Source organism: Uranotaenia lowii, chromosome 3, assembly GCF_029784155.1.
Source record: "Uranotaenia lowii strain MFRU-FL chromosome 3, ASM2978415v1, whole genome shotgun sequence".
NCBI lineage: Eukaryota > Metazoa > Arthropoda > Insecta > Diptera > Culicidae > Uranotaenia > Uranotaenia lowii.
Genome location: NC_073693.1, coordinates 37,648,158 through 38,540,887, shown reverse-complemented (window position 1 = coordinate 38,540,887; position 892,730 = coordinate 37,648,158). Strand labels below are relative to the sequence as shown.

The window sequence follows — 892,730 nt, the reverse complement described above, 5'->3', positions numbered from 1 at the left end:
GATACATAAAGTATGGATGGTTTTTTTTTTGAAGCCAATGAAGATGAAAAGTTTTGCATGTTGCCCCAGTTAACGATAAGTTTTCTTCAAATTGTTAACATCACTTGTGGGATGTAGCTGAGGCAAGCTTGATACTACATGGTGAAGTTTTATTAAAATTATTTTTTTTAAATTAAGTAGAAAAAATTTGACCCTCTAAATTTGAAACACGCTTCGTTTGACTATTTTGGCCTTAAATTAAGGAAAAGTTTTATCCTCTAATCATTGCTTAAATATATCATGATCATTATGATAAAAAGTTTCAATAACATAATCTGAGCGATTAATCACTTGACATAGCTTTGTAAATTCTAAAATAAATAAACCTTCATTTTAAATACAAGTAAAAAAAAAACATTTTTACCTGAAATGCGGAAATGTTGTATAAACTCACCGTTTGGATACCGTTTACTATTCGACGAAATTTACTACGCCCTCACTTCAAGTCCGTAACTCCGTACGCAACAGCACCAATAAAGCCATATTGGCTGCCAGGTGTAATCCTCAAGTTCAAAGGGAAAGAAAAACCCTCCCGCCCTAAATAAGCCCGAACAACCATGACCCAACAAGCCTAATAACAGTCAACTTAATGAGACCATTCGTATGACCACTCAATTCTGCCGGGATCCTCTTGACCTGGCCAATTCAATCCTACCCCCCATCCCATCAATCCGAAAACAAGACAACAGGACAAGAAAGGGCACCGGAGTTCAAGTTTTGGCGCGTTTGTTTTTATTTCCGGCAATATCTCTCGAAAATATTTCACGCCTACAGCATCCAGATATTCTGTTCCACGAGGAAGGCGACAACAACAGCTAGCAGCTTCCGACTGTCCCGGAACAGGGAGATCTCCGGGGGTTGCGCCACGGAGTAAGTTTTTATTGCCCTCATAAACAAGGCTGATGTATGAACCACAATATAATGTCACAGAGTGCCTCTCTGATGCTTCTCTGTCGTTTCTGATGCTGTCCTGTTTGTAGCATTCTAGTGCAAAAAACAGGAGCTTGATTTTTCTCACAACGACAGTAGAGTTTTTGGCCCACGTGGAGCTTGTGTTTGGTTAAAATGGTTTTTTCAAGTTTTCAAAACTGTCCAAATTTTCAAAATTGTCAAAATTGTTAAAATTGTCAAAATTGTCAAAATTGTCAAAATTGTCAAAATTGTCAAAATTGTCAAAATTGTCAAAATTGTCAAAATTGTCAAAATTGTCAAAATTGTCAAAATTGTCAAAATTGTCAAAATTGTCAAAATTGTCAAAATTGTCAAAATTGTCAAAATTGTCAAAATTGTCAAAATTGTCAAAATTGTCAAAATTGTCAAAATTGTCAAAATTGTCAAAATTGTCAAAATTGTCAAAATTGTCAAAATTGTCAAAATTGTCAAAATTGTCAAAATTGTCAAAATTGTCAAAATTGTCAAAATTGTCAAAATTGTCAAAATTGTCAAAATTGTCAAAATTGTCAAAATTGTCAAAATTGTCAAAATTGTCAAAATTGTCAAAATTGTCAAAATTGTCGAAATTGTCAAAATTGTCAAAATTGTCAAAATTGTCAAAATTGTCAAAATTGTCAAAATTGTCAAAATTGTCAAAATTGTCAAAATTGTCAAAATTGTCAAAATTGTCAAAATTGTCAAAATTGTCAAAATTGTCAAAATTGTCAAAATTGTCAAAATTGTCAAAATTGTCAAAATTGTCAAAATTGTCAAAATTGTCAAAATTGTCAAAATTGTCAAAATTGTCAAAATTGTCAAAATTGTCAAAATTGTCAAAATTGTCAAAATTGTCAAAATTGTCAAAATTGTCAAAATTGTCAAAATTGTCAAAATTGTCAAAATTGTCAAAATTGTCAAAATTGTCAAAATTGTCAAAATTGTCAAAATTGTCAAAATTGTCAAAATTGTCAAAATTGTCAAAATTGTCAAAATTGTCAAAATTGTCAAAATTGTCAAAATTGTCAAAATTGTCAAAATTGTCAAAATTGTCAAAATTGTCAAAATTGTCAAAATTGTCAAAATTTTCAAAATTTTCAAAATTGTCAAAATTGTCAAAATTGTCAAAATTGTCAAAATTGTCAAAATTGTCAAAATTGTCAAAATTGTCAAAATTGTCAAAATTGTCAAAATTGTCAAAATTGTCAAAATTGTCAAAATTGTCGAAATTGTCAAAATTGTCAAAATTGTCAAAATTGTCAAAATTGTCAAAATTGTCAAAATTGTCAAAATTGTCAAAATTGTCAAAATTGTCAAAATTGTCAAAATTGTCAAAATTGTCAAAATTGTCAAAATTGTCAAAATTGTCAAAATTGTCAAAATTGTCAAAATTGTCAAAATTGTCAAAATTGTCAAAATTGTCAAAATTGTCAAAATTGTCAAAATTGTCAAAATTGTCAAAATTGTCAAAATTGTCGAAATTGTCAAAATTGTCAAAATTGTCAAAATTGTCAAAATTGTCAAAATTGTCAAAATTGTCAAAATTGTCAAAATTGTCAAAATTGTCAAAATTGTCAAAATTGTCAAAATTGTCAAAATTGTCAAAATTGTCAAAATTGTCAAAATTGTCAAAATTGTCAAAATTGTCAAAATTGTCAAAATTGTCAAAATTGTCAAAATTGTCAAAATTGTCAAAATTGTCAAAATTGTCAAAATTGTCAAAATTGTCAAAATTGTCAAAATTGTCAAAATTGTCAAAATTGTCAAAATTGTCAAAATTGTCAAAATTGTCAAAATTGTCAAAATTGTCAAAATTGTCAAAATTGTCAAAATTGTCAAAATTGTCAAAATTGTCAAAATTGTCAAAATTGTCAAAATTGTCAAAATTGTCAAAATTGTCAAAATTGTCAAAATTGTCAAAATTGTCAAAATTGTCAAAATGGTCAAAATTGTCAAAATTGTCAAAATTGTCAAAATTGTCAAAATTGTCAAAATTGTCAAAATTGTCAAAATTGTCAAAATTGTCAAAATTGTCAAAATTGTCAAAATTGTCAAAATTGTCAAAATTGTCAAAATTGTCAAAATTGTCAAAATTGTCAAAATTGTCAAAATTGTCAAAATTGTCAAAATTGTCAAAATTGTCAAAATTGTCAAAATTGTCAAAATTGTCAAAATTGTCAAAATTGTCAAAATTGTCAAAATTGTCAAAATTGTCAAAATTGTCAAAATTGTCAAAATTGTCAAAATTGTCAAAATTGTCAAAATTGTCCAAATTGTCAAAATTGTCAAAATTGTCAAAATTGACAAAATTGTCAAAATTGTCAAAACTGTCCAAATTGTCCAAATTGTCAAAATTGTCAAAATTGTCAAAATTGTCAAAATTGTCAAAATTGTCAAAATTGTCAAAATTGTCAAAATTGTCAAAATTGTCAAAATTGTCAAAATTGCCAAAATTGTCAAAATTTTCAAAATTATCAAAATTGTCAAAATTGTCAAAATTGTCAATATTTTCAAATTTATCAAAATTTTCAAATTGTTCAAATTGTCAAAATTGTCAAAATGGTCAAATTTGTCAAAATTGTCAAAATTGTCAAAATTGTCAAAATTTGCCAAAATTGCCAAAATTGTCAAAATTTTCAAAATTATCAAAATTGTCAAAATTGTCAAAATTGTCAATATTTTCAAATTTATCAAAATTTTCAAATTGTCAAAACTGCCAAATTTATCTAATTTTTATGCTTGTCAAAATTGTCAAAATGTCAGTTTTTTTCAAACTTTACTGAAAATTTCGATTTTTGATGATTTCCGTGATTAAGACTCGGAACAATGCTTAGCAAGTTGAGGAATGTTCTATTGCACGGCTGATATTAACATAAGATCACAAACTCCCACCCACTATAACTCCTATACATACAAACATAAACCCATATGAGCCCGTTTAGTCGTTTTGGGACATGACCTGACCAAACTTTTTGGTTTTTGGGGTAAAATTCTGGTTGCAGGAAGTAGTTCCTGGTAGTTTTCTGCTGCTGCTGCTGCTTGATATTCACTAGGTAAGTCCTCGGCAAGTTCAAAGTTGTTGCAGTTGCTGATGTTGTTGTGGTTGTTGTTGTTAACAAGAAAGCGGAAAATGTTTCGGAAAAAGGGACGACATGCTCCCAAACAGACACACAGCCGCACGTATGTCTTTAAGCTCCCACGCTTCCTGGTGACAGATTTGTTCATATCTACACACATATAAAGAGAAAAGTGCTGGGAAGGGTTTTTATTTATATTTGCAATAGTATTTGCTGCTTGTTGGTGCCATCAACTTTTTTACGGTGCTTAATTTATGTAAACCCAGGTTTATGTTTCATTTCGGATACCTACCTAACTTGGGTATTTTTTAAATTTTCTATGAATTAAGGTCCATAATCGATACAAAAGATTGAGTTGTAAAATTTTACTTCTCTGTGGAAAAGTTTTAACAAAAATATTAAGACAATATAGCTATGCGACAGATTACAGTGTGAAAAAACTCCAACCGGAAAAGTAGGGGAGAGTGGGGTAACGTGGGCCACTCTAAATATCTCAGCTGTGTGTGGAGCTAAAAATCTAACTGTCATCGTCGTCGCGTTGCGTAAGCATGTTTTTCTTTTTGATGTTGACTTATGTACGCATCATATGCTTCTTTCATTTAACTAGCCTAGAAAAATGTACTTACATAATTAAAAAAGCACCCGCAAAATTGCATCCGTGAGAGACCTAAACTACAAAACAAAAATATGTTCACTCGCTTGTGGTTTTAGTTTTGTCATGTTTTTTCACGTGGAAAAGGAATTTGTGATGAAACATCATACACACAAACGCAACCAATTTGCAAATCATAGCTTGTGAGGAATCGTGGGCCACATTTGATGGGGTATCTTGGGCCACCTATATTTTGGTGTTTTTATTCACATTCAGAACTTAAGAAACGTTATTTCTATCTGTAAAGTTTTCTTCTGCCAAATGAAGAGTTATGAAAAATGTTTTGTCCATCTTTTCTTATGCGATAGAGACGAACATAAATCCGGTATAAAGAATTTTGCCGAAACGTTAGCGAGCCAGGTTTTAGGAACTATTCGATCACACATCGATTTCCTCATCTCAAATTGCTTAAAAATTACTAAATGAATTATAAAATTTGAATTTGGGACAATTCTAGCGCAACATTTAAAAAGGGCGAAACTAGCAGTTAGCTCGGAACGAGAAAAACGTGTTTGAAAATTCGGAACACCTATTCAAATCCTATTTATAAAATCGACCACTTTTTGTTCAACAAAATCAAGAAATGTGCATTAAATTCTCTTTTTTCACGTAATTTCAGAGATTTTCGAGTTTCGCCCTATTATTGTTTTCGATTTCAGTTACGCCTGCAAGTTTCGCCCAATTGATCGGCCGTTTTTGTTTTGGTTTTGAAGTTACGCCCATTCATCCTGCACGCAAAAACTAGTTAGGCCGTTTTGTCACACACGGTCTACTCAGTTACGCCTTTTGGCTCTACACGAAAAGAAAAATTCACTCCATTTTGAATAGGCGTAACTTCACGTTCCAACGAAAATGCATCAACAGGAAGTTTCGCCCAATTGAATTTTATCAATTTTTTGAAAGTTTTAAGTAATTTTAAGATGAAACCGCGATTGATAGGTAAAGTGCAACCGCGTGCATCCGGAATGACCGTTAACACGATTTGTTTACATTTGGCAGTTTCGCCCTTTTGAAATGTTACGCTAGAATTCATAAACTTTTCACGTTATCTTGTCAATTTGGATTAGGTGGCCCACGTTTCCCCACAGTTTTTCAAAATCCAAAAAAAAATACTTTTTTTTTAAACAGTCAGAACTGGAGTAATTAATGTAATTGAAAAATAATAAATACCTTATGATATCTTAAAAATGTAGAAAACCTTTTCATTTATTTTTTTCTTTTTATCTATAATAATAAAGAAGTTATGGAGCAAAGAAAATAAGTGGCCCATGATACCCTACTTTCCCTACTAAAAGTAAAGCCCGTCCGGTTTATCAGATAAAAAAAATGTTTAAAAAATATGTCTCAATTTTTTTTTTCGTTAGACAAAAGTCGTGTTTTATCATAAAACTTTGCTTCTGTGATTTTTCAGCGAAAAAAAATGATGTTTCAGTTGGTTAATTTTCTCTGTTAGAAATGAGGAAAACAGAAAAAGGAGATCAGTTATTCAAATCTCTCTCACAGTTTCGCCTTGACTACTCTCCAAACCAGATGTGAATATGATTCGCAACCAAATTTTTGATGAAATCTAAAGATTTTGCAATCTATCGCAACAAAAATGGCTGAAATCGGTCATTACTTGACGAAATAGCATGCATTTCTAATTGAGTATTCCCGTCGGGGAGGTCGAACATGTTTACGCCTCATTGACAAAGATGAATACCATGCTTAAAAATGTTATCCCATTTTTGAAGCTTGATACCATTTTTATCTAAATTCAGTCTTTGACATTTGCCATAGTTTAAACTTCAATAAAAACCAAAATCAAAAGAAATTGGTCCAAATGGACCAAAGTTATTGATGAAAAACTGGTTTTCCATGTTTCTCCAAAACAAAATGTCTCAAAATTACATACAAACTTAAGGCTTGATGAGCGACCGATCTGGCCCAAATTTTCATATTCTTACTAATCAACTTTTTTTCTTGACTTTTGATGACTAATTTCTTGATTTTGACTAAATTTGCCCGGATATTGCCAAGATTTTGATCGATAATCTTGAATTCAATTGCTCGGATTTTACCAGATTTTTAGATAAAATAGCCTGGATTAGTCCGGCCCGGATAGGTGCTGAAAAAATTCTGGCAACCTTGGTTTAGAGCATTTGGATCTTTTATTTTTCATTTTCTTCTATTCCACACCAGAAAAAAAATTCAAAATCTTCTTCAGTTTTTTTAAGGTCGCAATTTAAAGAAAATACTTTTTGACTCGGCCGTTTTCGATTATACCAGGCCCTTTTCATAGTTTTTCAAAAACTGATTTTTCTTGAAAAATTAAAAAATAACAAAAAAAAACTTGACTCCCTGTAAGCTAAACGAGTGACTCCTTTTTTTTGTTTGTGTTTCTTAGTCCGAACCGGACAATACTATTTCGTTCGAAGCTAGACAACATTCTTAGGATTTCATCGTTTGGGTTATTCTTGAAGAAATTCGGAAGGGCCCCGGATATGTGGTAGCAAGCGAGTGACCACTTGAACAAGGTCCAGATTATGCGATACCGGCCAAAAGTCCACTACACAAGTAATCACAAAATGTCTAATTTGTTTAACAAAACAAATTGCACTCCAGGGAGGCCTATAGTAGCAATTGGGGTGGCTCCAAGTGTGTGTGGGTGTGTGTTTGTATGTACATACACATATTAAGTATGTGTGCTATGCATGTTTGTATGGTGGGTCCTTTCTGGGATGTACAAGTTTTGGAAATGTTTCTTTTGCAACTTTGTTCTGAAAGAAAGGAAGGAAACTCATAAAGAGAGGGTGGGGTTCCGAGAAAGGGAGGTGGCCGGAATCGTATACGTATGTGCACTTGACATCATGTATATTCCGGCTTTCGGAACCATTTCGTTTGCCTTTAGTTGTCTCAGGAGAGATTTGGGGTTTTCTTTTTGACGAGAGTTTTTACTGCTTTCATTTAGATTGAATCTGAGGTTGCCGATAGTCAGTGGGTGGAAGGGTGTTTGCGAGTGGACGAGTTTAGTTCGGTAATGAAACAATGACAATTTCTTCAAGATGACATGTTCAAAGTGTTCCGCACTTGACTTTTCGTTCCAATGAATTGGTTTTTAATGTTGTCATTTGAAAAAAGAAAAACAGCGTCCTGGAGAAATGAATTCCGTTTTATTTCTTCCAAAATAGATACGAAAGACGACTCATTCGAGATATGAAAAGTAGAAATGAAAATTATAAAAAGTACGTTTTGACAATTTTGATAATTTTGACAATTTTGAAAAATTTGATAATTTTGACAATTTTAACAGTTTTGACAAATTTGACAATTTTGACAATTTTGACAATTTTGACAATTTTGACAGCTTTGACAATTTTGACAATTTTGCAAATTTTGACAATTTTAACAATTTTGACGATTTTAACAATTTTGACAATTTTGACAATTTTGACAATTTTGACAATTTTGACAATTTTGACAATTTTGACAATTTTGACAATTTTGACAATTTTGACAATTTTGACAATTTTGACAATTTTGACAATTTTGACAATTTTGACAATTTTGACAATTTTGACAATTTTGACAATTTTGACAATTTTGACAATTTTGACAATTTTGACAATTTTGACAATTTTGACAATTTTGACAATTTTGACAATTTTGACAATTTTGACAATTTTGACAATTTTGACAATTTTGACAATTTTGACAATTTTGACAATTTTGACAATTTTGACAATTTTGACAATTTTGACAATTTTGACAATTTTGACAATTTTGACAATTTTGACAATTTTGACAATTTGGACAATTTGGACAATTTTGACAATTTTGACAATTTTGACAATTTTGACAATTTTGACAATTTTGACAATTTTGACAATTTTGACAATTTTGACAATTTTGACAATTTTGACAATTTTGACAATTTTGACAATTTTGACAATTTTGACAATTTTGACAATTTTGACAATTTTGACAATTTTGACAATTTTGACAATTTTGACAATTTTGACAATTTTGACAATTTTGACAATTTTGACAATTTTGACAATTTTGACAATTTTGACAATTTTGACAATTTTGACAATTTTGACAATTTTGACAATTTTGACAATTTTGACAATTTTGACAATTTTGACAATTTTGACAATTTTGACAATTTTGACAATTTTGACAATTTTGACAATTTTGACAATTTTGACAATTTTGACAATTTTGACAATTTTGACAATTTTGACAATTTTGACAATTTTGATAATTTTGATAATTTTGACAATTTTGACAATTTTGACAATTTTGAGAATTTTGACAATTTTGACAATTTTGACAATTTTGACAATTTTGACAATTTTGACAATTTTGACAATTTTGACAATTTTGACAATTTTTACAGCTTTGACAACTTTGACAATTTTGACAATTTTGACAATTTTGACAATTTTGACAATTTTGACAATTTTGACAATTTTGACAATTTTGACAACTTTGACAATTTTGACAATTTTGACAATTTTGACAATTTTGACAATTTTGACAATTTTGACAATTTTGACAATTTTGACAATTTTGACAATTTTGACAATTTTGACAATTTTGACAATTTTGACAATTTTGACAATTTTGACAATTTTGACAATTTTGACAATTTTGACAATTTTGACAATTTTGACAATTTTGACAATTTTGACAATTTTGACAATTTTGACAATTTTGACAATTTTGACAATTTAGACAATTTTGACAATTTTGACAATTTTGACAATTTTGACAATTTTGACAATTTTGACAATTTTGACAATTTTGACAATTTTGACAATTTTGAAAATTTTGACAATTTTAACAATTTTGACGATTTTAACAATTTTGACAATTTTGACAATTTTGACAATTTTGACAATTTTGACAATTTTGACAATTTTGACAATTTTGACAATTTTGACAATTTTGACAATTTTGACAATTTTGACAATTTTGACAATTTTGACAATTTTGACAATTTTGACAATTTTGACAATTTTGACAATTTTGACAATTTTGACAATTTTGACAATTTTGACAATTTTGACAATTTTGACAATTTTGACAATTTTGACAATTTTGACAATTTTGACAATTTTGACAATTTTGACAATTTTGACAATTTTGACAATTTTGACAATTTTGACAATTTTGACAATTTTGACAATTTGGACAATTTGGACAATTTTGACAATTTTGACAATTTTGACAATTTTGACAATTTTGACAATTTTGACTATCTTAATTATTTGACAATTTTGACAATTTTGACAATTTTGACAATTTTGATAATTTTGACAAATTTGACAATTTTGACAATTTTGACAATTTTGACAATTTTGACAATTTTGACAATTCTGACAATTTTGACTATTTTGACAATTTTGACCATTTTGATTTCTGACTTTCTTCCTTTCTGACTTTCTTACTTTCTTACTTTCTGATCTTATTTCTTTCTGACTTTCTGACTTGGTGACTTCTTGACTTTCTTTCTTTCTGACTTTCTGACTTTTTGACTTTTTGACTTTCTGACTATTTGACTTTTTTTCTTTCTGATTCCTGACTTTCTGACTTTTTGACTTTCTGATTTTCTTACTTCCTGACTTTCTGACTTCCTGACATTCTGATTTTCTGCCTTTCTGACTTTCTGACATACTGACTTTCTGACTTTCTGACTCTCTGACTTCTTAACTTTTTTTTCTGATTTCCTGATTTTCTGACTCTTTGACCTTCTTTCATTTTGACTTCCTGACTTTCTGACTAGCTGACTTGCTGACTTTCTGACTTTTTGACTTGTTGACTCTTTGATTTCTGACTTTCTGACTTTCTGACTTTTTGACTTTCTGACTTTCTGACTTTCTGACTTTCTGAATTTCTGATTTTCTGCTTTTCTGATTTTCTGACCTGTGAAGTTCTGTCTTTCTGTTGTTTTGAATGATCAACTTCTTAATTTTTTATAATTTCTTGTCGTTTTTATATAAAAATTTTCAATTGATCCCAAATTTTCTTTTTTCTATTTTCTGTCTTTCTAATTTACGGACTTTTTTTAAATTTCCAAGCCTGGATATACCAATTCTATGATTTTCTTACTTTTCGCTGTTGACCTTACACTTTCTATGCTTGATTTTCTACTCTATTCAATTTTCTGGTTTTCCTACTTTTAATTGGTGTAAATTATTGGTTTGATTGTGTTAATCACGTGGAATTTAACGGTTAGAGCAATTATAAAAGCCATAAACTTCAACTCTTAGCAATATAGTTTAGCTCCTGTTAGCTTTGAAAATCATTAAAAAAAACTCTCGGTCCTGAAATTCAGCCGGAAAGCCAGAAAGCAACAAACGGGCCCGGTTTTAAAGCGTGATAATTACCAACGCAAATGTGGCCAGAGCCCGTTGTTACTGAACCGAAAATGGCTTCGGGGGGTAGCGCAGTAAAATGTTTCCATTCACAGAAGCCACACCAGGCGGCCACAAAGCCAACGTCCTGTGAATACAGAGCGCAGTGGCAAATTTTAGCCTCCGGCTGCCATTAAAATAGCTCTTTCCATCGGAACCGAATGGGTCGCGGAAATTTCCCTCCCGGAGTCACCCAGAATCGGGAACAACTATCAACCAAACCGGTGACCTATTTCGAGGGAGCAGCATTTTGTCCTGTTTTCATATTGCGCAAAGCGATACGCGTGAAATGTTGTATTATTTTCGACCAGACCTGGAGCAAAACTTGCCCAAGGATAATGTTCCAGCTTTGGACAGCTTTTTCGTGAAAGGGCTGACACAAATTGCCCAGTTATTAATCAATTGAACCCCAAGTTTTTGGAGTCTGGATATGTTCCTCCAAGGCCTTGCAAGGGAGAATGTTTTGATGAATAAAGGACAGAAACATTGATTTGTTTTTGGATCGGAAAGATTTACTACAGAAAATTGAAAATTCAAAAATTCAACGCCTAAATTTATGCAATTCTCAAAGACCTAATAAATTTACAATAATTTAACCCTTCGTATCATGATTTTTTATGTTTCCTTAAAAATCATTTTTAACAGTTGGGAATGATGAGTACATCAAGAAAAAAAATTAAATTAAAATACGATTTTTCACTTTTTCCATACATTAATTGTTGCAAATTTGTTACTTTATGAAACGAAGGGTTGAGGAAGTTGGAAACCTTATCAATGTTATTTTATTTTTCTTTTAAATAAGTCATTTTTTTCTTATTCCGATACTGAAAGCAGGTCACTTCCAGAAATTCACATTTCCTCCGATCCAAACTTAATTTTCTTCCTAGCTGAATCCGAGGAATGGAGAAAGTCGAATTGTTCCATTCGACAAAAAAAACTGAAATAAAGAACACCGGAACCGGAAAGCAAATAAGATAAAACTTGGCCAGGAAAGCCAGGGACAGAGAAAGATTGGGGACAACAACTAACGGAAAAAAACTTTTGCCTGTGCTTATTCAATATTCATTTCAAAATTCTCACACGTTTCTATCGTTCAATATTTCTCTACAACGACGGCCAGAAAGCCCGGGCATTATTCAAACTACAGGGTCCCTTGAATTTAACTTTTTTTCCAACACCAACTTTTCTTCGGGGGGTGATATTGCACTGGAAAACCAACCGGAGAAACAAACGAAAGACACTGGAAGAGAGAGGTCAAGCGTACAGAAAAGCTTGGAAAAGTTTCTAGCACTTTTGGGGGCTTTCGCCGGAATTCTTGGGATCCGCCCCCTTGACTCTGTTCACTCCGTTTTAGAGGGATAATCTACCTAAAGAGGGTTCAGCGGAAAATTTTTGAACCGTTTATCTCATTTCATAAATTTGATTAGGTTCCTTCATTCTGCACCAAGCTGATGGAAGTTTGTGACGAGTTAACAATAATAACATTTCTTTGAAAAAAAAATCATTTGGGATCAGCATTGGATTGCTGAATATGTGGTTTTGATTCTCTAGTTTCAATTATTGATCAGTTAAATGTACCCTTAAAAATATTTTCAAGCCTGTCATCTCTGTCCACTACTCTATCTTTTGAAATTTATGTGTTGAAGTCTGATTTTTTTTTCGTAAAATATGCGAATAAATCAAGTTTTTGCAGTTTCCATTCAATGTTTATTTATCATATAAACTTGATGAAAGTATTTTAAATTTTTCCAAACCCACTGATTCTAGTTCCTTGTAACTGTTTTCCGCAATCCTCGTTGAGATCCATATACAGTGAGCGAAATAAGAATAGCACCACTATGTGTTTTGCTTGTTAAAATATGAAAGTTTAAAAATCACCAAAATTTTCTTCTATAAATTGTTTTGAATTGTTTAACGGATAAATCAAGCATAAGATTCCTTTTTTTGGACGTTGCAATTGGCGTTGAGGACCAAAACTATGGAAAAAGGGTGCGAAATAAGAATAGAACCACTTGAGTTTTTTCAACAAAAACAAGATTATTTCTAAAAATTTACTGTGTAAAAGTGAATAATAATGCTTCTACGAATTATTTGAATAGTTTACTGCATTTTAAGGAGTTTTCTAGAATTACAAAGATTTTCAAAGGTTTTAGAATGGTGTTTTAAGAGATGCTCTTCTAGAACTAAGGAATTTGATATTTGAGCTGTAATTCTTTATCAAACTACTTACTTTCTTCTTTAAAATGACGTGAAATGATGAATCAAACATTTTCGGTTTATTTTAAATCAGAAAAAAACAGGTTGGTATTCATAAACTTAGATTTTTTTTCAATAAACATCACTTTTTCCAGTTTCAATTCATAGATGGCAGCACTATCTCGCCGTTAATACCAAATTGAGTCTCAATATTGACTTTTCAGGTTTATTTAGGCCCATATTCATCATTTCGATGTAATTTTCCAACACAGTTTTGTTGGAGTTCACGCTGCAGAAATCTTTTCCGGATTTGCGAAAAAAAACACCAGCACAAGAATATACCACCGCCAAATTTCCTGCACATCTCAACTTCCGATTCAATTTCAAATCATACCAATAATACTGCTAGTTATCTGGTTCATCAAGCTTCATCGGAAAGTACAAAATTATTCTGATTATCGGTCCAAGAAATTCACTTTTATGGGTTCATGATGAAATTCTTATTTTTTGATATTGTGATCTTAGAATTTCCAAGGCGGTCACACGGTACCAAATACTTATTTCTTGACCAAACTCATCCAGCACACCTGAATTAGACCCAGATATTCGAAAATGGGCATCAATTCGGTTTAATTGCAAGATAGTGCTGCCATCTATGACTTGAAACTAGAGAAATAGCGTTTGATTATTTAAAAACATTAGTATTTTTGAATTTCAAGCCTGTTTTTTTATTCAAATTCAGTATCAAATCTATGTTTCGTCAATTTGCATCATACTTATGAATGATAATGAAGAAATAAAGCAGTTTGATAAAGTATTACAGCTCAAGTATCAAATTCCTAAACGCTAGAGGAGCATCTCTTGAAACCCCCTTTTAAAACCTTCGAAAATATTTGAAATTCTAGAAAACTCCTTAAAATACAGTTATCTATTCAGATAATTCGTAGAAGCATTATTATTCACTTTTACACAGTAAATTTTTAGAAATAATCTTGTTTTTGTTGAAAAAACTCAACTGGTTCTATTCTTATTTCGCACCCTTTTGACAAAGTTTTGGTCCTCAACGCCAATTGCAACGTCCAAAAAAAGTAAACTTATGCTTGATTTATCCGTTAAACAATTCAAAACAATTTATAGAACAAAGTTTTGGTGATTTTCAATCATTCATATTTTAACAAGCAAAACACGTAGTGGTGCTATTCTTATTTCGCTCACTGTATCAGACCCACAGAACCAAAGAGGGTAACAAACAACTCTTCATGTTCAAAACTATATTCAAAAAATTATTCACATACTTTTACGTTCGAAAGAAGAGTAGTAAAACTTGAAAAAGATGGAAAATGACAAAACACAAAAACATTAGCGTGATTTATCGAAATTAACATTTTTGCTCGTAAACCCTATTAGCTCATATTTAAAAATGGATTTCTGTCTATCGTTTGTCTGTTCTCTATAAACTAGGAAACTACTCGGAGGCCCTTCCTTTCTTTTCATAGCTAGATACAAAGGGAGGGGAGGGGGGTTTCCATACATTTTTTTGCTTGATTCGAGAACAAATCGAGCAAATATCAAGTACTCACTCCTCCATCCAACATGGGGAATAGGAAGGGGGATGGGGCTATCTTACAAGTTTTTGCATAACTTGAGAACTAACCAAGCAAATGGAACAAAATTTGGCATGGGATGGAATTTCAATACAAGAAAATTTAAAACCGTTCCTTACTTGCAGTAGGTGGATAGGATTGAGAATATAGGAAGAAGGAAGGAGCGCTTGCATACATTTTTTTTTGATAACCCAAGAATTTACAAAAAAAGACATGGAAAATGTTTTTGGTATAGTTTTCAGATTATTTGTGTTACCTCCCTCCTTCCAGTGAGAAGGTATATAGGAAGAGGAAAGGATGGTCCAATACAGTTTTGTTGGTATAAGAATGCTAACAAAGCCATCAAATGGAATCAAGTCTGACATGAGAAGGTATTTTGGCACGAGATGTGTTTCCAGGCGCGGTCCTAAAGATGGCTCTTGGGAGGGTTGATTTTCAAAATTTTCAAAAATCAGTTCATATAAAGGAACATAAATATCTGGTGGGAGAACTTTAATTTAAGAAAAAGATGTGTGATGAGGGGGAGGGGGAGGTCAATTTCAAATAAGTCTACAATAGTTGCTGCATATTGCTTCTCCTTCTTTTTTTTTATTGGATTTGAACTAACTCAGAAGTATTCTGAAAAATTTGGAAACAAGAGAAGTGTAGTAAAAATTTATAAAAAACTTCTCAATATGCTGGATTTGATATTCTTCATGCAATTTTTTTATATGCGGATCTATAACAAGAGAAAATGTTGATTTAAGGTTAATTTTTCGTTACTGAGGTAGCTGAGAGTTTTAAAAAAATCAGTTCATTAACTCTATATAAAACATCTGAGTGAAGAAATGTAAGAAATAATCATCAAGTTATCAGTTTATTTTTTCCTGGGCTTCTGTTTACCAGCGTAAGGCTTACAAAAAAAAAATGATATTCATTCATCTAAAGGGGGGAGTGAGGATACTTCCCCTTTTCTCATTTTCACCATATCTTTTTGGCAAAATTTCGCAGCTCGCATCATTCTACATTTTTTGAGAACATGTTACTTCAAGTAAAAAAATTGCGATATTTTTCAAGTTAAGTTCAGGAAGCTCTGGCCCTTGAAAAAAATGAAACAAAACCCCAAGATAGAATGTCAATTGACCATTTTGGTCATGTTTGTACTCATTTCTCAATTTAAATCTGTTGAGAGTTTTCCATTGCTTTGAAAATATGGTAAAATGAAGTTCATTTTATGCTCTTACGATTGATAAATTGAAATAAATATTTTTGTTATAATTTTTCTATGTAAGGAACATTTTAAAGTGATGGAAATAGATATTCTACCCAAATTTTCTGAAATTTATCTAACAAAGTTTAATATCTCAAACAATTATTTTGTTAATATTTTTTGAGTTCCAAGCATTGTTGTTTCGCTTCATATTTGGCACATTTTTCTAGAAAATTTGGTATTTGTACGACATTTCAGTTACGAGATAATGCTAAGGAATCAAGTATCCCCAGGGATCAAGTATCCTCATTCTCCCCTACGCGTGAAAAAGCAAACATTTGAGATAAGCGTTTAATAACACTAGGGAAGAGCATTTTCGTGAATATGTTACAATTACTAAATTTGGAAGACTTTGGCGCACTGAATTTGAATCATTTGTCAGATTTTGTCTATCACCTCATGTTTTGATTATATGGAAATTCCAAAATTGGTCAGTTATGAATAAAATCAATCACTCATAACTGATAAAACAACAAACCTTAATTTAAATAACTTTTTCAGGAGCTTTTAATTATCCTCCATTTAATAATGAATTCATGTTTTGCGTAGATATTCTACAATTTGTATTTTTTTTTCATAGAAATAGTTACAAATTTGTTTGAAATCACAAAAGAAAGTCTTTTAGTGATTTATGTTTTTGATTTTAACTCATTTAACAACATTGTTGAAGACTGCAGAACGATTTCAATATGCTTTGAAAATGTCCAATACTCAATTTGTTTAACAACTTCTATGAAATTTCGTCATTCGAGAATTTATTTTTGCAGAATTGGGGAAAATAAACAAAAATAAAACATCTATATTTACAGAGGCGAACCAGCCTGCGGTTGACAATCTCTCGAACAAAGACAAAAACAATTACATCTACAACCTTTAACCTCAAATAACCTATAACTTTAAACCTCAGGAAAGTTTGTCATCCAAATTATTATTTTTTTTATATTTGCAATGTTCTATTGTGTTCCTAAAAGTGCACAAATTTTTTGGACGAAATTGCACCTATTTTTGGAAGAAAGTTCAACCCGAGCAGACTTTTATGGCAAAATTATAGCATATTTTGCTATATGCGCCCAGAGAGCCAAACGAGCTCTCATTTTGCTTGACATAAGGTGGTACACAGCAAAAATGAGAGCAAAAATGTGCATACATGGTTAGCAAAGTGATGCCTAATGTTGCTATAATTGAGACCCTAACTACACCTCGTTTTTCGAGAGCTTGGAGAGCAAATTGATGCCTATATTAGGTATTGCGTAGTTTTCAGTAACAGCAAAATTTGGCATCAATATGCTCTCAAAACTTTTGAAAATCGAATTATTGTTTGGCTTTTTGCTTAATAAGTATAGCAACTTTTGACGTCATTTTAGCTGTGTATCCCCTTATTTCGAGTAAAATTAGAGCAAATTTAACTTCCAAGACGTGATAGCAAAATTTAATACTCGCTAACTTTCAGCTACTCAGTTCAGAGTGACGTTTACTCAGTTGTCGCCAAAACCGCACCTACTCAGATCTGACTAAACGGCTTTTACTCAGAAATGACTAACAGCCCTTTTCGCGACAACTGAGTCATGGTTACTCAGAATGCGCGAATAATTCTGAAGCGGTTTTTAACCGCTTTTTTCATGCTAGAATAGTTAAAACCTGTATTATTATTCATACTAACACATACAACAAATCCATCGTTGATTTGATTAATAACAAAAGTAAAAATAATGTCCATACACCTTTATTTTAAAAAAATCCACAAACTTGTTGAATTTTTTTTTTCACCCGTCGGGTTTCATCTCTCGGGCCAGGACCCAGTATGCCGTACCAGATTCAGCTTTGGCAAATTTATTTGGACCATCAACATTTCGTCTCAGAACCCTGTAATATAAATAAAATGGAATTAATACCTAGAAATTACCTTTAAAATGAATATTCACCATGTAAGTTTTCTAGTTTTGCCACAGAAAAACAAACCAAGTCCGACCACCTCGCACAAACTGATCAACATTTACTCAGTTTCATACAAGTGGCGACGTCTAAGTAAAAGGTAGGCGGGCTCTGGGTATTTCAAATTTAGAGAGTACAATTTGCATATTATATATTGTTTATATTGAAGCTTTAGAATTCATATCACGAAAGCGTATACTGGCCAGAACATAAAGTAAAATATTGTTTACTAACTTACCTGAATTTATTTCAGATTGTCATTTCTCAATACGTACCATTTCCGAATATCCAACCAATAATTAGCAGTCGTTTGGGATTGGAGACTCTTGGTCTTGCTGAGCACTGAAGTTCAACAAATCAAAAAAAAACATGAACAAAGCAGTTAAAATATTTAAAATTTTCTGTTTAACTGTTTTGTTACCATATTGAATCCAAAAGAAATTGGGAAATTGGAATTCAGAACATTTATTATTCTGCTATAAATACGGTTAAGTAGACATTTAGGCGTTTAGAACATGTCCGAACGGAACTTGAATTCGTTTTCAATATTCAATTCAGAGAATTTAGAAAACTGTAATCACATTCTTAAAACCGAATTTTAAATTGTTTTATACATGCATGTTTTAAACGCCTGAATATATACCGATCTCTTTGATTTCATAGAATGATTGTTGATGGGAGAAAAAATCTACAATTACAATGCGGAATCAGATGGGCGATAAATTCCTAAATTATAGTTGTCCTAAACGCGATTTATAGTTGTCAAGGTGCTCGATTTTCATATATGTTTTTATTCGAGCAGTTGCAATTCAAGCGAATGTGTTATTTTTTTATTTAAATCTTTGGTTTGCACCAGATGTAGATAAAGACATAAAGAATTGATGTTAACTTAACTCATAATCGATCATTTTGGTACTTATCCCCGTCGTCTTGAAAAATCGCCTATATTTATGCAATGGACGTTACACGTCAAATGGATATCTTCGACTCTGTTCATATGTAAGATTTGTTTTTTTCTATGATTTTTGTATTCAATTTAACCAAGAACAACAGTTTGTTCAGAAAAATGATTTTCACAGTTACTGTTTTAATATTAGGGAACATCCATAAATGACGTAGCTTTTTTATTTGAGTTTTTATACACCCCCCTCCCCCCCCGTAGCATTTCATCACAAAGTCATAGACCCCTCCTATATAATAACGTAGCTTTAATAACCCCCCCTCCCCACTTTTAAAAATCAGTTTTTAATTTTTACTTTTTTTATCAGCATTTTGCAAGAATAATACAAAAAATAACATAAAAAGGGAAAGAAGTTATAAATGGAAGTTTGAAAAAGCATATCAATCAGTCAAAAAAAATCAAGCTACCTTTCAAAAAACAGGATAGCTAGTAAGTATTCAATCAGTTGCGTCGGTCCAAATTATCTCCATTCGGAATTCCAATGAAATCGATGGGCAGCTTTCCTCCATCGTCTGTTCGGCTGGAATAATTGCATCTGCGATGTCAGCTGCCTCCACTCACTCTCTATCGTCCTCCGGAGTGATGACCAGCTCCTCTTTTGCCTACAATTCGCTTTGGACGAATCTTTCTATCCGAGGCTGGGGCTTTGTAGATTTTGCTATGCTCCTTTTGGAGAACATTTGAAGCAAAATATAAATTGAATTGCATTTCTTGCATGTACGCTCCTTGATACGCTTGAAAACAGTCGGGCAGTAGGAGTCAAAAGCTACATGTTCAGACTGGATTGAATTAGGCTCAATTTTGATTTTTTTCGATATTTAATTAAAGCTTTGTAGCTTTACTTGGACCCCTACCCCCCCTCTCGTCACACATCGTCACACAAAGTCAAACTCCCCCCCTCCCCCTCAAATGCTACGTCATTTATGGATGTTCCCTTATTCAATGGTGTTCAATGTGTTTATATCCAACTGACGTGTTATGCCCATTGCATAATTGGATATCTTAGGTTTGCACCAGATGTAGATAAAGAAAAAAAGAAAAGATGTTAACTTAACTCATAATCGATCATTTTGGTACTTATCCCCTTCGTCTTGAAAAATCGCCTATAATCATGCAATGGACATAACACGTCAGATGGATACAAACACATTGAACACTATTGAATAATATTAAAACAGTAACTGTGAAAATAATTTTTCTGAACAAACTGTTGTTCTTGGTTAAATTAAATACAAAAATCATAGAAAAAAAAACAAATCTTAAATTTGAACAGAGTCGTCAAAAGCAGACTTTAATATTTCTAAGACAGTTTTAAAAGAAAGCTATCAGGTTAAAATCGAAATGTTTGAAAATTTATTGTTGCAAAATTGCAAAGTGAAAACTTGTTTTCAATTCTATCCTTTCAAGATAGGATAAGCATAAGTAAACGGCGCGCCGTTAAAACGCTTTAAGCAATTTTCAATGGTGTACAAACAACGATCTTGCCAGTATGTGTATATCATGCTTCAGTCTTTAAAAGTTTTATTTTTCCATTGATTTGCTGGAAATTAAGATAAATGATTGAAAACAAAATTGCTGATCCTTATCATTACCAAATTGTTCGTTTTGGTATTGAACTATTTATTTCATTTCATGCAGACCAATAAAGCGACAGCAAAAAACGCCAGATTTTATTCTATCAACAAATCATGATTCGAAATAAAACTTTAAACTTTATACGTCTGAATATAAGCAACGTTGAAGCTCTAAATAACGTAAAACTCGATTTCTAGGACCATACTTAGATGTTTCTATCTGGAATAGCAATAAAGTATCAACAATCAAACTAAGAAATTTATTCAAATTTATGCTACGCAAGAAATGTCTAAGAGTCACGTTCATGAAGAAGTTTAGTGCACATGTCTCGTGAGTTAGGTGCATTTGGTTGGGAATTCCCAATTAAGCCGACATCTCATTGAACCGCGTACTATGCTGCATAATCTTCTTGATTCTTCAGCGTTGGATGCCGTTATAAATTTCTGAGTTCTTTTAAATGATTTATTTCTTAAACTATTCATTTTTTTTATAGACACATTATCTAAACGAGCCTATAAATTAAAATCACCAGTTTCCAATCTAACAGTTGTAGCTCTTATCGAATTTATAGTATAATTTCTAGCGTTTTCTTATAGCCAAGTTTCTTGTGCTAGGTAAGTAGTTCAATAACTTAAAAGTGAATTAGCTAAATTTATCTAGCATTTTTAATAGAAGTCTAGGTTTTTTTAATTGTTCTGCAGTAAGATAGCATTGAGGAAAATTAAAAAAAACATGTGAATAGTTCGAAGTGTCTACGAAAATGGTTCAAAAATAAGTAAAGTAACAATGCTACATAATTGAAGAATATGTACTTACTTCCCCTCGTCGATCGTTTCGGACTCTGCGAGAAATTTTTAGTTGAGGATAAATAGATAAAACGAAAGATAAACTTAGGCATCTCGGGTTGAACTTCATTGCACGAATCATAAGAGGCTTCTGGTTCCAATGAATCAATGAAATATTTTGGACACCGCACTGAGAGTCTAAAAGCAGAAAATTAATATTAATATTAAACAATATCCTTCATTTTAACGAGTTCTGTTAACTCAACTGAAAATCTGGCATTTCATAGAAAAATTTAGAATTTAATATTAGGCTTTAGAACTGTGTAATTACTTATAATCTGCAACCGAACTGTCAGGGCTGCAATCTGATGGTAAATAGTCTATCAATTCAAAGTTCCGGTTGACATCTTCCGGTTCCCCTCTTTTTTCTTTCGATTAGTGTAAACAGGTTCACTCGTTTTACGACCACCACAGAATTTCCAGTTGACGCCTGCTGATGATGAAATGATGCAGTTGGTTATCATTCAGCTTAGTTTTTCACATTCGGTACTGGAAAAAAGTTAGGAGTTACCTATAAACAAACTAGAAGAACGATAGAAATTCATCTTGGCATACTTAATTTTCTGAAGCGGCATAAACTTTCTTACCTAACAAATTTACTGGAAAAACCGAATGGATTCCCGGATATATCCGGATACACGTTATGGTCCGGAATCAACATTGACGGAATTTAAAAACAAACAACAAACTGCTTGACAGGCACAGGAGAGCAAGTACACACTTAAAAAAGTTGAGAGATGACAATTACGATTCTGTGTGCTTACGTTTTTCAATTTCGTTTCGTATTGGGATTAAAAATTAAATAAATACAACTGGGTGGGTGGGTTTGGCCGATGACATATTACATGCAAACAATTATAAACGCGAAGCGAACGGCGATGGAGCTGACAAAATTTATTCCCATTTACGTACCTTTGAAAACGCTTTGAGCTGACATACTGAACACGGCGAAGCAGATGCCAATTTGTTCCGCCACTAGAGTTTGTATTGATCGCTTTCGCCAATTTTCATCGCTTCGCTTTCACTATGTCAAATTAAAACGAATTTATTTTTTTTTTTCATAGAAAATATATGTTACTTAAAATAATTTAGGGGGAAGTCGTCTATTACCGGACAATTAAGGTTTTTAAGCAATAACTTTAAAAATAGATTTTTGTAAATATTGGTTCCTCTACTGATTTGAAGAGTATCAATATTATGATCACTTAATTATATTAGAAGAAAATTAATTTACAGCATATTCAAGTGGTAAGAGAAATCATTTCATGTTAGTTTTCACTCATTTCCAAAAGTGTTGTCTATGGCCGGACACTACGAATTACTTCACCAAAGTTGTCACCAATGGCACAAAAACGTAGCAAAATGACTGAATCACTTGCACAAGTCTTGTAAGTATGTGTTTACTAATACTGCACGTTCTATGAAGCCAGTCATAAAAGTGTTTTTGACAAACCACAATGAAACATTTGTTTCGAAAAAACTAGAGAAAAATTGTCTATGACCGGACAGCAAAATCTTAAGTTTCTCAGAGGACCAAAATAGTTTTGTTATTGAATCCTTATCTTCTGCAACCATTTGAGGATGCTATAGAGATGAAAAAATGAAAGTTTCAAGTTGAAATCATCTATAATTTTTAATATTTTCTTGTCCGGTCATAGACAACAACTTGGTGTCCGGTCATAGACAAAAGCGCATTTTTTTTTATTTTCCTGATATTTCGTTTAAACTTCCGTTTTATTATCTTATATCTACTGTAGTCTAAAGATAACCAATCAACGATGTCGTTCATGTGCAGTTCAAATTTTACAAGCCGAAAAAACTTACCACAATACAAATGCAAAGTTTAGGCGATCCTCTCCGTACTACTAGGCAAAAGCTTTAGATGCCTATCATTGGTTTACTTTTTCAGATTGGATTACCATATTTCTAACACCATATCAGGCTACAATTTACTTTATTTTCATGGCGTTAAAACATTATTAGGATATTGTGTTTTCGAAAAATCTATGTTGTCCGGCCATAGGCGATGTCCGGCCATAGACGACTTCCCCCTACACTGGATTCTTTTCAAAACGATTTTATAAGTTTTATTTCAAAGGATTTTATCGAAATAAGATGATTTTCGACCATGTTAAAATCATCTACTTACCATTCCCACTGTTTTCAAAACCACTCTCGAGTGGTCAATCAGCTTGATCGTAACTACTGAACAGAATTTTGGAACGGAATGATCACAAGGAGACCCTGCAAAAGATCCGGAACAACCGTATGAGAAAAAATGACCAACACTAATTTTTTATCTACCCGATTTCATTCAGACCACTTTATAATGTTGAAATATTTGCAAATGATCGATTTGCAGTCTAGTTTGGTAATTTTACAATAATTTTACTATGTTTTTCTCAAAGTTTTTCCGAATTTTATCTAAACGATATAAGACAAAAAAGAATCCAATGTATTATAATTTACGGCAAGCTTCACTAGTGTGATAGAAAATCTGTTTTTTAAAATAATTATTGGATTAAAAATATTTTATTCCAGCAATTTCGATATACGAAAATGCGACACTAACGTAAAGAAACTATCCTAGCATTCGGACATGATTTATAACTGTCTTGAACCAATGAATGTAACTATTTTAGTGATTACAGCTATATGATAAGGAAAACCAAAAAACACTGAAGTTGCCTTGCATCGTTGTTGCACCTCGGAGATTCCGCCAAATTTTCCGCTATTTCAATCGCAATCAGTGTTTTTATGCCCAATTTTTTTTCCTATTTAATTTTATTGGTTTCAATGAAACGACACCACTGGAAAAATAAATTATGTCAAGTTTTGCTTTTGGGAAAATTTGATATCAAATGATGCTATCATTTAGGCCACAGTTAAACACTCATTGCTGGACTGCAGGAAGTAAGAGTAAATCTTTTTTTCCGATCAACATTTGTTCACTTTGCTAAAAACAACAACTAAAGTGAAAAAATAGTGATAAAAATCCTTAAGCAAAGTGCACTGTTAGATGAAATAAGGAACATTAACGTTCAGTGTTTATATTTTAATAATAAGGGTGAAAACTGTTAGTTAATCCCTCAGGTCTTAGATTTATTAATTAAAAAATTGAAAAGTACTTTATACCTAGTTCTGCTATCAGAAAGAAGGCAACATCAAATTGTGCTATAAACATGCTGTTCACGGCTTATTGAGACTTCAGCATGCTATCAAATAAAATTTCTTGACGCCTTACTGATGCCTAGATTTGCTATTGCTCAAAAGTCAACAGCAAATGTTACTCTCATTTTGCTATTCACAGTTCATTTTGGTTTCAGTTAGCTATCGTTTTGGGCATCAAAATCTACTTGGGAAAAACACTTATTGCAAATTTGAAATCGGCGCCGACAAAGTACTTATAATTCGTGCGTAGATTCTGAATTTTGTTGTCTTGTGTATTAATTGCTATACATCTGATTGTACTGATTGTAAAACTCTTAATTATTTATCTGAATCGTGATTTGGAAATATTAAATTTTATTATAAACTTTGAAATACATTTCTTAATGTGAATTCTGGATTCGGTTATTTCAAGGATCTAAGCCAAGAACATACAGGAGGAAAATGAAAGCAAATAATATGAAATTTAAAGTTTTTATTGATTCACAGCAGCAGTGTTACAATCCTATCTAAGGATCAATCAAAATTTATGATCGTTTTGAAATTTCTTTTCAATCGTTTTTAAACACATAATCAAAAAAAAAAAAAATCAAAAAATAATCAATTTTTTTATTCGAGTTAGCAAATTATCTTAATAAACCCGGGTAAAATCAGAAAAGTTTTAAACAATATCTGGGCATCACGGTCAGAAATTTCACAAAGATGTTTCACTGAAACCTTAAATTTTTGATGATTATGTAGCTTTTCTACAATACTTTTGGATATTTTATAATTTTTCCAAAATTATTCAAAATATTTGATTTTATGTTTTTTAATAAATTTTAAAAATAAATATTTAGCCTTTTTGGTCGAACACTTAGCTCAACTCTTCGATGAGCCGGTCAAACTCAACTCAAAATGAGCCGGTTTTTTGGCAGTTTTCGGCGACCTCTAGTTAAATCTATTCTTTATGAAGATTCCTAATAACTTAATTGATATAATCAAACTTTCAGATTGAATGTGTCAAATCTTAAACTGGATTATGTGGATGAGTTGGAAGCGGTTTCGGCAATTTTATTGGTGTGAATCTGGAAATCTAGCCATGTTGGTCAAAAACAACCGAAAAATAATCCTAAATTTCAATTTGTCCGATTACCAATAAAATATTCGACTAGGTACCGTAAACTGGGGAAACTTTGATCAGCGGGGTAACTTTGGTCAACATGAAATTTTTGCAGATAATCATCATTTACTAAGTATAAAGTTAAAAAATCTGAAAACTGTTTACTACGTTTGAAAGCCTGTCAATTGAGTTACAGATAAGCTATATTTTGTTTTTATAAGGAGATATTTTAATTTACTTAATATATAATTTTAAAATCTTGAAATACCTGGTTTTTTTGACGGCTCACAAATAAACATCTCTCCTGATCAAATTTAAGCATCTAGGATTAAATGGGTCGTTTAATGTGAAAGTTCAACTTTTTGCTTGGTTTAGGTTAAGTTGAGGTGTTTTTTTTTTTATAGTCATTTGATGATAATTTTTGGATATTAAAAAAGGGTCATTTTCCATGAAAAAAAAAAAATGGTTAAAAACCCTATCAAATGGTTAAGTTTGAAGAAAAAAAGAACATGGTAACAGTACGAGGACTTAGGGAATTGCATGAAAGTTAAATTTTATTTGTTTTTGAGGTCAAAAAGTACACTGAGGTTTTTTATTACGCGGTTTTTTTTACACGGTATTTTTTTACGCGGCTTTTTTTACGCGGATTTTCGAATTAACGCGGTTTTTTTACGCGGATCTTCGAATTAACGCGGTTTTTCAGAGAAAATATTCTAAGACTTTTTCAAAGGAAAACACTTAGAATCTTTTTTTAGTTGGGAAAATCCTAGCTCTGAGACTAAGAACGTGATACATGAGATCTGAGACCTGAGACCTGAGATTTTAGATCTGAGGCCTGAGACCTGAGACATGAGACCTGAGATTTGAGACCTGAAATATGAGACTCGAGATCTGAGACACGAGACATGAGACATGAGACATGAGACCTGAGACATGAGACATGAGACCTGAGACATGAGACCTGAGACATGAGACATGAGACCTGAGACCTGAGACATGAGACCTGAGACATGAGACATGAGACATGAAACCTGAGACCTGAGACATGAGACCTGAGACATGAGACCTGAGACATGAGACATGAGACATGAGACCTGAGACAAGAGACCTGAGACATGGAACATGAGACCTGAGACATGAGACATGAGACGATCTGAATTCCACACTGTCAAATAAGCCTCACCATATTCTACTATGCTATTAATTTTATTGATTTTGTTTTTTATCTTTAAAATAAACTATCATTGTACGCAAATTTTTAAATGATCATGGTTCTTACGCGTTTTTTTCGGGGTTTTTTACGTGGATTTTCGAATTAACGAGGTTTTTTACTCGGATTTTCGAATTAACGCGGTTTTTTAACGCGGATTTTCGAAATAACGCGGTTTTTTTTCGCGGATTTTCGAATTAATGCGGTTTTTCGTACGCGGTTTTTTTACGCGGGACGAAATACCGCGTAAAAAAAAACCTCAGTGTATTGAGAAATGTTTATAATTTTTGCCCTTTAATGTATGCCGCAACATTGTCCATTATCGAGTTTTTTTTTTTTTTTTTGAAAGAAAACGTTGAAAAATTCAATTTAATTTACCAAAAAAATAATATAATCGATGTTTTTCGTTTTCTGTGCTGAATGGCATCAAAACAATAAATTTGAACATGTTGAGATACGTTAAAAACCATAGTGATCAAAATTACCTCAAAACTCGAAATCTGGTTTTGTAACAAACATTTAATTATAACCACCAATGTTGTTTGAATATACTGCAATCAATAATCATGTTTGATACTCCTCACCTCAGTAAGGGTTTTAAAGCTTTTAGGTATTGTTTACGGTATCTATAAAACGGAATCGTTTCAATTCACAAGGCACAGGACTTAAATGCATCAAAATGCAAATCAAAGATTCATCTCTAAAATCTTGTTACCATATGGAGGAATATGATTTTTTTGCATGAAGTAAAACATCGCAACATTCATTTTTATGATTACAGCTGGAAGATTTTTTTTTGTAGTATTTTTATCCCTAAATGTATGCAGCACCTTTATTCCTTTTTTTTAAACCTATATGAAAGAAAATGTAAAATGTAATTTGAACAAAACCAAAATCTTCTGCAATTGGTGCATTCTGCATCATGACATTACAAATATATCACAAACCATAAATTTTCGAAAGTTGTCATTTGATTTTATTTATTTATTTATTTTTATTTACATAGTATTCCGTCTCACGACATAACTTGACGAACATAATTCCTAAAATTCACTCGGTCCATGGCAACCGTTCTCCAATTTCTCGGGCACCCCACGTTCGCCAGATCACGCTCCACTTGGTCTAACCACCTCGCTCGTTGCGCCCCCGCTCGTCTTGTGCCTACCGGATTCGTAGCGAACACCTGTTTTGCAGGACAGTCGTCCGGCATTCTCGCAACATGTCCCGCCCAGCGTATCCGGCCAGCTTTCACCACCTTCTGGATACTGGGTTCGCCGTAGAGTCGCGCGAGCTCGTGGTTCATCCTTCGCCTCCACACTCCGTTCTCCTGTACGCCGCCAAAGATGGTTCTTAACACTCGTCGCTCGAATACCCCGAGTGTACGCAGGTCCTCCTCGAGCAATATCCATGTCTCGTGCCCGTAGAGAACAACCGGTCTAATAAGCGTCATATACAGGTTACACTTCGTGCGAGGGCAAAGTCTTCTCGACCGCAGTTGCTTGTGGAGTCCATAGTAGGCACGACTTCCGCTGATAATTCGCCTCCGGATCTCACGGCTGGTGTCATTGTCTGCCGTCACCAGTGAGCCGAGATAGACAAAGTCTTCGACTATCTCCAGCTCGTCGCCGTCGATCGTGACCTTGTTATTACTGGACAAGCGGGTTCGGTCGGTCTCGGATCCGCAGGCCAGCATGTACTTCGTCTTGGACGTATTAATCATCAACCCAATCCTTCCTGCTTCGCGTTTCAGTTTGCGGTAGATGTCTTCCACCGCCGCAGATGATCTGCCGACTATATCAATGTCATCGGCAAAGCAGATAAGTTGACTGGATCTGTTGAAAATCGTGCCCCGCATTTCGCCCACCGCTCGTCGAATAACACCTTCTAGCGCCACGTTGAACATCATGCAGGATAGACCATCACCTTGTCGAAGCCCCCTGCGCGATTCGAATGAACTCGACAATTCACCCGAAATCCGCACACAGCACTGCGTTCCATCCATCGTCGCCTTGATCAGTCTGATTAGCTTCCCGGAAAAGCCGTTCTCGTCCATGATTTTCCATAGCTCGTTACGGTCGATCGTGTCGTATGCGGCTTTGAAGTCGATGAATAGATGATGCGTGGGGACTTGGTGTTCACGGCATTTTTGGAGGATTTGCCGTAATGTGAATATCTGGTCCGTCGTAGACCGTCCCTCCATGAAGCCGGCCTGATGACTTCCCACGAATCTGTTTGCTTGTGGCGTGAGGCGGCGGAGTAGGATTCGGGACAACACTTTGTAGGCGGCATTGAGGACAGTGATCGCTCGGTAGTTCTCACAGTCCAATTTGTCGCCCTTCTTGTAGATGGGGCATATTACCCCTTCCTTCCACTCCTCCGGTAGCTGTTCTATGTCCCAGATCCGGATTATCAACCGGTGTAGGCAATCGGCCAACCTGTCCGGGCCCATTTTGATGAGTTCAGCTGCGATGCCATCCTTCCCAGCCGACTTGTTTCTATTCAGCTGGCGAATGGCTTCCTTAACTTCACTCATCGTTGGGAGTGGCTCCTCTTCGTCGTTGGCTACGCCGGCGATATACCTTCCCCCACCGTCTTGATCTCCTGCATGTGCGCCGTTCAGGTGTTCATCGAAGTGCTGCTTCCACCTTTTGATCACCTCACGATTGTCCGTCAGGATACCCCCGTTCTTATCCCGGCACATTTCGGCTTGCGGCACGAAGCCTTTGCGGGATGCGTTGAGTTTCTGATAGAACTTTCGTGTTTCTTGGGAACGATGCAGCTGCTCCAGCTCCTCGAGCTCCTCCTCCTCCAGGCGGCGCTTTTTCTCCTGGAAAAGTCGAACTCGCTGCCTCTTCCGCTGTCGGTGATTTTCCACATTTCGACGGGTGCCTCTTTGCACTACTGCCGCCCGCGCGGCATTCTCTTCGTCCATCACCCTCCTACACTCCTCGTCGAACCAGTCGTTCCGTCGAGATCGCTCCACATAACCGATGACGTTCTCCGCAGCACTGTTGATGGCTGTTTTGATGGTATCCCAACAGTCCTCGAGAGGGGCTTCGTCAAGCTCGCCCTCTGCCGGCAGCGCTGCTTCGACCGATTGCGCGTAGTCTGCCGCGACCTGAGGTTGCTTCAGTCGCGCGATATTTAACCGAGGCGGGCGCCGGTTTCGCGTGTTGTTCACTACGGAGAGTTTTGGGCGCATCTTCACCATCACCAGATAATGGTCCGACTCGATGTTGGCGCCCCGACAGGATCTGACGTCGATGATGTCTGAGAAGTGCCGGCTGTCTATCAAAACGTGGTCGATCTGTGATTGAGTTTGGTACGGTGATCTCCAGGTGTACTTGTGTGGGAGGCGGTGCTGAAAAAAGGTACTACGTACGGCCATTCGTTTGGAGGCGGCGAAATCAATGAGTCTGAGGCCGTTTTCGTTGGTCAGCTGGTGCGCGCTGAACCTTCCAATTGTCGGTTTAAATTCCTCCTCCTGGCCGACCTGAGCATTGAAATCCCCGATGACGATCTTGATATCATGTTTTGGGCAACGGTCGTATTCACGCTCCAGCTGCGCGTAGAATTCGTCTTTGTCGTCACCGGTACTTCCGAGGTGAGGGCTGTGCACGTTGATGATGCTGATGTTGAAGAACCGGCCCTTGATTCTCAACCGGCACATTCGTGAGTTGATCGGCCACCATGTCATTTGATATTTCATTAAAAACAACACCTCTTTTTCTTAGTAGGGTGAAAATCGAAAGTTTTTGTATATTAAAAAATAACTTGTGAAAAAAATATTTTTTCTGACAACGTCGATTTGATATCCCATCATTCATCAACCTTAAAACTAAACCTTAAAACTAGCGGTATGATTATCTCTGGTCATTCAAATTTTAGAAGTTATTGAAGTCGAACAGTGTTGCATGATGCCCCACTTGACAGTATCTTTGAAAAAGGGGTTTTATTACGCTTAAAATAAGTGTAAAAAAATTGTTTTAGCTACTTCGGAGAAATATCCCTCCCACAGAAAGGTTATAACGAATGCCTTAAATTTGTTTCTCAATCCAGGAAAAAATAAACAAGTCACGACGAGAGATATGGTTTAAAGCAGCATCATTTACATATAAGTAGGTTTTGCTTCAACATAACTAATCGTGAAAAGTTTTATTCCAATTTTATTTCTACCATTTTGTTTCTTAATGTAACTGCACCCATAAGAATTCCACATCATCCCCGACCCTAAGAACCATAACATTTAAAAGATCTTTTCGTAATCCCAAGATCCGAGCCCTTCTCTCCTCCGACAAAAGCCAGAGCCCAGTAGCAAAAGTTTTCAACTGGCTAATTTTCCTGTCGTTAGTCGACAAACTGGCCATCATCATGGGTAGGAAGAAGCATCGAAAAGATGTGTCGCCCCACTAGTGTTCTCGTTTTATTATTTTCTTTAAACAACTATTGCGGAGGTCGGTGAGGCTCACAGAAGTGGAAATGTGAAGATTTTCGGTTTCCGCTCGACTACTTCCGCACTACCGGAAATGCAACTTATTTCGAGAGCTCAAGCCGGTCAATTTTCGGAAAGACCGGGAGAAGACTTCAAAACACCTCGTTTCGCTTTATTCTCGCTTCTTGATTGCCAGTGCCAGTGTGCCAAAAGTCGGAACGTGACCTGGATAGATGAAAGCGAGCTTGCTGCTGCACTATTTTAAACTCACCTCACCTCATTCGAATGTGTGCTTGTTTCCGGCAGCTTGTCAGGTTTAAGGAAGTTTTCCCCAGAAAAACTATTTGAATAGGACGCAGTTTCCGGAAATATCTTCCAAGTGTTCTGAGTGTTAAAGTTGGATCAATAGAGCTTGGGAGAAAATTTCCAATGCAGCTCATTACTTTTGAAATGTTCATTTTTTTTAGAGTTCAGTATGTGAAATTTGGGTTCGTCGATAAATGAAGAGATCCATTCTAGTAGAGTGTATTCGGAAACTTTTCCGATTCTTTCTATTGATGTCGAGAACTCCCTTGAAAAAAAATCGTGATTATGGCACCAAATTTCGATAAATATTCACACTTAATAGGCTCATTCTGAAAGTTAAACAAAATTTCTTGATAAATTTAAAACAATTTTCGGATTTTTTGAATGTTCATCTTGACTATTCTCTCAAAAATGGCTTTTCAGCCGAATTTCAAAAAACTTGCTCCACGAAGCAGACAGGAGAACTTTGGATAGTTTTTGCTGCCAATACAGGAAACTCTTTTCGAAACTATCTGGCAGGTGGCGTAGGGAGCAACAACAAGAGGAAAACATAGATAACGGTAAATTGATTTTTAATCCTTTCGGAAAACTCAATTAAACTTGGGCTTTGCTTCTTCAACGGCATCGAGCATAAGCTTCTCGAGTATGACATGGGTATTTGGCCGAAGTTCGTCGAAGGATTGAAACCAATCTGCTTACTTGCTTCTGCAAAATAAAGCGAGAAAATATAAGTTTTAAACAAACTTGAACTGCTTTTCAATACTTTTTCTATTAGGTCGGTTAGCTCAGAGTGGCTCCAGAGAGTGTTTTTTTTTTATTTTTAACAAAATTTTGTAGAAGATTAATAAAAATTGGAAACATGACTTTCTGGAAATAATTACTGAAAAGCAAAACCAAAACCAGTTAAGTAGTTGAACTTAACCACCTTTTAATTGAATAACCATTACCTTAATTACATTTTTAAAACCATCATCAGAAAAAACAATAGCAACTGAACCAAGCTTCCGCTCTAATTGTTTGTGATAATTAAAATTTAATCAGCATAAAAACACCTACACTCACTGATGCTCACAATTGGAAAAATGGTCAGCCCAATAGTGATTGTGTGGTAATTAATTCAATTGAAAATTCAAAACATGCGCCTGTTTGCCCCACCTCAATTGAACGTTTCTGTCATTATTGGTTTCGCAATAATTTTTTCCCCCCAGTTTTGTTTCTCGGAAGGTGTGTTTATGAGCAGAGCAGTTTTGAATTAGTTCGCTGGGTTTAAAATGAGTTGTGAAAATGTCGATGAAAAAAAATAACGATTCTACCCTTGAAATGGTGCAATGAAATATCTGCCAGCTCGTTACAGTAGGATTGCAATTTTAATTGAGTGCACAAATGAAGCAGGAACATGCATGCTGCACGCATAGTTAGTTTGGTGTGAAAAAATTTATTCGTGGAAATTAATCAGATAAAAAAATGTATGAAGTTTGTAAAGCATAATTAAAATTTCAAAAGTCAAACTTGAAATTGATAGTTGAATGGTTTTAAGGAGTGAGCCATGTGATATTAGTCTGAGTCGATTTGAGGACATTTTCGATTTTTCCAAAACCTGGAGTCTAAAAAGCTTCGTTTTGGTTCAAAACTCATCCATGATTTTTTGCAAAATTTCTAAGTAACGTTTACATGAGTAAATTTGAACTTGTAGGTTTTTATGGGAAAATTGAATATGTACTGAAAAATAATCATCATTTTTATTTCTTCTGTGCAACCGAGTCTGCTAATGATTTGTGTGCCAATTTATTAATTCTCCGAGGGAAATTTTTCGCTTAACAACTTTGTCGAGGACCGTAACTTCGTATCTTACTAGACAAAAATGTTATTAGCTGTTGAACAGGGGTATGTCTTTTGGCATTGATAATCAATAAACTCATTTGACACCACTGCTGAATGCCTAGCGAGGTATTACATGACTTTATTTCATGCTATACTTTGCGGGAAACAAGCAGTGGTGTCAATTGAATTTTTTGTTTATCAATGCCAAAAGACGTACCCTTTTTCAACAGCTAATAACATTTTTGTCTAGTAAGATACGAAGTTACGGTCTTCGACAAAGTTATTGAGCGAAAAATTTACTTCGGAGAATTAATAAATTGGCACACAAATCATCAGCAGACTCGGTTGCACAGAAGAAACAAAAATGATGATGATTTTTTTGTACAAAATGTTAAATTTTCCCATACAAATCTAAAAGTTCAAATTTACTCAGGTAAACATTACCTATTTATAAACGAGTTGAAATGTGTTTTAAAATCTTTTTAATATTCAATTGCAAGCAAATGAAAAATAATTGATTATTTCAAAGGCCTTCAATCTGTCACAAGTTAGTTAATGGACATTAGAGTGCCCAAATAAGCCGACTCACGATAATCTTTAAAGTGGCAAGCTAAAAATTGATCCTAGGTCTATCAAAAAGGCCAATGCTAAATTTGGGGGTCCACGGAAGGCGCAATGAACCTGAAATGAATTTGAGAAATTTTGTTTGGAAGGAACATGAAAACCCAATTTGGCACCAATTTCTTAAGTCTCCATCTGCCGATTTTTTCTCATTAAAGTTATCCACTAAGCTTCAATTATGACAAACTACAATTTCAATAAGGGTTATGGTTATGGTGACTCTTATCGAATTGAGTTCTTCAAATGGAATATCGTCATAATTAAAGCTTCAAATCACTCAAATTAAAAAAAATCGATTGATAAAGACCAAAATTATTGATGAAAAACTGTTTTTTTCATGCCGAAAAAATCCGCATAATTCCATACAAACTTCAGGTAAGTTGCGCTGCCCCTTTCCGTAGTATAATCTGGCCCAAATTTTGCATGGGACTTTGTGTTAGTATACATACATATTTGAATTTGTTTAATTTTGTGATACAGTTGAAAATCTCTTTTGTGAGATTTATTTGATTTGGATTTTCTAGTAACATTTTTTGAGGTTTTTCAATAAAGAACAGTTCATTTTCTTTGAAAGTCTTGTGAATTTGTTTGATATAAAAAGCTAATCTTTAAAATTTACCAGGCTAAATTTTTTTTTAATCTGATTGCATTTTTTTCATGGCACTTTCACAAGTCGGTAGTGAATTTAGAAAAGGGCGAATGCGCCAAATGTAAACAATCGGAGTTATCAGCTGAGTGATACAGTACGTTTGAAGATCTACGTTTTGCGTGCACAACGTTAACTGAAGGATATTTGGTTTTCGAGAAATAAAGAAAACAAAATAATTTTTTTGCTGGGAGCTTATGGAGCTGTCAACCTTTGAACGCGTTTTTTTCGAAACAGTGATGTTGGCTCATTCGCCGTATTCAAAATTCGATACCGAAATATTCTTTTAACTTATCAATGAGAATTTCATTATTAAGATGGTTTGTTTATTCTCGAGTCAAGCGTTCAACAAACGTGATTTTATATGCTGTTTTTTAAGACGTTTGAATACAACCAGGTTTATGAAAAAAAAAAATAATTTCTTTGTTCCTTTAAAAGTTGAATTCAAATTCGTTTATTGGAGCGCATTGTTATTTTAAACCTGTATTGAAGAAAATCTATATTTGTGTTGAAGTAACAAGTCTTGAACGTTTTAGAAAAGAAGATAATCACTTTTCGTGACGTTACAACGCATTCTTTACCCGGGTGCAACTCGCAACCATCTGAACCGATTTTCATTCTGAAGATTGGATTGAATTCCTCTCAAAATGTTTGAAGAGACCCCCAATTTTCGACAAAATGTGACGTTTGAGGAAATCATAAATTGAAAAACAGTAGAATTTTCGTGACGTTATAACGCTTAAAGATACCTTTATCAACGATTCTAGAGCGTAAACTCGCAGCGATTAGGCTGGAACAAATATCAATTTCTTTTTTTTGTCACCCCCCTCCCCCACCCCTTCGAAATTTCCAAAAACCCGAAGGGGGAAATAAATAAAGTTTCAAGTATTTAATGTAAATTTCGAAAAAAAAATCAAGAATCCAAAAGATTACAAGAAGAAAAAAACAATTTTTCGAAGATAGAAGCTATTTCACCTTCTGTATTCTTGGTTTTATTGAATTTTTCGATAAAAAATGACTTGTTTTTTAAGTTTTGTGCAATGATATTGTATGCAACTTGGTTGCATACAAGCTTTCGTGTAATTTATTCCAATTTATTTGTTTTTCGCATTATTTTTTATTGTCCCCCCCCCCTCGCGGAACATCGCGATTCCGAGTGACAAAAGAAGGATTTGAAATTTGTTCCGGCCCTATTCTTAATCGAATATTATGCTTAAAAGATGGCTTTTCAACCGCAGCATTTAGCAATAACTATTTTTGACATAGCTAAATTTTTGACAAAGTTATGTTTCAAATAAAGAATAATTGTTAAAATAGATTTATTGTCATACTAAAATTTTTGAATTTCAACGATAACATACTCAGTTCTTAAAAAATTGGATAGCTGAAAATCTTTTGATTGAAAATGAATCTTAAGAAAAACCATTTTTAATGCGGTGTAATTTATTTTTGAATAATGAAAAATAAGGGTGGAACAAATTTCAAATTCTTCTTTTGTCACTCGGAGTTGGAACATCATGTGGGGGGGGGGGGGGGGAGGGGAAATAAAAACAATGCAAAACCATCGTAAACAAGTTGGTATTGAGTTATTTTCTATCATTCATTTGCGACAAGCTTTGCCCAAAAATAGTTGAGTAGGATAGCAGTTAGGCCAATTCGTAAATATGTCTCCAAAAAGACGGGGATTTGCTAATTCAACATTTACGATTTGAGTGAACTGATTTACGATAAATGGGCGGTCCATCGATTTAAACTCTATCCAATCTCACCTATAGAGCTATAGCGTGATGAGTTGGCATCGTGGTGAGATACCGGACTGCAAACTCGAAGGTCTGGAGTTCAAATCTCGGTCGGGGAATTTCTATTTGTGTTACTCAAAATAATTATTTAAAATTTATTACATAAATTTTGCATTTGGTGGGGCTTGTCATTGTAAATATATCGCCTCCACTTTTTTAGCTATATGCTATTTTGGTAAGTTTAATACAATCATTTCATCTGGTATGATTGTTTGAATAATTCTGTTGTTCCTGCGATATACCTCCTTAAATGTTTGCTGGGATTGCACAAAACCTATAACTCAAGTAATTTTTTATCGAAAAAATCAATAAAACCAAGAATACAAAAGGTGATTAAGCTCATATCTTCCACAATTTGTTTTGAGCTCTTCTAATCATTCAGACTTTTCTTGAATTTTTCGAAATTTCCATAAAATACTTCAAACTTTATTTATTCCCCCCTTCGGGCTTTTGGAAATTTCGAAAGGGGGGTTAACAAAAGAAGAAATTGATGTTTGTTCCGGCCTTATTTAGCAAATATATCATTTTCATGTATTATTTTTGGCGAAGGTTGTTATGTTTTAAAACAGTTTTTTTGTTATATTACTAATATGTGTTGTGAGCCTACTTTGTTAAATATTTTACTGAATCAAAGCATTCGAAAGATTTCTTTTAATCTAACCACGATATACCCTAGTTTTTTTTTTTTTTTTTTTTCAAATTACCTTTATTTTTCAAATTACAATAATATGTTCACTTTTGTTGTTTTTGCTTATGGTTAGTTATAGTTTAATTACAAACAGCTTAGAAAAAATTCAAATGATTTCTGAAATGCTTTTCAAACAGGTGCTTGGAATTAAATCGCGCGTTTCTTATATTTTGTTTAAGCTTTTCCAAATCTCCAGTTCCTTTAGTTTCTATATTGAACGTTATAACTTCAGCTAATAACCGAAGTCCTGCTTTATATCTATAATTTTTAACTGAAATATTCAATGATAACAACTCATCTGGCTCAAATACATTTATCTTGAGATTTTGATTTAACGTAATTTTTAACCACTTCCAAATTAAGATAGAATTTGTACAGGATTTTATTATATGACTTGTTGTTTGTAAAGTTCCGCAGTTCTCGCAGTTTGAAGAATCATTACCGTTTATATTATTACGTAAAAGCTTTACTTTGTTTGGTATAATATCTTTATACACCCTGAACAGTATATCTTTATTTTTAAAGCTGAGAAAATTACTATCCAAATTAGCTAACATGTTTTCCCAGCACATCGACGGTAGATCTTTTTGGACTTTGCATTCAATCTTCAAATTGTCAATAAAATAATCGTATAATTTCTTGGAGCTTTTCAAGTGATCATCGTTTTTCAAATTATTAGCTACGCAAATCCAACTTTTCATGTTTTTGGATAATTTCATGTTGTATTTTTGATTAAGCATAAATTCATCTACTGTAAATGTATTATTTTCTTTTTGATATAAAATATTTTTCACAAACAATGCCTTGGATTTAGATTCAACATCGATTAAAGCTAAACCACCTTTGTACACAGGCAAATACAACTCGTTTCTTGGCACTTTGAAAATTGTTGACGACCATAAAAAACGTCCGCACATCATTTTGATCTGAGCCAGATATTTATTCTCTGGGGGAAAAACCTGACATATGTACCATAATTTTGACAATATAAATACATTTAATAGATTAACTTTTTCAAAAAGAGTTATGTTACGTGAACAATGTAGAGATGTTATATACTTCAATTTATTAACGTAAGAATGATAGTTTCTCTCCAATAAAAGTTTGATATTTTGAAATATTTCCACGCCTAAGATTTTTATTGATTCTTTTTCTTGAATTATGTGGGGCCCAGTCATACATGAGTTAAATCTTAAAAAATATGATTTTGATAAGTTCAGTTTTATTTTAGAGTAAATACTAAAATAGCTGACTATCTCTAGAGCCGTATCGAACTCATTATTGTTCTTTATTAAAATATTTATATCGTCTGCATAGGATATAACATTAATAAATTTATTTCCTATGAGACATCCAGGTATATTCTCACTCAGTTTCCGAATTAATGGTTCAATATATAATGAAAACAAAGCCATACTCAGTGGGCATCCTTGCCGCACTGAGCTCTGAATTGATATTAAAGGAGTAAAAAACCCGTTGAAAAGAACTTTAGAATAAGCATTTTTATATAGACGTTTCAAACAATTAATAAAAGAAACCGGAAAATTGAATTTGTCTAAAACTGCCCAAAGAAAGTCATGATCTACACGATCAAATGCTTTCTCTAAGTCAAGGCTTAACAATACGGCTTTAAATCGCTTAGACGAGTTTGATTGAATCAAGATATTTCTTAAATCTTTCAAGTTATCAACACACGATCTGTTATCAACAGCTGCAGATTGCCCTTTGCCTATTAGTTTTATCATTAAAGGTCTAACTCTATTCCAAAGAATTTTAGTGAAAAGTTTGCTATCTGCGTTGAGCATACTAATAGGTCTACGATTTGCAAGATCATAAATATCTCCTTTTTTAGGGACGAGTGTAATGATACCTTCATAAAATGATTTATCTGGATTTGTGTTACCTTGCAAATATAGATTGAATAGAGCTACTAAGTCATTTTTTAATAACTCAAAGAAAACGCTATAGAAATTGTAACATAAACCATCAGGGCCAGGACTACTTTTTTTAGATGCTGTTTCAATTACTGTTTTTAACTCATCACAAGTTATGGGTCTAGTTAACATTTGCTGATCAATATCGTTCATTCTATTATTTAGTGTATTTAAAATATTTTCATAGTCATTTCGAATGTCTGGGAGTTTTTTGAAAATGTTGCTGAAATATTCATAAATTGTTGATCTTAACTTATTCGTATCATTAGTTATCTGATTTTCAATCCTAAGTTTCAAAGTATTTGAATTTGCGGTTCTGTTTAGTCTATTAGCAATTTGAAAAATACTTAATTTTTCTTCATCATATAATGTATGTGCTTTTAATTTGTAGTTAAGAGCGTTCATATTTCTTACTTGGAAGTCTAGAATTTTTGATTTGACAATTTTCATATCTGACTGAACGTTTAAACCTAAAGTTTGTTTTTTAAATAATTCAAAAAGACAATTATCATAGAAATTTTTTTCTCGATAAAATTGTTGGTTTCTCAGGAAGTTTTCTTTTTTGAAAAATTTTTTAATGCTTGTTTTTGCATGGGTATTCCACCAGTAATTGATATCTTCATAAGATCTTCTGGATTTCAATTCTAAATACATTTCTTTAAATTTATCGAATATATCTTCATTTTTAAACACATTTAAATTTAGTTTCCAATATCCTTTACCTATGAAAGCAAAACTATTAGAATTCTCGACATTACATTTCATTATGACACCGTGATGGTCAGAAAAATTCAAAGGAACTGTGCGGATTTCTTTGATAAATGAAATAAACTCTGATGATGCGTATATTCTATCCAGTCTAGAACTCGAATCTCCCCTGACGAACGTGAATATAGTATTATTCTGTTTAATTTTCTTTTCAACATCTATCAATTTTAATGACGAAACAAGTTTTTTTAATCCACTGGATACGTTTTTAACTAAACCATTTGTGTCTTCCGGTAACAAAATACAATTGAAATCCCCCAGAATTACATTTTCTTTATTATTTGACAAGTGCACTAAAATTTCCTGTGTAAAAAGGTGATCTCTTTCTTTTTTAAACCCGCTCCCAGAATGGGCGTAAACATTTATCAGGTTAGTGCTTCCAATGCAAGTAGAAATAATTCTTCCATTTGTGTTGAGAATAACATTTGAAAATTGAATGTTTTTCCGTATTAGAATTGCAGTTCCTTTACCGTCTTCACTGATATTTACTAATGCTTCATGGGAATTCAAAAAATTAAAATTCTCAAAGGAAACTTCTTGTAAACACACAACATCAACATCAAAATCTCTAACAAAATCTCTCAATAGTAGTTTTTTTGCCATTGAGCTGATAGCATTGAGGTTAATAGTCGCGATCGATTGAGTAAAATGCATTTCTGAATTTGTGGAGGAGCTTAAACAAAAATTGGGAAAAATGTTAAGGCAATAAAAACGAAAAACCGAGTACGAAAACCATCATTTGAAAATCTTCTAAACTTACGTTTGAAAAGCAACTTGGTCCTACAGGCTTGGTGGTCGTCATCTCACTTCTTACCAGCGGTCGTGCTACGCGTGCTGATACCATCGATCGGACTCGGCGCTGTCTTCATCTCCTTTTTGCCTTTACGTTTGTCTTTCGGCGAACTATCCGAGTCGGTGCTGGAGGTCGTATCCGATGAGCGTTTCAGCGTCTGTTGTTCAACTTCCATATCATCATCGTCGACAGCAACACCATCCAACGATGCACTATCGGGATTGGGACTGGTCACGTGCGAGCTACGATCGTTTTTTTCCAACGGTTTCGACACCTCGTGCTCGTCAGGTTCGGCAGTTGAGTTGGTGATTTCTTTTTCGGTTCTTTTAATATTCGGGAGTGGAAGTGATGTCATGTTCGGCTTCAGTATGGTTGAACTCGAGGATGCTCCAAGAATACCATTGGCAACTACCTGGCTGTATGCCCCATTTTGAACTGTTTTCAACTTGATGAGCTTAGGACAATCTGCTTTCAAATGGCCCTCACCTTTGCAGAAAAAGCACCTGTTCTTAAGGCCCTCGTAGTACAGTCGCGCCTTAAAGTGTCCAATGAATAAGTTAGCGGGTATCTCCTTGGTTATTTCCATATGGACCCCTCTGATGCCACTGTAGACTTGAAATCCGTATTCTGCCGGAAACTTTTCGCGCACATGTTGCCTTACCGTTCCGAAATGGCCCAAAGCCGAAGCGATTTCCTTTTCCTCTATTTCTGGGGGCAAGTTAAAAATTCGTACGTAACGAAATAGACTGCTCGCAATTTCTAATTTCACCGAGGTAATCGTTCCATCTTCATATCCAAAATCGTATTGTTCCTGAAGGCTGCTGGAAAACATGTTGAAGGCCGTTTCGTCCAGAAATTTCAGATAGAAACATCTTTCATTCTCGTCCTTATATATCGAGTGCACTTGTGCTGCTGATATCTTTAACTTGTTACCGACAAACCGTAATACATCAAGATAAGCTGGAGCCTTAGCGGTTGGACCGAAAGCAATTTTGTACGTATGTTTTCGGGTCTTGTCCATGATGGAATAACGCAGTAAATTCCGTGAAGAAGAAAAAAAACCCCAAACTGTGGATTGACAACTGACTAGGTTCGGAGCGAAGATAAATTGCGTTCGTTCGTACCAACGTCCGAGCGTAAACTGATAGTTGAATTGAAAGAAATTTTTTGAATGCATTCATTTCGTTTGTTTGTGGCTCTTCACGTTTTTGAAGCTAATCAAAAATTGTTAAAGCGTTTCCAATTTTATACAGAACTTAACTGGAGATAAATTGGGCACACGCTGCGAAGAAATGAGAACGAGAGGCGCTTGAATGGAAGGCATCGAAGGAGAAGCAGACCCAGAAACTCGTGGCAGCCATGACTAGCCACCAAAACCCAAACCTTGACTTAGACCTAGTGAAGGCCTAGTGCAAACTACGAAAATTAGAATATTTCCTTGTACTCTCTGGAGCCACCATTTAAAAAAGCCATGCAACATACTTTGCGTCAAGCCGTTTACAGTTTTTTGACGTAGAATTACGTCTTACGGCAACACTATAGGGGGGCAAATTGAAATTCGCGAACGGATCTCGCGTCACGAAAAACGCCTCTTTCAAAGACATCTTTCTTAAAAGACATACCAAGCGTGCTCAACGTTGATTGGCTATTCGAAAGTGAAAGAAAACTAGGACGCCCCGCCCCTTCCTGAGTTTTGGTTTTTTACCAGCCTACGAAAAGTATAAAAGAAGGGGTCGACTGACGGTTAATTTCATTTTTTCTGAGAATTTCAAACCTGGCACATGGGCAGAGCAGAGCAGAGATGGACAACAGCGGCGGGAGCAAGTGGTGATAGCTGAGGTCATCCGCGACATCGACACACACCCACACACACACAGATACACACACACACACACACACACACACACACACACACACACACACACACACACACACACACACACACACACACACACACACACACACACACACACACACACACACACACACACACACACACACACACACACACACACACACACACACACACACACACACACACACACACACACACACACACACACACACACACACACACACACACACACACACACACACACACACACACACACACACACACACACACACACACACACACACACACACACACACACACACACACACACACACACACACACACACACACACACACACACACACACACACACACACACACACACACACACACACACACACACACACACACACACACACACACACACACACACACACACACACACACACACACACACACACACACACACACACACACACACACACACACACACACACACACACACACACATACACACACATACACACACACACACACACACACACACACACACACACACACACACACACACACACACACACACACACACACACACATACACACACATACACACACACACACACACACACAACTTCCCACCAACACCGTCCATCGCCATGCAACACACACCTCCCATCACTACCCACCCGCCCACCGCAGCTATCCCACCAACCTATTGCGCACCACCACCCATCCATCCTTTCCTCACGGCCATGGCACACCACCACCCGTCCATCCATGCTAATGGCCCATCGCACACCACCCACCCATCTCGCACTCCACCACTCGCACAATAACATTTAACATTGAAGGAAAACTATAATAACTATGAACTGGCGATTGCTTCGTACTGTTAGATGATGAAAAAAAACTGATGTGAATGAATGTGTTCATCATTTTTTTCACAATGCCGTTTCTTCTATTTTTCATAAGAACATCGTATGAAAATTGAAAGAATTTCATAAGACTCTTATGAAAAATTAGTTTGGACGCAAAAAAGTGGTTCATAAGATGTATCTTATGAAATTTATAATAAGATTTCCTCTGAGTGTGCTTATACTAATATTTAATTCGCTTTTTGTTATGCAGTTGAAAAGGCTGCATACTATCTTATGGGTCGTTTTAGACCATTATTAGGTATTAAACGACAATTTAGGGAAGAATGACTTTTCTTGAAGATCAATTCCTTTAAAAAAAAATTCGACATACTTTATTCTAGAATGCTAATTTAAGACGAAAAGCAAATTGACGCACAAAGACATTGTAATTCTACGTGAACTTCTCGGTCGTTTCTTATAAACAACCTCTGTAACTTTTTTATTCAATTTTATAATATTGAAGTGGGGTAACGTGGGCCATTCTAAATATCTTCGCTGTGTGTTGAGATAAAAATCTCAATCCAACTGCCATCGTCGTTGCTTTTCGTAAGCATGTTTTTCTATATGTTGTTGACTTATGTACGTATCATACGCTTCTTTTATTAAACTAGCCTAGATAAACGTGCTTACATAATTAAATAAGCAACCGCAAAATTGCATCCGTGGAAGACCTAAAGTGCGTAACAAAAATATGCTTATACGCTTATGATATAAGTTTTGTCTTGTTCTTTCACGTGGAAAAGGATTTTTTTTATGAAACATCAATATGTCACACAAACGCAACAAATTTGCAAATCATAGCTTGTGGGGAATCGTGGGCCACATTTTGTTGGGTATCTTGGGTCACCTATATTTTGGTGTTTCTATACACATTCAGAACTTAAAATACGTGGGATCGGTTGGCAACTCTGATTGCTAATCACGCGTTCTTTCCTCGGTGCGTAAATTCGTTCGTTTTCAAGGTTTAAAGAAAAGCTAATTCCGTGTTTTATAACAAAATTACCGAGAAAACAATTGATCGCGTTTGTGATAACTGAAATCCCGTGAAAGAGTGCATATTTTCGAAAAAATCATGGAATTTAGTGCTATGAAAAAATTTCTTATTGGTTGTTTTCTTCATATTTCGTTAGGGGAAAGAAAATCAGCAGCACGAAATTGATGTTTCTTCGCTCTCTGTATGTGTGGGTTATGGATTGTGATGGTCGTAATCTAGTCGATGAAATGTGTCCGAAAAGTCCCAACATGTTTTACATGTGATATGATGTGATGTGGAGATGTGGAGTAGAAATGCAGTGATTGGATAAAGAAGAAGAAGGGTTATTTTTCAAATAATTGTTTGGGACAGGGCATGTGATCGAATTTAAATTCATTTGAAATTAGGCTGAGTGAATGCCTGGCTCTTGTTTTTTTTGATCGATTTCGTGAAAGCAGAGAGCTTTTCAATAAAGCTTACTAAATTGAAAACCAGGTGGTGCTTATGTAAACAACAAATTCAAAAGCTCTACACAGTTATCGTCATGAAAACATCGATATGATTATCGATAAATTTAATTATGGATTGCTTGATGGTGAAAATCGAATGAAAAGTTAAAGATAAGTATACTTCTTTTATTTATATTTACCTTTGATAAAGATCATCTTAAATTTGACTACCATGTGACAGTTTGAAAGCTCGTTTCCTTTTTCGGTAAGCTTTCGAACCGGAAGCTTCCAAAAGTTGAAAACCCAAGCTAGGCTACCAACGAGCTTTGGGTCGATGAAATCAAAAATTGACCCACGTTCATCGATCGTTTCGACACTTGCTACAAGCAGTGATGCCAGAAATCAAATTTTGCTTCCATTAGTAAATATTCTGCTATTCTAATATTTCAAAACATTACACAATTTAAGTTCATTTTCTTAATGTAATTTTCACCAATTTAAAATCGCCAAGAATCAATATAAGGCAAATTTCAAATGTAATAATCAAGGTCATTTACTTTTGCTGTCACACAGAGTTTGATAAGATTGCAACTATTTTGTTAGATTTACTGTTAATATTTCAAGACTTATAAGGTGTTTGTTTGCTATGGGATATAAACAAACAGCAACTCATTCGAAACATTTTTGTCATGTAAAATTCTAGTTTTGAAAATGCTAGGAACAACATATTGACAGACATTATGATAATCATTTTAAGTAAAATTAATTTGGTTTAGTTGCAGTGAAGTTGTCCCAGGTTTTGATCTTGAACTTTTGTCGATATCATTGTTTTTAGTTTAAAATATCACTTTCCCCTCAAATTAAGATTAAAATATAAATTCCACTTGATGATTCTTTTCTAAATTTTCAAATTGCCTTCTTAAACGAAATAATTTACAATTTGACATTCATTTCAAAACTTCACCTAACACATTCTTCACCTAACTTCTATTGGAATTATATGTCAGGAATTGTATCATAACCTCGTAATAGAATAGATGTTGCAATTCCGATTGACTACAGTCTCATAAATCGGAGAGTTGTTGCGTAGCGTCAACCGAAGTTTTAGGCGACTGCGAATGCGAATCATATTGTATATAATTGTACTACTACATGTCGTAACCTTTCCTCGTTTTCACACTGGTTTCACTTCACCCGCCTTTTTTGCGGATGACAGAAAAACTAACCATTAGCGATAAAATTCGTTAATAGACTGATCTTCGATATCCTGCTTTCTCTCTTTCTATTTTTCTCTGTCTTTCCAATGATGCGATGTTTTTCCTTTACATGGGAGAGAATTAACTCGCCATTCTCTCATTTCTTATTGTCTCAACGCACGTGGTAGTTGAGGAGCCAATACTGAAAATATCGATAGCCTACAATTTTTTAAACATAATGTAATTTCCGAGTAAACCTTATCTCGGATTATAAGTTATAATATTTGCTAGTACTCTTATTCTCTACACTCTTATTCGCTACAATCACTCCCACACGAAAAAATTAATAATGGAGCTTTCATCGATTGTGGTGTAAACAAAAACTCCAAAGCATGCTGTTAAAATTTTCGAATAAATGGTTAAAGTCTAATTCGTCAATATTATTTTGGCGTTAGTGTTTTGTCCCCAAAATTTCTCAGAAGCCGATAGTACCTGTCTGTATCCTACAATACTTCCCTACTGTACTCTTACTACAATTTTCATTTTGGTATCAAAGTCTGACAGTGCTGTAAGCTCCGAGCAAAACATTTTTTTTGCTATATTTTCTGAAAACCAAATATCCTCAAGATAACTTTGAGCATTCAAAATTTAGGTCTTCGTACGTACATTCAGGTGATAACTCAACATTTCAAAATTCCTTGACAATTTCTTCATGCACTTTTCATAAACTTCTACCCTTATTTTAACGGAACTTTACTTCCAGCCGTCCGTTAACTTTGGGAAAAAATATATGAGCTAGTTTCTCTGCTTCTTCGAGCTTCTGTTTTCTATAACAGAGCTCTATTTTTATTTTTATTTTTTTAGTCTTCTGTTTATTCATCGAAGACATTCCATATTTTTTACTTTTTTTTCGCGAGTTTCTGCCTTCTCTATTGTCGTAACCTTTCCTCGTTCTCACACTGGTTTCACTTCACCCGCCTTTTTTGCGGATGACAGTACAATTTGAACTAAATAAATGACAATTTTTTACCTTTTCAGCTCAGTGGTTTACATTCGGGGATAGATAAGGTATATTTCAGCTTCCATTCCCTTCAACCAGCACTTCAGTATTTAATTATTTTAATTATTATTTACAGGAGAATAATGACAATGTAAATACTCAGGCTGGAAACAAATACATACTATCTTAAAATTTATTTATAATAATTCTTTTTTCAGGATATTTGGTGAACCTGTTTTAATACATCATCAAAATTAACTATATTTTGTAGTTCATTATTCAACATATTTTTATACTATAGTATTTTATAACCAGAAATAATATCATGATGTTATACTACACTCTCAATATTTTTAATTATTATATTTTGTGAGAAAGCACAAATGGAAAATCTCTCAAAAACATTTTTCCTCTCAAGAAGCTAAACATTTTAGGTTATCGAATTGCAAGGTCTGCTGTGGAAGAGAAAATAATCTTCATATAGTAGCTATTTTGGGTTTTAATTTTGAATTTCATATTTCAGGAGAAATTTATTTAATTGCTGATATCCATCTTTTGCATCAAATGAATCCTGTGAACTATTTACAATTTGATATAAGATTCTGAATTTATTCTTCGTTTTCTAAATATTTCAAGAGCATTATCTTCATGAGTCTTCTAAACCATTTACAATTTCAGTATCAGTACAGCAGCATTAAAATGCTTGTTATTCAAACATAACATCACCCATTCGATATTCTTCATTCCTGTTAATCAGATAGTAGTTTTTAAATTATTTTTCTAATAATTTGAATATAATTCAATTTTTTTATTTTCTTTGACATGTTTGAAAACCTAGGCATTCTAATATGGTTAATTATCATTTAGCAGTTTTCAGCATTATCAAAATCTCCAAGAATGACATCATATATTATTTAGATAACATTGTAATACATATATTTTATATTATTTTATTATCATTAACATTATCATCATCATATTAAATTATATTGTATTGTATTGCATCATATTACATTATATCATAATATCATATCATATTACATAACATAAATTGTATTTAATTAAAATATATAATTGTTCTATCGTTCATGTTTTCATTATTACAAATATAAACAACTAGGGTAGGGGCATCAGGGTAACCTTGTTTTGCAAAAGGAGCGGGTAGCAGTATGTGCTTGTTACCTGTTTCGAATATCGGACTTTTCTCAATTTATGTCAAGGGAATTTGGCATGGTTGTGAAAAAGATCATATTTGATTACTTCTTGTAAACTAAGGACGCACTCTTTTTTCGGAAGCCTTGGGGGCGGGATTATAGTTTGCATGCTATCTTGGTTAGTCAACAATATGGTTATAGTTTCTCGAGACTTTTCCTCCTTACAACCCTGGATACCGTAAGTGCCTCTGCTTACGATTCCATTCCCTTAAAAGTCTCACTGAGGTGTTATGGCTGTGTTGCGTGATAGCCAAGATGGACGCGTGGGTTATTTTCTTGGCCATAACCGCGGCGCTGCCGCAAACCCAAGGTGGATACATACATACATACATACATACATTCAGAACTTAAAATACGTTTTACCTATTTGTAAAGTTTTCTTATGCCAAATAAAGAGTTATGAAAAATATTTTGTCCATTTTTTTCCAATGCAATAGAGACGAACAAAAATCCTTTATAAGGAATTTCCTTTCCCACGTGAAAGAACATGACAAAACTAAGATCATAGGCGTATGAGCATATTTTTGTTATGTACTTTAGGTCTCCCACGGATGCAATTTTGCAGGGGCTTGTTTGTTTTATTATGTAAGTTAATTTTTCTAGGCTAGTTTAACTAAAGAAGCATATGATGCGTATTTAAGTCAACAACATATAAAAAATATGCTTATGCAAAGCGACGACGATGACAGTTGGATTGGGATTTTTATCTCAACGCTCAGCTCAGATATTTAGAGTGTCCCACGTTTCCCCATGGCCCAAGGCTTCAAATAATTTGGAGTTCTGCGAAAAAAGTTATAGAAGTATTATTTTTGTTTACTTCTCCTCAATTAACGAATTTTTAAAGAAGTTTTAAGCCAAATGGAATTTTAGATATTTTTTAAAAAAAAATTTAAAATTAAATGAAATCAAGTTTTTTTTTAAACTTTCTGCATTATTAATTTAATATGTTCATTGACACGTGCGGCGAGATGAAACGCTAGGTAGAAGAATTTGTAAAGGCATGAAGAATAGGCGGATAGGCAAGCATCAGATGAGCTTCGTAGGATAAAGTTTGGATAGGTGTTGAAACTGTAAGTCTAGGGCATTTTTATTGGAAAGCATGAAAGTGTGGTGGTACGCCTTTGCCGTACAACAGACTACTCTGTATAGGAAGCGTGATCGACTTTTGATCAACACATTCCTAAACACAGCAGGCCAGTTGGACTGTGTACTGTCAATACACAGTCAGGCCACAGAGGCCACAACTTAGGGATGATTGATTTCCCTTCAAACGGAGACATTAAAAATCTGTATATCACCAAAACTAAATGTGATAGTTCAAATTTGATAAAAGATTCGAGTTCAAGACGCTAAAATCTACCAAATCAATCAGTTAAACATAAGCACCAAAATGTTTCTCCCTTGAGTCATCAATTAAATTCTATAAATTAGTATTCATAATGGTTAGACTTTTTTCGAATGGTTTCATTAGGGCATTTCACCAATAATGTTGTTATAGTAAGACGTGTTTATTGAAAAAAAATTACAGCACAGCTTTTTTCAATTTTAAGATACATTAACTGAATTTTAAAGTTAAACTATTTAAGTTTTCATGAATAATTTTGATAAGTTTGTCTTTGTTTTTATATTCAGAATTTTTTGGTGTTCCAAAAACATTCGCATTCCAAATCGTGATTAATTTTCTTTCTGACATTTATTTTAGTTTTTTTTTTTTTCTAAATCTGTGTTAAGTGATCATTATTTTCAAATTTTTAAACGAAATTGCTTAGCAGTCAAACTTCGCGATTTGGAGTCAGTACCTTCTTGTAAGTCGATAGTCCGGCCCGTTTTTTGGCTCGATGCACGGTTGTAGACGATACACCCAGCTTATTTGCGGCATTTCGGAGAGAGAGGTTAGGGTTTCGCTTGAAACTACCGGCAACTCTCTTTGTCGTCTCAGCGGCTCTCACACACACACACACACACACACACACACACACACACACACACACACACACACACACACACACACACACACACACACACACACACACACACACACACACACACACACACACACACACACACTCACTCACACACACACACACACACACACACACACACACACACACACACACACACACACACACACACACACACACACACACACACCTTATGAGGGGTGTTCAGGTTTTTTAAATGCAAAATTGAAAGAAATACGTCAAGTTGTAATTGACCAAATTTTGACCGTACCACCCTTTAACGCTGAAAATTTTACCTTGAAGATGAACTTCATGGGATGTTCCTTTAGGTATAGACCTGTGAGTTCGGCAGGAGAACATTCTTGACTCTGGAGCCTCAAAAGCATTTTTTAACAGCTTTTTACAGAACAATGGCTGATTTTGCGAAATTTCTTAAAGTTGGTTAGCAGTATTGGTCTGAAATGTAAAGTTAAAACACTGAACAGGCCAAGGACACAATTTTGATCTCTTTCTTGAAAAATGCTGGAAATTTTTGAGGATTTTTTTTAGAATATTTTTTCTCCATGAGCGTTGGTGGTAGTGAAGGCCTCAGTTGTGAAATCTAGGCCTTAGTGAAGGAAACACTGTAAAGAGTGTTAGCAGCGAGCAGCGTTGAAGGCATGTTATTCTCTCTTAAACAAATTTATAGAGGACAACAGAAGGTGGTTTTAAGATAGTTTTGTATTTTTTTCTTTTCTACCTGATCACCAGAATTAAAAAATAAATGATACCTATTTTAGTTAGGTTTATTTGTTATGATTATACCAAACAAGTTCTAGGTTGTTGAAGTATTTGTAAAAAGTACGGGAATTTTAAAGTCACTCTGAATATATGTATACTAGGGTGGCATCCAATTTAAGTTTAAATACAACTATACACGTTTTGTAGATTGTCCCAAAAATTGACCTGAGCATAATTTCAGCTTCATCGAACTTGATTTAGAGGTTCCACAAAGAGCTAAATGTTTCAGTTTTTACCCTCTAAAATCTGCCGATTTTCCGAAAAATCGCTTAGTCTTAGAAAATCGATATTATCCAAATTTTTTCGCGGCATACTTTGATCTCGACATTTCATGCATTTCTAAATCATTTGGCATAAAAATTGAAATTTCATTTTTCCGGATCGCCTTTGGTCCTCTTTTTGGAGATTTTTAAAATTTAAACACTTTAATCCATGATCGTTTTTAAACAGCAGCTATTAAGTCAATGAAATAATAACATTTTAAATCGAATAACACAACCGAACAGGGGTGAAGTCATTATTTTTAGTCTTATGAGAATTATGGCCCCTCAAAGTTAAAAACAATTTTCGAAATCTTTGATTTATTAAGATACGACTTTGCAAATTTCTTCCAAACATTTTTCATTAAGTGCAGAAGATATTTGTGGTTGATTGAGATTTAAACATCTGTTATAATTTTCAAATTTGAAGAAACGACAGCGATTAAGCAAAAACTTCTTTTTTTTCACAAAAACAAATACCAATGTTAGATTTTTGCAATCATTCTGCATTTTTTCTTCGATATTGCACACATAAATTAAAGTATCGTGATAAAAATACCATGAGCTTAATTTCTTAAATTTATTTCATGTAAATATATAACTCCAAAATTTTCATGCGTTTCCGAGATAGTTGAATTTTAATTGGTGTTGTTTTAAAACAGCACTAAGCATTGAAGGGTTAAGGCATGTTTTTGACCAAAAATTCTTTTCGGAAATATCACAAAATTTCATCATAAAGCAATTTTTTTTATGTGTAATGTAGATACGGCCAGAACAAATATCAATCTCTTGTTTTGTTATTTCTTCCCCTTCGAAATTTCCAAAAAAAAACAGAAGGAGGAAAAAAATCAAGTTTAAAGTATTTTATAGCAATGTTAATAAATTTATCAAATATTCGAAAGTATAAAAGAGCCAAAAAACAGTTTGTGGAAATAGAGAGTTTTATCACCTTTTGTATTCTTGGTTTTGTTGAATTTTTCGATAAAACATTACTAGATTTATAGGTTTTGTCCAAAGATATAGCATTCAATTTTGTTACATTCAAGCTTTCGAGCAGTTAATTCTAAATAATCAGTTTTTTGCATTATTTTTTATTATCTCCCTCCCCTCCTCGATGTTCCAACTACGAGTGACAAAAAAATTTTCAAATAAATTATAAAAAAAAAAAAACAACTAAACTCAGATGTCCTCGAAATAAAACGTTTCGAAACGCCATATTTAACAAAATGCAGGAATATTTTGAAAACAAATATTGATCAAATGAGTTTTAATTGTTACTCCGCTAGTATATGACATTTTTCGTATTCACTAATAATTTCAATCTTCGCAAACTCTACCGATCAGGAATGCAAAAATCTAGATGTTTCTTAAAGCATTCCATCATTTGCCTAAGCCAATAAATTCTTTCCACAGGCGGCCAACGAACGCTTATCCAAAGTCCTAAGTAAGTCATTCTGGCTAAGTTATTGTTATTCAATTTCGCTCCAAAGAAGATTTTAACGGGATCATAATGGGAAAACAATCCCCGAGATCTGCAGTTTCTATTCGGTCAAATATCCCACGTTTATCTCATCATGAAGCTGCTTTGCTGCAGGAAAATCACCCGACTTTCGAAGAACGCAGCGAGCAGAAAAAAAAACAACTGAAAAGAAAACGAAAGAAATCTGCCCCATTTTTATGAGCCGCCATCAGCTGCTCTGTGTTTCTGTAAGGACCTTAACTTTGGAAATCCTTTTTCCTTTGCCACCTTTTACTTAGTCTTAAGGCACAACTCGGACCGGGAGGGGATTTTTTTTCTTTCTCCCCATTTCAAAGTGCCAAGGCAAAACAGGATTATGCTAAACGGGTAAAAATCCGAAATAGGTACAGGGAATGAATAACTCGGTGAAAAGTTATGAACTTTGGGCCGGACTTTGGGACTTGGTCCTTGATTGTGAATTGATTTTTAAAATATTTTTTAGAAATTTGTTTAAAATGTTAACCAAAATTTTAAAATTTTACCAAAGTGGTAACAAGTTTGTCACTAGATCAAAAATTTATTTCGTAGAAATCTGACATAATGGACAATTTTAACTTTGAATTATTGATTGTAGAAAATGATTATTAAAGAAATTAATCAGAAACCGCTTTCTGTTTCCTAGATCTGGTCGATTTTCCCATTTAGGTTTGTTTTCACTGTTCATCTTTTCAATCCCTGTAGTCTGGATTTTCTGGACTACTCCCCGAAGAGCTCACCGGGACAATCTCGTACGGGGTATTAATAAAGTGCTTATGGAAACTTTCCATCTTCTGGAGGGGGAGGAAAGCGAGCTCTTAAGAAAACTCAACCAGCCACTTGGAGCGCCCACAATACTGGCCCAGTGAAGGGATGAGCGAAAACCTTTCAAGGAAAGGGTAGCACCCTGTCAAAAGTCAGGCAGTGATTAAACTTTTCAGCAGTATCTCTCGCCTTATCCCTTTCCCTTGAGAGGTTTTGTCACTTTAATAGTGGTGTCAAGTGAGCAGCAAATGTGATAAGTTTGGGAAAATATGCTGTCTGTTTACGTGATTTTTTTCCTGATGACCTCTTGCTAGGAGTTTTCTCGAGAAGAAACTAATTTTTGAGATGATTTCAACAAAAAAAGTATTGAAAATTAAACTAATGTTCCTTAATATCATTCATTTAAAGAAGGCTTCTTAACGCCAACATTTGAGCCCAAAAGCTGGGGAAACTCCTAAAAAATACCAAAACCTTACTTGAATCAGAACACTTTACTTACACTTTCAAAAAAGGTAAAGTGCAACTTCAAACTATGGTCTAGATCAGGGCCGTGGAAGGGACGGCTCATTAGGAAGGTTTTGCTGAAATAAAGAGTATAAAAAATGTGTAGGTTCTATATATTTATTTTGCTTTGAGATATTATTCAATAATAGATTGGTTTTTTTAAATCCAAACTTTCGAAATTTAGTTTTTGAAATGGAATTCTTTTTATAAAGATTCAAACCATAAATAACGGATTTTCATGGATTTATTTTGGAGAAAAACTTTTTGTATCTACTTAAATTAGCAAATAAAAAACATATTCTTTTCAACCTCAGAGTATGTAGACATAAAAGTATGAGATAATGTTTGAGGTTCAAACAGATTTATTTTTTTCTCTTGTGAACTCGATTTAAATTATAAATTTTAGTTCGAAATTTTGTGTTTGAATGACAAAATAGTCTCAAAAGCCTTAATCAGCTAAGACGATGTAAATATGTGTTTGATTTGCAAAATGAAAGCCAATAAAACATATGTTTTCAGCCTAATTTTCACTTGAAGATATAGTTCTTCGACCTATGATATGTTCAAAAATAATTTATTTCATAATAAAAATCCTGTTAACAAAATTTAGTCCTTTTTTTCAAACCAAATTTTCTTTAATATTTCAAAATTTCTGCTAGTTTGTGTTTCCAAACTGACTATGATTAAATATTTAATTAAATTTCGAATCTGGAATCACAAATAAGAAACTGGGATATTCTTCAATTTGAATCTTTAATGAATTTCTTAGATAAATGCTTAACTTCGAGCTGATTTTTTTTATTTGGATTTCAGATTTTTGTCTTACTTTTTGAACCTGAACTCAAAGTCTGAATAACGAATCTGACAAAGAATTTCTAATCTGAATACCAGATAATATTATGAACCAACATGATAAATTTGTATCAAAATATTCAACCAGGAATCTTATATTTGAATTTTGAATTTTCTGCTTTTAATACGAATTCTCTCTTCAGTTATTATTTGGAATTCAATAACGAATGATGAAACTGTTTCGGATTTTTCAATTGTGGATCACCATTATGAAACTTTCTTTAGTTCTTATTCAATGGAACAGTTGAACTGTCAATTTTTTTTAAATTTTTTTTTTCATTCCAATACATCGAGTTTCGATTATTGAAAAAGCAACTAAACAGTTGAGGTTTTCAATGCAAATAAAGATTCGAATCAGGATTTTTTTTCAATTATGATCCAAATAAGACTTCAATTATGAAAAAAAAGACTGAATAAAGAATCCGAAATCGGATCACATACATCGAATTTTAATGTTTATAAGCGAATTTGGAACCACAAAATCCAGAATTCTTCCAACTTTAGCTAACCAGGTTTTTTTCAGCCAATATTTGTGTTGTATAATTTAGGGTTATTTTCTCCAATATCTTACACTATCACATAATTAAATCAAAATCATGAAGAAAAGCAATTGGAAACCAGTTTCTATATCACAACACAAAAGTCAATTTCAAATTATATTTTCAGCTTCCAAAAATCTTTCATCTTAATTTTCATGAATTTTGCTCAAAAAATTTGCAACAAAATACATAATTCTATTTCTAATGTATCAATTAAAACTTTTGTTTGAGTTTGCAAATAAAGTTTACATAATAAGGCAATCTGACAAGTTTAGTTTTCTTCAATTGAAATTTTATTTAATTTTTTTTTAAAGGTTTTATTTTTGACACTTTACCATAATTATGGCATTTGTGTCTAATTGAAATTTTAAGTTGGGGAATAAAATAATATCAACAAGTGAGAAATTCTTGAAAAACTGTGATAGAATTGTGGACCTGAAATAAGATTTCGAGTCTTTGGCTGTAGTTCAGTGTCATGATTTTTGCTCTTGAATCTTTCTAGCCGTTCATCAAAATTTTTGAAATGTTGAGTTTAGAGAAGAAAATTTCGCTTTGAAACCTAAACAAGGGGGGGGCTTACTCTCAATGGCCATGGTGGAGAATAATGCTATAAATATGTTCAAAATACTTTTAACTAGGTACGCACTTTAAAATGTTTCAGAAATAAACTAAATAACGCATCAATTATTACATCTTAAATATCTAAACTCTACACTAGCAATTGGAAATACCATCAGCATTTCCAATGGTGGATTTTAACACACTGAACAGGGAAATTAAACCATATCTGCGTTCAAACGATAAAATTCTAATTTAAATGTGAAAAACACATAAAAAACGAGCTTAAAAGATAAATTTTACGGAATACACTAAAAAGCACATAAAGATCTTTAAAAAAAAAATCTTATGCTGTATCGAAACCTCACCTCAAAAAGGTGTTAACCAAAGATTGGATACTATTATTTTTAAGTTTGCTTTCAAAGTTCAAAATATATTTTGTGTGAACTCATGATCATCCGAAACTCTCAAGTTTTGTTTATAATCTCCATTTGAAAACTCAAATTTGAAACCATTTCTCATGAAAAAGAATCTCAATTTCAAACTTTGATTAAAGATACTGTTTCAATTCAGGTTCAATTGTCTAAATTATTTGTTTTTAAGTTTTTTACATTGTTTTTGTTTGGTATCAAAAATATCTATACTACTAAAGAAGTTTGCGATCACCTCCTCAAAAACATAAAATTCTATACCTCACTTTTAACCTCATTCACAAGATCATGAGCGAAACTTTGTTCGATTTATTTTGTCTAAATATATATGTGAACTTTATATGATTCAAAATTAATTTAAATTTTGATCATTCTCCAAAAATTGAATTTAAAATTCAAACCCCATATTCCCAAGTTGGGGTGGGAAAATTTTAAAACTAAAGTTTCACTCTTGTGCTTATTCGTATTCTTCTTTTGATACTTAAATTAGTAAAAAAAAGTTAAAATCCGGTTATTAACAATTATCTGGTATTGCTATTCAACTCTGTTCAAAAATAGCTTTTTTTATTGCTGCTTCTGATCAGTATATTTTGTAATTTGCAAAAATTATGATTATGAATCTGTTTTGCATCTTTAAACATCAATATTCCCATCATTTCTGGTTTAAAAAATCATATTTTAATAGTTATACTGATTTTTCAATTGTTGTTTTTTATTGAATCAATATTAATTTTGAAATAAAGATGTGGGTTGCTTCTTACTTTTTGGTTTAACATTTTATCTTCTAGGTGATCGCGAAGAAGCTTTTAAGAAAAATTTGTTCTCTAGTAAAATGACTTCATACAAATAGGCGCAATTTGATCCCTTCCAAAATAACCTTGCAACCCTGCTGTAGGGCTACCTTTAAGACTGCTTCGTTTTGCTCAACTAGAATTCCACTGACAGAAAATCTAAAATTCCAATCGTGACATTTCGTCTCTTTGTTTACTATAGACTCGTTAATTAAAAGAAGTCAGGCTAGGCACCAGCAGTAATGTCAATTGAATATATTGTTTTTAAATGTTAACAGACATACCCCTATTAAACAGCTAATAACTTTTTTGTCCAATCAGATACGAAGTTACAGTCGTCGACAAAGTTGTTCAGAGGATTTCCTTTGAAGAATTTCTAAATTGGAACAAAAACCAACCTAGAAACAGGACTTCAGATCGGTATGGGTTTGGTATAGAGATCAGTATTACAATCAGATTCGCGATCAGGATCAGGTTTTGAACCAGAATCGTGTTTTGAAAGCATTGTGTCTCTGAAACTAGAATACATAGAAAAATCTGAATTCTTTGCTAATTTTAAATTATATTTTGGTTTTTTGGTTCATCAGTTTTGAATAGGGCTGGAACAAATATCAATTTCTTCTTTTGTCACTATCACCCACCCCCCCCCCCCCCCACCCACCCACCCATAGAAAATTCCTAAACCCCGAAGGGGGGAATAAATAAAGTTTGAAGTATTTTAGGTACATTTCAAATAAAAATTCAAATATCCGAAAGATGACAAGACTAAGAACAAAATTTTGAAAAATAGAACCTAATTCACATTTTGTATTCTTGATTTTATTGAATTTTCGATAAAAAAAAAATACATGATTTAATAGTTTTATGCAATAATATAGTTTGCAATTTGGTTGCATACGAGCTTTCGTGCAATTCATTCCAATTTATTTGTTTTTCGCATTATTTTCTTCTGTCCCCCCCCCATCGCGATGTTCCAACTCCGAGTGACAAAAGAAGGATTTGAAATTTGTTCCGGCCTAATTTATTTTGTTCAATACTGATCAAGATTAAAATTTCCACAAGCTATATAAAAAAAAATATAGGTGATAGTCAAAATGTGACACATGATTTAAAGGCCGGAACAAATATCAAATTCTTTTTTTGTCACGCCTCTTTGATTTTTCGAAAATTCCTCTGGGAATAGGGGGGAAATAAAGACTAAGGTGTTTTACTGATATTTTTTACGAAAATCAAACTGAAGATGAAAGTTGTAGCACTTTTAAATTTGAGATTTTTTCAAATTTTCAATCTTAATTACTCGATTTGAGCAATGTAGATTGTATACAAGTGTGATGCATTAAGTTTTTTTTTCCAATTTATTCCGATTCATTTAAAAATTCGAATTATTTTGTTTCCACCAACACAACAAAAAAAAACTGATTATAACATGGATTGTTGTAAAATCAAAAAAAATTATTCTAATGTTTTCACCTTTTCCAAACTTGCATGTTTCTTATGATAGAAACATTTTCAAACGTGAATCTACATACAATATCTATTCGAATTTAAATTAAATACTTTACGAACAATGAAATGTACTGCTTAGCAAAGTCATTTATATCTTTTATATGAACTGATCTGTGAAATGAAAAGGACGAACTAGTTTTTGAAAGTAGGAAATTTTAACCACTTTAGAAGCAATAAACCAATTGAAGGGTGCAGTTGGCATTCTTCCCTTACTACAATAATCGAAACGTTGTCTCGTTTGAATATTTTATCGAAGAAAAGTACGCAATAGTAGAGTTTAGAGTAAAAAAACAGTTCATTGAGTGTAATGTCTGAGTCTGAACGGTTTTCTAATGGTTCGCTAAAATAAGTTTCGATTCGCTGAAAATGGTATTTCGTTTTGGAAAGACAATTTCATAGACGACTTGCAAACAAATGAAAAGCTACTGAAAATAAACTGACTGGGAAGTATCTTTATTGGGTTTTTTTTTTTAATTTTAGATTAGTTTACTTTGTATGTATGAGCAAAGTATTTAGGAGCAATTTTGGTAGTTAATGACATTTAACATAATTTTGGAGATAAGTTTTAGATTTAATATTGATAATGAATCATATTCAAAGACATATAAAACCAGGATGACTGGTTTATCTTGTTCAGCACTTCCAAATCAGAATTCAGTATAAAGATAAACGGAGGAAGTAGGAAAAGGAACAACAAAATAGTTTGTAAATGTTCGTTTATTTTAAGACTTTATTTCGACAGTTTTTGCAAGCTAGTGATTAGAAATAAATGGTGAACTTTTGAAATGTACCTACAATTTATTAATTATGAAATAATCGATGCATTAACGAATACGAATACAAATGAACATCAGTTGATAAGTACGCTAAAAAAATTAAACAGAATTTTGAAGCTTCTCACTAGGCCTGCATGAAGCCGTTAGGATTTGTTAGTGTTAGGATAAATTTTGATTTTCAAGCATGAATGTCCGAAAACTGTGCAATTTGGAAAAAAACAAATCTGAATTAAAAACTCATGACTAGCAAATTAATATATTCGAACGATATAGAATTTATTTAGAAAAATTAAAATATTCATTTACTTGCTTTTTTTTTTGTTTGAGGTAGGTGCAGTAGAGTTGAAGATCGGTTTGACTGCTAATACGAGTGCCTGTAATTGTTTTTACTCGGTTTTTGCTTGATGGTTTTTATCTTTATCCATGTTTCAAAATAAAATTTGTATGGAAGTATGGAAGATAGCGATAACATTTTTTCCGGTTCGAATCACTATAGTCAGGACGGCAAACGATTAATGAAGACTTGTGAACTCAAGTGGTGACAATTTATAGGTGCCAGACATGCATGCTTGACGTGTCAAGTTTTCCTTGTTTGAATTTTTTTTTCTAAAATTCCGGATTGATAATTGTTTTATTTAATTGATTTTGCAAACCAATAGCTTTCGTTTGTGTGAAACGTATCATTATAAGGGGTTTACTAAATCCAGGAAAACCATCAATTCGTATCATTCAGGTTCAATTAAAAACTAAAATTCAAATAATAGAAAAAAAGAAGAAAAAATGAGATACTTTTCATAATTTGGTCTCTTTTAAAATTGAATTGGTTCAATAGAGTGAATCTGAAAAGCTACCAAATGTTTACAAGATTAGAAGAAAATATGACTTTTTTCGAAGAATTTTATTCATCAATTCATAGTGTGTTACAATCAAAATTTAAAAAAATCATAAATTAATCTATGTTTTCCATAGTAATCTGGCCTTACTTTTTTTTCGGGATTTTAAAATCTGGCCTTACTCAGTATGAGAATCATGAAACAACCCCAAGAATATAAATTTTATTTAGTAAGGGATGCATAATTGTTATCATCAACGAGGAATGTTGACATTTTTTTTTCTTTCAATAACTTTCAACACACTTAAATTTTCACCAGCCTTTAAGATAGTAGGACAATAGGATACCTTAAAAAAGATCACACTAGTCAAAAGTGTCTCCAGATCACATCCTTTTACCCACTCCCCACAATAAAATTATTTGCTAGGATGCAGAGGTGACCTCGGTCCTAAAGCACGAATTATTTCTTTCATCCCTTTCTCTCTTTTCCAATCTATCCATTGACTACTAGGACGTGGCCGGCGCCGTTATTGATGATTAAAGAGAGAGCATCAGTTTTGGGCATTGTGGATTAGCTGTCAGTCCCAGACACCATTCATTTGACCTTTGAACAAAATTGGTGGCCTCGGTCAATCACGGAGTAGCAACCATTGGCGATGTGGAATTCGTTCTACTGAGCCACGCCTGCGATCATGGGATTCGAAATGCATTTTATTCAATACCATTGCTAGACCAATAAAGAGTTTCTATAAAGTATACTCAACGTATATTCAACGGCATTAGTCAATATTATATTAATACTTGTTGATTAAATAAAGCATTTCGAGTTCAATGATTAAAGGTGGATGTGAGTAGTCAATCAAGCTAAGCTAAGCTAAGCTAAATTTGTTCTCTAGTAAAATCTAATGATTTTGAATTAAAAACCCTTTAAAAGTGATGAAAATAAATTTGAATTCTAAGCCGTTGGTCAAATGTTTGGAGTCTTTGACAAACTTGTTAAAAATACAATTTAATGAAACTTCGTCTTAAACATCAAATTTCTGATACATTAATAAAATGGCAAATGCAAATAAGCCGGAAAGGAATTTTACAGTGTTTCATTGACAAAACCTTGATGATCAATTTGCATACAGTGCGAGCAGCCGAAAGTTTCCCGGTGTTTGTTCAATTGGGGCTTAAATAGCACTATTTTTATAAATTTTCAAAAAAAAGTAACTAGAACAACTCACATTTTCTATGCTGATAAAATGGGATCGTATCCCTTTGTGAAAAACCATGTTTATAATTTTCAACAATAAATATAAATTTTGTACATACAACTTGGAAGAATATTTTGAATATTTAAAAAACCAGAAAAAAGTCTTGATAAAAATAAGTTTTTTAAAGTTTTGGTTTTTTCATATTTTAAACTGTCACTCGAAACATGAATGTTTAAGAAACTTGGTGTTCAAGAAATTTTTTTATTAAATTGAAATTTGCACAAGTTTTTCAAAGAATTGAAAAAAATTGGATCAACGGTTAAGAAGCAAGTTTTTTTTATTTTACTTATTAGAGTAAAAATATCATAACATTTACTACAGAGCTCATTTTTTTCTTTAAGTTTTTATAAGACACCTAGAAGATAAAATGTAAAACAAACAGGGCTACAAGATACAATTACTTTTTTATTTTATTCATGAATCGTAATCTCAAGACTCTAAGATTCAATAATGAATCTTATTCTAAAATTGAATTTGATTATAAAAAGTGTTTTGCAATTCCTTGTTAAGATAATTCTCAAATTATAAAAGGAATCAACACGTTGTTTTAGATAGTGAATCAGATGATACAGATGATGTTTTAACAAAGTTTATGTTTTTCGTGTCGTAAAATTTCTATCTATGGAAGGTCTAAACAATGAACAAATCAAAAGAAATCAACACCTGTTAAACGAGTGAGACAACAACTTTTCTTGCACTAGTGGCTTAAATATTTCTTCACTCATTTTTAGTTTAGGTAAATTTCTTATAATTTTTTTTTCCTTTTTTTCGTTTTCAGGACTTCATATTCATATTTAAGACACATTCCTCCGTCACTTTTCCGGGCTTCTGTGAACTGTTTTCATTCTAGAGGTCAACCAATTTACTAAAGGATAAAAACGAGTAGAAAACGTTCGCAAATTGAATTTTATTTGAAATTAACGTGATTTGGAAAAAAGGAATTTTTAGGTGTTTGTATTGTGATCGGTTACTTTTGAAACGTGAATTCACAGCAGCATTGATAATTTTATTTTTACTTCAGTGGATATCACTTTGATTTCCTATTCTCTCTGTTTTAATAGAATGTCGTTGATGTTTTAAACATGTTGTATCCAAAAGAATTACGTTTTCTGAATGAGCATCAGTAAACAAAGTCATGCATCCTTAAAGTTGTGACGAGAATTCACTCAAATTTATCAGTCAAGGTATGTGGAATGAAATCACGTCACGAAATTTCAAGTTATTCTGGACCATTTATTTAAGCCTTAAAATTTTATGTACACTTTAAAAAGTGATTTATTATCAAAACGAATTGTACAATCTTAAATTATTAGTATATTTTATAACCTTTTGCATATTTGGACTCGCATTTACATATCAACATATTAAGGAATCTTAGTACTGTTTCTGTTAGTCAAAAACCGAAAAATTCAATCATTTCATTTTTTTTTTACCAGGAATATGCTGGACACCGAAAAGCATAAATTGGAATGCAAAACAAGTTTTCTGTTGACTTTCCAACTGTGGGCAGTGATAAATCCCCTCCTAACATTTCTTTTACGTTTTTTCTCAGCTTCAAATTAACGTTCAAAATTACGAATTTCATATTCTCATTCTGAGAAAAACACCGTTCCAATTTTTGTTTAAATTGAAATAAAAACTTGTAAATAAAGATAACACTAGGTGTTGAAAATGGTGGCTCCAGAGATTATTCCCGATTTTCTATACATACTATATTTCTATTTAAAAATTCACAAAAAAATTTTTCTTCAATTATTTGGTTTTGATTCGAAAATAGCGAGCTACACAAAAAACCAACCAAATTATGTTCAATTTGTAAAAATCCGAACATCTTAAGAGTCAAAACCTATTGCAAAGCATACCTATTATACATTTTTACAAAAACTAAATTTTGCGATTTGAATTCACTCATTCTCGCTGTTTGCACTTAGCTGGATTTGAATAGAATTCTTTGAAAATGTTTAGAGTAGATCGGTTTCTTTTTGTTGGAAAATGTAAAAATTTCCTCATTCAATTCGAAAGTTTTCTTTTTTGAGACGTTTGTTTGGTTTTGAACATAGGGCAACGGACTTATTTTGGACCATCTTGTCTAGCTCTCTTATAAACCAACTAATTATAATTTTTTAAATAAATATAGTTGAAGCCCGGGCACTAAATATATTGCAATAATTTTTTTTCATGATTTATTGTTTTGTAAGAGAACAAGACAAGGTGGTTCAAAATAAGTCCGTCTGCTCAATCCTAATCCAAAGTTCACACTGCAGTAAATGATACGATTCAGATAATGATAAAGATACTTAAAAAAACATACTAATCCAGAAAACAAAGTTTGAAGCTGGAATGAATCATCGATTCTGATCGTGACATCTTTTTACTGATGACATTTCTTCTCGCGTACGTCAAATGCGTCAGAAAGAGCAATATGGGGCAGTTTCATACAATCAAGCGGCAAAAATTATTAAATGGTGTTTTGGACTCCTTTGAATTTTTTAAAAAATTTGTAGAAAAAAAAGTATTTTAACTTATTTTAAAGAATTTCATACAAAAATTTCAGACAAAAATTGCTTATAAACGTGGTTACCACCAAAACTAGTATGATTTTTATTACTATCGACCCTATTTTTTATTTCTATTTGAAGCCGTTTACTGAACTTATTGCTAATTTAATGATAAGTGTTACTAAAAAGTGCCATGAAACTCAAAGGAAAAATGTGTGAAATGATTGATTAAAATTGTTTTGACAATCCAGCTCATTAATGGGTAAAAATAACTTATTTGCTGACATTTCCATCTTTATTTTACCATATCTCTAAAATGGGGCTTTTGGGTGCCTGACAATCTTTTATTGTAATATTTTGACCGTAAACTAGATCTTAAAAGTGAAAAAGTTTGGAACAATGCAGCACTTGTTTTTAACAAGATTTTGAAGTTTTTTTTTAACACATTTTTTATTTTCCTATTCCGATCATGGATCAATTTGGTGTGTAAAAATTTGGAACAGGTAAAAAAAAGCGTTTGATATAAGCTTTCATATGGTGTTCTTCAAATATTCGAAAAAATGTTTTCTAAAGAAATATATGTTATCAAAAATTTTTTCTTCATTATAATAATTTTTCAATTTTTTCAAAATCTTATGTCTGTGGTGAGTTTAGTATCCAAGATAATGAGTTGAAAGATTGAGATATTTTAGTTAAATATTAAGTTATTAATTAGTGAAAAAAAGGGATCCAATAAGGTTCAGTTTTTTACTTTTTGCCGCCTCAAACTCCATCGTGCAGTGCAACGTCCGTCGTATCTACGTGAATTTACCGATTTGTGACTGTTTTGATCGCTTTTAAAAACACTTTCTTTGGATATAAACAAAAGCTTTGGCTTTGAAAAGTTTTTTGAAAATCGCAAAAAATACAAACCATATATTTTTAATTAATTTATTTGTAAACATTGTAAAAATTTATACTCTTTTGATCAATAACTTTTATTTTCAAATAAATTTAAAAAATTTTAAAAAATCTTTTTTTGATGGTTTTGTGATTGAATAATTAAAATGATTTACAAGTATGATTTTTTTTATTTGCAAACCGATTAATATCACTAGTGAACGATACTAGCGCGAGGAAGTGTCAAAATATAAGTGAGTTAGAAAATAAAAATTTGAAATTTGTTAACGTTTTTGTGTCCAAAATCTCATTTATTGATTCTTTGTTTTCATTTTATTCAATTTTTTTTTCAATTTAAACAAAAAAAAAATGTTTTCCATGTCTCACGATTGATGATTCTCGCCTTTCAAGCTAATAATGGTAAAGTTTTAATAATTTTTGTATTTTTATATCAATTTCAATCAAAGGTTTAAAAAACCAATGACAATTTTTTTTTCAATGATTCGAAAGCGTTAGAATGATCAAAAGATCAAAGCGTGTTTATCCAGCGATCAGTGATCGCTAAAGAAGCCGCATTCGCTCAATTGATTAAATACTAACCCTTAAACCCACACGCTTTTCCCAACTGGTTGGAAGCAAACAAAACCCAGACCAGCAGCAGCAGTTCAAAAATTACTTTCGGTAGAACGAAGGATCTGCTCGTTTGAAGATAAGGTAAATACACGGGTTTAAAAAAAAACTACCGGGAATTGAACCGGTTATGTAAATCACATAATATAGTTGGTGTTGAAAATGGGGAAAAGTCTCTGGAGCCACCTTTTTCAGCAGCTAGTGTTATCTTTCTTTACAAGATGTTATTCATAATAGAAACAATCTGATACTGTTTTTCATTCAGATTTAGAATATTAAACTCATATTTTTTACGTAAATTTAAAGCGGAGCAGGAAACAGGAGAAAAGGTTAGGGGGATTAATCACTGCCCACAGTTAGAAAGTCAAACAGAAACCTTGTTTTGCATTCCAACTTATGCTTTTCGGTGTCCAGCGCATTCCTGGTCAAAAAATATATCAAATGCCTTAGTTTTTCGGCATTCGACAAACATGCCCGTTTAACCTTTATTAGTAGAGGCTTTCCGAAAAAAAAAGTTAAGCTAAGCCTTCTGTTTTCCTCCCTAGAATTGCTAATCAGCTCCCGGTCGGTCCCAGCAAATGACATTTCCAAATCGAGGAAGGGTTAAACTGATGTTTCTGCTGCTGGTGCCGGTCGATTGTCCAGCATCATCCGGATCCGGGCAAAAGGAGGAAAGGGGCCGAAAGTTTTCTCCAAAAACCGACCCCGGATCCCGGAGGAACAAACATGATTATAAAGCGCCTGGATGGCTACCGGCCGGGTGCGATAAAGGACAAAATATGTGAGTTCGAGTGTAAATTTGGACACTTGTGAGCTCGTTAGAAGCTAGAGGTTCGTAATTTTTCCGGAGGCAGTCAGTGATGGGGTTTCATGAGGTGCCAAAAGGCCGAACAAAAGTTTTGGTTCTGTTTGACTTTCGATTGGAACTCCCCCAGGCATCGAATGGACGGAAATGGAATACCCGAAACAATTTTCGCACCGGAATGAGCACGGAAAAAAAAGATCTGGGAATTACCATCCAGAAGCACGGTTTAGCATCTTTGCCCTGGGGCCGTAAACTGATTCAATAATGTTTCCAATTTAACTTGTTGATTTGTTTGCCGAGCACTTGTTTGGTCTTCACATGCGAACAAGAACTTAGAAAATTGTCTGACGAGAATATTTCGAGAAAGTTGAAAAATCAGCACCTTGTAGCAATCGTGCTGTTTAGAAGTGAAAAAAAAAACAAAAAAAAGGCTCGAAATCCTTTCGAGGGAACTCCTTTATTGAAAAAAGTAAAAAATTTTTGCTTCCTTTCACATTAACTTGCTAACCATCTTTGAGACAATTTCAATAATTTTGACAATTTTGACAACTTTGGCAATTTTGACAATTTTGACAATTTTGACAATTTTGACAATTTTGACAATTTTGACAATTTTGACAATTTTGACAATTTTGACAATTTTGACAATTTTGACAATTTTGACAATTTTGACAATTTTGACAATTTTGACAATTTTGACAATTTTGACAATTTTGACAATTTTGACAATTTTGACAATTTTGACAATTTTGACAATTTTGACAATTTTGACAATTTTGACAGTTTTGACAATTTTGACAATTTTGACAATTTTGACAATTTTGACAATTTTGACAATTTTGACAATTTTGACAATTTTGACAATTTTGACAATTTTGACAATTTTGACAATTTTGACAATTTTGACAATTTTGACAATTTTGACAATTTTGACAATTTTGACAATTTTGACAATTTTGACAATTTTGACAATTTTGACAATTTTGACAATTTTGACAATTTTGACAATTTTGACAATTTTGACAATTTTGACAATTTTGACAATTTTGACAATTTTGACAATTTTGACAATTTTGACAATTTTGACAATTTTGACAATTTTGACAATTTTGACAATTTTGACAATTTTGACAATTTTGACAATTTTGATTATTTTTACAATTTTGACAATTTTGACAATTTTGACAATTTTGACAATTTTGACAATTTTGACAATTTTGACAATTTTGACAATTTTGACAATTTTGACAATTTTGACAATTTTGACAATTTTGACAATTTTGACAATTTTGACAATTTTGACAATTTTGACAATTTTGACAATTTTGACAATTTTGACAATTTTGACAATTTTGACAATTTTGACAATTTTGACAATTTTGACAATTTTGACAATTTTGACAATTTTGACAATTTTGACAATTTTTACAATTTTGACTATTAATGAAGTTTAATATTGAACAACTCATACTGCTTGCTCTTGAAAGCTCCACGATTTCTAATCAAAACATGTAGAAGCAGCAGCAAGTTCGTCATGTTTACAGATAATCGCAGTTATTTGTCAAAAGCAATCTCCAAGTACGTGTTCAATTAGAATAAGATGAGTGAGTGGGTGGGTAGAAGACTGTGGGAAAAATCTTTCAACGAAACAATGCGATGCGATATCCTCCCACTTCTTACGAATATCTACCTTTTTGCTGGATCCTTGGCTGTAGTAACTGGAAGAAGAAGTGGAATCCTTGTTGTCTTTGGGAAGTAAAATGTCGCGTCCTGTGCTGCCGTTATTTTTTTTTTATTCTTGTACCCTGCGTCAGAACACGTCATGAATATTAGATTAGGAGTTCATTTGACTGCGATGAGCAGGAAAAATTGAAAATCCCATCAACTTTCTTGGTCCGCAGCAATTGCTCTCTTCCATGCTAGGGCACTCGATATGGATGGCTAATTATTAAATCGTTTTCGTTGGACAATTGATTACGAAGTTGTGCATGGGCGTAACAGCAAAAAAGGCATCATTTCAAAAGCATAAGTTGAGAAAATTTTAAAGGGATCCTTTCCCAATTAATTGAGCCGAATTTATTTCAAAAAGGTGTTCTTCATGGAATTGGGTCATTAAAAAGAGTAATTTTGACGAGAAATTTTTTCTTAAAACACACAATAAAAAATGTTTTTGTTGGCAATATGCCTTAGGGGAGAATGGGGATACTTGATCCTTTTTTCTTATTTTCGTCATATCTTTTGGGAAAACTTAGCAACTCGCCGTCTTTTGCATTTTTTGACAGCGTGTAATTTAAAGTTTTTATGCTTCAAAAGTTGAAACGATGCATGTCATCGTAGATGGGCTTAAACATATTTTGTGGAACTTAAAAAAAAGTGATATTTGACTTGATTTGGAGACTAATAATTTACTAAAGGAGCCATGATCCATAATTCAAGATGCCCTGACTTTAGGCAACAATCTAGTGAAATCCGAAGATAAAAGGTCCGTTGGCTATTTTTTGCCATATTAGTTCTCATTTCACAGTTTGTAAGTATCAGACAAAGAGAATTCTAAAAGTTTGTTTACTACCCTAATGTCATTGCATACTTTTAGGCTAAATGTTCTAGCTTTTAGATAAATATGGTATCCTTTTCAGATAATAACTGGATAAACATTATTTATTGGACAGATATTAATAATTTCTTGATAACGAATGATCACGATCTATTCAGAAGAAAAAATTATGTTTTTGGACTTTTTACCCATAACATACATTTTGGAAAACTTCTTAAAAAATTGAGAGTTTTTTACTGCTTTAAAAATATGGCATTATTAGGTTCAAGTGAATAACATATTGGAATAAATATTTTTATTATAATTTTTCCATGGGAGAAACATTTTAAAGTGATAAAAAAGATCTTCAAACCACATTTTATAAAAAAAAATGAAGTTCAATAACTCGAAAACTAAAATTTTAAAAAATTTGTCGAGATTACAGCATTGTTGCTTTGTTCTAATTGGCACATTTTAATAGAACATTTAATGATTGTAAGACATTACTATTATGAGATATAGCGAAAGAATTAAGTATCCCCAAGGATAAAATATCCTCATTCTCCCTTATCATTGACCAAGTTTTGAATTTTCAAAAACAACTCCAAAGTAGGAAAAAGAAAATTAAAAAATATCGGTATACGTTATTTCTTTTTCTTCTTCTATGAAAGTGGATATACGTGCTTGAGTAACGAAAAAACATTTTATTGGACGAAAACTTCAATTGAAACGAAAATGCTTTATATAACTTTCCATATCAAATTGTTCCCATATTTCAAAAATGTGAACCACCACTATAGCCAATACCATTTTTAGTTTGTGTTAATGTAAGAAAAAGTGTGTGAGCAGTTATAAATTGAATATGAGGCACATGAGAAATGGTTCATGGAAAATATTCGTTTGAATTAACAGTTTTAAAAATAATAATCCTGGATATGACACTTTTTCGATCAACTTCTACAACAAATGATAAAATAGAATATCACATAATGATAGATTACCATAAAATTGTGTAAATGTCCTTACGGAAAAGCTCTCAAAATAACTGATTTGAAGTTATTTTTAAATTTTTAAATTTTCAACCGTTTTGAAATATAATTTATGTATGGGAGAGTGGGGTTTCATTGGTCACTTTATTTCTTTGCTTCATAATCTGCTTGCTTTATTAATCGGAACCCCCCGGATCTGGCTTTCATTACTGGAACGATGTACTGTAATGTATTAGAAATAATGTTTTGTTCATCATATTTAAAACTTTTTTGGAGGGGTATTCCGGCGTGTTGTTCTTCTCGTTTTAGTTACATTAATGGATAACCATTCTCAAAAAGAGTTAACATAAAGCCAACAAAATGTGGATTGAAGATGGAATGGAACTTTTTACAAAAATGTGGAAAAGGTGAAAATTGGATGATAATGGATATTGGAATATTTTATAACGGAATAAACTGCAGTTAACGGGGTTAACCCGGAATAAATAACTACTCTGGATGTTAATCGCTGATAGAATGGAGTATTTTTGTAGACGACCTATTTCGAAGATTCTTCGGTAGACGGAAATTAGTAGCTGCAAAGAATCAACCCAGCCGAGAAAGTGAGCACAACTGGACGGTAAAAGTTTTGATTATCAATCAGAACCGTAAGTAATAAATGATTAGTTATGAACTAACTGTATTTTTATATTTATGTAAGAAATTATACTAGGATTAACACAAGTGCGAACTTATCCTAAACTCATTAATTAATTATGTAACTGAGGTACCGTAAAACGGGGTAACTTTGTTCAACATGAAATTATTACAGGGTCGGAATTCGACCAGATCGAACTGAACGCCAAATTGAAAAAAAAAATGGTTAACCTATTGCAGAGGATGCAAAACATATTAAACTACCTACTCAATGAAAATCAGGATATTTTTCCAAATTTTCAAGATATTTTTGAAAAAATTCAATGTTGCAGGTAGCGGAATTAGCAAAAATGAGTTGCGCCAAGGTGAACTGAGAGCCACTGTAAAGGGAAAAATTATAAGTACGTTTTGCTTAAAAAATTTGGTTTTTACGCAATAATCAGCAGTTTGTTCGGGTTTCCGATTCAAAACTGTTCTTCGGCTCTGTAAAAACTGATTAGTGGCCAAAAAATTCTTGTTGCGGATCGTCAGCATTTGTATAAACTTTCGTTCGGCCAGACCGAACTGAGTCCTATGAGTTATATTTTGCATTTCCTCTAATGGATTGGTAGGATTTTTCGCTTATAATGATAGATAATAAAGGCTTATTTTTATTGCTTACCATCGTTTAGAACAGAACCGGTAACTTAAAAACCTAAAATATTTTTTATTTAAAAAGTGGGAAATTTTTAAGCCTCGGTTCACTCTGGTTCAACGAAAATTGTAATTTTTCATGCATCAGCCATAATCGTTTGGTGCTGCCTATAAAGTGCCTATTAGTTAATACTAAGTCAAGAACAAATTGCCCCGGCAAACAAACACTATTTCTGATGAAATCAAAGCGTAGCAAACAGGTTGATTTATTTGAGAGTTCAACTTTTCTTGATATTTAAAATATAAGGACATTTTCCAAGTCTAGGTCAAAAGGCTAAAAATCCTTTCAAATGGTAAAGGTTGAAGGAAAAATTAAGAAAGGAATAGTGTGAGAGCTTAGGGAATCGAATGAAGGCAAAATTTCATTTGTTTTTATGGGTGTAGTTGACATGTTAATAAATGTTACCCAATTTTAAATTTTATTAATTCATTTATCATTGATAAACACAAATACCAAGCACATTGTCAATACTGAGCTATTTGAAATTTGTAGAATTGTTATAAATTACTTTTTTCTATTGAAGTTCAAAAAATATATTGATGGCTTATTTAACATTCCTCTATCGCCGTTTTTAAACGACAGAGATTTCTTCTAATGTGATTTTTCATCTTGTGATGTTTGTCTATTAAATTTGTTAAAAAAAAGGGCTAGAAAGCTATTTTATTTGTGTCGTGTTCCACATTGATAATGTATGAGAGTCGTTACAATTTTGTATGGGAGCCATCTTTACTTACGAACAAAATAAGCTACTTTAAAAATATTATTATGATTGTGATGTGAATATATTTCGATGATTTTTTTAAACGATTTAAAATCGAGAGTTTATTAACTTACTGTCTTCCTGAGTCCTGAGGCCTTTCAAACGCCTCAGAATGAAAACAAGAATGCGCTTAAAAGCTATTAACGCTCCCACTACGGCAAGGGCCACATTTATGGAGAAATTTTACAATTTGAAGAATTGAAACAAACATTTATTGTAATTGTTTCCCTATTTAATAGTTGCCATTATGTAAAATTACATTTAATCAGATCATCGAGATTTCTCAGTCTTTTTTTTTTGACAGACTGCAGTTGGTATAGATTTGAGAAAAAAAATTTCAAATAATTTTCGAACAGCTTCGTGGGCCACAAAAAGCCCGTGGGCCATGGTTTGGCCACCCATGCTCTAAACCGACCTCACCTGAAATTGGATTGGGAAAAACAACAACAAATCGACAAATTTGTTTAGAGTTAACTTTTTGTATGAGTTGAAATACCTCAACCATTAACATAAAAACTGTAACAAGAATTGTTTAAAAATATAGCAATGAAGCAGTTTGAATACATTCAAAAATTTCGAGAATAATTTTTGCAGCTAAAAAGTACTGAAAATTAAGTTCTTTGGCCCCTTTGGTTATGCAATACAAATTTTTTCCTTTACGATAAAGTAATTCGTTAGACAAAAGTTGTTTGTAATCACAAAAGTTAACGTCTGTGAATTTTTCAGCAAAAAATGGGATAAGGAGGATCAGAACGAGAATTAATTACTTTAATTCGGAATTTAGATTCACAATTTAGATTTAGAGTTCAGTCATAAGAAAATAATTTGAGATACATATTCGTAATTGAAATTCAGCTTAGCTTAGCTTAACTTGTTTGACTACTCATATCCACCTTAAATCATTAAGTCCGAAATGCTTTAATTATTCTTTCAAAATACCATCACTTTCTCATGATTTTAATAAAAATACAATAATATATTTTATCGAATCATCCAATGCATTTCGAATTTCATGATCGCTGGCGTGGCTAAGTAGAACGAGTTCCACATCGCCAATGGTTGCTACTCCGCGATTGATCGATTTTGTACAGGTGCCAAAAGAATGCAACTTGGGATAAGAAACTCATTCTTAATGCACAAAACTCATGCTCTCCCTTAAAAAAAAATTATCAATAACAAACAGCACCGGCCACGTCCTAGAAGTCAAAGAGGGATGAACGAAGGTTTGCTAGCAAGATACTTTTTAGGATCAACCATAAATCTGTTATTCCAATTTTCTTCAAAAGTTTGTTTTGAAAACTCTGAAACAATGATAAGTCAGTATCACCAGCTATAGAACCGTATATACGGCTGCGAATCTGTATTCAAGTATCTCAGGAAGGGTTTTTTTTCTAGTAAGGGAGAAGTTTGGATCAGGAGCCATTTTTGGAAAATGGTGCGATCTTTTGATGACCTACACCTCCTATGTTCCTTGACATTTTCGAAAGGAAACTCCCAATAATATCTGCGAGGTGTTTTAATTAGTAAATTTTAAGGGATTATGAAAACAAACAATCGAATTTCCTACCAGCTAGCTGTTTTCCTCACTATAATCCCTATCCCATCACTGATTCTCGAAACGACTCTGGAACATAATTAACAAATAAACACTTCAAAACATGGAATGATGAATCAAAAAGTTATATATAGAAGATGCAATTTGATAACATGTAGAATTTTAGGAAAGGTTTGCAGAAAGTTTAATACTTTTTGGTACTTAAGTATTTGAGCTCACTCATATTCGGAATTGAAATTCATAGGTCAAATTCAGAACTCATCATTCTTTTCAGAATTCATATGAATAATTAAGTCTGCCATGCAGATGAATAATTAGGTCTGCCGCGATGGAAGAAAAGCCGAAAAAGGTCTGCTTTTAGCAAAGTTTAACTCTAAAAAGGAAGCATCCTAGGCTACGCACCATCGCCATTCATCAATATTGTAGTTGGTTTCATTTGTTCAGCTGTAAATAGAACAAAAAAAAACTATTGATATTTGAAGCCTGCGACCAGTAACGCGAGAGTTCCAATTTCTACCACGACACCAGTAATAAGGAATCAAATAATGAAACTTGTATACAATCTACATTGCATAAAATCAAATAATCCAGAAAATTTAGCGTTTACAACTGGTCATATAATACTCATCTACAGTTTGGCTTTTGCTCTTTCAAATGTTTGAATTCTCGAAGAATTAATCAAATTTTTGTTCAAAATACCTTAATATTTTTCCCGCTTCGCGATTTTTGTAAAAATTGAAGTGACAAAAAAAGTATTTGAAATTTGTTCCGGAATAATAAAACTCCCTAAATGCCCATTACTTCAGATTATCCTGGCCAAATTTATGTAAATATTTATTTTTTAATGTAAATAACCATCCTGAACATTTGAACACGCTCAAATCAATAACTGAGTTGGTTGAATTTAGTTTCTGATCATAGTTCCATCAGTGAAGAGAAGTTTTGTTAGATTTTTAAAATGAAAACATAATCACTCTGTTTGTGACATTCTTACTCTTTCTCTTAATTTGTATCACTTTGATGTCTTCTACAAAGTTGTAGCCAGAAAAATTTCCTATTAAATAACATTGTTGACATAATGCAGTTGTGTTGACGCTTAAGGTAAGACAAGCGTTTTAACAGTGAGTAGTATGATTTTGTGTTTGAAAAAAACATTTGAAATATTCAAAAATCTTCAAAATATAAATTGTTCTAGACCACCCGGTGGGTTATTTCAAATTTGGGCTCAAACTAAAGGGGAAAGTCCCAGCTTTCGAAAAGCGATGCTAATTTTCGATAAATAAAATGCTTCCATCAGTGAAACAGTGGTGGTGTTTTTCAAATGGGATACAAATAGCAATAATCTATATCGTCAATGTGTCGAATTTTCTGAGTGTAGATTTTGAAGGCTTGGTATTGTGTCAGAACCAAAGTGATTAAATTTTTCTTTTAAAAATAATGTCAGACAATACACCAATAGAAAATGGTAAGTCTGAATGCGAAATAACCTTTATTCAAGATTGAAGAAACATTGATTCCAGAAGTAATATTAAGGATGAGTTGTGATAATGCAAATAAGAAATGTAAATGAAACATCATCGCTTTAATATTTTTTATAAAAAGGAGAAAAGCTTCACGATTCGAAATTATTTTTGCTAGCCTATGATTCAAAAATAGTAAATAAGTTTTTGTTTAGTGTAATTGTTGCTACGGGCACGGGCGAAGTTTTCGAAATTTAAACACCAAAGTCATGCACCCTTATTCTCGTTTTCGATCGAATGACATTCGTTCGAAAGTTTTGCAATTTTGTATTCTTGTTTTCGTTCGAACGAATGAGAACAGTTCGATCTTTCGAACATCGTTCGTACGAACAAAACATTGCATTCCCGTTTTCGATCGAACGTATTTTTTCTATGGATTGGCAAACGCGAGTCTGACGCTGCGAACTATGATCGTTTAAAGCAATTAATGAAGTTTAATCACGATTAATATCGATCGTGGAATTAAAAAGTGATTCAAAATAAGATTTTTTTACAATAAAACCCGCGAAATTGTGTACAGCAAAATAAAAAAATCTTGAAGACGAAAAATATTTTATTCTCATTTAAAAAAAAAAAAAGGCAAGTTTGGTGTTGCTTATCTTGGACATTCAAAAAAAAAGTGTGTGTGTGTAGTTTAAAAAATGACAACTATTGAAAAATTGCATAAATGAGATTTTTATTCAAAATTTTCAAGCAAAATTTAATTTGAAACTTTGTTGTCTTTGAAATCTTCCCGCTTGTTCACGACAATCGAACCAATCTGCGACGAGCACCGGCTGTGGCATCAGCTTTTTCATCACCACCACCCATTGGCATTGAAAGCAGCTCCTTCCGTCCGGAAACAACCAGCTCCTGAGTGAACCATCATATACCGATTCGATGTCGGACTCCACCTGCAGATTCGAATGTTGTCGGCCCAGATCCACTGCTGGAATCAGTCCCTCGGCTGTTTATTTTCACATCTTAGAATGCTTTCCGATGCTATTCAGTCGCACAGCCCTTAGCACACGACCTAGAACCTTTTTTTCTCAAGTTTTTCCACTAACCAACGCATAAATTTTTCGACCCGCAACCCAAGATAAACATGACAATTGTCATTTTGACGTAGCTTGCTGCTCAAAATTTTCGAACTTGATCTGGTAACACCAACATCGAACGTATCGCGTTCGAACGAAAACGAGAATAGCTTTTTCGAATTCGATCGAAAGTATCCGTTCGAACGAACGGCAGATACGCCGTAAACAAGAATAAGGGTGATGAACTCCTAACTCCATTTAAACACTGTTAGAGTGATAATCACCCTTATTCTTGTTTACGGCGTATCTGTCGTTCGTTCGAACGGATACTTTCGATCGAATTCGAAAAAGCTATTCTTGTTTTCGTTCGAATGCGATACGTTCGATGTTGGTGTTACCCGATCAAGTTCGAAAAATCAAAGCACCCGGATTGGTCAAAATGACGTTTCTTGTCAGAAAATTTCATGTAAACATTGTTTTTCGAGTCGAGTTGGTAATTTTTTTTTCTGAATATTCGGACGGAACACGGTAGAAAATATGTCGGTACGGAAAAACAGAATGGGGACGACAGTTTCGGGTGTGTTTCAAGTATTTTCGTTTTGTCCCCTGTGCGCGGTTTTTTAAGTCGAAATCCAAGAGTAGAATCATCGGTTTAATCTATCTCCCCAGTCACCCGGAGGCGGTCAGGAAAGCAACCAGAGAATTGTAATACATCTCATGGAGCCAAGAAGTTGATTCCGGCAACGAATGTTTACCGTCATCGTTATCAGCAGCAACTAACGGCAATCAAAATAAATACCGCAGGTGTCTTCAATGCAGAAATTTGGCGGTAGCTCTGCCTGCTGCTGCTACTGTTGGAATAACTCTAAAGATGAGAAGTGCCAAGTGAATCAATTTGAATAAAAAATTTTATCCATCATAATCCACAAAATTTTATTATTTTGAACCGAAGCATTTAAGAATTTTTCCCATTTTTTTTTTCATTTGAGCCACTCAAAAATTTAGCAACCGATTTAAACTTCATACACCATTTTCCAAACGCTCACAGTTCGCAGGATTTTACTTGCGTTTGTCAGCCGATAGAAAAAATACGTTCGATCGAAAACGAGAATGCACTATTTCGTTCGAACGAGCTATGTTCGAAAAATCTAACTGCTTTGATTCGTTCGATCGAAAACAAGAATACGAAATTGCCAAACTTTCGAACGAATGTCATTCGATCGAAAACGAGAATAAGGGTGAATAAGTGAAATAAGTTGATTTTGTGCCTAAGGAGGACAATCTGCTAAATTTGCCATAACTTCGATTAAATTAATAATTTTGAGTAATTTTGAAGGTCAAACTTCAGGAAACAGATATAGCTATCAAAACTAGCTTTGATTTGGAAAAGGAGTGATTCATAATACGCATCACAGATGGCGCATATGGAACGCAAATATTAAAGTCGATTAATTTTTTCATTGGAACCTATCTTAAAGAACCACTTGACATAAAGTCAAAAAAATATACACTTGTAAACATTAAATAACTTAGCATCTTCACTGAAAACTTCATTTATTTCCATTCATGCATATTAAAGTTATTCATAAAACAAAGTGTTGTATATTTTTCGAATACACTCTTTAGTAGATATTTTAAATTATGAAGTTATCACCTTCTCAATAGATTTAAAAATTATCGTGATTGTATTGCAAAAAATTCTAAAACTTACATAGTTTGAACACTACATTCAGATTTAAAGGGTCATGGCATAATTTTTTTTATAATTTTTGAATAGAGTATGAAGCCTTATAGGACCTGTAATTCTTGATTGCAATTCATAAATTATTTCGAGCTATGCTATTAGCAATAGTCGAACGTTTCATATAAAAAAACTCGTTTAAAAAACATTCAAGAATATTATAGGAGTCAATTGTTTTTAAAGCGGGCTGCCACTGGAACTCAAGACTACAATTAAATCACAAAAAATCTTCGTAAACTTTTGGAACCTAACTTGAATACTAAAACAAATGCAAATTAGCGAGGAATTATTTGGACAGCACTCAGGTACTTTATTAGCTGCGTCTTTTCGGGGGTTAATTCGATTTAGACAGTTGTACTGTTGTGCAAACAGATCATTGCTGGTTGCTCAGCACTGCAGGGGAAAAACGGCGGTGATTGATAAAGGTTTTCCCCGGATGTCTTTCCTTTGTCAACTGGCCGTGGTTTTGTGAATTTTATTTGTTATATAGTTGTTTCACAGATGAATATTTTAGGTTAGTTACGAGAAATAATATCAAGGGCACTTCTGGATCTATCGGATTTTTGATGATATTTCAATTTGAAAATGATGTTGATTAATATACCCAGAATTGAACTGATAAGTGGTAATCTTCAATTAAATGTTTGGGTCTTTTGGGGAAATTGCCATGTAGCATACGACATTTCCATCCGCCTCTCGTTGAACAGAAATTGAAGCTGAATCGTTCCCACTTCGATGAAGTAAAACCGGGGCAACCTTTCCGGTTCGAGGCAAGTAGGGACACTGATCCGCCAACGAATTTCCCAGGGCTTCAGCCAACGGAACCAATCCAGGCTGTTTGGGCGGTAGTTTCTTAAAGGGATCCACAAAATAAATTGGACTCTGGCTGAGCAACAATTTAAGATATTCCAGGTACTCAGGAACCACCCGAGGATGCGCCAAATTTTCCGAATGAGTATCCTTCAACTTTCGAATCCACTCGGTCACCCGGACCCGATCCGTGGGCCCCGGTATTTGTGCCGCCAAGTATATCAACTCGATCAGGTGCCCATTGATGGCTGCCATCACATTGACCGGATGACTTTTATTCGATCAATCAACTGAATCAAAAGCCTTTATCGAAACGGGTCGAAGGCCACTTTGATTGGAACGGTTAGGTTCTGGTTCGTGCGGGTTTCGCCCCATTGAAAATCGACCTTCTGTGACCGCAATTAATTTATGCTCGCCGACATCGAAGACCCGATCCTTGCCTTTGCGATAGGGTTGCCGATAACATCATTCGAGGGTTTTTTGCCTCCTTTCTTCAACCGGAAGAAAAATTTCATCCGAAGGAAACCAATTTCAAAAGATGCCTCAACTTTCAATCAAAAACCGCTTGTGATTCCTGCTTGGTAGCGAACGAGTGAGCCCAACTCCAAAGTAATGGGGGTGGAAAAATCAGCCAAGAATAATTGAGATGTTTGCCTCCGGTTTTCTGGCGGTTTTACTTCTGCTGCTGCTGAATGTTGATGTTGATGGTGCTGATGATGATGGTATGGCATTTTCCAATCCCAGGAAGGACGCCAAAAAGGGAATGATGAGGAGGCGTGACATAACAACATCTCATTTATTTGATGGGAAAGGTTTTCAATTTTTCTTTCCGTTGAATGTTTTCGATTTTCCGAAGGTTTAATTTCGTTTGTGGGGAAGGAGGTTTTTTTTATTTTGTTTCGTAATGAAATTTAATTTGTTGAAGAAATTCTCGTTTCCATCAAATTAATAAAAATAATTTAAATTTAGTTAAAATATGATTTGAAAAAACTATAGCTTCAGTTGTTATAAAAAGTCTAAGATATCATACTTTCACAAAAAATCGAAAACTCACCGAAATTGTTTCAATTCACCGTCCTGCCATGATGTTTTTCAATTGATTTCTCAAGAACTCCTGTTATTCAACTAACATAAAAAAGAAGGAATTTTCGCAGATATAGAAGGTGCATGTGTTTAAAGTATTGTTGAAAATTAATGATTTTTGAAAAATTTACGGTCGAATGAAAATCCTCCTTACTGTGGGTCAACGCTGTTGCAGAACTGTCTCGTTAAGTCCTAAAATCCATCCTACGAATAAACTAGTTGCTTCTTCCGCTTTTCCTCTTCTTGTTTTGATTGATTAAGTCTTCTTGAACGTTGTTTTATCGAACCTGACACGTGAATTCGATTTATCGTCTTGCGCCCCAGGAGCATCATACAGTTCGACTGTTTTGATTAACCTTGAAATGAGAAGTTTATCTTAAAAATTAATGGCAATTGATGGCACCGATGGCATTGATGAACTCTGGAATTTTGAGCACCGTAAACACCTTACGCTTACATCTGGTGTGAAAATTTTTATAACCATATCTCTGCTTGTGATTAAGCAGAAAGTACAGAAACTGCAGCGTGCTGCAGCCTTATCTCCAAGAAGCGTAGTCGCTGTATCTACAAATTTCGTTTCTTGAACCCAAATATTATAAAAAGAAAGTTCGATTTTGTCTTCCACTTTGTACACTTGATGACAGCGCCAATGAACAGGAAGTCCTAAACTGAACCGGAACCGAATGCGTCTACGGGTGTTTGTTTAATATAATATTTTATTTTATTTTATTTTATTTATTGCAAATATGTAGTAGAACTGGTATAGTATTTTGATCGAAGTTAACACCATGGAGATGATTAGTCATAAAAGTGGCTACCTTGATTTCTTTAATATTTCATGCATTGCCATCTGGTGGCGATATTGCCTAGCTCTTCAAAGCTTTGCGAAGAATGAAAACTGAGTGTCCCGTCTGTTTGTCTGAGGGGAGATCATCCATCTTGAAAAGGGAGATAATATTCAAAAGAGGTCGTTTAAATATGTTTATTATGATATTGGATTTCATCAGATAACACACGAAAAAGATAAAAAATAAGTTGTTATCATTTGAAAAAAAAAAAAAATAAATGAAAAAATCTATTCAAGCTTCCTCAAAAATAATGGGTTTAAAATAAGGTTCCCAACCTTTTTTCCGGATGTAAAGGAACCGAAAAAAACCTGGACAACTGTATGGCAAAATCAGAACATTTTATTTCAAAACATTAAACTAAAATACCAGGAAATATTCGAGCAAATTTGGTCAAAACTACGGAATTATTCAATAAAAATCAAAAAGGAAACACTTTGAATATTTTTTTTTCATCAAACCGCATCAGCGGATGTTAAATCGTGTTTGAGGCTTTCAAAACACAAATCAAGTTGAAACTTGCCAAAAAAAAATGGATTTCGAACGTAAAAATGAAAAATAGTAAGAACTTATTTAAGTTTTTTGTTACATTTTCCAAATAAAGTTAATAAATCCAGGCAAAATCCGGGCGAAGATTTCAACGAAATCTGGGTCACAGGGCCGAGTCGGACTTTCCCAAATTTTGTGTCAAATACCTTGCAACCTTTTAATGTTTTTCGTGATAGGATGAATGAGCATTCAAGAGAAATTTTTAGCAAACCTCATAACTATTAGTTTTTCATTAATATGGAATGATAAATTTTGTTTAAAATCCCAAACAAAACTTTAAAAAAATTAACAAAACTTACAAAGTTTACATGGCCATACATGGTCAAATTTGTTAAAATGATGGATAAAAAGCTTCAACAATTTCAAAAAGTCAAACGACTCATATTAAATTTTATCTTAGAAGAACCCGAGTAAGGCCGGGTAAAATCAGCTAGTTTTAAATAAACTAAAAATTGTCAAAGATGGTTAAATAGAAAAAAAACCGGAATCGTAAAATCAAATGATGAAAAAAAAGATTATAATTTTTAAAAGTTTTAAATTGTTCAAGACGATATAGCAAAAAAAAATTTTTTTATTTTGCATGAGAAACAATAAAAAAAAAAATTTGATAACCAAGAAAAAAAAATTACACTATAGTGTAATAAATAGGAAGGGGTTGCTTGAGTCTCAAACGTGAATAAAATTTTAAGGTTTTCTGCCGGGAGTAACACAAAATACTGGTTTTTCATCAATAACTTTGTTCATCACTTGCCGGTTGTTTTTTATGGTTAATTTTTTTAAAGCCTATGTTGAGACAAATATTTCACCCGAAGACTGCAACACGATTGGACTTGAAGTAAAAAAGTTATTGCAGTTCAAAGGCTGCAAATTTTGTCCAACACGCAAGGAGTACTTTTTACGCATTGCGTTTTATACATAGAATTTTCGACCAAATACAATCTTTGAACCGCAATAACTTTTCTGTTTCAAATCCAATCGAGTTACAGTCTTCGGGTAAAATATTTGTCTCAATTTAGGTTTTAAGAAAACCAACCATAAAAAATAATCAGCTAGTGATGAAAGAAGTTATTGATGAAAAACCAGTATTTTTCGTTCCTCCCAGGCAGAATACCTCAAAATTTTATTCACGTTTGAGACTCAAGCAACCCCTCCCTATGGTCAGATCTTCCTGAAACTTGGCATGTGACCTTCTGGTAAGCTAATAAATAATTTTGACTTGAAGCGAGTGAGATTTATCATGTTTCATTCTTCCTATACTATGATAAGTGTACTGCGGTTCGTTAAATTATGATAAACTTCAAAAAATACTATTATGGTAAAATAGTCTTTTGAACCGATTTTGATAAACAACCACTTGAAATATTTGTTTTAAATTGAAATTAAAGCGCGAAAGAAAATCAGATTTTTTAAATGCTACCATCGAGTCTAAAACTTTTGTTGAAACAAAATTTTCTCTAAAAAATGCGTTTTTTATATTTTTTTTTCTCTCATAAAGTCACTAATATCAACAATACTGTTGGTCAAACGCAAAAACAGTGTTCAAAGATCGATAGAAAATTTATTCACCTTCGATATGCAAAAGAGAGATGTTAAATCACTGTTATGCCGTCCGAGATATTTTAATCTAAGTACAAGAACTTTTTTTTATTTTTTCAAAATTTCATATTTGGAGCATAACTTAAAAACGGTTCTACTGAGATTTTTTTGAATTTCATTTTCGGATTCAACGCCCGATTTTACATTAAAAATATTGGTCAGTCAATCAAGTTCACGATTTTTTTTTAAATTTTGTAAACTAGTGTAATTAAAAGTGTAGTAACTTGCAGTAAAAAAGTCACCAGATGCTGTTTGGCACTACTTCAAGTTGTAATGTGTCATGTCTACAAACATGGGAAGGTATTTGGGTACGAGATATGTTTTTATGAGTGTTACAAACCTGTCTGCATTGCAGTGTTAACATGGGAGGAACAAAGGGAGTTCCATATGAATTGAGTTGAATAGCTTGAAAAGTTATCAGGGCTTCCATACAACTTTGTTGACATGAATCGAGAATTTATCGAGCAAAAGGGAGAGAGGTTGTTTGTTTGGGAAAAATTTGAGACCTTTCCTTATTTCTGGGTAGAGTTGGAAAGAAGATCTTTATTCATATCATATTTGGCATAATTTGAAAACTTATGAGACAAATAAAGCGAAATATTGCGTCATTTAGATACAAAAAATTATTCAATAGTAGCACTTCTTGCATTGCAAGAGGGAAAGGACTGGAAGTCTATATCATTAAAATAAACATTTTGATATCATTATGAACTTTTTGAAGCTTATAAAAACAGAGTAAAATTTTCAGATCTTGAAAAACAAATCTAGAGATCTATTTTAAGAAAATATTATTAAAACATCTTTGAACTGTAGTTGGAAACTTCAGGTGCTGCTCTTTCTTTTTCTAAAGCATTCGCTTCTAAATTATGTTGAAATTTGGTTCGAAACGCTGTCTAGGTAATAAAACTGAATTTTAATTATTTAAACAAATTTTATTGATTTTTGGAAGGTGGAGCAAAGCACACCAGGTCAGCTAGTTTTTCTATATATTTTCTTCTTCTATTTTCTATTCGTCATTCAACTAGTGAATTCGAATGAAAATTTCGAATGATGACACTCTGATATTTCAATTCTGGAGCATCATTATGGAACTTTTTTAAGTTTCAATTCTGCATAAGCATTAAGAGTAAAAATTTCGAATCAAAATTTTAAAAATGGTTTGTTTTTTAAAATATTTTCTTTCTATATTCCGGAATGATGAGCTTCAAACATGGACAATTAATCGTATTTTAGATTTAAATGCAAAAACAAAATTTGAATCGGGATTTGTTCCAATGATGAACCGAACTGAAAAACAAGAATAATGAACTGGATACAGATTCCACAATATGCTCACAGGCAACAAATCATGATTTAAAAAAATTGGAACCAGATTATCGAAAATGATTCAAACCTAAGCTCACCAGATATTTTTCCGCACTTATCCCGACAGGACAAAACTGAGCTATTTTATCTTAAAACCTTTCAAAATCCAGGAATTCGATTCCAAAGTTCACAATTAAAAATTTGGACAATATTCAGGAAAATTTTGGTATTGTTCAATTAAAATCATAAAGAAATTTGAAAAGTAATTTTTTTTCTCATCGAAACATATCAGCAAGTTTATTGAATAAACTTTGTCAAAAAAATATTTTGGACGCAAAATATATAATTATCAAACAATTTAAATTATCGTTTGATTTTTGCAAATAAAGTAAAAACAATCGGGCTATCAGACAACCATAATCTTATTGAAAATCGATATTTGAGACTAAGAACTGTAAGAGAGAATGGGAATACTTTATCCCAGTTTCTTATTTTCATCATCTCTTTTTGGAAAAAAAAATTGCAACTTTCTGCCTTTTCTGACAGCTTGTAATTTAAAGTTTAAATGCTCCAAAAATAAAAACGACACATGAGCCTAAAGATGAACTACACAGCAAAAATTATTTCCTGTAAAATTACGCAAATATCCTGCAACAAAAAGGAGCAGGACACTTACCGTAATTTTAAAGGTCGAAAACACGATTGCGTGACATTTAATTTTTAGTGTACAACTTTTTTACAGGACATTTGCTGTAATAATAAATGAATCTTTGTTAACTTTCAAGGAAACAATTTAAAATTACAGGTTTTGTTAATTACAGGTGATTTATTTTAAAGGTTGCAGTTTTCAGTGACACGTTATAGTCAAAAAATTTTCTGTGTAGTAGTATTCTCGTGAGACGAAAAAAATGGTGATATGTTTTAAGTAGATCCTTTACTAGAAAAGACTTGATCTTTCATTCAAGGAGCCTTAAGCCTGGGCCAAAATCAAATAAAAACGAAAGATAAAAGGTCTGTTGACTATTTTCGGCCATGCTAGTACCCATTTCACACTTTGTAAGTGTCAGACAAAGAAAACTCTAGAAGTTTGTCTTCCACCCTATTCTGCCGTGTTACGCCGTTGTGACGTTTAAACCATTTTTCTTTTTAAAACATAAAAGCGAGTTTCTATTTTTCCTCTTTAGGGGAGAGTGGGGATACTTGATCCCTTTTTCTTATTTTCACCATATCTTTTTGGAAAAATTTAGCAACTCGCACTCTTTTACATTTTCTGACAGCGTGTAATTTGAAAATTCTATGCTCCTAAAATTAAAACGATACTTGAACCCGTAGATGAACTAGAAGCATTTTCGTGGGAGTAAATAAATTGCGATATTTTTGAAGTTAGGGGAGACTTGATCCTTTATTCAGGAAGCCCTAATCCATGGAAAAAATCAAACAAAACCTCAAGATAGAATGTTAAGTGACTATTTTGGTCATGTTTGTTCTCATTTCACAATCTATAATTGTCAGAAAAAAAATTGTATAGCTTATTGTTAACCCTTGTGACATTGCATACTTACGGGCGCAATTTTTTATAAACAAGATAAAATCAATTATTTTAGCTCTTTTCTTCAGATAATTGATGGATGAATATTAGCTATTGGATGAATATTAGAAATCTCGCAATAAGCAATGACCACGATCCATTGAGAAGAAGAATATACCGGGATCATTTGTACCCATATATTAGGGATCAACTGTACCCAAAATCAACATTTTAGAAAACTTAAGTTGGGAGTTTTCTATCGCTTGGAAAATTTTGTATTTTGAAGTTCATTTTACACTCTAAAGATTGATGTATTGAAATAAATATTTTTGTAATAATATTTCCATGTTAGGAACATTTTAAAGTGATGAAAAAAGATCTTCAAGTCACATTTTGTGAAATTTTTCAAACAAAGTTCAATAACCCAAAAACTTATTTTGTTCAAATTTTTTGAGCTTCAACCATTGCTGTTTTGTTCCATTTGGCACATTTTTCTAGAACATTTGATCTTTGTACGACATTCCAGTTTGGAGATATAGCTAAGGAATCAAGTATCCCCGAGGATCAAGTATCCTCATTCTCCCCTATTCGTTAATCTCGGACTATTCATAAAATGTGATCTGTTCAATTAATGCAAAGATATGTAGATAAGAAATACAGCTTTTTTAAACACAACTCTTCTTTTTGCGTCAAATTCGTACAATCGCTTCAAATGGATGTGGGTCAGTTCGGCATGTAAACGTTTGTTTTGATTTGAAGATTCTCTATCGGAGAGACGTTCATCCCTAGAAAGTCTTGTCGTGCAATTGGAACAAATTTCTTTCTTTTGTTGAAATGGCCAGTGCGTTAAATCTTCTTAAATTTTTTTGAGTGAGGAAGAAAATTAAAGTGATTCCATCGGAAAAACTTTTCGAGGTTTGCATTTTGTTGTACATTAAAAGCAATTTCCGTTTGTTTGTTATGGAGTTTGTTTAGTTGTCCTCAATTGCCGTCTTAGTTCTAATTTTGGCCTTAAGACCAAGAGAACTGAAGTTGCAAATACTAATTATGACCGGGAATGATGAAAAATGTTGTCAGATTTGTAGAAAAATCATTTTTAAGGGATCGTCCAAACAAGGCACATAATCTTTCAGCAATTTTGACGTTGTTATACATTGGATTGAGAAAAAAATTAAAAGATGTGAGTTTTGCGAGATAAACAATTGAAATCATATATCAAATTTTGGGTCAGGGGTCGGCAAAGGGATCGTCCATATTAACTGTTAACTGTTTTTGCAATATTGACGTGAGACGTAAATTTGCAAATTAAAATTTCAGGAGAAGTTCAACCGAATAATAACATACTTTAATATGTGAGGCAACGAATTAAGTCATCCATACAAACAATTCCATTGAAATTTGATGATTTTTATAAAAAAAATAAAAATTTGAATTTTCAAAACTTGTGCTCATTCCTTAAGCTGGAATTCTTCTCTTTGATAAAATTAAAGCGATGCACAGCTTTAAAATAAAAAAAAATTTTTGATTTCACTAAACAAACAAATTTATTTACAATGAAAAATAACGTTAAGTAGGGTAAATGATCTTGAGCGGAACTAGTCGAAATCTGATCTTGAGCGGAACCATTTACTTTTCCTAAGATCTAGGCAACGATTGTTTATGAATTTTATCAAAATGTTGAAAAAACACTTTTTCAAGATGTTTTCCTACAAACATTAACATTTTTGCTAAAATTTATGAACTGAAATTATGTTATTAGAAGATTTAAAAACATACGCATTTCTGCTGCAATTTTCATCAATCTACGCTGACTTTGAACGGCAATTTATATCACCCTTGACCATTATAAATTGATTCTTAATGAATAAAATGGTAGAAAAACTCATAAAAAAGCATTATTCGTGTTTTTTTTAACAAGTTTTCCTTAAAAATATCAATTTATGGCGTAGTTTTTAAAAGTAAAATATGATCTTGAGTGGAACCATCTTTGATCTTGAGCGGAACTACTAGCTTCCGAAATAAACCGCTAGGTGCGCTGCCTTATGCCTAATGTCTAACACGCTTTTAATACCCCTAAATGCATGCAGTACCATTGTATTTTTCTTATTATGTCAGTTTTAGGGACAGAAAAGATGTAAAATTAAGTTCGAATAGAACCAAAAATTACTTTAATAAGTGTAACAGCGTACCAAACCATGTACACAAAAAGTTTAATTTTTTGGGGTACAAGAAATGTGATTTTGATTCTTTCTTTTATACATATTTTTTGGCATAATTCGAGAACTAATGAAGCCAATAAAGTTAAGTCATTATTTCAGAATAAGAATCAATCTTTATTGCCATTACTATTTGTACTTTAAGAAGTAGCTTTCATTTTAAGAGGTTGTTTTAGATGTTAAAATTCCAATTGGAAACGATATACTATACCTAATAAACAAAAATTCAAATTGTTTTTTACACACATTCCTTCAGTTTTACAAAGTGTAGCAAAGCATACCGGGTAAGCTATTTTATAATACTCCACGATTCAATTAGTCGTCTGGTATTGAAAACTTATCCGATTCCCTTGTGTTTGATTTTACACTTGAGCTCGAACTGGAAATCGGATGTAGAAATAACTGTTTTATCAATTGAGCTAAATTATTAATCTTTCCATAAATTTTTAATATAAATAAATTTTATGGTGATTCATAAGAAACCTAAATTTATTATAAACTTTATTCTATGAATGAGTTGCTAAGAGCAAGGTTGCCGAAATCACAAAACAATCTGTTATTTCACAGAGTTTTGAGGAAACTTTTATCACAGCATCTGTGTCACAGAACACGAAATTTTGAAATATTTACAGATTTCAAATAATTTTTAATTTCGAGTGGATTTCCATAATTATAATTGGTTTGGTCAATATTTGATTTAGGTTTCTTACTTTGAATTAGAAAAGTATGAAAAGATTTTCAACATGAACTGTTTTTTACAAACTAAAATATAAAAATGACCCAATATATCATGAATTTCCAATGAAATTAAAGGAATTAAGGGAATAAGAAATCACAAAAAATCAGATTGTTTTTATCAAAAATATTTATTTAGGGCAATGTACAGTTTTTTTTGTAAAATCTGTAATTTAAGGCATCTGTAATTTAAGGCATATTCTTTTGTCGTTACCTTCAATTGTTCGGGGAAATATGACCCTAAACACGTACATTCAAATAATCAATCAAATATACTAACGAATTCAATTTTCGAGATTAAAAAAAAACTATAATTTAAGTTTAGAGAATCGATTCTGTCAAAATAGGATACAGTGAATCAAAGTGAAAATTGGACTTTTTTAAGCTAGAAATAAATTTGAACGGATAATTTGATAACAACTTTGGAACGCTGAGTTTCATTTTTTTACGTAAAAACATTAGTTTTTGAACTTTAAAATCTTCAAAGATGAAATTTAATTGAAGTTTTCATAGTTTCACAAGTATTAGAAATAAGAGCTATTAAAGATGTTGACAGAAGAAAATGGTTCCGCTCAAGATCATATTTTAGTTCCGCTCAAGATCAGCGTGGTTCCGCTCAAGATCAGAATTCTTACTTCAGTAAAACAGGTCTAGAGTTATTAGGGTTTACTCTAAAATACTATAAAAATCCTCATTAGAAAGCAGAATCCAAGATATATCCGCTGAACTGAAAAAAAATTTGTTCGGATATAACCCATAGCCATACCGCCTAATCAACTGTTCCGAGTTGCGTCGAATTGAGCCATTTAGTTCCGCTCAAGATCATTTACCCTATATGAAAAATTAGATTTGTTTTATAAATGTTAAAAAAATTCTCTAGCTTTTATTTTAATGTGGATGTTGTCATTTGCATTATTTTTTTTTTAAAAAAGCTAACAGTTTCGACATCTTTTTTGTTTGAGATCCCACTTTATGTGAGAATTGGAGGGGGGCGTTTCTCTATTTTATTTAAAATAGACCGTCGTGTGAAAATTTTATTTTTTCCTAAATCAGTGGTACATATGTCGATTAAAAATTATGCGGGTAATTGAAATCGAGCTGTATCATATTCAAAAATTCATGGATATGCGTCACTTCGGCTTATTAATCGCAGTTTTGTCGATTCGTTTTTCTCGATTTTCTCATGAACTGTTTGATATTTTCTTAATTTGTGGAAAGCTTTTGAAAGCTCAGTGACAAAAAAAAACAGCGTCAAAAAGTTAAAATCGAAAAAAATTTATATGCTTCATTTCGTCATATAACGGCTGTAAAGGCGTTGTATACTTTAAGGCGCTATTTTCTAGTTTTGAGATAAATATCTTATTTTGAGTTTTTATTAATGGATAATTACAGGATAATTACTGGTTAAACATTGGACCCTAGGGATCAAGCAAATTCATAGCTAACATACATTTTTGAAATCCTTTTTCATTAAAAGAAATGAGAGTTTACTATTGCTTTAAAAAAATATGGCATTATCAAGTTCATATATTTACTCTGACGATTAACATATTGGAATAACTATTATTATTTAATTTTTTAATGTGAGGAATATTTAAAGGTGATAAAAACGATCTTCAAATCTCATTTTATTAAAATTTTCAAACAAAGTTCAATAACTCAAAAAACAAAATTTTCAAATATGGCTGAAATAGAAGCATTTTTGTTTAGTTCTATTTGGCACATTTTTCTGGAATATTTGATATTTGTGAGTAGGTTTCGAGATATATCGAAGGAATCAAGTATCCCCAGGGATAAAATATCCTCATTCTCCCCTTTCAATTAAAAATATATCCAAGACGGTGATATTGAGAAAAACAGGACTTCGATGAAAAAGCGGAGGTCCTATTGAATGATCCATTGACGAGAAAAAAAATAAATTAAGGATTCTGCTTCTTAATGTTTCTAAAAAAAAAAATAAAATTTGAAAAAAAAATAGTCGAATAACACTGAATGGACTTCGATGGGAAGGCGAAGTTCTTTGATTACAAATTTTGACTCCAATCGAAAGGCGAAGTTGAATTATTTATTATATAACACTGAGTAACAAAAAAAGATTTTTTGAAAATAGTCCAAATAGTTTCGTGCCCTTCGTCCACCGCCGGAGGTATTCCACGCACGTCTTGCACACCTTGTGCGGTGCCCAGGACTTATCTTTGTTAATAAGTTAATTTTATAATTACATAGATTGAACTCAAAACCCCTGTTACTAGCATATTGAAGCGTATATAGCCATATGGCTGTATCTCAAAAAGTTGACCTGATACAGCAAAATCAATGTGATATTCTAACTCAGGACACAAAAATTAGTCTAAATCAGCTGAGAAACCCCAGACTATTTTTTGGCTGTCACCCAGTGTAATTATTGAATTATTTATTATATAGAAAAACAAGAATTGATTTTTTTTTATAAAAATCGGAAAGCTTCTATGGTTTCTTTCAATAATTTTCAAGGATTAAATCAAGGATTTAGACAGGAGAGCTTTCAGATGAACAAATATTAAAAAAGGATTTGTTATAAAACTGATTTACAGTGAAGAAAAATTTTACAAGCTTTCATTCAATATATTTTTAAGTTGTTTGAAAAAAGTACAAAAACAAATAAAAACTAAATTATACATTTAAAATTTTATGAAAAAAATCGTGAATCCAAGAAGGTAAGGATTATAAAAAACATAAAAGTGACATCAAATGGATCACATGGTGAGAGAAAATTTAAACTGGGAAATGATATGAAGAAAAACAGCAAAGAAAAATAGAAAAAAAAGTCATTATATTAAATATGAAAAAAATAAGCGATAAAATTGTACAAAACAATTCAAAAATTTTCATAAAGAAATATAATATGAGAAAGAATTTTGAATAATTGAAAAAAAACATGGCAAGAAAAAAATTCACTATATACTGAAAAATAATTTTTTTTTATTGGTATGGTAAAAAGCTGTTTTAAATAAACTAAAATTGTAAAAGATGGTAAAATAGAAAAAAAAACCGGAATCGTAAAATCAAATGATGAAAAAAAAGATTATCATTTCTAAAAGTTTTAAATTGTTCAAGACGATATAGCAAAAAAAAATATTTCTTTTGCATGAGAAAAAATAAAAAAAAACAAAAATTTGATGACCAAGAAAAAAAATTATGAAACCATACCTAAAATTTAAACTAAAAATTGATGATAAATCATCAAAAGTATGAAAAAAATGCTGTGAAATATCAAAAAACATAAAACAAAAAAATAAGAAATAGCATAGAGAGCAAAATTAAAAGATAGAATCCAATAGAATGGTAAGAGAAAATTTAAAATAAACAAAATATTGCTTAGGATGGTAAAAAAGGAAAATGGAAATTTAAAAGAGAAATAATTTAAATAGAAATGAAGAATCTTTAACACGGTAAAATAGCAAAAAAAAACAAAAAAGTAAAATTTTATGATGAGAAATAGAAAATAATTGTTCCAAATTTTTGATGACAAAGACAAAAAAAGTTGGTTGAAGTTTAAACCTAAAACCAAAGGCTTTTATTTCAAATCTTATGTTTTGAATTTGTCTTGGTACATCTTCGTACCTGAAAACGATCACATTTTCGAAAGTGAATGGGAGAATAAGACAAACATGAGATATCAAAGAACGTAAGGACATAACCCATAAATATCTGAAAGCAAAAAATTCTCGAAAAAGATAAAAAAAGTCTCACCGGCAGGTCTTTAACTCGCAATTTCCGCTTCAGTACAACGGCTGTGGGCAAAGAAGCTAGATTGTTTGTTTTAAAGAATATGATTATTGAAGCTTTTTCTATAAAAAAAAGAAAAAAACATACATACATACACTCTTTTCCGGAGACTTTGATTGTTTCTTTCCTGAAAATGTTTTCCATATTAAGCTTAGAATGTTTTTTTTTGTAAAAATGTAAGATTATTAACCATTCAGGTGAGTATATCATTTATTCAATGTTTCCAAAAACGGTTTATTGATTCACTTGCATTAAATTGTTAAAGGTTTAATTTGAAATGAGGCTCTTGAAGCCAAAGGGGTATAAGTGCATGGAAACGTATTTCGAGACAACAGGCTTTTAAGTTGTTGTGTTTGGCAATTTTCCATATATTTTTCGAATTTTTTTATTTTACTTTGGAACGTAAAAGTATGTAGATAAAATTCTAAAAATCTGAAAAAATCGCCAAATATAGTTTTAAATAAGAAGAATCGTTTGGCATCATTAACTCAAAATCGACCATTTTGTCACTTATACCCCTTTGGCTCTGAAGGCCTCAAATAAAAATGCAATTTAAAAATGCTATTCATTAGAGCTCCTGTCTCCAATTTTTTTAATTGGTTCTTTGATTTGAATTTTGATTTGAATATATTCAATTTTGAATGAATTACTTTGAAGTATTTTCAATTACAGTTATCATTTCTCAACTTATTGAATCAATTTTGAATTCACCAAAATGACTCTGAAAACTTTAATTTGATTTTTTTTATTTTGAATGGATTCTCTAATAAATATTTCAAAATGGCCATTCAAACTCTTTCCACATTTTTATTGATTTTTTTTGTTTCGTTCAAGATTCCATTGATTACTTATCAATTTTCATATCTTGTTTTCATTACAAAACCTGACCATAAATTGTGCAATAGAATTATTTCCGCGATTCTGATCTTATGATTTCCATCGTTAAAACTGCTTCTGGAATTTTCATTGTGTTCTTTCAAGGTTTATAGTTTTTCTGAGTAGAGATTTTGATTCCCTTAAATTATTTAAAGTTCTTTTTTGAAATGAATATATTGAGACCGCATGATTATATCTGTTAAATCAGGAAACTTTTAATGTCTCTCGCTGACTTCTGTCTGAACTCCAATTCTATGGTCTGGCATTTGATATATTATTTTTGATTTGTTTGTAAGTTCTTCTATAGGGGAGAATGAGGATACTTGATCCCTGGGGATACTTGATTCCTTAGCTATATCTCCAAACTGGAATGTCGTACAAAAATCAAATGTTCTAGAAAAATGTTCCAAATGAAACAAAACAGCAATGGTTGAAGCTCAAAAAATTTTAACAAAATAAGTTTTGGGTTATTGAACTTTGTTTGAAAAATTTCACAAAATGTGACTTGAAGATCTTTTTTCATCATTTTAAAATGTTCCAAACATGGAAATATTATAACAAAAATATTTAATACAATACATCAATCTTTTGCGTGTAAAATGTACTTCAGAATACAATATTTTCAAAGCGATGGAAAACTCCCAACTTTTTTCAGAAAAAGTTTTCCAAAATATTGATTTTGGGTACAATTGATCCCTAATATATGGGTACAAATGATCCCGGTATATTCTTCTTCTTAATGGATCGTGGCCATTGCTGATTACGAGATTACTAATATTTATCCGATAGCTAATATTCATCCATCAATTATCTGAAGAAAAGGGCTAAAACAATTGATTTTGCCTTGTTTATAAAAAAATGCGCCCGTAAGTATGCAATGTCATAAGGGTTGAGAATAAGCTATAGAATTTTTTTTCTGACAATTATAGATTTTGAAATGAGAACAAACATGACCGAAATAGTCAATTAACATTCTATCTTGGGGTTTTGTTTGATTTTTTCCATGGATTAGGGCTATCTGAATAAAGGATCAAGTCTCCCCTAACTTCAAAAATATCTCAATTTTTTTACTCCCACGAAAATGCTTCTAGTTCATCAACAGGTTCAAGTATCGTTCTTATTTTAGGAGCATTGAAACTTGAGTTGCTAATTTTTTTCCAAAAAGATATGGTGAAAATAAGAAAAAGGGATCAAGTATCCCCACTCTCCCCTAATGTTTTCTTTTAAATTTAGACTGCATAAATTTTATGTATTCTTTTGTTTCAAACTTGAACATTGGAGAACCACTCTTAACAAATCTGAACCATTTTGGTTTTACACAAATTTTGTGTTATATTTATGCCTTAATCTATGTTTTCAATTACTACCTTATATCTAAGTCGAGCATTCCAACAAGTTTCGAAAAAATATCAGAACATTTGTGCACAATAAGTATAATATTGTTTTCAATGTTATTAGCTCAAATGAACTACTTAATGTTAATATATCAAAATTATTCGTAGCTACTTGTCTCCTTACAACAAAATGTTTTTGATCCTCAAGATGAAAGATGAAATGCTGCTCATTTATCTGTGCAAATAATTATTTATTTAAGGTAAATGTAGAAAGCTGGAATACTTTGTTCAAAAATATTTTTTAAATGGCATTGCCGATAAATTTGACAATTGTGTTAATCTGCTTGTGTACCCCAATAAACGAATTCCGCGACCATTTCTAGTTATTTTTACCAGTAATCATCCCTTAAATTCCGTAAGTAGGTTAAATCACATCGACCGTGACAGTGACGAAAGGCTCGCGGGAGAACTTGTGTGCCGTGTTCTACTGCCAATTTTTATTCCATTATAAATCAATATAAACGAGCTATTTTTCACCTCTCACATCTCTTGTTCCCCGATTTAGGCAGCCAGTCACCGAGTCAGACAAAATACAAGCACCAGCTCCTCTGGTTTATTTTTTCGTTCTACTATGATGTGTACCCCTTGTCAACTTTATGAGACTTTTATACCTCTACACGTGCCTCCTCGAATGCGTATGTGCTTTCTAATATCCGCAGAACGCTTCCACCCTCACTTTCTCCCCAATTTTATTTTCAAGCTCCAAACGTTTTACCCCTAAAGGTATGTAGGAGCCAAAAATTTTCCCACGGTGTTCAGTTCCGAAGCTTACGGTTTGTTTCCCGAAATTTCCGCCAGATGGATTTTCAAAGCAAGTGCGCAAACTCCTGCAGAAAATCATTCACACGTGGTGAGTGCCTCAGAACATGGGATGAATTAACGGAACCGAAGTTCGGGCCCTTTCTTTGGATGACAATGCTTCGGAATTTCTGCGGATGGTTGTTGTTTAGTCGTGCTCAACTCCACCGACCGATTGGATGTGCTTTGCTCTCTGATGTTGGAATTTTGTTTCTTTTACGAGCCCTGCCTCAACGAAGAATTTTCGAAACCTTATACCGTGACCTGCATCAAGATGAAGTTTTTCGCACAGCCCCTCGCTGCCTTTGCCTTTCCTGGTTGACGGATTTCGTCTCCGGAAGCGATTTCTTCCGAGCGGCGTCAGGTTTTTCACTGCTGCTGGTCGCAGGTTGTATGGCGACCGTGATAAGTCACCCGTCAGCCAGCTAGAAGCAAGCAGGGGCGTTAAGGATTTGTGTGTGTCTCTCGGTTGAGGAAGTTTGGGTTTGTTTGTGAGTGAGAACGGAAGATCAGAGGTGGTTGGGAAAACCGTAACCATGAGGGGTTAGGAGGCCGTCATCGTTTTTGTTTCGCTTTCGCTGGTTTGGAATTGGAATTGGAATGGTGTTTGACATACGACGGTTAGACAATTCTGGCAATCCACCGTCGTCGTCGTCGTCGTTGAGTGAAGCTATTTTGGCGCTAGGGTCCGTTACACGTGGATCACCACCAACACACATCTTGACTCTGTTTCTTTTCGATTCAATGGAACCGGGGTAATCCTTCCGGGGTTTTTGGTGTGGTGAAATCAGGGAAAATGAAGGGACGAGAGCTTCGTCAAGTGAATGTGTACCTGGATTCGTTAGACTTGTTTTTGATGGTACTCCTTTCGCATTTCCAAGGGACCGTCTGGATGATGACGACAACTGGAAAACAGCTTTTCCTATCCGAATTTTCATGGCTTTTCGATCATACCTGGGTCAGGTTTCTTGGAATTCAGTCGTTTAGCCAGGAGCTCTGGCTTTGGACTTTTCTCTCTTCTGTTGCTTTCTTTTTGTGTTTTGGGCGCTTGTCCAAGTTTCTGCTGCTGTTGCCGTAAGTTTTGCCCCCACAAAGTTGCTCCCAGATTGTTCCGGTCTTCTTCGGTCCAAAACGTGGTGAATGCCGGTGCTGATTTGTTGATGCGGAATTGTGAGAACGTATAGCCCCGGAAAACCCGTCAAGGTGTTGGCTGGAATTGCCAATTTTCACTAAATACACGTCTTGGTGAAGCTAGCTTGTTACTGTTTGCTTTCTTCCTTTCAGGTGTTCCAACTTTTGCTTTTTGGCGACCGACTGTTGTGTTCTGAATTGATGTGAAGGTGCGTTTACTCGAAAGGTGTGGGAGGATTTTGTGTGCTTTGCTCCATACTTAGTAGTTATTCCTGTTAGGCTTTTGATTGATGAGGCGGTGCTCGGCGGTAAACTTTTTTGGTGAAACTCTTTTGGTACCTGCCCGCCTATTTATGAGGTAACGTTACCATGAATAAATAAATATGTAATGGTTAAGAATTTGTGTGTTGGAAGCACCGTTAATGATCAGAACTATGAATATATTATTATTAGCGGTTTTAGGTTTTACCGGTTACGATTTGCTTTAAAACAGGAGGATGAAATAACTCTACGCAAAACGTTTAATGACGCTGTAATGCTTAGTTAATGATTCATCGTTTATAATGAACTTCACAATCAACAAAACAGGACCCATTTTGAATAATTATTTTGAAACAATGTAAAGCAACGACGGATAGAAAGCCCTCATTGGGTACAATGGATTCTATAGTTTATTGTCCGTTTCTATTCATAGCAACTGATTTGTTGTCACGGGATTGGTTTAACGATTTCGTGGAATAACATTTGAGTCCAAATAAAATAATTGGCAGTCTAAAACAAAAACATAAATAATGCGGTTAATTACAGGAAGATTAGTTACATAACTACACAAAGCTGGCATAATTTTTAAGTTTGTTTAGCTCATCATTTCACTTAACGCCTATGAATATGCTCTAGCAATTTTACCGTGGACATTAACAATTGTTTTAAAGATAAGCCATTTGAAGAAGCTTGAACAAAATATGTTATCAATAAGTTTAATGAAAATTGTTAGCTGTGCAAATTTTTTTTTAATTGATTTAGATTTAAGTCCGTTTAGGAATTATTTATTTACATAGTATTCCGTCTCACGACATAACTTGACGAACATAATTCCTAAAATTCACTCGGTCCATGGCAACCGTTCTCCAATTTCTCGGACATCCCACATTCGCCAGATCACGCTCCACTTGGTCTAACCACCTCGCTCGTTGCGCCCCCGCTCGTCTTGTTCCTACCGGATTCGTAGCGAACACCTGTTTTGCAGGACAGTCGTCCGGCATTCTCGCAACATGTCCCGCCCAGCGTATCCGGCCAGCTTTCACCACCTTCTGGATACTGGGTTCGCCGTAGAGTCGCGCGAGCTCGTGGTTCATCCTTCGCCTCCACACTCCGTTCTCCTGTACGCCGCCAAAGATGGTTCTTAACACTCGTCGCTCGAATACCCCGAGTGTACGCAGGTCCTCCTCGAGCAATATCCATGTCTCGTGCCCGTAGAGAACAACCGGTCTAATGAGCGTCATATACAGCTTACACTTCGTGCGAGGGTTAAGTCTTCTCGACCGCAGTTGCTTGTGGAGTCCATAGTAGGCACGACTTCCGCTGATAATTCGCCTCCGGATCTCACGGCTGGTGTCATTGTCTGCGGTCACCAGTGAGCCGAGATAGACAAAGTCTTCGACTATCTCCAGCTCGTCGCCGTCGATCGTGACCTTGTTATTACTGGACAAGCGGGTTCGTTCGGTCTCGGATCCGCAGGCCAGCATGTACTTCGTCTTGGACGTATTAATCATCAACCCAATCCTTCCTGCTCCCGTTTAGGAATTAAGCAGGCATTATTCTAGGCGACAAAGCTTTCCACTCTGTAATTTTGTGTTTCCTAAATCGAAAAGGTTTTTTCCCAACTTTTTTTTCCAGTTATCACCACAACAAAAAACTACAACTATTTTCATAAACGTAATTTTTAGATTTCCAAGCATTATTGGTCATATGAATGTTTTATCAAACATTTTTATTGATGTATTTATTTCTTTTTTGATTTGTTTATAAAAGTTTTTTTCTAGTCATATTTGCTATGTTTATCATTCCTCATCAAGTTTTCTTTATTTCTGTCATTTTTAGCCTTTTGTTCATATTTGTATTTAAATAGAATGAAGTATTCAAGTATTTGTCATTTTAAATACTTTTAATATTTTTATAAAATTTTTGTTTTTTTGTGTTGTATTTCATCATTATTATAGAACCATTGTACCAAAATCGAGTTTTTCCAAAATCATATGTTGCCAAAATCGAAAGTATCCAAAAACGAAAAGGGTCAGGTTTCCTTTTTTTTATTAATATGGAATGAATGAGAATTTGTGTTCTAAACTACTCCTGTGACTCAACTCAAAATCATCAATTGAGATGAACATCAAATTCATCACCGTAATTTAATGCTTCAGAAAATTATTAAATTGATAAGTTAGTTAGGTTGTAACACATTTTTAAACCCTTTAATGCACGACTTTTTAAAATGAGAATTGCAGTTAGTGATTCAGTGGAATAATAATAATTTAATTAAGATTGATTTTAAGAGAGATTACACATATAGAGCGGCCCACCACACTCCCCCACACCAAAAAGCTCATATGAGCCCCCTGGTAATGTACGTTTTCTGTTCTCAGCATGTCTGGTAGCAAACAAAAAAACAAAAACGCGAGCAAAATTTATTCATGCTGAGAACTTTAACAAAAATATTAAAATATTTGTAACACACACCATTCCTTTTAAAATATCACATTTCATAAACCTACTAGCTTTTGAAGGATTCATGAAGTGCTGGAGCTACGCCTATGACTCGTTTCGAAATAATTTTCTTACTTGTTTACTTTATATCCAACGCGCGCAACACAAGTTTGACATTTCCAATTAATTTTAAATCAAACAAGTTAAATTTGGCACTGTTTGTGATATAAAATGCATTGACTGATTGATTTTCCTATCACGGAATGTAAAATTATAGCAAAACAATGTATGTATTTCTATTCAATTTTTGAAAAAAGAGTAAATAATAAATAAATGATGATCATTTAAACCCAAAACAACCGAAAAATAATTATGGATTCTTGAACTGATTTCAACTCCTGACTCATATTTATTGACCCGATTGAAAAATATAATTTAGAAATCCGATTCAAAATTATGTACTGTTCAAATTTTTTATTAAGATCCAGCTCGTGAATGAGTGCCACAGTCAAAATAAAATTATCAAGATGATTATTTCGGTAGTTTATTCAAATTGCAAATTGCTATTCTTATTGTTAGTCGATTTTTAAAATTTTACCAACGTCAGTTTGTTTGCACAATCCAGCTTAAAATGACAAAAAATAGGTCGAATTTGAGCAAGTTTTGTTTGTTGAAAAGCTTGTTTTGAAAAATCATTCAAAGGAATTGATTTTTTACTTAAAGTAATGACAAGTTTTTTTTTGATGATAAAATTGCAGAGAATTCCAGATTGCAGATTTTTTAAGAAACAAATTTCAAACTAAAATCTATAACAATGATCGAGCTTGCATAAATCCGATTTGAACTGCAAAATTTTAATCTTTCACTTTTACTTTTTAAAATTTGATTTATTTTAAGATTTTTTTAGTTTTTGAAACTGAAGCTTTTAAAAAAACTTATTATAAGTGCACACCAACTAAGCAAAATTAAGCTGGTCTGATAAATCGGGCTTTCCCGGCTATTTGATTAAAAAATGAAGATGGCCTGGTAGCCAAACGTTTGTTGAAAATAACCTGATTTTGTCCGGTTTCATTCAATTTTTTTTAAATCAAATGAAAAATTCAAATTGCATCATTGTAATTTTAACATTTTTTTTTCGCCCAAAATTGAAATTTTTCAAGCTAGATTTATCAAAATTAACATAATGATTTTGTGGAAGCTTGAAAAACTGTTTATAATTTTCGAACAAAAAATTTTGATTCAAAAGTTTTTCTTCTTGATTTTGTTGAAATGTTTCTGGATTTTTGTCAATTTTCACGGATGTTGCCAAAGTTTTAGTTTGAAAATTTGGAAATAGCATTTCCGAATTTTGCTAGGTTTTAAATAAATAGTTCGGATTAGCACGGCCCAGTACGTGCGCAAGAATTGTTGGCAATTTTAAACTAGTTCACCAGATTATGATGCAAATTTTAAAATGACAAATGAGACTTTTGTTACTAAATATCTCTTTATACAAATCCTAATCATCATTTGAATGATTTTAAGATGTTTTTTTCAAAAGTTTATTTTAACAAGAAAAACTATTTATGTTTAAGAACTAAAAATAAATAATCAATTAGTTAAAAAAAAACTTATATTCATGCATTGTTTGAGTAAAAATGTAATATAAAAATAATAGGTCACCAAAACCCTCCCCATGAGCCAGTTCTTCCTACGGCCCTGGATTCAATACATCATGGGTGGCCAAACAAGGGCCCGTGGGCCATATTTTTGTGACCCACGACGCTCATTTTGAAAAAGCCATGTTCTAAGAATTGATCGATTTCCTTGGTCTGTGTATATCTTTTGGAAAAATATATCTGAATCTACATTCACTAAATTCAAATAAAAAATCAGAAAATCTAATTTAAATTATTTTAACCAAAGGGGTAACAGTGTATAAAACTTATTCCAAGAAAAAATGTTCTGAATTTTTTAGAGAAATTCTTAAAATTTAAAAAAAAATTAATAATTTAATTTAAAAATATTCTGAAAAAACATGAATCACTTTGAAAATTAAAAAAAAATACTCAAAAATTTCAAAAAATAAAAATCAAAACATCATAAAAACTGTTGAACATTCTGAGTTTTTTTTTTGTAATTCTGAAAAATTTTTAAAATTTAAAAAATTATCTTAGAAGCTCCATGATACTGAAAAGAGCAGAAAAATTCTAAAAACTATATTAATAAATATTCTGAAAAATAAAATAAAATTCTGAAATATTCTCAAGTATTCAAAGCCTGAATATTCTGAAAAAAATCCCAAAAATTCTGATTTTTTTTAAAATCACTGAAAAGTTCTGAAAATCTCTGATGATTTTTGAACACTCTAGAAAATCCTGGAAAATTCTGTAAAATTCTAGAAAATTTTGAAAAATTCTGAAAAGTTCTGCAAAACTCAAAAAAAATCTGAAAAAAAATTTAAAATCTGAAAAGTCTGAAAAAATCTGCAAAATTCTAATAAATTGTAAGCAATTCAAAAAAATTAAAAAAAATGAACTATTATGAAATTTCTGAAAAATTTTAAAAACTTCTGCAGATCTGACAACACTTCAAAAAATATTCTGAACATTCTGAAAAGCCAAAAGTTTGGGATCACCCACTAAAAACATGCGAATTTTTATCGTTCATATCTCAGCCGTCTTAGGACCAATTGAAAATCTTCTGATCTCATTTGAAAGATAATGAGTAATAGCTATTTTGGAGGTATTTTGCCCAGATATAATGTTTTAGTTTAGAACCTTAAACTAATTCTAAAGTTTGAACATTTTAAAAAAATCGCACTCAATATTCAAAGCCGATCATCTCGGGATAGGGTGGACTAAATCTCAAAATTTGAGTTGCATTTGAATTCTTATTCTTTACTTCTCATAATGCAATCAAAAAATTTGAGCAAAAATTCAACAATGTTTTTTGAATTTATAAAATAGACACTTAAGTTATCGTCCAAAAGTTTGGGATCACCCCTTAGTAAGGTGTATCGGCCAAAGGTTTGGGATCATTCTTTTAAAAACATGCACATTTATCTCTTTCATATCTTCCTCATCTAACATCGTATTGCAGATCTGAAGGGTTCATTTGAAAGCTTAGGAATTGTTGTTTTTTCATAAATTCATTCAAAAATTTTATTTTAAAGTGATAACCATAAAAAAAATCTCCTGAAATTAATTGTTTTTCGAAAGTTCGTCCTTATGATTCTGAATTTTTTATGGTTATTACTTTTAAATATAATTTTTGAATGAATTTATAAAACAGAACAATTTCTAAGCTTCCAAATGAACCCTTCAGATCTTCAACACGATGTTAGATGAGAAAGATATGAGTGAGATAAATTTGCATGTTTTTAAAAGAATGATCCCAAACCTTTGGCTGATACACCGTACTAAGGGGTGATCCCAAACTTTTGGACGATAACTTAAGTGACTATTTTATTATTTAAAAGTACATTGTTAAATTTTTGCACAAAATTTTTTGATTGTGTCTTGAGAAATAAAAAAAAAGGATTCTAATTCAACTCAAATTTTGAGATTTGGTCAACCCTATCCCGAGATGATCGGCTTTGAATATTGAGTGCGATTTTTTGAAAATGTTCTAACTATAGGTAAAGTTTAAATTACAAAACTAAAACATTATATCTTAGCAAAATACCTCCGAAATCACCATTGCGCATTATCTTTCAAATGAGATCAAAAGGTTTGCAATTTGTCCTAAGATGGCGGAGATATGAACGATCAAAATTTGCATGTTTTTAGTGGGTGATCCCAAACGTTTGACTGGCACTGAAGGTTGGAAGGAATAATTCACTTTCATTTTTGCGTAACATTTCCTCTAATATTTTGATTTATTAAGATAAATCTATACAAAGGTTGCAAGAAATTTTTCCGCACGTATCCGGGTCGTAAAAATCCTGAGTATTTTTGTCTCAAAACCAAGCGAAATCCAGGTATTTAATTTCAAAATTGTCGATTAAAACTCCAGGCAATTTTAATAGCAAATCAATAGCAAAAAAAAAACTTGAAAAAAGCCTTCAAAAGTTATCAGCAGATTTTAAATCGTATTTTCGGCTTTCGCAAAACTTTCATTATTCTTTTTGAAAAACTTTCTCAAAAATTTTCGTTTTTAATGCATTCCATTTGACAAAAAAGGAGAATAAATCCGGGCATTTATCATTGAAATCCGGGCAACCGGGCTGAACCGGACTTTTTTCAAATTTTTTATTAAATACCCGGGTGTCTAATACCGGGCAATTTAGTAAGCGTTTTCAAAAGTCTGTAGATATATTTTTTATACAGAACAATTTGATTTTTTTTTGGCCTGCTAGCCAATTACCTTTCTGAAATCTGGCCCGCCTATTAAAAATGTTGGCCATCCATGGTTTACATTGAATTAGAATTTTTTTCAAAGGCGTTCTAAATTTGTAAACAAAAACTGAATTCTTCAAAATAAAAAAATAATAAGAAAGAATGGTTTGTTTATTATCCTCGCCAGATATTGGCCCTTATTCTGCGCCGCGCGTGACGTGATGATTGTCACCTCACCTCGGAGTCACCGTGAGATTTGTCACCTTATTCCCGGAGTCGATCCGGGTAAAGTGACAGAGGTTCATTCTAGGTGAGCGACCGAATGAACTCATGTGTCAAATTTGCTCGGTTTGTTTTTATTTCGTTCGCGATTACAAATGTTAAAATTAAATTTAAAATCAAAATGTACAAATTTCGGTACGCAAACGGTCACTAACGGATTGCAAGGTTTAAGCAAGCAGCTGGAATAAATTTTGGAGCTGCGAATAAAGCGAATCGGACAGAATTTTGCCTTATATGTTTGGTTCCTGGAGTGGCTTGGAAAAAAACATCCAACAAAATAGCGGAAATCGAAGGCTGCTGCCCCAATAAACTGGTCCTTTGCATACAGATCAACACATGGGATCCGACACCTCGACGTCGATAGGCAATGGTTCAGTACAGTGTAAAGGACGTTGTATAAAATGAAATTATAACCTTTTTCAATTTTATATGTTTGAATTTATTTCCAACGTCTACCTAGTAATCTTTTTTTTGCTGCACAAATAATTGAAAAAATCAAGAATTGAAGTGATTTTTGTTTTGATTGATTCTTAAACTATCATACTTTAGTGTAATTAAACGTTTAGAGCCTAATTATTCCGTTTTGCATAAATTTTCCTTTAAATTTTTATCCCGTCACCACCTGTAAAGGTACCGACAATTGTCACCTAAAATCGTCACCCGAATGTGACGATTCTCACCCACGGTGACTACGAGAATAGGGTAAGAACTCACAAAGTTCATCCGAAGTGACAATCCTCACCTAAACCGACTACTGGAATAGAGTGACTTGGGTGACTCGACTATCATCACGTCATGCGCGGCGCAGAATAAGGGCCATTGGAACAAAAATGAGCTGAGGAAAGAATGTAGCAACAGAAAGCACCAGCTTTGCTCAATTCACACTTTTCAAACACGAATCCTATATATATAGGCCCTTATTCTGCGCCGCGAGTGACGTGACGATAGTCGACTCACCCAAGTCACTCTATTCCAGTAGTCGGTTTAGGTGAGGAACGTCACTTCGGATGAACTTTGTGAGTTCTTACCCTAATCTCGTAGTCACCGTGGGTGAGAATCGTCGCATTCAGGTGACGATTTTAGGTGAGAATTGTCGGTATCTTTTGAGGTGGTGACGAGATAGGAATTTAATCGAAAATGTATGTAAATCAGAATGTTAAGCTCTAAATAGTTAATTAAACTGATGAATGTTAGTTTTGGAAACAAAATGTAACAAAATTTATTAGCAAATATGATTTTCAAATATATTGAATCTTTCTCATTGCTATCTAAAATATGTAATTTGAATTGGAATACTGAATGGAAAGTATGATCTCCTAATGAAATCCAAAATTCAGTTTTAATTGAAATTTGATTTGCGAAACGTTAGAACGACGAATTGGCCAAAACATTGAAAATCGATGTTCTTTTAATTTTATTAAACACTTTTTAATCAAAATTTTTAAGGTGAATTATTACTAAAATAAATTCGGGCAAAAATCAGGCATTTTTCAATGAAATCCGCCCGACCGAACCCGACCGAACCCGACCGAACTATTTCCATATTTAGTATTAAATGTTTGGGCAATAATCTTGAATGCTAAGACCAGATGCTTAACTGATTAAAATTTAAAAAATAAAATTTGGAATTGAAATAAACATGATTTTGAATATATTTGAATATTATTTCTACATTGAAAATACCCACACATATTAATTTTTAAAATTTAATTTCCTCTGAAAACCGGACTCTTCTTTCCTCCAGGACCAAAAGGGATTGCCGCATCTTATCACCTTTAGCATATCCGTATAATTAACGGGAATCGTCCATCAAATTCCAAAAAACTCTTGTCCTTTTGGCTAGCACAAAAGTCCCAGACCTGCATGGAAACACCAATCTACGGCTCGATGCACAAACCTGTTTTTCTTTTCCAGCAGCTTTTTCAAATCGCACGTACACAATTTGACGATGGGCTTAAGCGATCAAGATTTTCCTATTCAGGAACTGGAATTTAGTTGAAAGGTTCCTCCCAGCAGCGTTATTCTAAAATGATATTTTAATTTAGATTTTTTGTTCTTCCCCTGCCGCTTTCGCATATAACTTACCCAAAAAAGCTGCTAAAGTTGGTAAAAATACTCTGAACTTAAATCTTCCTGGGCACCGGTTGGCAGGAAATAGCCGATGACTTCTGCATTCGTTGTTTTTCATACAATTCGGTGCTTTTGTACCATCCAATTTCTAGCTTGTTAGGCTCAGTTGTGACCGCCGAAATTTTATCCTAGGACGTAAAAATTGACCTTTTTTTTCCTTGAGCAGCTTGCTGGCACTATAAAATCCGATTACCGCCTTTCTTTTACCAAAATTCAAACTAATAATTTTGAAATTAATTTTTGAAAATCCGAAGTGTGACAAAATCAAAACAGCACTGAACAAATTCGACCATTTTGACAGATGTGTTCATTCGGTCACTCACCTTGAATGAACCTCTGTCACCTTATCCGCTTCGACTCCGGGAATAAGGTGACAAATCTCACGGTGACTCGAAGTGACGTGACAATCGTCACCTCATGCGCGGCGCAGAATAAGGGCCATAGTTTTGGAACCTCAAAGATTTGATGAAAATGTCAAATTTTTTGAAACCACAATTTCATATATTTCAAAAAGAGGATGACGAAACTTAAAATCATGTTCGATAAAGGCCTTATCAAATTTAAAATTTTGGAAAAACAAATAATAAGAAACAGGGTAGACCAAATTATTCAATTTAGGTAATCATTTCATTAGCATCTTAGCAATAGCACCACAAAAAAATCATGGATTTGTCGCTTAGTTCCTGGAAAGACAGATGCTTCTGCCTCATAAACATATTTTGTCTCAACTCATAAGCTGCTCAACCACATATTTAGGGGAAAACTGTACAAGACGCACCAGCGGGGTAAAATGGCCCATGTCATTTTTTCTCAAATATACACTAACCTATGGCTTCGAATGATGTTTTTCTTCATTTTTATTGTAGTAAACAAGCTTTTTCATCATTCAATTGATAAAAAGTTCACAAAATCTACTTTAGTTCTTAGAAACAGAGGAATTAATGGAATCAGCGTGAAACTTGTAATTTTTCATAAGTTACATATAAGGTTTTATGGTAAAACAGCTTGCGCAATCTGATCAAAATACAGCTTATCGTTTTACCACTCATGTGCTTTTTCGGAAGACTATAAATATTTTGTTGTATTTTATTAACTTCCTACAAATTTTATCCAAAATCAAACATATGAAAATTGGGGCAGAATGCCCACAAGACCACGTGTTTTACGCTCAAATTTTGAATGCTTTTAACTTTTGACAAAACCCGAATATCAAAACAAAATGCCTTTCTTTTTATTTGCTGACTCCCAAATGACGATAACATTGCATAATTATAACAAATTTCGTCCTTGTTCGAGTTAAAACGGTGCACCAATATTCGATTCGAAAAAATTATCGGCCGCCATGTTTGCCGCGATATCACTATATCAGTCGAAAAAATTGAATTTCGTTGCCTACTTGAAGGCGTTTTATATATAAGGATATTAAAAAGTGTATTTTGAATAGCGAAATTTTCGATCAGTTTAGCAATACTAAATGATTTTTAGCCAAAAAATGGTAGTTGACAAAACTACGATGAACATGTAATTAAACATTTGGTGTTTCAATAATTACATTCCGTATAATCATTGTTCTATTTCTTACCACCCTTCCTGTTTGGTGCGTTCTGTCCACTAGTTTTGGCGTTCTACCCCGCGGTTTGTTTTCTGGCTATTTTAGTATTTTTACAAAAATATAGTCAAAATCGAGTTTTTATCATATTTTTTCTTTTCGATAATACGTAGATTTCATCCTTGAATCGTTGTCAACTCTCAATGTGGTTCTTAAGGGGGGGGTAGGGTCTAACACTTTCAAAAAATCGATTTTTTTATTTTTTTATTTTCTTTTTGTAAAACATTTCAAGAATGTTGTGTCAAATTTTCAAGTCAATTGAAGCAAAACTGTAGAAGTTATAGGCCTTTATCTCCTCCTATCTAATACTGCAACAAAGCAAGAGCAGAAACTTCAAACACGTTTTTCTCGAAAGCACATTTTTAAAGTCCGTGGACATCGTCATTTGAAAACTACTTATCCGATTCTTTTCAAATTTGGAAAATATTTTCTACATATAAAATACTAGACCCCAACGTTTTTCTTTTTTGATTTTTTTTACTTTGGGGAGATTTTACAAGTGAAAAATGGCGGATTTTTTCGTGAAAAATCGTATTTTTTACTTCGAAGAGCCACAAAAATTTCATAAAAAAAATTTTAAGTTAAATAAAAACGTTGGGGTCTAGAAAAACACCTATTAAAAATATTTTGCTCTGATTTTTTTACTTCAGATGATTCTGTGCTGAGATACAGTGTCCACCGCAAATCCTGTTTTCTAAAAGGCATCCTCGAAAGTGCTCCGTCACTGGCTCATTTTTCAATATATTTCTACGAAAAAAATACTAAATGTTCTTTTAACAATGCTTTGTATAATGCAAAAAAATTTAAAACAATTTTTTGAACGATAGCTCTAGAAAAAAATCGTGAAAATGGTGTTTTTTTTATAGCCGTTAGACCCTACCCCCCCCTTAAATGATTGGTATCGCTATAAATAGCAATTATGCTTAGCTGGTGCGTTTTGTACAGTTTTACCCTACGTGACGGATGTTGTAAAATTCCGTCAACTGGGGCATCATGCAACACATTTCAACTTCAATGGCTTCTAAAAAATAATGTCCTCAGCTAATCATTCAATCATAAAATCATCATCATCATCATCAAATGAACGTACAGTAAACTGAGGGAACATTGATCACTTCTTCAATTCATTGCTTTTTTTAATACCTAAAAGATTGAAATTACTTACTGAGGCAAGGACTATAAAGCATGTCATCATTGATAGCAGATTATTCAAACGAAATTCGTGACTATAACTAAATGTTTGTTACAATACCAGATTTCATGTTTCGGGGTAACTTTGATAACTATGGTTTAAGCGTATCTCAACATCTCCAAAATTATTGTTTTGGTGCCAATATGCACAGAAGGCTTAAAATTTCAATAGTAGTAATTTTTTGTTTGTACTGAATTTTCCAACGTTTGGACAACGTTGCTGCATACATTTAGGGGCAAAAATTATAAACATTTCTCTATATTTTTTGGCCTCAAAACCAATGAAATTTTACTTTCATGCAATTCCCTTGGTCCTCTCACTGTTTCTATGTTTTCATTTTATTAAAAATTAACCATTTGATAGGGTTTTTAGGCATTTGTTCTATACAGGCTTTGTCATATAAATGTCCTATTTTTTTGAATATACAAAAATTATCATAGAATAACCATAAAAATAACACTAAAACTATACCTTTACAAAGGAAAAATGTAAAAATTTCATATAAAACAACACATTTGCTTCTTAATGTTATCATTTCATTAGGAGAGGTGTTAGTTGGTGAGCCTTCGAAAAACAGATATTTTGAAACTTTAAAATTAGATTTTAAGTTATATAAAAAATTCCCGTATACAAACAAAATTTAGCCTAATTGAAATTCATTCGACAGGATTTCAAACGTAGAAATAGTTTTCAGATATTTTAATTTCAGACTTAGTTAATGATGATTATCTGCAAACATTTCATGTTGATCAAAGTTACCCCAGTTTACGGTAGTCAGCAAAAGCGTTTGAAAATTTATAGTTTTTGAAATGCTTGTGATGCGAAAAACTACCAATTGTGGTTATTTTTTATAACGTTCGAATAATTTTTTTTCTGTCAAAATGTTCTTAAAAAAAAGCATAAAAGTACTGCTTACATTTAGGGGTAAAAAACTACAGAAAAGTCTACTGGCTGAAATCATAAAAAAATATTTTTGGAAAGATGAAATTTTGAATTTTAAAAACGCGTCAAAAAACGAGATACAATGCTGTCCGATTTGTTTGTGCATTTCTGCTTTCTGAAACAACAATTCCGAAAATCTTCGTTTTTGATTCTGCTTAGAACGCGTGGCAGAAACGGAAAGGAAAAAATAATAATGTCGTTTTAAAAAGTAACAAGGCTGTTGCAGCGAAAAAAACCGAAAGTTACCATAACCGAGGTCCAAGGATGGCGATTGTTTGATGCTTTTTCATTGCCGATGCTGCTGGACAAACGAAAAGAGACGATTTTCCCTCTCATATCAGCTAGGAAAAAAAGGGAACGAAACACCTTAACTTAACCTGGCCACCATTCCTTTGGCCACCCCTAGAAGTCCTTTCCCTCTACAGTTGAGACGACTCCCGGAATGTGTTTGGATATGAATATTAATGTTATTACCTAGGAACTTGTTCCTTTTTGGGTCGGCCAGCCAGGATGTTGCTTTACTGGGACTAGCTAACCTTTCGCTTTTTATTGCTACTTCTTCTGCTCTCCATTTCCTGTAAGAGCAACTGATCCGGAGGAATTGTTTCTCTTCCCCTTTTCTACCAAGGCTCTGGTCAGTGTTGGATGTGTTTTTTTTTATTTTTAGTTGGACCGGACAGACGAGGCAGCGTCCAAATCGGTTTTCGAGTAGTTTTTCGTCGACCTTTTTTTCTACCAATATGATTCTACTAAACTACATCTCGGACCACCTTTTGGTGACCATGGAGTAGTAACTCCGGAATCTCGTCGAGTGTTTGCTATTTATTAGGAACAGGTGGATATTCCTAGTTAGGAAAAACCCTGCCTCTGGAATGACCGGGTTGCTGGCTGGATTTTTGAATGTTTTTGCTTATTTCGGCAGAGATTTCGGGAAGCATGGGGGAATGAAATAAACGTTTGATAAATTGAATCAGACTACATCGTAAATCTTCTTAGGGAATCTAATTTAGTGAATAAATTGTTGACTGTTTTTTTTTTTTACTTCTCGCTCTCGCTTTTTGTGATGTTGCCGATGATGAATTTTGACTCGGGGAAAGTTTTTGACCGTTTTATTCAGGTATTTTCGGTAGCTTCAGGATTGAGAGCAGAAGAGCAGCATAGAAGTTCATGCTAGGGTTTGATAGTGGTATGTTTTTTAAGAGACGTAGACTTTGAAGACCAACAAGAAACTTGAATAGAGGAAAATCAAAATCCTACAATTTTTGGTCAACTTTAGGATTGCATATTCTTTAATCAACCTATAAAATGTAACGACTTGAGATTGGTATACAATTACGAAGGTCTTAAAAGGTTCATAAAAGTTTAAAATATTTCTACATACTTTTACGAGAACTTTCGGAAATAAATCATGAATCCAATGTTTATTTTTTAAATACATTCATTTTTATTTGTCAACTTTCTCTTCAACTGAATCTAGGTAATTTAGCTTCGCCGGTCTCTTAACCTATTATACCTTTTTACTAATTAAATAATCATTTCCTTTTTTCGTTTTCTAATTACACTTTTGATTGGTCTAAAATTTCTATGCTTATTTTTCATCAAACGATTCACGAATTTTTTTTTCTATATCTGAAGTAATAACTGAAAACATAATATGATGAATTCTTTTTAAAGATATAATCGCCAAAAATCTATGGTTTTGAGTAAAGTTTTCGTTCAGATGCACATGTAAGATTAAAACTGATGAAATAAAAGTAAATAGAGGATAGGAAACAGTAAAGTGTGTTGTATATTATTCGAGTACTTAAATACTACAAACTTATCGACGTTGCTGTTGATGTTACAGGTTGGTTGCATACATTCCGGCTCTTTTAATTTTATCATTATTTGCATCCTTATCTTAGCACTAAATCGTGTGATGGGTCGAGCCAAACAAAATTAAACGCAAACTACTGAAGGCTAGAATAAATACTTTTTTTTATTTCCGTTCACATCAATCGTCTCTGGCAGCTTGGGTGAGGTTTTTTTTCATATTTTAAGTTGTTGTTATTATCAATAAAAGCATTTCATTTAGTTGGGGCCCGGGATCTCTGTTTGATAAATCCGTAACACAATAGCGTAGAACTGATTGAAGATAAAAATGTTGGCTGTTGGACAAAGCAAGGGTTCTTTATTGCTGGGAACAAAATTGCACATCATTGGAGAAACAGCACTATAATCAGGGAGCGGAAGAAATTTATTTGCATTCAACTTTGCTGTACTTCCGGGGCAGTTTTGTTGCGTATTGCTTTTGATGATTGCTTTCTATTGTTCCCGGTGGGTTTTACTCGAGGGAAAAAATTTAATTATTTATTTGTATTTTTGAATTTGCTTCTAAAATAAATAATTCAAAATTGCAACGTTCAGAAGAGAAATGTACCACAAGTAAGTAGGGTATAAAATAAATTATTTACAGTCTCTGGAGCCGCCGTCCAATTTTCGACATCATTGGAATGCGCCTGCATCTATGCAATGGATTCGATGTTCTTTTGTGAACGAGTTACAACATCAGAAAGAGCGCGAACCGCCGGACGATTCTTCATCATTATTTCCTCGAGGGCAGTTTTCGATTCCCTTACACTGTTCCGGCCACTATTGTGCAAATACTAAAGAGCGACTAACAGCTGCGAGACGGCTAAAAACAAATCAAAAACTACTAGACAAGCTCCATTCACAGAGCCAGGGGAAATCGCGCCTCACTTTGTTTCCCTTCCGATTGTTGTTTATTTTTACGTTGCTTTACGTTCGTGTCATCATTCCATTAATCATGATGTTTGCCAGCGCGTTTCGACGCTTCCGCCAGGTGCCCATGCCCTGGGAATGGTACTGAAGTTGGCTGTACCACTGCTTGGTCTTGGCCCCGTCCTCAGCCTGGATTTTCCGATTAAGCCAGTCCGAAATATCCGCCCGAAAGTCGTTCGTTCGTTTGTTCCATCCATTCATGGAACGATCCATCCATTCAACAGATAGTAAATTTTCGGTTCGTTTAGGATGGTTTAGGATCATAAAACGAGAAAATAAAACACACAATGAGCAAACACAAAAGAACAATTTTGATACGGGTTTTTGAGCATTCTTAGAGGAAGGTTCATTCTTATGGGGGAGCAAAAGAAGATTAGATTGAGGATTAAATTGTAATCCGAATAAAGGTCGCTTTAAGTTTAATTATCGATATGAACAAAACAGTCAAAATTGTCAAAATTGTCAAAATTGTCAAAATTGTCAAAATTGTCAAAATTGTCAAAATTGTCAAAATTGTCAAAATTGTCAAAATTGTCAAAATTGTCAAAATTGTCAAAATTGTCAAAATTGTCAAAATTGTCAAAATTGTAAAAATTGTAAAAATTGTAAAAATTGTAAATATTGTAAAAATTGTAAAAATTGTAAAAATTGTAAAAATTGTCAAAATTGTCAAAATTGTCAAAATTGTCAAAATTGTCAAAATTGTCAAAATTGTAAAAATTGTAAAAATTGTAAAAATTGTAAAAATTGTAAAAATTGTAAAAATTGTAAAAATTGTAAAAATTGTAAAAATTGTCAAAATTGTCAAAATTGTCAAAATTGTCAAAATTGTCAAAATTGTCAAAATTGTCAAAATTGTCAAAATTGTCAAAATTGTCAAAATTGTCAAAATTGTCAAAATTGTCAAAATTGTCAAAATTGTCAAAATTGTCAAAATTGTCAAAATTGTCAAAATTGTCAAAATTGTCAAAATTGTCAAAATTGTCAAAATTGTCAAAATTGTCAAAATTGTCAAAATTGTCAAAATTGTCAAAATTGTCAAAATTGTCAAAATTGTCAAAATTGTCAAAATTGTCAAAATTGTCAAAATTGTCAAAATTGTCAAAATTGTCAAAATTGTCAAAATTGTCAAAATTATCAAAATTGTCAAAATTGTCAAAATTGTCAAAATTGTCAAAATTGTCAAAATTGTCAAAATTGTCAAAATTGTCAAAATTGTCAAAATTGTCAAAATTGTCAAAATTGTCAAAATTGTCAAAATTGTCAAAATTGTCAAAATTGTCAAATTTGTCAAAATTGTCAAAATTGTCAAAATTGTCAAAATTGTCAAAATTGTCAAAATTGTCAAAATTGTCAAAATTTCAAAATTGTCAAAATTGTCAAAATTGTCAAAATTGTCAAAATTGTCAAAATTGTCAAAATTGTCAAAATTGTCAAAATTGTCAAAATTGTCAAAATTGTCAAAATTGTCAAAATTGTCAAAATTGTTAAAATTGTCAAAATTGTCAAAATTGTCAAAATTGTCAAAATTGTCAAAATTGTCAAAATTGTCAAAATTGTCAAAATTGTCAAAATTGTCAAAATTGTCAAAATTGTCAAAATTGTCAAAATTGTCAAAATTGTCAAAATTGTCAAAATTGTCAAAATTGTCAAAATTGTCAAAATTGTCAAAATTGTCAAAATTGTCAAAATTGTCAAAATTGTCAAAACTGTCAAAATTGTCAAAATTGTCAAAATTGTCAAAATTGTCAAAATTGTCAGAATTGTCAAAATTGTCAAAATTGTCAAAATTGTCAAAATTGTCAAAATTGTCAAAATTGTCAAAATTGTCAAAATTGTCAAAATTGTCAAAATTCTCAAAATTCTCAAAATTGTCAAAATTCTCAAAATTCTCAAAATTGTCAAAATTGTCAAAATTGTCAAAATTGTCAAAATTGTCAAAATTGTCAAAATTGTCAAAATTGTCAAAATTGTCAAAATTGTCAAAATTGTCAAAATTATCAAAATTGTCAAAATTGTCAAAATTGTCAAAATTGTCAAAATTGTCAAAATTGTCAAAATTGTCAAAATTGTCAAAATTGTCAAAATTGTCAAAATTGTCAAAATTGTCAAAATTGTCAAAATTGTCAAAATTGTCAAAATTGTCAAAATTGTCAAAATTGTCAAAATTGTCAAAATTGTCAAAATTGTCAAAATTGTCAAAATTTTCAAAATTGTCAAAATTGTCAAAATTGTCAAAATTGTCAAAATTGTCAAAATTGTCAAAATTGTCAAAATTGTCAAAATTGTCAAAATTGTCAAAATTGTCAAAATTGTCAAAATTGTCAAAATTGTCAAAATTGTCAAAATTGTCAAAATTGTCAAAATTGTCAAAATTGTCAAAATTGTCAAAATTGTCAAAATTGTCATCATTGTCAAAATTTTCAAAAATGTCAAAATTGTCAGAATTGTCAAATTGTTATTTTTGTCATTTAGACATTTTTGTCATTTTTGTCATTTTTGTCATTTTTGTCATTTTTGTCATTTTTGTCATTTTTGTCATTTTTGTCATTTTTGTCATTTTTGTCATTTTTGTCATTTTTGTCATTTTTGTCATTTTTGTCATTTTTGTCATTTTTGTCATTTTTGTCATTTTTGTCATTTTTGTCATTTTTGTCATTTTTGTCATTTTTGTCATTTTTGTCATTTTTGTCATTTTTGTCATTTTTGTCATTTTTGTCATTTTTGTCATTTTTGTCATTTTTGTCATTTTTGTCATTTTTGTCATTTTTGTCATTTTTGTCATTTTTGTCATTTTTGTCATTTTTGTCATTTTTGTCGTTTTTGTCATTTTTGTCATTTTTGTCATTTTTGTCATTTTTTGTCATTTTTGTCATTTTTGTCATTTTTGTCATTTTTGTCATTTTTGTCATTTTTGTCATTTTTGTCATTTTTGTCATTTTTGTCATTTTTGTCATTTTTGTCATTTTTGTCATTTTTGTCATTTTTGTCATTTTTGTCATTTTTGTCATTTTTGTCATTTTTGTCATTTTTGTCATTTTTGTCATTTTTGTCATTTTTGTCATTTTTGTCATTTTTGTCATTTTTGTCATTTTTGTCATTTTTGTCATTTTTGTCATTTTTGTCATTTTTGTCATTTTTGTCATTTTTGTCATTTTTGTCATTTTTGTCATTTTTGTCATTTTTGTCATTTTTGTCATTTTTGTCATTTTTGTCATTTTTGTCATTTTTGTCATTTTTGTCATTTTTGTCATTTTTGTCATTTTTGTCATTTTTGTCATTTTTGTCATTTTTGTCATTTTTGTCATTTTTGTCATTTTTGTCATTTTTGTCATTTTTGTCATTTTTGTCATTTTTGTCATTTTTGTCATTTTTGTCATTTTTGTCATTTTTGTCATTTTTGTCATTTTTGTCATTTTTGTCATTTTTGTCATTTTTGTCATTTTTGTCATTTTTGTCATTTTTGTCATTTTTGTCATTTTTGTCATTTTTGTCATTTTTGTCATTTTTGTCATTTTTGTCATTTTTGTCATTTTTGTCATTTTTGTCATTTTTGTCATTTTTGTCATTTTTGTCATTTTTGTCATTTTTGTCATTTTTGTCATTTTTGTCATTTTTGTCATTTTTGTCATTTTTGTCATTTTTGTCATTTTTGTCATTTTTGTCATTTTTGTCATTTTTGTCATTTTTGTCATTTTTGTCATTTTTGTCATTTTTGTCATTTTTGTCATTTTTGTCATTTTTGTCATTTTTGTCATTTTTGTCATTTTTGTCATTTTTGTCATTTTTGTCATTTTTGTCATTTTTGTCATTTTTGTCATTTTTGTCATTTTTGTCATTTTTGTCATTTTTGTCAATTTTGTCATTTTTGTCATTTTTGTCATTTTTGTCATTTTTGTCATTTTTATCATTTTTATCATTTTTGTCATTTTTGTCATTTTTGTCATTTTTGTCATTTTTGTCATTTTTGTCATTTTTGTCATTTTTGTCATTTTTGTCATTTTTGTCATTTTTGTCATTTTCGTCATTTTTGTCATTTTTGTCATTTTTGTCATTTTTGTCATTTTTGTCATTTTTGTCATTTTTGTCATTTTTGTCATTTTTGTCATTTTTGTCATTTTTGTCATTTTTGTCATTTTTGTCATTTTTGTCATTTTTGTCATTTTTGTCATTTTTGTCATTTTTGTCATTTTTGTCATTTTTGTCATTTTTGTCATTTTTGTCATTTTTGTCATTTTTGTCATTTTTGTCATTTTTGTCATTTTTGTCATTTTTGTCATTTTTGTCATTTTTGTCATTTTTGTCATTTTTGTCATTTTTGTCATTTTTGTCATTTTTGTCATTTTTGTCATTTTTGTCATTTTTGTCATTTTTGTCATTTTTGTCATTTTTGTCATTTTTGTCATTTTTGTCATTTTTGTCATTTTTGTCATTTTTGTCATTTTTGTCATTTTTGTCATTTTTGTCATTTGTGTCAATTTTGTCATTTTTGTCATTTTTGTCATTTTTGTCATTTGTGTCAATTTTGTCATTTTTGTCATTTTTGTCATTTTTGTCATTTTTGTCATTTTTGTCATTTTTGTCATTTTTGTCATTTTTGTCATTTTTGTCATTTTTGTAATTTTTTCTCATTTTTGTCATTTTTGTCATTTTTGTCATTTTTGTCATTTTTGTCATTTTTGTCATTTTTGTCATTTTTGTCATTTTTGTCATTTTTGTCATTTTTGTCATTTTTGTCATTTTTGTCATTTTTGTCATTTTTGTCATTTTTGTCATTTTTGTCATTTTTGTCATTTTTGTCATTTTTGTCATTTTTGTCATTTTTGTCATTTTTGTCATTTTTGTCATTTTTGTCATTTTTGTCGTTTTTGTCATAGGTATAAAATATTTTAGATTCAAGATTCAAAATTCAAAATTCCAGCAAAATTCAAAATTCCAGATTCAAGATTCAAAATTCTAGATTCTAGACTCAAAATTCGAGATTCAAAATTCAAGACTCAAGATTCAAGATTTAAGATTCAAGATTCAAGATTCAAGATTCAAGATTCAAGATTCAAGATTCAAGATTCAAGATTCAAGATTCAAGATTCAAGATTCAAGATTCAAGATTCAAGATTCAAGATTCAAGATTCAAGATTCAAGATTCAAGATTCAAGATTCAAGATTCAAGATTCAAGATTCAAGATTCAAGCCTCAAGATTCAAGATTCAATATTCAAGATTCAAGATTCAAGATTCAAGTTTCAAGATTCAAGAATCAAGATTCAAGATCCAAGATCCAAGATCCAAGATTCAAGATACAAGATTCGAGATTCAAGATTCAAGATTCAAGATTCAAGATTCAAGATTCAAGATTCAAGATTCAAGATTCAAGATTCAAGATTCAAGATTCAAGATTCAAGATTCAAGATTCAAGATTCAAGATTCAAGATTCAAGATTCAAGATTCAAGATTCAAGATTCAAGATTCAAGATTCAAGATTCAAGATTCAAGATTCAAGATTCAAGATTCAAGATACAAGATTCAAGATTCAAGATTCAAGATTCAAGATTCAAGATTCAAGATTCAAGATTCAAGATTCAAGATTCAAGATTCAAGATTCAAGATCCAAGATTCAAGATACAAGATTCGAGATTCAAGAGTCAAGATTCAAGATTCAAGATTCAAGATTCAAGATTCAAGATTCAAGATTCAAGATTCAAGCCTCAAGATTCAAGATTCAAGATTCAAGATTCAATATTCAAGATTCAAGATTCAAGATTCAAGTTTCAAGATTCAAGAATCAAGATTCAAGATCCAAGATCCAAGATCCAAGATTCAAGATACAAGATTCGAGATTCAAGATTCAAGATTCAAGATTCAAGATTCAAGATTCAAGATTCAAGATTCAAGATTCAAGATTCAAGATTCAAGATTCAAGATTCAAGATTCAAGATTCAAGATTCAAGATTCAAGATTCAAGATTCAAGATTCAAGATTCAAGATTCAAGATTCAAGATTCAAGATTCAAGATTCAAGATTCAAGATTCAAGATACAAGATTCAAGATTCAAGATTCAAGATTCAAGATTCAAGATTCAAGATTCAAGATTCAAGATTCAAGATTCAAGATTCAAGATTCAAGATTCAAGATTCAAGATTCAAGATTCAAGATTCAAGATTCAAGATTCAAGATTCAAGATTCAAGATTCAATATTCAAGATTCAAGATTCAAGGTTCAAGATTCAAGATTCAAGATTCAAGATTCAAGATTCAAGATCCAAGATCCAAGATTCAAGATTCAAGATTCAAGATTCGAGACTCAAGATTCAAGATTCAAGATTCAAGATTCAAGATTCAAGATTCAAGATTCAAGATTCAAGATTCAAGATTCAAGATTCAAGATTCAAGATTCAAGATTCAAGATTCAAGATTCAAGATTCAAGATTCAAGATTCAAGATTCAAGATTCAAGTCTCAAGATTCAAGTTTCAAGATTCAAGAATCAAGATTCAAGATTCAAGATTCAAGATTCAAGATTTAATATTCAAGATTCAAGATTTAAGATTCAAGATTCAAGATTCAAGATTCAAGATTCAAGATTCAAGATTCAAGATTCAAGATTCAAGATTCAAGATTCAAGGTTCAAGATTCAAGATTCAAGATTCAAGATTCAAGATTCAAGATCCAAGATCCAAGATCCAAGATTCAAGATTCAAGATTCAAGATTCGAGAATCAAGATTCAAGATTCAAGATTCAAGATTCAAGATTCAAGATTCAAGATTCAAGATTCAAGATTCAAGATTCAAGATTCAAGATTCAAGATTCAAGATTCAAGATTCAAGATTCAAGATTCAAGATTCAAGATTCAAGATTCAAGATTCAAGATTCAATATTCAAGATTCAAGATTCAAGGTTCAAGATTCAAGATTCAAGATTCAAGATTCAAGATTCAAGATTCAAGATCCAAGATCCAAGATTCAAGATTCAAGATTCAAGATTCGAGAATCAAGATTCAAGATTCAAGATTCAAGATTCAAGATTCAAGATTCAAGATACAAGATTCGAGATTCAAGATTCAATATTCAAGATTCAAGATTCAAGGTTCAAGATTCAAGATTCAAGATTCAAGATTCAAGATTCAAGATACAAGATTCAAGATTCAAGATTCAAGATTCAAGATTCAAGATTCAAGATTCAAGATTCAAGATTCAAGATTCAAGATTCAAGATTCAAGATTCAAGATTCAAGATTCAAGATTCAAGATTCAAGATTCAAGATTCAAGATTCAAGATTCAAGATTCAATATTCAAGATTCAAGATTCAAGGTTCAAGATTCAAGATTCAAGATTCAAGATTCAAGATTCAAGATCCAAGATCCAAGATTCAAGATTCAAGATTCAAGATTCGAGAATCAAGATTCAAGATTCAAGATTCAAGATTCAAGATTCAAGATTCAAGATTCAAGATTCAAGATTCAAGATTCAAGATTCAAGATTCAAGATTCAATATTCAAGATTCAAGATTCAAGATTCAAGATTCAAGATTCAAGATTCAAGATTCAAGTCTCAAGATTCAAGTTTCAAGATTCAAGAATCAAGATTCAAGATTCAAGATTCAAGATTTAATATTCAAGATTCAAGATTTAAGATTCAAGATTCAAGTTTCAAGATTCAAGATCCAAGATTCAAGAATCAATATTCAAGATTTATTATTTAAGATTTAAGAGATTCAAAATAAGTTTCAAGATTCAAAATTCACGATTCATGATTCGGATTTTAGTATCAGAAATTGGGAATTTTGTAATCTACTTCCTTCATACTCAATTTTCAAGTCTTTGCTTTTAGTTATGATTTTTCAATCTGATTCTTATATCTGGATTCAGAATTTTGAATTCTGATTTTCTTACGCACCTTAAAGATAAAGGAATCCTTGGAGAGAATTTCTTGAACCTCGAAATAATCCTCCCAGTCGTTTTCGGTGCAAACGACGCATCGATCCAGATAGAGTGGCTCTCTTAGTAGGGTATATCTTCCATTTTTCTCCCGTACAAGTAGCAGGGAAGCTTCCCGGATTCCAGTGTGCCGAGGGAAGTTCAACAACTCAGTGGTCGCTCGGTCCGGCTTGTAGCTGGGACTTGGCTAAAATTTTAAGAATCAAAATTCATCAAACTATTTTCGCAAAAAAAAAACAAATTAATACTTACCTTTCCATTGGTCACCAGCAGGGCGTTTATCGAGGTTAATTTGATTGTCCGGCTCTTTTTCCAGTTTCCGTCGTTGGGTTGAGTGAATAACAAGCGGCCCTCGATGGCAAATCGGACCTCTTCGGTGTTCCACTCCAGAACATCGATGGCCATCTTTCGCAGCTTGATATTGATCATGTCCAGCTCACAGCTCAGACGGCGTCCGGTGGGAGTTGAGGAAGCAATCCGACGCCACAGTTTGGTAGGAACATCCCTAGCCTCCCGGTTCATGTGGTTCAGATGAAGTTCGATCTTCTCCTGGGCCTGTTTGAGTAGTTCTTTGCCCTCTAGGTGAGTGGGTGTAACCTTGAAGAGGCGAGCTAAGAGAAGTGGGTATTTTGTGACGCGTTGAACGGGAACCTGTGAAAAGGATCAAAAATGAATTATTTTTGAAATTCCTTGATTTCGAATCCCACAATTTTTTCGACCATGCAAAAGATAGACCAAAGTATCATCAAGAAAATAAAAAAAAATGCCGTCGGTTAGAATCGAACTAACTACAATTTTCTACTTTCATCTGTCATTGTCATTGTCATAGTCTTTTTGCAAGGCTCATCACCAAAAAATCCCCAAATGACTCACCATCAAAAACGAATTCAAATTCATCCGCCTTAGCACCGCATTCTCCATCTGCGAAACCCGCAGGAAAATCCTCAACAGCTCCTTCTCCTTCTCCAAATTCGCCAACAACAAACTAGCCGCTCCCTGCCGCACGCAGTAACTCTCAAACGCATGCAACATCGGCGCAGCCTCCAAGAAAATCTTCCCCGCATTCACCGTCAACAGGTCCTCATCGCCCTGCTCCATCGCAATGTCCAGCGCATCTCGCATCCGTTCCGCCAAAAACTGATTGTTCTCCAGCAACTCTTCCACGTTCAGAAAGATTGCCGAGAGCTGATCTTGGTTTAGCAGACCGGCCACGAGCATCGGCTGGTAGAATTCTTCCAGGATAATCTGGAGGTCTCTGCCGTACTTCTCTTCAGTTTCTACGATTTCGGTTATGATCTCTTTGCGTTCGGCACGCTTCTTGCCACATTTTCTGCAAACGAGGGGCGCGTACATGACACCGGATTCGGTAATTTGAGTTTCTACCGGTCCATCGCAGTCCTCGCAAAGGTGGATTGGAGAGATTTTATTGAGCAGAGAGTTGGAGGCCGAATTTTGCCACTTGCTGCGGGAGGTTTTGCTCGTTTCGGATCCGACGCCAGAGTCGTTTCTTTCGATTTCGGAGGCCTTTCGTTGAGATGACAGGAGAGAGGTGTCTTCGCTCGAGTCGCTGATGTTGGAAATGTGTGACAGTCGACTGCTGATGTCGGAAATCTGGCGTTGGTGGTGTCGAAGGTCGGTGATGTTTTCGTCTTCCTCCTCTTCGAGGATGATGTCGCTCGCATTGCCGAACTGGAAGTTGAAGGATTCCTCAAGAGCGATTCCACGCTCTTTGGCGTCTACCAGGTAGGAGAGGATGTCGTATTTGGAGGCACCCTCGAAGATCGATCGACCGTTACGTTTCTCTCGGTCGTGATCTTCTGTTATTGGAGGAGCAGTCAGAGGAAGCGGAGGTGGAATGTCGCTAATCTCTTCGTAGATAGGATCACCGTTTAATCGAATGGATTCGTAGTGATGATCATCATCGGTGGTTGTTGTGATTTCGATTTCGGAAAGCGTTGCATCTACTAGCATTTGGTAGAACTTGCTGCGAGAAGAATTGGCGTCATCATCCACAGTCAAGTCACTCGAACAGCTCTGATAGCAATCACTCAAGTCAGCCGCAGCGTCAAACTCCATCAGTTCATATGTTGCTGATCCGTAGCTATTCCCGGAGCTAATACTACTGCGTTTGCTATCCTTCTCAACCTTCTTCCCTTCCAGAGATGCCTTCAATCGCTCTTCCTGCAGTTTCACCAGCGATTCTTCGATCATCTTGGACACATCGTCCTCGTCTTTGGTTCCACTCATGTCCAGCTGTGTGCGAGATTCCTTCAACCTCAGGAGCGAGTTTTCGATCAACTTCACCACCAATTCGTAATCCAAACCCTCGGCCAAATGCCCTAGCATAGGATCCTCCAACAGTTTGGCGATAAAGCTGTTCCGTTGAGCTTTGGAGCTGATCGAATCCGGTTGTTTCTGACGCCTGACTACGGCAGAAGTTTCCATCGAAGTCGCTGCCTCAGTTTCACCATGTTTGCCACAGAAATGCGGAACCAGGTTCCGCTTAACAGCTTCAACCGGATTCCGTAACAACTTCTCTAGGCTTTCTTTGGATTTTGCTTCGTTAGGAACTATCGCATTCGATTGATCGACATAAGAAGAAGAGTTCTGACAATCATCGTCTTCATCATCGTCTACCGATCTTTCGGGAGCCGATTTGAAGTCTTGAAGGTTGATGAATGTTTTGCCTGCTTTCTTTTGTTCCGTATCTTGCGATGGATTCGTAGTAACTGTGACCGAAGTGATGTTTCCAATGGGGATGATCGAGGTTGAATTGTTTTGATGGTTGTTCTCCTCTTGTTGAAGGTTTGATTGTCTGTTGCTTCGAGGATGTTGCAGTGTCGAAGTTGGCGAGTTAACTGAGATCGTTACCGTATTTGACGAAGTCTGACTTATCCCAGACGAAACGATCACATCGTTCACAACCACAGAAGATTGATACAACGGAGTCTCATTATCATCGTCAACATTCACCGTCGAATAGCAATCTCCATCCCCAGTGATTAGAATCGAAGTCTTCTTCTGTCCCATCGACTCGTAGCTGCTGTCCTCGTCTTCGTGCTTGATCTCTAACCTATGGACAGCATCCCGACTGAAGGAAGACGTTGAAGGTGGAGGTGCAACTGGAGTCGAAACTTGCACCACCGTTCGGGAAGCGGTAGAACTTCGGCCACTACTTCGTTCCGATCCAGAGGTTAGATCAAAGCAAAAATCCTCGTACACATTGGCATCGTCGGAGTTCGCTCGATTCTCACTATCGATTGGGTTTTGATCTGGTGAAGAAGAGTTCGTTGAACTAGCCAGTGGTGGGGGAGGAGGAGGAGGAGGAGGTGGAGGAACACGAGGGCGCATCCGACTGCCACTCATCATGGTTCCTACCGAGCTCCCCGTCGACGAGGAATAAGATGATGAAGAGATGGAATCCTCCTCAAAAACTCGCCGAGCATCGGCACGAGGTGATTTGATGCGAAGTGCCATGGTGTCGATGAATTGAGGCGATCGATTGACGGCAGCCGACGACGTCTGCTGTAGATCGGATGACCCATTGAATGAAGTTACCCGTGGGGGTGAGACGCGTTCGCTGAAACTTCGCCGGATCGGGGCCGAACGACGGTGGACGCTCCACGGTGATGAATCTGAAAAAAAAAGAATATTTGAATCCAATTGTTTGATGAGTATAAATTACAAAATAGTTTGTGGTAAAACTGATGATTTAGTTTCGAGTTTCTTAATTATTTTATTGATTTTTAATGTAGCATACCATCTTACGTTGAAAATCAGATACTGAATAAATGGATATTCAATCAATTTGGTATATTCATCCCCATTACCCTACACTTTTTTTATCAGTTCTTCAAATGTTTTATTATAAACAAGCTTTATTATTTTCAAAACAGGATCATCGTTTGGGAAACTGGAAAGATAGGTTTAAAAACTTACACGAATTTTGTAAAAGTTTTTTTTAAATTTACTTGAAAGCAGAATTTGAATAACCATGTAATTTTTTTTTAAATATAAAAAATTCGAGTGTGTCGAATTAGAATTTTATTCCAATTCAAAATGCATGTAGGTTTAAAAGTTTCCTTTTTGGTCAATATGAACGTTATATTTTTAATCATATTTTTTAAATAAGATGAAGATGTCTGGTTTTGTGTGGAAGTATTGTATAGAAAGCGCGTATACTTTTAGGCACCATACTAAAAAAACTGAAAACCGCATAGCCTTTGGAGTTTAAAAACAATGTTCTAACGTTGAAAGCCGAGAGTTTTTTTTTGGAAAATGAATCTAGTAACATTATCAGATTTGTAGAAGCAAACCTTTAAATGCTCAAAATCTAGCAGTCTAGTTATAAGATATCCAGAGAAGACATTTATTGTATGTACTAAATTATGCTATCATGCCTTTTAAGTAAAATTTGATATACTTTTACCCAAATAAAGGTAGTATGTGAACAGTTCAATCTGTTTCACCTAAGGTATGTAATTTATCTTTTATTGACACATGTGTCAGGTTCCTTTTAGCTTTAGAATGGTTATGGGGTCTAGAACAGTTGAAGCTCACATCTTCACCGTCACATAATATTTTGTTATCATTAGCCCGTTTCCAACATACGAAATGGATTGCTACAGTAGACTTAGTCAATTTGAGTTTATTTTTTGATTTTTTCAAACCCTGGGGTCCCAAAAGCCTCGTTTTGGTTCTAAACTCACCATGTTATTTTTTGCAGAGTTTTTAAGGGGGGGGTAGGGTCTAACACCTTCAAAAAATCGATTTTTTTATTTTTTTATATTCTTATTGTAAAACATTTCAAGAATGTTGTGCCAAATTTTCAAGTCAATTGAAGCAAAACTGTAGAAGTTATAGGCCTTTATCTCCTCCTATCTCATACTGCAAGAAAGCAAGAGCAGAAACTTCAAACGCGTTTTTCTCGAAAGCACATTTTTAAAGTCCGTGGACATCGTCATTTGAAAACTACTTATCCGATTCTTTTCAAATTTGGAACATATTTTCTATATATAAAATACCAGACCCCAACGTTTTTCTTTTTTGATTTTTTTTATTTTGGGGAGATTTTACAGGTGAAAAATGGCGGATTTTTAAGTGAAAAATCGTAGTTTTTACTTCAAACAGCCACAAAAGTTTCATAAAAATATTTTTAAGTTAAATAAAAACGTTGGGGTCCAGAAAAACATCTATTAAAAATATTTTGCTCTGATTTTTTGACTTCAGATGATTCTGTGCTGAGATACAGTGTCCACCGCAAATCCTGTTTTCTAAAAGGCATCCTCGAAAATGCTCCGTCACCGGCTCATTTTTCAATATTTTTCTACGAAAAAATTACTAAATGTTCTTTTAACAATGCTTTGTATAATGCAAAAAATTTGAATACATTTGTTTGAACGATAGCTCCAGAAAAAAATCGTGAAAATGGTGTTTTTTTATACCCGTTAGACCCTACCCCCCCCTTAAGTAAAGTTTACCTTTTTAAATTTGAACTTTTAGGTTTGTATGGGGATAATTGAATATGTTGTACTGAGTAATCATAATAATTTTTGTTTCTTTTGTAGAACCAAGCCGAAAACTTAAAATTAAGTAAAATATAAAAACCAAACCAAAATGCAAAAAAAAAACAAGTAAATTCGTTTCTCAAACGTTTTTCCTATTTATGAACATTCCACACACTCGTGAAAGAAAATAATGACTTATACAAAGCGCAGTAATTAAAAATCTTTGTTCCAAATCAATGCACAATGGGGAAAAAAGTATAAAAACCGCAAAGAAATTCAATATCTTCCCTCCTACATCAACCAAACCTGTAAGAATATACTTTTCTTTAATAAAAAAAACCCGGAGAAATGATTGAAAATAGTTTCAGATGACGCACGAACTTACAAATGGAAATATAGTGCCTGTTTATCCCAAAATTCCCCTATATTTTATGAGCAATCCAAAAAAAACCCTGATTTGGACTAGAACATTTTGAACAATAAAAGGCCTATCTTATGTGATTTTTGACGACAAATCAAATGAAAGCTATTTGAGTTACCGTATGCATTTGAAAATAGAGCTTTGACCGTTTCATCCTTAATTTCCTTAAAATATTTCAATTACATAATTGATGAAAAAGCATGTATGAACTTTAAGCCAAAATTTTGAATCAAATGATACCTACCTTAAGTGATATTTTTTTTTTCAAAAAATCGAATGAAGGCTGTTTGAGCAACTGCATGCATTGAAAAATGGAATTATGACCGTTTTACCCTCAATTTTCCAAGATTTTCATTATAGTTAAAAAAAACATGTTCGGACTGGAAGATTTTGATGAAAATTAAACCTATCTTGTGTCATTTTTGCCAAGGAATCGAATGCAGGCTATTCAAGCTACCACACGCATTTTAAAAATGAGTTTGGCTGTTTTAACCTTAATTTTTTAACCTTGAGTTTTTTAACACATTGCTGAACTTAATAATTTTAAACCAAATGGGACTTTTGTAATGTGATGTTTACGAAGAATCGAATGAAGACTATTATAGCCACCGCACGCATCGTCAACTGAAGTTACTCTGTTACTACTCTGTTTTACTCTCAATTTTCCAACATTTTCAAATAATTTAAAAAAAAAAAGATTGTTCGCACAGGAAAACTTTTGAATAAAGGGGTACTATCTGGTGTGATTTTTCCGAGAAATCGAATAAAGGCTGTTTGGGCCATTACTCGCTTTGTAAATTTTAATTAGAGTTTAAATATTTTAAATATGCTGGGTAATTAAAGGTTAAAACGGCCAAATCTTTATTTTCCGAGCTTGCAGTGGTTCAAATAGCTTCAAATAGGCTTCATTCAATTTAACCATATTTAAAGTGTTGGGGAATTGAAGGTAAAAACTGCCATAGCTCCATTTATCTTAGCGTGTGGTGGCTCAAATTCTCTTCAGTCGATTTCTCAAGAAAAAAAAATCCCACAAGATAGGTCTCATTTGATTTAAGCCCGAACTCGCTCTTTCCATAATTTATTTAAAATTATAGGAGAATCGAAGGCAAAATCAGCCATAACTGCATTTTACGAAGCGTGCGGTGGCTTAAGTAGTGTTCACTTGATTCCTCGTAAAAAATTAAACAAGACAAGTTTTAAATTTTTTTTCTTATTTTCTAGTCCAAATCAGTGTTTTTCTAGAGTATAAGGGAATTAGGGATTAAAAAGGCTCTATATTTTCGTTCGTAAGCTCGCGCTGCCTCTGAAACTATGTCCAATCGAAATTCCGCACATTTTTATTAAAGGAAAGCATAACGGACGAAAGATATTGGTTTAACCAGTTTTCCCCATTGTGCAACGTTTTACAACAATTCATTATGAAATAAATTTAAATAATGTTCTTCATCTGATTTAGAAATTGGCTTGAAAATGATTTTAAGCAGTCTTGTACAAAATTTGAAATTAATATTTCCAAAAGACCAGAAAACGAATACGAATTAAAATTTACAAAACAAAATCTAAATTAAATTCTTTAGACATAAGAATCTTCACACAGAAATAGGAAACAAAAAAAAAACACCAGAATAAAAAAGAAATGAAATACGAATTCTTAAATGAATTCCAGTTCAAAGTAAATAACCAAAGTTTTATATTGTTGACAAAACGATGGTTATTGTTAGTAATTAGTCATCCTTATTAATATTTCCTTTCTTCTTTTTAATTGAAAGGTTGATTGAAAAATTACCACAGTAATATCTTGAATTTGAAAAAAAATAATCATAATTTTAAATGTCAATTTTCGATTGGGAAAAATAATGTCCACTTTAAACTTGAAAGAAATTATTTAAAATATCTTGTTGGTAGTTGAATTTTATCTAACCAAAACGAAGAAAATGTTTAATTTTATTTCTAGAGTGCATGTGATCAAATTCCGAGATAAAATCATTTTCTAAATTCAAATTCTTCCAGATTCAATTCAATCGAAAAAGTATAAAAAAATTGAGTTTAGCACCAGATGTACAATATAATATGGAGCATCGTTAGATATACTTAACTCAAAAATGATGATTTTGGGACCTGTACCACTCTGATTCCAAGGGCTTCAATTCAGAGTGGGTATAAAATGTTCTAACCACAAAATCAATAATTAAAAAAAAATCAGTTAAGTAAAGTCTATTACCCAAAATAAAGATTTCGAGTTCTCCAAAGTCAAAACTACCATGAAACTGAAGGAACAAAACAAAATTTGAAAATATCGATTAATTGATTTTTTTTTTATCTGGAAATCGATAAGATTTAATACAGAAGTAAATTCTTCCAGTTTCCAAAATAAAATGCTTCTTCTTCAATTTCATCGCTTCACCATTTCAAAAACTGCCTATTTCTAAATGTCAGATTTGGAAGATTTTGGCGTCCTGAGCTGGAATCCCTAAACAGATTTTGTCTATTACCTCATGTTTTGATGATATGGCGCTTATAAGCTTGAAAATCATTGTGATTTGAGTGCAATCAATCATTGATAACATATAAACCAGAAAACCCACATTTAGGACGAAAACTGACTCGGAATAAGTATTTTCTCTTGCGTCCAATCAAAGAATAATATTTCAAAAAATGAATTCTAAGTTCAGAACAACCATGTTCTAAAAATGTTAAATGATGCAATTTTTAGAAATTTTTAAAAGTGAGAATATCATCAATATATTTTTAACAAAAACTATTAAGATTGTAAGCGCATTGCTTTAACAAACTTAAATATTTTATTTTGTTTTAAAACCTTTTTAGAATTCAGTGAGAATTCTTGCATTTTGGAGATTGTGGAAATATAAACAAATATAAAACTTCTATTATTTTTATCTCTGAGCTCGAAATTACTTGCGGTCTTTGAGAAAGTTTGATTCAGAACATCTATTTTATTTTATTTTATTTTTTTGTAATATTTAACAGTTTTGTAAAAGAAAAAAACAGAAATATCTTTAACAATACTAATTTTTCAACCTATTTTTAAAAGTTTGTTTTTGAACAAAAAATTAAACAAAAACACTAATTGTATATTTGTATTCAGGGCACCCCATAAAATTAGTTCTATGAAGCTTTGCACCACGAAAAATTGTTAATTTTGTGGTTTCGTCTTTTTTTATCTAAAAACTTTATAAAGTGGAGTTAAACTCAAAATAAAATTGAGGGTGAAATTGAATTTTTGAAGAATATTTCAAAACAGCGAATATATAATGTAATTTTTTTATAATCAAAGTGATTAGAATGCCTGGTTCCATCCGGGTTTGCCAGGGTATTGAATATATAATTTGACAAAAGGTTGGTTTAGCCGGGTTGTCCGGATTTTATTAAGCAAACGCATGGATTTTGCCCGGACTTATTCAATATATTTGCCAAAACGAACAAATAAAAATAATTTTTTTTTGCAACCATTATTATTAATTCGTCCAAAACAAAATTTATTAGGCTAGTTTAATCAAAATTATTTAGAACGGTTTTTTGAGAGCCAAAATATTATTTTAAAGTCTTCTGATGAGTTATGAAGAAAAAAAAATTTTCTAAAGTTTTTTTCCTTGATTTGTGTTGAGTGGATTTCAACCAAACATGCCCGGATATTATCTAAATTATTTGGTCAACAATTTCGAAATCAAATGCTCGAATTTTGCCAAGTTTTTAGATTAAACTAGCTGTCCGGCAAACTTTGTTGAGCCTTTTAATTTTCTCAAAAATTATGTTCAATTAAAAAAAAGGTCAATCATTTTGTATGTTCATAGAACAGGATGATTATCGTAAAACGGGGTAAATCAGGACAGTTTACTAACTGTTTTCGTAATATTTCTGTCAAATTATATTAAATAGCCTTAACAAAACTCAGACAAAGAAAAAAAAGTAGTTCGAATTTTATACTATAGTTTTTAAACAGATTTCTATATTTACCCCCAATTTGGGTTTCTAGGACAGTGGCTTATTAATCGATGAATAAGTTCATTTCAGCTTCCATCATATTGAACGTGAACCTTTACTTATGTAGATATATAAGGAAAAATCTTGATTCTAGTTATTACCGTTATAATTTATTTGATTTTATGTATTTTTTATTTCCAGCGTATGCTGAATGTGAATATGTTCTGGCATGAACTTGACAATTGTTTCTTTCGTTATACATTATTTTTTCGGTTAAAGAGGATCCTAGACATAGTTATGTCTATTTTCAAAACTAACCCCAAGAAATGTAAACCGAAGAACATTTTGCATAAATGTTGTGCCATTTTAAGCAGTTTTGCTTTCTTTTCTGTATAACAAATTTGCAGACATATTACAATCTGCAATGTTTTCAAACAACACATTTCATGGTAGGATAATTCGCAATTTTTTTTATTCGTCAAATAAACTTTTTTTTTTTTCGAAAAAATTTCCATATTTCTCGTTATGAATGCCTGATTTTTGAAAAAAAAAATGGAAATAAGAACATAAACATTACTCTTCGAATTCTGATTCACACCAAATTATCATCATAGGTGTAATGATCAGGTTAAAACAAGTTAAAGTTGCCCTGATTCTGAAGCAAAAATGACTATTTTCGGAAATATGCTCCTTACCGACTAATTGCAATTTTTATTTCTCATCCCATAAGTTACAAAATCTATTGTATACAAAAAAAACATTGAAAACTCGCTTTTAGGGTATGTAAATAAATTTTGGAACTTTGTTTTTTTTATTTCTCTTATAATTTACTGACTTACCTTTTGAATATCTGAAGTAAATCTTTTTTAACTTTTCGAATTGAAGTTGTTCGAAAAGAACAAATATTCAATTTCGTTGTTTCATGATAATAAAATAGTTATTTAAATTTCATATTGTTGAATTTAATTCTGATTTTTCTTGCTATTTCTTACCAATGTTCCAAATCTTGCTTAAGGAATATGTTATTTGATATTTGAAAAAGTTCATTCAATAATCTGATTTTTATGGTGATGACCATTAAAAAATCATAAATGAAACTCAAAAGCTTTCTTCGCAAAACTTAATCATTTTTCATGTTTTGTTACATTTTAATTCAAACCAATGTTTAGTAGTAAATATAAATAAAATTTTATTTCATTCTTTTTTTTATATTACTGATATTTGGTTTTTAACTCTTTTTTTTTGTTTTGGATCTTGGTTGATATTTTTCTTGAAACTAAATTTTATTTTCAATCTTCTTGTAATTTAATGAAAGATTTCATCGTTATCTGATCAGTTGTTTGCAGTATGCCAAAAATTTTACAGTCGTATCGTTTCATATTATTTTTCTTGAGTGGTATCACATTCTGTAATATATATATGACCGTTAAACGCATCCTGGCCGAGCAAATCCTAGTTATTTTATCAAAATTCTGACAATATACGTGCATTTGATTGCAAAATACCGTGTTTCCAGCTTTCAGAATTCGGTCATAATTATTTTGTTGCATTAGAATTTTTGTATCCTTTTGCAAATAAAGCAAATTAATCCGACCTTTTTTGCAACAATATTCCTGCAAATCTGGACAATCTGGGTAGCTCTGGGTTGATCAGCCTAAAAATGTTAAAGTTGCCCTGATTCTGAAGCAAAAATGACTATTTTCGTCAAAATGCTGCTTTCCGGCTGATTGCGTTATTTTTCTCTCCCCACTACGAAGATTACAAATCATCCAAGTATCGCTTTGACTGGTGCTACGTGCAGAGTACGCCAAAACTTTCTTCAGAAAGATGGATGAGTATCAATAGCTTCAATTGCTGTTGGCGCCTTCTTATTCTGGGTGATTTGTATGAAAAAGAAATTGAAATTGGGTGCTATGACATTTATTTGAAACGAAAAAAAAACTAAAAATAAGTTATTTAATTCCTTAAAAACATTCTACTTTTGAGCTACTTTAAACGATTTTACTGGAATGTCAGCTAGCAATATCTGACAAAAACGAAGGAAAACCATCATGAGATTGAACCTCAGGTATAATCGGTTAGTTGATATCGTTGGTTAAGAAATATACACACAAGGGTACTTTTTATAATCTTTTAAAAACAGCGAAAACAAAAGTTTTTGTTTCGAAAATTGTTGTTTTTTCCACGGGAGCAGACTCTTGGGAAATACCTAATTATTATTTTTAATAAAACAACCTGCAAATACAAACTTTAATGCACAAGGGACCTTGTCACGAGTAGAAATGCCATAGGATCCAACCGCTGGCATTTGTTTGAAATAGGGCTTTTCACAAGTTTTGTCGTGCATCAGAAGTCAGCTGTCTCATTGCTTTGGTACCGGCTATATAGCTTACAAGCTCTGGAATCAGCAAAAATTTGTTATTTGGGGTTTAGTTTAAAAATTCATTATTCGGAAACACTTTAAGCTTTTCGGAGACAGCAATTGGGGGACATTTCAACGATCTACAATTAAATTTTCGCTCATTAAAAATTAAAAATTCTGGTATGAGCCTTGACTTCCCTGATGACCCTTAACAGTAGATACCGATCATATGCTTCATCCATATTTTTAACAGTGTTTGCATAAATCATTTCCTCCTCTCACCAACAGATTTTTTTTTAATTATCAAAGGTTTTATTAGCTATCGATTTGATAATGATAGAGTAACGGACTTATTTTGGACCAGAGGACCAATTTGGATCACGTTGTCTAGCTTTGAACCACTTAGTTAATGATGATTACCTACAAAAATTTCACGTTGATCAAATTCTCCCAGTTTACGGTACTTTAAAACTGTATTTTTAAGAACTCTTTCGTCCATTTACACATTAAGGAGAAGAAGCGAATTTCGGCATTCTTTGTTTCAAAATTGTCGGTCCAAATTTCACAAATTTTAAATCGTTGCAACACCGAAGTGTTAAGTTTAATTTTCTAGAATAAAGTTTCATCATTAGATTTATACCATTTGATTTATGCTTCTCAGAGTAGTACATCTGAGGCGAAGGAAAAAATGAGATTCGGGTGTTAGAAAACTAACAACTTTTCTACATTGAACTTTTTGGTAAGGACTGCTTGAGCAAAATATCAACCCATTTATCAAAGAATGTACAAATACATTACACAAAGTGATATTATAGCCGTAACAAACGTCTTTACTCGATAAAAATCCCAAACTCGTGCTTAGCACAGCAAACAAAATTCAAATATACCAAACCAAAATGCATTTATTTAATCTGCTTCGGGAATGCATTTGAAGGATCATACAAAACGAGCAGCTGCTGAATTTTGCATTTCAACTGTAGGTTTGTCATCAGTCGGTTAGCTGTTCATCCGGAAGTCACAAATAAATAGCTTCGGCCAAGCCCTCATTATTTGTGTAGATATTTTTGGTCGCCATTTTCATCCGGGAAAATCGCTAGCAAAATCCTGCCAGGGTTTTGTAGCCTGGAGCAATGAGTTGATGGACTGTGTGGAATCGGGAAACCGCGAACATGTTTTCTATAATGGAATATGTCACGAGGATTCGTTTTGCTGTGCCTAGATCGGTGTGACCCTTTGCGTAAATTTTTTATTTTTTATTAGAATTGATTATAAGAATGAAATTATTGGAAAACAATGTCCATGCCAATTTTAGCTTAAAATTTGGAGAAACAAAACAAAATAAAATAATAATTAAGGAGAATAAAGGGTTTCCCTTATATCCGCGCCAAATACCGGTCAGATAATGTCCGAAACTGCAATATGACGAACGAACGAATAATGAGCTTTATATTCAAAACTTTGTCATTGAGCGACCGGATTCTGCCGGAAATCTGCTGGAGGAGGATGTGGACAATCATTTCCTGTGGTTTTCGGAGCTCTTGTTCCTCATTTGGATGGTACGATATCAAACAAATGGCTCAAAATTGATAATCTGCTTTGCGACGACGGAATCCCTCCAAAAATGACCGAAAACCTAGGAACGGCTCTTTCTTTACACTAATGAATCTATCGGATTAATTATGGCACGGAGCAATACTTAACGACAACATGGCCTTCCTTGAGGGCTCGAGAAAGATTTCCCATTGACGGAAGTACATAAGTACCCTCAAACGGTTGCTGTAAACAACAAAATCCCAGCAAATACCACGAGTGTTATTCAAAACAATTCCAATTATGTGAATACTGGCTCCGGAAAAGCCAAGGGTTCAATTGAAAGTGTGGGTGGACGGTTTTAAGATTGACGGTATTGTTTCACTCAAAGTTCAAAGGAAAGCAACGGTTGGTTAGTTTCCTTGCTGGTCTCCCAGTATCATCTTGCACGGAAGTGTCCCGTCTTCTGTGTTTATCTTCTTGTTTCACGTTATTTCACCCCGTTAGCATAAGCTTATTGCCTGAGACCTAGAAAGTAGCGGATCTCATCAAACGAGGTACTAAGATGAGAAGACGACAACTTGTCTATTTTTATTTAATAGCATCGGGTAAGCTTTTCTTTGGCTGGAAAACGTAGCACAGGGTAAAATTTACACCACACCGAGAATGTTTTTCAATGAGTGGGAACTTAAGTCGCAGTTTATCTACAATATTTGAATCAATTGAAACGAGTTTTATTCTGCAAACTAAGAGAAATGGTGTCTATTTTGTAAATATTTCAAAACAAAACAAAATATGCATCTCTGAAAATTATTCACATTATAAAAGGGGGCATTTAGACCAAGCCCACCCAATGGTTTCTAAACCACGAATCGAGCACATTTAGCAACATATTCATCAACCCATCATCGCACCAGAAGTCGCTAACTTGATTCGAGAAATAGCATTCGAGCAGTAGGTTGTTACAGGATGCGTTTATGTAGCAACCCGGTAGCAACGCAGCCAGTCGTCGCTATCAGGAAATAAACAAACACAAATACCAACCTGGATGGCAACAATGGGTGCGAAAATCAGTAAGTAAATAAAAACGCAACCTATCAAAACATCTAAAATACCGACCGAAATAGCAACTTGCGGTGGGCTTGGTCTTAAGGAATTATGTATGTACATCAAGTTATGTCGTGAGATGGAAAACTATGAAATAAAATAAATAGTTCTGCAATTTAAATATAAAAAAATCCGTTGAAATACACTTAACAATGGATTGCAGCCTTTCTTACAGAGTGAACATTACCTTTGGATACATATGACACAATGATAGATTCGGTATTTCTGCATAATATAACCCTTTAATGCATAGTGTTGTTTTAAAACAACACTAATCTAAATCCAAATATCTCGGAAACGCGCGGAAATTTTTCAAAGATGTATGGACAAAAAATGTTCTTGAGATTAAAAGGAATTATCCCATGGTATTTTTTTATTACGGTATTTCAATGTTTTTTTGAGATATCGAACAAAGTAGGCGGAAAAAATGCCAAATTCAAATTTATTTATTTTTTCGAAAAAAGTAGTTTTTGGAAAATTGCTGATATTTCTTCAGATTCGCAAATTCTATCAAATTTTTTAACCTCAATCAATCACAAACACCTTCCTGCACCCAATTGAGACGGTTTTGAAGAAATTTGCAAAATCGTATTGAAATGAATTAAGAATTTCAAAAAATATTTTTCAAGTTTGATGGGCCATAACTTTTACAATACTCAAAAGAACGACTTCAAACCTCTTGAGTTGTGTTATTCGAATTAAAATGTTATTATTTCACTGAATCAATAACTGATATTTCCATTTAAAAAAAGGGATAATTATGATAAAAAAAAATCAAAATCAAAACTACAGAAAAAATTGATACCCAGTACGTTTTTTGCCTTTCTTTCAGAAAGGTATAGTTATCGGTCGATTTGGGAGATCATTAATTATGGGTCTTAGATATACCTTTATAGGTACCTATCGAATCAGCTCGACGAGTTTAGACGATGTCAGTGTATTTGTATGTATTGGTGTGATTTTTTATAAACTTTGTCACTACGTTTTTGCGAAACTGGGAAGTACAATAAAAATGATTTTTGTCTTAAAAAATTTGATTTTTTTCCCTCTTCAATGTATAAAAGAAAGAAAAAAAAACAAAATAGTTTGAAAAATAAATTTTCATAGTAATTATCATCAAATCATCACTCCAAAAAACGTGTCAATTGGCCTTGCTAGCCACAACCAGCAATCACTAAAATCAAGATTATCGTATATATGACGTCAAATTATACGTGACGTCATAGATACGCGCTTGCTATCTAAAAGTATGGACCTGTCGATGTGTGGAAGGGAGAACAGACAGGCTTCACTCCCACTCAGGTTTGATGTCATCGTGACAGAAACCGTGTAGGAGGAAGACGACAGTTCTAATTTACCCAGCTAATAATTGTATTTTTTCATTTCAATGGTTCAGTTTGAAACCGAACCATTTCAAAAATTTCGGAACCGAAGCTCCAAATTATTGAACATAAAAATGGTTTTCACCAAGGGGTACGACCCCGAAATTTGTGAAGTCGTTGGTGAGTACGTCATGCCCACACTGCATGGTACGAAAGCGATAGTAACTTCGCCCAACATTATATTCAGGAACAGATTGCTCTGAGAAGGGGAAAACAACACGGGTACGCGGACGATGTATGCACATCCTCTCATCTTCTCACGTGCCGTTCGTGCTTACGAAGCTTTTTCTTAAGCAGCAACGACAGGAGAGTATTTCGCCCGTGAAAGCAAATTAAATCTAATAAGACAAATGCTACTGAATCCTCTCGAGCTTTAAGCTCTCGAGCTTGTTTTTTTGTTCCCTTTTCTCTTCCTCTCTTCAGATCTAACGTTGCGTTGTTGTTGTAGGGGTTGGTGTCTAGAGAAAAACGATGACGGCTTGGAGGTCAATCTGAACTTTCACTTGCTGAAGCCAATGGGAGATGACAACCAAACAGTAGCGCCACCAAGCCCTCCATAGTAGAGTTTGAAGCATTTGGGATTTTTTTTGGAACATGCATATAAAGCTAAAAAGCTAATAATCATTATTGACAAAGTTGAAGAAACAGAAAAAAAATTGACTAAATAGACCAATTTGACGAAATTGACAAATTTGACATAATTCATTGATTTGACAAAATTCACTTGATTGAAAAAATCATAAAATTGACAAAATTTATAAAATTGACAAAATCGAGAAAATTGGCAGAATTGACCAAATTGACGATGAAAAACTGGATTAAAATTCACTGAATTGACAATATTGATAAAACTGACAAAATTAACAAACTTGAAAAAATTGACAAAATTGACAAAATCGACAAAATTGACAAAATTGACAAAATTGACAAAATTAACAAAATTGACAAAAGAGATGACAAAATTCACTAAATTGACAAAATTGACAAGATTGATAAAACTGACAAAATTGAGAAAATTGAAAAAAATGATTAAATTAACGATGACAAAATCGAAAAAATTCACTAAACTGACAAAATTGACAAGATTGATAAAACTGACAAAAATCGACAAAATTGACAAAATTGATTAAATTGACCAAATTGACCAAATTGACGAAATTGACAAACTTTGCTTAATTCATTGATTTGACAAAATTAACTTGGCTGAAAAAATCATAAAAATTGATAATATTTATAAATTTGACAAAATCGAGAAAATTGGCAGAATTGACAAAATTGACGATGACAAAATCGACAAAATTCACTGAATTGACAAAATTGACAAAATTGATAAAACTGACAAAATTGAAAAAAAAATTACTAAATTAACGATGACAAAATCGACAAAATTCACTCAATTGACAAAATTGACAAGATTGATAAAACTGACAAAAATCTACAAAATTGACAAAATTGACCAAATTGACCAAAATGACCAAATTGTCAAAATTCACAAAATTGACAAAGACAAAATTGACAAAATTCACTATATTTACAAAATTGACAAAATTGAAAAGATTGACAAAATTGACTGGTGAAATTTATAAAATTGACCCAATTGACCAAATTGACAAAATTGACAAGATTGACAAATTGAAAAAATTTACAAAATCGAAGAAAATTGACAAAATTGAGAAAATTGGCCGAATTGACAATGGCAAAATCGACAAAATACACTTAATTGACAAAGCTGACAAAATTGACAAAATTGACAAAATTGACAAAATTGACAAAATTGACAAGATTGACAAAATTGACTAATTTGATAAAATTGACTAATTTGATAAAACTGACAAAATTGACAAAATTAACAAAACTGACCAAATTGACAAATTTGACAAAATTGACAAAATTTTCAAATTTGAAAAAGTTGACAAAATCATGAAAATTGTTAAAATCGACAAAATTGACAAAATCTAGAAAATTGGTTAAATTGACAAAATTTATCAACTAAGAATGCTGACAAAATTATGAAAATTGAAAAAATGACCAAATTAACAAAATAGACAAAATCAACAAAACAGAATAAAAATCTCAAAATAACAAAATTAAAAATACTACGCTTTCAAAATTTTCAATACTTTTAATTTTCAAAATTTATTCTACCGATTTTCTGCATTTTGGTATCGTATTTTACTCTAGCAATTGAAATTTTGTTCCAATAATTTTATCTATGTATTTGATTCCTCTACTTGAGAGGTTGAATTATTTGAAATACATGGTCAGGCACCTTTTTTCAAATTGTATTCTTAATTTTTATACCCCTTCCATTTTGAAGATATCATATGCTGTAACTCCAAAAGGAGTAAATTGAGTTAGATTATAATGTCATAGAAACGGAATCATACATGATATTCCAGAATCTAGTCATTCAAAAATCTCCAACTAGTTGCAAATAAGGTTATTTATATGAAAATTATGATCATATAAAAATACTTTTATCCTAATAAAAACTTTGAATCTTTAATTCCTAAATTCATTTTGGATTTATTGCGTATGAAATTCATTAATCATAATTCATAATTCATTTTGTTTTATATGTACCCAAATATCATTTACAGGCTGAAAGAAAGGCTACAATCCACTGTCAAGTGTATTAAATCGGGTTTTTTAAGGAAAGAGAACTGACAGATTTAAAGAATCAATTTTAACAGATAAATATTGTCATTGATGTACATATTGAAATGGTGTCGTGGTAACGTTTGATACTCTCGCGCATCCGCTCGCAGGTTCGAGTTTTGCTAAATGTTTTTGTGTTTTTTACAGCTGAAAAAAATAAACCAACTACAATATTGATGGCTGGACGTGGCGCATGGCCAAGGACGACACCTTCTAAAGCGGGCCATAGACTACACAAATGACCTGTACAAATTCGATGATTACACGACGATTGTTTGATCTATGCTCGCCCACACACGATACAAACATATTTCACGCGAACACAAACGATTGCTGGCGAAAACAGCAACAGCAAAAAAAAACCATCTCCAAACCGGCTGGTTATGGTTTATGCAAAATATTTCGATCCCGACCGATTTTACTCGAACCGTTTGGGCGCTCATTCAAGCAGTGCCATACACTATGCAAATCGTGTTTAGAGCGACAAAATTTCATCGAATTTCATCGCATTTGTAAAAATGTTGTGTAGTCTGTGGCTCGCTTAAGAGCTCCCCGAGCAGACTTTGATGCCCGAATTGATAGCAAACTGAGATCATAATAAGGTGTCGAGGGCAAACTGATAGCATTTTTTGCTGTAGAATTTTGTGCGAGAGCAAAATTAGGCATAATTAAGGTTTCAAATAATTTTATTTGACAGCAAATCAAGACCACATTGAGGTATCAACAGCAAACAATGAGCACAATTTGGTGTAGAATTTTATATGATAGCAAAACTAGGCATAATTAAGGTGTTCATATATTTTCATGAATAAAAACCTGAGACCAAAATTAAAGCATAATTTGCTGTACAACTAAGCCAACAGCAAAATTCAGCATATTTGAGGAACACTTAATTTTGGAAAAAAAATCAAAGTTGTAGCCTCATCTGGCAAATAAATTATTAATAATTTTCTTCATAGAAAGAAAACATTAATAGCAAAAATAGGCAATGATAAGCTATCCATAATTTATGTATTTTTCACAGCAACAACTAAATCATTCAATTTCGACCATCGCCCAACACACAAATTTATGTTGTGTTTGGAATACACAACGTGGTTTGTAAAATTGCAAACCATGAAATTGACTATGCGATGCGGAATTTTTTTTTAATAATCTATATTAAAAGAAGGGGGACTCTTCTTGCACGGGGCTAAACAGTTAGAAAATTTACTAAGGAAAGGGATGGTTTGAAAATGAGTCACTTTCTATTACAGTTTCCCAAAAGGCTTAGCTAGTGATAATTAAAATTCATTCTAGGTACATATTATTTTATAAAAATATTTCAAGGTATTGTTTTTAATTAGTGTTTCATAAAGAATTCAAAATTTGTTTTTGGATAACGGTTATTGTCAATGTAAATGAGTTGAAATTAATTTAAAATTTATGTTTATACAGTGAAATTGAGGAAAGAACGTTTTATAAGCTGGAGTAATGACTTTAAAATAAGTTGAATTTGTAACTATTCAAAAAAGAAAAACGAATTTAATCTGCTTTTCAAATAACATTAAAAAAATGAATGTGTATAAAAGTATCGCTGATTTCATTATCGAATGTAACATTGATATGTGAAAACGATTCATTTTTAAATAGTCAGCACTTGGCTGGCTATGTATTACAGGTTATGCCAATTGTAGAATTAATAATAAAAAAAAAGAATGTTAATAACGTAACACAAAAACTGAAATTTGCGCCCCGAAGCTGATAATCGAACTTTCGAATAGTAGTTAAAAATAAGATACATTATTTTCCATTGCTTTCATTGAAAATTTTATCATTTAAATTTGGATTCTAAAATTATTAAGTTGAGCATCTTTTTATACATATTTTTTTACAATATCTATTCATCTTTAACAAAATGATGTGATTATCGTTTGGACATTTTAAGTTATACTGCACTATGCCTAGAAAAGTAAAGGCATATATTTGATGTTACTGATCCAAGCATTCATGCAACAAACCAGGGCGAGTACAGCTTCGGGTGTGTTCTTATACCAATACACGGAATCGTTCATCTTGTGACAGGCAACCGTAATCGTAGGTATGGTAGGCGAGCAATTGGCTGTCAAAAAGCGTTCCGTCTCCAACCCACACCACTGAGAAACTTTTGGTACCCGTTTTCTACTTTTCCTCAATATGCATCCACCCGTAGCTGTAGGCACTCTGGCAACAAACAAAACACAAAACAAATGTAAACAACTTTTACGTGATTTCTAGAATTCAGCTTTTAGATTCCGTTAGTTCTTCGGTTTCGCGGTAGTTCAAGGTGCCTCTTCAGTTTCTCCGAATTTATGAGCGATGGAAGACGGAGGTCTTCTCGAAGAATTTGGAATCAGCCAGTCTCCGTTCGAAAAGAGGAAAAAAAGATAGGAAAAATTGCAAGTAAGTTTGAATTGAATTGTTTTCAGAACCAATTGTTAGTTTTGATTAATTTTCATTGCAGCTGCTATTTCCTCAGGCCAGCGATTCCAAGCTTTTTTACTTTGGAACCTCTTTCCCGGCGGTTGAACGGATTTAAAGAGTTTCTTCTAAAATGCCGGATGTTGAATTTTGAAACCACAGCTAGGCCAGACACACCATGGGCGTCAGCAGTCAACATAATTGTGCAGGAAGTGGGGTTTCTGATCGTCAATGTACTGGTGTGTGGTATCAACGAATCCTTTTAAGCATTGGACAAATATTAAGCCATTATAAACATACTTCAGATTTAGCTGATCCGGGTCCGCGTCCAGCAAGAAGCAAGTGGAATAAGGTCGGCTAAGGAAACAAAGCTCTGAAAACCTATGGCGCTGTCTGTTTATTTATTTTATAAGCTTTTAAAATCGTCCTGTGTTCCTAAGGTATGTTCTTTTATAATTTTTACTATCACTATTTTTTTGCGTAGTAAATAATCGGTTTGCCAAATGGGTAGTAGATTGGCATTTACCAAATCCATACTTTATTGAAATTAAATTATTGTTGCGGTTGGATAGAGAGCTATTTTCAGAACAAAATATGTTCAATTTCTATGAAAGCAAATTTTAATCGCCTGTAAACAATCTTCGGGCATAACAAATATTGAATACTTCATGAATCAGCAAAACAATGCCTGTCCAATGGCGTTTGAACTAATGGGATTGTGATCCCCAATACGAATTATTGAATATTATTACATTCATTAAGGAATTTAGCTGAATAGAATTGTGTACTAAATGGAGAAAAAACTTGTCTTATGATTTGAATTGCTTACTAAAGCCATAGTTATTTAAATAAAATTGGTTAAGTTTTTGAATCTAAATCTAAATTTCTGCCTTCTTATTAAAATTTGAATTCCGACCGCTAGTGTAACCAAATCTAATTGCAAAATATCAAAATAAGAATCTAAATGGCCAAAAACCTTTGTTTTTGGGAAAAATTAAATTCAATGTTAAATTCTCCATAAAAACATGGAACTTTTAGTTCTAATTTTTTGGGAATTCAAAATGTTATGTTTTTTTCTCGAATATAATTTCTTAGAATCTTTGAAAGACTTTATTTTATCTGATTCCTTGATGCAATAATTGTCGTTTATAATCAAATCTTCTATTGACAAGCTTCTGGAAATTAGTTTTTCTTCAACAGATGCGTCTGAGAAATGAACGCCCCTAGTCGTACTTCAAATATGAGGTATGACAATAAGTATTCTATCTGAAATTTATACAGTGAGCGAAATAAGAATAGCACCACTATGTGTTTTGCTTGTTAAAATATGAATGTTTAAAAATCACCAAAATTTTCTTCTATAAATTGTTTTGAATTGTTTAACGGATAAATCAAGCATAAGTTTACTTTTTTTGGACGTTGCAATTGGCGTTGAGGACCAAAACTATGGAAAAAGGGTGCGAAATAAGAATAGAACCACTTGTGTTTTTTCAACAAAAACAAGATTATTTCTAAAAATTGACTGTGTAAAAGTGAATAATAATGCTTCTACGAATTATTCGAATAGTTTACTGCATTTTAAGGAGTTTTCTAGAATTACAAAGATTTTCGAAGGTTTTAAAATAGTGTTTTAAGAGACGCTCTTCTAGAACTAAGGAATTTGATATTTGATCTGTAATTCTTTACCAAACTACTTACTTTCTTCATTAAAATGACGTGAAATGATGAATCAAACATTTTTGGTTTATTTTAAATCAGAAAAAAACAGGTTGGTATCCATAAACTTAGCTTTTTTTCAATAAACATCTCTTTTTCCAGTTTCAAGTCATAGATGGCAGCACTATCTTGCCGTTAATACCAAATTAAGTCTCAATATTGATTTTTCAGGTTTATTTAGGCCCAAATTCATCATTTCGATGTAGTTTTCCAAAACAGTTTTGTTTGAGTTCACGCTGCAGAAATCTTTTCCGGATTTGCAAAAACAAACACCAGCACAAGAATATAACACCGTCAAAATTCCTGCACATCTCAACTTCCGATTCAATTTCAAATCATACCAATAACACTGCTAGTTATCTGGTTCATCAAGCTCCATCGGAAAGTACAAAATTATTCTGATTATCGGTCCAAGAAATTCACTTTTATGGGTTCATGATGAAATTCTTATTTTTTGATATTGTGATCTTAGAATTTCCAAGGCGGTCACACGATACCAAGTACTTATTTCTTGACCAAAATCATCTAAATTAATCCCAGATATTCGAAAAAGGGCATCAATTCGGTTCAATTGCAAGATAGTGCTGCCATCTACGACTTGAAACTAGAGAAATAGCGTTCGACTATTTAAAAACATTAGTATTTTTGAATTTGAAGCCTGTTTTTTTTATTCAAATTCAGCATCAAATCTATGTTTCGTCAATTTGCATCATACTTATGAATGATAATGAAGAAATAAAGTAGTTTGATAAAATATTATAGCTCAAGTATCAAATTCCTAAACGCTAGAGGAGCATCTCTTGAAACCCCCTTTTAAAACCTTTGAAAATCTTCGAAATTCTAGAAAACTCCTTAAAACACAGTTATCTATTCAGATAATTCGTAGAAGCATTATTATTCACTTTTATACAGTCAATTTTTAGAAATAATCTTGTTTTTGTTGAAAAATCACAAGTGGTTCTATTCTTATTTCGCACCCTTTTTCCATAGTTTTGGTCCTCAACGCCAATTGCAACGTCCAAAAAAAGTAAATTTATGCTTGATTTATCCGTTAAATAATTCAAAACAATTTATAGAAGAAAGTTTTGGTGATTTTCAAACATTCATATTTTAACAAGCAAAACACATAGTGGTGCTATTCTTATTTCGCTCACTGTATGTACCTGAATATAGATAACGTTCAAATTAATTGAGGATATGTGTTTGTTCGGCTTTTTAAACTGAACGATTCTAATCAACCAAAAAGCCATTTATTGCATAAATTAATCAGATAAAATATAATATTCCATAGATTTCAATAAGTACTAGCTGTTTCATGTTTTTTTTTAATTAGAATTCAACACTGATTCCATGTTATAATATTCAACAATTTCGTATTGATGTTCGCAATCCCATTAGTTTAAACACTCAAGGAGGGCATTATTTTAATAATACATAAAGTAGGTACACAAAGCTTGTTATACCCGGAAATTGCCTACACAAAGGCGATTAAAATTTTCTTTTACAGAAATTGAACAAATTTTGTTCTGAGGACGAAACGAAATGATAATATGTGAATTATAAAGTATTCGTTTTTTAACAAATGTTTACAGTATGAAATTCAGGTATTCAGGTAACGGTGCAAAATAAGTTTATTTGAGTAATTTATTCTTATTTTCATATCAAGATTTTTTTTAAATTTTCATCTTAAAATTAAACTTTGTTTTCTCGAAAGTAGGTTTCATTAACTTTAACCTGTTTATTTGGCTCGAATGTCTGATTGGTATAGTTTTTCCAAATCTTCATATTATAAACGCCTGAATGTATACAATGAATGATGAACATAAAAGTTTTTTTTTGTTTTGTTAATCGTTCATTGCATACAATGAGGCTTTTAAAATGTGCGCCAAACGCTGATGTATAATGAACATGTCTTATACATTGACATTTTTACTTCCGTAGTTACTTAAAAGAAGACGATATTCATAAACCAAGACCTTTTACGGCAAATTTAAAGCAAATTTTGCTATCACACCTCGAGTTTCAAATTTGCTCTAATTTTGTTTTATATATATATAGGGTGGTCCAATGCAAAAAGGAGCACAAAATTTTCGTACATGAATAGCAACGTATTCATGTCAAGTTTTGCTTGTTCTGAAGCCTAACGATGCCTCGTTTTACAAAAGTTTTGAGAGCACATTTATGCCAAATTTTGCTGTCGTTGAAATGTATTTGATGCCTTGCATTGGCATGATTTTGCTCTCCATGCTCTCAAAAAACGAGGTGTAGTTAAGGTCTCAGTTTTAGCAAAAAGAGGCATCACTTTGCTAACCATATATGGAATCTGTGCTCTCATTTTTGCTGTGTACCACCTTATGTCAAGCAAAATGAGAGCAAGTTGGGCTCTCGGGGCGTGATAGCAAAATTTGCTATAATTTTGCCATGAAAGTCTGCTCGGGTCAACCTTGCTAAAAAAATGGTTCAGAATAAGAGGATAGTGCTTAGAGGATTTTTTATTATCTGACGGGTTTGCGCCGGAGGTCTTCGGATTTTCTCCAAAATTTCAAAATTTTGTTCGTTTCAGCACCATAAAAAACATGTTTTTTGCAGATTTCTAAGACTTTTATTTTTCGAGTTAGATAACGTTTAAATTATTTTGAAAAAAAATTACCATTTTTTCAAATGTCCATAACTTTGTCAATTTTCAACGAAGAATATAAAATAGCACATCAAAACGCATTAAAATTTTACCAACTATCCAAATAAAATATCAACAAAAAATTATATATAGATTCTCGGTATTAAATATCGCAAATATGTTTAAAACAACGTCCAAAAGTACCGTCTGCACCACCAAAATTTTTTTAAACATATTTCATTTAATAGTCCTATTAATTTCACAAATTTCATCTGAAGACACCAAAGTGGGCCAAAAACTCCTTCAAGTGTTATGAAAGAAACAGTGACAATAAATCTTTTTGTTACTTTGATTTATCGGCCTAGCGGTGAAAAGTGATGTCCTTTTTAGTAGGGACATCTAAAGATTATGAAATTTTTATATAGATGGATAGAAGGTTAGAGGAAAATGAAAGATGGTGAAAATGAGCGGGTAGAATTTGTCTAGAAGCATTACCATCACATACCAAATTTTTGTTCCTCACGAGCCTACTACTATGAAGTGGTAGATACAGATAGAGTTGCATCTACCACCACACATTAGTAGGCTTAGCGTGGTCCGCCCCACAAGCGAGAACTTGTAGTGCGGACGAACAAAAAGATGGTATGTGATCGCTCAGATAACTCCTCTAACCTTCTATCCATCTATATAAAAATTTCATAATCTTTAGATGTCCCTACTAAAAAGGACATCACTTTTCACCGCTAGGCCGATAAATCAAAGTAACAAACAAAAATTACGGTGGTTAATCTCTTCATAAAAATAAATCTTTTTTTTAACGTCAAAAACTAACAATTTTCGATCAACTGCACTCTGATATAGGAACTTTTTCTTTTATCGTGCGCATGTGCACCGGAAGTTAAAAATCTGCCAAAAATACCATTTCATAGTCGAATTAGTTTTACAACTTTCACCTGAAGACACCAAAATGAGCCAATCACTCCTTCAAGAGTTATGAAAGAAATAACGACCATCATGTATTCTTGCGCCTGCGTCAGGGTATAACGATTCTCGCACAGTCACTTGCTTATATACAGAACACTATTTACACAAACGTTCATTGTTAAGCATACCCTAGAAACGATTTTTTTCATTGATTGTCCTCTGACCTATTTTTTAAAAAAAGAGAAGATAAATAACTTGCCAATAAAATAGTATCTACGTGCTTTGTTTACAATTCTGCCCCTACTCTGGGTACCTCGATTTTATCAATGGTCGCATCGCCAATGTTCATTCGATCGTCGTTTTTTTTCAACTGCACGCGAAAAAGGTTCTTGTGATGCTATAAGTAACATAAAAAGAATGGCGGGAGATGCTGGCATTAAAAAACAGCAAATATAAAGCTTTTTTCGACTCGGAGGAAATATTTAAATGGGGAAAACAACTGGGAGTTTATATATACTTCCAACGCTGATTATGAAAAGGCTAAAATCGAGCATTTTAGCAGTTTTCGGCATCGCTAACCGAAAAATTAACGCCACTTATTAAATCACTTTTTCATTAAGAGATAGTGATCGCTAATTAAAAACGCTAAATGTGCCGAAAAAGTTATCGCTTTAAGCTTGAAGCGCGAATCGCTAATCGCTAACTGTTGACCAACAATTAGGCCGTATCAAATATCAAGTTTTTTTTACCCAAATATTAAGTTATTCTTACCCTCAATTATGAAATTTAGTAAAGTAAATAATAAATATATATGAGAATAATTGGAAGTGAGATAAATTGATCGAATTTGATAAGCAAAACACAATCTATCGATGATGGGAATTAAATCACCTGTACGTGTTCTAGGAATTAAAAAAAAATGATCGATTTTTCGAACAATCAAAAGAGCGTAATACAAAATGTGGAATATTGGAATTATATTTCTTTTATCTTTTTTTTTTTAATTTTCGTTAAAAATTTACTTGATTTAACGGTTTTGTGCCGAGTTGATAGTAAGCAATTTTTGAATGAAATTTTTTCTGCGATTTATTCCAATTCATTATTTTTTGCAATATTTTTTATTTTATTTAAAATCCTTCATGTAAAAAATAAATGTCCCAACCATCTTAAAGCAAAAAACTGATTAAAGGATGTTTAAATAGTTTTGTATTGTTTAGCGCCGTTTACATAAATAGCTTTATTTTGGGTATTTTTTTCCCTCTTCGAGCATTCCTTTTCGCAAAACTCACAGAAGGAGTAAAATACAATCACTGCCTTCATAAAATTTCATAAACTACTCAAATCGGTACTATTAAAAATATAGTTAAATAGAGTTTTTAAGAATGATTTATTTCGTTTTTTTTAATCGGAAATTTCCTGTGACCACGCGGGAGATAATCAGGAAAAATGCGGGAAATGATAAATTGAAATTGAGTTACCACCCTGCATATTGTATTTTATTTCTTCTGTTAATGTTGCGAAAAGAAGTGATAGAAAACGGAAAAAATGATAAAGTTATACACCTTTCCCCTAAATCTAGTGCACATTCCTCCACTGAGACCATAATATGTTTGATTAAACCCTGCTTTTGCATGATGCCCCGTTTGACGGTGCATATAGTTTCGAATGTAAATCCAATTTTAAAATTTAAAATTTTTCCTCAAAATCAGTTCAATTTAACCAATTTAAACTAATCAGAACTATAAAGTTCAATCCAAGTTTATTTTGTAAGTTTAGTTGAATGAGAAAAACTGGATTTTTGTTTAAAAAAAAAACAATCCAAAGGATTTAAAATGCGAAATTATTTTTTAATAAAAAAAAAACATTTGCTTTAAAAAAAAAATGCTATCTGCACGTAAAAAATCTTTCTAATTTTCTTGGTGTATTGTAAATCATTATTAATATAAGTTTTTTCAAGAGCAAAATTTCAATTAAAAGTCATGAATATGGATTTGTATTTTGTAAGAATCAGATTTAAGCCACAAAAATTTATTATTTTAGGGGAAAGTGTTCCTAAATGCGCCTTGCAGGTTAAATGCACCCCGTTTGAAAAAATTGCTTACAAGGAAGGCAACATATCTTATCAATGCGTTTTGAGAGTGATATGCTTTGAACATAAGGCAAGAAAGAATTTAATGAATTCACCGATTAAAAAAATATTTAAAAACTCATGCAAGGTTTTGATACCTTTTGATTTATAATACTATGACTTATGAAAATTATACGTTAAGAAGCTCAAATCGAAAACATGAGTGGTTTTCAATTCTTATTCAAATGAGCTCAAAAAGTTAAACAAATTGAAGCTTCTATGAAGGTTTCATAATGATTAGAAAATTAAATAAGAGAGTGTTGATTTTGCTAATTAAAACTTCAAATCTAAGCTCTAATTTACACTTTTCAAGAGAATTGAAGATCTCAAAACAGATTTGATTTTTTTTTCTTATCGATGAACTGCCTCTATAACATGGTAACCCGAACTTTTGTTTTATTCTATAATATTATGAGAGAAATAGATTTTTATAAAACTTCACCTTTGTCATATAAAAGTTATCAGTTTCTAGAATTTCCAATGAAATTATACGGAAATATGACCAGAAAACAAAAACTTTGCCCAAAACATTAAAAGGTGCATTTCGCCCGCTCTGTTTGAGGTTCAGCATTTTAGACAACAGTTATGTATATTAAAATCGTTTTCTCGAAATCTGAAAGAGATTTCAATATGAAAATTATTTCAATGTAAAAAAAATGCCTGCTAATGCATGTTTAGTTTTTATACACATATTCGATGTCATATTAGAAAAAATCAGTATTCTGCTTAAAAGATGCAAACAGCCTGCATCTCCTTTGCTTTTACTTTTGAAAATTTCATTTATGTCCACCGATGGTTATAGTCTTTGAATTTGTCTATAACTTTGTTAGATTTGTTTGAATGTTTGATTTCGAATGATTCGAATTATATTTATTCAATGAAATTGAAAGCTTTTTTTAAATATTCTATGCTCAAACCAAATAAACTAAATCTGCCAGACTCTTGATTAAGATGAAATATTAAACAATCGATGAAAATAAGTTTCCTGTTTTGTATCTAAAGGCTTCATTATAAAAATTTAGGTTACAATATTAAAGATTTTAGATCATATTTTTATAAAATAATACCGATTGGCGAATACCACAAATGAACAGGTTTAAAGCCGTTGTGAAGCCTTATTAAATTCATTGTTCATCAAAGTTAATTTTTTTAATTGTGGATATTTCCCTTAATGACTATACAAATTTTTACCAAACATTGATTTTTAGGGTAAATCAGATGTTGAACTTATCAGAAAATTTATTTAAATTTCCAAAAAAATATAGAATTTAATTTTAACAACTTTTCAACATGTTTTCTTCGATATTTTACATATAAAAAGAAATATTGTTTCTATAATACCATACTTTTTTTATTATTATTATTTATAATGTTTATTCTTGCAACGTAAGATGACAATCTTTTAATTTGTTACAATCTGGCATAAATATTTCATTTCAATTTCTTCTTTTAATAACTAATGATTAATCGTTCCGTCTGTTTGTTCCAGTATCATTTATCTAACTATGTCGTTTTACTCCATGAATTCTTCAAGCAACCTCTTCTTAAACTCCGATTTATTATTTATGATTTTTATATCGATGGGAAGATTATTCCAATTGACAGTGCCTCTGACAAAGAATGTTCGACCATAATAAGACGAACTATGTGAAGGGATCAAGATATTGCTAGTTCGCGAGTTTCTTAGTGGCGTGAGCAATGTTTTTAAATAATTTGGTGTACCAGTTTTTAAGATTCTATGCATTACTACACAAGAGCGATACTTATAAAAATTTTCAAATGAACTACCGATGAGAAGTTTTTGTAGATGTGACACTCGAGAGAATCGCGATAATTTGAAAACATATCGTACACAGGAATTGAGGGCTATGCGTAATCTGTTTACAGATCGTTCAGAAGCATTAGAATACAGAAAATCACCATAAATAAATAAAGGAAAAACGTAAGTCTTGAACAGTTTAAGTTTAGTATTAACGTCCAGATGATTTGTTGTTAAATTTAGCCTCTTTATCGAACCATAAATTTTGCTGCATTGAGCATTTATTTGTCGGTTCCAGGAGAGATCCCGATCAAAAATTATACCGAGGTTTTAAGCATAGTCGACGAACTGAATTACCGTATTGTTGAGAACTAATTGTGGTAAATTTGAGAAGGGTAACTGTCTTCCAAAGAACAGAGCCTATGTTTTAGATGGGTTTATGGGTAGGAGGTTAGAACCAGACCATTCATTAATTTAATACTTTCTTTGAATTCCATATTATTTCTGTGAATGCAGACTTAAGGTAAAAATATTTTTGCATTTCTGAGATATTTGAATTTTGAGAAATCTTGTTTTGAAAACTACACTATGCACAAGAATCTAATGATCAAATACTATTGATTTTCTTTATTCAAACTCTGTATAAGCAATAATTTTATAGAGAAAATAAGTCACCAAACCCCCCTCCCCCCCATGAAGCGGCCTTTCCTACTGCCCTGTGTTTGTATCAATCGTATTCAATTCAAATTGGAGCTATTATACAGAAAACAATTTTTCGTCAAAATACCATCCATTCTGTTTTAATTATTAGTTTTAGTGATAATGATTTGGAACGAAGTTATCGTTTTTAAATCTTAGGTTATTCATAATTTTACTTATGTGGTCTAATCAACCAAGCTTTTTTCACTTATCATGATTTATTTAAATATTAGAAATAAAATAAATCTAATGTTTTTTCAGCCAAATTAGCAATTTTTGTTGAAAAAAAAAAACACACCCGTTTCTTAGGGCCACTTTGACTTGGAAGCAGTTTTCAAGCAGAAAATCTCCAAATATTTTAAATTTAGAATATCTGTTCAGTAGGTTTTGATTTTATCACCAACCTGGTAATCCGGGTCTAGCCCATAGTCGGGTAATTGCACTTTTTGTCTACAGAGATGACTCGATGTTTTTTTGCTTCATTAACTTCATCAATTCTCAAAATGGTACAGGTTTGGGTCATATAAATAGAATTTTGCCCAGAAGAATTGTTAAAAGAGATGTCAGTACACAATAGTACAGAGTAGAAAATGCTCTCGAAGGCATTCCAAGAAAATTATTGAGCATTTCCAGACAGTTTCCAATTTTCAGAAAATATAAAATCAGGATAGTATAAAAAATGTGATATCCCAATCCAAATAAATCAGTGGAGAATATCGCTTTGTATTGTGGTACTCACTCTGTAGACCAAAAATGTGCGAAACTATCTTTGAGTGGCAGAAAGCCTACATGGCCTACAGTTGTGTTTTTTCTTTCATGGCAACCGTCAAAAATTGAGTCATTTTTGTAGTCTTAAATAAATCCTTATCTTCACTTTGGGAAACGATGTAATGTACATCATTTGCTATATTATATGCATTGCTAAATGTTCATATGATAATTTCTGAATTTATACTACACATTTGAGGCTTGTGATATAGCTCAGTTGACAAGTCAGTTGCTTTCTGAGCAAGAGTAAACATCAATCACAGTTGTACCGGATAAGTTTTTCAATGACTGTCCGCCAACTGCATCGGCATAGGCATTTTATATGATGTAAATGAAATTTGAGTTCAGCATACAACAATTGAGGTAAAAGCTTGTTTTTATGGAATTCATAATCCTCAACTTGTAAGTATTTGTTTGATTTCTGAGTATTACAATTATTGCCCAATTCATAACTTAAATCCTTCAATGCAGGCACCTGCGCTGGTATTTGTTCATTGTTTTCGGGTCCTGATAAAAGGAGCAGCCGAACATCGAACCTTTGCTGCTATATTTAAGCCCCGCTTCATTTGCATAGACAGCGTAAATGCACTCTTGCACCTCACTTTTCCTAACGTTTCTCTGCTCTCCGAAAGGCCATTTATCGTCCAATTATCGATTATCTGTTCGGAACAGATTGTTTGAACCCGACAGGTTGCAGCAAAAGGCATATCTACATGTATACTTAGCACAGGGCACCTTCCTAATTTGACCGACCACCTCACTTGGCCTTCACCGTGATAATGCTGCAAAATTTGCAGTCAAATGGTTGAAGTTCAGATGCACTTTTAGAATTTTCCCCCTGTTTCCGGTTCCTGTCCAGGAAAACCCCCTGGAGCCGGATGAACTGGCATTTGGTCAAACAAACACCCGATTTCCAGCTCTAGATAGAATTCAATTCATTTTAGCAGCTAACCAGCCCCAAATTTGATGCACAGAATTGGGTGCTCATGGGTAAAGGATCAGCTGTTGGTGGTCCAAGGTACATTTTACATGTTTGCTTACCCGAAACGAACAAATTGGACCCCGAGAAAAGGTCACCGGAAGAAGGATGGCTGATGGTGGATCGGTTTTTGTGGGAAAACTCTCATGTTGCTGCCACGTGGCCACCGCCAGATGACGATACGGGCGGACTCGCGATCTGATCTCTGACGACGGCCATTTTCGTTTTTGGAAAGCGCTCGTGTCCGGGATGTTTCGCTCCTCCGATACAGATTAGCATACACATTAATTCTAAATAATTAGCCGGGCAGCGAGCCCGGTCAGCCGGAGTCCATTCAGTTAGCTAGCCGAGCCGAGCAGCCAGCATCGTTGGGCGGAACTATCCCGCTAATATGCCAGGCTGATATTGTTCCGTCACCATCGCCTTTTCCCTGGAAGCCGTTGTTGGCTTCCGGCATGCGATCAATCGGTCGTATGTGAACAATGCCGATTTTAAGCTCCCGGGGGATTTGTCTCTATCAGTAATGCTTTTCTTTGAGATGATTCATTAGAGCTGGATAACAAAGAGCATAAAATTTCAATGAAAACCAAAAAGTGTTCAAACAGGTTTTCATACACCACGGTGTCTCTGGTGGAATAACTTTATTTAAACAAAATAAGCATCGTTTATTTTTGCAGTATTCAAAAGTATAGCATTTCCCCGAAACCATTGGGGATATTCCATTGGGGTGTCTAGAATTTTTTTTTAAAGATTTAATATATCGCGCAGTCGGGTAGATGATGGTAATAAATCTGTCAAGTGAGGAGTGTACATGTTTGGGTGTTGGGTGGTGGGTTTTCTGCCTTACTTCATGTCTGTGTATATGTATATGTGTTGTTTAAAACTCAATGCACTATGAATTTTACTAGAAAAGTTGCTTCAATCAACATAAATTCCATTACAGTAAACGTCAAAAAACTACTACTGAAGGATTTTATAATCAACAACGATTTGGATGTGGTTCTGTTACAGGAGGTGTCGTTTAATGATTTTAGTTTTCTTCCAAGCTTCCATGCTTATGTGAATAGGAGTGGTGATAATGTGGGTACTGCCATACTCATCAGGAAAACTCTTGATTTTGCACAACCTTTGCTTGATCCTAGTGGGAGGCTTTCTTCTATAATGCTCAATAACATAAACATAATTAATGTATACGGTCACTCAGGATCTCAGAGAAAAAGTGAGAGAGATGTTTTATTTAGGGAAACAATTGTTCCACATTTGAAGAAATCTAATACCAGGTGGACTCTTGTGGGAGGAGATTTTAATTGCATTTTAGATGCTAATGATTGCAAAAGTGACGTAAAACAGTTTTGCAAAGGCTTAGAAGTTTTTGTAGATTTGTTGAAATTAAAAGATGTAGGAAAAAATAGTCATCAATTTACATTTTACAGACTGAATTCAGCTTCGCGATTGGACAGATTTTACGTTGACTCTGATTTCGCAAATCATGTTAAAAAGTTTGAAACTCTCCCATTACCTTTTTCTGATCACCATGGAATAGTTTTGACGTTCAGGATCAATCCCTCTGAAGTTGCCCCAGTGTGGGGGCGTGGATACTGGAAAGTTAATGATCAACTACTTAGAAATGATGATACTTGTTTGGAATTTAGAAATATGTATCTAAATTTGAAGAAAAGAGTGAAATACAGTAACAATTTTTCAGAATGGTGGTCATACGATTTCAAATCGAAAACCCGACAATTTTTCAAAACAAAATCTTTTGAGATGAACCGCAAACATGCAGTAGATAAAGCTAAAAACCTTCGAATTCTGGATAGCCTGATGGAAAGCCAAACTCGAGGAAAAAATGTTTTCAATGAAATGCAACAGGTTAAATCTGATATACTTGCTCTTGAACAAAAACGTATTATTCACCATGCAAGCCATTTCCAGCCATCAACTATGTTGGAAAGTGAAAAAATTAGTATTTTTCAAATGTCGAAACTATTGAAACAGGAAACCAAAAGAACTAAAATGAAAATAGACTCCCCCGAAAATAAAAGTACGAAACAAATTGTTTTTGATTATTACAAGGAAAATTTTGAAATTGTACATACCTTATCCAACCCACCGAATCGATTTGAAAATATTAATAAGTTCCTAACACGTGATCAAAATGATACCCTGGTGTCTCCAATTGATGAGAACGAATTGAGAAGTACAATCAAAGCTGCGAGTAAGAAAAAAACGCCAGGACCAGATGGTCTTACATATGAGTTCTACGGACAATACCTCAAAATAGTTAAAGATGATATGCTGAAGCTTTTCAACGGTTTTTTAGACGGTTCAATTATGATGCAAGAGAATTTCGCAAGTGGAGTGATAAAGCTTATCTTTAAAACAGGAAATTCCAATGATCTTGGTAACTATCGTCCTATTAGTCTGTTAAATACCGACTATAAAATTTTTGCCAAGATAATTGCCAATCGTTTATCAAAATACACTCCAAGTCTCCTTGGTGATGGACAGACAGCTGGTGTTGGAAAAAAATCGTGTATTACTAATTTGGATCGCCTAAGAACGATAATTTTAAAAGCACAACAATCAAAGAAAGTGAAATGTGCAATTCTTACATTGGATCTCCAGAAAGCCTTTGACTCTGTGAATCATACAGAGCTTTTCAACGTCTTGCGAAAATTTGAATTTTCACAACAATTCATTGCATTAATTAAAAATCTTTACACAAATGCTTCTTCTCAAGTTATCGTTAATGGAACCCTGACAAATTCTTTTCACATACAACGTTCTGTAAGACAAGGTTGTCCCTTGTCAATGATCTTATTCTCGTTATACATAGAACCGCTGATACGTAGATTGAGTGATAACTTACCTGGAATTTTTATAGATGGAAATTTTCTCAACGTTTTCGCGTATGCGGATGACCTAACCTTGATTATCCGAAATGATGTTGAATTTGACCAGGTTCTGAAAATAACATCTGAATACGAACTGACTGCTGGTATCAAATTAAATGAGAAAAAATCAGGTTTTATGCGATTAAATAACTGCGTTTTGGGCCCGCAACAAATCTCGGAAAAGGACAGCTTAAAAATTCTAGGGATCATTATCAAAGAAAACTTTAAAGAAATGGTACTTTTAAACTACGAAAAATTGATAAATTCACTAAAAAGCACAAGTCGAATTCATAACTCAAGGAAATTAAATTTATGGGAAAGAGTTTTCATTCTCAATACATATTTACTTTCGAAGTTGTGGTATGTAGCACAAGTCCTCACTCCAGATAATAGTCACATTGCGGAAATAAAAAAGATAACCGGATATTTCTTATGGAACACGAATTTCTTTAAGGTTGCAAGAAACCAAATGTATCTGGATTATGCGAAAGGAGGACTTAAACTCATGGACCCTGAAAATCAGTGTAAAGCACTTTTCATTAAAAGATTGATAGTAGATGATGACTCAAGATTCCAACATTTTTTCCTCAAAAATAATCTTAAAGGTTTGACAATAAATGCCAAAAAATGGATTGACATAGCGAAAAATCTCCCACAAGATATAGTTTATAGCACACGAGATCTTTATAGTAAATTTATCAATGATTTACAAATAAAGCCCCAGATAGAAGACAAATATCCCGAAATTTGGTGGGGAAACATATGAGAAAATATAAGTAAAAACTATTTGACATTAGAAGCAAAATCATGCGTTTTCCTAGTCTTTAATGACGTTATTTCTAACAAAGTTAAGATGTTTAACTATACTAACAGGGTTGATAGTCCGCTTTGTGATTTGTGTGGTAAACCAGATACTAACTTTCATAGAATTTGTAACCAAGGGTTGGCTACTGCCCAGCACTACTAAGACTCCCCTTCTGTTGCCTCAGGGTCGGCTTTTCGTCAATCAAAAACTACAAGGAAACGCTAGCAAATTCCATTTCGAGCTTCGCTCGCCAACCTTTATTACCTACTTGTCGACTTATTTTCCAAAATATCCCCGAAACTAGCACAAATAACTCCTACCTCACACTTCGGCTTTGATGTCCTTGGCCTTAGTCCGCTTCGTCCTTGCAGCGCCGGTTGTCCTGTGGTTCACCGGATATTGTGGCGAAAACACACTCGTGGCTTAGGTGGGTTCGTAGTTGCCGGACTCCGGAACTGCGGTGTGGAATACTCCGACGATTGCGGTGAGGTAATGAGGTTCCTCGGAGGCACTGGTGGTAGGCTTTCGCAGGAACTACGGGCGATCTCAGCGACGGAGATCCAGATCAAAACTTCGGGGTCCTGGCGCACAATAGAGGGAAACAAAATGGCGTCATGTCGGGTATGTTCACAAGTTTCAGCGGGGTTGTTACGTTACCTGGTCGGTTTTGCACGCACATTTAACTTTTCTGTTCACGATGCGATTTAATATTACACTCGCTGCGCGTTTAATTTGCCTTTACACAGCTTGAGGGATGGTTCTTTTGGCTTACAAAAAGCGATTAGCACTCAACCTTACTTCCTCAGAGTCGCACCGTGAAATGACCATTTTGTAACAGGTCAATGCCCCTCATACGTGACAGGTGACCGCCTCTCCCTGCATCTCAGGCCCTTTCTCCTGCTTCCTGCTCTGCGAACCATTCATCTCCTAACACCAGCCCTGCTCCTTTATGGCACGTCTCTGCTGCCATCTGTCGACTGCTAGCTCCATGCCTGTCATTTTTATGTTGATAGGCTGCGTTCGGGATGTTTGAGGTCTAAAAGTTGGTCCGTTTCACTCTCCACTGAACCACTAGCACTTCCTCGACATTTAACGTTACCGCGACGAATCTTAGTAATCTTGAACAGTAACTTTCACATGGTTACAAATTAAATGTTGTGTAAATTCACATGTAGTTTGGAAATGGGTGGAGAAAATTCTCAAGCATAATCTTAAATTAAAATTGAATGATCCTGATGAAATTCTGTACTGTGGTGTTCCCCATAAAAATTATAAAAAGAAAGCAGGTCTTTGGTTAGTGGTTGAAGCTATAGCTTATAATATAGTGCATTTTAAAAATCCTAGTTTATTCTGTTTCCAGAAAATTATCAGAGAGTATAGATGGAACAATAGAATAGCATTTGTAAATCATTTTAAAACATATCTTGATATATGTTGAGGTTTTACCTATTTACTACTATTATTGTATGAATGTGTTATACTAAATATGTTGTACTTAGGTTAAGGATTTGTTAAATAAAGTTTAAAAATTAAAAAAAAAAAAAAAAATAGTGTTTTTTCAGGAAAATTTTATCGAAAACTGGAATTTTGTAAGGATCCTAGTTATTTCGTTTCTTTTAAAATTGTATGCTTTTTTTACAAGATGGAAAGTTTATGCTAAGTACATTTAAATTCATAAAAATTACTCTCAACATTTGAGTTTTATATTTTTTTCCAATTATGTTTAGATTTCAAACTTAACTAAAAAAAAATCAATAATTCCATATTTTGTACCACATGTTTTTTTTTGGATTTTTTCTCTTATTTATTATTTTATTTTATCGATGGATTTTTATTTTATCTTCCACAAAGTACCTTGCGTTATGCTTTTTAAAAACCAAGACCACCAAAAGGTGAGAGTTTTTACGTACAACAAGTTTGCCGAAAAAGGTATATTATTTATTTAAACATTGAAAAAGTTATTGATGCTGTACTGCTAGACAAACTTTGTGAAAAAAACAGAGTTAATAAACCAACCATCAGTTGTTTGACTGTCAAACTTCGACATCATATGTACGTCCTATAAATCGTCGTCTAAACGGCAAATTCGCTCGGCACTTGGTATTTTTAGGATTTAAAGCAACTTCGTATTGAAAAAAAAAAATGGCTGTCGTGGTGACTGGAGTAGATTCAATTGAGCAAATAAGCAAATAATTTTATTGAATGCGGTACAGGAAAATCAGTTGCAAAAGAAGTACACCAAAGTTTGACAAATTGAAACTTAGAAAAAGTACTATGATACAACCAATCGGGTGAAAAAAACGGTGCTTCGCCCATTTTAGAACGTCTGCTTGGGAAAAAACTGCTTGATTTTCCTTGCAGGCACCACGTACATATATGAGCTCGTTTTAATGACAGCGTATCGATCTATTTAGGAATTCCAATTACCGACCCTGAGGACAATTTATTTGAACAGTTCAGATCTGAATGGGACAGAATCAACCAAAATCGTTACGCTGAAATGAAATCATTTTTTTAATCAACAAAACAGAGCCTCTTTGAAATCATTTTGCAAGCGAATGATGCTTCTGAAATTCGTTCATGAAAACTATCTAGAACTTCTTCAACTAATTTTTGTTTGTCTAAATGAAGACCAGGATGTAAAAGGAAGACCAGGTGCTCTACACCATGCAAGGTGGATGGCTAGAGCAATTTACGGCCTGAAAGTGTATTTGTTTAGAGAACAATTTCAAGTGGATATTTTGAAACTTGAAAAGTTCGCCCAGCTTGTAGTACGAGTTTATTTAAAAAGGTGGTATCAAGCTCCTGTTGCTACTAACGATGTTATATTTATAAACAAATTTAAAAAACTACGATCATAAAGAGTTAAGCCTGAAAACGTCGAAAAAAAATCAAAAAACGTTTATGGTTTTTGTTAGAGCTCAACATCAAATATATTGTCATATTTTGTCTGTTACCTCAAGATTTGGAGCAATGGCTCAGTAAATTAAAAAAATGAGCTACTTTTATTAAATTCCAGCTTCATTTAAATTTAATTTTTTGCCTAGATTTTTTTATTTCAGAAATACAATGCTCTACAATAAGGTTGCCAGAATTTTCCCGATCGTATCCGGGACGGACAAAAAAGAGCTAATTGAACTGGCAAATCTGAGCAGTTGATTTCAAAATTTTCTTTTGAACTCAAAAATCAGGCCATATTTGTGCAAATTTGGAAAAAAACACATTCATTTTTGCTTAAAAAGAAAACCACTTACTTTAATCAAAAACCCATCAGTCAAATTTAGATTGTATTTTAGGCTTCCATAATGTTAATTTTGACAAAAAGTTAATCAAAAATTTTCATTGTTGGTCAAAAAAAAAAAAAAAAAGTTACTCGATTTATGTTTTTTGTTCGTTTTTGCAAAAAAGTAAAAAAAAATCGAGATAATAATTTTTCAACAAATTCCGGAAAACAGGGCCGTTCTAAAATTTCTAACTAAATATCCGGGCAAGTTCAGATATAACCGGATAATCTGACAAGCTTAATTAAAAAAAAGTGTTATTCGTCAATTTTTAGAAAATTCAAATGAAAATAATCTGGCAATTTTTATTTATTTCACAACTACGTATAAGACTGGAAAAGTTTTGTTTTCAAAAATATCTGAGATCCATTTTGACTTTCGAAAATTGGTCGAAATCCTTTGATTGGAATGACTTTTCAATCAGCACAACGGAAAGAGCTGATTGGAAAGTCAACTAGTAAATAACTTCTAATTTGAATTTTGGCTTTAGAATCTTTAACAGTTAAAAAAAAAAAATTTCATCACTTCTAAACCAGTCAAAATCAGCTCCTGTATTTAAAGCACCAATGTGATTTTTGTTTTTAACTAATTCACACTAAAAAATCCTTTCAGTTTATAGGTAATATTGTGACCTTCAAGGAAAAAAAAAAAACAGTTGATGCAAAGTTACAACAATTCTAAACAAATGTTTAAAATTTGATTTCAATCGTTTCAGATTCAAAAATGTTTTTAAATTAAAATATTTTCAAATATTTTTTTAAGATCTAAATTAAGATTCAGAAATAAAATATAAGAACCAAAATTCACAGTGGAAAACAAATTTCAAAATTGATAAAAATACGATATATTCGATTCACTATTCTGGAAAATATAAAAAAATAAAAGATAAAAAAATGTCAAAAAATTAAAATGAATTTAAAATTCATAGAAATTTTAAAATTAAAATGGATCTCAATATGTATTCTCCGAACGTAAAGTTGCAATAATAGAATCATAAGGAAAGGTTGATAAGTATGTCATTCTATAAACATTCGAATTAATAATTTCCTATTTTTGAATTTGTTGTTTGCATCTAACTAAAAATTTATGTCAAGGTATGATAAATATTTTCAAGTGAAAGTTTGTCATTTTTGTCATTTTTGTCATTTTTGTCATTTTTGTCATTTTTGTCATTTTTGTCATTTTTGTCATTTTTGTCATTTTTGTCATTTTTGTCATTTTTGTCATTTTTGTCATTTTTGTCATTTTTGTCATTTTTGTCATTTTTGTCATTTTTGTCATTTTTGTCATTTTTGTCATTTTTGTCATTTTTGTCATTTTTGTCATTTTTGTCATTTTTGTCATTTTTGTCATTTTTGTCATTTTTGTCATTTTTGTCATTTTTGTCATTTTTGTCATTTTTGTCATTTTTGTCATTTTTGTCATTTTTTGTCATTTTTGTCATTTTTGTCATTTTTGTCATTTTTGTCATTTTTGTCATTTTTGTCATTTTTGTCATTTTTGTCATTTTTGTCATTTTTGTCATTTTTGTCATTTTTGTCATTTTTGTCATTTTTGTCATTTTTGTCATTTTTGTCATTTTTGTCATTTTTGTCATTTTCGTCATTTTTGTCATTTTTGTCATTTTTGTCATTTTTGTCATTTTTGTCATTTTTGTCATTTTTGTCATTTTTGTCATTTTTGTCATTTTTGTCATTTTTGTCATTTTTGTCATTTTTGTCATTTTTGTCATTTTTGTCATTTTTTGTCATTTTTGTCATTTTTGTCATTTTTGTCATTTTTGTCATTTTTGTCATTTTTGTCATTTTTGTCATTTTTGTCATTTTTGTCATTTTTGTCATTTTTGTCATTTTTGTCATTTTTGTCATTTTTGTCATTTTTGTCATTTTAGTCATTTTTGTCATTTTTGTCATTTTTGTCATTTTTGTCATTTTTGTCATTTCTGTCATTTTTGTCATTTTTGTCATTTTTGTCATTTTTGTCATTTTTGTCATTTTTGTCATTTTTGTCATTTTTGTCATTTTTGTCATTTTTGTCATTTTTGTCATTTTTGTCATTTTTGTCATTTTTGTCATTTTTGTCATTTTTGTCATTTTTGTCATTTTTGTCATTTTTGTCATTTTTGTCATTTTTGTCATTTTTGTCATTTTTGTCATTTTTGTCATTTTTGTCATTTTTGTCATTTTTGTCATTTTTGTCATTTTTGTCATTTTTTTCATTTTTGTCATTTTTGTCATTTTTGTCATTTTTGTCATTTTTGTCATTTTTGTCATTTTTGTCATTTTTGTCATTTTTGTCATTTTTGTCATTTTTGTCATTTTTGTCATTTTTGTCATTTTTGTCATTTTTGTCATTTTTGTCATTTTTGTCATTTTTGTCATTTTTGTCATTTTTGTCATTTTTGTCATTTTTGTCATTTTTGTCATTTTTGTCATTTTTGTCATTTTTGTCATTTTTGTCATTTTTGTCATTTTTGTCATTTTTTGTCATTTTTGTCATTTTTGTCATTTTTGTCATTTTTGTCATTTTTGTCATTTGATTTTGTATTATCGTTTTGTTATTTTTGCGAGGTTTTTGTTTTATGCTGCTGGTTGAGTCAATTTGCTACGCCAAAGTGTCAATCATGTGCCATTTGGGTAACATTTTTTTGACAATATTTCTTTATTTTCGAACTATTTCTTTACTAGTTTTGTTCATTTATTGTGTAGTTTTTAATGCCATTTTTTTGCATTTTCATTCCGTTTTCGCTACGTGTCGCTGGATAATGTAGTCATCCGGAAATATGTGTTTTGTTTCAAATGAAAACATTAATTGAGATTTGTATCAATGGAAAACGCATAAAAATCTATGACCCGGCAAACTATGCTACTGTACCTGAAAGCCAAACATTGAAAAACCCTCATTAGACCAAATGCGGTTCCCTCAAATCTGTTCGGGTTTTGCAGGATAAAAAGCAAGAGAAGGGAAAAAATTTGGAAAAAATCGAAAAATAATTCCTTCAGTCGAAGGAGTAGGAAAATACCTAAAATAAACAGAGCCACCAAATCGATTCCTCCCTTCCTTCCATGCCAACGGTTAACGAGCAGCCATAAAATTCTAATTTGCAAACCTCGCACATAAACGCGAGGTGGTCTCTTCCCCACTTTTTTCTCTCTTATTCCTTGTAGTAGGAATTCGGTAGTCTCTAATGATGCGAGAAAAGCGATATTTTCCTTTTGTCCGAGGAACGAAAAAAATTCCGGCTAAAACAACCAAACAGATGATAAAAAAGTAATGAGGTGAAGGAAATCGCGGTGAGTTTTTCTTTTTTTTTCGGGAGGTTTCTGTTTCACCATTTTGTTCTCTTTTTTTTGGGGGGGGGGGGGGGGGGGGTCCAACTATACAAATGGCACACCACACTTTTCTACTGCTCACGTACGACCTTTGATGGCCAAAGTTGGGAACAATAAAACTCATGCTTTCCCTAACTTTGCTTCGCGATTGGGAAGGGGCTTGTTTCTGTTATCCTTTTATTTTTTTTGGGAGGCTCACCGATTAAGAAGAAAAAATGGCAAACGAACACATCCAAACAACAATAAATGAATGACGGAAGCATCCGGAACGGGAAAACAAATCAATGCCTATTAGCAGTTTGCAAGCAAACTTCGTCCTATGAAAGGATAATTTTCCAATAGGGTTAATTTATTGCCAAGACACAGGGGTTAGAGGACGATAATCTTTCATCTTGTGACACCTTGTTTTGGGATTTTCTTGAGCCGGATTTCTTTCAATGTATCTGGAACACATAAATTTGAAAATTTCCACTGACAAAGTTCTCTTAATTCAGAAAACGTTTCATTTTTGGATTGCTCGAAAGTAAACTGCTTAAAGTTTGGGTGGCTGAGTAGCAGTTTTCCATTCCACGTAAACTCGGGTGGAAGGGCTGTCGTTTTTCCTCGAGCAAAGCCATTGCTCCAAAACCTGGTCCTAGTAGCAGTAAATCATTCCGGCTTTAGTACCGTTTATTCAAATTATATTCATGGCCTTAGAACTCCACCATCCACAACGTTGCATACCTTCTGGGGCATTTCTGGAAGGTTTTCCCCGGTTCAAAAAGCTTGGTTTTGGCTCCGTTTTGTCCCATTTGTCGTTTGGAACCAATCAGTAGCAAGGAGCAGAAGCAAGCAGATCAGGTGGGAGAGTCAATAAATTTCCAGATGATGGTTTCAAGGAGCGCGGCGACAATTAAGGTGGATCAATGAGGAGCGCATTAATTTTCGTATAGCTGCCGACTTGAGGTGCTTAGCCTTATCGTGCATGTCGCATGAGGGGTAATTTCAATTCGAAGGAATGTTTTCTGAATAATTGGTTTTAACTGAGAACGTGAAAAATTTCAAATTATGGGAATTTTCAATAGTTAAATAACAGAAACTCAAAGGAAAAAGAAGTGGAAACCATATTTTCTTTAAGTTGAGATTATTTCTGCGTAGAGTTTTTGTTATAGAATTTCAAGTGTATAAACTGAGAAATAAAAGTTACCAACCAATAATACCAAAACTTTGAACATCTTAATAGAAAATAAAATTAGAGATCTGTGCATAAATGGGAACTTAAGAATGCAAAATAATTTTATTTTTGGTCAATTCTTAAAAAATGGAAAAACATTTAAAAAAAATGAGAAAAAAACTCGAGAAAACGACAATTAATTTAATCCAACTTTTTTATTTGAAAGTATCATATTCTTTTTTTTAATATCCGAAATGATTTTTTTTTTAATTGTGGATTCCTACATTTTTATTTTTTGTTAAATGACCCAACACATTTGAGAACGATGGGGTATTGGGACTTAAAAGAGTGCTCCTGTGCTCTATCCGAGCAGACTTTGATACGCAAATTGATAGCAAACAACAATATACTATCAATGCCAAAATGATAGCATGATTAAGTGTTGTATTTTTCAAAATTTAGAATCACATTCATGTTGCGAAATATCATTTCGAGTTTTTAATTTTCATGCGCTTGGTGAATGAGAAAAAATAATTGATATCAGGAGTTTAGATCGAAAATCCAAGAATTCAGTATCTCAATAAAAATCTCAATTAAGGGGGGGGGGTCGGGTCTAACACTTTCAAAAAATCGATTTTTTTTTATTTCCTTATTGCAAAACATTTCAAGAATGTTGTGTCAAATTTTCAAGTCAATTGGAGCAAAACTGTAGAAATTATAGGCCTTTATCTCCTCCTATCTAATACTGCAAGAAAGCAAGAGCAGAAACTTAAAACGCGTTTTTCTCGAAAGCACATTTTTAAAGTCCGTGGACATCGTCATTTGAAAACTACTTATCCGATTCTTTTCAAATTTGGAACATATTTTCTACATATAAAATACCAGACCCCAACGTTTTTCTTTTTTGTTTTTTTTTTTACTTTGGGGAGATTTTACAAGTGAAAAATGGTGGATTTTTTTGTGAAAAATCGTAGTTTTTACTTCAAACAGCCACAAAAATTTCATAAAAAAAATTTTAAGCTAAATAAAAACGTTGGGTTCCAGAAAAACATCTATTAAAAATATTTTGCTCTGATTTTTTGACTTCAGATGATTCTGTGCTGAGATACAGTGTCCACCGCAAATCCTGTTTTCTAAAAGGCATCCTCGAAAGTGCTCCGTCGCCGGCTCATTTTTCAATATTTTTCTACGAAAAAATTACTAAATGTTCTTTTAACAATGCTTTGAATAATGCAAAAAAATTGAATACATTTATTTGAACGATAGCTCTAGAAAAAAATCGTGAAAATGGTGTTTTTTTTATACCCGTTAGACCCTACCCCCCCTTAAGGGAACAGCTATAAGTTTTGCTTTGTGGACATAATCGTTAGAAATTTCGATTTAGAATTCCAATAAATACCTAAAATTCAGATTGATCTGATTTTGATCTATATGATCTTGATCTCTATCTTGATGATTGATCTATCTGATTTTATAGATTTGGTCGTCCTGAATTCAAATCATTTATCAGATTTTGTCTATTTCCTCTATTTTTGATAATATAGCGTTTGAGAATTCTCTAATTAACTAGTATCCGGAAAAACCAATCTTTGATAACAGATAAACAATTTCATCTATAATTAAAACAAAATTTTAAATCTTTAAAGGATTTTTACCTTCGTGGTCATTCACCCTCTCTTTTTATTACTTAAAATCAATCAAATATTTAGAATTTCCCTAGTTACTCCAGATTCAGAGAGTATTTGAAAAAAATAATCATTTATTTTATAATTTTTCTACATATTTTGCCGGCCATCGAAAGAAAATAACTATTAGAAAATAAATCTAAAAAAATCTATAAGAATCTAATACTATCTCTGGAATCACTCAAGATTGTTTATGAGTTTTTTAAATTGAAGATTTATAATTACAGACCCCGTTCGTTTTTGACAACATTCGATTTTGGTAACATCTGATTTTGGCAACATCCGAATTTGGCACATGTGCCAAAATCGAATGTTGTTTTGGAAAGACATTACCATATAGTTTTCGCTATAACAGTGCCAATATAATTTAGACATACACTATAAACACGTTGATTCGTTCTTAAAAAATGATAAAAGAATAACAACAATAACAAAAAAAAAATTAAAATTAAATAAAGCATTCAAAAATTACAAAAAACATAAAGAATTTAGAAAAAAAAATTAAAAACAAATACAAACAAAGGATAGAAATGACAAAAAAAAATATCTAAAGAAAGATGCAAAATGACAAAAATAACAAATATGATAAAAATAACAAACATGCAAAACATAACAAAAAAAAGTTCTTAATGTGTCTTAAACACGATAAGAAAAACAAAAAAAAAAATTATCAAGAAAGCCAAGAAAAATTTAGTTGATAATGATTACAATGCTCTTCTTTCATTAATATGTAAAAAAAAAGTTTATTAAAAAAACGGTCGATCTTAGGCAACAAAAAATTATTGAGCGTGTTGCCAAAAACGAAAGGAGCCCGTACTAAATAATTTCATGAATACTGCAAACCATTTTGAACATGCTTTAAGAGGTAGCTTAGAATAATTTTGGCTGAAGCATCCACGTTTTTTTTTTACAAAAACAGAGAATGAAACAAAAAAAAACTACTGAAACTTTAATCTAAGAAGTCAAAATTACTAACAATTTCGGGAAAGTTGATTGTTGAATTACAACCATAATTTTCAAAGTGTTTGTAATGTTGAATATTGCTTAAAACGGCACAAGTTTTTTTTAACTTAATTTATGCCTATTTTCAAAAGAAATTAAAAAATGAGTGCTGATATAGAAGTTATGCAAAATCATTCAAAATTACAACGAGGCAGTAGGAACGTGGTTAAAAACGCCAAGAGCAATGTTATTCTCTAAACAGAAAATTTCAAATTCCTTATCAAATTTTGATGAACGGCCAAAATTATTCAAGAGTAACAATCTCGACTCAGAACTAAAGCCAAAACCTCGAAATTTCATCCCAGATCCAGAATTGAACAACAGTTTTTATTTTATTTTCTCACTAGTTGAAATTAAGTCTTGAATGTGGAATTTCAATATCATTAGAATTTGTCTGTCGAATTGCCCAGATTTTTCCTGATTTTTCCACTTTTTTGCAAAATAATACAAAAATTAACAAAACTTGCAATCTTATTTAAAAAATTTCAATTCGGGATTAAATCAAAGGCCGAAACGTCGGGAAAATTGAGGAGGGTATTGATGAAAATAGCCCGGATTCACGGGACCAAAATCTGGAAAACTTAGGTCAGAAAAATTCCGGGGCCACGTCTGTGGTCAGATTCCATATTCAGATTACGAAAAGTACATTTACATTGCAAACCATTGAAAAGATTTTTAATTGAAATTTTTACTTTTAATTCTTGTTCAGAATCGGAACTTATTAGAAAAAAATCATAGCTCGCAATTTTCTATTAGGTTCACAAGTCGAATTCAAATCGATAATTGAATGATGAATTCTGTACCAACACGTGAAAAGGATCTATCTCCAAAAGTAAACAAAAACCATTTTCAGTACCTCATGATAGGCCAACAGTTGCCCTACTTAACGGTAAAACCCTTTTGAGAAAATAATATTCCGTTACATTGTAAACTCAATTTGAGTAAAGGATCTATAAACATTCTAAAACCAGAACTGCCATGACATGGATATACATCCTTTACTCCGGAACAATTTTTCGCTACTATTCCGCACACAAACTCAAAATAATTAATTCTACTCTTTATTCAACATAAAAACATAGTTGCAAATGTATGCGAGCTTATAACTAAAGCTAAAAATAAGAAAATAGCAAAGGGTGTATAAACATGTTAGAAAAAATATTACGTGAGCTAGGTGCTATCTACACTGTAAATTTTTGCCTCGGTTTCCAGCAAAAAAAATTGCTGGAATCCAGCAATCCAAATTTTTGCTGGAAACCAGCAATCGATTTTCTTATTGCTGGATTTTTCAGCATTCGGTTGTGTTCTTGTCATTTTTGCTGGAAAATCAGCAATCGGTTTTCAAATTGCTGGACTTTCCAGCAATCGGTCTAGTTTGCTGGAAAATCAGCAATCGAGTTGTCAAATTGGAGTCTGTTTGTTTTCGTACGCTGAAGCAAGGTAAGACTCTTTTTCACGAATTTTGTTTATGTTAATACTATTTTTTTCATTTTCCTCTATATTCTAGCAACCAGACATCAAGTCAAGGGTGAGTTTGTATTGGAAAATGGATTTATGAGATTCATGAAAGGTATTAATCGAATCTCTATTTCAGGTGGCGGATGATTATCACATTGGCACAAAGCTGCCACCCCGGAGGCGGTATTAGTATATTGACAAAACATATGTCTCTGCTAATTCATTTAATTCATAATAAAAAAATGGAAGAAAAATATGTTGTTTATTACTTATCATGTGCACAGCCAGTTTCAATATTTAAATTTGATTTGAAAAATAAATTTGATACCAAATACAGCCGAATGCTTTGATTGAAATAGCTAGTTTCCAGCAATCTGGATTGCTGGTTTCCAGCAATTTGAATTGCTGGAAACCAGCATTGATGTTTGCTGATTTTTCCAGCAATCGATATTGCTGGAAATTTTGCTGGAAAGTCAGCGGGACAAAAACCAGCAAAATTTTGCTGGTTTCCAGCAAAATTTTGCTGGTTTCCAGCAAAAAAAAATTTGCTGTGTACGATAGCGCGTTGTTTTTTTCATGAAAATTGATATTCCTCTATTCTAACATGGGATGCTTCTTAAAAATCGTTTGTCTTTCATAAAAACCAAAAATTTGAAGTGATTTTTATTAGGGATTTAAAATAGGTTGTATTTTTTTTTTTTAAATGCGTTTTTCTTGATACGCCATATATTGAGATAGATGCTTTTTATGTTTTGGTAAAGATTTGACACTTTATTCAACATAAAAACATAGTTACAAATGAACGCGAGCTTAAAACTAAAGCTAGAAATGAGAAAATAGCAAAGGGTGTATAAACAAAAGAGACAAAATATTACGTGAACTAGGTTCTATCTACGATAACGCGTTGTTTTTTCATTAAAATTTATATTCCTCTATTCTAACATATAGAGGGTGCTTCTAAACATCGTTTGTCTGACATTAAATGCAAACATTTCAAGTGATTTTTAATTAGCGATTTAAAATAGGTTGTATTTTCTTCAAACGCGTTTTTCTCGATTCGCCATATTTGGAGATACATCCTTTTCACGTGTTGGTACAGAATTCATAAAAAAAAGCCAGAAATACAGAGTTCTTATAAAAGATTTCTGGTTGAGGATTCTGAAACATACATTTTCACCCTACTTAGATAAAGGGGTGATTTGAAAAAAAATTGTGTTGAATAAAAAATTATAGGAAACCGTTTGAAAATTTAAAGTTATAGATATATTTATGATGTCCTAACGCATAAAGCACAAATAGCAGTAATTTTTGGTTATGTTCGAATTAAATTTAACATTTGGTCTGTCAAAAATATTCAGAATGAAAAAGCATAAGGGTGTTGCATACATTCAGAGGAAAAAAATCTTTAAAAAATTATGCTAGCTGAAATCATGAAAATTTATGTTCGGATGGATGAAATTTTTAAATAAACAAACGCCTGATACAAAACAATCATATTTTAGCATATGGAAACGAGATTTAAAAGTTGAATCTTTTATTTGCATTTAAGCCCAGACTGCTAAATGATTTATGCAAATATTTAAATATCAATATAAATATTGGGTAAAGCATCATCGAAAAATGTTAAAATTTGTGCATACATTGCTCGATTTTAAATTTTCTATAAAAATGAAAAACTTCAAAAAACTATCGCTCGGTGTGACAGACTTTGTCATCATCATTTTGTTATCATTAAATTATAATTTTATTACAAAATAAAAATTGAATAAGTGATGTGGTACACAAATGTTGCATCTAACCCTGCTGTTGCATGATGCTCCGTTTGACGGTCTTCGCTTTTCAGTTCATAGCAATAGGAATTTTGATTTGGAACTTAGATTCAAAATCGGAGTTCAAATTTGAAACTTAGGTTCAAAGACAGGATTAGAGAATCTAAATTGAAATAAAAAAATTAGATTCAAATTCAGTTCGATGTTTAGTTTAAAATATCAATGTCAGAATTTCATATTGGATTCAAATTGCAGGAGATCGAAGTTTCAAAATTTTGATTTAAAAATAAAATTCTAATATTTAGTCGCAGTCAATTTGGAAACACAAACCAGAAAAAATCACAAATATGTACAGAAAATGAAAATCAATTTAAAAAATTTCGTTCAAGGAAAAATATATATCTTTTAAAGTTTTATTAACGACACTTTACCATCCTTATGGCATTCGTGTCGAGAATAAAAATATAGATTTTTTTTTAATAATTTAAAATTATGAATTAAATCATAATGATAAATTTTTGTTTACCTTAGAACTTGTTCTTCATCTACAAATGAAAACTCAACAAGAAATATATTTTATTCGTTTGTTGTTTAACATTATTTACATTGCAAATTATTCAAACACAATGTTTCAATGAAAAGGTTTTAATTTTAATCGAGTATACAAGAATTGCAAATATATCTGATTTGAACCGCTAATAATATTTTCTCCAATACTAAAAAATTGTGGTTAAAAAGAATAAGCTTGCTATTTTAAGATTATACAAAAAGATTTCTTTAAAATGAAACCATCAAGATTTCTTAATTGTTTTTTATGAATTTTAAATGAAAATTGGCAACTTCTAAGACTAATAATCGAAAGTAAGGATTCAAGTTTGGCCGAAATTCGTATTTAGCCGAAAATAATAACAATACCAAAAATACACAAAAAAAAAGAAACTGATTTTTTAATTCATTTTCTTACAAATGATTATCACACAAACTCAAAATTATATATTTTACAGATAAAATAAATCAAAATCTTCAAAATAAATCAGAATAAATGTTTCTATCAGTCTGTCATTGATGAATTACTCAAAATGATGTTCCTTGTTCTGCACTAAAAAATTGCTTGAAAATAAATAATGAGCAGTCTAGTTTTTAAATTTGAAATAATTTTTCCTGAAATACCAGAAAAAGAATGTAAAGCTTTAGATATAAGAATGAATGCACAGAATTAAAATTCATGAAATATAACACCAGATCTAAAAAAATCTGAATTCTCATATAAATGTCAGATTCGAATTTAATTTACCATGATTAAAAATTGTTTGATAAATGATAATTATTGTAATCTATTATTCATCCTATTTGACATTTCTTTTCTCCATTTTCAATTGCAGGATTGATTAAAATATTCTGCTGTAGTATCTAGAATTGGAAAAAAAATCACGATTTGAAATGTGAATTCTCGATCAGGAAAAAAACTGTTTTGAACAGAAATTTTTTTATAATACTTGATAAATGTATTTTATCTGATAAAAAGAAGGAAATATTTAATATTTATTCAAGACTGCCAGTGATCAAAGTCAAAGATTAAACCCATTTTTAATTTTAAATTCTTCCAGTTTTTTTTAAATAAATGGCTAAAAAAGTTCTGAAGTTCAAAATAATTACTTTATCTGTAAATTTTTAAAACAACATGTTCAATCAAACTGACAAATTACAGATTTCCAATCGGTAATCCGATTATCAATTAGAAACGGATAAAATAAAAATAAAAATCATGAAATCCTTGTTTTGTGGTAAATATTAGAAGCACAAAAGAAATACAAATTTAGTTAATATTGCGCAAAAAATTAAAGTTTTTAGTTGCTACTTCAAATACTTTCTCGAACTTCCTGAAGATAAAATTAAAAAAATCGTTCATGATTTGACATGGTGAAGATTTAAGAACTGTTATTAAATTTTCAATTGAAGGTTTCGAAAATTAAGCTATCGTTCTCTGAATATGTTGTAACCATCAATTAGAATATTGGCTCCTGGAGAGGACAGAAAGTGGAAACTATATTGTTCTTAGTAAAAATTTAGTTTTGAAGGTTTCCAAGAAAATTATGTTCTCATAACACATAAATTTAGAAATAAAAAAACAAAGGAAAACTCATACGAAATATTTCATAACATTACAAATAGTTTGACTTTAGAATTTGGCAATTTAAACAAAATATGAAGATAAAAAAAAAAGTGTTTTGACCTTTTAGAAGGAATTTTTTTTTTCAATAAACTCGTTTAACTTTTTTGAAATCCAATTTAAAGAATTTATTTGATAACTCAAAGAAACAGCCTTTTGGTGCCTATAAAATATTGATTTGGTAAATTTAAGCGTCCGGAACTCGAGTTTTTTTGTCATATTTTGTCTGTCTCCTTACGGTTTGTACATATTTAGTTCATAAGCCCTAAAATGTTTCAGTTTTAAGTATAATCAACCATTGATAGGTGATGAAAAAACAATTCTACGTTAAAGAAAAATCTGATTCTGAATGTTTTGATTATTCCTATTTAATTCAATAAGGGAATAATATTAACAAAATAATGATGTATTATCTAAAAAAGTTGAATTCTACAATTTTAAAAAGTATGGACAGATTACATCACAAGTATTTTCGACATTACTGTGTGAAGTTTGAAAAAAATTTAATCCACTTAACAAAATTTGAACGAATTAGATTTTGGCTTTGAAAATATTTGAAATTCTATGTGGATAAAAACTTCTTTAAAAATAGGACAAAGTAAACAAATCGAAAACCCCTATAACATTTTTTTTCACAGATCCCAAAATTTTTTGAAGTCTAAGGAGAAGTTGAAATTTATTCAAAACCATTATTTTAAAATGTCATTTTTTGTTTTATTGTTTTATCAAAAAATGCGAAAAAATATCAAACGTTTTAATATATTTTCATATTATTATTATTATTAAAATTAATAAAAGTTGGTTTGACAATGTCATTCGAGTCAAATAATCTCAGAAGTTATTTAAAAAATTAAAACTGATAGAAATATTGCAAATTCAGATCCAGGACGCCCAAATTAGTCAAAATAAGCTTTTTAATTCTTTGCACCTCGAAGGATGTATATTTTGTGGGCTTGTGTTATTTATCAAAATGCATTTGGATGTGATGTTGAGCATTTTGAGGAACAAGAAACACAATGTAAAATTAAGACTGAAATAAGTTTCTTGAATAATATTTCATATATCTAGTTATGAAGTAGAGGATACTAAGTTTTGTTTTGCTTATTCTTATGACCATCATAAGTCATAATACATGGGTTCCAACTTTTAGATGTATAAAACGAGTATTCGATGAATGAATTTTGAAGTTAAAATGATTCGTTTTAAATTCTAAATTTATGTAGTTACACTTCTTAATAAATATATATATAATCTTTTCTTAAGACGAAGTATGGTTTTTGTATATTAAGTTTCATAACAAAAGGTTGATTGAGGTGCAAATCGAAATTTACGATTAAATATTAATATCAATTTGTGAACGGCATATATGAAACGTCGTAAAATAAATTGACTCAAGTCTAGAGTGATTTAAGACCAATTTCTGCCGGAGGCGAACATAATTTCTGACTTTCTTGTTAGCACTTACTCAAAATCTTTTGAGATCAAGAAATTTCCCTCTACTACGTTGAAAATTTTACTTGAAAAAAATCTTCATAGGGAGGGTTAAACATGAAACGACTGTTTTAATATTCATGCAACCATCCTTGAGGAATTTCTGAGCTCATACTTAATTCTAGCAAAAATATTCAAATATGATTGAAAAATATTAAATTTTCCATTATAAGGCTAAAATCCCATTTTGCCAATTATGGAAAAGTAGCAAACATCGAAAAAATGGCAATTTCTTATTTTTGTTCAACTTTTTAAAAACGCTCTTTCAAAAACCTTCAAGTACAGGTTTTTGTCATTTTTTTTTTCAATTTGAACTACTGTGCACTTGGTGGAGAATAAAAATGAATTTTAAAAAAATTAATAGTTAAACACCTTTTAACTTTTTTTTTTTAAATAAGGTTTGGTTCAGGGCAACAAAATACATAAATTTAACCGAATTGTGTGCTTAAAAAGCATCATTTGACAGAAATATTCTAGAAATAGGCCAAAAATAGACCCGATTCTCTCCATATTATGGTTTTTAAAATGACTTGGTGGAGAATTCGTATTTTTGAAATTGAACTTACAATCAAAATTATAAATATGCGATCTCTTGCAATTCAAATTTCCCAAAGAAACAGTCATCATGATTATTATAACTTTTTGTGAAGCTCATTTACGAGCTTAATCCGAATCTGAATTTTGAGAACCTATTTGTAGTTGTAAGTCTAAATATTGCACCTGAATTCAGTATTCAAATTTCAATACGATTTCTAAAATAAAAAAAAAAAAATAAACGACGCCTCAATTGAGATTTCGAGCCAAGAATAAAAATTTGTTTCAGACTTTCAACCATGAATCTTAAAATTTAATTTTGACGTTTCAATCTGAATTTATTATCTATATTATAACCGAAATAAAAAAAAAATGACTAACCTCATTCTGAATATTCAGTTCTTGATCACCACTTTGAAGCTGCGTAAGAACTTATTTTAACCTTTTTTTTAATGAGATTTTTAAAATAGAGTTTCAGAACTTCGAATAAATATCAAACAAAAACCGAATCCGAAACATGAAAACAGAAAAACCATTACGATTTTGATAATATGGGCTCAGAACCCTTTGATAGAAGTTTTATCCAAAAAAAAATAAATTTTATGTTCAGAAACGAGTTGCTATAAACAAGGAGGAAATTTTTGAAAAACTGAAGCAGTTTTCTGTACCAGTGATAAGTTTTCAAGGTTTTGGTATTTTCTCTGAGTTTAGATTGTTACTCTGAAATAACTTTACTCAATGATCAAAATTTGATTCAAAATTTAAAATTTTGAGTGTAGAGTAGAATACATCATTTGCTTTTCTGGACCCTCAAGGGGGTAGTTTAAACCCCAAACCTTCCCCCCCTCGTTTCAACGGGCATATTCCTAGCTAAACAGCCTATTTGAAGATCTATTTTGCCATTTTGTAAACATTCGACAGCTTCTCCTTCTTGCTTTTTTTTCTCCTGAATCCCTAAACTCCCTAAAAGTGGGGATTATAATGATAATGGTTGAAGATTTAATTGGCATCGACAGCTCCCATTTTTGGACCACCAGCTTCTCCTCCCTTCTATCTAAAGTCTCCAATTAGCATCGATGAGCACAGATTTTCAATCACCACACCCCCTCCATTCATTATTGCTGTGTCAACCGTTTGGCAGCGCCAAAATTAGTATGATGAAATCGTTCTTCCGGTGCAATGGGTTTCAAATTGTTTCGGATTAGCAATTTCCGGGTTTTTCTTTGCCCGTTTGATGGATGAGATGGGAAGCGGGAGGCGAGAGGCGGGATGTCTGCTCTATGAACAATTTTGATCCCCAGAATAAATGCCCGAAGGCTTGAAATGCACCTCATTTGAGTGTCAATTGGTTGAAGGAGGTGTGGTGGCATGAAAAAGCATAATCATCAAACTGTGACACATTGCAATATTTTTCGCCTTTCAAATGATAATTAAATACATGACGATTGAATCGCATGAATGATTAAACAAATTGTGGCCAAAAATAAATATTTGATGCTGATTAAAGGCTTCTTCTACGGACAAATTTGAATCTGATTTTTCTGATTTTAAGAGTTCAATCTACATTTTGGGTCCCATCATTTTATTTTTAATATGGAAAAATTTTTTGATGGAAAAACTTTAAATCTACGATAAAGAAACTTTTCTAGATTTTTTTTAACCAAAATTCTAGTTTGTGGAAAAAGAGATAAAAAAAACTCCAGCTTATATTATGAAAAAAATTTTACATTTTCCTGGCAAAACCACTGCAAGCAATAAAAACTCCCGTTATTTAACGACACTCGAGAAAAAAAAATTCATAATCATTGTCGTTTCATGACAAAACATTATAATTTTCAACTAATCAGTATGATATGATCGAAATTTTGCTGCAATAATGGTCCATCAAATTTTCATTGGAAAATTTCAATGCATATAAAATCATAAAATTTATTATTTTTCATCGGAACAAACACCAAATGTTTTTAACGGTCGCCATACGAACGACTCGACGACATCTGCTGCAATACGGATCGGAATCCAAAGTGTCACCGGAAGATGAATAAAAATAAACCACCCGAAAAAAAACAGCCGGAGTAGTTAAAGAAAATCGGAAGACAAGATGTGCCACTTGAGTACCCGGGAAGATAACTTGCTAGTATCTTTTTGCAGCTTGCTCTTGTTTCGTTGGTTTTTTTTTCTTCGTTGTATCCGAAAATTGTTCTCGATTGAACGGAAGATCAAATGACTTACTCTGGGAAAGAAAGGCAAATGGAGGGAAAAAAATAGCAAAAAGATGTCGACTCAATGAGTGTCATCAAGAAGAAATGCGGAGGTGTCGATGGCACATCTTCAAACTCTGAAAGAAAGAATAGCGAGAAAAACGGGAAGTGCCAAAACGATGCCGGCAATTTTAACAGTTATAATGACGGGCACGGGGATAATTTGAATGTTTTGTCATGAAACGACAATGATTATGAATTTTTCTCTCGAGTGTCATTAGATGGCGGGAGTTTTTATTGCTCCAAATGGTTTTGCCAGAACAAAGTATTTTTTCTTTATATTTAAGCTTGAATTTTGATCTCTTTTTTCCACTTACTAGAATTTTTCCAAAACAAATCAATGAAAACAGTCAATTTATCGAAAAATCTCTCCCTAATAAGTCAACCTCACATTACGTATGTGAAATGCCTACTCCCAAACCAAAAACCAGCCATCCATCTTTGACTCTATAAGCTCTATGGAGGACATAACTCATTCTGAATTACGAGACCCCATCCATACGCACAAGTCGGAAGCCACATCGGAGCCTGGGATCGGATTTTGGCAAACCACAAATTACCGGAGCGATTAGGTAGTTCCTGCTAAAAGCATAACCTCAATCTAATCGATCTTCCTCCCCCAACATCTCTCTGCATTTGTTATAAACATACGTACCCAGATACAGAGTTACGATATCATCAACTAAGGCTACGCATATTTCGACACACTTATCCCTACCCATCTTTCCAATGAGAGATTTACATTTACAAGCTTAGGAAGCTTCCTAACTACAGAAGTTTAAAATTCAAGTGATCCAGAATGGTTTCAGCCAATTGACTTTCGGTTTGGGTTTTGGGGCCAATCCGGTGGGAAATCACTCCTGTCGAGAAATCGGAAATGGTAGGTGCCTTCGTGAAGATTTTTCCATACCTTGATAGGTGGCACACACTCTTCCAATTGGGATGGGATGGAATCCCTAATCCGGAGATGGAAATTCAACCGAAGCTTGTCAAAGTTTGTCAGCCAGCAGTAAAAGGAATTCGACATCCTTAATAAGATAGTTTTTTTTTTGGAAATACTTGTTTTGTAACACTCTAAGGAATTAATCTTCATCAAAGAAACGGTCCATGCATGAAAAGTTTCCAGGGAACAAGTTTGAAGTGAATTCAGTTCAGAATATTAAATAATTTTCTTCTTCTTCAAAAAAAAAAAACAAAATAAAAATAACCATATAAAAATGCGTCTTCAAAAACAAATTCAGGAAGATTGTGTGTTTGAAAACAAACACATTCAGGAAAGTGCCATTTTGATACCATTCGACAGTTGATTGCCTGTTCCTTTTGCTTCAGGGACTTCCAAGTAAGATTTCTTATCTTTCTTCTTCTTTAAAATTCAGACGCTTTAAAACTTCATATAATTATCTACTTTTTATTTGAACACAACTTAAAATTTTGGACAATAATACGTCCTTATGAGCTCGCCAATTTATTTTTACTGTCAATAAAAGTGGGAAAACAGTCTATATTTGCTTGGATCAATTATTTTTACATTTAATTTTATGAAAAGAGGAACAAAATTTAGGAAAAATCTACCATTTTTCGAAAATCAATTAAAGATGGAGATGTTACTTTTTTGCTGCTTTTACAAGATAAAAATCCGTTTATTTCAATCAATCATTCAAGAAAGTGTTCCCTAGCTCAGAGAAAAATTTTATTGTAAAATGCATCATTTCACTCAATTTAACATGCTGAAAATCACTTTTTTGCAACTCCATACTAAAATGATTGTTTTTGAAAACGATGTTTGGTTTTGAAAAGGCTTGCTTTTTCTACGAGAAAAAACAGTATCGAAAAGTTGTACTATTCGATACAGTTTTCAAAAAAGTTCAGCTGCTACATTTAAACATTGTTTTGACTTCTAAGAGGAAACCTTTATTTCTGGCAAAACAAGTTTTTTTCAAAAGTATTCCCGGTATTGCTAAAATAGTGTATCCATAGGGGTTTCGAAATTCAAATTTACCTAGAAATAATAACAATACTAAAAATGCACAATGAATAAGACTTTCGATTTCTAATACCATTTTCCAACTCATAACCCTAACAGAACTCTGAAAAATAATAAATTTTACTGATTCCATTCCTTATGAATCCGAATCGAAGTTCCAAATCAATGCTTCTTCTGGTAAGTCATTGATGATTTTTCGAAAATAATGTTCCTTATTCTGAACTTTAAATTTGCCTGAAAATTTATTTTTAGCAGTCTAGTTCAGAAATTTGCAATCAATATTTCCAAAACACTAAAAAACGAATACAACATGAAATTTCGAATAAAACAAGAAATTAAAGCTTTGGAAATTCCACAGCAATATCTCGAATTTGATAAAATATTTCATCAATATTGAAAGCACAATCACACGATCACATATTAAAGGCACAAAACAAATACTATTTTAGTTAACATTGCGCATGAAATTTTTCTGCTGTAGCTATTTCGAATGATTTTTTTAACTCTTCTAAGAATAATTTAAAAAATCACGATCATTTTAAAAAAGAAGATTTAAAATATTTAAATTATATTAAACGTTAATATATTTTCATGCAAAGATTTTAATGTTTTAAATTTCATGTTCTGAATATTTTGTAACCGTCAATTGAAAAATTTGGTCTTGGAAAGGACGAAAGATAAAAACAATGTTTTTCTTATTTATAACTTTGATTCAGACACAAAATTTCAGAAAAGAAAAACAAAGCCAACTTCTTAAAACAAATCATCGAAAATTTTTAAATAAATGTAAAAAAAAAAAATTACGTCCTGTACTCGAATCTTTTGGCAGATTTTGTCTATCACCTCTAGTTTTGATGGAATGGAGTTTATAAGGTTTTCAGATTTCAGTGAAATCAATCATTTATAACTGAACAACTAGCAAATTCACATGAAATAAAAAATAACTGATCTTGTTTATTATGCTTAATTCACTTAAGAAAAAAATTTTTGCTTATTGTTATTCTAATTCCAGAAAATAAACTATCTGAAAAAGTTAAATGCAACAGTTTTTAAGTATTTCGAAAATATCATTACGAGTATTTTTTCATTAAGGTAGATCCTCTTAATTTCGGCAGGAGCTAGTTTTCGACAGATTTTCAATTAAAGGCTTTTCTTTCTAGTTTGTTGCTCAAGCTATAAATTTTCATTTTTTATTTAGTTTTGCTCTCCTAGTGCAGCTCATGTTGTACATCAAAATTATTCTTAATATGTTGTTTAAAAATATAAAATCGTTAATTGAAGATTAACATTTGAAATCGCCTTTTAAATTCAATGCCATCGACCAGTTAAGAATAATTTTGCATCCTGAAAAAACTTATCTTTTATTCGAATAAAAGCTACATAAAAGGTATTAATGGATGGATTAGGCTCTAAATTAAGGTTCCTAGGTTGCCCGGTTTAATCTGGGTTTGCCCGGATATTTGATATAAAATTTGAAAAAAATCCGGTCCTGGTAGCCCGGATTTAAGTAATAAAAATCCCGAATTTAACCCGGATAAATTCTCTTTTTTTGCCAAAACAAAAAAAAAACAAATTGTGTTGAAAAATTTCTATTTATGTGTCCAAAATGCGCGTTTTTTAAAGCCTCAAATACGACTAAAAATACTGCTGATGAAAAATTTTTTATCAAGTTTTTAATCATTATATGCTTTGAGTTATTTGTGGGTTTTGACAAAATTTGCCCGGATAAAGCCCGGATTTTTTATCGAAATTTTGAAATCTGATACCCGGATTTTGCCAGGATTTTAAATAAAAATGCCCGGATTTATCCGGCCCGGGTACGAGCTAAAAAAATTCTGGTAATTTTTTTAAATGTTTCTGGTATCATTTTATGGAACTTAAGCTGTTTTCTAAGCTGTCAAAAACTAAAAATTCACCCAGTTATCTCTTTTTCAACACCCATCTTCTTGTGTATGTTTTTACTGTGGTGTTAAACACCGTGAAGTAGACAAGCATTTCCAATATTCAAATATTCATTTTTAAGGTAGCCAGATTGCCCGGTTTTATCCGGGTTTGCCCGGATATTTAATAAAAAAATTTGGAAAAAGTTCGGTCCAGCCCGGTTGCCAGGAATTATTCTCATTTTCATTCTCAAATCACACTTTAAAAAACAAATTGTGCTATAATTTTTTTTAATTTATGCGTCCAAAACGAAATTTTCTGAGCAAGTTTCATAAAAATAATCGTGGAAGGTTTTTTGAAAGCCTAAAATAGGATTTAAAATCTGTTAATAAATTTTGAAGAAAAAAAATTTTTTTTTCAACATTTTTTTTTTTTGATTTTTGATGAGTAATCTAGATTTTGACCAAATTTACCCGGATATTGCCAGGATTTTGGTCGATCATTTTGAAATCAAATGCCCGGATTTCGCCAGGTTTTTAGATAAAATTAGCTCGGTTTATCCGGCCCGGATACGTGCTGAAAAATTTCTGGCAACCTTATTCATATTCCTTTCCAAACAAAGGAGGTGGAAATGGTCTTGTCGAAAATTTAAACTTTTGATTTCAAAAACTCAAATTCATTGTTGGAAACTAGACCATCAAGAGATGTCAGTGAAAAGATAAACGAAAAATTTAGTGAAAAAAGTAAAAGTCTGATTCATAGAACCCATCGTAAATATAAGACATGAAAAACTTTAGTCAATAGGTTTACTTTCATGGTTTTTCCGACAAAACAAGCTAAAACTGTAGAAAGCTATGTAAAAAAATAAAAAAGGTTTTATTTTATTGTATAAATTTTTAGAAGCTCGCTAAATGATTTGATTTTTGCTTAAAAAATTTCTCATAATCAATGAGAAAACTTCTATAAACTTTTTTCGCAAAAGTCAAAATTACTGGCGGTCTTTGGCAAAGTTGAGAATTGATTCAAAACCTTGATTTTAAAATATTTTGAAATAATTAAAATTCAATAAAAAAATTGTAGAAATTTTTATACGAATGAATAGGTCAATATTTACAAAAATTGCAGATTTGGATTTACGGCACCTAATCTGATCAAAATTAATTCTTAAATTGTACGCACATCGAAAAAACGAGAATTTTGTGGCCTTATGTTATTTATCAAAATCCTTTAAGATGTGGAGATGAACATTTTGAAGAACAAGAAACACAAAGTAAATTGAGGCTGAAATTGGTTTCTTGAAGCAAATTAATGCTGTTGACTATCGTGAGTAGTAAACACCTATTACATGGCTTCCAACTTGTTTTAGATTCAAGTTAGTATTGGAATAATGAATTTTGAAGTTAAAATGATTTTGAAACATAATTTAAAAAAAAAAATCTTCATACTGCATTGCAACTGATTGGAAAATAAATAGAAGTATTTACCCCGGATAGAAAAGTTTTGAGTTACAAAATTATAATATTTGATATTAAATTTGTGTTAAGAAGAAAAATAACGATAGAAATATGAAATTCATTAATCGTGGTTGCCCAAACACATCTTTTCTTAAAAAAACAAATACAGGCCTCTTTCGTTTTTGGTAACACTCTCGAAAATTAAGTGTTACCAAAATCGAACCGTTTTTTTCATCAACTTTTTTCTTACCTGTTAATAAAAATAAATAATTATGTACTGAATTTTTCATCATTTCTCGATGGTTATTAGACATTTTTTGTTATCTTTATCATGTTTAAGACTCATTTAGATTTTTTTTGTTATGTTCAAAATGCTTGTTATTTTTTCATATTTGTTATTCTTGTGATTTTACAACTTTATTTTTTAAAACATTTTAAGCCATTTTTATTCGTTTGTTTGTATTTGTTTTCGATTGTTTTATATTTTTTTGCTTATTTACGTCATTTTTTAAATTACTTTGTAGTTTTTTTTTTAATTTTTTGTTGAATTTTATCAACATTCAAAAGCGTAAAAATTTGTTTATGGTATTTGTCTAAATTATGTTAATCCTGTTCAAGCGAAAATTATATGAAATTTCATTTCAATAAACCGTTCGATTTTTGCACATGTGCCAAAACAGGATGTTGCCAAAATCGAAGGGGATCTATCCAAAGGGTTAAATTAAGTTTTCAGTTAAAGTTATGGAGAGAAGAATTGATGATTGCTACTAAAAAAATATTACTCCAATGCTAGAAGACTTTGTTAACAGTGCGGAGCAAAAATTTTAATCTGACATTGTTATTTAGAAAACCATTTGAAAATTGTTCTGGGTTAAAAAAAACAGTTGGCGCCATTGAATTTGACGGTGTTCAACTTTTTTAATGATACTAATTAACGTATTTAGGCTCCAAATGAAAGAATTCTAATTTTATTTTCCTTTTTTCTCAGGGATTTGAAAAACAGAATTCTAACTAAAGCACGATTTTAACATAATTTCAAGTAAACGGCGTTAAAAAAGAGGTCCCTAGTATGCCAATTGAGAATTTTAATAAAAATTGACTCTCAAAAACAAACAATGCTTCAGGAAATGACGGTTGTTAAAAAAGACTTTATTACCTATTCAACATAATAAGTTCAGCTCAAATGCATACATATTTCGTAATCAAATGTTACAAATCTGTATATTTTTTGTGATTTCATAAATTTGGTAAATCGAGACCGTTTTCTGCCTCTTTTCGTTATATTTCCTTCAAATTAACTTTTTCACCTCTGAATATGCTTTGCCTCTGGCGGATTTTACTCCGGAACCACTCCAGGCTTAAGAAATTTCATATATATTTCACGTTCACGAAATCAACTTATTTTAAAATGAAAATTTCGAGTTGAAATTCAAAAAACATTTACCCACAAAATGTGAATCAATCGTTTTTGACAAATTTCTTATGAGGTTTAATTGTCGATCACTCAGTTGATTTGGAGATTTTGCTTGCGATGTTATTTAAATTTCAATTAAAATGATTTAGAATTCAATAGCCTTAGATTAAAGAAAACTGCTCAACTTTGCATAAATTCTTTTGTGAATGCACAGTTTTTGAAAATAATATTAAATTAATAAGTTTTTTGTCATATTATTCCCAATAGTTTGTCATCATAAGTCCCGACTCAAGGTTGCCGAAAAAAAATCTGTGTTTTTGAGAAAAAAAATTCTGACTTTCTGTGATTATACCCAAAAATTCTGTGATGGTTTTCTGTGACGCTATTTTCGTTCATTTCATTGAAAATTCATGATTAATAAGATCCAGTTTAACATTTTAGTTGTTAAAAATCAATTAACATAACCGGTCTGATTATAGTTTTCGATCCAAAGTAAGAAATCTTAATTAAATATTTGCCAAAAGAATTATAATTTTGAAAATCCATTCGAAACTCAAAAATTCTGTGAAAACTCCAGATTTCTGTGTTCTGTGACAAGATTCTGTGATGAAAATTTTCTCAAAATTTTGTGAAATTACAGATTTTTCTGTGATTTCGGCAACCTGTGATTTGGTAGGCTTAATCAATCATATTTTTGATATATTTGCCTTAAACTTATGGGTAAATGTAAGAAGAAAAAAAAAGAAAAAAAATACATATCACTACTTTCTCTGTACTAGATGACGGATTAGTTATTTCAGTTGAACTCAACTAAGTTAAACTGAATAATAACAGCATGTTGTGGACTATAGTATATTGAAATTTAAAAGATATGTGGCACCAAAAACAGTTATGAAAAATATTTTTCTTAGAACTGGTAAGACGTAACATTCCGGAAAAAATATCCACTGATGCATTTAAATGTAACTTGCAATATGGCGCTATCCCATCTTGTCATTAATGGGTTTTTACTACGATTTTGAATAAAAAAAAATGGTGTTGTTTTTAAACTGTGCTAGGTTTTTCTTGTTAAAATCCGGAAGTTTCAAAACAAATTGGCTTAGCATCATCAAAATATGAGGTTTGTTAATCCATTTATCAAACTTCTAACATAAATTTTTGAAAATATAACAGTTTGTATCCAGCATGGAGGGACGATAGTAAAAATTTATTTTTAATATTCATAATTTTTCAATCAGGTTCAAAAATTCAATGCAATCATTCCGGATATCCCGTACCCAAAAAACAAAACAAAGGAAAATTCTACACTAAAGAAGCATCAATATTTTCACAGTTTATTCGATGTTATCATAATTTAACAACAAATTCGCTCGTTATTGTTTTTTTAAATGAGGACAATGCAAGATATTTGTGAATTTACAGATTTCCCTGGGATCTCGACAACCTTGGTCGAAGCCGTTATAAAAAAATACATTTGTATGAGTCAAGATTGCCGAAATCACAGAAAAATCTAAAATTTCACAGAATTCACCAAACAAGATTGATTTGCCGTTAATTTAAAGTACCAAAACATACAGTCGAAAACTAAAAAACCAACATCTTACAGAATTTTGAGCCACTTTTTTCACAGAATCTTTGTCACAGAACATAATTTTGGACGTTTTTATTTTCAAAATTTAATTTTTTATGGCAATTTAAATTTTTGATAACTATCTTGAAATTGGAAAAATATGAAAAAAAATGGTAATGTAATTGGTTTTTCCTAATTTAAATGTAAAAAACGCAATTTAACTTGACTTTTGAATTAAATGGAATTGAGTTTTTGGGTAAATCACAGAAAGTCAGATTGTTTTTTCGTCATAACACAGAATTCGGAAACCTGTTATGAGTCCCTAAGATCCAAACAGCATGTGTACATTAGGTTATTTTTGATAATGGAAGATTCAAAGTATCTGTGCATTTCAACATTTTTTTTTTCATTTTACAATTTAGCTTTATTTTAAAATGAAAATTCGCATTGACTCAAAATTGATAAATTTTTCATGTACACACCTTTCTCACTATAAAAGTTTGCTGATTTTCAAATTATTGTTGAACAAACAACATTTTTTTTTATTCATTTTCATTTTCTGTATAATTGTTTTTTTGGCAGATAAGTTGACGTATTTAATAATGTACACGCACTCGGTTTTACACTCATTTTCCGATTCAATTTGATCACTTTCGAAACGTTTTCACAAACAATATTTACTACTGGACTTGATGCCTGATAGAAAAAAGTCTGCAAAATCATTTCATTCTAGTACTATAAAAATACCTAACTGTGCTGTTATAAAAACGATTTCACTGTCTAATTGTTCTGTGTACATTTTTCAAGCTTTAGCTAGAGCTAATTAGGATGAACCTGAAAATAATTTAATACTTTTTTGTGGGAATTTTCATCATGGATGATTCATCCCGAACAACTAATCGTTGAAATCTTTATTATAAAACAACTTCAGAATATACAATGTTGAAATTCTTCCGAACAGATTCAGAAACTAAAAACATTGCTTCACTTCATTATATGACAGCTAGAGCACAGGATAATAAACTTTCCGCCAAATTACAGAATAAGTGTATTCTAAGCTTTAACTCTAATTCGCTCTTGAGAGTTAATATGACACTATTGGAAGTTTGGTGGCTTGTAATTTTATTTGGGTTCATCCAAGTAAAACAATTTCTTCGGGGACTCTCAATGAATTCTTCAAATCTTTCATTTTTCATCTTTAGTTTTTTATGGAAGTACCCTGAAAGCCCAGGAAAAAAACTTCCTAATATGACATTGAAACCGTTATATCTCTTTTGTTTCTCAACCAATTTTTATTAAGTTTTAGAAACTTCGTAACGTAACTCAAATATGAATATCAGACATCATTCACCTACAATACTTCAGTTTTCCATTATTCAAAGTCTAAAAAAAATCCGAAAAAACATGCTTAGAAAAAAAAAGTAGATCAGCTATGAAATGCTCAAAATTTTTCGAGAATATAAACTCAAGATTTCCGCAAAAAATTTATATTCAACAGAAATCCAATTTCAAACTGATCCTATTAAGGTAATTACATAAGCGCTGCGATACAATACAATATAAGTGCAACGTATGGCTTCGGTTTTTAGCTTTTTTGGACACTAAGTGACATTTTTTTTCACATTCCATAGAAAACAAGCAAGATAAATTGGTTTAAGTCAGGAGTTTCAAATTGACACTCCAGTGACTGTAACGGAAGGATGAGGGTTAAACTGGATATGCGTTGGATAATGGATTTTGGAGTGATTTTTTCGAATTTACATGTATTCTGCATGCGACTCGTTGTACGACTCGTGCAGACAAAATCTACTTTTGCAACTTGTTGTAACAATAATTTTTTTTGGGCAAAAATAGGACAGAAAAATCCGAGTTCGACACGGATAATAAACAGAATTAATTTTTTACCTGTTGAGGCTACGTTCAAACTAAAATTTACAAATTTATAAAAGTATTCAAGTTATTTTCTTTACTCACCTCCGTTACCATTTTGTTGATTCGTTTCCCCTGCACCATTACCATTCGCTTCAGACTCAATTTTCTTCCCAACAACATCTTTCGGCTTATCCGGGACCTTCGGTTTCTCTTTCCCATTCGGCACCAAGCCAGCCTTTTTCTGCAAAATTTCACTTTTGAAAGATTCCATCACGGCATCGAACTTCACCTTGTTCGTTTGCTGTTCCTTTTGGTTCTCCTTATTGGCGTCTTCCTCTAAGGGTGGTGGGTCTTCTAACGACTTTTCGGCTGTTTCTTGAATTTCCGGTGTTTTAGGACTAACTTCCACGATGGTTATTGTTGGTGGTTTGGAGTTGGCTGGTTGATTCCCGGTTTCGGAAAGAAGAAGTTGTGCAAACAGTTTATCGTCGTCAATCACCTCATTTTCGACTAGAAAATGTACCTTCTTCCGGGAACCGAGGCCAAGGGTGCTTCCGTTGATGGACGGATTTGGAAGGTAGAACTGAGAACCACTATTACGTTTGGATTGACTATCTTTGGCCGTTCCGGTGAAACTTTTGGTGCTTCTCAGATTGATGGAATTGTTCTTGGAGAAAATGTTCTCATCGGAAGTGAGTTTGGCCAGTCGCTGAACTAGGGTTTGGTTCAAACGAATTGTGTCGAAGCCGGGTTTGTCTTTGGGAACCGGAGGAGGACCAGACGGGGCACTTGTGACCGATCCCGGTCGCTTGAGGATCGACTTTATTGCACTGTGAGTCACCGATTCGGACGATGAGATCTGGTTGGGCAGGGATTTGACGTCGTCTTCTTTCGGGGAATCGTTTTTGTGTTTGGTGCGAGGAGGTCGTTCCGGGATGACCTCTACTCGAGGTTGATCTTCGGAAGGATCCGATTGTACTTCGACGGGATCGTAGACGTATTCGTCGACGTCATCGTAAACGGACGGAGCTGCCGCATCCCCGTCGAATAGTTTGATTCTTTGGCCCGAGATGGCGGCAATGTTGGCAGCGGGGTTGTACCGATTGGCGTACAGGGAATCGAGGAGTTTTTCGTACTTTTGGGAGTGTACTGAGAGGTCGTAATCGTCCGCTTCATTCGATGGCGAAAATTCGTTGTTTAGACCGGTGCTCAACGAGATCAGGTCGTAGGGATTGATATCACAACGGAGGATGGATTTTCGACCGGTTGGTTCCGGGTCGTCTGGCAACTCTTCCGGTTCGACCCAGAGGTCTTTGAACCCTTTGCTATTGTTGATACTACTACGGCTGGCACTTAAGCTTCGGTTGTCACTAGTTTTGCTTCCCGTTGGTGAAGGAGCTCGCTTCTCCGGACGACCTCGTCCCTTGGACGGACTTGTACTCTTGGCTCGACGTCTCAGCTTCTCTTTGATGCTTTCAGCAACAGATTTACTAGGTTGTTGCTCAACCGGTTGACTCAACCTCGATCGCCTCATAAAATCATACGGATCCCCACCGCTACTTAGTATCGAAGGCCTCGACTTTTTACCATAAGTAGAAGCCAGCTTCACCGTTCCACCTGCAGATCTCATCGGTGGAACCATGAAGGAAGCTCCGGAAGTCAACCTCATGGTCCCACCAATCGGAGCCAACGGAAGCCTCGATCCCTTACATTTCTTACAGACACTCGCCTTCTTCACATCCCTTTTGGTCCCATTCAAGTACTCCGGACAGCAGCAAATGACCACCGCTACTTCCGGTCCAGCCATCGGGAAGAATCCCATCGGACCCCCCATAGACATGGCAGCCATCGGAGGTGGTCCCGGATGATGATGGTGAAGGTGCTGGGCATGAGGATGATGCATGGGCGGAGGCAACCCTCGCATCGTCCCGTAAACCCATCCGGAATCGGCATACTTCATCGTGGACGGGTGGTGGCCGTCTCGTGATCCGGCCCCAAGAGAATTCGTTAGCTGCTGATGCGGTACATTTGCCGAATATCGGTGTAATTGATGCTGCTGCTGCTGTTGATGGACTTGCTGCAGTCCAGAGTAGTCCAGAACTTCGATCGTTTTGCTGCTAGTTGTGGTGTTGGTCGTTGTGATGGCCGAAATGACCGATGCCGAACCGTGGCCGTTGCTGAGGATGCTGGAACTGGAACTGCTACTGTTGGATCGTTGATTGTTATCGTTGCTGGGTGGTTTGCCGAGTTTCAGCCGTTGGCCCCATGTTCGTTTGGAGGATTTGTCTGGTGTCTGCAAATTGAAAAATAAAGTAGATTAATAAAAAGGCTATCAGAAGTTATATAGTTGAAAAATTGACCAAGATCATTGATTTCAAAAGGGGTGGCACTGGATGTAGAAAAAAAAATTCATCATCAAATTCCAAAATTCCATATTCACACTCGATTGACCCAAAAAGTTTTGATTTTCGAACCCCCCAATCACTTAAGGAAAGACCGAAAAATTTCGGAATAATCAAAATTTTAATTTTGATACCAAACGACTGAAAACATTTAGAACCAATTTCACACGATGGGAAAATCAGTTCACGTTTGCAAGCCGAAGAGAGAAGACGTATCTTATAGATTCTGTTTAAGCGCGTGTTTGTTGGGCTTTCGCCTGTGGTGAAAACAATTTATTTATCACCTCGGTGATATATAACCTTTAATCTCGGACGTGAAAAAAGAAAATGAGTGCTGAAAATAGAACAGCTGACCGGAACTTCCGAACGAGTTCGTTGCGGATTTATTTTGGGCAGGACAAGCCCATGCCAACGGACATTGAAATTTTCACCTTTTTCAAGAAGGTTGGTTTTGTGGCCGAATCTTTAAAGGCCATGTATAAAGAGGTCAAGGAGTACAGTGTGTACGCAATGTTCAAGACCGATGCTGACATGGATGCAGCCTACTCTAGGATAACCGGGAACCCGATTTTCACCTATTCCAGCGGTTTGTCATACCCACTCACTGTGTCGATCGCTAGTAACAAGGTGAAGTATGTCCGTATCTTCGGTCTCCCTCCGGACATACTCGATTCAGAGATCGCGCAGGTGATGTCCAAACATGGAAAAATTTATCGCATGATCCGGGAGAAATATGGTTCCGAAACGGGATTCCCCATTTGGAACGGGATCCGAGGCATACATATGGAGGTGACGAAGGACCTACCGGCAACAATCCACGTGCTCCACTTTCAAGCACGATTGTATTATGATGGCCTCAAACATAAGTGCTTTGAGTGCGGGGCAACGGATCACATTAAGGCAAAGTGTCCAAAACGGCCATCACCATCCTACAGCCAAGTTTTGGGTTCCAATCCCACGGCAAAACTCGAGCTGAATTTGGTAGCCTTGAAACCAAAAACTGGTTTGATGAAACCAACGGGCAACGAAGATACAGCTGAAATCGCGACCGCTCCTCTACCTACTCCTTGCCAGCAGGTAGAGTCGAGCACACAGCAACGAAGCAGCGATATCATCTCGGACGAAGCAGATACCGGCCATGATATGGAGGTACACCCATCCGACGAGGAGAAAGGGAAAGAGTGGGAGGTAGTTCGAGGTAAAGGAGTAAAGCGAGTAGCTCTGACGAAGGCTGCTTCGTCCGATTCTTCGGACAGTGGCGAAAAACCCTTTAAGGTTCCCGAGGCACCCGATCTACTGAGAGCGCAGAGAACGAGGTCCAGGTCGAAGCAGCGAAAGCTCAGTGAGAAGTGAGCAGCGTGGTGAGTTTATCCATGGAATCCTTTGAAAGATATTTTCCGTGAACTGAGGAAAAATGAGTTCACGTTCTTCCGAGGATCCGTATAATCTCGCATCGATCGTTTTTATGGCTGCCAAGAGTTTTTAGATAATGTGATCAGCGTTAGAACGATTTGTGTACCATTTTCAGACCATTCAGCTTTAACAATTAAAATTAAAATTGACTCAAATCCTTTTGTGCCCCGCTGAAAAGGTTATTGGAAGATTAATGAAGTTCTTTTAGAAAAAGATGAAATTGCCAATCGCTTTAACACAGAGCTGAGCTTGTTAAAACAACGACAAGTTTTCAATCAAGATTTGAATTCATGGTGGAATATTGCTTTGAAATCCAAAACAAGAGGGTTTTACAAAAATGAGTCGTGGATATTTAACCAATCTGTTAGATGTCAAAAAAGTTCTTTGTATGCAGAAATTGATGCTCTCTCAGCTCGCCAAAATCTCGGGGAACAAGTTTTCGATGAATTACAGATAGTCAAGTCCAAGCTTATGTCAATAGAACAAGCCAGGCTTGACTATCTCGAAAAACATCTGCCAATTTCCTCCGTGCTTGCAGATGAAAAAATGAATATCTTCCAAGTTTCCGCTTTAGTAAAAAGATTTCAAAACAACTCTCGGTTCTGTCTCTCTGCTAATGATTCTCTCATAACTGATGTGCCAACATTAAAGCAAATGGTAAAACAATACTACTCGAATACCTTTAAAGCAAAAACTGAATATAGAAACGAGGATAATAACCAATCCACCCCTTTAGATTACATCATCAAATTTTTGTCTCAAAACCAACAATCTCTGCTTCTGACACCAATTACAGAAGATGAAATCTATCAAACCCTTCGAAAATCATGAAGAAAAAATCCCCCGGACCAGATGGTTTGACATACGAGTTTTACCTTAAGCATTTCGATTCTCTACGAAGTGAAATGTGCACAGTATTCAACGGCTATTTACAAGGAAGTTTGATCCCCCCAAAAGAGTTTTCATCAGGAATCATTTCACTGATACCTAAAGAAGGTAATCGTGAAAGTCTAGATAATTATCGTCCAATCAGTCAATTAAACACAGATTACAAGACGTTTACAAAAATTCTATTCAACAGAATGAGTTCTGTTTTGCCTGACTTGATTGGCAAAGGCCAAGCAGCTTGCATTCCAGGAAGATCATGTGTGACTAATCTAAAAGATATTCGAAGGTTAGTTCTCAAGTCTAATGAAACTCGGAGGTTCAAAGGGTTTTTGGTTAGCGTTGACTTTAAAAAAGCATTCGATAACGTTTCTCATGATTTCCTTTGGAAAGTTCTCAGAAAATTCGCTTTCCCAGATCAGTTAGTCCTGCAAAAAATTATACGCGAATGCCACTTCCAGAATTATTTTTGACGGTTTTTTGACAGATGAAGTGGAAATAAAGTCATCGGTGCGACAAGGATGCCCTCTGAGCATGTTGCTTTTTGTTCTATACGTCGAACCCTTGATTCGCCAAATACACGATAGCGTCCAAGGAATAATGGCTTATGATCGTATTTTGAAGGTCTTGGCTTACGCGGATGATGTTAATATATTTGTTAGAAACGTCGAAGAATTCGATTTGCTTCTTCAAATCATCGGATCTTTTTCTGCTTATGCCAGTATTGAAATGAACCAGCAAAAGTCTTGTTTCATTAGACTCAATAATACATTAGACTCAATAATACATCGGGAGGACCAATGCAACTGGAAGAGAAAGTGCAGATAACTATCCTCGGTATGATTATCAGTAAAAAATGGACAGAAATGATAAATTCTAACTATGACAAGTTGATCTCTAGCATTAAATACCGAATAAGTGTCAATGGAAGCATATCAATGAATTTGTTTGAAAGGTCTTGGTTTTTAAACACATTTGTGCTTTCGAAACTATGGTACATAGCTCAGATTATTCCACCGACAAATCGGAATATAGCAGAACTGAAAACTGTAATAGGGTACTTCATCTGGCGTGGCATGATTTTCAAAACAGGGAGAGATCAGCTGTCTTTACCGTGTGATGAAGGTGGTTTAAATTTAGTGGATCCTGGAATAAAAACAAAAGCGTTGTTCATCCGAAATCTTTTACTAAGAGAAAGTGAGGAGGTAATCGAAGAAGAAGAACTTTATTTAATGAAATTTCGACATTCTGAATTTCTTGGAAGAAACATGAGAGAATGGATTGAAGAAGGAAACCAAATAAAACGGTTGCAGCATTTAGATTCGGCAAAGAAAATTTATTGGCATTTCATCAATGTGCGTGGAGTCAAGCCGTTGGTAGAAGAACAACATCCACTGATGGACTGGAAACTTATTTTGTCGAATGTAAATTGGAAATGGCTCCCAAGTGCTGATCGTTCTAATATGTTTATGCTTTTAAACGATCTGATCCACAACAAAGGAAAGTTAAAACTGTACAACATCGGAGGGCTTCAAAACAGCTTATGTAATGATTGTGGAATCAGCAATGACGATAACGAGCATAGGATGAAATTTTGTCCATCATCCAAAATAGTCTGGGATTGGCTGATTGATGCCTTGATAACAAAATTGAAAATAAATCGCAAGAAACCTGAAGACCTAATGAGTTTAAATATTGGAACCAGGGAGAAATGTTTAAAAACAGGACAGTGGCTGGTAATTCATACTATGAGCTTCCTACTTTCGAAATTCCCTCATGCAAATTTGTACGAACTGAAGAAAGGATTGTTAGAATGGAAATGGAAGTACAGAAAACGAACACAAGAAATTTTCGGGAAATATTTGAATCTGATATTTTAGTGCTAAGAAATAAGAGTGTGAACATGTATTTTTTAGTTTTTTAGTTCAATAAAAAAAATTAAAAAAAATAAAATAAAAAAAAACCATATTCACACTCGATTGACCCAAAAAGTTTTGATTTTCGAACCCTCGACAATCACTTAAGGAAAGACCGAAAAATTTCGGAATAATCAAAATTTTAATTTTTATACCAAACGACTGAAAACATTTAGAACCAATTTCACACGATGGGAAAAATTCAAGATTTTTCGCTTGCTACGAATGTGCTGGAGTTAGAAGCGTTACTCAAAAGCATCCACTGGAGAAGAAACATCGAAGAAGTTCTACTCCCGTGGGATTTTCCCTGAAGTTACAGACTTCGACAAAATGGTTCAGCAGAAAATTTCCTTCAAAAAATTTATAAATTGGAACAATAACCATTAGAAACTTGGTTCCACTAAGGAAAAAAAAGATGTTGATTTTTCAGTAAGAAATACTCAATTTTCCCATGCAAACCTTAAAGTTCAAATTTGAAAAAGTTATTTGAAAGTTCTTCAAAAAATCATGGCTGAATTTTTAACCAAAACGAAGCATTTTAGATTCAGTCTCAAAAATGAAGACCAACTCATTTTTAATATTTTTTTTATTGCACTGCCTTATCATTCTTGATAACGTTGCTAGTAAGGATATTTTGCTCTAAGCTCCATACAAATATTAATCAGCAAAGATTTTGAGGTGTTTAATACAATTTGAATACAACTGACGTGTTTCATTAATAGAATTGTAATTTTTTCCTGTGACTTCGATTCAATTTCATCATTAGTTTATTTTGGCTGAGCAGAAAAAAATCATTTTAAAATAACCCGATTTTGCTCCACCTAGAAACATACAAGAAAATGTCTGGAACAATTGGTCTAGGATCAGGACAGTGATCAGGGGCTTGATCCAGATAAAAAATCATGATCAGTTTTCAGATAAAGGATTCGGGTTTTAGATATATGTAGTCGTAGAACGATCATCAGAATGGAGGTAGGACTACAGGTCCTATCTCCATTCTGATCCATTTTGATCCAGCATTGAAATCAGTTTTACAATCAGATTTGGGATTCAAATCGGGAGGGGGTTTGAATTAGAATCGTGTTAAAATTCTGTATCAAGATGAGATTTTATAGCGGAATCAAGATAAGGATCAGGATAAAAATCAGGAGTAGGATCAGAGTTGAGTTTAGAATCAATATTTTGTGTCAGAAATTAAAATCACTTTTTTTTTGAAAAACTGGTTAACATAACACAAATTTTCAAAATAAGGGTTGTTATCTTCCCGTAAGACAATGAGTTATTTTGATTTCTGAGAAAAATAAAATATAGATGTTTATTTATTTCTCCCAATTATGCAAAAAACGAGACATTTGACGAAATTTCAAAGAACTTTCAAATCAATTGGAATCCTTGATATTTAATAAAAACGTTCCTAAACGTTACAGTTTCTCGATTAGTAATTAAAATATTTAGAAAAATGAATGAGCTACCCCTTCTCTCTTTTATCATTCCACTGTATGCAGGGAGGGTTCCTAAACCACCGAATAAATATTGAGCTCGAATATTCTCTCATGTCAAATTTGGTTTCGTTTGCTTTATCAATTCTAAAGTTGTGCTATCAAATTTGTATTAGAACCCCTCCTTCCTACCTACTTTCGAACTGGAAGAGGGGATGTGTTTCAAATAATCATAGAAACATTCCATGTATCCAAATACACTTCCATGCCTTATTCCGTCCCATTTGCTCAATTACATAATTGTTTCCGTATCATATTTGGCTCCATTTGTTAGATAAGTTCTAGTTTGGTTTATGCAAAAAAATGTATGGAAGCTTCTTCCTTAATCATGTCCACGTAAACAGATTGGAAAGAGTTCAAAAGAAATTTCTCAAATACGCTCTGAGGAATCTTGAATGGCAAGATGAAATGCCGGATTACCGAGCCCTGTGCATGCTGGTCGGATTGGATTCACTAGAAAATCGCAGGAAATCAAACGATGCATTATTTTTCAAGGATTTGACAAGTGGAAGATTTTATTCGCCGTACATGCTTTCGCAAATATCCCCCAATGAAGGACGCAGTAGTCTACGCAGCGTAAGGCCATTCCAGCTTTTAAACAGGATACAGAATTCCGCGAGAAACGAACCAATGTACAGGATGATGGCACTTTACAATGCACATGTAGAAGAAATTAATCTTAATATGTCCAGAAACCAAATCAAAGATAGTATTGAGAGGTGTTTCACATAAAATTATGATCGATGTTAATTTTTAAGTTTAAATTCAGATAAAAGGCTTAAGCCTAGGATCATCATCAAATAAATCATATTCCCAAATAAGGAAAAAGGAGTATCAAATAAGCATATAACATATCCACTTTTTATATCCAAATGAACGCTCATGACAAATTTGTTTCCTCGATTAGATCTCAAGTCATGCAAAAAATTGTAAAGGAGCCCCCCTCTCTCCTTCATATCATCTCACTGAAAGAAAGGAGTAGTATCACATATTCATAGAAACATTTTTCGTTCTCAAATCCAAATTTGTTTCCATTTGCTGGATAAGTTCTCGAGTGATGTAAAAAAATGTATGGGAGCACCCTTCCCCTTAAAATTTTCCCACTGGAAGAATGGAGGATTTTCAAATATCATAGAAACATTTTTCGTATTCCAATACCTTACTACGCTAAATTCAGTTCCATTTGCTTGAGTAGTATTCCAATTTTGCTTACAATTTTAAAGGAACCCCCTCTCCTCTTTCTATCTCCTCACTGGAAGAAGGACGTGGTACCAAACATTCAAAGAACTATTTCTCGGAACCAAATACCCTTTGAAGCAAAATTTGCCTCCATTTTCTCGAATTGTTTTCTTGTTATGCAATAGAAAAGGTAAGGAAGCCTCCCTCTTCCCTACCTTCATTACCACTGAAAAAAGGGAGAGGTCTGAAATATTTCTCGTGTACCAAAACCCTCCCTTGCCAAATTTGACAGACAGACAGAAATCCATTGTTATAATAGGTTAAGATTATTTTTTACCATCCCACCCCTCGTGATGTTTCAACTCCGAGTGACAAAAGAAGGATTTCAAAATTGTTCCGGTCTAATAAAAATTGTTTCAATTCTACACTTAGCAATTATTAGCGCTGATGTGATCTAGTGGATAGGTTGGCGCAAGTCTGGTAACCCAGGCGTACTGGGTTCGATTCCCGGTATCGGCAAGAAAATTTTTGGGTTCGAATCCCGTAAGTTGCCGACAGGTGAGATGCTTGGGGAGTAAGTAGAGGCCAGTCTCGAACCCACCCTTGTCTTTCCTCCAACTGGTATCAGGAAGGTTGGTTTGTTATCTTGAACTGCATTCTGTCCATATCCAGCCGGAATGGATATAATGAAGTGCATAATGGTCTAACCAACGCCTCATGATCGCTTACTATTTTACGCTGCCTACTCTAAACTTTAAAATTTTCTTCTCCAAACTATCTCTAATTTTTATTTCCAGTATCAGCTCCCCGAGCTGTCTAAACGCCACAAAAAAAATTCTACTCTTAGAAACTATTGTTTAAGAAAAATATTGCTGGTTTTATTTGCATATATTTCCTCAAACACATTAACTTCCACATTTTATAGTATCTCTTAGTAAAAGCAAATATTTAAGAAAGACATTTTTGGTTAGCAGGCCGGAACAAATTTGAAATCCTTCTTTTGTCACTCGAAGTTGGAACATCGTGAATGGGGGGAGGGGGGGGGAGGGTGGTATAGTAATAATAAATTATACGAAAAAAAAAATTGGAATAAATTGCATAAAAACTTGTTTGCAACGAAATTGCATACAACATCATTGCAGAAAACCCATAAGTCAACTTTATTTTTATCGAAAAAATCAATAAAATCAAGAATATAAAAGGTGAAATAACTCTCATCTTCCAAAAGTTGGCGCGGTTGATTCTTTAAAAAGTACGTTTTTACACCACTTTTCTACACTTTTGGTTTCCATAATCATAAACAAATTTAAAAAAATATTTCCATATGCGCAACATATAGCTTTTAACTTCAGATTTTTCAGGCAACAAGTGATTTTTTCTTCGAGCACTTATTAACAGACTTACAGCGTTTTCCCCGAAGCATGTTTTTTCGGACTTTTTTTCTAAGACTTCGAATAACTTTAAAATCGATGTTTGTAGCTCAATATTGTCTGAGAATTATATTTGAGTCACGCTACAAGCTTTCCGAAAATCTAAATTTTGTAAAAATCGGTTAAGAGTTTTGGCGGAAAAGGTGTTAGGGGTCATTTGACCTCCGGCGGTATAAAAAGGTATACCACATACGTATTTCGAAACCTACAAACTTGAAAAAAAATATTTTTATAAAAAAATACGTGCATTTTGAAAATAAAAACAGTCATGAAGAAAAATTTGCGAAAAAACAATTTTTAAAGGAGTTACAGTCATTTCAAGTTCAAAAAATGTCATTTGACCCCCTCCGGTACAAATAGTGTTAAATATTGTTTTTCAATGCTAAAAGACATGTCCTCATTCGACACCTAAGCATTTTCTAACCTAATAAGTTACGAACTTACGATCCTCGACAAAGTTGTTCAGCAGAAAATTTCAGTTAATTTTTTTTTTATATTTGCACAAAAACCATTAGCAGGCTCGGTTCCACAGAAGAAACAAAAATGATGTTGATATTTCAGTACAAGTATTGAATTTTCTCATACAAACTTCAAAATCCTATGTAAATAAAAAAAAATAACAAACCTCAAAATCCAAATTTATTCATTTAAATGTTACTATAAAACTCTTCGATTCTAAAACGAAGCTTTTAGACCCCAAGGTATTTGAAATTCTAAAATGACCTCAAATCGATTCAGTCTGATGCTCAATTCACGTTTTTCCACGTCACTGAGTTTCAGAGCTCGCACTGAACCTCGAAAATACCCAAACTTGAGAACTTTCCCCGCCAACCTGAATGAAATTCTCTCCCTACAGGTTTGGCTTTTGGTGGCATAGCTCAAAGTTAAACTTTTAAAGGAGAACCCATCCCCCAAAATCTGATACCGCAATAAAATGGAAATCAAAATAAAAAAAAAAATCTTCAGGTACAGGAATCAAACCCATACCTGCAATAGCACTGCGATTACCATCTCAGAATGCTATCCGCTCGACCATCGGAGAGTTGTTGAGAGAGGCAACTACATCATCGTATATCCGAGACTCTCTGCGAATGAAGCGGGAATAAAAGTTTACTCCAAAAAAACAGTTCTCCGCTTTGAACTTACCCCCCAAACCTAAATCTGCCACGATGAGGTTATAGAATCAGATTCGCTTACAACAAAAACCCCCCAAAAAAACAATTCTCCGCTTGAAGGACAAGTTTGGCGTATTTGCAAGCTGTGATTTTTTCTCAAACTTGAGTTGTCAATATTGAACTCAGGTTTGGGGGGTGGCAGTGCTCAAGTTTGGGTATTTTCGATTTTCAGTGCGAGCAATCAGCGCAATGGCTGTGTTCTTTGTTTATAATAAGACCGCTGCAAGCTTTGTATGGAAATATCAAATTCTTAAATTTTTAAACCTCCCATAGCTTTTTTTGATTATTTTGCTGCCGGAAATGGCAATAAAAATTTTGGAAGCGATCCATCCAGCCCTGAGTAAGCGCAACGTGTTTTAATTTTGTATGGGAATTTTTATTAAAAATCTTTTTTTTTATTCAAAAATCGCTAGAGATGTACTTAATGATCCAACAAAAAAAATGAAATTTAGATGAAAAATATCTCTTGGTTCTTGCAGTAAAATTCATGTGAACGAAGCACAAACCTAACCTGTACCCCAGGAAAGATATTCGATGCTATACAATTTTTTTTATTCAATTGTTTTTTAAATTTTAGCGTTTTACGCTTGATTATTTGAAAGCTGTGTAACTGTAGGATGAGAACAAAAAACCCCAAAAAACTGCTTTTCATAGCTAGGAAATAAATTGATTAATGTAAATTATGCAAAAACATTTCATGAAATAATCAAAAGCTCTAGCAAGCAAAGTCTGCCATTTTTAAATACTTTTCAATGGATTCAGATTTTTTTATTTTGAAATTGTTTTAACATTTTTCATGAAAGGCTTAGCTGCTTGTGATCTTTCCGAAAACTGAAGCTTCAAATAGTCAAAACCTAAAATCAAAGACAAACTTCATTTCAAGCTTATTTAAATTTTCTGAATGATTTAATGTGCAAAAATTTCTTCTTCCATATAAATTTCCAAACAAAATTGAAACGCGTTGCGCAAACTCAGGAATCAACTAAATCATTTTAAATTTTACACTGATGCTTCGGACTCAAAGGGCAACGATAAAACATATGGGAGCAACAAGACATTTTTTGCAGCGTTCTAGTGCATATATTGTATGAACTCTGGGTATGAATTCTAAGTTTTTTACATTTCATAACAGTTTTCTAAAGATTGCCGAAACATTTAGAAATTGTTATTATTTGATTATTCAATCACCAAAAAATACTAACTTAAAAATATAATAGAACACATTACTCAAACTCCAGTCACCTTTTACAAAAGTCTAAAATGCGATGAAGAAGATTTTTTAGAGACTTTTAACAAAAGATTTGATGTGATATCTATTTCAACTAAATGCTTGCAATTTCACTTCAATGTTGTCCACCCATATAAAAATTATTCCAGTAAATAGAATTTTTAATAAAAAAAAAAGTTTTATCGATCAGTATTAAAAAATAGAAGATTTGTGATTGTATGAATTAAATTTTCGCTGAACAGCAGTTTTTTTTCTTCAGGATAAATTTTACGATATGATCAATTTAATTTATTTTTTACAGTTGAAATCGTTTAGCTTTTAATCCATCATCATAATTCGCTTCTTCCAATGTCTGTTTTCAATACCGGTAAATCCAATTTGGCTAAAACTAATCCTTGGGAGGAAATCATCCAATCCACCCATAAAGAGGACTGCCGTGATATGCCGAAGTGACGTATATGCCATAAAAACTGGTCGTCAACACCTCTGGTTTTCTCTTTTTTTCTAACATCCACTTCTCCGGGACTTTTCATAAAGTGTGATCTGTATGTGGTATCAGATTTTGTGGAAAGTCCCGGAGAAGTTGAAAATGAGAAGAAGAGGGAAAAACAATGTTTTTTTTTTTCATTTTCGACACTTTTGTCATTTTTGTCATTTTAGCCATTTTTGTCATTTTTGTCATTTTTGTCATTTTTGTCATTTTTGTCATTTTTGTCATTTTTGTCATTTTTGTCATTTTTGTCATTTTTGTTATTTTTGTCATTTTTGTCATTTTTGTCATTTTTGTCATTTTTGTCATTTTTGTCATTTTTGTCATTTTTGTCATTTTTGTCATTTTTGTCATTTTTGTCATTTTTGTCATTTTTGTCATTTTTGTCATTTTTGTCATTTTTGTCATTTTTGTCATTTTTGTCATTTTTGTCATTTTTGTCATTTTTGTCATTTTTGTCATTTTTGTCATTTTTGTCATTTTTGTCATTTTTGTCATTTTTGTCATTTTTGTCATTTTTGTCATTTTTGTCATTTTTGTCATTTTTGTCATTTTTGTCATTTTTGTCATTTTTGTCATTTTTGTCATTTTTGTCATTTTTGTCATTTTTGTCATTTTTGTCATTTTTGTCATTTTTGTCATTTTTGTCATTTTTGTCATTTTTGTCATTTTTGTCATTTTTGTCATTTTTGTCATTTTTGTCATTTTTGTCATTTTTGTCATTTTTGTCATTTTTGTCATTTTTGTCATTTTTGTCATTTTTGTCATTTTTGTCATTTTTGTCATTTTTGTCATTTTTGTCATTTTTGTCATTTTTGTCATTTTTGTCATTTTTGTCATTTTTGTCATTTTTGTCATTTTTGTCATTTTTGTCATTTTTGTCATTTTTGTCATTTTTGTCATTTTTGTCATTTTTGTCATTTTTGTCATTTTTGTCATTTTTGTCATTTTTGTCATTTTTGTCATTTTTGTCATTTTTGTCATTTTTGTCATTTTTGTCATTTTTGTCATTTTTGTCATTTTTGTCATTTTTGTCATTTTTGTCATTTTTGTCATTTTTGTCATTTTTGTCATTTTTGTCATTTTTGTCATTTTTGTTATTTTTGTCATTTTTGTCATTTTTGTCATTTTTGTTATTTGTGTCATTTTTGTCATTTTTGTCATTTTTGTCATTTTTGTCATTTTTGTCATTTTTGTCATTTTTGTCATTTTTGTCATTTTTGTCATTTTTGTCATTTTTGTCATTTTTGTCATTTTTGTCATTTTTGTCATTTTTGTCATTTTTGTCATTTTTATCATTTTTGTAATTTTTGTAATTTTTGTCATTTTTGTCATTTTTGTCATTTTTGTCATTTTTGTCATTTTTGTCATTTTTGTCATTTTTGTCATTTTTGTCATTTTTGTCATTTTTGTCATGTTTGTCATTTTTGTCATTTTTGTCATTTTTGTCATTTTTGTCAATTTTGTCATTTTTGTCATTTTTGTCATTTTGTCATTTTTGTAATTTTTGTAATTTTTGTAATTTTTGTAATTTTTGTAATTTTTGTCATTTTTGTCAATTTTGTCATTTTTGTCATTTTTGTCATTTTTGTCATTTTTGTCATTTTTGTCATTTTTGTCATTTTTGTCATTTTTGTCATTTTTGTCATTTTTGTCATTTTTGTCATTTTTGTCATTTTTGTCATTTTTGTCATTTTTGTCATTTTTGTCATTTTTGTCATTTTTGTCATTTTTGTCATTTTTGTCATTTTTGTCATTTTTGTCATTTTTGTCATTTTTGTCATTTTTGTCATTTTTGTCATTTTTGTCATTTTTGTCATTTTTGTCATTTTTGTCATTTTTGTCATTTTTGTCATTTTTGTCATTTTTATCATTTTTGTCATTTTTGTCATTTTTGTCATTTTTGTCATTTTGTAATTTTTGTAATTTTTGTAATTTTTGTAATTTTTGTAATTTTTGTAATTTTTGTCAATTTTGTCATTTTTGTCATTTTTGTCATTTTTGTCATTTTTGTCATTTTTGTCATTTTTGTCATTTTTGTCATTTTTGTCATTTTTGTCATTTTTGTCATTTTTGTCATTTTTGTCATTTTTGTCATTTTTGTCATTTTTGTCATTTTTGTCATTTTTGTCATTTTTGTCATTTTTGTCATTTTTGTCATTTTTGTCATTTTTGTCATTTTTGTCATTTTTGTCATTTTTGTCATTTTTGTCATTTTTGTCATTTTTGTCATTTTTGTCATTTTTGTCATTTTTGTCATTTTTGTCATTTTTGTCATTTTTGTCATTTTTGTCATTTTTGTCATTTTTGTCATTTTTGTCATTTTTGTCATTTTTGTCATTTTTGTCATTTTTGTCATTTTTGTCATTTTTGTCATTTTTGTCATTTTTGTCATTTTTGTCATTTTTGTCATTTTTGTCATTTTTGTCATTTTTGTCATTTTTATCATTTTTGTCATTTTTGTCATTTTTGTCATTTTTGTCATTTTTGTCATTTTTGTCATTTTTGTCATTTTTGTCATTTTTGTCATTTTTGTCATTTTTGTCATTTTTGTCATTTTTGTCATTTTTGTCATTTTTGTCATTTTTGTCATTTTTGTCATTTTTGTCATTTTTGTCATTTTTGTAATTTTTGTAAGTTTTGTCATTTTTGTCGTTTTTGTTTTTTTTGTCATTTTGTTTCGGAACCTTAAATTAGCATGAACGCCAATTCGGCAAATCACGGCAGAGAAGAACGACATTCGCTTTACCAAGTCACAAGTGTCGTGATTCATTCGCTCAATTTGATTGATGAAGATATTTTGCTTGTGTTTTCATTCACAGGATTCGAAATCAAAGAAGAGAGGAAAAGTGGGAGAACAAAATTATTAGATTTAATGAACCATGCTAGAAATCGTATCTGACCGGGCTTATTGGGAGTTATGATGGATCAATCGTCGCCGCGGAAATCCTGAGGAGTGACCGCCCCAAAATGATTTTGGCATTTTGCTTTGCCATCAACCAACCAAGTGATTAAGGAGCAGCCGAACGATGGCTGTTAATAATAAGCTCTCATCTGCTGCCAATGACACTTGTCTCGCCCTGTTTATCATTTTTAACGTTTTTTTTTTTGGAACAGTGGATTTTCTTACAAATTGTGTGTTGACTAATGAAACTGCAGGCCTAATTCAAAATCTGCCGTTCTTTGAAAAAAAAAAAAATTGTGCGCGGTCAGATTGAGTAACTGTTTTTAAACCAACTTGACAAGACATAACATAAATACTAACAGTTTTACAGGTGCCATGAAAGTATTACATAATTTTAATGAAGTTGTTTCTGAACCACTTTATTTAATTTGCCAAGAGAAAATTTGCACGAATTTATTATTCCTCCTTTCCTTGTCTCTTAGTCTCTTAGATAAAATAATCTTTACATAACCTTTTTTATTTCCCCCAAACATGGAGAGAAGATGTAAACAAAAATGAGCCGAAATGTTGTCATTCAAATCAGATCATAAAACTCACTTTCATCACTTGAACTAGTTCGGTTCCCATAAAAATGTCTGGTCGAGTCCAGTTTTAGATCATTTGAAGCAAGTCAGGCGACATGTTTGTATCTCATTATGTTGAATGTCACTTCCGAGATCGTAAAAACCAAATCAGGAACCATTTCGTCTACGCACGATCATTGAATGAGGCATCACTCCAAACTTGGGGATCGAGGATCATTTAAAGGTTACTTTTTCTTCTGGTGTTTGAGTTTAAGTTTGTAGCAATCTTTAATATTTGAAATTTTTAGGTTAACACAAAGCATTTCTTGGAAACAACACATAAGATTCAATCAACTTTTGAAATTATGGTCATAATAATTCAGCATATGCGTTCTGAATTCGTGGTAAAAAAAAAACTTTAGAAACCATCACAAATTATGTACGCCTTTCTTTTCCCAGCGGAAACAAATGACTTTCGCAGTTGTGGCTTCATTTTTTGCCGCGTTTAAATCAGCAATGAGAAATTTGTTTCACTCGGCAGCAACAAAAGTCACACTGAAATTTGTGCCGAAACATATGAGAAATAGCAGTTGAACAAAGGAAAAACCTCCAGGAACAAAAAAAAAGTTATAAATAGTGCAGGCTTTGGAAAATTGGGTACCCAACAGTTAGTTTCGTTTCAGCTGGAAAGTCAAGAAAAATTGCAGCCCATATTTATCTTTGTCACCGCACGTTTTTCAACTGCAATCTGTTGAGCATAATTTAATATCAACCGAAACAAAAAAAAAAGAACGAAATTTTCCGCATATTTTGGGGATGGTTTTCTGTATAATTTAACATTGTTTTAACTTTGTTAAAGTTTTTTATTCTAGACTAAAGTTATTGACTCATCCTTTTTAAAGCACGAAAGATATACGCCTGAAGATACTCTTCAACAGTTTTTATGACCCAAAAAAGAAGTTAACTAAAGTGCTGCCATAACTTCATGCTATCATCACTGTATTTCATGTGAACTTTCAAAACTGGGGCAGGCACACGCATACACATTCTAATATCCAGACAGCTTCCTTTTTTTTCGAATATTCCCTGGTAAAGATCAGTAGCAGCAAAAAAAGGAGAAAAATTCAAAACAGGAGGCTTCCCCTGAGAGTAGGCAACAACAACAACCAGTTGATGCGGAAAAAACCGATAGAACCACACCACCAATGCTGTTAGGAGTTGTTCATCCGCGATAAGTCTTCCTTTCAAAAAACCAAGGGCGGAAACAAAAACATAGGCCTTGGAACGTTGGTGTTGCTCTCGTCGAAGAAAACCTTTAGATCCAAACACGCGGGACCTAAGCCGATGTTTTCGGTTGGTTTCGAACTCAATAATGACTTTCGGTACCGGGCATCATCGAGACGGCTAGCAGCCTCGTGAATGGTCACTTTCGTTCGCTTGGCCGTTTGCTCGCGAGGGAAAATCCCTCGTCCATTTTTTTTTCGGGCGAACAACGAGTAGCAGAGCATGATTGGTTTAACTTCCGGGTTCTTTTTTGTTTGTCTGTGCTCAGCGAAACTCCCTGCCAGCCGGACACACACCTGTATCCGGTAGCTATCGATACGGTTAGTTTGACTTTTCTTGAGGAATGAGCATTGAAACTATATCAAATAGAAAAAAAATGATTGGTATTGATAATGGTAAAAATAATTAACAATGAAAATTTGCTGAAGTTGTTCAAATCTTCAAAACAGGCGTCAGTAAAAATGAGTCCCAGTAACTGCCCTGGTAAAACTTCCTATTAAGATTGAATCACTACAGATCTCATACATAAGGAGATACTAGGTACCTCAGGCAATTCATGAAGTTTTGAAAGGTAGCTGGAACTTTTTTTGATCCAAAAGGTATGTTTGAGAGTTCCTCATCTTCATGTTATCTAATCATTGTAGCCAAAAGTCTTCTAAATATTACTTCCACCATACAGTGAGAGGCAAAATAAAGTGCCCAAAATTTTATTACCACATCTTTTATTTTTCTGGTTAAAATTCAACGAAAACTCATCGTAATCATTTTTCAAATATTATTTAATATGTTCTTTTCAAGTTTTGTTAATGTTGACTGGTTTAAGAGAATTTTCTTCTGATAGAAAAACTAATTAATTAATATTAAAAAAAAAACAGGGGCTAAATAAAGTGTCCAGATCAACACAGCTTCAAATAAATCAAACTGAAGGCAAACAAGAACGATTTAATATTGGGTATGGCATCCTTTAGCCTTCAACACCTCCTTCGGCATACTTTCAACAAGGTTGTGCAAGTGTTGTCGGACGAGTTCTCTCCACGCACGCTACAGGGCATCAAAATAAGAATTTTTATTTGTCACACCAGTCTTATCAATCCGAGCATCGAGGATGACCCACAGATTTTCAATGGGGTTCACATCAGGACTTTGTAGGGGCCATTCAAGGGGTTTGATGCGTCAAGAACGGAAAAATGACTCCGTCAGCTTGGCCGTATGCTTCGTATCGTTATCCTGCTGGAAAACGAGGCGCTCTTCAAGGCCCGTCTGGATGAGGGATACCTCGAGGTTTTCCCGCAGGTTATTGCAATATGACTCAGCTGTCATGGTTTCGTCAATTTCTACCAAACTGCCCAACCCTTCCCAAGAAAAACATCACACCATCACGTTACCTCCTCCGTGCTTGACTGTTCTTTGGATATGGCGGTCTTGGAGCTCCTCACCCGAGTTGCACCACACACGATCCCGCTTCTTCCGGTTAAACAGCTTGAATTTGGATTCGTCGGTCCACATCACTCTTTTTTGCAGTATTTCAGTTCGCAGATTCTCGCAGATTTTCAGTGCTGCTGCTACGATTGCTTGTATATGATTCGGTCATCCGGTGAAAAAGACTGAATGACGAAGAGAGCGCAGATTTTTAAGGCTACTGCAACGATTTTTTGTTTATGTTCCGGCATTGGTAAACAAAGACAGAGCGATGCAGATGTCCGCGAGTTCTAGCCCAAGAGTAATCATCGAACACAGTTGTACCGGATAAGTTTTTCAATAACGATCCGCCAACTGCAACGTTGATAAAGTCGTGAATGCCATAATGATGGTAAAACGACTATAATCGAAACAAAAAAAATCTGTTCTGTAATTTTCCGTATTGTCAGTATTGGTAATTTGGCACGCATCAACTTTACTTGTATTGGAAATTTGCCACATTACCAATACTGACAGTACGGAAAATGACAGAACAGATACAGCTAAACTCAAGTAATTTGATTGTGGGAAATTAGATAGAATTAAAATAACCAACATATATTCTCAGAAGAGCAGTGAAGACTGGATGCCTGTACGTTTGAGAAAAAAAACGAAATCTAACAAAAATAACTGTTAGTCAAGTGAGTTTACACACTTTAAAACAGACTCTTAACAATGCTCACTGTAATTTTTAAAACTAATAAAATTCCTGTACCCTTGAGGAAGACCACCAAAATTGTCGAAACGTCGGTCATTTCAAAAAGAAAAATGTTTGCTTGAATTCCAGGACCGAAAAATAACCAAAAGTTAAAAGGTGTTCGCCAAAAAATGCCATTTAAAAATTCAGGTAATTTAAAAATGATAAACATTTAGTGATACACCTTTTCTAAGTCATTGTTTATTGTTTATTGTTTATTTATTTAATCCATCGGACCGAAAGTCTAAATGGATGTGATGGGAAAAGCACTAGGCAAAAAAAAAACCCATCTAAGAAGATTACATAAACGATATAACAGTTATCAGGAGACAAAACTAGCACTAATGGATTGACAAAATAGAAGCTAACTTAAAAACGCTGTACAAAACAAAAATTAACTTAGCATTGTAGCTCGTAAGCGGTTCACAAATGTATCACTGGACAAATTAAAATCAAATTCACTATATACATCATTGAATACTGCACACATGGCACGAATAGGCTCGTTCTGACCATAAACCGTTCGATGAAAACCAAGCCGAAGAAATTCTCGCGTTCTCAGTTGTCTAGGTACCACGTTGAAATCAATTCTTTCAAGGATGTTTGGTGCATCGATAGCACCGAGCAGCAACTTTCCAACAAACGCCGCCTTCAGGAATTCACGTCGGTCAGCGAGGCTGTCCAGTTTAAACCAGGAACATCGTTGCAGGTACGTGGGAGATTCTCCTAAAACTGGCCAGGGGTAAATCCGAAGTGCTGAGCGGGTAAATTTCGATTGCACGGATTCGATTCTCCTGATCCAGGTATCGTGGCTGGGGCACCAGACGACAGCCGCTGATTTAAGGTGCGAGCGCACTAAAGCACAATAAAGAGTTCGTAGGCAACGTAGATTTGTGAATTCCTTGGTGGTTCGCAGCATAAATCCCAAATTTCTGTTTGCTTTTGCTACAACATGATTCAATTGGTTTTCAAAAGTTATTTTGGAATCCAGAAGCACACCTAAGTCCTTCACAACGGAAACTCGTTCAAGTGCGGTATCATGAAGAGTGTAATTCCAAGTCAGAGGATTCCTTTTCCGTGTAAAGCTTATCACGTGACATTTCGCCACACTGACCGTTAAGCAATTCAAATTACACCACTTAAGAAATTTACTCAACATTTGCTGCAATTCTAAGCAGTCGCTGTAGCTTTCGATTTTCCGAAAAATTTTCAGGTCATCAGCATACAACATTCTGCACCCCGACGGAAGAGCGTATGTTATGTCGTTGTAGTAGGTGCAGAATAGAAGAGGTCCGATGTTGCTTCCTTGTGGTACTCCTGAGTTATTCTGAAACACATGGGACTCGGCATTTCCGAGACGGACAGTAAGAGAACGATTCGTCAAGAACGATTCAAACCAGAGAATGAGTCCTTCTTCGAGTCCGAGATGTCGTAGTTTTGCGAGGAGCAAACGATGGTCAATACGATCAAAGGCAGCCTTAAGATCAGTATACACTGTGTCAACTTGACCACCTTTTTCCATAGTGCGAATGCAGAATGAAGTGAACTCCAACAAGTTTGTGTTCGTCGAACGTCCCGGGTAAAACCCGTGTTGATCGACAGAAATGTACGACTTAGCGGCATTAAAAAGTCTCTGTGACACCAGGATTTCCATCACCTTAGAACAGGCACAGAGGGAAGTGATTCCCCTGTAATTCGTTATGTCGTGCTTATTACTTTTCTTGTGAACCGGGAACATAAACGACTTCTTCCAAGAACTTGGAAATTTGCCAGTGCGAATGGACAGGTTGAAGATAGCTGACAGTGGCTTCAACATAGCCTCAACACAATTTTTCAAAATATTAGACGGAATTCCATCAGGTCCTACAGCTGAAGACGGTTTTAGCTTTGATATCGCTGCTTTAACTTCATCCTCCGAGAAAATAATTCCCGTTAGATTGAGCATGTTGCTAGGAACGTACCGCAGGGCTCTTGCGATTTTAGTAGACGAGGCATGCGAAGTACTGAAAACGCTGGCGAAATGTTCAGCAAAAAGATTACACGTCTGTTCCAAACTAGACGATTTATGCTCGCCTAAAAACATCTCCGATGGGAACCCGGTTTCCTTTCGCTTCTCGTTGACAAAAGACCAAAAACGTTTCGGGTTGTGCTTCAACATAATTTGCATGCGCTCAACGTGTTGTGAGTATCGGAGTCGATTGTAGCGTTTGTACTCATTGCTTGCAATACCAAACCTGCGTTTATTGAATGGATTTTTATCACGCGACAAGCGTCTTATAGCAGCAGCTCTTCTGCGTTTCAGCGTACGCAAATGTGCATCAGACCAAGGTGGTTTACGTAGAGGACGCTTCAATGGGACGTGATCTCGAAATGACTCGTGTAACGTAGAGGCAAAAAAGTCCACAGCCTGATCTACGTCAGTGACATTCTCGATGAACGACCAGTTGGTGCATAACAATATTTGGGATATTTGTGCAAAATCAGCTCTATAAAAATTCAATGAACATGTGTCAGTTGCGCTATCAAACGGTGTGGTTCCAGTGTAGGTTGACGCAATCAATAACGGTGGGTGATGAAGATCTGCTTCTATCAATGGTTCCATGGCGGTCGAAACGCTGCAACTTTCTGCAGCGAATTCATTGATAAAAACCAAGTCAAGGATGCGGCCACGAGAGTTGGTGACAAGGTTCATCTGCCGATTACCCAAAAGATCCATCCCGTCTAATAGGGCGGAAGAGCAAGATGTAAATGATGAAACCGCGGGGTCTGGATAGGCAAAATTTGCGGAATTTTTTATCCAACTGAGTAGAGGCTGATTATAATCGCCGAGCAGGATGTGCTGATCGTTGGGTCGTAAAGAATCCGCTATCGCGGCCGCTGAGTTCAGATGGGAATCCAAAATTGAAGGATCGCTAGCATCGTCTGGACTGAGATAAACAACGCCAATATAGATCTTTCTCTGGTTAGTCTCAAAAGCCACCCACAAATGCTCGACGTTCAGTTCGGTTTCGCTAACAACGGTGACAGGGGAGGATGTAAAACGGTATGAAACAGCAACAAGAACACCGCCACCTCTTCTTAGACCAGTGATAGTAGGGTCACGATCACGGCGATAAACGTTATAATGATGACCAAATAGCTGCACCGATGTGATTTCGTCATTCAACCACGTCTCAGTGAGCACTATAACGTCGTACTCAGGATCCGAAACTGCCAGAAAAAGTTCGTCGATTTTGGTGCGCAAACCTCTCACATTTTGGTACAATGAGTTATATAGCTGAGTAGGTAGGTGGCGACAATTATGGTAGTTGTGAAATTCAGAGGTAGATGGCGACAACGTCGTTACGATGATGGAACTGCTCGAATGTTGTGTGTGGTTATTCGAGCAGTGGGTCGATGAAAACAACAAAAATAAACAACGGATGTTCCGTGCGTTCAAAGGCGAATACTGCAGGACCAGCCAGCCGGTGTCACTGTTCTTCACTGGATCCTTGTTCGCGGTCACAATTGCTGTCGGTCAGTATACTTTTTTTTTTTTTTTAATTTATTTGATCATTGGTATTTTAACATCTATGGGGTCATTCATCCCTCCGGTCAGTATACGAATTGCCGTGCGATTAACTATGCAACATCCGAATTTAACTATGGTAAGTTACACAGGAAAATCACATGAACTTCAAAACAATGATAGCTGTTCTATACCCCTTTTCATGCTGAATATTTGTTTTTAAACACGAAAATTTGTTTTATCTTTTGTTTTTCAAATTTGTTTATCCATCCCCAGTAAAAGCCATAACATTTTGGTTTTTAAATGAGGAAAAATTTCTTACCAAAACATACTGCTAAATTCGCTGAAAACTCCTGAAATATCATATTTATTCAATAAATTAGAGAGAGTAGTGTATTTCTTGTTCAAGGGTATGAATTCCAGATTCTCCCGATTTTCCACAAAAAATGGACAAGGAAAACATACTAAGGTCTTAATTAGGCCTAATTATTCTGTGCTTGTTTTATCGAAAAAAAATTTTTTTTTTAGTTTGAAAAGAGATTTGAACTCGTTAAAAAAAAAAGTTTATATGGATTTTGTCACTTTCTAATTATTACCAAATTCTGCTAAGATTCGTCCAGATTTTATGTTGAAAAAATCGAGATCAAATGCCCAAATAAAATACTTAAGTATTGCGAAAATTTATCAGCCAAAAAAAGGGAAATAATTCTGCAATGCTTATTCTTGGCCATAGGTCAGCAACCTGCGGCTCTGTTGCTCACTGCGCAAATATTATATATTTTGGATCAAAAATATTCAAAAACAAAGGTCCAGAAGATAAAATTTAAGTTTGTATCCGCTGTTGAAATAAGCAGATGGCACCAAATGGCAAAATAAAATAAAATAAAACAATTTTTTGATTTTCTCAGCAATTTCATTTATCATTAACGGTAAAAGCAATAAATGTTGTTATAATCAATCGAACACAAAAGTTGAGTTGTAGGTAACAGGAAATCAAAGTTTATCATTTACAAAAAAAGTAGTTCATAACAGCCTCTGTTTTTTTTTTCAACAACGTAACCCTCATCAAATTTTATATTTAAGGCACTCCCAATTAATTCTTTTGCCCTCTATGAAAAATGGTCAGTTGAGATTTCCAAAATCGTATTATAATGAATTTCGAAAAATAATTATTTCCTTTCCAATTTCTTTGAATTAGAAACGCTTATTTATTGTATATGCTAAATAAAAAGGTTGCCAGATTGCCCGGATATTAAATATGGGAGAGTGGGGAATCATAGGCCACTTTTTTTCGTTGTTCCATAACTTCTTTATTATAAAAGATAAAATGAAAATAAAAAATGGTATGGTTTTCTACATTTTTAAGGTATCATAAGGTAAATTTTTAATAAGTTATTTTCCCCAAATTCTGACTGTTTGAAAAAAAGCAATATTTTTCTGATTTTGAAAAATGGTGGGGAATCGTGGGCCACCAAATCCAAATTGACCAAATAACATGCAAAGTTTATGAGTTGACCCAAAACTGTGATTTCCTAATTCATTTCGTTAATTTAAAGCAATTTCAGATGATAAAATAAAAGAGAGAGCTGTTTATGATCGCATGGATTCCAAAACCTGGCTCGCGAACGTTGCAAAATTTCTTATATAGGATGGAAAAAATATTTTTCATAACTCTTCATTTTGTATAAGAAAACTTTACAGATAAGGAAAACGTATTTTAAGTTCTGAATGTGTAAAAAAACATAAAAATATTGGTGGTTCAAGATGTGTGGCCCACGATTCCCCACATGCTATGATTTGCAAATTGGTTGCGTTTGTGTGACTTATTGATGTTTCATCAAAAATCCCTTTTCCACGTGAAAGATAATGACAAAACTAAGATCATAAGCGTATGAGCATATTTTTTTATGCACTTTAGGTTCCCCATCGATGAAATTAGCGGGTGTTTTTTTAATTATGTAAGTAAATTTTTCTAACTTTTTTTAGCTTGATAAATAAAAGATGCATATGATGCCTATTTCAGTCAACAATATGCTGGAATATACGTTCACGCAAAGCGACGACGATGACAGTTTGGTTTGAGATTTTTATCTCAACACACATCTGAGATATTAAAAGTGGCCCACGTTTCCCCATGGCCCACGATACCCCACTCTCCCCTACTAAATTTAAGAACAGTCCAGCCTGGCCTGGTTGCCCGGATTTCATTGAAAAAAATGCCCGGATTTTGCCCGGATTTATTCACTTTATTTGGCAAATGACACAAAAAAACAACAACAAACAACTCCAAAACGAAATTTTTCGAGCAAGTTTTATCAAAATAATCATGAAAGATTTCTCGGAAGCCTTAAATACGGTTCAAAATCTATCGATGAGTTTTGATGAAAAATAAAAATTTCTTTTTTTTTCATGATTTTTGTTGAACAATTTCTGAGTTTTGACATAATTTGTCCGGGTATTGCCGTCAATTTGAAATTGATTGCCCGGATTTTGCCAGGTTTTCATAAAAAAAAATTCCCGGTTTGTCCGGCCCGGATACGTGCTGAAAAAAATCTGGCTACCTTACTATATAATTATTCCAGATTGCCCGGCTTCAACTAGGCTTGTCGGGATTTCCACAGAAAAATTAGGAAATGAACGGACCGGTCCGATTGCCCGGATATCGAGAAAAAAGGCATGGTTTTTTCTCCAATTATTCACAACTCTTAAAAAATTCCAAATTTTAAACTTGTTTTAGCGAAATGCATTTTTTGAAATTGTGAGATAAGATTTGAACCCCGCTGATATTTCTTTGTGTACATAAATAATGTTTCGTGTGTTTATTTTTTCAGATTTTCACTTGCCTTTTGATGAAAAATTCCTACATTTTGGCTGGATTTGCTCCAAAATAAGCCGGTTTTGAGTATAAAATTAAGAAACCAAATGCCCGGATTTGCACGGCCTGGATACGTACAGAAAAAAAGTATCTGGAATGCTTGCTCAATAAATAACGAATAGAAATCTCAAATATAAAATTCCAAAACTAAGAGTTGAGAATTACCAAATAAAGTTTGATAGCTTTTCAAACTCAAACCAGCATTGAGAATGAATGAAAATTTTTATACTGAAAATTTACTTGAACCTTTGCTCAATACTTATAATCAATAACAAAAATGACCCTTACAACCCGAAGTAATATTTTTTTACAATTAAATTGGATGAATTTAGAAGAAAGTAAACCTTTGAGTCTTTGAGCACATTTAAAATTTCAGGTGTGATGCCTGCAGTCAAAAGCAGTAAGGTTGTATTTTTTTTTAATTTTATTAATTTTTGTTTTCAACTTTCTGAATTATCCTAGAACTGATTTTGCCAATAAAAATTTACTGTTTTTTTTTGTTATTAGTCACGAATAATCAATAAAGGATAAAAATCACATTATTGCATGTTTTTCTGGTAAAACTACAGATTTTTTTTCCAGTAACCTAATCTTTAGCAAGTATTGATGAATAATAAGATATGCACATTACTGAAGATTCCCATGTGACATAAAATGAGATTTTTTAATTTTCCAGATGCATAAAATTCTGGAGAAACGTTCTCTGACGTCTTGAATTTCAAAAATTCTAAATTTGGAATGACATACATATGTAGCCAGTTGTCAGGAACATAAATTTTGGTGATTATAATTCGGCTACATTGATTTCAATTGAATTTAACCTGTGACTTCTGAAATTTGGAAAGAATTAGCTAAATCTAGGGAAGTGTCATTAAAAGGCTTGATAATAATAAACAAATTCTTTTCTCTTTACTATTTGTAAGCTTTTAATATTTACATTAGCTGCTCATGTTAATGTGTTCAAATCTTTCACTTCAACAACTTGTAAAGAATTAATTGAGGTTGATACGCATTTTCAATTTTCTTGACCCGGTATTTCGCATTCAAATTGGTATAACATTTAATCATGTTAGATGAATTGACGATCTAGAAGAGAATCCATGTACAAACAGAGTTTAAAAAATATTCAAGAACTAGAGAATAGCTCTGATGTTTTAAAGTTATTAAGTTAATCCTACCCCTTATGCATCAAAAGTTTTAAGGATGATGGGACATCAAATTGGCGTAGTTAGAAAAATTATTGGTTTATTTAGTTATTTTTAATTTTCGAAAAACATGCGATTTTCACCCTCTTTAGAAAATGGGGTAACTTGCAACAAACTTTGTTTTTAATGAAAAATGTTATGAATACGTATAATTTTTTTAATTTTTAATATATTTGCGATGTCTTAAATACCATTACGCATCAAAACACCAATTGCAGTAATTTTTTGGTCTGTAAAAACTTACTTTCACATTTTTTCTGAAAATAAGGATGCTGCATACATTTAGGGGATAAATAATACGACGAAAAATTCTACAAGCGGAAATCGTAAAAAAAATGTTTGGATAAAAAAAATATCAATGTTTACAAACGCGTGATGCAAAACATTAATATAACAGCACATGGAAACGAGATTTACAAGGTATTTCTTTGATTTGCTTTTTGTTGCATTTTACCCCAGACACCTAACTGAATTATAAAAATATTTATTTAAAAAAATTGAGTGATTTTTCGAAAAATATTTTTACGCCAACAGTGCTGGTACAGCGTGAGGAAACCAGTAAAAAGTTTGTAAGAAATTATATCAAGCCAATCCGTCATACTGGGTAAAGTTTTTTACGGCATCGAAAAATGTCAAAATTTTAACATTTATTGCTCGATTTTTTAAATTTTATATAAAAATAAAAAACTTTAATAAACTTGCTTAAGATGCGAGGAATTATGTCATCATCATTTTGTAATCATAAAAATATTACATTATTACAATACATTAAATTAAAAATTGATTCAGTGGGGTGTTATATAAATGTTGCATCTAACCCCGCTGTTGCATGATGCCCCGTTTGACGGTACTAAAGTAAAACTATTCGAGAGAATATTTCATTTTTTTTATCAATTCCGATTTTCATTTCCTTTCTCAGTTTTCTAGAGCGCATTATGTTAAAATTTTAATTTTTGTAGAGAAATGAATCCAACTTAGATGAAATTTCAGGGACTAGATATGGGAAAATTGATGTTGAAAAACATGCGAAAAAAATTCGCCTTGTCTCCCGCCTTGTCATTTCTCATCATAACTGACAACCCGTGCAGTATATGAGAAGGCAATGCAAATCTTGCCGTGCCTAAAATATCCAAATTTGAGTCCAACTACCGTAAGATGAAAAGATGGGAATAGATATAGACCAAGAAAAATGATTATGATCACATGGGAGAACTATTCCCTTCATTCCGATAGACATCGACACTCAACCAGTATAATATTCATACGCCAGGTTGGTCTCCTGTAGTAGAATGTTAATACATGGGCCCCGGAGAGGCGCAAGATGTGGGTTCAAGTCTCACCGGGAGACAAGGCGAATTTTTTTTTTCGCATGTTTTTCAACATCAATTTTCCCATATCTAGTCCCTGAAATTTCATCTAAGTTGGATTCATTTCTCTACAAAAAAAGTTTCGCTGACTGAATGTTTGAGTCAAGACCCATCTTTGGGTCACAGTTTAAAAATTTTAATTTTTCTTTAGAGCATTCCTACTGATCTTATAAATATTTATAAGATAATTATAAGAACTGATTTTCATATATTCCAGCTTTTAAGAACCAATAATTGTCATATTTTTGGAATCCCCCATAGAGAATGAATAAAAAAAATACAATTTAGGGTTATAAATTGAAGGCTTCGATTTCAACACATTGAAGAATTCAAACGAAAGATTAGAAAAATGGTTAAGATAGTTGAATCTGAGATTTTAAGTTTAATTCAATTCAACTTCATTGGCTAATTTATAACTTTTGAGTCGTTTTTTATCATCAATGTGTTTATTTCTACTTACAATTTGTGAGAAGACTGGCGAATTCAAAAAAAGCTATCTGTGAATTTAAACATTGATCACTCTTCATGAAAATTAGTGGAATGATTGTGTCCAAGAAAAGAAACATTCAAATAAGCTCAAATTATATCTTCATCATAGCATTACAATAGTAACTTTGGTTCAGAGATGATTTGTTTTCGATAACTTCAAAAAACTATTAGTCGAAATTTCAATATTTAAGAACAAGTCATCATAAAGCAATGTGAAATTTAGAGTTATCGTAAAGCAGTGTGAAATATAAAATCGAAAAAAGTACACATACACTTGAAACACAAGCGAATCTTCAACATGGTCCAACGAGATTCGGAAGTCGTTTTGAAAATTTCTAAGTTTATAAACCTTGAATATACTATTATACAGAGAGAACATAAAAAGTGGGATGATCTGGAAAAGAGATTTTTTTTTAGATGGGAGAAGGGAAAAAAAGATAAAATTATCACTTTAAGATAAAAGATTTAAGCCAAATCTCATCAAGCTTCCTTATAAATTGTGGGTTAAAAAGATGTATATCGAGATAGGATTAATAAGCATTCAAGGGAAATTATTTTGAATGTCTGTTTATCACAACCGTTAAGATTTTCTATAATTTAAAAATGATAAACACAGTGAAGAATCCCAAAATATTTTTTTATAGATTTATCCAAAAAACTTACCGATGCAAAATATCAGCTCAAACGGACTCGATTTAGGGGTGCCTCAAAGAGTTTAGTTTTTTACCCTCAAAAATCACCATAAGAGGATCGGAAAAAATCGGTAGATTTTAATTTTGATGCTGAATTACTTAAAATTTTACAAAAATGTCAAGATCTGGTTTTATCCCTTAAAAAATAATTTTGGGCCATATATCGACTTTCTGGGACGGAGACAATTCCCCGAAAAAGTTCCAGAAAGTCGATTTTTGGCCCATTTTTTTTTTTTTTTAGATAATATTAGATCTCGCAGTTTCAAGTGTTTTTTAGTCAATTAGTATTGAAATAAAATTTCATTTACTTCGATTTTTCGGTCTCGGCTTAGGTTATTTTTGAGGGTCAGAAACCAAAACTTAGAGCGTTTTGAGGCACCCTTAAATCAAGTCCGATTGAGCTTAAATTTTTATTCAGGTTAGCTATTTGGCCGATGCACAAAATATTTATGGTCGTATTTAAAAATTAGAACAAGAGTTTTCCAAAGATTCATTTCCACCTCAGCATACGTAGATGCTTCGCTAGGTGTTGTAGGTGACTTAATCCCCACCATTTTTCTGCAGCACGAAGGAACTTTCCTGTTCCAAAAATGGACAACATCTGATAATCGCGTAACATGTGCATCCCTGAGTCGCGACCGAGAAAAGGTAGAATCGGTCCTACGGAAAGCGTTTCGATTTTTTTTTTCCTGTCTTGCTGATTCCAGCTAACTATACCGAAACGGGAAGGTTCACCATGGAATCAAAGGTAGGAAGGTATCGTAACAGATAGAAGCGTGCAAGATAGCAAGGAAAAAAAAGTGAATTCGAAGCAAAACCTTGCGGCACCAGGCTAGTTTCGGGGAGCTATCCTTGAGCCCGGAATCGAACAGAAAGCTTCCGCGTGTAATGTGTATTTTATAGAAATTTGTTCCTAGGGAGGATTTTTCGTCCTGTTCGATTGTAGTTACGTATCCTGGATGGAAGCTGCCTGGAAGCTTCCTGGCCTGGACACCGGGAACTATTCAAACTAAGCACCGGAGTTAACAATGCAATTTTTCCACCATTTTTTTCTCGCTGATCCCCATCCTCGAGGGAAAACGATGAAATGGAACCGATTGTGAAACATTTTTGACGGTTATTGTACAGTGTGGTGTTATGTGGAGTTTTTTTTGGTATTTTCCAGGTTCACATCTGTCAGATAGTTAGTCAATTGATCCAACTTTTTTTTGTGAGATAAGGGAAATTGGAAACAACTGTCAAATGTGGAATGGACTTTTTATGATGGAATGGACAAAATTTTAAACAAGTGTAGCAATTTATTGAGACAAATCCTTAAAGACTTATTAGGGAAAAATAAGTAAAATAATGTCAAAAATCGAATCAATGACTCTAAAGTAGCCCCTTAAATAAATTAACAAATTTTCATCTAGACCATAAATTTTCTAAAACTCAATCGACCTTAACATAAGTATTTTTTGTCCTCGAAACTTTTCAGTGGCAAAACATTGAAGTTTCAACGGTGAATATTTTAAGCTAAACCTAGATTCCCACTGTAAAAAAATCTATCTAGGATCACGTGAAAGGTAATTTTTTTTGTTTAAGTTTACGGAAAAATTCCACCGAGATTTTTGGGATCAGTGAACCGAGAAAGTAGCATCCCCGTAATGATTTTTTCCACCCTCCCTAGGTTCACGTTTTCGGATGCCTGATTTTTTTTTGTCCATTTTATCTGTCCCAATCTTCCGGATCCGGAAGATTAATTTTTCCAAGGGTCACCCCTCAAATGCAAAGCATTTTTACGGCCTGTGAGATAATGAGTTTCGATTTTTTTTTCTAGGCTTTGAACACAGGGCTTTGAATTCTTTAAAACATGAAAATCTTCAAAAAATATAAAGATATCAAAGATGCTTTAAGTGTAACTTTTTTTCAGTTTATACTTGCTTTTCAAAATTTCAATTTCATCTTCTTGTTAAATTTTTTTTTTTAACAGATTTTTCATCAGTATGCCTCCCGAAACCCAAACTTAATCTGTCGGTTTGTGGTTGATTATCTGGTGAATACTAATTGGTTACAGGATTGTTTTTTGAATTAAAATGGAAAATAAGGAAGCCAAAAAGGTAAAACTCACCCGTTTGTTGGCCGGTGGGTAAAAGTTGAAGTTGTCTACATTGGATGCCGAGGAGTTGAAGGATGCTGCCAAATTTGGAGAAGATGTCGTTGCCGGTGACGAAATCAAAGACGGCGAGCCCGTTGAAGGGGATGCTGTAGAGTCCGACGACGATGAGTGATCCGTTGGGTAGCGTCGCATTGGGAGATGGCTAACTTTGGCCATCGAAGGACATCATTCTGGAAAAAAAGTGCAAAAATATATATGAAAGCTATGCTAGTAATGAAAAGAAAATTCAATTAAATTTAAATAATATTCAAAAATATCAGAAAATTATGACAATTTTAATAATAAAAATAAATCTTCCATTGTTGACAATTTGAACCATTTTGAAAGTATTGACAATAATGACATATTTGACAATTTCGACAATTTTGACAATTTTGACAATTTTGACAATTTTGACAATGTTGACAATTTTATATTTTTTTAAAATTTTGACAATTTTGACAATTTTGACAATGTTGACAATTTTGACAATTTTGACAATTTTGACAATTTTGACAATTTTGACAATTTTGACAATTTTGAAAATTTCGGAAATTTTGATAATTTGAACAATTTTAACAATTTTGACAATTTTAACAATTTTGAAAATTTTGACAATTTTGACAATTTTGACAATTTTGACAATTTTGACAATTTTGACAATTTTGACAATTTTGACAATTTTGACAATTTTGACAATTTTGACAATTTTGACAATTTTGACAATTTTGACAATTTTGACAATTTTGACAATTTTGACAATTTTGACAATTTTGACAATTTTGACAATTTTGACAATTTTGACAATTTTGACAATTTTGACAATTTTGACAATTTTGACAATTTTGACAATTTTGACAATTTTGACAATTTTGACAATTTTGACAATTTTGACAATTTTGACAATTTTGACAATTTTGACAATTTTGACAATTTTGACAATTTTGACAATTTTGATAATTTTGACAATGTTGACAATTTTATCTTTTTTTAAAATTTTGACAATTTTGACAATTTTGACAATTTTGACAATTTTGACAATTTTGACAATTTTGACAATTTTGACAATTTTGACAATTTTGACAATTTTGACAATTTTGACAATTTTGACAATTTTGACAAATTAGACAATATTGACAATTTTGACAATTTTGACAATTTTGACAATTTTGACAATTTTGACAATTTTGACAATTTTGACAATTTTGAAAATTTTGACAATTTTGACAATTTTGACAATTTTGACAATTTTGACAATTTTGACAATTTTGACAATTTTGACAATTTTGACAATTTTGACAATTTTGACAATTTTGACAATTTTGACAATTTTTACAATTTTGACCATTTTGACAATTTTGACAATTTTGACAATTTTGACAATTTTGACAATTTTGACAATTTTGATAATTTTGACAATGTTGACAATTTTATCTTTTTTTAAAATTTTGACAATTTTGACAATTTTGACAATTTTGACAATTTTGACAATTTTGACAATTTTGACAATTTTGACAATTTTGACAATTTTGACAAATTAGACAATATTGACAATTTTGACAATTTTGACAATTTTGACAATTTTGACAATTTTGACAATTTTGACAATTTTGACAATTTTGAAAATTTTGACAATTTTGAAAATTTTGACAATTTCGACAATTTTGACAATTTTGACAATTTTGACAATTTTGACAATTTTGACAATTTTGACCATTTTGACAATTTTGACAATTTTGACAATTTTGGCAATTTTGATAATTTTGACAATTTTGACAATTTTGACAATTTTGACAATTTTGACAATTTTGACAATTTTGACAATTTTGACAATTTTGACAACTTTGACAATTTTGACAATTTTGACAATTTTGACAATTTTGACAATTTTGACAATTTTGACAATTTTGACAATTTTGTAAATTTTGACAATTTTGACAATTTTGACAATTTTGACAATTTTGACAATTTTGACAATTTTGACAATTTTGACAATTTTGACAATTTTGACAATTTTGACAATTTTGACAATTTTGACAATTTTGACAATTTTGACAATTTTGACAATTTTGACAATTTTGAAAATTTTGAAAATTTTGAAAATTTTGACAAATTTGACAATTTTGACAATTTTGACAATTTTGACAATTTTGACAATTTTGACAATTTTGACAATTTTGACAATTTTGACAATTTTGACAATTTTGACAATTTTGACAATTTTGACAATTTTGACAATTTTGACAATTTTGACAATTTTGACAATTTTGACAATTTTGACAATTTTGACAATTTTGACAATTTTGACAATTTTGACAATTTTGAAAATTTTGACAATTTTGACAATTTTGACAATTTTGACAATTTTGACAATTTTGACAATTTTGACAATTTTGACAATTTTGACAATTTTGACAATTTTGACAATTTTGACAATTTTGACAATTTTGATAATTTTGAAAATTTTGAAAATTTTGACAAATTTGACAGTTTTGACAATTTTGACAATTTTGACAATTTTAACAATTTTGACAATTTTGACAATTTTGACAATTTTGACAATTTTGACAATTTCGACAATTTTGACAATTTTGAAAATTTTGACAATTTTGACAATTTTGACAATTTTGAAAATTTTGACAATTTTGACAATTTTGACAATTTTGACAATTTTGACAATTTTGACAATTTTGACAATTTTGACAGTTTTGACAATTTTGACAATTTTGACAATTTTGATAATTTTGACAATTTTGACAATTTTGACAATTTTGACAATTTTGACAATTTTGACAATTTTGACAATTTTGACAATTTTGACAATTTTGACAATTTTGACAATTTTGACAATTTTGACAATTTTGACAATTTTGACAATTTTGACAATTTTGACAATTTTGACAATTTTGACAATTTTGACAATTTTGACAATTTTGACAATTTTGACAATTTTGACAATTTTGACAATTTTAACAATTTTGACAATTTTGACAATTTTGACCATTTTGACAATTTTGACCATTTTGACAATTTTGACAATTTTGACAATTTTGACAATTTGGTATAATTTTTGTCATTTTTGTCATTTTTGTCATTTTCGTCATTTTTTGTCATTTTTGTCATTTTTGTCATTTTTGTCATTTTTGTCATTTTTGTCATTTTTGTCATTTTTGTCATTTTTGTCATTTTTGTCATTTTTGTCATTTTTGTCATTTTTGTCATTTTTGTCATTTTTGTCATTTTTGTCATTTTTGTCATTTTTGTCATTTTTGTCATTTTTGTCATTTTTGTCATTTTTGTCATTTTTGTCATTTTTGTCATTTTTGTCATTTTTGTCATTTTTGTCATTTTTGTCATTTTTGTCATTTTTGTCATTTTTGTCATTTTTGTCATTTTTGTCATTTTTGTCATTTTTGTCATTTTTGTCATTTTTGTCATTTTTGTCATTTTTGTCATTTTTGTCATTTTTGTCATTTTTGTCATTTTTGTCATTTTTGTCATTTTTGTCATTTTTGTCATTTTTGTCATTTTTGTCATTTTTGTCATTTTTGTCATTTTTGTCATTTTTGTCATTTTTGTCATTTTTGTCATTTTTGTCATTTTTGTCATTTTTGTCATTTTTGTCATTTTTGTCATTTTTGTCATTTTTGTCATTTTTGTCATTTTTGTCATTTTTGTCATTTTTGTCATTTTTGTCATTTTTGTCATTTTTGTCATTTTTGTCATTTTTGTCATTTTTGTCATTTTTGTCATTTTTGTCATTTTTGTCATTTTTGTCATTTTTGTCATTTTTGTCATTTTTGTCATTTTTGTCATTTTTGTCATTTTTGTCATTTTTGTCATTTTTGTCATTTTTGTCATTTTTGTCATTTTTGTCATTTTTGTCATTTTTGTCATTTTTGTCATTTTTGTCATTTTTGTCATTTTTGTCATTTTTGTCATTTTTGTCATTTTTGTCATTTTTGTCATTTTTGTCATTTTTGTCATTTTTGTCATTTTTGTCATTTTTGCCATTTATGTCTTTTTTGTCATTTTTGTCATTTTTGTCATTTTGTCATCCGTTCCGAATAAAATTAAGGGGAACGTGTCCAACCTGTAAAATTTAAATTTTAAAAATATCAATGAATTATGTTAAACGACCAACTTTCAAAAATCGAAATTCAATGACGTATTTTTTTTAGAGGAATCTTATAAAAAAATTTAATATATCTATGCATTTCCAGAACTGTTTTCAAATGAATGTCTTTAAAAAAGATCTTTGTTGAAACACATAATTTTTATTTATGAATCTCTGACCTTTATAGTGTTAAGAGGTTCAAAAAAACTGTGAAGTCAACTCAAAATTAATGTTTTTGCCCATTTACTTCTGAACACCTCATTTATTGTCTTGGAGCTTGATTAAAAATCATCGGCCAAGTTGCTTAAAACTATGTATATTTTATTTGATTTTAAACAAAAAACTTTTAACTTATGTCCCAACAGACAGCCGAAATTTAAATAAAATATTATGAAACGGTCAAAGATTCCGACATTTGAAAACATTAATTAAACATTGTTTTTTTTTTTAATATGAATCAGAATTTGAAAGTTCTGCTGTTTTTTTTTAACTTTTCTTTTCTTAACAATTTAAAATATTTAATTCTTGACTTGTTCGCGTCGTAGAGGTTCAAGATGTGAGTCAAAATTTCAATTTGAAATAAAGTATTAATTACTGCAGTACCAGAATAAAAAAAAAGCTTGGCAATTTCACTTTAAAAAGAGTTATTTTTTCGAAATAAATGGATGAGTACATACTAGGAAGGTATAGTTGGTACTTTGTTCCGAGTCAAACAACGCTTTCAAAGTCACGTGGTTTAAATTGTCTGCCTACTTTAAGGCGTTTTAAAACAGCCTCATGAATGGATGGACTCTAGAGACTAACTACATGGTGCTGAAACCAATCGAGCTCTTTTTAATTTTCCAACTGAAAGGTACCGCATTTATTTAAGACCTGTTTGCATTGAAATTCGCAAAATTCATTCGTTATTGTTTTCATTCCGAGAGCAGCAAAGTACACGTTTTATCATTCATGGAGGAAAGCTTTTCCTGCACCAAAAATCGATAGCATTGGCCTGGGCTTATTGATTTAACTATTGAGGTCTGCAAAGAATAAAAACAACATCGTAAAACTTTGGGTGTGCTGTCAAAAAACACTCGATAAAATTTCCGACTACGAGAGTTCCGGTCAAACAATCATATAGAAATATGAATTAGTCGAAGTGCTCCTTTATCTGATCCTATTGGGAAGGGAGCCCGAAATTTCGTTCTTCGAATAGGGACGAAAAATAAATACTGCCTAGTAGGTTGGTACCAAAAGCAGTTCCAATAATGCTCTGACCCAAAACGGTGAAATATTTGCTTCAAATTTCAATCCGCTGCAATTCGACTACAAGCAAAATTGGCTGGTGATTTTTGGAATCCCAACATATTGAACCTGACCGGAAATTGAACCGACGAGGACGACGACGTGGACTCATGGCGCGAGCAATTTCGGCAACGCGAGCCAGTCATTTCCAACTGCCACTTCCGATTCAGTGGTGTTTGTTGATTTTTCGCTGCACTGATTCGGGAAATTGTTAGTTCTAGTTCAGGTGGATCTATCTACATGCCGAAAGGGTCGACTTTGAACTGATGCCGGTCGAGAGAACCCACATTTCCGGTTTGAATTTAAAAAATAATTCGCAAGTAATTGGTGGATACCAATTTTAATTGTAATAAAACCCTGTTTAAATTTGGATTTTTGATTAAAAAAATTAACATTAGACTTGCACTTTTTCTGTTTTCTGAACTTAAACACCTTTGTGAAAAAATCCAAAAAACAATCAAGCGTATCGCCTGAATGAGCAGTTTAAAATTCCCTCATCATGAACCATTTGTCGGAAGCATGTCGAACATTCAAATTCGGATCATGATTTTGTCGGTCCGAGTCAGACGATGCTAAAATATCGAGTTCAAAGAGCAGAACAAAAAATTCGACAAAAACATGATGATAGAGGCACGATTTACAACTTTGATTTGCAACTTGAGGGAAAATTATCCTTAAGCACGAATCGAAAATGAAGAGTTGCTAGAAGCTTTTTCCGTCCGTCAGTCGATACTTTGCCTTGCTTCGGGGATAAACTTTATAAATGCTCAAATTACCCGGGAGCCAAGATATGCAGAAAAAAAAAGTTACTGCTGATAATATCGGGTTGGATGCGAGGAAAACCCATAATCAGGATTGAATGAGCTGTAATTTGCTGAGATTTTTTTGGGAAACGAAAACGAGCAATCGAGATTCTGGAAACAAATTTAAGATTGATTTTAAAGATTATCATCGAAACGTTCCAAAAATGCCGGAGAACAATTGATAAGGAATATGATTTTTTTCATCTAATTTTTTTAGATTTCAATGTTTATTGAAAATTATAAAGTCAATCTTACCTGGTCCTCTTGGCAAAATTTTTCGTTGGGTATTAGTTCATTTGGAAACTTTAAGTGTTGCTTCGTGCTGATGAAAACGGCGTCGTCTGATTTTTTTTAATCTGAAATAAAAAAAAGAAAAAAAATTTGTTTTTATAATTTCGTCAAAAAGGAAAAAAAATTATAAATCCTTTGAAGTTAACGAATTAAGTTAAAATACTCAAATAAAAAAATACTCAAAATCCAGTACAAAATTGAATTTAAAAGTTAGAACATCAGATTAATTTGCAAATTGACAAAAAGTTAAAAAAAAACTGCTACGTTTGAAAATTCGTCATAAATTCTACATTCCGTATTTTGAAAATCTAAAGATGCCAAATGTGCCAAATTACGTCAACTTTCCTATCTTTTTACTAAAATAAAACCTGGTGTTACAATTTTGTCGGTTGTGTCGGTTTTACACAACTTTTTTTTCATATTTTGTTGTCAAAAAAAAAATTACAAACTTCTAACTTCAAACTTCAAAATAACTAAATTCAGCTTTCTTGAACACTTATTTTTTGAGTATTACAGTCTTTTTTCCGAAGCATGATTTTTCGGATTTTTTTTCATAGACTTTGAAAAATGGAATACTGATTTTGAAACACATATTTGAGTTGTGTTCAGAGGTTTTCAAATCTATTAATTTTGTGAAAATCGGAAGAGAAACAATAGAAATATAGCGATTTCAAGCGAGGAGCGTCAAATTGACACTAAAGGTCTTTTTAGGAATTTCTTTGTCTGATCTTTCAGGGTACGTCCATAAAATAGTGATGATGCAAAATTATTGATTTCATGAATTCATTTAGGGTCCTCGATTTTTTTTTATTTGGATGCATTCGAATCAAAATACAAGCCGCCAAACTTCCAATAGGGTCATATTTACATTCAAGAGTGGATTATTGTGGAAAAATCTCACATTTTTATCACATTGAATTTTCGAAATTCACTTTCCAGGATTCAAGTCCAAGCATTCAGTATAAATTCCAGATCAACAGTTTAAAACGTGTTTCAATTTAATTTTTTCGAAAAGAGTTCCAAAGACTTTGTTTCAACTGGAAATGTTGGTTTTCCAATGAGTCTGTTATTTATTTTGGATATTTTTTCATTTTGTTGCAAACTACATCTCAGAATTCCGAATTGACACTTACTTAATATGTTGGTTTTTTAAATAGGAAATTTTTGGTATTTTAAATTGTGTTTAACTGAAACAAAAAAAAGGTAGATCAGAGTAAAATTCCTGGGTTCTAAGAAGCCGAAAAACTCCAAGTTGATTATGAAAACTGTATCAGATTTATAGTTTTGGGTGGCACTCCTATTTTTTTTCCTAAATTCTTAAATTGTTATTTTTAAGAACGAAACGCCTGTTTTAGTAATTTTTCTTAATAACCTTTCAATAAATAAAATCTCATTGGGCGTTCTTTCAATAAATTCTATTCACAATTTGGATACTTATTTGATTCTCCTACTATTTTTTTAGTTACGTGGGTCATATTCATAATCCTGTTCTGAACTTAGAATTTTTATTTTTTTTAAACTGGTGCCAAAGGCGGGCTAAGAGGGGAAATTTCTACGGAGATTTGGAAAATTAATGAAGAATTTTTTTCCACACAAAATTCAAGCGTCCAATCCAATCCAGTGATTATTTCAAAACAATTCAAGAGAAGAGTAAGAAATCACCTTGAGTTTTCATTCTTCATCAAACACGTCAGTAGCTTTCGTATCGTTTTTCAAACTCCCGATAACAATAATTTAGATAAAGCATGGGTACACTTAGTAAAAATGAGTTTTCTGTTTTTTTTAAAAGGAGTATAAACTCAGAAAAATAGGACTTCTTTTTTAATATTCTGGCAATCACTGATTGCTTAACTTGAACACTTTTCTTTGAAATCTTGGGCATAAACAAAACAAAAATGTAGGGAATCAATAATGCTTACCCTACAACATCGCTTTCTCTTCATAGCTGAACTTGGAATATATCTTAGGAGGCTCCAGCTAATCAAACATAAGATTTTGATTTTGAAACATTTCCTTTACATTAATAAAAAAAAAGTTACGGATTTTGCGTTTGCTGTAATGTTTTTTCTTAGCTTTGGCGAAATTTAAATAAAAACAGATATTATTTGATATGGGAGAGAAAGAAATTTTGTAGTTGCTTAAATTTGACCAAATGACAATACTGAGTATCTTTATTAAGTTTCTATTTCATATCCTGTATGAGACTTGAAATTGGCATTGAAACTTTTCTAGCTGATAAAACGAAAACCTTATACTATTGACTCTGAGGAGCTTCAAATTTAAAATTATCCTCTGCAGAAGTAAATATCCTGAATTTAGCGAATCATTTTTCAATTTACCGTTCATTCTCAAATTATGTTCATTATTTTTAATTAATTCTCTAATACAAATATTTCTATATTTATAATCTTGCCTTCATCTAGATTTTAAAACAAAGATTTTTCTCAAAGAGATTTTCAAGTTTTGTGTTGTTCCTTCAGTTTCATGATTTTTCTGAGTTTTTAAAACTCGACACCAGTTTTTAGGATACCAAACTTATTTGGATTCCTTATCTGATTTTTGAATAACTTAATAACTGATAACATGTTTTAAGTTTATGTTTTTAACTTTTGTCACATTAAGAAGAACTTTTCTAGAAAAGATTCTGTTTTTAATATATGATCTGATGAGAATCTCTTTCTCAATTGAAAATTGTTATCGCCATTACATTTGAAATTGTTGGCACATTACTTGAAAACGTTTTTTTGTGTATTTAATATATGAAATTAAAATAAACATTTTGAAAAAGAATTAAATGTTTCGCAATTCTTGATTAATCTCTGATTATCAATTTCATTCTCAATTTTGTAGTTTAATTTTATTTGTAATTTGTTTCCTAAATCTTGATTTTATGTTTTTTGAATTACGACATTTTATCATCCTTATGACATTGAATCTGATCTAAGGTTTCGAATATTACTCTTGAACTATTTATATGTATCTTCATGGAATATAAGTTGAATTCTTCTGTTAAAGTTTTTAAATTTTGGATTGATGATGAAATGAAAAACATTTATTTGTTTATCTTTGCATTTTTCCAAAACAGAAAAAAAGTTGATGATAGAGTTAAATTGTGTATTGCATTTTGCATTTATCAGCTTTAATGAGAGTTTACATTTTTGATTAATTGATTAACTGTTCCACGATATTTGCAAGCAGTGGCTTAAAATTTTTTGTTAAAAATTCCAGAAACCTGTTGAGCTTTCAGTTTCTCCAATTGCTCAAAAAACGATAAATTTTCTGAGATGGATTATGCAAAATTGCCCTGGGCCCGCCGCTGGCTTAATTCGGCCCTGACTGTTAGACATAAACTTTTGATCCGAGAAAAAGATTCAAGATCTGATTTGTATCTATTTGATACTTAAATTTCAATTTTCAAACAAGTTTTAAAATAATACCTAATTTTTGACAGAAGCCTGATTTTGACATATTTGGTAAGTTTTATATTTAGTTGATTGTATATAAGGTTTAAGTTTAATATTTGTTTATTTTTGTTCTGCATCCACAAACCAAAATCTTTGAATGCTGTTGCTTAAAACCATAAAATAATAAAAAAATGTCCCATTTTTATAATTTTTATGCTTAAGTAAAAAGAAAGGTAGATGTTAAAACATTAACGTACTGTTTTTTTTTTAATTAAAAAAATTTAAAGGCACTAATGTAGAGATAAAACCTTGTAATTTGTGTTTTCTGTTTTGAAAGGTTTTTTCTCGATTTTGAATGGAACTTATCAACTGTCGACAACTGGCGATAAAAATTCACTAAAAAATTACTAAAAGACTGATTTACTGAAATAGACAAGGAATTCCAAGAGCCTTCTCTCGGCTTTTTTTTTCACTAGTGTGTTCTACACTCCATTTCCCGACCCGGAATTTCCGGGGATTTCAAAAAATTGGGGAATACTCGAACTCCAAGAAACGCTTAAAAATCTCGGGAATTCCCGAAGCCAATAAAAAGTGATTAATCACTTATACTTTTCCTGATCTTTATTAGAAAACTGGATCAGATTGAGCAACGGAAATGATAGGTTTACGGCTAATACTTAATAGTTTTTTTTTTTTCTAAAAACTGGTTAATACATTGAATTTAATTAACAATGTTTTTTCGTTCGAAAATTTCGTGTTAAAGTGAATAACGACTGAGAAAAAATAAAACCAAACAATTTCAAGAAACAGTACGAGAGGAATTTTAATGTTCTATTTTGCAACACTCATGATTTAGAACTTCCGTTTCGCAAACTGTTGGCAGTAGTGAAATAATCGGAAAGAAATGACAGATTTCGAATCCAAAGGATAGTTATCTGAAAATTGACGATATTGGATAAATAACCTTAAGTCTAGCCAGTCTCAATTATTTTAAATTTCGGCAGCAATAATCAGACAAGTTAATCGGTTAGAGTACTTAGTTTTTGGGTCTAGAATTTTATAATTGCTAATTGAAATTTTGAGGCATTCAAAATTTTTTAAATGTTTTTAATACTACTGCTTAAACATTAAATATATCAATTTGATAAGGTTTCGCATGTAGTATAGTGTTTCAATTTTTCCCGGGATCCCGAAAATTCCCGGGAAAAGGTTCATCAGATTTTATGATTACCGGGAAATGAATAATGTTTGAGCAAGTGTAGAGTCATTTGAGTTTGGTTTAAACCAAACCGAACCAAACCAAAGAAGGCACAGAATTCACTTCAACATAAAAGTTTTCTCTATATTTACTTCTCTTAAATCTAGATTATTTAACTTAAGAAAGGCTACTTTACTTAAGAAAGTCTGTTACCCGCAAGCTTGTTACAAATGAAAATGATTCTGGAACTTTCTGAGCGTGCAAAACAATTGGAAACATGTGAAAATTCCAAAGCATTCCTTGCGCGTGATTTAGAAAGATCAAGGAAGATTTCTAGAATATTCTAGAATTATTAAATTCTTCAAGCTTATGACAATTGTCTTGAACAGACACTCTACTTCTACTGCTACACTCTACTGCTCACATCTCACGTCTCACCTCTCACATCTCGTTTCTCACAACTCACATTTCACGTCTCTCTTCCCACTGCTTACGTCTCTCTTCTCATGTCTCTCTTCTCACGGCTCGTTTTTCACTTCTAACGTCTCACTTTAAACTTCTCACGTCTCACACCTCACGTCGTACTTGTGACTTTTCACATCACACCTCTCACTTCTCATTCCCCTCTTCTTATTTCTCATTTCTAACTTTCCACCACTCACTTCTTACGTCTTATGTCTCACGTCTCATGTCTCCTGTCTCATGTCTCATGTCTCATGTCTCATGTCTCATGTCTCATGTCTCATGTCTCATGTCTCATGTCTCATGTCTCATGTCTCATGTCTCATGTCTCATGTCTCATGTCTCATGTCTCATGTCTCATGTCTCATGTCTCATGTCTCATGTCTCATGTCTCATGTCTCATGTCTCATGTCTCATGTCTCATGTCTCATGTCTCATGTCTCATGTCTCATGTCTCATGTCTTATGTCTCATGTCTAATGTCTCATGTCTCATGTCTCATGTCTCACGTCTCACGTCTCACGTCTCATATCGCAGATCTCTGGTCCCAAGTCTCATGTTAAAAAGAATATATTGTATGTTTCTTATTACTTTTCATTAAATTGTAAAAAACCATTTTGTTTACACCAAAAAAATCCAATCATTTTAGTATATTATTATTCTGCTTCCAAAAATCGTTGGTATTTGTTTTTATAATACACTGTACTTGCTTTTGTTTTTGGGGTAAAAATCAAAAATTAAATTAAATTAATTTGAGTTCATGTTTGAATTTGCAAATAAATTGAATACGATTGGGCAAAATCCAGCCTTTTTTTTAAACAAAATCCAAAAAACCGGGCTGGACCGTACTTTATTTTATAAAATTTTGTTTCAAATATTGGGTTGAATCGGAAAATCTGGCAAACTTTGTTAAAACTTTCAATTTCAATTTCCAAATACTAAAATAAAGAAAAATAAGGTTTTTTGTTCACGTTAGGTATTTGATTCTGATTTTTGATCGGAATATGCCTTGTTTCAACGTTTAAAATGCCATAAAGTGCCAAAGATTGGCACAAGGCCGAAGAAATTACCAACTCATGAGGGTGGTTTGGTGCCAATATTAGTAATTACATTTTCGCTTGGAAAATACATAGATGAAGAATATTGAAAAAATGGAGGTTCTAAAAAACTTTTAAAGTAAGAGTCATTTTTCATTGATTGTAAGGTATTAAGGATTTAATTCTACCTTTTGAAAATTTGTAAATATGTGGATATTTTTTCCGATTCCTCAATTGTCATGAAATAGCTTTTTACTTTTATATTCAAGAAAATATAAAAAAGTTTTTCGTTAAAATGAATTCTTCAAATCGAAAATTTAATTTTTAAATCTTCTTGAAAAAAAATTTGCAACGATGGCAGTTTTGGCAAGAAGATTTTAAAAATAAATTTTGGATTTGAAGCTTTCGTTTTAATGAAAAACTTTTTTATATATTCTTAAATAAGAAAGTAAAAAGCTAGTTCATAACCATTTTGAGGCATTGGTTAAAAAAATTCCAAATATTGAGGAATAAAAGTAAGGTTTGCAGTTCGAATAAGATCTTTTTTCTGCTCTTGTAAACTTGATCAAAATGAAAGATTTAAGTTTGAAACATTATTTAAGAAGAATATGCAATATAAATAATGTTAAACAAAAAAAACCAGTGAAATTGAATCATTTAATTTAAAAAAAAACAAATCTGGTTTCCTCTAAAATATAAATTTTATTTGTACTTTCTACTAGCTTGTGTTCCAAACTAACTCTGATAAAATACAACATTTTAGTTTTGAATTCAGAATCAAAATTATAAAACAGCGATGACCTGTTATTTGAAGCCGTATTAAAATTCTCACATTAATATTTTAATCTTGATTATAAAACTTAACTTTGAGCTGAATCTGAATATTTTATTTCGATTCCTATTACCTTTTAAACCTGAATTCGAAATTTAAATTGGATTTTTCAATCTAAGTTCCCAATAATAATTCCTACTTATTATGAGCCAAAAAGTAAAATTTGGGTTAAATTTCTCAACCAGAAATCTCATATTTGAATTCTGAACAATTGGTTTTCAATGTGATTTTTTTTCTTCAGTGATCTTATCGGAATTCAACTTGTGCATCTGAAGGAAAATTGCGAAGTATGAAACTGTTTAAGATTTGTTCAATTCTAGATCACCATGCAACTGTCACTAGAAACCATTAAGCATAAAAATCAAACAATTTTATATGCAAAATTGGATTCAGTTTTTTTTTTCAATTATGATCCAAATTGAAGTTCAGGAACAATAAACTGGATAGAGAGTCTGAATTTTTATCACAGACATAAAATTTTAATGATGTTAAGCAAATTTGGAACCACAAAATCCGGAATTTTTCAAGTCAATGTCTGTTTGACTGGAAAATAAAAAAACAAAGGAATTTTCTATTAGCAAAAAATTAGCACTGATATAATAAATCGAAGCTTTTGAACTAAGAAAAAATTGCATCCATGAGACTGATCCTGATTTTTTGTGTGAAAGAACTGAATATTGAATTATAACCAACGAGTTAGATTAAAAACTTTTCTACAGGCAAGACATATCTTCTTATGTTCTACCAGATCGTTCCATGGCGACCGTCAGAAAAGAGACGTGGTCGTCATGCATCAGTTTTTGTTTTATAATTGATTGTTCATATCTTAGAAACACGAACGCCAAGTCTGAACAGTTTAAACGGCTATAATGAATAATAAATTTTCAATTTTAATAATAAAAAGTATTAATATTTCCCCTAGAACATCGTTAATTCATATTCCTTTCGACAGCTTCTGGTAAACCGCCTTCCCAGGCAAGTGCATTCAGCACTAAATAACTTTAACAGCTTAGCACTTTTCGGCAGCAGCATTTGTGGCTTCGTAAATTTTCATCCAAATGTGTATGGAAACCTCTCCTATTTAGTAGGTACCATTTATGTTTATTAGACCACAGCCCGCTACCGGGAAACGAACCACATTATAACTGCGCTAATTCGCTCGCTCTCTCTCTATATATTTTCCATTAACATAACCTAGCATCATAACCTAACTTAACCTAGGACTACGACTAAATAGCTTGAGTGCTCCGTTCCCGAAAAAGCGAACTTTGCACTCCGCAGCCATTCATTGAACATTATTATCATTCGAAAGGACGATAAGTGCGCGCGACATCGCAGAGAGATGCGAAGCAATAAAAGGGTGTGGACTCTTTGGAATTTAAACTTAGGAAATTGAAAATTTCCCTTTTATTTTGTAACTAAAAAATGAAAATTCAAATGAATTTCGAACTTTAATTTTGGATGTATTCTAACAGAAACAGATTTATAAACAAGAATGTAAAATAAAAAATTGAGAGTAACAAGTCGAATTTAGAAGGGAACGATAATTAAGGATCTACCATTTCGTACACGAAAAAGGATGACTCTTTGGATTTGCCTTCTCAACCGATAAAAAATGCACCAGCATCTAGTTGTAAATAATCATGTGAGCATTTAGAAAATTTCACCCCAAATGTTGTCCACAGAGAGAGTAAGGGGAAAATTGCCAAAGACGATTAGCGCTTTGCAATATTAAATAGTGGTAATGGGTGTTTTTGAAATATGTTCATTATGGTGGCTTAGAAAAAAGCCATATAAAATTTCTAAAATCAACCACATGCATTTTTTAATTGGCCCAAAAACTGTTTTCTGACAATTTTTAGTTAAGTTGAACATAATCTGGATATGTTCAAAAAAACCTAAAGTATAAAAAATTTTCTGCTGAATAACTGCTGTTTACAATAAAATTCAACTGGAATGTTTAAAAATTGGAAAGTGAACATAAAAAATGACAAAAATGGTAAAAATGGCAAAAAAGCAAAAATGACAAAAATGACAAAAATGACAAAAATGACAAAAATGACAAAAATGACAAAAATGGCAAAAATAGCGAAAATAGCAAAAATAGCAAAAATGGCAAAAATGGCAAAAATGGCAAAAATGACAAAAATGGCAAAAATGACAAAAATGACAAAAATGACAAAAATGACAAAAATGACAAAAATGACAAAAATGACAAAAATGACAAAAATGACAAAAATGACAAAAATGACAAAAATGACAAAAATGACAAAAATGACAAAAATGACAAAAATGACAAAAATGACAAAAATGACAAAAATGACAAAAATGACAAAAATGACAAAAATGACAAAAATGACAAAAATGACAAAAATGATAAAAATGACAAAAATGACAAAAATGACAAAAATGACAAAAATGACAAAAATGACAAAAATGACAAAAATGACAAAAATGACAAAAATGACAAAAATGACAAAAATGACAAAAATGACAAAAATGACAAAAATGACAAAAATGACAAAAATGACAAAAATGACAAAAATGACAAAAATGACAAAAATGACAAAAATGACAAAAATGACAAAAATGACAAAAATGACAAAAATGACAAAAATGACAAAAATGACAAAAATGACAAAAATGACAAAAATGACAAAAATGACAAAAATGACAAAAATGACAAAAATGACAAAAATGACAAAAATGACAAAAATGACAAAAATGACAAAAATGACAAAAATGACAAAAATGACAAAAATGACAAAAATGACAAAAATGACAAAAATGACAAAAATGACAAAAATGACAAAAATGACAAAAATGACAAAAATGACAAAAATGACAAAAATGACAAAAATGACAAAAATGACAAAAATGACAAAAATGACAAAAATGACAAAAATGACAAAAATGACAAAAATGACAAAAATGACAAAAATGACAAAAATGACAAAAATGACAAAAATGACAAAAATGACAAAAATGACAAAAATGACAAAAATGACAAAAATGACAAAAATGACAAAAATGACAAAAATGACAAAAATGACAAAAATGACAAAAATGACAAAAATGACAAAAATGACAAAAATGACAAAAATGACAAAAATGACAAAAATGACAAAAATGACAAAAATGACAAAAATGACTAAAATGACAAAAATGACAAAAATGACAAAAATGACAAAAATGACAAAAATGACAAAAATGACAAAAATGACAAAAATGACAAAAATGACAAAAATGACAAAAATGACAAAAATGACAAAAATGACAAAAATGACAAAAATGACAAAAATGACAAAAATGACAAAAATGACAAAAATGACAAAAATGACAAAAATGACAAAAATGACAAAAATGACAAAAATGACAAAAATGACAAAAATGACAAAAATGACAAAAATGACAAAAATGACAAAAATGACAAAAATGACAAAAATGACAAAATTGACAAAAATGACAAAAATGACAAAAATGACAAAAATGACAAAAATGACAAAAATAACAAAAATGACAAAAATGACAAAAATGACAGAAATGACAAAAATGACAGAAATGACGAAAATGACAAAAATGACAAAAATGACAAAAATAGCAAAAATGACAAAAATTACAAAAATGACAAAAATGACATATATGACAAATATGACAAATATGACAAAAATGACAAAATTGACACAATTGACACAATTGACAAAAATGGGAACAAAAATTTTAAAAATGATCAGAATTGGTCAATTCTTATAAAGTAGGAAGTTCCAATACTCATCACATGAGTTTGAAGTTTGACTTTTTTCAGTTTTTCATGCTACATGTTCTCACAAATTCTCTCAATGCAATTTGCTCATTCAAGGTACCATTTCCCAATCAACGCAGATGAAACGGTGATTTACGTCCTCGAACAATAGCGTCATTCAATAAATTGACCATACGCTTTAGTTTTTTTTTATTTTGTTCTATTTTATTTTCCCCTTTTGTTCATTCATGTTGTTTGCTGAATGAGCATCCACGAATCCATTCTATCACCTCACCCGATATTATTTATATGCGGGAGCTTTTTATATGCTGGGATGTTTTGTTTTTTTCGTTTAGGTGCAACTCTCGCGGTTTTCACTGATTCCTCTGGAGAGAAAGGTTCCCAGTCCGTGTCAGTGTTGTGTTGCCATCATTGTTTATGTGTGTGTTCGAATGTTGTATATTTTTTATACCTGTAGTTTAAGCTAATAAACTACCCATGTTTTCGTGATTTTAAACAGCGTTTGCACACATACGGAATCCGGAAGTTGGTTGAGTGTTACACGCTCATAAATTCAGTAATTAATTTTATTTTGAGTAAACTATTGTTTGTGTTTAAAGATTTTTTTCTTCTATTCATGCTGATTTTAAGATTCAAAGAACTATCTGAAAAATGACATTTTGAAACTATAATACATAAATGATGTTTATGATATGCATAAAAAGACACTAAAATGATGCATTTAAACGTAAATATTTGCTCTTTAAAACAAAGTGTACTGAAAAACGATTATCTTTTCAACGTGTTGATGGAAGCTATTATTTTACAGATTTTACAGATAACGGGCTTTGTTTTCTGATTTATTTCTAGAAGAGAAAATTTATTATCTTTAGTGGTACCGTTAAGTGTAGCATTTTTCAACTTCAATGGTTTCTAAAAACTTAATTTCCACAGATAATTATAACGCTTGTAACTCAAAAGTTTAAAGGTAGATGGGACATCATATTGACGCAGTCAGAAAATTATTGGTTTAATAATTTATTTTGAAATAAACAAAAAACATGCGATGTTTAGCAAACTAAGAAAGAGGGGTAAGTTACAAATTTTTTTTTAAATGAAAAATCAAATGAAGACGTTTGAAAATTTATAGTTTTTCATGTTTTCGTGGCGTCAAAGCTTAGCTTAGCTTGACAATCTACTCACATCCACCTTAAACCGTAAAACCCGAAATGCATGGTTAAAGATAATGTATGCAGTTCAAAAATCAAATTATGATAACAATTACTTCGAGTTTATGCGACGATGCGACGATAATGGCAAAAGCATTCCTTGCAGATAGTTTAATTTGATAATCTTTAAACGATTATGACTTAACTCAAAGTTAGTTTTATTGTCACTAGATAACACATTTTTAAATCTAAATTCTTATTTCTATTTTTAATACATCGAATCCCAGAATCTTTATTCTCAATTAGCAATTTTATTTAATATTGTGAAAAGAAAAAGTGGAGCATACATCACAGCTATGTTTAAGGTTATGGAAATGGAATCACGCATTACCAACTATTGTGTTGTGTAAGACACAACGCTGTCCGATTCTAACATTTCAAAATAGTTGATCCGCGATAGAAAATAATTTATGTAGATATGTGATTAAAATGCTTCTTATACATTTTTACCAGCTCATTTTCAACACTCGTCATTTTTTCTAATCTTCTTCTATCCATCTAGAATTTTCAAATCTCGAGAACAAAAAAAATATAGATAAGGCCGTAAAAATAAATTCAAACGAAAATCACGTCGATTAATCTTAATTAATGAAATTATAAATGAATCTTCAATTTTTATTTTTGGCTTTTTACGGTCTTAGATTTCAATGAAACAACTTTTTATTTGGAATACCCGACGTTTCGACCAAAAGTTGTTTGATTGAAATCTACGACCGTAAAAAGCCAAAGCGCCTTTACTTGCTCTTGAAAATAAAGAAGAGCCAAAAATTAAAATTTAAAAACATCTTCCCGGTCGGAAACACAAACCCATAATATATGAACTGAGAAAAATTTCAACGGGTTGGGTTTGGCACGGCCTTGGTGAAGTTAAAAAAGTTTTACAAACAAGTAACAAAAAGGAACGGGCTCACCGAAAATGCCAAATGAATTAAATGCTAATTCTTAATGTTAATTCTGCCTGGAAGATTGGTGATTCTACTTTAACAACATTCGATTGATGACTTAAAGTTATCGGAGACTGATTAAAAATTACGTTGTTGATAATAATAATAGTTTTTTTTAAGTAATATGTGAGAAAAAAATTGAGAAAAAAACCGTTCGATTTTGGAAACATTCGATTTCAGCAACACGCCATTTCTTTGCCACTGATTCTGTTACTGTCAATAGTTTGCGAAACGGTGCGAACTAACAATTTTTATATAACTCGAGAACTTATGAAGCTAATGAAACCATATTTGGCATGGGAGGGTATTGAAATACGAGAAATGATTCTATGATTATGTTAGACCCCTTCTTTCTCCTAGTGGGGATATAATAAGGTTGCCAGATTTCTCGGTTTTATCCGGGTTTGCCCGCATATTCAATACTAAATTTGACAACAGTTCGGCCCGGCCCGGTTGCCCGGATTTCATAGAAAAATGCCCGGATTTAGTCCGAACTTATTCACTGTATTTGGCAAATTAAACAAAAATAAAACACCTGCACCTCCTTTTTGAGGAAGTTTTATAAAAATAATCATGAAAGGTTTTTTGAAAGCTTAAAAAACAGTTCAAAATCTATAGATGAGTTGTGATGAAAAATTTACTTTTTACCATTTTTTTATTTTTACTTTTGCACAAACCAAGAACTTATCTCACAAATGGAACCATATACGGCATGGGAAATCATTTGGGTACGAAGAATGGTAATATGATTATTTGAAACACCACTCTTCTTCAGCACTCATGAAGTGGGAAGGGTGCTTTAACATAATTTTGTTGGTATAACTGAAGAAGTAATTAATAAAATAGAATCAAATTTGACATGGGAAGGTATAAAAATACGAAATATAGTTCTATGAATAATACAGAACCTTCTGCCTTGCAGTGCAGAAAATGGATATGAGAGGGTTTTTGATTACGAAAAAAATAGTATCTCTACCACTTTCCAGCAGTTGTAGGTCGAAAGGAGTAGGACTTCCATACAAGAATTTTTGGCATCGAGTACTTATTAAGCAATAGAGACTATAAGATATGAGAGAGGATGTGAGCGTACGTATAATTTAAGACCCTCACTTTAATCTCGAAAACTTATCAGACAAATCAAGCGAAATGTGACGTTATTTAGATACTTAAACTGTGTCTATAGTTGTTCGTGAGCCCTTCTCGCATTGAAAGGGGAGAAGAGATGAATAATTTTGAGATCAAGTTTCAGAAAATTAGATCAAATCATTTTTGTAGTACAATTCAAAACTCTAGTTCAGCTCTTATTTTTAGCGGTTGTATTTGAAGTATGTTGAAATTAGATTTGAAATGAAGCCATTAAAAAAAACAAATTTCCTAAAATATCATTAGCTTTTGAAACGTGGAGCAAAGCACACCGGGTCAACTAGTTTTGAAACAAAAATTTAATGAGTGTTGTGGTATATTTACAAATGTTGCACCTAACCTTACTGCTGCTTGATGCCCCGTTTGACGATTTCATGATTAAAATAGGTGGAAATCGAATTAAGTTTTTTAGATAAAGTATTTGAAGATAAATTTTCGGTTGGTAACGAAATTTTCAATTTGAATCAACCTTCATCTCTTTTCTGGGTTTTTGCAAACGAGGGAAAATTCATTGCCATTCTATAGGTTCGCAAAAAGGGCCATTTGCTCTACGCAATAAAAGTAGAACCAGGATGGGCAAACACATGTATACATAGTTTGTAATACATTTCTTTTGATACTGCACCACCACACTTTAAAGCTTTGCGTCATAATTAAAAAAGCAACAGCTATATGTTACCTAGCAAAAAACAACTTTTTCCATTGATTGGAATCACAGCTTTTAGAAATAGTGTTTTTTTCTGCATAACAAAAGCTTAGTTTCATAAACCAATTTTCTCTAATGAAATTATTGAAATTTTCACTCTTATGAAATTGATGTTTTTTTTTAGTTATGCTCAAGCATATTATGAAATCATGCCTAGCTTTATCGCCTCCAGCAGCCCGGAACTTGATCGACACTATCAAAGGACGACACGCAGCAAGGCATGGTCCTAACGAAACTTTCTTCGCATTTACCCCCATAATCAGCGTCATTCAAAAGCGCCACCCTGGAGGTCGCCAAGCCACGCCAGGAGAAAGAGACAGGTCAGCAACAGGTTTTCAAAAATTTCACTTTCTTCCGAATCTCGGAACGATCGCATTCACATTTATCATCATCGTTATTACTAAATTCTGCTGCTGAAGCCTGGGTCCAGTTCCAGGCTCTTACGCCATAACGGCCATACGGACAAGATATTGCGCGAGCGACGTCATAAAATGGCACCCGCCGGGGACGCAAAACGCGTCGTAAGCCACGGAAGACGAAGACGACGACCCCCTCGCGTTCCTTTTTGGCAAAAAATGTGGACCCAAAACCGGGGTAAACCGGTCCCCAAATGCCGGCATAAGTCCAAGGATCCAAACTTGGAGCCCGGCCAGACGAACGGAATGACGATGACGATTCGATTCACACTTTTTAGAGACCAGTCAATGAACCCCGATGGATGTCTTTGACGATGGCAATCAACATTGAAAGAAACCATTCAATGAATCCATGACGATCACTCTTACTTTCTTTGAACTTGCCGGGAAGGATATTCGAATGATTGACGCTTTCAACAATTTTGACAATTTTGAAAATTTTAAAAATTTGGACATTTTTGACAATTTTGACAATTTTGACAATTTTGACAATTTTGACAATTTTGACAATTTTGACAATTTTGACAATTTTGACAATTTTGACAATTTTGACAATTTTGACAATTTTGACAATTTTGACAATTTTGACAATTTTGACAATTTTGACAATTTTGACAATTTTGACAATTTTGACAATTTTGACAATTTTGACAATTTTGACAATTTTGACAATTTTGACAATTTTGACAATTTTGACAATTTTGACAATTTTGACAATTTTGACAATTTTGACAATTTTGACAATTTTGACAATTTTAACAATGTTGACAATTTTGACAATTTTGACAATTTTGACAATTTTGACAATTTTGACAATTTTGACAATTTTGACAATTTTAACAATTTTAACAATTTTGAAAATTTTGTCAACTTTGACAATTTTGACAATTTTGTCAACTTTGACAATTTTGACAATTTTGACAATTTGGACAATTTTGACAATTTTGGCGATTTTGACAATTTTGACAATTTTGACAATTTTGACAATTTTGACAATTTTGACAATTTTGACAATTTTGACAATTTTGACAATTTTGACAATTTTGACAATTTTGACAATTTTGACAATTTTCACAATTTTGACAATTTTGACAATTTTGACAATTTTGACAATTTTGACAATTTTGACAATTTTGACAATTTTGACAATTTTGACAATTTTGACAATTTTGACAATTTTGACAATTTTGACAATTTTGACAATTTTGACAATTTTGACAATTTTGACAATTTTGACAATTTTGACAATTTTGACAATTTTGAAAATTTTGTCGATTTTGACAATTTTGACAATTTTGACAATTTTGACAATTTGACAATTTTGACAATTATGACAATTTTGACAATTTTGACAATTTTGACAATTTTGACAATTTTGACAATTTTGACAATTTTGACAATTTTGACAATTTTAACAATTTTGACAATTTTGACAATTTTGACAATTTTGACAATTTTGACAATTTTGACAATTTTGACAATTTTGACAATTTTGACGATTTTGACAATTTTGACAATTTTGACAATTTTGACAATTTTGACAACTTTGACTGTTTTAACAATTTTGACAATTTTGACAATTTTGACAATTTTGACAATTTCGACAATTTTGACAATTTTGACAATTTGGACAATTTGACAATTTTCACAATTTAGACGCTTTTGACCATTTTGACAATTTTGACAATTTTGACAATTTTGACAATTTTGACAATTTTGACAATTTTGACAATTTTGACAATTTTGACAATTTTGACAATTTTGACAATTTTGACAATTTTGACAATTTTGACAATTTTGACAATTTTGACAATTTTGACAATTTTGACAATTTTGACAATTTTGACAATTTTGACAATTTTGACAATTTTAACAATTTTGACAATTTTGACAATTTTGACAATTTTGACAATTTTGACAATTTTGACAATTTTGACAATTTTGACAATTTTGACAATTTTGACAATTTTGACAATTTTGACAATTTTGACAATTTTGACAATTTTGACAATTTTGACAGTTTTGACAATTTTGACAATTTTGACAATTTTGACAATTTTTACAATTTTGACAATTTTGACAATTTTGACAATTTTGACAATTTTGACAATTTTGACAATTTTGACAATTTTGACAATTTTGACAATTTTGACAATTTTGACAATTTTGACTTTTTTGACAATTTTGACAATTTTGACAATTTTGATAATTTTGACAATTTTGACAATTTTGACAATTTTGACAATTTTGACAATTTTGACAATTTTGACAATTTTGACAATTTTGACAATTTTGACAATTTTGACAGTTTTGACAGTTTTGACAATTTTGACAATTTTGACAATTTTGACAATTTTGACAATTTTGACAATTTTGACAATTTTGACAATTTTGACAATTTTGACAATTTTGACAATTTTGACAATTTTGACAATTTTGACAATTTTGACAATTTGGACAATTTTGACAATTTTGACAATTTTCACAATTTTGACAATTTTGACAATCTGGACAATTTTGACAATTTTGGCGATTTTGACAATTTTGACAATTTTGACAATTTTGACAATTTTTACAATTTTTACAATTTTTACAATTTTGACAATTTTGACAATTTTGACAATTTTGACAATTTTGACAATTTTGACAATTTTGACAATTTTGACAATTTTGACAATTTTGACAATTTTGACAATTTTGACAATTTTGACAATTTTGACAATTTTGACAATTTTGACAATTTTGACAATTTTGACAATTTTGACAATTTTGACAATTTTGACAATTTTGACAATTTTGACAATTTTGACAATTTTGACAATTTTGACAATTTTGACAATTTTGACAATTTTGACAATTTTGACAATTTTGACAATTTTGACAATTTTGACAATTTTGACAATTTTGACAATTTTGACAATTTTGACAATTTTGACAATTTTGACAATTTTGACAATTTTGACAATTTTGACAATTTTGACAATTTTGACAATTTTGACAGTTTTGACAATTTTGACAATTTTGACAATTTTGACAATTTTGACAATTTTGACAATTTTGACAATTTTGACAATTTTGACAATTTTGACAATTTTGAGAATTTTGACAATTTTGACAATTTTGACAATTTTGACAATTTTGACAATTTTGACAATTTTGACAATTTTGACAATTTTGACAATTTTGACAATTTTGACAATTTTGACAATTTTGACAATTTTGACAATTTTGACAATTTTGACAATTTTGAGAATTTTGACAATTTTGACAATTTTGACAATTTTGACAATTTTGAAAATTTTGAAAATTTTAACAATTTTGACAATTTTGACAATTTTGACAATTTTTAAAATTTTGATAGTTGAGTTAATTTAATCATTCTGAATGACTTAATCCCCAATAAATTCTTTTGAAGAATCACATTCCAGTAATCCGTAATTTGATTGAAAGAATCATCTTCATGCGTTATCTTGTGAACCCCACGAACTGAATCAATTAGTGTGAGTTATACCACCGTTAATTGGGGAATACCCTAGTCTGGCAAAGAAGGAAGATGATTCTCTGTTGTGAAGTTCAGAAGATCACGACACAGTACCGATCAGAGCTTCAAGTGATAGAGACGAATCCTCAATATATTCTTACTGCGTGTTCCCATTTTCAACAAAATGCATTTGCGAGTTGTTTTTGTGGCGTTTTGCGTGTTAATTTGTGTATTTGGAATAAAAAGTTTACCAGTGGAAGATGATGATGGTGAGTGAAATTTAAATAAGTGTTTCGGTGATAAGTGGGAAAAAATGTCTTTCAACATCACTTACAGAAGATTTTTTTAAATTGATAAGAAAAATTATTTGATCTGTTACAGTTGATACATACAAATACAAAGATGCGATTGCTGCTTACACATATTCACCGTTCGCTCCAAAAACAACACCAACAACGACAACAACCACTACAACTACAACCATGCGGCCGACAACGAAGGTAAAATGCCCAGTTATGTTGATAGATGGTTCAGTTTATGGCAATAAATTTGAAATCCTAAATTTGCGAATGATCACTGAATTTGTAAAATTTGACCAAAGATTACGAACTCAAAAACTAATAATTTGGATTCAGATTAAAAAAATTGATGCGAATTCTTGAATTCAGGAGTAAGGTTCTAAAATAAGGTTTTCGGAATTTTTCAGCACTCTAGCCCGGCAAATCCGGGAAAATTTTGTCAAAATTCAGAAATTATCCAACAAAAATAGCTTAAAAAAACATTTGAAACAAACTTATTCATCAAAAACTCATCGACAGATTTAAAATCGCATTTAAGGCCTCCAAAAAACCGTTCATGATTATGTATATAAAACTTGATCAGAAAATTTCGTTTTGGAGGCATGTATAAGAAATTTTTACAACACAGTGAACAGTGTGTGTTTTTTTTTTGTTTGATTTTCCAAATAAAGTGAATGAATCTGGGCAAAATCCAGGCTTTAATAAAAAAAAAGTCGGACAGACCGGACAATTACCAAATTTTGAACCGAATATCCAAGCAAACCCGGATAAAACCGGGCAATCAGGCAACCTTATTTTATAACTTAAATCAGAATCTGTGAAAAATGTTTTAAAATCCATTGGCTGAAAACAGTAAAAAATAATTTGAAATTTAAAACAAAAACCTTCAAGTTTTCGTCTTGTCGAAGAAAATGTTCCATCATTATAATCAACTTTTTTTTTCATTTCAGAAACCATGGTATAAATTCTGGTAGTTTAATAAACTAGTAATAAGTTTGGAGTTTTAGTGTCGTTATTCAATTCGAAAAGTCCCGAAAACTGAGAAATGGCCCCTTTCAAATTTTGTAGACTCGCTATGAAATTGAGTTTAAAAAAAAACAAATTAATAACATCTTTAAAACACAAATCAAAAGGAAAGTTTTGCTTTACAAGATATTATAGATAGGCTCAAAAGTACCTTTTTCAACCATAAATATTCAAACAGGATTTACCAAGCACTAGTTTTCAAAATTCAAGTCTTGTTATGGAAAATTTTTTGGTTAAATTCAGTCATTTCAAAAGCAGGCGATGAAATTTATTACATAATTTTTTTTTGATTCAAAATCAAAATTATTTTAGTTAATTGAGTATTATAAACGTTTTTATGCATACAGTTTTTGTGATTTTTATTTTATTGATTTTAAGAACAGCAAAAAAATGAATTAAAAATGATATAATCCTTTTACTTTTAATTTGAATCTAAAACGTTATCAATATTCGTTAAAAACAATTGTTCAGTATCTTAAAAAAAAATTGAAAACTATCGATTAGAATTTAATTATTTATGATATTGTTTGGTTTCAGATATTTAAGATTTTTTAACAAACTGTAAAAAGTTTGAAATGTTTGTTATCCTCCAACTTTTTTGTCAGAAAACATTACTATTTTAGTATAACTTTTAAGAAATTCCCCTTCTTATTGTTTGGTATCCATTTAGACAAATTTGAAAATAATTTGTTAATCAAATTTGAATAATCTATCGTTATAAACAGAACTGTTATCTGATTTACATAAAGATTTTCTAGTTCCTCATTAAATCTTGAAGTTTTACATTTTTGTAAAGGACTACTTGAAAGAAGAATTTCTACCGAGTGTCTTAAAGAAAAAGACAATTTTCACGAAACCCTATAATCTAACTGTGGATTTAGGGTGTTGTATAATTGTCTTTTTTATGGGATTAGCTAAAAAAAAAATTTGCCACGAAAATAGCGGAATTTTACTTTAGCTTTTTTTTCAATTTTTCAAAAAAAAAGTATGAAAAAGTCCATGAAAAATCCTGACTAATAACAGAACAAGTTTCTTCAACATTACCATTCACGTTATTATGTCGATCTTCGATCAAAAGTCTTTTTCTGCCAAAAATATGAAAAGTTAGAAGCATTTTTAACCAAATTTGAGCAAATTTGCAAACATCTTTAGGGGGGAGTAGGGTCTAACGGGTAAAAAAAACACCATTTTCACGATATTTTTTTTGAGCTATCGTTCAAACAAATGTATACAAATTTTTTGCATTATACAAAGCATTGTTAAAAGTACATTTTGTAATTTTTTTCATAGTAAATATATTGAAAAATGAGCCGGTTACGAGGATGCCTTTTAGAAAACAGGATTTACGGTGGATACTGTATCTCAGCACAGAATCATCTGAAGTCAAAATATCAGCGCAAAATATTTTTAATAGATGTTTTTCTGGACCCCAGCGATTTAATTTAATTTAATTTTTTTTTCATGAAATTTTTGTGGCTGTTTGAAGTAAGAACTACGATTTTTCACGAAAAAAACCGCCATTTTTTATCTGTAAAATCTCCTTTAACTAAAAAAAAATTAAATCGTTGGGGTTTGGTATTTTATATGTGGAAAATATGTTTCAAATTTGAAAAGAATCGGTGAAGTAGTTTTCAAATGACGATGTCCACTGACTTTAAAATTGTGCTTTCGAGAAAAACGCGTTTGAAGTTTCTGCTCTACGAATTCTTGCAGTATTAGATAAGAGGAAATAAAGTTCTATAATTTTAACAGTTTTGCGTCGATTAACTTGAAAATATAACATTCTTGAAATGTTTTACAATAAGAAAATTAAAAAAAATCGCTTTTTTTTGAAGTGTTATACTCTACTCCCCTTTTAAGAGATTTTTTACAGGTATTCAAAACAAGAAAAAGGGAATTGTTTTTAAAGAAAATTTAATATCAAATATGAAACAGTTAAAAGAGGAGTTGAATTATTATGAAACAGTTGAAGAGCGGGTGGAAAAAGTATGAACTGGAATCCTGCAAAAATGTTAAAGCAGTTTTAAGACAATTTTCAAAGTGTTTTGGACAATTAAAAAAAATCAAATATTTTCCAATAGTTTCAAGAAATTGGGAAGATAAAAATGTATTGACAACTCGGAGAAACTTGCAAGACATTTTTTGAGACATAATTTAATTAATTTTTATTGGGTCTTAGGATTTTTCTCCTTCCATAGTAAGAAAGAATCAGACAAAAAGGCAATTAAGGATATCTTGTTTTAACAAATACAGACAATTTTCAATTTTTTGACAATCTTGGCGGAATTATACATTGAAATGATGAGACATATTCAAGCAATGTTTAAAAAAAACTTATAACAATTCACTGAGTTGTGATATTAGTACATAACAGTTTTGAATTATTTTTTAATTGATCTGAACGGACGTTAAAGCAAGCATAAAAAAATCAACAGAATATTAAACAATTCCGTGGGAATTTTGTACAACTTCAAGATTTAAAGACCATTTTTAAACAGTTTCAGGAAAATGTTTGGACAATTATTTAACAAACGAAGACTTTTCTAAGATAATTTTGAGACAATTTGTGAACAGTTTTGAAACGATTTTGACGGCAAATTCAAGACAAAATTGACTCAAATATCTTGGTTAGACAAATTTGAAAAGTTTTGAATAAACTTTTAGAAAAAAATAACAACATTTCTAGAGCCAGTATATGCCTACTTTCACACCTTCCATCCAAGAAATTCAAGTCGACATTTTTGAAACATGTTTTGAAAGTTCCGAGACTTTTTTTTAACAATTTTATGAAATTTTTGGGACAAATTCTAAAAATATTCGATTTTATGCTTAAATACTCCTGAAACCGTTTTGAGAACATTTTGGTACAACTTTAAGATAAATTTGTGATTTCCTTCCAAAAAATATAACACAATTTCGAGGGTTATAAAAGAAAATTTCAATAAAAATTTCAGGAAAATTTCGAGACAAATGCTATTGTCACAAACTCATAGCAAATGTTAGCCAATTCTGTCACCATAAAATTTTTTTCGAAAATCGATGATTTTATAGAAAAAATCGAGCAGGTTTTATTTATTTTCAATACAATTTATAACAACACACCAAAATAACAATTCAGTGAGTGTTGAGGTTATTTTATAACAGTTTTGTATGAATTTATGATTGATCTGAACGGCCTTCAAAGCAAACATGAGAGATATTTCAAATCAAAACAATTCAAAATGAAATTTTTAGGGGAGTGTGAGGTATAATGGGCCACTTTTTTTTTTATTCATAGCTTCTTCGTCATAAAAGATGAAAAGAAACAAATATAAGAAAGGTTTTCTACATTTCTAAAGTATCATCAAGCTTTTTGACATTTAAAAAACTTATTTCCCCGAATTCTATATGTTTAAAAAAAGTTTTTTTTTAATTTTGAAAAATTGTGGGGAATCGTAGGCCTCCAAATCCACATTGACTAGATAACATGCAAAGTTTTTGAGTTGAACAAAAACTTAAATTTTATAATTTCATTAATTTAAAGCAATTTCAAATGAGAAAATAAAATAAGAGAGTTGTGTATGATCGAATAATTCCTTATTTAGGATGGACAAATTTTCAGAACTCTTCATCTGGCATAATAAAACTTTATAGATAGGAAAAACATTTTTTAAGTTTTGAATGTGTATAAAAACATAAAAATATAGATGGCCCACAATTCCTCACAAGCAATGATTTGCAAATTGGTTTCGTTCGTGTGCTTTATTGATGTTTCATCAAAAATTCCTTTTCCACGTGAAAGAACATGACAAAACTAAGATCATAAGCGTATAAGTACATTTTTGCTCTGAATTTTAGGTCCCTTATTGATGTAATTAGCGGGTTCTTGTATAATTTTGTAAGCGAATTTTTTTTAATTTTTTTTTAGTTTGATAAATAAAAGAAGCATATGATGCGTACATAAATCAACAGCATTTTGAAAAAATATGCTTACGGAATGCGACGGCGATGACAGTGGGGTTGAGATTTTTATCTCAACACACATCTGAGATATTCAGAGTGGCCCACGTTTCCCCATGGCCTACGTTACCCCACCCTACCCTATCATTTCAAAACATAAAGATAATTTGAAAATGATGTTTTGACAATTATTCAACAAATTTGGGCTTTTCCAAGAAAATTTTGAGATACTTTAAGAACAATTAAGAGACAAATTTGAAAGCAATTTCAAAAAAATTTCACACAAATATTATATTTTAAAAATTATTTTAAGTTTTAAATACATTTTTTTTATTTTATGTCAATTTCCGTACCGATATTCGACCATTTTCACACCATTCCAAGCCGAGGACGACTTTTTGAAAAAAAATGTGTGGGCAGTTTCAGAACATTTTTGAAAACCGAGCAGTTTTATGATATGTTTGGGACAGGTTCTTAAAATATTTAATTCAATGCTCAGAAACTCCAAAAGTTTTTACACAATTTCGAGAATTTTAAAAAGTAATATCAATACAATTTCTACAAATTTTTTTCACAATTATGACACAAATGCCTTTTACACTAATTCAAAGCAAATTTTAGCCGATTTTTGTCAACTTTAAAAAATTTTTAAATTTCAAAATGATATTGAAATGAATATTGGAACAGGTTTAATTTATTTTCAAAACAATTTATAAACATTTTAAGACAGTAAAATGAAATTTATAGAACGACTTTTAGAAATTTTTAAAATTAATACGAAAACAGTCATAAGACAATTTCCTGAAAGTTATGATATCATTTTTTTTACAATTTAAAAACAATTCAGAGAAAATATTGCGGAAACTTCTTAATCAATTTGTTGAATAGAAGAAAACAAAATCCAGACATTTCAAAAATCATTTCAAATTCTCAATTTTATCTTTCAAAAAACATAGGGACCAATTTTCAACTACTTCCAGAAAAATTTGGTAAAAAATCACTAAAAATAGATTAGGTAAATTTCGTGACAATCAAAAGACAACTTTGAGACAATTTTACAGCAAACTCAAATTAAAATAATTTTATAAAAGTAAATAAAATAAAATAAAATAAATAGACAATTCTAAGTGGAAACAGTGAAAATATCGTATTTAAATAAAATTGGCCTTTCTAAAAATTTGCCACTTTATTGAAGAGACACTTCCCTATCCAGGACTATTGAGAAATAAATCGATTGAGGGTTTAGACTCTAGAACAAATTTTTTTTTGAAGATTTGCAAACAAAATACTCGAGCAAAATTTTTAAGTTTTCACTAAAAGTTACTCCTAAAAACAAAACAATTTTACATTTTTGAGCTCAGATGTGATAAAATTTCTTTAATTATAAAACAGATATTTGAACATTTTGATGATTTTTTATCAAAAAATATGGCAAAACGATGTAATTTGAAGAAAATTAGAAAGTAAAAAATTTAAATGATCAGGGCCTTAAATTAACTCGCATCACGATTGCAAATTAACCAGAGCACGGTAATAAAGGTGTATTTTCGATGACGTCTTCTATCGAAGACAGAATAAAGTTTTAAGTTGAGTGAAGAAAGATACATTTCAATCATTCAACAATCTTTTTTCCCCCCTCAGGATTTATTTCTACTTTGGACATTTATGGGTGTAGTTTGAGGAGAAAAAAAAGAACTATCTGTTTTTAAAAATACATGAAAAAAAATCCTTGGAATTCTAGATAATATAATTTTAAAATGTTCTTTGAAACTTTTCATTTTCGCCAAATATTTTGACTAAGAAATAATTTTTATCAAATTTTTTAAGTTATTATTAATTTTTGAAGAAATTTTCACACATCTTAGCTCAAAAATTTAAAATTTGTATTTTTACGAAAAATTTTTAGAGAAAACTTTTAAAGAAAATTTTTGCTCCTATTTTTTGTCTGTAAATCTGAAAAAATGTTCTAGACCCTTTATCGATTTTTTCAGAATAGTGCGTTCGATAGCGAAGAGACTCTTCTATAATGTAACAAATTTTCAAAGAAGCCTATTTTTTTCTTTTTAAATTCGCATTCGCATTCGCATGAACAGTCGTCTAAAATTTCGGTTGGCGCTACTCAGCAACTCTCCGTTTTATGAAATTACAGTTTTTTAAAATTGTACCAGCTTATCTTTTGAGATGATGTTACACTTTCTTACCTGTAGTTTCAATAGAAACTGAAGTCTTTCAGTTCGTTGCCTTAGATTATTTAATCTCTTAAACTGAAAAACCAGTCCCCACAGAATGTTGAAGGTGCCCTGGCCGAACCCTGCGGACTGTGTGGGGAAAAGGGGAAGGAATGTTAGTCGCTTAAGTGACTCACGTTTATTTAACAAGTAGATGCAGAGATCTCTACGATCCACCCATAAACGTGGGGAGGTTTGTAACAGGTAATTGGGAAAGGTAAACCCTGGGAGATGCTTGGCCAGCATTTCGTCCTACACCTCCTATTCTCCTAAAGTTTCCTACTGAAACATCTAGCTCTACCATTGAGGCTGATAAACAAAATTTTTGAAAAATTTTAAATTTGACGTAATTTTAGTCAAATGCATTGATATTTTAATGTTATATACCTACCGAAATATTTTAAATAAACATGGAAATAAAACGATCCCATCAAAATTGCTGGGCCTGCTAGAAAATTAGCAATATTTATGTTAAAGTTTACTATAAACCCCTTACTATTTTCCCTGATAAATGTTTGTACTATAAATTTTCAAAACAAGCATCTAACGTTGATTGATCAAATTTTTGAAATTGACACATCATATTCTTGAAAATGTACTTTAGCAAGTTGGGGTATTATTAGATATTTTTTAAAGACCTTTGCTAACTATTTGAAAATTAATAGTACAATATTCTAACTAGCCTCAATATTTTCATTAATCATCAATATCAAAAGAATCCAAAATGGTCGTACTACACTTAATACGATCGGTTTTTCCTGCTACGCTTCCGGCCGAGGACTGTTATCAATTTCATGACACAAAACTATCTGAATTTGATCTTTAAATCAACAAACTATATTTAAACTCCACAAACTTTTTGCGGTGAATGTGCAAAACCATCGCTACGTGTTACTACAAAACTAGAAACACTACATCAAACTACTATATTTCTGAACACATTGTATGCATTTTGAGTTACATTCCAAAATTTTAAGCCTTTTAGAACAAACGCTTAACAGCTCAAAAAAACTTGTGTTGTAAGGAAAAAAAGTATATCAAATTCCTCAAATAAAAGCAATACTAGATTGTGTTAAATGATTCTTTAAATGTTAGGAGAAAAAAAACAGTTCTCCCTATCAATAAAAACCAAATGAAAATTTGAAAAAAGAAATCTAGGATGCAAAATTTTTGGTAGATTAGCTATCGTAACGAAGATACATAGAGTTAAACTTTCCTAACGCTTTTTACTCCAACTTAATCAATTTTAAGCTACCTTTCAGGCAGCAAAAGATCTTGAAATACGAAAAAAACACAATTTAAATGGAAAGTACGGACTATAATTTTAAACTTCATGTGCTTTATTTTTTGCACACTTTATTTTTTCACACTTTATTAAAAAAATTTAAATATGAGCTTGTATGAAAATTTATTTTAAATTACTGTTCGTCATTTAATATGCATTGCATTTTGTATCATATGAAAAAAAAAAATAGGTTGGAGAGGAGAAAAATTAAATGAATGGATCAAATACATACTACCATCCTCTACACAAGAATAAGAAGTAAAACCATCCTATGGAAATTTTATTAAGTATTCATGTTTTGAATAAAAGTGTACTTAGCTTTTTGGGGATTTGATGATGAAGATAACTCGATCAATAAATCAATTGGGTTCCCTCCTGATGTTTTCCATTGCTTGCACTCACGGAGGGCCGATGTTTGACTCTTGACCATTTCTTCCAGGTATCGAAAATTCTTGACTGAGATAGATCAGTTGATGTTGGGGAGACTATCGGGCTCACTTCTTCAGAAAATTCTAATCAATAAAGCTTCGGTCTTCAATAATTTTTTAAAAACTTAATAAATTTTCAATTTTCGGAATTGCAGTTTTTACTGTCAGAAAAAAACGCGCCCGCTTTGTTCTTCCACAGCCTACCAAGTCCGCCTATTTTTTTCTCTTTAAATGTCCAAAAAATACACCGTGAAATTGCTCATAAGCGATTTTCAGTGAAGTAAAGTGAGACACTTTCGAGACTGTTTGTAACCCTATTTTAAGATTTTTGAGACAATTTAAATTTTTTCAATAATAATGTACAAAACATTTTCGAGATAATTTTAAGGCAAATAATGACCATTTTGGGAGGATTTCCAAACCTATTTTCAACTATTCAAATATAATTTACGAAACATTCGATTTTTTTTTTAAACAAATTGTAACCATTTCAAGAGAATTGTCACACATACATTGGTTTGATGAAGCATAGGCACCAAACAAATTTCTTCGGAAGTATAATCAACTTTTTTGTATCAGCTGCTGACACGTTTGGTGAAATTCTCACCGTGATTATCGTGCGAACTATTATCAATAAATTTTCTTCTGACCAGTAGACAGACATGATCAGACTCTGAAGTGGCGTAGAAGATTGAACACACTTTCTCATTCATCAATCTCAGCTACGACATAATGCATTTAACCGTGGTGATTGCAACGTTCTGCCTATTGATTTGCAAAATTGAAGCTTACAGTGTCTCGCTCAAATATGATGATGGTAATCATTAACAGGTTTGATTGACTCATACAAAATATTAATGCAATTTTCCCTGCAGAGTATGAATATGAAGAGGAAAATATAGTTCCCAGTTTGACACATTCGGAAGTTCCACCTCAAACTACGTCAACAATAACAACTACTACTTCAACAACAACACCACCAATTACTACGACTACGGAGGCTAAAACTGCTGTAACAACTAAAACTACAACATTGAAACCAATCCCATCAAAAGAGGCAAGAAAAATACTGATTTCAATTTACTAAAGTGAAACATTTATAACTGTAATTTTAATCCAAATTTGTTTTTAAATTGTTCTTTCTATATGTATCCGTTTCAGAAATCCTGGCTGGAAGAGAAAATAATGTTCAGCAGTTTTTCCTCTATAATAAGAGTTTCTCATCAAATTTTTATGATGATCGCTCTTTTCTGAGTGCAAGTCCATTCAATGTTTAACAAAATTTCCAATAAAGATTTGACAATTTCAAAACCAATATGTGAATGAAAAAATCGTAAAACTTCCGAAAAATGTCGTGTGGCAATATAAAAATAGACCAAAATTGAGAAGTTTTATGAAATTGTTTTTTTTTTTAAATTCTGTTAGAACTGTTCAAAAAAATAGTATTATTGTTAAATTTTTATTGAAATTTTCGAACAGTGATGTTTTGTGATTTTGAAATTTAACATCAAATGTATTGACTCCAATGTACTTTCTAGAAAAAAAAATTTGTTTGGAAAATTATATATTTTTTTCAATTTGGAGACCAATATCTTTTGCATTAATGACTAAACCATATTTGAATTCCTTAAAAATAAATCTTTTTAATTTGACTGATGATTCATCATCAGTTACTTACGTGCTCCTAGGAATTATGCCATTATGAAGGTTTACCTGAAATAAAGAAACAAAAAATTATTCAAATTGACTGCATTTAACGATAAGTCGATCGAGTCTAGCAATTTTCAGTACGTTAAGTTTGTTCTGACAAAATAACGAGGAGAAACATATTTTCGTGACATTAAGTTGAATTGTAAATTAAAACGCTTAATTTTATGAAATCAAAAAGTAATAAATAAACGATTGAACAAGTCATCAAAATTTACAACTCTCCGTTGTGTCAAATTCTTCAGAGTTATTTAAGACTCATTCGAAGCGCTCGATCCGAATATGAAAATAGTTCGATTTTTAAGAATTATAAATTGAGATTTACAGAAAACGGCAATAATTTAAGTTTATATTTTATGAAGCACATAATTACGGTGACAATAAACATTTGATTTTACTAACAAAATATATGAATCGATAATCGACTTTTTTATTTTAATTTTTTTAATCTAGGGATAATCAACTTTATTCAATCCATTGAAATAAATATTTTTGATCAACTATTTATACGATATTTTTGTAGCATTAGCCATCACAAATTGTTTTTCGAAGTTTTTAATAAATAAAAAATTTAAATTTTTGACTCAGAAACGTTCTGCTAGAAAAAAATATGATTTGTTTCGTTTTTATTTCGGAAAATTATGTAAATTTTAATTTCGTTCAAAAGAAATCATCTATTCAAAGATTGTGATTTTATTTTGATATTTGTTTTGTTACCAATGGATGTTTGGTTATTAATAATCATGAATGCTTCCGAACGTTCAAATCTTTCCGTTTTTTTTTTAATTAGGCTCAACGTTTTGGTCTTCGAATTTTTTTTTCGTTTACATTTGAAACAACTCATGTTCAGAAGATTATTACAAATCTAAAATCTGATAGCGATCACCACAAACAACCCCACTACTTTACTTTCTACCTTATCTGAGGAGATTTAAAAAAAAAAATTTTTGGGATTTCGAGACTTAATTATTTTTGTTTATAATTTTCAACCTCAAAACTTAGCTTTCCGCTTAAAAATGAAAAATTTTAGCTCAGTGGTCGGCATCCTGCGGCTTTTTAGATGAAAAGCTGTGGCGTTTATCTGATTTATTTGACTAATATCGATATTTTAAAATCGTGCTAAATTAATTGTTGAGTTTGGTGAACAAAACCGATTTTTAAACCACGACTTTAGTACTAAATATTTTCAAAAGTCCAGAAGAAAGTCTTTTTCGATTGACAAAGTTGTAGAAATAAATCAAATGGCCCAAATACCAAAATTCTTAAATTCAATTGAAGCTTATTTGTTTGGTTCACCCTGATTTTTGACCAAGATAAATAATGATGACTGAATTTTCCATTAACTCCTTAATGGATAACATTATTCTTCAGAACTATAACTAACATAATGTTATTTAAAAACACGTGAATGATTTTAATTCCTATTTTCATTTCAACATGAAAGTTGGGCTGGATTATAAACTATTTTTTTTTTATAAATTTAATGATTTACAGATTTTGGTTCAATGTGTTAAAAAAAATAAAATTTAATTTTTATTTTGGAAAAAAAAATTTTAGAAAACGCTGTTTTGTCAATAAAATGTTATTTCTACCAAGTTTCTGAATTCAAAACAGTTACAAACAACCATAAGCTCGTTGGAAAAAGCTCTGGAAATATTTTAAAAATGTTTAGGCATCTATTTTAAACTTTAACGATTAATAAGACCGAAGCAAATTTCAAATCCTTTTTTGTCACTTCTCGAGGGTGGGAATGTGAAAAATAGTGCAAATCTATATATATGTATATACTAGCAGACCCGGTAAACTTCGTCTTACCATGTTAAAATTGGCGTCGATTTTCAATTTTTCCTTGTTTTTTTTTACATTTCCCTTCTTTCCCTTTACTCGAATCGTCCCGCTTAATTCTTTCAAAATTAAACCATAGAATTTTAAATCAACGGGTCTCTTAAAATCCAATTTTTGTTACTTGTTCCATAAATAACTGTATGTTGATAATATGTATGTTCCATTTGATGTATTCCATTTAGTGATTTATTCCGTTTTGTTCGAGTTCACAATAAGGTTTAAACCGAAATAAAAAGTATCTCATTTATTGGAATATATTGCTTATGAATCTTTGGAAAATTTTTGAAGTATTTTCCGAATATTTTGCCTAACGCAGCGCTTTCAGCTCCCAATTAGCTTTGGATGGTGTATTTTTAAGAGCTGAATAACAGAAAAACATAAGAAAAGATTTTTTACTAACCATTTTCAAACAGCTTTTTATTCATCATCCTCATTCTTCAAAGCAGTTTGAATTAAAATTAATATTTTCACCAAAATCATTTTCAAAAAGTTTCGCCTGATACTTAAGTTATAGACTTTACACATTTCAACTTAAAATGTTCCCAAACAGCATTTGTCATGGCATTAAATCTGACGATTTTGTATACTGCAAATTCCTTTTTTTTGTTCAAGCAAAAAATGCAAATTAGTTCATTTGATTTCATTTAGGATTATGTAATATTTTTAAGATTAATAACATTTAATTGAAAAGCAGATTTTTTAAAATTTAATAGATCGAAATGAAATAATCTGTTCAGGTTTTGATGGTTTCGTGAGTTCATTTCAAAAAGGAAACATAGGGGCAAATGTAAACGAATATCACCACAGTTCAACTTTCATATTTTCTGAAAAAAAAATTTATTTTCTAAAAAAAAAATTAGTTATGTTGACAAAAAGAAATATCGAAGTATACATTTGTATCATTTATTGGGGCAAGTGATAACACATAGGTCTTTTTCAGATGCGTCAGTGAAAAGACTTTAAAATGAATTTAATACTTTATCAACTTTCATTGATATATACTAAGTTTTCTCCAGAATAAATTAATGCTTGGTACTTCAATTTCACTGAATGCTGTTCAACCAAAAGACCTTGATTTACAAAGACCTTTATAATAATTTTGAATATCCGCTTCAGACTCAACAGTCGGGATATCCTTTCAGGCCATTTTGGAGATAAAATTCTTGAATTGTAGATGTTTCATTGCTAAATGGCGCGTTTTCACTTATTCCACCAAAGAAATTACATGAATTTATATTACTTTTAACACTTTCAGGTCATATTAAAAGTTCATCATAAAAATCTGCTGCCCCTGGAATATCAATCACAAAAAAACTTTTCAACAAAAAAGTGAATCAAAAGTCTCTTCTATGTAGCCAAAATATGTAAAACAAAACATACTTTTCATGTTATGTTCGTATCTGAATTGTGTGTAAACAGTTTTTTGATGAATGATTTAAAAAAAAGAGTTGAGTTTATTTAATCAGATAGTTTTTTTTGGGCCCAACAATTTTTAGATGGAGAATTAATGTATACACTTTTCGTAAAAGTTGAAAGTTTGCACTTGCTCTAGGTCACTTTCTTAATTGAAAATTCTTCCGGAAAATTCATATCCTCACTTTTTGTTATAGAAAAGTAGATTATTTTATTGATAACTTCAACTTACGTTTGCAAAAAATCAAAAAGTTCATTCGGCCTTTAAAAACTTCAATCCTATCTAATCTTTTTCAAAGAACAGACTCTCGTTCAGTTAATGTGTCTAGCGTTCTAGGCGTATCGGATTATACGAAATTGAATGTAAAGCTTCCCAATTTCTTATTTTCAAACGTCCAAAAAGTGTCATTATTTTATATTTATCATTACCAAATTCATATCTTTTGGACAACAATTTACTACTTAAATTAACACGAATTGAAAATTGTTTGAATATTTGAAATCGTTTATATGGTTTTGATTCGATCGATAAAATATCAATCCGTGTCACATCTAGGCGTCATTTATTACCATGTGCTGTGACAAATAAGTAAGGAAAAAACCGATGTGGGTTGCATATCGCCCCAACGTGCATAAGAAATATAGGTTCTTGGTTGAGAAATAGGCGCCTAATTTTTAATTTTTTCCAGCGATCAATGAACAGTATGCTTTGGTTACTATTATCTTGCAACGACGTTTGCTAGCGACGCCTCGCCCATGGAGACGAAAAACAAACCCCTCGAAGAAAAGAAAATCTCTAAAAATGGATGCCAGACTTTTCAATTTCAGATTTTGGCAAAACAAAAATTATATGTTTTATTCGAGCAGCAAAATGTCAACCTGAGTCACATCTAAGCGTCATTCATAACCATGTGAGCTAGGAATCAAGAACAAAAAAAATCTCATCAAGGCATCATATCGCCACCACTTGCATTGAAAATATGCGGGTTGAGAAATACGCGCCAAAATATTCTCACTGATCAGTATGCTATGCCATAGTTACTATCAGTGCTGATAAATGTCGCTCATGGTCGTCCGACCTTAACAAAGTAATCTATATCAATATCATCTCTCTGAAAATCCTGTCATAAAGCGACGCGATCAGAGCATTCCATTTTTCTGTCATCATGTTGCTGACAGAAATTAATGTTGCATGACCTTGTATCATGTCAACCCAGTTTGGTCGCGTTTGTTTATTTTCAAAAAAAAATCTCGTAGTTGGTGCTGTGTTTCTAAAAACGGATTCTTTGGAGCCTTCATGCATCAACAGCAAGCAACAAAGTTTTCTGTTTTTGGGACAACTCAAGATAAAAGTCATGAACGAATAAAAATCACCAGGCTTTTTCCTACAGAAATAACCGGCTCAGGTAAGTAGTGTGCGTTTTTTTTTTCAACCAAAGTCTTAAAACGAAATTTGGTTTAACAGGAACAGGAATCGGAAGTAAGACTAACCATTAACCAGCAAGCATCCTTGGAACCGCGCCAGATGTTCTGACCTTGAGGAACCATTAATTTTTTTTCATCCAAGAAGCTTCCTGTTGATGTGGAAGATTGAAAACCCACCCTGTCCGGATTCAGGTATAACCTAGATGCTCGGATAATCAAGAGCTCGCTGGTTCTGTCCCGATTGTCGTTGAGCAGTTTAGAGCTTCAACTACTTCCGTCGATTCACCGGGTCTCAAGAAATAAAAGTCTCCTGTCACCGTTCATTCAGGAAGAGTTCCAATATGCATCAGCACTTGCAAAATAGTTGTCGGGGGTCGTGGTGAAGCATTTAAATTAATTTTGTGAAAATAAAAGTAATTAATCCAATTTCAATTCTTTGATTAGATCCCCTGACCATTGACTAGTAACTTACTATCTTCTATCGACGTCAGGTCGCGACGCCTCGACCTTGGAGACGAAAATACAACCGCCCAAAGGAAAAAAAATCTCGAAAAAATGGAAGCCATGACTTTCATTTCATTCAAAAAACTACAAATTTAATAATTATGGACAATTGATGCGACTTTGTGTTGTTTTTATTCGATATAAACCGATTCGCATGGCTACAGAATATTCTAAAAATAATTTCATTCGAATCGTTTGGGTCATTTCGGAGGAGTAGTACTACAAACACCGTTACAAGAGAATTTTATATAATAGACTAGCTGACCCGGCAAACTTCGTTAAGCCTTTGAATTTCACAAAAATAATGAACATGCAAATAAGCAAAAAATAGGTAATTGATTATTTACGCTCATGAAACTGGATTGTTACCTTCAAACGGAGTGAATCGACACAGTTTTTTTACTATTTTCGTAATTCTTCTGTCATATTATGGTAGTGCCTACCTCCAGGGGCAAAAATTTTCGAAGAAGATTAACTCCCAACCAACCCAACAAAACTGGAAAGCAAATATCTTCTGGAATAAAGTTAAAAATCTATTTTCTTCCGTTTTACATTTTTTTTTATTTACAGAGGATCCTTGACACCGATATGTTCAATTCCTATTAACCCCAAGATAAATGCCAAGAAGTGTTTTGTTGAAATGTGTCGTCATTTTAAGCAGTTTTGATCAACTGTCTATCCTTTTTCACCAAAACCATGTTTGAAATTTTCTTTATCATATAGGTACCAAATTTGTAGAACGGCACAGCACTTTTCATGTTATGAAATTCCGCGATTTTTTTATGCTGCAAATATATAAATATCAACAAATTTTCATATACCATTCTGTTTTTCGTTATCTATCATGCATTTGATATGCTCTCTGTATAAGATAATCTCCTCTGAATTTTTAAAATCATCTTTTTCTACCGGCTTTAACTTATATTTATCGAGAAATGGATGCTTAAGCACTGAACAAAGAAAATTAGAACATTCAATATATGTGTATGTACATGGAATTTTTATTCACAGCAATTTCAAATCAATCGGTTATGAAATCTTTTTTTACTTTGAGATCTTGAATTTAAAAGCAGAAATGAAATTCAAAAAAGTCTTTGCAAATCTAATTCAGTTTGCATTGTCCCTGTTTTGGATCTTGAATCATATTTTCGTCGAGACTAAAATTTTTATTTTCCAAGCTTCTTGTATTTGAAGATGTTATTGAACCAATTATCTGTTCTTGATTTCTGAAACTGAATGTTGGATCAAATTATGAATTGTATTTTTACAAAGCCAACCCTATTTATATCCTTAATTTTGTATAGTTTTTTAGCACCTTAGTATGAAAGGAAGAAGTGGATAGTATCTATCATTTATTTGGTTTTCTGATGAAATTCACATAGAATTACAAAGTTAATATCATTCTATTCTCGAACTAACTCATTACATTCTTGACGTTTACAAAAACCAAGTAAATCAATTTATGCTCGTCTTATTCTATTAATTAAAAATTAGACGTTCTCTTGGTGTTATACCATAAATATGAACAGAAGATTCAGTAATGGAATATTTCATTGTTATCTGTTCAGTTGTTTTGGATTTGTCAAAACTTTCACAGTCATACGTAGAATATTATTTCTCTTGAATAATATGTCAGTCTTTCATTTAACCGGAAAATAAACAAAACAAAATAACGGAGTAAATAAAAGAGATCAGAATTTTTCCCGCGCGTATCCTGGTCAGGCAAATTTATTCTATCTAAAAACCTTACAATATCCGGTCATTTGATTTCAAAATTGTCAATCCAAAATCCGGGCAATACCAAGCAAATTTGGGCTTAATTCAGAAACTACTCAAAAAAAAATTAAAACGAAAAGCACTTTAATAAATTTTTTTCTTCGAAACACATCAGAAATTTTGAATCGTATTTTAAGCATCCAGAAACCGTACATGATTATCATGTTAAAAGTTGCTCAAAAAATTTCGTCTTAGTACGCAAAATTAAAAAAAATTAACTTAATAAGAAATTTTTTTATTTGGCAAATGAAATGACTAAATCCGGAAAATTCGGTTTTTTTTTTTTTTTTTTTTTTTTTTTTTTTTTTTTTTTTTTTTTTTTTTTTTTTTTTTTTTTTTTTTTTTTTAAATTGCGACCCAGAGATGGGTCTTGACTCAAACATTCAGTCAGCGAAACTTTTTTTTTTGTAGAGAAATGAATCCAACTTAGATGAAATTTCAGGGACTAGATAAGAGAAAATCGATGTTGAAAAACATGCGAAAAAAATTCGCCTTGTCTCCCGGTGAGACTTGAACCCACATCTTGCGCCTCTCCGGGGCCCATGTATTAACATTCTACTACAGGAGACCAACCTGGCGTATGAATATTATACTGGTTGAGTGTCGATGTCTATCGGAATGAAGGGAATAGTTCTCCCATGTGATCATAATCATTTTTCTTGGTCTATTTCTATTCCCATCATTTCATCTTACGGTAGTTGGAATCAAGTTTGGACATTTTTAAGCACGGCAAGATTTGCATTGCCTTCTCATATCCTGCGCGGGTTGTCAGTTATGATGAGAAATGATGCGTTTGCCGTATTTGGATATCCAGCCAATTTCGGTGTTTGGCACCGCCTTATTTCTATTTTTAAATTGCGACCCAGAGATGGGTCTTGACTCAAACATTCAGTCAGCGAAACTTTTTTTTTGTAGAGAAATGAATCCAAATCCATTTCTCTACAAAAAAAAAAAGTTTCGCTGACTGAATGTTTGAGTCAAGACCCATCTCTGGGTCGCAATTTAAAAATAGAAATAAGGCGGTGCCAAACACCGAAATTGGCTGGATATCCAAATACGGCAAACGCATCATTTCTCATCATAACTGACAACCCGCGCAGGATATGAGAAGGCAATGCAAATCTTGCCGTGCTTAAAAATGTCCAAACTTGATTCCAACTACCGTAAGATGAAATGATGGGAATAGAAATAGACCAAGAAAAATGATTATGATCACATGGGAGAACTATTCCCTTCATTCCGATAGACATCGACACTCAACCAGTATAATATTCATACGCCAGGTTGGTCTCCTGTAGTAGAATGTTAATACATGGGCCCCGGAGAGGCGCAAGATGTGGGTTCAAGTCTCACCGGGAGACAAGGCGAATTTTTTTCGCATGTTTTTCAACATCGATTTTCTCTTATCTAGTCCCTGAAATTTCATCTAAGTTGGATTCATTTCTCTACAAAAAAAAAATTCGGGTTTTTTTAACAAAATCCGGACAACCGGGCTGGACGACTTGACCGGGCCCTTTAAATTTTGTTTAATCAATTACCCGGTCAAGTCTGGGTAAAACCGGGCAATCCGGCTAGCTTTGGGTAAATTAGCTTAAAAAATGTTAAAGTTGCCTTGATGCTGAAGCTAAAATGACAATTTTCGAAAGTAGGTATACTCCATGCCAGCTTATTGCGTTCTTTTTTTTTCACCCCATACGGAAGGTGAGCAATTACATCCAAGTATCCATTTTACTGGTGCCACGTGAAAAGTACACTTGCAACGAAAATGGGCGCCAAAACTGCCTATAGAGAGATGGATGAACATCAGTAAGCCTTGATTGCTTTTGGCGCCTTCCTACTCTGGGTGATTCGTGTGAAAAAAAAAATGGTAATTGGGTGCCATGACTTTTATTTGATACGAATAAAAACTAAAAATCAATTTTCAAATTCCACAAAAACATTTTCGAAATTATCTCTCCGTTGTGTTATTCTTCGCGTGAAGACGAACACAACAAAAAAAATCGCATGCAAATCGGATGATCTAGTGAAGAGTTTTGCGTGTTCGCACATTTCTGTATGGTCTGTCTCTCTCCCTGTTTTATATATATAGTATATAGATATATATAAAAAGCAATTATCTGTATGTTTGTTTGTTTGTTTGTTTGTTTGTTTGTCCTCTATAGACTCAGCCGCCTTAAGAGCTAGAGATCTGAAATTTGGCATGGATGCTCATTAGGACCAGGAATGATGAAAAATGTTTTTAGATTTTTGGGCGACCCCTTCTGGAGGGGGTCGTCCATAGAAGACAAATATTGTTTTCACGTTATTGACGTTATTTTCCGTCGGATTGTGATGAAAATTTGCACATGAGTGTTTTGAGAGACGAGCAACCGATTACAGTTATCAAATTCAGGGTCAGGGGTCGGCCAAAGGGGTCGTCCATATTCACTGATTAATGTTTTTGCGATATTGGCGTTATTATACATCGGATTGTGATGAAAATTTGCACATGAGTGTTTTGACAGACGAGCAATCCATTACAGTTATCAAATTTAGGGTTAGGTGTTGGCAAAAGGGGTCGTCCATATCCACTGATTAATGTTTTTGCGATATTGGCTTTATTGTACATCGGATTGTGATGAAAATTTGCACATGAGTGTTTTGAGAGACGAGCAATCGATTACAGTTATCAAATTTAGGGTCAGGGGTCGGCCAAAGGGGTCGTCCATATTCACTGATTAATGTTTTTGCGATATTGGCTTTATTTTACATTGGATTGTGATGAAAATTTGCACATGAGTGTTTTGAGGGACGAGCAATCGATTACAGTTATCAAATTCAGGGTCAGGGGTCGGCCAAAGGGGTCGTCCATATTCACTGATTAATGTTTTTGCGATATTGGCTTTATTTTACATTGGATTGTGATGAAAATTTGCACATGAGTGTTTTGAGGGACGAGCAATCGATTACAGTTATCATATTTAGGGTCAGGGGTCGGCCAAAGGGGTCGTCCATATCAACTGATTAATGTTTTTGCGATATTGGCGTTATTAAACACCAGATTGTGATGAAAATTAGCACATGAGTGTTTTGAGGGAATAGCAATCGATTTCAAGTTTCGAATTGCGGATCAGAAGTCGGCTGAAGGAGTCGTCCATACCCAACTTTAATGTTTTTGCGATATTGACGTTATTCTACATTGGATTGAGATAAAAATTGCCACATAGGAGTTTTTAGGGACGCTCTTTTGCTTTCAGGTTTCAAATCTTGACTCAGGGGTCGGCAAAAGTTTTGTTCATTGTTCTTACGATATTCTCTTGATTGAGCATGGAATTGTAATGAAAATTGACACATGGGAGTTTAACAGAAAAGATAATTGATTTCAGGTGTCAAGTTTTGAATCGTGGTGAAAAAAAAAGACCGTCCATGTTAGTTGCTCACTGTTTTCGCGATATTGTCGTGATCATGCATCGGATTGAGATAAAAATGTTCAGATGAGGGTTATAAACTACGAGCAATTGACTCTAGGTGGACTCTAGGCATGTTCCGTGTCAAGGGTCGGCGAAAAGGGCGTCTATATTCACTGTTCTCTGTTTTCAAGTTCCTGACGCTATTTTGCATATAATTTGAAAAGAAAAAATGGCACAAGGGAGTTTTGAGGAACGTAAAATTGGTTTCAATTTTCGAGTTTCGGGCCATGAGACAAAAAAGAGGGTTTCATTGAATGTTCAGTGTTTTGTGCAATAATTTTGTTGGAGGCAGTTAATTGATACCAATTTAAGTGTGAAGGTCAAGCAAAAGAGTCGTGCACATAAAGAAATAGTACATGTTTCTGCCATAATGTCTAGATTTTGCAACCGATCGAAAAGAAAACACTCTCACATAAATTTTAATAAAAAGCCAATCAACTGTGTAATTTGAATTTCAAGTAATAGTAATAGTAGCGACTTTAAACACTGTTGAATTTTTTCCCCAAAATTTTCAAAAGAATGTTTCGAATTCATTTTCTAAACTCATTTTGACGTACCAATGATTTAAAGCGAAACGAAGTTCGTACGGGATCAGCTAGTATAGATATAAAAATGAATTTCTGTCTGTCTGTCCGTCTGTCTGTCTGTCTGTTCCCTATAAACTCGGAAACTACTGAACCGATTTGCGTGAAACTTTGCAGGTGGGGGTATTGGAGGCAGGTGATGGTTCCTATTATGGTTTGAGACCCCTCCCTCTCTCATGAAGGGGGGAGGGGCCTCCCAAACAAAACACAATTTTTTGCATAACTCGAGAACCCATCAAGCAAATGGTATCAAATTTGGCATGGGATGGTATAAGGGAACGGGGAATATCTCTATGAATATCAGGCACCCCTCCCTCCTCTCAGTGGGGTGATAGGAAGGGGGGAGGGGGGCTACCTTACAATTTTTCATATAACTCTAAAACTAATCAAGATATTGATACAAACTTTGATATGGGAGGATATTTGGATACGAAAAATATGTCAATGATTATTTGAGACCCCTCCCTCTTTCCAGTAGAAAGAGGGAGGGGGCCTCTTTCATATTTTTTACTTAACTCAAAAACTTATAAAGCAAATGGAACCAAATTTGGCATGGGAGAGAATTAGGATACGAAAAATATTTCTATGAAGATTTGAGACCCCTCCCTATTTCCAGTAGGGAGATATAAAGGGGGGAGGGGCCTCTTTTATAATTTTTTGAATAACTCAAAAACTAATTAAGCAAATGGAACCAAATTTGGCATGGGAGGGTATATAGGAACGTGACATGTTCTAATAATTGTTTGAGACCCCTTCCTTCTTCCAGCAGGGAGAAAGAAAAGAGCAAGGGGAGTTTAATACAATTTTTACTGCATAACTCAAGAACTACAACAACAAATGGAACCAAATTTGGCATGGAACGATTTTTGGGTACGAGAAATGCTTCTATGAATATTTGGAATCCCTCACTCTTTCAAAGAGGTGAATGAAAAAAAGGAGGAGAGGTCTCCCTTACAATTTTCAGTAGAACTGGAGGGAGAGTTGATCGAGCAATTTGAACCATATTTGGCATGTGAGAGTATTTGGATACGAAAAATGTTTCTACTATAACATGAAACCCCACCTTTTTCCAGCGGAAAGATGTAAAGGGGGTAAGGGGGGCTTCCATACAATTTTTTGCATAACTCGATAATCAATCGAGCAAATGAAACCAAATTTGGCATCAAAAAGTTTTTAAGTATAGAAAATACTGTTTCATCGTGAAACAATTCCTTTCTTAGAAAGGGAAGAGGAGGCTTACATTTAACTTTTTCTTACAAAATCCGAGAAATGGACAACACTTAACATGGAAAATCATTTTGGTATGATTCAATGATTATCTGACACACCATCCTCCTTTCAGTGAATAGATACATAGGAGGAGGGAAGTGAGCCCAATACAATTTTGTAAGCATAAGTTCTCAATTTATGCTAACAAAGCCAACAACAAAGCCAAACAAATATGGCATGGAAAGGTACTTGGTTACGGGATATGTTTCTACGAATGTTATAGGCCCTTACGCTATACAGTGTAGAGAGGGGATGAAAGGAGGAGGCTCCATATACATTTTGATATAAAGCTTATACACTTATCAACCAATTGAACTATAGTTAATATAAGAGGATTTTTGGGAACGAAAAAAGGGTATGATTATTAAAGATCACGACCTCTTTTCAGCAGGGGGTGAAGGGACGGACAGAGGAAGGGGCTCTCTTATCAGGTTTTTAGCATTAGTCCAGATTATGTCAAGCAAAAATAACCATATTTTAATAGTTAGATTGTTTGCGTACGATTAATTTGAGACCCTCCAGATAAATTAAAATTATCAGATCTTTAACACAAATTTATAGAGCAAGATTCAGAATATTAGTTTAAGTTGTCTTTGTATTGTAATTCGAAACTTCAGCTGCAGCTCTCATTTTATAGCGGTTTTTTTTTATTTAAAAAAAAAAACAATAAAAATTTGAATAATTTTTGAAAATGTAGCAAAGCACACCGGGTCAGCTAGTAACTAATAAATTGGAATAAATTGCACAAAAGCTTGTATGCAACAAAGTTGCATACTATATCATTGCACACTTATAAATCAAGTAATTTTTTATCGAAAACATCGATAAAATCAACATTACAAAAGTTGATGAGCTAGTAACTAATAAATTGGAATAAATTGCACAAAAGCTTGTGTGCAACAAAGTTGCATACTATATCATTGCACAACACTTATAAATCAAGTAATTTTTTATCGAAAACATCGATAAAATCAACATTACAAAAGTTGATGAAACGCTCATCTTCCACTATTTGTTTTTTGCTTTTGTAATCTTCCGGATACTGATAAATTTTTAAAATTTTTCATAGAATACTTTAAACTTTATTTTTTACCCCCGTCGGTTTTTTTTTTGGCAATTTCGAAAAAGGGGGGGGGGGGAGGTTGACAAAAGAAGAAATTAATATTTGTTCCGGCCTAACTTAAAATTTAAAAAAAAAACAGCTCCAATCCTTTTCTGTGGTGTTATTTTAATTGAAGAAAATAATAAAACTAGGTTAGAATTGAAAAACCCTGTCAGAAAAAAAAAATCATGCTTTTAATGTTCAAAAGAGAATAAATTTAAACCTTTAAAAACTGCAAACTTTCAATTAACTTATACTTAGAATTAAGAATACAGGCTTTACATGTTTGATAGTTTTTTTTAATTTAAATACCTTGCCCAGTCCTAATTCTGCGCAGTTCTAAAGTATGCGAGTTTTGTTATTTTAAGACAGATATTTCTAAATATGAAGAGAAAAAAGTGTATCGATTGTACAGGCAGATTGCTTGAACTACATTTGTTCAGATATTAAGTTGATTTTTTAAAGGTATAATTGGTTGCGATCTTTTAAAAAGCGAGAAATTATTGAGAGCAGAAATTCAATTTTCATTTGTCAAACATAACATAAATAAAAAGTATAAGGCTAGAACAAATTTCAAATCCTTCTTTTGTCACCCGGAGTTGAAAATCGCGAGGAGGGGGACAATAAAAAATAATGCGAAAATCAAATAAATTGGAATAAATTGCACAGAAGCTTGTATGCAACAAAATTGCATACTATATCGTTGCACAAAACTTTCAAATCAAGTAATTTTTTATTAAATAATTTAATCAAATGAAGAAAACAAAAGGTGAAGTTACTTCCATTTTCTTAAATTTATTTTTTTGGTCTTTTGATCTATCACATAATGGAATGTTTTATCAAAATTTACATAAATTACTTCAAATTTTATTTATTTCCTCCTTCGGGGTTTTTGAAATTTTGAAGGGAGGGGGGGGGAGTAGGTGGCAAAAGAAGAAATTGATATTTGTTCCAGCCTAATTTTTACAAATAAATGGGAGTTTACAAAGCCGAATCATTAAAAACCGAGTCGCATAACTGAATTTTCGAATTGGATTTGAAACAAGGACTCGTGAATTCATAAACTACTACTTTTAATTATTTTAATTATTTTTTTTTTTTTAAATTGAAGTAGATACTTACATTTTTATATTGAATAAATAACAATTGTTCAAAAATATTCAATATAAGACCAACAAAGATGATGGAATGAAAATATTATTGAAACAAAACATCATATTAGAGCTTATCTTGTCTTGAAAGGTAATTTAACCACAGGCTAAAATTTTGAACAAAGTACCAGTGACAAATATTCATTTTTTGTCTCAGAATAAATAATATTTCATTTTAAAATTTTCAACACTACTTCATTCTCAACTAAAATTTAAATTCTTGATTTAATTTTTTTACAGATAATGAATTTTCAGGCCAGTGAAACACTTTAAACGTACTGATCAGCTTTTTTTAACCTTTACGAAATAGTTTAATTTTTCTTTCAGTTGCCAAAAATGCCCAGCGGATGCCCAAAAATATCTACTGTAAAGAAAAATTTTTTAATTCATTTTTGAATATTTTGGAAGGGTTTGATTTTTTGTAACACTAAAAATTTTTAAAATATTTACTAATTTAAGAGTATAACGCATGATCATTGATAGCAGCAAATTCAAACGACATTAGTGGCTATAACTAAATGTTTGTTACAAAACCAGATTTCATGATTCGGGATAACTTTGATCCATGGCCGTAGGAACTGGAGGGGGGGGGGGGGGATATTTGGGGGTTAAACCTCTCCATGAGGATCCAAAACGGCAAGGAAGGTATTCTACTCTACATTCAAAATTTTAAATTTAAAACCAAATTATGATAATAGAGTAAGATCAATCGAGAGTAACAATCTAGTCTAAAAACTAATGACAAAACCTCAAAAACCCATACCAAATTCAAAATTCTACTACACTTTTTCACAATTTTCTCACTTGTTCATCGAAATTCAGGTCTGAATGTAAGATTTTAAATTAAATTAACCCATTTTGGAGGTTCTGATTCAATAACTCCCAAAATCAAAATTGAATCCTATTTTAGTATTTCGGATTGTGGATTAAGTTCAGGATTCTTGATTTTCAGTTCGAATAAACAGAAGAAATTAGAATTGAAAAGCTTCTTTGAAATCCTGGTTCAGATTTGGTTTGGCATTTCATATCAAATTTGAATCATTTTTTTTATTCGAGATTATCGAGATCGAGTTCTTAATCTTAATTCTTACACAAAATTCAAAAATTTAAAGCTTCGAAATGGCAATCCACAGTAGAAAAGTCAGATCAGATCCTTGTAAATTCATATTTTAATTCTGATTCACAATACAGATTAACAATAAATAGTTTAAACAGTGAATTTAGATGAAACCTGAACTACAGAATTTAATCAATAGATTCATGAATGAAGGCTCTCACACTTGGCACATACAATTCTGATCTGGAAAAAGATTCGGAAATCGTATTTTTTGTACATTTTAGAAATCGCATGGAAATTTGGCTTCAGATTCAAAGCGCAAATTTTGTGTTCAGGTTCAGAGTTTAGATTCAGAATGCAGATTCAAAATTCAGAAGAAGATTAAGCTTGTAAATAAATATTACAATCAACATAAATTGTTGAGGAATTCGAAAGATCAATACAAGATCGTTTTTTTCACTTGCCAACAGTTCGAAGTATAACTCAAATGGACTGAATGTAAGTGTTTAACTTTTCTCGACAAAATTGAGCACGATATTTGTCGTAACTTAAAAATGCAAAATCTGTAAAATTCAGTCCAGAGGTTTCTGAAATAAAGAATGCCGAATTTTGGTGTTTCTTGTATGTATATTTTCGGTACTTTATGTGTTAAGATAGCTTGTCAATTCAATTACAAGATTTCAATTTTTTAAACAAAATTGGTTTGTAAACACAATTTAGCGAAAAATCACAAATAAAAAGTAGAACTTGAGTTTTTTGTTTAATCCAAAAAAATTTATTTCAATAATTCATCCATAGGATTTTTATTATGGAAATGATTCTTTCTGAAAAATATTTGCTGTTAAAGAAACATCTTCATCCAAAAAATCTTCACAAAAATCTTTTTTTCCCCAGTGTATTGTTTAACATCAAAGACACAAAAATTCGGTATTTTGTGTTTCAGAAACCAATTGGCAAATTTTTGCTAATTTCATATAGATATTTGAGTAACGAAAAATGTCGTGTAAAGTTTGTAAAATGAGATTTCATTATGAGATTCATAACATATGAATTATGCTTTTTAATGGAGCATTCTAACGACAAGCGAAAAAACAAGATATTTCGTATTTGGTCCGCAATTAGTTAATATAGCAGTTTTTTTTAAAAGCCAAATTTCATACTAAAATATTTAATTCGGTTCAAGTATGCATTAAGAAATTTGATCCAAAAATCTGATGTTTTTCTGAGAATTTTATTTTTTTTTTCATCAAAGGTTCAAATCTTTGAATTTGCAAAATAGTTTGATAGATAAGGCTTCTTTGATTTAAGTTAAGAATAAGCTTTTTCATGAAATTGAAGCCTCTCCTGAAAAAAGCTTATTTTATGCTCAAATCAACTAAATTTTATCTACCAGTGGTTGGAATCTTTTTTTTTTTTGCGCAACTAGAGTGTAATCTCACAAGCTTCTCCGGGAAATGGGATGTTGTGTGTTCCATCAATGGTCTGTGGTATTATAAATCTATGTTTTTATGATGAAAATGTTTTGAGGTTGCAGTGCAATATGGAATTCGGCATTTTGTAGATATTTATTTCAAAATAATGGCCCCGTGTTATGATGGGGTGGAAAAGTAAATTTCTAAGTTCTGTGACAGTCAAAGAAATCTCGGCATGCTGTGATTGAATAAGTTCGGAGCACTGTGAATTTGTGGACAGCATAAAATTACGTTAGCCTTTTTTGGTGTAATAATTAGAAGGACCATTGTAGGGGTACAAGGGTAAGTACATCGATAAAAAGGAATTATGGATGGTAACAAGGTAAGATGTACAAAACATCATTGAAAATCTTAAAATATGTTTCTTTTGATAATATATTAAAAATAGCTTAACTCTATTATGGGGATTAGTGGGGGGGAATGGACAGGACATCAAACGAACGGAAGACTGATATACAATGGATTGTGGGTTCAAGCCAGCCGGAGTATCTCTCAAATTTGGAATTATGAGTAGGTTACTTAGGTAACTTTTCAGGATTCTTTATTTGTTTCGAACAGTTGGAAGGGAGTGAGATGAGCCAAACCTTTTTTTTTATTAGTTGTTAACCCAGGTGGTAAATCCATTTTACGGATTGCATTCCAAGGCACGGCGAGCCACCGCGTCCCCCCAGTTTGCTACTCTGGGTCCATGGGTGCAATTGGACGACTCATGATACAATGCTAAGGAACACTGTACCCCCTACGCCATAAAGTCCACCTGGGGCCACTGACCTTTGTTCCCACCTCGAACTGTTTGACACACTTTGCTTCAATAGTGGGAGGTCATTTCGCGCTAGTGCGCTCCAAGGCAATACTCGTTTCCGAACCCTCTGATAGCATAGCCTCATTCTAACACAACTCGATGCGCGACCCCTCCTCTGACGAGTTAGGACCCGACATCTCATCGTGTGAATGAGGTCCCCACGTAGCGCAACTACTAACTTTGTGAATCCAGTCCAAGATCCAGAAACACAAAGCGAGTTGTCGACGGCACTTTCTCTGTTCAAACACGCGGGTAGGGGGGGTAAGCCCCCTAGGCCACGTGTAGGACTCAGACTCCTCCGAACTCACAAATAGTGTTGACTTAAGTCACCACTCAGCGCAACTACCCGATCTTCAAGTCGGGCGCTTGACCACCCGAAGCGCAGATCGAGCTATAGAACGCCCTCATCAGGTCACACTCGCGGTTCGGGTGCAACATTTCCCGAAACGCGTGTCGAACCCTGACACCTCCGGCAGAACGTGCCTCTCGGACACTGACGTGTAAACACGTCCCTAAGTGATCGGCCCACCATTGGCCACCACTTTGCGCATCTACTCATTTTGCGAGACGGGTCTATACCCACCGAAGCGCAAAACAAGTTGGCGATCGCTCTCCCTCCGGTCGCATCCGCATATCAGGGTCATGACCCCCCGAAAGCGTGTTGGACCATCACGCTCACACCCAAGTACTGGTACCAAAGTACCCGGGTGCACCACTTCTTCCGCGCGGGTTTGGCGGGACCCGTCGACGGCCTCTAGTGGGTTTGGTGTAGTTCTCTTGGCCGTACATCTGCAATACGCCGGACTTGCAGACAAGTTTCCACTCTGCACCACGGGGAGGTGGAACTACGTCGCAGAGCAGATGAGCCAAACCTGTCCCAAACCAGTGGTAACGGACCCCTTGGTTGTGCTGCAATTATTGTTGATGAGTTAAGCATAAACAGTATTTGAATGTGCGATCGAGACTTCCCGTACCGACTTGGGTCGAAAGACCTATCAGCCACTGGTGGGTCAAACATACAAACATACGCATACATACTACCCCTGGGTCACTGGCCCATGTCGTAAGAGGCGACTAAAATCCAGCAACCCCCCTCTCGATGACGACAATGGCAAACGGAACTGGATTACCCTACTGGACATATTGGAAAGAAACAACCCAAGGTGCCCAAGGTGTGCTGCTCGTGGGAGCGCTAAAACGGTCCCATGCATAAGACCGTGCTTATGAGGTGGAAGGCTGGCGGGTTGTAAATGTGTCAGTCGATAACGGTAGCCTGTGGGGCACCGGGACAAACCCCACAGTATTGCAGTCCTTGCTGCGCTAAAGCAGGGCACTGGCGCAGTCGACCGTATATTTCCCTAGCTACTCGTGGGATTCACTAATGATTCAAAATACTAAAAATAATGATAAGAGAAAGAAGGAGGAGAGTGCGGAGAAGGGTGCAAGCCCTAATCCGTTCGGTGGCAGGAGTCTAAGGCGATCTCCAGCTCGGCAGCTTGCTGTCCAACTGGTAGAAACTCCAGAAGGCTCCATAGCGGAAGAAAGAAGAGAGCCTGTCAGCTCTCCAGAGAAGCAGGAAGTTCCTATGCCGAAGGCAATGAAGGAAGCGATGACAGAAATAAAGGCTTTGACTAGCTTGGTTTTGAGCAAGCAAAACATTCATAAGGAGGTCAAGGACAAGCTTGTAAAGGCTATGGCTCTTTTTACAGAGGCAAACAAAGCAGTCCTAGAGATGGTAAGAGCGCTAAATGGCAGCGCTACTAGCAGAGGAACAGAGGTGGAGAAACCCTCTAAGGCGAATGTCAGTCGCCCGAAACGGATCGATGCCTTCGTTCAAACGGTGAGGAATGAGCTTATTACTCCGAGAAGCTCTAAGAGTGTAAAGAGGAAACGAGGGTCGCCCGGTGATCCAAGACCTGGCACCCTAAAGAAGAGGGCCCGAGATCCGATGGTTCGACAGGACCCTGGTCAACTGAAAGGCAAGGACGACAGACCCAATGAGGGAGCGTCCTCCGAATGGCAAACAGTGACGCGTAAATACCGTAAGGAGAGAGCTACGAAAACAAACCCCAAGCCCAAAAAGATTCGTCAGATGCGAACCGACGACAAGCTTGCTGGACTAGGTGAAAACGTGAGGAGGATCCGTCGTACTCGTTCCGGTGAGATGATCCTCGAGTTGAAACGAAGTTCAGCAACAAAGAGTGCATCCTTCAAGGTGCTGGCGGAGGAAGTTCTAGGCGAGAAGGCGGAGGTGCGTGCGCTATGTCACGAAGTTACCATCCGTATCAAAAACCTCGACGAAATAACGACAGAAGATGAAGTCAGGACAGCGCTAGTTGACCAGTGTAAGATCGGCGAAGATCAGATCTCTATCCGATTGAGACAGGGTCCTCCTAGATCCGGAACACAGGTTGCGATTGTGAGGCTTCCGGTTGTAGCAGCCAACGCAGCACTCGAGTGCAGGCGGCTAAAAGTGGGATGGTCAGTTTGTCAGATAACCATCTCCCAGCAACCAGAGGTATGCTTTCGATGCATGGAGTACGGCCACAAGTCGTTTGACTGCAAGGGAGTTGACAGACGAGGATTATGCTGGGGATGCGGAGAATCTGGTCACATAGCGGCTAGCTGCAGTAAGCCGGCGAAGTGTCTTATCTGCACTGGTGACCATGAAACTGGCAACCCAAGGTGCTCTGCCTACCAAAAGGCGCTAGCAGCGATACCAAGGGCTTGGAAGTAATCCAAATCAACCTCAACCACTGTCACGAAGCACAACACCTTCTGCGACAGATTGCGGTGGAAGAGAAGCTAGACATTGCGTTAGTAGCAGACCCCTATTTTAGGGCCCTGAATGGCACAAATTGGGTGACCGATAGTGCCAAACTGGCCGCAATAGGGGTGACAGGAAAGTTTCCCATACAAGAAGTGGTCACATCAAATGAAGAGGGCTTCGTGATAGCCAAAGTCAATGGAATCTTCTTCTGTAGCTGCTACGCTCCACCGAGGTGGACCTTGGAGAAGTTTAGCGCTACGATGGATAGGATAGTCGATTTGCTCACAGGCCGAAGCCCCGTTATTATCGCGGGGGATTTCAATGCGTGGGCCCAGGAATGGGGTAGTTCCCATACGAACGCCAGAGGACAGAGTCTACTTGAAGCACTTGCAAGGCTGAATGTGGACCTGGCGAACGTAGGTAATACTAGAACCTACCATAGAGAGGGACGTGAATCGATTATAGATATCACATTTGCTTGTCCCAGATGGACAAGTAATTGGAGGGTGAGCGAAGACTACACTCATAGCGACCACTTTGCGATCCGTTATCGTGTGGGTGAAAGTGCACAGTCAGTCAGAGGAGAGGTAATGACAGGTGAACGACGCTGGAGGACGCAACAATTTGACCAGAATGTCTTCGTCGAGGTTTTGAAGTGGGAGCAAAACCTGTCAAACCTGTCGGCGGAAAATCTGACGAAAGTACTCACACGTGCTTGTGACGCAGCAATGACGAGGAGAGTTAATCGTAGAAACCCACATCCACCAGTTTATTGGTGGACTGAGGAAATCTAGCGCCTTCGCGCTAGACGAAACATGCAGAGGGCACGAACTCAAATGGAGAGAGACGAGCGTAGGCCGCTTTTCAAAAATGCGAAAAGAAACCTATGCAAGGCAATTAAAGAGAGTAAAAAGGCATGTTTAAGGAAACTTTGTCTTGATGTCAATGACCGACCATGGGGCGATGCCTACAGGATAGTCATGGCAAAAAATAAAAGCGGTAGCACACCTATGTGGTTTATCTATAGGTGGGGACAACCAAAAACTTTAGTATTAGTTCGTTGTATCTATACAGTTGTTTATGAACGATTGTGACGTAACGCGACGCCACCACGGAGTCAAGTATTAGGCGTCCAAGTGTAGCCATAGAAACTTATTAGGAGGAATGTTTGGGACGCAAATAAAGTTGTTTATTATTCAGAAATCATAGCGTCGCCGTACTGGGCGTCAGGAAGAAAAAGGGTAATAATAGGGTACTTTGATGGTGATTTTTTAAATAACATGGAACGTAGCATGTCGTCGATGAATGGCGACTTCAACGTCGAGACGGTGCATGAACGATTGTGACGTAGCAATCAAAACATTGAAAAAACTGATTCTTACACTCGTGCAAGGGTAGTCTTGTCCTCACCTATAGATAAACCACATAGGTAGCACACCACCTGAAATGTGCCCCAACAAACTGAGGGAAATAACCAGAGAGCTGTTTCCTCATCATATTATTAAAATCTGGCCGCAAGTCCCGTACGACTGGGATACGAGCGAGGAGGAGTTAATATCGTTGGATTAACTGCGGGACATCGCCAAATCCCTTCAGCTGGAAAAGGCTCCGGGTCCAGATGGTATCCCGAACATTGCAGTTAAGACCGCGATTATGGAATTTCCCGAAATGTTCCGATCGTCACTGCAAATTTGTGTAGAGGAAAGGATGTTTCCAGATATTTGGAAACGACAGAAGCTGGTTCTGCTGCCCAAACCAGGAAAGCCATTGGGGAACCCATCGGCATACAGGCCAATATGCCTACTGGATACGGTTGGAAAGGTTCTGGAAAAGGTTATCTTGAATCGTGTCCAGCAGTACACCTAGGGCGAAGGCGGATTGTCCAACAATCAATTCGGCTTTCGAAAAGGACGATGCACAGTTGACGCCATTCGAACTGTCATCGAAACGGCTGATAAAGCCAGACTCAAGAAGAGAAGAGGGGACCTTTTTTGCGCGGTAGTAACATTGGACGTGCGCAACGCCTTCAATAGTGTCAGCTGGGCAGCGATTGCTTCTTCGCTTATAAAAATGAGGATACCGAAATATCTCTGCAAATTAGTGGAAAGCTATTTCCAGAACCGCAAGCTTCTATACATGACGAGCGAAGGATTTCAGGAAATGGATGTTACAGCTGGAGTGCCGCAAGGGTCGATACTGGGCCCGGTTCTGTGGAATATTACGTATGATGAGGTGCTGACATTGAGCCTGCCAGAGGGAGTAAAGTTGGTTGGTTTCGCGGACGACGTCGTGCTACTAGCGACGGGTTCCTCTACAGAAATCGTCCAGCTAAGAGCTTCAGAGGCTGTAGATGCGGTAGAGAGCTGGATGCACTCCAAAAGTTTGCAGTTGGCTCACCACAAAACCGAGATGGTCCTGATATCAAACCTGATTTCACCGCAAACAGGCAGGATTACAGTTGGATCATGCACTATCGAATCAAAGCGTGAGCTTAAATATTTGGGTGTGATGATTGACGACCGGCTCAGCTTTAAAAACCACGTTGAGTATGTGTGCAAGAAGGCGGCAACAGCAACGGCCGCACTCACGAGGATAATGGCGAACAACTCGGGGATCCGAAGTAGTCAGCGAAGGATAATTTCGAGTGTAGTTTCGTCAATCCTTCGATATGGAGGGGCGGCCTGGAAATCTGGTCTTAACATCCAGTGTAACCAGCAGAAGCTGAACAGTGTACAGAGGCGAATGAATTTGCGGGTCATCAGTGCATACCGCACCGTTTCGTCGGAGGCTGCATGCGTTGTAGCGGGAGTCATGCCCATCTCGGTTTTGTTGGTGGAGGACTCATATTGCTACGAAAATAGAGGCACGCAAAACGTGAGAACACGAGCCAGAGATAGCTCCATGGCCAACTGGCAGCAGCTGTGGGACAGCTCAGAAAGAGGAAGGTGGACCCATCGTTTGATCCCAAACATCAAAGAGTGGATGGACAGAAATCATGGCGAAGTGGATTTCTACATGACGCAATTCCTGACTGGTCATGGATGCTTCATGAAGTATCACCACAGGTTCGGACATGCGGCCTCGCCGTTCTGCCTAACATGCGGTGACGTGGACGAGACACCCGAACACGTGGTATTCTATTGTCCAAGATTTGAAGAGGAACGTGCCAACATATTCGCCGCCTGCGGACCAGAAACGACAGCGGACAATATGTTGCAGAAGATGTGTGATGACATCAACACATGGCAGGCAGTCAGTGATGGGCTCGCCCGGATTATGACTGCTTTGCAAAGGAGTTGGAGACTGACGCAAATTGCGATTGACGTAGGATAACTTAGGTAAACTTTACAAAGCTTAAAGAGTCCGAAGCTATGAAATGAACTACGCGAAACAATCAGCGTAGCCGATGGGACCATAACGTGAAGATGGTTTTGGGCGGTCAGGATGATATTTAATTTAAATATCAACTTCTTGGCGAGTGTTGCGAAAGTAGCGCTATGCGTGAATTAGACACCCCCTTACCGAAGTATTGCCTTAGGGCAGGTACCGGTTTGGGAAATAGTCTGACGCCCCAGGTGGAGTTTAGGGCATATGTATATATACGCATGAGTATATAACGAGTTGAACCATTGTTCCCATGTAGACACAGCCCCCGACGTGCATTGGGACCAATTCGTAAAATTCCTTCTTCGAATTTACCACCTGGGTAACCAAAAAAAAAAAAAACATACAAATCAACTAAGTTTTATCTACCAGACTCTTGATCAAATTGAAAGATTTTAATCATCGATGAAAATGAATTTAGCTCACCTTTTAGGTTTAGGACCAATTTTTTAAAGTAACGATTTAATTTCGAAAACTTTTAATGTTAAAGTACTTAAAAATTGAGAATCATATACATAGTTACAAATATAATTTGTCTACAATTTTTTGTATTCGTATATTGTTGGGCAAAAAAATCATAGGTAAAAATCAGTCACCGAAACCCCCCCCATGAGTCGGTTCTTCCTACGACCCTGCTTTGATCACTATGGTTTTAACGTATCTCAACATCTTCAAAATTATGGTTTTTATGCTAATTAGCACAGAAGGCTTAAAAAGTCAATAACAGTAATTTTTTGTTTGGACTCAATTGAATTTTTAACGTTTTCTTTCAAAGACAAATATACTTAAAAGATGGACAATGTTGCTGCATACATTTAGGGGCAAAAATTATAAATATTTCTCAATATTTTTTGGACTCAAAATAAGATAAAATTTACCATCATGCCATTCCCTAAGTCCTCCCATTGTTGCCTTTTTTTTATTTTAACTTAACCATTTGATAGGATTTTTAGCCATTTGTTCTATACAAGCTTTCTCATAGAAAATGTTAGTTTTTTTAATATCCAAAAATTATTATAGATTGGGCATAAAAATAACATAAGAAAAAAGTTAAACATTCAAATAAAACAACCCATTTGCTTCTTAATGCTATCATTTTTTCAGGATAGGGTGTTTGTTCGTGAGTCTTAAAAAAAACATATATTTTAAAACTTTAAAACTGCATTTTAAGTAACATTTAAAAACACTCCAACAACAAACCAAATTTAGCCTATGTTGAACTCAATTTATAGGCTTTCAAACGTAGAAAACAGTTTTCAGATAGTTTAATTTCAGACTTCGTTAATGATGAATATCTTCGAAAATTTCAAGCTGATCAAAGGTATCCCGGTGATCAAAGTTCCCCCAGTTTACGGTATACCTCGCTAGTTTTTTCTGGACTTCGGAGGGGGTAGAGTTTTACCAAAAACCCACCACACCTTCCTCCTCCCCTCCCCGTTCCTACCACCATGTCATGAAGATTTAGTTCATGGAACACTTTCAAAATAGTTTGTAACCACTTGTTTTACCAGTTTTACCAAAATTTACGCTTCCTCAAATCGAGAAGTAAAGAAGGTCAATACATTCCCTAATTCTATCAACTTTGAGTTCAATCGTTAAATTCAACGGAAATTCCTTCTGTTGTTTTTAGAACTCTTTGAAACTTATTCATGAAAGGTTAAACTTTGTTACTGTTTTTGTCATTATTCATCATAATAATGTATAACACAGGTTACAAAAATATAACTAAGTTTTGTTTTGCAACAAATAAAATTTTTTGCAGTTTCCGAAATAGGTATTTTATGACTGTTATAAAAAAAAGCATTCTTGTAAATTTTTGATTGTAAATCTGGAACAGCCATGCTTTTCGACTTTCAAATTTAATACAAAATATTTGAACTCAAATGCACTTCTTTGAAAAAAAAAATGGAAAAATTAAATAATTTACAAATGGAACACAAATATCTTTTTCCAAAATAACTTACCAGTTTTTAAATTTCTTTTAAAAAGATATTTTGATCTAAAGAAAAATTTATCTAACAAAATTAAACAGACTGTGTTGAAAAATGTTAAATGTATGCCTCCAAAATAAAATTTATAGAAATAATCATGAAAGGTTTTTGGAAGCCATAAATACGATTTGAAATCCGTCAATGAATAGTGACGGAATATTTCTTTCAATTGTTTTTTTTACTTCCTTTTTGTTGAGTTATTTCAGGTTTTGTAGTCGACGAATTTCCATATGATTATCTGTTTTATAAGCTTAAAAATCTTTGATGTTACTTAATTGAAGCTACAGTTATTTATATAAATTTCGTTCAAATTCATATAACAAATTCGGTAAACACTGTTCCAAAAGATAGATTTTCTAAAGTTTTAGGTTAATTCGTTATTTGGCACTTATTTAGAAAGACAATTTCTTACGAACAACTCTGCAATCAACTGCGGATGTTCTATACTTCTATTTAATGTTTTGGGAATTCCAAAAGTATTATAATACACATATTAAAAAAAAGAAAAAAAACAAAAAAAATGTTTCCAAGCATAATGTGGTCACTCCTCTGATGAACTCACGCAGCTCGTATCAGTTAACTGCTGATAATAGGGGAAATCCCAGTAAGACGGACAACATGTGAGCCCCTTGATTGAAGAATTCTCAAGCCAGAACACAGAACCAGTCAGACTGTCGAGTGATTCAGAAGAGATTCATAAAAATAAAGCAATGAAATCGGCAGCTGTGATCATCGCATTGTGCCTGTTGCTTTGCGTATTCGGTGCCGAAGCGTTTCCGATTGATGATGATGATAATGGTAAGTTTTGACAATTTTTATAAGAAACATTTATTTGTTAAATGAACTAGAAAGAGGGAACTAAACGACTTAATGACTAAATGAGAAATAAATATTTAATTGGTTTTTACAGAAGATAACTACGAATACAAACATCTAGTAGCACCTTATACATTTTCGCCATTTGCTCCCAAAACAACGCCCACAACAACAACAACTACAACGACAACTGTGAAAACGCCTGAAATTAAGGTAAGATGGAAAAAGTATATTGAATCAGCATTTGGAGTTGCAATTCACTCGATCAATTCAAATTCAATCGTGCTCGACCGATTAGGCACAAACTAATTTTCCTTTTACGTATCAAACTGAAATTCAGTTTGAGTTATATTAATTTTTAGTAATTGAGTTCCCCTAGAATGTATTCTGATTTGATTAATAGAAAAGGTTTTTTTAATCTGAAACTTGAGTTAAAATGTTGTTGACTGGCATTAAAAACAACTAATTGTTAAAGATTATTTTTACCTAATACATTTTGTTAAAATTTTTAATCGAAAAACTTATATAAAAAACTCTGATAATAACATGTTCTGAAAAAAATCCCGTCCAATCTTGTCTGGTTCTATGAGCAAAAAAATTTGAATTGCTTGACTTAATTTGATGCACAGGAGTTTGTATTGATGCAAGTCTTTATAAGTGGCTTCAACTAGTTTATTTTAACATTCAACAATTTACTATTATTGTTTATTTTTGTTTCTTTTTTCAGAAACCGTGGTATAAAAGATTTGCTTGTACTGTTAAAAATTGGTTTTCATCCGGATGCTGAATGAGAGGTTCATAAATTTCCAAAATTTATTGTAAGACGCATTAAACCAGGTGTTTAAACGCATTCCAGAAAAAAATATTTTTATATTGGATTTAAAAAATGTATTTATTTTTTCAAAACTCAATTTGAATAATTTTTAAGGTAATCAACCAACTGTCACTGATCTTGAGATCATTGAACTGTAACTTTGTGGAATAAATACATTTTTAAATTATGGAATAGTTTTCTCTTTTATTCCGAAATGAAAGACCCACAAGACCCACCCAATACTTTCAAAAAAATTTGAAGTGAATACTTTTGAAACAAATAACTGTTTTGTATAAGAAACTGTGAGCATAGAGTTTGAATTATAAGTTGAAACCAAGTCTTTCAGCAATAAATTTCTTGATTTCAGTGGAGTAGTGTAAAATAAAAATAAAAAAACGTTACGAGGTCTTTTTTCGACTTGAGGCAACGCAAAAAACTTATATTGGCTGAAAGAGTTTTGACAATTTTATAAATTTTAATTTTTTTTACGATTTTGACAGTTTTGACAATTTTGCCAATTTTGACAATTTTGACAATTTTGTCAATTTTGTCAATTTTGTCAATTTTGTCAATTTTGTCAATTTCGTCAATTTTGTCAATTTTTTCAATTTTTTCGATTTTGTCAATTTTGTCAACTTTGTCAGTTTTGTCAATTTTGTCATTTTTTACAATTTTGTCAATTTTAACAATTTTGAAAATTTTGACAATTTTGACAATTTTGACAATTTTGACAATTTTGACAATTTGACAATTTTGACAATTTTGACAATTTTGTCAATTTTGATAATTTCAACAATTTTGACAATTTTGACAATTTAGACAATTTTGACAATTTTGACAATTTTGACAATTTTGACAATTTTAACAATTTTGACACTTTTGACAAATTGGACAATTTTGACAATTTTGACAATTTTGACAATTTTGACAATTTTGAAAATTTTGACGATTTTGACAATTTTGTCAATTTAGACAATTTTGACAATTTTGACAATTTTGACAATTTTGACAATTTTGACAATTTTGACAATTTTGACAATTTTGACCATTTTGACAATTTTGACAATTTTGACAATTTTGACAATTTTGACAATTTTGACAATTTTGACAATTTTGACAATTTTGACAATTTTGACAATTTTGACAATTTTGACAATTTTGACAATTTTGACAATTTTGACAATTTTTAAAAATTTTGCCAATTTTGACAATTTTGACAATTTTGACAATTTTGACAATTTTTAAAAATTTTGCCAATTTTGACAATTTTGACAATTTTGTCAATTTTGACAATTTTGACAATTTTGACAATTTTGACAATTTTGACAATTTTGACAATTTTGACAATTTTGACAATTTTGACAATTTTGACAATTTTAACAATTTTGAGAATTTTGACAATTTTGACAATTTTGACAATTTTGACAATTTTGACAATTTTGACAATTTTGACAATTTTGACAATCTTGACAATTTTGACAATTTTAACAATTTTGACAATTTTGACAATTATGACAATTTTGACAATTTTGACAATTTTGACAATTTTGACAATTTTTACAATTTTGACAATTTTGACAATTTTGACAATTTTGACAATTTTGACAATTTTGACAATTTTGACAATTTTGACAATTTTGACAATTTTGACAATTTTGACAATTTTGACAATTTTGACAATTTTGACAATTTTGACAATTTTGACAATTTTGACAATTTTGACAATTTAGGCAATTTTGACAATTTTGACAATTTTGACAATTTTGATAATTTTGAAAATTTTGACAATTTTGACAATTTTGACAATCTTAACAATTTTGACAATTTTGACAATTTTGACAATTTTGACAATTTTGACGATTTTGACAATTTTGACAATTTTGACAATTTTGACAATTTTGACAATTTTGACAATTTTGACAATTTTGACAATTTTGACAATTTTGACAATTTTGACAATTTTGACAATTTTGACAATTTTGACAATTTTGACAATTTTGAAAATTTTGACAATTTTGACAATTTTGACAATTTTGACAATTTTGACAATTTTGACAATTTTGACAATTTTGACAATTTTGACAATTTTGAAAATTTTGACAATTTTGACAATTTTGACAATTTTGACAATTTTGACAATTTTGACAATTTTGACAATTTTGACAATTTTGACAATTTTGACAATTTTGACAATTTTGACAATTTTAACAGTTTTGACAATTTTGACAATTTTGACAATTTTGACAATTTTGACAATTTTGACAATTTTGACAATTTTGACAATTTTGACAATTTTGACAATTTTGACAATTTTGACAATTTTGACAATTTTGACAATTTTGACAATTTTGACAATTTTGACAATTTTGACAATTTTGACAATTTTGACAATTTTGACAATTTTGACAATTTTGACAATTTTGACAATTTCGACAATTTTGACAATTTTGACAATTTTGACAATTTTGACAATTTTGACAATTTTGACAATTTTGACAATTTTGACAATTTTGACAATTTTGACAATTTTGACAATTTTGACAATTTTGACAATTTTGACAATTTTGACAATTTTCACAATTTTCACAATTTTCACAATTCTGAAAAATTTAAAATTTCTGATAATTTCAACAATTTTGACAATTTTGACAATTCCGGCTATTTTGTCAATTATGATTATAAACTTTTTAATCACAAATGTTCAATTACAATTTTTTCATCAAAGTTGGCCGCCGACACAAATGCTTCAAAATGTCATTTGAGTTTGGACCCACAATCAAAATTGAAGTGTATTTAACTTTAAAAAAAAAATTAAAATACCATGAGCAACTTCGTTCCTATTCACTCTGTTCAGAACGCAATCGAACAGGTGGCCGATCCTGTTCATAGTAAGTTTATTTTTAAAAATTGGTTTCAATTGTGACAATAATTTATTTCTCAAAATTTTCACAGCTCCGATAACTATTGGGCATGAGCCGTTCCTGCTTACCCAGCAGGATCAACGAAGCATTTTGGATCGCCGATCATGGTTCCTCAGCAAACTTCCAGTATCTAGTCCCGAATGCATTTGGCATTTCCTCTGTCAATTGAATCCTTGCCTTTTGGAACAACTCATACAGTGGATCATGCATCAGCAATTTCCGCAGTATCCTCCAGTTAAATCAATTGAAAATATGCCTGCCTTGAATTTTCCCTGCGAACCCAGGGTGGTTCCGTATCAATTTCATTATGAAAAACAAACTTCAACTGAAGATCTTCCCTGGTATCAAAGGGGAAACAAATGTCTGGAAATGATTGGGGATCAATCCGTCATGGAAAGAGCGATCAAACATGTCCACTATGTGATTCATCAGAGGGAATTCTCCAATCGAGACGTTCAAACCATGGACAGGGCGACATTTATTGGAGTCGGGGAACCGATGGAATGCGATCCTGCTGAAGTTCAACCACCATTAGCCGAGAGTGCCTTGGATCGAATCAGGCAGCAGAAGGAACAGGTCAGCTGGTTTTATTAAGTGAACAAAAAAACATGCAAAGACATTTTTGGCATTTCAAAATTTACAGTCAAGATAAGAGTAAGGATACATTCAATAGGTTAAAAATCAATAAAAAAAAACTTTAAAATTGATGCAAATCATTGAAAAAAAAAAAACAATGAAATATTAACAAATGACCTCACTGTTTAAAGATTGTTATTTATAAAACTCATTTATTTAATTTCTAAGCATTTTCTATGTTTTAAAGATTTTTTTTCATCAGTTTTCAAGAAAATTTCTGATTTTTTTTCAAGACTCAAAAGTCTTTATATGTATTGAAAGCCAGAATTCAGAAAGTAGGATAATAAGAAAGTTAAGAAGTAAGAGGTCACAAATTCAAATAACAAGAAAATCATAAAGCCTGAAAGAAACAAAAGCAGCAAATCAAATGTAAGTTAATCACAAAGTAAGAAAATAAGACAGCTCAAGAATTTAAAAAGTAACGAAGTTAAGGAGTCAAAAAGTCAGCAAATCAGAAAAACGAGAAATCAAAAATCTAAGAGTCAGAAAGTCGGAATGTCAAAATGTCAGAAAGTCAGAAAAACAGAGAGTCAGAAAGTTAGAAAGTCAGAAAGTTAGAAAGTCAGAAAGTTAGAAAGTCAGAAAAACGAGAAATCAAAAATCTTAAAGTCAGAAACACAGAAAGTCAGAAAGTGAAAGAGTCAGAAAATCAGAAATCCGGAAATCAAATAGTCAGAAAATCAGAAAAAAGAAATTCGGAAAGTCAGAAAGTCAGAAAGTCAGAAAGTCAGAAAGTCAGAAAGTCAGAAAGTCAGAAAGTCAGAAAGTCAGAAAGTCAGAAAGTCAGAAAGTCAGAAAGTCAGAAAGTCAGAAAGTCAGAAAGTCAGAAAGTCAGAAAGTCAGAAAGTCAGAAAGTCAGAAAGTCAGAAAGTCAGAAAGTCAGAAAGTCAGAAAGTCAGAAAGTCAGCAAGTCAGCAAGTCGGAAAGTCGGAAAGTCGGAAAGTCAGAAAGTCAGAAAGTCAGAAAGTCAGAAAGTCAAAAAGTTAGAAAGTCAGAAAGTCAGAAAGTCAGAAAGTCAGAAAGTCAGAAAGTCAGAAAGTCAGAAAGTCAGAAAGTCAGAAAGTCAGAAAGTCAGCAAGTCGGAGCCAGAAAGTCAGAAAGTGAAAAAAGTTAGAAAGTCAGATAATCAGAAAGTCAGAAAGTCAGAAAGTCAGAAAGTCAGAAAGTCAGAAAGTCAGAAAGTCAGAAAGTCAGAAAGTCAGAAAGTCAGAAAGTCAGAAAGTCAGAAAGTCAGAAAGTCAGAAAGTCAGAAAGTCAGAAAGTCAGAAAGTCAGAAAGTCATAAAGTCAGAAAGTCAGAAAGTCCGAAAGTCAGAAAGTCAGAAAGTCAGCAAGTCAGCAAGTCGGAAAGTCAGAAAGTCAGAAAGTCAGAAAGTCAAAATGTTAGAAAGTCAGAAAGTCAGAAAGTCAGAAAGTCAGAAAGTCAGAAAGTCAGAAAGTCAGAAAGTCAGAAAGTCAGCTAGTCGGAGCCAGAAAGTCAGAAAGTGAAAAAAGTTAGAAAGTCCGAATTTCAGAAAGTCAGAAATTCTGAAAATCAGGCAGATTAAATTGAAAAAAATTGACAAAATTGACAAAATTGACAAAATTGACAAAATTGACAAAATTGACAAAATTGACAAAATTGACAAAATTGACAAAATTGACAAAATTGACAAAATTGACAAAATTGACAAAATTGACAAAATTGACAAAATTGACAAAATTGACAAAATTGACAAAATTGACAAAATTGACAAAATTGACAAAATTGACAAAATTGACAAAATTGACAAAATTGTCAAAATTGACCAAATTGACAAAATTGACAAAATTGACAAAATTGACAAAATTGACAAAACTGACAAAATTAACAAGATTGACAAGTTCTGTTATATTTAGGTTTTTCTCGAAAAAACAGAAAAAAAATGTTTAAAAGAAGCAAAAAAATTTGTCCAATTTGCATTGTAGTTAAAAAAATTACAGCTTCAAGCATCATTTGGGATTCATTTTTCATTGACAGTAGAACTGAAATTTTAAAACAACTCGTTGACATTTCCGTTGCTGACCAGGACTATGGTTGTAAATTTTATTTCTCCTCCCATCCAATTTAAAGAGGCATACGAGAAACGTTGATTCAAATACTTTGAGACACATTTAGGAATTATTAAAATTTATTTTGCAAGTAACCATTTTTAAATTTATTCACATAAAAAAAACCTATTGTTCTCTCAAGGAATCGATTTAAAAAATTCATAAAACCTAAACCACTCGATTATTAAAAATTTATTCTGAAACTATTGATGAAATCTTGCTCCATTTTGCGTAACTTTTTGCTCACTTTCCTGCATTTGACAGCTCATTCATTCCGCGGGGCGAGCTGTTGACCGTTTTTCGATTGGACAGATTTTCCACCATTCAACAGGAATACGAGCATTCGATATTTTGGATTCCATCCCTAGCAGTCAATACAGAACGCAAGCAGTATGTTTCAGATTCATATCCGAATATTTTTGGAATTTTTTTCATTTGATAAAAACATTTTGACCACGGTCAAATAAAAAAATGCAAATATATCTAAGGGTTACCCAATTATGATTTTGAAAATCACAACAAAATTTCAATTTTAACCAATTTGAACCAATCTAGAAGTTTCGATTATTGGCTGTCATCAATTTCTGGCTGTTACTGTTTCAGCAAACTTTGTTGACATTTTTGTGGCGTACAAATATTTCATTTCACGCCTCTCGAGAGCAATTTTTGCTTGGAAATTATTTGAAGAGAAAGCTTTCTGTTAGCTTAAATGAAAAGGGTTTTGTTTTACAATTATTAGGGATTTCACGAAAAAATAAAAACATACATTTTTTGTTCGTTAACTTTTATTTCAATCCAAAAAAAGTACCCCTTGATTGCTTTGGCGATGGAAACTGGGTTTGCATGTAAAATCCATGAACGAGTGGAACAGCGAATCAAATATTTACTGAAATGATTACAAAACCGGGAAGTCGGTAGTAAGTTTGTTCCGGCAAACAATAAATTTTTACTTTGGCAAATAAACCAAAAGTTCATTTTTAATCGATTTCCTACCCCACCAAGTCTTTTCCTTTCTCATGACCATCATCATCACCAGGGAGGGCAAATATAAATGGCAGCACTTAAATCAACTTTCGACAACAACAACAAAAAATGCATCGATTGTATATTTATGGTCGAAAAAGGACATCCGGAGTGATGCTGGTGGATATTGTTTTTACGCGTCATTCTGAACGTTGGATGCATTTGTTGAATGTTTGTTGAACTTTTTTTTCTGGAAGCTGGCAAAACACATAACCTCCATCTCCATAAAAAATTCATGAAAAATTTTGATTTTTTTTCAACTCAATATATTGTTTTGCTATTTTCTCAATATTTTCGGATAGTTTAAAGTCCATAAAAAAAAATTGCCGATTAACGTCGAATCAATAGCAATGCATAGTCCATGTATTTTACCAAATATTTACCATACTTTGCGCCTGGATGGTAGGCAAAACCAGAGCAAAACGATAGAGTTCTACTCAAGGTTGCCGAAAAAAATTCTGTGTTTTGGCGAAAAAAAATTCTTAGTTTCTGTGATTTTACCTTAAAATTCTGTGATGGTTTTCTGTGACACTATTTCCTTGAATATCATTGAATGTCCACGAAAAAAATGGGTCTTTTTAACATTTTACTTCAGCAAAATCAATTAACTTTCGGAGAGAGTGGGGATACTTGATCCCCTTTTCTTATTTTCACCATATCTTTTTGGAAAAATTTAGCAACTCCCACTCTTTTACATTTTCTGACAGCGTGTTACCTCAAGTTTCTATGCTCCTAAAATTAGAACGATACTTGAACCCGTAGATGAACTAAAAGCATTTTCGTGGGAGTAAAAAAATTGCGATATTTTTGAAGTAAGGGGAGACTTGACCCTTTATTCATGAAGCCCTAATCCATGGAAAAAATCAAACAAAACCCCAAGATAGAATGTTAATTGACTATTTTGGTCAAGTTTGTTCTCATTTCACAATCTAAAATTGTCAGAAAAAAAATTCTATAGATTATTCTCAACCCTTATGACATTGCATACTTACGGGCGCAATTTTTTTTAAACTAGAGAATGTCAATTATTTTAGCCTTTTTCTTCAGTTAATTGATGGATGAATGTTAGCTATTGGACAAATATTAGTAATCTCGTAATCAGCAATGACCACGATCCATTGAGAAGAAGAATATACCGGGATCATTTGTACCCAAATATTAGGGATCAATTGTACCCAAAATCATCATTTTAGAAAACTTTTTCTGGAAAAAGCTGGGAGTTTTCCATCGCTTTGAAAATATTGTATTTTGAAGTTTATTTTACACTAGAAAGATTGATGTATTGGAATAAATATTTTTACTACAATATTTCCATGTTAGGAACATTTTAAAATGATGAAAAAAGATCTTCAAGTCACATTTTGTGAAATTTTTCAAACAAAGTTCCTTAACCCAAAAACTTATTTTGTTAAAATTTTTTGAGCTTCAACCATTGCTGTTTTGTTTCTTTTGGCACATTTTTCTAGAACATTTGATCTTTGTACGACACTCCAGTTTGGAGATATAGCAAAGGAATCAAGTATCCCCAGGGATCAAGTATCCTCATTCTCCCCTACTAATCTTATCATATTCTTCCAATCTAAACCTAGAAAACTAAAATTATTTTTAACATCAAAAATTAAAATTTTTAAAACACGTTCAAGATTTCAAAAATCTGAGAAATCTGTGAATATTCCCAAAATTCTGTGTTCTGGGACACAGATTCTGTGATGAAAATCCGCTCAAAGTTCTGTGAAATTACAAATTTTTCTGTGATTTCGGCAACCTTGGTTCTACCTTCAAAAGCAGTACAGGTGAATATGACTGGAAGCGCATATTCTTATGATCATAATCATCATTCCAACATACTAAAAAACTGAGATTCTTAGAGACTAAGAATGTTTTATGAAAATGATAATCAAATTTACGAGAATAAATAATCTGAAATTTGAGTTTTGTAAATCGGTTAGTGGAAAAATTAGATACAGCGAAGTAATGCAAAAGTTGAATGACTTTTTATAGGCAAGATTTTTTTTGCTACTGGAAAAATCGAGATAGCGGTGAAAATTGTCATTGGACTCTGACCAATTTGTATAGTACAAGAATGTGCGAACGGGTGTGATTTTTCCATGATGTTTTTTTTTTCAAGTGAAATTTTCATATCGAAGAATGAATTTTCCGTATTAATGAGAAACTGCTTGATCCCGGAATATATTTTATGATAAGTGTAAACAAACATGAAAAATTCGCTCGCCTCCGGCGGAATTCCATCCCATTTTACCAGACATTCCAGGTTGCACGGTATAACCCGGGCTTGCTCCAAAATTTTGTGAAAATTTCAAAATAACTCTGGGTCAGCCCGGAAGCCCAGTTTTTGTGGAAAACTTAGCTAGAAACTCAAATAAAGTTATGGTAAGTTTTGATTATTTTATTCATGGGTTCAAAAACACAAATTTTCGAGTTATTGACATCAAAATATTTAAAAATTCAAAAGGAGGTGTAATCAAATGAAAATGAAGCTAATGTGCTTCGACAAAAAAATATTTGAGATGATTTTTTTTTACTGAGGGAAAACTGTAAAGGGAAATACTTATGGCTACGATCGATGTTTTTCTTCATTTTTGTTGCGGCAAACAAACTTATCTATTATTTCTTAGGGGATAATTTTATTAAAACGACTTAAATTCTTTAATACAGAAGGATAAATCGAATAAGCGTAAAATTTGTAATTTTTCATGATTAAAGGGTGATACGGTCAAAATTTGGTCAAGGGAAAACGCGTGAAAATCGGTGAAATCGTTTATTTAAAAAATCAAATTAAATTTAACTAGCCCTGAATTTCTCAGTTGGGTGGAGCTCTGGCGTGTTGGGAGGGTTTTTGTCCTTGGGAACCACCTGCACGTTGTTGGCGGCGTACCACTCCATGGCCTTTTTATTAAATTTTAACTTAAGATAATCATATCAAAATTGGGGCAGAATGCGTTTCAGACCACGTGTATTACGCTCAAATTGAGAGTGCATAGTTATATCGAATTTCGTTCTTTTTCAAGTGTACAGGTGCCCCAATATTTGATTCGAAAAAATCTTCTGCCGACAAATTTGCCGTTTTTTTAGATCGCTTAGTATGTATATTTTTTACCGTTTTCGAAATTTTTCAAAATTTTCTTTAAAGAAATTTTCTTACATTTATATGACATGATAGATAATCCAAGTTTAAAAACTTTTAATTTGGAAAAAAAACCAAGAATTTTTATATGATTTTAAAAGTGAAATAATAATTGAAAATTTTCGAAAAAGATCATAAATTTCACTGGGCTTTAATATTAAAATAAACGGAGCCAAAGGTGACTTTTTTGTGGAAAAAAACTATCAATTTTTTTATACTTCAAACTTGAACATTTCAAAATTTTGCGAGTTTGTGCGATTTTTTCCGTTTGCCCATGATTTTTGGAGTTATCAATTTTCAAATGATGTAAAAATTTTTACCGGAACTTGCTGGGAACAGAAACAAAAACGCATATTTGTAAAATCAAAATCAACGTTTGAAACAAGAAATAAATACAAGATTTTTTTTTTTCAAAACTGTATACTGTCTCTATAATCAAAGATTTTTCATCTTTTATACTTAAAATTATTAACCATCTCTCCATTGAAGTTTCTTTATTTTAATTTCCATTTTTAGTCACTTAGAAAGTTTTATTCATAGATTTGAATTAGTAGCGCTGATTTAACGATTTGTAGAAAAATTCTATTGCATAAAAATACTCAAGTTTCGACAGCTTCTACAGCTTATAAACGAATCGGATGTCAAAAAAAAAAAAACGACCGGTATATGGTGCTTAATTTATTCAAGAATCAAATAAACATTGACATAAAAATAAGCAATGAAGTTTGAATTTTGTAATTTTGGTCGGGATTTTGGGTGAAAAACTCCTGTGTGCCACGGTGTGTTTTCTAGCTGGTTGAGTTTTCAACAAAAATATCATCAATATTGAGTTTTTAACGTTATTTCTTTTTCTAGTAAGACGACAAAAAAACACCCTAAATCGTCGTAAACGTTCAACTCGGTTCTTACATGATTTTAAGCGCTGTAAATAGCGTTAATACTTTACTGGTACATTCTGAACAGTTTTCCCCTCCATGTTACTTTTTTCGCTTATTCGAATTTTGCTCAGATTTGTTGAGTTTTTTAATTGGAAAATTAGAAATCAAATGCCCGGTTTCTGACAGGTTTTAAAAAAATCACGTGGAATAGCTCGGCTCTGCTTTTTATTGTCAATTTCAAATCGTAATTCTTCAAACCATTTGTATTGAAACTCAAATATTGACCTCAAAAACCTTAATTCGTCTCTAGAATAGGTTTTTCAATCTTAAAAAAGTGTAATCAAACAAATTCAGAACTTGAGACCAACCGACTTAAAAATTCAATCAAAAAAAAACTAATTTTTTGCTGATATTTAATACTCTTCAAAAAACAGCACATTAAATAAGGGTTTGATGAATCACACAAGTCCACAAAACTCACTTTTTCTAAGTTGCAAAAAAATAAGGAGTGAATTTAGGATTTCACAATTAAAGAGCAAATTTAGAAGCAAAAAATCTGGGTTCCCTGAATCGAAAAATAGTTAGTTTTGATCCTCTCAGATTGAGTTTCAAATCACTTTGGAAAATAGGTTGAAAATCATTTAAGAATTTTCTGCACTCATTTCAAAACTCTAAAATATTACAAAAATTTAAAAAAAGTAATTTTTGCTCCACTTCGGTCAGAAGCTGTGCAAGCTGCGATGCAACAACGGGCGTCAATACATCAGCAACGAATTTCAAAGATTCTGTTGTGAGAAAGGAGTTCAGATGGTATTCATGTTCCCATATACTCCGCAGTAGAATGGCGTCAGCGAACGATCCAACCAAACCCTGATAGAGAAGGCAAGGGCAATGATCCATGGCAGCAAGCAACCGGAGGCCATTGTAGGGAACTGCCCCTGAAAAGCGCAGATATTTAAGGCTGCTGCTGCTGATTGTTTTGATTTGGCCTTCCGGTGGAAATAAGACGGAATTGCCGTTGAAAGCGCAGATATTTAAGGCTGCTGCTGCTGATTGTTTTGATTTGGCCTTCCGGTGGAAATAAGACGGAATTGCCCCTGAAAAGCGCAGATATTTAAGGCTGCTGCTGCTGATTGTTTTGATTTGGCCTTCCGGTGGATATAAGACGGAATTGCCGTTAGAAGCACAGATATTTAAGGCTGCTGATGCTGATTGTTTTGATTTGGTCTTCCGGTGGAAATAAGACGGAATTGCCGTTGAAAGCGCAGATATTTAAGGCTGCTGCTGCTGATTGTTTGTTTTGAATAAGCCTTCTGGTTGGGCAGGCTGTTTCTTAGAATACTATCGAATTATTCCGGCTCTTGTAAACAGAGACAGTGTAACAAGGAAAGCACAGTTTGAGAAAGCTGTTGCCAAGAATGTTTTTTTTGCGGATTGTTCCGGCCCTGGTAAATAAAAGCAGAGCGACAGAGAAAGCACAAATTGGGAAGGCTTTTGTGAAGAATATTTTCGGATGAAATGGAGAATATGCAAAAAAAAAAGATTTGAAAAGCTTTTGCAGAGAATGGAATGTAAAATTGAGATGAGGGATATTTGGGATATAAATTTTGTATTTTAGAAAAACAAAAGTCGGTAAATTAAAGATTATATTGAGAATAGAGTTGAGAAGGAATGTAGAAATGTCATGAAGGATAAGCAGAAATTAAATAAAATTTGTAGGATGGAGAATAAAGATGTGGAATATGGAATAAAAATTGAGGATATTTGGTAAATTGAATTTTGCACTAAAGAAAAAAAAACAAATGTTGATGCGTGAAAAGTTTTAATTAAGAATAGAGGTGAGAAGGAATGTAGGGATGAGATGAAGAATATACAGAAAATAAATCAAATTTAATTAGGAATAAAATAGAATAATAGTTGTATTCGGCAACACTGTAGATGAATAAAATAAAATAAATTTCTATGAGAACATTTGCTATTTTGGCAGCACTTGACAAACAAACAAAACAAGTGAGTCATTGATCTATTCTTGCGAGCGACAGACGTGTTTAAATGAATCTCTGAATTGAGATTCGTAAAATCACGACAGCCATGTGGGGCGAAGCCGTTTTGTGCGCTGCGTACTTGACGAACCGCTCACCAACTCGAGGATTTGTGGTTAACAAGACTCCGTACGAAATGTGGTTCGGTCGGAGGCCTAAGATAAACAATCTGCGTATTTTCGGGTGCCTAGCGTACGCACAGATACCGAAAGAAAAGCGGCAGAAGCTTGATGGAACCTCAAAAGAAACACGCAGATCCTCTCCCCTCTTCCACCGAGAAGCCAGCTGAGAACCCACCAGAGCCTGAAACCACATTCGAGCGGCCCGATAGCATACATGAGCGGTCAGCCGATGTATCAACTCTAGAGCACACACCCGAGCAGCCTGTCGATCCTCCTGCTGATCCCGATCACGCGGTGGTCAACTGTGTGATTGTGGAAGACCAAAAAGAAAGCGACTACGAGAGCTGTACGGAGTTTCCAAAAGTTGACGATGATGAACAAGATTCCGTAAATCCTGAACCAGCGCTGAGACGAAGTCAGCAAACTCAAGCAGCAAACAAAGAGCTACTCAGCGGTAGGTTGCTAACGTAGCTGCAGTCATTCATAAGGTGCTTCCTCAAAACATTAGTTAGCTGAAACGCCGGGACGACTGGGACTTCTGGAAGACGGCCATCCACGATGAAATGGTAGCCCTGAAGGAAAATAAAACTTGGGAAGCGGATAGCTTGCCCCCAGGTCACAGAAAACTTATTTTGTCCAAATGGGTATTTACTGTCAAAGATGATGGTCGCTACAAGGCTCGATTGATCGCGAAAGGGTGTTCCCAAAGACCAGACTAGACTACTGGGAAACCTATGCTCCGGTGGCCAAAATGGAGAGCGTTTGTACCGTCTTGGCCTTGGCAAACGAACAGTACATGATCGTTCATCGGATGGACGTAAAAACTGCATTTCTCAACGGAAATTTTGAAGAGGTTATCTTCATGCAGTTGCCAAATGACGAAATCGGCAAATCGAAGGTCGTTCGGCTGCAGAAAAGCCTGTACGGCTTGAAACAAGCGGGTCGTGCTTGGAATCAGCGATTCGACGACGAGATACGAAAATTTGGTTTCGTTCCGTTGAAGAGTGACAGCTGCGTTTACCGATCCTGCAGCGAGGACTCACATTCTGTACGTGGATGACGTCCTGATTTTCGGAAAAGATGTATCCGAGGTTATCTGGGTAAAAACCGAGCTTGGAAGGCTATTCCAAATGAAGGATCTGTTGGAGGTCATGACTTACTTAGGAATGACCATCAAGCGAGACATCCAGAGGAGTACAATCGAGATTTTGCAATCAGGGTACGTCGAGAAGGGTCTGCAGCGATTTGGTATGGCCGATTGCGAACCCGTAGGCACACCGCTTGACACCAACGTTCGCTGGACGAAGTTAAACGATGGTGAGGAAATCACCGAGCAGCCGTTCAAGGAGTTGATCGGTTGTTTGCAATATCTGGCGACATCATCGAGACCAGATATCTGTGCTGCGGTTAGCGCACTTAGCAAATACCAGGCCAGCCCGGCGGATAAGCACTGACAAGGCCTGGAGCGTGTTCTGCGGTACCTTCGAGGTACGACCGATACGGCGCTGGTATTCCGCAGAAATGCGAACTCGGATCCACTAATTGGATATGCGGACGCAGATTACGCTAACGATTCCGATGATCGAAGATCTGTATCGGGATATGCATACATGATCTTCGGGAATCTAATTTCGTGGTCAACGAAACGTCAGCATACGGCCAGTCTCTCATCGACCGAGGCTGAGATTGGAGCGCTGTGCGATGCGGTAAAGGATAGTTTGTGGTTAGCAAACTTCCTGGGTGAATTGGGTGTGGTTAGCATTCCTTTTACCTTGATGGAGGACAACATTCCATGTATCCAGTACTTGGATGTCAAGTGCGCGTTCATCAGAGAGACCATAAGAAGCGGTCAGTTTTCTTTACGACATGTCTCGACTGAGGATCAGCCAGCTGATGCGTTCACGAAGGCGTTACCGAGGGCAAGGCATGCGAAACTATTCAGCATTCTCAATTTGCGAATTTAGGGAAGGTGTTGATACTTACGGTTTTCGGACCCTCTTACACAAATTCCGTTCCGGAACGACTTCGTTCCTTTCTGGGGAAAAACCAAAACCACATTGGTTTGTTTTGGTTTCTCTTTCCCTTTGGTCGGTCAATTCGCATACTGAGAAAAATAGCGTTTTGACAACCAATGATCATCGATGATGATGACAACAATACAAATGTTGTCATCATACACGATCAACTTAGCCAACACAGCATGTGGTTCAGAGTAGTCCAGCAGTGTTGGCAGTTTATTCTGAGAGGATATCTCAGAATCCAATAGGAAATAAGAACTGATGCTGAGTTTGGGAATCAGTTAGTTTCAAGCGACAAGATGATAATCGCTATAGAATTAAGTTATTGTATAAGGACTTGACGAAGGAAATAAATGATGTTTAACTCAATTCCAACACAAACCTGCGTTGTTTACTCATACTTCAACAAAAGTTTATCGTGAAAGAAAAAAATATTATCATGAAAGGTTTTTAATTTTTTTTCCTAATTTTTACTGAGCAATTCCTAGGTTTTGACCAAAATTGACCGGTTTTGCCTGGCTTTGGTTGACAATTTTGAAAACAATCAGCTGGATTTTGCCAGGGCTTTATATAAAACAGCCCGGATTTGTCCGGCCCGGATACGTGCTGAAAAAAATCTGACAACCTTATTCTATGAACAAGTGAGAAAATTTCTAAAAACTGTAGCAGAATTTTGAACTTGAAATGGGTTTTTGAGGTTTTGGTATTTGTTTTTAGTTACTTTTGATTATCTTTGCTCTATTATCAAAATTTGAATATGATCAAAATTAGACGATGAATTCAAAATTTTGAGTTTAGAGTAGAATAGCTCGCTTGCTTTTTTGGTCCCTCATGGGGGCGGGGTGTTTAACCTCCAAACCCCTCCCCCCCACGTACCTACGGCCAAAGATTATACTGTTTCAATTCTGGATCACCATTATGGAACTTTTTGAAGTGTCGATTCTGCATAAGAATTAAGAGTAAAAATTTAAAATCCAAATCTTAAAAATGATTTGTAATTTTAAATTATTTTTTTTTTGGTATAATGGCAGGACAAATCCGTCTATTTTAACTTAAAACATTGTTTAATCCGGGCATCCTTTTTCAAAATTTACGGTCCAAAATCTGGGCTACATCTAGACTAATTTGGGAGCTCTTCACTTAAATTCAAGAAGAAAAACTCGAAACTGTTTTTTTTCATCAAAACACATCAGCAAGTTTATTTGGATTAAATATGCTCAAGAAATTGTTTTGTACGAAAAATACATAATTGTGATCACGCAATTTAATTGTTATTTGATTTTGCAAAAAAAAAAAAAATTAAAACATCCGAGCTAAATCCGAGCAATCTGACAACCTTTGTGAATCTAATCTTATTATTCAAATTCTTATTATTTGAATGAGTTTTGAAATTCAGAACTAAGGACTGCTCCAAAAATTCATGCACCAACTAATTTTGTAAATAACTTCTGATAGCGTTTTTAAGTACAGTTTTCAAATATCTATCAACAAGTCAGAATTTTTTTGGAAAACTGTGGTAGAATTTCGTGGAAGAAATTTGTCTTTCGTATTTATAAAATCATAAAATGCTTAAATATGCCAAATTAAGTAAACTTTTCAATACTCTTTTCAAAATTTAACTGGTGTGACTTGAACAGTATTGACGGTTCATTGATCGAAAAGTACGGTTTTACACCACTTTTTTGATTTGATGTTAAAAGATTTCAGAAAAAAATATATCCTTATGTGCAACGGATATTTTCCTATTTCTGCTTTTTCGGACAGTAAGTGAAGTTTTATTTTGAGCATTCCGTTGCTGATCTACAGTCTGTTGCTGAATATTGCCTGAAAAACATATTTGACCTACCTTCAGAACAGAGTTTTCAAGGACTAAAAACATTGTGAAAATCGATTGGGAAACAACAAAGATATGCTGGTTTGAGTCAGGAGTGTCAAACGGGTAACATAGCTTTTTGATTTTCATAAACTTATCGAGATTCATTTGAAAATCTGATAAATCTGCTTTTGTATGAATTTAAAAAAAAAAAAACCTATACAGCTTTTGCTACACACACAAACAAGAAATCTTTTGGGCATACATAAGAGGTTTAAATAAGCGGCAAAGTCAAAATTCAACTTAAATGTAGTTTTTTGTTCCAAAAACGGATGTTGTTTTTGCTGAAAAAGAGTCATTGAGTAGATTTCGAAATATTTGCTTTCAACTGGAAACGATTATGTGAAAAATTTGATTGAATACCTGGGCGGAATCATGGAAAATAAATTTAAAATAAAGTTTTCAATTTTTGTAAGTCACATTGAACGGTTCTTTCGCTTCCTTGATTGACATATTCGGGTTTAAATTATAGAATTTTGTTACAAAAAGATAGAATTAAGAGCTATTTGGAAACTCACTTTAGTAATATTCATTCTCTTTCACTAAAAACGGTCGTGGACTTTACAAATTCTTAATTTTTTCCAAAGAAGCTTTGTCGAAACTAGATAACAAATCCACAGACAAGTTAAAAAAAATCTGCCATCTCAAACATTAAATTCGTTTTCAAAAATTGTCACAAAATAAAGCTTTTTTGTTCGAATCGTATTAATTTGGCATGAAGCTCTCACTTTTTTCACCCAACGGCTTGCTTATACTAATGTACAGTGCAAGAACCCTTTTTGACCGAAAGCTTAGCTCGGTAACGTCCATGGCGACCGTCAAAATAAGGCAACTGTTATTTACACTCTTGTACATTACACAAGTTTGATTTTTTGAGGTTTTTATAGCCTTGTAGGTACCAATCATAAGATTGTGTAATTTTAGATTCACCTGAAGCTAACAATTTATCATTATTCAAATAAGAGGGCGTTGCGCTCCAAACTTCACCGTGCATAATTGATTTATGGTATTGAACTCAATTGACAACAGAAAATCATAAAAAAAAATGTTTCCAATAATTCCCTTCAGCACAAATTGAAGTTGGTGGGTAATCGAATATTGCCTTTATTATCAAGGCCAGTGAAATCGACCCGGGCGCAGTATGGTTTCGGTGCTACCTTTTAATCGGAAATTTCTGCTCTTTGGCTCAACAACGAACGACCGGCAGCATCTGTTGAGACGTTGAGGACTTGTTGTTTCTCGGTTTTTGTATATTTTTTTTGTTTGGTCTCTGCCTTACCCAGAAAATGCATGCTCTAATTTACATGAAAGAGCAATTTCCACCGCTAAAAACTTCGGAATTGAGGCCATTCATTCGTATCTTCGTACGACAACGAAGTCAACCATAAGGTGGGAAAAGAACGATCACAAGCTGTAGCAGAAGGTAAGTAGAAAAAAAACCTTTACCAATTATATCGTTATTATCGCTAAGTGCCATCGATATTGCTTCACTGACAGCAGCCCAGCCCGGTCAATTTTGTCAAATGTCAACGCGGGCCCTTACGTAACCTTAAACCGAACACTGACTCTGACAGCATCTGACAAACAAATTATGATAAAACCGAAAACGAAATCGAAAAACAAAAAAAAGGCCGGGAGAGATGAAAACAGCAAATCAACCACAAAATTTGAACATTGTCAGATGCTCGAGTATCGGAAATTGACTTGGGGTATCAACCATTGACGAATCGCGATGACAGCATCTACCCGTCTTTGAAGGATGGAATCTATTGTTTTCCTTATGTTTTCCACCGCCATTATGTCACATGGAAATCGCGAAACGTCGAAAACAAAAAAAAAAAAAAGATCAACCCTGTCATCCGAAATTGCTTCAATGTCAGACTCCAAGCCAAGGTTTTCATATTTGGGGGGTCGTCGCGTCGTCGGACCACTTCAATTAGCCGCACAACAAATTTTACCGCCGATTGATTGCGTGAGATTGTTCATTGAAGCGTTTACGAGATTTGTTGCAATAATGGCGGCGGCGCGGGTGGACTTTGAAATTTGTGCTTCTTTTCCTTGATTGTCATCCAGCCGGCACCCACCTTCCTCCGATTGATGGCAAAGGCCTATTGGATATCTCATGGGAAAACAATAACTGGCACTCCATGGATAACACAGCATTGACATGGCTTTTGGAGCATGACATCGATCGGATTGGCTTGCATGCACAGTTAAGTTACCTCACTGAAGGTTTTGATGGAAAAACAACTAGTAAGCTTTCATGAGAGAGAAATATGATGCGTCAACTGACTGTTGAAGGGATATTGATATCAAAATTCACTCAAGGGAAACAAAAGTCGATCCGTTTGAACTTCTAAATACCAAATCAGTTTTTTTTAACTGTTTGGATACAGATACATGCAGTGTCAATTGAAATCAAATAGTTAAACTTTAAAAAAACTAAAAGTTTGATGACTGAATTCAATTTAAATCTGTATGAAAATTATAGAAGGTTGCAGAAAACATGGTCTAAATGTTCCTGGAAAGACAAAAAAATACTTCATCTCCAGGATGTTGAACAAAATAACAAGAAGAAATTGTTGCTCAAGTTGAAATTCCAAATTCCATTCAGTAAAATTTTTCGGCTCCTGAGAAATGGCAACTATGGTGTATGATTTCCAGTACCCAGTAAACTTTGTCGCTGCCTTCTAGAATCTGGCAGCTCATGTGCTGAAGTTTGCCAACACGCTGCTCGGGCCCGGATACAGTTCTCGTGAAAATGATCGTGACAAATCTTATTTAGTCAATAACTCAAAAACGCAACACAACTAGCGTGTGTGACTTAGTGAAATCGATGAGGAATAGTCCAAATCCCAAGAATGGATCCTTAAATATTTGATCCACGTCCGTTTTAAACTTCGCCCAATGTTTGAAGCATCATCAGGCTTCCGTTTCGTAGGAATAAGATCGGTTTAGAAAATCCAATCAACCAAAATTTCAGCAACATTTTGCCTTAAACCCACATGGAATGAAAATGTTTGTGTAATAATTTTGTTCTGTCTTATTTCTTCCAATTTAAAAATTTCCTCTATTTTTCATGTTTTTTATAAGGTTAAGAGTCTTTTCTTATAACTTTCAATGGATAACAGAATAAATCATGCTGTAATAAAATAACGTTCGATCGAAATACGGAATGCTGTGCATATTTTGGCTCCTAGATAGAGTGGCTGGAAAGTTCTTTAAGTGACTTAGAGAGTTCCCTCGAAAATCTACAGAGTTTTTTCGAAATTCTAGAGAATCCCCTCGGGAACTCTAGAGAGTCCTCTCAGGAACTCTAAAAAGTCCTCTCAGGAACTCTAGAGCGTCGTCTCAGGAACTCTAGAAAGTTCCCTCAGAAACTCTAGAGAATCCCCTCAGGAACTCTAGAAAGTCCCCTCAGGCACTCGCGAGAGTCCCCTTAGGAACTCTGGAGAGTCCCCTTAGAAACTCTGAAAAATCCCCTTAGAAACTCTTGAGAGTTCCCTCAGGAAGTCGTGAGTCCCCTTAGGAACTCTAGAGAGTCCCCATAGAAACTCGAGGAAGTCCTCTTAGAAACTCTAGAGAGTCTTATCAGGAACTCTAAAAGTTCTCTCGGAAACTCTTAAGACACCCCTCAGGAACTCAAGATATTCCCCTCAGGCACTCGAGAGAGTCCCCTTAGAAACTCTAAAAAATCCCCTTAGAAACTCTTGAGAGTTCCCTCAGGAACTCGTGAGTCCCCTTAGGAACACTAAAGAGATCCCTTAGAAACTCTAGAGAGTCCTCTAAGGAACTATAGAGAGTCCCCTCAGCAAATTTAAAGAGTCCCCTGAGGAACTCTAGAGAGTCCCCTCAGGAACTCTAGAGAGTCCCCTCAGGAACTCTAGAGAGTCCCCTCAGGAACTCTAGAGAGTCCCCTCAGGAACTCTAGAGAGTCCCCTCAGGAACTCTAGAGAGTCCCCTCAGGAACTCTAGAGAGTCCCCTCAGGAACTCTAGAGAGTCCCCTCAGGAACTCTAGAGAGTCCCCTTAGGAACTCTAGAGAGTCCCCTCAGGAACTCTAGAGAGTCCCCTCAGGAACTCTAGAGAGTCCCCTCAGGAACTCTAGAGAGTCCCCTCAGGAACTCTAGAGAGTTCCCTCAGGAACTCTAGAGAGTTCCCTCAGGAACTCTAGAGAGTTCCCTCAGGAACTCTAGAGAGTCCCCTCAGGAACTCTAGAGAGTCCCCTCAGGAACTCTAGAGAGTCCCCTCAGGAACTCTAGAGAGTCCCCTCAGGAACTCTAGAGAGTCCCCTCAGGAACTCTAGAGAGTCCCCTCAGGAACTCTAGAGAGTCCCCTCAGGAACTCTAGAGAGTCCCCTCAGGAACTCTAGAGAGTCCCCTCAGGAACTCTAGAGAGTCCCCTCAGGAACTCTAGAGAGTCCCCTCAGGAACTCTAGAGAGTCCCCTCAGGAACTCTAGAGAGTCCCCTCAGGAACTCTAGAGAGTCCCCTCAGGAACTCTAGAGAGTCCCCTTAGGAACTCTAGAGAGTCCCCTCAGGAACTCTAGAGAGTCCCCTCAGGAACTCTAGAGAGTCCCCTCAGGAACTCTAGAGAGTCCCCTCAGGAACTCTAGAGAGTTCCCTCAGGAACTCTAGAGAGTTCCCTCAGGAACTCTAGAGAGTTCCCTCAGGAACTCTAGAGAGTTCTCTCAGGAACTCTAGAGAGTTCCCTCAGGAACTCTAGAGAGTCCCCTCAGGAACTCTAGACAGTCCCCTCAGGAACTCTAGACAGTCCCCTCAGGAACTCTAGACAGTCCCCTCAGGAACTCTAGAGAGTCCCCTCAGGAACTCTAGAGAGTCCCCTCAGGAACTCTAGAGAGTCCCCTCAGGAACTCTAGAGAGTCCCCTCAGGAACTCTAGAGAGTCCCCTCAGGAACTCTAGAGAGTCCCCTCAGGAACTCTAGAGAGTCCCCTCAGGAACTCTAGAGAGTCCCCTCAGGAACTCTACAGAGTCCCCTCAGGAACTCTACAGAGTCCCCTCAGGAACTCTAGATAGTCCTCTCAGGAACTCTAGAGAGTCCCCTTAGGAACTCTAGAGAGTCCCCTTAGGAACTCTAGAGAGTCCCCTTAGGAACTCTTGAGAGTCCCCTTGAGAACTTTAGAGAGTCTCCTCAGGAACTCTAGAGAGTCCCCTCAGGAACTCTAGAGAGTCCCCTCAGGAACTCTAGAGAGTCCCCTCAGGAACTCTAGAGAGTCCCCTCAGGAACTCTAGAGAGTCCCCTCAGGAACTCTAGAGAGTCCCCTCAGGAACTCTAGAGAGTCCCCTCAGGAACTCTAGAGAGTCCCCTCAGGAACTCTACAGAGTCCCCTCAGGAACTCTACAGAGTCCCCTCAGGAACTCTAGATAGTCCTCTCAGGAACTCTAGAGAGTCCCCTTAGGAACTCTAGAGAGTCCCCTTAGGAACTCTAGAGAGTCCCCTTAGGAACTCTAGAGAGTCCCCTCAGGAACTCTAGAGAGTCCCCTCAGGAACTCTAGAGAGTCCCCTCAGGAACTCTAGAGAGTCCCCTCAGGAACTCTAGAGAGTCCCCTCAGGAACTCTAGAAAGTCCCCTCAGGAACTCTAGAGAGTCCCCTCAGGAACTCTAGAGAGTCCCCTCAGGAACTCTAGAGAGTCCCCTCAGGAACTCTAGAGAGTCCCCTCAGGAACTCTAGAGAGTCCCCTCAGGAACTCTAGAGAGTCCCCTCAGGAACTCTAGAGAGTCCCCTCAGGAACTCTAGAGAGTCCCCTCAGGAACTCTAGAGAGTCCCCTCAGGAACTCTAGAGAGTCCCCTCAGGAACTCTAGAGAGTCCCCTCAGGAACTCTAGAGAGTCCCCTCAGGAACTCTAGAGAGTCCCCTCAGGAACTCTAGAGAGTCCCCTCAGGAACTCTAGAGAGTCCCATCAGGAACTCTAGAGAGTTCCATCAGGAACTCTAGAGAGTCCCCTCAGGAACTCTAGAGAGTCCCCTCAGGATCTCTAGAGAGTCCCCTCAGGAACTCTACAGAGTCCCCTCAGGAACTCTACAGAGTCCCCTCAGGAACTCTACAGAGTCCCCTCAGGAACTCTACAGAGTCCCCTCAGGAACTCTACAGAGTCCCCTCAGGAACTCTAGAGAGTCCTCTCAGGGACTCTAGAGAGTCCCCTCAGGAACTCTAGAGAGTCCCCTCAGGAACTCTAGAGAGTCCCCTCAGGAACTCTAGAGAGTCCCCTCAGGAACTCTAGAGAGTCCCCTCAGGAACTCTAGAGAGTCCCCTCAGGAACTCTAGAGAGTCCCCTCAGGAACTCTAGAGAGTCCCCTCAGGAACTCTAGAGAGTCCCCATCTAGAGAGTCCCCTCAGGAACTCTAGAGAGTCATCGGGAATCATCCGAGTCGTTGCGTTAAGTGCCGCGCGTGTGTCATGACAGGCGCGAGTCTAGGATAAGCTGCTCTCGATCTGGCACCCGACGGGCAAGGTGGCAAACTTCGAACCCTGAAGATAACAGGTCGGGCTTCGAGTCGTTAGAGGAGAGGTCAGGCCTCAAACCTTCAGGCGGAGAGGTTTGTGTGGTCACCCAGAGTCTTTATGATAAGAGATCGGGTCCCGAGTCGTAAGAGGAGGGATCAGGCCTCTTACCAACAAGAGGAGGATCTCAAATCGTTAGAGGAGAGATCAGGCCTCAAGTCGTGAAGAGGAGAGGTTTTGCTGAAAGTGGTCTCGTTAATGAGTATTGCCTTGGAGCGCATTAGCACGAATAGACCTCCCACTATTGAAGCATAGTGTACTAAACAGTTCGAGGTGGGAACCAGGTCAGCGGCCCCAGGTGGAGTTTAGGGAGTAGGGGGTATACACCGAGTATATCATGAGTCTTCCCATTGTACCCATGGACCCAGAGTAGCAAACTGGAGGGACACGGTGGCTCGCCGTGCCTTGGAATACAATCCGTAAACCTGGATTTACCACCTGTGGTTACCAACTAAAAAAAAAAGGAACGCTAGAGAGTCCCCTCAGGAACTCTAGAGAGTCCCCTCAGGAACTCTAGAGAGTCCCCTCAGGAACTCTAGAGAGTCCCCTCAGGAACTCTAGAGAGTCCCCTCAGGAACTCTAGAGAGTCCCCTCAGGAACTCTAGAGAGTCCCCTCAGGAACTCTAGAGAGTCCCCTCAGGAACTCTAGAGAGTCCCCTCAGGAACTCTAGAGAGTCCCCTCAGGAACTCTAGAGAGTCCCCTCAGGAACTCTAGAGAGTCCCCTCAGGAACTCTAGAGAGTCCCCTCAGGAACTCTAGAGAGTCCCCTCAGGAACTCTAGAGAGTCCCCTCAGGAACTCTAGAGAGTCCCCTCAGGAACTCTAGAGAGTCCCCTCAGGAACTCTAGAGAGTCCCCTCAGGAACTCTAGAGAGTCCCCTCAGGAACTCTAGAGAGTCCCCTCAGGAACTCTAGAGAGTCCCCTCAGGAACTCCAGAGAGTCCCCTCAGGAACTCTAGAGAGTCCCCTCAGGAACTCTAGAGAGTCCCCTCAGGAACTCTAGAGAGTCCCCTCAGGAACTCTAGAGAGTCCCCTCAGGAACTCTAGAGAGTCCCCTCAGGAACTCTAGAGAGTCCCCTCAGGAACTCTAGAGAGTCCCCTCAGGAACTCTAGAGAGTCCCCTCAGGAACTCGAGAGAGTCCCCTCAGGAACTCTAGATAGTCCCCTCAGGAACTCTAGAGAGTCCCCTTAGGAACTCTAGAGAGTCCCCTTAGGAACTCTTGAGAGTCCCCTTGAGAACTTTAGAGAGTCCCCTCAGGAACTCTAGAGAGTCCCCTCAGGAACTCTAGAGAGTCCCCTCAGGAACTCTAGAGAGTCCCCTCAGGAACTCTAGAGAGTCCCCTCAGGAACTCTAGAGAGTCCCCTCAGGAACTCTAGAGAGTCCCCTCAGGAACTCTAGAGAGTCCCCTCAGGAATTCTAGAGAGTCCCCTCAGGAACTCTAGAGAGTCCCCTCAGGAACTCTAGAGAGTCCCCTCAGGAATTCTAGAGAGTCCCCTCAGGAACTCTAGAGAGTCCCCTCAGGAGCTCTAGAGAGTCCCCTCAGGAACTCTAGAGAGTCCCCTCAGGAACTCTAGAGAGTCCCCTCAGGAACTCTAGAGAGTCCCCTCAGGAACTCTAGAGAGTCCCCTCAGGAACTCTAGAGAGTCCCCTCAGGAACTCTAGAGAGTCCCCTCAGGAACTCTAGAGAGTCCCCTCAGGAACTCTAGAGAGTCCCCTCAGGAACTCTAGAGAGTCCCCTCAGGAACTCTAGAGAGTCCCCTGCAAAACTCTCTTAAGTTTTGCTTTCTAAATTAATTTCTGGATAAAGAGTTAACTTAACAGAGGTAAAAAATGTTTATCATCATTCGGAAAAAGTTTCGAAGTTTTTTAATTTTTTCATTGCAACCTTTAAATGAATATTTAAATTTATCTCTATTGTGCACACTTCTATAATAAGAATGGCAAGAAGATTAAGGCTATTTAAGGTACTATCTACAGAAAGGTTTTTTTTAATTTTTTGTAATTTTTTGCTGATATTTAAATTTAAAACCAAAATCATTAATACTACAAAAATACTTTGTTTGATAGAATTTTTTTTCAATAAATGGTGCTTGAAAAAGTCAGTTTATTACTCACCTTAACGTTATTTGAGATATGACCTGTTGTTCACCGGTAAGTAGCCTGAAATTAAAAAAAAACAAATGAACTTTGATTAGTAATTTTATCTTTCGAGAAACAGCAAAAGTACAGAAAATATATAAACATCATATTCCGAACAGTAGTTAATTTAACCAAATTTCTTCATCGAGCAAATATTGTTTGAAAAACAAAAGATTTTCGCATTCGAATTCGAGCCATTAAGCCGGAACAATTGAAGAACAATCGGTTTTTCCGGGAATTTTTCGCCCCTGTTAATGTTTTCTTCTCAATAAACTTTAGTCTCAAACCACAACAACGCTTTCGCATAGAGAGAACAAGAGATGTCGGACGAGGATAAACTTTTTATTTTAATGATGGACCACATGGGCGGTAAAATACACACATACTTATGCAAACAAGTTCCGAAACGCCCACCGGAAACACAACATCATAAAATGGGGAAAAATGTAGTCAAATGAAATTAAACGCGCAAACTGGGGCGATAAACAGGCGAAAAAAAACCCAATGAAAAAAAAAATGCACACCCAAATGATCGCATTTAAAATTCATTGCGGCTCAAGTGTTATTATTATTGCAGTTTTTTTTCTCGGTAATCAATTTATGCGTCCGAAGTTCGTGGGGCGCGCGGGGTGAATTGAGAAAAATGGAGCACTAGGTACGATATCGTACAAACCGAAAAAGTACGAAATTTGATTACTTTTTGCAACCGGTTGGTTTATCGAACATTGATGAACACTTCGGGGCAAATTTTCAAGCTGGTTTGGTTTCCAGGGAATGGCTTCCGGTCATAATGAGTGGGAAAGCTTTATTGTTGTGCTGGCGATAAATAAAGAGGCTGAAAAATTGAATAAGCTGAAGGAAAAAAAATCATTGAACCATCAGTACCCAAAAAAGTTATTTCTCTTGAAACGAGAGAATTTTAAAATGTGAATTGTTCAAATCATAAACATAAACAGAAAGGTATGATGATACTTATAGTTTAGTAGCCTGATAAATTTTCTCCAAAACCGAATGAAATAGTGTCGAAAAATTCTTCGTTTCAAATGGGTTTTGTTTTGAAAAAAGAAAAATAGTATCGGAAATTTTATGCTATTTATTTTGGAAGGACATTTTCATAAATTGTAGTAATTACTAGCAAATAAAAGGCTGTTGAAAAATCATGTTTTTGCATTTATATAACGAGGCTTGCCTAGTGGGATAATTACGACAAGTGATGAAACCATATCTTTTTATTCTAAAATGTTTGCTAAAAAGATACGAAAGTACAAAAAAAACCTCATCTCTCAATGCTTTTCTGTATGTCAAAATTCTTTTAAACCCTATTGAATCACGTTCTCCTAAACAGTTCCGAAAGTAAAAAGTCTAAGCGGCTGTCTGTCTGCACAACCCTTCACTATTTTAGCCTAATGTCATTTAAAGCAAGGCGCCCGCGGAATTTGATAGCAGGGTGGGAAGGTTTCATCTCACGAATTGCTACCGGGCGGTCATAAATCGTTGATGGAGCCTGGCAATATATAGTATATTCTCTCTATCTTAACACCCCCATTGAAATCCGTTTAGCTTTTAAAGTCTCCATCGCTTCGAAAGGGAGGTTCTGAAATAGCAAAAATGAAAAGTGAGAGAAAAAAAACTGAAGTGGGTGTGCCTGTGAATTTTAGAGCGTTGATTTATGACCCGTAAGCGAGATTGCATACCGTTTTGATTTCAGAAGAACTTTGATCAACATATAAAAATCGGTAAATTGATTTCGAATGATTGATTCGATTGAATTAGAGCAGATTCTGATAAAAATAGTCAAATGTGAATGAATCAATTTGATTTGTAAAAAAAAATTAAAAGAAAATCCAAGGTATTATGATCATAAATTATAAAAATTTATTTGCAGTCTCATGCTTAAAATTTGTTGTTTTTGCAAATCACAGTTCAATTTTCCGTGCAAACATTTGAATGCATATTAGTTCTTTCCAATCAGCATTCCTCGACCTTTTGACAGGTATTGGAAATCGCTTTCAGCCAGAAGATTGACGTGGTGTTTTCTCTCTCCTTTGGCCCATTCCAAGGAGCTTTTCCTCAACGTGTAACGTCTAGAAGTCGCCTCAATGGATGGCTTCAGTCGATCTCAGAGCCGATTGCCTCAAACGATTGCTGCCAAACGATTATATGCCACTCAGTTCGGTTAATGAGCTTTGAACATGTGTCGTACGTGGGTTTTTTTTTTTCCTCCAACTCAATCTCACTTAGCTCCCGCAAGGTTCCTAAGCCTTTTTTACTCCACTGAGCTTTGTTCGGTTTATTAAATGGAGCAATTTTAAGAGCAATTTCCGTGGATTATGCAACTCTACCGCCATGTCTTAAAAAAAAATCTTTGGAGGTTGTTTCGTTTCCCTAGATCTCGATTCCGAGTTACTTTAACCTTTTGGACCGAAATACTGGAGCAGCGATATTTTGAATATGGAGCTTTTAGTGTTACTCAAAACTGACACGGAAACTGGTCTATTGTATTCAAATGCGCTACTTCCTGTGGGCTGTGCTTGTATGACCCCAAGTGGAATGTTGGCCCATGAATGTTAATCAATTTGGCACTATTGAATGAACGAACAAGCGAACGAGCAAACGATCGAAAGATGACGACTTGACAGCGTCATCCGAGTGAAACACAAAAACACCTCCTACAGATTGCCGAAAAAAAGGAAATTAATAAAAGCGTCTCATAAACAAAAAAAGCAAGAAGGAGAAAAAAGACAAAAATGACAAAAATGACAAAAATGACAAAAATGACAAAAATGACAAAAATGACAAAAATGACAAAAATGACAAAAATGACAAAAATGACAAAAATGACAAAAATGACAAAAATGACAAAAATGACAAAAATGACAAAAATGACAAAAATGACAAAAATGACAAAAATGACAAAAATGACAAAAATGACAAAAATGACAAAAATGACAAAAATGACAAAAATGACAAAAATGACAAAAATGACAAAATGACAAAAATGACAAAAATGACAAAAATGACAAAAATGACAAAAATGACAAAAATGACAAAAATGACAAAAATGACAAAAATGACAAAAATGACAAAAATGACAAAAATGACAAAAATGACAAAAATGACAAAAATGACAAAAATGACAAAAATGACAAAAATGACAAAAATGACAAAAATTACAAAAATGACAAAAATGACAAAAATGACAAAAATGACAAAAATGACAAAAATGACAAAAATGACAAAAATGACAAAAATGACAAAAATGACAAAAATGACAAAAATGACAAAAATGACAAAAATGACAAAAATGACAAAAATGACAAAAATGACAAAAATGACAAAAATGACAAAAATGACAAAAATGACAAAAATGACAAAAATGACAAAAATGACAAAAATGACAAAAATGACAAAAATGACAAAAATGACAAAAATGACAAAAATGACAAAAATGACAAAAATGACAAAAATGACAAAAATGACAAAAATGACAAAAATGACAAAAATGACAAAAATGACAAAAATGACAAAAATGACAAAAATGACAAAAATGACAAAAATGACAAAAATGACAAAAATGACAAAAATGACAAAAATAACAAAAATGACAAAAATGACAAAAATGACAAAAATGACAAAAATGACAAAAATGACAAAAATGACAAAAATGACAAAAATGACAAAAATGACAAAAATGACAAAAATGACAAAAATGACAAAAATGACAAAAATGACAAAAATGACAAAAATGACAAAAATGACAAAAATGACAAAAATGACAAAAATGACAAAAATGACAAAAATGACAAAAATGACAAAAATGACAAAAATTAACAAAAATGGCAAAAATTAACAAAATGACAAAAAATTTACATAATTGACAAGAATGAACATAATTGACAAAATTGACAATAAATTAAAAAATAACGAATTATGTTCTTACAAAAACAAACAAAACATGATTTTTCTTTTACATTGATTTACTACTGATAAAATCAGATTTAAGGTATGAATACGTTCCAAAAGTTTTGTTTTTTTTTTTGTTTAAATAGTGAAAAATTTCTGTTATCTTAAAGCCTTTTATTGCTATATTTTCTCAAAAAAAAAAAATTACCACTTGAAACTTGTTTCGGAAAATGAAATAATGTAATAGAAATTTAGTAGTTAAAAGAAATATTTAAAAAAATACTGGTCCTTATTCTAGTGAAAATTTGCTTAAAAAATTGATTTTTTTTCCAGTTTATTTTTTTAATTTTTCACCTTATATTCTCTTTACTCATACAACTTTGTGTTATTATTTTATTTGTTCAGAGATTTGATAAACTTTTTTCCAAAAGATACTTTGTTATGCTGTTTGTCTCACTTTTTGAGAAAAAGTTGAAAAAATTGCATTAAACTGTATTCTGATTTTGATATCAGAATGCTACAAAGTGCTTATTAAACGGGAAAAAATTGAATCACAATATTGATTTTATAATAATATGTTAGATTGAAATACAAAAGGTAGGTATTAAATATTATTTATAGAATATGCTAAGAAAATTTTAATTTTTTTAAAACTTTAAACTCAAAAACCAAAACCATAAACATAAACAATAAACATAACAATAAACATAAACATAAACAAAACAATAAACATAAACCATAAACATAAACCAAAACCATAAACCATAAACAATCGAATATCAAGTTCGTATGTAATTTTGGAACAATTTAAACTTTCTCAATATGAAGCAACATTTTTCAAACCTATTCGAGATAAATTAAACATCTTAGCGGATAGCCTCAGCAATTTTGTTTTATCAATTTGAACTCCTTATTTATTGTCTTAATAAAAATCCGAACTTTAGAAATTGAAAAAGAATAAAATCCAAGGGATTTTTAAGTAACAAAAATTATGGATGAAATAAAAAAAACCCTATTAAGCACATAAAAATTTCAACAAAAGTTCAACTAAGACCACGAAATCTTATTCAAAAGATGAATCAGTTGAAGAGTTTATTCAAAATTCTGATGCAAACACAAAAATGCAAGTTTCCAAATGTTGTGCGATACTAAACATAGATTCAAGAAATGAATAATATTTTGTAAAAATTTAAAAAGATTGTAACTAACCTGCCAGCCATTGAATATAACCTTTCCGACAAAATTTACTCAATATTTGTCATCAATTTGTTATAAAACTAATAGCGGTTAGGTTTAAACTTTTGAGTCACCAAATGTTCAATTTTTATTGAATGTTTTTAATTTAGTATCAGACTATCAGATATTTTTGTAAAGAAATATAAACATAGGTTCAATTGTATTGGTTTGATTTTATGAAGTCTTGTATTCAACATGACAGTTACAAGCCTGCGATTGGTGTAAAAATATTGAATCTTAGTTGAGAATCTAAATTCATACAAAGAAAAGAATTTCTGTTCTATATTTTTCTATTCAACATTCGAGCCCAAAGTGAACATCCAACACAGTTGATCTGGGTAAGTTTTTCAAAAACTGGCCGCCATCCAAGGTTGGCGATTTTTTTTTGTGTTTTTACCGCAAAAATATTCTGAAATTCTGTGATTTGACCCCGAAGGTCTTTGACAGTTTTCTGTGATGGTGTTTTCCAAAATTTCCCACATCTGTAACATCCACAAATTTTCCAATTTTTACAAATTTCATCGAAAAAATCAATTCCCAATATCAATCACAAAACTTCCTTTAAAACTAGTGGTCAGAATCTTTTATTGCAAGCGACCATTTATAACTTAAAACTCTGAAAATGTGTTCAAAATTCAATAAACCTGTGAAATCTGAGAAAAATTCAAAATTCTGTGATCCGTGAAACAGATATTGTTGCGAAAATTTGCTTTAAATGTTGTGAAATTCAAGATTTTTCTGCGCTAACCTTGCCACCGACTGCTACGATCATCTAAAGTCGCTAATGCCAAAATGATGGTCGAATGACTAGAATAAAAAAAATCGAATTTTATTTCCATAAAATTTTAATTTTTGATCATTAAGCATTGAAACTATTCTACCCATTCGAAGAAAGAAGATAGATCACCTTTTTGACGAATCGAAATTTTGTTTCTTAAAATAGACCACAAATAAATTAGATGAAAAAAATACTATTAATTTTTCTCTGAAGAATTCTTTTTGACATGAGTTTGGAGAAAATATTAGACAATCATCGATTCTTCGGCGCATAGGGCCGTGGTTACACATTTTAATATTTTTTGAGGTTAATCGGCATACGTTTTCAAAAGTATCCAGAAAACTCTTCGATAAGCAAAAATAATGTAAAACATATGAAAATTTATTTCTTAGTTAGTCCTAGAGGAAATGGACTTCCAGATTTCACTGGGAATATAGATTTTGTTTTTCAAATATTGATTATTATTTTTGCCCCTGAAGTTAGGCACCCATTCGTTAAGTGAACAAAAACTACACTATTGCTTCTACTCGGATTATGATGAGAACTAGCACAACAAATTGAAATCTATTTAATGCAAAAATCAATGTTCTGTTGTTCTTTTTATGTATTGCGCACGAATCACAACTTATTCTTTAATGAAAAATACAACTGAACCTCAATGAAGGGGTTCGGAAAATAGTTACCTTTTCTCAGGTGAATTGAACCGTTTTGTTTAGCTCAATCAAAGTTAACTTCACCTCCTTGCGAGGTAAACTTAATTGTTCCTTTTGTTTTAGCTCAACTGAGGTAAACTTTACTTAGAATTTGAGTTTTCACGATCATTCACTTTGCAATCTAGATAAATCCCATACGGATAAACAAAACAACCTTCTAGGTAAATTTCACATTTTCGTTACTTTCCGTGCAGCGTCAAATGGGTCCGTCAATTTTCAACCGATTTTCAAAAATAAACAAGAGTTAACCAGGATATTTAATGCCATTTAAAGGGTGTCCCATTATGTCTTAGCACGATTTTAGTATAACACTGCTGATCCTAGATGAAAGCAGCATCGTGGACAAAATAAAATCAGGGCGGAAATCGGGTCCGGTGGACAAAATTTTGGACCGGAAAGTCATGCGTGCTTACGCCTGTATGATGAATGCCCCAGTTCTAGATGTGATCAAAAATTTGGATCTTCTCTCAGCACCTTCCATCGTGTCAAAATAATACTAGGCATGTCTCAAGGCAGAAGCAGACGATGTCGAAGCGAAGTCAAAAATTAGCTGAGCACCTTAAAATACTTGAGCACCTCCATTTGATACGCAAAAAGTAGTCCTTTTGAGGGCATTCTGCATATTAACTTCAGTCGGCATTTCGGGCTTCAACGCGACTAGTTAAGCATGAATTCGAAGAACGGGAAAGCCAGTCAAAATAACGATTTTTTTTTTTTAGTTTTCACACTTCAACACTTTTTTCACAGTGTGTACAACTGATCGATCGTTTTTCATATAAAATTTTAATTCCAGCACGATTTTTGGTATGTATCGACTAATAGTTAAAATGCCACTAAATGACGTTTGGAAATTGTCTTTGTCTGTTAAAAAAAGGATGTAAATTAGAGAAGTTTTCTGACGTTGAAATCGGATACATCCAAATGGCACACCCTATGTACGTACAAGTTATAAAAAAGTGCATCTAACAAATATTACGATTGAAAAAAATTGACAAAAGTTTTGAAAAAAAATCTAGGCTCTTTAAAACTTACTCAGAATGAAAAAATACACGAATAAATTTTCAAAACCAAAATAAGAATAAACAAAAAACCAAATTTTTCAAAAAATCCTAGGGATCAAACGATTAAGTGGCAATGCCTAATGACCACAACTGGGCTGCTCCCAGCAATAATCACTCATCAGCTGCTGTTGCTGCTGCGAAAAAGATGTAAACTAGTTTCTAATAACATACTTCCCCCGTGTCCGTCGTGAGAGATTCATTCTGCACTCCTAAAACAACCTTCAAGAGCGTGGAACCGCTCATAAAAATTGCCAACCACTACTGCTGATGGTAGTCCCCCGCAGCCATTTTGAGGCGGTTTCGGTTTTATGGGCCCTCCTCTCGTTTCAAATTTTAAGGTCCTCCCGCCATATTAGAAGCCCCATAAATCCCCTACAAGAACGATTCGAGCGCCGCCGCCATCACCATCTGGTCATCTGGTCGCCATTCGTAGTTCTAAGTGTGACATTGAGAGCTCACTCTCAAGTGAATACTTCACTTTGACATCAAGGGTTTGACGATGGGGTTTGGATCAAAAGTATAAAAAAAATTGGTAGAAACACAGATTCAGATGTGTAGCAATCAACGAGAGATGCGGGTGCGTCCTGCTTCAGGCTTGATGAATGACTTCATAAGAGAAGAGGGGAGTGTTGAAGTCTCTATCTTTATTAGTATTTATTCATGTGGGTCAAATTCTGTTGGCGAGACACGTAAGATAATTCGTTTTAGAAGTGAAAAATAAACAAAAACTCGGAAAGGGTGTCTTAATGCATGACACTTAATGTCGAACAAGGTTTATAAAGCGTTTCATCATGGTTTGAAAAAAGTAAGAATGTAGTGCGGGTGGATTTTGGCCTACATTCTTACAATATTCAATTTCTACAGAAAATATCATTAAATAATGAAAGATAAACAATTCTCTAAATTTAACCAATTTTTTAAATTCAGAAAATTTTTTAAACCACTTTAATTCTTGAAAACCGCACAGAAAAATTATTCAAAGACTAAATCAAGCTAACTTGAAACATCTTTCTTAAATTGCAGCAAAGCCGTGATAATTCAGATGAGCCTTAAAAACACCTGCTAATGGTGGCAAGTAATTAATGAACAAAGTGAAATCGTCGTACATGGCAGGAGAACTTTCGATAAAGTTTTTGCTAAATTAGAGGGACGACTGTAAACTGTCTTGAGGTAAGGTCATTAATAATTTTTTTTCATCTATGATTTTTTTTGCTTTTTTTTGTAGCTAAACTATCTTCAAAACACTCACCTGCAGGCACGAAACCCAAACACGTGCAGTTTGTTCGTTTTAATACTTGAAGAGTATGTCTACAAAAATATTGTTGTTGTGTTGTGTCTGCTTTTTTGATACAGCAATTATCTTACTGCGTGTTACTACGCGTAAATAGGTAGTTACTCGTTGAAATTCAACCAGGAAATTAGGAAATCGCTTATACGTGACAAAAAGTCTTCTAGTAAGAGGAAATGAGAAACGCAGTATTTTTCCCAAAGATAGAATTTCCTTAACCAAATTAGGAAACGACCATTTTTTATTGAATGCTGTATGTTTTGACGATTAAAACTTTTTTTTCCGTTAGACACAAAAATTATAAAAATATAGTAACTCAACTCCAGTTTTTCGTTTGGTTTTCATGGTTAATGTGAATAAATCTGGGCAAAAATTGAGCATTTTCCAAAGATTTTCAGTTTACCGCGCCGGAACGCAACTTTCTTTTATTCATACATTGAATATTCAGGCATGCCCTGATAAAACCGGGCAATCTGACAAGTTAAAGTTAAATGAAATGACAAACAATAAATTTTATTATTTTTTTTTAAATTCGCTTCTAATTTTGAAGATACTGGCTTTAAAAAAGTTGATTTTAACCAAGTTACATTTTTTGCCCAGTTCCCGCATCCACCTCAGCCAGACGACAAAAAAAATCTAATCATCATCAACAACAAGCTGAGATCGTAATTTTCTACCGGCCTTCATGCGACCCTTTTTTTTGGAGGCCTCGGCAAATAGGACAAGTCTGAGGACGGGACAAGTCTTTGGGACGGGAGCCAAAAAACTTTCCCACCGGGATAGTAGTAGCTACTTTAGGGGGTGGTCATTGTAGAAAATTAAAAATTGAAATTTTTATTAGGACGGCTACATGTCCACACCCTTAGGATTCCGAGTTGTTATGAGGGCCAGATTGTAAGGGGAAGGAAGACTTTTTTACACTATTTAATTCCAAAAATAAAAGCCTAGGTAGAAAACCTTTAGCTAAGATTAAAGATTAGATAAATTGATGAAATGACACAGTATTCTGTTTTTTTTCCTTTTTTTTAAAAGTTTCACATAAGCAATAATGTTTTAGTTTAAGATTGTTTGCAGAATTTATGTTCAATTATTAAAAAACACTATTGCTCGTTTAATGCCTTTAAGAAAGCTTTTAAAGTAATGAAGGTAACACAAATTGAGGATAGTAATAAGTTTTGTTATGATTTGTTCTATTTTAACTTTATTCAATCAATCCAGAAAAATTGTTTTGTAATTTTGTTTTATTAATTCCTCCAAAACGAAATTTTTTATGCAGGTTTTTTTTTTAAATAAACATATCGAAGATTTTTTGGAAGCCTCAAATAATATTTCAAATCCTTCGATAAATTTTGATGACTAAATTTTTTTTTCAATTCTATTTCCTTATTTTTGTTGAGTAGTTTCTGGATTTGGACGAAATTAGCCCGAATATTGCCCGGATTCATCGTCGTCAACTTTGAAACTAAATGCCCGGATTTCACCAGGTTTTAATATAAAATTGCTCTGATTTGTCCAGGACGGATACGTGCTGAAAAAGTTCTGGCAACTTTAGTCTAGGTTTCTGCTTTTTTTATCATTCCAACTATTTACAGCTTATCTGAAATGATTATTCATTCCAAAACACTACAAATTTTATTAACGTCCAATTCAAAGTTGATTTCAGTTTTTTTAGTTTTTCAATATCACTCAACCATTTCAACATACTTATGCAAAATTATTTCCAATAAGATTAAGGTTTGATAAGGTTTTTTTTATATTTTAATTCCTATTTGCCTGGTTTAAAAGAGGTTTAGGTCATTCAAGCTCTTTAAGGTATCTTTACTTTGAGTTAAGCAAATCGTTTGAAAGTTTCTAATTGTTTGAGGATATTTTCAATTGATGAAAGATGTAACTATGTTATGTCCAACTGATTTTAGCTTAAGGTTGCCAGAACTATTTCAGCACGTACCCAGACAAATCCGGGCAATTTTTTATAAAAACTTGGTAAAATTCAGGCAATTGATTTCACGAAAAATCCGGACAAATTTTATCAAAACATAGAAATTAATCAACAAAAAAAATTTAAAACTTTTTTCACGAAATGCTTAGCTGCTCATCATATTAGCAAAAAAATTAAGCTTAAGAGTAGACAAAACTAAAAATAAAAGAAATATTTTCAAGCATTGTTTTAATTTGCAAAATGATTTAAGGTGCAAAAATTTCTTCTTCCAAACAAATTTCTATACTAAATTGAATAGCGATGCGCGATCGTTTTTGTTTAAACGATCGACAGAATTTTCGCAGATTTTGAAAATGAGATTTAGGTACCCGGTTTAGATTTGAAGTTGAGTATTGAAAAATTGCGAAAATTTGTTTGGAGAATATCACTTTTTTTAATTTTTCTTGTGTTCTCACGCAACGCAAATTGAATTCGAATATATGTTTATTACTTACTGGGAAATTCTCTGGCTACAAGTTTTACGAAGACGGAAAAGTGGTACGAGAAGAGAAATAAAAGGTATGTCGCCCAAAACAGAGCATTTTTTTACGTAAGGATTCGAAATGCCGAGTTTTGTTTTTAAAAAATCTTCATTCCCATAATGAGCTCAGATCTGATACAATAATGGACTTTTGAAGATCATTTAAGTTAATGATAATCTTTAAGATTAAAATTGATTTTAAATAAAACGTGCATTCTTTTATTACATCAAATGAAAACAATTCATTGATTTTATTTCTCTATACTTGTACATTCAAATTTCTCCAAAAATGTTTATAAAGCTTTGATATATTTTTCCGGTAAAATACAAAGAAGCATATTTGCAATTCAATTAATCTGACTCTGAAAAAAGTTTTTGTCTAGTTATGGTTCATCATAATACTTAGCTGTTTATCGTTGAAAAAAAATTAGTTCGTTTGAATTTCTTTGATCCTGCTGTTTTTTCTAACAAATTATAATAAAAATAAAAACTTGTATTTTGATAAATTTTGAGGTTGGTTCATCGTTTGTCCTGAACATTTTTTTTATTCAAGTTAAATTCGCTTAAGAAAAAACTATTTTAAAAAAAAACTAACACTAGTAAAGATAAGAAATTTAATGCGGTAAGCAATTTTTCTCGAAAGAAATTCTCGAATCAATAAAGATTTTTACTGGATTGGAAACCTGTAGATGATTTTGTTTCAGTTTTGAGGAGGTAGTATAATTATTTCATTATTATATCAGTTCACAACATTGATAGTTAACTTCGTTGAGGATATAATCTGTTTCTTACATCTGAATCTTGATTCTGATACAAATTTTTCCTTTCAAAGCTGAATTCCAAATGATCAGGAATTTATTTAAATAAAATTGATTTCTTGATTGTTTTTTTTTTCATTTATATTTTTTTTTATTCTCGAGCCAAACTTTGAATCTGTTTCATCCACAAGCTAAAATCTTATATTTATTAAAATGGAGGCGTTTTCTTCATTCCATTTTCCCATACAAACCTAATAGATAAAATTAACTCATGTAACGATTACTTAAAAATTTTGCAAAACATCATGAATAAGTTTTTAACTAAAACGAAAGTTTAAAGATCCCAGTGTTTGAGAAATTCGTAAACGACCTCGAATTGACTCAATCTATTGTATATACCAATTTATACCGCCGGAGGAACTTTTTTCGCTAAAAACTTCTTGTTTCTCAACCGAATTTTACAAAATATCTAGCTTTGGAAAGCTTGTGACGTGAATCAAATATGACATTTGACAATATTATGCTACAATGATTATTTCAAAATTATTCAAAGTTGAATAAGTTTTCATTTAAAAAACATGCTTCGGGAAAGAGACTGTAAGACAGTTATATAGTGCTCAGAAAAATATTTTCTTAATCCCTGAGTAAGCTGAAGTTATGAACTTTATGTTGCACATATGAAAATAGTTTTTTTTTTAAATTTTCTTCAGTTCATGGGCACAAAAAGTGTAAAAAGGGATGTAATTTTGAATTAATCAAATGACAAATATGTTCCAGGCACAGTAAATTTTTTTTGAAAAGTGAATTGGATAGCTGAAGTTATTTGTGAATTCTTGACTGCTATTCAATATATTTATCAAAATTTGTATCAATCTGTATTTTAAGAGACTATCCCTATACCTAAATTCGGTTTTGAACTGGATTTTACGTATTTTTACAAAAGACAGGCAAAAAAATGTATACACAAGAAAGGCACATTCAAACCGGTTCTTGTGATGTTATTACATTGGCAATGCTGCGCTTGACAAAATTATGAATAAAAATATTTATCAACCAAGTCGTTCTGATGAATTCATTTTTATTTTTTCATCTGACTGTAATAAATCGATAGTTTTTATTTACAAACACAGGGCTTGTGATATAGCTCAGTTGGCAAGTCTGTTGTCTCCTGAGCCGATGTCCGTGAGTTCGAGCCCAAGAGTAAACATCGAACACAGTTGTACCGGATAGTTTTTCAATAACGATCCGCCAACTGCAACGTTGATAAAGTCGCGAATGCCATAAAGATGGTAAAACGACTATAATCGAAACAAAAAAAAAAAAAATTTACAAACAGAATTAGAAATTGAAAAAAAGTTATGTTAAAAATCCTTCGGAAATAAGATAAATTTGGAAATTGGATAGACATTTCGAGAATCTGAAAAAAATAGAAGTTTGAATAAGCATTTTAAAACATTTAAGCTCTAATTGCAAGTTGTTATCGAAAACTAGGATGAATGACATAAGAAACCAAAAAAATACTTGTTTATTTGAATGAATAATGAATTTTAACAAATAATTTCACTATACCTAATATAACAAATATAATTCATTTTCAGCTCGGGACGATATGAGGGAAATACATTTTTTTTATCCTCAATGTACTTTTAAACCAGAATGAACTTTCAAAAATAAGACCAGATCAAAATATCAAATCCATTTTTAAGTTGATTTTTCCGAAAATCTCGAATGGAAGAATGGATATTGTTCAAAGTTTCTTTTTCATAAAATTGATGAATTCTTGTAAACGAATCAATTGGATACAATCTTTTGTCCAACTTGTTCCAACGTATTGAAAATTTGGATACTTTTTATAATCCCAACCTCGTGAAGCGTCAACTTCAAGTGACAAAAGAAGGATTGCAAATTTTTGCTGGCCTAACTGAAGTGAAAATGAAATGCAAAATACTCTTTATTACTAACTAAAATAAATTCTGAATTTTTCTATGCATATTCTTGCGTTTGAATTTCAAATGAGCGAATATATTCCTAATAAAAAATTATCCTGTACTTTGGTAGAAAATTTTTGGTCAGTATATTATCAGCTATCACAGTTAATTTGAAATAACATAAAATACATATAAGAACCTTGGAGCCAAAGCGGTATAAATGACTAAAAGCTTATTTTGAGAAAACCCGTTTCAAATTATTGTGTTGGGCCAATTTGCATACATTTTTCGAAAAAAAAATTTTTCCGAATGTAAAAGTATGTAGATAAATGAAATTCTAAAAATCTGAAGAAATCATTAAATAAAGTTTGAGACTTGAGGTGAGGAATCGATAAGCATGACTTTCTAAAAATTGATCCTTTCTGCACTTATACCTTTTCATAGCCGTTTAAGCGTTAACAACTCCCCCCCTCACCCTCCCATGAGGGTAGAGGAAAAGTAAGCGAGGTGTTAAACTCCACACTCAATTTTTTAAATTCTTATTCAGATTTGGTGATTGAGTAAGGTTATTCAAGAATAACAATATTTACTGATGCCAAAACCTCGAAAACTAATCCGAGGTTCAGAATTCTGCTACAGATTTTCATAATTTCCTCATTCAATAATAGAAATTCAATTTTGAATTTTCCTACGACCCTGTCCCATTCGTTCTGAAGGCCTCATATGTATTTTGAGTTTTCATTAGTTTATATTGTGTTGTGCTCACGAAATTCCTTGTCGAGCTTCAATGCCCAAAACATTTTTCCATCAATGAAAAAGATTCGTTTGGAAAAAAGAACAATATTTAGTTGATCAAATTTAATTTTGAAATATTATAGGCCTTAATTTTTCAAAGCAATTTAGCAGCAAGAAGATAAGTTTTTTGTTTTTGAAAAAAACTTGTTATGTCGATAATTTAAAAATCTAATCGACACAACCATTTAAAACTGGAAACAAAAAAAAATATGTTTCATCAGGTTGTGGAATTTTTGAAGTTTAATTAGAAGGTTGTTTAATAATTCAACTTTAAAAAATATAAACATTTAAATCTATGATAAATTTATCAATATGAACTTTTCATAAACATGTGATGATTCATGTCTTTTTGCAAAAAAACTTCAACTTTTCTATACTTTTACAATAGTTTTAAACTTTACTTGACATTCTGCCTCTTCATATGGTTTTCAAACAGTTGTTGAAACCACAGTTATTTTATTATTAATTATTTATTCAAAAATAAAACTTCTGATTTTTTTTATAATTGAATCACATGTAATGATATATCCATCTTATTTCAAAATTATTTGAGAAAATTTTACAATCTTTATTGAGGTTTTTTTTTAATAAAAAAAAAACGAATACAAATACAAACAGGATCTCAATGAAATTTTGAGGTTTCCCCGAAGAGATTTCTTTTACTTAACTCTAAACGTACACTTAGGGATATGATGATCTTACAAATGCTCAAACTACCAACCTACAGAAAGTGTACCATATTACTGTGACTGGAATTGGATCTTATGGCCGTTGGGTTAGAAGACATGAAGGCTACCCTCTACGCCACGGGATGTGGCTAATGTTGAATGACGTAACGAATATTCAGAATTAAATTATGGTAAAATTGCATTAATTAATTTGAATTTTGAAGTCTTGATTGTTGAGCTTGAGTTACGTAATATTTTGAAGTTCATTCACAAATAACGCAACTAAATCCAAAGATGATTCCAATAAACAGTACTGATCTCAATGACGTTTCTTCATACCCACACAAGGCATTGCTCTTCAAATTACTGCCTAAGTAAGCAGCAAACCCATAAAATCAGTGCCCCAGTGCCAAAACGAGAACTGTGAAAACGTTTTGTTTGGCTGGCGTTCAACTCATCAACCCAATTAGCTGTGCAGTACCACCAATCAGGCAGAGGTCTCTTAAGTATGGCCGAGAAACATCACCAAATGCCCAGTGATCTGCCCATTATGTGTACTGTAACAGGCTAGGCTCTTGGATATTTCAGCCCATATACTACTTACAAGACATAAGTTCACGTCGACGAATGCGGGTCATTTGACCACACCATCATCATCATCATCATCATGGCATTCGGTTCTGTCCAGGGCCTAACAAGGTCGTCCAACGTCGGCGTTGTCGTTCATGTTGTCTTCATCGTTTCCATTGACGTCTACCAACTTACTTACAGGTCGTCTTCAGGTTGAGTGTTGTACCCTACAATTTGTTGCTTTCTACTAATTGGAGATTCATGTAACAACATGAATTTCGATGTTTTGTTCCCCCCGAAGTAACTTCCTCAAGCTCATGTGTGGGAGGTGAAACGATGGACTCATTTGGTCAAAACATTTTCCAAAATCTGGGGGAAAAGTGAAAACCCCTTAAGTGACCATTAGAGAAGTGCGTATTTGTTTGAAGGGCAGTAGTAAAGTGGGTCAATGTTTGTTTTTAAATTTTGTCGACATTTTTTCACATTCAATTGTAAATTAAACATGATGGTTTTGTTTGCATCAGATAGATTTAAAATTAGGTTATTTTTTCTGAATTTCAATCCAAACTGTACGAGAAAATAAACCTATCTCAACAACCCTGAACCAGATAACCGATGAAAAGCTACTATTCGGGTCGGCTCGAGCCATAAGAATGAATTCCGCCAAAGGTGTCACTTTCGTGCTCGGCCAAGCGAAGAAAGAGCGACAAAATGCGACACCACACTATCATCATCGTCATACTAGTAGTCATCATCATGAATTGAACATACGTAGACGTAAGTACCAAACCGGGTAATGTCTCACATTACTCGAAGGGATTGAAGGCAAAGGCGAAGGCGAAAGTGTGATGTGATGAGCATTGCAAAAATGGTGTATCATTCCGGTGGCGGCTTCTAACGGTTTCCAATTGGTACCTGTAGCTACCTACTTAAGTGTATAGGCTGCCGGCATGCGTGTATGAAGTAACAGGTTCAGTGTTTTTTTTTTTTGCTTTTTTGCTATCCTTGGCAGGTGCCATACAACAGTTGGAGACACTTTTGTATCGGGTCCGATTTCCCAGATGGGAACCTACTGCCTTCTGGATCGGAATAGTGGAATGTTGGTCGATAATACAGGGAAAAGAGTGGAACTTTGACTTGATGACTATTTCCGTAATATTGAAATAAAAAGTTTTTTTTTAAATTTAATTTTTATGAGTACATTTAATGCAATGACTTCACTATAATCCCAATGCTCTGCATGATCTCTACCCTATCAACTCTGCTCTTCGAAATCAAACCTTTTTAACCCTTCTCTCAATTTTTTCTTGGTTCTACAGTTTTCTATACTATACTATTCTATACTATACTATGCTATACTATACTATACTATACTATACTATACTATACTATACTATACTATACTATACTATACTATACTATACTATACTATACTATACTATACTATACTATACTATACTATAGTACTATACTATACTATACTATACTATACTATACTATACTATACTATACTATACTATACTATACTATACTAGGGTATGTGAGCCCTATTTTGGCATGGTCCTTTTCTTGGCATGCCAACATGTCTTTCCATGTTTTTCAGGTCCAAATTGAGCAAATAAATTTTGAATATATTTTCATTGCGAAGAGCATTATTTGTTTCAAATCTGTGCATACCGAATTTTTTGGTTGATTGTACTTTATTTAAGTAGTTCATTTTTTTCGATCTGCATCCGAGGCAATTATGTTGGAAATCAACATATGAAAAAAAGATGAACTCACTTTTCTAGTGCAACTGTTAAATTCACATACGATTTCAAACGCGTACATTCATTTGAAAAATTTGCAATAAATACTCATGCCTACAGTTAAACTCGGCAAAAAATCAAAAAAATACTAGAAAGACATAAGAAGGAATATTTATTTACGTTTTGAATAACAATTTAAAACTTATTTTGTTCATATTCTTGGCATGCAACTTCAATCGAAATACACCACCAGTGTTGGAAGCTGAAAAAAAATACATATTCATTAAAGAGGAATTTTTCTGCTGATGTTTTCCTTGAAAATTCATTTAAAACTACGCACAAATGTTTTCATACTTATTGGGTTGTATGATAAGACCCTTTTTTCAACTTAAGCTCCGAAATAAGTTGGAGAACATAAGTGATTAGACTAACTAATAGTCATATCCAAGCATTGCAAATGCAAAAATCGCTATTTGGGAACAATGAATCGAAGGTACATAGGTATGCGTGCGAACAGCATTTGCATTGTAGTTTGCCGAGCAAATGCCACGTGGTCTCCTACAGAACACAGTGATTCGAAATTAAATAAAAAAGCTAAGTGAAGTTAAGCAACTCACAAGACTTAAGATGTTTTTGTTATCTAAAACCTGTTAGATGGAAGGCAATTTATGACTTAAGTTTATAAAATACATAATTAATTGAGTTTTGGAATCGTTTTCTATTGCTTGAAAATCATATACTCAGATTTAATTTTTTGGATTTTTGTTTTATTTTTTTCCTGGAAACAGAAGTTGGAAGTTCAGGAAAATATCGTTTTCTTTCCAATTATTCCTTAAAATATTAGATGTGAGTCGAATTAAAAAAAAGTTTTAGCAAGGTTTACATCCTAACATCTTTTTGGCGTGTCAAACGACTGCGCAACGCCCCGGCATTCGAGATGGCTCTTGCTAGAAGCTCATAATCTCAGCTAACAAATTCAAAAGGGCAAAATTTCAAAATACCATTCAAGGAATTTTTCAATTTCTTATTTTATGAAGCCAAACTCCACAATATGAAGATAGTTGTTTGGTAGAGAAAATAATCTAATGTGTCGCAATCGCAAGTCTCCTAGACTATTTTACTTTCAAGTTATGGTCTATAAAAACTCAAATGGTATAATTTAAACAATGATTTATAAATGACAAAACATCTTGATGCACAGAACCTAAGAAATGAATCTGTCGTTAGGCTTAGCATTTTTGAATTTGTCCAGTTAGCATTCAAGTAAGGAATTTCTCCAAAAAAAAAACTGAGAAAATCTAAGCAATTTTTCCAATATTTGGAAAAATCTAATCGATGAGAAAAGTTCAAATTAAGATATTTCAATTCAACGTTACAATACCACTTTCAGAACAACCACGTTCAAGTCATTTGTTTATTAATTCGTTTATTTGACACGGCTCAAACCTTTCAGTATTACTCCCGTTCAAGTCGTATTTGATTTTTATTTCGATGAAATCGTCTCAAAAAACTTCGCAAAAATGATGAACTTTGAAATCTTTCTAGAAAATTTCGAGGAATGTGAATCAATCGAGGCCAGATATTTTATCTCAGTATTCTGGCAGCTGGACCACACCAACTTTTTTTTAAAACTTTACGTGGAAAACCTGTGATAGTCTATATAAGCGCATGCCATCTGAAATACTTTTCCTAGATTGTTTGGCTTATTCAGATTTTATCAGTCCTTCATAAGTAACTTACTGTATACATATTGGAGAAATCTTTTTAAGTGTTCAGTTTAAAAAGTTTGCTTACAAAATATGTTAGTTTAGATTTCATTAAAGGGATTTAATGTTCATAAAAAAGAGAAAGTTCAAACCACTCGCGGACATAATTCGTTTCTGAATCGGTCCCCGTGATGAAGGTTTGATTGTCATTCATAAACCAATGATTCTTGTTCCTCACAAATATTCTGAAACAACCTGAGGTGTTTATAATCAACACTTTGTTTAAATGAGTAAAAATTTAAAGTTTAAAAAATTAAAAAAAAATTTCGCGGAAATTCTGGACTTCCGCCTTTTTTAAATGAAAGCTTATTTTGTGCTTCCCTTCCAACCAAATTTCATCAATGTTTTCAAAAACCTTTTGGTGGATTAGTGAAGCCCGGTGTTCCATCTGATGTCATTCTGGCAGCGGCCTTATATTCAGAATAGCCAACGATTCTGTTAACTGTCAATTGGGCATTATTGGTAAAGATCTATTGCACATTGCTGGTGGCCAAGAATCGGATCATCGAAACGGCAAACAATTGGTACGGCGGCCAAGTAATTGGAGCACCGCAGTGAGTACTTTGCATGCATTTTGCTCACATTAATGAAAATTCCATAGAGAAAACTTATTTTTGTTGAACTCTAAGCAAGTTAGCAAGTAAATTCTTCAAAGAATTTTCTATGGTGCACTCAACAGGAAGGTTGGAATGTTGAAAAAAAAAAAGGGTAAACCATGCCTTAGGTGCCAAGGTCGGATACATTTACCCTAGACAAGTTTTTGTAAAATAAACCAATAAAAATTTTCTCATGAAATAATTTAATCTGCTCCCGATAAATAGCTCGAAAACTTCGTTTCAATCATGAACCAGTAGCAATAATGACAGTTTAAATGCCAACTGAATCAATAAGTTTAGGGAAAAAAAACAGAGAAAAACACTTAGCTTATCAAACCGGATCCTTCCCAAAGTTCCACTCTACAAGTAAAACCCAATACTAGTCTGGAGGGCCCAGCACCAACCCTAGAAAACCAATCGATCGAATCTATTAACGTTTTTTTCACTTCACTTCAGGTCATTCCAACATAAAATCAGCATTGAATCACATTTTTCGAATTTATTTTTGAAATATCTTCCCCGGAAGAAAATTTTGGCCGACAGAAAAACGAGAAAATTGTACGCAGAAAAAACAAACGCGACCGCACTCGACAAAGGCCTACTTCTTCTCCAGTTACTCTGTTAGTAAAATTCGTGTTTCTGGAAATAAATATAATTCTTATTGAAAAACGGGAAAAATTAATTGATTTTATTGCTTTTTATATGCACAGCAAGTATTGAAAGCTTTATTTTGGTTTGAAATATAAATTTTAAACTAAATATAGCCGGTTGTGTTGAAAGAAATAGCTGGTTTCCAGCAATCTGGATTGCTGTTTTTTCCAGCAATTCAGATTGCGTCCAATAGAGAAGTTCATTGACTTCAATTTTTGAGCGCCACGTACGCCATCTATAATGCAGACTAAGAACCACCCTTTTTACAAATAAAGGATTTTTTTATTGCTTCCTTACATTTGACATTCCAAACTACTCAAAACTTTAAATTTTATTGAAGCTATGACAATTTTAGCAGATTGTCCTCCCTCAATACAAAATCTACATATTTGACTTTTAATCATTTCACCACTGTTTTCGAGAAATTGCACCATTCCAGATCTAGCCAACATATAGTATCAACCAAGAAGGGTGTATGGAAGTGTTATTCACGGAAAAGGGTCGCATTTGAAGGCAATCATATTTGTATATTTAGCTATTTATTGTGTCAATAGTTATATAACACTGACTGATTAGCATTTTTCACAGACCGTCAGCCACCTCAGGTGCTAGACATCAAATTTTTATTTTTTTTAACTCTTTCTTCATCTCCGGAACATCTAGGTTTAGGCCTATCAACGTAAAATTTCGGACTTGAAATCTGTCAGATACAGTTCGTTTGGCTGTCCTTAACGTAATTTTTTAAAATACCACCCCACTAGCGGTTACAATATTTTGCGCACGATTTGACCATCGTAGAAAAAATATTTCTTTGGCACTTCTACAATCGAATATTTTTATTTGCGCTTGATAAAACCTCTTATATTCGCTACCTTCATAGAATCAATCATCTTTACTTCATGAATAGTGAAAATAAGAATGAATAAGCACACTTTTAAATCCTCTAGAATTCCTTAAACGGTTTATTACATAAACTTTAGTCACATAGTTGACTTTCCTGAATTTTTCTTGATCGCAGGATCAACAAATTCATTCAATGACCTTCTGTGTTGGACGATATCTCAAAAACTACTAGGCAAAACGGTCACAAAAAATTGCACTTATAGTTTGCTTAGCAAAAAATTTCATCAATTTTCATTCATTTATGCAGAAGTTATTACCAAAGCAAAGTGTTGCGTTTTTTTTCGAATACACACCTTATATATTAGGAGACTTTCCGTGAGCAGCGATAGAAACATTCAAAAATAAAGTGTACCTACTCAATGGCCGAGCACAACAAAATTGTCATGTTTTCCGTGACAGAACTGCTCACTTTTTTCAGGAATGTTTCATGTTAAAGCGCCAAATAACTTACATAATACAATACATAAAACTTAATTACTAAAAGGAATCCGCTTAGCTCATCCGCTTACGACAACAAAAAAATGCCATCCGTTAAAAAAGTTGTTTGTTTTAATTTTTCCTGATCTCAAAATGCAACTTAAATTTATTTCTAATATGCAAGGTTGCCGAAAAAAAAAATCTGTGTTTTTTAGAAAAACAATTCTGACTTTTTGTGATTTTACCCAAAAATTGGGTGATGGATTTCTGTGATGCTATTTTTTTGAATTACATAAAAAAATCCATGGTAAATTGGGTCTTTTTCACATTTTATTTAGGCAAAATCAATAACTAGTTTTATCATATTTTTCTAACTTAAAGTATGAAAACTAAATTTGATACTGTCCAAAACAATAATAATTTCGGAAATTCATTCAAAATTAAAAAATTCTGTGAAATCTGTGAAAATTTCAAAATGTTGTGTTCTGTGACACAGATTCTGTGATGAAAATTTGGTAAAAATTATGTGAAATTACAGATTTTTCTGTGATTTCGGCAACCTGGCTAATATGGCATGGAAAAAATACTTAGAATAGGTAACAGAAAATGTAAAAACATAGAAATTTTCATTGTTGATTTTCAAAGAAAATAATGATTAAAGTTTAAAGTGCGCGGCCTTTGGGTATGCTCGGTATAGCCGGGCCCAAAGAAATTCTCGGAGCGAGAAAGAAAAGAGGGAGAGCTCCAAGATTGGAAACGTGTGGCTAAATGAGCGGCTAACCTGAGTAAGAGAGCGTCACACGTTTTTTGATGTTACGGGGCCACCCAGGAAACACACCCGTCACCCGAATATGAATCCCATTGCGACGAACGTGTTAAGCAGGATTCTTTCTGGAGCAGTCAATTTTGTTCCGAAGAATCTTTTTCACAAACAGCGGAACGACGATCCGACTGCGTATGAAATCAAGCAAGGCACAACGATAAGCGAATGGTGGTAAATTTGAAGGATTCTCCCAAGGTAGCTTACGAACTGCGTAACGCCCGAACCGACGTTGTCCATAAAGCTTAAAAAGGCCACCAGGTTCGCAGATTCGTATATCGATCGCACTAAGCAGCAAAACAGAGCTCTCAAGCAAACTGGATCAGTGACTTCTTGCTCAAACGTTTGATAGATCCCAGCATTCGGTTGGCCTTTTCGAGTACCACAGAGTAATGACGCTTAAGTGTCATATGACTGTCCAACAAAACGCCTAGATCCTTCATCTCCTCAACACGATGCAACTGCTCGTCCGTAATATCGCAATTATGCATGAAAGGATTTTTCCTAAGCCTAAACGTGATAATACAGTACTTTGCAACGCTCAAAACAAGTAAATTATAACCATACCAATATACAACTGTGCCCAAGCAGCGTTGCAATTCAAAATAATCAGTTCTATTGTTTACGACTAAAATTTTTATCAATTCTTCCGCGTACAGGAGAACTCCACATCCAATAAGCAGCAAAATTATGTCGTCACAGAAACAATAAGGGACCTAGATTGCTGCCTTGGGGAACCTATAACAAGAGGCCCTACACGCTTCCAGTTTCAAGCAGGTGGCTTAAGCGTCACCTCCGTTTGGAAGACCACCAGCGGAAGGGACTCTAGAAAGAGATCCATAATTGATCCTTTAGGGCCGCCCCATAGTCGCAAAAAAAAACCCAGAGATATCCGGGGAAATGAGAGTTAGTTGTTCGTTACAAAGCAAGCTAGGGGTTCGAATCGTCGGAAAATACCAAACCCGTTACCTGGACCTGCAAAGGAAGGATCGATTGTTCGCAGTAACGTAACAAAGCAATTAAATCTCAAAAAAAAAAAACAACGTGTGATCCCCTTTCCAATTACTCCAACAATAAAGTATTCGCTTTTTGCTTACAATAATTAGTTCGATTTATTGTCGTTTCATGTGTGTCTCGTTGATTTTATATTCTACTGATAGGCCTAACAAATTTTCCCTCTTTCAAACTTTTAGCTAGCATTGCATTTGGTGGAGACACTTGGTTTCTCGCAAAACTACGTAATGCTTGAGCGTCGAACAAATCATTTGATTTTTATTAAGTTTTTCGATTTTTCCTCCTCGTGGGTGGTGAAAAGGCTGCTTATGACGGCTTGCCAGTCCAAAAAAACTTGATTTTCCAGCCAAAAGGAGTGAAAATACTTCATTCATCTGGCTCTATAGAGAATGGTCAAGCTGCGGAAACATTGAAGATTGTAGAGCAATCGTGTCCGACTTTTGTGGCTTATGTTCGGGTTTTACGTATGTCGGGGTTACATATATGACGGTTGGGGTTACATATGTGTCCCATTTGGGTATCCACCTACCTATTAATGGAAGTGGAAGGTCCAAAGGCCGTGAGATCCAAAGACGAATGATCAGTGGAAGACGTGCCTACTATGAACTCCACAAGCAACTGCGGACGAGGAGACTTAGCCCTCGCACGAAGTGTAACCTATATATGACGCTCATTAGACCGGTTGTTCTCTACGGGCACGAAACATGGATATTGCTCGAGGAGGACCTGCGTACACTAGGAATATTCGAACGACGAGTGTTAGGAACCATCTCTGGCGGCGTACAGGAGAACGGAGTGTGGAGGCGAAGGATGAACCACGAGCTCGCGCGACTCTACGGAGAACCCAGTATCCACAAAGTGGTGAAGACTGGCTGAATACGCTTGGCAGGACATGTTCTGCAAAACATGTGTTTGCTACGAATCTGGTAGGAACGAGACATCCAGGGGCGCAACAAGCGAGGTAGTTAGACAAAGTGGAACGTGATCTGGTGAACTTGGGATGCCCGATAAATTGGAGAATGGTTGCCATGGACCGAGTGAATTTTAGAAATTATGTTCATAAAGATATGTCATGATACGGAAAACTATGTAAATAAATTTATGTTAATACTCCTAATTTCTTTTTTATTATTATTATTTTAACATTTTTGAATGTTACTGCCTTTTTTTAAACCATCCCACTGTTTGCAATCAAACATAAAGCAAACAGTAGTAGAGCACATGAAAAAAGAAACAGGAAACAGAAGCGAAAGTGAAGATGCGTTGGTAATCCCACAGCGGCTACACTGAATGTTGAATTGACGAGTCGGTCTCAAATTTCACGCCATCTTCAGTAGTTGAAGTACCGGGTACAGGTTGGCCGGATAAAACTTGCTAGCTGATCGACCTAGAGGTGGAGGCTGCCAGTCGTAACGTTTTAGGGGAAGCAGCAAAAGTGAAAGGACGAACACATTGCCATTCACGTCTTCCCGTTTGCCGGCTGGCTTCCCATTTCTGGTTGCGAAAGAAAGAAAGAGTTTCCTTGTAATATTTTGTTGGCAAGCTCTCGAATGGACGGAAAATTGTTGTGGCATTTCGTTCGTTCGATTTTTGCTTCAATTTTCTACGTTTTATGTAGTATAATCTTTCAAGAGGAAGAGCCTTTCCGATGAAAGTCGAAGAATGATTAGGATGCTCCTCAGGGATATTATTCTACGTGTACAGTTTATTGACGCCTTCAGAGAAATTATGTTTGAGACATGCTCTTCGAGTCAAGAATAAAACATTACAATTTTTGGTACAAAATAAAACAAATTCTCTATAACGATGAAGAATGATACAAAAAACTTCAAAAATTGACATGCTTCCACCACGATTAAAATAAAATTGTCTGGTTCCTGAATAAGAAAACAAATATTAAAACTTACCAAAGAATTTTTGTGATAGTATTTCAATTGAAGAATTGTACCTGTAAAGGAAATAGAAAACAGTTAATAATTGAATTGTTTACACTAAAAGATGCATTTTTCACTCATTTAAATTATACTTTTTTTTATTTAACTTCAAAGTAGTATATTTGAAATTTTTATTGAAACCAGTTTTAAACAGATAAGAAATTTTATAGAGCAATGTCTTCACCTCTCAGGCAAATATCACGATTTTAAGGTAAAGATTATCTCTTTACTGATCTTGAGACTTTCAATTTCGGATTTATCTCTAAGTGGGTCTCAAACGTCAAGAGCATGTAATCGAAACTGAATCAAAATCAAAATCTTAAAGGAGTGCCCCAAAACTTCCGCCTTGTTGTTCAAAAATTAAAAACACGGACCAATCATCGATCACCGATCTCGGTTCACATCTTAGTCCGAATCTTCTCGGTGCTGGTCATTGGGTCAAAATTTACTGCCAATGCGAGAGACCTTTCAAAAACCGTTCCACTCTCGATTGTTTCGCGCTCCTTTTTCGATGCCGACCTACAACAAGAAGATAAGACAGACACCAACCCGCGGCACGCTAATTGACCGAGAGCTGAATAAGCCCCCTTGAATGGGAGTGATTGTTCCGTCTGATTTATTTTTATGCGTTTTGCTCAATCGTCGTGGTCGCTGATCGTAATCGTAAAAAAGGCAGCCCCAAAAGCGGAATTTGGCTGCAGCCAAATTGAGGAACCATTCAATTTGGAAGAAGTACGTTCAATGAGGTTCTGCTACAGAATTGGAAGCTGAACAATCTCTGAAATCCTCACGGCGAATCATCCGGCTCAATTGAAGATGGGATCGTTTTTCATTTCCTTGTTTTCGATGGATCAGTGACTTGGAAATGTGAACTAACCAAAAAAAAACTACAGAGTGTGACAAATATTACATGACGTTACAAAGCAGATAAAACCTTAAAAAATACTCAAATATTTCATGTTGTATTCGAAATATTAACGAAATGTAAAAAAAAATTAGGCATTCATTTGTCTATCGCATTACAATCTTCTACAATCTTGATTCTCGATGTTTAAACTTTAAATTTGGTAATTTTGAGCTATATAACATACTGGAGGCATATGTTATACCAAAAAGAGTTGAAGTATGTTTGATTTCCATATATTTTGTAGAAATTTTCCATACAAATTTGAAGTCGATTGCGCTAGCTCGTGCTTCAATCAATTGAGCTGAAACTTTCACAAAGTCATTTTTCACCTGATAGCATCTGCTAGTAGCAGACAAAACATGACGATAATTTTATCACTTAAAGCCCACACAGGAGCAAAATCATTTCAAAATGTACGACCCAGCGGACTTTCTATCCTCTCCGATTTAAACCGACTTTAGACGACTTTTTATAAGATCTTTTCGCTATGCAGCTGTAATTGCGATTCACAACATCATTTTAAACGACTAAAGTTCTTCATTTCTAATACGATGCTGGGTTTTGTTTTAAGGTTTCAAAAATGTAAGTGATTGAGTTATAGAATTTATTCAAATTTTGATTGAGAAGAAAAGATTATGTCTGACCATAACCTAAATAAGGTATTCAGACCAAAATGAAAGCACTAGTTGATTTTTACAAGATAACAAAACAAGACTACATTAAGGTTTTATTCATTATGATAGAGCAGAAGAGTGAGATCAAAATGATCGCATGATCGGGTATTCAATTTTCTGTGATGAAAAATCAGATCCCGAGCAGACTTTTATTGCAAAATATTACAAATTTTTATTACATGCTTAAATTTTAAATGTGAAATTTGGTATCATTTTGTCAGAATAAAGCTACAATAGCATAATTTGAGTGTTTATTTCAATTGCAAAATAGCAGAGTGATGCCAAATTTTGGTTTTAATGGAAGCTTAATGATGCCGCGTTTGAGAACGTTTTAAAAAAGATGTCACATAGATGCCAAATTTTGACTGTAAATTATACATTAAGAGGCATCCTTTAGCTCACATTTTTTTTTTTGAAACCTTAGCTAAACAAGGTATTATGAAGGTTTCAGTAAACCCTAAAGTTGACATAATCGAGGTATCTTTATATGAAAAGAACCAATTTTGGCATCGTACTCCCGATATGAACCCTTCGTTTCATGATTTTTTATTTTTCCCTAAAAATCACTTTAAACAGTTGAAAATGATGTGTACATCAAGAAGAAAAATTGAAATAAAATAAGATTTTCCGTGTTTCCATACATTAATTGTTGCAAATTTGTTACTTTATGAAACGAAGGGTTAGGGCAAATGGTACCTAAATTTAATTTCAAGGCGTGATAACAAAATAAGGTGAAGTTTTCCATAAAAGACTGCTCGGGTTTTTTTTAAGAATAATATTGAATTTCAGAGATTATTTAAATCTTTTTCTATTATTGATTTCATAAAAAAAATAGAAAAAAACAAATAGTATTAAGATCACATTTGAGATGCTGATTATGATACTATACCTAATCTTGAGCATGAAGTTGATCCTGAAACAAATTCTAAACCTGATCCTCATGACGATATTTATTTATCACAATTTTGATCCTGATCACGATTTTCATCATAGCTCTAACCCTTATCCTTATCCAAATTGCCGTTACTAATCACAATCCAAATTCCACTCCTGATTTCAACCCTAATTTTAATGTTGCTTCTGATGCAGAATCATAATCGCGATCGAAGATCCTGGCCATGATTGAAAACCTTTACCATGAATTCTTATCGCCATCCAGATCTTCTATCCTGTTTCTTATTCAGTTTTCTGGTTTTGTCCCTAAATCCAGACCTTCATCCATTTCCCGAACATAACTGATTCATAACGTGTATCCTGATACTGACACTGGTTCAACTCTGATTCTGAATGCAGATCCTGATCAGAATCTTACCCGGATGTTGATTCCGATTTTTATTCTAATCATTGTCCAGGTTATAATTTTGATCCTGATTCTGGACAACACTGTAAAAATTCCTAAATCAGACGTTATTTCACATGAGTTTTTTTTGTGTATGCTCTAGGTAATGACCGTAGGAAATTTTCAATCGTAATTTGATGATGAGTAAAGTTTTTCAAAGATAACAATCTTGACCCAGAACTGATGTCATAACCTCGATATCTAATCCCATGTTCAGAATTTACTAACTGTTTTTCAGAATTTTCTCCCTTATTGATATTAAAATATTCATTTCTGGATACTCAATTTTGAATAAGATTTTACTCATTTTAAAGATTCTGGTTCCATATAAAGAAAGTCTAAATTATATTTGTGTTTTCATATTTCTGATTATGTATCCAGTTAAGAATTCTAGATTTTTGGGTGAAATGAATAGCTGTGTTTGAAATCCACGTTAAAAAATGGTTTTATATTTCTTTCAAAGTTTAATTCATGATTTTCGAAACTCATACGCATTTTTTGCATTTTGTTAATATTTTTACGAATATAAAAATAAATTGGAAATCATGCTGAGTTTTTGTTTCATAATCAGATTTGAAGCATATGAACTTTATTCTTATTGGCGAAACAGATCCAACATTTGAAGTTTTTATATTATTTATTTATTTAGACTTGCAAGTCGGGTTAGAAATACATAATTGAAACAAAGAATATTCATTGAAACCGAAAACATCCGAATTATAATTATGGATTTATGATTGAGGGCTCAGAAATTGATTTCAATTCTTGGGTCATGTTTCTAAATTAAGAAATCGTTTTTATGTACATTTCGAAAAAGTTTTGGAATTCCGAAAGTTGAAAAATTTTAATTTTGAGTTCAGGTTCAATGTTCAGAATCGTAATTATGTACTGATCAAAATTCAGATTCAGACGGAGCTCGTTAATTAGTGGCTCAGTCAAAAAAATCATCAAGATGACTATTTCGGTAAGGAAATCAAAATGCAAAAATAATTATGATTGCAATTTCGATATCAAAATCTAACCAAAGTCAGTTCGTTTGCACAATCCAGCTTAAATAGACAAAAATTAAGTAGAATTTGCAGTTCTTCAAGAACCAAATTTTCAATAAACATCTTTAAATAGGATCGAGTTTGCATAGATCCGATTTGACCTGATTTAAAATTTTTGATCTTTTCCTTTTCATAATTGGATTTATTTCGCGATTTTTTTTTAAATTTAAGGCTTTCTTAAAAACAAACTTATAGTAATAGCAATTGAGTTTGTTCAAATCGAATATGCTCAATTGAGATGACCTGATTATCCGGTTTTACCAGGCAAGTTGACTAAATTTTGTTGGAAAAAATTCGGATTTTGTCCGGATTCATTCGCCTTTTTTTTTGAAAATCAAACATAAAATTCAAATAGCATCATTATAAATTTAAAATTTTTTGCCCAGATAAGATTTTTATCAAACTAGATTAAAAAAAAACATACGATTTATTTGTGAGCCTGGAATACGATTCAAAATCTGATAATGTTTTCTGATGCATTAATAAAGATGGAAATAATTTTGTTTTCTTAATTTAACTTGAAAGGTTTCTGTTATTTCCTGATGATTTTTGTAAAATTTTTCCACAAATTTTCTGGATTTTGAATTGAAAATTTAGAAATGGAATGTCCGAATTTTGCTAGGATTTAAATAAAATAGTTCGGATTTGCCCAGTCCGGATACGTGCAGGAGAACTTTTGGCAATCTTAAGCTAAGTTCACCAGTTTATAACGCAAATTTTAGGATTTAAACCATCGATGAAAGTGAGTTTCCTATTTTGTTACTAAAGGATTATAAATCCTAATCATCATTTGAAAGATTTAGGATGTCTTTCCAAAAGTTGCTATTTGAAACGAAAAATTTCCTGCATAAAACCTTTAAAAAATGAATAATCAAATACTATCAAAAATAAAAATATTAATTTTTTTATTCATCAATTGTTTGAGCAAAAATGTCAAAAAAAAAAGGTCACAAAAATGCTTCCCCCATAAGTCAGTTTTTCCTACGGCCCTGTTCCAGAACAGTAGTCAAAGATCATGATTGTGATACCGATCCTGATCCTGATCTTGATGACTGGGTTCATCATCTGTTCTGGATAAGTAAGAAGATTCTTATATAAATCTGAATTGTCGTAAATAATGCATTGCAGCAATTGAATCTTTATTTCCCGAAAATGCTTCTATTTTTATTTTATCGCCATGAATGTTCTGTTCATATGTGTGTAGTAGCGAATCATTTTTATTTCATGTGTAATAGTTTTCAAGATGTAAAACACTGATTTTTGTGATTGTCGAAGAAAAACCTCAAAGTTATATTTTGAAAATTTCTTTATACTATAATTATTTCTTTCAATATTTTTATTACATTCATGAATCAGGATCAGGAATTTATCACAAAACCATCTGAATAAATCGGATATCGGAAGGCAAATGAGATCTCTTTAACAATGACACAAACTTTGGCTATTTTATCAGAATGATCATCTATGAAATCTTCAATCCTGATCATCTTTGATTCTATTTGTGGAACTTAATTTTTCACAAATCGCTAACCCGAGCAGACTTTAATGGCCTTTTTGTCATACAAATCTCCTCGGGTTAACGAATTGTGAAAAATATTGTTCTACAAATAGAATCAAAGCTGTTTAGAACTGAAGATTTCATAGTTGTTCATCCTGATAAAAAAAAAATCTTAACCTATCATGCTTTGAAAGTAAAATTTGGTGTCATTTGGTCTTGATTATTCATTTTCGGATTCTCCAAACATAAGATTCACTAAAAGCTCAATATTGACTTGTTTCTCAGGTGGCGAATGATCAACACTTTGGCACAAAGCTGCCACTTCAGAGCCGGTGTTGGAAAATTAAAAAAAAAGATCTTGGAAATAAATACAAACATAATTAAAAAATGGAAGAATTATTATTTTTCATTGCTCATTAGAGTGACCCAAAATTGCACTATGTCTGAGATTTTGGGGGCTCAAGCTTCAAATGATAGCTTAAAGTGTAAGAAACAATATTTTATATGGAGGCGACTCATAAAAATGATGTTCAGAGGTCGCACTGGTCCGATTTTTGGAAAAAGGCCATTTTTTCGACATTTGATCCTAATAACATTTTCGGATCTTGAAAAAGTATCAAATATGTGTTTCTAATATTTTTTTTAATTTTCTTCATATTGTAAGTTTTAAACTAAAAATTTATTGGGACTGTTATGGACTCTCAATTTGTATGTATGACTTTATAAATTACGCATTATTATTTTTTTTTTGTAAAAAAATGATTAAAATTAACAAAAAAGGTTATTTTGGATTAAGATTTTTAATCAACATTGAATTCAAAAGATGCGTGACGTTATGATGTGCAACTTTGCAGAAGAAAGTGTATAGCTACGGCTAGTCGTTTCAAAGCTATTTAAGTTTCACTGTGGAAAACAGTCACAATTTTCAAATTTTTGCTAATAATTGCTTTATATTATGATGTGGATGAGTTTCGAGTAATCTAAGAATCAAATAAACACCGGATATCAAATTTTTTCATCCTCTTATCGATCCTTAAATCACCAGAAAGAACCATTCCAAGTTTCTAGATTTTTTATTGGTTGAAGGTCGTGTTACCCATACTTGGGTAACGGTTTGGTGAATGTGTTATGGCTACAACCACTAAATAAATTTAAAATAAAAATCTAGAAACTAGTCATGGTTATTTCTGCTGATTGAAGGATCGATAAAAGAATGAAAAAGCTTGATATCAGATGTTTAGATTGTACGAAACTCATTCACATCATAATATAAAGCAATTATTAGCAAAAGTTTGAAATTTGTGACTTTTTTCTCAGAAAAACTTGAATAACTTTTTAACGACAAGTAATAGCTATACACTTTCTTCTGCAAAGTAGCACATCATAATGTTGCGCATCTTTTAAATTCAATTTTTATTGATAATCTCAATACAAAGTACACATTTTTGTGAATTGTAATTTGTTTTCATAAAAATTCACAGTATTGCGTAATTTGAAAAATATTACATACAAATTGAGAGTTCAAAACAGCCCCAAAAATTTTTTAGTTTAAAACTTACATTTTAAAGAAAATTTGACAAATATTTTTGATACTTTTTTAAGATCTGAAAATGTTTTTTGGACAAAATGTCGAAAAAATGGCCTTTTTACAAAAATAGAACCAGTGCGACCTCTAAACAACATTTTTCTTAGTCGCTGCCTTACAAAAGTTTGTTTTATATGCCCTAAGCTTATATTTGAAGCTTGAGCCCCAAAATCCCAGACATAGTACAATTTTGGGCCATCCTAATTGTTCATTATATGCACAGTCAGTATTCAATATTTTATTTAGAACTAGCTGACCCGGTGTGCTTTGCTACACCTTTCAGAATCAAATGATATTTTCAGAAGTCATTCAAATTTTTATTGTTTTTAGTATTATTTTAAATCAAATTATGAAGAAATTAATAAGCAACCACTATAAAATGAGAGCTTCAGCTGGAGTTTCAAATTGCAACACAAACCATAACTTATATTCTGAATCTTGATTTATAAATTTGTGTGAAAGATCTGATAATTTTCATCTGTTTCCTTAAGTTTCACCCTGAAAAAGAAGGGTCCCAAATTAATCGTTCGCAAATAATCTAACTTATAAAGTATGGTTGATTTTGCTTGATATGTTCTGGATTTATGCTAAAAAACTGATTAGAGAGCCCCCCCCCCTGTCCTTCCCTTCACCCCCTACTGAATGGAGATTGTAATCTTTAATAAACATTTTTTTCGTTCCCAAGAATCATCTTATATCAAATATAGTTCCATTGGTTGATAAGTATTTAAGCTTTACAACAAAAAACGTATGGAGCCCCTTTCTTTCTTTCCCTCTCTACACTGTAAAGCATAAGAGTCTATAACAATCGTAGAAACATATCTCGTAACCAAGTACCTTTCCATGCCATATTTGTTTCCATTTGTTGGCTTCGTAAGCATAAATTGAGAACATATGCTAACAAAATTGTATTGGGCTCACCTCCCTCCTCCCATGTACCTTCTCACTGAAAGGAGGATGATGTGTCAAATACTCATAGAGTCATACCAAAATGATTTTCCATGTTAAGTATTGTAAATTTCTCGGATTTTGTAAAACAAAAGTTAAATGTAAGCTTCCCGCTTCCCTTCCTATATTCCATGCCATGTAAAATTTGGTTTTATTTAAGTAGTAAATTTTTGAGTTATGTATAAACTTAAAAGGAAGTACCATCCCCCTTTCCGTTCTCTTCTTTCAATAGAGGGGTGATAACTTAATATTCATAAAAGTATTTTTCGTACTCAAATACTTTTTGATGATTATGATGAAATTTGGTTTCATTTGCTCGATTAATTCTCAAGTTATGCAAAAAAACTGGAAACCCCCCCCCCCCCCCCCTTCTTCCTTTATATCTTACCGCTTAAAAGGTACGGCTTCAATTTATAATAGAAACATTTCTCGTATCCAAATACACTCACATGTCAAATATGGTTCAATTTGCTTGATCAGCTCTCCAGTTATACTGAAAATTGTAAGGGAGACCTCGCCTCCCCCTTTTCATCCACTTCTTCGAAAGAGTGAGGGATACCAAATATTCAAAGAAGCATTTCTCGTACCCAAATATCGTTCCATGCCAAATTTGGTTCCATTTGCTGTTGTAGTTCTTGAGTTATGCAGTAAAAATTGTATGAAATTCGCCTCCCTCTTTCCTTCCTCCCCGCTGTAAGAAGGAAGGGGTCTCAAACAATCATTAGAACATGTCACGTTCCCAAATACCCGCCCATGCCAATTTTGGTTCCATTTGCTTAATTACTTTCTTAGTTATGTTGAAAACTATAAAAGAGGCCCCTCCCCCCTTTATATCTCCCTACTGGAAAGAGGGAGGGGTCTCAAATAATCATAAAAATATTTTTCGTATCCAAATACCCTCCCATGCCAAATTTGGTTCCATTTGCTTTATTAGTTTTTGAACTATATAAAAAAATATGAAAGAGGCCCCTCCCCCTTTCAACTGGAAAGAGGGAGGGGTCTTAAATAATCATTGAAATATTTTTCGTATCCAAATACCTTCCCATGCCAATTTTGGATCAGATATCTTGATTAGTTCTCGAGTTATATGAAAAATTGTAAGGTAGCCCCCCTCCCCCATTCCTATCACGCCACTGAAAGGAGGGAGGGGTGTCAAATATTCATTGAAATTTTCCTCGTTCCCAAATACCACCCCATGCCAAATATGACACCATTTGCTTGATGGGTTCTCGAGTTATGTCTGGATTGCTGATTTTCCAGTAATTTGAATTGCTAGAAACCAGCATTAAATTTTATTTGGAAAGTCAGCGAGACAAAAACCAGCAAAATTTTGCTGGTTTCCAGCCAAATAAAAATGTCTGTGTATATGAAACGTATAACAAAGTTTGTTGCGAAATATACCTACAAAAATGTTTGCTGCTCACTTTCTACTCTTCATTCATTCATCATCAACCAGAATTTCATCACTATTCTGGTCATTCTGGCGATTCCCAAAAAACATGCTTTGGATTTCACTTAGTGACCAAGAAAGTGGAAGTTTAAACTTGAAACTGTCAAGCAAAACGTTGCACATAAAGATATATCTTCTTGCAATTTTTTAAAATCATGACCATAAAAAATTTAGACAAGTGGTGTACAAACCGTACATTTTAATCAATGAACCGTCAAAATTGTTTAAGTCACAGTTGATCAATTTGGAAAAGAGAATTGAAAAGTTGACGTTATTGAGCACATTTTTGCATTTTTAGAATGTCAAAATACGAAACTCAGAATTTAATACGTATTTTCAAAGGTAGCTTTTTTTTCGAACTTTTTATCAATTTGCAATTTCTCAGATTTTCTTAGACTTCAATTCAATTTGTACTTGATTTTTAATATCTCAATGCAAGATTTCCGCAATAAATTACATTCATCAGAAAACCAATTTCATAACAATTCTAATGGTGTAATACCATAAGCGCTGCGACACTTTATAAAAATATGTGAAATAAAATTAATCATATAATTCTTTTGAAAATTGGTTGAGAACAAGAGAGATTATGCGGTTTTGAGCGAGGAGTGTTTAGTTGAAACTCAAGGTCCTATTAGTAGGTTATATTTCAAGAATTCAGTAAGGGTCCCCGAAATTTTTATTATTTTTTCAATGCATATAATAAAGTCACAAGCAAGGTTGCCGAAATTACAGAAAAATCTATAATTTTACAGAATTTTGAGCCAAATTTCATCACAGAATCTGTGTCACAGAACACATAATTTCAGAAATATTCACAGATTTCACAGAATTTTTAAATTTGGACGTTTTTTCAAAATTTATTTTTTAATGTCAAAAAGAAATTTAGGATAGTTATCTTTGAATTGGAAAATTATGATAAAATTGGTAATGTTGGTTGATTTGACTTAAGTAAAATGTAGAAAATACGCTATTTGACATGACTTGTCAATGAAATTAATGGAGAAAGCATCACAGAAAACCATCACAGAATTTTTGGGTAAAATCAAAGAATGTCAGAATTTTTTTTCGTCAAAACACAGAATTTTTTTTCGGCAACCTTGGTCACAAGCCGCCAAGCTTCCAAAAGTGTCATATTGAAACTCAAGAGCGTTTAGGGCTAAATGAACCCATCGGGAATTTGCGATACTAAACAATGCTGCAATATTTGCATTGATAGCTGATTTTTGTAACTGTTTGCTATCGATTCGAAATCTAAGTATGCTCGGAAAGAACTTGAACATCTCTGAGATATTCTTGAAATTCGAAAATCAGGCAGACATAAAAGGGTTGAATCTCTAGTAAGCTGAACTGTTAGTGTTTCAAAAAATGTCTTCTCATAGACCGTTCCCAAAAACTGAATTTCCAAAATTTTCAGGAATTAAGTGTTGAATAATTTTTGAAAAAAATTGTTTGAGCACCTTTCCTTATAAAAAATAGTGCTTCTATTTATAGACTCGAGCTGCTCACCTCCGAACCTTAAAAGCGAACCACGTCATTGCTTGCCAATTCCAATAAAGTTCGGTACAAAAATTGACTCATAAAGCTGATTTATGGAGCAGGCACAGGGAAGGAACAACTCCTACTGACTGGCGCTATTCTACAGCTTCTATCGCCATTTTTGCTGTCAATGGGCAGCAGCAGCGTGAATTGCATGAGATGTGATTATTACCTACTATTCCTTCTACATCGTAGAGCACGGAGATTTTGCAGCCAAACAAAAGCACTTGGTTCACCGAAGCCGGACACAAGGAAGAGCATTGGGCGCAAGGTATCTCTACTTCACTTTTAGTAGGTAACTACAAGGTGAAATCGATGTGCCACAGCAAGAGCGCACATTCGATGATTTCGGATATGTACGGACCTACATGTAGGTATGGTCATTTTTGCTGTTCTCTATGAAACCGCCCATTTGACTTTGTCTAGGCGATAGAGCGAAAAAAAAAACTGATGCAAGTGCTCTGCTTGCTTCGTGCTTCCACCGTTTGTTCGGGGTCTCTATTAGAAACTATGAATTATGATCTCCGGTGTGCCCATGAACTAGCAAAAGCCGCACGAGTCCGACCGAAAAACCGGGCGAAATAAAAATTACCCGCCAAGCAAGATAATTAAAATTAATAGTCTAGATCGGTACCAATACTAAAGGAAGGTATTCGAAGCATTCGAGAGTGCACTTGGCCATCATCTAAGCCCTCAAACTCGTACACATTTACTCATACTTTTAGAAGAAAAAAGCTTCTTGGATGGACATGTTTTTTTTTTGCTCGAGAAGCGCTAACCTCTATGTACCTATGTGAATATGAGTTAGTAATATCTTTCTCGAACAACGGTTCCCGTGCATGAGTTATGTCTTTCTTCTTCAGTGCACGTGTGGTGGCCAAATCGTATTCAGTACCTCTAAAGATTTCTCGGTCTACCAGTTTTCCACGACGCAGTAATTAATCATCAGCCTAGCTAAAGAGTCTGGTTCTCTAAACAAAATGACTCTACTGTTGCTGAGCTGATAAGCTTAGTAACAAACCGGCACGAAATAATTTGCACACGCTGTTCAAGTTTAGAATGTTGGTACTGCCTATCATGTAATTTGACGCCTATCAGTCAAAGAGGCCACCAGCAGCTTTTAGCTTAGTTAAGTCAGCTCAAGTAGGAGTTTTAGCAACCTTAACGTGTCAATCAGCTCTCTCCCCCATCTCTTGAAAACTTATTTAGCGAGACTCAGTGGAATAAAACTGTCCCTAACATTACTGCGGTTGGTTGGCTGTTTGTTCCGATGATGGTGAACGTTCCAGTAAAACGTGAAGATCTGTGGCTGTCAAGTAACCAAATGAAAGGAACCTTGGAGAATTAGATATATAAACCTGAGTTTCGAATGTATTCGTTAGAATTTTTTATTGGCTTGACGAGCACTGCTCCGGGGGCTATGGAATTTGTTTAAACGATCCAAACGGATTCGTAGATTGCAAACTTAAACTTTTGACTGATTGTGCTCGTTAATGACAAAAATCATATTTAAAAAACGTTTTGGAGAAATTTGAACGAACTGGTAGGACGAAATGTGCCACAGAATGAAAACATCAAAATAAAATTGAATGGAACATTCACAGAAAAAGGCAAATATGTTGCAAACGCACTAAACCAGGGATGACGGCTCTCGAGACATGTTTGTGCGGCCCACGAAGCTTTTCTAAAATTGAATTTATACTTATTTTTTTACAATTGATTGTAAATAATCACAAAATACTCGTCTATACTAATTTAAAAAAGAATGATGTGTCAGTCACTTCATTGAATATGTACTTCACTAGTTTACAGTTGAGTTTGCCCAAAAACCAATCAGATTGTTAACTTTCTCTTGAATTTTAAGCTTTGATTATGTAATGGCATACATGTATTGCTGCCTAAAGGCATAGATGCAATCTTATCTATTGGAAAAACGTTATATTGGCATTTTTTGTCCAGATTACATTTTCCCATCCGGACATAATTCCCATCCGGACCTGCATCGAAGGCTGCACCCGAGATGGGAGACCAAGTCCGCGCTTAAGCGCTCATCGGCTTACTTAATTTCAAGTAAAAACTCCAGCTTATATACCCTGTCTCTTGTTACGATTCAAGTCTAAGGACCTCTCCTCTGACGACTCGAGGTCCGGCCTTCACTCGCAACTCGAGGCTCGCTTGGTTTCCACTACTATCGTGCGCTCCGTCTCTGTTCAAGACTACTGCAAGAGAGACCAATGACCTCTCCTCTAACGACTCGAGATCTTGGTTCCGCTTGGTTTCGCTCGAGGCCCTCTCTTCTTTGCCGAATCGAGAGCAGCTTATCCTGGACATGCGCCTGGCACAGCACACGTCCGGGACTTTACGAAACTACTCGGATGATTTCTGGCGAAGACGTCATCCTATACCGACTCGAGTGACTCACCCGCCGACGACGTGATGTCACCCTACCCAAGAGTATATCGTAAATACTCTTCCCCCTACGAGTTCGACTGCGAAGAAGATCAAGACATATCCCCGCAGCTTCCCTCGTAGGGAGCGTGTTTTACTCAGATACTCCGCAGCGGTGGAGGTATCCTACACAACGTTCACGATGTACCTAACAGCTCGGCATACGCAGAAGGTAGTCTGCTTTGCGACGTAGTTCTACCTCCTCGTGGTGCAGAGTGGAAACGTGTCTACAGACTTGTGACCTGTAGATGTACGGCCAAGAGAACTACACGTCACACTTGGTACAGTCAGCTACCGACGGGCTACGTGACGAGTGTGGCAAAAACGTGGTGCGACTGGGCACCCTGGTACCAGTGCTCAGTTGCAAGAGGGAGGGGTCGTAACGTGTATCGGGTAGTCGCGACCCCGATATGCGGGACGACCAAATGTTTGGCGAGTTTCGATCGATCTGCCTTTTGGGGAGGTTCCAGGCCCCGATTCGCGGATACGATTGACTCACGACAGACAGAGGGGCCTTGTGCCGTAACATGTGGCGCCCAGTGGATGGGCCTTAGGTTGAGCCTCGAAGAGTCGAGACGGAGAAATAGTAGGAGGTGTGGTTATCTCCAGACCCGAGGAGAGGCGAGTTGTTCTCGTCTCGAATTGGGTCAAGAGACGTTTTGAACGAGGGTCCTCTAGACACGAGGAGAGGTGGCTATAGACGCCTCAATCCGTGTCAAAAGGGAGGAATGTGAGGGGGTCTCGAGTCACGAGGAGTGACGGGTTTAGACGGCCCAAATTGTGACAAGAGACCGAATGTGTGGGACTCGAGTCACGAGTAGCGGCGAACGGACTGCCAACCCGTAAGTCGTGAATCGTGACAAAGAGTGGATGATGATTGCTGGTGTAGTACGAATAAAACGAGAATTTGCCGTGGAGTGCGTTGCGCGAGTATGGTCTCCCATCCCGGGTGTAGCCTTCGTTGCAGGTCCAGATGGGAATTATGGCCAGAGGCCCCAGGTGGATTTTATGGCGTAGGGGTACATAGTATCATGAGTCGTCTAATTGCACCATGGACCCAGAGTAGCAAACTGGGGGGACGCGGTGGCTCGCCGTGCCTTGGAATGCAATCCGTAAAAAGGATTTACCACCAGGGTTATCAACTAATAAAAAGAAGGTAGAGTCTTATCGTTGTATGATTTACTGCTAGGATCAGACGCAAACTTCTCGAATGCCCCCCGCCGAAGGGGCATTCTAATCAGACCGTGGTACGGTCTTCCTCCCCCCTTTTGACTGGCAACCCTAGGGTTTTTGCCCGCCGTGTGCCGAATCGAGAGCAGCTTATCCTAGACTCGCGCCTGTCACAGCACACGTACGGGTCTTTAACGCTTGCGACTCAGATGAATCCCAACGGTGATGTCATCCTACCCGACTTGAGTGGCTCATCCGACGGCGACATGAGACCACTCTACCCGAGAGTAATCCACGACGTGTATACTCTTCCCACTACAAGTTCGATTGCGGAGAAAGTCATGTCTTATCCCCACAGCCTCCGTCGCAGAGGGCGCGTTTGACAACGAATATTTCTGCAACATTGGAACACTACTGGCTTCTAGAACTCCAAGAAGTGCTCAAAGAAATGACACCTTATAGTTCGGTTACCGAAACAGTATCTCAGCATAATTAGTCAAAACACATCACTACGTTTTAGCCTCGTTGATCAAAGACCTTTTAAACGACTGTATCCGGACAGGCGAATTTCCGGTGTTCCTCAAAATAGCACGCGCCATTTCTATTCACAAAGAAGGAAAAAAAGACGAATTGTAGCAACTTTCGCACAATATCGATTATATCAGTGTTTAGTTAATTACTGCCCGTGTTCTGCAATTTCTAAAGCAGAACAACCTAGTGTACAGCTATCATTATGGGTTCCAGGAAGGCTTAAGTACATTAACACTAGCGACTGAGCTAGTTGATCAGATCCACAACGCTCTGGATAATCGGAAGTTCTTGGGAGTACTGTGCATGGATTGGAAAAGGCCTTCGATTCTATCGATCATTCCAGACAGGACAAAAATGGAGGCGTATGGAATCAGGGATGTCTTCCTGCTAACCACTTTACGAATAGAAAGCAGTTTGTTCAAATCAATCGGTCGTCAAGTGACATTTGTAACCTTCCCGTTGGAGTTCCTCAAGGCAACAGTTTGGGACTTCTACTGTTTATCCTATATGTCAATGATTTGCATAAACTACACCTGTTTGGCTATTTAAGACTTTTTGCTGACGACACTTCATTGTCCTACGACCACTCCGATATCAGGATCGTTACATCTCAGATCTCGAAAGATTAAGATACTCTCGAAATTACTTCGATACAAATCTCCTCTTGCTCAACTTTGAAAAAACTAAATATGTTATCTTCCGGCAGCCTGAAACTCACAATCAGCTACATGTTGGCCAAACAGTCATTGAACAAGTCAAAACATACAAGTACCTTGGACTTGTTATTGGCGTATTGATCAAATGGAACAAGCACATCGAGCGTATACGAAAGATTCTTAGCGCTATACACAGCATGACAACCCAAGCAACCAAAAGTCTCATATCTACTTAAACTCGTGCCTCCAAAGTTCGAATTTCGCCGAACAAAGGTTCCAAAGGGATTTGGTGCCGAATTTTCTCGAATGAGGGCATGAAAGTTACAAGAAGTTCCAAACAGTTCCTCAAATAGCTTTTTTGTGACATGACAATCGTATCCACACAGCATAAAAGTTACAAATTAGGTCTTAAATAGCCTTCTGTGGACTTCGAGTTCCAAGAAGTTCCTCAAATATCTTTTTTGTGACATGTCAATCGCACCAACACAGTATAAAAGTTACAAATTAGGTCTCAAATAGCCTTCTGTAAACTTCAAGTTCCAAGAAGTTCCTCAAATAGCCTTTTTTGTGAAATATCAATCGCATTATTCAGAATAAAAGTTACAAATTGGGTCTCTATTATCCTTCTATGGACTCGAAGTTCCGAAAAGTTCCTCAAATAGCCTTTTCTGAGACATGTTCGCCATTTCATGAATATGAAATGTGAACGAACATCACAAAAGGGCATATACTAAATAAATCATTTTTTGGAGCTTGGAAATTGTTGAAATGTATAATTTATATTGAAACTTCAACTCAGAACAACTTAAAGCTAACTCGCAAATGATTGTTTTCGAGAAGAATAAATATTTTGGCTTTATAAAATTTCGTACAACTGTATTTACTTACCACGAACTTATCACACAATGAAAGTCTGTTGAAGCAATTCATTAATTAAATATCAAGATAAACTCAAGACTTTGTATAATTTTTAGCTATAAACATGGAATTCAATTTTTTTTCTAACCGATATTATTTTAACGGATGATTGTTTTATACGCCGTTTCGTAATGTTTCTTAGTCATTATCAATATGCGTCTTTGCTGCTGGCCGCTGGCTGCCCTTGCGGGTATTCTAGGAAGCTTATAACCACTTCGAATTTTAGCTGCCGGTAAGGCAACATCAAGGCGTGGCGTCGTGGCAGCGTGTTTGGCCATCATCTCGGAGTATCGGGTTCAAATCTGGTAACAGGACTAATTTTTTCCATTAGGTTGTTTGATTGCTTGAGTAAGCGTATCAAATAATTGTGTAGCAGAACTGGCGTGCATGCTGGCATGTATCGAACAAAGTTAAAAAAAAAGCAATTGAGTAAGATGAATTGAGAGAGGTGATGGGAGGAATAAAGATGGATGCTGAGAAATCGGCAACACCACATGGGCTGGTGGTGACCAAAGTAAGAGAGGAGAGGAGAATTAATTTTTTTTTGTTTTCGTTGATTAAACGTTCACTTGTGGGCTGAATAGAAGGCCGCAAGGATTGAAAAACTCATTCATACGAGCGACGGAACCTGTATCGCTCCGATTTTTGCTCATAAGAATGTCGTGGAACGCGAATGAGGTGTGAGCGAGAATCTCCTGCTCTCACGAAACAATCCCGACCAAAACGAAAACACGAACAAGGTTTTATTTTGCTTCTCTCTTGGCACACAAAGTTGAGCATCAACCCGACGATTGCGTAGCAGCGAGCTGGTTCGTGAAAATTTTTATCAACCCGCTCATGAGCCGTGTTAGTAATGATATTATTTCTTCCCGTGGAAAAATCTTCGTCCCTTTGCGAAGCTTGAGCTTAAAAAACACTAACAGCAACAATACTGACGAGAAGCCGTGTTGGCTTTCAACAGCGTTGGCCAACAGGAATTGAAAAAAAAAGAAGAACAGTGTGCATACGGTCGGTAGAGTCAATCCATGTTAGTAATGTTATTATTCTTTTCAGGCAAATACGCCGAGCCAAAAGAATGCATTTCCTTCGTGCTAGTGGTGTTATTTTTGCTTCCTACGGAAGAATGAGCGTCACTTTTTGAAGCTACAAGCTTGAGGGAACATCAATAACATCAACAGCAACAGTGTACACTTATGTAGGGCAAGCCAATCTTCAAACGATCGGTGCCCGGATGGTACGGTAAGGAGCTGAAAGATTCCTTTTTCTTTTTCTTTTGAACTGACGTACTTACTCCTCTAAACAAACAGCAAGCTTGGTATCTAAATTTTCACGAAGCAAATACGAGTCTCTCGTGATCCCGTTGCTCAGACTCATGAATATTTTGTAAAATGAGCAACAAAGAAACTGCCATCGTAGAATCGTTTGTGTTGCTATTCGTGATTGTATTGAGCACAAACGAATAGCGAGCCGGCGGCGAAGCATTCTCATGTGCGTTTCGATGAGTGAGCGATTTTTATAGTCCTTGGAAGACCGTTCAAATCTGTAATGGTACTTCAAAGTTTCAATAAGAACTTAAATTTTGGGCTGAATAAAAGGAACTTCAGAAGATTGATTATACTGATTAAGTGACCTATTTCGCGAGACTTTTGGTTGCTTGGGATTAATCTTCATAAAAAGCTGAAGCGCATTCTAGGCATCGCCAGAACTCTAATAAAGCTATAGTTTTGCTATTAGGCCTAGATGCTATCTTAGAAACGTCATTATGGTCAATTTTTTAAACTTGGTAAATCATAATGCTGTAAAATTTTGGTTACCAAAGCTTTCATCAAGCTTTTTTAAAACATGTGAGCAATATTTTGATTTTCGATTCCGTGAGTTCTCCGAGTTTTTTTCAGCAACCATGATGAATGGTGATTGCATAATTGAGATATGATCAAGGTTTTCGAAAAAAAAATCTGTGTATATAAGAAAAAAATTCCCAATTTCTGTGATTTATCTAACCTGGAAATATGGTTATTTTTTACAATTTTTGGTGGGAAAAATCAATCAACATTACCAGTCTTTACAGTGCATTTCAGGTTCAAAATGCACGCACGTTTTTGTTCTGACTTGCAAACAACTTGTCAGGCGCAAGTTCAATACGCACCCGTTTAAACTCACAATACTCAAGCGTTCTGTAGTGTAGTAGTGTAGTTCTCAAGTGTAGTTGCACCATACACTTGAGTATTGTGAGTTTAAACGCACTGTGAAGACTGATAATGTTAATTGATTTTCCCACCAAAAAATGTAAAAAATACCCATATTTTCAGGTTAAATCACAGAAATTGGGAATTTTTTTCTTAAATACACAATTTTTTTTTCGAAAACCTTGATCATATCTCAATTATGCAATCACCATGCAAAAGTTGTATGGTGCGCAAGAGTTCAGACTCCAGATAGAGGAATCAAATGCAGAAAGTGTACGCGCTTGAGCTACTTAGGTTACTTTTTGTTTCAATTCCAATCGTCATTCGGTCTTCTGGTGAATTAACTGACGGTTCGATCTCTGCTAGATCGATCTTTTTGATTTTGTTAAAAAAAGAGTGCTGGCTGGAGACTACTATACGCTGAAGTAAAAAGCAAAAATCGCGAAAAAGTTTATTAATTGAATGTTTTCAAAATATTTACATTAGTCCAATTTTGGCATGCTGGGGAAAACCGATCGTTCGCCGTGCCGTAGAATAAAATTTACAAGATGAATCAATAAAATTTTGGAAAAATTATGAATATTTGTGTTCACGCACCTGTGAACGTCCGGGGTGCCGTGGTCCAGCCGAGCTAAAACTTCACAAATTCGCGCGTGATATCCTCACTATTAAAAGGTCATCGACCTAAGAAGAACTTGATCACTTGCAATAAGTACAACTTTATTTGTCGGAATCACAACGCGGGTTCTTTATTTTAGAGAGTACTACACTCGACTGCGGTTTATTGGACACTATCTTTATTCTGCTGCTTCTAGTACAATAGAACCTAGCTTGAGTAGAGGTAGTGTTCGGAAAGGCCTTTTTCACTCTAGGTACTCTCTGATAAGAGATGTACATACTAAATCTCCTAGTATGCAATTGAGATGGGTGGAATTGGTGACTATTAAGGTGGTTCTAGAAATTGTGCATTAACAATTTGTATTAGTGAAATAGATCAACATCCCAATATTGAGATTCAGCACGACGAACTCGTTTCGAGAAAAATTGTTTTCCACGGAAGAAAAATCTCCCGGCGAGACAGTATGAAAATATTTAAATTAAAGCGAATCCATTTACTTACTTACTTAATGATCCCGCGCCGATCCTCCGGTGCATAGGGCCGTGGTAAAAGACCTCCACTGTTGACGATCCGGAGCCAGCGTCTTCACCTGGTCCCAGTCAAGATTCTCGTCGACAGTTCGGATTTCAGCGGCTAGGCTTCGCCGCCACGAATTTCTGGGTCTGCCTCTTCTTCGATGACCTTCTGGATTCCAATCTAGCGCCTCTCTGCAAATCTCGTTTTCATCTCTTCGCAGCGTGTGCCCAATCCATCTCCACTTACGTTCCCGAATCTCGATTTCTAGCGCCCTTTGATGACACCGGCGATGTAGTTCCTCATTCGAGATCCAATTGCCAGGCCACCAAGCGCGGATGATATTCCGCAGGCAGCGGTTTACAAATACTTGCAGTTTTCGCGTCGTTACCGCATATGTGCACCAAGTTTCGCACCCGTACAGCAATACGGATTTGACGTTTGAGTTGAAGATTCGGATTTTCGTTCGTAGAGAGATCTGGCGTGACCGCCAGATGTTTCGGAGACTCGCAAACGCAAATCGGGCCTTTCTTATCCGGGTTTCGATGTCTTTTCTGGTACCACCATCAGGCGTTATCTGGCTACCAAGATACTGGAAGCACTCCACTTTCTCAACTTGTTGCCCAGCTACCATGAAACTGGAGGGATTTCCTGTGTTGATCTCCATCGACTTGGTCTTTCCGACATTGACTTTGAGACCTGCTGCCTTGGAACTTTCGGTGAGATCGTCGAGTTTGCTCTGCATATCTGGTTGTGTTTGGGCGAGCAAAACAATATCGTCAGCCAGGTCAAGGTCGTTCAGTTGCTCCATTGTTGAAGGATTCCACGGCAATCCTCGGTTCGGTGCACAGTCAATCGATCCAATCAGAATCTCATCCATTACGATGAGAAAAAGTAGCGGTGATAGAATACATCCTTGTCTCACTCCAGCAGTTACCGGGATTGGTTCGGACAAGACACCGTCGTGCAAGACCTTGCACGAAAATGCCTCGTACTGTGCTTCGATGAGATGGACTAGTTTCTCTGGGACCCCTCGTCGCCTTAGAGCCGCCCAGATGTTTTCATGGTTAAGTCGGTCGAATGCTTTTTCGAAATCAACGAACACCAGCAGAAGAGAGTCCTGGAATTCGTTGATTTGTTCCAGTATGATTCGTAGCGTTGTGATGTGGTCCACACATGATCGTCCGGATCGGAATCCAGCTTGTTGCCGTCGGAGTGTAGCGTCTATTTTCTCCTGGATCCTGTTCAGGATCACTTTGCAGAAAATCCATTTCCGAGGACATAAATTGACTTAACCTTTCTCAAAACTGTTTAGCCATTCAACCCACGTTTCGTCTGTCCGTCCATCAGCCAAATGAAAAAATCCTGGTCCTGGAAAATTAATTTTAAATCTCGTTCACCCTTTTCCAGCGCTTCGGCATCTGCCGGACATTTTTCCCGAAAGCGACTTTCCGATGGATGATTTCGTAGCAAAATGTGACAAAAACGGCCAGTTTGATTGAATCCTTCTGGTATCAAATATGGAAGGGTCACTGGCTTAAAAAACCAGCAACAACAACCGGTTTGGACAAATGGCTTCGAACGAAATTCATCAATGTTTAAGACCAAATTTGGTGATTTACCATCCGTCCATCGTTTCGTTTTGTACGGTCTGAGGAAGAATGATGGAGCTAAAGCGGTGTCACCACTTCTGAATGAAAAGTTCATTAGTCGAGGAGCTAGCGAGGAAGATTTAGCTGACGAAATGTTGCCATAGAACGGATGACATTTAGCAGAAGCTGACTGCAACAATGTGTGCAACGACTCTGTCTGTCTGGGACAAGTTGTTTTAGATTCACTGCTTGACATTTACCGAGAATTGCGTGTGTTGTTGGAATTTTATTTCGTTAGAAGTTCAGAAGTGTTCTGAACAGAAACATTGAGAGATGTATGAAAGGCGTAATGATTATTCTGAAGAAAGGTCATTTCTAAGGATCGATGAACTCATTTATGGTTCTATAAGTCCCAAATTCAACTATTTATATCAAGTATTTAATGTTTTGTTTTAGTCATTTTTGTCATTTCCATAATTTTGTTATAATTATAAATCATTTGTCTAAAATTTTGTCATTTTAGTCATTTTTGCCTTTTGTGTCGGTTTTGTCGTTTTTGTCATTTTTGTCATTTTCGTCATTTTTGTCATTTTTGTCATTTTTGTCATTTTTGTCATTTTTGTCATTTTTGTCATTTTTGTCATTTTTGTCATTTTTGTCATTTTTGTCCTTTTTGTCATTTTTGTCATTTTTGTCATTTTTGTCATTTTTGTCATTTTTGTCATTTTGTCATTTTTGTCATTTTTGTCATTTTTGTCATTTTTGTCATTTTTGTCATTTTTGTCATTTTTGTCATTTTTGTCATTTTTGTCATTTTTGTCATTTTTGTCATTTTTGTCATTTTTGTCATTTTTGTCATTTTTGTCATTTTTGTCATTTTTGTCATTTTTGTCATTTTTGTCATTTTTGTCATTTTTGTCATTTTTGTCATTTTTGTCATTTTTGTCATTTTTGTCATTTTTGTCATTTTTGTCATTTTTGTCATTTTTGTCATTTTTGTCATTTTTGTCATTTTTGTCATTTTTGTCATTTTTGTCATTTTTGTCATTTTTGTCATTTTTGTCATTTTTGTCATTTTTGTCATTTTTGTCATTTTTGTCATTTTTGTCATTTTTGTCATTTTTGTCATTTTTGTCATTTTTGTCATTTTTGTCATTTTTGTCATTTTTGTCATTTTTGTCATTTTTGTCATTTTTGTCATTTTTGTCATTTTTGTCATTTTTGTCATTTTTGTCATTTTTGTCATTTTTGTCATTTTTGTCATTTTTGTCATTTGTGTCATTTTTGTCATTTTGATCATTTTTGTCATTTTTGTCATTTTTGTCATTTTTGTCATTTTTGTCATTTTTGTAATTTTTGTCATTTTTGTCATTTTTGTCATTTTTGTCTTTTTTGTCATTTTTGTCATTTTTGTCATTTTTGTCATTTTTGTCATTTTTGTCATTTTTGTCATTTTTGTCATTTTTGTCATTTTTGTCATTTTTGTCATTTTTGTCATTTTTGTCATTTTTGTCATTTTTGTCATTTTTGTCATTTTTGTCATTTTTGTCATTTTTGTCATTTTTGTCATTTTTGTCATTTTTGTCATTTTTGTCATTTTTGTCATTTTTGTCCTTTTTAGTCAATTTTGTCATTTTTGTCATTTTTGTCATTTTTGTCATTTTTGTCATTTTTGTCATTTTTGTCATTTTTGTCATTTTTGTCATTTTTGTCATTTTTGTCATTTTTGTCATTTTTGTCATTTTTGTCATTTTTGTCATTTTTGTCATTTTTGTCATTTTTGTCATTTTTGTCATTTTTGTCATTTTTGTCATTTTTGCGATTTTTGTCATTTTTGTCATTTTTGTCATTTTTGTCATTTTTTTTCCTTTTTAGTCAATTTTGTCATTTTTGTCATTTTTGTCATTTTTGTCATTTTTGTCATTTTTGTCAATTTTGTCATTTTTGTCATTTTTGTCATTTTTGTCATTTTTGTCATTTTTGTCATTTTTGTCATTTTTGTCATTTTTGTCATTTTTGTCATTTTTGTCATTTTTGTCATTTTTGTCATTTTTGTCATTTTTGTCATTTTTGTCATTTTTGTCATTTTTGTCATTTTTGTCATTTTTGTCATTTTTGTCATTTTTGTCATTTTTGTCATTTTTGTCATTTTTGTCATTTTTGTCATTTTTGTCATTTTTGTCATTTTTGTCATTTTTGTCATTTTTGTCATTTTTGTCATTTTTGTCATTTTTGTCATTTTTGTCATTTTTGTCATTTTTGTCATTTTTGTCATTTTTGTCATTTTTGTCATTTTTGTCATTTTTGTCATTTTTGTCATTTTTGTCATTTTTGTCATTTTTGTCATTTTTGTCATTTTTGTCATTTTTGTCATTTTTGTCATTTTTGTCATTTTTGTCATTTTTGTCATTTTTGTCATTTTTGTCATTTTTGTCATTTTTGTCATTTTTGTCATTTTTGTCATTTTTGTCATTTTTGTCATTTTTGTCATTTTTGTCATTTTTGTCATTTTTGTCATTTTTGTCATTTTTGTCATTTTTGTCATTTTTGTCATTTTTGTCATTTTTGTCATTTTTGTCATTTTTGTCATTTTTGTCATTTTTGTCATTTTTGTCATTTTTGTCATTTTCGTCATTTTTGTCATTTTTGTCATTTTTGTCATTTTTGTCATTTTTGTCATTTTTGTCATTTTTGTCATTTTTGTCATTTTTGTCATTTTTGTCATTTTTGTCATTTTTGTCATTTTTGTCATTTTTGTCATTTTTGTCATTTTTGTCATTTTTGTCATTTTTGTCATTTTTGTCATTTTTGTCATTTTTGTCATTTTTGTCATTTTTGTCATTTTTGTCATTTTTGTCATTTTTGTCATTTTTGTCATTTTTGTCATTTTTGTCATTTTTTTCATTTTTGTCATTTTTGTCATTTTTGTCATTTTTGTCATTTTTGTCATTTTTGTCATTTTTGTCATTTTTGTCATTTTTGTCATTTTTGTCATTTTTGTCATTTTTGTCATTTTTGTCATTTTTGTCATTTTTGTCATTTTTGTCATTTTTGTCATTTTTGTCATTTTTGTCATTTTTGTCATTTTTGTCATTTTTGTCATTTTTGTCATTTTTGTCATTTTTGTCATTTTTGTCATTTTTGTCATTTTTGTCATTTTTGTCATTTTTGTCATTTTTGTCACTTTTGTCACTTTTGTCATTTTTGTCTTTTTTGTCATTTTTGTCATTTTTGTCATTTTTGTCATTTTTGTCATTTTTGTCATTTTTGTCATTTTTGTCATTTTTGTCATTTTTGTCATTTTTGTCATTTTTGTCATTTTTGTCATTTTTGTCATTTTTGTCATTTTTGTCATTTTTGTCATTTTTGTCATTTTTGTCATTTTTGTCATTTTTGTCATTTTTGTCATTTTTGTCATTTTTGTCATTTTTGTCATTTTTGTCATTTTTGTCATTTTTGTCATTTTTGTCATTTTTGTCATTTTTGTCATTTTTGTCATTTTTGTCATTTTTGTCATTTTTGTCATTTTTGTCATTTTTGTCATTTTTGCCTTTTGTGTCGTTTTTGTCATTTGTGTCATTTTCGTCATTTTTGTCATTTTTGTCATTTTTGTCATTTTTGTCATTTTTGTCAATTTTGACATTTTTGTCATTTTTGTCATTTTTGTCATTTTTGTCATTTTTGTCATTTTTGTCATTTTTGTCATTTTTGTCATTTTTGTCATTTTTGTCATTTTTGTCATTTTTGTCATTTTTGTCATTTTTGTCATTTTTGTCATTTTTGTCATTTTTGTCATTTTTGTCATTTTTGTCATTTTTGTCATTTTTGTCATTTTTGTCATTTTTGTCATTTTTGTCATTTTTGTCATTTTTGTCATTTTTGTCATTTTTGTCATTTTTGTCATTTTTGTCATTTTTGTCATTTTTGTCATTTTTGTCATTTTTGTCATTTTTGTCATTTTTGTCATTTTTGTCATTTTTGTCATTTTTGTCATTTTTGTCATTTTTGTCATTTTTGTCATTTTTGTCATTTTTGTCATTTTTGTCATTTTTGTCATTTTTGTCATTTTTGTCATTTTTGTCATTTTTGTCATTTTTGTCACTTTTGTCATTTTTGTCTTTTTTGTCATTTTTGTCATTTTTGTCATTTTTGTCATTTTTTTCATTTTTGTCATTTTTGTCATTTTTGTCATTTTTGTCATTTTTGTCATTTTTGTCATTTTTGTCATTTTTGTCATTTTTGTCATTTTTGTCATTTTTGTCATTTTTGTCATTTTTGTCATTTTTGTCATTTTTGTCATTTTTGTCATTTTTGTCATTTTTGTCATTTTTGTCATTTTTGTCATTTTTGTCATTTTTGTCATTTTTGTCATTTTTGTCATTTTTGTCATTTTTGTCATTTTTGTCATTGTTGGTAATTTTTTTTAAATGTCTTCACCATTTTGAAAACATTAATCATTTTGAAAAATTTATGCATGTTCCTATTTTGATTTTACTTTTTTTCACATTCATTATTTTGTTCTCAAATTGTTTATTTTGATGCCATTTTAAAGTTACTGTTTTTGAGGTTAATTTTTTGTTTGCATTTTGGTTCCATTTCTGTGGATATTTTCAATTTTTATTTGCTTATTTCTTTTTTTTGCAATGTTATGTCATCTTTGTATGAATTAGGTACCAATTTTGTGACTTTGCGTTTCAATTTTAAGCACTATGTGTAATTTTTTAGTTATTTATATTTTTGATCAGTGTATTTTTATAGACATTTATATTTTTGATCATTCATTGCTATTGGCCTATAATGTTTTTTGTTATAGGTTTGGAATAAAAAAAATTGAAATGTAAGGCATATGATGGACATTTGTTTTTTCATTGAACTCATAAATATCTGTTTTTTTTTTTTTGCAAAGAAATTGGATAACTCCACATCGCTTTATTATTAAAGTTTATTTTTCGAAAATATGAAATTAATGTTGGTATACCAATAGTGTTTTAACATTTATCAAATTATTTCTCAGGTTGCTCAGTTTTTGTGTGCTTGAAAATGTGATAGCTTTTTTATATCTCAAAAGCATGTTCAATTGTTTGTTGTTGTTTTTTTTGAGAAGCTGCTTCATTTTTCTGTCGAAATTTGATTACAAACCAACTAATACAAGGTCTTGTTCCATTTCCTCAAACAACCCAAGAAAAAAACAACAAATGACGCTTAACATAGCCACCATAACAGCTTTCGGAAAACGATCGAAAGAATTAGCAACGAACATTAAACCGGAAATGGTTCCCATAACCGTTATCTCTATATTTGCTTCCGCTCGATTTTGCTAGTAGTGGCAAATGCTATAAGCTTCCGATATCATTCTAAAATAAACAAATTTCCTCAAGTACAAGAAGAAATGGAAATTCAGTTTTTGTAGCGTTTATTTCAAAGTGATAAAATCGATTGAGAAAAACGTTTTAAGAAAGAAGAATGATAATTGAAAGTAATTACAGTATAAAAAGTCAAATGTACGCAAATTTTTCTCAACCATCTGCTGAACTTTTTTTTTCTCATAAACTGTTCCACCAACGTAACTTATTCAACATCACGATTAATCGATCAGCCATCATGTTTGCGTCTTTTGGAACAAACACCCTGGAATGTTCATAACGAAAACACTGCATGAATGACCTAGTTTCTGGAAAAAAAAAGTTACAACAATATAGAAATATGGAATGTGTCGTCGTCCAGAGTCTTCAACATCACCTTAATGGAAAATGTAGATCGCGCACTGAGTTTGCTACAATGTTGACTTATGGTTCGATCATGCTGCCACCAGAGGGTCACGAAAGGTTTTGACTTGAATCAGAGGGCTTCGAAGATCGTCACCGTTTCTTGATGAATGGAAACGATTCCCAGTAATGGATTTTGTTGTGCCCTCCTAGGAGCCTAGCAATAGGGCGATTGACGCCTTCAATGGTCAGTCTTGAAGCATGAATTGTGGAACCCATGGAGTTTTCGTAACGAAAAATGTTATTATAAATTTGCTCAGCGGGAGTGTTTTGGCAATCAAAATTGTGATCTTGCTGAGTGCAGCCTTAAATTTTAAGCTTATAGTTTCTTGACAGTTATTTGATGATGATCTTTTAAAAAAATCCTAATAAAACTAATTTGTTAGGAATTAAAACCAAAGGCATCACGGAACCTATCAATCGTTTTGTAGCCGTATCAAAAATTTCCTCACATAAGAATTCCATTAAAATACTCACTCGGTTGCACTGAGCACATTGTTATCGGTTTAAAATCAACCAATAATAGCATTCTAGTATGTGCGCCCCTAAAATGAAAATGATAATGTTGCTGCCAATGATATTCCGATTATGGCGAGAATAGCGCTAAAATTTCGCTGCTACAAATATTTGCGCCAACCGGAAATGGGATTTGATTTATTAAACTTGTTGGGCTGCATTGCGGTTTCGGCATGCCACTTTTCATCATTCAATAACAGCCAATCTGAGTGTGTTTGCCAAAAAGGATATTGTTGAGGATTTTCGGAGCAAATCAGTTGTAGATTTTCGTGTGTGATCCTGCTAATCGGATTTTGAAATTGACGGAAATTTAGGCACTCTAAACGTTCATTTAAAAAAGCGGATTGTTTGTTTTGGCTTAACTTCAAATCCCAAAATTAAGCTCGAATTGAATTATTGTCTGAGCTAATTCTAAAGTTTTGCCGATAATCCACGCGCTTGAACGATGTTCCAAATGTTTGCTGATGTTCACTCAAAAGGCACAAAGTGGTGATTTTAATCACTGAGACGAACAAGCATTTCACGTACTATTTTTTATTTACCACTGTAAATGTTATCTTTTAGAATATTTTTAATTTTTAAAGAACATTTAAATTTGTAGCTTTAAAGTAGCTTCGAGTTTCTCAGAAAATTTCACGTAAAATAAGTAAAATTCAGTAGCTTCAATTTTTTTTGGGATTTTGGGTTCAATTTTTCTGTTGTGCACTGGAAGGTTTATATTGAGGACCCCCTTGAAAAGAGGCCAAGAAGTTATCATAATAAGCTTACTTGCACCATAACTCGAATCACTTCCACCATGTGAAACCATTTCTTTCTTTAAAAAAGTTGCTTTTTATGAAATTTTTCACCATAATCTTAAGGATTGCTTTTGACACAATTAAATTTGTGCAATTGAATTGAACCTCAGGATTGCTTTTTATATAATGAGAAATATTTTTTTGCAAACTCTTTATTTTGCAAACCAATTAATGAGACATTAGACTGTCGATTAAGGGTCGTTTTTGAGTTTCTCGAACCCTGGAGTTTAAAAAACTTCCTTTTGGTTCAAAACTCACCCATGATTTTTTGCAGAATTTTTTAAGTAACGTTTAAATGAGTTTATTTAAACTGTTTGGATTGTATGGGAAAATTTAATGTTTTGTATAAAAAAATCAATATCATTTCTACTTTCTCTATGGAACTTCTGTTGAAAATAAATAGAGTTATATAGTTTAAAAATATGGTTTCTCGGAAAAAAACAAATTTTAGAAACTTGAAAAAAATGTGTTTTAAGCCGTAGAAATGAATCCAATTTTCAATTTTGGGGAAGATCTGAAGACCCCTGGCGCAAATTATCAGATAATAATAAAATCCTCATAATTGTTTCAGTTATGTTCCAACTAAAATTTGTTTGGTTTCAAACAAGAATGGCTGATCTTTTATGTGTTTCCATATATGAAGTTTTGACTAAATTTACCCGGATTTTGCCCAAATTTTTGATCGAATTTGAAAATCAAATGTCCGCATTTTGCCAGGTTTTTAGGTAAAATAGCCCGGATTAGTCAAATGGCAGAACACGATTAAGCATTTACATGCTGTTGTTTCAAATACAAAGAATTCCACGGAATTCATTAATTGTTTTTTTGATTTTCGAATTAAAACTATTGATTACAAATAGCAAATTGATGGTTGCAAAAAAAAAAGAAATAATTATTTTTAAAAATCATTTGATTCCAAACTGTCTGGTTCTTCTGAGAGATTACAAATCTAGTTGAAAATATTGTTGCCTGTTATCTTTTGAATGCTAATTTGTTCAAAATTTTCTTTAGAAATTTCAATAAAATTTAAGGTTTTCTGAAATTTCGAACTAATGGATGGACTCATCGTTGCTTCTCGATTGAAATCAGGGCCGTGTGAACAGAGAGGAAATGTTTTTCAAGTTAAATTTAAAGTTCAAGATCCCAAAAGTCATTCAAAAGTTAGTGTTGAAACATGTATTGGCTTGCTCAGAATTTTATGCTTAATCATTCGAGGGATAAGCTATTTCATTTTAAAGACTATAAGACGTTCACGAATTGAAACTTATTCTTCATTGTGAAGTTCGAGCTGCAAATTTTAACTGCAAAATTCATTTATAAAATACTAATTAAACACATAAATAAGTTTGTAGCTAGGTGTTTTCTACTAATGATAGTCAACAGAATTAGCTAAAAAAAACTAACATATTCTTCAAGAAACCAATTTCAGCCTCAATTATATTTAGTGTTTGTTAATATTCTAAATGTTCAGCTCCACATTTCAAAATGTTTTAATTTATTACACGAAGCGACAACATTCAGTTTTTTGAGGTGTGAATAATTATAGATCTTTTTTTTTATATAAATTTGTGTGCCATGAATTCAAATATACGATTAGTTTCTTTCTTTCAGCTTTTGTTTTTGAATTAGTTTCTGAGAATAAGAAAAAAATATTTCTGAAATTTCTGCCTTTATTTAACAAAAATGCAAAAAAGGTTTTTGATGAAATATCAACTTTCCCCAAGTCTGTTAAAGCTTAGTTCTTTTAGAAATGGGACAATTACGAATGCGTGTATCTCAAAAACCATTCGTTTGAACGCAATACTTTCTACGAAGAAAATGAAGGTAATGTTATGATATTTCATTAAAAAATTTGAAAAAAAATATTTACCGTTTTTTGTTAAAGAAAATTCTACTTTATTCTTGGTATCTCCCATTGGCCGGCGCACACTTTTTTTCAGTCATGGTATTGATCAGTTTTCCAACTTATACTTCGTAAAATCTATATTTTAGGTGGCTTCACCCTCCTTCTTCAATTTCTGATACTTTTCGGTCCAATACTTCTCTTTTAAAAGAAACTGGAAGCATATTATTGGATACAGTTGTTTCGAAATGAACAAATTTGATTATTTTTGACCACATTTTTTGAACGTTTTTATTTCGGTACAGGTTTTACAGCTTAAGAGCTTTGGAACTATCGAAAAATGGTTGTTTGAGGTTGGATTTCAATGAGTCATCACTAGGCAACACTTTCAGCTTATCGGAGAAAATTGTTATGGACATTTCAGCGATCTACACTTAGTTTTTCGCTTATTGAAAATTAAAAATGCTGGTATGAGACTTGACTTCCTTGATGACCCTTAACCGTTGTTGCCGATCATGTGCTTCACTCCAATGCTTGATTTGAACTTTGTGGACATTATTGACAGTGTTTTCATACTTATCCACCACAAAAACTCTGTAATTCTTTGAATAATCAACGGTTTTGTCAGCTATCAATTTGATAATGACGAATTTTAAAGGAAACTGTGCAAAATTATTTTTTTCTTTTTCTCTTGCACCGTACATATCTCAAAAACACGTAAATTTTAAATTTTGAAAAAAATTGGTCCAATAGTACTTTTTACAGGCAACAAAATGCGGTCAAAATTTTTGATATCCAATAACTAGTTAACGAGCTATAAGCAAATGAAAGTGTCCCATTTCTAAAAGAACTAAGCTTTAGTAATTTTGACTTCTGCGGAAAATGTTTTCGTTTCGTTTACATTTCCAAATTCTGTAAAATACGGAATTTTTAACGAATTCAAAAAAAAATTCAAACGAAATATTTTTAGGATATTCTAAAAGCAAACATCATATCTTTTGGTACTCTTAAACAAATTTGTTAAATGGAATGAAACCTCCTATTGAACATTCTTTAGTAAGACTTGTAAAGACTTAGCTTTGAAAAATGTTAAAAATAGTTGAATTTGCCTTTTTTAAGACCATAAAAAAAACGTTAAAACCATCGAAGTTTTTTAAAGTACTTTTTGGTAGAACTCGTCTGAAATTTTTGTATAGATTAAAAGCAGTTTTTTTTTAAATTTATATAATGCTTAAAAGCGAGTTTTCAAGTTATCTTGGTAACTTTTGATGATCTATCATGATAACAAAATAAGTTGTACAATATGTAATAAAAGTCTTGAACAAATATTTGCAGCTAACTTTACTCGATTAACTACTTGAAAATTGAACTGGAAAGAAGTCGCAGTCACAGTCACAGATTGAGCTGTTCAAACTTGATAGAGGAATTTTATCCGAACTTTTGGTTGCTTGGGTTGTATCTCTAAAATTGGAATATTAGAGTCATATAGTGTTCCTTGAATAAGAATATTAATAAAATAAGATAAATATTTTTCTTGCATAAAGCTTTGTTAGTTCATCAGTAATCATTGATTAGTTCATGATTGATTTCACTCAAATCGGATTGATTTTTAAACTTCTAAACGCCTTATCACCAAAACTAGTAGTGATAATGCTTCTAGTTTAAGACGCTTAATTCTTTCAACTCAATCATTTAAACATAGGCACCAAAATGCTGATCCCTTGAGTTATCAGTTGAATGCTATAAATAGGTATTGAATGTTTTCTTTCTTTAATGTTAAAAATCTAATCTTTTTCATCACCTTTTATTATTTTGAATAAATTTATCTAATTTTAAAGTCCTGCATCCAATTTTTTTTTTTAAAGTTTTTTATTTATAAGTTTCTCTTTGTTTATAATCAAGATTTTTGTAATCTGAAACCATTATCTTCGAGAAAGCCTATAAATCTTAATTTTTAGTGAAATACATTTTTTGTACCTTTTGACCTTCTCAGAACGCAATACTTTAATTGACAGCGAGAAATTTTCAAGCGCTTGAAATTTAAATCAATGGCGATTGGATTTTTTTTTTTTGAATCAATCTTAATTTTTCGATTTTCGTTGATTGAGGTTGGAGAAATGGTTTGAAAAATAAACTTAAAAGCTAAAAATGTATGCTTTATGCTTTCAATCTTTACAAAAAAAAAATTCAAAGAATTCCTATTTTTACCAGCTTCTTATTGATCATCGAACATATCAAATTTCTCATCCTGTAATTTGATAGTATAAGCTTTCAATGATGAATTGAACATATTGTGTTTAGAATATATAAAGTTATATGTAATTGAGCAAGTTAAAATAAATCCTGCAAGGTTTAATGGTTGCTTAAAATACATTTAAAAATCTGCTGATAAGTTTAGATGAAAAATATTTGTTCAAGTTTTTTTTTCGTGATTTTTTTCTGAGTATTTCTTGGGTTTTGATCAAAGTTTTTTGGATATTGCCCGGATTGTTTATTGGTTTTTGAAATGAAATACTCGGTAATTTTTTCGTAGAAAAATATTGAAAATTGAGCCGGTGACGGAGCACTTTCGAGGATGCCTTTTAGAAAACAGGATTAGCGGTGGACACTGTATCTCAGCACAGAATCATCTGAAGTAAAAAAAAACAGAGCAAAATATTTTTAATGGATGTTTTTCTGGACCCCAACGATTTTATTTAACTTAATTTTTTTTCAATTTTTGTGGCTGTTTGAAGTAAAAACCACGATTTTTCAAGAAAAAATCCGCCATTTTTAATCTGTTAAATCTCCCCAAAGTAAAAAAAAGAAGGTTCTGCTCTAGAATTGCAGTATTAGATAAGAGGAGATAAAGGCCTATAATTTCAGCAGTTTTGCTTCGATTGACTTGAAATTTGACACAACATTCTTGAAATGTTTTACAATAAGAAAATAAAAAATAAAAAATCGATTTTTTGAAAGTGTTAGACCCTACTCCCCCCATAAACGGAAATAATTTTATTGACCAAACTATTCAAGTTATGCTGAAATAACCAAATTTTTTACTGTTGACTTAAACTTTAATAAAACATAGGGAATTCTCGAGTCCCGGGAAACGATTAAATGTCTCAGGAATTCCCGAAGCCAATAAAAAAAGCTAGAATCCTATAAATTTACACAATACAAATTGGCTTCAACCTAAACATTTTTTTTCTTAAAATTGATCAATACTTTAAATTTGATGAAAAATATTTTTTCGTTCGAAAACTTTGCGTAAAAGTGAAACATAACAAAGAATCTATGAAACCAAATAATTCCAATAAAGAAACGCTACGAAAAGAATCTGAATTTTCTATATTTAACACTAATCATTTAGAACTTCATCGGCAAAAAATTACATATTTTTAAACAAAAGAGAAGTTATCCGAAAATTTACGAAATTTTGGCTAACCAACTTCTATCGATGGTGAAAAGTCTTTTTCAATTTTTTCAAAGTTTTGCAGCAAGAATAAGTCAAGTGTGTGGTGTACTTAGTTATTACTTATTGAATTTTTAAGGCATGAAAAAGTTTGAAATGTTTTGCAATACCTAAAAAACCAAAAATATTGTATTGATAAGGTTGCGCGTTTAAATCTTCTTTTTCTATTTTTCCCGGGGATCCTGAGAATTCACGAGAAAAAGATCGTCAGGTTTCCCGATTCCTTGGAACGCTTTAATAACCGGGGAATGGACACTGTATTAGAAATGAGATATTTTTTTAAATTTTTTATAGGTTTTATAATTGCTTATTGAATTTTAGATATTTATGTAATTAAATATTATAATTAAACAGTGCTGAACGATGCTAAAAAATGTGGGAAAAATATACATTAGAGGGCTAAGCCTTTTTCAACTTTTTTCTTAAAACGTTTATTTGAAGATCAAAACTACCTTCTGTTAAAAATCGAAACCACTTTTGACAAATTTTCTGAATCTGCATTATCTCAATTTGTTAAAGTAACGCCGATAATGAGATGAAAATTTTCCGAATTATATGTACAGACCCCGTTCGAACGGTTTTTAGAAACAACATTACCTTATAGTTTTCGTTATAACAGGACCAATTTAATTTAGAAAAACATCAAAAATATGTTTTTATGCTCTGAAATGGTGATAAAATGCAACAATAAAAACCAAAGATTTTTTTAAATTTGATAAAGTACTCAAAAATGACAAAAAGATGAAAAATTCATAAAGTTGAAAAACAAATTCAAACAAAAGACCGAATTTGACAAAAAACAACTGAAAATGTTGAAGATTGACAAAAACAACAAATATGACAAAAGAAAACAAACATTATAAACAAAACAAGAAAAGTGCAGAATGCATCAAAAACATGATGAAAAAATTTAAAAATGACTACAAATGGTTGGAAACTGACTAAAACCAACGCTTTTGATAATAATAACTGTTAGTTTGTGAAACAAACTGAAAAACACGATGAGAAAAAAACCGTTCGATTTTGGCAACATTCGATTTTGGCAACACAAAATGTACGGGCGTGTTGCCAAAATCGAACGGGGTCTGTATTATTTTTGAATTTCTTGTTATTTTGGAAAGTTTGGGGAGCAATAACATTCATAATTAGGCATAATTTACTCAGGTTACACCCAGTCCTCGGAACTTCTCTGGATTAAATCCCTTTGTAACACAGTGTTAACGCTTCAACACCCTCTCGATGTTGAGGAAAATATCGAGCAGAAAAAAAATTATCTCATTAAGTTTCCATTGAGTGACTCTGCTTACACACTCATCTCCAGTAATTGAATGATCCATTGACCGACACTAGGCTACGGCAAAGAGAACAAAACTGCAAAATTGTGCTGCCACCTACCCTATGGGATGGATAGCTTGATCAAAGGGGTACTTTCACAAGGTATTGGTATTGATATCGAAGCACCAATCCCGGTGAAAATTAATCGAAATTGCATTTGCGTACCCTCGAAATCTCACTCTCTGTGTCTGTGCCAGGAGAAAATCCATCCACACCTAGCGTCTATCGAAAGTGCTGCAGGAGAGACCCTCGCGGTGCGCGTTTTGTATGAACAAAATCCGAAACTACTCGACTGTCGATAATCGAGTATCTGTAATTTACAATCCGTGATGTGCATCCGTGAAATTCGCAACTTTTTGGGCGATTCGTGGGTGTGCGTGGGGTTTGAAAGAAGAAAGGGGACATTAATGGCGAAAGCTTGGTGGTGTCTGACACATAAGTTTTTCTCTCCACACGCGCGCGCTTGCCTACCTATCATCATTACTGAAAACGACAAATTGTCCAACAACTCTCGCGTAAAACTCACAAGCAAGCAGGCAGGCTTGGAACAGAAACCGATACCAGGAAACGATATAACATTTTAATTAATTGGACACCGAGTGGGTTAAATAAATTGTTATCGGCAGAGCTGAGCTGAGCTGAAAGTAGGAATCCCATCATACGGTGTGTTCGGGCGATTAATGGGATTGCTTGCTTGCTGTTGAGCTGAACTGGAAACGACATTGGATCGAATTTTTTTTCGTAGATTGGTTTTACCATTTTCAATGGAAGTGTATGGGTGCGTACTTTTATCGGGTCAGATTGTCTTTCGGTCAATGCCAGCGTACAAACAATAAAATTATTAAATTGATAATCTGTGCCAAAAGTGCGATTTCATCTTGAAATATCACAACAATGATATTTATGACAGCCATTTGTGTTGTTGTTCATTTGATCATTAAGCTAAAGCATTTTAAATAATGGAAATGTGTATCTTTTAAACCATTTCAAAAAAAATGAATCGTCTGGAAGCTGTGTAAGTTGCAATTTGCAATGCAACACATTCATCTATGAAAATTTCAATAATTTCAACAATCCTCCCTTAACACGTTCGTCGCAATTGGGACCCATATTCGGGTGACGGGTATATTTCCTTGGAGGCCCCGTTACATCAAAAGCGTGTGACGCTCTCTTACTCAAGTTAGCCGCTCAGTTTTGCCACACATTGAAAATCTAGAATTTTCCCTCTAAACTTTCTCTCTCCGAAATCTTTCCGGCTAGTAAAACTATCAAAATGAGCGTGGCAACGAACGTGTTAAAACTCATTTGATAGTTTTACTAGCCGGGCCCAAAGATATTCTCGGAGCGACAAAATTAAAAAAGGGGAGCTCCCAGCTTTGCTACTTGTAACGTATGGCTAAACTGAGCAACAAACTGGAGTAGGAGAGCGTCACACGTTTTTTGATGTGACGGGGTCTCTCAGGAATTACACTCGTCACCCGAATATGGGTCCCAATGGCGAAGACGTGTTAATTATCTATAATTATCCTGACTTGATACCAGGCCCGTACAATGGACCCTTCCATGGAGGAGAAAGGGTTAAAATTCGAACTTAGCTAAAAATATTAGCAATTTCAAAAATACCCAATAAATAAGAAAATGGATTTCTAACATCATTTTCTTACAAAGAGTTATCACATAAACTCAAAAAATAATAGTTTTAACTGATAAAATAAATAAAACTTCCAAAACAAATCAAAATGAATGTTTCAAATCAATGATATTTTTGGTACGTCATTGATATATTGTTCAAAATAATGTTTCTTATTCTGAACTAAAAAAATTACTTCAAATTTATATCTGAGCAGTGTAGTTTAAAAAATTTAAATTAATATTCCCATTACACATAAAAATTTACCATTTTCTTAATGATAATAATTGATATTCATTATTCATCTTAATTTACATTTCATTTAATTGATAACTCAGTATAAAAGCATTTTGATGCTTATGTTTTAATGATTGAATTGGTAGATTTTAAAACACTGATCTCGAATATTTTGTAAAATTTGGACTATCACATCTAGTTTTGGTGATATGGAGATAAGATTGAATCAGTGTTAAGTGAAATTTGTAATGATTTTGTTCTAAAGTTTTGTCAAAAAAGTGCAAAACTTACTGAAAGAATTTTAACCTATTTTAAAAAGTTTTTTCAATGACAAAAGCTGATAGAAACATTGAATATATAGATTCAGGCCAGCCATATTATTAAAAATTCATTGCACCTCGGAAAATGTTAATTTTGTAGCCTTGTGTAATTTATCATAACCTTTTTAATGTGATGTTGTGAAGAACATAGGAAAAAAATAATTGAAGCTGAAATTGGTTTCTTGGAGTATATTTTATTTCAGTATAACATTCGTAATGCCATTTTTTTTAAATCAATTTTTTTAATAATAAAGTTGATGATATTGAATTAAAGATTTGTTTGGCTGATTCTACTAACAATCGTGTGAGATAAACGTCTGTTATATGGTGTCTCACTTGTCGATGTTTTAAATCAATATTTGATGAATTAGTTTTAAAGTTAAAATGTATCGTTTTGAACTCTGTTTTTCTTTAGTTACACTTCTTAGCTTAGCTTAGCTAGCTGCTTGCTTTGCTTTTGCTTTATTGACTACTCATATCCACCTGAAATCATTGAACTCGTCATGCTTGGTTTTCAGGTTTTTTTTATTCAAATAGATTCTAGAAAAACTTCGTAGGTTCATTTGATTTCAAACTATACATTCCGAATTCCATGATCGCTGGCGTGGCTAATCAGAACAAGTTCCACGTCGCCAATGGTTGCTACTCAGTGATTAATCGAGGCCGTCAATTTTGCACAAAGTCCAAAAGAATGGTGCTTGGGATTAGCAGCCATTCTCATTATACGAAACTGATGCTCTCCCTTCTTTACATGATTTATATGATTAATAACGGCGCCGGCCACGTCCTAGTAGTCTATGGGGAAAAGGGAAGGATTGTTAGTCAGATACTCTTTAAGTTCAACTAGCAACCTCTCGCTCTTGCATACTCCTAACAACTTCTTGAATTAGTCAGAACAAAAGACAAGCTAGTATCACCAACTATGGAAACCGTCTATACGTTTGCGAATCCATATTCAAGTATCCAAGGAAGGAGTTGTGTTACTTTGTGAAAGGTAGAGATCAGGATCCATTTCGGTAAATGGTGCGATCATGATTTGCCTACAGCTCCTATGCTCCTTGACATTTCCTATGGAAACTTCTATACCTATGAGGCATTTGATAAATGTCCGATAAAAATGGATCGAGTAAAATATTGGTAAATCAATACCATTCAAATTTCTCCCTTGATAAACTAGCTCTTTTTACTAAGCGTTCTCCCTGTTGAAGCAAAGAATTTGCAAAAAGGCTTAAATGGTTGAAGACGGAATGTTATTTAAAATAAAAATGAAATATATTATAATATTTGGTCACAATTTTTTCCAAATGGATTATTGTCTTTCTGAAATATTTTTGATTCTTTGCGCTCCTTTGCCTCACATTTAAAAAATCTTTAGAGCATAATTGTTTAATGAGCACAAAGTAATGTTTTGAATAATCAATACTTTTAAATACATTCCCGTATATTTTCACCAATTCGAGTAAATATATAATAAATAGCTTTTGAATTCATTTTAGAAAATTGAACAGTCAAACTCAAAGTTATTAAAATTTGTTCTGCTTTACCTACAGTTTTGAAAATAATAAATTCAAGAATTTTCAGAAAGTTATATGATTACATAGCAACAATTTCTGACACCGTATTCGAGAATCTATTATTAAGGATTTTATTTCATTAATAAGTTTGTTGAAGACTGCAAAACGATTGGACTTATGGTTCAAGAAATATCAAAGACTTAATTGTGTCAAATTTTCTTAAAAATTTAATCGAAATTGCCGTATTTTGCAAAATTGCAAAAAATAAACAATAAAAACTTCAGTAATTTTTTTCTCAGAAATTAAAGTTACTCGCGATCTTGCGGGAAGTTGATCATTAAATTTCCGAATCTTTTAAATCTTCTACAGTTTTACGAAAAAAGTGCACTAGTGTATTAAATGAATTTTTATCCATTTTCCAAAGTTATTTTGAAAGAGCTGCTACAAAAAAAAAACTGATCGCAAATTAGTCTATATTCAGTTGTTAAGTTCTTTGCACCTCGGAAAAACGTAAAATTTGTTGCCTTGTGTTATCTTCATATCATATGAAGGAAGCAAATTATCATATGAAGTAAGTAAAAGCTAAAAACACTTGCTTGGAATGTTTTGCAATTTCAAAGTATCATAGTAATTTTAATAAAAAATAGTTTAAGTTTTTCACGATTTTTTTCAATATTACATAACCGTTTAAGAACTGTGACCTGTATTTAATTAATTTCTTGACTCAAAAATAAAATGAGGATTGTAATGAGGATTTATCTATGATTGCTTTTTTGTTTCTCAAAATTGTTTTTAAAAAAGGCAGTATCTACTGAAAAAGAGTTTCCAAAAGGGAAATAAATTTGCACTCCAAATTGCAAGGGTTTACCGAAAAAATGCGATGAAAAGTTAACCTTTTTTTAATATGCAATTTTGAAAGGATGAATATTATTCGAATAAAGATACAAATGGACAGTTTCTTTTAATTCACAGCTCGAATTGATACATTTTATAAAAAAAAAGAATACTTAGCTTAAATTTTTTTTACTGTGAAATCTTTTACTTAGAGCTGAAAGAATCCGGACCCTATTTTCCATTCACTTGATATACATAACTTGATTTTTCAATACTTCATCTTCTTTTCTCTTGTTGATATGTCTTCAAACTCGAAAGCGCTGATATATTTGATTGTTTTTCAATACTGTTGAAAACTTTTGAAACAATATAGAAAATATTTGAAAATTTTAGGAGCTTGAAAATTTAACGTTAGTTGTTCCCGGTTAGTTGTTTAGTTACACTTCCTAATAAAAACCCATTCTAAAGACAAGGTAGGGTTTTTGTATGCAAATGTACTTGTCAAGTTTCGAGTTGATTTATGACTAAATTTCACCGGAGACAAACCAAATCTCGGACTTACTTTTTCACCCTTATTTTAAAATAACTTTAAAGATCACGCAATTCCATGATACCACTGTGGAAATTTTACTAGGAAAAAAATTCCATGGGGCCATGGGGGGGGGGGGGGGGGGGGGGAGTTCAACCCCTTAAACACCCCCTGTTAGCAGGGTTTTGGTTGATACATATAAGTGAGTAATGATAAATTTTAATGATTTAATATTGGTTTTGTTTTAATTTGGTTTGTTTTTTTTTTATTCATTTTAATAAAGTCGTGTTTTTCGATTCAACGCAAGTCGAGAAAATAAATTCTTTCCAAACACCTGGAATTTTCTGACCTGTTGCACCGGCAGTTGGGAAAAGTATTGAACATTCACCATTCAACCGTCTGCAGAGTGTTGAAGCGGTTCCAGGAGCAGTTGACGTTGAACCACGGCAAAGGAGCTGGAAGAAAATCGGGACCGGAGAACAAAAAGACGGAGGGAAAGGTGCAGCGGTTGATTAAAGCAAATCCAAACGTCTCAAGTCGTGATTTGGCTAAAAAAAATCGGCATGTCGCAGAGCAACGTCCAGAATGCAAAGAATTGAGCTGGACTACATACATACAAGGTACAGAACTTCCCAAACCGCGATGAGCGGCAACAATCGACGGCTAAAACTCGGACACGGAAGCTCTACGAGAAGATGCTGACAAAATATGGCTGCTGTGTGATGGACGACGAAACGTTTATAAAAGTCGATTTTTAGCAAGTTCAGGGGTTGGAGTTCTTCACTGGCAAGAGCAAGTTCGATGTGTACGACAAATTTAAGAAGAAGAAAATGTTGAAGTTCGCCTCCAAATATCTCGTTTGGCAGGCCATTTGTTTTGCGGACTGAGGAGTGAGCCTTTCGTGACAAAGGGCACAGCAAATGGCGAGATCTACAAATTTGAGTACCTCGAGAAGCGCCTTTTTTCGTTCTTGAAGCAGCACGACGAAGCTCCGCTATTTTGGCCAGATTTGTCATCATGCCACTATTCTTAAATTGTCCTGGAGTGTTATGAAGCCAATTCTGTCCATTTTCTTTCAAAAAACATGAATCTGTCAAACCGTCCGGAACTGTGCACGGAAGAGCAGTACTGGGCAATAATATAGCGGGATCTTCGAAAGAGCAAGAAGACATTCAAAGACGAGAAGAAAATGTTAAGAAAATGGAAAAAAAAACTGAAAAACTGGTACCGGATGACACTATAAAGACTTTGATGGAGGACATCGAGCGAAAATGCGTTCAATTGTGCGCTCAAGGCTCTATCGACTTATTTTTCTTTTGATTTTTGAAGTAAATGTATGTATAAAACTACCCTGAAAAACATTATAAAAAAATAGGCATGGAATTTTCGGTGTCGCAATAAATTCATGTTCACCCTTTATACAAAGAATTTCAGTTTAATTTTGCCCCTTAATGATTAAACATTATTTGCATTTTGTTTTAGTATATATGTTGGTTATCCACCATGAGTGCACGGATTCACCGCAGTTTCTGCCTATGTATGTGCTCGAATGCATTCTTAGATTATTAAGTTCGACAAATTTCCAATGCAGCGCGTACACCATACCCGGACACCATGGCTTCGTATGAGCTGTTATGGAGTGAATGTATTGCGTGTGTTAATTTAGGAAAGTTTTGTAAGAACGAGTCAATCAGGTGGGCTAGTTTACTTACAGGCATCCGGCGTCCGTGTATATACCTGGCCAGCTGGCAACTGATTAAACATTCTTATTATATAGTCAGTTATAAGAGGAAACACAAACCTGTCGGTCACTAATGGGATTCGAATCCAAAAGTTTTCTTGCCGATACCGGGAATCGAACCCAGTACATGTGGCATACTAAAACCAGACTCGCATCAGCCTATCCACTAGACCACATCGGTGCTATTCACCGAAATGCCATTTAACATTTAAATGAAATATTATTTATTAATTGGTTCATAAAAATTGAGAGCATTCGAAGACTTCTTCCCTAAAGCTAAATTCGATTTTTTTTTAATTAAACATATAGATTTTTTTGGCCAACGAAATAAACATTGTCTCAGATTGGCGAAAACATCAAAGTTCTTTAAAAACAAACCACATTCACCACCATCTATCAATTTTAATTGTCAATCATATTAATAGGTTACTATACTGTGGAATAAAAAAGTTCCTTCAGTTTTGCTTGAAGTGTGAAATTTACACAAATAAATACAAAGTTCTCTGATAACTCCACACCTGGTCTCACGGCATTGTGCTTCTCGTTGGTTCGAGCATCAAGTTTTCCATTCCATTCCCCAAGTTCTCCAAAGTAGAATTAAGAGCATTTGGGAAGCTTTTGAGAACATGCATTCAATCAAGAGGGAGTAAGCTCCTCATGTTTATTTAAATATTCATTGGGCAATATTTGGGCAACAATCCGTTGATTCCTGACAAAATCTTCGAATTAAGAACAGACGAAATTTACAAAATTGTGATAATTTGCAAAATAAACAAAATTGACAAAATTGACAAAATTGACAAAATTGACAAAATTGACAAAATTAACAAAATTGACAAAATTGACAAAATTGACAAAATTGACAAAATTGACAAAATTGACAAAATTGACAAAATTGACAAAATTGACAAAATTGACAAAATTGACAAAATTGACAAAATTGACAAAATTGACAAAATTGACAAAATTGACAAAATTGACAAAATTGACAAAATTGACAAAATTGACAAAATTGACAAACTGACAAAATTGACAAAATTGACAAAATTGACAAAATTGACAAAATTGACAAAATTGACAAAATTATTAAAATTGACAAAATTGACAAAATTGACAAAATTGACAAAATTGACAAAATTGACAAAATTGACAAAATTGACAAAATTGACAAAATTGACAAAATTGACAAAAATGACAAAATTGACAAAATTGACAAAATTGACAAAATTGACAAAATTGACAAAATTGACAAAATTGACAAAATTGACAAAATTGACAAAATTGACAAAATTGACAAAATTGACAAAATTGACAAAATTGACAAAATTGACAAAATTGACAAAATTGACAAAATTGACAAAATTGACAAAATTGACAAAATTGACAAAATTGACAAAATTGACAAAATTGACAAAATTGACAAAATTGACAAAATTGACAAAATTGACAAAATTGACAAACTGACAAAATTGACAAAATTGACAAAATTGACAAAATTGACAAAATTGACAAAATTGACAAAATTGACAAAATTGACAAAATTGACAAAATTGACAAAATTGACAAAATTGACAAAATTGACAAAATTGACAAAATTGACAAAATTGACAAAATTGACAAAATTGACAAAATTGACAAAATTGACAAAATTGACAAAATTGACAAAATTGACAAAATTGACAAAATTGACAAAATTGACAAAATTGACAAAATTGACAAAATTGACAAAATTGACAAAATTGACAAAATTGACAAAATTGACAAAATTGACAAAATTGACAAAATTGACAAAATTGACAAAATTGACAAAATTGACAAAATTGACAAAATTGACAAAATTGACAAAATTGACAAAATTGACAAAATTGACAAAATTGACAAAATTGACAAAATTGACAAAATTGACAAAATTGACAAAATTGACAAAATTGACAAAATTGACAAAATTGACAAAATTGACAAAATTGACAAAATTGACAAAATTGACAAAATTGACAAAATTGACAAAATTGACAAAATTGACAAAATTGACAAAATTGACAAAATTGACAAAATTGACAAAATTGACAAAATTGACAAAATTGACAAAATTGACAAAATTGACAAACTGACAAACTGACAAAATTGACAAAATTGACAAAATTGACAAAATTGACAAAATTAACAAAATTGACAAAATTGACAAAATTGACAAAATTGACAAAATTGACAAAATTGACAAAATTGACAAAATTGACAAAATTGACAAAATTGACAAAATTGACAAAATTGACAAAATTGACAAAATTGACAAAATTGACAAAATTGACAAAATTGACAAAATTGACAAAATTGACAAAATTGACAAAATTGACAAAATTGACAAAATTGACAAAATTGACAAAATTGACAAAATTGACAAAATTGACAAAATTGACAAAATTGACAAAATTGACAAAATTGACAAAATTGACAAAATTGACAAAATTGACAAAATTGACAAAATTGACAAAATTGGCAAAATTGACAAAATTGACAAAATTGACAAAATTGACAAAATTGACAAAATTGACAAAATTGACAAAATTGACAAAATTGACAAAATTGACAAAATTGACAAACTGACAAACTGACAAAATTGACAAAATTGACAAAATTGACAAAATTGACAAAATTGACAAAATTGACAAAATTGACAAAATTGACAAAATTGACAAAATTGACAAAATTGACAAAATTGACAAAATTGACAAAATTGACAAAATTATTAAAATTGACAAAATTGACAAAATTGACAAAATTGACAAAATTGACAAAATTGACAAAATTGACAAAATTGACAAAATTGACAAAATTGACAAAAATGACAAAATTGACAAAATTGACAAAATTGACAAAATTGACAAAATTGACAAAATTGACAAAATTGACAAAATTGACAAAATTGACAAAATTGACAAAATTGACAAAATTGACAAAATTGACAAAATTGACAAAATTGACAAAATTGACAAAATTGACAAAATTGACAAAATTGACAAAATTGACAAAATTGACAAAATTGACAAAATTGACAAAATTGACAAAATTGACAAAATTGACAAAATTGACAAAATTGACAAAATTGACAAAATTGACAAAATTGACAAAATTGACAAAATTGACAAAATTGACAAAATTGACAAAATTGACAAAATTGACAAAATTGACAAAATTGACAAAATTGACAAAATTGACAAAATTGACAAAATTGACAAAATTGACAAAATTGACAAAATTGACAAAATTGACAAAATTGACAAAATTGACAAAATTGACAAAATTGACAAAATTGACAAAATTGACAAAATTGACAAAATTGACAAAATTGACAAAATTGACAAAATTGACAAAATTGACAAAATTGACAAAATTGACAAAATTGACAAAATTGACAAAATTGACAAAATTGACAAAATTGACAAAATTGACAAAATTGACAAAATTGACAAAATTGACAAAATTGACAAAATTGACAAAATTGACAAAATTGACAAAATTGACAAAATTGACAAAATTGACAAACTGACAAACTGACAAAATTGACAAAATTGACAAAATTGACAAAATTGACAAAATTGACAAAATTGACAAAATTGACAAAATTGACAAAATTGACAAAATTGACAAAATTGACAAAATTGACAAAATTGACAAAATTGACAAAATTGACAAAATTGACAAAATTGACAAAATTGACAAAATTGACAAAATTGACAAAATTGACAAAATTGACAAACTGACAAAATTGACAAAATTGACAAAATTGACAAAATTGACAAAATTGACAAAATTGACAAAATTATTAAAATTGACAAAATTGACAAAATTGACAAAATTGACAAAATTGACAAAATTGACAAAATTGACAAAATTGACAAAATTGACAAAAATGACAAAATTGACAAAATTGACAAAATTGACAAAATTGACAAAATTGACAAAATTGACAAAATTGACAAAATTGACAAAATTGACAAAATTGACAAAATTGACAAAATTGACAAAATTGACAAAATTGACAAAATTGACAAAATTGACAAAATTGACAAAATTGACAAAATTGACAAAATTGACAAAATTGACAAAATTGACAAAATTGACAAAATTGACAAAATTGACAAAATTGACAAAATTGACAAAATTGACAAAATTGACAAAATTGACAAAATTGACAAAATTGACAAACTGACAAAATTGACAAAATTGACAAAATTGACAAAATTGACAAAATTGACAAAATTGACAAACTTGACAAAATTGACAAAATTGACAAAATTGACAAAATTGACAAAATTGACAAAATTGACAAAATTGACAAAATTGACAAAATTGACAAACTGACAAAATTGACAAAATTGACAAAATTGACAAAATTGACAAAATTGACAAAATTGACCAAATTGACAAAATTGATAAAATTGACAAAATTGACAAAATTGACAAAATTGACAAAATTGACAAAATTGACAAAATTGACAAAATTGACAAAATTGACAAAATTGACAAAATTGACAAAATTGACAAAATTGACAAAATTGACAAAATTGACAAAATTGACAAAATTGACAAAATTGACAAAATTGACAAAATTGACAAAATTGACAAAATTGACAAAATTGACAAAATTGACAAAATTGACAAAATTGACAAAATTGACAAAATTGACAAAATTGACAAAATTGACAAAATTGACAAAATTGACAAAATTGACAAACTTGACAAAATTGACAAAATTGACAATATTGACAAAATTGACAAAATTGACAAAATTGACAAAATTGACAAAATTGACAAAATTGACAAAATTGACAAAATTGACAAAATTGACAAAATTGACAAAATTGACAAAATTGACAAAATTGACAAAATTTACAAAATTGACAAAATTGACAAAATTGACAAAATTGACAAAATTGACAAAATTGACAAAATTGACAAAATTGACAAAATTGACAAAATTGACAAAATTGACAAAATTGACAAAATTGACAAAATTGACAAAATTGACAAAATTGTCAAAATTGACAAAATTGACAAAATTGACAAAATTGACAAAATTGTCAAAATTGTCAAAATTGACAAAATTGACAAAAATGACAAAATTGACAAAAATGACAAAAATGACAAAAATGACAAAAATGACAAAAATGACAAAAATGACAAAAATGACAAAAATGACAAAAATGACAAAAATGACAAAAATGACAAAAATGACAAAAATGACAAAAATGACAAAAATGACAAAAATGACAAAAATGACAAAAATGACAAAAATGACAAAAATGACAAAAATGACAAAAATGACAAAAATGACAAAAATGACAAAAATGACAAAAATGACAAAAATGACAAAAATGACAAAAATGACAAAAATGACAAAAATGACAAAAATGACAAAAATGACAAAAATGACAAAAATGACAAAAATGACAAAAATGACAAAAATGACAAAAATGACAAAAATGACAAAAATGACAAAAATGACAAAAATGACAAAAATGACAAAAATTACAAAAATTACAAAAATTACAAAAATTACAAAAATGACAAAAATGACAAAAATGACAAAAATGACAAAAATGACAAAAATGACAAAAATGACAAAAATGACAAAAATGACAAAAATGACAAAAATGACAAAAATGACAAAAATGACAAAAATGACAAAAATGACAAAAATGACAAAAATGACAAAAATGACAAAAATGACAAAAATGACAAAAATGACAAAAATGACAAAAATGACAAAAATGACAATAATGACAATAATGACAAAAATGACAAAAATGACAAAAATGACAAAAATGACAAAAATGACAAAAATGACAAAAATGACAAAAATGACAAAAATGACAAAAATGACAAAAATGACAAAAATGACAAAAATGACAAAAATGACAAAAATGACAAAAATGACAAAAATGACAAAAATGACAAAAATGACAAAAATGACAAAAATGACAAAAATGACAAAAATGACAAAAATGACAAAAATGACAAAAATGACAAAAATGACAAAAATGACAAAAATGACAAAAATGACAAAATGACAAAAATGACAAAAATGACAAAAATAGCAAAAATGACAAAAATGACAAAAATGATAAAAATGACAAAAATGACAAAAATGACAAAAATGACAAAATTGACAAAATTGACAAAAATGACCAAAATGACAAAAATGACCAAAATGACCAAAATGACAAAAATGACAAAAATGACAAAAATGACAAAAATGACAAAAATGACAAAAATGACAAAAATGACAAAAATGACAAAAATGACAAAAATGACAAAAATGACAAAAATGACAAAAATGACAAAAATGACAAAAATGACAAAAATGACAAAAATGACAAAAATGACAAAAATGACAAAAATGACAAAAATGACAAAAATGACAAAAATGACAAAAATGACAAAAATGACAAAAATGACAAAAATGACAAAAATGACAAAAATGACAAAAATGACAAAAATGACAAAAATGACAAAAATGACAAAAATGACAAAAATGACAAAAATGACAAAAATGACAAAAATGACAAAAATGACAAAAATGACAAAAATGACAAAAATGACAAAAATGACAAAAATGACAAAAATGACAAAAATGACAAAAATGACAAAAATGACAAAAATGACAAAAATGACAAAAATGACAAAAATGACAAAAATGACAAAAATGACAAAAATGACAAAAATGACAAAAATGACAAAAATGACAAAAATGACAAAAATGACAAAAATGACAAAAATGACAAAAATGACAAAAATGACAAAAATGACAAAAATGACAAAAATGACAAAAATGACAAAAATGACAAAAATGACAAAAATGACAAAAATGACAAAAATGACAAAAATGACAAAAATGACAAAAATGACAAAAATGACAAAAATGACAAAAATGACAAAAATGACAAAAATGACAAAAATGACAAAAATGACAAAAATGACAAAAATGACAAAAATGACAAAAATGACAAAAATGACAAAAATGACAAAAATGACAAAAATGACAAAAATGACAAAAATGACAAAAATGACAAAAATGACAAAAATGACAAAAATGACAAAAATGACAAAAATGACAAAAATGACAATAATGACAATAATGACAAAAATGACAAAAATGACAAAAATGACAAAAATGACAAAAATGACAAAAATGACAAAAATGACAAAAATGACAAAAATGACAAAAATGACAAAAATGACAAAAATGACAAAAATGACAAAAATGACAAAAATGACAAAAATGACAAAAATGACAAAAATGACAAAAATGACAAAAATGACAAAAATGACAAAAATGACAAAAATGACAAAAATGACAAAAATGACAAAAATGACAAAAATGACAAAAATGACAAAAATGACAAAAATGACAAAAATGACAAAAATGACAAAAATGACAAAAATGACAAAAATGACAAAATTGACAAAATTGACAAAATTCACAAAATTGACAAAATTGACAAAATTGACAAAATTGACAAAATTGACAAAATTGACAAAATTGACAAAATTGACAAAATTGACAAAATTGACAAAATTGACAAAATTGACAAAATTGACAAAATTGACAAAATTGACAAAATTGACAAAATTGACAAAATTGACAAAATTGACAAAATTGACAAAATTGACAAAATTGACAAAATTGACAAAATTGACAAAATTGACAAAATTGACAAAATTGACAAAATTGACAAAATTGACAAAATTGACAAAATTGACAAAATTGACAAAATTGACAAAATTGACAAAATTGACAAAATTGACAAAATTGACAAAATTGACAAAATTGACAAAATTGACAAAATTGACAAAATTGACAAAATTGACAAAATTGACAAAATTGACAAAATTGACAAAATTGACAAAATTGACAAAATTGACAAAATTGACAAAATTGACAAAATTGACAAAATTGACAAAATTGACAAAATTGACAAAATTGACAAAATTGACAAAATTGACAAAATTGACAAAATTGACAAAATTGACAAAATTGACAAAATTGACAAAATTGACAAAATTGACAAAATTGACAAAATTGACAAAATTGACAAAATTGACAAAATTGACAAAATTGACAAACTTGACAAAATTGACAATATTGACAAAATTGACAAAATTGACAAAATTGACAAAATTGACAAAATTGACAAAATTGACAAAATTGACAAAATTGACAAAATTGACAAAATTGACAAAATTGACAAAATTTACAAAATTGACAAAATTGACAAAATTGACAAAATTGACAAAATTGACAAAATTGACAAAATTGACAAAATTGACAAAATTGACAAAATTGACAAAATTGACAAAATTGACAAAATTGACAAAATTGACAAAATTGTCAAAATTGTCAAAATTGACAAAATTGACAAAATTGACAAAAATGACAAAAATGACAAAAATGACAAAAATGACAAAAATGACAAAAATGACAAAAATGACAAAAATGACAAAAATGACAAAAATGACAAAAATGACAAAAATGACAAAAATGACAAAAATTGACAAAAATTGACAAAAATGACAAAAATGACAAAAATGACAAAAATGACAAAAATGACAAAAATGACAAAATTGACAAAAATGACAAAAATGACAAAAATGACAAAAATGACAAAAATGACAAAAATGACAAAAATGACAAAAATGACAAAAATGACAAAAATGACAAAAATGACAAAAATGACAAAAATGACAAAAATGACAAAAATTGACAAAAATGACAAAAATGACAAAAATGACAAAAATGACAAAAATGACAAAAATGACAAAAATGACAAAAATGACAAAAATGACAAAAATGACAAAAATGACAAAAATGACAAAAATGACAAAAATGACAAAAATGACAAAAATGACAAAAATGACAAAAATGACAAAAATGACAAAAATGACAAAAATGACAAAAATGACAAAAATGACAAAAATGACAAAAATGACAATAATGACAATAATGACAAAAATGACAAAAATGACAAAAATGACAAAAATGACAAAAATGACAAAAATGACAAAAATGACAAAAATGACAAAAATGACAAAAATGACAAAAATGACAAAAATGACAAAAATGACAAAAATGACAAAAATGACAAAAATGACAAAAATGACAAAAATGACAAAAATGACAAAAATGACAAAAATGACAAAAATGACAAAAATGACAAAAATGACAAAAATGACAAAAATGACAAAAATGACAAAAATGACAAAAATGACAAAAATGACAAAAATGACAAAAATGACAAAAATGACAAAAATGACAAAAATGACAAAAATGACAAAAATGACAAAAATGACAAAAATGACAAAAATGACAAAAATGACAAAAATGACAAAAATGACAAAAATGACAAAAATGACAAAAATGACAAAAATGATAAAAATGACAAAAATGACAAAAATGACAAAAATGACAAAAATGACAAAAATGACAAAAATGACAAAAATGACAAAAATGACAAAAATGACAAAAATGACAAAAATGACAAAAATGACAAAAATGACAAAAATGACAAAAATGACAAAAATGACAAAAATGACAAAAATGACAAAAATGACAAAAATGACAAAAATGACAAAAATGACAAAAATGACAAAAATGACAAAAATGACAAAAATGACAAAAATGACAAAAATGACAAAAATGACAAAAATGACAAAAATGACAAAAATGACAAAAATGACAAAAATGACAAAAATGACAAAAATGACAAAAATGACAAAAATGACAAAAATGACAAAAATGACAAAAATGACAAAAATGACAAAAATGACAAAAATGACAAAAATGACAAAAATGACAAAAATGACAAAAATGACAAAAATGACAAAAATGACAAAAATGACAAAAATGACAAAAATGACAAAAATGACAAAAATGACAAAAATGACAAAAATGACAAAAATGACAAAAATGACAAAAATGACAAAAATGACAAAAATGACAAAAATGACAAAAATGACAAAAATGACAAAAATGACAAAAATGACAAAAATGACAAAAATGACAAAAATGACAAAAATGACAAAAATGACAAAAATGACAAAAATGACAAAATGACAAAAATGACAAAAATGACAAAAATAGCAAAAATGACAAAAATGACAAAAATGACAAAAATGACAAAAATGACAAAAATGGCAATAATGACAAAAATGACAAAAATGACAAAAATGACAAAAATGACAAAAATGACAAAAATGACCAAAATGACCAAAATGACAAAAATGACAAAAATGACAAAAATGACAAAAATGACAAAAATGACAAAAATGACAAAAATGACAAAAATGACAAAAATGACAAAAATGACAAAAATGACAAAAATGACAAAAATGACAAAAATGACAAAAATGACAAAAATGACAAAAATGACAAAAATGACAAAAATGACAAAAATGACAAAAATGACAAAAATGACAAAAATGACAAAAATGACAAAAATGACAAAAATGACAAAAATGACAAAAATGACAAAAATGACAAAAATGACAAAAATGACAAAAATGACAAAAATGACAAAAATGACAAAAATGACAAAAATGACAAAAATGACAAAAATGACAAAAATGACAAAAATGACAAAAATGACAAAAATGACAAAAATGACAAAAATGACAAAAATGACAAAAATGACAAAAATGACAAAAATGACAAAAATGACAAAAATGACAAAAATGACAAAAATGACAAAAATGACAAAAATGACAAAAATGACAAAAATGACAAAAATGACAAAAATGACAAAAATGACAAAAATGACAAAAATGACAAAAATGACAAAAATGACAAAAATGACAAAAATGACAAAAATGACAAAAATGACAAAAATGACAAAAATGACAAAAATGACAAAAATGACAAAAATGACAAAAATGACAAAAATGACAAAAATGACAAAAATGACAAAAATGACAAAAATGACAAAAATGACAAAAATGACAAAAATGACAAAAATGACAAAAATGACAAAAATGACAAAAATGATAAAATTGATAAAAATGACAAAAATGACAAAAATGACAAAAATGACAAAAATGACAAAAATGACAAAAATGACAAAAATGACAAAAATGACAAAAATGACAAAAATGACAAAAATGACAAAAATGACAAAAATGACAAAAATGACAAAATTGACAAAATTGACAAAATTGACAAAATTGACAAAATTGACAAAATTGACAAAATTGACAAAATTGACAAAATTGACAAAATTGACAAAATTGACAAAATTGACAAAATTGACAAAATTGACAAAATTGACAAAATTGACAAAATTGACAAAATTGACAAAATTGACAAAATTGACAAAATTGACAAAATTGACAAAATTGACAAAATTGACAAAATTGACAAAATTGACAAAATTGACAAAATTGACAAAACTGGCAAACTTGACAAAATTGACAAAACTGACAAACTTGACAAAATTGACAAAATTGACAAAATTGACAAAATTGACAAAATTGACAAAATTGACAAAATTGACAAAATTGACAAAATTGATAAAATTGATAAAATTGACAAAATTGACAAAATTGACAAAATTGACAAAATTGACAAAATTGACAAAATTGACAAAATTGACAAAATTGACAAAATTGACAAAATTGACAAAATTGACAAAATTGACAAAATTGACAAAATTGACAAAATTGACAAAATTGACAAAATTGACAAAATTGACAAAATTGACAAAATTGACAAAATTGACAAAATTGACAAAATTGTCAAAATTGACAAAATTGACAAAATTGACAAAATTGACAAAATTGACAAAATTGACAAAATTGACAAAATTGACAAAATTGACAAAATTGACAAAATTGACAAAATTGACAAAATTGACAAAATTGACAAAATTGACAAAAATGACAAAAATGACAAAATTGACAAAATTGACAAAATTGTCAAATTTGACAAAATTGACAAAATTGACAAAATTGACAAAATTGACAAAATTGACAAAATTGACAAAATTGACAAAATTGACAAAATTGACAAAATTGACAAAATTGACAAAATTGACAAAATTGACAAAATTGACAAAATTGACAAAATTGACAAAAATGACAAAAATGACAAAAATGACAAAATTGACAAAATTGACAAAAATGACAAAATTGACAGTTCAAACACAGTTTTAACAGTATTCTTAGTCTTTTTCCTGAATTTCGAATGATGTTAAATCGTATGTTTTACTGATATGGACTTCCAGCCCTTCCTTTTCAAATGCAAGATGTGCTACTTTTAAATCATTTTCTCTATTTCAAGGAAGTAACATTTCCCTTTATTTGTCTAATTAGTTATTAAATTATGCCAAATTGAATATGAATAAAGACTTGCCTCCCGTTTTCGGCTCCACTTCGAAATAATTGAGGGTCACCACTAGCCAAGGTATGCAATTTGACGACTTTTCACTCTGAAAATAACTATATTTTGCAAACGGGTTATTCCATAGTTGAACTTTTATAAATCTAAGAAAAAATATGTAATTCTTTTAAACAAATCAATTTTCATTTGTTGCATAACAAAATCAGTTCTCTCTTGTTGAAAGTCAAACATGCAAAAATGTTAACAAAAACGTTTTTTTTAGTTAACATTTGTCCCGTCTCTTGAGGCATGTGAAAATACAATGCTTTTTCTGAACTTATTAATAGATGTGTAACACATATAGTGCCCATTTGCTAGCCAGGAAATCGGGAATTCTGGTGGTCTGTTTCCCGGGAATTCCCAGGATCTCGAGAAATATTCAAATATATGTACTTCGATTCAAATATAGCTTTTCGAACCTTTCGTGCATACAAGCCCATAATTTGTTCAAAGTGTGCTCTTGATAAAGTTTTAAACTTGTATTTAATCAAATGAATCAAACTGTTTTCAACATTGATAAATTAAAAACAGTCAAATGAACAATCAAACCTATATAAGTCAAATGAAGAATTCATTCATGCAATTCGGGGTTAATAAAAAAATATTTTTTTTATTTGTTTGATAAATCCAACCTTTTTTCGTTTTCTTTTTTTTTTTTTAATACTTTACATATTTGCTCTTTATAAAAAAAAAAACGATGTTTTCTTTATTTAATGTTTGAAAATTCATCTGGCCATCAAAGCCAGAGGGAAACAAGTGCATAAATGTTACATTCGTGAAAACACAACCTGCGGGATTTTTCATATATTTTTCGAAGTGTTTTGGGTTTTCATTCAATGAAAAGGGTGAGGAAATACATATAATCTTTTTAAACTTATCTATTTGGATAAAAAAAAATTGCTCCAAATGGCTGCAAAATGTCCGCTGCCACAGGAATCGGCATATTCTCAATGAGTTTTGTATGACTTCCATTTCAAAAAGACCAATAATAATAGTTCCGGAGGCTATCAGGCCAGAATTTCATACATGTCGTTAATTATCGGGAATAAAACTATGAATCCCGGGAATCGGGTATTCCGAATGTTTCAAATTCCCGGGAAATAATGAAAATCATTCCATAACATTGAATGGGGTTTCCTAAGAATGGTCTGATCACGAGAAGTCTTTTATCGCAGAGATTCGTTTTCTTTACAATAAAGTTAGTTTTTGGGGTATATTTTGGGCTTAGGTTTGAACATTTTGTTTTGCTCTACAGGATATTCATGTAATGAGTTTATTAGTCAGCTAAAGACTTATAAAGACAGATTAAGAGAAAGGTTGATTTCTTGTTATTAACATGTTTCAACATCGTATTATCGCTCAAAATAGGAATGAAACCGTGAAGAAAATTGCTTCTGATTGATCGTAATCTGGTTGATTAACAAAAACAAATCAATTTGAAAAAAAACACATTTAAAACTTGGATGAAAAAAGGATTGGTATTAAAACCTGAAGAGCTAATTCAGAGAAATTGTATTCAATTGTTTTGATTCGTTTCCAAGCTCTAAACAACAAATTGATCTAAATAAATCCAAACCGATTGCAGCAGCAGCAACCATCAAGTGATGTTAGAAACTAGAACCCATCACAGTCCGTAAACCCAGCAAAAACGAAGGGACTGAACATTACACCAGCACCTGAAGCTCAAAGTGGCATAAAGTGAAGCAAAAACACCACCACCATCATCATCAAACATGTATGAATGTATAGGAACATGCATGGAGGTGAGGTGATAGTAATTGATGAGCTTTGCAGATTGTGCAATCAGGCAATTAATTGTTTGATATTGTTGGAAATCATGTGTGATCGGCTCTGTTGGTCTCCCTGTGTAACGTGAGAGCCCATTCATTCATCCGCACAAGTCTGGAGCTTGTTTTATGAATAATGAAGGTACATAATTGATTTTGAGCTGTTGTTTAGAATCAGATTGCAACAATTAAATGTTTATGCTGCAGTGCACAATTCGAGTTTTGTGCAGATGAGTGGGGGCCGTTTAATGTTTCTTTTTTTTATTTTGTTTGAGAGGGTGTTTAAATTATTTAATTACATTTTAAACAAAGTTCATGCAAATTTGTATCAATCGAGGGTATTTTATTGGGTGTCATTAAAATGAGAAGGATACATGCTGTCATTTGCTTGGCATCTGTTCCGAAAATTTTACTCAAATTAATGGAAATTCTCTGGATAATGAGAATTTAAGTAGAATTTTTCCATCGGGGATGAATGACCACACGCGCGCGCATTCAGAGGACGAGCTGCCTGGCGAGTTCTGTCAAAGTTTCAAACAATTGCCAGGACGTCCTGACAAATCCAAACATTGTCCTCAACAAGTGTAATTATCGGTTTAATTAAACTTTTTGCGTTTCTCGAACGCTGTAAGCTGCCTGCGACAGGCCTGGACACGAGAAGCAAATACAATATCCCAGGACAATAATAACACACTGACACATTCACGCACACATCCATTCATAGTCATTCTCGTTAACGAGTTCAGAACAAATTCAACAGAGCACACACAGCACAAAAGTATCGGGAAATTGCATTACACTTGTGAGAATCGTGTGCTCTGTCGTGGTCATTCGGCGGATGGAACGAAATTTGTGCCTGCAGCCCTGGGCGAGATTTAATTTTCCCTCCACGCGCTGTCTGTCCGCAGCAAAAGTCCTACTCCTGCATATATGCTGGGCATGTTTTGGGGATGATCAAAAATGCTGCAACCACACCAGGCTACCCCAAATTTGTCCCACAGCCTTCAGTCACACACAGCAATAGGTGATGGGTTGGAGAGAGTTGAGTTGAGGGATGTTAGCTGCGTTCAATTTCATTCATTATCAAATGTTTCATCAATTAAATTAGTCAGTTGTTAGAAAATTAATATTATGGACATGTTTCATTCCAACTTTAATATTTAAGATAATAATCAAATCCTTTTGCAAAAATTCATCATAGTAGTTCTCGCGAAGTTAAACTTAAATGTGGCAGATTTCAAAAGTTTTCGTAGCCAAAGGTACGTAAGAACAGTTTCATAAACTTGAAACAAAAATTCCTATTTCTATAGAAATGTGAACTTATGCTGGCAGACGCTAATCATATTTTCGAGTCATTTATCCTTAATTTTGATGAAAAGCACATTTGGCTTAGTTGCTGACTTTGAAACACTAATCAATTATTCATTCCGTTTCTATACTTTTTATTATTTTGAAAATTATTGGCTGATTGTTGGGCGAAACATGATTTGTTTTTCCGTGAATCGTCCAGTTTTTTATAAGGAGTTTCGCTATATCTAAGATTCATATTGTAGTTAAATTGACTTTTGATTTACTAAAGAACTGCTCCATATAAAGTTATATTATATTTTAGAAAAATGTCAAATTGACTCAGGTAAAGGTGCGGCAACACGAGACAACAAAATTCAAATTTCCTCGAGGTGCCAATTTTTAAAATACATTTTGACTAATTTGGAGACGCAATCAAAATTGATATGCAAAAATCAACTTTCCCGAAGACCGCAAGTTATTTTTATTTTGAAGGTATAGAAATTTAATTTATTTTTAATTTTTCCTCGCTCAGTAAAAATGGTGTTCCAGAGCCATTTCAAACTAAAATTTAATCTAGATACTTTTCAAAGTATAAGTTAAACGCATTGCAGTCATCAAAAATGAAGTTAAAAAATGTACGTCTCGGTGGTCGAGTGGTTAGCGTGGTAAAACGGTAATCGCTGGTCCACTGATGGCATGGGTTCGATTCCCATCTCGTTCTGGGTGCCCAATGTTAATCTTAAGTTGTCCACGTCATTTATTCAGTCTGTAAAGCCTAAATCGGCTTAGACGGTGTTTGTCTTTTAAAAAAAGAAGTTAAAAAAAATAAAAAGATATCAATGATTGATTTATCACTGTGTATAACTGTTTTTTTTAAACGCCTTATCAGAAAAACTGGATATGATAGACAAAAACTTCGAGTTCAGGACTCCAAAATCTTCTACAACAAGTTTTAAATAATCGATAGAATATTTGAACCCAATAGAGTGTGAAGTTATTAAGTTCAAGGCTGGAGTGACGACGAGCATGCACTGAATTTTTATTATGTTTTGAAAAAATGTGTACAAATTTTATGTGAAAACCAAAACATCAGGATAATCAGACTTATTTAAAAAAAATCAGGGGAAAAACAACACATATCTGGTTATCACGATAGACCTTCAAAAACCAGGCAAATCCTGAAAAATCAGGCACATTGGCATCATTGTTTGCAACCATTTTCAAAAATTTTATTCTCTCTGAGCGCTGGTTGCTCTCATTTCAACTCAAATTTACTCATTTTTCCGCACAATTAGATAGAATTAACCACAATATCAATAATTGGCTGCACAAATTGCGCAATCATTGACGTATATTTTCCTCCCATCGCTGTGCCCCAAACGCCAGTGATGCCACACATACCAATTTTCCGGTATTTATGCCCAATTTTGACGAAATTTTCGACCAAAAATCTGTACATATCGATTTTTTAAGAAACCGATTTGTAAAAAATTCGTTCAGGCAGAAAAATTATTTCCAATAATATGTTAAACTATCGTTTTTCATATTCTTTTTAGTTATCCTTGGGCTTTATTAACAAGCAAGTCTCATCGTAGCCTATAGCATCTTTAAACTCTATGCCATCTGTCTTGAGATCGAATCTTGATCATCGAATTACATTGGAGTCAAAATAGTTTCAAGCTCGTGATAAATAGCATAAAACAACAAAATAAAAGAAAATTCATAGGTGCACAAAGTATAAGAGCTAATTTTGATTCAATTTGGGGCGCTGATTTCAAATATTCATTTAATTTTTTCATTAACTGCTCTTGTTTTCTAGATAACTTTTAAAAATTGGTAAAACTCATTAAGAAAATTTGTGCACTTATTTGGAAAAGTTTTAAAACATTACTAATATTTTGAATATAAAGGTTTACACTCGAAGATCAACATTCCCGAAGACCGCGAGTATTTTGATTTCTGAGAGAGAAAATAATTGAAGTTTTCTTTTCGTTATTTTTTTCTAAATCGGCCGCCGCCCGTGGCATAGAGGATAACCTTCAAGACTTTGAAGGAAACGGTCATCAGATTTACAGAGCTAACATTGTATCTCTAAAACAACAACATCAAGGCAAGATCTGAATCCATGATTGAATGAAGGAGAATAAATTTATACAAATTAAGCATTCAGTTTTCATGAAAGTTCATTATTATAATAATTATCAAAGATCGATTTCATCCAAAACTGGCCAATTTTGAAATTTCCACAAGCCATATAATCAAAACAAGAGGCGATGGACAAAATTTGACAAATGTTTTGAATCCAGGATGCTAAAATTTTTCAAAAGCAACTGTTGAAACATAAGTATTAAGAACGCACTTCACTGTGTGTTATAAAATCGGTATTTTTATCGATTTTTGGAATTTTCATACCAATTTTATCGGGCTTTAATATATCGAATCCAATGTGGCATCACTACCCTGAACACCCACGACTTGGGACGTCAATTTGCCTGATTTTCCAGGATTGGTATGATTTTTGAGACCTCCGTAAGCTTTCGTTTTTTCCTTATTTTTAGAAACATGCCTGATTTTGCCTAATTCTTCTGATCTTCTCGGAAAACCATATGAGGCCTTTGGAGCCAAAGGGGTGTAAGTGCTTAAAAGCTTATTTCGAGAAAACACGTTTTTAAATTGTTGTGTTTTTCATTTTCCATATATTTTTCGATAATCAGTATTTTTCTTTCGAATGTAAAAGTATGTAAATAAAATTCGAAAAATTAGAAACAAAAACATCAAATATAGTTTGAAATGTAAAAAACCGCTTGGCATCATTAACTTAAAATCAACCATTTTGTCCCTTATACCCCTTTGGCTCTGAGACCCTCATTCATTTCAATAAACATTTTGACGAAAATTCATCCTAAAGTGTCAATATTATGTTTATGGAAGTTTGGAGCCTTGTGCCTTTTTTCTGGCGTACTCGAATAAAAAAAAAATCTTCTGAGACTCCCACTAAATTCATGAAACGCTTTTTGAAAAAAACTAGCTTTAGAGATCAAGAATGTTTAATTAACGCTTTTCACATAAATCTACTTTATCTTGCTTGTTTTTTAACCGTCGATTTGAAAATTTGTACAAATTTTTTTAAGTTTTAGCAATTTTGTAACGTTACTCAAATAAAATACTCAGACAATATTCTGCTGATTTTTTTTACATGTTATTCAAGATCAAGAAAAAAAAAATCGAAATACAGGCTACTTTTATTTTTTTATTGTGGTTTTGTGATTTTTAATTTTTTTTTTGTTTGTCATTTTGTTACTAGTTGCCCAAGAAAGCTAATTTAAAAAGCGGTAAGATGAACATGTGAATAATTTTTTTTTAATTTTTTAAGCGTTTGTTTTGCTGTTACTGTTTCCCGATGAATTCACCTAAAAGTGAGATTTTTTTAAAGTTTTTCGTCTAATTACAGCGCTATCTGTATAAAAGATGTTGATTATCAAATTTAAAAAAAAAAACTTTGCATGACAGTTCATTATTTTTTTAATGTTTCGAGGTTCTTTTTTTCATGAAAAAGTTGTGACAATTGTGAAATATCACAACTTTCTTGAAAATATAAAGTCAGTATCTCGACGTTTAATTTTACTTTTCGAGTAATTTCATTTGAAAATAGCAAGTTTTTAGACATCAATATCTCTGAAGGATGCAAACATTTGAAAACAAAAACAAATGAATTAGAAAGGGCTACTTTTTAATTGCATTAACATATTTCTTTATTTGTTTTTACAGTAGAATCCCGCTTATCTGAGCAACCATATTCATACAAGATCCATGTATTTATCCAGCTATGCGCCCGAAGTATATGGAAAACCAAAGCAAAAGGAGCTAAGCCAACTATGATTTTTTCTTGTGAAAGGAGGATCTTTTGTACACTTTAAATAATTTTCACATATAATGTAAGTGACACTTGTGGTGAATTTTGTTTATACGTAAATTCATGTGAATTCAAAGTGATCGTCAAGTAAAAATTGACTGATCAAGTGAAATTCAAATAAGCAGCGAAGTTAATTTCAAATATTCAAATAGATATTATTCAAATTCGAATAACACAACTGTATAGATTCGAAACTATTATTTTGAATCTTATAAAAGTAATCGCCCATCAAAGTTCAAAAATGAATTTAAAAAATGTTGATTTATTTCAATGGGATTTGGCCTTTTTTTTCAAACATTGATGATTCGGTGCAAGAAGATCTCAATGATTGATCCAGATTATGAAATTTGTCAATATTGACAAATATGAAGGAAAAACAAGGATTATATAAAACTACTTTAAAAAAAATTGATTTTCTGTATATTTTCATTGATACCTCATTGACATTGACATTGACAAAGTGTAGTTAAGTGTAGTAAAAATAACATGTGTCATTTTCTTTCAAACTCTAGAGTTTTTTTTGTGAAAATATGATTCGAAAATATCCACGCATTTCTAGATAATTTTATTGTACTAAGTGTTGTTTCAAAACAAAACTATGCATTGTAGGATTAACCCTTCATTTCATGTTTTTTTTTATTTTTCCTTAAAAATCATTTTAAGCAGTCGGAAATGATGAGCACATCAAGAAAAAAAACTCACTACGACTTTTTACTTTTTCCTTACATTAATTGTTGCAAATTTGTTACTTTATGAGACGAATGGTCAAGAGATCGGTCAAATGAATTTCAAGTCAGTATCGAAAACATTCGTATAGTCTTAGTTACAGGCCCCAAACGGCTGAGCTGAAGGGCTGAAGCTGTTCAAGTAAAATGAAGAAGAAAAAAAACATTCAATAGAATTCTCTTGAATCTCAAGTGATGAGTAAGTGATTGTTGAGTTGGACACCTTAATTAAAACTGAAGTGTACATGAGTTTGAATATGAGAAATTCCCCGAGTTTTCACTTCTAAATGAATTTTCCACTGTTTTTAAAGAATGATATAGGGTTCAGTGTATGTATGTGAAAAAAAATACGGAAAATCGCTAATTTACAATCTTTCAGTTAAGTTATTTGAGTTTGAGGTTAAACTTGATACATACAAACGAAATAAATATGTTCAGTATTGTTGAAAAGTTGCCCATCTAAATGCAAATGTTTTTGTTTCAAATGTTTGCAATCTTCAGTGATATTGATTTCGAAAAAAAATGCTAATTTTGAACGAATTTACTCGAAAATTATCATCAAACATCAGACAATTTATATTCTCAAGAAAGATATGATATTTGTCACAAATCTTCCATATAAAGTGGGCCTCTTAACCAAGGTTGCCGAAAAAAATTCTGTGTTTTTGACCAAAAAAATTCTGGAATTCTGTGATATTAGACTAAAATTTTGTGACTGTTTTCTGTGACACTATTTCTATGAAGTTCATAGGGAAATCATGTGAAACATCAACAAACTGGAAATTACGTACAGTTTTATCAGAAAAAAATTTGCATTACCTTGTTTTAATATTTTCACGAATTAGAGTTTGAAGTAAAAGGTCAAAAGTGACTTAAAAATTTATAATTCTCGAAATCTGTACAAAATTTAGAAAATCTGTGAATTCTGTGAAAAATTTAAAAATTCTGTGATCTGTGACACAGATTCTGTGACGATATTTTGCTCAAAATTCTGTGATAATACAGATTTTTCTGTGATTTCGGCAACCTTGCTCATAACTTGGTCTTTAAAAATGAAAAAAAAACACAGTTTTTTTAAGGTTAGTTTTTGAACAACGTCTTTAAACATTTATATTAAAAGATAGAGCTATGATGTCTGTTACAAGGTTTCTTAAAATTAGATAATCTAAAACTTGTCATTGTAATGATATTAAAAACTAATCTAATTGAAAAATTATCTCACTTTAGAGTAAATTGATCAGGAAAAAAGACATATCAAAACTCTCGCATTTCAAAATCATGAAACCTTGTCGATAATATCGTGAGGCTTTTTGGCTTCTAAGCATTTAAAAAGCTCATGATCACGTTTCTTGAATTTTGAACCACTGTGCGTGCATTTCTCGCATATTGCTTTATCGTAATGCAATGAACTACTCACATAGTTTTGTTAAGTATTTCAGCGCTGATGTAAATACATCACAAGAATTTGTATAAAATCGTTTATCTGATGATTATAAATTATTTTCGAAAATTTTTCGTTTATTTTTTCAAAATCTAGTGAAATGTTGAGTTTAAGTATTAGACAATCTTGAGCCAAAAATTGACCAAAAGTTGAAAAAAAACAGCTACCTTCAAAAATTCTTCAAAAACTCTATATTTCGTATTTTGAGAATCAAAAGAAGCCAAAATGTGTCAAATGACGTTAACTTTCCAGCGAACATTAGAATATTTATCTACTGTGGCTTAATCAATTTTGGCAGTTCATTGATAGAATTGTTCCGTTTTTAAACAATTTTTTACAGTTTTTGATGTCATGATCTTAAAACAATTCAAAAAAATAATCTTGAGTGCAAAGTAAAACTTTCAACTTCAGTTTTTTTTAACACTAAGTGAATATTTAGCTGATCTACAAATATTTTTCCGAATAATGTTTTTTTCGGATTTTTTTATCGGGCACTCGATTCCAGAAGTCGTTACCGGTGAGGAATGTCACTTCGGATGAACCTAATAATCGTAATAAGGTGATTAGAGTCCCATGACGGTAAGGTAACTCAACTATTGTCACGCGTGGCGCAGAATGAAAGCCATTATCTGAAAGATATTTTAGAGTAACATTACGAGGTTTCTAAAACATCCAAATCGGATGAAAAACAAGAGAGATATGTCGGTTTAATGAGGAGTGTCAATTTGACGCTCCAAGAACATCAAGGGGTAAAAATTTCAGGGACGGATGAGGGATTAAAATATTGAAATAAAAAAGTCTCTTGACTAGCATAACTTTGTTTTGATTGATATACAAAATATATTCCCACAATATGGATTCTATAGTACAAAAGTTGTTTAAATCACAAAAAACAATTTCTGTGAATTCTTTAGCGAAAAAATGAAAAGTAAATCACCGGAAATTTATTTTTTGAAATTATTTTAATTGCTCTATCGGTAAAAATTTTTATTCATTGAGAAAGAATATTAAGGTTATGTAATGGCTTTTCGGTCTTATCGATAAAGTATTAAAACACTTTTATTTGTGCTTCATCCAACGTTTCAAATACTATGTATTCTTTTTCAAGGAACTAAAATTGAATAGGAAAGCATAAAACATATTTCTAATGATTAACAATTTATCATTAATCACTTACTCGGACATAAGTGTTATCGTCCAAAACAGATCTGCTCCTATAGCGTTCATCGATCGTCGATATTCTGGCTACAAATTTGAATTCAAATCTTTATTCCAGTTTTAAAAGTGAGGAGGAAACTGTGCGACTTACGTGCCCAATATGTGATGGTATTGGCCTGGGCTGCGGCGCCTATTCCGTCGTTAGAAAACCGTCCGTGGCAAAACTTGGTTCACTCCACTCACTGTTTGTTGTTGTTTGGGTTTGCATTGCGTTTCTATTGTAGCCAGAAATCGGCGCCGATGAGTGCTTGTGAGTTGTTTTCGATAGTGTGTGGAACACTCCGCCGTATGAAATTGCTCGTCCATCGGTGTCGCTCTGGATGTTGACAGTACTCGGAGTGCTTTGAATATAGCACATCTCGAGTACCTCTAGGTGCTTGCGGTGTTTGTTCGAGCTGTCGAGAACGGTGGCCTTATCAAAATCGAACATGTGTCCCTGGTCGAAACAGTGGTCTACGACGGCTGATTGTCGCAGTTCTTTTATGCTCGGGTCTGATGCTGTGGACCCCGTGGCTATGATGCGTTTTAGTTTGTTCACATCGCATTTATGTTTGGACATTCTAGTACGTAACTTGTAACTAGTTTGTCCTACATATCGTTTATTGCACTCTTCATTACGTTCGGGTGCGCCCGCACATGGTATATTGTAAACCACATTGGAGCGATCGATCGGTAGCATCGGATCTTTCACCACTGGCAGTAGGCTGCGTATTGTGTGCTGTTGTGTGGTGCCGATGCGTACATGCGGGTAATCCGTCCTAAGCGCACGGACTACATTTGCAGTTAGGCCGTCGATATGCAATATGGATCGGTAGTGTTGTGTGGGTGTTTCTTGTGTGCTTTGGAGGGGGATGTCGGTTTCGTTTGCTTTACGGATTAATCTATTGATCAGGGACGTTGGATAATCATTTTTCCTAAGGTTCTCGTGAATCAACTTGATTGCATCGTCGGGGGGAACGTTTGTTGAGAAGGTTTTCACTCGTTTAATAAAATTTAATGCCGTGTTGATTTTGAGGCGTGTGTTGTGGGCTGATCGGAAATTCAGAAAACGTCCCGACGCTATCGATTTCTGATACCACTCGGTTTTTATAGATTGGTCGGATTGTCTAATCAGTACCAAGTCCAAATACGGAAGGCGACGATTCGATTCGATTTCAACCGTAAATTGGATTTTTGGGTGGTACTGATTAAACTTTTCTCTTACCTTCTCAACTTGTTCGTGTGGCAGCGCTAGTAGTAGATCGTCGACGTATTTCCTTAGGATCGGTATCTGGAAATCAAGTGTCCGTGTCACGCTGTCCAGCAGTGATTCCATGACGAAATCGGCTATCGGGCTGGACACAGGATTGCCCATCGCCGTGCCGTATGTCTGTTGATAGTATTTATTTTTGAACCTAAAATAGCTGCAACTCATGCAAAAGTTGATGATTTCGAGAAACATGTCTAAGTTGATGTTGGTGTTCTTCTTGATTGCATCCCAGTTGTTGATAATGTTGCTTAGAACGAGGTCCCTGGGAATGCACGTGAACAAAGAGACGACGTCGAACGAAACAAGAACGTGATCTGGAGGTAATACAACTTCATTGATAAATTCGCAGAACTCGAATGAATCTTTGACGTTGTATCTGCTGTTGATCGACGCTTGCAATATTCGGCCCACATATTTAGACAGCTCGTATGATGGCGATGTCATGCACGGTACCACTGGTCTCAGTGGTAATCCCTCCTTGTGTGCCTTCGGTGTTCCGTAGATGCAGGGGGCAGTGGCCCTGTACGTTTTTAATTTCAATTCCGTGGCTCGGTTTATCAGCTTCAAATCTGCTAACCTTTTCGCGAAATTGTTATTTTTGGTTTGGAAACCGGTTGTTGGGTCACGTGTGAGGATCGTGTATGTGTTTTTGTCATCGATTAGTGTCTGCATCTTTTTATCGTAATCCTCGCGATTCATCATAACCGTTACGTTGCCTTTATCAGCTTCCAGTACGATGATATGCGGATGCGTTTTTAGAAACTGTTTTGTGGCTATTATTGCTGTTTTGTAAAAGTTTTCAGACGGATTGCATCGCGCGTTGTGCTTATGCGCATGGATGTGATTTACGATTTGATTAGCAGCTGTACTCCGATTTCGTATCTTGACTTCTTCGTCTTCAGATGTTTCTATCACACCTTCGATGTCTGCTATTAGGTGGTAGAACGTAGACGGATTTATATTTGTAGATGGCAAAGCAAACTTGGATCCCAGACTGAGCAAGAGCTGTACCGAGTGTGGTACCTCTAACATGGTGCTGTTGTGAAACGCCCGGTGGTTATGTGATGGCGTTTGTTGCTCAAGCGCTTTTATCGATCTGTCCATAATCTTTCGATATTTGCGATCTGTTCTGGCCGCGCGCTTTTGTTGGTGTACTTGTTGGAAAGCGACTTGTTTGGCAAAAAAGCGTTCGCTTTCATCATCTGGGATCAAACTCTTTATGTTGTTGCGTGTGTGTTTCATGTTTTCTGAGATCTGTTTTATTTTATAAAACGTCTGTCTTATTTCTAGACTCAATATTGCCTTTTTAAACCGTTGGACCTTCCTGTTGAGCTCATTCAGGTAAGGGCTGTTTTCTTCAAACAGCGTATAAACACATCGAAAGACGTCCGTGATGTGTGGGGGGAACATGCCCGTTTTGCGGCATTTTATCAGGAAATCTTTCCTGCTTGTCATGTTTCCCATTTTGCGATTTTGATTGGCGTATATTTTCAGTGAATGTTTTGCCTCGGTACCGTATTCATTGTCAATATGATTGTAAAATTGAGCCATAATTTCTATCAAATAATTTTTCCGACCGGGATGATTTTTGAGGTTATGTAATGGCTTTTCGGTCTTATCGATAAAGTATTAAAACACTTTTATTTGTGCTTCATCCAACGTTTCAAATACTATGTATTCTTTTTCAAGGAACTAAAATTGAATAGGAAAGCATAAAACATATTTCTAATGATTAACAATTTATCATTAATCACTTACTCGGACATAAGTGTTATCGTCCAAAACAGATCTGCTCCTATAGCGTTCATCGATCGTCGATATTCTGGCTACAAATTTGAATTCAAATCTTTATTCCAGTTTTAAAAGTGAGGAGGAAACTGTGCGACTTACGTGCCCAATATGTGATGGTATTGGCCTGGGCTGCGGCGCCTATTCCGTCGTTAGAATATTGCAAGCGTCGATCAACAGCAGATACAACGTCAAAGATTCATTCGAGTTCTGCGAATTTATCAATGAAGTTGTATTACCTCCAGATCACGTTCTTGTTTCGTTCGACGTCGTCTCTTTGTTCACGTGCATTCCCAGGGACCTCGTTCTAAGCAACATTATCAACAACTGGGATGCAATCAAGAAGAACACCAACATCAACTTAGACATGTTTCTCGAAATCATCAACTTTTGCATGAGTTGCAGCTATTTTAGGTTCAAAAATAAATACTATCAACAGACATACGGCACGGCGATGGGCAATCCTGTGTCCAGCCCGATAGCCGATTTCGTCATGGAATCACTGCTGGACAGCGTGACACGGACACTTGATTTCCAGATACCGATCCTAAGGAAATACGTCGACGATCTACTACTAGCGCTGCCACACGAACAAGTTGAGAAGGTAAGAGAAAAGTTTAATCAGTACCACCCAAAAATCCAATTTACGGTTGAAATCGAATCGAATCGTCGCCTTCCGTATTTGGACTTGGTACTGATTAGACAATCCGACCAATCTATAAAAACCGAGTGGTATCAGAAATCGATAGCGTCGGGACGTTTTCTGAATTTCCGATCAGCCCACAACACACGCCTCAAAATCAACACGGCATTAAATTTTATTAAACGAGTGAAAACCTTCTCAACAAACGTTCCCCCCGACGATGCAATCAAGTTGATTCACGAGAACCTTAGGAAAAATGATTATCCAACGTCCCTGATCAATAGATTAATCCGTAAAGCAAACGAAACCGACATCCCCCTCCAAAGCACACAAGAAACACCCACACAACACTACCGATCCATATTGCATATCGACGGCCTAACTGCAAATGTAGTCCGTGCGCTTAGGACGGATTACCCGCATGTACGCATCGGCACCACACAACAGCACACAATACGCAGCCTACTGCCAGTGGTGAAAGATCCGATGCTACCGATCGATCGCTCCAATGTGGTTTACAATATACCATGTGCGGGCGCACCCGAACGTAATGAAGAGTGCAATAAACGATATGTAGGACAAACTAGTTACAAGTTACGTACTAGAATGTCCAAACATAAATGCGATGTGAACAAACTAAAACGCATCATAGCCACGGGGTCCACAGCATCAGACCCGAGCATAAAAGAACTGCGACAATCAGCCGTCGTAGACCACTGTTTCGACCAGGGACACATGTTCGATTTTGATAAGGCCACCGTTCTCGACAGCTCGAACAAACACCGCAAGCACCTAGAGGTACTCGAGATGTGCTATATTCAAAGCACTCCGAGTACTGTCAACATCCAGAGCGACACCGATGGACGAGCAATTTCATACGGCGGAGTGTTCCACACACTATCGAAAACAACTCACAAGCACTCATCGGCGCCGATTTCTGGCTACAATAGAAACGCAATGCAAACCCAAACAACAACAAACAGTGAGTGGAGTGAACCAAGTTTTGCCACGGACGGTTTTCTAACGACGGAATAGGCGCCGCAGCCCAGGCCAATACCATCACATATTGGGCACGTAAGTCGCACAGTTTCCTCCTCACTTTTAAAACTGGAATAAAGATTTGAATTCAAATTTGTAGCCAGAATATCGACGATCGATGAACGCTATAGGAGCAGATCTGTTTTGGACGATAACACTTATGTCCGAGTAAGTGATTAATGATAAATTGTTAATCATTAGAAATATGTTTTATGCTTTCCTATTCAATTTTAGTTCCTTGAAAAAGAATACATAGTATTTGAAACGTTGGATGAAGCACAAATAAAAATATCGATAAGACCGAAAAGCCATTACATAACCTCAAAAATCATCCCGGTCGGAAAAATTATTTGAAAGAATATTAAAAAATTTAAAGATTATAGACGAAAAGAAGATTAGAATAAGGTGAAAGATGCTGAAAGTGAGCAGAAGGGTAATTTTTATTTGAAAATTTTCCAACACAAAATTCACGATAAAATGTTTTGATTTCTAGTGGATTAACTGATTTTATTCTTTCTTCAAAAATTTTGAACCGTCCTAATTCATGCATACAATTAGTGACATATGTAAACACACTCACACATGTACACAGACCCCCCAAAACTAGGACGCTCGTTAATAGGAAGCCGCTAGATCCAAAACCAACACACATGAATGTATGAAAGCTGACCGCGCACTTCGGCGCTCAACAGCTGCCCATTCTATTGTGTTTTTTTTCCTTTCTCCCAGTTGCCTGTAATTTAATAACTTTCGCGGAACAAACAGTGACAGCCGGCGTCGTCGTCGTTTCAAATAATTATGGCGTCGTCGTGCGTCCAATCCACATGCATGCACGGGTGCGGGTTTTTGGGCGATGATGATTTAATTGGTTTTTATTGAAAATAAATGCTTAATGAGATGACCCGTGTTTGGCACAAATTGGCCACTGAATGATGTTCCCTCCACTTCTCCCCGGCTTTCCCTCTGATTCATCAAATGTTGTTTGAGTTTACCTTTAATCCGATAAACGGTACGTGTGTAAGCTGGCGGCAGTAAGTGGCCTGAAAGTGGAGTAAAAAATTACATATGGTTAGTTTGTTTTTTTTTATTTCGTTCATTGAGTAAAATTAAACAACTCTTGTTTGGGGACCCAATTGACAAAAAACTAATCCGCTCATTACACATGTTTGGTTAAGATTATTTAACAGATTACACGGTGATTTAACAGAATTGTCAGAGGTGGAATGAAAAATTACTGTTTGATTTTTCTATGGCTTCAGCGGATCAAACATATATTTTTTGTCTTGTGATAGATGTTTTATCGATAGAAATTTCTATTTCCAAAATTTTCTGTTGAATGAATAATGTTTTTTTAATTGAACTGAATAAATATTCAAATAGTTTGTTTTAGATCAACGAGCTAACTGTATTTTGAAGAAAATCATCATACTCCTATTTTTAAAGATGTACTTGAACTTTAAAATTATAACTAAAGGTTGCCAAATTTTACGACTTTTCCCGGCTTGATATTTAATGCGAGGTTGGGGAACAGTTCGGCCCGGTTCGTTTGCCCGAATTTCATTGAAACAAGCCCAATTTTTGCCTGCATTAATTCACTTTATTTGGCAAATCAATCAAAAAACAGCAAATTGTGTTATTTTTTTAAATTTTTTTTAACAAGTTCTGTAAAAATAATCATTAAAGGTTTTTGGGAAGCCATAAATACAATTTAAACTCGCGATGGGTTTTAATGATTTTTTTACAATATTTTGTATTTTATTTTGTTAAGCTTTTTCTGAGTTGTGACAAAATGTGCTTGGATACTGCTCGGATTTTGCCAGGTTTTTATATAAAATTTCCCGGATTTGTCCAGCCCGGATATATGCTAAAAAAAATCTGGCGACCTTATTGTTTCTTCTTTGCCAAGAGAGATGACCACTAAGTTGCATTTTTCAACAATTCTATTCATTGAAACAAAATTATCAATTGAAACAAATTATCGAAACAACCGAATTTAAAAAAAAAAAAAGTTTCAAAAACATTCAAAATCTCTATAACACAAACCTTAGCATTAAAATTGTCCCCTGAAAGGTCGTTGAAAATTCCACAGAAAATTAATCACAACTAACCTCAGAACGTGATATGTTCAAAATTATTTTTAAAACCGAGCCAAATTATATTATGGTGTCCGCCTGCTCTTAAGACCTTGTCAAAAATAATAAAATCCATGTTGGGTAAAAAATGAAAACATTTAATTTATATGAGTTAAGAAAGATACTCAATTATATAAATTTATGATTCACAAAATGCTTTTTTTGCCAAACATATCTTTCAATTCGTGTAGCTAGTGCTTTTGAATATAAAATAATAATTCTGCAATTAATTGAATTCAATTGAGTTTTACGCAAATGTAATGCTTTGAAGGACACACCCATTTTAGTTCAAATTGATCACCTTGATTTTGAAAGTGATAAAAAAGTCTCATCAACAGGGGTGATTGATAATACTTATTTAGATGTCAGTATTTTTTTTAAGTTTTCTAGAGTTTAGTTTAAAAAGACATAAAATTTTTGATGCCAGACACAGCAAAAAACATAAAAGATTTTTCGATATATTTTTGAATGTTTAATATAAAAAAATGAAGATGTTTCGTTTCGAATTTCATCGTTTACATAAAAAAAAACATAAACAATCAAAATGCACTCCTTCGGCTAGCCACCTTCTTTGATTTATATTTTCAGCTTCGTTGAATTCAAGCTGAACATTGAAATGAAAACGCATCAATATTTGAGCTCAACCTTTCCGTTTCATTTGCTTTTTAACACCAAACTTATTCATACATTTATTTAACTTCAAAAGCCTTCAACAAGGTTATTCCAATCAATTTCACACATTGGAAATTACCATTAAATAATTCTTCAGAGCAAAACAAAAATCAATGAAAAACTGCAAACAGTTGCAAAACTTCTCGATTGGTTTTCCACATTTATTTCTTGATGAAGTTCTAACACGGATTAATTTGCTATCTATTGAACTTATAAGTTTTGTTCAAAACATTCATTATTTTAAACAATTATTTGGGGAAATTTTGTTAGAAAAGTGGTATAAATCAAAACTTATTATATCATTTTTTTTTTCGTATCATAAAGTAGTTTTAAAAAGGTTCTGTATAATTCGTAAAATATCTTATGCAGAGTTTCGGAAGAGAAACGAAGAGTTTTATCATCATTAGTTTTATAAATGATACTTGGCCGTTAAAAAGCGAAGCATATGATTTGAAACTTTTTAAAAACAAAATCCGAAAAAACCTAAGCAGAAATTAGTGATTATTTAAAAAAAAATTATGTTCAATTCGAAAAAAAGAGGAATAATACTACTAATTTAATTATTTCTATCGAAACACATCAGCAACGTTAAAATCATTTTCCAAACTTCCAGATAAAAACACTGGATTCACATTTGTAAACTTTGTCGAGATTTGAACAAATTGCAATACTTAATTATCAGATTTTGAATGAAGACTTGTAGCACAAAATAGTTAGAACAAAGAAAAACACCTCCCATTTTAATAAAGTAGGAAATTTTTCATAATTGCAAGCTAAATATATATAAAACTTTGTCATTTTTTGTGAGGAATTTATAATTCATGTTTACCCAAATTGTTTGATTAATTGATCGATTGATTGATTGAGACATTCCAACAAAAAAAAATCATAACTTTAACCTGAAATAATCAGAGGAAATGTCGGGAATAATCGAAATTTAAAAAAATGTATGAAGAACATGAAGGAAAACATTGAACACCAATAGGAATTTCTCCGGGCAATCTAGAATGCTTACTTTATAAGCATAAGTATGATAAGAGATAATGCAAAATAATTGTTAGCTTTATGATTATTCTTGAAATAAGCGAAAATCAATTTAAAAAAAACCTTTTGTTGCTTAAATTGGTTCATTCGGCCAAACTGAGATTCTTTATTGAATTTTATTTTGATGTATTTTTATTTAATTTTTTTTACTGAAGTAAATATCTTGAATTCAGCATATCTTTTTCCAATTGATAATTCTCAATTGGTTTTCAATAGTAATAGTGATTCAATTTATTGTCATTTTCAAGCTTTGTGTTGTTTAAAATTTCAAGGTTTTATAAATTTTTAGAAATCGAGATCTTTGTTGAAACTTCGAAACTAAGTTTGCCAGATTGGTCGATTTTATCCAGGTTTGCCCAGATATTTGATATGAAGTTCGGGAAAAGACCGGTCCGGCTCGATTGCTCAGATTTCGTTGGAAAATTTTCAAATCAAACCTTGAAGAAAAAAACAAATTGTGTGGTAAATTATTTTTATCTATGCGTTAAAAACGAAATTTTTTTTAACATGTTTTATAAAAATTATCATCAAGAATTTTTGTTTTGTTGTTTTGATGAGTTTCTAGGTCTTAAATAAATTTGTCCGAATATTGCCAGGATTTTGATCGACAATTTTGAAATCGAATGCTCAGATTTTGTTAGGTTTTAAGATACAAAATGTGCTGCAAAAAAATATGGCAACCTTACTCTAAACTCTTCTCATTTTGAAAAAAATCCTAATTATGTGTTTTGAGCATCTTATCAACATTCTGATTTCAAGTGTTTAGATTTGTTTTTTTTTGTCATTTAAAATAACTGTTTAACAATATTTTCTGTTTCCAATATTAGATGAAAAATTTAAAATTCATTTCAAATTTTTAAAATTTTCACACATTACATAAAAACGATTTTTATTTGTGTTTATGAATATGAAATTGAAATAAAATTTATTTATTTGAAGTGAAAATTTAATCATTCTTTCTTTGGTTTGGATTGTTACTTTGTTTCTCAAGTTTGTATATGAATTTCATCTATATATATAAAACAGGGAGAGAGACAGCCCATACAGAAATGTGCGAACACGCAAAACTCTTCACTGGATCAACCGATTTGCATGCGATTTTTTTTGTTGTGTTCGTCTTCACGCGAAGAATAACACAACGGAGAGATAATTTAGAAAATGTTTTTGTGGAATTTGAAAATTAATTTTTAGTTTTTATTCGTATCAAATAAAAGTCATGGCACCCAATTTTAATTTTTTTCCATTCGAACCACCCAGAGTAGGAAGGCGCCAAAAGCAATCAAGGCTTACTGATGTACATGTCCATCTCTCTATAGGAAGTTTTGGCGCCCATTTTTGTTGCAAGTGTACTTTTCACGTGGCACCAGTAAAATGGATACTTGGATGTGATTTTCCCTATGGGGTTCCGCAACTACCAAGCAAAGCAAAGCCTGTACGAAAAATATTGACAAAATTTGTAATTTTTTGTATCAGAATCAAGACAATTCTAAGATTTTTATAGATGTTTGTTCGTTCACCATTAATTTTTTTGAAATGTCATATACTTTTAGCAACTCAAGCAATATGGCTGTAAAATTTCCTATCGACTCAAAACAACTTAATGAGATTGAATTGAAACATTTCATTATCAAATCATTTTTGAAGAGTTTTGGTAACACCAATAGAATGTCATATAACTGGTAAAAGATCACCTTAATTTATTTTTCGTTGATTTTATCCAGTTAGTTTGAGAATTAATATATTATATATATTTTAAAAATCGTTTATCCAGTTAGTTTGAGAATTGAAGGTTATTAATTTTGTGATCCCAAGTAAATTGAATCATTATCATAAAAACGGATTGGAGGATCAGCAAACATTGGAAAATCTACACTACCTTTCATGCTTAGTGGTTAAACTGACTTTTGAAAATTTTAGCTATATAGGACTTTATCCTGATATTAGATGCAACTCCCAGTTTCAAAAGTCAGTAAAAAGGATCGTAATCAATAATATCATCAAGTACTAAAAACTTGAAAGATTATAAAAATTAAATTTTAAGTAAAAAGCATGCCACCTAAAATTTCGAAAATTTAAGTATGGAGAAAAATCTAAACCAATACACAAAAATACAAAATAAGTTTCGTATCAGATATAAGATCTAAATAAACAATCTGTCAAGCATAAGTAAATTAAAGAATATAAACACTTAAATTTGATCAAAAAAATAAAACCAAGATCAACGAACATCTAGCTTTCAAATTAACGTTTTAATATAACTGAAAATCTAGATTCATAAAGCCAAATTTAGAATATTGATTCAAATTAATAATAAAATTCAGAATTAAATTTAACTGTCTGGATTTCAGTTTCTTATCTTACGATCATAAACTATAAATTTAAGTAATTTGTGAATATTTTGAATTTCTATTCCAAACACTCAAAATAGATTTGCTTTCATTCAGGGTTTGCCTGTTAAGAGAAAAATAATCTATATACGAGAAAGTTTAAATTCTTTTTTTCTAAATTCTTCAATTCTTAGTGCAATTTGCCAATCCCTAACAGAAAATTGAAAAAAAGATAATGATGACACAAATTTCGAAGACATTTTTAAACATTATATTGATTAGAAAAGTATTGCTGTAAAATGAAATGAATAGTAACTTTTTCTGAATTGTTAAATATTTGTCAAACCCAGCTCTGTAAATTCACAATAAGATTCAATTAGTGTATTTAGTACAAAGTAAAAAAAAGACATTTGAAATAATAAATAAATGAATAAATTTTATATTCATTATTCTTTAAATGTTCCGGATTCATTTTTTAATTTTTCTATTCTGACGACCATGTTTAAAGAAAACTGTAATGTATTTAAATACAGAGATTAACACAAATCCAAAATACAACTCTGACGACTCCAGCAAAATAGACCCATTTTCTATTGACATCAATCTTCAACATTTTTAATATACTTTATCAGATAGAAGTATTTGAATAGAAATGATGACTAAACTAAATTGAAACTTGATAGATTAAGCGTTCTTAAGTTACCGGAACTGATCATTAGCAGAACTTCATTATACGCTACCTCAACAAGAAAATAAGTTCGCTAAACAAAAGTTAGCGAACTTATTAGAGCAAACCGTATGAGAGTTTTTGTGCCACGAACTGCCGGTTTTGAATGTAAATTTATGTATGATATTTCCATTCGATTAGCAGTTTTTTAATGAACTTAAAATAATGAAATTCGAATAACGAACCATAATTCTGGATTTTTTTTTCTGATACTTGCTTTTATACACTTAAAAGGAAGGCTGACTAAGGAACAGTGCTAAAATATAAAAAAAAATACTCAAACATTACAGGCTTAACAAAGTTTGCCGGGTCAGCTAGTTTATTATAAGTTTCGTAAATATTGATTTGAAAACATTATATTAATTTGAGATACTGAATTGTGATTGTGAATAAAATTTAATTTCGAACTATACAGTCTTGAACTCTTATATCCGTACTCTAAGCTCGTACGGGCCCTTCGAGAAAAATTGCCTCAGGCCCCCGAATCCATGGCTTATTCCGGCCCTGTATTTCCCTAAAGCTCTTCTTATTCTGTTTTATTCCATAAGGAGAATCGTCTTAAAACAATCTTCGCCAAGCGTTTAACCGCTACGAACTTGGATTTTTTTTTTTAATTTTCTTTACTTTTTGGCCCACTACGTCTCTTTTGAAAGAAACTGTGGGCAATTTAGTGGACACAGCTGTTTCGAAATTAACAAATCTTGATTATTTTTAAACCACTTAAAAGCGTTTTTAATAAAAATGTCTGCTTGCAATTCTGACAATAACGAAGTAAAACCATCATTAGGTAGACTTTAAAGTGGAATCGGTTAGTATAGAACGCAGGTTGTGAAGAGAACTTATTAAGTAACTCTTTTTAGGCTTTTAAAAACAGCGGAAACGAAAGTTTTCGTTTTTGCACATTGTTGTTTTTTCCATAGGGGCAGAATCTTGGCAAATCATTATATGTTATTCAAAAAATCAGCGAAAACATACTTTTTATGCAAGGAATCTTGCCATGAGCAGACATATTATAAGATTCTAATGCTGGAACAAGGGCGGCCCTAGAGTTGGCTCTTGGGGGGTGATTTCCCAAATTTTCAAAAATCAGTCAATATGAAGGAACGTAATATCTGGTGAAAAAACGATCATTTTGAAAAAACAAAAAAAAGGGGAGGGTGGCAGGAAAAGGGGGAGGGAGGGGGGTTAGGGTTTCCACTTTCAAATGAGTACAATTTTCACTGAATAAAATCAGATGTATTTCGAAAAATATGAAATAAGAAAAGAGTAATGATATCTTTTAACAAACTTTTTCAATATTTATAGAACAACCAGAAAATCTTTAATATTCACTGCAAAAAAATGTTAATAAAAAGAAAATGGTCATAATTTGTCTATCTGGTAGTTTGAAATTGTCACTTTCAAAGATCGTTAAAGAATTTCTTGTTATAAATGTCATTTTACAAATGAAAATTATACACACGTTTATGAGTTTCTGAATATTTTTTAGTGCTAGACCAAACAAAAAGTATAGTTTCGAGATAAGTTTAAGTTTATTGTTGCTATGAACTACAAACCGGTTAACGGATATTAAATTTTTCATTGGAGTAGTTTACTGAATAGTGATTTGGAAATTTCGTAATATTATTTTCAATTTGGAAACACAATCCTCCTTCAAAATTCTGGTTTTGATTTTTCAAATTCTCAATATAAAAAATCATCACTCTAAATATAAATTTTGTTGAAAACAAGATTATCTAAATCAGATACTAAAGTATGAAGCTTCTTGAACTTAATTTTAATTGATTTGCTCTTGAGTTTAAGATAATAATACAAAATTTCAATTTTAATTGTACTGAAACAAATGAAATAGCAACACATAAATTATAAAGAAAGTAAAAACCCGTTTTTTTTTCTTCATGTAGGTACCTATCCATTATTACAAACTCTTCAAATAATATTGATTTATAATAAAAAAAACATGGAATGAAGCCATGAAAGGTTAATTTAGTGAAGAGTATTTATCGATTGCAATTGAAATAGCCAAACTTTCAGATGTAGAGTTTCAAACCTTAAACTGGATTTTAACTTAAAATTTCAACATAATTATGTGGATGAGCGAAAAGATAACATAAGATTCCGGCAATATTATTGGTGTAGATCTTGTAATTCAGCAGTATCAGTCAAAAGTCAGAAAAAGCTCTTTCGAATGCTAGCTTGATGGATTGCCTTGTTGCCGAAAAAATAATCGACTGATAACGGGAAAGTTTTAACCCACAAGGGAAAAAATAAAACATATGCAAACTGATTTTGGAAATATTTTGCGTCTTTAACTAGATTTTTCTGTCAGATTTGTTGTCAGAAAGCTAATTAGTTTAGATGACTGATGACCTACATGAACAACAAATAATTATTTTGATTCTATATATTATTTTCTCATCGAATATATTATTTCATTCATCGAAGCAGATTTTAGGGAAGAATGGCAGTAAATGACTAATTCCCAAAAAAAACGATACAGATTTTGTTCCTAAAAATCAACGATTTGAAAAAATTATATATTCAATTTTTTTTTTAATTCTATAATTTTGTCGTCCAGAAGTCACAGTTTACTCACAGTTACTCACAGTTATATTTAATATATTAATACCTTAATAATATTAATAATAATAATAATAATTATAATAATAATAATATTAAATATATTAATATATTAATTATATATAATACAAGTTATATATAATTGAGAAAAAATGATCATGAAGTTAGAACCTTTCTTTCTAAATCTTTTTGATACTGTACACTTTTGCTAGAAAAAGCATAAATTTTTCCAATGAATTTTAATTTCGTATTTTTTAAAGTTATACCGAAAAACAGGGCCGATAGAAAAAATACAAACTTGCATTCAGTTCCCATAAATAGGTCAAAGTCAGTTTTCAAATTCTTGGCACCTCGGAAAATGTGAATTTAGTTTTTTGTGTTGTAATTATGAATGCAGATTTTGAGATTTGAAGATGAATTTAAATCTATTTCTCAAAACATTAATTCCTTCATATTGAAACAGATTTCATAAATAGTTTTGATTCCTTTTTGGCTCTTAAGACACATAGGAAAGTCAGAAATTACAAACACCGCCACAATTTCTTCTTTTGATTTATTGTTGCTCTGGAATGTGTTGTGTTTTATTAACGCAATAACTTGAATTTAAAAATCTTTAAAAAATTTATAAATCTTAAACTTTAACTGTTAAAATTTAAAATATTCATATTCAATTTCAGTTTGGTAGTATATACTTGAATTTTTTATATCATCCATTATATGAATGATGTGATAGATTTTAAAACAAATGAAATGAAATTGGATTTTTTTTATGAATTTCTTAATATATGTTAGTTTGAAGTTTCATAATTTATATATGAATGATGTAAAATCGAGGGGAAGATTCATTCGTGCAAGAGAATTTTTAATCAATTGTTATTTTGCAATCTAATTATGAATTCCTTGTAAACTCAAGTGAGAATAGTACTGCATTGGATTTTGTAGTGAGTTAGACATCACTTTGTAAAGATTTAAAACTGTCAATTAACCGAATGTAAACAAACAAAATTTATAATTGAATTTCAAATTCGTTTTATCTTTTTATCTTGAAGTAGTGTTTTATTATAATATTTTGTCCCGATTCCTTCGGTTTTTAAGATTTTTTGAACTACAAAGAAAAATCATAGTGATGAACTTTCCGTTGCTGAATCTTCCTTAAAAATGGATTTCATGAGGCCATAACATGTTGTATATTACGATTGAATTTATTTTGTGAAATATTGGTGTCAAACAAAAAGATTAGAAGGTACCAAAGACTGTCAATTGAACTCACACGTTTCTTAAGTGTCTACTGGAAAACTGATCACTCAAATGGAGGATTTGACTGCAATTTAAATTTCTTACTAATAATTTTATTTCTGAAAATTTAAAGAAATTGCCAATCTTATGATTCCATACATATGTATACAGTTTGAGTATTTTTATAGTTTTCTTTTTTCTGACAGAATTAAAACGAAACTGCATGGTAAAGGCAATCAATGTATGACTTCAGAAGAAAAAATATTCAAGTTTTTCAGTGTAATAACAATTTGCTCATGTAAATTTAGGCATATAAGAGATATTAGTGACAATTAAAAAATTTGTCCCTACATTTCATTACCATACTAAAAAATTAAATAGATAAAAGGTTAGCAAATTCAAAGTCAACACTATAAGTAATTCAACAGAAGTTGATTGGTATAATTCGGTCCAGAGAATTGCAAGTAACAGCTGTTTGAGTTTGATAGACAAACTTTCCATCAATTTTAAGCCTTTAAGTCATAAGCAATGGCTAGTGAAGTAGACAATGTGCAACTCGAGACCCCATACACCCAACCTTCGGGTAGTGGTCATATCACCTCTTGTTTGCAACTCCGATTCTCTACCTCCCCGTGGTACTAGCTGGGGTGCGAGCAACCTTAGCGGAGATCGGGTACCCAACCCCGGTGGATGCTTTGGTCGCATGCAGAATGAGTTAGGGGGCTTCGTACGCGTCTGTTCTCCATGTTAGGGGCGGCGTGCGGAGTGCAACAACGTCCTGGTGGTGTTCGGGACCCAAAACAGCAACATCACGACGGTCCTCCTGCGAGATAGTGGGGTTAGCTGCGGGCCTTGCGAGCCTGTGACTACTAAAAAACATAAGCAACGAATAACGAACAACAAATTTCGGATGGAAATCGGCAAAGACCCACGCGACGAAAAGGGACTAGCGATTGGAAACTTGGAACATGGAACTGCCGATCTCTAAATTTTGTGGGCAGTACCCACGTGCTCTCCAACGAATTGAAGAGCCGCAAATTCGACATCGTAGCGCTGCAGGAGGTATGCTGGAAGGGCTCCACGGTACGAACGTATCCAGATGGTCGTGCCATCTACCAGAGCTGCGGCAACACACACGAGCTTGGAACAGCTTTTATAGTGATGGGAAAGATGCAAAAGCGCGTGATCGGGTGGTGGCCGATCAACTCACGAATGTGCCGGTTGAGAATCAAGGGCCGGTTCTTCAACATCAGCATCATCAACGTGCACAGCCCTCACCTCGGAAGTACCGGTGACGACAAAGACGAATTCTACGCGCAGCTGGAGCGTGAATACGACCGTTGCCCAAAACATGATATCAAGATCGTCATCGGGGATTTCAATGCTCAGGTCGGCCAGGAGGAGGAATTTAAACCGACAATTGGAAGGTTCAGCGCGCACCAGTTGACCAACGAAAACGGCCTCAGACTCATTGATTTCGCCGCCTCCAAACGAATGGCCGTACGTAGTACCTTTTTTCAGCACCGCCTCCCACACAAGTACACCTGGAGATCACCGTACCAAACTCAATCACAGATAGACCACGTTTTGATCGACAGCCGGCACTTTTCGGACATCATCGACGTCAGATCCTGTCGGGGCGCCAACATCGAGTCGGACCATTATCTGGTGATGGTGAAGATGCGCCCAAAACTCTCCGTAGTGAACAACACGCGAAACCGGCGCCCGCCTCGGTTAAATATCGCGCGACTGAAGCAACCTGAGGTCGCGGCAGACTACGCGCAATCGGTCGAAGCAGCGCTGCCGGCAGAGGGCGAGCTTGACGAAGCCCCTCTCGAGGACTGTTGGGATACCATCAAAACAGCCATCAACAGTGCTGCGGAGAACGTCATCGGTTATGTGGAGCGATCTCGACGGAACGACTGGTTCGACGAGGAGTGTAGGAGGGTGATGGACGAAGAAAATGCCGCGCGGGCGGCAGTAGTGCAAAGAGGCACCCGTCGAAATGTGGAAAATCACCGACAGCGGAAGAGGCAGCGAGTCCGACTTTTCCAGGAGAAAAAGCGCCGCCTGGAGGAGGAGGAGCTCCAGGAGCTGGAGCAGCTGCATCGTTCCCAAGAAACACGAAAGTTCTATCAGAAACTCAACGCATCCCGCAAAGGCTACGTGCCGCAAGCCGAAATGTGCCGGGATAAGGACGGGGGTATCCTGACGGGCAATCGTGAGGTGATCAAAAGGTGGAAGCAGCACTTCGATGAACACCTGAACGGCGCACATGCAGGAGATCAAGACGGTGGGGGAAGGTACATCGCCGGCGTAGCCAACGACGAAGAGGAGCCACTCCCAACGATGAGTGAAGTTAAGGAAGCCATTCGCCAGCTGAATAGAAACAAGTCGGCTGGGAAGGATGGCATCGCAGCTGAACTCATCAAAATGGGCCCGGACAGGTTGGCCGATTGCCTACACCGGTTGATAGTCCGGATCTGGGACATAGAACAGCTACCGGAGGAGTGGAAGGAGGGGGTAATATGCCCCATCTACAAGAAGGGCGACAAATTGGACTGTGAGAACTACCGAGCGATCACTGTCCTCAATGCCGCCTACAAAGTGTTGTCCCGAATCCTACTCTGCCGCCTCACGCCACAAGCAAACAGATTCGTGGGAAGTCATCAGGCCGGCTTCATGGAGGGACGGTCTACGACGGACCAGATATTCACATTACGGCAAATCCTCCAAAAATGCCGTGAACACCAAGTCCCTACGCATCATCTATTCATCGACTTCAAAGCCGCATACGACACGATCGACCGTAACGAGCTATGGAAAATCATGGACGAGAACGGCTTTTCCGGGAAGCTGATCAGACTGATCAAGGCGACGATGGATGGAACGCAGTGCTGTGTGCGGATTTCGGGTGAATTGTCGAGTTCATTCGAATCGCGCAGGGGGCTTCGACAAGGTGATGGTCTATCCTGCATGATGTTCAACGTGGCGCTAGAAGGTGTTATTCGACGAGCGGTGGGCGAAATGCGGGGCACGATTTTCAACAGATCCAGTCAACTTATCTGCTTTGCCGATGACATTGATATAGTCGGCAGATCATCTGCGGCGGTGGAGGAGATCTACCGCAAACTGAAACGCGAAGCAGGAAGGATTGGGTTGATGATTAATACGTCCAAGACGAAGTACATGCTGGCCTGCGGATCCGAGACCGACCGAACCCGCTTGTCCAGTAATAACAAGGTCATGATCGACGGCGACGAGCTGGAGATAGTCGAAGACTTTGTCTATCTCGGCTCACTGGTGACCACAGACAATGACACCAGCCGTGAGATCCGGAGGCGAATTATCAGCGGAAGTCGTGCCTACTATGGACTCCACAAGCAACTGCGGTCGAGAAGACTTTGCCCTCGTACGAAGTGTAACCTGTATATGACGCTTATTAGACCGGTTGTTCTCTACGGGCACGAGACATGGATATTGCTCGAGGAGGACCTGCGTACACTCGGAGTATTCGAGCGACGAGTGTTAAGAACCATCTTTGGCGGCGTACAGGAGAACGGAGTGTGGAGGCGAAGGATGAACCACGAGCTCGCGCGCCTCTACGGCGAACCCAGTATCCAGAAGGTGGTGAAGGCTGGCCGGATACGCTGGGCGGGACATGTTGCGAGAATGCCGGACGACTGTCCTGCAAAACAGGTGTTCGCTACGAATCCGGTAGGAACAAGACGAGCGGGGGCGCAACGAGCGAGGTGGTTAGACCAAGTGGAGCGTGATCTGGCGAACGTGGGGTGCCCGAGAAATTGGAGAACGGTTGCTATGAACCGAGTGAATTTTAGGAATTATGTTCGTCAAGTTATGTCGTGAGACGGAATACTATGTAAATAAATAAATAAAAAAAAAATAAGTCATAAGCAAACTTTTTCGTTGAACCAACGCCCCCACGGAGTAGAAAATTTTTGGAAATTCAAAAGCACATCTTCTAGGGGAAGTTCAAAGTTTTTCAAGAAATTCGAGATTTTACGGGTATTTTGTAACGGTTTTTTGCCGCTTGGACCACGCCTGTGCTGGAATTTGTTTGCATCAGAATTTTTCATAAGTTTGGTCGTCTATCAGAAATCATCTGTCTCATATCCTTGGTATAACTTACGAGCTCTGGAACTTAAAAAAAAAAAGATTTTTTAGGATAGGTTCTAATGATTCATAACTAGGCAACACTTTCAGCTCAGCTTATTGGAGAAAAAATTGTTAGACATTCAGAGTTTCTGAATATTTTTCCACCACTCACACACAGTAATTCTATGAATAATGAACTGTTTTGTCAGTTATCAAATGGAAAATTATGGATTATGAAGGAAACTGTGCAAAATAATTTGCACAGTTTCCTTCATTTGCATTGGAAATTGGAAAAATAGGTCCTATAGTACTTTTCACAGGCAGCAAAATGCTGTCAATATATTGAATGTCCAATTACTAGTAAATGAGCTATTAGCAAAAGAAACTATTATATTTTTAAAAGAATTAAGATTTATTTAGTTTTTCATCCGATTTTTGCATAAAATATATAGCTTTCGAAACCTCGTAATGCAAACTCAATTATGTTTTTCAGACAATATTTAGCTATTTATTTTTTAGTTTATCGAAGTATAAGAAAAATATCAGAAAACATGCTTCGGAGAAAAAACTATAGACCAGCTACCAAATACTAAAAAAAATTCACTTAATGTTCAAGAGAGCTGAAAATTGAAGCTAAGGATATATTTTTGGGATTTTTTTCAACATTTAAACCACAAAAAATGTAAAAAAAAAATGGTGTAAAAATAATACTTCTCAATCAATGAACTGTCAAAACTGTCAAAAGTCACAGTGGAAAAATGTAATAAAGTGGATTGGAAAGTTGACGTAATTTTACATATTCGTGCACATTTTGATTCTCATAATACGAAGCACACATTTTTTAACGAGTTTGCAAAGGTTTCTTCTTATCAATTTGCTTTTATTCAGAGTTTTTAACACCTTAATCCAACTTTGCACTGGATTTTGAGAATACCATCGCAAGATTTTCACAATAAAATAATATTCATCAGAAAGCGTACCGGTTCTATCGATCAGCCCCGAAACAAGAGAAATATTGCTGTTTTAGTCAGAATTTTCAAATTACCATTCCAAGAACTGTAACGCATAAAAAAATATTGGGCGGATTAATAATAAGAAACAACCAATCGATTTCAACTGTTGAATTTTGCTGCAGAGGCTACAAAATGAAGTTGTCTATATTAACTGTTTGATATTTTTGTAATATTTTCGTGATTATTTTTAAATTTCAGACAAAAAATCATAAACGGGAGTTTTATCATAACGTCAATCTTTTCTGATTTCTGACTTATTAAACTGATTAAAAAAAAAATTCTTTTCGTCAAAAGTTCATTTTCGCCATATTAAAAATCCCGCAGAGTAATTGAATTTTTTTAACATAACTTTGACTTTCATTGAACCTAAACGTGAACGTGCTCACCCACATCCTATTGATTTCAATAGAAAGTGACTTCAGAGAAGCAGGTAAGCTATCACAAAACAGGTTAAACGTGCAATAATGCTTGCTTGTTGTCGTCATTCGTTCGAGGGGATTCTAATCATCAGCAATGCTAACGCGTACGGCAGCAAATAGTTCAAGTACGCGACCACCAATGAAACAATTCAGTGACAGCAGGAACATTAACCACCATTCAGTAGATAGATCATGCAAGAAGCGTCCTCCTCGCTCGCCGCCAGAGCCTTTGAGAATTACCAACAACAAATTTCGAACTGGAACTTAACGCAGCTGACTGGAAAGAAAGTTGATTGTTTATGCTGTTTGATTGGGAACATTCGCTTGCTCGCTCTTGGCTCTTGGCTCATGGCGTTCGACCCACAAAATCAGGGGACCTCAGACCACGTGATGTGTCTCCAAACATCCACCCACTTGCTTCCCCACCTCAAAGGCGAGTCACATCATGAACAAACCGTGGCTTCAATCGCGACAGCTGCCTGGCTGCATTAGAGAGAGGGCACAAACCGAAATGTCGTACTCATCTCACGTATTCGGTGTACACCCAGAAGCTACTCTAACATTATTGGGAGCTTAGAGTTTGATTCATTTGTGGGGAGGAAACTTTGCGAATGTTGATGGTACCTTTTACGTACGTACAATTTGGGAACAAAGCAAAAGATGATCAAGAAGAACAACAACAACAACGACGACGACGACGACGAGAAGAAGGCGTTTGACAACGTCTGACGTGGAAAAATCCACCCTTCAATTGGAAACCGGGCGGAAAATCACGTCCGTCTCCGCGTATCGAGAACACATATGTGATGAACGACGAACGGAGCAAAAAAAGTTGTATGGTCTGTGAGCGTTCGAGATGTTTGGCGAACGTTGGTTTCGGCGGAGAACTTCCGGTTCCGGAACTTTAGGCGAGAATACAGGCCAATTTAAGGAAAGATTCTGTTCCACATTCCAATTGAACAAAACTAAAATAGTTTTGTTGCATTGCTCATCGAAGAACTTAACTTGTATCGTGAGAACTTTTTTTAAACTTATATCATCTTCAAAATATGCATCCTTTAAAATGCACTCAGTCGTTTCAAACTCTTACATATCAGAATCCAGAATTTAATTTTTTTTTTGTCATTTTGGTAGACATTCAAACATCATTGAAAAGTAAATAAGTCTATAACTCCAGTTGTTGTTAAGGCTTATTAAAATTTGACATATTTTGTATTGCGTAACGCTTGACGAAGATTGTTTTAAGACGACTGTCATAAAATGAATTAGAATATCATTGGGACATACCCAAGTAACAAAACTTTTGATAAAACGCTCATTTCAGTTACCCTTGATTTTCTGTAAAAGAGATTTTAACTTTTAAACTGTGACCCAGAGATTAGCCTTGACTTAAACATTCAGTCAGCGAAAATTGCAAACAACTCTCACATAAGAGCAGACATTTCAGAAGTGCAGTTTATCATAAATAAGACACGACACTTGAAAAAATCTATAAAAAATCTAAATGATTTTTAATCTTCTTCTAGTGCGATGAACAACTCAAACATTCCGTTCAATCCAGAAAAAACCTTTAAATATGTCTGTTTGGTAAACAGAAGCAGCATAAAATTCCAATTATTTCAACCAGTTATTTCCTAATTTGATCACTTTCCAAAACAGAACTTTCATAAAAATATCTTCAACATTAATTTTGAATGTAAGTTTTTGCGAAAATATCACTTTTTCATTCGAAAACAACTTAAATACTTAGGTGTGCATTCAATTGCAAGAAAACCACTTATTTTTGAAACTCAATGTACCGCTTATTAGTTACCAATATTTTATTTTCAAAAAAATATTTGGAATACTAGAAGGCGGAAAAATAGATCCTTATTACTTTTTAAAAGATCTTCGAAAAAAAAAATCCATTGTAAAGAAAGTTTTTAATTGATCGAAAATATAGTAATTTAATCTTGGCTTTTACGGTCTTCTATGTAGATCAAACAACGGTGGTTTTTGAAATACCCGACGTTTCGACCAGTTTTGTTGATCTTTTTCGAGGGAATTTGCTATCTGTTGTTTTTGTCGATTTCGTTTTAGGCTAGGGAACCATTGATTGCTGCTCGTATAATTCAACGGATGCACAGTGGTCAAAAATACGAAAAACGTGATCGTTGCTTATAGCTTTTTTAAGGTCACATTTAAGCATATTGGTGTCTTCGGAGAAGTTTGTCAGTAAAATCAGCTCTATAATAAAAAACTATTATTGTTCTGATTAATCCCCCTACAAGTGAGATAAAATTTCTAACTTCTCTGTTATAGGTTTTAGCTCTTTGATGTCTACAACAAACTTGTTTAAAATCAAATTTTCTACAACTTTGTCTCAGATGCCAAGTTTCTAAAATAATTAATATCCGAGATATCGGCCAAATAAGAAACTTAACCTTTAAAAATCAGTTTATTAATAATAACTTTTTTCAGTTAATTTTAAGTTTAATAATATGTTCCACAAAGTTGTTTGTCTTACTAAAATACACCACTTTGTTGAACATTTTAAGTTTGTAAAATGTGATACTGCAGAGCTATGTTAAAAAAATACCGAAAATAGGGCTTTTTCACGCCTTATTTTACAAACACCGGGCAACATCGGGCAAGCCGCTTTAGATGCAAAATAAAGTCAAAGATTTCGTCTACAAGATGCAGGTACAACCGTCAGTATCCACTTGTATCCAAGTGGGATACATCAATTTTAATTTTCCATGTTTGCATTAAAAACATCGATTTCTATGAAACTACATATAGCGCATTCTACCACGTGTGTTTTCTTCTAGCTCTTCCCTGCGCGATGTCAGAAGCAAAGATTTGGAAGCGTATTTGTATTATAACACATATTATAACACACGTGGTAGAATGCGCTATAGTTTCATAGAAATCGTTGTTTTTAATGTAAACATGGAAAATTAAAATTGATGTATCTCGCTTGGATACAAGGAGATACTGACGGTTGTACCTGTATCTTGTAGACAAAATCTTCGACTTTATTTTGCATCTAAAGCGGGTTTGTAAAATAAGGCGTGAAAAAGCCATATTTTACGTATTTTTTTTAACATAGCTCTGCAGTATCACATTTTACAAACTTAAAATGTTCAACAAAGTGGTGTATTTTAGTAAGACAAACAACTTTGTGGAACATATTATTAAACTTAAAATTAACTGAAAAAAGTTATTATTAATAAACTGATTTTTAAAGGTTAAGTTTCTTATTTGGCCGATATCTCGGATATTAATTATTTTAGAAACTTGGCATCTGAGACAAAGTTGTAGAAAATTTGATTTTAAACAAGTTTGTTGTAGACATCAAAGAGCTAAAACCTATAACAGAGAAGTTAGAAATTTTATCTCACTTGTAGGGGGATTAATCAGAACAATAATAGTTTTTTATTATAGAGCTGATTTTACTGACAAACTTCTCCGAAGACACCAATATGCTTAAATGTGACCTAAAAAAGCTATAAGCAACGATCACGTTTTTCGTATTTTTGACCACTGTGGGATGGAACGAAAAAGTTTTCATCAGCATCACACAGTTAACGTTCGGTTTGAATTAAAATGACCGTTGGACTGAAACGAAATCGACAAAAACAACAGACAGCAAATTCCTTTAAAAAGACCAATAAAACTGGTCGAAACGTCGGGAATTTAAAAAACCACCGTTGTTTGAATAAAACTACTATATATCATTCCTGTCGAAAACATAAATCTTAATAATCGAACTTTTTTTTTATATTTTTTTCTAAATGAGAAAAAGTAAAAAATTCCTCTGGTATCCCGAATCATGGATCGGTTTTCTACAAGCAAAACCCAACATTTCTTGTTTGCTCACAATGGCCCCTTGAATGTATGTATACTAGCAACGAAATTAAGGTTGCCAGATTGCTCGGTTTTATTTTGGTTTGCCTGAGAATTTTATACAAAATATTGGAACAGTCCGGCCCGACCCAGTGGCCCGCTTTTCATTGAAAAATGCCAGTATTCTTCCTGGATTTATTCACCTAATTTGGCAAATCAAACGACAAAAAAAATTATGTTATAATTTTTTTTATTTATGCTTCCAAAACGAAATGTTTCGAAAAAGTTTTATAAAAATAATCATGATAGGTTTTTGGAAGCATTAAATACGATTTAAAATCGGTAAAAGAGTTTTAATGAATACAATTTTTTCCATTATTTTTTCAAGACTTTTTTTTAATTAATTTTTGAATTTTGACAAAATTTGCCTGGATATTGCTCGGATATTTAATCGTCAATTTTTAAATCAAATACCCGGATTTTTCCATGTTTTTGTATAAAATTTCCCAGATTTGTCCTGCCCGAACATTTGCTGAAAAAATTCTGGCAACCTTACCCTAAATGTACGCCAAAAATATGATGATTTCAATGTTGATTTTTGGGTGTTGCCATGGACTTCTATGTGACTAATAATTATGAGCATTTTGTTAAATGATTGATTCGGATTGAAGTTTAGGCCCACAATTACGGTTTCAAAAATCGTTCCTCTAAAGAATTGTCAATAAATTCAAATATTCTATTCAACCATTTCTGATTCGATAATTTCATTTCACAATCTTTGTAATAAGTTCTTAAACCAAGATAACATAAAAATAATGTTTTTTTTATTTTGTTTTTTTTTTATTTTATCATAAGATATTTTTTCTTTTAATCTGGTGTTTTTTCCGGCTGTAAAATTTAATTTGTGCCAAAAAGTTATAAAATGTGAACAGAAACAGTTATAAATTCGAATAACTATCAAGAAATCTTCGGATAACCGGAGCGTGATCCAGGTGGTGCTACTCGATATAAAATTTCCAAACTTCTTGATTGATGTCGGCCGTTCACACAAAGCGGTAAAGAAACGCTCGGAGGACCATTCATGTGCGTTGGTCTCTGGGAGATATTCAAGCTAAGTATTTTCGTTATTCTCTACCTTTAATACGGTTCAAATTTAGTTTCAATACAACAATGTTTTTAATTTGAAAAATGTTCATGAATATTTGTGCCACATCAAAAATTTGCATAATTATTTCGTAATTTTGATGAAATTAAGATATTTTATCATCTTGAGATTTGATTGATGATCTTTTCAAATTCTTGGCGTTTATTCAATTAAAAAAAAAATGAATTAAAAATATAATGTTAATGAGTATCACAATCACAGCATTTATAAATATTTTCACTTGTCATTCTTTTTTATAAATATCAGGGAAATAGAGATTTTTTTAAAAATATTATGTTTAGTACTCAAAAGAAAAACTAACTAAAATTGGTGTTCAATTTTTGAGAAACTACGAATTAATTACTTTGCTATGGTTTAAATGAACCTGAAGGATTACCTCGTTTACTGGGTAATGTGTTTTAAGAGAAACACTTTGCTTTCTTTTATTTATACATATTTTTATCCTATATTAGTTATAATTTTTTTTTAAATATTCCAAACAAAAGAGTTCAAGATTTGTTTTTAGGTTTCCTCCCAAGAATATTTCATTTTCTGTGTAATTTTATCCAAATTGAATCATTAAAAATTTGGCTAACTTACTTTGGAGACAGTGAGCGTAATCAATCAATTTTACACAAGTTTTCAATTTTTGTTATTTTTCAATCAAAACATTAAAGTATAGTAACACTTGTGATTGATTTGCGATATATTTTAAAAATTCGTCAAACACGTATTCAACTTGTTTATTCAATAAATTTTAATTTCTTTTAAATGAGAAATAGATCTTTTTTTAAAGTTTTCAAAATTAAGGCAGATTTTTTTTTAAATTAAGTTTTAGTAGTGATACTTAAAGTGAAATTGAGATGGGAAATAGTATTGGGGAAAAAGTCATAAACTAATTTCATTAGGCAATAGTAGGAGTTTAGAAGAATAGGTTTGATAGTTTTAATTACACTAGTCAAAAGTGTATCCCGATCACCTCCTTTTACCCAAATTTCCAAACCAAAATTATTTTGCTAGGATGCAGAGGTGACCTCGGTCCTAAAGCACAAGATTGATCTTTCATCCTTTTCTATATTTTCCAATCTATCCATTGACTACCAGGACGTGGCCGGCGCCGTTATTGATGTAAAAAGAGAGAGCATCAGGTTTGAGCATTGTGAATGTGATGCCAATCCCAGGCTCTATTCATTTGACCTCTGAACAAAACTGATGGCTTCGGTCAATCTCGGAGTAGCAACCATTGGCGATGTGGAACTCGTTCTACTGAACCACGCCTACGATCTCGAAGTTCGAAATGTATTTATTTTCATAACGATATTTTCCAAATAATGAAAACATTGAAAAAATAATTCCATCTAGCATTGGTATATTCATACGAAAGAAAATGTTGAAGAAGCATTTCGGACTCAAAGATTAAAGGTGGATGTGAGTAGTCAATCAAGCTAAGCTAAGCTAAGCTAAGATATTTTTTCTTTTAATCTGTTGAGGAATTGCTGTTATTTCATATAAAATATTATGAATTTTTGTTGAAAAATGCACAATGATTAAGGTTCCCAGAATTTTTTTTAATTCTTTTTCGGGCCGGATGATTCCGGGCTATTTTATTTAAAGTCTTTCAAAATTTGGGCATTTGTTTTCAAAATTGTCATCTTTAATTTAGTTGAAACCTGAGAAATATCCATCAAATATAAAAAAAAATGCTGATTTTTTTTTCTATTAATTGTTAACCAGCGGATTTGAAATCGTATTTCAGGCTTAGAAAAAAACTTTTATGATTTTTTTTAAACTTGTTCATAAAATTTCGTTTTGGACGCATAAATAAAAAATTTTAAAACGCTTTTTTTTTAAATTTTCATTGATAACGAGAACAAGAAATACTCTGGCAAAATCCGGGCTCTCCAATAAAATCCGGATATCCGAGACGAACCGGAGTTTCGCCAAATTTTCCAAGAAACACTTAAAATCGTTACTTCGTAACTCAGAATTCACGAAATCTAATTTTACAAATTGAATATTAGTTACCAGTGTGCTGTGGCAAGCGAAAAATTATGAATTCTCTTATTTGGTCCAATTTATTAATATATCCACTTCACCGAGAAAACCAATTCAAAAGATCGAAAATAATCGATTTTTTTTCAGGCTAGAAATCGATCCAAAAATTTCGACTCTGTATTTTAAGGATCAATCTTTCAAAAGTCGATCTAAGATCGACCAACCCTAGCAAGTACCCATAAATTAAGTCCGATTGTCACTGCGGGCGTGATTAAAACTCGATACTGGTTCTGATAGCAACTGCTTCAAACTAGAAGATTGTATTTTAATAAGTTTTAGGGTTCAGATAGAACATTATCTTAGAATTTACTTACAATTCAGTAAGGGTTGGTAGGTTTTAGCGCTCCTGCAGGGACAGTTATGACCTAACCTCAATTCTGATGTACTCTCCTAGAGTAATTATTCTAATGTTAATTTACGAGCTTAATAATATTAATAGGTTTCATAAGATGTACCAGTAAGTCTAAATTCGCTAAACGGATGCTTTAGACTGTTCTTCGGAATCTTGGCGGCTATTCGATAAATCTCCGATCTAATAGTTGGAAGAGTTTCACGTGTTCATCAGCATATAGGATACCGTTAAGGGACTAAATTTACCTTACTAAGTCGACTATTCCAACTTGTAGCACGAACTTATGACCTCGACAGTAATGAAGGGTTTATCAGGGATTCGATATTACGCGATAGAAATGATTATAATGATAAATATAAACTTTTAACGGACTTGCTTTCACAGCGCTGCGTGGAGATTTCGCGTGTTTACAATACCGTAGGAGATTATGAGGAAAAAGTGATCTATGTTTGTTTGACGTTCTGTTTTGCTCGTTGACTGACATCGTAGGCACGTGTTAGCTCCAGTGTGGCCATTTCTTCGTTCGCTGCGGCAACATTCTCCCCCGGGTGTATCCCTGGTACTCGTGGGACTACACCTTTAACATCTAGAAGAGCTAATCTGGTCACCGGACGAACGTGCTTTGTCTTGCCTATTTGAACCACCGCTCTTCTCACCTGGCCATCGTCATTCATCAGCACACGATCGACACGACCTCGTTCCCAGCCGCACCGTTTAGTTGGATCCGTTACCAATACTAGGTCACCTGCTTCTAGTTGTCGAACCTTTTCGAACCATTTTGATTGTCTCCGGATAACCGGAAGATACTCCGTCAACCATCGTTTCCAGAAAGTTTCCAACTGACGCTGTATTAAATCCCAGGAAGCTCCCAAGTGACTTCTTCTCACTTCGAAATCCACGGTTTTTGATGCATAACCTACCCGCGAGCTATCCTCGTCGTTTATCCGTCTTTTACCATTGGAGTTCAGCAGCAGGAAATGGTTGGGAGTTAGAGCTTCAGAGTGGGACGAATCCAGTGGTAAGTATGTAAGAGGCCTTGTATTTACAATTCGCTCAGCCTCTACGATTAAAGTCTGTAGGCCCTCATCATCCAGCTTACCCTCGCTGTATGCCTCGCTCATGGCCGCTTTTACCGATTGTACTAGGCGCTCCCACGCGCCGCCCATATGCGGAGCTCCTGGTGGAATGAAGCTCCACTTTGTATCGCTAGAAGTGAAGATTTCCGACAACCCCTGGCTTACTTGATGTCTTAAAATTCGCTCGGCTCCCTGGAAGTTTGTTCCGTTATCGCTGTAAAACTCTGCTGGAGCCCCACGGCGACCTACGAATCTTCGCACGGTAGAAATACACGACGCAGTGGTGAGACTATAAGCGACTTCCAGGTGGACGGCTCTTGTCGTAAGACACGTGAAGAGAGCTATCCACCTTTTTACGTTGGCTCGTCCTATCTTGACGAGTAAGGGTCCGAAATAATCAAGTCCGGTATAGGTGAAAGCCCGCTCGTGATGCGCTAAGCGAGCCGGAGGAAGCGGTGCCATTGGGGGGTAGACTGGTCGTGTGCGTCGTATTTGGCACAGGAGACACTTGCGACCGATGCTTTTAACCAAAACACGTAGATTGGGAATCTCGTAAACCTGACGCAACTCGTTTACGATTGTTTCGGAGTTTCGATGGCAGAATTTACGATGGAAATGATCAACTAACAGCTCGGTTACGTAATGTTTTCCGGGAAGTATTAGTGGAAACTTCGTGTCGTATGGTACTTCCTTTGCAGCTCCAATACGACCAGTTTGCCGCAGGAGCCCTCGATCGTCAATTGTGGGTGCTAGCTTATAGAGTGAACTTTTCTCAGTGATAGGATTCCGATCCGGGCTTTTCTCTTTTAAGGCAGCTATTTCTTCGGAGAAACACTCGAACTGAACCATTTGAATAATGTTTTCTTCGGCAGATTTCAGTTCGTGTTGTTGGAGATGTGAGTCGTACCTGGGTTGCAATTTTAATCGGTTGTGAATGTGTCGCAGCACGTATGCAACCACTCGCTGCAGTTTTTCCCAAGACGCATATTTTTCGTAGATAATAACTGGCTTCCAGGAACGATGGTGCAAGACTGAGGCCCGCATTTCTTCGGTCGTAGCGGTTAATTCTTCCTTTGGTTTCGGCCACTCTTCTTCGGTCAGTTGCAGGAAATGAGGTCCATTGAACCATTGACTACTGCGATCAAAAAATGGTCCTACTCCCCATTTTGTAGCTTCGTCCGCCGGGTTCGACCGCGATGGTACCCAACGCCACTGACTTGGTTCCGTGTGCTCCAATATTTCTCCGACTCGATTCGACACAAACGGTCTGTAGTTCCGGGGGTCTGCTTTGATCCAAGCGAGTGCCGTTCGGGAATCGGTCCAAATATGTGTGCTTGAGATCGTGATTGCGTGGTGTTGCTTTACGTAGGTCATCAATCTAACCCCTAGCACACATCCCTGAAGTTCAAGTTTAGGGATCGACCAGGGCTTCAGAGGTGCGACTTTCGCCTTGGCTCCGATCAGGCAACACTGCGGTTGCCCACTTACGATAGTGCGTAAGTAGATTGCACAAGCATAGGCAACTTCGCTAGCGTCGACAAATAAATGAAGCTGGACATTATCGTAAGTGTGTTTCGTGGCTTGCGGGAAGTAGCATCTGGGAATTCGAATCTCTTCTATGTGTGCTATAACTTCGATCCACTTCAACCATCTTTCATAGACTCTGTCGGGTACTTCGTCGTCCCACTCGATTCCTGTTCGCCATAAGTCTTGAATAAGTACTTTGCCGTGAATCAAAAAGGGAGCAAGGAGTCCGAGCGGGTCGAATAATGTCATCACGCATCTGAGGACTTGACGTTTTGTATGGCGCGTTGAAGACGCGACCAGGTTTTGCACTTCGTGACTCAACTGTGTGGAAAAGCTTAGCACGTCTGTAGTGGGTTCCCACAGCATTCCTAAAACGCGCTCGGTCTGTGTAATTTCTACCAGTTCCTTCACTTTGAGGGTGTCTTCAACTCCAAGTTGTTCAAGCACCTTCTGGCTATTGGATCTCCAATTGTGTAGCTGAAACCCACCGTTCCCGTGGACGATACGGACGTCATTGCCTACCTTTGTGGCTTCTTCTTCCGTGCTGAAGCTTTTCAAATAGTCGTCCACATAGTGATGGGATATGATATCTCTAGAGGCTTCCGGAAAAAGCTCATAGTGCATCTCTGCGTTCCGGTTTTTGACAAATTGAGCGGATGCCGGTGAGCAGGTGCTTCCGAAGGTAGCGACATCCATCAGATAAATCTTAGGGCTAGAGTCACGATCGAACCGCCACAAGAACCTCTGGGAGTGTTTGTCTGCGTTGCGAATTTTTATTTGGTGGAACATTTCCCTGATGTCAGAAGTCAGAGCGACGCGGTACATGCGAAACCCAAACAGTACTGCCGGGAGAGAGGCAAGTTGATCGGGACCTTTGAGCAATACGCTGTTCAATGAAGTTCCTTTGACTTTTGCGGCTGCGTCCCAGATAACACGCACCTTTCCTGGTTTTTTTGGGTTCACGATGGCGCCGATCGGAAGATACCAAATGCGACTGGGGTCCGCCTCATTTAGTTCTTGTTGAGTGGCAACATGAGCGTAACCTTTCAGTTCGTATTCCCTAATCTGACGGTGGACATTCTCTTTAAGAGCCGGATTTTTTTCCATTCGTCGTTCGAAGCATTCCAGCCTTCTTTTGGCCATGGGATAGCTGTCGGGAAGTTCGACCAGGTCTTTTTTCCATAGCAAGCCAGTTTCGAAAAAATTTCCGATCTTTTTGGTGGTGGTTTCTAAAATATCTATTGCTCTTTGATCTTCTTTCGTAATAGGAATCTCAGCTTGAGCTCCTAAATTATCTAAGGCACAGAAATCCTTCAGCGCAGTTTCTAAGTTATTATCGCAGGAGCATTGGCACACGTGGAGATTGTAGGCTTTACTAGCATTTAGGTTGCGCGGTCCGTAAACACACCACCCGAGTCTGATTTTAACGGCTACTGGGCCGCTGTTTCCTTCTCTTGTTTTCAATGGCACGGCAAGTCGAAGATTATCTAATCCGATAAGCATCCTTGGTTTCGCGTTCTCGTAGCTGGCCAACGGTATACCACGCAGATGACCATACTTCTGAGCCGCTTCTTCTGCGTAAAAGCTTTGATATGGTAAACCGAGATGTTTTACAGTTCTGGCGTTCATAGTTTCCCTTTTAGATTCCGTTGCAATACCGGATATGCTCAACTGGACGGAGTGAGATTCGTTTTCCAATCGTGAAGTATTTGCAGTCCATCGCAGACACAAAGGGTTGGGACTGCCGCGTATTCCCAGACCTGAGACTAGGTCACTTTCAATAAGTGTCAAGTCAGACCCCTCGTCTAAGAAGGCGTATGTAGCGATTTGCCTGTCCTTGCTGAAAAGTGTGACGGGAATTATCCTGAAGAGTGCTGCTGTATCGAATAGTCTGTGTGTAAGGATTTGACCCACGTTTGCCTTGTCTTCTCTAGATGAATGCAGTAGTGTATGGTGCCTATTTTTGCACCCGTCGATTCCACATACTCCCTTCACTCGACACGCCCGACGTCCGTGAGAAGATAGACAATTCCAACACAATCGCAGAGCTCGCACTCGAAGCCATCTTTCATCCACATGCAACGAGCGAAACACATCACACTCACGCACTCTGTGTCCATTTTCTTCGCAAATCGCACATCTGTAGAACTCCAACGGATGCTCTTCGGCATTGGGAGGAAGTGGTCGCTCGTTTTGCTGTTCGGTTATGTTTCCTTCCGCGTGGGAAAGGACAGTTCCTTTGAACTTAGATTTTTCCCGTACATTTGATTTTTTGCCATCACCTTCATACACCACGACGCTACTTGCATCTTCCACAATTATTGCCATATAACTCCCGAATGTCCTTAGGTCCACAGCAGCTATGCTTCGTCTAAACCCAGCCCACATCATTCTTTGATCGGTTGGGAGCTTCATGACTAGCTCTTGAAGAAGGGCCGGATTCACTAGATGGGCTGGTTCATTCGCTGCATCAATGTTGTCTACCAATTCCTGAACGGCTGTGCCAAATTCGATAAGGCTTTCCAACCGGTCTGATCTTGGTGGGGGAATGGCCCGTACTTTTTGGAGCAACACGTTGATCAACACCTCCGGTCTGCCGTATCGCATTCGCAATATTTCAATCACTTGTGGGATTGCAGATGGGAAAATCAGACGACTGCGCACTGCATCGAGCGCTTGGCCTTGCAGACTCCTTTGAAGGCGTAGCATATTTTCACCGTTCGTGAAACCGCAGGCTTCCGTTGTGTAGCGATAATTGGCTATAAAGATAGGCCATTCTGTTGGATTCCCGGAAAATGTAGGTAGGTCTCGAGCCAGAGACTGTCGTGCCGCCAGCTGCTGATGTGTGGGTAAGTTTTCTGGTCTCAAAGGCACCGATAAGTTATTCGACGTGAACCCCTTTTGTCCAAAAGCTGGAGCCTGTTCATCTATCAGTTGAGTTGTAAATGCGTTTCGTGATTCTCGTACGATTTCCTCATCCCCTAGAAAGGGCATCGCTAAGATGGCATCGGCCGTGTGATTCGGCAAATTGAACTGCTTCTCTGACGTACTAGGATATTTTTTTTCATCTGGGCGGGAAGTCAGATAGCCATCCGACAGGCCGATGTTAGTGGTCTTGGTCGTGGGTCGTTTATTATGCAACAAAGGCACTTGTAAGAAATCCTCTGATTGGGTTTGGCGCTGGCAGAATGTATCTTGATCATTTGGAAGATTTTTGTTGTTGTTCGGGATTTCACTTATCTTCAATTCTGGTCGTATTGGCATACCTGTACGATGGGAATTTGTAGGTACTGGCAAACTTCGCATAGATGTAGCTTTCGGGAAAGCTCCGCTGAAGCTTCGTGATGAAGGATTTTGTTTATTAAATTCAGCAGTCAATCGTTCTTGTTGGCTGCTTGCAAGTAATATTTGTAGTTCTGCATTTTGCGCTCGAGCGTTCCGCTCGAGCTCTTCTATTACTTGTTTGCAGTTTTTAATTTCCTTTTCCAAGTCGAGTGGCTGTCTACTGGCGGTATCTTGTTGACTCTGTCCGGGGAATCTGGGCAAAGGATCGCGTAAAATCGAGCGTTGTGCTGCTCGTGCATCAATTGGCGAATCGGAAATCGGCGACAGTCGTTCGAAGGCTACCGATCGGTTGGGAAGCTGCTTTACGCGGTCAGATGCTTTTGAAGAAAGTGGTAAATTTGGACGAGATCGATTCATAGTTGATTGCATCTTCGGAACCGCCACCGATGGGAGCAATGGTGGTGATGGAAGTATGGCTTCTGATCCTCTGGCGTTTGGCACGATCGATTGATTTGATGGACCTGCTTTCAATGACTCAGCAATTTCTGTCATCTGGGATGGCTGTTGTTGTGGTTGTTGTTGTTGAGCAGATGAACCTTCGGCGCCGGCTGTGGCTACGACCTCGTCTACCCACGCGCGTATACGTTGTTCACTTAGTCGACTGCTCACTCTACTTCGTCTACTGCGATTTTCCTCCAAACCTAGACTGTTACTAATAAGCGCTTGTTGTTCTTCAGTGTGGCGTCGTTGAACGTCGATATCAATTTGTAATCTTTCCAGTTCCTGTCTTGCGCGAAGCCGTGCTAGACTTTCGGCCAAGTCGGACACTGAAGACAGGTTTTCCTGTGTTTGCTGATTGGTACATGTGGCGCACGTCCATGGTACATCTTTGACCCACTCATCCACATCCGCACACGAATAGTGTCTCCAAAGGTCACATTTATCACATTGGACCATATTCTCTGCTCCATCTGGTCGCGAGCAATCCACACAATTGAATCCATTGCTCACCTCTGGTAAAGTGCCGTTACCGCCGTTACGGATTGAAGCAGGCATTCTTGGTGAATTTTTGAAGATCTGTCACTGCGGGCGTGATTAAAACTCGATACTGGTTCTGATAGCAACTGCTTCAAACTAGAAGATTGTATTTTAATAAGTTTTAGGGTTCAGATAGAACATTATCTTAGAATTTACTTACAATTCAGTAAGGGTTGGTAGGTTTTAGCGCTCCTGCAGGGACAGTTATGACCTAACCTCAATTCTGATGTACTCTCCTAGAGTAATTATTCTAATGTTAATTTACGAGCTTAATAATATTAATAGGTTTCATAAGATGTACCAGTAAGTCTAAATTCGCTAAACGGATGCTTTAGACTGTTCTTCGGAATCTTGGCGGCTATTCGATAAATCTCCGATCTAATAGTTGGAAGAGTTTCACGTGTTCATCAGCATATAGGATACCGTTAAGGGACTAAATTTACCTTACTAAGTCGACTATTCCAACTTGTAGCACGAACTTATGACCTCGACAGTAATGAAGGGTTTATCAGGGATTCGATATTACGCGATAGAAATGATTATAATGATAAATATAAACTTTTAACGGACTTGCTTTCACAGCGCTGCGTGGAGATTTCGCGTGTTTACAATACCGTAGGAGATTATGAGGAAAAAGTGATCTATGTTTGTTTGACGTTCTGTTTTGCTCGTTGACTGACATCGTAGGCACGTGTTAGCTCCAGTGTGGCCATTTCTTCGTTCGCTGCGACAACACCGATTGAGCAGAAAATTTTGCACAGACAGAAGTATTAAGTAGGATTTTGAAGGGAAAATTTATGTTTTGAAATTGTAACGGAAAAAACGGTGAAAAACAAAGTGAAAATAAATTATTTAATGCGACATAAAAGGCTCCTTAATAATGCTTTATTACAAGACTAGCTGACCCGGTTAATTACGTTTTTCTTTAAATCGTTATAATTGCTTAACTTCTTCTACACGTCCTTTACTTCTTTGTGCTCGTGAATCAATTTTATGAACATCGTCTTGAAATTGATCGAGTTGTTTCCCATTTTAACCCTTCAATGCATGCCATTTTTAAAATGAGAACAGCAAACATTGAGTCAGTCAAGTAATAACATTTTAATTCGTATAACACAACTGAACAGGTTTGAAGCCATTATTTTGAGTCTTATAAGAGTTGTGGCCCATCGAAGTTGAAAAATAATTTTTGAAATTGTTGATTTATTTGGTTACAATTATGCAAGTTTTATCCAACGTATGAAATAACAGATACTTTCCAGAAACTACTTTTTTCAAAAAAATAAATTTGATTTTTGCATACTTTTATTCGATATCACACACACACACACACTCACACATTAAAATATCGCGCAAAAATACTATGGGATACTATGGGTTTCTTTTAATCACAAAAGTCATCCTGCTCAAGGGGATTTTTTTTATTATCTGACAATTTGCGCCGGGGGTTTTCAGATTTTCCCCAAAATTGAAAATTTGGTTCATTATTGCGACTTAAAAACACATGTATTTTTTCAGATTTCTAACATTTTTATTTTTTCAGTTAGCTTCGGTTTGATTTTTTTGTAAATAAAAAATAACCATTTTTCAAAGCTACACAACTCTGTTATTTTTCAACGGAAATTATAAAATAGCACATCAAAATGCATTGAAATTTTATCAGCTTTCCAAATAATATAGTTGAAAAAAAAAAAAATAATAACCTTCAACATGAAAAGATGTAAATAAACTTTACATGGCATCTAAAAGTACCGCCTGCACCACCGAATATTTTGTAAAAAATACCATTGTATAGCTCAATTTATGATGCAACTTTCATCTGAAGACAGCAAAGTGGGCCATCAACTCCTTGAAGAGTTATGAAAGAAAAGATGACACTAAATCTCTTTTTTTGCATCGAAAACAAACAATGGTCGAACAACTGCACTCACATATGGAGGTAGCGCGCACTTCTAAAAACATGGAAACAAAAGAACTTACCAAAGTAGGTAAAAAACACTACTTTTTCGTGCTTCGTAGAGTGTTTGCAGCATAACTGACTTTAAATTTGACCCAAAATTCTTAGTATCGTATTGTTAATGTGATATAACAAATAATGGGAATGTTGCTTTTACAACCTGGTCATATGCTATATAACTTATTAACTTTTCGATCACAGATCATTGTGAAGCATAATCAATGCCAATAGTAGAAGGTTCAGTCCCTGTGTTTGGGATCACAAAAATGTGATTAAAGAATGAAATATAGACGTGCTTACATAGTTTTTATATCGGGAGCACTGGACACCAAAATGTAGAAATAATCGAAGAGCTCAGTATGGCCAGCCCAGGCAGTAAAAAGCATCATTCCCATTGTAGGTAATATGGCATTGGAAATATGATACTTTTACCGTATTCGTTTTCTCCATTCGCCCAGTTTTGAGGTTTACCATACTAGAACGAACATAATTCGTCATCAAAAACAAGCAAGCGAGAAAATCAGCTTTTTCTGTTTTGGAATATATTCTTAAAATGTGACCACCACTTTCAGCACAAACGAAAATCGTTTCTAGGTTGTCATGATAAATCGTAAGACCTGAAATTTTCGAAATTGAGTTATTGGTAAGGTCGAGAGCACCATTTTTATTCATTAGAGGACTGTTCATCGACCATATTTGAAACCTTTTTCAAATCTACTTGTATAACAGTCCCATACAGAATATTTTTTACTCACCAAGCTTCTTTCTAAGACTTAAATTATATATAATACCAACCAAACTGTAACACTTAAAAAAGATTGTATCTTATGTTACCCGAATAAAAATGAATTATTATTATTATTATTATTATTAAATTTGATCATTTTAGAACTTCTAAATGCAATTTTTGGAAAAGAAACATACTTTTGGAAAAATATCGTAAATTCCACATTTTGAGTTGAATATTTTTACGATTTTTGATTGCATCCGAAAGTTTTTCGCTCAGGAAGTCATTCCTAAGGAAGCCTTACCTGGCTTCGAAAACTAGTGTGCATTATTCGACATCAAGTGAGTTATACTTTTTTTAAAGGACTCAAAGCAATAAATCAAAGACTATTTCGCCTTAAGAAGCATTGAAAAGTAACCAAATCCGTGTTATTCAACATATGGGACTGTTATTCGGGTTTATTCCATATAGAACAGCCACATATTGTTTTTTTTTTCGAAATTTCTAGAACAAAACCTCTATTTTTAGTGTTTTATTTTGAAGCCCTATGTTGACCTAAAATGATGAAAATTCATATGGGACTGTTATGTGAGTAGGGGCAGTCTACAAAGCTGTGTGGTGGCGGCCTATAGAATACTACCACTGGGATACTGGTCCACGTCGTAAAAGGCGACTTATCCAGTACTTCCCATATGCGTTAGTCATTCTTCAAATGCGACTATCACATTGGGAGGGGGGAACCTTGGCTTGGTTCCAAGCCAAGTTTCTTCAGGGAGGATTCACCAATTGTGCTTATTGCTATTAATGCGCATGCACGAGTTGTATTCTCCTAAATTTGCCTGCGGGCCCCAAAGTGGGGGTAGGAGGGTGTATAATAATCCTATCTTAAGCAGAACGTTGTTAAGGTCTGCACTATAGCCAGGCACTGGTGCAAAGGGCCGTATTTTTCCTGGCAACTCGTGGGATTAAGATTATACACACGATTTTAAAATTTTCATCCTGTATGGGATACCCCGCTTCATGCGTCGATATGAAGGTGCAGGGGTTCTTGTGTGTGATGGGAATATGTGTGGAATTCTTTGATAGAAATGCTTTCTATTAAGGTTGCACAGATAAATCTGCAGCACAAAAGAACCGCTACACTGAACTTATGTCGTTTAATCCTTAATGGAACTGCATCAATCGCCTTGGTCCAAGAACCCTATTTCCGAAATGGAACTTTTTACTTAGGGAATTTGCTCAAACCAAACTTTACTGTGTTCAGTGTAATTGGAATGACTAATGCCCGAATAATGCCTCGTGCATGTATATTGATAAACAATTCTTTAAATGCAACACTTATACCCAATCTAACAACAAGAGATATTTGCGTCGTTCAGGTTTCGCTGCCTGATAGAAAATACGTCTACTGTTCAGCATACTCGCCATATGAACAATCATCCCCTACGGATGATTTAAAAAATGTCATTTCATTCTGTGAATCACAAAATATACCTCTTGTAATTGGCTGTGATGCCAATGCCCATCATTTTGTATGGGGTAGCTCAGATATCAATCTGAGAGGCTTAAATTTAATGGAATATTTAAGCAGCACTGATTTAGAAATTCTAAATGTAGGAAATAAAGCAACTTTTGTTAGGTGTGACAGAGAAGAGGTGATTGACATCACACTTTGTTCTAGAACAATTTCTCAGGAAATTTCAAATTGGCATGTGCCTAGCGAAGAATCGATTTCTGACCACAGGTTTATCTATTTTGAACACTCAGGTGAGTTTTTAGAAACAATTACATTCAGAAACCCAAGAACAACTAATTGGGACCTATATTTGGAGCATCTTGCTACGAAATTTCATGGATATACACCTGAAATTACTACTCCTTCTGAGTTGGATGAAGTGGTTGCAAAAACCACCGAAATTATTTTAAATTCTTATGAAGAAGCGTGTCCCTTACGAACGTTGAAATTCAACAAAAACAGTACACCATGGTGGAACTCAAATCTCAGTAAATTACGAAAAATCTGCAGACGCTCTTGGAACCGAAGGCGCACAGAAGGTTTTGATGCTTTCAAGTTGGCTCGCAGAGCTTACCGGAAAGCAACAAGAGCTGCCGAACGCTCAAGTTGGCAGAGCTACTGCACAAACATTTCAAGCTTGCAAGAAGCAAGTAGGTTAAATAAAGTCTTAGCCAAATCAAAAGATTATCAGGTTTCATACCTTAAAACCCCTAGTGGTGAATATACATCAAACGACGAAGAAACATTAAGTTGTCTATTCAATACTCACTTTCCAGGATGTGTTGATCAAGATTCATCGATAGAGCCTGAGTTCTTTTCTGGAAGTCTAGATTCCTTGCATTTTGCTCGGAAAATAGTTACTACAGAATCGATCAAATGGGCAATCGATGGTTTTGCTCAATACAAATCTCCTGGAAGTGACGGTTTATTTCCAGTTTTGCTTCAAAAAGGTTTCGATCATTTCAAACACATATTAAGAAAAATAATGATAAGCAGTTTTGCTCATGCATATATTCCTAAACTTTGGCGGCAGATAGCCGTGAAATTCATCCCTAAAGGGGGACGATCATCATACGACGAAGCCAAAAGCTTTCGTCCTATTAGTCTAAGTTCATTTCTGTTAAAAGCACTTGAACGTTTAATTGATCATCATATCAGGCAAGAATGCCTTGTCCAACATCCGCTTAATACGACACAACATGCATACCAAACAGGAAAATCAACATTAACTCTTCTGCACAACGTAGTACATAATATTGAAAATAGTTTTTCACAGAAAGAATCATGTCTAGGAGCATTTCTAGACATAGAAGGAGCATTTGATAATGTCTCGTTTACATCAATAATGGATGCGGCACTACTTCATGGAGTGCCTAGTGTTATAACTACCCAAGTAACCAAAAGTCACATAGCTACTTAATCTTGTACGTTTTAAGTTCACATTTCGCTGAGTAAAAGGTACTCGAGAGAAATAAAATCCGTTTTCCTTAAGTGCTTCATCTGGACTTCTGAACGAACATACAAAGTCTAAACAAGTAGCATATAACATATTTGTGCGTTCTAAGTACCTCATAAAGTCCGGATATCAACTCGACTTATCGTGCTTCGTAACGAACTTCTTACGAACTATTTGATTCCATGCGGAACTTCTTACGAACTTTTTGGTTCCATGCGGAACTTCTTACGTACTTTTTGGTTCCATATGGAACTTCTATGCAACTTCAATGCGAATTGAAAAAAAGTTCAAATAGCTTGTTTACATTGTCTTAGAAAAATTTTTGAAGGCGTTCTCAATTAGTGAACAAAAATGGATTATTGACAAAAAATAAGAAAGAATGGTTTGTTTTATATAGTCGCCGGCTATTGGAACAAAAATGGAATGAGGAAAGAACATTACATAAGTAAGTACATAAGACAATAATATTAGGAGAATATTTTACTAATTAAAAGTTTAATTTCAGCACCAGCTTTCCTTGAACCAGAGTTGTCAAACACAAACCCTTTAGTTTTGTAACATCAAAGAACCTTTTTTAATTGGTAACAGTTCGATCTATCATGTTCATTCAGAAGTTTTCCCAAAAAAAGTTGCTTTATCCCTTCGTCGATTGTGAATTGGACAAAAATGGATGTAGGGAGAAACCTAAATAAAGTTAAAATTATTTGGGAAATGCGTATTTATCAGCGATTGTATATTATTAGGTTTTAAATTTAAATTACATATTAATATTCATTTTCTGACTACATTTCACAGTTTTTACGTTTTCCGCATTAGTAGAAACATAGTAATTTCGATTCTTCTTATTTCCCATTTCAATGAAAGTAACTCTCACAGCAACATTAACACATCCAGCACCTAGTACATTCTAACAAACATCAAAGGCAGATTATTTCGACGGGAAGTTCATCCATGGATGCTTAGAAAATGTGGGTCGATTGAGCTCATTATTTTTCCAATGTTGAATGCGACGATTTGCCGTAAAAATCGAACAATTCTGATAATTTTCTTAAATTTTGTTTTCTGGTTTCAGCCAATCTGAAATGTACATAAAATGTGTTTTAATTTAGGAAAATATTGAAAAACTAGAAACAAATTACAACTTCCTCCTGTAGAATCTGTTTCTGCAGTTCTTAAAAATTGGATTGTATTGTAACAGAAATTGCAGCAGCTTGATCACGGTCCACATATTTAGGTATATTCCTTTTTTAACTGCAAATAAACATTAAACAATGAGATACAATTGTCACAAAAAAGAATTCAGTTCGTTCACTTACGTTCAAATTTAAATGTTGTAGATACGATTCACAAGGAGATTATCTATTCATGGTGTGCAAAATTGGAAGCAAGGATAATTTATTTTGTACGGCAGTCCTCGTTTCACAACTTCTGTTTTTACTTTTTGAAGCTGATTGTTTACTATTTTTCATCCCGCCTACTTTTACAAGGATAACCCATAAATTATTTCAAATAGATGTTTTAAATACCATTGAATCAGAAAACAGCCATGGTTCAAAGGTAACGTGCTCAGCTTTCATTCCACAGTTTCAGGTTCAAATCTCCATGCAGGAAAATATTTCAAGTAAGTTTAAAATTGTTGAAAATAGGAACGAATATAAGTAATAATAAAGATTACAGCAAATCTGATAAATGTAAAAAAGGACTTTAGAACGCTTTATTTTTGCAAGATTTTTTTTTTTCAAAGTTTCATTTGAAGCTGAGTAGCCTTCTACTCAGCTTTGTTTATGGAACTTGAAAGTATCAATAAGAACTTAAAATTTCAGCTGAGTAGAACGCTATTAAGCCTTCAACAAGGGCTGAGTAAGCTTCTAAGATACCATTCTATGGAACTTTTGGTTACTTGGGTAACTGGATTAGAGCAATGCTAAGTAACAGGAATCTTCATTCGTCTTTAAGACAGGCTTCAATTACAAAAGTTAGCACACGTGGTTGCCCACAGGGAGGTGTACTATCACCTCTTTTGTGGAACCTAGTTGCGGACGGCTTGTTGAGAAAACTCAATGACCGTGGAATACCAACCTATGGATTCGCAGATGATTATCTTCTGCTGGTAAGAGGTTTGTGCATAAGCACATTATTTGATATAATGCAACAAGCTCTGCGCTCTGTTGAACGATGGTGTTCTCATGTAGAACTTTCAGTTAACCCTCTAAAAACTAATATTGTTTTATTTACTAAAAAACGTATCACCCGCGGGGTGCGCCCTCTGCTGTTTTATGGTTCCGAAATCACCGTGTCTGATCAAGTTAAATATTTGGGTGTCATTCTTGACTCCAAATTAAACTGGTCTGATCACATCGAATTCAGAATCAAAAAAGCATGCATGGCCTTCGGACAATGCCGACGTGCAATCGGGAAAAACTGGGGACTCAAACCCAAACATATTCACTGGATTTACTCCACAATAGTAAGACCAATTCTGGCCTATGGGTGTCTAGTGTGGTGGCAGAAAGGAGAAGTTGCAACAGTTCGGACTAAACTAAATCACCTTCAAATAATGTGTCTTTTGGGGATGTCCGGATCGTTCACTACAACTCCTACTGCAGCACTAGAGGCTCTGTTTTCTATCAAACCTCTACACTTGTTCCTAAAACAGGAAGCCTTCTCATGTGCTTTTCGTCTACAGGCAGTTGGTCTCTGGCTGTCAGGAAATATCGAAAGATCATCGAGTCATACAAATGTGTGGCCTGAATTAGTTAGATTAAACAAGTTTAATCTAGCGCCAAACGATTTAACACTCTCGAGTAGTTTTCCCTACATGGGGTTTAAAGTCAAATTTCCTTCTCCTCAAGAATGGTTATCAGGTTTCGTAGAGGACCAAATGTCCTCTCATATTGTATTCTATACTGACGGTTCATTATCAAACGGCCGTGCAGGTGCAGGAATTTACTGTCACGAGTTGAACATAGAATATGCTCAACCTCTAGGAAAATATTGTACAGTCTTCCAGGCTGAGCTATATGCTATTATGTATGGAGTGCAAATTGCACTTCAAAAGAAGATTATGTTCAGAACAATTTACTTCTGTTCAGATAGCCAAGCAGCTATCAAATCACTCAGTGCCTCCAGTTCTAGATCAAAACTGGTAATCGCATGCCGGAAAGCAATCGAAGAACTTGCTGAAGACAATGGATTAAACCTTCTATGGGTACCCGGACATAAGGGAATTTTTGGAAACGAATGCGCCGACGAACTCGCTAGAGCTGGGTCGGAAAAGGAATTTTACGGACCTGAGCCGGCTGTCCCAATATCGCCATGTTGGTTCAGAAACCAAATTCAAACTTGGTCCTCTAACCAGCATGAACGATACTGGGAAGAGTTGGACACTTGTCGTCAAACTAAATTATTTTTAGAAAAACCATCTCCAATCATATCGAGTTACTTATTAACTTTAAATAAATCTCATTGCAGCATCTTAATCAGAGCACTCTCCGGTCATTGTAAACTCAACTATCACATGCACAACATTCAGCGTGCTGAATCTCCAGTATGTGGTAGTTGTGAATCAGATGTGGAAGATCCCTTCCATCTTATATGTAACTGTCCCTCATTTGCCAGACTACGTTTTCGTACTCTGGGATCTTACGCTTTAAGCGAATCTGAGTTTAAGAAATTAAACTTAAAAAACATTCTATCATTCCTTACCGAATGTAGAAAAGAGCTTTAATGCTAATAATCCCTAGTGGAAAGGCTTTATGCCATCTTAAATAGATTGAATTTATTTCTTCCTTTTATAGGTTTTTCAGGTTTCTCAGGTAAATGATGAAATCTTGGATAAAAAAAAAGGCTAGGCACAATTTTCCCGTATGTTTGGATAACGTGCCGCTATTAAGCCTACCCCCATTCTGATAGAACAGCCACATATTGATTTTTTTTTTCGAAATTTCTAGAACAAAACCTCTATTTTTAGTGTTTTATTTTGAAGCCCTATGTTGACCTAAAATGATGAAAATTCATATGGGACTGTTATGTGAGTAGGGGCAGTCTACAAAGCACGAAAAAATAGTGCTTTTACCTGCTTTGATAATTTCTTTTGTTTCCATGTTGATAGAAAAGCGCGCTATCTCCATATGTGAGCGCACTTGTTCGACCATTGTTTGTTTTCGATGCAAAAAAAGAGATTTAGTGTCATCATTTCTTTCATAACTCTTCAAGGAGTTGATGGCCCACTTTGGTGTCTTCAGATGAAAGTTGCATCATAAATTGAGCTATACAATGGTATTTTTTACAAAATATTCGGTGGTGCAGACGGTACTTTTAGACGCCATTTAAAGTTTATTTACATTTTTTCATGTTGAAGTTCATTATTTAATTTTTTTCAACTATATTATTTGGAAAGCTGATAAAATTTCAATGCATTTTGATGTGCTATTTTATAATTTCCGTTGAAAAATAATAGAGTTATGTAGCTTTGAAAAATGGTTATTTTTTATTTACAAAAAAAATCAAACCTAAGCTAACTCAAAAAATAAAAATGTTAGAAATCTCAAAAAAATACATGTGTTTTTAAGTCGCAAAAATGAACCAAATTTTCAATTTTGGGGAAAATCTGAAGACCCCCGGCGCAAATTGTCAGATAATAAAAAAAAATCCCCTTAACTCAAAAATTTTCATGCTTTCCCGAGATGTTTGGTTTGTTTTAAAACAACAATATGCTTTAAAGGGTTAAATTTATTTAAAAAATGAGATTCTTTAAATTATTATACAATCCATCTCCAACCCAAAAAATCCTCGAATAGTAAATTGTACTTCATAACGATCGTCCGTTCATACGTAATGTTGTTACAAAGAATGAGTTACTGAAACACTTGAAACAGTCCGATCATCAGTCACGGGGTGCAATTTTCAAGTAGTTAACGATAGTTCAACGGAATCCTACTTAAGATGCAACTTTATCGTTATGGTTTTCCCAAGCTGCTTCAAATCGGGGAGCGTGCCTTGATTGTCTCGCAATACCGGTCTCTAAGATAAGAGGAGGAGCATCGTCGTTACTCAAGTTAGTTTTGGCACAAACTTTATTTGCCCGTCCTTCCTTGCACCCACATCATATAAAGCAAACAAACAGACTTGCTAAGCAAAATTCCAGAATCCGCATTCACTACTGGCAAGTGTTAACGCTGCCGATTAGTTTTGCTCGTAAGAATAACTAAATTATGGCTTTGGTGTGCATCAGCCAGATTTCAACAAGGTCCACCTCCTATTCGTTGATTTAGTCACTCTCGGGCTAAGTTTTCATCCAAGACGGATCTTGCTTTTCTTAAATGGGAAGCGCAGTCGAACATTTGCCATTGAAGTCAGTGCCAATTGATGAAGTCGACATTTTTGGTTAAGTTTTTGGAAAGTTCCTCCGGTTTCCTTTCTGCGTGACGAAGGTTTATAAAATAGTTCGAACTCGATGGGGTTTGATTTAAACGGAAGAAGTTCTGAGATTTGTTCGAGCTGGAAAATCAATAAAAATTATGAAATTTGAAAAAATGTTTTTTGAAGAGAAATTTCTAAATACACACAGCATTAACCCAAATCTTACATATGTATTTTTGAGAACTTATCATTCCGAATCTTACCGGAAATTAAGAAAAAACGCAAAAAAAACTTCAGTTTAAACTGTTGGTAACGATCAACAATGAAAAGTTCAAATTGTCGCAGATAAGCGTTGTGAATATCAATAAGAGAATATTGGATAAAAATCGCAATCACGCTAGAAAGTCTTCTGATTGCGCCCATTCATGGCACAGCTTTCGACACTCTCTACACATACCAAAAAAGCTTCAAATTGGATTAGATGATGCTTTTCAATTGAGTTTTGGTTCAACCAAAAGCAGATGAGCCTACACGGAAGGAAAAGAAGCGCCAAAAAAAACTGGCAAGAAAATCTTTCGACAGCGGCAAAAATCGAGGTGGGTAATTTGCTCGAAAAGTTGTTTATTATTCCAGTGGAGTGCAAATTGACTATCGCACAAATTCGACCCAAACATACACCAACACCCACACCAAGCTACCCACAAGCGGCAAAACCAAACAACGCCATTTGAAAAGTTCACTTTCAGCCAGATTTTTCTTCCTTTTTTCTTTGACGTGTCCTATAAGAAGGTTACTTGGTATGTACTACATGCTCCATACCTGACAGAAAAAAATCTCGTTACCTACCTTTTTACAGCGAGCAGGTGAGAAAGTCAATTGAAATTCAGCCGCCAAAACTAGCCGGGCCTCCCGAAAGAAGATGGTGATGATTTTTGAAATTTCTGATCACACTTCCGGTGGTTTCCTGATGGTTTCCAATAAGCGACCTTTTCTCTCAAAAGGAGGAATTCCGGAATCCTTTTTTTGTAGTGATTTGAAGGCAGAAAGCTGCGAACATATTTCAGAAAATGAGCAAATCTGTTCCCGCGAATGTTTAAGGAACAGAATTTAATAAAAAAATATCTACAATAATCTAGAATTTTCGGTCGACAATTTTAAAATTAAATGTCCGGCCCGGATACGTGCTATAAAAATTCTGGCAACCTTAGTCTAAAACATGGAAAAATTACTAAAAATTACTAAAAATTATCGAAAATTGATGGCATATGAAAAAAATTAACAATTTATGTTGAGTGAAAAGTGATTTGTAGTTCGATTTTGTTGTCAAAAACAAAAGGGACCTGTATTCAGTTTTCATATTTTTTTATTTGTAAATTTGATCCTGCTCTTCAATACTGAATTTTGTTTGGGAAAATTGATTTCAATTTATGGTATTTTTTTTTAAATATTTCGAGTCTATATCCTCAATATAATGCTAATATACGAACACACACAATTAAAATCTCAGAGAAACTATATGTTTTTTTCAAGCAGGGCCGTAGGAAGAACCCTTCGGGATACAACAATATACGAAGAAAAAAAATTATAACAAAGTATGTTTGTAACTATATGATTATTCAATTTTAAGAACCGTAATCCGGGGTAAGATAAATCACTTTTTTCAATATTTTTCGAATATTTTTTCTTTAAAGGGGAATGTTGCATGTTTCGTATTTTAAAAACCATTACTGGACTAAAAACGTAAAATATGGTTGCAGAAATTTATTAGACTACATTAAATTTGATTTAAAAATCTAATTCGTTTCTGTTTTGAATTTGATACTTTGAGGTGACATTGATCAGTCTCTGTTTTGACGCTTTAAACGAGTTTTCTTGATCATAAAAGATACAAAACACCTCCATAATGTTAACAAATGCTTGTTTATCAACTTTACCTTGCTTTTTAACGTTTTCTTTTAAAAACATGTATAATCGAAAAAATAACTATGATGCTGCATACATTTAGAAGCAAAAATTAAAACAATTGCTAAATAGTTTAAGTTTCAAAATACAAATTAAATTTTACCTTCATACCTTCTAGGCACTCCCACTATTTCCATTTTAATTTTTTCTTCAAATTTAACCATTTGATAAAGTTCCTATCCATTTGTCCAATACGGGCTTAGTCTTAGAAAATGTCCTTATTTTTTAAACATCAAAAATTTATCATAAAATGACTGTAAAAATATACATAGAAAAAAAGTAGTTCTTTCACATTCAACAACCCGTTTGCTTCTAAATGCTTCTTGGTATCATCAGGAGAGCTGTTTGTTTGCGAGCCTTGGAAAAAAAGATATTTTTTTATTTTGAAATTACATTTTTACTAACAGAAAAAAAATTCAAATACAAATCAAATATTGCTTATTTGATACCCAATCAATAGGCTTTCAAACGAAGAAAACAGTTTTCAAAAATTTAAACTACAGACTGAGTTATTGATGATAATGTGCTAAAATTTATTGTTGGTCAAAGTTACCCCGTTTTACGGTACTCATTAATAGTTTTCGTATGAAATCGTAACTTTTGAGAAGACACGAATGCCAAAAAGATGTCAAAGTGTCATTAATAAAACCTCAATAAAAAGTAACTTTAGAATAGTGGTCCTTACCTTAAAGAGCAAACATGTTTTAATGTAACCTCTAGCAACAAAATATGAAATTTGCTTCATCGATTGGTAAATTTATTGAATTTGAGCATAAAACAAGTTCTTTTTAGCCTTCATTTTCTTAAAAAAACATTCTATACTCAAATCAAAAAAGCCCATTCTTCTAAACTCTTTTGCAAATTCCAAGATTCTAACCTTTGATGAAAATAAATAAAATTTTCCAAAAAACAGTAAGAGATAAACAAAAATCGGATTAAATTTGCTTTATGCAAACTTGAACCAAATTTATGATTTTAGTTTGAAATTTGCCTTTAAAAAAACTACAATATTAATAATGTTACCACTGAGAAAATAAAGATTTTTTTGCAGATTGTGTAGGTGGAGATCAAGTACATGTTTCTTTAACAGGAATTATTTTTCAAAAAGAATCAATTCCATAATAAACATCCTGTGGATTTTTCTGATTTTTCTGAATATAATTTGGGATATTTTGCATGAATCAATACAAAGAAAATCAACTCAAATTCTTCTTTATATTTGTGATAATCAGCTTAATTGTATGTACAAACTAATTGATATTAAAAAATTTGAAATCTGAAAATTGAATTGACGAGCAAATTTTTAAGTTCATGTTCTCTTCAATTTCTCAACAATTTTATGTTGATTGAAAAACTCATTCACTAGCTCAATCTTTTTCTGAACTTTAAATCTGAATTCAAAAATTGTTTCTGAAATTCCATACGATTTCTGAAATGTACAAAAAATACGATTTGCGAATCTTAATTTCAGATAAGAATTTTATGAGCCAATTCTTAGCGCCCTCATTCATAAATCTATTATTTAAATTCTTTAGTGCTGGTTTATTCTTAATTCATTATTTTAATTTCTTATTTTCAATCTATTTTAAGAATCTGATTTAAAATGTGAATCTCAAATTATGAATCTGAGTTTGAGTTTTGAATTTTGGATCGCCTCTTAGAAGCTTCAAATGTTTAAATTTTGTGTTAGAATAAAGTTTAATAACTTCGAATTTGAATCAGAAACAAAATTCTTTTTTTTTCATATTCGGAAAACTATTAGCTTAATATTGAAAATTCATGTGATTTTCGAAAAACATGACTCAAATTTGATATGAAATGCAAAACCGAATTTGAACCAGGATTTCAAAGCAGCTTTTCATTCCTTATTTCTTCCGATTATTCGAACTGAATATCAAGAATCCTAAACTTGATACAGAATCAGAAATATGAAAATATGTCTGAATACAATTTTGGTAATGGGAATATGGAACCAGAACTTCCAAAATGGGTTTAATTTAAATTTTTTTTACCAGATTGGTCCGGATGTTTAATATTAAATTTTTAATTCAAACTAAAAACAAACAAATTGTGTTGTAGTTTTTTTTATTTATGCATCCAAATTTTTGCAGCAAGTTAAGAAAAATAATTATGAAAGGTTTTTTAAGTTTTTTTTTCTAGATTTTTGATGAGCAATTTCAGGTTTTGACCAAAATTGAACGGTATTGCCAGGATTTTAATTGACAATTTTGAAATCAAACACCCGAATTTTGGCAGGTTTTCATAGAAAACAGCCCAAGTTTTTTCGGCCCAGATACGTGCTGAAAAAAATCTGGCAACCTTATTCCATGAAAAAGTGAGAAAACTTTGAAAAACTGTTGTAGATTTTTAAACTTGGGATGGGTTTTTGGGTTTTCGGACTTGAGGCATTAGTTTTGAGTTCAGATAATTACTATTGAATATCTTTGCTATTCTGGAGTAGAATACCTCACTTGCTTTTTTGTACCCTCAAATGAGCAGAAATAAAGCTTGTGTTTACAATACAACAACTTGGATTTAGTGCATACAAAATGCTACAGAATATAAAAATTATGTAAAGGCCACCCTTGAAATATTACTCCTGCTCCCGGAAAATCTGTGCGCCTATGATGGATATCCTACACAACAACATTTTTTTTTTTAATTATGAGATATAAAGTTTTTTAACCCTATACTGCCGTTCTAAGCAAGAATGTCCCATATGACTTTTGGGTCATTTTCACTTTTTTGCTGGAAACGGTCTCTTTTAGTGTTAACTTTCGAATAAAAACACAAACAAGTATACTTTGTTCTGAACTTATACGAAATTTTCATCAAGGTGGTTGTCTCTATGTTGATAGTTCTACGCAAGAATGTCACACTAGAGAAAATTCTATAAAAAAAAGGCAAATTTTATCGAAAAACTGTTGAATTTAATGTTATTCACTGAAAAGAACACTAAAATAGAGGGCAGAGGAGGAGCGAGAATACTTAAGTGTTTTATTCAGAGAAATTTTCACTAAACACTTTTCGGTAGGCACTACTTACAAGATCCATACTCAACTATACATTTTTATAAACAAAGAGGAATGTGTTTCTCAAATAACGGTTTAGCATGAGTTTTTGGGAAAAAAATAAACTACGCAAGCTTTCAAAATGATAGAAAAATTGTAGCCGTGTGACAGTTTTTCGTAGAACCAGCATCGGAATGCGTTCTGATTCTACGCAAAAGTGTCACACGGATCATTTTTGGCTAAAATTTGCTGTTTTTTTTTAGGAAATGTAATTTTTTGGCAGAAAACATTGTAAAATGATTAACTTGAACTGTTCACTACGAAAAAACTGTCGGTGAATTTTTAGTTTGAGAGAAAAATTGGAAATATAGCTGATATTTCAATCGCGTTTTTTTCGTTTGCACGTTTTTCTACATGGGACAATCTTGCTTAGAACGGCAGTATACGTCACAGAAATTGATACCCGTTAGAGCTCCTGAAGTGTAAATTAGTAACTTATGATTAAAATCACTAAATCTACCTTTGAAAATTCGTGTGTTTTGTTTTTTTAGAATAGAAAAATCCAATCCATCATTTTTACAAAAAAAATTCTATCGTTACTGAAACAATTTTGGCGGTTCATTGATTGAAAAATTCAGTTTTACACCACTTTTTTTACATTTAACATTCGCCATATTAATATGCAATGTATAGTTTCTATCTTCAGCTTTGTTGAACTTTAAGTAGAAATTTTTTGGAGCAATTCGTAGCTGATCTACAGTCTTTTTTCTTGACCAATTTTTTTTTTTTGAATTTTTTTCTTGGACTTTGAAAAACGGAAATCCAAAGTGTTGTAACTGAGTATTGTCTGGAAAACGCATTTGAGTTACATTAATTTGAAATTATAAATTTTGAACAAACCGATTGAGAAACTAGAGCAGTATAGCGTTTTAAAACGAGGGGTGTCAAATTAGCACTAGAGATCTGGGTAAGAAGTTTTTTTTTCTGAGCTTTAAGAGTTCGTCCATAAAAAACGTAATGATGAAAATCGAAGATTTCATAAATTGAATGAGGGTCTCCGAAGAAATTTGTTTATATGGGTGCTTCTAAGTAAAGATACAAGCCGCCAAATTTCCAATAATTTAATACTGACACTAAAGAGTGGGTAAGGGTCAATTTTCTGAAAGTTTAAAGAAAAATAAAAGCATAAATTTTTAAAATAATTCTGATTGCAAAATCAAATTTTTCAAGTTTTTAATCATTGATCTCAAGTTTTTGATCAAAAAAAAGCTCAAAAAAATAATGAACGAATGAAAAAAAATAAAAACAATATAGTTCAGTACTATTTGAATACTTTTTGTAAAGGTATTTTTAAGTTCCAGTTTTTGGTATAAAATAGTCATTTATCAAAACACGTCCCAAAATCTTGGAAATCCTTAGCAAAATTTGTATATTGAAACCTTAAGTAAAAAAAGGAACTTATTAATGTCAATGGTTAAAAGCTTTGAAGCTCAAGACCCTGGTAGATTTAGCTTATTTGGTTTGAACATAGAATAAGTTGTTTTTTTTTTTAAGTAAGCACTCAAATTTTTGAAAAAAAAAACCTATTCTATGGTCAAATCAAATAAGTTAAATGTACCCAAATTCTTACTGAATTCAAGGGTTTAATCCATCGGTAAAAATAAATTATATTTTCAAAAGTAAAAGAAAGCGATTAAAGTTTTTCGGTCGAATCAAAATCTTACGAATTCGATCCAAAGTTAAGATTTTAGTTTGTAAGTTGGCTGTTGAAAATTTTGCAATAAACTTAATGTTGTACAATACTCTAAAAATATATAGTATTTCCTGTAGATTATTTTTTGTAAATATTAGGTTACATGTTTTTATCAACACATATTTTCCATTAAAAAATCATTTCTATAATCAAAACCTTATGTTGATTTTTTTCAAAATAAAATCAGGTATTTTCATTAAACAAAACAAGCAAAATAAATTCAAAAAAGCATATATTTGTAATTTTTAGCTGAATTGTGTATACTATTTCAACTTGATATTTTTTTCTTGATTGTAATACTCATTCAAGAGTTGAATATGAAATCTGAATTTTAAATATTCATTCTCAATAAGAATTCTACCTTTATTATGTTGAAAACTAGCATAAGAATTCAGCTTAAGAACTTCAAATCTGAATATGAATATGCATATGAGGCCCTCAGAAGGGTTATTAATGCAAAAATGGTCGATTTGAGCTAATAATTCCGAACGTTTCTCTATGTTTCAAACTATATTTGATGAGTTTTTTTCAGATTTTTTTAAATTTTGTGTGAATGTTTTTAGGTTCGAATGAAAAATGCAAATTTTTGAACAATATATTAAAAAGACTGAACACAACAACTTAAAATCGTATTTTCTCAAAATAAACTTTTATGCGCTTTTACTAAGGTTGCCAGATTGTCCGGTTTTATCAGGGTTTGCCCGAATTTTTCATACAAAATTTGGGAACAGTCTGGCCCGGCCCGGTTGTCCGGATTTCATTGTAAAATTGCCGGATTTTTTCCGGATTCATTCACTTTTTTGGCAAATCAAACAAAAACAAACAAATTGTGTTGAAAATTTTGAGCAAGTATAATAAAAAATAATCATGAAAGGTTTTTTGAAGCCTTTAAAAGGATTTAAAATCTGTTGATGTACTTTTATGAAAATTCCTTTTTTCAATATCGTTTCTGGGTTTTGATAAAATTTGCCCGGATATTGCCCGGATTTTATTTGTCAATTTTGAAATCAAATGCCCGAATTTTGCCAGGTTTTTATATAAAATTGCCCGGATTTGTCCAGCCCGGATAAGTACTGATAAAATTCTGGCAACCTTAGCTATATTATATCCCTTTGGCTCCAAGGGCCACATATGATGGGTTCAAAAAGCATGCATCAAATTAAGAATGAAATGGAACACCGGATTCGAACCAGGATTTTAAAACAGCTTTTATTAATAATTCATAATGATGATTCTTACTGAAAATCAAGAATCCTCAACTAAATATGAAAACAGAAAGACAATTTTGATTTTGATAATATGGAATCCGAACCACCGGAATAAGATCAGTCTCATTTAACATTTTTTATTCCGAAATGAATTTATATCAACAAGAGAATTTTTTTTTTTGAAAAATTGTAACAGAATTCTGAACGTGGGATTATTTTTCGAGGTTTTGGGATCAGTTTTATGTTAAAATTGTTACTCTTTAATAATCACACTCACTTATAAAACTGTGATTAAGATTATGAAATTTTGAGTGTAGAGTAGAATACCTCGCTTGCTTTTCCTTGACCCACATTCTCCCGCGTTCTCAAAATATTTCCAACATTAAAAGGTATAAAAAAATTAAATATTTTTTGCTAAAAGTATGGTATTTAAAATAAACATATTAAAAATCGATTTTTGTTAAATTCAAGTGGTGAAAAATAAATATGAGATTAGTGGAGTTTGTTTTTCATACCTTATAGATCGGCAACTTTCATTCGTCGTCGTCCATTATAATCTGTTGAAGAAAAAAAACAAATATCTCGTTAGCAAATCCTTTGAAGAAGGGCTTAAAAACAGTTTTGAAACATTAAGAAAAGGAAATAAAAAGTATGAGTTAAAGTTTGAAACATTTTACAAACAATAGGTTTACAGATGAATAAAGTGAATAGAAAAATTCTCATCCCAATAACACAGCGCTTCTGCGAAAAATTCCTGATGACAATATCCCAAACATCGAGAAACCACATCCTCGTTAATTGATGGAACCCAGCAGGTGCTCCTGTCCTCCAAAAAATCCGGGGTGATCCTATCCGTTTTTGAGGGGACCGATTACAACCAATCCTAATGAAAGCGAGGAGCTATCCCTGTTTAACCTCACCTCCTCATTCTTCTACCGTCATCTCAATGGATAGAAAAGACTCGATTGAAGGTTACCTTTTTTTTGCTTATTGCTTCAACAAGACCCGCAAGAGTATTTCAATTTTAATTGGAATACTTTGAACGGTCTCCCTGCTAGTTTACTTGAAGGCATCCCTTGGAACAGTTCAATTCACTATCGAGCAATGTTCCACTAGCATGGTCTAAAAGTAGTATCAGCGCTGTTCGAAGAAGCAGAACTGGAGAATTTTTTCCTTCATCTGACATAGAATTTCTCAATTGGACATCGTTGGAAGAGTAGAAAAAACTTCGTTGGGTGGGCCTTTATAAAAATAGAATGAAAGATTGAAATTCAGAAAATTTGCAACAAAATTGAAGAGATTTTCAGAAATCAACAACAGGTTTTAAAATTTTTCATTTTTTCAAAAATTATTTTTAGAATTTGGTTTTGGTATTTACAAACACCCAAAGACTTTCCCGAGTCATGGTTTTGCATTCAGCAAATGCACTGGACACCCTCCCGTGATGTTGGTTGAGTAATTGAATCGGATTCGACGATAATTCGATGAGGGAAATGGTGCGGTCGAAAGTGTTCCCGAGCATCATTTTCATATGTAAGGCAAAGAAGCGAGTCCTTCCATGTTACTGACCAGGCCATGAGACCATGGGAAGCTGCCATTTATTTTGTGTTCAAAGTTATCTGCATATCATGGAGCTGGACCAGTGAAGTTCCAGAACACGAGCAACGCTGCTCATAAGAATTTTCTAGTTCTTGCCCCTTGGGGGTGCAAATTGAAAGCTACTGGTTCACTTTTGCCTGCATTTCTTAGTCCTGTCGAAGCTATTTGAGTGGAGCAGTTGGTCAGTGATTTGAAATGACTCACTTTAAAAAATTTAAACATTATCTACTAGGTACAGAAAACTGAAAACTGAAACCTGAAAACTGCAAACTGAAAACTGAAAACTGAAAAACGGGAACTGAAACTGGAAACTAAAAATTGCAAAATTGGAAAAATTGAAAAAGAAAATAAAAAAAAAAATGAAAAAAATTGAAAAATTGAAAATAATTGAAAAAATTGAAAAACTGAAAAAATTCAAAAAAAATTAAAAATTGAATAAATTACAGAATCGAAAAAAAATTAAAAATTTGAAAAATTAAAAAATTGAAAAATTAAAAAAAATGGAAAAGATTGAAAAAAAATTTAAAAATTGAAAAATTGAAAAAAATTAAAAAATTAAGAAAAAATAAAAAATAAAAACTTTTAAAACTTTACAAAAAGATACAATTAAACAATTGAAAAAGGGGAAAAAAAATTAAAAAAATTGAAAAAATTATAAACTTGAAAAATTAAAACCTTAAAAATTTTTAAATAATTGTAATAAATGACAAAATTGACAAAATTGAAAAAATTGATAATACAAAACAAATATCAAAAATTGAAAATATTGAGAAAATTAAAAAAAAATTTTTGAAAAAGTTGGAAAAATTTGAAAAAAAGAAAAAATGGACAAAATTGAAAAAATCAAATAATTGAAAAAATTAACAATTTGAAAAACAGTAGAAATTGGAAAAATTGGAAACTTTGCAGAAAAATTTATAAAATTGACAAACTTTCAAATAATGAAAAAAATATTTAAAAAAAACTTTAAAAAAATGACAAAAAAGGACAAAAGTTTAAAAAAAGAATTAGAAAAACTTAAAAAAAATTGACAAATTAATTTTTAAAATGAAAAAATTTAAAAACTTCAAAGTTGAAATGATTTCAAAATTGAAATAAAATTGGAAAACTTTAAAAAAGTGAAAAATTTAAAGAAATTGAAAAATTGAAAAAAAAAATTTAAAAAAATTAAAAAATTAAAAATAATGAAAAAAATAAAAAAAAATTAAAAAATTGAAAAAATTGAAAAAATTGAAAAATTTAAACAAATTGAACGAATTGAAAAATTGAAAACCGAAAAAATTTAACAATTGAAAAATTAAAAAAATTGAAAAAAATTTAAAAACTAGAAAATCTTGAAAAATTTGAAAACCTTGAAAAACTTGAAAAACTTGAAAAACTTGAAAAACTTGAAAAACTTGAAAAACTTGAAAATCTTGAAAAACTTGAAAAACTTGAAAAACTTGAAAAACTTGAAAAACTTGAAAAACTTAAAAAACTTTAAAAACTTGAAAAACTTGAAAAACTTGAAAAACTTGAAAAACTTGAAAAACTTGATTGATGTCATTTTTGTCATTTTTGTCATTTTTGTCATTTTTGTCATTTTTGTCATTTTTGTCATTTTTGTCATTTTTGTCATTTTTGTCATTTTTGTCATTTTTGTCATTTTTGTCATTTTTGTCATTTTTGTCATTTTTGTCATTTTTGTCATTTTTGTCATTTTTGTCATTTTTGTCATTTTTGTCATTTTTGTCATTTTTGTCATTTTTGTCATTTTTGTCATTTTTGTCATTTTTGTCATTTTTGTCATTTTTGTCATTTTTGTCATTTTTGTCATTTTTGTCATTTTTGTCATTTTTGTCATTTTTGTCATTTTTGTCATTTTTGTCATTTTTGTCATTTTTGTCATTTTTGTCATTTTTGTCATTTTTGTCATTTTTGTCATTTTTGTCATTTTTGTCATTTTTGTCATTTTTGTCATTTTTGTCATTTTTGTCATTTTTGTCATTTTTGTCATTTTTGTCATTTTTGTCATTTTTGTCATTTTTGTCATTTTTGTCATTTTTGTCATTTTTGTCATTTTTGTCATTTTTGTCATTTTTGTCATTTTTGTCATTTTTGTCATTTTTGTCATTTTTGTCATTTTTGTCATTTTTGTCATTTTTGTCATTTTTGTCATTTTTGTCATTTTTGTCATTTTTGTCATTTTTGTCATTTTTGTCATTTTTGTCATTTTTGTCATTTTTGTCATTTTTGTCATTTTTGTCATTTTTGTCATTTTTGTCATTTTTGTCATTTTTGTCATTTTTGTCATTTTTGTCATTTTTGTCATTTTTGTCATTTTTGTCATTTTTGTCATTTTTGTCATTTTTGTCATTTTTGTCATTTTTGTCATTTTTGTCATTTTTGTCATTTTTGTCATTTTTGTCATTTTTGTCATTTTTGTCATTTTTGTCATTTTTGTCATTTTTGTCATTTTTGTCATTTTTGTCATTTTTGCCATTTTTGTAATTTTTGTTAAAAAAACTTTGTTGAAAAACTTGCAAAACTTGAAAATCATGAAAAATCAAATACAAAAACTTTAAAGATTTAAAAAATTTGAAAAATCAAATAAAAACCTTGAAAAACTTGAAAAACTTGCAAGTCTTGAGAAACTTTTAAAATTTTAAAATTTTAAAAGCTTTAAAAACTTGTTTAAATAGAAAAATTTGAAAATCTTGCAAATTCAGAAATACTGAAAAAAAATTTTAATCTTCAAAATCCAGATATTCTTTAAAAACTTTAAAAACTTGAAAGGCCTGAGGAAAGCCTGAAAAATTAAAAAAATGGAAAATTGAAAAACTGTAAAACTTCAGTAATTTGAAAATACTTATAAACTTAAGAAAATTGAAGAAATTGTTTTTTTAATTTGAAAAACCAATTTAAAATTGATATTTGATAATTGCATTAAAAATTAAAAATTCAATATTTTTTAAATCTCGGAGAATTGATATGTTCGAAAAATTTGTGATGTCAGAAAATATTTAAATTATTATAAAAAAATTACGGATTTGAAAATGGAAAGAGCTGACAAGCTTAAAAAAAATGAAAAAAACAAAGTTTTAGGAGTTAAAAACCTTGTAAACTTGAAAAAGCGGAGTGAATGGAAAATTTGAAAACTTAAAAAAACTCATGTTTTTATTAAAGTTACCTACTCAATATTTATTTTTCTTTTATTTCTATTTTGAAATGCATATTTGAGTTTTAAGTTTGAAACCTTCAAGGGCCATAACAATTTAAAAACTTTAGACTTACAGAAACTTAAGAAGTGTAGCAAACCATCAAATATTTTATAATAATAATAAAAACACTTTTATGTAAAGACCTTTTAACCTTGGTAGGACATTCTGGTCTGATGAAATATTTAAGTTTCTTAAGGATTGAAGGAAATCAAAGATTTTCAAGATTTAAATAGAATTCCAAAAATAACTTAACATAATTGACTTTTGTATATCTATAGAATTGAAAGAACTCGAAAACTCAAAAAACTTAAAAACCTTTTTTCCCCAAGAAAAACAAAACAACAACTTACTCTTGAATTTCAGTGATAAAATTAATTAATTAAACTTAAACAATATAAAAACACTTAGATGTGAAAAGTTGAACTGAGAACTCTGAGTTCAACTTTCATTGTTTTGTATCGATTTCAAATATGCTTAGTTTCTAAAATTATTCAGAAACTTAGCGTTTTTAAAATCGATACTTAACAATCTGAATTGACAAATTTCTATATTTTTGACTAGAAGAGAATAAACAGCCTGAAAAATTTTCATAATTATTACAAATAAATGGACAAATCAATTAAACTTTTTAAAAGTGGTAATTCGAAAATTCAAAAAATCACACAAATAATCCTTAAGTAACTCAAAAAAATTCTTATTGAAGCAAAATGAAACCGTTAAATTTTTTGAATAGGTGAAAAATTGACATGAATTTGTATGTTTAAAAACGAAACAAAATACAAAAATGTTTAAAAAAAATAACAATAAAAAGGTTTAACTTTTGGACCCACAAACTGCAAGCAAATTAAGTGTCTTTATAAGGTGAAATCAACAAAAAAAAAAGATATAAAATCGGAAAATAAATAATAAATAAATTTCCTTAAAAATGAGGAACATAATTTTTTTTTTTTTATGTTTTATTTTTGACACTTTACCAGCATTATGGCATTCGTGTCTATAGGAACATAAATAATTTACTAAATTTAAAAAGAAATCATTTAGTAATCCAGTTCAAAACCGTTCCTTTGAAACTTTCACAATCGATTGCATTCCCTTCAGCAAATCGATATATCGTCCATGAGTCACACCTTGTTTTGATTGAAGTTGCACGATCTCACGGTCTTAAAAAAAAACACGGTAGACAGAAACCGGGTTGTAAATTTTGCTTTTGGTTTGTGTTGATCTGTATAGATGGGCAAGTTTTTTAACCGGTTTCGATTTTTGCTCAGCAAAAAAATAAATTAATTTAAGAACGATTGAAGCTGCCCTAGCGTGACGATTGTATGACGAAATTCTGTTTCAATTATAAAATTTTTATTGAAAGGTTGTTAAGATCTATATTAATCGTCTCAGAACTCTTTGGAAGATCCAATAAACTAGAATGAATTACGAAAGATCTGAGTGAATGAAATCATCGAAGAAGTATCAGCATGTCCAATGGCGAATGCAATCAAACAAGAGTCAGCAGCCAATTCACAATCCAATCCGGTCGTCGTCTTGGCACTTTTGCATGTTCGATTTCCGAAATTAGGTCATCGGAAAGCTGGCAATCGCAAAACGCCAACGCCAAAGTCCGTAAAGCTTCTCCTTGCACCTTGTTTATGGAAATCGAACGTTCAGTCGTCGTCTTTGGTCCAACAACTAATGGCACTAGTTAACAAGTTTTGTGGCTTGTTGTTGAAGAGCCGGGGATTACACTTACTTACTCTGAGTCATCATCGACGAGTAAGGTGACACAATTTTCGGGGACGAATCGTATCTTACCATTCAGCTACACATCATTCGAAGGTAAGAGGGTTTGCGGGTTCAATGATTTTGGATTACGAATGAGTAGAGGGATTTTATTCTTTGCTTGACTTTACATAAAAGATATTGATTGCATTGAGTGAGTTCATTGCTGTTCCGAGACTATAATGAGAAAAGTAGTAAATTTAAAAAATCTAAAAACTGTCTTATGATGACTTGTAAAAAATTGTAGTAGCTTGTAACACGGAGAAAAAAGACGAAAGATGTTCCAATTATTTCAGCTTCAATCATCACAGTGTAGTTTATTTTTTGATTCAACTATCAATATGATAGATTCAACTACAATTGTATAATTGAATTCAGGCACTCAACTATAAATATAGAAGATTCAACAACAAACTGTTGATTGACCCTCTGCAATCAATCATAAATTTAAAAAATTCAACTTTAAATGGTATAGATTCAACTATAAATTGATTGACCTCTTGTAATCAACTATAAATATAATTGATTCGACTATAATAGTATTGTTGATTTAACTTTAAATCTGATAGAATTAATTTCAATTGTATGATTGATTCTATGCATCTACATATATTTGTAAATGAATTTCTGCCTATCTGTTCCCTATAGACTCCAAAAGTACTGAAGCGATTTACGTGAAACTTGGTAGATGGGGGAGGCCGAGAACTGATCATGCAAATGGAACCTTATTTGGCATGGGACTGTATTTCGCTGCGAGAAATGTTCCTATAATTGTTGGGGGTTCCCATAGAATTTTTCGCACAATTCGAGAATTAATCAAGCAAACGGAACCAAATTTGGCATGTAAGGGTATATGAGTAGGAAGAATATTTTAAAGATTGTTTGAGACTCCTCCTCCTTTCCAGTGTGAATATAGAAAAGGGAGAGGGGCCTCCCATACATTTTTTTTTGCAAAATTTGAGAACAGATCAAGCATATCGAACCCAATTTAACATGGGTGATTCTATAAGCACGAGAAAAGATTTTATAATTATTTGGGACTTAACCTTCTTTGATTGGGAAGATACTCACGACGAAATTTCTTTTAATTAAAGGTGTACTCTATACTTTTAATGCTTTCATTTGCTCAATTAGTATAACGCATTATAGGAAATTGTGAATAATTTTTGGTGATGTTTTGACTTATTTAGAAAAGGACGAGCAAATTCAATTTGATTCGGTCATCTTAACCTTATAAATATTTTATTTGTTAAGTACATAGGAGAAAAAATGAATGAAAACGGGACTGGGAAGAATGTGTTAAAAAAAAAGTTACAAGGCACAAAGCAACTTTACTTGATCAACATCTGTTTCATCGATAAGTTTTTGATCGATTTTAGCCTGAGAGCTTCAGTCTAAATTTTTCACAATGGAAAAAGCACCGAGACATAGCCTTATTGAAAGCACAATCAGCGCCATATGATATTATTCTTAATCTTGGAAACAGAGATGTTAAAATCGCGAGTCTACATACTCGCACTTTGCCCTTCTTTGCAGAACGATTTTATTTCGTTAAACTCAATCTGCAATGATGCTATCTAAAGTTCGACTCGGAAAGCATCAGGAAGTAAGCTTCGGGTAAACTCGGCAGGAGTAAACAGCAATCGGGGGAGAAACATCAGCGAAGCAAACGAACAGTTCAGCGAACTAAAGAAAAAATCGTTTTCGTTCGGCAGCCGAACACATCAATCGGACAACGCATGGGGGCGTGGCTAAAAGTGATAGATACAAGGGAACGGGAAACGAGCGAGAGAAGGGTGCGAGGAATGTTAACTCGGTCCGTCGGGCAACGATCGCTCGTGAGCATTCGTGTACGGTAAGCTTCGTTCTGTTGTTTCATTGGTGTGATTTTATTCCTGCGAGGAGGGGAAAACATCAACTCGGAACTGTTCTCTTCGTTTTGTGTGCAATCACGTCATGATTGGAACGAAGATAAAATCAATCTGCACACAACAAGTTAAACTCGGAAAAAATCAGCCGAATGATTCTTTCCGAGGCGAGTTTAAACACCGCTGCTTGGAAATTGAAACGCAAATTATTCCGAACGCACCAGATATTTTTCAACTACTTTGCACTCAAAGCAACCACACACGTTTCATTTAACGATTGCACGTGAAAGTATTAATCTAGATTACTAAAAAGCTGGAAAAACGATTTTAAAATTTTTTTTTAACGAATCGCGTAAAGCACAAACCAGTGCTGCCAAAACTCTTAGTATAGAATGGTTTTAAATAAAAAAATCATAGAAAATTCTGTTTTTTTTTCTTCAAAAACTCAGATACAAGATTTTGGCTAAGTTTAAATTTTAAAGTTAGTTGTTATGAAGTGTAGAACAAGGTAGAACCTTGAGCATGGTTTGTTTGAGAAAGAGTTAGTTAATTAAAATTCAATGCTTCTTCATTTTCGGAATCATTTTCCATCAAATCATTAACTAGAAGAATTAATGATAGCTTTTAAATCATTAATTCTTCTTACCACTAAACTATCTAATGAGAGGCGCTTGGTAAAACACATAAAAATACACAAATTTACATAGAATTTAAATCAAGCATTGACAAAAAAGCGTTTTAGCCTTCTTAAAAAATACCTAATTTGGGATGGATCAAGACAAGGGAAAATTTAAAATAATGGAATATACATGAAGTTACAAAAATTAACTTCTAGTAGTCAAATCAGTACATTTTGGTGCGGATCACGATAAATTTCTCTTCCATCCAATCTAAATTGTTGAAAACCCCGGGATGAAATCAATCGAAAGTTGTTTGCACTTTATTTACAAGGCACAGTTAAAAAAAGTCTAAAAAACGAACGTGAAATAAATATACCTTAAAATATTGTCAGAATTCTTTTATTTGTAGAAATAATCGTGATTTTACAGAATCTTTTTTTTTAAAATAATCAATACAAAATGAATAACTTTTTTTAATTGTAACTTTTCCTTGAAAACTCTAAAAAAACACTAGTTTGCATTTTTCTTATAAAAAAAAATTAAAAAAATTCTTGAATATATATTCCAAAAATTTCTACCAGTTTTCCTGTGTTGAGGTAAATATTTTGGAAACAAGTTGCATAAGCAGGTTTAAACAAAAGTGACCAATATTTTCACCAAAACTGCCTTATTTAGAAACATGCGGTCAGAAGAAATTGACAATCTGAGAAATATTTCTTATCATGAAAGAATAAAAACGTTTGCATGAAGGGGCCTTAAGTAAAAACCCATTCAACGCGCGAGCGATAGGGTTTTCGAATCCTTAGGACCCCAAAAAAAGGGCAAACATTGCCTAACTTCAATGTACATAAAAACCCCACAAGCTGATCCATGACGCAAAATTCTCATAATGAAATTCAATTTCTGCTGTTGTCTTATTTATTTATTTATTTATTTTTATTTATTCGATCCTAGGCTTCAGCCTTTAATCTTTACTAGTTTTAACTAAATACTAAGAATACGCTAACTTAAATCTATTTTTGATTTGTTCTCTGGACATTTCTAGCTTTATCACATTAGCATGAGCGTTGTAGAGCGCCATCATTCTATAAATAGGTTCATTCCGAGCGTAGTTCTGGATACGGTTTGTTAGCTGAAACGGCCTTATGCTGCGCAAACTGCTTCGCCCTTCGTTAGGTGAGATTTGTGACAACAAATACGGTGAAAAATATTTTCCAGTGTTTAGATCTTTAAAAAACAACACGTCGATTGATTTCCTACGATTTTCCAGTGCATCCAATCCTACCAGCATACATAAGGCTCGATATTCCGGCATTTCGTCCTGCCAACCAAGGTTCCTTAGGGCGTATCTTAGAAGTCGTTTTTGGACTCGTTCTATTCTGTTTTTATGTACATTGTAGTATGGCTGCCACACAATACTGGCGTATTCGATTGCAGTTCGGATAAGACCAACGTCTTGCTTCAAAATAAGGCCGTTTTGGTAAAAATCTTGGCAACTCATGGGTTGAACTGACCATTAAAAACCCAAATCAAATTTGATTTTTACTCAAAAAATAAATCTCAAGATCGAGCATTTCAAGCAAAAACGAAAATCTGGAAACTTTAAACCTTGGAATTCCAAAATAGATATTAAAATCGGAACCTTCATGAATAAAATAATTCTCATAAGTTAACATTTCTGTTAAAATTTTGTTATCTCATCTAAAAAATTTATTTCTTTTCACAATTGAAAAATTAAAAGATTCATCTTACATTTGTTTTCATAATAATTCTTCTTTTCACTTTCAAAACAGCTCATGAACTTTTTCAATGGATTAACTAAATAACCAAAAATGATCTAAATTTGAAACTTGACGAAAGTATGAAATTGAGCTTTAGTTGAGACTCAAAGCTTTACTATAAAAATGACGATTGTAATAAGAAATTCGTGTTATTATTGAATCAGAAAATGAAAACTACCTAGGTCCATATTTTTTTAATAAATTGTTTTGGCGTATTTTTAAAATGATCGAGCTCTTATTTTTGTTTTGGGCAAAAACACAACTTTTAAAATTTCCAATTTATAATGGATATTTATCCGATTAATGAAGCTAATTCTTCAAACGAACCACAAAATTGTGACCAATTTTGAATTAAAAATATCATGTTAAGAAAAACAAATGTTTAAAAATGTTCCCAAAAACACCCCAACTATTTAAACACATGGTTGTGATTTTTTTTATAAGTTGAAAAAAAAAATTTGTTCATAGAATAGGCAACAAATCAATTCTTATTATTTGTTCAAGATTTGGAAATATTTATTTGATCGGATTGCTTTTCATCAACCCCATACAGTTATTTCAATAATTTTGGAACGAATTGAAGAAAAAAATTTGAAGTTCAAGTTCAAATTCAATACATCTGATGATTATTAAGTTTCAAATATTCTTCATCATGGGAAAACATATTTTATAAATATATTTTCAATAAGATTGAAAACTATCCTTAAAAATTATAATTAGTAACACCAACTCAAGCTTAAAATGAGGTCCGTGTAGCATGTCTGAATGGTTATATCATAAAACTTGGCTTAAATAGGGCACTCTCACTCTTTAATTTGGGCAATATCTGGACAAATCTGAAAAGAATTTGAAATTATAAAAAAATTTTTATTATGAAGAGAAATCACCGTAAATTTGTTTTATGAAATTAATTTGCGGCTTTATCGGTGAGGGTTAAAGAGTTGAAATGAAAGACGGATAGAATATCAGAAGAAAATTCTAAGGTGGTGAAAAGAGCGAAGAGCATTTGAAATAGAAGCTTGACCACATACTAAATTCTTTGTCCCACATCAATTAACTGTATTGAAGAAGTAGTACCCAATAGAGAAGGCACTACGTTTTTCGATACAGTTAATTATGGATGGTTCGACCGCCATGTGAATGCACATGTGCCGAACGGACAAAAAATTTAGCATGTGGTTGCTCTGTTAAGTCTTCTATTGTGCGTTATCGTTCGATCGATGGCTAGGTAGATTTCTTATTTTCGTTTTGTGCGCAAGTTCCAACTGGATTGAGTTGTCGCCTCCCGATCAGGAGAGCATATCAAAATAATAACTCAAGCGTATCTCACCAAGATATTTACATTTGATTCAGTTATAATTAAGCACTTCAAATTTTCGATTTTAAGTTTCTCCAATCTGAATTATATCTTATTCTGATTGACAGACTTGAATGGGGTTGAGCTCATTTTTAATGATCAAGATTTTTTTCGGGTTGTCCTAAAAAAAGATTATATCTTATTTTGATATACGTACAACTTTTTCTGAAACACGGACATCGAAGTCAACGGCCCAAACCGTACGTTTATGATTTTCGCCCAACAGATTAATAAAATTGAATCCAAATTTTGGGAAACCAAAAATGGAGCATGGTTTTAGCAAATAATGTGGTTTATTGACATTCCACTAGAAAATTTTCTCGAAGCACTCATATCTTGATAAGTTATAATTTTGATAGGTTTTGTTCTGCCCAATATCAAACTATGCTATCTGAACGAGATATAATCTTGTAAGGAGCATATCTGAAATTGATATAATTTAGCTATGATCGCATAGATTTTTTGATATAATTTGAGATATTTTAACATCCTACAGGTACTGAATAATAACTCATTTAGATAGGAAAAATATTAGTATCAAAATATCTCATCTTGATATAATTTAGTTTTTCCCTCCTGATCGGGCTACGCTCTTTTCACCACCTTAGAATTTTCTTCTGATATTCTATCCGTCTTTCATTTCAACTCTTTAACCCTCACCGATAAAGCCGCAAATTAATTTCATAAAATTATAAAAAATAAAAACTTAAAAATAAAAAAAAAACCATTCAGAATATGATTTTTCTTAGGAGCCTACGAGCTTAGTTTGAATAATATTCAAGGCTTCAAAAAACAATTTTACATGATTATTTTGCAAAAATTTGCTTAAAAATATCATTTTTGATGCAAAAACCAAAAATAATATTTCCCTAGATTGAATTTTTTCATAATTTTAAAAAAATGTGTTGATACATGGTAACAAGTCAAACATTTTCCTACAATATCCGGATAATCGAACTGACCCGAATTCAGTCGAATTTTGCAATTAACATCCGGACTAGTCTGGATAGATCCGAGCATTCCTAAATGCTTAGTAAAAGTACAAAAGGTTTCTTGCGGAGAAAAAACGATTCAATGTTTGAAAGATGTGTTTTTTTCTCATATATTTTTTGTTGTTATAAAGCTTAGTTCATCTAGAAATGGGACACTTTCATTTATTTATCTATAGCTAAATCACTAGTAATCGGAAATGCTAAATTTTGACAGCGTTATGTTGCCTGTAAAAAGTGCTATCCTGCCTATTTTTTACCAAATTCAAAACTAGCGCGATCCGAGATGTTTAAGATGCGAGTGAAGAAGACGAAAATAATTGTGCACAGTTTTCTTCAAAATCTGTTATTATGAAATAGAAAGCTTACAAAACCGTTATGTATACCGAAAATAATAATCCTTAAGTGGTGGAAAATTATTAAAGCTCTGTCTAGAATGTCCAAAAATTTCAAAACATGTGTAAAAGTGTAGCACACGATCTGAAACAAACGTCAATGATCATCATGGAATTCAAAGCTTGAACAAGCATTTTAAACTATGAATATACAAAAAAATCAGTGTAGATCTCTGAAATTTCCAAAAAAAATAATTTCCTGAGAGGCCAGAAGTAATTCCCAGTAATCAATTATGTAAACTAAACCTCAAAAGACAAATTTTACTGCAAGTTACGGCAGTTGAATTCTGTACCATCTCTGCTTCCTTCTTATAAGGCTCCTAGCAAAATAAAGTTTATATTTACTGGTTGTTTTACGAAAACGTCATCATTTGACAAGAATCTGCTCCTGTAAAAAAAAATTAAATTATTGTAACATAAACTTTGAATTTTGATTAATTCAAAATCCAAAAAAGAGTAGCCTTGATAGAAAACTGCGCAAGTTACGATGTCAACTCAAAAATTTTACTTTTATTTGAGTATTGTGATGATTCTGCTATGTTTTTGTTTGGTTATGTCAGCTGACATTTAAATATAAACGTATTTTATTGGCACAAAAATAAGCATGTTTTGGTAAATTCGAAACAGCTGAATCCACCAAGTTGGTTTCCAGTTTCTGTCGATTAAGAAGTATTGGTCAAAAGTGTAGCGGAAATGGAAGAAGAAGGATGCAGTCATATTAATCATTGATTATATGATGTATTACTTGGGGAAAAAATCTTTATCAGATCATAATTGAAGAAAGTATGCGCCGAGCGATGGGAGACATAAAAAAAAAGTATAAATATTTTTTACAAAAATTGATAAATAAATTATGTTCATACTTTTTCTTAAACAATCATGAGTTTATCTTCATTTCCTTGTCAGAAAGCTTTTCGATCATACGGATGGTTTTCAAGATACGTACATTCATAACTGTTCTATTTCTAAATGAACTACCCGATCAGGAGAGCATATCAAAATAATAACTCAAACGTATCTCACCAAGATATTTACATCTGATTCAGTTTTAATTAAGTACTCCAAATTTTCGATTTTAAGTTTCTTCATTCTGAATTATATCTTATTCTGATTGACAAACTAGAACGGGGTTGAGCCCATATTCAATGATCAAGATTTTTTTTCGGATTGTCCTAAAATAAAATGATTATATCTTATTTTGATATACGTACAACTTTTTCTGAAACACGGACATCGAAGTCAACGGCTCAAACCTTACATTAACGAGTTTCGCTCAACAGATTCATAAAATTGAATCAAATTTTTGGGAAACCAAAAATGGGGCATGGTTTTATCAAGTAATGTGGTTTATTGACCTTCCTCTAGAAAATTTTCTCGAAGCACTCATATCTTGATAAGTTATAATTTTGATATAATTTGTTCTGTCCAATATCAAACTATGCTATCTGAATGAGATATAATCTTGATAGGAGCATATCAAAAATTGATATAATTTAGCTATGATCGTATAGGTTTTTTGATATAATTTGAGATATTTTAACATCCTACGAGTACTGAATTATAACTCATTTAGATAGAAAGAAGATAAATATCAAAATATCTCATTTTGATATAATTTTGTTTTTTCCTCCTGATCGGGTAAGCTTTATCAATCTTCAATTTACAATAATCATTCTTAAATCAAAATTTTGCATTTACACAAAATTGAAAAAAAAGTATTAAAGTTGCTCAACTAGAATGCTTATAAAACTTTAAAGTATATTACAGATGATTTTTTTTGGTACCGAAAATCTTTAGCTTTTATAACCATGCGTTTCTGAAATTTAAAAACAAATTTGAAGGTGCACCTAAACAATTCACTACTCCATCTTCTTATTCAAATCTCAACGTTCCCACGAAAAAGTTCTGAAAAACTGTAATGTAACTTTTGCACAAAAATGAGCAAGATTTTTCCTCGTCAACCAAACGACCTTTCTCTCGAATTCTCGTAGCAACAAATGTTTCACCTAAATCGCATGTGTCGTGATTTAAATATCCTCAAAATAAAAAAAAAAAACTGGAAACAGGTTTGGTGCAACAAATTGGACGCATTAAAAGTTTCGCGCTATACATGCTGGAAAGATTGGCGCACATTTCAACCTCTCATGGAAGCATCAAAGGTGAACGAGAAATAAAAAATTGAACCACGTGTGCTCATATGACTGTTGAAAGTTTTTTTTCTCTAATGCAATGAGAAGATTTTGAAGGAAATTTGGTACCCGTGATATTTTTTCGTGTTCTAAATTTCTAGAATGAAGTGAAGGGTGTTTTTAAAAGCTTCAAACCACTTTCTTCATCCTACTTCTAGGAACCTCAACATTTTAACAGATTTTTACAACTTTTGACAAAATCATTTGGAAATGGAGGTAGCAAAAAAAAATTTGAATAAATTTTAATATTATGATATGAAATTCAGCATAATTGTTATCTGCATCAACGTAACGTCAGAATTTTTTTTCTGAAATTTGATGTGAAGAGTAAAGAAAATTTATTGAAAAAGATGTATACTAACAGGAATTGCATTTGAGTAAAATTTTGATTGAAGACTCCTAACGGCCAAAGGCTTTCGATTTTGTTCGTTCAAAACGGTTGGTGAATGTTCCACACTCCTGCAATACGATGACAACCGTTCACTAAATTTGCCTATTATTTCCCATATATGCAAATTGTGAGAAAAGTATGCCAAACGACAGTAGGAGATGCTTCCTTTCACTTATGGTACCGAGCAAAAAGTGTCCGGCAGCAACGATCCAGTACCTTTGCTTTCCTCACCTCCAAGAGCAGGTCCGAAATGCAGTTTGTCTCTTTCTTGGCTTAAATCGACCGAAACAGAGACAATCTGTGCACTTCATCAGCCTCATCTGCATGAATGTCGTTGACGACGTGGTCGGGAAATCAGTCTGGTAAATCTGGTGATGTTTCTGTGCTATCAGTACCCAGTAGCCAGCTGCAGATGCTGATGTATCAATTAACGACACCGACACCACATAAGCAATGCACTTCCTGACACCTGATGACCGAATGAAAGTGACACTTAAAAAGTCTTCCAGGCAGCTTACAGTTGGATGACAAGTTTGCAAACGAAGGGATTTCTGGCTCCAAACACTGCCATAAAAATGGCATTTTTGCTACCGAAAGTGAGATTGTAAATCGCGATTAGAAGAAGAGTGAAGGGCAGAAACCGACCCTGGCTGTTTCTGAGAAGATGAACAGAAAATCTACCTACTATATATTTCTAATGACTCATTTTTGTGTTTATTTTGTATTAATTTTCTGTTATTTTTGTGTTACTTTCGTGTAGTTTTTGCGCCATTTTTTTCACTTTTGTGTTACATTTGGGCCATAAATGGTCATTTTTGTGAATTTTTTTGCCAATTTTGTATCGATTTTTTGTCTTTTTGTGTTATGTTTGTATCATTCTTGCGTCTTTTTTTTTGTCAGCTTATCTGTCATTTTTGTCATTTATAAGCCAGTTTTGTGAAATAATTGAGTCATTTTAATGTCACTTTGAAGCCATTTTTTGGTCCTTTTTATGCCACTTTTGATATTTCATATGTCATTTATTTGCCATTTTTTTTTTTCAGTTTGTGTCATTAATGCGCTATTCTTGTGCCATTTTTGTTGTTTTTTCGGTTTATTTTTTGTCATTTTTGTGTCTTATTTGTGTCATTTTTGTGCCATTTTTTGAACCCTTTTTGTAACATTTATGAGACAATTTTGTTAATTTTTTTTGTCATTTTTGTGTCATTTTTGTGTCATTTTTGTGTCATTTTGATGTCATTTTTGTGTCATTTTTGTGTCATTTTTGTGTCATTTTTGTGTCATTTTTGTGTCATTTGTGTGTCGTTTTTGTGTAATTTTTGTGTCTTTTGTGTCATTTTTATGTCATTTTTGTGTCATTTAGGTGTTATTTTTGAGTAATTTTTGTGTCATTTTTGTGTTGTTTTTGTGTCATTTTTGTGTCATTTGTGTGTCGTTTTTGTGTAATTTTTGTGTCTTTTGTGTCATTTTTATGTCATTTTTGTGTCATTTAGGTGTTATTTTTGAGTAATTTTTGTGTCATTTTTGTGTCATTTTTGTGTCATTTTTGTGTCATTTTTGTGTCATTTGTGTGTCGTTTTTGTGTAATTTTTGTGTCTTTTGTGTCATTTTTATGTCATTTTTGTGTCATTTAGGTGTTATTTTTGAGTAATTTTTGTGTCCTTTTTGTGTTATTTTTGTGTAAACTTTTTCTCGTTTTTTTGTCATTTTTGCGTTATTTTTGTGTCAATTTTGTGCCATTTTTGTGTCATTTTTGTGTCATTTTTGTGTCATTTTTGTGTCATTTTTATGTCATTTTTGTGTCATTTAGGTGTTATTTTTGAGTCATTTTTGTGTCATTTTTGTGTCATTTTTGTGTCATTTTTGTGTCATTAATGTGTCCTTTTTGTGTTATTTTTGTGTCAATTTTTTCTCGTTTTTTTGTCATTTTTGTGTCAATTTGTGCCATTTTTGTGTCATTTTTGTGTCATTTTTGTGTCATTTTTGTGTCATTTTTGTGTCATTTTTGTGTCATTTTTGTGTCTTTTTGTGTCATTTTTAAGTCATTTTTGTGCCATTTTTGTGCCATTTTTGTGTCATTTTTGTGTCAGTTTTGTGTCATTTTTTTGTCACTTTTGAGTCATTTTTGTGTCATTTTGAGTCATTTTTGGGTCGTATTTTTTGTAATATTTAGTCATTTATGTGTCTTTGTGAGTAATTTTTGTGTCATTTAAGTGTCATTTCAGAATCAATTTTTTTTGTAAATTTTGTATCAGTTTTGGATAATTTTTGTGTCATTTTTGTGTCAATTTTGTCAAGATGACAAAAATGACAAAAATGAGAAAAATGACAAAAATGACAAATATGAAAAAATGACAAATATGACAAAAATGACAAAAATGACAAAAATGACAAAAATGACAAAAATGACAAAAATGACAAAAATGACAAAAATGACAAAAATGACAAAAAAGACAAAAATGACAAAAATGACAAAAATGACAGAAATGACAAAAATGACAAAAATGACAAAAATGACAAAAATGACAAAAATGACAAAAATGACAAAAATGACAAAAATGACAAAAATGACAAAAATGACAAAAATGACAAAAATGACAAAAATGACAAAAATGACAAAAATGACAAAAATGACAAAAATGGCAAAAATGACAAAAATGACAAAAATGACAAAAATGACAAAAATGACAAAAATGACAAAAATGACAAAAATGACAAAAATGACAAAAATGACAAAAATGACAAAAATGACAAAAATGACAAAAATGACAAAAATGACAAAAATGACAAAAATGACAAAAATGACAAAAATGACAAAAATGACAAAAATGACAAAAATGACAAAAATGACAAAAATGACAAAAATGACAAAAATGACAAAAATGACAAAAATGACAAAAATGACAAAAATGACAAAAATGACAAAAATGACAAAAATGACAAAAATGACAAAAATGACAAAAATGACAAAAATGACAAAAATGACAAAAATGACAAAAATGACAAAAATGACAAAAATGACAAAAATGACAAAAATGACAAAAATGACAAAAATGACAAAAATGACAAAAATGACAAAAATGACAAAAATGACAAAAATGACAAAAATGACAAAAATGACAAAAATGACAAAAATGACAAAAATGACAAAAATGACAAAAATGACAAAAATGACAAAAATGACAAAAATGACAAAAATGACAAAAATGACAAAAATGACAAAAATGACAAAAATGACAAAAATGACAAAAATGACAAAAATGACAAAAATGACAAAAATGACAAAAATGACAAAAATGACAAAAATGACAAAAATGACAAAAATGACAAAAATGACAAAAATGACAAAAATGACAAAAATGACAAAAATGACAAAAATGACAAAAATGACAAAAATGACAAAAATGACAAAAATGACAAAAATGACAAAAATGACAAAAATGACAAAAATGACAAAAATGACAAAAATGACAAAAATGACAAAAATGACAAAAATGACAAAAACGACAAAAAAAGACAAAAGTGACAAAAATGACAAAAAATTACCAAAATTACCAAAATGACTACAATGTCAAAAATGTCAAATGTAATTTTTGGGAAATTTTTGTGTAATTGTTGTCATTTTTGTCATTGTTGTCATTTTTGTCATTTTTGTCATTTTTGTCATTTTTGTCATTTTTTTCATTTTTGTCATTTTTGTCATTTTTGTCATTTTTGTCATTTTTGTCATTTTTGTCATTTTTGTCATTTTTGTCATTTTTGTCATTTTTGTCATTTTTGTCATTTTTGTCATTTTTGTCATTTTTGTCATTTTTGTCATTTTTGTCATTTTTGTCATTTTTGTCATTTTTGTCATTTTTGTCATTTTTGTCATTTTTGTCATTTTTGTCATTTTTGTCATTTTTGTCATTTTTGTCATTTTTGTCATTTTTGTCATTTTTGTCATTTTTGTCATTTTTGTCATTTTTGTCATTTTTGTCATTTTTGTCATTTTTGTCATTTTTGTCATTTTTGTCATTTTTGTCATTTTTGTCATTTTTGTCATTTTTGTCATTTTTGTCCTTTTTGTCATTTTTGTCATTTTTGTCATTTTTGTCATTTTTGTCATTTTTGTCATTTTTGTCATTTTTGTCATTTTTGTCATTTTTGTCATTTTTGTCATTTTTGTCATTTTTGTCATTTTTGTCATTTTTGTCATTTTTGTCATTTTTGTCATTTTTGTCATTTTTGTCATTTTTGTCATTTTTGTCATTTTTGCCATTTTTGTCATTTTTGTCATTTTTGTCATTTTTGTCATTTTTGTCATTTTTGTCATTTTTGTCATTTTTGTCATTTTTGTCATTTTTGTCATTTTTGTCATTTTTGTCATTTTTGTCATTTTTGTCATTTTTGTCATTTTTGTCATTTTTGTCATTTTTGTCATTTTTGTCATTTTTGTCATTTTTGTCATTTTTGTCATTTTTTCCAGTTTTGTCATTTTTGTCATTTTTGTCATTTTTGTCATTTTTGTCATTTTTGTCATTTTTGTCATTTTTGTCATTTTTGTCATTTTTGTCATTTTTGTCATTTTTGTCATTTTTGTCATTTTTGTCATTTTTGTCATTTTTGTCATTTTTGTCATTTTTGTCATTTTTGTCATTTTTGTCATTTTTGTCATTTTTGTCATTTTTGTCATTTTTGTCATTTTTGTCATTTTTGTCATTTTTGTCATTTTTGTCATTTTTGTCATTTTTGTCATTTTTTCCAGTTTTGTCATTTTTGTCATTTTTGTCATTTTTGTCATTTTTGTCATTTTTGTCATTTTTGTCATATTTGTCATTTTTGTCATTTTTGTCATTTTTGTCATTTTTGTCATTTTTGTCATTTTTGTCATTTTTGTCATTTTTGTCATTTTTGTCATTTTTGTCATTTTTGTCATTTTTGTCATTTTTGTCATTTTTGTCATTTTTGTCATTTTTGTCATTTTTGTCATTTTTGTCATTTTTGTCATTTTTGTCATTTTTGTCATTTTTGTCATTTTTGTCATTTTTGTCATTTTTGTCATTTTTGTCATTTTTGTCATTTTTGTTATTTTTCTTCCATTTTTGTATTATTTTTGTATCATTGTTTTGTGCCATTTTGCGTTATTTATGTGTCATTCTTGTGTCCTTTTCTGTCATTTTTGGCTGAGGATTTAATGAATTTATCCAAATTTGCAACAGCACTAACCCAGATTATTTGGAATGCTCTTCTCAAAAGACGATCTTCCTCGAAACCATGTCATCTCGGTTGCGGATGACACCGTTAATCGATTACGGCAACTTCTTCTGCCCACTCGAAACTGTCAAGAACCACAACCGGTTTAGCAGCCTAGGATGATTTATGTTCTCTTTTCTAATATAGGGTAGATAAACATTCTTAGAAGAGTGTTTTTATTTTCTTTGCATAGCTTCATTAAAAATTGAATGAACATGAATTTTCTCAAAAGAATTTATTATAAAAACTTTAATCAAATAAAATTTTAAAAAAATGTACATGTGTGAATTGTAACATTTGGCAATCCTGACTTATCAATTACTTTGTTGTCTTGACCAATTCCTCTTCCTGATTACTCAGAAAAGATCAAACCTCTGTGTGTATCTACCTCAAAAATGCTGTGGAACTACTCGAAACACTTGGAAGACAAAGTCGATTTTCAAGTTTTGCATTTTGATTCACGGCCGACAAAATGGGTCAATCTCGCTAAGCCATTATTTACATTAGACAGCCAGCGGCTCTCCCCAGTTTTTTCGCGATTCAATTTCCCATGGAATCATTCGGAAGACTCCTATGGGAAAGTATAATCTGACTCATGCTGCCGGTGGCTTCTTGTTTGTAGCAATTTGGACAAACAACTATCTCTGCATTCGCTTCTTCCGTGTACCCCATCTCATCTTTGAGGCTAATCAAAGTATTATCGTGGGGTAATAAAACGATTATAATGTATCCGATGGCATTTGCGAGGCCCCGTAGATAATTCAACTGTTCAACCCAACACCAGGTGTCTTTTCACTAGTTCCTAGATTATAGAGAGGTGGTCAACCTATTTCTGTCCGCTGCAAATTGGGAGCCACATACTCACTCTTGAACTTCAAATCAAGTTTCTCGCTAAATTAGTCTTGATTACTGAACAGGTGAGGGGCAAAGCGACGATACTTATGCCAAAGAATTTTGGTACCAAGATGCCATGGGTCAAATTACTTGGCCGTCTGTTTAGATCTTTTTGGTTGAGTTCGTTAAATTATCTGCATGGGAAATTGGTTAAATTTTAACCTTTCTGCTTTCAAGCAATTGGTGATTTGTATTGCACAAGATTAACCAAATAAACCAGTTTCTACAGTTCAAAGGGTGTCAATTTGTCAATTTGTGAAATGTCCAAAGAACCGAACAATCTAAATGTGAACTGTGGTGGAATTAGCTAACGCGAGTTCAATTTCCGTCGGTTAGCAGTTGTATCTTTTTCGAAAAAAGTCAACTCTTATTCTCACAATATTGGATTCAAATTTTTTCCAAGATTGCTGAATTGATGATGAAGGTCTTAGATTCAGATTTGTGTTTTAGATTAACTTCAGGCTTCAATTCTTGATCTAGATTTCTACTCCTGATATATTTTCCAAAATTATGCATAAATCCAGAATAAAAATCATTTCATATCTTAGTTGCTTTCGATTTAAGTTTCTTTATAGTTCTTATTTAGGATTCAATTTTTTACTTCAAACTGTAATCATATTCACACTCCAGATATGCATTACAAATTCAAATCATAGAGCCAGTTTACAGATCAGGAAAAATTTTTATCTCGATTTCTTATTCGACCTCAGACTGATATGTTTAAGACCTCTTATTTATCTATATTAATTATATCAATCATCCTCTCAGATATCAGTACCGTCTTAATCATCTCAGGGATTATTATCATCCTCTCATGAATCATCATCATTCTCTCCAGGATCATCATGAGAATCATTCTCTCAGGAATCATCATCATCCTCTCAGGAATATTATCGTCCTCTCAGGGATCATCATCGTCTTTATTCAATCAGGAATGATAATCATTCTCCTAGAGATCAATATCCTTTCAGGGATTATCGTCATCCTCTCAGGGATCATCATCATCATTATTCTCTCAGAGATTATCATCATCATCATTCTCTCAGGGACCATCATAATCCTCTCAGGGTTATCATCATCCTCTCAGGGATCCCCTCCAATTACCTCTCAGAGATTACCATCATCATTATCCTCTCATGGATCGTGATCATCATGATCCTCTCAGGGATTATCATGTTCCTCTCAGGGATCATCTTCATTTTGCTCTAAGAGATCATCATCATCATCATTCTCTCAGGGATCATCATCATTCTCTCAAGGATCATGATCATCATAATTCTCTCTGGAATCATCATTATCTTCTCAGGATTTATCATCATCTTCTCAGGTTTCTACACCGTCATCATCCTCTCAGGGATTATCATCATCTTCTCAGGGATCATCTTCGTCATCATCCTTATCCTCTCGAGGATTTTCATCTTCATCCGCTCAGGGATTATTATCATCCTCTCAGGTATCATTATCATTATTATCCTTTAAGGGATAATAAGCATCCTCTCAAGAATCATCATCATATTCATCATTCTCTCAGAGATCATCATCATCCTCTAAGGGATCTATATCAGCATGATCTTCCTCCCAGGGATCATCATCATCATCCGCTCAGGAATGTGGTCCTCACGAAGAATGAACATTAAGCAAAAATTTATCACCTCAGAAATTCAAAGTTTCAATTTTTTTTCACGTTATTTTCATTAGGATTATTAAAAGGTTTACAGGCCATATTAACTTCACAATAATACGGATTGAAAATGATTTTTAAAGATTTATTTTAATGTTGTTCAAGCTTATCTTCTTCACATGTATCAATTTATTGCCATTTCTCACAAGGATTATCGATGACTTTTCTAAATATTTCAACTTTTCTAGAATTTTTTTTTCGGTTTTTTTTTTTTTTAATCACTGCTCCTCGCCATCACATCCATTTTGTTTCACATTTTTCAAGCTTCCATTTTGCTCGAAGTCCACTTAAATTTGTTTTTATTCATTGTTCTTTAATCTATATTTAGTCTACTTTTGAAAGTTTAGGAGCATAAACCACGCCATTGTAGTAACCGATGGTACCATTACCTGACATCTAATCCATCCGAATTAGTTTTTTTTTTACATTTTCTTCCGCGAATCATACTTGACAGTCGACACCCGTTATCTCGTACAATTTTGTTCAAACTGAGGACGGTGCCGGGAAAATCGCTCTCTCGTCTTTTACTTTTTCTCTCCTCTCTCTGAAGCTATTTTTCTATTTCTCTTTTTTTTTTACGATGACTTCTCGTCAGCCGCTCGTTGGAGATGAAATCTAATGTTTCTTTATACTTTCGCACTGAAAGAAATCATCAGATAGAATCTTATGTAAATATAAGGTTTCTTTTTTTACTCAGAATAATTATATAGGTGTAACTTCTATTCTAAGGTTGCCAGATTTCCCGGATTTAACCGAGTTTGCCCGGTTATTTGATGTAAAATTTGAGAACAATCTGGCCAAGTCCGGTTGCCTGGATTTTGCCCTGATTTATTCACTTTTTTTTGGCTTATCAAACAGAAAGTAATAAATTGTGTTTTAAAAATGTGTTATTTATTCTTCGAGAAACGAAAATTTTATAAAAAAAAATTATGCAAGGTTTTTTTGGAAGCTTTAAATACGATTTAAAATCTGTTCATATATTTTAATGAAACTTTGATTGTTTCAATTTATATTCTTTATTTTTGTTAAGTTATTTCTGAATTTTGACAAAATTTGCCTGGCTTTTGCCCGAATTTTTGGTCGTAAATTTTGAAATCAAATGCCCAGATTTGTTCGTGTTTTTATATTAAATTGCACGGATACGTGCCCAAAAAATTCTGGCAACCTTATTCTTTTCACTACAATAATAACAAAAGAAAAACAAATGATATTTGGGTTATCCATAAGTTTGTTGCCGACTTCAAAAAACTAAATTCAAGTGGTATCAACAGTAGTTTGTTAAAATAACAAAACAAAATGAAGGAATGGTCTCATAAAAAAGAACTTCCAAAGCATGACGCTGATAAAAATATGTTGTATAATTTATGTCATCTATCTGGGACCCTTTCACAGCTATTTCCAGAAGTTTCCTGTGAACTTCAGCAAACTTCCTGATTTTGTTGATATTTTGGTGATATAAACTTAATTTGTCCACCGAATTCAACTCAAAGTTGTCTTCATAAAACTTGTTTTTCTTCGACCTTGCTCGATTCATGTTTAATTTTTCCAAAATTTCACTGAACCGCGAACTTATCTAAAAGCTACTTGTGCGATTCCATTTAGTAACTTTCACATAAACGATTCCTCTAACTATAAAAACATTTCAATACAAATTAGTTGTTAAATTTGTAATTTAGCTATGTTATAATTACACAGCAAATTTTTTCTCAATTTTCAGCAAAAATAATTTGTTGAAACAACCAACAATCCAAAATTTTGCTGGAAACCAGCAAACGTTATTCGTCGTGTATGCAATGGTGGCGAATTCGAAATTCATTTCCTTCCATATTACAGTGATTCCAGTGAAGTAAAGTATTTTTATTTCAGATGGAAAATGATGTCGAAGACTCGGCGAATGTATTTTAATGTATTTTATTTTGTAAAATTTAAATAAAAGTAGCTCAGGAAAAACGAACAAACCAATTTCTTTTGTTTAATATAACTACCATGAGGGTTCAATATTGAAATTTAAATTTGAATTCTAATTTAGAATCCCAAATTTTGCGGTTATTTTTTTTTTGCTGATGCTAATTTCCAGCAGTTGAGATTGCTGGATTTCTGTTTTCAGCAATTTAAATTGCTGCAAATTTTGATAGAAAGTCAGCGAGATAAAAACCAGCAAAATTTTGCTGTTTCCAGTAACACAAAATTTTCTTTGTAATTTAGATGCAATAACATTTTCTTCAATATGAATACTAAGTTATTTGATTATTCTTTATTTTAAACGTTAGCAGAATCAGTGAGAAAAAAAATTAAACGGATAATCGATTAAAAATAGATGGATAATCGAATCATGGATAAACGCGACACCGAGGTTGCCAAAATATGTTCTGTGTTTTTGAAAAAAATATTTCTGACTATCTGAGACATTACTCAAAAATTCTGTAATCAGTTTATTGTGATACTATTTCCTATAAATATATAAAAAAAAACTTATGAAAAGTTGGGCCTCTTTACATTTTACTTGTAAAAAATTAATTGACAATCCTTCTCTTATCATATTTTTCCAATTCAATGTAAGAAAATAAAAACTTCTACTTACATTAAAAATTATGAATATTGGAAAACGTTCAAAATTCCAAAAAAAAATTGAAATTAGTTAACACACACCGACTTTAAAAAAAGTAAATTGGCTGAAGGGAACCAAAATTATTTATGAAAATTTATTTTTTCATGTTTCTCTTCAAACAAAATATTTAAAAATACCACACAAACTTCAGGCTCGTTCAGCGACCCCTTGAGGTGATCCGATCTTGCCCAAATTTTGCATGAGATCTAGTTCAAGGCCAAGAATCAATTAAGGCCTGCAGCGCATAACATTTGAAAAGTTTTGAATTTATTATTGTTTATCTTTTTTAATTTTTTTTTTTCGTAAAGTATCGCAGCGTTTAAGTAAGTTCACCACTAGCATCGGAATGAAATTGGCTTTCTGATGAAAATAATTTTTTTGCAGAAATCTTAAGTTAAAATATTGTATTTAAGCGAAAGAAAATCTAAAAAAAATTCAAATTGATAAAAAGTAAAAAAAAACAGCTACATTTGAAAAGTCGTTAAAATTCTTTGTTTTTTTACTAAAAAAAACAAAAATGTGCCAAATCACGTCAACTTTCCAATCCTTTTTTTAAAAATTAATCTGTCGTGACTAAAACAATTTTGACGGTTTTTTGGTTGAAAAGTTCGGTTTTAACACCGCTTTTTACAATTTTTGTTGTTTTTACGTCTGTTTTAAATTTTTTACGATCTTTAAAAAATTCACAAAAATAAATTCATCGTGAAGTTTCTAACTTAAGCTTTTTCGGACACTAAGTAAATTTTTTTCGAGTATTCTGCAACTGATCTACAGTTTTTTTTTCCCGAAGCATGTTTTTTTCTATTTTTTTTTTTCCTTAGACTTTAAATAACGAAAAAATGAAGTGTTGTAGCTGAACACTGTCTGACAAACATGTTTGAATTACATTTAGAGGTTTTCAAAAGTAGAAATTTTGTGAAAACTGGTTGGGGAACAATAGAGATATAGAGATTATAGTCAGGAGTGTCAAATTGACACTCAAGGGATTTCAGGTTCTGTGACACAGATTTTGAGATGAAAATTTGTTAAACATTCTGTGAAATAATAGATTTTCCTGTGATTCCGGCAACCTTGCGAAGCATCGGTCATTCGAATCTTCTTAGAATCAAGTGCGACCTGTAAAACTCTTTAACATTCATAGGAAGACTTCAAGATCGGACTACCTTTTGTAGCTTGGGAACATGTTGAAAATTCACCAGTTATTTCGAAATGCATAAAATTTTACGTATCCCACTCTTTGCGAAAAATTTATCGTGAAACATGCTGTCTGCAATGAATTGCAACAAACTTTTATGTCATGATTACAAAAAAAACATCTTTTTTAAAATTAAAGATCTTGTGTCATTATCTCACATGTTTATACTGAGTAAAACTGCTCCCAACCTAACAGCTTCCTACATCCACTCAAGATGTCGTTAGCATCTCATTTTCCAGGCACTTACATAATGTGCCATAACTGTGCCGGTAAAATTTCAATAATAATGCATTTGTGAAGCAATTTCAAACCTATCATCATCACCTGTGAAAGTTTTATCAGCTCAATGACGCAGACACCCAGTCGAAGTACTTTACCCGGAATGGCGTTGGACTGCAGCCTGCCCTAAACGGGAGGTGCTGGGAATGCATAGTTGAGGAAATTTATTTACAAATTTATCATATATCTTCATCTGCAGCGCCATTCAGCTCGCAGCAATCAGCATGGGAAACATTTGCTTCTTTGATAGTTATGCAGTTTCTTCAAAGAGTTGGCAGCAGCTCAACTGAGGATGTTGGCAGGGCCGACAATTTGGATGATCGGATGTCATAAGTGAGAACTTCTCACCCCATTACAGCATCAGCTTTTAAAGAACAGAATTCATTTATGAAGGTTTGTTATGCATTAAATGAACTTTTTCTAATATTATGATTAGATGCCAGGAAAAAAAACTGTTTTTTTGTTAGATTCAATTCTGTGTTAGAAGAGAAAATATAAAGTACAATCTAAAATAAGTGTTAAACACTAAAAATATTTTTTTTTAATTGAACGTGATCTTGAAATTATAAATATTATTCCCATCGAAAAAAAAATTTACTTTTTAGCTAAATGTGAAGTTTAGAACAGTTTTAATTAATTGTTGCATATTTGTAACTTTATGAAACGAAGGGTTAAGGATGATTTTTTTTTTCTAAAACCGGTTGGTTTCTCTCAAATTGTTAATTGTTGATATTTCACCTTATAATGACATTGCAATGTTGACTACTTCATGGGAACGATATATCCAGACCAATCATCAAAAGATGAATAACGATCTTTTCTGCAGACTTACGATGATATAAGTGACGAACCTGCGGAAATTGTGAACCAACATGATTGTTGCGCGCTAGAAGGCAGATCGTACTACCATTGTAAGAGTGTGTTTTTTTCTCCATCAACAAATTTCCCAGCCACCAAGTTGCATACCACCCACTATGCAAACGTCCATCAGCACGCATCATCTTCGCAATTTACAAACCGAAATTCGACTAAAAAGCATCAACAACAAAAAACTTATAAAGAAACAATGAAAGAAGGTATCAAATAAAAGTGAATGGTGAAACAAAAAAAAAAGCCGAAACACAAAACAAAGACCACATTGTGATGCCCCGATTTTTCTCATTCATATGTTCCTCGCAGCCATCCATATCGTGAACTTTTCTTCTTCTAAAACGTGCGCGATCGTCGGTCGTAACATCAAATCAGCTGGTGGTGTTTGTTTTAGCTTTTGCTGCTTCTTTCTTCTATGTTAAGTTCATGCTTCTAGTACATTTCTTTGAAACAAAAAGATTACTCTGCCAACAACAAAATGGATCGTAAACGGATTTGAGCTCGTCGAGTCGAGTGTGTATTTGATTCGTCATTGTGCCGTTGTGGAGAACATAACAAGTTGCAAAAGAGATCATTCCAAGAAAAAATCGTTTTGGAATTTTTCTCATCTTTTTCTTAACCGTTTTTGGAAAATAGATATTCGAGATTGGATCTATTTTTCTTCCCAAAAACTTCGTGTAAACTTGACTTTTATGTTTACATAACGCATTTAGTAGTTTCTTTCGAACAGGGTACCATCGATAAGTACAAAGTCCATTGATTCCTAATAACTTTCATTTCGATAAAAAAATCCAAAATTCCAAAATAAGCGGATGATTTTTTTTTTTAATTTTCATCCATTTGTTACAACTGTTTAAACTACACACACACACACACAACTATTTATTCTGAAATCAAACTCTAAACAATCTTCTCTCTTCCATTTAACTGCACTTCGCTTATTAACGTCTTTCACTATATTTCACTTTGACATCAAATAAATTCTTTAAAGGGTGATACGGTCAAAATTCGGTCTAGGGAAAACGCGTGTAAATCGGTGAAATCGTTTATTTAAAAAATTAAATTAAATTTTTCAAGTTTAATTAGTATAAAATTCAGGAAAAATATTCAGTTAGGCTTCCGCTTTTCCGAATCCGAATTGCCGGGCCTTACGCTTATCCCCTGCTATTAGATTTTGTACAGCCACCTTGTCCACCTTCTTCGCCGCAGAAAGCCAGTTTGCCTTGAACTGCTGCTCGTCCTTAGCATTTTTTTTGTCTTGTTTAGGTTCCGCTTGACAATAGCCCAGAATTTCTCAATTGGGCGGAGCTCTGGCGTGTTGAGAGGGTTCTTTTCCTTGGGAACCACCTGCACGTTGTTGGCGGCGAACCACTCCATGGCCTTTTTACTGTAATGGCAAGATGCCAAATGCGGCCAAAACAGTACAGAACAACCGTGTTTTTTTTTCAGGAAAGGCAGCAGACGTTTATTAAAACACTCTTTCACGTAAATTTCTTGTTGACAGTCCCGGAAGCTATGAAAATGCTGCTTTTCAAGCCACAGATACAGATGGCTTGCCAAACCAGATATTTCTTCGCGAACTTTGACAGTTTCATGTGCTTGAAAATATCTGCTACCTATCCCCTTCCTTTAGCCGTAAAAAACTCCTGTCCCGGAAGCTGCATGTAGTCGGCTTTGACGTAGGTTTCGTCGTCCATTACCACGCAGTCAAACTTCGTCAGCATCGTCGTGTACAGCCTCCGGGATCGCGCTTTGGCCGTCGTATTTTGTTTATCATCGCGATTTGGAGTCACTACCTTCTTGTAAGTCGTTAGTCCGGCTCGTTTTTGGCTCGATGCACGGTTGTTGACGATATACCCGGTTGTATACGATATATAGAAAAACTTCAAGTTGATACTGACCAAATTTTGACACAATCACCCTTTATGTTGTGTAAATATTCTGTATTCTAGAAGTATCAGCAAATTTTAAATGATTCAAAAAAAAATTGCAAACCTAACATTTTAAGCGAAATAGCAAAATTTTGGGACATCATCAAATATATGGTAAGGGTCCGACCAGACCGAACTAAACGCCAAATTCATAAAAAAAAATAGTTATCAATTTCAGCGGATGCAAAACATGTAAAAATGAACCCTATGAATATTTTTCATTAATTTTTTCCAATTTTATTTTGATTTTATTGAAAAAAATCAATGTAGAAGTCAGTGAAAATGGCAAAAATGCGTTACATAAAAGCGAACTGATAGCCAACTTGAAGGGAAAGATAAAAAGCATGTTTTGGTGAAAAAAGCTTAAGGTTGTCAGATTAACCGGTTTTATTTGGATTTGCCCGAATATTTAAAAGGCACTAAATTTGCCCAGATTTTTTTCCTAAAAACCCGGATTTTTCCCGGATTTATTCACTTTTTCTAAATTCCAAAAATGTTTTTTTTGTTAATTTTGAAGAGTCTATCGTCTTTTTTTTTTTAAATATGGGTGGGTTAATGTGGGAGAAGTTTTTCCAATTGATTCATCTCATCATTAAATCTGACTTGTATACTAAACTTAGTGGTTATCAAGAAATTGCTCGAGTAGAACGATTTTTTTCCGATTTATGAAAAATCTTACGTTGGTTTTGTATGGGAGCAATCACAGAAGTTGGAAAAGAATTTCAAATTATTAAATCTCATTACATCAGGCTGGATTTGTATGCGTACCAAATTTCATCCGAACCACATGAAATTTGTTTCAGTTTTATTATATATTGCTTCGCATTCGTATAGGAGCCCTTCTCCCTTTTTCTTAGAATAAAATGCTCTTACAGTTCAATAAATTGTCATATTAAGTCATAACTCGTCTTTCAATATGATAAATCATGTCGTTATGTCAAATTTAGTTCAGTTGCAAGTTTAATGCAATTACTTTAAACTTTTTTTGAGATGGATATAATTCACGAAACTTTAAATATGGAGCAAAAAACTTGGTCTTTTAAAAAAAAATCTTTCATGTAAAAACTTTTATGTGCAACGATCTGTTGGAAATAGTTCGAGTCTTGTAATATTTTTGTTCATTTTGTTTGGAGCTCCTCTTCAAAAAAAAACAGAAAACGCTTCATAATATTTAACATAGCTTTAAAATTTGGATTTGAACTGAATTCGATCTAAATAGTTCAAAAATTGTTCGAGTTCTGGCACATTTTATATAAATTTTACATGGAAACCCCCTCCGCTTTTCAAAAATGGAAAGGGAGTTTCGTAAAACGAATCATCTAAATATGTCGAAACATGGAAAACAATACGATAAATCATATAACGGTGTTAAATTTGTTTGGTAGGAAAATTGATGGATATTGCTTGAAAATTGTATAAGTTATGCCATATAATAAAAAAAACTTGTATGAGAAATCCCCCTCCCTCAAGTTTGAGATTCTGAATATATTATAAAATCCATCCCGGTCCTGAAAATGGTCATATACCAAATTTCAAAATAATAAATCATGTAGTTTCTGAGTCCATAGGGAACAGAAAAACAGAAAGATCAACATTCTTATTTATATATGTAACTAAAAATTTGCATGAGTATAAATTCTAAGCCGTCCAGTTTTCATATTTAAATTCAATATTTCTGAAACACCAGAAAACACCAGAATGCGAATCAGAATTTCGAATAAAGCTTTGGATTCAAGAATAAACACACAGAAATAGAACTCATGAAATATAACACCAAATGTTGCGTCATACATTAGATTCAAAATTAAATATTTATCATTAATCCACACTCACACACTATCACCTAATACATAACACACCTTAAACATTGAAACACCTTGCAAAGAAGAGAAATGTCAAATTTAACGGAAATAAAAGTTCAGTTCGTTGTTAGATTCCAAATCGAAAGCGTCTATTTTTAAAGTGTCCGAAATCCGCGTCGTGCCTGAACCAAGTTCAGGCATCTTAACCGACACCAAATATTGAAAAAAAAAATATGAATTCTCAAATAAATGTCAGATATTTTAAACATTCAGTATGATTAAAAATGGTTTATAAATTATAATGATTGTTTATTATTATTCATTTTAATTAACATCAGAGTAAGATAATTTTCAATTGAAGGATTGAAATGTGAAATCTTGGTCAGAAAAAATCCTTTTTTCAAAAATAAATGCTGAAAAAGTTCAGTTTGAAGTGCAAAATAATAGCTTCATACATTTATAAGAAAACATGTAAAATAATGCAGACACAGTACAAAATGGGAAATGATCAATAAGAAACTGATAAAATAAAAATAAGAAAAATTAATTTTAAAATATTAAAAGCACAAAGATAAAACAAATTTATTTAATACTGCACATTTGAATTTAACTTTTAATTTTCTACTTCGAATCATTTTCCGAACTTATTAAAGATAAATTCATTACCATGATCGATTTAAAGACATGATTTTATATAATAAAAATAAATTCAACATTTATAAGGTTTCAATCGAAGATTTCAAAGTTGAAAATTTCAAGCTCTGATTACCGTGGTTGAATTAAATGGAATCGTTCGATTGCTTTGATTCAGTAGAATTATTCAACCAAGTAGGCTCACAACACGTATTAGAAGCTCTGCATATTTTATCGCCTTTAATTGAATTATTGGGTTCTAAAAATGTCAGATGGTGGAAACTTTGTTTTTCTTATTGATATTTTTGTTGCAAAGGCTTCCAAGAATATTTTGTTTCAAAAAACAATTCTCAACTTATAATGTTTCATAAAATTTAAAAAGTCAAAAAATTCGATTAATTTATTTGAAAATTGAGACAAAATGTGAAGACACAAAACCTGTTTAATCATTTTAGATGAAGAACATTTTCGAAGAATTTCAAAACAAAGCCTCTAACCATTAATAAAACTTATGAAAAGAATTATTACTTTATGAAACGAAGGGTTGAGGGTTGAGTGAGTTATTGCTTATCGCTAACTTAAATCAAATAATGGAGAAGAAAACAGAAGTTTTAGAACATTTGGAAAGAACATGGAGAGACAGATTCTTAGGGCTTAAACCTATAGAACATTTTTAATAAAATGGTGGAAAATCAGCTATTCTATGAACTTAGAAAGATTCAGCCGTTTAAGTAAGCGGATTTTTTTTTATCATCAAGCACATTAAAATATAAGTGACAATAAGCAACGAAATGGAGCAGCATGTACTGGACACTACTTTTGCTCAACAATGATTTTTTTTTTCATAAAGCGGTTGGTTGTATTTTTTTAAAGTGGTTGTTAAACTGATATATGATGTATTTGTTTTAAGAAAATTAATGTGCAATTCTCTCTTTGATTGAATGTTTTTGTTAACTTAAACTTATTTATTTTCTTCATATTCGGACAGCGAAAATAAAAAAAAGCATTCTTTAAAAAAAAATCCTTTCTTCTTTGCATCGGAAAAACAAACATGAAATAAAGGTTGATAAAAAATTGTTATAGAAACCATTAACTGTCAAATAGTGTTTATAAAAAAATCGCAAAGTTATTTTTCTTGATGCCTAAATGAGAAAAATATCTCAATGAAAACAATTGTCAATTCAGTTTAGAAATTTAGAAAAACCAAGATTTTCTTTCTCGACCGTAATTTCCCAATAGCGATCTAAGAATCACCAACGTATTTCAATTTAACTTTCATATTTCCATTTAACTTTCATCCCATTCACCCATTATCATTGCTCGTTTATCGCACACATGAGCGCCATTTTGGTGCCTGTTGTTTTATTCATCTTGCATTTGATGTTTTTTTTTCTCTCGAGGTTTTCCCAATGCATAGTGGTTTTGTCATTTCCATCCGTTTTAGCCGGCACAAATTTTTATTTCCTGACAGATAGGTTCCATGCAATAATGTTGGCGGGTCGGTCATAATGGTGGGAAAATATTTTTTTCTATCCTATTTTGAAGCCGATGTAAACAATCCGGAATGTTAAAGGTCGACAATGTTACTATGCAGCTCATAATGATGAGTGTTGTTTCTCAAATCAAAACTTGGCTGCAATTTGACAGTTCGTAATTGCGGATGTTGTAAGTTGACGATGTTGATTAAAAACATTGTACAAAACAAGAGGTCAATCATGGTGCTAACTGCTATAAATATTCGAAATTGTCAAAATTATCAAATTTGTAAAAATTGTAAAAATTGTAGAAATTTAAGAAATTTAAGAAATTGTCAAAATTGTCAAAATTGTCAAAATTGTCAAAATTTTCAAAATTGTCAAAATTGTCAAAATTGTCAAAATTGTCAAAATTGTCAAAATTGTCAAAATTGTCAAAATTGTCAAAATTGTCAAAATTGTCAAAATTGTCAAAATTGTCAAAATTGTCAAAATTGTCAAAATTGTCAAAATTGTCAAAATTGTCAAAATTGTCAAAATTGTCAAAATTGTCAAAATTGTCAAAATTGTCAAAATTGTCAAAATTGTCAAAATTGTCAAAATTGTCAAAATTGTCAAAACTGTCAAAATTGTCAAAATTGTCAAAATTGTCAAAATTGTGAAAATTGTGAAAATTGTGAAAATTGTGAAAATTGTGAAAATTGTGAAAATTGTGAAAATTGTGAAAATTGTGAAAATTGTCAAAATTGTCAAAATTGTCAAAATTGTCAAAATTGTCAAAATTGTCAAAATTGTCAAAATTGTCAAAATTGTCAAAATTGTCAAAATTGTCAAAATTGTCAAAATTGTCAAAATTGTCAAAATTGTCAAAATTGTCAAAATTGTCAAAATTGTCAAAATTGTCAAAATTGTCAAAATTGTCAAAATTGTCAAAATTGTCAAAATTGTCAAAATTGTCAAAATTGTCAAAATTGTCAAAATTGTCAAAATTGTGAAAATTGTGAAAATTGTGAAAATTGTGAAAATTGTGAAAATTGTGAAAATTGTCAAAATTGTCAAAATTGTCAAAATTGTCAAAATTGTCAAAATTGTCAAAATTGTCAAAATTGTCAAAATTGTCAAAATTGTCAAAATTGTCAAAATTGTCAAAATTGTCAAAATTGTCAAAATTGTCAAAATTGTCAAAATTGTCAAAATTGTCAAAATTGTCAAAATTGTCAAAATTGTCAAAATTGTCAAAATTGTCAAAATTGTCAAAATTGTCAAAATTGTCAAAATTGTCAAAATTGTCAAAATTGTCAAAATTGTCAAAATTGTCAAAATTGTCAAAATTGTCAAAATTGTCAAAATTGTCAAAATTGTCAAAATTTTCAAAATTGTTAAAATTTTCAAAATCGAATTAAATAAAAATCCTGTCAAAACGATTTGAAGGTGTGCTCAGAAATCTTTAATTAAAGGTTCAAATTCCAATTAAGGATTTCGCACTCAGAGAAACATTGAACGTCCATCCTTAATTCATGAGTCAGGTGGCATTCTTCGAAACTCCACCGAAAGAGGCTAGATGATATTAATTTAGCTGAAAGCATTTTCAAAGAAATTTCACTATAAAGCACCCGGCAATTTCCGCCCGAGAAAGCATACCTTCACACACTAGAGGTAAGTGTATGCACCTCTCCATTTAGTTGGAATTGGGAGCAAGTCAACGATAACCATGCAATCTACGGTTTTCTATTAAACCGAAATTAGATTAACACACTCGCCACCACATTCACAAAACCACCCTTTCGCCAACAAGAAGAACAATGACCAGCAGCCACACCCCGTTGCAAATTTACACTCGACAGCACCGTCTAATGAAATGACGCGAACCTCCACCCACCCACTCCTTCTCAATGAATGGCGGCTGATCCTCTGGCCATTGATCCCCGAGTCTCGCGTGGACCTCAGCCTCAGCTAAACACATCAGTAAGTCCGGACCGCAGCTGCCAGCTTAGAGGTTTTTCGGTGGGTTTCGGAGTTTCTGGCTATCTGGCCTTCTTCGACAAATGAATGGACCATGGTCGGTCTTTCGAGATACGGGCTAGGGCTCCGGTCAACTTTCCCTTTGGTAGGCCGTCAAGACAATACCCAAGCCAAGCCGAACCGTCAAGTGGATACTAGGGTGGTCCTTATTAGCCTACAGTCGTGAAACTTGTCCCTTATATTGTTCCAATTAATTTAAGGTCAAAAAAAAGCAAAAAAAAACACTTCAGCAACATACTTTTTTGCCGCCGAGGTTTTTATTAGAAAATCAAAATTTCAAAACTTTCTGACGTACTTACGTAAAATAGGTACAGATCTATAATTTTATTTCAACAGACGAAAACATTGCTGATGTGGTTGAACCACTTGTGGTATTAAGCTGCTGTATTAGCTTCATCATTTGTGGATGGCAATGTTCCAAAAGCAGTTAGAATGATAATTCGATACTGCGCTCAAAAAGAATAAAATGAGTAAGAGAGGACGTAAAAAAAGAACTCAAAACGAACTGGAGTACTGTCAAAAAAATGTTTAAAAAATTTACCCTCAAGTGTCTTAAAATAGTACATAGACTGAGTCAGTTTTGGGTCATTTTCGAATTTCTCAAACTTTTGGGACTAAGCAGCTTTGTTTTGGTTTAAACTTATCCATGATTTTTTGCAGAATTTTAATGAAACGTTTGCATGAGTAAATTTGAATGTTCAGGTTTGTATGGAAAAATTAAATATTGTTTTCTGAACAATCAAAATAATTTTTTAATCTTCTGTGAAACCGAGCTGGCTAATGGTTGTGGTCCAATTTATAAATTCTCTAAAGGAAATTATCCGTCGAACAACTTTGTTGAAGATCGTAAGTTTGTATCTTATAAGGCAAAAAAGTTTTTTGGTGTTGAATTAGGGCATGTCTTTTGGCATTGAAAATCAGAAAATATAATTGAAATCACTGTGTCTAGCGAAATATTGCATGACTACATTTCAAATGTAGCATGCAATACTTCGCTAGGCATCCAGAAGTGATGTCAATTGAATTTATTGTTTTTCAAAGCCTGCTGTCAAAAAGCTAATAAACTTTTTTTGCCTAATTCGATACGAAGTTACGGTCATCAATAAAATTGTCCAGCGGAAAATTTCCTTAAGAGAATTTATAAATTGGCGCAAAAACCATAATTAGGCTCGGTTTCGCAAAAGAAAAAAAAAACGATGTTTATTTTTCAGTAATTTTCCCATACAAAATTGAATGTTCAAATTTACTCATGTAAACGTTACTTATGAAATTTTGCAAAAAATTATGGATGAGATTCGAATCAAAACGAAGCCTTTTAAACTCCAGGGTTTGAGAAATTAAAAAATGATCCCAAATCGACTCAGTCCATTAAAATTGTATTGAAATAACTGTATAACTTTCAGCTGAATGAAATGGAAGTTGGCTCTGAAAATGGTATCGAATATTATCGAAAATTATCTTTTTGTAAAGATTACTAATGCGTTTTAACCAAGGGATTAAAATCAAGAGAGAATTCTTTGCATTTGGAGTGGTAATGATCGAAATTCCACAACTGCTTCACAAATTGCAACAAATTGCAACAATTAGAACATTTTCACTCTTTCTGAGCACTGGTTTCTCTCATTTGAACTCAAACCTTCTAATTTTCTCTAACAAATTGCCACACATTACCACAAATTCAATCATTTGCTGCACAGTTTGTGTGATCACTGACGAATTTTCCCCTTTATTTCAGTTTCTCGGTTTCAACACTGTCATAATTATTGCTATTAATAGTTTCAAAACCATCAACAAACATTTATGAACTATCAAAACAGTGAATGGAAGGGAGAAAATGGATGAACTTCGTAATTTTTAACTCAAATCAAGCAGTTTTTACAATGTATTTTTTGTTGTTGGAAATTTGAATCCAATTTTCATACAACTGTGAATATTTTCGAATTGATTTCTAGAAAACCGCTTACAATTTTAAACTTTCAAATAATTTCTGTAACCGTAAACTGAGGGAACTTTGATCAGCGGCGTAACTTTGATCAACATGAAATTTGATTAATGTGAAATTTCAACTTTTTTTTTTGGTTTAGGTTTAGTTTAAGTGTTATGATGATAATTTTTGGATGTTTGAAAAAAAAAACGGTAATTATCCATGAAAAAGCCCGTATAGAAAAGATGGTTAAAAACCCTTTCAAATGGTTGAGTTTGAAACAAGAAAACAAGAACATGAGAACAGTGCGAGGACTAAGGGAATGTTGAATGAAAAGGGAATGAAAAATGTTTATAATTTTTGCCCCTAAATGTATGCAGCAACATTCTCCATCTTTTGAGTATATTTGTTTTTGAATGAAATAGTTGAAAGTTCTTTTCTAAATGGAATCAAAACATTAAATTTGAATATGTTGAGATACGTAAAAACGTTTTGTCATAAACATTTAATAATTACCACCAATGTCGTTTGAATTAACTGCAATCAATGATTATGTTCAATACTCCTCACCTCAGTAAGTGTTTTAAAGCTTTTTGGTTTTACGAAAAGGAACCCCTTCCAAAATATTCAAAAAATAATGAAAAAAGTTATCAAAGTTCCCCCAGTTTACGGTACCGTAATAATTTTCTAAAATTTTTAAAACAATCTCAAAAACAGTTGCTGAAATCATTGTTTCTCAGTTTTTTAAAATGCATCTAATATTGTTTTGAAATTTTTTTTAATTAAGTCTTCATATTGGCTGTAAACTTTTTCATATTAATTTGAAACAACTTAAACTCAACTTGAGACTATCTTGGGGACATTCTAAAAAACTTTTGAATCAATTTTAAAACATTTCGGAAACTTATTCAAGGAAATTTTAAAATAATTAAAAATCTTGATTTGAGACAATTTAGAGGCCAAATGCGAGTCTGATAAAATTTTGAGACCATTTGGTTTGAAACATTTGGAACAATTTTTTTAACAACTTTTAGACAGGTTTAAGATCATTTTTAGCTGATTCTGAATTACAGTTCAGACTATTTTGAAAAACAAAAAAAAATTAGGTCTGTTTTGTGAAATCTTGAAGATTTTTTTTTTGATAATAATTTTTGAGATAATTTAAAAAAAATCTTTAAAAAAATCAAATATTGGTACAAATTTGAGATAATTTTGATATTGAGAGAATTTTGTGATGGTCATAAAAATGTTGTTGATTAAATTTTCAGCTATTTTGTAAATTATTTCTAAAATAATTTCGAAAAAATTTGCTATTTAAGGAGTATATCATGTCGATTTTGCAAAAATATGAACACAATTTTCCAAATAAATTGATCAAAATTAGAAAAATTTCAAAAACAATATTGAAACAATTTTAAAACTAATTCAAGACCTTTTGGAGTCAATGTTGAAACATTCTTAAGCTTATAATGTAACAATTTTTGAAACAAGTCATATCAAGTTAGATCTAAATTGGTTTTTTTTTATTTTTCAATAAGGCTTTAACAAATTTCAATTTCTCCTTTTGTCATTATTTTTGCATTATTTTTTATTCTCCCCCGCCTTACGGTGTTCCAGCTCCAAGTGGCAAAAAAAGGTTTTGAAATTTGTTCCGGCCTTATTTTGAAAGACACTTTGTGTTTATATTGAGACCAACTTAAAAGAATTGTCAAAAAATGTTTAAAAAATAAATAAAAATCCAATGAAAAAAGTCAACCTGGAACAAATTTATGGAATGCTTCAAGAAGTAAGTTAAAAAATTATTTTTGGAAATAATAGTAAAAATGGTAAATAGACGTATCAAATGAAAACGTCGGGATGATAAAAATTTCAAAAAGGATGAAAAAAATCTAAAAGTATTAAAAAAAACAAAGATTTATGAAAAATAGGAAAATTACAGATATAGCGAAAACCAAAAAACTAAAGAAATAAGAGAAACAAAAAAAATCAATCTCGAAAATCATGAAAGTCTTAATAATATCAATTTAAGTGAATGCAAAAACAAATTAAAAAACTAAAAAAAAAAATTAAAATATAAAAAATAAAGAGAATAAAAGGAAAGCAACTTAATCAAGGAAATTAAAAAAAAAATTCTGAACGAAAATAACATTAAGAAAAAAAGGAATAACAAAATGAAAAAAAAATAAATAAAAATTGGCAGAAAATTTTGAAGATTTTAAAGATCAAAATAATGAGAAAAAAAATTAAATGCATTCAAAAATAATCTTGAAGGAAATTTTAACTTGAAAGTACAAAAAAAATCAGGAAAATCAAGAAAGCAATGAATAAGACTAACAACGTGAATATTACTCTTTCATTTCATGTTTTTGTGTTAAAAATCATTTCAAACTTTTGCAAATGATGTGTACATCAAGAAAAAAATTAAAAGAAAAACAATTTTTCACGTTTTTCAAACATTAATGGTTGCATATTTAAAACATTATGAAACGAAGGGCTAAGAAGATCTGAAACAAACTTAAATATTTGGTAAATTAAAAAAAATCGAAAAAGTCAAGAAAATGTTATGTAGAGTTACAAAATGAGAGAAACAATCTTTCAAAAATCAAACAAAATCCAAAATAAACTATTCATTATTCCCTTAAAAAAATAAGGAAAACCAGAAAAATCTATAATTTTTGTAAAACCAAGATAAGTTGTTAAAAAAGTGCAAATTAAATTTTTTTTTAAGCTTAGAATTGCATCCTTAATAAAAATGTTTGATATGCATGGGGATCCAGAATTTGAAAATCAGATTTAGGTTTTTCATTTGAAATTCATTTTTTAATTCGAATTCACAATATACATAAAAATAAAAAATAATAATGCTTTTAGATTAAATCAGAACTACAGAATTTATTAAATCATGAATAATTAATAAAAGATTCATGAATGAGGGCTTTAAAACTTGGCTCATAAAATTCTGATCTGGAATTAAGATTCGGAAAAAGTAATTTTTGTACTAGGAAACATATTCAATGTTCAATTTTTGAATACAGGTACAGAATTCAGATTCAGAGTGTAGATTCAAAATTCAGAAAAAAAATTTACCTTAGAATTCAACTTACAGACTTCAACTTTTTAATCAAAATAAGTTTGTATACCCAATTAAACTGAAAATCACAAATATTATGTAGTATTTGAGTTAGTTTTCTATGTTTTGATTTATGCAAAAAACCCTTTTTAAAAAAAAAAATCATTATGGAATTGATTCTTTATGAATAATATTTGCTTTTAAAGAAACATGTACCATAGACAGCTGCAAGCTTTGTATGGAAATTTCAAATTCTTAAATTTTTACACCTCCCATTTTTTTTATTGTTTTTGCTGCCAGAAATAGCAATATAAATTTTGGAAGCGATCATTTCAGCCCTGAATTAGCGCAATGAGTTTTAATTTTGTATGGAAATTTGTAGGGGAAAAACAAAAATTTTCACTCAAAAATCGCCAGAGATGTAGTGAAAGTTCCAAAAAATCTTTGAATGAAAAATATTCCTTGATTCTTGCAGTACAACTCATGTGAAAAAAGCACCAACCTTACTTGTACCCCAGAAAAGTTATTCCACAATTTTTTTTTTTCAAAATCCTTTTTTAAATATTTCCGATTTTCTGCTTATTTGAAATAAATAATCTCAAAAAGCTGCGTTGCACTGCCAGAGAATAGATAGATTTATAAATTTTTTTCAAAAACATTCCGTGAAATTATTAAAAGCTCTGTCATTTTTGAATACTTTTAAATGGATTCAAATTTTTAATTTTGAAATGGTTATAATTTTTTTCATGAAATTCTTAGCTGCTTATCATGTTTGCAAAAAATGAGGCTTGACAAAAGTGAAAAAAAAATTTCTTCTTCCATACAAATTTTCATGCAAAATTGAAACGCGTTGCGCTAACTCAGGAATCAACCAAGTCATCTCGAAATTTTAAACTAATGCTCGGTTACCCAAAAGGCATCGAGACAACATATGGGAGCAAAAAGTCATTTTTTGCAGCAGTTAAATGTATCTACATGATATTCACCAAAAAAAATCTGCACATTTTCGTGTGTTTCGTTAAACCTTAATAAACCTGATTTTTTTTAAATCCAAATTTCAAACTAAAATCAGTAGAAAATTTGATCCGAAAAATTTTTAACTCTTACATTTTTTTTTGAAAACTTGATTTATTTTCATCAAAGGATGAAATATTTGAATTTCAAAAGAGTTTGGTAGATTGGACTTGTTTGACTTTAGTATTTAATGAGTTCTTTTTAAGAAATTGAAGACTCTCCCAAAAACACTTATTTTATGCTTAAATTAAAGTAATTTGATCTACCAGACGCTTGAACAAATTTAAAGATTTTATTCCTCGATGAAAGCGAATTCCATATTTTGTTAGTTAAGGTTTCATTATAAAAATTCAGCTCACCTTTAAGGTTCAGGACTAACTGTGTAAAGTTACCATTTTCTCTATTTATGTAAAAGTACCCAAAAATGAATAATCATATATTTACAAACAAAATCAAAGGTAAAAATCTACATAAACATCCCCCCCCACCCCCATGATTCGGTTCTTCCTGCGGCTCTGTTAATAGGGTAACTGATGATGGGCTCGTGATATAGCTCAGTTGGCAAGTCTGTTGTCTCCTGAGCCGATGTCCGCGAGTTCGAGCCCAAGAGTAAACATCGAACACAGTTGTACCGAATAAATTTTTCAATAACGATCCGCCAACTGCAACGTTGATAAAGTCGCGAATGCCATAAAGATGGTAAAACGACTAAAATCGAAACAAAAAAAAAATTATCATGATGACGAAATACGTAATTTTTTGTTTCTTAGGCACTTAGAAAAAAGATGTTTGCTGTCGAAAAACAGAACTAGGGATTTGGATGTTTTTTCGTTTAAATTTGATACGATATTTAACGATTAAAAAGAGTTACGAATTAACTAAAAAATTTAATCTATTTGATTTGAATGCCCTAATGTCTAAATGCCCTCTGATTCAATAAATTTTCCTCCTGATTCCAATCTTTAATTCGTATTATCTGTTGAAACAAGATTTTTTTTTTCAATACATTGAAGCCTTCAAACATGAAACATTGATATATTGTCATTTCGTGCATTTAAGAACACTTGCCAAAAGAACCAAACAACGTTAGGATTTACAAGACTCTTCAATTGAGGTCTTGGTTTCAAATTATTGTACAAAATGCTGGATTTATTTGTTTTTTTTTTTAAAGAGTTCACATAAAAAGAATGGTCACTAGTCCGCTGCTAAAGATGACTTTTTGCTCCCATATGTTTTTTCGATGCCGTTTGGGTCATCAAGCATCAGTGTGAAATTTGAAATCATTTGGTTGATTCCTGAGTTAGCGCAACGCGTTTCAATTTTGTATGGAAATTTGTATGGAGGAAGAAATTTTTGCACATTAAATAATGCAGAAAATTCTACAGTTATTGCTTGCTAGAGCTAATAATAATTGCATGAAATGTTTTTGCAAAGATTATATAAATCCATAAATTCTTTGGCAATGCAAAGCAGTATTTTGAGATTTTTATTACCATCCTACGGCTACACAGCTTTCAAATAAGCAAAAAAAACATCAAAATTCAAAAACATAATTTTGAAAATTAGACACAAATGCCATTATGATGGTAAAGTGTCAAAAATAAAACCTAAAAAAAAAATAATTTTGAAAACAAAAATTTTGTATAAAATCGAATAACTTTTCTGGGGTCCAAGTTACGTTTATGCTTTGTTCACATGAATTGTACTGCAAGAATAAAGGAATATTTTTCATCCTCAATCGCTTCAAAAAATTTGATTGCAATTTCTGGCAGCATAAACAATCGAAAAAAAAGTTATGGGAGGTGTAAAAATTTAAGCATTCGAAATTTCCATACAAAGCTTGCAGCGGTCTAATGGTCACATTACTGATCCTTATGCTCTAAAATGACGGAGACCTTTGTATGTTCGCACGTTAGTCAAAAGATTTCGACTAATAATTGCCACACACCTTGATCTTAACTTTCGTTAAAACCTCCAAAACAAGATATTTCTCGCGAAAAATATTTGAATTTGAAGCTCAAACACCACGCTTTCTAGTGTATAAAAATTCATTAAAAAATTTTTTTTTTGGTTGGAACCACCATATTTTTTTAATAAAGGAACAAATTTGAAAGCTTTTGATGTCGTCGTGTGAGGGCATCGGCATGGTTGTATCATCTATCATATTTTTTTAAGTAAACGGCTACGGGTTAAATGATTATTTTTTTGTAGGATTAAAATTTCTTCAACTTTTTACCAACACTAGTGTACTTGCCATTAGGGATCCAAATAAGGGAGAATGAGGATACTTGAACCCGGGGGATACCTTATTCCTTCGCTATATCTTGAAACCGAAATGTCTTATAAATTTCGAATGTTCAAGAAAAATAAAAAAAAATGTTAGAAAAAATTAACAAAATGTGTTTTGAAGATATTTTTTATCATTTTAAAATGTTTACCACATACAATTTTTTTTAATAAAAAGTATTCCATTATGTCAATCTTTATAGTATAATATGAACTTCATAATGCCAATTTTTACAAAGCAGAAGAAAACTTAATTTCTTTTAAGAAAAAGTTTTACAAAATGTTTGTTATGGGCTTAAATGATGAAAGATTTGTTTAACTTCTCAATGGATGGACCAATTACTAGTATTTTTCCAGTAACTAATGTTTATCCAGTAGTTCTCTATTAAAGTGGACTCAAAATACTGTATTTATCTAAAAACTAGAAAACTGCGCCTTCAAGTATGCAAATATATCTATGGGCCACCCTAGCGTATTCGCAAGGAAGGTGCTTTCGACGTTCGGTCGTCGTGGTCGCACTCTTTGGGCGTACGCAAATATGGGAACGCGCGCTGCCATCCACGACGACGCTCCACATCGGTAATTAAATCAGCATCTCCGGCCGCTTTTCGCTTTTTTCGCCAAACGCCCAAACTAGGCAACGTAGGTCTTTGTCGAAAATCCGACGGTCACGGAGCTGGCAATTTTCCTCGGCCCGGGCTTTCAATGGTGGAATTGTGAATGGACAGTTATCCGTCCGGTGGTCACTCAGTAGTTGGTCGATCTGGTGGCTGGTGGCTTACCCAATATCGAAATCCACCGATCCGATTCCGAAAGAGCACCGATGCATTAAAGCAATCTTGGTTCAGTTGTTTTGCATTTCGATTCAGCAGCGATCCGGTGGATTGTTGGAATATTCAACGCGCTTCTCAGGAGGTGGTACAGTTCTGAGTAAAGGAATGACCAAAAGTGTCGGTTTCGGTAGTTCACCCGATATGGTCAAATGGCCAGGCAAATTATTTCTGCAAAATTCGAAGAAACCTGCTTATTTGGACTTATTTATGGTTGCCAGAATGATATATGAGGCGTATGAAGAATTCCTCTTTTTCTCATATGCCTCTTATAAGTGCAAAAATCATATATTCCGAAATAATAATGCAAATCGATTCTTCGTTTCTAAATCTCAATTTTGTATAAATTTCAGAGTTTAGAATTTTATTTAAGTACCACAACTTTCTGAAAAAATATATATGGAAAATGGGCAAAACTGGAACTTTGCCCTTTTTTGAAATCAGCTTAAATGGCACCCATTGACCCTTACGGGTGGGGGGGGGGGGGGGGGGGGGGGGTGGGTCGAATATTTTTTTCATATAGGTATGTATTTGAAAAAATTTCAAAAATCATCGATGAGGGTGTTTTTCCTTTCGAATATTGAGTTCTAGAACAATCACGTTTTCAAACGACTGGGAAGTCTTCGAAAACAAAGCAACTCTTAAACTGCTGTTGGCGTGAAAATCTCGAGTCCACAATCCACAATTATCTTAAAATTATTGAATCTATTTTAATTGAAATGTTATCTCACTTCATGTTCCCATTCATTCAACAATTTTTTCTACTGTCACTTGGCCGATTAAACTGTTCTTTCCGTTTTCCTTTTCCTGATATCTCTCTCTTGGTGCGCGCCCCATTAAATCGCGCGGGGCGCTGTAAGTGATTCGGTAAATTCGACCGATTACAGAACTTCCAGAAGGCGTCCCCGGGGTTGACTCCCCACGGCGAATTCTTCACGCCGCTGCTGGCCGCCCGAATCGAAACCAAACCTTTAAATCCCATTAAACCGATTGTCATCCTGCTCATCATAATCGCCGTCATTTCATCTCTTTTTTTTCATCTCTTCCGTTCGAGGCTTCAAGCCAACATCATCACACAATGGGCTGGGACGATCGCCATTCGCCAACTAACTGTTCTTCCGCCATTGATGAGTTGGGATGAGCCAGTAGGAGGCCAATGGCTCAATGGGTTTTTTTTTTGCTTTCTGCTGGAAGTTGCGTTAGTTCGCGAAATGTTCTTCCATCAATGTTCTTCCATCAAGCTCTGAAAACATGCCGATTGGCTTATTTTGTTCCCATGCTGAGACCCAGTCAGCCTGGTTTTATAACTCAATTTCCATTGTTAGTTGAAAATGTAGCACCTTTTCTAATGGGTTGTTGCTCTCGAAAGAACAAGTCTCCTCTTGCCAGAGGGTAAAGACACTTATCATAACTGGAGAAGATGTTGGTTCACATGATTTTCTAGCGAAAATGACCTTTTGACGAAAGTACAGAGAGTTGCATGAGTAATGATTTTTTAAGTGAAATATAGAACAAGGGATAGAAAAAGAAAGAATGAATTTCATATTAGAATATCTTCTCAAGATGAGATAGATAAAGCCTTCCCAAGGCTGATTCAAGGAATCAAACTGGAATAATCTTCCAACTAAAAGCAAATAAATCATTCGAGCGATAAATTCTACATAAACCGATGAGACCTTCGAGCCGTTTGCGGGAATGATCGAGAATAGAATGATTTTCCGATTTCCTAGTTTGTAATTCGATGGAAATTGTTCGTCATTTTCTCGGACTGATGGAAAATCATTTAGTTTGACGGTGATAAAACGGTGATTTGCGTGAAGCAAAATAGATTTGTGCTCATTAGTGTTTTTAGCTACAAATGTGAAATCAAATTGATTTTATCAATTACATTTTTTTTTCTCATAGGACCAACAGTTTTTAATTAACTTTTGAAAAAGCAAGGGAACTTAAAATTAAAAACAAAAATCATTACAAAACAGAAAAATGAGAATAAACAGATTATTATTACTCTCAGATTTAGGGTTAGGCATTCCAAATGGCCCGGTTTTAGCCGGAGTTGCCTGATTAAAAAAATAATTTATAAATAGAGATAAACCCGGTCCGGCTCGACTGCTCAGAAATTCACAAAGAAGCCAAGGTTTTGCCCTGAATTATCCACTAATTTTAAAATCAACAAAATGCAAATAAAAAACTGAAAATTATTAAGATATTGTTTCAATTTTTGAGTGGAATTAAAAAAATTATGATGTGGTTTTCGTTCTTGTTTTCTTGACTTATAATAAATAAAATCTAGATTTTGGCTGGATTCGCCCGGGTGCTGCCCGGTTTTTGAGATGACCATTTTTGCATCCGATGCCCGGAAATGGACAGGTTTTTGGGTAAAAATGTTGGGATTTGCCCGACCCTAATACGTTAAAAAAAAAACTATAAAGCAGATCTTAGTATAACACTTATAAAACTGAAATTAACACCTTCAAATCTGTTCAGTGTAAGGTTGCCAGAATTTTTTCAGCACGTAGCCGGGCTGGTCAAATCCCGGCAATTTATATATACACCTGGCATAACCCAGGCATTTGTTTTCAAAATTAATGAACAAAATTCGGGCATTATTCGAGTCAAATTTGTCAAAACCCAAGAATTACTCAACAAAACTCTAGAAAAAAAAAATTTTAAAAATAATTTTTTTCATCAAAATTTTTCGACAGATTTAAATCATATTTTAGACTTCAAAAAACCGTTTCTGATTATTTTTGTATAACTCTTCCCCATGGAGATTTTCTCCAAGTTAAATTTTTCTGTTCATTTCAAAACAGTGCAAGGCATTTACGAATTGAAACTAGTATTAAATTGTCAATTTCGATTTACAATCTATATATATAAAACAGGGAGAGAGACAGCCCACACAGAAATGTACGAACACGCAAAACTCTTCACTGGATCATCCGATTTGCATGAGATTTTTTTTGTTGTGTTCGTCTTCACGCGAAGAATAACACAACGGAGAGATAATTTCGAAAATGTTTTTGTGGAATTTGAAAATTAATTTTTAGTTTTTATTCGCATCAAATAAAGTCATGGCACCCAATTTCCATTTTTTTTTCATTCGAATCACCCAGAGTAGGAAGGCGCCAAAAGCAATCAAGGCTTACTGATGTTCATCTATCTCTCTATAGGAAGTTTTGGCGCCCATTTTCGTTGCAAGTGTACTTTTCACGTGGCACCAGTAAAATGGATACTTGGATGTAATTGTTCACCTTCCGTATGGGGTGAAAAAAAAGAAGGCAATAAGCCGGCATGGAGTATATCTATTTTCGAAAATTGTCATTTTTGCTTCAGCTTCAAGGCAACTTTAACATTTTTAAAGCTGATTTATCCAAAGCTTGCCGGATTGCCCGGTTTTAAACGGACTTGACCGGGTAATTGATAAAACAAAATTTAAAGGGCCCGGTTAAGTCGTACAGCCCGGTTGTCCGGATTTTGATAAAAAAAACCCGAATTTTCCGGATTTAGTCATTTCATTTGCCAAATAAAAAAATCTCTAATTAAGTTATTATTTTTAAATTTTGCGTACTAAAACGGATTTTTTTGAGCAACATTTAACATAATAATCATGCACGGTTTCTGGATGCTTAAAATACGATTCAAAATTTCTGATGTGTTTCGAAGAAAAAAAATTATTGAAGTGCTTTTCGTTTTAATTTTTTTTTTGAGTAGTTTCTGAATTTAGCCCAAATTTGCTTGGTATTGCCCGAATTTTGGATTGACTATTTTGAAATAAAATGCCCGGATATTGTTAGGTTTTCAGATCAAATAAATTTGCCTGACCAGGATACGCTCGGGAATAATTCTGATCTCTTTTATTTACTCCGCTATTTTGTTTTGTTTATTTTCCGGTTAAATGAAAGACTGTCATATTAGATAAGAAAAATAATATTCTACGTATGACTGTGGAAGTTTTGACATATCCAAAACAACTGAACAGATTACTATGAAATATTTATGGTATAACACCAAGAGAACGTCTTATTTTTAATTATTAGAATAAGACGACCATAAATTGATTTACTTTGTTTTTGTAAACGTCAAGAATGTAATGAGTTAGTACGAGAATAGAATGATATTAACTTTGTAATTCTATGTGAATTTCATCAGAAAACCAAGGAAATGTTTGATACTATCCACTTCTTCCTTTCATACTAAGGTGCTAAAAAACTGAACAAATATAAGGATATAAATAGGGTTGACTTTGTAAAAATAAAGTTCATAATTTGATCCAACATTCAGTATCAGAAATCAGGAACAGAAAATTGGTTCAATAACATCTTCAAATACAAGAAGCTTGGAAAATAAAAATTTTAGTCTCGACGAAAATATGATTCAAAATCCAAAACAGAGATAATGAAAACTGAATTAGATTTGCAAAGACTTTTTTGAATTTCATTTCTGATTTTGAATTCAAGATCTCAAAGTAAAAAAAGATTTCATAACCGTTCAATTTGAAATTGTTGTGAATAAAAATTCCATGTACATACACATATATTGAATTTTCTAATTTTCTTTGTTCAGTGCTTAAGCATCCATTTCTCGATAAATATGATAAAGTTAAAGTCGATATAAAAAAGATGATTATAAAAATTAGAAGGAGATTATCTAATACAGAGAACATATCATATGCATGATAGATAACGAAAGACAGAATGGTATATGAACATTTGTTGATATTGATATATTTGCAGCATAAAAAAGTGTTGCGCCATTTTTACAAATTTGGTACCTTTACGATAAAGAAAATTTCAAACATGGTTTTGGCGAAAAAGGAAAGACAGTTGATCAAAACTGCTTAAAATGACGACACATTTCAACAAAACATTTTTTGGCACTTATCTTCTGGTTAATAGAAATTGAAACAATCGGTGTCAAGGATCCTCTGTAAATGAAGATATTCGCTTTCCAGTTTTGTTGGAAGTCAATCTTCTTCGAAAATTTTTGCCCCTGGAGGTAGGCACTACCATTATATGACAGAAGTATTACGAAAATATTCAAAAAACTGTTCACTCCGTTTGAAGGTAACAATCCAGTTTCATGAGCGTAAATAATTACTTACCTATTTTCTGCTTATTTACATGTTCATTACTTTTGCGAAATTCAAAGGCTTAACGAAGTTTGCCGGGTCAGCTAGTTTATTACAAAACCTTATCTTGTCTTTCCAATAGTTTTTTATTAAGAAATGCATCTAAACAAGTTCATCCATTACGATTATTAAATTTTACACCTCCCATAATTTTTTTTTGTTGGTTTTGCTTCCAGAAATAGCAATAAAAATTTTGGAAGCGATCCATCCATTCCTGAATAAGCGCAACGAGTTTTAATTTGGTATGGAAATTTGTATGGAAAGCAAAATTTTTCATTCGAATATCACCAGAGATGCTCTGAAAGTTCCAAAAAATATAACTTTGGATGAAACATGTTTCTTGATTCTTGCAGTACATTTCATGTGAACAAAGCACCAATCTAAATTGTACCCCAGAAAAAATATTCAATGTTATATAAAATTTTTGTTTCCAAAATTCCTTTTTTTTTAATTATGTCATTTTTGACTGCTTGTTTGAAAGCTGTGTTACAGTAGGATGCAAAGTCTGCCATTTTTGAATACTTTTCAATGGTTTCCGATTTTTATTTTGAAATGATTATAAGTTTTTTCATGAAAGTCTTAGATGATTGTCATGTAAGCAAAAATGAAAAACAGAAAATAAAAGATCGATTTCAATACAAGCTTATTTGAATTTTCTGGATGATTTAATTTTCAAAACTTTCTTCTTCCATACAAGTTTTCATGAAAAATTGAAACGCGTTGCGCTAACTCAGGAATCAACCAAATCATCTCAAATTCCACACTGATGCTTGGAGACCCAAAAGGCATCGAAAAAACATATGGGAACAAAAAGTCATTTTTTGCAGCGTTCTACTGTCCACCAACTGCATCGTTAATTTAAGTTGCGAATGACATAAAGATGTTAAAACGGTTTTAATCGAAAAAAAATAACCTCGATAAAAATTTAAAAAAACACTTTAAAAAATTTGATGCTGATACATGTTGTCGATAAAATGTTGTGTAATTTTTGTTAATTTTGTTAACAGGGAAAATTGAGTACATATTAGCCTTTTTTTGCAAATTTGAAAAAAAATTCAACAATAAGAACACTGACAAAAATAACAATATTGACAAAAAATGAAAAAATTATATAATTTAAAAAAAGTACAAATTTGATAAAAATTAACAAATTGACAAAAGACCAAATTGACCAGACTGAAAAAAAAATTCATCAACAAAACTTACGAAATTGACGAAACTTACAAAGTTCACTAAAATTGTGAAAAAATAAAAAAAAATGCAAATTGCCAATATTGTCAAACGAAAAAATTTACAAAACTTCAGAAGAAGACAAAAGTGAGTAGATTGACATTTTTGACCACACTTAAAAAAAACAAAATTTACGAAATTGACAAAAGTTATGAAATAGACTTATTTGATAAAATTGATTGAATTGACAAAATTGGCAAAACTGTCTTAATTGACGATATCGACAAAAGTGACAAAACTGAAAATAAAAATAACAATGGACAAATGTGATAAAAAATTACCAAAGTGATAAAATAAACATTAATGGATAACCATACAAAATTGACCAAGATGACAAAAATTGTGACAATTATGAAAAATAGCAAAATTTGCAAATTGCTAATATTGAAAAATAAACAAATTGAAAAAATTTCAGAAAATGATAAATGTTATTAGGCTGACAAATTTGATCACATTGAAAAAAACCCGATTTAATACACTTATCAGTGGATTGGAGGCTTTCTTACAGAGTGTCAATTATCTTTGGAAATAAATGACACAATAATGGGTTCCTTATTTCTGAATTATTTATTATTAATCTATAAAAAAGATTATGATTAAAGAAAATCGATAGCAAAAATTACTAAACTCAATATAAATCAATTATCAATTATTTCCAAAGATAATTGGCCAACCGTTTTCGTCTTGTGATATAGTTTCCCCTCAAGAAAATTTTATCGTTAATCTAAAAAGATGATACCATTTTTAAGAAGTCGAAATAAAAAGGGAAGAATAAGATCAGTAAAAATGATTTGAATCAAATATCGAGATTGAATTTTGAAATATGAATCTGTAATCCGAATTCGAGTTGTATTACTGCATGATTCTCAGATCAGAATTCTTAACAATGAACAAAACTGATCCGGAAACTGAATTCTGAATTTTGAATCTAAATTATAATGAAGAATCTGTATTCTGAGTCTTAAATATGAATAAAACTTTTAATTCGATATGAGTTCTGAATCCGAATCTACACTCTGAGCCAGATTTTTTTTCCAAACCGATTTATGAATCTCAATTCGAGATTGAATCTGAATTCAGAGGTCAAAACTTTGACATCTTTAGTTTGAGCCCGATTTATGAATCTGAATTTTGAACCTGACTGGTTATTCTAATTTGGACTTGCTATTGCATTTGAATTCTGAATCTGATTAAAGAATGAAACTTTTGAATTAAAATTTCTATTGTGAGTTCTGAGTCGGAATCTGCACTCTGGGCCTGTCCCATTTTTGAATCTGAATCTTAATTTGAATTCAGAGTTCAAATTTTCGAAATGAGTTCTGAGTATGATTTCAAATTCTGAACCTAATTTATATTTTGTTATATGAATGTGAATCGGAATTCTGATTCTGACTTCTAAACCTAAATTCTAAATTGGAACACTGAATGCTTAAATTCTGAAGCTGAATTCTTTTGCATATCAAATTTCGGAATCTGAGTCGAAATTCTGAAATTGAATCTTGAATCTTAATTAAAAATCTTAATCCTGAATCTAAATTTTTCGAATGCGATTTGAATTCTGAATCTGATTTGATCTGATACATCATCAATGAAATTAAAATTTCAAATTTGGTTCATAATTTTCAATGCAAATAAAACTACTGGCAGATAAAATTATATTCAATAATCGATAAACAGATTTTTGTTTCGAAAAAATATATGATTTGATCCCATCTTTCGATTTAGAATCCAAAATAATTATCTTCAATGATACACATTTGACAAAATTCCTTACATTTTGCAATCTATCTCTGGATTCATTTCTACATTCGGAAATGAATATCTGTTTTACAACACATAGCGGGGAATTGGAATCAAGATTTATAATTCTGATTCAATCAAAACATAATCAGATTAAAATTCAAACTTTGTAGAGCTTAAATATTGTTCGTGTTAAGAATTTTCAAATTTAGAAGGAAAATTCATTCTAATCATGCATATTTAAACATTATTCATGCAACTAAGAGGCTCCATCAGCCAAGAACTTTAACCAATCCAATTTGTCAAAAGATGTTCTCTTCCAACAATATACAAAGTCAGTTTTACACTCCTTCAGAAAAACGGTGAAAATATTGGAGAATTCAATTTCAAATCTATGTTTCTTTTAAAATTCTGATCTGTTTTTCGTCGGTTAGTAGGGTGAAATACGGAAACCCAAAAATGATCTGATTTATTAATTTATACATTAAGTTACCTGAAAAGATAAGAATTATTAGGAACATAAAAGTATCAATATCTTACCCCAATCATCAGATCAGAAAAGCATAAAAATTTCTTATCCTTATTGCTGTTGTTGTACATTTAGGTATTACCTTTCCATAGGTATATGTTTACCCTCCTTTTCATCCTCATATTTGTGTCCTGTGCCGTAGTTGTGAATCGCTAGAATGAAAAAGAAAAACCCAACCTCCCAGAAAAGGAAATGCCTATTTCAGCAAAACAAGAAACGCATACATAAAATAATTATACTTTCCGCAAAATTACTCCAAACACAGCTCCAAGCTTCGACGTTTTAAACCTCTAATTGCAGACAAAACTAAAACACAACACTTTGCCTGCAATTGAAATTGAAACTGCAGCAGTACAACCAGTTAAAAAAAATCTGGTACACATTTTTGACGTTCACTGTTGTTTACTTTTTTGATATCGAATTGAGTTGCGTGCGAGAGAACAAATGAGTGTCTGCCTCATCGTCCATCAACACTGATAGTTTATTTTTTCGTAACCTTCCATTTCATGATTTTTATTTTTTTCTTAAAAATCATTTTAAACAATTAGAAATCTTGAGTACATCAGTTATTTTTAAACAAAAAATTATTTATTAAGGCATTTTAAATTTTTTTTTTAAATTAGTACAATTTTTCACTAAATTGTCAAAACTTATACTCGTTGGAGTTCCGTCACACAAAGAAACTTTGAAACCAAACTTTTGAATCCCAAATTTGAATCTGATTTCTGAATCTAAATCTGAATTCCAAAACTGAACGTTGAATTCTCGCCCACTTACTGTCAAAGTCGGAGAACCTCGTGTTTCATAAAACCTTGGGTATCAGTTCGTGATTGAAGCATTTGATTCGTGATTTAAGCATCCACGATTTACACCGCGCACTGGTACACCGCGAGAGAAGAAAGCCGATACAAAACAGAACGGCAAAACCTCGAACCAGGAACCAACAACAACAAAAAATGAAAACAAATCCAACCACCGTCGTCCAGCGAACCGTTGCGATTATTAACCGCAGCCCCGAGGAGTTTCACGGAAGTCGTTTTTTTTTCTTCAAATTTTGCTGTTGATGCTAGTAAGTTTTGCAAAACGTACACTTATATGAATTTCTAATATCACCAACTTCCTCCATATTACAGGAACCAAGGCGTTCGTGTATCACCAGCCCCAAGGAATATGTATGTATAGTGAACATCGGCGCCACACGATACGTTTTGGTTTGAGCAGATCCGAAAAACTGCTCGTTTAAAAATATTCGACCTGAAGACTCTTTTGGAAAGTTTTCTTGAATATAGGCTTCCGGTGCTTTCAGCTAGGTACTACAGTATGATTATCTGCTGGTTTTTAGACCAAGCCCACCAATGGTTGCTAAACCTCGATTCGAGTACATTCAGCAACATATCTATCAACCCATCATCGCACCAACAGTCGCTAACTTGATTCGAGAAATAGCATTCGAGCAGTAGGTTGTTAAAGGATGCGTTTATGTAGCAACCCGGTAGCAACGCAGCCGGTAGTCGCTATCAGAAAATAAACAAACATAAATACCAACCTGGATGGCAACAATGGGTGCGAAAATCAGTAAGTAAATAAAAACGCGACCAATCAAAACATCTTAAATACCGACCGAAATAGTAACTTGCGGTGGGCTTGGTCTTAGGTGAGTTTTTTTTTTGGCAATTTACATTGCTCTATAATAAACGTTTTACATTTCTTTTAGTAATGTCCCAGACAATGCGATCCAGGATCATAAAAAAATCATCGATGCCCGTGCAGCATGTGCGCTTCAAGAGGAAGACCAAGTGCAGCGAAAAATCTATCGCTTTCTCCACCTTGGATACCAGTTTAAAAGTTAACTTTCGTGAATAGTTTTTAAATTGGCTAAATTAAGATAAAATCTACTTTGCGATCATTGCCAAAGTTTAAGTAGGTAAACTTATCAAATGCGTTTCAAAAATTAGAAAAATACAATTAAAATTAGACTTTCTGGCAGGCAACTTTCGCAACTCAAAAACATTGTCAGAAAGTGAAATAGCTATAAAATGTTATCAATTTGAAACAAAGCCATAATGAAGAAAAAAATGTTTTCATTTTAATGAAAAGATCTTTCCATTCATACACCCAACGGAAAAAGTCTGTAAAATTACATAACATTTGATTAAAAAGAAACATTTCATATGAATCATGTCATTTTTAAAGACCAACCATATAGTAGAATAAATTGGCTTAGAGAGAAGGGGAATATTGATATGAATATCACATTCATAGATTTTATTTTTTTTGTGTAATCTAAAATCCTCGTGTCATACCAAAATTTAAATCCTTTATCCAGAATCTTAATCTGGATATTTGATTCTAAGTTCTATATTATGAATGTGACTTTTAAACTCTATTGTAACCACTTGAAAGTTGAATTGAGTTTAAAGAAATTTTCAACTGACGAAAATTCTAGTTGTAGTACAACTAGAAAATTTTTGATTTTATTCCTAAACATTTTATCTAGTCTAGAAATATAAGTTCAAATATTAATTCCAACTTTTCTAACATCATCTCATTTCCAAATTTTATTTAGAATTTATAATTTTGAGTTAAAATTCTTAGATATATGAGCGAATTTTAAATTTTTGACAGTTTTGGTTTAGAAGTCAAAATAAAGGGGCCGTAAGTTTTAATTGTTCTTTTTTGTGATATTGACTACATTATGCATCGGATAAAAAAGAATTGCCCATGGGGTTTCGAGGAATGGCCAATCGATTTCAGGTATCAAATTTTTAGTCACATGTCTTAGTATTTTGTGATATAATTTCGTGGGACTTTATAAGAAAATTTCTTAGCCGATTTTGGTGTTAAGATTCCACATGTGTTTTCTTAGACGGCCAAACTATCGCCTATATTTAATTTTAGGTCCAAGGACAAGAAAAAGGGTAGTCTTTAAACATAATTTTGTTTTCCTGTAGTATAATCAAGAAAATGCATCAGATTCAATATGCAAACGCAAACTCGCGTTTACATCATTATGGTTAAAGCTCGTATATCATAAATTATACTCGACTAAAAAAAGGAAAAAATAGACGGTTTAAAAAATAAACTCCAAATATCTTCCCAGTCGAAGCAGTTTCCTGTGCAACTCAACCCCTTTTTATCGACGGCTGATTGGAAAAATTCTTATTGGAAGGCTTTTGCTATTTTTATCCTGGGTTGGTGGCGGAGGACAAGCCCCGTAGTCACCATTTGCTGCATTGAAAAATTAACAAAGAGAGAAGAAATTCATGACAGAGAATCGTATGTTACCAAAACAGTGTTGCTATGAAGCAATTTCTGAGTCCAAGTTCTTAATATGAATTTAAATTTGTAATCTTAATTCTGAGTTTGAAATCTTATTGAATATCGATTTTTCAAAAAGAATGGAAATAAGTTGAGGTTCAAAAAGACTTTATATCATCCCTCCTCCCTCTCCAATATACTGCTCGACTGGCTGCCCTTTAAAGGGAAAGCTGTTTTAGTTGTTGATTTTCCCTGAAGCCGCCATTTGGGTAATGTCAACACTAAGATCTGACATTTGAGTTGATGAAACTTTGAGGGACATGTCCCTTTTGTTTTTAGTTGTGATGAGACTCCACCAACCGATTTCATTAGTCAAAATTTGGCACCGTGCCGGATATAAGAGGTCGTCAAAAACTTCACCCACCTCCTCTCCTCCCCCTCCCCACTATACCCGTTGTAGACCACTGTGCGACCCCCGGCCAGGTGCTCTCTATAGGAAAACCTGTTGTATCGTTACTTGTCCGAAACCGCCATTTGCTGCATTGAAAAGCCATTTGCTGTGATGGGACCGACAAACAGAAAATCCGCCAAGACACCGGGATGAATTTATCTATCAAAATGCTTCAAGCTCTTTCAGTTTGAACATCGTTACTTTAAGCGTTCACTGGTGGTCTAGTGGTTAGCTCTCTGGTCTAACACGTTTCAGAGCGTGAGATCATATCTCTACACTAGTTTGATATTTTTTTGTCAAATTTTTGATCGCCTCGTGATTAATTTAGCGATTGCTGGCTACTGCTGCTGAGCAAATGGCTACCTTTTTTGGAGCCGACACAAGCATGATATTTACTATGGAATAGAAAATTTTTAAACAATTTTGTTTTTTTTTGGTTTTGAGATAGGTCCTACAGGAAAAAAAATGCAATTTTTTGATACTAAATTCATCAAAATCGTGAAACCTAGAATAGGAGTTAATGTGTTAAGAACGTTTTTATGGAACATACAAATTCCCGGACATCATCGTAACTCGTCGAGCTGAGTCGATTGGTACCTATAAAGTGGGGTCTTGGACCCTTAATTAATGATATCCCCAACTGACCGTTCCCTATGCCTTTCTGTAAGAAAGCCAAAAAGGTGCCCAGTACGTTTTTTGGAGGATAAACGAACTTATATTCAACGAGTTCATTTATAATCCAAATAATTCAAACTGTTAAAGTTTGAGAGCCACATATCTCGACGCTCACTAGTGGTCAAGGGGTTAACCTCCTAAACTCTCATGCTAGATGGCGTGGGAACGATTCTCTGCTGTTTTATGAAATTTTTGTCAAATTTTTGATCGCCTTTGTAATTAATTTAGCGATTGCTGGCTACTGCTGCTGAGCAAATGGCTACCTTTTTTGGAGCCAACGTAAGCATGATATGTTCTATGGAATAGAAAAATTTTAAACAATTTTGTTTTTTTTTGGTTTTGAGATAGGTCCTACAGGAAAAAAAATGCAATTTTTTGATACTAAATTCATCAAAATCGTGAAACCTAGAATAGGAGTTAATGTGTTAAGAACGTTTTTATGGAACATACAAATTCCCGGACATCATCGTAACTCGTCGAGCTGAGTCGATTGGTACCTATAAAGTGGGGTCTTGAACCCTTAATTAATGATATCCCCAACTGACCGTTCCCTAAGCCTTTCTGTAAGAAAGCCAAAAAACATGGTCTAATTCGTTAATTTGACGGATTTAACCAAATTTACGACTGTGATAAAAGTTACCAAGTAGACTAATTTGATAAAATTAATGAAATTGACAAAACAGTCTAATTAGACGTAATCGACAAAATTGAAGTCAAATTTGTCAATTGATTCTGTCAAAAAAATTAAATTTGTCATTTAAGTCAATTTTGACAATTGAGCTAAATTTGTTAACCATGTAAAATTTATCCTTTTTGTCATCATTGTCTTATTAAATAATTGTAGACTCTTAACAAATTTTGCTAACGTATTCAAATTCTCTTACAAGCTAAGCTAATATTTTGAAGTTAAGCTCTTAGACTCTCCGATATAAATGCAGGTAATGCAATCTTCAGCCACATATTTTATGTTTTATAAATTGTTCAAACTTGTTTAACTCACTGTCTCTTCGTTATTTTCGCTTGCAGCTTACCTGAAATGAAAAGAAAAAAAACATATTGAGTTATAATTTTTCATGTTAAAAAGGAATTTAAATTTCTCATGTTAGATAAACCTTCAAGATCAAAATTAAAAAAAAAACTCAACATAGATATGACAAATGACTGATTGTAAAAAAAATTGACCTCAAGGAAAATTAACTGGTAAAATTGTTAGGAAGCTTGTAAAAATTTCATCAGTAAAACGTTGTTCCAATATTTTCATACGAAAAAAAAGATTCATTGGAACCCCCCAGGAAAAGAAGCTATGGTTAACCCGGCCTTTTCAAATAAATTTTCCATACCGTCAACTGGAGTAACATGCAACACTTTTCAGCTTCAATGGCTTCATAAAAATCTATATATCCACAGATAATCATCCAGCTTATAAATCAAAAGTTTAAAGGTTGATGGGATTTCTAATTGACCAAATCAGAAAAATTGTTGGTTTCTTAAGAAATTTTTAATTTAAAGAAAAACATGCAATTTTCACCCTACTCAGGAAAAAGAAAAATAGGCAACAAACTTTGTTGTGATTGAAAATCTTATAAAAAAAGTAGGAAAATTAGTATTTTTTAATAAATTCGAAAATCCGTAAAGGCCGAAACGTATAAAAACATCAATTGCAGTAGTTTTTGGTTTGGTTCAAACTACATTTTACATTTTATTCTGTCAATAGAAAAAATGCAACTTAGCGCTGCATACATTTAGGGGTAATAAATACCTACTAGTATAAAATCTACCAGCTGAAATCATGTTATAAAATGTTTGGATGGATGAAATGTTAATGTCACAAACGCGAAATACTAAACAATCATATTCCAGCATAAATATGGAAACGCAATTTCTGAACTGTCACTTTGATTTGCATTTTTATGCATTTTACCACAGAAATCTAACTGATTTAAATATGAAAATAATAACTTTAAAAATTTGGGGATTGTGCGAAAATTTTGTTTACACAAAAAGTGTTGGTATATGATAATTATACCAATATTTAACTTTTCATGATATCACCAAGCCGTTAAACTGGGTAGAGTTTTTCACGTCATCAGAAATTGTTAAAATTTGTTTACCAATTGCTTAACTTTTTTTTTTTAATTTTCCAATGAGAAAAGCTTGTTCCCAATAGACTTACATAGAACATCTAGCAACACTGTTACGTCTGTATACATCACCGTTCTGCTCCGCTTTTAATCCAATATTTTGTTAAGAAAATCTTTCTAAGCTGCTCCAAAGACCGTCTGACCGATTCACCGATACTACCGGCAACCCACCAGCATAAAGATCTCCACGGTTCTCGCAGGTAAAGGCTTGAATTATTTAATATTGTGCTGGCTCTATTGTGGATGATCGAGCCATAGTGTCGCCTCCACTAGCTCTCCCACCGTGCCCCACCCACCCCACCTTTCGCCTACCCGAGGCCGTGGATCGATCTGAGCTAAACACCCTAATGTACGATACCCACCAGTAGTCCTGCTCGCCACAACCGTTAAAACAATAACAGAAACCTACCGATCATCCGTAGTTGTAATCCCGTGTAACCAACCACCGCATTTTGCAATAAATGATCAATTTCTGCTGCTCTTTTTACTGACCATCCGATATCCCCGCCCGGAGAGACAAGGACATCTCTCACGATTGTAAACAAGCATCCGTCGCATTCCCGCCTTGGTGTGGAATCAACACTTTGCCCCAGTTCCCGCAGAAGGTAAATAGTGCAGCGAAATAGCCAACCAAACAACAAACAACGTCCTACTCCCACCACCAACAACAACAACAACAACAAGGCAAGTGAACGTCATCTTTGGACCGTTAGCAGAGACTACATAAAACGTCACAGAGCAGCGCCATCTAAACGTCAGGTTCGTTAACTACCACTTAACAAGTCTACTTTTTCACAATGGCGAATCTTTGTGCAAAATGTGCTCTCACCTTCGACGGCGAATATGTGAAGTGTGGAGTTTTTTGTTATCTTGTTGTTTGTTTAAAATGCTCTGGGCTACATGATAACTCTCGGTCAGATCTGCGTAAAAATGAGCATCTGGTATGGATGTGCAACAGCTGCAAAGTTATGGTTGCCAAAGCACGCTTTTCTAATGCTCTGGTGTCTACTAACGTTGCCAACAACACGCTCATAGACTCCTTGAAAGAATCTCTAAAAACTGAAATTCGTGAGAGTATTCTTCACGAAGTTCGAAATGAGTTACGAGCCAATCCTCTTCCGGTGAACACCTGTACCACACCAAATCTCAATCCTAGGATTGAGTCATCAGTGCGGTCTGCTGTAATTTCATCCGCGCACCTTAAGCGTCGTCGGGAAAGACCTCCAGTATTTGACCGTATCAGCGCTCGTCAGCCAAATCTGCTGTGCGCTGTAGGTACTGGTGCTTCCAATAACGAAATTGCTACTCAAAATAATTTATTTTCAACACCTCCGTCATTTTGGCTCTATTTGTCTGGCATTGTTCCGAATGCATCTGAGGAAATCGTTTTGCAATTTGTGCGTTCGCAACTTGGTACTGAGGATGTTCAGCTGAAAAAGTTGGTTCCCAAGGGCAGAGAGGTCGCCACTTTGTCCTTCGTTTCTTTTAAAGTTGGCATTTCGCTGGATTTGAAAGAAAAAGCTCTGTCGTCAGAAACATGGCCTGCAGGTATCCGTTTTCGCGAGTTCGTTGATAGTACCTCCGATCGTTTTTTCCCGAACCCGAAGCAGCCCCGAATGGATTTCAAACCGAACCAATTAACACCGTTCGCGACTCCAATCTAATTGGACCTACCTACGTTGATATTCAACCCCCGCTAGTACCAGCTTCCTTTGATGCATCTGCAATTTCGCAACCCCCCACAAAGAAACCGAACGCTAAACTCACGTTGTACTACCAGAATGCAGGCGGTTTGCGCACCAAGACGAATGAGTTCTCTCTAGCCCTGTCTTCCTGCGACTATGACATCATCATGATCTCAGAAACTTGGCTTAAGAGCGACATAGGCAATAGTGAACTAGCTTCGAATTTCAATATTTACCGTACCGACAGAAATTGCAGCACTAGTAATCTGAGACGTGGAGGAGGTGTTCTGATTGCAGTCAATAATAACATTGACGCAGTTTCGGTCGCAATTCCCGGATGTGATCATCTTGAACAAGTTGTGGTACGAATCAGGAATCAGTGCCGTTACATCTACCTGTGTTGTGTATACTTCAGGCCAAATAGCGATACTTCTTTATATGCGTCTCACATGTCTGCTCTTGATCACATAATGAACATTGCTACTAGCCAGGACATTATCGTCGTAGCTGGGGATTATAATCTACCCAATCTAAATTGGAGCTTTAATGAAGATTCGAATGGATTCTTGCCGGTGAACGCCTCCACTGAGCAGGAGCTAGCTGTTATAGAATCAACAATAGCTTCTGGGTTGTCTCAGATGTGCTCGTTCGTCAACGCAAATGGAAGAATTCTCGACCTTATGTTTATTAACAGACCTGATCTTGCCGAAGTTGTACACCCACCATGTGCAATTTTGAGCACTGACCGACATCACCATCCGTGTGTAATGATAGTGCATTATTTATCTGATGAGTTTATGGACACCGCATGTTCCCACCAGCAAAATTTGGATTTTACGCATTGCAATACAGATCATGTTATTGAACTGTTGATGAACATAAACTGGCAAGCAGAGCTTGGAGATCTGAGTGTAGATGACGCGGTATCCACCTTCTACTATCATATGTGGGAGATTTTACGAGCGTACACACCTCCTAGACGATTGCGCCGACAAAAGACCTATAATCAACCTTGGTGGAACTCCGAACTTCGGAGAAAACGTAACGTTGTTCGTAAAGACCGCAAACGATACTTTCGAGACAAGACTGATGAGAACAAATTATCCCTCTCTAGACTAGAGACTGAATATTCGGCAATTCGTAACGCTGCATTTGATCAGTATATTTTGAACATCGAACGTAACGTTAAACAAGATCCTTCTTATTTCTGGAAATATATCAATAGTCGTCGACTTGGAAATTCTATTCCTTCATCTGTAACGTTTCAAGAACGGACATCGGAAAGCATTAAGGATTCTGCTGGTTTGTTTGCCGAATTTTTCAGTAGCGTGTACAGCTCACTCTCTCCGGACTGCACTAATGATTACTTTGGAACACTGCAAAATCGTGACATTAGTCTCCCGCAGCCCGTATTTTCAGACCAGGAGGTTCTAAAAGTATTGGTATCCATGGATTCTTCGAAAGGTTCGGGGCCTGATGGGATCCCAACGTCGTTGGTCTCGAGAATTGCTGTATCACTTGCCACGCCACTTAGCATGATTTTCAATCTATCGATATCGGAAGGTGTCTTTCCTGCTCTTTGGAAAATGTCCGCTATTGCTCCAATTCATAAGTCTGAAAACGCTCATCGTGTGGAAAATTATCGACCAATATCCATTCTTTGCTGTTTCTCCAAAGTATTTGAAGTCCTGATGTACGAAAGATTGTATACTGCAGCTGTCCCGTTACTCACGGAGGTCCAGCACGGCTTTGTCAAGAAAAGGTCAACGTTGACAAATTTAATGTGCTATGCCAGCGAATTGCATACAGCCACATATAATAAACTGCAAGTGGACTCTATATACATTGACTTCGCGAAGGCCTTCGATAAAGTTCCACACAGAATCGTCATAGAAAAACTTACTCGCTACGGCTTTCCTGTATGGGTTACCAAATGGTTGTCGTCGTACCTGCATAATCGTCGAGGTTTTATCAACATTCGTGGTACTCACTCTATTGTGTTCAACATGCCATCAGGTGTACCGCAGGGCAGCCACTTAGGACCGCTTATCTTCGTGCTGTTTATAAACCATTTAGCAACATGCCTTCAATCACCGAAACTACTGTTTGCTGATGATTTGAAAATCTATCGAATCATAGATTCAATAGTGGATTGCGCTGCGCTTCAAGATGACATCGACAGATTACTAGCGTGGTGCAATATACATGGAATGGAAGTTAATGGCGGTAAGTGTAAGTGCATAAGCTTCTTCAGGAGTAGAGCCTCAATCGTTTACGACTACACTTTGAGCGGAAGCTCACTCGAAAGGGTAACCTCCATAAAAGATCTTGGGGTTACTTTTGATCAAAAGCTCACTTTTGCCCAGCATGTCGCGACGACTACAGCCAAAGGTTTCGCTTTGCTCGGTTTTCTTCGTCGGAATACGTCAAGTTTTGAAGACCCGTATGCATTGAAAACTTTATTCTGCTCGTTAGTACGCAGCGTCTTAGAATATGCTGTTCCTGTTTGGGCACCCTACCACTCCGTTCACAGCGACAGGATTGAAAGAATCCAGAAAAAATTTCTGCGGTACGCATTACGCCGTCTGCCCTGGCAAGATCCCGTACGGCTACCTCCTTACTCTGAGAGGTGTGGCCTACTATCAATGACGCCTTTGAGTCAAAGAAGAAACTATCTTCAACGAATGTTCATCTACGATATTTTGACCAACGCTGTTGACTGTCCTCAACTGCTCCAGAGTTTAAACCTCTACGCCCCAGCTCGACAACTACGCAGTCAGTTGATTTTTTGGTTGCCAAGAAGCAGAACAGTATTTGGACAAAATCACCCCTTATACCGATGTTGTCAAGCTTTTAATGTTGTCTCGCACTTATTTGACTTTCATATATCTAAATCTACGTTTAAAAGTGCAATCCGTGATGTAAACTAGTTTTTAACTAATTTTTAATAGTTTTGTAATCTTATTCATAAGTTAGTTTTAATATTAAGTCTGTATGACAGTAGTCAAAGACTCCAAATAAATAAATAAATAGAAACTACTGAACCGATCATAAGACATAGTACCGGGATAATATCTTTAATAGTTTCAGAGCATTCCGACTTAAGGGAGGGGGGCTCTCATTAAAATGACAAAAATGACAAAAATGACAAAAACGACAAAAATTACAAAAATGGCAAAAATGACAAAAATGACAAAAATGACAAAAATGACAAAAATGACAAAAATGACAAAAATGACAAAAATGACAAAAATGACAAAAATGACAAAAATGACAAAAATGACAAAAATGACAAAAATGACAAAAATGACAAAAATGACAAAAATGACAAAAATGACAAAAATGACAAAAATGACAAAAATGACAAAAATGACAAAAATGACAAAAATGACAAAAATGACAAAAATGATAAAAATGACAAAAATGACAAAAATGACAAAAATGACAAAAATGACAAAAATGACAAAAATGACAAAATGACAAAAATGACAAAAATGACAAAAATGACAAAAATGACAAAAATGACAAAAATGACAAAAATGACAAAAATGACAAAAATGACAAAAATGACAAAAATGACAAAAATGACAAAATGACAAAAATGACAAAAATGACAAAAATGACAAAAATGACAAAAATGACAAAAATGACAAAAATGACAAAAATGACAAAAATGACAAAAATGACAAAAATGACAAAAATGACAAAAATGACAAAAATGACAAAAATGACAAAAATGACAAAAATGACAAAAATGACAAAAATGACAAAAATGACAAAAATGACAAAAATGACAAAAATGACAAAAATGACAAAAATGACAAAAATGACAAAAATGACAAAAATGACAAAAATGACAAAAATGACAAAATGACAAAAAGAATGACCAAAATGACAAAAATGACAAAAATGACAAAAATGACAAAATGACAAAAATGACAAAAATGACAAAAATGACAAAAATGACAAAAATGACAAAAATGACAAAAATGACAAAAATGACAAAAATGACAAAAATGACAAAAATGACAAAAATGACAAAAATGACAAAAATGACAAAAATGACAAAAATGACAAAAATGACAAAAATGACAAAAATGACAAAAATGACAAAAATGACAAAAATGACAAAAATGACAAAAATGACAAAAATGACAAAAATGACAAAAATGACAAAAATGACAAAAATGACAAAAATAATGACAAAAATGACAAAAATGACAAAAATGACAAAAATGACAAAAATGACAAAAATGACAAAAATGACAAAAATGACAAAAATGACAAAAATGACAAAAATGACAAAAATGACAAAAATGACAAAAATGACAAAAATGACAAAAATGACAAAAATGACAAAAATGACAAAAATGACAAAAATGACAAAAATGACAAAAATGACAAAAATGACAAAAATGACAAAAATGACAAAAATGACAAAAATGACAAAAATGACAAAAATGACAAAAATGACAAATGACAAAAATGACAAAAATGACAAAAATGACAAAAATGACAAAAATGACAAAAATGACAAAAATGACAAAAATGACAAAAATGACAAAAATGACAAAAATGACAAAAATGACAAAAATGACAAAAATGACAAAAATGTCAAAAATGACAAAAATGACAAAAATGACAAAAATGACAAAAATGACAAAAATGACAAAAATGACAAAAATGACAAAAATGACAAAAATGACAAAAATGACAAAAATGACAAAAATGACAAAAATGACAAAAATGACAAAAATGATAAAAACGACAAAAATGACAAAAATGACAAAAATGACAAAAATGACAAAAATGACAAAAATGACAAAAATGACAAAAATGACAAAAATGACAAAAATGACAAAAATGACAAAAATGACAAAAATGACAAAAATGACAAAAATGTCAAAAATGTCAAAAATGACAAAAATGACAAAAATGACAAAAATGACAAAAATGACAAAAATGACAAAAATGACAAAAATGACAAAAATGACAAAAATGACAAAAATGACAAAAATGACAAAAATGACAAAAATGACAAAAATGACAAAAATGACAAAAATGACAAAAATGATAAAAATGACAAAAATGACAAAAATGACAAAAATGACAAAAATGACAAAAATGACAAAAATGACGAAAATGACAAAAATGACAAAAATGACATAAATGACAAAAATGAGAAATCATGTAAAGAATTTAAAAAATTTCGAAAATTACATATTCGACAAAAATTGCTAAGCTGACACATTGAATTTGATTGAAATTTAATATTTTCAAAAAGTCAATTCGATGACATAAAATGACACAAAAATGACAAAAAAGACAGAAAATTACACAAAAATGACAAAAATGACAAAAATGACAAAAATGACAAAAATGACAAAAATGACAAAAATGACAAAAATGACAAAAATGACAAAAATGACAAAAATGACAAAAATGACAAAAATGACAAAAATGATAAAAATGACAAAAATGACAAAAATGACAAAAATGACAAAAATGACAAAAATGACAAAAATGAGAAAATTCTTGTGTCATTTTTGTGTAATTTTCTGTCTTTTTTGTTCTTTTTGTGTCGTTTTATGTCATCGAATTGATTTTTTGAAAATATTAAATTTCAATCAAATTCAATTTGTAAGCTTAGCAATTTTTGTCGAATATGTAATTTTCGAAATTTTTTAAATTCTTTACATGATTTCTCATTTTTGTCATTTATGTCATTTTCGTCATTTTTGTCATTTTTGTCATTTTTGTCATTTTTGTCATTTTTGTCATTTTTGTCATTTTTGTCATTTTTGTCAATTTTGTTAATGATATATTCAAAAATATCATGAGGCGGTTTCCTTTTTTTCAAGGAAGACTCCACTATACAGTGAACAAAAATATGACGAAACTCTAATTAATTTCAAGGCACCGTTGTAGTTCAACGGTTGAACAAATTTATTTTTATTTACATAGGGTTCCGTCTCACGACATAACTTGACGAACATAATTCCTGAAATTCACCGTTGCATATCTAAGTTTATACATGATGAGATAATTGATTGAATTTCCAGAAAATGTTTTGGTTTTGGCTCCTATATATAAATACCGTGAATAAGAACAATTTCCAAAAAGTTATAATAAAAGATTTACGTCAAACTTGCTACTAAACTTAATTTGACATAATGACATGATTTATCCCATTGATTGACAAGTCATAATATAATTTGATAATTTTTGTACTTTAAGAGCACTTCATATTAAGAAAAAAAGGAGGCCTCCTTAAGAAATATGAGGTAGTATATGATAAAGTTAGATCAAATTTCATATGATTCCGATCAAATTCGGTACACGTACAAGTCCTGATGTAATGAGATGATTTACAGATTTGAAATTCTCTTCATACTTTTGTGGATGCTCCCATAAGATTTTTCATAAATCGGAAAAATTTCAAGTGGTTTGCACCAATTGGTCTTGGTAGTGATTTATAGATTTTGATTCAATATTTTTTCTATATTCTAAAATCTAATCTAAGATTCGGACCATTTAAAAATAACCTTACTAAGAATGGTATACACAATTTAAATATGATAATCAGATGATTCAATTGAAAAAACTCCTCCCACTTTCACCTATTTTTCATTTTTTTTTTAAAAGACGAAAGACTTTTCAAAAATAAACAAAAAAAATTCATTTCTGCAATCGTGCATACATAAAAAATAAACTTAAAGGGAAATCAAAAGTTTATTTGAAGTTAACCATTATAAACCGTTCCAAGGATGAAAGCAAAACGTTGATCTTTTTTTCGCATTTTCGGAGAGAGCACTTCCAGATCAAAGATTGACCAAAAGCAATTTCGAGAACCACAATAAGCCCTTTTCTTATTGCTTCGCCCACACTTTGTTACGGATTGGAACCGGCAATCATCTCCGAAATGAAAACGATCTTGAGAAGGTGTTTACTTTGCTTAAAAAAAGCAAGTAAAAAATTACGATTCAAGAGAGCGGAAAAAAACTATTGCATAAACCAACATAATTCTTTTATTTTGGTTTGGTGGTTATCGTTTCGAATCAAACTGACGAAACACCTTACCCGTTTTTGCTTGTTTGTTTGGCTCCCAATCGAAATTGGAATGAAGATTGGAATCTTTTTCTTGGGGTGGGTTTTGCTTTTTTTTATTATATTTTTTCAACCAAGCGAAAGTGAATTTGAATGTTATTAGCACCATCAACATCATTCATCTGCATACCGGTGGAACCACCAAGAAGGGAAAAAAACGACCACACTGAATGGGCAAGTGCAAGATGGATGGATGGATCATCAATGGGCTTTTTAAAACATCTCTCGCTGTTATCTGGCCCGAGTTTTGAACGATGCGAAGTCCGACTGAGATGATTTTTCCTACTACTAAATTTCAGTTTACTTTTATTGGAGTAAAACGAATAAGCCATGTGAACACATTTACGTCAAGATTTTCGTTAAGATATGACTCTCGAAAGAGATTTATTTTTTGACAGCAGCCTCCCCAAGATGGTCGGTAGTTAACGGATAGCTTTTCTTGTTTCCTTTTTTCCTCAGCGAGCGAACGAGCCGTATCTTATCTTGATAATTTATTTTCGTTTTTTTTTTGTCGTTTTGGGTTTTGGAAGCCAAACAGGGGCTTGTTGGGATAGGTTTGAACTTTACCTTCATAAATTCGATATCAGTGAGATAATATGGATTTACCATACGAGATTTACTGTCTTTGACTCTTTGTGGTTATGTAATATAGTTGAAATATATCAAAATTAGGCATCTTTGACCTGGGATATTTATGCCTGAAGATGATTTGTAGGAAAACAAATCATACAATAAATTTAAAGCAAAAATGATGCTGATTCACACTAAATGTCCAGCAGAACCAACTTTCATAAATCTTTATAGAATTTTACTAAAGAAATTTATGGTGTAGTCTAACTTTTGAATCATGGAAAAAAAACTTTGTAAGTTTGCAAAAAATTTTCAAAGACACGTATGGTGTCGAATAAAAATTGATAATTCATCTCTCATTATTTTTGAGCAAAAATTCGAAACGCTTAAAAAACTTTTTTGCTTAAAAACCTCCCTTTTGTTTTAATGAACTGCTTGAAGATCTTATAATTTGTCTATGAATTTTTGAAGAACCGTAAAACGGGGTAAGATTGTTCACTTTTTTCAATATTTTTCGAATATTTTTCTGTTAAGGGGAATGTAGTATGTTTCATATTTTTAATCCCAATACTGAACTCCAATGAGTGTAAAACTTAGTTGAAGAAATTTATTAGCCTACAATAAATTTGATTTAAAAATCGATTTCATCTTTGTTTAGAATTTGATGCTTTGGGTTTACATTGATCAGTCTCTATTTTGACGGTTTAACGAGTTTTCTTGATCATGAAGGATACAAAACACCTTCATAATATTTTAAAATGCTAGTTTCTCGGTTGATAAGGCAGTTCGGATCAAATACAAATGATGTAAAATTAATCATGAAAATCTCGGTGGCTTGAAGATGCTGAATTTGTAACTTAGGTCCAGTAAATTCTAAAATATACAATGCTGAATTTTGGTGTTGCTTGGTTAAGATTTCTTCGTAGTCAAAAAAAAAAACATCACGGTCCTTTATGTGTTAAGGATGAACTACAAATCAAATGAAAAGATAGACAATGATGCTGCATAAATAAATGAGCTTAATTTTTTTAACATCACTTATAAAATTTTAACTAAAAAAAAAAAAAAATTACATTCATTTAATTTCCGAGATTCTCGAACAATTCCCCTTTAATTATTTCCTTCAAACTTTACCATTTGATAGGGTTTCTAGTAGAGAGGTACCGAATAGTGGTATTCGGCGAACGGCCGAATACCGAATATTGACCTTTTCAACTATTCGGCCAAACGAATATTCGGCCGAATATTCGGTCGAATATTCTGTGAAGTTTTTAATATAAATTTAAAAACGATTACTTCAATTTCCTTTTATTTCTTCCATCTTAATGCCCCTCATGTTTTTTTCTTTTTTTTTTCAACCAAATGATGTTTTACAAGTTTTTTTCAAATTAGGGGTTTCTTTGATTTTCAAAATGTCATCAATCATTCTAAGGACACCAGATGATTTGTCGCTTCTTGGACGTTTATCACCAAATAGAAAATGTTCCTATAAAATCTGGAACAAAAACGTCGAATCAGGCGCCAAACAACTTAAAATTTCTTATTGGATATTGAATAAGATAAATGTCAAATTAGAGCAAGATATATTACGAACAGTTGTTGAAAAGAACGATGATCTTTAACCTTAAGCATACCATACTTTCTACCACACGATACCTATCCAGGACGATTTTTTGAAAAAAAATTGTAAAAAAGGGAAAATCTGAACAAGATCTAGATCAAAAACATACATACAAGATGAAACTGGAAGAAAATAATTTGAAATTTTAAATTTTCGTTGAATCACAGCAGCAATATTTAAATCGTATTCAAGGATAAAATAAAAAATTCAATTCGTTTTGTTTTTTTTTTATTGTTTTTGAGCAAAAAATTCATAAATTTTTCAAATAGAAATTTTGTTATTTTTCTTTGATTAAGCCAATAATAATGAAAAATCATGGGCAAAATCCGAAAAGTTTTGAACAACATCTGGGCATCCCGGACCCTGTATATGTAAAAATCTGGAATAAATTATCATCGAAGTATAAAGCTATATGCATTGAAAGATACACGGATAAATTTGAAATGTTCTACTGAAACCTCAAGTTTATGACAATTGAGTAGCTTTTTAGTATAATTTTTGAATATTTTATAAATTATCGAAATCATTTAAAAAATTTGACAATAATGTAGTTGTATAAATTTCAAAAATTTATATTCGGTCTATTCGGCTTATTCGGCCGAATACTTAACTCAACTATTCGGTGAGCCGAATATTCGGCCTAACGGTTTTTTGGAGGTATTCGGCCGACCGAATATTCGGTACATCTCTAGTTTCTAGCCTTTTGTCCCAGACTGGCTTACTCTTAAAAATGTCCATATTTTTTAATTTTTTAAAATTTACCTTAAAACACAACAAAAACTACTCCAAAGCTATACATAGACTAAAAAAAAATTACTCTTACATAAATCAACCTGCTGCTTCTAAACGCTTTCATTCCATCAGGAAGGGTGTTTGTTTGCGATCCTTCGAAAAAATAGATATTTCAAGATTTTTAAATTACATTTTTTACATTTAAAATTTTCAAAAAACATACCCAATTTGAAACTCAATTTATATGTTTTAAAACGAAAAAAAAAGTGTTGAGATATTTAAACTTTAGACTAAATTATTGATGGTTATGTGGAAAAATTTCACATTGATCTAAGTTTTCCCTTTTACGGTACTTAAAACTCATTGAAACCATGAAACTGAAGACACAACACAAGGTTTGAAAATTGCAATGAATTTAATCTCTTTTGTACAATTTGGAAAAAAGATAACATCTCGGGTGAGCTTTTATATCGTCATATGGAACATCTTAAGGATTCACAGAAAACAGCTGCAAAATTTATAAAAATAACTTGAAAATTTGTATTGGACATAAAGAATATGTTGTCCAGGCTTCAAATATTCTAAATGGAAAAAAAGTTGCGACTAGTTCATTTCAGTTTTTGTATTTTTTCGTAATAAAACTGTTTGTTCATATTTTGTTGCATACCACGCACGTAATGAAAGCTCCTGTGAGTAATTAAATATTCAAAAATATTCATGTTTTGAGAAATACTCAAGGGTAGTTTAATGGTGAATTCAGGATGTTTGCGTTTTTCAGTAGAAGATGATTTATTAAATTTTAAAACTCTCCTCTACTTTATCGAGCGTTATAGATGAAGCTTACCAGATTATCCGGTTGAATCCGGCTTAGCCCGAATATTTATAAACAAATTGGGGAAAGTCAAGTCCGGTCCGGTTTTCCGGATTTTTCCCAGATTTATAAACATTATTTTCCAAATAAAAAACTAATGTGTTGTAATTTTCTTTTTATTGTTTATGCGTACAAAACGATTTTTTTTGCAAGTTTTAGAAAAAAAAACCTTAAAGGTTTTTTGGTAAGCCAAAAATATGCTGATAAACTTTGACGAAAAATAAAAGACAAATTTGTTGAGTAATTTTTGGGTTTCTACCAAATTTTTCAGAATATTGTCCGAATTTTTGGTCAAAATTTTGAATTGAATGCCCGGATTTTTCCAGGTTTCAAGATAAAATAGCTCGGAATTTTCCGACTCGGATGCGGGCTGAATAGATCCTGGAAAACTGATGACAGTGGTTTTGTGAATATGAAACAACTTAGTTTTTGAACAGTTTAACGCTTCAACCGTTTTTGGTGGGTTTTTCCCAGAGGACCTAAAAGTTTATCATTTTAAAAATTATGATAAGCATAATAAGAATAAAAGTGAATGGATTTTGCAAACATGGTGGATTCTTTTTCAATTTTACACCGATTTCTCGGAATGCTTTTGTTAAAACATAATCAGGTTTTTTGGTCTTTCAGAATTGATTTTATTATTTTGAAAGGGTTTTCAAATGTAAAATTTAAGAGCGATTTATCAAGAAAATTTCAGTTTCAATACTGCGTTAGAGACCAATCGAATATAACGTAACGCGATTAGGAAGGAAGGGAAGTAAAGCAATGTTTTACGGTTTATGGATTTTGGATAGAAAATTAGAAACGAATGTGTTACGTCGGGAAGAGGGAGATTCGAGAATGATAAAAAATTAGGTTACGTAATATTTGAACGGCCCCTTAAAAGATTCAAATTGATACTTTAAGATTTTACCATTTCAAGACCAGATTATGATTTCAGCAACTTCACTGCTTTTTCATATTCAGTACTCAGCAAAAGAATTTTTTTTTTTGAAATCTATTGTATGATCAACGGTAGTTCGCCTTGCTACTTGAACGATTCCAACAAAATTCATAAATAATTTAAGGAATGTAAAATTTGTTGAGTTCGTTGAATTTATATTAACTCTCATAATGATAAATCTTTCTCGCTAAGAATGGCATTTTATGCAACACCAGAACATAAATTTTGTTTTTCGTGATGGTCCCACAGGCATATTCGTATCCTTCCATCCCATACACATCTTTTGAAGAGAGAGGGACAGTATATTCTTGGAATAAATTACTTGGGAATAATTAATTGATATAAAAAAACTGCGAAAAGTTCCAATTAGCGTCTGCAATGTGCAGTAGGAAAACTAGAATCCAAAATTTAAAAAAAAAATTAAGTCGCTGATAATAAGACAAGAAATAAAATTTATCTTAAGTGAAATTATCTCAATAATTGTAACATGCCGGATTGATCCGATAACATCAGAGTAAAATCTATATTTGTTTGTTGGTTTTTTTGTCTTGAGAGTTAGAGAGCTGAAATTTGGTATGGATGCTCATTAGGACCAGAAGAAATGAAAAATGTTTTCCGATTTTTGGATGACCCCTTTTCAAGGAGGTCGTCCATACAACACAAATATTGTTTTAGCGGTATTGGCGTTGACATACATAGGATTGTGATGAGGGATGAATTATCCTTCGGGATGAAAATCCCGAGGAAAAAACTAGGATTGTGATGAAATTTTGCACATGAGTGCTTAAAGAGACGAGCAAATTACGGTACGGTATCAAAAAAGGATCGTCCATAATGACTTTTCACTGTTTTTTTTTACGATACTATACAAAAATACATTGGATTGTGATGTAAATTGCAGATAGGAGTTTTAAGGAACGGATAATTGATTTCAGGAGTCAAATTTTGTGTTAGTATTTGGCGAAAGGGGCTGTCAATATCAAATATTTATTACCGTTAAACGGGGCATCATGCAACAGCAGGGTTCGATGCAACATTTATATAACACTACATTGAATCAATTTTTAATTTATTGTATTGTAATAAAGTTATCTTTTAATGATAACAAAATGATGATGACATAATTTCTCGAATCTTAAGCTAGTTGTCTTAAGTTTTTTATTTTTATGTAAAATTTGAAAAATCGAGCAATAAATGTACAAATTTTAACATTTTTTGATGCCGAAAAAAACTTTACCCAGTATGACGGATCAGCTTGATAAAATTACCTACAAACTTTTTACAGGTTTCCTCATTTTATACCAACATGGTTGGTGTAAATATATTTTTCGAACAATCACCCAATTTTTTTAAATGAATATTTTTAAAATTCAGTTAGGTGTCTGGGGTTAAATGCAACAAAATGCAAATCAAAGAAATACCTTGTAAATCTCGTTTCCATGTGCTGGAATATGAATAATTTGCATCACGCGTTTGTAAACATTTAAATTTCATTCATCCAAACATTTATTTTCATGATTTCAGCTTGTAGAATTTTTCGTAGTATTATTTAACCCCTAAATGTATGCAGCATCCTTATTTTCAGAAAAAATGTGAAAATTTGTTTTTACAGACCTAAAAACTACTGCAAATGGTGTTGTCATGCGTGATGGTCTTTAAGGCATCGCAAATATATTAAAAACTATGAATTTTCGTACGTGTTCATAAGATTTTTCAATAAAAACAAAGTTTGTTGCAAGTTACCCCATTTTCTAAGGAGTGTGAAAATCGCATGTTTTTAGAAAATTAAAAATAACTGAGGAAACCAATAATTTTTTTTAACTACGCCAATTTGATGCCCCAGCATCCTTAAAACTTTTGATGCATAAAGGATACGATTAACTGTGAACATAAGTTTTTTAGAAGCCATTGAAGTCGATATTGACGTTATTTCACATTTGATTGGGATGATAAATTCTACACAAGGAGACTTTAGAGATGTTCTATTGCTTTCAGGTTTAAAATTTTGCGTCAGAGATCGGCAAATGAGGTCGTTCATGTAATCTGTTCATTGTTTTTACAATATTGTCTTGATTGTACATCCAATTGTTATGAAAATATGCATATGGGAGTTTCACAGCTCAGGTAGTTGATTTCAATTGTCAAATTTTAACTAGGGGTCGGCAAAAGGGATCGTCCATGACAATTTTGAAATGCTTTGTAATAATTACGTTATAAGGCATCACATTGATGCAAAATGCAAAAACGAGAGTTGAACAGGACAAGGAATATCGATTCCTGATTTCATCGACAGAAAAAACTGTTCAATGCTTTTGCGTTATCTGCTTTACTATGCATGGTATCCAGACGAAATCTGATTTTTGGTATTTTACAACATCGATCAATGATTCCTGAATTTATATTTTGTATCAGACGATAAAAGAGGGGTCGTTCATATTAACTTTTTGATGTTGTAGCAAAAATTGTGTTACTATGCATTGGATCGAGATGAAAACTCATACACGGGAGTTTTGCAGGAAGAAGGACAAATTCCTGATTTCCAAATTTGAAATCAGGCGACGGAAAAAGAAGTCGAGCATTTTAATTTTCGTTTGTATAATAAATAATTTGGGTATCATGCATCCAAACAAGATGGAAACTTTTGCGGTGAAAATGCACCCTATCTACTATTCAAACAAAAACTCCTCAGCTTTATAGTTAAAAGCGAAACGAAGTTCGTATGGGGTCAGCTAGTCACCCATAAAAACAGTAAAAACTTCATGAAACTATATTTTAGCTTATTTTTTCTGCAAAAATGTTTTCTGCAATTTAATATGCTATGAAAGATTTATGAAGATTTATGGGATGTAAAAGAAGTTATCTACATCTCAATTTCCAAAACAATGTTAATGAAATCAAATTTGTTTAGTTGATTCTTATACAACATAGCATATCTTTTGCAATAGTTAATCAATCGATCTTTTATTTTGAGCATTGTTTAGTGCAGTTTTTAACTATCAAGAGAGATAATCAGCAGTTATTTAGAAAAAATTCATTTTTTCAAGGAAGGTGGGATAAACATTTGACTCCTGAAGATTTTTTTTCCGCAAATGTTATATAAATATGAGAGGGTACAAATGTTTAAAGAACCTTTCAGTTCGTTTAATAAAAATTACAGTGGATAATTTTTTGTCCTGCTAAGACACATACAGAAAAGCCTTTTTCTGGGTAATAGGACCGAACAACATTTCACGTTGAGGTCTCTGGTCCAATCATCACCAAAATATCTACGTTAGATAAATTTTATTCCAGGACTTTTGAACTTCGAAGTCTAATTTTCTGGTTTGGTAATTTTCCCAATTTACGATGGATGTAGGGAAAATTTTATTCATGGAATTTTTAAAACCATGTACATTAGACTGCCACAAATTTGTACGGAAAATTCAAAACCTGTTAAATGTTATGCGTTGCAGGCTAATATTGGCGTAGTACAAGATCTCATACAAAATTATGGCCAGATTAGATCACAGGAAGGGGTCGCTCAATGAACCTTAAGTTTTAATGGGATTTTGAGACATTTTGTTCGGGAGGAAAATTAAAAACCAGTTTTTCATCAATAACTTTAGTTTCCTTCAACCGATTTCTTTTGAAAATGGTTTTTCTTAAAGCCTTAACTATGACAAATATTTAATTTGAAGACTAACATTTCGACAAAAGTTAAAATAAAAATGTTATTAGACTTCAAAAATGGGCTAACTTTTTAAAGGGTGGTATTCATCACTGTTAATGATTCGGAGCGGACATATTGACGCCTCATTAACAGATATGAATACTATTCTCAAAAAAGTCAACCCATTTCTAAAGCCTAATAACTTCTTTATCTTAACTTTTACCGAAGTGCGGTCTTAGGATGAAATATTTGTCATAATTTGGGCTTCAAGCAAAATTGTATTTGAAAGAAATCGGCCGAAGGAAACTTAAGTTATTGATGAAAACCCGGTTGTCGTTTTTCACCCGAACAAAATGTCTCAAAATCCCATACAAACTTCAGGCTCGTTGAGCGACTCTTCTCGTGATTCAATCTGGCCATAATTTGGCATGAGATCTTGTACTAGGCTTAGAACTAATTTTGGCCTGCAGCGCATAACTTTCTCAAAATTTGGGTCATTTGAGGCAGTCTTATGTACATACATCATTTAAATTTTTTTAGCAAAAACCCAGGGCAAAATTTCGGTCCATTTGAAACAAATCGAGAAAATAACAGACCGATCAAATTAGCTTTGAAGGAACTGTATGTTGTGTTTGGTATCTTATGACACTGGGATGTTGTCGGATATCTTAGATCTTAGTAACTACATAGACATCTGGACTTGTGGTCATCTATAACTTGAATGCATGCATTCAAAAAAACAACTTCTAGCACTTATATTTAACAAAATCAAAATCATATTATCGAACTGGCAATACTATAAAGTACAAAGTAAACAATTGAAAGGGCTCACATGGTGCTCAGTTCAAGGTGACCAATATTGATGAGATTCATCAAAGTATGAATAACATCAAAAACAGTTTAAGGTTTCTATTCTACCCCTTTATCAGGTTGCATTAATGTAGTAAAATATTTAATGAAAATTAGCCGGATATTTTATCAAAAACAAATTGTAAAATATCTGTAAATCTGTAAATAGAGGTGATGCTCAAACTAACTTTATCTAATCCAAAACAAGGAACCAGCAACATATGCAACAAACACAATCAGCAATAAAACCACCTGAACAGGTCAACAACGGCGTCGCGTGTCAAAGTCAGCCAGAGATTATCGTTTCCATCACCGTATTTTGCAACCAAATTGTCCATCAATGGTCATTTCGTGAAGGAAGAAGCTCTAGCTGCCAGCCGATAAACACTGGGGAAGACAAACAAAACCGAAGGAGGGGAAAAAAGCACACTCAAAACGATCGGAATGAAACCATTCCACCCGCTCGCTGCTGCCGGATCAGCCAAAGCACACGAACAGGACAGATAGACAGACGGGAAAGATGGCTTCGAATCGAAACGAATCGAATCGGCCAGCAGCAGCCGGAAGGAAGACATTTCGAAATGCCGGCCCAACCGAATTGACGGACAGCTCTGGCAGAATGTGGTAGAGCGTTGGAAAAGTTGAGCGCAAAAAAAAATCGGTTGAAATCCAACGGGTTCGTGCGGTACGAAAATGGAATAAATTAAAATGGCATTTTTTTTTCCTTTAGTTCGTAAAGCAATGGAAGCGTCATTTGCCGCGGGTTTTAAGATTCGATAGTCGTTTAAATCAGCGCATCCGGCTAACGAAAACCGGTAGAAATAGCTCAAGAGAAGCAGAAACAGCTCTCAGGTGAAGAATGTCCACTACGGTTGCCACAAGAAAGACGTTTTGGCCGAACGGAATTCTTAAGCTGATTGATTGATTTCAGGCCAACACGCTTCCTCGTCAGAAAGTTAATTGATCCGATCAGATGGTTGAGCTTGAAAAGTTCAATCCTATTATTTCGGGAATAGATCTAAAGGTGGCTACAAAGATGATTAAAAGCATTCATTAGGAAGCTGTTCTCTTGTTAAAATGTTATCAATCGTGAAATCCAATGAGATTTTTTTTTCTCAGTTTTCCAAATTTTTAACTATTTTTAGACATTTTTGTGTCATTGATTGTCATTTTTGTGTCAATCATTTTTGTCTTTTTTTGAAATTTTCATAACAATTTGACAATTTTTGCCATTTTTGTCATTTTTAACAATTTCAAAAAATTTTTGCCATTTTTGTCATTTTTGTCTTTTTTGTAATTTTTGTCATTTTTGTCATTTGTGTCATTTTTGTCATTTTTGTCATTTTTGTCATTTTTGTCATTTTTGTCATTTTTGTCATTTTTGTCTTTTTTGTCATTTTTGTCATTTTTGTCATTTTTGTCATTTTTGTCATTTTTGTCATTTTTGTCATTTTTGTCATTTGTGTCATTTTTGTCATTTTTGTCATTTTTGTCATTTTTGTCATTTTTGTCATTTTTGTCATTTTTGTCATTTTTGTCATTTTTGTCATTTTTGTCATTTTTGTCATTTTTGTCATTTTTGTCATTTTTGTCATTTTTGTCATTTTTGTCATTTTTGTTCTTTCGTTTAGCTTTTTCCTTTTTTCGTTTTTTTTTATTTTTTTTTTTTTGAAGTGTTATCTTTTTGTGTTTTCAGCATTTTTTTTTCAATTGAATGTTTCATTGTGACAATTTTGTTTCTCTACATGAATCTTTGTGCTTTTTCCCGTTCTATGTTCATTAATGCAATAAAACGCGTTCTAAATGCTACCTTAAATACTGGAAGTACATCCTACAAACATCTACAATGAATAAATTCTACAAATCCCCTGACAACAACACCACAACAAAATATCTACAAATAGAAAGTTTTGCATTTCTGTTGCATCATACCTTGGAGAGCTAGAGGAAAATAAAAAGAAAATAAAACGAATCCAAAGATTACATTCCTCGCCGTTGCATATTTAGTTTGGCTCAGGGGAAGCAACATAACAAATAGGAAGAAAAAAAAAGTCCACATAGAAAGGAGAAATTCAAAAATTGCTGCTGCAAGAGTCTTGGGTGGGTCGTTCAGTTGTTAGTTGTTGGTCTTCAATTTAGTGTAAGAGGAAGTGCTCTATGCTACCTCACACATTTTTCAAGGGTTAAGCTTAGGAAATAAAGTTGGTTGCAGCTCAATTCTGAATGCTCGTGCAGAATGTGCTTATGAAAATGATGATGGAGATCACGAATGGATGATGGCCGGTCGAGTCATGTCATGATGATGCTGATGACGACGTTGTTATGCTGACTTATGATGGTATGCTAATAAAACTAGGGGTTTTCTTTTCGATTCTTTGTTGTGGTAGGAATTTCATTCGGTTGATGTGCATCAAAACCACGCTGAATACTTTTTATACTGATGCTCTGACAAAGCAAAAATTAAAACCAAACAAACTTCAATATTGGAAAAATTTTAATTACATTTTAAGACCCCACGCACAACGCTTTTCAATTATGTATGCAAGAAGAAATTTTTGCATCTAGATTCATCCAGAAAGTTCAAATAAGCTTAAAATAAAATTTGTCTTTAATTATTGGTTTTGCCTATTCCTAAGCTATACTTTTTGCTTACATTAGAAGAAGTAAAGTAATTTCTGGAAAAAGTTTTAACCGATAAAAAATAATAAATCTGAATCTGTTGAAAAGTGTTCAAATATGGCAGTTTTTGCTTTGCTAGGACTTTCAAAATTTCATGAATATTTTACCATGGTTATTTAAATCATCAAACTATGTAAACGAGTTTATTGTGATTTTTTTTTATATTTTCATCTTACAGTACAGTTCAGTATTTTTGAAAACCCAATTGTTTTTGCACAACATCGAAGAACTTTTTGAGGGTACATGTAAGGTTTGTGGTTTGATTACATGATATATATTGCAAGAATCAAAGAATATTAATCATCCAAAGTTACATTTTTCTGAACTTCCAGTACATCTCCGGTAATTTTGGAATGGCAAATTCTGTTTTCCAATACAACATTAAAACTCCTTGCGCTAAATCAGAACTCAATGTATCACGTCCAAAATTTGTATTGCTGTTTTCAGTAGTCCAAACTAAGATTGTTTGATCTTCTCTAAAACATCGATTCCCAAGATCGATTCAGCTGAATGGTTTCTGGATCGATCCTCTTAAAAACGAAGTTGAAAGATCGATCACTGCAAGATCGATCTTTTAAATTTTAGTTCAGGGAGGGGTGCTGCCAAAGAGCTGCTTTTTGCTGAAATAACTAGTGAAAACGAAAAAAAAAGCTCATAAATTTGAATATCAAATGTACACTGCAAAAAATCGACACTTAAATCGTATGTTTTTCCACACATACGCTTCAGAAATTGTTCTACATATAGATTTCATTTGAGTCGGATTTTACACATAATTTTTATGTGTAAAAATTCATGGTGTGACTTTTTAAAATTAAGCGTGTAAAACCGTAAAAAATCATCGAATTTTCCTGTCGATGATTTCAAAATTTTCAAAATGGCGCAAACTGAGTTAATTTCGAGCAGAGCCGCCCGGAATAGAGTCGGTAAGAAAAAATTGGCATCGCCACAGAAAAAGGCCGATTCTCGATACCTCTTCCTGCGAAGTCGGGTCGCGGCCATGTTCAACAACTGGAGCAGCTGTGGAACAGACATCTGCTGGTCCAGATATCTCCGAAGGTAAGTCCATATTCCCAATCGGAACAAGAAAACAAAACTTAATTCTAAATTTCTTCCTTCCTAACAGGATGCCGGAATCTAACTGTCCCTATGCAGATTATCGGGAGCTGAACCAGCAACACATATCTGGCATCGGCGTTAAGACTCTCAACGAGCTGCCTCGTCGACCTGATGTGATAATCAACAACGGCATCGGCTACAAAAACAAGGAGTTGTGTTGTGAAAATTCGAGCATCCGGAGGAAACCGAGACGGGAGCTGAAGGCTCTGACTCATCGGTATTACACCAAAAAATGTGTGAAAAAAACATACAAACTTGAATAAAATTGGTTTTTAACGTTCTTGAAAGTGTTTTTGTGGCTTTTTTTTAATGTAAAAATAATTGTAAAATAAAGACTATGTGAACATTTTTATTGATTTCATTTGACCAGCATTATGTTTTTAATGTGTCGCTACACTTTACCGTTCTATGTTTTTTGCTATATGTGTGGCACATACTCTTCATATGGGGAGCAAATTGCAAAAATCCATATAGGCTCACACATAGCCCCAATGTGTCGATTTCGTTGAGTGTACATATAAGCAATAAAAGGAAATATTTTTAAATGAAACATCGCAATGTTTCATTTCCCATGACTTTGGTTGAGTGTATATAGCACACATATAGAAAAAGAATAAATATATACATTTCTGCATACGACCAACTTATAAATTCTTATATTGTTACTTGGATTTTAAAAAAAAATTTCATGTTAGTTCTCTTGATGATTTAAAAAAAAAAAGATCCAAATTTTTTACGCTGGTGCTTTGAAATACCTTTAATTCAGCCACACGTCATGGTACAAAGATAAAGTATTCAGCTATCATCTTGAAGTCTTATATTCAATTCTTCAAGCATTCAAATCGTTCAATTTTCATTAGGAAAAGAGGCATTATTAAAATGTTAATTTGAGGAATGTCATAATTCAAATGTAGATATAAAATAAACACTTTATTTTTCTAGAAATTATTTCACATTATGGTTTCACTCAGAAGCTGATCAGCCTTCTATCGAATTCAAACTATGTAACTTGAAAGTTTCGATAAGAACTTGATTCTTAATCTGCGTAAAATTCCATAGATGCTCAATTTATGGATGAGAAAGTTTTCAAGTGTCGTTTCTACGGATCTTTAAATAATCTAAGCATTCGATAAAAGTTCAGGTTTTCCTTAAGATTATAACGAATATAAAGAAAGAATACTACAATTATTTTCAATTTATCTGAAAAATCTGACAAAAACAGTACAATTGAGGCAATATTCGGGCAAATCTGAGCAAATGCCAAACAATAATCCAATAAAAAAGGAAAAATTAAAAAAAATGTTTGAAAATGATTGATTTACAGCCAATTTGGCCACTTTACTCAAAATGAGTGATGAATTTTGCCCGCTTGTTTCGAACTTTTTTTAAACGATTTCGTTTTTTGCATGAACACAACAATCGTTTAAAAAATCATCCAGAGTATTTGAAAATATTCTTTATCTTCGAAAGCTTCAGCAATGTTCGTGTTTAAGGAATCCGAAAAAATGTGTTTATTTTGTTGAATCATACTTTTACAAAATAGGATATTTTAAAAAGAAAGATAAAACAAGATTTTAGATTTTTGTTAAGTTTCCAAAAAAAATGTGAATAAAACCGAGAAAAATCGAGGCATTTTTTTAAATTTCCAGGAATATAATTAAAAAAAACCGGGGAGGCTCGGATGAATCCGGGCAATCTCGAAAACTAAATTTAAAGTTAAAAATGGTTATCTATTAAATTAGTCTAGATTATATTAGTAGCATAGTAAAACCACACCAATAACGAAAAATAGTATTTCGGATGTTACAGGTACATATCAAAACTCTACAAGATGCTGAATCTGAAAATCTCCAGAATAAATAGAGAAAAAAAGCGTCTAAAGATCGAAAGATCGGATAGAAAATCAACCGCTTAACTCGATTTTTATCAAGCTAAAAAATAGATCTTAAAAATCGGAATTTTAGGTTGAAAATATCGATCTCGCAAGGATCGATTCAAGATCGACCAATCCTAGTCAAAACAACCAGAAAAGTCATGAGAAGTGAAAAATTTATAAATTTAAAATTTACACACATAGCTTGCAGCGGTCTACGGCTATAACGAGCATAAGTTAAGAAAAAATATCTACTTGTTACAATTCACTGTAATTAAACAATATGGTTGTTATCGATCAAATAACATGCTATTTAGCCATAAATATAGTTCAGACCTGTGCGCTCAATCGACTCAGGCGGAGCTTAATTTTCGAACGTTGCGAAGCACACTTTTACAAGCTTAGCTTTTGGCTAATACATTCAAGATTTTTTTTCGAAAATTTCTAGTTCCCGCTTGATTTGAAATTTACCATTAAATCAACTTGTATGAAAGGGACTTTTTTTGTTCTTCAATTGAAAATGGGATGAAAATTTTTAACAAAAAATGCTTCTAATAGGACAACCTGTTATGATAATTTTACGATTAATTTATGGATCACTCTCTTTCAGTCCCATTATTTTTCTTCTCTATTTTTTTTGCTAAAAGTCAACTTGTGCAGCTTTGCGCAGTGTCGGATTGAATTTATTGGAAAGCTTATGAATTTACCTGAATTTTGAGTGGCCAACTGCGACAGCTTAATTTATTCTAGGTTTTTTTTTTTTACAAAAAATCACTTTTTCCAATTTTTTAACATTTGGCTTTCTGTGCTCACACTGAACTATTCTTATGAAAGAGATATGTTAAGTTTTGTGTATCTATCAACTTTTTCCACAAGATTCAATATATAGTTGTAGCTACAGAGGGTTTCGAAAAAGTGCACTTCTGTCAAAAATTTTAAAACAACCGTGATTAACTAAACTTTGAACATTGATTGAAAAATTAAAACTTCATTATTTTACAATAAAACAAAATTTGAGAATTAAACACTTGAAGATTACAGTAAAAACTCAAATAATATAAAGTTACTTAACTAAGAAATTTTTTCGGGGGATTTCCATTGATTTCAAACTGTGCAATGGTCTAGAATGGAGCTTAATCTGGACGAAATCAGTTGCAATAATACTATAATATATTTACAAATGGTGTCTTCAGCAAAAATTCTTATCAAACCATGGGATGTTATAATTTTAAATTAATTATTAGAGTGTGTGATTTTTGCATGATCTAACCATATAAACTTTTTCCAGTGAAAAGATAGAGCCAAAATGTTTTCTATAAAGTTTTTGCCAACGCTTTACCGAGGACACCACATACATGTGACATGGACCAACAAAACGATAGTAATTTCGACATTTGCATAAAAAATGGGGATATTCTTCTTTTGACGGTCTTAAAATTATTGAATTTGTATTGAAAATTAATAAACTTTTGAGTTTTTTTTATCAAGTTGAAAAATTAATCGATCTCCATAATTTCAAAATCAAATGTTTTATCTCTGAACTAAGTAATGCCGTCATAAAATAATTTTTTGGTTGGCACCAATCCGAGATAAGACAGTGTGAAAAGTAGAAGTTTTTGCTAACTTTCAAACGTCTCCAGATACAAGATAGTTCTCAGACAAAAAAAAATGTGAGAAATTCAATTTCACACAAATGCTTAGAAGACACCTTTCCGTATGAATTAATTCTCAAAAGTTAGAGCCAGAATGCTGTTATTTTCAACACTTGCTTACATTTCAAGTTTCTTAAAATCATAACTCGCTTACGAATCGATAAAGTTACCTAAAAAATGTTTGCCAAAGCTTTGTAGAAGACAGTTTGGCTCTATCTGTTCACTAAAAAGGTTTAAAGAGTAAATCATCCAAAAATGTATCGTCCTGATATTCGATTTAAGATTATAATTTCGCATGGTTTGATGAGAATTTTTGCTAAAGACACCTTTTGTCCTTCTCTTATCTTCATGACTTCGAGACGAATTTTATCACGAAAAAGTTCCACCTTGGACCACTGTTGATTTGAGATCATTTTTGAATTTCTCAAGCTCTGGGGTCTAAAAAGCTTTACTTTGGTTCAAAACTCATCCATGATTTTTTTTGCAGAAATTTTAAGTAACGTTTACATGAGTAAATATGAACTGTTAGTATTGTATGGGAAAATTTAATATTTTGTACTGAAAAATCAACATCAATTTTGTTTCTTCTTTGGAACCAATTTATAAAATCTGTAAAGGAAATTTTCCGTTGTCCAAGACCGTAACTTCGTATTTTATAAGGCAAAAAAGTTATTAGCTATCTAACAAAGGTATTTATTTTGGCATTCATGAACAACAAACTCAATTGGCCCCACTGCTTAAGCCCCGCGAAGAATGGCGTGAAATGTAGTCATGCAATACCTTGCTAAAAACAGCAGTTGTGTCAATTGAATTTATTGTTTATCAATACCTAAAAACATACCTCTAATAAACTGCTTATAACTTTTTTTTTAGAAATTTATAAATTGGCACAAAAAGCATTAGTGGGCTCGGTTCCACAGAAGAAACAAAAATGATGTTAATTTTTCAGTACAAAATAATCTATTTTCCCATACAAACCTAAAAGTCTAAATTTACTCATGTAAACTTTACTTAAAAATTTTGTAAAAGATCATGAATAAGTTTTGTACCAATACGAAGCTTCTTAGACCCCAGGGTTAGAGAAATTTAAAACTGACCACAAATCGATTCAGTCTTCTGTGCATTGCTTTGAGACATTTTTAATCGGTTTTCATTCATACAAAAAAAAATCTACCAGCCATTTAAGATTCCTGAGAGTCTCCACAGAAAAAAAAAACTATAACTTCACGACTTTTAATCTTATGTGAGACCCTCAGAGCCAAAGGAGTTTAAGTGCAAAAATGGACGATTTTGAATTAATAATTTCAAATGATATACCAAACTAAATTTAAAGATTTCTATAATTTTATTTCAATACTTTTACGTACAAAAAAAACTATTTTTCGAAAAATGTATGGAAAATGACCTAACACAACAACTTAATATCGTGTTTAAGGATTGCCATCCACCCCGCTAAAGCAAAACATGTCCCGCTTGTTTGGTCCCGCCGCCACGCATTTACCACAGAAAGTTCCGCTTTTTTTTTGAAAACTTTAACAAAGTTTACTGATTTACTCTAGATAAAAAAAAACATTAAACTTTAAAATCGAACTTTAGTCTCAATTTGAATTGATTTGTTGAACACAGAAAATCATTCCAATACGTTTTTTCCTTAAAAACAGCTTTTTTAATACTTTATATTAAGACAATACTAAATGATAAAAATGTTCATACTTCCCCTAACTCCACTCTCGTTTTATGTTGGATAGGTTCCCAAATTTATGGACTAAAACATATTGCAAACTGCCTTTTTTGCCAATTTTGAAGAACGGTTTCGAACAGTAGAAGCATTTTTTTCTGCAAATTTGGGTCCTTGGCAATACAACTTTTGGATCACGAACTTAATTGATTTGTAATTGGATCTTAAACATCCTTTTAACATTTGATTCAATGTCAGTATAAATTACTGTGTAAACTCAGTTATAAGTTATCAGGAGTTGTCAGTAATAATTCCCAAAACACGATTAAACCACGGTTTCTCGAGCATTCTTCTAAAAATCGACCAAATAATACAACCTTTTTGCTGGTCAAAATTCATGAAACCCAGGAAATTTTGAAAGTATTTAGAAACCTTAATTGAATTTTTTTCTAAGGATGCGTGGAAAAATATATTCATTACAGTGACTTTTTTTCTTTTAGTATTGGAATAAAATTATTGGTGTTAAAAAGAACAAATTGAAGATAAAATAAAATTTTCAGATAAAAAACTCACTTATATCATCATTTTAAAATATTTGCGAATTTGTTTTAAAATTTCAGTTTCAATATTGACTAGTAAAAAAATACTGATAATGAAAAATTCTTAATGAGAAATTGCTTGAGTGCTCAGAACTAAATCTGAAATTTATGTCGATCTGATTTGACAACATTTTATTTGTGTTAGATTTAAATTGGTTTTAGCTTCAATGAACCTTTCTATGATATGAGGCATTTGGTAGAAAGCTGTTAGAAAATTTCAAAGCTGGGAACCACTTGTAAGCTATTAAAAATTTTCTTACGGTAAAGTTAAAAGTTCTTACGGTAAGTTCTTACGGTAAAATTTAAAAATTTAATTTTGAGTGATAATAAAAACTAATAAATACTTTCAGTGAAATAATGATTATTGAAATATTTTTGTTAGTTTCAGAGAGAAAAAATTCAAAAACATATCCTTGCACAATGATTCAAAATAAAAAAAAATGGAAAAAATTTTAAAAAAGCTATTTTGTTAAAGATTATAGGCGGAAAGCTTAAAAAATTAAATTGAATTTTTTTTTTTCGAAGTTAATTTTTTTATTATTGCCAAAACGGGTTTGAGCTTTATACTGGAAAATTTAATATTTTTTAATTTTTTATGAATATTTTTGTTTAAATTAAGTATGAGCACCGAAATTCTTCAAGGTTAGTTGTATTAATACTAAAACTGATGTTTAATGCTGAAGTTGAATTTATATCAAAGCAAACAATGCTTGGTTTACTCTGTATAAATACATTAAAATTTTCATTTTGTACCAAACAGCGCTCCACTCAAAGACATCGTATTCAAAATATAGCAAAAACTTGAAGCTGATTTTAAGATACGTTTTTGATGAAGCCTTCACCTATCCAACGGTATATGATTTATCATTGCGATCGGCAGCGCAAACTATATTTTTGCTTCCGAAAACTCAAGAGAGTAAATCGGAAAAAATTTATTCTCAACTTTTGGGTTCTCAATCAAGCGAAACTTCAATAAGTTCATGGTATTAAGGATGTTTTTCATCTTGAAACTGTAAAATAGATTATAAGTTATCACTTCGGTATGGACATTTTTAAATTTTTGCCTTTCTAACAGAAAGGTTTGGTTATCGGTCGATTTGAGAGATCATTAATTATGGGTCTTAGACATACCTTTATAGGTACCTATCGACTCAGCTCGACGAGTTCTGTTGATGTCCGTGTATTTGTATGTGCCATTTTAAAAATGTCAAGAACGTTTTTGCGAAACTGGGCTGCACAATTAAAATGATTTCAGTCTCAAAAGAATGCATTTTTTTTTCTACACAACCCTTTCAAAAACGGGAAAAAAACAAAATAGTTGAAACCATTTTCTTTACCAAATACATATCATACTTATTATGGCATAAAAAAAAAGTTGCTAGTGGCGCCTCGAAGCAGCAGCACCAGCAATCATTTATAAATTGGAGATAATCAAAATAAAAAATTAAAATTTATCGACTCGGGGATTCGAACCAAAAACCTTCAGATACCAAGTCGCCAACGCTATCCAATAAACCATCGGCACGCTTGACTAATAGTGGCTCAAACTCAAATAGCTAAAAGGCATTACTAAGACGCACCGTGGTCTGGGCAGTTTCTCAGTCTGCTGGGGCAAATACGGCAATAGTGTTTATATCTTACACTTCTTGCTTTTCAATGCAGCAAATGGCGGATGGGCGTTTCCTTCAGAGTCCGCCATGCCTATAGACACTATAATTTCATATATGAAATTATAGTGTCTATAGCCATGCCGGGTGTCAACAAAATGCAGAGCCGTACAGAAAACTGCGTTGGGGGGGAATTTATATGAAGATTTTATGACCCTCGTTTTTTTACCCGTGTTGAAGAATGAATTTATGTTTTTTTTTTTCATTTCTACATACTCATACATAATATAGATTCAATTTCAGATGCAGAATTCAGATTCAGTTTTCAAATTCAGAATACAGGTTTAGGAATCAGAATTCAGGATTCAGAATTCAGAATTCAAAATTCAGATTCAGAACTCATATTCAGATTCAGAATTCAGATTCAGAATTCAGATTCAGAATTCAGATTCAGAATTCAGATTCAGAATTCAGATTCAGAATTCAGATTCAGAATTCAGATTCAGAATTCAGATTCAGAATTCAGATTCAGAATTCAGATTCAGATTCAGAATTCAGATTCAGAATTCAGATTCAGAATTTAGATTCAGAATTCAGATTCAGAATTCAGATTCAGAATTCAGATTCAGAATTCAGATTCAGAATTCAGATTTAGAATTCAGATTCAGAATTCAGAATTCAGATTCAGAATTCAGAATTCAGAATTCAGATTCAGAATTCAGATTCAGAATTCAGATTCAGAATTCAGATTCAGAATTCAGATTCAGAATTCAGATTCAGAATTCAGATTCAGAATTCAGATTCAGAATTCAGATTCAGAATTCAGATTCAGAATTCAGATTCAGAATTCAGATTCAGAATTCAGATTCAGAATTCAGATTCAGAATTCAGATTCAGAATTCAGATTCAGAATTCAGATTCAGAATTCAGATTCAGAATTCAGATTCAGAATTCAGATTCAGAATTCAGATTCAGAATTCAGATTCAGAATTCAGATTCAGAATTCAGATTCAGAATTCAGATTCAGAATTCAGATTCAGAATTCAGATTCAGAATTCAGATTCAGAATTCAGATTCAGAATTCAGATTCAGAATTCAGATTCAGAATTCAGATTCAGAATTCAGAATTCAGATTCAGATTTCAGATTCAGAATTCAGATTCAGAATTCAGATTCAGAATTCAGATTCAGAATTCAGATTCAGATTCAGAATTCAGAATTCAGATTTAGAATTCAGATTCAGAATTCAGATTCAGAATTCAGATTCAGAATTCAGATTCAGAATTCGGATTCAGAATTCAGATTCAGAATTCAGATTCAGAATTCAGATTCAGAATTCAGATTCAGAATTCAGAATTCAGAATTCAGATTCAGAATTCAGAATCAGAATTCAGATTCAAAATTCAGAGTCAGAGTTCAGATTGAGATTCAGAATTCAGATTCAGAGTTCAGATTCAGAATTCAGATTCAGAATTTAGATTCAGAATTCAAATTCAGAATTTAAATTAAGAATTCAAATTCAGAGTTCAGATTCAGATTCAAAATTTAGATTCAGAATCCAGATTCAAAATAATGTAGATTCAGAATTCAGATTTAGATTGCAGATTCAGGATTTTGATTCAGAATTCAATTTTTGTAAATGTATTTTCGGCATATTGGTGAAAAATTTAGATTCATGGAGAAAGAATATCAGAATTTAAAATTGATGAAGATGTTGCGAAGTAAAGTATGGTGTACGTTAATAAGTTTTCCTTGCAAAAATGTTCTTTCTCTTTTTTCATCATACGTAAATTTTTTCCTCACTTTTCTACCCATCTTTATCAATTTTCAATTCTGAAATTGTTTCTCCCAGAATACTAATTTTCACAGTTTCTGATAAATTTGCGATGACTTAAAGATCATTACGCATGAAAACACGATTTTGTATTGTGAAAACTTTTTTTCATAATTTTTCTGAAATTAAGGGTGATGCATACTTTTAGGGGTAAAACCATACTACTAAAAGTTGTAAAATCCGAAATCATAAAAAAAAATTTTGGATGAAAGGAATTTCAATTTTAATAAACGCGTGATTCAGAATTCAGATTCAGAATTCAGATTCAGAATTCAGATTCAGAATTCAGATTCAGAATTCAGATTCAGAATTCAGATTCAGAATTCAGATTCAGAATTCAGATTCAGAATTCAGATTCAGAATTCAGATTCAGAATTCAGAATTCAGAATTCAGATTCAGAATTCAGATTCAGAATTCAGATTCAGAATTCAGATTCAGAATTCAGATTTAGAATTCAGATTCAGAATTCAGATTCAGAATTCAGATTCAGAATTCAGATTCAGAATTCAGATTCAGAATTCAGATTCAGAATTCAGATTCAGAATTCAGATTCAGAATTCAGATTCAGAATTCAGATTCAGAATTCAGATTCAGAATTCAGATTCAGAATTCAGAATTCAGAATTCAGATTCAGAATTCAGATTCAGAATTCAGATTCAGAATTCAGATTCAGAATTCAGATTCAGAATTCAGATTCAGAATTCAGATTCAGAATTCAGATTCAGAATTCAGATTCAGAATTCAGATTCAGAATTCAGATTCCGAATTCAGATTCAGAATTCAGATTCAGAATTCAGATTCAGAATTCAGATTCAGAATTCAGATTCAGAATTCAGATTCAGAATTCAGATTCAGAATTCAGATTCAGAATTCAGATTCAGAATTCAGATTCAGAATTCAGATTCAGAATTCAGATTCAGAATTCAGATTCAGAATTCAGATTCAGAATTCAGATTCAGAATTCAGATTCAGAATTCAGATTCAGAATTCAGATTCAGAATTCAGATTCAGAATTCAGATTCAGAATTCAGATTCAGAATTGAGATTCAGAATTCAGATTCAGAATTCAGATTCAGAATTCAGATTCAGAATTCATATTCAGAATTCAGATTCAGAATTCAGATTCAGAATTCAGATTCAGAATTCAGATTCAGAATTCAGATTCAGAATTCAGATTCGGAATTCAGATTCAGAATTTAGATTCAGATTCAGAATTCAGATTCAGAATTCAAATTCAGAATTCACAATCAGAATTAAGATTTAGAATTCAGATTCAGAATTCAGATTTTTGTAAATTTATTTTCAGCACATCGGTGAAAATTTAGATTCTTGGAGAAAGAATATCGGAATTGAAAATTTATAATGATTGATGTTGCGGGGTAAAGTATGGTGTGCGTTTATAAGTTTTCCTTGCAAAAATGTTCTTTTGCTCTTTTCTCTTCATTTTTCTATCCATCTTTATCAGATTCAGAACCCAGAATTAGAATTCAGATTCAGATTTAGAATCCAGATTCCAGATTCAGATACAGAATTCAGATACAGAATACAGATTTAGAATTTAGATTCAGAATTCAAATTAGGAATTCAAAATTCAAAATTAAAAACTCAGAATTTTGAATTTTGAATTCAGAATTCAGAATTCTGAATTCTGAATTCTGAATTTGAATTCTAAATTCTTAATTCTAAAATCTTAATTCTGAATTTGAATTCAGAATTCAGATTCATAATTCAAATTCTGAGTTTCAGATTTCAGATTTAGAATTCTGATTAAGAATTCGGATTAAAGATCAACCTGGAATTTGAAATTGGAAGTTATATTCAAATATTAGACTAAGTGTTGTAACTCAAAATTCAAACTTTAGAATCAGAATAAGATTTCAGATTTAGTTTCCAGAATGAGATTAATCATTTAATAGTCATATTACTTTCCCCTCCTTTTGTGAGAATTTTTTCTTTTATGCATGGTTGAGCTCTAAAAAAGGTATCATGCTAGGCCACGTGCCACGGCTATCCATCAATATTGTGGTTGGTTTTACTTATTCAGTAAAAAAAGCATAAAAAAACAGTAAGATTCGAACCGTGACCAGCATCGTGAAAGTTCTGGTTGCTACCACGGCACCATTTCAGCGTGTTATAAGTCTAGGAAATTCAACTGTTTAAATACCATTCTTTCCATACATAAAATGAACTCCTTACATACCAGTTCGCTTTTCCCCAAAAAACGTACTATGCATCATTTTTTTATATTGAGATCGGAATTTTTCGTGTTTGAATATCTGAAATCATACTTATATGATGCAGAGGAAAGGAATCTATCATGTGTATTCTATATTATTTTATATATTTCCAAATATAACTTACACTCTGTTAGAAAGGCTCCAATCCACTGTTAAGTGTATTAAATCGGGTTTTTGAAATATAGATGCCTTTTTCAATTGCTTGGAGTAAACAATAAAAAAATCCTAGCAATTATTTTTGTGTTTCAGTTTTCGTTCTTTTTTGTTTCATGGAAGGTGTATAAAAAGTCCCAGAAAATATCTGATTACATCGTAACGTTCGCTGAATATTGGAGATTCTATTCCAACATAAAATTTTTGGTTGTTGCTGAATTAAAAAAAAATTACTTTTTTCCAGCGTTTTGGGGATTTGAACCACTGTGCGTTGCACAGTTCGACGACATTCACTGGCGAAATTTCCTGATGATCAGACATCTATCAAACATCTTTCAAGTGTCGGAACTAACCAAAAGTTATGGTTGACAAAACTTCGGATTTTAACTGCATTGACAATATTTGTATAAATTAGGCTATTCAATTGAGGTTTTTTTTTAAATTTTTTTCAAATATTCCGTTATTCGGCTATGTCCCGCTTTATTTCGAAAGAATCTTGCAAGCCTAACTTACACTAAGATTGTCATAACTTTTCCAGCACGTTTCCGGGTCGGAAAAATTCGGGCAATTTTATTTAAAAACCTGACAAAATCCAGGTATTTGAGTTCGAAAATGTCGCCCAAATCCGGTCAAACATTGCCAAAGTTCAAGAATCACTCAACAAAAACCATGAAAATTTTTTTTCTCATACACCCATCAGCAGAATTCAAATGGTATTTAAGACTTTCAAAAAACCTTTCTGATTATTTTTATAAAATTTGCTCCAAAAATTTATTTTTGGAAGCATAAATAATAGCACATTACAACAAAATACAACACAATTTGTTAAAAAAACTTATACCCCTATGGTTTTTGGGGCCTCATATATTTAAATTGGAATCAAGTTCACATACTTAAGTTTGGAATAAATTTATTGGAAGGTTTTTTTTTCCAAACTAGCAGTAACTTTATATTTTACCAACATGCTATGTTAAAGAGAAAAGTGTGATAAATAAATTAAAAAACAGATGAAGGTAAACAATTTCTCAAAACTCTAGTCTCTTCTTATAAAGAAAAAGATGTGTCAAAATTTTAGAATCAGTTCTAAACTATCACATATAATTAATTCTTAATAGATAACTCGAAAATAAAACCTCCGAGTTTGGTTCTATTTTTAAAAGCCACCGTTTAGATATAACTCTATGAAGTTTGTTTCGATTTTGCAATTTATAGCTAACTTTATGCCCTTTCTTCCATTCTTCAATATAACAGCTTGTTGAAATTTGTTATGTAAAATAACCTTATCAAAAATATCAGATGACCCGTTCTCAGATCCGAAATCAAAGCTTGGATATCTTCACTTGTCTGTCATCAGTTTCTCATTCTGTGCGAAAACGAACCATCAACCTTCATTACCAGCAAATGTTCCAAGAAGTTTCCTTGAATTTTTAATCAAAATTCATTCTGCCATTCTGCTCTCCGGTAAAGAGGTCAATCTTCTGAAAAAGAAAATTGAATACCTCCCTTGGACCTCTCCACCTGCCCTAATGTTTCTAAGAATCGCCCATTTATTTACTCTTCTAAACAAAATCCCTTGAAAGACCAACCTCGGCTGAAGTAGAGAGAAAACGGTAATCATACGGTAGTGAAGTGTGACCGAACCAGTAGTGTCATCAAATGTAATCAACCCAAAACCCAAACCCAAAATCCAAAGTTTTGCATACGAGCTCCTTGCAAAGTCGAAAGCACAGATGTTGATAAGCTCGAGAGAGGAAAAGTCAAGCTTTTCGAGATTGAAAACGTTTGCCTAAAACGGCGAAAGGTTGAAGGAAAATCTGTAAGCAAGCTTCCATTTTTCTGTCATCAGAATCGAAACAGAATCCGGAAAGTGATTTTTTTTTCTTTCAGGTGAACTGAAAGATTTTCTCTCGAAATTGTCATTCGGGACTTGTTTTGAGAATATTTGATTTTTTTTTTCACTTCGAAATTTGAAACAAAAACTAGTACCTACCCCAAGTATTATGTTAGATTTATAACAAAAGCAAGAAACCAACTTCGAGTTGCCTTCCTTTTTTGTTGAATCAAATCAAAACAGCTTCTGCTCTTCGATGTGTCTCTGCCTCGGTAAGAAGCTTTGTTCATTGGAAAATTGCTATTTATGCATTCGGGGAGCTTCGAAGGAAAATCAACATAAAATCTACTTTGCATACAATGCCGAGCACCTGCCTCACTCAGATCGAAAACGAAATGGAATCTTAGATGCAGTGTGGGAGAAGAAAAAAATCACCCAAGCAAGAAACCAACCATCACACATTGCCCAGATGTATCAAATATGTTTGAATGCCTTCTGAAAGGATTGAGTCTGAAAGGGGAAAAAATGGATACGTATACATCCAGGCGTATAGAGCAAAAAGATGGATACGATTTACGTTTTTCTAAGATGAAAAGTGCTTTGCTGCTGCCTAACGAAGCAAGAAGTTGAACTCCGTTGGGCCGAGTTTTGCAATATAAATGAAACTGAAGATGGGACCATCAACTCGGTAAAAATTTTGGTCCAACTGTGTTTTAGAGGAAAAAAGTTTAATGAAAAAATGTTGCAGGTGATTTTTGTGCACAATCTGTTATTCATTTAAAACAAATTTCCAACAAGTCAAGATCTCCTATAGGAAATTTTTTAATTATTTTTTTAGGAAATTGTCCATTAAGTCCTGGACCTGGAAGGTTACTTCAGTAACCACAGTATTTTTCCAATGAAACCCATTGTGACCACCAACGATCAATTCGGCGGCAGAAAAACCGAACCGAAGTCATCGAAAGCTTCTTACAATTTGCAACTACCGGATGTAGGTCCAAGACGTGGTGGCCATCGGCTTTGGTCCAAGAAGTAAAAACTAGCTGCCATCGTCTTTTTTTCACCTTCTCTCTCTGCTAAATCCCATTGAAGCATCCAAACCGAAGTGTATTCAGAGTCACTACCAATTTTTTTTTTGCGGGGTCACCGGATTTACACAGCTCAGGTTTCGTATTGTGCGTGGCGGAAGTTTGGAAAGCGCAAAAAAAAGAGGAAAAAAACAGCACTCGGCACTTCGGTGGTAGCCTTCCATTGAAAAAAGCACTCACTTCACCCTTCTTTCGGCTCTGCTCTGCTGCCAGTCAGGATGGAAAATCCTATTCAAAAGATGACGGTAGAAGAATTAAGATGGATACCACCAAGAGCTAGATGAATCAATCTCTTTGGATGGATTTTTTTTGCTCTCTTCCAACGCTTTTTGCTTGCTTTATATTGCAAGCACCTGACAACAACAACAACATAGGTTCATACAATGAGAAATTTATGCAATCGCATTCCGGTAGGCTGCTTGAGCTGTGCCACCCTTCAGGTGAAGATTGGTTTTGAGGTGCTTTTTCGCAGATTATTTTAAGAATCGTTTAGGTATTGCAGGAAATATTGATCTAGGGTTATCGGTTTGAAAAATTACTTGATATTGAATCATTATGTAGGGTAAGCCTGCCTAACAAATTTTCGTTGAGAAAAGAATTTTTTATTTTAAGACTCTGCATACTACTTTTTTTGATTGATTAAATTTTATCAGAGAACATAGTTATTTTTTCGATCTTCATACCAGGTAAATTTTGTTGGAAATCACTAGAGAGAGATGTACCGAATAGTGGTATTTGGCGAACGACCGAATACCGAATATTGACCTTTTCAACTATTCGGCCAAACGAATATTCGGTCGAATATTCTGTTAAGTTTTCAATGAAAAAAACTTAAGCGAATATTTCAATGCTTTCTATTTCTTCCATATTAATGCCCCTCATGATTTTTTGTTGATTATTTTCAACCAGATGATATTATCGGATGACTTATAACAAGATATTTTTTAAGTAAGGGCCTTTCTGATTTAAGAAATGTCACCAATATTTGAAAAGACATCAGCTGACTAGTCGCTTCTAGGGCGTTTATCACCAAAGAGATCGCGTTCCTGTGAAATCTGGGATAAAGTATGTCGAAATGGGTGCCAAGCTATTTGAAATTGCTTTTCTGATATTGAATTAGATATAGATCGAATTTGAGCGAAATATCTTCAAAACAGTTGTTGAAAAAATAGATGATCTTTACACAGTCAAGCATTCAAGATGATTTTTGAAAAAGGAATTAAAAAAGGTCAAAATTTATGTAGATTTTAAAATTTTTGAAAAATTGTTATTGAACACAAATTTTAAATTTTTTAAAGAGGTATTTGAGATTTCAATTTGATTTAGCAAATAATCTGAATAAACCAGAGAAAAACTCGGGAAATTTAAAACAATATCTGGACATCCTGGCCAGATTGAACTTATCTGGATTCTTTCCTGGATTTATGGGCAAGCCTGAATATATCCAGAAAATCTGGAATAAACTTTAATGAAAGTATAAAACAATATCGTTCAGCATTATCCTGTATTATCCTGTATTATTGCATTATCCTGTATCTAAATTTGAAAAACTTTTTATCACATTACAGTGAAAAATACGCAGATGTTTTGCTGAAACCATAAGTTTTTAACGATTGTGTAGTCTTTACAACATTACTTTTGAATATTTTATAAATTATCCTAAATTATTTGAAAAAATTACAAGCTTGTAGAAGATATTCGGCCTATTCGGCCTATTCGGCCGAATACTTAGCTCAACTATTCGGCGAGCCGAATATTCGGCCTAACGGTTTTTCGGCAGTATTCGGCGCCGAATATTCGGCCGACCGAATATTCGGTACATCTCTAGAAATCACCATATTCTAATCAGATGAACTCACCTTTCTAGTGCGAATGCCAAAATTTCCAATAAATACTCGAGTTTGCCTCCAAAGAAATTTGAATGCGAAATTTGAATGCCGATCGCATCGAACTTTGTGCCAAAAATGCGCTGAAATGTGCACTACGTCAAAGATGATATGATTGCTTTCCCGTCACTGGCATAAAGACTCGAGTTTTCAGACAAAAAAGTGCAGGACCACTACATAAAAACATTCAAGCGAAACAAAAAAAATCCTGGGTTATTTGATAATTTATCCCAGAGACAAGAAAATTAAAAAAAAACCGTTGGTGAGAATCGAACTCACAACAATTTTTTATCTTTATCTTGGCCATCCATCAGCTTAACCAGTGATCCAGCCAGCTGTCTCAAATCGAATCATTAACATTTTATGTCAATGGTGTTGAAATGTAGAGAACCCATGATTGGAGTGAAGACTGAATCTTAGCACAATAAAACAGTAAAATTTAAAAATATAACTTACATAAAAGAATCAAATCAATGTTTCTTAAGGTTTTGAAGAAATATTCAAGACATTTATTTTTAATTCTTGGCAGCTTCGATCGAAAAACACCATCAGGAATCACATCATATAAAGGGTGATACGGTCAAAATTTGGTCAAAGGAAGACGCGTGGAAATCGGTGAAATCGTTTATTTAAAAAATCAGTTTAAATTTCTTTTTGAAGTTTAATAAGTATGAAATTCAGGATAAAAATTCAATTAAGCTTCCGCTTTTCCAAATCCGAATTGCCGGGCATTACGCTTATCCCCTGCCATAAAATTTTGTACAGCCACCTTGTCCACCTTCTTCGCCGCAGAAAGCCAGTTTGCCTTAAACTGCTGCTCGTCCTTAGCAGTTTTTTTGGTCTTCTTTAGGTTCCGCTTGACAATAGCCCAGTATTTCTCAATTGGGCGGAGATCTGGCGTGTTAGGAGTGTTCTTGTCCTTGGTAACCACCTGCACATTGTTGGCGGCGTACCACTCCATGGCCTTTTTACCGTAATGGCAAGATGCCAAATCCGGTCAAAATAGTACGGAACAACCGTGTTTCTTCAGGAAAGCCAGAAGACGTTTATTCAAACACTCTTTCACGTAAATTTCTTGGTTGACAGTCCCGGAAGCTATGAAAATGCTGCTTTTCAAGCCACAGGTACAGGTGACTTGCCAAACTAGATATTTCTTCGCGAACTTTGACAGTTTCATGTGCTTGAAAATATCTGCTACCTTTCCCTTTCCTTTTGCCGTATAAAACTAGCTGCTTGTGATCGGCTTTGACGTAGGTTTCGTCGTCCATTACCACGCAGTCAAACTTCGTCAGCATCGTCGTGTACAGCCTCCGGGATCGCGATTTCACTACCTTCTTGTAAGTCGATAGTTCGGCTCGTTTTTTGGCTCGATGTACGGTTTTAGACGATACACCCAGCTTATTTGCGGCATCTCGGAGAGAGAGGTTAGGGTTTCGCTTGAAACTACCGGCAACTCTCTTTGTCGTCTCGCCGGCTTCCGGGTTTCGATTTCCCCCCGATCCAGACTTCCTGGCTGTCGACAAAGGTTCCTCAAACACTTTAATTACATTTTCAACGGTTGATTAGGCATTTTTTTAGCGATTTTGCCAGCTTTGCGTGCGAGTAGCTCGAATTTTTGCAATGCACGAGAAAAATTTTGATACGCTGCTCTTCTTCCTTGGACGGCATTTTGACAACTGAAAAGTGAATTCCAAAATCAAAATAGGAGCAACATTCTACCTGAACACACCTTTAAAATGAGGGGTGTTTAGGTTTTTTTAATGTAAAATTCAAAGAAATACGTCAAGTTGATATTGACCAAGTTTTGACCGTATCACCCTTTAAAAGGAAATGTGAATCTTTGATGAATATGTGTTAAAACTGAATCTTGTGTTTAAAACAAGATTCTTTTCTTCTTATCGCAATATTAATTTAATCAATGGAAATAAACAAATTTAAACAATTTATGCCTCTTGTAAAAGTTAATATTTTATTTTCAACCTCGGCAACCCGTGTTGGCAAATTAACGATTTGGGCTGAAAAACCCCACTTTGTACAACTTGTAGATTAAATAACAACAAAAAGATTCCTGAATCAAGTTGCAAAAAGTAGATTTTTCAAAACTAAACTTCGTAACGAAAAATAAAAATGATAGTGCAGAATTGCAAGATTATAGATTTGTCCAGCACGAGTCGTACATTTTACCAACGAGGTTTGCCAAGTTGAATAACTACAACGAATGATGAAAAATCCAGTTTAACAATGAGTGGCATACTAAATTTTTTGCAATGCCGGCAAATATCCTTGTGAGAAATTAATTATTTTTATTTGAAAAGTGGATCGAAAAGTACTACTTTTCGACATGGTTTTTCGGTAGAAATGCATAAAAATACTACTTTCCTCAAAAAGATGCTGGAGATTAAAAAACAAAATTAACAAGAACCAATAGGAAATATTTAAAATCCTAAGAGACATGGCCGTAGAAAGGGGGGGGGGGAGAGTTAGGGTTAAACATGAGGGTCCAGGAAAATCAACAAGGTACTACTTTGCACTAAAAAATTTAAATTAATAATGAAATTTGGTGATTGAGTAAGACAATTCAAGAATAAACCTTAACTCAGAATTTATGCCAAAACCTCGAAAGCTAATACCAGTTTTAGTATTTTTGCTAAAGTTTTTTTTTCAAAATTTTCTCAATTGTTAATAGAAATTCTGTTCTGAATATTAAACTATAAAAAAGATTAATCTCATTTTGGAAGTTCTGGTCCCATATTATCAGAATCAAAATTGTATTTCTGTTTTCATATTTTGAATTTTATATCCAGTCAGCTCAGGGTTTTTGATTTTCATTTCGAATTATAATAGAAATTTGAAATATATAGCTATTTTGAAAGCCTGGTTAAAATTTGGATTTGCATTTCATTCTAAATTCAATCAGTTCTTTTCGAAACTCATTCGCATTTTCAATATTTGGTTAATATAATAATTTTCCGAATATACTAAAAAAGAAACCATCCTGAGTTTTTGTTTCATATCAGGATTTGAAGTTCTTAAACTTAGTTCTCACGCAGATTCCAAACATTACATAGCTTTAAAATGGCGAATCAGAATTCGAAACTAAAAATCAGATTCATTCTTCGAAGTTCATAAAATTTTGATTAAACTGATTGAGATTCATCAGTCGAATTGAAACTAAATAATGCAAATGATGAATTTACATTAAAACCCAAATCATCAGAATCGAAATTGATTAATGATTCAGGGCTCTGAAACAAATTTCACTACTTGACTCATGTACAATGTTGTGATCAAAAATAAACATTCCAAAATTGTAATTTTTGTAATTGTAATTGTAATTGCATTTATTTGTCGACTTAAAACTTTGCTAGTTAATTCAGTTTCATAATTTTAAACTCATAAAATAAAAATAAGAATTTGAGTTTTTTCAAGTTTTGTTTTTGAAAACCCCTTAAAAATCCTTAACAGGATTAAAATAAAAAGTAGATTGTTTTAACGAGCCATGTTATCTTCAAACAAAAAATTTTAAAATAAATTACATATTTTCTTAGTATAATTATTGACCAGTACATTACAGTTTTTTCGAGAGTCAAGTAGTCGTCTTTACAAACTAAAGTTTTAACTTTCGATCAAGCATGCAAGCATTAGACTCGTACCATGTAATTTCAACCTCGATTTTATAATTTCACTTTTGAAAAGAAATTTTCCTCGAAGTTCTTCTTCAAAATCTTCGAATGTGCTCAAGAGTTTGATAGACTTAGAAATTGTAAGCTTTCTCTAAAAAGCCTTATCCATGCCCAAATGAAATAAGCTAAATCAACTAGACTCTTGATAAAAAAAAATCAAAAATATTAACCATCCATGAAAATGCGCTCTCTATTTTGTTATTTATGCTTAATTTTGCAAATTGTGCTTACCATTTGAAGCCAAAATGAATCATCAAATAGTACTTGCTGAAAAATACTTTTTTAAAGGTTTTCTATGCTTTGTTGGAGCAATAACATTATTTGAAAAAAAAAATCATTAATAAAACCCGCATTCCGATGAGGTGGTTCTTTGTACGGCCCTGCTTAGAGATAGTCATTTTACAAAATTCTTATAAAATGGGCTAACACTATTTTTCTTAAAACCTGTCACTTTTTAAGGGAACTTTGACTTGTTCAAATAAGTACATGAATGTTCTTGTGAAAAAAGATGAGATTTGAAAGCTGTTTTCTGTTTAACCCTAATCTTCTCTTGAGTGTAAATCTTTCACTATTGGAAGTTTGACGGCTTGTAACTTTATACGGGTGCATCAAAATAAATAAATTTTTCTGGGATCCTCAATCAATTATTCGAATTTTTAATTCTGCATCATTCCTTTTTTTAATGGACGTACCCTGAAAGCCCAGGAAAAAACTCCCTTATTCTACCTTGAATGTCCACTCCTTTTTAAACCCGCTACAGATATCATTCTTGATTTTCAACAGCATTTTACAGAATTTTAAGTTTAAGAAACCTCGTAATGTAACTTTATTAATTTTTTTCAGACAATACTAAGCTACAACCGTTTTTCTTTATTCCAAGTGCAATCAAAAAATTCGACAAACATGAATTGTATAAAAGACTGTAGATAAGTTAAAGAATGCTTAAAAAAATTTCACTGAGTATTGTACTTTTCAATCAATGAACCGTCAAAAATTATAACCTAACACTTTATACATTTTGAGAGATAATTGAAAATAGACGTAGTTTAGCAAAATTTTCAATATTTGAAGTACGAAGCGAAAAAAAATTTCAAATGAAGCTGTTTTTTGAAGTTTTTTTTTCAAAATGCAATTTTTTTAATACTTGGTAATGTTTGCAATTTTTTGTAGTTTTTGTAGTTTTTGTAATTTTTGTAATTTTTGTAATTTTTGTAATTTTTGTCATTTTTGTAATTTTTGTAATTTTTGTAATTTTTGTAATTTTTGTAATTTTTGTAATTTTTGTCATTTTTGTAATTTTTGTAATTTTTGTCATTTTTGTCATTTTTGTCATTTTTGTCATTTTTGTCATTTTTGTCATTTTTGTCATTTTTGTCATTTTTGTCATTTTTGTCATTTTTGTCATTTTTGTCATTTTTGTCATTTTTGTCATTTTTGTCATTTTTGTCATTTTTGTCATTTTTGTCATTTTTGTCATTTTTGTCATTTTTGTCATTTATGTCAATTATGTCAATGTTGTCAATTTTGTCAATTTTGTCAATTTTGTCAATTTTGTCATTTTTGTCATTTTTGTCATTTTTGTCATTTTTGTCATTTTTGTCATTTTTGTCATTTTTGTCATTTTTGTCATTTTTGTCATTTTTGTCATTTTTGTCATTTTTGTCATTTTTGTCATTTTTGTCATTTTTGTCATTTTTGTCATTTTTGTCATTTTTGTCATTTTTGTCATTTTTGTCATTTTTGTCATTTTTGTCATTTTTGTCATTTTTGTCATTTTTGTCATTTTTGTCATTTTTGTCATTTTTGTCATTTTTGTCATTTTTGTCATTTTTGTCATTTTTGTCATTTTTGTCATTTTTGTCATTTTTGTCATTTTTGTCATTTTTGTCATTTTTGTCATTTTTGTCATTTTTGTCATTTTTGTCATTTTTGTCATTTTTGTCATTTTTGTCATTTTTGTCATTTTTGTCATTTTTGTCATTTTTGTCATTTTTGTCATTTTTGTCATTTTTGTCATTTTTGTCATTTTTGTCATTTTTGTCATTTTTGTCATTTTTGTCATTTTTGTCATTTTTGTCATTTTTGTCATTTTTGTCATTTTTGTCATTTTTGTCATTTTTGTCATTTTTGTCATTTTTGTCATTTTTGTCATTTTTGTCATTTTTGTCATTTTTGTCATTTTTGTCATTTTTGTCATTTTTGTCATTTTTGTCATTTTTGTCATTTTTGTCATTTTTGTCATTTTTGTCATTTTTGTCATTTTTGTCATTTTTGTCATTTTTGTCATTTTTGTCATTTTTGTCATTTTTGTCATTTTTGTCATTTTTGTCATTTTTGTCATTTTTGTCATTTTTGTCATTTTTGTCATTTTTGTCATTTTTGTCATTTTTGTCATTTTTGTCATTTTTGTCATTTTTGTCATTTTTGTCATTTTTGTCATTTTTGTCATTTTTGTCATTTTTGTCATTTTTGTCATTTTTGTCATTTTTGTCATTTTTGTCATTTTTGTCATTTTTGTCATTTTTGTCATTTTTGTCATTTTTGTCATTTTTGTCATTTTTGTCATTTTTGTCATTTTTGTCATTTTTGTCATTTTTGTCATTTTTGTCATTTTTGTCATTTTTGTCATTTTTGTCATTTTTGTCATTTTTGTCATTTTTGTCATTTTTGTCATTTTTGTCATTTTTGTCTTTTTTGTCATTTTTGTCATTTTTGTCATTTTTGTCATTTTTGTCATTTTTGTCATTTTCGTCATTTATGAATATTTTAACATGGAGCTTTGGCTTTGGTGAAAGTTGTCAAAATTATAATCTTAACAGATTTGTTGATTCTGTTATTTTTTTTTTATCAATATCGTAGATTTTGCCATTGTTGACATGTTCGTCATTTTTTCAATTTTGTCCGAAGAGTGCAAGCTATGACGTCATTTTAAACTTGACGTCATAATTTTGATAATTTTGATTAGTGATGGCTGAAAGATTCTAGCAAGCCAATTCGTCGAGCTGATTTGATAGGTAGACTCATAATAAATGATCTCCCAAATCGACTGATAATTTGACCTTTCTGTAAGAAAGCTCTATATCTTTTTCCCGCTTAAACGAAAACTATTTTTTAAATCGTAGAAAGATGTTTCTGGGCTTAAAATTTGTACTTTAATTTGGTTTTGAAATTTTTAAAGTTTTGCCAGAAACAATTTTGAATTACAATGGAAATTTTTAACTTTAAAAAAATTGTTTTCGACTTTAAGGCTTTGAGGGTTGCATTAAAATTGGCCAATTAATGTGAAATTATTGCTATTGAAAACTTTCATATAGCCACATTATTGTATAACAGAATATGAGGTTTCAAATTAAAACTCAAAGGCATTTTTTTTATTTGTCACTACCATGTCATAACGAGCAAATTATTCAGAATTTGATATTTGCTTCATTATCTGAGCATCTAAAATTTTCATTTTCGTGTTTAGTAATAAAATGACAAATTTAAAAATGTCAAATAGATGAACAAAATTATGGGACTGGAATACTCAAAAATGGGCGTTTTAAGGCTAAGGTATGGTTTAAAAATTTAAATTAGGTTTCAACTTGAAACAAACCTGAAAGATGGCTAGAGTAGGATGTGAGACATTTAAAAAATAAAAAGTCGTTGGGCTCTGAGTATTAAAAAAAAGTTTACATTTCTTTGAAAACTAAAAATTATCCATTAAATCTCAGCTTTACACTAATCAATTTTTTAGCTCTATAATTAAAAAAAACAAAATTGATTGAAAATGGATATTTGAAAATGGGAAATTTCAAAATTAATTTTTTTTTAATTGAGAATGAAACATTCTCATGGAGAGAATTGAAAGTTTAGAACGAAACTCATTTCAAATACCTAACCCTTCAAACACTCTGATAGCCGACATAGTCAAATCGATTGCCTGAAAACTGCAGCCATCTAAACATGTTTTCGTACTCACATCCTCCAGTAGAAGTGGACAGGTACGTTGATCGCAAAAATCCGGTGCGAATAGAGAGATATGAAATTTATTCATGAAGCACCAAGGTGAGTCGATCCAGAGGCGATTATTCCATTCACCTGACCGGGTGGAGTTTGCCCAAGTCTGGTTTGTTTCGCACAGACGAAAAAAAAGTGCAAAATTGCTCTTGCTCTCGTTCTGCAAGTCAAGGGGAGCACCCTAGAACTTGACCTGGGCTCAGCCACCCGGTTTGAATGAAAAAGTGTGTGTGAGTGTGCGTGCGTTGTTCGTGTTGTGGTTGAACTGTCTGGTCCTACCTAGAACGATGACTTCAATGACAAACTGAGGCGATTTAATTTAATCTTTTATGAAAGATTAACGAACTGGAAAATTTCTGGACACTAATTGATGTAATCAAGCTTTGAGATTTATTTTTATTTTTTTTTACCGAAATGTGCCGATGACAGAAAGAAGTTATTTTTATTTGCAGATGTAAGCAACAAGAGAAAACTATAATCAAATTAAAATTGTAACTTCAACTACAACATGCTTGAAACGTTACAACAATGTGTAACGATCGTTCAACCTACAGCGTTGAAGAAATTGTGAAATTCTTCACATTCAAGAGATGAGCTGAAGCTTGGATAGCCAAGGGGCACAGCTCACGAAGTGCAAACAAAACGCTAATGACCCTCTCCGCGCCGCCGAACTTGTTTGCGGCATTCAAACATCTGAGCAAAGAGCTTTTCCCTTTTGCTTGATGGCCCGGCCGCCCATTTTTTCTCCTGACTCTGTACCAGAAGCGAAGGGTCTCGGTTTTTATAGAAAACTCAAATAGCGCCCTTTTTCAAAGCAGGAATGTGCCATCACCTTCGTCTCTCTGCGTCACCTTTGCCTGTCCTGTCACCATCTATTTTTTTTTCTTTGTCATTTCCTCGAGCGACAACAGTCGGATTACGACGATGGAGCCCTCAAATTTCGTCTCAAAACAGAGAGACGCGGCGCATCTTATTTGTGAATGCGGTTTTTTTCTTCCATTTATTCGTCTATCCAAAGGGTCAGCAACTTGTGAAACATCGGACATAAAGCTGAACAGACATAAAGTTAAATAGAGAGAATAGAGAATAGAGAATAGAGAATAGAGAATAGAGAATAGAGAATAGAGAATAGAGAATAGAGAATAGAGAATAGAGAATAGATAAAATAGAAAAGAGAATTTTCTGTAGCAAAAGCGATTTAGAATCAGCGAGTATCAAATAAAAAAGTGACAGCACATAGTGAATAGTCAATCACAAATATCGGACAGTGATGAGCGAAAAGCGTGCAGAGCGTTTGTTGAATGAGAAAACTTTAATGGATTTTTAAAGAAAACATTTTTCGAGCAAAATGTTTCTTTTGATTCCACGAAAACTTGAAATTGAGTTAAGAATTCCTATTATATGGCTGCTTTAAAATGCTTATTGTAAAGTACAAAATGCTATCTAAATATTCTTATTTTGAATCATTCTTGAGTGTACATGTAGAGATGAGATGAAGGATATGTATAAATATTAAAATAAAAATGTTCAACTTCAATGGCTTCTAAAAACTTAAAATTCACAAATACTTTTACCAATTGTACAATGAAAGGTTCATAGGACATCAAATTGAAGTATTCAGAAAAATTACTGGTTTCACTTTACTAAGAAAAAAGGCGAAAGTTGCAACAAAATTTGTTTTGTCGCCACGCTCGTTTTGGTAGTTTTACTAGCCGGGCCCAAAGAAATTCTCGGAGCGAGTAAGTAAAGAAGGAGAATCCCAAGCTTTGCAACGTGTGACTAAACTGAGCGTTACCCGTTTTAATGTGACGAGGCCCCCTTGAAAATACACCCGTCACCCGAATATGGGTCCCATGGCGACGAACGTGTTAAATGAAAAATGAAACAAAAACGTTAGAAGTGACGTCATTATCCAAAAGTACCAATTGCAGAAATTTTTGGAATTGTTCGAATTCAATTTTATATTTTTCCTGGAACAAATGTGTTTTATAAAAAAAACAGATGGGTGCTGCATAAATTTAGGGGTAAAAAATAAATCTAAAAATTCTACTAGCTGAAATCATAAAAATTAATGATTGCATGGTGAAATTTTGAAATAACCAAACGTGTGATGCAAAACAATCATATTCCAACATATGGAAACGAAATTCAAAAAGTGAGTCTTTGATTTGAATTTTGAGGCATGTCAGCCCTACCAATAGTGTTGGTATAAGATAATAAAAACCTTGGTAAGTTTGTTATTGTTATTGTTATGATATCATTTAGCCAATGTGTCATACTGGGTTAAGTTTTTTACGGCATCGAAAAATGTACAAATTTGTGCATCTCTGGCTCGATTTTTGAAATTTTTTATGAGAATCAAAAACTTGATGAAAGAAACTATGTCATCATCATTTTGTTATCATTGAATGGTAACTTTATAACCTTATAATTAAATAATTAAAAATTGAAAAAAGTGTTGTTGAATACAAATGTTGCATCTAACCTTGCTGTTGTATGATGCCCCGTTTTACTGAACGACGATGGAACCCTCTTATTCCATCTCAAAACGGAAAGACGCGGCACATCTTTTTTTTATTCACTTCTATATAGTACCTTTAGATTTATTTTTGAATAAAGTTAGAAACAGTACCTTTTCTTATAATTAAATTAACTCTCATTATTCAATTTACTCTGATCGGAGGAAAAAAAATAGCATAAGCCAATATACCTCCATTTGACAAACAGTACCCTCTCTATATCCCTGATGATGGCCAAAATCATGGCCGAAACGTAGGACACTGAAGAGATGTGCTGTTTCTAATTTTGTTCAAAAATATATGACTGAGAAGCCAAAACGTCTTCAATATAGACTACATTCACCAGTCGAAAATCAAATATTCAGTTTACCCACTTCTTTATCTATTTTGGGGGTTGGCAACCTTAGGCACTTCAAACATGAAACCTTTTATTTCTAGGCCCTGGAATTCACCAGAAATCAAAAACTAACGTTTAAGCTTATGTTTTTGAGAAAAAACTAGGATTCTCATTTATTTAGAAATTTATTTAAAAAAAATATGCGAAGAATCCCATACTCAACAGATCGTAGGAAAAATTATGAAGAAAGAAAGATTTTATTACTTTTTTCACAGGAATCAAAACAACTCGTGGTCTTCGAGAAAGTTTATCATTGACTTAAAAACCTGCTTCTATATTTTCGAGTTTTTTTTTCTGAGTTTAATAAAAAAAATACACATTTACACCGATTTGAAAAAGTTTACGTTCTAATCTCATTATTAGAGAAGACAACCAATTGATTTTTGGTTTCCGCGCCTCCAAATAAGTCAAGACCACCTGTTGAATTCGAAGCTCCTCAGAAAAAATAGTTTTTCTGTCCTCTAGTAGTTAAACCTTAATTAGTAATACTAAAACAGGAAAAAAAATCTCTCATCGCTTATTGAAGTACTTATGAAAACTAATAAAAAACGATAAAATTTTCGCATTCTCTAAAGTCATCTTACGCGGTATAAAATCTGGCATTAACGTAAAGGACTTCGAATATTTTTACCTAAAACCCGTGTTGATTCACGAGAGTAGTGTAGAAAAGCCGTGCTGATGGTTGAAAAACCGTTTAAAAAGAAAGAAGCCGTGTTAGAAAAACTGAGCAAAATCAAACCACGTAAAAACACTTAGTGTATATTGGATAAAGAGGTTGTTAAATTTGATCAGCTCGACATGTACATTGATCGTTTCTCCGATAAACCGCTTAAACTTACAAAAATTTCAAAATTAATGTAAAATCAAACAGACCAAAACTCATCTACCAATTGATGGAAATTGATTGTAAAATGTTAAACTTACAAAAAACCCCTTTTACTATTAGTTTTTGAGTTTTAATGCTCTACAACAAATGACTCTTTTATCAAGAAATTTAAAAAAATGAAGCTCCTAAAAATATTTTTTCTATGTCTTAAAGAAACTTGTGCATCTTGGTAAAAAATAAGTAGGTGAACAAGTGAAATCATAAAAACTACCTTTTTTAACTAACCTTTTTGTTCATAATCAAACTGCATCTGAAAATTAGCCATTTAATATTCAGAGCAGACCTTTCCCTATCTAACGTATTATTCACGAACAATAATCATTGAAAATATAAAAACAATTTTTTAAAGACTTGCAAACAAAATTCATGAGAAAGTTTTTCGAATTTTTACTTATATTTATATCTTTGAATTTCAATTTTAATTTTTTAGGCTCAAAGTTATACCAATATTTGAGAAGAAAAAATAAAAATTGACAATAAGAATTAACTAAAAATAACTTTTAAAGTGAATGGCAACACAAAGCAAATTTATAAAAGTACTGTTTTATTAGACTAAGTTGATTTGGGCTCATTTTTGAATTTCTCAAAGTAGTTCTGAGTAATTTGAAATTTTAAGTTTGTAAGGGAAAATTTAATATTTTTTCCTGAAAAATCTACATCGTTTTTGTTTCTTCTGTAGAACTGAGCCTGTAAATGGGTATTGTGCGAATTTATAAATCCATAGATAAATGATTTAGGGAAGAATATTTGAAGAGAACTTCGATGTCATGTATTATTTGAGCTTTCAAATTATTCAAATTTTCAATGACATTGCGTTGCGTCGTCTGCGTACATTTGAAGCATTTATGTAGAGATAATTGAAAGATATCGTTTGTATTAATATTGAACAAAATTGGTCCGAGAATGGAACCTAAAGGAACCCCGTACTTGATTACTCTCGGTGAACTAGAGTTGGACCCTAGATGAACTGATTGAGTTCAGTTAGATAAATAGATATGATTCCATTAACGGTAATGAGATCGTTTCAAAGCCCATTTCATTGAATTTTTTTTAATAATATTTGATGACGTAAACAATCAAATGCTTAACTAAGATCTACAGGGTTCAATTCCGGCAAATTGAACTGCTACAAAACTTTAGGAGTGATTATTACGAAGTATACAAAACCGAGTTAGATGACACCTTGTCACCTTGTTAACATTATATTTAAGATGTCAGAGGATATTTTCGTTAATTTTGTAATCAAGTGTCTTTTTTTTTGAAAAAAAGTCCTCAAACCTTAATGTAGTGCTTTGAATGCCTAGCTCTAGGCTGTGAAACGGTAGAAAGACATATTTCGTGAGTTGTCCATACATACATACATACACTCATGACTCATTATGTATTTTTTATTATTTTGGCTCTCACTTGGAAGATACCTAGAGATCAAAAATACCCAATTATAGTATGGTGGGGATCGTCATGCTACATTGGCGACACCTACCATGGTGAAGATCATCAAGATGCACCGTGAGAGAATTTCTTGGCGTAGTAACACTAAATTGGCGATAGATTTTAATACACCGGATCAAAATCGCCGTCGGATCTTGGAAGAAGATCTTGAGGCCCAGCCTTACAAGATCCTAAGATTTCAAGACCTCTCGTTTGAACAGAAGCAAGAGCGGGTAGAAAGGGCGAAGGCTCAGCTTACGCGGTCCACGCATGAAAAATTTGGAGAATATCGTGTTTTTTGCCGATGAATTCATCGCCGTTCAGCGGTTCGTGAAAAAACAGAACTACAGATTTTGTTTGCCAGAAAGATCACGGACCCATGCAAACGTATTAAAGGCCACAAGACGACAGAAATCTGTCTAATTAAAGGTCTGGATCGGAATCGCCCGTACTTTCCTGGTGAAGATCAACCGAACACCCTGAAGAGGTGTAGATCAATCAACTTACGTATCGGAAATAGTTCTACGGCTTGTCCTCGAACTGTGGACACGTCCCAATTTTGGTTTTAGTTAGTGGTTTTTCAGCAGAACTTCACATTGGCTTACCAAGGTCCCAATATTTCTGTGGGATTTTTTTTTAGGGTTAATTTCGAGTACGGAGTGGTCGGGGAGTTCGCTGGACCAGAACCCTATAGACTTGGCTGTCTAAGGTATACAGAAGCCCGAAGTCTACTCGACATAACATGACGGGTTGGAAGTTCTGAATCGCCATCTAGTTGAGTCCTGGGATAAAATACCACAAAAACCACCTGCAGTCTTTTTAACTAGAACATGTGCCTTGAGCTTCTGCAGCGAGTGGTTAAGCTCAAGGACAAAAAATCGAAAGGCGCCAATGGATTTTGAAAAAAATTATCTGTTTTGATGTAAATAGTATTAAATTTGAAAGAAAAAGTTTTTGTTTCGATCAAATTATTTGTTAGTTCCAGTGTAGCAATTCAAATGCCGGACCCTGTAGGGACAAACAATATACATTTTTCTTATCATCAAGATTCATTGTTATGTCATTCATGACATGACCCTCTGCATATAGGGTATTAGATGTAAGAATAAAGCCAAATTTGTGTTTATTTATTATTTGACCCTTTTCGCAAAATTCTTGAATTGAATTTTTTGGTTCCCTCGGTTGCCGACCCTGGAGCCATCTCTATTATTTGCTATGCCGAGTTGACTCAGCAGGTCACCTCCCTTGAGATGACGTATTAGTTTAATGTCCATATCCCATGGTGTGAAAGTCCTAAGGGCTCTCCTCGAGGGGTCTTCTCCCATTATTATTATTAGTTCCACAATCGATAACGGGGAATTGTGGCCAGTCGCAATGCCAATGCAAAGATGATGTCGATGATGATGATGGACCTCTGGAGAGGGTCTGCCTCTGAAGTGTTGTTGTAACAGTTGTCCGATGCAGATAACTCTACGCGGAGAGCGACCTGTTCAGCGCAACAGCAACGATTAACGGCGGCAGCAAGAAGATCTCGTTCATTGAACCCCTGCTACCCTGCTATGCTGGGAAGTTCTCAGTCAAGTCAGTGTTCTCTCGGTCGATTGTTATGAATCTTTGCTGCCTCCTCTACTTTTTTCACCTTCCGCCCCGTGGGGTGATTAGCCCCATCGCCTCACTTTACTTCTGATTCGCGCGGTTTGCCTAGAATAATTCCCCATCTGCTGCCTCCATATATATGATGTAGGGTTAAGAAGACTCTTTAATGGAGCGTGGCTGTTGTGCTGCTTCATTGATGCTATTGTGCATGAAAAAAAACCTATATTCTGGAAAAAAATAAGCTGCTGGATATTTTGATTGGAGTTCTATTTATGGAGCAAACTGGTTTAATCGACGTCATAGCATAGGTTGATGCCTAACGGTATCAATTGTTACGGTTGAACTTTTTTTTCTGCATTTGAAAATTGACAGTTCCTATCATCAAAACGGATTTTCTCTAACCCCATCTTTGTTAAAAGAGAGAAAAAATTAGTTTGTTAGATTTCACAGTGCTATTTTCAACTAAATAAGGAATCTTTGGTGAAAATTTAGGCCACCCATGATCTTTACAATCATGAACGGTATTTTGGAAGCCTTAAATCACATTTTTGTCCTTTTTTTTCGATAATAATGTATGGGAGCCCTTTTTCGCTTAGATGGAAGGGACTCAAAAATTCACTGGACAATTGCTTACTCTAAAAGCTATTTCATGCCAAATTTCACATCAATCGGTTTAGTAGTTCCTGAGTTCTTAAAAAACACAGTTACATATTCTATTTTAATTTTTTTGAGTGATTTTGGCTATTTTTACGAAACTTCAAACAACGAATAAACGCTTTAAACAAAAAAAAAACATTTGAAACACTTGACAATTGCCTTTCTTACTGTCTGTTTTTTTTTTATATTTGAACAATATAACATATTGTACAAAATCATAAACAAATGGAAATTTTCTTAATCCTTAATCATCAAATTCTGATCAAAGAATTTCACAGGCAGAAAAACAAAATTAAATAAAAATATGAAAATTCAAAATAAATTTTAAAATAAAAGTATTTGAAAATAAGCATAATTTTCATATAAACAACTTTATTTGAAACTAATTGATGATTTTTCAATATCTGGAACCTGGAATATCCTTTATGATCCCGTTTCAATAAAATGATTTGAAACAAGTGATTTTCTTTGAAGTTACATCATATTGTAACTTAAAAATAAGAATTTCAAAATATAATTTAAAATAAAATGTCCAAATGTGTTTCAAACAATTTAACGTTTGCCCGGATATATTAAAAACATCAATTGATAAAATTAATATCGCCGGAGAAAAATCCGATTCAGTCACGTAGGGTCTATTAATGGGTCGAATTATCGAATAATTTTCAAATGTTTGAATTTTGATCATGACAAAAAATGAAATTTTGTCAAAAATTTTAATTTCGGCGTTTTGGATTTTTTGTCAATTAAGAAAAGTTTTCAATTTTATAGTTTTTTTAAATTTTATTTGTCATTGATGAAACTGAAAATTTAAAAAAATTTAAAATTTAAAACAAAACAAGAAAAATTCACAAAAAAAGCAAAACTGACAAAATTTTAAAAACATACCTACAAAATTTACATAAAAGATTGAAGATAAAAAATTAACATATAAGATTGAAAAAAAAAACAAATTGACAAAATCAGCATCAATGACAAAACAAACAAAATTGACAAAAATGATAACATTGATAGGATAGACCGAAATATAAAAAATAAAAAATTTAAAAAATTGACAAGTCTAAAAAATGACAAAATTGAAGAAAATTTGAAAACTGTTTCAAATAACCAAATTGACAAAAATTCAAAAATATTTAACAAAAGTGACTAAATTGACCACATTGTTAAAATAAAATTATAGCCAAAACAAGCAAAATTTGACGTTATGTTCAAAAATGAGAAAATTGAATTTTGCCATTTTTGTCATTTTTGTCATTTTTGTAATTTTTGTAATTTTTGTCATTTTTGTCATTTTTGTCATTTTTGTCATTTTTGTCATTTTTGTCATTTTTGTCATTTTTGTCATTTTTGTCATTTTTGTCATTTTTGTCATTTTTGTCATTTTTGTCATTTTTGTCATTTTTGTCATTTTTGTCATTTTTGTCATTTTTGTCATTTTTGTCATTTTTGTCATTTTTGTCATTTCTGTCATTTTTGTCATTTTTGTCATTTTTGTCATTTTTGTCATTTTTGTCATTTTTGTCATTTTTGTCATTTTTGTCATTTTTGTCATTTTTGTCATTTTTGTCATTTTTGTCATTTTTGTCATTTTTGTCATTTTTGTCATTTTTGTCATTTTTGTCATTTTTGTCATTTTTGTCATTTTTGTCATTTTTGTCATTTTTGTCATTTTTGTCATTTTTGTCATTTTTGTCATTTTTGTCATTTTTGTCATTTTTGTCATTTTTGTCATTTTTGTCATTTTTGTCATTTTTGTCATTTTTGTCATTTTTGTCATTTTTGTCATTTTTGTCATTTTTGTCATTTTTGTCATTTTTGTCATTTTTGTCATTTTTGTCATTTTTGTCATTTTTGTCATTTTTGTCATTTTTGTCATTTTTGTCATTTTTGTCATTTTTGTCATTTTTGTCATTTTTGTCATTTTTGTCATTTTTGTCATTTTTGTCATTTTTGTCATTTTTGTCATTTTTGTCATTTTTGTCATTTTTGTAATTTTTGTCATTTATGTCGATTTTTTCATTTTTGTAATTTTTTTTTCTTTGAATAAGAAAGTACTGTCAGTAGGACTGTGAAGTGGTCGATTTAAAATGGAAATATAATGTACTAGAGCAGCATGAATAGTTTTTTTCAACCAATAAAAATAGCTCTAAAAATTATGATCAACATATTTGCTATGGTTTCACAACAAAAACGAAACATAACGTTTTTTTTTCTTCTTTTTATTTTATTTTTTTTTTTTTTTTTTTGTAAGATGGATTGAAACTTCTAGCTAGACTCTAGCACTTTTTCCTAAGGATGTTCTTGTTGTAAGTTTAGGATTGGAAACCTTCCCAAATTTATCGCACCAGCAGATATCCTCGAATTTAAGAGTTTGATAAAACACTGCTGTCACGACTATGCGCCCATGTTATGGTTCCTTTCAAGACTTCCTTCAGTAGCATATGGGTTGCAGGCAGGGGCAAATCTCGTTCAGCTTCAGCCATTCTAAGCGCAGTTAAAACCTTTCATCATGGCGACGGACGACGGTGGAGCAAAACATACCTGAGCACACCACAAGTCGAAGGTTTTTGTGGGTTCCATGGGGTTCGTTCTTAGCTTTGGCCGTAAGAACCTCAATTGTAGCACAAATTGCTGTGAGGTGGGAGGGCGCAAAAAAGGCGGACCATATTGGTCGCTACCTTCTGCTCGTAGTTCGGTCATATGGAATGGAATCGACGATGAAACAGAATACCTAAACTGGGCCGATGTCGTCGTCGTTGCCTTTTGGTTCCCTCTAGTTGGGTCATTTTTTTTCTCGTTGGTGGCTAATGTTTTTGCCTCTCTCCAATAATCGAAACAGCCGTAGAGCAAGGAATTAGTGCCATAAGTGCAATGTCGCAGCCATATGTGTGGGAGCTCATGAGTTGCATGGGAAAGGAAAACCACAACCAAAACAACGACCCAGGTCGGCAAGGAATAAACTTTTGAAAGTTTTCATTAACACTTTTGTGGTTTGGAACGTATGTTTGTACCCGGACGTACTTATGCAGTCTACATCTACACGATTTCATGAGCCCAAGAAGGTGCCCGATTTGCTTTGATCTGGATGAGGTCACGAGCACGAGCAAAAACAACCTGCAGCAGCCGGGAAACGTTCGAACTTTGCTTGTCGTTTTCGTCGTCGTGGTTTGCCGTTTGCTTCCTTTGCTTTGCTCTGGAGGAGAATTATCGTCGAGATTAAAGAAACAGAACACATAGGGGTTAGGGCAATTTCGATCAACGACTGCAAACCGCAACCATATCCATATCGGGATTTTTTAATGCTGGAGCAAGGAAATCTCGAGCGTTGGTAATCAGGTTGATTTTGAATATTTCAGATTAGAAGAAAATTATTCAATTGAAAAGTCAGAATTTTCATTTCAAGTTATCGAAAAAAGCAATTAGGAAATACTTAAACGCGGCTCATATTGAATGCCACGTTAAAGTTTTTCTTCATTGCTTCAATTACTAGAAATTTTGATGGTAATTATAAGCGTGGTCGGTTTAACCGGTTTTTCTAAAATAAATTTTTCTGAATTTCTAAATTTTCTAAATTTCTAAAAAGAAAACCGGTAAATCCGATATTTTTCCTCAAAATATAGAATTTAATGATAAGCATTATCATTTTTTGCACATTTGCAATAATATTGGCTGAAAATGCTGAAAGTCCATATCTCATTACATTTATCAGCGATATTTTCAACTGAGAAATATGCATTTTTTGAGATTTTTCTTTGACAAAAACCCTCGACATTATAATAATCATAACTTCGCTGGGTCTTGAGCAAGATTAAAAAAAAATAAAATCTTACTATTCCCTATAGACTCAAAAACTACTGAGCCAATTTGCGAGAAACTTGGCAGGTGGTGGTATTATTTAAAGGCCGGGCAAGGTTCCTATTATGGTTTGGGACCCCTCCCTCTCAAAGGAAGGGGAAGAGGCTCTCCCAAACAAATGAAAAATGTTTGCATAACTCGAGAACCGATCAGGCAAATGGTACCAAACTTGACGTAGGAAGGCATTTGAGTACGAGAAAGATTTCTTAAATTTTTTGAGACCCCTCCAACATTCCTGTAGGGAGAATCAAGAATCAAGCAAATGAAGCAAAATTTGGCATGGGATGTATGAGGGTACGAGATATGTTTCAAGGAATATTTGGCACCCTCTCTTTCCAGTAAGAAGATATGAAGAGGATTAGAGAACTAACTAACGAAAAGAAAAAATCTAAGACAACCCGAAGGAGTTGCTCCCGTTGCTTTGCTCCGCGTTTGTAAGCGTATATGTACACTGCCGGCCAAAAGTTAGGGATCATCCACTAAAAACATGCAAATTTTGATCGTTCATATCTCAGCCGTCTTAGGATATATTGCAAATCTTCTGATCTCATCTGAAAGATAATGAGCAATAGCTGTTTTAAAGGTTTTTTGCCCAGAAATTATGTTTTAATTTTGCACCTTAAACTTAACCTAAAGATAGAACATTTTCAAAAATTTGCACTCAATATTCAAAGCCCATCATCTCGGGATAGGGCGGTCCAAATTTCAAAATTTTTGTTGCATTAGGATCTTTATTCTTTACTTCTCAAAACACAATAAAAAATTGTGTAAACATTTAAAAATGTACTTTAAATTAAATAATAGACACTTAAGTTATCTTTCAAAACTTTGGGGTCACCCCTTAGTATGGTGTATCGGCCAAAAGTTTGGTATCAATCTTTTAAAAACATGCAAATTTATCTCATTCATATCTTTCTCTCCTAACATCGTGTTGCAGATCTGAAGAGTTCTTTCTTTATTTTGGATTTGTCGAAAACGACTGGCTTAAACCAAATCGGAAGAGTTCATTTGGAAGCTTAGGATTTGTTGTTTTTTTCATAAATTCATTCAAAAATTGTATTTAAAAGTTATAACCATAAAAAATCACCTGAAATTAATTGTTTTTTGAAATTTCGAACTTATGATTCTGAATTTTTTATGATTATATCTTAAAAATAACCTAATCTAACAAATGAATCCAAATTTGGCATGGGAGGATATTTGGGAACTAGCAATGTTGTTATGAGTATTCGAGAACTCACCTTCTTTCAAATGGGGAAATGAGAGAGGGGGAGGTGTCCTCTCTTACAATTTTTCAATATAACTGACGAAGGAATCGAGCAAATGTAACCAAATTTTACATTGGATTATATTAGTGTTCAGGCCCGTACGAAGGACTCGTCCATGAGGGGGGGGGGGGCGGGGTTCTTATTTGAAATTTAGCTAGAAATACCAACATTACCAACAAAAGGCACAGTGTGTTTAGTAGAACGATTTAAAGAAAAAAAAAAACAGTAGATACTCCCAATTTTTGCAAGGGCTGAAAGTAGAGCTTTTTCCAGTTCATTCTCACCAAATGTTTAAATATTTGGTCGGTGACCCCCCAGAAAAAAAATTTTCTGATATTTTTTAAAAAAATTTAAAAAATATTTTTTAAGCCTTTTTTTCTATAATTTCACTTTTCAATAATACAGAAAATACGGAATTAAAACAAAGAATACTGCTTTTAAAAATATCTCCTAATCTTAAAATTTTAAAATCAACTGGCAAATCTTGTCAGCATTCTTGAAGGGTTGAATTTTCTAAAATCATAAAAATTATCTGTAATTAGCTGAATCTATCAATGATTCCATTTGAATTCATTCTCGTTTGATTTTCTGACTGTGAATACATTGGTGAAATTTTTAATAAACAAGATTAAAAGTTAACAAATCACTTAATACACAAAATTACTTTAACTTTTTTGTGATAACCCTTATGAGATCTGAAGTTTTTGAAGTTTGACATAATTTAAGCTTTAGCAAAACTGAGAAAATCAAATACTAATTGAGTCAACATTGCGCATTGAAATTAAGCTTTGAATTTTCTACTTCGAACCAGTTTTCGAACATTTCATGGACAAAAGCTAGAACAAAAGTTATTCTTATCGAAAGGTTAGATTTTTAGACTTCCAAGAAGATAATGTTATCAAAACATAAAAATTGAAACTTTAAAATCAAAGATAAACTTTTTTTAAATTGTTAAATTTTTCTTTAAAGTTGGACTAAAAAATTCGGTAAATGTATTTAACTTGGATAATTTTTTGGAAATTATTATAAAATGTTTACTCAATTGATCGGCCTTGTTAGTAAAAGTCATGTTTTTTTAGTTAGAACATTTCAAGATAATGAATATGAAAATTTGTTCCATTAGGAACAAACTGATGTTAGGTGATGAAAATGATGCTTATCAAATTCTACTTGCTCATTTTTGACGCTTATTCATTTCATTTCTTCAATCTGCCTAATTTTTTATAGAATTCAATTGATGATTCAAATAAACGAACTTCTCGAAATCTGCAATACGACTTTATTTTTGCTTTAAAAATATCTCAAATGCAATTAAGTTAATATATTTTTAAAAATTCGTTTAAAATCTATTATTTTACAAAATTGGGAAAAGCGAACAAATGGAAAATTTTAATAAGTTTTCTTTCGAGAAGTCAAAACGACTGATGGTCTGGACCTTTGATTTAAATTTGTTTGAAATGTTTCAAATTTTTATCAGAAAAGTGCAGAATTTTCTTATATAAATTATCTCATGACCCAATAATATCCAAGGTAACTCAGACACTGACAAACAAATGTAAATGCAAAACAAAACAAACTGTCCAAAACCAAAATAGTTTAGACGATGGCCAGTCAATTGTAAGTTTAAATTAAAATTAAGATTTAATGTGTTATTTTTAAACGTATAATATAATTTTAGTGTCCACTGAAGAGGAGCGAATGCCATAGTTGCTCGAAACGTATGGACAACTGGTAATTTGTTTTGATTATTTTTAAAACTCACCGAAAAACTTCGATAACTTCGAAGTATTATATAAATTATACATATTTTCAAAACTTGCAAGACACCAAAATTAGCTCTTTAATTCTGTGCACCTGATTTAAATGTGAATTTGGTGGCCTTGTGTAATTTATCAAAATCTTTTTAATGTCGAGTTGAGCATAAAGAAAAAAAATAAAGATAAATTCAAGTTAATATTGAAATTGGTTGCTCTCTTGAAGAATGTTTCATATCAGCATTAAATTTATTATAATATAAAAGTGTTTTATAATTATAAAAATGATTAGAAATATCGTAATGGATGAACTTGTTTACATACATTTCTTAATAAAAACCAATTTCAAATACAAGAAAGGGTTTTAATTAATATTGTAAATCGAAATTGAAAGTTAAGGACGAGTTTCAATTCGTAAATGTTATATACTGTTGCAGAATCAAATGCCTTAATTGAGTGATATAGAGCTAAAAACCGGAGGCGAGAAAATTTTACGACATGTTTGTTAACACTTATTTATAAACACCTTTTTGGGATGAAGTAATTTCCTGTTACTATGGTGAATTCATTCCTTGAACTGAAAAATTTTACTTTGAAAAAATCTCCATTGGAGCGGGGTTCTTCCATTGGGAAGATAGGAAAGAAGGAGTTTGGCTCCCATGCAATTATTATTGCATATCTCGAGAACAATTCGAGCAAATGGAACCAAATTTGGCATGGAAGGGTATATGATAACAAAAAGGGTTTCTTTTGATATTTGAAGAAATGATTATATGATTGTTTGGAATCCCTCCGTTATTCCATTTAGGAAATAGGAAGAGAGTAGAGAGGCTCCAATCCCAAACTTCACATGGATAAAGATTAGAACGCGAAATATGTTTCTCTTATTATTTGAGACACCACTCTTCTTTCTGTTCGTATATAGGAAGGGGGAGGGGCCCTAATACATTTTTGATGACATAACTTGAGAATTAATCATCAAATGGAACCAAATTTGACATTGGAGGATATTTGGGTACGAGATATGTTTCTAAGATTTCTATACAGCTATACAGCTTTTTTGGCAGAAATCGAGCACTTATCAATCAGAAGAGGTTGTTTGCGTACGAATAATTTGAGACCCTTCCTTATTTCAGGGCAGTGAAGGAAAGGAGACAGGTTTTTTCATATTTTGTTTGGCCTAACTTGAAAATTCATCAAACAAATGAAGCCAAATGTGACATTTTTACAAATTTTAATTATTTTAAGAATGTGTAGAAAAGTACACTGGGTCAGCTAGTATCTATTACTTAACCAATTTTCGTGAAACTTGACAGGAGGGGTCTTTGAAGGGGTTTGAGACCCCTCCCACTCTCTGGATGTGGAGAAAGGGCGTTTTCAACAAAAGAAACATGTTTGAAAAACTCGAAAACCGATCATTCTAATGGAACCAAATTTGGTATGGGAGTGTATTTGGTTACGATAAATGTTTCTAAAATGGTTTATTACATACAATTTTACAATAATTCGCATAATTCGAGAACAAATGAAGCAAACGGAACCAAATTTGGCATGCAAGGGTAAATGGGTAGGAAGAACATTTTGAAGATGGTTTGAGACTCCTCCCTCTTTCCAGTGTGGAGATTGAAAGGGAAGGGGGGCTCCAATACATTTTTATCCAAAATTTGAGAACTAATCTAGCAAATTGAGCCAAATTTGACATGGGTGGTTATTTGGGTACCAGAAATGTTTCTATGATTTTTTGGGATTCCACCTTCTACGATTGAAAAGATACAAAGGGGGAAAGAGGGTCTTCCGTAAAATTTAATGCGTTGTTCGATAACTAATTATGCAAATGAATCCAAACTTCACATAGGAAGGTATGAGGCTACCCATCAAGTTTCTACGATGTTTGAGACCCATCTGTCCTTTCTTTGGGGGGATTAGACGGGGAGAGCTCCTTTTCTGCATTACTCGGGAACTAATCAAACGAAACAAACCAAATTTATTATCGAAGTATATCCGAGTACGATTTAGTGTCATATTTCGAGGAGGAAATAGGTTTTCATACAGTATTTTTGGATCACTCGAGAAACTATTATTTAAATTTTATAGCAGTGGGTATTTGAGTAGAATTTTTTTTTCAATGATTGTTTAAGGCTTCTTCCTCCTTTCACTGATTCGATAGGAAGGGGGAAGGGGAGCTCCCATACATTTTTTTATATTTCGAGTACTTATCTAGCAGATCCTAACAAATTGGGAAAAGTATTTAAATACAAGAAATAATTTTTAGATGATTTGGTTTTCTTTCATGAGATAGGAAAGAGAAGAGAGGGGCCATACGTTTAAGTATTGTTAAAGAGCTCTTCAAATAAATTTAACCACATTTAAAAGGGAAGAGAATAAGGGTACGCAATTTTTTTATGCAGGTTTCAACTAAATTTAAAAAAAAAATACTAGCTGACCTTGTGTACTTTGCTACACCTTCTAAAAATAAAAATAACTTGATAAAATTATTGTGTGTAATAATTTTACATTAATATCTAACTTTATACTAAAATTTTTATAGTTCTTACAGTCATTAAAGATGTGATTAATTGTTTTTCTCGAGTCGTTTTCCAAACAAATAAGAGGAAAAGATTTAGTCATCAGATATCCGTGCGTTAAGTTTGTGTGCCCAATACGTAATCTTGATAATACAACTGAATTCCTCTATTTCCTACGTTCGAAGTAGGGGAGGAGCGGGCTATATGCGCCTATTAAGCAGAATACTAATTTAATCAAATAATACATCGAATATGTGTACAAATACTACATACACATGAGCAGACATCTGTTTTCTATATATTGGAGTGATTTTTTTTGTTGAAATCTCCTTCCGTTTTTGAGAAATTGATTTTATTATAACTGTTGTCAAAATTGCCGAACCTCAAACCGTGCGGGCTAAACGCGCCTATTTATGTTTAAGGTAAAATATCTGTTTCTTTTGCAATACTTCCGTATAATTTCATTGGAAATGCTAGAAACTGATAACTTTCATACGAAAAAGCTGAAGTTTTATAAAAATCTATGTCTTTTATAACTTTATGGAATAAACTAAATTTAGGGTTGCCATCATATGGAGGAATTTCATTGTTAAGATAAATTTTATGAAATCTGTTCTGAGATCTTCGATTTGCTCTTAAGATGTTAATAAGAGCTTAGATTTGAGGTTTTAATGATAAAAATTATATATTTATTCTATTTAAGCTGTTATTTAAGGGTAGTGGCATTTTACAAACATGATGGGGGCATACAAAAACACTCTCTTATTCCACTTTCCCATCATTATGAAACCATCATAAAAGCTTAAACTTGTTTTACTTTTATGGTTCATTTGAACAAGAAAATAAAACCACCCAACTTATTGTTTTGAGCTTCTTCACGTATAATTTTTAAAAGTCAAAATATTACATCAAAAGGTGTCAAAATCTTGTATGAATTTTTAAATTTTTTTGAGTTGGTTTATTCATAAAATTCTTTCTTGCCTTATGTTCAAAGCGTATCACCCTCAAAATGCATTGATTAGATATGTTGGCTTGTCAGCCATTTCGTCAAACGGCCGTAGGGTCATTTAACCCGATAGGCCCATTTAGGAAACCTTTCCCCTATCTGTAGTATCGCCCACAGAGCTAAAGTACACGTCGTCTGCTACTCCTGGTAGTCCAGAAACGAATGTTTCTCCATGGCATGCTACATTAGTTTGTTAGGCAATATTGTATACACAAACTCAATCATGCATAGTAAGAATTGGAAATATAGTATAAAATGCCTTATGGACTTTTTTTTTTCTTAAACGAACACAAACACATACAGGATCTCAATGAAACATGATGTTTCCTCGAGAGATTCCTTTTTTCTTAACTCTAAGCGTACATCTTTCGAGGATATGATGGCTAGCATCTTACAAATGCTAAGACCACCAACCCACCGAAAGTGTACTATGTATGCCGTGACCGGGGTTCGATCTCACACCCCCTGGCTTAGAAGACTTGAAGGCTGTCCACTAAGCCACAGGCGGCGGCAAACTTTACATACGATACTACAGTATCAAATTGAGAAGTACATGATTTGATGGATTTCAAATTGTTATCAGTAATATTATTCCAGTAAGATTGCCATCTAGAGTTAATTTTTCTTTCAATAAATGAACTGAAGTCATAAGGAGTGATTTCGTGTATAATGATGTTATTTTCATATGCCTGTTTGCAAGGGAATCTGCCTTTTCGTTTCCTTTAATGTTCAAATGATTTGGAAAAGAAATAATTTTTACTTTTCTGTGAGAATCTGAAATTTGCTTGTGGAGGTTATAAATTATGTTACATAATGGATGTTTTAAATCCACAGTATTTAACTTCACTAAAGAACTAAAGGGTGATACGGTCAAAATTTGGTGAATATCAACTTGACGTATTTCTTTCAATTTTGCATTTAATAAACCTGAACACCCCTCATTTTGAAGGTGTATGTGTGTGTAGAATGTTGCTCCTATTTTGATTTTGGAATTCACTCTTCAGTTGTCAAAATGTCGTCCAAGGAAGAAGAGCACGGTATCAAAATTATGCTCGAGCATCCGAGCTACTCGCACGCAAAGCTGGCAAAATCGCTTAAAGTTGCGAAATCAACCGTTACAAATGTAATTAAAGTGTTTGGTGAACGTTTGTCGATAGCCAGGAAGTCTGGATCGGGGGGAAATCGAAAACAGGAAGCCGCTGAGACGACAAAGAGAGTTTCCGGTAGTTTCAAGCGAAACCCTAACCTCTCTCTCCGAGATGTCGCAAATAAACTGGATGTATCGTCTACAACCGTGCATCGAGCCAAAAAACGAGCCGGACTATCGACTAACAAGAAGGTAGTGACTCCAAATCGCGATGATAAACAAAATACGACGGCCAAAGCGCGATCCCGGAGGCTATACACGACGATGATGACGAAGTTTGACTGCGTGGTAATGGACGACGAAACCTACGTCAAAGCCGACTACAAGCAGCTTCCGGGACAGGATTTTTATACGGCAAAAGGAAGTGGAAAGGTAGCAGATATTTTCAAGCACATGAAACTGTCAAAGTTCGCGAATAAACATCTGGTTTGGCAAGCCATCTGTACCTGTGGCTTGAAAAGCAGCATTTTCATAGCTTCAACTGTCAACCAAGAAATTTACGTGAAAGAGTGTTTGAATAAACGTCTGCTGCCTTTCCTGAAGAAACACGGTTGTTCCGTACTGTTTTGGTCGGATTTGGCATCTTGCCATCATGGTAAAAAGGCCATGGAGTGGTACGCCGCCAACAACGTGCAGGTGGTTCCCAAGGTCAAGAACCCTCCTAACACGCCAGAGCTCCGCCCAATTGAGAAATATTGGGCTATTGTCAAGCGGAACCTGAAAAAGACCAAAAAAAACTGTTAAGGACGAGCAGCAGTTCAAGGCAAACTGGCTTTCTGCGGCGAAGAAGATAGACAAGGTGGCTGTTCAAAATCTGATGGCAGGGGTTAAGCGTAAGGTCCGGCAATTCGGATTTGGAAAAGCGGAAGCCTAACTGAATGTTTTTCCTGAATTGTATACTAATTAAACTTGAAAAAGAAATATAATTTGGTTTTTTAAGTAAACGATTTCACCGATTTACACGCGTTTTCCGTTAACTAAATTTTGACCGTATCACCCTTTAATTTGTCAGCCTTAGCGGTGAAAGGTGATGTCCTTTTTAGTAGGGACATCTAAAGATTATGAAATGTTTATAAAGATGGATAAGAGGTTAGATGAAGTGAAAAAAGGTGAAAATAAGCGGGTAGAATTTATTGAGAAGCATTATAATCACATACCATCCTCCATTTCATCTAATCTTCTATCCATCTATATAAAAATTTATAAAAATGAGATCTAAGTTTTTTTCGATTTGAAATAGTTCTGATCAAAGTCGAAAAATTTGTATAATTTGATAGTTTCGGAAAAAGAGTTTCGCATTAGGTACATGATGGAAATAAATGTTAACTTAGAAGGGCTCAAGAAGTTATCCCAGAAGGGCTCCAGTAGATGATTATAAGCCAATGAACGTCAACAGGCAGGGGGGCGAACAACCGAGCCACACTGAGGGGGATTCATCTGGCTTCGTGTAATCTTTCAAAGATCTTGAACAGACCCTGGGTATTAAGGTAGGTACTAGCAAGATGAAGAAAACAGTTCTTAACTTCATTCCCTTAAGGGGGTGGTGGTTCTTTCATAAAAAAGAAGGATGGGTAAGGGGGGTTGTTTGTTGCTGTGCAGATGTTGCTTTTCCCATTTTCCCGTAACTTGGCTTCGTCTCCGTTCACTTATTTGCATGTGTAAGTTCGAACAACATCTACTGGGCTAGAGTGAGACAGATTGTGTTTGCTTTTTTGAAAGGATAATTGAAGGATTACCAACTTATCAGTATCATCATTTATCAACGTTCAGGCGATATTCGCAAACACAAGTAATCGGGGCTGCCAGGCAGGAGAGAAAACTGTTATTGTTCTTCCTTGGGAAAAAGTCATCCCTTTTGCGTTTGGTTAGAACGGAATTAAGCCACCATCTGCCATCAGCATTATTCGAGTATACATACATACTTAAACACAAATAAACAGATAAACAAACAAAACCAACCCCCACATTTACATGAGGGTGGCATTGAATGTTTGCAAAAAATTTCATTTTTGTTTCACTATCTTTTGGATCGGCAAGAAATATCTCAATTTTGCTATTTTGCTTCAACTCGAATTTTAAATTCTCAAAATTCAACAAAAAGGTCAAAAATAAATGTCAAAAATGTCAAAAATGTAAAAAATGTCAAAAATGTCAAAAATGTCAAAAATGTCAAAAATGTCAAAAATGTCAAAAATGTCAAAAATGTCAAAAATGTCAAAAATGTCAAAAATGTCAAAAATGTCAAAAATGTCAAAAATGTCAAAAATGTCAAAAATGTCAAAAATGTCAAAAATGTCAAAAATGTCAAAAATGTCAAAAATGTCAAAAATGTCAAAAATGTCAAAAATGTCAAAAATGTCAAATATGTCAAAAATGTCAAAAATGTCAAAAATGTCAAAAATGTCAAAAATGTCAAAAATGTCAAAAATGTCAAAAATGTCAAAAATGTCAAAAATGTCAAAAATGTCAAAAATGTCAAAAATGTCAAAAATGTCAAAAATGTCAAAAGTGTCAAAAATGTCAAAAATGTCAAAAATGTCAAAAATGTCAAAAATGTCAAAAATGTCAAAAATGTCAAAAATGTCAAAAATGTCAAAAATGTCAAAAATGTCAAAAATGTCAAAAATGTCAAAAATGACAAAAATGTCAAAAATGTCAAAAATGTCAAAAATGTCAAAAATGTCAAAAATGACAAAAATGACAAAAATGACAAAAATGACAAAAATGACAAAAATGACAAAAATGACAAAAATGTCAAAAATGACAAAAATGACAAAAAAGACGAAAATTGCTTAATTACAAAAATGACGAAAATTGCTAAATTACAAAAATGACGAAAACTACAAACAAAATAAAAAAATATTTTTTTTTCAGTCAGCCACCCGAATCCGAAAAAGTTGATGATACTAACGCCAAAGCTTCCCAAGGCTCAAAATTTTATCCATTCAAGGATCACTCATGTTGTTCGTAAAGCTTCTTTGTTTCGCTTGCTCATCACATCATTTAATTCGGTTCCATTCCAGCAAGGTTTTGCCGCAGCTCGCAGCTTCCGATGATAATTAATTTTGCCTGTCACAAATTTGTCCCATACATACCTTTGTGCGTATCCTTTGAATGGTTTTTAAGGTGAAGGGGAGGGGTCGTGGTTTCGCAAAAAAAAAACGTTTTCCTTCTGTCACTCTTGAATGGTGGTTGGGATACAAGTTTTCGCATGCCAAAATTCTGATCCTTTTGTGTAACCCACCTGTTTTTTGTTAGCTTCCACATCCAATTTTTGAAACCCTTTTTTCCGTCGGGATGAATTTTACCTGCAAAGTACAAAAGAAAGAAAATTCAATTAGAACCCGCTTTCATTCGGAACAAAAGCTGCCGGGGAAAACTACTATGTTGCTATCTTGCTAATCATATGCGTAAAGTCGAGTCGGAAGAAAGTCAATTTCGCCGAAAGAGTTGGCACATGGCTAATTTTTCCCTCATCCTCCACAAACCCCATTAAGCTTCCAGCTAATTTCTAGAGAGTTGACGAAGTCGACCAAACACCCTGATAGATCCGGAGCACATCACGTTGGAAGAAAAATTTGCATAATCTTGATGACATCGTATCGGAATCGGCGCGGCGTGGTGTTGCCTAACTTAAAACGCCTGAATTTGCATAAACGCGCGCGCCGCGTTTTAGTGTGACAATCAAATCGCTGAGCGTGCTACATAAGACTGAGTCGATTTGGGGTCATTTTTGAATTTCTCAAACCTCGGGGTCTAAAAAGTTTTGTTTTGGTTAGAAACTCATCTATGAGTTTTTTGCAAAATTTGTAAGTAACTTTTAAATGAGTAAATTTGAACTTTTCGGATTCCTCAAGAGAATTTAAAAATTGGCAGAAAAACCATAAGCAGGCTCAGTTCCACAGACGACAAAAAAAATGATGTTGTTTTTTTAGTAAAAAATATTTAATTTTCCCATACAAACCTGAAAGTTCAAATTTACTCATGTAAACGTTACTTAAAAATTCTGTAAAAAATCATGGATGAGTTTTTAACCAAAACGAAGCTTTTTAGACCCCAGGGTTTGAGAAATTTAAAAATGTTCACAAATCGACACAGTCTAGTGCTACATGTCGCTACATCAGCAAGAAATGATATAAGTTGGGCTTCGAGAATGAACTTTCTTCTGCTCATACGGAAACGTACGGATTCTTTCAGCTCTTGGATGAGATGGGATAGTTTGTTGGGTATTTTGCGTATTTTCATTTAACATTGGACAAATTTACGATTATAGGGGATAGTTTGGCATTCAAACAGTTCATTTAAGAATGCTTATAAGATTGCAGTAGAAAAAAAGTTCTTGCTCTCAAATGTTTTTTCGATGCTTTTTGGATCACCATGCATCAGTGTAAAATTTGAGATGATTTGATTGATTCCTGATTAAGCGCAACGCGTTTCAATTTCGTTTGGAAATTTGTATAGAAGAAGAAATTTTTGCAAATAATTTCATCCAAAAAATTCAAAGTAGCTTTGAATAAAGTCTGTCTTTACTTATTGATTTCGTCTATTCCTAAACTTCATTTTTACTATCAAGTAATGAGTAAATATTATGAACTTTAACCTAATTAGAATCGATCGGAACAGAAATGGGAGTGGGATTTGTGTTTATGGTAACGGTTTGAGATTTAAAGTTTTATCCAAGTCCGAGCAAGCTGATGGAAACACGGAATTCATGTTACTATAGTTGATCTATAATACAGATAAAATTTATTTTCGAGGGTACTATAACCCTCCTGGACAGGATTGCCCTGAACTGCTTCAAAATCATCTTCAACAATTTTGTTTAAATTACCAACATATATTTTTTGATGGAAGACTTTAATTAAATTCTGCTGAAGCAATCGCCAAAACATAATTTCCTTAAAGATATATTAGCCAGCTGTTATTTTACCTGTATAAACAGTAATGAACCCACTATTTATCATTTGGTAATGACAGACTCCTAACAGAGTGTAAACAGGTTTAGTCAGCTTTCGTGTCTGTTTATTAACTACGATCTTCAAGCACTTTTACAAGCTCTAAATAACATGAATTTGAATTCTATTTACAGTGTAGATGATTTGGATATGCTGGTGGAAATATTTAACTCTTTTTTTAGTGACAATTTTAGACACTTATTTCTCAGTAAAATTTAAAAAAAATCGAAAAGGATTGCATGATTAAATCGCGCTATTGAAATAGCAATCTTAAACAATGTTCTAGCATACAGTACTTGAAAACGATCGAAGTTAGCGGAAGACAGAGCGAAATTCAAACTATAACGTAATAAGATTAACGGGTTGATATCTAAAGTAAAAAATATACATAATAAGCTTGAACAGAATACTGATTTACCACCGAAAAAAATCTGGTACTATTTGAAAACTTTTGGAATAAAGCATTCGAATAAAATGTCACATAATACCGATTTTTCCACAACCGAAGTGTATGATTAACTATTTTTGTTCGAATTCCACAACCACCAATTACGAGGATATTTTCATTCCCAATATTTCGTCTGATTTTCACTTCTTAAACGTTCACGTTGATGAAGTTGTTAATGCAGTAGCTTCTATCGGATCGAATGCTACAGGACTGGATAATATTTCTATAAAACTGGTAAAAAAAATTTCTTCCTTGTTTGCTCCCGGTATTGAAGCATTTTAAAAATATGCTTTTATCAGTACATCGAAATTTTCTTTGCATTGAAAAAAAATTAAAATAGTTTCAATTCCAAAGAAATCAAATATTCATGATATTACGAATTTAAGGCCAATCAGCTTACTGAGCAGAGTTTCAATTTTTTTGAGAAATTTCAGGTTACATCAATCAGTATAAATTACTCAGTAATAGTCAATCCTGTTTTAAAACGAATAATAGTACAGAAACTACCCTGATGAAAGTTCAGAATGACATTGCAGTTTCTCTCGATAAAAAAGAATCAACCATCCTGATACTCATAGATGTTGCAAATGAAGTTTATTGCAAAATTAGTATCCAAAAGCTTTTTTTGGATCTATAATTATAAAATCAAACCTTCAAGGACGCGTTCAATCAGTACTGTTAAATGATAGTTTTTCGAGATTCACTCCCATAGAATCTGGAGTACCCCAAGGGTCCATTCTTGGTCCAATGCTCTTCTCTCTTTTCATAAACGATCTTCTATCTGCTATGAAATACTATAGCATTCAATTTTTTGTTGATGATATACATTTTCTTGTTTGATGACGATTTGGTAGCTCTGCATGGGTAAAAGCTAACGCTTATTAATACTCAAAAGCCTTACGTCTCCAGAAATCAGTGCATAGTGTATCGTTTAGCAGATTATTCTTTTATTTTTCCTGTATCTTGTTATCACCTTTTTTTTTATCACAAACACTTATTATTCGAAGAATTGTTGATGATGGTGCCTTACTCTAGGGGCAGAAAAATTCGAATAAAACTTAGATTTTTATTTCTAGACTTCCTGCGAAAGCTGAAAGCCCTATTCTTCTAGAATCCATTTTCAAGAGAATTTTCTTCAGTTTTACATAATTTTCTACCATTTTGGAGAATTTTAAATATACTTATGGACAAAAATGAGTTGGCCGTTTGTTATGATTGTCTTTTTTTCCGCCAAAATCATGTTTCAAGAATTATTCACCATATATCAAACTTTTAGACATTTCAAATCACTTTCTGTAGTGTAGTGTATCGTAATTTATATCTTATTTTACGCAATATATCAAGGAACGTTTTGGCCCTCAAAAAAGCGTAGATGTCTAGATTGCTTTAAGTTATGTCATGCGATGGTATACTATGAAAATGAAACAAAATTTTAAAAAGGGCTTGATATTTGGTGAACAACAGATTTTTTCCATTTACCCTATTTTACGGTAGTCTTATTACCACCTATGTACTTTTTTAAGTTTTTTTTGATTTTCCATCCCTATCAAATTTAAGAGGAAATGCCAAAATTAGCGTCTGAGGAATTAATGCAACAACAAAATTCAAAATGATTTTGTCGTGATGAACAAATGAGGGTCAAGTAGAGACTGTTTTCCAAAAATAAAAGTTTCTCTACATTCGAATGAGTCGATTTGGGGCCGTTTATGAATTCTTCAAACCCTGGGGTCTTATAGCTTTGTTCTCATCCATGATTTTTGTAGGATTTTTCAGAAATGTTTACATGAGTAAATTTGAACATTTAGTTTTTTTATGAGAAAATTTAATATTTTGTACTAAAAAATCAACATTATTCTTGATTCCTCTGTGGAACCGAGCACGCTAATGGTTATTGTGCTAATCTTCAGAGTTTGAGAAATTGGAAAATGACCTCAAATCGACTCAGTCTACTCTACATTTTATTACGTAGCCTAAAATTCTGAGAGCTATACAAGATAAATGTTCTATATTTTTATAGAACGTTTATCTTGTATACCTCTCAGAATTTTAGCCTAAAATTTTGAGAGGTATACGAATTAAATCATCTATTTTATTTACAGGGCTCTGCGACAAAGTTCCACCTCCCCGTGGTGCAGAGTCAAAACGTGTCTGCAAGTCCGGCGTATTGCAGATGTACGGTCAAGAGAACTACCACCAAACCCACTAGAGGCTGTCGACGGGTCTGCCAAACCCGCGCGGAAGAATTGGTGCACCCGGGTTCTTAGGTACCAGTACTTGGGTGTGAGCGTGAGGGTCCAACACGCGTTCGGGGGGTCATGGCCCTGGAATGCGGATGTGACCGGAGGGAGAGCGATCGTCAACTCGTTTTGCGCTTCGGTGGGTATAGACCCGACTCGCAAAACGAGTAGATGCGCAAAGTGGTGGCCAATGGTGGGCCGATCACTTAGGGACGTGTTTTACACGTCAGTGTCTGAGAGGCACAGTTTGCCAGAGGTGTCAGGGTTCGACACACGTTTCGGGAATTGTTGCGCCTGAACCGCGAGTGCGACCTGATGAGGGCAGTCTATAGCTCGATCTGCGCTTCGGGTGAGTTAAGCGCCCGACTTGAAGATTGAATAGCTGCACTGAGTGGTGACTTAAGTCAACACTACTTGTGAGTTCGGAGGAGTCTGAGTCCTACACGGGGCTTAGGGGGCTTATCCCCTCTGACTCGCGTGTTTGAACAGAGAAAGTGTCGTGGACAACTCGCTTTGTGTTTCTGGACTTCCTGGACTAGATCCACAAATCTTGTAGTTACGCTACGTGGGGACCTCATTCACACGATAAGATGTCGGGTCCTAACTCGTCAGAGGAGGGGTTGCGCATCGAGTTGTGTTAGAATGAGGTATTGCTGATAGAGGATTCGGAAACGAGTATTGCCTTGGAGCGCACTAGCGCGAATTGACCTCCCACTATTGAAGCAAAGTGTGTCAAACAGTTCGAGGTGGGAACAAAGGTCAGTGGCCCCAGGTGGACTTTATGGCGTAGGGAGTACAGTTTTCCTTAGCATTGTATCATGAGTCATTCAATTGCACCCATGGACCCAGAGTAGCAAACAGGGGAGTAACAGTGGCTCGCCGTGCCTTGGAATGCAATCCTTAAAATGGATTTACCACCTGGGTTAACAACTAATAAAAAAAATTATTTACAGAATTGTCATGGCCAAGACGCGGAGTGGAGGTGCGGCACAGGAATCGTGTCCGAACAAACTACGAGAGATCGTCAACGAGCTGTTCCCACAGCACGGGGAAGTTACATGGCCGAGAGTACCATACGACTGGGATACGAGTGAGGAGGAGCAGGTTTCGCTGGCCCTAACGTAGCAGTGAAGGCCGCGCTCATGGAACATCCTGAAATGTTCCGTTCGTCACTGCAACGGTTTGTGGATGATAGGGTTTTCCCAGACGTGTGAAAGCGGCAGCGATTGGTGCTCCTGCCAAAACTGGGCAAGTCACTAGGTGATCCATCAGCATATCGCCCGATATGCCTCCTGGATACTGCTGGAACGGTGTTTGAGAAGGTGGTGCAGAGCAGGACCAACTCTACACCGAAACTGCGAAAGGCCTATCCGATAAACAGTTCGGGTTTCGGAAAGGCCGCAGTACGGTGGATGCCATTCGACGTGTCATCGAAGGGCAGTCGAAGCCAGACTGAAGAAGAGCAGAGGAGACCGGTTTTGTGCAGTGGTTACTCTTGACGTGAAGAACGCCTTCAACAGCGTCAGTTGGGCAGCGATTGCGTCGTCGCTCATTCATCTGAGGATTCCAGCATATTTCTGTAGGATGGTGGAGTGTTACTTCCGTAACCGCCAACTACAGTATATGGCCAGCGAGGAACTGGAAACAGTGAGAGTCTCGGCAGAGGTTCCGCAAGGATCGATACTTGGCCCGGTATTGTGGAACATTGTCTACGACGAACTGCTGAGATTGCGTCTCCCCACGGGAGTGAGACTTGTGGGATTCGCCAATGACGTGGTTCTCCTGGCATCGGGCCCACCAACCAAAGAGGTCCAGCTACTCGCCACAGTAGCTATTGAGAAGGTGGAAAGTTGGATGCGCTCCAAGAGCTTGCGTTTGGGTCACCACAAGACCGAGATGATGCTGATCACCAACCTGATTTCAGCACAATCAGGGACGATTGCAGCTGGACCGTGCACAATCGAATCCAAGCGTGGGATCAAATACCTGGGAGTGATGATCGACGACCGGCTGAGCTTTACGGCCCACGTCGACTACGCCTGTAAAAGAGCGGCAATGACGACAGCAGCCCTCTCATGTCTAACAACTCGGCGATCCGTTGCAGCAGAAGGAGGGTCCTGGCGAGTGTGCGAGTAACCTGCAAAAGCTCTGCAGTGTGCAGCAGCTGATGAACCAGCGAGTAATCAGCGCATACCGAACGGTGTCTTCGGGAGCTGCTGATGTTGTGCATCTCGGTCTTGCTAGAGGAAGATTTCTTCTGCTACGAGCAGAGGAACATGCCCGATGAGCGGAAACATGCCAAAGAGACCTCAATGTTCAACTGGCAGCACCAGTATGACAGCTCGGAACGTGGCCTGTAGACTCATCGCTTGATCCCTAACGTCGGATCCTGGATGGACCGGAGACATGGAGAGGTGGATTTATGCATGACACAGTTCTTGACTGGTCACGGATGTTTCATGTAGTACCATCATCGGTTTGGACACGGACACGGACCACGGTCGGAGTAGAATGCCCCTTCGGTGGGGGCATTCGAGGAGTGTGCGTCCGATCCTAGCAGTAAAGCATACAAAGATAAGACTCTATCTTCTGCGTATGCCAAGCTGTTAGGTATGTCGCGAACGTTGTGTAGGACACCTCCACTGCCGCGGAGTATCTGAGTAGAATGCGCTCCCTATGAGGGAAGCTGCGGGGATAAGACTTGACCTTCTTCGCAGTCGAACTCGTAGGGGGAAGAGTATTCACGCTGCAAAATACTCTCGGGTAAGGAGACTTTACGTCGTCGGCGGGCGAGTCACTCGAGTCGGTGTAGGATGCCGTCTTCGCCGGGAATCATCCGAGTAGTTTCGTAAAGCCCCGGACGTGAGCTGTGACAGGCGCGTGTTCTAGATAAGCTGCTCTCGATTCGGCACACGGACCGGCAAAGAAGAGAGGGCCTCGAGTCAAACCAAGTGGAGCAAAGATCTCGAGTCGTTAGAGGAGAGGTCTTTGGTCTCTTGCAGTGGTCTCGAACAGAAGCGGAGCGCACGATAGTCGTGCAAACCGAGCGAACCTCGAGTTACGAGTAAAGGCCGGACCTCGAGTCGTCAGAAGAGAGGTCCTTAGTCTTGAACCGTAACAAGAGGCAGGGTATATATGCTGGAGTTTTGACTTGAAATTGAGTAAGCCGATGAGCACTTAAGCGCTGACTTGGTCTCCCATCTCGGGTGCAGCCTTCGATGCAGGTCCTCATGGGAATTATGACCAGAGACCCCAGGTGGACTTTATAGCGTAGGGATACTTAGTATCATGAGTTGTCCAATTGCACCCATGGACCCAGAGTGGCATACTTGGTGAACTCGGTCGCTCGTCGTGCCTTGGAATGCAATCCGTAAAAAGGATTTACCACCTGGGTGATCAACTAATAAAAAAAAAATTATTTACAATTTATGTATATAAAATAAATGTTTGTTTTTTCTCTACAGACTGGTAAACTACTGAACCGATCAATTTGAAATTTGATGTACACAACAACAAGTATTGGCGAAAAAAAGACTTATTCTATTGAAAGAGCATTTTAATTTTTTTTAAATCAACTTTCATTGTAAAGTTATGTTTATACAAATGAATGTTTGTCTATCTGTCTGTTACCTATAGACTCGGATACTTCTGAACCGATCAACATTAACAGATTTTTGTGTATTCGTTTTTAGACCGGAAATGTTTTCTAGAATACTTTCAAATTCCTCGAAATTAAAAAAAAGGAAATTTAAAAAAAAAATTTAAAAAAAATGAACCGATAGAAGGAAGTTTGGTTTGTAATCGTTTTTGAGACCGGGAATACTTTAAAACTCTTTAGAATCAAGGGAGGTGGCCTTTCATATAAAATATGACAAAATTCGCACAAATTTTCAAATGATTTTTGTTAAAAATTGAAAAATGTTGAAGATTTGACTTAATCATATGAATTTGTAAATTTTAAAATAAGTTTTACAATTATATAAAGTAACATATATTGTTCTAATAGACTCTTCCGATTCTATTGAATAAAGACTCTCATATTAAATTCTTATAACAAACATATTAAAAACATAACAAATTTCTAAGTTTTTCCATAAAATTTGAAATTCTGTTTTAATTATATGGGTAGAAAATTCCCTCTATTCTAAGACTCCTTCTGTTTTCAAAAAAGAAGTGATAAATTATTGAGCAAATGAAACCAAACTTGGCATCAAAAGGTATTTGAGTGTAAGAAATATTTCCATGAATATTAAGTACTCACCCCATGTAAATTTTGTTGTAAAGCTTAAAACTTATCAACCAATATGATTAAATTTTATATGAGAGTGTTTTTGGGAACGAAAAAATTTTTTTTTGTATTAATCTAGAACATATAAAGCAATGGGATCATATTTCATAAATAGGTTGTTTTCCTATGAATAATTTGAGACCCTCTATCTAAAGGGCAGAGTCTGAAAGAATGAGACAGGCTTTATTTTATTTAAGGGGGGAATAGGGTCTAACACTTTCAAAAAATCTATTTTTTATATTTTCTTATTGTAAAACATTTCAGGGATGTTGTGTCAAATTTTCAAGTCAATCGAAGCAAAACTGTAGAAATTATTGGCCTTTAACTCCTCTTATCTAATACTGCAAGAATTCGACAGCAGAAACTTCAAACGCGTTTTCTTGAAAGCACATTTTTAAAGTCAGTGGACATCGTCATTTGAAAACTACTTATCCGATTCTTTTCAAATTTGGAACATATTTTCAACGTATATAATACCAAACCCCAACGATTTTGTTTTCTTTTTTTTTTACTTTGGGGAGATTTAACAGATAAAAAAAGCGGATTTTTTCGTGAAAAATCGTAGTTTTTCCTTCAAACAGCAACAAAAATTTCATAAAAAAAATTTTTAAGTTAAATAAAATCGTTGGGGTCCAGAAAAACATCTATTAAAAATATTTTGCTCTGATTTTTTGACTTCAAATGATTCTGTGCTGAGATACAGTGTCCACCGCAAATCCTGTTTTCTAAAAGGCATCCTCGAAAGTGCTCCGTCACCGGCTCATTTTGCAATATTTTTCTACGAAAAAATTACTAAATGTTCTTTTAACAATGCTTTGTATAATGCAAAAAATTTGAATACATTTGTTTGAACGATAGCTCTAATAAAAATTCGGGAAAATGGTGTACTTTTAAAACCCGTTAGACCCTACTCCCCCCTTAACGTATCTTGAAAACTCTTATAAAAAAAATAGAGCCAAATGTGGCATACGACATTTTTCAGGTACTCTAGATATTGGAAGGAGGGTTGCTTTTGATTTATGTTGTAATTTGATTTTAAAAAATTATCACAACACGATTGAAATTTGAATAATTTTTAGAAAATTTCATTTATTTTTACAAAGTGTAGCAATGCACACCAAGTCAGCGAGTCTTATATAAAATTCATCGTTATTTTAAACAGAATAAGTAATTTCTTCTTGAAGTCTTTATTCAAATTCTAACTTAGCATGTGCTATTCAGTTTCAATTTACCAGAAAAAAATTTCTTTTCGACAAATAAGAGTCTCATTACGGAAAATTACATGTACAAACTATGCTGTAGCAGCCAATTAATCTCGCAGCGCATAAATGAACACTTTCGTACTTAGAACGTGGAAAACTGTCACTTAAGAACGCTCAACTTGGTGGCGACATTCAACAAGTTCATTATCCCATTACCGTGAGCGTGAAAAGAAACCTCGCCCTTCTTGGACCTTCTTCTGTCTGGTGCTCCTCCTTTGGATTGTTATCGCTTGAAACTCCTCCTTCTCCTTCTCCACATAATTTGGCCCTTTTAACCTGGGAAAGTTTCTTAGTTGAGTGGCTCCGGAATGGTTTGCATGATGCACGGATCTGCTGTACCTATGTTCGTATATTTTGACCTCCACTTCACCCCTTCTCGTCATAAGGACATCTTGTCTTGACTGACTGACGTCGGCAGGTTGTTTCATGCAAACATTTCCACCAGGAGACGGAACGATGACGAGGACTCAAACTCAAACTCAAACGACGGACGACGGCAAACGTGCTCCTTAAGCTCAATTTCCCATTCAAGTTGGGTCCCATTATTGTTCTTGAGGATGAAATCTTCCTATTCAGTGAAGTTTTTTCTTCCTGACTGTTCTCCCTTCTTTTCATTCATGCATCAGAAATGTTGCTAGTATTTTCATCTTGAGCCAACCCTCTCATCCCATCCAGCGACAACCCATCAACAATGTTTTGAGTTGCCCCAAACTGCAGTTTCTGTTGCATGGCGAAATACTTCTGTATCCTACCTCTTCTATGGAAGAGACTTTCTGCCCGGTACGAAAGCGAACTAATAAAGGTTTTCCCGTGTTGTTGTATTACAGCGTCATAGTCTAGCTCGCTAGAAAATGCAATGGAAATCCTCGACTAACCTGTCATCAGAGACGTCCCGGTATTTTCAATTCGCTTTTTTCCTAGTTGCTGCCAGCCATCAAGCACCTTTTATTTCGCCCATCTCTCAGCAACAGCAACATGTTTCGTGCCAGGATGAAACTGTAGCTAATATATTGTTTGTTGAAGATTTTTTTGCTACTTTTCCGGAGCCATTTTCCCATGTATCCAGACACTACTAATACAGTATGCATGCATGCACTTGTCACGAGACTTGTTAGCAGAGAACTTTTTTTTTGCGAAATCCTTTTGGCCCAAACTGATTCTTCGAAGCGTTCCAGGAAACTTTATCCCTGGGGTGAGGAACAGTGAGGAGGATCCTCCGAAAGCTGATGAAATCTGGAAGATTTATGACACTTACTTGAAGGTTATCGTTAGTTGGGGGTAAACAGTTTTTCTAAGAAGGTACTACGGTGTTATCGTGTTGCTTTTTACATCCTCTCTACTTTATGGTTGTTGATTGGAAAGTTAAAAGCACATAAAAAGGCCATCGTTGATAGTTTAAAGATAAGGAGACTGAAATTTTATGAAGCCATGAATAAAATTTAGGAACTTATTCAGCTATACTCAACCAAATCTTAATCTAGCTTAATTTTCGTCTATAGAATTTTGTCAATTTATCACTTTTCAAACGAATGAAATAATAAGTAGTTTTAATCAATTTTGACAATTAATGTTCAAAATGTAAAACATGTCATAAACGACACAAACGTGATAAACTTAAAAACGGTAAAACATTAAAAAAAATAAAAAATTTCAAATATATAAAAATCGGTAAAAAATGTAATAAATTTTAATGTATGAAAATTGTTAAAAATGTAAACATTTTGAAAATGTTAAAAATGTCAAAAATGTCAAAAATGTCAAAAATGTCAAAAATGTCAAAAATGTCAAAAATGTCAAAAATGTCAAAAATGTCAAAAATGTCAAAAATGTCAAAAATGTCAAAAATGTCAAAAATGTCAAAAATGTCAAAAATGTCAAAAATGTCAAAAATGTCAAAAATGTCAAAAATGTCAAAAATGTCAAAAATGTCAAAGATGTCAAAAATGTCAAAAATGTCAAAAATGTCAAAAATGTCAAAAATGTCAAAAATGTCAAAAATGTCAAAAATGTCAAAAATGTCAAAAATGTCAAAAATGTCAAAAATGTCAAAAATGTCAAAAATGTCAAAAATGTCAAAAATGTCAAAAATGTCAAAAATGTCAAAAATGTCAAAAATGTCAAAAATGTCAAAAATGTCAAAAATGTCAAAAATGTCAAAAATGTCAAAAATGTCAAAAATGTCAAAAATGTCAAAAATGTCAAAAATGTCAAAAATGTCAAAAATGTCAAAAATGTCAAAAATGTCAAAAATGTCAAAAATGTCAAAAATGTCAAAAATGTCAAAAATGTCAAAAATGTCAAAAATGTCAAAAATGTCAAAAATGTCAAAAATGTCAAAAACGTCAAAAATGTCAAAAAATGTCAAAAATGTCAAAAATGTCAAAAATGTCAAAAATGTCAAAAATGTCAAAAATGTCAAAAATGTCAAAAATGTCAAAAATGTCAAAAATGTCAAAAATGTCAAAAATGTCAAAAATGTCAAAAATGTCAAAAATGTCAAAAATGTCAAAAATGTCAAAAATGTCAAAAATGTCAAAAATGTCAAAAATGTCAAAAATGTCAAAAATGTCAAAAATGTCAAAAATGTCAAAAATGTCAAAAATGTCAAAAATGTCAAAAATGTCAAAAATGTCAAAAATGTCAAAAATGTCAAAAATGTCAAAAATGTCAAAAATGTCAAAAATGTCAAAAATGTCAAAAATGTCAAAAATGTCAAAAATGTCAAAAATGTCAAAAATGTCAAAAATGTCAAAAATGTCAAAAATGTCAAAAATTTCAAAAATGTCAAAAATGTCAAAAATGTCAAAAATGTCAAAAATGTCAAAAATGTCAAAAATGTCAAAAATGTCAAAAATGTCTAAATTGTCAAAAATGTCAAAAATGTCAAAAATATCAAAATTGTAAAAAATGACAAAAATATCAAAAATGTCAAAAATGTCAGAAATGTCGAAAATGTCAAAAATGTCAAAAATGTCAATAATGTCAAAAATGTCAAAAATATCAAAAATATCAAAAATGTCAAAAATGTCAAAAATGTCAAAAATGTCAAAAATGTCAGAAATGTCAAAAATGTTCAAAATATCAGAAATGTCAAAAATGTCAAAAATGTCAAAAATGCCAAAAATGTCAAAAATATCAAAAATGTCAAAAATATCAAAAATGTCAAAAATGTCAAAAATGTCAAAAATGTCAAAAATGTCAAAAATGTCAAAAATGTCAAAAATGTCAAAAATGTCAAAAATGTCAAAAATGTCAAAAATGTCAAAAATGTCAAAAATGTCAAAAATGTCAAAAATGTCAAAAATGTCAAAAATGTCAAAAATGTTAAAAATGTCAAAAATGTCAAAAATGGCACAAATGACAAAAATGCAAAAAAATGTCAAAAATATCAAAAATGTCAAAAATGTCAAAAATGTCAAAAATGTCAAAAATGTCAAAAATGTCAAAAATGTCAAAAATGTCAAAAATGTCAAAAATGTCAAAAATGTCAAAAATGTCAAAAATGTCAAAAATGTCAAAAATGTCAAAAATGTCAAAAATGTCAAAAATGTCAAAAATGTCAAAAATGTCAAAAATGTCAAAAATGTCAAAAATATCAAAAATGTCAAAAATGTCAGAAATGTCAAAAATGGTCAAAATTTCTGAAATGTCAAAAATGTCAAAAATGTCAAAAATGTCAAAAATGTCAAAAATGTCGAAAATGCCAAAAATGTCAAAAATGTCAAAAATGTTAAAAATGTCAAAAATGTCAAAGATATCAAAAATGTCAAAAATGTCAAAAATGTCAAAAATGTCAAAAATGTCAAAAATGTCAAAAATGTCAAAAATGTCAAAAATGTCAAAAATGTCAAAAATGTCAAAAATGTCAAAAATGTCAAAAATGTCAAAAATGTCAAAAATGTCAAAAATGTCAAAAATGTCAAAAATGTCAAAAATGTCAAAAATGTCAAAAATGTCAAAAATGTCAAAAATGTCAAAAATGTCAAAAATGTCAAAAATGTCAAAAATGTCAAAAATGTCAAAAATGTCAAAAATGTCAAAAATGTCAAAAATGTCAAAAATAACAAAAATGTCAAAAATGTCAAAAATGTCAAAAATGTCAAAAATGTCAAAAATGTCAAAAATGGCACAAATGACATAAATGCAAAAAAATGTCAAAAATGACAAAATTGTCAAAAATGTAAAAATTGTCAAATTTCGCAAAATTGTCAAATTTCGCAAAATTGTCAAAATTGTCAAAATTGTCAAAATTGTCAAAATTGTCAAAATTGTCAAAATTGTCAAAATTGTCAAAATTGTCAAAATTGTCAAAATTGTCAAAATTGTCAAAATTGTCAAAATTGTCAAAATTGTCAAAATTGTCAAAATTGTCAAAATTGTCAAAATTGTCAAAATTGTCAAAATTGTCAAAATTGTCAAAATTGTCAAAATTGTCAAAATTGTCAAAATTGTCAAAATTGTCAAAATTGTCAAAATTGTCAAAATTGTCAAAATTGTCAAAATTGTCAAAATTGTCAAAATTGTCAAAATTGTCAAAATTGTCAAAATTGTCAAAATTGTCAAAATTGTCAAAATTGTCAAAATTGTCAAAATTGTCAAAATTGTCAAAATTGTCAAAATTGTCAAAATTGTCAAAATTGTCAAAATTGTCAAAATTGTCAAAATTGTCAAAATTGTCAAAATTGTCAAAATTGTCAAAATTGTCAAAACTGTCAAAATTGTCAAAATTGTCAAAATTGTCAAAATTGTCAAAATTGTCAAAACTGTCAAAATTGTCAAAATTGTCAAAATTGTCAAAATTGTCAAAATTGTCAAAATTGTCAAAATTGTCAAAATTGTCAAAATTGTCAAAATTGTCAAAATTGTCAAAATTGTCAAAATTGTCAAAATTGTCAAAATTGTCAAAATTGTCAAAATTGTCAAAATTGTCAAAATTGTCAAAATTGTCAAAATTGTCAAAATTGTCAAAATTGTCAAAATTGTCCAAATTGTCAAAATTGTCAAAATTGTCAAAATTGTCAAAATTGTCAAAATTGTCAAAATTGTCAAAATTGTCAAAATTGTCAAAATTGTCAAAATTGTCAAAATTGTCAAAATTGTCAAAATTGTCAAAATTGTCAAAATTGTCAAAATTGTCAAAATTGTCAAAATTGTCAAAATTGTCAAAATTGTCAAAATTGTCAAAATTGTCAAAATTGTCAAAATTGTCAAAATTGTCAAAATTGTCAAAATTGTCAAAATTGTCAAAATTGTCAAAATTGTCAAAATTGTCAAAATTGTCAAAATTGTCAAAATTGTCAAAATTGTCAAAATTGTCAAAATTGTCAAAATTGTCAAAATTGTCAAAATTGTCAAAATTGTCAAAATTGTCAAAATTGTCAAAATTGTCAAAATTGTCAAAATTGTCAAAGTTGTCAAAATTGTCAAAATTGTCAAAATTGTCAAAGTTGTCAAAATTGTCAAAATTGTCAAAATTGTCAAAATTGTCAAAATTGTCAAAATTGTCAAAATTGTCAAAATTGTCAAAATTGTCAAAATTGTCCAAATTGTCCAAATTGTCCAAATTGTCAAAATTGTCAAAATTGTCAAAATTGTCAAAATTGTCAAATTTGTTAAAATTGTCAAAGTTGTCAAAATTGTCAAAATTGTCAAAATTGTCAAAATTGTCAAAATTGTCAAAATTGTCAAAATTGTCAAAATTGTCAAAATTGTCAAAATTGTCAAAATTGTCAAAATTGTCAAAATTGTCCAAATTGTCGAAATTTTCCAATTTGTCCAATTTATCCATTTTTTCAAATTTTTAATATTTTTTAAAATCTCAAAAATGTCAAAAATGTCAAAAATGTCAAAAATGTCAAAAATGTCAAAAATGTCAAAAATGTCAAAAATGTCAAAAATGTCAAAAATGTCAAAAATGTCAAAAATGTCAAAAATGTCAAAAATGTCAAAAATGTCAAAAATGTCAAAATTGTCAAAAATGTCAAAAATGTCAAAAATGTCAATAATGTAGAAATTGTCAAAAATGTCAAAAATGTCAAAAATATCAAAAATGTCAAAAATGTCAAAAATATCAAAATTGTCAAAAATGTCAAAAATGTCAAAAATGTCAAAAATGTCAAAAATGTCAAAAATGTCAAAAATGTCAAAAATGTCAAAAATGTCAAAAATGTCAAAAATGTCAAAAATGTCAAAAATGTCAAAAATGTCAAAAATGTCAAAAATGTCAAAAATGTCAAAAATGTCAAAAATGTCAAAAATGTCAAAAATGTCAAAAATGTCAAAAATGTCAAAAATGTCAAAAATGTCAAAAATGTCAAAAATGTCAAAAATGTCAAAAATGTCAAAAATGTCAAAAATGTCAAAAATGTCAAAAATGTCAAAAATGTCAAAAATGTCAAAAATGTCAAAAATGTCAAAAATGTCAAAAATGTCAAAAATGTCAAAAATGTCAAAAATGTCAAAAATGTCAAAAATAACAAAAATGTCAAAAATGTCAAAAATGTCAAAAATGTCAAAAATGTCAAAAATGTCAAAAATGTCAAAAATGTCAAAAATGTCAAAAATGTCAAAAATGTCAAAAATGTCAAAAATGTCAAAAATGTCAAAAATGTCAAAAATGTCAAAAATGTCAAAAATGTCAAAAATGTCAAAAATGTCAAAAATGTCAAAAATGTCAAAAATGTCAAAAATGTCAAAAATGTCAAAAATGACAAAAATGTCAAAAATGTCAAAAATGTCAAAAATGTCAAAAATGTCAAAAATGTCAAAAATGTCAAAAATGTCAAAAATTTCAAAAATGTCAAAAATGTCACAAATGTCAAAAATGTCAAAATTGTCAAAAATGTCAAAAATGTCAAAAATGTCAAAAATGTCAAAAATGTCAAAAATGTCAAAAATGTCAGAAATGTCAAAAATGTCAAAAATGTCAAAAATGTCAAAAATGTCAAAAATGTCAAAAATGTCAAAAATGTCGAAAATGTCGAAAATGTCAAAAATGTCAAAAATGTCAAAAATGTCAAAAATGTCAAAAATGTAAAAAATGTCATAAATGTCAAAAATGTCAAAAATGTCAAAATTGTCAAAAATGTCAAAAATGTCAAAAATGTCAAAAATGTCAAAAATGTCAAAAATGTCAAAAATGTCAATAATGTCAATAATGTAGAAATTGTCAAAAATGTCAAAAATGTCAAAAATGTTAAAATGTCAAAAATATCAAAATTGTCAAAAATGTCAAAAATGTCAAAAATGTCAAAAATGTCAAAAATGTCAAAAATGTCAAAAATGTCAAAAATGTCAAAAATGTCAAAAATGTCAAAAATGTCAAAAATGTCAAAAATGTCAAAAATGTCAAAAATGTCAAAAATGTCAAAAATGTCAAAAATGTCAAAAATGTCAAAAATGTCAAAAATGTCAAAAATGTCAAAAATGTCAAAAATGTCAAAAATGTCAAAAATGTCAAAAATGTCAAAAATGTCAAAAATATCAAAAATGTCAAAAATATCAAAAATATCAAAAATATCAAAAATATCAAAAATGTCAAAAATGTCAAAAATGTCAAAAATGTCAAAAATGTCAAAAATGTCAAAAATGTCAAAAATGTCAAAAATGTCAAAAATGACAAAAATGTCAAAAATGTCAAAAATGTCAAAAATGTCAAAAATGTCAAAAATTTCAAAAATGTCAAAAATGTCACAAATGTCAAAAATGTCAAAATTGTCAAAAATGTCAAAAATGTCAAAAATATCAAAATTGTCAAAAATGTCAAAAATGTCAAAAATGTCGAAAATGTCAAAAATGTCAAAAATGTCAAAAATGTCAAAAATGTCAAAAATGTCAAAAATGTCAAAAATGTCCAAAATGTCCAAAATGTCAAAAATGTCAAAAATGTCAAAAATGTCAAAAATGTCAAAAATGTCAAAAATGTCAAAAATGTCAGAAATGTCAAAAATGTCAAAAATGTCAAAAATGTCAAAAATGTCAAAAATTTCTAAAATATCAAAAATGTCGAAAATGTCGAAAATGTCAAAAATGTCAAAAATGTCAAAAATGTCAAAAATGTAAAAAATGTCATAAATGTCAAAAATGTCAAAAATGTCAAAATTGTCAAAAATGTCAAAAATGTCAAAAATGTCAAAAATGTCAAAAATGTCAAAAATGTCAATAATGTCAATAATGTAGAAATTGTCAAGAATGTCAAAAATGTCAAAAATGTTAAAATGTCAAAAATATCAAAATTGTCAAAAATGTCAAAAATGTCAAAAATGTCAAAAATGTCAAAAATGTCAAAAATGTCAAAAATGTCAAAAATGTCAAAAATGTCAAAAATGTCAAAAATGTCAAAAATGTCAAAAATGTCAAAAATGTCAAAAATGTCAAAAATGTCAAAAATGTCAAAAATGTCAAAAATGTCAAAAATGTCAAAAATGTCAAAAATGTCAAAAATGTCAAAAATGTCAAAAATGTCAAAAATGTCAAAAATGTCAAAAATGTCAAAAATGTCAAAAATGTCAAAAATGTCAAAAATGTCAAAAATGTCAAAAATGTCAAAAATGTCCAAAATGTCAAAAATGTCAAAAATGTCGAAAATGTCAAAAATTTCAAAAATTTCAAAAATTTCCAAAATTTCGAAAAAGGTCATAAATGCCAAAAATGTCAAAAATGTCAAAAATGTCAAAAATGTCAAAAATGTCAAAAATGTCAAAAATGTCAAAAATGTCAAAAATGTCAAAAATGTCAAAAATGTCAAAAATGTCAAAAATGTCAAAAATGTCAAAAATGTCAAAAATGTCAAAAATGTCAAAAATGTCAAAAATGTCAAAAATGTCAAAAATGTCAAAAATGTCAAAAATGTCAAAAATGTCAAAAATGTCAAAAATGTCAAAAATGTCAAAAATGTCAAAAATGTCAAAAATGTCAAAAATGTCAAAAATTTCAAAAATTTCAAAAATGTCAAAAATGTCAAAAATGTCAAAAATGTCAAAAATGTCCAAAATGTCCAAAATGTCAAAAATGTCAAAAATGTCAAAAATGGCAAAAATTTCAAAAATTTCGAAAAAGGTCATAAATGTGAAAAATGTCAAAAATGTCAAAAATGTCAAAAATGTCAAAAATGTCAAAAATGTCAAAAATGTCAAAATTGTCAAAAATGTCAAAAATGTCAAAAATGTCAAAAATGTCAAAAATGTCAAAAATGTCAAAAATGTCAAAAATGTCAAAAAACACAAAAATAACAAAAATGTCGAAAATGTCAAAAATGTCAAAAATGTCAAAAATGTCAAAAATGTCAAAAATGTCAAAAATGTCAAAAATGTCAAAAATGTCAAAAATGTCAAAAATGTCAAAAATGTCAAAAATGTCAAAAATGTCAAAAATGTCAAAAATGTCAAAAATGTCAAAAATGTCAAAAATGTCAAAAATGTCAAAAATTTCAAAAATTCCAAAAATGTCAAAAAATGTCAAAAATGTCAAAAATGTCAAAAATGTCGAAAATGTCAAAAATATCAAAAATGTCCAAAATGTCAAAAATGTCAAAAATGTCGAAAATGTCAAAAATGTCAAAAATTTCAAAAATTTCAAAAATTTCGAAAAAGGTCATAGATGTCAAAAATGTCAAAAATGTCAAAAATGTCAAAAATGTCAAAAATGTCAAAAATGTCAAAAATGTCAAAAATGTCAAAAATGTCAAAAATGTCAAAAATGTCAAAAATGTCAAAAATGTCAAAAATGTCAAAAATGTCAAAAATGTCAAAAATGTCAAAATTGTCAAAAATGTCAAAAATGTCAAAAATGTCAAAAATGTCAAAAATGTCAAAAATGTCAAAAATGTCAAAAATGTCAAAAATGTCAAAAATGTCAAAAATTTCAAAAATTTCAAAAATGTCAAAAAATGTCAAAAATGTCAAAAATGTCAAAAATGTCGAAAATGTCAAAAATATCAAAAATGTCCAAAATGTCAAAAATGTCAGAAATGTCGAAAATGTCAAAAATGTCAAAAATGTCAATAATGTCAAAAATGTCAAAAATATCAAAAATATCAAAAATGTCAAAAATGTCAAAAATGTCAAAAATGTCAAAAATGTCAGAAATGTCAAAAATGTTCAAAATATCAGAAATGTCAAAAATGTCAAAAATGTCAAAAATGCCAAAAATGTCAAAAATATCAAAAATGTCAAAAATATCAAAAATGTCAAAAATGTCAAAAATGTCAAAAATGTCAAAAACGTCAAAAATGTCAAAAATGTCAAAAATGTCAAAAATGTCAAAAATGTCAAAAATGTCAAAAATGTCAAAAATGTCAAAAATGTCAAAAATGTCAAAAATGTCAAAAATGTCAAAAATGTCAAAAATGTTAAAAATGTCAAAAATGTCAAAAATGGCACAAATGACAAAAATGCAAAAAAATGTCAAAAATATCAAAAATGTCAAAAATGTCAAAAATGTCAAAAATGTCAAAAATGTCAAAAATGTCAAAAATGTCAAAAATGTCAAAAATGTCAAAAATGTCAAAAATGTCAAAAATGTCAAAAATGTCAAAAATGTCAAAAATGTCAAAAATGTCAAAAATGTCAAAAATGTCAAAAATGTCAAAAATGTCAAAAATGTCAAAAATTTCAAAAATATCAAAAATGTCAAAAATGTCAGAAATGTCAAAAATGGTCAAAATTTCTGAAATGTCAAAAATGTCAAAAATGTCAAAAATGTCAAAAATGTCGAAAATGCCAAAAATGTCAAAAATGTCAAAAATGTTAAAAATGTCAAAAATGTCAAAGATATCAAAAATGTCAAAAATGTCAAAAATGTCAAAAATGTCAAAAATGTCAAAAATGTCAAAAATGTCAAAAATGTCAAAAATGTCAAAAATGTCAAAAATGTCAAAAATGTCAAAAATGTCAAAAATGTCTAAAATGTCAAAAATGTCAAAAATGTCAAAAATGTCAAAAATGTCAAAAATGTCAAAAATGTCAAAAATGTCAAAAATGTCAAAAATGTCAAAAATGTCAAAAATGTCAAAAATGTCAAAAATGTCAAAAATGTCAAAAATGTCAAAAATGTCAAAAATGTCAAAAATGTCAAAAATAACAAAAATGTCAAAAATGTCAAAAATGTCAAAAATGTCAAAAATGTCAAAAATGTCAAAAATGTCAAAAATGGCACAAATGTCAAAAATGACAAAATTGTCAAAAATGTAAAAATTGTCAAATTTCGCAAAATTGTCAAATTTCGCAAAATTGTCAAAATTGTCAAAATTGTCAAAATTGTCAAAATTGTCAAAATTGTCAAAATTGTCAAAATTGTCAAAATTGTCAAAATTGTCAAAATTGTCAAAATTGTCAAAATTGTCAAAATTGTCAAAATTGTCAAAATTGTCAAAATTGTCAAAATTGTCAAAATTGTCAAAATTGTCAAAATTGTCAAAATTGTCAAAATTGTCAAAATTGTCAAAATTGTCAAAATTGTCAAAATTGTCAAAATTGTCAAAATTGTCAAAATTGTCAAAATTGTCAAAATTGTCAAAATTGTCAAAATTGTCAAAATTGTCAAAATTGTCAAAATTGTCAAAATTGTCAAAATTGTCAAAATTGTCAAAATTGTCAAAATTGTCAAAATTGTCAAAATTGTCAAAATTGTCAAAATTGTCAAAATTGTCAAAATTGTCAAAATTGTCAAAACTGTCAAAATTGTCAAAATTGTCAAAATTGTCAAAATTGTCAAAATTGTCAAAATTGTCAAAACTGTCAAAATTGTCAAAATTGTCAAAATTGTCAAAATTGTCAAAATTGTCAAAATTGTCAAAATTGTCAAAATTGTCAAAATTGTCAAAATTGTCAAAATTGTCAAAATTGTCAAAATTGTCAAAATTGTCAAAATTGTCAAAATTGTCAAAATTGTCAAAATTGTCAAAATTGTCCAAATTGTCAAAATTGTCAAAATTGTCAAAATTGTCAAAATTGTCAAAATTGTCAAAATTGTCAAAATTGTCAAAATTGTCAAAATTGTCAAAATTGTCAAAATTGTCAAAATTGTCAAAATTGTCAAAATTGTCAAAATTGTCATAATTGTCAAAATTGTCAAAATTGTCAAAATTGTCAAAATTGTCAAAATTGTCAAAATTGTCAAAATTGTCAAAATTGTCAAAATTGTCAAAATTGTCAAAATTGTCAAAATTGTCAAAATTGTCAAAATTGTCAAAGTTGTCAAAATTGTCAAAATTGTCAAAATTGTCAAAATTGTCAAAATTGTCAAAATTGTCAAAATTGTCAAAATTGTCAAAATTGTCAAAATTGTCAAAATTGTCAAAATTGTCAAAATTGTCAAAATTGTCAAAATTGTCAAAATTGTCAAAATTGTCAAAATTGTCAAAATTGTCAAAATTGTCAAAATTGTCAAAATTGTCAAAATTGTCAAAATTGTCAAAATTGTCAAAATTGTCAAAATTGTCAAAATTGTCAAAATTGTCAAAATTGTCAAAATTGTCAAAATTGTCAAAATTGTCAAAATTGTCAAAATTGTCAAAATTGTCAAAGTTGTCAAAATTGTCAAAATTGTCAAAATTGTCAAAGTTGTCAAAATTGTCAAAATTGTCAAAATTGTCAAAATTGTCAAAATTGTCAAAATTGTCAAAATTGTCAAAATTGTCAAAATTGTCAAAATTGTCCAAATTGTCCAAATTGTCCAAATTGTCAAAATTGTCAAAATTGTCAAAATTGTCAAAATTGTCAAATTTGTTAAAATTGTCAAAGTTGTCAAAATTGTCAAAATTGTCAAAATTGTCAAAATTGTCAAAATTGTCAAAATTGTCAAAATTGTCAAAATTGTCAAAATTGTCAAAATTGTCAAAATTGTCAAAATTGTCAAAATTGTCAAAATTGTCAAAATTGTCAAAATTGTCAAAATTGTCAAAATTGTCCAAATTGTCGAAATTTTCCAATTTGTCCAATTTATCCATTTTTTCAAATTTTTAATATTTTTTAAAATCTCAAAAATGTCAAAAATGTCAAAAATGTCAAAAATGTCAAAAATGTCAAAAATGTCAAAAATGTCAAAAATGTCAAAAATGTCAAAAATGTCAAAAATGTCAAAAATGTCAAAAATGTCAAAAATGTCAAAAATGTCAAAAATGTCAAAAATGTCAAAAATGTCAAAATTGTCAAAAATGTCAAAAATGTCAAAAATGTCAAAAATGTCAATAATGTAGAAATTGTCAAAAATGTCAAAAATGTCAAAAATATCAAAAATGTCAAAAATGTCAAAAATATCAAAATTGTCAAAAATGTCAAAAATGTCAAAAATGTCAAAAATGTCAAAAATGTCAAAAATGTCAAAAATGTCAAAAATGTCAAAAATGTCAAAAATGTCAAAATTGTCAAAATTGTCAAAAATGTCAAAAATGTCAAAAATGTCAAAAATGTCAAAAATGTCAAAAATGTCAAAAATGTCAAAAATGTCAAAAATGTCAAAAATGTCAAAAATGTCAAAAATGTCAAAAATGTCAAATATGTCAAAAATGTCAAAAATGTCAAAAATGTCAAAAATGTCAAAAATGTCAAAAATGTCAAAAATGTCAAAAATAACAAAAATGTCAAAAATGTCAAAAATGTCAAAAATGTCAAAAATGTCAAAAATGTCAAAAATGTCAAAAATGTCAAAAATGTCAAAAATGTCAAAAATGTCAAAAATGTCAAAAATGTCAAAAATGTCAAAAATGTCAAAAATGTCAAAAATGTCAAAAATGTCAAAAATGTCAAAAATGTCAAAAATGTCAAAAATGTCAAAAATGTCAAAAATGTCAAAAATGACAAAAATGTCAAAAATGTCAAAAATGTCAAAAATGTCAAAAATGTCAAAAATGTCAAAAATGTCAAAAATGTCAAAAATTTCAAAAATGTCAAAAATGTCACAAATGTCAAAAATGTCAAAATTGTCAAAAATGTCAAAAATGTCAAAAATGTCAAAAATGTCAAAAATGTCAAAAATGTCAAAAATGTCAAAAATGTCAAAAATGTCAGAAATGTCAAAAATGTCAAAAATGTCAAAAATGTCAAAAATGTCAAAAATGTCAAAAATGTCAAAAATGTCGAAAATGTCGAAAATGTCAAAAATGTCAAAAATGTCAAAAATGTCAAAAATGTCAAAAATGTAAAAAATGTCATAAATGTCAAAAATGTCAAAAATGTCAAAATTGTCAAAAATGTCAAAAATGTCAAAAATGTCAAAAATGTCAAAAATGTCAAAAATGTCAAAAATGTCAAAAATGTCAAAAATGTCAAAAATGTCAATAATGTCAATAATGTAGAAATTGTCAAAAATGTCAAAAATGTCAAAAATGTTAAAATGTCAAAAATATCAAAATTGTCAAAAATGTCAAAAATGTCAAAAATGTCAAAAATGTCAAAAATGTCAAAAATGTCAAAAATGTCAAAAATGTCAAAAATGTCAAAAATGTCAAAAATGTCAAAAATGTCAAAAATGTCAAAAATGTCAAAAATGTCAAAAATGTCAAAATTGTCAAAATTGTCAAAAATGTCAAAAATGTCAAAAATGTCAAAAATGTCAATAATGTAGAAATTGTCAAAAATGTCAAAAATGTCAAAAATATCAAAAATGTCAAAAATGTCAAAAATATCAAAATTGTCAAAAATGTCAAAAATGTCAAAAATGTCAAAAATGTCAAAAATGTCAAAAATGTCAAAAATGTCAAAAATGTCAAAAATGTCAAAAATGTCAAAAATGTCAAAATTGTCAAAATTGTCAAAAATGTCAAAAATGTCAAAAATGTCAAAAATGTCAAAAATGTCAAAAATGTCAAAAATGTCAAAAATGTCAAAAATGTCAAAAATGTCAAAAATGTCAAAAATGTCAAAAATGTCAAATATGTCAAAAATGTCAAAAATGTCAAAAATGTCAAAAATGTCAAAAATGTCAAAAATGTCAAAAATGTCAAAAATAACAAAAATGTCAAAAATGTCAAAAATGTCAAAAATGTCAAAAATGTCAAAAATGTCAAAAATGTCAAAAATGTCAAAAATGTCAAAAATGTCAAAAATGTCAAAAATGTCAAAAATGTCAAAAATGTCAAAAATGTCAAAAATGTCAAAAATGTCAAAAATGTCAAAAATGTCAAAAATGTCAAAAATGTCAAAAATGTCAAAAATGTCAAAAATGTCAAAAATGACAAAAATGTCAAAAATGTCAAAAATGTCAAAAATGTCAAAAATGTCAAAAATGTCAAAAATGTCAAAAATTTCAAAAATGTCAAAAATGTCACAAATGTCAAAAATGTCAAAATTGTCAAAAATGTCAAAAATGTCAAAAATGTCAAAAATGTCAAAAATGTCAAAAATGTCAAAAATGTCAAAAATGTCAAAAATGTCAAAAATGTCAAAAATGTCAGAAATGTCAAAAATGTCAAAAATGTCAAAAATGTCAAAAATGTCAAAAATGTCAAAAATGTCAAAAATGTCGAAAATGTCGAAAATGTCAAAAATGTCAAAAATGTCAAAAATGTCAAAAATGTCAAAAATGTAAAAAATGTCATAAATGTCAAAAATGTCAAAAATGTCAAAATTGTCAAAAATGTCAAAAATGTCAAAAATGTCAAAAATGTCAAAAATGTCAAAAATGTCAAAAATGTCAATAATGTCAATAATGTAGAAATTGTCAAAAATGTCAAAAATGTCAAAAATGTTAAAATGTCAAAAATATCAAAATTGTCAAAAATGTCAAAAATGTCAAAAATGTCAAAAATGTCAAAAATGTCAAAAATGTCAAAAATGTCAAAAATGTCAAAAATGTCAAAAATGTCAAAAATGTCAAAAATGTCAAAAATGTCAAAAATGTCAAAAATGTCAAAAATGTCAAAAATGTCAAAAATGTCAAAAATGTCAAAAATGTCAAAAATGTCAAAAATGTCAAAAATGTCAAAAATGTCAAAAATGTCAAAAATGTCAAAAATGTCAAAAATATCAAAAATGTCAAAAATATCAAAAATATCAAATATATCAAAAATGTCAAAAATGTCAAAAATGTCAAAAATGTCAAAAATGTCAAAAATGTCAAAAATGTAAAAAATGTCAAAAATGTCAAAAATGTCAAAAATGACAAAAATGTCAAAAATGTCAAAAATGTCAAAAATGTCAAAAATGTCAAAAATTTCAAAAATGTCAAAAATGTCACAAATGTCAAAAATGTCAAAATAGCCAAAAATGTCAAAAATGTCAAAAATATCAAAATTGTCAAAAATGTCAAAAATGTCAAAAATGTCGAAAATGTCAAAAATGTCAAAAATGTCAAAAATGTCAAAAATGTCAAAAATGTCAAAAATGTCAAAAATGTCAAAAATGTCCAAAATGTCCAAAATGTCAAAAATGTCAAAAATGTCAAAAATGTCAAAAATGTCAAAAATGTCAAAAATGTCAAAAATGTCAAAAATGTCAGAAATGTCAAAAATGTCAAAAATGTCAAAAATGTCAAAAATGTCAAAAATTTCTAAAATATCAAAAATGTCGAAAATGTCGAAAATGTCAAAAATGTCAAAAATGTCAAAAATGTCAAAAATGTAAAAAATGTCATAAATGTCAAAAATGTCAAAAATGTCAAAATTGTCAAAAATGTCAAAAATGTCAAAAATGTCAAAAATGTCAAAAATGTCAAAAATGTCAATAATGTCAATAATGTAGAAATTGTCAAGAATGTCAAAAATGTCAAAAATGTTAAAATGTCAAAAATATCAAAATTGTCAAAAATGTCAAAAATGTCAAAAATGTCAAAAATGTCAAAAATGTCAAAAATGTCAAAAATGTCAAAAATGTCAAAAATGTCAAAAATGTCAAAAATGTCAAAAATGTCAAAAATGTCAAAAATGTCAAAAATGTCAAAAATGTCAAAAATGTCAAAAATGTCAAAAATGTCAAAAATGTCAAAAATGTCAAAAATGTCAAAAATGTCAAAAATGTCAAAAATGTCAAAAATGTCAAAAATGTCAAAAATGTCAAAAATGTCCAAAATGTCAAAAATGTCAAAAATGTCGAAAATGTCAAAAATTTCAAAAATTTCAAAAATTTCCAAAATTTCGAAAAAGGTCATAAATGCCAAAAATGTCAAAAATGTCAAAAATGTCAAAAATGTCAAAAATGTCAAAAATGTCAAAAATGTCAAAAATGTCAAAAATGTCAAAAATGTCAAAAATGTCAAAAATGTCAAAAATGTCAAAAATGTCAAAAATGTCAAAAATGTCAAAAATGTCAAAAATGTCAAAAATGTCAAAAATGTCAAAAATGTCAAAAATGTCAAAAATGTCAAAAATGTCAAAAATGTCAAAAATGTCAAAAATGTCAAAAATGTCAAAAATGTCAAAAATGTCAAAAATTTCAAAAATTTCAAAAATGTCAAAAATGTCAAAAATGTCAAAAATGTCCAAAATGTCCAAAATGTCAAAAATGTCAAAAATGTCAAAAATGGCAAAAATTTCAAAAATTTCGAAAAAGGTCATAAATGTGAAAAATGTCAAAAATGTCAAAAATGTCAAAAATGTCAAAAATGTCAAAAATGTCAAAAATGTCAAAATTGTCAAAAATGTCAAAAATGTCAAAAATGTCAAAAATGTCAAAAATGTCAAAAATGTCAAAAATGTCAAAAAACACAAAAATAACAAAAATGTCGAAAATGTCAAAAATGTCAAAAATGTCAAAAATGTCAAAAATGTCAAAAATGTCAAAAATGTCAAAAATGTCAAAAATGTCAAAAATGTCAAAAATGTCAAAAATGTCAAAAATGTCAAAAATGTCAAAAATGTCAAAAATTTCAAAAATTTCAAAAATGTCAAAAAATGTCAAAAATGTCAAAAATGTCAAAAATGTCGAAAATGTCAAAAATATCAAAAATGTCCAAAATGTCAAAAATGTCAAAAATGTCGAAAATGTCAAAAATGTCAAAAATTTCAAAAATTTCAAAAATTTCGAAAAAGGTCATAGATGTCAAAAATGTCAAAAATGTCAAAAATGTCAAAAATGTCAAAAATGTCAAAAATGTCAAAAATGTCAAAAATGTCAAAAATGTCAAAAATGTCAAAAATGTCAAAAATGTCAAAAATGTCAAAAATGTCAAAATTGTCAAAAATGTCAAAAATGTCAAAAATGTCAAAATTGTCAAAAAGGTCAAAAATGTCAAAATTGTCAAAATTTACAAAATTGTCGAAATTGTCAAAATTGTCAAAATTGCCAACATTGTCAAAATTGTCAAAATTGTCAAAATTGTCAAAATTGTCAAAATTGTCAAAATTGTCAAAATTGTCAAAATTGTCAAAATTGTCAAAATTGTCAAAATTGTCAAAATTGTCAAAATTGTCAAAATTGTCAAAATTGTCAAAATTGTCAAAATTGTCAAAATTGTCAAAATTGTCAAAATTGTCAAAATTGTCAAAATTGTCAAAATTGTCAAAATTGTCAAAATTGTCAAAATTGTCAAAATTGTCAAAATTGTTAAAATTGTCAAAATTGTCAAAATTGTCAAAATTGTCAAAATTGTCAAAATTGTCGAAATTGTCAAAAATGTCAAAATTGTCAAAATTGTCAAAATTGTCAAAATTGTCAAAATTGTCAAAATTGTCAAAATTGTCAAAATTGTCAAAATTGTCAAAATTGTCAAAATTGTCAAAATTGTCAAAATTGTCAAAATTGTCAAAATTGTCAAAATTGTCAAAATTGTCAAAATTGTCAAAATTGTCAAAATTGTCAAAATTGTCAAAATTGTCAAAATTGTCAAAATTGTCAAAATTGTCAAAATTGTCAAAATTGTCAAAATTGTCAAAATTGTCAAAATTGTCAAAATTGTCAAAATTGTCAAAATTGTCAAAATTGTCAAAATTGTCAAAATTGTCAAAATTGTCAAAATTGTCAAAATTGTCAAAATTGTCAAAATTGTCAAAATTGTCAAAATTGTCAAAATTGTCAAAATTGTCAAAATTGTCAAAATTGTTTAAATTGTCAAAATTGTCAAAATTGTCAAAATTGTCAAAATTGTCAAAATTGTCAAAATTGTCAAAATTGTCAAAATTGTCAAAATTGTCAAAATTGTCAAAATTGTCAAAATTGTCAAAATTGTCAAAATTGTCAAAATTGTCAAAATTGTCAAAATTGTCAAAATTGTCAAAATTGTCAAAATTGTCAAAATTGTCAAAATTGTCAAAATTGTCAAAATTGTCAAAATTGTCAAAATTGTCAAAATTGTCAAAATTGTCAAAATTGTCAAAATTGTCAAAATTGTCAAAATTGTCAAAATTGTCAAAATTGTCAAAATTGTCAAAATTGTCAAAATTGTCAAAATTGTCAAAATTGTCAAAATTGTCAAAATTGTCAAAATTGTCAAAATTGTCAAAATTGTCAAAATTGTCAAAATTGTCAAAATTGTCAAAATTGTCAAAATTGTCAAAATTGTCAAAATTGTCAAAATTGTCAAAATTGTCAAAATTGTCAAAATTGTCAAAATTGTCAAAATTGTCAAAATTGTCTAAAATTGTCAAAATTGTCAAAATTGTCAAAATTGTCAAAATTGTCAAAATTGTCAAAATTGTCAAAATTGTCAAAATTGTCAAAATTGTCAAAATTGTCAAAATTGTCAAAATTGTCAAAATTGTCAAAATTGTCAAAATTGTCAAAATTGTCAAAATTGTCAAAATTGTCAAAATTGTCAAAATTGTCAAAATTGTCAAAATTGTCAAAATTGTCAAAATTGTCAAAATTGTCAAAATTGTCAAAATTGTCAAAATTGTCAAAATTGTCAAAATTGTCAAAATTGTCAAAATTGTCAAAATTGTCAAAATTGTCAAAACTGTCAAAATTGTCAAAATTGTCAAAATTGTCAAAATTGTCAAAATTGTCAAAATTTTCAAAATTGTCAAAATTGTCAAAATTGTCAAAATTGTCAAAATTGTCAAAATTGTCAAAATTGTCAAAATTGTCAAAATTGTCAAAATTGTCAAAATTGTCAAAATTGTCAAAATTGTCAAAATTGTCAAAATTGTCAAAATTGTCAAAATTGTCAAAATTGTCAAAATTGTTAAAATTGTCAAAATTGTCAAAATTGTCAAAATTATCAAAATTGTCAAAATTGTCGAAATTGTCGAAATTGTCAAAATTGTCAAAATTGTCAAAATTGTCAAAATTGTCAAAATTGTCAAAATTGTCAAAATTGTCAAAATTGTCAAAATTGTCAAAATTGTCAAAATTGTCAAAATTGTCAAAATTGTCAAAATTGTCAAAATTGTCAAAATTGTCAAAATTGTCAAAATTGTCAAAATTGTCAAAATTGTCAAAATTGTCAAAATTGTCAAAATTGTCAAAATTGTCAAAATTGTCAAAATTGTCAAAATTGTCAAAATTGTCATAATTGTCAAAATTGTCAAAATTGTCAAAATTGTCAAAATTGTCAAAATTGTCAAAATTGTCAAAATTGTCAAAATTGTCAAAATTGTCAAAATTGTCAAAATTGTCAAAATTGTCAAAATTGTCAAAATTGTCAAAATTGTCAAAATTGTCAAAATTGTCAAAATTGTCAAAATTGTCAAAATTGTCAAAATTGTCAAAATTGTCAAAATTGTCAAAATTGTCAAAATTGTCAAAATTGTCAAAATTGTCAAAATTGTCAAAATTGTCAAAATTGTCAAAATTGTCAAAATTGTCAAAATTGTCAAAATTGTCAAAATTGTCAAAATTGTCAAAATTGCCAAAATTGTCAAAATTGTCAAAAATGTCAAAATTGTCAAAATTGTCAAAATTGTCAAAATTGTCAAAATTGTCAAAATTGTCAAAATTGTCAAAATTGTCAAAATTGTCAAAATTGTCAAAATTGTCAAAATTGTCAAAATTGTCAAAATTGTCAAAATTGTCAAAATTGTCAAAATTGTCAAAATTGTCAAAATTGTCAAAATTGTCAAAATTGTCAAAATTGTCAAAATTGTCAAAATTGTCAAAATTGTCAAAATTGTCAAAATTGTCAAAATTGTCAAAATTGTCAAAATTGTCAAAATTGTCAAAATTGTCAAAATTGTCAAAATTGTCAAAATTGTCAAAATTGTCAAAATTGTCAAAATTGTCAAAATTGTCAAAATTGTCAAAATTGTCAAAATTGTCAAAATTGTCAAAATTGTCAAAATTGTCAAAATTGTCAAAATTGTCAAAATTGTCAAAATTGTCAAAATTGTCAAAATTGTCAAAATTGTCAAAATTGTCAAAATTGTCAAAATTGTCAAAATTGTCAAAATTGTCAAAATTGTCAAAATTGTCAAAATTGTCAAAATTGTCAAAATTGTCAAAATTGTCAAAATTGTCAAAATTGTCAAAATTGTCAAAATTGTCAAAATTGTCAAAATTGTCAAAATTGTCAAAATTGTCAAAATTGTCAAAATTGCCAAAATTGTCAAAATTGTCAAAATTGTCAAAATTGTCAAAATTGTCAAAATTATCAAAATTGTCAAAATTGTCAAAATTGTCAAAATTGTCAAAATTGTCAAAATTGTCAAAATTGTCAAAATTGTCAAAATTGTCAAAATTGTCAAAATTGTCCAAATTGTCCAAATTGTCCAAATTGTCCAAATTGTCCAAATTGTCCAAATTGTCAAAATTGTCAAAATTGTCAAAATTGTCAAAATTGTCAAATTTGTTAAAATTGTCAAAGTTGTCAAAATTGTCAAAATTGTCAAAATTGTCAAAATTGTCAAAATTGTCAAAATTGTCAAAATTGTCAAAATTGTCAAAATTGTCAAAATTGTCCAAATTGTCGAAATTTTCCAATTTGTCCAATTTATCCATTTTTTCAAATTTTTAATATTTTTTAAAATCTGAAAATTTTAAAAATTAGTTGGGGTTTTGTTATTTTTTAATTAATGTTGAACATTTTCAAGATACTTTTTTGTAGCTTGCATAGCCTTTTACGTTAGATAACTTAATTGAATTTAAAAAAAAATTAATGAGGCAGAAGCACATTATACACACTAATCGGAAAAAAAGGTTGTTATTTGCTTGTTTAAGCAAAAAAAAACCACAGTGTGAGCAAAAAGGTACGCAACATTGAAAAGAAACACAAATAAAAAAAACTTCAATTTCGCAAGCAGATCAGAAAACGATCTCAACGATGTGTTACGTTTTTAGAGCTGAGATGTAGTTCGATGTTTCTGTTGTCGGGTGAGCAAATGTAGGAGATTTTTTTCAAAGTATTTTTTTTTCTCGCCATTAACTTCTTTCTATTTAGCACACATTTCTTGTGTAGTTACTCTGCAAAAGCACTTACGTGTGCTTCTGATTTAGAGCTCTGTTAGTTGTAAGTGAGCTGTAAGTTTTGCAAACGCCCTGGCGATGGATCTTAATTTTTCTTTGTTTTTCCGCAGTGATGCCGAAGACTGGTTTCGATTCGATTGCTAACTAGAACAGGGTAGGGCCAAGAAGTTTGATGAAACATGTAGCTGTTTGAGTAATGTGGAAATTTTCCCAGCAGTTACTGGAGAGTTTCCAATTTCTAAGGTTGAGTTGAAATGGAATTGATACAAGTCGGTGTGTGGTTGAGGTCTGATGTAATAGAGAACTTTATGATTGCATTATTCGGTAATAGATAGAGCATGCAGCTGAATCGTTTTCTCAATCTGGAATCATCCATTTGAGAGTTGTGTTTCGTTATAAAACTTTATCATGTTTTCTTAGAATATCTATTGAGAACATTTTTCCTCAAAACAATTTTAAATTTATTTTGCATCTACAGAGCATGAGAAAATCTGGTCATATTTTACACATTTTTTGAATAGAAATTATTCAATATCAGATTACATAATCGCTAATAAGGAATTATGGTCTGTCCCGAGCCAGCGAAATCAGTTGTTCTGATAAGTTTTCAAATGAAATGTGTGTCCATGGTTTCGGTCTCGATCCGGACTGAGGGGCCAGATTACGAGATTTGAGCATTCAACCGGAACGTGTTGATGCTAATTAGCCTGGGCTCTCCCAATTCGCCACATTTCATCGTAATTATAAATCCATATGTAGATATGTGAGTTTGAGTTTGAATCTACATCAATGTGCTGCTAACAATTCACCTCGCAGAAGGAGCCAACTTTTCCGGGCAAAGTTGGTTCTATTTTGGTTTAGGATCTCCAAAGTAGGGGTAAGGGGGGATGATTCATTCAAGTGCTGATGCCAGTGGCAACCAAACAAGGATAGTTTGAGCGTTGAATTTATTATGCTCGTCGTACACTTATTTATGGCATGGATGGATGTATGTACGTACGGTTTTCGTCCAGGATGAGATATGGTTTCCCTGATTACGATACGTGATGCAGTTGGAGCTGAGCATCCGAGCAAGTGTGGAAGCTAGAGAGATGTTTTTCTCATACCCACCCTCAAAAAAGGGTAAGCCAGGTGGCAGAGGCGATGAAAAGGTTGAGAAAAAGGGGAAGTGGCTTGATGTATTTTGCAGAATTAGATGACAATATAATGAGCTTTCTCATTCTACACCGGGTTCCGGTTTTTGATCTAGGTTTCCTGGCTTGGCTCTTCATTGAGGCCATAAATGTATGTGTACGTACATATTTCCATGGGCCAAGTTGGTCTGACTATCTATTTATTCTCCGAATGGGAGGAAGGTTTCTGCTGTTGTGGTTTCATAATTGAGGTGCTCCTGGAAATGCATTTTCTGTCGCAAACAAAGAGTTTCTTACATTTGCGTTGTTTTGCCACGGTGTGTTTCGTAGAAGGACTTAAAGAAAAAAAATACAGTAACGCTAATTTTTGCATGGGCTGAAAGTAGAGCTTTTCCCGGTTCATTTCCACCAAAAATTGAAATATTTGGTCGGTGACCCTCCATACAAAATTTTTTTTTGAAAATTTTCTATTTGAAATCTTTAAAAAATATACATATTTTTCAAGTGTTTATTAATTTCAGAGGTGATAATTCTCTTAGTTCTAATTTTCAATATTTTCGAATTGAACTGGTAGCTCATCAATCACATTGAAAACTTTGAAAAGTTTTAAAAATCATTTCAAACTAGTTATAGGGCTATTAAAACGAAGAAAATTTCACAAAAATATCTTATAATCCTAAAATTTAAAAATCAGCTGGCAAATCCTGACAACAGTCTGAGAGGGTAAAATTATCTTAAATTATTGGAATTATCTGGAATAACTTAAATCCATTTGAATCCATTATCTTTAGATATTCTGATTGTGGAAGCACTGGAGGGTTTTTTTTAAAAAAAAAAGCTCAATGATTAAGAAAATTAGATAATACTAGGAACCGCTATTACTTTTTTGTGATAACGCTTATCGTGAAGCAATCTGGAGTAGAGACATTTGTCTTAATTTAAGCTTTTAAAAATTAAGAAAATCGATATTCAAAAGTAAACGATCCGTTAAAAACAATTTTTGAAGAGAATTCAGTTTTTATACATCTCCTGAGTCAAATGTCTTAAAATCCCATTTGCACTTCAGACTCAATGCAAGTCACTACAGTAATTTGATCTTGCTTGAATTTTGCTTGTTACTTTCTTTGATAAAATGATCATAATAAGCCTGGAGTGTTAAATAAAATGTTTTATTTTTATTTTTGAACCCAATTTTAGGCACCCACCTGTACACTGTGATTCTCCAAGTTTATTCAAAGCCTTTCTTTTAAGGTTTAATAATCCTAGCTTCTACAGTTTTCAACCCAACATATTATTATTATAATCTTTTGAACTTTTTGTTTTAAATTGAATTTTTAAGTTTTAAGGATTTTTTTAAATGGATGAATCTTGTCTAAAACTGTGATAAATTTGAAATTATTCCAAAAATGCATTTCTCTCTTTTTGTCTATCTAAGAATTTCAAAAATCAACATATTTGTTGGCAAAAGTGAATTGCAAATGATCGATAGCAAACTAGCTCAAAATGCGTTAAATTCATCGTGTTTTGTTCTTCCTATACTAATATTAGCTATTCTACTGGACTCTGCAGTTTTTTTTTTTTTAATTATTTATTAAATAGAACATTAATGAAGCATTAATGTAACAGTAAAAAAATCATAGTTTTGACAATTTTATACCAGATGGGGTAAAAACCTCTAGAAATTAGTTTGAATTAACCATAGAAATCCGTAAAAACTAAAAAAATTAAGATGCACAAATCTGGTCTTAAACTATCGATGAAATTGAATCTTCTTCTGAAAAAATAGTTTTGCATCTTTATTCCATTAATTAAATAATATCAACAGTATTTAAATTCTTACGCAAAAATGAAGTTCAGATGTTTGATAGACAATTTATTCACCTACAATATGCGAAAAAGTAATTTGTCATTGCGAAAAAGTAAAAGTAAATTGATGCTATGTAGTCGAAGGTGCACGGATTTCAGTGCAGTTACTTTTACTTTTAACTATATTTTATTTTAAAAATTCTATTAAAACTGGTCTGCTGAGATTTGTTAAAATTTTAATCTGAGGTAAAAGAAATTTAAAAAAAACCATAAACGAGTTGCATCTAAAAGTTTTTTATTTTTTTCCAAAATGCGTGGTCATATGCATCTGAGGATACAAATATTGTAGAATTTATTCAAAGAACAAGTTTGAAAAAAAAAAGAAACATTTTTTTAATATTTCGTAGGAAACCAATCAAAGGATGTTGGACTGTTGTTATTTATGTATCTTTAAATTTCATTTAATCAGAATTAGTTTTAAAAGATACACACATATGAATTTAAGTATAAGTTACATTTGGATATCATCAATTATAACGAGGATGTTCAAATAATAAATTTCAAATAAAATTTCCATATAATTTAAGTTTTTCAATCCAAAGATTAGTATCTTTCTAACGTAGACATTTTTTTTGTTTCAGAATAACAAAAACTTGAATAAAAATGAAAAAAATAATTTTTTAAAGAAAACAATTGCAATTCCATTGCATTGGAATAATTTTCAGATTGAAAATTTATAAATATAGACTATAAATCTTCAAAAAAAAACAAATCGTATGGGGACTCACCGACCAAATATTTTAGTTTTGCCTGGAAATGACTCAGAAAAGGCTAAATTTTCAATTTCTGAAAAAATTAGAGTTACTGTTTTTTTTCTTTTAAACATCTTCTAGAAACACACCGTGTTGCGACTTAAAGTTGAATGATGAATAGTTTTTCGTTTGAAAACTGTTTGAGCAGGAACTGAAGAAATTAATTTTTGGAAAACGTGGTTAGACATTTTTTCTTTTGACTGGTATTTGACAGATATTTATGTCAATCAAGCTCAAAGTTTTTTCTAAGTTTTAACAAAATTGTAAATTAAAGTCTGTGTTTAGAGAGAGTTTTCGAAAACTTACTCAGTATTTTTATTGAGTGTAACAACGAAACTGATACTCATCCCTAGCATGAACTTTCCCTTATTGCCAAAGCCAAACCCAAAACAAAAAATCTGCTTTAGATATTTGTGGACATTTTTCTAAAAAAGATTTTTCTCTCAAAACAAAAAACCTTTTCCAGATATTTGAACACATTTTTTGAAATGTGAATTATTTCACAGACAAAATATTCGAGAAAATATGGTATGAATATTTTGGAATAAAAAATCATTAACATTAATTATTCCTCGTATTCAAATACCCTCTCATGCCAAATTTGGTTCTTTTTGTTCGATAAATTTTCTAGTTGTGTATCAAAATTGTATGGAAGCTGGGTCCCCTTTCCATCCTCCCCGCTCGAAGGAGGGAGGTGTCTCGAATAACCGTAGAAACATTCCTTGTACCGAAATATACTTCCATGCTAAATTTGGTTTCATTAAATAAAAAAAATTAAATAAAATAAAAAAAAATTAACAAAATAAAAAAAAAATTATGGCACGGATTCTTCAAATTCAAGAAAAGTTGCAACTCGACACACCCTTATGAATAGTTAATCAATCAAGAATAATTGTTCAGCTTCACAACAAAATTTCTTTTGAAAAGGTAAGAACCAAACAAACAGATAACTGCTTTGTTTAAAAAACCATATTGAATGTTGAATTGATTCTTCAATAATAGAAAAAATGGTTAAATGAACCATTGTCGACAGTCTATCAACAGCTGATCAAAAATTGGTCCTGATGAAGAATCGGAATCTTAAATAATATTGAAATTTGATATATATTGTCTTTAACAAAACTCAGAATCGGAGTGAAGATATTGGACATTTATTAAAATTTCAAATTCATACCTACTATAACATCAAAGCAAAGGGGAAAAATTTTAAGAAAAAACCATATTTTTCAATCATGCTTCAAATCTAAGAATCAACGTTGAAAATTTAACATTTCAACAACAACAACAACAAACATGTTTAAGGTAAAAAAAAACAGATCAAAATTAAAAAAAAATGAATGAAAATCTGCAGTTCAGAATTTGGTTCATTTGTCCCGATTAGAAATGATAACACATGGGTACAATATTTTCTTTTTTTTTTTCGAGATGCAAAGAACCTTAAAACAGATTGCGACAAATTAGTGGCGCTGATTCTAAATATACAATTAGTTTTTTTTTATCAGCGATTGATTTCAAAATAACTTTGAAAAATGGGTAAAAATTCATTCATTCAATTTGTGTACTTTTGTAATCTGTTTTGAAATTAGAGGAATTATTTCAATGATTAACTTTCCGGAAAATCGCCAGTAATTTTGACTTTTGAGAAAAAAGTTTCAGTGGTTTTCTCATTATTTTTATCGCAATTTTGAAAAACATGGCAATTTGGATGAAATTTTTGAGAAATTTCAACCTTAACTGTAAACAGGAATTTAATCAAACAATTCATTCTTGAATGGATAATATGAATAAAAAGCATTCAAGTTTTCCAATAGAATTTCCGAATTTATCGAGTCTTTAAGAAAAACAAAAGTATACTTCAAAACAAGAAAATCAAATGATCGTGATTCGACCCGACCGAACTGAACGTCATTTGCATTTTATCGATATATTTGAATTTTATGAGGAAATAATTCGATTTAGAGACTTCTATTACGTTTATAAACTAGAATCGATTCTTCGTATTTCCAAGAAATTCATTATAGTCAACCATATTTGATTTTTAGAACTAGAGAAAGATTTACATAAGATTCGATTTCAGTTGTTTCTAAAATTTCTCTTGGCGCTCTGTTCGACCTGATCAAACCCCGGCCAAATGTTATTATTTATTTACATAGTATTGCCAAATGTTAGCAAACAGCAAATAAAAGAACGTTTTCAGCGTTGTAAGATTTTTAATCATATTTTAAAACTTTCCAGAAAACATGCATCGAACCTGAATTAATATTTAAAAAAAATACGATGATTTATTACATGATTGAATTGCTAAAATAAAAGATAAATGTTACGACATTGATAATGAGACGATTTCAAAACTGTCAGATTTGGAAATTTCCTCTCAGAAGTGGCTGGCAAATTTCAGCTCAATCGAACTTGATTTAGGGGTTTCTTAAATCGCTCAAATTCTGTTTTACTTACTCTTAAAATCACCAATGAAATCGGAAAAATCGATATTCAATCTGCATTTTATGCATTTTCAAGTCATTTGACATCAAAATTAAAACTTCGAATTTCCGATTTTCTTTTGATCTCCCCTTAGGTGATTTTTGAAATTTTGAAGCCTATTTTTGACAAAAAAAAGATCTTCGAGATAATATCAGATTTTGAATTTATTTTCATTTTTTAAAATCATTTTCCATTACATTTAAAATTTTGATTCTTTAAATTAACAGCAAATTAGTTCAATTTAATTGAATTCAAAATAAATCAACATCAAAATATCAATTTTCCGCTTTCCTTTGGTCCCCTCTTTGGTCAATCCGAAACTTAAAGTGCTTTGTGGCACCACTAAATCAAGTCCGATTGAGCTGAAATTTATCACAGATCAGTAATTTTTGGCAAAAAAAAAACAAAACGTATTCATTTGGTTTTTAAAATTCGATCATGAAATTTTTCCCATACATCCTATGCCAACCTTTTATATTTATGCATCAACAACTTATTCGATAAGTTTATTATTTAATTGATAGTTAAATAAATATATCTATATTTTATATTATCCAAGTAAAATAAACTTTAGAGCTCTTATTGAAAGAATTTTAAGTTTGCTTAAAAAATTATGATTTCTCAAAGTGTTTATTAGGTTGACGATAATGTTAAAGCAAAAATACCTTCTAGTATTTCTAAAGCTGGATTACTTAAATGACAATAAATGTTGATTTCTCATAAGTATATTGGAAACATATTTAAAGTGTACTAAATTGCTATCCCCAATGTAAGAATTTGAAAGAAAAAAATGTATTTGTTTCTGCAGCAGGTTAAGAAAATAGTCCCTGGTGAAAATATTTCAGAAATTATTGTAAAATTAAAAATTGATTTCTAAATGCCTCATTGATTCATTTTCTCGAATATGCCCTGCGTGCAACTTTCAGGTTTCATAACCATTGAACTTTCAGATCTGGTATGCTTGTTTTGATCATTGTTAAGAGCAAAACCCTTAATGTTTGTTCACCTCGGTGGTTCCTTTTAATCCGGCCTTGTGTGCTGTTTTCGTGATTAAACGAGTTTGAAGTCACTCAAATAAACACCGATATTCGAAGCCTTCTATGCAGTCAAAAATGAAAACGAATCACTTCCCAGCCAAAATTTATGAAGGTATAACACAGGAACAACCGAATTATTAAAACAAATATACCAGATGAAAAGATTGTATTTAACTTACCAAAATAGCATATAGCTACAAAAGTGGAGGCGATATATCTACAATGACAAGATTCCAACGATTCGATTTTCCCACAAAAAGCAAAATAAATTTCCTCGACCGAGATTTGAACTCCAGTCCTCCGAGTTCGCTGTCCGATATCCTACCACGATGCCAACTCATCAGTTGGTATGATCCCCGCTATAGCTCTATAGCTGAAATTTTCTATTTACGAACCGGTCAAAAGAAGAGACCGGATAGAGTGTCCCACCCATTTATCGTAAATCAGTTCACTCAAATCGTAAATGTCGAATTAGCATATTCTAAACTTTCTGGAGACCTGGAGACATATTTACGAATTGACTAAACTGCTATCCGATTCAACTGTTTTTGGGCAAAGCTTGTCGTTAATGAATGATAGAATATCACTCAATACCAACGTGTGTACGATGGTTATTGAAAATGTGTTACTAATCGATTTGGATTATTATTTCTATTACGATTTCATGTTAGCTGGGTTGAGTGGAATTTCACTCACTTAATAACTTGCAAGGATTGATGATAGTTTTTGTTAAACATATTAAAATAAAAAATGGCATCTTTCAAAAAAAAGAAAGGTTGGTATCAGATCTATGAATTTCAGGGAAAAAATCCTTCCTGGTCAAAGAGTAAAATCAGAGCGCACATCAGCCATAAAGCACACAGAATTTTATGCCAGTTTTTTAATCTTTGACGGAATTGATAATCAAAAATCAAAACTAAATCCGATGAAAAAAGGCTTTCAGTTTTTCCCTAAAAATATTCTTAAATAAAAAACCTTAGTACGATGCATTAAAAATCATCAAACACCATCAGGACTGCACCTCATAATTTACAATAACTTCTTGACTTGTATAAGAATATTTTTCGCAAGTATTTCACTCAGTGGCCCTTACTCTGCGCCGCGCGTGAGATGACGATAGTCAAGTCACCTTACTCTCTTTATCACATTATTCCGATAGTTGATGTAAGTTGACCCTTTGTTTCATAAAGTAACATATTTGCAACAACTAATGTATGAAAAAAGTGAAAAATCGTATTTAATTTAAATCATTTGCAACAGTTTGAAATGATTCTTAACGGAAAATAAAAAATCCTGAAATGAAGGGTTATAAGACAGAGTTTCAGCCCAAAGTTATCCGAAGTAACGTTCATCGCCTATAGCGATTCCTGTGATCGAGTGACTCAGGTGAGTTTACTATCCTCACCTCACGCGCGGTGCAGAACAAGAGCCAGCACATCCAATTTCCAAATTATCTTATATCAATGCTTTAAAATTATCTCATTCATCAAAAATTGGAAAATCATTTTCTTATCTAACAATCTTTTGGATCAGAAAACCCACCCTATTTGATAGAAAAACGTTGATTTCAATAGCGACGATAATAAGTAACTTCAATTTGAAAAAATAAATATCTATTTTTTTAAAGTGTCATGATCTGTGTCTGATGTTTTGAAGGATAATCCTCCAAATGATAGCTTCGAGTGTAAAAATCAAATATTTAGGTATATGGCATCAACTTGGATGAATAGTATTTTGAAGTTGCATATGTTTTCTAAGAAAGTTCAATTTAATAAGATATTATTTCAAAAACAATTTCAGGCTTGGAGAAAGTAAACACAGTCTTCTACGTACTGTAAACTGGGGGAACTTTGATTTTTTTTATATTACTTATAATGTAGTTTTAAAGTTTTTAAATATCTGTTTTTTCGAAGACTCACAAACAAACACATTTCCTGATAGAATTATAGCATCTAGAAGCAAATGAGCTGTTTTGTATTAAAGTATGACTATTTTTTCTTTGTATAGGTATAGTTTAAGAGCTATTTTTATGGTCATTCATGACATACATATATTTCAAAGATTAAAAAAAAAACGATCATTTTCTATGAAAAAGCCTGTATGGATCTAATGGCTAAAAACCTTATCAAATGGTTAAGTTTAAAAAAATAACATAGGAACAGTGAGGGGACCTAGAGAATTGCATGAAGGTAAAATTTAATTTATTTTTAGGCCAAAAAATGTTGGAAAATGTTTATAATTTTCCCCCTAAATGTATGCAACAACATTGTCCATCTTTTGAGTTTTTTTGGTCGGGTTTCGATCCTACCAAACTGAACGCCAAATTGAAACAAATTGCAAAACCTGATAAACTACCTACTTTATAAAAATCGGAACATTTTTCCATTTTTTTAAGATTTTATTGAAAGAATTCAATGGCAGGCAGTGGAAATGGCAAAAAGGCGTAACGCCAAAGTGAACTGAGAGCCACCTTAAAGGGAAAACTAAAAAGCACGTTTTGCTTAAGAGAATTTATTTTGTACGGGAATATCTACAGTTTGTTCGGTTTTCCGATTCGAAACTATTCTTCGGTTCGGTAAGAACTGAAACCTGTTTGTTTAAATGATAAATTAGCCAAAACGTGGCCAAAAATTCATGTTGTGGGTCGTCAGCCTTTCTACAAATTTTTGTTCAGCCAGACCGAACTTAATCCGTTGAATTTTATTTTCCATTTCTCCTTATGGATAGGTTGGATTTTTTACTTTTAATAATATTATAAGCTTGTTTTCATTGCTTACCATCGTCTATAACACGGTAAGTAAAAAATCAAATATATTTCGCGTTTAGAAAGTGGGAAATTTGTATAGCACGGTTCACCTATAAGTAGGCTCCTAAGTTTAGAACATAATGCCCAGTCAAATGATAGAGTTTAGCAGATTTTTCAACATTTTGGTTCGACCAGAGGGAACTGAGTGGAATCATATAGTTATTAAAATATAATTTGCTACTAAACTGGGTATCATAAATCAACCAGTATAAACTCAATGGCTTGAAAAGAGTAAAAATTTGTTGGTAAAATCATTCAATAAGATATGTTATGAAAAGGTACCGATTAGTAGGGCTGTGAACATTGAACTTAATTATCTCGAAATCAAATTCATGGCGTTCAGTTTGGTCTGGTCGAACCCCGACCATTTGTTTTTGAAAGAAAACGTTGAAAAATTCAATTAGGTCCAAACAAAGAATTACTGTTATAGATGTTTTAAGCCTTCTGTGCATCAAACAATAATAAAAAACATTTATTTCTATCCACTTATGTCCTTTGAATATTCTGCTATCACTGATCATGCTTTAAACTCTTTACCTAAAAAATTTCAAATATTCGAATATGGAAAAAAATGGATCAATGTGCCCCCAATTTGCGGTATCTCAAAAATGTTCTCTTAAGTTCATTCAAGTGCATTAAATCTATTCTCTAGAAAACACGCTTTTGAATCATTGTGTTTGACAATTTTCCATACGTGTTTGCATTATTTGTATTTTTTCTTCGAAACTAGCAGTATGTTGATAAAATTCTAAAAAATCTAAAAAAATCACTCAATTTGGTATGAAATTAGAAAAATAGTTTCATATTATTTACTCAAATTTGATCATTGTTGCACTTATACCTCTTTTGCTCTGAAGTCCTTCGCCATTAAATTTTCACGTGTTCTATTTGGTCTAAAAATGTAGTTTACAATTCGCTCGATACCTCATTGAAGATCGATTGTTTAAAACAACTCAGTTAATTGATCAGTATCTAACTTAAAAAAAATCCTTGAACAAATTGAATTGTCAGCCTTATTGGGTGTTCCTGATGGGAAGTTCTAGAACAGTGTGGATATAAATTGCAAAAAAGAGAACCTTCCATCAGCGGTTTGTATTTATTTCGTGCTTTTTTCACTATTGATCTCTTCAATTAGCGCCTTTTGCCGCACGTCAATCTTCTCAGAACTGTCAATCGTCACAGTCAGCAGTCTGGTGACATTCGCGACCATGAGTTTTAAATCCGAACGAATAGTGTTCCTTTTTTTTCGCCAACCGATACCATTTCAAATCCATACCACCATTGACAATGACAGATTTCTGCCATTGAAACGACCAACCAACAACATTCAAACGTTAGTTTCGATTCGTTCGTTCACAGCTTGTTTGTTGTTTGTGGAAATTATTTGAAGCTGTCTTCGTTCCGGTCCTGATCTGGCGCGAAATTACGATTACACGAAAGCGTTACAACCAAACGGCGGACAAGCTTTGGCACAGTTTTCGGGGTACGGCTTAGAAGTAACGCAAAATATTGCGACAAGTGGTGATACATTGTGGTTGACGAATGTTGAAGCATTTTTTTGTTGTTGTTGAAATCCTTCTGCTGACAATTGATGGACATTCAATCGAACGATTTTAAACTGACATTGGTAACGGAATGTTGAAACAAACAGTTACTTCGTATAAATGACAAAAATGACAAAAAAAAGCTAGAATGACGAAATTTACAAAAAAAAAAAAAACAAATACGACAAAAATGACAAAAATTACAAAAATGACAAAAATGACAAAAATGACAAAAATGACAAAAATGACAAAAATGACAAAAATGACAAAAATGACAAAAATGACAAAAATGACAAAAATGACAAAAATGACAAAAATGACAAAAATGACAAAAATGACAAAAATGACAAAAATGACAAAAATGACAAAAATGACAAAAATGACAAAAATGACAAAAATGACAAAAATGACAAAAATGACAAAAATGACAAAAATGACAAAAATGACAAAAATGACAAAAATGACAAAAATGACAAAAATGACAAAAATGACAAAAATGACAAAAATGACAAAAATGACAAAAAAAAGCTAAAATGACAAAAAAAAGCTAAAATGACGAAATTTACAAAAAAAACAAATACGACAAAAATGACAAAAATGACCAAAATGACCAAAATGACAAAAATGACAAAAATGACAAAAATGACAAAAATGACAAAAATGACAAAAATGACAAAAATGACAAAAATGACAAAAATGACAAAAATGACAAAAATGACAAAAATGACAAAAATGACAAAAATGACAAAAATGACAAAAATGACAAAAATGACAAAAATGACAAAAATGACAAAAATGACAAAAATGACAAAAAAAGCTAAAATGACAAAAAAAAGCTAAAATGACGAAATTTACAAAAAAAACAAATACGACAAAAATGACAAAAATGACCAAAATGACCAAAATGACAAAAATGACAAAAATGACAAAAATGACAAAAATGACAAAAATGACAAAAATGACAAAAATGACAAAAATGACAAAAATGACAAAAATGACAAAAATGACAAAAATGACAAAAATGACAAAAATGACAAAAATGACAAAAATGACAAAAATGACAAAAATGACAAAAATGACAAAAATGACAAAAATGACAAAAATGACAAAAATGACAAAAATGACAAAAATGACAAAAATGACAAAAATGACAAAAATGACAAAAATGACAAAAATGACAAAAATGACAAAAATGACAAAAATGACAAAAATGACAAAAATGACAAAAAAAAGCTAAAATGACGAAATTTACAAAAAAAAAACAAATACGACAAAAATGACAAAAATGACAAAAATGACCAAAATGACAAAAATGACAAAAATGACAAAAATGACAAAAATGACAAAAATGACAAAAATGACAAAAATGACAAAAATGACAAAAATGACAAAAATGACAAAAATGACAAAAATGACAAAAATGACAAAAATGACAAAAATGACAAAAATGACAAAAATGACAAAAATGACAAAAATGACAAAAATGACAAAAATGACAAAAATGACAAAAATGACAAAAATGACAAAAATGACAAAAATGACAAAAATGACAAAAATGACAAAAATGACAAAAATGACAAAAATGACAAAAATGACAAAAATGACAAAAATGACAAAAATGACAAAAATGACAAAAATGACAAAAATGACAAAAATGACAAAAATGACAAAAATGACAAAAATGACAAAAATGACAAAAATGACAAAAATGACAAAAATGACAAAAATGACAAAAATGACAAAAATGACAAAAATGACAAAAATGACAAAAATGACAAAAATGACAAAAATGACAAAAATGACAAAAATGACAAAAATGACAAAAATGACAAAAATGACAAAAATGACAAAAATGACAAAAATGACAAAAATGACAAAAATGACAAAAATGACAAAAATGACAAAAATGACAAAAATGACAAAAATGACAAAAATGACAAAAATGACAAAAATGACAAAAATGACAAAAATGACAAAAATGACAAAAATGACAAAAATGACAAAAATGACAAAAATGACAAAAATGACAAAAATGACAAAAATGACAAAAATGACAAAAATGACAAAAATGACAAAAATGACAAAAATGACAAAAATGACAAAAATGACAAAAATGACAAAAATGACAAAAATGACAAAAATGACAAAATTGACAAAAATGACAAAAATGACAAAAATGACAAAAATGACAAAAATGACAAAAATGACAAAAATGACAAAAATGACAAAAATGACAAAAATGACAAAAATGACAAAAATGACAAAAATGACAAAAATGACAAAAATGACAAAAATGACAAAAATGACAAAAACGACAAAAATGACAAAAATGACAAAACAAAAGCTAAAATGACGAAATTTACAAAAAAAAACAAATACGACAAAAATGACAAAAATGACCAAAATGACCAAAATGACAAAAATGACAAAAATGACAAAAATGACAAAAATGACAAAAATGACAAAAATGACAAAAATGACAAAAATGACAAAAATGACAAAAATGACAAAAATGACAAAAATGACAAAAATGACAAAAATGACAAAAATGACAAAAATGACAAAAATGACAAAAATGACAAAAATGACAAAAATGACAAAAATGACAAAAATGACAAAAATGACAAAAATGACAAAAATGACAAAAATGACAAAAATGACAAAAATGACAAAAATGACAAAAATGACAAAAATGACAAAAATGACAAAAATGACAAAAATGACAAAAATGACAAAAATGACAAAAATGACAAAAATGACAAAAATGACAAAAATGACAAAAATGACAAAAATGACAAAAATGACAAAAATGACAAAAATGACAAAAATGACAAAAATGACAAAAATGACAAAAATGACAAAAATGACAAAAATGACAAAAATGACAAAAATGACAAAAATGACAAAAATGACAAAAATGACAAAAATGACAAAAATGACAAAAATGCCAAAAATGACAAAAATGACAAAAATGACAAAAATGACAAAAATGACAAAAATGACAAAAATGACAAAAATGACAAAAATGACAAAAATGACAAAAATGACAAAAATGACAAAAATGACAAAAATGACAAAAATGACAAAAATGACAAAAATGACAAAAATGACAAAAATGACAAAAATGACAAAAATGACAAAAATGACAAAAATGACAAAAATGACAAAAATGACAAAAATGACAAAAATGACAAAAATGACAAAAATGACAAAAATGACAAAAATGACAAAAATGACAAAAATGACAAAAATGACAAAAATGACAAAAATGACAAAAATGACAAAAATGACAAAAATGACAAAAATGACAAAAATGACAAAAATGACAAAAATGACAAAAATGACAAAAATGACAAAAATGACAAAAATGACAAAAATGACAAAAATGACAAAAATGACAAAAATGACAAAAATGACAAAAATGACAAAAATGACAAAAATGACAAAAATGACAAAAATGACAAAAATGACAAAAATGACAAAAATGACAAAAATGACAAAAATGACAAAAATGACAAAAATGACAAAAATGACAAAAATGACAAAAATGACAAAAATGACAAAAATGACAAAAATGACAAAAATGACAAAAATGACAAAAATGACAAAAATGACAAAAAAAAGCTAAAATGACGAAATTTACAAAAAAAAAACAAATACGACAAAAATGACAAAAATGACCAAAATGACCAAAATGACAAAAATGACAAAAATGACAAAAATGACAAAAATGACAAAAATGACAAAAATGACAAAAATGACAAAAATGACAAAAATGACAAAAATGACAAAAATGACAAAAATGACAAAAATGACAAAAATGACAAAAATGACAAAAATGACAAAAATGACAAAAATGACAAAAATGACAAAAATGACAAAAATGACAAAAATGACAAAAATGACAAAAATGACAAAAATGACAAAAATGACAAAAATGACAAAAATGACAAAAATGACAAAAATGACAAAAATGACAAAAATGACAAAAATGACAAAAATGACAAAAATGACAAAAATGACAAAAATGACAAAAATGACAAAAATGACAAAAATGACAAAAATGACAAAAATGACAAAAATGACAAAAATGACAAAAATGACAAAAATGACAAAAATGACAAAAATGACAAAAATGACAAAAATGACAAAAATGACAAAAATGACAAAAATGACAAAAATGACAAAAATGACAAAAATGACAAAAATGACAAAAATGACAAAAATGACAAAAATGACAAAAATGACAAAAATGACAAAAATGACAAAAATGACAAAAATGACAAAAATGACAAAAATGACAAAAATGACAAAAAAAAGCTAAAATGACGAAATTTACAAAAAAAACAAATACGACAAAAATGACAAAAATGACCAAAATGACCAAAATGACAAAAATGACAAAAATGACAAAAATGACAAAAATGACAAAAATGACAAAAATGACAAAAATGACAAAAATGACAAAAATGACAAAAATGACAAAAATGACAAAAATGACAAAAATGACAAAAATGACAAAAATGACAAAAATGACAAAAATGACAAAAATGACAAAAATGACAAAAATGACAAAAATGACAAAAATGACAAAAATGACAAAAATGACAAAAATGACAAAAATGACAAAAATGACAAAAATGACAAAAATGACAAAAATGACAAAAATGACAAAAATGACAAAAATGACAAAAATGACAAAAATGACAAAAATGACAAAAATGACAAAAATGACAAAAATGACAAAAATGACAAAAATGACAAAAATGACAAAAATGACAAAAATGACAAAAATGACAAAAATGACAAAAATGACAAAAATGACAAAAATGACAAAAATGACAAAAATGACAAAAATGACAAAAATGACAAAAAAAATAACAACAAAATAACAACAAAAATTTCAAAAAATTTCAGAAATACCAAAAAAAACGAGAAAAAAATTATAACAAAATCATGGGAAACCACCAAAATCACACAAAAATTATTCGAAATTGGCACAAAAATGACATCAAAGAAAAACAACATAAAAATGACAATTTTTTATAATTCAAAATTAATTTTCTAGATATTCGGAGTAATTCGTTGCTTTTTTCGAGAAGTAAACTTTTCTTCGAGCCAATCAACCTCACAAACATCTTGAAAGTGCACCTAGTTTGATTGATTAGGTTTTCTTAGTGCAATTCTTACTCGAAGCATGTTGAATTTTGAAACGTGACCTTTCCAGTTTTCCAGAAAACTTCCCCGGAGTCGCGTCTCGATTCTTTTACCAGGTGAATGCGAAGCGACTAGGAAAACCACGTCAGAGATAGTCGGTTAAAGGCAAAAGAAGGGAAAAAACACACTCCTCAAGCGCTGGAATGCAGAATTTAGCATCGGCAAACAGCAAAAAAAGAGAAAAAAAACCGCCGCCGTGTGCCATCTTGCAGATAGTTGCCAACTCTAGAAACCCCGAACCAAATCTGGGTCAGTCAGCGATTGAGAACCGGTCACGAATTCTGTGGGTTGAAGCCAGATCCGGACCAGAAGAGGTGGAATGATTTTCAGATGTACAGCTGCTTCTAGAGATTCCAAAATGGGAAAGGAGGACCCTGGCTAGATGGAGTTTGGCAGACTTCTGTCAGGGGCGGCTGCTGCCCCGGTTGTCGTTTGGTTCATAGATGAAGATGGAGATTTTTTTCCCACTCTTTCATATTAGCTTTTTTCTAAGAAACGTTTAAAGATACGGGTTCTTCTGAGGCTTTGAAGATCGTAGCCATGCAATGAGGCACGCTTTAAGACGTAACGCGGGCTTTTGGTTGATGGAAAAAAGGAATTGAAGTACTCTAAGAAATTAAGTGGTTCATAGGGTAATTAGCAACGGAGAACAACCGACTCAAAATGTCCTAAATTTGATTAAAATAAGCAGCTGTTACTGCTAGACCTTGAGTTTATATTTTATGCCACTTTTCAAGATATGAAAAAAAAAACTTTGTCCAAGAAATTCTAAATTTACTTTCTGATTTTTTTTTAGAATTTTTAAAAAGGTACATAGCCCAAAACGACAGCACTTGATTCCGAAGTGCTTCAAAGGCACAAGCTAGATTCATTGAAATAAACATAGGTAAACGATTTTAAGGGAGCCTGAAATACGATTCAAAATCTGATCATGGTTTTGGATGAAAAAATAATGATCAAAATCTTTTTTTCTTGGTTTTTGTTGTCAAGTTCTTGAATTTTTATCAACATTTCCGAATAGTGTCTGGATTTTGGATTAAAAACATGGTTGGTAATAGAATGCCCGAATTTTGCCAGGCTTTTTAAAAAATAGCCCGGATACCCTGCCCGGATACGTGCGGTAAAATTTTTGACAATCTTAATCTTGATCGATTAAAGTACTAAACTGTTACTAAAAGATTCTTTATACAAATCCTTATCATCATTTGAAAGATTTAAGGATGGATTTTCAAAAGTTTCTGTTTATCAAGAAAAACTATGTTTGTAAAAAAAACTTAAAAATAAATGATCAAATAGTATGTTATTTTTAAACATTTTTGATTATTTAATTCATACACTGCGTGAGCAAAAATTACATAGAAAAAAAAGGTCACCAGCATCCCCTCCTTCCATTGTCATTTCTTCCTACGGGCCTACTTTTTTTATTATTTTTAATTTTTTTTAAATTGTTGATGATTTTAGATTGAATCTGAATAACATGAAATTCTAGTTTCAATATGCAATACTTAGTTAAAATACAACATTAGCTTTAAATTTGAAGTTGCGTCTTTAATCCTCGTAAACTTTTAACGTTATGTTCAACATATGGCCATTTGCCTAAGGTTGTCAGATAGCCTGATTTTATGCGGTTTTTTTCCGGATATTCAATACAAAATTTTGGAACAGTCTGGCCCGGTCCGGATGCCCGAATTCAAGAAAAATGCTGCCCGTAGTTATTCCCTTTCTTGGCAATTCAAACTAAAATTGAAACAAATTGTAAAGTAAAAAAATTTTTTTTATGCCTGTTTTGAGACATTCAGCGAAAATTGTATGGAAGTCCCCCTTCTCCTTTCCCTTCACCACACTGGCTGGAAGTATGGTATCAAACACCCTCCAATGTCAAGTTTGGTTCCATTTCATATATTTGACTCGAGACTCGAGATATGCAAATTTGAATGAAACCCCCTCTCCCTTTTCTATCTCACCATGGGGAAGGTGGGAAGGGTACCAAGTTATGGACCACATTTAAAAAAAAAACTTTGAATAAACATTTTTTAATGGCAAGAAAACCTTGGCTTTTAATCGAACATATTTAACCAATATTTACCACAGTCGTTTCCTCCATACAACGAAAAGGCGACAGCATCAGCATCCTCTAGCGGACAAAATGGAAGTACTAGTTTGAGAAAGTCTTGTAACTTGATATAGCGTGAATTTCGGACACAACTTAGTCAGGGATGCCAGTTATAGTGAATATATACACTTTATCCTGTTCATACACCATGAAAATAGTAGAAATTTGAATAAATAAAATTTAAAAAAAAAATTAAGATAGTATTACTTGCGATGTTATTTCAATATCTAATTGAACGATTTAGCTTTAAATAAAAAACAAATGCTCAACTTTGCATGTTTTTTGCAAATCAACATAAATTAAGAAAAAAAAATTAATTTGATTGTTTTTTTTGGCATATTATACCCAATACGTATCACTAATTTTTCTATACTAGAAGACGGCAGAGTTTTTAAGTTGAACTCAAGTAAGGTAAACTTTATTTTAAAAAAAGCCTTTTGTAGACTATTGAATACGAAAATTTAAAAGGTATGTATTGGTTAGAGGCACCAAAAATAGTTATGAAAAACAATTATCTAAGAATTTTGAAGGCATAAAATTGCGAAAAATATTTACTGATACATTTAAGTGTAACTAACAATATTGCGCTACCTAATCTTGTCATTTAAAGGATTTTTCGACGATTTTGAATAAAAAAAAAATGGTGTTGTTTTTATATTGTGCTAGGTTCTTCTTGTTAAAATCTGGAGATTTCAAAACGTATTGGCTAATCATCACCAAAATATCAGCTTTGTTAGTCCATTTATCAAATCTCTTTCTTAAATAATAGAAATTTATACACAGCTTGTATCCAAGATGGAAGAACGATAATAAAAATTAATTTTCTTCCCAGGTTCAAAAATTGAATTTTTACAAATCATTGCCTATCCCGTACCCGAAAAAAAAATAAAAGGCTATGAAAAAGAAAATTTGCTTCAAAATTTTTATAAAGACGAGGATTATTTATCAAACTTTAATGTGGATTTGAGACATTAAATCATTATTAAAATATATTAATTTTTGTTTTACAACTACAATAAATTCAAAAATATATTACACTAGCTGACCCGGTGTGCTTTGCTACACCTTTCAGAATCAAATGATATTTTCAGAAATCATTCCAATTTTTATTGTTTTTGGTATTATTTTAAATCAAATTATGACGAAATTAATAAGCAACCACTATAAAATGAGAGCTGCAGCTGGAGTTTCAAATTGCACCACAAAGCATTACTTATATTCTGAATCTTGATTTATAAATTTGTTTTAAAGATCTGATAATTTTCATCTGTTTCCTTAAGTTTCGCCCTAAAAAAGAAGGGTCCCAAATTAATAGTTCGTAAATAATCTAACTTATAAAGTATGGTTGTTTTTGCTTGATATGTTCTGGATTTATGCTAAAAAACTGATAAGAGAGCCCCCCTGTCCTTCCCTTCACCCCCTGCTGAATGGAGATTGTAATATTTAATAAATATTTTTTTCGTTCCCAAAAATCCTCTTATATCAAATATAGTTCCATTGGTTGATAAGTATTTAAGCTTTACAACAAAAATTGTATGGAGCCCCTTTCTTTCTTTCCCTCTCTACAATGTAAAGCATAAGAGTCTATAACAATCGTAGAAACATATCTCGTAACCAAGTACCTTTCCATGCCATATTTGTTTCCATTTTTTGGCTTCGTAAGCATAAATTGAGAACATATGCTAACAAAATTGTATTGGGCTCACCTCCCTCCTCCCATGTACCTTCTCATTCAAAGGAGGATAATGTGTCAAATAATCATAGAGTCATACCAAAATGATTTTCCATGTTAAGTATTGTCCATTTCTCGGATTTTGTAAAATAAAAGTTAAATGTAAGCTTCCCTCTTCCCTTCCTATATTCCATGCCATGCCAAATTTGGTTTTATTTACTTAGTAAATTTTTGAGTTTTGTATAAACTTGAAAAGGGAGTACCATCCCCCTTTCCGTTCTCTTCTTTCAATAGAGGGGTGATAACTTAATATTCATAAAAGTATTTTTCGTACTCAAATACTTGTTGATGCCAAATTTTGTTTCATTTGCTCGATTAATTCTCGAGTTATGGAAAAAAATGGAAACCCCCCCTTTCTTCCTTTATATCTTACCGCTTAAAAGGTACGGCTTCAATTTATAATAGAAACATTTCTAGTATCCAAATACACTCACATGTCAAATCTGGTTCAATTTGCTTGATCAGCTCTCCAGTTATACTGAAAATTGTAAGGGAGACCTCGCCTCCCCCTTTTCATCCACCTCTTCGAAAGAGTGAGGGATACCAAATATTCATAGAAGCATTTCTCGTACCCAAATATCGTTCCATGCCAAATTTGGTTCCATTTGCTGTTTTAGTTTTTGAATTATGCAGTAAAAATTGTATGAAACTCCCCTCCCTCTTTCCTTCCTCCCCGCTGTAAGAAGGAAGGGGTCTCAAACAATCATTAGAACATGTCACGTTCCCAAATACCCGCCCATGCCAAGTTTGGTTCCATTTGCTTAATTACTTTCTAAGTTATGTTGAAAACTATAAAAGAGGCCCTTCCCCCTTTATATCTACCTTATGGAAAGAGGAAGGGGTCTCAAATTATCATAGACACATTTTTCGTATCCAAATACCCTCCCATGCCAAATTTGGTTCAAATTGCTTTATTAGTTTTTGAACTATATAAAAAAATATGAAAGAGGCCCCTCCCCCTTTCAACTGGAAAGAGGGAGGGGTCTCAAATAATCATTGAAATATTTTTCGTATCCAAATAACTTCACATGCCAAATTTGGATCCAATATCTTGATTAGTTTTCGAGTTATATGAAAAATTGTAAGTTAGCCCCCCTCCCCCCTTCCTATCACGCCACTGAAAGGAGGGAGGGGTACCAAATATTCATAGAAATATTCCTCGTTCCCAAATACCAACCCATGCCAAATATAATACCATTTGCTTGATGGATTCTCGAGTTATGTAAAAAATTGTCTTTTGTTTGGGAGGCCCCTCCCCCCCTTCATGAGAGAGGGAGGGGTCTCAAACCACAATAGGAACCTTCTCCTGCCTCCAATACCCCCACCTGCCAAGTTTCACGCAAATCGGTTCAGTAGTTTCCGAGTCTATAGGGAACAGACAGACAGACAGACAGACAGACAGACAGACAGACAGAAATTCATTTTTATATATATAGATCTCCATCTAGCATAAATCAACAAATTCCCCGATTAATGTGAAGCTAATTTAAAAAAAATCTGACTTATGGGGATTTTTTTTTATTATCTGACGGGTTTGCGCCGGGGGTCTTCAGATTTTCCCCAAAATTGGAAATTTGATTCATTTTTGCGACTTAAAAACACATGTATTTTTTCAGATTTCTTACATTATTATTTTTTGAGTTAGCTTCGGTTAGATTTTTTTGTAAATAAAAAATAACCATTTTTCAAAGCTACATAACTTTGTTGTTTCTCAACGGAAATTATAAATTAGCACATCAAAATGCATTGAAATTTTATCAGCTTTCCAAATAGAATAGTTGAAAAAATTTCAATAATGACCTTCAACATGAAAAGTTGTAAATAAACTTTAAATGGCGTCTAAAAGTACCGTCTGCACCACCGAATATTTTGCAAAAAATACCATTGTATAGCTCGATTCATGATGCAACTTTCATCTGAAGACACCAAAGTGGGCCATTAACACCTTGAAGAGCTATGAAAGAAATAATGACAATAAATCTCTATTTTTGCATCGAAAACAAACAATGGTCGAACAACTGCACTCACATATGGAGATAGCAAGCACTTCTAACAACATGGAAACAAAAGAATTTACCAAAGCAGGTAAAAAACACTACTTTTCCGTGCTTTGTAGAGTGTTTGCAGCAAAACTGACTTTAAATTTGAACCAAAATTCTGAGTATCGTATTGTTTAAGTGATATAACTAATAATGGGAATGTTGCTTTTACAACCTGGTCATATACTATATAACTTATTAACTTTTCGATCAAAGATCATTGTGAAGCATAATCAATGCCAATAGTAGAAGGTTCAGTCCCTGTGTTTGGGATCACAACAATGTGATTAAAAAAATGAAATATAGACGTGCTTTACATATTTTCTATATCGGGAGCTAAGCACTGGACACCAAAATCCTTTCCCATTGATCAAAAAAGTATGAGAAAATGGCACAAATGTTGTAGAAATAATCAAAGAGCTCAGTATGGCCAGCCCACGCTGTAAAATGATGAAAATATGATACTTTTATCGTATTCGTTTTCTACATTCGCCCGGTTTTGAGGTTTACCATACTAGAACGAACATAATTCGTCGTAAGTGATTTGCTACCTCGATCGCTCACACACGAATCTTCACTGTTCCACCGTCTATTTTAAATCAAATCTGGGGAATTACGAATGCAAAACTTAGCGCATAAACTTCTGAAAATGACAGTAAAATGTGCATAACTTGTTGTGACCTGGTGCAAAACTGTGTATAAACGAATACGTTATTAGATTTTTGGATATAACATGAAGTCAGTTAAGCTGCAACATCTACCGCCCCTTCTTTCATAACAGTCCCATATACAAAAATAAGCAAGCGAGACAATCAGCTTTTTCTGTTTTGGAATATATTTTTAAATTGTGACCACCACTTTCAGCATAGACGAAAATCGTTTCTGAGTTGTCATAATAAATCGTTAGGCCTGAAATTTTCGAAATTGGGTTATTGGTAAGGTCGAGAGCACCATTTTTATTCATTATGGGACTGTTAATCGACCATATTTGAAACCTTTTTCGAATCTACTAGCATAACAGTCTCATACAAAATATATTTTTCTCACCAAGCTACTTTCTAAGACTTAAATTTGATCAAAAAAATAGTTTAGTTGTAGTTCGTTTTGTTTGTCGTGCAATAACCAAATTGTAAGTTATTTTTTCAACCTATCTGAGTACAAATAATCCCACTTCACATATTATATTCAGTTCCGACAACACAAAGCCGATGTTCTTCACCCAAAATGACATTTTCACCATTTTGAAAAACCCAATCCAGACAAGAAAACACCGTTTTTGTAAGTACACTAAATTATAATATCTAATCCAACAATTGTATCACACACTAAACAACTTAAAAACCTTTATAGAATCCTTGATAAAGGTGAAATAAATCACCGAAACGTCGGAAGTAAAAACAATATTCGTTTTCACTGCCTATTAGACTGAAAAAGCCGATAAAATTTACCTACTATCATTTAAATAACAAAACTAATTTACATGATTAATTTCGCAATTTTTTTTTTATAATTTTTCATTTCACTATCAATCTCTTTTTTGCCTTAATATTTTTTTATGTTCATAGGAGGTTGTCAACTTTTAAATAAAATACACAATTTATGAATTTTCCAAACGTTTTCTTGAGGCAAGATTTTTAGATTGAAGCGTGAACAATGTCAATACAAATTTAATCAAATGAAAAGAAACACTCAAAAATATCAGATAGATTTGATATTTCAAATTATTAAAATAAAAGATAAATAAGATAAAAAATCGATTAAAAATCATGATTTTTAAATAATTTAAGATATTTTTTATAAACTCGAATAATGGCAGGCCAAACAAGTAAAGCTATTCCTTTAGTTTAAAATTCTCCAACTTCATAAATGTCACGATTGTAGAAATAAAACATCGCTCCTTAATAAAGAAATTTAAATTGAGATGTTAAAATTCGACCAAAAAGTTAGAAATTTACACAATATTTTTTGTTGAAAGCCATCAAGAAAAAAAATTAATTTTAAAATATTTCCAAAGGCTAAAGCAAATTTGATCATTTGACACAGCTCGTGGCGCAGAGGATAGCGTTCAAGTTCTTCTAAGCTGATGGTCATGAGAAAACAAGATCGAAATTCGGTTCAAGGACATGCCGTAGAACTATTCCCGATACATAAATTTATCGATCTGCACCTCTTCAGGGTTTTCGGTTGACCTTCACCAAGATAGATTAAAGAATTTTCAAAAAATGTTTTAGATTTAAAGATTTGAAACAATCGTTGTATTTTATTTTTTGTATTAAAATTCGAAACACAAATTGCAGTTCCCCAATTAAACTTTAAATCATGTACAAATAAAACATAATTTAAATAGTTTTCAAAAATTTCTGTAATTTCACGTATTTTAAATATTTTATTTTAAATATAGGTAACATGGGTAAACTAGTATTGAATTTATAGTAGCCACGATTTGAAACAAACTTACATCGAGACTTTTAACAAGATATTCAAATAACACATTGAATCTCCGAGATCAAGCAATAAATTGTAAGAAGCAAGATGCTGAAGAATTAACAAGTAGCTGAAAATTAGAAGAGAAAAGTAAGAGTACAAAATAAAGGGAAATTTTGAAGATGGAGCGTTAAATTTTTTTTATGTCTATAATGATTTCAATCTGGGAGCAGCACCTTAGAAAACTGTGAGTTATATTTGATTCATGGAAACAATTATAGAAATCTTGAATCTTTTTGTATGAATAGTTGATATAATCTGAAAAAAAATCGACTTGCATGACACAAAATCATTCACTTCAAATGTTTAATAAATGCAATTTATGTTTCAAAGTGAGAGTTTCTGTATTGTTTTTTTTTTTTTTCAAAAAGGCCGGAATAAATATCGAATTTTAATGTTGTAACGCCCCGCTCCCCAGTTATTTATTTACGTATGACTGTTAGAAATGTTTATGTTTCTATTTTAATTAAAAAAAAATTAGTGGTCATTCAATGGAAATTTCATATCTCAATAAAAAAGTTTTTACACTGACAATTATCCTTAAGTAACGGACATTACATTGCATTAGAATTAGGTAGGTTTTAACACTACGAAACACAACATCATGTTAATATGCCAGTTTTACTTGGAATCGACTTTATTTTAGATTTTTTTTAATAGATATTGAGCTCCCAAGATCAACAGAATGTCAAAACAGCCTCCAGGAATTTGTTTAAAAAATTCCAAAACAAAAACATGCAACCGGTAACCCTCGGGGCAATTTGGTTTTCACGTGAGAAAATTCTTGCTGCATTTCCACATCGGAGACTACTGCATATTTACTTATACACAGACGTTGGCCCACACACAAACCCTTACAGCTGCCGAGAAAGATGATGATGCAAGCACGCTAGTGCTCCGATCTTGCCTGTTCTTCGAGGGCTCTGAAATGACGAATGTCTCGTTCCCGACTCCAATGGTAAGAAATGGCATATCGTGGTGAGTTGCTTCGGGAAAAAAAAACTTTGACTGAACACAAGACGGGATCAATTTGCATTTCAAAACCGGATTTTCATTTCGGAATCATTCGTCGTGGTTTTTCTTCTGGGGGCTCCACAGAATCGTCTTACATATACATTTTTCCCTCTTCCCCCTTTTTTTGCATCTCTTTCGATGGTTAAGTTTTAGTTTCTTCTGCAAGTTGCTAGTTGAAAGAAGGAACGTGAAGAATCCGTCAGTCCTGTAACAACCATTCCACTTACTTATACTTAGTGTTCCACGGAGGGTTCCGGGGATTTTGATTGGTTATCGAACGAGGGAGACGCGAACCCAAACGAAAGATCTGTATATGTCGAAACGATGGACGGACAGACAGCATGAAATTGGCTCTCTTTTCGATATGGAGCATCAGGTTCCCCGGTTTTAGCTTTTTTTTCTTTCTTAGATCGTTCTTCTACTGTTTTTCGTTTGAATTCTTCCCACTTTTCCTCCTTCTAGCTCTATGTTATGGCACGTGATGAATTTATTTGAATGATTCAGTCGCTTCGGTTGGCAGAAGACATGAAGTATTCATGATCTTGAGATACCCCCTTGCGTATGGATGTATGGATGATATCTACTGGGCTGGGTTATGGTCAACCAGGTTTCAACCATGAATCGAAAGTAGCAGAAGCGTTTGAAGGTCACTTCCCGGAAAGATACGGTTGATGGTTTTATCTTTAAGCTTACGGTCGACTTGGCAACTATTGAGAGCAAACTATTCCGATTTTTTTACGTTTTTATTATCAGAATTTCAGGTAAAATAGCAAAAATAGAAAGATTTTTGAAAAATGGTAATCTTTCCTTCACTCTAATTTTACCAAATGATAACATCCCAGTGAAAGGATAAGAAGCTACCAAAATAACGTAAATAAGAATTTTCGTGAAAAAAATGTAATATTTTATGAGTAAAAGAAACCTTATCCTTCTCTAAAGGAGACTTGATCCTTAATTCAGGATACCCTGACCCTAGTCAAAAATCAAGCAAAATCCAAAGATAAAAGATCCGTTGACTATTTTTTGCCATATTAGTTCTGAATTCACAGTTTTTAAGCATCAGACAAAGGAAATTCTAAAAGTTTGAATACAACCCTTTCTTGCTTATAGATAAATACAGAATTTTGAGTCCTACTTAACATAGAATTACTGGATGAACATAAGTTATTGGACAAATGTTAGTAATTTTGTAATAACCAATAATCACGATCAATTTAGAAGAAAACCACATCTTTTTGGTCTCTAGGGTTCAATTAACCCCATAACAAACATTAAAAAAAATTCTTTAAAAAATTAGAGTTTACTACTGCTTTAAAAAATTTGCATCATAAGTTTTTATCATTAATTAATTAATTAATATTTTTATTGTATTTTTTTGTATGAGAAACATTTTAGAATGATTTAAAACATCTCGAAATCATATTTTGTTCAATTTCAATAACTCGAATAATAATTTTTTCAAAATTTGTTGAGATAACAGCATTGTTGTTTTGTTTAATTTGACACATTTTTCTTGAACATTTGATATTTGTAAGTTCCGTCATTCGAGATATAGCAAAGATATCAAATATCTCCAGGGATCAAGTATCCTCTTTCTCCCCTTTAGTTAATTACAGAGGATTCCGATAAAGTAAAAATGACAGGTGTTAATTAATGCAGCTTCCAAAGTTCAATATTTTAACAGTCACAATTTCCATTCAAATTAAAAAATGCTTAAATATGATGACAAACCGATACCAAATTGAATCATTAATAGCTAAATATAAATCAAGCTGGGAAATTCAGTTATTACTTTTTTATCATTACAAAACAAGGTCAAATTTTGGAATAATTCAATAACAAAAAGTGGTATCTCTGTGCTCTAAAAAAGCATTTTTAAATGGTGGCTGAACGAGGTTTCAGTAAAAAAAAACCTACATTTTGCACATCTGAGGTATTCACATATGGAAATTGAGATTCAAATTTTGGCATTATACCACCTTTCCTCGGGCATTATGAAATCACATATGGTTATATTCAGATTGGAAGATTCTTACTTGACAGCTGTTGTTGGTGATCGTTTACCTGAAATAAGAAAAAATAAAAGAAACTTAATAAAATTGTATGAATTTGAAAACATATCCTAATGCTAGGTTTACTAAACGCAGGGCTGTAGGAAGAACAAACTCATGGAGGGAGTTTTGGTGATAAAATATTTCCTTTAGTAGTTTTGCTTTGAGTTATTTTACTTCAATAGTAAGGTATTAACTTTAATTTCTTACTTTCAAAATTGATTTTTTTTAATCAAAGGTTTGTTTATCAAGGCATTTTACTCAAAAAGTTACATTTTGCCGAGTGGATCACTTTTTAATCTATATTAATAGAGCCGTAATAGTTACTCAAAATTGATTTCTAGAACTGCAATATTTTTACAAGAATTTTAAAAGAATAAATAAGAGATATTATATTTACTTAAATACAAAAGTAGTAAGCTAGTTCTGTTTGAACACAGGCAAGATATTTTGAGGAATTAGTAAAAAAAATTCAAATATTTACAAATGAAAGTGAGAGATGAAGTTTGCGGTTCAAATCAGATTCATTTTATGCTCTTTTACACTTGATTAAAATCGAAGATTTAAATTTGAAACTTTGTTTGAGAAGAATCTGCAATACAAATGAAAAAAAAATACAGTAAAATATGTTTTCAGTTGAATAAAAAAAAAACTAGATTTCTCAAAAATCCAGTTTTTTCTGCTAAATTTGTTATTTCTTCTCGTTTGTGTACGAAACTGACTCTGATTGAATGTAAAATTTTGAATCCCGAATCATTTTTATGAAACTGCGATCGAACCCTTAATGAAAATTCTCACATCGATATTTTAATCTTGATTATGGAACTTGACTCTTAAACTCAACCGAATCTGAATTTTCAATTTATACTGCCTTTTGAACCTGAGTAGAAAATCTGAATTCCGAATTTGGAAATGATTTTTGAATCTTAGTTCCTGATAATTATTTTTATCAATTATGAGCCAAAAAGCAAAATTTGGATCAGAATTCTCAACCAATAATCTCTCATTTGAATTTTGATTTGTTGAATTTCAGTATGAATTCTTTCTTCAGTTATTTATTCAAAATTCAACTTGTAAATGTGAAGAAAAATTGCAAATGATGAAACTGTTTCAAACTATTCAATTTTCAATTACATTATGAAACTTTAATTAGTCCCAATTCTGCATTCTGTGTCGAAAATAAAAATTTCAAATCCTTAAAACAGTTTGTTATTTTAAATATTTTTTTTCATATTCTGAAAGGTTAAGTTTCGAATATTGAAGTTTGATATGCAAAACCGAGATTGGAATTAGGATTTTAACTCAATGACAATCCAAACTGAAGTTCAATAACAATAAACTGGATATAGAACCAGAATTCTAATCACAGCCATCGAATTTTAATGTTTATAAACAAATTTGGAACCACAAAATTCGGAATTATTCTAGCCTAAGCTTTCCAAATATTTATCTTCAAATATCTGGGTCGTGCAATTCCGGGATATTTTCTTTAATATCCGCCAATATGAAGAAAAATTTGCTCATAAACTTTGGACACAAAAAACATAATATTTATGCCTCAATTTAATTTTTTGTTTTATTTTGCTAAAAAAGCTCAAAAATTCGGATAAAATCTTGGAGATTTGCTTGGTCTTAGTCTAATGTTATTGTAATTCGATATTTGGTACTTAATTTCAATAATCAAGTTAGAATTTTTTTTGAGGTTCTAAGCCAAGATTGTTTCTCTTGAACCATTTTAGACGTTCATCAAAATAAGATTTGGAATTTGTAATAAGGCTGGAACAGAAATATATTTCTTTTTTGTCATCCAACCCTCCTTCGAAATTTCCAAAAAAAAACGAAGGGGGGAAAAACCAAAGTTTAAAGTATTTTATGGTAATTTCGAAAAATAAAATCAAATATCCGAAAGATAAAACCAAAACAACAAATTTTGAAAAAAAAAAAAGGAAATTAGTTCACATTTTGTATTCTTGATTTAATTGAATTTTTCGATGAAAAATAGCTTGATTAATAGGTTTTGTGCAGTGATATAGTATACAATTTTGTTTCAAACAAGCTTCGTGCAGTTTTTTCCGATTTAATTATACTTTCGCATTATTTTTTATTATTCCCCCCTCGCGATGTTCCATCTTCGAGTGATAAAAGAAGGATTTGAAATTTGCTCCGGCCTTATGTAAGAACATTTTACTCCACTTTACTTACTGATAAGTTTATCTATGTTTTTAAATTCTGAATTTTTGTGTTCTAAAAACATAAACCTTTAATTTTTTCTCGTATCAAAAATTCTTATTCGAAGTCGCGATTTTTTTTTTTTTCATATTTTAACATTTTTTTTTTGAGTTTGTGTGACAATGTTTAATGAGAAAATGATGTGAGAAATCCATTTTCCTTTATATTGTGCATTTTTGGTGTTGTATTTTGAACTAAGATTGAATTGAAAAAACCTTCCCCACCCCCTTCGCATGGGCCGGAAAAAGCTTAAAATTTTTTGTTGCGATTATTTTTTATTTACATATAAGGCACGTCTAATTTTTTTCATACAGCTCCTATAAAAACACCAAAATATGCTTAAACGGTACTTTTTCAATCAAATTTTGAGCTGAAAAATAACTTGATTAATCGTGAAAAATTTTACGTTTTAGATCAAAGATATTTGAATTCATTAATATTAACTTATGAAATGTATTAAAAATTGTGTCAAAAAATAATCCGTACATTGGAGTTTAAAGTGTCCTTATGTTCCAAATTTTCCTCAGATCTCAACCAAAAATGTTGGGTTGGTTAACAATTCACGCTGTTTCGCATACTGCTGCCAAATTTGAATTAATAAAACAATTTTTTGACAAACTATTTCAATTTATGTAATTTCAAATATTTTCAATATTTTTTCTGTTAATGAATTCCTAAAATCCACTGACTCAGATGCCGCAATTTTTAAATCATATGGGTAAAGTTTTCTAAACTTTTCATTTCTCTTAAATATTTGTACATAAATTTCAAATGTCTTGAAAATGTGCTGATGGCGTTCAGAGGGGTTTGGCGGGGTTTGTATTCGTAATGGTTAAATAACACCAAGTAATTCTGAACGTGTTTCCTACAAATTTAAATATTGAATCTTTAAAGGAACAAAAATATCCTTAAAATTGTTCTATTATCCTTATTTATTGGTGGTCAAATATGAATGAAGAAATTTAAGTTAAACTGATTATCATAATTTTGCCTTTAATTTTTAAGTTTTTTACATTAGAAATTTTCAATTATGAAATTCAATTTGAGAAAACAATATTCAAAAATATTTTTATTTAATTTGAAAATAAAATTGCATTTGAAGTTGAAACCCTCCAAAAGTCGATATTTCCTTCCAGGGCCGTAGGAAGAACTGCTTTCCCCGGTTTTGGTTACAAAATTTTTCCTATAACATTTTTGCCTAATAAATGCATACATATTAGACTAAAACGACTTAAGCCTATGTAATGAAATATTCTTAGTTGTTTCCCTATGCTATATATATTAGATTGAGTCGATTTGGGGTCATTTTTGAATTTCACAAACCCTGGGGTCTTAAAAGCTTCGTCTTGGTCCAAAATTCATCCATGAATTTTAGCAGAATTTTTAAGTAACGTTTACATGAGCAAATTTGAACTTTTAGGTTTGTATGGGAAAATTAAATATTTTGTACTGAAAAATCAACATCATTTTTGTTTCGTCTGTGGAACCAATCCAGCTGACGGTTTTTGTGCCAATTTATTAAATTACTGAAGGAAATTTTCCGCTGAAAAACGGTAACTTCGTATCTTATTAGGAAAAAAAAGTTATTAGCTGTTTAATAGGGGTATGTTTTTTGCACTGATCAACAATAAACTCAATTGACATCCCTGCAGGGTGCCTAGCGAGGTATTGCGTGACTTCTTTTTATGCAACATTTCGCGAGGCTTAACCAGCGATGTCAATTGAATTTATTGTTAATCAATGCGAAAAGACATACCATCAGCTGGCTTGGTTCCTCAGACGAAACAAAAATGATGTTGATTTTTCAGTACAAAATATTCAATTTTGCCATACAAACCTAAAAGTTCAAATTTACTCATGTAAACTTTACTTAAAAATTCTGCAAAAATCCATGGATGAATTTTGGACCAAGACAAAGCTTTTAAGACCCCAGGGTTTGAGAAATTCAAAAATGACCCCAAATCGACTCAATCTAATATATATAGCATAGGGAAACAACTAAGAATATTTCATTATCTAGGCTTAAGTCGTTTTATATCAATAGTTATTCATTTGAAACCATTACTTTAAAGAAAAAAAATCAATTAAATTTAAAGTTTTTTTTTTCAAACTTTCAAAATAAATGAGGGATTTTGAAGGCTTCATTTGGAAGAAATTTTTTAGTGAAAATGAATCAAATATTCAGGAATAAAATTAAAGATTAAGTTTTGGATTTATAAACTCCATCCATTCGAATTTTAGTGTAAATTTGTGTGTTAACACCTGTTTTGGGTTTTTGAATTTTAATTCTGAATCTGAATTCTGCATTTTGACTTGAAAAAAAATCTGGAATCCTAATTTGAAATCGACGTCTGAATCTTAATGTCAAACAAAAATATTGTTACGTAGTTCTGGGTAGTGCCACAATTAAAGGATGAGGTAAAAAGGGAGAAAAGTGGTCAGTTGCACTAAATTATTCAGTTATGAAATAAAGCTTGATCTGTAAACCACGACTTAAGTGACCTAAATAATATTTCGGGAATATCCCGGTTCCGTAGTTGTTCCGTCGCTTTCAGCATTCGCGCTATCGATCGAAAGTTAATCCCTCTAAAATTCCCCTCGTAACAATATCCTATGATTATGAACCTAAAAGGGCATTTTATAACCAAATCCTTAACCGAATCCTTACCGAATGATGGCATTTTACAACACAAACGTCGATATTATTCAACTAAGCATGTCCAGAGAACAAATCAAAAGTAGAATTGTGCAGTGCTCTTTTACAAATTAACAATTACTGTAGTTATTAAGTGTCATTTATATTATAGAATAAGATAAAGGGCTGAAGCCTAGGATCTAATCAATAAAACTTAACTGGAAATCTCCTTCTTGAATTTTGAATCGTTTATTTCCTTTGTGATTTCTTTCAATAACACTGGTTTACAGCATTTTTGAACTAAGTATACCAAAGATCACTTTGAATGTGAAATCGGGCGCTGAATCCAAAAATGAAATTGAAAGAAATCTCGGTAAATATGAAATTTTGTTAAATAACTTTTTTGTTTTAGTCCAATCGGATTGCAGTCTTCGAGTGAAATATTTGTCTTAATTCAGACTTTAAAATATTATAAAAAGCAATCAGTCAATTAAAAAAAAGGTTATCAATGAAAATTCAATATTTCTTGCTTCTTTCGAGCAAAATATCTTAAAATCCCATCAAGCTTGAGACTCAAGCTCAGTTCGTTCTGAAATTTGGCATGAAACCTTCTGGTAAGCTAACATTTAATTTTGATTCGGAGCGAGTGAGATTCACCATGTTTAATTCTTCTTTTACTATGAGAAGTACACCGCGGTTCAATAAATTCTTTAAAAATGAAAAAATAACTGTTATTGTAAAGAAACCGTTACTTCTTCACTATTTAACAGATTTCGATAAATTACCTCTTGAAATCTTTGTTTTTATTTGATTTTAAAGGTTAATAGAAAATAATATTTTTAAAATGTTACCTGCGAGACTAAAACGTTCATTGAAACAATTTTTTTCATAAAATAATGCGATTTCTATAATTTTTTCTAACATAAAGACACTTATATCATCAAAAGAATTTCAAATGATCGCTAGCAAATTTATTCACCTTTAATATGCAAAAACAGAGATTTAAAATTAGTATTATGCAGACAGAGATATTTGAAACTGAGTACAAGTACCTTTCTCAAACTCAAAAACTGTTCTACTGAGATTTTTTTTAATCTCATTGTCAGATTCAGCGATCGATTTCACATTGAAAATATAGGTCAGCTAATTTTGTAGGGTTTTTCTTATTTTGTAAACTTGTGTAATACTTAAATTGTTTATTCGTAACTAGAGTTATGAATTTGAATGAAAATACCAAATGATAAAAGCCTAATATTTCAATTCTGGATAACAATTTTTAATGTTTGTAAGTTTAGAAATTTCAAATCCAAATCTTAAAAATGGTTTGTAATTTTGTATGTTTTCTTTTAATATTCTGGAATGACTAGTTTCTTACATGAAAAATTAATTCTTTTTTAGTTCCAAATGGAAAAAAACAAGATTAAAATCAGGATTTTGTCCCAACGATGAATTGAACTTATAATCAAGGATAAAAAACTGGACTCCCCATTCCGATCACAAGCCACAAATTTTGATAAAAAAAAATTGAATCAGAACATCGGAAATAATTCTAACCTAAGCTCGCCAGATATTTTCCGCACTAATCCTTGCAGGGCAAATCCGGGCATTTTTTTTATCTAAAAACATTTCATAATCCAGACATACAAGTTTTCAATTAAAATCAAAAAGTTTAAAACTAAAGAAATGTTTTTTTTTTTTCATCGAAACACATAACACAGGCTTATTTGGATAAAATTTGCTCAAAAAATGGCTTTGCAGGCAAAGCACATAATTATGATCACAAAATTTAAGTTTCTCTTGATTTTGCAAATAAAGTGCAAATATTCGGGCGAAATTCGGGTAATCTAGCTACTATAGTTGGTCTTATTTTAATAAAAAAAAATCGATTTTCGGGACTAAGTAAGGACTGAACTTAAAGATTATACACCAACTTATTTTGTGAATTAGTTTTGATAGCGTTTTTGGAGTACAGTCTTCAAATATTTATTAGTAGGTGAAATTTTTCGAAAATATGAGACTGTTACACTTGATTCACTTTAGTCGTCCATTACAATTTGAAACCCCCAAACCCCTCTGTTCCTACGGCCATGTCTTCTTCATAATTTTTTATTTACATCTTCTGCTCCATCAAAGATTATGGAATTATCGCAACGATTTTTTGTCTTATTTAAATCATTGTTAAAAGGAAGAACTTCTGAACTTTAGAGCGAAAAAAATTCAATTGTTTATAAAGAATCAAGCCCAGCATTTTCTATACATCTGAGGAATCTTGAAATTTTGAAAACCATTCTCGACCTAAAAACAAAGATAAAGGCTAAGATTCAAAGTTGCCCTCGATCAGTATGAAGCCCTCGAAAACATCAATAGGTATTTGTTGAGTTGAGCTGCAGGTGTGCAACCATCGAAAATTCAATTGTTTTGAAAGAACCCCCACTTCTCGTTGAAGCTGTTAGCTATCCTAGCATCATTATCTGAAAACCAAACCTTTTGATTGCTAATTTTCACACTGAATAATCAAACAATCTGTCTAATGGAGTCGGTCTGATGCTGATGCAGCTAGCATCAGCCTCTTTGCGAATCAATGAATGTCTCGAAACGCCGAAGAAGGTGTTGGCAAAGAGCCTCATTATGGCTTCACATACAAGAGCAGCCTATTATCATCGGCACTAGTCCAACAAACAATCTTCCACATTCATTCATGTGGCTGCTGAGAGTTGTTTGAAGCTATGAATGTATGTATGTAAGTGCTCTTCTGTTGTTGTTGGTGTCCCCAGACAAATGTGTTTGTGTTGTGACCGTATGTCGTTGTTGTTATTCAGAGAGTCGTCTTATCGATTCAAAACAATTTACCCACTCAACGAACCTAACTTCAATATGGCAATAATTGGCAGTCGAGAGTGCCCTCTATCATGCATGAATATTGGTTGCAATTTTCTATATTGACGAAAGTCGACCGCTAATGGCATAATGAAATTTGGCTGATCAACAAAGGCTAGCGCAATTTTCGGCAAGTCTTTGGCCATTGACTCTCGGAACCTTTTGATAATTATGTTGAAAGGTTTTCTTTTGTCGTAATACCTACCCCTATACTTTAAATTATAGAAATGACCTTAAGTTTTTATAATATTAAAAAATCTGATTTCACAACTTCAGGTTTTGAACTGAAAAATAAAAAAAAGTATGAGTTGAATGTTAAAGTTAATCCAAAAAGTAGGTCTATCAAAGAAAGTGGATAAAATAAATAATAAATCAAAATTTCTAGCAAGAATCAAAAAGTAAGTCAGACAAACCGGCAGCGCGTTTCATACAATGTAATGATGATAGCAAATGCGTGTGATGTGTGTTCATGTTTTCTGCTGCTCGAACATATTTTTCATAAAACCGTCCAGCGAACGACGAAGATTAATCGGTGAGAGTTTTCCGCGCTTTTGGTCTTGTGAAGCTCCTTTTTTCATCAGCTTCACTTTGGCGATAAATGTTGGGCATGAATCATGCAAGCCGGCTAGCTTTTTTCTTCATCAATTTCCGATTTCCGAGGCAACGATCAGCAACACAAGAGGGACGTTCAGCGTTCAATGAGCCTAGTTTTGGTTGCCATAAAGCTAAGATGCGAAGAAAAACAAATGTGAAAAACAAAAAAAAACAACAACAACACCCAAGATGAACTACAAGCGAGAAAACAACAAGCAAGATCCGGTCATTCAATTGAATTATAAAGCGCAGCTTCTGCGCTCTAATGTTATTGTTGAACATTTTCCGCTCCGAATGATTCCATTATGAGGATTTGCTTCAATGGTGGCGGCAGTAGTAGCAGAAGTAGCAACAGAAACATCAACAATGTGGTAGGAAAACAAAATCAACTAAGTAATGTGGTTACATTTCCTTTGAGTAAATTGAATTTTGTTTTACTCAGTTTTTAGCCCAGATCATGTCGATTAAGATGAATTATTGAACAAATATTATTATCTTCAGCCATGAACGAACCCCCAATGTATTGAGATTTCGCACATTTGAGTATGTTCATTAAGCACTAATACCTACTTAGTGCCTTGATGCTTTCTTCCAATCCTTCATGATTATGTTTAGTTCATTGAATGCAATCCAACATCTAAAAAAATTAATGGTTTTTTTAAACCTCAGTTGACATAAATATCCGTCATCAAACATAATATTTCAACATATCTGAGTAATATCAATTAAACAAAAGCAGAAAAAAACTGGCTTATTTAGATTAAAAAATTAAAAGAACTCAATTTTAAAACATTATTTGTATGTCTATGAAAAACAAGGATTGGTTAAAGGTCTGAAGTTCAAACCAACAAATATAAAAAAACTTTCAAACCGAACTTTTTTTTACTGCTTCATTAAACCTTTAAAGCTTCCACAGATAAATCAACGTAATATGAATTTAGATTTTCATATTTTTTTTTCGCTAGTTGTAATTTAAAAATTGAAATTGTTTGTTGGATAAACGTCTGGTTTGTCTTAATGGTAACATCACGGCTTTTAAAATAAGGTTTGCCCGGAAATCTATATATATATATATAAAAAGCAATTTCTGTATGTTTGTTTGTTTGTCATCTATAGACTCCGCCATCTTAAGAGCTAGAGGTCTGAAATTTGGCATGGATGCTCATTAGGACCAGGAATGATGAAAAATGTTTTCAGATTTTCGGATGACCCCTTCTGAAGGGGGCCATCCATACAAGACAAATATTATTTTCGCGATATTGACGGTACTTTTCATCGGATCATGTTGAAAATTTGCACATGAGTGTTTTGAAAGACGAACAATCGATTCCAGGTGTCTAATTTTGTGTGAGGAGTCATCCAAAGGGGTCGTTCTTAATAACTGTTTGCTGTTTTTTTCGATATTGACGCTTTTATGCATCGTATTCAGATGAAAATTGGTACACGATAGTTTTAAGAAACGTGACATCGATTTGAGGTATCAAATTCAATGTAAGGGGCTGGCCAAGGGGTCGTCCATATTAAATTTTCAGGATCTTCCATATTAAAAAAAAATATAACTGTTTTTAGCAATATTCACGTTACTATGCAATGGATTGCTTTGAAAATTGGCACACGGCAGTTTTTAGAGAAGGGCTATCGATTTCAGATATCAAAGATTGTATAAGAGGCAGCCGAAAGAAGTATAAATTTTTGGTATATATTGCGTTGTTATGCAATGATTGAATCGAAATTTATTGACGAGGATTTTTGTCACGGTCAATTGATTCCTGATTTAAAATTTAGTAGCAGACGACATAAAAAGTGATCGTCCAATATGTTTGAAATTATTACTTAACATGAATTCGGAAGTACATCTGGAAAATGCTTGGCAGTTGAATTTCATACTAACTGTTCATGACATATTCCAAGTTGAAAGCGGAACGGAGTTCGTATGGGATCAGCTAGTTTAGAATAAATTTTTCGGAAAAGTACGGTCCGGCTCGGTTGCCCGGATTTTTTTTTTGAGTAGCTTGGATTTTGCCTGGGTTTGTTCTTATCAAATCAAACTTTAAAAAATTGGAGTTGTAATTTTTTTTATTCATGCGTCTAAAACGATTTTTTTTTCTGAGAAAGCTTCATAAATATAAGCCTAAAATACGATTTTATATCTGCTGATGAATTATGATGTAATAATTTGTTTTTAAGCTTTTTCTTGATTTTCTATGTCCAAATTTACTCGGATATTACCCGGAAGTTTTTCGACAATTTTGAAATCAAATGTCCTAATTTTTCCAGGAAATAGCCCGAATTTGTCCGGTTTGGATCTGTGCTGAAAAAATCTTGATCATTTATTTCATAATTGTATTTTAAAAAGCAATGCTATTGAATTCAAACTAGAATGTTTTCCCAAAGCAATTATGCAGACTATGCAGTTCCCACAATAAAATAGAAAACAAATAAATTAGTGGAGTAATTTACAAATTGAAACAAAAAAAGAAAAACCGATAATTGCGTATTTACATGAATGAAGACTTTTTAAGTTGCGTAGGATGAAAAGTTAAAACAACAGAAAAATTGAAAATGAAAATTTAACACTCTACTTCATACGAAACGTTATCAATATGGTATTTGGAAATTTTAAGGCAGTAGTATTGCAAAACATTTCAAACAGTTTTAACACCTAAAAAATTTAAATGGCAGTTATAAAAACAAATACCCAAGAACAAAGTACTTTAACCGACATATTTGACTGATTTTTACCGCAAAAATTTAAAAGTAGTGAGAAAGATTTTTCACAATCGATAGAAGTCGGTAAGCTAGACTTCAGGTTATTTATCAAATCTCGTTAATTTCCAGAGAACTATCCCTTCATTTCGAAAAATGTCATTTTTTTGCCGATGGTTTTGTTTCTGTCAATCGATAACGAATCGGAAGTTCTAAGTGATGAGTGTTGGAAAAGAGAACAATCAGATTTTTTCCTAGCGTTTCTTTATTGAAATTTTTTGGTCTCTGATTGTTTGTCGTTTAAACTTTTACACTCAGTTTTCGGAAGAAAGCCAATTTTTTTTTTAGTCTAAGTCAAGGTTGAACAATTTATTTTTACCTCAATCTGATCCATTTTTGCAAATTTAGATCGTATATTTTTTTAAGCATTCTAGCACTTTTTATTGGCTTTAGGAATTCTCGCAATATTTAAGCGTTTCCCGAGACTCGGGAGTTCCCAATTTTTTTTTCACTCCCGGGATTTCCCGACCGGAAAATTATTTTAACATTTTTGTTTCCAGGCACTTTCTCGTAAAAAAAAACACTGGTTCTTATTTTGCAAGTCATTTTCTGAAAGGCAATTGTAGCCTGAATGAAGCGTGTGAATATTTGTCCTTACTTTAATAAGAGTGTGATTTTTTTACCCACTTTACCCGGAGAAAAAAGTGTGGTATTTCCAACAATAATCCACTTATATAAAATCATATATCTGATTAATTCTAGACTAACTATAATTTACAAAATTTCTATAATACATATAAAAGCCAATTTGATTTATTTCGTACATTCAACAATGGCCTAAAAACAGCACTACGATCGAAATTAACGTTTTTTTTTTATTTTTGCTGATGAACACGGATGAACACTGTAGTATTCTAGTATCACACGATCAATCATAAAAATATACTTTAACTTACTTTATTTATAGTTCAATATCAATCGTACATTTGTAGTTGAATCTATCATATTTGCAGTTGAATCAATTATACCACTACAATTGAATCTATCGTATTTATAATCAAATGTGAGACATCAACAAAGAATGTGTAGTTGAATCTATCATATTAACAATTGAATTCATTACACCATAACAGTTGATTCTATTATATTCATAGTTGATTGTGTAAGGTCAACCAGCAGTTTGTAATTGAATCAAATATATTTAAAGTTGAATACTTAAAATCAATTTTACAATTGTAGTTGAATCTATCATATTCACAGTTAAATCAGTTAAACCATTACAGTTGAATCAATTATATTCATAGTTGATTGCGCCAAGTCAATCATAAGTTTGTAGTTGAGTCTATTACATTGAAAGTCGGATGCGAAAAAATCAACTACGCTTTTATGATTGGTATAACCTTTCCGAGAATCGAGAAACATTATAATTTATAAATCAGGGAACCTAAATTTATTGCATATTTGATGTAGTTGACAGTATAAATAAATTCTACGATGAAACTTCAACATTTTCTAACTAAAAGAACTTTTTATTTTAACATAACGAGACGATTCTGCATGGCTAAATGTTCTAAAAATCGGTAACGATCAAGCTGAGTTATTGAAGCGCGAATAAGTGAAATCACGTAACAATATTTGTTTTTTTTTTGTATAAATTTTTGAGAAAAATGTACTTTAAAAACTATTAACTTTACTTTTGGAATTTAAAATATGTTTTTTAATGCGTAAAATCTTTAAATAAGCTCAATATTTAGATATTGAAATTTAAACGTGTTTCGAAAACCATGGATCAAATTTTGAATAAAAAACCAAATTTCATTGACGAGTTCAAAACACTTTTACATTTCTTTCTACTGATGATAATTTGAACTCATAACAGTTTAAAATGGCGATTCAGAATTGAAAACATAAATTCAGATTTAAAGTACGAATTATATAAATATTCAGCTTCACATGTCTAATAAAAAATAAATATTTTTTATTTTGATAAGAGTCATTTTTCCATCTTTGTGGCATTTGCGACTTATATCAACGTAGCAGTCGGCGAAAAATTACATATTTCCTCGGTTTTTCAAGGTATTTCAAAAGTCAAATTTCAAACCAAAATATTAAACTAATCAAACATTCCCTATTAAAGATTCAAGGATACATTTTCAGATTGTTTTAATTTAATAAAAATATACTTAATCAATGAATTAAACAATGAATAATCAAAAAGTACAATATTTATTTTTGTTTCAAGGCATTGCTGCATATGTTAGAAATAAATAAGTCGCCGAAACAATCCCTCCCCCTCCCCACTCTTCTTCCTGAGGCGGTTCTCCCTATGGTCTTTAATCCCATGTTAATTGAGTAATCTCAGCTCATCGATAAAATTCTGAATATTGTCCAGTTTTGTATTCACGTTTTAACTATCAGCCATACCAGAAAGTTTTACCCGTTACAGTCCCTAGAGTGTCAATTTGATACTCCTGACTAAAACGAATATATTTCTTTTTTGTTTTCTTAGCGGTTCTACACAATTTTTAGTTTTGGAATCCTCGTTGTGTAACTCAAATATTTTAACGGAATTTATTCAGCTACAATACTTCAGTTTTCCATTATTCAAAGTCTAAGCAAAAAAATCCTACAAACAGTAGTTGTTAGATTTTATCAACATGAATTTTAGGAAAAAGGTGTATAAATCAACGCAAATGTTAGAAATGATCGAAAAGCTAACATTTCTTTTACATAAGGGACCGTTCAAATAGTACGTAACACAATTTTCGTTCATTTTAAATCTCCCCATCCCCCTTCGTAACACATTCATATTAGATTTTCTATCAAAAATGTACAAAGCGTAATAAGCCGTTAACACCCCCCCCCCCCCTGCCAAACGCGTTCAGTAATATTTGATTGGCTCCTAACTCATACTCATACTTATGCTTATGAAGTGTGCATTCAAGATCGCCTGGTTTTATTTATTTAATTGCCAGTAAAAATCGAAGAAGCTTTAAACTTCAAAAAACTTACGAATACAGCTTGAATAAAATTTTGAAATCTTCAATGTAAAGACTTTTAGTTAATTTAAGTTAACATGAATCTATTCATAAATTGCATATTCCTCACAAATAATGGTTGAGTTTAAATTTAATGAAATATACCTTGTAATTCTGCAAGATCTTGGTACTTAATGAGAATTGGAGATGATTTTTCTCATTCCATCTCTTCTGTAATGCATTTTTTTTTTCAAAAACTGATGATTACCTACCGTATTTTTTAAAATTCTACAATTTACTGGTAAAGTTATTCTAGCTACCGTCTTTTTCTAGCTACCAATTTTTTTCTCTCTCGGGGTGTCCACCCTGACCCACAAGGGGGGGGGGGGCGGAGCAGTGTTCCCCATTGCTGCCTCCCCCTTAATCCGGGCTTGCCAAAAAGCTTTTTTAATACCGATTCTAGTGTTGTAATTACATTTGCGCTGCGCTGGTTTTCCGGAAATTAAAATTAATGTATAGAAAAATCGGGAACCCCCGAATGCCAGGAAATGATCGAAAAATCCTGAGAATTCTCGATCCCTAAAAAGCGCTGAACTAACTGTAGGTAATATGCATAAATAATCACATATGCTGTACAATGCACAGTGTACATAAGCTTTTAAAACTAATAAACTTATAAAATTCATAACCTTTCTTTCGAAATGAAGAGTTTTTGGCCTCATTGTGACATTTTCTGGTCTTCGACCTTTTGAACCAAATATCCGCATCCATATCGACCAGAAAATCTTACTTATTTGCCCAGTCTCCATTGTAAAAAGTTACACGATCTTACTTGGTGCCTGGGAAAGGATGTTCCGATTTTCCGATTTCCAGGGACGCAAAAATAACCAACTCTAGCACACAGATTATACCCTAAAAAAATATATAAAAAAATGAATCCTGACTTTTCTACGTCGTTTTTAAGCATAAAAAATAAATTTATCTCTTACCTTTTTTATTATTGATTTTTTTTTGTTTATTGTTGTCTGTTAAAAAAAGAAATGAATAGAGTTTCTTATCCAATTTCATATCATAAATAAGGAAAAGTTGAACCCACTTTTTCACAAATAACTAGCTTTAACTATGAAGCTTGTTAAACGCGTTACAGTTGATAAATTGAAACAGGATTTTTAACTATCGCTCCCACATAATTCCAACACGCAAAACTTTCAAATGTTCCGACTCCTACATAATATGGGTCAGCAAAGTATATCCAACTAGAAATCCATTCCTGCTGATAAAGCACTTGAGGTGCCCTATAAATTTGCAGCAAAACATTTACGATATTAAATATTGTGGGCCCACTTAATTTCAATCAGTACTACCTAGTAGAACCACGATCAAACAACTTTCGAAAGACTTGAGACGGAGTCGAAGTTTTCTCAAACTTCGAGGCAACGTTAGCGCCCGCCGTGGCCGCTAGCCAAAAGGGATTCAACGACTCCCAGGTCGTTTTTGCCATTGCTTACATTCATTGGTAGAATTGGATTGAATCGAATCGAAACGAATCGAATCGAATGGAAAAGGCGGCAAATTTTCAGCAACAGAAACAACATTGCAGAGCTCAACACTCAGGCAAAGGTTAGGAGCAGCAAAAAAAAAACTGGATCGCCAGCGCAAGTAAAAGTTGCCCCCCACTCTCAGATGAGATGGGTGAGTGAATACCTAGTAGAAGTTAAAAGTAGTCAGTTAGTTGATCGAGGAATGAGGATTGAGGGTTGAGGATCGCCGGTTGGATTGACCAGAGGGAGTCAGTCACAGATAAATGTGTCAGCTAGCACTGCACTGTGGTCTGGTAAATGAATGAATGAGTCGTGGAGGAAAATAAACTTCACCACTCAAAACATTCAACTCGGATGCAATTGCATTCGGATGCTGGTCGTCGTCGGTTTGTTGACTTGGAGTTTCATTTTCTTCCAATCATGTCGCACAAATGGCAAAGTCTCGAGACACAAAGCGCGGGGGCTCCTGCTAGTCTTGTTATTTTGTGCTTCCATTGCTGTTCAACTAACCCTCGGATCACCTCCTTCAGCCCTCTAGTTTATTCAAGTGCCTTATTGGAGCAGCAGCAAAAAAAAGCTGAACTAAACTAATGCAACATGGTTTTGCTTTCAAGTCGCGGACGTTTGTTTGAAGCTTTCAGCTCTACGGGTGAAATGAGATAGGATAACTTTAGAGAAAAAACGGCACCTAACAAGAAGAGAAGTCCAGCTTCGAAAGGTGTCCCTTTTTCTATGACCAAAACGCGAGCGATGGCGAAGAAATGAAACTTGATCTAATACCGCGGCAACAAACTTTCGAAACGAGCTAACTCTACCCGCGCAAATGCGTTTTCTATGAATCAAAGATAATAAATCAATACCGGCTCTTGGATGCGTTGGTACTGAAGGGTAATGAACTTTAATAGAATTCGAGGAATCTTGAAGTGGGATGGGATGGTTATCATTTATGATTTTTTTTTGCTCAATTCACATACGTTTAAAGACATTACGATTAAACTTCAAACTTTGTATGGTTGGAAAGCCTCGAAAATACCAGTGTAAAAAAGACAAGCTACTACAACTACAATAATTTGAAAATACAGTTAAGTAAAAAAGTGTACAATGAAATGAATGATTTTTCTTAACAAAAACCTTCTATTGTTTTTATTATGAATCAATCAAACGTTTATCCTGACGGAACAATTTTGTACACGAATAATAAATGCCTTTAAATATTTTAAAAACTGTAAAAAAAAGCATTCCAGATTGCCCCGTTTTATCCAGGTTTGTCAAAATATTCAGTAGAAAAAATCCTAGAAAAGTTTTGTCTGGCCTTAGTTACTTAAAAAAACTTTTATTCAATAAATTTTAATAAATTCTCTGTCGAAAAATAAATCATTGTTTTCGGAAATATATTCTCGAACTCAGCGATATCTAAAAAAAAACTGTAATTTTAGATCAACTTTGTAAACGTAGTCTGTAATGCAACACAAAATCGGGCTAGGTAAAGCAATTTACTAAATTCTATTTATTAAAAACAATACACTTTGTTTATTTCATAAAACGTAAACCAATTCTTATTTCTCAGCGATTCCAATATCATCTAAAGCTAGGTAGTTAATTTACAAATTCAGTATTTGAATTCAAATTTTTCACCTTGGTGTTCAATAACGACTCACACGTAGGTTTCTGCTGAAGACACACGCAGGTCACAACATTTTTTTTTGGAAAAGTTGTTAATTCTGCAGGCAACATCGAACAAGCAAAACTACCGTGTTTATTAAGCAAGTTTTCATGATATACAAGCCTTTAAAAATGCAGTCGAGCTTTTTGTAAACGCGTCAGCTGTGATGGTTTAGGTAAGAATATCGACGAAAGGGAAATAACTTTCGTTATCAATTGATAGGGGCATTAAAATAAACAACACATTGTCAAAGGCCATTTGCGTCTTTGCGCTGCTTCTTATCAAAAATCCAGTTTTTGCTTTCAACATTAATCAGCATGGATCGTTCAGAAATATTGAAAACAAAATTTGCCTTATTTTATCAGCTCATCCGAATAATCTGCACCATCAGCGGATTTGGACCCACTAGACTACAGTATCTGGGCATAACTGCTAAACAAATTTGAACTTAAGTACCTAATTCAAAATTTTACTACTTATAGATGATATTGAAATCAATTCCGAGGAGAAATTGATACTGGTTTGAGTTTTGTGAAATAAACTAAGTGTATCACTTTCACGTTGCCACCCTGTAAACAAACTTAAACTTGACACTCCTAATTGAATAATACTGATGCTGGTTACTCCTATTATCATATTGATTTTTTTTATTTATTAAATCTTTATTTGATTTGAGTTAGATTTGATCCACATGACGTTTGATTTAAGGACCTGACAGCAAAAATGTAGAGCGATTTCTCAAAAATCTGTGAAATCTGTGACACAGATTAGGTGATGAAAATTTTCTGTAAATTCGGTGAAATTACATATTTTCTCTATCGTTATACAAGATGAATAAAATTGCCAATATATCAGCCGATGTTAATTTTTTTTACTTAAAATGATTCTTTATCAAGCTCCGTAATCTGCTGTGAGATTGATAACTTTTTTCAATATTTTTCGATCATTTTTTCTGTTAAGGGGAATGTGCATGTTTCATATTATTAAAACCAGTACTGAACTCTTATGAACGTAAGAAAAGGTTGAAGAAGTTTGTGAGGCTACTTTAAATTTGATTTAAAAATAGATTTCATCTATGTTCAGAAATTGTTCGTGAATACGATTTCTTTATCAAAAAGATTTAAAAAAAAACACCTTCATAATATTTGCAAATGCTAGTTAAGCAATTGCTAAGGCAGTCCGGAACATTTAAGATATTTTGTACCAAATAAAACAAATAAAACAAACGCCTAACATATATGTATGTGGGTTTCAAGTTTTCAATGACTTGTTTATTTTGGTGAACACACCTATAGGTATATATTTTAAAACAGCAATTAAAAAAACAAAATTCCGGTCCTAAATGTGTTAAGGCCGAGCAACAATTGAGATGTAAAGATGGACAATGATGCTTCATAAATTAGGGGGCTAAATTTTTAACAAAACTTATATAATTTGAAATAAAAACATAAATGAAATTTGGCTTCATTCAATTTCCTAAGCCTTTGGACTATTGCCCCTTTTGTTTTCTCTTCAAACTTTACCATTTGATAGTGTTTCAAATAAAACTATACATTTACTAAGCAAAAAATTGAACCCTCACATGAATTTGCCGCAGCCCGTGGCGTAGAGGATAGCCTTCAAGTCTTCTAAGCCAGCGGGTATGAGATCGAATCCCGGTCACGGGATACATAGTACACTTTCTGTGGGTTGGTGGTTTTAGCATTTGTAAGATGCTAGCCATCATATCTTCGAAAGATGTACAGTTAGAGTTAAGAAAAAGGACTCACTTCGAGGAAACATCAAGTTCCATTGAGATCCTATATGTGTTTGTGTTCGTTCTATCTGTTTCCATTGAAAATAGTGAAAAACGTTTGCCAGAGACCGTATCGTTCTATAATAAAACTAAATGTGGTGTAGACATGACTGATCAAATGGCAAGGAAATTTACTACTAAATCTAAGTCTTGCCGTTGGCCACTCCAAGTTTTTCCAATAAAATATATATATCTTAATCAACTCGTTTGACTCTAAACGCTTTGATTTCATCACTAAGGGCGTTTGTTAGCGAACCTTCGAAAAAATAGATATTTCAAGATTTTGAAATTACATTGTTAATAACATTTGAAATTTTAAAATCAAATCAACTTATGGGTTTTAAAATGTGGAACATTTTTTGAAATATTTTATTTTTAGACTTAGTTATTGATGATTGTGTGGAAAAATTTCATGTTGATCAAAGCTACCCCGGTTTACGGTAATTGAAATGTTTATTAATCAATGAGGTTTTTGACGATATTTCCTGCAACAGTTTAACATAGGGTTGCCATCCGGCCCGCAAAATCCGGACATGTCCCGCTTTTTTTTAATGTCTCGCCATCCCGCTTTTTCTTCAAAATGTCCCGCTTTTTTTTCTTGAAAATCTTTTACAAAGTTCACTGGCTTATATGTACTAGAAAACATAAAATTTTAGCCTCAATTTGAATTCATTGGTCTAACACAGAAAATCTGCCATACGAGAAATACGTATTTTTCTCAAAACATGTACCAATTTTAACTCTAATGTTTTGGCATTACAGTAGATTCTGATTCAGTCAACCGATCTTGAGGCACGTTCAATCAATGTAATGTAAAAGCTTTGGTTTAAAAAAAATGTTTCAGTTGCTTTCAAATGATTATAGATCTTAATTTTTCGCCGGAATCTTAATTAAATTACCTTATATTAAACACCACCTTTTAAGACTCAATTGTCTAAAGAATACAAAAATGGAAATTTTATAAATTTTTAAACAAACTGTGGAGAATAAACGTGCTTACGGCAAAACCCCGTATAGAAGTCATGTAAAAAAAAACTGAGCAAAACCAATCCGCATTAAAAAACCTCAGTGTACTTTCACTGAACAACTTTGGCTGATGGTAAAACACGTATAAGTTTCGCTATACAATTAAACTATTTCACAGAGTTTCTCAAATGTCCCGCTTTTGTCGGCTGTGTCCCGCTTTTTTTCGTGAAATGTCTCGCTTTTTTTTCTTAAAGTATCTGGTAAGCCTAGTCATAATTTCGTTACCTAAACCTTATGACACCTTCATTTGCAAACAAGGATTAACGTCTAAAATAAGAATTTTCCGTGCCGGTTTTCCTCATGAAAAGTTTGTTGGACACTTAAAACAACCTTATTTTGAAAAAATATGATCAATTCTGATTTACGGAAATATCAAACGTTCATGGTCAATTAGGGTCAGATTTAGCTCTCAGCTAACATGAAACAATCAAATTGCTCATGATTGCATATTTTACTTGTTGAAGAATAAATTAACTCTCAAATACAATGCTCTGAAACCCGGGTTTTGCCCGAATATACTCACTTTATTTGATAAAACCATCAAGAAACTTAGACTAAGTTTTTATGATCATTTAGTCTTGAGTAAAAAATGAAATTTTTTGTACAAATTTTATCAAAATTAACAAGATCATTTACTAACCTAAATTACTGTTTAGACTCTGTTAAGGTATTTCAATAAAAAAAATGTTTCGAATGTTTTTTTATTGCATATTTTTCTAAATTATTCTTGGATTTTGCCTGAATGTGCCCGAATATGGCTCGGATTTTGGGATCAATATTTCGAATTTTAAGCTCAGATTTTGCCAGATTTTCATATAAAATTGCCCGGAAACGTGAGAAAAAAATTCATGCAAGCTTATTCTTGTGGATGCTACAAATAAAGATTTTTTTCACTCTCAGATGTATGGTGAGCCTACTTGGTTGAATAATTCTACTAAATCGAAGCAATCAAAAGATTCCTTTTATTTCAACCACGATGTACCGTTAAAAATCGTCGATTGCTGCGATTGAGCAGAACTTTTGTTGATTCATCAAACAAACAGAGAACATATTTAAGAAAAATTTGAAAAGCTTACCCTTTCTTTATATTCACATTTCTTCCAAAAAGTTCTATAATTTTGGTAACCGTGAATTATTTTATACCATCGACGTCCGAAGCGAAAATGAGCCAAATAATTTATCGTTTTTAAACGACTGCTTTAAGGGGGGGGGGGGGGTAGGGTCTAACACTTTCAAAAAATCGATTTTTTTATTTTTTTATTTTCTTATTGTAAAACATTTCAAGAATGTTGTGTCAAATTTTCAAGTCAATTGAAGCAAAACTGTAGAAGTTATAGGACTTTATCTCCTCCTATCTAATACTGCAAGAAAGCAAGAGCAGAAACTTCAAACGCGTTTTTCTCGAAAGCACATTTTTAAAGTCCGTGGACATCGTCATTTGAAAACTACTTATCCGATTCTTTTCAAATTTGGAACATATTTTCTACATATAAAATACCAGACCCCAACGTTTTTCTTTTTTGATTTTTTTTACTTTGGGGAGATTTTACAGGTGAAAAATGGCAGATTTTTATGTGAAAAATCGTAGTTTTTACTTCAAACAGCCACAAAAATTTCATAAAAATATTTTTAAGTTAAATAAAAACGTTGGGGTCCAGAAAAACATCTAATAAAAATATTTTGCTCTGATTTTTTGACTTCAGATGATTATGTGCTGAGATACAGTGTCCACCGCAAATCCTGTTTTCTAAAAGGCATCCTCGAAAATGCTCCGTCACCGGCTCATTTTTCAATATTTTTCTACGAGAAATTACTAAATGTTCATTTAACAATGCTTTGTATAATGCAAAAAATTTGAATACATTTGTTTGAACGATAGCTCTAGAAAAAAAATCGTGAAAATGGTGTTTTTTTATACCCGTTAGACCCTACCCCCCCCCCCCCCCTTAAACTATTAAGCCAGTAATTTAATCACCAATTCAATAATTTCAACATTTCTTTCCACTCTATACGAAATTTTTCACCGCCGACAGTGGCTTAGAGGATGGCGAGCAGGATAGCAAGTCTTTTAAACCAGAAATCATGAGATCGAATCTCGGGCAAGGCATACATAGTGCTCTTTCTGTGGGTTGATGGTTTAATCATTTGTAAGATGCTAGCCTAAGGTTGCCTGATTGCATGGATATTAAGTACAAAATTTATGAATTTTCCAGCCCAACCTGTTTGCCCGGATTTTATTGAAAAAAGCCTGGATTTTGCCTAGATTTATTCACTTTATTTGGCAAATAAAGCAGAAAAAACAAATCGTGTTGTAAATTTTCTAATTTATGCCTTCAAAACGAAATGTTTTGCGCAAATTTTATGAAAATTAACATGAAATAATTTTGGTACGCCTTAAATACGAATTAAAATCTGTCAATAAATTTGATGACACAAATTTTACTTTTGATTTTTATCATTATTTTTTTAAAGTATTTTCAGGTTTTGACAAAATTTGCCCAAATTTTTGGTTGCAATTTTGAAATCAAATGCCCGGATTTTGCCAGGTTTTTATATAAAATTGCCCACATTTTACCCTCCCGGAATTGTGCTAAAAAAAATCTGGCCACCTTATGCTAGCCATTATAACTTTGAGAAATGTATACTTAGGGTTAAGTGAATGAGAACTCTTCAAAGATACCTGAAGTTTCACTTTGATCCTATATGTTTGTGTTCATCAATTTAAGAACTCAACTTAAACAGCCCTGAGCAGGATGGGTTCATCATTGATTATTTTTATTCGGTTCGCCTATATTATGTTTGGTCAGTCTTTAACTATAATCCGCTTTTTAACCATAATCCGCTCTTGAGTGTCAATGTAACACAATTGGAAGTTTGGCAGCTACTAACTTCATTCGGGTGCATCCAAATAAAACAATTTCTCGTAGACCCTCATTGAATTCTTTAGATCTTTAATTTTGCATCATTACTTTTTTATGGACACACCTTGAAAGCCCAGGGAAAAGACTCCATAATCAGATCATGTCATGCGATAATGTCTATTTGACACTTCTTGCTTAAAAACGCTATATCTCTTTTGTTTCTCTACCGGTTTTTACAAAGTTTATAGTTTTGGAAACCTCGTTATGTAATTCAAATATGTATCTCAAACATTATATACACTTCAGTTTTCCGTTATTCAAAGTCTAAGAAAAAAAATGCGGAAAAACATGCTTCGGAAAAACTGTAGATCAGCTACGGAATGCTCGAAAAAAATTTACTTAGTTTCCAAGAAAATTGAAACTAGAAGCTTAGCGTTGCGCACTAGGTTATATATTTTCATGACCTCAAAAAATTAAATAAAAATTGTGTAAAACCGTAATTTTCAATCAATGAACTGTCACAATTACTTAAGTCACACCAGATAAATTTTGAAAGGCGGATTGTAAAGTTGACTTAATTTGGCACATTTTGGCACTTTCAGATGGTCAAAATTCGATACACAGAATTTTGAACGAATTTTCAAAGCAAGCTGTTTTTAAAACTTTTTGTCAATTTGCATTTTGTTCAAATTGTCTTGCACAAAAATACAACTTTGCACTGGATTTTGAGAATATTAACTCAAGATTTCCACAACATTCACAACTGAACATTCAAAAGTCAGCGCAAACTACAGCTGCTTGTTCGTTCCGAAATTGGGTGGTACTGGGCAGCAAAAACGTACAACGTAAAGCTACTAACTTCAGCTTTCTTGGACACTTAGTGAAATTTTTTCGAGCATTTCATAGCTGATCTACAGTATACACAGATTTAATTTTAAAGCCATTTAAAAAAATGGCAAAAAAAAATCAACTATATCGTGTGATTGAAAACATGAAAGACTCCTATAGGATTGCATGGCGACCGTCAGATTTACATCAGAACAAACATAATGCATGTTGGTTAAAATATGTTCGCTTTGAAAACACAAGTAATCATCAATAACATTTTATGCACTCTTTAGTTACCCAGCATGAGAATTTCACTGATCAACTAACTGTGTCCAAAATTTTGAAAGAATAGACTTGTTCACAAAACGATGGCATTTTTTCAAATGTACTGCAGAAAGAAGCTTGAACATGATCCAATAACATATTAAAAGCAGTCAATGACAGTGTCTCAAAACAAAACCAAATATTATGAGAGCTTAGAAATATTTTCATTAGATAACAAACCTTTTTTTTGCACCCCTAGCCAATATAAAATTGAATTTTGTTTAGTAAACCTTTTAACCGTCAGTTTTCGTAACAGTATACCAGGTCAGGTATCGTTGAAGCTCGACCGCGCTTAGACATCGCATTAGAAACACCTTATGCAACAGGTATGTTGAATCGAATTGAGGAGAAATTTCTTAGCCCACACCACATGATCTTAGCTAGGAGCAGCATGAGTTGAGCCGGAACAACGCGATTCGTGAATGGAAGAAAGCTATGAATATCGCTGCCTGGCGGGTTCATATTGGGCAGCGGCACGCGGCCAGAGTGCAAAAATCAAACATAAACACACACTCATGCATCGACTCACACCAAAGGTGCCGTCCATAAATTTGTGATGCGCTTTTATTTTTCTCTGTTTCACAAAAGTGAAATAAAAGTTGGACCCAAGCCTTTCGTAGTAAAAGGTTGTCTATGAACGATTGACTTGGCGCAAAGGTTGCAAGACTTAGGGTGGCTTCGAAATTTTTTAAAATAGAACGTCTTCTGAAAATATTCATTGAAAATTTTTGTTTTTTATTGATTGAAAAAATTCAAAAATTTATGATTTTTTTTTTCAATATCAATTGAAATTTACATTTCATGTCATCCTTGTAATTGTTGCTTCAAGTCATAGGAATGTGGCACAGATTACCGTTGGGAACATGATGTGCTGGGGACTGGCTGGAAGCTGGAAAATCTCGAAATCTTGTTTTGCTTCGGACCTTTGCGAGAACTGAAAGGCAGCGAACTCGCGAGCCTCGAAACGGGCACCCCGCGAATGTGTGAATGGAAAGTGTTGAACCCGGGTTGTGCTCCCAAGATGGATGCTGCTCGAGCGAGACTGGTTCTCTGGGCTTAAGACCATCGTCGTCCGCTTCGGTGTTTGGAGAGTTGCAGCCAGTCTTATTGACATTTGCCGGACTGATTAGCTGGATTGGCTAGACTTAAGACCTCAGTCAAACTGAAAAAAAAATAATCGAGGAGCCCGGCAAGTGTTTTGGTTTGATTGGGCCTTTGAATCCGGGAGCCATTCATGGGTGGAATAGAAATCTTTGCACGTAGTTTGCGCAACAGGTTGTGAACTGGTTGAATGAAATCGCCAGTGGCTTTTTTCTCAGTTGCTTGTAACACCAAAAATATGGTATCGGAATTTTCTGAGGTTGAAGTTGAAATCCAACCAAGAAATCTGAAACACAAGTAAGGTTCATAATTACCAGTTGATACTTTTAAGCATTCCTCAACCGCGGTCATTCGAGCAGTCACGTTTCTCAGTTTAACTTATACTTTTCGCCATAAAACGTACCATGAACTGTTGAATTCAATTTCTTACCAAACACTCAGTCGTGCCAAAGAATCGTTGACGAGAGGTTTGAAAATCGAACTCACACTGACCGAATCAAAAAAAATTCAAAGAAATCAACCCCCAAAGAGTGGTCGATTCGTTTTATCTGAATAAGCACCCAAGGATTTCTTCAACAAAAAAAAATCCAAGAAGATCATCGAAACCAAAAGCAGAAAGAAATGGCAAAAATAAATTACAGGCAACGATGTGGATCCAATTGCTGAACTCTTCTCCCTGGGCAAGTTTCATGTATTTCTTCATCTTAACCCATTGCCCGGTGGCAAATCAACAGACGAAAACCGAAACTAAATCGCTACCTTACCACCTATTGCAATTTCCTTTCGGACTGCGGCGGAACGAGACTTGTTCGCGGATTCGATTCGGTTCGATGCAGATCTACTAGTTATATTCTTTTATCTGTTGTATCTACCAGCATTGATTTATGGCTATATTTGTATTCATAAATTTGTCTTGTTACCATTGTACTACCGTTGTACTTTAAGAGAGAATGATGGATAGAAAAATATAAACAAAATATTCGTGTTGTTTTTATTTTATTAATAGAAATATATAATTGTTTTTCCACTACTTCACATTTTTTTTTTGTTTCGATTATAGTCGTTTTATCATCTTTGTGGCATTCGCGACTTTATCAACGTTGCAGTTGGCGGAAAGTTATTGAAAAACTATCCGGTACAACTGTGTTCGATGTTTACTCTTGGGCTCGAACTCGCGGACATCGGCTCAGGAGAAGTAGGCTGAGCCTGGATAGAAGAAGACACAAATTTTAGACATCAAATTTTTTTAAGCTGAAAATGATAAAAATGATAAAAATTACATAAATGACAAAAATGACAAAAATGACCAAAATGACAAAAATGACAAAAATGACAAAAATGACAAAAATGACAAAAATGACAAAAATGACAAAAATGACAGAAATGACAAAAATGACAAAAATGACAAAAATGACAAAAATGACAAAAATGACAAAAATGACAAAAATGACAAAAATGACAAAAATGACAAAAATGACAAAAATGACAAAAATGACAAAAATGACAAAAATGACAAAAATGACAAAAATGACAAAAATGACAAAAATGACAAAAATGACAAAAATGACAAAAATGACAAAAATGACAAAAATGACAAAAATGACAAAAATGACAAAAATGACAAAAATGACAAAAATGACAAAAATGACAAAAATGACAAAAATGACAAAAATGACAAAAATGACAAAAATGACAAAAATGACAAAAATGACAAAAATGACAAAAATGACAAAAATGACAAAAATGACAAAAATGACAAAAATGACAAAAATGACAAAAATGACAAAAATGACAAAAATGACAAAAATGACAAAAATGACAAAAATGACAAAAATGACAAAAATGACAAAAATGACAAAAATGACAAAAATGACAAAAATGACAAAAATGACAAAAATGACAAAAATGACAAAAATGACAAAAATGACAAAAATGACAAAAATGACAAAAATGACAAAAATGACAAAAATGACAAAAATGACAAAAATGACAAAAATGACAAAAATGACAAAAATGACAAAAATGACAAAAATGACAAAAATGACAAAAATGACAAAAATGACAAAAATGACAAAAATGACAAAAATGACAAAAATGACAAAAATGACAAAAATGACAAAAATGACAAAAATGACAAAAATGACAAAAATGACAAAAATGACAAAAATGACAAAAATGACAAAAATGACAAAAATGACAAAAATGACAAAAATGGCAAAAATGACAAAAATGACAAAAATGACAAAAATGACAAAAATGACAAAAATGACAAAAATGACAAAAATGACAAAAATGACAAAAATGACAAAAATGACAAAAATGACAAAAATGACAAAAATGACAAAAATGACAAAAATGACAAAAATGACAAAAATGACAAAAATGACAAAAATGACAAAAATGACAAAAATGACAAAAATGACAAAAATGACAAAAATGACAAAAATGACAAAAATGACAAAAATGACAAAAATGACAAAAATGACAAAAATGACAAAAATGACAAAAATGACAAAAATGACAAAAATGACAAAAATGACAAAAATGACAAAAATGACAAAAATGACAAAAATGACAAAAATGACAAAAATGACAAAAATGACAAAAATGACAAAAATGACAAAAATGACAAAAATGACAAAAATGACAAAAATGACAAAAATGACAAAAATGACAAAAATGACAAAAATGACAAAAATGACAAAAATGACAAAAATGACAAAAATGACAAAAATGACAAAAATGACAAAAATGACAAAAATGACAAAAATGACAAAAATGACAATGACAAAAATGACAAAAATGACAAAAATGACAAAAATGACAAAAATGACAAAAATGACAAAAATGACAAAAATGACAAAAATGACAAAAATGACAAAAATGACAAAAATGACAAAAATGACAAAAATGACAAAAATGACAAAAATGACAAAAATGACAAAAATGACAAAAATGACAAAAATGACAAAAATGACAAAAATGACAAAAATGACAAAAATGACAAAAATGACAAAAATGACAAAAATGACAAAAATGACAAAAATGACAAAAATGACAAAAATGACAAAAATGACAAAAATGACAAAAATGACAAAAATGACAAAAATGACAAAAATGACAAAAATGACAAAAATGACAAAAATGACAAAAATGACAAAAATGACAAAAATGACAAAAATGACAAAAATGACAAAAATGACAAAAATGACAAAATGACAAAAATGACAAAAATGACAAAAATGACAAAAATGACAAAAATGACAAAAATGACAAAAATGACAAAAATGACAAAAATGACAAAAATGACAAAAATGACAAAAATGACAAAAATGACAAAAATGACAAAAATGACAAAAATGACAAAAATGACAAAAATGACAAAAATGACAAAAATGACAAAAATGACAAAAATGACAAAAATGACAAAAATGACAAAAATGACAAAAATGACAAAAATGACAAAAATGACAAAAATGACAAAAATGACAAAAATGACAAAAATGACAAAAATGACAAAAATGACAAAAATGACAAAAATGACAAAAATGACAAAAATGACAAAAATGACAAAAATGACAAAAATGACAAAAATGACAAAAATGACAAAAATGACAAAAATGACAATAATGACAAAAATGACAAAAATGACAAAAATGACAAAAATGACAAAAATGACAAAAATGACAAAAATGACAAAAATGACAAAAATGACAAAAATGACAAAAATGACAAAAATGACAAAAATGACAAAAATGACAAAAATGACAAAAATGACAAAAATGACAAAAATGACAAAAATGACAAAAATGACAAAAATGACAAAAATGACAAAAATGACAAAAATGACAAAAATGACAAAAATGACAAAAATGACAAAATGACAAAAATGACAAAAATGACAAAAATGACAAAAATGACAAAAATGACAAAAATGACAAAAATGACAAAAATGACAAAAATGACAAAAATGACAAAAATGACAAAAATGACAAAAATGGCAAAAATGACAAAAATGACAAAAATGACAAAAATGACAAAAATGACAAAAATGACAAAAATGACAAAAATGACAAAAATGACAAAAATGACAAAAATGACAAAAATGACAAAAATGACAAAAATGACAAAAATGACAAAAATGACAAAAATGACAAAAATGACAAAAATGACAAAAATGACAAAAATGACAAAAATGACAAAAATGACAAAAATGACAAAATGACAAAAATGACAAAAATGACAAAAATGACAAAAATGACAAAAATGACAAAAATGACAAAAATGACAAAAATGACAAAAATGACAAAAATGACAAAAATGACAAAAATGACAAAAATGACAAAAATGACAAAAATGACAAAAATGACAAAAATGACAAAAATGACAAAAATGACAAAAATGACAAAAATGACAAAAATGACAAAAATGACAAAAATGGCAAAAATGACAAAAATGACAAAAATGACAAAAATGACAAAAATGACAAAAATAACAAAAATAACAAAAATAACAAAAATGACAGAAATGACAAAAATGACAAAAATGACAAAAATGACAAAAATGACAAAAATGACAAAAATGACAAAAATGACAAAAATGACAAAAATGACAAAAATGACAAAAATGACAAAAATGACAAAAATGACAAAAATGACAAAAATGACAAAAATGACAAAAATGACAAAAATGACAAAAATGACAAAAATGACAAAAATGGCAAAAATGACAGAAATGACAAAAATGACAGAAATGACAAAAATGACAAAAATGACAAAAATGACAAAAATGACAAAAATGACAAAAATGACAAAAATGACAAAAATGACAAAAATGACAAAAATGACAAAAATGACAAAAATGACAAAAATGACAAAAATGACAAAATGACAAAAATGACAAAAATGACAAAAATGACAAAAATGACAAAAATGACAAAAATGACAAAAATGACAAAAATGACAAAAATGACAAAAATGACAAAAATGACAAAAATGACAAAAATGACAAAAATGACAAAAATGACAAAAATGACAAAAATGACAAAAATGACAAAAATGACAAAAATGACAAAAATGACAAAAATGACAAAAATGACAAAAATGACAAAAATGACAAAAATGACAAAAATGACAAAAATGACAAAAATGACAAAAATGACAAAATGACAAAAATGACAAAAATGACAAAAATGACAAAAATGACAAAAATGACAAAAATGACAAAAATGACAAAAATGACAAAAATGACAAAAATGACAAAAATGACAGAAAATGACAAAAATGACAAAAATGACAAAAATGACAAAAATGACAAAAATGACAAAAATGACAAAAATGACAAAAATGACAAAAATGACAAAAATGACAAAAATGACAAAAATGACAAAAATGACAAAAATGACAAAAATGACAAAAATGACAAAAATGACAAAAATGACAAAAATGACAAAAATGACAAAAATGACAAAAATGACAAAAATGACAAAAATGACAAAAATGACAAAAATGACAAAAATGACAAAAATGACAAAAATGACAAAAATGACAAAAATGACAAAAATGACAAAAATGACAAAAATGACAAAAATGACAAAAATGACAAAAATGACAAAAATGACAAAAATGACAAAAATGACAAAAATGACAAAAATGACAAAAATGACAAAAATGACAAAAATGACAAAAATGACAAAAATGACAAAATGACAAAAATGACAAAAATGACAAAAATGACAAAAATGACAAAAATGACAAAAATGACAAAAATGACAAAAATGACAAAAATGACAAAAATGACAAAAATGACAAAAATGACAAAAATGACAAAAATGACAAAAATGACAAAATGACAAAAATGACAGAAATGACAAAAATGACAAAAATGACAAAAATGACAAAAATGACAAAAATGACAAAAATGACAAAAATGACAAAAATGACAAAAATGACAAAAATGACAAAAATGACAAAAATGACAAAAATGACAAAAATGACAAAAATGACAAAAATGACAAAAATGACAAAAATGACAAAAATGACAAAAATGACAAAAATGACAAAATGACAAAAATGACAAAATGACAAAAATGACAAAAATGACAAAAATGACAAAAATGACAAAAATGACAAAAATGACAAAAATGACAAAAATGACAAAAATGACAAAAATGACAAAAATGACAAAAATGACAAAAATGACAAAAATGACAAAAATGACAAAAATGACAAAAATGACAAAAATGACAAAAATGACAAAAATGACAAAAATGACAAAAATGACAAAAATGACAAAAATGACAAAAATGACAAAATGACAAAAATGACAAAAATGACAAAAATGACAAAATGACAAAAATGACAAAAATGACAAAAATGACAAAAATGACAAAAATGACAAAAATGACAAAAATGACAAAAATGACAAAAATGACAAAAATGACAAAAATGACAAAAATGACAAAAATGACAAAAATGACAAAAATGACAAAAATGACAAAAATGACAAAAATGACAAAAATGACAAAAATGACAAAAATGACAAAAATGACAAAAATGACAAAAATGACAAAAATGGCAAAAATGACAAAAATGACAAAAATGACAAAAATGACAAAAATGACAAAAATAACAAAAATAACAAAAATAACAAAAATGACAGAAATGACAAAAATGACAAAAATGACAAAAATGACAAAAATGACAAAAATGACAAAAATGACAAAAATGACAAAAATGACAAAAATGACAAAAATGACAAAAATGACAAAAATGACAAAAATGACAAAAATGACAAAAATGACAAAAATGACAAAAATGACAAAAATGACAAAAATGACAAAAATGACAAAAATGCAAAAATGACAGAAATGACAAAAATGACAGAAATGACAAAAATGACAAAAATGACAAAAATGACAAAAATGACAAAAATGACAAAATGACAAAAATGACAAAAATGACAAAAATGACAAAAATGACAAAAATGACAAAAATGACAAAAATGACAAAAATGACAAAAATGACAAAAATGACAAAAATGACAAAAATGACAAAAATGACAAAAATGACAAAAATGACAAAAATGACAAAAATGACAAAAATGACAAAAATGACAAAAATGACAAAAATGACAAAAATGACAAAAATGACAAAAATGACAAAAATGACAAAAATGACAAAAATGACAAAAATGACAAAAATGACAAAAATGACAAAAATGACAAAAATGACAAAAATGACAAAAATGACAAAAATGACAAAAATGACAAAAATGACAAAAATGACAAAAATGACAAAAATGACAAAATGACAAAAATGACAAAAATGACAAAAATGACAAAAATGACAAAAATGACAAAAATGACAAAAATGACAAAAATGACAAAAATGACAAAAATGACAAAAATGACAAAAATGACAAAAATGACAAAAATGGCAAAAATGACAGAAATGACAAAAATGACAAAAATGACAAAAATGACAAAAATGACAAAAATGACAAAAATGACAAAAATGACAAAAATGACAAAAATGACAAAAATGACAAAAATGACAAAATGACAAAAATGACAAAAATGACAAAAATGACAAAAATGACAAAAATGACAAAAATGACAAAAATGACAAAAATGACAAAAATGACAAAAATGACAAAAATGACAAAAATGACAAAATGACAAAATGACAAAAATGACAAAAATGACAAAAATGACAAAAATGACAAAAATGACAAAAATGACAAAAATGACAAAAATGACAAAAATGACAAAAATGACAAAAATGACAAAAATGACAAAAATGACAAAAATGACAAAAATGACAAAAATGACAAAAATGACAAAAGACAAAATACAAAATGACAAAAATGACAAAAATGACAAAAATGACAAAAATGACAAAAATGACAAAAATGACAAAAATGACAAAAATGACAAAAATGACAAAAATGACAAAAATGACAAAAATGACAAAAATGACAAAAATGACAAAAATGACAAAAATGACAAAAATGACAAAATGACAAAATGACAAAAATGACAAAAATGACAAAAATGACAAAAATGACAAAAATGACAAAAATGACAAAAATGACAAAAATGACAAAAATGACAAAAATGACAAAAATGACAAAAATGACAAAAATGACAAAAATGACAAAAATGACAAAAATGACAAAAATGACAAAAATGACAAAAATGACAAAAATGACAAAAATGACAAAAATGACAAAAATGACAAAAATGACAAAAATGGCAAAAATGACAGAAATGACAAAATGACAAAAATGACAAAAATGACAAAATGACAAAAATGACAAAAATGACAAAAATGACAAAAATGACAAAAATGACAAAAATGACAAAAATGACAAAAATGACAAAAATGACAAAAATGACAAAAATGACAAAAATGACAAAAATGACAAAAATGACAAAAATGACAAAAATGACAAAAATGACAAAAATAACAAAAATAACAAAAATAACAAAAATGACAGAAATGACAAAAATGACAAAAATGACAAAAATGACAAAAATGACAAAAATGACAAAAATGACAAAAATGACAAAAATGACAAAAATGACAAAAATGACAAAAATGACAAAAATGACAAAAATGACAAAAATGACAAAAATGACAAAAATGACAAAAATGACAAAAATGACAAAAATGACAAAAATGACAAAAATGACAAAAATGACAAAAATGACAAAAATGACAAAAATGACAAAAATGACAAAAATGACAAAAATGACAAAAATGACAAAAATGACAAAAATGACAAAAATGACAAAAATGACAAAATGACAAAAATAACAAAAATAACAAAAATAACAAAAATGACAGAAATGACAAAAATGACAAAAATGACAAAAATGACAAAAATGACAAAAATGACAAAAATGACAAAAATGACAAAAATGACAAAAATGACAAAAATGACAAAAATGACAAAAATGACAAAAATGACAAAAATGACAAAAATGACAAAAATGACAAAAATGACAAAAATGACAAAAATGACAAAAATGACAAAAATGACAAAAATGACAAAAATGACAAAAATGACAAAAATGACAAAAATGACAAAAATGACAAAAATTAAAGCGGAAATTTACTTTCTGTAATTCTTTTCTCTTAATTTCCTCTATCATTCTATCCAAGAAATCCTGAAAAATGAAAGACTTGCACCTTTTGTCTTTTTTTTTTTTTTCAACATAATATCTGATACGTCAATGCACTGCAGATATCACTAAATTCTGCAAAATATTCTGGAACAATCAGAAGAATAAAGCATGGATTATCCAACAAAATGCTTCTTATGAATATGAATAATGTGCATAATGTTCAATAACTTTATACAGAAATCATACAATGTAAAAGTCTGGAATCGTGGAAAAAGTTGGACCTCAAAAAAATAGGTTATTATCGATAGGGAATATTCTTCACTGATTCACCGAGTTCGGAACCTACTGCAACCGAAGTTTCTGAGATTATAAGTTTCTTCCTACATCATGATGTTTTTTTTTTTGCAACAACATACTTGTACAACTTAGCAGTTATTTATAACTTGATTTGTTATTTGAGTTCTTCCATTTTTTTTTTACTTTTTGCATCTTTAGTAAGAACAACTTTTTCTACTCGACTACTCGAATTCCCCCTTCAGTTCTTTTACATTATTACTAATTCATTTAAAATCATTCAAATAGGTTTAAAAAGATTTAGTCTTTTTTTAAGCTTTTAGAAATAAATGAGTGAAAGAAAAACACCAGTGAAAACGTGTCAAAAGTTAAAAAAAAATTACACCTTGCAGTTCAAAAGCGAGATATCTCATTTTTCCATTTGCCGCGAATGTGCTATATTCATAAGAAAAACTCAACTGTTAATCATTTCATCACGAAACTATGTTGCACAAAATTGAACACAACACTTTTGGCAACTCAAATATACTAAATTTGTAAAATAAGGACCAGATATTTCTGAGATACATAATATCAGATATCGGTGTTTTCGGACTAAGATTTCTTTGCGGTCTTTAATGAATAAAGTGATTAAGATTGTGGTTCAAATTTTTTTTCAACTTTTGTAAGCTCGATTAAAATTTGAGTTTTAAGTTTAAACATTGTGTTTCAAGCATTCACAATATAAATAATGTTAAACAACAAACCAATAAATATGAATTTTCACATGGAGATCTAATACAAATTATTTTGTCATCAAAAATTATCATAAACAATATATTTTTTAATAGAATCCCGTTAAAGATAATTTAAATTCAAATCTAGATATTCCAAAGAACGCATTATTCAAACTCAATTTAGATCTTATTTAATAAAAAAAAAGTTATGTGGTTCAATCTGATTGAAGAATGGAAAAATAAACTAAATTTTAAAACTGCGATCTCTTGCAATTTGATAGCTTATTGATATCATGGCCGTAGGAACGGGGGGGGTTTTGGGGGTTAAACCCCCCCCCCCCATGATGATCCAAAACGCCAAGCAAGGTATTCAACTCTTTACTCAAAATTTTAAATTCAGAACCAAATTATGATAATAGAGTAAGGTCAATCAAGAGTAACAATCTAGACTAAAAACTCATGCTAAAACATCAAAAACGCGTCCCAAGTCCAAAACTCTGCAACATTTTTTCAAAACTTCATAACTCCCATAACAAAAATTGTATCCCTATTTTCGTATTTCGGATTCTATATCCAGTTCAGGATTCTCGATTTTCAGTTCGAATAATCATAAGAAATAAGAATTTAAAAGCTTCTTTAAAGTCCTGGTTCAGATTTGGTTTTGCATTTCATATAAAATTTGAATCACGTTTTTCTAAATAATCGAGTTCGAGTTCTCAAACTTAAGTCTTACACAAAATTAGAAAATTTGAAGCTTTAAAATGGTAATCCAAAATTGAAAAGTTAGATTCAGATCTTTGTAAATTCGTATTTTAATTCTGATTCACAATACAGATTAACAACAAATAATTTAAATAGTGAATTTAGATTAAACCTGAACTACATAATTTGTTTAATAGATTCATGAATGAGCGCTCTAAAACTTAGATCATAAAATGCTGATCTGAAATTAGATTCGTGAAATCGAATTTTTTGTACATTTCAGAAATCGTTTGTAAATTTGGCTACAGATTCAAAGCGCAATTTTTGAATTCAGGTTCAAATTCAAAATGCAGATTCAAAATTCAGAAAAAGATTAAGCTTGTAAATAAATATAACAATCAACATAAATTGTTGAGCAATTCAAGAGGTCATGCATGAACTTAACACATACATATATCTTGTTTTTTGCTTGCCAACAGTGTGCTACACTTCGAATTATAACTCCAATGGACTGAACTTAAGAGTTAAACTTTGTTCGACAAAATTGAACACAACATTTGCCGTAACTTTAAAATTCTAAATTTGTAAAATTTAGTTCAGAGGTTTCTGAGATATAGAATGCCGAATTTCTCATAGATTTTTTCGGTCCTTTATGTGTTAAAATTGCTTGTCAACTCAATTACCAGATTCCAATTTTTAAACAAAATTTGTTTGTAAACAAAATTCAGCTGAAAATCACAAATAAAAGGTAGATCTTGAGTTTTTTTTGTTTTGTCCAAAAACACTCAAATTTTATTTCTCAAAAAATATTCCACAGGATTTTTATAATGGAAATGATTCTTTATGAAAAATATCTGCTGTTAAAGAAACATCTTCATCTAAAAAATCCGCGTAAAATTCTATATTTTTCCAGTGTTTTGTTGAACATTATTAACACATCAAGGACAGAAAATTTCGGCTTTTTATGTTTCAGATACCAATAGATAAAAATCTGCTAATTCAATAAAGATATTTGAGTAACGGGAAGTGTTGTGTTAAATTTTGTAGAATTTGGTTTCATTATTAGATTCATAACATTTGAAGCCAAATTTCATACTAAAATCATTAATTTGGTTTAAGTTTGCATCAAGAAATTAGATCCGAATAATTTTATTCTCCAACTTTTTTTTTGAACATTTGTTTTTTTTTTCATCAAAGGTTCAAATCTTTGAATTTGCAAAATAGTTCGGAAGATTGGGCTTGTTTGATTTGAGTAAAGAATAAGTTTTTTTAAGAAATGGAAGACTCTCCTAAAAATCATATTTTACGCCCAAATCAACTAAGTTTGACTTATCAGACTCTCAAATTCAACCATCGATGAAACCATCGATTTTCTAAAATTTCGAGTTAATCACGAAAACTTTTAATGTCAAAGTACTAAAAAAATGATAATCATATAGTTACAAAAATAATTTGTTTTATATTTTTTGGATTTGTGCATTGTTGGGCAAAAAATCATAGGTAAATTTTTTTTATCGAAACCCCCCCCCCCCCCCCCCCCCCCCATGAGTCGGTTCTTCCTACGGCCCTGATTGATATTAACATATTTATAATTTAAATGTTGATTATACATTTAAACTTCATGCTTAATCTGAATCTCATTTTCAAGTTGGAATTCCGAATCTGAATTCTGCATTTTTAACCTGAATTAAAAATAATTACTGAATCTTAATTCCAGATTAAAAATTCAAAAAATTCCCAATTCAAAAAGCGGGTTTTTTTTTATTAAAATGCTTAACCAGAAATCTTGGAGTATAATTTTGAATTTTCAATTTTGAACTTGAATACCATCTTCAATTATTTATTCGTTATTCAGCTTGTGAATCTGAATGAAAATTCCGAATGATGAAACTGTTTCTGGAAATTGGTATTTCTATCTGGGGTCACCACTGTTTGAATTCTGTCTAAGAATTAAGGGTAAAAATTTTAAATCGGAAACTTCAAAATGGTTTGTAATTTTAAATATATTTTTTTTCATTTTGCGAAATGACGAGTAACAAATATGAAAAATAAATAAAATTTTAGTTTTAAATGCAAAACCAATATTCGTATCAGGATGTTGTCCTATAAATGATCCGAATAGCAAATCAAGAATGATACACTTAGTACAGAATCCAAAATCCGATCACAGGCAACGAATATTAATTATTAGAATCAAATTTGGAACAAGAACATCCGGAATGGTAACAGCCTTAGCTAACCAGATATTTTTCAACACTTTTCCGGTCCGGGAATAGCTTGGGGCTGACAGATTGTTACCAAATTTTTTAAACGTAAGAAATAAATTGCTTGCTAACTTTGCCACGAAATTAAAATCCACGCAATCGAAAGTTATTCACAATAGAATTTGAAGCATTCAGTTCAAGTGCAGTTTTTAAATATCTTTGAATTAGTTAGAAGATTTTTGAAAAACTTTTTAAGAATTGACAGATTCATCGAAATACATGAATTTCGTGAATTTCGCTGGTTTTCTAGAAAAAAAAAATTGCTGAAAACGATCAGCAAACTCAATCGCTGGAAAATCAACAATCTGAAAAGTATGGTTTGTTTGCATTGCTGTATCATTATTTTTTCCCAATATAATGAATATTTGCATTATTTTGTTTCATTTATTCATTTTTGTCAGTTGTTTTGACACACAAACATGAGAAATTTACATATTTTTAGCAGCTATTTCAAGGCCACACAGTAAATTTTTGCCTCGAATTGCTGCAAACGCCCAGCAATCCAAATTTTTGCAGGGAATCAGCATTATGATTCGTTATGCTGACCTTTCCAGCACTTGTTATTTTTGCTGAAAATTTTTCAGCAATTGATCTGTATTGATGAAAAATCAGCAATCGATCTGTCTGATTCCGAACTTAGTATTTATGAGAGTTAACTTTTGGTGATTAAAAAAGAAAGAGCTTGAAATTTGATGCTGTCCAATCGAATAAAAACTCTTTAAGCGAATCATTTGGTAAGTAACATAATTTGTTTAGCATGAATCTGACAAAAAAGTTGACAATGTATATTTCAACTATTTCACAGACTTATTAATTTTTTTTAAAGGTTTTTTATGACACTTTACCACCTTGTGGTATTCATGTCTAAAAAGACTTATTCACTGATTTACTGAAAAATTTAGTAAAAGCATGCTATTTGATTAACTCTTTGTGAAACTTAAATTTTGTTTTATATTCATCAATTAAACCAATTAGTATTTATACCAAAACATGGGAAAAAAATGTTACTTTGGGAAATATGACTAAAAGCAATATTTTTGAAAAGAAATCAATATGAACAGAACAATTGTAAGTTTCTAGAAAATCTGTTTGAAAATTGCTATTTTTCCAGCAATCTTCATTCCTGAAAGTTTTGTTGAAAAATCAGCGGGGCAAAAACCAGCAAAATTTTGGTTTTTCGAATTGATTATTCTGGAAAGTAATTTAAAGTAAAAAGATCTACTTACAGAGTAGTTCGCCTCAACATATCGATTTTTTTCATAAGAAAACACCGAACTGACCGATACTACATTTTCACACGATAAAAAACAAGTCCCAAATTTGACACATCAAATGCTGAGTCTCCTGCAATACGGATCGTTTGCTGGAAAACCAGCAAAAGAAATAATGATAGCTGGTTTCCAGCAAACGATCGATATTGTTGAACATTTCCAGCAAAAAAAATTCTGGAAATCGGATCAAAATCTTAGTGTGTAAGTAATTTACACACAAGTTATCTCGGCATATACATAGCATTCGTTGACCCTCAAGAATACTTTGCAATCTTAAAATCGTAGATGAAATTTAATTTTGTCCAACAATATTATATATGTCGATAAAAATTCACGATTGTCAACAGCCCTTCTATATTTTCCCTATTTTCTCTCTATATCTACCGCTTTACCGTCTCGGGCAAATTTGCAGCCAGAGAATTAACAATAAATTCTAGCTTCTATTAAAAATCCACCTCGCTATTTTCAACACCTTCGAGCCTTTGTTGGTCTAACCGTCTATCATTTCAAATCTATAATAATACTCATCGATAAAGCCGCACAAAACAAAACAAATGCACGATGATTTTTTCCCTCAAAAATTTACATTGTACCTTTGTGAAATCATCAGAAGACCTAGTTTCTTTAGCCTGAAGCCGACTTTTAAATTTTCATGTTTCAATTAGGCAATGATTGCAATCCACCGGATCAATCGGTAACGATTTGATTGCAACCCGTAAAATTGACGCACCGGAATTTTTCTCCTCAAAGATCCCACGACGGCTTAGCTAGAACCAAGCTAGATAAATCGGATAGGCCAAATGGAATTTGAACTATGCTCCTCCGGATTTGAAATCCTGGAAATGATCCTCAAGAAGCTTGCCCTCTGTGAGCCTATTTATATTGAGGTAGGGTTAAAGGTCGGTCCAAAATAAAAACCAAACCGATTCCGTGCTCAATCTTTGCTTCTGTGGTTCGGGCCAAAGAGCATACACAAATAACCTAGCGAAAAGATTTCACTTCCCAGGAAAATGGAAATCCTTTCGGGCGGTTTTATAGCAATCATCATCATCATTCGTTCCTTCGTTTGGGGTGGTGGTAAATTGGCTCCCAACCTCCAACGGATTTTGCGTACAGTTTTTTCCTCCATCCTAAACCGCACAGATGAATTTCCGGTGATTTCAATTTGGATTCGATTCGATTTGGGTTAACAATCATTTGGTTGGAATGTTTATATATTGACGAACATTGCCACAAACAGAAAAAGGAAAACAGTAGAAGAAATAAAATAAAACGTTCTCGGAAGAAATCTGCCGGAACTTCCGGGCTGGTGGATTTTCGGGAAACCCGAAAAATTTGCTACATTTTATTGGTAAGATTTGCTGGGACTTCGAAGAAAGCGTGGGTTGTAAGGAATTGGTAAATCGAACACACACAAGGTTTTGTCGATTGGGCCGAGCCGATCAAACAATACCTACTAAACATTGGAAAACATTAAATTGAAAAAGTTTTAGCCTGAATACTTAATCTTGGCTCTGCTGCTGGTTTTGCAGCTGCTTAGAGATTGATGGATTGAAGCATGGAAAATAAATCAAAAGATATCCAATTGCGATATGGAACTTGTTCGATGGGAAATTGTGTGTGTAGGTTGCTGGTAAATTTGTGTACCAATGTCGATATGTCAGAGAGAGGAATTGAAACAATAACTCAGAGAAAAACTGAATGTCAACATTGACAGGCCCATCCTAAGTTAAAATGAAAGTTGGAATGATGGAGTTGAAATTAAAACATTCCTTAATACTCTACACAAATCGCACAAACTTGATGCAAAAAAAAAACAAAATCAAAAAAAAATTCCTTGAAAAAAAACTTGAACAACAACTTACAGTCTAACAGTTGATCAAATAATACTAAATGTTGCAATGTTGATTCCAAATTATTGGCTTAAGTCATATAAAAAACACGAGTTGTTGAAATTTGTTGTTGAGTAAATGCTGATAAAGTTTTGGTGTTTTGTCAAACCGGATAAATTTTGTACTTACGCCTTACAAAAATAAATTAAACCATTCATATTTCTATTTTTTTAGTCTTGATCAGACATCCAAAAATTTTGGATTTAAATAATTAAAAATATCGAATTAATAATTTTTTTTTAGTTCGAAAAAGTAATTCAATGATTTCATTTTCACAATATAAGATCTCGACTTATAGAAAAACCTCATATTTTCATGTAACTTTTAAGTTTATGACATTAAAACAAAAGATTTTCAGAAAAAAAACATAATAATATTTTACCTAAGAATATTACATTTTCTTTTCCATCATTCCACTAATGTTTGGATATCTGTACAAAAATGACAACTTGTTGGCATCATATCATTTTAATTTAAAATAAATCTTATTTTGGTCAAACAATAAAATAAAACAAACAAATGAGTTCACTTTTATTATGTTTAAAATATTTAGTAAAAGATCCTCAATTTCATACAATCCCGTCAATACTGTCGTTTTTTTTTTGTTTCCAAACAATCTTGATTTGATAATGAGAATTTTTAATGTGTTGCCAACTAAGGAAAATTGCTATAAAACATATGAAATTATTTCTTAATCTCAGTATTTGATCAAAAATATTGCCATAATATATGATTTAAACTCTGGGCTGGATCTGGATCTAGATCACCTGCTTCTCCTGAATTCTTAACATTATGAGATCCTCAGAATTCAAATTGAAAATTGATGACTACCTTTTCTCGTTTTTATTGTTTATTCCGTTTTTGTGTTTAGGGACATTTAGATCAGTTTATGTTTTATTTAGTCTATTTATGAATTCACTCGTTTAATTTATATTCTCTAAGCTTTTTGTATAAAAAAAAAACACCAGAGCCTGATTTTCATTCATTAGGCAAGTTAAATTTAATATTTTAACTTTTTAAAGACACGTTTTTTTTTAAACCTAATCCGCTTTTGAGTGTTATTATAATACTTGTTCCTTTATCAAAGCGAATTAAAAATGAAAAAAATCTTCGAAAACACTCAATAAATTCATAAAATTTTTAATTTTGCATAATTTCTTTTTAATGGACGCACCCTGAAATCTCAGACAAAAAACTTCCATCAATTCTACACTCTCCACTTAAAATCTCAAAATCAATCTTGTTATTCAACTAATGTTTACAAAATTAATAGTTTCAGAAACCTCTTTCAGTGCTCAAAAATGCTTTCTAGACAAAATTCAGCAACAAATCTTCAGTTTTCCACTATTAAAAGTCTAAGTAAAAAAAAAACAAAAAAACATGCTTTGGGAAAAGACTGTACATCAGCTAAGAACTGTTTGAAAAAATTTTTTTTAGAGTCCGAGAAAGATGAAATAAGAAGCTTTATTTCCAACAAAATCATATGCTTTGCGAAATTTTTCAAGACCATGTTCCCAAAAATGTTCAAAAAGTTCCGTAAAACCCGTACTTTTCAATCGATGAACCGTCAAAATTGTTTAGGTCCCACCAGATGAATTTTGAAAGAAGAATTTGAAGGCACATTTTTGCACCTATTTAATTTCGAAATACGGAAAACTGAATTTTTGACATTTTTTCCAAGTAGCTGATTTTCGAACTTTTTATTCATTTTCAATGCTAGTGCAAAACGTATTGCCTCTAGCTTCATTTTAGATTTCCCCTCAAAAGCAAAATTGACAATTTTAAGTAATTTCAGTAAAACGAAAAAAAAAATCCCCGACCGAAATTTGAACTCCAGTCCTCCGAGTTCTCAGTCCGGTATCTTACCATGATGTCAACTCATCAATTGATAAGATCCACGCTATAGCTCTATAGGTGAGATTTTCTTTTTACGAACCGGTCAAAGGAAGAAAGGGAGAGATCGGATAGAGTTTCAATCGATGGACCGTCCATTTATCGTAAATCAGTTCACTCAAATCGTAAATGTCAAATTAGCATATTCCCTACTTTTCGAAGACACATTTACGAATTGACTAAACTGCTATCCGATTCAACTATTTTTGAGCAAAGCTTGTCGTAAATGAATGATAGAAAATCACTCAATACCAACTTGTTTGCGATGGTTATTGAAAATGTCTTAATGTACGATTTGGATTATCATTTCTACCACGATTTCATGTTAGCTGGGTGTCGACCGAGTGAATTTTTTTTTTGAGCATTTCTTATCTTGTCAACAGTTTTTTTTATTTCAAAGCCTATATTTTCGTTTTTCTTCTCTTAGACTTTTAATAACAGAAAACTGAAGGTTGTAGCTGAATACGGTCTAAGAAACAAATTTAAGCAAATTATGAGGTTTCCAAAACTATTAATTTGAAAAAATCGGTAGAGAAACAAGAGCGGTTGAGTTAAAGCGGTTTTAGTCAGGTGTGTCAAATTGACACATCAGGAACTCTAACGGGTGAAAATTTTAGGGACGAATGAGGGTTAAGCGAACACAATTCAAGCTTCAAAAACCCCATTTTGAAAAATATATTTGAAGCCCATTGAACTTTATGGAAAAAATTTGTATTGGAAAAATGTTTAAAATTTATTCTAACCCTCCTACTCTTTTTATTATGAATCCATTAGGGAAAAAAATGTCAATGAATACAACTTTTTTAACTTCTTTCTAAGAAATATTTCCCAACAGAAATTTATTTTCCAATATCTTCAATTATTTAAGCAGGGCAAAAAACCAAATGGTATTATTTTTTAAATTCAAATTGAATTTTTGATGCACGAGGAGAGTATCAAATATTTTTCAGTATGCAGTAAAGAAGGGGAAAATCCCAGCTTTTGGACGGTGCAAAATTTAGCGATGCTTATTTTCGAAAAATTAAGCTTGCTCTCAGAGACACCGTGCATATAAACAAGAATGTATTTAAAATTGCATTTCCCTCATTTAAGGTGTTATTTGCCAGATTTTTATTTTCGAATGGATCACTGGATTCTGGTACATTTGTCCAGCTTTTGTGTCCTAAAAATTCGAAATCAAATGCCCAGATTATGCCAGGTTTTGAACAAATTTGTGTGATTTGCTCGTCCAACAAAAATACGGAAAATTCTGCATTAAAAATTTGCACATTTTTTCTCTCAGAGCGTAAAACTGAATCTGAAGACGTTCGTTAGTTAGAAGGGACTTTTCAGCAATAAGGCCGGAACAAATTTCAAATCCTTCTTTTGTCACTCGGAGTTTGAACATCGCGATGGGGGGGGAGGGGGGGGGGGGGTACAATAAAAAATATTGCGAACACAAATAAATTGGAATAAATTGCAGCTTGTATGCAACACAGTTGCATAGAATATCATTAGAATATCATTGCACAAAACCTAAAAAACATGAAATTTTTTATCGAAAAATTCAATAAAATCAAGAATACAAAAGGTGGAATAACTTCCATCTTCCAAAATTTGTTTTTTTCGTCTTGTAATCTTTTGGACTCTTGATTTATTTTTTCGAAATTTACATTAAATACCTCAAACTTTATTTATTTCCCCCTTCGGATTTTTGAAAATTTCGAAGGGGGGGGGGGAGGGGGGGGGGTGACAAAAGAAGAATTTGATATTTGTTCCAGCCTAACTTGTATTTATTAAACTCTCATATCTCGGATTGGTGCAAACCAAATATTATGACGGCAGTATTTAGTTCAAATATCAAATATTTGAATGTGAAATTATGGGAGATATGTTATTTTTTAAATTCTAGAAAAGAAAACTTCCAAAATTTGTTAATTTTCTTTGTTGAAAATCGTTAATTTTCAACAAAAATTCACATATTTAAAGACCCTTTGAACAAGAACATCCCAATTACTCGTTCAATAATTTTCGCCGTTTTGGTATTTTCTGAGTTTCTTGCGATTCTTAATCAACAAACTTTAAAATCATAACATAATTTTTTGGTTCTCACCGAATATGACAGATTATAAAATACAAATTTTCGCTAAAAAAAAATCCGTTTACTAACGAATAATTCTAGATACAGATCTTAGAGGAAAAATGTGCGAAGTTTTATTTCATAAAAATGATTTAAAGACATTTTTATTGCATGAATTGATCCTCAAAAGAAAGAGCCCAAATAACTTTTTTTTCCACCCAAGAAATTTAATATTAAAAAAACATAACTCGCTTACAACACGTCATATGTATGTGATGTCTTCAGAAAAGGTGCATTAAACACCGTTGGCTACAACTAGCTGTTCACTTAAAAGTTTAATGTGAAAATCATGTAAAATTTTACGCTCGAACATTTGATTTCAGATTATTGAAACGCATGGTTTGATGAGTATTTTTGCTCAAGACATTTAATTTTTCATTTGTAGATGTTCTGTGCAAGATTTAAACAAAAAACGATTTTGAACACTTAAACTTAAATTCAATGGTTTTTCCTTAACATCTGAATGCAATTATTCATTTTAAAATGTTATGAAGATTCTTACATGGTGAAGTAAGCTCCTTATCACTGCACTGTAGACCGCTGCAAACTTTGCAAAATGATTTCAAATTAATACATTTTCACACCATCCATAACTTTCTGTTGTTATTTTATTGCCACAAATAGCCATAAAAGTTTCGTTTCGAAGCGACTTATTCAGTCCTAAATAGAGTGTCCATTTCCCGGTCATTTTAGCGTTCCCGGGAATCGGAAAATCTGACGATCTTTTTCCCGGGAATTCTCTTGATCCCGGAAAAAATTGAAAATGAAGATTCCAACATGAAGATGTTAACCCTCTACCGCATACGAATTCTTTTCAATATGGTATTTTTAAATTATGATGCAGTAACTAGTATTGCAAAACAGACTTTTTTATGCCTTGAAAATTCAATAACAAAATCAAAGACCCATAAACAAAGTACTTGAACCAACAAACTGGTCTGATTCTAGCTGCAAAAAAATAAAAAGATTTCTCACTATCGATAGAAGTTAGTAAGCTAAACATCAGGTTATTCATCAAATATCGTAAATTTTCAGATAATTATCCATTTGTTTTACAATATGTCATTTTTTGTTGTTGATTTTGCTACTGTTAAAAGTATCCGAAACGGAAGTTCTAAATGATAAGTGCTGCAAAATAGAATATCCAGATTCTTACCTTAGCGTTTCATTGTTGGAATTGTTTGGTTTTAGAATCTCTTTGTCGTTTTTCAATTTTACACTAAGTTTTCGATTGGAAAAACTTTTTTTTTTTCAAATTAAATGTTTTAACCAGATTTAAGAAAAAAATAATAACTAGGCTATCAAGGAAGAACCACTGATCACACTGACATGACATTTTCGACCATTTTCTGGCTATTTTTTGTTGAATTTTGCCATCAGTATTGCGAACCGGTAAAATTTTACAAAAAAAAATGGCCTGTAGAAAAAATGTAACTGTTTAGCCCGATTTTATCGTAGCAATTGCCTATTTTTTTGAAAGTTGGGAGCCACTTTCTAACTGGGATTGCATTTCTTCAAATCGATCAATGCGCATTCTGGAATCGATATTGCGTACTGTTGGAAATATCATCCAACAAACGAAATCGAGTGTCCCTTCAATATGATCAGTCACTAACATTTTCCTTGTTCAATCTGATTCATTTTTCCAATATAGATCGTGTAAATTTGTAGTACTCAAGCACATTTTACTGGCATCGGGAATTCCCGAATTTTTCTAATACCCAAGAATTCCCAACCGGGAAATCCCGGGTAGGACACTCTAGTCCTAAATAAGCGCAACCTGTTAAAATTTTGTATGGAAACTTGTATAGGAAATCAAATTTTTTTATTAAAAAATCGCCATAGATGTACTGAAAGATTCAAAGAATAAATATATTAGGATTTTAGATTTTTCTTGTTTTGTTTTGTTTGTTTCGATTATAGTCGTTTTAACATCTTTATGTCATTCGCGACTTATATCAACGATGAAGTTGGCGGACAAGTCATTGAAAAACTTATCCGGTACAACTGTTATCGACGTTTACTTTTGGGCTCGAACTCACGGACATCGGCTCAAAAAGCAACTGACTTGCCAACTGAGCTATATCACAAGCCCGAGATTTTTCTTGATTCTTGCAGTACATTTCGTGCAAAAAAAAAACTTTAAGCCTAAATATCACCCCAGAAGAGATATTGGATGCAATGCGGAAAAAAATTAATTTTTTTTTTCAATTTAAGCGTTTTCGACTGCTCATTATAAAGCTGTTCAACCGTAGGACGAAAATTAAAAATTTCAAAACACTGCTCCTCATAGCCAATGAATTTGTTAGTTAATTTAACTTTGTCGAAAACATTTCTTGAAAGCTCTAGCCAGCAAAACCTGCCATTTTGAAAAAAACTCTTTTTGAATTAAGATATATTTTGAAATGTTTATTACTTTTTTCGTGAAAGACCTAATTTCTTCCTATGTTACCAAAAAAGCAACCTAAAAAAAAGCAAAAACCAATAATAAACGCCAAACAACATTTCAAGTTAAGTCAATTTTTCTGGATGATTTCATATGCAAAAATTTCTTCTTCCAAACAAATTTCCACACAAAAGTGAATCGCGTAGTGCCAATTCAGGAATCAACCAAAAACTTTCAAATTTTACCCTGATGCTTGGTGACCCAAAAGTCATCGAAATAACATATGGGAGCAAAAGTCAAAAGTGGTCTGATGCACTATTTCCAATATTTGCCCAATGATCCCATAATGAGTAAATATTCCAGCGAATAACATTCGCTTTACACAGCAACAGTTTAAAAAGAGTTTTTTTTCGTTAACAGAGTATGAAACTTGACGATTTTTTTTAAGTCACAGCCTGACGCACAATTGCTTATTAAAAAATATTAATAAAATTGCATGAACTGAATTCCCATTGAATTGAACGAAACAACTGTAACTGCTAGTAAACGTTCATTAAAGGAAAACATTCTATCAAAATTATATTTGAGTTTGCCTGTGCCATTTTGCTCTTTATCTGTCCCTATTAAACAACAAAAAATGAGTACACGAATATAATTTCTGGAAAAAAAATTTTAAGAGTTGAAACAAGTAATATAGGTGATATATGTTGAAACCAGTCTTATCCAACAAAACTAACTTTTAACTCAATTTTTCTTCCGAAAACAAGTGCAAATACTCAGAAAAGAGTATCAATAAATAGCATCTCTACTTTAGTCTTGTTTAAAAAGTATTTGGTTTTTTTTGTTATATTTTATAAAAGTTTATCGACGAATCGATGAAATTAGCTTCTTTAAAAAGTTTTCCTTTCAGGCTTTTTTATTCCTCTAGTCTTTCTATAGAGCAATAATAGATTTCCATTTCATTGATTTTTTTTTCAAGAATAATTATAGCAATATTCCGAAGAAATTTCATTCAAATTCAATTAAACGTTGGTTAATTCACTCGAATTTTTAGAAAACATTAAGGCGCGAAACCGCCTTATTAAGACCGTGCCATTTGGTTGGATTCCACCAGACTTCCTTGTGTTTTAGCTTAACGAGTTCCATTACGGATTTAGCCATTCAATTGAACGAGTCGTTAAACCAAATTGATCAATCCAGTCTATAAGCTGCTGAGTTCATTGAATCTTATTGAAGGTCAAGCATGAACAGCTTGGTTGGGTTAAATTTGTTGCACTGCCATTCAGTGACTTTAAATAAATTGCTTCAATGAAGAATTCAAATGACAAAAATATAAATCAAATGTTAAGAAGTAACCATTTTCGACTTCCAAAAGAAGAACATAAATGAATTGAACTCCAATTCAAATCGATGGTTCCCACTCAATGGATAGATAACTCATTTTTAAGTGCCCCAGTTAAACTGGGGCTAAAACCTTCCAGAAAAATTCACTACCATCATTGGCAAACAGCGTTTGAACTGGCTCGAATATCCACCGAAAGGAAAAGAATCAAAAACAAAAAAAAACCTTCCCAATAGAGCAGCAGCATGAGGCATTTTCTGAAAATATGGCTTTCAATTAAACTTTTCGATGGCCGACCGACCGGTTCGTCCATTATGCTTGGCCCCCAAAAGTACCCTTTCTATCTATTGGAGCTCCAGTTCACAATCCAGGCAACTGGCAGGAAAAGTGCAACGAATTGTTTCAGCTGAACGGAAGCAGATTTATCAATTCAATTTCTGGGATAAAATCCTCTCAACTTTTCCGAAACTTGATCAATTGAGAATTATCGAAAAAGTGGTGGGGAAGTGAGGGAAGTTTTCCGATGGGAGTGGCCGATCCCTGTGATGGTTTATTTTATGCTATCGTTAGCTGGACTAAAGTTGTTGCCGACGATATGATTAAGGGGAAACTGATGTAGCATACGGTTTTTGCGGGGAATTTGCTTCGACCCATTTAGAATGGGACAGAGCAGTGTGTAATTAGTTTGAATTGATTATAGAACGCTCAAAAGTTTAGCACTAATCCAACTGAACATTCATTGCAAATTTCACCCTCAGACCCGATAAGCAACGATGGTCCGGTGATGGTGATGATGATGATGCTGCTGATAGTTACCTTAAAGTGGAGTGGGCTCCTGCCTGATATTGGTTGCAACACCCAAAGCCCGGAAGTCGGATCTAGGTCAGTGCTGCTGCAATCGTTTCCGGCCTTTGGCAGCCTTTGGACGACGATGATGATATAGTTACAATATCTGAAGGCAGGAGTTTCTTGGCATCAGCTCGGACTGCGGCAAACATGTATGATTCGATGCGAGCAAAGAGCCATGTTCGTTCCATCATAGACCATGCATCAGGCGCTTGTAACTAAGCCAAAGAGCTACAGAGATCGGCTAGCATCCATCCAACGAGCTACGTCCAAAGTCGAATTAAACTGACAGATTTGTTGCGGGGAAATTGATTTACCTAGTTCAATAAATCAATCAGCTTCAAATTATTGGTTTTATCTTCTTTTTTTTCTGCGTTTTGCTGCCCCAATGAAAAGTTAAATCAGTAGTGGGTTATTTTAGCACGGAAGAGGGAGGGAGAAAAGTTGAAATTAAATGGAAGTGCAGAGCTGTTGGATTTGATGTAAGCCTCCTCAAATCGAATTCGGCATGATAGAGCTGATGTAAGTTTAGGAATTTGTAATGAATGTTGATGCTATTTTTTGATATGGGTAATTTAACTTGAGGATTTGATAAAATAAAAATTGAGCTAATCTATAAATAAGTATCCAAGATTGAAGCAGAAGCTATTATTTATCCTTCTTATCTAAAATCATATTTTTTATAGCTCTGGAAAGAAAAAAAAAGTTTAACATTTGGAACATAGAAGATTTGTTGGCCTGGTGTCAAAAAAAGTAATCAGAGTTTATTCTAAATTTTAAGGTAAAACACAAATCTAACCTGTAAAACTGCCCATCAAAATTGCTATAGTTTAAGTTTCAACCGTTTTCTCGATGTAAAATAACCAAATTTGCTTCCTGTTTAAATTGCATAACAATTTGTACAAATTTCTGGTTATGTAGAGATTGATCCAATCATACACTATAAAAATGCATTATTTTTGATGGATCAACACAGTGAGTACTTTTTCTTTTAACACAAGTTAAAAATAAAAATTCATTATAACTGTCATGCCATCTTTGGTCTTATTTCAAGAACTTCGCAGTAAATTTGATTACATGACAAAAAAAAGGGCCAAGATAGTCGAAGAGTTCCCAAGCAACCAAAAATCTCGTTAAAAAGGTCGAACACAGCTTAATCAGCATAATCAATGTGCCGAAGTTCGTTTTATTCAGCCCAAAATTTAAGTTCTTATTGAAACTTTGAAGTTCCATTACAGATTTGAACGGCCTTCTATTCAGCCCACAAGTAAACGTTTAATCAGCAAAAAAATTCTTCTCTCATCTCTTACTTTGGTCACCACCTGCCCATGTGGTGCTGCTGGTTTCTCGGCATCCATCTTTATTCCTCCCATCACCTCTCTCAATTGATTTTACTTAATTAGTTTGTTTTTAACTTTGTTCGATACATGCCAGCACGCACGCCAGTTCTGCTACACAATTATTTGATTCGCTTACTCAAGCAATCAAACAACCTGATGGAAAAAATTTGTCCTGGTACCAGATTTGAACCCGATCCACCGAGATGATAGCCAAACACGCTGCCACGACGCCACGCCTAGTTGTTGTCTTACCGACAGCTAAAATTCGAAGTGATTATAAGCTTCCTAGAATACCCTCAAGTGCAGCCAGCGGCCAGCAGCAAAGACGCATGTTGATTATTACTAAGAAACATTACGAAACGGCGTATAAATCAATCATCCGCCAAAATAATATCAGTTTTAAAGAAATGGAATTCCATGTTTATAACTGTTAAGCATAAAATTATACAAATCCTTGAGTTTATCTTGATATTTAATTAATGAATTGCTTCAACTTTCAAAAACTTTTCAAAAACAATCATTTGCGAGTTAGCTTTAAGTTGTTTTGAGTTGAAGTTTCAATATAAATTATACATTTCAACAATTTTCAAGCTCCAAAAAATGATTAATTTATTATATGGCCTTTTGTGATGTTCGTTCACATTTCATATTCATGAAATGACGGCCATGTCTCATAAAAGGCTATTTGAGGAACATTTTGGAACTTCGAGTCTATAGAAGGCTATTTGAGACCCAATTTGTAACTTTTATTCTGAATGATGCGAATTACATGTCACAAAAATGGCTATTTGAGGAACTTCTTGGAACTTGAAGTTCACAGAAGGCTATTTGAGACCTAATTTGTAACTTTTATAATCCCCCTTATTCTGCGCCGCGCGTGAAGTGACGATAGTCGAGTCGAGTCGGAGTCACGTGAGTCTTGTCACCTTTTTCCCGCAGCCGATGTGACAGAGGTGGCTACTAGATTAGGATAAGAACTCAAAAAGTTCTTTCTAAAGGACGTTTCTCACCTAAAGCGACTACTGGAATCGGGTGACTAGGGTGACTCGACTATCGTCACCTCACGCGCGGCGCAGAATAAGGGGGAATGTGCGGGTGCGATTGACATGTCACAAATAAGGCTATTTGAGGAACTTCTTGGAACTTGAAGTCCACAGAAGGCTATTTGAGGAACTTTTTGTAACTTTCATGCTCACATTCGAGGAAATTCGATACCAATTCCCTTTGGAACTTTTGTTCAGCGAAATTCGAACTTTGGAGGCACGAGTTTAACCAGATATGAGACTTTTGGTTGCTTGGGTTTGTCTATCTCGGCTCACTGGTGACCGCAGACAATGACACCAGCCGTGAGATCCGGAGGCGAATTATCAGCGGAAGTCGTGCCTACTATGGACTCCACAAGCAACTGCGGTCGAGAAGATTTAGCCCTCGCACGAAGTGTAACCTGTATATGACGCTCATTAGACCGGTTGTTCTCTACGGGCACGAGACATGGATATTGCTCGAGGAGGACCTGCGTACACTCGGAGTATTCGAGCGACGAGTGTTAAGAGCCATCTTTGGAGGCATACAGGAGAACAGAGTGTGGAGGCGAAGGATGAACGACGAACTCGCGCGTCTCTACGGCGATCACAGTATCCAGAAGTTGGCGAAAGCAGGACGAATACGCTGGGCAGGACATGTTGCAAGAATTCCGGACGACTGTCCTGCAAAACAGGTGTTCGCTACGAATCCGGTAGGAACAAGACGAGCGGGGGCGCAACGAGCGAGTTGGTTAGACCAAGTGGAGCGTGATCTGGCGAACGTGGGGTGCCCGAGGAATTGGAGAACGGTTGCCATGGACCGAGTGAATTTTAGGAATGATGTTCGTCAAGTTATGACGTGAGACGGAATACTTTGTAAATAAAATAAAATAATGACAAAAATAAAAGTATTTTATGTTCTACACTTCGGTGATCACTCACCACAAACAAAAACCAATAGATGGATCTCTCTTCAATTGTCGAATAAATCTTTCGGAATATAGATATATAACACGTATGTAAGAAAGATAAGGGCAGAATGGCCATCTTAAGGAGGACGCTGTTTCCAGAAAAAAAAACAGGTAGGATATGTGAGTCACATCACTGTTTCATGTTCATATACTATAGAAGTGAATTTGCAATCTGGCTGAAACTTGAAAAAGCAAATGAAACGATAAAAAATACATTCTAAACTTGTTTGTAAAAAGCTGATAATCGTTCACTGTTTGGGGCAGGGCCGTAGGAAGAACAGCCTTATGAGGGGATTTTGGTGGCTGAATTTTTCTATAATTTTTTTTCTCAAACAATTCATAAATAAAAAAATAAGTTCTTTTACACTAACAGTTTTTCAAAGTAGCCTTCAAAAATAGACCCTTAAATCTTTAAAATATTCAGTTACCTTGATATAATGAAAGATTAAGTAAAAATATGTGAATCTTGCTTTCCTGGATGGTTGAATTCTTTGGTTTTGTTCAAGAATTTTGTAGATTTTGTAGTTTATTCGATATAAGCATCCAATAAGTTTTTTGCAAAGAAAATCTTTAAATTAAAAAAAACTTATTGTTAGATCTAATCAAATAAGTTAAATCTACAAAAATCTTGAGAAAATTTAAAAGTTTTAACCATCCATTAAAGAATAAATCACTATTTTCAAGCGTACAATATTTTGCAGTTCAAAGCTGATTCTTGCTAACTCAATCCAAATTTAAAATTTATTTTAAAATTTGGCTCTTGAAGAACACTGCAATGTTAAACAAAGACTTAAAAATATGGAACTTTTTAACGTTCAACTTAAATGTTAAATTAAATATCAGCAAATAATTTTTCTATTTAAAAATCATTTCTATAAGTTAAATCTTGAGGATAATTTGTGCTGAAAAAATATTTTTTCATTGGATGCAACTTAAAAACTAATCGGGAATTCTACTTTTTATTTGTAAATTTCAGCTGAGTTGTGCATATTCGACTTTGACCAAAAATTTGAAATTGATTTAACAATAAAAGTTATAAGTCAACGATCTTAATGAGTCCTTTAACGAAATATAATGATATTTTAATCTTGAATTAATATAAGCTCAAATCAAATAAGCTTAATCGATCAAATCATAAGAAAATTAAAAAAACAAATTCCATTCGATAAAAAAAAACTTTTGAAACGCTTAAAGTTTTGCAGTTCAAATCTGACTCTTGCTAATTCTATCCTAATTTAAAATTTTATTTAGAAATTTGGCTCCTGAAATAAGCTTCAATATTAATAATGTTGGATACACTAGAAAATATGGAACATTTTACAGATTTTACACGTTAAAATGAAATGTTTCATCAAAGATAAGCAAAAAAAATTAAAATATCAATTCCATAAGCAAAATCTTGTGGATAATTATATTTAAATTATTTTTTTTTTGTTTAATGAAACTTGAAAATAAACTCAAACTCCACTTCATATTTGTAAATTTCAGCTGAATTGTACATATGTGACTTTGACTAAAAATTAACAATTAAATTTATATGTCGGCGATCTTAAATTAGTTTGACAACGAAAAATTTTGATGAATCTTGGTATTGATTTGTATGCTCAAATCAAATAAGCCAAATTTCTAAAGAATAAAAAAATTATCACTGTTAAATAATAAATCAACTTTATAATCAATCTTTTAAAGCGATTTAGATTTTGCAGTACAAATCTGATTCTTGCAAAATCAATACAAATTTAAATTTTTACTCTGAAATTTGGCTATTGAAAATCACTGCAATTTAAATTATGATTTATGGAAAACCGTTCGATTTTATCAACATCCAAATTTGGAATAATATATTTCTTTTAAACAGTAAAAAGAGATTTGTTCTGCTTAAAACTAATATAGTTGAGCCAAATAAAAAAAATCGTGATTATATTATGTTTTACATTTATTTTGATTAATTTTGTTGAATTTGAAATCAAAATAAAAAATGAAAAAGTTATAAAAAAACCATTCGATTGTTGCCACATTCGATCTCAACAACACATGTTACCAAAAATGAACGGGGTCTGTACTTTATCGACAAGTTAGAAAATTTTGAGAATTTGAAGCAGAGTTCCAAACTTGGGACTAATTTTCGAGGTATTGGCACCACTTTTGAAGCGAGATTGTAGGTTCATAAATTCTAGTTGACTTCATCGCGCTGAATGCGCTGCTATATTCCACGGCAGGAAATCCTCATCAAACCTCAATTACAAGACCAAGCCCACCAATGGTTGCTAAACCTCGAATCGAGTAGGGGAAAAGTTCATATAACGCCCCATGTGACTAATACGCGCCACCCTTGTTTTGAAGAATCTGTAACATTTTAAGCTTGCAAAATATTACCAATTCGTTTTAAATGCTGTGATTGGTCATGGAAAGTATGAATTTTTCCTTAAACTGCACCTGTGTCGTGATAATTTCACAATTTAGGTTTTTCTTCATTTCGATCTAATTTTTAAAACACTTTCAATAAGGTGTCACCAAGCAGAGAAAAACGAATAAGACAATATTTTCTGACACATCGATAGAGGAGAATCTAAACTACGATTTAATGCTAAAAAAATATACCGAACTCGCTATGGTATGCTTTTTATGGGTATGTTTTATCACGGCCCACGCGCTCGTTATAACGCGCCAATCGTAGTAGGCTGAAAATAGCATTAGTTTTTCAAAAAGGCCAATTTTCATTGAAAATGAACAAAAAGTCTTAAACCATATTTTGAGCATGAATTCAGCCCAAAAAATCTTCTTTTATTTTTTTTTAATTTTGATCAGTCCATTTTGATTATCTTTTCATTCAAAGTGTCTGTAAGTATTGGTGTGTTTTCGGTCTTCGGCTGCTTTCGGGTGTGTTCGGCTGCTAGGCGCGTATTGAATACACAGCGGCGCGTATTTGCAACACAGTTTTGTTTTGTGGCTTTGAATATGGTTTTTTAAAATCAAGTTTTTGAAACAACTATAGCAATTTGAGTAATAAAAAATCATAGGCATTTGTAGAAAACACTTTTCTTCAACGATTTCACCCATTCTTAACACAATTTGTACGTGGAATGCATAGATAATCAGCGATTCGCTTAGGTGGCGCATAATAGGGCATGTTCCCCTACATTTAGCAACATATCTATCAACCCATCATCGCACCAACAGTCGCTAACCAAGGAATATTGAAAGAAGGTAGTGCCGAGAGCCATATTGGATTTTTTTTCGTGACGTCACTGTTGCCAAGCTGTCGAAGGTTTATACTGGTAGAACCCAAAATTTCAAAGTTAAACACATTAAAGAACTAAATCAAAATCCAATTTGATTCGGATTATGTTGTAAGGTTACTAGTTGATTGTGCTATGAGGTTTTTATGTGTGTAATAGACTGCAGTGTGTATTATGCTTGAATTTGTTATTGAATGCACAGTCATGCTCTATGTGAAACGAGCAAAAATAATAATTTTCCCCTTTCAAAACGTCTGATTGGTAGTTTATGGCAGTGCACCTCATCGTGATTTGAATCTAACATGGTGTACCATATGAATTTCTATTTTAGAACAATTAACCCCAATAAAACCATTGCAACTTTGGTTTACTAAATTCAAATAAAAGATTGCGGTTGGATTCGAAAAATACTATTTTTGGTTATTTTATTTTATCAACGATTCAAACCTAACTGATTTCAACATTTAAAGCAAAATTTTGAGCTAATTATCAAGTTTTGTCAATTTGAGTTAGGATACCTCAGCAACTTCGATCGTCTGAATTAAAGCAAAACAACTACTACATTCGACTTTTTTAGTATCAGTCTTGTAGAACAATAATATTTCTAGAATCGTGTGCCTTCAAAGTTGAAAAAATCTTCAAATTTTTGTAATTGCTATTAAAAAAGGAAAAATTTCCATATAAATTCACAGATCATTGGCAACAGTGACGTCACAGGCGGTACTAATACTAAAGCAAGGCTGCCTCGGCACTACCTCCTTTAAATATTCCTTGGTCGCTAACCTGATTCGAGAAATAGCATTCGAGCAGTAGGTTGTTACCGGGTGCGTTAATGTAGCAATCCGGTAGCAACGCAGCCAGTCGTCGCTATCAGAAAATAAACAAACACAAATACCAACCTGAATGGCAACAATGGGTGCGAAAATCAGTAAGTAGATAAAAACGCATCCTCTGTTCGCCTCGAGTCAACAAGTTAAAGTAAAATCGAATTTTAAAATTGATTTAAGTGAAAAATAAAAACTTCAATTAAGGTGAAACTTGAGGAACAATTCAAACATCATTTAGTAGTGTGAACATTATCTATCCAGCTGATTTATTGATCCATAGAGCTTATATTTGTATGCTAGAAAAGTATAATTTTTTTCCACTTGAGAAATATGTCAGTTTTTTTAAAACATTTCTGTAAAATGTCTTCATTCAAAAAAATACGTGCTTCCATAGAAAAGAGGGGATTTCACTTCACCTGAGGTGCTTGTTATGCTAAGGTTGCCAGATTGCCCGGATATTTAAAACAAAATTTGACAAAAGTCCGGTCCGGCTCGGTTACCCGTTTTAATTCAAATTGTGTTGTTAAAATTTCCGGATTTTACCAAGTTTTTAGATAGACTTGTCCAGCCCGGATACGTGCTGAAAAAATCTGACAATCCTAAGGATCTTCCCAACCGGTGTTAAAGTTGAATTTATGTTATTCAAAGTCAAAATCCATACCCTTATTAAACAGCTAATCACTTTTTAGACTAATAAGATACGAAGGTACGGTTTTCGAAAAAGTTACTCAGTGTAAAATTTCCTTTAGGGAATTTTTAGAAGATACAAAATTGATGTTATTTTTAATACAAAGTTTTTAATTTTCCCATACGAACCTAAATGTTAAAACTCATTCACGTAAACGTTACTAAAAAATTATGCAATAAATCATGAACCAGTTTTGAACCAAAGCGAAGCTTTTTGGACCCCAGGATATGAGAAATTTTAAAATGATCAAAATTAACTCAGTCTATTGTTAACACTAGGGTGAGCCTGAAACGCTGAAATTTTAAGCGAAAAAGGCAGTACAAAATTCCATTAAAAAAATCCGAAATACGATTTAAGCGGCGATTAAAAAACATTAAAAAAATCATAATTAATTCTGGCAACACTGTAAAAAACTTTTAAGCCTAGGTACAACTTTTCAGAAGACATCAAGTAGTTTTGGATGAAGCGCAAAAAAATCTTCTCTTTGATTTTTCTTTCATCATTTCTAAATTGTAGCTTTTTAATCATAATTCCTTTTATTCAAACTGTGTTTGTGAATGCATCATTGTAATCCAAAAATAGGGTCAGGAAGGTTAGGAGCCAAATATCAGATGTGGTTTGAAATACCCCAAGAGCAGCTCTATTGTTTTTTGGGTAGATGTATGAGTTTTTAATTTCGGAAGCAAAGCCTTGCCAAGATTGCCAGTTTTCAATTAATTTATAGTGGTTCGAGCTATCACATGTTATGGGTACTAAGTTATAACTAACACTGTAACATTGTAAACATTTTTATGTTTTGATGAAAATTTTCACTTTTTAAATGTTACTAAAACAGTATTATGTTCTATCTAGCATTACTGAAGGAGCAAGTTATTAAAAAAAAAAAGAAAATATCGAAGAAACAGCAGATTGAGCAGATAAGATTGAGCAGTGAGAACAAAATTTTTACGAAGTTAGCCAAATTCACCAATTAACTTTAAGTTTAGTCAATGGAAACTATTCCTGAATATCGAAAAAAGCGTTCTAACACTGAATATTTATCCAAAAATTCAGATTTTTGTAAAAAATTGAGTTCAATAATTTTGTATCGAGAAGAACTGTGTAATGTGAATAAAAAAAAATCCTTGTGATCAACATTTCTAAATAATAGGATCCAGTTTTCAACCACTAATAGAACAACTTAAATATTTGATTACCTTATTTGTATCTGTATCTACTGGAATTTGGGACAGGAAAATTAGGAGCAATTTTCGTAAAGTAATGATCGTTGTCGTTTTGTAATAATCTTTGATAATCTTTAGTTGACCATCAACAACGTAACCGAACTTTATAAATAAAACCTAAAATAAGATATTAATATACGCCGTTGAAAACACAGTTTGATGATAAGGATATCTTAATTAAGCCCTTATTACAAAATCCAAATTGAGCTCCATATTACAGAATATTTTATTGTTGGACGAAACTAGACTTCAACATTTCGAAATAAATATCCGAATTAAAATTGGAAATTTAATTATATGTAAGAATAGAACTCAACATTGAAAAAATCAATATTCGAATTTCCAATATAGGGGCCAGAAGGACCTGTTAAATTATAAATTTACGTTTTGTCTCGTCTCGTAAGTATCCTTAGGTTCATATGCGGATTGATTGTTCAAAACTCGAAATTCAAATTTTTTTAAATGGATCCAATCAAAAAAAAAATTTAGTAGGCAAACATTAACAGTAATACCAAATTCATGCGAAGTTCGGTCCGGCCTGGTTGCCCGAATTTCATAGAAAAAAGTCCGGATTTTGGCTGGGTTGATTCACTTTATTTGCAAAATAAATTTTAAGAAATGTCAAATTGAATTTTTTTTTTTAACTAATGCGTCCAAAACAAAATATTTAAGCAAATTTTATGAAAATAGCCATGAAAGTTTTAATGGAAGTCATTAAGACTATTCTAAATCTACTGGTGGGATTTAACGAAAAAAGTTATTTTTTTATTGAGAAGATTGTGTTTTGATCAAATTTGCCCAGATATTGCCCAGATTTTTGGTCAAAATATTTTAAACCAAATGATTGGATTTTGCAAGGTTTAAATACAAAATAGTCTGGATTTAACCAGTCCACCTGTTTGATAAAAAAAAAAAAAAAATCTGGTAACCTTATGCTTGAATGTTGAGTGATTTTTCTTTCTTTCTGTGGATTTTTGTACAGGCTCTTGAATAAGACATTTTTGAACTTTTGAAACTTTTTAAAAACTTGAAGATTGTTTGAAAAAAAAATACCTCAAATATAATTTTTCGGGGGTCTTCTCGAACCAATCAGATTTTTTATAAATTAAGTAACGTGGGAAGGATTAAAAATTGACCAAAATCACAAAACGTAACGGTCCTTAACTTTAATAAAAAAAAACACATTTGTTGAGCCTCAAGCCAGATTGCCACGGAACATCTGTTTTCAGAAAACAACTGTAAATTGATCGAAATATAAAGAGACAATTTCCGAATATATAAATTCAAATGACAAGTTACATGAAAAATTTGAATCTTTTCTAATTGCGTTAAATTTGCGAGCTCGATTTAAAAAGCAAAACAAACCTCCTCAATATTTAAATAACCAAGGAAATTAAAGTTTGAATCGATTCAAGTAAAGTAAATTAAAAATTGAAACACTGGAATCGATTTTGGTCTGGAGTTTAGATAAAAAAAACCTGGTTAATATTTCGCGCTATATAGGAAGATTTTGGAAATAAAATTATTTGTTACATGATATAATGATATTCTACTAATCACTAATCACTAATCACTAATCACTAATCGTACTTCCATAGCCAGAACTTATGTCTGAGTCCCAAAGAATAATAAAAGTATGTTATTATTCTTCTTGTCTATTTTTATGCTTTTCATCATTTTAACATCAAAACATTAAAATGATCAAAAACATAAGATGGTTGGGCATACCATGGAGCAGAGAACGCAGAGATATCTGGAACACAGGAACAGGAAGAAACGTGGACCCCCAGTACCATACGTTTCAAAGGGGATCGTTGGAAGCATGCTAAGAAAAATGCTTCGTGATGAAAATACAATGCTGATTGTAAAATAACTTCACCAATCACTAAAGCCTTTCTTCATCGGCTGGAAATGATTTATTTGGTACACAGAAATCACAAAACTTAAGATCAGAAATCTTTTTAATAATTTTATATATTTGAAGGAAGATTTTTAAAAAATTACTTGTATTTTTCCGCGTTGAACTGTTTTGGATTTCAGTGTACAATCATTTCTGGTCTTAGACCAAGGATAAAGCGCCTTTACTCGCTCTTGAAAATAAAAAAAACAAACGGAAACATTAATAGAACATTAAACCTTTCGAGGTCTGTTAAGAGCTCGAAAGGTTCTTTAAAATATTTTACCCTTTTAAAAAAATTTGGTAGTGATCTTACTTCGGAACCTCTCTGCAAATGATGAACTCGAACTAATGAATGTAAAAATATTACCTTACAAAATTATCTACAGAAAAACTGTTCCAAAGAAAAGCTTCTGAAACAGAGATCAAGGCGTTTTCTGAGACATTCCTGAATATATTTATATTTAAACTTGCACACAAGTTCCATAATATTTGAGGCGGAATATTTCACGAGTTGTTTGAAAAATGTCCAACTATTAAATTTTCAAATGTTTTAATGTTTTCTAACACAAAATTGAAGTTTAGGACATAAAAACGTATGAGTAATCAAAAAACTTATCTTCAAATTGGATCTGAAGCTTCACTGTAGTTCAGCGCTCATCTTCAAATTGAACATCCCTAGCTTGCTCCGGAAGACGTACCAGATCCTCCAACTGAATACACAGAGTCAAAAGATTTCATTTTTAATTCTTCATGATTGCACCACAATTTGCAGCCACTTAAACTCTTTTCTATTTAACTCATTATTAACATAAACGCACAATTTCACGTGTAATTCACTTTTCAAACTTTTATTTTTCATTTATTTTTATTGGAGCAGAAAAAAACGCGTGCGATGTATAAAAATCATCGCTTACTTCTCCCATGATATAATGATATTCTACTACCAAAAACTATAAGTAAAATTTGTTTGTGATTTTGGAAACAAATACGAAAAATAATTAAAAATTCATAAAAAGGCTATAGTACGGAAATGATGGTTAAAAATCAAACTTTAATTATTACCTACTGAATAACAGTTTAACGATTTTCTTAATAAATATCTGAAATCAAAGGTCTGTAGAAATTAACTTTAGTTTTCAAATTTATAAATCTCAAATAAATTATAAATTAAAATAGGCACAAATCCAAATCCAAGTGAAATTTTTCAAGTTTTGAGCTAAAGACTTAAAAACATGTTAGTCTTACACTCCGTAATGATGACAGGTGTTAAATTTACAGATTTCAAATGCTACAGCTGAGAGCTATAGTTATTTCTAATCATACAACCTAGCTTGTGTATTCAGCAAAAAAAAACTAGACTTTAAAAGGTTTGAAAAAATTTAATCAATCCTACAGTCCTACAAAATTTAAAATTTATTATTTACTGCACCTCGAGTAAAGCGAAGACTAGGAATATTTTTTTAAGGGTTTTATTGGTATTTTTGTCGTTTTAATACCTTCTAAGAAAAAATTTAAAACTCACCTTAACAGTTTCAGCTATCCAAAAAAAACGTCGGTACCTCCAATGAACGCAACTAACTATCAAGATAAATTCTGCCAAGAAGGTTAAAATACTTTTTCAGCTCGATCGCCTCCAGATGAACTCGCAAAAACTGTATAATCCACTATTGCACTAAACTATTTATTTCTCTTTAGCACTTTAACTTTTCGTATCGGCTGCAACTGCGGCTTGTTTGCTTTTCCAAGGAACTTGTTGACAATTTTATCGTGAATATTTTTTTTTCTTTATCCTGTGACTGGTTTATACTCTTCCTTCACTTGAGGTTTTTTTTTTTTTATTTCACCTCCCAGAGTGATTCCTGGATTTTGACTGCGTCGGGTTTTGAAATTCACTTACTACCCAAAAACAAATCACTGTTGATGATGGAGGCGAAAAAAAAGCGGGGAACGTTGAGTGAAGTTGACCAAAAATTTTGAACTTTTTGCTTCTTTCGCTGCACTGTCACCTAGCTTTTCTCGGTGTGGTGACGACGACGCGTAATCACCGATTTTCTTTCCTGCTTTGCTTTCCTCTGCACTTGCAAGATTTTACAATATTCCTTCTTTTTTTTCGCGGAGGGTGGCAGCAAAAAGTGCTCTATAATTTTGTTTCACCTTAGTAGGGCGCAAAAGCACTTGGGAAATGCACTTGGTTTTATTTTTATTTTATTTTTTCTTCTTAGACGAGACAAGGGACAAAGATTGAGGGAACTTTTCAACTAGTAATTTTCGTCGTTTTATTGGTGCAAGTTTTTTTCTTCTTCGGGAGAATGTTGAATGGTAGGGACTGAGGTCGAGGGACAGTAATTGAAGTCTTACTGCACTTTTGAAGCCGTTTATTCCTGGCTCGGGGTCGCAATTTGCACCGATATCGGAGAAAACCCACAGAAACAGAATTATTTGTTCCACTTTTGAGGTTTCTTCGGGGCAAACTGAATGATCTTTGCTTGAGGTTGCAATTTTCTCGATTGGATTGGATAGGAAAAAAGAGTAATAAGTAAAACGCCACCTGGCGGTTTGATCGTTAACCTCTCCAGGGAGTTGTTGGATAGGCTTCGTTGATATCTAGGGCTTTTGTCAACAAAGCCAGGGGCACTTAACGATTTGATGGATTGATCCGCATCGGGTTAGTAGGTCTTCTTCTTGCTTCCAAAGGCAAAGGTTTTGGAGCGTAACTGATCCAGTAATTGTGCAGAGATCGGACACCCGTAGTCGAACGGATTCGACACTTGCACTTTGAGAGTATGATTAATCCACTTCCAATTCGCTTCGGGAATTCGAATACCTTTCACCAGCACCTTTCTCCTTCGAAAGGGTACGACACTCAGGCCGATGGTTGATTGACCTTACTTTCTACCGAGAAATTACAGAATCAGAACACGATCGCACCGTTATTTTCGGTTCCACCTTTCTCTGAGACGATCTCGTATTACCCCCGAAAGCACAACTGGTTCAAAATTTGACCCCAGGCTTTAAGGCACTTTTTTTCGTTAGAACCAGACCTCCCGGACGCCACCTGAATCCAAAATATCAGTTTCAACACTCGTCTCAGGTTGCTTGAACTTCTCCGAATCGGCAAAACATCACCTCATAACAGCTTAACAACGATCACAAAGTGACTTCTTTCCGGTCACCTCAAAGATTTGCCAGCTTACGCGCTAGATAAGCAAGTCATCAGATAATCTATGCTAATTGCAGAACTTCCCGAAATGGAAAAACTCATCCAACCACAACGGGAACATCGAGCACACACACTTGAAGCCACACAGCAAAATCACAAGACCGGACGAACGAAGCAACAAACGCAGGTAAAAGTCACACTCCAAGAGGCACTCTCGCGGCATAAACCTCAAAACAACCAACCGACACAGTAGAGACAATACGTCGAACGTCGGAAAGAAAACAACAAAACACGAAAAAGACACCCGGGAGGCAAAAAGAAATTTCGCTTCCCCGCAATCTCACTTCCTCCTCACTGGCTCGCCGCGCAGCTCGGTAATAAATAAATCCGAAAAACAGTAAAAAAAAGTGCTCCACGCGGAAGAAAACGGGAAACTTGAACGCACCAGCGACGAACCCCCTTTCGAGCTTCAAAACTTCGAACCGATCGCTAAAGTCCGTCCGCCTTCGGTGTATGCGTGATTGTCTTCCCCAGGGAACGAGGAACGATCGCGAAAGAAAGTTGTCCACCTCAAAGCACACACACGAGGCGCGGGCGCGAGAACACGTTTGTCCAAAACCACGAAAGGAAAAGCACACACGACGAAGACGACGACGCGATCCCGACCACCGACCGTAAGATCTGACCGTAACAGCGGTCTACCGACGAATGGGGGAGCCTCCGATCGCTTTGATCGGTGGCTCCAAGTTGTTGCTCCAAGAGTGCATTCGGGAGAGTTTGCTCCAGCATGTGAATCCAACTAAGGAAAAGAGAGAAAAATGATCGCGCGTTGTTGAAAGTTTTTCACTGCTCCAACCCAAAGTCGCTGTAACTTAGTCACGGGACGGGAGCGAGTGGCACCTCTTTCTTGCAGTTGAGTTGAGTTGAGGTGGTTGGTTATTGATCTTGGAGTAGAGTCTCTCTCTCCCAAGTGGCGTCTCGTGATGCATAATACCTTCCTACTGCCTCCACTGCTTCGCAGGTAAGACTCGTGTTTGCAACAAACGTCTCGATAGGACGTGGGTCGTTGATCAAAAACCGAGGAAAAAATAAACCAACCTACGATACTTCAATCCGAAGCCTGGCATTTACGGAAGGCTACCGTTGAGGGATGAAACATTGATCTTACGAAAAATCGTATTTTATAAAAATGGCAAAAATGACAAAAATGACAAAAATGACAAAAATGACAAAAACGACAAAAATGACAAAAATGACAAAAATGACAAAAATGACAAACATGACAAAAATGACAAAAATGACAAAAATGACAAAAATGACAAAAATGACAAAAATGACAAAAATGACAAAAATGACAAAAATGACAAAAATGAAAAAAATGACAAAAATGACAAAAATGACAAAAATGACAAAACTGACAAAAATGACAAAAATGACAAAAATGACAAAAATGACAAAAATGACAAAAATGACAAAAATGACAAAAATGACAAAAATGACAAAAATGACAAAAATAACAAAAATAACAAAAATTTCCAAAAATTGCAAAAATGACAAAAATAATAGAAATTATAAAAATTACGAAGATATCCAAAATAACAAAAATGAAAAAATGTTAAAAATAATAAAAATAACAAAAAAACACAAAAATTACAAAATTAGAAAAAATAACAACAATTACAAAAATGATTAAAAAGACAAAAATTAAAAAACTACTAAATCTTTAAGAATAATAGAAATTACCAATATTTCAAAAATAACAAAATAACAAAAATTTAAGAAATTCCAACATTACAAAAATTACAAAAATTAGAAAAATTACAAAAATGACAAAAAAAAACTAAAATACAAAAATTACAAAAATTACAAAAATTACAAAAATTACAAAACCTACAAAAATTACAAAAATTACAAAAATTTCAAAAATTACAAAAAATTCAAAAATTATTAAAATTACAAAAATTACAGAAATTACAAAGCACACAAAAATGACAAAATCTGGTGAACTTAGCTTAGGGTGCCAGAAGTTTTCCCGCACGTATCCAGGTCTTTCAAATCTGGGCAATACCCGGATATTTTATTTGAAACCTTGAAAAACGTTTTCAAATTTTTAAACAAAAATTCGGGTCAATTTGACAATATTCCTGGAACTGTTCAACAAAAATCAAAACAAAAACATTTGATTCATTATTTTTCATCTTTTAACAAAACCAGATTTTTAATTGTATTTCAGGCTCCAAAAACAATAGTATTTTTTAAACAAACGTAGCTCAAAAAATTTCATTTTTCGACAAAAAATATTTAAGTTTTATTCTAATTTTCCAAAAAAAATATGAATCAATCCTGAAAAAATCAGAATTTTTTTCATCGAAATTTGAAAAACCGTTCCAGGCTGGACCTTTCCCAATTTTTTTAAATTAAATATCCAGGTTAGAACAGGTTACATCCGGGTAATTTGGCAAACTTAATTATGCTTATTTGATTTCAAAATACAAGAAGTTTTTATTCTGAAAGACTTCAATTATCAATAGTAGAGATGTACCGAATATTCGGTCGGCCGAATATTCGGCGCCGAATACCGCCGAAAAACCGTTAAGCCGAATATTCGGCTCACCGAATAGTTGATCTAAGTATTCGGCCGAATACGCCGAATAGGCCGAATATCTACTACAGACTTGTGAAATTTTTCAAATAACTTAGGATAAATTATAAAATATTTTTAAAAAAATGTTGCAAAAGCTACAAAATCATTAAAAACTTATGGTTTCAGCAAAACATCGAAGGTGTTTCCGCGTATCTTTCACTGTTGATCGTACAGGAGAATGCTGACAAGTATCGCTTTATACTTTGATTATAGTATATTCCAGATTTTCTGGATATATTCAAGCTTGCGCATAAATCCAGTAAAGATTTTAGATAAGTCAATTCTGGCTGGGGTGTCCAGATATTGTTTAAAACTTCCCGAATTTTGTCAGATTATTTGTTAAAAATCAAATAAAAAACTCAAATTTCTCTTTAAAATCTTCTAGGTTTTGTGTTCAATAACAATTTTTCAAAAAATTCAAAATAAACGTAAATTTTGCCTTTTGCAATATTTTGTTTTTCAAAAATCGTCCCGAATGCCTGACCGTGTGGATCCGTGTGGTTGAAAATATGGTATGCTTTAAGTTAAAAATCATCCTTCTTTCCAACAACTATTTTGAATAAATCTTGCTCAAATTCGACCTTCATCTAATTCTATATCAAAGAAGCAAATTCAAATAGCTTGGCACCTATTTCGACATGTTTTGTCCCAGATTTCACAGGAAGGCAATCTATTTGGGGATACACGCCCTAGAAGCGACTAGTCATCTGTTGTCTTTTCAGTTATTGGTAACATTTAAAAAATCAGAAAGACCCCTCCTTAAACAATATCTCATAAGTTATCATCCGATAATATCATCTGGTTGAAAATAATCGACTAAAAAACATGAGAGGCATTAATATGGATGAAATTAAAAGCATTGAAATAATAGCTGATTTTTTTTTTCATTAAAAACTCAATAGAATATTCGACCGAATATTCGGCCGAATATTCGGCCGAATATTCGTTTGGCCGAATAGTTGAAAAGGTCAATATTCGGTATTCGGCCGTTCGCCGAATACCACTATTCGGTACATCTCTAATCAATAGTAAAGCTTTTTCTATACTCAAATCAAATGAGTTTAATATATTAAACTATTGAACAAATTCAAAGATTTTAACCATCAATGAAAATAAAATCCAATTTTCAAGTAGGCAAGTTATAAACTAAAATTTTGCGGTTCAAACCGGATTCATCCAAACTCGATCCTAGTTAGAGATTTTAGTTTGAAATTAGGTTCTTGTAAAATCGTAAATTTGTAAATTTTTTAAGAGAAGATACTTTTTTCTTCATCATCATAAACTTTTCATTAAAAGTTAATCCCTGTGAATGGTATTTTTAATCAGTTTTTCATGAAAGTTATTTATCAAAATAATCATAAACTCTACTTAATTTTTATCATTTTCAGCTGAATAGCAAATGAACTGACTTTGGTTAAATATAAGAAATTTTAAAATTGATTTGAAAAACTATAGCTGATTTATAACCCTAGCCCCTAGGGTTAGTTTTCGAGGTTTTGACCTCAGTTTTGAGTCAAGATTGTTATTATCGAATGACCATCATCAAAATCTGATTAAGTACTTCAAATTTGGAGTAGAAAGTAGAATATCTCGCTAATTTTTGATGTACCCTCGTGGGAGGGGGGATTTAACCCCCAAACCCTTCCCCCCGTTCTTAAGGCCATGACCTCAAGTAATTATGACTTATGCGAAAAAACCAATTTGAGTTTGCGATATCCTTAGAGCAAATCAAATTGTGTAACATTGTTACAAAATGATTGAAAGATTTGAGGTTTGTTGTAATTTATTGCGGCAAACATTAAATCTTTCTCTACTATTGATTGGCAAATTGCCTCCTTTCGTTATTCTAGTCGAGGCATGGTTGCTCAATATACAAGTAGCAATTTCGGTTCCGTTTTAACTTAAATTTACGCCCCTAGTGATGGGGTTTGGTACCCCAATTTGGTAACCGATCGCCGTGCAATCCCCCATTTCACCGGGTTAACAGAAATTATGGTCAGCTCCGATGATGATAGATCGGATCAGACATTGATTGTATGAGTGGGATTCGATTCGGAATTAGAATTTCCGGGGGTCAACGTCTCCTGTTTGCCAATAAGAATTCTTTCTCGATTCGTTCGGCAAACAGTCAACACGTTAGCCAAGTGAAAACTAGCTAAAGTCATTTGCGAAGATTTGAATCCCGATGTGCGCCAATTAGTAAAAATTCGTGAAGTGAGCTCGAAACTGAATGTAAAGAAAATTTGAGTGCAAGGAATGAATCGGACGTACAGTTCTAGTTTCAGATAAAATTTCGAGAAAATTTAGGAAAAGTGATTAGCAACAAGTCACTAATGTTCGGTTCAAGAGAACTGCTACTACACGCCACGTGAGTAATATAAGTCGTTGATTCAAGAGAAGATATTAATAAGTCCTTTAAGTGGCAGGAACCGAATCCGTGTATCCCGTTTAAAAACCTGAGGACGATATTTTACGAATCAAACGATAACTGTAAGTCCTTATAAAAATAATTGATGAACCGATTATATATAAAAAAAAATATATTTGTACCAGGTACCAGGATCGAACCCAGACCCTCTGGCAGGGTAGAGATTAAAAGCGTCGTCTGATAAGGTAAACTTTAGTCTTAAACTAGTTAGAAAATCATCTTGATTGACACATCGTTAATATCGGATTTGTATTTCGCTATTTCGTCCTGATGTTTTTCCTTGAAGGAATATCCTTCAAGTGAAGGTGCTACCTGGAGGGTGCAGGGAGTGGCAGTCAGTCAGAGTGCCGCTTTCCAGGGATTGGTCCCGTCACCCTAGGGTCAGTGACCAACTTTCCGCGCATTCACGGGCCCAGGTGGAAACGTCTGTCCACTTAAGATCAACGGAGGTCGTCGATTGCCTCGTGGTCTTCAGGAGCCCGAATTCCGTGGTGCAACCGTTGGCGGAGCCAACCTTACATCGCAGTTAGCCAAGACACACATCTATCGTCAGAGGGAACTGACAGCATCCAATCAAGCAGTCGGCCGGAAATATTTTGCGGAACAAATAAGGTCAGATCTATCTTTGTTGAAGTTATAAATAGCTACTGTCGATAACGCAGCACCAAGCATTGGATATTTTTGGTAAATTTGGCTAATTTTAAATAGAACACCCGGTGCGCCGGTAAAGCAGACTAAAATTAATAGGTGGGATCCCAAAGAACATGTTCAGATTGTAGGCCTAGGAACAAGAAATAAATATTGTTAACTCAGGTTGTTGGCTGTTTGTTGCTCTAAGAGGGTAAGAATTTTTATTGCTTGTTTTGAACCGCGTTTTTGTTTGTATCCCCGTTGGAACATTATTTCGGTTAACTCGGGCGTAAATGGGACTTGCATAGCGATTGGTCGGGTTGATTATTTTTGAAGGACTCGCCTTGAGGAGTCTAGCCGGGCATCAACGGAAATTGCTGCTTCACATACGAGTACGATTGTCTCGTGCTCGTTTGGCGCAAAGTGAAGGCAGTTAATCAATCTCTCGATCAGCAAAATTCGAGAACCGTTACAATTGTTTTTCAGGCTTCTACAAAATAAAACCTGTTTTTTCTACTTTCATTAGTAATGATAGGAATACTTGTTATGATATCTTTCGAAATTCGAAAAACTGAACAAAATAACTTTTTAAAATCATTTATTTTTTGAAATTAGAATACCTACTGGCAAAATATTATTCCATAAGTGAGTTCATCATAATAAGCAAATTCAGAATCAGGATTATTTTTTATTTCGTGTGAATTTTTTAGTGGTAAATGATTGATTTCACTAAAATCTGATTCATTTTAAACCTTATAAACTCCATATCACCAAAACTAGATGTGATAGACAGAATTTGACAAAAGGTTCAATTTCAAGACATTATATTTTTTTACAACTATTTAAAAAATTTGATAATTTTTAAATTTGTGTAAGAATCAAAATTACAAATAAACATACATTTTTTGAATCTTTCGTCTTTTTCAGGACCAAATTTTCGAATTGACGACAACAAGTTATTCAGATCTTGAAATTTTAAACTTTAAAACCTGCGCTTGAAAATTTATAAACGTTTCACGTAGTTTAATTTTTTTATATCTTCTATTTTATTTTATATGTTCGTCAAGTAATGTCGTGAGACGGAATACTATGTAAATAAAAAAAATTATCTTCTATTTTGAATCGATCGCGATTTTTAAATTATTCTTTGAAAAGCATAAAAAACAGTTTTTAAAGAATATGGGGGATTTTTTTTTATTATCTGACAATTTGCGCCGGGGGTCTTCAGATTTTCCCCAAAATTGAAAATTTGGTTTATTTTTGCAACTTAAAAACACATGTATTTTTTCAGATTTCTAACATTTTTATTTTTTGAGTTAGCTTCGGTTAAATTTTTTTGTAAATAAAAAATAACCATTTTTCAAAGCTACATAACTCTGTTATTTTTCAACGGAAATTATTAAATAGCACATCAAAATGCATTGAAATTTTATCAGCTTTCCAAATAAAATAGTTGAAAAAATTAAATAAAGACCTTCAACATGAAAAGTTGTAAATAAACTTTAAATGGCGTCTAAAAGTACCGTCTGCACCACCGAATATTTTGCAAAAAATACCATTGTATAGCTCGATTCATAATGCAACTTTCATCTGAAGACACCAAAGTGGGCCATTAACACCTTAAAGAGTTATGAAAGAGATAATGACAATAAATCTCTTTTTTGCATCGAAAACAAACAATGGTCGAACAACTGCACTCACATATGGAGATAGCAAGCACTTCTAACAACATGGAAACAAAAGAACTTACTATAGCAGGTAAAAAACACTATTTTTCGTGCTTTGTAGAGTGTTTGCAGCAAAACTGACTATAAATTTTAACCAAAATTCTTAGTATCGTATTGTTAATGTGATATAACTAATAATGGGAATGTTGCTTTTACAACCTGGTCATATACTATATATGTAACTTATTAACTTTTCGATCAAAGATCATTGTGAAGCATAATCAATGCCAATAGTAGAAGGTTCAGTCCCTGTGTTTGGGATCACAAAAATGTGATTAAAAAAATGAAATATAGACGAGCTTTACATTGTTTTTATAGCGGGAGCTATGCACTGGACACCAAAATCCTTTCCCGTAGATCAAAAAAGTATGAGAAAGTGGCACAAATGTTGTAGAAATAATCGAAGAGCTCAGTATGGCCAGCCCAGGCTGTAAAATGATGAAAATATGATACTTTTTTCGTATTCGTTTTCTCCATTCGCCCAGTTTTGAGGTTTACCGTACTAGAAAGAACATAATTCGTCGTCAGTGTTTTTCTACCTCGATCGCTCACACACGAATCTTCAGAGTTCCACCTCCCATTTTAAATCAAATCTGGGGAATTACGGATGCAAAACTTAGCGCATAAACTTCTAAAAATGACAGTACAATGTGCATAACTTGTTGTGACCTGGTGCAAAACTGAGTATAAACGAATACGTTATTAGATTTTTGGAAATAACATGAAGTCAGTTAAGCTGCAACAATCTACCGCCCCTACTTTCATAACAGTCCCATATGCAAAAACAAGCAAGCGAGGAAATCAGCTTTTTCTGTTTTGGAATATATTTTTAAATTGTGACCATCACTTCCAGCATAAACGAAGATCATTTCTAGGTTGTCATAATAAATCGTTAGACCTGAAATTTTCGAAATTAGGTTATTGGTAAGGTCGAGAGCACCATTTTTATTCATTATGGGACTGTTAATCGACCATATTTGAAACCTTTTTCAAATCTACTCGCATAAAAGTCCCATACATAATATATTTTGTTCACCAAGCTACTTTCTAGGACTTAAATTTGATCATTTTAAACTTCTAAATGCAATTGCCAGAAAAAAAAACATACTTTTGGAAAAAAATATCGTGAATTCCACATTGTTGGTTGAATCTTTTGACGATTTTTGATTGCATCTGATAGTTTTTCGCTCAGGAAGTCATTCCTAAGAAAGTCAGACCTGCCTTCGAAAACTAATGTGCATCATTCGACATCAAGTGAGTTAAAAAAAAATGTTTAAATGATTCAAAGCAATAAACCAAAGACTATTTGCCGAAAGAAGCATTGAAAAGTAACCAAATCCGTGGTATTTCACATATGGGACTGTTATTCAGGTATATTTCCTATAGGACAGCCACGAATTGATTTTTTTTCGAAATTTGTAGAGCAAAAACCTCTTTTTTATTGTTTTATTTTGAAGTCTTATGTTGACCTAAAATGACGAAAATTAATATGGGACTGTTATGCGAGTAGGGGCAGTCTGAAAAGGATGAAAAAATAGTGTTTATTACCTGATTTGATAAGTTCTTTTGTTTCCATGTTGTTAGAAGTGCTTGCTATCTCCATATGTGAGTGCAGTTGTTCGACCATTGTTTGTTTTCGATGTAAACAAAGAGATTTATTGTCATTATTTCTTTCATAACTCTTCAAGGTGTTAATGGCCCACTTTGGTGTCTTCAGATGAAAGTTGCATCATGAATCGAGCTATACAATGGTATTTTTTGCAAAATATTCGGTGGTGCAAACGGTACTTTTAGACGCCATTTAAAGTTTATTTACAACTTTTCATGTTGAAGGTAATTATTTAATTTTTTTCAAATATTTTATTTGGAAAGCAGATAAAATTTCGATGCATTTTGATGTGCTATTTTATAATATCCGTTGAAAAATAACAGAGTTATGTAGCTTTGAAAAATGGTTATTTTTTATTTACAAAAAAATTTAACCGAAGCTAACTCAAAAAATAAAAATGTTAGAAATCTGAAAAAATACATGTGTTTTTAAGTCGCAAAAATGAACCAAATTTTCAATTTTGGGGAAAATCTGAAGACCCCCGGCACAAACCCGTCAGATAATAAAAAAAAATCCCCTTTATTTACTGAGCAATTTTAATTTAACAAGTATTTGCTTTGTGCTTTCAATATTTGATTGTTCCAGTGTGCTGTCAATATTAATTAAACATATTTTTCAAATTCGAGATTCTGGTATTTTGGAAATATTGATTGCAAATTTGTAACTAGACAAGATGATAATTTACGTATGATATGGCTTTTTGTGGAAAAAAGCATTGATTTGAAATTTCCAATCTGGTTCATTTAGAATTTTTTTGAGTTCTATAGTGGTCATGAGAAGGAAAATGGTATTGGAAATCAATTTTCTTACTTATTATGATTTTTTTTTAATTTTAAGGCAAATTGAAATTTGAACTCCCTCTCTTGGAGAAGTCCTTAGCACGGGATTGTCCACAGGGCTCACCCTTAGGACCACTTCTTTTTATCTTGTACGTGAACGAAAACGATATTACTTTCAACCCAAAAAATGTAGTACAAAGCCAACGTAGGGGATAAAAAAGGTGATATAAAGAGCCGCCCAAATTTTTAGATCGAAGGCCTCAATTCTGTAGAAATCATGTCTTATGTTAGACAAATTCTTCTCGAACCAGTGAGGTTGATGAAGGTTGTTAATGCTTGAATTTTTTTTATAAAAAAATAAATCGAATCTGTTTGAAAGCTGTTTGAACCCAGAAGAAAAGGGTACTTCTTTCACTGGTCTAAAACAGTTTTCGAGTAAATGGTCCCAACTTCGATTCCTGTACAGTGGGCTCCCAGAGCAGCTTCAAGAGAAAGGCACACGAACGAAACTAGTGAACTTTGGAGATCACGTTCAGTTTTTTTCCTCTTTCAATAAGGTAGTCAGTTGGGCTCCACAGACCACAAATTGCGAGACTGATTTGAGGGGTTTTTTTTCTGGTGGAGCCATCTCAGAGAGCTGACTCTTTGCAACCTGTGAGAAGTTACCAGTTGAACTGAGAAATGCGGTATGAGGGCTCTTTATTTAGCTGGTTCAAAGTTGATCGACAACTCGGACAAAAATACGCATAAATCGCGCAGCCGCATTCGATGACAAGCAACTATTGGCAACAAATTTTGATGACTTTGTCCGATCGCCAGGTAGAGACCGAAAATTGGTGCATTACCGATCGTATCATAGAATCGATAAGGTAAGTTTAAGGAGTATGATTGGAAATTTTTTAAAGAATTCAAAGAATAGCTCAAAAAAGTTTGTTTATTTTTTTTAAGTTTTAAATTAACCATGAAAGCTGTAAAGAATCTTCAATAAAATTGTTCGTGAGAAAATTTGTTAAGAGAATCTATAAATTGATATCAATTAGTATCGCCGTTTGAAGTGGTCAGACTAAGTGGTACGTGATCTGGCGAATGCGGGATGCCCGAGAAATTGGAGACCGATTGCCATGAACCGACTGAATTTTAAGAATTATCGTCAGAAATCTCAAAAAGCACATTGAAGATTTGAAGAACCTACATTGCATGATCGCGATTCTCATAACACCGTAGATGGGTGGAACCTTTTATTGCAGATTTTTTCCGGTACATAAGCCGTGAAAAAATTCATAAAAAAAAACGTGATCAATGTCTACCAGCAACAAAACACTTCCACGATACACAGAGAGAGCTCGCGATCGACGTTCCCATTAAATGTACCGAACCAAGATTTTCTGCGCCTATCTCTAACGACTGGCAGCATCATCATCATCATCATCCTCATCATGTATGGGTGTCGATTTCCAAACATCATCAACAAGTAGCAATGGCAAGCGAAACGAAACCATCGCTAGATTCCGAAATTGGATGGGTGTTAATTTTCCGCGAATATTTTTTCCACCAACTCACAAGCTGACTTGGGCCAACTTTATTCAACCCCACAGTAGCAGAAGAGAAGAGAGCTCTGCTTGCTGACTTTTAGCTTAATTCGACGCGACCGTGGAATTGAATGCGTGTATTTGGAAGCTCTTCGAAATGTTCGAGAAGAAGACAGTAGCACAGCGAAACTGACATTTGCAGCAATCGAGCAGCACAAAAGCCCAGAATGGAGTGTTTTGACAGGGACCCCGGGTAATTTATGGGCCCGGTTTTCTTGTTCTTGCCATCGCCAATGACGGTTGGTTGAGCGAGCATGAATAATTAAGATTTTTCAATTAATTTACCAAGAGGGCTCCGATGGGCTTAATTGAGCTTAGAACAACGATGAACGAGACCGGATAGGGCTCAAATCATTTTTCGGTTTTGGCGTGAATTTTTTTTTTTTTTTTGTTTCGATTATAGTCGTTTTACCATCTTTATGGCATTCGCGAATTTATCAACGGTGCAGTTGGCGGATCGTTATTGAAAAACTTATCCGGTACAACTGTGTTCGATGTTTGCTCTTGGGCTCGAACTCGCGGACATCGGCTCAGGAGACAACAGACTTGCCAACTGAGCTATATCACAAGGTTTTGGCGTGAATGTGTCTGGAAAATGATACCGGATGACTAATGAGACAAACTGAAAATGGTTTAGTTTAAACCATTCAGTGGAAGCACGAATGATTACAATAATAGTCTGCAAACTGTAGAAAAAATAACACTAGACTATCAAGGTTTTACGTTATACGACGAATATACCGTCATAATTCTTATGACAAATAAATCCTAATCATTCGATATGCACCTATAAGTTGTTAAAATTTCTTATACATATTTGATTATAACAAAGGGGAGAATGAGGACATTTCATCCCTTTTTTCTTCTTTTCCTCATATCTTCTTGGAAAAGAATTTGTAGATCGCCTTGTTTTGCATTTTTTGATAGCGTTTAACTTCATGATTCTATGCTGTAAAGTTTAGATCGAATCATGATCCAGTAGAAGAACAGGAAACATTTTTGTGGGACTGAATTTTTTTTTTTTTTGATATTTTGAAAGTTAAAGGAGACTTGATCCTTTAATCAGGGTGCCCTAAGTTTTGGCAAAAATTATGCAAATTCTGAAAATAAATTTCCATTGACTTTTTTGGTCATACAGTTTATAAGTGTAAGACAAAAAGAATTCTAAAAATTTGTGCACTGTCTTATATTCATTGCCTACTTTAGGGCGCAGTTTTCTAATTTTTGGAAAAAAAATCACTTTTTTAAGTCCTTTCAATTAGGAAATTATTGGCTAAATATAAGTCTTTGAATAAATATTAATAATTTCGTGCTTGGTAATGATCAACAACTAATCAAGAGAAAAATATATCTTTTTGGACTCGACGGATGAAGTGAACCAATATCATACATTTAAGAAAACTTTTTCTTAAGAAAAATTGAGAGTATACTATTGCTTCGAAAATATGGCATTTCAAAGTCTGTTTTTCACTTAAACGGTTATTTTATTAAAATAAATATTTTTATATTTATTTTTTCGTGTACAAACATTTAAAAGTGATGAAAAAAACCTTCAAGTCACATGTTATTAGATTTTTCGAACGATGTCCGATAACTCAAAAAATACAATTTTTGAAATATTTTGAGATTGAAGGTTTTTTGTTTACATATAGACTTGAAAGTTCTTTGTGAAGTTTTATAGGTATTTGAAATTTAATTAACTGTTTTCAAATAATTCAAAAACTATTACCTAGTTAAGAGGTTCGCAATTCTATAATTTTATTTTTTCAAACATAGCTTCTCGGTTGCTTATTTTCAAATCTTCATATCATTTTTTAAGCACCAGGCACTAGGCAATTTTAAAATTTCTACCCTTATAATTTTAAATTCAAATGAAGAAAATATTGTTTTTGATTCTCTCAAATCTGTTCTACAAAGATTATATAAACTTGCGCTATGCAAATAGTCAGTTATAAGACCGATATCAGTTTCAAAATGGATGATCTCCCCGTAAAATAGAATATTCAGATATTATTCACTTACTTAGTAACTAATTAAACAACTGCATTAATTTCGTTGAAGTCTCTCTTAGCAGGTATAAGTAAGTGAACTATGTTTGTATATTAACTGTTAAGTTATTTATTGTTTTAATTCAACGTTTCAGTTGATGGTTGAAAGCTCCAATAACAGTTTTGAAATAATTTTTTAAATTATTTTGTTGTCTAGATATAGATGGTAGAAAATTAAAATTTGTAACTATTTACGAACTTTTTTTTGTGATTCTTTATTATAACAAATCAAAGCAGCGAACTAATTAATAACAAGTTTTCTAGTAGAGTTAGTTGCCCTTCTTTGGACTCTTAAAGCAGTGTGTTTTATTTTAATCACCATGCTTTTTTCACAACTGGAAAAGAGCTTTATATCTTTCAGAAAAATTATTTATACATATTTCATAATTTGATCTTCAAGTTTTAATGAAATTTTCAACATAGGTTTCGCCATAATTGAAAGATTTAGAAAGATATGGATGAACAAAATTCAGTTAGTTCCAGTTCCTGTTTTGGTGCTAAACTGGTCATTTTTATTGGACCTAGAACAAAAATTCCTATAAAAATAACGTTTAGTCGAAAAAAATAAACAAATTCATTAAAAAGTGTTCATTGATAAAATATTGTTTAAAATATATATAACAGCTTTTTACCAATAATATCACCTATATTCTGTTACCTCAAATATTTTCACTCCCTCTCAACTCTATTAGAAGCACAAAAGTTAAAACTTCTTTGTGTTTACTAACTTCTATTTATATGCGGAAAGCTGACAAAAAATTTTAGAAATGTAAAATATTACTTCCGAACTATGCGTCAATTAAAAATACGCACGTTTGTTGGTTTTTTTATATTGAAACAAAGATTTTTTGATCTCAGGTCTAAAAATAGAACAATAAAGTCGAAGGTGTTCTATTTTTGGACCCTTTATAAAATATTCTTGTTTTTCATTGATTTTGTTATTTTAGGAAAAATTGGTAGTATGGTTCATATTAATCACAGTGATAGTATATTTCCTTCAAACTTTGCCTTGGACAGTAAAACAACGTGATTTTGCCTTATTCACTCTTAAAAAAAACTTAAAACTAAAACTATCCTAAAATTAAACTAATTGTAGAGAGAACGAATCTCTGCGATGGAAGACTGCATCGATTTGCCTCTGAAGTTGGAGATGATTTTGTTGGCCATCTCTTCGATCGATTCAATGCCCGCAATCCGATGAAGATCTTCGGTGTTGTGCCAAGGTGGAAGCCGCAAAATCATTTTCAGAACCTTGTTATGAATCCTCTGGATGGCTTTCTTCCTCGTCGCGCAGCAGCTAGACCGAATCGGAACTGCAGATATCTTATTTCGCAGACACAACTTGGATTTCCTGTTGATGAGAGAATAAAGAGATTTAGTGTATTTATTACATTTAGATTGAATATTCCCAATATGATTTTTAAAAGTAAGATTCTGATCAAGTGTGAGTCGAAAGTACTTCACGCGATCAGACCATTCTAATGAAACCCCAAAAAAATAAAATAAGTTGAGTTTTGGAAGCGTTAGGAGAAATTTTCACATTTTCAAGTAATTCAAAAGGGAATTTAAATTTTGTTACAATCTACTGCATACCACCCGTAAATTCCGACCTTTGGCTGAAAGCAAAGTATCATCAGCAAATAATCTTCTACCTTTTCCTTCTGGAACATCAGGAAGATCAGACGTAAAAATATTGTATAAAATTGGCCCAAGTATACTACCTTGAGGGACACCAGCTCTCATGGGTGTCCTTTCAGAGCATGAATTTTGATAGCTTACTTGTAAGGTTCGGCTAGTCAAATAATTTTCAATAATTTTGGTGAGATATACAGGCAAATCAAATCGAGCTAATTTAGCTACTAAACCTTTGTGCCAAACACTGTCAAAAGCTTTTTCAATATCAAGAAGAGCAACACCAGTTGAATAACCTTCAGATTTGCTAGCGTTAATCATATTAGTTACACTCAAAAGTTGATGTGTAGTAGAATGTCCATAACGAAAGAAGGAAGCAAACTAATTGGTCGATAACTTGAAGGCTCTGAAGCACTTTTTCCAGGTTTCAAAATTAGACTTACTTTGGCATTTTTCCATTTACTGGGAAAATAAACCAAGTGAAATCATTTATTGAAGATTTTAACTTAAAAACTTAAAGTGCTTTCAGGCAACTTTTTAATAAGAATATAGAAAATCCCATCTTCCCCCGGGGCTTTCATATTTTTAAATTTTTTGAAAATCAATTTTGGTTCATCAATATTTGTATCACAAGAACTTTCTAATACATTTTGTTTAGAAAGAACTTCATCAAATTCAAGGGAAATTTGAGCATCAATTGGACTAACAACGGTTTTTCAGAAATTAAGTTAATTTCCAAAATGGCTTTGAGTAGGGTTTTATGTCCTCTACTGCTTTTGCAAAATTTTCATTACGGGTAAAATTTAAACGACGTTTGATTTTTTTTTTGAAGGTCGCAATAAATAAATTTTAACCCTCCAAAGCCGTTCGGGTCAATATGACCCGAAGCGCACATTTCAAACATCTTTATCATCATCCCAATATACTGATGAACTGGTAGTTCTGACAGACCAAGTATGTTCTATGAAAATAATGATCAAATCAACGCCAAAAAACTAAAATTTGAGTTTTGAAAATCGATTCATTGAGAAATGAAATACAGCTAAGCAAAGCCAAAACTGGATGTCGTTTTTTTAAAGTAAGACTTTTTTCTACCGGAAGATCTGTCATAGCGGTAAAAACTTTCATTGAACCCCAACATATCTATACATTGTCGGATAGATGGATTCTTGGCAATTTCAAACATCAATGAAATAATTAAATACAGAAAAGCTGTCAGAAGTTATGAGTATTTTAAAAATGAAATTGATTTTTCGGACTTTTAACTTTCTGAACCAGTTTCTGAAAACCTGGTAATACATATCGACTTTATTTTGAAATATTGAGTAATTAGAATAAATTACCTACACAATGAATATAATATCATCAAAATCGGTTAACATTTACAGCCAGGAGAACGAAATCAAATTACAACTCATATTTCCCCGAAACGGATATTTAGCGAACGGCTTTGGAAAGTTAAATAAGGATCCATAGTTCGTTGATATTGGCGTCGACGAATGTTTTTCAGTCGTATAAAACCTGAAGATCATCATCGATCAAAGGATGATTAAATTTATGTTTAACTTTAGGTATTGAAGCGGCTTTAGCATTGACTATCGAAGTTGTCAAATTTTTCTCAGCCAAATCAATATCTTCTATTAAATTCAGTGGAACGTTTACATCCAAATTACGTTCAATAAAATTCCTATACCGCTCCCAGTCAGCTTCTTGAAAGTTAAATGTTGATTTTAAAGGGTTTTCAATGGGACTTTGGGATAAACAGAAAGTTACTGGAAGGTGGTCTGAATCGAGGTCCACATGAGTAACTAATTGACTACAATGCTCGCCTAAATCCGTTAGAACCAAATCAATTGTGGAGGGATTTCTAATTGAAGAAAAACAAGTATGCCGATTAGGATATTCAACAGTATAATAACCTGCAGAGCAATCATTAAATAAAATATTCCCATTAGAATTCGATGAAATATTATTCCAAGATTCGTGTTAAGCATTAACTTGCCGAATAATCAAATCCAATTAAAAATTAACGGTTTTCTAAAGATAACAAAGTGCAATAAAGTTTCAATATAGGTTGAACTTGATTAATCATTCATAATACTACTCCATTGACCAACAAAGCTACATGTAATTTATAGCCTAAATGATATTTTTATGTTTTCGATTGTGAAAAGTATAACAGGTTCAAACTCGCAGTCGCGCTAATGGAATAATAACCATATACTTAAAGCTTTGATCCAATTTCTCAAAACGACCGCATTCCGGGAAGCTAAACCGTTTAACTGACATATAATTTTTGTTTAAGTAAAAACTCCCCCGAACGTCATCACATGTACCGCATCGGATTGAAGAGAAGGTAACTGGAAACGGAACCATCCGTCTGACGGCCTAACGCTCTTTGAGACACCGTTTTTTTTTAAGTTGTGACCGACCATTAACACACGAGTCGAGTTGCACACACTTTCGTCAATAAAAACAATATTTTTACGATTTCATTCTGAAGCCCCCGTTCCAGAAAACAATCCGGATGGAAAGGATTTATGAGTTGCGCCTGGACGCTTTGGGAAGCAGCGAGGTTCCAGGAGAAGTGGCGCGTCTAGACAGACGGAACAGCGTTTCGTAATGTGATTTACTGCTGCGGTGAGATTTGTGTTAATATTAACGGACGTTAAACCAATTGTAATACCCTAGATCTCGGTTTAGTAACCTTAGGGAACCTGAATCGACGCGGATTCGATCCGGTTCCGTTGATGGTTGTTGTACGAAGGCTGTTCCCGATGCCTACGGACGAGGGAAAGAATACCAGGAGAGACCTCATTGGCCAAATTGGAAAGGCACATAACAATTTATTAACCCGAAGTTGGTGAAGTTACTTGAGCCACCGTCAGTGAAGTCTGTTGGATCGAAAATAAGACCCATACTGATCCGCGATCGCGAATTGCCACAGAACAGCAACGCAAGGGTCTCCCGGTGTAGGCGTAGATCAAGGTATCGTCGTGGAACCCACCAAAACTAACTACGACACACAGATCTGTGTAGATTCGAGATCGGTAAGAGAATGTGCATCACGTTAAGGTTAACTCCTCTAGATTTTCTAGGGTTGTCCTAAGAAATTATTCCAATTTTTAGACCTTTGGCTAAAGAGACCTCAATCGATCCACCCCGATCCTGAAAAAAAAAACCCGAAGAAGGCAGCTTCGATCACATTCACTCTTCCATTCGTCGGTCGAGAGTCGAGACTCGATATAGCACTGAAACTCCCTGAAGCTTAAAAAAAATTTAACTTAGGGCGGGGGTGTGCTGCGGTTCGAATTGGAGCCCCACATCAATGGCCTAGGTGCCCCCTTTCGATTTCCAGTCTCAGAGACCCTTCCCTGTCCTTTTCGGTTTATTATTGGGGCTCATTCCAAGTTGGGCTTCACCCGGCTAAGAGGGGATCGTACGTACCGACTATAAGCGTACTATATGTGGGGCGGTTAGTTTGTTGGTCATGCTTCTCATTTTACCATCTACAGAGCAGCAGCGACTGACGTTTTGCCCCATTCGATCGATGCGGGAAGTACCTTCCTACCTATGAATATACCAAGTTGCTGAGGTAAACAAAAAAGGTCAAATGTATCACACACAGGCGGTGACTAAACTTAGGCTGAGACTATCTGGAAGATTGATTCAAAAGTGTGAGAATTTAGATTCAAAGATTGAAATAATTTTAAGACAATCAGGTCTGTGATCATTGAAAATTTTATCTGAAGTAACTTAAATATTGTAACAATTATATTGAGTTTTGAAAGGCTAGTTCCAATTTTGGATTGCTAAACTTAACTTGCTGTACCGTCAGCTTCCTAAAATGTTCATTCAAAATAAATTGTTTCCATAAAATTCAAACCATTATTGAAAAAAAAAGAATATGAAAAGGTTATCATTCTGAAAAACAGAAAAATAATATGGTAATCGAGTCCAGAACATCAAACATGAACAGTATACTTACATATGTCTCAAGGGTAATATAATAATTTTTGAGAGTTCTGACAAAAGTTTAGAAAACAATATTAGCAGAAAAAGGTGCACAGCAAATGGAACCGAAAATATTAGGGAAGAAGCTGAAGCATGGATCACTACAAATCTGGACGCACTATTTATTTTACCATAGTGCTCCTAGTTGTCGGATCTGTAATGTTTTGGCAGCACTTTGTAGAGGAATGTTTCTTCTACCAATGCTGAAAATTTCATTACGATTTGTTTTGTTTCAAAAAAGTTACACGTGATGGAAGCCGCGAGATGAAAATAAATTTTGAACAAAACGAATGAAAATAAATTTTAAACGGGTTCAAAAATCGCAAAATCGTTAAAAATGGTCAAATCAACCGTGTGTAGCGTTCTCAAACGGGTCTGTGAGATGCGTACTATAGATCGGCAGGTTCATACCAAGCGTCATAGTGGAATTAAGGATCGGAAACTGCATTTGAAGGTGTTGAGAACGATCAAGGAAAACACAGGGTACACTGTAAAAATTTTTGACTATTACATGTCACTGAAACTGCAACCTTTAAAATAAATCAACCTGTAATTAACAAAACCTGTAATTTTGAATAGTTTTCCTTGAAAGTTAACGAAGATTCATCTATTATTACAGCAAATGTCCTGTAAAAAAGTTGTACACTGAAAATTAAGTGTCACGTAATATGTTTTTCGACCTGTAAAATAACTGTAAATGTCCTGCTCCTTTTTGTTACAGGACATTTGCGTAATTTTACAGGAAATAATTTTTGCTGTGTAGTCGGACTATGACATTGCCAAGAAATTCAACGCCGACCGGTGCACCGTCAGAAGGGTTCGTCTACGCGAAGGAATACGATCCTATCGGACCAGTTAGCAACCAAACCGGACATTGAAGCAGAATTTAGTAGCCAAACGACGTGCCCGCAAGTTATACAAGAAGATTCCAACGAAGTTCGACGGATGCATCCTCATGGATGACGAAACGTACGTGAAGATGGATTTTGGGCAGCTTTCTGGCCAAAAATTATGTAAAGCCACTGCAGTGGTGCACTGCACTGGTCCTGGTGATGTCCCCAGCAACTTCAAATTCGTTTTTGCTGATAAGTTTGCAAGAAAGTGTTTGATCTGGCAAGGTATTTGCAGCTGCGGACGAAAAATTCCGGTTTTTGTGAAAAACAAGACCATGGACTCCGAAATTTACAAGGAGAAATGCCTGAAAAACTTTTTTTCGTACATTAGATCTCACAAAGGACTAGTTAAGTTTTCGCCAGATTTGGCAAGCTGCCACTACAGCTAGGAGGTTCTACAGTGGTATTGGGCCAACGGGTGGATTTTATCGAAAAGGACATCAAACCACCCAACTGCCTTCAATTCCGCTCTATCGAAAATTTTTGGACAATTGTCAAGCAGAAGATGAAGAAGAATGGTAGGACGACTCGGGATGCAACAGAGATGAAGAGTTTGTGGAACAAAATGGCCGCTGAGGTCTGCGAATAGGGTGTTCAAACTATAATGAGTGATACTCAACGAATAGTTCGAAAATTCATCAAAACAACAAAGGAATAATTTTTTTATTATTTTTCCTTTAAAGTGCAATAAAAACCCCCTAAATTTCAAGTACAAAACATTTTTATTTCGTTTACATAGCTCCGAAATAGACCCGTTTTAATGCGTCCAGATTTGTAGTGATCCATGCTTTATGCTATATGCGCCTTTTAAGTAGAATACTGGGATAATCGAATATTTCAACAAACATGTGTATTAGACAGCCCCAAATTTGTATGGGAAATTTCAAGCTTGTGAATTGTTATGCGCTTCAGGCCTAAATTAATCTTTGGCCTAGTACAAGGTCTCATGCCAAATTTGGGCCAGATCGGATCACGGGTAGGGGTCGCTCAACGATCCTATAGTTTGTATGGGATTTTGAGACGTTTTGTTACGGAGGAAGTTGAAAATCCAGTTTTTCATGAATAACTTTAGTAATCCTTCGGCCGATTTCTGTTAAAAATGGTTTTTCTTAAAGCCTAAACTATGACAAATATGTCATCCAAAGACTGCATTTCAATTCGACTTATGACAAGTCCGTGTTAAAGGGGGGGGGAGGGGGTTAGGAGTTTAAAGCTCACCCCCCCCCCCCCCCCAAAATGGAAATATTTCCCAAGTAAAATTTTCGCGGAGTATCGGAAAATTACTTGACCTTAAAAGGTGTTTAAAAAAAAGTTTTAACAAGCTAGTCAGAAATTTGGCTCGCCTCCGGCGGAATTTACTCATAAATCACCCTAGGCTTAAGACATTTCATTTTACGATGCTAGTTATATGACGTTCACTAATTGAGAATAATTTTTAATTGTTAATTTTGAATTGCAATTCAATTAACCTTTTGTATTGAAACTCTAAATTTGAAATACAAAAATCCTACCTCTTCTTTTGAATAGGTTTTTTTATTAAGAAGTGTAACTAAACAATAAAACAGTTTAAAACGAACCATTTTAATACTACAAAATGAAGAAATCGAACACTAATTTAATACATCGACAAGTTCGAAACCACGTTACCGGCGTTTACCTCTCACGTTGGTCAACAGAAAAGGCTAAACAAATCTAAAATCTTATATCATCTACCCTATTACTAAAAACTATTGTTAAAATAAATTATTTATGTCATCAAAATTATACGAAATATTCTTCAGGAAACAAATAACAGTCTGAATTTTATTTTGTTTTTCTTGTTTTTCTAAATAATTAACATCACATTTGAAAATGTTTTGATAAATTACACAGCGCCACAAAATTTACATTTTCCGAGCCGCAATGAATGTAATTTGACTAATATAAGTGCCCTGAATCTAAATATGCAATTTTTCTACCAGCTTTTGTTATTGAAATAACTGTTCAACATAGGTTAAAATTATTTAAGGCTTTTCTGCAGTTTTTTGACAAAAATTGAATACTAAAACATAACATTTGAAAATAAAGTTATGAATCAATTATCAACTTTCCTCAACACTTGAAAAAAATTTGAGCTTTGTGAAAAAAGTTTTCTATTTGTTTACTCTCCCTCTTTTAACGAATTTTTAGGAAGTTTTAAACCAAAATGAATTTTAGATACTTTTTAAAGCATAAATGTAATCGTTTTGCCGGTTTAAAAAAAAAATTGTGAGTGAAATCAAGTTTTTTCTAACTTTCTGCAGTAATGTAAAAAATACATATCTTTCCATTTAAAAAAACTGTTGAATTTTACTTTTTTTTAGATCGTGCACCATCATCATCACCATCAACAAAATATAATTCCTTAACGATTTTTTTTCCAAATTATAAACACTGCAGCGGAATTTTTCAATCATCCCTTCAGCTGAAAATGAGGAAAAGAAATTTTAATTAAGATGAATAACAATTTATCATGGTTAGTTCATAACCTGATCTGACGATTATTTTAGAATTCAGATTTTCTTTTTTAAAACTGTGTTTTGGAAATATTTATTTCAAATTGAAAAACTAGACTGGGTTTAGAAATTATTTTGAAGAAATTTCTAGTTCAGCAAAAGGAACATCATTTTGAAAAATTTTTCAATGACTTACTGAAAACTGTTATTTTATTGTTTCGAAGATAATTATGAACTTTTGACTAGGTCATAAGGAATTACAACGTTTTTACTGACAAGATCAGTGTTAAGAAATTTACATAAAATAAGATTTAGCAAAATAGTTTTATAAAATTTAAAAAGGCAAAATATGATTGGATATATAAGTTTACCTGCGACCGGAAATGTTTAATTTATTTTTTTAAGTCATTGAAACTTTGTTCAAAATTTGTGTGCTTTTGCCTTGGATACAGCATCATAGCTAATACTTTAAATGCTATCAAAGATTCCAAGTTTTATGAATTAAGAAAATTCAACCAATTGAATTAAAAGTGATTTGTATTGTTTAGAAACATTATAAATTTGAGTTTAACAAAAAATTAAGTCACTAATCTTGATTTTTATTCCGATGCTTCTAATACAGCGTCGTTAAAAAATGATAAAATAATACTTCAGTAATTAAAGCTAAATAAAAGCGTCGATCAAAAACAAAATAAAATAAAGCTTTAATAAATAAATAAAGATTATTTTGCAATTTGATCCGTTCGGCATGTTCAGATAGCAAACAAAATCTTTAAAGTATTTTTTCTGAACTTATGATTGTAGTGATTACAGGTGGAAGAAAAATAAAAACCAAAACTGAGTGAAAAATGTTTGCATTCGATAATGATTTACACGCTTAAAAAATCGATAGTATACACTTTCTCGTGTACGCTCAGAATGTTGAATGAGAGCTAAAACTAAAATTTTGAGAAAACGAAAGAGACAGTGTAAAGCGCGTCATTCTGTAAACAAATTTTGGAGATATCAGATGCGTTTGCAAAAGTGAAAAATAAATTTATGATTGTATACAAACAACGGAAATGAATGTACGACAATGATAAACCGTGTTTTTGGTCAGAAGACTCAAAATTGGTTCAACACTATTTTGATTTTTTTTTTTCAAAATAAAATAAGAGTCGCAGTTTATCATCCAAAGAGCCGCATGCGGCTCGCGAGCGCCGACCACTGCCCTAGGCCCTCGCACTATTCCCTTTTATTATGTCCCTATTTTTGTTATGTCAAAAATTTACCTCAAACTACACACAACGAAAAAAATCTGTAAAATTACATCACATATGATGTAAATAAAGAGAAGCATCATATATGACGGAATTTTCCGTGTGTGGTGAATTTTACACGCCTGTAAAATTTTAAAGACGTGTAATATAAAAGTCATGTAAATTTCAAAACCACTGATTCAAAGCCACCAATTTAATGGCGGATTTTCATCTCTAAATTAAAATCAATTTGGTTTTAATGAAAATCATTTATTTGTGAAAAATCTGAATCTATGAACACTACATTGTCTTTCACCGTCTAAAGAACCAAAATTTTCGAAGGCATTAGAATATGTATAACATGGGAACACTAAATAAATTCGAAAATATTTGCATATTTCGTCAGCAACTCTTTCGGATTACCATCTTCGAAGGACAGTTATGTACGGGATGCCGCTCACAGAGTTGCATCTTGTGGGTCCGCTGCCGTAGCGCCGCAAAGAATTCGGTGAACCAACAGTATCCACTAACTTACAAACGTGAAAACTTCTTCAAAGCAACTTTCGACTAATTGCTTTGGTGCACGACTTGACGCAACACTTTGTTTACTTTTGTGTGGGCCAGCTTTGACAGGCGGTTTTTTTTACATGATACATTGCGTTCAGTGTAATGTAATTTACATTTAATTAAAATTCAATGTCCATATAACATTCCACGTCGTGTAATTTTAAGAAAATTCTCATTCAGTGCTGTTGAGAATTTTGTGTGATCAAATAAATTTGTAAAATTACCGTCAACTGGGGCAACATGCAACAATTTTCAACTTCAAAGGCTTCTAAAAGCTTAATGCTTACAGATAATCATACCTCTTGTACATCAAAAGTTTTAAGGTTGATGGGACACCAAATTGACGTAGTCAGAAAAAATATTGGTTTCACCAGTTATTTTTAAATTTACAAAAACATGCAATTTTCACCCTACTAAGAAAAAGGGGTAAGTTGCAACAAACTCTGTAATCAATGAAAAATCAAATGAAAACGTTTGAAAATATATTGTTTTTGATACATTTGTGATGTCATGACGCATAAAGCACCAATTGCAGTAATTTTTTGTTTTGTTCGAATTGAATTTTACTTTTTTCTGTCAAAAATCTTTTTCAGAAAAAATTGTTAATCTGCTGCATACATTAAGGGGTAAAAAATTCTACAAAATATTCTATTATCTTAAATAATGTAAATAAATCTTAGGATGGATGAAATTTTGATGTTAACAAACGCATAATGCAAAACAATCATATCCCATCATATGGAAACACGATTTATGAGATTTAGTTCTGATTTGCATTTAGTTGCATTCTGCCCCAGACGGCTAACTGAATTATAAAAATATTTATTTAAAAAAATTTGGAGATTGTCCGAAAAATATTTATACACCAACAGTGTGGGTATAGGATAATGAAAGCAATATAAAGTTTGTAGGTGATATCATTAAGCCAATCCGTCATACTAGGTAAAGTTTTATAAGGCATCGAAAAATGTATAAATTTGTACATCTATTGTACGATTTTTTAATTTTTTTTGAGTATCAAGAACTTTAAAAAAGCTTTTTCACGATGTTAAAAACTATGTCATCATCAATTTGCTATCATTCCATAAGAACTTTATTACAGTATATTGAAATAAAAATTGAATGAGTGTTGTGGTATACGAATGTTGCATCCAACCCTGCTTTTGCATGATACCCCGTTTGACGGTACATCACATATGATGTAATAAAAAAGAAAAATCAGATATGATGGAATTTTCAGTGCGAGTTGAATATTACACGATTGTAAACTTCAACAGACGTGTATAATTTGGAAGACATGTAAATATTTAAAACGTGCAATATTCAATTCGTACTGAAAATTCCGTCATATATGATGCTTCTTTTTAATTACATCATATGTGATGTAAATTTACATCAAATAATCGTGTTCCGTGCCAAGTAATATTTGTCTCATTAGAATTCAGTGCTGTTAAGGATTCAACTTTATTTTGGTATGTAAAATTACATTAATAAATCGCGTTCAACGTCATGTAATATTAAGGGTTTTCAATTTCAGTGTTGTTAAGGATTCAGATTTTTTTTCTGTGTACTACATTAAAACTATACATTTACTAGAGAAAATAGTTAAACTCTCACATAATTGAACCTGCTTGCTTCTAAACGCTTGGATTACATCAGGAATGGTGTTTGTTTGCGAGCCTTAGAAATTTAATGATTTTGAAATTACATTTGAAATTTTCAAAAACAAATCAAGTTTTTTCCAATTTGAAACTCAGTTTACAAGTTTATAACGTTGAAAAAAGTTTTAAGATATTTGAACTTTAGATTAAGTAAGTGATGATTAAGTGGAAAAAATTCATGTTGATCAAAGTTACCCCGGTTTACGTTACTCAAAAGATTTATTTTGATTTATTTTTAGAGTAACATGTATCAGGTATCAGGTATCAGAATGGGGATAGGCTTAATAGCGGCACGTTATCCAAACATACGGGAAAATTGTGCCTAGCCTTTTTTTTATCCAAGATTTCCTCATTCACCTGAGAAACCTGAAAAACCTATGAAAGGAAGAAATAAATTCAATCTATTTAAGATGGCATAAAGCCTATCCACTAAGGATTATTAGCATTCGAGCTATTTTCCACATTCGGTAAGGAAAGATAGCATGTCTTTTAAATTTAATTTCTTAAACTCAGATTCGCTTATAGCGTAAGATCCCAGAGTACGAAAACGTAGCCTGGCAAATGAGGGACAGTTACATATAAGATGGAAGGGATCTTCCACATCTGATTCACAACTACCGCACACTGGAGATTCGTTTTTGAAAAGTCTTGTATGTGAAAAATTAGAAATATTATAAAATAGTTTTAAGGAAGCGTGTTCTTGAAGTGCTAGATTTTCCAAAATTTTCAAAAATATTAGTGTTAATAGTATAAATATTTAAAACCCTCTCTCCCTTCCTTCCCCCTTTCCGTTCTCACGGGTTTTGTGTAAAAAAAAATGGTAAAGTCAAGAAATAATACCCGGAATATTGAACGCAGGAACAAATTTCTTATTTAAAATGTTTATTAATTATCCGGATGTGGATTCAAAAAAATATTCAATGTTCTTCATTTAGTCAGAGAATATTTGAAATAAAATAATGTTAATTAAATTTTGAGCTTAATGACATTTCTGTGTAAGGGTTATAAATGAATATTGTTATTATCATTATGATTATTATTATTTAAATTTAAAAAAAATAGAACTTTTTTGGGCAATTTTGACAGATTTAATCGGATTTCTTTAAGTACATCTGAAAAACATTGAGAAAATTGAGAAAAGGAGACATTGAAAGCAATTTATGCCGAAAATGTTTAAGACAAAAAAAATGCTTTTCAAGAACGCACTTCATTCTAGGCAATCGTCACAGAAATGGATTTTTTTTCGATCAATGCATTGGCTCACTAACAAACATACAAAAAAAAACACCTCCTTCACCTTTGATTTAACATTTTACTGACAAATTCGCATCAGAAGCCTACCGGTGCTGGTCGTGAATGGGCTCTTCCATTTGCTTTCAGGAAAGAAATACCACCGCGATCAACTCGTGGTGGCCCCAAACCCATTTGAAAAACAGCCTGTCTAGGCCCCTTCTTTGATTCAAAGACCTCCGGTTGGTTTCTGACTTTTAAGCTAACAAATACAAGTTATGTATAGGTGGGCCTTTGCTTATATTCTCTTCTCGTGTTTGGGGAGGATTTTCGTTATAGATCTGCAGGAAGACTGTGCCGTGGCTTCGAAAATAGGATCCAAATTGCATGAACTGCCAACGGCAACCGTTCAAGATGTATCCAATTCGATTCAACCGGCTTAACACACTCTGGCGAACTCGTTTGGCTGCAGCGAGCTTTCTGGGGTCTCTGCCTCTGTGGATGGAAATGCAAACAGGAAAACTGTTTGGCGAGAAGACCCGTGGCTGGCTTAGAGGCAGAGACACACGGGAAGCACATTCACCCAACCACCCACTTTGCCACCCACACAAACCAGCCACCTGTTCGAAAATTCACAAAAATCCACGTCTGATTTAGTTCCGAAACATTTCATGCCACAAAACCCCACAAAGAAGTGTGCTCATTATAGGAGGAGTCGGTTATTTATAAATGTTTCTTTCATAGAGTTTTTTTTTTGCGCTGCAGCGGCTGCTGCTTCATTTTGATTTGGATGGCATGCTCCAAAAGTTGAATAGAGAAGAAGTCGGAGCATAAAATAAAATCGAGCTAGATAGAGCAGAAAAATGATTGCTGCAACATTTGAACTGCATAATGGCTCTGAAGCAGCCCGGCGGCGGCTGTGAGGAATAATGGCAGCAGATATATACAATCCGAAACCAATAGTAGGTATAACGAACGATGGCTCCAGCAACCAGTGGAGATGTTGCACTAACTAATGACGACCTTTCAAGCGATTGTGGGATGCCTTAGTTGTTGATTTTCGTAACTTACTTCCTAGCTCACAATTTTGCTAATTTTCACTTTATTTTTTATTAATGTGTTTCTCTAAAATTTTTTTTTGCTTAAAAATTTGGAACAAAAATTGTACTCTTTGAACTTTAATTAATAAATTTCATTATGGAGACGTTGAATAAATACTAAATACTAAACATTAATTTACAAGAATTTCAAATGCCACACTGAGGATTACTAAAAATCAATTTAAAATATAAATTCCATACTTTCTTCTAAATAAAAGCTAAATGATAACTTTTTATTTTATTTTATTTGATGTTCTCAAAAATTTTGAAGTTCAATTTATATTCATCATTCTTTAATTTGTTTTTAAAGTTTTGGTCATTCTCCTTCGAATTCAAATCAACACATAAAAAATAACGATCAGTAGCTCAAACTATACTTAAGTTAAAAATAACAAATTAAGTAGTGTTTTTTTAAGTAACGATCAAGGCAATCACATCTCAACCATATTCCACAGAGCCAAATCGCCGCATTTGCAGAGTATAATAAAAATGAACAAACAATGAAGTAGTTTAAACTCTATTGTCTATTGAAACTTTTTTTTTACAATTTTTTTCAGCAAGAATTTATTTCTGAAATACCTACCATCTTTATACCACATTCCTTTGTATGCAAAAGCTGTTGTTTGTTTTTCAAAATATCCTTCCTCTTAATTTTACAATCTACTTTTAGCACCATATTCAAATTTATAAGATTTTATTTATTTTCTGCATATCCTTCATCTCATTTCTATATTCCTTCTACACTTTATTCTCAAAAGATATTTTTATTTACAGATTTATGTTTATCTCTAAATCAAAATTTTATTTTTCAAACATCCTTCATCTCAATTCTAAAATTTTACACTTCCCAAGCCAAAACCGTCTTTTCCCACCAGAAGGACAAATCAAAACAATCGGCAAAAAATCCTTAAAAATCTGCACTCCCAAAGCCAATGCCGTCCTTTTGCACTGGAGGCCAATTCAAACAAAACTATCACCAGTAGCAGCCTTTGAAAACCGCGCTTCCTAAGCCAATCCGTCTTTTCCCACCTGAAGGCCAAATGATGATAAAAAAATCTCCACTTCCTAAACCAATTCTCTTTTTATCCACAGGAAGGCCAAATCAAAACAAACAATAAGCAGCAGCCTTAAAAATCTGCATTTTCAAGCCAAGCTGTCTTTTTCCAGGGACCGAATCAAAAACAATTTCAAAATCCGCCTTTAAAATCTGCGCTCCCTGTGCCAATTTGTCTTTCCACTGGAGGCCAAATCAGAAACAACTTTTTCAGACAATCAGACACGTCTGACGCTCACAATAATAGATCTGACTGACATTGTTTTGCCTAGTGTTGCCAAATTAACAAACGTTGCCATAGAATTTATTTTATTTCGTATACCTCCAGTGTAACAGCTTTTATTTTATTTTATTTTTATACAATTTGATTTATTTTTTGCATATCCTTCATCATATATCGACAGGTAGATACATGAAAAAGCAAACCCGAAAGTTCATTAAAACACTCTTAAAGAAAGATCCCGTTTGCCCCTGTTAGTTAAAATCAGTGTCTTAATGGTCTCTTTCATGATTCGTTTGAAATGGTAAAAAGACCTGCAAACATTTAAGAAGATATACCAACAGGAACAAAAAATATTCAAACAATTGAACGAGACGAAAAGATTGTACAAAACTTACCTAAATAGTACATATATTGCTACAAAAGTGAAGGCGATATATCTACAATGACAAGATTCCGATGATTAAATTTCTCCACAAAAAGCAAAATAAACGTGTAGAGAATAACGGTATAAAATAAATTAAATAATTATTACGGAGATGATTGGTAAAATAAATGAAATTATAATGAGTCACCGTTGTGTAGATGAGTCCGGTCTAAATAAATAACAATTATATATTACAGTAAAGTAAAAGATGACCTTTGAAATTATGAAATTGTTTATCAATTTTACAATATACATATTTCAGAGTGTACAGTCACCGACTATGAGAAATGCTATTTCTCTCTTTGAGAGAGATTCGCTACGAAAAGCTAAAGATAGAGATGGCGCGATTAACCACAACTACCCTCAATGACAGAAAAAGATCGAACTTCAGAAATCAGTCTATTAACGAACGTTGGTACGAACGAACGTGTTCTTTCTTCTCGGTTTGCCATGTGAAATGTTAAAGTGAAATCGAAAAAAAAGGAAGAATTTTAAGTAATTAGAGTAAAACGAAAATAAAAATCCAAGATTTGAACTCCAGTTCTCCGAGTTCGTAGTCTGACATCTTACTACAATTCCAACTCAACACTTGATATTTTCTACGCTACAGCTCGATAGATGAGATTTTCTTTTTAACGAACCGGTCAAGGGAAGAAAGGGAGATACTGGATAGTGTAGGGTTGCCATCCGTCCCGCAAGAGCGGGACATGTCCCACTTTTTTAGAAAATGTCCCGCCGTATCGCTTTTCTCTCAAAATGTTCCGCTTTTTCCTAAGAAACCTGTTGTGGTTGGCTCAACCTCTCTAATTTTACCCTTCAAAATAGTAGGTTTGTGTTTGATGCAAACGCTTCTTATAAAACCTATCCTCGATAATGTTTTACTCCTGTCATTGGTTTCTTATCTTTTTTTTTATCCATTTATAATTTTCGGAACTTGAAAAAGACATACACCGTCTTAGCCGATTTAGGCTTTACAGACTGAATTAATGACGTGGACAACTTAAGATAAACATTTAACACCCAGTACCGAGATGGGAATCGAACCCATGCCATCAGTGGACCAGCGACTACCGTCTTACCACGTTAACCACTCGACCACCGAGACGTACTAGAAACTTTCTTACTTAAAAAACATGAAATTCACCGATAAGGCTGTAAAATATAAATAGATAACACTTTTATCAAGTTTCACTGTCTTACACTGAAGAAACCTTAATTTAGCCTCAATGGTTTAACATAGAAAATCATTCAAATATAATGTTTTTTTATGCGTTGCCTTTTCTCAAAATTAACAGAATTTTTTCAAAGCTAAAAACTAGTTTTGTTTAGCATTTAAGGTTGCCAGAATATTTTCCAGACATATCCCAACCGGTTGAATCTGGGCAATTTAATCTTAAAACCGGGCATCTGATTTCAAAATTTTCAACCCAAAATCCGGAATTATTCAATAAAAATCAAAAACAATACACTTGAAAATATATTTTTACATCAAAACATAACAATCCATTTTAAATCTTATTTTAGGATTCCGAAAAACTTTAGATTAAACTTGTTCAAAAAATCGTTTCTGGACGCTGATATATAAAAACAATATAAGGGAGAATGAGGATACTTGATCCCTAAGGATACTTGATTCCTTAGCTATATCTCGAAACTGGAATGTCTTACAAAGATCAAATGTTCTAGAAAAATGTGCCAAAATGAGCAAAATAACAATGCTTGTAGTTTAAAAAATTTTAACAAAATAATTGTTTGAGTAATTGAACTTTGTTTGAAAAATTTCACAAAATGTAACTTGAAGATCTTTTTTCGTCACTTTAAAATGTTCTTTACATGGGAAAATTATGAAAAAAATAGTTGTGCCGAGCGTAGAATGAACTTCATAATGCCATATTTTCAAAGCAATGGAAACTCTCAACTTTTTTTCAGAAAAAGTTTTCTAAAATGTTGATTATGGGTATAATTGATCCCCTAGAGTTGGGTACAATTGATCCCCCTTCCAAACGGCATATTCTTCTTTTGAATTGTTCGTTATGATTGCTGATTACGAAATTACTAATATTTATCCAAAAAATTATATTTATCAAACATTTGTCTGAAGAAAAGAGCAAAAATAATTAATTTTCTCTTTATTATAAAAAAATAGCGCCTTTGAGTATGCAATTTTATTAGCGTTGGGACAAAGTTATAAAATTTTCTTCTTATGTCTGCTATAAATTATGAAATGAGAACAAACATGACCAAAATAGTCAATTAACAAGGATTAGGGCTTCCTGAATAAAAGATCAAGTCTCCTTCAATAGGGGATCAAGTAACTTCAGAAAAATCGCAAGTTTTTTACTCCCACGAAAATGCTTTTTGTTCATCAACGGGTTCAAGTATCGTTCTAATTTTTGGAGCATAGAAACTTGAAAATACACGCTGTCAGAAAATGCCAAAGACGGCGAGTTGCTCAATTTTTCCAAAAAGATATGATGAAAATAAGAAAAGGGGATCAAGTATCCCCACTCTCCCATAATAGCTTATTTTTTTCGTTCAATTTTGAGAATAAAGTGAAAAAAATTAAGGCCAAATCTAAGTTTCTTTTTTCTTGGAAATTTGGGCAACCGGCCGGAGATAACTTTTCCTAAATTTTGTGTCAAATATCCAAATAAGTTCGAGCAAGCCCGGCAATCTGGTAAGCTTATCTTGGCAGTACCATAAAAATTGAGTTCAGTTAAGCGTTTTTTAAACACGTTCTAGCGGTGTTAATATTTTTCTATTGAAGATAACACTCTTCAGGTTCTTTCCAAATGATGATGGCTCAATATTTTCCTCCGGAATCCTAGCACAATCCCTTGCCTTGAATATAAAGCTTAAGGAAAAAGGAAAATCTCGATAAAACAAAATAGGACTACAGAGTGAAAAAAATACAATTTTAAATCAAACACTGAATGAATGGACGAGTTAAATTAAATAATCGTGGTAAATGATCAAAAACAACTATTCAAAAATATAAAAATTTTCGTGAAATTAAAGATTTAAATTGCTTTGAACTATAACATTTTCGACTGAAGTGTTGGCAGTTTACAAAATGGAAGTTTTCTTGAGAATTTATTTTCCATATTTTATTACTTTCTATGCACTATTTGAGCTGAAGGACATATACATATGTATGGAAATGGTCATAAAATTTGGTTTTTAGGAGTTTCCAAAATGTCCCGCTTTTTTCAACGATGTCCCGCTTTTTATTTCTGAAATTTCCCGCTTTTTTCTGAAAGTGTCTGGTAAGCCTAGGATAGTGTCAATAGAATGACTACCCATTCATCGTTATTCAGATCACTTTTAGATAGCTCAGATCGTTTATGTCGCAATAGCATATTCTCAAGTTTTGAGAGACATATTTACGAACTAACCAAACTGCTGTCCCATTCAACTTTATGGGAAAAGCTTGTCGTAAATGATTGATAGAAAATCACTTTACTCCAACGTGTTTACGATAGTTACTGAAAATGTCTTAAGAGTCGATTTGAATTATCATTTCTATTACGATTTCAGGATATTTGGGGGAGAGGGAAGGGTAACGAATATGATAAAGCGTTACTTGAAAAGCCTGGTTAAAAAAAAGATAAAGCGTTTCAAAATAAGCGAGTCAGCTAGAGAACTAAGTTTTTCAAATAACAGCATCGCATATTTTTGCATCTATGTTTAACTTTAGCTATCTTTTCTTATGAAGCCTGGTATAAAAATAAAGTTCCGATAATTTTTTCATAAATTTTTAGCTGTTTAAAACTTATTTGTGTTTTTAAGTCTAAACATTTAATTTATATGATTGACGTATTGGAATGTGGTTGGACTTGTTTGAAAGGGATTAAATAAATAGAATTCGCTTTTTATAAATCATAGGATAAAAAAATTTAACATATGTTAAAACAAATAAAAGAATTGTTCCAAAGTCGGGCTTCAGAAAATAAAGTCCCAGCTTTTCAACGAAAAACAAAAAAAAACAAAGACAAAGACACTCCTTGATGAACGTTTTAAACAAGTTTTTCTAAAATCGTTCTAGCGTTTAAGGTGAACAAGCGGGAACACACATTGAAATTGCATGAAAAACCCACTTTTATGAATATTATCAGTAAATCAATCAGTTAATTAATCTTTGAAAAGTCGGTTATGTTGACTTTCAAAACAGATCATACCCACCCGCCCCAACTTGCTTGCTCTTTTGATTTAATTGAACAAACAAGCAGGTGTTTTCCAATAAAAAAAACACAATGCCATTACCCAGTCGGCATAACGATTATTTACTTTGGCACTCTGGTTAGTTTCATTGAACCGAATTAGCCCGCCGGCGACCAACAAGCAATACCAGTATTCCCCAATCGGACGAGAAACGAGACGAAACTAAATAAATGAAGAAAAAAAAACCCACACCAGGTAGCGATCGAGAAAGCCGGAAAAAACAGCCAACATTTTATGATCCACCCACCTCCTTGGGAATTTGGCGCATAAATAAAAAAAAACTAAACGAATAAGAAAAAACTAACCGCACACACATCGAATAAAAAACCTTTCTCTTCTCGGAAGCTTTGCAAAAATCGAAACACCTAGCCCGGTGCACAAAAAGACACGATAATAAAAAAAAGCACAAAAATCCGCGCTCAGCCATCATCTAACAAGCATAAGCGAATGGACATGTTGTTGCGTCTATTTAAAATATTTTAATTAAACTCTTTGAATGTTTACCAACATTTGGGGTGGGCTCCATGCACACATAGTTATTCTCTGGGCTCCCCTTTCCTGCCTTCAGCCAAAAACACTGCCGGGTTGGGTTTGAAATTTGTAAAATAAAAAAAGGAGGAAAAAATGCGCGTAAAAGTCGGGTGCTTCACCTGCAGCCAGCCAGTAAAGGCAAAAATGTGCAATTGATGCTCACCAATTCGCATATTTGGTGAGCCAAATAGAAGCAGGAAAATTCAAAGCAACATTGCATGCGGAAAACCTCCGTTCCTGCTGGGTTGCTCCGGAGAGTTGAAATTAAATCGGTTACAACATTTGAGGGTTGGTTCCCGGTTAAAATTCAAGGGAAATAGTTTTTAAAAACAATTTTAATAGTCAGTGAAAGTTCTTATTTGAATAATCTAATGATCAAAAGAGATTATTCCTCTTTAAATAAATACTTTAAAGCAGTTGTGATTAATACGAAATAAAATAAAATTGCTGATGCTTCTTTTTCATCAACTTTCTTTTTTAAATTGTTGTAATTTTTATAATTTTTACCTTGTCACTTTTATTTAGGATATTTCTGATATTATTACCATTTATTGTCATTTTCGTCATTTTTGTCATTTTTGTCATTTTTGTCGTTTTTGTCATTTTTGTCATTTTTGTCATTTTTGTCATTTTTGTCATTTTTGTCATTTTTGTCATTTTTGTCATTTTTGTCATTTTTGTCATTTTTGTCATTTTTGTCATTTTTGTCATTTTTAAAATTTTCAAAGAACAGCTTCCAAAACCCTGTTCCTAACTTGAGCATTTCTCTTCCGAGAATGTTCCGTAAACATATTGGTTTTACATTTTCCCCCCTCGAGTATACCGCAAAGCTTCCCTTTCATCGTCGTTTAAGCTTTATATTACTCGGTCTGTGCTTTGCATCCAACACAGTTTCGGAGTGCTGTGTGTTTTCTATTTCGTTTTGCATTTTGGGGCCACTTGGTTAGAGATGTCGTGTTGCCGCCAAACCGTGCACGTACGCGAGGAGGTTGGGGGTGGCCAGGCCACAAAACAGGTGATCATAGCTAGGGTAAATTTATTGCCGGTGTGAGTGCGGTTGCGTTTTTCACGTTTTACGTTCAACTTTTCGGTTGGTCTGACATTTTTTTTGGTCTGGGTTTCTTTGTAGGAGATGAAATGTATGGTAACCATTCGAAAAACTTAGCCCCGGCTTGACGGAAAGTGAAAGAGATTAGTTTCAGGGGATCAAATTGACCCAATACGTATTACATAAAATCTGATAAATATTGAATGAAAAATGAAAGAAGAAATGATGAGTAAATAAAAATTAAAATACAAAAATATTTAATTTTTTACAAAAAAAGGCTACATTTTGTGCTCAGAAACCGCACTGGAAGTAGTTTATTATGAGTTTTCCTATAACAAGCAAATTTGCAGATTTTTTAATGCATAAAGACAATTCAATCAAAATTCGATGGAAGATAGTAAAATGTATCGACAATTTTTTATTTTCTTAGGCTCCTTATTGAATTTTCAAGTGGCGCTTTATTCTTTCTGCTTTTTTAGATATAGGTTACTAAACATTTCGGTGAGGTTCAGCAAAAACTGATGAGTGACATGATGACACTGTTATTTTTTTTGTTATCACGGTCGCCATACGCAGCATGCATATTTTGTGTAATCATTGTATAATTTTCAAGTAAGATAACAATGAAACCGACATCAACAGATTTTTTTTTCATTATTCTATTTAAAAATTCGACCTTAAACAGATCGATAACGGATTTTTTATTTTTGTTATGCTGTACACTGAGGTTTTTTTACGCGGTATTTTTTACGCGACTTTTTTTACGCGGATTTTCGAATTAACGCAGTTTTTTACGCGGAGTTTCGAATTAACACGGTTTTTTTTTGCGGATTTTTGCACTAACGAGGTTGTTTTACGCGGATTTTTGAATTAACGCGCTTTTTTTTACGCGGATTTTCAAATTTATGCGGTTTTTTTACGCGGTATGAAACCCCCGCGTAAAAAAACCTCAGTGTAGGTATTTGAAAATGTGGAAAATTTCTCCTAACGCTTCCAAAACTCAACTTATTTTATTTCCCCATAAGCCAAGAGCTAAATTTTTAAAACCTAATGAAAATCATTCCATAACTTTTAATGGGGTTTCATTAGAATGGTCCGATCAGTACTTGGGACTCACACTTGATCGGAACCTCACTTTCAAAAATCACATTGAAGATATTCAATCTTATTGTAACAAATACACTAAATCTCTATTTTCTCTCATCAACAGGAAATCCAAGCTGTGTCTGCGAAATAAGATGCTAATATATATAAGCAGGTGTTCCGACCAGCGATAGTGTATGCAGTTCCGATTTGGTCTAGCTGCTGCGCGACGAGGAAAAAGGCCATCCAGAGGATTCAGAACAAGGTTCTGAAAATGATTTTGCGGCTTCCACCTTGGCACGGCACCGAAGATCTTCATCGAATTGCGGGCATTGAATCTATCAAAGAGATGGCCAACAAAATCATCTCTAACTTCAGAGGAAATCGATGCAGTCTTCCATCGCAGAGATTCGTTCTCTTCATAATTAGTTTAATTTTAGGACAGTGTTTAGTTTTAAGTTTAAAATATTTTTGCCATTACAGGATGTTCTCCTACATAAAAAATACTTGATTGAGCTCAGCAAATTTAAGTCGAATAAATCAATTTCAGTGATTAGAAGTTCATTATTGAACGGAACACCTTATTTTATGTAATAATCTTATATATAAAAATGGAGGCGTTTTCTTTGTAACAACATCACGTATGAATGGTCGGTCGGAATGAAGTGAAATTTGGTATCCGAGGGTTTTTTGGGTCAGAGATGGTTTGTATAATAGTTTCAAGGATCTCACTTTTTATGAAAGGTGGTTCCAATACAAATTCAACTTTATTTGTTACGATTTCCATAAAATTCTATTCGCGAGCACGATGCAGTTAAGGACGTGTAGATAAAATTAAACATTTATAACGATTTATACTTTAGTAGGTAAAACGAAGTTTACCGGGTCAGCTAGTATAATATAAATGTAATGATGAATTGATACAAATAAAGACATATTGAAAAAAAGCAATTAAGTAAGATCAATTGAGGGAGATGATTTCTGCTGATTAAACGTTTACTTGTGGGCTGAATAGAAGGCCGTTCAAATCTGTAATGGAACTTCAAAGCTTCAATAAGAACTTAAATTTTGGGCTGAATAAAACGCACTTCAGCACATTGATTATGATGATTGAGCTGTGTTCGACCTTTTTAACGAGACTTTTGGTTGCTTGGGATCATAATCGGTGCTTCAAAGAAACAATTCAATTCACTGTGATTTAATTTTTGCACTTTTTTGTTATAATTTGGAAAAAAAAATGGAATAAAAAAGATATTTTTTCTATAAAATGTACTTTGTTAATTCCGGAATTTAAAAATTCAGGTTTGCAAATCGTTTCAAAACAAGATTTTTCCAATAGTCGCCATAATTCTGTAGCTCTTTAAACCTTGTGACTTAAATAAAAGGTGATACGGTCAAAATTTGGTCAAGGGAAAACAAATTATTTAAAAAATCAAATTGAATTTCTTTTTCAAGTTTAATTAGTATAAAATTCAGGAAAAGTATTCAGTTAGGCTTCCGCTTTTCCAAATCCGAATTGCCGAGCCTTACGCTTAACCCCTGCCATCAGATTTTGTACAGCCACCTTGTCCACCTTCTTTGCCGCAGAAAGCCAGTTTGCCTTGAACTGCTGCTCGTCCTTAGCAGTTATTTTGGTCAAACCAGATATTTCTTCGCGAATTTTGACAGTTTCATGTGCTTGAAAACATCTGCTACCTTTCCCCTTCATTTTGCCGTATAAAACTCCTGTCCCGGAAGCTGCTTGTAGTCGGCTTTGACGTAGGTTTCGTCGTCCATTACCACGCAGTCAAACTTCGTCAGCATCGTCGTGTACAGCCTCCGGAATCGCGCTTTGGCCGTCGTATTTTGTTTATCATCGCGATTTGAAGTCATTACCTTCTTGTAAGTCGATAATCCGGCTCGTTTTTTGGCTCGATGCACGGTTGTAGACGATACACCCAGCTTATTTGCGGCATCTCGGAGAGAGAGGTTAAGGATTCGCTTGAAACTACCGGCAACTCTCTTTGTCGTCTTAGCGGCTCCCGTTTTTCGATTTCACCCCGATCCAGACTTCCTGGCTGTCGACAAACGTTCCTCAAACACTTCAATTACATCTGTAACGGTTGATTTGGCAACTTTTAGCGATTTTGCCAGCTTTGCGGGCGAGTAGCTCGGATTTTCGTGATGCGCGAGAAAAATTTTGATACGCTGCTCTTCTTCCTTGGACGGCATTTTGACAACTGAAGAGTGAATTCCACAATCAAAATAGGAGCAACATTCTACACACACACACACCTTCAAAATGAGGGGTGTTCAGGTTTTTAAATGCAAAATTGAAGGAAATACGTCAAGTTGATATTGACCAAATTTTGACCGTATCATCTTTAGTTCATTTTTTGCAACTACTGATATAAATATTTTTTTTTTACAATTAAAAAAAACTAATCGACTGTAATTCGGAATTCCTTTAGCAAAGCAAGTTTATTCATTAAAGCGGGAGACGTTTTCAAGAAGGAAAACACTTTTAAATCAAGTCGAATAAATATAAATGATGTTGATAAGCAATTTACTATTTTTATAGATCACTTTATTTGCCGATTTTTTGCTCAGAAGGTATAAAAATAAGATGAAAATACACACACACATGAACGAAAATCCAACAGTTTGCTTAAATAATAATTCCTAATGATCTCCTCATTTACTGCACTATCATTAATATATTTTGATGGTTATTCAAATATGAATACAATTAAATCGCAAAATGTTAAGAGAATATCACTAATAATGTATTGAAAATCAACAAAATGATACGAGGGGAAAACAGAAATGTAAAAATGTTAAAATCATATAACTTGTACCCATGACCAGAAAAAAATGCTTCATTATATTTTCTTCTATGGAAAACTCACTCCTTCAGAAATATCAGGTTATTTACTCAAGACGGTCATGAAGTTTTTCACCTAAGACACGTTAAAAAAGTTTAGTCATTAGAAACATAAGTTGAATAAGGTAGTTGGAAAGACCAGCCTATTAAAAAATAACTTAAAGACTTTTCTCATTATAAAAAAAATCAATTTGATTCTATGACTAAATGACTTTTTGAGATTTTTTAATTATAAAACCATTAAAAAATCCGTTTTAAATTTAGCCATCAGGTTTTATAACTTATTTTTTTATCTTATTTATTTCATCAAATACTGAATAAAGTAAATAAATAAATTATAGCTATATAGATCCTGGATTCCATAGTGACCGTCAAATTTTGTTTTAACGCGGAACAATCATAATATGCAGTTAAAATTTTGGAAATATGCACGTTGAATGAGCATTCATTTGATAATCATAAACTATTAAACAAACAAATTCTTTACCAACGTTTTATTCATGGAAATAATGGTTCTACATAAATTTGAGCTTTGTCCAACGCCAATTCCAGATTAATTCTAATGTGCGCTGAATTTAAGCGCCCGAAAGGTAGGCAATCAATTGGTTTGAAGAGAGCTCAATATTCTAGCAGATAGGTTATAGGAAAATATATACACCAATTAAAGATGTCTGTATTGTATGTTCCCACGTTGAGTTTCACTAAAAAATTGAAATCATAAAACGGGTAAAACGAAATTCATCTTCAATTTCAATGGTTAAATAAAGCGAAAATTCCTTTAGCATTGATATTCTCAGGAATTCTATATTCTTTTGATAAATTGCCGAATTCTTAAAGCTTTTGCTTAAGCTATTCTAATTGAATAAAGCCTTCCGCTGACACAACAAAATATCCTTAAAATTCATTTTCAGTCTACCTTCGCACTACTTTCCCAGATTTTTTCCTCTTTCGAGACTGAGCGCCCTCAATAAAACATATATTCAAAAACCACTTTCCGTTGACTAGATTTATGGGCCCGGTGAAAAACGGCAAATCTTGAGAGGTAACTAAAAGATATAAGCCAAATGCAACGTGAGGACTCTAGGCGTTGCTGCAATATCTAGGACTAGCTATAGGTATGTGCTGCTTCTGAATTTTCACGACAGCACCCGACTTGCCATTGAAAGAAAAAGCTTTTAAATCCAATTTAATGGCATGCATTTGCGGGAGGAAATTTATGGCTGCATATGAATGCTTGCTAGCTGCGATATATTTATAATTGAGAAACGTAGCCTCAGAACTAGGACACTTTTAAAGGCATCAGAATACTCTGATGTATACCTACCTACTCATGTATTCCTGAATTCAGAAATCGAAAACATGCTTATTGATCTTGGGTATCAGAACTCAAATAATTAGGTAATATTTTATAATTATGGAACTGATTAATTTTATTGAATTTAGTTTCAATATTTGAAATACTCCCAAAAATAATCTATTAGAAGCAGCCTTCATTGGAATCATCAAAAAATGGAAATAAACTTGAAATCAAGAATTCTACTAGAAAACTACTCCCCGGATTTCTAAAAAAAAACCTTTCAAGAAAATGCATTCTTATCAACGGTAAAACACAGCCAAGCAAGTAAACAGCAATCAATTGGAAATTAAAACAAACAGAGAGAGAATGGAAAAACGCTCCTGAATTTGTAGATTCAAACTCTCAAGATGTCTCAATGCAGCCAGCCGGTGAAAGCACGTGTTGTCATTTGTTAACCCCCATTCAGCTGATTTAGCGGAATTCAGAACGAGAATATTTGCTGAGAATTGAGCTACTGCTATCGAGGGTTGGAGCTTTGAGCTACTCGAAGCAGTAAACATATGACTTAACTCATTCGATGCGCATTCGTCTCGGTGGCGGTTGTTTGAGTCCAGATATTTAGTTTTTGCTGTAACGTCGCATCGTCGCCATGAGTTGTTATCGTCCGGTAAAGGTCGCGTGTTAGTAAACGGTAGTTCTACGATTTTAAAGCATGTCAAATGAACTAATGAATCAATATTAATGACTCGTGCTTAAGGAAGCTTAAAGTAAGTAACGAATCTTAAAAATGATGGGTAATTTTCAACCTGGAATCTCCGAAACGTTCGCACGTTGTTGGTTAAAGCGGAGATAATAAGTAGTGTTACTAGTAATTGAATTTGTAAAAAATTGACATTTTGCTTGGGATTGAAACACTGTTGTTTAAGTTTTTTTTTATGAGAACTACCTAATAAGGAAAAAAATATAAAATGACTCACACAATTGTGAAACATGGTTGAATAATGAAAAAAGAAAATGTGACTTAACCCTCTAGAAACCAGTATTTTTTCGCTGAAAAGTTCACAGAAGCTTCCCAAGCAACCAAAAGTCTCATATCTACTTAAACTCGTTCCTCCAAAGTTCGAATTTCGCTGAATAAAGGTTTCAAAGGGAATTGGTACCAAATTGTCTCGAATGTGAGCATGAAAGTTACAAAAGGTTCCTCAAATAGCCTTCTATGAACTTGAAGTTCCAAAAAGTTCTTCAAATAGCCTTTTTTGTGACATGTCAATCGCACCCACACAGTATAAAAGTTACAAATTAGGTCTCAAATAGCCTTCTGTGAACTTCAAGTTCTATGAAGTTCCTCAAAAAGCCTTCTGTGAACTTGAAGTTCCAAGAAGTTCTTCAAATAGCCTTTTCTGTGACATGTCAATCGCATCATTCAGAATAAAAGTTGCAAATTGGATCTCAAATAGCCTTCTATGGAATCGAAGTTCCAGATAGTTCCTCAAGTAGCCTTTTTTGAGACATGTCCACCATTTCATGAATATGAAATGTGAACGAACATCACAAAAGGGCATATAATAAATAAATCATTTTTTGGAGCTGGGAAATTGTTGAAATGTTTAATTTATTTTGAAACTTCAACTCAGAACAACTTAAAGCTAACTCGCAAATGATTGTTTTTGAAAAGAGTAAATACTTTGACTTTATAAAATTTCGTTCAACTGTATTCACTTACCACGAATTTATCACACATTGAAAAATAGTTGAAGCAATTCATTGAATAAATATCAAGATAAAATCAAGAATTTGTATAATTTTATGCTTAATAGTTTTAAACATGGAATTTCATTTTTTTTTTAAACCGATATTATTTTAACGGATGATTGATTTATATGCCGTTTCGTAATGTTTAATAATCAACATGCGTCTTTGCTGCTGGCTGCTGGTTTCCCTTGCAGGTATTCTAGGAAGCTTATAACCACTTCGAATTTTAGCTGCCGTTAAGGCAACATCTTGGCGTGGTGTCGTGGCAGCGTGTTCGGCTATCATCTCGGAGGATGGGGTTCAAATCTAGTACCAGGACTAATTTTTGTCCATTAGGTTGATTGCTTGAGTAAGCAAATAAAATAATTGTGTAGCAGAACTGGCGTGCGTGCCGGCATGTATCGAACAAAATTAAAAACAAAGCAATTAAGTATGATCAATTGAGGGAGGGGATGGGAGGAATAAAGATGGATGCCGAGAAACCGGCAGCACCACATGGGCTGGTGAGAGAGGAGAGGAGAATTATTTTTTGTTTTTGCTGATTAAACGTTTACTTGTGGGCTGGATAGAAGGCCGTTCAAATCTTTAATGGAACTTCAAAGTTTCAATAAGAACTTAAATTTTGGGCTGAATAAAAGGAATTTCAGCACATTGATTATGCTGATTAAGCTGTGTTCGACCTTTTTAACGAGACTTTTGGTTGCTTGGGTTGTTTTGTTAAAAAAAACAACTTTTGTTCTACGAAAAACTTTATATGTATATGAGAGAAATTATTTCACAATTTTTCCATAAATTGCATAACTACAGGGACTAAGGAACTTGGCTTAGTCTTTGTCGATTGTAGTTTTGAAAAGTATAAGGAGACAACTTCACGACAAGCTGAAAATTTCTGATAAAGCGAAAAAAAGAGATATTTTGAAACGCTTTACCATTGAAATCAGTTCTAGTATGTGAACTCCATCAGTGTAACATGTTCTGACAATTTAAAAGCCCAACGTTTTTTTTTTCTTTTCGGAAGGCCCATGATCAGTTGATTCACAAAGCATGGTAGAAATTTCTAAAATTGAAGGAAATTGCAAATTACATGATTTTGTTTATGTACAACTTCGTTTAACCTTCAAATAAATTGATGTAAATGTTTAACTTCATCTACACATCCTTAACTGCTTCGTGCTCATGAATCAATATTTATGAAAATCGTCCTAAAATTGTTCGACTTTCGTCCCATTTTAAGTTAATTTTGTTTGCGGGCCACCCTTCCATAACAGTGAGATTCTTGATACTATTATACAAACCACATCTGAGCCGATAAACCCTCGGATACCAAATTTCACTTCATTCCGACCGGCCGTTTTCCATAAGATTTTCAGGAAAACTCTTATTTTCTAACGAAAATAAAGATACTGTATGGGAATGCCTTAAGTGAAAAAAAAAATATTCAAGATAGTCTCATAACCTCATCTATATTTTTTTTTCTCCATCTTATTTAAATTCAAAAGAAAATGTAGAAGCTTCAATCCTTTAAGTAACTCGACAAAAGTTATTTGGTGAAATTCGTTGAAAGTAACAGCTTTATTTATTTTTATTTACATAGTATTCTTCGACATAACTTGACGAACATAATTCCTAAAATTCCCTCGGTCCATGGCAACCGTTCTCCAATTCCTCGGGCACCCCACGTTCGCCAGATCACGCTCCACTTGGTCTAACCACCTCGCTCGTTGCGCCCCCGCTCGTCTTGTTCCTACCGGATTCGTAGCGAACACCTGTTTTGCAGGACAGTCGTCCGGCATTCTCGCCCAGCGTATCCGGCCAGCCTTCACCACCTTCTGTAGAGTCGTGTGAGCTCGTGGTTCATCCTTCGCCTCCACACTCCGTTCTCCTTTACGCCGCCAAAGATGGTTCTTAACACTCGTCGCTCGAATACTCCGAGTGTACGCAGGTCCTCCTCGAGCAATATCCATGTCTCGTGCCCGTAGAGAACAACCGGTCTAATGAGCGTCATATACAGGTTACACTTCGTGCGAGGGCTAAGTCTTCTCGACCGCAGTTGCTTGTGGAGTCCATAGTAGGCACGACTTCCGCTGATAATTCGCCTCCGGATCCCACGGCTGGTGTCATTGTCTGCGGTCACCAGTAAGTCGAGATAGACAAAGTCTTCGACTATCTCCAGCTCGTCGCCTTCGATCGTGACCTTATTATTGCTGGACAAGCGGGTTCGGTCGGTCTCGGTCAAGAAATGAATCTTCATCCAAAATGGTGTTTTTAAATAAGTGTTAACAAACATATCGCAAAATTTGCTCCTATGTCACTCTAGGCCTAAGACATGTCATTCTGCGAAAGTACATGACATTTACGATTTGAAACTAGTTTTTGATTGTCAGTTTGGATTTACAATTTTATTTTAAACCCGATTCTTGTCATTTAAATTGGCTTTTATCAAGAAATGTTTCTAAATAAGTTTATCCATAACGTTCTATTAAATCACTGTGAACATAATAAAAAACTTTTATATCATAACTAATTTTATGCTGATATGAAATATTCTTAAAGAATCCAACCAATTTAAACATCAACTTTATTTTGTGTTTATTGTCCTTCTTAATACTCAACTCGACATTGAAACAATTTTTCTAAATTACACAAGGCCACAAAATTCACAATTAATTTAAGTGCAAAGAATTTAAGAGCAAATTTTGTTTAATTTTGGTGTCTTGCAACTATTGAAAATTGGTATAAATTATTTCAGAAAATTCTGAACTTTTCTGAAAAAACGTCCAAAATAAAAATTAAAAATTAAATGAAGGGTTTTCCTCAAACCTGTAAGTCATTTTGACTTCTGCGAAAACGTTTATTAAAGTTTTTTTTTGTTTACTTTTCCCAATTTTGAAAAATAATAGATTTAAAACGAACTTTGAAAATGTATTAACTTAATTCTATTTGAGATATTTTCAAAGCAAAAATCAAATCGTTTTGCAGATTTCGAGAAGTTCGTTTACTTGAATCATCAATTGAATTTTATAAATAAGTTATGAAAAAGAGCGAGTAGAATTTGATTAGATGCATTTTCATCACATGTCATCAATTTGTTCCTCAAGAAACAAATTTTCAAATTATGAATTTGAAATGTTCTTACTAAAAGAACATGACTTTTACCGATAAGGCGGATAAATTGAGTTAACATTTTATTATAATTTTCCAGAAAATTTACTTTTTTTTTTAATAAAATTACCGAATTTTATAGTCAAACCATAAAAAAAATTTGAACAATTTTTAATTAGTTTGTCTTTGTTTTTCAAGTCTAAATTTTTGTGTTGAAAAATGATTCGAAGATGCAATTTTAAAGCTTTATTTTAATTCACAATGTTGACTCAATTAATATTTGATTTTCTGAGTTTTCCAAAAGCTTAAATTATGACAAACGTTTCAACTCTAGATCGCATCACGATAAGCGTTATCACAAAAAAAGTTAAACTGGTTTCAAATATAAAGTGATTTTCTTAATCATTTATCTTATTTATTAAAAATTTCTCCAAGATTTTCACAATCAGAAAATCTGAAGAGAATGGATTCATTTATGGATTCATATGATTACCGATAATTTTTATGATTTCAGATAATTCAACCCTTCAAAACTGCTAACAAGATTTGCAGCCGATTTTCAAATGTTAAGATGAGGAGATATTTTTTAATGCAATATCGGGTCCGGGACGGTTCAAGCCTTTAAAACCCCTCAGATGACCACCCAATTCCGGTTTTCGGGTCCGAAAAATAACTAAGACGGCGACTAGATTACAATTTCTTCTATTTGGCACTTTTCGCGGCACCGAGTTACTGCACGGTTCGTTGAGTACTCTCCTAGTCGGCACAACACTTGCGAACTAAGTGTATGAGAGAAAATCCAAAAGTTCATATACTCTTAGCTACACTTGATCGATTTTTCAAGGGATGATCAATCTGTAACTGAATAGTTTAAAATTGTCCATGGATTTGGATGAGAATGTTTTGCGAACCATTTAAATCAATATTATTTCAAGTTAAAATTAAATAAATAGCGTCACTGAAATGGTAAAACACTTATAATATATATTTTTAAACATTTCAAATAAGAAAAAAAATCAAAAAAATATTTGGATGGGGGGCACCGCCAAATATTTTAACTTTTGGTGGAAATGCAAGCGTTACTGCCAGTGAATTAGCGTTACAGTGATTTTTTTTCTTTAAATCCTTCTAAGAAACCTACCGTGCCTGGTTTATTGTGTGTGTTGGTATTGTAGTTAATTCTAGCTAAATTTGAATCTTGAAACCCACCCCCGAGGCGGGCGCCGGTTTCGCGTGTTGTTCACTACGGAGAGTTTTGGGCGCATCTTCACCATCACCAGATAGTGGTCTGACTCGATGTTGGCGCCTCGACAGGATCTGACGTCGATAATGTCCGAGAAGTGCCGGCTGTCAATCAAAACGTGGTCGATCTGTGATTGCGTTTGGTACGGTGATCTCCAGGTGTACTTGTGTGGGAGGCGGTGCTGGAAAAAGGTACTACGTACGGCCATTCGTTTGGAGGCGGCGAAATCGATAAGTCTGAGGCCGTTTTCGTTGGTCAGCTGGTGCGCGCGGAACCTTCCAATTGTCGGTTTGAATTCCTCCTCCTGGCCGACCTGAGCGTTGAAATCCCCGATGACGATCTTGATATCATGTTTTGGGCAACGGTCGTATTCACGCTCCAGCTGCGCGTAAAATTCGTCTTTGTCGTCACCGGTACTTCCGAGGTGAGGGCTGTGCACGTTGATGGTGCTGATGTTGAAGAACCGGCCCTTGATTCTCAACCGGCACATTCGTGAGTTGATCGGCCACCACCCGATCACGCGCTTTTGCATCTTTCCCATCACTATAAAAGGTGTTCCAAGCTCGTGTGTGTTGCCGCAGCTCTGGTAGATGGCACGACCATCTGGATACGTTCGTACCGTGGAGCCCTTCCAGCATACCTCCTGCAGTGCTACGATGTCGAATTTGCGGCTCTTCAATTCGTTGGGGAGCACGTGGGTACTGCCCACAAAATTTAGAGATCGGCAGTTCCATGTTCCAAGTTTCCAATCGCTAGTCCCTTTTCGTCGCGTGGGTCTTTGCCGATTTCCATCCGAAATTTGTTGTTCGTTGTTCGTTGCTTATGTTTTTTGTAGTCACAGGCTCGCAAGGCCCGCAGCTAACCCCACTATCTCGCAGGAGGACCGTCATGATGTTGCTGTTTTGGGTCCCGAACACCACCAGGACGTTGTTGCACTCCGCACGCCGCCCCTGACATGGAGAACAGACGCGTACGAAGCCCCCTAACTCAGTCTGCATGCGACCAAAGCATCCACCGGGGTTGGGTTCCCGATTTCCGCTAAGGTTGCTCGCACCCCAGCTAGCACCACGGGGAGGTAGAGAATCGGAGTTGCAGACAAGAGGTGATATGACCACTACCCGAAGGTTGGGTGTATGGGGTCTCGAGTTGCACATTGTCTACCGTTCACTAGCCAACACTACCAATTTTGATCTGGAATTTAAATTCAATCAGAAATCGTATCAAAACTTCGAAACAGATCCAAAACTCGAAATTTGAGTTCAAGGTCAAAGTTCAGGTACAGAATTAGTATTCCAAATTAAGATTTGACTCATAAATGAAGTTAAATTATCAAGATATTTATATCGTTGGAAAATTTAAATTGCAAGCAATTTTATAATTTTTATTGTTATTAAAATTTTAAATTTGTTACCAAATTCATCAAATTTTATTTAAAAAAATAACATCCACAGGATTTCAATTATGGAACTAATTTTTATGAAAAATATTTGCGGATGAAGAAAAATGCTGTCTTCCCATATAAAAAGTAGGGAATTAAACTTTTTTAATCTGTTATTTAACATAAGGTTGCCAGATTGTCCGGTTTTATACGGGTTTGCCCGTATATTTATTAAAAAAATTTACAAATGTCTGGTCGGGCCCGGTTGACCGGATTTACCTGAAAAAAGCCTGGATTTTGACCGGATTTATTCTTTTTATTTTCCAAATCAAGCAAAAGAACCAAATTGTGTTTTTAATTTGTTTTTTATTGATGTGTCCAAAACGAAATGTTTTAAGCAAGTTTAATAAAAATAATCATGAGTGGTTTTTTGGAAGCTTAAAATACGATTTAAAATCTGCTGTTGAGGTTTGACGAGAATTTTTTTTTTTTTAAATTTTTTTTTCCTGATTTTTGATGAGTAATTCCTGGGTATTTGCCGAAAATTTGCCCGAATATTGCCCGCATTTTTAACTGCCAATTTTGAATTTCAATGCCTGGATTTTATCAGGCTTAATTTAACAAAACTATTATTGCAGCTTTATCAAGAACCAAATTTCGAACTAAATCCTTGAATTTGGATCAAGATTGCAAGAAAAAATCAGGCTTGAAATGCAAAATTTCTAACGATTAATTTTACATTGGAAATTTGATTAATTTTCATTGATAGTTAAATTCATTGAATTTGCTCTAGAGCTTGCTAGATCGAGCTTATTTGGTTTGATCATAGAATGAGTTATTTTAAAGGCTTTCTTATAAAAACTCATTATATTTTCGAATCAAATAAAATTTAGCTTGTTTGATTCGAACACAGAATAAGTTTACGACCAGGTTTTAGAGCAAATTTATAAATTTCAACCATCGATGTAAGCAAGTTGCCTAATTTGATACGAAAGGATTTGAGGATGAATTTTAGAGATATGCTATTTTATACAAAATAAGAAAACAGTATTAATAAATACTTTTTTCAATTATTTTTTAAGTAAAATGTCACAAAAAAAGCAGTGGAATATTTAAAAAAAAATTATATCTCTTATGCTCCTTTTCCAAAATAAATCAAAGCAAAATAAAAATCGAAAGAACAAGCAAATCTTTCAACTTTTCTTGGATTTGTTTTTTATGCTGGATTAGTTTTAACTGGTTGTCACTGATTGTATAAAAGGAGCCTGGCAAAATATGTATGAAACTTCGTCTTCAGTTTACACGGATGTGGTATAGATATACGATCCGAAAGGTTCTCACGAAACAAGAGAAAGTAGGAAAAGGGCCATCAAAGCTGTGCTTGTTTTAGAGGCTTTAGTGCAGCATAAAAACATATTATTAACCTTCCAAAGCCGTTCGCAAAATTTTCGTACAAATCTATTTTAGATAAATTTGACCTGTAGTTTACGTACGTTCTCCTGGCCGCAAATAGTGACCGATTTCGATGAATTTTAATTCATTGTATAGATAATTTATTCTAGTTTCTTAATATCGAAAAAATAAGTCAAAGTAATTTACGAGATCACCAGGAGCTGATTCCGAATGAAAAAAGTCCCGAAGAAGATCTCTTTTTAGAATGCTTATAACTTGTGACAGGTTCCAAATATTGGGCTGATTTTATAATATTTGGAATTGTCAAGAATAAATCTATCCATGGATGTATAAGTTGTTGGTGGTTCGAAGGAAGTTTTGGCCGCTACCCCGGAACTTCCGGTAGAAAAAATTCTTACTTCAAAAAAGTCACCCAATTTTGGCTTTGCAATGCTGTATCTCGCTTACCAATGGACCGATTCTCTAAATTCAAATTTTAGTTTCTTTTCGTTAACTTAATTATTATTTTCGTAGAACATAATTGGTTCCTCAAAAATCTCAGTTGTTCAGTATATGGCCATGAAACTCACATCTTTTTTGTCATTTTTCAAACTCCCCCTCATGTCGGTGGGTTTACGGGATTTTGATAGCGTGATTTCTCTAAAATTTGAACTCAAATTGGTCACTTTTTATAGATATACCTAGAGATTCATTAGAATCTCCTCTTTTGATGGACATACTTTTTGTGTGGTGTTTTGAAAATTTGTAGCAACGTTTTTCGAATTTACTGAAAGCTGTCAGATTTCAACCAGTTTGGCACACATTTTCAGCAGGTTGGTGTACAAATCTCGCACCCCTCACGTAGCCGCGGGAGAAACAAATCCTGTAGCTCTCTTTTCGTCGCTCACCAAATCTACCACCCAACCCAGCAGCAGGAGGAACTGCCGTCTGAAAGAGGAGATTCTAATGAATCTTTAGGTATATAAAAAGTGACCAATTTGAGTTCAAATTTTAGAGAAATCACGCTAACAAAATCCCGTAAACCCACGGACATGAGGGGGAGTTTGAAAAATGACAAAAAAGATGTGAGTTTCATTACAATATACTGAACAACTGAGATTTTTGAGGAACCAACTATGTTCTACGAAAATAATAATAAAGTTAACGAAAAAAAACTAAAATTTGAATTCAGAGAATCGCTCCATTGGTAACCGAGATACAGCAATGCAAAGCCAAATTGGGTGACTTTTTTGAAGTAAGAATTTTTTCTACCAGAAGTTCCAGGATAGCGGCCAAAACTTCCTTTGAACCACCAAAAACATCCATGGATAGATTTATTCTTGACAATTCCAAATATTATAAAATCAGCGCAATATTTGGAATCTGTCACAAGTAATAAGCATTTTAAAAAGAGCTTTTTTTCGGGACTTTTTTCATTCGGAATCAGCTACTGGTGATCTCGTAAATTATTTCGACTTATTTTTTCGATATTGAGAAACAAGAATAAATTACCTATACAATGAATTAAAATTCATCGAAATCGGTCAATATTTGCGGCCAGGAGAACGTACGTAAACTACAGGTCAAATTTATCTAAAATAGATTTGTACGGAAATTTTGCGAACGGCTTTGGAAGGTTAAGGGGGGGGTAGGGTCTAACGGGTATAAAAAAACACCATTTTCACGATTTTTGTCTAGAGCTATCGTTCAAACAAATATATTCAAATTTTTTGCATTATACAAAGCATTGTTAAAAGAACATTTAGTAATTTTTTCGTAGAAAAATATTGAAAAATGAGCCGGTGACGGAGCACTTTCGAGGATGCCTTTTAAAAAACAGGATTTGCGGTGGACACTGTATCTCAGCACAGAATCATCTGAAGTCAAAAAATCAATGCAAAATATTTTTAATAGATGTTTTTCTGGACCCCAACGTTTTTATTTAACTTAAAAAAAATTTTATGAAATTTTTGTGGCTGTTTGAAGCTGTTTCACGAAAAAATCCGCAATTTTTCACCTGTAAAATCTCCCCAAAGTAAAAAAAAACAAAAAATAAAAACGTTGGGGTCTGGTATTTTATATGTAGAAAATATGTTCCAAATTTGAAAAGAATCGGATGAGTAATTTTCAAATGACGATGTCCACGGACTTTAAAAATGTGCTTTCGAGAAAAACGCGTTTGAAGTTTCTGCTCTTGCTTTCTTGCAGTATTAGATAGAAGGAGATAAAGGCCTATAATTTCTACAGTTTTGCTTCAATTGACTTGAAAATTTGACACAACATTCTTGAAATGTTTTACAATAAGAAAATAAAAAAATAAAAAAATCGATTTTTTGAAAGTGTTATACCCTACCCCCCCCCCTTAACAAATGCGCATCCATAAAGCAAATTTCTACTGGAATTACATTAAACTACTTTAAAAATAATCTTTTGATATCACTTGATGTTCTAGTTATGGATCTTGAATTTTTTTCAATATTTCTGGAATGTATTGAAATCTTTTTCTCTTCTTATTAAATTTTATGTCGGTGAGGTGGAGAGAAAAAAAAAACAACTTAAACAGAGAAGACCGAATTATTTAATCAAAAATATTCAGAATTATATCATTTCTTAGAAAATTTAGATTTGTTTCGGAAAAGATTTGTTTTTGTTATTAACAAATTAAAAGCCGCCGACCGTGGCCTAGAGGATAGCGTTCAAGTCTTCTAAGCCAGAGGTCATGAGATCAAGTCTCGGTCACGGCAGACGTAGTACTCTTTCTGTGGGTTGGTGGTGTTAGCAGTAAGATGCTAGCCATTATATCCTTGAAAGATGTACTCTTTAGTATAATTTAGATCTCTTCAAAGAAACGTGAACTGAGATCCTATATTTATGTGTGTGTTCGTTTTAAAAAAAAAAGATAAGAAAGCAAAAATGAGTCTTTCGTGACCATTTCATTCTCAGATATGTAGCAAAATTATAATTAAAAATCACAGAAAAATTTGCAAATGTTTTAACACAAATTGAAGAAAAGAAAAATTTTCAAACAAAACAAATCTTGAAAAAAAATTCTAGTTTTGAGATTGTAACCCATACTTATTACAAAGTTTCATCCCATGCTAAATTGTCCAATCGATACGATCCCCTGGAACAATAAAAACAAATCATTCGAAACTGTCACTAATTTCAGCATCTGCCATCGTAAGCTTTCTGTGTGATTTTTTTTTGTTTCAATCTCATTGAACACTTCAATCGATGCCGGCAGTTCGGAAATGAAAATGTGTGCCTCAAGCGTTTTTTCCTCCTTCTGTTCTGTCCATGGTGGTGCATTTCGACAAACTGCCATCTCCAGCAGCAGCAGCAGCCATTAGCGGAAATTTGCAATCCGAAAGTGTCAGTTCCCGTTCACATTTTTCTTCATCATTCCGGGCTTCCTACTGAGAGAGAGAGATAGTTACATACATATTGGAATCCCGGCAGCCGGAATGCCGACCGGGAAAATGCAGAATGGCCGATCGACCTAGGGACCAATTCTGGAAACAAGAATGGCTGGATTTGGGAAGAGGGTATTTCAGGAACCACCACAAAAACACTGAATCTCCATCGGAAATCTAGTGGCATTCAGCACTTTGGTCATTATTCAAACCTCAAAATGGAATTCGACGTAAATTGGCACTTAGTGAAGAGGTTTTTTTTCTCTTCTCGGCGGTCACATTTGAATTTCAACTTAAAAGTTGATTCTGTTTTCGAATGAAAAATTAGTGGATTATTTAAAGCCGGCGAAATATTTCGATTGGCTCGAAGGGATTTTAAAAGAAAATGTCTATTCATTGATCTCCTTCACCATCCAAATTCTTATATCAAACAAATATCTGATAATTTTTTGTATGTCATGTTGCGTCATGTCAACAAAAATGACAAAAATGACAAAAATGACAAAAATGACAAAAACGACAAAAATGACAAAAATGACAAAAATGACAAAAATGACAAAAATGACAAAACTGACAAAAATGACAAAAATGACAAAACTGACAAAAATGACAAAAATGACAAAAAAGACAAAAATGACAAAAATGACAAAAATGACAAAAATGACAAAAATGACAAAAATGACAAAAATGACAAAAATGACAAAAATGACAAAAATGACAAAAATGACAAAAAATGAAAAAAATGAAAAAAATGAAAAAAATGACAAAAATGACAAAAAATGACAAAAATGACAAAAATGACAAAAATGACAAAAATGACAAAAATGACAAAAATGACAAAAATGACAAAAATGACAAAAATGACAAAAATGACAAAAATGACAAAAATGACAAAAATGACAAAAATGACAAAAATGACAAAAATGACAAAAATGACAAAAATGACAAAAATGACAAAAATGACAAAAATGACAAAAATGACAAAAATGACAAAAATGACAAAAATGACAAAAATGACAAAAATGACAAAAATGACAAAAATGACAAAAATGACAAAAATGACAAAAATGACAAAAATGACAAAAATGACAAAAATGACAAAAATGACAAAAATGACAAAAATGACAAAAATGACAAAAATGACAAAAATGACAAAAATGACAAAAATGACAAAAATGACAAAAATGACAAAAATGACAAAAATGACAAAAATGACAAAAATGACAAAAATGACAAAAATGACAAAAATGACAAAAATGACAAAAATGACAAAAATGACAAAAATGACAAAAATGACAAAAATGACAAAAATGACAAAAATGACAAAAATGACAAAAATGACAAAAATGACAAAAATGACAAAAATGACAAAAATGACAAAAATGACAAAAATGACAAAAATGACAAAAATGACAAAAATGACAAAAATGACAAAAATGACAAAAATGACAAAAATGACAAAAATGACAAAAATGACAAACATGACAAAAATGACAAAAATGACAAAAATGACAAAAATGACTAAAATGACTAAAATGACAAAAATGACAAAAATGACAAAAATGACAAAAATGACAAAAATGACAAAAATGACAAAAATGACAAAAACGACAAAAATGACAAAAATGACAAAAATGACAGAAATGACAAAAATGGCAAAAATGACAAAAATGACAAAAATTTGGTAAAAACATTGTAGGAAAAAGCGTTCTAGAAATTTTAAACAAATGTTGTTTCCTTAGGAAAGGATGTACAGAAATTAAACCCTTAAGTCGATTTTTCATTTCATGTTTCGAAACGACACTTAACCTAACCCCAAAGGATCTCACAGGACTTCCACTTCCGATTCAAGCGATTCCGGTTCGAACGCGTGTACAATTTTCGCCATTCCGGAAGATCCAAACCTAACAGAAGAAGCTAGCCAAAAGCGAAAACGAGATGCAACATGATGGCTGAAAAAGCTTTCCACTTGATGAACTGGAAATGGCGATAATGCGATGACTCGATGCTACCTCTTGGCTCCTTACTTTTGGACGGAATTCGGAGGAAGGAATGGATGCTCTACAAATTATTTAGGACTTCTTGTTTGATATCTCTTGGGAAGAGTTATCGGAGCAGTTTGAGTATTTTCATATGAGCATACTCTGTAATTTTTTAGTTGGTTTATCTGTTTTAATCAGTTAAAATTGAAAATGAGAGCTTGTGCTGCAGAAGAAAATTTGAATCGAACATTTACCATTTTTGTTTAAAATTGAAAAAAAAAAAACTTTTTTTAATTTATTTTGGAAGTGCCACTGTTTCCAAAAAACTTAGCCAAAACTGAAAATGAGACGAAGCGCAACAAATAAGGTCCAATAAATTGTTCAAGCCGATTTCAGCACATAAATAAATTTCCCTTTGATATGTTAATTCCGAAAGTGTGTTACCACACGTGGATGGCCACAAAGCTGGGCCCTCCTGACCCAACTTTCCTCCCCTAGTGTGGTCAGTACGTGTCTACATTATCGAAATTTATTATCCCGCTAGCTTGTTTGTGCAATTTTTCCAACTGATTCCGATAATATTCAAATGCAGCAGCTTATTTTGAATTGAGCTTTAAATCAAAAAGACTCAGTATTTTCCCCAAATATTTATGAAATGACACCCAGTTTGATGAGTCCCTTGGCGTGGTGACGAAAATTCCGTTCATTTGCCATCGGACGGATTGTTATTATTATTATTATGACACGCTCGCCGGTGATAACGTGAGTATATGACAACAAATTTAGTGGCAGAGCATCGCGCACACATTCAATCCAGACAAACACCATTTTGCAATCCTACTAAATAGGAACAACACCGGTTCATTCAGAGCTGTGAAGATTATTATTATTTTTATTTTTCGTGCAAACCGATTTGTTTCCACTTCAATTCCATCCGATTTGGCTGGTGTGGTGCATACATTTGGAAACAAACGAACACTTCAAATGTTTGTGTGTATGTGCGCCAATTTATTGAAAAAAAGACTGAGTTGTTGCGGGTATTATTCATGCGAAAATTGCCAACTACTTATTGGGCAATTTGTGTCAATCGACGAAATGCATTTGGCGAACGTTTTCCGAGCAACAAATACGAACCAAGGTCAGCATTTTAAATGATTGCCATAGAAAATATTAAGGAAATCCTATTTCAACTCAAGAATTTTAAAAACACATCAAAATTGGAATAAAAGCCATTCCTAAAAGAAACGCATTTGAAGTGTTTAAGTCAATCAATAAAGCTGTCATAGATTCCGCTTTTCGGAACATTATTCAGATGATTTTTGATGAAAAAAAAACTATCAACAGTTCAACGAAAATCCTAAAAATTAAGACAAATATCACAATTTTGACAATGTTGACAATTTTTGACAATTTTGACAATTTTGACAATTTTGACAATTTTGACAATTTTGACAATTTTGACAATTCTGACAATTTTGACAATTTTGACAATTTTGACAATTTTGACAATTTTGACAATTTTGACAATTTTGACAATTTTGACAATTTTGACAATTTTGACAATTTTGACAATTTTGACAATTTTGACAATTTTGACAATTTTGACAATTTTGACAATTTTGACAATTTTGACAATTTTGACAATTTTGACAATTTTGACAATTTTGACAATTTTGACAATTTTGACAATTTTGACAATTTTTACAATTTTGACAATTTTGACAATTTGGACAATTTTGACAATTTTGACAATTTTGACAATTTTGACAATTTTGACAATTTTGACAATTTTGTCAACATTTATAATATTGACAATATTTAGTCAATATTGATAATTCAATATTGACAATAAAACAAAAATTCTGAATTTGGTTTAAGGTTCTAATAATCCATGTGACGCGTTTTGTGTTTACGTGCTTACGTTTTGTTATTTTTTTTTATACTGAGTAAACTCATGTATAAAATAAGCCTAGTTTTTCTTAGATACGATTTTTTGCAGTATATTTAATAATTCTTTAAATTAAACCTAGGTTGATTTAAAAACGCATTTTTAATGTATCTAGTGCAAATGAGTGATTTTGCGTCAAATATTGAATTTTTGTAAATCTGTTCTGGATTTTTGAAATCGATCATTGTTTGGTTCGTAATTTTAATAATTGGTTCATTAAAAATTATGTTATTGACTTTTTTTTAAAGAAATTCACTCTTGAAGAATTCTGGATCTAGGACTGGTCGATCTTTGCGAGATTTTTACTTTGACTTTTCCGGTTTATTAGATCAATTTTTAAGCCTTAAAAAAATCTATTAAATCGGTTTATTTTCGATCTGATTTTTGTTATTTATTTCACAGACTTTTAGATACAGCTTTGTGCAGAATTTTAATATCTGTACCATTTGAAAGGCTGCTTTCCCTAGTTGGTGCTACTATGCTACTTATATAATCGATATCAACTTAATAAATTTGATTTTTACCGTTTTTAAGTCTTCCAGATTGATCTGATTTATTCGGGCTTACCGGTTTTTAATGAAATATTCGAGACCATGCCGGTCCAGCCCGGATGCACGGATATTGTAAAAATGTGGTCAATTTTTTCTTGGTTTTATTTACGTGTTTCATCAAATTTAACTAAAACCTCAAATTTTACTTTTTTTAAAAACCGGTTTTGTGGAAGTTTGTTTCATCAAAATAAAACATTTTTTTTTGAAGGCCTTAAACACGAATTGAACATTGCCGATGCTTTCATTGATAAATGTAATTGAAATAAAGTTTTTTCCAGCTTTCCTTATACTTTTTTAATGTCTGGCATTTTCTCAGAATTGTCCAGACAATGGAATGGATTTTTTTAAACCTATTGTTCGGTTTTTGCATTTTTTTCATATAAATTGCCCGGCCCGGCAACGTGCGGAAATAAATCGGAAATGCTTACTTTTAATTAGTCTTTACTGTTGAGGAAAACCAGATTTTTTATCGAATGCTCAAGTAATCGAAAGTTTCATAGAAAAGACACCTGAAAGCTTACTCTGCCTTGCATTAAGCATCTATAGAATTTTATTCAGCTCAATAATTAAGTCCTTATCAAAACTTTCAAGTTGCATAAATAAAGCTCGATAGAATGCTGTTCAGTAGACCGCTGCTGGCTTTATTTGGAATTTTTTCGCCCCCAATATCTTGTTTTGGTTGTTTTTGCTACCAGAAATAGCAATACAAATTTTGGAAGCGATCTATCTAGTCCTGAATAAGTGCAACGAATTTAAATTTTGTATGAAAATTTGTATGATAAAACATATTTTTTCCTCAAAAATCGTCTGAAATGTACTGTAAAAATATAAATTTGGATAAAAATACTTGATTTTTTGAAGTAAAATTCATGTGAACAAAGCACAAACCTAACTAGTACCACAGAGAACAGACGTACAAGCTAACCCACGAAACTTGTGTAAAATTTCCAACCAATATTTTGAACAAATTTTTGTTTTTTTTGCTATACCACCAGATGTCTCCAAACACACCAAAAAGAACTGTCAAAACCAAACTGAAAAAAAAAATTTAGTAAGTTTTGAACAGGTCGTATGAACTGTTTGGCATGTTTCAAGAAAATCGCTGTTGATCTTAACACTTTCGTCACGTTGCAAAACGGAAAAATATCTTAAAAGATAATCGCTATTTCCTTCAAGCTATAAGTACAAAATTTTGAACAATGGGATGCAAAAGTGATACTCGAAAGTAACCCGCTTTGAGATGGATAGGTTCAGTTCTGATGGGTTAGGCTGATCGTCGAGAATGTTCCTAATTGACTGGATATAGCCGATTCTTCCTCTGACGATAAACGTCCAAGAAGTGCAAAAACTGTTAGTCATTTAGACTGCCTCGTTAGTGCAAAAATAAACGAAGTGGAATTCTGTCCAGCCAAAGTTAGATCTAATTCCATTCATCGAACAATAAATTCAACCCGTCTATTTTGGAGCAGCATTAGTTTAATTATTAATCAGTTTATATACGATTACGCCTTTTCGAAAACTGGGCACTTGAAAATATGTTTTATAACTTTTGAACGGCGCAATAGATGGCACTGTTTCAAGTCAATTTTCAACGTATTTTTTGGATGTCAGTATTTGAAATTTTACACACTTTTTGGAAGATTTTTTGTTCGAGCTTGTACGTCTATTCTCGGTGCTTGTACCCCAGAAAAGATATTGGATTTTATAAAAAAAAAAATTCCAAGTCATATTTTCTTCAATATTTGCGCTTTTGACTGCTTATTTGAAGCTGAGTAACCGAAGGATGAGAATAAAAATTATCAAAAAACTGCTTTGCTTAGCCCGGAAATTGATTGATTTACATTTCATGAATCACTGTTTAGATGTTATTTTTATGGTTAGTTGGCGATAATTTTTAGATATTGAAAAAAAACGGTGATTTTCCATGAGAAAGCCCGTATAGTGAAAAAAAACCCTCTAAAATGTCTAGATTTGAAGATTAAAAAAAGGACATGGGAACAGTGCGAGGAGCTAAGAATTTGCATGAAGGTAAAATTTCATTTGTTTTTGAGGCCAAAAAAATTGAGAAATGTTTATTATTTTTACCCCTAGATATATGCAACAAAATTGTTCATCTTTTGAATAAAAATATTTTTGAAAAAAACGTTGAAAACATCAGTTTAGTCCAACAAAAAATTACTGTGATTAATGTTTATGCCTTCTGTGATAAATAACACCAAAACAATAATTTTGAAGGTGTTGAGGTAAAACCATAGTGATCAAAGTTTAATTATAATATTTATAACAATTTTAACATTTAATTATAACCGCCAATGTCGTTTGAATTTTTTGCTATCAATGATCATGTTTTTTACTCCTCACCTCAGTAAGTGTTTTAAAATTTTTAGGTATTACGAAAAAGCAAGCCCTTCCGAAATATTCACAAATGAATAAAAAAAAAAAGTGATCAAAGTTCCCCCAGTTTACGGTACTACTCAATGGATTCAGATTTTATATTTTTAAATCGTTATAACTTTTTTCATGAAATCCTTATCTGTCATGTATGTTAGCAAAAACTGAAGCTTAAGAATAGTCAAAACCCAAAATCAAAGACCAACTTCATTTCTGGATGATTTAATGTTCAAAAATTTTTTCTTCCAAACAAATTTCCATACAAAATCAAAACGCGCTGCGTTAACTTAGGAATCAACCAAATCATCTCAAATTTTACACTGATGCTTGGTGATCCAAAAGGAATCAAAAAAAGATATGGAAGAAAAAATCATTTTTGTGGCGGTCTGTGGTTCAGCTTTTGAATGAGAATGAGCCACAATAAAAAAAAACTTAAAGCTGAACAAGTTGGATGAGAAAATATTAAGTTGTAAGGAAGTGTGTGTACTATGAAAATATTAGAAGAACGGTTCAAAGATATTATATCAAATATTAAATAATGGGTTAAGTATATTTATTCCAACAAGAATGTGGCTGCATACAATTTCCGATTTCTTCATGAGGGTATAACGTGGTGAAAATATGTTTGTACAGGATTTTCAGCAAATTTAAAGAGGATAACAAACGCGTTTCGCTTATTTAAGAATTCTTAAACTTCTCGTCGAGTAAATACTTCCCATTAATTTTTGCACAAAAGGTAACATCAATCAATTTTTTGTCGACCTGTTCGTCATATCATAATTTTTCAAAAAATGTTATAAAATCCTTTTTTCACGAATAATTTGCAATAATTTAGTATGATACTATCAAAATCTTTTTTTATGCCTTAAAAACAAGTTTTTATAACTCGTTTCAAATGCATTCCAATGATAACTCGAATCCTCCAGCTGGAGAATTACTCATTCATACCTTTCGTTGCGCATCATCTTCGATTGAGCGTTCCTATACCATCAGGTCGTCAGTTTCCTCTACGAACTACATATCTTGTCTTGATACATGCGCATTGCGCTTTGCCCCGTAAGCTCATACTTGCTCAGAGTACACAGTGCCATTTATCCGTTTGATTCAATAGAATCGCCACAATTACCGCTCGTTAAGGAAATGGCTCATTCAGCAAATCAGCCGGTCAAGAGTGCTTCTGTTGTATGAATGTTGGGCTGAGAAAGTCACATTCTTCAAATCCTAGGGATTGAAGTTTGATTCGAAAATCCCAAATCCCGCGGGAGTATTCTAAAATCAGCAAGAGGTGTTAATGATGGTAGCGATTTTTCGTTATTGACTGTGACAAAAAGGTGTCATCCTCGGGTAGCTTTTGGCGAAAACAGACACCCTCGTGTGACAAATCGTCACCCCGGGCGGCAATAATAATCGATACAAATCGTGCAGTTGCGATCTTACGTAATGGTCAATCCAGCTAGGGTTGTTTGTTCAGAAGTCATTTTTTCAATTAGCACATCGACAAACACACTTCAATACTATAGATACACCTTTGGGCTGCTGGTTATCATCTTCGAGTGAAATGTGGCTCAACCTCGTGCAGCTGATAGCTGAAGGGGGTAATATCTGGAGTGCTACCGTGTGATGTGAAACATTTTAAAGGAATCAAAACAAAAAATATATATATTTTTCAATATACTTTTGATTTTGGATATTGCCACTCCTAAAACTCAACCCATTTAAAAAAATCTAAAAATAAAACAATTATAATGATATTTGTCTTATTTGAAGGTATTGAACTTATTATTCAGTTAAAAACTTACAAAACTTGTGAAAGAATTTACTGAATCCAAACATCATAAATGAATAATGTGATCTTTCATCTTTATAATACCACAAGGCAAATACACGTACAATTTTACAAGCTTTACTAGTTTCATCATGCAGCGTATCAAAACTTATCTTAAACCGTCAACTGGGGCATCATGCAACACATTTCAACTTCAATGGCTTTAAACACCTAATGTTCATGGGTTATTGGTTTCACAAGTTATTATGAAATTTACAATTTAAAACAGGCGATTTTCACCTTATTTAGAAAAAGGGGTAAGTTGCAACAAATTTTGTTATTAATGAAAAATGAAATGAAAACGTTCGAAAATTTAAAGTTTCTAAATATTTGTGATATCATAAAGTATAAAGCATCAATTGCAGAAAATTTTGGTTTTGATTGTATTAAATTTTAATTTTTTTTTGTTAAAAATGTTTTAAAAAAAAAATGCATGAGGGTGTTGCATACATTTAGGAGTAAAAATACATCAAAAAATTCTACTAGCTGAAATCAGAAAAACTAATGTTTGGATGGATGAAGTTTTGAAGTTACCAAACGTGTGATGCAAAAAAAATATTTCAGCATATGGAAATAAGATTTAAAAGATGAATCTGTGATATGAATTTTGGTGCATTTCAGCCCAGACTGGTATCTGAATTATAAAAATATTCATTTGAAAAATATTTTTACACCAACAGGGTTGGTGTAGGATAATAAAAGCAATATAAAGTTTGTTGGTGATATCATTAAGTCAATCCATCATACTGGGTAAAGTTTTTAACGGCATCGAAAAATGTAAAATTTTGTAGATTTATTGCCGGATATTTTAAGTGTTCTATGCGAATCAAAAATTTCAAAAAACTATCTGTGAGAAACTATGTTATCATCATTTTGTTATCATTTAATGATAACTTTTTTTTTAAATTGAATAAGTATTGTAATATACAAATGTTGTATCAAACCCTGCTGTTGCATGACACGTACGGTACATTTGAAAACGATCCACAAAGATTCAATCGTTTATTTGATATTCTTCCAAAAAATAAAAATAAACCCTACAAATAGAATTAGCCATATAAGGAATTGCAAGGAATTGTGCATTCACAGTTGATCATTAAGCTAAGTTAAACAATATATAAACATAAAGAGGAAAAAAAACCCTGTATGCTGGAATCGTGATTTGAAGAACTGCAACATGTACAAAAAAAGAAAAAAACCTTCGTTTTCTGGAACAAAACTCTATTATAATTTGAGTTCTTTAAAACCAAAAAATATCGTAATTATTAGGCAGTGTTCCAAGAAAAAACGATGCATGAAAATAAAGCTTATTTCAGGAATTTTATTACTAGATTTAGAAAACAACAGTTAAAAATCGTAATTAAAATCGAAAAAATATTCAGGGCAGAATATTGAAATTCCAAAATTTCTGTATAACTTGCAAAGCTAACTCAAATTTCTAATTTAAACCAGATTAACCAGTCTTTGGTCAAGTTAGTTGCCTCCTGAGCCGATGTCTGCGAGTTGGAGTCCAATAGTAAACATCGAACACAGTTGTACCGGATAAGTTTTTAAATAACTGTTCGCTAGGGTGGCAGCCAAATGGGTCGAATTTTGTAAACCGACCATATACATTTTGTTGATTGGACCTTAAACGGACCTGTGCAAAATTCAGCATAATCGGCCTTTATTTAGGGGTGACTCAAAGCGCTCAAAGTTTCGTTCTTAGTCATTTGGCATCAAAATTAAAATTAAGATTTTTCGAATTTCCTTTTAAAGTCGATTTTTGACAATTGTTGTTTCAGATAACACAAGATTTCGACGTTTTAAGCATTTTTAAGTCATTTGGCATCAAAATTAAAATTCCGATTATTCCAATTTTCATTGCACCGCCCCCCCTTAGATGATTTTTGAGAGTCGAAAAAAAAACAACTTTGAGCGCATTGAGGCACCCTGAGGCAAGTCTGATTGAGCTGACAGAATGATTTCTGTGAAACCAGTTCAAACATCATTCCCAACCCTGAGCTTAAAATTAATTTACAAAATTTACATTTATTTAGCCATTTATTTACAAAATGAATTTTTTGAGTGTTGAATAAATGAATTGGTCAAAATTATTTTAATTTAGCCGAATTCTGTTCAGATTACATTTTGACAAGAAAATTTAAGAATAGCGAAGTTTTATCTTAAAAAATGGTATGAAAGTCTATGTATGAATTTCTATTAACAAAAAAAGCCTTTTTATACCGAGCCTAAAAACCTTCATCAAAACCAATAAAGCTGGAACAAATATCAATTTCTTCTTTTTTTTTCATCATATTTTGTTAGCTTGTTTGAAGAAAACGTAAACTTTGAAATTGTTACATTTTCAGAAAAAAAAAAATACAAAACTTTGCACGTTATGACGTCACGATTTTAATCATTCAAATATTAATGACCATTTTATTACGAAAAAAAACTTCTTACATCAAAATATGGTACATTGAATTTAATAGAGCCTATATCTAAATATGTAATCAGAAGTAATTTTTTCACGACCTCTTTAAATCCCATGCACATATTTGTTTTGGAATTTTTTTTAATTCGGGATGAATACAGCAAATCCTTGAAAAAAAAAAGTATTGGGATTCCCATTTTTACATGTTTTTGATAAATTATGTGTGTTGGTTCTTAAATTAATATATAAATAAATATTTTTTTTTTTTTTTTTGAAAACTCAAATCACCGGAAGTGGTATGAATATCTCGACAATACGAGTATTGATTGAAAGGGCTCAACTAGTAGAAAACAAACTGTTACTTGACGCCAACAGTAATCCAAGTTGGCGGCTTCCGGCTTTAAAGCTGAAAATTACTGAAAATCTCATGAAACACCCACAATATGGGTATGAGGTGAAAAGGCAAAACAAGTTCCGCTGAACTTTAAAATGTTGTAAATGACCTAAAATCGCATGAAATCCTATCAAAAAAAGTATGGGGTGAAAGGGATAGATTTCAAGATGGCGTCTGATAGCGAAATTCGATTTCTCTTAGTTTTGCCCTTAACCCAATACCAATATTGTGGAAAGATTTTATGTGATTTTAAGTCATCTACAGCATTTTAAAGTTCAGCGGAAGCTGCCATCTTGGACTTCAACATGGCGTCAGACAATGAAATTCGACTTCTTCTAGTTAAGTCCCTTCACCCAATACTCATAAAGTGGCGGTATGATATGATTTTTTTTTTTTCATTTACAGCATTTAAGACGTTCGTCGCCACGTCACCCATTTTCAGGTGACGGATGTATTTCCTGAGAGGCCCCGTCACATCAAAAAGCATGTGACACTCTCTCACTCAAGTTAGCCGCTCAGTTTAGCCACACGTTACAAATAGTGGAGTTCTCCCTGGTTGCTTTCTTGCTCCGAGATTTTCTTTGGGCCCGGCAAGTAAAACAACCAAAATGAGCGTGGCGACGAACGTGTTAAAGTTAAGCGAAAGGCGCCATCTTGGATTTCAAAATGGCGTCAGATAGCGAAATTCGACTTCTACTCGTTTAGTCCTCTACCCAATTCCATGTTTTATAAAAGTTTTATGTAAGTTTTGGTGACCAACATTTTAAAGCATAATGATTTTATCGAAATTTGAAAAATTGACGTTTCTACAAATGTTTTTTTTTTTTGTTTATTTGTGACACTTTGTGACAAATGTTGATGTATACAATGCGCTTTAGCTTTTTATGAAGATGAATGCTATAGCCTATAACGAAGTTTTGCGGAATAAAAAGTAGCGCAGTTGAACCTCGATCGAATTTTACTGAAAACGATGCCTTTAATTTTTACCTTTATCGAAAATCTATCGGCATTCTTTTCATAACCATTATATTTATCATTATAACTGCGCAGTGAGGTTGCTGAAATCACATTGTTTCATATTGTGGAGTTTCGGGAAGCAAACAATTCCAATATTTTCAATACGTAGGATGTATTAAAATAATTCTGTAAATATACAATGAGCAACTTAGGATTTTTACTTATTTGCTAATAAATTATGATAGTAATGACTTACGTTTACTGCTTCTTCTACTTTTACTCCTCCAATTAACCTCTACCTCTATCAGTATTATGATTCTATCCTCCGATTACAATCTTTTTATCGCCTGTAGTCTAATCAACCCTGCACCTGTTGTGATGATATCACTTAGGTAATAAACACGATTATACATTATCTTTTGATATAAATAATTCACCTTACGACAAATGGTCTTTACAGATTCTATTGATTCTGCTCACTTGGTTCTCGCACTTCGAGCTATCGAACTTCTGTTAGTGTTTTCAACGGTTTTTTTCAATTAGCTCATACACCAATGTTATACTTTGGCAACTTACTTAGGAGAATACTAAGTTCCTAACTTGATCGCGAAGTGAATTTTATATTTCATGGAACTGAATAAGTAGGAACTCTTGGCCCAACAATGGCGCTTAACTTTTTTAATACATGACTTTCGATTTTGATATTTTATCTTTTTATGATTATTATTATTACTATCCTAATTTGTTTTCGAACATTATTTGTATGACATAACAGCATTTCGACATGTTATAGGTCTGCAGATGATTTTACGCTGAGATGAGACGTGTTGACGTACAGTAGTGACACATATGATTTTGAGCGAAATTTCAGCTTCTACTCATTACACAGAATACAGACTTATTAACAGATCAAGTTTAATGACATTTTTACAGTCTTTCATGAAAATGTCATGTAATTTGAAATAGGAAATGATTTTTCGGTAAATAAATTTAAAAAAAACACTTTGCAGCTGATGACTCCTAATTCCTGATAACCCTGGCTTTTTTTATCAAATGTTAGAAAATCTGATGAAGATCATCTAATCAAAACATTTTAATGCTCCAAAATAAATATTTTTCTTGTTGAAAACATATTTCTAGAAATTAGACGGAAAATCTTTCAGTGATGCCAGTTTCTTTTCGAAAGGATGCACTGTTTAACGTGTTATGATATTTTTCTCGCTACTCCTACCGCTATGCCATCATCGGCAAAGTTGTAACCAAAGCATTTTCCACTCTATCTATTTTAATTTCATTTGCATTGCATAATTACAAAATATTTAAGAAAAACCAAAAAAGTGACATTCTGCGAACAAGTTTTCCCGATTTTTCATTCAATATTTCAAATCAAAACTTGGGTATCTAAATCTCATTTTAAAAATCTACAAAAATTTTGTCGGTCGTTATGACTAAAAGGAAATCTTTTTAAACTTCAAGGTTTTTGAAATTCGAGGAAAGTTGCAAACGACACAAACGACAATTTTGTGGAGTGTAAGTTTTACAGTTGAACTAAACTGTGTGAAAATTTCCATTAAAAAATATCAGCTAAGAAAGAAATGACAGCTTGCAGTTTTAGGAGAGAGTGCTGTTTAACGCAATTTTTGTCCGAATGCTACTGTAGAGCGCCTATTAAGCAGAATGCTGATTAAAGCAAATATTGCATCGAATGTGTGTACAAAAACCTATACACACATGAGCAGACATCTGTTTTCTATAAATTGGAGTAATTTTTATGTTGAAATCTCCTTCAGTTTCTGAGTAATTTATTTCCGTTCCGTGTAATATTTCCGTTCAATTTCATTGAAAAAGCTAGAAACTGATATCTTTCATACGACAAAGCTGAAGTTTTATAAAAATCTTTTTTTTTTTGTATAATTTTATAGAATAAAACAAAAGTTAGGGTTGCCATACTATAGAGGCAGTTCATCCATGAGAAAAACTTTATCAAATTAGTTTTGAGATATTCAATTCTTTCTTCAGATGTTAATTAGAGCTTAAATTCAAAGTTTTATTGATGAAAATCATTCATTTATTCTATTTAACCTGTTATTTTAGGATAGAGGCATTTTACATATGTACATGAAGGAGGCATTCAAAACCCCTCTCTAATTCTTCTTTATAATCATTCCGAAACCTTCATATAAGTTTAATTTTATTTGAGTTCATTTGAATAAGAAACAAAAACCACCCAAGATTTTGTTTTGATTTTCTTTACGTATTATTTTTAAAAGTCGAAATATTACATCAAAAGGTATCAAAACCATGTATGATTTTCAAAAAAATAATTTGAGTTGGTCAATTAACAAAATTCGTTCTTGACTTATGTTCAAAGCGTATCACCCTCAAAATACAATGATTAGATATGGTGTCTTGTCAGCCATTTCGTCAAATGGCCATTTAACCTGATAGGCGCATTTAGGAACACTTTTCCCTACTTTAAATTCTGAGCTGGCGGCAAGTCTCGTTGGATAAATTTATGACTCGTGCTAAAAAAAGTACACTCTTTGATCCTTGATGCATAAAAGTATTTTTCTATGCATATCAAGCCTAATTTGAGGTTTTTCAACTTTACGACACTTTTCTCTCAGAGAAGCATCCTCGAACAGTAAATATGCACAGAAACCATGTTGGAACGGCTCGTCTTTGTTGGTGTAATTCTTCCAGAGAGTCGACCGGCCAGGCTCAATGACGTTCTAACAAGCTAGCCAAAGTCTCAGCCGTTGTCTGATTAAATTAGCACGACACTGCCAGTTCATCTCGCGCGAATAAGTATGACCATCATCGTCTTCAAAGTTGCACCGAAAGTTGATCGAGGAACCAAGTTTGAGACGACTTCTTATCAACGCGATGTTGTGCCGATACCTTTGCCTTCGAATGTCTTCGAGTATAGTACTCTTACATGAATGTGTAAAGATTACCAAGACCATCTTATCAGGGCAAAATCGGACCAAGCAAACCGTATCAGAACGGGCAAATGAGAATGGTTGGTAGGAAGGTAGCTAAGTATATCGCAAGATACAGCCTAAGTCGATGCGCACGGTTTAGTGGAAGAAAAACGCAAGCTTTTCCAGTTTAGCGCAGTTCGGTTCAGTACTCCGTGGATATCGCAGGTCTTTCAGCTCTCGCCGGGTTCAGTTCGCTTCAGTTCGGTTTAAGCGTGTTTGGGGATTAAGTCCTCCTCAATTGGTGACTTCCTTTTGATCTTCGGATTGATTGAGATAGTTTAGCCTGCTGCTTGGAATAAAAGTGAGTGTTCCTTATGTTTCTGATTGAACTTTACAACCCACCAACTTTTACCGTATTAAAAAAACGCAAGTTCATAGTCACGGATCGAAGTTTGCTGAATTCTAGGAAAGGTCGTGAAATGTTACACAAGAAAATGTTGTTATCTTTTGCTCGAGACTTTACTTAATTAAGGTTAATTGATGAGTAAGAATGTAGCAAATTATCATTGTCGTCGTCGTCGTGACCGTGGAGAGAATAATTCCTTACTGACACCGGAGACATTTATGGTCGTGGACTACAATAAAATAATTACTTTGGGTATGATTAGCGAAACGGCGGTGGTGACAGTGGTAATGATTCACAGTTAAACAGAACATTTATTAGAGAGTTGAGGCAAAGGAGAATCGGCAAATTTTGAATTCCTGGTGTAAAACAGACATCGGAAACATTTTCTTCCAATTCAAAGAAGAAAAATTCGTTTGGATCAGAAAATATCAATACTCACCTGAAGTTTTCGATTGGTCAATTTCGAAAATGAAGTAGATAAAGTTTTTTCGTACGGTCGGTAATGCTTTGGCTTAGAAAAATTTCAATTGATGAGACACCTCTATATTTTTTTAAAAATCTGGAATTTTTTGCAACACAAACACGGATGATACATTGGACTGGGTGAATAATTTTTTTTTAAATAATGAAAAGTGTTGAAAAACTAAAAATTGAAAAAGTGACAATGTTATGCTCATTATCAACACCAGTTTCTAGTTTACAATTTTAAAAACTCTGAATAGACTTTATCTAGTTACATCATAGAAATCATTTAACCAATCATCAAATATATTTTTTTAGTTTTTGGCATCGTGAGGTATGAAAACCTTTTATTATTTATTGGGTATGCTATTTTGATGGTTTACCGGAGCAGTTTCAGATAACATTAATTCGATTTAATCGATTTAAGCTTAAAAGATTTCAAAAGTTTTTAAAACCTTATCATCGGAAATATTTCAATTTATTTTTCTCCTTTGCACATAACTTAGGCAGATTGTTTGATGTATCAATTTTTTGTACTGATGAATCGGAAATAGCAACAAAATTTCTTAGTGTGTATTTTGTACTGCAAAATCAGCACCATTTTTGTTTCTTTCGTGGAATCGAGCCTTCCTATGGTTTTGTGCCAATTAATAAATTATTTGAAGAAAATTGTCTTCTGAACAACTTTCTTAAAGATCAAAACTTCGTATCTAATAAGGCAAAACAGTTATAACTTGTTTATCAGGGGAATGTCTTTTGGTAATGAAAAACAATGAATTCAATTGACACCACTGCTGGGTGCCTAGCGAGGTATTGCATGATTACTTTTTATGTAGGTAATATTTCACTAGGCACCCAGCAGTGATGTCAGTTGAATTTATTGATTATCAATGCCAAAGGCAAACCCCTATTAAACAGCGAATTACTTGTTTGCCTAATTAGATACGAAGTAACGGTCTTCCACAAAGTTGTTCAGCCGAAAATTTTCTTCAAAAAATTTATAAATTGGCACAAAAACCATTAGTAGGCTCGGTTCCACAAAAGAAACAAAAATTATGCTGATTCTTTAGTACAATATATTCAATTTTCCCATATAAAACAAAAAATTCAAATTTACTCATGTAAACGTTACCTAAAAATACTGCAAAAAATCATGAATGAGGTTTGAACTAAAAAGAAGCTTTTGAGACCCCAGGGTTTGAGAAATCCAGAAATGACCCCAAATCGACTCAGTCTACTATTACGTACCTACTGAATAAATCACACTTGCATCAAGAATCTGTAACTTAAACCGAAATGGTGGAACATTTTACCACTGAAAAGATTTTACATCTGTATAATCTAGTCCAAGCGTTTGTCCACCAGTAAGTCATTTTTTTTATTTTTCCTTTTCGTTAAGATTCATATACAGCTTTTGAATTCTTCAGCTTTGTTTTGCTTTAAAGAAAATCTAATAGGACTTATTAAAAACGAGATACATAAATTTAATAAGTTCATTTCTAATAACATGATCGTACTTTTTGATGAAAAAATTATCATCTTGTACCGAAAATCATAACGAATGCCACCCGCTTTGCCATAATGTTTCAAAAGTAACAATTTCGACTCAGAACTAAAACAAAAATCTCGAAATCTTATCCCTGAACAACAATTCTACTACAGTTTTTCGAAAATTTCTTCACTTTTTGATAGAAGTTTAGTCCCAAATTTTGAATATCAATAAGACTAAGCTTGTCAGGAGGCTCAGATTTTGCCCGAATAGTTTCACTTATTTGCTAAATCAAACAAAAGTTTAAATTGAGTCGTTCGAGTAATGTATTTTTCGTTTTAAAATTTTTTGAGGAAATTTAATCAAAATAATTAATAACAATTTTGGAAGCTTAGAAATGATTTAAAATTGACTGAGTGTTTCTACATTTTTTTCATAAATTTAATTGAATAAATTTGATATTGGCGGATAATTCGAAGAATAGCCTGAATTTGCACAGCCCGAAAAATATCTTGAAAGCTTAGGTTAGAATTACTCCAAATTTTGTGGTTTTAGAGCCGCCTATTTACATTTAAATTCAATGTCTGTGATCAGATTTTGGATCCTGTATCCAGTTTATTATTCTTGAGTTATAGTTTTTCATCATAGACACAAAAACATGCATTTCTTTTTGCATTTCTAACTTAAGCTTGTTGCATTCCGCAACTGAAAAAAGAGCTCAGTTTGAAATCGAGAAAATCAGAATACAAATAGTATTTTCCTTTCTAAGGGTTCTGATACAAATTACGATTTTTGGATACGTTGGTTAGGGTTTTGGTTAAAAAAAAATTTGCTTATTACTTGTTAATTTAAGTAGATAATTACAAAAAAATCGTAAAAATGAAACCTTCTAATCTCTTTTTTAACTTCATTGAAAAATTGGCAACTTCTAGGACATATTTCTTGGAAGTTAGGATTTTCAATAAATAACCAACTTTTAATGGAAAATAACTCAAACCTTTTTAATTTGTTCTACTATAAGTTATGTATGCATTTTTTAACTAAAAATGTTATAGAAAAAAATTGTCATCAAAGCCCTTCCCCCTATCAGCCGCTCCTTCCTACGGCCCTGTTAATTTCTTCAAATTTTGGATTAATGATTGGAAACAACTATTTGAAACGTGTAAAAAACATCCAAATGATACTCACCTCAAAGAAATGATTCAACATATCAACAGAAAAACTTTATCTTTAAAAGAGAACGTGTAAACGACTGTACTATGAAAAATTAATCGAAAATCAATAATAAAACGCCCTCAAAACTTTGGAAAAATATAAATGAACTTTTGGGTAAATCCAACAAATCGCCTACAGTTAAACCTGCCGAAGGTTCCAACCTTATAACTGTCAAAAGGTCTTGCTGATAAAATCGATAGTTTTTTCTCTTCAATTGGATCAGACCTTGCTAAGGAAGTATCTAATGAACTTGAGTTTGACGTTTTATCCAATATAAATGAGGTAGGGAATTCAATATTTAACCAACCAACAGATAAAAATGAAATTAATTTAATTATATTGAGCCTTTAAAACAAAAAATTGTGGACCGGATTGCTTCTTAACAAGAGTTATAAAAATAAACAACATCCTATTTTCTCATATTCTTGCAAAGTTATTCAAGTCAATAATTGAAACAGGATGTTTTCCAGATTGCCTAAAAGTGGCAAAAGTGACTCGAATTTTGAAATCATGATATCCAGAAGATGTCTAGTAATAAATCTCAGATGACAAGTCAGTTGCTTATTGAGCCGATGTCCGTGAGTCCGAGTCCAAGAGTAAACATCGATCACAGTTGTACCGGATAAGTTTTTCAATGACTGTCCGCAAACTGCATCGATGGAATAAGTCGCGAATGACATAAAGATGTTAAAACGACTATAAACAAAACAAAAAAAAATTCAACAATTATCTTCCAATTTCTTCGCTGAGCATCATCAAAAAGTTGTTTGATGAATTACTAAGTAAAGAACTTCTTTTTTACATAATCATGAATTTCTTCATGATAATATTTTATATAAAATGCAAAACGGTTTTTAGAGAAGGATCAAGCACTCTTATATCTATTTCTGAACTATTTGACTCAATAATAACAGAAATTGATACTAAAAATACCCTCGGAGTCTTATTTCTTGACCTAAAAAAAGCTTTCGACACATTGAATCATGGAATTTTATTAGATAAATTGAACAAATACGGAATAAGGGACAAAGCAAATGTCATAATTCTAAGTTACTTGAACAACAGAAAACAACTTGTTGTGGTTAAAGGAATAGCCAGCGCATTGAGAAATATTAGTATAGGGATGCCATAGGGCAGTTACATTGGTCCTTTACTCTTTCTTGTGTACATTAACGATATTTGTAATCTTCCCCTTCTTGGTACTGCATGGCTTTTTGGAGATGATACTGCTTTATTTTACACAGAAGAAGCGAAAACTTTTAAATACTTAGGTATTCATTAGATAGCACCTTTTCTTGGAGTTATCAAATACAACATTCAGAAAAAAAAAGAGTTTTTCCCAACTGAGCTTTGTGGTGAATTCTGTACAACAACATGTGCTGTTAAACTCTATTTCACCAACTTATGAGAGTCTAGGGACGATCATCTCAATCAGATAAACTTCAAACTCTGCAAAACAGATGCTTAAAAACTATCTACAATCTTCCTTTGTTGCATTCAACTAGACTTATGTATTCATCCAGATTTGAAAATATCTCACCTTTATCCAATCTTCGTGATTACCAAACTGTGTCGTATGTATTTGATAACCTGCATTCATCAACTGCCATTCAAAACCTTCGTTTCACAACATGAATAAGGGCACATAACACTAGATACTTAAATCTTCTTCAACGCTGCTGATCCTCAACTTCCTTAGGGCAGAAAAGGATACCACGATGCATTTTCAAAATCAAATTGCTTCAAGTTTTTAGCTTAGCTTAGCTTAGCTTGATTGACTACTCACATCCACCTGAATCATTGAACCCGAAATGCTTTGTTAATTTTTCACAAAATGGAATTCATTGAAATGGTTTTTCCTGATTCTGATGGTTATTTGATGATATGAACTTTGTTAATTGGTTTTTTTTTAATAAATGCATTTCGAGCACCATGATCGCAGGCGTGGCTCAGTAGAAAGAATTCCACATCGCCAATGGTTGCTACTCCGTGATTGACCGAGGCTACCAATTTTGTGCAAAGGTCAAAAGAATGATGCTTGGGATTAGCGACTCACTCTCAATACACAAAACTGATACTCTCTCTTTAACCATCAATAACGGCGCCGGCCACGTCCTAGTAATCAATTGATAGGTAGGAAAAAATATAGAAAGGGATGAAAGAATCAAATTTGTGCTTTAGGACCGAGGTTACCTCTGCATCCTAGCAAAAAAAAATTGTTTTGGGAGTGTGGGATGAAGGATATGATCAGGAAACACTTTTGACAAGTGCGATGTAGTATTTTTATTACCTGCTCAAACTGAAAGCCTAATTTGTTGTCATTTTTTTTTATTTTTTCATTTTCTAACACGGCTCTTTTTTTAAAGTAAAATATCGAGAAACTATCTAGTATTTCTCATCCATATATATAAGGGCAATTAAAAAAAAAGTATGTCCTATTGTCAAGAATCAATTTTTCAAATTTTGAACACTTGGAAACTAAAATTTAAAACATTTATTTTTCCGATTATTTTTCAACACATTATTTTTTATTGTTTCTGAGCTATCTAATTTATATATTTTTCCATATTTGAGAGCTTTTTAGTCTAATTTATGCTTCAAGTACTGTTATAATTCAAAATAATTAAATTTTTTGCAATGTGAAACTGTTGGAATTTCATTGGACTTTGATTGAAACTCTATTCAAGATAAAGCGTTAGAAGCACTAATCCTGAAATTATGTAATTTACTTATTTACTGAAACACGTGTCATATAATAACCAAGTTTTCACTTGTAATAGATTTCAGATATGAAAAATTTTCTGAACACTAGTTCTGTAATGATTATGGTAGCATTGAACTTCTGTCGTGGTAAGAGAAATGTGACAAAATTTCTGTAATTTAAACGGATTACTTTTGGAACATTTTGGTGCAAGTCGTTGTTTCTAAAGTCTCTACTACTTCTACTTCTACTCTTCTACTGATTTCGAGAAAAAAAATAACGATTTCTGTACTTCATGTTAATAGTTCTTTGAATTTGATAAGGATCTTTTGGATAGTTCATTTTTTTTCAATATTTTTAAAAAAGTCCTAGAAAATTTAACGGATTTTTAGCGTTTTTCATAAGGCTTTTTGATCAAGCTAACTAATAATAAACGATAAAAGCATAGCACATTATGTATGAAAACTAATGATGTAATAAGAATAGGCACTAATCTTAACGATGATTCATGTAGATTTTTTTATTATGACGCACAATATTCATCAGAAAATAACTCTTCCAAAATAATTTTCAATCTAATGTTTCAAAATGAATGTTTCATTTTCCTTCCTAGGATTAATCTTTGGAATTGGTTCTATATGTTATCATAACTTAACACAGTTGATGTTTTAACAAAATTCTACTAAATAAAAGATTTTATTTGATTCGGTTTAGTGGGATGGAAATGGGGATCCTAACATTTTTTTAAATATTCGATTTCCAAATTCTTTGGCGTGTTAGGACGACTTAAAGTATGATAACTTTCATAAAATATAACTCGGAAAATAAATTTATTGATTTATACATTTTGTTTTTATTTTATAGTAAATTTTCAAATTCATCTAATAGACGCTTGCTAATGAAATTTTTTGAAATCACTTCATTCGTCAAAAAAAAAGTTCGATTATAAAAAATCCCACGACATGGCCTTAGATTAAAAACATCCTATTATCGAGCAAGCGTTATAAAAAATCATCCAATTGGCAATTATACAAGTAAAAATGGCTTTAAGCGTTCAGTGTGAATCCGAATGAGTGTCTTCATGTTGTCATTTGCTTCTCACGGCATAATATTTTTTAATATTAACATTTCAACTCAATCCTTTGCCCTATCCAACAAGTTTTCTCTTTCTCCTTCAAAGTCATTCGATTTGATTGTCAGGTGAACCACAGAATTGTGAAGGAAAAAAAGATAAGAATGGCATTATTTCGTGTTCAATTACTATGAAAAAATGAATACAAATTTTAAAGTATTATTTTAGCGAACAAAAAATACATATTTGCTAATTTAATCGTTAAGACATTGTTATTAAAGTACGCATATTTGAAGAAAAATAGGTTGAATATCATGATCAGATCAAATTGCTTCAAGTTTTTAAAGATAAACTAAGTTCGTAAAACAAGTTGAAAAAATTAGCCTTGAGTATATTGAGTATATGAGTGTGTATCGTTAATTTTGGTTAGATTTTAGTCATAACTTATTCTATTAGTTTTGGTATTACTTTTTGAAGAAATTTTAATTTTTGTTCTTTAACATGAATCTCTTAAAAGGAAATCTTTTTCCATTGAGATTCATAGTGTAAATTAGTTTAATGTATCGCCGAATTTCCCGCATTAAATTCCAAATTTTGGGTTCTCAGCATGAGTAATGTTTTGCTCGCGTTGCGTATATGTTATTTTTGCTGCCAGACGTGCTTAGAACAGTAGCATCCATTACAAGGGGGCTCAATAGAGCCTTTTGGTATGGGGGATAGATGATTGGTTGATTGATGAAAATCCAGTGCTACGTTTTTCGGAGTAAACCCCTGTTACAGAAAATCATGTGATGTGACGTAACGAAAGAAGATCGCTCGTTAAATTACAAATCGTAAACCAAAACCAACAAGTTTTTTTTCGCCTCATACAAAATCTTTTTTCAAAATTTCATTATATTCCGTGATGAATTTAAAAAAAAGCTGACCAGTCGCCTAATGTGACGCAACGAAGGAAAAAGGCTTTATTTTGTTAACCACTGCATAGAGAACAAAATTTATTTGTTGCAAATTAAAGGAAAAGTCGAGCAAAGCATGGCGATATAAAGTTTGTCTGGAAAAATTTCAACACCTTAAGGTTATTACAAAAATCATCAAAAAAGTTTTTCCTAATGATGTGTCGCAACGAGGGAATGGGTCATGTATAAAAATCAATTTCAGTCTGTCTGATCCTGCGTGTAACTTGGCATGTGAGTGTATTTGTGGCCGGGGAAGGTTCCTATAATGGTTTGAGACCCATCCCTCTATCTGGAAAGGCGAAGGGGGTCATCCAAACAAAAGTAACATGTTTGCATAACTCGAGAATTGACAATGCAGATGGAACCAAATATGGCATGGCTATTTTTTTGGGTGCGAGGAATGTTTCTAGGTTGCTTTTTTCTCCCCCCTCTTTTAAGTGGGGAGATAGTAAGGGAGAAGGAGAACTACTTTTACAATGAAATGTTTTGATCCCTTCTTTTTTTTTCAGGGAAGAGAAAGGTGGGAGAAAGGGATCCTCTCATACATTTTTCGGCATAACTCGAAAGCTCACCGGGCAAATGGAATCAAATAAGGCATGGAAATTTATTTGGCTAAAAGAGATGTTTATTAAATAGTTTGGTATCCCTCCCTTTTTTCCAACGGGAAAACAGGAAGAAGGAACCCAACCTGCAATACAACTTTTGGCATAAATCGAAGACTTATCGAGCAAACGGAACCAAATTAGGCATGGAAGTATATGAGGGTACGATGAATGTTTCTATGATGAGGGGCTCACAAACATTTTATTCATTTTATTGCATAACTTGACAACTAATTTATCAAACGGAACAATATTTGGCATTGCAGATTTTTGGATACGGGAAATGTTTCTATGATAATTTGAGGCTCCTTCGTCCTTCATACATGAAGAGATAGGTAGATAGTAGAAGGGCGGTTTCCGTATAATTTTATTTTCGTAACTCGAGAATTAATCATATAAATGGAACCAAATCAAGCATGAAAGTGTAATAAGATGATTCTTAAATAGTAAAGCATCCCTTCTTTTTTCCAGTGGGGAAACAAAAAGGGAAATGGGGGCTCCTATGAAACTTTTGGCATAAATCATGGAGTTTTCGAACAAAGGGAACCAAATTTGAGATGAGAATTCGATTAAGTATCATGCAAATATAACAAAATGTTTCAATGACTCTATTGTTCCAGTGGTTTTATGGGAAAGGATAGAGGGTGGGGTTTCCATGTAATATTTAGGCATTATTCGGTAGTTAATCAAGCGAATGAAATCTAATTTGGCATGGGTAAGGTTGCCAGATTGCCTGGATTTATCCGGGTTTGCCCGAGTATTTATTACAAATTTTGGGAACAGTCCGGCCCGGCACGGCAGCCCGAATTTCGATGAAAAAAGCTCGGATTTATCCCGGATCTATTCACTTCATTTGGCAAATCAAACAAAAAAACAAATTGTGTTGTGTTGCCTCCAAAACGAAATTTTTTTGAGTAAAAGTTTATTTGCTATCCTTTATTTGAAATGTGTCGATGAGTTGTTAAAAAAATATTTCTTAATTTTTTTTCTTGATTTTTGTTGAGTAACCCTTTGATCTCCCCCGATATTGCCCAGCTTTTCGGTCGTCAATTTTGAAATGAAATGCCTGGATTTTTTCAGGTTTTTATTTATATTTGCCCTGATTTTGCCGGCCCGGATACGTCCTGAAAAAAAATCTGACAACCTTAGGCATGGGGCTACTTGGCAAAAAGAAGTATTTCTGTGGTTCCCTCCTTCCTTCCAATAAGAAGATTCGAGGACAATGGGAGCTCTAAAAAAAATGTTCGGCTTAATTCGAAAATTGATCAAGCAAATAAAGCTGCATTTAAAAGGAAATGTTATAAGTTTACGAGAATTGTTCCTAGGATAGTTCAAAACCCCTTCCTGCAAGTAATGTTTGAATTTAAAATTCAAAACTAAATCTAAGTTGCAGTTCTCATTTTAAAGAGGTTCTGTCTGAGTTATGTTTAGATTAATTTAAAGATTATGTACCTACAAATGAATCTAAATTTTTGAACAATTTAATTGATTTTTAAAGGTGTAGCAAATGAAATGTAGGTATATAAGATTTTAATAAAGGCTTCAGCTTATTTTTCCAAAATGGTCAATTTTGCACCTATCAACCTGTTAAAACAATATCCTATCGAGCGAAGCCAAATCAAAATATTTTCCCATCGAGAAGGACAACCAACAGCTCGTATATTAAATAATCATCACCCAATATCGTCTCCAAATGTCTTGGACGAAATCTTCATCCAGAACGTTCTTCTGGCTCAAATTGTGTCCACCGCTCCGAATTCTCTCACATAGCTCGAGAGTCGATTCAGTGTTTGCGCAGCATTTCAAAGTTCACAGCAGCATCAATATTGGATTAAGTGCTAAATTGCAGTCACAATGGCAAGCAAGACGAAATATTCTGCCCCACCGATCTTTGCTGGAACGGCACTAAGCAGAGTTTCGAGAAAGCGTTCCCCAATTCCGTTTGTTCAGCTTCAAATTATGTTGACTCAATTTAATGTTATATGGTTGGTACCTCTGACGTCGTTTCCGTTGGCTTCGTTGTCTTCGTCTTGTTCGATTTGGCCTCAAGCAATGGCATTCCATGGATTGGGTGACAATTTCGGCGGGACCAGAAAATTTGCCCCTTATCGGCGGTTGAATGTATTTTTTTCTCGGTTCCGAATCGAAAAATCGGTGTTGTTTTTAGCCGGAGGCTTAGGGGTTGGAATAATAAAAAGAAATCCTTCGATAAACAACCGATAAATTTCGAATGCGGGTGGCAAAATTCAGGGCAATTCGACATCTAGACTAAAGATAAATTCTCGAGCAGAAATTTACCGAAAGAGACCTCATTTTGGCTGCCACAAGCAGTATTAAAGGAGTTTTTACCTTTTTTTTTTGTTTTGCTTCAAAAGCGCCAACTTCCAGAAGCTGGTGTAATTGCTGATAAGACATACCTCGTATTTATTGAGTAAATTTTCAAGGGTGTCTTCCAGCAGTTCGTGGACAGTAGCAGTAGCAAGTGGCAAGCGATAAGAAGCGCGCCACTAATTGAAACTTGTTTGGAGGATTTTAAATTTGCGTGCGATAAGAGCAAACAATGCAATTTGGCTCTATTTGCGGCGACACATCACATCATTATGGAGCTTATGGAGGTTTGTCATTTGACGCCGAGAAATCGCCCTTGACAACAAAATCACACTTCATCAGCAGTTGAAAAAATTTCAATATTGAAATTCGCTCAAGTCGGTTATAATTTTTAAACTGCCACAAATTTGAATCTTTATTCCAATCATGAGTTCTCAATATTTCAACGTAATTGGCATAAGATAAGCCTTTTTTCTCCATCTGGCTGAGGTGGTACACTGGTTAAGTTGAAGGTTGGCAAGGTGAAGGAAAAAAATGTTCTGAGTTCGATTCTCATCAACGGTATTTCTTTGTTTTTTTCTTTATGAATTATCCGATAGAATGCTAAATCCCATAAAATGTTTTTCTTGTTTCACTTGAATGTTTGTATCCTGCATCATTTTGCCCGGGAGTCTTTATGTCAGTGACAGGAAAGCAACCATACAATCTTTGGCTAAGCAATCATAGAATCTTCGGCGTTAGCTGCGATCGGCATTAAAATTTTGTAACCTCTTCATTGGGTATACAATTCCCATTTAATCCAGAGATTTCCCTGGAATAAATTATCTCCAAATCTCTTACAAACTGCTGCGTTGTTGAAAGAGCCATTAAAGTAAATCAAATGAACTGAAAATTCTCTATAACACATTTATGCGCATCATGACATAGATTTTTCTAAAGTATGAATGTGCCACCATAACTATCATAAGAAAACTGAGTTAAAAACTGGACGGCTCTGATTCCGAAGTATACTCAAGGGGTTACAACTCATTTGAACAAAGTTCTGATATACAAGGTGAGTATTCGTGAAAATTGTTCAGTTTTCTTGCATGTTTCAGTTAATATATATTAACGTAAATGTAGGTGTTGGATGAAAAGGAAAACAAAAAAAACTCAATAAAAGTTTTTCCATTCGGCCAGACTGACCTCAATTTCTGTTTTATTACAAACTATACTTTCAAGACGATTGTCAGAGTTTTTCCCGGGCTTATCTGGACTGGGCAAATATGGGCAAATCCGAGCAAATTTATCTTAAAAACTGGTAAAATCCGGGCTTTGATTTCGAAAATTCGGGTAATATCCGGACAAATTCAGCTAAACTACGGATTTATTCATTAAAAATCAAGAAAAAGTAACTTTGTATATTTATATTGCATCAAGCCACATCAGCAGATTTTAAATCGTATTCTAGGCTTCCAAAAAACAGTTTATGATAAAACGCTGATAAAGATTGATCATAAAGTATTAGTTTTGGGGGCAAAAGTTGAAAATTTAAATAACTCATGAAGAATTTACTCACCGTTTATTAAATTTGTTAATATATGTTAATTATTTGTTAATTATCGGCCTTTCCACTGAAAAGTGATGTCCGTTTTAAGTATGAAAATCTGGGGATAATAAAATTTGAAAGTTTGTTAAAAAATAAATTTAATAAGTTATAGAGTATATGACCAGGCTGTAAAAGCAACATTCCCATTATTGGTTGTACCACATTAACAATATGATACTTAGATTATTGGTAATAATTTATAGTCAGTTTTGCTGGAAAGCAGATAAAATTTAAATGCATTTTGATGTGCTATTTTATAATTTCCATTGAAAATAACAGAGAAATGTGGCTTTGAAATATGGTTTATTTATATACAAAAAATTCTAACCGAGTAGGGGAGATAAGGGCACTCCTTTTTTCTACATAAGTACGTATTTTCTTAAACAAATTTTCATAAGGACTTGTTTCGTACTACCTATAGTATTAATTTTTCACCAAAAAAAAAATATCCTTTTCATATTTACAGAAATATTCAATAATAACCAGCTAGGTTCTCAAGTGACGAAAATATTATAATTTTTGAGCACCACCAAATAAGCTTTTATGACCTTTAAATCATCTTGATCTGAAATGTACGTGATCTACACATTGTTTCTCAATTTTCAACATCATAAATTTTTTGATTTTTCACTTTTATCAATTTTAAAACGCTTTTTTACTTTAATTTGTTCACAAGAGGCGAACAGTGCACTCTCAATGAAAGCATATTCTGCCGGGGAATCTAGAAGCGATTTCAACTTGATGAAGTCAACTGAATAACAGAGCTATAGCTTGACTTGTTACATCTGTCGATTTGGCCTAATGGTAAGGTGTCGGAGAGGTAATCAGTAGACTTGAGTTCGATTCCTGTTCGAGGGGATTTTTTTTTGCACATACCATTTATGATTGATTTTTTTTATTGTTACATTATACGGCTAATAGCATCAAAGCATCATCCGTCAAACAAAACACCAGAAACATAAAGTATGAGCATGTGTTAATTCTTTGAATTGTACATACAGACCTAGATTACTTTTTTATTGCTTTGTTTGATGAATCTATGCCTAACCGTTTAGTGCAATCATGATCTTGAATGATAAATGAAAAAAAAATTATGCCTTCATTAATGGTGCTCAAACTGCCTCGGGGGGTTTCTCATCATGCCTCTACAGTGACTGGTTTTCAGCTTTCGGCAAAAAAATTTAAAATGCATTTTTAAAAGTTTTTATCTACTTTTTCAAGTTTCATCCCAATAGACCATAGACTATTTGAGTGTCTGAACACGCAAAAATTATGTAATTCACATATTACAGCTGTTCTCCATGGTTCAATTAGCGTTTTCCTTAAGTTGGCCATTATGCCCTCATCTCCCCTATAATTCGAAAAACAAAAATGTTAGAAATCTGAAAAAATATATGTATTTTTAAAACGTAAAAATGAACCAAATTTTCAACTTTGGGGGAATCTGAAGACCCCCGGCGCAAACCTGTCAGATAATAAAAAAAACCCCACTTATCAATTTTAAGCGTTATTGTGACGTCACGAAAATTCTACTCTTTTCCAAATCACGATTTAACGTCACTTTATTTTTATTTATTTTTTATTTACACATCACACAACGTCACATATTGTCAAAAATTGGGGGTCCCTCCATAATTTTTAAAAAGAATTCAAAGAAATTTTCAGAATGAAAATCTTTTCAGGAGGTTGTGAGTTACATCTAGGAAAAAATGCGATGTGATGTCACGAAAAATTATTTTATTTTTTAGAAAACGTTCAAGAACTTTTATTTGAACATAATTATAGTATTTCTTAATATCTAAACATACTGACACTTTGTATATACCTATAAATATAACACCGGGGAAAGCTCTCTTGCTTCTCAATCAATTTTTACAAAATTCATCGTTTTGGAAAGCATAAAATATGATTTACAGACAATATTCTTCAACAAACATCTATTTAAAAGTTATTCAAAGTCTAAGAAACAAATTCGAATCAAACGTACTTCAGGAAAATGCTGTAAGTCAGTTATTAGGTGCTAGAAAAGGTTGCAAGGTTGTCGAAAAAAAATCTGTGTTTTGACGAAAATAAAATCTGATTTTCTTTGATTGTACCCAGAAATTTTGTGACGGGTTTCTGTGATGTTTTATTCACAAATTTCATTCAAAAGTTATGCCAAATTACGTCTTTTTTGCATTTTACTTAAGAAAATCAATTATTTCTACCAATTTTCTCATATTTATGAAATTCTAAGTTATTATTCAAAATTTATATTGACATACAATAATTAATTTTGAAAAAACGTATAAAATTTTTAAATTCTGTGAAATCTGTGAATATTTTAAAAATTCTATGTTCTGTGACACAGATTCTGGGATGAAATTGGTTCAAAATTCTGTAAAACGATAAATTTTTTTTGTGATTACGGCTGTTGCACATGTGGAAATATTTTTTTCAAAATTTCTCAGATCATGGCCACAAAAAATGTAAAAAAGTGGCGTAAAACCGTAGTCTTTAATGTATCAACCGCCAACGCTGTTCCAGTCAAAGTGGAAATTTTTTGGAAAAAGAATTTAAAAACTGACGTAATTTGCGACATTTCGGCATCTTTAGATTTATAAAACACGAAACATAGAATTCTTGACGGCTTTCCAAAGGTAGCTATTTTTCTAACATTTTATCAAACTAACATGACAATGCGCTTTATTTAATGAATTCAAGTATCAAGTTTTTCATTAAACTTATAATCGTTCTTTTTCGTTTAACGCAGCTTTTTTTTAAATGTCTCTAATAAAAACATACAAATTCCACTTGTTGAAGACTTGATTCGGTATAAACAAACTATCATTGTAATGAATTTCTCATCGATTATTTAAAAGAATCTAAGTAAACCATAAAGCAGGTCATTATCTAAGATTTCTATTAAAATCATGAATAAAGACCAAGTTCTTCTTACATAAATTTTAATATGAAAAAACCGCCAGTTGCTTTTATTATAAGCTGGCATAAGGTTAACAAAATAAAAAAAATAGATCAGGATATATTTTAAAGATAAACATTTTTGATCATACAATTTAAAAGTCGTTTATATATTTTTTTATAAAATGATCGAAAAACTGTTTTTAATTGAAATTTCTACCTCAAAAAATTTTACTAGAAAATCCAAAACCCCGGGTTCACAAAAAACCCACAAAAACGCAAGGTTCCATGAAAAATTTGGGCCAGATCAGACTACGGAAAGGAGTCGTTAAAAAAACCTGAAATTTGTATGGAATTATGTGGATTTTGTTCGGGATGAACAAAAAAAAACAGTTTCACCAATAATTTTGGCCCTTATCTGTCAATTTTTTTTTAAGTTTTCTTAAAGCTTTTGTCGAGGGCTCAGGGTTGCAGTGGGTGATTCCCAGACATTAATGATGCGGACACTAGCTCCCAAATTTTCGGGTAAGTTTCTTATTCACTTTTCCGTTCGTATGGTCCAATGATGACACAACTTTCACATATAGTTCAAACAATTTATTGCACAGTATAAACACACTTTATTTTAACTTTAACTAAAACTTTAACGACTTATATTTAACTTTATTTCTAACACTTAACAAATAACAGAAGTAACGAATAGTAATGGGACTCTTTTCGGCCTGGCCGTCTAGTCGTCGCGCTGGAACAAATCGAAGTGATGGAGAATGGCGATTCGAAGCCAAGCCAAGCTTTCTTTTCGCTGGCGAAGAAAGCGTCCTTTCTTCCGCCAAACAATTCGCTGCTTGCAGAACAATAATTTCAAAGGAGATGAAATCTTTCACGCGCTGCGCGCGCCTTCGCGTACTGCGCCGTGTCGAATCTCGATGCCTCGCTCGCTGCTCGATTACCATGCCGGAACATCCTGCCACCTCCAGAAATGGCCATTTCTGGATACCGCTATAATCGCTCGTATGGAAATGCCACCGCTCGTTCGGTAACATTGGATCGTGCCTGACCTTGCGTCGCTGATGCCGTAGAACCATGGGTTCCGATTCTGGGGAAAAATAAGACCCGGTAGACCCGGACAATAGCAGATAAACTAATGGAATGGTCCTCACCTGGGACCCACCATTTCAGGGGGCCTTGTATTTTATTAAAATCTGCTATCCTCGGTCATTCATGCTGATTTCCATTCTCGATTTCGTTGCTGATTGATGAATTCTCGCCTTCATTCATCTCGCCATCCATTGATGCGATCAGCAGCAAACAGAGCTTTGCAACCGGTCTGTCGATGAAACCCTTTGCTGTCTGCAGTGTTACCACCCGAGTCACCCCATCAGCCCCGGGATGAAGCTTATGGATTCTGCCAGTTGCCCATTGTGTGGAAGGGAGATTCTCATCCTTGATGAGAACAAGACGATTCAATTCGATTTTAACGGGAGCCTTACACCATTTCGATCGAGTTTGCAATGTAGCCAAATATTCAACATGCCATCTCTTCCAAATATCTTGCGCCAACTTCTGGGTCAGCTGCATTTGAGTCAGCCTGTTGGTAGGCAACGACTGTAGATCGTCATCGGGCACTGCCTTAAGCGCCGATTGAACGAGAAAATGACCAGGGGTGAGGGGCTCTAAGTCTGTGGGGTCGTCACTCAGAGGGGTGATAGGGCGAGAGTTGAGACAGCCTTCGATCTGCACTAAAAGCGTCTCCATTTCATCATACGGCAACAAGTGGTTTCCCAAAACACGGACGAAATGCTTCTGGGCCGAGTTGATCGCTGCCTCCCATAAACCTCCGAAATGAGATCCCCTCGGTGGATTAAAGTGCCATTGGATCCCATTCTCGGAGCATTCATTGGCCAGATGACTCTTGTAGTCGTTGCTTCGAAGGAACCTACGTAGCTCGTTTGCCGCACCAACAAAATTGCGACCGTTGTCCGTGTAAACATGAGCACACAGACCACGACGACTCACAAATCGTCGGAACGCTTGGAGAAATTTGGCTGTAGTGAGGTCCACCACAAGTTCAAGGTGGACGGACTTCGTCGAAAAACAGACAAACACAGCCACGTATGCCTTGCCTGGAGCATCTCTTCGGTGTCGTGGTTTGATTTGAATCGGTCCCCAATAGTCGATACCAATAACAGAGAACGGCCGTGTGGGAGAAACTCTAGATGCTGGTAACTCGGCCATCAGCTGTTCGATCAGCTGGGGTCGTGCTCTCACACAGGCAATACATTGATAGACAACCTTCCGAGTGGCTGATCTCACACCCAAAATCCAGTACTTGAGCCGGACCATGTTTATCAACAGCTGGGGAGAAGCATGCAGTAGACGATGATGATAAGAGCGGAGCAAAAGAACGGTGAAGGGGTGAGATCCTGGGAGAATTATCTGGTGTTTTGATTCGTACGGTTGCGCTGATCGATCAATTCTCCCACCGATTCTAATGACGTCATCACGCTGGCTAAGTATTGGGTAGAACCACTTCAGCTTCGAAGAACTCGATACCGGCTCGCCTTTTTTCAACCTTCTCCACTCGTCGGGGAAATGCTGCTGTTGGATAAGTCGGACAATCGTGTGTTCTGCTGTTCTCAATTCGTCGGTCGTGAGCCCCTGGAATCTGCGCTCGCTCTGTGGCAGACGAAAATTCGTGCTGAGGCGCAACGCATATGCGGTGAAGCGTAGAAGCGCATGAAAATTTTCAAATTGTTTCAGGAGGTCATCAATGAAGCTGGGTTCTATGTTCGCTGAAGAGGAAACGATTACGGATTTTCTCAATTCAAAATCAGTGCTGGTAACGATATCAACGTTCGGAATTGGCCAAGAAACCTTGTCTTGGTTTAGCCAATCTGGTCCCTGCCACCATAATGAATTGTGAAGAATGTCCGACGGCAAACAGCCTCGTGAAATGACATCAGCTGGGTTTTCTGCGCCGGTTATGTGTTGCCATGAGCATCCTTCCGTCGCAGTCTGAATTTTGGAAACCCTATTTGCCACAAAGTTGGTCCAAGTTGATGGAATAGCCCTCAGCCAACTCAGTACCACTGTCGAATCCGTCCAAAATTTCACATTCATCTCAATATTTATCGATAGCCGAATCTTCTCGTAAAGTTCGGCTGCCAGAAGAGCGCCACAAAGCTCTAGGCGGGGAATGCTAACTTGCTTGAGGGGGGCGATTCTCGACTTAGATGTAAGGAGAGCCACTTTAATTTCGCCGTGATCATTAACAGATCGAATATAAGCGCACGCACCATAAGCTGTTTCGGATGCGTCCGAGAAAATGTGTAACTCACTCTCGACTGCCTTGCGCAGGAGAACATACCTCTCTAGCCAAACACCGTTCAGCAGGGGGAGTTGAGTATGATTGTTGGCCCATTCTTGTTTAAGGTAGTCGGGCAATTCTTGATCCCAATCCCAAATTGACCCATTTTCATTCTTTAACGTCCAGAGCTTTTGCATGAATGCTTTTGCCGTGACCAAAATTCAACCCACTAGTCCCAACGGGTCGAAAAGTTGCGCAATGCACGAAAGAGTTGCCCTTTTTGTGAGTTTAGCATCTGTCGGAGGTTTCAAATCGATACTAAATTTCAGTAAATCTGTGCCCGGTTCCCAATGAAGCCCAAGTGTTTTTAGTGTCTGATCATGATCGAAATTTATCGACTGCTGAAGCGCCCGTCGCTCAGCAGGAATGCCATGCATAATCGCTTCGTCGTTCGAAGCCCATTTCTGTAGCGGAAAGCCAGCCTTGAGGCACATCGCTACCAGCTGGTCTCGCAGCTCGACTGCTTCTGCCACCGTCTGTGCCCCGGAGAAGATATCGTCCATGTAGACATCCTCTCTGATAACCCTCGCTGCCTTCGGGAAACCCTCCGCCTCATCGATTGCCAGCTGTTTGAGAACTCGAGTTGCCAGGAAAGGAGCCGAAGCTGTGCCATACGTCACCGTCTTGAGCTCGTACGTTTGTATCGGTTGATCGGGAGATGAGCGCCAGAAGATTCTCTGTAGTGGGGTATCATCAGGATGCACGAGAATTTGCCGATACATTTTTTCTATATCAGCAACCAAAACAAACGGGTACAATCGAGAGCGCATCACGATCGCTCGCAAGTCTTGTTGTATTGTGGGGCCCACCATCAGCGCATTGTTGAGCGATACACCCGTGGAGGATCGGCTTGACGCATCGAATACGACACGGACCTTGGTCGTAGTGCTGCAATCTCGGATAACGGGATGGTGAGGGAGATAGTATGCCTGTTTGGTAGTATGCTCGCACTCGGTCACTAGTTCCATGTGACCGAGCCGAATATACTCCGTCATGAACTCTCTGTATTTCTCACCTAGCGAAGGTTCTTTTTGGAGTCGATTCTCCATCAACTGGAACCGACGAACAGCTGATCTTGAGTTGTCGCTCAGCTGATTGATGACGTCACGTTTCACTGGTAAACAAACGATGTAGCGACCTTCGGAATTGCGACTAACGGTACGGCAGAAAAATTCTTCGCACTTGCTTTCTTCGGGGGAATAAGATGATGATGGGAATGCGCTTTCATCTATTAACCAAAACTTTTCCATTTGGTTTTCCAATCTTTTGAGAGTGGCTACCTGACAAGTCTTAGGGGTGGTTTGTGGAATGCTTGCGTTGGATGTTGTTTTTCCCGAGACGACCCATCCGAATACAGAATTGATTACCGACGGCATTGATTCACCCAAGTAGATATGACCAGGGGGTGAAAAAAGATCGAAAAATATCTCGGCTCCCAGCACGAGATCAATAGTGTGCCTTTGATGGAAATCGGGATCGGCAAATTGTAGGTTTTTGGGGATTGGCCATTGGGAAGTGTTAACGTTAATAGTGGGCAGATCTATGGTGACTTTTGGTAGAATTAGGAATGGTAGTGTTGTTGTGTAATCTGATGTGCGGGACTTAATGATTGCATTAAATTGGAACTTGACTTTCGTCGATGAGCTTCCAATTCCTGCTATGGGAACATTAACTTTGCTTCTTCTGACCTTCATGAGGTTGTACAAGCGACTGGTGGCAAAACAACATTCGCTGCCAGAATCGAGTAAGGCACGAGCTAAATATTGGTTTCCTACGTCATCGACTACCACCACAAAGGCCGTGGCTAAGATTACTCGGGATCGATCGAAGGCTTGTGAGTGGCAACTGGTGCTGGTGCTGGTGATCCCGGAGTGAGCTACGTTGATTCTCGGAGCAGCAGCTGGAACTGACGATGACGATTGTTGTTCGGCGCTGACCGGTGGTGTGTTGGCGATTGTTCTAGCGGAGTTTGAATTGGTGTGGGTATGTGTGTTGGGGCAGAGAAGCGTGTGATGTCTGGATCGGCAATTTTTGCAGCAGTTATCCGACGGACATTCGCGCGCATAGTGTCCTCGTCGGAAACAATTTAAACATAGCCGGTTTCGTTTCGCGAGTGCAGTTTTTTCAATCAGTGGTAATCTTGTGAAACTGGGGCATTGGAAAAGGCTGTGGTCTTGGGGGCAAGCGATACATTTTCGCATTCTGGGCTCTGGGAATGAAGTGTGGTTGGCTGAACGGGTGTTATTGGGACGACGATAATGTGATTGTGATTGGGGTTGGGATTGGGATTCATTTGGTGGCTTGGACGACAATTGTTCGAGAACATTTACTCGGCGCTGGATGAAATCGGTAAGTTCTTTAAAAGTAGTGGTTTCGGAAGCGGACGAATGTTCTTCCCAATCCCGACGGGTGATGGGATCTAAGCGGCTAGCAAGAAGATGGATCAACAAAAGGTCCCAATGTTCGGTGGCTTCTCCTAGCTGCTTTAGAATGCGTACGTTGGCTTCGAATTTTTCGACCAACGAATGTAAATCATTATGAGATTCTCGGCGAAATATCGGGAAGTCGAAAAGGGCTTGAACATATGTTCTTTTTAGCATTCGCGAGTTTTGGTAATGCTGTGATAGCAAATTCCAAGCAACGGGATAATTTGTGGCGGATATCGGGATAGTTTGAACAAGTTTTAGTGCTTCTCCTGATAGTGATGAGCGCAAGTAATAAAATTTTTGAATGCTCGATAATTCTTGCGACGAGTGAACGAGTGAAACAAATAAATCGTGGAAGTTGAGCCAGTTCTCAACATTTCCACAAAATATGGGCAGTTTAACGTCGGGCAATTTAACGTGCGTGTTATGGGGCTGTGTAATGTGAGATGGTGTTTGTACTGTGGCTTGTGGGGGGCATTTTTGCAGCAGAAATCCCTTTACCCTGTAGTATGCTGTTTCAAAGGCAGTTTTTTGCTCGAGGTACTTATCTAGTGCTTCAGGTGTTTCGTCCAGGGTTTCCAACTCAGACTGGACCTTCGCGTACTCGGACCAGATTTCGACGACTGCTTCTAGTCGGACTGGTGCCTCTGCGGTGTCTCGGGGTTCTTGGAAACCATCGACGAATCTGCTGATGTTGAGGAAGGATGTTGATAAACTGCGCCGACGGGCTTTGAGGCTGCGCAGTTTTCGCTCGGTGGCCGACATGATGAGCGATGTTGGATCTAAAAAGTCAGACCAAGTAGCTCGGCAAGCAACAGTTAATTTATTGGAATCCTAATTACCTTTTCAAGGCAAGGAATTTGCCTTGTATTTCAATAAATTCTGCTGCTACTGATGTGTCGCTTGAGTGTTTTTGTTGTGTGGTGATGGTCACAGCTGATGTGGGGTGCTTGACCGAAGAAAGTTGATGCTGATGATTTGTTCCAGGCACGGGTGGGTATCGAATCGATCCGCGGTGCTCCGACGGAGATGATGTGATGTGTGTAGCCGATTATGATGAAAGGTGCAACAAGAAGAGATCCGGTAGGGATGATCACGGAATGTAAGTGGATTGGAATGCTACTAACCTTCTCGATAAAAGAAATCTGCCTTGTAAATTTCTATTTATCGAGTTGTACTGCGTTCCTCAAGATGGCGCTTGGCATCCGCGGCTGCGATGGCGTTGGGGCTATCGGCACTGTAGCTTCCAGATAGGTCTAATCCTGGTTTGTTCCGGATTCAGGGCCTCATCCGGTTCGAAGGACCAAATGTCGAGAGCTCAGGGTTGCAGTGGGTGATTCCCAGACATTAATGATGCGGACACTAGCTCCCAAATTTTCGGGTAAGTTTCTTATTCACTTTTCCGTTCGTATGGTCCAATGATGACACAACTTTCACATATAGTTCAAACAATTTATTGCACAATATAAACACACTTTATTTTAACTTTAACTAAAACTTTAACGACTTATATTTAACTTTATTTCTAACACTTAACAAATAACAGAAGTAACGAATAGTAATGGGACTCTTTTCGGCCTGGCCGTCTAGTCGTCGCGCTGGAACAAATCGAAGTGATGGAGAATGGCGATTCGAAGCCAAGCCAAGCTTTCTTTTCGCTGGCGAAGAAAGCGTCCTTTCTTCCGCCAAACAATTCGCTGCTTGCAGAACAATAATTTCAAAGGAGATGAAATCTTTCACGCGCTGCGCGCGCCTTCGCGTACTGCGCCGTGTCGAATCTCGATGCCTCGCTCGCTGCTCGATTACCATGCCGGAACAGCTTTAATTATGACAATATTTTATCTGAAGGATACAGTTTTATTAGAGTTGCGATAAAACAGTCGATTTACTCTCGTAGATCTTTTTTTGTTAATTGACCCTTCAAAAGCAAATTTTTTAAACTTTATATCCTTTTCAACACAGACCAAATTAAAATGGGCTTAGGGATGAAATATTTGTCATAATTAAAGCTTTCTGAAAACCTGAAAGAAATCGGCCGATAGAAACCTAAGAAAATGGTGCAAAACTTGGTTTACATATTCCTTCCAAACAAAACTTTTTATAATTCCACAAAAATTTCAAAGTCATTGCGCAATCCCTTTCCGTGGTCCGATTTCCTTAAATTAAGCATGGTACATTGTGCTAAATCTTAGGTCAATTTAAGCTTGCAACTTGTAATATTTTCATAATTCGTCTGATTTGTCCATCAACAAACTATCAATAGATCAAAGGCTCTTAAATTTATCAAAAATTTCTCCTTTCCTTTGCAGATGAAATAACTAATATCAAAAAAGTTTAAAAACAAATTTTAATGCTTTTATGAATAAGTTTGTCCTAGAATTGTTTTTTTAATGATATTCACCTGATCACACAAATTAATTTTGTGTGTTGCAAACCTTATCTGTTTTTATGGGCCTTTATGGATTCAATGCACTTATTATTTTGGGAATAATTGGAGCCAATTAATTCATCATCAAATCATATAATTAGTTAAGTATTCAAGCTGCTTTAGTTATTTGAGTATTAATTTTTAGTTTGATTTATTTCTCGTAGCTGAAAATTTAATTTCGTGTCGTCACAACGGTTTCCTATCTGTGAATTTAAAAAAAATGGCGCGTTGTGACGTCACGAAAAAAATCGCTGTAAAAAATCAAAATTAAAGAAAATCCTTAAATGTCTTACTATAAATCATTGAAAATTGGCCAAATGGAACAAAACAACAAACTTGTTCTCTCAAAAAAATTTTAAAAATTTGATTTTTGAGTTGTTGCACTTTGTTTTAAAAACCTAATAAAATGTGATTTAAAGATCTTTTTTTTAACATTTTAAAATGTTTCCCACACGAGAAAATTATAATAAAAATATTTATTCCAATATGTCAATCATTAGAGTAGGGGAGAGTGAGGTAACGTGCTCCACTCTGAATATCTTGGATGTGCACTGAGATTGAAATCTCAATCCAACTGTCGTAAGCATATTTTTCTATATGTTGTTGACTTAAATACGCTTCTATTATTTATCAAGCTTAAAAAAGTTTTAAAAAAATTACTTACATGATTAAACAAGCACCCGCTTATTGCATCGCTGGGTAACCTAAAGTTTATAACAAAACTATGCTCATGCGCTTATGATCTAAGTGTTGTCATGTTCTTTCACGTGGAAAAGAAATTTTTGGTGAAACATCAAACACAAACGTAACCAATTTGCAAATCATAGCTTGTGGGGAATCGAGGGCCACAAATCTTGGACCACCTATATTTGTTATATTTTTTATACACATTCAGAACTTAAAATACGTTTTTCTTATCTGTAAAGTTTTCTATTGCCAAATAAAGAGTTAAGAAAAATAATTTGTCCATTCTTTATAAGGAATTTTGCCAGAAAGTTCGCGAGCCAGGTTTTTGAATCGATTCGATCATACACAACTCTTTTTTTTATTTCCTCATCTGAAATTGCTTTAAAATAACGAAATGAATTTTGAAATTACAGTTTTGGGTCAACTCATAAACTTTGTATATTATTTGGTAAATTTGGATTTAGTGGCTCACGATTCCTTACCATTTTCCAAAATTCAAAAAAATATTGCTTTTTTAATACAGTCCGAACTTGAGGAAAATAAATTATTAAAAAATAAAGAAAATTTCATAATGATACCTTAAAAATGTAGAAAACCATACCATTTTTTATTTTCATTTTATTTTTAATAATAAAGAATGGAATGGAACAAAGAAAAAAAAAAGGGCCCATTATTCCCCACTCTCCCATATGTTACAAACTTCTTAAAGGGTGATACGGTCAAAATTTGGTCAAGGGAAAAACGCGTGTGAATCGGTGAAATCGTTTAGAAAGCCAGTTTGCCTTGAACTGCTACTCGTCCTTAGCAGTTTTTTGGTCTTCTTTTGGTTCCGCTTGACAATAGCCCAGTATTTCTCAATTGGGCGGAGCTCTGGCATGTTGTGAGGGTTTTGTCCTTGGAAACCACCTGCACGTTGTAGGCGGCGTACCACTCCATGGCTTTTTTACCGCAAAGGCAAGATGCCAAATCTGGCCAAAACAGTACGGAACAACCGTGTTTCTTCAGGAAAGGTAGCAGACGTTTATTCAAACACTCTTTCACGTAAATTTCTTGGTTAACAGTCCCGGAAGCTATGAAAATGCTGCTTTTCAAGCCACAGGTACCGATGGCTTGCCAAACCAGATATTTCTTCGCGAACTTTGACAGTTTCATGTGCTTGAAAATATCTGCTACCTTTCCCCTTCCTTTTGCCGTATAAAACTCCTGTCCCGGAAGCTGCTTGTAGACGGCTTTGACGTAGGTTTCGTCGTCCATTACCACGCAGTCAAACTTCGTCAGCATCGTCGTGTTTAGCCTCCGGGATCGCGCTTTGGCCGTCGTATTTTGTTTATCATCGCGATTTGGAGTCACTACCTTCTTGTAAGTCGATAGTCCGGCTCGTTTTTTGGCTCGATACACGGTTGTAAACGATACACCCAGCTTATTTGCGGCATCTCGGAGAGAGAGGTTAGGGTTTCGCTTGAAACTACCGGCAACTCTCTTTGTCGTCTCAGCGGCTTCCGGTTTTCGATTTCCCCCCGATCCAGACTTCCTGGCTGTCGACAAACGTTCCTCAAACACTTTAATTACATTTGTAACGGTTGATTTGGCAACTCTAACCCAAGTAACAATTTAAGTTTTATTCCAACCTTAACAGTTCGCTTAAAACTATTTCCTAAAGCTACTTTATAAGCCAAAGCGCATTCTACGCATTAGCACAACTACTTTAAAGCTAACATATGGCCAAAAGGGCCCATTTTGTTAACGTTTTTAAAGCTAATTCTATACGCTATAATAAAACATCCAACAGAATAGTTTTATTCGACCTTATAGACATAGCTTTAAGAAACCTTTTAGAGCCCTCTTCAGACTATCCACAGCTCTTTTAAAACTACGTCGTGGAATCTGATAGGAATTTTACTGTGGGAGCTGTGAAATCTGATAGGAATTTTACTGTGGCAGCTGTGGAATCTAATAGAAATTTTACTGTGGGAGCTTTCTGTTCCGTGTTTTTTCTCGTTTTATCACTTACTCTTCCAAGCATTTGATGATAGGTAAAGATTCCATTTAAAATATTTTAAAAATATTCTCATTCTCATTTTCAATATATCTAAGCAAGAAACTTCCTGCAACCTCAGATTTCTGGTGAAGTATATACGAAATAGCATCAAAACTTAAGCGCGCCTCAAAGAAAATCAAGGTTGACCATATTTTAAGCATTATTTAAATAAAAAAATTATAATTAAAGGAAAAATAAATTGGCTCAAAAGATGCAACTTTTGTTTTGCGTTGAAATTCATCACCTATACAACAAATAGTACCGCCAACATTGTCAAATTTGATGAAAATGTCTAGTTTTTAGTATTAAAGTATTATTTCCAGCAACATGGCGTCAGTAATTTCGATTCAATTTCACAATTAACATGGTGTACAGTAAATTAATACTGAAAATCTTAAGGCAGTTGTAAAACAGTGTTAAAATGGTTTTATGCCGGTTAGAAAAATGTGGTAATAAAACTATTTCAATAAACAGTTTTTAAATGGTTTTAAGAGACCTTGAATCACAGCTTCGTTTGACGTTTCTCTTAATGGAATACACGCTCATGATGGATTTATCCATTTTTGAGAAAAAGAAGTTTTTCGCAATAAATGAGAACATTTCGATTTGTAGCTTGGAAAAAGGCATTCTTGCAACTTTTTGTTTTGTTTCCTTTTAACTATGAATAGAGGATGGTCAATTATCTTTTAACAACAAGTAGCTATCAAATAATCTCAAACTGTTTTGGAATAGAACATTTTCTGTCATCAAAAACCTGGCCTCAAAGCTAAATAATAACCCGCATAAATGAAGATTATAATCAAATGATTTTTGAAGCGTAATAAAACGTTTAGCAAACGATTATTGACATTGCTTGAATCGTGAATTCCGAAATGATTGAATTTTGAATGTGTAGTTAGGTTATGTAAAACAGTTAAAAACTGTTAAAACAGTTGTATGGGAAAACAATTGGAAGCGATAAAACGATTCTTTAAAACGTCCTTCGGATGTTTTGCTTACTATTACCAGAACTGCATTACGCTTTAAATAAATCGTTATTTTCAATGATCGGCCAATGCTAGTGGTCTTCATTCAGAATATATCATCTGAAATTTGTTGAGGCTGATTTAGAATGAGCATTTTCGCTTGTGATGAAACTCAATTTCTCCGTCTTTGCTGAGTAGAAACCGGTTTCTGCAGTCTTCTAGAAATTTGGACGGTTGATCTGAAAATAATTTTGTTAGTTCTGGATTGGATGACGTAAATAAAGATCAACTTCGCATTGAGAGACAGAGATGGATAAATAAAACGTGTAGTTTAATAGGCATACTTGTAAATGAATTTTCTAGTACAGTTATTCTTATCGAATCAGAAGAACAGTTTATTCACAGTAGGCTTTTATTCGAATTGAGCGAATAATTATGTGGACTGATTTGCGGTTGTTTTGAAATATGAATGCGGATACAACAAAGTTGTTTTTATTTTTCAGATGAATTAAACTGTGTTAATTTATATCATTTTGATAGCACGCTTTTCTCAATTTTGAGTGATAATCCTTTCAAAAAAGGTTATGCTATCTCAAAAAGAGGTAAAAAAGTTTAAGCGTGTATACGTTCTTCTCGATTGTCAAATCATCTGTCACTTAGTTTTATCATGCCTACATCCAATGTTCCAATAAAACAGTTTTTCAACTTGGTTTGAACGCTAGTTTTAAAAGCGCATTGAGCGCATTATTAAAACTGGTACCAAAGCTCTAATAAAAACAGGAAAATATGTGTTTTATTGAATCTTTAGCAATACTTTTGCAACTTTTTTACAACACTCTTAAGATAGTGTTTTATTCAAGTTTTAGCAAAACTTTCAGGGCTCTTTTAAAACACACGATAAATGAAGCATTTCCTATGTTACAATAAAACCGTTTTAAAAATTGGATGCCATCGAAAAGTCTTCATAAAACAATATTAAAACTCAAAAAAGCCAATTGGCTTGATCTGTGTTACTTGGGTAAGCTATTTTGCCAGCTTTGCGTGCGAGTAGCTCGGATTTTCGCGATGCGCGAGCTAAATTTTGATACGCTGCTCTTCTTCTTTGGACGGCATTTTTACAACTAAAGAGTGAATTCCAAAATCAAAATAGGAGCAACATTCTACACACACACACCTGCAAAATGAGGGGTGTTCAGGTTTTTTTAAATGCAAAATTGAAAGAAATACGTCAAGTTGATACTAAGCTAATTTTGACCGTATCACCCTTTATTGCCTTACAGAGTTTCTACGATAAAGACCTTTATGCCTGTTTTAAAAACAAAAATTTCTTTTCATAATTGGATAAAAAAAAGTCAACAACAAAATCTTTAGTAAACTGAGAAAGTAACGTTTATCTAGTAAGTGCATTATCCATAGATGACAATAAAAGCACAACAACAATCCATATCTAAAGGCAGCGATTTCCATCTCAATCAACTCTCATGCAAATCCAAGATGATCCAGTACACACTCACTGACTGACTATTCTAAACAACTGAATGACCGCCCGACTCTCAACTCAACTGCCATGCACCAATCTAGCCCAATCAACCCGATTTATCATTCATATTCATAAAGTTCCTTTTATCTACTGTGTGTTTTTTCTTTCTTCTCTTTCAGAACATAAACTTTCAATCACAACTAGCGATTTGAGGGGATTATCCAGCGCAAAACCCCCTACCCCGGGCGTGTCGTTATTTGCTGAATCGTTGAGTTGAGGCTGTAAGACATTCCCCGCGGTTCAGTTCAGTCGGTGAACTCATCGGGTCCAGATCTCGGGTGACCAGCAGCCTTAAGGCTTTAAGTCGGTTCTGGTTGCGTGTTGCGTGTGTACTTTACCGATTTAATTGAGGGGATCTTCCACGGAGTACGTCTGAGTTATACGGAGTCTGACAGTGAAGGGTGATGCTGCTCTAAGAAGTGTCTCAGAGATCGGGGGAAAAAGTGCACAACTGTCAGTCCTAGTTCTGGGTCTGGCTAGAGTCTTCACGAGCTGTAATTGAAAATTATTCGCCGCTCATCATTCAGTTGAGGTCGACTTCAACTGAGTTGACTGCTGGAGTGTGTGACATCCTCCAGTAGCTACTTGTAGGAATCGGATCAGTGGAAAAACAAGTGTTTTGTTCCGGGCTTGGCGCTGCTTTGTGAATGTGTATTTGTGAATGTATGTGGGTGGTTATTGTTTGAAGGGCTCATGAAGACGGCATCTGCAGCTGGGTCGATTTAGTTGAGGCAAATCGCCCCCGGGATCGAAACACATACGCGGGAGATCCGCAGAAAGTCAGGGGGAAAATATAGCTCTAAAGTGGTTTTTGTCGTGTAATTGAAGTCGTTCCATCCGGTTAACAGCTCAAAAAGGAAGTGAAGTGCCCTTCCGGTGGCGCGGCGTCTGGTGCCTGCTAGTGAGAAAATCATAACGAGGGCATAAAGCCTTCGGCACACGTCTTAACTACAAGAAAACGAAGCCACTCGTTTGCCTTGTGCTCAAGAGTCTATGAATGGTGCTGTGAAGAAAATTCTCAAACGGCGCCCTTTTCCTTGATAAGCTGACGAAGTTCTAACGTGTGGAAGATAAAAGAGTTGCCGTAAAGTGTCGCCGAAAAGTGTGTGTTACAAGGTTGGCGGTTGGATGCTGCAGGAAACAAATCATATCTTACTCAGAAAAAAATAAGTCACTGTGTTCCCGGGAAAACGAAACAAGAAAGCAGCAGACAAGTTCAAGCAATTTGCTGAAAACAAAAAGTGAATTCATAGCTCGAGTTTGGCAAGTGTTTGCTGAAGTGAAGTGAAATCCCTCCATGAAAAACCACCCTTCAACAGATTTCCTACGGAGCAGAAAGCAATAGCTAGTGTGTCCCCTGAAGGATTTGACCACCCTCAAAAGTCCATCGACGACAAAGTGAGTAAACACCTGTTGTAGCTGTCTCAAACAGAGAAGCAGGGATCAGTTTCAAGCCACCCCCAGGAAGAAAAATATCAACCAGTGGTCAGAGTGAATATTTGTGTCCTACTGTAAATTCTCGGACCAACATCAGAGCCCTGTATTAGTACTCCAGTAGTTTGCGGAAACGGAAGTTATCCCTGGAGCTCCGGACGGAAAATCAAAAACAGGTAAGCCATCATCGTTTTGGTTCATACTTAAGGTGGCGGGGGGAAGGATTTTGTTTGAGTTGTTGAAATTCTGCTACTGGCTACTGGCGCCAGCTATAAATGGATGTTGTTTTGGTGCCACCTTGTTTTATTAGAGGGAAAAACCGCTCGAAGCGTTCGTTGAGGTTTTGTGAAAGGTTGTTGATTCTGTTTTTTTAACTAGTGAAAGATTTTGTTTAGATTGGTGTTCTGAACATTGTGTTATTTATTTAAAAAAATCAGTATTAAATTGTCTTAATGTCAACTTCCCCAATTTTTGTTTGAAATAAATAGTTTTTACCTTTCTTGGTTTTTTGATAATCCACTGTTTTTACTGTTAAAAATCTAAAGTCCAAAGTATTTTTTTTTTAATTTTGTTAAATTTTTCAACAAAAAAATTTTTGATATGCATTTTTTTGAATGTGATTTAAGACTTTTTACAAAAAAAAACTTCAGATGACATGAAGATTTCAAGTAGTAAATTTTCAAAAAAAATTGTAAGGGGGGTCACCGACCAAATGTTTTAATTTTTGGTGAAAATGAGCCGGGAAAGCTCAATTTTTTGATCATGCAAAAATTAGCGTTACTTTTTTTTTTTCTTTAAGTCCTTCTACGAAACACACCGTGCCAAATTTGAGTTTCTGGTTTGAAAATCTGATTTTGAGTATGTTTGCCTCATTCTAGCTTAAAAAAATTGAACTATAACACAAGGCAAAAAATTTACATTTTTCAAAGATAAAATAAGGTTTAGAGTTGACTCATTTGGGAACGTTGAATATGTAATCAGTTTTGTTCTTAGTTTCCGGGATAACTGTTGATACTTGGTAACAATCAATTAAAGGAAGAAGTCTGTGCAAAAATGTATGAATCTTTGTACACGGAGATCTTTCGTATATTGTACATCCGAGAGAACCAGACTGCACATTTTTGCTCCCATATGTTTTTTCGATGCCTTTTGGGTCACCGAGCATCAATTTGAGATGATCTGGCTGATTCCTGGGTTAGTGCAATTTGTATGGAAGAGGAAATTTTTGCATATTAAATTATCCAAAAAAATCAAAAAAGCTCGAAATGAATTTGAATTTTGATTTTTTGTTTTGCCTTCTTTAAAATTTCATTTTTTATGTTTTTAGTAATATGGAAATCAGCTAAGTATTTCATAAAAAAAGCTATGACCATTTTAAAATAAAGAAAATCTGGATTCAATGAGAATTAATTAAAAATGGCAGACTTTGTTGACTAGAGCTTTCTGGAATTGCAAGAAATATTTTTTTCAGCATTAAATACATCAAAAAATTTATTGGCTATCCAAAGCAGTTTTTGCGATGTAGTCATACACGCCAAAATTTTAAATTAATATTTTGGATTTTTTTTTTTGCATAACATCGAATAGGTATCTTTTCTTGGGTAAAAGGAATATTTTTAATCTAAAGATATGTTTTTTAAGAACTTTTAGTACATCTCTAGCGACTCACCAACCAAAAAAAGTTATGGGAAACGTAATAATTTAAGAATTCGAATATCCTTACAAATCTTGCAGCTTGCAGGTCTACCGCTCAATCTCCTTTTTGGACCATTTTTTTTTTTTTTTGGTAAATCTGTACAATACAATCTAAAATGATGGTTTAAATCAGTTTTCACCAAGCCCGCAAATATTTTTGACTTCTTAAAAAAAATAAATTTAAGATTTTTTGTTATTTTTTCCTGTTCTGTAAGGTACGGGAATTTTGAAAAGGTTATAATGAATTTTTGAATCAAAATGAACCGTAAAGTAAATGTCAAATGTTTAGCAGTCTTTAACAGAGTTGTGAAATATACTTTATTTTATAAACTCGAATACTCAAAGACTTTTTTCAGAAATGTAAGGAAAAGTTTTAATTTTATGCATTTATTTTTTTATTTTTATTTTCAAATATTTTTTAACTCGGTCGGATACCAAAAATAAATATCAACAGGTATTTATTTGTTTAAAAGAATTTCATCTTTCAAACAAAAAATCTAGACAAATTTCTAATCCTCTAGGTCAGCGGTTGGCAAACTTTTGAGACAGAAGAGCCAAAAATTGCAAATTAAGGAAATGTCCAAGTTTCAAAGAGCCGCAATTCATTTTATCCTTACTACAAATAATGGTGATCGCTAAGATACATTGCATCCTGATGCTAACTAAGTTTTAATATCCTTTTTCACAACGCCACAGATTTTCGTTGTTTTATTGTATTTATTTTTCTTTCTTCTGAATCCATACATTTTCTTAACGGGTACAGCTTAGTTACGTTGAAATTTTGGCGTTTTACCATTGTGACCAGATAAAATTTATCATTTTAAACTTCGGTGCAATTCTTTCCTAACACCTTTTCCCAGATAAAAAAATACTTTAGATGTGGTCTGTTGAAATATTAAAAAGAAGCATATAACATCTTATATCATAAAAATGCATACTACAAGATGTAAATTCATATGAAAAATACTAAACGAGGGTTCGTCACAATAATTTTTTCTTCAAATTCTACAAAAAAGCCTTAATATTTTTTGGGTTTTGAACATCCGTTAAAATCTATTGAGGGTCATTTGTTTGTTATGCGCATAAAACTATCATTTTAATAAATATTTTCCGGGACTTAGAATAAATAAACCAACAAATTTTAATTCATAAATACTCATTTTACGGATTGAAAAAAATTTGTCAAAATATGACAAAATTTAACTATCGGTCGCGAGATGTGGTCTATAAAATGTGGTTATAAAATTTCTTTTATTTTATTTTTTTTTTTTTTTTTTTCATTACAAGCATTCCGATTCAGCTCTCTAGTTTTCATTTTGATATCTGATAAAATTAAAAAAAGGTTTCAAAAATTATATTTTCCAATAACGAAAATTTAAGTTCAAATTCTCAATTCTGTTCAAAATCGTTGCCCCTCCAATTTGTTTCTTCTCCATACTAATGAAATCTTGAAAATAAAGTTTAAACCTTTTCAAACAGATATTTTAATTCGTTGAATGAATCCTCAGTTTCCACTTGGGAATTTGTAATGTTAAACATTATTGTAGTTTGTTGGCGGTTTCCTGGCCGAAAATGTTAACCAATTTTAATGATATAAGATTCGTTGTGTGAATAATTTATTCTAATTTTTCAATATTTCAAAACAAATCAATTTCAAATATTTCAAACAGTCAAAAAAATATATTTGAAATACTTTTAATTCTTGACAGATTTGCTGCATTTCAGTGTGTCTTAAGTTTTAGGTATCGTCAAGAATAGATTCTACCGATGATGTCGAAATATGCTGGAGTCCAATGAAAGTTTTGATAGCTATCTCGGACTCGGATCTTTCATAACAATAATAAATCTTACATAATAATAGACATTTAACTTAGGCTTTGCTTCGCTGTGTTTCATTTTTCAACGAATCGATTTTTTGAACTAAAATTATAGTTTTTTGACGTTATTTTGGTCCTCACTTCATAGAACAAACCAAAATTCTGATAAAGACTTAGAAATCAAAATCAACTTTTAGAACAGCCATGACGTTTTAAAAATAATTGCAGAAGTAGGAATTAGGTTTAGAATTTAAAAAAAATGTAAAAGTTGTTAGAAGATATACAGTAAGGTTTTTTTTTACACTGATATACGTACCGCGTAAAAAAAAACCGTGTAAAAAAAAACCGTGTTAATTCCCGAAAACCGTGTAAAAAAAAACCGTGCTAATTCCCGAAAACCGTGTAAAAAAAAACCGTGTTAATTCCCGAAAACCGTGTAAAAAAAGACCATTCGAATTCTGCAGCTTTGAAGTTCTGACACTTAAGACCTGAGGCCTGAGACTTGAGACATAAGACCTGGACTTGAAAATGTAGACTAGAGACATGAGACCCGAGACTTTAGACACAACACCTGAGACCTAAGTCCAGGGACCTGAGACCAAAGACATGGGAAATTAGACCTGAGACCTGAGACTAGAAACCTAAGACATAAAACACGAGACCTGAGACCTGAGACATGGGACATGAGACCTGAGGTATGAGACAAGAGCCATGAAAGATTAGACCTGAGACATGAGACTTTAGACCTGAGACAAGCTACTAGTGTTATTACCGCGAGAAATTAGTTAAGCTCCGATTTAGACTTGCGACCCCTCTAGTGAAAGGGTTTGACTTGTAGGTGACGAAAAACAGTGTCGCGAAATTGCTAGTCCAAGCTACTAGTGTTAGTACCGCGAGAAATTAGTTTAGCTCCGATTTCAGCTTTCGACCGGTCAAGTGAAAGGGTTTGACTTATAGTTGACGAAAAATAGTGTCGCGACTTCGCTAGTACAAGCTACTAGTGTTAGTACCGCGAGAAATTAATTAAGCTCCGATTTCAACTTGCTACCCCTCTAGTGAAAGGGTTTGACTTGTAGGTGGCGAAAAACAATGTCGCGAAATCGCTAGTCCAAACTACTAGTGTTAGTACCGCGAAAAATTAGTTAAGCTCCGATTTCAACTTTCGACCGGTCAAGTGAAAGGGTTTGACTTGTAGGTAACGAAAAATAGTATCGTGAGTTCGCTAGTACAAGCTACTAGGATTAGTACCGCGAGAAATTAGTTAAACTCCGATTTAGACTTGCGACCCCTCTAGTGAAAGGGTTTGACTTGTAGATGATGAAAAATAGTGTTGCGATTTCGCTAGTACAAGCTATTAGTGTTAGTACCGCGAGAAGTTAGTTAAGCTCCGATTTCAACTTTCGACCCGTCAAGTGAAAGGGATTGACTTCTTGGTGATATTGGTTACAGGGGGTAATCTTGAGAATCCGGGGAATTAAACATATTTAAAGTGTATTTTTTATATTTTGTATCACGTTTTGTTTTAATAACTGGCAAAATAAATCAAAACGCGCAAGCAGAAGCTGCAGCACCCAGCTGAAAATTGAGTAAAATCATCATTCTAGAGAGTTCTGAGAGCTGTAAGCCCGTGCGTTTTTTGATTGTTTGAAAACTTGAACAAGATGCTACAAATTTTCGAAAATTTTTATCAAACATCGCATTCTTTGAAAAATTTGCAGTTGATGAAAATATAACTTCAATATTTTTATCCATCCAATCATGAATTTTTATGATTTCAGCTAGTAGAATTTGTTACAGTGTTTTTCACCCCTAAATGTTGAAATCGTCATGCTTTTTCTATAAAAACATTTATGTCATCTACATTTCGTCATCTACAAGTCAAACCCTTTTACTAGAGGGGTCGCAGGTTGAAATCGGAGCTTAACTAATTTCTCGCGGTACTAATCCAAGTAGCTTGTACTAGCGAAGTCACGACACTATTTTTCGTCATCTACAAGTCAAACCCTTTCATTTGACCGGTCGAAAGTTGAAATCGGAGCTAAATTAATTTCTCTTGGTACTAACACTAGTAGCTTGTACTAGCGAAGTCGCGACACTATTTTTCGTCACCTACAAGTCAAACCCTTTCATTAGAGAGGTCGAAAGTTGAAATCGGAGCTTAACTAATTTCTCGCGGTACTAACACTAGTAGCTTGTACTAGCGAAGTCGCGACACTATTTTTCGTCACCTACAAGTCAAACCCTTCTACTAGAGGGGTCGCAAGTTGAAATCGGAGCTTAACTAATTCCTCGCGGTACTAATCCTAGTAGCTTGTACTAGCGAAGTCGCGACACTATTTTTCGTCAACTACAAGTCAAACCCTTTCATTTGACCGATCGAAAGTTGAAATCGGAGCTAAACTAATTTTTCGCGGTACTAACACTAGTAGCTTGTACTAGCGAAGTCGCGACACTATTTTCCATCACCTACAAGTCAAACCCTTCTACTAGAGGGGTCGCATCGGAGCTTAACTAATCGGAGCTTAACTAATTCCTCGCGGTACTAATCCTAGTAGCTTGTACTAGCGAAGTCGCGACACTATTTTTCGTCATCTACAAGTCAAAACCTTTCATTAGAGGGGTCGCATGTAGAAATCGGGGCTAAATTTGTTTCTCGCGGTACTAATTCTAGTAGCTTGTCTCCGGTCGCAGGTCCAAAGTCTCATGTCTCAGGTCTCAGGTCTCATGTTTCATGGCTCTTGTCTCTTGCCTCAGGTCTCATGTCTTATGTCTCATGCCTCATGTCTCATGTCCCATGTCTCAGGTCTAAAGTCTCATGTTTCATGGCTCTTGTCTCATGCCTCAGGTCTCAGGTCTCAGGTCTCATGTCTCATGCTGAGGTCTCAAGTCTAATATCCCTTGTCTCAGCTTCCAGGTCTCAGGTCTCATGTATAATTTCTAATGTTTCATGTCTCAGGTCTCATGTTTCATGTCTCATGTCTCAGGTCTCAGGTCTCAGGTCTCAGGTCTCAGGTCTCAAGTCCCAGGTCTCAGGTCTCAGGTCCCAGGTCTTAGGTCTCGAGTATCATGTTCTTAGTCTAAGAGATAAGATTTTCCCAACTTCAAAAAGATTCTAAGTGTTTTCCTTTGAAAAGGACTTAGAATATTTTCTCTCAAAAACCGTGTTAATTCCCGAAAACCGTGTAAAAAAGCCGTGTAAAAAAAAAACCGCGTAAAAAAAACCGTGTAAAAAAAAACCTAGGTGTATTAAAGTTTATGGAAGAAAATGCTTCTTTACCAAATAAAGTTTCTTTTTCGAATAAATCCAAAAAATATTCATATTATACATGAAAATTTAAAATAAGACCAGCACTCAGCTCCCGGTTTACAAAAATATTTTTTAACATGAAAATTTTGTTCACTTGAACTCATGTTCAAAATAAGAACGAAGAACTTGATTTATTTTCATGGATTTGAAAACGAACATTGAGAGATGGAATTCAATATTTGAAAAAATTAAAAACAAAATATTTTAAGAAAAAAATCTTAACAGTGAGGACTTTACTTGACGATTAAAATTAATTATTAAATTATTAAATCAAATTCAACGGAAAACTTCTCGTGCCATCAAAGAAATTTTCTCCAGGCTTCCAAATGCTATATCAGACATTTATGAAGAATGTAAACTGATTTATATATCTCAACTTGGTTGCGAACTGACAAGATGCTGTAAATTTGTTCTATAGTAGTTTTTTCGTTTCTTTTGGAATCCTGGGAAATCTGAAAAAATTTCACACATTGAGCTAAGGAGCCGACCTACACTGCCGGCCAAAAGTTTGGGATCACCCGCCTAAAAACATGCAAATTTTGATCGTTCATATCTCAGCCGTCTTAGGCCATATTGCAAATCTTCTGATCTTATTTGAAAGATAATGAGCAATAGCTATTTCGGAGGTATTTTGCCCAGAAATAATGTTTTAGTTTTGCACCTAAAACTTAACCTAAAGTTAGAGCATTTTCAAAAAAACGCACTCAGTATTCAAAGCCGATCATCTCGCGATAGGGTGGACCAAATTTCAAAATTTGAGTTGCATTAGAATCCTTATTCTATACTTCTCAAAATACAATCAAAAAGTTTTGTGCAAAAATTTAAGAATGTACTTTTAATTAATAAAATAGACACTTAAGTTATCGTCCAAAAGTTTGGGATCACCCCTCAGTATGGTGTATTGGCCAAAAACATGCAAATTTATCTCATTCATATCTTTCTCATCTAACATCGTATTGCAGATCTGAAGGGTGCATTTGAAAGCTTAGGAATTGTTGTTTTTCCATAAATTCATACAAAAATTATATTTTATAGTCAGAACCATAAACAATTTACTTGAAATTAATTGTTTTTTGAAAATTCACACTAATGATTGTGAATTTTTTATGGTTATGGATTTAAAATATAATTTTTTAATGAATTAATTAAAAAACAACAATTCCTAAGCTTTCAAATGCACCCTTCAGATCTGCAATACGATGTTAGATAAGAAAGATATGAATGAGATAAATTTGCATGTTTTTGAAAAAATGATCCCAAACTTTTGGTCGATACACCATACTAGGGGTGATCCCAAACTTTTGGACGATAACTTAAGTGTCTGTTTTATTAATTAAAAGTACATTCTTAAATTTTTGCACAAAATTTTTTGATTGTGTTTTGAGAAGTATAGAATAAGGATTCTAATGCAACTCAAATTTTGAAATTTGGTCCACCCTATCGCGAGATGATCGGCTTTGAATATTGAGTGCGTTTTTTTGAAAATGCTCTAACTTTAGGTTAAGTTTTAGGTGCAAAACTAAAACATTATTTCTGGGCAAAATAACTCCGAAATAGCTATTACTCATTATCTTTCAAATGAGTTCAGAAGATTTGCAATATGTCCTAAGACGGCTGAGATATGAACGATCAAAATTTGCATGTTTTTTAGCGGGTGATCCCAAACTTTTGGCCGGCAGTGTATGCTCTAGGTATTAAATGAAGGATAAATAAAAGACTCAAAATCTTTATATGTGATACACATAAGCAGACAAAAAATTTTATAAAAAATCTTCCAAAATCAGTTTTTGAGACATAACCACCAAAAATGCTATTTCGCTGTGAAATTTTGAGTATTTATAATGTTTTCATTAAGTAGGTATTTACAAGTTAATGTTTCGCTCTTCAGGAAGAATCTTGGAATAAAAAAAAACCGTTCAATTGAATTTTTGCTTCACAGTTGTGATTGAAAATTCAGAAGTTGAATATACTGATTTAAAGAATTAATCTGCTCAGTGAGATTTGAAAAAAAAACTCATAAAACTTTCACTATAACAAGAACTGAATATTTAAAAAAATATCAAATAATTAATTTGAAGCTTTCGGTAGCTACTTATATATTTTTTTGTTTTGTTTAAAGTCATTTTACCATCTTTTCCGACTTCACATCAACGTTGCAGTTGGTGGATAGTTATTGAAAAACTTATCCGGTACAACTGTGTTCGATGTTCACTCTTGGGCTCGAACTCACAGACATCGACTCAGGTAGCTACTGACTTGTCAACTCAGCTATTTCACAATAATGTTTGGTTTTTAAAATTCATGCTGTTATCAAATTAATCTGCGCTCGCTTCGAAGCTTTGATAAGAATTCATATGTTCCGCTTTGATTGATTTTTTTTGTGATATAATGTGAGCTACTGAGTTTAAATAAAATATTGCAACTTTCCATGTAGGTAACTTTTAAATTCATATAGGGTTAGTTTCCCTACTTTGGACCCATTAAGCGGTGGTTTTTAAATAATCATGTTTTTCTCATGAATGGACGAGAGGTTTATATCTTTCTGGAAATTTATTTATAGTTAATGATCTTATCTGCAAGTTTCAATAAAAATTTTCATCATGGGTTTCGCCGTTATTGAAAGATTTGCAAAGATATAGATGATCAAAATTTCTATCTTTGAACCTACTGTTCCTATTTTGGTACTGAACTGGTTCCTTTCATTGGACCTAGAACAAAAATTCCCAACAAAAGTATGATTTTCCGAAAATATATAACAACATTCATTAAAAATGCTCTCTTCAATCAAATATTATCATACAAAAGTATTAAAGCTTTTTATCGATCAAAACTCCTGTTAAGAATATTTCAAACACTTTCACTCCCCGTCAGCTCTATCAGCAGAACAACAGCTGAAACTTTTTGTGTTTACTTACTTGTAGTTTATTTGCGTAAAGCTGACAAAAAATGTTAGAAATGTTTAACAAAGGTTCTGAATTATGCCCCAATTAATAATTTGCACTTTTTTGATTTGTTGGTATAGAAACAAAATTTTGGTGATGTTAGGTCTAAATATGGAACATCAAAGTCAAAAGTCTCCTATTTTTGGACCCATTGCAAATTTTCCGGGTTTTCCATTGATTTTCATTTATTTTAGGAAAATTAGGTAGTATGGTTCATATTCTTCACAGTGAAAGTTATTTCCTCTTTTTTTTGGCTTGGACAGTAAGCAAACGTGATTTTTCCTTATTCACTCTAATCTCTTAAAATACGCCTCATTAATTGAGCTGTCTGATTTATCACTGATGAGGAGGCACATTTTTAAAAACGTTGAAAATTCTATGAGAAAGACTTTTATGGTAAAAAGCGGTATGGTAGGATTCAGGAAGAATTAGAGTTCATTGTGTGCATGAGATTATCTTTATCATATGCCAACAAAATTAATTTTTTACAATTTCCGGCATTTTAGGACTAAAGTAGGCTCTAGGTCCAAAGTAGGAGCACTCACCCTACCTATGCATTCTGCTTTTGATATTTCAATTTTTAAACATTATTGTCCTCATGAATGTTGAATCAGACAATTTTCTAGACACTTTTATATGCGTTTCGAGCTATTGAAGTGTTTGTTTCTTGTAATAGTTAAGCAGTTATTTTATTGTCAAATTAATTTAATTGTTAATCTTGTTAAACTAGCTTAAATATTCTGTTCTAAATTCAGATCCTTTCTTTTTATTAAAGTTTGTTTTGATCCTGTTCTGTTTTCATGATTTTAGTAGTTCAGTTTAATTTTGTTATTACTGATCATGAATATTGACAATGAGCGATGATGTAAAATCCTGATTATGAAGTCTTATTGCAAGTATGATGGTAATCTGATGCTTAACAAATTTTGCATAAATAAGCACCGATCATAATTGCATCGATTTCTATTTGTTTACCCTTCAAAACCATGAAAAACCTACAAAAATATGCTGACTTTTAAAACTCTCCCTTTTTAGAGAACTCGGATCTCTTAAATGCAATTCGATGTTTTCAATTTTTTTTTGAAATTTTCAATTATTTTTCAATAAATTGAAAGATCAAAGTATTGATTCAGTATTAAAGTTGGATAGGGTATTAAATAATTTAGAAAAATATTTTGCTCCTAATAAGGTAATAAGAATAAAGTTGCCAGATTGTTTTCAGCACGTATCCGAGCTGGACAAATTAGGGAAATTTTATATAAGAACCTGGCAAAATCCAGGCCTTCGATTTTTAAATTGACTATCAAAAATCCGAGCAATATCCTGGAAAATTTGTTCAAAATCCAGAAATTACTCAACAATGATAAAAAAAAATTGAGTAAAAATATTGAAACAAATTTTTTTATCCAAACTCATCGACAGATTTTGAATCGTGTTTCAGGCTTCCTAAAAACCTTTCATGATTTTTTTTTAATGTTTTATAGAAATTTTCAGCTTTCAGAGAATTTCAGCTTTCAGCTGGTTCATCTCATTTTTTTTTCTTTCATGATAATTTTTATAAAACTTGCTCAAAAATTTCGTTTTTGAGGCAGAAAAAATTTCAATCCAACTATTTTTTGTTTGATTAGCCAAATAAAGAAAATCCAATCATATTTCAATGAAATCCGGGTAATCGGGTAGGCCCAGACAATTCCCAAGATTTTCACTAAATATCCGGGTAAACCCGGATAAAACCAGGTAATCTGACAACCTTATTCTAGAACTATATTATGCATAAGAATGTTTTATTTACACATGATACTCAACATAAAACCTGAAAAGGTCTATAAAACTCACTTTTTTCACAATGTCTAGAAGTTTAGATAAATTGGATTGGTTCTTCTTTTCAAGATCCAATAGTTTTTTTTAAAGATAAACATGATTTCAAATATTTTTTTAAATTTGTCAACTGTCTTGATTCAACATTCAGCGAAACTTGTTTTTTTTTTGTGGAGAAATTGATCCAACTGTGCAAGTTGAAATTTCAGCAAATTGATTATTATGCTAAGTTTTTGCAATGAAAATTCTAAAATCACGATTCAAAATCATAATTCATAAATCTAATATTTTAAGTACTTTAAGGAGTTTAAGCTTTGTGGAAAAGGTAACTGTAAATTTATTTTTGCTCATTTTGCTCTTTTCGATATAGCATCAAATTTTGAAACAATTCAAATAATAAAAAGTAAATCTGCTTGCTTTCGAAAATACCAAAAATGCATAGTTCCATTTCATGTGGCTCTGTAAAAACTTTTTGAGGAACAATTTTAACAAACATTTCAACATACTTCAACAAACTCTAAATAATCCCAAAATTTTAATTTCTCTTTTCAAAAACTTCTTAAAATCTGTTTTTTGTATGACACATAAATCTTACATTGATTCTGTAAAAATAATCTAATAAAACGATCAAACTGCTTTGCGCTAACCCTTGCTAAAAAATCGATTTTTATATTTTCTTGAAGATAAAAAAAATTATATTGATTTCAAATTAAAGTTCAATCTTTGACATTCACTTGGATCTCTGATTAAAAATTTGAATTCAAAATTGTCAATTACCTAAATAGTGTTTGTAGATTTCAAATAAAGATTTGAAATATAAAAAGTTATTGAGAATCTGGAAAATGATTTTTCTATCAGAATTGAAGTTGTGCTTCAATTATACGAAGATTTATTAGGTTCAAAGTAATTATTTATAAAAAAAAATCTTGAGGATAGGTATTTGCCTAGTAATACGCACAGTGAAATTTTTAAATAAAGATGATAAAATAAGAAGCAAGTTCTTAAAGAGTACACGAATACACTTTGTTCAACGTTTAAAAATGATCATTATCTATGAACTGATTGAAAAAGTTTAAAAACATGTTTTAAAAATTTATAAAACACAACTTATACAGTTTTCATTTAAAAAAAAACTAAATCTCGTAGTAGACAACGAGCTTTGAGGTACTTTTTGTTTATCCTTTTAATTTCATTTTTACCTTTTGAAATGAGCTTTGTTGAAAAAAATTGTACTTAAATATTCATTTATATGTTTTTTGTGCAATTCCTGAATCTAAAGAAATTTAAAAATAAAATATTTAATCATAAGTACATTCCTATGATACTTTGTTCAATTTTAAAAATCCTAGTTTGTGTATAAATTGTTTCTTCAACTGTTAGCTATGAATACACAATTTTGTTTGGAAAAATATTTATTATTATGTTATTTTTATCATAAATTGTACTCAAATTTCCTTCCGGCCCAGATGGTCTCTTATAGTCAGTCAATATTTCCTCTAAAATCTAGAAAAGTTCCTGATCCTATTTTTTTTTATATTTTGAACTTGCTTTAAAACATATGTAACAAAAACTTAATTTTGATTTAGAAGCTCAGGTTTCAGTTCCTGGTTTTTCAAAAAAATATTTAAAAAAAATCTTATTCAATTTCAGTTCCGATATAAAAAATCGAAATTTAAAAATTTCGTTTGAAAACGTTATTAAAAATTTAGATAAGTGATCTTATCACAAATCAAATGCACGTATACAAGTCCACGTAATTTTTTTCGTATATCTTTGCAGTTGGTTTCCGAAATAAATCTTAAATTCAGAAATGTTTGAAGGCTGAGCTTCCTTCCATTCAGGTGCAATCGTCAACATTATATGTGACCAGTTTGGAAGATTTTAAAGATACTCCTGTAAAAACTCAACTTCTTGAGCTCAATACAAAATAAGGTAGACTACGAAAAATTCTGAGTTTAATTATTTTGTAACATTATTCTTTTTAATAGAAAAATACTGAAAGATCTTGAATAGATGGAAACAGTACTGATTGAATAAAAAAATTTGTGATAGAATAAAATATTGTTAATATATGATGAAATAAAACATTTGCTAATTGAATGAAAAAATAATACTTAAGTTTGTTCTGTCCATAAAATCCAACATAAATTTCAATCATCATTTGAATAACTCAAGCTGTGGTTAAGTAACTCTTTCCAGATGAACACCGTCAGCAATAAATCTCGCCCACAAAATAAACATTTAGAAATAAACGCAAATCATCTCTAGAGTTGCCACAAATTTGCCCCCGTAATCCAACCCACTTTGCCTCAAAACAGGAAAAGTAGGAGGTCCATCAATTATTTCGGTCGGGGCAGTAAAGACAAACCGCAGCTCGCTCGACAATTATCGTTCCCTGAAGCATTCGACAAAGCTGATTATCCTACTGAATTCAGCTTTCTCTCAAGGACCCAGACTACCATTTCTCTGGCAACAAAAGCCCTCCTCAGTCAATGAATGAATGAATGAATGCCAGGACTTCACCGGAACCGGAACCACAACGAGAATTTGAAAAAATAAAAAGTGGTAGCAAAATTTTCCCACAGCCATTTTCGTCCGAATGCAAGAGCACCCTCCCGTAAAGCTCATCGCATTACCTATTTCTTGTACTTTCCGCATTTCACAGCAAACGAGTGAAAGTTTAAATAGAAACCACTTAAAGTACGAACAAAAACGTACCTCTGCTTGGGTCGGGGCAGTAAAATTACACACTTTATCCATCGTTTTGCGTGTTTTTTTTTTGTTTAAACTGGTAAACGTTGTGTACATCTGGGTGGTCTAAGGTTGCCGAAATCACTGAAAAAATTAGAATTTTGAAAAAATTTTCACCACAGAATCTGTGTCACAGAATATAAAATTTTGGGAATATTCACAGATTTCATAGTTTTTATAACTTTTTACGTATTTCCAAAGTTTTAATTTTTTATGTTAATATAAATTAAGGATTTCTTAGTTTGGATTGGAAAGATATGATGAGATGAGTAACGTTAATTGATCTTGCTCAATTAAAATGTAAAAAGACCCAATTTTTCATGAATTTTCAATAAAACTTAAGGAAACAGCATCACAGAAATCCATCACAGAATTTTTGGGGAAAATCACAGAAAGTCAGAATATTTTTCGCCAAAACACAATTATTTTCGGCAACCTTGAGGTGGACGCTGGTTGCTTGCTGGGGGAAAGACGGAAGAAAGCCAGAAGGCCATCAACCAAACCGCAAGAAGTTTCTGGCAGTGCAGCCAAGGGAGAGGGAAAACAAACCCTCCCACATTCAAAAACACACACAGAAAAGCTCCACCATTTGCCAACTTCCGGCTCGCACACGGAAGAAGCGGAATTAAGTCGCAATTGTTTTCGCTTTGGAACGATAATTGCAGTGTTTTTCTCAAGTGGTTGGAATTTTGCCCTTTCCGTCTCTCGTCCGTCTAGAGATGTCTTTTTGGAATCTGGTTTCGGTGTTTTCTGAGATTAGCAGCATACTAAATGCTCATGTTTCCTCTTCTTGGTGAAATACTACTAAGAAAATCCATTTTTTTAAAGACTAGTTTTGAGTGAAGCCCAGATTATAACCTCATCACATTGGTATCATTGGAATAGTTGCAAAAAAAAACTGCACTGACAAAAATGACCGAAATGACAAAAATGACAAAAATGACAAAAATGACAAAAATGACAAAAATGACAAAAATGACAAAAATGACAAAAATGACAAAAATGACAAAAATGACAAAAATGACAAAAATGACAAAAATGACAAAAATGACAAAAATGACAAAAATGACAAAAATGACAAAAATGACAAAAATGACAAAAATGACAAAAATGACAAAAATGACAAAAATGACAAAAATGACAAAAATGACAAAAATGACAAAAATGACAAAAATGACAAAAATGACAAAAATGACAAAAATGACAAAAATGACAAAAATGACAAAAATGACAAAAATGACAAAAATGACAAAAATGACAAAAATGATAAAAATGACAAAAATGACAAAAATGACAAAAATGACAAAAATGACAAAAATGACAAAAATGACAAAAATGACAAAAATGACAAAAATGACAAAAATGACAAAAATGACAAAAATGACAAAAATGACAAAAATGACAAAAATGACAAAAATGACAAAAATGACAAAAATGACAACAATGACAAAAATGACAAAAATGACAAAAATGACAAAAATGACAAAAATGACAAAAATGACAAAAATGACAAAAATGACAAAAATGACAAAAATGACAAAAATGACAAAAATGACAAAAATGACAAAAATGACAAAAATGACAAAAATGACAAAAATGACAAAAATGACAAAAATGACAAAAATGACAAAAATGACAAAAATGACAAAAATGACAAAAATGACAAAAATGACAAAAATGACAAAAATGACAAAAATGACAAAAATGACAAAATGACAAAAATGACAAAAATGACAAAAATGACAAAAATGACAAAAATGACAAAAATGACAAAAATGACAAAAATGACAAAAATGACAAAAATGACAAAAATGACAAAAATGACAAAAATGACAAAAATGACAAAAATGACAAAAATGACAAAAATGACAAAAATGACAAAAATGACAAAAATGACAAAAATGACAAAAATGACAAAAATGACAAAAATGACAAAAATGACAAAAATTACAAATATGACAAAAATGACAAAAATGACAAAAATGACAAAAATGACAAAAATGACAAAAATGACAAAAATGACAAAAATGACAAAAATGACAAAAATGACAAAAATGACAAAAATGACAAAAATGACAAAAATGACAAAAATGACAAAAATGACAAAAATGACAAAAATGACAAAAATGACAAAAATGACAAAAATGACAAAAATGACAAAAATGACAAAAATGACAAAAATGACAAAAATGACAAAAATGACAAAAATGACAAAAATGACAAAAATGACAAAAATGACAAAAATGACAAAAATGACAAAAATGACAAAAATGACAAAAATGACAAAAATGACAAAAATGACAAAAATGACAAAAATGACAAAAATGACAAAAATGACAAAAATGACAAAAATGACAAAAATGACAAAAATGACAAAAATTACAAAAATGACAAAATTGACACAAAAATGACACAAAATTGGCACAAAAATGACACAAAAATGACACAAAATTGACACAAAAATGACACAAAAATCACACAAAAATGACACAAAAATGACACAAAAATGACACAAAAATGACACAAAAATGACACAAAAATCACACAAAAATGACACAAAAATGACACAAAAATGACACAAAAATGACACAAAAATGACACAAAAATGACATAAAAATGACATAAAAATGACACTAAAATGACACAAAAATTACACAAAAATGACACTAAATTGACCCAAAAAGATACAAAAATTGCACAAAAATGACACAACAATGATACAAAAAATGACATGAAAAATGACTCAAAAATTACATAAAAAATGAAACAAAAATGACACATATGACACTTGAATGACACAAAAATGCCATAAAAATGGAACAAAAATGACTCAAAATTGACACAAAAATGACACAAAAATGACACAAAAATGACACAAAAATGACACAAAAAAGACACAAAAAAGACACAAAAATTGATACGAAAAATGACATAAATAATGACAAAAAAATTGCATAAAAAAATGACACAAGAATGACACAAAAATGACACAAAAATGGAACAAAAATGACACTTGAATGACACAAAAATGACACAAAAAAGACACAAAAATTGCACAAAAATGACACAAAAATGACACAAAAATGATACAAAAAATGACATAAAAAATGACATAAAAAATGACACAAAAATTACATAAAAAATTAAACAAAAATGTAACAAAAATGTAACAAAAATGGAACAAAAATGACACAAAAATAACACAAAAATGACACAAAATGACTCTAAATGACACAAAATGACATTAAAATGATTCAAAAATGACCCAAGAATGACCCGAAAATGACTCAAAAATGACACAAAAGGATACAAAAATGATATAAAAATGACATAAAAATGACACAAAAATGTAACAAATATGTAACAAAAATGGAACAAAAATAACACAAAAATGACACAAAATGACACAAAATGACACAAAATGACACAAAATGACTCTAAATCACACAAAATGACATTAAAATGATTCAAAAATGACCCAAGAATGACCCAAAAATGACTCAAAAATGACACAAAAATGTAACAAAAATGTAACAAAAATGGAACAAAAATGACACAAAAATAACACAAAAATGACACAAAATGACTCTAAATGACACAAAATGACATTAAAATGATTCAAAAATGACCCAAGAATGATTCAAAAATGACTCAAAAATGACACAAAAATGATACAAAAATGACACAAAAATGTCACAAAATTGACCCAAAAATGACACAAAATGACATAAAAATGACATAAAAATGACACCAAAATGACACCAAAATGACACAAAACGACACAAAATGACTCTAAATGACACAAAATGACATCAAAATGATTCAAAAATGACCCAAGAATGACCCGAAAATGACTCAAAAATGACACAAAAGGATACAAAAATGACATAAAAATGACATAAAAATGACACAAAAATGTAACAAAAATGTAACAAAAATGGAACAAAAATAACACAAAAATGACACAAAATGACACAAAATGACACAAAATGACACAAAATGACACAAAATGACTCTAAATCACACAAAATGACATTAAAATGATTCAAAAATGACCCAAGAATGACCCAAAAATGACTCAAAAATGACACAAAAATGTAACAAAAATGTAACAAAAATGGAACAAAAATAACACAAAAATAACACAAAAATGACACAAAATGACTCTAAATGACACAAAATGACATTAAAATGATTCAAAAATGACCCAAGAATGATTCAAAAATGACTCAAAAATGACACAAAAATGATACAAAAATGACACAAAAATGTCACAAAATTGACCCAAAAATGACACAAAATGACATAAAAATGACATAAAAATGACACCAAAATGACACCAAAATGACACAAAAATGACAAAAAATGACAAAAAAATGGAACAAAAAAGACACAAAAAAGACACAAAAATTGCACAAAAATGACTCAAAAATGATACAAAAAATGACATGAAAAATGACACAAAAATAACATAAAAAATGAAACAAAAATGACACTAAAATGGAACAAGAGTTTTCACAGTAGTGTCATAAAAAATCTCACATAAATGACATAAAATTTCCTCATGAATATTACGAAAAATTCACACTGTAGTGCTAAAAAGAAAAGTCACAATAAGTATTTGGGCTTGTGATATAGCTCAGTTGGCAAGTCTGTTGTCTCCTGAGCCGATGTCCACGAGTTCGAGCCCAAGAGTTAACATCGAACACAGTTGTACCGGATAAGTTTTTCAATAACGATCCGCCAACGGTAACGTTGATAAAGTCGCGAATGCCATAAAGATGGTAAAACGACTATAATCGAAACAAAAAAAAACAATAAGTATCACAAAACAATTACAAAATGTGTTTCAGAAAAGTCACAGAAATGTTAGAAAAATTTCACAGAAATCACTTGAAAATGTCCTCAGAAATGTCTTTAAAAATATCCTTAAAAATGTCCTTAAAAATGTCCTTAAAAATATCTTTAAAATGATACAAACTTACAAAATGTTTCACAAAAAAAGCACAAAAATGTTACATACATATTATAAAAATGTCACAGGATTGTCACAATAATCTCGCAGAAATTACACAAAAGAGCCAAAATAAATAGTCACAAAATAGAAAAAAAATGTCACAATAAGTGTAACAAAAGTGTTACAGAATGTGTCGAAAATATGTCACACACATTAGAAAAACGTCACTCAAATATCACGCTAAACAAAATGACAAAAATGCGTCAAAATGGCAAAAAAACTGTCATAATCATATCACATAATTTGCACACAAATTAAAAAACAAAGAAACTCGAACACTCGAAAGATCTTGGAGTAATTTTGAACCAACACGGCTGGTTTTTAAGATTTTCACCAATCACATCGTCAATAATGCTTCCAGATATTTCACACAATGATAATTAAAATTTAAAAACTATAATCTCGTTTTATATTTGACAAAAAAAAGCTGTACATGTAGTTGCAATTGATAAAGACTCTACATTATAAAGAGGTATCAACTACACAAGAGAACAGCTTTTTTGTGGTTTTAAAAATATTTGATTGGGGAGAATTATGCCGTCCTGAATTCAAATCGTTCAGCATATTTTATTTGTCACCTATGATTCTGGTATATGGCTCGTGGAAATTATGATATTTACCATTTTTTTTTCTAAAATCAGTCATCAGTAGCTGATAAACCAATAAACCTACATAAAACCGTTATACTGAATTTAAATTATTTTATTATCATTTTTTTTAATGAATGCTCCAGATTTTGGACAAGATTTTCATGTTCCAGAGATACAAAAAACTCTAAAAAAAAACTAACACTTCTTAGAAAACTTAACTGAAAGAATTTAATTATTTCTGAAATCACATAAAATATTTGCCTTAAGATGAGATTTACGTTAGATACATCGTTTCTAGATAACTTAAATCAATTTTTTTTTGTGAATAAATCAAAATGGTGGAAAATTTTAGACCTGACTGTCAATAACTATTTTACTTTTTATATGTTTAAAGTTGTTGTTTTTAACAAGTGTTTGTCAAAAAGTTTCCATTTTTATGTAGTGTTTTAGTTAAAAATCAAGAATGAAAGCTGGAAATTCAAAAGAAAATTAATGAGAATAGAGTTAAAAAAAACTCAAGCCTTCAAAATCATATTTTTATTTCAGAATTAAATAAAGTACTAGAAATCAAATTTCTCGACCATAACTCACAATGAGAAATTAGTTTTAGAATGAATAAAACAACACAATATTTCAGAATCTTTATTCAGAGTTCATTCAGTTGAAATGCATAGCAATTGTTCTCAAAAACTTATTTCAAATGTTTGCTGTTTCCAAATGAAGATCAATAAAATTTAGTTTTGATAACCATGAGCTAATATTCATGAAAAAGCTTAGGAATAGAATAATTGTAAAATATGAAAACCATTTCATTAACATTTTCTCGCATATAACATTAAAGATTCGCAGTTTGAAGTTGTATCAAAATAAGTTTTTTATAGAAAATAAGTTCAAAAATTTTGAAAATTTTTTCAAGACCACTGATTAAGATCAATATGATCAAATTGGAGGAGAAGGGACAGTGAACAGCACTTACTTTCCTTTCCAAACTCTACTTTTTCAAGAAGAGTTGGTCGATTTTTGGAAATTTGAAAAATCTTAACCCCCCAAAGCCGTATTCTTAGACCACGCCTGGTTAAAACTGTTCCCCTTTAGGATAACTCAAGTCTACTAAATAGCTTACAATAATCCAAGAAAATAGCATAATCCAACATCAAATCTCAGATTCCGTGGGCTTGTCCAGTAAGTTTTGCTTTACTATGATTAAAATGTTCAGCCGTTAATGGTGAGCTGGAAAAATCCCCACCATTAAAAACGCCATGAAACAGCTGGGGGAATTTGCGCCTTCAACGAGGGTTGATGCTGAAATTGGGGCTGAAAAATGTGGCAGCTTTGCAACCGTGTTGGGGAAAGTTAATTTTTTTTTTTGCGTCCTTTCTATTCTCTGACCGAAGGGAGGATGGAAAAATTTGATCCCTCCCGGAGGAACGAACAAGGGTTGCTCTCCGGCCAAGACTAAGGGTTGTTGCGGTGTAGATTAATGAGATTTTATTAACACTTGTTCTCGGCTGGGCTCGGGATTAAGAATTAGTGTAGTTTGCACCTCGTTGTTCGCTGAGCTCTCAGCAAGGCTCTAAGTTTATGAGTCCGTGTATTTCTCATTTGAGTGCTCCAGGAGGATTAAGTGGCACCATTTCGTGTGGTTTTTCACAAGGATATCTAAGAAGAAACGGGCCCACGTGAAATGTTGGGTAGGATCGCACGATTTTAATCCCCAGCTGAAGTTTTAAGCTTAGCGAAAGGATTTTTCTTACTGTAGGATTACCACTTTTAAGAGATGTTCATAGGATAAGTACATGAGTGGATGTGAATAATAAAAAAGCTCATCTGCCCAGTTTATTGATGCAGTGCGATTTGTATGAAAAAAAATAAATTTATTCTCAAGCACTCAACTACTTTTTCCAAGCGTGGCAGATTTTTAACATATTGATAGTCTTCAGACTATCAATTTAACAAAACGCTTTAGACATTTGACCCGCACGCGGTCAGAAGGGTCTCTCTTTAACAGAATCATTCAATCTGCAACGATACCCCCATACCCTTCGATAGCTCTATGATCAAAGATTGTAACAAATTCAATTAACATTCCACTTGAACCGCATCGCATCGTTCGCCCTGTAGGTGCCTATCAAACCGAAACGATTCGAAGCGCTACGATGGGAAGGAAAAATTGAGTGAGAATGAGCACGAGACTCCTGGAGAAGATTTTATTGATTAAAAAAAATATCGTTGTGATCAAGACTTTAAAGTTTTTAAAACAATGTAATGCTTTTCGAAAATAAGCGACAATAAAAAAAACAAAGTAGTGTTTAATCATGTTGAAAACGCAGGTGTCGATGGTGGAATAGAGCTATATTTATTCAAGTTGGTTCGTCAAGTCCTTAAATAACCACACATTACATTAGCGATAGCTATTTGTCACTTTCCATTTCTCATATTTCCTAACCGGGAAAGTATCCATCTCTCAATGATGATGATACTTCTACCCAGAATATCAGGCAACACTATTGAGTTACCTCGAACCTTACTTGAGTAGCCTCGTTTGGCCGTGTGACGATGCCAGCATTTGTATCATGTTTACCATCATCAGCTTTCATAAGTAATCAACGATTCTATGGGTCGATTCACAATGAAATAATTCCTTTTTTGGTGACAGTTCGCTGGTCATGTTTACAAAATTTTACGAACGAGATTTTTTTTAACGAACTCATACATATAGGATCTCTTTAATGTTTCTTTGAAGAGATCTAATTCAAATTTAACACTGGATAAGCACCATCCGTTGCGATCAGACGTGTTTGCTCTATTGTCTGCACAACTGTTGATTGTTTCTCAACACAGTATTGTTGACCGCGTGTTCGTTGCCGCGTGTTTGCTACCGCGTGCTCGATATCGATTTGGATATCTTGTTTAATAATTTATAGAAGTGATTTTGGCCAGTGGAGTGGTTTAGTGCTGATTTCGTTTGTTAGGTTACTCGCAAGAAAGTGCCTTTTGTTTCTATAGTGTGTCCAATAGATAAGCTGATAAAGCAATAAAAATATCTCGCTATGGCGGGATCGAGTAGTGGGCCCATATGGGATCCACCAGACTCTCACAGAAGCAGTCTGCCTCACTTCATGCGGAACAAAAAGAGTGATGGTGTTACCAGAATCTATCTACTTCGAGTTAGATGCGATGATCCAAAAAAAGAACGTCCTTCCCTTCCTTCAAATCCGTTCATCATTGGTCGCTCTGTCACAAATGCAATTGGAAAAGAATATGAAAATTTGGTTGAAGCTGTAAAAGAAGCTCGAGGAGCACAGTACGTCTTAAGAACAAGTTCGCCATTTGTAGCTGATCGTTTGCTGAAAATTACATCATTGATAGATGAAACACCGGTTGAAGTGATTCCCCATCCTACTCTCAACATCGTTCAAGCAGTGGTTTTTGAACCAGACACGGTTGATGCTAAAGAAGAAGATATATTAGAAGAACTTAAAACTCAAGGCGTTTGTGCTGTGCGTCGAATTCGCAAAAAAATTGATGCAAAAACATACAAAAACACCCCTACTCTTGTTCTATCTTTTCAAGGCACCACGTTTCCTCAGTATGTTAAATTTGGACTTTTGAGAATAGCTACTAGACCTTACTATCCAGCTCCCCTGATATGCTATCGCTGTGCTTCTTACGGGCATATCAGTAAGCGGTGTGACAGCGAGATAACTTGCTTGAATTGTTCCGAATGCCATGAAAAAGAAGAGGGAGAAAAGTGCAGTAGACCAACTTTTTATCAACACTGCAAAGGTGGACATTCTCCGGTCAGCCGTAACTGTCCACTCTTCCAAAAAGAAGAGTCAGTAATCCGCCTTAAGGTGAATAAAGGCATAACATTTCAAGAAGCGCGCGCTGAAATCAACAAAACATGGAAGGATGAAACTTACGCAAGCAAGGTACAACAAAGGTTAGTGTCCAAAGATGAAATTGATAAAGATAAAATTATAGCACTTCTCCGAAAAGAATTGGTTGAGTTACGTAACGAAATAGTGAACCTTAAAAAGCAAGATAACTCAAATGTAATAATCTCCTCCCAAATCGAAAAAACAAACGCATCTCCTAGTAATGTATCTAGATCTGATGATAACCTCAAAATCCGACTGTCTCGAAAAGACTCAGTAAATAATTCCAAGTCCCCGATCCAAAATAGAATACCACAGGTTAACCAAAATCGCCATCCAAAATTCCGCAATCATCATTCACTCAACCGTAGCATAAGTAGAAAACGAGTAATGCGAACATCACCAGAATCGTCTAATGAAAAATCGAAAAAAGCTCACAAAAACACCGCTATACCGTTACCAAAATCAGAAGATTGTATGGACACAGATAACACTTCTACCAGTTAACGCAATGGCTGCAAAAAATGCAACAACAAACAGCTCTGATAAAATGAACAGCAATGAACAACGACAATCTTTTGACAAAAATTTTACAATCAATATTGACAAGCACCAATATGAATACTCACCAACCCAACCAATAACCCCTAAAAATATAATGTCATCAAATGCATCAAATGATCATCCACAATCAACACAAAATCCTGATTCCCAGCGGTATCCAGCAATCAAGCCTTCCCCTGTGTCGGGGCTGACCGTGAATATCTCGATGGCTACCGAGGGATCTCCGGCAGCTGCTGGCACAGGGAGCCTCTGTTATCAGGCAAGTGAAATCTGTTTCCAAGAAATCAGCCACCCTGTTGCCGCATATCCCATTTCTCAACAGCACCGCATCAGAAATCAGAACATACCAGAGATAAGCCAACTATCATCTAACGAGCATGCATCGATCACATCGTTTTCAATTCAACAACAAACGCAATCTACAGCAGCAGTGTATCCATGGTGGTGTCCAGAAAACAGGCATTACCCTGCGTCGGAGCCGACCGTGATTATTCCATTGGACACCGGAGAGCTTCCGGCGGTAGCCGGCGCAGGGAGCCTGTGTACTCAGGCAAGTAAACAATTCTCTCAAGATAAAAGTCCTTCTGCTGCCGCAAATCCTATTTCGCCTAGGCGAAGTCTTCAAAGTTTCCAGATATCTCCGACCATCGAATTGTCCAACATAGCTGCAGATAACCTATCATTGCCCATGGTGGACTGTCCACAGACATCACAAAATTTTAATTCTCGGAGGCATCCAGCAAACAGGCCTTTCCCTGTGTCGGGGCTGACCGAGAACATTCTGGGAGGTTTCGGAGAGTTTCCGGCAGCTGCCGGCGCAGGGAGCCTGTGTACTCAGGCAAGTAAACAATTCTTTCAAGAAAAAAATCCTTCTGTTGCCGCAAATCCTATTCCTCCTAGGCGAAGTCTTCAAAGTTTCCAGATATCTCCGACCATCGAATTATCCAACATAGCTACAGAAAACCTATCATTGCCCATGGTAGACTGTCCACAGACATCACGAAATTTTAATTCTCGGAGGCATCCAGCGAACAGGCCTTTCCCTGTGTCGGGGCTGACCGAGAAAGCTTCGGCAGGTGTCGGCAAGATTCCGGCAGCTGCCGGCACAGGGAGCTTGTGTACTCAGGCAAGTAGAAAATTCATTCAAGAAAGAAGTCCTTCTGTTGCTGTATACAATATTCTTCCAGAGCAGGATTTTCAAAGTTTTTTACCGGAAGAAACCGATAAAAAAGTTTCCAACGTAGCGACAACATCTACACCATCTGCTGTGGATCACTATCAGCAAGCAACATTTTCGAGATATGCACCATTTAGTACCACGGTTGTTCCTCAAATTACTGATTCTTCGTCAATGTTCCCTCCTGCAACAAAGACCTCTACCCATCACCAGGTAAGACAGAACATTAGCGCTAAAAAAAGTCAGCATTGCGATCCGGTAGAACAAAACCTTGTTCTTCAGTGGAATCTTTGTGGAGCCAGGCCACGAAAAACAGAGTTAGAACTGTTGATTAATCGTCTGCATCCTTTTGTAATTGCTTTGCAAGAACTGCGAACACCGAACCTACAAAATTACATTAAGAACTACACATGGTACTCTACTCCTAGTCCTTACCCCTACACTTCAAGTGCTGGAATTGGCATCAGATCTGATGTTCCGCACCGACTTACCACAGTTGACACCACGCTGCCCATTTGTGCTGTTTCTATCGAACTTCCCATTCGTGTAACAATAGTTTCAATTTATATACCCAACGGTCTACCATTGCCCAGCTTTAAATCCGAAATGGAAAAGGTTTTTGATTCATTATCGCACCCTTTTTTAATAGTCGGAGATTTCAACTCGCACAGCACCACTTGGGGTGCCAAACAAACTGATGCTCGTGGTCGTTTTATAGAGCAGTTAATTAGCAATAACGCCATGATTTTGCTAAACACTCTTGACCATACTTTTTTACATTATGCTACAGGCAACACTACTGCTATCGACCTCTCATTGGCGTCCGTATCAGTTTGCAATAGACTTAATTGGCTAGTAGAAGATGATCTCTGTGGAAGTGACCATTACCCTATTAGGATCGGCATGTATCACCATCTCAACACAACAGTTAGTAGACCGCGCTGGCTTGAGGACAAGGCAGATTGGCACAGTTTTGAAAATGTCCTTCTTAGTAGGATCCCACCGAACAGCAATCCAACTCTTAAAGTAATAACAGAAAGCATTGTTATTGCGGCAGAAGCCAGTATACCCCGTTCAAGTGGTCATTGTCACCCTAAAGCTGTACCGTGGTGGAATGAAGATGTTAAAAATTTGATAAAAGACAGAAGACAGAAATTACGTAAACTTCGTCGTCTATCACCTGATGATAATGCAAAAGCAGAAGCTCTCCGTCTTTTTCAAATTGCGCGAAACAAAGCTAGGAATGGGATTGCTGAAGCAAAAAAAACAGCATGGGAGAAATTTGTAGCTTCTTTCTCACCAGAAACTTCTGTATCAACTATGTGGCAAAATTTTAATCGATTTTCTGGCAAGAAAAAATCTTCAAAAATAGTTCTAAAAACTTCTAACGGTATTATCGAAGATAATGAGGAAATAGCCAATACTCTGGGTGATTATTTTTCAGCGGTATCCGATCAACCTCAGCTATCCTTTCCTAATCCACCAAAACCGAGCCGTTCAAATCAGAAGAATATTTTGGAATTAGAACGCAAATTTTCTCTAAACGAATTTCTCCTCGCTATTGACAGTAAAAAGGGCAGATCCGTGGGCCCGGACTTGGTGAGTAATGAAATGCTCCGTCACCTTCCTATAGCTACCAAATGTCAACTTTTAAATTGCTTCAATAATCTTTGGGAAACCGGATCTTTTCCAATAGAATGGAAAGAAGCTATCATTATTCCTTTGCCTAAAGCAGGTAAAGACCCTAAAGTGGTAGGTAACCAACGTCCAATATCTTTGACAAGTTGTATAGGAAAAACCATGGAACGTATGGTAAATCGAAGAATGGTAGAGTGGATTGAAGATAGAAAATTATGGGACATGCATCAATATGCTTTCCGCAAAGGTAGAGGCACGGCTCAGTATTTAAATGATCTTGAATCTGCTATTGATGGACCATTTGAAAAAAAAAGAACATGTGGAACTAGCACTTCTTGATATAAGTAAAGCTTATGATACAGCTCAACGTGAGCCTATCTTAGAAACGTTAGCTAAATGGGGTTTTCATGGAAAACCATACCTTTTTATTCAAGATTTTCTTCAAAACCGTTCTTTCAAAGTACTAGTCGGCCAACAATTCTCGCATCCAAAAACTCTACGCAACGGTGTTCCTCAAGGCTCTGTGCTAGCTGTAACTCTATTTCTAATAGCAATGCAAACTCTTTTTGATCGGATACCACGAGGTATACAAATCTTTGTGTATGCTGATGACATAGTGCTCCTAGTAACAGGGTCGCAAACAAGATCCGTTCGGAAAAAAATTCAACATGCTGTAACGTCTGTAATTGAGTGGGCGAAAGAAATTAAGTTTTCCGTTTCCGCAGAAAAATCTCAAATACTGCATATTTGCCGTAGACGACGACATAAATCTTTACCAATAGTTTCTATTGAAGGAAATGCTGTACCGGAAGTTAAAAAAGCCCGTATTTTAGGCATTACATTTACGAAAACTTTAAATTTTTCTGCGCAAATTCATGAAACGAAAAAAAACTTAGAATCTCGTCTAAACTTATTGAAAGCTATCGGAGGCCATTCTTACGGTGGGTCACGCAAGAGCATTATAAACCTTTTCAAAAGTATTGGGGAATCCAAGCTTTTCTACGGAATAAACACAGTGTGTCGAAAAGGAATTGATTCATTGAAACCCCTAGCCGCTAGCTACAATGCTGGTGTACGCATTGCTTCAGGTGCTCTCCGTAGTAGCCCAATTTTATCTTTACATGCAGAGTGTGGTACCTTGCCATGGAAATATCGCCTTATAGAACGTTTAGCTAAAAATGCAGTAAATTTCGTTGATAAACCTACAGGAAATACTACTCCCGCCTCTAAAAGATCATTGGATTTCTTTAAAGATATAACAGGAAAAGAAATACCATCTATTGCCCGTTTAAAAACTGTTGGTATGAGACCATGGAATGCGACTATTCCTCACGTTGACTGGACAATAAAAAATCAATATAAAGTTGGTGAAAATAGCAGTAAAGCAGTTCAGCTATTCAACAACCACTTGAAAGATTCGTACAATCACACTATTTCAATTTACACGGATGGGTCTATGTCTAATGGTAGGGTGGGCTTTGGAGTATTGAGTGGATCTAAGGAATATGCTTTTAAATTAAATGAGGAATGTTCGGTATTTTCGGCCGAAGCCATGGCTATTCTCTTCGCGCTGACTACGATAGCTGCCAAATCAAAGTTCCATGCTGTTATATTCTCCGATTCCGCTAGTGTTCTGTCTGCTGTTGAATCTGGAAAATCGACCCATCCTTGGATACGTAGCATTGAATTTGAGTTGACACGATTAAACGCGTCTCTTTGTTGGATCCCTGGCCACGTTGGAATCACTGGCAACGTTTTAGCTGACAATCTAGCCGCTAGAGGAAGAACTTGTGAACAAATCGTTTTCGAAGTTCCTTCTCAAGATATAAGGAGCATGATCTCAAGGGAGTTACGAAAAACATGGGAACAAACGTGGTTTAACAGCAGACAACTCTTCCTTCGAGAAATTAAAAACACCACCATTCCTTGGAGTGATAGAACAGATCCTTTGGAACGGCGATCACTCACGCGTCTTCGGATCGGTCATACAACTCTAACTCATTCAAGCTTTTGGACTACTGGAACATCTATATGCAACACCTGTAACGAGCCTTTAACTGTAAAGCATCTGATTGGAGAATGTCGTTTGTATGACCAGGAAAGAAAAACTAACGGCATCAGTCACGACGTTTCCTCTGCTTTGAATCCAAGCAATGAAAAAAAGTTGTTAGATTTTCTAAAAAGTGCTAATTTGTTAGGAAAACTGTAATTTAGTGTATTTGTGTATGTATATGTTTTTTTTTTCTTTTTCTCAGAGGACAAAGGACTAGTATTAGTTAAAATCCTCTATAGTAAACTTTTAATAATAATAATAATAATTTAACACTGAGGCGTATATCTTTCAAAGACATGATGGCTAGTTTTTACAAACGCTAAAACCACCAGCCCACAGAAAACTATTATGCTGCCGCTCACAGCAAGTCCGACCCATTCGCGTTTTTATCATTTTTCAGTTTATCGCTGGAATCACTTTAATTTTATCTGTAGTTCCAATAGAAAATTTTGTTTTCAGCACTTTGTTCTGATGAAAATGGAAAAAAAAACTCAAGTCATTTTGTCCCATAGCACAAATGATCGTAAGTCTGTCCCATATAGCTTACACTGAACCTCGAAAATACCCTTACTTGAGAACTTTCCCCACCATCCCGAATGAAACTCCCTCCCTACAGGTTTGGCTATTGACGGCTTAGCCCAAAGTTAAGCTCTTGAAAGAGAACTTATCCCCCAAAATCTGATACTGCAATAAAATAGAAACCAAAAACAAAAAAAAAAGACGATGCGGGTACGGGAATCAAACCCACACAGGCAGTGGCGCTGCGATTACCATCAAAGGATGCTAACAGCTCGACCACCGAAGAGCTGTTGGGATTGACTGCTACAGAAACGTATATGTAAGGCTTTCTATGAAGGAAGCAGGAATAAAATTATCCCCAAAAAACTGTTTCTCGTAGATCTACAACGTTGAAGGTAGTAGAAGCTGATTTGCCAACGTTAAAAATCCCTCAAAAAAACAGTTCTCCGCTTGAAGGGCAAGTTAGGCATATTGACAAGCTATGATTTCTTCACAAACTTGAGTTGTCAATATTGAACTCAGGTTTGGGGGGTGGAAGCTCTCAAGTTTGGGAACTTTTGATTTTCAGTATAAATCATCGCATGTCGGTCACACTGCCATAAGCACATGATTTTAAACAGAACTAAAACGAAAAAACAAACCTTATTAAGCGAAAAACTTTAGATTGTCGTTGCAGTGACAGATTCTGGTGATTACTTTGATTGAAAAAGCATACAAGTGGCGAATTCTCGTTGGACCATTTTACGATTTTTGATTGCCGTTTTTCTCAATTCAGCAAAGACAAATGGGACGAACTTGCTATGAGCGGCAGTATAGATGCCGTGACCGAGATTCGACCTCATGACCTCTGGCTTTAACCCTATCCTTTAGGCCACTGTCGGCGGCATTTATTTATTTAAAACGACTCCTACCTTGAGACTTTAAGGAGCCAAACTCGTTTTGTGTGTTTTGAACTGTTTGCTTATAGAACGAACGAGAAAAAACCAATTCCTATTTTTTTTATTAAACTTAGCGCATTTTTGCTTTCTTAGCGGAACTGTCAACGGGAATGAACAGAAAGTTGAAACTTCTTGAAATGTTCGAAAAAATGGTTTCATTATTGAAATGTTCCAACGTTTTATCAAACCCGTTTTTTCATCATTTTTTTTTTTCTTTTTTTTTTTTTTTTTTTTTTTTTTATTTTAAAATCCCTGAGAAAAAAGGAAAATCATTTTTTTACTGAGCCGATCCACTTTGCAATCAATATTCTGTGGGAGCGCTTCTTCTTTGAAAAAAGTCCCATTTTATGTCCCAATGTGGTAAATTCTACGAATTTGCGGAATCGAATGTCCGAAAGCTTCTTGTGTGATTTTGACCTGAAGATGAATACAAATGCACTTACTTGTACGCCGACACTATTCAGGAATCAGGAACCTGTAGGAGTTTGAATATAGTAACGCATAAGTAGGCCATCAGAGATAGACTAGATTCTTGTCAGATCTTTTCGAAGCAGTTGCAAAAAAAGATGTAAACTTCCAAACCTTCGTTCTTATTTCGGCAATTCTGCAAACCCAATTCAGGGAATCCAATATGCATAGGAAAAATTTCCGGTATATGTACTGAAAAAAGGGCTGAACTTATCTTATATAATTAGTTATCAATTTCTTTTTCAATTTTTTTTCCCTAAAATTGAGCTGAGAACTGTTGCTGAAAATGTGTGAATGAATACTAAATGAAGAACCAAATATTCCTGAATAGAGTCGCTTTACAATGTTTACAGCTTCCAAATGAAATTACAAAAGAATCTTCCGGATATTCGATTTTTTTTTTTTTTGACATTCCATGGGATTTTTTTTTTCAAGTAGAAGCACTGCCCCAAAATAATCCATGCAAAGTTCATTGGTCCCAAGGTTGCCGAAAAAAATTCTGTGTTTTTGACAAAAAAATTCTCGAATTTTGTGATTTGAACCTAAAATTCTGTGATGGTTTACTGTGACGCTTTTTCTATGAAGTTCATTGGAAAAATCTAGTAGAACATCAACAAATTGGAAATTTACTTGTTTTCATCTTCTCTTCTAATGTATAAAGATGAGTTGGACTATATATGTTTGTTTGTTTGTTTGTATGCACCTTATACAAATCCACACCGCTGAACCAATCAGCCTGAAATTTGGTACAGAGATGTAGTTGAACCAGGGTAAGGTTTTAGTAATAGTTCTGAGCCCCTCCTACCTAAGAAAAGGGACCCTCCCATACAACGTTCTATTTTATTCCCACGAACCAAAAGTCATGGCACCCATTTTGGCAGCCGAATTTGGTTTTCTTTGGATGGGTTTTTTTTCACCATCATTATGGGCCGAGCATCAGTAACGACCATTCAAAGTTCACGTATACTGGAAAGCAAATCAAAGCTTGCTGATCATTGAAAATTTGAAAGGGGGAATTTCGGCGGGTATTTTTATTCCTTCTTCTGTTCTAAGCACGTGGTACTGGTAGGAGATATTTGAATGCAATAATGAGCCTACATTTTGGATTGAAAAATACAACTAGCCTGTAAGAAATATATTGAATAGAATTGTAGTGATTTTCAAAGTGCTCCCTACCGCCGCTGGGTGCTTTGAGAGTCTACATAAATATACAGTGAATTGAACAGTGAACAGTGAATTGACTTCTTCAGCTGAATGAACCGATTTTCATAAATTTAAGCTTTTATGAACCAACTATTGTCGAATTAAAAATGATAAAAAATAATAAGATTCAGAGTTATACATTGATGGCCTCGATTTCAACGCTTAAATAGCCGTCGGGGAATTTTAACGGGGGATTAAAAAATTGATCGTGTATTATCTGGTAAAACTTTTGGTTCCGTTTGAAATAAATCCATTACATGAAACTTTTATTAATTAAATCTGAGGTTTTCAGTTTTATGAAGTTCTTTTTCTTTGGCCAATTTATTACTTTTTAGTCAATTTGTTCAATTCTACCATCCTATTTAGATAAAACGCGAATTTAAACAAATGAACTTTAAAATTGATCACACTGCACAATCGTTAATGGGATGAATATCCGAGAATAGGTACATTGAAATGTAACTCACATATAAAATTAAAATGGTTACTTCGGTTCAGAGGTGGTTTGTTTTCAAAAACTTCGAAAAACTAAATGTGGAACTTTCACATTTGAGACCAAGTACTCATAAAACAAGGTGAAATTAAAAAGCGAAAAAAGTACACAAATAGTTTAAAACACGCAATGTGAGTCTTCAACATAGTTTAATCAGATTCGGATATTTGTTCAGAAATCTCAAAGTAGATAAAGGTCTAATATACCATTGTACAGGGAGATCATCCGTCTTGAAAAGTGGAATGATATCCAAAAGAGAATTTTATTAGATGCAGGATGGGAAAGATATCAAAACAATTCGATCATTTGAAGATAACAAATAAAAGTCCAAATCTTTTCAAGCTTCCTTAAAAAATGGTGGATGAAAAAAAATGAACCCGAGCAAAGCCGGGTAAAATCAGCAAGTATTTTCATAAATTGGAGTCAGAAATAGAAAGTCGAGAGTGAAAATAAATTCATAATTTTGGAAATCCGAACAAAATTTAGAAAATCTTTGAATTTCGCGAAAATTTTAAAAATTCTGTGATCTTTGATAAAGATTCTGTGAGGAATTTTTCCTCAAAATTCTGTGATAATACAGATTTTTCTGTGATTTCGGCAACCTTGGTTCGTCCAGAAAAAATATGAGGACAGAAGGGATGTTAAAAACATGTTGTAATATTTCTAAAAACAAACCTTCTTTTTGAGTTTTTAGGAATTTTGAACTTTCTGTACTTTCTCGGAGAGATTTCCGTCAAGAAACTCAAAAATGCGCTAAGTTCAGTTAACAAAAAGCCGATGTCCATGAGTTCAATCCCAAGAGTAAACAGCGATCACAGTAGTACCGGATAAGTTTTTCAATGATTGTCCGCCAACTGCATCGTTGATATAAGTCGCGAATGAAATAAAGATGTTAAAACGACTATAATCGAAACTGAAGAAAAAAAAAACACGATATGAGACTTGGTTGGCTATCCTTAAACTCAATTTTGAGCTAAATTTCTTGACCGTGCAGCTACATGAAAAATTTTGCCGCACTCCTTTTCACGTTCGTTAAATTAAATATGGAAAAATGGCCTGCGAACTGTCACCGCTAAAAGGATTTACGTCATCGTGAGTCGACCCATAGCTTGCTATTGCGATTTGTATGAATTTGAATCATTCGTATGAAACAGATCAGCAGAGAATTTCTACAATAAAGTGATCACAATAAAATATGGGCATAAATATTCATAGATCTGGGAAGATATATTGAGATCATGATGGTGGTTTTTGAGGTCAGAATATTAAAAAAAAAAAAAGAGAAATATAAGACTTCCGAAATCAAAATTTCATTAAAAAAAAAAACCTTTGATATTTTATTATTTTCAAGAATTGAATTGTTTTCAAGCTCAAAATTTCTGAATTTAAAATATAAAACGGATTCAAGTGGAAGTAGAATTTTAAAATGGATTGAATTTCAACCACTATTTTCTAGATTTATGAATGTCTATCAAAGCATTATTGAAAACTAAAAACAATATTGTCCAGTTATGTGATTTTAAACAGTGACTGCAAATTTGAAAATTCGGGATTTACTTTTTTTTGAAAGAAGGTTAACATATTGAATTTCGTGTTTGACTTTGATTGTAGATAGTTGACTTTAGAAAACATATAAAAACCTTCAACCAGGGCCGGAGCAATTTTTCTAGTGTCATTGTAGTGACACACTCCAGACTTCCAGGACTGGTATAATTTTCTGTCGATGAGACACTACAATGAATAGAGGTCTTTATTTTGGGCGGGGGTAGGAATTTTATTTCAAGTCTTTGGTATCATGTTTGCTGATTTTTATGCATCAAAATATTTATCATAAGTTTCAAGAATCGATGCTAAAATGAGTACTGAAGGGCAACAACAGCCTCCATCAAAATATTGACCAAAGAAAAATCAATATTTTTCGATTGACATGATCCAAACCAACAGTTGAAGCATCCCAATCCCTCGTCTTGAATCTTTTTCACAATTTGTGGCCGGTTTTTGACATCAAGAAGATGAACGAATTTGACTTTTGTGAACAAAAAAGTAGAATTTCACTACGTTGGGGTCTACCTGGTCACCCTTTTCTTCCAAACACCTCCTGAACCACATGGACAGTATTCAAAAAGTTGACAATTGAAAAAAAAACGAATAAAACCATGAAAAATGATCGATTGTGAAAGTTTATCAAAGCAAAATAGTAAGTGGTCTTATATTTTGTTACGCCATTTTTATTTTATGTTCATTTGGTTATAACGCCATCCAATTTTAGGATTTTCCAAAAACTTGCAAGGTGAATGATGCTGTTTGTAGAGTTTATAACTATGCATTAAACAAATAAGAACATCAATTTTCAACCCTAATGTAGGTATTAAAGCTTGATTTTATTTTGGTGAGTAGTGGTATTAAAGTTCTGTTCGTCACTTTATCTCCACAAACAGATTTCGCTGACTGAATGTTTGAGTCAAGACCCATCTCTGGGTCACAGGTTGAAAAAATATATAATTAAAGAATTGTTAAAAAAATAATATCATAATCATGATGTTCTTGAACCCTTAATACTTAAGTTATCAAGTTTCCTTGAAAAAAAAATCTCAAATTGGAGCGAAATATTACCCTTCAACTCAATTTTTTTGAAAACCACTCAGAATAGTTGTAAATTATGATCATACGAAATGTTTTCAAAATTTATGCATTATTTGCTTAGAATGTGATGAGTGAAGAGTTAAGATTGCGTATTTTCATGTTTCTATGTCAGACTTAATGAGGTCAAGCGTAATATTTAAACGATCAATTTTGGTTCACATATACCAGAGTATCCTCTGACCAATAAAAGCTACAAAATATGGTTTAAACCCCTTCGCTATGTAAGCATTTTTCAACGTTTTTCGACATAAGATCATTGATACGACAACCAAAGGTGGATCAACTTTAATCCATATTATCTGAAACACAGTCAATTCGCATCGCACTGAATGGACGTTGAATCAATGGCACAAATCTAATTCCCCAGCAAACATTTTAGTAGCTATATTTTTATGCTATTTTGGTATACATTCCATAAACATTATCTAATGATCGTATAAAAGTTAAAAAAAAACAGCGTTTATCTACCAAAATGGAGGCAATATACATACATAAATTTAATTTCTTTCAATCAATTTGAAGCAACGAAAACTACACCAATCGGGCGTAATCCGACATCTTATTTGTACCTACCTGAAGAATGTTAGGGGCGTAAGAATTCTCCCATATTCTTCAAACCATTGTCAGGGAGGGACATTATTTTCCAGTTCTCTCATTGGTCAATTTAACTCAATTCCCATCTGATTTTTAGCGATCTGGATGCACTGCTGGTTGCAGAAAGAACATGTAGATGATTTTTTCACTTGAATCCCGGCTTGGAAGCAAAATCATTTCTAAATTTAAAAACTTTAATGTCCAATTTCAACTGACTTAAGATGACATTTTATACGACCTTTTCATGATGCAGTTGGAATTGCGATTCGTAACACCATTGCAAACGACTTAAGTTATGATTTCTGATACGATTTCATGTTTGCTGGGTCAGAAACTTCATAAAAAGTTTCTATTACTCGAATTAGTGTTACAATGGACAGAACCGGTAATTGTGGACCAACAAGAATCTTATGGAAATTTAAGAATAAAATCTCACATATTCGGAGTAGAGACAATTTTACACATTTTTAGCGCCGACAGAGGAAGAATTTACAACCTTTCTTCTGAGGGAATAGAAGAGTGAAAAAAAATTCAATTATCAATGGCATTCATTTGAACAATGATTTTGAACGATTGATTGGTAAAAAAAATTCGAATATCTTCAAAATTATTAAACAATTTTCAAATTAAAAAGCATTTTTTGTTTTATTCAACGGTCTTCGGAGGTTTAAATCATGTTTTGTTTCACAAAGCCAAGTTTGTACAGTAATTTACTCATTTTTCTTTCAGTTAGATCGAAAACATCGAAAAAATTCAAGGATTTTTCTTACAACCAATTATGACCAAATACCATACAAACTTGAGCGTTGTTTATTATCCTCGGTGTTCGAGTGGTTAGCTTGGTAAGACGGTAATCGCTGGTCCACTGATGGAATGGGTTCGATTCCCATCTTGGTACTGGGTGTTAAATGTAAATCCAAAGTTGTCCACGTTAGTTATTCAGTCTGTAAAGCACAAATCGGCTAAGACGGTGTATGTTTTTCTTCAATTTGATTCCGACACACAAAGATTTTTAAATCACTCTAGAGTAGAGGCTGTTAGTTAAACTTCCCCTCAAATTTTGAAAACATTTTTATAATGTTTTGACTCCACAAAAAGAAAACTCAACAACTTTGAAAAGTTTACTCTTCACCCAAAGCGCCCGTCAAATTCACATCATCGGCCACAAAAATGCGACCTGGCATGTGTCTACGATCAACCCGAAGTGAAACCAGCAGCGTGGCTGGCACGTGTAAGTATCCAACGCCCACGAGCAGCCACGGAAGGGCGATCTCCCTAGAATTCGGTTTCTTTCGGCCCATCCTCCCAGTCTTCATCTCTTAAAGAGAAGGAAAGCCACACGAATTCCATCTGCTGCGGTTCAGCCTTAACACTCCCACAGACGGAAATTGTTGCTGAATAGGCTTTTCCAACGGAGAGAGAGAGAGAGATACCCGATTTCAGATTAAATGGAAGCAACACGCTTGAATGACAGCACCCTAGCCATGCAACACCGCCACACCGGCGGGATAGTTGAATTAAATCTGACAATTTCCCATTTCATCCGATGGCGCTGGTTTTGGATTATTGCTACCCTTCTTAAAAGGGACCCGAAAACGGTGGATCCGCAGGTAAATGTTGAAGGAAAAAGGAAAGAAATTTGAAGCTTACACGCACCTCTTCATGGTGTTTTTTTTTTTTTCCTGTAACAAAGATAAAATTAAACTATACAATCATAATCGAAAATCTCTAGGAACTATGCCATGAGACAGATTTTCTGGCGACCCTTTGACTTTCTTTTTATTTTAGCAAATTTGCCAAAACTCCTGAGCTCTCAAAATCGGAAAAACGGTCAAAACTGAAAACATTTCCAATATCCTGAAAATTGTCAGAATGTCAGAAATTCAGGTTCTAATATTCTAAAAATAGTTAAATTCTAAACACTCTATAAACTTGAAAAATGCAAACAATTTGAAAAATTTTAGAAATTCAGAGAATTAAAAAAATTCTAAAAATTGATAATCTTTTTAAAATTGTCAAAATTGTCAAAATTGTCAAAATTGTCAAAATTGTCAAAATTGTCAAAATTGTCAAAATTGTCAAAATTGTCAAAATTGTCAAAATTGTCAAAATTGTCAAAATTGTCAAAATTGTCAAAATTGTCAAAATTGTCAAAATTGTCAAAATTGTCAAAATTGTCAAAATTGTCAGAATTGTCAAAATTGTCAAAATTGTCAAAATTGTCAAAATTGTCAAAATTGTCAAAATTGTCAAAAATTGTCAAAAATTTCACAAATGTCAAAAATGACAAAAATGACAAAAATGACAAAAATGACAAAAATGACAAAAATGACAAAAATAACAAAAATAACAAAAATAACAAAAATGACAAAAATGACAAAAATGACAAAAATGACAAAAATGACAAAAATGACAAAAATGACAAAAATGACAAAAATGACAAAAATGACAAAAATGACAAAAATGACAAAAATGACAAAAATGACAAAAATGACAAAAATGACAAAAATGACAAAAATGACAAAAATGACAAAAATGACAAAAATGACAAAAATGACAAAAATGACAAAAATGACAAAAATGACAAAAATGACAAAAATGACAAAAATGACAAAAATGACAAAAATGACAAAAATGACAAAAATGACAAAAATGACAAAAATGACAAAAATGACAAAAATGACAAAAATGACAAAAATGACAAAAATGACAAAAATGACAAAAATGACAAAAATGACAAAAATGACAAAAATGACAAAAATGACAAAAATGACAAAAATGACAAAAATGACAAAAATGACAAAAATGACAAAAATGACAAAAATGACAAAAATGACAAAAATGACAAAAATGACAAAAATGACAAAAATGACAAAAATGACAAAAATGACAAAAATGACAAAAATGACAAAAATGACAAAAATGACAAAAATGACAAAAATGACAAAAATGACAAAAATGACAAAAATGACAAAAATGACAAAAATGACAAAAATGACAAAAATGACAAAAATGACAAAAATGACAAAAATGACAAAAATGACAAAAATGACAAAAATGACAAAAATGACAAAAATGACAAAAATGACAAAAATGACAAAAATGACAAAAATGACAAAAATGACAAAAATGACAAAAATGACAAAAATGACAAAAATGACAAAAATGACAAAAATGACAAAAATGACAAAAATGACAAAAATGACAAAAATGACAAAAATGACAAAAATGACAAAAATGACAAAAATGACAAAAATGACAAAAATGACAAAAATGACAAAAATGACAAAAATGACAAAAATGACAAAAATGACAAAAATGACAAAAATGACAAAAATGACAAAAATGACAAAAATGACAAAAATGACAAAAATGACAAAAATGACAAAAATGACAAAAATGACAAAAATGACAAAAATGACAAAAATGACAAAAATGACAAAAATGACAAAAATGACAAAAATGACAAAAATGACAAAAATGACAAAAATGACAAAAATGACAAAAATGACAAAAATGACAAAAATGACAAAAATGACAAAAATGACAAAAATGACAAAAATGACAAAAATGACAAAAATGACAAAAATGACAAAAATGACAAAAATGACAAAAATGACAAAAATGACAAAAATGACAAAAATGACAAAAATGACAAAAATGACAAAAATGACAAAAATGACAAAAATGACAAAAATTACAAAAATTACAAAAATTACAAAAATTACAAAAATTACAAAAATTACAAAAATTACAAAAATGACAAAAATTACAAAAATTACAAAAATTACAATAATTACAAAAATTACAAAAATTACAATAATTACAAAAATTACTAAAATTACAAAAATGATAAAACTGACAAAAATTACAAAAATTACAAAAATATCAAAAATTACAAAAATCCCAATTCTTTTAGTCTTGGTCAGTTTGAAAAACTTTTGTTTCTAAGTCAAGAAAACTTTTTTGTCACTGTTTGGGGCAAAAATCATTTTTACATTAATTTTAAACTTTCTTATGCTTTAAATAGTTCATAGATTTTTTCCACAAAAAACCCATTCATTAGAGCATTCATAGTCACAGGGTCAATCACGAACGTATACTTACTGACTAATTTTCCATTGCTGTTGTTAACTCACGCTCACGGTCTCGTGTTTAGATGTCCGAGTCGTTGTTGATAGTTGATAGCTCTGATCCACCCACAACCATTACGTGTGCGTGCATTGGTAATGAAAGTTCACTGAGGGACATAACATTCATTCAGCGACTCCGGAGCGTGAGTAACTAAGTGTGTATGTAGGCATACGTTTATGTGGTTGATGTTACTTACTGGAAATGAATGGACGTAAAACCACGTGAGTGGGCACGTTTTATCCGTCCCTGTAAGCAAATTTAGCATCAACGATGCGTGTCTTAAATGCCTAGTAGTGAGATGGATGAGATTGAAGACAAGAAGTCTGAAGATTACTAGCAGCATCCTTCTTTAATAAAACTCATAATTCAGAGCTTGAAATTTTAAACTAATGAAAAACAACAAAATTCATGGATTGTAGGTTCATCAAAACTTCTTTAAAGAAAAGTTTACTTTTTTTAAAAAGTTCACGGGAACTGCGTTCGATGTTTACTACAAGACACAAATCAAAGCTCAAATAAAAACTCCTTAAGCCAATAAACTTCCACTCATTCATCCCACCCACACACGCCGAACGCTTAACATAAATCCAAAAATAGTAAACCGGGGAGGCGTCTCGTTGACAATTATGAGCTCTCTCGCTTCCTGACGCTTAACGACGACGCCATCTGCACCACCAGAAAGCCTGTATGTGATGGAGTAAGTACTTTCATCACACCTCTTCCTTCCTCAATAATCGTCGTCTCGGAAAAGCAGCAGCAGCAGCAGAAATGTTTGTCAAGCGGAAATGAAACCGACATGTGTACAATGTCGGTTCGGTTGGTCGCTCGTTGCAAAAGCCAGCTACTTCTGGAAGTTCTTATGGAGCCTCCTACATTGTCGTCAAACGAACGCAAAACAAAACTACCGGGATGGGGACGTGGATGGAAGTTAATCCCTTTAGAGGGGAGGAGGAAAATCATGCCACCCTCTCTCATGTCCTCTCGCTTTCCAAACAATTCTTACTCGACTAAGCTGTCGACCTTCCCTGGCAGTGACGACAAATGTGAATAATATAGGATTGCTCTGGATTGCTTGCTTGCTGGCTTCTTTAAACATTTCTTAGTTTCCAATTGTGAATGAATCAAGGAGGATCGCTCATAGACTACGACTTTGATGATATTTATCTGTCCAGCATTTTTGATCAGTTTTTTACGACATTCTGAATGGCACCAATTTTTCCAATAAAATGGGATAGGAGATAAAATGCTTGATACTACAATTTGACCGATCAAGCTGCTAGTAGCCAGCTACTCTGAAGAAGCCTTAAAATTGATGATTTTTTCATAGTGAGCAAACGTGGCACCGTTTTTGACTCCTTTACCATCCATGGTAGCAATTTTTAGAGCACTTAGACGTAGTTGATCGAAAACCTACGTGAAAATATCCTGGAATTCGTTACACTAACGGTTTTAACGGTCGCCATAGAAGAAGAAAAAGTTGTTGAACTTTTCCTTCTCTATGGCGACCAATTGAATTTTAAACATTACCAACCGAACTTTCCTGAGATATTTATTTTAAACTTAGTAACTCTTATGAATTCCGAAACTTCAGTCTCGTAGAGATCAGACGTTTTTTTGCTAGCGCTCCTAATCTTATCGATTTCGTTCGTTTCAGAGTTCAGAATTCACGCGAGATTCGTTTCGTGATTGGCCGGACGATGGCGTCCGATGACGATGGCGTAAATTTTGTATCATTTAAAATCAAGAAGTATTCGTTACTAGTAGTAACAAGTCATTTTTTTAGCATATTTTTACAACTACATTTGAAAAAAATGCTTTCCGAAATTCGAGTTTTTTGCTGAAATACTCGTAGTCAGAATATTGAAAGCTTTTGAACATAAATTTTACTAATTGCTGCCCGAGTTATTTCAAAGAATGCGACTGATCACTTATTTAAACAATAAGATCCCTCAGTTTTCCATAAATTTAATTTTTTTTTTCAAATCGCATACATATCGATCGAAATTTCATAACTATTTTCGACCCTGCATTTACACTGTTCTGAAGATTTAGGTTAAGCGCAATGTTATACCTATTGATCTACCTATCTTGAACAAAGCCTAGGTTACTTGTCAGGATGTTTATATATCCTAGGCGAGAATCGTAAACAGCAGTTGGCGATGGTTTCTCTAGTTTTCGCTGGTACAGGGATGATGATTGTTTTTTTTAAATGCAAATGACGTCACGAATTGTCATGGTTACAATGTTTACAAAACAACTTTTACTAACACTTAGCGCGGAATTTCCATCGCCAGCAGAGATATGAGATATGTATACAGGGTGCACCAATACCACTGCCAATACTATCACACATTGTGCGCAGAGATCATTTTCTTCTCGGTTTTTCACAGGTGGATTATTTAGTTTTTCTCAACGGTCAAAATCCCGCATTGAAGCGATTTTTCTTCACATCCGAACAATTTTGTTCCCGCATTTATGACATTTTCTTTTACAATCAAAATTTGATCATATCAGAACATTTTCCTAGAAAATCAACAACCACTAATTTTAACCAGGATTGAATCTAACTTTGTGCTAGAGGAAATGCAATTTTTCTTGGCAAAATTGGGTAGCTGAACTACCGCACTAAAGTGCCAATAAATATAAAATTTGGTGTGCTGAAGTCGCTTAAAACCTGGACTTTCTTCCCAAAGGGTGGGTTTCCAAAGGAAACTACAAAAAGTAGTGTTGGCGAAATGAGGGTGGTTAGCGTGAGTACTCGAACTTAGTCGCCGTGGTAATAGCCGTAGAATTCTGCAACATATAGTGAACATCACAATTAACACACGACGTATTACAGGACACGACACTTAACGTTCTTACAAACGGAAAAAAGGATTCAAAATTATCTTTATTGTCGACCGGTTTCGGGCTCGATGTTGCCCATCTACAGGACGATGTCCGACTGATCACACGAAGAAATTACTTGCAGGATCGTACTACGAGTGCCGTAGTATTCGTCGAAGGATGGTTCCTTTATAAAATTTTTCTTTTGGTGAAGGAGAAAAGCGGCGACATAATTGGTGGGTCATCTTCATTCATTAGCGGTTTCTCGGAAGTACTTATGAACATCGATTCCCATGTGTTCAAATGTGAGGCTTTTCTTACACATTTCTTATAGATCACTTTTTCCCAGTTTATGGAGTGACCCATTTCCGTTGCCTGGGTGGCTACGCTAGATTCATTGACCCTGTTGTTGTCTACAGCATTTCTATGTTCTTTAAGTCGAACTTTAAATTTTCGTCGAGTTTGGCCAATGTAAACTGCTGGGCAACACAGGGGATTTCATAAATTCCTGATCTCTCATCTTGGGGGATCTTATCCTTCAAGGAGACCAACCGATCGTTAAGGGTGTTGCCGCTCTTGCATGCTGTTTTCAGACCATGTTGAGAAAGGATTTTTGTTATTTCGTTAGTTAGTTTAGGGTGGAACGACAGGCTAACTCTATAGGGCTCTTCCTTCACTGGCCTGAAGTTGGTTGCATCACTTCGGTACTTTTTTCGGGCATGTTTCCGGAGAATTTTTGGGGACGAATTTGTTGTCAAAACCGTTCAAAAAACCTGCCTCAAGGATTTTATGCTTTAACTCTTCAAATTCTGCCTTTTCCACAGGGATATTGTAGAGGCGGTGCGCCATGGAATGGAAGGCGGCTTGTTTTTGCGCACCAAAGTGGTTGGAATCGGCTGTTATGTATCGGTCGGTTGAAGTTTTGGGTTCAATTTTGATCCGATTAGCTAGGCCAATATCTTCCAGGTTTACCAGACACTCGATAGACGACATGCGCGTATTTTTACGTGAAGATTAAATGGGTAAAATTTTGAGGAAGACGGTAGAATAGCCACCTTGCTAAAAATTTATTGTTCGGCAACTTGTTCATGAGAAAGACTCGACATCTTCCGTATAAAAATTGCTAATGCCCTCCAGTCTTCTTTTGGACGCCAAGAAATTTTGTCATTGCCTCGAAAGTCAACTTAGGTAGCTCATGACGGCTGTCAGAATAACGATAAGTTATTCCGTAGTCTTAGTTGTTCCGTAGACTACGGACCGTTACACGTTTTATTCTTGAATACTTACCGAAGGGGGTCGCCATATCCAAACTCGTCGCTAAAAAGTAGTGTTCTGCTAGGTATTCCTGAGTAGCTAAGGACAAATAAAAAACATCTAGTTTAGTTGCCAGTCAAAGTATGATGATATACCTTACCTTAAATGTATCTTGCTACATCATACTTGATGCTACCTCGGTACAAGATTGCATCTTGCTTACTGCCAAGTGAGTTGTTGTGAAAAGCAATCGGAATAAAAACGTGTTTCAGAGTAGTCCGATTCTTTTGCTTCGATCCGCGAAATCTCCACCGATTCTGTCCCTTTACCCATGGTCACAACATATGAATAATCTTTTATTAGATAGCCCAGATCTAACACAGCCTACGGCTTACGACTTAGGTTGTGCAGTCCAATGTACGTATAAGTATTTGAAAGGTGATACATTCAATGATTCCAAGATACTACACTGTGTTACAACATAAATTACGCACATAAATCATTGAAAGATTCCTTACAAAAAGTACCAAGCACTTCTATCAAAATTTTGGACTATTTAAGCAATAAAGTAACGTATTCAAGCAAGAAAAACCAAGTTTGTTTAAAATATCCTGAGAATTCAAAGGGAAAGCATACCGTTGCCACTTACCCCATAAAGCGGGTTCTAGTGAAGACATTAGCAGTCCATAATAATGTACGGGGTAACTTTTCTTGCTTTGCATCTATCAAGCTCATCTCTTCAGCGTTTATAAACAACAGGTTCTGCATCATAATGAACGTAATTTCACCAAAATTGATCCACTGCTGATTTTTTAATTATTTTTCAAAGTTGAACAATACGAATCATTGTCCCCACTTATCTCGGTGTAACTTAATAAAAAATATGATTCTCATCAAATACTTTTGTCGAAATGTGACACAAAATGTGACAAAAGCTAAATTTTGGAACAATAATTCAGAATGAGTATTAAATGAGTTAAACACAGAATCATTAATTAAAAAAAAACAGATTCTGAATCCACATAATTCTAGTACCTTAAATAAAGATTTTGAGTTTTCAGAAACTAAAAAAACGTGTAACTGAAGAAACAGCGTAACATTTAAAAATATCAATGATTAGAATTTGTTTTTAGAAATCTGGGAAAGGATAGGATAAAAATCATAGAAATATTCATGTTTATAACATCACTCAATGAAATTTGCAAATCAACTATGAGATTGTTTTTATGATAAAATTATTTGAGAAGTGACAGTTGGGAATGAAAAGCTAAATTCAGGATGTTTACTTCAGTAGAGGATAATTATAAAACAGTAGTAGAGTAAATTTCCTAATATTTCAAGTGTTCCAAATTTTAGCAAACCGTTTGTTTTCGATCAATTGTGACGTTTTTTCTACACATCGCAACAACAAAAAAGTTCTCAATGTTACGAATGTTCTATATCTCGAAGAAGTTTCTATAAAAATTTGATCATTTGATAGTATGTCTGAATTGACCAAAACTCTTAGAAATTTCCTTTAAAAGCGCCTTTTCGAAACTAGATGATTCTCATCAAATTTGTCAACCGATACTTCTGAAAATTTTTGTACTGTTAGATTTTGACATGATTTTTCTTGTTAGAACGTTCAAATCAAGTTTTTTATAAGAATATGCGTGAAAAATGATGAACATTTTTTTCAATTTGTTCTTAATTTTGTTTCCTATCAAAATCAAAGCATGTTTTGAAAAATCATTATTTCTTGACGTAAACAAACAAAATCAATCGTTCTTGTATTTGGCCATAGTACTTTGAAATAGAAAAATAGTTATGAGAATTGTTAGCAAATGTATGGATTTCATCTAAAATCTTATTTTTTATAGAATGGTTAAGCAATAAAATTATGAAAAAAAATATGAGCTTATGCTTTTTAAAACCATCTACTGTGTTTTTTGGCACTTTTCAACTTCAATGGCTTCAAAAATACTTACGTCCACCAATCCTACCTCTTGTGCATAAATAGTTTTAAGTTTGATGCGACATCAAAATGATGAAGTCAGAAAAATAATTGGTTTATTCAGCTATTTTTAATTTTGTAAAAATATGCGATTTTTACTATAGAAAAAGAGGTAAATTGCAATAAACTTTGCTGAAGGAAAAATCTAATGAAAAGGTATGAAAATGTTTAGTTTTTGATAAATTTTGATGCCATAAACACCAAATGCAGTAATTTTTAATTCAGTTGAAACTAATTTTTACATTTGTTTTTAACATGAGGATGTTGCATACATTTAGGCATAAAAAAAATATTACAAAAATTTTACTAGCTAAAATAATAAAAATAAATGTTTCGATCAATGAAATTTCAATGTTGACAATCATGTTCCAGCATATGGAAACGAGAATTGCAAGGTGTCTCTTTGATTTGCATTTAGTTACATCTTACCCCAGACAGGTAACTGAATTATAAAGCCGTCATACTGGGTATAGTTTTTACAGCATTGAAAAATTTTAAAATTTGCAGGTACATTGCTCGACTTTTAAATTTTACATAAAACAAAATACTTAAACAAACTAGCTTAAGATGTGACAAGTTATGTCAGTATCATTTTACAGTCATTAAGATATAACTTGATTACATTTAATTTAATTTAATATAACTTGCTTACATTATATCAAATTAAAAATTAAATCAGTGCTGTGATATACAAATGTTGCATCTAACCTCGCTGTTGCATGACGCCCCGTTTAAGGTCACATGTTTACCGAAAGTCATAAAACCACCAAACTGTCCTGAGATTCCTCCAATCGAAACTTTTTGAGCTTTGACGAAGGCAAATCTGAGGAAATACATAAAGCCAGTGGACAGTGTTGAAAAATTCGAGAAAGATTGGCCAAAAGTGGTAAAAATGGTCGGAGAAAGCACTGTGCAGAGGCCGATGAATAGTGTTGAAAGGGTAAGGGAACTCACCTACCCTACGAAAACTAATTCTAAATGAGTTATAAATTTAAAGAACACACTATTTTGCAGTATGTTTGAGAACAAAGTGTTTTTTTAATCATTGTTTCTTCTATTTAATAAAGTGTTTTTATAATAAGAAATCTTACTTTATTATATTCGTATTCAAAAATATATGTTTTCTAGAAATTCTCAGAACTATTCAAAGCGTCGTGATAAATTTTATAGAATATTTTTTCGGTTTCAAATTTATGATTTTCTGGATTTTCCATGTGACCCACAAATGGGTTGAACAGTTTGAGCACATTCATTAAGTCGTCGTATGATAAGATGACGATCGAATCCATGAGACAGCTCCAATCAATCCCCCTTATTCTGCGCCGCGCGTGAGGTGACGATAGTCGAGTCGAGTCGGAGTCACGTGAGTCTTGTCACCTTATTCCCGAAGCCGATGTGATAGAGGTTCATGCCAGCTGGCTACTAGATTAGGATAAGAACTCAAAAAGAGCATTCTAAATGACGTTTCTCACCTAAAGCGACTAATGGAATCGGGTGACTAGGGTGATTCGACTATCGTCACCTCACGCGCGGCGCAGAATAAGGGGGAATATCAAAAGTTGGTTTGTGAACGATATGACTCAAGAGTCAATCGATGTAATTTTTTTTTTTTTTTTTTTTTGTTTCGATTATAGTCGTTTTACCATCTTTATGGCATTCACGACTTTATCAACGTTACAGTTGGCGGATCGTTATTGAATGAAAAACTATCCGGTACAACTGTGTTCGATATTTACTCTTGGGCTCGAACTCGCGGACATCGGCTCAGGAGACAACAGACTTGCCAACTGAGCTATATCACAAGCCAATCGATGTAATGCAAAGTTTGAATATAGGGAATACAGCTTCCGTGGTTTATGACCGATTCCCAGAATTGTTGAACCGTTTCCTCTTTACGAATGTATGTAGGTATGTACTTAGGTAAAGCTCAAAACATTTGTCGTTCCGTTTGCAAGAGAAAATGATTTATTGTGGTGTGCAGATATGTGTGCGTTTGAGATCTGGTGAAGAAAGTGTGTGGGGAGGCTGGATTCCGCAGAAGAATGCTGCAAATACTTGTGGGCTCGTCGCTTAGCTGCTGCTGATATTTCTCCCAGTCAACTGGCGGCGGCTTGTGAGTAACATTCAAATTGAAGTGTGTTTAGCCGGAGCATATTTGAGGCTTTGCTCGAGCAGGATAATACACTTCTATTTGGCCCGCCGACTCGGAAAGCAGACTTGGAGTAGAAATAGGATGTTTTGCGGAGGAAAACAATGACGACGGTCCATGTTTGGATAGTAAAACGACAATCAGTGCTGTCGTGTTTATCGCCTGCAATAACTAACTACTTAGTGCTGCCCCCTTCATTCATACATACACACTCATATCTTTGAGTCAATGTTTCAATTAACTACTGCCACAAGCTGAGACATTTATCGGTGACACTCCTACATTCTGGCGGAGTTGAAGCGTTGAATTATTTCGAAAACAATGAAGTTTGTGTTCTCTCTTCCGCTTCGCTAGGAAGCCTAATAATCTATTGTTAAGTTGCAGGAGGAAGCATAATATGTTGACACATACGTAATGCTTATCATCACTTTGAACACAATGTTCAACTAAAACTATGTAGATACATGCTGATTCACAAAATATAAATATGTGAAGTTCACCTAAAATTGTCACTCAGAAAAACTTAATAAAATCATTTGAAAATTTTCAGCCATAGTGATGTCAATAGCAAATATCATTAAAAAAAATAAACTCTAGACAAGTAGGAACAACATGATTGTCAATGAGAAAATTTTCAAGAACCGTTATTCAATTTCACTCCTAAAATCTCAACCAGAATGGTCTCAAATCGAACAAAAACGATTGATTTAAAGAAAGAACTTACAGAGAAAACCAAAACCGTCCCTAGAAACTTCCACCCCATTTCCAAAATCCTATCTTCCAATGTTTCGGTTTAATTGAATCATGTACTGGATGCTTCTTTTTTCTCAAAATGAAAAAAAAAAATCCTGCAACAGCAGCAAAAACTCTCTGTGAAGCCAAAATGGGACGTCACATAAAGTGTAATGAATTACAGCATCTCAATCGAATGCACATTTCGATTGGCTAGTGATAATCGAAAATCACCAACCATGGTGCACAGTTTAGTGGTTCCACCCTTCGCCTTTTTGCGAAAATTTTCCTTGAAACAAAAGCACACCGAGAGCCCTCGAAAAACCACAGAACGAAAGCCCCGGAATCCTGACCGAACCACATTCGGCCGGAAGATATCCAGGACCATCATCATCCGGTTCAAGTAGAGCTTTCCTCCATTGAGAGGGGGTGGAAGGGAAAACCAAGCACAAGACAACATCTAAACCCGGTTCGATTAGCCACTCCAGTGAGCACGTTTTCACCCTGGCTGGCTGTGGAAATCGCCGGAAATCGAAATCAAGGAGCAGCGAGCACTCCTGGATTGGACATTATCTTGAACGAAACGAAAAAAAAATGCTTCCAGTGAAATGAAATCGCCTTTCTTTAACGCTTTTTGTTTCAAATTCGGTATTTTAGTGCCTGAACTATACTAGGTATAACGGTATCATTTTTCGAACCATTTCAAGTGCAGACCGCACAAAGTTTTCCGCTAGGCGATATGGGTTTTCAGTTTTGCGAGGTGGAGTTTCTTGTGTTATGCGTAGAAGAAAAAATATGCAAGAATATTTATAACAAAAAACTTTTGAGAGCGTTAAAAACTCGTTTAGCATATTTCAAAGTAAAGCTTTGGGAATCTAATTCTGAAGATGGAGCGTGATCTACAATATTTCATATGAATGGATACCGTAATCCGGGGTAAGATTGATCACTTTTTTCAATATTTTTCGATTATTTTTTCTGTTAAGGGGAATGTGGCATGTTTAATATTTTTAAAACCAGTACTGGGCTCCTATGAACGTAAAACATGGATGCAGAAATTTATTAGACTTCTTTAAATTTGATTTAAAAATCGAATTATTCTCTGTTCAGAATTTGATGCTTTGGGGTGACATTGATCAGTCTCTATTTTGACGGTTTTATCGAGTTTTCTTGATCATAAAGAATACAAAAAACTATAATAATAAAATTTTAAATGCTTGTTCATCAATTTGACTTAGTTTTTAACGTTTTCTTCCAAAAACATTTATAATCGAAAAAAGAACTCTGATGCTGCATACATTTAGGGGCAAAAGTTATAACAATTGCTAAATAGTTTTAGCTTCAAAATACAAATGAAATTTTACCTTCACACGTTCTTCTAGGCTCACCCACTATTACCATTTTCATTTTTTCTTCAAAGTTAACCATTTGATAGGGTTCATAGCCATTTTTCCAATACGGGCTTACTTTTGGAAAACGTCCTTTATTTTTAAATATAGAAAGTTTATCACTAAATGCCTATAAAAATAGCACTACAACTACACAATTACAAAGAAAAAAAGTTGTTCTTTCACATTCAACAACTCGTTTGCTTCTAAATGCTTTTTGGTATCATCAGGAGAGCTGTTTGTTTGCGAGCCTTGGGAAAGATAGATATTTTAAGATTGTGAAATAACATTTTTACTAGCAGAAAAAAAATTTCAAATACAAACCAAATTTTGCCTATTTGATACTCAATTAATAGGCTTTCAAACGTAGAAAACAGTTTTCAAAAATTCAAACTATAGACTTAGTTATTGATGATTATTTGGCACAATTTCATGTTGATCAAAGCTACCCCGGTGATCAATGTTACCCCGTTTTACGGCACCTATCTTGTGATAAAATTCTTATGAAAAATTTTAATAGAAGTGGAGCTGAATCCATAAAATAAGGTAACACAGAAATAACTACTAGCTGGGTTGTGTTAGGGGCCGTTCACTAATTACGTCTGCACATAGGGGGGTGGGGGGGTTTCACATTTGCTTACGATCTCTTATTAGGGGGATAGAGGGGGGTTATCAAAAATCTTACGTAAGAAATGTGACATTGATAATTCTTCACAGCCATACGAAACCATGATACTCAGGTTTAATTTTTTTTTCTCACTACCTATCTGTTGGAATTTTTTGATGTTTTGTTATTTATCTTAGAATGTCTTTGAATTAATAAAAAAAAATGCTGGTTCTATATAATTTATAGAGAATCAATTAAAACCAACATACCACCAAAAAAACTAAATCCCATCATTATAAAGAGAGCCTAAATTTTCGCTTTTTATCATAACAATCTTTTTAATTGAGAAATTCATAGAAACAAAAAGGAAAGTAGCACATTGTAATACCACGATTTAAATCCAACATATTTCGAAAATGACTTCATCAAGAAAAATTCTTTAAAATCAATATGGGGCGCTTTAATTAATGAATTTCAAGACAGTTTTTTCAGTGACAGACGCTACCAACTCTAAATTTTACAAACGATTTACTATAAAATCATAAAACTTTATCGCTTACCACTGAAATAAGTCTGAGCTTTAAGGTTAGTTGACAACGTAATTTTCGTTAAACAATTTTGCACCAATTCTAGTTATATAGAATTTTTTTTTAAGATTTTGATGATTTTCAGGTAAAAAACATAACAATTTTTTATGGCACCTTGTGCTAACCTGATCTTTCACCTTTTTCAATCGAAATTTAGATTTATTAGATTGTGAAAATTATCGAAGAATATTGTTACCCCGAACATGCTATGTCTTAATCAATATTTTCTATAATCGTTTATGATATTTCATCTGTTGTTTTGTATAAATTGTGCTCTTCAAATGCAGTTATTGCAAAAATGACAAAAATGACAAAAATGACAAAAATGACAAAAATGACAAAAATGACAAAAAAGACAAAAATGACGGAAATGACAAAAATGACAAAAATGACAAAAATGACAAAAATGACAAAAATGACAAAAATGACAAAAATGACAAAAATGACAAAAATGACAAAAATGACAAAAATGACAAAAATGACAAAAATGACAAAAATGACAAAAATGACAAAAATGACAAAAATGACAAAAATGACAAAAATGACAAAAATGACAAAAATGACAAAAATGACAAAAATGACAAAAATGACAAAAATGACAAAAATGACAAAAATGACAAAAATGACAAAAATGACAAAAATGACAAAAATGACAAAAATGACAAAAATGACAAAAATGACAAAAATGACAAAAATGACAAAAATGACAAAAATGACAAAAATGACAAAAATGACAAAAATGACAAAAATGACAAAAATGACAAAAATGACAAAAATGACAAAAATGACAAAAATGACAAAAATGACAAAAATGACAAAAATGACAAAAATGACAAAAATGACAAAAATGACAAAAATGACAAAAATGACAAAAATGACAAAAATGACGGAAATGACAAAAATTACAAAAATTACAAAAATTACAAAAATGACAAAAATGACAAAAATGACAAAAATGACAAAAATGACAAAAATGACAAAAATGACAAAAATGACAAAAATGACAAAAATGACAAAAATGACAAAAATGACAAAAATGACAAAAATGACAAAAATGACAAAAATGACAAAAATGACAAAAATGACAAAAATGACAAAAATGACAAAAATGACAAAAATGACAAAAATGACAAAAATGACAAAAATGACAAAAATGACAAAAATGACAAAAATGACAAAAATGACAAAAATGACAAAAATGACAAAAATGACAAAAATGACAAAAATGACAAAAATGACAAAAATGACAAAAATGACAAAAATGACAAAAATGACAAAAATGACAAAAATGACAAAAATGACAAAAATGACAAAAATGACAAAAATGACAAAAATGACAAAAATGACAAAAATGACAAAAATGACGGAAATGACAAAAATGACAAAAATGACAAAAATGACAAAAATGACAAAAATGACAAAAATGACAAAAATGACAAAAATGACAAAAATGACAAAAATGACAAAAATGACAAAAATGACAAAAATGACAAAAATGACAAAAATGACAAAAATGACAAAAATGACAAAAATGACAAAAATGACAAAAATGACAAAAATGACAAAAATGACAAAAATGACAAAAATGACAAAAATGACAAAAATGACAAAAATGACAAAAATGACGGAAATGACAAAAATGACAAAAATGACAAAAATGACAAAAATGACAAAAATGACAAAAATGACAAAAATGACAAAAATGACAAAAATGACAAAAATGACAAAAATGACAAAAATGACAAAAATGACAAAAATGACAAAAATGACAAAAATGACAAAAATGACAAAAATGACAAAAATGACAAAAATGACAGAAATGACAAAAATGACAAAAATGACAAAAATGACAAAAATGACAAAAATGACAAAAATGACAAAAATGACAAAAATGACAAAAATGACAAAAATGACAAAAATGACAAAAATGACAACAATGACAAAAATTACAAAAATTACAAAAATTACAAAAATGACAAAAATGACAAAAATTACAAAAATTACAAAAATTACAAAAATTACAAAAATTACAAAAATGACAAATATGACAAAAATGACAAAAATGACAAAAATTACAAAAATTACAAAAATGACAATGATTACGAAAATTACAAAAATTACTCAAATTACAAAAATTACAAAAATTACAAAAATTACAAGAATTACAAAAATTACAAAAATTACAAAAATTACAAAAATTACAAAAATGACAAAAATAACAAAAATTACAAAAATTACAAAAATTACAATAATAACAAAAATTACAAAAATTACAAAAGTGACAAAATAAATAAAAATGACATAGTGACAAAAATGAACAAAATGATAAGACAATATTATCTTTTGTCATGTATGTCAATTAATTCATTTTTTTTGTTTTATAATTTTTTAAAATTTTGAAAATTATGTTTATTTTGTCAATGTTGATAATTTTAATAATAAACCAATGTTTCAGTGTTTTTATAAAGCCTGTCCCTTTTTATTTTGTTCAAATTTGCCCAAAAATATTTAATGTTTCTCCCGCTTTAAAACAGGGCGATTTTTATAATTAAAGGGTTTTTTTTGGTAAATTAAATATCTCCCTTTTTTTTGCTAAAGGGTGGCTTTACCAACCTTAAAACCATCAAGTTAGGTTGAGGCTCAAGATAATCTCTTAAATGCCATAAAATATAGTTCGCTTTTAAATAGTGTTGAAATTTAACTTAAAATGAAGTTTATTTTAAATAAAATAATTTTAACGAACTTATTTTTTTCCATGGAAGGGGTAGCAAAGCACAACGGGTCAGCTAGTATTGAAATTTAAAAAATAAAATTGTCAAAATTGTCAATAATAACTAAATTGTCAAAAATTACAAAATTAAAAGCTTAAAAAAATTGACAAAAATGCCAAAACAACAAAATAAAAATCATTGATAAATTTTTCCAAAATTGTCATTATTATCAAAATTTCAAAAACAGTTTGTTGATTCGCCCGGTTATTGAACTCTACGTTTTGCATCGTATTTTACTTTAGCGATTCTCATTTTACCCAATGATATTTTCAATACGCACGATTTCTTCTTTTCAGAGGTCAATCCGGACAAACGATAAATTATTAGAAACATATAGTTGGACGTCTTTTTTTGTTAAAATTGTATTCTTTATTTTTGAATTTTTGATTTATTTTGAATTTTTATTTTTTCATATAATTTCAGATTTACTGCGTTCGAAACTTTTTAATCTTGATTTGGTGATCATCGTTGATTTGATGAACACTATCATTTTTTACGATCCATCCACATATACATAATTAACAGATTGTATAAAAGGCTACAATTCACTGTCAAGTGTATTAAATCGGGTTTTTTTATTCTGTTTTTATGAGGTTTTTAACATGAGACTGTTAGGTGAAAAGGTTCAGAATACACTTCTAATAATTGAGATGTTTTTTTGTATTTCCCATTGATTTGAACATGTAATACTATAAAATTTTATTTTCCTTTTTAAACTCAATAAAGTTATGTAAAGTTGAATTTAGCAAAATAATAATCCGACTATTTTAAGATTTCACTATGTAGATTTACTTTTATTCACTTGGGCACTGGAAACATCTTGATTCTTCCTCAATTGAATAATAAAATAGAAAAAAGAACAGCAAAATATTTCAGAAAATATGGTTTGAACAATGATATTTACACTAGTCAAAGGAGTCCTCTGATCTTATCCTCTCCCCCCTCTTCCCAAATTTTATTGTATCCTCGGTCCTTAAGCTCCAAATTGATCTTTATCCTTTTTAACTTTTTCGAACCTATCTTTTGACAACTAGGATATGGCGGGCGCCATTATTGATGTTTAAAGAGAGAACATCAGTTTTGGGCATTGTGTATGCCCAATCACAGGCTTCATTCATATGATCTCTGTTATAAATTGATAGCCTCGGTCAATCAGGAGTAAAATTTCGACTTTAATGGTTCAAGTAGTCAAGCAAGCTAAGATAAACTGAAGATATCTGAATAACTTTGCCGAAACGTTTAATTCTAAAATTATATAAAATAATGGAATTTACGCAATTCTTTTTTTATTACCTCAATTAACTAAATTAAAAAAAAATCCTGGGTGTCAATCTTTATCAACTGAGCTATCCACAAAAATTTTCAAACATAGTCAGTTTTTTAAAACGAAAAGCACCATCTGACTCCGCCTGATTCATTGGAAAGACTCAAGTTTTCCTCCCGTAGTGCGTACGAATTTTCGTAAGCACCGAAAATTTGTCGCCGGCTGCTGGAAAACAATATGCGAGGCAAAGTTTTTTCGCTCATCCATCTTGTTTCAGCAAGTAGTATTTGCACGACTTGAAGTAGTTTACCCGGATTTATTGACTTTGCTGATAGCTTAAATCTTCGAAGACAAACAGCGGTGTGACGCTGTCACAGATTATGTTTGTTGAAGAGTGTTTTAAAGTGTTGGAAGAAAATATCTTTTTCCTTTTTTATGATTTCGGTTTAGCAGATCGTGTAAAAGTATTAGTCTGTTAAAAACATTTCCAAAACAAATATTTTCGCCTATTTTTCAAAGCTTTGAGAAAATGTGAGAAGTTTTATAGCTTTGCATTATAAGAATCGAAGCACATGTCTCGGTTCAGGCTTCAACTGTAATCAGCAACAAGCGTTGTGGTTAACCACATAATTGCCAGTTATAAATGCTTACATTAGGAGAAAACCCCAAACAACCCTATTACGAATGCTATCTTGCCGAGCAAGACACACCATGTACCAAACAATAAAGCCAGTTTGTAATTTGGTGGTAAACTGCGTTTTGAGAAACATGCGGGAAGCTTTATTTGTGTTTCTGATTTAACTTTTACAGAGGCAAACTCGGAATGCCTTCTTTGCCTCTGGTTGTTTCTTTTAACAAATTTTACATGAACTTGGACAAAGTTTTTTGAAAATTTAATATTTTGATTTAAATCGGAAGCAATTGCCAAAGCGAAAACTGGAAACAAAAATTTTTTTTATTTCAAAGGATCATTTGACTACATATGAAGTATAAGGAAGATGTGCTCAGATTGATTCCTGGGCGAATCCATCAAAATGATTCAAACAAGTTATAAATAGCCATTCAATAATCGAGAAACCCGAATGTTATAAATAGTAACCCATCAGTTTCTAATCAAATCAGTAATTTCAAACTCTCCCCGGAACCTATCACTAAATAGTTAAGGCGAAACGCAATCAGAATCGCCACACATGTTCATCAAACTGTTTGTCAAACTTCTCTGGTTCAACTCAACTAGCATCCGCATTGGGTGGTGTTGGGGTATCACTTTTTCATACGGTTCCCAAAATTCGCAAAATCACTTGCCAGGCGGTTGGCCGGCCATCCGGAACCGGAACTCGGTACGACGACGATGGCACATTGCTCTGGATGCAACTCAGCCAGCCATCATAATAATGTTGTCCTCCGATATTAGTTGTTTGCAGCTAGTTGGTCTCGCACCAACTGGGCACACATACAAGTGTACAAATTTGGATGGATCTCTTCAAATCCTGTTGAGCAACTTGTCCGGTAGTCGGCAACCACACCCGAATAGCCAAGCGGACAGATTCTGGTCCACCCCCACCATCATCCGTCTGGTTCGGTTCGGTGCAGAGCGATGTTCCGGACATTGCACAGTGGTGCAGAACGTCAATCTAGCTGTACGAAATTAATAGCGCCCAGTGATGAAGAGATAGACATTTGATGTCTTCAGCAACATTGTTCAGTTTTTCATGGAGTATATTCTAGTATAAAAATTTTTGCCGAGGGGTCCACCGATAACGAGATAAAAATGCTAACTTTTTTGTTTTTCAAATTAGGGCTTTGATGTCTTCGACAAAGTTGTTTATCTGTTCAAAATACATAAGTTTGTTGAATATGTCAAAGTCCTATCACATCACCCTCAGGAGTTACAGTCAAAGTAAAAAAAATCTCTTGAAAAAACCACCAATTTTAACAATTTAGTTCCATTATTTTTTTTTTGGAGTTTAAATGATTCGAAAATTCGAATTTGAACGTCTTTTAATAAAACAAAATATATAAAAGAAAACAGCAACACTTTATTGATGAATTAAATGTTTTCAACGTTTTTTCTATAAGTAAAATAGGTAATTTTTATATAAAAAGTGTGTTTTCAATCATTCAAATCTCTACTAGTTCCACCGATTTCCCCGCTAATTTCAAATGAAAATGGTTCCGCTTATCATCAAAAATAATCACAAAAAAGGGGTTGTTGCGAAAATGTGCACTTTTCGATGGAGGAGCCTTCCAAAATTGCCAATAAAATACACTAAATGCTTTCTATAGAGCTTCAGCAACTTTTAAACCCATCATAATGTATGAGACAATTGTAGATCGTAGCTTGTTACAACTTTGTTTCAAAAACAGCGAGCCATTTTATTCAATCTACAACGTGCCAGGTTCAAAAAACTGTTTTCTCAAGAGATTTTTTTTACTTTGACTGTAACTCCTTAGGGTGATGTGATAGGACTTTGACATATTCAACAAACTTATGTATTTTGAACAGATAAACAACTTTGTGGAAGACATCAAAGAACTTATTTGAAAAACAAAAAAGTTAGCATTTTTATCTCGTTATCGGTGGACCCCTCGACAAAAATTTTTATACTAGAATATGCTCCATGTAAAATTGAACAATGTTGCTGAAGACATCAAATGTCTATCTCTCCATCCCTGGGCGCTATTAATTTCGTACAGCTAGATTGATGTTCTGCACCACTGTGCATTGATTGGTATAACTATATATTGTCATTAGGGTGTGTCAAATTAACAACATTTTCCGGTTAACGAAGCACCTCCTGAGGCCTAAAAATGTCTGTTTTTGGCAAAAATGAACGTGATATTGTTTTCAGATTTGATGTTTTATATATAATTTTTGCAAAATTATAGTCGGTTTGTACAAAGGAGCGCACCTATGTATGTTTGTCTGTCAGCTCCCTATAGACTCGGAAACTGCTAAAACGATTTTTGTAAAACTTGGCATGTGGAGGTAGAGGAGGCCGGAAAAGGTTCCCTTACAATTTTGTGCATAACTGGAGAACAAATCGAACAAATATAACCAAATTTGGCATGGGAGAATATTTGGGTACCAGAATGGTTTTTATGGTTATTTGAGACTCCTCCCTTTTTCCAATTGGGAAAAGGAAGGAAAGACCTCCATACAGTTTTTTATATAGAAAAAGAAATAATCGAGCAAATGGAACCAAATTTAGCATGCAAGTGTGTTTGGGTACGATAAATGATCTATGAATCTTCAGCACCCCTTCCTCCTTCCAGTGAAGGAGTTTGAAAAAGGGTGCCTGCGCAATTTTTAACATAGCTTGAACACCATTTAAGCAAATGGAACCAAATAAGGCAGAGTAGGTTTATGTGAATGAGAAATATTATAATGGGGCTCTCAAACAATTTTTATTGCATAACTCAAGAACTTTTGGAGCTAATTGAACCAAATTTAGCTTGGAAGGGTATTTGAGTGCGACACTGGTTTCTTTCAATATTTGGTACCACTCCCTTCCTCTATCGAAGAGAAAGGAAAGGGAAAGAGGCTCCTTTACATTTTTTTTGCGTATCTTGAGAACTTATCAAGCAAATGAAATCAAATGTGGCATGGAAGAGCATGTGGTACAAGTCATGGCCGTAGGAACCGGAGGGGGGGGGGGGGGGTTTGGGGGTTAAACACCCCTCCCCCCCATGAGGATCAAAAACAGCAAGCGAGGTATTCTACTCTACCCTCAAAATTTTAAATTTAGACCCAAATTATGATAATCACTCTAATCAAGAGTATCTAGAATAAAAACTAATGCCAAAATCTCAAAAACCCATCCTAAGTCCAAAATTCCGCTTCACTTTTTTAAAATTTTCACACTTGTTCATCGAAATTCTGGTCGGAATATTCAGTTTTATATTAAATTTAACTCATTTCAAAGGCTCTGATTCCACAATTCCCATAACCAAAATTGTATTTCAACTTCCGTATTGCGGATTCTGTATCTAGTTAAAGATTCTTGATTTTCAGTGCGAATAAACATAAGAAAGTTAAAAATGAAAAGCTGCTTCGGAATCCTGGTTCAAATTTGGTTTTGCATTTCATATCAAATTTGAATCATGTTTTTCGAGATCATTTACATTAGCATTATTTTGGTTATAGTTTTCCGAATATTTGAAAAATAAATAAATTTTGTTTTATATTCGATTTCGAAGTTCTTAAGGGGGGGGTAGGGTCTAACACTTTCAAAAAATCGATTTTTTTTATTTTTTTATTTTCTTATTGTAAAACATTTCAAGAATGTTGTGTCAAATTTTCAAGTCAATTGAAGCAAAACTGTAGAAGTTATAGGCCTTTATCTCCTCCTATCTAATACTGCAAGAAAGCAAGAGCAGAAACTTCAAACGCGTTTTTCTCGAAAGCACATTTTTAAAGTCCGTGGACATCGTCATTTGAAAACTACTTATCCGATTCTTTTCAAATTTGGAACATATATTCTACATATAAAATACCAGACCCCAACGTTTTTCTTTTTTAATTTTTTTACTTTGGGGAGATTTTAGAGGTGAAAAATGGCGGATTTTTAAGTGAAAAGTCGTAGTTTTTACTTCAAACAGCCACAAAAATTTCATAAAAATATTTTTAAGTTAAATAAAAACGTTGGGGTCCAGAAAAACATCTATTAAAAATATTTTGCTCTGATTTTTTGACTTCAGATGATTCTGTGCTGAGATACAGTGTCCACCGCAAATCCTGTTTTCTAAAAGGCATTCTCGAAAATGCTCCGTCACCGGCTCATTTTTCAATATTTTTCTACGAAAAAAATACTAAATGTTCTTTTAACAATGCTTTGTATAATGCAAATAATTTGAATACATTTGTTTGAACGATAGCTCTAGAAAAAAATCGTGAAAATGGTGTTTTTTTATACCCGTTAGACCCTACCCCCCCCTTAAACCTAATTCTAACCATGAATTCAAAAAATTAAAGCTTCAAAATTTCAATCCAATATTGAAAGCTCAGATTCAGATTTTTGTTAATTCATGTTTTAATTTTGGTTCACAATACACATTAAAAATTAATAATTTCAATAGTAAAGTTTGATTAAAACTAAACTACAGAATTAAAAAAATAAATTCATGACTGAGGGCTCTAAAACTTGGCTCAAAAAATTCTGATCTAGAATAAGATTCGGAAATCGTATTTTTTGTACATTTCAGAAATCGTTTGTTAATTTGGATACAGATTCAAAGCGCAAATTTTGAATTTAGGTTTTTTTTTTATTAATTAACTAAAGTCTTACATCTAATTTACATTGCTCACCTGTCATCTGTGCTACAATTCCTAACATTTCTTCCTACTCAAAATTCAATCTAGTGCCGAACTCTTTTTCGAAAATCTTTCGATTTTCCCATCGCAAATCGCGTATTTCTTTTTTTAAAACAAATATACTTGCATTCGGAAAATGCCCCAGACAATGTGAAATCCCTCGAACACACCACCACAAAATCGCTTTTTCATCTTTATTTTTATCATCTATGTCTACCAGCAAAATATCTTCCATGTTACTGATTTTTTTGTTACATTTTTTATACACAACTTCTTTAATCCAATCAATCACTTCTTTTGAATTTGTACATTCTGATATCCTGTGGTAATTGCTATCCGGCATTGAGCAGATATCACAATTACTAAGGTTCAGAATTCAGATTTGGAATGCAGATTCAAAATTCAGAAAAAGGTTTAGCTTATTAGTAAATTTTACAATCAACAGGAATTCAAGAGATCGTAAACTTAACACATTGCGGACCAAATACGAGATATCTGGTTTTTTTGCTTGCTTCGAAGTACAACTCGAATAGACTGAATTTTTTTTTTTTTGTTTCGATTATAGTCGTTTTACCATCATTATGGCATTCGCGACTTTATCAACGTTGCAGTTGGCGGATCGTTATTGAAAAACTATCCGGTACAACTGCGTTCGATGTTTACTCTTGGGCTTGAACTCGCGGACATCGGCTCAGGAGGCAACAGACTTGCCAACTGAGCTATATCACAAGCCCAGGAATAGACTGAATTGAAGTGTTAAACTTTATCGACAAAATTAAACACAACATTAGCCGCAACTTAATAATGCTAAATTTGTGAAACTTAGTCCAGGGTTTTCTGATTTATACAACGCCGAATTTCGAGGTTTCTCGTCATAGATTTCTTCGTGGTCCTTAATGTGTTAGGATTGCTTGTCAATTCAATTTCCAGATTTAGATATTTTAAACAAAATTAGGATGTAAACATAACTCAGCTGAAAATCACAAATAAGTGGAAGAATTAGAGTTTTTTTTTTATTTGTCCGAAACCACAAATTTCATTTTAAAAAAAAATCCACAAATTTCTTTTAGGGAATTGATTCTTTATGAAAAATATTTGCTGTTAAAATACATCTTCAGCTAAATAATCTGCTCAAAATTCTATATTTTCCCAGTGTATTGTTTAACATTATTAACACATTAAGGACCCCAAAATTCGGCCTTTTATGTTTCAGAAACAAATAGACAACATTTTGCTAACTTTATCTAGATATTTGAGTAACGAGAAGTGGTGTTCAATTTTGCGAAATGAGGTTTAATTATTAGATTGATAACATTTGAATTATGCTTTTTAATGGAGCATAAATACTAGCGGCGAACGAAAATATGAGATATCTCGTATTTCGCCCACAATGTGTTAATATTGCAGTTTTTTTAAGCCAAATTTCATACAAAAAACATTCATTTGGTCCAAATTTGCAACACGAAAATTTGATCCGAAAGTTTATTTTCATCAACGGTTAAATTCTTTTAATTTGCAAAATAGTTTAGAAGATTGTTTGATTTGAATATAGAATAAGTGTTTTTTATGAAATGGTCGACTCTCCTAAAAAAACTTATTTTATGCCAAAATCAACTAAGTTTGATCTACCAGACACTTGAACCAATTCAAAGATTTAAACCATCGATGAAAGTGAATTAAACACATCTTTTAGGTTTAGGACCAATTTTCCAAACTTACGATTTAAAACAAAAACTTTTAATGTTAAAGTTAAAAATGAATAATCATGTAGTTGCAAAATACTATAGATATTTATTTTATGTAGATAACATTTCAGAGAAAACTTTAAAGAGCTTGTGTTCCTCTAAAAGGTTCCTACTAAAAAAAAGAAAGATTGAATTTAAGTAGAACGTTGCTTACATTACATATCCCTCAAATCAGAACACTGTTACTCTCATAAAAATGTATAAAATTCTTCTTCAGGAATTTGTAGGGTGAATCACGAAACAGGATGAAAATTCCAGAAAAAAATCTTTGGGACTCCATAGTTTTGTAACATTTTAAATAGCCTGGATTTTTGCCAAGCAATGATATCACTACTGAATTAGATTACCAATGCACCGATATAACAAAAAATGGTTATTTAAAAACAATCGATAAAATGCATTTACTTTTTATAAACTTGACGGAGCTAATGAAGTTGTAGTTAAAAATTTAATGTACATAAATGAGTTGGAAAAAATGCAAACACAATATCGACAGCTTAAAACATTCCAGTTTTACAAATAATATTAATAATAGCTCCATAATCTTCCTTCTTCTCTACAAACTAAATACGAAACAACTCAAATATTTGGGCCAAAACAGAGAATTTTAGGACTTTTAGTTTTATTACATACTTTACCATGAGTAGATGCATGAAAAATGTTCATCATTTGGGGCAACGATAACACTCGTTTACTACATTTAGAACTCAGTAAGCATCACTTTAAATGTGAAATCGGGCTCTGAATCCGAATAAGAAATTCAAAAAAATCTCAGCAGAACAGTTTTTGGGTTACGCTTTATATATTGAATTATGAAAAAATGAAAAAAAGTACCTGTACTTATATTCCAATATCTCGGACTGCCTAGCATACATTTTAAAATTCTTTTTTGCATATTAAAGGTGAGGGATTTTGCTATCGATTATATAAACTGCATTTTTGGCGTATGATTAACAGTATTGTTGATATAAGTGAAGGTGTGATAGGAAGAATAATAAAAAAAAATGCATTTTTAGGAAGAATTTTGTTTTATCGACTCGATGGTATCATTGAAAAATCTGATTTTTATGGATCATAAATTGTAATTCACAACAAATATTTTAAGTGGTTAATCTTTAAAATCGGTTGAATATTGAAGAAGTTTTGGTTACTTTACTAAAACAATAATATTTGCATTTTTGAATAGTTTAACGAACCGCAGTGTACTTATCTTAATATAGGAAGAACTAAACATGATAAATCTCACTTAGATCTGACCATAGGGAGGAGTTCCTTGAGTCCCAAATGTGGATTGTAAAGTATTTTGCTCGAAAGAAGCAAAAAGTGCTGGGTTTTCATTAATAACTTTTTTTCTTCATTGGTTGATTGCGTTTTGCAAACATTTTTCATAAATCCCTAATTGAGACAAATATTTCAACCGAAGACTGCAATACGATTGTACTTGAAACAAAAAAGTTATTGCAGCTCAAAGATTGTATTTTGGCCGCAAATTGTCATCTAAAACGCAATGCGTAAAATGTACTCATTGCGTGTTAGACGACTCATTACAAAATACAATCTTTTAGCCGCAATAACATCAAAACCCCTATAAATTCGACCTTCCTCACAATTAACCGGAACAGAATGTTGATATTAAACAAGCCACACTGATTTCTGAATCATAATGACTTCATCACCAATATAAACCAAAATGGCAGCATACAGTATGAAATAATGGTCATTTACTACCAGCTGATTTCGATTGAATTTTCCATTTTTTTTAAACATGCATTTCCAGCACAAAAAAAACGAATTTCATACATCTTTTAAGTGCTGGAAAATTAGATTTGTAATTATGACTAGGAAAAGAAATACTTAGCTTGTGTTCTCTGGAGGAAAAAAAATCCTCGTTTGATCTTCAGCTAAAGATGTTAACATATCTATATCATAATTTGGTTGTTTAAAGTTTTGTCAACAAACTCTACAGTGAATTTAAGTCTAAATTTTTTAAAATTTTTTACAAGTAAACGATTTCTTTATACACATAACCTCAAAAATATGTTCTAGAACCCCTGACGAATGTTTTTTTGTTAATGGTGCGTTGGATATAAAAAAAATCTCCTTTGATGGGGCACATTTTCAAAGACGCCACTTTTTTTCCTTTTGAAAGATTTGAATTAACGTCAGAGAACCTAAAAAAAATTATTGGTAGAGTTCTTTTTTTAACTCATTTTAAATCACATTTTAAATCTTATTTATAAAATCAGAAAAAAAAAAAGTAATACATTGACTTGGATAAAAAGGAAATTTTTAGACCCCAGACTTTATGAAATTCTAAAAAAAAGTTGCATTTAGACACACCCTTATGGCTATACGCAGCTCTTTCCCATTGAAAACGCATCAATCTGCAACATCCCCTCCCAATCGATTCGCTCGATTCCATCGGCTCGTGTTGTTGACTCATGTTTTGGGACCAATTCGAGCACTCCCTAGTTTTCACTCGGTTCTGAAGCTTCTCCTAGGAATCAGAATCTGAATTTCTGGTAGTCCGCAGTTGCTTGAAACGGGAACAAAAACGATACGATTGCTGAAGTGATTAATTTTGAGATGAGGTTGTTGTTGGGTCGAAAGTTTTGGTCGATCTTCGGTTGAAAGCTTTCCAACATTGCTGCTACAGATTATGCCGAATTCGTCATAGAAGCAAGAGTTGCAGTTTTGATTGGTGTTTGTCCGATTGAGATATCGGGGATAAATGAATTCTGAGCCAGTGGATTTGTGTTTTATTAAACTGGGGTGATTCCTGAAGATTTGCTTCGAATTTGAATTTGATTGCTTTAATTTCCATTAACACTGTTTGAGCTTGTTTGTAATTCAAAAAAAATTACCATACACGAGAAGGAATTCTGAATTTTTCTCCGTGAAAGTTAAATCAGAAATGGAAATAAATCTGCCCGCATTTTTCTCTACACGTGGTTTATCACCAAATTACAAGGTGGTTAACACACAGGGGAACATACTTGACTCTTGACTCTTGACTCTTGGCTCTTGACTCTTGACTCTTGACTCTTGACTCTTGACTCTTGACTCTTGACTCTTGACTCTTGACTCTTGACTCTTGACTCTTGACTCTTGACTCTTGACTCTTGACTTTTGACTCTTGACTCTTGACTCTTGTCTCTTGACTCTTGACTCTTAACTCTTGACTCTTGACTCTTGACTCTTGACTCTTGACTCTTGACTCTTGACTCTTGACTCTTGACTCTTGACTCTTGACTCTTGACTCTTGACTCTTGACTCTTGACTCTTGACTCTTGACTCTTGACTCTTGACTCTTGACTCTTGACTCTTGACTCTTGACTTTTTACTCCTGACTCTTGACTCTTGACTCTTGACTCTTGACTCTTGACTCTTGACTCTTGACTCTTGATTCTTGACTCTTGACTCTTGATTCTTGATTCTTGACTCTTGCCGACTGTCGACTTCTGACACTGGATTCTTTGTTCAAAATTTTTGGCTACTGATTTTATCGATGTTACTCTCTGGAGCCACATTATTTTTTGTTTTCTACTTAAACTGTGTGTTTACCGTACTTGTTAAATTAAATAAAGAAGTTATTTTCACTCTTTGTATCGTTCTATATTAGTAGAAAGTCTCATCAAAGAGATATAAATCGCAATCGTGTACTCGCAAGTGTAGTTATCAGGTTCAATCTCAAGCTTATGAGTCTATTGGCCAAGAGAGTCAATTATTTCACTGTCCATTTAATGCCCATAATTCGGTCATCATTTCAGCTATCCACAGGAGAGCGAGAAAATCTACCAAATTGAATATCAGTATTCAATTGCCGACCTCAACCATTTGCCAGTTGGATGACGATTGGCGATACAAAGTAGGGAGATACGACAACGATCTCACCCCGCCTCAGTTCAGTATACAGTTTTTTTTCTATGCTTCAGGATTCTTAGACGATTTCGAAGTTTTCCGCTCACGTGAAGGTTCTATTTCACGAAATGTCTAGCAACACCTTGCCTCTTTCAGTTTTGCGCGGGGAAGATGAGCTCCGAGAAAGCTATTCGTGGCACGTGTACAGTACAACTGCTCCAGATAACTCTACCATAAACCGATTACTTTGTAGCACCCATCACATATCAGTGATAGGAGAGCGCCTGCAATCGAACGTGTCAAATTTTTATACTTATTTATTAAAAAATGTTCACCATACTTCAAAAAAATCAAAAAAGGATTTAAATATAAAAACCCGATTTAATACACTTAACAGTGGATTGGAGCCTTTCTAACAGAGTTTAAATTATATTTGGAAATATATAAAATAATATAGAATATACATGATAGATTCCTTCCCTCTGAATCATATAAGTATGATTTCAGATATTCAAACACGAAAAATTCCAATCTCAATATAAAAAAATGATGCCTGATACGTTTTTTTGGGGAAAAGCGAACTGGTATGTAAGGAGCTCATTTTATGTATGGAAAGAATGGTATTTAAACAGTAGAATTTCCAAGATTTATAACACGCTGAAATGGTGCCGTGGTAGCAACCAGAACTTTCACGTTGCTGGTCACGGTTCGAATCTTACTGTTTTTTTATGCTTTTTTTTTACTGAATAAGTAAAACCAACTACAATATTGATGGATAGCCGTGACGCGTGCCCTAGCATGATACCTTTTTTAGAGCTCAACCATGCATAGAGGAAAAATTCCCACAAAAGGAGGGGAAAGTAATATGACTATTAAATGATTAATCTCATTCTGTAAACTAAATCTGAAATCTTATTCTGATTCTAAAGTTTGAATTTTGAGTTACAACACTTAGTCTAATATTTGAATATAAGTTCCAATTTCAAATTCCAGGTTGATCTTTAATCCAAATTCTTAATCAGAATTCTAAATCTGAATTCTCAATCTGAATTCTGAATCTGAACTCTGAATTTGAATTCTAAATCTGTATTCTGAATCTGAATTCTGAATCTGAATTCTGAATCTGAATTCTGAATCTGAATTCTGAATCTGAATTCTGAATCTGAGTTCTGAATCTGAATTCTGAATCTGAATTCTGAATCTGAATTCTGAATTCTGAATCTGAATTCTGAATCTTAATTCTGAATCTGAATTCTGAATCTGAATTCTGAATCTGAATTCTGAATCTGAATTCTGAATCTGAATTCTGAATCTGAATTCTGAATCTAAATTCTGAATCTGAATTCTGAATCTGAATTCTGAATCTGAATTCTGAATCTGAATTCTGAATCTGAATTCTGAATCTGAATTCTGAATCTGAATTCTGAATCTGAATTCTGAATCTGAATTCTGAATCTGAATTCTGAATCGGAATTCTGAATCTGAATTCTGAATCTGAATTCTGAATATGAATTCTGAATCTGAATTCTGGATCTGAATTCTGAATCTGAATTCTGAATCTGAATTCTGAATCTGAATTCTGAATCTGAATTCTGAATCTGAATTCTGAATCTGAATTCTGAATCTGAATTCTGAATCTGAATTCTGAATCTGAATTCTGAATCTGAATTCTGAATCTGAATTCTGAATCTGAATTCTGAATCTGAATTCTGAATCTGAATTCTGAATCTGAATTCTTAATCTTGTAAATCTCATTTTGATTGTTTTGCATCACACGGTTTTCAACATTGAAATTTCTTTCATCCAAATTTTTTTTTATGATTTCGGATTTTACAACTTTTAATAGTATGGTTTTACCCCTAAAAGTATGCAGCAAACTTAATTTCAGAAAAATTGTGAAAAAAAGTTTTCACAAAACAAAATCGTGTTTTCATGCGTAATGATCTTTAAGTCATCGCAAATTTATCAAAAACTGTGCAAATTGGTATTCTTGGAGAAACAATTCCAGAATTGAAAATTGATAAAGTGAGGAGAAATTTTACGGATGATGAAAAGAGCGAAAGAACATTTTTGCAAGGAAAATTTATTAACGTACACCATACTTTACCTCGCAACATCCAGCTTCATCAATTTTTAATTCTGATATTCTTTCTCCATGAATCTAAATTTTTCACCGATATGCCGAAAATAAATTTACAAAAATTCTGAATCTGAATTCTGAATCTGAATTCTGATTCTGAATTCTGAATCTGAATTCTGAATCTGAATTCTGAATCTGAATTCTGATTCTGAATTCTGAATCTGAATTCTGAATCTGAATTCTGAATCTGAATTCTGAATCTGAATTCTGAATCTGAATTCTGAATCTGAATTCTGAATCTGAATTCTGAATCTGAATTCTGAATCTGAATTCTGAATCTGAATTCTGAATCTGAATTCTGAATCTGAATTCTGAATCTGAATTCTGAATCTGAATTCTGAATCTGAATTCTGAATCTGAATTCTGAATCTGAATCTGAATTCTGAATCTGAATTCTGAATCTGAATTCTGAATCTGAATTCTGAATCTGAATTCTGAATCTGAATTCTGAATCTGAATTCTGAATCTGAATTCTGAATCTGAATTCTGAATCTGAATTCTGAATCTGAATTCTGAATCTGAATTCTGAATCTGAATTCTGAATCTGAATTCTGAATCTGAATTCTGAATCTGAATTCTGAATCTGAATTCTGAATCTGAATTCTGAATCTGAATTCTGAATCTGAATTCTGAATCTGAATTCTGAATCTGAATTCTGAATCTGAATTCTGAATCTGAATTCTGAATCTGAATTCTGAATCTGAATTCTGAATCTGAATTCTGAATCTGAATTCTGAATCTGAATTCTGAATCTGAATTCTGAATCTGAATTCTTAATCTGAATTCTGAATCTGAATTCTGAATCTAAATTCTGAATCTGAATATGAGTTCTGAATCTGAATTTTGAATTCTGAATTTTGAATCCTGAATTCTGATTCCTAAACCTGTATCCTGAATTTGAAAACTGAATCTGAATTCTGCATCTGAAATTGAATCTAAATTATGTATGAGTATGTAGAAATGAAAAAAAAAACATAAATTCATTCTTCAACACGAGTAAAAAAAACGAGGGTCATAAGATCTTCATATAAATTCCCCCCCAACGCAGTTTCCTGTACGGCTCTGCATTTTGTTGACACCCGGCATGGCTTTAGACACTATAATTTCATAAATGAAATTATAATGTCTATAGGCATGGCGGACTCTGAAGGAAACGCCCATCCGCCATTTGCTGCATTGAAAAGCAAGAAGTGTAAGATATAAACACTGTTGCCGTATTTGCCCCAGCAGACTGAGAAACTGCCCAGACCACGGTGCGTCTTAGTAATGCCTTTTACCTATTTGAGTTTGAGCCGCTTTCAATCAAGCGTGCCGATGGTTTATTGGATAGCGCTTGCAACTTGGGATCTGAAGGGTTTTGGTTCAATTCTCGAGTTAATAAAAATATTATTTTTTTATTTTGATTATCTTCAATTTATAAATGATTGCTGGTGCTGCTGCTTCGAGGCGCCACTAGCAACTTTTTTTTATGCCATAATAAGTATGATATGTATTTGGTAAAGAAAACGGTTTCAACTATTTTGTTTTTTTCCCGTTTTTGAAAGGGTTGTGTAGAAAAAAAAATGCATTCTTTTGAGACTAAAATCATTTTAATTGTGCAGCCCAGTTTCGCAAAAACGTTCTAGACATTTTTAAAATGGCACATACAAATCCACGGACATCAACAGAACTCGTCGAGCTGAGTCGATAGGTACCTATAAAGGTATGTCTAAGACCCATAATTAATGATCTCTCAAATCGACCGATAACCAAACCTTTCTGTTAGAAAGGCAAAAAACACTAAATTGATAATTACGGCTAAAGCGTAGAAGGTTGATTCGTAAAATCAGAAAATAACAAATTTGGTCTCAAAAATTTCAACACGTACTACAAAAATACAATGCTATCACCATCTCACTCGCTGCCAGGATATCCAAAAAAACCAACAGAAAAAAGCTAACCTGTCCGTCTGGAAATGGCGACACCTGTTTCGCAATTCGGTCACGTTCAACTGCTTTTAGATTAACTTTATCGAAATCTTCGGAAGCCAGTCTCGAATGTTGTTCTTTTCTTTTCCCATGGCAGCTTGTTTTTCTATCGATCTGATTATGGAGCAACAGAAGAAAAAGAAAACAGTCGAAAGGAAATCTATCTTTTGGCAAGTCTCGCTTCCGAAAAGTTTCCCTCTTGATCGGTCAAATCTTAAGAGAACATCGCCTCTGGTGCAACAAAATACAAATAAATCAATTTATAATACCATCATCGATTGGCCAAACAAGCAGCAGAACAGCAAGAAGTGAAAAGCCTGTTGTCAGCTGGCTGCCTCGAGAGTCGAAGAATCTTTCGCCCGTGTTCGATTTTCGAAAAGCAGTCCTTGTCTGCTTCCGGTGTGTCGAAAGTCGAGCGATAATCTGGCCGGACGATACAGATTTATTGCTCCCGCTTGGGGAGGGAAACATCAAGGCAACCTTAAATAGGTTTCTCCTCGACAGAGATTTTCACATCGCAAATCGGGAGCCGCAACAACTGAAGCCCGGATGTAGTCAATCGAAAATCGAGGATAACGAGAATCTGATCAGCTTGATGGGCCTTTGAAATATTTGGAAATTCTCCTTTGACCTCAGGCGTAAATACTGTTTAGATTTTTTGAACTATTAAATAAAACTTAAACTTTTTCAGATAATTTGAGATTGAAATAGTGGCTCTAGAGAGTTTAATGAAAAAGTTAAGAGTCAAGAATAAAGAGTGAAGAGTTATGAGTGGCTCCAGAGAGTTCAAGAAAAAAAGAATCAAGAATAAAAAATCAGTAGTCGTAAAAGGTGAAGAGTCAAGAGTCAAGAGTCAAAATTCAAGAGTCAAGAGTCAAGAGTCAAGATTCAAGAGTCAAGAATCAAGAGTCAAGAGTCAAGAGCCAAGAGTCAAGAGTCAAGAGTCAAGAGTCAAGAGTCAAGAGTCAAGAGCTAAGAGTCAAGAGTCAAGAATCAAGAGTCAAGAGTCAAAGAGGATTTGAAAAGGTGGCTCCAGAGACTTGATAAATTTCACAATACATACTATGCATATGTTATACTGATTCAAAACCTTCTCGTATAAAAATTTCATCATAAATCAAAAATCGAAACATCTAACGACAGTTTTTCTTTTTGTCTCTTTTCAGTTCCCACCGTCCAACAAAAAAACAACCTGCCCCATCATTCCCGCTCCGGAGAATGCACGGTAATCATGTGCGACGACGCCGAGCAAAGATGTCATCCAGCACCACCATCAGAAGCGCGCTGGCCACCGTTTTCGCGATTGCTGTCATTCAGCGGCTTCCGGCGGCCTCCATGATTCCGACCAACCCGGAACAGCAGCAGCAGCCGGCAATCGAGGGAATCGTGTACCGTATGAAGTTTCAGTTCCAATCCATATCGATGTTCACGTTTTTATCGAGTGCACAAAGAGCCAAAGTCATTCATCTTAACATCTGATCCATAAAAATTTTAAAACAAAAAGATTTTACATTTTCAGAAAAAATCAGGGTCAGACATAATTTGGTCTATTCAAAAATATTTTTTTTTATATTGCTAGCATTCTGTTAACTAAGCTTTTCATTCGGACGCATCTGATTTTTTTCGAAAATTTTAAAAACATTGAAAAATATAAAGTGAATGTTTGTGATTCAAATATAAGCAAATTTTTTTCCGTTTTTTTTAAACCTTTTGAATAAAAGGCTATCAGAGCTAGAGGTGTACAAATGCATAAATAATAGCACAAAAATACTTTTAAGTAGAAGGTTTTCATGCTGCGCAATATCCCATATATTGTTCCCAAAGTTCTGTTTTCATTCAAACAGAAAAGAATGTTAACAAAATTCTCAAAATCTGGCCTCAAATACGATTAACATTTTTTTTTTTGTACGGGGTTTCCATTCTCTGGGATGATTCATCCCTAAAGATTAACATATGAGTTATTCCTGTCTTTCAGCAACGCCTCAATTTGACGCATTCATTTCGTTGATGCAACAGAGATTAGTATTTTTGGTGCCTAAATTCAAGCTCATTTTACATACGTTGACTTGAAAAAAACTTCATTTGGTTTTTTTTTAATTAAAGTTACGTTGTAAAACTAAAAAGTTTAAATTAATTTTTAACTCATAGTTCAAAAAAATAAATTAAAAGAAAACTTTATCAAATATGCGGTCTTTAAAAACGATTTAACGTCAAAACTAATTTGGAGTTCCGAATTGGAAATCAGACTTAGTTCCTCTTATTGAACCTCTTAAATAATGACAAAAAAAAAAGATTTAGAACACAATCTTTTAAGCATTCTAAGGTCCATTTCTAAATTTTATTTATTTTTTATTATTGCATAGGTAGTTGGGTCGTAATATAAGTACAAAGGTTTAGTTTGGGCCTTCTAATTTTAACAGAATTTCAAAATTTGTTTGTGATCCGAGTTTAAAAAATGCTTGGTAAAAAAAACTTACGAGTTCAGGTGAGTGATAGTTTAAAAAAAGGGAGTAGTCATTCAATATAATACAACATAACATCATCCCCACATCGCTGGTGCATACAATTAGATGAAAATCTCTAAAAATAGTTGTTCTGAATTTTTAAATTTTTTAACATGGGCCAAAATATTTATCTTATTTTGTCAAATCATGCGATTTGAAATTTGTATTGCTATTTCTTGAAAACTTCTCGAAACACGTTGAAATTTCAATTGGTTTTGTAATGCAGTTCAGTTACACCAAAAATGTGTTGTGTTCCAAAGTAGTTTAAGACACCGTTGAAATTGGTTCTTTCTTATTTTATACTGATTTAGTATAAGACCCCTGTGTCAAAAAGGAGATGAGTCATTCGGAAAAAAGTACATAATTTTTTCGCAAATTTAACATGTTTCCAAAATTTGATTGTTTGAGTCTTTGACTTACTGACTCATATAGACTTAATATTAAAAACCTAACTTTCGACGAACATTGTTTGAGGTTTATAAAATCTAAGGGTGATATTGTATGGGAAACCAATGTTTTTGAAATGGGGAACATTATTTATTGCAAAAAAACAATATTGTCATTTTAAAACAAATATATTTCAAGAAAATCACTTTGAATTCGTTTGAGTTCTGTCGTATTTTCTATAAATTTTGTATGAAAGCCCCTCGATTCAAAAGCAAGAGAAGTATTTCCAAAATCAACTTTCATGTGAAGTCATGCTTGTGAACCAATTTTATCAAAATGTTCGAGTTGTGTCACATTCAAAGTTTGTTTTGTACGGATCCTTTCTTCCTATGATATTACAAACCATCCTTGACCCAAAAAACTTTCAGATACTAAATTTCACATCAATCTGACCACCCATCTATAGGTGGTGCTGTCATTAAGAGAACGCCTCCATTTATAAGTATAAAAATTTTAGACACCCACCTTTCAACCTTTCCGATACAAAACTAGGAGAGGCTGATTTTTTTTGAGCGCCAAACACGGGTGTGTACCGAATTAAATCAAAATCGCTTAATAGTTGTTGTTATGTCGTATTACACGTAAATATTTATGGGAGCCCTCTGTTTTAAAAGGGCATGGGCCATTTAGTAAAATAAATCATTTTACCATGTCCACACTTGCAAATGTACCAAACTTCTTGAATATCTGTTAAAAACTGAGTAAGTTCAGTCATTTTCCCCCCAGAATTGACAAACCGATGGTCAAAAGCTAATAATTTTTTCAAATCAAATCCTACTGGTTTGAAAACTTCTGAAAAGTTTTTCATCTGATCAAAATCTTTAATTCGATGTAACTATTTTACATCTTGATGTTGTGAAATTTGATATAGATAACTTTGATTAGCTGATTTTCTTTATTAACTTCGAAGCTATTAAGTCGATCGGCGTGAAAATTTTCATGTAAGGGCTTTTAGAAACGGTAAAAAGTTAAATGATGTTTTGAGATCCCTCCCCTCAAAAAAATGTTGAATGAAAAATGAAGTTAGTTAACTATACATCTGACCGAAAAGGATTTGAAAAGGTTATAGAAAGTTCATATTCCAAAGAATCTCATCTGGTTGTCTGCAGAAATAAAAATATTTAAAAAAAAACGATTATCAAAGTTAGGCTGGAACAAATATCAATTTCTTCTTTTGTCACGCCCCTCCCCCCTTCAAAATTTCCAAAAAACCCGAAAGGGGAAATAAAAAAAGTTTGAAGTAATTTATGTACATAAATTTCAATAATAATTCCAAGATCTGAAAGATTACAAGACCAAAAAACCAAATCAAAGAAGATGGGAGTTACTTCACCTTTTTTTTTTTTCACCTCTTTACTTGATTTAAAGATTTTGTGCAATACAGTATGCAATTTTGTTGCATTATTTTTTACTGTACCGTTATACGTTTGTGATCCAAAAAAAAATTACGATTTTGTTCAATTCTTCAACCATGCTTTTTTTTAATTCTTTAAAAAATAATATTTCAGTGGAGTATTGAAAATATTTTTTTTATTTTTGCAATAAAATGCAACAGATCAAACCCCAAATGGTATGAAATAACAAATTTTAAGATATGTTTGACACATTTGTGATCGGTGTAGTGTCCAGTTTTTGAAAAACATAAATTTATGATGAATTTTCGAAATTTACTAAAAGGGGTTTCGGCTAAGCGTTCATAGGACCTGCCTCACTGTGCCCGTTTAAAAACCGCTGGGAGTCATTCGACAAAATGTATCAATATGACTTGTTAAATCATGCTTTTGTATTCATTTTTAAGAAAATTACCTGAACATCATTCCAGTTGGGTTACATTTTATGATGATGTTGTATGAAAGCCTCCAATTCATTAAACGCAAGGCTCTTGAAACTATTATTCAAACCATCATTGGACCAAAAACACCTACAGATAACAACTTCAAAATCATTCTGATCACCTTTTTCTAAGTGAATCCTTTAATGTATAGTGTTCTTTTAAAACAACATTAGATAAAAATCTACAAATATCTCTGAAACACGTGATTATTTCTGAGATATTTTTTCACAATAAACATTTCTGAGATTAAGAGAAATTAGCACTTTTTATTTTTAGAACAATATTGCAACGTAAGTATATGTGAGATATCAAAGAAAATATAAAGGAAAATTTTAAAAATCAAATTTATCAATTAGTTTGAAAAAGGTGATTTGTGTAAATTCCTTGTTATTTCCTCATATTTGGAAATTCCAAGTTTTTATTCTCAATCAATTACAAACATCTTACTGTTATGAACAATAATTGGAAGGAATAGGAAAAATCATGTTGAAATAAATCAACGGCTTCATACCTGCTTGGTTGTGGTTTTTGTATTGAAATGATATTATTTCCTTGATTCAGCGATTGTTATTCTTATTAAAAAAAAAAAGGTCATGCATTCATAGGGTTAAGGTGTCACATAAATATCGGCTCTATTTTTTTCACATAATTTTCCATTTTTTATTCAATCAAATCACAATTTATAACATGAACTTCACTGCACATACTAATCTAAAAGTGTTTACCCTGGTCAAAAAGGCCAAAAAACATTATTTGATTCGGACCAAAACATTGATTTCAAAAACATAAATTTGGATTTTTTATTCACAATCTGGTCTAAATTGACAGTTCAAAACCTTGAAAAGTATACTAAATTGTTTCACCTTAGAATCAATATAAATTCCCTCATCTCAAATTCTGAAAAACGCTAGTCAACTTCAACTAATTTATGAAGAATTTTGTCTAAGAAATCTGATTTTCGATTTCTTTCGATTACGTATAATTATTCTGTGAGAGGTTGATTTAGTTTAGAGTATAAAAATCTCCACAGAAAAACAGCATGTTGTAAATATCTGAAAATAGTTTGAATCATCTTGAACACAGTCCTGCTGAAGAATATAAAGTGTTTGGCAAATTCTAAGCACAACATTGAATTCTGGAGATCAAAATCAATTTGAATTGAGTTTTGTCGGAGATGAAAAATAAGTTTTTTAGGTAACTATTTGAAAAAAATTAATGGCAAACTTTTGTGTTCTAATCAATGATTTTTTATGACTGTTATTTGTGATTTTAAAACAACTTTTTTGAACACACTTAGTAGTTGAATCGTCAACATTAACATATAAACTTTTTTTTAAGGTTATTTTAAAAGGTTTCGTAATGTCAAACTTTTCAGTTTCTTTAGATCTTTTATTGGGAACCCCAATCGGTAAATCGATGAATTTTACTGATATTCTTATAATATCCTAAATCAATGGCAATTATCAAAAAAAAAGAAATAAAGAAATAATTGGACTGAGTAGGCTGTGGCCGTCGATGACTGCCGTGTTTTACTTTAGAAGAAAATTTTCAAAACCTTCCAAATACAAGTTCAAATCTAGGTCATTTTTAGCTGAAGTTAATCTCAAGTCAAACCCGAAGATCTGTCATGAAGTTAAAGTGAATGTTTTGAGGATGTTGGAATAAATTTAGCGGTGAAAAGATGCATCATTTTGCCTGCGCACATCCATTGCAATGGCGTGAAATTCGGAAGCTGTTGATCAAAAAATTGGTGAGAAAGGATGAATCCCAGGTTTTCCTGTATCAACCTTTCAAGAGTAAATAATAAAGAATACGAAGATCCCAAAAATAATGCTGCAGGATGAAGATAAACAACAACTCAGCGCTAATTATCTTTTTTGTAACATTGTTATTATGGTAGAAACAACAATAAATACGGAAATCTTTGCCATTAACTGTTTATTTGATTCAACTATTTATTTTTGAACTTGTCCGAAAATTAATCTATTCTTATTTTTTGGTGAGTTGGATGATTAGAAAGCAATTTTAAATATAGTGATTTTCTCAACACCAAGTTTTTGTAATAGTTCATGGAATAATAATGGGGCTAATTGAGTGAAAATATATTAGATTATTTTTTCAAACGGATATGTTACAAAATATGTATTTATGTAACTAAAATGTTCGGATAATAAGTTTTCAGATCAGTAAAAAAAAATATACATTTTATTTAAATCTCAGACTTTTAATAAACTTTTGTCAAAAGTGTCTACTAATCTTATCCTTTCACCCACCTTCCCTAACAAAACTATTTGCTAGGATGCAGAGGTATCCTCGATCCTAAAATACGAATTCATCTTTTTCATCCCTTTCTCTTTTTTCTACTTATATATTGACTTCTAGGACGTGGCCGGCTCCCTAATTGACGTTCAAAGAAAGAGCATCAGTTTGTACATTGAGATTCAGCTGCTAGTCCCAAGCGCCTTACTTTTGACCTCTGTGCAAAATTGGTGGCCTCGGTCAATCACGGACCATTATTGGTGACGTGGAACTTGTTCTATCGAACCACACCAACAATTGTGGTCTTCGAGATTTCTTTTTGCGTAGCAAATTTATAAAAAAATCTATATTAATATTTTTGAAACTTAAGAACAGTTTTTAAGCATTTCGAAAGCAACGATTCGAGGTGAATGTGAGTAGTCAAATAACCTAAGCTAAGCTAAGCTAATTTCTGCAAAGCTTTCAAGTGGAAATCAGTATCTTCGAAATAATAATGTGATGCTGAGGGGTCGAGAAAATTTTAAATTCAGTTTAACTTGGTTGGAAGCTCAGAATTTGAATATCAATCTGTATTGTTCTTCCCATTTTACTTATTTGGTCCAAAAAGTTGACAGTTGACCAAATGGATATTTTATTCCAATATTTCTGGCAACATTGCACGATATCAATGAGCTTTTCTGTTGAAGTTTTAAAATGAATGACTTTTTCGAAAGCCACAAGCGGTTTTGGCTTTGCAAAAAGAGGACGTGTTCAAAATAGAAAAAGTTGAAACAAATATAAAATAGTTGTAATGTTAAAATCTTCAAATTTGTTGATGCAAACAAATTTTCAAAAATAAAACAACTAAATTTTCTTTCAAAATCCTGTGAGACCAAAAAATTTTTATTTCTTTAACTAGAGACATTTTGATCGCTTTTCATTTTTAAATGCAAACAGTTTTGTAAGGAATTTAAAAGTTTTTAATCGCTTCGTGCTGTTTTATGCAGCATAACTTTGAAAAATTTTCGTATGTTTTGAGCAACTAAAACTCAATTTAATATTTTTCAACTGCAGTCAATTTTGATTCTATTCGAACCAAAACTTTCCATCTCATTTTTCATTAAACAGAGGTTCATCTCAAAATTACCAGAAAAAATGCACAAAAACTATAGCAATGCAAAGTTTTAAAAAATGAAAAACAATTTTTATTTGTTGGTCGAAGTCTTTGAAAAAAAAAACAAATAACTTTGTTCCAAGATTCATTCAATCAAAATCCAATGTGCCCCAGCACTTCCAGATTGTATCACAATCTGTCACATACTATGCGCAGATACCTAGAAGCATCACATCCACCTCAGGGTGATATTTCGGCCTGAGTTGGTTGAAATTGATTGGCGGTGGTGCTTTATCGATGGCTCTTGTTGGTTGGTCTGTTATCGCTCTCGGTTTAACATCGATCCCTGTTTTTTTTCTCCCTCCGAATCATCTTCCTTCCCTCTTTTTGGACACAGAAAAATGCACCGGCCCGGGCGAGGCAGGTCCCTGTCAGGGGTTCGAATCCCGGTATCGATACGACCCGGCGGCCAACAACTGCAGCCAGTTCATCTGGGGCGGATGCGGTGGCAATCTGCAGAACAACTTTGAAACCTACGAGCAGTGCATGCAGCACTGCGCTAATGAGACACGTGAGTATTCCTGGAGAGTTCGGCGTATGACCCCTGAATCTGCATGCACTACCGTGATGGTTCCGAATTTTGTCTTACTACCATTGACTTACTGCATCTGCATGAAAGTTGTTTGAAAAAAATTACTAAAATCTTCCGGTTTAAAAATTTAAAACCAAATTTTAACAACAAAAATTCAGCGTCAAAATTCAGTTCATTCCTACACCATTCAAACTTTCAAACTAGTTTTTTTTTTTTCATTCATCCAATCCTGCATGCATGAATCGTCATTGGCGAACTGATGAAAACGGATGACGATGCATGTTTGCCCTGTCACATCCCGAGAACGTGGCTGCATGACCGCGAGTTTTTAACGACGAATGAAAGTGCAACTGTAGCCAGCTATCTACTAGAGAAACGACGATATGTCGTTTTAATGATCTTGTTCCTATAGCTGGTTCCATTGATTAGGCCCAACAATTTGCCCAAAATTTAAAGTTACAATTTTTTGAACAAAGGTTTCGCTATAGGCACATGGCAGTTATTTCTACATCAAGGTATGATATTAACAAATCGTAACCAAATTTTAATGATAAATTTTAAATTGCAGTTATATTTAGGGGAGAATGAGGATACTTGATTCCTTCGCTATATCTCGAACCCGGAATGTCTTACAATGCTTAAATATTCTAGAAAAATGTGCTAAATGGAACAAAAAACAACGCTGCTATTTCAACAAATAAAAAAAACAAATTGTGACTTAAAGATCTATTTTTTTCACATCAAAATGATTCCCACATGAAAAAACTGTTATAAAAAATCGATCTAATATGTCAATCCTGAGTATAATATGAACTTCATAACGCCATACTTTCGTAGTAATAGTCAACTCTGAATATTTTATAAGAAAAGTTTTTCATAATGCACGTTATGGGTTCAATTGAAACCCAGAGTCCAAAAAGATTTTTTTTCTGGATGGATCGTGATCATTGCTCAAAACGATATGTCACTAATAACTAGCATATATCCATCAATAACCTGATATAAAAGGCCTCAAAAAACTGTATCGTAAAATTAGAAAATGGCACCTTTTAGTATGCAAGGACTATAGGGTAGAAGACAAACTTTTTGTCTGACACTTACAAACTGTGAAATGAGAACTAACACGTCCAAAACGGACCTATTATATCTTTTTTTTTTGCTTGATTTTAGCCAAAACTTAGGGCTCCTATAACAAAAGGATCAAGTGTCTTTCAACTTAAAAAATATCACAATTATTTTCGTCTCACGAAAACGCATTTAGTTTATCAATGGGCTCATCTATCGTTCTAATTTTTGGACCATATAAACATCAAATTACTAGCTGTTAGAAAGTGCAAATTGAAATGCTATTAAAAGATGAGATGAAAATAAGGAAAGGGGATTAAGTATCCCCAGTCTCCCTTCTTAAATATAACTGCAATTCATTGCAATTAAATCACGAGATCTTTATTTGAAACATTGACAAGGTGATAGCAGATATTTAATACTTGTGACAATCATCAGGATGAACCCAAAAAGGTTCATGATCTTGAAAAAAAATTGTCCTGTATTGGTCAGCCCGCATAAATTCAGGAAAAAAAATCTGAGGCCCACTTAACATATATTAGAGTGAAACCATTCGTGATATTTTTGCAAGAAGAAGAGGCCTTATCTTTTATATTTGGCGTTCTATATTCCGGTTTTCTAGATTTTATTTCCTTGATTTCTAGAAGTAAAAGCAGTATGATTATTTATAAAAATGTTAAAATTTTCGCCTTGCCGCCCATTGCGCCCCTATTAATTGGGACTTAGTTTTTTTATATAATTCACCAAATTTTTAAACCGCAAGAACTCAATTTTTTTTTGCTGAAAAACTCTCAGAAGCTTAGTTTTTCTAATGGAAAAAAGTAAATGAGGAAACATTTTTGACAATTTAAAAAAAAATTGGATAAGTACAGGGGCTATTTTATCGGTTGTAGTTTTTACACACTCCAACCATTTTTTCCTAAATTTTGAAACATATCAAGACTGACTCTAAGCTGTATTTATATATATATTTTTAACGGATTGTTGTCGTTGTTTTCCAACCCTACCTTAGACGGGGCTTATTTTCCATCTCCCCATCCTAAATTAGAATATTTTTTCAATCCAGAACTGTGGTAACCTGGTAGCTCTTGGACTTAACTGCCAGATTTTTTTTAGATCGAAAAATTCATTTAACATGGCTTTCTGATGCCCCCAAACAGACGATTTGTCGAAAAATAGGTCCAGTTCCAGTTTTCTCATGTTTCAAAGTATGTAAAAATTTTGTTTGACAATGATTTAATGTCAATTTTAGTGGACCCCGTCTAAAATCGGGGTTGGGCTCCAGCGGGTTAAGTTACATTTTTAAATTGTTTTTTTTTTTAATTAATCTTGCTTTATAATAACTAATTTGTCAATTATTTTTGCCAAATCTTTGGTTAAATTTTATTTTTCTAAAAAGTCTGATAGTGAAAAAATGACTTCTTAACATAAAAAAATCAATATTCTTATGCATTGGTTCCTTTGCAAATGGATTTCGTTTCAGAAAAATAATTATTTAATTTTCTGCTCTGCGTGTTCCAATGAGTTTCAAAAACCAACCGAAGCTCGTCTGAACTGTTTCTTTTTGCCTGTAGCATTAACAAAAATCAAGAAAAAGAGGCGAAATTTGTCGAGAAATTTGTATGTAAGTACGTCTCGGTGGTCGAGTGGTTAGCGTGGTAAGACGGTAATCACTGGTTCACTGATAGCATGGGTTCGATTCCCATCTCGGTACTGGGTGTTAAATGTTAATCTTAAGTTGTCCGCGTCATTTATTCAGTCTGTAAAGCCTAAATCGGTTAAGACGGTGTATGTCTTTTAAAAAGTTTATAACAAAACGTGGCTTTCTTCAAATTTATTTATAAACAATTTGTGTTTAATATCTATCTGATGTCTAATCATTGTGCTTTGGACGCTATCGTGTGAATCTCGCTAGCAGCAATTTGTGTCGTTGTGGTCAGGGTTACCATGACATCGAGCATATTGTTTGGTCGTGTGAGGACCATCTTATCGCCAGAGCGAATTTGATTGATTCCCTTCGGGCCCGAGGTAAACCACCTAATGTTCCAGTAAGGGATGTGTTGGCTGTGGTAGACCTAGACTATATGTTCGAATTATACCTTTTTCTTAAATCTATTGATCTCCGCGTTTAAGTATCCCTTTCTTCTTTTTCCTTTTTCTTTTTTTGTCTATTGTAGTTTCGAATAATGAACGATGAACTCAATACTTGAATCCTTAAAAAAGAAAAATGGACAACATTGTGAGAAAAGCCATGTGAAAAAAAAGCTCTGATAATTAAAATAATGGTCTCCCGGCTCCGTTAAACTAATTTGTTTGAGCCGTTTCAAATAAACGAATTGTAAAAAAAAAAATCTCCAAAAGCTCATTCAAGAAACCAATTTTCCAAACCTTCACTTTGTCATTGTAAGCTTTGTATAATAAATTTATCATGAATTTTAATGAATATAAAAAGTTATAATTATGAATTCCAACAATTAACTTAACTTTTTCTGCCGATTACTGGAAGCTTTTAATACATTATAATTTATTTATTCTAACCCATCTAACAAAATTAATACTAATATTATGTTTTATATTAATTTTGATAAATTTAAAATAATAAAAAAAAATGTGACATAAAAACCGCTCTTTAAGAATAATGCCAAAAACGAATGGTTTAGCACGAATGTTGCCAAAATCGAACGGGGTCTATGAAATAAATTCTTTTAAACATTCCTTTCATGGTTTTTTATGTATTCGTTGAAATCATTTTAATCAATTGCAAGCCCGTGCGAAGGACCCGTCTATAGAGAGGAGGCTTTCATAATTCAAATTTAGCTAGAAATAATAACAATACAAAAAATGCACAATAATTTAAAAAAGGGATTTTAAAAACCATTTTCCTACGTATGACCCTGAAACCAACTCGAGTAAATTAGAAATTTTACTGTGACGATTCATAATGAATCAGAACCAAATTTTCAAATCAATTATTTTTCCAGTAAGTCATTATTAAAAAGTTCAAATAAATATTCCTTATTGTGAATTAGTAATTTGCTTTACAATAATTTCTAAGCAGTGCAGAAATAGAATAAATACAATTTTAAACCAGATTTGTAAAGAAACTGAATCCGAATTATAAAAAAAAAATCAGATCATGTCAGAATTCGCCATTATTTTTGAAAAACGATTTCAAATGTGAATCCTCGATCAGTAAAATAAAATTGACTTCCATTTTGAGCTGAAAAAAAGTATTCAAAACAAATACAAAGTAGTAAATTGAAAATAATTTGATGAATAGTTAAAAATTATACATTTTTTTTTTCAAAAGTTCCAATTATAAAATTTCTTGCTTTGATATTTTTTTATTTAATTCTTCCAGTTATCAAAATAAAAGGTAAAAATAAATTGTCAATGCAGTTCACAATATAAACTTTATATATTTTTAATAAAATATGTCCAATTCATCATTGAAAACTCGTATATACTGACAAAGTCTATGTTGGGAATTAATTTTTTGTATGATCATAAAGAAAATGATAAAAAAATATGGATTTCCAAATATTGTTTACTGTTAGTTTGTTCACAAATACCGAAAACACAAAGCAAATACTATCAGGTATCAGAATGGGGGTAGGCTTAATAGCGGCACGTTATCCAAACATACGGGAAAATTGTGCCTGCATTGTGCATTGAAACTAAGCTTTAATGTTGCAGTTTTGAATTATTTTTCAAACTTTTTACCAAAAATCGATAGTCAAGATTGATTAAAAATAATTGTTTAATGTTTGAAAAATATCTAAAATTCAATTTGATTTAATAATTCTTTAAATACTCGTAAATATTCCCGTATTTTACAGACTATGCTAATGTAAACAAAAAAAACTCCTTCATCTTTTTTTTTCGCAGAAGTCAGAATTGCTAGAGGTATTCGAGAAAGTTTATCACTTTTAAAAATCTAAATTTATTTTGTTTATAAAGTTTTTTAATTTTTTAAAAAAATTGCAGAAATTTCCGAAATGTTTTTTCTTATTTTCAACAGTTATTTAAAAAACAAAATCTGATAGAAAAAAACTTATAATTTTGATTTGGACTAAGGGTACCCAAATCAATCAAAAATAAGCTCTTAAATTGTGTGCACCTTTGAAAAATGATAATTTTGTGGCCTTTTGTGAATTATTAAAACCCTTTCGTATGTGGAGTTGAACATTTAGAAGAACCAAGAAACCAAAATAAAATTTAGTAATGACATACAATTTTTTTTATTATCAAAGGGATAAGTAATAAAATAATGGATACTATTTTAACATAT

General features: G+C 32.7%; 11 protein-coding genes and 1 long non-coding RNA gene across 17 annotated transcripts in view; 6 read left to right on the top strand and 6 right to left on the bottom strand.

Moving 5' to 3' along the window:
• Positions 1 to 78,533: 78,533 nt before the first annotated feature.
• Positions 78,534 to 79,005, bottom strand: LOC129752113 (uncharacterized). Its single transcript, XM_055747904.1, has one exon. The coding sequence runs from the start codon at positions 78,960 to 78,962 to the stop codon at positions 78,534 to 78,536; it is 429 nt and encodes a 142-aa protein (XP_055603879.1). The 5' UTR covers positions 78,963 to 79,005.
• A 32,161-nt stretch (positions 79,006 to 111,166) lies between these two features.
• On the bottom strand, positions 111,167 to 709,223 carry LOC129751195 (uncharacterized). Of its 2 annotated transcripts, XM_055746561.1 has the most exons (11): positions 706,891 to 709,223; positions 454,885 to 454,926; positions 405,840 to 405,887; positions 309,159 to 309,203; positions 226,631 to 226,731; positions 220,142 to 220,359; positions 187,474 to 189,664; positions 121,294 to 124,055; positions 120,673 to 121,071; positions 120,380 to 120,607; positions 111,167 to 112,618 (listed from the first exon to the last, which is right to left on the bottom strand). In XM_055746561.1, exons 6-11 carry the CDS (start codon positions 220,343 to 220,345, stop codon positions 112,487 to 112,489), a joined length of 5,916 nt encoding a protein of 1,971 aa, XP_055602536.1. In that variant the 5' UTR covers positions 220,346 to 220,359; positions 226,631 to 226,731; positions 309,159 to 309,203; positions 405,840 to 405,887; positions 454,885 to 454,926; positions 706,891 to 709,223; the 3' UTR covers positions 111,167 to 112,486. The 2 variants fall into 2 exon arrangements, with proteins under 2 accessions (XP_055602536.1, XP_055602537.1); XM_055746562.1 differs by lacking the exons at positions 405,840 to 405,887; positions 454,885 to 454,926; positions 706,891 to 709,223 and adding an exon at positions 354,684 to 354,805.
• Positions 168,760 to 169,302, top strand: LOC129751200 (uncharacterized). The gene is made up of 3 exons (XR_008738645.1): positions 168,760 to 168,953; positions 169,021 to 169,041; positions 169,108 to 169,302. It is a non-coding gene; the product is annotated as an uncharacterized LOC129751200 (long non-coding RNA).
• LOC129751198 (C-type lectin domain-containing protein 141-like) lies at positions 255,156 to 255,831 on the top strand. Its single transcript, XM_055746564.1, has 3 exons — positions 255,156 to 255,281; positions 255,340 to 255,521; positions 255,626 to 255,831. The coding sequence occupies exons 1-3, from the start codon at positions 255,197 to 255,199 to the stop codon at positions 255,716 to 255,718; spliced, it is 360 nt and encodes a 119-aa protein (XP_055602539.1). The 5' UTR covers positions 255,156 to 255,196; the 3' UTR covers positions 255,719 to 255,831.
• LOC129751196 (uncharacterized) lies at positions 286,545 to 287,421 on the top strand. Its single transcript, XM_055746563.1, has 2 exons — positions 286,545 to 286,683; positions 286,748 to 287,421. Exons 1-2 carry the CDS (start codon positions 286,617 to 286,619, stop codon positions 287,308 to 287,310), a joined length of 630 nt encoding a protein of 209 aa, XP_055602538.1. The 5' UTR covers positions 286,545 to 286,616; the 3' UTR covers positions 287,311 to 287,421.
• Positions 296,740 to 297,691, top strand: LOC129752112 (uncharacterized). The gene is made up of 2 exons (XM_055747903.1): positions 296,740 to 297,085; positions 297,309 to 297,691. The coding sequence occupies exons 1-2, from the start codon at positions 296,740 to 296,742 to the stop codon at positions 297,689 to 297,691; spliced, it is 729 nt and encodes a 242-aa protein (XP_055603878.1).
• On the bottom strand, positions 399,935 to 402,482 carry LOC129752111 (uncharacterized). The gene is made up of 2 exons (XM_055747902.1): positions 400,221 to 402,482; positions 399,935 to 400,156 (listed from the first exon to the last, which is right to left on the bottom strand). The coding sequence occupies exon 1, from the start codon at positions 402,480 to 402,482 to the stop codon at positions 400,260 to 400,262; it is 2,223 nt and encodes a 740-aa protein (XP_055603877.1). The 3' UTR covers positions 399,935 to 400,156; positions 400,221 to 400,259.
• On the top strand, positions 402,960 to 405,119 carry LOC129752110 (uncharacterized). Its single transcript, XM_055747901.1, has 3 exons — positions 402,960 to 402,976; positions 403,236 to 404,883; positions 404,948 to 405,119. The coding sequence occupies exons 1-2, from the start codon at positions 402,960 to 402,962 to the stop codon at positions 404,842 to 404,844; spliced, it is 1,626 nt and encodes a 541-aa protein (XP_055603876.1). The 3' UTR covers positions 404,845 to 404,883; positions 404,948 to 405,119.
• Positions 428,936 to 435,436, bottom strand: LOC129752108 (uncharacterized). The gene has a single exon (XM_055747900.1). It carries the CDS (start codon positions 435,434 to 435,436, stop codon positions 428,936 to 428,938), a length of 6,501 nt encoding a protein of 2,166 aa, XP_055603875.1.
• Positions 709,224 to 777,394: 68,171 nt separating the features above from the next.
• LOC129758775 (axotactin) overlaps positions 777,395 to 892,730 on the top strand; it is a 236,653-nt gene continuing 121,317 nt past the window's right edge. For 3 of the 5 annotated variants that reach the window (XM_055756395.1, XM_055756394.1, XM_055756396.1), the window contains exons 1-4: positions 777,396 to 777,564; positions 806,494 to 807,984; positions 879,812 to 880,038; positions 887,180 to 887,353. In XM_055756395.1, the coding sequence (XP_055612370.1) occupies positions 879,864 to 880,038; positions 887,180 to 887,353 (349 nt within the window). In that variant the 5' untranslated portion in view covers positions 777,396 to 777,564; positions 806,494 to 807,984; positions 879,812 to 879,863. Of the gene's footprint in view, positions 777,565 to 806,493; positions 807,985 to 879,811; positions 880,039 to 887,179; positions 887,354 to 892,730 lie in introns of all 5 variants that reach the window. The other 2 variants (XM_055756392.1, XM_055756393.1) reach the window with 2 other exon arrangements.
• On the bottom strand, positions 794,139 to 796,427 carry LOC129752107 (uncharacterized). Its single transcript, XM_055747899.1, has one exon. The coding sequence runs from the start codon at positions 796,425 to 796,427 to the stop codon at positions 794,139 to 794,141; it is 2,289 nt and encodes a 762-aa protein (XP_055603874.1).
• Positions 796,452 to 799,481, bottom strand: LOC129752106 (uncharacterized). Its single transcript, XM_055747898.1, has one exon. The coding sequence runs from the start codon at positions 799,479 to 799,481 to the stop codon at positions 796,452 to 796,454; it is 3,030 nt and encodes a 1,009-aa protein (XP_055603873.1).

What these genes read in the sequence shown, in the direction of transcription:
- LOC129751198 (XM_055746564.1), top strand. Translation starts at nt 255,197, where the DNA reads ATGCATTTAACCGTGGTGATTGCAACGTTCTGCCTATTGATTTGCAAA. An exon ending in CTCGCTCAAATATGATGATG is followed by an intron (nt 255,282 to 255,339) that starts GTAATCATTAAC and finishes TTTTCCCTGCAG; the next exon opens with AGTATGAATATGAAGAGGAA. An exon ending in AACCAATCCCATCAAAAGAG is followed by an intron (nt 255,522 to 255,625) that starts GCAAGAAAAATA and finishes TATCCGTTTCAG; the next exon opens with AAATCCTGGCTGGAAGAGAA.
- LOC129751196 (XM_055746563.1), top strand. Translation starts at nt 286,617, where the DNA reads ATGAGCAACTTCGTTCCTATTCACTCTGTTCAGAACGCAATCGAACAG. An exon ending in GGTGGCCGATCCTGTTCATA is followed by an intron (nt 286,684 to 286,747) that starts GTAAGTTTATTT and finishes AAATTTTCACAG; the next exon opens with CTCCGATAACTATTGGGCAT.
- LOC129752111 (XM_055747902.1), bottom strand. Translation starts at nt 402,482, where the DNA reads ATGGACAGATCGATAAAAGCGCTTGAGCAACAAACGCCATCACATAAC.
- LOC129752113 (XM_055747904.1), bottom strand. Translation starts at nt 78,962, where the DNA reads ATGGCAGCCATCAATGGGCACCTGATCGAGTTGATATACTTGGCGGCA.
- LOC129752112 (XM_055747903.1), top strand. Translation starts at nt 296,740, where the DNA reads ATGGAACCTCAAAAGAAACACGCAGATCCTCTCCCCTCTTCCACCGAG. An exon ending in AAACAAAGAGCTACTCAGCG is followed by an intron (nt 297,086 to 297,308) that starts GTAGGTTGCTAA and finishes GGTCGCTACAAG; the next exon opens with GCTCGATTGATCGCGAAAGG.
- LOC129752107 (XM_055747899.1), bottom strand. Translation starts at nt 796,427, where the DNA reads ATGCAAAAGCTCTGGACGTTAAAGAATGAAAATGGGTCAATTTGGGAT.
- LOC129752106 (XM_055747898.1), bottom strand. Translation starts at nt 799,481, where the DNA reads ATGTCGGCCACCGAGCGAAAACTGCGCAGCCTCAAAGCCCGTCGGCGC.
- LOC129751195 (XM_055746561.1), bottom strand. Translation starts at nt 220,345, where the DNA reads ATGGCCAAAGTTAGCCATCTCCCAATGCGACGCTACCCAACGGATCAC. An exon ending in ATTTGAATTCGTTTTTGATG is followed by an intron (nt 121,072 to 121,293) that starts GTGAGTCATTTG and finishes TCCTTTTCACAG; the next exon opens with GTTCCCGTTCAACGCGTCAC. An exon ending in AGGATTCCTTTATCTTTAAG is followed by an intron (nt 112,619 to 120,379) that starts GTGCGTAAGAAA and finishes CGGAAAATCCAG; the next exon opens with GCTGAGGACGGGGCCAAGAC.
- LOC129752108 (XM_055747900.1), bottom strand. Translation starts at nt 435,436, where the DNA reads ATGCCTGCTTCAATCCGTAACGGCGGTAACGGCACTTTACCAGAGGTG.